At 48.2% G+C, this 1,036,140-nt stretch overlaps 8 protein-coding genes and 2 long non-coding RNA genes across 35 annotated transcripts; 4 read left to right on the top strand and 6 right to left on the bottom strand.

Annotated features, from left to right (window-relative positions):
* The first annotated feature begins 187,751 nt into the window (after positions 1 to 187,751).
* Positions 187,752 to 728,513, top strand: KIRREL3 (kirre like nephrin family adhesion molecule 3). 5 transcript variants are annotated; one of them, XM_046016829.1, is made up of 18 exons: positions 187,752 to 187,963; positions 190,352 to 190,813; positions 605,283 to 605,360; positions 635,721 to 635,870; positions 640,436 to 640,585; positions 686,462 to 686,619; positions 695,813 to 695,963; positions 701,850 to 701,955; positions 707,521 to 707,669; positions 708,943 to 709,070; positions 710,077 to 710,203; positions 714,039 to 714,139; positions 716,031 to 716,229; positions 717,815 to 717,850; positions 721,140 to 721,322; positions 722,954 to 723,063; positions 726,213 to 726,299; positions 726,929 to 728,513. In XM_046016829.1, the coding sequence occupies exons 2-18, from the start codon at positions 190,759 to 190,761 to the stop codon at positions 727,370 to 727,372; spliced, it is 2,412 nt and encodes an 803-aa protein (XP_045872785.1). In that variant the 5' UTR covers positions 187,752 to 187,963; positions 190,352 to 190,758; the 3' UTR covers positions 727,373 to 728,513. The 5 variants fall into 5 exon arrangements, with proteins under 5 accessions (XP_045872785.1, XP_045872789.1, XP_045872786.1 ...); XM_046016833.1 differs by having other exon boundaries at positions 721,140 to 721,247; XM_046016830.1 differs by having other exon boundaries at positions 187,752 to 187,879.
* An 8,299-nt stretch (positions 728,514 to 736,812) lies between these two features.
* ST3GAL4 (ST3 beta-galactoside alpha-2,3-sialyltransferase 4) lies at positions 736,813 to 767,953 on the bottom strand. Of its 15 annotated transcripts, none has more exons than XM_046015213.1 (13): positions 767,794 to 767,953; positions 760,168 to 760,254; positions 758,894 to 758,963; positions 745,207 to 745,282; positions 744,836 to 744,932; positions 744,329 to 744,409; positions 743,167 to 743,264; positions 742,881 to 742,941; positions 742,248 to 742,343; positions 741,962 to 742,151; positions 741,097 to 741,240; positions 737,782 to 737,925; positions 736,813 to 737,486 (listed from the first exon to the last, which is right to left on the bottom strand). In XM_046015213.1, the coding sequence occupies exons 2-13, from the start codon at positions 760,218 to 760,220 to the stop codon at positions 737,400 to 737,402; spliced, it is 1,197 nt and encodes a 398-aa protein (XP_045871169.1). In that variant the 5' UTR covers positions 760,221 to 760,254; positions 767,794 to 767,953; the 3' UTR covers positions 736,813 to 737,399. The 15 variants fall into 15 exon arrangements, with proteins under 15 accessions (XP_045871169.1, XP_045871171.1, XP_045871170.1 ...); XM_046015215.1 differs by having other exon boundaries at positions 744,836 to 744,908; positions 767,794 to 767,951; XM_046015214.1 differs by lacking the exon at positions 767,794 to 767,953 and adding an exon at positions 762,961 to 763,083.
* A 145-nt stretch (positions 767,954 to 768,098) lies between these two features.
* Positions 768,099 to 780,640, top strand: LOC123949366. 3 transcript variants are annotated; one of them, XR_006820043.1, is made up of 3 exons: positions 768,099 to 768,374; positions 768,588 to 768,751; positions 779,031 to 780,640. It is a non-coding gene; the product is annotated as an uncharacterized LOC123949366 (long non-coding RNA). The 3 variants fall into 3 exon arrangements; XR_006820044.1 differs by lacking the exon at positions 779,031 to 780,640 and adding an exon at positions 770,078 to 771,002; XR_006820045.1 differs by lacking the exon at positions 779,031 to 780,640 and adding an exon at positions 768,879 to 769,860.
* DCPS (decapping enzyme, scavenger) lies at positions 775,972 to 813,234 on the bottom strand. Its single transcript, XM_046016783.1, has 6 exons — positions 812,965 to 813,234; positions 811,646 to 811,826; positions 787,975 to 788,120; positions 783,466 to 783,579; positions 778,203 to 778,313; positions 775,972 to 776,358 (listed from the first exon to the last, which is right to left on the bottom strand). Exons 1-6 carry the CDS (start codon positions 813,163 to 813,165, stop codon positions 776,092 to 776,094), a joined length of 1,020 nt encoding a protein of 339 aa, XP_045872739.1. The 5' UTR covers positions 813,166 to 813,234; the 3' UTR covers positions 775,972 to 776,091.
* On the bottom strand, positions 779,704 to 782,704 carry LOC123949367. Its single transcript, XR_006820046.1, has 2 exons — positions 780,867 to 782,704; positions 779,704 to 780,649 (listed from the first exon to the last, which is right to left on the bottom strand). It is a non-coding gene; the product is annotated as an uncharacterized LOC123949367 (long non-coding RNA).
* Positions 813,235 to 817,550: 4,316 nt separating the features above from the next.
* LOC123949601 (TIR domain containing adaptor protein) lies at positions 817,551 to 838,562 on the bottom strand. The gene is made up of 4 exons (XM_046017147.1): positions 835,508 to 838,562; positions 824,103 to 824,264; positions 822,005 to 822,601; positions 817,551 to 821,433 (listed from the first exon to the last, which is right to left on the bottom strand). The coding sequence occupies exons 2-4, from the start codon at positions 824,170 to 824,172 to the stop codon at positions 821,414 to 821,416; spliced, it is 687 nt and encodes a 228-aa protein (XP_045873103.1). The 5' UTR covers positions 824,173 to 824,264; positions 835,508 to 838,562; the 3' UTR covers positions 817,551 to 821,413.
* Positions 838,563 to 838,765: 203 nt separating this feature from the next.
* Positions 838,766 to 848,578, bottom strand: FOXRED1 (FAD dependent oxidoreductase domain containing 1). Its single transcript, XM_046017343.1, has 11 exons — positions 848,319 to 848,578; positions 846,173 to 846,393; positions 844,058 to 844,168; positions 843,673 to 843,791; positions 842,477 to 842,571; positions 842,106 to 842,207; positions 841,694 to 841,770; positions 841,367 to 841,527; positions 841,106 to 841,235; positions 840,342 to 840,446; positions 838,766 to 840,151 (listed from the first exon to the last, which is right to left on the bottom strand). The coding sequence occupies exons 1-11, from the start codon at positions 848,401 to 848,403 to the stop codon at positions 839,897 to 839,899; spliced, it is 1,461 nt and encodes a 486-aa protein (XP_045873299.1). The 5' UTR covers positions 848,404 to 848,578; the 3' UTR covers positions 838,766 to 839,896.
* An 89-nt stretch (positions 848,579 to 848,667) lies between these two features.
* Positions 848,668 to 854,657, top strand: SRPRA (SRP receptor subunit alpha). The gene is made up of 14 exons (XM_046017342.1): positions 848,668 to 848,920; positions 849,537 to 849,620; positions 849,892 to 850,055; positions 850,237 to 850,397; positions 850,662 to 850,821; positions 850,953 to 851,106; positions 851,330 to 851,421; positions 851,522 to 851,640; positions 851,775 to 851,861; positions 852,177 to 852,349; positions 852,446 to 852,659; positions 853,065 to 853,228; positions 853,316 to 853,414; positions 853,574 to 854,657. Exons 1-14 carry the CDS (start codon positions 848,804 to 848,806, stop codon positions 853,700 to 853,702), a joined length of 1,917 nt encoding a protein of 638 aa, XP_045873298.1. The 5' UTR covers positions 848,668 to 848,803; the 3' UTR covers positions 853,703 to 854,657.
* Positions 854,658 to 854,897: 240 nt separating this feature from the next.
* FAM118B (family with sequence similarity 118 member B) lies at positions 854,898 to 905,743 on the bottom strand. Of its 5 annotated transcripts, none has more exons than XM_046017347.1 (9): positions 905,646 to 905,700; positions 887,945 to 888,010; positions 882,248 to 882,340; positions 877,375 to 877,627; positions 866,676 to 866,903; positions 863,875 to 864,003; positions 861,655 to 861,940; positions 855,684 to 855,740; positions 854,898 to 855,432 (listed from the first exon to the last, which is right to left on the bottom strand). In XM_046017347.1, the coding sequence occupies exons 3-9, from the start codon at positions 882,331 to 882,333 to the stop codon at positions 855,419 to 855,421; spliced, it is 1,053 nt and encodes a 350-aa protein (XP_045873303.1). In that variant the 5' UTR covers positions 882,334 to 882,340; positions 887,945 to 888,010; positions 905,646 to 905,700; the 3' UTR covers positions 854,898 to 855,418. The 5 variants fall into 5 exon arrangements, with proteins under 5 accessions (XP_045873303.1, XP_045873304.1, XP_045873302.1 ...); XM_046017348.1 differs by lacking the exons at positions 887,945 to 888,010; positions 905,646 to 905,700 and adding exons at positions 904,693 to 905,027; positions 905,126 to 905,269; XM_046017346.1 differs by lacking the exon at positions 887,945 to 888,010 and having other exon boundaries at positions 905,646 to 905,743.
* Positions 905,743 to 917,282, top strand: RPUSD4 (RNA pseudouridine synthase D4). Of its 2 annotated transcripts, XM_046017349.1 has the most exons (7): positions 905,751 to 906,032; positions 906,396 to 906,561; positions 908,913 to 909,114; positions 913,804 to 913,897; positions 913,974 to 914,118; positions 915,453 to 915,550; positions 916,117 to 917,282. In XM_046017349.1, exons 1-7 carry the CDS (start codon positions 905,844 to 905,846, stop codon positions 916,378 to 916,380), a joined length of 1,158 nt encoding a protein of 385 aa, XP_045873305.1. In that variant the 5' UTR covers positions 905,751 to 905,843; the 3' UTR covers positions 916,381 to 917,282. The 2 variants fall into 2 exon arrangements, with proteins under 2 accessions (XP_045873306.1, XP_045873305.1); XM_046017350.1 differs by lacking the exon at positions 908,913 to 909,114 and having other exon boundaries at positions 905,743 to 906,032; positions 913,804 to 913,877.
* The last annotated feature ends 118,858 nt before the right edge of the window (positions 917,283 to 1,036,140 follow it).

The raw sequence follows: 1,036,140 nt of genomic DNA on the forward strand, positions 1-1,036,140 counted from the left end.
TTTTTTTTTAAAGATTTTATTTATTTATTTGACAGAGAGAGATCACAAGTAGGCAGAGAGGCAAGCAGAGAGAGTGAGAGGGAAGCAGGCTCTCTGCCGAGCAGAGAGCCCGATTCCTTTAGCTTTTATAGTGCTCTGGTCTCCTCAATGATAGCGGGAAGAAATATGGTAGCAAAAACCATGCCTTATATTTCTTTATACATAACCAGAACTGAAATAATAGAACTAAGCAAACGGTAAGAATTCGATAATGTTGTTGGGTTGGAAATGATAATACAACAACTATATTTATGCGATCATAAATTCAGAATATATTGTCTAATGTTCAAATAAAGACACCTAAGTGACTGGAAATTACCCCATGGTTCTGAAGAAGGAATAGCGGTTAGACTAGAGAAATTTACTTGTAGCGCTGCTCATAGTTTAAATACACATTTTTGTTAGACTCTGTTTTTGTTTTTGTTTTTGTTTTTGAACTTCCGCACTGCCCTTTTCCTTTCTCTTCAATGTCAACTGAGGATGTTCCGTGCTCTCGTCCCCGTGGTGGGACAATGAAACATATTGATGTGTCTGCTTCTCTGCTCTCAGGAGGAACTTGTCTTCTAAGTCAAGTAAGCCTAATTCTTTCAAGATCCACAAATCAAATCCAAGAATTCTCCCACTCACATCCCATTGTTCCACAACCAGCTTAAGAACCACATGATGCTCTATCATAGGCCCGTAATATACCATTTCATCTAGGCTCTGACACAATTAATGTCTGCAAAAAAAAGAAGATATATTCGTCTCTATCAAATACTGAATTAAAAAAAAAAAGAGTACATGTCCTCTGACTCATGGTGTGAAGCAGGCAATTGGAAAGTGTGGTATTGGCAGATTGGGAGAAAAACTGATGGTTCAGAACTTTTTATGAGTCAGTCTTTGTTTTCCTTGAACTCAATGTAAACAAGCTTGGGCAGAATGGGGAAGTCATGGTCCATTATAAGACCCTACAGATAGAGTATGTTTGGCAGCTGATCTAAGTCAACTCATACAAAGACTGGATGCTGACTGGGCCCTTGCCCTCACTTTATTTCCTTGTGACTATCACCGTCAATTATTCATGCTAGGTTTCTCATGAGGCTGGACCCATGGCCACTGGCAATTGTCCAACTTGTCTCTTCCCACCTTTACTGACAGGGTGTAAGATAGTCTCTTTCTTTGGATTCATTTCAACAGAAGGTCCCAGAGAGATTCTGATTGGCTTGGTGTGGTCACGTGACCAGCCTTAGGGCCAGTAGGACTCAAACAACAGCATAGTTGCCCACGGATGGAATTTCAAACAAGTTTCACAGCAGAGGAGAGGGAACTGCTTAGGGAAAAAAAAAAAAAAAAAATTTTTTTTTTGACCTCTAACCATATACTTAGAGGAGAAAAAAATTTTTTTAAATCCACAAGAGTTGTTGGTTGGAATGAAAGAAAAAAAGAATAAAAAAGTTCGACAATGGTGAATTCTTTCCTGTAGTGAGCCCCAATACAGAGATGAAGTACTTTGCTATAATCAAAGAAAAGGCTAAAATCAATATCTACCATAATCTCCATCACAGTACATTATAATTTCCTGTACAAGACTGTTTTCCCAGTGACAACTGAGTTCCCTATACTCAAGACCCTATTATATCTTTATTCCTAAGGCCAAACCCAGCATCACAATATGGTAGAGGTTTTTCTGCAAGTATATAAGCATGGAAGAAAAAAAGGAGGAGAAGGAGAGAAGAGATCCTTTACTCAAGTTACTTATTATCTGGTAGAAGATTAGATGTGATGCAGACAACTACACCCAAAGACAGAATAATTAATACTGAATGGAACTATAAAAGCATCCCTGAGTAATTCAGAAGAAATGATTTCATCTACTGAGGAAAATCAGACAAACATTTGTAAGGAAATTAACTTTTGGGTATTCCCAGAAAAACTCAATTTAGGGATCCAGAATGAGGAGATGGTGTCCAGATCAGAAACAACACATGGAGACATTGCATTACAGCCCTATACTATTAAAGGACAGCTGTCTTTCCTGCCTTATACATGAATAGGGGCACTTCAGGGGTTCAAGGAAGACCCTTTATCCCTTATCTCCATAAAAAGTTCACTTTCACCTCTTCATGTTGTCTGAAAATTATTAGTAAGGTACAAAGACTTTCCCTCCGTAATTAGGAATAAGATTTTTAAAATGTAAATATTCCTTGGACCAGAAACAGAGTTTTTTATGTTAAGGAGTAAATGACCGATAGCTCAGGCTTTCTCTTAAAAGCTAACTGTGCCAGAAGGATAAAATGGAGACCTTAGGTTCTGCAGATCAAAAAGACACTGCTGAGTGAAAGGTGATGAAAGAGAAGATAAAACCAGTCCCAAGTAGGCAGGAATTGCATTACATATTGGGCTGAAAATGCACAGTGACATTCTTTCTGATGCTTGACCTTCTGCTAGGAAGTAAAACAGGCAACCCCTGGCTTTGTTTTAGCATGTCTGAATTTTAGTAGATAAAACTTAGGTAGGAGCTTGGCTCACCACTAGACTCTGCACTCTACCATATCAGTGGAAATCAGCCTTTTAATGAGAATCAAATCAGCCCATAAACAGTAAGGAAGAGGGACACCTGGGTGGCTCAGTCAGTTAAGCGTTTGACTCATTTTCAGCTCAGGCCATGATCTCAGGGTTGTGAGATCAAGTGCTGAGTTGGGCTCCCCACTCAGCACAGAGGCTGCTTGAGATTCTCTCTTTCCCTCTGCATCTGCCCACCACACGTCCCCGCCGCCACCCAAGCACGTGCTCTCTTTCCAAATAAATAAGTAAAAATCTTGGGAAAAAGGCAAGGAAGAGTTTTGGTTTAGCATTAGTTATCTTGTCACAATGTCTCATATAACAAATTCAGGGAATTAAAAAATAAACTTTGATCAATGCTCACAGGTACATGATATGATGGTTACTCTTATGGGTCAACTTAGCTAGGCTGTGGTGTCCAGTGGTTGATCAAACCCCAGTCCAGATATTTCTGTGAAGGTAGTTTGTAGATGTGATTCACATTTCAAACTCTGCTTGAGTTTCCCATCTTCTTCCCCTCCCCATAGATTTTTAAACTCAAGCTCACTTTATTGTCTCTTATTTGAATTTCCAGCCTGCAGGCCTGCCCCAAGGACTTCAGACTTGCTAGCTGCCACAATTACATGAGCCATTCCTCAAAATCTCTCTTCTTCTCTCCAGAGATGGATAGATAGATGGTTGATAGATAGATAGACAGACAGATAGATGCTCTATTTCTCAGTAAAACCCTGACTAATACATGTAACTGGAAAGGTGAGCAATTCTTTGGGTCTCGGGTCCTCTGGGCTCTTTCACATGTGCAAGTGTCCCTTCCCTGCCTGCTGTGTGACAAGCCCAGGCTTGTTGTCAGAGTAGTACAGTGAAGGTAAAGAAGCAAACGAGAGAACAGAGGATCTCTTGAGATCTAAACTCAGAATGAGCACAAATTCTGTTGGCCAACGCAAGTCAAAAAGCCGCTGGAATTCAAGGGGTGAGACCACAGACCGCATGCCTTGGTGGGAAGAGGACAAAGTCAATTACAATGGGTGTGGACCCAGGGAGGCTGTTCGTTGGGGCCACTATGCTGTCACCGTAACATTCTTAGAAAAGAGCTCTGCAAAGTTTTCACGATGACGCAGCTATGACCTGTAACCTAGCTTGATGACAACTAACCCTATCTGGGTGACTGCAGGAATGCGGCTATCCTCTGACTTTTTCTTAATATTTGCCCAAGCAGAGGGCTGTTAAAAGGAATAAGGACTGTTGGATCAAAATATCCTGGATACAATAACCCTTGATAGTTCTATACACACAACACTCAACAGCTTACAAAACATTGTTGTATTCAGTATCAAATTGGATTCCTAAGATTCGGGAAATGCTAAGGGTATAAGTGGAATTTAAAAAAAATAAAAGAGAGAGGAAGGAGTGAAGAAAGAAGGGAGTTGGGCCTTCAAGGCATTTCTGCCTCAAGACAAATACTACACAGAGTACTTCTGGGGCGGGGGGCGGGGGTGGTAGGGGGGGATGAAGCTTCTGTGAACCTAAGGGACAATTCTGAATTAGATTTGGAGATGGATTGTGAGTCAACCAAGATGACAGATGATATTAGGTGGGATATATGGCACCAACTCCTGAAGCAAGAGAGCAAAACAATATCTTTGGAAGATAAATTTAGAGAAGAAAGTCTTCCTAGGTGTAAACAAAAGTATATTAAATGTGGCTATGTTTTTATTTGTGTGAAACACTTTCTTCATACCACCTTCCCTCTCTTAGAAAAAGGGAGCAGGGGCAGGGGAAAGAAAGGGGACCCGAGAAAGAGTGCAGGAGAGGTAAGAAAAAGGGAAAGGCACGTCAAGGCTCTTCTGCAGATTAGTCCAGAGTCACATCAGGGAGGCTGGAGATGGAGAGAGGGTACCCACCATCGGAGATCCAGTGTACGTGGGAGTCTGCCACGGCACGACTGGGAAAACAGAAGCGGCTCTGAGACAGTCACAGGCAGGCTGCATTCTGAAATGACAAGAGATTTAGGCAGATGTGCTAAGAGTTTGAACATCACTGTCCCTGTTGGCACGATGACAGAACTCCCCTCACAGCTGTCCCTGGAGTAAGGTCAAGTGTTAAAAACATACCCACGATTGAACGGTCTGATCACAGCACGCAGACCTTTTCAACTGCTCAGGGATATGAGGACAGCAGTTTGATATTTATTAAACAGCAGCGGGGTCTCGAGTAGAGTACCAATCCCTCCGGAAGCTCAGGTCCCAGCTCAGAGAAATTTTAAAGGCGTAGAGCAAAAGGGAGGCCCGGTCTGAGCAGTCACCATCGCCACAGAGTCAGGCTGAACTTTTATAATCTAGCCACTGTGAGCAGGGAACGAGTCCACTTTTAGCATGAGATGTTTTATTAATCTTCTCCCTCTTGGAAACTTTTCTATAGTCAGCCATCAGAGAAAACCCTAGATGATCAGGAAAGGTGGGAGTACTTTCCCCAGTGGATACTATAAAAAGAAAATCAGAATAAATGATAATAGGAGGCAAGAACAGCTACAGTCCACCCATTCCAGCATCTTCGCTAGTCCCATCGATCGGAGGAAGTAGCTGGGATAGACGGAAAGGGTCTGACTGGGGACAGGTAGAAGAAAGAAGATTCTGCTAAGTGAAATCAGACAAGGAAATCCATAAAGGAATGTACAAGGAGTGAAACGCAATCTAAAAAATGATATCCGGGGCACCTGGGTGGCTCAGTGGGTTAAGCCTCTGCCTTCAGCTCAGCTTCAGATCCCAGATCTGAGATCCCTAGGATCTCCTGGGATCGAGCTTCATATCGGGCTCTTTGCTCAGCGGGGAGCCTGCTTCTCCCTCTCTCTCTGCCTGCCTCTCTGTCTGCTTGTGATCTCTCTCTCTCTGTCAAATAAATAAATAAAATATTTAAATAAAATAAAATAAATAATGATATCCAATACCATAGATCAAAATAAATGTGAATTTAAGAAGATTCTGCAAAAAGCCTAAAACTAGAAATTTGAAGAAATCGGTTTAGCTTGTATCTCTGCCACTCACTGGCTGTTACTGTATTTCCTTGAGTCTCAGTTTTTCCCTTGTGAAACGGATAATAATCCTAACTGAAGTGTTTGGGGGAGCATCATGGAGAGAAGGCCTATGAAATGCCTAGTAAGCTATAAATGTAGCTATTCAAATGTTAATGTCCATAATTGGCATTATCATCATGTTTGATAAAACGGTGATTTTAGCATGTAAATTTGCATATTCATTAAAAGCTACAAAAAATGCTGATATTATAACTGTAGTCATAGTTGAGGACCCAGTAGCCATCTAAATCTATCAAAAAGGAAATTATAGATAGAGACATGACTGAAATAGACCAGCCCTCAAAAGCTGATAAGGAAAATGAAAACTGGACCGTATCCTTAGCAAGAATGTCCCTTTAACTGTCTTCAAACTACATATTCATTCGTGCCATCTCTCAAAGCTATTCTGAGACAAAGCAGAGATCACGGTTTCTCTCTTGGGCTTTCAAGAGCCCCCATTTGTGTGGATTGAAAAATGGAGGCGCATGGAAAGGCAAGGCAGCTTGCACCAAATCCAGGTCTGCTGGGAACAGCCAGGCCTTCCCAGGCCGAGAGAACACCCTGCAGAGAGCCCAAGCTTCTGGCTAGGGGTAAACCATAGACGAGAGGTAAAATATGAAACAAATGAAGACCACGTAGGGAAAAGAGAAAGATCATAGTCTGAGACATATTTTTAAAATAAGAAAGATAAATTTTAAGAAGGAAACGTGTCGGGAGAATAAGACAAATGTTGAAATAAATAGGAAAAGGGAACAAATTTGGGCCATATAGAAAGTAACATTCTAAAATGTTAAACAATGAGAGAAGAAAAGGTAAAACTGGGAGAGGGAGATAAATACCAAAAGGCAATAAATCATAGAAATAACACTTCTGAGAATTATTCTGAAGAAAACGCATCCCACAAAGTAAGTCTGCGAGAGTAAGACAAATGCAATGTGACTCGCAGATACAGATATCCTGACAAGGATGAAAACCACAGTTGGGAAGATGAATGCCCCAAGTAACTCTGACCGTCCTGGCCTTCCATAGGAATCAGAATGGTAGGCGTTTCCCTTAACTCTTCCTCTTGGGTTGTTCTCCAGTCGCTGTCTTTTCTGGACTGGAGTGGAGGTCACCTCTCCCTTACCTACTATCAGTAACTCCCACTGACTTTGTAAGGAACAGCTAGACTCTGTCTTAGCTGGACTCTGCGTCTTAGGAGAGACAATGTGCTCCTTAGCCACCGACAGCCTCTCCCTTGGGAAAAAGCCACAACATGGCTCTGATTCCCAGAGGCAGGCCTTGTCCCAAGGAGGTGAATGGCTTCAAAGATGGCACTTGTCATCACACCATTTGCTCACCTTCTTCCGAAAGCTCTCTCACTGCCTTCCCAGAGGGCTGTCAGGATCAGGGTTTTGGGTTTAGGCTCATCACCAGATTCTACTGTGAAAATCCTTGGACAAGATTGTCTGTCATCATGAAATCGAGGCTTGCTTTGGAATCTGACGAAGACTTGCAATTCTGTGGGAGTGGAGATCAGCTGTGGGGTGTTGACTAGTGAGTTAAAGTCTCTGAAGCCTCTGTTGCCTCATCTGGGAAATGGGAATGATGTTTAATATTTAGGGATAGTTAGAGACAAGCATATATTTTACCTAAAACCTCTAGCTGCTCTTAGGATTCAAAACCAGTAGCTGGTGGAATAATTATAATTCATCACAATCATAATCCTTACCTGCCTGTGGGATCTGGGTCCAGACGGACTGGAACCTGGCCACCACAGAAAAGCCCAGAAATGGCAGAGAAGAGAACTGGAAGCTTTAGCATCTCATCTGCAAAAGCAGGAATGAGTCAAATTCAGGAAATCGGAAGCATCCAGAACACAGTGATAACCATTATGCAGAACATCTGTATCACGCATTAGAGATTCATCAAGTGCTTTCACTCAAGAAGGGACTTAAACTTTGGATACTGGGTATAAATGACAGGATGGGAAGCCTACTTACGCTCTTTATAAAACACATTTTGACTTTGTGAAGTAGTTTCACATCCATTATCTAACATGATCACTTCCAACTCTGTAAAAGTAAATGGGACAGAGACTATCCATCTTGTTCTCACAATGAGGAACCTGAGGCCCAGAAAAATGGTGACCCACCCAAGGGCATGCAAGGTCATGCAATCAGTAGGTGGCAGCTAGTTAATGGCTCCAGATTCACAATGATGCTTGCTGCCAGCCATCCCATCCCTCTGAAAAGAGAAACGTTGCTACTTAGGCTGCATCAAGAGGACCCTCTTAGCTAAAAATACCTCATGCAAATGAATTCTCCTCCTGGGAAGAGAATACACAACCAAACAATCAGTGAGGGAGTAAATGCAGTTAACATGAAAATGGAGACCGGGAAATTGGCACTCCTTTCCCCTCGCAAAGTGCCTGTCTTCAAACCCACAACTCAGTGTCACTTGTGTGCTTGGAAGAAATGCAGAATTATATGTCAATTACACCTCAATTTTAAAAAGCAAAGAAAAGAAAGTTTTTTTAAAAATGCAGGATCCGGGATCCACTGCGGACCCATTGAATCAGAATCTGCATTTTAACAAGATTCCCAGGTGATTCATATGCAGATTACCATTTGAGAAGCACTGATCTAGAATAACTCAGACAGGAAATCATTTTGCCATTGATATAGTCCTGAATTCACCTTGTCAGGGAAAAGCTCTGTTTTGCACTGCTGGACCAAGAAGACTTTTAGGATGTACGGACCCAACTGTCTGCCTTCACGCTCTCCCAGACCACATCCATGCAATTGCCTACTTCAGTTTGTCTACCTGAATCCCAATTGGCTCCTACCTTGACAGAATATATCCAAAGAGATCATAGTTGGGGGAAATCTTTGCTTCAGAAACAGACGTCACAGAGCTGAAACGGGAATGAACTTGACCTAACCCAGATCATCTCAAAGGTCTCTTACATTCTTAAAAATCCCATGGTCAGTGTTTCTAGATTGCATTCTTGATTTGAGTTCCTCGTTCTATGTAGGTTTCAGAACTTTTGCTTGCCCTGATGTCTGATATTTCTCAGCCCTTTTAACCTAATTACCTGGAAATAAATTTACTTGCATTGCTGACTGCTCTCCTAACTCCTTTTGACCTATCTTATCTGGAGTGCCACCACTAGTGATCACTCTTATTTGAACTGCTACTTCTGGGGTCCAGAGGAATAGTTTTCTCAGAATATTCTTCGGAAAGGCATGCTCAGTCCGTGACCCAGTTTCATTTGTTCTGCAAAAATAAGGCAGCTCTACCTGGCTCTTTCCCTTGGAGGTGTGGGGACACATTACATCGTGCATGGGGAGGTCTCCAAGGGTCCCACACAAAGATGCACCATTATTGAACAGTATTATTATCCTATTGCCCCTCAATTAAAATAAGTGGCACTTAAAAATGCAATAACAGCTGCTCCCAGCAGTGTCTCCTTGCAAAGCATTTGGGTTCTCGGTTTTTGCTTTTCCCTACAGCCTTTTACATCTTTGTTTAAGCTGTGCTTCACACTCACCATTGTAAAATCCACAGGAATCCCAAATGTGAAATGCCCAGTTCAGCCCAAAACCAAAAAGAGCTCAAGGCCCAAGAGAATGCTATGCCTGGACCCTGAAGGCCCTTTGCCATAAGAGCATTTTGTAGCAGAAGCTTAATGGGGTCTTCCTGTGATATAGTCAAATCCACAGGCTTCACACTTGGGTCCTATAAGAAGTTAGTGGCATGCAGTGAAAGGAAACACAATATGTCAACTACATATGTTTACCATTGGGAAAAAAAATCCAAATGCATCTGACTCAAAAGAGAAGGATTTTCGTGCTTCTTTACTTCATCATATTTCCTCCCATAAAATAATTAGTGTCAAATATAGAAAATGAAAAATAATCAACAGAAATAAGTTAACTCTTCATACCTTCTATTGTCACTCACATCAGAGCCCTTATTCTGACTTCCCTTACGCTAATCATTGGTGAACAGAGTTTACAACTAGCCCAAACCAGCACCTAAACCTGGGTACCAGATGTCATCAACTTTCCCCACTCATGAATATCACTACAGAAATTCTCTTCTCTCTCATTCAACATCCCTTATTTCCTCTTGACTACCAAACCATTCCCATGAACATCCAAGCATACTATATTATTTCACATTAAAAAAAAAGATTCTTTTAAAATTACACCTACATCTTCTTCAACTTACTGCTCCCATCCCATTTTTTTTTTAAATCCCCCATAAACAAAATTCCCTTCAAGTATTGTCTCTACTCACTGTCTTCGATTTCTTTCCTTCTATGCTGTTTTGAACATTTTCCAGTCTGGCTTTCACACCTCTGCCCATCTCCAATAAAACTGCTCTTATCGAGGTCAACAGAGAACAACATAAGTCTACACCAATTTCGAATTTTTAGTCCTTATTTCATTTGATCTATTAGCAGCATTTGCTAGCATTGATCACTTCCTCCTGGATGCACTCTCTTCGCTGACTTCCAGTACTCCAACAACATTTTTGATTACCTTTTTACCTCACTGGTAGATCCTTCTTGGTCCCTTTCTCTGGTTCCTCCTCAGTTCCCTGATTTTTAAACATTTGAGTGTCCCTGGGCTGGAGCCTTTGTCCTCTCCATTCTCTGCCTACATTCATTCCCTCGGTGATCCCAACTGCATGAGGGCTTTAAATGCCACGTTCATGTAGATGACTACCAAATTCATATATCCAACCCTGACAACTCCAAATATTGGCTGTCTAACAGACATCTCAAATTTAACATGTCCCAAAATGGCATCTTTCTCTTCAAAGCCACTCCTCCCTCAACTGTTCCCATTTTAGTTAAAGACAACTCATCTTTTATTCGCTGAGGCCAAAACCATGTTTTCATCCATTATTTCTTTCCTTCTCTCATAGTCCACAGCGAATCCAACAGAACTTTTGTTCTATTTACCATCAAACCTTTGAAAACTTGATGACTTTTTATCAACCTCCTGTTCTCACTGTGGTTCAAGCCACCACTATTTCTCACCTCCTAAACAGCCTCCGGTTACTGTTTCCATTCTCTACAGTCTACATAGCAACAAAATGGATCCTTTTAAAATATATTAAATCATGTCGGGGCACCTGGGTGGCTCAGTGAGTTAATTAAGCCTCTGCCTTCAGCTCAGTTCATGTTATCGGGGTCCTGGGATGGAGCCCTGCATCGGGCTCTCTGCTCAGTGGGGAGCCTGCTTCTTTTTCTCTCTCTCCGCCTGCCTCTCTGCCTGCTTGTGATCCCTCTCTCTCTGTGTTAAATAAATAAATAAAATCTTTAAAAAATAATAATAAAATAAAATATATTAAATCATGTCACTATTCTGCTCACCTAATGGCTTCAAATCTTACTTAATAGCTAAGTCAAGTTATCATTTTTAGGACTGCATTTATGCACTTATGAAATGATGACAGTGTTACCTACCTCATACAATCGTTATGAAAAGTGAATACAATAATGCTTGTAGCTTGCTTAGGACAGTTCCTGGAATATTCTAAAAGCCCCCAAATATACACTACCATCATCATCATCATCCTAAAATGCATACACTGATAATATACTTAATAGGATCAAGAGTATTATATGTCTATAAAATATAATAAGGTTTAAAGATAAAACTAGGAATTCTGTTCTAGTTTCTGTCCATGTATTCTGAAGAGCCAGACTTAACATCAGACACATCATAAGCCCTCTTTGGTATGAGGATAAATAAGATTGCTAAGCTGGCAATGAAAGTTTCTCAGTGGAGACAAAAAGGAGAGGACACTAATAACAAAGTCAGTGAGGTAGGAAAAGTCAGTGACAACCACCAAGAATGCAGACAGGAAATCTATCCTGGGCACATCTGTCCATGGGCATTCTGTCTCCCTGACTTTTCTTCTGCCGACTCTGAACTCTGCAGCCCTGCTTCTTGAGTAGAAGGCGGTCAGACATTCATGACAATCTGCAACTGGACCTTTCAAGTCCCTCATGCTACCCTCCCACCCCCGCTGTACTCTGACATCCCAATTTCTGCTCCCTCCCTCACTCCTCCCATTTGGCCCCTCTCTTGCTTTTTGAGGAGAGCTGTGTCAGCTCTGTACCAGCTGGCAGAGAGACCCGTAGGAAAAGGTGAGTGCATCTTTGTGCTGGCGTCTAGTGATTTTTTTTCCCTGTGTGTGTGGTTTCTTTTTTCCTCCTAAATTGACTATTACCATTTCCCTATTTTTTTTTTCTTTCCTATCTGAATGGTACCACTAATGCAGGGAGAGAGAGAAAGAAAAAGAGCCAAAGCCCATTAAAATATAACAACAAAATAACCCAAGGCTCAGAATGCTGAGGTGGCTTCAAGGAGTCCTCGTTTCCTTTCTCATTATCTCTTTAATTCAGCTACCTTCCCCCCACCCCCAACCCCGAATCAAGCCCCTCCCTTCTCCAGCTTCCTTGATGTTTTTATTTTCCACACTTGGCCTCCTAGTCTCCCACATTTCTTTTTTTCCTTTCCGTTGTCCTGTGCTTCTTCTCTCCGTCCCTCCTTCCCTGAAAGATTTCCTTTTACAGCCTCCGCCTCTTTTTTCAGCCATTTCATGAGCTATTGTTACAGGGCCCCTGTGCTATGAATTCTCACAAGAGCAACATCCTGAGGACACCGTGAGGGGGGTGGTGAAGGCAAACCAAAGGAAGCAGAAGACTCTTCCACCATACAGAAACCCATCAGCAGCAGACGATGAAAGGCACATGAAAAGGGGAGCCTGCTGGAGAGAGAAGAGAGCACGGGGCTCTGAAGCAGCAAGTCACATAGAAAAAATTTACACCTGGGGAGAAGACAGACTCTGCCACTTGAGTTGCCTGGTAACTATCCGCAGGTCATTAAACCTTGGCAGCCTCACCTGTAAAATGGGCATCACGAACCCCACCTATGTTTTCGCCTTCGTGAAGATCAAATGAATGGTATGTAGGAGAAGTTAGTCTAACTACAAACTGCTCTACAAGACAAGGCGGTTCTTATTATTACTGGTGGAATCTCTTTTGAGGACAAGATAGGTATTTATTCATCCTTGTGGCCCCAGAATTAACAGATGACCTTGCACGTGGTAGGCAGTCAGTGAATTACGGAATACAACTGAGTTGAATTCCCATTCTTCTCACATACTCTGGAAATTCCCTTAATGTTTTATTTCAACAATAGCCATTTTTCCCCTACTTCTCAAAATTACCAGGACTAAATAAAACACGTTATTGCACTATAATGAAATAGCTCCTATGCAGCCATTAAAAATTACCTGTTTAATGAGTTTAAATAGTCTGACAAAATGCTCCTGTTACATTGCTAAGTTTTTAAAACAAGATACAAAACTGCCTATATAATATGAATCCAAATATTGTGTCACATACGCATATACTCCAAGTATTACAATTACTATCCCAAATATTAATACACCAAAATAGCATGACTCTAAAATATTGATAGCAGTTACTTCTGGATTGCAAGGTTACAGTGGATTTTGATAATTATTTTGCCTTTTAGCTGTTTTCAACAATGAGTAAGCTGTATTTTCATATTAAAAGCTTAAAATGCTACCTTAAACAAAGATTACAATGGCCAGGAACAACCATATGTACCCTTCCCCACTCCCACCTTATCCATAGCACTGGGCTCTTCCAAGATGATAAGCGAATGTAGGGTCAGAAAATCCATAAGACACCAACGAACATATGAATTACTTAATTTCGGGGATATCACATCTAAAATCACAATGCCTTTATTCTCTCAAATGCCAAAAACTTCATCTCTCTGTGCAGAAAATTTGAACTGGGGTTCATGTTGGTGAGTCCAAAGATGAGTTACCATACAGAAAAAGGCAAAGGAAAAATGAAGAATTTCCTAAGGTCTTCGTTCAATCACCTGAGGTAATTCATTTCTACTTCTCCTTGAAGGAAGTGTGCTCACAGATCACTGAGGGAGGGTTAGCCAGTTGTTTTAATGGGTGTGGAATCAAGAGGACTAACATATCAAGGCCTCTCTGGTACTATGCAATGTCAGGATACCTCGGGTAGAATATGGCACTTGATAATGGACAAGGAGAAGGTAAGGTTTATGCAAAACACCACCTTTCTATGAAAAACCTGGATTTTGATGTGCTCACTGCTCTTCTAAAAGATACAGCATCTATCCAAACACTGACTTATTCAGTACCAAGCTCCCAACCTTCCTGAAGACCATGGGGAGTGTTTCTTCACACTTGTTTTATATTTTTATATACTAAAGTGTTCAGTCTTCTTACTCCAACCATCTTGATCCTATCATTTGTTGGAGAGGACTTGCATCTGCTTGTCTGGAAATGTCCCTGTGTTAGGTGAGGTCCACCAAAGGTTTCTGCTTCAAGTAAACTAAACAAAGATATCATCTGAAAAAGAAAAGTTAAAGACTTTAAACCTTCCAGATATTGTAGTCTGAATCAGAAGGAATTACAGTGTAAAATCACAGTCAAAAACTAGGTCTTCTGTGAAGCTATGTCTTGAAATTTAATTCCACTCCTTAATGGGAAGCCAATAATTGGCAAAGTTAAGCAAGGGCTTGGAAGATCAAGAGAAATTTCTTGGACTCCAGGACTGAAATTTTCGCCAGTGGTAGCCTCTATGCAGACAAAATTCTGTTCCTGGACCATCCTTTTCTGGAACTTTATTCCCGGAAGATAATTTTTAAAGCATCTAGACAAAAATGTGCCTATAAACTATATTAGCCCTGACACATGTCTTCTAACTGGTAAAACACCTCCGAGACTCTCAGGTAACATTCTCCAATATATGCAGACATTTCGCAAATTTTAGTTTCCTAAAAGAACCTTGTAAAGAGAATATGGGTTTATAATGCAGACCTAGATCTTCTTTAGATTCATAGGGCACGTTTTTGTCTGGCACAGTTGCGCATTTGGTACATTTCACTGGGCAGCCCACCTCACCGGATCCTTTTCTAAGACTGAATTGATGTGTGGGAAGCCAAACAAATATCTTATGCCAGAATCCCAGCTCCCGTGATGATAAGAGATAGGGCGGCCATTTTCCCTTAGGTAATCTGATACCATATATATACACACTATCCCCAGTGTGTTATTTTTACTTCAAACTTTTACCTGGGTCAACTCAGCTTTCACTAATACCTGCTTCATTTGTCTTAGTATGGACTCAAAAAAAAAATTTTTTTAAGCTTATAAGCTTTCAAATTTTGTTTGAATACTGCTCCTTGGACACTTCTCAACCTTCATAATAAATCTTACTTTTTGCTATTGGGTCACTGGATGTTTCATACATTCCTATAGGGTCATTTATCTTAAACAACACATATTTTCTCATTGGCTGTATAAATACATATGTTTTTTCTTGTTTTATTCACCTGCAGCAGAGGGGGAAAATGAACTCTGACCATGTAATGTGGTTATTCCTCTTCTGCCAGTCACAGGACAGAGAGAACGTCAAAACCTAGAGAATGCCTGAAGTTCAAAGCCTTTTATAACTAGATTTCACAACATAAACCACTTTGAGAAGCTTCCAGAATGGCAGGCACAATAGTAAATCGACAGTGCCATCTGCCAAATGGCCTGGAGATGCAGAGAACCATTGGACTCATTAATTATTGATGACAATCAGAGTCAATTTGACTTCATTATGGGCCAAGAAGAGGAAATCATTAGAAGCTTGTTCTTAATGGACCTAAGTATAATGGGGGATAATCTGAGGGTGGCGGCGTCCATCTCCCCACCTCTTCTCGTCCATCTTTTTGAGAGTAGCAATGTAACCAGAGCTACACGAAGTATCTAAATAATTTAGGCAGAAGTCAAGTGGCAGGAGGTTCTGAATTTCCAAAACCAAACATCTACCTGGCGTGGCTCACAATTCTTCAGATAATTGTGTTAGGCTCTCTTGCAGGGAGGAAGACTATTTAACCCAAATGGACCTTCTTCCAGAACATTTACCTGTTTTTATTCCATCGCTTTGGGGGATGATGCAAGTCATCTCCCCAGAGATTAAGAGCGGAGGAGCTAAGCCATGCCGTTCAAGTGTGGGGATGCAGGGACCGACTGAGGCTCTTGGTCACAGGGACTCAGCTTCCCGGGCCCTTCACTCACTCCTGCATGCAACCTCTGTTTATCCGAGCACAGACTTCAGCAAAGAAGTGAAGTCGAGTACCATATCTGATTGGAACTGCGGGGGACTTTCCATAGACAGGATGCAATTACTCAACTTGGATTGCAGCCAGAGCCAACACTCCTGTGATCACTCTGATTTCGTTGTATTTCTCTAGCACCTTCTCTAGCACAGCTCTTGCCATTCTCCCATCTGAGTTTAAGAAGAACTCCTGTGCCTCCCCAGCAGATTTTCTTTTAAACAATTCACTTCACCTGAACAACACGGAGCCTGTGATATTCCCAGTGTCGTTCAAACCATTCTGGGCATTACAAGCAAAGGATAGGGCACCGTGTATGTGATCAAAAAAATTTAGACTATTTGTAGGAGCAAAATCTAAACCAAAGAAATAATCAGAGAGCAATAGAAAGGACAAGCAAGCACAAAAACAAGGGGACACAAGCCAGTGTTGTTGTTATTCCTAGGTAGGAAAGGGAAGCATATGCTCTCTTCTTGGCTACAGAGATCACAAAAACTGATCTTGAATCGAGTTAATTTGTTCATGGTCACATCTACACATGGGAAATTAATTGGGGTAGCATAGATGTGCTTTGATCATCTATATGATCCCAATTCATTTCTGGGTTTAGACCTGGACTTTTTCTCCTTTCTAAAACAGAGGGATATTTTTTTAAAGATTTTAATTATTGGGGCACCCGGGTGGCTCAGTGGGTTAAAGCCTCTGCCTTTGGCTCAGGTCATGATCCCAGGGTCCTAGGATCCAGCCCTGCGTCAGGGTCTCTGCTCAGGAGGGAGCCTGCTCTCCCCCACCCGCCACCGCCTGCCTCTCTGCCTCCTTGTGATCTGTCTGTTAAATGGATGAATAAAATCTTTTTTAAAAAAATATTTTATTTATTTATTTGAGAGAGAGAGAGAGCATGAGAAGGGGGAGGGTCAGAGGGAGAAGCAGACACCATGCCGAGCAGGGAGCCCGATGCAGGACTTGATCCCGGGACTCCAGGATCATGACCTGAGCTGAAGGCAGTCGTTTAACCAACTGAGATACCCGGGTACCCTAGGGTATGTTTTAATCATGCTTTCTTAGAATTTTTCTTTAGCAAGTGGCTTGGTCACCATGATACTCTATACAGCTCATCTTCACTCAAAAATTTCCAGCAACACAGATGCCCCTTAATCCTTAGCATGGTGGCATTTTACTCTGATAATCTTATATATACTCATGTACCTTTCTCACTAGACACTCTAACAAATTAACTCAAAAATCTCTCTTGCTCATTTTTGAAGTGCCCTTTGCAGTTCACTTATATTTATTCTTTAAAGTTACTACTTCAGAATTTTAAATGGACATGGAATTTATTGGATATTACCGTTAACTCTAATAGGAAGCAAATCAAATGCAATATCGAGAAGTTTCCATGATTATTAGTGCCCAATATGCAGCTATTCCAGTCATTCCCAAAATGGACACTAGAAAAAGTATGTTTATTTGAAGAGTATTTCAGGAAGCCTCATATTTTTCAATATAATAAAGTACCTTCATGACTATTCAAAGTACTTTCACACACACATTCCCATTTTTGATTCTTACAAAGATATTCTGAGGGAGATAAGAATATTTTCTTATTCTTGTGCTCCTGGCAAAGAAAATTGGGTTTAGTGTTCTTCTGTGACTTGTCCAAGGTCATACTTTTAGGAAGTATCACAACCAGCATATCCTGGTCCAGTGCTCTCTTTGCTGCAATCTCTTGGACATTCTTAGATACCAGATGTCAAGAATAGAGAAATTAAATGAGACAGATTCTACACTATTTGCAAGCTGACAAATGAGATTACCGCAGTCTCATGGATGGTGACAGAAAATATGAAACTCTTGGTTCAGAAACAAACTATTACTATTCACAGCAATCATCATAGTCAGAAAAACAGCATTTTATCCTCAATTGTCATAACCCAGTTCCTGCCGTGAACTGGGCCAGATGACTCCCAAGCATGCAGTAAGCTCCATGACAGGAGAGCTTACTTGGGAACCCAAGCTTTTTATAATATGCATTAAACATGCTTGCCCTTTGCACTTTAAGGAAACATTAGCTTTATGATACTAGATAGTAAGAAACCTCCCCTTCTTTTTTGAGAGATGTTTGTTATACATATATTCTTTTAAAAAGAGTCTAGAACAAAGGTATTCAGTACCTCAGTTTGAAAAATGTGCAAGAATATAAGAGATTGAAGAAAATTGTCTCACAATACTAAGTTTTGCAGGAATTGTGGTTGGCTCCTGTGTAAGCAACCTATTCCAAGTGACAAAAACTGGCAAGTGGTTGAGTGACAAAGGATTTAAACCCATGTCTTTTCACTCTGTGTTTTGTATTCTATTGTTCTCTGCTACCTGTCCCAGAGTGAGGCAATATTTGGGGATAATGAGTATCTCTACATCTTCTAAATCATACCTTCTGGTCAACCAACTCTTCTTCAGTCCTGGTGTAGTCCAAGTACCAAATATCCACTTCCCATACGTATATTCTACACCCAATACATAATAGGAAAATGCATTATAACTCTGAAGAGAATGAAGATAGAAATAGATGGACTCTTGACACTTTGAACTACTTGTCAAGAGTGTAAGTCCAAGATTTGGAGCCAAAGAGGAGATTTCACTGAATTAAAGAGTAAACAGACACCAAAGTGGGAGGAGGGGGTCCAACAAGGGAGGGAGAACACCAACAGAGCCTGAGAGCTAAATGGAGTAAAGGCAGATACTTAAGAAAACAGATTTATCTCATAGGAAGTTCATGCTTATGTTGCACTCTAATGCTATTATAGGAGTAGCATCTTTGGGGAGAAAAGAAACTCAGAAGAGCTGAATTTCATTTCTGGGTTTCCAAGGTTTAGAGACCATGGTTTAGAGACCAAGGGAAGGGAATCAAAAGATCTCACCTCTCCAGAAACTTACCAAAGTCTCAGGAAGGCTCACGATGTTTCCAGAAATGCTTTGTGCTATAAAAAATCGACCTGTATGGCTTGCATCAATTGACCCCCATCCCTTCCAGCTTCTAGTTGGGTTCAGCCAACACGAGGAAGCAACTGAAGACCCAAAGTATACAAGGAGACTGCTACCAAAATACTAAGTTCCCCAGCTCCTTCCACAGTTGACTGTCTCCCTCTACCTAAGCTCACAGCTCTCATCAGACCATCCTCTCCAGACACCTGTTCTCTATAGCTTCATACCGTGGTCTCAAAGAAAGTCCAATTCCCATCATGGTAAAGTGCCATCCTTTGGGTTCTTAATTAAGCTTCAGCACTTGCTACCTGTGTGACTTTGGGTAACTAACTAACTTCTCTGTTCTTGACTTCCTTATGTGTAAAATTGAGCTAAAAATGCCTCAGAGTAGGGGCATCTGGGTGGATCAGTCTGTTAAGTGTCTATCTTTGGCTCAGGTCATGATTTCAGCATCCAGGATCAAGCCCTGCATGGGGCTCCCTGCTCAGCAGGGAATCTATTTCTCCTTCTCCCACTGCTCCTCCCCACTGCTTGTGCTCTCTTTTGTGTACTCTCTCTCTCTCTCAAATAATAATTAAAATAAAATAAAATACCTCAGATGAATATGTGAAGATTAAATAAGAAAATCCTTACCATAGTGCCTGACATATAGTAAATAGTGGATCAGCATTAGGTCATTTTTAATCATTTTATTGTTGTTGTTATTATTATTGTTATTTTTCAATATCAACAGTATAGAAAAGAAGGAAGTTTTGCTCTCAAAGACCCATTAACTTTTAAAACTGAAAGACCTAGCTAGGGACACAGTAAATGTCAGTGAACATATGGCCCTCCTAAATAGAAAAATGTCTAGAACCTATCATATTCATAGCATATTCAGAGCATAGGTTGCAAATATTTCAATTGATATGTCAAATATTAACAGCCAGTGTTTGAATATGTTCATTCAGTTCTAGAAAGATGTCATCTCCATATCAAGGGATTAAAATCATTGTGTGAATGTTTCCTCTAAGCTGAGATTCCTTGCACATTATAGGATTCTCTATTATTAATCATTTTCTTTAATATCTTAATAATGTGATAGGAAAATCAAATTAGGCTGGTAGAAATTTCCCATCAAACCATATTAACTGTCTACTAAAGACTTCAGTTTTCTTCCTAATGAAAATGCTAACAGCCAGCTTAGTCTGCACATTGCATGGATCGGACAATCTCCCAACTTTCTTTTTTGGAGAATGTGTCAGAGCCATCTTGGACTCTCTCCTTTGTTGCCACTTACAACTGATCAGTTTCCAGTGCTTGTCAATTCTATCTTTACACCAACTTCCCATTCTCTTTCTTTTTATGACTGCATAGGTCCCCGTTACATCTTGTGTAGGTGACTATTAGAGCCTCCAACAGTGGCCCATACCAGGTCTTTTAACACACAAATCAGTCTTCTACATTGTTGTCATATTAATTATCAAAGGCATATCACTGAATATATCATCCCCCTGTTCAAAAGTCTTCTGTGACACCCTATTACCTACCAAAGGCAGCAGCAGGAGGACACATTCTTAGCATTTCAAATACTCCACATTCTGGTGCTAAATTACTTTTCCAAACTTATCTACTCTCTTTACTTTCTTTGATAGCCCAATTGGATTTTTAAGCTATGCTGAACAATTTCACTTTTCATATTTGTGCAATATTTCCAAATGCACTCTCTACCTTCTCTGTCCTGCTCTGTGCATGAGGAAGCTGACCAATGGGGGCTTTCTTGCTCTCTGGTTTCTAACTGGATTTGGCATTGGAAGCACAAACAAGAGATCAGAGAGCTGGAGGAAAGTTAGCATCAGGTTCCTCTGCAAGCCAGAAGTGCTGTCAGGAAGCCTTCTCCATATGGCTTTCTCTATTGGTGTTCTAGTTCCTTCAGTCTCCTTGCTCTCCAGGCAAGATTCCAGACACTAGACCAGCCTTTGTTGGTATCTCTAAAGCCTGATCACACTTCTGTAGACAAACCCTTTATTAAACTCTCTTCAGCTACACATTTCAGTATTTGCGACCATCTGTTTCCTGTTGGCACCCTGGCTGATACAGTAAGAGGGACCAGGAATGGCTCCAAGAAACCAACCCTCAAGTAAGATTCAGGGGATGGATATGAGGAACACATGGATAACCTAGAACCAGGAAAGGGGACCCTGGTTATCTGGGTTTCAGTGGCTCTAAAATTTCTCAGATTAATAACCATGGTACCATAGGACAGGAAGGTATGGCATTGTCATGACAGTAGCAATTCTAAAGTTGGGAGGTCAGATGACACCACTCCTGCCAATCACAGAAAGAGCTCCCCGGGAAAAAGACATATTGAAGTCCTTCGATTTCCAGCTTAGTCCTTGGGTAGAAAATTAGAAAGGCCCCAGACAACTTTGAGGGAGGCCCTCACCTCTTCAGTTGTAGGAAAGATATGGCTGAGCAAGGTCACAGGAAAAATTAAACATCAAAATTTGCCAGATACCTCCTATTTAAAAAAAAAGAAAAAAGTAAGGGCACCAGTGGGAAAGGAGTGGAATCCTACGACATGAGATGAGGACATCTGGGCGATGAATCAGAAGAGTCTGAGAACTCTGAACCTGGTAAATTTCTCTGAACCTCCCTCATCAGTAGAGCAGCTACCCCTCATTTCCACATTTTCTGATAGAATCCACATTTCCCTGCAAAAAAAAATATTTTTAGTGACTTACATGAGGTCATTACCTTGCAAAACAATTCTCCCACCACCACCACCACCTGAATTGCCTCCAGGACCATACCAAGAATTAGAGCCCCGAAGGAGAAGCATAAGGCTCAATCCAGGAAGGTGTAGCCTGTGCAGAGAAAGAGTTAAGGACTTCACGTACTTGTAGTGCACACTGTATAGAAAGGTAAGACGGCAGAGTCTAAGGATGTTAGGTCAAGGTTGCCATTGGTGACACCATCCATCTACAGAAAGTTATAACTCCTGTTAGAAGGCCTCTCCCTACAGCTCCCTTCTCTGAGTTTCAGTACAGCCACCCCTTTCCCGTCCCCTTCAGGCTCAGAGGTAGTAATAGCTCCCCATTGTTGCCAGCCCCAAGGGATTGCATTACCACCCTCCTGGACTTCACTTAATTCTGCCCACAACATTGAACTTTCCTTAATTACCTGGTTCGTGTGGGCTGATTCCTGCCAGGACCCTGACTGACACACTTTCTGGTTTCCTGCTTTCTTGCCATGATGCTTTTTATTCATGCCATTCCCTCTGCTCAGAATTTCTGCCTACTCATCCTTCAAAGCCCAACTTAAAAATCAGTTTTGAAATGATGCTTTCCTGAAAGTGGTACTGATTTATTCCTCCCTGAAACCATACTTTTCTTCCTATATACCTCTTTGATGTTTCTTAGCAATTTGTTCTTTGCACTGTTGCTATTTCTAAACATGACGTATTTCCTTTCTCCGTCAATAAGCTTCCTGCAGGCAGTATTCTTGTTAAATTCTTGTTTTTATCCTTAATTGGCCTTGTCAAGCTGCTGATCAATAATAACAACCTTATTTAATTGTTTCTGTTTCTCAGGTACCGTTCTATGCCCCTCGTATATATTAACTGCTTTGATCCTGCAACAGACTTTAGAAGTTACTACTATTATAATGTCCATTTTATAGAGAACAAATTGAGACTCACGTAACTTGCTCAGGGCCATAAGCTAATAAATAGCAGAACAGGAGTCAAGCCTAGGATATACGTTTAACCACAGGAACACAGTCCTCATTCAAATGAGCAGAAACAAGAAGGAAGCAAATTTGGACACACATTACAACATGGATAACACATTATGCTAGTGAGATAAAGTAGTTACAAAATGGTAAATAAGATTCCAGTTATATGGGATAGAAATCACAGAGAAAGAAAGCAGAGTGTTGGTGTCTAGGGGCTGGGAGGAGAGGGGGAAAGGGGAGTTCTTACTTAATGGGTATGGAGTTTCAGTTTGGGAAGGTGGAACGCTCTGGAGATGGATGGTGGTGGTGATGGTGCATTGTAATAGGGAACATACTTAATGCCACAGAAATGTGCTCTTAAAAATGGTAAAAATGGTGAATGTGTTGGTATGGATAGTTTGCCATGATTATTAATTAATTAATTAATTAATTTTTAAAAGTGAGTAGAGGAAATGCATGAGCCAATTAACAGATTGACTCATTCATTAATGATGAGGTAGCTTGTAGAGTAGACTGCGGCAAGCCTGAGAAGGTGAGGCAAGACCATCTCTCTGCCTCTGTTTCATCACGCAATCCCGGTCAGCACTGCTTCCATGGCCGTGGGTTAGGTTTCCATATAAGCACTGTCGTTTCTCATTTGGGAGCCCTACCAATAATCACATAATCACATAGGCTAAAGAAGAACCTCAATCACTGACCCCTAACCAATTAAGTAAATGGTGAATTGTCTTAAACTGTGAAAGAACCAATCCAGTAATATCAGATTTTTCTAAGAAAATTCTTAGTTTTATGACGAGGACCATGGTGAGTAGGCTCCCTCAGAAGAAGGGAAAGATCACCGACTCTACAGATGGAAGGTCTGGGCCCCATCTTGCTTTACTTTCTCTTGTTATTCACCTTTTTCTCCCAGGACGTTAAATACCCTCTACCTGCCCGTGACTCTCAAATCTTTATCTTCAACCTTGACCTCTTCCTAGCTCAGAATCAGATTTCAACTGCCTACCTGACGCCTTCACACAGACATCTAACAGCATCTGAAACCTCAGAGTGACCAGACAGAACTCAGTTCTGCCCCTGCCCTCCCTCCCCCTGTGGAAGTCTGTTCCTCACCCCAGTCCTTCCCAGTAAAACAAATGCCACCATGCTCCAGACAATTGCTCAAGCTTGAAAACTACAAGGTACTCTTAACTCTGGTACGCACTGAGTCCACTCGCTCCCATACGGTCAGCTGCAGTTTCTCTCTACTTCCAGATCTTCTCCGAAACTCCACTGTCATCAACACCTTTACCCGGTCTGTTCCCATCCCTCTCCCCCACACCACTGCGGTAACTCCCAAGTGCTCTTGCCTCCGCTCTTGCCCCTGTTGTTCATGGTCTGCACAAAGAAGCCAGACATGTAATTCTAAACAACCTGAAGGATATCATGGCAGTCTCATGCCTAAAATCTTCTAATCCTCTCCACTTGAATTTAGAGTAGAATCCAAATTCCTAATGCTGCCTGACAAAAACCCCATGTAGTTCAAACCCCCACCTACCTCTCTCACTTCACTTCTTATCGTTTTTCTACTTGCCCATTACACTGCAGCCGAGCTGGCTTTCTCATTATTCTTCAAATAAGAATAGCTCACTCTTGTTTTATAGCCAACTATTCATTCCTGCTACTCATACTTCCCTGTATTATTCCATGCTGATCCTTTAAATGACTCAGACTTTGGCTCAAATATTCCTTACTCAAAGAGGCCTTCCTTGACTACTCAATCTAAAGTAGCCACTGACTTACTCATTAGTTTTAATTAATTTCATAGTGTCCATAACATTTTTTCCTTCCTCCCTTCTTTCCTTCCTTCTATCCTGCCTTCCTTCCTTCCCTTTCTTCTCTTTTTCTCTTTTATTTTCTGTCTCCCCAAGCAGAATGAAGCTCTGTAATGAATAAAGACTATTTCTATCTTAAGTGTATTCCCCACAATATCCAGTAGTACTTAGTACAGGGTAAGCACTCAATATACGTGTGTTGCATGTTGATTGTATAAGGCATTTTCATTTCTAGTAAACCACTTGTTCAAACAGAGTACACATCCACTTACGTGTAAAGGTATATTTGAGTTTCATTGACCATCTAGCCTGGGAACAAAGCAACAGGTTAAATTCCAGTGCAAGTTGTTAATCATAAAAGCCAAACATGGAAGCAACCTATGAACCTACCAACTGGTAAATGGATAAACACGTCCATGAAGTGGAAAATTATTCAGCAATAAAAAGGACTGAAGCAGTAAAACATACTGCAACACGGATGAACCTCAAACATGTGACATGAAGTTGGAAACATGAGACTAAGATGAGCACTGGGTGTTACATGCAACTGACGAGTTATTGAACACCACATCTGAAACTAATGATGTACTATATGTTGGCTAATTGAATTTAGATTAAGAAAAAAACAAAACATGCAACTAGTTATAAAGAGCCACATAGGGACACCTGGGTGGCTCAGTGGGTTAATCATCTGCCTTCAGCTCAGATCATAATCCCATCCTGGGATTGAGTCCTACATTGGGAATCCTTGCTCAGCAGGGAGCCTGCTTCTCCCTCTGACTGATGATCCCCCCCCACTTGCTCTCTCTCTCTCTGACAAATAATAAATAAAATCTTTGAAAAAAAAGTGTCACATACTGTATAATTCCATTTCTACCAAATGTCCAGAACAGTTGAATCTACAGAGACAGAGAGTAGGTTAGTGGTTGCCTGGGGCTGAAATCAAATGGGAATTAACCATCATTGGACATGAGGGTTCTTATCAGGGTAATAAAACTGTCCTAAAACTGGACTACACTGATGCTTGTACAACTCGGTAAACTTACAAAAGAAATCATTTGACCGTGCACTTAAAATGAATGAATTTTGTGATAAATTACTCCTCAATAAAATTTTAAAAAATAAAAAGAACTACTTGCCACCTACCCCTTCCCTCCTCACCAGCTGCCCGCACCCCCCACCCCCCACCCCCCACCCTGTGCTCTGACCCCAGAAACATCCCCAGTGAAAACATTTGAAAACCATTCCCAATATTGCCTGTTTGGGGATATAGATTCCTTCCTATTTTTAGCTAACTAACTAAATGGATTTTTTTTTTCAGTCAGAAATCTACAGTTTTTCCCATTTACATCATGCTTAGTGGCATCATGCTTAGCTCATCAACTTTTTTCAGCTCTTTTCTTTCTCTGACAATTGGCATCTCCATTGCTGTAACATAAACACAGAGTAATGAGTTGTACTTGCAATTTATAAGGCCCACAGGAGGAGCAAGAGATTCCCAGAAACAGAGATTTTAAGCAATAACGTGTAAAAATATCTCACTCATAAATGGCACTTTTCTAATCTTATACTTACCAAATTGGTAAAGAGCTATACTTTATCGCCTTTTTACCTTAAATAACAAAGATAAATTTTAGAGGGAGTGCCTCCATGTCAACCCACAGTTCCCCACCCCTCACCATGATCAAACTCTGAAAAACCAGACGAAAGTTTCCCTAGTGCAGCTTCTTTTTTTTTTTTTTTTTTTTTTCCCCTTTTTATTTATTTATTTCTTTTTCAGCGTAACAGTATTCATTCTTTTTGCACAACACCCAGTGCTCCATGCAAAACGTGCCCTCCCCATCACCCACCACCTGTTCCCCCAACCTCCCACCCCTGACCCTTCAAAACCCTCAGGTTGTTTTTCAGAGTCCATAGTCTCTTATGGTTCGCCTCCCCTCCCCAATGTCCATAGCCCGCACCCCCTCTCCCAATCCCACCTCCTCCCAGCAACCCCCAGTTTGTTTTGTGAGATTAAGAGTCATTTATGGTTTGTCTCCCTCCCAATCCCTAGTGCAGCTTCTTAAACAGGAGGATGGAGAATGCCGGGAGCACATGGAATCGGGTTATCCTGAAAGCGGAGGGATATTCTTATGCCCCGGGGATAAGTTGATGGAAGGGCAGACAGCACCGAAGGTACAAAGAATAAAAGAATCTGGAGGCTACAAATCACTTTAAAATGTCAAGAAGCAAGAGTTCGGCATGAAAGAGAATCCAAGGTTATCCTTGAGTGTTATGGTCCTCTTTTTACATTTTGGGGTTTTAAATCCTAAGATAAATATTTCCTTACCAGAAGATTTCAGCTGTTTCCATTGTTCACTTACATGACAAATATATACTGGGAGCCTACTGTGTGTCAGACGATATACTATGGAAAGCGTCATGGTAGTCCCATCGGGAAAACAACGTGGCCTATTTGTCGAGTCCAAGTTTCAAAGCAAAATTCCTCAAGGTCAAGTCTGGGCTATTCCCTTGATTAAGTATGAGAACTGAGGTAATTTACTTAGCCTCTTTAAGCCTCTTTCCTCATTTGTAAAATGGGGATGATGTATGACCTACCTCATAGGAATATTTACAGAGTAAGACAAGAGAATATATATGGAAGTCTTAGCACAGTGTCTGGGAAATTAGTACTCAGTAAAAGTTACCTTTTATTTCCTGAAAGAGTTTATGAAGAATGATACTATTTTTTCCTTTAATGTTCAGAGAAGTTGCCAGTGAAACAATCTGGGTCTGGAGTTTTCTTTGTGGGATAATAAATTGAATTGCTTTAATAGACACGGGGTTCTTAAAATTTTCTATTCCATGTTGCATCCACTGGTAATTTTATATATATATATAAATATATATATATATTTATATATAAATATTTTAATGTTTGTTTCTTTGGGACACCTAGGTTGCTCAGTCGGTTAAGTGTCTGGATTTTGATACAGGCTCAGGTCATGACCTCGGGATCATGAGACCGAGCCCCGCATCAGACTCTGTGCTGAACATGGATTCTCTCTTTCCCTCTGCCCCCACTGGTCCCCACCACCACCTCCACTCTCACTCTCTCTAAAAATGAAATAAAATATTTATTTCTGGGCACCTGGGTGGCTCAGTCAGTGATGCATCTGCCTTTGGCTCAGGTCATGATCTCAGTGTCCTGGGATCGAGCCCCGCACCAGGCTCCCTGCCCAGCGGGAAGCCTGCTTCTCCCTCTCCCAATGCCCCTGCTTGTGTTCCCTCTCTCGCTGTGTCTCTCTCTGTCAAATAAATAAATAAAATCTTAAAAAATAATAACAATAATATAAAATATTTCTTTCAATTATGTTGTTGAGTTTAATGACATTAGTTGTTTATAATATTCCCTTAGTATATATATATATATATACATGTTTTACGTATGATACATATGTAATACATATTATAATATTATGCATTGTATTATATATCATTTTGTCATATACTCTATGTTTGTGTGTATGTGTGTGTGTGTGTGTTTTGTGTGTGTGTGTATCCATAGATTTCTGTTGTTTTTTCTTTTCTTCTTCAGCTAGAAGTTTATCAGTTTTGTTGTTTTTCTTCATAGAATCAGCTTTGGCTTTGTTCTCTCTATCTGTGATTTTCTATTTCATTGATTTCTGCCCTTATCTGTTATTTCTTTTCTTACTTTCACTTTGGGTTTTTGATCTTCTTTTTCTAGTTTCTTAAGATACAATTTTAGACCATTGATATTATACTCTTTTGTCTTGGTAGAAGCATTTTAATGTTATAAATTGTCTTCTAGGCACCGCTTTAGAAAGAAATTCTAATATATTATATTTTCATGATCATTTAGTTATATTTTCTAATGTTCTAGGTGATTTCTTCTTTGACCCATGAATTATTTAGTAACTGGTTGACAAATATTCACGTTTTCTAGCTATTATTGGTTTAGAATTTAATTCCATTGTAAAGAACATGCTCTGTATGATTTCAATGTTTACATGATTGAGTCTTGATTTATGATCCAATATATAGTCTATCTTGGGGAACACATCGCATGTGTTTGAAAAGAATGTTATCCACAGTTGTTGGGCAGAGTAGTTTATGAATATTAATTAGATAACAATTGTTGACTGTGTTGTTCAGATATTCTATATCTTCAGTAATTTGGGGAGAGGATCAAATAAGTTTCCCAACAATTAAGGGAAGGATGTTAAAAGCACAATCTGATGTTGTGGATTTCTCGGTATCTCCTTTAATAGAGCTTTTTAAAGCTCTACTGTTAGGTGCATAACCCTTTATAATTATTATATGTTGTGTTATGTATGAATTTATCCTTTTGTCGTCATGAAATGTGTTGTTTTATCTTTGGTAATACTTCTTGTTTTGAAATCTACTTTATCTAATATTAAGATAGCCACTCCAGCTGTCTTATTCCTAGTCTTTGTATGTTGTATCTTTATCCATCCATTTTCTTTCAACCCGTCTATGTCTTTACATTTAAAGCTCATATCTAGGGCACCTGGGTGGCTCAGTGAGTTAAGCTTCTGCCTTGGGCTCAGGTCATGATCTCAGTCCTGGGATCGAGCCCCACATTGGATTCTCTGCTCAGCAGGGAGCCTGCTTCCTCCCTCTCTCTCTGCCTGCCTCTCTGTCTACTTGTGATCTCTCTTTCTGTCAAATAAATAAATAAATAATCTTTACAGCTCATATCTAGTAAATAGCATATGATTGTACCCTGCTTTTTTTTCATCCATTCCAATACTCTCTGCCTTTAAACTGAAATCTTTATAGTCCACTTATTGTATAGGTTATGCTGGATTTTGTTCATACCTCTGTTTCCTGTTTCTCAGTTATTTCTTTCCAGACTTTTTTATTTTTGTTTTAGATTCAATTTTATTTTGTTTACTAGTCTTTTAAACTGTCCCTTTTTTAATAGTTGCTAGGAATTACAAAATATATCTTTAATTTTTCCCTACATACTTAAGAGTTAATATTGGACCACGTCATATAAAATGTAATAATCTTGCAACTAAGTGGATGTATTTATAACTTGCTGATCCTTTTTGCTTTTATTGTCAAATATATTTTATCTATGTGTGTTATTAGCCCTACAATGGAATCATTTTTGCTTAGTGATGTGCACTTTCTAAAAACATAAATCAAAAACTCCTACATTTATCCTATATTTAGCATCTGTGCCCTCTTCAATTCTTCCTGAAAGTCCAGATTTCCATAAGGTATCATTTTCTCTTGGCCTGATCAACTTCATTCTGTACTTTTCACCAGGCAGATCTGCTGGTGATAAATTCTCTTAGTTTTCATTCTTCTGAAAACCATCTGTATTTTGTCTCCATTTTAGAAGGATGTTTTCTACTGACTGTGGAATTCTGCCTTGGCAGGTTTTGCCTTCAGCACTTGAAGGATGTCATTTTTCTGCCCTCTGGTCTCCATTGTCCTCTGACCATTGTTCTCTCTGAGTACTGTGACTTCCTTCTCTGGTTGTGTTCAAGATTTTCTTCGAATTTTTGGTTTTTCATAGTTTGTCTTGTTATGTAGCGCTGTGATTTTCTTTGTATTTATCATCAGTTTTCAGAGCTTCTTGAATCTGTAATTTAAGTTTTCACCAAACTTAAAATTTTTTCAGTATTTGTTTATGCAAATAGTTATTCAGCACTCTCTCCTCTCCTTCAGAGACTGCAATTACATGTCTGCTGGAATTTTGCCATGGTCTTGGACATTTCTGAGGCTTCTTTTTGTCTTAAAAAATATTTTGTCCTTCCAATTGGATAACTTCTACTGACATATTTTTAAGTATACTGACTCTTTATTCTCTTTTTCTTTTGTCATTGTCAGTACAGTATGCTTTTATGTTCACTAAGTGAATTCTTTAATTGTAAAATTTTATCTTACTGCATTTTTTTAATTCTAGAATTTTCATTTTTTCATATTTATAGTTCATCTCCTGAAATATCCTATTTATTCATTCATTACTATCATTTTTTTAGCATTCTTGAACTCTATACCTACTAAATAAAATATCTGGATCAGTCTCTCTGATTGCCTTATCTCTTAAGTATAAGTTGCTATATTTTTCTGTTTTGTCCTATGTCTAACAAATTTGTTTTTTATTTTTATTTTGGTCCAGGCTTACTGGGTTATAACCGATATATAATATTATGTAAGTTTAAGATGTATAACACGGTGAACTGATAGACTTACCTTCTGCAAAATAATCACCACCATAGCATTAGCTAACATCTTCATGTCACATAATTGCCATTTGCTTTTTGTGTTGAGCACATTTAAGGTTCATCTTCAAGTATGTAATACAGTATTATTAACTTTTTTTACTGTGTTCAGTTAGCCACTGTAGTGTATATCATTACTTTTTAATGTTGTGTTCGGTGATTCGTTAGTTACATATAACATCCAGTGCTCATCACAACACGTGCCCTCCTTAATATAATCACGATGATGTACATTAGATCCCCAGATGTCATTCATCTTATGACAGGAGGTACATAACCCTTTCACCAACATCTTCGCATTTTCCCTATCCACCCCCTCCTCGTTATAGCTGTGACTCTTCTCTTTCCGAGTTCAGGTATTGCAGATTTCCCATTTAAGTCATATCATACAATATCTGCTCTTTCTCTGACTTGTTTTACTCAGCATAATGCCCCTGAGACTTATCCATGTTGCTGCAATTGCAGAATTTTCTTGTCTCACAGCTGAATAATATTCCATTGTACATTTTTACCACATCTACTGTATTCATGCATCTATTGATGAACACATAGGGTATTTCCGTATCTTAACTGTGAACAATGCTCATGATTGTGAACTGTGAACAATGATCATGGGGTTGCAGATCCTCTTCTAGATTCTTTTCCTTTCCTTTGGATATATATCCAGAAGGGGGATTGCTTCATCCTTTGATAGTTCAATATTTAATTTTTTTGAGGAAACACCATGCTGTTTTCCATATTATATCTTATCAAATGCTTTTTGTCTATTGAGATGATCATATGATTTTTATATTTTATTTTATTAAAATGGTATATTACATTTATTGATTTTCATATGTTGAACTATCATTGCATCCCAAAGATAAGCTCCTCTTAATCATAGTATATGATTTTTTTAAGGTACTGTTAAGTTTGGTTTGTTATTGTTTTGTTAAAAATTTTTACTTCTATATTCATCAAGGATATTGGCATATAGTTTTCTTCTCTTGCATCTTTATCTGGCCATGGTATGTAAGTCATACCGGTCCTATAAAATAAGTTTGAAAATGTTCTCTTCTTTCAATTTTTTGGAAGTTTGAGAAGTATTGGCATTAATTTTTTAAATGTTTGGTAGATTCACTAGTGAAACCATCTGGTCCTAGGCTTTCTTGTGTTGGGAGGTTTTGTTTATAGATTCAGTCAGACTTCCTATTTGTCCATGATTCAGTCTTGGTAGATTGAATTTATACGCTCCTTCTAGATCATCTCATTTGTTGACATATAATTATTCATAGTAGTCTCATACAATCCTTTGTATTTCTGTAGTATCACTTGTAATACCTCTGCTTTCACTTCTGATTTTAATTATTTGAAACTTCTCTCTTTCTTAGTCTAGGAAAAGTCTTGCCAATGTTGTTTATCTTTTCAAAAAATAGTCCTTAAGTTTGTTAATCATTTCTAATGTTTCTCCGGCCTGTATTTCCTTTTCTTTCTTTCTTTTTTTTTTTTTTTTTTCTGGTCTGATCTTTGTTATTTCCTTCCTTCTTCTAACTTTGGCCTTAGTTTGTCCTTATTCTGCTTTCTTGAGGTGTAGTTTGGTTTTTTATTTGCCATCTTTTTTTTTTTTAATGTAATCACTTATCCCTATAAGCTTCCCTCTTAGAACTGATTTTTCAGCATCCCATAGGTTTTGATATGTTCTCTTTCCATTTTCATTTGTTTCAAGATATTTTTATTTCCCTTTTGACTTCTTCTTTGACCCATTGAGTTTTTTCAGGAGTGTGTTGTTTAATAGATGCATGTTTGTGAAATTTCCAGCTTTTCTCCTATTCTGATTTCTGGTTTCATACTATTATGGTCAGAAAAGACATCTGGTATCATTTTAATCTTTTTAAACTTGCTAAGAGGTTGTTCCAGCTCTATGAAAAAAGCTGACAGTATTTTGATAGGAATTGCATTGAATGAATAGATTGCTCTAGGTAGCATAGACTTTTTAACAATATTTGTTCTTCCAATCCTTGAGCATGGAATATTTTTTCATTTCATTGTGACTCCCTTAATTTCTCTCATGAGTATTCTATAGTTTTCTGAGTACAGATCCTTTTCATCTTTGGTTAGGTTTATACCTAGTATCTTACGGTTTTTGGTGCAGTTGTAAATGGGACTGACTCCTTAATTTCTCTTTCTTCTGTCTCATTGTTAGTGTACAGAAATGTAAATGATTTCTGTGCATTGACCTTACATTCTGCCACTTTGCTTACTTCCTGTATGAGTTCCAAAAATTTGGGGGTAGAGTCTTTTGGATTTTCCAAGTAGAATATCATGTCATCTGCAAAGTGAGAGTTTGAATCCAGGAAATACAAATCAAAACCACAAATAGATATCACCTCACACCAGTCGGAATGGCTAAAATTAACAAGTCAGGAAATGGCCAATGTTGGTAAGGATGTGGAGAAAGGGGAACCCTCCTACACTGCTGGTGGGAATGCAATCTTGAGCAGCCATTCTGGAAAACAGTATGGAGGATCCTCAAAAAATTAAAATAGAGCTACCCAACAACCCATAAATTGTGCTACTACTAGGTATTTACCCCAAAGATACAAATGTAGTGATCCGAAGGGGCACATGCATCCCAATGTTTATAGCAGCAATGTCCACAACAGCCAAACTGTGGAAAGATCCCAGATGTCCATCAGCAGGTGAATAGGTAAAGAATATGTGGTATATATGCATAACTGAATATTATTCAGCCACTAAAAAAATGAAATCTTGCCATTTGCAATGACATGGATGGAACTAGAGGGTGTTCTGCTATGTGAAATAAGTCAATCAGAGAAAGACAATTATCATATAATCTCACTCATATGTGGAATTTAAGAAACAAAACAGAGGGGGTGCCTGGGTGGCTCAGTGGGTTAAAGCCTCTGCCTTCAGCTCAGGTCATGACCTCAGGGTCCTGGGATAGAGCCCCACATTGGGCTCTCTGCTCAGCGGGGAACCTGCTTCCCTTCCTCTCTCGTTGCCTCTCTGCCTGCCTCTCTGCCTACTTATGATCTCTGTCAAATAAATAAATAAAATCTTAAAAAAAAAAAGAAAGAAAGAAAACAGAGGATCATAGGGGAAGAGAGGAAAAAATAAAACAAGGTGAAATCAGAGAGGGAGACAAAGCATAAGAGACTCTTAATCATCAGAAACAAACTGAGGGTTGCTGATGGGGAGTGGGGTAGATGGATATTTAGAAGGCATGTGATATAATGAGCACTGGGTGTTATATAAGACTGAGGAATCACTGAACTCTACTTCTGAAATTAATAATACATTATAGGTTAATTACTTGAATTTAAATTTAAAAAAATTTTTTAAAGAAAAAGTAAAAAAAAAAAAAATTGCTAACATTCTTTTTGTGGCCTATCCTATGGTCTCTCCTGGAGAAGACCCATGTGCATTTGAGAAGAATGTGTATTCTGCTGCTGTTGGATGGAATATTCTACATATTCCTGTTAGGTTTATTTGGTCTAAAATATGGTTCAAGTTCAACATTTCCTCATTAATTTTCTGTTTAGATGATCTATCCATTGTTGAAAGTATGGTATTAAAGGTTTTTGGTTTTGGGGGTTTTTTTTTCTTTACCATTTTTGTACTGTTGTGTGTTTGTCCCTTCAGATCTCTTAGTATTTGCTTAATATATGTAAGTGCTCTGATTTGGGTGCATTTAAACTGACAATTGGGTCTTCTTGATGAATTGACCCCTTTATTACTATATAATGATTCTTTGTCTCTTAAGCAGTTTTGTCTTAAAGTCTATTTTGTTTGATATAAATATAAATATAGCTACACTTGCTCTCTTTTGGTTTCCACCCACATGGAGTATAATTTTCTATCTCTTTACTTTGAGTCTCTGTGTGCCCTTGATGCTAAAATGAATCTCTTATAAACAGCGATTTAGTTGTGTCTTGTTTTTGCTTTATCCATCCAGTCACTCTATGTTCTTCAATTGGAGAATTCAATCCACTTACATTTGGAGTAATTATTGATAAGTTAGAACTTATTAACACATCTTATTAATTGTTCTCTGGCTGCTTTGTAGATTCCTTCTTCTTTTCTTTGCCTATTACTGCCTTCCTTTGGGAATTGATGATTTTCCATAGTGCTATGCTTTGATGTTCTCTTTGTCTTTAGAGAATCTAATGTAGGTTTTTGCTTTGTGGTTTCTGTGAGGCTTGAACAAAACACCCTCCCTACCAATGTAACAGTTTATTTTACACCGATAACAACTTAACTGTGATCAAATACAAAAACTCTACTCTCTCTTCTTTTATGTTGTTGTTGTCATGATGTACATCTTTTTATACAATCCACCCATTGCAAATTATTATAGCTATAGCCATTTTTAATACCTTTGTCTTTTAACCTTTATATTAGATACGTGGTTAACAAACCACCATATTCCATTATTACATTGTTACAAATATTACATTATTCAAGAATTCTGAATCTTACTGTATCCTTACCTTTGCCTACATATTGTATATTTTCATATGTTTTTTATGCTACTAATTAGACTCCTTTCATTTCAGCTTGTAGAATTTCTTTCAGCATTTTTTGTAAGGCAAGTCTATTGGTAATTAACTTTCTCAGCTTTTGTTAGGGAAAGTCTTCATGTCTCCTTCATTTATGAAGGACAACTTTACTGGGTAAAATATTCTTGTCTGGCAGATTTTTTTTGTTTTGTTTTATTTTGTTTTGTTTTAGCACTTTAGGTATACCATCCCAATCTTTTCTGATCTACAAGGTGTCTGCCAAGAAATTTACTAATAGTCCTATGGGGGTTCCCTTGCATGACATTTTTTTTCCTGCTTTTAAAAACCACACTTTGTCTTTGATTTTGGACAGTTTTATTATAATGTGGTTTAGAGAAGATTGTTAGGGATTAAACTTTTGGGGGGAACTATTAGCTTGTATCAACTTGGATGTCCAAATCTCTCCCCAGTTTTGGTAAGTTCTCAACCATTATTTCTTTAAATAACCTTTCTACCCTTTTCTCCTTTCTCTCCTTCTGCAATGCCAATGATGTGTACATTTGTTTCTTTTAATGGTGTCTTTAAGTCTCATAAGCTTTCTTCATTCTTTTTCATTCTTTTTTTATCCTCTGGACAATTTCAATTGCTATCTGCTAGCTCATTGATTCTTTCTTCTGCTTGGTCAAGTCTTCTGTTGAAGCTCAGCATTGAATTCTTCAATGCAGACATTGTATTTTTCAGATCCAAAATTTGTTTGGATCCTTTTTCTTTGTGGAATTTCTCATTTTGTTCTTGAACTGTTTTCCTGATATTGCTAAGTTTATCTGTGTTCTCTTATAGCTCTCTGAGCTTCTTTAAAACAATTGCTTTGAACTTTTTGTCAGTCAATTCTTGGACCTCCATCTCTTTGGGGCCAGGTACTTAAGGTCACTATATACCTCTGACAGAGTCAGGTTTCTCTGATTCTTGATGATCCTTATAGCATTGTGTAGGAATATGCATGTTTGAAGAAGCAGTCACCTTTTCCAGACTTTATGGACTGACTTCAGTAAGGTAAGACCTGACAACCTGTGGTTTATAGCATTCTGGAGCATGTTGTGATCCCAGGTTTAGTGGTACAGGGCAGCAACTGCAGGTATGTGTGCAGGCACTGGATTAGAGGGGCAGTGGGTATGTATCTCTTTGGCCCAGGCTGGTGTGGTCCACAGCATCTGTGTGGTAACTAACAAGCATTACAAGGTTCTGCAGTGTCTAGAAGGGGTGTTGGAATCTTCAGTGGCAACTCCAGGTCCTGTTGTAGGTCCATGGGCAGACAATAGAGGTAGCCAGAGTTATTGGTGCACATTCACTCAGATGTAGGGTCTAGCTGCAAGTGGTTGTGTATTTCCAAGGTTTGATCACAGATGCCCATATAGTGTAAGGAGCAAGGTGGGCAGCGAGAGTTGGGGCTATCTACATGCTCACTGGTAGCTGTGGGGGCCTCTGTTGTCAGAGTGCATTATCATGGCTGCTAGGTCTCACCATGAACACATGCTAGTGGAGGCCTGTAACAGAGGTCAAGCCTGGAGTGTGCTGATGTACACAGTTTTGCATAGCATGCTAGCTGCCATGAACAAAGTAGTGCAGGCCAATGACAGAAGACAGGGCCTGATCAGAGCCTACGAGCATCTATAGAGGCCCTGACTTTGGTTTGCTCTCCCAAGACAGCATAATCTGTCCCCCACTGCCACCTCCCATGCATACTCCAGTGGAGGCTGGTAACAAGCATCCAGGCCAGCAGCATGGAAGAACATCTAAGAGGCCAGCCCCAAGCCCACACCTGGCTTGGGTGTGGGAATCAACTGTGGGGATCTAGGTTAGTGTCTTACATTGACACAGCTGTGGAGGTCTGAGGTGGCTGCTAAAGCAATTCCTACACTGAGGTAGAGGGAGCAGGGACTCTGACGGATGGCATTAGCAAAAATACCTATGGGGTAAAATCTGGTGATTTCTGCAGGGAATCCACAGCAGCTCAGATGGCCACAGACTCATTTATGGTGAAATCTGCTGGGTTTGGTTACAAAACAGGTCACTGCAAACTGTGACTGCTCCCACAGTGTGGTTGCTCCTGGGAGCCTTGCCCTTGTTCCTTGCTCTTAGTCCTCTCTATACGCCTCAGCTTTGCTGGTCTGGGTTTGGTGAAACCAAAGCGAGACCTTTGTGCAGTGTCCTGAAAGGCTGAGGAAGATGGTTGCACACCCAGCTCTGGCAAGGGGAACCCTTTCTAGCTAGTAAGTTCCCTCTTGGCACCAAGCAATACGCATCTGAGGGGCAGGATGACATAGATAAATGAAGTTGTCTTCCTTCCCTCCTTGTGTAGTTATTCTCAGGTTTTTTGTTCCCCTGTGGCCCTGAAGTTTTTTGGTTTTTTATTGTTTTTCGGGTTTTTTGGTTTTGTTTTGTTTATTAAGTATACTTCAGAGCTGTCCTAGGGCTGTTTTTTGTTCATGGATAACTCTCTAATTATTGATCTTTGCAGAGGGACAGAAACTGGGGACTCCTATACCACCATGTTGGTGTATATCTAATAAAAATTTGAATTGTCTTCTAAACACTATATGTGATACATACAGTATAGAAATTCTGGACCTAGACACATCCCTCCAAAGAGTCTGATAACTTTTGTTTTAGTGGCCAGTTAGGTAGATGTAGATTCAAAATTCAATCTAGTTTTCAGTGGGAAGTGGCTGAAATCTCCGTCCATTCTTCATTCCTTAGCTGGAATGCTTAAAGTCTGCCTTGCGCATGCATTTTTTTTAAGAGGTTAGTCACAGATTTGAGCAAAGTTGGTTTACACACAGAAGGTGCGGAGTCCCTCTCTCCAGCACTCTCCTTCCAAGGATTCCTTTCCTCCTTACTTTCTACTAGCTAAGAGTGACCTAAACTCCATCCTCTGGTTCTTTAAGACAGTCTGTTTATTGTCTTCTATTTATAAGCTTCTCTCCTTTAACCTAGTATGTTCTTGGGTCTGTGCTCAGAAAAAAGACAAACAAACCAATGTAAAACCAGTCATTTGAGAATGGATTGAATAACATTACAGAAATTAAATCAAAAAACCTATCATCTAATTAGCAACAAGGGAGTATAGTAGAAACCAAAAATGTGCACACAGTTTCTCTGGTCTGGAAAGCCTTTTGTCCTGCACACATCAAAAGCCAATCCAGCCTTCTAGGCACAGCTCAAGCTGCCTTTCCCAGTCCACAATCACTCATTTCCACAAGACATCAAGTGGGCACCGCCTCGGGCTGTGTGGAACTGTGTGCGGTATATACCTCGCACTATCCAAGGTGATTTCAAGCTCTCTGAAATGAAAAACATGCTTTATGCTCAGTGTATAGACATATGGCCCATCACAGAGTAGGTTCTCCATAAATACTTCCTGATTAATTGATTCTCCCACTAATCTCCCCTCACAGTGTCTCTGATAATAGAGAAATAGCTCCTAAGCATCTTTAATCCTCACCATGACTTCTTAATACTTGCTAAACCTCCTCTCAGAAGGAATCGCTACACTTGCTATCAGGTTTGCTCATCACTCTAGCGTATACTGCCCATTTTAAAGGGACAGTGGAAATCCTGTGCTTAGAAGAGAGAACTCTTCTTTTTGAGTAGCTAAAGACCCGAGGAAATATGCTGGGCTGGTAAATATGTCCCTGTAGAATGGCTGTAGCAATGCTATAAGTGTCTTTGATCAGGAAGAAGAGGAACAAAAGGAAAACATTGTCTGCAGCCATAGGGTACTCCCTTTGCCTTTCCCTGTTGATATCGGTGCAAAGAAAATCCAACTCTTCAAAATGTTGATGCACTAGACTGTAAGCATAATAAATGTTAATATGCAGCTGCTCACACCAAAAGGCTTTGTAGTATAACAAATGCAAAATTGGAATAAATAGAGGCTCTGTACTTCTAGAAAGTTCCCAGAAGGCAGGAAATTGAAACACCACAGAATCCCAAAGCAATGGTAACAGAAATGAGAGCCAAGGTACCTTGGATCACAAAGTCCTGAAGAGCCCTCGGCGAGGCCAGTGGAGAGAGCAGATGGACTCTCCTATGGGAGAAGCCCATGACTAGCTGACACGTTGATGGAGCCTGTTTTAAAACGCGCACACACAAGCATTTCATCCTTCCTGCAATGAATGGAAAGCGGCAAGTCTTGAGATACAGAGAAGTCTCCAAACCTTACTCACTTTATCTCTACGATGCCAAGATTGGTCCGATTGAAGACAAAGAACTGTTGAGAAACTCCCCTATTAGAGGGATGAGACTTAGGAGCCAAAGCAGAGACAAAGCAAGACCAGAGAAGAAGCAGAACAGGGTCAGATAACTTACTGCCCACCCTCCCCACCTCACCCCTCCTTTTACCACCGCAGTTCTACTTCATACACCTCTCCTGGATGTACAGCAGACAGTGCAGCACAAGGGTGCCCATCAGTCTCTCCTGGAATTTGACCCGTGAGCTCTGTATTCACTCTTTATTAAAGAGGCCCCGCAGCTAGAGCAGGTGCTTCTGGATCCCTCCGACCTTAACATCCCTGCAGCCTCCACGACCCTGGTCCCTGGAATGGGTCAGTTCAACACAGTGCCATAATTGGTTTCCTAGTCTCAGTCCGCTACTGGACTCTGAGCTCTGTGAAGATAGAGATGCCACCCAAGTCATTCTTGTAACCCTCATGTGTAGCAAAATCCAGCCTGGCACATGGCACACAATACATACCTCTTGCTAGCTTTGTGCCTTGGTTTCCCCGTCTTTAAATAAGGATAATTAAAACACTTAACTCATAGGACCTCATTGTTAAAAGATATTAAATGAGTTTAAACATGTAAAGCATTAAATCAATGCTAGGCCATAGGAAATACCTAATAAGTACTATTCATTTTTATAATAGTTATTACTAACATTAAATTGGGTCGTTGCAAGTGACCTTATATTTTTAAAAATCTGTAGTTTTTTTAAAAGATTTTATTTATGATGTATGCTGGCTAACTGGACATAATAAAAAATAAAAATTAAAGATAAAGTTTTATTTATTTACTTAAGAGAGTGAGTGAGCGATAAAGAGAGAGCACTAGAGAAGAAGAGGCAGAGGGATACACAGAAGCAGGATCCCCACTGAGCAGGACCCCAAACATGGGGCTTGGTCCCAGGACCTGGGATCATGACCTGAGCCGAAGGCAGATTCTTAATCAACTAAACCTCCCAGGTACCCCTCAAATTTGTGATTTTTAAGAATACCTAAAAAGACCCCCTTTTATTTTAACATATTTCCCTCACTGAAATAAAAATTCTACATATAAAGATTCCCATATAAAGATTCCATATATAAAGATTATATATTTTTTATTAAAAAATTTTCTCCTTTACTCACTGATCTTTTTGAACATAAAAACCTCTGGGTGGAGGAATACCTTAATGCTCCAAGTCTGAGTTTTTTATACGGTTTTTCTCCAGGCAGAATGGAAACACTGAGAATCTTGGAGGAGGCTGAGGGGCAGTGCAAAGCTGGAAACCATCCGTGCAAAAGAAGAAAAACAAACTTCTCTGGGGTTTAATTTTTTTCATTTATAAAAGCAATGCCCGGCCTACAAGATTTCTAATGTGTTTTCATTCCTCATAAGCCATAAGCTCATTTATTTAGCTAATTGGTTGAATTTAAAATTTCATCTATGCTCAGACTTGCCAGTTGTTAGGGTAAAATCCAGCTCTCCTGGTTTTACTTTGGAAGCCAGCCTTCTAATTCTCTGGCTGTCCATCTTCTTATCTGTCAAATGGGCCGAGCAGAAAGACAGAGAGACTCTTTTACGGGAGGGCTCACAACGAAGAAGGACAGGGCTGTTCCCAGACTCAGTGAGAGTCCGAAGAGAGTCGCACACTAGGAATTCAAGGCATAACTACTACTTTTCTAGTCAGTCGCCTGCAAAGCTCTGTCCAACTGTTCTTTCTTAGATCCCTGTACCTTTGGCATTCTATGCAGGCAAGTTGGGGCGCCTGGGTGGCTCAGTGGGTTGAGCTGCTGCCTTCGGCTCGGGTCATGATCTCAGGGTCCTGGGATCGAGTCCCGCATTGGGCTCTCTGCTCAGCGGCGAGCCTGCTTCCCTCTCTCTCTCTCTGCCTGCCTCTCTGTCTACTTGTGATCTCTCTCTGTCAAATAAATAAATTAAATCTTTAAAAAAAAAAAAAAGTTCTCCAATACAAAATGACTTTGTCCCCTGCACTGGTTATATATGAATGCACACACATGCATGCATGATCACAGACAGGCATGGCACATGCAGAACAATGCTACCCAAGAATGTACTTCCAAACATCAGCTTTTTGAGAACATAACGCATTATGCCCATTTTACAGGTAGAGAAAATTATCTGCAGAGTCCTACCCAAAGGTTTCCCCGAGGCCTGGCCTGAAGATAATAAGATACATACCTGTGAATGCGTCCTTACAGACTCATGAGTAGGCTTCCCACAAGAAACACTGAGTGACATACTGAAAATGCAATACATATTTTCAAGAAGTGAAGATTATAGGACCAACAGGAAACTCATCAGACCCTACATCCCCATCAATCCCAACTCCAGGGAAAGCCCAAGCTGAACTATAAAATATTGCACATTCCCCCAAAGAGCAGGTCAATAATAAAGGCCAGAAATCCTCCGAATAGGGAAGATTTAAAAAAAAAAAAAAGAAAAAAAGAAAAGCCCTGGTGTTACTAAAGATGCAAATGAGACCTCATGTATAACATTGTGCCTGGCTTCACTGATGGTATCCAGATTCCTTTACCCATTCCAGCTGGTGAGGACCAACGGCCCTCCTGCAGGCTGCTGTGCCCTCCTTCTTTGTTCTAACTGCTGGAAAGATGAAGATGCCCGGTGGGTACTTTCAATCATGCAGTTTTCTTACCACCAAACTTAAGGAAAGGAATTGGGGGTAGGGAGAAGGTCAAAGTGTCAACCTTTTCTCTCTTTTCATTTAGCTTTTCAAATGGAAAAAAGGGGGAAAGGGGAGATGTTTTGGCTGACATCCAAGCCAGGAAAAGAAATGTGAGACCCTCATATTATAAATGCTGGACATTAAAAATAAAGATATGAAAAAAAAATAAATAAAGATATGATACATTAAAAAAAAAAAAAAGAAAAAGAAATGTGAGACCCTGCTCAGAAGAGCAAAGAAAAAGGTATCTTATATCCAGAGGTGAATAATGAGGCATTTCTGCTTGCCAATAGACTCTAAAGAAAATATTTACTTACTGAGAAGATGCTCAGGCTTCTGGGGTTCCTGGGTGGAAAAAAAGTAGCTCATTGACCTCCCATTGGCTGTCTTGGAGAATCTAGAGAATTCAAACAGGGAAGTGCTGTAAGTAGGAAAAAACCCCTCCCTGCCTGTGCCTTCCAGAAACAGCAGTAATAAACGGCTCCTGAGTCCTGAATACTGGGGGGCTTGGAGCTTTGGGCCCCTATTGTGGAGTGTGTGAGCAGCCCCCCAACAAAGAGAAAAACCGGGGACCTTAAGAGAAGAGCAAGCCTTGCTACAGTCCTTGGAGGAGTGGCAAACCATGGCCATGAAAGCAAAGGTGAGTCCACAAGGAAGGGGATTCCAGCCAGGCCATCTGGCTCCTGGGCACCCAGAAACATACACAGGACAGATCTGGAAAGATGCACATTAATATGAAAAGAGCATGGCAGCAGTAGTGAAAACTAAGTCATTGCCCTGGAAAATCAGGAAGGACAGGGACTCCATTCAAGCAATAGCTGGCCATTGGGCTGCTGCGGTAAGGAGGGGAGCCACAGGCTAAGGGTTCTGGATAATGCTCAGGCCAGCCTCTTGGATAATTCTTGGCAACCAAACACCCATGCAGAGTGAGGGCAGTGATGAGCTGTCTAGTTAGACCCTTCCTCCAGATCAAATTGACAAGGGAATGGAAGGTTTTGGGGTTGTAGCATGAATTTCCTAGGGAAGGACACTATAGGGAAGTTTTCTGAAGCCCATAAAATCTGATTCTGATCAGTAGATTATGTTCAGTTCAGTTCAATTAAGCTTCTGTGGTGACAAGACACATCTTTTTAAATTTAGAGGAATTAGGTAGATTTCTAATGATGGAAAATAAGAGACAATAGGGAAACATGAGTATTTGTTTAATAAGTAAATTTGGTCCAAGGCTTGTAAATGAATGCCTGAGAACTAAAAGTAGAACTGTATCTACAACTATTATGTATATAATACACATAGAGCATGCACTTTCCAATCTTCCAATTCAACCTGGCCCCACCAATGCCTTTTATAATCTGTATTTCTTACCTGCTGAGTGTTGTATGTTTGTGAGCCTGTTATCAGTTGTGATCTTACTCCAATTCCTTTTTTCTTTAATTGACAAGGACACTGAAACCCAGTAAGTTAGGAGCAGAGATGTTTTTTCTTTAGGGGGCCTTCTAATGACATGTTCTTTCTTCTGTGGCAAGTAAATACCTGAATTATTTCTTCTGGTCCTCCAAGGTTTTTAGTTCTGTATGAAGAATTGGGTCATTTTCTGCCTAGAAATTCGGACAGCACCGTTCCCTCCATTGTATTGACTTTGGGATGACAGGGTTCCTCTGTAGACAGAGCCCCTGGTGAATGTCCCAGACATGAATGAACTTTTCCATCTGGGTCCTTCTGACCTTTCCTGCATTCATGCATTTCCACGAGGTTGAAGAAAGGTAATAGTGCCTTTTCTCTCTTCTGCTCTCACAATTCATCACCTGATTCTGAATTCAAGTCTATTACCTTTGAAAAGATCATGAAGAATTATTTTCCTTTTGTCAAATCTAAGTTGAAGCAAATACTCTTCTTTAGGCTTTGGCCTGAGACTTAACCGGCTTAGCCACCTGTTAAATACCTATCCTGGCAACTAAGTTACTGGCAATTTGCCAAGAGTTTTGTTTTTGGTTTTTTTTTTTTTTTTTTTTTGGTTAACTAGACTGTTGTTTCCTTGGTATACTTTACCACTCAAAAGTGAAGTGTACTTGGACCAAACATTGTAGAAATGGAGCTTCATTAAAGGTCTTCGTCATCTTAAAGGTCTGTGTCATCAGACCTAAGGGCCACACTCTTAATGATGGCACCTTTCAGAGAATGACAGGACATTTGCCTGAGTATCTGATCTTGCTGACCCCTTCTATGGGTGCCTCCATTACCTGGTTAAAAAACAAATAATATCAAATGACATCTTTGCTACACAAAAGAATGTGTAATAGATTGAGGGAATGAATGAGCACATAAATGAACGCATGAGTGAAAAACAAAAGCGAACAGCAAACAAAGTGAAATAGGCTATAAGCAGTTGCATTGTTCAAATTGTCAATTCAATTCTGAATGCCTGGGTGGCTCATTCAATTAAGCTTCTGTTTCTCGTTTCGGCTCAGGTCATGATCTCAGGATCCTGGTATCAAGCCCTGTGTTGGGCTCTGTGCTCAGCAGGAAGTCAGTTTGAGATTCTGTCTCTCTCTCTCTCTCTCTCTCCCCCTCGGCCCCTCCCTCCCCCTCTTTCACTCTGTCTTTCTAAAATAAACAAATAAATCTTTTAAAAATTGCTAATTCTATACTTTTCAGTTTAGAGAAGGAGAGTGTTGAGCATTGCTTGGGATTGTCCAAAACTTTACTGCAGTAAGAAAACTGGGAATTTAGTTCATTATCTTCTTCGGACCACCATGTCACTTGATGTTTTCTTGTGCTTAAAATTAAAGTCACCCAGACAAGAGGGAAGACAGGGAAAGCACCCAGGTCCCAGACTCCCAGGGCCAATGTGTTGTCCATCACCCCAGGGCTCTCCATACCTGGAAAGGTGTCAAGGATTTTTTTGAACATCGCGGTATAGTGTTTCAGATGCTACCTGGCAGCTTTTTTTTTTTTTTTTTAAGTACTTATTTCTTTTTGTTTCCTGATGTAGATGCCAATCCATGAGGGATAATTCACCTTTTAAGTACAAATTTTGCCTGGTGCTATTTTCTCAGAGAACAGTCAATAAATACACATTTCTCTAAAACACATATAAATGGCCAAAAAAAAAATGATTATCTATCAAACTGGGTTGATGGAAAGAAGAAAGGTTTACATTAAGCCTAATGGTCAATAGCCTGAAGTCATTCAAAAATCTGAAACTTTGACCTAAACACTGTGTTCCTCAGGGGAAAAAACGCTGTTTAAGCCAGAGGACTGCTGGCAAGGTGCAGAGGGCACGGATATGATTTGAGCCACAACTGTTTCTGAGACTTAGGGATAGAGGTAAGCAGGAAAGGTGATTGGCCATTTGACAGATCAGGAAGGAAAGTTAAAATTATTGAGGTCATCTGGTCAACCGATTGCTGGGGGCAAATCCTACTCCCTGCCCACCAACTCCACAAAGGCCACTGTGCACTCAGAGGCCCTCAGTCAGGCCCAGGCAGACTCCACCGTACCTTCCCTGGGACCAACAGCTTGACAGACAGATGGTTCAGATAGGGACGGCACAGACAGCGCTGCTGCCTCACTGGTCAGCCCTCGGCTCTTTAAGAAAGGAGGCGGAATATCTCTTAAAGGAAACAAAGGAAAGGAAAGAGGGAGGAACACATCTCCTAAAAACAAACAAACAAACAAAAAACAGTCATAGAATTTGCTCTGGTTTGAGCCCTGCTTCCAATGCCAGTTAGAGTTCCGGTCTCCTGCTAGCATGACCTTGACCAAGGGCTGTTTCACAGTCTTCAGACCAGCATAGGCTGCTTCCTCATCCAACCAGTCATCCCATGGGTGGCTCAAGTCTTAACTGCTTCCTGCCTTCTCCTAGCTGACCCAGCATGCCCCAAAGCATGATCCTCACGGTGAACTACTGGCCGGGATTACTGAGCCGTGTTCCTTCAGCCTGTAGCTCACAATTACCCTCCCTGAGCCAGGAACCCTCACGATCCCAAGAAGCAGTCTGTATTTGACATGTTCAGTTATATCCAGTGGCTAGAAAACTGCAAACACAGGCCAGATACTCAAATATTTCCTGACTGAATGACAGAATGAATAAAAATTTCTGTGACATTCAACTGTGAACGGGTCCAGAAGTCTTGCATTTACTATCTCACAATGTAACCAGGGCTGGATGGAATATCACCCCTCCGAACCCTCACTTTGTCTATCCTTTATGGGGCAGTTGCCATTCTGATTTATTATAGCAAGTTATTTTTAACCTGGTAATGAGTTCTTCAGAGCAGAATCTTCTTATTTTGTGCACTTGACACATGTTTATTGAATACTAAATGTTCTAAGAGTTCTAGAGAATAAAGAGATGACTTAGGTCTATCCTGTTTCCTCTCCCGTGGATGTTGGTTGGAGGTGGTGAGAGGAGAGGATGTATGCCTGAGTTGAAAGGTGTGGGGATTGGGTAGAAGTGGATGAAAAGTAGACAATTATTATAATAGTTCATGTTTATTGTGTGCTTATGCCTAGTAGGCACTTTACTAAATGCTTTATAAGCATTATCTCAACCCTTTACAAGACCTTCATGACACAGGCATTATTATGCCCATTTTACAGATAAAGAAACTGACCAGACTCACCCAGAATGGTTCAGTAATGGACAAGGCAAAAACCGGGAAGACCTTTCTGATTGTAGAACCAATCTCTTTCTCTCTCCCTCTCACTCTCTCTCTCTGATGCTCACACCTACACACACTCACACACACACACATGCAGGCATACACACACACATTGGAAGCTGAATGTATATTTTAGTGACAATTACTTCTCTATTACTTGAAAACCAGTCTCACATGTGGAACTATTTTATTAAATGAACTGGACTTGATAAAATACAACGAAAAAGTAAATTTATTCTTTCTTCCATAGTCACTACAAAATCGCTCTGGATTAGTCTTCTCTATCCCTGGGATAAAATTTCAGGGAAGTCTTAAATCTGTCCAAGCTCCGTTTAATCACAAAAGTAGTCTCAATCCAGTAATTGTATCCCCAAACATTCAGTACATCGTACTCATCAAAATGCCCAACTTCATTCAACTTTGGGATTCTCCTTAAGCCCCATTCTCAGTTCTTTTAGGCTGGCAGCCTGAAGCAAGGCAATGGGTGTGCATTTCTCTATCCCCCTCACCGCAGCTCTCCTCCACCTCTCCCAGGCCCCGCCTTGCAGGACAAGAGGGAAATAAGCAGGAAACAACTGGAAGTTTCATGGAAGGTGGAGCTGTAATCTGGGGAAGGGCACGGTCTGAGTATCAGAGTTATGATTGCTGTATTTGTTGTCTTTCGTTTTTAAAAACCTCCTACTGGGCACTGCATCTCCTTAATATAAGCAAAGTCTTTCCTCTGGGGATCATATAGGACTTTCCTTCCAGAAACCTGGACCACCAACTCTTATTGTGGATTTTGAAACAAAATCCCATCAAAACATGCCCAGGCCAGCCCCTACCACTATCCCTGTGGAGCCCATCCAGATGCTGGGACACATCTGTCTTTGTATCAGGAGTAGAGAAGTCAGTCTGTGCTGGCACCCAGCCTCAGCCTTAGTCTCCTTTGAGCAGAAACTGAAGACAAGCCTTTAGTTTTCCCAAGCTCCAGAGGGCTTCTAACAGGCTTTCTGAATGGCCCCCTTGAAGTTTTTCTCATCTGCCTTGAGATAAGAAGAAAGAGAATTGCCTCAGTATTCCAAAACTCCCTTCCAGCCTCTCCAACAATTACTGTTCTCGTGTGCTGGATGTGGGGGGCCCCTACCTATGAAAAAGCAGCTTCCAAACCTCCTAGCAGGTCCTGCATAAATGATCTAGCACAGCCTTCTGGAAGCAGGACTGCTTGGCCCTTCTGGTATGGTTCTCAGCCTGTAGGGCATGAGGGCAAATTGAGCCAGAAGGAGTCACTTCACCATCCTGTCACTCTTTGGCATGTAAGACCCCCTAACTCCACGCACACATATTTAACCATTGGTAGCAAAACTATCTCACTTTTGAAAATAGGTACCCTATTGGGCACCTGGGTGGCTCACTTAGCTAAGCGATTGCTTTTGTCTTGGGTCATGGAGTCCCAGGATGGAGTCCCAGGATGGAGTTCCACATCAGGCTCGCTGCTCAGTGGGGAGTCTGCTTCTCCTGCTAACCTCTCTCTTCTCATGCTCTTTCTCTCTCATTCTCTCTCTCAAATAAATAATGAAATCTTTAAAAAAAAAAAAGAAGAAGAGGAAGAAATGTCTATTTATTTAAAAATAAGAAGGAGAAGAAGAAGAAGAAGAGAAAATAGGTGCCCTTTCAATATCATGGTCCAGATCCTGGATCTGGATATTTGCACTCAACCCAGTTTCCCACAGGTCACCAACATCATTCCAGCATGCTGATTCTGGCCTCTGTGCCCTAATAATATCATGCTAAGAACCACCTCTGATGGGCTTTCTCAATGAGGTTGATTGTCTGCTCCTGGGCACTCGCAGAGTCCAAAATTCTTCTAACTACCAACCTGGTGGTGAAGTAGGAGTTATCATTTTACCACTCTGGAATCTAGCAGGTGGAGAGAAGTAAGAAAGAAGGAAAACGCAATGAACACGTATCTTGGCTAAGAAGGTCAGAATGACTGGTGGAAGAAGTTTGTTGGGGGAAGAGAAGTGCAGAATGACCATAATAACTGATGTCAATCAAATATTTGTTTGCTAGACATTGCTCTGGGCATTCTCCATGCATTGATTTTTTTTTAACTCTTATGCACTCTTAGGAGGGCTGTACGACTAGCTCCATTGCATAGATGAGAACATGGAGGTAAAGAACATCTACCTAACTTGCCCCAAATCACACAGGGAGTAAGTGGAGAACAGGTAGTTTGGCTCTAGAACCCGGGCTCAGAAGAGGCTCACTCTTTTGCTTCTCATAGATAAAGTAGTGGGAACTCAGAGTCAGACAAGGTGTGTGGAGTGTCATTGTGTGTAAGATGTTCAGGGGTTATCCTCTTCAAGTGTTGGTGGATGATGGACTCTTTTTGTATAGGACATGAGCTAAGGAAGAATCTTTATATTGTTAAGGGGTTGTGAAAAACAACTCAAATAATAACACCAACAATAATACAGGACAGAATGACAGATAATAGCCTAGAATATTTACTGCAAAGCCTATAATATTTACTATCTGTCCGTTTATGAAAAGCTCACTGAGACTCTGCTGGACAATGGTTCACATATGTATCATCTTGAGTTTTTGGGTTCTGCTAGGATCTCAGTGAGCTTCACCAAGACAGTAACTAGTGGAGGCTACCAAGCAGATTCCCCCTCTCAAAATCCCCTAAGTGGAACAGCTCAACATTTTTAAAAGTTCAATTTCTTCACTAAAACATTGTTTTTCAAGGATTCACCACAAAAAGAAAATGGGAAACCAGTGCCACAGGCTACAGAAAACCATTATGTGCCTGTAACTGGGGAAGTGGGCTACAAAGCAGAAAGAAACAGAGGCTGGAAGGAGCATTCAGGACCAACTAAAGCAAGAGGAACTCAAAACAGGCATTAGAACAAAGATAGGAACCCATTTTAATAATCCTGGCCTGAGACTCTGGGGACAGGACAAGAGTGGCAATGACAGACAGGAAGGGGGAGGGCCTGGGGGACACCACACAGGAGGAATGATGGGCTTGAAAAGTTCCCACGTGGAAGAAGATAGAAGTCTCGAGGCTGACGCCAAGATTTCAAATGCTGGTCATTGGAGGCAAAAGGATTCTGCTGATGGAAGTAGTATGAGGAGTAAGACCTAGTTTAGGTGAAAACATGGTGCAAAGTCCCTTAGAAACTTAGAAACCCTTAGAAACTTCAGTGGTTGTCCCTTCTGTAGCCCAACTTGAGGTGCACAGGATAAGAAAGAAGACCACATGGAAGCAAGCAAAATCTGCATTCCAAATCCAGTCAACACGGGGAGTTCACGAATATTCCCAGCTCCGGGAGGGCTGGCCATGAGCTGTTCCTCTTAGGAACATTTTGTGGAGGAAGACCTTGGTTTGGGGCTTGTGGAGTTCTCTTTCATCTCCTCTTTTTACTCTTTCAAGATATGTTTCAAAAATGGATAGTAATACCACCACAAGGAGATCAGATGTTTTGTCTGCATATCTGAAATGGCATTCAACGGGATTTTATCTTTGCTCCCCTCCTTCCAAACAATGAACCTTAGAGCTTTCTCCTTCTTTCAGGGGCGCTCACAAGCTGCAATGGGTCCCTAGTCTTGGATCTGACTTCCGGTAAAGAATATAAACTTTCAGCCAGAAGACTTTAATTCCCTCCCATTCCCTTAGATCAGTGCCTGTGTCAGCAGGGTACTATTACAAGAGACTTTATTACATCTTATCCAACTGTTGGCAAGTTCTGAAATTTAAAAAGAATGGTTTTGTAGTACAAAGATTAGAGTGCTCCACAGAATACTAAAAAGGAAAAGAGAAAAAACGAAGTCATCAAGAAAAGTTTCTAAAAACCCTCTCTGCATATGCTTATTTGAAGAGCCTGTATTATGCACTTGGAATTTACTTTAATTATTAACGTTCCTTCTAAGCAGAGAAACTTCAAAGTGTAAATAGTCATCAGGGTTCAGGTACCTTCTTCTCTAAGTGTCTCCATAACAGCTGTGGTGGCAAGACAACTATTTGGAGGTTTGCTTATTGTTGTTGCTGGGTTTTATTTTGTTTTGTTCTGTTTCACTCAGTGATTGCAAAATGCTTTATAAGGAAAAAAAAATCAATGAGGCTTCTACCCAGTTAGAATAAACTGAGATACAAACCATGACTTGGCCCCAGGTCATTCTGCCAGTCCTCAAAGAATGCCCTGCTTTCTACATTCATCACCAGCTGAGGATCTGGCTTCCAAGGGGAGGGTAAAAGAAGGGAGGTGTGTGGGGAGACCTGCTAAATGTGAGTATCTGAGACATACCAAGGATACCAGTGCCAGGAGGGGAGGGATTGATTAGTGAGACAAAGTCAGTAAGATGCAGACTGCTGTTGGAAACTCATAGCATTCAGCTGGATATACACACATGACATTTTATGTCCTGGAAGTGGCATGTCGTTCTCCAAAACAATCTCCACCATTGGTCCTCAATTCGAGGACATGCTGGCCCTCCTTCCCCAGGGATAAGAAAATGCCCTGCTAGTCTGTTGCTGGTTTCACATCCTCCCATCTGCAGTACTAGGTAGCAGAAGTTCCACACTGGTGTGAAACCATGGTTCAGAAGTCAGAGAAGAAGCCATCCAGGTAACACTGACCTCTTGAAAAAGATCATGATCATTTCTCTAGTTATGGGGTAACCATTTTCCCATCTAGCTAATATTTGGCCAGCTTTCCTTGTGCTCCTTAAACATCCATTTTCACCTAGACTGCCCTATCCCTTGTTAGGCTGAGCTGAAAAGTTTCTTTTCAGCTATAGTCTCATGACTTTGTCTCAGCCAATTAGATTCTGTGGCTCCAAAAGTAATCTATCTAGGAGAATGTAACCGTTATGCTCATATACCCCTGGAGGTTGCTAAGAGACCTGTCACTAGAAATCCACAAAGTCACCTGCTTGGTTCTGTTGGAAGACACACACACACACACACACACACAGTACACACTCAAGATTGGTGCTTTTCCAAGATTAGAATATTGATGAATTATTTTGAAGGCGGCAGAAGAATAAAGAAGCAGCACAGGCATAAACAACATTGATTTGCTCACTAATTAATTCATTCAACAAAAATTTCTTCAGTTTGTAAACTTAACTTATTCGTTTGTACAGCCTTGTTCCTCAGTGAACTTGCTTCTACACAGAGTGCATCAGAACCAATTATCTAATGAAAAAGAGCCTCACTGATTGACAATGTCAGCTATGCAAACCCTGTCTTCTCTCTTCTTGAACATCCTGTCTTCATTTTTAGATAAATGTAGACTTCTAAGGCCAGCTCTACTTCCAATAAATATCACACATTCAACTTAATTTCAGGGTTCTCATCCTTAATAACGCCCATTTAATTGGTATTATCCTTGCCACTGTCACCGTCATCAATAAATATTTATGGAGCAGCCACTGGGTGTCTTGTACCAAACCAAAACCCTTAAGGATTGTATAACCCAGAGGATATGCAGTCCCTGCTGCCTAGAAGTTTAAAGCAGTAGATGTTAAACAGATTAGCTAATTAATGGCAAACGGTTGTTCAGAAGCTATGGAGTTTACCAAATCTGGGGGGAAAAAAAAGAAAAGAAAAAGAAAAACACATTCTCATGTATAATCAGTTATTTTGGATTTGTGGAAAATATTCTCTCTTTCCTGCTCATAACAAGCAGGGAAATAGCTAGTTTCTGTTTCGCCCATAGGGATCTCTGCATACAAATAATTCAAACAAAACTAAACTTTCAAACTTCATGCTTTCCCAAGGGAATCATCTTTTATTAGAAATAGTCACTTCAAAGGTCTGAGTAAATATGGGTTTTTTTTTTTAAAACACTGCGAGCGATTTACATTTTTGTGTGCACATTCACTAAATGATTCTGATCAGATTCAGGGAATTTATCCTGCCAGGAGTGCGATGAAAGTGTGAAACTTCATAGCACAGCGATATCAACCAATTAGTGACAGAAATTGGCAGGGTGTTCACACCCCCCAAATCAACTTTGGATCTGATGAATTTCTGACCCAGACTCCAGAAATGGTAGTAGGAGTTTATGTGTGTGTGAAGCCTCTTCTCCAGCAACCTCAAGGGCTTTTAAAGACATACTAGTTTCTGACAAATGTCATTTATCACAATAAGAACCTGACACTCTCTTTAGCACCTTACCAAAGTTTACAAAATGCTTTGTCACCCAATATTTTATGTATGCCCTCTTTAAACAATTCCATGAGTGTGATCTTATTATTCGTCTGATTTTATGATCAGAAAACTAAAGATTGAGGTCGACAAAATTGCACAGCTAAAACATAGAGGAACAAGATCTTGAAGCCAGATTTTATTTTAATATATTGGAATCTATCCTAAGCTGTTTGGGCCTGAAATTTCCAGACGGTTTTATATCAAACAGTATAGGGAGAGTAATGGTGATGGTAAAAGGAACCTAAATTATCCAGAATGACAGTATATGCATTACAAATATTCTAGATTAATGGTGACCTTTTTACATCCCTTGATGCTAAGCTGAACCACATCAATAAAAGACTTAAATCAAATTGCTAACTAGTCCTGTCTTCCAAACAACGAAAACCATGCAATGTGGATAAACTAGCAAAGACTTGAGACTCAATTAATATCCAGAGCTGATAATAATGGATACACGTTGTTTGTTTGGTGGACAACATAGGTTGGGGGGCAACCAGCAGCTAAGCTGGTTCTCAATGACTAACGTCCTTTCTAATAACTAGTCCATCCAATTAGATCCTAAATGCTTTCTGTAAGCCTGACTCCAAAGTGATTTTTGAAATTGTGGTTCCTAGAACCCTTACAACACCACTCTGTGATAAGCATCAGCCTAATTTTTTTGCTCTTTTTTGGGGAGGGGGGTACATCTTAAAGAAATTGCAAAACTTGTGATGATGACGATCTGTAACTCACACAGTCTATAGCTGTAGGGACACACACCAGGGAAAGCAGAAACGAGCTATATTTAGATGGAGGGGAGTGCCAGTAAGAATCTCATGCTAGGGGCAATTATAACCTATTGTACAGTCATTGTAGAAGAGACGTGTTTCTCAATCTGCTTATCTTCCATTTAGACTTTACTTCCCTTTGACAAGACCTCTCTCTTAGCATAGTCTTGCATAATATACAGCAGAATGCCAATGAAGCATGGATAGTTCTCAGTCCTAAAAATCCTTAGGAAATCATCAATTCCCCACAGGGACTGGAGTCATTGATTCCCTCCTGGGAACTGCCTTTAGAAAGAATGATCTCAGAGGAATTTAGAAGCAGCATTAGCTCTGTCAGTGAGCCTAGAGGGGAAAAGTAGAGATAAATTCAACTTCTAATTCAATTCAATTCAGCAAGTATTTATTGAGCCCGACACAATCTTCAGCATGTGGAAGTAGAAGGCAGTCCGTGACCTCAAGGAGTTTGCCATCTTAGGGGTGGGGGAAGGGAGTCTGATCCCTAAGTGAGGTACTCAACCTCCTTGAGCCTGTTTCCTACAGAGTGGACCTATGTTGCCCCCCAAACAAGCTTTCTGTTCCCATTGGATCCACTGGACCAGCTCCTTAACACTCGTCCATCTTGTCTCTCGAGACTTTCCCCACGATGGCAAACCCTGTAAGCTTTGGGGGTATAGTTTGGCATGGTCCGCTGACACTTTCCAGCTGTTCTCTCCTGACATCTTCCCTCTACCCTGTTCATGATAGTTCATCAGCTCCCCTGTGTGGGTTATGCACAGTGTCACAAGCACACATAGCCATAACCCAGTGGTCCCTGAACACCGCACCGCTGTTCTCATCGTCCGCTCTCTCTCTCTTCTTGTTGTTCTTGGAAAGGGCAGAAGGACCTAGATTTGTTCTTTCCTTTGCCGTTGTTTTAGCTCTGACTTGTGTTGTATCTGTACATAAATCAAATTTCCTATATAAATAAAGCTAATAAAGAATGAGCTTCAGGAGAACAAAGGGTTTATCAGACTAGAGAAGTGAGTTGGAAAAGAGGTTTACGGACCAATTAAGAGGATGATTTGGAAAGGGGAAAAAATGACAGCTTACTTTCTACCAATGCGTGTAAAATATGTGGGCAGGTCAGAAAACACCAGTCAGGGTGGCCTGGGTGGCTCAGTCGGTGAAGCATCTGCCTTTCGTTCAGGTCATGATCCCCAGATCCCTGCTCAGCGGGGAGTCTGCTTCTCCCTCTCCCTTTGCCCCTCACCCTGCTCCCACTTATGCTTTCTCTCTCTCTAAAATAAATAAATAAAATAATATGTAAAATCTTTAAAATCTTTAAAAAAGAAGAAGAAGAAAAAGAAGACACTAGTCAGATTGACTTTATATTCCCAGATTCAAAAATACTAGTTCGATCTATCAACATCACATGTATGTACACACACCACACACACACACACACAAGACACAAATTCTATCAGCTGACAGTACTCTTGCCTCTCTGCGTGGTGGGGTTTATGCACAAAGAGAACCACATATACATCTCAATATTGAAAAGCTTTAAATGAAATAATAAGCTAAGTAAAATCTGTGCTATTCTCCAGCCATAATTCCTAATGACCTGAACGATCAGATTTGAATTTCAAATTGTGGCCCTCCTCTGCGTGCTCTGATGCAACCTGGCAGCAAGGAGAGGCCCCCGAGCCTCGCCCGTATTCCTTCTCTTCCCACCTCTGGCTCTGATCCACAACAAGAAGATCCTCACAGTCAAGTCTGTGGACCCCAGCCCATCCACCAAAGCCTCATCCCCACCCCTTCCCACCACGTCCTTCGGTCCTCAGTGACCAGAGCAGGAAAAGCAGGAAGAGGCCAGAGCAGGAAGGAGACCCATTCAGATGCCGTCTATGAGCCTAGAGACTTTCAGGTAGACAATTTGGGAATCCTGGGTAGCTAGAGAGTGATCTCCAAAGGGGTAAATGCTCAGAATACATATATCCCTTTACCCCCACAGACTCCTTGTCCCATGGGGACGTAAGGATGGCTCTCTGCAACCATGGGTGGGCATTATTCTCATTACCTGGGAGACTCATATTGATTTTCATGAGATCCTCAGATGAACCGAATGCACACTGATGCTTACGGAGTGCTGCCCCAAAGCGTGGAGCCCAAAAGCAGCCTGTCTTGCCTTGGGCCTCAAGTCAGCATGGACCAGAAGCAGTGTGGATCCCTCTCTCCTTCCACCCCGAAGATATCCACGGAGTACAAAATCAGTGGTCTGGGACTCTACCATCTTCGCCTGACCACGTCCTGACACTAGATAATGGCTCATGGCAAATTTTGATCTCAGCCGTGAGGCATTGCAACCACAAGTGAGGCGACCCAGTTATTTCAAGTCCACATTCTTGACCCTCAAATGCATGTGGGAGAGCCTCAGAGACTGTCACAAGAAACGCAACTTCAATATCAAAGAAAGTGCCTTCCTTTGTGACCCTAATGCAAAAATAAGTCCAGAAACTCAAAGATAATCAAGGCATTTTAAATGGGAAATCAGCTCCCAGATACCTTATAATGGTTTGCAAATGCAGGTTTATCTCTTTTCTGTTTAATTCCTTTTAGGAGGTACAGGTAGAGAGAGGCCTACTTTATTCCAAAACATCCTTGAGCCATAGCCCCAGGACTCCAGTTACTGAAAACATTACAACATTGATCAGAGCTATGATACTAATATAAAAGGTGTCTATTATTGGAGGGCTCTGCTGCTAGGCAACTAGAGGGACTTTAGAAAGACATTAAGAGTCCTAAGACAGAAAACAGTTCCCCTGACTGTCATGACTCCAAGAGACAGATCTCTGAGTGAGGAAAGGCTGAGATGGTATTTGTATCTTATATGGTATTTGTATAAGAATACCATATAAGAAAATGAAAACACGGGGCACCTGGGTGGCTCAGTTGGTTATGCATCTGCCTTTAGCTCTGGTCATGATCCCAGAGTCCTGGTATCAAGCCCTCATGGGCTCACGTGCTCTTTCTCTCTCTCAAATAAATAAATACAGTCTTTTTTTTTTAATTTTTTTTTTTAATTTGACAGAGAGAGATGGCAAGTAGGCAGAGAGGCAGGCAGAGAGAGTGAGAGGGAAGCAGGCTCCCCGCTGAGCAGAGAGCCCGACGCGGGACTCGATCCCAGGACCCTGAGATCATGACCCGAGCCGAAGGCAGCGGCCTAAACCACTGAGCCACCCAGGCGCCCCAATAAATACAGTCTTAAAAGGAAAAAGAAAAATAAAATGAAGACCCTAACTTAAGAGATCCCTTAATTCAGATAGGATTCCTCCAACCTGTTGAATCCTTGATGCTACAGTTTTCAGAACGATCAAAAGGAATTGACCTCAGGTCTTAGAAAATTTTCTTCTTCTGCCAGGGACACCCTTTCTGATTTAGGTGAGGCAGAAAGGCCGTTTTTGATACCTCCACAGTTTTATCTTTATAAGGACTTTATTTATACATGTTCCCCAAAGTTCAGTATACATGTTGTCATCTGCATTTTCCAATTTATAACCAAATAGTGACATTTGAGAGATGGAGTTTTTGTTCTGATATTTAAAGTGGGAAGGCACGTTCCAGAAAGTCCATTTTTATGAAAATGACTAATTGATTAGAGTCACTACTAATAGAACAGGTTGACATAACTCAAAGTGGAAAGCAGGGAAATTATCAAGATAATTTATAATTCAGGCCAGATGGGCACTAGAACGTCTGCCTTGATATCCCAATCCACTACATCAGTGGTTCTCAAAGCATGAACCCTGGACCAGTAGCACTGACATCACTAGAAAATTGTCAGAAACACAAATTCTCAGACCCCCACCTCAAATGGGATAAAAATCTCTCGCCACGGAGCCCAGCAATCTGTGTTTCTACAAAGCGACTCTGACGAACAATAAATTTCACTGCCCTGGATCACTTGGCTGTCGATCCTGGATGCTCATAAGGATTAGTTGGGAAGCACTGAACAAGCACTGAAGTACAGATGTGGGACCCAACTCAGATCAATTAAAACACAATCCACTGGGGTGAAGCCCAAGCTTCTTGGTAGCTTTTAAGCTCCCCAGGTGGTTCTAGCATGTGGCCAATGGCTGAGAACCCCTGTGCTGGATAATTTTTAGTTTGATAGACCTAACTCTATGTACTTCTAAGCAAACTTTCACCCAAGAATTGGCAGGCAATCACTTACAAACAGGGGCGTATTATAAAAGACCTATGTCATCAAGGTCTGATCACAAAGTCCACCTGGGCTTTGGACATATCTAGCTCAAAACTCCTGTATTCCAGCCTACCGAGCATCATTTGCACAGCTACAATTATTTCAACCATGGTTAAAAATGAACGGAATTAAATTAGCTTGCAATCTTTTTACATGTTTCTAGAGAACATGTCACCTGTCACTCGGAATGAGATGTGCTTCTCCCTCTCTCAGGATGTGGTATAATGAGGTCTCTCTCTGAGCTCTGAATGCAGAAATGTATTTATGGCACAAAGGGAGATTTATGTATTTTCTAAAAATCCTGGCAGCCAATAATAGTCTTGACTGACTCTCTAGGGCTCCAGATGCAACTAGATTGTATTTGGATATAAATCTGGATGCATTGTAATCTTAGCCCTGTTTCTCTCCATTAAAGGCCAGATGGGGCAAAAGGGTTTGGAGGGGAAAAGTAATAAAATTATTGATAAAATGCACAAGAACAAAATACTAAGCCAGAGAAGGCCATTTTGGTATAATCTGTGCAAAATTCTCAGAGATACCATGTGTAAGTAGCATCTTAGTGACTATGCTAATGAATTCTGGGATAACAAGGATTCTATACAATCACAGCTTGGTGGGTAACATTTTTCCCCCTTAATGTCATCGAAAGTTGTAAGGAAAATATATTCAGTAAAGGATTTGTCCCAGGGTAGGGAAGAGATTCCAAAACTGTTTAACATCTACCATCTGATATTTCCTCTCTCCTCGATCATTGCGTCATTCAAGAAAGTATTATTAAGAGAGTGAAAAGTAAAGGATGGTACTAACATACTTCGTGCCCAGTCTGCAATCGATGGAATGGCCCTCAGTCTCAAGAAGGCTGGGAGTGAGGCAGGTGGTAAACGGTTCTAGAGTCACTGGCTCTGAGGTGTGGCATGGATTCCAACAGCTAAATATGAGTGCTCAGAAAACAAAATAAAACCTTAGATTTGTCACAAGGCAATCTCTGAAAATGTGCCAAATAAGTAGCATAATCACTGTAAAAATTTGAACAAAGTTGTCTTGAGCTGTGTCCTAAATGGTACCAGAATCTACTAATTCCATGAGAGGCAACCCTTTCACCAGGATGGAGCATTCTTGGAACTAATTTGTCTTTAGAACTTAGCATCTTTCTGCATTGTTGAATCCTGATAAATTGTATTCATGTCCCATCCATTGGAACCAGCTGTAGATTCATGACCACACAGGAGGACACCAGCAGAGGCCCAAATCTATGCAAGCTGGGTGACAAAAGTCCAGGGACCATTGTATGCGCCCCAATCTAGGGTAGCAGGTCAACACTGTCATAAATTGCTATCCTCCTGGATGGTGACCTATATTAGTTTTGGCTACTGCCATTTGGGGACTTGATTTAAAAAAAAAAAAAAAAGTATCTGTCCTATAGAGCAGAACCAAGAGTAGCACAAATGCCCTAAAGACATTTTTCCAACTAAATTACATGCATTTATTTTTCACCATGGGGGTCAGAATCGAAAAGCTAACAGGCTCCAGAGGGACAGTGCATGCTAATTCCACTCATGGTAAAGGTCCTTTAAAATGCCACTCATGCCCAGAGCACTGATGAGTTTGCGAGTTGCCAGGCTCGAGGTATGCTACGCACACTCCCATTGGAACCCATTAGATGCCCTACAGATAGATGAGCTCTGCACAACCGCGTATGTAGACCCGCTATTCAAAAGTTTAAAAAAATTACTAAGCAATTACACAGATTTTCCAGCTCTAACAACAAGGCTAATGGCAGTCCAACTGCAATTGAGTACAGTAGATTAGTATGGTGCTAAGACAGCTAAACTCTTGAGCATTGAGCGCAAAGCTCCCATGGACCGTGTAAATTATATCCAGTTGCAATTCATAGAAAATAACGGGGAGGGGTTGTGTTTGGGTGCCACACTCACCCACGTGGAAGCAGACCATACGCAACCCTAACCTGAACACACCAAAAGCTACAAAGATACTCTCCTCTCCAACTTATGGAATATATGGACTCATAAACACGCTCTTCGGGTACTCATAATACGCCAAGCTGAAAGCAAACCTAGTTTGCCTACCCCTGATTTTACAAATAAGGAAGACAATGAGACTTCCAAATTTATACTTTTGAATACATAGGCGTGCATAAGCCAGCACATGCATATATGTATACTCATATACACGCACACTCACACACACATGAAGGTGACCAGCTGTCTCACTTTGCCCCAGGTTTTGCACTCAAAGTCTCATGTCCTGTGGAACATCTCAGACATGGGCAAATGGGGACACTTGTTCACCACAACACACCTCTTCAATGAACCCTATCTAATTTTAAAAATCTTAAGAAGCTGAGTGTTATTCGACACTCTTCCAAAGATTTATCTTGCCAACTAAATTCTCTTCATGGGAAACTTAATCCAATTACCCAGGTTGGGGTCATCGGGGAACCAAAAACACAAAATACAGACACTGCCCAGGTTTCTACTTATTGTCACGTAACTCAGAGCATTTACCACAATTATAATTAATGACCTACTGCACAACGGCTTGTTTAATATCTGCCACTTGCTGCTGTGAGTTCATGAAGACAAAGTGTGATCATGGGTTTCTCTACTATCTTACGCCAGATGCCTGGAATAGTCCCTGAGCCATGATAGGCATTCTATAAATATTTGTTGCACTAAATGAACAAATGAAGAAAAATCAGTGGATGTCCTGGTATGGTCATTGGTTGGGGGTGCTTAAACTGAGCAACCCCAGCAAAGTATTTCTTTACAAATAAGGAGGCCAGAATATGCAGTTGCTTTTTCACAAAAATGGACTCACTGTATCCCACAGTGTATCTCCATCTTTCATTACTATGGATAACACTATTACATCAAATAGTAATAAAAATAGCTATCACAAGAAAGTTGAGCACTTTCTTCATGTCAGTAAAATATAAAGTACAAGTTTCACCCTATATTAGGGCAGAACCACCATTCTCATAGTGAAGGATATTTAGGGAAGGCTTGGTCACTCTCCACTATGCCATTAGTCATCAGAAGGGACCCATTTCAGGAAGGTTAAATCTATCACTGACTGCCCGTAAAAGGAATGGTGAGCAAGACCAGGCTGAACTCTTCTCACACAGGCCATTAGAAGAGCACCCAGCACTGAGCAGAAGTTCAAGAATGTTGGTTAGAGTGGGAGGGGGTAATAAAGGTTATAACTGAAGGAAGAAAGTGAATGATGACAGGGACGATGTCTCCATCAGGGACAAGAGATTGCTTACTTTGTGTCTCTAGTTCTATCAGAAAGCTGGAAAGTGTGCAATGGTACCAAGGGAGGGTATGAGAGATTTCCATTCTAAACTCAAGCACAGCTTCCTGAAATCTGAGAAGGAGAATCCAAAATGATGAATGCTTTGTTTCTTGAAAGAAAATTACCTGGTCCATCAGCTCAGCAAATCAACTGAAGTGTCCTGATGTAACATGCTTTGCACCTTTGACTCTGCCTGTCCCCTCCATCCTGCTACAAGAAACCTCAGCATCCAGGGGCGGCTTGGCTGCTCTGTGTCTCCCCTCGTCTGTTTCATTTCCTCCTGCAAGACCAGCTGCAGCTCAATTGTGGACCATGTAATTCAATAGATTCGCAGATACGTCTTGAGTCAATTTTAATTCTATTTAAAGGACAGTCGATAGAGTCATCTCTGGGGCTTCCTGAGATGAATTTCATATTCCATACACTGAACAAAACGGAAGAGGAAAATGCACTTCTCTTTAAAGATACAACAACTTAAGTTTCTAAAGCATTCCATGTTGGTTCCACTTCTCCAATTCATCAAGACTCTAGTCCAACTTAGGAGATTATGTAGGAAATCTGGATGGCAAAGGAGGCATGAATTTATACATAGAAAGTTTCAGACTGACCATTGTCCTTAGGGTTTGCCAAAATGGAACTTGTAGCCAGCCAGTTTTTCTCAGGGATTTCTCAGCATTGTAGCTCTCCCTGAATTGATGCTACTCCCTCTGCCCAGGATGTCATTCCTTGCCTTTCCATATGTTCTCATCCCTCCATGCTTCATGATCCAGATCAAATGGTACAATCTCCTCAAAATTTTCCTTTTTTTTTTTTCTATTTTATGTATTGATTTTCCAAAGAGAGAAAGACGGAGAGCAAAGCAGGGGGAGCAGCAGGTAGAGGGAGAGAAGCAATGAGCAGGAAGCCCGATGCAGACTCGATCCCAGGACCCTGGAATCATGACCTGACACTTAACTGAGCAGACACTTAACTGACTGAGCCACCCAGGTGTCCCACATCTTGAATTTTCTCATATCTTCTTCCCTCCCCCTCATCACCTCTCCCATGCTGGGAGAAACCTCCTGTGAGCATTGCCTCTTGGGCACATAATCATTCTGTATCTCACACCTTTGATATTAAATATATCTGTTTTCTTTTCCTGGTTCATCTGCAAGCTCCTTGAGGACAGGGTTTATAGATTTGATTTACTTTGCTGTTCTCCTGGATTAGTCAGGTTTTTAGGCTATGAGTTTGCTGTTCTAACGATGTATAGCAAATGTGCCCAAAGTTTGACTGGCTTAGAACCAACATCGATTTTCCTCACTTGAAAGTCTGACCCTCAGCTGGGGCAACTTTTCTTGAGGCTGAATTCAGGTCTGCACCAAAGTTCTCTCAATCTGGGACCCAGGCAGAAACAGCAGCAGCAGCCTGGGGCAAGCTTTTTCTTTGGTGAATAGCAGGGAAACAAAGGGTCAGGCTAAGCCACAATCATGTCACATCTCCTCCCACACTATTGGTCAAAGCATGTCATGTGGCCGAACCCAATGTCAGCAATGAGGGAATGTACTCAGCACTTCAAAGTCACATAGATGCATAATTCTATCCTGTTTAGCTCACCCCCACAGCCTGCCAGCTTCTCCTGATGCTTGCCTGAGTATCCAGGAAGTCCAGCGGTTATCACACATATTCCTAGGAAGCTTGAGCATGTTACCTGCTGCCTGTACTTGACCCTACACAAGCCTAGAAGTTGTTTGGGAGTTCAGCCCACAAGTAAGTGAGTAACCCCTAGAAAGTGACTCTGTATGAAACACAGTCTAGCCCTTGGTGACCTCCTAGCCCGATGCATAGGCACAAATGGGGAAAGGGGTGGAAGGAGAAAGCGGAACACCCATTGCTAAATGATGGTTGGAAAGTTTTGGGGGAAAGTAATCCACTTTAAGACACCGGTCCCAGCAAGAGTATTGCCAGTTGCTGGAACTCTGGAGATAAAAACAAGATCTTCGCTATTTAAGATTTTCCTCTGTTCCTGCTGGTTTTCCCCACCTGAAGGGCTAATCCTCTGCTGGCCTCGTCATTACCACCTCTGTGGCAAGACTCACTGCAGGGTCCAAATCCTCGATTGTGGGTTCTAGTGGTGAATGACCAGCAGGTGAGTTTGAAACAGACAAACGACTACCATCCCAATTTCTCCGGCCCTATAAAAAAATAAAAAGAGGGAAAGGAAGACAGATTCTCCAGGGAAGAAAGAGCCTCTTGCATATACTTGACTTAGCCACGTTCAAAGTGTTCTCCCTCCATTAATTCATGAGTACTGAAGTGTAAGTAGAATGGAAAGAAGGGTCAGCACACACTGCTCTTCCTTAAAAGGATAAAAAAATAGGAGCCCGGAAAAAGCCAGTCGTTTCTGGAAGCTCAATAGGGAGTTAGTTAGTCATTGGGCAAGGTCTAGCATGTCAAGGTGGTGGTTCCCAAAGGTGTGATGCTTGTTTCCAGACCACACTCTGGAAAGGGTTATTATTAAGGCACTTATTTTGCTATTGGATGTCATTCCAGTCAGTGTCCACGTAGGTTTTTAATTGTATAATAAAGTCCATTTGTTTGATCCGCGATCCCAGCTTTCTAAATTGTGTTTGCTCCTGTGTACGCTAATCCACGCTGCTCACCTCTCAGCAATTAGTCAAGGCGGTCCCAGCCCTTAGTGTAAATTAATGAGGTTCTACCAGAATGGGCTTCTGAGGTTTTGATGAGACATGAGAATGGTTCTCTCTGCCCTCCTCCACTCCCATGATATATGATCAATTTATTTAACTCAAATTGCATTTTCAATAGCTCTCTCTTCCCAGAGTCAGCATGTCTGCTGTAACTTACACTCGAGAAAGGGAGTGACAGCGTGGTGTGGCGGGAGATAAGCCGAGTAGGAACAGGAGTGTTTTCTCTCATGCTACCTTGAATGAGCACAGTGACATTCGGAGAACAGACAACAATGTCAGTGGCAGCCACGGTCCTCTCAGCCAGGAACAATTACCTGGGGAGCATGGTGCTGCTCGGGCTTTCTATGAGATCTCCCCATGTGATGTTATTGGAATAATTAATTTTTTTTTCTTATTCAAATAAATAATTTGACAGAGAGAAATCACACTAGGCAGAGAGGCAGGCAGAGAGAGAGGAAGAAGCGGGCTCCCCGCAGAGAAGAGAGCCTGATGTGGGGCTTGATCCCAGGACCCTGGGATCATGACCTGAGCCGAAGGCAGATGGTTAATCCACTGAGCCACCCAGGCGCCCCTGGAATAATTAATTTATATCAAAGTGGAGCCTCGCCCAAATAGAGACTTACACAGTATACTGTGCTCCCTTGTCAGACGGTTTCTTGCTAACAGCACAGAAAGCCCAGGTGAACATTTACTTCCCTATTATGCCATAGAAATGAACTTAAACGTCACTAATAATAGCATTGCTTTAGAACATAAAGTCGAGAGAACATATTCTCCGGTGTCACCACTGTGGCATTATTTGTCTTGGGCTTAACTTGCCCTCCCTGTGTATTATTAGGAGTTAACACTGTAGTTTTGTTTAATAACTGGCTTCACCACCCATGGCTGACTCCAAACTGATCACTCAGGCCTGCTGATGAAAGTCCTAATTCATCCTTGTTAGAGCAATTAGGGGGAAATTGGATAACCGTGCCTCTTCTTGCAAAGGTCTACGTGCAGCTATAGCCTATCCCCCAAGAGGTTAAGCAAACGCTCATTTTGGCTGCAAGTGAAATAGATACTTCCCTTGTAAGTGAGATAGTACCAAATTAATTTAGACTTCAAGAAGTTTTTAAGTGGGAGCTGGAGCTCGGCTTCTATTCTCCTCCTCGCTCCATTCCTCTCTCTGCACACGGCCAGGTTAAATGTTCTCTGCCATTAGAAATCAATTATGAGGGGCACCTGGGTGGCTCAGTGGGTTAAGCCACTGCCTTCGGCTCAGGTCATGATCTCAGGGTCCTGGGATCTAGCCCCGCATTGGGTTCTCTACTCAGCAGGGAGCCTGCATCCCCCTCTCTCTCTGCCTGCCTCTCTACTTGTGATCTCTCTCCCTCTCTCTCTCTCTCTCTGTCAAATAAATAAATAAAAAAAACCTTTAAAAAAAAATCAATTATGATTCCCTGCTATACGGCATATGCTGTTGTGGTATGAGCTACACCTCAGCATACTGACTTTGGCTGCCTTTTCTTCTTGCCCTTGACATTCGAGTAGTAATTTGAAAGTGGAAAACTTCTCAGACCATTACGACACATCCTGTCTCAGACCAATTACATTGACCTGATGGGAGTGTAGCCATTCACGGCTTCATTTCTGACTGGGAAGGAGTTGTCCCTGCTGCAGATGGATTTAACCAGATTGGAAAGGTTCAGGGACTGGGGACAGGGTTACAAACAGGCTAGAGACTAGGGATGGGGGAAGAAATGCCCAAGTTAGGTGAAGTGTGACGAGAGATGTCTGCTGGGTCATGGCGGAGTTGGTATGGACCCAGAGAACAAAGGAAAACAAGAAGCAAGTGCCCCCAAAGTATCCTGAGATTTCTGATCCCTGCAGCAAGATCTCTCCTAATTTTGCTGTGAGCCTTGGGTTTGTCATTTACCATCTCGGGTCTCTGATCTTTTTTCTTATCTGTGAAATGAAACACTTGTGATCTCAAAAGTTCCTGCTGATTCTATAACCATTAGGAATGCTTTTTGCCACAAGTTACAGAACAAATGCGTTTGTTTGTGCCACAAGAAATTGAGAGATAAGTGGCTCTTGACATTAGTTCAGCGGCTTGTTATTTCCCAAGATCAGCACCTCTGTAATCCTTTGGAGCTTTTTCTCATCTTGCCACTTGATGGTCACCCAGGTAGCTGCTGCTTTTCAGCTGTGACACCCATGTTCCACACCTGAGCAAGGGAACAAGCAAGGAACCTCCTCTTCCAGAGGCTGTGTCTTTTTTAGGAAAGAGATGCTCTCTCAGCAGATTTTTACCTATACCTGGTTTCCCTCGAGCATGAGCTTGGCCACCCGTGGGTACAAGAGAGGCTGGGAAGTGTTCCATTTTTCAGTCTCTGCAGAAAAAGAGGCAAAGTAGAATGATGTTGAGATGCGTGCTAATCAACCAACAGTATCTGCCATGGGCTTGGAGGCTTGGAATAGGCTATGCCACCTCAGCTTGCCTGTTGCTTTACCTGTCTCAGACACACAGACTAGGGGAGTGATTAAGCATTGTTACTGCTCGTAAGCATTCCCGAGTTTTCTCCCTTTCCAGCCATGTTGGAGACAGTTCCAGCCAGGTAATTTGCTCTGGCCAATCACTTGCACGCAGACAGGACATGCATCCATTCCAGATGAAAACATTTACCAGCCAGTGTGCATTCTTAATTTCTCCTCATCTCCTTACTCCTACATCTAAAGATGTTTCGATGGCAGACGCTCCATCAGCCTGGGTCTGAGGTGAGGACAAAATGGAGCAGAGCCACCGACATCACATGAAGGTTGTGCAGGAGGAGTGTGACCCAAGGAGTTGCTAGTTATCATAACATAACCTAGGGTGTCCCGACTGAAACAGATGGGCAGGGAGGATACGTTTATTCTCGATAACTCCACAACTCTCACCAGGCCCCTGCCTAAAGTCCATCATTTCCAGCTTGTTGTCCTGATTTGGATCATTTCTTTGACTCCTTCCTTCACTTCTGCCCTGCAGTCTTAAGCGCTCCCAAATGGCCAAGTGCTACACCAGCCATGGAGACACAGTGGCCAGAAGTCAGGTGAGATGAGAGCCTCTCAGAGCTCCTTAGCTTTGTGCTGTGATGGCGCCACACAGAGGTCTTCCTTTCAGCATCTTTCTGTGAGGTTTCTTGCGGGTTCCTCCAAGCAGGCAAGAATGGGGATGTTTCCCAGGCCACAACACTTGAAATCATTTTTGTGCTACGGCAAATCTGATAATGATAATGGCAATGGTTTTGTAACAAAGTTGCATGCGACCCATTACCACCATCATCATCATTATTACCGTCACCTCTAATAACAGTTAACACGCAGGGAGCACACCCGCTGGACGGAGGCTTGGAAACATGTAATCTCTTCCCACTGAAATGCATCTTTAAGAAGCTGCTGGGATAAGCAAGTCATTGAAACCCCAAGAAAAATGGATATTCCTCTCTTATAAATGCAAAGAGAAGCAGAGTAGGGATGTGGAGGAGGGGCGGATGGGGCATTCGGGAAATTTCTTCCTTACTCACATACAGGCTAACCTCTGTCACCTAAAGAAAGCTCTTATCTGTTCAGGGTTCTCTTTTCTCCAATTTACTATTTAAAAATTAAGAACCTATATATGTGCATTTAAGTCCTTCCTGTGTGTTAATGAGCCCAGAGAGACCAACTTTGGCCTAAGAAAAATCTCCATCACGATCAACTTGCCAAAGCCAAGTGCATGGGTCTGGTGAGTGATGTCACAGGCACCTGTCGTTCTAAGATGACGTCACAGGCTCGGGTCGCTCTATGATGACGTCACGGGCATCAGTTGCTCTATGAGGCAGAGGAGGCTTTTCCTGCCCTGTGGGAGCTATTTGCTTATTTGGAAGGAGAGAAATGAACAAGCAAACAGGAATGGCTAAATTACCCTTAGGCTATTTATTTGCAAATATGAGCAGTCCTGTGGTGTGTGTTATGCAGCAACAGGGCAGATAGAACGACGCAGCGGGGCTGGCCACAGCAGTTTACCAGCCTGGAACTCCTCACTTCCGGCTTCAAACTCACGTGTTATCGCACACATTAACACCTCATGTCCTTCCTGACACAGCTTGCTAACAGACTGAGCTTTGCCCAGCACTTGTCTTACACGTGGGCGAGGCAGTCTCGATTGCCTGGAAGCATTGTGAGGAGCCGTGGGCTTCCCCCCATTCTCTGTTCCAGGGGCTGGCACAGTCCACGGGCAGACAGAACGTAAGAGAGGTCAAGTCCCCTAAGGACTTGCAAATACCATTTAGAGGCCAATTTCCCTTCGAAAGGAAATATGGGCACCGTGACTCCTTCCTGGGATGCTGCTTTTCTTAGTTGTTGTTGTTGTTGTTGTTGTTTTTTAACCAGTTTTTCCATTCATATTTTTTTTCTTTTTTTTTTTTTCTGTTTAAAGATACCAGCCTGAATTTAGCTGTCGAGTCTCCTTAGTCTCCTCCAACCTGTGATCATTTCTTGGTCTTTCTTCTTTCTCACAGCTGTGGCAGTTTTAATGAGTGCTAGCCAAGTTTTCTATAGCACACCCCTCAATTTGGATTTTTCTAATGTTTTTCTCAGGATTAGATTGGAATGATGGGTTTTTGTAACGCATATCACAACAGGTAAAGTTCCCCCTTGTCACATATCAGGGGATACATGATATTATCATGAGCTATCACTGGTCACATGATTGTGGACCACATGGTTTAGGTGGGAACGTCCAGTTTCCCCTCTGTAAATTTATAGTTGTTCTGTTCATATCTCGTTCTGCTCTACTATTTGGAGATTCAGACCACACTCAAGAAGAACAGAATTAAGCTCCGCCTCCACATCCTAATTTACATATACTATTAGAATTCTTTTGCAAGAAAGATTTGTCCCTTTGGGACCACCTATTTATTTATATTAGTATGAACTACGTTTGTTTTAGACTTTGGGTTATAATTCAATACTATGCTATTTATCTTCTTGCTCAAAGTATTTTAGCTTCGGCCATTGGGAGTGCTTTCAGGATGACTCCTGTGTTCTTTTGATATGCCTCCCTTTTTCTTCCTTTCTTCCTACCTCTCTTCTCTCTTTCCAGTGAAAATTTTCAGCACTTCCTAGCTGGCACTACAAGGTGCTCCAAGCTTACCTTGCATGTTCCCTGCCCCAGCCTTATCAGCAAGCATTTGTCCAAGGAACCCTAATTCCTTTTACTGGAGAATGGTATATGGAAACCAAATCTTGTCCTGAGTGTGCTCCTTGCTACTGGGATGTCTTTGCCTCTAGACCATCTTGGCAAACTCAGCTAGGAAATATATGCATGCATATTAATACATGTATACCCACATATGTGTATCTGTCTGTATATATACATGTGTATATCGATAAACCTGAGTTAATACCATTGCCTCTGGAATGAGCCCAGCATGGGATTTGTTCTAGCTTTCCATCCTTTCTTATTGAGAACTTGTTTTTGACATTTTATTCTCATTATCTAAAATCCATTTACCTATTTGCCCAACTCTTAACCTCATTTTAAGTCTCTCTCATCCTTGAGTCTCAGTCGGGTTCCTATGTATAATGTCTCAGCATGCCTTTCATATTGTACTCATAGTATGTGACTCTGTTTGACATCTGCGTCCCCTGCTACATTGAGTCACCTCAATGGCAGGACCAGGCTGACGTGCCCTCTGTTGTGCACTGTGCAAGGATTTGCTACATGAATGAAAGGGAGAAGTAAGAAGCCTAAGGCAACACAGGCCCTTCCAGGCTAGAGTGCCATTGTACACTACGAAGGATGCCTGATCCCTCTTCGACACTCGATCTCGTCACCCTGTTTTCCCACTACCCTGTTTTCCCATCTTCAGAGCAATTATCTGCCACTATCTTGATTATTTTCTGTTTCCCCCTACTAGACTGTAAGCTCCACTTGGACAGAGACCTTGCCTGTCTTCTTTACCTCTGTATCTTAGAATAGTGTATCATCCAAAGTAGATTCTTGATTTTTAAAAATTGCTGGATAACAAAAATGCTGCATTATTAGCTGTAAGCAGCAATGTTACTAAGAGTATTGCTTTTCAACTCAACACCCAAAGAACAAATAATCCTATGAAGAAATGGACAGAGGACATGAACAGACATTTCTGCAAAGAAGACATCCAGATGGCCAACAGACACATGAAAAAGTGCTCCATATCACTCGGCATCAGAGAAATACAAATCAAAACCACAATGAGATGCCACGTCACACCTGTCAGAATGGCTAAAATTAACAAGTCAGGAAATGAGAGATGCTGGCGAGGATGCAGAGAAAGGGGAACCTTCCTACATTTTTGTTGGGAATGCAAGCTGGTGTAATCACTCTGGAAAACAGCATGGTGGTTCCTCAAAAAGTTGAAAATAGAGTTACCGTACGACCCAGCAATTGCACTACTGGGTATTTACCCTAAAGATACAAATGTAGTGATCCGAAGGGGCATGAGCACCCGAATGTTTATAGCAGCAATGTCTACAATAGCCAAACTATGGAAAGAACCTAGATGTCCATCACGGATGAATGGATAAAGAAGATGAGGTGTATATATACAATGGAATACTATGCAGCCATCAAAAGAAATGTAATCTTGCCATTTGCAACGATGTGGATGAAACTAGAGGATATTATGCTTAGCGAAATAAGTCAGTAAGAGAAAGACAATTATCATATGATCTCCCTGATATGAGGAAGTTGAGAGGCAATGTGGAGGGTTTGGGGGCTAGAAAAGGAATGAATGAAACAAGACGGGATCGGAAGGCAGACAAACCATAAGAGACTCTTAATCTCACAAAACAAACTGAGGGTTGCTGGGGGGGGGGGGCGCGGGTAGGGAGAGGGTGCTAGGGTTATGGACATTGGGGAAGGTATGTGCTATGGTGAGTTCTGTGAAATGTGTAAACCTGGTGATTCACAGACCTGTACCCCTGGGACTAATAATATATTATATGTTAATAAAAAAATAAAAATTTATTAAAAAAAATCAGACCCAAACCAAAAGTCAAAAAAAAAAAAAAAAAGAGTATTGCTTTTCTTAAATTCTATCAATGCAGGTATTAACCAGATGTGATTAGTATGTTTATTTTTGAGACCTGTTTTGGTGACCTTATCATACAGGTGTGTATGATACAAACAAAAAAAATACCTAAACAAAGAAAGATCAAAGTAAAACAGGAGAAAAGAAAAAATAAATAAGAGCCCTTAAGAACCTATTTTAGGCTACAATAAGAAAATAACTTTTTACAGATGTAGGGCTTAGAGGTCAAAGTTCAAGTCATTTACATCTGGGTTGGAGTTCTCTGGACATTTTTTTCTCTAATGCTCTTCATAATTTTCTGCACAACATAGTCTGTGCAAACTTCTGGTTTATACTCTTTCTCTTTCCCCCTCCATCATCCATCTTTCCCTCCCACAAAATTTATGAAACTTATGAAAACATATAAATCGTTCAAAACGCAAACTAACTGGAGATTTGTTGGCTGAAGTAAAACAGGAAAAGGTTTGCCTGGGGTGGGGATGGTGGTCCAGCTTGCAGATTTCCCCAAAAAGACTTCAGTCCTTGGTTCAACTCCAGAGTTGTTCTTTCTCATGTCATTGATCTGTAAATGCCCTCACTTCTAGATAAAGCTTATGAATTTGAACATTTTTGAGTCACCTTTAAGAAATTTTGGAGCATGCAAGGAAAACATTTACTTTACCACTATTTTGAAAGAATTATTTTCTACCCTAGGGGGAACCACCTGGCTGTGCATCGGGATCACCTGAGACCCTCACTAAACTATGGATTCCTGGACATCACCCCAGACTGAGTGAGCAGAAGTTCAGCCTTCAGATAGAGGCTATAAACACAGTCCCCCTGGTGATACCTAGGCCAGCAGCCCAGCCTTAGGCTGGACCAACCACATATTGTAATACTGTAAAAGAACTTGTAATGGCACAGTTTAAGCTAAAATAAAACAATGTTTTCACGAATCAGAATTCTGTTTATTCAAACCTCCAATTAATTTTTAATATTAATTTTAATGTTATTTTTAATAATTAATTTTTAAATATTATTGTTAAGTAAAGGAAGCCAAACTAGTTTCTTATCATGCCCTATAGGAAGAAATATATTTCACATTGCATTCCAGTATACACACACATATATGCCTGTGTTGGCATGTATATAAACCAACAGAAAATTCACAAAATTTTGTGAATTGACTGAGCCACCCAGGCTCAGTCAGTTAAGCATCTGCCTTTTGCTCAGGTCATGATCCCGGGGTCCTGGGACCAAGTCCCACCCCAGGCTCCCTGCTCAGTAGGGAGTCTTCTTCTCTCTCCCCCTCTGCCTATCGCTCTCCCTGCTTATGCTCTCTCTCTCTCTCTCACTGTCAAATACGTAAATAAAATCTTTTTTTTTTAAAAGGAAATTCACAAAATAGTATAAAGTAAAGGTACAATGAATATTAATCATGATTTTCATATGATCAAATTTCAACTACCCAAAAAAATATAGAAATCATCCCAAATAAACAATATAAGAATATTCTAGTATTCTAGTATTCCATAAATGTTGATTTCGTGACCCACTAAGGAGATGCAGTCTGTGGTTTGAAAAACACTGAATTCAGGCCACCTGCATGGCCCAGTTAAGCATCCAGACACTTGGTTTTGGCTCAGATCATGATGTCAGGGTTGTGGAATTGAGCCCCCCATGGGACTCCATGCTCAGCGGGAAGTCTGCTTGAGATTCTCTCCCTCTCCCTCTGTCACTCCATGTGAGTGCCCCCACGTGCGCACTTGCTTTCTCTCAAATAAATAAGGGACACCTGGGTGGCTCAGTCAGTTAACCAGGCTTCCATTGGCTCAAATCCTGAACTCAGTGTCCTGGGATCAAGCCCCACCTGGTCTCCCTGCTCAGTGGAGAGTCTGTTTCTCCCCCCTCTCTGCCTTCCCCAACCCCCCCCCCCGCCCCACTCCTCCTCGTTCTCTCTCTCTCACAAATAAATGAATAAAACCTTTTTCAAAAAATCAAATAAATAAATAAAATCTTCTTAAAAAAGAGGAAAAAGAAAAATACACTGAACTAGTCCAGCCGCAGTAGCCGTGTATGTTATTTCAATCATTACGGAGTACTTAAAAAATATCAGAACTGCATTTTTTTTAAAATTCAAAATTTGGAAAACGAGCTCAAATTCTGAGGTGCTCTTGGATTTATGAAACTACTTCAAACACTTTTGACAAAAAGAAACATACTGCTTCAGTGTTTGTTCAAACTACTATTAGTTTTTAATTCTAAAAACTCGCGGATCACTCATTTCCCATCATGGTTTCTCGTGCTGTTTATTCCATTTCCTCCCTCAGCTTGGACTCTCCGTTTTCAGGTATCATTGACTCTGTAGAGACCCAAGAAGAAGCGACTCCAGCCATACGTTGTAGACGTTCGCTCTAATAAACTGTGTTCTCCGCTGATGTCCACCACACCTGTGTTTTCTCGTGCGTGACTCATTTCTGTAAAGCGGGCAGCAATATCCCTTTCAATGTCCCCTGTCTGCTCCAGAACTCTGCTGAATTCCTACCTACTCTGCAAAGTCTTAACCCAACAAACTCCGCCCAAGCCAGCTACCCTGGACACAAATCTTTTCATTTCCTGTTCAAAAGCTCTCTTGTGCTCCTGAATGCTCGCTAACTGTGCTCATCTGCCTGCTGGTCCTCGCTTCTCCTAGCTGTCCTTCATGTTGCAACGTTCACGGGACCAGGGACAATAACCTCGCCTCACCGAATAATAATATCAGGTGATATTATGATATTATGATATAGGAAATGCATTTCAATCCTTCCTCCAGCTCCTTGGGACACCCCAAGCTTACAAAAAGACTATATGCAGAGACTCATTATTCTAGACTAGAGGAAACATGGGGGGAAAGGAGGCATTCTTTATTATATGTGCTGCCGAAGCGAGCACAAGGAGGCATTCTTTAAAGTCTGACTTAAATACATGTGATAGAGAAGTTCAGCTTAATTTTTAAATACAATTAATAATAAAACCTAGGTTTAAAAAAATTACTGTTGAGTACAGATCCTAAGGGACTCACTTTAACATAAGTAAATGCTATATGCTTGGCAGTTTACATTTGATCTTAAACCAATGTTAAATGCCAGTTTTCATAAATAGTAATGGAAATAGCTAACTTTTATCAGATGCTCCTTGTAGATTGCTTTATTTAAGCCTATCTACAGTGCACTATAATTACACCCATTTACAGAATCAAGGCTGAGATGTCAAGACGTGATCAAGCCCGGGGCGTCTGGATGGCACAGTTGGTTGAACAACTGACTGTTAGTTTCAGTTCAGGTCATAATCTCAGGGTCGCGGGATGGAGCCCTGCACTGGGCTCTGAGCTGGGCACAGAGTCTGCCTGGGATTCTCTCTCCTTTCTCCCCCTGCCCCTGCCTCTTGTGATCTTTCTCTCTCTAAAAGTAAATAAATGCATCTTTATATATATAACTTGCCCCGAGGTGCATAACTAAAGCATCTTGGGACACACAAACCCTAATTTCAGAGTGGTGCTCTTAACCTCACTTCCTAAAACTTTGTTTATTGTATTAACTTGCTTTGAAACCCCTGTACAAATGAACTGAAATCCAAAGCTTTATCTAAATCACAAAGGCTTTGGGCGGAAATGAAGGACAGATTTGCTAAAAATGGCTCCATCATTTCGGGCTTTGAAAACAATTCCTCTGCGAACCTTTATTTTTCAACTCTTATAATATTTCCAGATCAATTCTGTGGGGATCCCACTTGCTCCCACCTCCCTTTGACTCCAAGGAGAGTCATTTTGGAGAGCTCCACTAAAGTGGAGGTGCCCTTTGTGAGTTAGAGGCCTGAGAAAAATTAACGTGTTTTGGTTTGCTTGTTTTGTTTTGTTTTTAAAAAGTCAAGACCTTTTTTCCCCAGCTCCCCATAAGTCACAAATAGCTTTTCTTTCAAAGTTCAGCCCTGTCAGGCCGTTAATCCTCCATGAGGAAAAGCGCATGTGATAGGTTTAGAAAGGTTTAGCTTTCAAATAAGGAAGTTATTAACTTTTACATTCCTGTTTGGCACCTTCTCAATGATTCTAGAAGTCTCTGGGGAACTAAGAATCCCAGAAGCTTCCGGACTGAGGCAGCTACAAAAACCTTTTCCTCTGTGACCACCTGCTCTTTGCTCTCTACTTCCTCCTTTAGGAAGGAAGGTGCCCTGGCAGGGGAAGTCACCCCAGGGCACAGGGCAAGGTGGGGAAAGGGGTAAAATTCAGAAAGGACACGCAGGAGAAGGCCAGCCTCCTGGGATGGAGGTAGCCCAGACTGGGGAGCGTGGCAAGAAAGTCTCACGATCCAAGCAGTGCCTCACAGAAGACATCTGCTCATGGAGGCTGAGGAGAGTAAACTAGGCCTCAAATATCTTCAAGCATATTACCCTTCAGCTTCATCATCCATTCGTTCGTCAGGGTATGAATCCACCAGACTTTCCAAGGCTGCTCTTCCTACGGCAGTGGATGGAAAACAAAGGGGAATTTAAATCAGAAGACCCGGTTTTGAACTTCGGGTCCAGCTTAAGTCAACACTCCTGAGCTGGTATTTCCTCACCTATCAGATGGGGATAATAGGATTTTTGTGAAATTAGGGGCGCCTCAGTGGCTCAGTTGGTGAAGCAACTTCCTTCAGCTCAGGTCATGATCCCAGGGTCCTGGGATCAGTTTCTGCGTAGGGTCCCCACTCAGTAGGGAGTCTGTTTCTCCTTCTCCCTCTGCCTGCTGCTCTGCCTACTTGTGCTCTTTGTCAAATAAATAAATATCTTACCAAAAAAGATTTCTATGATGTTAGTAATAGCTGGTGTTTTTTGGGTGCTTACTATGTGCCAAGTACTGTGGGGGTTTTTTGCTGTTTTTATTTAATCCCTTGACAATCCTAAGAGGCACACTCTGTCATTGTCCTCACTTTCCAGGTGAGGAAGCTGAAGTTGAGAGATGAGATAACCGTTTGCTCAAGAGAACAGAGATCATTTCCAGGTTAGGACAGTTGAGAGCCCATTCACTTAGCCATGGAACACAGAGCCTCCTGAGGTAACAAATGTGAGAGCGTCTTGTAAATTCCAAAGAGCTGCACAACAGCCACGCTTTTTCAGTACGTGGCATCCTGAGTAGAATTCCAGACTCTTGAAGTGACCTCGAACGAAACCCAGTAGAGCAGGAGGCACCATGAGGCCTTGGCAAGGGATTTTGTGTAATATGGTGCTTCTTAAACTTGAGCAGACTTCTGAAGAATCACATGGAGGGGTTCCTAAAATATAAATGATTGGGCCCCAAGCCCAAAGTTTCTGCTTCAGTAAGTCTTCAGTGGGGCCCAAGAATTTGCATTGCTCACAAGTTCCCAGATGGAGCTGATGTTGCCAGCCAGGACCTGACTTTGGGCACCACTGGTGTTGTGGTTGAAACCATGGGTCTTGGCACCAGAAGTCTGTCTTGCTCGTTGTTGCCTTAAGTTCTCTGGGTCTCCATCTTCTCACCCACAAAATCTAAAGAATACTAATATCTACACTGCAGACTTTCAACGAAGGTAGAAGCAGTATAACCCCACTAGACAGTGATCTGGAATATAGGAAGCATCATGGCGGCTGTCGGGGGTGTAGGCCCCCTGTCTTCTGCAGACCCAGCTTTGTATTCCTTAAGGAACTTAACCACCAAATCGTGAAAGAGTTAAGTACGTAGACCATTGTAATTTTGTCTTTTAAAATCTGTAATTTCATTTTTCATTGAAAGGGGGATGAAGTCATACTAACATGTTGTATCAGTCAGGGTCTCAACAGGAAACAGATGGTACGCTCAAAATAGGAAAGTTCCAAGAGGGTTTATTTACAAAGGGACTGTTTCTAATGTGTGGGTGTTGGGGAACCACAAGGGACAGTACAGTAACCTGGCGCTTAATAGTAGGTAAGCTGATATCACTCTGAGGCCAGAAGGAATAAGAAAGAAGCAGCAGTTATTGGAGCCGGGGTGTGGAAGAACTCTTTAGAGTCTGCTGCCTTGAAAGCAGTGGTCTGGGATCAAGGAGGACAACCAGTAGACTGCCCAGCAGGAAAGAAAGCCCAAGGAATTAGTACTCGCTCTCCTCCCTCTCTCCGTCACCTTCCAGAGCTCCCAACTAAGTGCAAAGTTGGACTCTGTTCAGTCCAACATTGACCAAACCCAGCTGCAAGTCAGAGGGCCTGGGAACCGAAGGAATCCAGCAAACGTGTGTTGGCATGTGTGATATCATTTAATCCTCCTGCCAGCCCTATTGTGTGCCCACTGTGCAGGTGAAACAGAGTTAAATTAGTGTAAGTAACTTGCCCAAAGTCACACTATGTAGAAGTGGCTGGATGTTCAAAGCCAGACGATCTTATTCTGGAAACTGTCCACTCACCAACTATAGTAGAGGGAGCTTCCGGAGAGAAATAAAAGAAACTGAAATGTCTATTCTTGGTTAATACAAAAACAAATACTGTAAATTGTGGATATTTTCTAGTAGTGGAATCTAGGGCCTCAGTGACCTCAATCTGTCTTTTTAAGTTTTAAAAATAAAAATAAAAGGAAACAACCTTTTCTGCACACCACTATTATAAGCTGGTAAAATATGCATATGGCAATTGATAGAGTTGGCGATGAGAGGACATTAGGATGAGTAATGATTTTCTTTTTATTTTCCCCATTTCCTGAAGTTCTCTAACACGGCCAGATTGAACTTATACCTTTTAGCATAAAAGCAATCAAATAAAATTTTTAAAAATAAAGTAAAATGAAGGGTGAACCAGACAATCTCTAAGTTCCCTTAAATGTTTCATGAACCGACAATCTTGATGTCAATCTTTCTATCTCTCCCCTTTTTATATTAAAGCCATCCTGCAAATATGAGTAAAAATCCAGAGACTCTGTCTCAAGTCTGTAGGCCCCATTCTTTAAGAAAAACAAAATAAAAAAAAAAAAGAAAGAAAAAACAAACAAACAAACAAAAAAAAAACAAGGTGGTGGGGTGAAATGAAAAAGGAAGGGCAAAAATGCAATGAAACTCCCTCTGGCTACCTCTGGTCATCCTTCTGTAGCATCTCTGTGACTTTTAGAAAGGTCACAGTGATTTAGAGTAACATTGGACAAAACTGATATGGGGAGATAGCATGCTATAAAGGTATCCTTGGCAGAAGCTGTCACTGGAAGCTTAGTTCCTGACACGACGTGTCACCGTGATGGGCATCTGGCTTGGTAGATGGGCATCACTAACAGTGGCCACAGGTTCTGGAAAGTCCTCCAGGGGAGATGTGGTTTGAGATGGACCTGAAGGGATGGATCCAATGTTATGTGAGTGAGACACGAGCAAGAGGATTCCAAGTAGCAAGACTAACACAAATGAAGAAAGGAATGAGGCCAAAAGTGTGGGACGAAGGATTAGCTCCACTGGAATAGCTCATGTAATGTTTGCAGGCAATGCAAGGGAAACAAAGTCAGAGAGACTGGGCGGTGCCATATTGTGGAGTAGCACGGAAACCCCAGCAAAAAGTCACGGAAGGTGATTGAACAGAAGATTTGTGCTCCAAGAAGAAAACTGAGACAAAATGTGAAGACCGGATTCACGTGGAGACAGTTAGGAGGTGGGGAGAACCAGACAAGGTGATCTCGTTGACCTTAGTGGGAAGTAGGATGTCCTGAACTGAGGAGGCAACAACTGGATTAAGAGATAAAACCTAAGTGCTTCGACAGCTTCCGTATGTGTCACCATATTGAGTGAAAATTTTTTTAACAGTCAAAAGCCGTCAAGAAGTGGATATGGAGTTTACAAGACTGAGCTTTGCCTCCGTTATTCTCAGCATGGTGCGAGATGAGAGAACATTTGCCAGTTGCTAATGGACAGAGAGGTAAATTTTCACCAAAGAAGATTGCACCAGCAGGAGCCAGTAACACAGTATGCGACCGGCTCATGACGGACTTCGGATTCCCCAAAAGGCAGTTACTAGTTGAAACCGACCGGGAGGCAGAGCAGAAATCCGGCATACATTCCTCTTCCTTGACACTTACGGCTGCCCGTGCCTACGAGGGTCCCTGAACCACCACTCATGTAGAATTCAAGGTTCTGCAAACCTGAAGTCATATTTAAAATTGCTCCCCTCACAGTACACAAACAGGCCCTTAGAGCAATTAAAGTCCTGGGCCTCTGCTCTCTTGCAGACTAATTGGCCAGCGTGCAGCATGTGGTGTTGGGAGTCTAATTGCTCAGGGGGCAGCAGGCTCTTTAGGCCTCCTGACCTAGATCTCTAGCAATCTCATCACACAGAGATTGCCCAGGCAGCACCATCTCTGGGGAGAGTGCTGGCCCAAGAGAGGCCCTGTACCTCATCCGTCAGATGGAGACCTTGCTGCCCCATACCATGGGAGGCAGATGTTTTCCTCTTTAATTGTTGAAGATTAAGGTTTGCAAACAAAAAAATAAAAACACCTCCTCCTGGCAATTATGGCCAATCAAATCACAGGCTTGGGGAAGAAAGATGATGGGTGTCTCCTCCCCTCTCCGCGTGAGTCAGCCGCCCTCCCCTGAGCTCTCCTGGCCTTCCTGTGGGATTGTGTTTTCCTTCAGCACCCTTGTTCTCTCCCGTGATCTCTTCCAAGACAGCTGGGGAAGCTGAGCACTTTGTCCTCGGGGAACTTGTGTTTTTCCCCCTCCCTCATTTAGTCAAAAAACCCTATCATTTCAATGTCCCTGTGGTAAGCACTGTGTTAGACACAATGAGGGATAAAAGTGGAGATTCAAGTGTTAGATCACTGCTAAATGAGAGAAATCAGGGAAGTCAACTTTGAGCTGCACTTCAAGACTAGGAAGGATGTTAACAGGCAAAGATGAAAAAGAGGACGCTGTCTGGGAGAGAAACCATCTACGTCAAAAAATATCAGGCGAATAATTACCAGTCATGTTTGGGGCCCAGTATGGTAAGCCAGATTGGGAGCATCACGTGAGCAGTGATATGATGTTTACGCCTGAATTACGTGAAGAGATGAATAGCTAAATCTTGGATTGTTTGCATGACCGATAGAACAGCAATGACCCTTTTCGTGTCTGATGGAAAATGTGCATGATCTAAAAATGCTTCAAAGAGTTAACTTGGTTGCAGAACAATGTGCAAAATCACATTAGAATTTAAAACACATACACACACATATACACAAATTCTAATTGTCCTATAAAAGGAAAGAATTGATTTATCAGCAATTGTTCCTAATTAGACAAGTCCACTCCACTGTCTGACTAGCCAGCTGGCGGACACAATAATCTTTCCACATCCACACTCGGGCCAAATGAGCTACAGTTCATTTTAAATTTCCAAGTTTGATTTGAAAATGTATACACCCCTTTGGATCTAATGAGATACAATCTGAATGATAAATACCAGTTGATTAATGGACACAGGGCTTCGGTTTAATAACAGTTGAACAAAAAATTATGTGGCTATTGTTAAATCTTAATAAATGTTTTAAATAATAAATTGGCCTATATTAACTGCTGGCTATTAGCTCTGTTATTTGTTATTATCTGGTAACATAGCACTTTAGATTTAATATGGCATTTATCATTGTTTACTTTCACAGTTATTGCTTACACCTAATGCTGCATTTCTATTGCTTCAGATTTTCAGAGTTCTCTTCTAATATCAACAACGACTTCCCTCTTTTTCTAAACCTCTGATGACCTCCTCTCCCAAACACAGCTGTACCACCGGGCTTGTTCAAGCACCAACCTACTCAAGTGAAGAATCTGCTTCCAGAATTCTGCCAGACTCTCATCTTGCTAGGTCATGGTTGTGACTTGGTTTCCATTTCAATAATGCTTCGGGGCTTACTGCAACCTGTGAGTCCTTCTGGTGACAGGCACCCCTCGAAGGGACTTCTGCAGGATCCTCACCATCAATGTGAATTCCTCTTCTGTCCACTTATTGTGATGAGAGGGTTGAAGAGCACTTTTAATGAGAAAGAACTGGCAGCATCACAGCAGAGAAACGGGCCCATAGTACACATGATACTAGATCTGATGGGGCTAGATCCCGGTCGTCTCTTGGAGCACTTTTTCTACTTGAACCCATGGAACAGGTCTCGGCTCCTTTAAGAGCCTCCAGTGAGAATTCAATAATTGTCTCTGTGGAAAGTATGAGTTCCCCCTAGTGCGGCATGATAAATCTTGGATAATAATAGCTCTTTCCAAAATAATCCTTAGACAGAAGCAAAATCCAACTGAGAAGGTTGTTCAGAGTCAAAACGTGGGACCTGGATCTGTCTTTTATTTAGCTCTATAAATACATTGTTTCTTTTGTCACTGCTGTTGACATAATGTATTATTATGACTATTCAGCTATTATTCCCTTAATGCCTTTTTTTTTTTTTAATTTCTTGCCAGGTCTTCATTCAACTGTCCACTTTTAACCCTTAGTCTTCTGCTGACCAGATTGTAGTTCTAAGCTTCTCCACCTCTACTACCACGAGTCAACACCAAATTTGAGATTTCTAGAAATGTTATCATAAGATGAGTGGAGCAGATCCAGGCTTCAAAATGGCCCTGATTTTCACATCATGATAGGGAGAATTATTAGGGATGGGTGTTTTTCTTTCAGACATAATCTCCATATTTGTTATGTCATTTTCACAATATAGAACAAATTGAACTTTTTATGTCTATTCACAGAGGCCCTCAGAATGATACCCAGCTGTGTTCTGACTATAACTCATTGTGATGGTTCATTTTATGTGTCAGGTGACTGGGCTAAAGGATGCCCAGGTTGCTGGTGAACATTATTTCTGAGTATGTCTGTGAGGGTTTCTGGAAGAGATTACCATTTGAATCAGTAGACTGAGTAAAGATTCCCCTCACCAGTGATGGGGTGACCATCATCCAATCCCTTGAGGTTTAAATAGAACAAAAAGGCAGAGGAGGGGCAAATTTTCCTTCCTTTTGTGGGGATGACCATCTTCTCCTGCCCTCAGACATTACAGCTCCAGTTCTCAAGCCTTTGGACTTGAGGACTTGATGCCAGTGGTCCCTCAGCTCTCGGGCTGAATGCCATGACCAGTTCTCTCGGGTCTCCACCTTGCATAAGGCAGATTGTGGCCTCAGTAACCAATGAGCCAATCCCTACAATAAATTTCCTCTTGTATATATCTACATGTATCCTATTGGTTCTGTTTCTCTGAAGCATCATGACTCATATACTCATTATCCTGGATTGGTTAGGATTGGTTATAGTGTGATTTACTTGGCAGAGACATGGAAGCTTTACCAGCAGAGTGTGCAAACAGAGGGTGATTCATCATGCAGTTCACAATCATGATGCTCATGAGTAGGAGGGAAGGACCGAGGGAGAAGAGGACTCCCTGCTGAGCAAGGAGCCTGATGCGGGACTCGATTCCAGGATCCCAGGATCATGACCTAAGTCGAAGGCAGATGCTTAACCGATTGAGCCATCCAGGCACCCCTGTCCTTGACATTTCTACATTCCAAGTTGCCCCTGCTGTCTCAGGTGGCACAGCTACCCATAATTCACCAGGTCAGGTCCCATCATCAAGGACTTTAAGCACGAAACCCAAGTTTCTAAGACCCTGGGTTATTACCTCATCTACAAGTTCATGCTTTGCTTCTTTTTTATTTATGGGACAAACTAGAATCATAATTCTATTTTAAAATATCATAAGGCAGATTGTTTCATTTTCCTTCTTTAGAGTGTAATTATTCCTAATTCCACAGTTACTTTGCAAAGTGACAGTGTAGTGATTAAGAACACTCACTTTTAGAAAAATTTTTCCTATCACCAAACTCTATAAAAATTTAACTTCCTCCAAAAATTATGACGTTGTTGGGTAGTTTTTATTAGACAATTTTGGGGACTTGAAAGTTCTTTGTGACTAGTTCTCCCATACTCCAGCACATATATAATTATAATTAATTGCTTCTCTGCTCATTTCCTCTTTCTCTGGAAGGAAAGAAATAGTTTGGGGAAAATAAGAACAGTAGGACAAGCAGAGAGGGGCCCTTTTCTTTGTGAACTGTATGGGGTTGACTTCCTGGGTAAGTGTACGGTCCATTATTTCAAGTTCTGGCTCCACTGGACTGGGCTATAAGACATAGGCTAGGAAAAAGGCCATGGCATTGGGTGGTTTTAAAACCAGCAATCAGTGCCCCTCCCCTCCACACACACACACACACACACACACACACACACAGATTAGGAATTGACCTAATCCCAGAATCCGTCATGATGCTGGATGATACAGACTCTGTAAGCATGTGAGTTGGCAGACCCATACCCTTGACCTTCTCTGAATCCCAAGTCAGATCTAAATCTGAAGTCCAGGAAAACAAGGGGCTTGATCACTCAGGTATGTGTCCCTTCCTGGCCCCATCATTGACTGTGCCCACTCGTGGTTTGGAAGAACAAGCTGCAGGTCTGGAGCCTCAGGAGCCTCCCCTGATGTGAGCTTGTGGAGGATGAGGGCTAAGATTCAGATGCCCAAGGAGCTCATGGCCTCAGAAAAGTAGATGTGCCTGGTCATTTGCCTACTCCCATCACCACAACACAATCAACCTCTGTTTGGGGGCAGCTGTCGTGGGTGAAGAAGAGTTGGCTATGCCTCATTTATCCAATACAGTAGAAGTTCTATAGAAAAAATACATAGTCTGGCATGTGATGGAGACCGGAGGGATAAATAATTCCTCGGACTTGAGATTCTTAACTATCTGAGGTTCCATGAGATCTGGTTAGCCCTCCCTTCGTTATTTCTGACCCCAGCTTTCCAATGTTGGACAATGGAATCGGAAGCTGAAATCTGGAGGAAAGGAAGGGGGATGCATATCTTCAGACTATTTCTAGGAGGAAGTGCCAGAGAGAGCTTGTGAAGCTTCCATTTTAGCAAACCCAAGAGGTGGGATAATAATAGCTCACTGCTGTGTGTGTGTGTGTGTATGCGCGTGCACGCGTGCCAAATGTGCTAAGTGCTTCCTAGACATTAGCTCATGCAACCTCCTGGTTCCCTGGTGCAGCAGGTGAAAAGCTCTGATGCCATCCCCCATGCACTAAACATCAACAACCAAAGTGGATAAACCTCAGAACAAGTCACCGGTGCCAAGCGAGTTGTTTCCCTCAACAACACCAAGATCTGACTAACAAATATGGATTCGATCTCTACTCTTTGCCTCAAATAGTTCGAAGTGAAATAGACACACTGGGGAAAATGGGATATGCAGCCCTTCTTTTTGATCATCTAGTACTTACAGGTCAGGACAGGAAACAATATATGTATGCCAAGCACCTAGGGAAGACAAGAGGGTGACATGGCCCCACGTTGGAGAGCCGGGGCTACTGCTGAAATCCTCATGCCTTGGGCTTCAAGAGCGGCCTTGGTGGAGACTGTTGTGGTTCTTTTTTTAATGCTACAGATAACCCTTGTGGGGCCCGTGGGCTCCTGTCTAGAGCTGCTACCATGACTTCAACTAGAGTTAAGACTTCGGTGGTTTTGTTTTTGAGACTCTGAAACTGCTCTCAAGACTCGGTCTCCCTTGGAGTCCTCCAGCCCAGCTACCACAAGGACAAATGCACGTCCTGGAAACTGCTGATGGCCCCTCGGAGGCGCAGTTGGAGCCCCTAGACGTTCCGGGTGGGCGGCTGATGGCCTCCGGTTGGAAGGGCGCACGTCTTCCCGTGAACTTGCACGCCGCGGTTCTTCCATTAACGAGCCCGTGGGTCAAACCGGGAGGCAAAGGTGGAGCACGACTGTGCACCGCCCCAGCCTCCCGCCTTAGGGTTGCGGAGGGGAGCCCCGAGGGCCCATCTGGGCGGGGAGAGGTGTTCCCCCCCTGTCTCTCTGTCAAAAATAAAATAATAATAATAATAATAATGTTGATGATAAAAAGCCCATTATGGCTTGAGGGTGAAAATAACATTTTCATTCTGAAGCCTATATGAGGCATCGAGACATCTTCCCGCAGAAAATGATGAACTTGCCCATCGGGAAGTGCAAAGAGTATTTAATCAAAGCCTTTAAGAAGATCAAACCTAATCATGAGATGTTAAAAAAATATACAAAAGCAGATAAGAAGAGGTTTTGGCTGCATGACCGGAATCTGAAAACCAGAAAAGAGCCTTTTAGGTTCTTCCACGACGAGGGAAATATGTCATTTTTTTTTTCTCACTCAGCAATCCAATTTACTCACTACAGTGGGGACGAGATAGGACTTAAATAGCCTGGCCAGTCAGACAGCCTGGAAAACTGGGATGCGCTCACCAGGCTCTTGTTCTCCACATGGTCTGTTTTCAACTGTCCCCCTTTCCCTGTTTTGATTCATTTTATATATGATTTTAAAGGAGGGAAAATAATAGAGACATTCTAGAGGCTATAAATGAGTAGGTGTCGTGGAAAGAATTAATAAGGTCTCAGAGTGGTGTGGGGGCCCATCCTGCTGACCCTAGGAGAAGCTCAATGGTTCAGGTCTTCGTCTTTAGGACCAGGCCAGGGTCACAGGGTCACAGAGCACCCCATATGGACAGTGGTATGCAGAAGCACAAAGAAAGCCTACAGAGTAAACAGCGGTGGAAACAACACCATTAGGGCAAGATCAAGGACTTCGGGTAAACCAAGACTGTAATGCAGTAGTGTGTGGATTTGTTTCCATTCTTAATACGTCAGCATGATTGGGGCGCCTAGGTGGCTCAGTGGGTTAAGCCGCTGCCTTCGGCTCAGGTCATGATCTCAGGGTCCTGGGATCGAGCCCCACGTTGGGTTCTCTACTCAGCAGGGAGCCTGCATCCCCCTCTCTCTCTGTCTGCCTCTCTACTTGTGATCTCTCTCTCTCTCTCTCTCTCTCTGTCAAATAAATAAATAAAACCTTAAAAAAAAAAAAAAAGCCTCTGCCTTCAGCTTCCTGAAGCTGCCCCAGGGTCCTGAGACAGAGCCCCACATCGGACTCTCGGCACAGCAGGGAGCCTGCTTCTCCCTCTCTCTCTGCCTGCCTCTCTGCCTACTTGTGATCTCTCTATTGCTCTCTCTGTCAAATAAATAAAATCTTAAAAAAAAGGTCAGCGTGACTGAAGGCCATCAGTACAAATGGAAGTGTACCAAGGATGGTGTACACGGAGGAACTATACTAACAGCTACCACTGAGCATTCACGATGTGCCAAGCATCACCCAGACGCTCTTGTACGTCACAACTGACTGGGCCCACGACCTCGCCAGGTAGATGCTCTTGACCCTCATTCTGCCTGGAGTCAAAAAGTTTAAGTCACTGGACTGATCTAAGTCACAGCTGGAAAAAGCAAGACCTGGAATCCACTGCAGATCTGAGTCATTACAAAGGCTTTGCTCTTCTACTTCCTGAGTAATGCCCAACTCCTTTAAAACATGAACACTTCTTTCTATAACCACCTCCAAAAACTGTTCTAGAAATTTTGCAGAAAAGTAGTTGGACTCTCAGGGTGCCGTCTGCAGGCAAAACTTGGGATGCATTCACCTTCATGGCCCCTAGCGATCTCTGCAGCCCCAGAGGCTGTCATCCCTCATGGCAAAGGACTGCTATTAAAAAAAAAAAAAAAATCCCAAGGAAAGCAAACATGAGCCCATGCCACCCCCGTATAGAAACGAGAAAGAGGATCAACTCGCAAGTAGCCTGCAAAAGTGTAGCAGGAACCTCCATCCCTCCTCCCATCCGCTCAAGCTTCTCATCCTTTTGTAATATCCTCTTCTTCCAACGTATGTTCCAGATGACTGCTTTCCTGCCATTTACTTGCCAGCCTCCCTTGATTAAGACAGCCACTGTGGGTTTTTTCTGATTTCACGATTGAAAATCATAGGGCAATTTCTCAGGCTCCACAATCTGCTAGGAATGGCTCTGTGTCCAGTTTGATGGACAGGTAAGCACATAAAATACACACATATCAAATCAGTGCATATAAAGAATATATATGTATGTATATATATATATACACACACACATATATACATATGAATAATACATATGAATAAATAGAAACATATAAACCAAATATGATATAAACATAATACACATACATATGAATAGTACTAATTATTATAGCATAAAAATGTACAGCATTACATGGCTAACAGTATGGGGCAAATAGAGGAACGGTAGGCACGTGAAGTTACTTAAAGGAGTTTTACTTATAGAAGGAAATGAGTTATAAGCAGATTTTGGATGGAAGAGAGAGAAGATAAAATGAATACTGCCATGATTAAAAGTAATCGCGGAGCAATTCAGGGAGCATACAGAACGAGGGTTTTGATATGTTTGCATTTTAGCTGAGGACAAATAAATAATCCACATTAATAAAAGAAAAGCTAAAGGGAACAATATAAGGCATCCTATAAGATGCCTCTAAGTTTTGTTCCCTCAATGACATTTCTTTCTGACCACCACCCAGGGGAAGGACTATTCTGGGGGCAGGCGGGGAAGGGAGGACAAAAAGCCCCAGAACGAAGGCTGGGCTTTTTCCCTTCCTCGGCTTCCTGTTGCATCTTCTCCTGAGCCCAGGTCATCCCCGGGAAGGCTAGCAGGGTGCAAATACAGGGCATGGGATTCCTAACCCAACATCGTTTTAGAAGTTTCTCATACGCCACTCCTACTTGGAACAGAGTAAAGGTGAACGTAAGAGAAGGCATCATGTCCCCACGTGCCTCTGTCTCTCTCTTATTCACCCTGTCACCTCGAAGAAGGGAGTGAAAACAGGTAGCAAGCAGTCCTTTGGGGGTGGGGGGGGTGCTGTTTTGGTTCCGCCTTCTGAGAGCAGCAGGGTGTGTCTCTGATGTCTGGGCTACCTAGAAGGACAGGAGCCTCTGCAACTTTGAGATAGCTTTTCTCACTCTCCTGAGAACCACTTGATCTTATGATGAGCACGATTTTATGATCAGCAAATATACCGGAGGGCTCACAGGAAGCCTCCACTATGTTGGGGAAGTTGCCTTTAATCTTTTCATATCGTGTATACATACAGAAACACTTAGAGATTATGGATCCAAATCCTGGGACACTGGTGACCAGAATGGAGAGTTCGGGGTACCAGGATATTTAGAAAGTAGTTATCATTGCCTCGCTGCTTTTTCATCTCGGTAGCTAAACCTGGCTTGGAAGAGAATGCTGCCCAGGTTTACCGAGTACCTCTCTGCATAAACCCTTGCGTATCTACGATCTGCCTTCCAGGGACACAGTATCACTATCATTATTTTATCAAGGAGGAAATGACAGTACCTAAAAATCAAACAGCCCACAGCGGTTTGGTTCAAGGGCAGATCGCTTTGACCCACAGCCCAGACCACAAAATATTTCTAAGACAAGAACACAGACAGCACGAACAGGTGTCTGCCCTTTGGAAAGCCCATTGGAAAAGGGGATGTCCAGCAAGTGCAGGTCTGAGGAGTCAAAGATCAGGCGTAGGCTGATCCACATTATGGGAACAGAACTGGCGGCTGAGCTGCTGGGGTAGGCCAAGCGGTGAGGCTGGGCCCAGCAGCATCCCGGGAACCACGCAGTGCCCTGCTGGGTTCCATGAATGCCCATCTGACCAGAGAACCAGTTCCTTTGAGCTTCTGCAACATAACAGAGTGGGAACTGACCTTGGTATGTCCTTCCACCCACTTCACTTTCCTCTCCATCCCTAGTTCTCCCTCCCCGATATGGATTTAAAAATCTTCCTCTACGTTCTTTCCCTCTACTTTGAATTTCTTAGAGGTACGTGGCCTTTGCTCATGCTCTTCTCCAAACCCTGGGTCTTCGTTTCCTCCTTCTCACTATTGCCCCTTTTCCTCTCTGTAATATTCCCTCCTGTCTTGCTCTCATTTCCGATCCATTTTCCTCTCCTGAGATAGCAAAAGAACAAAAGAACGAGAATAGGAGTGATCCTTTGCATCTCCCTGAATGATTCATTATTTGAGTTTTTTTTCATTACATTCTTTGAATGAGCTTCATAAGATCTATGGTAACTAGACACCCCATTTGTGTCAAATGCTCTTTTGATGTGTTGGCACCGCCTCAATAAGCATTTCAGAGCATCTTCATCCTCTTTCTCTCTGTCACAAGGCCGATGGTTGGGCTTCCAGCTAAAGAAAAGAGAAGAAAGGAAAGAGAGAAAAGGTTTGCAGAGAGTCCAGCCCATTCAGAGGGCAAGCCGTTGTGATCCCTGGGCTCTTCAGGCCTTTGTGTTCCTTTGGGAGAGGGGGTGTGGGCAGGGAAGAAGGTCCCAACACCCCACCCCAAAATAAGTCTCTTTGGATATTGATTACTTTGAACTGAAGACACTGAAGGAACTACAGGTCCAGGAAGGGCTCTCTGCTCTCCCCTTTTCTACCTAAAATCGGGTCATAAAATTTCCCATGAGATAGGTGCCCTCCCTGTTCCAGGAAGAGAACATTCTTATCGCCAGAGACTGGGACTCAGCCACACACTGGATCCGCCCAAACAGACCTATCAGAATAATTCTGATCTTCAGCTAGTTTCCCCCACATATTTCCCAGCCACTGTGCCCCAATTTCCCACCCCTGCAAGCCTAAATCCCTTTTCCTCGGTCTTGCCACTTCTCCACAAATTTATCTTTCTTTGTTAAAAATGTATGTAAGCTCCCAGTGCCGACAGCTCTCACAGGTCTCCATTTTCCCTGTGAAGGCTTCCGGAGGGATATAAAAGCATTTAATATAATGCGTGTGTTTTTCTGCTCATGATCTGTCTTTTGTTAATTCAATCCACAGGCCCCAGCCACTGAATTAAGAGGGTAGAGGAAAGTCCTCCTCCTCCCCTTCAGCCCCGGTGCGCCCCAGAGCACACGTAGGCTTGCGCAAGTGCACGCGCCGCAGACTGAGAACGTCAGAGTCAGAAATGTATGGCGTCATGCAGACCAACCCTTTCGTTCTGGAGACGCAGAAACCGAGACCCAGAGAAGCCAAGTGAGTTGAGGAAGATCACACAACCAGTTCGTGTTCGCACCGGGACTGGAATCCCGGCGCTCCGTCTCCCGTGGTTCGGCGTTCTTTCCCAGGCTGACCCATCTGGAGATGGAGATCACAATCTTGCTGACTTTCCCTTCTGTAATCATTTTTGGCTCTATTATCCCTGAACTTGTCTGAAATCTTCTTGAAGCTATTTCTGTTTTCAGTGTCGTGCTCCCAAGCAAGAGCCTGAAGCCACTGGGACAGAGGAAGGAGGGACGACGAAGGGTTTTATTTTTGTTCCCTCTCAGATCCATGACCTCTTTCCTTCTGAGAGAGGCAGAGGCCTTGCAACTTAGGAGAGAGATCTAGGGGTGAAGCACTTTGTTTTGGAGAGGTCTCATGGCCGGCTGTTGGAATTTCCCAGGAAATGAGTTACTGTTCCTCGTGCAGATACAATTTGGCAGCAGACAAGGATATAAAGGGTAATCAGTTCTGACTCTGCCCGTGACCCCCTGTCTGGTTCTTACATTATAACCATCAGTGAGCTTAGAGCCAGAGTGGCTGGTCACTGGATGCCTCAGCCTGGGGCATCAAAATCTTTATCAGCCCCTGACAGGTGAACGTGGGGCCAAGCTACCCAACTAGCTTCTAAATACTATGAAAACCAGCCAGTGTACCATCTTCTTTGGTACAAGGCCCTGGGAGAGGCAGGAATGAACACAGTTCAAAGATCCTAATTCTCAGGCAACCAGATCAAGTTCAGCTTTGTTTGCGAGACTTTGCCTCCGTTAGCTGGTTAGCTATTCAGAGTGGAGAGATTTTTCCAATGTCTCTTGAAAATCAAAAGTTGGGAAAGGTCTTCTTTTTAATGAGCTCAGCCCCTTCCTGTTACTTTCCCCCACAATGTGGCCTTTCATCTTACCCCAGGGTCGATATAAAAGGACTTTGGATTTGGATCCTGGAGAAAGAGATAAGAAGGAGATAACCACAGGACCTGGGGCTGGATTCTTTCCATTTAAACTATGAAGGTCCTGGCTGCTTGGGGGATTTGCATAATTCAAGGAGCCTATGGATGCCAAAAACCGGGGTGACCAGGAATGAGGAAGGCTACCTAAGGGGTACGGGCCTTAAGGTAGGGACTGCCCGCAGTAAAGAGAGATGACAGGTCTTGCCAGGGGGAAAAGGACCAAATTGTTCCCTTTCTTCTTAAGGAAATTATCATTTCAACTTTGCTCTGTCTTCTCTGTGGCCATTGAGAGGAAGGAAGGCTCCCAATCTGCATTTAAATGGAATGATTTCGGGAGCACAGAATAGAGTGTAGGCTTTTCACCCACCCCATCAGAAAAAGCCTTCCTCCCATTAAAATGGACAGCTGCTCTTTGCAAATGCGGAGGGTAACCCTCACCCATTTCCAGGGGCCCTGACAGACCAAGGCTGCCATGATTGGTTTTGGGGGATGGAGAAGGTCCTTCGCTCAAAGGAAAAAAATCGAATGCTGTCTGGAATCCCACCATTAACTTAATTGAATGTCCTCCCATGTTGCTTTGATTTGGTTTTAAGCAGCAGACGTCCCAGAAGAGGGAAAGCTCTAACTTGTTATCAGTCCTTTACATCTAGGTATGATGGGGGGGGGCGGCGTAGGGGGGAGGGGTGCTTCAAAAAAAAAAAAAAGATTTTCGTCCCCTTAACAAATATGTGAAAAGCAGCTCAGCCGGGCAGGGGTTGGGCCAGTTTCTGAAATCCCACCATTAACGAGGCAGACCCACAGCCAGGCTGTGGGCTTTGCTGCTCAGGGTTAAGGTAAGAAGGCACAGAACGGACAAGGGGGATTTCAGCTCTGTGGTAGGGGAGAGGGGTCGGGCAGGAAAAGGGATCTGGGGAGCAGTGAAGACACGCATTTATGACATTTTTACAATTTTCCATTTCTGTCTCAGGCTCGTCCTGTCTCTGATAAACGGCTCCCTGCTTGACTTCCGGGGATATAAGGCACTCATCCTGATCCGACTCTCCCTGGAAGGAGGGAGGGACAGGAGCTCTTCCTGTACACTAGGATTTTATTTCTAAGTCTCCCCCATCCCCACTTCTCAGGGCCGAGTCACTGCCCAAAGGAGAGTCCCTTCCTCTTATTAAAATCTCCCCTCCCGTTTGCTTGGTCAGCATGTGAAGGACCGAGGAATGGGCCTCTTCGTTAAGATTATTTCTATTTCTGACAGGCCCCCGGGTGGGTTATGGGGATGGACGCCTCCGTCCGGCGCTGACTGATGTCCTCCTGCCACCATCGGTCTCGGTAATTACATTTGAGGCTGGCACTTCCCACACCTGCCTTGCCTTTGGGCCCTTCTGACAAGGAAGTGGTGACAAGGGAGGGACATCCCGCGAGGAGCCGGGGTGAGGGCAGTGTGTGGGGGAGAACCCCGGGAAGCACCCCACCCTTGGCTTTCAGAAGAGAAGAACCAAGGCTCACGGGGGACAGGAGCGCGAACAGTGGCACACCTCTAACAGCCTGGAAAATTCATCCGCAGAAACCCTCTTCCCAACAGGACAGCCTTGTCCTATCACTGCATTTGCCCCCTGGAAAAGCTCTTTATTCCATTCTTCCCTCCTGAGGAATGAATTCTGCGTTCTGGCTTTGCTACACAGGTCTTAGAAACCATTAGAGGGCTATCACAGGGTTATACACGGGGAAAGGCTCACTGCCAGAGGCTGGTGGAGTGTTGGGGACAGGAGTCCATTCAGAATGTCCCAGGAAGGTTGCCATCCTTGCCCCTCTCTGTCTGGTCGGCCACTGCGAGAATTAGGATCTGCCAGGTAGCTCAATAGAATTTCCGGGATGAGGGTTGACGGTCACGTGGATCAACAATTGGCAGAAACACTTCCCACAGCCAGATGATTGGGCCTGCATTCAGGCAGGAAAGAACCTTATTATGATTATCATTATTTTACAGCTGAGTTAAGTAAGATTCCAAGCAACCGCAGGATTTTCCCAAGGCCCCTCAGGGTGGAAGAAGGGGTTAGAATCTGGGTCTCCCTCCCCCTAATGCAGGATTCCACGAACCCCTCATCCTCTCTGTTTGGCTCAGAGAATGAAGAAAAGCCAGGACTGCCGAGAAGCCAGACTCAGTTTCTGGGTAGAAGGAAGCCCCCTGAGGTCTTACTCCCTTGAACCCGCAGCTTCCTCCTCCCCCTCATTGGGCTGCAGTCAGTCGAGGCTCTGTGGGGACACATTCGTTCTCCCTAAAGGGCCATGATGGAGCTTCTGCAGCAGCTTCTCTTGGGAACCAAAGGAGACATCTTTCACAGTTGTTTCTCCTCCTACAGATGATCTGTATCTTAAGACAAGTACCAGAAACTCATGACCACCAAGCCAACTGTGTTTATGATCTGTACATTCATTTCTGAGCATGCTGGTATGGAGCACAGCTGCGCAACTCTGGGGGCCTAGTTGGGGGACACAGAGATAAACTGGACCCACCCAGCCTGCTCAGGAACTTAGCACCCAACAGAGGTGATGGCATCACCTGCCTCTCTCTTCTAGAGCTAACCTTTCCCGAGCAAGCTCCCATCACTGACCTTTGTGCTTCACAGATGTCACGTCCTAATTCAGAGCAAGCCCACAAGGTCATGCGATGTGTCCAGGCTGTGATTCGAAGCTGGTCCTCCACCAGCTGAACCACACTGAGCATAGGCAACCAGATCCTGACGTCGGGCCGGAGTGTCAAGAGAGCTCCATGGTGTGTCAGCGGAAGAAGCCATCTCTTCTGTTGCCGCCGTGCCTGTCCCATGGCCTTGGAGAGCTGCTTCCCGATTTTCCACCAAAACAGCCCGGCAGCTCCAAGACAGGGTTGCCCCGTGTCCAAGAACAGGAAATATTTCTCACTCCTCAGTCTCCTGGGAGAGGAAGTTCTCCCTCCTCTCTTCCCAAGGAGGAGCTCCCCTCCTAGAACTAAGATAAATATTGAACCTAGGAGAAGCCTTAGAGAGAGACTAGTCAGCTAGATCACCCCTCCCCACAAGTTACAAGGAAAGAAACAAAGGCTCAGCTCAGCTTATCACCATCACAGCCAAAGGAAAAGCCAGACCCCCAGCCCTGGTCGTCCATGCTTCCAACTCTGCGATTTCTTCGTTGGACTTAACCAGGGAAATACAAAGTCAGACTTCTTAAGGAGAGTGACTGGCTTTCGCCGGTGCCATCTAGTAGGTCAAACCGGGGATAAATAGAGAAGCACTGATTTGGGGGTCTTAGCTGCTGTCAATCTCACCGCTTTCCCAGGCCTGACACACGCCGAACATCAGATTCTGAAAACTCCCATTTAAAGGAAATCTCTCTCGGCTGATTAGCACTGTGCTTTATCCTAACCAACAGCCTTTATTGAACACACCCTGCTAAGCTAAAGGTCTCTGGAGAATTGATTGTACAATCCTTGCTCTCCTAGTCTACGGACTGAGTCTTTGGAAACACCTGGACCGGAATTTCTGTCCGCGATCTGGTTTCCGCGTTCCCACTTTCTAACCCTGTCGATGAATGGGCAGGGATGAGCGACTTGGGGATATTTGTGGCTGACTGAATCTGAAAATCAGGTGTGTGTGTGTGTGTGTGTGTGTGTGTGTGTGTGTGTGTGTGAAATCAACCCCTGCTGCCACCAGTTTTATGAACGAGGACCCACAGTCACACCAGATTTGGAGTTTGGAACTGCTGAATTACCTAGGGTCGTGTCATCAGTGGGCAAGGTTGTGACAATAGCCAGGAATGGGGAAGGGATGGTGGTGATGAAGATAACTTCTCCACCCTGAAGAGCAAAGGGATGATTTACAGGCCTGCGAGGCTCCTACCTGATTCAGCAGAAGCTCTTTGTTTCACTGCACCGGGTGAAATTCAATCACTCCCAGGCTGGGCCTTTGCCCAGGGAAGGGGGAGAATCGGGCTCTTGTTAAGTTAGGACTAAATTGCTGATTTCAGCAAATGAAAACTAACGACCACCGCTGGCCTCCCGTTTGCAGGGGGCGCCTGTGGAGGTCATTCAGCCTCCCCAGTGAGGGGGGCTTGAGCAGGAAGAGGGTCTGGACAAGCTTCTGGGGCGGGGCGAGGCTTCAAGGCAACTCAGTCTTACCCCTTGGAGTCTGACATTTCAAAGGACAGGTTTCTCGCTGGGGCTTATTTCCTTTCTGAGTAGGCATGGAGGGGAGGCAGAGGGTGAAGATGTGAGCCCTGGTTTCTGGAACTGTCCCCCAAGGGGTGTCTCGCAGGCTCTGGCGCCAGTGGCAAACCTGTTCAACCTTGGCCCAATCCGTTATTGGTGTCACTTCTTCGAGTTTTGGTCTTGGAAAGCATGGAAACGTTTACATGCCCTCTCCTGGCCCCCAGCGGCAGATCCATACCCCCACCCTTGCCAGGGCAAGGGCGTGTTCCGCGTCTGCATTCTCCCTCTCCGGAAAGGCAGAAGAACATCGCCCTCAGAGAGGAGCCGTATCAACCTTCTGTCTTCAAGTATCTCCATCTCAGACCCAAATGTAGCTTAGGCCCATGCATTAGCTTGGCTAATCACGATCAGCTGATACTAAAAGTGAGGCTTAGCATCCACAATAATGATATTATCAGCCGAATAATTACTACGTGCCAGGCGCTAACTAAGCTTCCTACAGCAGTATCTTTCTTCCCCCTTTTTTTTTTTTTTAAATCCTCACCACAGCTTTGCGGCAGGTACAGCATTTTATACTCAGATTCGGCGGGGCACCCAGGGTTCCACAGGGAGTAAGTCAGAGTCAGGAGCCAAACTCGGGGACTCTGACGATCCTGCCCTTTGCTACAGGTACTGAGGGTTGCAGAAAAGGGTGGGGGAAAGTGAGCACAGGAGGTGGGGCAATTCTGCTGCAAGGAGACAAGGGAAGGAACAAAAGAGAGTGCGCTGTGTTGGAGCAATTAATGTGCTCATGTTTGGCCCAGACCCTGATTCGAATCTCAGTGCCAACATACTCTCCCCCCTGCTTCTTGGGATCTCAGATGACTGCTTGTCTCAGATTGTCCGTTTCCCTATCTGGTAGGCAGAGATGATGATGCCGCCTTCCACCCCCCTATGCTCCGGTCTCTGCTGAAGCGTTTCTTTGTCTTGGAATCCTCCCTGACCTTTCACGCCAAACCTGTTTTACCCACCTCTGAATATAGGATCTACGTAGTGTACGCATCACAGTGGGTTTTAGCACTTCCTCTGGCACAGTCTTTAAAGATGGGACGGATCCTGCTCACTGTTTCGTCCTCAGCACCTCCTCAACTTCGAACAAATGAATGAATGAATGAACGAACGAACTAGCTATGGGGAATAAAATGACCTGGAACACAGAAGACTTTCAAGAGATCAGTTGCACTTGACCCTTGGCAATGTGCCTGGGTCCGCTTCCGTGGTAAGGCTCAGGCACGCTGCTGCAAGGTGACAGCCATCAGGACAAAGAGACTTTTATCTTTAACATTTCCCAGGATTGATCATTCTGGTTCTTGGACGGGGTGGAAGGGGCTGGCACAGGGTGAGATTTTCCGAGACACCAGTGCCTTCTTCAGCCTTGCCCTTGACCAGTCATTCCATGAATATTGAGTTGATGGAAGGAGGCATCCCTCTCCTGGAGCGTGTGTTCCCCAGGATGCTAACCTCGTTCTGAGGCCACAGGGCGGGGTCTACGTGGTTCCTAGTTGAAAGGCCACAGCTGAGGTGGGAAGGAATACGCACAGCCCAGGGGGCCACGTGTGGTCTCTGGGAATGTGGGTACGGGCAAGTTTGTGGGAAGGGTCTGAGGCACACAGCCAACTGGCCAAGGCCTTGACACCTTCTGAATCTGAAAAGGAAGCACTACATGGAGCACCCCAGGAAGGCGGGGGACAGGTGGGAAGGGCAGAGGGTCTGGGCAGCCAATCCTTCAAGAGTCCACGCTGCTTCCACACAAGCAGAACAATCTCATAAGGACCGATCCCTCCTGTCTACCTCCCCTTCCCTCCCAAATTCCCCTCCGACCCCCACTAGTTCACCTCCACATCATCTGCTTCCCATCAGGCTCCTGGCCCCACAAAGCACTACGTGGCAGTGATAACGAAAAAAGCTAGCCTGGAGAACAGAACATAATGCGCCGGCTCCTGATCCCAGCTCCCACAACCACCCGCTGAGGCACATACTCTTACTCTCCCCCTTTCACAGATGAGCAGGAAACTGAGGCACACAAAGTAGCTTGCCCAAGGTCACACAGGTTGAGGAACCTGAAATCAAGCCCAAACAATCTGGCTTGAGCATCTGTGCTCCAGGACGATAGAGGCAGAGGGGGTGGGGAAGGAGGGAGGGGGTGACGTGGAAACCAGAGAATCAAAGTGTCCGTGGGTGGGCAGCCCAGGCCCCCTTGAAAGCTACTCTCTTTCCCCTCAGTCTTCCGTGGCTGTACATCTGTGTCTCCCACTCACGACTGGGAGTTATGGTTATTGGGGAACATGACATGGGAAATGTGCTCTCCACCTGGAAGGTGGTGGGTGGTGGGTGGTGTCCTCTGTCCTCCAGGTCAATGTCAACCCAGTTCCCTCCGCTGGCTGGCCCAGGGAACAGAGACACACTTCTGCCAGCTGGTCCTCGGGTTCTTCAAAGAGGACATACGTGAGCTGAGACACTGAGCCTCCCAACACCCGCCTTTCCCCCTTCGAGGCACACGCACACGCACACACACATGCATGCTCCCTCTACCTTAACCCTCCCCACAGGTGTCAATGGCTCACCTTCCGGGGAGTGGAGCGGTTGCCCTGTGTCACAGCGACAGCCTCCTTCCCGTGCGCCTTCCTCATCCGAGCTGGCTTTTGACAACCCAGCAGATATTTTTCAAACCACTTTTGTTTTTCACCGGATAAAGAAAACAAAAATGTTCCTGTCATTGTTCACTGTGCTGTTCCTTTCTCCTATTAGCTCTGCTGAGATGCACCCAAAGAAAAGAAAATACAATTGCATACAATTAGCAATGGAAATTATTAATAGGAGCAAGAGATTCAATCCATTCTACAAGTAATTCTGTAGTGATTTTAGTAATTGATAGTAATTAAACACTAATTAATTCATTTCCCAACTAATGTATTTACTTTATTTATGGGTATTCACTTTAATTACATTTGTTTGCATTCCTTGGGTTAAGTAATACAAATTTGTTCTCTTTTCTGAAAATATTTATTTGGGCTTCTTTAAGTCATTCTTTGAGAACATGCGGGAGCAAAGACTAATTGCTTTGAATTGCAGCTAAGCACATTGATTTCTTCCTTTGGAATGTGGAGCTAATGGAAAGTGAAGTTTGCCGCCTACCTCTCCTGGGTGAAGCCTCACCTCTGCTCCCCTAATTTTTGGTCCAGCTGTCCAGCAACACTTCCTGTGAGCTCTCCTTTGAAAAGATCAAAATGACTGTGTACATGTTCTCCAGGGAACTGAAGTGCCAGGGAATGAAAATCCCATTTCTGGGCCTCTTGTTGGCATGAGTAGGATGACCCTGCAGATGATTCATGGCAGGCATGAGTCTGTTCTTCGGACTGAAAGGCTGTCAGTTGTGTTATCTAGATTCCCAGGACCGTAAGTACAGTGTAAGCACTGCTCCCCGTCCAGCCACTCACCGATGCCCACGTGTTTCTGTCTACTGGCCACATAGCCCATGTTGACACAGTTCTCCCGGTGGGACGCTCTCCCCAGTCTTCTGTCCCTGGATAGTTCCAGCTATTAGAAATTCTTCCTGACATGGAGCCCAAATCTGTTACTTAGAAAGTATCTTCATCCCTGATTATCCCCAGACCTCCAACTATCCCACAGGCCACAGAGAGTAAATTCGATCTCTTTCAAAGAGCAGCCCATGTGATGCTTCGCAGCTAACCTGGCAACACCAGCTATGCCAATCCATTCAACCATGCTCACGTGGAATGCATTTATATCCCGTCAGCATCCTGTTGGCCGAAGAAGGTCTAGCCTCTTTTCATCTCCCCTAAAATATGCAAATGGCTGTGGTCTGACTCTTACAATGGAAAATGGAAGTGGCCTCTCTCAGTCAGGCTTCTGTACTTCTATTCATGAGTGCCTTAGTGTGAGTTGGCCACAGAACAATAATGAGCCATTTGAGATGTTGGCCCCGTGAAGAGCAACAAGTAGTATGCTGAGTGTTTCTGAGGGCTGTTACGAATACTGGCGAGGTCAAAGCGTGAAAGAGGCTCTCAGTCACAAAGAAGGTTTAAGAAAGCCCAGCCCTGGCATCAACTATAGAGAAGGAGACGTCTGCCTCGTTGGGCCTCCCTTGTTATACAAACCATGTTGTACGTAAGACGGGCCAAGAGCAAAATAGGGGAGGGGTCAACAAGGGAGACAAGACAGGTAGGATCAGGATGGCAAGCAGCCCTACACTCAGAGTGCATTACGTTGGCAGCAGACTTGTCCTTGGACTCTTCCTCGTAGTGCCCTTCAAACATCCCCTCCATCCTGGAAGAGAAAGAGGATGAGGAAGGGAAGCAGCAACTGAAGCAGGAAGTCGACCGGAGAGTTGGGGGTGGGTCTGCCTTCTGGGAAGCCCTGCGTTGAACGTCTGTGAGAAGTACATGACCTTGATAAAAGGTGAAATCCCAAATACACTTCATTCCTACATTCAGGGGCCGCCCCGTAAGACCATGATTGGATGTGTCATTTTTTTCACTAATTGGTCTAGACGGAGACAAAATGAGAAGCTGAGACAGCACAACTGGCTTATTGCTCATTCACTGGCCTGTGGAGGAACCCCCCCCCTCCCCTGCACCTCTGGCTGGAGCCTGGCCAGAGGAAGGGGAGTGGAATCCCGGGGCGAGGCTGAGTCAGAGGGTTCAGCCCTGAGCTGTCCAGGAGAGAGAGTGCTGAATCAGCCCTCACTGCTGCGCAAGGAGGGTCTGCGGCAGCTGCTACCAGGGCCTAACTTCTGGTGATTCACCTTTACAAGCAGGGCAAGAGGTGATGGAAATAGCCACATGACCAAATTATTACAGAATTATGACTGGGGTTTGAATTCCTAAGAGAATTAGGGGTGCGAGGAGTTGCGTCTGGGTGGTTCAGTCGGTTGAGTTGAGACTGTTGGTTTCAGCTCAGGTCGTGGTCCTATGGGTTGTGGGATCGAGCCCCATGTCTGGCTCCATGCTCAGTAGGGAGTCTACTGGAGATTCTCTCTCTCCCTCTGCCTCTCCCCTCACTCGGAGATAAATAAATAAATCTTTAAAAATTAGAATTGTGTTGGAGAAGGGGTTGGGAGATACATCAAAAAAAGCCCCATTTCGGTCCTGGAAAGGGAGGCAGGTGCCTGATAAAAAGCCAATATTCCTTTCCAGGCCTGATGCAGTGTCTTCTTCAGTGATAGAGAACCCCTAGACCTCCGATTTTTCCTATTATTGCTTGATCTCTTAGAAACCCCTTTCATCCTATTAAATAACTGCAGCCTATTTTTTGAAACGGCAGAGAGGATTTCCAACCGTGTAGAAGTGAATATATCAGAAGTGTGGATGTATGTGGATTTTAATGAAAATTGTCTGTGTGTGCATGTGCATACCATCCAGAGATACACAGACGGATGTGGTTTAGTTTTATCCACATGCAATGTAGGATTTGCATCTCCTAATCAGTTCAGGATCCAGAAAAGTAGCTTCCGATAGAAGAATTCCATTACTAGTCAGCCGACTGTGACATAGTGTACCTGTTCCATACCTTATATACAAAAAAGGCCTCTTTTCATCTCTTGTGCACGTGCTCGTGTGCGCGTACACACACACACACACACACCACCTTATCCTGACACGCCACAAGGGAAATCAGCCAAGAATTCATGAAAAAGTCCATGAAAGGGGGAAAAAATCAAGGTTCTTTGAATTTAGTTTTTCTATGAACTGGAATGAGATTTCAGGACCAGAATCTTTAACATGCTGTTTTATAATGAGGGAAGGAAGGCAGGGAGGGTTCGAGGGAGGGAAGGAGGGAGGGCGGGAGGGAAGGAGAGAGAGAGAAGGGAAAGAAGGAGGGAGGAAGGGCACTCTCACAGACACAGAGGAGTGTGAGCTCGATAAGAAGCTGCTGAATTGAAACAATAATTATGGGAATAAAGTGCATCTGACCAATAAAGGCCAGACCCTCTCACCCTCTTTCCTTCCCTTGTCATCTTTGCAGAGGTGGCATTTAAGTACTGACTGGAGTTGCATTCCCTGAGCCATTACTCACTGGGATTTGGCTCTGAGAGTATAATGTTAACTAAACTTTAAGAAAATGAGAGTATAAAAGAGAAATCAGTTGGAATAGAAAGGAAGAAAAAAGGATAAGACATCACTGAGAACGAAACCCATTATCCTATTTGTTTGCTCATAGTGATCCTTTGCCTTGGCCGTTTCTTCCAAAAATAGACCCTCCCCACATTTAGTACGAGTTGTGTATTTGACTAAATTTAGGTAAGGGGATCCCTAACCAAAAAAGTAAGTGGAACACAGCCACCCCTCTTTAAAGGGAATAATTCAAATTGCCCATGGAACATCATCCCTACCATTCAGCGTATAGGCCGAACAAGCTAAATATTCTGACCAGCTTTCTATTTAAAATGAATTTCATAATCAAAAGCCTAATTACGGAAAGGCTCTCGTTGACATGAGATGAGAACTGGGGCAAAGCAAGTGACCTGACAATTCCGTACCTAATAAAAGACTGGGAACCGAAAATGAAGCAAAATGAGCTGAGTAAACCAGACAGAATCTAATCAGGGTTTGGAACCAAGTCGAGGGTTGAGGAATCAACATAACAAGCAAATATTCGGTTGGATGTACATTTGTGCTAATACATGATGATTCCACTTAGTGCTTCCTGCCCATTACCAATTTCACCGCATTTCTTTCCCGTTCCTCGCTTATCCGAGTCTTCCTCCTCCCGACACGTGGATGTGTGTCCACAAGCTCGCCCGTGTGGGGACCCCTGTGAGCACGTCACCTCCACCGACGAAATCAGCTGTTTGTCCGTCTTCGTGCATTGCTCCTCTCCTGCATGTCACATAATTGATCATCCCTTTTCCTTTGATTACCGACACACTGGCTCTCCTGTTTTCTTTCAACCCCATGGAATTGATTAACCCCATCATCTGGATGGGCGTGCATTTTGAGCTCTGTATGTGTGCTCATGGGAGTTAGGGATACGCCTCGTTCTCCTTCTCTTCCTTTTTGATTGAATATAAATATTTACGGCCACCGTGCTTTAAGTCTCTCTTTGTATGTTCTGTCCTAACAATCGCATTCATTTCTAAGGCTTCAACCATCACCTCTATAAATCTATGATCAAATTTAACGTCAGTCCTGGAATCAGTCCTAAGAACCCCTTCCACATAGTCAGTGACTTGATGAACTTCTCCATCTGGTTGTTCCCAGCAGGGCTTCACAACTGATGCATCCCAACTGAAATGCACTATTCCTCCTGTCCCGCGTCACAAAGGAAAGGAGCTTCCCGCTGTCTTGCCCATGTCTGTGATGACACCTCCACCATCTTTGGTCCCAAAGCCTCATCATCCTCTTTCCTCTTCTGCTCTGCACCTGATCTAACTTTGCGTCCCCTCGCTGTTGGCTCCATGGTATTTCCTTTATCTCCTGCTCCACCACCTATTCAGACACTCATAATCTGCCTCCAGGTTACCATAGTAGCCTCTTAACTACTTTTGATGCCTCTAGTCTTCCAAATCTTTAATTCATTTTTACAAATCCCTGCTGCAGTGATCTTCCTAAAGCCCTACTCTGATCACCTTCCTCATGTGCCTAAAAAAGTTCACGTCTCCTGATTGGCTCAGTCCAAAACAAGAAACTCCTTAATCTGCACCCTCAGCTCCCCTTCCACCACCCCAAGCTCTCACACAAACTGACCCCAGCTCCCAGCTCCCTTCACCCACCCTGAGCATCGCAGCCTGACTGAAGCACTTACTACACTACACACCACTGTTTCTAGCTCCGTGCCTTCGTTCCAGGGGCACACTTGGCTTAGTCTGCAGCGCTAATTTCCACGGATGTCAATCTCTGACTCAGGTGCCCTCCCCTCCTAGAAGCGGTTCCTGGTCCCCAGCATGTTCTATTCATCTGATCCCGTCCCCCTGTTTTTGCATGACCCCCATATCAACGCAGTGTTAAGGTTGCAGAAGAATGCCTCACCTCTTTTGGAAAACTGGAAGTCCTTGAGAGTAAAGCCAACATGTTTCCCCACTCAGGATTTTTTCTCACTCAACGCGTACCCGTACCTTCTACATAAGTGCTTAACAGGCACTAAATGAATGAGCACAGGTATGAATAAACACAGGTGTGTAAATGCTCATACCTGCTCACTAAACACGCAGCCATTCGTGGCGACAAAAATATGAATCAATCGCTGTGTACATCCATCACTTAACCACAAATTTACAACGTTCCTGCTCTGTGTCTATAACTGCATGCCCCCGTGCACTCCTACTTAAAAAGACAGGAAAATGAACTCTGAACAAATGGGCAATGACTCTTTCTTTGAGTTCTGCAAGTCACCTTAGCATGAGCACCTGTGTAAAAGGAAAAGAAAACACTGGTGTTGCTCTGGAAATGCCAGGCCAGGTGAGAGAGAGAGGCTGGGAAGGGAAGAATTCCACACATCTTGGCTGGATCTGAGAGCCGGGACCAGGGCCATCCTGAGCTGCCGCCGAAGGGGTATAGAACCCCAACGGGAGAATATGCTTAAGGGAAGAAAGCTGAGCTGCAGACAATTCCAAAATGTGTCTATGTCACAAACAGCTTCCCAAAGAGACAGCAGACCACATTGCTATGGCTGACATGCAGCCGTGTGTGTGTGTGTGTGTGTGTGTGTGTGTCAGGGGGAGGGATACGGGACTGAATGAATGAATGAATTCAGGGCACTCTGATCAATTCCCCCTGGGATAAAATCCAAATGTCTGCTTCTAAGAGATAAACAGAAAGCTCTGCTCCTCAGAGGCATGGCCAGTGGCTGAACACCACGCTAATCTCCTCTGCACGGGGTCCCAGGCACCACGGCAAATGTGTGTCAAAAAAAAAAAAAAAAAAAAAAAGAAGAAGAAGAAGAAAGAAAGAAAGGAAAGGAAAAAAAGAAAGAAGGCAATAATGTGAATTCAAATACTCTGCAGTTTGGATGAAAGCAACCAAAATTGATGTTGTTTCAAAGAGGGTATGGGAGCAAGAGGAGAGAAATAGATTAATTTGGCTGGAGAGATGAAGAGGACTCCCCAGCTAAGGGGTGGGGACAGGCCAGTTGCCAATGAGCATGAAAATACCATACATTCCCCAAGTACTTTGTACTGCTCTGAGCACTCTCCCATTTATTGTGTCACTTGATATTCTGAGCGCGGCACTGAACGGCAGCATGGGGGCTCTTCTCACCCCCTCCCCTCACCCACCCTAGGGATGAAGTTAACTGAGGCCCAAGACATCCCCTCCCCCACCCCCTCCCCCAGACTGGTATCCATCGCCTTTGGGCCTAATCTGGGGCTTTCGCTGGTACTTCTAAAGCTTTAATATAAACGTCACCTGGAGAATGAATTGAAATTCAGATTCAAGTTCAAGGTGAGGCCCAAGATTCTGCACCGATCACCCTGGCAGGGGAGACCCATGCTGCCAGGTGCAGGATCCCACTCGGAAGGGCATGGCTTTGGGTATCGTATCAGGGGGACTTGAAAGACTTGTCTCAGCAGAAGTCCGACTGTCGGCTCCTCATTTGGTAGTCCGTTAATCCACACTACGAAAATTCTAGTGCAGATGTCACAGAGAGCTCCTCGTGAGGCCTGAGAAGGCTCCGTGTTTTGATGGAGTTGGCTCTTGCAAAGCCCTCAGAATGTTCCAGAACACTAAGCCTGCAAAGGAAGCTCATTGGCACCATGACACAAAGCCAATTTGACTTCTTCTGTCCTTCAAGAATCTCAACGCATTCATCACCATCTCCATGTTCCTAGCAGGGCAAGAACGGGCAAGTATCATTACTCCAGCCTTTCCAGAAGAAGAAGGAAGGAGAGCACTGGCAGGGAGTCTCCTGGAGCGGGGTCAGGATGGAACTCTGGTGCCCCGGTTTCTGACCCTGTGCTTTTAGATCAGAGGACAGAGAAAAGGCCACTTCCCTCTTCTTTCCTACTCACCAGGCACAATGCCTGTATTCTATCATTTAAAACATATTCCTTTAGGATTTTAAGGGTTGGGGTTTTTTTGGGGGGGAGGCTTATTTTTGTTTTTGTTTTTGTTTTAGCTTCAAAATGTGGTATACATATACAATGGAATAGTGTTTTATTTAAATTCAATTCGGTTAATATATAGTGTATTATTGGTCTCAAGGGAAGAATTCAGTGATTCCTCAGTTGCATATAACACCCAGAGCTCATTACTGCAAGTGCCCTCCTTAATGCCTTTCACCCCACCTCTACTCCAGCAACCCTCAGTTTGTTTCCTACAGTTAAGGGTCTCTGATGCTGTGCTTCCCCCTCTGTTTTCATTTTATTTTGTTTTTCCTTTCCTTCCCCATGCTCATCTGTTTTGTTTCTCAGATTCCACATATGAGTGAGATCATATGGTATTTGTCTTTCTCCAACTGACTTATTGCACTTCTTGTAATAACCTCTAGCTCCATCCATGTTGTCACAAATGACAAGATTTCATTCTTTCTGATGGTTGAGTAATATTCCATTATATATATATATATTCCATTATATATATATATATGTGATATATATATATCACATCTTCTTTATCCATTTTTCTGTCGGGCATCTGGGCTCTTTCCATATTTTAGCTGCTGTGGACATTGCTGCTATAAACATTGGGGTGCAAGTGTCCCTTCGAATCATTATGTCTGTATCCTTTAAGTAAATACCTAGTAATGCAATTGCTGGGTTGTAGGGTAGCTCTAATTTTTTTTAAAGATTTTATTTATTTATTGGAGAGAGAGAGCACGAGAGGGGAGAAGGTCAGAGGGAGAAGCAGACTCCCCGCGGAGCTGGGAACCCGATGCAGAACTCGATTCTGGAACTCTGGGATCATGACCTGAGCTGAAGGCAGTGGCTTAACCAACTGAGCCACCCAGATGCCTGGGTAGCTCTATTTTTAACTTCTTGAGGAACCTCCCTGTTTTCCGGAATGGCTGCACCAGCTTGCATGCCCACCAACAGTGTAAGAGAGTTCCCCTTTCTCCGCATTCTCACCAACATCTGTTGTCTCTTGAGTTGTTAACTGTAACCATTCTGACCCACGTGAGGTGGTACCTCATTGTGATTTTGATTTGTATTTCCCTGATGCCCATCAATAAGGAGCGCTTTTTCATGTGTCTGTGAGCCATTTGTGACATACAATGGAATATTTTTCGGACTTAAAAAGGAATAGTTCCTGTCACATGTTGCCACATGGATGAACTCTGAGGACATTATGCTGAGTAAAACGAGTCAGACCCCAAAAAGACACATACCCTATGACTCCACTTCCATGAAGGTCCGGAGAATCATCAAATTCGTAGAGACAGAAAATGGCACGGTGGTTGTCAGGTACTGAGGGAGGGAGGGACAGGGAGTTAGTGTTTCATGGATACAGAGTTTCAGTTTAACAAAATGAAAAGAGTTCTGTGGGCAGATGGTGGGGATGGTCGCCGGACAGCATCAATGTGCTCAGAGCTCCTGCACGATACATTTCAAAATGGTTAAGATAGTAAATTTTATGTAATGTGTATTTTATCACAATAAAAAACAAAGGGGGGAAAGTGTTCTTCTGAAACCATAAACATCTCGGGGAGGAATATTTAACACCTTCAAACTCTAATCATTTGACAACATTGGGAGAATTCGTATGTTAGATTTCTGTGACAACCAACAGACACAAAGTTCCTACTAGAATGAGGTGAGGGAGAAGCATCCAGGTTGTAAAGGAGGGCCACAAAAAGCAGCGGTGAGAAGCCACCAAAGGCTACCATCACCTGTTTCCCAGCTTTGCAGAAAGACAGGCCCGTTTGCTTGCCTATCCCCAGGACCAGGGGGGACCTACTCTGGGTGCTTGAATTGATCTCAGAAGTCACGTGGCCTGGGAGGTCTCCCAAGCCAGAGTGCTCCTTCCCCCCATCCTCCTTCCCCGCGCTCACAGGCTGTTATGATTGGTTCAGGCTGTGGGGCTCTGGGGTTCCCGTGCTGTTTCCAAGGAGGTGGCTTAGGGTCGAGGAGAATGGGTTCACTGATTCCGTGGCAGCTTGGCACTGCCTGTTCTCAGCGGGCTCGCTGAGAAGATGACAAAGAAGGAGAACTCCAATATCTTGATTCCCCACTCTGGAGCCTTCTGCCTTGGCCTCATCGCCAGCCCCAGATGCCCTTCAGAGACAGCAAACCTCCAGGAAAAATTAAATCCTCACCAAACACCCTTTAATTTTATCCACTTGGCTTAATGAAGGTTCCGGTATTAATGACCTCGGAGGCTTTCTGTCTGACAGTTCTGCTGGTAACTAAACCCTGTGCTATTTTCCCCCCGCAGCCTGAAATCTCAAACATCGCCTCTAATCTTATTTTCTATTTCTGGGCTATATTGCATTAGCACCTTTTTATTTCTCCTGGCATGTTTGACAGTGAGTTCAGGCTAGTGAGAATCATCTCTTTGTGCTGGCAAATGGGGATTGCATCGGTTGTTTTAGAATAATGACTTATAGTTAAAATTACCCCCAGGATATCATAATTACACGGTTGCAGCTTTCTTCTTTGACAAGGTGGAGAGGAGGAGCTCAGGTGGCCTGTGGGTGGTTGCTTGGGATAGGGGAGAGAAACACATGTGTACCCCAAGCCCCCCAGGAGGCCGGAGGACAAGGAGCATAGGCTGAACCTTAGGATAAGATGTGATCCCGGAGAAAGCTGTTCAGCACCCCCCACCACCACCACCACGGGCCTTCTGCCCATCCAGATGGAAATGGGAAAGCCACAGCCCTGGCCTCATTAAGGGCGGCACAATTTACAGGATCCCCCCAAACGTCCCGTAACCATGAATATCACACCCTATGGGACGCACCAGGCTATCTGAAATTCACAAGTTAAACTTCCGTTTGGCCTGACTCACTAAACAAAAGGTCTCTGCTAAAAGGGAAATGCTATTTGGGAGGGGCCCCATTATTAACATAAATAGATCAGCCTGGTTTAGTTCATGGGTACTCTACAGCATTTTTTTTTTTTTGTCTTTACGTTTGCTTTTAGTAGTGAGATAAACATTATCTTACATGAACCCTATAGTAGAAAGCAGTGGCCATACAGTGCTTGGAGAGACTTCTGTTCCTCAGCCCTTCCACCCCGTCTCCATCCCCGAGGCCTCCGATGAGGAAGGGTGATGGGGACCCACCTGGACAGTCACGGCTCTGCCGAAACTTCTAGCAGGGTCCTGAAGGGGTGATATCCAGAGACAGGGAAAGTGAAAGCTGAGAATGCTGATTCTGTCCAGTAAGAGGACAAAGGGGAGGGCCTTGGCCCTGACCAGGATGATGAGGGTACTGGACCCAGGGGAAATAGTGCTGGGCCAGAAAAGGAGCAGAAATGGGACGGGGGATAAAGTAAGTGCATCCTGGGAAGGGACAAGTCATCCCAAGGGACCAGTATAAGCCAGGTGGATATGGACTTTGGAGTCAGACCTGGGATCTAATCCTAGCTCCAACAGGATGACTAGTGCTTCAGGACAGATTAATTAACTTTCCTCAGGCTCGGTTTCCCCATTTCTAAAATGGGAACAATAACGAAACCTAATAAAGTAGAACCAAAGAGGTAAGCACGAGGCAACTAAGGGCGCGTGGCTTGTGGCTTCACCTTGATGACCCAGTGCAACCCCAACCCATACGATGATTGCCATGGAGCTGTTGTTAGAACCGCACCCCTTGGCCCAACCAAAATTGTCAATATCCTGCTCTTCTCATTTAGAAGTCCCTCAAATGCTGCTTTCAGCCCCTGGGAAAGGGGGTCAGGAAAATATCCCAAGGGAGGTGTGGAAGCTGGATTTGTTGAGGCTGGAGGAGATGCTATAGTGAGGTGTGAATGAACTGAGCCCAGACGGGCGCCCGGGCCTGTCCTTCCTTGGTCCAGGAGCCCAATGGGGTACTAGCAAGTGAGGCAGGGACCCGTGAGAAAGATGATTTTTTTAAACACGACTTCTAATCTGTGTAATTACTTCTAATCTGTGTAATTACTGCCGCTGGGCCAAGGCACAAGAGAGGAGGAACCTTGTAGACCATCTTCTCTTTTTGTTTTCCTCTCCATCAGAGAGACCTTGAGACCTCCCCAAGGTTTTGAAACAAAATTACATTTTTTCCTACCGCGGGGCAGACTCAGCCTGCAGGAACGAGGCTGCAGCATCTCCCGGATTGCCAACTGGGGCTGAAGCGAGTGTGCAACGGGCCATTTTTCAAGTGACACTAATTAATATGGGATTATTAGAAAAGCAAATCTACTTCTGCTTCTTGATTAAAACCCTCTGGGCTCCCCAGTGACCCCGTCTGTCCAATGGGCTTCGGCAGACACTCGTGCTGAGGTCGCCATCTGAGGAAGGAGGGACATTGCTTGATCCCCGGTCTCCTTCCCAGGTCTGCCACCGGGTCTAGTCTGTCACCTGAGAGCTTGGCTCAGGCTTCTCCTGGTCTCATGAGAAGGAGGGTGTGATCAGCATGGAGGATGGGGGCAAAGAGGCTGTGTGATCTCATGCAAGGTCCCAGAAGGCCCGGCCCTGTAAAGTCAGCTTGTCTTTCATGGGGCCGGCTACCTAACCTTAGTGTCCTTGCCTGCTCTAATCGGGGGTATTGTACACTCATCTCCCACGTTGTGCTGGAGAAGCACTATGGGAATTGATACTAATGAGCCTTCTACACCCCAAAGCCTTGCATGATGTGATGCTCAGGGTGGATGGTCCTGAGACCCAGGAGGAGAGCAAAAGCCCTCCAGTACCACCATCATGGACAGCGTGAGTCTCAGTACAGCAGAGAGGGGAGAGTCCCTGATTAGCATGGCAGGCGGGGTCACCATCCATTTCTCTGGCAGCAGCCGTACAGATGTGGTATTAGAAAGCACTCATCTGTCCCTTTTGACTATGAGGATGCTGTTCCCATAGAGCTCTTCCTAAGCCCGGCCCCTCTGAGATGCTGCCCTGAGGATCCCCATGCCCGGGGAGATCCGGTGGACACGGACTGACTCTCTACCAACAGGCTGTCCCTTTCCTTTCTTGTCTTGCCTCCTCCTTGCACAGAAAGATCTTTGAGACTCTGCAATGCACTTTGTGTCGGAGCTCCATTGTGGCAGGGTGCCCCTGGTCTGGTCGTATACGGGCTCACGAGCAGATACTGACCAATTAAGCTGAGTTCTCCTGCACTTGTCTCAATGCCTGGCTTGGTGAGGACCCCCGACTTCTTTGTTTCATAAGAGGGGCTCCCCTCTGGCTGCAGGAGCCTTGCCGAGGCCGGGAGCCCATCTGCTGACGGTGCTCCATCACCATAGGGCCAGGCTGGAGAGCCTAGGGGCCCCCCACACATCCTTTTCTCCCGAAGAGAAGAGGCATCTTTCCCCAGCGGCCCACACCCAGCAGGGAGAGAACCAGGACAGAGCTTTGTCTGTTCTGGACCTGAAAAGCCACATCCTTTGGTCAGAGGAACTAGATTAGCATTCTTTTTATCATTAGCTATTATTCTCTTTATCTGTCCTGGCCTTGACTTCTGCATCTGTAAAAGCAAGGGCCTCAGCGGGCAGCCGCCATCCCTCCCATCTCTAAGACTCTAGAGCCCAGCTAGAGGACAAGAAGGCCGCCAGGAATTATATGAAAGAGGCTTAAGCCCAGAGTCCGTTCCCCCACTCGAGGCTTCAGTTCTGGAGAGTTCTCGGTTCTACTACGCCCTTTCCTAACCATGCCAAGAAGAGCGCAGGTAGCAGCTACCTGCATGGCTCTGAGCCTCTGGAGCTAAACTTCCGTGGGGAGGGGGTTTCCGTGTAGGAGGATCATACCAGGGCGCCCGGGCAGCTTAGGCATTAAGCATCTGCGTTCAGCTCAGGTCATGATCCCGGGGTCCTGGGATCAAGCCCCGCATCGGGCTCCCTGCTCAGTGGGGAGCCTGCTTCTCCCTCTCCCACTCCCCCTGCTTGTGTTCCCTCTCTTGCTGTGTCTCTTTCTATCAAATAAATAAATAAAATCTTAAAAAAATAAAAAGATCATACCAAGCCATGCCTTACACATTGACCTACGCACGTGCCCTATATCATGTCAATGATACCGCCATAAAACTGTGAAATTTGGGGGAAAAAAAAAAAAATATATATATATATATATGGCTTCTCAGAAAACATCTACTTCCCTTCCACCACCTTTGCAATATCATTTTGCCGTTGGAAAGAAAAGATAGGGGATTGTGCAGGAGGCTTTGTCTGTGTCCTGTTTTCTTGCTTTGTTGGGGCTCCGGAATACATTTCTTGTTATTCTGCAGGCAGATAAAGAACGTTAAGCCCTTTGATTTTAGAGTTGGCAGCTTCTACTCAAATCCTGACTTCGCCTCTCATGAGCTGTGTGATTTGGGCCGGGTGATAATGGCCCCGACCCTCAGTGTACTCATCTGTAAAATGGATGCCAAGTCTACCTGTCAAACGTGAATATGCTGAAGACAATGTTATGCCCTTGGCTCCCAGCATATCGCTGGCGCTCATGAAGCGGTTCAGCGAGTATAGCGAGGGTCTGGACGGGAAAGTCACACCCAGAGCCATGTGAAGCTTCACTCTGCTTCTGAGTTCCAGCCTGTTTCTGTGAGATTTTTTTTAGGTCATTTTGTTTTAAAGGGAAGATATCTTCAAAATGACTCTTCTGGATCCAACATTATGAGACGTGACATATTGGGGTCCAGTGTTAGCGAGGCTGGTTCCAATCTGATATCCCAGGGCTTCTTTGAGATTTTTTCCCCCCAAACACCAGTTCTTATCCCATTTTTCCTACAGTTGGACCTTAAGCCCTGCCTCTTCCCAGCCTTCTGAGCCATCCTGCCTCAGAGGTACCAGCTCTGGGAATCAACCCCCAATTCCAGGAGAGTACAAACAGTCTGATTTCTTGGCGTCTTTGAGCTGTGTCATGCCCCTTTCCTGAGATGGCAATTTCTTTTCTGTTGTTCTGTTGAATACATTTTTTAAAAAAGATTCCCTTGGCTGCTGCCGCCTTGCTTTTCTTTGTGGTTAGGACGCAATGACTAGAATCGTGCACGTACTTACAAGTCAATTTTCCTTTAATGATGATTTCACCTGCTCTGAAGCTTATCAGAAGGAGGGTTCACGCACCCGGGGTCTCGGCTGGAAGCTTTCCGTGGGCCTCCACACCTCTCCTATAGGCAGTGCACCTGTTTTGAATGTCATCAATGCAATGCTAATATGCAAAACGATTTCTGGTGCAGGAACTGGAACCAACAGTGAAAGAAACTGTGTTTAGGATTATAAATCACTTCCCCATCAGCCGCTGAGCTTTCTTTGGGATTTGGAGGAGGAGGCGCTACGGGCAGTGGGACCCTGTGACATCCCCTTTCCTGACTTCTGTTCTCTGAGAGAAGGATCCAGAGGGACATTGTTATATCTGGCAAGAGGGATTTGAGGAGGTTATAGTGGAGGAGAGGTCTTTGGCAGGAGGGAGCAAGGAAGAGGGCATTTATTAGGCAAAAGGCATCAGACACGTGCTGAGATCTGCTTCTATAGCTGTGGCTGGCAGCCTTGGCCGAGGTTTGCATAGAGCGTTCTGGAAGGACTGCTCTACATCTTACAAAGAAGAAAGGGAACAATAAGGTTCATTAGAAACTACAGTCTATAATCCCCACCTCTAACAACCTTCAACTTCAAAGAGTCACTCTTCTGACTTTGAATTAACCTACTTCCATTAGCCAAACAGGAGAGGGAAGGTGATAGCTGAGAATCCCTGAAATTCAGTCCAGGCATGGTTGCCTCAGTTGGCCATCTGTGAAATGGGTACAAACCATCTACTGAGGTCTCAGGCCTGGAAGTTTTCTCTCCCACGAGAACCATGCAGATTATGAGGGCTGAGCTCACCTCCTCTCTTGTTCTCAGAAAGAATGTGGGTGGCTACCTCAGAAAGCAGTACCTGATCACAGGACATTGCTCTAAAGACAACTGCCACCCTTTTATTGTGACTTAAACTTCATGCTCATCATAACTGAAAACAGGTTTAGGACTAGGCTGGAATTCTTTAGACCAAACCACAGAGTTCACACTGGGTTTGGCAGTGCTGGCAACTGAGAATTTTCTAGAAGGTTGCAGAGGAGGTTTGGGTTTGGAGACCAGGGAATAATCAGCTGGGGATGGCAGTGGGTAAGAGGGGCCATTTTATGTCTAAGATGTTCCTATCTTGAGGATTAAACTGAAAGTTGCTGTAGGATGTCAGCTCTGTGGGATAAACAAGCCTGGGGCATCTGCTCCATGCGGGACTCCAGGCAACCATCCGCCCTCGAAGAGTTTACATAGCCATAAAAAGCTAAATGAAAGCACAAGGTGGCATATCCCAAATGTAAGAGCCTTAAATGCTGTGGGATTTCGAGGGAAGAAGAACTTATCGTATGTGGGCAAAGAGATGAAGAAACTCGATCTGGAGCCTACAGAACTGGCACGGAAGTCACGGAGAACATTCTGGGCTGAAAGAGTGGCAGGAGCAAAAGCATGATGAGAAATGAGCATCCAGGGCAGGGCCACGGGGGCGGCCGCTGGGACCCGAGGAAGCAGCAGAGACCAGGGAGGGGTGAAGACCCAGTGTAGAGGGAAGCCATTGGGGCAGGTCCCCAGAAAGGCAGTGGAGTCAGAACATGACACAAAACGAAGACTCCCTGGACAGCGGGCCTCACCTCTGTGTGCCCCTGAGATACAGGGGGGGCCGGAGGAGGTGGGGAACCCACCCAAAGTCCTACCAGCCCCTCATGCAGGTTCTCTTTTCACAGCTACAAATAGTCTGTTTTCATCAACACTAGAGGGGGTTAGCTGGCAGCTAGAACCCGCAGTGTCCCCGAAGGGCCTCTCTCCAGCACCGCTCTCTCCCAGGCTGGCTCAGGCAGGCACTCGGGCACACCTGGGTCTCCTCCACCTGAGAACAAGGAGGAGAATCACCCGGACAGTCAGCGTGCGCACGGCCCCCAGTTCCCATTCTTGGTATCATCGCTTTCAAAGCTGCACTAGAGCTGTAGTCCCTCTGGATTTTCTGGGAGAAAAGAGTTATTTACTTCCTGGGCTTATTAAAAATGCACCCATTACCTGAATGCCTCCAGGCAATTGTACAAAAATATATTTTTGAAGGATGAGAATTCAATTAAGCAGAGACACAGATTGTACCTCCAGCAAGTAGGCCAATGGGCTGTCCGCCCGATGGACGGATGGCAGCCTGGATGTGAGACAGCCTCCGTACATTCGGGCTCCCCGAGCCCAGAGGGGAAGAGCCATGGAGATGTAAGTGTCCACTGGGTGTTTTATCACCTTCTGCTCTTTCCCAGTCCACCCAGAGCCTTCCACAGTGTTCTCAGCCCAGTGTCTTAGTGTCTGCAATAAGACCGGGGAGGGTTGGGAGGTCTCAGGTACCGAAGGTAGAAACATCCAGGGAAGGGATTTGGACAGTATCGCTTGTCCGCTGCCTATATATTCCATTAGCTTCATGCTCGGCCATAATCTGAAACAGGTTCGTGGGGAGGCTGTGGCCATCCTTGCAGAAATCCTGGGAGGAGAGAGTCATCTTTGCAAAACTCAAATATGATGATGACCCTAAGAATCTCCGTGGGTCCCCAAGGGGTTAGGGTCCCTAACAGAGTATATGCACTACTTCATGATCAGACTGCTGACGGACTCCCATCACACCCCACACTCTCCATTACTCATGGCTATTAATAGACCCTCAAACTATGCTCAGCTCGGCTGCACCTCCAGGTTACTGGAACTCACACATCTCTCCCAAACATCGGGGGTAGCAATGTCATACTACTGCACCCAAACCAATTTCTCTTTGCCCTTCAAGTCAGTGGAGGCGTCACGTGCTCCTGGAAGCCCTCCCTCCCCCTGGTCTTCCCTCTGGGGTAGGTGATCCTTCCCAAGCCCTAAAAAGCGCTCATCTCACCATATTATAACCCTTTGCTTATTTGTCTCTCTGTCTGGCCTGAGTGTGAATTACTCAAAGAGAAGTTTCTTCTCAGGATGTCACTCACCTTATCATTCATCTCGGGACTCCCGGTGCCTCAATGTAGAGCATCCAAGTTCAAATAGAGGCCTGCCTCTGACCCTCAAGTTTTCTAAGCCCGAGGCGCTCTTCTAGGAAATGGAAGCAATAATAGCATCTATTTTGTTTAAAAAAAAAAAATTGGCAAGGACAAAGTAAGACACGACAGAGGACAACCCAGCTCTGCGTCTTGTGACGTCCATGACCACTGTTGACAGACAGAAGGAACAGAGCCCTAGCATATGTCCTTAACTTTTTCAAAATAAGAGACCAAGGTTCAGAAAAGTGAACTTACCTGCCTAAAGTCACGAGGAAGGTAAGGATTGGTGGCAGAACTCAAATCCAAACCTGGGCTTAACCAACTTCCAAGACCCTTCCCAAACTTTCCACATCTCGGTTCTCAGTTCTCTGGTCTCTGTTGACCAGAGACAACATCAGTGTCTCTGCCCAGTCTCTGCCCAGATGGCAAACCCATTTCCCCAACAAGGGAAATGCAGTGGTCTGAGTTCTTTTTTCTGAAGAATTCACAAAACCTTCTTCACCCTAACCATCTAGGGCAGGGACTGAGTAAGTTCATGATAGACATATTTGTTTATATCTGGAAAGCGTGATAGTTTAATGAAATGAGCAATGGACTGAGGTCAGCTGTTACCCAATGAAACAGTGCCATCATATTTGTTCCTTTCTAACCCCTCCTTTCCCCATTGTGAAATAAAATTTTGGAATAATTTACCATCTGGCTCTAATTTTCTGTGCTCCATAAATGAAATAAAAGAGTTAATGCATCCCAAAGTCAAAATCGGCCTTGGGTTGCCCACTCTGGGATAAGGCACTGTTTCGTCCTTGGGTTTGGAAAATCAAAAAACTGTACATTTCTGCTGTCCACCTAGGTGGGGTCAGCGTAGTGAGGTGAGCCACAGGGAGGAAACGATCATGCCAAACGAAGATGGTTCAAGCCTCGCAGAGCTCCATCAGTCTCCTGGGGAGAGGGAAGCAGGTGCAGGACTCAGGGCCTGTGCAGTCTCCCAGCATCCTGCTCAGAGGCCAGTCCATACCTGCCTCTCAGATCCAGGGAGGGGCTTTTCCTGGAAGAGAAGACGCTTAGGAAAACTGACTCTCCCCCATCAGCCATCCTGCAAGAGACTGATCAGCTGCTGGCCCAGCAGTTGCTACGAAGAGACCATTCTCCACTGGGGATCGCAGCTGTGTTTACATTAACTGTCTAGGGTGACCTGCCTTCCCCAGACGCTCCCTTGCCTACTCAGCGCAGCGGCTCAGCTCAGAGCTCAGAGAACGCTTTGCTTTCAAGGAAAGGCTCATGTTTACCGTTGATGTGATCAGGCAACAGGGAGCCTGAGACCTGCCTGGCTTTTGCTGCAGCAGTGCAAATGGCTACTAGAAACTTTACTCTGTCTGGCCCAGATCACCTAGAGCTGTTAGATAACCCTCCCTCCTTAGCAAGGGGTAGTCAGGGAGCAGCATAAAGACGGCATCTGCGCCACAGCCTGCCCTTTACTGAGCGGAAGAGGAAGCCCCAAGTCGTGGGCGTGGTCCCTGGAGCTGAATGTGGAGGGTGCTCCCCTGACTTCATCTACCATCACTTCATAGGCATTTACCCACAACAGGACATACCTCCTAGGTTTGTTGCAGAGGTAAAAGGAATTAATACAGGGGCGCCTGGGTGGCTCAGTCAGTTCAACTTCCTACTCTTGATTTCGGCTCAGGTCATGATCTCGGGTTCGGGAGTTCAATCCCTGCATCTGCGTCCATACTCAACATGGACTCTGCTGGGGATTCTCTCTCTCCCTTGCCTTATGCCACTCCCCCCACCCCCCACTCATTCACTCTCTGTAAATAAAGAAAATCTTTAAAAGAAAAAAAAAGGAATTATTACATTCAAAGCCCTTAAAACAATGTCTGGCACAGATTATGCTCCATGCAAGTAATAATTCTTTTTTTTTTTAAGATTTTATTTATTTATAGGCAGGCAGAGAGAGAGGAGGAGGAAGCAGGCTCCCCGCTGAGCAGAGAGCCGGATGCGGGGCTCGATCCCAGGACCCTGGGATCATGACCTGAGCCGAAGGCAGAGGCTTTAACACACTGAGCCACCCAGGCACCACCATGCAAGTAATAATTCTTAATTTCACTCCTTCAATCCAGTGAATGTTTAGGGAACATTTATGACTGAGCCAGGCACTGGAGATGGAAAGTGGGAAACGAAGACCTACTTCCTTCCTGCCTTTGAGATGCTTAAACTCTGGGTGGCATCCACGGGCATCCTTGGGGACCCTCTCCAAGAGCAAAGGAACTTGCCCTATGGGGAGGGAAAAGCAGTCACTCAAATTCCCATCTCCAAGGTTGGGTGAGAAAAGTCACCCACACTGACCTCTGCTTTTGCAGACGGAGGAAGATTCTTACCTTCTGTGCCTCCCCTGGGACTCTCAAGGCACCAGTCATCAAAGCTGATCCGTTAGAATGAAATCTTATCCCATGTTGTCTTGACCCGTATTTATCTACTGAAAAACTACTTTTCATTAAGGCTTTCAGATTGCATTTCCTAGCAAATCCATTCTAGTTAGAATTAATCCCTGTCTTTGTCTATAAGAAATAAGCAAAATAATAATAATAATAATAATAACAGTGAGAGAATAATTGACATAAAACTTTATCATTAGGTGATGGTCTGCTGTTAAATGGACAGTCTCCCTATGGCAGCTAAGACATCTCAGTCTGGTGTCCTTCTCTGCAGACATGGAAAGTGGCCACTCAGTGTCCTCAGGGAACACAGGGGGCAGGAGTATCCAACTTTCTAAAATGCCAAGGACATATAGAGGAACATCTGGGAATTCCTCTTAAGAATTGATTTTAATTGACCCATTATTCAACAAATAACTGACCACAAAGTATATACTAGATGCTAGAGGTAAAAAGGACAACAAGAAACTCTTCATTCAAAGAGTTCACGATTCTATAGGAGACTCAAATAAGAAAAGTTACAATACAAATAGATGAGCGTGATGATGGAAATATGCGTATAGTGGCTCCTTAGTGCAGAGTAATTTGTTAAAAATGTTATTCTGTTGCTAACAAGCTTTCCATCTTCAACAACTATTCTCATTTATCCTCTGGAAATTCTTTGGATATACCATATTGATTAATTCCTTCCCCTGCCATGCCCTTCCTTCCCACTCCTGGTTCCTACAGCAAACTCCTATTCATCCTTCAAAACATTTTTCAGACTATCACAAGCATCTTAAGCATTCCCTTCCCTATACATTTTTTCCTATTTCCCTCTTTGCACATATTATCTTATATTCTGATTAATCATTTGCATATCCTTATTCTTTACTATACCTATGTTTCTTAAGGTTTTTTAATACAATGCCTACCCTATACTTGATATTCTTAAATGTTGGTTGAACTGAACTGTGTATAACAGTATAATGATGTTACTGCATTGGCTCAATTTTTCCTCACAACAACTGTGAAAGCAGAAAGTATCATAGATGTTTTCTCCAGCAAGCAATACCTAACACAAAGAGTTTATTGTATGATTTGTTACTTTTCCCATCATTCTTCATGTCTCTCTCTGTCTCTCACTCCCTCTCTCTCTCTCTTTCTCTCTCTCTCTCTCTCTCTCTCTCACACACACACACACACACACACAATCTGATAAACCATCTTTGAACCTCTCTCACTATTTTGGAGTTGATATCTGACTTAGCAATCTTATTTCTGTATTCCCACAGCAGCCTTCATATGTCCATATAAACAAATACCAAGCTAGTACAACTCTAGATTTAGTTGTTTGCTTCCTTCCTTGAACTATAAATTCTTTGAAGTCAGACATGTCTCATTCATTTTTTTTTCCTAAATAAACATCATGATGCTTAGTACACAGGAAGTGTTCGATGAGTATTTATGGTAGAAGGAAGGAAGGAAGGAAGGAAGGAAGGGAGGAAGGGCAACTTCTACCACATACCAGGTGAGTTATTTAGGTAGAAAATATTATTTCTCATAAAACTCAACACTCTTCAGCCAGGCAAAGGAGAAATACAAGATCAAAGAGCATACTGGAGTCTGGAATTACTGAGTTAACCAATCACCTGCTATATGTCGCTCATTATAGCATCCCTGTTTCATAAAAAGAAAACCAGGAAATGTCGGTAAAATAAAAGGCCTTCAAATCCTCAATGGACTTTGAGATCTTCAATGTCTAGCCTGTTGCTTTAACTAGGGGACCCCAGTTTTCAAAGACAGTCCCGGTGGCTTCTGGTACGCTCCTCAAGCCGAAGTGAGAAAGAACTGGAAATTGTGTCTCCAAGTATTTAATAACATTTTTTACTACCCATTCTGTGCCAGGTTCTCTACAAGGCACTGGGCACACAGAGCCCTGTCCTCTGAGAGCTCTTGTTTCTAGAACTAGCCTCCCCACCATCTTATGCCTGCTACTACCTAAGTTCATCCAAGGTTAGCACATCAACAAGACAACAGGTGTGCACTCAGCTGGCCTATGCGAAGTCCGAGCTTACCTAAGGGGCAAGGAGAAAGGAATAATAAACATCTGAAACTGAATTGTCTCCTGACTTTAGCTTAAGAATTGGAGTGACTTTGGGGAGAAAAATTATGCATGGAAACTCTACGTGAAATGTGCCCACTTTTTTTTTTTCCTGCATCACATTGAACAATTATTCAGAAGGTAAAAATAAATAAATAAATAAATAAATAAATAAATAAATAAATAAAAATAAACAAAGGACGAAAAAAACAATTATCTGTAATAAGTGTTTCTCCAGAAAAAAATCTCCAGAGTCTTCAGAAGCTACCTGTAGACTGAAGACAGGCAACCTGCCGTCCCTCGCTCCCCCTTATATTCTATAATCTGACTTGCAGGCGACTTCCTGCACAGCCTATGGTCATGTGCCAAAACGCAGCCTCCTCCTGAGACAGGGAGGCTGGGGGTGGGGTGGGGGAGGGGGTTGTTTGTGAGGAGAATTCCCACAGGTGGGGATGCTCAGAGTGGTCCCCCATCCTCCTTCTTCCTCTCTTTTCCCATCTTTCCCACTTTCCCTCAAGGTCAGTCTAGACTGTCCCCCACTGGCTCTCAGGTGGTACTAGTTTACAGAATGAGCCAGATCCCCACTTCAGCGGAGGAGAAGGAAATCCAGCTCCTTTGAGGTAGAAACCAGCACTGTCCCCCATGCAGAGACTGCCACTCAACTTATCCTTCGCCCTGCGACCTCCCAGCCACCTGTGGCTACAGAGTCCCAAGCAAGTGTTAGGTTGTCACACCAAGCCTTGATGCCCAAGGGGCTCCCCACCCACCAGTGCTGCTCAGGCAGCAGGAAGTTGATTCTAACCTGTAATTTCTCATCGCGGTTAGCAGGTGACAGGCTCTGATAACATGGCATCCATATGGTGTCACCCCTTCTGCTGAGCACAATTTTAGGGCAAGATTCATACCGCTTCTCTCTGTGCTCAAAATAGATGCCCAAAATTGGGATAGAATTTACATAAGTTGGCTGAAGAGACTGTGTTCAATTAAAAAGCTTTTGTCGCCAAGAAATTTTTTTAGTTGATACATATGCTCCTTTATTGCAGTCCTATGGGGGGAAAGATTTGGGTTCTCTCTCTCTCTAGCTTGCTCTCTCTCTCTCTCACTCGCTCTTTCTCCTCTTTCTCCCTCCCTTTCTCCTTCCATCAATTAATAAATTAAGGAGGGGTTGGTTGTCTGCCCCCAAGGCTAAGTGAGCAGCAAATGAAGATACAACCCATATGGAGATAACAGGGAACCTGGCCCAGGAGGAAAAGAAGCAAGTGGTGCCCTCCTGCCTAGCCCAGGGCAGGGCAGGCTGCACGGCTCTTCTCTGTGTGTAATCTGGGCTCTGTCCCAGAGAGAATGGTTGCCCCACTTTGCAGTCACCATAAATTCAATGGAATGCGTTTTCAATTGCACGGACGCTGAGGCATGAATTTAGAAATATAAAACATGGTTTTTTCCCCCCATCATGCAATAATAGTGTTCTTGGGCAAAAATTGGGAGACGGAAAAATATAAAGGAGAAGAAAACGCATTTTGGTGCTTTTACTTTTCAAAGAGAAACTCTGTTAGCATTGCAGTGTATTTCCTTCCAGGCTGTGCTGCAACTATATCTATTCGCACAAACTAGAGATGGGAATATACAAGTACTTTCCTATCTCTTCACTTTTGCATTACTTTGTATTGTGATTTCCTGAGCATTTGTCTATGTCAAGTACATTTCCAGAACATCACTTTTAACGGATGTATTATCATGTATTTAATCATCTCTCTAATTCGGAGATTTATATCCTTTCCAATTGCATAGCTATCCGTCTGCAAATATTGCTGCAATTAACAGCCTTGACCTTGTATGCACCTCCAACTACTTCCTTGGTACGAATTTGCATGGGTTGTGATTTGAGGTGTCTACTCCTTAGTGAAGACAAGTTGCACTGAGCTTTGTACATGCTTTGGGACTGGTTCATCTTATGATTAATGCATGCATTTTTTACAATGCCTGTTTAGCATCAGAAATGAAATCAGTGTTTAAGAAGATAATTTGTTTTGAGTGTTTTCCTATAGAAAGCTAAATAACTCTGCACGGGACATCTGTTGTTTTTGCCTGTTCAGCATCCACCTTCTCCCCATAAGAGATGTATGTACAGTTGTCTTCAATTTCCATTCTTGTGATTCTGGTGAGCTAAGGACCAATCAATCACCTTTGGATTCACCAGTGGCCAATCAGACTCACAATGAGGGGCGGGCCTTGGACTTTCATTAGGGCTCTCTCTTTCCTCTGACTTAGCTGAGTCGGTAGACGAGAAGCGCAGAGATGCTAGGACTCCTCTTGGCCGTGACATGGAAATAGTCCACCCAAGTATCAAGGTGGCATGGGAAAAAGCAGAGGTAAGAGAGGGAGATGAATAAATTCCTGCAAACATTTACAAATTCTGTTCTACCTGTGCCTGAGGCTGAGGAAATTCCCCCCACAGATTTTTCAGTTCTGTGAGTCAACATACCTATGTCCTCTGCGAATAAGCTCACTGGTGAACTCTACGATTATCTAACACCTGCCCTGGATGGAGCTGTATGCTTACTATTCCCTGGCCAAAACTCTGGTATGACCGGCTCCGGGCTTACCACACCATAGGGCAGGAATAGGATCATGAGGGAGGAACCACTGGGTATTACCAAGGATGTGTAAGTCATGCCTTACTAAGAGGAAGAGACATAGTTTTGTTTTGATGGGATTTAACTGGAGCCTTGACACATTGGTAGAATTTCCATGGTTGGAGCTTGAGAATGAGGGAATAACACGGCAGATTCAAACAGCACGAGCCAGAGGGCAGAAGCAGGAAAGCCCTCATGGTAGCATGATGGCGGACATGGAGATTTGCCCGTAATTCCTGAAGTTAATACACCATTAGCTGAAGAGGGAGCTAACCATTACCTGTAGTGCTGTAATTATGGAGTGATAATTACACTGAATTATATCTCGCAATGACATATTCCAATTGTTTTTTCACCTACTGAACTAAAGGCTACTTGAGGCTGGGCACAGTCTTTTCTCTGTACACCAAGCTCTTTGCACCTTGCCCTGTTGTACTACACATATTCCCAAAAGACTCATTGACCAAAGAGTAGCTTCAAGCTAATTGCAGTGCTCAGTGGAACATAATCTATCAGACATTGAGAGATAACATCCTCACCTGGTGTCAGTACCCTCCTTGGAAGTAGGTCAGGCAAGTGAGTGCATTCACTGTTTTAAACCCTTAAATGCTCTGCAATTCTGATAGCTGACTCTTTTACTTTCCATGACATTCTCGACCTGACAGGTGGGACCTAACAAGGCACCTTACTCATAAATAAGAACTCAATAACTATTGGGAATATTGAATTAATAAGTCCCGGACTTGGCTTTCTTTGCCCTTCTGTTCCTCCATCTAGCCATACTCGTTACCTTCCCCCTCATGACCTTATCTCATCTTCTAAAAAACAGCTATTCCGATATTGGGCGCGAAGCTGACGAGTGAGTTTTCTTGGCAGAATTTTCTGGCCCAAGGTGTATTTCCCAAACTATTCTGATCATGAGAGTCAGTTGGGGTGCTGGTTAAACATGTTGATTATTGGGTCTCTCCTCCAGGAATTCAGATTCATAGGCTTGGATGGGGGCCCAGGAATCAGGGTTCTGGACAGGCATCTGAAGTGATGCTTTGGGCAGGTTTGGGAAACCTGTAAATCAGCAGAGCTCCCCTGGCTCTCACAAGTTAACGAACCACAATCATAAGCAACTAGTTAGCATGTAGAAAAGCAGTCCTGTGAAGTGAAGAGAACACAGTCAGGAGAATCCACTCTCTTAGACTCAGATGCTACCTGTGACCCTTGCTACTTGGGTGGCTTTAAACAAATTAGGTAATCTCTTTGAAAGTGCTTCTGCCTTCATAAAGTAAGGAAGACACTACTTGCCTCTTTCCCTCCGAGCAAACTAATGAGATGATGTATGTATAAGTGTATCATCTAGGAGAATAATTTTTAGTTTGATGTCTTGACTGGAGGCAAAAGTCAAAGGGTGATCTGTCTGATGGAGGAGCCAAGCCTGGCCCCAGTCACTGATTGTTTGTAAATATTAGCACCATGAAAGCGTTCATTGCATGCTCGTCCTATTCGGTGCCAACACACCAAAGCTGGAAGGTCATCTCAATAAATAACAATTAGCTTTATTGAGCACTTACTCTACATCAGGCATAATTCTAGATGAATTATTCAGACAGATCAATTTAATCCTCACAATAGCCCCATAAAATAGGTGCTATTTTTATCGCTATTTTTTTAGTTGGTGAAGCGGAGATGTATCGAGGTATATTTAAACCATCTATGCAAGGTGTAACTGAGGGATAGTTAAAAGATCGGTGAGAGGTCACACAGCTATTAAGAAGCAGAGCTGGACTTTGAATCTAGACAGTGTGACTCCATAGTCCTCACCTCTGACCCACTAACCCACATAACTTCTCAAGATGTTGGGTGGGGTGGTACCCATATTGATATGCAGAGCATTCAGGGTCTCTATTTACTTTGTTGTCCCTCTTTTAAAACAATGCAGAAGGGATCAATGAAAGACATAAATAGGCTGAGCACAGAAGCTTTTGAGAGCAGCAAAGTACTCCGTGGGACAGGACAGGGATAGACAGACGTCACTGTTCCTGTGTCCGGACACACGGGACACAGAGCGCTGAGAGTGAATTCTAACACCAGCTGTAAACCTGAGGTGCTAATGATGTGTCGATGTTCATTCATAGATTGTAACTAAGTCTCACTCTGGGGGGACATGTTGATTTTGGAAGAAATTATGCATGAGAGGACATAGGGCAACTCTCCATCTCTTCCTCTCAATTTTGTTATGAATCTAAAAATGCTCTAAACAAGTCTATTAAAATAAAAATACGGGACATCTGGGTGACTCAGTCAGTTAATTGTCTGCCTTCAGCTGAGATCACGATCCCAGGGTCTTGGAATTGAGCCCCACATCAGCTCCCTGCTTGGTGGGGAGTCTGCTTCCTCCTCTCTCTCTGCCCCTAGCCCCTGCTTGTGCTTTCTCTCTCAAATAAATAAATAAAATATTTTAAAAAATAGAATAAGAGTACAAGAGGTAGTCGTTTTCCTAAAGACCACCCTATCGGCCAATCAGCCAATCATTATTACAGAATATTAGCACTTGATGGCATGTCCAAAAACACTGAATCTGGGGGCGGTCTCGTACTAGAGGCCCGCGTACCAATTGTATGCCCACAACTTTGAAGTGCTCTTGAGTTTTGGAATGCCTGTCAGGAAGACACACACTGTGCCCCTGGGCCTTGGCAACACCTGGCCCTCCACACCTGCCCTACCTGCCTAACCCCTAAAGGCACTTGAGTTTGTGCCTTTAATCCAGTCTCAGCCCTCCAAGGGGAAACAAAGAGCCCAGACAAATGAAATGGATTGCCCAAGTTCAAAGCAAATTAACAGCAGAGTCTGGAATAGATCCCAGCTCTCCCAATTCCAAACCACAATAAAGGAGAGGCCACAACAACGTTCTGGCCATCAGAAAACAAAACAAAATAAAGCAAGCATGAAAGAGTGTGACGGATGAGAGTGTGAGGACGGCTGGAGGCAGGGGAAGAGACCACTTAATGGTCTCCAGCATGGCCTGCCTCCCATCTGGGTGGACTTGTCCTGGGGATGGGGGGGTGGGGGGCGGAGGGATGGATAGCAGACAGGTGCTTAGAGAGGCCGCTCTGCCCTCGCAGCCCCCAGGGATGGCAGGGCACCCCCCCCATCCCCATTGTTTATCACAGCGCCAGGAAGATGGGAGTCATCAGAAGGGCCCCTCCGCCCACTGAGGCAGGAGAGGCAAGGACGCATTTTAATTGAAGCCGGCAAAGAAGAATTCTGGAGTCTGGCCGCCTTCTCTTTGCCCGGCGCCGCAGGGCCGGGGGAGGAGAGCGGCACAAAGCCATGCTCCCTGCACTGCCTTCAGATTGCCGCCTCAGAGCGGCTTGTAGCTCTGGAGAACTTTTAATAGAAATCTGCGGAATGAAATGGGCTACAGCTGTTTGCCTTGATAAATATATTTTATGCTACATGCCTCAACCGCCATCTGTTTGCTGATACGAGCACTTCTTCGTGGCAACTAAGGAGAAGTCATCAAAGGAGTAGCAGGAGATGGGTTTCTGAGCAGGTAGAGAGTGTGAGGCAGACAGACAGGGGAGCTGCTTCAGGTTGAAAGGGACTGGTCTGGGGATGAAGGAGGCAGCAGAGGGCAGGCGCAGAAGAGGGGTGCACCCTGCAGGTCAGGTAAGACACCCCCCACTCCTCCCTCCCAGGATTTTCCTGTGTGCCCTCCTAGAGTCCTCAGTCTCTCTTCCCTCCGCCTTCCACCTTTGGTCTCTAAAGCCAAAAGCAAGATGCTGATGGGAATTGCAAGGTGCCCCCCAGCCCTGGCCCGTGGCAAGCTTGCCCAGTGACACAGACCTGTGGGGTGGGCAAGAGGCCTGGGTTCTTGGCCCTGAACCGACTGACCGCAGAGCCCAACTCCTGATCTGGGCTGGGTGCAGAGCAGGCCCAGAGAGGCGTCAAGGCTGGTGCCCCGGGAGTTCTCTCTCCCCTTCTGGGACCACCCAAATGCAGGGGCTGGTTTCAAACACTTCTGGCCAGCCCTGTGGACACACCGCTACCCAGCCCTGTGAGGATCAGAGATATAGTCCCTGTTTGCCTAGAATGGATATGGAGGAGGAGGAATTTACCTGTTCTGGGTCTCTTAAAATATTTGGTGAAAGGCAACAGATTTGTTTGCTCTCAAACCATCGAAGCAAGAGAACACAGGAATGTCCTTAAGAGAAACCAGCATCCACAGAGAAGGCTTCAAGAGTTCCAGGTTTCTGATTTCTGAATGCAGAATCTATGTGAGTTTGTCTCTTTCCCTCCCTCCCTCCCTTCCTTCCTCCCTCCCTCCCTTCCTTCCTTCCTTCCTTCCTCCCTTCCCTCCCCAGGGACAAATGTGAGAGATTAATACGACTCACCACTGTCCTCAGTGGTTCCTATTTCTGGCATCTCATGGCATCCCCTGTCTCCCACCCACCAGCTGTCCTGTCGCTCCACTGAGAGAAATGCCACCTGTCCGGGAAACACAGTGAGCACCAGACGAGGGCGGCGAACGGACCCCCAGCATGTATCCCTGGGCCCTTCTGCTTCTTCCACCCCTACCTGAGGCCTGGCAGGGAGGACACCCTCAGACCTCTCCCGTCGGCAATGAAAGGGTCAAAGAGTCACTACCTCAGCATCCTGACACTGCCTCCCTTGACCCTTACGGGGCTGGGAAAATCCCCCCTGGCGGCCAGGTGGGAGTAGGTTCTGAGGCTGCGGGCGCAGAGCGAAGGAGCCACCCGGAGACTGGCAGAAATGAAAGGAGAACTGGATCCGTGAGAGTGGAAAACAGGACACCGGCTTCCAAAACATATTAGTCAAAGACAAGCTGGACCGAGGACCTGCTGCTCAGGGCCACCTCCTCCCAAGGACGTGGGCAGGGTGACTGCTGGTGACATGCTTTGAGATACTCTGACAGAAGGCACGAAATCATTGTGTACTGAGGATTGTGATTTTCGGTCCAAGAAACCAAGTGCTTTGGACGCGCTTGCAAACTGCTGGCTGTTGATCGGAGCCAGAGTGAGCCACGGGCTCCATCAGAGCACCGGCCCCCGGTATTAATAAGTGTTTCCATGGTACTTGATATTTTACAATTATCTTTGCTAACACGTCTGCTTTAGCAAAAGTAGCCAGCCAAATGTAAATCCGTCTGCCCTCCCTGATGCCTGCCAGCTTTGGAGGAAGAGGTCCCAGCTCGCTTGCTCGCTCACCTTAAGAGATTAGTAGGTCCTGCCAAATCCCCGGGTTTGCAGCGCCTTCCATCCACATGCGCTGACTCCACACTCGCGTCTTCCACTCATTTCCACTGAGTCCACGTCCACTGGACTCATTTCCAGTCCAACTCAAGACAAACTCCATGCATTCGTTCATCCGTTTACTCATTCCACAAACATTTATTGAGCACCTACTGTGTGCCAGGTGTTGTTTTAGGCTCGGAAGATACAGCAGCAAATGAAAGAAACAAGCAAAACAATCCTGTCCTTGTGTAACTTACATCCAGTGAGGAGGCAGATAAAAAACAAGCAGATGATGATTTAGGACTATGAATAAAAATAACACCAGGTGAGGGGGAGAGAATAATTGGGGAGGGTATTATTATAGACCCAGGGATCCGATGGCCTGACATCTTGAGCAGAAATCTGAATTGAATGAGGGAGTAAGTTAGGCATCCGGGGGAAAACATTATAAGCAGAGGAACCAGCAGGTGCAAAGGCTCTGAGGTGGGAACACACTGAGTGTTGAGAAATAGCAAGGAGGCCAATTTGATTGGACTGGAACCAGGGGGAGGCATGGGTTGTTATGGTAATATACACAGCCAGAGAGAGAGCCTTGCTCTGATCACAGACCCTCTCTTCTCCAGTCAGCCCAGCCCCACTGGCCTAAACTTTTTTGAGATTCTATATTGGCCCTGCCTGAAGTGGATCATTTGGACTTATCAAGGTTTTGATAAGTTCATAGCATCGCTATTTCATGCATTTCTGTTTTCTAAACCCAGAGCAGATGGAGGTTCTCCAGATTTACTTCTAGACTTCTGTGTCATTCCCAAGCCCATGGCCCTCCTTTCCATTCTTCCTTTCTAATATCCTGAGCGTTTTTCCATTGCCCCCTTGAAACCAGATGTTGTGGAAGAACCACATGTTGTCAGTTGTTCGTTTCCAGGAACCCATCTAAGTACTCCAATAGCTTTTCTTTTTTCTTTTGTTTTTCTTCTTAATCTATATGATAGACATTGTGCTAGTTGCTGGGGATAAAAAGATGAACAGGACAGGTTCACTCAACAAGCACGAAGTCTAGTGGACACACAAGTTATTATAGAAGAAGTAAACGCTAACACAAACATACAAATAAAGAACCCTGGGAGCACAGGGGAGAAAGCAATTAGTTTTTCATTCTTCCTGGAGAAGACAGGGAAGGTTTTACAGTGGAGAGACAGGCTAGGTAGGCGCTGAAGGATGAGGCGGTGTTTCACAGAGAAAGGAATGAAAGATGTTAGAACAAGGGTTCTCAACCAGGGGTGATTTTATCTCCACCGGACACTTGGTCAATTCTGGAGACATTTTTGGTTGTCGTAGCTTGGAGGTTGGCTTCTGTTGGGGAACAGAACAGTCCCCCCAGCAAATACTAGCCTGCTCCCAATGTCGGTAGTAGCAAGGTTGAGAGAGAAATACAGAGCCGTTGAAGGCGACGGCAGAACATGGTGCTGGAAATGTCGGTTGAGCCATCCAGAAGAAGCTTCATATGCTGAACCATGAAGTTCTACTCTGTAGACAAGAAGGAGCCACTGAAAGAGATAAAAATCACAGCTGCTACTTCCTGAACCTGTGTTCTGGGCCTGCACTTTATGGTATTACCTCTGGTTCTCAAGGGAGAAAGAAGCCCAGAAGACAGTCATGATTCTTTCTGCTTTACAGGTGAGGAAATAGGGAAACCAAAGCTCACAAAAGGGAATCTGCTTGCTTAGGGACAGTGACAACAGGAGATCCAGAATCGAATGAGACCCTTCCAGTACCAGAGCCAGTAACATTGGTCCAAACAGTCTCTTCTGGTCTGACCTAGGGCTGTGCTGTGAATCCCGCTGGCTTCCATGGATGGCTGTTCCCACCCGGGGGCTGCAGCCGCCATGCTCTGAATGTAGTAGGTGCTGAATAAGACCCTTCCGGTGGAAGGGAACCCTGGGTAACATGTAAGTCTCTTTGGGAATCACAGGGCATGGTTCCATTCTTTCCACTCATTGGTGTATTTTGTTTCCCAGAAAATGTGTTTTAATTATTTCTGGAGAACACTTGAGCATTGGCTGATCTTTCCCTTTTTATCTTTCCCTCCCATCCTTCTCCCTTCTTCCATGCCTCCCTCCCTTTTCCTTGCTTGCCTGCCTAACGGGTTTCATTTCTTTCCTTTTCTTTCTTTTCTTTTCTTTTTCCTTCCCTTCCCTTCTTCCCTTCCCTTCCCTTTCCATTCCTTTCCTTCCTTCTTTCTTTCTTTCTCTTGAAAGGATGTGCTTAGCAAACTATGAATATTCACCCAAACTCATTTCTGTTTCCGCCAAGCACCCAACCAAATGACATTCCCCAGCTGCCTTTGCAGTGGTGTGACTGAATTCTGGCCAACGAGATCTCTGTGGAAGGGTCATGTACCACTCATAGCCCATAAAAAATCCCCACATGCTATTCCTGCTCACTGTCTGCACCCCTGCCTGCATAAAAAGGACATGGAGTGTATATAATTCAGCTGAGATGGAAGAGCACAGAAAGTCTGCCTGCCAACCCATGACTGCTGTAAGAAGCTTAGTGTGAATGACACTTTTATTGGGTGAAGCCGGTAAGATTTGGAACTTTGCTTGTGACTGCAGTTGGATTTTACCGGCCCCACCTGATACAGGGAGCCCTCAGGAGAGGGAAGTAACCTAGAACTGAGTTTCCACATACACAGAAAATTCAAACAAGTGGCTTCTTTGGCTGAGGTCCTGAAGGCAGGAATAGGCAGGGATAGCAGTCATCCAGAAATCAGTATCCTCCTAAAAGTCTGCTTCGCTATCTCTAGTGATGTTATTCTGTCTTTGTATATACCTCCAGATCCGAAGAGCTGTCACATTTCAGGCAGAAAGAAGGATGAGGAGCACATAGGAATTGCCTCCAGCTGAATCAGCCCCACTTAAGGACTTGCCTAAAAGTCACACTTACTGCCCTCTACTCATGTCTGATGAGCCATGCCTCATTGCAAAGGCACCCGGAAAACCACATCTTTTTTTTTTTTTTTTTTAAGATTTTTTGTTTATTTGACAGAGAGAGCAAGCGAGAGAACACAAGCAGGGAGAGCAGCAGAGGGAGAGGGGGAAGCAGTTTCCCCACTGAGCAGGGAGCCCAACACGGAACTCGATCCCAGGACCCTGAGATCATGATCTGAGCTGAAGGCATATGCTTAACCCACTGAGCCACCCAGGTGCCCCAAGAACACCATCTCTTTACCAGTATCTTGTCACTCAGGGTGAAATCAGAGTTTTATAGGGCAGAAGGAGAACAGATATTGTGTGGGAAACTCAAGAGTCTTCCTTTAAAAAGGGAGAGAGGCACCTGGGTGGCACAATCAGTCAAGCATCTGACTCTTGGTTTCGGCTGAGGTCATGATCTCAGGGTCATGGGATCGAGCCCCGCATCTGGCTCTACGCTCAGTATAGAGTCTGCTTGAGATTCTTCCCCCCGCTCCACTCCCTCCCTCTCGGTCCTTCCTTCCCCACCCCGCACCCCCCAGCTCCTACTCTCTCTCCCTAAAATAAATAAATAAACCTTTAAAAATAAAGAGAAAAAAGAAAAGAAGGGCGAGGATCGTGGTTTAGAATCAGGAATTTCTGCCCGGACTGGTTATGGGACTGCTGCCTTCCCCCCTCTGCACTGGGCAGTCTCTGGTCTTGGGGGCCTATGGGATAAACATGTGGGGGTCTAAACTGGTTCTGGGGTAGATCTAGAAAGGCCCACCTTCCCCTTCCTTTCTTGGTTACCTCTGAGACAGGATGCTCTCCCCACCCGTCCCTTGCACTCAGACAGACCCTGTGCACGCTAGCTCGCCCTCCCACCACAGCACAGCTTCCTCCCAGCCCCCAGCGCTCTTTCCAGCAGATTCTCCCACAACACGGAGCACCAGGGCTCCTGGGAAGGAGCTGCGTTGGCGCTCCTGGGCACTGGCTGCTTTTCACCCCTTCACGGTTAACACCATAAAAACACACAATCTCCTGCCATCAGACCAAGCCAATTTCCAAGTCCTATGTGACATTCACGCGGCTCTCTGCCTCTCCCGCTCGGTGTTGCTAAACGCTGTTCCCTGTGGCACTCGGCACGGGCCTGCAGGGAGAAAATAACACTGAATTAGCCTTGAACATAGGTGTGGGGGAGAAAATACAGCTTTGCCAAAATGAGGATAATAAAGGGCCAGTAATCACCCCTTTAACGTTAGCACTTTGGGGTGCCACATGGAAAAAAAAATCGTGGTGGATTTTCAGATTTTATAATAGGACTTACTGTATGTGGTTGATTAGTCCCTCTTCTTCCCACCTGTGTGCCCCAGCAGCAAGAGCAAAGAGGTAAGCTGAAGAAAGGGAAGCCAGCCTGCCCTGGCTTCCTGCGCCCAGGAAGCAGGCAGAGAGATGGGCCCTCTGACTCAACAGCACATTGGGTCCTGGACCAAGGCAGGCTCCTCTAGCCTAGGCTCTGGGACAAGTATGCTGGGATGTTTGAAATAGACCTCTCATAGTTTGGTATAGTTCAGTGATCTCCCAAAAGATCAGAATGTTTCCCTTTGTTTCCCCCACTTCAATTTCACTGAGTCTAAATTCTTTTTCTCCGTCTTGTATGAGAAATACCCCATTCACCCATCAAGGGGACTTCGGTAATCCGGGACAGTGCTTCCCAAATGTGAGTGAGTGTACATGTTACTTGGGTGGCTCGGTCGGCTGGGCGTCTGCCTTTGGCTCGGGTCATGGTTTCCGTGTCCTAGGATCGACCCCAGCTTTGGGCTTTTTGCTCGGCAGGGAGTCTGTTTCTCTCTCTCTCTCTCTCCTGCCCTCTGCCCCTCCTCCCTCTGCATTCTCTTTGTCTCTAAAATAAATAAAATCTTTAAGATTTTATTTCTTTATTTGACAGAGAGAGCGACATCACAAGTAGGCAGAGCAGCAGGCAGAGAGAGAGGGGGAAGCAGGCTCCCTGCTGAGCAGAGAGCCCAATGTAGGACTCGATCCCAGGACCCTGAGATCATGTCCTGAGCTGAATGAAGGCAGAGCCTTAACCCACTGGACCACCCAGGCACCCCTAAAATAAATAAAATCTTTAAAAAAAAATGGAGAGCACTGGGGTCAGTCTGAGACTCTGAATTCTGTCAGGCTCCTAGATAATGTCAATGCTGCTAGTCCATGAACCATACCTTCATCTTGGCATCATTGACAAATAAACTTTGACTGAGTTAAACAACTGAGACTTAAAGATATGTCTGGGGTGCCTGGATGGCGCAGATGGTTAAGAGTCTGCCTTCAGCTCAGGTCATGATCTCCAGGTCCTGGGATGCAGCCCCAAGTGAGGGTCCCAACTCAGCGGGGAGTCTGCTTCTCCCTCTCCCTTTGTCTCTCCTCGTGGTTGTGCTCTCTCTGTCTCTCTCGCTCTCAAATGAATAAATAAAACCTTAAAAAAAAAAGAAAGAAAGAAAGATATGTTTGTCAGAGCATGGTCTAGAGCACAATCAGGACTTTGGATGAAAGATCCTATGACTTTTTTTTTTTTTTTTTTTAGTTTTTATTTAAATTCCAGTTCATTGACATACAGTGTAATATTAGTGTAAGGTGTATAAAATAGTGATGTGACACTTCCATACATCAGCCCAGTGCCCTTCTAACTCCCCATCTCCTGTGTCACCCATCCCCCCCTCCACCCATTTCCCTTCTGGTAACCGTCAGTTCGTGGAGACCCTATGACTTTTAGAATTGCTGATCCCTACACCTCAAAAGGTCATGAGTCTAAGACTTAGAGGCATATTTGAAGCCAGAGCACTCTAACAACGAACCACTCACAGGACCAAGGTGTATAGGAGACAGACTCATTGTTTCCAGGAGTACCAAGGACTTTACATATCCTGTTAGCACATGACTCTTTGTTGTTTGGTAGACCTGTGGGGAGTTGTGTTTGCAAGCGGCCTCCCAAGGAGAGAGGCCAAAGAACCTTATATCCTTCCCTGCTTTGACAGCAACAAATGATTTTGTCAACAGCATGCCAAAGCCCGATGATCTTGGGGAAACTAAGGCAGGATCCAGGGTGTTCATCAGAGCACAAATCTGAAGGCTCTTTGCCTTCAAACTAGCCTCCTCGGGATCACCTGGTGGCATCAGGAAGAGTAGTGCCCAGCTCAGCACTGCTTTCCAGAGTGCCCATGACCATCTTCCAAGCATATACCAGGCACCATGTAGAAGGGTCTCTCAAGTCTAGAGAATCCACAATAATAAATGGAGCCGCCCTGTCCACCCAGCTCTCTGCCCCTCACCTAACCTTCTTTCTCTTCTCCCGGCCATGTTAGTAGCCCCTTTCTCTCCTAGATTTGTCTAATTGTGCTTTATTTTGTCCTTGCTTCACTCTTTGATAGGACACATTTCTACTGCCTTCCCAATTACAATGGAGTCGCTTTCATTTCTCTTGTCTCCATTTCTGACTTTGCGATGGCAAATATGTCCTTCGGCTCTGTCAGGTAGGAGTCTTCCCCTTCTAGGCTCTCTCCCAGGTGACCCCCCCACCCATGGTTTCAGTTACCATCTGTGTGCTGAGATATCCCAAACCTCCAACTCCAGACCCAGCTGTCTTCAGCATCGCAGACATAAATACCCACAGGCACATCAAGTTCAAGGTGTTCTGAACTGTGCTGATCATTAGATCTAGAAGAATAAAGGAAAGAAGCGGGGAAAGAACTTGCTTTTTAATCTCCCAGCTCATGAAGAGACACCGTCGCCTCCCCACCTGCGCCAGACACCTGGGAGCCACCCCCCACTCCTCTCCCTTCTCAGCCTCCTGCAGCTCAATTGACGGTTACAGTCTGGAACTTCCATCCTCCAAAATGCTGTGGAAGCTGCTGTGTTTTTTACGATTTCAGTGTCTTCACACCACCTTTTCTATCTGGGTACTTTTCCTCCTCTCTTTAAATGGCTTATGGTTAGCCACCGGGAGGATGATGCCCGCTTTGTCTTTGACTCACCTACAGCGTGTTACCGTCTGTTACAGAGCGAAAGGCATGAGAATGTGAGGCATGAGCGACTCAGCTACCAAAGGCTCTCAGTATGTCGGGGGTTCTAGCCAGAGCTGTACTGCCCCTGACATCCGTGTCATTTCGCCAACACTGTCAAGGACACTGATATTTTCCCCAGAAGAATATTTCCTAATGATTCCAAGAGAAAAGAATTACCCCCATGACTCAGCATCGAACAGAAAAGTCTGTCCACTCATGATGGTTTTTTTTTTCTTTTTTTGGTCTCCAGAGGGTATGTCCCAGTGGGTGAAAGTTTACCACACAAATTCCCCTCTGACTTCTTTCTTGTCAGCAGGGAGGCAGGGGAGATGAGAGGCTGTTTGGAAGAGATTAATGAGCCCACGTGCCGGCTGTTCCAGGAGCATCGTCTTCCACCCTTTCTTTTTGCCTCTTCTTCTGCCCAGAACACTTCTCACAAAAGGATCCTTCTAGGCTGTTTTCCATCTGTCCCCAGAGCTGCTGAACGGTGCAGACAAGTTACCTAATTTTAGGTGACCTGGAATCTCAAGACTTGATTTCCAAACACTGGGTCTGCCTGGGGCACACAGGTGGGCAGGTCCCCAAATCTACCAACCTCAGTGTCTTCATTTATAAAACGGATCCCCGCCCACCGCAGTTATTACGCTAATTATCCAAAGTATTATCCGCATTTTACAAACTGCAGCTCAAGCTACAAAAATAAACATCACTACACACTGATAACACTCATAAGTTATAAATAGGCTTTTTTATTTGTGGAGGTGGTTACAAAATGCTCCAAAACATGGAACAGTACGAAGAGGATAACGCAGAGGGAAGATGACAGTGAATCACAAACAGAAGAGAGCTTGGTGATGGGAAGGGGCCAGCAATTAGATTCTGGAAACTGGGGGTGACCGGAAGTAGGTGTGGGATGCCAGCAGCGTTCATCCCTGCAGACCTTCAGAGACCACCTTATGGAGTAAGGAGCGTTTTCTGGAAACCCGGGGAGCGATGAAAGTGTCTAAAGCAGCAGAAGATCACGAGAACATTTTTATTTAATAAAGTCATTTGTCTGCACTGTGGATATTGGACGTGGGTGGGTCAAGACTGAAAGTGGGGAAAACCAACTTAGGACTCTGGCAGTGACCCAAGGGAGAGGCGGCATCGCCGTTGCTTGGAGAGTAGCAGCGGGGCCGGGAGGCAAGAGATGGGCAGCATTGTCTCAGGTCACTGTCTCATCTCTGACATCCCAGCTCAGCAACTACAAAGGACTGCCTCTAGGAAGGAAGGCACCGATCTGCTAACCAAAAGATCTGTGTTTGAGCCCAGACTTGCAGGTCACTAATTAATGATTAGCATTAGCTTCGGGGATTTGGGCCATCCGCAAGCCAGCCTCAGTGTTCTCATCTAGAAAATGGGGATAATAATGCTTGCCCTTCCCCGATGGCTGGGTAGTCGTGACACTCAGGTCCAATGTGACCCACAAGATCTGCTTTGCAAGTTGCCAGGCACTGCGTAATGGTAAAGCAGCCTCAGCACTCCCTAGAGACCCACATGAACCAAACACAAATGGAATAGACAGACATGAAGAGAAAAAGAACATTCCGCTCCTCACTGGGGCCTCCTGCCTGATGCTTCCCTGGCCTACCTTGACTTGTATTAGGCCAAGGCTTATTTCCATCGTTCTTTAAATTTTATAAAGCCTTTCGTAATGAGAAAACTTTGCGAGAATCTTATTAGACACAGCAAAGACCAAAATCAGCACAAAGCTCACATATAAAAGCTTTAGGAAAAAATAAGGATTTCTCTAGAGGCTCTATATGTGCTTAAATGGCACAGAGAGCTAAATTGCAAAATTACAAATGAGATGTGGGATGGCATATTTGATTATACGGAGTCATCTGCAATGCCTCATAACATGTAAGAAATTTGAGAGACTGTTTATCTGGCACTGCGCTCTGGGAGGAAATCTGCAGGAGAACAGAATAAGCTCAAATAGGGCATTCAGAAGACAGACGGTGTCCTTCGAGGGGGACCGCATGGGCTCGTCTTCTCCTCTCGGGCCTCCGATCCACCTACTCCCCCAAAATTCCAAAGGCTCCCTTGAACTTTATTTGAATTGCCACATTCGAGAAGAAATGGAAAGATTATTCCCGTTTCACAGGTAATGAGCCTATGTCCTAAAACAATTATAAGGTATAGTGTCTACGCTCAACCAGTTCACAATCTAATAGGGTCCCTGTGATAGATGTCTGATACACACAACCACCCTCCGTGGCCTGGTGTTAACAAGGTCTTGTACCCGCGGTGAGAGACAGGAGAGCAGAGTCTCGGAAGTCGGGCAAACCAGCAATTACATCTTGACTGCTGCTTCTGGGCCTTGAGGCCCCGGATGACATGCCTCAGCCTCCCCGAGCCTTGATTTCTTCCGCTGTGAAACATGGACAGCAAAGTCTTGTCCTGCGGTGTTGGTGGAATTAAATAAAATGGTCCTGTAGGGCACATACCCAGCGTCCCCTTCCCGGAAGTGCTCAATTAATATTCTGTGCATTTTGTGGCTTGTTAATACTCTACGGATGTCGTGGCAAGCCATGCCGCGAGCCCGAGATGGCGCAAAGGGAGTATAGGACCGAGTGTGATTCCCAGATCAGTGCCACGCTCTTCACCATTTAAGGACATCACTGAGTCTCCAGCCACAGTACCCAAGATGCAGGTGTCATAGTAACAACTGAAGATTCTGGATTTCTCAAGCCCCAGGCAACAGGATCAGACACAAGATGGTGCCCTCCCAACCCGGCTTCCACTGAAGCACCCTGACCCGGTCTCCTCTCCCCAACCAGCAAGGCCTCCCAGGGGCCCAAAGCTGTTCGGGCCGGCTGGCTTCGGAAGACCAGCTTTCAGGCTTGCTGACTCTGCGAGAGTGCCCAGCAGGCAGGTGTGTGGGTGGGAGGCGCTCACAGGAGGGAACAGATTGAGAAGGGCTTTGGGAAGTCTCTGGCACAGATGCCGAGGCAGAAGGGAAACTCTTCCTCGCACTCTATCTTCCTACCCCTCCCAGCCTTTCAGGGACAGGGGCAAGGAGCTTGAGATGGGAACTTAGGTTTGAATCCAGCAAGGTCTAGAGCCTTCTCTTCAAATCTGGGCCATGGAGGCTATGACCCTAGAGGTCAACATCAAGGCATATGTAGTAAATCCCACGTGGGGGTCCACACCACTCCCAGCTGCGAGGATTTATAATCGGACTCAGAAAGCACAGGTGAGTTCTGCACAGGTGACAAACACGTAATGTGTGTGTGTGTGTGTGTGTGTGTGTGTGTGTTGAGTGTGAGCATATACTGGGATAGAGATGAGAAGGTAAGACACTCACGTATCTTAATTTGACTTAATTCTTCCTCGTTATTAAGAGGATGAGGATGGGACTCGGAGAGAATAAGGAAATAGGACAAAGGCATAAAGAGAAGGATTTTTCCGTTGGACCCTCCCATTTTTCCTCATGCCACAGCTACCTCTCAAGGAGGTACATTTCCTCCAACAGGTACATTTTCAAGGAGTGACATTTCCTAAAATTGTCCCATGTTACAATTCACAGAGGCACACGTGTCTTTCAGTAATGTCTCTCAGTTTCGGACACACTGTTTAACCTTCTGTCTTAGAACTTGTCATAGAAAAATACTTCAAGAAACTTCGGCCAAGAGATCCTACCAGATGATCAAACCACACACTTTTCTAGATCCTGCTGTCTCCCCTAAATCAATCAACAGATGGGCGTTAAAACCCGCCAAGTGCAGGGTCTTGTACCAGAACTTCCAGAAGATACAAGAAGGCCCGAGATTATTTCCTCTGCAGCAACAATCAATCACAAATCTCTACTGATTTGTTCTGCTAAATTTATCTCTGATCTGCCAATTCCTCCCTGTCCCCACTGCCCTCATCATCGTATTTCCAGACGCCAACTGGTTGGTTCAAGTTGCCAGGTCCTCCAAGAAGCCTTCCCCAACCCAATCCCTGGCTTTGTTCAGAGTGCCTCATCTGTGTCCTCAGAGACCTTGAGCTTACATTTTTGGAAACACTTACCACACGATGTTAAAATAGAGTGATTTTGGGGGTGGGAGGTTGGGGGAACAGGTGGTGGGTAATAGAGAGGGCACGTTTTGCATGGAGCACTGGGTGTTGTGCAAAAACAATGAATACTGTTACACTGAAAAAATAAATAAAGTGGAAAAAAAAGACAAAAAATAAAAAATAAAAAATAAAATAGAGTGATTTTGGACCTGCCTCTGACACTAATCTGATCACAATCTCTTTAAGAGCTTCGTAACCCTTTCACATACAACAGTGTCTGCCACTCCACTGATGCTCCAAGGACACCTGTTTGCCAACGCCTAGCCTCTGTCACAGCACGTGCTACCATGTCATAATTACCTATGGAGCCGGCCATCTCACCTAGCCAATGGTGGGCTCTGTAAGGACGGAACCGGATTCATCTTGGAGTCCCCGGTGCCTACCACAACGCTCGGTGCCTCCTTACAAACAAATGGAAGAATGAATGAATTACACATGAATGAATACATCTCCAGATTCCCTCTGATTTCTCTGAGGCGTGTTCTAATTCTAAAATAAGAGTTGATGTATACCGCATGAGTGCACAGACAATAAACACTATTATATTTCTCAGGCGGAGCAGATCACTTTCAGCTAGGATGATTGGGGAAGATTTCAAAGAGGAAATGTGATTTCAGCTGCGACTGGAGGGTGCGTAGGATCTGGGCGGGTGGGTGGGGTGCAGAGGGGGGAACTTCTAAGGGGAAGGAAGAGCAGGAGCAAGGGTTCTGAGTTGAGAAAAATAATCCCCTTGTCACCAGGTTTGTTTTCTGTATCTTATCTGTATGGGAAGTGGAGGAACATTTCCACTGTTGCTGTGCCTCCGCATTTCAGAGCTAGAATGTTATCCGATTTGTTCTTCACACCTGATCCTTCGTAACAAAAGTTTCTGAGGTGGTGATGGGAGGGTCATAGAGTGGCCACCTGCCCCAACTTGCCTGGGATTCGTGGTTTTAGAGGACTCAGAACTTGTAGTACTAAAACAGGAAAAATCTCAGGCAAACGGGGATGAGGTGGTCACCCTTGCCCTAGTGAAAACACAGGGATACCCGAAAGTAGCCAGAGGAAGCTTCTGGAAACCACCCCACACCACTCCTCCTCCTGTAGACCCCAGCTCCTGATGCATTTTCTCCTCTGAGGATGAAAGGAAATGATTTTACAACTGAAGAAAAGTGTATTACCCTCTCCAGGAAATGTTTTCTCACGCCTCCCCCTCCTGATTCAGGGGCACGGTCTTGATGCTACCATATGCAAATTGCTATCACTCATTTACCAGTTATCACGTGGCAATGACCTGCTGTCTCCATTCCCCCCAAACACAATAAGGTCCTTGCTGGCACAGACCGTGTCTGTGTACTCTTGCAGCCCCAAAATACAGCACAGTGCAGTCCACCCCGTACGTGTTTGCTCAGTGGATGCATTTATTGGCTGGTTCATTGGTGGGCTAGATGATCGTAACTCACGATTTGAATATTTCACAGAAACATGTGTATCCCTCCTAAGGTGCCTAGAGTAGATCTGCCTGGAAACAACTCGACTTGCAGGCCACCATTTTAAAGGGAATATTGGGGCAGCTTTTGCTGTTGAGCAGAAATACATCATGGTGCACCAGCTGATAGTCTCAGGGACCAGCTCTCTAAGGCTGAAAGTCTCAGTAAGCCTTAGGCCACCGAGGGCCCATAAGTCCCCAGACGCTGTCTTAGGTTCAGCGAGGAGCCAAAACAGCTTTAATAATGGTCCCTGCTGGTGTCGCAGCACAGCCCAGGAGTGGCAGCTGGTGACCAGCCCTCTCTGTAGACTCGTTGGAAGCCTTGTCCCCAGTGGGCCGTGGAGCTCCAAGCAACTCTTGCTACATCATGCTAAGATTTGGGGGAAGGGACGAGCTGCAAGGGAAGGAATTCCAGTTTGGATACAGGAAAAAGAGAGTTTATGGATGAACCAATGTCAGCCAACTGTATCATCCCCAAGCTTTTAATTCTTAAAACTTTCAAAGCTCTAGAAGTTTGGAAGTATAACAGGAATGAAAATGCAAATACTTTCTTTCCACTCCATTCCCTAATTGCTAACACTTTCCTCTATTTGCTTTAGATGGTTCTTCGTGTTTTTGCTAAATCATCTGAAAATTAGGGGCAGGTATTTTGAGGTTCAACCCCTGAAACACGTTTGCAGTTACCTCCTAAACAGTAGGCACTATCTCACGTAAACACAATGGTTTGTTCATTTTTTTTTTTACTCCCAGACATTTACCTCCCCAAACATTGATCCATTAATATCATCTAATAAATTGCCCATATAAAAATGTCCCCAGTTGTTTTAGTAATAGTCTATACCATTTTTTCTGATCCAGAGTCTAATCGAGAATCATCTGTTCCATGTCGTTGTCATTCTCTTAGCCTTGTTAGTCTTTTGATCTAGAACAGTCTCCTACTTTTTAGGTTTTTTGGGGGGAGGGGGGCTTTTGTCATGGGCAGTTTTGGCATCCAGTCTCGTGTAGTCTAGATTTGGGTGTCTCTTTCTTCACTCTCCAATTCAGAGTAGACATTTGTGGTGTGAGTACTACATAGGTCATATTGGAGCATTCTCAACCCCTCTCACCAGGAAGCTCATGATGTCGTTTTGTTTCAGCATTGACAATGACCCCACAAGGCATGGAAGCTCCGGAGCAAGAACAAAAGAGGCAGTCAAGCAAGCTATTCTATTTCTGTCACTTGGTTAAGGTGATGTCTACGAGGTTTTCCCACCACCAATGATCCTCTATTCTGTGTAGATAATAAGTAATCTACGGGGGGGGGGGGGCAGGGAGAGGGTGATTGGGTTGTGGACATTGGGGAAGGTATGTGTTATGGTGAGTGCTGTGATATGTTAATAAAAAATAAAAAAAAAGTAAAAAGTAAAGAAATAAAAAATAAGTTTAAAGAAAAGTAATCTATAGGGGGGTAGGAGAAGAATAAATGAAACGAGATGGGATTGGGAGGGAGACAAACCATAAGTGACTCTTAATCTCACAAAACAAACTGAGGGTTGCTGGGGGGAGAGGGTGGGGGTTATGGACATTGGAGAGGGTATGTGCTATCGTGAGTGCTGTGAAGTGTGTAAACCTGGCGATTCACAGACCTGTATCCCTGGGGATAAAAATACATTATATGTTTATAAAAAATAAATAAATAAATAAATGTTTTAAAAAAGTAATCTACAGGGCGAGACCATGTGAATAATGGATTCTCAAACAGCCTGTCCCCAGTGGATTTATCAGTAATTCATTAATGGTTTTTCCACGAAATACCACACTAGTGATTGCAAGTGGTGATTCTTTGAATTCTATCAGTTCTACATAGACAGGCCAGCATTCGTCCGTAAAGGACACCATGACGCCATCCCCACACATACATGCTTATTGGCTAATTTTTGATCTCGAAATAATTATAGGCCCACAAGAAGGTTACAAAAATATTCCAGAGGCTCTGTGTACCTGACACCTAGCTTCCCCCAAAGATAACATCCTACACAGTACGTTATCAAAATCAGGAATTTGACATTGGTGCGACATCACTAGAATACCGATGGCATGTGGATTGTGCTACTCTATCTTTAATCCTTCAATTTTGTCTCCATTTTGCACTATCACTTTGGACTCATTTTTTCCATGGTATTAGAATCTATTACCATTGTTATTCTTTCTCATGCTCAGATCGTCTCAAGAGTGACCTGCGAGAACCCCTTCGAGCCAGCTCTGGAATTTCATTGTGAGCCACCTCGGTCTTTGAACTATATTCTTTGCTTTCTGGTACAACAAGATGTCTCAAGCTCCAGACCTGTAATTAGCCATTTCTCCACAGAGCCCTCCTTTTTTCTTTCCTTTTTTTTTTTTTTTCTCAGAGACTTGATCCTGATTCCAAACCTGGGTTTCTTTCACTGGGGAATGATATTGATATTTAGGTATAAGATCTGAGTGCCCGGTGAGTTAATTGCTACTGGAGTTTTGCTTCAAAGACATTTTGCAGAGGTAAACCCGAGTTCAGACTGGTTCCTCTCATTCAAAGCCAGCATTACAGCAGTCTTTCTTCTCCTTTCCTATCCATCATATATTTCTATACTCCCTTCTGTGTGGACCCTATCACCACCAATGTGTTTAGCTCATTTGCTCAGTCCTACAATACGGTCAAAATGATTGGAATTATTGTATCAATACCTTACATACAGCAGACCTACTAAGTAAATTCAAGGTGTTCTTACAGTTCTTTTTTTTTATAACCCACTTGGAATATACAGTTGAAACATTATGCTTGAATGTTTTGAATTAATGATTTATTTTCTGTACATTTGTGCTATCAATTTGGTATTTGGTTGGCTTCCTTTGTTTCATTATGTATTCTGTTTTAAGACTTGCTTTGTATTTATCCTTAATGGTCTAATTTTATATTAAAATATAGGAAAACTTTATATGATTTCTAAGTCAAAATTATACAAATAGATGTATCCCAAGAAGTCTCACTATCACCCCTAATAATCCCTACTCCCTCCCTTATTCCTCAGCACCTCTGGTTTTTCTTAGTTTCTGGGTCATGTTTCCTGCATTGTTTTATTTATTTATTTATTTATTTATTTATTTATTTATTTTAGTGAGGGGGTGGAGCAGAGGGAGAGAGAGTCTTTTTTTATAAGCATATGACATATTGTTTGTTTCAGGGGTACAGCTCTGTGAATCATCAGTCTTACACAATCCACAGCACTCACCATAGTCCATATCCTCCTCAATGTCCATGACCCAGACACTCCATCCCTCTCTTCCTGCTCCCCTCCAGCAACCCTCAGTTTTTTCCTGAAGTTAAGAGTGTCTTATGGTTTGTCTTCCTCTGGTTTGCTCTTCATTCATTTTTCTCTCCCTTCCCCTATGACACTCTGTCTTGTTTCTCAAATTCCTCATATCAGTGAGATCATATGATAATTGTCTTTCTCTGATTTATTTTGCTTAGCATAATACCCTCTAGTTTCATCCACGTCATTGCAAATGGCAAGATTTGGGGGTTTTGAGGGCTGTGTAATATTCCATTGTATATATATATATACACCATATTTTCTTTATCCATTCAACTTTTGATGAACATCTAGGTTCTTTCTATAGTTCAGCTATTGTGGACATTGCTGCTATAAACATTTGGGTGTGCATGCCCCTTCAGATCACTGCATCTGTATTTTTGTGCTAAATACCCAGTAATGCGATTGCTGGGTCGTAGGGTAGCTCTATTTTCAACTTTATGAGGAATCTTTATACTGTTTTCCAGAGTGGCTGCAGCAGCTTGCATTCCCACCAACAGTGTAGGAGGATTCCCCTTTCTCCGCATCCTCAGAATGGCTAAAATTAACAAATCAGGAAATGATAGGGGTTGGTAAGGATGCAGAGAAAGGGAGAGAGTCTTAAGCAGACTCCATATGCTGAGCATGCAGCCCAACATGGGGTTCGATCTCATGACCCTGAGATCACAACCCGAGCCAAAATCAAGGGTCCACTGTACCACCCAGACATTCCTCCTGCATTACTTTTTGCAAAAACAAGGAAATAAGTACACGTGTTCTCCTTTCCCTCTTACATAAAAGGTAACCTGCTATATTTACTCTTTCATGTCTTACCTCTTGCTCTTGACATATCCTGGAAATCATTTCCTATCATTTCATTTTCTTTTACATTGTGTATTTTCTCTAGTGTGGATATATCACAGGTGATTCAGCATATCTTCTGAAAAAGAGCATTTAAGCTGACTCCAAGGTCTTCTTACAACAAACATCATCACAATAAATAACCTTATCGCAAGTGTTTCATATTTGTGGGTATGTATCTCAGAGTAAATCCCAACAAGAATAATTCCTAGTTCAAAAAGCAAATGCATAATTTTGTTCAATGTGCCAGATTTTCCTCCACGGAGACTGATCATTTTACTTTCCCATCCACAATTTATGAGAGTGCCTGTTTCCCTACAGCCCCTTCGAGTATGCATTGTCAACCTTTTGAATTCTACCAATCTGACAGATAAAACATAGTGCCAAAGTGTACTTTTACTTTGCATTTCTCTTATTAACAGTAAGTTTGAGCAGTTTTTAAAAATGTCTTAAGACCCTTTGTGTATATTGTTCTGTGAAATGTTTGGTTTTTTGCTCATGTTTCTTTCCAGTTTTCAAATTTTCATGTCTTGATTTTCAAATATTCTTTTACGAAGGGATTCGCCCTTTCGTTATGATATATACTACATACACTTTCTCCAAGTCTGTGGTGTGTTCTTTTGACTTTGTTTTTGGGGCGGGGGGTTGCTATGCAAAATTTTAGGGTTTTTAAAAAATGTTTAAATATTTTTTAAAATATGTAACATTTATCAGTCTTTTTTCTTCTGAAATCTGGATTTCCAATCATTATTGGGAAGACTTTCTCCACACTCCGATTATAAAGAAATTCACTCACTTGTGTGATTTCTTTTCTTTTCTTTTTTTTCCACATTTAAATCTCTGATCCATGTGGAGGATATTTTAGAAGATGGTGTGAGATGTGGATCTATTTTTATGTTTTCCCAAATGGCTACCCAATTGTCCAATCCTTTATTAAGAAGGATTTCCCAGAGCTTCTTGTATCTGGAGGCTTTCTGCCCACAAGAAGTCCCACAGTCAACACTAGGCATGTCAAAACAGAAATTGAGGGGCGCCCCGGGGGGCTCAATTGGTTAAGCCTCTGACTCTTAATTTCAACTCTGGTTGTGATCTCGGAGTCATGATCTCAGGGTCATGATCTCAGGGTTGTGAGATTGACCCCCATGACAGGCTCCACAGTCAGTAAAGAGACTGCCTGGGATTCTCTCTCTCCTTCTCCTTCTGCTCTCCCCCACATGTGCTCTCTGTCCTCTCTCTCTAAAAATAAATAAATCTTTTTAAAAAATCAACAGAAAATTTTCTCTCTGTGCCTGTTCAGTGTGATACTGCCAAACCCTGAAAGGAAGAGAAGATGCTAGGGGAAAAAAAAAAAGAAAAAAGAACTCAGAGTTTCTAAATTATATAATTTGCTTAATATTTTTAAGAAACAGAGGCACCTGGGTGGCTCAGTGGGTTAAAGGCTCTACCTTCAGCTCAGGTCATGATCCCCAGAGTCCTGGGATCGAGCCCCGCATCAGGCTCTCTGCTCAGCGTGGAGCCTGCTTCCTCCTCTTCTCTGCCTGCCTCTCTGCCTACTTGTGATCTCTGTCTGTCAAATAAATAAATTAAATCTTTAAAAAAGAAAAATATTTTTAAGAAACATATGCTAATGACAAAAATTTCAAGTTAAAAAAAATGTACAGTGAAAAGTAAAATCACCCTCTTCTATCAGATCTCTCTAGAAGCCATTAGGGCTGTTACGTTCCTCTTTATCTATCCACAGCGTCCATGCCTGTTCAGACAGAGAAAATGAAAAAGAGACAGAGAGAGAGAGAGAGATGCTTTTAATGAAAGAGGAGGAAAGTGAGCACATATCTATTGAAAGACCCAGAAGTGTCAAGCATGGATAAGTTACCACTTTTTACCAACAATCCGTATCTTCCAAAGGTTTTCATTTCACTTTACAGATGAGAAATTGAGGTTCAGAGTGACCCGTCCGAAGATATTAGGGCAAGGGTTGAACCTCCACTGTCCTCTCTGTACTATGACACGCATACGCAGGGAGGGGGCGGTCACACGGGTAAATGGCTGCTTGGAACTCATGGAGACACACTCGGCAGCATTCACCGCCCTCAACAGTGACGTGGCAGCAGGAGCAACAGGCCACCCAGAACAAGAAATGAACATGTCATGTCACATTCACGCTTGTGCTTCACATTTGTGCTCCTTCAGTGGGATCTCCCCATCACCGTAAGGGCAGCTCATGCATCAGGGCAAAATCTCCCATCCCCAAACACTGACATTTTTCTGTAAGCTCAGCTATCAGGAAAGGGAAAAAAAAAAAAAAAAAACTGAAAGAAAAAAATTCAAAGAAAACTGGATTGTATCAAGAAACATTAGGAGCTATGACTCAAAGATACATGGGGGGCAGATCTGTTGACTCAGAGGGTCCGTTTCTTAGTCACTTAACAGCTTTTACCACACTTTAATCTTTGAGAGAAAGAAAGTGATTTGCAAAGTGGGGGGAGGTAAAAATAAAAGACTGCAACAGAAGGATTTGCTTCTCAACAGCAGTTCCGTGGCAGCATGCAAGGAAAATATAGAGGAGAAAGCATTGTTATTCTATTCCAGAGAGAGGGCTTTTGAATACAGAAGTAGATGGGTGTCAATTTCTGTATATTAAAACATTCAAAACACAGCTCTGTTCCCACAGAAGTTCCCTCTATTGTAGCAGAAATGTATTTTTTCTCATCTTTATGGATTACAACTGGGTAGAAGTACACATGCTAAAAGGGGATGGGGGAGTGGGGGAACAGCTCTCCTGGAAAGTTCACAAGCCATTTTCCATTTCCCTGGGGATTTTACGGCTTCTGGACTAAAAGCCCATGAACTGCTCCTTCCTTTGATTGGGATGAGACTCTCCAATAGGCATTTCATTAGTACATGGAGAATTCTAGTTCGTGATCAATCCTAACTCTTCCCACCCTATCTGCTTTCCACTTCCCCCAATTTTCACCGCCACAAACGATTTTGGAAGCACTAGAATTCTGGATTCTGTACTTGAGCTAGTCATGTGTATATTTTTTCTACTTTTTGATCACCAACTACATACCTGCATTTCTCTTGCATGGATGTTGTAGGCCTTGCATAGATGCCCATTCTTGCACGGATGCCCATTCTTGCATGTATGCTCGTCTTTGCAAGGCCCATATTTGCATGGATGCCAATTTTTGCATGGATGTCCATCTTTGCAGAGATGCCCATTTTTGCATAGCTGCCCGTCCTTGCATAGATGCCCACCTTTACATGGATGCCTATCTTTGTAAGGATACCCATTCTTGCATGGATGCCCGTCTTTGGAAGGATGCCCATCTTTGCACAGATTCCCATCTTTGCATGGCTGCCCATCCTTGCATAGATGCCCATCTCTGCGTGGCTGCCCATCTTTGTAAGGATACCATTCTTGCATGGATGCCCATTCTTGAATGGATGCCCATCTTTGCAAGAAACTCACCTTTGCAAGGAAGCCTATTCTTGCATGGCTGTCCATCTTTGCATGGATGCCCATCTTTGGATAGATTCTCATGCAATGAGCTCTTTGCTGGAAGACAAGCTTCACTTCAGCACCTAACCTCTGACCTCCCAGCCTGGCATTAATTCTTTTCCTTTCTTCCAACCTTTACTTAATTCCCTTCAACTTCTGCTCTACTCTACTTAGGTTCTAGCCAAGGAAATATGCTAGTCCTACTCATCTCTATAGTCAGCAATATCCCTACGCTCTTCCTAGCAGGTATCCACATCCCTTCCCATTTAAAAATTCTATTAAAAATCCGTGATTTATAACAAACTTCCTCTGAGTTTTTTTTTAATATTTCAAATAACTCCATTCTTACCCTTTAGTATCTGTCTACTCATCCATCAACTGGTGCATTTATTAGACACTTGCTGTGTGCTCTACACAGCTAACATGAGGGAAAATGACATTTCTATAATGCTTCTCCATTTGCAAGGCAATTCCGCATCTGTTTTCCTATATGATCTCCACAATAACCCCTGAAGTAGGAAGGGCAGAATTAGTTACTAACCCCATGTTTCAGATTAAAAAACTGAGGCCCAGAGAGGTCAGCTGGGCACTATAAAGTGACAAATCCGAAATTTCAAACACAGACCTCGTTTGCATGCTTAGGCACTTTGTATCAACCATAAAGTTTATGTGCGGGACCATCCATGTGCCCCTCCCCAAAGCCCCCCCACACACAAACACACACAGAGTCTATTTTCGTAGTTGCAATTTGCTGTAAGCATGTTTTTCTGTTTTTCTAATGTGTTTGTTCTGTCTTCCCTTTAATCAATAAGGTCCCCAGAGACTAGAGCCCAGAGTGGCTCTCTGAGCGTGGTGCTGAAAGAGGTAAGGAAAAGTCAAATAAATCCACAATCCTTAAGAACAAAGCTGGATAAAGATTTCAAATTGCACAGATATTGTCCCATCTGAACTGCAGCTCGAGGTACTGAAAAGCCCACGCAGGTGGGCTCCCGGGTGTTTTACCCATTTAATAAGTATTAGCCTTTTGTTTTGTTTTTTAAAGCAATTTCCATTCCGTCAACACAATTTAGCATGAATCAGCACTGACCTCTCAGTCATACTCCCTTCCCTAATACAACAGCCAGTGCATGAGAAAAGCCCCCACAATGGACACATTATTGCCATCAAACTGCACACCCATTTCTCCAGGATCCCTTTGCATTGCTAGAGAACTGGATTAATCAGCACGGGCATGGTGGTTTTTGCTTCTCTTAATTTACTACCAAACACTCCTTCTCTCCTGAGAAGAGATGTTTTGTTACATGTAATTAGACCATGTACGCAATCCTACGTGGGACCTGTTGTGTTGGCACAGGAGGATTGCAGAGCTGTCTCCAGGTGGGGCAGGTGACATGCTGTATGAACAAAGGTATGCTGCGTGCTCATTTGCAAACCTCCGCTGGCTTGGCGCAGGCTGGAGCGGGGAGATGTTAGGGCTGGAGGCACACGTGGGCTCAGCAACTGACTAATTGTCTGGGGCCTAGAGGTTCAGAAGATAATGGCTGAAGCATATGGTTTCCACTGCTTCTAAGGTTTTCTGCCTCCTGAGAGCAAGGCCGACAACAGCCACCGCGAGGCTGAAGGGCCTGGCCGTGACTTCAGAGCCCCTCCCTCCTTCGTTGGACACATGCTGGGGACCAGGAAGTTTCAATGCAGAGCTGGATCTGCTTTTAGGGAACCAAGGGGTAACTGGACTTCAGAGAATGAGGATGCTTCGAGGTCTTGAGCTCTGATCTGGGAGCTTTTCCTGAAAGCCTGAAACCCATAATTCCCAGCATCACCTGAAATGAAACTCTCAAAGCTCCGTCTCACAGCAGCAGCAAAATGAAAAGAGAGCACAGAAGCACCATCTAACCTGTTTTGAAAATTCTTCACTAACTTGCTTCGAAACTCCATTCATAACTCAAATTGTACCAGAAGAAGCTGTTCCGAATCCAAGTCAGTCAGTCAAAAACATACTAGCTTTGCTTTTGTCCTCTGCTGTCTTTCTGTTCCTGTTAATGATGGAGAAGCAAGACTGGTCGGGATGACTTCAGGCCACGTTTTCACAGAAGCCAGAAGCACACTGGCCAGACGGGAGGAGGGAGGTATTTGACACCAACCACTAGACTCATGGTTAAGAAGCTCTAGAGTGTGGACATGCTTTGGGTCAGAGGTTCCCAGTTTGTGCTTCATCACTTACTGTGTGACCTTGGGCAAGTCATTAGCTCTCTGAGCCTCCATCTTCTCAGGTACCCAAGGACGATAATAGCAATAACATCCGGCCACTCTCCCAGGACCTTGGTGAGAATGAAATTAGAAAATGATCATGAAAAGAGCTTGCTAAGCTATATACTGCTGCACAAAGGGAAAGCCTTGTTAGCCATAATACTCACTCTTCCCACCAGGCGATAGCTCTAACCTGTAAGTTGGGGAGGAGGGGGTTGGTTCTCTAGTGTACCTGGCTCGGGTCAGTCCCTTTGCAAAGGGACAGCACTCAGGAGCCACGCACGTGTCCATCACTCACCAAGGACCACTGTCAGAAGGTGCTGGAGGAGAGGCACCGGGGCTTGTGTCCCTCAGGTTTGACACAGCATAATTGTTTTGACATATGACGGAATTTGTCCTCACATGGGTCAGAAAAAAAGCCCAATACTGATGCTTTTCATCTAATTTCAATTACAGTCATTAAAACCCTTACTCCTGAGTCAAACCTTCCAAAAAGCCATCAATGACAGCCCATTACAGATGAGTTATTTATAGCGGGGCATGTTAATTTTACAGAACCACAGACCAATGATTCATGGCTTGGCATTAGTGAGAGACATCATTCACTGGGCTGAGCGATCTCTGACATAACCAGCACAGCTCTGTGTCTCGGCAGGGACGATTCAAGGCCTCAGACTCAGGGCCAGACCTTGCACGGAGCAGAATCACCAGAGCATCTGGGTCTTGGCTGTTCCCACCCATGGAAGACTTCTGCCCTCGGTCGGGAAGAACAGTACAATCCGATTTGGTATTGGAGTGTGACACCTATGGGATTCTGACTGACGTGAGACTGGCCCTGGGACAGAGTTTCAGCTCTTCCTTCTCACCATCACAGCTGTTAGTCCGGGCATTCCGTCGACCTCATATTATTTGCTGCTATTCAGTTACTCTTGGGGGATCTGATATGCACCTGGGCTTGATGGAAAAAGATGGCTCTGGGGCCATCGAAAGCCCAACATCCTTTTATCCAAACTACTTCAACCTCAAGTTCATAAGTGCCACTTTGACCGATCAATATTGGGCTTCTTGATTCTCGGTCTATTTGTAGCTGAAATTCTCCCCCTTGATTAAAAATTCACCAAGAGGCAGCCTGATGTGACATTTATGAGTTCCTGGAAGTCCATAAATGTTGAATGTTAGAAATTAGCACCGAGTTGTTTAGACGATAGAAAGCAACAAGCAAGCAAGAGGGCTAATATTCAACACTCCTATATTTTTATTTTCTGTCTATGGACACTCGTGGCAAAGGGGAATAACTACAACTTCCTACAAAGCCTTTCTGTATTGGATGAAACTTTGTACAGGTCCCTACCTCTAAATTAAAACCGGTGAAGCCAAGCTGGTCTCTATGGAACTGACCGCCTTATTTCTTTCCCACCTCGTAACACTTTGGCGATGGGTAGCTTGCCCAGGTTCCCTGCTCTGTCCTAATGGGGGCCATGATAAACACTGAAATGAATTGGGTTTTTTGCTCTATCTTCAGACAATAGTAGCTCTGAAATCATGGGGAGGTAAGTGGGTAAAAATAAATTTGTGACCTCATTATTTGGGAGTTTTCAACCACAGAACTGTTCCACACTCCATCCATAATTATTTCTTTCAAATTATCTCCTACCCACAACCCAGCACTTTTCTGAGGCACTATTCCCTTTTTTTAAGTGACTTCTTCAGACATCTCTATAATGTTCTGCCTGTAGAACTTCTGGGCCATTGATCATCGTTCTGGGAGCTTTGCACCCTTCCTGGGAGGCCTTGTCTAGTCGAGGCTGAAGTCAATGATGACACAGAGAAGGTTAAATGACTAAGACTCTAATCACCACCCTGAGTACCATTCTACTATTACTGCACAGCCATCCGGAGAGTTTGTATCTAGAATGTCAATTCTGTCAGGTTGCTGGTACATTTTACAAAATACAATGAAACACTCTTCTTGACTGTCTTCGAATGGAGAAACCCAGAAATGTGTTATATTATGCATGGATGCAGGAAAGTGCAATGGGAAGAGGATAGAAGCTAGAGCCAAATTGTTGGACTTATCTCCAAGCTCTACCATTTCTTAGAGTGTGACCTTGTTCTTTATCTCCTCTGTGCGTCCATTTTGTCTCCCATAAAATGAAAGTGATCATGGTACCTGTCTCGGAGGGTGGTTATGAGAGAGACAATGAGCTGACATTTGGAGGCATTACCTACCACACAGTAAATGCTGGGTAAGTGTTTGTTAAATAAGAGACTTTTCAATTTAGGAAATATTTATGGAATACTCACTGTCCACTCTACAGCATGGTATTAAGTAATGTGGGGATGTTAGAAAATGAACAGAGTATTTCAGGCTTTAAAGACAGTGTGGGGAGAGGCATAGAAGTACACCAAATAACCCAGAGAGTAGGGCTGGTACACGCTGTGTGCAGGTCTATCACACAAGGGTGATGCTGGACATGCAATGGATGGAGGGACCACGGTACGTGGGAGGGGACCAAGAAGGTCACACAAGAGGAGATGATATTCAAATTTTTCCTTGAAAGATGAGTAGTATTCCCAAGGTCTCCTAATGTGGAGCTGTTGACAGAGTCTGTCCTGTGCACCCAGCACTGGCCCAGTGCCCAATTGCTACCCTCCGTGTTCACCCATGGCCTCTTCGTCTCTGCTCTGTGCCTCATTTCCCAGGTCCACTTTCCTTTCTTCCTCTTACTCCACCCCTCTCTCCACTGGCAAATTTCTACCACCGGCCTCACTTTTTCCTCCAAACCCTTTCTTCTTCCTTATCTCTCTTTCAATCTCAAAAGTAACACAAGCAATTTTAAATGACTCAAATAATATAGAAGACCCTAAAATGAAAAGCAAAATCTTCCTCCACCCCTGACTCCTTGGAGGTAAGAGTGGTGTGGTGGTTTTGAAACATGGCCAAGAATTCCTGATACTTCTCCCTCTGAAGGGCACCGTTTATATCCCGGGAGTAGACTTGCAACTACTTCTACCCATAGAGAATCACAGAAGTGACAGTGTGCTTCCAAGGCTGAGGCATAAAAGACCATGCAGCGCCTCACTTGTTCATCCAACACTCCCTTGGAGCCACGAGCTGCTGTTTGAGGAACTTGGCTCCCTTGAGACAGCCCTGCTGGAGAGGCTACATTTGGATTCTCTGGGTGATACTCTCAGCGGGGCTGGCCCATCGGCTTCCTCCAGTACTTATGTTGCTACCTCTCTTAGTTGACACTTGTCATTGCACAAGTAAACCACAACTTATTTAACCTTTCTTTTAATGATAACTATTCTAGTAGCTTCTAGTTGTAAAAAAAAAAAAAAATCTGGCAATGAACACTCTTATCCGTATATCTTTGTGCATTGTATGGGTGTTCCTGCAGGATTAAACTCCTAGAAATAGCATTGCTGAGCCAAAGAGGGTGTGCTTTAAAAAAAAAAAAAAAAATGTTGCGTAGATACTATCAAATTGCTTTCCTCCTAGGCTCTGCCAATTTAGAGTTTTCCTGATGGTACATAAAAGTGCCTGTTTCCCTGTAACCTCACCAACACTGAGTATTATCAAACTTCGTCATGTTTACCATTCTGATGCTGTCTCTGCCTTCGTTATGAGGTGCCCCGGCTTTATACCGTGTAAGCAAGTTCTCCCAAGCATGTCTTGTCCAAACCTGCAAATTCGTGGGGCTGAGGTGCTGCAGAGATGGGGAGGGGGCATTCAAAATGGTAAAGGACAAAGAGAACACAAAAGGGCAAGCTATTAATAACTTAGGAGGAAGAGAACTAATTTAACAGAAAGGGGAGCCATGGAACATCACCGACTTGCCAAGCAAATGTGTCAGAACACAGTGAAATTCAGCTCAATGACATTCAGCTAATGGCAGGTATTAATTTGAGGTCCAGAATGGTCCAGTTAAAAAAGGAGGAGTTTGAGGGCTTATAAAATGAGAAGAGAGGAAAAAGGAAGTTCTCTCTGTTAATCGAAGCATTCACTGGACAACTGACTATAAGTGGAATATTTTATAATGATTGATTTCAACTTGGACAATTCCACAGTACAGTCAGGAAGACTGGGTCCCAAACCTAGCTGCCTAGCAGTATTACCTGGAGCATTGCTTAGGAAAATATAGATATTTCGTCTTTCTCACCACCATCCCCGAACACACGCACAGTCATCGTGGGTTCCCATTCAGTTGGCTTGCCCTTTTGACCAACCCATCAGGTCACTCGGAAGCGGAGCAAAGTTAAGGACAATTTTTCTGGAGCAGAGCTTCGGACACTTCAACACACATCAGAATCACTCAGGGAGGAGTTATAAAAACACAGATTGTTAGGTCCCACCACAATAGCTGCAGATTTTTGGAATTTGCCTTTCTGACAAGCTTCCAGGTGATGCTGGTCCAACTTGAAGCCATTGCCACGGCCGCCATATGGGGACCAGCCACACCTAGGAGCTTGCTGGAAATGCAGAATCATAAGCCCCTCCTCAACCTAATGAATCCGAGTCTGCATCTAACGAGATGCCCCAGTGATTTGTGAGCTTATTTAAGTTTGAGACGTGATCGCCTGTAGGTCTTACTTCTATTGCCTTGGAGACTGTCCAAGGGAATGGAGGCCCGAGGGAGTAGAAGGCTGCAGAACAGACCCAGGTTCTAGTCCTGGTGCTGATAACCTTGGTGTTAAAACAAATTACTTCATCTCTAATGGTTTCTAATTCCTTGTAAATAAAAGGGACACACTGGGCTAAGTGATCTTTTGGATTCCTTTCCTTTTTTTCTATGATTCTATGATTCTAATTTAGTAATTGAGCCATTGTAATTTAGTAATTGGTTTAGTAATTTAGTAACTGAACCATTGTTACGAGCTGAATCGTCTTCCCGCAAATACACAGGTTGAAGTCCTAACACCCAGGACCTCAGAGTGTGACCATATTAGGAGACAGGGTCTTTAAGGAGGTAATTAAGCTTAAATGGAGGTCCTCTGGGAAGGCCATAATCCAATATGATGGGCGTCCTTATAGGAAGAGGCAATTAGGACACAGACATGTACAGAGGCAAGACCGCGGGAGGACACAGTCAGAAGCAGGCCATAGGCAAGCCGAGGAAAGAAGTCTCAGCAGAAGCCAGTCCTGGCTGAAACCTTGATCTTATACTTCTAACTTCCAAAATGGTGAGGAAATAAAAGTCTGTGGTTGAAGCCACCTGGTCTATGGTTATAGCAACTCTAACTGAATAATACACACATATTGAGGTTTGTAACTAAATCCAGATTAGATTCTAAATACCAAAGTCCAGCTTCAATTTTCTTAAAGATTTTGTTTATTTATTTGTCAGAGAGAGAGATCACAAGCAGGGGGAGTGGCAGAGGGAGAAACAGGATCTCTACTGAGCAAGGAGCCTGATGCAGGACTCAGGACTCGATCCCAGGATACTGGGATCATGACCTGAGCCGAAGGCAGATGCTTAACCAACTGAGCTACTCAGGTGCCCTTGAGGTCCAACTTGTTATCACAGCCCATTCCCCCATCAGACTGATAAGCTCCGGCAGGCAGCTTATTCTCCAAGAATGCCAGGGCTTTCCACATGCAGTCCTCCAGGTTTTCAAGGCAACACCAACAATGGTGGAAATTCATTTCCCTGGATTCCATATCCAAGAAGGATGGAACCCCTTTTACTGCTGAACCCTCATCCCACTTTCCCTGGTCTACTCCTCACTACCACACCCACTCCCACCAGCCTTTCCCACTCTGGCTGGAGTTAGCTTCACATTTGGATCTCTGACTTCTGATCTCCCCAACCTCCTTTTTTCACAAATCAAACAAAGGACACTACTATGCCCTGATCCTGACACTTTCATCATCCCTTTGCCCAAGAACAGGTTTGTATTTCTTACATTTTCATTCAGATCATTTGTTTCTCTGCTAAACCCAGATACTGTTACAGTGCAAACAGAAGTGAGAAATATGATGGCATGAACCCTCCAGTGTAGGTCCGTTCAGATTCTTTTCCCACTTCGCTCTAGTTCCTAGAATAATACAGTTAGAAAAAGGGATTCTAGAATTCTTCTAGAAAAATGCAAAGACCAGGCATAAAACACTAACAGAAGAATTGCCATTGTTCTGAGAGCCCTAATGGCCAGGCTATTTTTCATAAGGAAAGGATGTAGATGCCTTGGGTGTTTTCCAGTAGAGACACAAAATAGCTAAAGTCCCACAAAGGCAAAAATGTTTCGACTTTTTCTGAGAAATGGGGAAAATGTCAAACTTTTTGCTTTTTCTGTTTTCCCATCAAGGTAGTCTAGAGCTGTGCTTCTCAAATGCAAATGTGCATGCATACCGCCTGAGGGTTTCATTCAGGAGATCTGGGGTGGGGCTGAGGGTCTACCTTTCCAAGAAGTTCCTAATAGAAGCCCAGGGGCTAGTCCACTGATTATACCAGGAATAGCAAGAATCTAATGGCAACAAGATTGGATCCATGGTCTTTGCAGATTCACTGGTAGCTGAAGTCCAAACTCCAATATTTGTTTTCAATGGGTGTAGGCCACTTGACCTTGATAGAGATGGGTGTTTGGGAGACTCAAAACCCCGACTCCATTCACTCAGGCTCTTGACATCACCTGAGCTTTGAAGAGGCCAGTGAGCCGGAAAGAAGGCATCCAATTTGTTGGCTATTATGATACGTGGTCTGTCCCTGCTCCTGTTCCTGCACTGCCATGAATAGAGGCAAACAGGTGATTAAGGCAGCCACACACCTGAGTTTTAGAACCTAATAAACATCCCCTTCCTACCTTCCCTTGTCCTTGGAGACCTACCAGAGGCCTGGTTGTAAAAGTTCAGGAGAATTCTTGCCTGATCCCAGGCAAGTGGGATGGCGGTGGGACTACACTGCCATAACCAAAAGTACCCACGAAAGAAGACAATCATAGATGTCCGTTGTAATGCATCAAGTTGCTGAGTAAACCCATAGAGCAGTTTTCCCAAGTTGTCTGTACCTTGGGGGTCACTTGGGGAACTTCAAATATTGTTATTGCCCGATACAACCCCAAAATATTGTGATGTAATTGGTCTGGGGTGTGCCCTGGGCTTCAGAAATTTTTTAAAGACCCCAGTCCCAACCCCAAGGTGATTCAAATGTGCAAACAAGTTGGAGCATTATTGCTATGAGAGTATATTAATTGATATTGTATGATAATTGTTTTTCCCTGATTGACTTATTTCGCTCATATGTGGAATTTAAGAAACAAAACATGAGGTCATAGGGGAATGGAGGTAAAGCTAAAAGAAGATGAAAACATAGAGGAAGACAAACTATAAGGAACTCTTAACTGGGGAACAAACTGAGGGCTGCTGGAGGGGATGTAGGCGAGGGGGTGGGATAACTGGGTGACGGGCAATAAGAAGGGCACTTAATAGCATGAGCACCGGGTGTTACATGCTACTATGAATCACTGAACTCTACTTCTGAAACTTATAATACATTATGCGTTGATTAATTGAATTTAAATAAAATAAAATTTTAAAACTTTAAAAATTTAAAAAAAGAGTACACTGATTGAGTGCAAGGATGGAAGTGAGAGAGAAACTGTAGTTTTCTGAAAGATTCAAAACAGCTCCACTGAATTGTTCATTCATTCATTCATTCGTTCTTTCTTTCTTTCCCTCACTCATACATGTGTCCAGGCCTTTATGCAACAGATAGTGAGAACAGACTTTGTACCAGTGCTATGCTGTGTCCTTAAGATGACGAGAGGAAACACGTAAGCCTGACCTCAAGGGTTTAGTGTCAAGGTGGGAGAGGTAGATGAGTAAATAGATAACCAGAGTACGATGCAAGAGTTCCATGCCGGGACTGCAGAATATCTGAAGGATGGCCTCTGTGACCCAGAGCCATGTCTCTTGTGCAATGACCTCTCTCAGGTCCAGGCAACCAGGTAGCAGTTCTGATGCGAAGAGCGTGCTGCATTCACTCATTCAATAAATATTTAGTGAACACCTATCATGTACCTATCCTTGAGCAAATTGCCGAGTAGATTATAAATGAAGCCATAGACTCAATGAGCACCGAATCTCTCAGAATTTCTAAATTTCCTAGGAGAAGAGGTATCTCTTGCCTCTACCAGCTTGCCATCCATTCTCCCTTCTTCGACCAACATTCAGGACTTCCTCTGAGGAATAATTTCTCCACCATTCTCAGTCCATGTTATCTGGGAGAGCTCCTTTCCTTTCTGCGGAACATCAGATCTCCGTGGCTCTGATTTTGTCCTTGGACTTAAACCAGGTGTGTATATAGACATGGACTATCGGCCGCCATCTTGATATGCGAAGAGAGCAGCTGAGGATGAAGCCAACCTGGTGAAGAAAGCCAGGAAGTAGACACTGGATCCGACCACGCTGTTTGCCTGGATAGAGCTAGGCCTTTCTCCCCCCTGCATATGCTCATAAATTCCCTCTGGGGCCTAATCCAGTTTGAGTTCGTTTTTCTGTTATTTGCAACCTAAAGAGTCCTCGCTGGTACAGCTAAAATGGATTTTTTCAGAAACATTTCCATTTGCGATTAAAAAAAAAATAAACAAACCCATTACTATCTGTTCGTGAATTGCTCAGTTTCCTGTTTTGTGAAAATGTGTTTTTTAGAGATTCTATTCTAATATGTACTTAGGCGTATAAATGGAACTCTATAAAGTAAGTCAGATCATGAGCTCAAGATGTTCTTCTGAAAAGTATTTAAATGATGCTATACCTAGTTAGTGGCTGCCAGCTCATGGCTCAAAGAGCAGATGGAGAGAAAAATTTCAGGTTGTTCTATTCGTCTTCCAACAAGTACCTGAGAAACCTAGGTTTGAAGAGGCTCAGTTGGGGGTTTTCACTGCCTGGATAGCATGGCTGTGGGGTTAGAATCACAGAGAAAGAGGAGCTGGGGAACACAGAGGTCCCACAGCCAATCCGCTAGGAGTCCCAGCAGAGGGGCGTGCGCAGCTCACAAAGGACCAAGATGTCCCGGGCCCCAATGTGCACAGTGATCCCCACAAAGGTGGCAAAGATCACAAAGTGAGCTCGAGGTTAGATGGTTAACATAAGTTTATCTCTTCACCAAGTACTACTGGTCCTTCTAAATATCTCTAAAATTATAGTCTTGGGGCGCCTGGGTGGCTCAGTGGGTTAAGCCTCTGCCTTCGGCTCAGGTCATGATCTCAGGGTCCTGGGATGGAGTTACGCATCGGGCTCTCTGCTCAGCAGGGAGCCTGCTCCCGCCCCCACCGCCACCCCGCCTGCCTTTCTGCCGACTTGTGATCTCTCTCAAATAAATAAATAAAATCTTTTTAAAAATTAAAAAAAATAAAATTATAGTCTTGATTCCAAATATATAAACATTTTGTCCAAATTTTCATCATCATTTGCCAAAACTAATCCAACAACCTAATTGTTCTTCCTATCTTCTATAGCACACCCCGAGTCCATCCTCCACATGCTGTCAGAGCGATCCAATCACACTACCCACATAGAAACCTCCACAATTGTCCCATTACTTACAGAATAAAGTTCAAGATTTCTGCCAGAGTCTATATTGCCCCTACCTGCCTATCAAGCCTCCACATCTAGTTCCCAGCACATGCTAAGCTGCTTCAAGTATTAGTACCTATGTCCATAGCATTCATCCTGTCTTCAAGCCTACTTGGAAAACTCCTCTTCATCCTTCAAAACCAATTCTTTCTACAGGAAGCCTTTCTTAGAATCCCTCCACCTTTAAAGCCAATTTTCACTGTACTAATTCCTAATTACTTTTATCCTCTAACATTCTATTGTATGTTTGTCCTTCCATCTAAATTTGAGCCCCTTTAACATAGGATCAGTTTCTTATTCATTTCCCTATCTCTACTGCCCAGTACAATGCCTGCTATATAGTAAGTACTCAGTAAATGTTCAATGAATTAAACCAATCGCCTTTATCTTCAAGTCAGTGTTGGGGATGATTTAGAAAGAAGTATCCTGATAATCAGGGATAAGATCCAAATTGGGTTAAGATGTGGCATGTAATAGCTAAGAAATAGTGATAAACTTTACGCACGTGTTGATATCTTTTCTGAAGGAATACCTAATTTAACATGCAAAACTTAACCATATTTGGCTTTTGTAGTCAAAGCAATATATTGTGACTAATATTGAAAGAACATATATTTATAAAGTGTGTAGGTTTGAGTTGAAATCTCCATAGAAATCTCAAACACAAACACATATCCAAACACCTTCTACTTCACTCTAGGAGAAAATGGGATTCTAATTACCTCCCCTAAATTAAGTAAAAATATCTAAGAGAAAAAGGAATTCTTTAAAAAAATAAAATAATAAAAGAAAAAGACATTCCCTAATTCTTAATTATGCAACACTAAAATTAACTAGTTGAGGCAATCTAGGCTGAATCCAGAGGGTCAGAGCAGGTAAAGGGAGAGAGAAAAAAATCCTTATCACCAATCTGCCATCCCCACTCTGGTGACTGGGTCCCTGAGCAGTGATTTCCAAACAACCTGGCCCAAAGCCAGGGGCAAGAACCAGATGGCCCTCAGTTTGCTTTTCTGAGTCTCCATTCACCTTCCTGGAGAAGCCCTGCTTGATGTGGGCTGTTTTTATTCCTAGTAACCATGAGACTTACAACATCACTGCCAACAAGCTGCAGTAAAAGAAGAAGGGGAAAAAGCAAGCGAGGAGAAGGAGTTTGCCTTATCAAATAGGCGAAGACTTTCACTTGGTTTTTGCTGGGGCTCTTAAAGTTGGGACTGGTTTTCCTGTTCCAGGCGCCCTGTTTTGTTAAGGACCTACACTCAGATGAAAAGGTTGGGAACTGCCTGGGGCGGGGGCAGGGGGGGCGTTCCCCACCCCCACTCCCCGATTTTACCTCTTTGTTTGCATCACAGTTTCCTTGTTCATACTAGATTAGCCTCTCCGGGCAGTACCCTTAGCCTCCTCCAGGCCAAGGACACAATCCAGTTCATAAGTACATTAAATCCTTAATAAAATAAAATAAATCAGCACTCGAGAGACAAATGTAACAACGTGGAATTTCTGGGTTCTCCACCAATCTCATTACAATGGCGGTGAAAGGACATGTGCCTAATTAAACTGCCAATCAAGCTGAAATGATGCACATCCTATTTATACAAATGTTTACTCGCCTGGCATAAACCAGTCCTTTTGACAGAGGAGGCGGCAACCAGTGATTAAAAAAGCAAGAGAGATAAGGCGTCTCCACCAACAAAGAAAAGTGACCCAGCCTAACTTGGATTCAGTTAAACTTAACCTAACTTAACTCAAATACATCAGATTCAGGGACTTTTTTCCTTAAAAAAAAAAAAAAATCTTTTTACTGGCAACGAGCATATCATGTGTCCAGTTTGCTCAATGTCCCCCGATCGAATACATCCATTTTCTAGCACCAGTCAGAGAACATGTCTAGCACCCCCCGAAGCCCACCACTTTCCCTATCAGTCACTCCCTCCTTCCCTCCACCGGTAGCCACTGTCCTATCTCACGGAGCTTCGTTTTGCCTGTTTTTGTCCTTTGGGTAAATGGAATCATAGAGTATGTACTCTTTAAGTGCCTGCCCTTGTCCCTCCACACAATGTGGGGAGACCCACCGGCCCCAAGTTGCGCTTACATTGTTCCTTCCTATTGCTGGGTAGTATGACCTTGAGACTACCACAATCCACCCCTCCGGTCTGCCCCCAGTATGTGAGCTGTTGCCGGTCTGGAGCTGTTATGTGTACAAGCCAAACTGACCCTTGAACAACACGGATTTGGAATGCATGGGCCCACTTATATGGAGATCTTTTCCAATAAATCTATTGGAAAATATTTTTGAGATTCGAGACAATTTGAAAAAAGCTCCCACATGAACCACATAGGCTAGAAATATTGAAAAAATAAAGAAAAAGTTAGATATGTCACGAGTGCATAAGCTATCTACAGGCATTATCTCTTTTATCATTTACTACCATAAAACATACACAAATGCATTATGAAAAGTTAACGTTTATCAAAATTTACCCACACAAACACTTAGAGACCACATATTATCTTTTAATTTGTGATGACTAGTGTTTGTAATACAAGTACCATCTTGCAAGACTTTATATCACATTAGACAGTATTAATGTACGAACTGACAGACGATTCATCTCGTAAACAAATGACGTAATCTCACGGTATTGATAAATACAGCACAGCACCGTAAATGTGTTTTCTCTTCCTTACGATTTCCTTAGTAATATTTTCTTCTCTGTAGCTTACTTGATTGTAAGGAGATAATATCGAATACATACAACATATAAAATATGTGTTAATCGACTGTTTCTATTATCCGCAAGGCTTCTGATCAGCATAGGCTATTAGCAGTTAAGTCCTGGGGTTGGGGTGTGGGTTTCAAAAATCCCATGTAGATCTTCAACTGCAAGGAGGGGCTGGCACCTCTAACTCCTGTGTTGTCTAAGGGTCAACTGTATCGCTGCCATCAACATCCTAGAATGTGACTTTTGGTGAAATAGGTTTCCAGACCGATTGGGTGAGTAGGCGGGGTTGTAAGTGCAGGGTCATCAATTGTGCATATGTCCAGCATTCACTGATGTTGTCACGGTTTTCCAGTCACCCTCCCACCAGCACGGGGACATGAGCTACCCCTTGACTCTCCCCCTCCTGGCTTGGACTAGGCAGTAGGTCTCTGCCTGTTTTCAGATAAGGAAGATTTGTGAAGGTTTCACTAAGGGACAGCAGGGGCTCCAGCTCAGCCCCTTGTCACCTGAACACTAGAGCTCTTAGTCTCCCTGCTCATGGTCTCACGAGGGTTCTGATCTGGTGTGGTGGAAGGTACCAACTACACCTTGTTCTTAACAGAACTCCCAGGCTCCTTTCTCCTCTGTCTTGTGTCATGGGGCTTGTGGACTTCACTTACCTCTACTAGTCATTTCGTGCTGCGAAGCCTCAGTCCAAGTGGCAAAAACATCACTCGGCTTTGGAGATCCAAATCCTCCTCGTGTTCCTTCTCCACTTCTGCTGGTTCCTTCTCTCCGCCCCCTCCTCCCAACGTCAGTGTCACAGTGCCCCAAATCTCATCCTTTGCCACTCTGCTCCCTGGCTGTTTGCAGAGACCAGGACTGCCCCATCCTCCAGATCTTCCTGCCTCTCCGGCTTTTGGGCACATGATGGGTCTGTTCTTGCTGTTCTTCCTGACACCTCTTACATTGGGCTGTGAGGCTAGTCTGGCCAGTGACTGTGAGCAGAAGTGACACGTGTCTGCCCCTGAGCCAGAACATTCCATTGCCAATGCAAGCCTCTCCAGAGCTCTACTTGTCCTCTTGCTGCTCTGTCAGCCTGAGTCCTGGAGTCAAGAAATATAAGCAGACCTCACCGTAATGGACATACGGCATAAACAAGAAAGAAACATGTTGAAGTTACAAATCACTAAGATTTGGGAAGGTGGCAGGGGCACTATTTGTCACCTAGCCTAACCAAACCTATTCTAACTGATACAATGAAAACATTTAGTTCTGCAAATTTAATTAAAACATATTTTAACCGTTCCCAAATTTTACCTCTTAGCTGATCCTGAACCCTTAACTCCAAGCCCATCTACCCTACTAGCTTTTCTCAAGTCTCTCTTGGAAAACTAATATATACCTCAAATCAAGACATGTCCAAAGTGGAATTGCTGATCTCCACTCTGCCCCCAACCTGAACCACGCATAATCTTCCCTATCTCAGTGAACAGCTGCTATAATATTCCCATGACTCAGGACAAAAACCTCAGAAATACTCTTGTCCCTTCTTTCTCTTATACCTGACATTGACTCCATCAGCAAATCCTTGCACACGGACTTCACTTTCAAAATAGACAAATCTAACCTTCCCTTGGTTAGCTAATTTAGATACCATGGTTTTTTCAAAAATGCATTCTACTGGATATGAGCATTTTTACCCCCCCTTCCTTTGAAATTTCTCTCAACACCCCTTGTCACCCTGCCCCCCAGCCTATTTGCCACGACATCATACTCCTGGCTCTCCTAAACTTCCTTCTTTCTTTGTAGTTCTCTGGCCATGTTCTGTTCCCCACAAAGGTTTGCTGATCTTCTATGAGAAAATCAGAGCTTCTTATGGCTTTAAATTTCATTTTATCCATGTTTCACACGATGTATAAACCATGTGCAGCAATGATAGGACCGGGAATGATTTCAGAAGGTATATGGATGAAGCCTTCCATTTAACAGTTAGTTTAAAGTGTATTAAACAAAATATAACGAGCACATAAAGCCTGAGATTTCACAGATATGACCGCTCAGATGAAGCCAAATAAATCGGCTAAGTCAAATTAAAGTAAAATATTAAATAAACACTATACCATAGGAGGCATGAGGTAGGGAAAACTATAAGCACACACACAAAGTTTAAAGAACACAGTAAGGATCCTCAACTAATAAGTCAGTTCTCTTCTACGGATGAACGCTTCTGGCAGCCACCTGGAGCCCCATTTGTGACCCCCACCATACCCTCAAAATTAATAAATAAACCCCAGCTGGATTCTTCCCTTAAAACTGTTCCCCTCACTTATTCAATGACACCACTCTTCCAGCAGGCCAAGTTCAATAACTGGACATGAACTCTTATTCATCTCTTTCTTTCATTGTCTTTATTCACTAGATTTTAAAATCCTCTAATGACTGTCATGTGTACCCTTTCTCTTTTATTTTCATTAGCATCACTCTAAGCCGTGACCCAATTACCTCATACCCAGATCATTGCAGTGACCTCCAAACTAGTCTCCTTGTGTCCATGTAAATTCAGATTGTGTTCTGCCTGGACCCTAAAATCATCATTGCCGTGTTCAGTACTTTCGGTATCTTCCCCTAAAGGCAATGTTCAAGATCCCTAACCCCATGCTAACAGTAACTAACATTTACTTAGTTTCCTGTATGAAAAGCCTTACAGGAATGTTATTTAATCCTGACAACCCCATGAGATAGGCAGGACAGATGAGGAAATGACTTACCACGAGCTGGTAAGAATTCTATCCCAAATAGCCTTCAGCCAGTAACTTTAAACAGCCTCACTAGATTGCTCATTGATAAATTTAACATGGTTTCTCATCATGTGCCAACTTTATGTCCTCTTTTCCATTTCCCCTTCCCCCTCATTTAGGTGAGGCTCATTCCTGCATATATTGAAGCTTTATTAAGACCCAAGTTGGCCTTGATATTCTGCCCCTCCCACTCAGTCCTCACCACCTTCTCACACAACATCCAAATGTACCTCGACCCAGCTCAAATTCCACCCCGTATATGTCATAAAGCCAGAACTAGCAGTGAAGGAAAGAGATGGCTATCCTCCCGGGTCTAAAATGCCCTTGCCTAGACTCTGAACTGGCCCCTTCCAGTCCGGATGTTAACCTGTGGGTAAATGGCCAGAAGGAAAAAGCCAACAGTCCCACTCCAGCCTATGAACAGGAGGCCCCTTCATCTCTGAATTGAGACTGTTTCAAGGTAACGCCAGTGGACACAGTTCGAGCCTTTGTTTTTCTACATTTTATGGGCACTGGACCTTTTTCAGCTCCCTATTCTTTATGTTCAATAGACACTCAGTAATTTAGTAACACAGGCTGATTTCCAAATGTGCCAGGGTTTCAGAGAGCAAGGAGTCCAGACACGTGTCCTGTCCTGAGAAATCAACGACTCGTGGAGCTCTTGGTCCACCAACTCATCTTTTGCTTGTCAGGCTTTCTTCAGTTGGTCAACTGCTTCCTTGAGTTATTGTTCTCCACAGAGATCAGAAAAAGAAAGAAAGGTGGTAAAGAGAAGCTGTCTTTTCTGTTCTTTTTGTTTGATGAAAGGCCGGCAAAAATCAAAACAAACAAACACACACTTCTTAGAACTCGACGGGAATTTAGTCATCGTCTAGTTCCGCCAGTTCATTTCAGAGATGACAAAACTGAGGCTCTGGCAGGAACCGTGACCCACTCAGGGTCACACAACTAGTGGCAGATCTGGGATTGGAACCTGGGACTTGGACTTCCAAGGCAACTTTTAAGATTTTATTTTTATTTATTTGACAGACAGAAATCACAAGTAGGCAGAGAGGCAGGCAGAGAGAGAAGGGGAAGCAGGCTCCCCACCGAGCAGAGAACCCCATGTGGGGCTCGATCCCAGGACCCTGAGATCATGACCTGAGCTGAAGGCAGAGGCTTTAACCCACTGAGCCACCCAGGTGCCCACCAAAGCAACTTTTAAATCCCAGGTCTATTCACTGGGATTCTAGGCTTACAAACTCGGTTTAGCCACGTACTGTTCCTGGGATTCTGTGTTTTTAATTCTGCAGTGCAGAAAATAGAAATGATTACGTCTATTTGGAAGGATTGTTGTAAGGATCCAAGTCGAATGAAGTAAGTAGAGGGCAAGAATCTAGCACATGATAGTTGCTCAATAGATGTTCAAGCGATTCAGTCAGCTGACAAGAAGGAAGAACCTAGAAAAGACATATTTTAAGAAGGTAACTGAAAGATTGCCTCTCTAAGCCCACAAAGTTTCTGAGCAGCTGAGAGAGCGTTGAGACGGGGCTGGGAGAAGGGTGCCAGCAGTGAAGGGGGGTGTGTTAAACGCTAAAGGTGTCTCAGCTGTTTGTTTTTTAAAGAAAAGGTGTGTGTCAGCTGGGTGACTCATGAAACACTAATTAAATTTTTGCTTCTTTTTATCCCCGTAAAACAAACAAACCGCTTTTAGCAATGCCGAGGTTTCTGGAGACCCAAGAAAAGAATTGCCTGAGTCTCACATTAATTTTTTTTAGAAATTAGTTCTAAGTCTTCGTTTGGGCTTTGTTTTTCAAGACGTTACATGAGTTACTAGAATAGAGTCATAGTTGAGGTGGCGACGCCTAATCCAGTAAGAAGAGAGACAAAACTGAGGGGACTTCTTCCCAGCCCTGTCACACTGTCTGAATGTACGAGCTTGTATCCTTGCTGGGTCTCCGCATAGCAACCCGTGGGTGCTGTGCCTGGTTCTGAGGCCGCGATGTCTACCTTGGACCTGCTGGAGGTCCCTGGAAGGCACATTCGCTGAGTGTCTCTGTCTGTCCTTGTCTGTTTGCTCAGGAGACCATCAAGCTTAGACCAAGGTTTGTGAGTGCTGATATTAAATGATCAGGATAATTCTGATCTTGCAAAATATTCTGAGCGTTTTAATTATGGAAGTGTACCGATGCAGAAGAATGCAGAGAATCATTGAACAGAGACCCATGTCTCTCAGATCTGACATGTTGAGTGGGGCTTTTTTCTATGTGCTTTAGAAAAAAAAAATTAAAGCAAAAATTTACAGATAACACTGAACTCACCACGTTGAGATGACAGTCAACCCCCCGCCCCCGGCCCATCCCATTTCCCTCCTTCCCCGAAGGTAACCACCATCTTGCAGTTGAAATTCATCTCTATACTGTTGATACTTCTACTGTTTGATACTCGCAAACAAAATATAGTATCAATTTCTCCTTAAACTTTATATAAATGATATCATCTGCACATATATTTTTGTATCTTGCCCTTTTCACTCAGCCCTATGTGCCTGAGATTTATGTATGTTGACACATTTGAATCTAGTTTGTTTTGTTTCAGCTACTAGAAAATATTTCTTTGTGTGAATAGACCACACTTTACCCACCACATTATTGATGGGCATTTAGCTTGTTTCCAAGTTTTTGCAACTACTAATAAGACTGTAATGAATATCCTTGATCTTATCGGCTTGTGTACATGGGCAAGATTTTCCCTAGGACATACATCCAGAAGTCAATTCCTGGATCATAGGGCATTTATATCTTAACTTTACTGGATATTGACAAATTGTTCTCCAAAGGGGCTGTTCTAACTTATACTCCCATCTCTAGCTTATGACGTTCCTCTTTTCTTTTCAGCGCTTGACCTTACAAGAACTTTATTTTTGTTCCTAATCAAATGGGTGTAAAAGGACCTTTCTTTGTTTTATTTTTTGTCTGTTTGTTTAAAGGTTTTATTTATTTATTTGACACACAGAGAGAGATCACAAGTAGGCAGAGAGGCAGGCAGAGAGAGAGGGGGAAGCAGCCTCCCTGCTGAGCAGAAAGCCCGATGCGGGACTTGATTCCAGGACCCTGAGATCATGACCTGAGCTGAAGGCAGAGGCTTAACCCACGAGCCACCCAGGCACCCGCCTTTCTTTGTTTTAATATGTATTTTCTTTTTTACTAATGTGTTTACATATTTTAAAATGTATATCAACTCTTTGAATTTCCTCTTCTGTAGCTTTAGTTCATTTTTTTTTCTAACTTCTCTCTCTTTTTAAAAACATGTTTGTAGAAAGGTATTATCAGTATTCTGGGAAATCATCCCTTGTTGGTCATGCAATAATGATTTCCATGTTCCTAGACTCTCTGTTATTTCTACTGGGCCCAAAGACTCAGTGTGAAAGTAGCCATGGATAAGCCCTCATGTTCAGTTACCCAGGGGCAGTCCGTATGGAATAATCACTGCAGATCTCGAAAGCAATCATATGGCAGAGCTGGGTCTCAAAAGTCCTGGTTTCCCAGACTCAGTTTGACCCGTGATAATCGGAGGGTTTTCAGACCACTTTTTTTTTCATCTATAAAATCATAATATTAATACCAGCCTCAAGGGCTTTTGTGAAAAGCAAATAAAATATGTAAAATCACCTTTGAAAATGTTCTACAAATGTTAGCCATTATTAGTTGCAACAACTCAAATACAAACTTGTTGTATTAGTCTGTGTGGGCTGCCATAACAGAGTAATACAGACTGGGGGACTTAAACAATAGGAATTTATTTCCCTAGAGCCCTGGAGGCAGGAACTCCAAGGTCAGGCTGTCAGTACGATCTAGTTCTAGTGAGAGCTCTCTTCCTGGCTTGCAGAAGGCTGCCTTCTTGATGTGTCCTCACACAGAGATGAGAGCAAACTCTGGTGTCTCATTTTCTTAAAAGGGCAACAACTCTGTTGAATTAGGGCCCCACCGTTATGACCTCACTTAACCTTAATCGCCTCTTCATAGGCCCTATCTCCTCTAAACACAGTTTCCTTGGAGGTTAGGGCTTCTGCATAAGAATGTTAAAGACACAATTCAGTCCATAGCAGTCGTGGTACATTAACGTCCACTCATCTATTTCTGAAAGGACCTAAGTGTCTTAATTTTTCCTCAGAACTAGATGGGAACACCATTAATTTTGCAACGAAGTTATCTCTGGCTTGCTCTATTTGGAAGCATGACTGTTATCAAACCAAAGTTTGACCATTTCTGTGACTATCATCCATATAGAACAAATGCTTTCAGACTTGTTTCCATGCCTGTCAGCTTAAAAGTGATTGGGTAAGCAACAGAGCAGAATTATTCACAATAGCCAAGATACAGAAGCGGCCCAAGTAGATTCTTGTCAATTGAGGAATGGATAAAGAAGAAGTGGTGTGTATGCGTGTACACACACACACACACACACACACACACACACAGGAATATTATTCCGCCATAAAAAAGTAATGAAATCTTGCCATTTGCAACAATGCAGATGGAGCTAGAGAGTATTATGCTAAGCAAAGTAAGTCAGAGAAAGACAAACACCATATGATTTCACTCATAAGTAGAATTTAAGAAACAAAACAAACAAGCAACGGGAAAAAATGAGGAAGAGAAGGAGAGAGAGTAAAAGCAAGAACAGATTCTTAGCTACTGAGAATAAAGGACAACAACAAAAAAATCCCTTAACTGATGGTTAGGAGAGAGGAGGTGGGTGGGGGGATGGGGGAAACAGGTGATGGGGATGAAGGAGGGCACTTGTGATGAGCACTGGGTGTCGTATGGAAGTGTTGAATCACTATATTTCGCACCTGAAACTAATATTACACTGTATGTTAACTAGCTGGAATTTACATAAAAACTTTAAAAAAAAGTGATCAGGTAAAGAGACCAGATCAGTACTGCCCAGTAGACCTTTCTGTGATGTTAGGGTGCCTGAATGGCTCAGTCAGTTGAAGTGTCTGCTTTCAACCCAGTTCAGGATCCCAGGGTCCTGGGGTTGAGTCTCGCATGGGGCTCCCTATAGAGTAGGGAGTCTGCTTCCCTCCAACCGCACCACCCCTCTGCTTGTGCACACGCACTCTCTCTCAAAAATAAATAAATAAAAACTTTAAAAAAAACTTTCTGTGATGTTAGAAATGGTCTATAAAATCTATACCAACACAACAACCACATGTGGCTACTGGGCATTTCACCTGTGACGCGAATCACTGGAGAAGTGTGTTTTTAATTTATTTAATTTTAGTAAATTAAATCAGAACTATAAATATGAATCAGATCTATAAATATGGAGAACAACCCTGATGGTTGCCAGAGGGAAGGGGGGGGTAAAGGGAGTGGGAGGTACCAGCCTCCAGTTAGGGGATGAATAAGTCACAGGGATAAAAGGTACAACACAGGGAATCCAGTCGATTTTACCGTAATAGCATCGTATGGGGACAGAGGGTAACTCCACTTGTGCCGAGACTAACGTCACGTATAGAGGTGCTGAGTCACCATGCTGTGAGTACCTGAGACTCATGGAACACGGTGTGTCAGCTACACTCAAACTGAAAAATTAAAAATGAGTTAATGAATGAATGAATTGCATGTAAAGAACGGCACGTAGGGAGTGGCTACTGCAATAGGCCGTGTGCTCCCCAGGCATGAAGGGACTACTCCAGCTGCTGACTCCTCCTCCCTTATCGTGAGCTCTGAGATCCCCGACTCTGTGCAAGAGGGTGCCTGGTGTCTCCCTGTGATTTAACAGGAATGGCTGATGACCCAAAGGAGCAAGAATGGAAGTCTGGGGCTCACGCAATTCCAAACCGAAGTACAGGTGTGTCCGGGCTGAGGCTTACAAGGTCGGGAGCAGTCGGAAGGAAGGACGACACAAATTCTAAGGGGAACAGTCCCGCAGGAAGTGCAGCCCGGGCAAGGTCAGGCATTTGGAAAACATCAGATTTTTACCTTCCCCAAGTTTCCTTTTATTTTCAGGGAATCTGTAAAATAATCCTTAACGATAGAGGAATTCCAGATTTACGATAGTGAGGTCCTCTTGTAACCACTCCGGACTAAAACTCGACAAGCCTGAAATGAGAATAGGAAAAAAAGGAAGAAAAAAAAAAAAAGCAGCCACTGGTTACTTCAAAAGGTTTCAGCTTTGAAAATGACTTTCCCTGGGTCCCAAACAGAAGGGAATCACAGAGCAGGGACGGTTCAAGTCAGACCTGTCATTCCCAGTCCCTTCCACCACAGACCCTGTATTCTGCTCCCCACTCTTGTTAGGATACTGAATAGAAGGTTAACAGATGCCAGTTCCCAGGGTGTCTGAAACCTTGAGCAATTAGTTGAAAGGAGCAAGGTTCCCGATGCTCCATCATAAGAGAGAACAAGATCTTAGATACTTATGGAAGCCAGGATTCCGAATCATTGGTCATCACGGAACACAAGACATCTCCAAATCTGCTCTAGAAAAACAGGCTTGAGAGTACCAGCTTTTTGACACAGTGTTTAGAATCTTGAAAGCTACCTCTCCAAACACGGGTGAACCTGAGCCCCCCTCACTGTCTCTTCTCTTTGGCTCACCCTGACACACACTGCCAAATTGTATTTACTGGGTTTGTGATTTGGCAAATGCCTTTGTGTGCCTGACAGCCCCGGCACTGGAATTATGAGAACTGTTCTATTGTGTTCAGATCAATAGGCCAAACCCACACTTATTTTTTAGCTCAGAAAAAGCTTTCCATTTGCTCCCCTAATAGCCTTGAACATCTGTGCCAACAACCAGCAAGCCAGGACAAATGTCCCCAACCTTGAGCAGGGAAACAGGACAGAAGCCACAGGAACACCTTCAAGGTTCATAGGTCCTAGGGGTCCCTTCACCCTCCGAAGTGTCCACTCCCTGAAGAAGTCACCCATGCACTCCCTCCCCTCCTGCATTCTGCAGGCTTCTGAGGGCCTCCATGTGCCCTCGGCCGTGTGCCCTCGCTCATCGCTGTGGCTCTCCTAGGAGATGTCAGGATCCAGATGACCACAGGGACACAATCTGGGCCACCTCAGAGAGGAACCAAGCCAGGAGGAATCCCAGGGACTTTTTCAAAGTCTTATTCTAATCTGACTATTCATCCATTGGGCCCCGATGCCTGTTGTTATTCCTCATGAGGTCTCCCCACCGCCTGCCCAAGATGAAGAATAACCAGGCAAGTTTCTAGAACGATGTGCAATTAACAACACGCATTCCTGAGCGTGAGTTCTAATGCCCTCCCCAGGCAGTCCCGCCACTCGGTCTTGGAAGCATTATTCGATCTGACCGAACCACATATCGTGGGGATCGTAATAGTAACAGGTCTCACATGGTTATTGGGATATTTGAGGGGAAACTCTCCTCCAGGAGCCTCCACAGTCACGCGCACGCGCTGCATCTAATTCGCTGTCCATATTCTAACTTGCACGAGGCGAGGTAGCGCTGTTTCTCACCAGCGCTTCTCTCACCTAGACTCAATAACAACAAAGCATGATAGGTTTAACACTACCCGTGGTGGCATTTGGCCATGTCTTGCACCTATAAATTTGAAAAAAGTAAAGAAAAGCAACAGCCTCACTTGGTCCCACGCCACGGAGCGAGCAAAGAAAAGCTCGGGGACGCGCAGCCTCTCAGCCCAGCCCAGGCTGGGCGCCTTCCGCGGTTCTCCGCTCCCCGGTCACCTGACTAACTAGCTTTTTAAACTTACCTGTGCAACAGGGTGGGCCTCCTGAGGTCCCTTGGGAACTCCAAGGCCCCCTCGTGCCTGGCAATGACTCCTTAGCCCGTCCCTAAGATCAAGGTTCCCAGTATGACCTACACACCCACATTCCCACCGGCATCTCCAGGCTTGGTCCCTGTGCCCTTGTTGACCCCATAGCAATAGGCAAAGGCCTCTGGGACTAATGGAACTATTTTTAATTCAGAAGGAACTAATTTTAACTATTTTTAATTCAGAAGGCTTGGCCCATGTCCTCCCAGGCTTTGGGGGTAACCAACCTCCATGGGCTTTGGGGGTAACCAACCAATCAATGACCCACTTGGTCATTCTTCCCAGAGATTCCTAAGACTGTAGAGGGCTTCCTAGTGAATATGCTAGAAATCCTATCTGCGCTGAGCAGGTCCACGTCCACCTACTGGTGAGAAACAGGAAGAGAGCCTCAAAGCAAGGCCAGGGGTACAGACAGTAGCCAAGAAAACAAGCACTGATCATCAGGAGAGAGAGGAAAGCAGACAAAGAAAGATGCTTTTAAAAGGAGAAATGGTATGTTTAGGGGAAGACTTCGTTTCAAATTATCCTCACACTGGGGAGGTTTGGAAGGAATTTCTTTCCAGAAAGGCCTGAATTGAAACGATCAGATTCCAGTGTGAGACATCAGGGGGGCCTGCTGGGCGGGGAATGTGGAGAAATCAAGTAGCACAGAATAATCATGGCTTGTAGAAAAGCTGATGGGGTGGTCCCCTTAGATTTTTCTTTTTTATTGGAGAAAAATCTGGTACAATTTTGTCTTTATGGCAAAGTCTGCCCCCCAGCAATGATTTACAACCCAGTCCAAGGGACCTGTGCCCCACGAGCTCTGTGTATTTACCCCAAGCATCACATCCCTACCGTGTGGAGGCAAGGGCCCTTCCCCAGGCCCGTCTGCAAGCAGGAGAGAGAGTTGTTTTTCCCGACTCATGTGTTGATACGCAGAAAGGAGGGCAGCGCTCCTCACTACTCCGCGTAAGCTGTGCTATTGAAGTCCCGTTTCCTGTCAATCTTCCTTTTTTTTCCCCATGAAGCTTTAATTTTTTGCCACAGCACTTTCTGCATTTTAGTTTCCTGCAAACCTCAGGAAATAGCCTGAAATTAATATCATCAGATGCTTCTAAAAGTGCTGGCTCGGCGGCATTGCGGAATGCTCTTGGATGCCGTTTTTGGATGAAAATATACCCGTTATGCCCCCATTGTTTGCAAGAGAGGTCTTTGAATGGAATTGTGTCTGGGATGGGACCGCACGAAAATGCAGGTTTACGAAAGTGGGAATGGAGACCCGGCGTCTCAGAATGAAGAGCCAGATGAGCAAGAAACGCTTCTGGGGCTTTCTCAGCGCCCTAGCAGTGGGGAAACTGAGGCCGAGACCTCTCACTCCCATTTTCCATGTTGGATTTTTAAGTCTCGGGTATGATCCCGCTGCTCTAGGGCTTCCAGATATGGCTCCGGAGAGGAAGACAAAGTGTCCTGAGAAATAAAACGAAGTAGAGAGATTATTTATTAGCCTCTGTGTTCTGGAACTAGTATGGAGCTGGGGGAGGGAGCAACCCGATCCCCACTTTTGTCACGTCTCACTGGCCCTGAGGAGCCCAGATCAGCACAGAGGCAGGTGGTTGTGGGAGCCAGCTGTGCCCCTGACTTGCCTTAGCATTTCTTTCTTTCTTTCTTTCTTTCTTTTTTTTTAAGATTTCTTTCTTTCTTTCTTTGACAGAGAGAGAGCACAAGAAGGCAGAGCATCACACAGAGGGAGAAGCAGGTTCCCCACTGAGCAGGGAGCCTGACATGGGGCTCAACCCCAGGACCCTGGAGTCATGACTGTAAGGACCTCCCTGCTTACCAAGGAGTAGGGACCCCCACCCTCTGGGAGCCTTTTTGGCACCAATCCTAATCAAGGTGTAATACGCTGGTTCTAATGTCTACTAGGGTAAACTGTAATTCAATTGGTCACCTAGCATCACTGTGGAGTTTCCTGTGTGTGTTAAAATTTCATTGGTCACCTCTCTGTGGCCAGGCCCGACCGCATGGCCTTTGCCCTTAAAAGCTAGTCTGTGAAACAGAGAAGGGTCGCCCTCTCTTGTAAGAGGTGCGGCCCCGAACGTTCAGTTAGATTCTTGATGCTTGGCGCGAGATAAAGCTTTGCTTGACCTTCGCTTTCTATCAGTCTCGCTCCTTTAATCACGGACCCATTATTGGGGCATAACAATGACCCCAGCCAGCCGAAGGCAGCACTTAACGGACTGAGCCACCCAGGCGCCCCTTGCCTTAGCACTTTAAACAGACTCCTGCTTCCCCACCTTGCAGTTTCTCTGCCAGCCCACTGAGGACCGGTGACAGGGTCCTCCCACTTCACCGAGCGAGGACGTCACACTAATAAACTTCTAGCAACCACGCAAGCATGCTTTGGGGTTTTGAGGGGGCACATGGGGCATGAATCGAAATTATGGTTATTATTGTTCACTTCTGTATCTACGACCTCCAAAGAGTGTTAGATGAGGTCACACTCTTTCTTTCAACATCTCCAAAAATCTATTTTGAAATCTTTGAAATACTGAGGAATACGTAGTCTTTTTACATCCTTTGTGCTTTATTTACCTTTCGGATCAGTCAGTGGTAGCTTCTCCTTCTCCGGTGCACCGTCTCTATCCAACCAATCTGGGACACCTGTTGATTGCACAACCAACTCCTTGTTGCGTGTCTCTATGTCCCGAGTTCAAGTCCTCACTATGTCCTTTCTCTCCAAGTGTTAAAACCATGTAATTGTCTTTCCTGCTCTGGGCCGTCCTGCTGCGGGCAGTGGCCACATGACCTCCTGCCGTCTTCCTCATACATTGCTCTAGTAGGGAAACAGTGGGGCTCAATGGTCCTTCAGAGATCTTCGGAGAAAACCTGTATTTTATAAACAAGGACACTGTTCCCAGAAAGGCTAAGTGAATCACCCTGAGTCATCTTGCTAACCGGGGGTCAGAGCTGCAGTGAAAGCAGCCAGACCATTGAATACTGGTTCTATCCTATGGCATGCTCAGGAATTGAGCTGGGCTAAAAACAAAGCTTCGGAATAAAAGGTACAGACCATTTTTTATCAGCCTATTGTAGAGCCATATAGCGAAAGAAAATGAAATCAGGAGGTAAGCATTTCAGCACTGCTCCACAAAGTCAGAAAACTCCAGTTCTTTCTTATTCCTTTCCTTCTCCCAAGCGTGGGTCTTCGCTTCATGGTGGCAAGATGTCTGTTCCCCTCCAGGCCTCAAGATCACGTTCTAGATAGGAAGAAGGATTGGCAAGCAAAGACCAAAGGGCCTGGGCCAGGTAAGTCCCATTTGTTGAGTCATGCGCTGTCTCTCCCAGAAGCCTCATCTAAGTGGGCTTCTGTTGACCTGCTGCAGTGGGGGACTTGGGTCACGTGATGCTCCTCCAGCTGCAAGGGAGCTGAGGGGGTCCCTAGTTTTAAGTGGTTACAATGCCACTCAGAAAAAAATTGGGGTTCTGTTCGTAAGGGTATGAGGATAGTGAATATTCAACAGGTAACTGGCCGTCTCAGCCCCAAATGCCTTCCTGCTGTTGTTCAGATGTTCTCCGGTTCCACCTGACCGACTTTTCTTCCCATTTCTTCCCATTTCTTCCCGCCTGCTCCGCATCCCAGCCCAGCCCAGAGCATCCATGCACCCCCCCCAGATGGCAGTTGCTGTTTTCTCTTCCTGTGTTGCCCACCCCTTTCCTAGATTCACCTCTTCTTTAAAACCCAGCTGAGAGAGCGCCCCGCTCATCCTGATGCTCCCAAAGGCAGTCAAAATTAACCTCCAACTTTTCTATTCTTTCGTAACATATTGTATTTATTTCTGTTAAAGCACTTCTCACATCCCACTTGGAGTTATCATTGGCTGTGCCTGTATCTGCCTCATTCAGCAGGATGGAAGCTTCAGAAGAGCCGAGATCATATCTTGTTTATCTCCAGCACAAAGTTTAAAGTGCTCTGTGTCCCATAGTAAATGCCTCAGTGTTTATAATGGAAATATTTTTTTTTTCCCATTTTGCTTGCATGGCTAATGATAGGTGAAAATGAACATTTCAGAAAAACCGTGTGAGTGAAAAGGTCGTGACCTCTCAATGCCCCGGAATAGTCTATCACCACCCCCTTGGAGACTGGAGGGTGAATTCTAGAATTCTCTTCCAGCCAGTGGACTCTGTGATCCATTTAACACCCAAAGGATCGGGACCCTATGATTCAGTGACTGCTGGGTTATTCCACATCCTCCAAGCTCTAAGTTCATGAGCGTGACATGGACCACAGTTCCTTTGCTCTTTTGATATGATCTGAGCCCCCTGAATTTCCACCAGGTTGTTCTGGGCTGGCCTGTTTTCATTTCCAGGCTGAATCTTTATTAAACTGAAGTGACGGCTCGTGTCTTCATCCCCTGACCACCAGGGCACCGCCAGGATTCCTTCTCGTACCTTCTACACTGTGCTCTGTGCCCTGAGGAGCTGACTCCATGGCATTCATCTCCAGATTCCTTTTCCTTCTGATGTCCTGTTGGATTCAGCCATCAAGAGTCGCCAGAAAGAGATGGGAGAGAGAAAGGGTTGTGTTTCTTCCGCCTCCTTTCTGCTTCAGGGTTAGGTCCTGATATGGGCAGCTCCTGTCCCTCTATGACTAGAACTCTAGCCACTTGCCCCCCCCCACCCCACTCCATGCTTCAGTTCTCAGAGACTCCAGAGACACTGGTCCCACCACTCACTATTTCAGGGTTAGGGCAGTAATGGCTGAATCACTGTTCCTTGTCTCTAACGGCCCCAATACCAGCTTCTATTGGCTCCCTTCCCCCTGCCCACACCTCTATATGTAGTCTAGAAATTTCCTTCAGATTCCCAACTAAGTTATTTTACACCAGGATATAGATTGGCATGCCTGCCTAGGCCCTTTCTCCATGATCTGCAATAAACGTCTTCAGTATAACAACTGATCCAAATTTTGAACTGGCTCCACAAGCGTGCTTTCGATGATCGTCTCCGGAGACGCCTTGGGTAGTGTTTTCCTTGCCTTCTCCAAGGACATAGGGACTCTGCCCCAAAGACTCAGATCTGGTGTCTGTTTCTGCAACTTGCACATTTCAAGAATGAACCCCCTTCTCTAATACAGAAAATGACACCTGTCCTGGGGAGGGGAGCAGTGGACTTGTGCCCGATTGATATTAAAGTCTCTGGTTAATTAGATCTAACACCCAATCAATTGAATGCTTTCCCCAAGACTTCATCCCTCTCGGAGTCAAAAGATTTGAATGCGGAGAGATGATCTGATAAACATCAGGTGGTCACTCTTTGAACCCAGGACAAACCCTTTTCTGCTTTGTTTGTGTGCTCCTGGGTGGGCTGAGAGAACGGAAGGCCCCAACTTGTCCCTGAGTGGGGCATGCGAGAAACACAATCTCAGGCAAGTAGAGGGCAGAGATAATCTTTTTCTCTTGTCTTCTCTCTCTCTCTCTCTTCTTCTTCTCTCTCTATCTTTTAGCAGAGAAGGGGTAGCGGTGGAAAGAATACCCCTAAAGCACTTGTTCATTTTTGTGCATAGAAAGTGATTAACAAATCTGGACTTGATAGTGATTAGTTCAAGGTGAAGGCTGTCTTTCTCCCTCCCTGAGGCTTGCTGATCATGTGCCTGTGTGTTTCAAGAGTTCATTTTTGGTCCTGTTTTCATTTCCTATATTTAGGCCAGATTTAAAAACCTGGAGGCTCAGTGTGTCTCCTATTTCCCCTGGGCCCTCACCTATTCCCTTGTACCCCCTTGCCCTGACCAGGACAACAATTACTACTTCACTGGGAGCCTGGATCAGATAAGAATGAAAGAAACAAGTCTTCCCTTGGAAAGCAGAGAACAAAAGGAAATGAACACTTCCATTTCTGTTTCCTTGAGGCATATTAAAGCAGACTATCTTTGGAATCTAAGAGATACATTGTTAAATGCAAAGAAGACATAATTGCGGAATAATTTATATGTATATAGAATGCTTGTCCTTAGTTGTGTATGCAAACACATAACGAAAGACTAGAAGGCGCCACAGGAAACTGATAATAGTGGTTACCTCTGGGAGTAGATCTGGCTTGAGGATTGGCGAAAGAAAGTATTCACATTTTCCTCTGTGTGTTGAAATATTTGATTTTTTAAGTGAGATTGTCTTTTTTAGCTTTTGCTTACATAAGTAATACATGACTTCAATCACCAGTAGTGCGTTCTTTACAACAAAAAATTTTAGGTCTTTTCTTTCCCTTATGTTCTACAAGGAAAAACCAAATCAATTTTTTTAAGTTAAAAAAATTGAGATTTCTTCACTTGAAATACATTCTCTATCATGTTGGGGTGTCATTGTGCTTCCTGATGATGATTTAAAATAGATAGTAATGAATCATCTTCCCCAGCAAGTTTGACTCAGTCAAGTAAAAATGATTCAAAGGAAATCAAAATTAGGAATTAATCTCATTCTCTATTACAGTTATGCTTCTCCTATCGAGTTTTCTGGCTTGTGATGTAGGAGATGGAACATGAAGTGGAAAACAGAGGGCAGTGGGTATCCGTGTCTCTAACCTAGCCAAAACTCAGGTCAGACTTGAACCCTGAGCCTTCCTGCTCCAGCGGAGGCCTTTGGGAAACTTCCCTGTCTACCCTGCCCACAGCAGACACTCCCTCCTCAGAGCCTCTGTGTCATTGGATCACTGTCAGCTTGTCTCAAAAGCTCATGCTATTGTCCTTTATGTCTTACTAGACTGAACAGACTCCCCGAGGACAGAATGCAAATCTTCTTCAGCTCTATGCCAGCACCTGTTTCTAATGCCTGACACAAAGTAGGTGCTCAATAAACGGGCTCCATGAATATTTGAATGAATGAATGAATAAGTAGTTGGCTGAATCAAGCAATGCTTCTGATTTGTGTCCTCACCTGCATTGGAAAGTATCTGAGGATAGGGACCTGTGTCTTCAGTCTTTTGTGTTCTTTATAGTGTCCTAAGAAAGGCAAACAGTCAACAAATATCTGTTGACCAATCTCTCATTTATTTTATTTTAAGATTTATTTAATTTAAGATTTCAGAGAGAGAGAGAGTGAGAGAGTGGAGGTGGGGGCAGGAGCAGAGGGAACGGTAGAAGGAGGGGGAAGAATCTCAAGCCAACTCCGTGCTGTGTGCAGAGCCTGACATGGGGCTCAAACTCACAACCCTGAGATCACAAACAGCCAAAACCAAGAGTCAGAGGTTTAACTGACCGAGCCACCCAGGTGCCCCCATCTCTTGTATTTTAAAGGATGATGAAAAATATTCACAGAGATTTATATCTTGGTTGTTTGTTTTTTTTTTTTTTTCCCTGCCAACCTATTGACAAGAAAGAGAAAAATAGATGTTTTCTTTCCATCGTTGTAGCAAATTCAAATGGGGTACAGAAAAGTGGGAAATGTTGACAAAAGAGGAGAATGGAAATTCGCCTCCTGACCTTTTCAAGCTACTGTCTCAAGACTTTCTATGCCCCTCTAGAGCCTGGTGTTTTCTTACTGTGTACTTTTTCCTACCCGTCAGGAAGCACGCCAAAGCTCAGTAGAGAGCCGGTTGCTGAGTGATCTCTGAATTTCAGGTAGTTAAAGTAGAAACTTTAAAACTTTAAAGTAGACACTTCATAATTATATAGTAATGGCATAATTATCTGAAGGTGCCTTATAATTACATCCCTCCTCCCCAAGCTCCTTGAGCTGCTTCAACTGGGATACATGGTTCCTGTCCCCTTCCTGTCCTGTGTCAACGCAATGCCACTGGGCCAACAGTGAGCATTTGGCAGGGATGGTTGTATCTTAATAAAGGAGCAACCCTCCAGTGGATTATTTCAAAAACTTAGAACTCATGGGCTATCATGGCTCCTACGTGGAAAATTCCATTTCAAGTCATTCTGCACATAGCGCCAAATAAATGAGATGGGAGGTTGAGAGATCATTGTGAAACCATTAAATCTAGATGCTTCTTCAGTAATATCTCAAAGGGACTCTGTGACCTTGGTACACCATCCTGAAGATCTCCCCCAGACCGCCATATGCAATTTGTCCTTATTTGTAATTTCCAATCCCATGTCAACCAGATTTCCTATTGGTTTAGCTTTGAAAGAAAAGAAAAAAAATCACCACCATTCTCCACCAAAGAAAAACATCTACATGTTTCCTTTGTCTTGAGGTGGAACAGAGCTCCAAAATGGCAACCTCAGAGTGAGCAACACACCCAGATACAAGGGCAAAGAGTGAAAACAATCAGCTCAGGTGGGAATAGCAAGGGAACTTTCAGTCAATAGCATACATCACCTGCTTTGAAAAATGGCTGCCTGCATGAACACCCCGTCTCAAGAAAGGAAGGACCAGGGGGGCCATTAATGAAAGCAAGAAACTCAGTTTTACGTCTCATTCAAAAGATGGACTCACTGTACTCCTCTCAGTCCAGGTGGGTGAGTTGGTTTAGTGTGGAATTTGTCTGCCCTCGCTGAAAACTCCGGTTAGGCAATGAATTATTCCAAGTAAATGAAGTGTATCGATCCCCTCCCCTTTCTGACACTTTGCAGATATTGCTCTCAAATCATGCTCCATGCAAGTGTCAGTTTTTGCCACAGACATCTGAAGAGGGGAGCAAATAATCTCTTGAGTTTCTCAGAGCCTAAGAAGTACTCGTGGGGTATGATAGACCTGGAGGGGACCAGACAATGAGATTCCCACTGTGAAGGGCCCAGCTGGTTAACGCAGAAGGCTAGCACACTCGGCTGATAAGAACAAGGTCATGGGTGTGCTCCCATATTTCTCAGGGAGTATCAGTGTCTGGGCACAGGTTGCTACTGAACTCTGGCCCGTTTTCATGCCAAGGCAAGGGAGCCATAGAGAAGATCAAGCAAAGGAATATGGAGAGAAATCGTGACTCTCATAATTCTGCAAGAACAATCAGACCTCAGAGCCTATGAGTAGGAAGTAGACTGAAACTGCTATAAAGTGTAAGGAGTCAGCCTCTTTCAAGGTGAAGGTGTGCATCATTTTATTAGGGGGCTCAAGTCGGGCTTGCTTCTTTGATTTTTCTTCTGATCATAATGATCAGATTCATCTTTTTCTGAATGACAAATTCGTAATCCAAAAACAACAAAACAAAACAAAAGATATTTCTCTGTCTTAACTAGTTGAGCTGTCTTTTCGGGCCAAGAACAACCATGCAAAGGCTGTGGAATGTATTTCAAGGATGAATTGTCTAGAGATGAATGGTCTGGCTCAGATATCTAACAAATGTATACTATAAAGTATTATTTTCATCCACATTAAAGTCTCTTATCGCATTCTCAAATGCTTATGGTTGAAAGGATGTGATGTCTGAATTTGCTTCAAAATAATCCAGTGAGGGCGCCTGGGTGGCTCAGTGGGTTAAGCCTCTGCCTTCGGCTCAGGTCATGATCTCAGGGTCCTGGGATCGAGTCCCGCATCCGGCTCTCTGCTCTGCAGGGAGCCTGCTTCCTCCTCTCTCTCTCTGCCTGCCTCTCTGCCTACTTGTGATCTCTGTCTGTCAAATAAATAAATAAAATCTTTAAAAAAAAAAAAGTCATTGTGGAAAAAAAAAAAAAAATCCAGTGAGATGGGAGGAAGGGAGGAAAGATGAAACAGAATTGTCCATGGCTTGATCATTGTTGAGGCTGGGTGATGGTCCATGGGAATTCTAATACCAGTGGTTCTCAAATATTAGCAGGCATCCAAATTATCAGCAGGCTTGTTAAAACACAGATAGCTGGACCCCAACCCAGGCATTCTGATTCCAGAGGTCCGGTGTGGGACCGACAGATTCACCTCTCTAACAAGTTCTCAAGGACTACTGATGCTGCTGGCCCGGGAACCCCACACTGAGAACCGCTGTGTTACCCCAGACTCTCCACTTCTATACGATTAAAAAAAAAAAAAATCAAGGGGGACTGAGCTGGGCTGGCACAATGAAGCAAGTTGGAGAAGGAGTCTCTGCCTCTTCCTGCTCACACCCTCAGACAGACACAGACAACAGAAAACGCACTGAACAATCAATTCAATTTGAACTGGACCGAGTTGGGGAAATTAATGTTGGTTTTTCTCATGGGCTTTGCACCTGTGTTCATATAATCGTTACGGAGTGTGCTGGTTCCTCCACTGGTTTGGGACTGTGCAATTAAACAATCCGAATAACCGGGATTTCTAACTGTTCTTCTAATACAGGAGCTGGAGGTGGGCCGTGTTTTATACACAAGGCTAACACCACCTCCCATGTTTGCCTGGGACTTGGGTTTAAACTGTGTACTCGGAAAGCTTTCCCTCTAGATTTTCAGATGGGCCAAGTTCCAGGTAATGGATATGGAATTTCTTGGATCTCATGGGGTCTAAAAGCATCTGATGATGGAGAAAGAAAATCTCAAGCTTGAGACTGGATAGTCCTAGAAACAGGACTTTGTCGGCCTAATTTTATTGTGTTTAGATGCCAATTGGCAAACAATTGCTAGATGCCAGGCATTGAGCGATACATTCTGCAAAAATAAATTCCCCCAAATGATCCTTGACCTTGAAAATTCCCCCAAATGATCCTTGACCTTGAAGATTTCACGTAGAGTGTAGGAGGTAGACATGTAAATAAGTAATTGTAATTGCTAACTGTTGTATAATAAGAACTCATAAATGCTATGGAAACTTAGATGAATAAGATGCTCATTTTGCACTGAGGGTTGGAGGAGGGAAGCAAACTTCTTATGGGATGAGAGTCCAATTGGTTCTCGAGCAAGGCCACCTGTTTTTTTTGCCAAAGGGGCGAGGGAAGGCGGAAAGACATGCCAGGAGAGGAAATGGGATGAGAACGGTATAAAAAAGGAAAAATGTTTGCTGCCCCTAAGCCGTGAAGAGTAGTCTGGCTTAAGGGTGGGTTGTAAAGGAGGGGGCTGGCAGTGAGGCAGAAAAGGTACACTGGTTTAATAAGGCCTTATAACACGATGGAGAGTTTATATTCTACTGTAGGGAGCATGCGCATTTTTAAGCACGGGGAAGATATTACAGAACTGCATTTCAAATGCATGTGGAGGACCCAAGGGTGAGACTAGGCAGTGAGTTGAGGGGGGTATGGATTCAGGCAGAGGTGATGAAAACTGGAACTTGGGCTCCAGAGTTCAGATATTTCAGGTAGGAGGCCCATTGCTAGCATGTTAATAGGAAAGGGGTGTGTGTGTGTGTGTGTGTGTGTGTGTGTGTAAGGGTCTGAACATACATTAACTTATTTAACTTTATAAAGATGGATGTACAACTTTTATATCTATTTCTAGATAGATTTTTTTTTTTAATATGGACAGAAGGAAGGAAGAAAAGAAGGAAGGGAGGAGGCAGAGAGAAACCCAGGAGAGAAGGGAAAGTGCAGTACACAATAAGCCAACAAGAGAAAGGAGTTGGTCACCTGCGCAGGAAGCAGGACGAGGCTTGCGGTGAGGTGCACCTGTTCCCTGGGCTGCCGAAAGGTTTACTAAATTCTAACATCGATCGGCCCCAGGGCGTGTGTGTGCCTGTTTGTGTGGGGAGGGGTCATGAAATGGAATAATGGGGGAAAAGAATAAAAAGCAGCATAATCTCTAAGACTTTGAATACCGCAAATGAGTCATCAAGTGGAATTTCACTTTGTCTTTCCATATTTCCACAATTAGCCTATTCATGCACACAAAAAGAGCACATGGCACATTCCGAAACGACACAAGACTTGTTCTGAGCACTGAAGGGGGATGCTGAGACTCGTCTTCCCTGCCATCCCTGGAGCGTGGACAGAGGTCCTGGCCTCTGCACTCCGTCGGCGATGAGACAAGGCAAGGGAGCCCCGGCACCTCCTTTCATAACGCTTCTCATATCTTTTCTTCCCTGTAAATTATACTCTGCAGGCCTTTGCTGGGAGAGATAATGCTGCTCCCATGTGAATTGAATACCCAGTGCCCTGCATGCATGAGTGTGTCAAGGCTAACCAGGTCTATTGTTCTTAAACAGTGCTGCCGGAGAATTGTCTCCTTGTGCAGAATGATGCTGAAGAGATAAAAATATCTTTCATTTCTATAGTGCTATGCATCTTAAAGTGTGTTCCACATTTTGCAAACTATATATAGGCTCAATTCATTACCCATCCCCATAAAATACAGCCAGAGCCGTGGCAGGCACATGCCAGATGTTTGACAATGGTTTAATAACGCAGCGAAGAAGAAGTTAAATTGGATTCAGAAAACAGGAAATAGGATGTGGGGCACTAGGTAAACTTTCCCATTCATTCAGCATTATGTGTTGAGTGCCTACCACCTACCAGGGCAAGAGCTGTTGCAGGGATGGTGAACTCGGGAGGCCCTGCTTCTACCTGCATGGAGCTGAGGTCTCGAGGAAGAGTCACAAGCAGCCCCATTGTCCAGTTGAGTAGGATTTGTATGAAGACGGAGTTAAAAATATAAGGTGTCCTGGTCCTTGTTGCCTTTCAAGGGAAGTCTTTACCAGCAGCCACCCCGGCCTCAGCACTGCCTTGCTTTAATGAAACGTTTCCATCCAATGCAATTATAGGATGTACGTTGAAGAAAAGCTGTTCTGGAACCCAGAATCCAGGCTGGATGTGGGACATGGTTCTGGGGAAAATAAGAAGAGGAGGGAAAGCACCAGTGGAGCAAGCTGTGGAAAGACTGAGAACAGTCAGTGCAGGAGAAACACAAGGAAGGGTTGGGGGGAAGCTGAAACCAACAAGAGAGCAGGGCAGTCTGTGTAGTTTTCAAGCCGGCCACTGTTTTCTCAGGGGTGGGGATCAGCCATGCCCAGTCACTTGTCCTGACCCTGGGGGCTCCGTGCAAGCACCCCCAAATCTCTCCAGTCTGAGAGGGGTAGCCTCTGGAGAATAGGCAGCAGAGTCTTAGGACTGGAAGGGGCTCTGGAGAGCCACTGTCTCAATCCAGTCATTTTTGTAGATGAAGAAAGCCATGCCCAGATTCATGAAGTGACTGCAAAAATTCAGTGCGTCCAGGCCAGAGCTGGTTCCATAGACTCACCGTGATGCCCTCCCTCAGGCTGGGTCTTTGGTGAATCAGGGGAGACAGAGTCATCCTGCCCTTTGGAGGATGTTTCCAAAAGCTGAAGACCTCATCCTTTGGGCCCTTCTGCACTCTCATGGAAAGACTGATCACAGGAATCAGGGCTTATAACCCACCTCCACAGATGTCATCAAGAAATGTGGCTCAGAAAATGAAAAAGAAATTGGTTAGAAGCCTCTGACTGTCCAGGTCAGACAGGCCACCCAGGGAGGACCCCTGAAGACCATTTGGTCTCTGGAAGGATATGTGGCTTGGAGCTCTTATTAACTTACCCAGGACAGAGAGTCGGATTACCCTAAACTCCCTGGAGAGGCCCGTTCAAGATGTGTTTAAAATCCCTGGACAAGAAGGTATCAGCCAGCTCTGGCAGGATGTATGAAAAACAAAAGGAAATGTGGTTTATAATGTATCTGTGCAACAAATATTGTGAAGAGGCCTTAAACAGGAAATTCTCCACTCATGACGACTGCCTGTCTCCTAAAACAACCTCTCCCTCTTCCTCTCTTTACTCAGAGTAACAGCACCTGGGGAACACTGGGAGACAGAGAGAGAGCACCCAGCCACCAGGAGCAGGGTGGGAGAGAGGGAAGAGGAGGGCAGTACAGATACAAGGCTGAAGGTTGGGGCTCTGGGCTGCATCTCAGCCCCCCATCAACTTTCTGTAGGACCTCAGGCAAGTGAGCCTAGGCTGACCCACCTAGAAAGGATCCAGTCTGACAGATGACCTCCAGGGCAATTTCTGTGTTATTAAAAAGCCAATGAGCTGTTTCATAATTTTTTTCCCATGTCTCCACCTGTGTTTACTTCCTCCCAACTAGAAGACAAACTACTTCCCAACTAGAAGGTCTTCGTGTATTCATTCCACACGTCTTTCTTAAGTATCCCACACAGGTCTTTGCCCAAATGGAGGAAATAATAAATATTACAGACATCGAACTCACAGCCAAGGGAAAGGTCACTGGAAAGTAGTGATGAGCTAGGGTCTGCATGGTCGATAATGAACTCCACGGCTCAGGGCACAGAGCTTCAGCAAAACCCCCCACCCCCCACCCCAACACACACCGAGGCATCTAGACCCCTCCTGCCTCACTCTCTTTGTCCCAGACCTCTGAAAACTCTGGGGGCGCGCTTGCTGCCAGGAGAGCCAGGTTTGGAAGCAGTCCTGCAGAGACTTGGCCCTTCCAAAGCTTCTTGGCCGCCGAGCAGCAGAATCTGCAGGCAGCCCTCATTCTCTGTGGACTCGGGCCTCCCCGTAGCTCTCGCCCGCCAGCGCCCGGCGGTTCAAAGGACACAGGCCTGGGCACTGGAGGCCCGGGAGAGGGGGGCTGGGGACTGAAGAACTCGGCCTCCCGGGCTAAGGTCCAGGAGAGGAAACGCTGGAGAGGTTGCCACCTGCTGGCGAGGGACCCCGGCTTGCGCGGTGGGCGCATCAGAGACCTGAAGCCGGAATGTGCAGAGAACCAGAATTCGGGCAGTTATCCAAGTGCTTGGTTTTCTGCTGTCTCTTTAGGACTGTCACCTCTACGGGGTCGTGCCCAGAGCCCCGGTGCCTCGCGTCCCGCCTTCGGGACGCGCAGGCTCCCACTGGTGGGGGGGGGGTCTTCCTCCTCCCCTCCCTTCCCCTCCCCTCCCCATCTTTCCCCTCCCGTCTCCTTCTTTCCCCTCCCCTCCCTTCGCCTCGCCTCCCCTCGCCTAGCCTCGCTTCGCCTCGCCGCGCGCTCCGAGGTCTAAGACTCTACACTCTTCTCCATCAGGTGGAGCCGTCCGCGCCTCCCGCCCCCCGCCTCGCCCGCGAACTGCGCGCAGGCACCTTGCAGCGCCAGGAGGTTAACCGAGGCCCCGGAGGAGGTGAGGCCCAGGAGAGGCCGGGCGGAGATGGCCGGGCCGCCGTCGGGGCTGGCGCCAGAGCCCGGCCGGCTGTGGGTCCTGCAGGTACCGCTGTCGTTCTCGCCGCCCCACGTGGTGGCTGCCGAAGATTGCCGTGGTTTCTCCGGCACTCAAGCTTGAAACGCCTCCCGGTCCTTTTAGAGGCAGGCAGCTCACCACTTAATCCAAGCTTTCTTTTTCCTTTCTCCCGGAGACCGGAGGCTGCGGGGAGGGGGCGGAAGGGTGTTGGGGGAGGGCGGGGTGGGAGGAGAAGTGAACAGGTCCAGCTGGCGATCTGAGCCGGTCTGAGGGTCGTGAGGCGTCTCAGGGACCAGTGGGAGAGGGAAACAAGGTCCTTCCAGCCTCGGATTCCCACCATCCCTCTCCTGTCCAAGATCGAGTGTGTATGTGCGTGCGGTGCGCACACGCCTGTACGTGAGCCTGGTTTCGTGTACTGCACAGTTCGCTAGCTTCATGACCCTGGTTTTGTAATATTTCCTTGGGGGCTGAATTAATCTGGGCCCCAGGCCACTTAGGAATTAGCAGTCAAAATGAAACAGCAGCTTAAAGGATAAATGTTAGTTAAAATATCCAGTGTTGCTTTGTGGGTATGGTCTACATTTTAATATTATTAGTCTTACTCGCTGCAAGGCTTGCCTTAGGAATGGTGCCCAGACTTTAAATGTCTATCCTCACTGGGTAGGTTTTAATGGAGAGCTCCTACTAAAGTTAAAGCACTCTACCTGCCATGTTCTCAGTCTTGACATGTTGTCTGGCATAGGCTGTTCAGAATCACCATCCATCCTGTGAATGTGTTTCTGATTTGCCCCTTCTGTTTCACTGTCTTCTCTGTCAGCGGGGCGGAGCCTGTGCTGACACTCCGTTTCTGTACCTTGTTGCTAATTTAGCTGATGGGATGCCTCTTTGGGGTTCTCTTGGTTTTTGTGGCTCAGCATTTCTTTTTCTCCCCCCAAGATTGCTTACAAATTTCCCTTTGATCTGTTTAACAGCCTTGAAGGGATGCAGTTAAATAAACTATTAAGTTAAGAATAGAAAAGTCAACAAAGCAGACACCTACTAATTTGTAGATCTTTGATGTCAACTACCAGATGTAAGTAAGCTCCTACCAGCACATACTTTTCTCAGGGGGCCCTACTTCTCTTTTCTTGTTCATCAGTACCGAGGGATACATTTTTAAAGTTAACATCCACATGGAAACTTGGAGTTGGAATGTGCCTGGAAGTCAGTAAAATCCCCCAAGTACGTAATACTAATGGAAGGAAGGCTAAGAGTCCCCCAAACACGTCCCCAAGGTCCAGTGAATGAAGAAAGCAGTAATTGATTTTATACTGAAAGGCACACACCAAGAGAGCATCTTTTAGCTTTGTCCCCTTACTCTTTTGTCCCCCCACCTTCTTCTGTAAAATGCTGCATATTATACACGGTTGTAACTATCCTTATAGTTTGTATCTTATGTGTATACTCTGCTTCATACTAAACTGTGAGTTCCAGAAGGCATGGTCTGTGGCTGGGATTTTAGCTCCCCCAGTGCCTGCTCATCCCAGGTTTATCTAAATGTCTATCAAGGAAACACACAGGTAAATTGTTTGTTATCTTGGAGGAAAACAGAGTTTGATTTGAGTGTGGGCTTCACGACAGGTAAAAGACCTGAAGGTTCTTCAGAGGCAGTTGCCTATGACCTTGGCCTCTCCTTCGCAATAGGATTCACAGCACCTCTTGGAGAAAAAGACACTCTCAGAGTGATGGAGTGCTTATCAGAGGAGAGGCTGCAAATGCAAAGGCAGGCTACTCCCCTCTCCTTGTTAGGAAATGCACAAACCAGGATGGTAATAATAATAAATGGGCATGTGTCACAAACCTGCTTGATTTCCCTCTAGTTCCTTCATTTTGTTTTGGAGGACTAGTGCAAAGCAAACTATGGTCTAAATGTTCGGGTTTTTATTTCCCACCTCACCTCCCCCTTCTAGGAAAGTCTCCCAAAAATGTAAAACGTGCTTATCTCTTCCCCAACTCTGAGACTCCCGCTGCACGCATTGGCCAAGTCCTTCTCGGGGAAAGATGCATCCCCCTCGCTCCTCGCGGCTTCGCTCTTTCCCTTTCAGCCAGTTCCCAATCCCCCGTGCAAAGGCAGGGCACGCATATTTTAATGCGTGTGCATGCATATAGTCCTCCCTAACTTCACTCCCATTGAACAGCCTTATGTGGTGTGGACAAAAAGTCCCAGTCGGCTCCCCGTTCAAGATGCCTTTTGGTCAATAATGGTGACAAAAGCTGCATTTCCCCCCGTTTAGGGGGAAAAAGGAGAAGGGAAGAGAGAACAGAGCCCCCCCCCCCCACGCTCTCCCCCCGCCCCCCGCTTTGCATAGATCTCCTTTTTCCAAGTGTTTCCTCTTTAATTATGACCTGTTTCCCCTCCCTCTCCCCCCGCCCCAGCTTCAGTGAAAGGAGCCCTTCTGTCACTCGTCACTGGCTCCCGCGCCCGCCCGCTCGCGAGCTCGCTGTGGGAGGAGCCCGCCGGAGGAAGCCAAGCCGTGCGCCAGGGCTGCCTAGAGCCACAGAATGGATCTGCTCCGAGCGGGGACGTCGCTGACGAGCCCAGCTTCCCGCGGCGGCTAGGAGCCCGGCCACCCGGCCACCCGGCTACTGGCGTCGGCAGACTGCGGGGACCTGGAGGCCCGGGGAGAGCGGGGCCGCGCCGAGGGACGGACGCACGGACAGACCGATGGTTGGCGCGCGCCGGGGAGGACCGCGGCGGAGGCTGAGCACCGAGAGTCGCCCGGGAGGAGAAACTCACTGCCAACCCAAGTTGCCCCGCCGGCTCTCTCTCGCGGCGCTGAGGAATGAAACCTTTCCAGCTCGATCTGCTCTTCGTGTGCTTCTTCCTCTTCAGTCAAGGTAGGAGCCCCGCGAGGCGGCCGGAGTTGCCAGGAAGAGTCGGCTGGGGTGGCGGCTGGCGGGGCGCGGGGGGCTGGGGGCAGGAATCGGGGGGCCGGCTTCGGAAACTCGCCCCGATCCTTGCGTCCGAGATGCGCCGGCGTGGCTTCTGTGCCTTTGCCAATGCCACAGAATGGTCCTGTTTATTTTCCTTTTGCAAGGAAGGGCTGTGGGAGGGGTGACTTTCTCCTCTCACTTGTCAACCTCCAGCCCAAACTCTCCGATGCAAATGAGTTCTTTATGCCCCGGTATGTTAATGAGGCAGTTATCTGTGTGGCTCTGGCGCTCTGAACTTCTGGGCACCTGCTCTCCTTCCGACTCAGGTTGGGAGAAGGAGCGGGGCGGGAAGGGGAGCTTTGTTTAGGTGGCTCCTTCAGCTCGAGGAAGGTCTGACTTGCAGGAGCGGATTCAGAAGCCGGTGTGTGCGGTTGCACGGTGGCAGAGGGGGCCGCCCGCTAGCCAGCGCATCGCCGGGTGATGTGCGGTGGCTGGGGAAGAAGCTGGGCAAGAGTTTCATTGGATGTAATGTGCTCAGAATAAGGCTGAATTCTGAATCCCACACAGCTCCGGATTCAGGGTCTAACGTGAAATGTCGCCCCTGGTGCTGATTGTTTACTTTGCGCAGCCTAGCGCGGGCTGAGAGGCTGGTGGACATTTCCGGAAAGAACTTTGCTACCTCTGGGCTGGCTCCCTGCCCATGGGAGCCCTGGGGTGGGCGTGGGGGGCTGGCCTGGGGAAGGGAGGGGGCAGGCGATCTGGGCAGGGGCTGCGGGGTTCCTACTTAGCCAAAGGCATCAAAAGTCACCTGTGGAATTGAGTTGGAAGGGGGTAAGTAAGTCAGCTCCTTCCCACTCCTTAGGCATGCCAGGGCTGCCTCTGCCTTCTGAGGCAGCATTTGTACCAGCCCGCTGGGCTCTGAGAGGGACAGGACTCTCAGAAAAATCTAAAACAGAGCATGTCCATCTGTTGATTAAATGAAGGGTCAAAGTTTTCAAGGAAGCAGAGCCCCACCATGGCGGGGTTCGGTGGGGGGGGGGGGGGGGGAGGCTGGCTTTGCAAGCGAACTGCATGTCTCCTTTTCTTTCCCTGTCAGGGAGAAGCCACATGTAAGCAGAAACCCGCGCCTCCTGCCTCTGCTCTTGCAGTGGTACTCAGGGTCGCTGCACATTTCCCCTTTATCAAACTTTGCTCCTGGCCATCCTGATGAAATTCGGGGGGGGGGGGGGGCTTTCCCCCATAACAGTGTGTATATGCCCACACCTGCATGTAATTATAATGTGGACACACACACGCAGACACTCGTGTATTCATAGGGTAGTGTGCATGTTGCCAGGGCTCCCTACAGCAGCAGGAAGATAAATTGCCTTCCCTAGAGTTTTCAGGCTGAATGAATAAGAACTATCTCAGAACACTGGTACAGAAACAGTTTGGGTTATATTACCATTTTGTGAGAGTACCCTCCTTGGATGTCTGTGTGCTGGCTTATGGGCAAACACACACACTCACACACTCACACTCCTGTTGTCCTTTGCCTCTTCCCAATGTACTCAGGAAGTCGCCTGTAGAATCCCTAAAAGGAAGAGCCCACCACGCCCCCCGCCAAATGTTCATGGGACCCGCACACATGTTAATCCGCCCGTGTGTTGTTGGAAAACTGGAGCTGTGATTCTCCTCTGGATTGGCATAAGACGCCTTTGGTGTCTGAGTGCCTCTTCGGTTGTCTGAATCACTGCAGTGTGCATCTTCTGCTTTGCTTATCCCTTTTTCAGTACCGGAGCTCCTTCTTCGCTCTTCTCATAGGAATCTTTAAATATTTACCTATGGAGGTTAAATGCTCCGTTTCATCTACCCTTAGCCCTGAGAGCACTAGGGAGAAAGCACAGTGCCCTGCAATGCCTACTTCCTTGTGATTCCTGAGTGTTCTGAGCGTGGCCGGCACAGCCCGCCCTACCCAATGGTAGATGTCATGGTCCACGGGGCTCCAAAAGAGGTCTAAAGAAAGACCATGAGACAAAGTGGTGGTAACTAGCCAAAATCCCTTGCATCACTGGACACTGTAGGTTCCGTGAATAACAGCATTGGATGACAGGAATTAAGGGCCAAGTGGGATGCTTTTTACAGACTTCGGTGATATGTTACCTTTTGACTTGATCCATAGACCCGTGTTTTCATGTGGATGTTATCCGGAGTGTTGTGAATCCCCTAGACGATTCTATTCGACCCTACACCTATATGATCAGTTCCTAGACTGTGCCCACCCCACCTAGCACTGTAGACTTCTCAAGTTATTAGTTCAAGTGCATCTACTTCCGAGAGGTCGTGGGAGGACCTGCCCGCAGGCTCGAGGTCGCTCCTGCGGACAACCCCTGCCTGAATTTGCACCCTGCCTGGCGCGCCCCACTGAGTTACCCCTTTGACCCCCCACCTCCCTCACACTCTTCCTCCTGGGATGCTTTCCAAGGAAATGTGCAGGGACTCAGGGATGCCCCTCCTGTCAGAGAAAACAAATGTCCAGGCTTCTTTTTAGACCTTTATCTGGCACTCTGGTGACACGTCCATCTGCTGCCCAGCACCTCTCCCGGTGGGAGCCTATGTGTCATCTTAGAGTTTCTGGAAATGCAATTCTCGTGTTTCCAGCTCCCGTTGTCTTAGTCCCCCTGCGGAGGGAGAGTTTCAAACAGCGCTCTGAACACTTCTGTAGCAAAACACCGAAGTCAAAACTCAGAAAGTTCCTTTCAGTTGCCCTTTCTGTCCCAACATGTCTGGTATTTATTCACTTTTACTTGTTCTCGAACCCCTTTATAGAGAGTGAAATCCAAGCCTGTCAGTGTCAGAGATACGCTGCATCCCCTCTCGTTGTAAAGTTCGGGCTTCTCGTGTAAATGGGAGATTAAATATTTATTTATCTTTCCTAAGGTGGCAGTAGAAAGACCAAATGGCGTACCTCCATTTCCTCCCCTGCCAACGTCCCCGGGCCCGGCTCCCCACAAAGAAATGGCGAGCTGCCAGTGTGTGCTGCTTGTGGGTTTCTCTCTTGCTGGGGACGCCTCTCCCATCAGCTGTCAGGACCGCGTGCTTTGTACAGAGAGGGATAATGTCACAGCACAATTTGCCTCCTGCAGAGAAGAGGCATGTTCTGCTCCTGGGTGAAAAGGATCGATTCTCTTGTCATCCATAAACTTAGAACTTGCGACATTTTTTTCCCTTTATCATTTCCGTTTGCCCACGACTGTTTCCATACATGCCCTCCTTCATCTTCAAGATCCGCGAGGCAGCCTGCACCTCCCCGCCTTAAGTAGCTACGGAGGAAACGTGCACCCGCAGGACAGAAGGTCCCTGTTCAGCTGCAGGTCCAAAAGTCTGGGGAAGGCGCAGTGACACTAAGTTGGTGCCTTGAACTCAGACGCTCTTGGAAAGGTTCTCTCTGCCCACTGACATTTTCCCCCAGCACTCCCAGACTGTCCCGTCTGGCCTCATAACCTCCGGGGGTTGGAAAGCTCTAACTCTGGCCCAACCCAGATCTCTCACTGGGTTTTCACGCATGCCAGGCTGCTCTGAATGTGTTGGGGGAGGGTGCGGGGGGAGGGGACAGTGAGAACTGGCATTTACCTGTCAGTGACAATCCCTGAATTGAGGGTTCACCTGGGCTCTCACCTCACCCTTGGGAAGAATTGAAGTGACCTGCGCTCCTGACCTGCTGGCAGAAGTCACCCAAAAGGCTGTCTGATGGCTACCTGAGGGTCAGAGGTTCGTGGTGACGTGAGTCTCCAAGGGGAGAGAAGAGTCTGAAGCCGAGAGGGGGCCAATAGCTTATGAGTGGAGACACCCAGCTAGGATGAGAAAAGCCAAGAGGATAACGGGAAGCTTGGAGAGGAAGGAGAAACTGCTTCGAGATGTCTTAACTTCTGAGAAGCTCCCTTGGGGAGGGAGAGGGGCACCAAAAGATACCAGGAACACCTCAGAGGCAGCCAGAAGAATGGGGGGATCCTAGGGGGTACAGGCTGAGAAGGCACTGGAAAAAGAAACTGGGAGTGAACTGCAACTTAGCAAACATTGAACCTTGCCCAGAACTGTCATATAACAAAAGATGAGGCAAGTAATAAGCTGCTCCCCGCACTGGCACCCCGAGTGGTATGACGTCTTGTCTAGAGGAGGAAGAATGGTTCCTTTTGTCCTGGAAGGTCAATGCACAACTGCCGAGTGTGTGGGACCATTTCTTGAACAAATCATCAGTGTGAGGGGAACTGGGACCACGTCCCTTGGGCATGGGGGTGGTCTCCGTGTCTGCTGCCCAGCAGGGAGCTCTCTGTTTCCAGCCAGACCTATTGGGGAGGGAAGAGAAGCTCCCCGGAGGGAGAGGGGTGCGGATGGGGGTCAACGCCCGCACACGGCACTTACAGGATACTGCGGGGGGCCTCCCTCTTGGGTTACAAAGGAGGATCTCACTTGGAACATGGCAGCAGAGAGCTAGGCATGGCACCAAGGAGCAGCTCTCCCTGGTGTGTCTGTGTTGGTAGGAGCCAGGGCCAGCAGGAGACGGGGTGGAGCAGGGGATTAGGCCTGAAGATGCAATTTTTCTTTTTTGTTCAGCCCAGTGGGGGTGACTTAGGCGGCATTATATTGCAGACCCAAAAAAGCACATGAATAATCCAGAGTGAATTCAAGAGATTTCAATAGCAAAATAATAACAATACTAATGATACCTTTGATTTGCAGAGTACTTTTCTTCCAAGGAGATAAAAAGATAAACTGTTTTGGAAACATGAACAAGGAAAAGAAAATTGGCTGTGACGAGGAGTGGGGAAGGAGGGCCAACAGCATTCATTTTAGGGTCTCCTATAAATCGGGGCAGGGGAGGGGAGCAGTTACATGGGCAAGAGGCATCATTCTGCAGCTCCCGTTCCTTATCCTTCTAAAATGGTGAAATAAATAACTTTGAGGTGAAAAACCAGGCATTTTTAATGGAGGTCAACTAGAAAGAGTGAGGCCACGTATCCTGCCTGTGTCTGGGAGCAGAGACCCTGATTCAGCAGTGGGGAGGGTCGGTAAGATCAGGAGAAGGTTGGAACTTGCACTTGGACTCTCCCTACATGCAGCGATCCTGATTTTAATGATGGTGCTGGCGGCACAGCCATTGGGGCCCGAGTCTTCCCACAAGGTCAGTGGACGCCCTAGTGTTCACATAGCAGGGTCGGGCTGGGATGGCTGCTCTGTGGGAAGTCTGCTCCCTTGGGTTACTTGTCGCCTCCTTGCTGTCCACAGGGAGTGAGGAGAAAAACAAGGCAGCATCCCGTGCCTGGCTGGGCTAGCTTTGCCCTGTGCTCCAAATAGGGGGGTTTTATTTCCAGCGAGGAGACAGAATCCATTGTATCCAGGCACAGATGATATTGTATATGGTTTCCTTTTCCCTAGGGGAACACCGAATCTACAGATAGGCATGCACGTAAGAAGGTAGATAACTTATAGATCGTTGCAATACTTCTCACACGGTCACGCAAAGAATGCCATGTCTTGCTTTCTGCCAGACCTTGAAGATCAAGCCTGGAAGGGCTGCAGACTTCCAGGCTCTCTTGGAATCCACACGGTTGCCATAGAGTGAGGATCTCCACCACCATATTGAACGTGAACTTCCATTAACTTTCTGCTTCTGAACCATGGAAGGAGCTAGGGATCCAACATTGTGCTTTTTCCCCCTTTCCTTTTCTGAGTGTGAAAATGAGTACTCTGGCTGTATATTTCTAGAAGTCAGTAAATGTCAATATTGGATAAGTGTTTCCTTTCTATCACTGCAATTTAGCATAAGCTGCTTGGAAACAAATGTCTTCCGTAAGCATACAATGTTTCCATGAGTACACAGTCAACACGGCTATGAGGATTAAATAAATGTCAGCTTTCCTTGGGTACACTGGTAACAAGTCAAAGCCGTGGAAATAGTGACCAGCCTGGGCGAATCCTGCTCCCTGTTGAATTATTCAGTTGCAGCCCTGGCTGGGGCTTGAAGGGTGAGAGGGGCTCACCCACCCTTCCCCCTCACTCCCAGACGGAAAGGCAAGGAAGTAGCCAGACATAGAGACCTCCCACATGCCCTGGGAAGGATCCCCTGGCCCCTGCAGTCTCGAAGCCTTACCATGCCCTCTTCAGATCTCCTCCTATCTGTGACCCCACTCTACACATACACACACACACACACACACAGAGCTTATTGCTGAAATGCAATCCTAACCAGAGCATAGAACCAATCTGCCATCTTCCTGAAATGAGAGGTGAGAGCTCACTGTGCTCTTCTCCTCGGTGTTGGTATCCTCACTGGCAGAGTGAGGCAGATTAACCTGAGTCAATTTTTTATTTTTAATTTTTTTTTTTGAACACTGAAACCCAAACTGCAATGGTGTAAGTCATCAGTATTAAGAAGATGCCTAAATATCAGGCAGAATGACCAAGATGATCAGCCTCCTTGGCCTGTGTTCCCTGGACAGTTGTTTGTAAGTTCAGACTCTTTTTAATTCTTGCCTAGAAGACAGGAATTTGAAATCTGACACTGAGTTGCATGGCAACCAGGGCTCCCATTCATCATTCCACACTTTTCCCCAGGGGCTCCATACTTTTCCTGGTGTCTCAGAGGGCCACATTCTCTTGGCCCTTGTTGATACACTTGAGAAAACCAAAACTCAGCCCTTGGCCACTCAGCCCACGCTCATGGTAGGCCAACTGTGTGGTGGGCACGATGCCAGGGACTTCCGAGGCAAAGACCCCCTAAGACATTATTTCTGCCCAGGTAGAGGCTCTCCATCTGGTCAGTGAGCAGACACTTTGACTTATGGTTACATGATGGGCTCAGAGTTGTCAGGAGTATTCTGAGAGCCGCTGAAATGACCGAGGGCATCAGGAAAGGCTGCACAGAGACAATGACTTGACTTCAAAGGATGTCTCGGAGCCCTCCTGGGGAAGCACAGAAAAGAGTGTTCCAGGATTGCCTTAGTGTGTGCAAAGGAAAGAAGGCAGGACAGAACACCATCTGTTCCGAAGCAATGGATAGTGTGGGTGGCTGGAATATGAGCGTGTGGAGGGTAGTGAGTTGCTCAGGAAGGGGAGGATCAGCTTGTCATAAATATCATGCTAAGTGTTTTGATGACTTAACTATCAAGAGTTAAGTCTGATCCTTAGAAACATTGTGAGGAGCTTCTGGGTCTGCACTCCTCTCCATGCCATGCGTCCTGTGGATAAAAAAGGGGAAGAATCCATTTGTTATTTATTCTTCTTGCTTTGCCATGTCTTTTATATGGGGCTTTAAAAATGTGGAATTGAATGGACATACACCCATTCTCTCCAGCTCACCTTCCTTCATAGCTGGTACATAAAGGGCGGGGGGTGGGCAGTGAGTGAGAGCATAGGTGTGGAGGAACGGACCTTCCCTGTTGGTCTGCTTTGCAGAAGGAGGCAGAGAAGAATAGCAGGTAGACATGTATTTAAGAACAATGCATTGGATAAAGAATATGGCAGGGCGGGGCGCCTGCGTGGCTCAGTGGGTTAAAGACTCTGCCTTCGGCTCAAGTCATGATCCCAAGGTCCTGGGATGGAGTCCCGCATCGGGCTCTCTGCTCAGCGGGGAGCCTGCTTCCTCCTCTCTCTTACTGTCTGCCTCTCTGCCTACTTGTGATCTCTGTCTGTCAAATAAATAAATAAAATATTAAAAAAAAAAAAGAATGTGGCAGGGATCCACGGAGCACTCGGAAGCAGGGATGGCTACGTGCATGCTGGATTGTGAGTCAAATGGCATGCACTGAGGAATGGGACTTACCCATTTCTGGGGCCCCGGGAGGCTCACCTAACATTGAGGATGAATGGTAGGTAAACCAGGAAGGGAGACAAGATCAAGGACGAGATAAGTAAGAAATGCCTAGAGACATTTTGCTGATGATTTCTTTGCTGTTCTGAAGAGAAAGCTAAGTTTTGCTGGCTTTGAGGAAAACGAGTTTACAAGCTGTGATTCCACTCAGAAGATGTTAGAAATGTTTAGAAGTCTCTAGTATCAAGAGTAAAGAATGTCATGAGATCTACTTATGGGTTCCACACTTGGGGCTGTTCTCATCAGGAATTGGTGGGGATTTGGCAGGACGAGCTCAATAGTGAAGCAAATACATTCATTGTTTGGCCAGAAATAGGCAGTGACGTAGCTTTGTGATTTGGTCATATTTAATCGTATTTTTATGATTTTTAATATTGAATCCTAGTGTCTAATTTATTAGACACTTAATTTAATCCTAGTGTCTAAGGCTAGCCTGCTGACAGTGCTCTAAGAGTAGATTTCGGGCCACCAAAAAGAGAAGAGTCAATTCCCCAGAGCGGATCAAAGAGTAGACAAGATATCACTCAAATCCTCTCCGACCCCACGATTCCCTGAATATTATCTGTTAGCAACAACCTATTGATTCTGGATAATAAATTCCTAGAAAATAGATGATGTGTTACAGATGTCTTTTTTGTCCAGCACATTTTCTCATAAGTGCCAGCAAAGCCTTTGGGCTGTTGGTGATGGCAGTAATAATGTTTTGATGATGCTGGTGGTGGTGGTGATGAGTGTTGGTGTAAAGCCTCCCAAACTGTAGAGTGCCATTCACAAGCCCTCGTTCATTTCATTACTGTGCTAGCATGAGAGGCAGCTGTCATACTGTCATACCCTCCGAAAGGTCATGTCGCTCGACCAAAGTCACTCTCATCTGCTTCACTTTTTCATATGCCTCGATGCTTCTCAAGATGCTGGGAGATGCAGTTGCTTCAAATCATCCATCCTGAAAAATGCATGAGAAGATCCTAGGCAGTGGCATAAGAGGGAACATGTTCTTCAAACTGTGGGAATCCTCAGTGGCTAGGCAGAGAAAAGGATTTTAAGGATTTCCCATGAAAACCAGGGAGCTGACCTTCAAACCTAGCCTTGCAGCTCTGTCTTTTGATTTCAGGCTCTTTCTGAGTTGGTTCCTTCATCTTCTGACATTCAGCTTTACCTTGAGGCCATGAGGTTTCCAGGAGGAATGACAGACCAGCCTCTTGGGCTGAATAGCAAGCAAGGGGATGTTGCTTGGATAGTTCCTTTTGTGACTTTGTTGACAGTTAAAAAAAAAAAAAAAGCAAGAGCAGGAACTTTTATCCTCTTAATTGGTTGATTAAAATATCCATTTCTTTTATCCACCTGCCCTGGTGCCAGGCATGCTGCTCAGCACAGAGGACTCTGAATAAATGTTGGAATGTTGGCATGAATGGCAAAAAACAATGCAAAGGAAGAGAAAGCAGGGTTTCTGACATCACCTGTGTGGGGGCTGACAAGGTCCCTCTGGGAGGACAGAGGAAGATTCTAGCTATTTGGAGTAGGAAGTTGTTCCTCTCTGAGTGAGACCTTGAAAGACCACGGGGTCACCAGGGACAACGCCAAGGGAAACACCCTCCTGTAAGCCACCCACTCCTCAGTTTCAACAAAAAACCCCAGCCCTGTCCTTCTGTTCTTTAATGCATGTCAGTTTCCATTTCTGTCAGTCACCTGGAAGTGTCACAGGTGACTCGGCTCTGGTGCACTGTGACAGCCCACCTGTCACCCTTGGCGACTTTGGGAGCTATGACAGCTTCAGAGTAACAGTGGGACCTGGCTGGCTCATCATGCAGGCAACCAGGGGACAGAAACTTAGAGCTTTCTCCTGGAGACCCTTCCTGGGTACCACAGGAGAAGTGAGGCCACCCTCCCCGCCTTCCTGACCTTCTGACAAAGACAGAGAAATTGCCAGTTAACCTCCCAGTGGCTTGACCCTACATATTCTAGGACCCACAGTTTTCCACGCCTCGCTGAAGAACGCTGGGTCTACCCCATATTTACAGGGAGTCCCATTTCATCAGAAAGCTGGCCTCAGAAGCCTTTTTCTTACAGAGAATGGTGCACCTGAGTGAGGGGCCATGTGTGGGAGAGAGAGAAGACCTCTTCTTTACTTGGGTCCACATCAGGCTGGAGCTGGTGGCAATATTTTGGGATGTGAAACCTGGTGAACACTGCAGTTCCCGCATGAGCCTGATGGTGGCAGCAGCAGCGCTTGCAAAGCCCAGGAGTGAGCTGAGCAGAAGCCCTGGGCAGCCCTTAGTAGCAGGAGGAGCCAGGCTCTCTTGGCCAGCTGCCTGGGCCCTCCTCTGCCCATGACAGTGGGGCTGGGGCAGCTGAGCCAGAGCAGGGAAAGGGCATGAAGGGAAAAGACCAAGGCTTCCGGATTGGCAGCAGCTCCCCCCCACCCCGGAGGCTCTGGTGCTTTCTGCTGTTTCTGATGGATGTGAGGGCAGTTTGCTAAGAGGAACGTCTGAGCAGAGGCAGGTGGGTACAATTAAAAATGCTCAAGGGTGTGGAAGAGTTGCAAAGAGAGACCTCAGCTAGCTGTCCATTTCCCTGTGGCAGGTGTTTTCCCATGCTGGTGTCTTTCCTGTGGGTGATGAATGCATCCGCCCCTCAATGCCCCCTCCCCAACCAGGGGTGGCTGGCAGCCAGGAGCCCCACTTCCTGTCCCCAGCCCCCAACCTGGGCCCGCTGCACTTCTCCCCGGGCTTTGCCTCTTTGATGATCCAGGAGCCAATATTTCTGCTGCTGCTCCCCTTTCATGCTGGAGAAGCAAAACAAACAGATGCTAAAATTAGTCTCATTATTCCTGATCTCCCTGGCAGGCTGAAGAGGTGCTACTCTGTTTTCATCTCTGGACAGAAACAGACACCATTAAGACAAATCATGGTAAGCAGTGGTTGTTCATTTCAGAGCGCAACTTACCAGGCAAGGTAACCAGAGCCTAAGGGAGGGCACTGAGATCCCACGTTCGCCCTGCGGGGAGGTGACAACTTGCTCTTTTCACCTTTTGATGATTGCGTGTACGTGTCTCAGACCCCGGAGTCAATTTGTGTGCAGCATAAACAAAGATAGTGGGACATGGGGCGAGGGAAAGGTGAAGCCATCATTGGAACAGCCCACTCCTTGTCTTCTCTGTGTGGCCTGAGTGGCTGGTGAACTGGCTGTGTACGTTGCCCGACACCATGAGACATTATTTCATATCCATTAGGTTTGGGTTGCCAGTAGGATTTTAGATGAGGTTCACTCAAACCCAAGCGGCTCCCGCACCTGACTCCCCGTCAGAGCCCTTTGCTGTTTTGTCACTAGCAATGTGAGTAGCCACCTGCCCAGTCCGTCTGTCCTCACGCTGTCTGTCTGCCTGGGAAGGGGCCAGGGGAGTGAGGGAGGGGTTCCCAATGGGATAGGAGAGAAGGTAGGATTATTCTGCCCATGTTATTAACGGAGGGCCCTGGCACGTGGAGGTGACTTCCTGAGCATCTCACATCAGAGAAGAAAACGTTTTGCCTGAAGTTGGCAAAGCCGTGTTTCCAGCTGCCGATCAGGGAGTGCATGGGTTAGCGAGGAAACAGAAGTGCCTCATATGAGAAGCTGCTGAGAGTGATGGAGAGTGATCTCCCCATGGAAGAAGGTGTTACACCCATGTGGTGCGTGTCATCGACTCGCTGCTTTCCCGGCCCCTCCGTGGGGCCAGCCTGCTCCCGCCTCTTCGTTCGCAAACGAGCTCCCTCGGGGCTTTGGGAATCCCCGATGGAAAGCTGAACTGGGGAGAGGGGAAATGGTGAGAATAGGAAAGAGTCGAACCCCGTAATGGTCTCCGGATTCCGGCCTCACAGCGTCTCTTGCCACTCCCTCGTGGTCGCTGACGTGGAGCCCGCCACGGGGAGGCGTCCCGGATGGAGACTAGGACCAGGTCAGCTGAGCTCTGCGCCCATTCCCCTCTGTCACCCTCCTGGCAGCCCAGTAAAGCAGGATGGTCAGCCCACCTGCTGGTGAAAATGACCAAGGCTGAGATTCCATAACTTGCCCATAGGTTCCATAATGTCGTCTCTCCCTCCTGTGGAGGGATGGGACCACCATTCGGACACTCGCTTGTACCCCCCTGGCCCCTTGCTGCCCCTTTCTTCAGGAGGAATCGCCCTCACCCTGGTGGCCGCCACAGCTGTGGGCCTGGCAGTGGGCCGCAGAACCCCGTGGTCCATGGGTCCCCTCCTTCATGGCTTGTGGGGCTTGTGACCAAGAGCTGACCAAAACAGAGGAAACATTGCCCCACAGACAAGCTGAGTAAGAATTCACGAAGCTCCGCTCCCCAGTGGCGGGCAGGGGCTCGTTGCTTCCCCAGCCCGGATCGAGTTGAGATGAACATTCTGAAAACTAGACACTGATTCCTTAACAAGGACCCGTCACCACCTAACTTTCTTACAGTGGATTTAAAAAAGAAAAAAAGAATAAACCCCATTCTGCTGAGGGAGAGCTGACCCCGGTGTTAGCTCTGTGGAAGAACGGAGCTATTCTACACGAAAAGGCATTGCAGGACATCCAAACCCTCCTTTTTGTCAAGTCTAGAATAGTAAAAATGTCAGGAGACCACATGGTTCTGAAATGATTAATAATGGTCGTTAGAGGGAGAGAGAAAAGACTCTGGGAACGTGGGAGAGTCTGACTACCGTTCAAGCCCAATTCTCCTCACTTCAGCTCCGGCAGGGCCGTCCTGCCTGGTGTCAGAATTCATTTCTGAAGATGGCCTGTCTCTACCTAGGCCATGCTCAGGATCCTGGTATTAGCGGAAGATAGACACTTCAGATAAACTAGCGAAACGCCAAAGTTCCTTGACGGTTTCAAAGCTCCTTTGGATTGAATCAGCGGAGTAGAGAGGAAGAAGGCAAGGCAGATAGATCTCTGCATGGGAGACCGAAAATTCCTTCTTTTGATGCCACAGTCTGGGCCTTTCAGCAGAACCCACGGCTTCTGCCGGCAAGTGCATTGTCAGCTTTTGCCAGGGCTCCAAACCCACGTGGGTGTCCCTTGCTCTGGACATGAGCTTGGCTTTGGGTTTTCTCTTCATCAAACCAGGGCAGAGGCATTCACAGAGAGAAATCCATGCTTTATAGGTGAAAACAGTTGCATGCTGAGCTGATCAGACTGGGAGAAATACCATCTGGAAAACCTTATCCTTCCCTCCCCTATTCTCCTGCTAATAATAATAGGAAATCTGCATTTCCCTCTCACGGCCAACAGACATTCATTGACAAAGATCCATGCTACTGAATCCTTGCCAAGGAAGGTGCAAATATACGTCCTGCTGTATTTTTTCAGTTAAATTGTCTTCTTACATTATGCTCTCTGCCTTAAATGTTTGCACAGTCAATGCCGGGATGTTTCTGCCCTTTCTAAGGGCTCTTGCAGCCATAGGAACTGAAAGAAATCTTTCCTAGCCAAAATAGGAGTGCCCTTTGCGCTGGACCAGTCTACCCCTTTTTATGGAATAGTGTTTTATGGAATAGTGCTCAGAGTATGTGAATGTATGGGGCATGGAGGTCACAACTTCCCTCGCAGTCGATACTGAGATGCCTTTAAACCACTGCTGAGTGGAGGCTTGTCCAGAAAAAGAAGGTGGGTGCATTTTGGCACAGAAATCACCTGCATCCCCTTTTCGCACTGCCTTGTCCAGCCCCGGCCTCCTCTCCCTGTGAATACCGCTTTTACTCACTTGAGCTGTATAAGCGCTCTGGAGAGCAGTTCGAACCAGAGGCGGTCAGGTGATTCATGGCAGCTGCCTCGAAGAATTTTCATGTCACATTATTATCTCAGGATGACATGCATGGTGAGAACGGACTCAGGAATCACCATGGGTCCTGAGCACAGGGAACCAAACAAGCAAGAAGGCCAGGAACATAACAGTTTGGAACAGGATGGCTTTGCCAGTCTGTCGCTGATGTCCCTGCTTTCCTCACGACTGAGAAGAGCACACGTCCCTTGCTGCCTTGTCTGGCCTCTGGAGCGCCCAGGAAAGCCACGTGATCCTCTGCACTGGCAGGGAATAATGGGACCAGGAGCGGCCATAGATTTTTTTTTCTTCCACCTGCACTTTAAAATGTTTATTTTAAAGTCAACACTGTACTCCAGAGAGGCTCATGTCCATAAAGGATGGATTTTCTGCTTGGCACAGTGAAGAGATTCAGAACGTATGTAATAATGCACCCCGAGAATTCTTGTTCTGTTTTTTTGTTTTTTGGTTTTTGGTTTTTTTTTTTTTTTTTGATCTTCAAGGTCAATACAACCACCGACATTGCTATTCGCTTTGTTGCGAACTGGGATCTCCTAGCTGCGTTCTGTCATTTTATTTTCCAATTCATAAAAAAAGATGGTCTCGTCCCCAGGCCTCTGGGTCTCTTTATTCAGCCCAGATCACCAATGGGAAACCGAAGGCAGGGACTGATGAATACAGGGGTGGAGAGGAGGGTGGGGAGCTGGTGCCAGGTTTGAAGAGGCCCCCAGCCCCCCCACTGCAGGCTACTGTGTAGGCCTCGTGGGTATTCCCAGATGGGTAACGTAGTGATACAAGAGAGGAACGGGGAGAGGGCCGCAGGTGCCTGTGGCTGTTTTAGTCTCCCGGAGACCCTAAGACTGTAGGGTTCAGAGCTCGAGCTCTCCCTGATCCAGAAAGGCACACTCGTGTACGTGGAAGGTTTTCAAGTTTCCATTCCCCAGCTTAGCCATGACGACGGCCAGTGTGCCAGATTTCAGGGACACAGAGGGCTCTGTCTTTGGATGGTTGTCTGTTTCTTTGACGGTGTCCCAGCACCTTCAGGAGAAGGATCTCTCTTCTCCATTCTCAAACCCTTCACTCCAGCCAAGCCCATCTGCCGGCGTCTCTGAATGTGATTTGCTCCCTCACACCTCCCACCTTTCTCACCTGTCCTTCCTCCCTCTAGAAGGATCTCCGCTCTTTGCCATGTTGGCCTGGCCGATGTCTACCCTGAGGATTAGCTCACTTTACCTCCCGGAGGAAGTTTCCTTACTTCTGTCCTCACAGACCAATTGAGTGCCCTACCTCCTTGTTTCCACAGCCCCCTGTGAAAAGCCCTAGTAGTGCTCCTAACAGTATATTAAGAAGACTTTTTCCTGGGGTGCCTGGGTGGCTCAGTGGGTTAAGCCTCTGCCTTCGGCTCAGGTCATGCTGGGATCGAGCCCCACATCGGGCTATCTGCTCAGCAGGGAGCCTGCTTCCCCTCTCTCTCTCTCTGCCTGCCTCTCTGCCTACTTGTGATCTCTCTCTCTCTGTCAAATAAATAAATAAAATCTTTAAAAAAAAAAAAAGACTTTTTTCCTATCTGCCATCCCTTTTAGATCGTGAGCTTCTGGAAGCCAAAGGCTGGGTCCTGTGGGTATCTGTCTGTGCCGTGCTCTGTCCAGCTTGGGCACATAGCCGGCACGTGGCCAGACTGTTGCTAGCCTCTACCTTCTGTGCCTGGCATTTCTTTTGCCAAGCTGTGGAAGGGCTTTATCAGAGAATATATTCTACTTATTATTATTGCCTTCTGCAACCAGAGTACCTGTGAGCACAAAGTAATCCTTGGGGAAAAGGTGATAATAATTTAATCCCTCCTTGCATTTATATGGCACTTTATGCTTTTCCAAACCCTTTCGCATTTATTATGGGCGACAGTCCTCACCTTACTCGGAAAAGTCAGAAAAATGAGAACAAGATATGGTAAGGGGCCTCTCTGAGGTCACACAGCTGGTAAGTGTGAGAGTTAAGACAAAAACCTAGAATTCTCAATCCAGGCCCTGTGGGTCTCCCAGCCACTCTTCCTGTCCCCTTTCCCTGGTTTCCTGTCCCTGAAGATTATAGGCTTAGAGGGTGCCTAGTGGAGTGGGCCCCCGGGGGTATTTCCTGCATCATCCTATGGGGCATGGTGGGGTGAGGATCTCCATGGAGAGGCAGAATAGCAACTTAAGAGGAGGCTGGGGCTGGTGAAGGCAGGGAGGCTGGTGAAGTAGGGTTAGCTGTTCCAACTGACGCCCAAAGCTCTCTCTTGTAAAGGAGGCAAACTAAGGAGAACATCATAGCTCCCAAGGACTCTCCCAGTGCCTGGTACTCGGCTGGAAGCAGCTGCTGCTGCTTCTTCAAGATTTTATTTATTTATTTGACAGAGAGAGATGACAAGTAGGCAGAGAGGCAGGCAGAGAGAGAGAGGAAGGGAAGCAGGCTCCCCGCTGAGCAGAGAGCCCAATTCGGGACTCGATCCCAGGACCCTGAGGTCATGACCTGAGCTGAAGGCAGAGGCTTAACCCACTGAGCCACCTAGGCGCCCCTCCTAGAAGCTTCTTCCCGGGCAGCCTTTCACTGGGCACGTTGGCCATGACCCTCCCCCACACCACCTCTGCCGTGAAGTGTCAATCTATCAGCCTGTCCATCTGTCAATGCTGTTGAGTGTCCCGATCACCCTCCAAGAGTTCCTCATCCTCAGCCCAAGCCTGGGACACAGGTCCTGGACTCAACAGCCCCAGGAAGCTGTTACCTTGTCGCATACATGTGGCAGGCTCTGGGCATGGCCCCCGGAGGCTGAAGGGAATCAGGCTTTTCCTGCTAGCTGCCTCACAAAGCAGTTCCTCACTGAGCAGGGAGCTTTGAAACACTATGAGGGAAGCATTGCTCTGGAGCAGTCCACAGGGGTGAGGCATCTGCCGTCCTCTGGTTCCATCTTTCCGGATGTGTGGTGCTGGTAGTCTCTCTTCAAGGCGAGATACTGTATGTTTTTCTGGGGGAGCGGGGCGGCGGGGGGGGGTGGGGGGGAGCACAGGCCTCCCTTCTCAGCATCGTTCATCAGAAGAAAGAAGCTCTCGTGCCCTCGAGGCATCCACTGTATTAATGAGATAAACTAATTGTTAGGCATCTAGGTTGGTGCCGGTTAGGGGTTTATCCTTGAGCGAAGAAAAGAAGAGTTCTCCGTATTATCTTCTGGGTTCTGTGGTTCAGAAGAGAAACCGCAGCCGAGAAAGGCAGGGTGGGGACTGTTCTCGTTCCCTGCAGCTGTTGTGGCCACAGGACAAACCGTAGTGACGTACAACAACACAAGTGTCTCCTAGCTCCGGGTGTGCGGAGTCTAAAATGGGCCTCACTGGGCTGAAGCTGAGATCGGTTCTTTCCAAAGGCTGCGGGGGGACAATGGGTGTCCTTGGCTCTCCTGGCTTCCAGTGGCCACCTGCACTCCTTGGTTTGTGTTTCCTTCCCCGCATCACTGGAACCTCTGGCTTCGGTCATAGCTCTTATTCGAGCTTCCCCTCCCCCGCCTTCGCACAAGGATCTTGTGATCACACCGGGCCTCCTGTACAATTCAGGATAATCTGTCTCAGGAGCTCTTCACTGGGTCACAGATCCTTTTTGCCTTGTAAGGTGACATCTTTAAGGACTAGGACCTGTCCTCGTCTTTCTGGGCTCATTATTCTGCCCATCACAGGAAGGAACCAAAGACACGTGGAGCTCGGTGGCCACCCCTTCCTTTCAGAACCGCTGTAGTCCTTTTTATCCTCCCTGTCTGTGAGAGAAATCTGTGCCTCAGTCTCCCTTTCTGTAAACTAAAATGATCTTTCTGCCCATTTATATGTATAAAGCACTTTGGGATTATCAAGGAAAAAGTGCTTAGGAGGAGACGGTTCATATGATAGGATACTCTGACTTGGTATGAATTACGTTTACATGAATCAGTCAAGCTACTTAACGACCAGATGCGGCAGGGAGAGACGTGGGTGGGGTGGGGAGCCATCTATTAGATTCTGTAGTTAAACCTCACTAAATGATTCTTAATAGCAATTTACTTTGGCTTCATTAGCACGGAGTATGGGAACTCTCCTTTAATATACCATATAGCTCAGCATCCTCCGGTCTTCGGAGTAATTGAAAGGAAACAGAGATCCACAACAACAACAATAGTGTAAGACAAAGAAAGAGGCGCTCTGTCTACACGTGATTGCCGCAGGGGTGGGAGGCTCACCGCCTGCGCCGAGATTTGTCTCTCTTTGCCTCCATGCCTAGTTGAGTTTCTGACTTTTGACCGAGGATCTGGCTAGGAAGGAGGCAGGGGGCGTGGATATAAACTGTGTGGCAGTGACGGTGGGGCTGCAGGCTCCAGGGTGAGTGGATGTGTCTTACCCCGTAACAAAACGAGGGACAGCATCTACTATGATAGTATTAGGCACCATGTTGGGTCACTTAGGTCATGAGATTCATTCAGTTGATATACTTTAAAAGGCTTTATGAAGTCTCCCTCGGGTTAGAGGCTGAACAAATTTGGAAGTTGAGCCCTTCTCTGCCCACCCCACCACGAGAGGCATCAAAATGCTGTAAGAGGCTTGAGCCTTGAGGCTCCTTCTCTTGGTGTACGGGGAGGCACCAGACTGACTGACCTTGTCCGACTCCACTCTGGGGCCTGCAGAACTAGCAAAATGAGAGGCCCCCGGACAGGCATCTGAGTCACCCCCCCATCCCGTACTCACCCTGCCAGTTTCCCGGGGAGTCTGCCTCGGAAGCCCAGGAAATAGACACAGTCAGCGGACGATGATAGCATCTTTAAATAGATTTATGAAATGTTCCACCCTCGAAGAGCCTGTGTCCAGGAAGGGTTATGTTGCTGTTCAACAGTCCCCGGGAGGGCATCACAACCAGCTCTGGTCCTCGGGGCTCAGGGGAATTAAAGGAGAGAGACAAGCCCCGAGAATGATTATAATCCCATTATGCAGAGCTCCCCCTATTTATTTCTTCATATGGATGAATTTGTATATATTTGCATTTTGTTCTATCTGATAATATGCATAGAATTCAAATTGAAATGACTTGAATAGATTTGAATATTAATGAGGCGTTTAAAGGCTGCCATCCCTGGCAAAGTCCCTGCAAGGGAGCGCGTGGTGCAGCAGCTCAGAAATTTCCTCGGGCACCAGCACCGCCAGGCAGTGCCCCCCAGAGGCCCAGCTGGGCCTGGGGCATTGGAGGAGGGACACGCTATGGGGTGGAGAGAGAGGTCTCCCCTACAGCTTCCAGGCACCGAGCCCAGAGCCTACGCCGATAAGGGGTGTGTTGAAAACAGCCCATCCGCAAGTGTACGTGGCTTGAGGTGTTTTCAGACATATGTTTTTTTTTTAAAGATTTTATTTATTTATTTGACAGACAGAGATCACAAGTAGGCAGAGAGGCAGGCAGAGAGAGAGAGAGAGGAGAAGCAGGCTCCCCGCTGAGCAGAGAGCCCGATGTGTTGCTCGATCCCAGGACCCTGAGACCATGACCTGAGTCGAAGGCAGAGGCTTAACCCACTGAGCCACCCAGGCACCCCCAGACATATGGTTTTAACAGTACCATCAAAGGCAAGATGTTTTCCCATATTAAGAAAAGCCTAATTGCCTTTGCCTCATAGAATTCGGTGGAAAAGGGCAGAGTTTCAGCCAGGCAGGTACAGGTGTGGAAAGTGCTAAGGATTATCTTCTACCTGGAGTCCTATGGCTCCAGGACACATCACACCTCCTGCTTCTTTTTCTACAGGATCATGGCAGTTGGTCAGCACACTCTGTGGGCCTGAAGGCCGTCTGTCCTTCTCGAGGCTCTCCTAAGGAAACGAGTTGATTCTGGTCACTGCAGCCCCTCAGTATTTACATCTGTAGCCTGTCTCGGCCCTGGGCTAACGTCTAAGACTAAATAAGATAGAATGGCCTGTGCACTTGAGAAAGACCCACTGGTGTTCCATTGGCCATTGTTTCCCCTTTTCATCAAGAGACTTGGGTAAAAGGACCTTTTAGGTGGACCTGTGGTGAGGCTTCAAATTGCTGAGCCTCAAAATCTGTAGGCAGTCGTGTAAGAATAGTGATTTGTAGCAATTTCTGTTGGGTTACCAGTTCTCCCAAGTGTAGAGCTCCAGACATACCATCATTCATTGCTGAAGTACTAGGGATCATTGTTTGTAAGTGATTCTCAATTGTTGTATCTGTCCTAACTGAATCTCGGTTAGTTCCAAGTTCATGCTCCTCGTACCGTTTCTAATGGCCAATTATGAGAGCAAGTAATAACGAAAACATACTTGTGAGTCATTTAGCTTCCTGCTGTATGAGGCTCTCATGTCCACCCGTTGTCATTTCTAATCCAACAATCTGAAAACCAAACTCCTCATTTTATCCCCCGTTGTAGTCCTAATCTCTGTCAAGGGTAGCCCCATATTCCCAACCTCCTTCTGAAACCTGAGGCATCACCAGCCCCTCCCTCCTCACCCACATCCGACCACGTCCACCATGACAGATTTCATCTGCATTTTCTCTTCTATATTGCCCTACTCATCCTCATCATTTTCTTCCCAAATATTAGGGCATTCTGTCGAGCCCATCACTTGTTTCCAGAGTCACCCGTCACCACTGTCCTTCACTAGCTTTATCTTCCCAGGTCACCCGTCAAATTCACACTTCTGCATCTCAGCCAGGTCCCCAGGGCTACCCTTGGCCTGTAAACCAGAGCCCGAATGCCTCCACCCGGTATTAGGTACCATTAGGTCTGACCATTTCCCCACCTTTAAAGTACTCTATAGTCTGGCACCGACCGTCCTTCCAGCATGAACTTCTCGCCATTCCTCCTTGCTCTCTAAGCCATAGGGGGGCTGGGGGGGGGGGAGGATATACTGCCCCTTCTATATCTTTGTTTATGCTGTTCCTTGGGCCTGGGATTTGCTCATCATTTCTTGAAATACTTGTCGTATCTCAAGGCTTGGCTCAAACGTCTCCTCTTCCATAACTTATTTCCTATTTCCAGCTCAGCGATGCTCTTTTCTGTGTGCTTCTGTGACCTGACGTATGTATTCAATTGTACCATGTATTCTGTCCTGTCCAGCGTGGTGTTTTCTGGATACCTTATCAACTCAATCGCAGGTACCATAAGGAGAGAAGAAACTCGAATGTTTTCACAGTTTTTGTATTATCTCATCACCTAAGACAGAGTTCAACAACTTTTTAATGAGTAAATGAAATGAGTATGTGGGAAAGTTTTAGGACTGCTGAGGGCATGTCCAGGTCTCCACGACATCCTGTGAATTCAGCCCTTGCCCTTGTAGCACCTGGCCTTCTAGAAAAGACGCTCCCATTTATTACGCACCTGCTACACATGCCCGGTGCTTCCTCGTGATCATTTGATTCTCGGTTAAAAAAAACAACAACACAGCAGAGATCCTTATTTCCAGTTTGCAGGTGAGGACACGGAGTCTCACTGAGGTTAAGAAATTTACCCCAGGTCACACCCCCAGTGGGTAATAGAATCAAGGTGAAGGACAGCTCAAGCCTCCAGGCTCCCCATCTCATGTTGTTAAAGCCGCCTGGCGTCCGCCGGAGAGCAGCCAGACTCTCGGCTTCCCCAGACTCTGTGTCAGGCTTCAGTGCTCCGGGAGAATGAGTTTCCCCTCAAATCAATCCTGGATGTAGTTATTATTTTATAGGGATGTTGTAAGTTGATAAGGTAGCTCTTATATGTTAATAGCTATGGTAATGCTGTTCTTAAGGCCTATTACTTGTGCTAGTTTGTATTTTAATGTGTGCAAAGGTGATTACAACTTTAATATGAATGTTAAACAGATTAGCTGATTTATATGTAAAATAAATAAATAAAGGAAACTCATACTCTCATTTCTATTCATTCCTCTGTCCTTCTCTCTCTTCCCGCGCTGTCCAAAAGCAGATGTGGTCTGTGGAGCATTGACAATGGAACAAAAAGGGAGTGTTTTCTGGGTGATAACTAGTGGTTATAGACAGGTCTTTTGTTCCAGGTGAATTTGGACTTTCTGTCCTTAATAGCTGCTTGTCTGAGACGTTGCGTGCTTGACAGTGTTTGGAAGTTGTTTTGTTTGAGAATTGTGCCTTCGCCATTCTCCCTCTTCAGTTTTGTCTCCCACCTCTGCTAAGCCCCTGTTGTTTTCTCATGTCCAATGGAAAGTGTGCCAAACTTCCAGAAAGGCTAGTGTCTGCCGGTGCACTCCCGTGTATCCAGGAGTGCAGGGCACAGAAGGGAAGACAGATAAGAATACAAACAATGAGAGTGCAAAAAGAAGGGGGCAGGAGGCAGGTCTGCACATGGTTATTTCTGCGGGGTGGGGGGCAGAGAGCAGGGGTGCTAACCAGCCTGGTGGAAAGAAAACATCTTCCATGAAGCAAAACTCCAAGGATGAGTGAAAGATAGCTAAGAAAATGAACAGAGGGAGGGGTCGAGGTGGTGGAGGGGTTTAGGGGAAGGAAAGGGCATTCCAGGCAGAGGGAATGGCCTGTGCTGTCCTGAAAGCATGGACTGCAGCCCATTGAGGGAGCTGCTTGGATCTCCTCCAGGGGCATTGAGGTTACTGGGAGCACTACTGACTTAAGGCACTATGCACAGAACCAGAGATCAAGAAGCTTTCCAGCCAGGGGTTCTTGGAGGAGAATGAATACTAATCTTAGGAATTGTAATAAAAACAGGACACTGGGCATGGTCAAATACCTATCCTAGGCTGTAGATCTATCGCTGAAATCCATAGAAAGGAAAGATATAAAAAAATGAGCGATCAGAACAGAAGGTGACTCCAGAAAGATGGGAGCTTCAAACAACAAAACTAACTTTGATGGCACAATGCAAATTATCCTGACGAAGGGAAGGAGGCAGCATCTAAAGAAACTAACATGGCCTCACAGACAACTGTCCAAGGAGCTCAGGTTATAGAAAGACAAGTGCAGTGGATGGGAGGAGGGGCGTTGGTCACAGGATGGGGTCAGAATGGGAGAAGGGGTCAGTAACAAAGGTAGCCGGTGACATAAAGACATGGAATGAGCCAAGCTTGGAGAAGAAGAAAAAAGAAAATGATGATCTCAAGATATGACAAAATGGACATCTTTAGGCTCCAAGAAAAAGGCTAAAAAGGACGGCTTTTCTTGAGAAATAAGCATATTAACCAGTTGCGGAGGACTTCTCAACTTCTCATCTGGTACTACTCTTCCAGAATGCTTTTCATATTTGAGGGAGAATAAACTTGGTCGAGAAAGGATTAAAACCTGGGACGGGCACAGCACGTAAGAGGCACTCTGTAAGGCGATGGTTGAGAGTCACCTGGATCAAGGGCTAGATGCCACCAGGAACTTCTCCTGGCTCGGTTTACCCTTCTGTAAAACAGGGATAACAAGTATACCTAAGTCAAATATTTGTTGAGTAGAATAAAGATACTATGCAAATAAGACACTTGTCTGACGCGTTTGAGAACTCAGTGAATGTTAGCCATCATGCTGTTGACGATGAGAATGAGATGCTAATCTGATTACCAGGCCCAATGTAATTAACCTCCCTGGATACTGAAAATCTGAAGATAGGATCCAGGAACCATTCTGGGTGGGCAGTCATCAAGAAATACTGGAAAATGGGGCGCCTGGGTGGCTCAGTGGGTTAAAGCCTCTGCCTTCGGCTCAGGTCATGATCCCAGGGTCCTGGGATCGAGTCCCGCATCGGGCTCTCTGCTCCGCGGGGAGCCTGCTTCCTCCTCTCTCCCTGCCTGCCTCTCTGCCTACTTGTGATCTCTGTCTGTCAAATAAATAAAAAAAATTAAAAAATTAAAAAAAGAAATACTGGAAAATAGGAGAGTCCGGAAAAATACCATGGTTTTCCTTAAAGTGAAGGTATAGACGGGAGTAGATTCTGGAAACAGTGGACAGGTAGGCTTCATATAGATTTCCAGGGAAAAAATTTTTTTCAAGAGATTAATTTCATGGTCCATAAACACCCTGAAAGTCGCCCGTGGTCACCGGAAACCACCTTGGGCTTGCTTAAGAGCAGATCATGCTAACATCTCATTTAAGAAAGAAAAAAAAATCATTATAATTTCATAATATGCCTCTCTTTTGTATGTTGTATTATACACAAATTTGATAAACAAATCTTTCTCTGTCAGGTGTATTATAGAGTCTTAATTGAAGGAGGGTTTATTTATTGCACTCTCAGTATGAGTCAGGAGTGTGACACGGTTACAAATAATGGATGCTCTGGCTCCATCAATAGAAGGGCTGTGTTCATAGTGGGGACACCAGCAATCCTGTGGTGCTGTCTGCTGATGTGACCACATCTGGGATGTGAAGAAGGCTTTGAGAGCCAAGATGGTGAAAAGCCTGGGAGTTATGTAATCTGAGGGAGGGTAGAAGAATTTAGCATTGTTTAGGCAGAAAAGGTAAGACTTGGGGGTTCTCTAGCTTTATTGTGCATGAGAATCACCTGGGGTGTTTGTTTAAATTACAGATTCCAGTGACTCCAATCCTTATATTTGTAGAGATTCCGATTCATTAATCCCAGGAGGAGCTCAGGAAATTACAATCGAATAAACATTCCAGGTGATTCTCATTCCAGTGGTCTACGGACCATGTTTTAAAAAACATGACTTAAAGGGAATAAAATAACCGCTCTCAGATATAAAAGTTAGAGTCTCCCATGTGGTTTAGAAGACAGGACCCTAACCAAGAAGTCCTCAACTCTACTGTCGGCCTTTGGGGAGGGTAGGAACACTGGTGTTCTCATTTCTAGTTTCCAGTAGGGTGTCGGGCACACAGTAGGTGGTTAGCAAGTACTTGTTTAATGAAATTACATGAAGGTCAGAGAAAGAATCATGCAAGAATGAAAGCTTATTGAAAATGAAGCAGGTGGCCTTAGGCAAGCAACCTGCCATCACCAACCATCTTCATGGGGAGACTAGATAATAATGGGCAAGAGATGGCATCTATGAGACTGCTGTGTTGGAAGAGGGGTTTAATAAGGTGACCACCAGCACTTGCCACATTCTTAAACATGAGCTGAAGAAATAGAATATATTGGGAAAACTGACGGCAGTACAAAGATAATGGAAATATAGATAAACAAAACACGGTAACATGCGCCATCGAAAAGACTAAGAAGCAAACAACAAGACATTTGAAATACAAAAAGATGATCAAGTCTGAAGAAGAACTGAATGTTTCAGCTGTGGCTATAGAACCTGCAGTATTTTGCATCGTACGTAACTTAATTCAACACCAGGCCTTCACTGAGAACCTACTGTGCACAGATAGGAAACCGAGCGAGCTGGTCTGTGCCTTCAAGGAACTCCCAGGGTAACGTAAGAGGTCGTGAGCCCTAGTTCTGCCCCGAGGATCACAGAACGTGAACCTTGGCTCTCCTAGTGGGGAAAAAATATGGGAGCATCACAAGGGAAGGTCAGTCAATATCTGTCCTATCTATAGCTGTATCCTCCACACTTAGAAGGTCCCTGGCATATTGGGGGCATTGACAAATATTTGTTGGGTGAATCAGTGAAGCAGTGAATGAATCAATGAGTCAATAAAACCAACGTTTATTGAATCCTGCTCTGTCGGTCCATGTGTTGCATACTTTGTACATACCATTGCTCTTGAGTTTTCCAAACCCTGTAAAAAGTATTATTCTCCTTGTTGGACAGATGTCAGGATGGAAGCGGGGTTGAGTTACATGCCCAAGGTCCACAGGCTTCTAAATGGTAGCTGAAGTTCCTGAACTTGAGTTGTCCACCTCCTTAAACTTGGGCCATTCTCCCACACCCTCCGAGTCTAGACAGCCCCATTCCGGACAAGAGAATTGAGGCTCAGAGAGATGAAATGACCTCCTCAGGGTCATCCTGGTCTTTTGTAGTAGAACTGGTCCTGGCCCGAAGCCCAGTGGTTTTAGGAGCAGTCGGACCTCTTCACATGGCAGCAGCTGACCCCACTCCACCCTCCGATGTCTTTCCTCTGACCCTTGAGGATCCTTGGCCTTCCCACAGAGGACTGTGCTCTCACTAGCTCTCTCTTTCAAATGGAGCAGGGACCCCTGAGGCTACCTCCCCATTGCTTGGGTCAGCTTGAACTTGGCAATGGGGAGGGGGGCTCGTAATCACAGTGGTGTAGAATTTCTAAGAAGTCTCCCCCACCCTAAAAATGAGCAGATTTTTTTAATTACCGGGGGGCATTTAGCCTGTTACCCAGAAGTCTGTGACTCACATGCCCACTCATGCAGATTGGCCCCGGGATTCTGTTTCTGCCCGTTTCCTCAAAACTTCGAGTTGCCAGTGGGATAGGTTTTGGGGCTAAATTGTTCTCCAGTCTCTAGAGTTCAGCTCTGCCCTCAGGCGTATGAATACATTTTCATTGACTTTGGCCAGTGTCCGCTTGAGTGAAAGGGAGGGCAGAGGGAAGGATTTCTGCTGGATCCGAGTAGCATCGTGTGCCGTCTTCTGTCACTTTCTATATAGGTGCCGGGGGGAAAAGAAGAAAGGAAATGTTAGCTGTATTATAACTTTGTTCCCACTTAAGAGAAGAAGAATGTGCAGGCGAGGAAGAGAAGGAACATGTGGTGTGGTGTGGAATGTGTACGCATGTGCAGACATGTGTGAACAGGGTGTGTTCACACCGTGTCCATCAGGGGCCTTTGCGGCAAGCAGCGGGAGCTGTCTGGCTAATAGGAACAGGCAAGAATCGGGCAGGTCATGTAATGGCCAGAATCAGGCCCTGCAGTGGTCTGAGCAAGACCCGAGGTCATCCTGCAAATCCACACGGCTGACCCCTGTGTGGGTCTTGCCACAGGGGCCGGCTCTGCGGGGAGGGCTTCTCTGCTTGACTGTTTTGCAACATCATTAAGTGTCCAGGGAGACTGAGTTTGGGGAGTAGGTCAGAGGAGCAGCCACTAGGTCCTGGGCCTGGCCCCCCTCTAGCTGCAAGGGAGGCGGGGAAAATCAGGGCCTGGAATGTTGCACCTTCTATCTAGAACAGGAAGGAGCCTCTGTTTCCCACGGAGATGCATAAAATCACGAATTTCTCCCCAGTACAGGAAGGGCAGACAAAAAGAATAATATCCATCACAGGCACACCTGTTGGGTTTTTTACTCTTACCTTTGGGGTAACACAACATGTGAAGGTGTATGTTTGTACAGTCCTTTCCACTAGGCCTTTTCTGCCCAATCCCCAGGTCTAGGAAAATGCATGCAAAGTAATTACACCCTGTGATATGTTTCAGTGAAAAGGGGGATGGGGCGCCATACCCTGCAGCTCATCAGCAATCCTGAACTTTCCAAGCAAAAGAAACTGGATTAGCTTCTGTGTCGTTCCCACGCAGTGGGTTTATCATCATCAGTTGGAGAAAGGCTTGTATAAATTCTCTACCGTGAATATGTCTATCCTAGACCGACTGAATTTTTGTACATTGTTTTCACTCGCTGGGCTCCGTTTCTGGCCATCCTATCTGTACAGGGTACTGAGCCCCCATCACCCAGAGTAGGTATATTTGGAAGGATCACTGCAAGTCTATGTATCATTAGAACTTTTTGAAATAAATCACAAGGTTTCCTTGCCTCTTTCCTGCAAGCCGTACAGGATGGACGGTAGGGAAAGACACAGAAGGACTTCCTCGGTGCCCTTTGCTCCTTTGGGTTAGAGATGTTCGTTTTTTGGTGGGCGCCTTCCTTCGTAACACCTTCGGTTAAGTTCAGAGCAGAGAACCAGAATGATTTTTTTTTTTCCCTTCCATGGTTCCACTGAGAGCTCTTACTACAGTAACTCCCCCTCAAAGGATTGCTGAGTTGAGGTAACGTGATCCTGTTTTTATGGGTGTGAAAAAGAGAGAGTCTCCGTGATATGCCAAAGGCCAGATGACGTCATGGGAGGACGACACCCAGAGCAGAACAGAAAAAGCCTGTCCCCTCCCAGTGGCTTTCGAATCTCACTTTCCCGTCTAGCTGTTATCTCTCGAGAATTTCCAAGCAATTTGTAACGATTACAATCTTTTAGATAAAGATCGTTATTCTCGAGGTGTAGCTGAGAAAAGCGGGATGCTGGATGGTTACCTCTCACCAGCCCTTTCATTCAAGAATCAGAGACCCTCCTTGATGATTTTTCGCTAATGGTTTAACCTCCCCAAACAGTGTACTTTTCATGATGTTTATTCAGTTTTGTTTCTGGGATTTATGTCACCGTAATGCAGATGATACATCAGCTCATAAATAGTCAAATACCGTGTAAATAAGAATCTGCTTCTTAGAGGGAGATGACAACGAAGAGATACAAAGAGAGATACAAAGAGAGACAGAGGCTGTTGTGTTTGGAGGATAAACAATAAACTAAAGAAAAATTGGAAAGCATTATCTGTTTAATATTTCAAATCCTAAAACCGCCTGAGCCTTTCACAGCCACTGTAAGTGAAGGAGGTGAAGGAGACTTGAAGCCTAGGTAGAGCCACAGCATCACAGACGGTGTCCGTCTGTCCTTTCATCACTGCGTAGACAGCTGCTAGATACCAGATTCTAATGCACAAGCCTTTCTACAGTTCCTAGACATCACTTACTTGGAAATCAGCAAACATTGTTTTCAGGGAAGCATTGTTCTGAATTAAACTGGATTCCTCACCCAGCCACAGACTTTTTTTTTCTTTTTTTATTTGTTTATTTTCAGCGTTACAGTGTTCATTGTTTTTGCACCACACCCAGTGCTCCATGCAGTAGGTGCCCTCCCTATTACCCACCACCTGGTTCCTCAACCTCCCACCCCCCGCCCCTTCAAAACCCTCTGGTTGCTTTTCAGAGTCCATAGTCTCTCATGGTTCATCTCCCCTTCCAGTTTCCCTCAGCTCCCTTCTCCTCTCCATCTCCCCATGTCCTCCGTGTTCTTTGCTATGCTCCACAAATAAGTGAGACCATATGATACTTGACTCTCTCTGCTTGACTTATTTTGCTTAGCATAATCTCTTCCAGTCCCGTCCATGTTGCTACAAAAGTTGGGTATTCATCCTTTCTGATGGAGGCATAATACTCCATCGTGTATATGGACCACATCTTCCTTATCCATTCATCCGTTGAAGGGCATCTTGGTTCTTTCCACAGTTTCCAGCCACAGACTTTTACCTACCTAGGAATGTGGTTGAAAGTTGTATGTTTGTAATTTTAAACAAAATAGAAAACGCTCTTGTCACATTATCAGTAAACTCATTTGCAGTTGAGTAATTGAATAAGCCACGATAAACTCAAGAACTGTGTAATTTGGTATTTAATAAAAGTCATATTTTGTTATATGACAATAGATTGGTGCAATACGTACATGACTTTTCTGGACCCTCTGAGAGGTTGGCTGCACACATTTTTAAGGGTTTTAAAGATTGATGGTACTGCTTTCTTTCTGTCTCGTTTTGCTTCAGGCCTATGGTTTTTTGTTTAATTCATAGATCCCCATCGCTTAGCTTTATACGTATCTATCCATAATCATTAGAATGCTGTTTAATAAAGACAATGTGAGAGAACAGAAGAAAGGGGAAGAAAAGAAGAAAAAAGGAGAGGATTTCCCAAGGAATTAAAAAAAAACTTTATTAAAAGGGAGCTAAAGAGAAACGTGTATAAATGCGGAAAACACAGTGACCCAAGTGAAATTAATTGAGCAGTGAAGAGTGAAAACCAGGAAGAAGAGAGGATTTTTCAAATGCATCGGGCACAAGGGTGATGGCGGAGAAGGTGTTGTCCATGTCCCATCCCCAGGGGGCAGTCTCCAGCTGGGGCAGTTTGGCTTTCTGGGACTTGGGTACAGGCTCTTTTCAGAGCCTTCTTGTCTTGACTCAGGTAGAATCTTCCATTCATCACGTTGACACAAGACTTTCTTTGTTTCCCTTCATTGGTTTTGTTGGAATTAAATGCCAGCCCTCCAGAATTATTTCGTGTATCTCTTTAGTCCCCAGACTCCTGCAGTCCCTGGACAGTCAGTAATAGGGAGAAAGTAGAACAGGAGAAGACTCGGGAATGTTCTCCTGCTGCCTCTTTACTTCCACCCAACAAGAGAATCCTGGAAAGAACTCATATCCAACTTTGAGTAGACCACAAAAATGACCCATAGTCAGGGATGCCATGTCTCCTCCTCGGTGAACTCGAATTAGCCTTGTACCATCAATGGTCTGAAGGAGTATCAAGGCCACGGTCACACTTCATTGAAGGTTCTTTCTCTACATAAAGATCTTTCTTCTCTTTACTCCCTTGGGTGGGATTTGCCTAGGTGGACATTTCTGTATTCTAGTTCGGGATTGCTTGCAGTGCCCCAAATACCACGTTGCATCGTCCTCCTCCGCACAGCCCCACAATTGTGACAAGATGTTCTTACCCCACCTGCCCTGGTTCATACCTGCTCGTTCTCCCGGACTCTGCTAGGGCGTCAGCTCAAGAGATTTCTTTTATTCCTTCTGGGAGTCTCCAGAGCACCCATGCTGCCTCCCTCTTAGTGCTCCCCACACCACACTGAAGAGCTAATACATTTGCCGCAGTGGACAGCCTCCTCTCCCTGGAGGACTAGTGTATCTAAAGATAGAAAGCTGCCTTCTCTCTCCATTCCCGCTGCCCATGGGAGGCTCTCGGCAAGTGCTTACTGAATGAGTGAAGGAAATGAATTTCCCCTGGCCTCAGTGATGTCTTCTGACCCCTTTGCCCCCAACCTGTTGTCCAACATTGAGAGGTGGCTTACTTGGCCTCTGCATGCCCTCCTCTGTCCAGCAGAAGTTGGCCGTGCCGTAAGCCTGGCTCTCTGATGTGTGGGTCCCAGAGCACTGGTCCTCAGACGCAAACCTCCCCCCACACATCGATTCAAGGATAAGGCAGGGTTTTCTGGGTCTGGTAAGATTGTCAGAAAACACCTCTGATCATGAGTTGTTAGAGCTGGAGGGACTGCAGAGATGGCCCAGCCGCACCCCTCTTTTGCAGAGGAGGGACTGGAGTCCCAGAGAGGTGCCTCTCCTTTCCCGGAGTCCCACAGCGAGCTTGCTGGTGGGCCTATGACTGGAACTTTCATTTTCCGCCTTGCCCCATTTGTAGTGCAAGGTCATGTGCACCCGACTCCTGATTCACGGGCTCCCAAGAGCCTTCTCCGGGGATAAAGTGAGTAAAGGGGCGCAGTCTTACACATGGACTGGGTAATGAACATGGCCGCGCACCCACCTTCCAGCAGCTTTCTTCGGGAGGAGCTTAGCACACTTAATAGGCTGCTTGTAAACAGCAGCAATTTGAATAGTTTCTCCGGCACGCTGTTAACATTTATACGTGCCCCATTTCATCTGTAATCTGCTTTTACAAGGCACTGGTGAGCCTTTGATGGCAGCACTCGAATGACCCAGACGGCTTCATCCCAAATGTTCAAACCGAGCTGAAAATTTGGGAGAACCGAAGGTATTCATCTCTGTAAAAAATAAATAAATAAATAAACAAATAAAACCCAAACACATCGGCTGAAACTGCTCTTCTCCATCCAGATACATTAACTTTTTCTTCTTTTTCCCTTTCTCCCTTTCGCGTTTTGCCATTACCACGTTCTGGTTATTGCCCACATCTGGAGCAAGGCAGCTGTCCTGTAATGTGCAAGCTGCGGTATGTAATTTGGAGAACTTGAATACAAATATCTGTTAATTAAAAAAAAATACAGAACCATGTTTGTCAGCTTGTAATTATGTAAAGAAGAACACCAACTCCCAAACTAATTTAAAAAGCAAAATGAAAATAACTTTACCAGCGGCTTTATAAATTCCAGCAACTCTACGTTTAGCTATTAACTTTCCTCAGAGCATCCCAAAGTCCTTTGCCGACGTCTGTGAAGTTTCTTTGGGGAGAGCGGGAGCGCCCGGCAGGGATGTCAGGGGAGTGGGACTGGGCTGACAGTCAGGTCACAGGACTCTGCTCTTTGTTCCCTTATGATGAGTCTACGGTAGGGTTTCTTAGCCTTGGCGTTGCTGATAATTTGGGGCTGGGTAATTCTTGGTTGTGATGGACTGTCTTGTGCAATGCGATGTTTCACAGCTGGGCCTCAACTCACTAGCTACAAGTAGCCCGTAGAGATGCCCTCCTCCCCAACTTGTGACAAACAAAAATGTGTCCAGACATTAACCAATGTCCTGGGGGAAGAATGGGGTGTCGCCCCCTCCTCTGAGAAGCACTGTCATTTTCATTTGATGTCTAACGAAGGAAAGAGCCCAGGCCATGGCCTTGGAAGACTCAGGGTTAAGCGACCACCTCCCCATTCTAAGGATAGGACCTTGACCAAATCCATTGGCTCTTCTCGACACCTGTTTCCTCATCTCCACAGTGGGTGGTCGTGAAGATCCAGTAAGATGTAGATTTCAAATATTTTTTAAAAAGTCACCCTGAAGGTAAGCTTTATCATCATTATTACTGTAAGGTAGCCCCTGATGTGAAAGTTTGGAGGGAGGCCCTAGGCCAGGTTGGCCCCAAGGGATGCCACACTCTGTTAGGACTTGAACCTTATTAGTACAGAGCCCTCTATGTCCCAGGCTTGACGGGCAGGGAGAACTTACCATGTGCTTTGCAGACATCTGGGGACATAGCGAAGGAGCATGAGGGAAATCAAATTGCTGAGGAACAGCTCATAGCAGCGGAATAGTTTTACTTACACAGAAAGGGGGACTGAATGAGGTGCCCCAACCTCCTCTCTCTACCTGTTCTTCTCCCCAACAGGCCAGGATGCGTGTGAGCTCTCCAGGCATCTATGGGGCTGTGTAGACACTGGGCTCTAGGTCAGAGAGAATGTCAGAATCTTTTTAATGGTATTTTAAAAGCAAAGAGATTGTCAGCGGTCTGGGCTGATGCAAGGGCAGGTGGGTGGGTGAAGTAGCCTCTGGAGGGCCCGTCCAACTCAGGAATTCCAGGATGCTGGGTATAGGGCTGGGCGTTCTGGAATCCAGACACGCCCCTATCCAAGCCATGGACTCCTGGGGGATGAGCAGCAGCAGCTGTCACTCATTGAGCCATTGCTCTGTGCCAGGAAGCGTGCCACGCGTTTTCGGTTTATCATCTCATTTAATCTTCCAGACAGTTCTGTAAGGTAGGTATCATTCCCATTCCACAGATGAGAAGGCTGAGGTGTTCGCTGTGAAGCTACTGGTCACAGCGCGGGAAGTGCCGTGCGCAGGATCCAGTTGGTCAGTATCTCATCCGAGCTCATTACGAGAAGGGTCTGTCACGTGCCTCTGGACTCCAGACACATGAGCACTTGGGCAAGGAGCCCGTGAGCGGACCGGACAGGAGGATCGCCGAGCTGCCACTCGCAGACAAAGCCAGCATGCCTGGCGCTCCCAGGTCTCCTCCACGGAACACCCCACAGCCCCATGGCCTCAAGTTTGAAGGCCAAGTGGTATGGGAGGGCTTAGTAGCTTGCTGTGATGTTAAAAATAAAAAAATAAAATAAAGACAGGAGGGAGAAGCTGACAGCTTGACTGCAGCACACACAATCAATACACCCAAGATAATAATTTCTGCAGAACAGTGCCTTGCTTATCCAGACCCCCAGGAGATGCACGCGGCTCTGACAATCGGCAGAAATTCTGACTTGCTACAGATCTTTTCATCTCCTGCCTGCTCTTGCCGACTTTTTCATTTTACATTATTAAATATTAAACCCTGTAAACACTTTCGTTTGTCTGTACCATCCTGTCCGTCAAATTACCCTTTCGTAACAGCATCAAATCATATTGGTATCATTTACTTCCCCGAGTAATTCCAAAATCCTATCTCAGGATAAAACAATGATGTGCCTTAACTGCTGGGAGTCAGGACTCCTGTGTTCTTTTTCCAGACCCCGGCATCAACTAACCATTTATATCTCTTCAAGTCAAATTGTTTCCTTTCCAAGCTAATGGAAGGGGCATGCTAGTAAGACCCCACTCGTTCCCTCTGACAGAGTTAAAGGCAATTGAAATAACTTTGAAAATTCAACATTCTAGAAGTTGAGCCCTATCGGCTCAAGTAGTGGATTGCACAGAGCCCCTCATCAAGGCTACTGTCTTGATACCCAGAACATGTCAAATGCTGTCGCTTCTCTGACTTTCATTTCGTTTCTCTTCCTTGGCTCTGGAATTGCTCATTATTTCCCCGTGTTAAATATCCAGAGAAAAATGGAATGAGGCCAACATGATACGTGAGAAAATAATACATTCCAAAGTCAGAAGGAGATAAGATTGTTGGATTGGCTGTTGTTTTAGATGATCCAAGTCTCTGTCCTCTCCGTTAGCAAAGATAATCAAAAGTTTATAATATTTGGGCGCCTGGGTGGCTCAGTGGGTTAAGCCGCTGCCTTCAGCTCAGGTCATGATCTCAGGATCCTGGATCGAGTCCCGCATCGGGCTCTCTGCTCGGCGGAGAGCCTGCTTCCCTTCCTCTCTCTCTGCCTGCCTCTCTTGTGATTTCTCTCTGTCAAATAAATAAATAAAATCTTAAAAAAAAAATTTAAAAAGTTTATAATATTTAAAATTCACCTTTGAGACAGTAGAAAAGAAAGGATAATTGGATACACGCGTTCAAATGCCAATTATTTGCATGTTAGAATTTTATGATGTTTCTCAGTACCAGCATCTCGGAGCCATCCTGTGAAAGTCAAGGAAGTCTGGAGAATTGGAATCTGATGATAACCATTGTACAAATCGAAAAACAGTCCGTGAATCTGCTCCCTCCCAGTGACCACCAGTGGACTCCTCTTAAGAGTTGAATACCACTGGGGGCGCCTGGGTGGCTCAGTGGGTTAAGGCCTCTGCCTTCGGCTCAGGTCATGGTCCCAGGGTCCAGGGATCAGGCCCCACATCGGGCTCTCTGCTCAGCAGGGAGCCTGCTTTCCCTCCTCTCTCTCTGCCTGCCTCTCTGCCTACCTGTGCTCTCTGTCTGTCAAATAAATAAATAAAATCTTAAAAAAAAAAGGAGTTGAATACCACTGTTCAAAGGCTAGAACTTATGATATGTAAATACTTTAAAATGCAGTGGAATCAGCACAAGTAGATTTCACAACCATGGGAGACAAGTTACTTGAATTGAAGAAATGAAATCAGGTAGACTTACGATTTTACGGGGAACTTTAATGAAGGCACCGTTCTATAGATCTTTGCTAGCCTCCCCCAGAACTCCCAGCCTGCCATTATCCCCAACTGATCTTCCCATTGTTGTGCTGTTTATTCTGTAGCCTAAGTAAAATTATTTAACCTTTTCTTGGCTTTAATGACCCATATGTTGAGTTGGGAGAACAAGATGCTTCTGCACCTGGCAGAGGATGGTGCACTTTAATGAATGTTTGGAAAGTGCTTTGAACACGAGTGCTTAGTATTAATGTTGCTTTCCAGTGCCCTAGACCCTCTAATGAAATGGTGTCTTAATCTGTGTCCCAGCTAATTCATTTTGGAACTGAATCTACTGTCTACAGATCTCAGTTTGGGGGGTCACTGGGAAGATTTAGCTTTCCTGGGGGTAAATATTGACCTCCTGAGCCTCCATTAATACTTACCTCCTGGGTCAATAAATGTCAGTGTTGACCTTGATAAAAGTCACTATCTCCCCAGAACCTCAGGGTCTTCTTCGTCTGTGATGCCTTAGTTCCAGGTCTGTCACTTGATTCTCTTCCAATAAATCCTTATCTGCAAGACTTTATATAAGACAGGCTGTTGGTGTGCCCTCAGGGGTAAAACTGCTAGGTATATCGCCCGGCACTGGGGTAGACCTGCGGAAGGGAAGCTATCAGAGTGCTTCTAAGAGAATCCCTGATTTTAAGCTCATCCTCTTCTTCTCGCGGGGAGGGATCTTCTAGGTGTATCTACTTAACATGAAATAAAGTGCATATGAGGCAAAGTCCCAGTAGAGTCTATCAGGCCGGACAGTTCTGTGCACTGAATATCTGAAGCCTGTCCCTGTATCTGGGACTAGGGGGCCCTGTGCAAATGCAGCCCAGCCTTGGCTGTTAATCTGAACACGCTAACTACAATCGCTAGTGCTCTTCTTGGCCAAGGAGTCCACATAGCTCTCACTGCAAACCATGAGCATCTCTGGAATGCTCTATGGGCTGGGCTAAAGTCTACTGTTTTATAAGTACAGATTTTGTCCTCGAATAGTTGAATTTGTTGACTATTTTTTAAGAAACTACTTTGCACAGAGAGAGTTCTTGCCCCCTCTCGGCTTCCACACATACTCAGTACCTATGAGGGGCTGAGAAGACAAAAATGCATGAGAGAACTTTCCCTGTGACATGGACGGAGTTGAATAGCTTCCTCATTTTTCCTGTGGCTCACCTCACTCAAATACTTGTACCCATGCCTTTCCCACTGTGGACACGTGCAGACTGGGGAGCTGGGGCATGTGTCCGTCTTTAGCGTTGGACTCCTGTGGGACAGGACTGGGGAAGGTCATCCACTCCAGGGACAGCTCTTCTAACCACCTGCAGACATTTTGCCAGCATCATGGCATCTGCAGTCTTCAGGGAATTGTTGGGAAACTTGTCTTGGCTGAAGCATGAGAAGCACGCTTTCTAAGAGTGGGAGGTGTCTGCCTTGTAGGGCCTGTGGAGGGGGCGATCTACGGGAGAGAGAAGGGCAGTCGTGAAATGCCACATCAGTGGCCTGGCTGCGACGTTCGTCGTGTTTTCTCTTTGGGGTTTGCATTTAATTGCTTTCCGTATAGATTCAAGTAGAGAGACTGGTTCATCACAAAGTCTTTTGTTCAGAAAGTTGCTGGGATAAACAGATTTCTAAAATAAAGGTACGTAAAAAATTCAAAACTTTGTCCAGCATGTCTTATGATAAATGAGACTTTTTTATGCATTTCGCATTGATTTATCTGCTTTTAATGGGCCCATTTGTAAGGAGCAGGGCTTCCAAGCTTTCGAGGATGGGGTGTATGCATGCGTGTGTGTGTGTGTGTGTGTGTGTGTGTGTGTGTGTGTCTTTGGTGAGGGATGGTAAGGGAGAATCTAGCAAGTCCTTCCTCTCAGCAAGCTAAGAGGGGAAGCTAGATCTCCACAATTCCGTCAATGCTATCAGGAACCCGAGCTATCAAGGCCGATTCTTTTATTTGCCTAGACATTACCAAATAGTGAGGATAATCAGTTGGTAAGGAGGTGAAAGGGAAGGAGACTCTGGAGTTGTCCACAAGTAGGGTCTGCATAGTCTGGATTTTTACCTTAATTTGCAGCTTTCCATCCTGCCCTTTACAGGTGTCCTGGCTGCCTCATCTTTATCCAGGAGCCAGCTCAGCATTCTGGTCTCCAGACTGTTAGCAGCTGCCTGGAGCCACAATTCAAATCAAATCCATCTTGATGAGTTTGATTAATTGAACTTCAAGAGTTTTGCTCTGTGCGGGTCTTTTGAATCAAGGTCTTAAGATCCCAGGCAGTGTCTGTGGGGAGAACTTTAAATACACTCTAGGGTCTCTTTAGAAAGATTGGGTTTGCTTCGGTGTCCTAGGCTCCGTTTCTGAAAATGGCAAGCAAAAACAAAAACACGAACAAACAAGCAAACAGAGTCTCTTAGAGCAGAGCTCGTCTTCTCCCACAGGGGTACTTAGGATGTTAGCTACCTTGCTCTTAAGATAACTGCATGTTTCTGTTTTCCTCATTTCACATTTAATCAAGGGAATTTGCCTTTTATTTATTTCTGAAAGTTAAAGTAGCTTCTTTTTCTGTTTCTTGTTTCCTGGGTCATGCCAAGTTCTTATCAGATGCTGTGCTTTCCTTCCTCCTTCCCGTGGACTTTCAAGGAAGGTCTTTCATTCATTCATTAAGACAACAGCCATTCATTAAGTATCTGATATTGTCAAGTACTTTGCTGGGAATTGAGGGGTTTAAAAAAAAAAAAAAAAGATCAATCAGGATTTCTGCCCAGAAGGAAGACAGAATCTAGCATAGAAAGACAGGCCTATACAAATATGGGCAGTAGATACATAGAAGAGATGATACAGAATGACCTAAAGCAGGACTAGTGGACATGGAGGGTAGAGTTGAGATATGAGAGGAGTCAAGAGTTTAAGCGTACTGTCCTTGAGCCTTAGCTGGATTTAGGGAGCGTCAGATGGATGGCCCCAAGGTTGGGTAACAGAGTGAAAGGCAGGACACTCTCTGAAACAGGGACCATCATGGGGACAGTGAGTCTGTTAAAAAGTCCTGCCATCTCCTTTGGATGGGCTGGGAGAGTGTGTGTGCAGGAAATATCCTAGGAAGGTTATTAAGTTGACAATTGAATGTATGGTATTGGAGCTGGAGCTTGGTGTAGGGATCTGGACTAAAGAGAAGGGTTTGCAGTTTTTCAGCATATGGGTGGTGGGTGGTTGGAGCCTTGGGAGTGGGTGAGACTCTCTGAGTATAGCATGTGGAATGAGGAGAAAAAAATGATAAGACAAAGCCCCAGTAAAAACCAACATTTAGGGGCATATTAGGGTTCTCCGAAGAAACAGAACTCGCTCTCTCTCTATATATATAGAGAGAGAGGGAGGAAGGAAGAGAGAAAGAGAGACTGGTTTATTACAAGGAATTGGCTCCCTTGATTATGGAGACTGAGAAGTCCCACACTCTGCCATCTGTAAGAACCAGGAGAGCCAGCGGTATAAATTCCTATCCAAAACCCAGAGGGAGGAAACCCAAGAAGAGCCAGTTTCAGCTCAAGTCCAAAGGCAGGAGAAAGCTGATGTTCTATTCAAACTATCAGGCAGGTGGAGTTCCCTCTTACTCTTGGAATGGTCAGCCTTTTTGTTCTAGCCAAGCTTTCAGATGATTGAATGAGACCCACCCACGGTAGGGAGGACAATCCATGTTATTCAGCGTACTGATTTAAATACTGTTCTCATTCAGCAATACCTTCATAGACATACCAGAATACTGGGTGTGACCAAATACTGGGGCACTGGGTGAACTGGTCAAATTGCCATATAAAATTAACCATTGGGGCAGCAGAGACAGTTATGTTAAGAAAGATAGAAAAAGTGCTCTCATTTTCATGAGTAATCCCCAAGCACCTTAACGACATTTTTGTTAGGCAAATTTTGCGTGTTTCCATTCATGGGCACATAGTATCATGACTGAACCAAAAAAAAAAGGGAAAAAGTGTGAAAGGCACTGGTAGACCATCTAGGTATTGTAGGAGGATTCACAGATCTAGAGGATTCCGTGCTGCCCAGTTGAGTGGATGAGGTCAGTGTGTAGCCATAGGTAAAATGGCAGAGTGAATGAACATGCCCACGGGACAGGGAGGGGCTGATAAAGGGCTGGTCAGGTTGGCAGGTCTTAGGGTCCTGGATGTGGGTCCCTCTTCCATCTCATTGCTTAGCAGTGGAGAAGGGGACCCCCGAGCCAGATGATGGGAGGAAAGAGGCTCCTGTGAAGAAGCTTCTTATGAGCTCCTTTTTTTTTCTTTAAAGATTTTATTTACTTATATGACACAGAGAGACACAGAGGGAGAGGGAACACAAGCAGGAGGAGTGGGAGAGGGAGAAGCAAACAGGGAGCCTGACATAGGGCTCGATTCCAGGACCCTGGGATCATGACCCAAGCTGAAGTCAGACGCTTAATGACTGAGCCACCCAGACGCCCCTTTTATGGACTCTTAACCAAGGTTAAAAGAAGGGTATTGCCAGAAGCACCAGTCCATGTGAACTTCATTTAGGATCTGGCCTCCTCTGGGAACATCCCATGTTTCTAACACGCTGTCTCTGTGCCCGATGAATGGTCATGATCACACTTTCACACTCCCATTCCCACAAGACCTTTTATTGTATTTTTTAAAGACTCGAAACCAGAACTACTAGAAACTAGGGTAAGCTAACGTTTGTGAAGTGCTGGGGACTGTGACCCACTTACATTATCTCCTTGGCCTCTTGGAGCAATCCTTCGAAATAGTCCAGCAAACCTAAAACTCAATCCACGTGAGATCGTAAGATGCTCCAAGCCTTCAAGACAACAGAGACCTCTGTTGTTCATTGTGCTTTGTAAACTGCAGAGGAGACTACAATTGCATAATATTATTACGGAATGACACAGTCGTCTTTGACATAGATGTTACCCATTTTACAGAGGAAGAGACAAAAGTTCCTTGAGGCTGATTTGCTAGTGGGTGCCAAAGCCAGCGCCAGACCCAGGTCTGTTGATACAGCCTGGCCCTTCCCGTGACCCTATGGTCCTTCAGCTTGCCCATGGAGGAAGAGGCCAAGCTTTGGCCTCGTATCTCTTTTTTTTCTCTCCAGTCCGAAGTCAGCACTGACTCAGCAGGTAGTCTGAGATCTGCAACAGAGCCAATGCTGCCTCTCACTTCTTAGAAATATTTCCCATCCAAGAACTCGCTAGACTGCCACGGTCCAACCTTCCTCTGCAGTCTGCGGCCTTTCTCAGACTCAGAAACTACGGAGTGGGCAGTGCTAGAGGCTCTATCCTCAGACACACTGAGCATCAGGTAAGACGGGTCTGAGCGCTCACCTTCCCCTGGCAACCTGTGGCAAGCTTTGCCATTAAAAAAAAAAATTACATATTAATTCGTGATGGTCAATCTGTGACTTGAAAGGGGCATCTATACCATACAGGTAACCTCTGGACATTTCGATTTCCAATCTGCGCCATAAGATAACATCCTGAAGATGAAATGTACTCATCAGTTAGCAATGTTCCTTAGGACAGATGGATCTGCAGGAGTGAGCAGATCTCAGCATCTGAGCCATGGCTGATTATAAGCAAGGAGCTGGACAGCCACGGGGGAAAAAAAAAAAGAGAGAGAGAGACCTGAGTATTTGGGCCTTGTGACAAGTCACAGAGGCGGGAAGATAGAAGGTAGGCTGAACCACTGGCTAGCTCTGTCCTCATGGGCCTGAGCTCCGTGAATTCATCAGTTTCAGGAGCCATTGGTTTGGCCACCACGGGGTTGGTGGAGGGACATCAGAGAAGCCGAAAATGTGGGCTCTGCCATGAAGAATTGGAAACGTTTGCACGGTCAGATCATACCGAAGCAAGGTGGCTTAGAACCACCACCCAGGTTAGCACACACAGAAATCTAAGTTGAAACAGGGCCTGGCGGTCATGGGCCTGTTTTCCTGTCTCTATGTCACCAAGGGGGCGCGGGGGACCAAAATCATCTGGCAGCAGCTGTAAAAAGTGCTTGTAGATCCTTGGTGAGACGTCACCAGCCCAGAACGGTGCATTGTGTTTTCTTATTATATTTAATGGAAAATTGAAGCACTCGGATATTTCCAAAGTGTAATTTGTTCTGATGGGTAGGCCGACAGTGAATTGGGCTGCTTCACTAGGGAAGAGGCAAAAAAATAAATTAAACAAATTAATGACTGTGACGCATTCCGGGGGAAGGAAAATGCAGTTGACTGTCTACCCCTGTCGCCTCCCCTAACCAAAATCATCATTTTTTACTGCAGTCGCATCTCCTTGGGCCGCCACTTCTTGTGGGTATTTTTTTTTTAATTTTATTTTATTTATTTATTTGACAGAGAGAGAGAGATCACAAGTAGGCAGAGAAGCAGGCAGAGAGAGAGGGAGAAACAGGCTCCCCACTGAGCAGAGAGCCCGATGCGGGGCTCGATCCCAGGACCCTGAGATCATGACCCGAGCCGAAGGCAGAGGCTTAAACCACTGAGCCATCAGGTGCCCCTCTTGTGGGTATTTTTAAAGAAAACTTCCCCTCCAGTTGTTTCCTTTAGCCCAATAAGCACAGTTGCTAATTTTCTCTCATTTGGAGATTCCCCCTTGGAACCATATGCCATTAAAATGCTTAGACATGTGGAAATGGACTGATGAAGATATGAGGAGACAGGGAGTTGCAGACGAGGAGAGACTTTGTCAGATGGAATGACTCTGACAGCAGATTCGCTAACCAGAAGAGAAAGAGGCCGCCACGGGAGGGCGAGAGGAGAGCGGTGTCCGGCTTCTGGAAGGGTCCAGAAGGCGTCATGTTCCCAGCTCGCAGCTCAGAGCACGGCCTCGAGCAAGTGCTCCTTGGCTGAGTGAGTGAATGAGTGAATGAATGGACGGACGGACGAGGAAGTGAAGGAGTCAGAGGAGCACCTGACGCGGAGAGATAGACACACCGAAGGGGTCTGGGAAGATGGTCACTGTGGGAAGTGGGACTTTCAAGCGGAGGGGTGCAAGAGAGGGCGACACTGAGCCCAGCGTGGAGGTTTGGGCATATAACCCTGGTGCAATATGGACCCACAGCTCCATGTCCCCTTCTCTCTCTTTTTTCTTTTTTTAAGATTTTATTTATTTATTTGACACAGAGAGAGAGATCACAAGTAGGCAGAGAGGCAGGCAGATAGGAGGAAGCAAACTCCCTGCTGAGCAGAGAGCCCATGCGGGGCTGAATCCCAGGACCCCAAGACCATGACCTGAGCCGAAGGCAAAGGCTTTAACCCACGGAGCCACCCAGATGCCCCTCCATGTCCCCTTCTTAACAGAACTTTTTTTTTTAATTTTGCATTTATTTGTGTAATTAAGCAGTTCATGTTTCCAGGGTAATATTCAAACCAGTGAAGAACGGGTTTAGGGATGGCACGAGCCCACCAGAGCAGGCACGGTTGGAGTGGACTCGAAGGGACCAACCCAGACAGACAGCCACCCGGAGCAGAAGCCCTGAGTGTCTCTCACTCCCTGGGCGCAAGCTTTCTGACGTTGCGTGTCTGCTTTCATATTTCACATCAAGCCTCAGCACCTAGCCCCAGCCTCCAACAGAAATACAGTTCCGCGGTTTAGACGCTGTGCCTGCTCTGTGTTTAGGAGCCACTCGATACATATTGGTGGACTACTGAGGGAAGGGAAGGGGAGTGGAATGGAATGGAGCCCGGCCTATAGTCTCCCAGGCCTTCCCAAGGCCCCCGGGACCACCCTGGAGTGCTGGCATGCAGAGAAGGGAGGGCAGAGGCAGATTCCGGCCTAAGGGCGGCCAGGGCTTTTGCAGCAAAGCACTTTCCTGGACTTGTGTAAGTAAATCTGTTAATGCTCTCCTGCTTCTTCCCCTTTGTTAGGGAGCCCGGCGTATTAATTAAAAAACTACAGGCCGCTGTAAGTCTCTCCTGCACAAGGATTAAGCCAGCTTTCCGTCAATTGCTTTCAAAGTGATTGCTATTTGCTAGAGAAAGGCTTTCTTTCGGGGTTCAAGCACCTTGTTTTCCCTTTTCCATCTTCTCCATCACCTCGTTACCCTGCTGGCCCTTTCCCCTGATTCGTGCCGCTGCACACCTGCAACGGGATGATGATGGTGACATGCCACGTGCCGACAGCAGGATGGCCTGGGACGGGCGTGGCTGTCTGGGTGTCAATGTCATCGGAGCGAGGCCAGCAGGTCAACCCTGCTCCTGCCTACCCCTCAGCTTCGGCTGACTTTAGGTACCCATGACCTACCCGTATCAGTCATGTTTGGGGTACCAGTAAGGAGGGAAACCAGAGACAGGGTCATCTCCCCCATAACGTGCCTCCGTTCACCCTTCTTTTTTGCACCCATTCCATCAGAGTTACTCACTCTATGGCAGTGAGCACATCAAGAGAGACATTTCTGCCTCGTATGACGAAGAACTTTCTGATAGAGCTCTTTGATAGAGCCGGGCCATTTACAGAGATGAGACCGTGGTAAGCACTGAGTAATGACTGTTAAAATGAACTGCCTGTGAGATTCAACTGGATGACCTTTAATGGCCCTTCCTGGGTTGAAATACAATGTTGTGAATCAGGCTTTTTCTTAGGAGGTTTTCGTGGAGTTGAGAAGACCGCTCCCCTCCTCCACAGAGAGGGAAGGTTTGGCCCTTTTTGGGTCATCTGCCCTGCCTGGCTTGTATTAAATGCTGGAGGGGGACAGGGCGATGGGGGACCGAAATAGGACAGCACCAGAAAGTCGGGGCAGAATTAAGCATTTCTGAGCTGCCAGACTGTTTGTAATTGCAGAATTCGTGTGATCAGCAATGAATATTAAGTAAGTCAATAAATTCTCCATTGAAATAATCATCAGTCGTAATAGCTCAAAATATGTCTGAACTCAACCATAATGTGACTATAAAATAAAATGTCAAATTTGAGGCACACTTTTTTTTTTTTTTTCCCCTGAGAGAAAGACCTGATCCGAACTTCCCAAATCCCCCTCTCATCTTCACTTGGGCACAAGCATCGTCTGACTCCATCCTCTAGGCCCTGTGATGTGATGACTTTGCTACCTCAGTCCCTCTGTTCTGGAAACCTCCAGAAATGATAGACACTATGGGAGAGGTTCAGAGCCTTTGGTGAGAATTCAGGCTCTGCACATACACGCACACAACACGCACTCACGCACACCCATGTCTGGCAGACCAGCGTCTTCTGTGCACGCCACGTAGCAGACTGTGCTGTGAAACCCAGCCTCAGCAAAGAAGGAAAAGGGAAAAGGAAAGATCTAAATCAGGATAACATAAATAAGCCTGTGGCAGGCAGAGAAAAACCCAAACAACTAATAACACCAGGGAAAAGTCACTGCAGAATTTATATAAAAAAGCGTATCAGAAAAGCTGTTTGAGAGACCTCTGAGACGTAGAAATCATGAAAACTCTTTCCTGCCAGCCTGTGGCTTAAATGTGTAAGAATTACTCTTTCGTGAGAAGTCGATGACCGATTTGATCATTTTCTGTCAACAATCACTCTTTTTGTTTGTCGTCATACTTGGTGGATTGACGGGTCTGTCCTTTTCGCTCTCAAGTGTGCATGCACGCACACACGTGTGTGTGTGTGTGTGTGTGCGTGTTTAACTCATATTTGCATCTTTGATCTTCTTTCCTTTGGCTCTTCTCTTTGGATTGTCAACATGTTTAAGTCCTACACAAACAAAACTCCATTGCTTCTTAAACCCTCACTGATCCTCTCTCCCCTATCTTTTTTCAACCTTTTATAAGCATATGCGTAGGACTAAGATATAGACAGTTGTCCTCGCCAACTTCTTCCTTAAAGCATAATTTCGGTTCTTCTTCCCCTTTTTCTTTGGTCAATTCCTTCTTTCCCCAGGAGGAGTTCATTGCTACAGACTTCAATAAAGCGGAAAGGCTGTCCAGGGAGCATTTGGCCGATCCCTCTGCCTCTCTGCAGGATTGATTGGACCAGTCGATCTGGCGGCTGCTTTTCCTTCCATCACTCTGAGGCTTGGTTTTCCTTCTGGTTGCTTTGTCTCCAGTGTCTCATGTGCCACATAACAATGGGCACACCTGTCTTGATGCTTCCAAGTACAATTAAGTCCTTCCACGAAGGGGAGAAGGTAGGCACACTTTCCTCCTGACGCAATGCAGTCTTCTCGTTCACGACCGTCTGCTACTTTGAGCTGCTCCTAAGTAGGATACACCCATCTACAAGTGGCCAGTATCCCCTGTAACTTCCTCTTATGTCCGGCACTCACACTGGTCAGTAACGCATTGTTGACCATCTGTTGTGTGTTCTGCAGAAAGCCAGATGCTATGGGTGCCAAATCGGCAACTGTGAGACATCGTTTCTGCCCCTTTGAAGTTTATGGTCTAATTAGAGGAAATCCAAACAAACGAAAGCCCGTTATCAAATGCCTGAAGTGTTCCTCCTGATGCATCCACTTCTCTTTTAAACCTCAAGTCTCCAGATGATTAGGCCGTCTCTGTTTCTTTTATTTTGTCTTTTGTAGCAAAAGGTGTGTGTGGCTCCTCTGTTCCTAGGCTCTCCTAAGCAGCCGTGCTTTCCCTCCTGTGGGGGACAGATGATAGCCCCAAACATGTCCACATCCTCATCTCCCGTGCCTGTGAGTACGTTCCCCTTACGAGTCAAAAGTGACTTTGCAGGGGCGCCTGGGTGGCTCAGCGGGTTAAGGCCTCTGCCTTCGGCTCAGGTCATGATCCCAGGGTCCTGGGATCGAGCCCCGCATCGGGCTCTCTGCTTGGCTGGGAGCCTGCTTCCTCCTCTCTCTCTCTCTGCCTGCCTTTCTGCCTACTTGTAATCTCTATCTGTCAAATAAATAAATCTTTAAAAAAAAAAAAAAGTGACTTTGCAGACGAGATTTGATTACAGATCTTAAAATGGGGACATTATCCTAGATGACATGGTGGCCTTCAGGTAATCCCAAGAGCCATTATATGAGAGAGGGGAGGGGAAGTGGCAACAGGAGCAGAAATTGCAGTGGTGTGGGGCCATGATCCAAGGAGTGCAGGCATCCTCTAGAACTTGAAAAAATCAAGGACATAGACAGTCCCCTCAAGCTTCCAGAAGGAACCCAGCCCTGCCAACCCTTTTTTTTAAATGTTTTATTTAAATTCAACTTAGTTAACTTATAGTGTATTGTTAGTTTCAAGAGTGGGCTTTTTAGTGATTCATCAGTTGTATATAACACCCAGCGCTCATTATATCATGTGCCCTCCTTAACGCCCGTCCTCCAGGTACCCCATCCCCCCACCCACCTCTGGGTGACCTCTGACCTCCTGAATTGTAACATAATGAATTGGTGTTGTTTCCACCTACTGAATTTGCAGTCATTTGTTGTAGGCAAAGTCGGAAACTCACACAAAATTGCATTATCCTGGGCTCCCTGACCCACACTTGCATCTTTGGTCTTTTACCTTCTTTTCCACAGGCTATGGGTGGCCAACAAGTGTACATTGTAAATAAACACAACTCCATTTGTTTTTAAACCTTCACCAGTCCTCTGTCTTCTATTCTTTTTTAACCTTTTACAGCTAGGTTACTTTAAAAGCAGTCTAAGACATTGATTCTCAAATCTATCACCCAAATCTCCTGAACAGTTTTTCTGATTTTTTCTTTTTTTTTTTTTTTAAGATTTTATTTATTGGACAGAGAGAGGGACAGCAAGAGAGGGAGCACAAGCAGGGGAAGTGGGAGACGGAGCAGCAGGCTTCCTTCCGGGCAAGGAGCCTGATGCAGGGCTCAATTCCAAGATGGGATCATGACCTGAGCGGAAGGGAGACGTTTAACAACTGAGCCACCCAGGTGCCCCCTGAAGAGTTTTTCAGTGATACACCTGCCCAGGCTCCTTCACATCCCTGCTGAATTGGGACATCCCCCCCACAACCACACACTCACTGAACTGTGGCACCTACCACCTCCATGAAACAATGTGTGAAAAGGTAACAGTGATTCTCCTCCCCGCACCCCATCTTCATAATCACCAAATATCGACACCACATGAGGTCTGCAGGCTCTGAAACTCTGCTTCATTTCACCGCACTGATCACCTTCTTTCTGGATTTTCTTTCTTTGTCTTCTAGGTCCTCCTACTTTATCACTCAATCCTCATTTGTTTTCCTGCATCACTTGAAAGATGAGTCATCAAATCCATGGGTATCTATTTATCTATCATCTTTCTATTTTGAGTATTTCCATTGTTAATATCCTGTCTGTCTTCTGTGGGGCTCAGCTATTCCTAGTGTTACTTCTTCCCCTGTGTGGATAATTTCTCAACTTGGAGCTTCTTCTCTGACCTCTCTTTCAGCCCCAGCATCGCTTTCCCAATGGGTTGCTAGACCCTTCCCTATAATAGCTACGCTTTGTTGGATGACTTTAGTCTTTGCAACAGTCCCACAAGATCTTAGTTCCATATTCACAAATGAGGAACCTTAGGCTTATGGAGGTATGCAACTAGCCAGGGGCCATATGTCGCTGTGAACCAGATTGAGAACGTATCCTCAGCATTCACCAAAATTCTCAATTCTTCTTCTTCTTTTTTTAAGATTTTATTTATTTGTTTGACAGAGAGAGAGAGCATAAGTAGGCAGAGAGACAGGCTGAGGGAAAAGGAGAAGCAGGTTCCGCACTGAGCAGGGAGCCCAACGCAGGGCTCAGTTGCAGGATCCTGGGATCGTGACCTGAGCTGAAGGCAGACTCTTAACTGACTGAGCCACCCAGGCACCCCTCAATTCTTCTTCTGACAAATTTGCAAAAACTATTTATATAGGGAGCTTCTTTGGGGGGTTCTGAGTGCCTGAGTTCAAGTTCATTACCATGCTTAGGTTTCTTACTAACATAAAGAGTGAATATATTTAAGTGTGTCCATCTCAGGACTCTATCATGTCTAAGGAGGATACCATGTCTATCATGTCTAACATGTCTATCATGTCTAAGGAGGATACCAGCTTTTCTCAGGGTGAGGTACCTATTTTTCCATTTGTATAAAACTTCCCTTGGTTATCAATTGAAAAGCCTTTATGCACCTGAGATCTTGACCAAGTTCACACAGAAGAAATTGCCCTTTTTCTGCACTGGGGGTTTCTAGGACAGTGACTATATAGTAAACGTTTTTCTCCAGCATTATCCCAGCCCCAAGTACCTGGCAGCATGATTCTAGGACTTTGCCAAAGATGATTTGAATAATGGCACACTATATTGAACTTGGGAATATTTTCCTGTGCCATCCAGAAACTCGTTTTTTTGAAGGGACCCTTACCTTTGAACTTCCTCCTACTTCTGAGTCATTTCCCTGCTCTCTCAGGGCAGGAACCCTCTCTCTAGACTGGTCTGGTGTTGGGAACTCCCCTTGATTTGGGAGGCTCGATCTTTCTTCCCTAAGACGCCTGTCAGCTCAGGTCTGCTTCCTCACTTTTTCTACCAAGAAGTTGAGATACCCTATGCAAACGGAACCCCTAGTGCCCAGTTCTCACACCCCAGAATTCCAGACATAAATATGCGGATGGTGGCTCCCCCCACCCTTCAGTGTAATGTGAGATGAGAAATGAGAGACTTCATCCCAGATCAGCACCAGTTGGCAAAGGTACTTCCAGCAGGACCTCAGAGAAGGATAGATCTTCCTGCATGGAGGAGGAAAGTGGAAGCTTCCCTTATAATGCATCAAGCAAGAGTAGAGACCTGCAGGTAGAAGTAAGAATGAGTGGTGGGAGAAAGGCGGTCACAGAGAGATTACCCTGGTTGAGCCGGAACATTGAAGAGCTATGAAATTGTTTCAGCGACTGGGCTCAGATTCCAAAGGATCTTAAACGCCAGCCAGTAGAGATTAGCTTTGGTGTTAGGGACATTGGGGATCCTTGTCTATTTTAAAGCTGGAAAGTGATCTAATGCTTTAGGTTTCCATAAATAACCAACCAAAAGGAAGAAGGAAAGAGTGGCCAAATGTCTTAAATTCCTCTTGGGCCTATTGCCTGATTTATCTTGGACCCCAAACACACAGACATGTGCAGATTTTCTTGGATTATTTATTTTGGTTTTAATGTACACAGTGGAGAACTCGATGTGAGCTTGGCTGGATGCTTCAGAGAAAAGGGCTGTGTTGTGTATGCATCTGTTGATGCAACTGGTACAGACCATCTGTGGGTGGTTCCTGCCATTCTTAGCAGCCCTCCTTCTCTCTTGGAGAATGAAGGCTCCTACGCTGAGTCATTTGGTGGCCACTGAATTTTATTTTAGGAACGTGTCCTAAATACTGCAGACTTCCCACGCACTATGCAGAAGAGAATGCCCTTTGAGAAGAGGATTCCTATTTGTCTAACAACAGCTTGCTGCTGAGGCGATCTCTCTCTTTTGTCACTGGCTGAATGGGGAAATGCTCAGCCTTTGATCTCCAAGGGCGAGAGCAACCAGGGAAGAAGTGTAGTAGCCTGCAATGGTTTGAGTCTGAAAGACATCTTTATGTCACGCCACATGAAGAGGCATGGGAATCACTACCTCAGTGTTCCAGAAGGATCAGAATCATAAAGTTTAAAAACTGGAAGGGACCCAAGAATCCAACTGCCTACAAATCCCATCAAGTCTCTTTACAGCAGTTCCTGTTAGGGGTCATTCTGCTGCTTCTTGCTGCCTTCTTATGACCAAAGACTCACTACCATGAAAAGATTTCTAACCCATGGTACCCAGTAAGTTCAAACACTGTTAATGAAGCCCATCTAGAGAGACCGAGTTAGACGTGTTACGAGCTCACCAAAGCCCGCAAAATCCTACCTCTGAATGTATCTAAGGAAATGAATGAATGAATCAATCAACGTGTAATATTCCTCTCCATGTCCGGTAATAATGAGATTAAGTGCATTAAAAGCCATGTTGTAGAATAGTAAATATTAATCTGGAAAAGCAGTAGTAGCTATCATTTTAAGCACTTGTTCTGTGCCTTTTCTGAGAGCTTTCCATATATTATTTTACTTATTATTCATTCAGCCCTGGTGTTTTATGGGGTGTGTGTGTGTGTGTGTTTGGGAGGTTGGGAGGGTCTGGGATTCTGTGAATGTTTTAGAGCTTTTGAGGACAAACTAGGGGTTGTTTGCCCCCACATCCCCTGTCCTGGCTTCTGAATTGCTGTCCATGCCCCAGCCAGATGCCTCCTTGAAACTGAACGAAACATTTCCTCACTTTGCTTCTTATCCTGTGGTTGGTTGGGGCCAGTCACTTTTTTATCCCATCCAGACAAGGCAGGTCCCTGAAGAGGTATGATTTTTTGGGAAGGCTTCGAAGAGGCTCTGAAGAAGGGAAACTGATGGGTCTTCTAAAAGCATGTTAATGCCTAATTGTTTCTGATGTTCTTTGGGGAGCCTGGGACTCTCCTCATTTTCTTGATGTCTCAACCTTGGGGAAGAGTTGCACTATCTGTCATATCAGACCATGAACTTGGCTTCCTGCATGGCAGTTCTAGAAAGACACCACTGTCTTTCTAGCTGTGAGCGTACCATTTGACTTTCCTGGACCTTAGCTAACGTCACAATGGTTAGAAGAGGCTCTAGGTCCCCTTGAGCTCTCACTTGCCCTGAGATCCTTCTAGAAACGGGAGCAGATTCATGCCCAGAGAGTTTTTCTCATGCCGTGCTTGAAACTTGATCAGTTTTTTTAATGATAAAGTTTAATTTCAATCATATAGAGTTGGTTTCTTATTAAATCAAAGGAGAAAGATATCAAGCGTGATAGGTATTGTACTTTAAGTTGATTACAAAAAGCATTTATTGAGGGTTAACCACTGGGCGATGGATAGAAAATCAATTACACGGTAGTTAAACATCCAATAATATGTGTTTTAATGAACAATTCATATTTAACACCTTTAATGAAATAATGAACTGTGTTGGAGTTTTGGGGTAGCCAAGCAGCCTTTGGGATATAAGAGTTAACTCTTAAGGAGCCTGACACCATGTTTCCGGAAATAGCATCTCATGGCATCATGGTATTGAGGGCTGGTTCACTTCCCATTCCAGCATGTTTCCTGACCCATCTAGATGGAGATCCAAGACTATACTGACATCAGATGAGTCTGAAAGAACCAATCATTATTTTGAACTCATTAAGATGATGCTGTACATTATGAAATCAACATTTCCAGATTTCCTTAGGTAATGTAGAGAGCCAGACCATCCTTTTTTTCCATTTCATTCCAGTCTATAGAGACCCATCTCTCCACTGTCTGCCATATTGTCTCCCACACGATGTAGGAGAGCCTGACTCAGAACTCTTTATCTTTAAACGTGGTTTGCATGGATTCTGTTCATGAATAACTCAATTCAGTTGCTATTCATGCTTTTCCTTCTCACTACGCTGCCCAATGAAATGTGATTTCAAGACAGGAAGGGGCCAGCCATCCAGTTTCAAAACCTGCCAAGCCACCCACACTTCTGGCTTCACTGAAAGTTGTTCTGGAATTTCCTGTCTCTGCTTCTGCTCTGGGTTCTGTAATAATGCGCAGCTAGTGTTTTCAACGGAGTTCACAGTTTGTGGCTCTGGAATCAGACCATGGTAGAGTCTTTGGACATAGTGAATTCACAGATATTTTGCAGAGTTACCAGAGAGGTGAAGGAGAGAGCAAGGAGTAGAAGACAAGAAGAAAATAGCAGTGTTGAGGTGGCAATTGAAAACGAGAACCAGTGAAGCAGGGAGAATACAAAGTGGCTATTTCATGGGTAGAAGAACACTGTAGGGGAAGTTCACTCGTGAGCAGGAGAGGCTGAGTGAGGAAGGGACAGTAGGAGTGAGTAAGCTAGGGACTCAGAAAACGCTGGCTTTTGGTTGACATTGGGAGGCTCAGAAAACCAAGGTGGGGTAAGTAAGAGAGTTAACACTTGGAAGTTTGGGCTCTAGAGCCTGGCAGATGAGACTTCTGGTTCTTTCTGACCCTTTCTGACCTAGCTATGTGGCTGGAATGTTCTTTAACCCCTCCAGGCCTGAAGATGCAATATCTGGGTGCTTATATCATGGACCTAGTACAAGGTCCACCACACCCTTGTCACTCAATAAATACTGAACAACGTGTATACAATTGCATCTATTTTCTGTGATCATTTTGTGCAAATAAATTGCAAAAACTCACGAAGAACATTTAATGTATTGCCTGGTACATAATAAGTATAACCTTAATAATGGTGAGAATTATTATTGCACCTATTTTTAAGACACACAAACATCTGATTTTCTGGAGCCGTTTGATCTTATTATGTAAATGATGTCCTTCCTGTTATGAATATTGGGACCTGCTCTGTGAGCTCTTATCGTAGTGACTGACATAAAACATGTTTTCAAGATAGGTTAATTAAAGGGGTCAAGTGTAGAATTTTAGAGAGGGGCGGTCACCTTACTGAATGTCATGCCTAGCCTGTGGATTTCAGAAGCACGCCTCTAAATCCTTTTCTGACCACTTAGAAATCCCCGTAGCAGAATGGTATTTGGTTTATGAGGAAGCTGAGGCCCAGAGAGGCTAGGTGATTTGGGCTAGGTGATCCGGTATGTGAGGATCAGACCAGAATTCTAGCCCTAAGGCATGCAGTTCCCAGTATGGTAGCAACCAAGTCTTCCCTTCCAGGGGACTCCCCTTCATTTCCGAGGAAGAACGATGACTTGAGACCTGGTATCTAAGTTCATGGTTCTTCTTCTCTAGTCTGTTGCCTCAACCACTTGGCCCCGACTACATAGGGTTCTTGTTCTCACCAGCCCTACTTCTAGGGCTCTGGGTTCCAGGGCCGAATTCTTGGTAGTTCTAAGTAGACAGACTTCTGGACTCCATCTGATTTTCTAAAACACCAGCTCAGGGTCTGAGATCTGGAGAGGCTCCAGTCTAGCAGTACTCACCAAAGGCTGTGGGACAGGCCCATGAAATGTGTCAGGAACGAGACGAAAGAGGTGTTGAGGACCAAGGTCCTCGTAGCAGGATTAAGAATCAGATTGACCTGAGACAGACTAACAAGAGAAAATCAAATTTAATAGGTGTCTCTATGGGGAATCTACATAGACGTGGAAATTCCAAAGACCATCAGGCAAAATGAAGTATGTACGTCATCCCGAACTAAGGGGAAGGGGTCTGGGACTTCAGAGAAAAGGAAGGCATTTCACAGGGCCATAAGAAGAGCAGATGTTTGGTAATTAGACAATTGCCCTACACATAAATGGGTCAGTCCGCTAAAATACAGCTGTTAATAATTTTATTCTGGGAGAGACCCCCGATTTAGATGCTTCTATGTGTTTACAGGAGGGACACAAGTTTCTCTTGAACCCTCAGGGTCTAGTTGCCTTCAGCTCAAAATAATCCACATGCCAAAGTGGCACATTCTGGGTGGGGGCTGTCCTGAATCCCGTCACAAGTCAGTGCATTTGGGGAGGGAAATGGTAATTGTGCTTCGTTAGATAGTGATTCCCTACTGTTTTTGGCTGGTGTGGTGGATTGATCAAAGAGAATTTGCCTAGAAGCAGGGATCTGGGAAGAGAAGATTTGGTGACTGTGGGGGACACCAGAACATGAAGGGGAAGGGTGTGTGAGGGCCTGCATCCAAGAAGCATTGGTTCGCATTTCCCCTTCTGTCCTGGTTTCCTATAGTCCTTCCCACACCCCCATCCCCATTCCCTCGGGACTTCCAACCAGGGACCTCTTAGAGAAAGGCCTGACACATGACAAGTCCTCAAAATGTATCTGATGGATGAATGAATCCATGGATCCAGGGATCCAGGAATCCACGAATGAATAGAATTTTAGAGTTCAAAAGGGAATGAATAGAATTTTAGAGCTAAAAAGGGACCTTAATGAACTTTAAGTGATGACTATAACCAGTATCGTTGAAATTATTAATTCCAGTAAGGTGACTCCTCAAATACTAACAGAAGCTTGAAAATGAAGAATTTATAATCAGCAGCATGCGTATTGTTGTCTCAGTCATGCTGGTGGCCTGCATGGGACTTCTCCCCCTCTTTTCCAGCTACCTCAAGGAGATGGGAAGACTTCAGTGTAGGTGCCCAGCTCAGGCGGGGTCATCTTTCGTGCAAAAAAAGAGACTATTAATGGGTACAGAGGTTAGGAACTTCCTCTGAAGGCACCAGGGGAAAACCTGAGGTGTGCTTCACCATGACCTGATGGAACATATCTGAAGACCTGCTAAATCAGGAGGACAGACTCAAAAGATCCTGAACAGCCCCAGGCCACATTCTTTCAGGGACTTTGTGGACACTTGGGGGCAGGGATTGGGGGAGAATGACTTCTTTCAAAAGGGCCAGATGTGGGGCGCCTGGGTGGCTCAGTGGTTTAAAGCCTCTGCCTTCAGCTCAGGTCATGATCCCAGGGTTCTGGGATTGAGGCCCGCATCGGGCACTCTGCTCTGTGGACAGTCTGCTTCCTCCTCTCTCTCTCTGCCTGCCTCTCTGCCTACTTGTGATCTCTGTCTGTCAAATAAATAAATAAAATCTTAAAAAAAAAAAAAAAGGACCAGGTGTACTAATGTACTGGCTGGAAGGAGGGTGAAGGAAGCAGGAGCTGAAATGGGTCTGGGGTCCCTCCACGAAGTGAGCAGAGATATTCTGCCACCTCCAAAGCAGCCCCTTACGTCGCACTCGGGGCTGAATGTCGCAGATAGTGGCTGAGGAACTTCAGACGCCTGGTCACCTGAGAAAGGATCCTGGTGGTCTTGTCATTACTGAAATCACACTGGGCAGCAGCGAGGTAGGGGTGGGGCGGCAGAGATCGGGGCCCTAAGAATCTTGGAACGCGTCAATGCAGTTTTGTCATTGTGAAAGCAAACCCAAAGCGAAGCATAATGGAGAACTCGAGGCAGATAGAGTCTGTCAGGGAGATTTAATTTGTTTCAGAACTGAGAGAGTCGCGAGAGCCCCCGTTCTTGATTGGAGTGGACAGCGGAGAGGCGGGAGGGTGTGGGGCTGGAGCGATTCATTCCAGATAGGACTCGGGTAAACCAATCAGAGAAATGTCTTCATTAGGGTCTTGAGTAAAAGGCAAGTGGAAAGAGGGCAGAGCACAGCCTGGAGATTAAATCTGGTCAGAGCCAATATCTGACAATCCCCCATGCTGTTATCCAAATGAGAGCTAATGCAACCACGAATTAGCAGCCCCAGGAGTGATGCAGGAAGGGATTCAGCTCTCTCCAGCTCTGCCCCAGTCTAGACAGAGAGAGGAGTCACGGGAGGCTGCCATGGCTCTCTCAAGGCATGCAGGTGTGAGCAGAGGCGGTGGGGGGGCTAGGGGGTGGGGAGTGTGGTGGGTGTGGGTTCGAGGTGCCCCACTTGGGCTTCCCCACTCTCCGAGTCTCCAGGTGTGAGCCTCAGTCACGTCGTAGCTTGGCTCAGCCAGCTCCGGGAAGGCCCGAGGTGAGTCCCACTTCTTCTGGAAGCGTTCACTTGCAAGGGAGCCCCATCCCCTCTGAGGAAATGTGGTCTTTCATCTTCTCACTTTCCTCTTGCCAACCTGGAGCAGGACTCTGTTCCCAGTCAGCCCTGGACAAAGCTCCCTGGCTGGTAATTGACCAGCTGCCCCCCCCCCCCCATGGTAGCTATGCATGTGATGAACGCTGTATAATGGATAGGGTCGTCCAATCATTACGTCATACGCCGGAAACTAACGCAACGTTGGACGTCAGCAATACCTTAATTAACAACAACACAATTAAGAAGTCCCCACCCAGCCCGAATCAATGAGTGTATCACCCTCCCCTGATAACCTGGAGAGCAGCAGTCCCCAGACTTTGTTTTCCACAGACCAGAATGTTAATGAAACTAAGAGGACATGGGGGACCATGGGTGGCCTTCCTTCTACTTGCGGAGATGGCTCTTTAATGCCTGGCTTTGAGGAAATGCCTGTCCTTGACCCCTCACATCTGTCATTCTGGCCCCACTAACCCCGCTGTCGTGCCCTTTTCCCAGCCTTCCAACCCACATGGCACTTAGGCCCAGAAATGTATTCAATATTCATGCATTATGGTTCATTTATCTTTTGGTCTGTTGACTTAATCTCGTCCTGGGTTTGTCCTTCACCCGTGCGCCATGGTATGGCATAAACAGGCTCTTACGTTCCTCATAGACAAAGTCAGCCGTGTCTGGGCAACTCTGTTTGTACAATGCAATCTCTAAAGGGGCCTTCTTTTGATGATGTTGGCGATAATGATATCAGATTGTACCGAGAAGGGCAGAGAAAAGCTGTGATTAGCTCCAGGAGTGAGGCGTACAATAGCAGAGATGGGATCTCCCTCCTTCCCTGGGACGGGGCTCTCACTGTCAGCGAGCAGGCAAGAGGAGAGGAAGGATGAAGATGAATGTTTTACCGCGGTGGCTGCTCAAGGCCCAAAACCTTGAGCCAGTCTCAAAAGCCAGAGACCCCCGAGGGAAAGGCCCAGTGGAGCAGTGCCAGGGCCTATGGCACTGATGGGAACATTTATCAGAAATCTGTGTGAATGAGAGCTTTGGAACAGAGGCTTGTCCCAAGAGACTTTGTCTGCTGTGGGTGAGGAGTCGGGGGGAGATCTTAGAATAAAATATTTTAATGTTCCTCTGCACAGCAATATAGCCTCCTTAGTATGACAGATCAGAGCTCCTGGCGTACTTTACAGCCCGCATGTTAATGAGCCAAGCCCATGGAACAGAGCCATTTGGTGTGGGGGGAGTTTACAAACAACTTGGCTTTGAGATACTCACAGAAAGAGAGAGAGAAGGGAGATGAGGTTGCCTTGAGAGCAGCAGGCCTGGAGGAGGAGACCGCTTCCTTGCGATCCCTGGGACTCAAGGAAAGCCCTCTGGGAGAGTCTTGGCTCTTGGAGTGACCCCATAGAGAGAGCCAGGGAGGACCTCTGAGACTGCCTGCCACTGAAGGACCCCATTCATTAAAATAATATGCAAAACACCCTCTAGCACATGCCACAAGGCTCCCTGGATGAATGCAGGTCACTGTCGCCGTCTGGCTGCCACTGTGTGGTGCTTCAGTGACCCTCTGCAGCTGGGAGAGCAGGGAAGGGAAGGGGACCTAGGCTTTCACAGGAAGGGGTCAGCCCCTGTTCGAGTCCGGGGCTAGGGTTATGTCCAGATCCCTTATAACCAGGATCTGGGGGTGACTTTGTTGCAGTGGCACAGAGGCCGGTGTTGACTGGCTCTTCGGAGCGTTGGAGATCTCGTCATTAGAACGAAGATGATGGCGGTGGGGTGGTGGTGATGGAGATACTGTGTACTCAGCGCTTACCATGTTCCGGGGCTTTAGGCGCATGGATCATTTAATCCTTACACTCAATACTTGATAGTACTGTTATTCCATTTTTATGTCCAGTAAACTAAGGCTCCAAGAGATTAATAATAGCTTGATCAGAGTTATAAAGCTCCTTAGTGACGTAGAATGCAAACATATGTGTCATTGCGGAAGCGTGAACCGAGCTCCTTTGGAGTGTTTTATCACAGAATACTTGAACTGGGAGGAATTTCGGACATCATCTGGCCCAACCTTTCTCATTACTCTGGTGAAAAAACAGCAGCCTGGAACACACAAAGGACCTCTGCAAGACGAGGCCACCGGGAAGTGGCCACGCGGTGTTAATGGTCGCTCTTCGGAATTCTGTGCTTTGCCCTGTACAAAAGTTTGGGCACATTCATTCTCCTTCGGTTTGGTGTGTTGCAGGATTTTACTTTTGAAGTAACTTGTTGATGGCTGATGGTGATTTGAGTGTGAGATGAAACAGAAACACGGTGGAACTAACTCAGGGGAAAGCTTGCACCCATTGAGCAGTTCTGGTTGGCCTGAGCTGGAGACCTGGTATACCCGCCATCTTCCCCAGGGACCCATCACCTGAGATGGGAGCTGCCCCGTCTTGGGGCTGTGAGGGACGGATGTGTCTGAGTCTTGTCCTGAGATCCCTGTTCATCCAGGCTTGTATCTGAACACTCAGAGAGGGTGAAGACCAGGGAACAGGGAAATGACCAGAGATGGACCTTCTCTCTTATCCACCAGAATATGCCCGGCAGAATGGATGTAAATGCCAGTTTATGCCCCCAAGTGGGGCTGCCTAAGAACCACCGGGAGAGTAATTTAAAGGCAGATTCCTAAGCCCTACTCCCAGAACTTCTGATTCAGTAAGTCTAGGTTGCTGTTCATCTCTGTTTTTTAAACTGCCTCCCAGGTGATTCTGATTATCAACCAGAATCAGAGCCACCACTGAAGGCTCTGATGTCATCGGGCAAAAACGCAGCAACAGGGGGAAAGATCAGCTAACAGGGATGGCCAGTTAAATGAAAAAAATGGTGGCGGAAGATTTTTTGGGTTTTTGTTCTGTTATGTTTTTCGCTATTATCTCTGAGCTCCCACCAACAACGGTGCTGAGGATGAGTCTGATGTCAAGGAACCAGAGAAAATGGAGTTATGGGTAAGATCTGTTATCTTAATGCAGATGAAATTTTCGATAATTGCAACTTCTTGTCAAACACAGAGGCTCAATTGAAATGAGATCATGAACAGTGTCTGAACTGTCTAGATCCGTTCTCCTCTATGTGTAATCCCTGGTAGTCAGCAGATAAAGCACCCATCATGCGAGGTCATTATCTGGAGAAGTGAGGCAACTAAGAATGGCAACGTAGCAAAAACCAATTCTGCAGTCACCCAGCCATGAGCGAATTCGCTGGGACAACTCAGGCTGATGTAGCTGGGGGAGAGGAGGGAACCAGAGCACAGTCTGAATAGCTTGGTGACAATCATGGCCTCATTTAGTGCTGTCACCAGAAAGGATAAAGTCACTGCCTGTGGAAGCAAGGAGGTAGGGACAAGGGTAAGTTAGAAGAATTCTGAGACCATTCCTCAGTCCTCCAACTGCCGGCTTCCCTAAGTGAAGCATTGTGAGCCATGTGATGAGAAGAGTGTGGCAAACTCAATATCAAGAACATGGTCTTAGCATGTGGAATGACTGTCTGGCTTCTCTGGGTCAAGCAGAGGAGAACAGAGACGCACACGCATGGGGCACCCATGCACGCACGCACATGCACACACACGCACTCCATCAAAATGGGGAAAAAGTTTCTCTCTCCATTGTAAATTTAAATGAAGTCCGGAGTAGTGAAGGCCATTTGTAAGGTCTGCTGAGCTAATGGATTCATAATGACTTTTAAAGCTTCACTCGGGTAAGAAATACTGTTCATTTTTTAATTGCATATAATTATACTTTTTCATAATCTAGGGCAGCATAGCAAAAGTAAATCTACTGGCTTAATTATAAATCTTTTTATTATCTGGAACCCTGCTGAAATAAAAGGAAAGAAACAACTATTTTTTTTTTAATCTAGTAAAAAGGATTTAAAACAAAAATACCCTTAATGTTAAATGAGTTGTGATGCTTTTGATGGGAGAACACTGGTTTGTTCCACGTTTGATACTCTTCTGAGGGGGGGAAGTCTTTGGTGAAAGTGCCAGGGCGTTCTGACCTGCCTGTGGTCCAAACAGCTTCTTGTCCTAGGGGAGTGGTCATTTGCTGGTCTGTTCAATAAGCTAAAAGAGTCCCTTTTTTTTTTTACCTCTAGAGGCGGACTCTGAGAATAGCTTCAAGCTTGAAGGGGCAGGGAGGTGGGGGTGTGTGGTGCTCCAGGAAAAGGTGGGAAGTTTGAAGAGCAGAAGTTCCCATGAGCATAATCAGATTACTGTTTCCCCTGGGTTCCCTTTCCGATCTTCCCAAGACGCTTATAGGACCCTGTGGCCTGCTCAGAGTGACCCTGGGGGAAAAGATGTACCTCCAAAGGATGCAGGATGCTAACTTGGCCAGGAAGATCCATTGTTTTCATGGAGTTAAGATTTGCTGTACTCCTCGTTTCTTGTTAAGTGGAAGTGCGGGATCGATCCCATATAGGGAAATAGCCCCATCTGGGAGGAGAGAGCCAAGTTCGGGCCTCCACAAGCATGTCTGAGGGAGGGAGAGTAGGCTCACAAAAACACAGGGCAGTTCTCCAAGTTCAGCTCTCCACGGGGTCACCCCATAAGACAGAGCCTGTCAGAGGCACCTGTATCCAGAAGACCACTCTCTGGGTGGGCAGCAGAGGCCATTAGCCCTGGAGCCCGCGGAAGGCAGGGAGGGAGCATCTTGGCGGCCCCGTCTCAGAGCATTTCCTGGACTGTCCCAAGGACCTGGCTTCTCCCTGACCCAGAATATTCCACGATCCCTTGAAAAGGCATCAATCCTGGATGCCCCTTGTTTAAATGACTCAATCATTCCATCATTGTTGGGGAGGCAGGGAACCCAGAAAGAAAAACTAATTAAGCTCTTGAAGGCTGAGGAACCCTTCTGGGCCTGATAGAGATGAATGGTCTTGCAGCCATCTCAGAAGGGGGACATTACTTCCGGAAAGGAGCCAGCAGTTAGCAGTTAAATCCTCTGAACTACTTTTTGCCAGCCTGCCCCAATTCCAACCCCATGCCCAGACCCCCACGGCACCTCTGTGGCCAGACTGTAGTTCTCGGGCTTAGAATGCTGGCCAAGGACTGCTTCTCTCTTGGAAGCCTCTGCCCGGACAGCCTTCCCTGGGACTGGTCTTGACCCTGACATGGAGCTTCCCTTCTCCTCGCTCTGACTCCCGCCTCCAGACTGCTGTCCTCAGGCCCGTGCTGCCAGAAAGAGGCGTTTTAATTTGGAGAAGGAAGCAGAATCACACCTGTCCCGTGGAGAGCTCCCTCAGTGCTCTCTGATGCCTGCCACCGGTGTGGGTTTCCTGGAAGAAGTGAACTTCAAGGTACAAAAGTGGTTGTAAACAGTGAAAAGACAATTCTGTCCAGAAAGTTTCTTTAGGTGACAGTTTAAAGTATGAACTTGGCCCCACCCATGCAAGCATAATGACTTGCTCGCCAAAAGCCTAAATCGCGTTAGGAATCATCCAGACCCATATCCGGGCATGTAATGCTTTTTAATCATCTGGTCACTTAATCCTAGGGAGTACGATTTTGTTCCCCTAGACCCCTCCTCATAGCAGACAGGACGCATGACAGTTCAGAATCCTGGCACCAGCACTTAACTTGACCTTTCTTAACCTCAGTGTGCCCATCCATAAAATGAGTATAATACTACCTAGTTTGCATAATTACAAGAACTGGAGAAAAGTCAAGTACCTCGTGAAGTCAGAGGCCTGGGACCTTCTCAGTGCTCAACTAGGTGGCTTTGGTCATGGTCACGGTTGTTGTTATATTACTAGATTCAGAAAACTGGGTGCGAGTTGCTGTTTTTCCAGTGGTTGGCCGTTTGACCTTGGATGAGTCGCAGAGGTTGTCAAAGCCTTAGTTTTGGCATCTGTGAAGCGCAAATCACGATTTCTACCTTACCAGGTAGGGAGAGGTTTGGCAACCACAAACACACCCAAGCACCGTGATGTGAACAAGCAGGCTTCATTCATCTCGCTTAACAAGTCTTCCAGGGAGATGCTGCGAGAGTTGGTCTGGCAGTTGACCGTGTCAGGACGAGCAACCCTGGGGGCTCTCTGGGGCCTCCTGGGCCTTTTGTATGGGCTTCTCCCCTTGTGCTTCCAATATGACTGCTGTCCCTTAAAGGCATCATCACTTGTTCTAGGCACAGAGAAAATGGAAGAGGAAGGGACAGCAGATCTGCTTTCCTCAGACCCCAACCAGCAAACCGATGCCCACATCTCAGTGACTGCAGCTGGATGAGGGTCAGGCCAGTCAGCCAGCGGTGTTTGCCTCACATCTGCTGATGGGGCCGTGAGAACAGATGGGTTGGTGTATGTTAAAGCGTTTTGTAAGAGCTTCACAAAAGTAAGTTATTATCCTTCCTCTGGCTCTTGTACAAAGGAGAGGCCAGTCTACTGGTAAGTGATAACTGTATTGTTCAGGCCTTTTAACCCCCACAGAGATAAATGGAAGGCATTCCGAAGGCAATGGTTGTTTTAGTACTAGCCCATAGGTCATATCCTCTTTCTGACCAAGCTGGGGGTTATCCTGCCTCACTCTGCCGGTGAGATGATGTTTGAATTGGGCTTGGTGACTTCAATTGTCTCTGCTTGATATAAGTAGGAGGCTACGTTCTAGATAAATACAGTGAATTTCTAGTACCAGCAGGAGGTATTCCTGAAAGGCACGTTCGCCAGTAATGGGGTGATGTTAAATTAATCATAGGTAGTCTCCTTAATGTGTGCCCTCCCATTCACGTACCCTCCTGACATCCTTAATAAGCATCTGCTATTTTTAACGGCTTTATGGAGGCATGATTTACATACCATAAAATTCACTAAGTGCACAATTGAATGATTTTTAGTAAATTTACACAGCTGTGCAACCATGACTACAATCCAGGTTTGGAATAATTCAGTCTCCCTCTGAAATAAGACCCCTGCCCATTTGCAGACAAATCCCCACAACCCCACCCACCCTCACCCTGCTCCAGGTAATTACCGAGCTACTTTCCGTCTCTGGATTTGTCTTTTCTGAACATTTCACATTGACAGAGTTACACAATATGTACTCTTCTGTGTCTGGCTTCTTTCACGGAGCGTGTTGTTGAAGGTCATGTTGTAGCACGTGTCATTAGTTAGTCCATTTGTGTTGCCAAATAGTATTTCATTGCAGGGATAAAGAGTTGATGATGAACATGTCAGTTCCTTCCACCCTTGGCTTATTATGAATATGCCGCTGTGACCATTCACATATACGTCTTTCTGTGGACATGCATTTTCATTTCCCTTGGGTAGATCTCTAGGAGATGAGTTGCTGTGCCTCATATGGTAACTTTATTTGTAACATTTTAAGAAACCATCAAGCTGTTTTCCACATTTTAGCACATTGCTACATTTGTTACCATTGATGAACCTGCCTGGACACACCATTACCCAAAGTCTATAACTTACATTATAAGGTTCATTCTTGGTGTTGTCCACTCTATTTATGGGGTTTTGACAAATGTATAATGACATGTGTCCACCGCTAAGGCATTGTACAGAATAGTTTCGCTGCCCTAAAAACCATCTGTGCTCTACCTATTCATCTCTCCTTCCCCTCTGACCCCTGGCACCCACTGATCTTTTTACCATCTCCATAGTTTGCCTTTTCCAGAATATCATGTGGTTATTCATAAAGTATAAAGCCTTTCAGATTGGCTTCTTTCACTTAGCAATATGCATTTAACTTTCCCCTGTATCTTTTCATGGCTTTCATCAGTTCATTTCTTTTCAGCCCTGAATAATATTCCATTTATGGATATACATTGATTTATCCACTTATCCATTTCTACTCAAGAACACCTTGCTTCTAAGTATTGCCAGCTATGAAGAAACCTGCTACTATAAATAAAAATCTGGGTGCCTGGGTGACTCAGTGGGTTAAGCCTCTGCCTTCAGCTCAGGTTATGATCTCAGGGTCCAGGGATGGAGCCCCACATCGGGCTCTCTGCTCAGCAGGGAATCTGCTTCCCTCTCTCTCTGCCTGCCTCTCTGCCTGTTATTTCTGTCTCTCTCAAATAAATAAATAAAATCTTTAAAAAAAAAATCTATGCGAGAGTTTTGGTGTGGACATAGTTTTCAACCCAATGCTTATTGGATCATAGTGTATGTTAATTTTATAAGAAGCTGCCAAACAAACTTCCAAAATGTTGGTGCCATTTTGCATTCCTACAAGCAATGAATGAGAGTTCCTGTGGCTCCACATCCTCACCAACAATTGCTGTTGTCAGTGTTCTGGATTTTGACCATTCGAATAGATGTGTAGTGGCATCTCTTTGTTGCTTTAATTTACAATTCTATAATGACATAGGATAAAAAGCATTTGTTTATATGTGTATTCACCATGGGTGTTCTTCTTAGGTGAGGTGTCTCTTCAGGTCTTTTGCTAATTTGTTAACCATGTTGTTCATATTCTTATTGCTGATTTTCAAAAGTTCTTTTGTATTTTAGATAACAGTCCTCTATCAGATATGTCTTTTGCATATTTTCTCTCAGTCTGTGACTTGTCTTCTTGTTCTCTTTTTGCCTTATAAATTGAGTAGTTTGCTTTCTTGTTATCTTAAAAGAGTTATTTCTATGTTCTGGATACGAGTTATTTATCAAGTATTTGATTCAAAATGTTTTTCCACTGTGTGGCTTATGTTTTCATTTTCGTCTTTTGAAGTGTGGATGTTTTTAATTTTAATGAAATCCAAATTCTTCATGTATTCCTTTATGGATCATGCTTTTGTTGTTTATCAAGACACTCTGCTTCACCCGAGGTCACAGTGGTTTTCTACTGTTTCCTTTTAAAAGTTTTGTCGTTTTGGCTGTAACATTTAGTTCTATATCAATTTTGGGTCAGTTTGTGTGGTGTGAGGCAGGAGTCTAAATTCACACTTTTGCATGTGACTATCCAACTGTTATAGCACCATTTGTTGAAAAAACTATTCTTCTCCCATTGAATTGCTTTGAATCTTTTCAAAATGTCAATTAGCCATAAACGTAAGGGTTTACTTCTGGACCCTCAATTCTGTTCCATCAATTTAAATGTCTGTCCTTATGTCAGAACCAGACTGTGTGGGTTAATGTAACATGTTTCAGAATTGGGAAATGTAAATTCCATAGTATTTCAACTTTGTTCTTTTTCAAAATTGTTTTGACTCTTAGGGGTTTCTTACATTTCTATGTAAATCTTGGGATTGGGATGTCACATTTCTGAAAAAAAAAAAACAACAAAAAATAACAAAACTCTGCTGAGATTTTGATAGGAATATGTTTCTAATGATATCATGATTTGGGAACCATTGACATTTAATATTATTGAATCATCCTATCCACGAACATGAAAAGTCTCCACTTATCAAGAAATTCTTTAATTTCTCTCAGTGATGTTTTTTAATTGGCAGTGTATGAATTTTTCATTCTTTTGTTAGATGTCATTCCTCAGTGCTTTCTTGTTTTTGATGCTATTGAAGATGTTGAATGTCTTAATTTTGTGTTTGGATTATTGCCAGCATATAAAAAGAAAATTAATATCTGTATCTTGATCTTATATCCTGTGAGCTCATTAAAATCATTTATCCTACCAATTTTTTTGTAGATTGCTTAGGATTTCTCACCTCTAGGATCTGCTACAAATGCAAACAGTTTTCCTTCCTTTTTCCTGGTTGCCAAATGTCTGTTATTCTATTTGGAATGTCATAAAACTTTCACAAAGAGTGTAGAAGAAGTCTCCAGGGGAGATCAGATGAGGACTGGGGTGGGAGGTAGGGCCTGCAAATTGGAGCTCGGTGGCAGAAGGGACAGGAAGTTTCTCCTTAGGCTTTAATGACTTTAGGCTCCCTATTCATTTCCCAAGGTGCTAGCATGAAGGAACCGCCATGCGAAAGCCATGCCTGGATTTGATGGTAGGAACTTTGATGGAGAGACAGGAGGCATATTATTGTTGAGGCCCTCCCAGTGAAATGGAACAACTCCAGTATTTTTTTTTTTCTACTTTGTTCCATGAAGAAATGGTTGGTTCCTCTCCCATTAATCTGGATGTCTTTTTCTGCTAAGCAAGGACTGGCCGGCACCCCACCTCGTCCAAATGGAGATGGAGAAATAGTGACACAGAGGTGGCCAAGGAACCGTGGAGAAGGCCTTGAGTCTATCTGCCACCACAACAGTAATTCCAACCTTGAACAGCCATGCTTCCTCCTCTCCAGTGAAGTGCCTTTTAAATAATGCCTCATTATTTAAAATGCAATGGCTATTACTGCTATGTGAGCTGTTATCTATTTATGTTGACTATTAATAAATTATTAGACCATATTGTGTGGGTTTTAATAACTCCATAGGAAGAGAAGCGTGGCCAGGAGGTGAACTCTCAGGCAATTACAAATTCATAGGTTGAGTTAATTTTTTTCTAACACACAGAAGCTGTTCACTTACAAGTAAATTAAATACATAGGCCTGTTGCCCTTACTTAGAATTCTGGTCATGCAGAGAGAAGAGACTCGCAGCAGATGCACAGTTCCTGGTGGGGAGAACCTGTGGGGAGCAGGCCAGAGCTGGGACTGCCCAAGGCAAGACCTGCCGCTTGTCGTGTTGCATGCATTGAGCCTCGCCCTTCAGTGTGGGCCGGAAACCTCCATCAGGATATGAGTGGTGACGGTCACGGTCATATCTGTGTGAGGCTAAGCGGGGCTTTTAAAATGTATTATTCTAAATCAGCCTTGAAATAGGGCCCCCCAAACGGGCCCGCTTGACTGCTTCCCAGATGAGACCCAGGACACGGCTCCCACTCATGTCCTTGCTTACTCTAGACAAACCGGGGCGAGGCTATTTGAACATCAGAATTAGAGTGTCAGCCAGGGAGATTCTTGATGAACTCTGCTCTGAGAGGTCAGACAGAGGCAGAGAAAGCACCACGCTTCAGCCGCAAAATGGAAATGGACTCCAATCATTTTCTTGTCAGCTCGGATTTTAAAATCAATACCCAGCCTCCTTGATACATTCTTATTCCTTTTCTTCTTTTCTTGCTGTCTGCTGAGGGTGATGATGGAGCTCCTTCTCCACAGCTAGCTGTGGATAAAATCCTTCTCTCCTTGGGACGAGCGTGCCAAGTCCACACCCATGCAGGTGAGAGCAAACTTGCTGTCCCGGCTCTCACCGGGGGCGGCACGCCTCGCCCCTGTTGTGCATCTTTCCTCATCGTCTTTCCCCCTTGCTGTGAGGGGCTGACTCCGCCTTTCCTCCTTCATTGCTCCCATCTGGAAACCAGGGACAGTCTTTCCTGAGACGTCAGGAGGAAGAATGAATACAGGTACATGGCTGTTTCCATTCCACACTCGAGTTATTGACACGACTGTTACTACTCATGATCGTTACCCTTAGCCTGCTGCTAGAAGACAGATTTGGACAGAAAACAGGTTCATTCTCCAGGATAGCCATCCTAGGGTCCTAGGGTGTCTTTGCAGGGGAGCTTTCTAAAGAAATGTTTTAGAAGGTTGTCCCCAGCCTGGATCCCAAAGATGCCGTGGGCTCCTGGAGCACTGCGAGTTTCTTTTTTGGAATTCTCTTCTTGTTCACATGAGCACAGGGAATGCTGCAGAGTGATTGACAGGAAGGGAAGGAGCAAGGAAGGAGGGAGTGAGAGAGGGAGGGAGGGAGGGAGGGAGGGAGGGAGGGAAGGTGGCTAAGAGATTCCATTCTGTCCATTCATTCACTCAGGCTTGATTTCAGGACACACCGTGTGCCAGTCACCCCGACAGGTGGGGGCCAGGCATACAGCAGCGCCCAAGACAGAGGCCCTTCTCCCAAGAAGCTTATTGACGAGCTGGGGAGACAGACAATGGATGTAAATAGACAAACAGCAATGATCTGCTTAAGTTCTGTGTCAGGATAGGCACAGAGGGCTGTGGGAGCTCAAAGGGAGGGCTTTCAGCTCCCCCAAAGCTTTCTGAAGGGTGACATTAACCCTCGTCATGTGTGGGAGTGGAAGATGGATGGGGAAACCGTATAAACAGTTTCTGTGTATACAGAAGCCTGGAGAGAAAAATGACAGGCATAGCCTGGCAATTTCAAGCTGCATGAGTGTGGCTGGAAAAGAGCACGGAGTAGAGAGTGACGGGTCGGCAGGTTGGCGAGATACCCAGTCTATAGCCCACGAAGCGTTTGGTAAGAGGCCATGTGAAGGATTTAGGATGCAGTCCTCAGAGGATGGAGGGCCATAGGGTTTTGTGACCAGGGAGTGGTGACATGGGCAGAGAGCAGTGTCATAAGACCCTCTGACTGCAGTGGGTGTCCATGGGTGGGGGGGGTGGGGAGACAGGGGCCTGGTGTGAAGGAGGAGACTGGCCTGGACTGAGTGGTGACCTGGGAATGAAGAGAATCCAGGGACCCATCCCTCATCCTCAGTGGGATCCTTGGCAAGGGGTCCAGACAGTCATGGCAGGGAAGAACAGAAGGCTTCAACCAAACAACCGGCTGTGTAACAGAAACAGCTTTTCTGCTTAGAGAAACTTTGAGGGAGGAAAGGGAAACCCCTGCCGCGGGGCCCTAGAGAGGTCAGGAAGGTAAGAAGAGGCTTGCCCCAAACTCTGGAGGAGAACGAGAAGGTCACGGGCACCCGGCATGGACTTGGAAACAGTCGGGAGTGGCCTGATTCCAATGCACCAGACTCAGGGCTCAACAGGCAAGGGTGGGATCCAGAGTACAAAGACTGGAGGAAAAGAAGGCTTTGGAGAGCACAATGGGGTTCATTCATGAACTTAGCAGGTTGCTCCTGTTACCACAGTAACATGTCAAGGGTTTTGTGGATCTGGGAGAATTAAAAAAAAAAAAAAGTCCCTGAGTTACAGTACTCAAAGCAAATTAGGTCAGTGTTATGAGTTATTAATTTTAATGCATTAAGGAAAGTGTGCAGGGGGGAGTGAAGGGTTTTATTTTTTTTCAAACACAGCAAATGGGAAACAGCAAAAAGTACAACAATAATTATGCTGAAAGCAAAGTGAAGTGTTCCATAAAATGTAAGAAATGAAGAAATTACACCCCCCTCCTCCATCCTTCCTTGAGTGTGGTTTGGAGTCGGTGTGGGAGGTGGGTGGCTCTCCCACGGCCTTCTGATGCGATTACCAGTTCTCATTTCACTTCTTTGTGCTCTGCCGCGAGGTGTGACTTGAAGCCAAGCTGAAGTTCAGCGCCGGAAAGAAAGCACAGGGGGGCATTTTTCTAGGCTGGGTTATGTTGAGTGTGGAATCGCTCATAGGTAAATGTGCAGGCTGACGAGGGAAAATTAGAAGCCGTGAATAGATTCTCCAGGAACTTTCATGCCCACAGGGACGCTGGGTGAGCGAGGGTTTTTGGTTTCTGGGCCTGGCTGACTCGCTCTGGTAGCTTCCTTCCAGACGGAGCTCTGGGTCTCCGGGCTGCAAAACTGGGTCGTCTGCTGTTCCTGCTCCAAGAGGTGGCATTGTGTGTTTTTGTCCCGTGTTATTGGACTTCCTGTTGTTGTTGTTGTTGTTTTATGTGACTGTTTTCTGTCCGATTGGTTTGGCTTTGCTGTTTTGGAGGCAAGTCAGAAGTGCCTCATTCCAGATGGTGTTGTGTGTGGATTTGACCTCCTTCATTTTAGGCACAAAAGGTCTTGCTCTCACTCTGACCCTGCGTGCCTTTTCCCGAACACATCCTTGTCACGTGCACTCTCCCCCCTCACTTCCCATCTGGGTGGCATTCGGGTCCTTAGGTGCATTTTAGGCTTGTGGGGAGAATGTAGGACTCAGCACTAGGCTGTGGCGGCATCGTCTCTTCTGACCTCCTCCTGGGGCCTGAACACTCTGTCCTACTTGAAACGCTCTTCTCCTTTGTCTGTAAGATAACTTTCTCTCATGTGCCTTTTCTCCTCTCCCTCACCCCCCTGTGCTTCCGTTCCCTGCCTGGGTTCTTAAAAGCCCTTAAAAGTACATGTGGACTCAACACCTACCACCCGCCCCCTTCTGTTTGCTCCTGACTTCATTCCTTCCTTCCTTCCTTCATTCTTTCTTTTTGAGACTCGGGAGTCACAAGAGATTTTCTTGTGACTCCTGAGCCTGTAATTTGGCCTTAATTTTTTTTAAAAGATTTTATTTGACAGAGAGAGAGAGAGATTGAAAGCACAAGCAAGGAGAGAGCAGCAGACAGAGGGAGAAGGAGAAGCAGGCTCCCCGCTGAGCAAAGAGCCCGATGCGGGACTCAATCCCAGGACCCTGGGATCATGAGGTGAGCCGAAGACAGACGCTTAACCGACTGAGCTACCCATTGGCCTTGACTTCTAACAGCAGCTCAGAGGAACCAGTGAGGTACCACCAGCCATGTAGGTCATCAGCCCTACGAAACCGTTTTAAAACAAAACTCAGCTTCTGCCTCTCCTCAGTGGCCTTTTCTCCTCACTTTATCCTCCCTAAGCAAACAAATAAACCAAACAAAGCGATATGTATATATATTTAAAAAAAAAACAAAACTCCACTTCTCTTTTATTTCTTACCGTCATTTAAAAACAGCATCTTCCAACCCGCTACTCAGGTGAGGGGCCTGGGCTTAGCTGTGACTCCAACCCCTCTCTGCGCATGGATAATGCGACCGTCCCTGTCCTCCTGCTGCCCCCATCAGGCCTGGGATTCAGCCCCTGCCCTCTCCAGCCCATTTGGAGCCGCTCTCCCAGACACAGGGTCAGTCTGGGGGGGCCTCCCCTCTCGGAGCCACTCTCTGCACTGATTTCAGAGTTCTTCCAAAGCCCGCACCTGGCGGGGAGCACTCCCTGCCTGTGGGCCTGCAACAGCTAAAGATGAAGTAGGAAGCATTTCCAGGCCCCGTGACATCTGGCTTCCAGCCATCAACTTTCCTTCTCTCATTTCCGACCACTCATCCCCCCCCCCCCAAGGTCCAGTCGCACGCCTGCTCTTCTCTAAATGCCCTGTGTGTGTGCATGTGTCTGAGTCTTTGCTCCCCACCTTCCCTCTGATGGAATCCGTCCCGTCTCCTCTCTGCCTAGCAAACTCCTACTCATCCTCAAAAGCCCATGAAGCTCCCGTGAAGACCGAATCCCCCTTCTCTGGTCTCCTGCAAAATACTCAGACTGAAGCACTTCCCACAACACACGGTGTGTGGACACATTTCTGGCCCCCACATTAGGTCACAACCCCCTTCAGAAGTGCCGCCTCTGAAACTTCACCCCCAATGGGAACGCTTTGCCCTTGTTATGCTTGATACACGTCTTACTCTTTTTCTCAACTCAATTCTCCGCTCGTAATGGGAAAGTTGTGAGATTTCATCATAACCTACTTAAGACCGTCGATCCCAAAGGTGGCGAGACCTAAATGAAATGAGAGACAGACCGTCTGGAAATATGGCTTGGGTGGCCCCCTCTGGAGGATAGGCTCTCTCTAAGGTCACAGGTTCTAAGAATGGATACTCGGACACTTTGAGAACGTAGGAGCGCTCCAGAGGAGTGACAAAACCGTTCCCCTCCCTGACCCTTCTGTGACTTGCTGGAGGTTCAAGGGGCTGGCGGGTTTGGGAGCAGTGAGGGAAAAGCCCTTGAAATTCTGGTTTCTTTTCTACTCTGTTATTAATTAGATGTAGAAAAAGGCATGTCAACAGTTTTCTGTAAAGCAGTCCAAAGGGAGAGTGGTCAAAGGAGAACTTTCATTTTTCATTTGTTAAAATACTGCATTATTTTAACGACAAAGGCAGAAAGAGAAACGTAAGCCTGGTGGAATCTCGCAGAAGTCCAATGGATCTCACGCCCAGCATTGCTAAGCAGGAACAGATAGAGAATGGTGTGTGCCATTGGGTAGTAGTACACGTCAATATATCCGTGCGTACACACACAGTTGGAAATTCCGCCAATATTTACTGAGAAACCACATGGTGGTCAGGTATGCAGTGTGTGTGCGTGTGCGTGTGTGTGTGCACGTGCACGCGCCCACGCACACACGTGTGCTGTTCCTGGCAGTAATTTGTACAACGCCATCTCCTCTGTCTGGCACATTCCGGACACAGGGCATGGGAGAACAGATTTTTTTTTCCCCAGAAGCTAATCCACCTTGTGAGTAGAAAGCTCCACTTTAATTGATTCTATCTTTCAAGATCCAAGTAACCTGTAATCTCGACTCCGTGGTCAATATTTTGCCTGCATCCTCCCTTGGCCTTTAACATGCAGATAGGGCCGCCCGAGAGCTGCTGTCACGGCTCAGGGTAATAATCTGCTTTTGATTTCTTTTCCCTTCCTTTTTCCTACACCCTCTCTCCAATCCACTAAAACGGGGGAAAATCCATAGCGATCAGAAAAACTTCTGACCAAGACATCTTTCTCCTTTCCCTTTCATTTCCCGCCCCCCCCCCACCCTCGTTAGTATTCAGAAGCCACCCAAACCTCAGAGGTTTCCACGCTGCTCGGCTGTGCACGGCATCCCAACCAGAGCGGGGAAAGACGTCCTCCCCAGACACGTCGCGGTTCCTCTCGGGCCGGTGCCAGGTGCCTTGAAGCACGCTCGCAGGCGTGAGTCTGGCAGCCGGGCACTGGGGCCGTGATGGAAATGGTCCAGGGCCTTCTGTGGGGGCGCAGAGGGCTTGTAAAGATAGGAATTCAGCAGGGAGCTGTCCCTGACACTACACGCCACTCGGGGGGCCAGGGGAAGGGGGTCTTCCAACAACAGCCCCTCAGAGCCATGGTGCTGTCCGGGGCGGACCTGGAAGGGACTCTGTCGTGGCTCCATGGAGAACCGCACAATCACCTATGACAGGAAAAAAAACCACTCAGATTAACCTAGGGGGCTCGCTGATGATACTGGTCATGTGCTAGGAATGCTTCATGGAAACATTCATTCTCGAAAGCCGTGAGCTCGACATTCTTCTCCCCACCTTCCAGAAGAGGAAACTAAATTGCTTGGCTGAAGGGGCACGACGAGCAGGTGGCGGTCCAGATTTCAAAGCCAGCTGCGCCAAGCACCTGCCCTTTGTCTGTGAACCAGGATCTTCCTGGCTCCTGGAGAGGTGGGCAGGGGTCTGAGGTGATGTGTGGTTGAGGAGTCCAAGGCCTGGGGATGCGAGGGAAGGGGAGGGTCGTGCAGGGCTGGATGCCAGGGGAAGAGAGCCAGAGCCTCTCAGCACTACGACTGCCCGCTGAGGACAGGTTACGCTTCTGGAAATGGATGTCCCATCTCCAGGTGTGCCTGGTTTCTGTCAGCCTCCAGCTGGCAGAGAGCCCTGTCATCTGATGGCTGCAGATACAGTGAGGAGGGGAAGGGCTGGAGAAACAATGGCAGAAGGGGGAAAGAGAAGACAGGTGTGTGCACTCATGGGGCCTTGGCCAGGGAGCAGTGGCCGAGATGGGAGGGAAGGAAGAGGGAGCTGAGATGATTTTAATGCTCTTACCTTAGCCGAGTCCCTGGTGGTGACTCTGGGATGTTGGCTATTCTGAGCTGTGTGGAGAATGAAGCTGGGGGACTGGCGGTCACTGACAGCAGGAAGACTTAATGCCAGGGGGGAGAGGGCAGACTGGGCAAGCTCCCAGGCACTGACATCTGCTCTCCAGCTCAGCCCTCATGCTGAGCTCATTCCAGCCCAATGGCCTCTTCCATCTAATCCATAAATCCCCGTGATGCCTCAGGTGGCCTTTGTGACTCTGTGCCTGTGTCATGGGGCAGCCACTGAATTTTTCTGCTCTCCACTCCATCCGTTTTTTCCTTCGTAGGCTGTCATCACTGACTTACACGCTGGAGAAAAGCAGATGCTTGCTGCTGCCTGGCAGACTCGTCATGAGTGTGTGGCCTTCATTTACCTGTCGGGACGTACGCACATGCGCAGTAGATCCCATAGCACTGACAGCGGGGGGGGGGGGGGGGGAGGGCAGGAGAACCTTCCACTTATCAGTGGATTGCGATGGAGGGGGCGGGGAGAGATGGCAGTGGTACCTTTGCAAGGGCTGCCATGATCCTATAAACCCTCACCCCTTTCCTTGTGGAAGGAAGGAGCTTGGGAAAATGCACAGCTCTTTCTAGAACAACCTCTTTCAAGACTGTGTGCACCCCCTTTCTCTTTTCCCTAAAGCACAACCCCTTGGGATTTCCTTTTATTTCTTTTGCTGTCTCCTGTACCACCGTAAACACACACACACACACACACACACACACACACACAGCCACAGCCACAGCCACAATGAATGTCCTTGCATTTGGGAAGTGAAACATACTAATAACAACTTGCATTCCTAACACCCAGAGAAGCACACTAGGAGGGGCAGAGAAATGAGGTGAGTGTGTCCGTGGGACAGGGACGAGCCCATAGCCGGTGTCCAATTAGTGCCCAGAGTCCAGCCACAGCAGGAGTGAGGGGAAGCATAAGGACAGGCACTTTGCTTGAAGAGATGAGGATTTTAATGAAGCAGAGCTTCTCTTTTTCTTTAACCCTTCTTCCAAATCCCCAGATGACCCTGCCTTTTAATAATGTTGCTCTGGGCCAGTTTCTGGGAGAGAGCAAACAGAAGCTGAAGAGTAGTCAGTGAGTCGGTGTGTGAAGCCAAATTTCTTCCTTATGGCAAATGAGCAAATGCAATAATGACATAACATTAACAGGCACTGGACTTCTTGTGTTTCTCGAAATCCTCTTCTTTTAGCTCCCGATCATTTTTTTCACCGAACAAATATTTTTTTTTTAATTTGACAGAGAGAGATCACAAGTAGGCAGAGAGGCAGGCAAAGAGAGAGGGAGAAGCAGGGTCCCCGCTGAGCAGAGAGCCTGATACGGGGCTCGATCCCAGGACCCTGAGATCATGACCTGAACCGAAGGTAGAGGCTTTAACCCACTGAGCCACCCAGGTGCCCCACCGAACAAATATTTTTGTAGCACGTAATAAGCATCGGGTCCTACGTCGGGTATTGGGAGAAAGCTGCCTGAAGGATGTAAGCAAGAGAGTTAGAAGATTGAATTTGTGATTTGAAAGGTCCTTCTCTACCTTGAGAAGAATGGTTGAGCCAGAAGAGGAAACTAAGGCAGGAAATCAGTTGGATGGATTCATCCAGGTGAGAGAAGATGGTGGTCTGAGCCAGAAAGTGGAGAAGGAGCAGAGGATAGAGTCAGAAGATGAATAACCCGCCAGCCACAAAACTACTTAATGACTACTGACTATCTGTAAGGCACTATGATAGATGCTGGGAATAGACAGCAATATTTATGAGTATGGTAAAAAGAAAGTAGAGATGGGTCATAGGAAAAGGAAGAAAACATCGACCTCTGGGTGGACAGAATAGCCCCTCATGGCGATTGAGATCCTGTGAGGAGGAGAGCGTTTTGGGGGCAAATGTCTGAGTTTCATTTTGGACACGTTGAGGTGGAGTTGCTGATGAGACCTCTAGTTAGAGATGTCCGGGGAAAAGTCTGGGCGTGTGGGGCTGGAGCTCAAGAGAGGAACCTGCTCTGGGATTATGGAAAGAACCTTGGCAGAATTCTTAGTGAATGCCAACATTTAAGAACGGGGATAAAAAAAAAGAAAAATAGGGGTCCACAAAGCAGACTGGGAAGAGACATCCGCAAAAGTAAGAGGAAAGCCAGCAGAAGATGCTGTCCTAGAAACCCGCGCAAGAATGTTTCAGTGAGAGAGAAGGGACCCTAGTGATATTGAGACAACCAGTGGCCGTTGGAATTCAGGGCAACGAGGTCATTAAACCACAGAGAAAGACGTATAGGAGGCAGGGTAGACATGGACACTGGAACACTGTGGGCTGAGGAAGGAGTGGCAGAGAGAAATCGGTCCCGTAAACGTATGCAACTCTTTCAAGACATCCAGCAGTAACTAAAGAGGAGACAACAGGGAAGTGGCTGCAGGAATCCAGGGTGAAGGGAGAGTTGTGCTGCTGCCCTGTTTTGAAGATGGGAGAGATTTTCGTGTGTGTTAATCCTATGGAGAAGGAGGAGAGGGGGCAAAATTGACAGGACAAGTTCCTTGAACTTGAGGGAAAGAGAATCCACAGCAGGGATGGAGGGATTAGCCTTATCTGGACAGTGGTACACATTTGTCATGTAACAGGAGGGAAAGTGGGAAGGATTGGGATGGGTAATGTCAAGATGATGGGTTTGGATACAATACATAGAGGAAACACTTACCTGTTGACATCTGCTTTCCCCGGAAAGTAGGGAGACGCCCAAAGTTTAAGAAGAGTGGAGAAGGTTTGAATGAGCCTTTGTGGGGAACGGCCGATCTGATCACAGAAGCTCAGAGGTGTTGGAGATGGTGTTGGGGGTGGGGGGTGCAGTAGAGGTTTGTAGATCATCCATTAAAGTGGGGCCGATCTGAGCATTGGCGTCATTATGTCCAGCTCTTCTCAACTTCCCAGAATTAGGCACAGAGAAGGGAGATCGTCAAGGGAACTGGGGTTGGGGTTTTCTAGGAAGGTAAGATGTAAGGACGAGCGGTCAGTGCGGTGGTTGAAGTAATGGACCACAGGATCTGAGCTAGATAAGGAAGAAAGGGAATGTGCAGGGCTTTGTACATAGGGAGAAAGTAGAGGCCACAGGAGGTGACCAAGAACTCATCTGTCTTAAAACCTATTCTGGGAGGGGCACCTGGGTGGCTCAGTCAGTTAAGCCAATTAAGTGCCCAAATCTTGACTTCGGCTCAGGTCATTATCTCAGGGTCCTGGGATCAGACCCTGTGTTAGACTCCCCATGCGGTGGGCAATCTGCTTGTCTCAGTCTCTCTCTGCCCCTCCCCCTGCTCTCTCTCTCTCTAAAAATAAATAAATCTTTTTTTTTTTAAATATTTTATTTATTTGACAGAGAGAAATCACAACTAGGCAGAGAGGCAGGCAGAGAGAGAGGAGGAAGCAGGCTCCCTGCTGAGCAGAGAGCCCGATGCGGGGCTCGATCCCAGGACCCTGGAATCATGACCTGAGCTGAAGGCAGAGGCTTTAATCCACTGAGCCACCCAGGCGCCCCAAAATAAATAAATCTTAAAGAAAAAACAACTTATTTTGGGAAATAGCCAAGTGAGATTAGGAAATTTGGAAGCTGTGAACACGAAGTAAGATGTCTCCATTTAACCTTCCAGAAGAAAAGGGCCATGGCCCTGCCAGCAAGAAAGGGAAAAAAAAAAAAAAAGAATGCCAGTAGTATTTCCTCACATGTTGACGTCTTTCATGGGAATCCCAAACCCGGAGAGCAAATGGATGAAATTCCACAGTGAAGTGAGTCTCTGCATTTATGGAGATTTAACTGCACCTTTTGTTTGAAAGTGCAGTGATTCCCTAGCATGATTTTAATGCTGTGCATTTATCTTTGTCCAATCAGTAGGTCTCTCGGGATCCTGAGATCCATGTTATGGTGATAAAAAAAGACATCTTATGGATCGAGTCTGGGGTAGGAGATCATATCAGATTTTGTGAAGGCGATAAAACATGGTTGTTCAGAGCAGGAATTTGGGGGTCCAATTCCTAACCTAGCCATCTATCATCAGTTTGACCTTAGGAAAGGGAATCAGTGTTTCAGAGCTTCCCTCTAGACAACAGGGAGAAAGAGTACTTCATGGGATCCATACAAAGGCTAAATGATATAATCATCATGAAATTAAATAAGAGCTTTATAACCACCCTTAGCATCATGTCAGGCATGTGGTAATTGCTCAAAATGGCAGTCAGGGAGAGTAGTAATGCCATCACTGGTTAAGGCAGAAAGGAGAAGAACTTAGATCCTAGCTACAAACCCATTGCAAGCTAAGCCAGTCCCACACATGTCCTGCGTTACCTCTCCTGCCCGCCCTCTATGGAACTCTTCAACTCCCCGGGATCTAATCCAAAAGGCACATACTCCTGTTTAGCCCATATTGGGCAAAGCGTTTCCCTTCCAGACCGCAGCTGACTGTGCGAGTTCAAAGACCTGCGCAATGGTCTTGGCTGAACTGAGGCCTGTCCTCGGTGCCACAGGTTGAACAACCGAATCGCCTGCTCTCGGCTCTGTTATCTACTCAAGCCAGAGAAGCAGGCCTGCCGCTGTGTTGCAGCCTTGGGGGGGTGGCTCGACATCAAGGACCTGCGTATCAATTATTCTAATTGTTATTCTGCACCACGGCCGGAGCTGCCAAGGTTTAAAGCAACTTCCATCCTCCAGATCCATAAACTTGCCCTTGGCTTATTGAGCCAACCATAGTAGTTTAACAGAAGTGATTTTAATTACTCGGCCAGAACTACAGAAAGGAGGAAGTGAGGGGAATCTGTGGCTGTGATCAGTGTTTAACCAAAGGGCCTGGAATTCTCCTCTCCCGGGAGCAAAAGTACTCAGGACGGCGACAGCACCCCCCACCGCCCCCCGCAGTGTTCTGTCCCACCCACTACGCCGGACCATCCACACCGAGGCATCAGAAACTCGCAGAGCTCCTATGCCTCGATTCTACAAGTTGCACCATGTTTATTTACTGTTTGGAAGGTGTGAAAACCTTAGGGCACGCTATAAAATTCTATTTCCTTTGGTCTGTAGCAATATACCTCTTTCCCCCAGCTAGTGTTGTAGGAATGTCTTATGCTTCTAATTCCCATTCTCTCTAATGAAAATAGACCAGGAAGGCCTGGCACATGCTTGCTGCAATCAATTGGTAGTGGCTGCCTGACATTAATGTAGGAAGGGACGCTGATAAGGAACACTAGCCTCGATTAGTAATGTCTGCCACGGGCACAGGAATGAGGAATAAAGCACCCTTTCTAGGTGCTTACAATCCTTATCTTAGATTATAAACTTCTAGGTGGCGGGGAATGGATGATCTTAGTTCTATGTGTAAATGTACCTTCTGTCATGAGTTACTGATGATGATGGTGAAGGATATGCATGCAGAAATATAGTCATTTAACTAGTTAGCTAAAATCTGGTGCTTGCCCTCCAACCCATGAGCTAGTTCATCATCTTGTCAGAGAATAAGCAACCCAGTTTACAAAGACTTCACTCCTTACACTAAAACGACTTGGACAGTCTAAGCACTGTCATAAATATTAGACACCAAATTGTCAAAATAAATGAAGGGGGAAATTTTGTGGTGTGGCAAATTCTTCTCTTCTACTATTAAATCATGTTTATTTGCTTGCTTGCAATTCACTGAATGTCCCCAGCATCTGGTGATGCTTCTGAGGCTCAGCTGGACACACGCAGGAGAGGGAGCGGTGTTATGAGCAAATGAATGACAAACATTCCTTTTGCTTCTGTGCCATCCATCTCACTCAAGTTGTGTGTCCTTCAACTACTGTACCGTGGGTCTCTGTGTCTTCTCCAAGAGGCATGTATATCCTTGTTATACTAACCTCATATTTCTGAGAATGCACAAAACCAGTTTCCCAGGCAGCAGTAAACATGCCAGAGATCAGCATGGAGTCTTTTGGAAGCCTCACTTGAGGGGATATGTCACAAAATCCAAAGTCTGCCCCATCCCCACGACCCGCGTGATCACTCACCAAATGAGATTGAGGGTTCAGTGATGACCAGAGGCACAGCCTGATTGGATGGAGGAAGAGACATCCCATTGCCTCTATCATCTCATTCTCCAGAAACTTCACCCTGACTCTGAAGTCCATCCCCAAGCTTAGGAAACTAGGAGAGGGCACAAAGGAACTGGAACCAGAAATCATGGCAGCCACCAAAAACCTCATAATGGGAGCTAGATTTTTCCAGTTTATCATTCTTCATCCCCACAAAACTTACATCTGTATGGTGATCCATTGTCCCCAAGGGAACAGCTGCTGGAGAAGCCCCGCCTTTCTTCCATCGTGGCCTTTGGTGGAAGCATCAGGCTTAAGGAGAACCTGGGATGTCGGGTCATCTGTCTAAACCTTCATCTTCCTTCTACAGGTGTAAAACTGAGAAGGTTGGACCAGGTGGCCACTAATGTCCTTTCTGGCTCCAGAACGTCTATTCAAGACCTATGTTCATATTCAGTCAAATTTTAGCTAACATTCATTCTAAGTCGGCATCCCCCATCCCATGATCCAGGGTAGTAAATTTGTTTATCTTACTTTTTCACGAAGTGGGAAAAAGCCTTCCTCAATTAAATTGCATAGCCTGGCTTTCCACACTGATCAGTTGAGCATCATAACTTAGTCATAGTCCCAGAGAAGGTTCAGAACCATCTGTCTCTCTCATGGGCCTTTTTCTGCCCTTGAGAGGGTATGAGCTTAATGAGTCATTCTCTAGCATGCTCCCAGGACCCACGGGATCAACACCGCCTGGGAACTTCCTAGAAATTCAGATCCTGGTGCCTCCCCCAAGACCTGTGAACTGACACACTGGGTGAGGTTCAGCAGTCTGGGTTCTCATAAATGTTCCAGGTGGTTCTAAGGCATGCCAAACCTTCAGAAACACTGACTTCCATGAAGAAAGTCGCACATGTTGAGAATCAGGTGACCTATTTTCCCAGTGACCAGCCATGGGATCTTCAGTTATGTACACAGTAGCCGGCCTTCAACTCCTTGATAAATGGACTAAGGATGACTTTGCCTTTGTTACCCCCTCAGACTACCAGCCAAATACCGCACCTCAGTAGGTGTGGACATGCGGGGAAAGGTTGACTACATCTTGCACACGATTAGACTTCCATTCGTTCGTTCATTTAACAAAATATTCTTCATCATCTCTCTGTGCCACACACTGTTCTGGGCGGGAGGGATGTTACACGAAGAGGACGGATGAGGTCCTTGCTGTCATGGGGCCTGCGTTTCAGGATGGCACCTTTGTGAAACGCTCTGATATTTGCAAACCACTAGAGGACCCATTTCAAGATTAGGTTCGGAGCTCGCGAGGGAATGAGAAAATGTGACATGCTCTCACCTGAGAAGAGCAAAGTCAGGTTATGTCAGGCGTAACAAGGACCGAGTTGACTACAATGTGAATACAGCTGTATTGGCCACCAGGACAGAACACAGGGAGAGAGATATGACACTTGTCAAGCGGGGCCTTGCCTTGATGACCGAGGAGACTTGGATGGATGGTGCTCTCGGTCTCATCCAGTTTACTTATCTCATCCAGATACTGCCTTTCTGCCCTCTCCCTGCAAGTCTGCTATTCTGGCTTGTCTTGCACAAAGCCATTAGAGCCAAGTGTATTGAGAATTCCTAAACTCTTTTTCAGAATCATAACTGGCCAGATCTCTAACATCTGAGATATGGACCCAATGAGAATAGACAACTGTTCCTCAGATGGACAGACCCCGAAACAAACTTTTAAAATTGGGGTTTTAATCCTTGGCCAGGATCGTGGACAAGCAGCTTTCTTTCCCCCTTTTAAATCCAGAGCTAAAATCCAATTTCCTAAATTTTCTGAAAAGAAATGAAAAATATGCTTGGGGGAAAAGAGTGGCTCGGGAGAGTTTTTGGATTTCAAAACCCTCAAAAATCTTTTAATGATTTAACTGTAAAGGAATCAGAAACATACTGATGAAATCCCCCTTGATATCCACATGGTGCTTACAGGTTCTGAAGGGAAGGTTCCAGCAATGAAATCTGCTTTTTTTTTTTTTTTTTTTTTATCAAACCCAAACCATTTGAGATGCCTGGTGAACTCCAATATGATGTAATCTTATCTTTTTCATAGCAATCCCTTCTCCCCAAGGGCAGAAGGGAAGGAAAGGCCTAATTAAGGAATGGTGGATTTTAAGGTTAGAGTCTTAGGGGGGTGTCAGGCTATCCTGTGCGGAGTTGCTTGTGATGGTTACACTGACCCACAGATGTGCTGTGAATCTACAACGTTGAAATGTTAATTGTCTAATTTTGTGCTACTTTTCAACATACATTTGGCAAGACTTGTTGCATGTTAAGTTCGAAAACAGTAAATTTCCAAGCTGTCATAATATTGAGGTCTCATGTGTATTGCCTGCTCTGCATAATTAATTGTAAAGTGATAATTTGTACACTAAGATATTTCCATTCAAACATGAAAGTGAAAGTCTCAGCATTTTTGCCTCCAGCAGGCAGAAGAAAATGGGTGGTGGTCTACGGTCCCGGGCTTCTGCAACGCCCTTCCTCTCACTGAGGTCCGCTGGCTTGGTGACCTGCAGGGGCCCTGCAGCTGGTCAGGCCTTGGCCCCTGTTGTTAACCCCACTACTTTCCGAGTCTCATCCATTCTTGAACATTGTCCCAGCTCGTGTACTTGCGATTTGCCTAGAGGGAATACTGTGAGTCCTAGGGCAATGGTGTTGGGAACAAGATCCGATCTATCCTCATCCTGCTGATTCTCGGTGTGCTTGAGCTGGAGAGGGGTGACCTGTTAGCCATGAGCATGGATTCAGGTGCTTCCTGGTCATGAACTCCCTCTGAAACATGTGCAAAGGTATCAACCACAGAGAGAGACCCCCACCTCCGCTGGGCAATTCTCACAATCCACGTGCACTCTGCCCTGCCAGGCACTTCTAGTGCTCATACGTGACGGTCTCTTCCTAAGCCAACTTGGGAAGAGATATTTTCTTGGGAGGAGGAGAGCAGTCTTTGGGCTTCAAATAATGGAAACTAGCTCCCATTGGCTTCAGCCATTGGAAGTTTTGTTGGCTAACAAACCAGAAATTCAGAGCTAGGCACTGTAGAATGAAGGTACTGGGGCCATTCTTCTGTCTTTGTCTTATCCCTTCTTCCTTCCTGGAGTGTCTTTCCCTCATGCTGGCCTCCTTCCTGGTCACAGGACAGTGACCAGGAACAACCTAGGCAGTACGTGACTAAGTTACATCCATCATTCTGCAAACACCCTTCAGCAGTCCCCTCTTGCATCTCCTTGATCTAAATAGGGTCACTGGCCCCAGTTCTGAACTGATTACTGAGAAGGGGGATTGGAGAGCTCTTAAACCAATCAGGCTCATTCAGGGAGCTGGGCTTCCCTGAGCAGTAGTGCTGCTGTTCGATGGAGGAGAAGTAGAGTGGATTTGGGGGAGTCAGTGGCATCCCCCAACCGCATTTGGAAAATCTGGTATCACCTGCGGTCACTCTTGTTCCCAAGTTGCTCATGGAGAAGGGATATTTTAGGAAGATGGCAGACATGAGCACAGACTTCCTGGCCCCTGAGACAGGTGTTCAAGAACTACAGTATTTTAATCTCATTGGATAGGTAAGACCAGAGGTGCGTTCCAAATTTCACCTGCCTCCCAGCTACTGCGAGGAACCACACTCACTTGGCTGTGAGTCTCATCAAGAGAGCCAGTGGCTCCCAAGGGCAGGGCCTTTGTTGCCTGTGCTGACGGGTGCACCCCAGACGTCACCACTCATCACCCTCTTGTGGGTCATCATGATAAACTGGCATTGGTAATTATAGAAATGGATGAAGTTCATCCCTAGTTTCCATTATCACATCAAATCTGTCTTGGCTATGCCTCACCTGCCAAGCCAGTGGGAATGAAGAGAGAGGCTGGTAATTAGGTTGATACAGCAGGCTGCTTTGTGATGCCTCAGATTCAAAACAAAAACCCTGGAAACATAATGAATGTCAGGGGCAGGAGCCCCGTAGCTACACAGCATGGCCTTCTGGAGGAAGTCACAGTTCTTCTCCCTTCATCTGCTCATCAGGATCTTATTCCAAACTAATGGATAAGATGATTTGTTTTGATCTTGCAGCTCATGGTGGGTTGCACGCACGCGCACGTGCACGTGCACGCGCACGCGTGTGTGTGTGTGTGTGTGTGTGTGAGATCTTCTTGGTCGATGCCTGGTGTGACAGGTACCAGGAATTGACTGGAGCCTCTGAAAATCTTTGAACAAGCTCCCTGAAGAAGGGTGACCTGCAAAGGGGAGTTTGTGTGGAGGGAGGTGACGAGATACTTCAGAAGGTAGCATGCATGATCCAGAAAGCTGAAGAGACAGGAGCGTCTGAGGAGGGAACACTAGCTCAGAGTACACATGGGCATCACCTTTAAGGTCCTTAGATGCACTCTGGCCGAGTGAGTTGCTTAGGGGAACAGATCGTGAGCACATCTCCCAGGGATGCGTCCATGCTTTTGACTACCTGTGCTTTCACTCCCCCTTGTCTCTCTGAAAAGAGAGTTGGTCTCCAGACTGATCTTCCAGAAGCCGGATTCACTTCGCTGAGCCTCCAGATGTAGCCTCATTCTTGCCAATGGTCTGATGTCCCCAGAACAATAGTCGTGGTCGGGGCTCAGAGTTCTTGCCCTGTCTCTACTGAGTTGTCCCATGTGCTATCCTTATGAAAACATTCCACTGTCCACTGGGGGCCAGAAGAGGAAATTCCTTCATAATATTCCCCCCACCTACCCTTACCACTTCCTGGGGCTTTGTCCTGAGGCATTATCAAATCATGCCTCCTTTGGGGAGAGGAGTAAGACAAGCAGAAATCTGGACAAGTTTCCCCTTCTCTGGCTCCCAGTGGCCAGCAAGGCCATGGAGGTAATTTAATGGCTGGGCAGCTTTAACACCAGAGTGCCCTTCTCTGTCTCTGCAACAGGACACACATCGGATTGGGCCATATGGAGACTTTATCAGCAGATGCATTGGCCGCTTCCTCTGTCTGCAAAATCTCCATTAAGTTTTTTAATTAGACAAATGTCAGTTTTTTATTCGGGGTGAGAAACTGTTTTCCGAGTTTGACAACAATGCCATTTTCAAAGAGGAATCTCAGCATGAGGACTGTCTTTTCTTTGGTTGCCTCCTTCCCCCTTCATGACTCCTACTTGGAGAGGAAGGGTGGTTCTGAAAATGGGTTTTTGTCATTGTCATCCGTGCTACACTCTTTCTTCCTGCCATCCCTTGGGATTTCATGCTTCTGGCTGCTTCCCCTCCCTCCCATCTCCTTCTGATCACAGAAGGATCACAGTAACTTTCTCCCCCACAAAGGATAAAATACAGGGAGAATGACTGTGGATCAGAGCAGTTTGCAGAAGGGGTATTGGAAAGCCTACCCTTCCTTCCTCCAGGCAATTGGAACATCTACCTTTCAGTCTGGCTCCCTGCTAAGCCCAAGGGTCCAGTCCAGAGTCTCTGCTGGACCTCTTCTGCTATTGATATCACCTGATAACAAGGATAGCCAGTGGTCTCTCCTCCATCAGACATGTTGGTTTCTACCAACTGAATGGAACCAGAAGGGTTGAGAATTTCCTATATTCCATCAGAGTAAATATACTATTTCTTGGGAACAGAAGCATGATCTGGGTAATGCATTAATGTAGATTAGTTTGTTGGGGTTTGAGCCCCAACTTAGCAGCCCTGTTAGCCATCTGATTTTGAGTCTTAAAGACGCTGAGAAACTAGCCCAAGTCTCTCTTCCAGAAAATGGAGAATCTATATGATTTACCTCCTGGGATTGTATAACAATGGATGGATTAGTTTATGGTAATCTGTCAACATGGCATCTGGGTCTTAGTATGCTCTTAGTAAATAGTAGCAAGATTTATCATCAAAACTACCCACTGACTCAGGAGTCTGATCATAGTTCTTCTCAAATCCTTGTTAGGCCCCTTGTTACCCATGGAGATAACCAGAGTCCCAGTCAAGGGTTTAAAGACCTTTTCTACTTGCTAACCCCCAACTCCAGGAAGGCCTGAAGATTCCCCAGATGATCCCTTCTCCCGAGCCAGACAGAGTACTCCTTGGTTGACCCCCTTACCCTTCTTTTGAAAGAGAACCTTTATACCAAGGGCTGCGTATGAATCCGATAGCTACCTCCTCCCCCTTCTTGAGCACACAAAGTCCACCTCCTCCAGGAAGGCGTGAGATGGGTCTTTTCAAAGCCTGGATGCTCCTGGGAGTGGAAGATTGAACCGTCTGCCAGGTCTAGAGGAGTCAAAAAGCTATAAAGAAAATGATGCCTGGTGATAGACTCGGGACTGAGTTAGGTTTGTTGCTTTGAGTTCAGATAGACAATTTAGGGTGATTTTAATGACTCCGAAATGTTTTATCTTTTACAACCCCTGAAACCACTGCTCTGCAAGCTTAACAAATGGTTGCCTTTCCGTTCCTAGCTCCCTGTCATCTTCAGTTAATACAGGCTCCATTAGGAGTTGAGAAACTTATTATTGCAATAAAAAAATATATCCTATCCATATCACAGACCATATATCTGAATCTTGCATAACACCCTCCCAGGGATTAATCCATATTTTAACCAAGTGTTTTATAATGGCGGTGCTTCGGTCCCATGCACAACTAGTTCTGTGAATGCCGAGAGGATAATAGCAAAAGGTCATCTCCGAGGTCTAGATACTGCTCTCCTAGGTTTATGGAAAACAAAGAGCATTTCCCCTTCTTCTGGCAGGCTTCCCAAGAGACTCCTCGCCTGCTGAAAGAGGGGAAGGCACCATAGGGATGGGTGCTATGGTGACACCCCCTGCCCCCCGCAGCACAGTCCATTTCCGGTTGTCACCTCCCCCTGGGGTGGATGTGAGGGGTGCATCCCTAACTTAGAACACACTCTCATCGGCAGAGCCACACCCTGTGAGTTGGCCCTTAGCAAGTGTTGAAGGGACAGGTACTGCCTTTCCTCGTGGGCACCTCTTGGAGGCACTTGCCAGGCATTTCTATAATACAGAGTGTTTCATGAAAGAAGCCTTGCTCTCTTGCTTTGAGGAAATGCCAGGTTAGTGAAGAAGTCCACATTCAATCCCATGTCCATAGTGCTGTGATGTAAAGAGCCTTAGACTGGGACCAGGGTTTTGGTTCCATGACTTCTGTTAACTCCTTCCTTTCCAACCCCACCCCTGCCCTGCCCTACGCTGGCTATTTTATACTCAACCTTCAAGTCTGAATAGGCATGCCATTTCTCCGAGGATGCCTTCCCATTTCCTCTCAGCCTCTTCAGAATACGGATTAGGTCTCCTATCCTTCAAGGTCATGGTGCTTTGTGTCTTAATAGCTCTCATCTAGATTGTGATCATATATTTACATGACGTTCATTTCAACGTTCTTTTCCTACGTAGATTATAGTTTCCCTAAAAGCAGAAACTATTCTATTTAATTTGTTGCAGAATCCCCAGTGTCTGGTATAGAGGAGGCATTTAAATATTTGTTGAATGAATGAATGAGTGATTTTGAGCAAATTCTCTCTTGGGCCTTTGGTTTTCTTAATAATTGTCATAATAGCCCATGTTTCTATAATGCTTATCCTATACCATGCCTGTTTTAAGTATCCCACATAATAATTATAATTGTTAAGTTATAATTATAATATAAAATTATTATATTAAAATTATCATAATTTAATAACTATAAATAATCTTCACAAGAATTCCATGAAAGGGTCTCCGTTATTTCCTCCATATTACATACGAGAAAGCTGAGCAAAGAGGTTAAGTGACTTACCGAAGGTCACAGAGCTGGTAGGAGACAGAGCCCAGGTTTGAATCGAAGCGGTCTGGCTCCAGAGCCCCTGCTTTGGTTGCACAAAGATCTTTTTAGCTTTTGGTGTTTAGGAATTTAGAAGCCAACAATTGGAATGTCCACCTAGATTCATTTATTTTTTTTTTTTAAGATTTATTTATTTGACAGATAGAGATTACAAGTAGGCAGAGAGGCAGGCAGAGAGAGAGGAGGAAGCAGGCTCCCAGCTAAGCAGAGAGCCCGATGCGGGGCTCGATCCCAGCACCCCGGGATCATGACCTGAGCTGAAGGCAGAGGCTTTAACCCGCTGAGCCACCCAGGCGCCCCTAGATTCATTTATTTAATAAATATATAAATATTTCTCAAATGTCTATTCTGCCTGGGAACTGGAGATCATGCAGTAGAAGCAAACATCCCTGCCTTCATGAAACTTACATTCTGATGGGGGGGGGCAGGGGGAGGAGAGGATAGTAAACAAAGCAAACAACAGATCTGGTAGGTTCCATCCTAAGTGCGTTGGAGGCCGGAAGGAGGCTTGGAAGGTCTTGTGGATGGTGGTGTAATTTCATATGAGGTGGTCAACAAAGGCTCTGTTGAAAAGTGACATGTGAGTAAAGGTCTGAAGACACTGAGCAAGCAGGCCATGGGGACACTTGGGGGAAAAGCATCCCAGGAAGAGAGAGGGCAGGGGGTGCCTGGGTGGTGTGGTCAGTTAAGCATCCAACTCTTGGTTTTGGCTCAGGTCCTGATCTCAGGATGGTGAGATCGAGCCCCAAGCCTGGCTCTGTACTTAGCAAGGAGTCTGCTTAAGACTTGCTCTCCCTCTCCCTTGCCCCTTCCCCTGAGCCATGCTCACTTGCTCGGTCTCTTTCTCTCTGTCTCTCAAGTAAATAAGTAAATCTTAATTTAAGAAAAAAGGTTTTGTTGCTGAAGTTCTCTTATGCTTTTCAACCTGTCCTTTCAGTGAAATACCTGGCCTGGAGTCTGCAAGATGTCTTTTTCTTATATTTCAGGGTGTTAGGTGCCATTGGAAATGACCTTCTGCTTCAATTTCCTCTCTATTGCAGCCAACACAAAGTGCTAGGAAAACTATGATATTCTTTGGTGAAAAGACTCATCACTATATTTGACACAGATAATGATTTGATAAAATGCAAACGGCCCCCCTCCCCAGGAGGTAGCTCTGTGTTGAGGGCATACTGGCAGACGTGGGAGGCACGGGGTGCTTGCCCACTCACCATGTCTGGTTAGTGTGAGGTCTAGGGAAAGAGTTTGAGGGACATTTCCAGCTGGAAGAGAGGTGGTTTTACATTTTCACCAAGTCCAAATTCAACTGCCCTCAAAACAATAGTCATAGTCGCACCATTTCCCGAAGGATTCTTTTGTGGATTGTGTGCCAGGCCCCGTGTGGAGTGAATCACAGGCATGAGAGGGGAGGCATGCTGGAGGGAGATCCAACGTACTGATCAAGGCAGCAAAGAAATCATTATTCAGGTCCTTGCTGTCACGTGGGGTCTACAACTTGCCTCTGTGGGAGTAGGCTTGCTGTTAAAACTTCCCTTGTCTGGGCCTCAGTTTCCCTCTACTGATAAAAGACTAAGGATCCCAGCTCTTTCTCCATGGCTCCCTACCTTTGCAGGCTTCTCTTTAACAAAATTAACACCACCAGCAAAAAGCATTTCTCTCACCATACCTGGCAGGATAACTTTGATTTGGAGACTGGGAGCCATGTCTTTGAGCCTCCTGCCTCTCCAGTGGTCAGCAGGGAGAGAGAAGGCCTGTCAAACAGTCTTCAAAGGAAACAGAGATCACGGGGAGCGAGAGGGGCCAGGGTCTGCAGTGAGAGCATCAGGGAGGAGCCGGGCGGGCCTGGAGACCACTGCAATGTAAATGGAGCCTGGGGCCTGGTGCCCACCTCCCAGCCTTGAAGTCGGTCAGGCATTTGGTTGTACAAAGCAGTTGCTTTAGCAGATGAAATGATTTTTGACCTGGAGACCTAAACTGACAGCTTTGTGTACAAGCCCCAAACAGAATCACTCTGCCCGTCAACCTGTTTTGTCTTCCCTTCTGCTCTGGGGCACCAGGAATTTTGGGCTAGCTGAGTGTGTGTGCAAGGGACCCCCTGCAGCACTCTGGGGAGCCCCCCCACCCCACAGCCGCTCCCCAGTGGACTCCTTAGCCACCAGCACCAGCCTGGGCTGACAACCGGCAGATAGGGCTCTGCGTCAGGCCCAGGAGTTGGGTAGGTGAATACTCCATTTCCCACACGTCTCTGACGTTTTGTTATGGGTTCACGGCCAGACAGGTTAGACAAGGGGGAGCTGCATTTTCAGCACAGGAAATCATATGCCAATGCAGTGTGTGGGATGAGGCTTTCAATATGTTTATTGGGTCACAAATGGGACAGGTCTGATAAGGCCTCCAAGGAAAGACCCTTTCTCCCTACTGTCTGACCTCTGAGTGAGGAATAGTAATTGCCACACATTGTTTCCTAGGCTCTAGAATCCCTGTGAGAAAGAGAATGATGGGCACACCTGCCTAATGTGTGACTCTTGACCAAGCTGATGAATGGAAGGTCTTTAGGACCGCCTACCCCTGGTACCATTTTGAAAAGAAGAAAACAAGGCACTTGAGAGTTAAGACTTTCTCTTAAAAGGTTTTGTGTTTGTCTCACGGGAAGCCTGTATCAGAATCTCCGCTAACAGCCCACATATGAGCATCTCCTTTACTAAAAAAACATTAACACCTTCCCCTTCTCCCCCTCCACCTGTGCATGGCAATTTACTGGAAGCCAAGTCTGATCTTCACAGAGAAAACGCTCTGAATCAAGTTGGATCTCCCTATGGAAGCCAAGCCGTGTGGCATCAGCAGAACCTTTCATGGGTAATACAAGATACTTCATAGACACTGAGCCTCATCCTGCCGTTGGTGCCAAAGCAGGGAATGATCCAGACTCCTCCAGATTGTTTTCTCCCCTGAAGCATTGCCACAAATACGCACCCGAAGATGGGTTTTTATGTTACCTACTATTTCTTCATCTTCTTGACATCATCACCATCATCGACAGACAATTATTTACCATGTATTCTAGCTACACTGGGAGCTGTCCTAGGTACCTTCAAAGAACATTTCACAGTTTCTATTCTCTGGGGTCTCTGTGTCTCAGAGGGATAGTACTGATGCTTACAGACGCAGAGAGAATGTTGCAAGTATTGAGTGAACATGGAATGAAAATAGATAAGGCAAGATTAAATATGTACATGATGCATACCTCCTCCCTTTACCCCTTTTCCCCCAAGCTACAGATGTGCTAAGCAGTGGCAAGGGACAGATTTTCTTGGTCCAAGTAGGAATAGTCTTAAAACAGATGATTTCTTTCCCTGCTGTCAAAGACATATATTTAAAGTCATCAGTAGAAAGCCATCAGCAGCTGAGCTAAGAAGTGTGGCTAGGAAATGCTAAGGAAATGTTATTAGGAGTGACCCCTTATTCATAAAAGATTTCGTGACCGAGTCTGCAACGCCAATGTTGGTCCAGACCTGGTCTCTTTGTTCGACTGTAATATCCCTACAAATAATCAGTCTGATTGGAGTTGGAAATGCAGTAAATATCAAGGCACAATTTAACTAGCAACTGCAAAATACCAAATAATCACAGGCGTGGGGGCCTTTTGGCCATAAAAATGCAGACATTTACCTTGAATGTTGATTGAAACCACCGAGATTTTGTGCCAAATGAAGCTTGAAATGTATCATCCGAACTACTGTGTCCAACAGATAAAAATAGTCCTAAACGCTTCACCTTTGTATTAAAAAGAGATTTCAAAAGGGATGGTCCTCTTAAAGCCAGACAATTTGCTCTGTGCCGTCTTCATAAAATCATAGCAAAAGGCTTTCAGGGTCTTACGATCCAGCATCTTCACAGTACACAAATCCCTGCTTGAGCATCACCGCCAGGCCAGGTTGGAAATATGCTGTCTACCCAGGGCAGGCTTCTCACAGGGTCACCTCGGGGAGAATTGGTTCTGTTCCAATGGGAACCAAGGGACTGTGCTCATGGTTGGGTGCCTACAGCCAGTGCAAGCCTACCAAGCAAGGTGTCCAGATAATTCAGTCTCCCTTAAGGGGGTGGAAGTATGACTTGGGGTATATAGAATTTTTCTTCCTTTAGGACCCTCTTCTTCTATTTCCAGCTGGCATCTTCCATCATGATGTTGACTGGTTAAGGTGACTCTGGGACGTGGTGGTGGTCCAACGTATCTCATTTTCATAATTGCCAGCCTCCTGCAGTTGCAAACTTCTGAACATGCCGTAAATCCAATAGACTGAATGACTCTGGGAGCTCGGCAAAGAGGCTACAGCTTTTCTGTTTCCACTGAGGCCAGGGTTATGAGTAGTAATAAACTCAGCAGTCAAGGTCAGAAACGTGATTATAGGGGGAAATGAGAAGAGGGACAGAGAGAGGAAAGCTAGGCCAGAAAAAATGCTCAGCGATCCTTGCTTTGCTGAGTTTTCAAATTCATTAACAACCTCAATTATTCAATTCCTCCATTTTACTCTGTAATTAAACACTGTTACAGACCCCGTATCTACTGAGGGAGGAGTTCAAACGGCCTCCTCTTAGTAAGTGTGCAACTATGGTCCTTGCGTTGTTAACCCAGAAAAAAAAAGAGAAAGATAGATAGATAGATAGATAGATAGATAGATAGATAGATGATTAAAAAAAGAAAAGAAAAGAAAGGAAAGAAAAACATGAGTGCATCAACCTCAACCAAATGGTAATTGTAGAGGGACATTATTTTCCCTCTAAATATAGCAAAGATGCCTACAAGGCTTCCAGCCTTTTTTATAATAATTTCTTAAATCAAAAGCATATTTGCCAATGAGAGGGTGCTTTACCAGCGCTATTCTTTTTCAATAATTAGACGAGCAAGAAGCCAAAAAAGCAGAAGTGCTATGTGTTTCTGGGTGAACGATGGAACTATTATTATTATTATTCTGTGTGTGCACTTATTTCACAAGGTCAAAGAACCCTGGGCTCTTTTTTTAAAAGATTATTATTGTTCGGATGAGGGAATGAAGTAATATATAGCAAAGACGTTGGATGACAGCATTTTGGTAACCAGATTCCTGTTTATTTAAAGCAAAGAGAGAGGGAAGTCACGTCCACATAGCCTCCGAAAGAAATGTGATTCAAACACGGGTTGGAGGAAAACAGAAAACCAAATTGCAACTTTCCTGTGATTGGAACTAGATTTCCCCATACAGAATATTGGAAGGAAGCTATGCGCTAGCGCTCGCCCAGCTTTCTTTCCACTTCCTAATACATGGCATCATCCTCAGTTTTCCCATACACCTGCCCCACAGACCGTGGCTTCATAAGGAAAAGGAGTATGCCTTTCACTTCCGTGTCCCCAGAATTAGTTCTTTACCAGACAACTCAGCAGGGACCAAACAAATGTTTGTTTAAAGAATTTGCCAGGGGCGCCTGGGTGGCTCAGCGGGTTAAGCCTCTGCCTTCGGCTCAGGTCATGATCCCAGCGTCCTGGGATCGAGCCCCGCATCCGGCTCTCTGCTCAGCGGGGAGCCTGCTTCCCTCTCTCTCTCTCTCTGCCTGTCTCTGCCTACTTGTGCTGTCTCTCTGTCAAATAAATAAATAAAATCTTAAAAAAAAGTAAAGAAAAAAAAAGAATTTGCTGGTGTAGGGTGGTATAGTTATGAGTAGATTCTTTTAAATTCCCTTTTACAAACTCATTTCATAAGAAATATGCCCTTGAAAGTGATGAGCAAAGCTGCATTATGTAAATAATGTGTGTGTGTGTGTGTGTGTATGTGTGTGTGTGTACATATTTCAAATAGAATAATTCAATCCCAAGAATCAAGCGCAGAGTAAGCCAGAGATTTTAAGCAATGGGAAGGAACTCCTTCTCCTCTAGTAAAGACACAAAAGTAGGTTTCATCTGCCCAGGAACTGAGTCTGTCTTTTCAGTTATCTACAGCCCTCTACGCAGTGGGTCCTCTCTTGCCTGTGTCCACCACAGCCCCTTTAGGTGGGACAGTTGGTTGGCCAAGAGGACCCAAAGCCCTCTTCATGTTCCTTTAAGGTCACGCCACCAGAGCAAGGCTCTGTGGGTCTTCTTGACCGAAAACTGACACCCAGGATTCAGGATGTGCTTTGGAAGTCCCAGATTGCTGGGCACTGGCGGGGGAGGGGGGTCTGTTCTTCACTGAGCTGTGGAAGAAAAGCGTGGGGTCACAGAGGCTCTGCTGCCCCACTCATGAGACATTTCACGTTAGAGCGGGGGTGTCCCAGCAGCCAGCGGGCAATTGGCGGGGGTCGCTTTAGCTGTGAACTCTAGGATGGCCTCAGTGCCAGGCAAATTCATTGGTGGTTTCTTTATTTCAAGGAGGACAACAAGGTATGGGAGGAGTTTGTACTGGGCACCCTCCGGAAGCATGCATTTTACTGAACCTGTTAAGTAAGAAAAGGACTTTTTGGATCTCTACCCTCAAGAAACGTACACTTCTGCAGGAGAGATGAATTGAAATCACAACTGCATGTTTGGGGCTAGCCTCCGTCTTGTCAGCATCATAAATGGTGCCTTCAGACAGTCAAGTCGTGACTATAATCGGGAGGGCTCGGGTTCAGATGATTGGGTGAGGGAATCGAGGGCTTTGAACCCCATTAAGAGGTTCTCTGCAAGATCGTGATTGTCCCCAGGCAACCCCCACTCTTTCTCTGGCCACAATCCTATTTCATTGCTAATTGAACTGTCCCTGGGCTCCTTCTCCCTCTTCATATCCCTTCCCGAGAGAATGGGTCCTCCTTTGCTGAGATCGCACATTTTCCAGACTATCAACGAGCCGTCTCCTCCTGAAGAAGTCGCACTGCCCCAAGGGAAAGGGGACAACTTCTTGCCGCAAGGGTGACAATGAGCCCTTTGTCAGCGCTGCCCACAGAAGAGAAAAACTGATAAGAGCAGAACACTAAAAAGAATCTGTAACTGGAAGCAGGTCCCATGCCCTGGTTTGAGCCAACATCCCGGATCCCCCTTCTTGGTTCTGTACGTTGGTCTTTGTCCCTGCATGTTCCTTTCTTGTCCTCTACCTCTCGCAACCTGCCCTCTTTGCCTACAGCTTCCAAGAAAAAGCAGTTGCTTGACTTAACGTGCGACTGTTGTGAGAGCACCTTTAAGTAAGTGCAGCGTGTCCCCTCCAACAGAATATTCTGCAGGAGCTCGGCAGCCCTGAAGATACACAATCAATACTTCGCCTGAACCATTGATACCCTTGCCCATCACTTAAATATCATTACAGGAAAGATTTCAACAAGATCAGGGCACATTAGACTTTAAAGTTTGACTTTAAAGGATGCCTGGGCTTTGCTGAAAGGCATTAGTAATGGAATTCTTTATCTCTGAGCTTAATTTATTCTAAGGAGAATAGGGCCATTATCTTAAATCTATTTTTTTTTCCAACAGAGAAAACAGGCCTCAGAAGTCCAGCACTTATAAAGAAATCATTGTTTAATTACTTTTCTCTTTAACCCTTTGCAAAAGGGAGTGGGAGTGTGGTATTGGAAGATGAATGTGCATTCCGATAGGGAGGCCATTGACAGACTTACAATATGCCTTTTTTGTTTTGGCGGGTTTTTTGGGGTTTTTTTGGTCATTTCTATTCCTGGCTTCTCTACATTTCTTACATGTGAGAACCCTGCAGTCAAGTCGTTTGTATAGTTCTGAACCCCCGCTAAATGCACTGCCTCCCTTGATCACTGGTGATGGAGGGGTCTTTGTTTGGACGAAGGCAGGGATGGCTAACCAAAGGAGTCATGTTCTGGTATTAAGCTACTTGGTATACATCAGGCACAGGTCATGTTCTGGTATTAAGCCGCTTGGTATACATCAGGCGCACAAGCACCATGTATTTGCACACATGGGAACAGATATGCTTGCATTTAGCTCCTTGGCTCTGGCAGTGGGTCTCCATCGTGCAAAACAACTGATTAGAAGAGCTGAGAAAATGTTCTAGCAACTGACTATTCCTTTTCCAAAGCACTAGCCACCTGGCGATTGATAGGACTCTTTGTTGCTTCCCTCCCCCGGCCACTATGCAAAACTGAAGAGTGGTTGTAACATTGTAGAAGGAGGTTTGTACTCTGGGACAGTCTCTGAATAGATGCCATATGTCTACAACTTCTTCCAGGGCGCCCACTTGCTCATTTTTTTCTGCTCGAATATGTAAAACTCAGCCACCAGGTCTCTGTGATATATTTGGTTGGGGCCAGGTTTGGGGATCACTTGAGAACTACATCATGTATCCAAGTGTTATAGACCAGGGACAATGGCTTCCCTAGCCCTAGGCTTCGTTGACGTCCCTGCTCAGCCCATTTCTTGGTAGCATCTTTCCCTACCGCTGCCTCTAGAACCTCAGCCCTAGGATTCTTGTGGTAGGATATGCCATTTGGTGAGAACGGCGTGGCTTTCCAAGGTTTGAAAGTGATCCAGCTCTGGGGAAGTTTTGTCCTTCAGTGCACTCTTGCAAATTGGCTAGATGGAGGGAGAAAAGCAGGCACCATTGTATTTCCAGGAACAGGAAGCCTATCAGTGCTCCTCATCTAACTTCTAGCTCCTTCTTTTCCTTGGTCAGGATAACAACTTTTTCTTTTTTTTCTCCCTGCTGTTATCAGAGATTTTGTGTTTAATGGTTACTGGGTCACATGTTCACAAGTGCAAATAATTGATGACCTCCATCTGCTCGGCTGTCTTCATGTCTGCAAGGAGTCAAAGCCTGTAAAGAGTTCCGACAGGTTCCTGTTCTGATCAGCATTTCCAGGTGATCGTCACGCCCCAGTCAAAAAGTCAGTGTACTTCCCAAATTAGAGCCCTCTGTATAGGAAATCTCCATTTTACAGGAGCGTAGTGCGTCTGTTGTTTGGTTTTTGTTTTGTTTTGTTTTCCCACCCCGGTGGGTCAGTTAGTTTGTAATCGTCTCTAATTGACTTTCTACCTTCTGTTAGCCTTTATTACCTGACTCGCGGGGAGCTCAGGAACGGGAGAGATTTTCCACCTGCTTTCGAATCCCCTCATCTTATAACATCTCTACGGATGTTAAGGATAAGTAGATTCAGAGGATAGTTGTAAAAGGGAGCCTGGACCGTAGCTCTCAGAATCACCGTTCGTTTATGCTCGTCTCTACTCCATGTTTTCAGGTGTGTGCTATTTTTTTTTTAAAGATTTTATTTATTTATTTGACAGACAGAGATCACAAGTAGACAGAGGCAGGCAGAGAGAGGGGGAGGCAGACTCCCTGCTGAACAGAGAGCCCAATGTGGGGCTTGATCCCAGGACCCTGAGATAGTGACCTGAGCTGAAGGCAGAAGCTTAAACCACTGAGCCACCCAGGCGCCCCTGTATGTGCCATTTTTTAAGTTGAATATAAGTTGCAAAGACTCGGGTTAATCATCGTTCTCAACTTATGGCACATTATCACCCATCTAAGAACTCTGTGCTCTAGATGTTTCTACCTTTATCCCTGGTCCTCAGACCTGTGTCCTTCCCCTTCCCATAGGTAACTGCTCTACTTGACATATGTCTTTGAATACATGTAAATACATGAACACATGCAAAATATGTAGCATTTTCTCTGAACGATTTTAACTTACCTAAAGGACATAGTACTGTGTATATGATTGTTTCTTCTTCCGCCCAGCCTGGCTTTTAAGAATTGTTCATATGTTTAGACCTTTACCTAGTTCTCGTCTCTAACGTCTCTAACTGTATTAACAAGGCTTTACTTAGCTAGGCCCTTTTGATCTCTAAGTTGCCTCTAGTTCTATGCCCTACTTGCGTGAACCTATTTGAGAATTCCGCCATTCACACCACCGGGTAATATTTCTGGGTACGTTCGGATACCTAATGTCATTAAGTGTTGCCAAGTGTATTCTAGAGTAATTGATCAGTTTACATCCTTGCCGTTGGTTCTCTGACGTGTCCGTTTCCCGATGTGCTCACCGACCTTCGGCATCCCGCGCTTCTCTAACCTTGCTACCTAATTGATACAGGGCATTCTTTCCTTGTTACTTTCATGTTCCTCATTACTACTCAAATATCATCCGGGAGTGCCCGAAATAAAATGCTGGGTTTCATAAGGCAGCTGTTGGAGCTTCCCAGCCTGTGTGAGCGGCAGGCTTCCCAACGACAGTGCTGACCCTGTAGGACTGCAGCGTCTCTGTGGAGCCCGAGCAGCTTGGACAACCTGAGCGTCCCCTCCCCGTGCCCGTGTGGAGGTGGTGACACCGCCTCCCTGTCCCAGCTGCAGCGCGAGGGGTCCTCCATCGATGGATGTGTGCACACTTGCTTGGTGTAACGTTTCTGCCCAAGCGGCCCACAAGTGCCATCTTAGCAGAGGATCAGTTTTATATCAGAGGGTCATTAAATTCTTTTTCCTGAGAATAAAATGGGCTTCCGCCACTGCATGTTGTACCACCGCGCGCCTGAAACTAGAGAGGAAATCAGAGTGGAAGAGATTTAATCAAATTATCCATCTTCAGAAAATAAGCTCCACTGCAAATGTAGTTTTGATGTGGCGTCGTGCAACACAGAGAGAGGAGAAATAAAAACACGCTAATGGTCCGGTTATATGCGAGCGGGAGGACGTTGTGACTGTAACCCTCTGTGCACGCTGGGCTTCCCTCTCCTTCCCACCGGCCGCCAGGCAGGGATGGGGTGGGGAGGAGTTGACCATGTGCAGGACCCAGGCTGGAAGCTCCAGATGGACCGAGGTCCCATTGATTTGCACAGTCACTGGTTGTCCTTTTCCAGAATCAGAACACTGGGTGAAGGCTTTTAATGTCCTGTGAGGGTTGGGATACCCAAAGGGGTGAACTGCGTGACCTCCCCACACATTCCATGACTGACCTGCTCACGTAGCAGCCTGGGAAGAACACTCCGCGGCCTTCCTCCCCCACCGGCTGAGCCTGCGACCAAATCCCTGCTCTTCCCAATGGGGCCCCGTGCTCAGCAAACCCCATATGGCCGGTGGGTTTGTTTCAGTTGTGGTGGTAGTGGCCACGGTAATGGTGTTTGCAGCCTGTACTCCAGAGATCGTTTTCTTCTGTCAGTCACGTGGGTAGTCCCAAGAGCAGGGGAGAGAGAGGTCGAGGCAGCCTGTGTGGGGGAGTTGGGCACAAGACAGACCTCTGGGTCCCTGCTTCCCTGACCACTTGCTCCCTAGTACAAGGAAAGGAGTCAGCAGCATCCCAGGGAAGTCACAGCAGTACTTACTATGGTGCCCCCTGCTGGCGAGGTGTGGGATTACACTTGATTGGGTTAGGTAGGGGTGCGAACAATTAAAAAAAAAAAAAAAGGAAATGTGTTTGGCTAAGACCGAAGGAGGCAAACAATTACACAGATGAGACCTACAGTGCTGGAGATGGCTGGGGGGAAATACTGTGGTCACGCTGCCCCTCGCCCAGGCTCTGAGAAGTTCCTGGAAGCTCAGCTGGCTCATATAGTCTCCCACATGCTGGATGGCGGGTGCTGAAGCCCAGGTCCACATTCTTCATGCTTTCCCAGGGCATCCGTGCCATTATCCCATCCACTGGGGACACCCTCAGCTCTGCCTCCGGGATTTTGATGTTTTCTCCAGTCCCAGTGAACGGCAGAAGTCTTTATTTATTTTTATAATTTTTTTTTAAGATTTTTATATATTTATTTGCCAGAAAGAGAGAGAGAGACAGCGCAAGCAGGGGAAAGAGTAGGCAGAGGAAGAAGCAGGCTCCCTGCTGAGCAAGGAGCCCAGTGTGCAGAATGCAGGACTCGATCCCAGGATCCTGGGATCATGAACTGACCTGAAGGCAGATGCTTAACCGACTGAGCCACTCAGGCATCCCCAGCAGAAGTCTTTAAAACGCGTGCCTGGCTGTGGTTCTGGGGAGGGCACAGGTGCATGCCACGGAGGTAAAGGAGAGCTGTGAAGACTGCCTCGGGGCCCGCTATCTAACCGAATGTTGAGAGACTGACAAAAGCCTCCTGACCAGCTCAAGTGTGCCGGCAGGTGCTGCTGCTCCCTGGGGATCATTCTTCTCCTCGCAGACGAGCGAAGGGCCAGTTCTGCCTTGGTCAGCACCGTGTTGGTTTCTCAGATACGCAGCTACCTTGCAGTGGATTAGAGGCCTCGCGGTGCCCTGGAGAACGACTTCCCTGTGATTAATGGAGGTCTTGCCTTTAAAATGGCCCAGCTCCGTTTTTCCATTTGCCACAAGCCATGCATGTGCTCTTCAGAGGAAACAAGAATAGAAAAAAACTATTTGCAAGATAAGTAAAGAGAAATGTAATCCCTGAGTGGAATGAAGGGTGCTCTGAAATGAATGGGGGATAATCCCTGTGTTGTCTATTACAAATGCACTTTATTTTTCCATTATCTGGCTATGAGAATGTGCCATTCACTCGCTCTAAGGGACAAAGCTGCTGCAATGTCTTCTCTTTATGTCGTAGGAAGTGTGTACAGCAAGGGGTGTTCCTTGCCTGGGGTCTGAGGCCGCCTGGCCGAGGCGGGCAGCTGGGCCATGTGGCCACTGAGACTCCCGACAGAATGAGTTCTGTTCCATGCTCAGGACAGCTGTAAAAAGGAGGCTTAGGGCAGTGAAAGAACAAATGTCCAGCCACCCCCACCTGCTCCAGAGGCTGAAGGACTCAGCGCTCTATTCACACAGGCTTACAATAACTAAGAGACTCATAACTCAGTCCCTTGCTCCGTCTGAGGCCTGGGACTGATCTCTGTTTCCTGTTCTGGCATTCGGTATCCTTAAAGGGACCGCAGGAAAATTGCAGTGCCTCATGAGACGGCATTGTTTCGTCGGTCCCTTTCCTCTTCCTGCCTCCCCCAGGAACCTCTCTGCCTCACTTGACTATCTCAGTTCCTGGGAATGACTTTTCAGAAGCTCACTCTCCTCCCGGTGCTGATCTGTCAATTCTTGCAGAAAGCTTTGGAGATCAGCACCCTGTGGATTTCCGGAGAAGAACGCATTAGGAATGATCTATCTCACATGCTTGGTGGGTAAGACGGCTCCCACGTTAGTACCTAGCACACTCGAGAGCTCGTGTGATCACCGGTCAGGAAACTCTCATAGGGAGGGTGTTAAGTTACTGTGCCACTGGCCTGTTTCCATGCTTCAGGGCCTTCCACGGCCAAGTGCAGACATGGAGGTCTGTGGCGTGCCCGCAGGATGCTGCCTGCCCCGACCCCAGCCTGACCGGACAGACGCCCCCAGGGCTGCCCTCCTCTTGTTCTTTCAGCTCTTTGGTCTTTTCTGCCCTAGACCATCCCGTGTGCTGCTCTCCCTCCCAAGACCACCCTTCCCTCCGTGTTGATCGTGGAATCCCAACTTATCCCTCAGAGCTCAGCTGAAACCTCGCTCTCTGCAGGCATCCCCCGGCCCCTCCCCCAAGGAGGTCAGGCCATAGCACCCCGTCTTGCAAAGCACCTTTTTATTTTCCTTCATATGATTAAAAGTAAAAAATCAGTTGGGTTGTCAGCTGCTTGCCGTGGTCTCCCTACCCTGGATGGTAACCTCAGGAGGCTGGTCTCACCCCCACGGAGATAGCCCCTTACCGAGTGACTAAAGAAATGAAGACAATCTAGCTTTCTCCAGTTTGTGCATAATCCCTCATGTCATCACCGCCTTCACTCCCATAGAAGGAAGACAGGAGAGCTGAGGCTCACCAGCGTCTCTCAAAACCACTTTGTCCTGAGGTCGCCCCCCGCCCCAACATGATGGTTTGGGCATGGCAACCATGCAAATATGTTTTGTCACACCTCCCAGCTGAACCCGGAGAAATGTCCGCTCAGGAGGCTTCTGCCTCATCCTCATCATTTCCCCCAGCCTATGGTCCCCCGCGGTATCTAAAAGCTCACCCCGAACGCCGAGCCCCGTGCGGGTCAGGGTAGCTGCTTACGGAGACCAGCTCTCGGGCTTGTGTTCTGTTCTGCCTCCCAAAAACTTACAGATTCAGAAGCAGAAACTGATTTCGGCCAATACATCCAGAATATGCTGACCACATAATGGAAACACGAAACTATGGATGTGAACATCCTTATAACATACCTTGTTTAATAATACACTCTTTTTCTCATCAGGAAGAAGCAAGTTTAAGGGCATTTGGAGGTGGGAGATGAAGGTTGTCCAGCTAAGGGACTTGGATAGAAAAGATGGGAACCTTCCAAGTCCAGAGAAAAACAGATGATTTTTCTAGCAATAACCCAGAGAGCCTGGCCTTAGAGAGGGTCGATCCCACTTCCAGGCCTTCAGGTGGCTGGTTCACTGGTTCCGTTTAAGGCATGAGCTCAGCAACAAATTAAGTAAAGTGTCCCCAATAAATGCTAATAAGCCCCAAGAGGAAACAGGGGCATTCCCATGCATACCAAATATTCTCATTAGCATCCCTGCTATTATGAAGAATAGCAAAATGACCTTGCAATCATTAGAAGCTTAAAATGCTATGACTTAAGTTTAGAGGGACACATATTACATTGTAAAACCTAATTAGTGTTACCTTTGCTAATTGCCGCCTAGCACTAAGCTAGGTAAAATAAATGCATGATGGACGTCCGGGGACATCAGATATAACCCCATCACCAGTTTTAAAGGAAGTGAAATTATAGGGGAAGAGCCATCTGAAAAGATGTTTTGTCTGAATTGTTGTGAGTGGTTTGCGGGAAGTGGGGGAAGCATGTGCAGTCAGTATATTTATTTGTGTGAATCCTAAATGCTGAAATTTTCTCCGGAGAACACTGTTCCTCTCCTGTGTTTCTCTAATGTGAACGCCGGGATGCCAAACAATAGGGGGAAATTACTGCAGCACCAAAATCCTTCCCCAGCATGAAAACAGGTGTTCAGGGATACAGCGAAATTCTCTCTCACAGGCAATCAGAAGACTCAGCCCTCTCCCAGCTCAGACCTGCAGCCAGGACGTCAGGCAGCCCTCTGTGTTCAGGAGTGGATCTGTCCACTAGAGAAACTCTGCTTGGGTCTCTCGTTCACCCTGGAGGAAGATCGGGGAGCACTCGTGTGGGACTGTAAGGAAACTCCGAGCACCTTTCCGGCTCAGGGTCGCTGTGGTCATCATGCCCGGGACACAAAGCTCCGGTCAGGTCCTGGTGTCTCTTTACCTTGCAGACAATATAAAAAATAGTCAAAAAGGTTGCGCCTCCAACCACACCCACCCTCTGGAAATGCGTGCCTGCACACGCACACACACACACACACACACACACACACACAGAGCTGCGCCTTGCTTCCAGCTGTGCTCAACATTCATAATAAGGCTGTGAAAGGGAAATTATTTTCTTAGGGTTGTCAGGGTGTTTTTCCTCCTCCGGAATAAATGACAGCTGATTTTTCCAGAAACAAGTGCGTCACTTGTGCCTCTCTCGGGGGCCCTCCTGAGTCTGTCCTAAACAGTACAGATTAAAATCAAGTCATAAAGTTTTACAACCAGCAGTGGTCGTAAAGCTAGTTTAGAGCTTGGTGTTCATGCTCGGTTCTGAGGAGGGTGAGGGGTCCTCCGAGGTCCCGCTGCCTCTGCTGGGGCAGGAGCAAAGGAGGGAGACGAAAACAGAGCAGGGAGGCCTCCTTCCACACAGGCTTTTAGTTACTTTCAGTATCGAGTGTGCGTGTCACATTTCATTTGGAAAAGCAAAACTTCCAAGGCTAAAAATAGCTAGAAAGTCACCAAGAGGCCATTAAGGACCAGGGAGGCTATGTGATTTCCCCCAGGTGCACCTGGACCCCGGCAGGACCAGAACCAGAATTTGGGCCCCTTGGATCCAGCGTTCCATCCCGGAGTTGGCGTTCAAGGACCATGAGGAGCACATGGCTCCCAAAGTCGGTGACGCCTTATAGCCCACACTTGCTGGCTTCCTGAAGGACATCATGCTCCAGCCGTCCTTTTTTTTTTTTTTTTAAAGAATTTATTTATTTGATAGAGAGAGAGATCACAAGTAGGCAGAGAGGCAGGCAGAGAGAGAGGGAGAAGCAGGCTCCCCTCTGAGCAGAGAGCCTGATGCGGGGCTCGATCCCAGGACCCTGAGATCATGACCTGAGCTGAAGGCAGAGGCTTAAACCACTGAGCCACCCAGGCGCCCCTCCAGCCGTCCTTTTACAGACAGTCTTAGGCCTTCTTAAATAAGGTTTTGTTCATGGAGCTCAATTTCCCAAGGATACCAGGGACCTCACTTGGTGCGGGGGCCACTCATATTCTGCCTGCTGCTGCCCCAGCCTCCAGAGCCTCCCACACGGCCCTGGCTCTGGGAATGGCCCCTCCTGGTGGCCTTTCTTCTTTGACTCAGCTGGTGAGGGCTGGATTCTAGAAGCGAAATTGGCTCAGTGTGATTGCTGGAGTCAGTGCGTTTGCCTTGATGATTAGGCCACCTGGCTTCTCTGGGAGAGGGCTCCTGTCACTTGCTGCCTGACACCGTTAGTACCAGCAAGACAGATGGGCCGCTGGAGCCGCCCTCCACCTGCCGCCCACGAGACCTCCACGCAGCAACGGCAAGATGTCCTCACAGGGCAGCCCCGAGGGGACACCTCACCTCCCTCTTCCTCCTCCCCCTCGTCCTTCCTCCCATCCCCGCACCCCCATCCTTTGTAACAGCCAAAGAGTTTTTTTTTTTTTTAAATGGAGCTGCTGATAATTAAAATTATATCTTTGTTCCACCAATGTATGAAACTCTAGGAAGTCATTATCAGAGTCAGACAGTGATATTTTGATATCCCCGCATCTTTTTGATACAAAGAATCAAGTTCTAAGGCACAAGGAGCTAGAGTACCACACTATTTCTTAATCGCCCTTTATAATTTGCAGTGTCTCGGGATGCTTCTCAGATGTTTCCACTGTGGCTTATGTACACTTCAAACCCGTGTGCCGTTAAATGCAGAAGCCAGGTACTGAATTAATGAAGGCAGCTTCAAAAGCCCACCTCTCTGGCAGGCTGAAGATCTAAGAGCAAACTCAGAGAAGGTGATGGGGCTTTGAAAAGTACTAAGCACAAACAATAAACCTCATTAAATAAAGTCAGCTGAGTGGGCTTGGAACTGGAGTCAGGTGAGTGGGGGACAGAAGAGGGGACAGTCCATGCCGCAACTGACTCTGTCCGGGAGCTGGAGTTTGGGGCGGGGAGTGGAAGAAGGGGTTGTGTTAGGGACAGTCACGTGACCCAAACAGAAGCAGCACTAAGGGACGCAGCCAGGAGGATGCTGGGAGAGCACGGGGCACGGGCAGGCCACCGTGCTGACCGACTGGGGTCGACAAACACTCCGAGTTGAAACGTGGGGTCGCTGATTCCTCTTCGGCTTCCCTCGGCCGCTTTAGTAACGTCTCAAGAAGGCAGAGCGTTTGAGCAGGGCCTGCAAGGGAAGAGAGAAGCCGACAGAAACTGCTCGGCTGTCAGAACGGATCCCCAGAAGCCCTATGTTAGTGCGTGCAGTCACTCTGTCGGACAGAAGCGGAGTAGGGACTTCTGGAACCCTCAGTGTACCTCTGCACACAGCCAGGGAGTAGGAGACTTGGGGGCTCAGTCACTACGAAAAGGGGAAGTTCTTCATGGGATTCAGCTGACAGCACGTGGGACGATTATGGTGCCAGACTCCTGCATGGGTTTTCAGAAGTGGATTGGAGAATATGCGGGGAGTTATAGTAGGACACAGCAGGGGCGGAAAAAAGGATGGCTTGGCCTCTGGGGCTCCATGCTTTCCCTCTACACCCCTCCTGCAGAGAACCTGAGGGCCCTCGCCGAGTGAGGGCTGGCCCGCTGGGATGGCCATGGCAGACCCTTTCTTGGCCATCATGGCAGTCTGGGCTCCTCATCCTAGGGACAAGGCACTCTCTGAAGGCTTCTCGGCGAGAGCCCTGTTCTCTGTTGCGCCTGCTAGGCACCCCACCATTCTCCTCTTGTTTCTGCCCCAACTCCCTCTAATAATTGTGTCTCCGTTTTAATTCAAGAATTTAGCTATAGAGATTACACTGGCCCTTCCCTCCAGAGTGAAAGGACGTTGGATCCTCCACCCGATTTACTTGTGATTGTGGCTGGGGGGTTATTTAAACTAATTTTATTATTCATGACAATGACAATTTATGCAGCGCATGCAGTTACAGGCTATGATTGGCTGTCGCAGCTAAGGGCTAAGGTGCCACTTCCTGGGCTATGCAAGAAAGAAAAGCAGAGGAGATTAGAAAAATAGTCAGTCACGGCAGTATTTTTTTTTTTAAAGATTTTGTTTATTTATTTGACAGACAGAGATCACAAGTAGGCAGAGAGGCAGGCAGAGAGAGTGAGAGGGAAGCAGGCTCCCTGCCGAGCAGAGATCCCGATGCGGGACTCGATCCCAGGACCCCGAGATCGTGACCTGAGCCGAAGGCAGCGGCTTAAACCACTGAGCCACCCAGGAGCCCCACGGCAGTATTTTTTTATAAAGTGATCCCCCCCCAAATCTTCATTCAGAAAAAAGCGAATTTAATTTCCCAGATACCCTGTAAAAGATATCTAATTATCCGCTCCTAAATTGCTCTCATAATTTTTCCAAAGTTCCCTTTGTGGGTTCTCCTTATCGACAAGCGACAGGCCGCGTCTCAGTGCATGGGTCCCGACACAACCTACTCCAGACGACTCTTCCCAATACTGAGCGAAGTCCTGACGCCTCTTCTAATGTGTGAGCTCACTGAATCACGAGATATTTGAGACCTGAGACTTGAGCTGCTTTCATGTACAGTTGTAGGGGCAAGAGAAGGAATAAAAAAAAATATTTTTTTTGCTTGTTCTTTGTTCTAAGAGGAAAACTTAAAAAAAAAAAAAAAACCCAGTTGGACACCAAATCAGAACAAGTCGTGATACATCCACACAATGGCATGGTACTGAGCAGCACAAAGGATTGAAGTGCTAACAACACAACTATGTAGACGAATCTCACAATACTTATGCCAAGTGAAAGGAACCAGTCCCTCCCAAAGGAGTGTCTACTATGTGATTCCATTTTTGTAAAGTCCTAGAAAAGGCTAACCTCTTTTTTAAAACAGAGGGCTGAAAGTTGCTTTCCTGCAGGAGGGCAAAAGGGAGAGATCAGAAAAGTGCATCAGAAAGCTTTGGGGATGTTGGATGTGTTCATCATCCTAGTGGCAGTGATGGCTTCATGGTGAACACATGTCACGACTTCTAACATTGCACACTTTAAACCCGTGCAATTTACTGTATGCTAATTATAGGTCAATAAGCCTATCAAAGCAAATACACACCCTTTATTAAGTCCTGGCTCACCTGTTGACTAAGTATGTAATCTTAACTTCTCTGGACAATAGTTTACTGACCTGCAAAATAGAAATGATAAGGCTTGTCCCACAGGGGTACTAGGACCATCAAGATGAGAAAATAACAATCCAGGTGTGTGTGTGTGTGTGTGTGTGTGTGTGTGTGTGTGTGTGTACATACATATATGTATACTAACAAATTTGTAAATGGTCTTCATCAACTTGAACCACTGTATAAGTGAAAGGATTCAAACAATTGCTCTGGGCCTAGCCTCCTACCATGAGGAGAGCCGGTACTCTATCTTTGTTTAACTGAAGGAGGACATCTGACACTTAGTAAAGCTTGTTTGGCACCACAGAGTCTAAATATTATCTAGTCATTGAACTTCTTTGTTTTTTTTTATTTTTAGATTTTATTTATTTATTTGACAGAGAGAGAAGGAACAAAAGCAGGGGGAGTAGGAGAGGAAGAAACAGGCTTCCTGCTGAGCAGAGAGCCCGATGTAGGGCTCGATCCCAGGACCCTGGGATCATGATCTGAGCTGAAGGCAGATGCTTAATGACTGAGCCACCCAGGCGCCCCTATTCATTGAACTTCTGGTAGGGAATCATGGAATCCTGAAATGGTACGTCTTAGAATAGGAGGGAGGCAAGCGAGGCAGATACCCCATCCTAGTGTCAGAGAGAGGAGACAAAATGATGTCTAGCACCTGATTCGGGGCCCCTGACCCGGTCTTTATAAAGGATGCCTAATGTAGGAGATCGTGGTGACTAGGGTGATGGAGACGAAAGTCCTAGAACGTTTTGGTGTGCTCTCCCTATGTTCTTTTCCTACGTAGGAACTGATCTATAGAGAGCCTGGTAAGAATCTGATAAGAGCCCCTTTAAATTCATAGCACAGTGAAGTGGAATTGAGGTAGGGGCTGAGCTGAGCTCCCTTGCTTGAAAGACTCTTCCAGGCCCCGCTAAGCTCTGAATTGTAAATTGTCTGATACCAGCCTTTGTGGCTGCTGTCTGGATTAGCAGTCCCAACTCTCAGAGTTTTCTCCCCAGCTTCCCAGCAATCAGTTCAGCCCACTTGATCGCGCACCTGCCTCCCTCCAGCCGGTGCTGTGTGTTTATGCTGCCCTTTGCAGATTCCAAAATACTTTTCACGAAGTTATCACATTTAGTCCTCACCTTCGTTCTATGGGGTATGTAGAACAGGCCCTACGGGATTCCGGTTTATGGTTAAAGGAATCGATGCCCTTGTCAGGACAAGATTTGCTCAAGGACCCTCACTGAACAGATGTAAGAGAAGAGTCAAGTGTCTACCTTCTAACCTCTTCCTCCCATCCCCAAGGAGACAAATGACATCACCCTTGGCTAACTCATTCTGAAGGCAACATTATGCCTATTCCCGCTTTGCACATGTGACAGAAAGAAGTAATGTGACTTACATGGGGTCACACAGTGGCCGAGTAGAGATTGGTCCTGCCAAATGCAGCCTTCTTCCACTGTATGAATTTCATCTCCAATATTTGGTTCATTTTAAACATTGTTTCCGCTGTGCATGTCATTCTGTGGCCTTTACGTTCTGGGCCAAGATTGGGGAAACCTTGGGGTGTTCGAGGGTGGTGGGGAGGCGAGGGTGAGGAACGGAAACTTGCTCAGTAGACCAGCCCCAATCCCTTCCCCCCTACAAATATGGATGGGCTGTGGAAAAACACCTCCCAAGTTGGTGAAGAATGAGCAGTGACCCTTTCGACTTCATGAATTTGGAAAAAGAACGGCATGGAAGCTAAATCTGGGCAGATAAGAGAATCCTCCTTGGAAAGCATGCTGACCGTGACCGTCATCAGTAATGCTCCTTACTCCTTAGCCTCCAATCCCCAAAGCTTCTCCCCACTGTTCCAGTGACAAGACACGCTTGTCTTTTAGTCTTAGAGTGATGAATGCACGCTTGCTCTAATATTCATAGGGTACATTCAACGCTGAACCTGGGCAATTATCAGGAGTTTTGGATAGTCAGACTCTGATGTTGCAGATGACATGATACCTCAATTATCCCAAAGCAACCATTTCTGAACTGCCATCCTTAATTTTGTGCCCAGTTTGCCTTGCAGGGACCCCTGCATGCTCCCCTCCACCACTGCCCCCTGCCTTTCCCACATTGTCCCGGAAGGGTAGTCAAGGTGAAGCAGTGTCAGACAGGGAGGCTGATCTCTGGTTCCTGGGCTAACCTCAGATTTTGACTTTCCTGAACCCACTCAGAAGCATTATCCTCTTTTCTGAATGTTGAAGATTTCTTTTTCTCTCCCCCGAGGAGACATTTATAAAACTGATCACTACTGGAATGTGAATTTTCCTGTCAAGGGTGGGACAGAATAAAGAATGTGGCCGTTACTCTCTGCTCATAAAAGAGGCCTCCCTCCAGCTGTTATGCAAAAGACAATCTCCGTCCTCCTGGCCCTCGGTCACCCTTCAGACTGGCCTTCCCCAGGCAAGGACCAGCCCATTGCTCTGTGCGTGGGACTAAGGTGTCCACCGAATGCAGAGCATGGTTCTCTAGCACAACTGCTCACTAATGGTCTAATTAACGATTGCAAACTTCAGAGGATCCAGCTAACTATAATTGAGAGATCAACAGAGGCTGCCTGGAGTTAGACATGCATACTAATTACTGAATTATCCAACACCTGTTTTGTAATGTAGCACGGAAACATGGCTGTATTTTCAGGCAGAAGACCTCCAGTTTAAGTGAAAAGTTTGTCTTTAGTGAGCGGAGTGAAGCCCTCTACTGTCCGATGAACACTACACCACTCTTACTGGCACTGGTAGGTGATCAAGCGAGGGCTAAGGGAGTATAAATGAAGGCAGTAAATGAAATATTCATGCACTGAGACCTTGGGAGGGATTCTGAAGGGGAAGACAGGGAATGCTCCAAATGGGTATAAATGACTCTGTTCATATCATGACGGAAGCAATGCTCAGGATTAGTGTATTTCACTATACACTTCCGCATGGACATGGCAGAAGATGTCACCATATTGAGATTCCCACTCAGAATGTTGCAGATTCCTGCACTCTGCTTCCGGCTTCTCCCTCCTTCAGATCCTTGGGTTTGTCCCACCACTGAAAGTGCTTATCATGAAGGACTGTTGATGGGCTAACACCACTTAGCATCTTCATTAAGAGCAGGCAGAGTGGGATGGGGGCAAGGTTGTCCAATGAACGGTGAGCAGGGGAGGGTGTGAAAGAGTCAGAATCTCGAGGTAGAGAAGAGCAGAAGACCAAGGGCTGAGAGAGAGGAGCGAGCACAAACTCAGGCTGAGAAGTGGATTGAGCATGGAAGAGAAGGAATTCTCCCATGGCCCCATTCCTCATGTTTACCGATTTGCTTCCATCACCCATCATCAGTGAGTTCAGACAGTGGTGAAATCACACTTACCCTGTTGAGCCTCACAGTTTCTTAGATGGAACATTTGTTGCCAAATAGAACAACAAGACCTCTTTTCAAAGCCCCCAAATATCCTAGAATTACACAAGACAATGGGGCAGGCCTGGGACCCATAACCTGAGGTAGCTCACAAGCCAGCTGGCTGTCCTCTGCTCCATGCTCCAGCTAATTGAAACTGTCTTATTCAGAAAAGAAGGGAGTCCCAGTTTCCACAAGAGAATTAACAAATAAATCATAAACAAAAAACAGACTGTGGAGTGTTGGCTTTTACTCAGTTGGAAGAAGGAGGCTTTATAATGGTGGTGATGATTATGATGGCAGTGATGGGAATGGTTAATATGATCTTGGGCATTTACCAACAACACAAACAAAACTCAAATAGATCAAAGGTTTCTAGGATTCTAGGGTGATCTGTACTTCAACAGTCTTTCCCAAGAAATTCAATACATTGGATAAAAAAAATAGACCTGAAATTTTCTCAGAACATCCATTTCAGGAAACCAGTCTAAGATTTCCATGTTGCCATCATTTCTCAAGGAAGGTTGTGCCTATAATGAAGGCAACATGAAAAGTGTTCTTGTGGAAAAAAGAAATAATAACTTTAACTGAGGGCACCCATTTAAAATAAAGCACATCATGGGGCGCCTGGGTGGCTCAGCGGGTTAAAGCCTCTGCCTTCAGCTCAGGTCATGATCCCAGGGTCCTGGGATCGAGCCCCGCATCGGGCTCTCTGCTTGGCTGGGAGCCTGCTTCCTCCTCTCTCTCTCTCTGCCTGCCTCTCTGCCTACTTGTAATCTCTATCTGTCAAATGAATAAATCTTAAAAAAAAAAAATAAAATAAAATAAAATAAAATAAAGCACATCAGAGGGGAGGCGGGTTATGGGAAGTAAGGAGTACACTTACCATGAGAAGGGAGTCTTATGCACTTCGCATGAGTCATGTATAGAACTATTGAATCGCTGTGCTGTACACTTGAAAGTAATATAACTCCGTACGTTAACTACACTGGAATTAAAGGTAAAACAAAACAAAACAAAAACTTAACAAAAATAATACCGAAGGCAACATGTACATAGCAGAAGATGTCACCATACTGAGATGCCTTCTGTTTCCCACCATATTCCTACTACAGATCCAAGAGCACTTGAAGGTGAATCTTTCCAGACTTGATATGCTTCTGCCTTTGAGATCTTTCTCACTGCTGAGATGTAAAAAGGGAGACGTGATGGCTGTCCAAGACTGGAGACTATAGTACCTATGGACGTCAGATTCCTCTCTCATATTCAAGGTCTTAGCAGTCTTTGAAATGACCCTATATCCGACTACATCCAATCTCAGTGTAGACCTTCTGTATTAAGTTTGAGTCTGTGGAAGGGTTTATACATTAAAAAAATAATCTGGGGCACCTGGGTGGCTCAGTCGGTTGAGCGTCTGCCTTCGGCTCAGGTCATGATTTCAGGGTCTTGGGATGGAGCCCAGTGTCGGGCTCCCTGCTCAGCGGGGAGCTTGCTTCTCCCTCTGCTCCTCCCTTCCCCCTCCCAGGCTCTCTCATGCACAAACTCTCTTTCTCTCTCTCAAATAAATAAATAAAATCTTTAAAAAATAATAATAATACTCTGACTCAACCTGTTGCCCCTTCACTCAACGTGTATTCCAAAGTAGGGTTGGTTGAATTATCAACTCCAAATGACGTTAACTCTGCAAACGTTGTCATGTATTGGTTGTCCAGTTTGAAGCTCTCGCATTCCGGTTTGAAGCTCTCACATTGCTAAGCAGCCACTTGGCCTCTTGTGTATCTCAGACCCTTACTGACCACTCCACCTCTGTGCTAAAATATGGTTGCTGGGCTTTTCTGGATGACCCTCTCCACTTCATTAGCCTCTCCCGAGAGATGACATCATGGCTTTTGAGCTCTCCACAAGCTCGGCAAATCTCTTTATCTCATTTCTCTGGGAATATGCCTCAGAATCTGCCATCTAGTTGACCAGTTAATTTGTTTTCTGGGTTGTGATCTTGGCTTGCCTGCTCATTTGTCATTTTACCCTGAGGACTTCTCTGTCACTTTTGGGACTGTGTCCTGACCAACCCACCTCTGCTTTCTCTGAGCTCCTCAAGCACCTTTTCTCTGAGAGAGCCCTTCATCCTGGCAGTTTGGCTTTGTAGACCTATGCTTTTCTCTGTACTTGGATCTTGAGCCCAAATTATAAATTTTTTTTATACACACACGTATCAGTGTGGGTAAAAATCCGCAGCTTGAATTGAGTTCATGTCAACATAAAGTCAAATAACAAGGTTTAAGTTCATTGATCAGCACATTCTAGAACAGTATGTCTCCAACCATAGTCCTGGAGCTACTTCCAACAAAATATCTAAAGTAATGGTTTAAAATGTAGATTTCCAGGGACCATCTCAATATTCCTGTGCAGAATTTTTGTTCAGAATGGAGTCCAGGATTACTAACAGGCTTCACCGGTGAATCTTCGGCATGCTGAGACCTATGCCACTATAGAACTATAGTAGACCCAAACAATTTTTTATTCATTTATACAGGCCTAAGGCTTCATGGTGTCTTCAAGTCAAAATTATCATAAAGACTCCTGGGGATCATTGAGGGCATTTGTGCCCTCTCCTGAGGAGCCCAGACACCCTCCATTTAATATCTGTAGAGCTGGGGACCTCGTGACATCAAGAGACTTCCATTGTTCAGTTGCTGTAATGATCTTTGTGCTGATTCAAAAGCTGTATCTCTGCCTCTCCATTCCAGTTTTTAACTCTGAATAAATGCATAACAGTCCTTCTTTTGTACGACATGCTAATTTTGGGTCATACATTCAAATTATCAAGCACTTTTGAGCACCTTTTGTGAAGCCCTAAACCAGCCTGTGGAGGGCCTGGGCATTCCAAACCAAAGTTCTAGACATGACGCTTGTCCCTGAGCTCTTCATAGTGTGATGCGGGGAAGAGGAAACCATATGTCTAGGGAAGAAAATGCCAATGTAGACATGCTCCAGGAGTGATGAGGTGAGAGCAACAAGTGCAATAGAATTCATGGCATTCTAGAACATTCACCACAGATTAAGTCCCCTTCCCGAAACTGGAAAAGAGTGGTGAATTTTTGTCCAAATGCAGAGAATGAGTAAAGGGCATTCCAGGCAGAGGTGCCGCCATGGGAGGAGTCATGGAGATCATGACAGTGACTGTGCACTTGGGACTGGTGCAAAGTTCTGCGTGCACAGAACCGAGAAGACTTGGATGCGGGAGAGGGAGGTGACATGAAGTGAGACAAATGCCTTTGTTGAGAACACACTGTAAAGGGTTTTCAATGCTAGGCCGTTGGAAGATGCCTCTCCTGACACCTCTGGTCCCCTGCTTGGTCTTTTCAGTTGTCCCTTTTCCTCTGACCTGTAGCTGACTCCTTGAGGACTCTCTCCAGCATGTGATGACCTTCCTATCCCCTGCTCAGCTACCAGGAACTTCGGCCTCTGAGTCAGTATTTCATGCTGTCCCTTTTTTGGAAGAGAAGAGCAAGGCACATTACGGTAACAAATCCTACCTGCTTTCACTTAAACCCAAGGAGATTCATCATCTTTCATGGAAATGATACTTGTTGTGGTGGAAGAAGCAGGCATGTGCCCTGAAGTCGGGCTATGAGCAGATGGGCTCAGCACGCAGACCTTTGAAGTCTGTCTAAATTCTTACTTGTCTCCACGGCCTAGTCACTGAGGGTCTAACAGGTCGTGTCAGGGAGGGCAAGGGTCTCTGAATCCATGGTCCCTAGAAACTCCAAAGCTTTCTTTGTTTGGGTGACTTCTGAAGTTTCTGTGAAAAACTGTCAGTCAAAATGTACCTATTAGTCGAAGCGCATGATAGAAATTTTCCCAGCAGTCATTGCGATCAGAGAAGGCGGAGATCGTAACTAGAACCTTCATAACTAGAAGGTTCGATTTATTCACAAACAGACTGCCCTACTGTGCATAAGCAAGATGAAATTCTAAAATGTGTCCCATACTGCAAAGAAGGTCTGGAATTATTAATCTAAATGAAAAGGTAATGTGTGCACCTGCTCATACTTTAACAAGTGGTTGGCAATTTTTAGATACATTGGAAAGGATCCTTTAGTGAAAAGTGTTCTCAGAGAATGTCAAGAGGGCATGAGTCAGGGTGAACACGAGGTTTCCAGAACTAAAGTGCTCATTTCCCAGATGTTCCATAGCACAAGAAAATGATATGGAAAATGACCTTATCAGGGGCCCATTTAGGACTTGACCCCAGGAAAGCTCCTGAGGGGGGCTTCTAATCTCCAGGCACTGCTTAGCTCATCCTGATTTCCTGGCAATTTTGGCACTTGTTTTTCAAAATAGGGCACCTTTTCTTTTCTCTCTCTCTCTCTCTCTCTCTCTCTCTCTCTAAGTTGCATTAAGAGCTTTAGGCAAAAACAGCCAGTTTCTAAGCAGGCCATAGCCTTGGACTTCTTGTCTTGGGGATCACGACCAAGGAAGCTACAGCTTCCTTGTTCTTAATGGATCGAACCAAGCCCCTTGGCTGGGAAGCCAGGCCGGAATGGAGTTTGCATAATGCCGGCCTGGCCCTGGGCTCTGCAGCCTTTCACACAAGGGCACTGATCTGGAGAAGCCTGGAGGAAGAAAATGGGATCGGCTGGCACCTGAGAGAGGCCCCGTTAGCACAAGGTTCAGCCCATTTATGCCACTTCGTTCCATTCCGGCTAATAAAAGATAGACTCCCCTATTAGGTATATTACACTGTCACTGTGATTGGTGGAGGGAGCAAAGTACTTATCAGCTGAGTGAGTATTGGCTGTCACTCCTGTTATCAAGCTGCCTGCTTATTTGCGATTTTATTTTCAGATGTGATTGACAGCTGGATGGCTCTGACATTCTCGGTGCAAACATACAGCCTGTTATTATGCTTGCATTAACATTTTGATAAACACATGGTGCAGCATTGGAAAAGTAATTACATGTCATCACTTCAGTGCTTCATCAAAGAAAAGTTTACTGTGTAATTGCTCTGTGATTTACCTAGGTAGAATGTGTTACATTCCACAAAGCCTCTCTCTATTTAATAGTTTACATTTACTCTTTAAAATACACAATATCCCTTCCCAGGGGCTTCCGTGGTCTAAAATAAACCTGGCAATATAATTTAGCTTTCCATAAATATACTTAGATATTACTGTGAAGTACTTTTGCATAATAGTTATTTAATGCTAAGTGTAAATACTCAGTGCATTATATTGGCTGAGCTATCCAAAAAAAAGAAGAAAAAAGAACTTTTTGACGACAAGGAAAAATGGAATATTGTTACCTTGGTTTCCGCATTAAGAAAGGGGACTTTTGCCCTTGTATTTATATCCATGCTTTTCACAATGACATCTAATTTTGCAATAAAGTGACTTGAGCTGAAGCGCCTAGCAGTAGAATCTAAAATATTGGTTCTTGTTAGTGTTTAAAGAGCTCTTCTGATGTGGCACTGAAAGGTATGCTGGAGGAAAGCACAAATGATTGCAGGCTACTTGGGAAACCGAGCCGAAGGGGTGGTTTGAGTAATGTTCGCTTGGTGGGATCTATCTGAACAGTTGGATGTCTAGGGAGCAAAAGGTGGGGGGTGAGAGGATCGAAGGAAGTAGCTGTTGAAAGCCCCCAACAGAATCTCAAAATTTAAATTGCTTTTATGACTGATATTGGTAGGGCACTTTGAGTTATCATGTGCTTTGTAATTATTGATGAGTAAATCCTTGCAGCTGTAGCCAAAGTCAAATAGGCAAAACCTTTCTAGGATGCGTAATGGTCGTGTGCACATCTGGGTTAGCCTCCACTCAAGAAAGGATAGGCACAGGGAAGTATTGGGGCGGGGAGGGGATGCAGATGACTCTCACACTAGCTCATCCCTTTAGCTTTTCTCCTCCAGAGTTCTTCTCTGTTAAGATGCTCCCCAGTAAGTACCATGGCTCCCTTCTTGAATGACAGATGGAGAGTGGGGGGCAGTGGTCTATTCCGGGAGATGGAAGCCCCAAAGAGGGCTGAGCACTCAGGAAAGGGCATGGTATTGTAGGTCTCCGGAAATAGAATCTTCCGGGTCATGAGATAATTTGAGTCCTTGAGATGGCCTTCACCACTAAACTAAGTGGTCTCCCTGCCAAAGGATTAGTCTCTCCAAGGATCCACTCCAGGATCAAGGTACCAAGATTAAATGGCTGAACCACAAAAACCTGGGCGAAATCCAGAGCCGTTCGATTTTCTGGGACAAAAAGCCCTTTGGCAGAACTCATGGTTGCGTGGAAAGTAGCTCGGCAGTGAGAAAGTCGGGAGAAACAGAAGAGATTGCAGGCTGAGCTTGAAAATGAAGGTGGGAAACTCACATCTGGACAAAGACAAAGAGGAACGGCAAAAGGATCACAAGAGCGTGCGGGCCATGGTCTCGATCAGAAGGGCCTCTAGTTGTCCCAACAGCGTGACATCTGTTCAGCTGGGTCTAAGAGCGATGGCAACTTTCTCAGCTGCCTCTCCGGTGCAGCTGGCAGCCACAAAAAAGAAACAGTTAAAATACTCATTTCCAGATGTGTGTAACGGTTCAATAATTCCACGTTAGTGTATATTAATCCTCTCTGGAAATTGGCATTAACTCGGCTTTAGCACTAGTCTAAATAAACACATCAGCTCTTAGAGCAGGAGCTTCTTTGCATAACAGCTGCATATAGCATCTGCATCCTGGTTATAGGTTCCCTCTACATTACCTCTGAAATGAGCTCCCCTTTCCCTCTTTACATTTAGCCGGACTCGGAATATTTCCTCCTCCTGCTGTCAGGGATGGGAAGAAAGATGCCATTGTAATTGCCAGTTGGCCTGCGGAGTAATGCCCTGTAATTGACAAAGATTGCTTAGCTGCAAGGAGGAAAGATACACTGATTAGGAGAGATCGTTTTTAATATTGCATTTAACCTGCACTCTTTTTTTCCCCTTTACTTTTCACCTGAGCCCTGGAAAGAATGGCTGCCATTCTTTGCTGTGCCACTGCTCTCTGAAGGAGAAAACCGAAGTGCAGTGAGGTCCACAAGGGAACACTTGCTACCTTGGGAGTAATTTCACTGTGATGGGAGGCTGAAAAGCTTTAATATGGATATATGCTGAATTACCCAAAAAGTGAATTTGTTCCCCATCACATTTAATGTAGCCTTTGACCTGCCCATCCCAGAGATGGCCAAGGCTCTCACCATTTTTCATCCGTGCCTCAAATTACTAGGTCAGATCTTTGGATCTTCGTTATTTTTGTTTTTTGTGTGTTTGTTTGTTTTGGTTTGGTTTGGTTTATTTTGGCTCTTGCCTTTGCTTCTAAATTCAGGGTTTTGTTGCATTTTTTTTTCCTTGAGAATCACATTGACTTTTTTTTTTTTTTTTTTAGAGAACTTTATAAAAAATTGCACTGTTAGAAAAAAATATATAGGGGCTCAAATGCATTTTTCATGTCCTTTCATGCTCTATTGATTTTTTTCTCTCGTTTTTCTTACAAAAGAAAGTTTTAATGCAGTTTTGGGAAAAGAAAAGTAGTCAGCAGTTGCTGCCTCCCCCAGGACTGAAAATACTGGACACCTTGCTTAGAAATGCCAATGGCGTGTATCTCTCTATCAGTCTATCTCTCTAAGGGCATGGAAGGGGGTGAAACCCCATTAGTCACCTGTATGTGACACCATTCTTCTTACTACACACTATTTTAATAGCTACAGGGGACTTCTAACTTGCCACAGTTTTAATTCTGCATGGAAGTTTAAATGTCCTGCAGGGAGTTTCTGATGTACCTATGGGACATCCAATCTGAAGACAGAATAATTGTGTCCGAGAACTACACCACCTAGAGAATATGTATTTATCCATCATCCCCCATCCACATACCTACCTCTCTGTCTGTGACTGAAAGATCGTGTCTAAAATAGAAAAGCACTGGATTAAGAGTCCAGGGAACCCAGGTTTGAATCTCAACTCTAAGACCTTGGACAAGTCACCTTCACTTCTTGTAGCCTAGGACCTGTCATCTGTGAAATGAAAAGGCTGGGCTCTATCTATATTCCTAAAGAGGAATCCAACCTTAACACTGTAACAGTTTCGCATCTATGATGTTACTATTTTGCTTTCTCATGCATAAGAAACAAATGTGAATGGTGAATTCAAGATCTCTGTGTTATTACATACTGCTGTCTGTCACATACAGCTGTATATTATATTGTTTCCCTCAGCCCTGCTTTTTCGTACAGCATTCTGTGCCTGGAGATATTTTGGCAATAATTCACCCAAGCTCTCTCACTTGCTGTTCAAAGTCACCCTTGCACATACAGAGGTTATGCTAGCCAAATCAGGTTGATAAGTAGTGATAATTTCCCAAATACCCAAGTCAAAAATGCTTTCGTCTAAATCAACTGATGCTAAAATTATTTTAGCTCCCAGGATAATTTGCTTCATTTCTCTGGGATAGATCTTGTAGTTGTGCCTGGGAAGTTGAAGAGGGAGGTGAGTGAAGGAGAGAGATTGTTTCCGCTGCAGGATTCGAGACCTTAAGCAGGTGGCCTGAGTTTCACAGATCAGATGATCTGCTTTCCCTGACCTTTTACCAACCAAGCCCTGTCCCTTCAGACTTGCATTTGACCTGAACGTACAAAAGCCATAGGAAGATAAGGGAAAAAATACATGCATATATGAAATCCGATGTTCAGATCCAAGCCTGATTCTGGGTGTAATTCGGCTCTCGGCTGGCTGTCCATCCCATGAAGAGAACTCTTCCCTCCAGTGGATCCAGCTAAGAAACATGACAGTGCCTCTTCTCTCTTAACAGAGCTGGACATCTGCTTGGCTTTCCCCTTCCCGTTCGGAACATCTGCCAAGCCTCCTATCTGCCCAGCAAGAGGTCGCCAGCCTGCTTGGCCAAGCGCCACAGCCAACTTTTACATTTGTGCAAAGTCAAAGTCCCTCCCGCCCATTTCTTATCTGTTGTTCCTTTTCCTTTGTTCTCACTAATCCGACCTTTTTTTTTTTAATTTATTTATTTATTTATTTATTTGACAGACAGAGATCACAAGTAGGCACAGAGGCAGGCAGAGAGAGAGAGGAGGAAGCAGGCTCCCTGCTGAGCAGAGAGCCCGACGCGGGGCTCAATCCCAGGACCCTGAGATCATGACCTGAGCCGAAGGCAGAGGCTTTAACCCACTGAGCCACCCAGGCGCCCCACTAATCTGACCTTTTACATTGTTTCTGTGTTAGTCCGTGTTAGACATTTATGTCATTAACTGTACCGACTATCAATTATGAAATATTTTGGCTTAATGACAAAGTCATTACTTTCTCCTTTTTAAAAAAATTTTTAGATTTATTCATTTGAGAGAGAGAGAGAGAGCACACAGAGGGAGAGGGAGAAGCAGACTCCCTGTTGAGCAGGGAGCCCGATGTGGGGCTCGATCCCAAGACCCCAAGATCATGACCTGAGCTGAAGACAGACGCTTAGCTGACTGAGCCACCCAGGCTGGCTTTTTTTTTTCCTTCATTAAAAAATATTTACTGAGTGGATACTGCGAACCAGCACTGTGATATCTCCTATCAAGTAGCAAAGAACAGAGCGACATGGTCTGTGCCCGTTTCTCCCCAAATGTCATGTGCAAACAAACCATCCAGACGACGGCCATGTGGAAGCACCTCTTCCAGATTTTTCTTTTCTCTAGTCGATTCCTTTAGCCTAGGAAATGGATTCAGTGATCCTGCATCTGGCAGATACATTCCCTCCTGGAGGGTGCCTGTGTAGGTTCGCTAAGCAGAGCCCGCTCAATGGAACTCACCAATTCTTATTCTTGGGAAGAAAAAAAAAAAAAAAGACTCAAGCCTTATCTCGGTTGTCTGTTGAGCCCATAATATCTAGACCAGAAAGTTCTGAAGGTTAGATAGAACAGGTACACTTTGAAGTGACTATTTGCAACACGAGGCCCCCTAGCACCACCCTCCTGGGTTCCCCTCCCATCACCAAAGTCAAGGTAGCTGGTGGGGAGGGGCACCTGCCAGGCTGTGCTCACCACCTCTGGGGAATCAGAGATTTAATTTCCATTTCACCTCCAAGCTTTGGCCTGTTTCTAACATCTTATGATATAGGGACAAGTTCTCCCGTGAGATGCCATGTTTTCTCTCAAAGTATTCATTTCATTAATGATCACAGCATGTTATTATGTTTTCCCTGTACTATTCTATAGATCATTTTTATGATGTAGATACAAACTCTTTGATATTGTAATTGTGAAGCACATATTATGAAGACAAATGCATTGGGCATAATGAAAATGGATTGCCAATGAAAGTTGGAAAAAAATGAACCATTTTTAAAAGCGAACCCTCATCCGGAGCACTGTCACTTTGAATGTTCTGTAGAAAGGCCTTTGGATGGAAGTAGCTTATTTTTAGTCTAACGTTGATAAAGGTTTGACTTGGTAGCATCTTAATTATCTGATAAAAGCCAGAACCCTCTGCCTTGCTCACCTCTAACGTCTAATGACTTCTGCTGGCATTAAAATTATTGCCATGACTCCAGAGAGGGAAACAAGAGATAGCAGCAATGGATTTCAGAGATGTGAATTAGAGTTTAAAGAGTCACTTGGTTTTGTTTAAGCAAATTACAAAAATAATGGGTTGCCCTTAAAAGGTCTGTCTCACGTATTGTTATATCCTTCACTCGAGACACCCCTGACAGCCCCATTCCCCAGATTATGTCTCCTGCTAGTCATCAGGGGAAAATGGTGATCTCTGGGGGGGCTCTCGTCCGTGCTTGTTCACTTTGCTTCTAGATTCTGAAGAGCAGAGAGGGAATGAGGGCAAAGTGAGCCAGTGGTCCTGTGCCCCGAATGTAGGGTCACACGTGGAGCTGGGTTGGAGAATAAATCGGTTGATCAGTTGATGTAAATTCACAACGTCTTGTAACTTCACCAAGGGCTGGAGACTGAGCTCCCTAGAGGACAGTGCGTGTTCACAAGCCTCGAAGTAGTAAACAAAACAGACACAGACCTCTGCCAGTTGAAGGGCAGTAAGGTCACAGGAGAGCATGATGTAGACTGAGCTACTAGCTGTGTGACCTTGTCCAGGTCACTTCCCCTCTCTGGGCCTCTGTGTCTGTCTTAGCTACAAAACTTAACATTTCACGAGCCCCCGAGGGCCGGGACTCTGCAGCCACAGCCACGACTCCCCGCACAGCCAACTGGGAAGCTTCATCCTGAAAACCTCCCCTCTCAAAGAGAAACGTGCCAGTTTAAGTATTGGAGGAAAACATTTTGCGGGGTTGACCCAATTCCCACATGAAGAAAATAATGCCCAGGCCCATATGGCTAATTCCTTCCCAAACTGTTTGTTTGCCATTACGCAGACCTACCCTGAAAATGAAGTACCTGCTCAAGTTTCAGAATCCAAATGGAGCAGAATGCAAATGAGGAGGATAATGGTGGAAAGGACATTTACTTTGAAAATTCTTTCGGGTGTAGTCATCAGCCGCAGAGAAGCCGCCGGTGTGGATTTTTTAACCACATTGATGTTTTGTGATTCAAGCATGTAATTTTTACCTTGAAGAAGAGGTGTTGTTTACTGAATGCCTTCCCCCGCTCTCTCTCTTTTAACTTTTTAAGTTTTTATTATTTATCTTCAATTTTTAGTTTTTTGCTTCAGCTTGCATCGACCCTTGGTCGTAAGCAGTGAGAGATCTGAAATAATGGGCTTTTCTTTGCCCGGGGTCTACACTGTATGACCTGAGCCGGGAAGGGTAGGAGAGCTTCTGGAAGCCGCAGGGGCTTCCGGTCAGAGTCCTCCCTGTCCGATGCCTACTGGAGATGGAACTAGGTGTGACATATGCCACCAGGCCAGAGGGCTTCACTGAAGTAATAGTTGGAGTAGGTACCATTGGCACCTGTCAGGAGCCCACAGGACAGAGGGTTGCAATGCCTCGGACAGTGTTGGCTTAATCTCAGTAGCTGGTGGTTTGAGCTAGAGATGGGATTCCTTAGGAGTCCTTTTTGGCCGGGGGGGATGGTGAGAGTTCGTGTGTGTGTCCCTACCTGTGGCCTGGCTGATTGGATTCATCTTATAATTTCATATCTTGGCATCTTTTTATGCTAGGTAAACAGTTAGTACTCCGTGGCCTGGAAACAATTTCTGCCCAGCACCCAGATAGTGGCGTTAGGCTGGACAGGTGCCTGGAAACCCCCCCCCCCCACACACACACACCTGCGGCAGCAGGTCCTCGCACACACAGAGGTGTCTGAATGCCTTTGTTCTGGGTGTGAGTTACTACTCTCCTTAGCTTTTAGTGCATTGGAAAATAATTTTCTATGGGCTAGTAATTATATAAAAATTGCTTTTGCTTTAAACAAGAATTATGCCTGAATCTTTTGAGCAAGAAGAAAAACGTGCAGAGGGAATCATTAATTTTGAATAAAAACACTTACTTTCCTGTAACCAACAAGGGAGGGAAACGGGAAATTGGTGTTTTCTACAAACAGCCCAGTGCCGTTCCCCAATCTGTTTGCTTGATCTATTATGCAGTCACCTGCAAAGTTGAATGTCTTGTTTGGCCTGCATCTGACTTTTATTCTTTTCCCTCTACCTTTTTTTTAAGGGCTGTGTTATATGCATACCTCAGCCTTCATTTGCATCACATTAAAGTAAAACATTTTAAATTTCTTCACAGCAGAAGTAAATCTGACAGACTTTATGAAGCTATTAAACCTGCAGGTATTTTATACTTTTAAAATACATTCTTGTCAAGCTATCTTAATTATATTATTATATGTACTTTTGAACTTGTATCCGCTATTCCGTGATATATTACACTTTTGACAGAACTGTCCTAAAAAGCTACAATTTATATCGAAGTACCCTGGCTGAACAAAGATGTATCTGTTATAGAATTGGGAAGAATTTGTTAATTTCCACGCTGGTATGTGTGACGGGGGTTGGAGCGGGCTGCCATAATTTTCCGTCTAGGTGATTATGGAAGGTGGCAAGTCACCCCTGGCCTTCAGCAGCAGTGGCCAGGGAAGGTAGCTGATCTCCAGCCGCTGAATGACTCAGCATCCGTGGGAGAACACCGGCATGGCCTGGATGCTGGAGCCAGGCTGCCCGGACCACAGCTGTCCGGAGGGGAGTCATTCGGCCCACCAAGAAAATAGAGGGCTGATCGGCATCTAATTTCCTTCCTCATTTCTATTCAGTGCCTTTCTGGCAGCACTGAGCAGGAACGTGGCCGCATTCCCAGAGAAGATGGATACAAGGCTGGGGTGGGGTTAGGCGGGGTGGATACAGGGAAAGGAAAGTCAGATGCTCCAGAAAACTTTTCCAAAGGCACGAGGGGCAGAGGCTCCTCCAAGCGGCGGCTTGGGTCTCTGTGTAGCTGTTCTCTCTGCACACAGGGCAAAGGAGGGGCCGCGGTCATCCCTCCAGGCAACCAGATCAGTTGGGGAGATAGCCTGAATTGCTCCGGTCACAGTCACGCCTCTTCCTTCATTCCTTGATGTTGGGGTGGCCTGAGGGGGCAAATTCTGTGAAGGCAGGCCTGCGGGAAGAGCAGGCCTTGGATGAGATGTGTGGAGTGAAGGCAGAGCTGGTTTCCATCCCAGAAGCTCAGGGCTTCTGGTCTCTTCTCTCTTCTGGGCTCAGGTCCCACCTCCTTTCGATGGTCTGCTTTCCCTCTCCTTACTGACGACAGCACTCCTCTGATCACACACACACACACACACACACACACACACTCTCTCTCTCTCTCTCTCTCTCTCTCTCTCTCTCTCTCGATCTGAGAGAGACAAGCTCATTATCATGGATGTGCTCAAGCAAATGCCACAGAGGGGATTTCTCCTTCTAGGGAGAGGCTGGTGCAAATGACAAAAAGGCCCTTTTCCCCTCAGATCATCTATTCTTCCACAGCAGGTCTGCAAGTTAGATCTGCAAAGTACTCCGCTCTTCTGCTGAGAGGCCAGGGGAATGACTATTTGAAGCTTTATTCAGAACCCTCATCCCTTCCCTCGGGTAAAGTTTGATTCCTTTCCTTTTCATGGTCTCCCAAACTCTGTGGGGTATATCTGTATCTGGGACAATCAAAGGTGCAGAGAGGGTCGGTGACTTACCCAGAGTCACACAGCATAATGTAGCATGATGGGACCCAAACAACCCAACTTGCCTACTATCCATGCCATGGGCCTTCTCCCCTGATTTCCTTTGCGGTCAAAGACGGCCCTGAAAGTTCATCTCTCACTCAGACTCACAGGTTCTTTATAAATGGTGGGAGTGGGGAGATCACCGGTTCTTGCTTATTCTGCCGACGCACAACCTAAACCTGGGCATCAGAGCAGACCGCGGTATGCTCCGTACGCCCTGGCCAAGAGAACACAGCAGTCTGAGGGATGGAGATGGCTTCTAAAGAGCTATTTGGGACTGTTTCAGGCAGCATCTTTACCAAAGAAGCCTCTGTATGTCTGCTCCTGGCTCTAGAGGTCCCCCTCCAAACCCCACTGGACTGGCTTCCAGGGCAGAAGTAGAACTGCGAGCCTAGAGAAAAGTGCTCCATGCCTCTTGAGGGCAAGTACAAGAATTTGGATCCAGTCTCTCTCTGGGACAGGGAAAAAAAAGTCCCATTGCCCCGTGCAGAAAGCACACATCCCAGCTGGCCCCACAAGTACCTTTGGCCCCCACAGGGCCACGCCTCCAGGCCCTCCTGGCATGGGGTAGGCAGAGCCCCAAGGCAGGAACCGAGCAGTGGCTATGGCGAGAGCACCCACTCATCCTGCCCTACGTGACTCTTCTCCTCCGCGAGAGCAGGAGATGGCTACACCCCGGGCCTCCTGGAGGCCATGCTCACATTGTTGCTGCTGCCTTTGCAATGAGTGGAATTGGAAGCATGGAGGTTAAGGGAGCATCTGTCTGTCCAATCTGGGGCCTGCCAAGCCCGGCACGAGGAGGGCGTGGTGGAGCCAGGAAGGCTCACCGTGGGGTGGTGGCGTGGGCTGGGCCAGGAGGCTGTGTCCCGGGTGGGGGATGATCCCCACAACATGGTGTCTGATTTTTTGTGCGGGACTCACTTTCCAGGAGACTTGCATCTCTAGAGGTTAGGGACAGAAGCCTTGGGGAGAGCACTCCAGCTCCGATCGAGCCCTCTGGCTCTGACACCGCGATGGCAAGCCATTTCCGAGTAGCAACCCACTTGACAAGATGGGGCTTCCAGCCGGCCTCGGCCCCGGAAGCCAGCCTGGCTTGCTTGCCACCTTCGATAATTATGTCCTCAGCAATAGCCAGCCGTCTAGCGCATCAGCTGTCGAGTGTGTGGCTCAGGCTGTCCCGGCGTCTCAGGGAGGTCGTGCGGCATGGGCCGTGCGGCGGGGGAAGGAGGATGCACTCTGCACCCTGGCAGGATATGAGGGGAGGGCAGAGAGGACGCAACCTTGGACTGTGGACAGAAGCCCTGCTGAGGACACTGAGCACCAGGACCACGCACTCACCAGTGCTCACTCCCGCTCGTTCATCACGGCACTCTTGGGCTCCAGTTTCAAAGTCTGCACGCGGGCTGGATGAGCTTTATCAAGACGGGCCATTTGAAACGGATCAAGAAAAGGGCGCTGGTGAGACCATTTGAAAGGCCACTCAGGGTTGGTACAACAGGATAAATAAAATAATGAACCCATTACAAGGCACTTTCGAGCCACTGTGGCTTTGGTAACTGAACTTTTATCACTTTGGAAGCCAGAGAGAGGCATAGGGATTAGCTTGCTTTTGGACAGAGGGGTGTTTTTTTCTGTGTAACATGATCCAATTTAACGACTATCCATGGAGCATCCATTCTGGGAGAGGAACTTACAGTAAAGACGTGATGTGGCTTAGCCCCTGCTTTCAAAGACTGGACGACTCTAGTTGGGAGTGAAGGGAGGTAGGGGGCTGATAAGGCAGAGGCTTAGATGAGCATACCATGAGAGGGATACTGTCGGCGTCCTACGAGCATGCAAAATACCCAGAGCTAAGACTCTTGACATGATGAATGAGTGGGTCAACCTGGTTTACTATACTTGGACAATTGGGGGGAATTTATCTATCAGCATATATGTACATCTCTGCAACTCATGATGACTATGGTGTCCTACTTTGGGTTCTCCCAGAAATAGACCCCGCAATCAAGAGCAAGCAGTTCACTGGGGAGGTGACCCCACAGTGGGAGGGTGGGAAGGAGGAGGGAGCGGAAGGGACGGCATCTACAAGAATTCATTATCCAACAAGTCACCATGGGGGCACCCAGAGAACAGACCTCAAAGTCATCCCAGCCGAGGGTCAGGGAAGCAAGGTGTTTATCCCCCTGCCTTCATCTGTCCCTGGCTGAGGACTGCTTCCTCTTTGTCCCGGTAGGAAAAGATCCCGTAGGCCAAGGGTGTCGCCGTCAGTAGCCTTCTGCCCCAAAGAGGACAGAGCAAGGCGTTAGCCAACTGAAGTATACACAGGACTTTCTCTTACCTGCTATACTACTGTACTTTATCATGCTTCACGCTCATCACCAGCTGTAACAAAGCCTGAGCAAGCCCCACAGCTTGGTATCTTCAAGAGCGTCACGGTGTGAACGAATCCCAATGCCGCCATTTTGTTTCACTGAAAAGTAAAGGCTGGTATCGGGGTCAGGGTCTCATGATCACGCTCTTCCCTCTCTCCCCAGAGAAGGCAAAGTTGCCCATCCTCAAAGGCCCACTGGCTCCACTGGCTTCTCTTGAAGCTCTCCCCCACCACACCAATGACCTACACGGATCTGCAGGGTCCTTTCATTATTCCCTTTTCCCATGCTCCTGCCACACAGTCCTCCCCCAAGGCGGCCTGGGCTTGCTCTCTGGTCGCCACCTCCTTCCTCCAGCCTCAGCTTCGCCTCCGCTGCGACAAGAAGGTTTCTCCTTCTGCCCTGTCCTCCGTGTCTGCCATGTCATAGTATGTGCTAAATGGATGTCCGGTGGATGAGTTTGCTGTGGTCCGGGATTGCGCTTCCCTGAGGAGAAGCTCCTTCTGCCCTCCCACCCGCACCCACCAGTCTTCCTTGAGCTCTGCATTATTTAGGCTTTTCCATAATGAGAAGAGAGAAAAGTGCCCACGTCTGGCCGCTGTCTGGCCAATCGATGAAGGATCGAGTTTATATTGAACGTCTCTTGAGTGTCTGGCTCTGAGACAAGGTGCTGGAGGGATTCAGAGCAAGAAGGCACGTGTGGCCTCCTTAGGGAGTTCACGGTTTTATTGTGGATCTAAACGAAAACCTAAAAATCAGTTACCTCAGACGTAATACTGGACTGAGAGGCAGTAAAAGTAGTGGTTAAAGGCTCATAAAACCAAAAAAAAAGAGGAGGAGAGCAGAAAGTCTGGGTTCCGATTCTGGCCGCCTTATGTGCCTCCCAGCTGAATGTAGCCTCAAGTCATGAGCTCACCCAGGCTAAGCCTCCACTCTGTCACCTGGGAATATCAACAGCACATCCTGATGGGGTAGAGCGGGTGGAAGCATTGCATGGAAAACACATGGCACCCAGCAGTCGCTCCATGACGTTTGTTTTTATGTGTTACGTAATGTTAGTGCTGTGTCTTATCTAATTCAAGTCACTGCTGACTCCGAGTCTTCGGAAGTCTGGGGAAGCAAATGAACGGAGCGAGCTGGCTTAGTCACGGGAGGAGCCGAGGATCGAGTGGGTGTGAGGTTGGCCCTTGAAGGAGTTTCAGAAGTGGGAGCGATTACGGGCGGGGCGAACAGCTGCACGAGAAGCTCCACGGCGAAGGCAGGTGGCAGGCGGGCATCTCCAGGCACCTGGAGCCACGGGCTTGCAGGGTGAGTGGGAAGAGAAGCAGGAGCACAGGTCCCGAACAGAGGGACTCAATTCGCCCGGAAAATGGTTTTAGGTCCCTGCGGCAGGCGAATAGCATGATGGTAGTGGGGTTTCAAGAAGGTCATGGTGATGGGAGTGTAGGATGGTTCTAAGTTCCAGAACCGAGGAACAGGGTTCACACACAGGCTGTGGCAAAGGAGAGGACACCCTGCCTGCCCGGGGTAGGTGGAAAAGGAAGCAGAATCTCCCTGTGAGATATAAACCGCTTTCCCCTCGCTGCTGGGAAGTGTGGCTTCTCCCTAGTGCTCAGACCAGGGAGAAACCCCAGCGTGCCCCCATACCCCAATCGCTCTCCTCAGGTCCCAGTCCAGATATACAACAGAAGCAAACACATTTCCCTTTTTTCTCTTTCTGGGCTCCAAAGACGGCCTGACATTGGTAAATCACTGCAGCAGGCTTTAAATGATGTATGAAATGAAAAATCCCTTTCCTGTGTATTGGGAGGCCCCTTCCTAGCCGTGGATTGTCTCTGCTGGCCTGGCTACTGTATTATTCAGCGCAGAGACTGCCAGAAACTCAGTGGAGGTGAGAGGCTTGGGATCACAAAGAAAAACAGAGTTTAAATTAAACACACACAAAAAAGGAAAAGGAAAATATCTACTGAAACATATACAAGTCTTTCTCCCTGGCCCTCACCTTTTTACGACCATTTCTGCTGAAGCTTTTTAGCTGGGGAAACTTTTTCTCTACTTCCTTGGGCGTGTTTCTTCTACCCTAAAGCCCTATTCTCATTCCTTAGTTTCTGAGTTATTAACAGCCTCAGAGGCCTGTATAATTAACAGTATGTCTTTTTTTTCCTTTTAAGACTATTTATGTACTTTAGAAAGAGAGAGAGAGTGCATGCGAGTGGGACGGAATAGAGAGAGAGGGGGAGAGAGAGAGTCCTAAGCAGACTCCCCACTGAGTGCTGAGCCCGAGGTGGGCTGGAGCTCGCGACCCTGAGATCACAACCTGAGCTGAAATCAGGTGTCTGAAGCTTAACCAACTGTACCACCCAGGCACCCTTAGATTGATAGTATTTCTGTTCATTTTTCCATGACCTTTCTCAACTCCTGTGAGCGGTTGTGGGTGGTCAAGTTGGGAGGGACATCCATATTGGATTCACTCTGATCAGGTCCCTTCCCCGGCCCCCGGAGTCCTGCAGTGTGGCCCTGTAGGGTGTGCAGGAGTGGTTGTTGCTACAGCAACCCGCGTCTGCTTTAAGAGGCCAGGGAGGCAACTGTCCACCCAACCTCTACCCCAGCATCTGCTGATCCCAGGCTAAACGCGTCCGTGACCCCCTCTGTGAACTCCATCAGTACAGAAAGCAACAGGCAGCCTCTTGCCTCTCAGCCTGAGCTACAAATAGATTGAGAGCCTCCTCCGTCTGCTGGGAGACCAGGCTTGATCAATTTGCTTTTAGCCGATGAAATAATCATTGATGTTTAGACGGACTTCTAATCTTGGTGCAGAACAGTCAAGAGGCGTTTTAGCTATAGATGGTAAAAGGGTTCATCCTGGGATATATTTAGCCATGTGGCCTGGGGGCAGGAGACAAAGAGGACTTGGGATCCAGGAAACTTGTGGGAGCTAGACCCGCTGTGTGCCTGGAGGCGCGTCCCATATTTGCCTCTGCTTTCTCTGAAAGGCCCCTAGGTGGGCGCGGAGGGTTTGCGCACAAGTACAAGCAAGGAGGGGAGAGGAGGGCCTCCGGGCTAGGTACTGGGTGTGAGACAGGATACAGGGTGCATTCTGTCCTTGCCTACAGGCTGGGAGGGAAACAGCAGGTAAGCAGATCACTGTGGGTAACCAGCGAGAACATTGTGTATGTGCCGCGACAGGCAGGAAGGGTCTGGAAAGCTCAGAGCAGGCCCCCTGGGACCACATTGCCTGGACTTGACTCCTGGATGCACTTGGTACTTGAGCAACGTTGCCCCTCCGTCCTTCAGTTTCCTACCCATTAAACGGAGATATATCTATCTTAAACGCATTGGTTTAATGCAAGGGAGAGATACACGAAAAACACATACTTCACTGAAGCATAGGTCCCTACTTCTTATGGGGAGAAGAGTGAGCAGGAAGTCACCTGACCCTGAGTGCAAGTAGAGTCTGCCCAACGCCAGTGCCCACGGAACTGGAGTCTCGTATGTGTGTCTAAAAGGAGCGGGGCCACGGAGAACCCCACAGCTCTGCCCCTGCTCTCCCCTCTACCGTGTGGCTGCCCGTGTCGCAGTGACAAGGCAAATGTCTTAAGAGGCACATGGCCGTCATCAGGCCACTTCCACCTTTCTCCAGACTTCACAGGGCAAAGGAGGGGGGGATGCGCTACGACCAGCATTATCAGGATCATTCCGGAAGCTACCCTCCTCTCACTCAGGAGACAGAGGCTCTGGAACGGAGCTGAGTTTGAATTAGGTGCGACTCGTTCCTTCCTGGGACTCCGTCTCCTCATCCATGAAATGGGAGTTAACAACCACACTTTCATGACTTCCCAAGGGAAATAAGTAAAGGAAAAGGCTCTTCGCAAACTAGAGTGTGCTCTGTGTTTTATAATATACTTTATCTGGACAGACGCTCTCTTCTGCCAAGTGTTTAGCTTCAAGCAGGATGCCCGGGGGGGTGGGGGGGAGGAGGGAAGAGAAAGCCAGTGCCCACTTGACCACGTGTATCCTCTGAATCGAGCTGATATGCGGAGTGGCCAGGTCACAGCAGTCCTCATAAAACTTGCTCGTGGCCCGCCGACTCTGGAAGAGCTTTGGCTCCAGTCCAGACCGGCTGGCTCCCTTCGCTGTACAATCTTTGGCAAAGGAGGGATGCAGGACGGAGGAATGGCAGCTGCTTGGGATTTTGGAAAAGCCGGCGAAATCTCCCCCTGCAAATCCAGCTTTAAGTGCCTGCAAGGATCTGAGCCTCACGGACGTTGTGTTCCACACTGCGTGGGCACACACATGCAGGCCCCACTCCCTCTCCCTCTCTCCCATTCACACTTCTGGGACCCCGACTTTGGGCTGAGCTGTCTTCCTGGGCAGCTGGCCCCCAGCACAGAGCGGCAGCTGAGCAGTCCTCCCATCCTTTCTCCAGGTAGCCCATTCCTAGCCAGCACCGGGTGCTGCAGAAACACCTCCGTGCTTTCTCCCACACCTCGGTCCTGAGGAGGAAGGCAGCGAGGCCCCAGCAGCTAGGCATCAGCGGGAGTTGCTGACAGCCTTTCAGACAGTGGGGAGCAATGAGGAAAGGGTGAGGCCAGTCCCTAACCATCACACTTCCTACGCCTTGAATTAACGCCTTGTCACTCACAGCTCGGTCTCCCAGTGCTAGCTGTCATGGCCACGGAGCAAGTGCGATGCCCAGGCTCTCTGTAGTCAGGGAGCCACAGCGAGAAACTGCCACAAAACTCCCACTGTCTGTTTCTTGAACGTCTGGCAGTGTAGACTCAGCCTCAAGGGTCTACACTGTCAAATGCGTCACTCTCTGGCAGGTAGATTTCTCTGTGCCTTTTCTCTGTCTCTCGGAATCAGAGAATGTGGAACTGGAAGGGCCCTTTGGTGTCGCTGATGAAATAATGAGGTCCAGGGGGGCTCGAGTAGATGGCAGGGGTGGTTGGGAGAACCTGGAGACCAGAGGATAGGTGTCTGCCTTCCTGGTGCAATGCTCTTTCTGTCGCCTGAGCATAGAGACCATTGAACCTGTTCATTCATTAGGGCTTCTCACTGCGATCACGGGGCAGGGACCAGAGTGCCCTTTCCAAGCCTGCCATCCATGTCCCTGTGCCCGTTGAACTGGCACACCTCCTGTCTGCTCAGATGGGTTCAGGTGTACCCAGTGGAAGAAAGCAGCTCCCAGGAGGAATGGAGTTTTGTCAATACCCACGGCAGAGAACGGGCTTGATTTCCAGTAAGAGTCAGTGAAGCTGGGAAAATTACTCATTACAGTTTTATTGATATTCACTTCACTCTGCAAATGACGTGGGGTAATTCTGACAGGGTATCTCCACGGGATTGGCTGAGAATCCATTTGGGTGGATGTGGGTTAATGGGGCTGAAGAGACTAAAGGTTTCAGCTGCATTGGCCCTATTTGGGGGGATCTCTTCTGTCATGAGGAGCAGACGATGTGTCCGGAAATTCTCCGGTGTTTTCCCTCTCTCCTGCCGTCTCACCTAGATAGCACTGGACCTCTTCGCTGGGCTGTGGCCCTGTTCATGAGGGCTGCTCACTGCCAAGGAGGGCGGGGGGCTTGAGGGACCCCTCTCCGAGCCTGATGCCCACCTGCCACGCAGATGATGGTAGTTCTGACACTGAAAGTATAGAAACGTGACTAGATGAGGCGTCTGGGTGGCTCAGTCAGTTAAGCGTCTGACTCTTGGTGTCAGCTCGGGTCATGATCTCAAGGTCGTGGGACTGAGCCCCACAAAGCTCCATGCTCAGTGCAGAACCTCCTTGGGTTTCTCTCCCGCTCCCTCTTGCTTTCTCTCTCTCTCTCTCATAAATTTAAAAAAAAAAGAAAAAAGAAAGAAACACGTGATTTAGAGTTCACCTTGTGCAGAAAGTTTTGTTATCACGTGGGTATAAGCGGAGTACCCCCAGACCCCAGTGACTGCCTGTTGGATGGACATGTCCCTTGGACGAGCACCAGGGAAACATTGTCCGTCCTTCCTGACTCCAGATCTGGGCGGGGAGAGAATTAATGACCGAACACTCAAGTGTGGGCTCTCTTGGGCTGCTGGACAACCCCCAGTATACAAGCACAGACAAGCTCAGAGCCACACATGGGGAGCTTTCTGTAATTGATGACGGGCTTTGACGTAGATCATACCAGTTGGTTCTCACCAATATCCTGTGACATGAGTAGGGCTAGAGGATTTTTGTGAATTTGTTATACAGGAATCCCCCGCCATTTGAAAGATCATGGTATGCCACTTCGCTTTAATGAAAGACCTACATTAGTACCTGTTGGCTAAGCGTTACAGAGGCGGCACACCCGAACCCCACACAGCACTGGCAGCCCCCATCAGGCTCCTTCCCCAGAAACCGCTGGCGCAGCATCTCGGTATTCACTCCCCAGAGCTTTGAACTGTGTCTGTGATCCATCTCAGTTTACTTCGTGCATCCATTCGAAAGATGTATCCTAAGGTATCAGAAAAGCCTAAGAGAGGATTTGGGTGGAGAGGGTGAGTGTATGAATGCTCAGAATTTTTTCTGTATCAATTAATGGCAATTGCTTATTTGCTTATTTGCTCTACATCGTTTAGGCTACCTCCGGTTTCCTAGGAATGCTGTATTCCTGTTTGAGGGAGCAAAGGACACATGTGCTGGTCATTTGCCTTGTTTGTAAGCTCAGCTCGATTCCCCACACTTCCCCTGCAAACTCTGCTTTCCAGACTCCCTTCCAGCTGACTTCCAGACAGGCTCAGTCAGTGCAGGCTCTCACAGGGGTGAGAGGGTGGTGGAGACAGGCAGTGAAGCAATGTCACCCTGCTGTCTCAGCTTTCAGGCTTCTCGAAGATGACAGGTGTGTCTCTTTGGTGGTCCCATCTCCCACCTGCTGGCCCTGACTCCTGAGTTGAAGAAATACTTCCCTTGTGTCTCTAGTCCTGGCTTGGACTCCACCTTTGGGGGCCCTCAGTCTCTCCTGTTGGACTGCCTGGCATGGATTCTGCTTACCTGGATATAGCCTGACCCATACATTCCCGGAAATGATGAAACCAAGCCCCCAGGACAACATAGGTAGGAGGTGCCGTGTCTTCTAGTGCAAAACCAGTTCTCATGCTTTCAGGACCCGGCCCTTTCCCATGTGAGGGCAAGGAAAAGGAGGACTCAAATTAATACGAATCTGTTCTCAACCCAGAGAGAAAAGCCAACATAGAAGAGGGGAGCAGGAAGGATGGAGGATTTGTTTAAACCTGGGAACGTCTGTAAAGACTGTGGCAGAGGTGGCTTTGGGGCCTGGTAGAACACGAATACGCTGAAATGAGTGTGCAGAAGGTCCTTATTTCCCGAAGTGTAGGCTCACTCCGCTTTCAAAGTGTCCATCACTGCTGACCTTCACTGGTACTCCCAAGATGGGCTCCCAAGATGCTCACCCTTTCTCACTTGGACCAAGGCTGTGGTCTCCTCACTGGACTGCTCATCTGTTCTCTACCCCTATTAGGAGTCCCTCTGAATCATACACCCCACCAAACCGGTGTCCCTTCTAGAAACTTTTGTCAGCTCCCTGTAGCTTTTAGGATTTGGCCCGTGATCCAAGGCCCTTGACGGTCTGGCTCTTCTGTCTCCTTCCAGCCCGCTGTCTGGCCACACTGGGGACAATGGCCAACTCTTGAGCAGGTCATGCATTTCTCTCCCTTGGCTCAAACTCTTCCCTCTGCCTGGAATGCCCTTCTTCATCCATCAGATTTCCTTCCTGTCATTCAGTGCTCTTAAATGATACCATTTCTATAACTCTCCCTGCAACTTCTGCCTGAAACATAAATAAAGGCTCCTTCCTCTGTGCTCCCAGAACCCACTGCTCACACTTTCATTAATTTTTTATCAGATTGTCATATCGTTGTGCATGTACGTGTCAGTGCCTGCACCACAGAGCTCACAGCCTGGTGACGGAGAGCCTGTCTTCTGCATTCCCAGCACTGAGCACCAAGCACTGACACATAATGAATGTTTTTCAAGTGTTTGTCTCATTGAAATTCATTCCAATGTCATCCCTCCTCTTCCTTATCTCCTTACTCCTTTCCTGAATTCCCCCTTACTTCAGCCACAGGTCAAGAGTGCCTCTTCCCTCCCAGGCTGTGATGGGCTCTTGGAATCCGGGGCCTGAGGCATGAGAATGCTGAGCCACCGGCGACCCAGACACAACTTTGGGGGGGATTGTGCTTTTCTGCACAGTAGTACCCTGTCAGAGTTCAACACAGCCATAAAATTGAATAATGGCTAGGGAGAACAAAATTAAGAAGAAAATTCCAAAAGGGAAAGAAATTTGTTTTCAACTGGGATAGGTACAGATTTTAAAAGAGGGGGTAAGGCAGATAAGCCAGCAAGAGGTACTGTGTCGGGTGGACCAGAAGTAGCAAGACTCTGGCTGAAGTTGGTGCCGTAACAAGCAGTCTTGTCCCTTGTGGCCTCTGGGGGCATCCGCCTCTCTGGCCTCCACTCTGGCTCTTTTGAAAGTCGCTTCCTCTTCCAGGAAGCTGGGGGGGGGGGCGCGATGGGGGGACCCTTGGGAAAAAACTTCTTTTTGCAACTGTGTTTCTTCTCAGGACTGGGTATCAGTTTTATCTCTAATGGCAACTAATTTGTAGATGTTTTAATCAACGTTTTAAGCTTTCTCCATGTGTATTAGGTGTGTGGTTTCCTCTGTTAGATTATTAATGAACTCTGGTCCCTAAGAGGCCGCCGGGGGGAGGCAATCCCTTCCTTGCTTCTCTGGGTCTGGCTCCCTCCCTATCCTCTGAGACTGCTGTCCATTGTCCACTGTCCAGTCCAGTTGTCTGTTTCCGGACGGGTTGCATAGCCCTGTGGTTGGAAGCACAGACTTCCGAACCAGATTGCCTGGTTCCAGTCTCAGCTAAATGGAGCTCCAAGGCTTTGGGTAAATTTAAATGTCACAGCTTCCTCGTGAGTAAAAGGGGGGATAAAAACAGAAGCTCCTTCTGGGGTCCCTCCTACCCCGTGAGACTAGAGTAACTCTAGAATAAGACTGGAATATATGTAAAGTGCTGAGAACAGTACCTAACACGGAATCACCATGGGTAAGTATTTTGTCAGGTCCGTTATTCAATGAAACGAGACTGAGACAAAGTGAAATTTATTTAAAGCTTTATTTTGTGATAAGTATTAGAAGTTAGACTGATCGGCCAGGGGAACGAGACTGAGACAAGGTTAAAGTTATGCAAAGCTCTATTCTATGCCAAGCATTAGAAGTCAGACTGACCGGCCAGGGCCGTCTCCGAAGAGAGGGACCACCCCAGCTTATAGGCTCAAGAATTGACTGACTGACTGGTCAGGGCCGCCTCCAAAGAGAGCGACCCCTCCCCATCTTACAGATTACCTTTTGTAGAGCAAAAGCCTGGCCAATGAGATTGTAACACACAGAGAAAGTTGTAGTCATGTTAGGTCACACACAGGTGGCCAATTGAATTACAATTTACCCTATAGTAGCTGTTTGAACTAACCTATTACTCTGGTCAGAACTGGCGCTCAAGTTTGGCGCCCAAAAGGTGGAGTTTACATTCTTTGGTGGTTAGGGAGAAAATATGTGTACTTTTACTGATTGGATGTCTCCACCTGGCCTGACTTGTCCTTGTATTCTGGGCTCTGTTATCAGGAACTAGCCGACCATATTTTACTGGTTTTCCGGACTTGCTTCTAAAAAAGTGTCTTGGGGTGGCGGGGAGGGGCAGGGTCAGTTTACGTTTTACTGCGCAAACAACAAAATGGCTTTTAACCAAGATGGAGTTGCTCTGGCTAAATAGGCCCTTACAATTTGTTTTTAGTATAATTATTTTTCACCTGCAGACAGCCTGTGGTCCTCTCTTCTCCCCTCCTGTGGGCCAGGGACAAAGGCTTTGATACTGTATAAAGTTTCCTTTACAAGACTCTCCCTAGAGGGGTAACTCAGCAAACATCAACTGTTTCCTTGTTTAACTTGTTTAAAAGAAAGTTTTTGGGGCATCTGGGTGGTTCAGTTGGTTAAACATCTGCCTTCGGCTTGGGTCATGATCCTGGGGTCCTGGGATGGAGCGCACTGCATGGAAGGGGGGGTCTCTGCTCAGTGAGGAACCTGCTTCTCCCTCTCCCTCTGCCTGCTGCTCCCCCTGCTTGTTCTCTCTGTCAAATAAATAAATTTTTTTAAATCTTAATAAATGAATGAATGAATGAATGAATTGATTAATTAAAAGGAAGTTTGTGCCCCAGCAGCTCATTAAGTAAATCTGAGAGAAACCAGAATCCGTCACTGGCTGGGACCTCTGTCCTAGGACACCAGCTAGCCCTTCGGCCAACTCCGGGAGCCCCCGCTGGGAACAGCGCAGCTGCCTTGTTTAAAGGAGGCTCGCTTCCCTCCCAGACTCTTTCCCCAGCAAAAACCACAGCCCTTGCTAACAGCCTGAGCATCTGGCTGCAGAAAGGCCGGCCTCTGCAGCCATCAACAGAACTATGGCCGGGATGGTCTTTCCATCAGCATCACTTTGCAGAAGACTCTGCGTATTGGTTGCCTCTATACAAGCCTGTTGGCATGTCCTCCAGCAAGAGCAATCCAGCTCCTCTTCCTCCTCAGGACCCAACAGCAAACCACACACAGACACATATGCACACGCACACACACACACTCATGCTCTGCTACTGACCCGGCCTTGCCAACAATCAAGGCCCAAAAGATGCGTCTGCCTGGTGGACGGCGGGTGAGGAGTCCCACTGGTGCTGTGTGTGCACGTGTGTGTGTCTGTGTGTGAAGGAGGGGCGGAGGGGACACATGCTTACCTCGGAGGAAGTCAGAGCTGAGAGATTAATCTCTAGCTGATGGCAAACGGCACCCAGTGGCCACATCGTGCCAACCTTCCCCTTCCGCCCGCGCACCCCTTCTCAGCATTTTCGACGGCCTCTAGGGCACGGAGAGGGAAAGCGCATTTGGCAGTGCTAATGTCTGCTGTTTAAGTCCTGTTGCCTCATCGAATCTGGCCCGGCAGCCTCTCATGATGGCAGCCTTCGCCGGAATGTGCATTGTCCTCCAAGGTTAATGGGAGAAAAGCTCCGTTGGATGAGTCTGGTCTGTATTTGTGTACATTTGTGTATTTTGCTGCCATGACATGATGGCTGAAATGGACCAAATTGCTTCCCAGTATGAAGCGACAGTAATATTTCTTGGGCTTTGGTTCATGAGCCTCCTGGCCTGCTTGGCCGGGGCCGTCTGTGCTGTAAGTGGGGCCTTGGCTGGGTGCCTGCGTGATCGAGTTGCATGTCTGTTGCTTATTTCATCTTCAACACGAGCTCTGTGCCCTTCCGCTGTCTGGAACGGGGCCGGGGCACCCGCTTAGACTAGATGAGGTTAATTTCCCCAAGGTGGGGCAGGGAAGCAGGAGAGGAGGGCTTCCTTGCATCCCCCTAACAGCTTTCTACTGCCTCCAACCACCGCATCCCGGGCCGAGCAGGATGGCCCAGCCTCATCCCTGCAGCTGGTGACCAGGGCAGCTCAGAGACTGTCCTTCACACCCCTCCACTGCCTCCTTTGGAATCAGACAAGGGATTGTGTTAGAAACTGTGTTGGCTCTGGGGTCTGGAAGATTGCCATTCCAGTCTACATATCCTGCTTACAAGAGGTATAACCTTGGAGGAAGTTCCTGTCTCAGGTCAGAGGCTTAGATGCCATTGCTGGGCAAGGGTTCCTGATGAAGTGTTCCCAGGAGAAGCAGGAAGGAGAAAAGGTAGCAGAATAGAGACAGGAAGAAGCCAAGCAAGAGTGCGATTTTAGGCAGAGTCGCAGAGCTCCTGTCTTGGCTGATCCTGCAGAGAGAGATGTGTGGAATGTAAATGCATGTTAGAGTGTATCTAATTCTGAGCAAATACTCATCCCTCACACCAGTTGTTGGCTGAGGGCCCAAGGGGCATAAATGGTCTCAGGTACTTCTCATTCTCTGCAAATTGGGGCAAATAACAGGGCAAGATATCTCCACTGGCCCAAGGGCGCGCGCGCACACACACACACACACACACACACACACACACTCCATAGTTGCAGGTGGGACCAGGGCAGGCCAAGCACATGAGGGTAGAGATGGGCACATGGGACAAGCAGAAAGACACAAGGGTCTGGGTGGGGCACCAGCTGTGTCCCTTCCACTCCCAAGCCCATGAGCCTTATGGCCCTCGGTTGCTTATGTAAATGATCCCACACCTGGCAATGCACATAAACGCCAGCTCCCTTCTCTTCTACACTCCTGTCAGGTTTCCTGCCTCCCTTCAACAGTTGCACGTAGTAAGAAACTGAATGCTCAGGCCCCTGGGTGATTCTGTTGGTTAAGTGTCTGCCTTTGGCTCAGTTCATGACCTCAAAGTCCTGGGATTGAGTCCAATGTCGGGCTCCCTGCTCAGCCAGGAGTCTGCTTCTTCCTCTTCCTCTGCCCCTTCCCCTCTTTGTGCTCTCCCTCTCAAATAAATAAATAAAAATCTTTTAAAAAAAGAAATTGAATGCTCATGATACAATGTTAAGTGGGAAAAAATTTCGGGATGTAAAACTTTGTCCCTGACATTCTCACCATTTCATAAAACATTAAAAAAAAAAAAAAACATAGATTCCCAGAAAATGTTATTAGAATATACTCGGCATGCTCACAACAATTGTCTTTGGGTACTGGAATTATGAGTTATTTATTTTACCTTTATACTTTTCCTGACTGTTCTATCACAAGCCAGCGTTATTTTTTATTCTTTAAAAAAGGATACATTAAAACACTGAGGCTTAGAAAGATCAAGTAGTGTAATTAAATACTGTGAGAAAAACTTAAAGGCCATCTTGTCTTCACTTGTTCCCAGCTCCTATGTTTAGATGCGGAAGCAAAGTTGTGAGGTAGATAGATTTTTATCTTTGATTTTCAACTCTTACCCTACTTACATATTTGCATTTTAATAGCGATTCTGCTGGATACTGTGGCTTAAATGAAGTTAAGCAGGTTTCTTTGCTGTGAAGTTTCCCTGAGCCTTCACTGTCTGAAAGTGCATTATGACTCTTCTGGGTAGATGGATGGAATAGATAGCCTATGAGCTGTTCCCTGGGGAGCAGTGGAATGAGTTTTATCCCAGGGACAAACTTTGGAAAATACGAGGCTTAAGGCAAAGGGAAGTTGGAGTGTCAGGGGCCCTTTAAGGAAAATTTTTAAAGCAGGACCATCTTTTGCTGCCTCCAGACCTCCTCATGTTGGTATGTTGGTATCTGCTGGGTCCACAGCCTCTGCCTAAGCCCACCGCCCATAGCCTAGACCAGGCCCAGGAGAGCCCCGACCCTGAGAAGCTCTGACAAGTGAGCCTAGAAATGGTGCAGCAGCAAGGGTGGAAGAAGGAAGAAAACATGGGCCATCACTCTGAGGTGGGGCTCCTTGTGTCCCAGACTACATCGCACCCAAAGCCAGCAGGAGAAACAGGCGGGAGTGGTCTGCAGGACCAGGAAGGCCAGAATCAGGACCAAGGACAGAGACAGAATCTTGGCTCTCGCTGAGGCTGGCCACAAACTAGGGACATAATGCTGCTTTTTGACAAAGCAGTTCTGAGTGGTGAAATAGCAAATTTGTGAAATATGGTTGCAGAGAGTCTGGCCTAAGAGCAGTTTCTCTGACAGCCGGCGTAACACGATGATGATGTGCCCAAGCTCCGGAGTCAGACTGCCTGGAGAGGAGTTCTGCCCGCACCAGGCTCCACGTTCCCAGAGAGGGGCTGAACCTCCCTGCCTCAGACTCCTCATCTCGATCATGGGCATCAAAGTCAAAGATGAATCTACATCTATGGAGGATTATTTTAATTAAGGCTGTAGCTAGTTATTACACGTGGAGAGAGGAGAGAGGCTGAAATGATCGCCAGGAACCAAAATGGAACACTGGGACATTGCCGGTGGGGGTGTAAGTAGCGCAGCCCCTGTGGAAATCCGTATGGTGGTTCCTCCAAAACCAAACAGAATTACCGTATGACTTAGCGATGCCACTCCTGGGTGTCTGTCCAAACAAATGAAAGCGGGAACTCAAAAGATGTTTGCACACCCGTGTTCATAGCATTCTTCACAATAGCCCAAAGGAGAAGCAGCCCAAGTGTCCGTCAACGATGAATGGATTAACAAAATGTTCTATGTTCATACAATGGGATATTATCCAGTCTTATAAAGAGGAATTTCTGACACATGCTATCACATGGATAAACCTTGGAGAAATAATGCTAAGGGAAATAAGGCAGACACCAAAGGACAGAGGTTATGTGATTTCACTTATGTGAAGTACTCGGAATAGACATATTCATAGAGATAGAAAGTGGAATAGTAGTTGCCTATTCTAGGGAATGGGGGATGGATAATAGGGGATTATTTTGTAATTGGTACAGAGTTTCAGTTTGAGAAAAGGAAGAAAAAAATGGATCTCGATAGTACTCATGTTTGCACAACGAGAATGTATTAAATGCCCCTGAACTATACACTTCAAAATAGTTAAAATACTAAATATAATATTATGAACTTTTACAACAAAAAAGAAAAAGAAATATCAACATCAAGAGAAAAATAGAATAAAAAAAAAAAAAAAAGCAACTGGTGAGGAGTTGAAGCCAAATGTGGGGAGAAGGTTTTCCTCCTAGGAAAAGCTCTCCCCTCCCCCAACACTGGAGGGCCCTCTCTCCCTCCATGTTTTCAGAACAGGCTGGTGTGATACAATTCCTGTGATGCAGAGGACTGAAATAGTTGACCTTGGAGATCAATCGCCATGCATTTATTTTCTGCCCCACTGTCAATGTCGTTAAGTAAAGACCCAGAAACATATTGCTAATGTCTGACATGCAAAGTCTCTGTCATGTCTATGGAATGCAACAGAGTATCAAGGTTTCTGCAAAATGAGCCCAGAGTTATTGAAAGGAGTTCGGAAAAAAAAGTTTTTTTTTTTAATTTCATAAAAATTATTTTGAGAATCATTGTTACAGTATTGTTACAAATCCCTAGGGAGCATATGCATAGTGACAAAAATTTGGAGGGTGCCGGGTAAGTAGGAGCTGTCTTAGGCTGGCGGAACTGTGGGTGGATGTTTTCCATATTTTAATTTCTTTTGCAGCATCAAATATTGTTTTAATAATAAATCAAATTGACAAAACGGTAACAATAACATTTGGGAAACTACACATGTGAAGAGCGTATTAGGATTGACGTTGTTTCTCTTCCCCACTTAAAAGCCCAGACGTGGGAATGGGGTAGGTTGAAATCAGACACAGCTTATTACAAACAAGGCCAGTCTCCTCATATTAAAGACTCAAATTATGGCCACAGGATAACTTCATGACATGGCAGTTCACAGAATCAATAAAACCCCAGTCTGTTTGGAAAGCCAAGTTGCCCATATGCCAAAATACATATTTTGCAAATTGCTTAATTTACATTTGAAAGGACCAAACCTTAATTCTTCAAGGAGCTGAATGGAGGGATTGAGAGAAAGTGAAGGAAAAAGAAAAAAGAAAACCCACCCCGCACTGCAATCTTAGCATCCTCTCATGGTTTTGCAATAGACATGATTTGATTGAAGTTGATAGTGTTTAGGAAAAGGAAATATTTTTCCATGAGGAAAGGGAAAAAAAAAAAAAAAAAAAACTCAGCAACAACACAAAGGCCTCACCAGAGTTACATGATCTTTGTTGCCAGTGAGATTTTATGGACTCAAGAATGGAGACAACAGCTTTCCAGGAGAAATAACACACACACACACACACACACACACACACACACACACACACACACAGTGGAAATCAACTCCTCTGGCCACAGGTGCATTTAGTAAAAGACATGGAAAGAGCGGCCCCTCTCTGGACATTGTCTGAAGGCGTCTTTGTTCCAGTCCAGCCTGAGGACTAACTCACAGCTTCTGCTCAGGAAGTCTGCCTGCCTTCCAAAACTGGGCACGAAGCTAAGGGCATGGGGACCAGGTTCAGAGCCTGTCACTGCTTTGCTATGGGGCCTTTAGCACGGTGCCTTGACCCCCTGGCTCCAGCTTCTTCTTCAACAATGAACATAACAAAAGCACAACAGATATTTTGACCTCAGATGCAATGTCTTAAATTTGTGGAGGGATTTCGAATCCATAAGGTGTTTTCTCTGCTGGTCCCCATGTCACCGTGTCATGGATGTCCCCAGCTGGTTCTATGAAGGCAGACAGAGCTCAGGCGTGGGAGCCACAAAGCCGGGTGACCTTCTGCAGAAGACTTCCTATCTTAAGAATGAGTTTCCCGGTTGTGATGAGAAGTAAGAAAATATATGTAGGATGCCGGGCACATAATAGGTGCCCGGAAGCAGTCAGGGTGCTCCTTCCCAATCCAAACCCTTGAATAAGGGGGATTAGATGATTGGTCTCAGGCTAGATAGCTAACGAATAGCAGGGCTGAGATCAGAACCACAAGCATCTGAATCCAAGCAAGCTGAGTGGTTGTTCCCCTCGTTCTCTCTCTGTCTTTTCCTCTCAAATTCCTGGAAAGTCATGCTTTGTGAAAGAATGAGAAGGGGAAAGCCAATGCAGGCAGGCAAGGAGATGGTAGCCACCCAGGCCTCTTGAGAGGCCATGGCCTGCTTTATAGCTGCTTCTGTGTCTCCTGTCCTGTTTATTGGATCCCCCTGCCTATGTGGGCCCTAAGGGAGCCCAGAGGAACGATCCAGCTTTATGCTGTCCCATCAAAAAGGAGCAAATACAGAGTTTGTCTCCCTGCCAGGATGTCTCACACTAATGGGTCTACCATTTGTGTCCTGCAGGCCAGAAAAGAGAAGGAAACACTCCAGGCGGTGGAGTAGGAGAGGTTGTTGAGTCTGCTGTCGTGTGGGGTTGGAGGACTGGGAAAGGAGGAGATACCACGCAGAGTGACTCCCAGAGCATGCTCCAAAATCGGTTCAACAATTACTCGCTTTCTCTAATTTAGCCAGAAGTGTCTATATGCAATATTACCAAGGAAGTTTCCATGAAACCATCTAGAGCAGTGCCTCACCTGAGTGTGTAAGTGACATCCTGATGCCTGGTCCAGGACTTTTCCCATAGCAGCATGCCATTGAGGGAGAGCACCACAGCCCTGTGACCCACGTACTCAGGTATCCAAAATACAGCCCTTTCATTCAGTAGGCTACCTAAAATGCAACACACACACAGAGGCAGCCTGGTCCTGTGTGTAATTGGAACATGGGTAAATGGTCTGAGATCAAAGTCTTCTCTGTTTAGGATCCTTCTCCTTCCCAACCCTTGGAACACCTACCAGGACAGACCAAGGCCCTGTCACCTTCAGAGAGGGGCACCCAGGCCCCACAAGGGCCAGCCGTATTACTTATCTGAACTTCCAAGAGCAAATCCCACTCTGCCGTTGACTTAGTTGGTGTTTCTGTGGCTCGGTCCTGTTTTATCCCCTTGCCCTCCATCCTCACTGCCTCTTTGGCCTGGCTGTTCTCTGGGGTCTCCTGAGTGAGCCAGATGGAGGTCTGTGGTCCAGGGCCCCCGTTAATCAGCCTTAGCCTTTCCAAACAGCCGGGGCCCCTCCTCAGCTAGATTCCCAGATCCCACATTTCCGCCAGTTGAGTTCTCCCTTCGGCTGTGTTGATAAACATTGGCCAAAACACTGTCCTCTGGACAAAGTCCTGGCAAAAGTAGTCCCCGTTCACAACAGCGATGCTAACCAGGAGCAGGCCATTCACTCCTGCCCCTCACCCGTATCCGCTTAGATGGGTTTGCCCCCGGCCCTGTGGAAGGTGCAGAGAACTTGACCCCAGAACGAGGAGATACAAGAAGAGGCAGCAGCTTGGGTAGAGGACGGGAGAGGCAGGGGTTCGCTCTGCTCCCCCCTCAACGAAGGAAGCCTCCTTTTGGGGGTCCGGCCAGGTCGGGAGGCCAGGCTGCTGGAGGCCAAGTCCCCTACTCAGGGCGCCCCTCTGGGTAACGGCTGCCACAGATGCAGGACGGCAGCCGTGCCCTCTCTCCGCCTGCACTTCCTCTTCTGAAAAGAGAATGGAGTCCCGAGAATAGAGTCCGCCTGACAGGATGGCAGTGCGGCTCCCCTGAGACAATGTGGGTGAAATTCCGAAATCCCACAGATTCCGTAACCCCGTCATGGGCTCTCCGCCTCTGGCTCCTGCAGCCCAGGCCGGGCCGCACTGCCGGGGCCTCACCTTTTCCTGGTGGCTGAGGGAAGATGGGCTGCCGCTCCCTGACAGAACCAGATTGTTTGTGATTACTGTTCACCTCTTACTTTAGAAAGCGAAATGAATAAAACGTATGCAGGTCATGGACACTAAAAAGCCTTTTCATATCAATTTGGGAGGCGTTGTCAGCTTTGATTTATTAAGTAAAGTTCTGAGACAGGCTGCCGGCATGCTGTCAGTCTCCTGATAATGGATGGGCCTCCCAGCTGACTGCCCGGTGACGATGATGTGTCCCAGCCCCTCGGTCTTCAGGAGTGGCCGCCATGGAAAAGGCAGCACACACATGACGACCGTCTCGCTGGCTTGGTGGGCGCAGCCTCCTCCCCTTCGTCCCTCCGCCTCTGGTCTCTTCCCTCCTCCTCAGTGCCCCCCACACTATACCAATAATCTCTCAGACCTGCCCCCCCTTTAGCCAAAGGTTTGGAAACTGGGGGTTCCAAGCCTGTCTCTTCCTCACCTGTTGGTTTCCTGTCAGGAGGGACGGCGTGATGAGGAAGACAGTACCTAAGCAGGCTTCCCCTGAGACCCCATTTTTTTTGCCAGACTTTAGGACCTCGCTCATAGTAGCCAGTATTCCATTACCAATTTGGCTCATTTGGGGGTTCATAGTACAACTAATTAGGCTGTGAAGAGTCCCTGAGGGGCAGGACTAGGCAGGTCCAAACAAAATCCAGGAATCGAGAGCTGGAATTGTTCCCTGCTCTCATAAATAATAAAGTGAATGAGCTCACCCTCTCCGACACCTACCATGAAATCTCTCCCAGAGTAAGGATTTCACGAGGACCTTTACACTTGGAGATCTTCCAAATTCCCTGTGACTCCGAGGCAAGCTCAAATCCTATCTCTAGACCTCCATGCTTGCCTTTCGTAGGGCGGGGCCACAGTTTTTCTGCACCAGTGGGTTTTCCATTCGTGTTTTTTCTTATTTTTGTCTTGCTCAGAGACTGTGTATTCCTCCTGGGGAGCTGTTCTGTGTCATCTCTTGCTGGCCTGATTGTGCAGGATATTGTCCTAAAGGGCAGGAGAGAACGAGGAAGCTGTTGTACGGAAACAGTGACTGGCCTCTCAGTTTGGCCTCAGCTTGTGTGCAGTTAGGCAGGAAGCCCATGGATCAGATAAACTCAGAACTCTCAAGTTCTTCAGAGAACCAAGTCAAGGCCTTGCTTTTGCAGAAAGAAAAAAAAAAATACATGTATCTGTGATGCTCGGTCCTTCTGAACTTGGCCCCTGTTCTCCCCTGACTGAGAGGGCAGCTCTCAATCAGACTGAGGGAATGTTCTGCTGAGTCAATCTCATGGTCAGCCCAGCGTCTGTGGCAGTTGGCTCTGTGGTGGGCGGTAGTCCTCTTTCTGAGAATGTGTCCATGTCCTCTCACCAGTAACTTGCCCTTCACAGCCTCTCAGTTGTGGTGCCACCAGCTCGTGACACCTCTTGGACCTCACTGTGTAAGCCACCATGGGGGGCCAGAGCCAAGGTTGACCATGAAGCTCTGTAGATTCTTCTCCCTGAGGAGGAGGCACCCCTAGACCCGTTCTAGCACTGTTTCTAGAATTCGATCCCAAGGGAGGGTGACCCTGTGGATGTTCAGTGACCTTGTCTGAAAAAGAAGAGGGTGAACCCTGATACAGTCATGGTCTTCCAGTGGGTAAGTGCTTATCCCAAGGAAGAAGGGGCCCGGATGTTGGTGCTCTCCACTTGGAACAGGGTAGATAGAAAAGAATTTGTATCACAGAATCCTAAGAGAGTTAGACCTGATACAAGGGACTGTTTTCTCATAACTGGGAGAGTTAGGTCCTAAAAAAAGTTTGTTGAAGTTCCTTAGAAGTTCACACACAGACAGTTGAGCAGATGGGTTCCTGTGGCAAGAGTCAGACTGGACTCAGCTTCACGGGTTGGATGCGCTGTATTAGTGCATTGGACACAGAGCCTGGACACAGAGTCTGACGAAGCCGAGCCACCCCATGGCAGCTCCATCAAAACAGGCTTGACGACTCCTGCCCTGATTGGTCCTCCCCACCTCTCCTCTCTCCAGTCCTGCCTCTTTGCTGAGCCAGAGCTCAGTGGAGCTGGATATGCCCAACCATTCCCCCCCTGCCCTATCCTTACCCAGCCCCAAACCCCAGGGAGACACAGAGGTGGGGGTGGAAAGAGGGAGGGAATGTTAGTCCCTTAGGACTGCGGCTTATTCCTCCTCGTTTCAACCCAAAGATCTGCCTCCGACCCTGGCCTTTGTCTTTTCTTGCACAGCCTAAGTAGAAAAAAGACAGTCGTTGAATAGGTACGCATAAGAGTAAGACCTTTCTGGCCCGTTGAGAGAGAATCAGAAAGACTGCTGTCAACAATAATTAAAAGGGGTACCTAGACCCTGAGCACAGGCAGCTCCCTTAGGGACAAAGATGATATTATAGGGTACAAAGGAGCTAGTAAGTTTCAAGTTTATTGCTACAATTAATTGAAATGTAATGAATATAACTTTGTTGCAAGAAATAAATATCTATCAAGTACTTACAGTGCTTGGTCCTAGGAATACAGATCAGTTGAGCAGGACTTGTGGCTTTGAGGGCTCAGCCGTCTGGCGAGCCAGACCAACATGGAAACAAATAATGAAGTATTGTGACCTTACAAGTGCTATTAATAGATTTCTACAGTAAGCTGTAGATACCAGAGGCAGGATTCATACTTTAATGTCTTCTATATGCTTGGCACTCTTCTGGATGTGGGGATACATGGTCAGGAAGTAGATACAGGCCTTGCCTTCATGCGGGCTTACGGTCAGATGAAAACCCCTCCTTCTTCCTGAAGAGCTCAGATGAGGACCCAGGGGAAAGAGCCCGAGTCTTGCAGAAGAGAGCTTTAGTTGTTCCACACATCGACAAGAGGGGTGAAGGCTGTCTAGATAGAGGAACAGAAAGTACAAGAGCATAGAGGTGCGAAAGCATGGCCTTTATTATTCTGCAACCCCAGCACGCCCCCCACCCGGCCCATCCGACTCGACAGTTGGATTCTGTGAGTCCTGGGAAGTGGGACTGTGTTGCTAAGATGTAGCCTGAAAATGGTCACTGACATCCGTAGGCTTGATCTTGGCACTGGAACATTCTTGAAAATTTTAACCAGCATGAACCAGTCCCCGTGGCCATGAGTTTCCTACAGAAATCCTATATAAACTGAGAAGAAACCCATCTGGATTTTAGTAAGTTCTAGACTTGAGATTTGCATGAGTTGCCTCTTTGTGCTGATAGGAAGGATAAGAGAGAAACTCTGTCCTCGGGGCACCTGGGTGGTTCAGTCATTAAGTGCCTGCCTTTGCTTAGGTCATGATCCCAGGGTCCTGGGACTGATCCCCGCATTGGGCTCCCCGCTCAGCGGGAAGCCTGCTTCTCCCTCTCCCTCTCCCCCTGCTTGTGTTCCCTTCTCTCACTGTGTCTCTCCCTGTCAAATAAATAAAATCTTAAAAAAAAAAAAAAAGAAAAGAAACGCTGTCCTCAAATTCAGACTCCACAATGACATGAAAAGGCGAGTTTAGCAATGTCAGTAGACAGCCCGATCACTGAAATCCCCATAGTGGATCTTGTGTTTTCCTGTGTCACTCTCCCGGGCCACATTGCTCTGTGTGCATGTCCCCGGTGAGACGTTGACTTTGTGGCTCTTGCTGTGTGCACTTGACTTCCCAAAATTGAGAATATAGAAAGCATTCTCTAAGACACCCAGCCGAAAGAGGATTCATCCTTGTCCACTTAAACATTCATGACAGCTTGCATTTTGGTTCAAAAAGACACTTGTTTATTTAGATAAGATTTAATTTATTCATAATTTACCTGAATTTGCAGGAAGGTGCATGTACCTCTTAGCGTGGAAGTAGCATAATACATAAAACATTACCGAAGCATGCCAATGGGACAGCGGCAGCAGCAGCCCTCGCCTGGATGTTTTAGGGAGATAACACATTTCCACCAGAGCAGAGACCTTCACACAATGGCCTGGGATTGCCTGCTGGTAATATGCTGACTCATCAACATCTTCTCACACAAGGCAAACTTCTCATTAAGAACTCAAATGTCTATACTGTGGTGTGACGTTGAAGAGCAGCTTTCGGGAACCAGGTCTGTGCTGTCTTCTCCCTGATCAGGAGTCACTTCCGCTATTATTCTCTAGCCAATCCCTTCTCCTCTGCCTATCCCCAAACAAAACAACAATCTACCATGCCCTCTACATTTCCAGCCATGAATGACAATTTTACCTTCACATTCACTTGCCCATTCATTACTAAGGTCCATTGTTCACTTGTTGCATACAAAGACTATTCTAGACTTATTTCAACTGCCTTGTAGAGAACCTCATCTGTCTCCCACACCAGACAAGGAACTCTCCCAAGGCAGGTGCTGTGTCTCATTCATCCAAGTAGGACAGCGGCCAACCCTGACCTTGGCCTACTATAGGTGGTCGGTCCATGTTGTCCATGATCTTGGTCATTATTTTCAGCAGCATATGGAAATTCTTAGAAATAGAGGAAAAAGGGAACTTTGCACAAAAGTTTTCTGCATGAAAAACTTTTCCATGACTTCTCATTGGTTATGAGCCTGACATGCCCTTCATCCTGACCCTACAGAAGAACAGTCTGGTCTTAACATAGAGCCAGCCAAGGGAGTGGCCTCTCTTTCTTGGTATGCGGGGTCTCTCCAGCGGGAGCGCCATGTCTAAGCTTTGAAAGAGGAATTGGAGAGACACAATCCAAAGAGAACGTAAGAGGATTTAAAGGAAAGGGATTTGATTGGAGTCTTTGCTACCTAAAGGCATTAAAACTTTATAATGCCAAACAAGTCCCGTTTTTCTTTATTTATGGATCATATATTTCCCCCCTTTATTACTGCCATACATTTTTCCAGCCTGACAGCTGATAACACTGAAAATTCACTGCTGGCAAAAAATTCCATTTACCACTCTCCCCAAGATAATAATTTTTAAATTAAAGGAGGGAAAAAAAATACATGTACATCTATCTGCAAAAAAATCATGTTGAGTTTCAGCCCCGGAACCCACAGTCCACACTGAATATGGATCTGGGGTTGAGAATCACATGTTGATCAGAGTTCAGGGGGATTCTTTTAAAAACATAACACGCAAACATTTGTTAGCTATTTACTTGGGGAAGAAATATCAGACCAGGCCATCTTGGTTTCCCAGAGTTGGTGCAATTTAATTTCAATTTGTCAAACACGGTACTATGGTGGAGATATGTTTTTTTCTCCGTGATTTATTAGAAATATTCTAAGAGGGCAGTCTGTCACTCCGTGTATTCCAGCCAGTCCCCTTGAAGTTTCTTTTCCTTTGGCTCGAGATCCAGACCCACAAGAAAGGGAGAAACAGCCTAAGAGATAAAAACCACAAGGGGGAAAAAGAGAGAAATCAATGTGCTTTAAACATTATGACAGGATGGGTTGTTTAAATCGCTTCTGCACATTGATTTAAAGCATGCCCAGTAGAAACCTCTATTATATTAACAATCTTTTCCCTTCATTTCAATCATTGTAGTTGCTGTATCTTATTACCTTCCAGACAGATGATGTCCAAATATAATGTTGAGTACGATTTTTTTTTATTATTATTATTTGTTAGAGGAATGATGGGCAATGACTTAGAGGTCTGGGGACAGGATTAGTACCATAAAGAATGCGAATTCCAAATAACCCAAGGTAATGATAAATCACCTGTGTATTTAACTATGGATTATATCCTAGATACGTTTCTCTAAATGACAGCTCTTTCAGCCTTCAGAAGTGTAGAGAGATGGGATGATTCTGGCCATAGACTGTATAGGTTGTTGGGAACAGAGAGCAAGTTGCTGTCCCCAGTGACATAAACAAAGCTTCCGGTGTGAGAGGTGTCTTGACAAAATCCCCTTTCATCTCAATTGCCAGACTCCTGACATCTTTTGTAAAATTACTTTTAGCTGGCCTACCCATACTTCAGTTCTGAGGGCAGGGAGCCTTTATTCCCTGTGTCATTTTGATATTTTCATACCAGAGCGACTCTGTGATGGTCATGGGATGGGAAAGAGTGGAGAGGGGGCTTTCTATTCTGGACCCATGTCGTAGATGAGATCCGGGTCCCTTGTAATTATTATGTAAGTAATCCAACCCTCCCGTTCACTAGGTTTCTATCCCTGCTCTGAATCTCAGAGCGATCAGGATCATGGATTTTCATCCCAGTCTTCGAAAAGTTTTCTGAGCTGTATTTGGAAGTCTTCTTTTTTACACACTGAGTGTTTTCACATACGTTGTCTCTTTCAGTTTCACAAGGCTGGGTAGATTAGACCCATTTCACAGTTGAAGAAACTGAGTTTTACACAACTGCCATTTACCCAAAGTCACATACTTGTTAAACACTGAGATAGGGATTCAACCAAGTGGTTTTTTATACCAAAATTTCTATTCTTTCCTCTGTACTGGACTAGTCTGAAGTTGTTGTTTTGTTCATTCATTAATTTTTTTAAAGTTGTGTTTTGCTTTGTTTTTAGAGAAAGAGCACACACAAATGGGAGTGGAGGTAGCAGAGGGAGAGGGAGAGGGAGAATCTCAAACAGGTTCCACATTAAGCCCAGGGCTCAGTCCCACAACCCTGAGATCATGACCCAAGCTGAAATCAAGAGTCAGACACTTAACCAACTGAGCCACCCAGGTCCCTCTGTTCATTTAACCAGTGATTAACCATTTAACCAAATTTAACCGAAAGATGCTTACTCAGTACCTTCTCTATGTCAGGCACATCGATGCCCAAAGTGTCTAAGATCAAAGCAGGGAACCACTGACCCTGCTATTGGGGATCTTAAGTTTTGTCAGGGACTCGTACGCAGGAAAGTTTGCCCGGTCGGTAGAAGAGCTAGAGCTGGGGCGTGCACAGGTGTCATGAGAGCATAGCTGAAGTCTTCCTGACCTCTAGGTTCAGGGAGAACTTCTGGAAAGTGGGGGCCCTATCTGAAATCTTATCCTGAAACATTTGCATGTTTCATCCCCCAGAACGATGTCTATCTTGTGCACTTGGAGGTTATAATTCATAACTAGGGGATCTGTTGACCCACATTGCAGTGAGGAGTCAAGGAAAAAAATCTCTGCATGTTTTCTTTTATCTGTACAAGTCCTATACACAAAGAGGCAGTTGGCTCTCTTGCTGTTATGTTCTTTCATGAGGTAAAAAAAGGGAAAAGAGTAAGGGAAGATGGGAAGGAGGGGGGCAGAGAGAGAGGAAGGGAGAAAGAAGAAGGGAAGGGAATGAATGGAAGAGAAGGGGAGGGAGGAAGAGAGGGAGGGTGGGAGAGGAGGGAAGGAAAGAACGGAGGGAGGGAGGAGAAAGAGAGGGAGAAAAGAAAAGAAAAACACCTCCATCCTTTGGGAGTCTGAGACAGGCATCTTTAACTGAATTGTCAATACAGTAAAGAATTTTTGAACTGTTTGGTTTAACTTAAGTTCAGGCAGTCTGTTCATCTTCCTTATATCTGCTTGGCTCAGATCCTTATCATTTACCTTTGAATCCTGGTAAGGAGAACAAAGGCTATTTATCAAGTCTTTGTTGGAGTCAGGACTTACACCAGGAGAGAACCTTCAAGAGAACAGGTGTAACTGTTACTTGGAGGCCCTTTTTTCTCCGCCTACCAAGTGTGCATTCCCTGCTCTGGAGTTAGACCAACTGCATCTCGACCTCGACCAACTGCATCATTACAGGAAACAGTCCCCCAAGAGAACACTGCACTTCCTGCGTCAACTACAAGTTCAGGAGTGTTCCCAAAACTACCCTTAGGTTTGATCAATTTCTTTTCTTTTTTTTTTTTTAAAGATTTTATTTATTTATCTGTGTGACAGAGAGATCACAAGTAGGCAGAGAAGCAGGCAGTGAGAGAGGAAGGGAAGCAGGCTCCTGGCTGAGCAGAGAGCCCGATGCGGGGCTTGATCCCAGGACCCTGGGATCATGACCTGAGCCGAAGGCAGAGGCCTTAACCCACTGAGCCACCCAGACGCCCCGGTTTGATCAATTTCTTAAAGCAACTTACAGAACTCACTGGGAGCTATTATACTCATAATTAAGGTTTTCTGCAAGGAGAAGATTGAAGTCAGCCAATGGCAGAGGAACTCAGGGCAGAATCTGGGAAAGTACTAAATGCAGGCTTTAATCGTTTTCTTCCTGTAGCATCACATTGCTTTACCTTCCTATTATTGACGTCTGGCCATCCACGGGGAATACTAGCAACCAGGGGAACTCACCTGAGCATCAGTGTCTAGGATTTTCATTGGGGCTCCATGACAGAGGCATTCATTGATTGGTTGATTGATCATTCTCTTGGTTAATCTCAATCTCCGGGTTCACTGATGCCATATGACCCAACGCCCCTGACCTCAATCACATCATTAGACTCTAGAGTGTGGATCAAATTTCCTCCCTCCCCCGTACAAATGAAGACACTAGAGACACTGGCGGAGACACTGATAAAGGCCAGACTCTTTGGGGGCAAGGTTCAATTCCTTACAACACTGTCCTCGGCACCCAGCTCCCAGCACCCCTTCACGTAAACTTGTCTTTTGTCCTCTGGAGTCCTATAGCACATTGCCCATGCCTCTGTTTGCACTGAGTATCCTCTAAACTCCTCGGGCCCAGAGGCCAGATCTGAACACTCACTCTGTGTCCACACTCAGTGCCTATCGAGTCAAGTGCAGACTAGGTGTTTAATGCATTTTAGTTGGGTCAAATTTTTCTATTTTATGAGCAAACCCATTTTTGCATGGATTTATAAGGGGTTTGCATCTTACTGGTTGCTTCTCTTTAGCTCTCTGGCTGACACTTTATCTTTTTTAATTTTTTTGAAGATTTTATTTATTCATTTCACAGAGATCACAAGTAGGCAGAGAGGCAGGCAGAGAGGGCGGGGGGGGGGAGCAGGCTCCCTGCTGAGCAGAAAGCCCAATGCCGGGCTCGATCCCAGGACCCTGAGATCATGACCTGAGCTGAACACAGAGGCTCAACCCACTGAGCCACCCAGGTGCCCCCATTTTACCTTTTTTAAACGCATTTCTTCCCTTACATCGAACTACAGGACATCATACTTTTTTTTTTTTTTTTTTTTTTTTTACGCTTTTACCAGCAGTAAAACCTGTGGCTGCATCTTAGCTTCTAATGGTCACAGAACCTTCTTAAGTCTGACCAAGCGCCATGTAGCTTTCCGGGCATGTCGATGATGTCTACGGGAGAAAATTCTTTCCAAACCCTGGGAGATACAAAGTCCAAAGCAGCTCTTCCTTGCTTTGTTGTTATTTCTTCATGTGGTGACATTATTAAAGATAAGTCTACAGGAGAATTCAGCCTGCTGAGAATCAATCACAGGACTTTAGGTAGAAAATTCCGCCATGGTAGAAACAAAAAACTGCCAACAACATGGAAAAAGTCGAGAAGTGGCCAGGAAGCCGCTGAGAAATGCACCATTTGCATGCACCTGGGTCGTTGTTGCTTTTTTTCCTCCCTCGTATCTGTTTGTTGTCCTGTGTTTGCTGTCGTGTGGGTGGAGCCCCGATGTTCTGAGCATGATCAGTAGGAGGAGCACTCACCAACAAAGCAATGATTTGCTTGCCCTGAGTTTCTAATTACATGCCAGCTGTGGAGTGTTCCTCACGTGTCTGGAAGGGTGCACAGACTGGGTTCCAGTCTGCCAGCTGTGCCTCCGAGAGGGCTGCTGGCAATGTGGGCAGCCTGTCCCCGTATGCGTCAGCAAGCACGGACAGCAAGTCAACGGTTGCCCAGACTCCTGTCAGGAGAACTCTTTGCCCTACACAGTGGGATTGGGCAAGACTCTGAGATGGCAGAATTTCAAACCAACAGCATCTCAAAATAATACTCAGTAATGGCATTCAGAATGCCCCCTGAGTAATCTAATTTCTAATCTTTCCTCAATAGTGAGCTGCTGAGATGATCTCCAGGGTCATTGGTTTGTTCTCTCTCCTGCCAAGAGCCAGAGTCTGATAGAGGAGATTCTTGGGGCTTTGAAGGGGAAAGTAACTCCCACATTGTGTCTGTGACTTGGGCTTTTCTCTTAGCCCCAAACCGGTCAGGTGTTAACTGCCGTACCAATGCATAATTTCACCCTGGTTTTGACCTGCTCTCATTGTTATAGTTATCTGGAAGGTCAACTATTTTTTTTCTTTTTTTTTTCCTTTAAGATTTTATTTATTTATTTGACAGAGATCACAAGTAGGCAGAGAAGCAGGCAGAGAGAAAGGAGGAAGCAGGCTCCCTGCTGAGTAAGGAGCCCAATGTGGGGCTCGATCCCAGGACCCTGAGATCATGACCTGAGCTGAAGGCAGAGGCTTAACCCACTGAACCACCCCGGCACCCCAAGGAAGGTCAGCTCTTGAAAGAAATCATGCCCCACCCAAATTCCTGGGCATGTGAGCTATGGGAGCCTCCGCACCCAGCCTGCCATTGAAGGGGATAGGATGGGATCCTAAGACCCTACAGAGTGGCTCCAGAAATGATAAGTCATCTAACTTCAAATCACAGTCTGAAATTATATATGGCCATAGATTTAAAGGTGGCATTTCGGCTACCCCTGGTACAAAATTATAACATAGAAAAAAGATCTTACAGAGACAGAAGACAAACTTTCTCCCAAACACTCGTGCATGTGGGTAGATGCATTCAGGGAAGCAGATGCAGAGGGCACGGAACTTGAAAGAAGAGATGGGATGGGCCCCAAAGACCGAAACAAAATGAGGACATCCAATGAAATAAAACCCCAGGAAGCGACAGGGTATTTGTTCTTCCTCGCAAGTCTGGAGTCAGGTGTGAGCCGCACATCATTTTCGAGAGTGTTAAGACTTCACCCGACTTGTAAAAACCAGGAGCAAAAAGAAACGTGGAACTCAGGAAGGTGGGGGGATGTGTGTAATGATTTCTGGTCAGGGTCTGTGGGACCTGGCAGAGAGCTCCGTGTGTCCACAGCCCATTCGTCTACCTAGGGCTGTGGCGTGCTCAGAGGGCTAGAGGTGTGAGGGCGTACATCCTTCAGACACGCGAACGTGTCACCACCTGTCCTCACCGAGGGATTCCAATTTGCATGTTTCACTATAAGGGAACACTTTGCAACTCATTCCGCAGCTCTCCTCACGGAAGGCTGCTGATCCGTGGAAGGTTGCCTCGTAAGTGGGCGCCACAAGTGAGTGGTCGACAAGGCAGCGTGGAGCTAATTCTGCAAATGCCCAGGTAGTGTAGTCGGATGTATTTCTCTGGCAATAAGGAAGGGGCCGTGTGGACAGACCTGCAGCTGACCTCTGGACTGCACCAGTGAATCCCATTCGCCACAAATTCTTTTAACCGTCACTTGTGTGTGTCTTTTTGCAACGTGTAGGTGTGCCTATTTCACGCTTTCAAGGGCTCATTACCTCTGGAGGTAAAATACTTCACAGTAAAAGGGAAGATGGGGGCCCCACATTAAAGCAAGCTTGCCTTATCCTTGTGCTGTTTTCAGGAAGAAGGGTGGAACCGTGTGACGAATCACTTCTGTGGGAAATACTCAAGAGCCGAGCATCTAGGAGACTAGATAAGAGAACCTGAATGACCCTATTATAAGGATAACAGCAGTGAGAAGAGTCCACGGACGGCATACACGGGCACATTCGGTTGATTTAAAGGTGGTTTGGCAGCCTAAGACTTGAATTCTCTGCTTTGGATGACTTCCATGCAGACCTTTAACATTATTTCAACATAGCTTGGTCTGTGTGCCACAGTGAAGTCAACTTGAACAGATCCATGTTAAAAGGAAGGGCCATCTGTGCACCAAACAGTCACACAAAAACAAGTACCGTGAGGTCCTTGAGGAGTAAGGGTGCAGGGAAGGGGTCCAGACTCAAAAGGAAGAGGTCTTCTGTTTTCCCCGTTGCCGAGACCTGGGCCACACACGCCCTTTCAGAGCCGGCATCTTCTCATCAAGACATTCCCAGCATGCAAGCCCAACTCCAGCCTGGAGAGCATGGCCCTTTAAAATGAAAACCCTTTAGGAACATACATTTGCAAGGGTCATATTGCGGGACCACAAGCTTCTCTCTCGATCCGGTTCTCGCCTAATGAGATACACAGCCCCAGCTTGGAGTAATTTTGAATGTGCAGGGGATCTGCTGTCTTGACAAGACTTCCTGCTTCAAGCTTTCCTTAGGAGAATTCCAGCTACTGGGAGGGGAGAGGAGGATTGCCTTTATGTACACGCTCATCCAGGGATCTCCTTATAAGAACAGTTTTATTTCAAAACAGAATTCTCACACATTCATTTATTTATTGTCTCCATCACATTTCTCTCCCCAGCATATAATCACGGTATGAGGTTCACTTTAAAGACATACATTGACTCCTAGGCCTTCCGTTAGTAGATGCCGTTAATTCTCATTTGATGCAGCACCGAGCCAAGGGAGAAACATTTCTTCACACAGGATACATACCGAAGTTCATTCTGAACCTATCTGCAAGCACGTGTATAACTTGACCTTGTTGTTCCATTTGACTCTCGCTTGCTGTGGAATCAGGGACATGTGGCTCATTTCCCTTATCTTAAAAGAAAATGCAGAAATATTTGATGGGGACATAGCATTTCATTTTTCAGAGTTCCCAAGGTTTAAATAGTGTAAAACCAATTAAACATAAAGACTTGGGGCCTCTGGGTGGCTCAGTGGGTTAAAGCCTCTGCCTTCCGCTCAGGTCATGATCCTGGGGTCCTGGGATCAAGTCCTGCATCAAGCTCCCTGCTCCGTGGGTAGTCTGCTTCCTCCTCTCTCTCTCTCCCTTCCTCTCTGCCTACTTGTGATCTCTGTCTGTCACATAAATAAATAAAATCTTTAAAAAAAAAAAGACTTAAGGAGTATATGATTTGTGCAGTTTATCTAGATATAGATAAATTACATAGATATAGATTAATATCTGCATGTCCACCAGTTATATGCCGTGCAGGCAATTTCTAAGTAATTTTACAAATAATAAGACTTCCCAAATGCTTGGCCAGTAGTAAGCCATTAGTCCTTTGACCACCTGCCATGTCTACCAATCACGCTGAAGAGCTTTTTCCGACTTAGAACTTGAGGTTGTTGCTTTAATCACAAGGCTTTAGGATCCCCTCCGGAAATATACCAGCCCCAATGCACTTCAAGAAACCAAACCAAACCAAAACAAATACATATTTTTCTCTCATGTGTAACCCCACCTTGTAAGTCGTGGGTGCAGATTATTCAGGGACACATTCAGGAATTGCTGAGCCAATTAAGGAAGGTTGCATTTGTTGCTTCTAGAAGTACCTGAGACCCTCAAAATTATGCAGACCAGTTTGAAAAAACAGTGGTTCCAGGGAATACTTTCAGGCTGTGTGGAGGTCGCCTGATGGCCTGGATGGTTATTCAGCACAGAAGAAGCTGGATGGGTGGGTGGATGGATGGATGGATGGATGGTTGTTTGGATGGATGGATGGATGGTTGTTTGGATGGACGGATGGACGGATGGATGGATGGATGGAGAAAGAAAGAGACTGATTCAATAAATAATGAGCACAACACTGAGAAAGATGTACCCTGAATTAGTTTATTGAACCCCACATTTCTGTAGCCTTTGCTCCCCTCCTAGAACACTATCTTGGAGAGGGTGATCTTGTACCAGTGAGTAAATGGGGTAGTGGCAATCTCAAAATTAATCTTACCTGATAGCTGTCAGGTAATACCTGACACCAGGTATCTGATACTTACCCAGCAACCCTAAAGTAAATATCACTGCCCATGTTGTATAGATGTAGACAGAGTGTATGACCCATACAGAATAAACAATTCGCTTCAGACCAGAGAGCTGGTACGTGGCCGTGCCAGGATTCAACCCCAATTTTGCATGATCCACAATCCCTGTGTCGAAGCTTAGCATCTGTACGGTCCACGTGACTTTAATACCCATATTTCAATTAAGATGTTAATACCTATGGAAAGACGTATGTGGATGTGCCCTTTGGCCATAAAGCAGCATTCCACTCGTTACAATGTGATCTTTCTTCCGATTGTTTTAACGAAGGGCCGTCTAATAACCAAATGGATGGAGGCTTCAGAATCCAGGCATCAGTGACACAAACAACAACCACTTCTTGGCACAGGGAGGTATACTGTTTGGGAAGAAATCATTTCAAGAGCTCTCACACTTCAGCTGCCATGCCACGTTAGTTTCGCATTCAGGCAGTTAGACAATGAAGGCATCTGGCGCCAACACCTTTCTAAATGCCTGTGTGGCCAATCCCAGCCTCGCTGGCCCTTCACAGCTGCACTAAAATCCAAACGCAAAGCGGTGACTGTCACCAAGCCACCTGTAGAATCCGGGGATGCAAAAGGATAAGTCCCTCATTTAATGGTAAATGTGAACTCCTTGCAGTCCAATTCAGAGGGCCGTCACTTAGAGATGTTAATGCTATTTATTGTAGCATGCATGGGATAATGGCATTTCTCAACATCTGTTTTCATTTAAAATTTCCAAGTTGCCTTTGTGCTCCATCCTGCGGGCGCCACTGGGTAATGATGCTGTTCATACTTAGGAAGCAGGAGGATGGAAAGTGGCAAGTGGGAACCCAAACAAAATATTATTAATGAATATTTGCAGCTGCTGGTGGGACTTGGCGAGTAGCTGCCAGCATCGGTGACAGAATTCATCTTGTAAAATGTACCTGTGATAAATACCCACTAGGAGTGATTAGCAAAGGGTGTTCATTCATGAATGACTTGCAAGCAAACCAGCAATTTGATGGCCACTGGTAACGGGATGTATTTCTTTTTTCTTTTGCGAGGCTACCGGGGGCTTAAGATCATAACATGGCCACCATGGCCACACTCTTGGCTTTCTCTTTGTACCTTGAGAGGTTGAGTCTGGAAGAAGAAAATGAGAGAAGTATCTACGTGGTTAGGAAATGAACTGTGGTGAGACCATGCAGATAGGTCAAGACTCAGGTCAAAATTCATTTCTTCCCAGCAGCCTTTTCGGCAACTTCAGCCTTCTGGAACCTTCCTTGCAGGTTCCCACTGCACTCATCTGACTGTTCCATTCATTTAGCATTTAATCATAATTTGCCTTTTTATGGTGAAGCCTTTCACTTGTGTATTTCTTACCTTTCTGTATATACTGCAGATTCTTAAGGTTCTCTTACCTCTTTGCCACCATCGCCTTGACCCACCATAGCCTCCATGCTTGGTCCCTGGCACCTAGCAGTTCTCATTAACTATTTCTTAGATGAAGAACTATGTGAATAAATACACGAACGAGTAGTCTTCCCAAGCCAAGCCGAATTACAAACCAAGGATTTCTCTCTTTTTTTTTTAAGATTTTATTTTTAAGGAATCTCTGTACCCAACATGGAGTCCAACGAACTCATAAGATTGAGCATTGCTTGCTGTATTGTCTGAGCCAATCAAGTGGCCCTACGAGCTAAGGATTTTAAGTAACTCCAGGATAGGCAAGAAAGGGGTCTGACAGGGGATATATTCAATAATGCTGCGATGCTCTTGGTGACAGGTGGTGACTACACCCATGGTGAGGAGCTTTATGTGTAGGATTGATGAATCTCTATGGTGACCACCTGAAACTAACATAACATTGTGTGTCAACTGCACTTTCATAATAATTTTTTTAAGTAGTTTCAACACTATGGCTCTTGAAATCATACCTGAAAGGCAAATGGCTTACCTCTGACCTTTATTTTAATACCTATAGAATGTAGGGGGTGACTCTTCATCAAAAAGATTGACCAGGATCTTTTTAATCACCCAGGAGTGATAAACAAAGGCTATTAATTCATGAATGACTTACACACACATTGATTTCTTTTCACATCCATTTCTACATCTTGTGACGTTTATTCTTTGTCTTTCCTGGGGTGGAAGAAAATTCTCTCAGCTTGCCATTAGCATCCTGTGACACATCCCATAGTTTTAGCTCAGACTTTTAGCCCCAACAGGTCTGGACAGGTCCATGGTTGCTCAGTCTCCCCTCCTGCTTTATTAGAAGGCTACTCAGGATGGAGGAGGCCTCAGAGCCTTTACCAATACCGCAGGAATCTCTTCAGGCTGCATACAAGTGGGCCTGGAAGTGTCAGGAAGTCATCACTCCTGGGGACACCCTTAACCAATGGGAGACAAGAGCCCATGGGTAAACCCTCCAGCCTCCTTTCCCTTGGGGACAAGTCTGGAAGGCCTTTCCTAGGATGTCCCAGATCAGCACTCTTGGCATTAGCCTCAGTAATGTGCTCTCCTACGGGTTTCTTCTTCCCCATCTCATGTTTCCACTCCTTCATCCCTGCTCTGAGAATGCCCTCCTGGTCAATTACATATGCTCAAGCCCTGGTCACAGACATTACTTCCAGGGGAACCAGACTACTCAACGTGGGTCAGCTCTGACTTAAGAAAGAAAGAAAGAAAGAAAGAAAGAAAGACAAATAAATTAATGGAAAGTCCCAGAACCTAGACATCCACAGGACAGTGCCCTTCAAAGTCACCACCTTTAAAGGCTACACATTCATTCCACAAGCTGGCATTGGCTAGACATTCCTGGGATTATCAGCAGAACCTCTCTACAAGGCCGGGCAAGGGTGAAGCCATAAGGCACCTGGGATGCTAGATGTAAGTAAATGCCCATTGGGGGTGCTCGGGGGTGGGGAGTTTGCCTTAGGTGTTCTCATGCCTCCCCTTGTCCTTGCTGTTTACAAAGCACATTAGACAACTGCTCTTAAGATCTAATTTTGTTTTAAACCATTGCACGCTAAGAAATCCAGAGCCTTTATGCAATGATTTCCAAGATGCCTTCATAGTAGAGAGCAAGCGCACATGTGGGGACGGGAGTCCCAGAGGCCAGGAGAGCTGCCTTCTAGATGTGCACACCACTCACTAACTATGCAGCCTCAGTCATGCCAGCATTTCCAGATGGGAAAACTATGTCTAGTCGATAGGGTGGGTGTATGGATTGACTGGGAGCCTATAAGGTAAAGCACTCAGACTATAAGTAGTAAACCAGGATACATGGTAAAGCATTGGAGGAATTACTCATTTTTTAAAAATGCTCTCATTTCATGAATGTTTGCTGTGTGTCATGCACTGTACTAAATACTTTGCATACTTTATTCCATTCACTTCCCATTATAAGCCTCTAAGGTGAGTCATAGTATCCTCGTTGTACAGATGAGAAATTAAATCAGGGAAGATAAGTAAAATCACCCCCTTGCCAAGGTGACATGTCAGCTGAGATTGGATCCAAATCAGTCTGATTCTAAAGCATGATGCTCAGGGCACCTGGGTGGCTCAGTTGATTAAGCAACTGCCTTCAGCTCAGGTCATGACCTTGGAGTCCTAGGATTGAGTCCCACATTGGGCTCCCTGCTCTGTGGGGAGTCTGCTTCTCCCTCTAACATCTCCCCTCTAATGTTGTCTCTTTCTCTCTCACATGAATAAATAAAATCTTTAAAAAATATGTTAAAGCCTGATGCTCTTAACATTATGTCATTTGTTGGAATTTTATCCAGAGAAGACCATAGGACAAGGTGGCACCAGCTTCTCTTTTGGACTAAGTCAAGTACAGGCAGGAAGAAAATTGCTCCCTTCTCCCACCTGTGACTTGACGCTCTCCCTCCCACACCTGGCACCCCTTTACCTTACACAGGTGCAAGTCAAAGAAAGTGGCATGGACCAGAACTCATGCATCCTCTCTAAAGTGATCGCTTGGAATACATCCTCCTATTCAATGGTGCAGCCTATATCCCTACAGTTCCAAAAACCCATTAGCATTATTTTAAAAACCGGTTCAAATGAATATCCTCTAAAGCACATTGCTATGTACCTCACCCCCAGAAGAGACAACACCATTACCTTTAGAACAGTCCAGACTGGGGGCACCTGGATGGTTCAGTTGGGTTAGCATCTGACTCTTGATTTCTGCTCAGGTTATGATCTCAGGGTCCTGAGAACCACACCCTCCAGCGGGCCCCCCACTCAGCCCCTTGCCCCACTCGTGTACCCTCTCTTTCCTCAAAATATATAAATAAATCTTTTCTAAAAAGGCAGTCCAGATTGTCCAAGGCAAAAAATTTAATGAAACAACTGAATCTGGGCAGACTGTCTTTGGACTGTTTCTTCCAATCAGGTCTTAATATTTGGGAGCACAGAAAGGCGGATGACATTTAGTTCTTCCCTATTATTTATCTAAACACTGTACCAAGCATGAAATGGAAAAATCCAAACTAAGCCAAAGGCAGCTAGGATAGTGAACACTCCCAGAGGGATGAAAGAAAACCCCTCTCCGTACCATTATCCTAACAGACTGGGAGAGGAGGGTGATCTCTGCTTCTACTGCTTCATTTCAACATAGCCACAGAGAAGCTGTGGCAGAAACTATCTCTTCCTGGGTCAGAAATGAAATGTCCTTGTGCAAACATTGTGTTTTGGGGGGAAGCTCCTTAGGCATGGTGATAGATACATGTTTGTTGCCTTCCCATCTTAGAGCTCCATTCCTAGAGGCAAATAGAAATGGTAGCATCAGGTTGAAACCCCACAGGCTCCTGCCTTTCAGCAGAGCAGAACACATACCTCTGGAGGAGTTCCAGCATCTGCGTTGAGCGATGTCTCCCGACACCTCAAACAGATATTTCCCAGAACATCCGAATCCTGGAAGTTCAAAGCAGAAATAACGTTTGAAAAAATTGGAGAAGAGTCAGAGGAGAGAAAGAATGATGATCCAAAGGCCTGAGAGACAAAAGGACCCATTTCATAAATAGCCATCAAAGAATCTTACGATTATTGCATGGTAATGTGGGGGCAAGGGGCAAGTGAGTCAGTAATCAAAGCGAGGAAAGAGGGACGCCTCTAGGATTACTGCTTCATTCATTCCTTCTGCACACAGGTACCGAGCATCTCCATTGTGCCCGGCCACACAGGTTAAAGGTTTGGGATACAAGGGTCATCAAACTCAAGTGGAGTCCCCACCTGACAGCACTCACCATCTAGCAGGAGAAACCCATGTTGATGGAAGGATCACACAAATAGAAGTTCCCTTGTGAGGTTGCTAAGTGCTGGGAAGATGAGACATCCAGAGCTATGGATGAATGTTATGGGTACGTGTCTATGCGGGGAAGACTTCTCTGAAGAGGGGAGATCTGAAGGATGGCTAGGAGTTAACCAGCTCTAGGGAAGGATCACCACTCAAAAGTCTGCAGGAGGGGGGATGACTAGCAAAGAAGATGAACAGAAAAGACCTTGGGAGGGAGGAAAAGCAGGAGGCAGGTCTACCTCCAATGAGGAGGGGGCCATTGGAGCCCATCCCGCCATTCTCCTTGTGGTTTCCAGCGCTGATGAACTGGGCAGAGGAAGACTGGCAATTTATTGACCCTCTCCAAATATAAATGTCCTCATAACAAATCTTAGGTAACATAACATCTGCCTCACAGAGTTGTCATGGGTATGAAATGAGGGTATTTCTGTGAAAGCACTTGGCATAGACAGGCCCTCCAAAACCATTCTTTGAATCGGATTCAAGGCTGTGGGCTTTTCGGGACATTTGCATACGCAGACATCAGCTTGTAAGATGAGAATGCTTTTCTGTCTCCCTCCTGCAGGGACTGGGGGCCCCCTGGGATGCTTGGGGATGGCTCTGACAGCAAGGTGCCAAGAGGAAACCTGTGCTTCCATTTCCAGCCCTGTCCCCATGGGCAAACCATGCTGAGCCAAGGAGTTCACAAAGATCAACGTGAAAAGGGAAAACAATTTGTTCAGGGACCCTAGAGTCAGACACTCAGTATGCCAGGCTTGTGGGGTTTTTCAGCTTTAATCAGCATCAACTTGATCTGATTTTGAGGGATGCTAACGAGTCCAGAATATCTACAGGTAGATCTGGCCAGACACCCTGGCTCCCCACCTGGTCCCTTCCCATTCCTCCCTGCCCTCCAGAAGGCCACTTGGCACCGGGGTGCCCGGACTGATGTTCTAGAGTCAGCCATCAGCCTCCTCCTCCATGGCTTCATCTGGGAACAACGAGGCAACAGCACTTGTCACATTGGTTGGGTTTTTGTTGTTTTTTTGTTGTTTTTTTTTTTTTCTTTTTCTTTTTCCCTCTCCTCTCTCTTCTTTTGTTGAGTTCCATTTTTCTGAAAAATAATTTATCGTGGCTGAAAAGACAGCAGACAGAGAACCCTGGAGACTGATTTCCCCCTATTTATCCAAGGCACTGGCCCGGTGCTAGCAATGACAAAGCACGTTCCCCACGGCAGGGACCCACCAATGAGACCAGCCAGGCTCTGGAGCTAAATAGCTTCTGTTCTCTGAGGAGCTCAAAGCACTTTAGAAACATGAGCTCATTTGGGGTCTATACTGACCTGGATTCAAAGTGCTCCATGATCCTCCCGGACACAGCTGTCTAAGACAGCCTGCCTTCCTGCTGAGGCCATTCGGTCTGCCTAGAGTCAGAAAAATGGAGGTATAAAACCCAAGGCCAATGAGCCTGTAATGAAAAGCAAGGGCCCTGGAGGTTAGATGAGTGACTTTCAATCGGTGCCCCATGGCCTCCAGGCTCTGATGTGTGCCTTAGCGGAAGCAGAATGCTTTCTTTTCTGACGATCAAAATAAATCATGAATAGGAACGCACCTAGCACAGTGAGTTGGCAATAGTAGATACCCAAAACATGTTAGCTGAATCCAGACTGTTCAGAGGGGTGCGAGCCAGTGAGTTCAGGGCTTGTTGTATTACTGAGGACAGATAGCATCATCTTACATCCGTCCGCCATTTTGCTTTCCCTGGGTCATCTCCAGTGAACACTGGAGACGTGTGGCAGGTTGGAGAGGGCCACAGAGCCTTTGACATCTTCCCATTGAGAGGTGAGATCACTGGATCCCATGGAATCTGGGTGGGACCTCTGACTGCTCTGACCTATAAGAAATGGTGGGTGTTGGGGCGCCTGGGTGGCTCAGTGGGTTAAAGCCTCTACCTTCAGCTCAGGTCAAGGTTCCAGGGTCCTGGAATCGAGCCCTGCATCGGGCTCTCTGCCCGGCAGGGAGCCTGCTTCCCCCTCTCTCTCTGCCTGCCTCTCTGCCTACTTGTGATCTCTGTCTGTCAAATAAATAAATAAAATCTTTAAAAAAAAAAAAAAGAAAGAAAGAAATGGTGGGTATCATGCTCTGTATTTCCTGGCCCAACCCTTAAGAGATGATCTCTGCAAACACTGTTTCCGGAAGCCCTGTTCTGAAGAAGTCCAAGTTAGCCACCTGCAAGGCCCCTCCCATTGGACCAGCTGAATACCTCTATGGACCAAAAGAACCCCTCAACCAAGCCCTCCCTGTCTGAATTCCTGACTCATGAATCATGAGCTATAACAAAATGGTGGTGAGTGTAGTTTGTTGTACAACAACAAAAACCTCAGTGTTACGTGAGTCACAGAATCACCCAGGGTCAGACCACCTTCCTCAAGAAGACATATATTAAAATTAGATTAAAACAGGGACAAGGTAAGAAGTTTGTAAGGGCGGGAGCCCCTGGAATGTGTGATCTGTGCCCTGCTTATAACTGGGGCCCCTGCAGTTAGGGGGGAAGAAAAGGTTCCAGAGGAACAGCCATATCTCCTCTCCCTTCTCCTTCCCACGTAACAAAGATATTCATTTTTGTCATGTTTGAGGACGTGCTCTGTGGCCAGGCTATGTGCTTTATATAATAGTAATTAATGCCATTAGCCAGCTCTCAGGTAGCCCTCCCCATGTGTCAGGCAACATTCTGATCCTTCACACACAGTAGCCACTGATTCCTGATAACACTCCCTCAGGGGACTGTTACTGTCTCCCCCATCTTACACTTGAGAAAGCTGAGGAATGGAGAAGTGAAGAGTCTTGTCCAAGGCTCCAGATCTAGAGGTACCTTGTAGTATTTAATTCCTCCATTAACTCTCTATATTACTCTCCTATTGTTGCTGGAACAAATTACCAGAAACTTCGTGGCTTGAATGAAACAACACAAATGTGTTATCTTATAGTTCTGAAGGTCAGAAGCCTTAAATGTATCGCACTGGGCTCAATCCAACGTGTTGGCAGGGCAGTGATCCTTCTGGAGGCCCTAGAAGAGAATTAGGTTCTTGCCTTTTCCAGCTTCTAGGGGTTGTCCACGCCAGTGCTTGGTATATGGCTCCCCAACTTCACCTTCAAAGCCAACAATGACCAGTCAAGGCTTTGTCATGCCGCACCATTCCTGAAATAACTCTCTTGCCATCTCCTTTCCCTTGTAAAGACCCCGGTGATTACATCGGGCCACCTGGATAACACAGGATCATCTCCCCATCCTGCTGATTAGCAACTTCATTCCATCTACAACCTTAATCCCCTCCTTGCCATGTAACATAACATAGTCACATGTTCTGGGAATTAAGATTCAGCCATCTTTTGGGGGGGGGCGGCATTATTCTGCCTACCATCCCCTATAAGAAGGGAATGATTCTATCTCCCCAGTTATAAATGAGGGAGCCGACGATCGTGGTAGTTGAAGAATTTTCTTTGTGTGTGTGTGTCACACACACAAAAATACCACTTCACCTGAAAACTGTAGGGTCACGGGCTAAAAAGCATTCTGGAAAATGGCTAGATAAGCCTTTCTCAGAGGCAGGGATGTTGTTTGGAAGTCAACTAAAAAGATCGCTATGCCTTTCCACCAACTCAGGGAAATAGAATTTTCTGTTAGCTTCATAGTGGTGAGAAGCATGATTGGGGGTTTTCTCCCTACCAGCTTGTCCAGCCCTAACAAAAGAGAGAGAAGCCTTGTCTGGGAAAACCCCTCTGAGATTGCTTGCTTATCTGTCCCTAAGAATTGAAGAAACAACATTTCTCATATACAGTAAAGCCTTCTGATAGTGAACTCTGTGATAAGGAGACTTCATTCATAGTGAAGCCAGAATTTGTTGCCCTGCATCGACCCTCTCAGTCCTGAGAGATAAAGAGGCAATGTTTTGGAGTTCTTTCAAAATATTTTATGTGCCCATGGTACCCCAGCCCTAAAAAGCTCAAAATACGCCCCACACCATACATCACGAGCCCTGCCCCAAACGCAAGGCCTTGCTCTTGCCAAGCTACTCTGCTCGCACTCCTCATAAAATGGCGGCCATTCACTGAGCACTGGCCGCAAGCCAGGCTCTTGAGATGTAGGACCTTAAATCCTCACCCAAACCCCTGGAGGTGGGTGCTAACCTGTCTTCTTACCCTTAGTTTCCACATCTGAAAAATGGGGATAAGGAAGCTATCCCCAGTGGGGAAGTGGCAAAAGTAGAGTTTCAACCCAGGTCTGTTAGGCCTGGGCCATTTTCCATTCTGCCTCTAACCTGCATGCTCTGCCTGCTCATCACTTGTCCTTCCGGAGTGCTCTCCCCACATCTGTCATCTCACAGAACTCCTGGCCCTTCTACCGCCACCCCACCCACCACGAAACCCGCCTGGGATGTTCCATCTTTGCTCCCTGCTGTAACCAAAACCCTTTACCTCTTACACTGTGGTAGCCTGTAACTCTGGGTCTTTATGCATCTGTATCCCTGGGGTTTATTCACTTTCCCAACACAGCTTGGGAACTCCTCTGGGACAGAATTCGTCTCTTACACAGTATCTCTTGACAGCATCCTAGAGCCCGCCATAGGATTCGCTGCCGTTGTTTGATAAGAACACCCTGACCTGCGAATTGACTGACTCTATCTTCAGAACATCTACATTATTAAAGAGGCTTACTATAAAGTTCCATCAAAAAAATTAAGAAGCGTATCTTGCGTCCATGGCCAATTTGTTGTTGGGTTAAACCTGGAACTTACGTATTCCATATCCCAACTCCCTCTGTGGCATTCTCTCTACCCCATGGGCTAGCTGTCATCGTTTTTCTTAAAGATAATTACCACACAGATAAAATGGGACAGGGACCGTGTTCTGTTCATCAGTGTACCCGGAACAGGGCCAGGCCCCTGGGAGGAGCTCGAAAAATATTGCGCGAATTCATGCAAATTGTTGAAAATATTTTGAATATAAATTCCAGATGAGTTCTTCAATTAGCTATTAATTAGACAATTAACTTAATTATCCCTGATCGAATGGAATCCAGGTGTTCTGGACTCTAAGCCAGTGCAGAGTCCAACTCTGAGAGTTCGGAGTGGGGTCTAGATAATGATATTCTTAATACCCTTCCTGGATAACTGTGATATGCTCTGAAGTTCAAGAATCAGTGCTTCATTAAAGGATGGTTTGTTGTGGGTTCTGAACCTGGTAAAGGGCGGTAAGTCACACTGATCACTTGTCTGCAGGTAAAATCCCTCTGACAGGGTTGGCCAAACCGACCCTTTGACCCTTCCACCATTATGCTCAGAGAGGGGTCCAGAGGACTGCATCCTCCGGGCAGTCCCCCAAAGTTGGACCGGAGTCCTGCCAGAAGGCCTGGCGCCGTTGGAGCTGCGAGAGGAGCTCCCGTGAAGTGGTCTTAATTGGGGCGTCTGCACGTGTCTAATTGGGAGGCTGCATGGAGGAACCATCTATCAATTCTGCCAGTGACAAATGGCAGGAAGGAGCAGCCTCCCACACAATGGACCTACCCACTCTTGCTCGTCCACACCTCATTATGCCTGAGAAATTAATATTCATGTTGTTTTGCCTTGATGAGCAGGGTGGAGTAATGTCAGAAGTGGTTTCCTGGTTCTTTGTCGTCTTGCTGCCTGGTGTCTGAGTGGCACCTGAGGCGGACCTGTATGCAGAAAGCTCCTGGGTTTGCTCCCTGTCCATCTGTTGATGGGATCTCCCACAGGCCCTGCCTCCCTTTCCTCATCCTTCCTCCTCTTGCATGGGCTGGTGGGAGTCCTGACGCTCAAAGATGCTCACACCTCTTCCCTAGGAACTGGGCCATCTTCCTGCTCATTTTCCAGGCCCGCCAAGGAGATTCAGTTCAACAAAATGTATTCAGGGTGCGCTGTGGACCAGGCTCTGGGCCAGAGTAGGGATGGGATGTAGGGACGCATTCCTGGGCAGTGGGCAGCGGGGGGAAGGGGGGGGGGCGGTGGGTACTCACCGTCTCGTAAATGTCTCATATCTAAGGAAGCTGAATGGCTGTGAAATCCTGGCAGAATTTGGGAACCAGAGACCGAGGGATGGATGGCAGGTTGAGGCAGACCTGAAATCAACAAATGCAGTGATTTGTGAAATCTACACAGCGTGGGGTGGAGGGTCCTGCCAGTCAACAAGGACTTGTTTCTTTGTAGTAATTCCTAAGCCTCCAGATAAGTCTAAAGAAACACACACACACACACACACACACACACACACACACAGGCACACACACACACTTCAATTTCTACTTTAAACAACACACATAGTAAAGTGGAGGGCTAATATTTTATGGATCCCTGTAGCATCCTAGGTGCTCTGTATATGTGCTTCTATTTAATATATGCAGCAACTCTGCAAGATAGATGTCTCCATAATTAGGTGAGAAAACTGAGACTCAGAGAGGTTAGGGAACTGGCCCGAAGCCACACAGCTAGTAAATGGGAGGCAGGAGTGGAGTGTCCTCTCCCTTACTCTGAAGCCAGCTGAGGTCCTCCCACTCTGCCACACTGCCACTCCCTAAAAACACTTACTTTCTTCCCTGCTCACTCTTCCTAAGTCATGTTTGGCCTTTATCAAGAGTCAGAAGCAACTGCAAAGATCTGGACTGTAGTCTGTGCTTTCCCTTCCTTCTGGAGCCACCCCCTGACCTCCCCAACTAGGAACACGCTTCCTCTTGCACCTAACTGCCTGCACACCCCTCCCCCCGCCCCCTACCTCCCGCTGTGCAGTGTGTCTGGGCTTGACATTGAGATTCGCCTCAAGCTGATCTCTGACAGATGCTCTTGCCCACCTGAGAGGGAGCCGCTGTGCCAGCTGCCTGCAGGGTCTCCACATCCTCCAAAGGGTCCTGATAGCCTCCTCAAGATTGAGCCACGCTGGTGGAGAGCGCAGCGCCTTAATGAGCTTTAGCTTTTTCGAGGCCCTCCTCCAGCTGAAGGCGGTGATTAGAACGCTGCCTGGCTCACCAGAGGCTCTTGTGAAGGGAACCATCCCGGAGCCAAGCAGAAGGGCACCGACATCCAGAGTCTGCACCCTTGGATTGTTGCTGGTGAACAAGTCAGACCTTCTCTCCTCTGGGTGAACAATGGCTCCCCATAGTGATCCCCTCGGCCCTCAGATCGCACTGCCAGTGCCCGAGAGAGTTAAATCCAGGAATGAGTCCATTCCCTGTTGCTCCACGTGCCATAATGATGTCGTTTTCTGTGGGTGCCAGAACTTGAACAATTTGGAGGAGCTCAGAACACAGAGCTCCACGTAGCTTTCCGATCCCTTCAAGACCTGACGTTTAACATTGGGTCTGTTTGCACTTCTCCATGTCATGTCATGAGTATCATTTTGTTGTCTCTTGGGCTAGAAGGCATGAAAATGCAAGGCCACTCCTGCTGGTTTGGGGGGGGCCGGGTTGGGTGGTAACTAATGCAGGGCTTCCATCAGTGGGGCAGGCTTGGTGATGTGGATGCCCAAATGGTCAGAGGAGTGGGCAGAGTTGGCCCATCCCTCGCTCTGGCCCTTCCATTGAGCAATCCAGCAAGCAGCATGGCCACCACATCCCCTTCTGCCTCTGGGGACCAGGAGGCAGAAGCCCTTGGTCGCCTTGCCATCCTTAGCTAGCAAAGTCATCTAAGTTGCCGTCGGCTTCTGCTAACTGGCTCGGCCATCGTCCTCCACGTGTCATACCCTCCTTCCTTGAAAACCCGTTGTGACTCAGGCAGATCCTCATTTCCTACCTTTTCAAGCTGACAGATGCCAAAGTAAACATCTTAAACATGAGGAGACTTGTTGATTTCCTCTACCTCCTCTGGTCTCAGACGGGCTGATTTATACACTTAGCTCTTCGGCTGTGTATCTATGGTCCAGCCATTTGTATTTTTTTTTTCTCTTTCTTGTTAATTTGAACAGAACGAGCTTTTTCCTGTTTGGCCTTTTTTCCCTGCACCCCCACAGATACAGGCTCCTCCTTTAGCTCTGTTTTTAATGCAGCAGGTTCTCCCTTTCATCAAGTAACATGTTCCCTGTAACTACTTTCGATTGTGCCCAGTATATTTGCATTCGTTTAACGAGGCTCTGCTCAGCGGCTCCTCATAGGTGCTCAGCCTGTGATTAGAAAGAATGTCATGCTCGTGCCATTTCCAGGTTCCTTTCAATAAATCAGTTATTTCTCTTTTCTGAGTTTGTTTCCTGGACAATTACTGATTGTGGTGAGCCTCCCACGGCTCCTAGAGTGGGTTCCGTCCATCGCAACATGGAGAGCAAGGCTTGGAGCCAACAAGAGCCTTCGGTTTTGCTTTCAGGTAGCCACTGACCTCCCAGCTTGGGGGGTGAGAGTGAAAAGGAGAAGATTGATGAGCATCCCGGAAACGGTGTGTGAGCACTTGGCAGATTCCCTGGTTTGGAGATTTTTACCTGGGTCTGACCTTAACATTCAGCTTTGGGGATTGTAAATAAAACTGTGCCAGGACTTTCTTTTTCCATAGTGGGTCTCTAACTTTACAATTCTAAGCACTTCTAACAGTTAATTCAGAACTGAGGCAAAGAACCCAGAGCCCAGAGAGATGAAAGCCGCCATCAGTCCTCTCCTAAAGACAGCGGCCATTGTAATACCATTGGCTTGTCTAACAATGGATTCCCCACTCAACCTCAGGAAACCGTAAACTCAAAAAGAAGTCTTACCCCAAGAGGAGAAGAACAATTTGCCTATTGTCTGTGCAATTTTAGGATAATTGAGCTGACGTGCATTTGAATGATAATGAATAAATACTATTCTTATTGTTATTTACCTACGTTCTCATTTTAACACACAGCACTAGTGATAATTACCAAAGTCTATATTTATAGAAAACTGACTCTTTCTTAAGAATCCAATGGGGCAATTATCTCCATACTGTATGTGCTGTTTTTCTGTAAATGTTGAAAATTCAGTAATTATCACTAGAACTCGCTGTGGCATTTTGAATACAGATACATAATAAGGAAGGAGGTCACTTATTCATTAATATTCAAAACACACACTAATTCTTCCTTTTCTTTGGTGGATGAGCTCAGCTTTGGGTTTTGTAAGACGTTTACATAAGCCAGTTGAAAAACTCTGCTTTCCTGTGGCTTTTGTTTATAGAGAGTTGATAAGAGCTTTATCAAAGGGAAAGTAGAACAAGAAATCTATCTTATAATAAAAATAATAGTTCACATTTATTGAATACTTATTATGTGTCAGGTATTGCGTGGTTTCAGAAATTGTCCTCTTCATTTCCTTGATGTCTTGACAAAAAGTAGGTACTATCCTTCCCCCGTGTTACAGAACAGTAGACTGGGGATTCAGAGACGTTAGTAACATGCTGAGGTCACACAATTACAGAAGTGAGAACCAACAAGAGAAGTAGGGTCTGTCTGGTTCCATAGCCTTGTCTGTTGATTGGGAATCTAGACTACACTGAATTCATATCGGAGGCTGAGCTGGAAGCTTGAGGTACCCAGACTTGACTCAGTGGAGAGCTATAGTCATAAGGGCTACTTGCTCCATGCGGTTCTAGAGAACGATGAAGATGTCCAGAGACTTGCGTCATCTATTTTAAGTAAGCCAGCACCGTTCACTTACATTTTAAGTAAGCCAGCACCGTTCAAAGGAGACTTCCCTTTTCATAAGACTTTGGAGCCCAAAGAATGGGTCATCGGGTTTAGGTGCTTCCGTGTCGCTGATTAGTCCTCTGGATTTAGGGTACAGTTGCAGGAAAGTGACCTCAAAGAATCCACTCTTCTTTTTTGTTTGGGCTTTGTTTCTTTTAGTATTTTGCAGATCCTGAGTATGAAGCTCTGAGTTAAAGACTCTGTTCACTTACTCATGATGGAGACCTCTTTGCGGGAAGTTTATCATGTATGTAAACCTCAGTGCCAATCATCTGTCCTTATGGGTCCTAATGGCAAAAGGGTTAATGGTAGTCAAGATGGTTATAAAGATACTAAGCTCTCTATGAGCTAAGGAATTCATTCTTCAGTCATTCTTTGGGCAGAAGTCCCATACACTACAATGGAAGTCAGGTGGGCAGAATCCCCAGGTAATATTTTGGTCCAGAATATTTGTAACTTTTTAACCAAAAATGTCATCTAGGCAGTGTAAATGTAGGATAAGAGGATAAATGAGCAGCAACCCGAGGAGTCGTAAGCAACAGGGATCAGAGGTCCCACCAATTTATTTGCTTCATACGCAGGTGGTGCAAGGTGCTTTGGACTAATGAACATGTTTTTAATGATTTTGAAGTGAATCCCAAAACCTTGTTAATACTCCAGTCACAAAGGGAAATAAGTCTAAAAATGCCTTCATCTCCCCGAGTCCTGGGTATCCGAAGGCATAGTCCTTGAATCAAGTTATTTTCAGCTCGAATGCATTGCTGAATCATTTCATCTAAATTTCCACCACCTCCCTAAAGTCTTGCAGTTATTACAAGGAGAGGCAAGTCCTATGTCGATGATGGAAGTCGGTTTACACGGCTGAACTAGGGGAAACGGGACGCGACCCCACAGGGAGCTGAGGCGAATGAAACGAAGAGCAGGCATTATCGCCTTGATCTGCTCGTTATGTGCTCAGTGTGGTCCTCCTTGGCCATGAACTCCAGGGGGATTCCAGCTTCCTGTCAGAGCTCAGGTGAGTGGGCTCCCATAGCCCTCTTCCTACAGGGCACCCTATGTTCTCAGACAGGAGGATGGCCATCGTTCACATGGGACCAGAGAGACAGCGCCATGCCCAGAGCTCAGATTAGAGCACAGGTTGACTGTAAGGCTTTGGCTGACTGCTTGAGCCTAGTCTCAGGGAAACAGTGACTTTGCTGCTCATCTCAACAAGAAGGACCTGAACATCCAACACAGGGGCCCAAAGTGGGAGCAAACTAAGAGAGCTTGATTACTAACATGACCGCTCAACCTGCTGACAGGTTAGGATCTAGTGATCAGATCGTTGCTAGCGTTTGTGCAATGTCTCCCGTGTGCCGGATACCACTGGGTACTAAAGATGCAGAATGGACTCAGGCAGATGTGCTCCCTTACCTTTCTAGTGGGTAGGACACTTCCCCCTAGAAATGGTGCATTATGTTTGCTGGGCGACGTTCGTTACAGAAGGCTGTTGGAATTCATCAAGAAACAAAGTTGTATAGGCTGAAGACTACACCCAAAAATTGTTGGCCTGGGAGCACGCCCCATCCCCCGACTTGTTGCCACTGTTCACATCAGCTGCATCTTCAAAGAAATATTAATGAGAGCTTACTAGATACAGAGCTTTGTCATCAATGCCCAAAGGGTCCAAAGGCAGGACAGCCAAGGTCTTGGGTCTTCTATTATGATCACAATAGGAAAAAAACAGGTTAAGTGCTAGAAAATGACAAACTGTATGCTTAATAGGTGGAATCTATTATATCTGGTCATCAGGATAAATGGTTCACATGTAAATTGAGGTTGAAAATTCTCCAGTCCTACAAGTTCCTTAACCTCGTATTTACCAGTGACAATAGAAGGTCTGTAGCGTGTCAGTATCGATGCAGGGCTAGTGGGAGGACTGAATTCAGAAATAGTCTCTTGACTTTTAATTAATGTTTTGACAGCTTGGTCTGATTTCTTTCAGGCCTAACAAAGTTCATTGCTAACGCTGAGAAGTTCTAAAAGAAGGCTTTAACTGTAAGTTAGCCCCGTTCCTATCCAATGCACACTGGTTCCTACTCACTCATTCATTTTCCATCCACTCATGCATTCAGTCAAACAACTCTTTATTGAGAATTCTCTATGTACCAGGCACTTTGCAAGGTCCTAGGGGCATGGAAGTAAGCAGTCTGGACTCAGTCCCCTGACCCTTTGGGTCTTACAACCCAGCAACCCACACGGGGAAGTCCAGACAAGGACCATAAGACTCCATAACAATATCACCTGTTTTCTGGATCAAAGTTCTCCCTGGAGAAGAAGGTTTGATGGAAGGGAGGGGAGGACGGGGTCAAGGAGCACCTCCTTGAGAGCAGCAGCACAAAAGAAGTGACAGTGTCAGTGGGCCTTGTGGTACCCCAGGCATGACATTCCTTGCTAGGAACTGGCGATTTAAACATTCAGTTTCGACCCTCAGCAGGGACCGGCGCCATGCCAGGGGGTTCATGAGCAGGCAGAGAGCCGAGGTGGCCAATGGAATGGAGCAGATGGGGTTTGTCCAAAGGGCTGCTTGGCTCATTAGTGGGCACCCTCCTCTCCGCACAGGCTCCGATATGCTCGCCGACACCCGCAGCTGCCGGGGATAGAGCCCAGGGGTTGGCGGGGCATAAGACAACCTCCAGAACAGCCATCCCACTCTCAGGTTGGCAGCCAGGATGGCAACGAAAGGTAGAAACTGCTCCTTCTTGCACAGCCTCCCTGATTAATTTGGTGTTTCAGATCCCGTAGCCCATGAGGTCTTCAACCCTTTCCGTTAACTCCTCCAAACAGATGTCCATTTTATGAGCCATTTCTGAGCCTTTCCTTGGGAGCCTCCTCCGCATTAATGCCTCCCTGGCTTCTACCAGCCTCCAGAATGCTAGCGATGCCCAGGTGTAGGGCTGAGCACAGAGAAGACCCGGGGGCTTATCGTTTCTCCTTGCGGTTCCATTCCCATTTACGGGATGTTTGCAAGCTAGTTAACCTAACCAGAGAGAGCCCGTTACAGCTTGGAAACATGTGAAAACCAGAGATTCCGGAGCCACCCTACAGGACTTGAGGACTGTTTTTTTAAGGGGGGTTTATACAACCTGTTTTTTTAAGGGCTGTCCAGAGAGAAAGCCTCACATGTGTGCAGAAAGCTAATATTATGGTAATCAGGGCAGTGTGGTGCGGCTGTGAGTTTTCGACAACATAACAAGGAACTTATCGCTGTTTTCCGCTGTTACTGCATATTCCTGGAATCCTTGCTTGCTGGAGAGGCGTGAATAGAAGATTTATTTTGTATTGTTAGACTGTCAAGGCACTCTAGAGCAACAACTTTCAAATGATAACTTTCCAAGCCTACAGAAGTTGTGAATTACATGCTTTTAGTCCGGTGTGAGCCCGGGGGCTGACAGCTCTCCCTCTCCCCATCATCCTTCACTTGGCCACTCAGTGCCCTATATGATCAGTGACTCAACACGCTGCCCGTCCCAAACCCATTGGGGCTATTATTAAGAATGACAGAAATCTATTTCTGGCCATGAAGCAAGCTGAGGCGACTGACATGTCATCATAGAAAGAGAACTTTTTGACACCCAGGCCCCCGGAGCCCCCAGGAGAAACTTCTTTGCCAAAATTGAGACCATTTCAAGTTAAGTGGATGTGAGAAAGGATTCCGAGGTTGGGTGGGGAAGGGAGGGGTGGCGAATGTGCAATGAGATGGGAGGTAGTTTCAGGGCTGTTTTGTTTTCCGTCTTCTGCCTTGGCTGGTCACTTAGATCTTGGGGAGAACACAGATATTCCCTGGAAGCAAGTGGGCATGAGGGCAAAGCCTTGTAGGCGGCAGGACCTGAGGCTCTTTGTCCTTGATCTCTAAGCAGCTGAGGGCACTGGGAAGCCTCTAGCATCGCCACTTATCCAAGAGCTATTGAGTTAATTAATTAGCAAACAAATCTCTCCAGTAGGGCTACCAATAGATAGCATTCTGAAGACAAGGAATGGAACAATTGAAATTTCTACTCCTGTCTCTCCACGCCCCCCCCCCTTTTTTTTTTGGAATTGCATAGAACCTTCATTATTCCACCTGGCACAGAGTGGATGGTCCCATGTCTATCTCCCCCATTGGATTATAAACTCCTTTGGGGCCCGGTCAGGGCCTCTCCTGTTGTCTCCAATCACCCAACATAGAGTGCGCTTCGAGAACACCTCCATCAATGGCTACCGGATTGAATTAGGGTCCCACCTGATAACAGGACTGACGGCCTTACGGTGCCCCTGCTTGAACACAGAGAATATTGCCTTTTCCCTTCAGCTTCGTGCTTCATTTCATTTGCTCTTAGGGCATGGGAATCAGGCTCATTTTCAAGACTGGGTGAACCTCTTCTTCTCCACTGCCCCTTAATGAAGTTTCTGCTGAAGCCAAGGGCTCCGTGTTGTGAAACTGTTGTTGCAGTGTTACTCGGGGCTGCTGAGCAGCTAGCCATGCATTTGGGTTTATTATTAGAGGCCTGTACACAAGGGCTGGCTTCTTGCCTGTTTTTGTTTTTTGTTTTTTCCTTTTTTTTTCCTAAGGCAGCTGAAAACAGAATAGTTGCATTTGTTTTGTGGGGGAAAAAAGAACAAGAGACTTTGCAAACAGTTATGAAAAAAGCAGAATTGGTCCATTTTGGAACCTCCCGACCTTGACAGTGTCCCTCTAATGCTATATAAACATTTGTTTTCAGTATTTAATAAGCTGCCAGCTGACAAATTGCGGAACTTTTTTGCAAGAGCCCCTTATCTTGTCTAGAACCACTGAGATGGCAAAATATATTCTCTGTCTCAACAATTCATTCTATATTTGCATGTGGAAATTGGAAAGCAAGTTGTTTTTCTTCGTTTGCATGACAAAACTCAGACCCCAAAATACAATTCAGCATTTAATTTGAGCTAGTTAGAGAGTGCAGAAAAGGCCCCCAGCCAGTTTGGCTCAGGTTTGCTGCTGATGTTTCTGTTGTTACAATTAAAATTGATTTATAATGCTAAGGACACAAAATACCTCCTTGAGTTGCGCTGTGAACCTGGGGAGTCAGCGGCCCCATGAAATCACTAGGAAAAAAGAAACACAAACCCCTGTGAAAAACTGCTGTTATTTTAAGGCTTTAATAACTCGGTTACAGTAGCCTGACAGAGGCTTCCCCACAGCGTGAGACGGTGGCCAGTCCGTCCGGGGCAAGGAGAAGTTGCCCGAGTCACCCCATGGAAGCTGCTCCTGATCACATCTTTGCCGAAAGCAGATCAGGGAGAAGAATTTAGGACATTTCATTTTTAAACGCATCATTTCCTTCGCCAATGCCTCCTCCACTCGCTTCCTTTACCCTCCCAGGCTCAGGAGGGGGCTCCTCCAAACTGCAGGCCCTTGTCCCTGACCCCCAGGGCAGGGGCTGTACCCCTGCTGCAGGCATGGAGTAGGGGCACCCAGCGATCACGGGGAACCCTCCTCGCTCGTCTTCCTCCCGATTCTCAAGTCAGGGCCTCCATTCACTGCATCGGTGTTGGGTGCTGGATGCTGAGTGGGGGCGTGCGCCTTGCGAGGCACTGAGGGACACACACACACACACACACACACACATCCATCCGTCCTCAAGCTTTCAAGCAGGAGGCAGGCCAACAGACAGAGGCAACACGGAGCCTGAGAACGGGAACCCTGGAATCAGAACCTGATTCTGATTGGGACTGACACACAGAAGTGCCATCTTTGGGCAGGTTATGTGTCCACCTTGAGTTTCTTTCCAGCATCTTCCTCAGAGAGCTGTGGTGAGCATTACTGGAGACACCATCCACGAACCAGCTGACGGAGTGTCTGACACGTAGTAAGCCCGAAAGAAATGGTAGCCGTATCTGAACCAGTAAAGAACCATGGGACCCCCGGAATAGGGCCCCTGCCCACATCTCTGAATGGGCAGGCGGGACAATCCCAAACACCCTCTGGAAATGGCTTGGAGGACCATTTTGCAAAATCCAGGTGAGGGGTGGGGGGGAGAGAATTCAGGCAGCAGAAGCAACGAGTTTCAAGACACGTAGCCGGGAAACCGCAGTGTCACCGGGTGCCTGTAAGTGGCTTCATGTGATGATGACAGGCGGAGCCTTTGTTCCAGACTGTGCTGTGGACCGAGCACCGTGGCCAGGGGCGAGACCACCATTTCAACTTTTTCATCAAAATCCATTTTAAAAATTTTTTCATAGTTACCTGTGCATGTGAATGTTTAGACCTGTTGCTAATGAGAAGGTCTCAAGACCTCCAGGGTGAGGGTCAGCGTGAGCGCTGGCTGCCGGTTAGAAAACCGGCAAGCGGCAGAGGGCGGGGATAGCAGGACTGGGTGGCCTCATTTTCCAGAACTGTCCTTTCTCCTCGTGTCTTCCCCGCTGTGTGGAAATGCAACCAGCCCTCCCCTGAGCGCTCTGACGGGTGTCTGGGCCACCGTCCGATAGCTCAGCGTGAGAAGTTCCTTCATTAGCTGAGACTGTAAGGTTTTATCCGTGGGAGTCGTTATGGTCAGAAAAACTACAGCCCCAGCCGGGCGTAGAGTGTGGGCAGTCCCTTGTCCCAGCCTCCTTTCATCCCACTCCCAGGCATGCCACGTACAGGAGAAGGTCAGGACCCTCCCCACTCACGGACACCCCCTCTGCAGAAAACACAGTTAATGTCTGATCCTTTCCTAATAATGCTGTTACTATCCCCAACTCCCAGGTTAGGAGTCTGAGGCATGAGGGAGCTCATGTAAGTTGCCTGCAGATACACACATCATAGAAGGAGGAGTTCAGCTCAGGGAAAGTGTCCATGCCACCAGAAGTCCATTCCTGCCTAAATAGAAGATTTCTCTAATCACTACAACCGTGGGAGATCCCTGGCATGGAATTCTAGAATCTTAGGACTGCAGAGGACTTATTTTCTCACGAACCTACCCCCCCCTCCCCCGCCGGCGTATTCCCCCCGAGATCTGCAGAAGTGACTGTTCGCCCAAGGCTCCAGGGCTATTCGGGGGCAATGCTAGTCGAGGGACTGTATTTGAAGGCAATAGATTCTTTTTTATTACCGTCACCATTAGTACGCCTATTGTTGTTGTGAGCACATGAGGGAGAATATTATTCATGTTTTTATTACCTCCATGAGGCTCATCAAGGCTGAAGAATCAAGACAATAGCTTTCCCTGAAGATCTAAGCTCGGTTTTCCTCTTACTCATTCCCCAGCCTCTCTTTTTGTCTTTTGGAAGTTCGAACTCAAATTGGGAGATTCGAGGTCTGGATGTTTGTGTACCAGCTAGGCTGGTGGCTGTTCAGCCATTTAATTTGGCATGTGACACGTTGGGTGTGGATTTTTTAAGTGTGCTGAAATAGTACCAAGGAGGAGTTCGGGAGTCAAGCACGTGACGGGGACAGAGAAGGAGCAGGTGGTACTGATAGCCCGAGACCACTCAACTCACCACTGCCCAGAGGGTTGGGTTCCGGCCTCTGTCCCCTGGAGGTGGGCAGGGGCTTAGAAGGTGAAGCCAAGTTGAGAAAATCAGAGATAACAATAATGTCTCTTTTCCTTCCTCTCTCCCTTCCTTCCTTCTTAACTTCCTTCCTTCTTTCCTTTCTCCTTCCTTCTTCCTTCTTCCCTCCCTACCTACTTACTTCTTTCCTTCCTTCCTTCCTTCCTTCCTTTCTCCTTCCTCCTCCCTCCCTCTCTCCTCCCTCCCTCCCTTCCATCTTCCTTCCTTCCTGGTTTCTCTTCCTTGTTTTCCTCCCCCCCTTCCTTCAGTCTTTCTTTCATTTACATACTAAATAAATATTTAATGGCTATTGTATACTTTGTAGTATGGAGATTAGCAATCACCCCAAAAATAATGTTCACCAGATGTCAAGATGACATTATTATTATAATAAGAATAAATGAAGTATTATTTCATTTATTCATTAATTAATGAATGGCAACTTAGAGATGACTGTTTGCAAAAGAGATCAAGGTCTGTTTTGATGAGACACCACACAACACCAAACGTTGGGGTTCAAAGTGAAACCAAATGGTGTGGGTGGTGGCTGGTGGAGAAAGTTGTCCAAATAGTGCACTAGGACCTTTGAGGTAGATGGCTAGAACATTTGAGTAATTAAAGCCCCTCCATCCAGTGTGGCTTCTAATGGGTTAATCTCTTCCCCTCTGGACCTGTTTATTAATGAGAAGTAACCCTTCATCAGACCTGCAGTATGAGACCTAAACATATAAACAGGTCTTTAATGGTTTTTAGAACACTTGTCATCACTGTGTCATTTTATATATTCATTCATGAACGAATCTGAAAACAAAGATGTGGATTTTGTACATTGACTCATAAATATATACATGTACACGTAGATAAATCTTTCAAGACCCATCTATAAAACTCATCAGACCTCGTGAACTGTGCTCCTTAAATAAGCCCACTTTTTAAAAATCTTAATCCCCCGTAACCCTTCCCACAACCACACACCCATCCCAAATTCACCCACCCTCTGATCTCAACCCTTAGCCAGGAGATGTCCAGTCAGTCACTAGAAGGTGAACCTTGACCTTTTTCGTATTAGCAATCCCTTGGAAAACCTAGTTAAATCCTGGAACTCACTCCCTGGAAAAACGCACCCGACACTTGCAGATGGTTGCAAGAAGTTCATCCGCTCTTAGGAATCTGAGCATTCCCAGGTGGGGAAGTCCTGCTTGGCAAAGAGATTCCTATGTACCAATGACTTCCTAACTTCTGTTAGGAAATGTAATAAATGTGATCTGTCTGTGGCTTTTAGTTTTGTTCCACCTACACATGCCCATGTATTTTTTTAAACAAAAAGAAGTGACTAACTTCAGCAGGGAGGTATATTACAATGTTTCTTTCTCCTTCACTAAAATTTCTTTTTATCAAAAGATAGTTTCCGGGACGCCTGGGTGGCTCAGTGGGTTAAAGCCTCTGCCTTCGGCTCAGGTCAGGATCCCAGGGTTCTGGGAGAATCGGGCTCTCTGCTCAGCAGGGAGCCTGCTTCCCTCTCTCTCTCTGTCTGGCTCTCTGCCTGCTTGTGATCTCTGTCTGTCAAATAAATAAATAAAATCTTTTTAAAAAATAAAATAATAAAAGATTTTTAAAAAAAGATATTTTCCCATGGATCACCTCCTCCCCCTCCTCCCCAGCCAGAAACCAGTTTCAGACCTATTTCTCAAGGTGAAGTTCATCAGAGGACTCCAATTCGCTGCCTCTGACATCTTCCCCTAAGCCCCTAAATGAATGGCTATCTTCCGCTTTCTGCAAACAAGAGATTTGCCATTGGAGAGTATCTTTCGGTTTATAGACATTTCCCTTCCACCCTTATGTATTTAAGGAGGAAAATTGCCACTTACTTGTACAAAGTAAATTGGCTTATGCTCCATGATAGGCTTCTCCGCTCTTGCCTCTGCCAGGAAAAGGTCATCCTCAGACTTTCACACTCTGCGAAACTCAGAGATTCTTGACAGCAAGTAGAGAAATCACACGCACCTAAACTGTAATTTCTTTCTTGGATTAAGACCTCAGTGGTCAAAGGTTTTGGGTATCAGCAAGTTCATTTCCAAGCATATTGCTGGCTATTGAGCAGGATGTAAATTGTACGTCCTGTGCCCTTAATGAAATACGGCTCAAGTGTCTGAGACAGACACACACATAGACACACGTGTGCATGGGCACGCACACATACACATGCTTGTAGGTATGCTCCCAGGCAAACACACACGCATAATACATACTTACAAATTCAGACACACATTCATGCATGCACATAAACACAGACACACACGCTAGTTCACATGCAAGTTGCCCTCATTCTTCCCAGCGTCGATAAAATTTCAGTGTACCAATCTGTGCTCTCCTAGAGCCGAGGCCCTATTCCAAGTTGTTGTTATTAGCCATCACCTTGGCAGCCCATACAGACATTGTATGAGTGGTGGTGTGGTCCCTGGTCCCCCTGGAGCTCTTGCCCTTGAGTATGTCTGTGGATAACTGAGATGAAATGAACATAAAACAACCAGATGAGAAAAGAAATAAGATCCCCACATGCTGTCGCAGGTCTAGCACTGTGTAGAAAACTAATTCCAATCATAATGGGATGGAAAGCCTCCATGGATGAAGAGGCCATCTATTCCTGGGGACTCAGTAATTTATAGGAGAATTTCATAGTAGCCAGATATTATAATTTTTACATATCCTAAGTTTAACTAACAGTGAGTTTGTAATATAGATTCTTCTAGTCCTTTGGGAGAAGGTAGTTTCCTCACTTTAATCCTCTGTTAACCCTCATGGGACTAGCTGCTGCTCCTAGAGAGAATCAGGGGCTTTCGTACCTCTGTGCCTTTGCATAAGCTGTTCCCTCTGTTAGTAATGCTGTTCCTTCGGTTCCACCCCTGGTGGTCTCTGGTTCTCATTTTCGGGGCCCAGCTCCATCAGGTTCATCTTGTGCAGCCTTATCCACGTCCCTCTATATAGCATGGACGCGTCTCAGTTTGTTAGCAGTCCCACTGCACGAGCAACGTGCCACCGGGGAACTCACGCTACATTTAATCGGTTCATCCCAGACTCTGCGGACCGGGTGTTTCAGAGGGCCAGGTGTGCTCCTCAGGCTCCTCTCTGCTCCCCTCCGCAGTATCGCACCTGGCATCCTGTCTGGGCCGGCCCTTTATTTGCACATACTCAGTGCTTCAGAACTGATGAATGAAGGAATCAATTAGGCAATTCTGTAATACCCATTTAGGAAGCTCCCGGGGAATACAGCTCCCGTATATATAGAAACTGTTTCTCTGTGCCTTGTGAATGATGAGCTCTAGCACTAATGCTCTCTCCCAAGGCTGATCTTCCTCTGTTTCTGCTACCACCTGCCTGCACCGTGCCTACTCTGTGTATAGGATTTTTTTTTAAAGATTTTATTTATTTATTTGACAGAGACACACAGGGAGAGAAGGAGCACAAGCAGGGGGAGTGGGAGAGGCAGAGAAGCAGGCTCCCTGCGGAGCAGGAAGCCCGATGTGGGGTTCAATCCCAGGACCCCGGGATCATGATATGAGTCAAAGGCAGACGCTTAATGACTGAGCCACCCAGGCGCCTCAGTGTGTATAAGATTTTTAACCTCTCCTTGGTTAGCTTCTCCCGTCGAGGCAGGGACAACCAAAAAAGCAAGAGAAACCGCAAGCAGATGCTTAAGGCAGGAGGTAAAGGGCAAGTAGTAACCGTGACATTGAAACAGTTGCTGAATGTCTACTGGCTTTGCTCTTCTTCTCCATCGTGGCCACAGACAGCTGGTTGGTGGTGTCATTTGCCTGTGGGAGAGCAGTTCATCAGGGTGTAATCAACGGATGGGGATTTGGGGTGTTTTGGAGCCGGTGGGGTGGAATCTGGTTTTATTTTTGCTTCTCTTAAATTTTAGAATAATTTAACTTTTTGTTTTAAACCAATGTTAGCTAAGAAAGGACCCCGTGACAGGCACTATGGAGGCACGGGTGTCTCTTCTTCCTGTCCCGTGTTGTAGGATATGTGTTTTGATTCCGTCTTACAGGCGACAAACAGGTGATGGAGATAAAGTGCTGGGCAAGGTCCTATAACTTGGTGAGTGGCAGAGGGAGGATTTGAACTCAGGGCCTCTGACTCAGAGCCTTACGCTCTTTGCACTGCATCCCAGAAGTGAATTTTCCTCTCCTTTGATCACCACATGTTGGAGACTTGAGGATAGATACCCCCTGAATCATGGAGGTCATTTGGGGCTGTGTGCCTCCCCGTCCAGGCTGGTGTCTGTGGGAGGGACAGCCCAGCACCTGGCATGGTATTCGACTTAGAGCAGAAACTTAAGAAACGTTTGATGAGAAATAGTGTTATTATCTGGAGTCCCCAGAGACGCTGAAAGCATTCATGAAAGTTAACTATCTGCCAATACTTAGCGTGGAAAATAAAGCAAGGACTTTGTTAGAAAACATTCCCTATAAAAACTGAAACTGGAAAGGGATGCTGTTCCTAGTTAATCCTCAGTTAGGCAGAATAAAGTTGGTTAGCCGTAAATCCCTATTTCTTTTCGAGCCTTCAAGTTAATCAAAGTTTTACTAAAAATCGGAAAGCCCAATGAGATCGAAGCTTTGCAAAGGTCAGGTCCGTGGGCAGGCATGCCCCAGAGACACTAGGGGCTAAAGCAGTGTGCCCAGTGTCCTCACTCCTAAACGGCCCTTTCCCTCACCAACCCCCAGCAGCCAGCAGACATCCTATTAAGTAGAGCTTCCTAAAGCCACAGCTCGGTGGAACCCAGCCACTGCCCTGCTGTCCCATTATCCCCTCTCATAGCCTCATCCCCTGTGTAATGATACCCAGCTTCCTGTTGGCTCCTTCATTGTCTGGGGGTTAGAGAGCTCTGTTCAGCCGGAAAGCCTGGGGTTCACGCCTGGCCCTCAGAGCGTCCCGTTTGTGTGCTGGGGACAGAGTGTTGTATCTCAGTCACTAATGGAGCTGAAAAGGTGCCTGGGGCTCATTATTCTTGAGGTAATCCTGAAGGTCACCGTCCTACAAATGCTGCCTGCAGGCAGAAAAGGCAGAAGAGAAGCATATTTAAGATATTTGAGAATCCTGGCACTTTTTTTTTTCCCCACATACAAGAGGTATAAGGTTTCTGATATTCCACTGCAGCTGAATCTTAATCAAGGGAGAAATCCCTCCCTGGAGACCTCTACCTGCCATATGTGTCATTTACACTAATACCTAGTGAGGCTTTATTTCTCCAGGCCCCCGAGCCCCTCCTGCCTGGGTTGCCATAGTGCAGCCCCCTGCTTTATTGGGAAAACCTGGCTGGTCACCCACTAGAAGGTGGAGCAGGAGCTCAGGCAATGGGGACACTGGGACAGGTCAAGATCATGGTAGACAGGGGCGCCTGGTGGCTCAGTGGGTTAAAGCCTCTGCCTTCGGCTCGGGTCATGATCCCAGGGTCCTGGGATCGAGCCCCGCATCGGGCTCTCTGCTCAGCGGCGAGCCTGCTTCCCTCTGTTCCTCTCTCTCTGCCTGCCTCTCTGCCTACTTGTGATCTCTCTATGTCAAATAAATACATAAAATCTTAAAAAAAAAAACTTTAAAAAAAAAAAAAAGATCATGGTAGACAGAGATAGAGGCTGTCGGTCCCACTTGGGGCAGATTCCAAATGGCCCAACCTAGTTTCTTGTTGGCCTAGGCCATTTCCCTGACCTCTCCCAGGAGATTCTTAATGATGCCAAGCCTCTGGGCACAACAGATGGGCCCTGCCTGCAGCCCCTTAAGATCTGGTGACAGATGACCTGGGGCCATGTAAAGAATGGAATTTAAGAAACAAAACAGAGGGGCGCCTGGGTGGCTCAATCGTTAAGCATCTGCCTTTGGTTCAGGTCATGATCCCTGCAGTCCTGGGGTCTAGTCCTGCATCAGGCTCCTTGCTCAGTGGGGAGCCTGCTTCTCCCTCTGCCCACTGCTCCCCCTACTTGTGCTCTTTCTCTCTCTTTCTGTCAAATGAATAAATAAAATCTTTAAAAAAAGAAAAGAAAAGAGAACAGAGGAGCATAGGGGAAGGGAGGGAAAAAGAAAGCAAGATGAAATCAGAGAGGGAGACAAACCATAAGAGACTCTTCATCGCAGGAAACAAACTGAGGGTTGCTGGAGGGAGACGGGTGGGGGGATGAGTCACTTGGGGATGGGCATTAAGGAGGGCACATGATGTCACGAGCACTGGGTGTTACATGCAACTGAAGAATCACTGAATTCCACCTCCGAAACTAATAATACTCTCTATGTTAATTCACTGAATTTAAATTTAAAAAATGAAGTGGAAACATTTGAAGAAAAAAAAAGAGAGAGAGAGAGAGAGAGTGGTCCTCAGTGCCGGCTCACATTCAGATCACAGGGGAGTTTCGGAGTCACTCCAGAGACTCTGTGGAATTGGTCTGGAGTGGGCCTGGGGAACTGTTATTTGTTTTAACTCCTCATGTGATTCTGAAGAACAGCAGAGAGCGGAGGACACTCCTCCAAAGTCTTCTCCAAGACCCAGCTCATTCTCGGGCTCGGTCCTGCGCTCCTAGGTGCCCGTTTGCCCTCTCCCCACCCCCTCACCCAGGGCAGGCTCCGCTCCTTTGGGCTCTGCAGGAAATCTCGCACAGCAAGCCTTCCGTCATTCTCCTGGAAGTTCATCCAGTCTGACACCCCATCCTTCCTTCCGGCTTCTCTCTTGAACCCAGCTTTAGACCCTTAGAGCATTTGCCGCCTCAATCAAAAAGCATTTCTTAAGCTACTGCTACTCCACATCGTTTCTTTTTAAGAGATCCTCCGTGCTCATCCTGAAGACATGTCCACACAGCCAGGTAGAACCACAGTGACCAAAAGGACCTAAGGGATGCTGGAGAGCCAGAGTTAGAGACCCTGCCTGCGAAACAAGGCTGTGTGATAGCCCCGCCCCGAGCCCCAGGCCAGTGCAGACATCTGTAGAACACTAACCCTTGAAGTCAGGAAAAGGAAGACCTGCAATGCTCTGCTTTTCCTGCTGGTGATCTCTTCTGCTCTTTTTTTTTTTTTTTTTAAAGATTTTATTCATTTATTTGACAGACAGAGATCACAAGTAGGCAGAGACGCAGGCAGAGAGAGAGAGATGGGGAAGCAGGCTCCCTGCTGAGCAAAGAGCCCGATGTGGGGCTCGATCCCAGGACCCTGGGATCATGACCTGAGCCGAAGGCAGAGGCTTTAACCAACTGAGCCACCCAGGCGCCCCTCTTCTGCTCTTTTAATGAAACATTAAATGGCAAATTCTTACCGCCAAGAGATGTTTTCCTAACTCTTTAGTTACCCCCACTTTTCTGGGACCCGATTCATCTGCTTCTGTGGCTCACTCCATGCCCAGCCCTGGGCAGACCTCACAGGAGGCTCCCAGGACGCCGTCAGCAGGTCGGGAAACCCAGTGGGCAGTAAGCTCAGGTTCTGGCAAAGGAGAAGCCTGGGACAACGTATTTTCAGAGAGAGGGGGCCTGCATGCCTAGGACCGAAGAGTGAGGCCTCTATGCACCTCTCCGGGCCTCCCCTTAGAGGGGTATGAAGTAGGGAAGTGGTGAGGGCTGCACAGATTCCTTCCCCGGGGCCCCCAGCACCAGGAACTATTTCCTCTTCACCCGGCTTTGGTGGATGCAATGAGCCAGTGAGCCTTGGCTACAGAGGTCATCCGTTTCTCACAGCGGGGAGTGGAAATCCACCCCATTTCAAGAAAGCCGCCTTTCTCCTCCTTTCCAGGCACAGCTGGATGGAGGAAAGCACAAAATCCAGCCAGTGCATGACTTTGCAGTGTCCACATGCCCTCAGGATTTGCATGTACATGCAGATGAATTGTTTCAAGTGAGTCACAATGCAATTATTTCATTTTCCTTCCCTTCCCAAATTGTTGATGTTTAGAAATAAATCGCTCCCGGTGCTTCTGATTTACAAGGACAAAATGCGAATGCGGGAAACAGGTTCAGTGGAGTGATTTGAATTTCCATTACAATTACAGTTCTTTTCAACCATATGATTCTGTGCTTTCCTGGTATACATCAGCCGGGAGCTGGCCCAGCTCAGGGGGCGGAGGCTGTGGCTGCCAAGGGCCCATCAGCAGCCCAATCCCACAGCCCCAGCTGCCATAGGCCACTGGAGGGGGAGGAGGGAGTAGGACTGAGCTCCACAGTCAGCCAGTAATAAAAGGAGTGCCTATCAGGGTTTACCATCCCAGGTCCGCTGGGAGGAGGGCGTAGCTGAGTTCATAGGAAACAGATGACCAGGGCCACTCTGCTCCTAGAAGCTGGAGGGTCCTGGACAATGACCAGCAGATTCTGACTTCCAACCAGCTACAGCCATGCCATCAACACTAGTAGATCCAGGGGCTCCCAGGTGGTCAGTCGGTTAAGCGTCTGCCTTCAGCTCAGGTCATGATCCTGGGATCCATCCGGTCCTGGGATCGAGTCCTGCATGCCCGCATCGGGCTCCTTGCTCAGCCGGGAGCCTGTTTCTCCCTCTGCCTGACGCTCTCCCTATGTGTGCTCTCTCTCTCTCTCTGACAAATAAGTAAATAAATACCGAGTAGATTGAGTCTCCTCTGGGCCAGGTATTGTGTAAAACACTTGACATGTTTTACACTCACAAAGGTTCTGTAAAATAAGTCGTTTTATGGATGGGAAACTGAGTCTCAGGTTCAGTAAGGGACAGAGGCAGGGGTTGAGTCGGAATCAGTCAAATATTCAGAGACCAAGCTGGTGATTCCTGCACCAGTCACATCCCCCACATCTGCAGACACAGGGTTCAGAAAACTGCAGTAACACCCCAGGGGTCTGGTTGGCTGATTCCAGGGAGTCCTGAATGTGGACCTCAGGATGTCTGACTCTCTCTCCTTCCCTTTTCCCACGGGCACCAAGTCCTACTCCAGACAGGATGCAGAAAGGCCGCGGGCTATCAGCCTTTCTGACCCTGGCCCTGATAGGAAGCATCGTCCTTGGTATCTGTCTCCCTCCCAGGTCTGTGCTTCTCTGCCCCACTGTCTGGCAGGTGTTTTTCTGAGTCCCAGAGCTTCCGCCAGACTCCCAAGCGTTCTAAGCTACAGATCGACTCGGGATCAGCAGCATTTAAAACGAGCATCGCCTAACACAGGAAGGAACCCAGCGATGTCTCTAGTGCCCCATTACCCAGTGGGTGCCTGCTCATGCTTCCCACAGGAAGGAGAATTTAGGTTCAGTCGCTGAGACAGTGGGGCTTTTCAGATCACACCACTTATGCAACCTGCTTTTTTTAAGGTGCAGGCCCGCTCTGCAGGCGCGGTTGCGAAATCCCTCCTTCAGCCGTTCCGTTCAGCGGGTCTCTGTGCTTCCTCCTTGCCTCCAGATTGAGCAATGCCCACACCCTGTTATTGTGTTATTGTCCACACCCTGTGCATCGGACAGGGCTCGCAGAATTCTCTCTCCGTGCAAGAGAGTCTTGAGCCTGGAACCAGGGAAACCAAGAAGCGCACAGGGAGGAAGCCCCTCCCCGTTTATACTATTAACCGGTCTTTGGGTGGTTGGTTGTTCACCGTTTTAATACGTCATCGGGGAGGTCTTATTTTGTGTCTTGCCTTTTAGTTGTCCTTCCCGCGGCCGCTCCCCTGGCCACCTCTGGGGACTGAAGTGTGTGTTCCCGATTCCAACTCGACTGCATTAGCAAAACTAAAATAAAGCCTAGGGTCCCCCCCATGGAAACAAAAGTGTCCCAGGGAAAGGTTAGTCTGAATAGCAAATTAAGTGAAGATATAATAGCAGAGGGGCTTATTATTGGCTGTATGAATAGCACAATAACCAGACAAGGTAATAGCTCAGCATGAAAAATGTGCTGTCATTTTTGATTCATGCTTTTCCCGATGCCTGTGTGAGCCTTTACCCAGGGTGGGAACGAGCCTGGCGTTCCTGAGGCTGCCCTGGGAAAGCTGACACCCTCCCTCCTAAGAGCTGTTTCTCCTAGGATCCAGGTGGGGAAGAAGAGCCAGGGATTCAAGCAGCACTGTAATTAATTTTTTTAAATTAATCAGCTTTGTTTCTTAGAGCAGTTTTAGATTTACGGGAAAATTGAACAGAAAGTACAGATATTCCCATATTTCCCGTTATTAGCGTCTTGCACTAGTAGGATATATTTCCTACTACTGATAATCCAAGACTAATATGTTATTATTAATTAAAGTCTCTGGTTTATAATCGGGTTTACTCTTTTGTGCCATACAGTTCTGTGGGTTTTGCCAAATGTGTAATGTCATATATTCACCATTACTGTATCACACAGAGTAGTTTCACTGCCCTAAACAGTCTCCTGGGCTCTGCCTATCCATTCCTCCCTCCAAACCCCCAAGTGCTCGCAACTGCTCGTCTTTGTACCATCTCTGTAGTTTTGCTTTTTCCAGAATGTCATGTAGTTGGAATCGTACAATATATAACCTGTTCAGATGAGCTTCTTTCCGTTAGCAATATACATTGAAGTTCCTGCGTGTCCTTTCATGACTCGAGAGCTCATTTCTTTTCAGTGCTGCGTAATATTCCATAGTCTAGCTATATCACCGCATGTTTATCCATTCACCTACAGAAAGACATCTTGGTGGATTTCAGTGTTTGACCATTATGAGGGAGGAAAGGCTGCTATCAATATTCATGTGCAGGTTTTTGTGTGGACGTGACATTTCAACTCGTTGCAGTAAATACCTGAGAGGTACAATTGTATGGCAAGACTACGTTTAGCTTTATAAGAAACTGCTGCGCTGTCTTCCAAAGTGAAGGCGCCATTTTGCATTCCCACTGGCAGTGAGTGAGAGTTCCTGTTGCTCCACATCCTCACTAGAATTTGGTTGTACTTTACTTTTAGAAACATCCACATATGGGTGCCTGGATGGCTCAGTCGTTAAGTGTCTGCCTTTGGCTCAGGTCATGAGCCTAGGGTCCTGGGATTGAGCCCTGCAATGGGCTCCCTGCTCAGCAGGAAGCCTGCTTCTCCCTCTCCCACTCCTCCTGATTGTGTTCTCTCTCTCGCTGTCTCTCTCTCTGTCAAATAAATAAATAAAATCTTCAAAAAAAGAAAGAAAGGAACATCCAGATTGTAATACTTTAGGACTCCTATAGACCAAGATTCTATGACATTTTCACATGTATTCCTCTTTTGATTTTTGTTTCCATCCTGCGAGGAAGATTTTGTTATCCCCATTTTATGGGCGAGAATACTGAAGCTCAGAAAGATTGTACAAAGAGCCCAAGGTCACAGGCTAAGTGACAAGGGGAGGGGCTGGGGTCCTGTCTTCTGAGCCCAAAGTCCACATTCTCTTGTTTCTATCCCACTGAAGCAGCTGGGGAGATGGTACCCAGGAGGGAACTATGGAACCAGGCCAGCAGACTCTACCAGGCTCTGCTAGAGCTAGACTACCCAGGAGACAGCCCAAATATGTCCTGAGCACCGAAAACACCCTTTGGATACAACTCCAGCTGTCATGACAAACATCAGAATGTCGTTGGACGCCTCACCTTTATTTTATGTCTTACAGTTGTCTGTATTTTAAAATAACATAGGCAGGTATCTCTCACCCTCCCACCAGCACTGGAAACTCAGTTATTAGAAATGCATCCGTTTCGGGCTTTATGTAACTTTGCAGACTTTTCAGTAAGCACCTACTGAAATACAGGCGGTGGTTGGCAGTGAAGGGAAGCAACAAGTGCTTTCTGACTGTGACTTCTCCTGAGTCACAGGAGAGCTCAGATGTGCAGAGGAACCAGAGTTACCCCATCTGCCAGTTCCTTATCTGAACTTCTCATGAGCAGGCGTTCAGTCCCCTCCAACACACTCAGCAGGGTGTCATCATTTAAACACTTTACTTAGTTAATTCTCAGTCTCTTTGGCTGAAATGCAACTCCTCCCTTTCACACCTTCTGGGAAAAGACTCACACTGTCCTTGCACGGATTCTTCCATGGGGGGAGCGTCACTGTTGCTGAGAAATGACGTGCACCTGCTGCCACGGGAGCCTTCTTCTGAGCCCCCGGGTGACATCTGGGACAGGTGTACCTCACTGTCCTCTGTCTCCCCTTCTCTCGTTCTCCCTCAACCTCTGGCTCACTCTTCAGACCCTTGATTCTGCATCCATGTCCAAGGGGATTCAGCAAGGCTTGAAAGGCAAAGTCAACTCTCCCTCAGCCCACCCTGGGGTCCGGTGGTGGCACCCAGGAGGACACTGTTCTCAGATCCTGCTCCCTACAAAAGGCTTGGCTCCGGTCCCCTGTCCCCACTCACTCATTTTCGTAAGTGCCCTAAGAATTCATTTCTTTTGAAAGAGGGCTAAGAAAAGGAAATAGATCTGCATGATTTGTACAATTTTCTGCAAATCCCGTCAACATCAGGAGTGGCTGGGCTTTCATTTCCCATGAGCCGAGGCCCAGATGAAACTGCTGTGAGCAGAAGCCTGGTGAGTTGGTGGCTGGCAGCATTCGACCCGGACCAGGGATGAAGAATTGCTATTTTTATGACAACACTTGCTGCTCTCCCTTTAGGATTTAATACCTGAACTATTTCCCATCTCATCAGGTCAACAAATAACAACAAAATTGTCAGTACAGCACCTCCCCCCAACCAAAGTGTGCTCTTTCCTCAAGAGGTTTCCTAGCCACAGACCTTCAAAAGCAGACAGACAGCGCTCAGGAGGCAATTTCTGATCTTTTGTTCACAGAGATGGCTTTCCCCTCACCATTCTAGCAATAGACAGAGGCCATTCCAGGGACCTCTCTTTTTTTCCTCCCAAACCTAACAAGTTAGCTCATTTTCATTTGCATTCTCATTTGTGACTCCTCCACACCACCCGATTTAGTCAGTATGCTATTTTATTCGTAATTTTTAAAAGAACACAGGCCGTTTCTAAGCAGAGCACAATAGGCATTGTTCTTGTTTATGATGTTTCCATCCATCACTTGCCCCTCTGGGAGCAGGAGCAGGAACGGGCAGACAGAGGCAAAGCCCGGCCGGTGGTGGAGACTGACAGGGATGGCAGAAGAGCGCCCCCTACCTGCACCGAGTCCCCAGGGCTCCCACCGCCTCTAGGCTCAGGTTTGAAATCACTTTTTTCCTTTGACTCGCTGGTGATGATGTGTGCTCTGTATTTATTCGTTCGCTCATATGCTGTTTAGGTTTACCTCGGGCTGAGTGTAACACATGCCAAAACAACAGGAAAAAAATAATTAATCCAATGGTTGAGTTGTTTGTATTCCAGGTTTTTCTTTATTGAGCACTAACTATGCTAGAGGTCCTGCTATTAGATCCTTATACTAATCCTAGGAGTTGGGTTACCAGACTCATTTCAGAGAGGAAGGTACTGCGTTTCTGTAAAACTAAGTCCTGTGATCAGTGGCACCAGATGAATCAGGGACGAACCTCTTGCCATGACTGTGAGGCTCCTGATGGGGAATCTAAGACTCTGGGCCTTTTCTTCTGTTACCCACCCACTCTTTCGTCCATTCATCATCCAGCGTACATTCACTGAGCATGCGGACCAAGTCTTCAATGATCCAGCATCTGCCTCAGACAAGGGGCAATGCCTGGCAATTTCTGACTGGGGAGAAAGAGACAAGTAGACAGGGGAGAGGGTCAGTGAGAGGACCCCCCGGAGCGGGCAAGAAGGGGAATCCAATATGGCAATATGGATATGGCAATATGGCGCTCAGATTCCTGGCTTGAGCAGCTAGGTGGACGGAGATTTTAGTTACGAGGAATAAGAGGACTAGAAAAGGATGTGGTCTGGGGGGGGGAGCAATGAAAATAAAGACGTTAGCTTGGAAGGAGTTCAACGTGAGGTGCCTGGGAGACATTCAAGAGAGGGTGTCGAGTAGGCAGTTAAGGTTTGGGCTGGAGATAGAAAAATGGGAATCATATATGATGGAATTAGTGAGATTCTTGAAGAAAGCACAGTGTAGAAAGTGAAAAGTCAAGGCTAGGGACCTATATCTCAGAAGTGGGAAGCGAAGACCCTATCAGGGAGACTGAGAAAAAGTCAAGAGAGAGGTGTGAGTGGGAAGCAGCAGACTGCACTGTCTGTGAAGAGAAAAGCATTTGGAGAAGCTGGGAGGAGGCGACTGTGTGGAACGTTTGCTAGAGCTAAACAAGACGGAGGCAGAGGTAGACAGACCTCAGGATTTGGCAACGTATAGACTGGCCATGGTCTTGACAAGAACATGTTTTTCTAACCATAGGGCGTAAACTAGAAAAGGTAGGTTCGTGTGTGAATGGGAGGAAGCTAAGTGGAGCCACTGTGTACACCCAGCTTTTTCCCGAAGTTTCCTTGAGAAGGATTCAGGGGGATGGGATGATGGCCAGAATAAGGTGTGGGGTTTCAGGGAGACTTCAAGAGTGGGAGATCATTGAGTATGGGTTGGTTTGCTTTTTGCCTGATGGGGATGACACAGGGAAGAGAGAAAGAGTTTCAGGAGGCAAGAGAGGGAGGAGATAATTTAAGGAATCCTGAGAAGGCGGGAGATGAAACCCAGAGCACGTGAGGAGGAGCTGGTGTTGCCACGAGACACCAAATAGAAGTGATCAGAAGAAAAAGATGAACGCGGAGGTAGGTCTGTAGATCTGGTGGCAAAAATATCTCATTTCCCCAGAAAGTATGAGCGTCATCACCATTTAACAAACCTGTGTGAAGGGCCTGCTTAGCCCTGTGGATGCAAAGGGGATGAAGAGAAGTGTTTGCCCCTGAAGAGTTCGTGGTCACGGGGGGAGGTGGACACCTCGATTACACCCTCGTTACATGATCGAGTTATTCCCAGGCCGTGGAGTGCAGGGGAACTACACCACCCGGGCCATCCTAGGGTCAAAGAAAGCTTTTTGCTTTGCTTGACAGGGTGCCCAGCCTCACACACTAATAGGTACGTGATCGATGTCATTCTTTGTTGGTAACGATTATTTAGAATTCCAATTTTCTACCAGCGGAGGTCATGCTTTGGGAACCGAGGTCTGCAAAATAGCTCATTATTTCTCCCTCCTCCTCCTATGCCACTGACAGTCTACTTCAGATGGAACCCTGACCATCTGCAGATCAAAACGGTCAGTTCCTTTGATAGTGGTTGTAAATCCGTTGAGGTCAATAACGTGCAGAACTGGGGATGATGAGTCCAATAGGGCTAAGGCTGGCTTTTAACCCAAATATCATAGAAAATACAGTGTGGCACAGCAGAATGTAGGTCCTCTCTCCATCCCTAAAGCAGGCCCCTCCTAGTGAGCCGGACGCTCCAGCCCAACATCCCCCAAAAGTTCTGTGCTGTCCCCTTGAATGGCTTCAACAGGACTGTTGGCACGGTGCCAGGGAATGTTCAGGGAGGCAAGAAAGGGAGCCCAGCCCTACCTCAGTCTCAAAGCCAAGGGCCCCAAATCCTGAAGAAATAGAGATTTATGGGGCACCTGGGTGGCTCAGTGGGTTAAAGCCTCTGCCTTCGGCTCAGGTCATGATCTCAGGGTCCTGGGATCGAGCCCCACATCGGGCTCTCTGCTGGGCGGGGAGTTTGCTTTCTCCTCTCTCTCTGCCTGCCTCTCTGCCTACTTGTGATCTGTCTGTCAAATAAATAAATGAAATCTTAAAAAGAACAAAAGGAAAAGAAAAAGAAAAGAAATGCAGACTCAATTTGCACACCCACCCTCTCTGCGGCAGCGCAGTGAGCAGAGTCAATCATAGGCCAAACAGTGGGAGTGGAAGCCCAAAAAGACCGAAGTGGAAGTCAAGAACTAGGATCTGCAGAGCAGTCGTGGGAGCTGTGGCCATAAGACTGGAAAAGAGGGGCACCTGGGTGGCTCCGTCGGTTCAGGTCATGCACTCCCCCTGCTTGTGCGCTCTCTCTCTCTCAAGTGAATAAATAAAATCTTTAAAAAAAAAAAATATGGAAAAGAAATTTCTCATGTTTCCCAGCCTCAACTCCATCCTCCACTGCTCTGCACTCAGAGTGCCTGGGTTAGGTGCTGGGAGTGGGGGGCGGGCAGAGGATTGTCAAGGCCAAGAGCATGGGCTCTGGGGCCTGACTGCCAAGTTTGTCACTGACCAAGCTGTGGTTGCTCTTGATCTCGCGCTTCGGTTTCCCATCTGTAAAGTGGGGATGATGATGATGATGATGAGTGGCTATGTCGTCGGGTTATTCAAAGGAGGAAATAGTCATTCCTGGCACCAAGTAGATATTTAATAAATAAAACCTGGGTAAACGCAGAAAGGAGGATTTGTGGGAGCCGACTTGCGGCCATTGTTAGAAGAGGATCCGGCAAGACCAATTCACTGGGAGTTGTCCCTCCTAAGGCAACTGTCTCCGCTGGCTGAGCGTATGGCAGGCTCAGAAACAAAGGCCCAAGGGAGAGCATTTGTGCTTCGCTGGGCGGTGAAAGGAAAAGGAAAGAACAAGAAGCAGTTGATTGTGTTCCTGAGACCGGCTGTCCAAGCTGTACGGGTCCCTTCCGCCAGACTGAGGAGCTAAAAGAACATTTACATTCATTAAAAATTTATCTTCCCAGGAGAGAAAAAAGGACCAGTCTTCTTTTCCTCTCATGAAAACCATGAAAAGAAGATTCCAGAAGTTGGCACAAAAAGTTGGGTCCCCCTTGTCTAGCTCTGGAAGGGAAAACGGTGGGGGAAATTCTATTGTGTTTTGGGGGTGCATTTATGTTTATTGAGGTGGGGTTGGTTCGGGTTTATTATTCTTGGCATTGGGCAAGGATCAAAATTCTGTGAGTAGCGGATACCATAAGGCCACTGGCCCTTGCGATGTGACTAATCGTGCCAACTCCCCATGCATTAAGCAAGCTGTTTGCTTGTGGGTCCACACATTGCAAATCAAAGAGAATCCTGAGAACATGAACAACGGGGGGCGATAAAACGTGGGTTGATTGGCTCCATTATCCCATCATTCTGTCATCAGCCGTCCTCTCCTGTGAGCGGCCCCCTGGCTCAGCTAAAATTGCGTCTGGCCCATCCTCCTCCCATAACTGCCCCCACCCACCCCCGTGCTGGCCCTTTTAATGCAGATAAAAGGCCAAAGCCCACCATGCTCCATCAGCCAAGAGTTCCTCTAACTGCAGATGAGGGGATATACAGAGAGCCCCCCGTCTCTCCCTTCAGACCCCCACTTGCAAAAACACCTGCTACTGATTGCTCATTCAGAACACCAGCTCCATTTCCTGCCCTCCTTTCCCACTAGGCTCCTGTCACTACCGGCCGCCCAACCAGGAACTGTAGCCTAATTAGGGAATCAAGCGAGGGCCTCCTCCACGGTGCCTTGCAAGCTGGACCAGCCCAATTAGGGCTCCATCGCTTCAGCCGAGCAGCCCGGAGGCGGGGAGCACTGGCACGGGGTGAGCAAGGGCATCTGCTCCTTGGCCGCCCGGCCAGGAGCAGCAGACGAGCCTGGGGTTGGTCCGCTTCCCCCATTCAGCCTTGTTTGACAAAACTCCACTCACTTTGATAAGGAAAAGACCCCCAGACCTGATCCTGGGGGAAGTCGGTGTGTCTGTGTCGGGAAAGTGTTATACACCCTTCTTGTGCAGGCTGTGTTTCTGGGGAGGTTATTAATTTTTATTAAGGTTCTTATATTATCGACGGCCATTATTACGTTTTTCTACATATACAATGGAACCCCTTTCTACTCTTCATAAGCATTGGGGAACAACAGGACTTGACGTATTTTTAAAATAATGTCTTCCATTAGGATGCAATATTACCACATCATTGAAAATTTGGAAAGTAGAGAAAAGGAAGAAAGGATCAAATCAAATCCCACCAGTCTAATACAAACACTGTTAGCATTTTGGCAAATTTCCTTTGAGTCTTTTTCTTATGCATATTTTAACATAGTGGTAATTATCTTTACTTATATTTTTTATCTTCCCCCCTTTTTTCACTCAGCCTAGCTATCATATGCAATTTTCATACTATATAATTCTCATAAACAATCATTTTAAGGGTTCCATAATATTCCATCAAGTGCTATGAGCCATAATTTTTTTAACCATTTCTCAGCTATTGAATACTTAGGCTGTTTTTGCTATTATGCTTATAGATTTTTTGGTGTGTAGAGAAATTTCCTGAGAACACATTGGCAAAAGTGGGTTTATGGAGTCAGAGGGTCTGAATGTGTTTTTGATTGCTGATACCCACTGCCCAATGGCTTTCTAATTCATGTTCCAGTCTAACCGTATTCCATAGGCTTCTTTGTCCATATTGTTGCTGTTACGTTTGGGGGGACATATGACCCCTGCATTGCACTGATGCAGTGATGGTCTGGGCTACCTTGTCCCTTACCAAATAGACCCTTCTATCTTCCCTAGAATGCTTCACACCATAGGGCACTTGATGGACAAGGAAGGAACAAATGAGTCCCCTAGCCATGCTGGAGGGAAAGGCAGCCTTGGGAAGAAATATATCCGTGCATTTCTTTGTTAAGGGTGAAAAGCAGAAAATTAATGTTGGACTTGTCATGCATAGCTCAAACTGGTTGTTTTTGCTGTATTAAGAGATTTTCTTAGAGAGACACCTGGCTAGCTGTCACAAGGCCACATGTAAATAATGACAAACAACTCTCTGAGGACACAGCTCTGGATTGATTCTTCTTCCCTCCGGCCTTAACCCTCCCCACACCTCCCAGACTTCTTTGCCCCCATGGGGGTTCAGTGGAGTTTGATATACTTATCTTTGTGGGCAAAATATAAGAATGCCTTTTCCAGAAAAATATCAACTTCTTTGACACACCTGGCTTTTCTACCTCCAGACAGGTAGAAAGCCAGAGCTGTAATTCTCTAGTTTTGGAAAGCAGTGCTTTCTTGAAGATGAATCCATTGACCAATGATGCCTCATGATGTTTCTCCTGGAAATTCATGGGTGATCCCTGTTGTGTACCCATTTATGAAGCAACTGACTATTCTTCTGTTATTAGCAATAATTAGTGCTATGTTTGGATGCAGGATAAGCACAAGACAAAATGATGATAGAGGGTAATTTTGGCTTTAGGATTGCCACACAAGGTTGTGCAGGTTGTTCACTGCACAAGAACACCAGGCTGGTAGGAGAAAGGAAATAGAGTTAAGTTGAGACTGATACTCTGCTTACCAAAAAGATTGATACTCAGCCACTATTCAGTTCATGTACCCTAGCACGAGGCGATGTCCACTTATTACTATTATTCTAGGAGTACCATTTTTTAGAATTAACTTTTTATGTGAGAACAGTTTTAAATTTGCAGAAAAGTTTCAGGATGGTAGGGGGAGTTCCCGTATACCCCACATCCAGTTTCCTCTATTGTTAATATCTTATATTTGTATAGTATACTTGTTACCATTACTGGATCAATATTGATACATTATTATTATTAACTAAGTCCATACTTCATTTAGATTACCTTAGTTTTTACCTATCATCCTTTTTCTGTCCCAGGATCTTATCCAGGATACCACACTGCCTCCTTGGGCTCTCCTTGACTGTCATGGTTTCTCTGATTTTGTTTGTTTTTGATGACCTTGACCTTTTCGAAGAGTACTGATCAGACATCCTGTAGAATATCCCTCGCCTGGGATTGTCTGATATTTTCTCATGACTTAGACTGGGGTGATGAGTTTTGGGGGAAACCACAGAGGTAAATTGCCATTTTGATCACATTATATCACGGGTACCTTCCATCACTGTAATGTTTCACTGTTGAGGTTAAGGATGATCACCTGCCTGAGGCCATGTTTGTTGGGTTTCTCCACCATAAAATACCCCTTTTTCCCCACTTTTCCTTTTGCTTTAGAAGGGCATAACTCTGTGCACCCCATATTTAAGGAGTAGGGAGTTGGGCTCCGCCTTCTCAAGGGCAGAGTATCTACAAAAATAATTTGGAATATTCTGCCCTGGAGATTTCTCTGTCCTCCTTATCTAATTTTGTACTTTGTTGTATATTTACCCAATCATTTATTTACACTATGAGTCTATATGTAGTCACATGTCAGTATGGACTTATGGACATTTATTTTGTACTGTGGGTTATAATCCAACACTACTTTGTTTTGTCGCTCACATTGCTACATCTTTGGATATCGGGAGGTCTTTCAGTTGGCTTCTGTCCCTTTGGTATATGCCCCATTATTGTGGGCTTCTTGGGCTATGCTGAACTGTGTCCCCCAAACAACAAGTGCTCAAGTCCCAACCCCCAATACCACAAAGGATAACCTCAGAAATAGAGTTGCTGTGGATGTAACCAGTTAAGCTGAAGCTATAGCCATGTAATCCCAAGTGACTAGTGTTTTCACATTTTCTTCTTATATGAAGAGGACAGGGGGTGCCTGGGTGGCGCAGTCTGTTAAGCGTCTGACTCTTGATCAGGTCATGATCTCTGGGTCCTGGGATTGAGCCTCTCATTGGGCTCCATGCTGAGCTTGGAGCCTATGTATCCATCTCCCTCTGCTCCTCCCCACAAACTCTCTCTGTCTCTCTGTCTCTCTCTCTCAAGTAAACAAATAAATAATCGTTTAAAAAAAAAAAAGAGGAGGAGAGCAACACGGAAAAGATGCACATGTGGAGACAGAGACAGATATGGGAGTGATGTATCTACAAGCCAAGAAACACCAAAGACTACCCATAAACACCAGCAACTAGGAAGAGGCAGGGAAGGATTCTCCCTTACAGGTTTCAGAGGAAACATGGCCGTGCTAACACCTCGATTTTGAACTTCTGCCCTCTAGAACTATGGGATGATTAGTTCTTATTGTTTTAAGCCACCCAGTTTGTAGTAAATTATTATGATAGCTCTAGGAAACTAACCCAGAGCACTCCCTTATTTTCTAGCACTGCAAGATGATCTAAGCCCCTCTCGTATGTGACTTCCCTCAGTCCTAGAATCAGCCACTTCTTCCAAGGATCTCTGGATCTCTTTTTAACCTTCTACTAGATACTGATATTAGAAACCAAAATCTGGATACCAGGTGTGCTTTCTGGCCCTGGAGTATTGTTGCTCCAAGGTCTTCCCAAAAGACAGAGAGAGGAAGTATGTGTGTGAGCAAACCATCACACACATACATTATCGATAAACATTTCATTTGTAACATCTCTATCTATGTGAAGTTTAGCATATGTCCATGCTGATGTCTCTGGCTCTAATCCCTGACCACTTTCTAGCCACCTTCTTTCGCTCATCTGTAACTTTCACTCCAGCAGCAAGAAACCTCTTTTCCACCATCCATCCACCACTTACCTAATTGCTGAACTCCGGGGTACAAGTATAGCAGATCAGAATTGTTAACCCAGGGATTCCTTTTTAAACTCACACAAAAGATACTATATAGACTGGTATGCATCACCCCCCGAACTGTGTTTGCTCCCTGAAACCTCTGCCCTCCATCTCCCCCATCTTCTCTAACATCCACCCTAGTCCCCCAAATGGATCTGTTTTTATACCTTCGCATGAGTCAGGATGAGCAAGGCCAAGTACAGGAAGAAATGCACGTCCAAATCTCAGCTTTGCTGAACAGACAAAGCTTTTCTTCTTATTCACATCAGATTCTGATTCAGTTGGAGCACCTCCCTCCACCTCTAGCTGTATCGTTTTCAACTTGGGGTCTGCAAAGTAGGGACAGGAGAAGAAGAAAGATCACGCACAGGGCATTTTAAAGACCCAGACCTGGAAGCCACCTACCTTCCCTCAAGCCACATGCCACAAGGGTCTCACAGCCAGAAGCTAGTTTGGGAAGGCCAGGCCATGGGGGTATCCCTGAAAGTTCAAGGAAAGGAACCCATCACTGAGTACATTGCAACATCTCTGCCTTCATCTCTGTGTGAATTTGGGCCAATGTGTTCACTCTCCCCAAACCAGTTTATTTTTAAGATTATTTATTTATTTATTTGACAGACAAAGATCACAAGTAGGCAGAGAGGCAGGCAGAGAGAGAGAGGGAAACAGGCTCCCCGCTGAGCAGAGAACCTGATGAGGGGCTCCATCCCAGGACCCAGAGATCATGACCTGAGCTGAAGGCAGAGGCTTAACCCACTGAGCCACCGAGGCATCCCCCATACCGGTTTTACTTTAAGTCTTATTTTAACTTGGTAACAAGAAAGAGCTTGTTTATAATAAAGGAATTTTAAATAAGGGAGAAGAGGAGGGGTAGTTTTGGAAATCTTTTTAGTGTCCCATCTCCCCCCCCCAAAAATCTATCATATGGGCAGATTTTTTTCCTACCAATACGTTGATGATATTTGATTTTTTTAAAAGCTCCATTGCTTATTGATGTCTCATCCAAAGCAGCTCTACAGTCCGCTTTTATCAAAAGTTCAGAGCGAAGGTGGTAGGTGAAGCGGGTGGGCCGTTTGGCCCTTGGCATCCTTGCGTGATGCGGGAGCCAGGGGGTCCTGGGGGCACCACTCAGGGGCACCTTCCTTCACATGATTTCTGCTGTACTAGAGGAGAGCACACATTTTTTGCAGAAAGGAAGTGAGCCTCATTCTTCATAAAATCCGAGTCCTAGAAGAAACCTTAAAAATGAGGTCTTAGTAAGTTTAAGGACATGGAATGCTTATGATAATTGAATATTAAGGGGGAGAAAAAGTATGAGACAAAACTGTACGCAGAGAATGATTTCACTCTGTAATATCCTATGTACAGAGAAAGCAGAATATACTAAAATATTAATGATGGTTGTTGCTGGGTGGTGGAGTGATGGGTGTTTTTAATGATCTCATTTAGACTTCTCCATATTTTCCAAGTTTTCTATACTGAGTGTACATGACCCTTAGAATATGAAAAGGAAAGCTTAGAAAAAAATTTAAAAGAGGCCCAATCCGACTCCCCTCCCCATCACAGTATGGGGAAACCAAGGCACAGAGAGAGTAAACCATTTGTTCACCATCACGCAGATATGAAATCGAACGATCAGGAGCCAAAGTGCTAGCATAGATCTCGTTCTTCTCCATGGCTCCTGTTAGAGCGTAGAGCAGATGTAGATCCAGCCCCCGGGGAGCTCACACCCATGCCACACACACAGCCACACACACCCCTGTTCACTCCTGCCCCGAATGTCCGGACCTAAAACACATTTCTGGACTCTCCATCTTAGCCCAGAGGCCTGGGAGGTCTTGCAGTCTCTGGTAAGGGGACAGGAACTTTGAGTTAGCATCTAACCTAGGCAGGCACTGTGCCAGGAGTTTATGACTCCTGAGACCCAGTAATAAGAGCGGAAAGAGGAGGGCTGGGAGAGGATGACTAACATTTGAATTCACAAAAAACCAAGCCATAAGGCTGCTTCATCCCCATTTTGTAGATGAAGAAACTGAGGCATTCTCAGGGCCAGCAGTAGCAGAGCTAAGAAGCAGACCTATCCCAGGCTTTCTGGCCCAAGGTCCTCCTGAGAACAGCTTTACCACTAAGTTTCACTGCTCTCCCATGTTTCAGCCTGTTAAAAGCTCCGTATAGGAACGCTGGATGGCTTCGATAAGTGTCTGCCTTTGGCTCAGGTCGTGATCCCAGGATCCTGGGTTGGAGCCCCGCCTCTGGCTCCTGGCTCAGAGTGGAGTCTGCTTCTCCCTCTGCCCCGCACCCCTTGCTCATGCTCACTCTCTCTCCCTCTCCAACAAGTAAACAAATAAAATCTTTAAAATAAGATAAGCGAAAAGCTCCATGTAAAGGTGTGGAATGCATGTAAAGCCTACAGACTGTATCCCATGCCTGGGATTTCAGTAGGCTCTCCAGCCTCACCCTGGAAACACCTGTCAACTTGGCACAGATGGCCAGGCCTGCGTCCCGGGAGGACAGCTATGATGCCAGATGTGGACATCTGGCCCCTTCTAGGTACCCGTTTACCGTTGTACAGGACATCCCCCAAGCTTGATGCTCTGTCAGAAGGCTGCTCGGGGAAGATAGATACTGATGAGAAATCTGAGCCCCCAAATTCATTTTTCAAAGAAGCCAAGCAAATCTGGTGATTTATTCTCTGTCATTCTGATCCCAGCATATGTTCCACATCAGGTAAGTGAGATAGAAGGGATGGTTCAGCAAACATTAAGTTAAAAGAAACCCTGTCAGGCTTCCCCCCGAAAAGCTGGGTTTTATTTAAAGCCACAGAGTAATTAATTACATTGAGTAAAAAGCTCAGGCTCTCTCCTGCACACCACTTCTCCAGTGTTTTCCGCAGAAGATGCTGGGCTGACACAATCGTGCACACGCCCACGCGAACCTCGGTCCGTGTTTCTTCCTCACTCTCTTCCTTCTTGTCTGCAGCCTGTCCCTGTTTTCCTTTAAATCTGAATCTCTCCCTGCCTGTCTCTCTCTGTGCTTCTGGCCCCTCATCCCTCTCCTAATCCCTTCCTCTCTCTGCCCTTCCCTGTGACTGCCGCGTCTGGTCCTGGAAGCACAGTCCTCCCTTCCACCCATAACACGGCTTTTCTACTTGTTGGTGCCTTGAAGCCAGGCTCAAGCCAGCTTACCCCCTCCAGCTCTGCCTCTGGCGATTACCTAAAACTTGTTCTCACCATCCCTGCCAGCCCTGTCTCCTCCTGAAGGAGGACGTGGTGGCTGAGCCCTTGGTTCATTTGATTCCACTAGATCCTAAGAAGGGAATAGTATGGCATGTGACTAGTTCGTGGAACCCGAAACGGCATCTGAGTAAGGGACCATGTCATGCGGACTGCAGCTTGCTACCGTAATGATTGTTGTGGACGGAGCCCTGTAGATGGGCAGATGGAAGGAAGGGAAGAAGAGAGGAAGGAAGGAGATGATCCATCCATTCATACATTCATTCAGGAAGCATTTATTAAGCACCTGTTGCATGCTAAGCTTTGTGCCAGGTGTTGAGAATATGGACATAAAGTAAAACACGGTTCTGTTTCTCAGCAGTCTGGTTGGGGAGATACACGTGCAAGCAAGCGTTATAACAAAATGGGAGACTTGTTGCAAACAGTGATTGCACAAGATTCAGGTCTATAGAAGGAGACCATAACATGGCTTGAGAGGGGTAGATAGAAAAGAGCGTGAAGATGGGTTTTGCAGGAGACACTTCTGCAGACAAACAAGGTGGGAAAGGAAAACAAGAAGAGAAGAGGAAGAATAGCCCAGTTCAAGTCGCAGAGGAATAAAGGGCTGAGTTCTGTTAAGATACCCGCTGGTAGGGAAGGGCTGGGACAGAGGTGAGTGGGCAAGGAAGACGTAAGGTCTCAGAAGCAGGTCACAGGGCCTTAGAAGCCTTACCAAGGAGTCTAGCCTTTAGTGTATGGTCAGTGGGAAGCTACCAAAAACAGAAGCAAGGAAATGACAGGGCCCATCTTGTATTTTTTGATAAATCCCTCTGGCAGGTGTGTAGGTTGGATTACAGGTGGCTGGAGACAAGTGTCCAGATAAGGAACGACAGGGCTACACCGGCAACAGCAATGGGAACAGATGTCAGGGGCATCTGTGGGGTGGTAGGCCCTGGGCTAGGGGCTCTTATACCTGTCACCTTGCGTGTCTTCAGACACACGTAGACAACTGCATAGCTTATCACGGCAACGCTGAGCACACACATCTGGTAGACTATCGGATCCTAAGAATGACAGTTCTTCTCCGCCGAAATATACAGATGGATCCTTTAATGCAATTGAAATAGCTTGTCTTGGTGTTTACACAGACTAACTGATAGCTTTTGTTCAAAAAGAGCTAACATGGCACTCTTCATACCCCGCTCGTGGGATTCTATGTTGGCACAACCTTCCTGAAGAGCGTCGTGGCCGTACTTCTCAAAAGCTGTGAAATATGCAACTTTTGTTCCAGCAATTTCTATTCTAGGAATTCCAACTAACGAAAAATTAGGGGTGTGTGCAAAGACCTAGCTAAAAGGATATTTAGGGCAGCGTTGCCGTCGTAAGTAAAATACAAATTGCAGCCACTGAGGCGTGGCTTAATACATTCCAGCAGACCTGTACGGCGGCTCAGTCTCCAGCCATGAAATGCCGTGGCGCGGAAGTCTATTCAGAGACGTGGAAAGACATTCACATCGATTTGGCTCCTCTTCAAAGAGGCAGTCTACATGAAAGTGGGTGGTCGCTATGCAAACACGGCTTCAAGACAAACTTCTTGCACTAGTTTCCAATATATTTTTAAGTGAAGGAGCGAGATACAGAGCAACATATATAGTATGACACCATTTTAATTAAAAAGGAAAATATGCACATGTGAATCTCATGAATATACAGCCCTAGAAAGGGCGGCGGGATAGCTCCTGAAACGTTCTCGGTGTTTATCATTGCGGAGAATCATGGGGGGCAGGAGTGATTTTAATTTAATCTTTTGGGTTTTTTTTTTTTATCCAAATCTTTTTATACAGTGAGCATGTATTTCTTATGTTTAAAAAAAAAAAAAGAAGAAGAAGAAGAGAATGGGGGAAGGAAGCCCATCACAGTCTGTACAGCTAAGCAGTGGATGAGTCTACCCTCCCCCACTGTTTCTTTCTTTTTTTTTTTTTTTAGATTTTATTTATTCATTTGAGAGAGAGAGTGTGTGTGAAAGAACATGAGAGGGAGAAGTCAAAGGTAGAAGCAAAGCTGGGAGCCTGATGCGGGGCTCGATCCCAGGACTCTGGGATCATGACCTGAGCTGAAGCTGAGCCACCCAGGTGCCCCCCCCAATTGTTTCATTGATTCGCCCATAGTGCTTGATGTTCCAACTACTTCTAGACATCCCGGGATGTACCAGGGACACAAGGATAATTAAGCATGGGTCTTGTCCTCAGCATCTAACAAGGAGATTGATTAATAGGTGAATAGTTACAATGTTATAACCTGTTATATGTGTTATAGTGGCGTGACAGGTAGAGCAGTGATAGAAACATTTACGTGGTTTTATGGGCTCCCAGGTGAGTCTGGTTTATCTTGTAGCTGGTAAAAAGTGACTTGCTTTGGGTTGCTACAGTTCTTTTTTCTTTTTTTTTTTTTTAAGATTTTATTTATTTATTTGACAGAGAGAGATCACAAGTAGACAGAGAGGCAGGCAGAGAGAGAGAGAGGGAAGCAGGCTCGCCGCTGAGCGGAGAGCCCGATGCGGGACTCGATCCCAGGACCCTGAGATCATGACCTGAGCCGAAGGCAGTGGCTTACCCACTGAGCCACCCAGGCGCCCAGGTTGCTACAGTTCTGCTCTCCACGCCTCTATCCCAGTCTGCTCCGAGAATGGCTGGGAAAAGAGGTGGGATGGTGTTGGGGTAGGGGAGTTTATCGGGGAGAGCACTGTGCTGGGAGTCACCTCCATCCTGGCCCAGGAAGTCTTTGTTGTCTATGGAGCAAAACTTCGTGGTTTGTGTACAAGACCTTTCTCGGGCCGCACCTACATTTCCAGCCTTCCTTGTATGGTTGCCTTCTAACTCCACATTCTGCTTCATACCTGAACTGTCTCCTTTAGACCTTCCAGACCCTTGAACAACTTGATGGCTTTAAACGTCTTGGTCTCTTTCCCGCTAACGCAGTTGTTTTTCCACCTCTCAACACCACCGGCGTTTGGGGCCAGATAATGCTTGGGTCTGGGGGTCCGTATGCTGCCTGGGCATTGGAGGATGTTTGCAGCCTCTCAGGCCTCCCCTCAGGAGACGCAGGAGCATCCTTCCAGTCATGACAATCAAAAATGCCTCCAGACTGTGTCCAGTGTCCCCTGGGGAGCCAGATTGCCCCACGTGGAGAAGCACTGCGGTCACTGACCATGTGACCTTGGAAAGGTCAAAGTTGGGCCTTAAAAGTAGACATAAGCTGCATGCCGCCCCGTGGTTCTGGCCACCTGAGGTTCTGTCAGCGTTTGCTGCCTCCTCCTGCATGCTCAGCATCACAATGTGGATGAAGGGGGCGTGGGAAGAAACCTTGTCCCTCTTTCCTCAAGTTGCTGGGGAAACAAAACCCGTATTTATCAAACAGCGAGCAAGCCTCGGACGGCAGTGTGTGCATGGAGCTCGGCTCCAAGGCCCCGATGGCTCCCCCGTGGCAGTCCCCCTGGTGATGCTGTTCCAGGGCCCTGGGGAGAGGAAACGGTTTCTCTGTGACATTTGAGGTGTGGTAACACTCACAGATGGCAGCGCAGACGTCTCTCAAGAAGCAACACGGGGCACCTCTGATTGCAAATCCAAATTTCCGACACCTCCCCACAGGCCTCGCGTGGACGTGGCTGCAGCTGGCCCGCTCCATGCAGGGCCGAGAAGGTGTGGGCTGAGTACGAGCCCCCATCCCCAAGGTCCTGTCCGAAAATGCTTCCCCTGGGGAAAAACAAAGAGCACGGCATTCCACTAAGCAATCTCAGTGTTCTCTTTGGATGACTACAGAATTTTAATAGTTTTCTTCTGCAACTCTCAAATCCTTGGTTTGTCCCAGAGACTGGTTCAGCTCATGCCAGGCTATCCCCCCAAGCTTTGGAAGGAGGCCCTGCATTGGGTCAAGCGAGGGCCTATGATTAAGGAAGGACTCAGCCCCTCTCGAGGGACCTGGACTGACCCTCGTGTTTGCTCTCCTGGTATTGAAACCCAAGGTCGACCCGGTCTCGCAGCCGGAGCCCAGCAACACCAGATCTCTGCTAAGATGTATCGTCACGGCTCTTGTGCATCCTGTCCTCTGATTCTCACAAACACCGTGAGAAGTAGGAGACAGTGTCTTCAAACAGCCTCAGTTGTGTGAGGTTTCATCGCTTGCTGAAGTTGGCACAGAAGCCAGGACCCAAAGCCCAGGTCTTCTGACTTTGCACGTGGGCTGCCTAGCATCTCAGGAAACTCCATCAGGGACACACAGCCCCTTCCCCAGGCTCCTAACCCCTCCCTCTGCAGAGTAAGAACAGAGACATGGAGAGATCACAGCTGCTCTTGCATGGGGGAGGGAAATGCCCTGGACACGAGGCTGGGCCAGCTTCTAGAGGCCAGGGCCCCAGCACAGCTGCAGAGACAAAGAAACGCCCTGGAAGTGAAGGATATTCCACAAGCCCCCAGGCCAGCCTGACTGCTCCCAGGCTCCTAGCATGCTGAGTCGGAAGTCTGCCCCCGGACCTGCAGGAAGGGCTGGTGTTCGCCAAGCCACGGAAGTCAGGGGTCGTGAGGCAGCCTGTTTCTCCAAGTTCAGCAGGTAAAAAAAACAGGGTCATGGCCAGTATGGTGTGTGAGAAAGCCCCAGACTTTCCTTGAGAAGAAAACAATTCAAATCCCAGCCCAGCCCCCCTAGCTGGGCTCCCTCATCTAGAAGAAGCAAATAAAGAGGCTTTGCCTCTCCACGGTCTGTATCGGCTTAAAAATAAAAATTTAAAAATCACATCCTCCAAATATGTTTTCTCATAGCTGGTCCACGAAAGGCAATTTTTTTTTTTTTTTATTAGGATGTATTTCTTGAGCAGTTCCTAGGCAGCAGGGTAAAAAGACAGGCTCGGTCCTGCCTCCGTGGCCTGGAGACCAGGAAGGACCCAATCGGGCTGCTCAGACTAGCGTCGAGGGATGGATGGGGGAAGCTGAGAGGAGGGTCACGGCTGTTAGGGAGGGAAAAGGGAAGTGACACTGTCCCAGGTCTCATATTTATCTCCTAGGGGGGAAGATGAGCACCTCCATCAAAGAGGTACCACGGCCTGCATCCCTTATACAAAGTTTGCTTTATTAGAAGAGTCCATGTTGGGATGCCTGGGTGGCTCAGGGGGTTAAGCAGCTGCCTTCGGCTCAGGTCATGATCCCAGGGTCCTGGGATAGAGCCCTGCATCGGGCTCCCTGCTCAGCAGAGAGCCTGCTTCTCTCTCTCCCTCTGCCTGCCGCTCTGCCTACCTGTGCTCTCTATCTCTGTGTCAAATAAATAAATAAAATCTTAAAAAAAAAAAAAAAAAGAGTCCATGTTGCTGGGAAAGATAAGCAACTTGGTGCTTAACTCAGTGGGACCGGTGAGAGTTCCATTTTGCTGTCGGGCCCCAACGTCACATCCATCTGAATTTTTTTTTTTTTTTTAAGATTTTATTTATTTATTTATTTGACAGAGAGAGAGATCACAGGTAGGCAGGGAGGCAGGCAGAGAGAGGAGGAAGCAGGCTCCCTGACGAGCAGAGAGCCAGATATGGGGCTCGATCTCAGGACCCTGGGATCATGACCTGAGCCGAAGGCAGAGGCTTTAAACCACTGACCCAGCCAGGTGCCCCGACATCCATCCGAATTTTTAAACCGATGGACTCCTTCAGTGAGTGATCTAGCAAGCAGTTTCTTTTGCTTGCTTCCCATGACTTTGCATTTTGGGGGGGAGGGGAGAGCAACTGGAGGTGAATGGAGTGACTTCTAAGAATGAGTGGCTGTTCTGGGACCTGGGAGCTGGGTATGCGTTGTGTGTCCTCCTGGCTTGGAAACACTCATGTGCACCGGACAGCTGGTCCTCAGTAGCAGCTCAAAGAACTTGGTCTTTATTTTTATGGAGATGAATTGCATTGCAGGAGTTCTGGGGCCCAGCCGGGGGTCCATCCCGGGGTGCTGTGGGGGTCAGGAATCTCGCAGACCCTGTCTAGGACTTGATACAGGGAAGCACCTTGAAAAACAGGAGCTCTGCAGAGTGCGAAGCCAGACTGCACTGGGGCTGGCTGTCAGCTGGCTTCCCAGGGACGAGGCAGATCTGTTGGCTCCGAAGATAGGTCAGCGTCTCGGAGAGCGCCCTGCCCTGGAGAGATCCCCCCAGCCCAAGGGCTCAGCTGTCCAAAGCAGAATTGTTCCAGCTGGAGCTGAAGGAACTTGACGGGAGCCCCATTCTGCCTGTAGGGGAGGCCCAGGTCGTACAGATGCAGAATTGGGGTACAGGAGTGTGCAGCTCAAATCTACTCTCGGCCTCCCACCCCTGTTTGCATGTAGCACACACGCACGCTACACTTGGCTTGAGGGAGGCACACGTGGCGTCCTGGGTCTGGGTAGCCCAGAGCTCTGAAGAGCAAAGCAAAATGCCATCACTGAAGTCAATCCTAACCGCTTCCAAGGCCTCCCCCTCCAGTGTGTCTGAGGGCAAAGCGCATCCCAAAGGTCACGGAGGCCCCACTCTGCTGCCCAAGGGACCCAGCATGCAGGCTCTGGGCACCAGCTAGAGGCGACTGAGGTGACCATTAACATGGGTCCAAGTTTCTTCTCCCTCCTCATATATACAAGGTAGTCCTTCCTAGAGCCTGTTTCCTATGGGAGTTAAGTAAGTTTGGATTTTAGGGCCCTTGTCCATAACCCTCATCTCTACTTCCTACTCCTTCTTCATTTTCTTCTAAAAAAACATGAGTATGTACTTCATTATCTTGACACGTCGGAGCCTGTACACGAGTACTCAGGAGAGGTCCAGCCCCGGAGAGCGGACTTCCCATAAGGGGCTTTGGTGTTTGCTCTGTTACCCCCAGGACCCCCATCACACCTGCCTCTGCTCAGAGGCCCTACAACCCCTCTCCCCTGGCCTCTTTCCTGTTTATCAAGATACTTGGGGGCACAGGAGACAGGGAGTATAGGGAGGGGACTAGAATGTGTCCTGCTGCTGAAGCTTTGGAAAGTCCCCAGAAGTATCCAGATCATTTAGAGTCACAAAAGTTTCCGCTTTTCATCTATCATTCACTAAATACTCACTCTCTGCCAGGTTCAGGGTTAAGGACTAGGACTACGGAGACAAATAAAGCAGGCAGGTCCTGGGTTCTAAGGAACACATGAACACATACACACACAGAGCTTGACAGAAGCTATGCCAAAAGCTTTTCCTATGACAGAAGCTAGAGCTTTCCCTGTAAGAACTGTGAGTTGTTTCCATGATCTCTGCATTTCTGCCCTGACCCAGGTTCTAAACACAGCGTTAGCTTGCATATCTCATTGGACTTGCATTCATCAGGGTTCTTCGGAGAAGAAAATTGGCAGGATGTGTGTATATATAGAGAGAGATTTATTTGAAGGAATTGGCTTACATGATTGTGGAAACTGGCAAATCCAAAGTCTGCAGGGCTAGGGGCCCTGGAAGAGTCCCAGACCCTTGGACTCAAGTCCAAAAGTGGCCTGCTGGCAGGACTCCCTCTTGCTCAGGAGAGGTTACGCTTTGTTCAACCCAGGCCTTCCACAGATTGGATGAAGGCCATCACAGGTAGACTGCATTGGAGGCCACTCTCCTCCATTCAACTTAAGTGCTAATCTCATCCTAAACATCTTCACAGAAACATCCAGAATGTTTGACCAAAAATCTGGGCACCGTGACCTAGCCAGGTTGACACAGGTAATTAACCATCCCACCCTATCCTATCAGGAAACAGTGATTTCAAAGATTCCTTCATTTCCAGTAGTTTAGGAGTCTAACAGCTCTAGTAAACGAGATGCAGACAGTCCTTTCCCTGTTGAAACTTTCCAGAGAACCAAGCTATCCTTAGCGGTTTGCCCAAGATCACTGATGCCACCAAATCATTCCCTAGCTTACTCCACATGACAGAACCTCAGGACATAACCTAGCTCGGTGGCCTAGTTCTGTTGGTGAGAATCATCTGGAGAGACTTCAATAAACAGACTCCTGGTCTTGATCCTGATTCATTAGCTGTGGTCTGGGCATTGGGAGCCTGGACCTTAAAACGCAATCAGCAAGGAAGTAGCTGCTTGGGACCTGGGAAGAAACAGCCCCCGGGCAGGAGGTGGCAGGAAGCACCATGACTGTACCCCAGAAATCTGCTCCACTAAGGAACCCCCAGATGACTTCACCATGGGTGGTCTATGGGCATACTTAGAAATGCTGGCCTGGCCTCTCCAAGGTATCCCAGGTAGAAGCATTGTGTGTGTTGCGGGGGGGGGGGGGGGGGGGGGGGGTTTGCATGCAAAGGGGATACACTTAAAATCAGTTAGCAACTTGCCCTTTCCCTTTGCTCTCTCCGACCTGCCTGATTGCTTCCCTGTCCCTTCTGCCCTGTGCCTGAAGCGTCCTCCTCTAAACCTCTTCAAATGACAAGTCATCCCTGCAAGGCACCATTCTTGATATTTCTCTAGCTCAGAAATGGTCTTAGCAGCCTCAAGGTGGGGAGCCTGCTCTTATAAAAAGGAAAAAAAAATTGACATTCTTCCTGAACTCCCCCCAACCCAAATCTTACCTTGTTTTTGTTTTTGTTTTTTATTTGTAGTATATCTTTCCTCCCAACTAACACTTGGAGATTTCCTTAAACCTGCTCTGGCAGGTTTAGTGGTCTAGGAGAGATGAGAGCTGAGCCATAAATGAGAGCCCGCTGTGGTTCTCTCTGCCCAGGGAATTGGCTGGGACCTCCCTGTTCTTCAGGCAGGTGGAGAGATTGCGGTTCCCAGAAAGTGGCCCCTCCCTCCACCTCAGGCAGGAAGCAGGTGGAGAAGAAGGTTTTAGGGAGGCAGGACTGCATCGGCAGATATGATGATATAGCCAAGGCAAGAGGGTGCTGTTTTCTCTCGATGGACGCTCAGCTTCTCAACAGAAGAATTCTAGAGGTGGGTCTTGGATTTTTGTTTCCAGGGTAGATTTCTGCAGAATAAAAGCTACATCTAGCTGGAGTAGTCTGGACCCAATCTACTCTTCCCATGACAATTTCTTTTAATAAAGGTGTTGACTGACCACCAGATGATCTTATGTTGGTCACGTCTAGTGTTTCACGGCCGCAGAGGAAGCCAGTCGTTCATTCCGCACCCAGGTAGACACAGCCAGTACAGTGCTAAATATGAGAGACAGTGATGTGCTACCCCGGAAGAGCTGACAACAGGACTAAGAAAAGAGGGAAACAAGCAATGGCAAGTGGATAATGAATCAGATTTCTAAATACCATGGGGGAGAGAGGCAGGCAGCACTGGATAGTGGAGATCGGGCACTTCAAAATTGGAAACCTCACTTCGGCCAAATGGCCTCCATCAAATCATTTAACCTCTCTAAACCTCTGTTTCCACCTATGTTAAAATAAATAAATAAAATAATGAAGTGAGAGGCTACAACTTTGCTTGCCAGTTTGGTTAGGGATGACCAAGATCATGAGAGGGAAAGCAGCTTGTGCAAGACTCGGCGTATGACCCCTTGTGGTGAATTTCAGTGCCCATCTCTGTCCCTTCGCTCCTCGCAGGATGCTGACTGGCACCTCTCTTTCTCATCTGGGATGACAGGTGGAGCCAAAGGCCAGGCTTCGGGAAGAAGCCAAAGCAGGGAGGGTCTTCCTCAAACATCATCTCTGAGGGGGAGGTCCAAGAATGGCGGGTGACAGTTGGGTAACTCTGTCTTGTTGGGCATGACTAGGTGGAAATATCAGGTCATTCAAAACCCGTGCATACTAGCCGCCTCCGTAATTACTTGCAACAGGAGGCATGATGGACTTCGCCTTCCATTTTATAACCATCAAGGCATTTTTTAAAAGATTCTGTTAATTGCCACTTGCAGACGATTATTATCTATTCAGAATCCCCTGGCGCAAATGAATCACACCATACATGTGTCTGAGCTCTTTCAACCCACTCACTGACCCCACGTGCCGCTTAGGCTGTAGTAACGAGAAGAGCAAGTGACTGGCTGGCAGGGAAGGGCGAGAAGTCTCGGGAGTAACCAGATGGCTGTTCCGGGTGTCTGTAGGTCAGGGAGGAAAATCTGTGTATGAGCTCTCTGGGGCACATTTAAGGCAGGAGAAGAGAAAGGAAGTAAATGGGCGGGCTCTGTTTGTAACTGGAGGGAGCAAATGAGGCAGGCCTTTGGCCAGCATGCAGCAGGGAGGCTCAGAGATCCCTCACCCAACTCAGGATTCCTGGTTGCTTGCTCAGTTGCTGTTCCAAGTTCAGCCGACTGTTCAGACTCTGAAGGCTTTGAATTGGGGAAGGAAGGAAAGAAGGAAGGGAGGAAGGAAGGAAGGGAGGGAGGGAGGAAAGGAGGGAGAGAGGAAAGAAGGAAGGGAGGGAGGAAGGAAGGAAGGAAGGAAGGAGGGAAAAAGCTCGATGCACCTGCAAAGAGCCTACCTAGGAATTTTTAATGGGACCTGCAAGTCCTCCCATATAGGGATCTAGGGAGAAATCAATCAGTCAACACGGTTACTCTAGCTGTGTGCCCAACACTCTGCTTCATCAACCCCACTAGGTACGTATTATTACCCTCGTTTTATAAACGAAGAATCAAGGCTCAGGGAGGTGAGGTCAATTGCTGAAGGTCCTACAACTCATCAGAGTCGATATCGAGACCTACCTCTTCTGATTCCAGAACCCGGGATGGAAATGATTGTATTTTTCTGTCTCTTCCCTGGGAGCCAGGGCATATGAACTCACCAAGGACAAATTTCTACTTCCTCACCCTTCGCAGGGCCTAGCACTGGGCAGGAGATTCGGGAGACCTTTAATTAAAAGTTGCTAAATGAAGGAAGGAACTAGGGGATTGAGAGGTTTGTCCATGCATTTGAGTGTTAAATGGAAATATGCCCAATGCATGAATATGATATGCAAATCAATATCTATCATGCTCATTAATGCCTGTGTTGGTGTTATACTGGAGAGAGGAGAAGTTTGCATGGTTTTCACTGGGCTGGGCTCCCCTTCTTGATGACAGTATCTTCCCAATCATGTCTCATATTGACTTGAGCAGATATTACAAGATTTGTATGACTCTGGCATCTCTTTATCATCTATCAAAATTCTATCCATCCTTCAAGATTTGCTTCCATAGAGTATACCCTGACTACTGGCCCTTATCAAATCTATTAAGCCCCTACCATGTTCCGGGCCCTTCACTAAGAGAGACACATGTAAGCCGGTAATGGCAATGTATTAGACCTTGTGCAATATTAAAAGTGTGTATGAAGGAGGAAGAAAAGGGAGGGATTTGTAGGAGACGGCACCTACAGGAAGGCTGGGGAAGGCTTCACAGAGGAGAAATGTCTGAGTTAGATCTCCAAGTCTGCATGGGAGACTGACAGGTAAACAAGATTGAGAAAAGAGATCCCAGGAGACAGCCTATGCAGAAGCATGGAAATATGTATTTTGGAAACTATAAGTACTGCTTGTTTTAAAAGATTTTGAAACACAAAGCAGATCGCATTACTTCTCTGCTTAAAACATTTCGCTGGTTCCCACCTACAGAGAAAGCAGTGTTGACGCCTTGCCGTGTTGGCATGGCCCGCCACATTCTAGTCCCTTCCTTCTGCTCAGACATCATGCCAAGCACCTTTTTTCCAGACTCATCAGCTCCAGCCATGGCAGCCTCCCTGAAAGACACCTGCTCATTCTTACCTCCAGACCTTCACACTTGCTGTTCTATCCACTTGGAGCTCTCTGTCCTCGGCTCTACTCTCCCCCCATTTTGGGGAGAGAGCACTCTCACATTCCGGGCTCAATTCAAATGTTGTATCTCTATCCCATCCCAAGTAGTCTTCTGACCTACCTCTAGTTACTCATTACCATATTTTACTTTCTCCTTTGCACTTTACATTGTTTTAATCTATCTTACTTACTTCTTGATGTCTTTCTCTTCTCAACACATCAAACCAGAAGTTTATAAGATCTGCAGCCTTCCTGACTGATTCACATGCGTTCTCAGAGACCTGGGATATACAGTGCATGCAAATAACAAGCACTCAGTGTTTGTGGAATAAGTGGGTGGATGGGGGGGTGGGTGGGTGGATGGAGGGTGAATGGAATTACTGTTCTTCTTTTCGATCTCTTGTTGTGTTTATAGATGTTCAGAATGGTTTGACAACTATCTAGCTGAATTCCTGGGACCAGATGAAATTTAGGTCTCCTACTCCCCCCCCCCCGCCATGGTGGTTAGATGGGTGGATGGATGGGTGGTTGATGGATGGTTGAGTGTTTGGATGGTGGATGGATGGGTGGATGGGTAAATTTTTTTAAAAAAATAGTGATAGTTACTGGACAAGGCTGATATAAGGAGCCATAAAGTTTTAAAGTTGGAGAGATGTTCAGGGAACTGTGGATATCATGAAGATAATTTGGACTTCATCCTATAGCTTATAGGGACATTAGGAAATCATCATTATCACTAGATAATTTAATATTTGATTACATCTTGCCTTGCATTGGCTTCTGAGAGTTTCTTATGCCTGAACCTTAACTCACCATTAAATTGTCAGCCACATAGCATTAGTCAATTTCTGCAGAGAATTCTACTTAGTCTTTCAACATTCATGACTTTATGGGTTCTTAGGGGCAAGTTTCCTTTTTCAAACCTCTCTAGTACTGGGTTGAACAATGAAGATGCTCTCAATAAACATCTGTATGGATTGAGTGTCTGAGGTGGTCCTTTAAAACAGTAAAAAGAAAGAAATCGGAAGCCAGTCACTAGTGTTGGCGAGGATGTGGAGAAAAGGGAACCCTTCTTCATGGTGGGTGGGAATGGATATTGGTGCCACCACTATGGAAACAGTATGGGCACCCCTCAAAACCTAAAAACCAAATGATTTGAAATATTATCCAGTGAAACCACTGAATGAGAGTACTCATTCTAAGGAAATAAAAAGTAACTTTAAAATGTATACACTCCTCTGTTCATTACAATGTTTACAATAATCAAGACATGGAAGCTACCTAAGTATCCACAGTTGGGTGAATAGATAAGGTTGTGGCATCTATATGCAATGGAATATTACGTAGCCTTAAGGAAAGGAAATCCTGCCATCGTCCGTGAAGGCGTTATGCTAAATGAAAGAAGTCTGACAAGGAAAGACTAATACTATAAGATCTTGCTTACTTGCAGAGTCTTAAAAACATGAATAAATAAGTTTAAAAAGTGAAACTCATAGATACAGAAAACACATTTGATGGTTGCTTGTTAGAGGTGGGGTGGGAGACACAAAATGGGGGAAGAGATCCAAAGGTACCGAGTTCCAGTTATAAAAGAAATAAGTCCCCAGGCTGTCATGTATAGCATGGTGATTGTAGTGATTATAGCTATTGTATATGTGTATATGCTAAGAGAGTAGATCTTAAAAGTTCTCATTACAAGAAAAAGCCTTATAATTAAATATGGTTTGAAGGGTAAGGCTTAATTGTGCTGATCATTTCACTATGTACACAAATATTCGATCATTATATTGTATACCTGCAACTAATATAAAGTTTTATGTCAATTATACATATATATGTATATATTTAAAATATATATAAACTTATATTTTACATATGTTTTATATATATAAGTTTATATAAATAAAATATATGTAAAATATATAAATATATATTTATACAAATAGTATATTTATATATATTATGTGTGTGTGTGTGTGTGTGTGTGTATATATATATATATATATATATTTTTTTTTTTTTTAAAGAAAACAAACATGTCTCCAGCACTTCAGTACCGCGATGATGTCTGGGTGCTGGGCTAGGTGTTTTCTGTACTGGGTGCCCATGGCTGCCCTGAGCTGCATGTTTTATTCTCCCCATTCATGGGTAAACTGCAGTTTATAGAGAATAAGCCGCCTAGACAAGTAGGGGATCTGGGGTTCAGACCTAAGGTTCAGGACTCCTTCCATCATTCCTTGCTGCCCTGCAGTCGGTTTTGTGCCCACATTCCTGGCTCCAGCCATCCCAAGGACTGTCTGTCCCAGAAGCAGACTCAGGGGCCACGATGAAACCAAGTGCTCAGCGGGGCTCCCTCTGGTCTCTGGAGCCTGATCACTAATGGCATGAGCTGCCTCTTGCCCCAAGCATGCCACCAGCCCCCTCCCTTGGCCTTTCCAAGAGGTCCTTTGACCCTTGGGCTGGGCGCCTAGCAGAAAAAGCACAGAGAGGGAGGCTGATTCCTAGGCTCGCTGTCTCTTCCCGAGTCCTGGTGCATGCCATGGGTCCCCCTGTCTCCCCACTTGAGCCCGACTCCTCTGGGAAACCCACCACTTCCACCGATATGTTTCCAGCATCATCCCTAAACATCCACAAGCAGCAGGAGCTCCAGGGTCTTCGGGGCAGGACACATCTCTTTGTTGAGTGAAACCAGCCCCCCATACCTCCTGCCGAACGTCCACCTTACCCAGGAAGCAGTCACTGTGGCACCTCCTGCTCCAAGCAGAGCCCTTGGTCTCCTGTGGCCGGACAGGACTAGGGCTTTGTCTTCGAGCCCAGCTCTCTGTGCCTCAGTTTGCCCACATGCCGAATGGAACAGTCCCTCTCTCCTACCTCCACAAGGGAATCCTAGGGACTAATTACTGTAAGCAAATCACTTTAATTATCATAATTATCAACAGCGCTTTCTGACCCCCAGTCAGAGAGAAGATCATTAAATTTCGCAGCTCCCCCCTCCCCCTGCCCAAGGCCGAAAGTTAATCCCATAAGTCCCTGTTGATATGACAAAAGCCCCAGCAAAGCACGTCCCTGAGCATACCCGGTCTGGGGGAATGATAATGGAATGGTCCTGCCAGCGTCACCAGGAGGCACAGTCATCTCTTGGACGGTTCCCCAAGACCCTAGTGATGCCATCCCCTTCCCCGTAAACACGTGTGCTGGCCCGGGGGGTACATGGTTGCACGCTTGCTTATCTTCTTCATGGAATAAATGAAAAAGAAAGGGGAATAATGCCACATTCCAGGAGGAAAAAAAGAGAAAGAATGCAAAGTAGCTCAAGATTCCAACCCTGCCCCCCTCTCCCCCCTTTCTTCCTTCTCTCTGTAGGAGTGAGTGTTCTAATTCTGCAATGCGTCATTATCGTAATGGGCTTGGCAGGCCCATATTACAGCACTGAGGCTGTCAGCAAGGGATGACACGCTGTCTGTTAGGGGTTCCTACTGTTCTCAGCCGACCGAGGGCCAGGAAGACAGGGGAGGACGAAGGGAGGGAGGTGGGGGATGGGGGGAGAGGCTCCAGTTAGTTTAGGCATTCTAAGACATGATCCTTTTAACCCACTCACATTAGACATGAAATGATGCTAGATGCCGCCGCCCCTGGAGGGCTGGGATCTGGAAATGGGAAGTAAACAGCAAAACAAAGAGGTGAATTGACTCCGCTGAGAACAGCCTTCCAGCGTGGCCAATCTCAGACTGTTGGCAATGGATTCTGTAACATAGAGGTAAAAGTGAAATTATAGGGGCACCTCGATGGCCCAGTTGGTTAAGCATCCGACCCTGGACTTCGTCTGGAGTCATGATCTCAGGGTTGTGAGATCGAGCCCGGCATCGGGCTCCATGCTCAGTGGGGAGTCTACCTGAGATTCTCTCCCTCTGCCCCTCCCTCCCCTTTCCTCTCTCTCAAATAAATAAATAAGCCTTTAAAAAAAAATCTATAAAATGCAAATTATAGAGCACTGGATTATGGGGCTTGGCCAGAGGTATGTTTCCCTATTCAGGGATCAAATTAAAAAAAAAAAAAATTCACTGGGAAAAGAAACCCATGAACGTAAACCTAGTAGGAGCACCCAGCTCTAAACACTTTCTCGCATTTCAGCTGGGCTACAGGATCCAGAAGTAATTCATCACCCCGAGGAGAGAGTTATGTTTAACCATCCCAGCTGAGGTCAACTTTGTTGCTGTGTCGCTCCTTCTGAAACTGCCTGACTCCCTTCGCCTGAACTTGGACCTCATTAGAGGGAGACGGTGAAGAAAATTATAGGAGTGCCCTCTTCCCGGGAGGAGCCCCAAGGAAAAGGGCTTTCTTAAATGAAAATAACTGCAGAAGTAAACAGTGGTGACCCAGCAATTATCAGAACATTGTTTATTCCATGTCGCTAAATGTAGAGTCACAACCCCATGGAGACACAGTGTTACCGACACCTCTGATCGGGAAGCTCACCGGCCGTGTACTCCGGGAGGGCTGGCGGGGCAGCTGCGGCCGTGGGCTTGCTAATGTTGATGCCACCCCCGTTCCTCAGGAGGACTTGAGCAGTGTTGGCACAGGCCTCGGCTCTGCTCTGCGGTGCCTACCGTTGGGGGCCTCCCTGGAGTGGAGAAATGCCAGGAAGAGAGTGGGGGAAGGGCCCAGGGGCTTCCCTTTCTGGGATTGGAGCAGTAAGGAGATAAATCTGTAGATGGCTTGCCAACCACGGTGTCAAGATTCTCCTTAGGGCAGCCCCACAAGGTCACAATCTCCCATTTTACAGATGGGAAAACTGACGCCTAGTCACTACAAAGAGTTTGCAAAGTCATGGGATATGGTTGGGCCAGGGGTTGGGGACCACCAGGGGCTTCTCAGTTACCAATGTGTGGCCACAGAAGGTTTGAGTATTCGAGATAATTTCATCATTTAAGGAAGGGTTTCCTCCTCTTATCTCTAGAAATGGCATCATTGTCCCTCTTGAGCTATCTCCAAGCTGATAGCTTTTACTTTTCCTTTACCTTGTATACTGTTGTACCCTTGGATTCTTCACACTGTAGCAAGGCCTTCTTGTTCCTGACAGAAAGAGCCGAGGTGTGGAGGTGAATGACATTTGGACGGCTCATGGATGGGGACCCAGGCCAGGATTATGGGGCTTTGGACCCAAGGTCCTGCATGAAGGGGAGCTACCCCTTTGAGACTGACATAGGACCACAGAAGTAGCCGCACGTCAGGACGGGGCCCCAGAGGCGGACAGCACAAGCCCGAAGCAGCTGAGTCATGTGTCCCACTCGTGTGTGACGCAGTAAGACCAGAGCTCAGGGTCTACTTCCCAGAGAGCAGAGAAGTCACAAGAATCCTATATACTGAGACTCCTAGAGTGAGTGGGCAATTGTTTTAAGGACATCCCCAAGGGTTGAGGAACCTCACAAGGCAGCGGGGTGCCACGAAGAAGGGGGAGGGCATCAGAGCTGGATAGGAAAGAAGAAGGTCCTCGGTGCTTCTGGAAAAGATGTCTCTACAGAGAGTGACGCAACCCTGAGGCCTCACTGCCCCCCCTGCCCCCGTTGGAAGGACAGAACTCTGTAGGTTCCCTCTGAGGCCGAGCACAGCACAATACAGTCATTTTCTCCTATCTACATCTAGCTAGGAAAGAGACGGTGAGAGGCATGACGCATGACAGAACCGGTATTTGCCAAGGCTCAGGGCGCTGCTGCTGATGGCCCGTTGACCAGAATGACCCGCTGTCCGATGCCTTTCGTGGAGAAACTGAGTTATGTTTCATCTTGCCCCAGGGTATGTGGGTGAGTGGGTTAGACAGGGGAAAAGTTAGCATTTTATTCATTCTGATCTGAATCCCTTTTAAAACTCAAATGGCATGCATAATCTTCCCCTTAATTAAAGCTTCTGAAATATCACTGGGCATGGGCATCACCCCCCCGCCCCCCTCCCCGGCCTTGGCCTCTCTCAGGCGGGATGACGGGAGAGCTTTACTGGAGCACACGCTGGTGGCGGGGAGGAAGATACGGGAAAGGAGAGAAAAGATTCAAGAGGCAGAAGGCAAGACAGTGGGAAGGTCTGCTGGGAACTACGTGGGAAACGTAATCGGGTAGAAAATTTGGGGAGCCCTAGAAGCCACTCATGTACTACCTGCTGTGCTTGTTACCATGTTCCTTCCCCACTTTTGCGCACGTGAGAAGGTGTTTCTGTTACCCCGATTTTGCACGTGTAGCAACTGAGGCATTCAAGGTCAGACAGCAGGAATGAGGGAGAGCATGGCATGCTCACCTCCTGCCAGACCCCACCTGGGCTTCCGTCCTTCAGCAGGGACACACTTGTGGGGTAATTCACAAGGCTATTCTCACACACCGCATGTGTGCCGTGTGACTCTAAAGAGACTGGACTCCTCAAGAGAAGGACCCCGTCCGTCGTCTGTCACCTCGATGATGCCTCTCGCCCCCTCCCCGCTCCCACCCTCCCCTCCCTCCCCTGCACCAGGCTCTGTTCAATGCTGAGCAAAAGATGAGAAGGGAGAGGAGCTGCCAAGTCCCTGGCGTGGGCGTGGGCGTGGGCGTGGGCGTGGCCATTCCTGAGGTCATCCGCTGCCTGTATTGGAGATGACACTGCAGCCACAAGGCAGGTCGTGGAATTGTCACTTTATGGCAGGCTGAAGTTGGCAGGAGTTCCAGAAATCATCCGGCCTAACTTGCTCCCTTAGCGCAGGAGGAGGGGGAGCTGTGCGAGCCGGCACAGCTAGTGAATGGCCGAGCCAGACTGAGCTCTTGACTCAGCCCGGACCCCTCTCCTCTCTGCCGCCCGTGGAGAGGAATGCGTGTGGAAGTGGGGCCGATCCTCCTGGGCTCTTGCTCCCGTTGCACTTGCAAACCTGAATCCCAAGAGCCCTGAGTAGGAGTGGCCTCTGAGAGCCTACCTCTAGTGCCACGGACCGCAACCAAAGAGAACAAAGAAACAGCAGAAATTCGGGGCAAGCGCAGGTTGGAAGGACCTGTTGCAAGATGACCCCCAACTTCAATGGCATGTTGCCCCTGCTTCTACTTGACTTTTGGCCAACAGGGCCTGCTAAGCAGGCGGATGAAGGAGAACATGACAGGAGTCTCCACCCTGGGGCCCTCCACTGACGATCGCCATAGCAAAGGTCTCTAGTCATGGCCATGGGACAAAGGCCCAGCTTGACCTTTCAAACCAAAGTAAGAGCTCATGACTTGAGCAGTCAGCGTGTGGCCATGGAGCGTGACTCCCAGCTCTGGTCCACAGGGATTGCTCTAGCTCCCGCTGTCGTGCCCGGACTCCAGTCAAAGGAAAGAGGACACTCAGACAGGCAGCATCTGTCTCTTTCTTTCAGGGCCCTAGTCCAGAACTTGTGCACATCCCTTCTGCTCACACCCCATGGGCCAGGACTTGATCACATAGCTGCAAGGGAGGCTGGGAAACGTGTGGCTTATTCTGGGCAGCCATATTGTCTCATTCAGAGTGCTCTTTGCCAGCAGCTAAAGAAGAGTGGGAGAATGGACAATAAAAGACAGCTGGTAACTTCTGTCTCTGTGGATGCTATTTCTAACGAGTGTTGCGCATCTGCTTCGGCAGGCCGGCGCAACTCTGTTCCCCAGCCCAGGGGTCCTGCTGGGGGACGTAGCGCTCACCAGGGGAACCCCAAAACGAAAGGTGAGCAAGCCAAGATGAACCCCTAGGAGACCCAGACGAAATTCAATTATGGGAAATTCAGAACTGCAGATCAGAAAATGATTGAAAGCAAGGAGCTACCTCCTGGGGTGGCCCCCCAAGAGATTTTATAGTAATGAAGATAAAACCAAAAAGAAATAGTGCAAATGATAAATCTGCTCCAGCCCCCAGGGGCTGAGTGTGGAGCCCACTGGTCTACCTCATAAGATCTGGTGATATACAGAAACTACACGGTAATTACATTTCTACAGGATTAGTCCACATTAAGAGCAGCTATGTCCCAAAGTAATAACAATATAACCAAATAATCTGCTCTGTGAGTTAGGCTTGCATTTACTTGCTAACCCTCTTTCTATTTACTAATCTTGACACCTCAGGGCATTTACACTGAGTGTCTGCTGCTAACTTCCCACTGAAGGACAAAGGAGCAGGGGATGGGACCAGGGTTGTCTTGCTCCTGGGGTGGGACCCAGAAATGGGCTCTAAAACACTGCCCTCTGCTGGTGATCTTCCGGCAAGTCACCATATACCTCTGGCCTCCGTGCGTCAGAAAATCCTAAGGATGATCTTCCATTGCCCCTCCAGTGTGATCCTCCTGGAAGGTCTGCCAATAGCCTTCGCCTGGGAAGAGCTCAGGGGTCTGACAGTCTGATTACCATCCCTCTTCCTTTGGGCCCTGCATGGCCCCAAGCTCCTGTCAGCTCCCTCACTGCCCAGGGCTTCCATTCCTTTTCCAACCGGTCAGGACAGGGGTTCCAGAGGTGGGTTGGAGGACGTGGGCGCTCTCCATGCCCAACCCTGTGTCTCCTGTGGTCCAGCATTAAAGAATGGATAGAGGAAGTGACCTTCAGCTTCTCACTTCCAACTGTAATGAACGGTATCAGTCCTAGAGGGGGCAAATGGACAAGAAGAAAGAGCCTTCCTTGCCCTCCCCTCCAACCGGACGGATCCGCCTCCTTTAACAGTCATTCCTGAAGTGTGTTTAGCACTTTCTCCCTTAGAAGGCTTGTCCACACCCACTGTTTCGCTAAAATCTCAAGACAGTCCTGTCGATAGGTGTTATCATTCCTATTTTATTGATAAGGACACGGAGTCACAGAGGTATTTCGCCCAAGGCCATTAGCGCTAGTAAGTGATGGAGCTAAGACCAGAATCATTGAGTCTGGCTTCAAGTCCTAGACTTTTTAAAAAAGATTTTATTTACTTGTTTGTTTGTTTGTTTGTTTGTTTAGAGATAGCGAGAGAGCACGACTGGGGGGAAAGGCAGAAGGAGAGGGAGAAGCAGACTCCCCACTGAGCAGGGATCCGGAATGGGACTCAATCCCTGGACCCTAGGATCATGACCTGAGCTGAAGGCAGCTGCTTCACCGACCAAGCCACCTATGTGTCCCCTCAAGTCCTAGACTTTTTTCTAGTATTTCACAACGGCCTCCCTGTTCCTAGCAGATCCTGACTAGACCTGGGGCATTTGCCCATGCTCCTGTGAACACAAATTCTTCCAGCCAGAGTAGCAGCTCAGTGAGAACAGGCATGGGTGCTTCTTTGGATCACTCCGGCATCTAGCTCAAGCCCAAACGAGAAGGAGGTTCTCGCAAATGAATGAGACAGTTGCTGATGGTCCACAGAAAGGCAAACCGTAAGAACGCACTACAGTACGAGACTCTGAAGGAGCCGACTACCAGGAAGAAGTGAGGACAGTGCAGTAGGCTGGGCAGAGAGAGCTCTCCTCCTCTCTGTGAGGGGGCTCACCTCCTCCTCCTGCTGTTAGAGCTCGGCCTGAACCCGATTTGATGATCCAGACTTCACAGTAGGGGAGCAATGAGCAATAAAGAGGAGACACGCGTTGGCAGCCTCCCAAAATTCCAGCATGGAGACCTACGGGTGACTCTCCGGCAGAGAGAGTAGGGAGGAAAAGAGAATCTGAGGGTCGTCAGGACCGTGTCTGGCACATCTTAAACACCCAGTAAACATTTCTGATTCAATGAATGGGGAGCAAGAGCGAAAGGCTAACGGGGATAGGGGAGCTGTACAAGATAAAAACCAGCGGCATGGGAAATCTCCGAAGTCTTTCTGTCTACACGGGGAGTAGACCCCACGTCTACACATAGACCCATGTTTGGGCTTTCTTACCTGGTATCACTTCCCAGTACTTGTCCATCTTGGCCATTCTTCTCTGAAAACACCTCATCCTATCTTATTCTGGGTGTATTGCCCTACCCCCAAAGAGAATGGAACCTATCAGTCTTCACTTGGAGAGACTCTATGGATAATTAGTTTTTCAGAAAAGCATCTTTCTTTATTGTCTGACTAGAAGGATGTATGAGACGTTAGATATATTTCTGTCCAATGCTTATAGTCTGGCTTCTTTATGATCTTAGAAGTATCATCTTTGGCAGTATTTTTGTAGATACAGCTAATGAGCTCTTCCTTCTAGAAAATTCTCTATAATAGCAGGTCATCCTCCTGGCCAACACAATATGTGTTGTTTGCTAATGATTGCTAAAGATTTTTCTTTTATCACTAACCGTCATCAACAAAAAGTTTCAGCAGTCACCCAGAATATATGCATTTCTGTGTAAATTATATCCATGTATTCCAGCCCTAGTATTATAGGCATTAAAAAAACCATTTCTGCAAAACAGACAATAAGGAATTAAGAGAGAAAATACTTTCTTCCTGTACCCAAAAAAGTCCAATGACTTCCTCGGGTGCCCACAACCCACTTTGGAGACCACTGGTTTACACAAGATGGCACCCACTGCACCCAAAGTAAATATAATCAAAGAAGCACTTTTCTTTTCTTGGGTAGCTCCTGTGTTCCAAACCAGTGCTCAGACATCTCACTCTAAAGGGTTCCACTCCGTTTTGAAAGGGTTAAAAAAATAACAACATGCCACACTTCATATCAGTCAAAGCTTTTTTGCCACAGAAGCAGTTTTAGGGAGAAATTGTCATCTAGCCCCACAGTTATGCAAATGTGATAGTTATTTTTGACACTGGTAAATAATAGTTCTGTATGCAGAGACACTGTTTTCTTACCTTACCATGCAAGGTCTCAAGTCATAATTTAGATGTTTGTAAGTGATTAGCATTTTGGGGCAATGGCAAGCAATTTGTGCAGTTTTTCCCATCTATCTTCTACCTCTAAAAGGTGATTAGCACTTTGGGGGTTGGGGGGAAGGCGTGTGTAACAAATTGCTTCTCTGATCAAAGCAAATCAAGCTGTCTGATGGATGATTGGCTGACATATATATATACATATACATACAAGCCATAGCCTGGGTTGTCCCGTGTTTGCATTAGAATCAACAAAGGCTGTCTTTATCAGACGCGTAGCTGACTTCTCTCAAGGTGGTGTGAAGAGTGAGGGGTTTACTACCCCTCCAAATAGTATTACTACAAATTTTTTGATGCGGAACAAAAATAGAATGAAAATATGCACGTGATGTTGGTAATACAACAAGCATAGTACTGTGATAAAAATCTTGAGAAAACCGCAAGACAGCATTTCCAGCCCACTCTAAAAATAGCTAATTGAGAAAGATTCCTTTATGCTAATGCTCTTAATTGCCCGGGCAGCTTTATAGAGAAGTCAGTTAGTTACTGGCTAGTACTTTGAGAGTCTTAATAGCCAAAACCAGGAGCCCAGTTAAATAATAACACAGCGGGAACCCTGGTGCCTTCCTGCAAGGCTGTACTGAAGTCTTTCTGGCTAATTAGTGAATCACAGCCATCATGCAAATGAGCACCTCCTGATTGGCAACAGCTTATATCTTTCTCTACCCCCCATGCAAATGAGGCCAACCGCATGGCTGTTTGTAGTCCGATGCAGAATGAGAGAGGGATAAAATTTTAGAGCCAATCTCTTTCAGAAATCACATGGTCGAACTTCCCAGTTTATTAGATAAGGAAACCGAGAGAGAGAGAATCTAATCTCTTCAGAGATTAGGATTCTCGCCTTGAGTTCCTTAGCTAGTGATGAAGCCAAGCTTCATTCCAGGCTGCTTCTCTTTTTTTTTTTTTTTTTAAATTTCCCAAAGTCTCTTCTTTCCCCCTCCTTTTTTATTTTCTCTTGTAAATTTGGAGATTTTGCACACACAAATCCATGAAGATTCTATTACACAAACAGGGCGACTGAGGTTGATGTCATGAAGTAACCCCAGATCAAGGCTTGAAGGCACCCAAGGACCGCTGGGCTCACCGTCCATCATGTGAAGCTTGAGCCTTTGCCCACAGGAAGACTCCTGCGTCTTCCAGCGCCAGCGGGAAAGGACATGAACGTGACTTTCATGAGCCCTTGAAACACCTTCCCCACGTTACTTAGGAAATCCCTGAGGTTTTTCTTTCTTCCCCTAGAGGTCTAAGCCGAGGCCCCATGGCTTCGGCCTTAACAAATTTGTGTTACGAATCCTGTACGCTTCGGAATTCTTGGAGCTGTCCTTTTCTTTCCTTTGTTTTCCTTTTCTTTCTCTTTTTCTTTTTTTTTTTTTTCCTTTTCAAATTCCTTTGTAGTCATCTCAAAGCCAAGTGCTCATTTCCACCAGAACTTTAAACATTGTGCCTTTATGTAGCACAGCTTTTAATTTTCCTCCCTAACAGAAGTGATTGTTTATGTTGTAAATGCCACATTAGTCTCCGTGAACTGGAGATGGAATTGATTTTCATTTCAGAGATTTCACAGCTTGCCCCAGAACTTTATGCTTGATTGCCAATGCTCAGAAATGCATGGGCTTCGGAGAGTTTCAGAAATGATGTGTGTAACATGGCATATAAAAATGTGAGAATTGGAGCTGCGTGGTTTTTTTTTTTTTTGGGAGACAGCCCCTTACGTCTCCGTAGCTGCGTCTGGCCAGACACTCACAGTATCCAGTGCCTCGAGTATCGGGGACACCCTCAAGAAACAGACTTTAGTCACAAGTCAGCTCATCCACAGTACAACCAGCTTTCCCTGCCAGAAGGCTCGGGGAGATGTATCCCTTCTTTCAGCGAGCACCTGCCCAGAACTGCTCAGGGACGGTAGAAGTCAAAGGAGGGGTAGCACGGACCTTGAGAAGCTCGGAATCTAATTGGGGAGAGAAAACACAGGATGCCACCAGCGAATCTCACAGACACTTGTGGATATACTCCAAACCGAATTCAGAGTGTGCACAGCTCCAAGGAGCAGGAAAGGTACACAGGCTTATAAGGACTGGAGGTGGTATGGAAGGCAGATGTCAGACTGACCCAGAGGAGAGGTTTTATTTTTATTTCTTCTCCCCTGTTACTTACAGAGCCGCAGCCCCCTCCTCCTTGGGGAGACTGTTGCATTTAACTGCTGAAGCCAACGTGACAGATGGTTCCACTCTCTTCCAGGGAAGTGAGATCATGCCAGTTGCGTTCCGCGGGCCTGGACCCATGCTACGTCTGGCTTGGTCTTGGTCAGCTGTTGACCTGCTCATCCACAGGGGACCGCTTCCTGGGGGTCTACCATAATTTCCTGGGAAGCCCCTTCCTCCTCGTGAGCTCCTCCAAAACTGGAGTTTTTAGAACTCGGTTGACAGTCAATACAAAGTAGTTCAGACATCCGCTGTCGTTCTGGTGACCATGTATGGCATTTGACAGACCATTCCGGAGGGTTTGCATTTAAGGATGGGACGGGCAGAAAAACATCTCAGCAGCACACGATTTACATAGCGGAGCTGGGGGTGGCGTAGGCTGCTAGAACATCAAGGGAATCTTATTTTGAATGATTACCATCATTGTTATTGTGAACATTTCTACTTAATTATGTCTAGCTCCATCAAGCTATAAATATGTATATATTAATGTTAACAATATGAGCTTTATTGGCCAAAGACATAATCGGTGATTAAAACAGAAATCTCCAGATGTCTAAAACTGCTACCCTAAATTTATGATAGAGTATAAAAGAGCCCCAATTCCATTGCTAGTCCATTAACGAAACTTTATATATATATACGTATATATATATATATCAAGATAACAACTGAATGCGATGTAATATCTCCAGAGAGTCTCCCAGATTGGGTGGCGGGGTCATCAAGGCGGGTGGGTAGCGCTATTTCTCTCTCTCTCTGCCTGTCTGTCCATCTGTCTGTCTGTCTGTCTCTCTGCGAATGGCAGATGTCAAGGACACATGCAGGGTAGGAGTGAGGGAGTGGGAAAACCTGCAAATAAGTGGTGTGGAGAAGAGTTACTTGAAGCTGTCAGGGAGAGACATTTCGACAGGGAGAGCTGGGATTAGGGCCTGCCAGGGGGATGCTCAGGACCAAAGGGGGTGGGGTTGTGAGTTGGGGGCAGAGTGGGAGGTGGGGGAGGAGAGGGAGGGGAAGGGGCGTCAGTATGCAGGCCTTTTCCAGTGCAGACTATTTTCTTCTCCTTAGCTGTTTTTTGTCTTGTTTGATTTTTAGCCCCCCCCCCCCCCCTGCCAAACTTTCTGGTGTGTTTCTCTTTTAAGGAGAGCAGGGAGAGGAGGTGGTTTTATCAAGCCGAGTTCTCATTTTGCATCGGAGAACAGTATTGATTTTTCTACCCATGACTGCTGAAAATTAGAATTTCTTCATGAAGCTGGGTTCTTTTCTTGTCGTGTTCCTTATCTTTTTAAATATGATTACCTGCACTTCGGGGCTTCATGGCTAAAATCATAATGAACTTCCCCACCCATCGCAGGCCAGGGACCAAGAGGGACTGCCTGAGGCCCGTGGTTGTGGCTCTAAGAGGGCCCGGCCAGGGCCTGGTGCTGGGAGAAAATCTTTTCCCTCTGGTTACTTAAGGCCCTATCTTTGGGTCACAGGCTTATTGACTTACTACTAATTTTCTTGTCAGGCTAATTCTTCCAGTCAAGATTTAAAACAAACTAGGAGGGTACTAAAGTGCTGGAGATTAAAGCTTAATGCTTTTTTTTTTCTTTTCTTATTTGATTAAGATACTCTTATCTGGGTTCTCCCGGCCCAATTTAAACTTGGCACAAACCTTCCTTAAAGGGCCAGGCTTGTTTGTTTCAAGCAAACACGATTCCTTCGCATCTGCCTCTCCTGCTGTGTATTTGCTCACTAGGAAGAAGATACAGATTATTCCCACTGCATCAACTTCTAGGCAGCTGCTCAGTGCAATTTTCTGCAATGTCTTGCCATGGAAAAAGAGACCAGTCATTTCCTAAGTGGTGATTTGAGGTGACCTGTATTTTAGGAAACTGTTGGATTCGCCATCAGCTCTCTCCTACCAACCTGTAGACCCAAAACCTTTAACAGAGAACTGCATTGAGAGGGGAGGCTACTGAAAAGGGGGAGATAATTCAGGAAGAACGCAGCACAGTCACGTGACACCACGAAATGCCCAGACTCACCAGGACTTTCTAAGGGAATTTTTTTTTAAGATTTTATTTTTTATTTGTCAGAGAGAGAGAGAGAGAGGGAGAGAGGGATCCCAGGCAGACAGAGTGGCAGGCAGAGTCAGAGGGAGAAGCAGGCTCCCCGCTGAGCAAGGAGCCCAATGTGGGACTCGATCCCAGGACGCTGGGATCATGACCTGAGCCGAAGGCAGCTGCTTAACCAACTGAGCCACCCAGGCGTCCCTCTAAGAGGATTTTTTCATTTATTTCTGATCCCCATGCTCTGCTTCTCAAAGGATGTTGATCCCCTTCGTCGGGATCTGGGTAAAGACATTATCTACTAGATAGCTCATAAACAGGGTAGACGTCGCCCCTCCCCTTCTGAAATGTTCTGTGCATGCTTATGGGCACTATCAAAAGAAAGCTCTCCAAGTAAACAGCCAGCCTGACTACGTGGTCTGAGTTGAAGACTAGAGACAGGCGAACAGAGAGCGTAAAATTAGAGAGGTAAGTCCCGGGGATGCTGGTTTCAGCACTGAACATCTTTATTTCCCATCAAGTTTTCTTTTAATCTTTGCTTTCTATTAAAAGTCTTCTCAAAGCTAATGCAATAAATTTAGATCTGTAGCCAGATGCAAAGCAAAACTTTTGGCAGGGAATACTCTATCAAAAGACATTGCAAATGAAATATGCTCTCCCTTGGGGATTATTCTACAGTTTAATTTAATTTGATATTTCAAATTAAATTAATTCAAATGGTTATGCAGTTTCCAGGGAAAACAGACTTCATTTATGATGTTCTGCCACCAAATTGTTTAGCAGCCTTCATATATCTTACATTGTTAACTAAGAAAGATAAATAGTGACAAGGTAGGCTCTCACCCTCATTTCTCAGTCCCAGCCTTAAAAAGAATACAAGCAAATCCTCCAACACCGCGTTACTCCCTTATGGGGTGGCATAAATATTTATTAAGACCATTATAGTTAAGACTAATACTATCTGTGGACCCTGCTATCTAATCATTTCCGAGCATGTAATGAAAACGCAGAGAGCCTCATGAGAGGAACAGATGTGACGATTCCCATTTGATGACCAAGAGACAGGTGGTGGAGGGATTTGCCCAGCCTCATACAGGGAACTGGGAGGAGAGGCAGAAGCTCAGATCCAGGGCCCAGGTTCTCAACCCTCTGCTTCATCAGGCTGTGCTCCTAGTTTGTACCTCCTCAGTAGGTCTTAATATCATCTGTACTAGGTCTGCACTGTCCAAGAAATTAGAATAGCGAGTCGTTACTGAGTAAATGAAATCAGTGTAGACATTCCATCTAGGGAGATGGGGAGAAGACTCATGTCCCACAGCTGTCTTTTAATTACTTTTATTTTTAAAATGATCATACAGTAAAATTGCCCTTTTTTTCAGTTATCTTCCTCCCCACTCTCCCCCCACCATATACACACACACGTACAATGTAAGCGACCAGCATCCTTTTGCCAGTGTGGATAGCCAGGAAGGGGACCCTATGTCCCTGTAGTTCAGGATGGTGGTTTTGGCTCCCTGGGATAACTGAAGGACCTTCCTGTCTGGTTCTGGAAAGTCTAGCTTGCTGAGAGCCAGAGAAGGCACAAACCCTCTGAGGCAGCGAGTGGTGCTTTGTTCTCTGACGCTGGGTCACTTTAATTTGAGAGGCCTTCTCTGGTAGAGGCAGTAGGCAAGCAAACGTTTACCAACATGTTATACCTCCGGGAATTTTTTTGCCTGTTTTCTTCTTTCTTTTATAGCGCAGGTTTACTGGATGTACACTGTTCCTTAGATTCACTGATGTCATGTCCCTAAGCCCTCATGTCCATATTGACTGGAGGAAGGCAGAACCTTTGGTGGAGAGTTTACATCTCGGCTACAGCCTTCATACCCACTGGCCACATGGAAACTTCAAGGCTTTTCTGCTAACACAGAATTTAATATCATCACAAGAGACTCGGGAAGAGCCCAGAAAGCTAGATACACTGCAGTTCATTGCTACTTTCCTCAACAAAGGATGCATGTTTTAGAGAAAGAAGGGGGTTTATCTAGACCAAGATCTCACCGCCTCCAACACTGCCCTTCTAGCCCCATTTCCTCCTAAAACCCACAAGGAAACATGTAGAACCAATTGCTCTTTTTCATAATCTCCCCTTTGAAAGAGTTCTCCTCCAGGGATAGAGCCAGGAGAATCCATGGCTTTCGATTTCTTTGTCAGAAGAAATGGAATTTGCATTCCTTTGACATGTGAACCTTGGGGGGGTGCAGGGGAAATATTAATCATTAGAACAATGATGATGCTTTATACAATGGATGCTTGTAATTTGTACCTAAATTTGAAAGTGTTCGATGTTCTACAGTTCCGTGTCCGTTTCCAGGTACAACACCCGGTGGGTTTATTCCTCTGTAAGGATAATGTTATTATGCAATCATTATTATTAGCACAGTAATGATCATGTTAATTCTACAGCTACATAATTAACTCACCAACCAGTTAGCGCCTAGGATCTCTTAAACTCACAAGTGCCTAACTAATCCTGACAATTTGTAATCATTTCAGTTCTTAGGAGAGGAATCTATGGAATCCTAAAGCCAGGAGGCTCCTAAAGACCGTCACTAGTTCCATGGCTATGACCTTAGCCAGATACTTGGCTTCAGAGAATTAATAAGGGCTACAATGTCTTGAATACCTACCATGAGCGTAGGAAATGTTTAAATACAGTATCTGTTTCCATCTTTCCAACCCAGTGATTTTTTTTTTTTTCTTTTTTGCAAAAGAAGAAACTGAACCACAAAGATATAAAGTAACGTTTGCAAGGTCACATCACCGTCTAAGCAGAGCTGGGATTTGAAACTAGTTCTTTCTTGCTCTCGGACTACAGCACTCACCCACATGGGCTTACAGATAAATGCTAATTGACAAGTATGGACTTTTGTCTCTTCTTTTTCTATTCATCGTCTTTCACTTTACTTTTTCAAGTTATTTCCTCTCTGGCTTTCTTATTATATTCAGACAAACACTGGGATTTAACACTAAGTTCTCGCTCTTTCTTTTCCTTTTTCCACTCAATGAAAATGTTCGTTGAGAATTCACTTGCAGTGGGTATTGTAATAATTACTGTGCACAGCTTTTTAACCCATGGTCCCTCCTGCCCCCCCCCAAGATCTCACATTCTAAAATGATTGTAACTCTCTTATCAAAGGGCTGGTTGTGTAGAAAATGGTCTCTCTCTGTGACAAATACTAAACGAATCAAGTTTATTTAGCCAGCGGAAGAGAGACTTGAAGAGTGTTTTTAAAACAGCTTTCAAGTTCATAACAGAGATATTGAAAACATCCCAGCTGTTCTCCATCGCCAGCAAGAATAGAACAGAAGGAAAAGTGGTTCGCTCAAAGCAATAGACATTCTGATTATGTATAAGAACTTTCTGACCGTGAAATATTGTTAGACAAGGAGGAGGTTTACTGAGGTGGTTGTCCTTGAAGACCTTTCAGAATAAGACGGTGGATTATTCAGGGAGTGGATTGAATGAGCTGAGTAGAAGGGTCATCCGGTCTGAGTCCCAGGGGTCCACGGAACGCATTCAGGCAGCTCATCTACACTGTCCACATGAAGGGAAAGTTCACCAATATTTTGGTAAAGTCTATGGCACAGACAAAAGATAAAATATGTTTTGTCCAAATGATCCAAATTGATTTCCCGGTCCAAATCACACGTATACACCTCCATGTGGAGAAACTAGACAAGATCATTTTAAGATAACAAACTTAATTGGATTTATAAAAATCTATAAATGTTTTTAGCTCCTTAGAGATAGGCACCATGTAAATGAGAGCCGTCTCTAGAGAGATAGCCATTGAGTATTTGATTAGAACACTCAGGAAAATGGAAAGAGATAAGCCTCACTCTCTAAGGACCTGGGTTCTAATTCTTGCACTGCCACTTGCTTACTTATCCAATTCATGTGATATGTCTGAGCCTCCTCTTCCTTATCTAGAAAGTGAAAAACATTATACCTACTTCCTAATAGGGGGAGAGGGAGGTCAAATTAGCCCGTGTTTGTAAATTACCCAGCAGAGGGGCGCCTGGGTGGCTCATCTGGTTGAGCGTTCAATTTGGTTAAGGCTCAGGTCCTGGTCTCGTGGGTCATGAGATCAAGCCCCACGTCAGGTTCTGGGCTCAGCAAGCAGTCAGCTTGGGATTCTCTCTCTTTCCCTCTGACCCTCCCCTCAGTCACGCTTGCTCACATGTGTACGCTCTCTTTCTCTCTTTCAAAATAAATAAATAAATCCTTAAAGAATCAGTCAATCAACTAGCAGAGCGTTTGCCAATATAGATTGGTTTTATCCCTGCAAAATGTTCCCTGGAACTTCTTCCATTCTGGCTTGGGCTGATGACTCTGGTCCAGCCCAGGAGCCTTCTCAAAGGCCTAGCTGTTTATGTTCACTGGCAAGTTCATACCACATTCCTAAAGCTCTTTCAGCCAAATCTCTCTGATCTGGGCCCTGTTTCCAAAGATGGTAGGATAGGAGGGCTTCTGCCCAGCTAACCTCACTTGATGCTGAGTGCAGACTTTGGGTACTTATGCATTTGAACATAAAGCACTGATACAGCCCATGTGTCATAATAGAGAGCATTTTCATGGCCCCTCCAAGGCATAGGACTGTGTTCAATGGGGCAGATGCTGAGAAGGTCACCCCATAGGGGAAGTGCTGAGCTGGATAGTAAAACACCCAAGTTCTGGCCCCAGGGTTACCACGGTGACCTTGAGCAGGCCATTCCACTGTTCTGTGCCTTAGTACCAATGAGCCTTTATTCCAAGCCTACTGTGCGCCGAGGACCGATTGATTACATTCATTACTGTCAATCTCCACAGTAAGCCCCATGGTGGATAGTACAACCTTCATTTTACAAATGAGAAACTGAGGCCCAGCAAAGTTGGGAAGTTTAACCAAGGACCTCGGACAGCTATAAACAGATGAGTAGGTATTAGGACCCAAGACGCATGACACCAAAATGCTCTCACACTCCGCTAAATAGCCCTGACTCAGTTTCCTCATGTAGAAAATGAGAGTGGACTCATATGGCCCAGAGAGTTGATGAATATCATTCTAGACTCCTTCCCAGCCTCAGCAGCCAGCCCAAGCACATTAAGGGTGGAGTTATGGAAATGATCACAATGATTTCCATCTCTCTTTCTCCCCTTCCCCCCAACCAAGCCTCTGCTTAACTTGTCTCCCTTCCCCTATAAAGACCGTTTGGGAGTTCTCTTTTATTTCCTTCTTGGGGAAATAATTGTTGATTTTTTTTTCTTTTTTAAGGAAAGACTTTTTGGTGGGGGGGGAGAATTAAAACAGTACTTTGTTGAAGTCACGTGAAAAATGATCTTATTTCCTTTGGAGATCCTCTTTTAATAGAATTATGAGCCATCTGCTCCCCTCCTCTTCCCTTGTACCATCTTCCTGGTTTTCAGCCCCTGGTGTCCCCCAGAGAAAACTGGCAGGGCTGGGGGGGGGCGGGGGGTGGGGGGCGGGGGCTGAGCCGTTCCCTTCGCGCATCAAAGAATGGGCTACTTGCACAAGGCGAGCCGTAGATGCCGTTTAGCAAAGGTGTAGGAAGTCTCAGCCAAGCATAAATACCAACAAATGTTCTAGGGATTAGCAGATAAGTCGTATCAGGAGAGAGTGAGAGAGCCAAATTTATATAGCTGAGAAAGGATCTGGCTCTGAGGGAACACAATCGTAGTCTATAAATACCTCCATGAAAACAGTATAAATGAAGTAAGGGAATTAATCACCGGCTCCAAAGCCGGGAGGACGAGGTGCAGTGGCCCCCGGCGTGGCGCGGAAGATGGAAAGCACAACAGTAGAAAGTTCAGAGCTTAGGGAAGCAACTGGGCACAGGCCCCGGGCTCTCCAAGGGAGGTGGCCATGCTCCACGAAGCCTGGGGACTGGAGGCAGAGGAGATTAAATGCTAATAGCAGCACAAGTCCAAGGAGGCCCAGGAAGGCTAGATGGAGGTCAAACAAGATGACCTAAGCGACTCTCCCACCTATGATTCAATGAACTGAGGAGTAATTACTTGCTCTTGCAAATTGCTTGGTAAATACACTGAGTAAATCAAAGAAGCCCATTTCAGTAGCAGAGGAGCGGGGGATGAGCGACCTGAGGCTGCAGACTCCACAGAGATCCCAAGCAGAGTTGGGTTCTGTGCCTTAGTTGTCCGTGACGTCGGCTGGCGCACCTGCCCCGGGCTTAACTCACATTTCTTAACATGAACAGTAGCTTCCCTTGTCCGATGGCAGGTGCCCAACCAAGGGCCAAACCGCCCCAGCCTCCCCCACCCCGACCCCCTTCTGGAAGAATCTCCCACTTCCCTCCCAGTGGCACTGCCTGCCCTTCCTGCCCCATCCTCTCTCTCCCTTCAGCAATATTAATGGCCCCTGCCTAAGTACTTGGGGCCTCTCCTCCACGGGGCCCATTTAGAGATGGCCTGAATCGCCTGCTGGGAATAATTCTGCCGGTAGGCAAGCTCAAGAATTATTGATGAAATAACATTTGGGGGCTTGAGTCTGGGGTTTTGCAGATGCAATGCAAGATTATTGTTTAAGTGGGGACTTGATCAGGCTGTGACTTAGAAAGCAGTTAGTTCCTTTATTGCTTTCGCAGCTTCTTGGGGCTAACACTGTCTTCTGCCACGGACACCGGGACAGCTTATCGAAAAAGGAAGTGAGGGAAGTGGGCCTTGAGACCCTGAGTTTGTCCGCCCACCCAAAAGTCCAGAAAGTACCAAGGCAGCATCTGGCCCCAGGAGGAGAGGGTCCTGGGGACCTCCCTGGAGTCACCAGATCTGGAATGGCATAAAAGAGTTCAGCATTGCAATGACTTGCTGTTTTTGCCTTAAAAGCTCAACCTCATCAGACTCAAGGAGCAGATCAGTCAATGACAGGGGAAGTAGTTGTTAATGGAGGAGCCCTTCATGGGGGCCACAGTGCTCCGCACGGTTCTTAGGAGACTGAGAACGAGGAGGGCAGAAAGTCATCTGGGAGAGCGGCATCCATGGCCAGAGGGACAGGGCAGGAGAGCAACACCTCCCTGTAACATAGACTTCCTGCTGACCATGGGGATCGAAGAGGCAAGGGCCACTCAGGATCCTTCTGTAAAGAACAGCTCAGCAGCACATAGAACAGGGTGCAGGGGTCCTTTCTTTACTCTCTGCACATAGCCGTTCTCTCACCCCTAGTCATTCCTTCCCTCAATGTTTAATGGGCACCAATCCCGTGCCAGATACTTTGCCAGGTGTGGAGATTCCAAAATCAATATCACAGCCTCTAGTTTCAAGGAGCTCGAGGGAGATGCACCTCTTGGTCATATGAGGTACTAATACCACAATTGAGGATATCCAAAGCCTTCCTAGTGAGCACTGCAGAAAGCCCTGCTTTGCAGAGAGGTAACATGTGAACAGGCCTTTGAAGGATGAATAGTTTTCCAGTTGGAGAAGGGCAATCCAGACTGCGGACAATGAGACTGCACAACTTAATCCGGGAATGGTAAATGGTCTGGCATTACTGGGGTGTGGAATGGGGTGCAAGATAACAAAGATAACAAACAAATGGGGTATAAGATAACTGGGGTGTAAGATAACAAAGCTTTCAGGATCGAGGTTTAGAAAGATGCTGGATATTGAGCCAAGAGCTCTGCTGCCATTATTTGAGTGAATCCTCACAACGCTCTAAAGTGTCAAATGTTTGTATGACTTGCTAAGAGTCCCTGCTTGCCGGAATGGAGTAGGGAGGTGAGGTCTGCTAGCCTGGGATGAAGTCACACCCCAAGCTCTGCGTCTGGTGGACAGGCTGGGAGATTTGAGATTCTAGAATGCTGCAAGGATTCTGGTCATTTTCTCAAAGGCAGTCAGTGACACGTGAAGGACACAGGACATGAGCATGGCTCTGTTTCAGAATTTACCCTGGTGGCAGCGCAGACACATGAGAGCAGGACAGGGGCTGAAGGCAGAGAGACACCACAGCTCCATGGTGTGTGTGAACCGCCCACCTTGGAGCCACCTGAGGCCCTCGCCCAGACCCAGGGAACCAGCCCCTCAGGCTGGAGGGGCTGGAGAATATGCTTGTAATTAGCTCCCCGGGTGATTCCTAAGCTCAATGGGGATTGCGGACAATGCCTTGGGAAGCGACTGCAAAGCTCAAAATACTACAGGTGAGAAACAACAAGGACCTGATCATGGTGACGTAGAAGGAGGCAGGTCCAAACTTTCAGCACAGTTCTCAGGGTGTGGTTGGGTGAGGGAGAGAGAGAGGTCCAAGATCACTCAGAGGTTCCCCCTTGGGTGACTAGTTGGCCGGTAATGGTGATGCACAGAGGATAGAGTTCAATTGTTATAAAAAATCTTGAGTTTGATGTAGCTGGATGTTACACCAGTGGAGAGATCTGGTAAGTCATTTGAAACTCCAGTGTGGAGCTTACAAGACGGGAGGTAGATCGCGGCCAGAGATATAAATTTGGGAGTCTTGACATATGCCCCCCACTGCTGTATAAAGTCAGTCCCGATGCACGAGGCAAAGTTGATCACTTACTCCTCGGCACTTCTGTAACACCTTGTAGGGCATATCACACCACACTGTATCTGTATTATGAAGCCGATCCTCCACTAAACCACAGGCTGATTAAGGGCAAGGACCCATCATTCATGTTCATATCCCCAAATACACAGTGCCATGCCTGGCACATATGAGGGTCTTTTTTAAAAAAAATTGCCAAATAAATGCAAGAGAACAGAGAATGTAGGCAAAGTTGAGAGAAGTTCTGAGGACCTAATCTCAGGGACCAGCAACATTTACAGGGTGGGTAGAAGAAGACAAAACTGCAACAAAGCCTGACAAAGAGTGGCTGGAGTGGGACAATGAAAAAAGCAAAGGAGAATTAGGACATGGAGAGGAGAGGGAAACCCTACAGGAATGGCAGGGTGGCTGACAGCATCAGTGGCCACAAAGGAGCCCAACAGAGCTCTGGCTGGTCCTGGTGGCCTCTGATGGCGTCCCTTTCAGGAGTGAGGCTGGGGCTGGTAGGTACCAAGATCATCAGCATCCAACACCAGGCCTGGCCTCCAGAACTTTTGGATGGTTCTTTGCTTGCATATACAAGCAAACTCTGCATCATGGGGGTGAGTGCCAAAGCCAGGGAGACCCACACTGTGTCAAGCAATGAGGGGCCGGAAGAATCCAGAGGTACCCTGCAGGCTCAGCTTTCTCTCCAGCCTCCCATCGCAGGGGAGTTCACAGCTTAGACCACCTGTAGGCAACCTGGGTCCTTTTTTCTCATCTGCTTGAGCTCCAGTGAGCTTGTGCTCATACAGGTCTTGGGGATTTGGGGGAGAAACAAAGAACCCCCGGGAATGGCCATGGCAGGTGTACCAAGTATTTGCTGTAACGCAATCAGTTGTCTGGGTGTTCTGTTTTGTCCTGTTTTATTTTTCTTTTCTTTTCCCTTTCCTCACATTGGTCATGTTTCACTGGACTCAGCTCATGTGACCACACTGTAAAATTCCACTTTGTCTTTTTTTTTTTTCTTCAGATGTCAAAAAGTGAGCCAAATGCTGTTTTTAATGAGCTAGAAATTGTTCAGGCTTCTCTCTCTTTCTTTATCTCTCCCTCTCTCTTTTTTTTTTTTTTCCTTTTGAGTTGCTGCAGGGTGCACCTCAAAGCTTCGGTTGGAAGCCCACAATTTCAGAGTGCTTTTCTTTAGGCAAAAGAGGCCATCCTGTATCACAGGGATATCACTGCTGCTCAAATTCAGAGGCTGGAGGAACCAGGATACAGGGCTTGGGAAGTGGGAGGGTGATGTTGGGGGAGGATCCCTCGAGAGCCTCTCAGGGGGATGGCCAGAGTCAGGGTGAATGTCAGGGATGACAGAGGTGCCCACTAGTCACCAGGGGTCTCCCCCTTGAAACTGGACCCTCTAGCCAGAATATTCAGCTGCCCGGTGGACATTTCCACGAGGATGGATTCTACCACCTTGACCAAGTAGGTCTCGAACAGACTCAATTACTTCCCATAAGAAACTTTTTCAACCTTCATTTCATGTCTACTATGTGGCAGACATGATTTTAGGTGTTGGGGTCATAGCAGGCAACAAAACAGACATGATACCCGCCTCCTAAAGCCTACATTCTAGCAGGAAGAGCAGATTGGAAATGTTGTTGACATGGTCATGAGTGTCATAGATAATAGTAGTCAGAATAAGTTTTATGGAGTCCTTACCATCTACAAACACTATGGCCAGTACCATGGGTCATAGGACAGGGAGACCTGGCTTTGTCTGGGGGGGTCAAGAAAGGCTCGGAGTCTTTCTCTCAGCCACGTTTAATGGCCACTTTGGCCCCAGTAGTCTTCCAGATACACACACTGGACACTAAGGTTCCTGCCTCTTCTCATACCTTCCCCTCTAGTATGTCTCCAAGGCGTGATGCGACTTCTGTCACCTTCCCCCTGCCCTTCTAGCCCTGCAGACTGTCACCTACCCCTGGAATATTACAACAGCCCTCCCACCCCAGCCTCCTTGCCTCCAGCCTCCTTTCCATCCTCTCTGATCTGCCTATCTCCAGATGAACTTTCCAGAAAGGCTGCTCCCTACTCAACAGCTCAGTCACTTACTCAACAAATATTTATCAAAACCTTTTCCCTCCTACCCCCCAAAAAATCAGTTTGTGTGTTTCAAAAGAGAAACCCATGTCAAGTGTGTCCCTTCCCTAAGGAAAAACCAGTCTCCTTAGCCTGGCACTCAAGATCCTCCCTGCCAGGCCAGCTTCCTGGGTTCATCTTCACAACTGGCCTCTTCCCCCATTTCCCCCAGCCCAACTTCTGCTTTCCTTAGCCCTCGGCCCCTCTCCATGTCGAAATCCTACCCATCATGAGGATCCCCATCAAACATCACCTCCCCCACAGAGGCCACATGTGCCTGTCTGCGTGTCTCACCCTCTCCTATTCATACCCCCCACACACTCCCCATGGCCCTGCATGCCCTCGTGCGTACCTGCCCCTGGGAAGCCTTGGCTCTGTTCAGGAACCGTGCTGAGCAACTCAGCCTGATTATCTCTTATCACAACCCTCTTAAGAAGATGGCGCCAGGATTACATCCCCACACTACAAATGAGTCAAAGAGGTCAGGGGAATTGCATACATAAGGTCACACTGCTAGCAAGTGGCAAAGCAACGATTCAGACCCAATTTGGACCAAATCCCATGTATGTGATACCGCATTGCCATTCACCAGGCGAGAACTCTTCTTTGAACAATTATGGACCCCAGTTGCCTTGTATAGCACTTTGCATGCGGTGCACACTGACAGTTAAATTCCCAGGACCGAACACAGGGCCCAGAACGTCTCCTGCACGCACAGTAAACTCCTGCAAATGCATGAATGAAACAGTCGCTGGGCACCACAAAAAACTTCCTGAACCACAAGAGGGAAAGTGGGACCTAAGAGGCTCTAGGTTAACAAATAATCTGGGTGATTCTTCTTTTCTTTTCTTTTCTTTTTTTTTAAGATTTTATTTATTTATTTGTCAAAGAGAGAGCAGAAGCACTGAGAGCCGCAGGCAGAACAGGCAGAGCAGGCAGAGGGAGAAGCAGGCTCCCTGCTGACCAAGGAGCCTGATGTGGGACTCAATCCCAGGACCCTGGGATCATGACCTGAGCTGAAGGCAGACGCTTAATCGACTGATTCACCCAGGTGTCCCAGTCCGGGTGATTCTTATGCTACCAGCCAACACCTGTCCACAGAAGGATATGAAAAAATGGATCCAGCCACCCCGATTTATGAAAAGGGAAACTGAGGCCCATAGGAGTGAATTGAGCCCAAGTTTAGCCACCTGCCTCCCCTCCCCAAGCAATCACTCTGGCGCGGCCTTGCACAGTCAGCCCGGCCCTAAGATAAGATACTACCAGTGGGCCGAAAACAAGCCCCTATCTCCATCTATCCTGGCTCTTAAAGGGATCTTAAATTGGTCTTCCTGACTCTTTCCTCCGAAGAGGTCCTTCTCGAGGACCTCATCTTCGATAAGCTGAGCAGGGGACAGACTCTGAGCGGCTGACCTAGAAACTCCAAAACACAGCAAATCAAGTCTTTGACCCGAAAGTACCTTGTTACTGGGTTTTGATTCATGCAGATCCATCATCTTTGGGATCTACTCCTTGCCTCTTCAGAGAGGAGCCATGTTGCCTGGCAACCAGTGTGGCAGGGATGTGGCAAAGCTATTGATCGATAAAGTTCTGCCTGTGTAACCTCTCCCTGCAGCTGTGTTGGGCCTCGCTGGTTCTAGACATCGCTTGTGGGATCATTTTGGATGATGTATTCAAAAGAAAGTAAGTTTGGAATTAGACATACCTGTGCTCTACCCCACATACTGGTTGCGTGATCTTGACGGATCGCTTGCCCTCTCTGGTCCTTGGCTTTGTCATCCCTGTTGTGAGAGAAGACGAATGGGAAACCCCTGATTGCTTCCGGTTCTGACATCTGTATCCTGGGTTCCATGACCTTGGCTGTGAGCTGCTGCTGTGATCCAAGTTTAGCCTGATGAAGACATTCAGTTCTGTTTTGTGTTGGCCATTCCATGTTAACAGTCCAGCCCACCAAGGCATGAAAATAAATTAGAGAGGCTAGGATGTATTATCTTTCCGTGAAAACCCCCCTCCTCCCAACCCCCAGTTTTGCCTTGCTAATAAAACTCCCTTGCATACAGACAGACAGCCCGACTCGCTGGGAAATCCTCGAGAAATGTCATCCATATGTTTTTAAGTCATTTACACTGAACCCATCATAATATTGTTCTTTGAAGATCCATTTACATTTGTTCTAAAGGCTTATTTTAAAGCTTATGCAAATGAAGTAGATTAAGGTTGCATTCTGGAAGTTGAAGCTGGGGAATGGGAAGTTCATTTTAAGGCTTGGTGTAAATAGAGTTTCACATGTGTTCTAAATAATTCTCCCCTCTTAGCCCACGTGTGACCGGAGGTTCTCTGTGAGTGAAACGCTAATTGAGGGCAGTTAGGAGTAATGGAAAGAGCAAGGGAATGGCAGCCTTTTCCTCCCCCTTCACTAGCCTTATGGCTTTGCGTGAGTCACCCAGATGTCCTCGGTTTCCAGTTCTTCTATGGGACCAGAACAGGAACTCCATGGTTCTCTGGTAGCAGCAGCATTAGAATTCGCTGAGGACCAGATGCTGGACATCTGAGTCTCCAAGAGTGAAGACCCAAAGATCTGGGTTTTTCACGTGCTCCCCAAGTAGTTCTGATGTGTACCCGGGCATTTGGTAATCTGATCTCTCCTCTCTACCAACAAGACTCTACAACAGGTTGCCGAAATATCCCCTTATCCCTACCTGGGTCCTAAACTCTCCCAGGTGCTAACCATTCCCATTCACCCCACTCATATGGCCTCTGTTTGGACTCCCAGGCGTTTGCTTTCAAAGAATCATGATGCACTTGTTGAACTCTGGTTAGATGTAAGAAACCATCACTTGTCCCCCTCAACACTCTCTGATGGGGAACCTGAAGCTGGGATCCCGGTATGTGGCTGCATTACAGGCCCCTGGAAGAGTCATCGCACTTGCCTATGGAAGCTAGGGGGCCAACGGGTGAACAAACAATACTGCGTCTGTGAACTTAAACATGTATTAACATCCATACGCACATGTAGGTGTTGGCTGAGTCGCTTCTGCGGGACCCGGATTAGAACTTATATTTGCGATTTATTCCTATGGACAAAGCATTGCTCTCTGCCAGCATCCTCTCTGTGCTCCAAAGGACTGGCAGCAGTGGAGATGAGGAGAAGGCACAGCTCAAGGTCAGAAACTAGGGAAGAAAGAAGAGGCCTGTGCATAACAACAAACGCCTTGTCTTTGACCTGAATTGCCTCTTCCTGCTGTTGAGAAGAGAGGTTGGCTTGCATTACATAATGTTTGGGGGTGGTTTTCCATTGAGTGCCTGCAGAAATGAGCTCCTGGTGGTGAAAACTTCTCCCTGGTCTGCCACTTCCCCTCTTCTCATAGCCCTAAAGTAAGCACTGTCTGGTAATATTTCCAAGAGCCTTGTCACTTGTTATACCATGGGGGACACTCATGGAACAATGTACATCTTCTGCTCAATGAGTCTGCTTTTTCCAAGGACCATGACCTCATTTTCATGTAAATCTAACAAGAGTTACCTTCTCTGCTCCCAACAAGAAAAGGATCTGTCTGAGCCTGGTGAGGAAGAATTAGGAATTGGTCTTTCATTTCTGTGCCCCACCCCTACCCCCTTCCTTACCTCCCCGCTCCATCAAGGCACCAAGTGCCCCTCTACCGGCTCCCCCATCTTGGCGTCTCAGTCAAGCTTCAGAGTAGGGTCTCATTCATCCTTTCTTCCAAGATTAGAGAGGATGCTGGCAGAGAGCAATGCTTTGTCCATAGGAATAAATCGCAAGTATAAGCAAAGGGCTTGCCAGGAAATGAGAGATTTATAAGGGAGAGTGTCTCGTGTCACGCCCACGTCAGAGCATGGGATGACCACTGAGGGCCAGTCAGGGATCTCCAGACGGGCTGTTCTCCAGACAACTTGCAGATGATTGCAGTGCCCGGAGTAGAGTGAACACTATCTCCATTGAATCTAGCGATAGACCACTTGGTTTCTTTCAGTCCAATTTTTAAAACCATATTTTACATCTCTGCTTCAGATCCATGCCATCTGCATTTTCTCCCATTAATCACATAGCGCTCCCCAACGTAGCTTTCATTACCTGCTCAAAATGAATGTGGAGAGAAAACATAATTAGATGCCACTTTTTAAAAATAATACCTTGAAAACAGAGCCACGACTTAAATAAAATAGGAGGGAGGGAGGAAGAAAAAATCACACACACACACACACACACAATTTGAACTAATGGGCAAAATTACCTCAGGTTAAGTTGGATTTTAAATCAGTTTCTTCTTTCTCCCTTCCCTTCACTGCCCCCTCCCCTCCCGTGAGTCCTGACAAACATAGAGTTCAGCTGGATGGATGATTAGATTTCCCCGTCCGTGCTGAAACAATGAAATATTTCTATAATATTAAACCCGTCAAACTGATCAAAGTGCAGTGTCAAAATTCTAAGTGCTCCTTCTTGCCCAATCCCCTTAGCTCTGGCAAAATGGAGCACATTTTATTTGCTGGCCCTCAACTCCCTGAGGTTTTTAAAATCTGACACACGCCACCTGATTTGCAGGGGGTTTTTTGCTACGTTCCTACTGTAGGTGTTTTCCAGCATGGGAACCAGAGGCAGGAACTGTTGGTGCGGGCTGTGTCGCCTTCTAGCCCCCCGGCAACCCCCAAACACCCCTGAATGTTGCTCACTTCTCCTTCTCAGGCCCACCTGAAATGGAGACGTCACCAGGACGCCATCCTACACCTGCGCCAGGTGACAAGACCTCAAGAAGAGAGCATTGGCTGGCATGATAAGACCCAGGTAGGGGTCCAAGCAGTGCTGCCGAGCACCCTGACTGACGGCCCCAGTACTAATCTGGAGCTGCTTGGTGCCTCAAAGTCTCAGCTGCTATCTCCCTAAAACGAGAGTATCTCAGGGATGGCCCTCAGCCCATCCCACAAGGCTGTTTAAGCAGAGGAAGAGAAGAAAGTGATTTATGGAGAAACCCATAACTATGCCAATATAAGGTCCATTTAATATTATTATGAGGATCACCTGATGCCCTGTGGGCAAGTCACACAGGTGGGCAGATCACAGAGCAGGCAATTGACCTTGGTGGGATCCACTATAGAGGGAGCCCAGGACGCTGGGAAGAGCCCCACTTTGGAGCCATCCTAGGCTGGAGTGGAGTTTCTGTTCCACCACTTGCTGGCTGTGTGGCCATGAACGAGTTCCTTGGTCTTTCCGAACCATGCTTCCCTTTGTATGATGGAGATAATACGTACCTGCCATTCGAGATGGCTGAGGTGTCAGGAGAGTCAGACGAAACCTAGCACCAAGCCCCTGAAAGACAGTGGGCACTCAGCAAATGTCGGCTTCATCACGGAGCATATTTTGTTTACGAGACACTGACTGGAAGAAAGAAGAGACAAGAGACGCCGCTCTGACTTTAAGGGGCTTCTTGTCTGACACCAGATCAGGTCTAGAGGATGAGGGGGGGCAGGTGAGGGAGTCCTTTCCTTCTCTTTTTTCAAAAACTTTCTTTCTGAGGTAACCACTTCACCAATGCCGCCGAGAACCACTTTCTGAGGTGGTTGCTGCTTTTGTTGTTGCTTTTATGTGGGGTTTTGTTTGTTTGTTTGGTCTTTTCGGCCCCCTGTTCCTGAGACCTGCTAAGGCTGAAGTAGGAAAGGACATTTCTGGAAAGGAAAAAGGAGGGAAGGAGCCAAAAATGGGATGGTCACAGTGACTTCATTTCTTAACAAATGGGAAACAAGCTCCAGAATTCCAGATTAAGTGCCATTAATTACCATCCAGCAAATACTGAACCACCAACCATGTTGCAGGCTTAGGAAGAAAAAGAAAAAAACCTAAAAAACAAAAGGAAAAACAGGACACTAGGCCTGAATGTTAACTACGGAGTTCCATTAGCAAATCCCATGTCACATTCTTGTGGTGCTGAGCACGCCAAGGTAGGCATGGGCACACCAGGCAGGGTGTGGCCCGAAGCTTCTGGAAAGCCTGCTTCCATCTGCTGCCTCTGTCTGGGATCCTGGGTGAGGAGGCAAGAGAGCGCGCCCTGCCCAAAGGACAGGCAAAGGGCCAGATAAAGTGGGGCGAGTAGGGTGGGCTGATGGGGGCTCCTGGAGGCTCCTTGCCTTGGGATGAAAGACACTCCTGTTTTTGTTCCTGGACCTTGCACACTTTGTAACTAGCACACAGGAAGCCTTAAGTCACTTGTGTCTTTTAAGTCCCCTGCCCTGACCTCTGCATACCAAAACTTCCTGCCGCTCACCCTGTCCACAGATGCCCTCATATGCTGGAAGACTCAGCGGGGAGAAGCACCAATGGGTCCCATGTGTCGTTTCTGTGCTGAGTATGCATGACGGTGTCCCATTCTGCTCACCATCGGTGTGATTGCCATGGTTAGACCAAGGGGGTAACGGAGACTTAGCGATGCAGAGAATTTGCCCACGTCCTTTGCCAGGATCCACATGTGACCGAGAAGCTCCTATTCCTTCCTGTCTGCTTACTGCCCCTCTCCTAGAGCCCCAGGACCGTGGGAGCTGCTTGGGTGGCAACGCATGGGGGACAGGGTCATGAGAAAGATAAAGGGCCAGCCGGATGCCACTAAGCCTTTGCTCTGCCCACTGCGTCCTCAGTGCCCTGCCCCGAAAGCCGGCGGCTGGCGCTCTGCCCTGAGGGTGTCCTGCTTCCCTCTGGCGTTCCAGGGCCCCAGTCCCATGAGCTGACAGCCACCACACCTCGAAAGCATCCCCGGGGTCAGGAGGACGCACTCATTCTCCCCCTTGGAGAGCACTTCCCCACTCCACGCGCTCCCAGATCCCACCGAACCCGCGTGAGAAAATTGCTAAGCGGAGCAAAGTGGGAATCTTACTACTTGAGAAAACTTGATTCTTATTTTGTTTTCCTGAATTCTAAATAAGGGCACTGTTGCGGAGGATAATGTTTTCTGATGTAACAAATTGCTGGCTCCTTAGATAACTAGATAATGCTTTTCCATACCCCGCTGTCTGACAGCCAGTATAGGGCATGCCCTTGGAGCTCTTGTTCCTGGAAAGCGCACAGTAGCAGAAGGGAGAAGTATGGTGGTTCCCAGGGACTCTGTCGCAGTGACATAAGCATGACCTTTGACCCTACCGTCACCGAAACTCCCATCTCAATTTTCCTGTCAGTCAGGTGGTTGGTGTGGATCGGGTTTCTCAGTCTCGACATTACTGACATTTCAGGTAGGCTGCTCCATTGTTGGGGGGGGGGGCTGTCCTCGGCACTGTGAGGTGTTGGGTAGCACCCCTGGCCTCTCCCGGTGAGACCCCCATAACATAGCCCCTCCCCACCTAGTAGTGACAACCAAAAATACCCTCAGACACTGTCAGATGTCCCCTAGGGAACAAAACCATGTCTCACCTGAGAACCAGCACATGATCTCCAAGGGTCCTTCCAGCTCTCGAGTTCCTGCTTTAGAAGGTGATAGAAACACTCAAAAGAGCTTCCATTGGGTTGCTTGACAAGAGATGGAAACCCATCTCCAATCCCAGCTCTAGCATTTACATTTGACCTTCTTAAAACTGGTCAGATTACTTCACTCTCCGAGGCTCAGTGTGCTTATCTGCAAAATGGAGACGATGTAGTTCCTATTTCATAGGACTGATTAGATGATTAAATGAGAAAATGTATGCAGGACTTCTGGCACGTACGGTATTGCCCCATAAACGGTTCTATGATTGCTAGGATTATGATTGAAAGTAGAGCAGACCATCTGCTTTCTCCAGACAATCCCTCCTGTGACCAGATTCACATAAATGCAGGGTAACCAGCCAGCAGTGAGAACTATGCATGGAGAGAAACTAATAATACATATTGAACATCTACTGTGTGGTCAGCACCGTACTAGGCAGTTTCCTCCAAATTCTCCAACTAAATCAGGGATCGACATCACGGAGGGTTAATGAATGGAGGGAAGCTAATGGACGTACCTATACATCTACCAAATGTATGGTACATCCACCGAATGTATGGTTCATCTACCAAATGTAATAGTTCAGGGTCTGGAAGTATTAGGGTCTTTATTTTGTACCTTCACCATCAGGAGTGATTTGTTTCACTTTCGTCATTAAATTAAGATCATCCCCTCATCTGTGACCCATGACAAATGTCGTAGATGAGAAAGGACAAAATGGAGAAGTAATTTTTTGCTGGATTTATTCACTCGTAAGGCGTTCATGTCTGCTCTTCGGTTCGGTTCTGCCCAAAGGGCAATTTACTTCTGTTCGTACAGAAAACGCCAAGGAAATAATATCTGTCCTTAAATCTGAGTTACGGGTTTCAATTTCCTCTTCTCTTGTTTCCGGTCTTCCAGGGCCTGACGGCTGTCTGTTCCCTCCAGAGCCACCTTCTCCAGCGAGCCCCCATCGCTGAGAGCACATCCCTGGTCTGGTCCCGCCCCTCGGGGAGGTCCTTCTCCTCAGCAGAAGTGTTGCTCTGTCGCTGGGTCCCAACAAAGAGTGGGCGGAGGGGCCTGGAAACGGGGTCTGGGGAAGCTCTCCCTTTCTTTCTTCCTGGTGGGTCAGCTCTCGGGTCTCAGTTGCTCCAGGGTCCCCGCGATGCACCCCTGGCCTGCTCTATTCCTTGTCTTTGCTGTTATTCACTTCCTGGCCCTGCGCATGCACTTCATATCCAAGCTCAGACACAGTCGTGTTATGACACGCCCGCTGAGTGTCAGTTCCATATCTCATGCAGCCTTCCCAGCAACCCATTTTACGGAGTCTACAGAGAGGTCGAAGGTACCCATCAAAGTCACCACTAGTAACTGGTCGGAAGGAGCTGGTGCATCCCTTCCAGCTCCAAGTTCCAGCGCGGGTCCCTCTGTCTGGCAGCAGCCAACCACAGTTCCAACGGGAAAATCCATTCTTCCCGAGGATGGAGAAACATCCCCTGGGGAGCCCCGATGCTGCAGACGACCCGATTGCTCCAAGCACTGCCCTTGACAGGTGCCCGCAGCAGGGCTGAGCAGACGAGAACGCCAGGCCAGCCATAAACTCCACCCGCGCATTCAGACCCCTGTGTCTTTGAGCCATTGCCCCTTGGCTTCAGTCAGCATCCTTGCCCCCAGCCCCCCTCCCCTTCCACCTGGTGGACTCCTAGTCTTCCAGGATCAGTTCAGAAATCACGTCTTCGGTGACAACTTCCCCGACATCCCGTCCGTCTCCCCGCCCGTGCGGCCTCAGCGCTCGGCCCACGTTGCTGTACAACAGACGGCCCGCCGTCTTCCTTGTCGCTTTCAGTAACTCCCGGCACCTGAAACTACGAAATAAAGATTTTTTAAATGAATGAATGGTGGACAGAAAGATGGGGGAAACCTTGAAGCAGATTAAGGAAAACAGTCGTGGAAGTATTTGTTTAGAACTGGGTCCCAGGAGCACAGATTTTATTCCAGGAAAGCCTGGGAAGAGGGGTGGAGGGGAGCCTACTTTCTTGCCTCCCACAGACTAATTTCCTGGGCGGTGCTTCTCCAACTTCCGTGTGTGCGCACATCCCCTCGGGATCTTGGTAAAATGCAGATTCTGAGTCCCAGGTGCTGGGCCGGGGCTCCCAAGTGAGCCCGAGCTGCCAGACCACACTTGGACTTGAACTTCCGGGCTTGGTCCCACCTGGTCTGAAGTTGCTGGCCTGTGACTGCGAGCCCCCAGCAGGGCCTGACCACCCCGGCATCCCTGCGCCAGCTTGGTAAAGCCACCGTCTGCTGGTTTATTTATTCCCTCCCATTATCACCAGGGGAAGAGGATCTGAAGACATGCCACGTCTTGTTTACAGTGAGCCTCAGAAAAGTTAAAAAAAAAAAAAATGCATCTACAGCCCCTTAGAATCACACATATCAGGGAAAAAATGGGCTAAAGGAAATTCATAAAATATTAAATGACACTGTGTCAAGACACAGATAGGGGCAGAACAGTAATTAAAGTAAACAGCACATCAAAACTCTGGCTAAAGCCGTTATTTAAATTGAAAGTAAATGTAGGAATGGATCATGTAGTCTTGTATAAATGTGTTTCCAAGAGCCTTTTAAGAATATTAATGATTATGGAAGAATAATAGCTGAATATCAATGATCATTTTTACAGCAAGTGACAGCTCAGAGGGAGAAGAAAAGAATCAGGATCCTTCAGAGGATACACGCTGGTTTGATCTTCCCAGCACATTGTGTCCCTCCAGGGTACAGAGGGAGGAGGATTAAGGTGTCCCAAGCTGATGATGCTGCTTTCCTGCAGGTGTGAGGGACGGGAAGCCACTTGGACAGGGCGCATTGTCCTTGCCCGTGGTCCTCCCTCTCGTCCAAGACCCCTGCTGAGCTCTGTGTGCATGGCCCCCGGGGTCCTCACCCTCTCTAAAAGTACTTCCCCACCTTGCTTTAAAGTTTCTGAAAAGTTCAGCAAACCAAAGCCAGAAGTGAGACTGGAAGTTACCAGAGCTGACTTTCCCACGAAGGTCCTGGAAAGTACAGCTCTGGATGGTAAGGTTGTTCTCCTGTGTCTGAGCTAAAGGGCTCCATGTGTCTCCAGATGCCAGCAGAGCCCAGGGTTCATGTCTTCACCACTTCACACCTCCTCCTTTGACACTGAAGTTATGAGAATATAGGGAACACAAGGGGTAGGCGAAAATGTCTGGGGTTCCTAATCAAACACTTACACACTGCTGTTGACCTTTGGCTCAGCCTCATGTTAACATCTGGGCTTGGATTTCTGGTGAGATGAGGGGCTCCCCACTGCTGCCTTTTCTCCCTAGAGCCCCCTGAGCAAAATCTCCTAGTGGGTAGCATCTAGACATTCAAAAGTTATCTTCCTTGAAGAATCTCCTGTCTCCTCTCCTCTGTTCTCCCAGATGGCAGCCAGACCAGAAGTGGGGTCCTGGTTTTGGTCCCTGCTTCCCAGGCCAACTCCAGCCCAGGAATCAGAGGGAAATGCTCACTCTTCATCATCTTTCTGTCTCTGACGCCAGCCTTGCAGGGACTTGTGGGGCATTGGCTTAGCCATTGTTATGAAGCTGCTTAGGCCTGACTTGCTTAGTAGAAAACATAGTCTCATCCAACGGACCAGAGAACTCCAGAGTTTTGAGGCCAAGCCCAGCTAACCCTAAAACATTGCTTGGCTTTCCTCTGTGTGCTAATGTGTTCTCAGTGTGATCTCATGAGGAGGAGTAGCTACTCCTCATGAGCTACTACTCATGAGGAGGATTTGGGCATCCATGCCTCGCTGGGCTCAACATAATAGCGAATTAAATTATTGAATTATTATCAACCATAAAATCATCTTATTATTAATAAGAGTTTCATATTGATTACTATACGATGCTAGCCATTGTTTGTGGCAGTCCTTCCCAAATTTCCAGCACTGAGCGCCATTCCTGTACGAATGAATCCTCTGTCTCCTAACAGAGCAGCTTGCCGAGGCTTGAGGGCAGGGTGGCAAGGAGGTGAGATTAATGAGATCCCCCCACATTCTTGGTGCTCCCTGGAAACCCGCCGCCAAGCAGCTAGCAAGACCCCTCTCTTCATGATTTCATTTCAGCCTTCTGGCAGGCACTTCTTTCTCTCCTCCCTGCTGGGGGCTCAGTCCTCAGTTGCTCCCTCAAAGACTTGCCTTCATCAAAGTAGCTACTGTTGCCAGCATCTTTCTTTCATAGGCCTTTTTGTTCTTCCCTTTTGATCCGGCATATGCTGGGGGGCCGGGCTTTTGTCTTTCAGCTTGTGTATAAATGCAAGCGCTTAGGGAGGCAGCAACAGCCAAGCAGGATTCACTTCTTGCTCTTCTCTGTCTGAGAGCTGGGGTTGGGGGCTGGGGGCAGTCAAGGAGCTCAGGACCTACCAGTGGCTTCCTTGGAGCCATCAAGTCTGACGAGCAAAACATAGCTTGGGAAGTCCGAAGCCATGAGTGTCAGGCACGGTCTTTCTAGTGACAAGGTATGTGAAGGGCAGCCAAGGCCGCTTCCTGCCCCCATTCACTCACCAGGCACAGTGCAGGGCACTGGGTCTCAGGGATGATTGAGTCACCTCAAGAAAACTGCAGAAGAGTGAGGGGTCGCCATCAGAATTCATCCAAGCTGTGGTGGAGGGGACACCCAGCTGAGTCTTGAGGGACAAGTCAGCAATGGCCAAGTGCCAGCAATGGGCATGGTGGACTGGGTGCTGGGACAGGGTCATGGGAGATGTGAGCAAAGTCCTCGGGGCAAGAGAGAGCTGGCTTTACTCAGAGACCAGCATGTTTTCTGGTTTCACTGGAACAGGGCTGGGAGAGAAATGAGAAGATGGGGCTTAGGAGGGGATAGGCAGGGGCCAGACCCCAAAGAGTTTGCAGACCATGCTGAGAAGTTGGGAAATGGAGCCACGCAGACAGATTTGCTCATCAGTTGAGAATTCTCTTGGCAGGCAATGGTGAGAGTGGCTTGAAGGGGGGATCTGAGGGCGGAGAGCCCAGGTGGGAAAATGGGGCATAGTCCCAGCCAGAGGTTCTTTAGCTCTGCGCCGTCAACATCTTAGACTGTGAGCTCTTGGTCTCGGGGACCATCCCATGCACTGTAAGGAGCTCATCAACTCCCTGGCCTGCACGCTTTCAATACCAGTAGCAACCACTCAGTCACGACAATCAAAAACATCTCTCCTAATTGGCTTTGTACCAAGACCAGAAATCTACACTGAAACAAACACCTCATCTGATGTTTGAAGGTCATCAGGTTTGAAGAGCTGAAAGTGAGTGGATGGCATAACTTTGGCAAAATCCAATGTGAATGTGAAAGTGATTATAACCCATTTGAATCAGATGCCCTCGCAAGACAAAAATACATGCCAGCATATCAATGGTCGGTACTATTGTACATACATAGGTTTCAAGATACATGGACACACCTCGTGAGAGACCAGGTAATTACGTTATAAACCAAATATAGCTGTGTCATGTCTACCCAAAATGATCAATTTTGTCTTAGGAATGGGAACACATAGTTTTTTATGTGGACAATAATAACACAAGTCCATTTGGCTATTCAACCTATTCTTAATATAAATAAAAAATACATTACTTAAAATTAAAAAAATTAATAAAATGCCGGGGCTCCTGGGGGCTCAGTGGGTTAAGCATCTGACTCTTGATTTCAGCTCAGGTCATGATCTCAGGGTTGTGAGATCAAGCCTCACATCAGGCTCCACACTGAGCGTGTTGCCTACTTAAGATTCTCTCTCCCTCTGCCGCTCCCCACCTTCCTCTCTTAAAATTAAAAAAAAAAAAAATGTCTCCAAATGTTGCCAAATATCCCCAAGGATGAGCCAAAAGAATCGCTCGCCTAAGCCAACAGGGCAAGATCCTGAACTGGGGTGGGAGCATAGACATGTGAAGATGGACAGAGACTGAAGGCACAATTAGGAGTCAGGCTGGGAGGGTGGCTGACCAGATGTGTGGGCTGGGGGAACTGAGGCCAGGAGGACCCCAGGTTTGGAGTGACAACTAGGGCCCGTTGGCGGTGCACTGGGATGGTGGGAAGCATAGGTGGACCCGACCTGGGTCGGGAATTAGTTCATGGAGGCTTATCGCTCTTGAGGGACTGTGGGTCCCTCCGGGTGGGAGGATCCGGAAGCAGCTGCCTCCGCGGTGCTGAGGGCCAGAGTCCGGGTGAGAGACAGATCTGAAATTCTCGGTGGCTGATGAGACTACCCTCAGGAGGGGCGTTCTGGGCAAGAAGAGGGTCCAGGACAGTCAGGACAAGCCACTGAGAAGAAATGGTCAGAGAAGCTGATGGAAAATCAGGAGGACAGTGTCCCAGAAAGAAGACAAGAGAAAGGTGTTTTCAGAGGAGAGCCGTCACAGAGCCAAATGTCATAGAAATGTCAAGGAAGGCAAGGGCAGAAAAGTGCCCATCGGATACCTCAAAGGATTGTTTTGGGAGCAGATGAGCTTTTGAATGTGAAAGACCTGGAAAAGGTTAAAAGCACTAGACAAACGCGACATGCTATTAGCAGTTATTAGGTTTCCCTCCCTAACCGGGAGCTCCCGGTGCTTCTGGCTGCAGTGAGCTCCCATCAAATAGCAGGCGTGTCCTCCCAGGGCCACACCGCTGACTCCTGCAGGCCCACACCCACCTGTGGGCTCCCCACCATCTCTGCAGCAAAATGCCAGGGAGCCGGCCCCTGTCTTCCTGTGGACTCCATTGTTTACCAGGAGAATCCCTGGACAGATTCAGGTGAGTCACTCCCTGATGCAGCAAAAAGCAAAAACAAAAACAAAAGCAAAAAAAGCAAAAAGTGTGTGGACCTGCTCCTTCCCTCCAGTGGTTCCCTGAGGGCTCTGAAACCTGGCAATACGGCAGAACTGCCCAGATCTCGACTTTCCGTCTCTCCTGCACTCTGTGCCTGAAACGATGCTCCCCGGACTCCACTTCCTCCTTCTCTCTTTCCATACCTTGTCTGCGAGGTCTCGTCTCCCTCCTCTAAAACAATTAGATGTATTGTTAAGCCAGAGGGAAGGGACTCTTATGTGTCTTAGAAGTGGGTTTCTGTACTCTTTCAGGCTGTTTCTTACTGAGCACCACTCTGACCCACTCATCGTCTTCTGCCCCACATGCAGCTCAGGCCGTCGACAAGCATGTGTGCCTGACCAGGAGCCCTGTTGCTGGGCGTGTCCTCAGCCACTGGGGAATGCAGGGCCCAGCCCACACACCTCTCCTCGGGCTCTGCCCTGAAGACAATTACGCCCGAGGAGCGGAGCGGGATAGTTTCTGTGAGATGCACAGAGCTCAGGCACCAGCCCATGCGCATTATCACAGGACAGGAGAGGGGCCACGGAATCAGCACAGAAGGGGGCGGGGGGACTGCAGGTGCAGAATCTTTTGTCCCAGGGGACCACGTTACTTACTAGACAGGTCTGCCCCCTAAACCTTCACCAGCCTTCACTCCGTTGGAGGTACTCAGGGCTTCCTCTGCCTCTCTTCCCCATCCTGGATAAAGTCAATGTGGTCCCGGGCTTTTTGGGTCCTACACTGGCATCACTCAAATCTGGAAACTACTAACTGCGTCCAACAGGTGGCCAGCAATCTAACAGAGATCATTTCAACCTAGGGAGCAGGCACCACTGGGCTCCGTATGGCCAGGCAGGATGCCCAGCTTGGGAATAAAGGAGTAAGTAAGACATACCCTGCCCCTTTAGCGGCCTGCATTCCAGTGAGAGAACGCCTCCCCGGACACCTCCTTTTAATAGGGGGGTAAGCATGACACGTACAATGGGGGCATGCATGGGGTGCCACAGGACCATGTCCATCCGTCCAACAACTACATACCCATTCCCTGGAGGGGAAACCTGAGGCTCAGGGGCTTCCCATGACTCAACCAAGCTCTTCAGAGGTCCTCCGACCCTGCACCTCTGTGTGTGTTTTACGGGGGCCGGCTTCCCTGTTGCGGTGACCACAGCTCCTATGCATGGCCCTGCTCCGCAGCCTCGTTATCCCACCATGCCCAGCCCCTGTGATTCTGGCCATCTCTGTGAGTCTGGTACGCCTAGTGACAGACTGCCGCCGTCTTACCGCCATGCGGAATGTGCTGGGAGGCTACCAGGCAGATCTCTCCTGCTTCTTCCAGGGCTGCTGCGTGTGGGGTCTCCGGGGGGACTGCTCACAGCCGGGGCAGCCCTGCTCTAAGTTAGTCACTTCCCTCTGGGTCTCCTCATCCCTGGACTTTGGGGACCCAAGGCTTCAGACCAGCTTTGTGCTGCCTGCAGATGTCTTCACCTGGCTCCGTGTCAGATGAGTCCCTCAGACACAGCTGTGACCTACCCCACGACCCACCCCCGCCATTGGAAGTCGCAGGTTTGGCCGTTTGCCCTCACACAGATCGTTAGTGTTTCAGTAGCCATTGTGGAAATGCATCGAGCAAAGTCAAATCTGATTTTCTTTGAGAGGAAAATCAAATTCTACACTTTGTGAGGCAAACTGGGAGATTAGAAGAGGGAGGACCAGAAAAATACAGCTCACCCAGGGTGGAGTGGCCAGACGGAGGGGCAGGGCAGAGGGGAAGGGCCGCCGGGCAGGGTCGGGCACTCCCTGGGGAGTTCTCAGCCTTCTGGCCTCCAAGCCAACACAGAAGCCAGCTCCTCCAAATTTACACTCAGCACCAAGCCAAGGGACTACTGTCCATGGACTTGTTTAATTTTAAGATCTGTCAACTCTGTGGCCTTTCTTCTCAGGCTGAAGCCACCAAAGAGGCAAAACCCCATGTTTCCACTTAGAAGTGCAGAACACTTTCTTAGCAGACAGGGAAGTGAGGAAGAGGGGGGTGCATCTGAGCCAGGCCTTGAAGGATGAGTAGGAGTTTTCCAGGAGGAAAATAGAACAGTGGTGTTCCTAGCACAGGAATACATAAGCAAAGGCATGGAGGCCCAGAACACGTGGCAAGTTCAGACATGGCGGGGAACCCAATGCAAAGTTTCACTGGGAGAAGGGAAATGATAAGGGTAGGGGGAAAGGCTGGAAAGGTGGACTACAGGTGCTCTTAAAAAGACATACTGAGAAGCTGGGATCTGCCATGAGGCCAAAATTTATCCCCAGAGAAGCCTTCAAGGAAACACAAGGAAATTTCTGAGGGAAAATTCTAGAAACCATGTCAGAGATCTTCCCTAGACTTCTGAGGGATTTTAGCCTTAAATGGATCCCCTGGAATCACTGAATGAATTTTAAGAAACTTAACTTAGTTGTCAGACTGGGTTCAGTGGAGCCTGAGGGTTCCAAGAAGGGCCTCAGAGACCACCCCATTAGGCAGACACCACCTCACGGGCCCTCAACTGTTGAATCAACCACTGTCCACGTTTGAGAGATTACCCTCAAACCCTCATCTCTCTGAACCTCGGTGATTTCATGTGTAAAGCAGGAATGAAAATCCCTGTCACGACCACCTAGCCCACTGCCTGACACAAAGCGTAGGCGCTGGAAATATTTATCAAACGTATGATTCATTGACTGGTTGACCTGTGATAAAGAGGAGTACAGGAAAGCCGTTATTACGGTTATTCAGACTCTAGTAAGAACTCTGGGGACGTAAGCAGGGGTTGGTCTTACTTTCCCAGCTCAGCCTTCGAGAGGCATCTCATTGGAATTCAAGAGGGGAAAAGCCTTAAGAAGGGAGGCAGCTAAAACTTACACCTGGATTCAATTTTGGCCTGACGTGTCTACAGAGCAGCTGGAGAGACCTCTCCAGCCCTCAGGGAGAGAAAGGTTGTGCTACAGCTAGAAATTCATGGAGCCCACCTATCTCCTCAGCAGCCCCTCCCAGATCGCGCTTGGCTCTTTGGAGAGGGCTGATAGGGAGTGACACGGCTCAGAACCTCCAGGGTGTCCATCTGCCGGCTCACTCACTCTGCATCTTGTCCAGAAGAGGAATGAGCTCTGACAGGACGTCTGCCTGGACATGCGCACTGTGTGCACACTGGGCTTGGGGGGCCTGTCTTGTGAGGATTTCACTGGATCACGGCCCAAGTGTCCAAGGTGTAGAGAGAAGGAACTCATGTCAAGGAGACAGAAACAGGAAATCTTACACAGGAACCGGTCTTCCCCTGGCGATGGCACAAGACACCGACCTCTGAGGGGTGAGATGGGGGTGACTCTCTTCCCCTCATTATCTCTTAGGTCTCTCCCTGGGGCCAGTCAGGGTATGTGCGGTGTCTCTGTCTAGCCTCAGCGAGGGCCTTGGTTTTGACAAAGAACTGGACGAGCCACAAAGGCTCAAAAGACAGCTTCAGCATTCTGTTTCCATCACGTGGAGCCGGGAAGCTGCCTCCACGTCCTCTGATCACCACGGAGCTTCACGAAAGCCATCAGATCGGCAGGCTAGCTTTTTGCAGCTGTGTTCTAGAATAGATGAAAATACATAGGGACCCTTGACAGGGGAGACAGCAGGGATGGTTTTTACCATCTTGTTTCCCACGTTCCAAGTCCCAGCAAATGTTTGTGCTGGCTCCTTCCTGCCGGCTTCCCCTCCTCCCTGCCTTTCTCAGATTGGGCCAGGCCATTATGTAATCCAGCAAAAATTAATTGAGCATCTACTATGTACTCAGGCACTGGTCTCGGAACTAAGGATATAAACAAATAAGACACACTCACTACTCTCAAAACACTGAGAGTTGATAATATTTTATTTGCTTTGGTTGCTCTCCAAGGGCCTTTATTTTAAAACCATGAAAAAGAAGCATCCAGAAAATGCTTAGCAGTGAGGTAGAGATAAACCAGCCCCAAGTCCCTAATGATCACAGCACGTGAGTCAGGAAGCCAGGGAGAATGGGTTCTTTGGAAATTGTTACTTCTTCATCCCAGAGTGGGATAAAATAGAGTATGTCTCCTCCCTTCTCTGCCTAACCATTTCTGGCTCCCTCTCCGAAGCCCCCACCCCTACCAGAGCAGCATTCTCTGGTTCAGCCTGTTCCCTTTACCTTCCAGTCCATTCTACAGATACAGCTGAGCCCTCTGGGAGCACCTCGGTGGTGGCGTCAGTTAAACATCCCACTCCTGGTTTCAGCTCAGGTCATGATATCAGTGGGATCAAGCCCTGCGTCGGGTTCTGCACTCAGTGTGGAGTCTGCTTGGCATTCTCTCTCTTTCTCCCTCTGCCTGTCCCGTTCAGGCTTGGTCACTCTGTCTCTGAAATAAGTAAGTCTTTATAAATAAATGCATAAATAAATAGGAGGGCCCCCAAGGTCTTCTTGGGGACGTCCAGCCGTGCTCCCCGAGCACCACCATGGACCAGTGCCACAGGCTCTGAGCCGGACGCATGGGACAGAGATGGCAAAGCTACAGTCCCTGCCCGTGAAGGCATCAGTCCACTGAAGGCATCCTCCGTGTGCCAAACACTGCAATACATGTTCCAGGTGCAGGCGTAGAAAGGTATAAGAGCATCTTGTCATCACCCCTCCTTCAGGGCTCAGACCTCCTCACCAGACACCTCAGCTCGTCCCCCCAGCTTCTCCCAACATAAGCCTCAGTCCGCCATCCTGTCATTACCTTGAGAAGCAGTCTCCTTCCCTGTTTCCAGACAGGCACACATTATGCCCCACACACGCCCTGTGCTGGATACCTGGCAGGCATAATTGTCCCCCCAGCATTCCTTGAGGAAGCTGTGATCACCCCTCGATTTGCAGATGAGGGACCGGAGGCAGAGCCAAGTCAGGGACACCCCTGCAGTCCCAGTGCCTGAGTGCCAGGATGGGAGACGCGGTCTGTCTGGACTCGGTGTTCTTTCCAAACCACCGTGCTGCTCCTCATTCAGTCGGCCCAGAAAGCACTGGGGCTTCCTGCCATAGCAGCTCTCACTTCGCGGCCCCACCCTTCCAGCTCAGCTAGTGCTTGATGTGCTTCTTTCTTAGCAATCCCATTTCTCTTTCCTCTGTCGGGCGTGGGAAGTCAACCCTCTCCCAGAGCTGCTTCCAGCCTCTGCCCTTCCTAGGGGTCAGGTCAGACACCCCAGCGCTCCTCTGCCTTCTCCCAGCTGCTCCCCCACTCCTGGTCCCCTCCCTGCCCCCCTTCCCATTTTTCCAAGCGTCTTCCTCAACCCCAGCCCTCCAGCATCATCTCCATACCTAGCAGGGCTGGCCACAAGCCAGCCACTTCCTCCCTGATTCTGGTGATCATACCTGGTTTGCCCAGGATGGTCCTGGTTCGTGCTTATCATCCTGACACACTTATTAAAAACTCCCCATTCGCCAAAGTGTCTCTGCTTACATGACGGGTGTCTTCACCCGGGCTGGACAGGAGAGGAACACGAATATAACCCCCTTGGATCTAAATTGAAAATAATTATCAGGTCTTCCCCACGTTTTATTCATCTAATGTTCTTATTTCCTGATACGCATCCTGAAATCTAGCATATTTCCTTGGGGTCTGATTTTTAACTACTATTGTAACATCCTTTTTGGGGGGATTTGGGGCATTGGTGGCATGGAGAACTTGGTATGGTCAGGGAGCCCCTGCCAACATCAAGATCTTGATGTCAAGATCAAGATCAATGTCAAGAACTTGTCCCATTTTGCCGCGTGCCCCCTTCTGCAGGCAGACAGCACTGCGTCAGGTGCCGGACAAGGCGAGACTCTAGAGTCGTGCTGAGTAAATTAAATTAAATTAAATTCATCCCCTCTCCACTATCTATGTGCCTCCCGTTGGGCACCTCCGACTCTGAGCACTAGGGACACGGTCGTGGCCAAAACAGATAGAGCTCTGGCCTCCTTCTAGCAAGAGGGGAGAGAAAAATCCACAAATAAATCTATGATGTCAGGTAATGAATGGTAAGATCAAGAGAGAAAAACAAGACAAAGGAAAAGAGATCGCAGGCAGGAAAGAAGTCACAAGGACCAAGGTCCTGAGAAGAGAGCCTGCTTGATGTGTTTGAGACAGAGCAAGAAGGTTAGCACAGTTGAGGCCTAGGAAGTCAAGAGGAGACGCACGAGCTGAGATCAGAGAGGGAAGGCACCAGACATTGACCCTGAGCCACTGAAGGGTTTAAACACAGGAGCAACAGGATTCTGTTTACCCTGCACAAGGATGGGTCTGGCCGTTGGGCCCAGGAAACTGGAGGGACAAGAATAGAAGCAGGTCACCTCTTAGGAGCTAATGCTCTCTTCCAGGTGCAAGATGATGCCATCTGGGACCAGGAGGCAGCAGAAGGGATGCAGGAGAAAATAGTCACTCTCTGGGTAAAAGAGTAGATGGGAACCATTAGGGAGAGAGAGCCAGCAAGGATGACCTGGAAGGTTGTAGCTGAGCAACAGGGAAAACAAAGTTGCCATCTACTGAAATGGGGATCGGGCAAGGGGCAGGATGTAAAGGGGGCAGGCTGAGAAGCAGGAGGTGGTTTTGGTTGGCTAACATTTTAGATGCCCATGAGACATCCAGAGGGAAATGTCAAGCAAGGGGAGAGTTTTCAGCAGGCGGAAGGGGTTGAAAGCCATAGAGCTGAATGAGCTCATCGAGGGAGTGCATTTGGACAACCTGGAAAGCTCTGTGGTCCTCCCACATTTGGGAGTAAGAGTGATGGCGGGGAGCCAATGCTCCTACTGTGAGATCGGAATGGACCCCAAAGAGATCGCTCTCCCCAAAAAGATTGCTCTCCCAGAGGCTAAAAAAAGAAAGCATTCAAGTGGGAAGGGCTGATCAACCATGTCAACCCAAGAGTTGACCATAGGATCTGGCAGTAACCTTGAAAAGAACTGTCTCCGTGGAGTGCTGGGAGCCAACTCCGGGCGAGTGGGTTCAAGAGAGAATGGATGAAGGGGGATATGAGGCAGCGAGAGACAGCGCTTTTGAATTCTATAAAAGAGAACACAGAGAAAAGAGCTGTAGCAGGAGGAAAACCAGGGTCAAGGGAGGTGTCTCCATTTTTAAAACTTAGATATTACAGCATTTTTGTAAGAAGATTGAACAGAGAAAGGGAAACGATGGCACTGGAGGGAAAGGGGACACCTGTTTGGATCAATGTCCTTCGGTGGGAGAGAGGGGCTGGTGGAGGGAGGGTTTGGTCTCAGGGGCAGAATGACTGAGTGACTGATGTCCCTCTGGGATCCACCGGTGGGGCAGGGGGGAGCTGGCCAGGGTGGTGTTTCCAGCAGAAGCCCCAGTGAACTTGGCAAGTCACTTATTGTCTAATTATCAGCTTACTTGTCTTAAATTACAGCTCACCATGCTCACCTCCGATGACGTTTGGGAAGAGTGAATCAAATATGTGCAGGGCACAGTGCCTGTCCCATTGTAGGGGTTCGGTAAAGGCCACGTTCCTTCTACCTGCCCTCCTCTGATTTGCCCTCCAGCATGTCTCTGGGGACCTCTGAGTCGTCTTGAGAACTCTAGATGGCCCTTCTGCTTCCAGGGGAGCTGAAAGCAGGAGCAGCCGTGAGCTGTAACTCCCCCAAGACACCCCTCCCCTACATCTCTCTCAGTGGATTCTTACCTGCGAGTTTGAGGAGTTATTCTGCTGTGGATATTTTTCATTTCTGTGCAGCTGGGTTCTGTAACCCTCACCTGCTCGCTGCTAGAATCTTCAAAGAGCTACTGCCTACTGAGTAGAGCCCAGCCAGGAACCCCAACCCTTCCCCACCCCCGCCCCCACCCCAGGGACATGGTGCAGGACAGGTGGATGTCTGGCTGGAAGTCCAGACCAGCCTGGACTCAGGCAGCCTTGATGAAAGAGAGGCCCAGACCCAGGATGGTGCCCTTCTCTTGGCCTAAGCTCTGCAGGGCTCCCCAGCCCAGGTAGGAGCTCCGTGAATCCTTAACCCAGAAAGACTGGGCTCTTGTCACAAGGAAAGGGTCATTCCAGCTCCCATCCATGAACATCCCAAGGAAGAAATGTAAAGTTCTGTCAAAACAGGGTAGCATATTAGCAATCACGGCTCACTACCATCTGTATTTGTTCCATTTGAGGCGTTTGTGACGGTTAGCCACATTAATTATTTCGCTGCTGAAGTCCCTTCTAATTTCTGAACGCTGTTATTTCTAAGAAAGATGGAAATTAAATATGCCGCACATCAGCACAGGGTGGCATTACAGCATGCTATTAAGTTCGGAGGCTGAAGCTTGGCGGAAAATAACTTTGCTCTTTGTAATCACAATAAAGTGTTTTATATTGTGACTCAAAACGAAGAGCAGTGTGGACGGAAATGGATTTCTCAGTTGCACAGGTACCTGAAGTCACCGCGAGGGGCAGGGATCAGAGGCTGGGGTGGGTGGGCAACCCAAAGACCGAGATGAACGGGGATGGAGGGGAAGGTGGGCTGGACAGGGGTCCCCAAGTCTGACCACACCGCCGACCCGTTTGAGGGAGGTTTTTAAAAGGACCAGGTTCCAGAGAGAACTCCCAGAGACTCCGGTTCGATAGGTCGAGGGTGAGGGGTAGCCAACGATGAGAACATTCTGCCACCTATGGTTCTGTCCCAGCTTCTGGAGCCCCTGTAAGAGAATTTACAGAAGGACGTGAAGAGCAGGTGTACGCCAGAGGACAGTGACGCCTTCCAGAGGGCTTTGGTTACAAACCTGTTCACCCATCCATTGTTTCCCTGGAAAGCATGACAGCCTGGGAAGGGAGCTTTCATTATGACCATTAGCAGCACAAAACAAGAGATGTCTTCCCTTCCTCCTACTCCCCCATCCCACCTCCACCACCCCCACAAAAAGACACCGTTTAGTTAAACAACTAAAACACCAAGAGGGCGATCTTTTTTTTTTTTTTTAAAGATTTTATTTATTTTATTTAACAGACAGAGATTACAAGTAGGCAGAAAGGCAGGCAGAGAGGAGGAAGCAGGCTCCCTGCTGAGCAGAGAGCCCCATGCAGGGCTCGATCCCAGGACGCCTGGATCATGACCTGAGCCGAAGGCAGAGGCTTTAACCCTCTGAGCCACCCAGGCACCCCAAGAGGGCGATCTTGAAGATGATGTCCAACATGGAGATCCACAGTAAGCAAAGAAAACTCTTTATCAAAAGCAACATTGAGATTCCCGGCTGACTGGGGTTTGGTGAGATCAAAGGCTTCTTTGAGATCCCTTCCTGCTCGAGACTATACTCATCCTCTCACTTGCTCATTCATTTATTAAAAATGTGCCGCACAGCTAGGATGCCAGCCCTGGGCCAGCAGGGTGGAATGAAACAGACACAGCCTTGCCTTCCAAGGGAGACAGACAGACAGAACCAGAGGAGACAGACTAGTCCCTGAGTACAAGTTGAGCAGAGGAAGCAAAGCAGATACTGATTGAGAATTAACGGGGAAATCCCATTTAGATGGAGTCCAGGATAAAGTAAAAATCAGCTGATATGAATCAGATATGAATCAGCTTTCTCAGCCGGTGCCGCCCCCCACCCCCACTCCCACCCAGCCAAAGGCAAGCTAGCAAGTAACTTCTTGGCCTGACTTGTCTATTTTTTACGTCAACTGGGTTCCAGTTTCTGCTGGGAAGATGGCTCCCCCTGGTGGTTGGAGGCCTAAATCATTACGTGCTACTGTACTGTATAGGAATGAATGTCATCCTGTGCTTTGGTCCAGAGCCCAGAGATCCAGAAAAACAGGAGCTGGGCTGTTCCCCTGGGATGGGGCCAATCTTGAATCATCTTAAACGTCCTTTATTCCTGAGTTTGAATCGCAAACTTCCTACTTCCTCAGTGTTGTGATTTGGGGACAAAGTCACTCAAATTCTCAGAGTCCCCAGTGCCTCACCTGTGACAAGGATGATGAATGGCACCAGGGTGGCGGTATCCGGGTAAGGGTTACATAAGAAAACGGAATGACACCTCGCAGGTCTGTAGATGTCGGCCGCTTTGTTCTTCTTAGCTTGAGGTTTTCTAGATCTTTCTTCCAGCTCCTTCCTGTCCTTTCTTTCCTCTTTCCGTGCTCCCTCCCCTGGGTTCCTCCTTCTTTCCCTCCTGTCTCCCTCCCTTCCCTCCCTTTCTCCATCTCCTTTCCTCTCTCTGCTTCTTTCCTATCACCTCCCATCCTCCCTTCTCCCCCCTCCCCCCCCACTGCTCCCCCACCACATCTTTCCGGCTGCTCATGCCCGACCTCTTGCCGGGACACCTAAGAGCAAACACCGGGCTTGTTGAGGGTCCAGCCGCAGATAAATTGCATTCCGTGCTGAGGCAGAGAGGAGCCATTTTTCTGTTAGTCAATAACACAGCAGATTGCTCTTGTGTTCTTCAAAGGAGCACCAAGAGCTTTTCTGCGCACTTCACACAGCAACACTAGTCCCTCTGCCACCGTGTTCGTCTTGGATGAGGTCCCAGCACACTCCATGTCCCCTTACTCTTTGAAAGGCTCTCTGATGGCCGCTGCTCTGGCTTCCTCCTCCTCTCCTCCCTGGGCCCTCCCTTTTTCTCACCGCATCTCACATCTCTCTTTTGCACCATCTCACGTGCTCCCTGTCCCTTCCCTCTTGTTTTTTATTTACAAAATGGCCCGCCTTCCCCTCTATTCCCAAACTGCATTTGCTCAAGCAGCCTGCAATAGCTCTTCCCTGTCACTGTAAAAGCTTTTTCATCTCCATTTGGAGCCATTTGCCCGGATCATTCCTCTCTTCAAGATCACACTGATGAGCCCATGTGGTCTATAGCTGTCAACAATTCCCAGGAAAGGAGAGCACTTACTTAAAACTTGTATTTTAATTTGGGGACCCGTCAGGGGCTGGCCGGCCCAGCATGGAAGCCCTAGCAACTTGCCCAGGCTGGCCAAAAGCGCACTGAGACCTTCAGAAAGGAAACTGAAAAACACAGAATGGCTGACTTTCTTTCCAAGACAGATGGATGGGAAAAGTAAGCCAAGATTGCTTTTCTCAAGTGATTCTTTCTCTGCACAGTTTTCTTTAAGGAGGAAGGAAACAGAATCATCAGATGACAAAACAGAAACTCGATCCGTTGTCTGGACATTTTTCCTGGTGTGGAAGGGCAGTAGACGTCCACACGGAGCCAACTGCCAGGAGTGGAGGGTCCCCAGTGATGCAGTCACACAGAAAGGTTGTATGTGAGTTTAGAATTAAAAAAAAACAAAAAAAAACAAAAAAAAAGTCCAGTTTTTCATCCTGTGGCTTACTTGAGGCCTAAGAGAGGGAAAAAGAAAAATCAGACAAGTAAAACTCTGCAAAGTATCCAGAAGACCTCCTTTCTCTACAGCGGGACTTGGTTCATAAGCCTTCCTGCACACCTTGGGGCAGCTGAGGGACCTCCCAGCATCTCATTTGGGTCCCCCTCAAAGTAGATGCTGAAACAAGGACTCAAATGTGCATAGTTTGTTTGGGGAGCCATCCCAGGAAACACAGATCGGGGGCGGTGAGCAAGAAAGGGAAGAAAAGGAGCCAGCCAAGGGTTCTTGTCGTCAGATACCACCGTGTAAGGTGACGTAGAAATTGGGCTATTTATCCCCCCACGAACGCCCGATCCATCATTTGTGGAGGCTGCTTCCAAGGCAGTCACTGCCCAGCATCTCCCACTTGCCCCGTACATGGACTGAGCTAGTTCTCGCAGCTGGGAATGACGTCCCCCTCTGCCGGCCCCCCGCGGAGTCACGCGTGTTCGCACAGGTGTCTTCTGCCTGTAGAGCTGAATGTGAGGGAGGTGGGCTGCGCTCCAGTCATATCAGTGCTAGGCCTGTGCTCTAGGCCAGAGGGGCAGCAAGCTTTTTCTTATTATAAAGGGCTAGAGTGCAAATATTTTAGACTTTGCCACCAGAAGCTCTTTGTAGCGATTTCAGTTGACCTTTGAACAAGGCAGGTTTGAAGCACGCAGGTCCACACGTACAGGGATTTTTTTTTTCCTATAAAGGAGTATGGACTGTAAATGTGTGATCCCTTCCTTATGATTTTCTTAATAACATTTTCTTTTCTCCAGCTAACTCTGTTGTAAGAATACAGTTTGCAATATAACATACGAAATATGGGTTAACCCACTGTTTGTGTTAGGAGTTGACTTCTGATCGATGGTAGGTTATGAGTAGTTCAAGTCTGGGGACAATCAAAAGATATACATGGAGTTCTGACGACATGGTGGGGGTCAGCACCGCTACACCTGACGTTTATGTCATACTCAATCCTGCCACTGTAGGAAGGGAGGAACATAAGGCAAGGAAGGCGCCTGGGGTACAAGATCAGGGCTGGGGCTGGGCTAGGGGGAGTCCTCCTTAAATGGTGCACCCCCGGCACCTCCCTTCCCTGACACTAGTCTTAGCTTGACAGTGTGAAAAAGCAGCCGCACCCAGTGTGTACCCAGATGGATAAGTCTGCGTTCCTGTGAAAGTTCGTTGACAAAACTGGCGGAGAGCTGTCTCAGCTGAGAGGCGGTGGTCGGCCCACCCCTGTAGCCAGACTTGGTCTTGCAAGCACCATGCTTCCTCCTGCCCGCCCTGTCCCACCCACCACCTCACCTCAAGGAAGCCTCCTCCCACGCCCTTGGCCAGAGCCCGTCCTCCATTGGGCCCACACACACTTCTACTCTCCTTCAGAACATTTCTCACAGTGGTGATTGCATTATTAGTTGTGTAATTAGTTGTCTAATGTCTGTCTCCCTCCCCACAACGTAAGCCCCGTCAGTTCCCAAGGCCTGTTAAGTCTGCGTTCTCACCCATCTGGAGCCTTTCCGGTCTTTGGGGCCTTTGCCAGCCGCGCCCTGGGCGAGGCCTTCAGCGTTTCTCCTCAGGCCTCTGCAGAGCTTCCTGACTGATCCCTAGATGTGTCACTCCTAGGCTTGAAAGCAGCCAGTGCTCCCCTGTGCCTTGTGAGAGCATCCAAACTTATAGGAACCCATTCAACCTCATGCTTCTGCAACCTCAGCCAACTCCCCTTGCTTCCGCTATGCTGGTCTACCAGTTGTCTGTGACTTCCTACAGGAGAATGCCTCCCTTCCCATGCTTCCCAACATCAGTGCAGGCACTGGGCTTCCCTGAGACCTTTCATCCTCACCCACCCAAGACACACACCCCAGCCTTGCTTAACTCCCAGCACCTCCCCGGCCCCCTGTACTTACCCGATTTTTGTTTCTTACACTGCATTACAATTGACTGTTTATCTGACTGTCACTCTTTTCAGACTCTAAACTCCCTGAGGCCAGGAACCAAGAACCTAGTACCCAGCACCCAGCCCCTAGCACCATTCCAGAGCCTAGGAGACAGTGAGGGAGTGTCTGGTGAATGACCAAAAACCCTCGGAACACCTAAACTGTGGTTTCTCTCCAGATGAATGGCAAGACTATCTGAGTGGTCTCTGACCACCTGTTACTCTGTGGGAGGAACAAGGATGGAAAAAAGGGGGCCTTGGCTGAAAAGCAGCACTCTCTCCATCTGCTTCTTTTCTCTACTATTTTTTTCAGGGGGGTGGGCGGGCAGCTCACCGGTTGTCACCAACTTCAGAAAGTCCCAAGCGTGAAGACAGCCTGCTGCCCTCCGCTCCTTCCCACAAACCCCACACAATGACTGGGCAGAAGCAGTGACTCCTAATGTCCACGGTACAGGCTGTCGCGTCCAGGCCCTCGTTTGTGTCCTGGCTTCGGGATGGAGATGCCAGAGCCAGGAGAATAAGGGTAGCAACCTTGGGCCTCCATTTCACCTTCTCCCACATCCCTAGGAAACAGAGGGGACAGGCTGGCATTGGACTGCACTCCATGGGCTGGAGAAGAGGGACAGGCAGCAGGAAGGGCTCCTTGGCTCCAGGAGGTCCTGGCCATCTGCTGTAATAAAAGCAGGCAGACGGAGGGGACTCTGAGGGACTCATTCCCTCAGCCCTTTCCTTACTCAGCAAGGCCCCCTCAGGAATGGCTTCGGTGAGGACTGCCCTGGCCCCACCATGTGCGGACACACGCACGTGCACACACTCACATACACGCTCCGCCCCACACCCCCTTATATGCAGCGTACATTTCTCCCTCCAGGCTCCCAGCAGCCAGCTGTACTGTCACTTTTATGATTGCAGATAATTCACATTCAAACAAACTCTGACTCACCAGAGACACAGAAAGAAAATGCTCGTGAGAGTAGGAACACTGCAGCCCACTGTTTGCTTCCCCCTTGCCGAGCATCTTTTATATCCAGAGAGGACCGTAGGGATAGGGGCTTGGCTGGGGACAGTGAAAGCCAGGGACCACTGCACTAAGGAGCAGTAGGTCAGTGCCACTAGGGAGTAGGCTTCTTGGACCCCAAGGTCTCATGTCCCTGGAATATCACATTCTCCGACATGTCATTGCTTTCTACGATGAGGTGCTCTGTGGCTGGCCGTGTGGCAGGACTGCCTGGAGAGGTGGGCCCGGTGGGAGGGCGGCTCTATGGCTTAAAGGAAATCTGGCCTTTGCCAGCAAAGCATCATGAGGCAATGCGGACTGTACTAGAAAATCCCCACCTTACTAAATCGGACCTCTTAGCCCATCCCCACTAAATCTGAATCTCTGTGAAACTAGACAGGAATGAAGTCTTCCCTTGCTTTTTATCCTTACAGCAAACACAATACTCATTTTGCTAACCATGTAGGAACCATTGATTTAATAAGTTAGTTCAAGAATTCTCCTTAAGGGGCGTCTGGGTGGCTCAGTCAGTTAAGCGTCTGCCTTCAGCTCAGGTCATGAGCTCAGGGTCCCGGGATCCAGCCCCACATCGATCCCTCTCCCGCTGCCTCTCCCCCTGCTCGTGCGCTCTCTGTCTCTCTCTTTCTCAAATAAATAAATAAAATCTTTCAAAAATAAAAATAAAAAGAATTCTTAAATTCAGGTGGTTCCTGGCTCGTGCATCAGGCGGGATGGACCATTCCGTCATGACTCTCGGCCACCCACTTGGTGAAAAGGTAGAGCAGGGTCTTTTCTCTAAGGTTGTAAAAGCACTTCACAGTAATTCGGGGATCACGTTTGAAACCAGAATGCGAGAAACCTGTGTGTTTGACCATTAAATGGTTAATTTGCTAAATGTAGACTACTCTCTTGAGGGAAGGTGAACTCAACCAGTTTCTCACCATGCAAAAGCACTGTCCCGAGGAGGGGAGCACCTGGAACCCAGGGCTCCCGAGCCCGTTCCCCCACATGGATCTTTCCTACAGAATTCTCTCTACCCCTTGCACCCCACTCATTGTGAAGAGACTCAGCAGGTTGAGACGGTTGTCAGGCATTAATTAAAGCCTCGTTAATTATTAAAATGGTATTTAGTGAGGTTTAGCAACTCCGAAATAAGATTTCATGTTTGTGCCAGTTGTTGAACTTGGGTAATTCTGTTCTTAATAATCGATTGTGATCTGTTTGACTTGGAATCACTTTTCTTATTAAACCCAAACCAAACCTTTATTTGAGACACTTAATTATAAGTGAGACTCATTTGCTTCCCCTCAGGGCACCAGGGGACTCTTGAATCCACACTAGGATGAGGAAATCCCGAGTCTGAGGACAGAGAAGGGTGCTGTCCCTGGGAGATCGGGAAGAGGATGGTTATCCCGTACGTAGAGCGCCATTTGGAGAAAGAGTCCCCCAAGCTCCCATCTGTGTCCACATTAACTGGAGCTTTAAGGACGGCAGCGTTCTCATCTCATTCGGATGTCAGCACGCTGGGGAGGGGCACTTGAATGATACCGAGCTGTCTCAGGAATTTAGGACTGGCTCCCCATTCAGATACTTTTGGGACTGTGCTGACTATAAAGACGAGAGGGAGGGGGTTCCGTGTTTTGGTGGAAAGAACAAGGAGCTGTTCCTCCTTTTCTCAAATCTGTGAAGTCCGGTGTTTCTGCCCATGAACTCGGTGAGCATGCCTTCCTGGACAAGGCACTCCCAAACCCCATCTGGCGGTGAGGGCTCTGTTCCTCTGGACAGGTCTGGGGTCGGCCCATGCCAGCTCTCCTGCTGGGGAACACAGAAGAGCACAGTGGAATGAGCGCAGCCTTCCTGGGAGGAGCGTGGGGTTCAGACCCCAGAGCTGGTGCTCACTCTCTGTGTCTCCTAGGGATATTTGCTATCCCCACTCTGAGCTTTGGATCCCACAGCTCTGAAAAGACTGCGACGGTTCTTACTTTGCGGGTACTTGTGAGGATTAAAGGTGGTGAATGTGAAATGCTTGTAGAGTAGCGCGGTGCTTGGCGTGGAGAAGATGCTCAGTAAAGCTACCTCTTATTTTCAATCCCTCCCCTCGTGCCCCATCGCCCTCCTTCCCCCTTACCTCAGCCAGGACCCTCTTGGTCTCCTGTATTCGTTTGCTGGGACTGCCCTACTAAAGCACCACAGACCAGGTGGCTTCAACAAGAGAAATTTTTTCTCCCACAGTTCTGGAGGCTAGAAGTCTGAGGTTGGTTTCTTCTGGGGTCTCCTCCTTGGCTTGAAGATGGCCCTATTTTCCCTGTGTCTTCACACAGTCTTCCCTCTGTATTCGTCTGTGTCCTCTTCTTATAAGGACACCAGTCGGGTTGGATTTGAACCCTCCCTAATGACCTCATTTTAACGTAATCACCTCTTTAAAGACTCTGTCTCCACATACAGTCACATTCTGAGGCACGAGAGGTTAGGACTTCAGTGCATCAGTTCTGGGGAACACAAGTCAGCCCATAACAGCTCCTCCCATCACCACAACCACTCATTGTCTGGACTTTACCCAGTTACGGGTGAACTCTGCCTTTTCTGCTTGATGCCTTTCTGCCGCTGGGCTTGTCCCTCCATCCCCTAATCCTCCTGGAGAAGAGATAGGCCTGATTGCAACCAAGTTCCACTTGGGATAGAGTACTGATAAGGTCAAATAGTCCAGTCAGAGCCATGTTATGGGGGAGTTCTGGATGCCGGAAAAGGACATGGAATTACTCTAATAACTTCTTGATCCTTTTGCTTAAGGAGAATAAAACACATTTCATAAGGTTACTGACAGTATTAAATAAGCAAAGAGTGTAACACAGTGACCAGTGCAATGTAGGCATTCAAACATCTCTGTCCTTCTCTCTTGACCGGGAGGGATAGGCTGGACACAGTGTTAAAGCCAGATCCATCTGGCCATTATGACACAGGCTGTACCCGGGTGGGGGACATCAACTACTGGATTAACAGGGATCAGGGAAATGGCAGTGGGATAAAGAAGAAACATTCAAGAGATACCTGAAGGAGAAACACTGAATATAGGGGCTGTTTGGATAGAAGGAAGGGAGAATGAAAAAGAAAGGGAGAGATCATAGTTGATCTCATGGTCTTAGACCCGGCTTAGTGGGAATGGTGCCTTTGGCAGAAAGCTGGAGAGTGGAGGGCAGGGGTGTTGAAGAAGTCCATGGAGGTCATGCTGAAGGTGAAGGTGAGATCTTGGAGGCAGTGGAGAAATGGGGGAGGAGGTCTGGAGCCATCCACTGAGCTTGCCACTCTTGGCTCATCTGTCCTGGGTTTCTCTCCCAGACCTTGAACCTCACGCCTTCCCAACTGGAGGAGGCCCCAGCTGGGAACTGCCACTTGTTAATTAAGCTCTTGTTACTGATGGTGATGACTCGGGTCTTGTGTGCCTTGGGCCAGGGTTTGAGACCTGAGATCAAGGACTCCCGTTTCCAGTCATTCCCTCCAGTGATTCTCTTTCGAAAGAAAATAGGGTCTTCACAGCTGAATTACAGATCTGATTTCCCATTTTCCAAGAGGAAAACAAATAGAATTCCTAAGCAGGAGTGCTTTTCTCGCTAAATGCCCTTGGTGAGTAGGACATTGTTATTCCAGTATTGTTTATTTCAGACTTCCCAGGCCTTCTCAGATGCTTGACTTCACATACTCATTTTGCCTGCTTTAGCGGCAATTTAACATTGTAAACTGCCGGGAAGAAAAGGGAAGCGGCACAGGCAGATGAGTTTTCAGGCGGCATGAATATTTTCTGACTCCCTGGCCAGGGATTTCTTGCGCGTGTGAAAAGTCGGCGGAAGAGCGAGACCGTTTATTTCTTGATCATCAATGACACACGGGTACTTTAAGACCTGTGGCAATCATCACCTTATTTGGGAACACCTACAAGAGACCCATCCATCTCCTGGTTTACTTTCCACTTACCCAACCAGGCTACCCCATGTAAGACTGCAGGCGAGGGAACAGGCAAGAGAACGAATGAGTACGGACAGACCCTGAAAAGAGAACTATTTCCCCAGAGGAGGCAAGGAGAGGGTGGTGTTGGCTCAGGCTTGGGAGGGTTCCAGGAAAGCAAGAAGAGCTAATCACGGGGACCAAGAGGAAGAGCTTAAGAGCAAAGACCAAGAGGCATTTCTCTACTCGGGGAGAAAGGATCCAGGGACGGGAAGACTATCTAAAGTGCTGTAAGGAGTCTGTAGAAGAAAATAATGGGTTAGAATAGAATGAAATGGAAGCATTATATGTGGGGCTGGCAGCAAAGGCCAAGGACCCTCGACACCGGCTCCAAGAGCAAACTGCGGTCCCAGAGGACATGCAGGCTGGAAGAGCTGAGAAGCAGGCTCAGGGTGCTGGCCACAAGCAGAGAGATCCAGGGAACCAAACAGAGAGCCCAGAAATAGACTCGAATGTCTGACTGGGGAGATAGCATATGAGAAAGGGGTATAGCAAAGCAGTGGGGAGGAAGTTCAATTAATAAATGCTCTTGGGCTACTAGCTAGATAATTGGAAGAAAAAAAATTAAATGGGATCCCTTCCTCGCTCCTTATACCAAAACAAATTCCACCTGGATGAAAGGTAGATAAATACAACCACAAAACAAGAGGAAGAGAGAATGTATCATGGGTTCCTGTGTGTGTTTGTATATAAAGTCAGAGGCGAAAAACTCATCTATGAAGACAACATCTGTAATAGAAATGATGAAGGACTAATTTATTTCATTTTGTTATCTGAGAGTTCTTAAAATGCAATAAAGGAGAGAGTTCTTGGGAGCCAGTAGAGAAACTGGGTAAAGGACAGTCACCCCCCTCCCCCCCAAAAAAGCTAATAAACAATCAAGAGATATACCACTTCAGTCATCATTGAAGAAAAGCAAACTACAACACGGTTGATTTCTATTTTAATCTGTCAGACAAGAAAAGATTAAAAATTTGATTATATCCCCACACCCTTGTGGACAAGGGTGTATGTAGAGAATCTGGCTCCTTCATACATTTTTGGTGGAAATAAAAAATGTGGTAGGGCCCCTTTGGAGGATGAGTTGGCAATATCTATTCAAATTTTAAATTCACACATCATTTAATAAGAGTTTTATTTTTAGGAATTTAGCCTGGAGAAATCTATTGATACGCATACACAAATACACATGTATCAGAAGGCCATTACTCTGTCCCTGCACGGAAGTAGATACAACATAAAAGCCCTTTCCTACAACATGCGTTTTATAAAATTATGGTACAGCTGTTCAGTGGGTTAATAAGTGGTCATTAAAATTAATAAAATCAGTTGACACGTTTCAGTTTTCTATTTCTGTGTAACAAGCTACCCCGCAACATAGTCGCTTAAAACAAAAGCCACTATTGGCTATTGTTCGTGACTCTGTGGCACATCTGGGTTCTTCCCGGTGGTTCGTTTGCTCTGTCTGGTATCACCTGGGGGGTGGCCCTCATCTGAAGGCTTGACTGGGCTGGAAGACTCAAACGGGTCACACAGGTGGCTGGTAGTTGGCACTCACTGTGACTCGAGCTCACTGTTGGCCGACTGCCTTAGTTCTCCTTGGGTCTCTCCGTGTGATGTGGGCTTCTCAGAGGATGGCGACCAGATTCCAAGAGGAAGTGCCACAAACACTCGAAAACAGAAATAGCAGATCTCTTGAGGTTATGTCTCAGAAGTGACACAACATCACTTTCTCCGCCTTCTGTGGAGGAAGTGGCAAAGTCTTTGGGGCCTACTGTAATCCTCCGTGGTATATTTTCCACTTATCCACACACACACGAATCTATCCATTTACCCACCTACCTATCTGTGTATACCTGCAGATACATACACATAGGTAACATTTCTAGAATGATGCACAAGAAACTGACGATAATTTTGGCATCCATGAAAAAGGACTGACCTGTCCGTACAGTTGTATTCTTCGTATGCACCTGTATCTTTTTGTGTTAAAAAAACAACAACTTATTTTGAAAACCAAACCCATTTATTGACCCAAAGCCTGGGTCAAAGCATGACCCAAGCTAAGTTCAGTGGCTAAGCTATCAGTTTACTATCTGCTTAGGAAGTTTAGCCCCAAAATTCCTCCCACTCTGATGGTGTGGCTTTATCTTCCAAGGACTTTGCTGATTGTTTATAGAGGCAGAAACCTGGCCAGCCACAGAGGTTGGAGACTTTTGTCCAAGCGACATGGTTTGAGGAAGTTAATACTGTTTCCCTCTGGGTGATGGCCAATTGTGAACCCCTGGCACCTTCTTTCTGACAAGGATGACGGGGCCCAGGGAGAAGAATTCTGCCACATTCAGCAAGAGCATCCCTCCCTCCTTCCTACCCTTGGAGAGACAGGGTTCTGAGGTAGGGGCCCTAGACCAGTCAAATGGTCTAGGCCCTGGAGTCCTAGATCCATGCTGCCCCTTAGTCTCTTTGGCATAGTGGATGAAGATCAAGAGCAATGGTCTAGGGAATCAGCTGGTCTTGGGTTCAGATTACAGCATCACTCCCTATCTGACTAACCTGAGACAGGTTGTCTAATCTATCTGGCCTGTTTTCTCATCTATAATTTGGAGGAAGGTAATACCAGTACCTACCTTACAGGGTGTGGGGGAAGGTAAAATTTAAAGAGCTTCATATAGAGCCTCACACAAAACAGGTAAAGGATGCTCATGTTGCCGCAGCTGCTGCTGACAATGATTTTATTTGTTCCTCACAAGAACCCAGTGAGTAAAGATTTGCATAGTACAGCTCTCTGAGGCTCCATTCATCCACAGTCTATGCAACTGGCAATGATTAGCCTTGAGCAGTGCACAGCCTGCCCAACCATCCATGGCGGCCTGGCCTGTGAGGTAGACCAGACAAGGTAAACATGCAGGAAGTGGCACAACTAGAATGAATCCAGGCTTCCTAGCCTAAAGAGGCTCATCAAGAGGGAAAGCAGCAACTGTCCATCAGGTGCAGCCAGAATAAAAGATTGCAGCTGTTACCAGCCTTCAATGAGCAAGGCGGACCTGGGCCTCATTTCCTCCTCCAGGCTGTCACCTCCTAGGGACAGACTGGGCACAGGTGGCACCCAGTTCCATCAGCCCCCTTCAGGGTACACCGTGCTCCCTATGAGATGGCACACACAGGCTACTGAGCGCCTGGGGTCTACATTTATAAGTCACACAGAGACACACGGGGGCACACCAAGGACCCTGTCTATTCCCTGGGGCAGGACAGGGCAGGGGATCTGCCAGGCTTCTAGAACACAAGTGTTTTCCATCTGGAAGCCCACAGGTGTTTTGTTTTGCTCTGCTTTGTTCTGGAAAGTGTCCACTGGGACTGTAGGACCGTACTGGGAGAGGTGCAGGGCTAGGGCCCCTGCTCATTCCTGCTCCCCGGTGCCAGCCTGTCAGCTGTCTGGGCACTGAGTAATGTGGTGACGCCCACCACACTTGGACTTCACCTGAAGGTGCGACATACACAATAATGATAATAGTAATCATAATGTCATACACTTGTGAATTCCTGTGCACCTTTCAAGGAGATCTTGCTTGCCTTAATTTGTTTTCAGTATAAGTACAAGCTTGTATAAATACCTCTGGCTACCATCAGTAGGCTATCGTGTGCACAACAAGCCCCACACTCCGCATCTCCCATGCGTTATCATTTCATTCTCACAACAGATCTGTGAGGCAGGGATTCTTCTCCCCCATTTTACAGATGAGGGTCTCGATGGGAAACAGGAACCTGGGCAGGCATTGCCAAGGTCATCTAGGAGGTCAGCAGCAGAGCCCAGATTCAGAGTCAGGGATCTGTGGCTCCAAGCCTACTGTCGCAGTCTCTGTTTGTAAGTTAAATAGGGAGATGTGTTATGACCTTGTTATAAAGAAAAGAATCAAGGCTTAACAAAGTTACAGAACTTGCTCAAGACAACACAACATGTTGATGACACATCTAGAACCCAGGACCTGGCCAACATTGACCTTGACTAGTCTAAGGGTCTCCACAAAATAAATGAAAAGGAATCTTTTATGGCCCCTTCGTAGGCTGTTTGCCTACCCTCGTTTTTTTTTAATTATGATATGTTAGTCACTATACAGTACATCATTAGTTTTTGATGTAGTGTTCCATGATTCACTGTTTGCGTATAATATTCAGTGCTCCATGCAACCTGTACCCTCCTTAATACCCATCACCGGGCTCACCCATCTCCCCCACACTCCTCCCCTCTAAAACCCTCAGTTTGATTCCCAGAGTCCATAGTCTGTCATGGTTCATCTCGCCCTCCGATTCCCCCCTTCATTCTTCCCTTTCTTCTCCTAATGTCCCCCATGCTATTCCTCACGTTCCACAAGTAAGTGAAACCAAATGATAATTGACTCTCTCTGCTTGACTTATTTCACTTAGCCTAATCTCCTCCAGTTCCATCCATGTTGATGCAAAAGTTGGATATTCATCCTTTCTGATGGCTGAGTAATATTCCGTCGTATATAGAGACCACATCTTCTTTGTCCATTTGTCTGTTGAAGGGCATCTCGGCTCCCTCCACAGTTTGGCTATTGTGGACATGGCTGCTATGAACATTGGGGTACATTTGGCCCTTCTTTTCACTACATCTGTATCTTTGGGGTAAATACCCAGTAGTGCAGTTGCTGGGTCATAGCGTAGCTCTATTTTTAATTTTTTGAGGAATCCTTATAGTGCAGACCAGCAAAGGATTTGTCCACACTCTCCCATGGAGGATAGAATGTGGAGTGTGGCTGCTCCCCAGGCTGGGAGCAGACTCCAGGACTCTTATGGGAGCTGCCTCGAGGCGAGCAGGTGGGGTACCAGTGTATCTCCCCTGCCTTGTGCCTTTCCATCTCTCTCCTCTCGCAAAGGGAGTTTTGTGGTCCTCTGCTCCCCTTTGCTCGTTAGCATGCTGTTAAGAGTTCCTACGCACAACAGGAGAGAAGCTACTTGAAAGGTACCCAACCTAATGACTTCCCAAGGAGTCTCCATTTCACCATGATGGGCTGGCTGCAGGATGACAGGTTGCAAGCTCAAAGCTTGCAAGGAGAAAGGGCCATTGATTCAGAGCGTTTGTGCCCTGCTGCCTCCCTGCAGCTTCTCTTGGACGTCCTTCCACAGCAGTGGGAACACATCCCCCTGTCTCTCCCACCATACCACAGAGCCCAGGGTGCTCCGTGTTTCGGCATGTCTCGTTATGCGGCGATGGGTGCAATAACCCCCCCTCGGTGACCTCGGGTTCCTCACGCATGCAAACACACATACACACCGATACGTTCGTGCAGTTCATTTGTTATCAAAGAGACTGTGTTACTGAGAAATGAACGTCGGTGTTGGGAAGCAATTGAAATACATTGAGATAATTTCTTTTTAGCGACTTTGTTCAGATGGCCCTTTCATGACAATACCGTGTGGTTTTTGCAAAGAGACGCCGACATATGCCCAGTCTTTCAAAAGCTATTTTGGGATGAATGGACTACTGGGCTGGCTTTGTGGGTTCTTGTTAAATGAAATGAATCTGGTGGCCTTAATTCTGGGCTTTGTCTACACGGCCGGACACAAAGCGAGGAGTTGCTGGAAGGGCTGAGACAGGAGCTGCGTTTGAGGGGACGGAGCTCATTAGCCCGACACTGCCGAGGAAGGTGCGCCCGTGAACGTCCTGCTTGTAAAGAAGATCTCGGGGTGATATTAGCCCACCACAAATTTAGGCCTGTTGGACATCATGGGACAGGGAGGAGGGTTGCAGAAGAAAAGATTTAATGCACTGAACAGTGAGGTGAACCCCTCACTGTTCTCACAGACTCTATCTGTGACAGATAGAGTCACAGACAGACTCTATCTAGCCCCCACGGGCACCCGGCTGCTCCTCCGGACCAACTCTGAGAAAGGCACCCACTAGTTTCCCTCTGGAACAAGGTCCAGCTAGGGAGGGATTCATCATGGCAAGAGGGCTAGCACAGCCCAGTCTCATCCAGAGGCAGGAATCGGTAGAAGGAGATTACAGTACACGTAGTACAGTGTGATAACCTCAACTAGATTTCCAGCCCTGCTGCTCAGGGATGTTATGCTGGGTGCTTGGGAGAAAGCGGTCATGTGGAAGGGAGAGCAAGCCAAAGGAAGAGTGTAAGGAACTCAGGAGACAAGGTCACTCTGGTAGGTGGCCTCTCGACACGTCTACACAAGCGGTACGAGAGTGGTGTTTCCCCCTCGGGAGTGTAAGCAATTCCAAGCTTATGTGAGATACTCTGCTGAGCCCTGGAGCCGGAAGAGGAGGATGACCTGTGTTCCTTACTTAGAACTACGAAATGTGGGTTTGGGACCCTGTGTGGGCAACTGACGATGGGATGGGCGAGGATCTAGGAAGTTTAAACAGAAGAAGGAATCTTGGAGCTGGTTTTTGAGGATAAATAGGAGCTAGGAAGGAGGAGGGGAAGCGGAGAGAATCCTGACAAAAGGGAGCATGGGCAAAATATCGGGGGCAAGAAAGAGAGAGGCAGTAGCAAAAAGCCAGAGGCGGCATTCTTTCCCGGCACTGCTGGAAAGGCAGCAGCCTTGGAGGGATGCTCCCCAGCCTTTCACATCCAAGATTTCTTTTGATTCTCCAAACAGCCCTGGGGGTATTAGCCCCATTCTACAGATGAATCATGAGCTTGGGCATACACACAACTCATTAGCTGCAGTACTTATGAGGAGAGTGGAGGGGAGGGAGCTGCATCCAATCCAAACCGTCTTCTCCCACCAGAGTGGGCGCAAAGGGAGTGTGAGAGCTAGGGGAAGCAAGGAGGAGGAGGGAATGAGCCAAGCTACCATTTTCATCAATCCTAAAAAGAAACAATCTCCATCTTATTCGAGATCAATGGCTCTGACTTATCAAACATAATTTATAACCTCTGTTCTCTGAGACCCTAGAAGCTGTGAGGTGGACAGGGAATATGAGATGTCCCTGCACCTGTCCTTCTGCCCCGAACCATCCTGGACAGTCCCAAGGGCCTCGCAGAGAAGTGATTCTTATCAGTGTAGCAATCACCCCTACTTGTGTGCGTGGTAGCGCTGTCCTTTCTGTCATCCAGACTCAAAGGCTTGGAAATCAGATGTGACCGCTGCCTTCCTCCTGCATCCTCAGAGTCACAGCAATGAATGTTTCATACTGTTCACACCATCCATTCCTTCCCAATGTCCATGACTAACATGCTGCTCTAGACCTTTAATTCATCAACTGTGTCCACTTCTCTGGACACAGTTTGTCCCTTTCCCCTAGTGTCATTCCCCTCCCCTCCCCATGTGACACCCGGTGATCATGTAATCACGATCTAAGACAAAACTTTGGCCCTTTCACTTCCCCCTTCAAAATCATTGTAGCTCGCCGTAATCGCTCAGCAAACGTTGCATGAATGAAATGCACTTAGTGCGTTTACATGGCCTGACCAGTAACATGCAAATCCCTTCATCAGCCTGCGGAGCCTCCTACAACCTGGTCTCAAGCTACCTTTTCAGCCTTATCTTCACTTATAGGCTCACTCTGGGCCGCTCCACAGAAAATTGAGTCATTGTTCTGTCCGTAAAGAGCTTGTACATTTCTACTCTATTTTGATTGTGGCTGGTCCTCAAATAAGAAATCCCCTTCCCGCTACCCTCGCCCATCTCTCTGTGGCCAAGTACACCCCATCTATCAAGACTCTGGTGGGATACTCCTCCATAAGCTATAGAAGGTCGGACCTAACAGACGTGGTTAAGAAAAAAGGAGAGAAGCACATTAAATTACCTCCCAGGTCACAAAGTCACTTCAGTTCTCTAAATCTCATTCGTATTCATTTGTTTTTTTTTCTTTTAAAGCTTTTATTTATTTATTTATTTATTTATTTATTTATTTGACAGAGAGAGAGAGATCACAAGTAGACAGAGAGGCAGGCAGAGAGAGAGGGAGAAGGAAGCTCCCAGCTGAGCAGACAGCCTGATGCAGGTCTAGATCCCAGGACTCTGAGTCATGACCTGAGCCAAAGGCAGAGACTTAACCCACTGAGCCACCCAGGCGCCTCTGTATTCATCTGTTTTAAAAAAAAAAAAGTGGTATTGACTGCCCTTAATCTCACAAAATTGTCAGGAGGATCAAATGAGATCATATATGTGAAAGTATTAGACAAATGATTATCTGGAGTTAAACAGAAATAATTACTATGTATATATTACAGTGATTGGTATACACACATTTTTCTTTCCCTGATAAGTTCAAGATCTGCATGAATACAGTAACCACAAGCCACATGTGACCAGGGAGCCCTGGAAATGTGGCTGGTCCAATCCGAGATGTGCTGCAAATAGAAACACACTGACCAGACTTTAGAGACTCACTACCAAAAAAAAAGTCAAATATCCAATTAATAATTGTTATATAATATATATTATATAATATTATATGATAATTGTTATATAATATATAATATTATATAATAATCCAATTAATAATCTAATCAGTAATAATCCAATTAATAATCTAATCAGTAACTTTTATCACACACTGAATTAATATTTTGGATATATTAGCTTGAATGAAGCATCCTATTGAAATAAATGCCACAATCTCTTTTTGCATTTAACATGGCTACCAGGAAATTTCAAATTCTATACATACTCTCATTAGATTTCTTTGGGACATCCCTGCCCTCGAGAATTAGAAGCGTGTTGTGTTTTGTCCTATAGCCCCTTGTGGGATCACCGTCCCTATTCGTTGGATGGATTATGATGTGAGTACACGCTTTTTTTCATCCACGTGGGACCGCGCGGGTGGAGGAATGGAGATCACGTTGGATTGTGTGAGGACTAGCTGGGTGCAGGGCTCTGGTTCTGCCATCACCTCCGAAGTCCACGGGCACCCATGGCCAGCGCCCCACCTCTCAGCACTTAGAAGACACAGGGTACTAGCCTCACTTCCCCTTTTTCCTGGCCACCAGCTCCATGATTAGGGCCTGCTTTCGGTAGGGGTGGGGAGGTGAGTTAGGGTGGGATCTTTCACAGGAAAGCGAAACTCACCTATGAATCACCTGCAGGGACCTGCGGTCCAGAGGAGTAGCTCCTGAGATCACAGCCCCCACGGTTCCCTTCCTATGCAACGGGGAACCGGAAGCCCTTTCCCTCCTGCAGGCAGAGAGGCAGTGACTTGGGCGGGATACCTGGAGCCTTTCCTACTGAGGTCCGTCATGAGGCCACCTGTCTTCTTCGGGACTCACTGCCAAGAGCAGGGACAGAAGCCAAATGCAGTTGGAGTCACTCAGACACGGGGCGGGGACATTGGGCAGCCCTCCCCACACCTGCGTTGCTGAGCCGCCGAGGGCCACGGACACTCCCAGCCCCTCCCAGCCCCTCTCTACTCACCTCTCCCCTTCCCTTTGGATTCCCCTTCTTCCTCAGGCAACAGAACCTTGCCTTTGACACCAGACACACAGGAAAGTGATAGTCCCGAGCAGAGATTTGGCCACCGTCAGGACGCAGGGACCAAGTGTGTCTCCAGGAGGGAGAATCACCACCAGCCCTCTCCTGGCCGCAGCGCATGATGACCGGTCCTCCCTCCGGGGCTGACCCACCAAGACGGGCCAGCAGACGACAACCCCCAAGTGGGGGGAGGGGGGGCCGTGGGGCCCTGCCTCTTTCTGACTCCATAATAGCATTTGTAGAGATTATACGACTTTTTAAAATAGAGTCTTAGCAGGCCTAGGAGAGGGATTTGTCTCTCCTGAGTGTCTTTTCTTCAGGATATGTGTCAGAAGGATTCTTAAATCTTCAAAAAAACCTTCATCTCTCCGTGAGATGAGAACGTGGTAGCAGTAAGGCACTGTAAAAAACCTGCTGATAGACAGATGGAATGGTGTAATTATACGCAGGAGGGAGAGAGGGAGCGTTTGCTGAAATTATTAGTGTGGGCAGACAATTAGAGGCTTTTCCAGAAGATTACACTTTTCCCTCCCATCTGTGCTCCATTTAGGAGTTTTTACATTCACAATGCTATTTCCTCCTCAGCTGTGCCATTTGCCATTTTGCCCAAATTATTATTGTGCTTGACTTTGCGTTTGCTCAGACTTCCCCAGCATCCCGTCTCCGCTTCTTGGCACATGCCGGCGCGCGGAGCCTGCTCCCACTCTCCTCCTCGTCCTTCCCATCTCTTTTCCATTTGCCCTCCCCTCCACCTCCTTCTCCTGCCCCCCAGAGGAGACTTGAAAATGTCTACCAGAACTATGGCTGCTTTTCGGAGGCTGAGCGGGACATGATCTACCGTAAAATAAGAGAAGGTGATCGAAGCGATCTATAGCACCGTGTTCTGTCCCCCTGGGACCCACTCCAAAGCCATAGACGAGCCCCCAGGAAATTGTTCATCTTGGATGAACATTTAGAATCCGCGGTTTGGACCAGGAGGAAGGAACCAGCATTGTCTTTCCACCCAGTTCTGCCTGAGTTCAGGTCACTGGGTTTGGTCCACATCTTCCAATTTCTTGTGGGCGCCCGGATCTAGAGCCCAGCACCTCATTCGTACTCCCTGTTCATTTATTCATTCACTCAACACAAAGGCTTTGAGTATCTATTGTGTCTTAGTCTCAGGACTTAAACTTGGGGGACGGAGGGTAGGAGAGAACCAACGTTTATTCCGTGGCTGCTCCCAGTGAGGGCCAGCAAAAGGTTCTTTGGCAAGCGGGAATCATTGTCTTCACATTCCAGATGGGAAAAGACATTCTAAGAGGTTGAGTTGGTTGCCCAAGTCAGAGGCAGAGTGCCACGGCCTGGATCTCTGACTCCAAGGCTGGTGATCTCAACTGTGTACCTTCAGTCCCAGGAAAATAGACGAAGTCCCTGCCTTCTAGTGGCCCTGTCATCAGCTGGATAAGTAATCAGAGGAACATGGCAATAGTAAATAGGGAGGGCCATGAGCCAGGGGAACAAAGGTCTCCAGAAGCCAGGAGGAATAGGTGACTGAGCATTTACAAGGGGCCCAAGGGGACCATGCCAGAACAGCAACCTGGACATTGAATAGAAGCTGGCCAGCTCGAGAAGCAAGGAAGGGGCCCTGGGGGCCAAGAGGCCAGCTGGTGTGTAAGGCTGGTAATCGAAAGGAAGGAGCCAATACTTCTCTCTAATGTATTTTTTTGTCCAGCCTTTTTCCCATTCATTATACCATTTTATCCCCCGGCAACCCTCAGGTAGCCACGACCGTCTCCACTAATGTAGATGAAGAAACAGAGGCAGAGGTTGGGTGAGTAACTTCCTTAGAGAGGGAGTGGCCTCACGAATCCACGGAATGAGCTCTGGGCAGGCGGTCGGACTCTAGTCTAGATGCTGATCTGTCTCCAGAGGGCTGAGGTGTTTTGGGGTAGTGGAGTATATTCAATGTGGCCAACACGGTGACGGCAGGAGGCTCGCGTGCTTCTGAGGCAGGAAGAGAGCCTGATGTCAGCTCACCGAGGGTGATATGAACAATGCGACAGGTTGGGCTCACCCTGTGGCGATCGCACAGCCTCGCTATGGGGTATGGTGTGTTGGTGGTGTGGTGTGCTGGTTGGCAGCGTCTGGCGGTGGATGGAGGGTGGCCAGGAGGGAGAACGAGCCTGGAGGAGGGGGCGATCTGTTGGAAGTGGGTCCAGAGGTCAAGGGAAGAGGTGATGTGCCTGGGGTAAGGCTGTGGAAGCAGAGACAAGACTGGGTATCTGGTGGGAGGCTGGGCATGACGGAGTAGCAGAGGTTGAGGGCGACTAGGAAGTTACAGCCTAAGGAACCGGATGGACAGTGTTGCCATGAACCAAGCAAGGGGTTCAAGGAGGAAGAGCAGGTTCAGGAAGAAAAGGGAGAAGAATAAGTTAATCAAAAAGGAAACTTGAGGGGCACCTGGGTGGCTCAGTGGGTTAAAGCCTCTGCCTTCGGCTCAGGTCATGATCCCAGGGTCCTGGGATCAAGCCCCGCATCGGGCTCTCTGCTCAGCAGGGGGCCTGCTTCCCTTCCCCTCTCTCTGCCTGCCTCTCTGCCTACCTGTGATCTCTGTCTGTCAAATAAATTAAAAAAAAAAAACCTCAAGAGATACTAAATTGGCTAAAAAAAAATAAAAAAAAAAAAAAGGAAACTTGAAGCCAGCAAGGCTTTCTTCGTCAATGCATCAGAGGAGACAGCAGTGCCAAAGAATTGGGAATGTTCCCATGAAGTGTAGATAATCTCAAGCCATTCCACTAAAAATAAATTAGAAAATAAAGTTTTCCAGGTGACTCCACATCTGGCCACCCGCTTTCATGTCTCCACAGGAGACAAAAGATTCTCCCTCTCCCCACTTGTTTCCCTGCTTACATCTCTGCCCCAAATTCCCCTTTGCAGGGATGCAGAGGCCCCAGAGATGTGGAACTCCACAGACAGGCAGGCCCATGGAGACACACAGACAGACGGACCCCACACTGAGTGGGGGGCGGGGACCTTTGTTTCCCTGGCTCGTCAGAATTCCGGAAGATGAGTGGAGGCCAACACTGCAGGCTAGTAAAGAACTCAGGGACAAGAGGAACTCAGTGGCTTCAGAGGAGCTTGCTGAGCCTGGAGAGATGGGGGTGCATTGATGAGGGATATAGAAGGTGAAGCCTTGGGAAATGTGAGAGCGACGGATGCCAGCTTTACTAGCCAAACGGAATTCAGGCTGCCACGTGACTGAGAGACTTGGGGAGTGGAGGGTGGCAAAGCTAATCCCAGTGGATTCTGGGGTCTCTTCAGCAGTACAGACACAACAACAAGCCCTGGGCCGGGATTCAGAAAAACTGATAGCACTTCTGACTCAGCCACTGGCTTGGTGATCTTGGACAGGTCCCTTTTTCTCTCAGATCCCTCTGGCATTTTATAGATCTGTGGTTCCTCTGATCACACAGATAAGAGCAACCCCAGAAATTATCCATGAATAGAGGAAGGGCTGGCACGCTTTTTCCATAAAGGGCCAGATAGAAAGTATTTCTGGCTCTGGGGGCCATCCGAGCTCCTTCAGCGAGTCGTCTCTGCCTTCGTAGTGAAAAAGCCACCACAGACAGAACACAAACAAGTGGGCTTGGCTGTGTTCCAAAACAGCTTTATTTACCAAAACAGACAGCGGCCAGATTTGGCCATTGTTTGCCGACCCCCAACATAAAGCATTCTGGGCGCAGGGACCCTTGCAATCTTCCAATCAGAGCAAAGAAGTGAGGGAGACGTCATCCCTTGGAGAGATCCCGTGCGTGGTGCACCAGCCCAGGAGATGAGGTTAGGTGGGATGCTAACCTGCCTCTTCCAGCTGTCCTTAGAAGGGGGCTTCACAGTTCGTGAAGACCTACCGATACTAGGTAAGTCCTTCCACATGCACAAAATATCTGCATCCTCATTATTAATGATAAGCTTAGGGGCACCTGGGTGGCTCAGTCGGTTAAGCCTCCCGACTCTTGATTTCGGCTCAGGTCACGGTCTCAGGGGTTGGGAGATGTAGGCATTGGGGTCTGCATTCACCACACAGTCTGCTTGTCCTTCTCCCTCCCCATCCACTCCTCCTCTGACTTGCTTGCTCGCCTCCCCCACCCTCTCTCTCAAATAAATAACCAAATAAAATCTTAAAAAAAAATAGCAGCCCTCTATTTGTAACCCCTTTCAGAGATTTAAAAAATAAAGAGTGGCTCACAGAGATTAGGCAACTGTCCTAAGATCACATTACTTAGGGTAGAACTCAGATAAAACTTCAGAGACTCAGAAAGGCATAGCACCATTCATGATCCAAAGAAGCCTACTCTTCTTTGTTTGAAGGCCTGGTCCTGGCCCCCAAACCTGCCCTCAGATCAGCTTTCCCTGCACCCACTCAGAGCTGACTCGGCCCAGGCAATCCTTCTCCGCACTTTTCCTTGCTTCCTCGGCAGTATTTTCTGTCCCCACTTCTGAGTGTCATGGAGCGTGATGCTGACACCATCAGGCAGAATCCCCAGTCCAGACAGCCCCACAGCCAGGGGAGACACAACTCCAGCACACGCGCGCAGGGATACACTGGAAAAGTGCAATTCGCTTTAAATAGATTCCCATAAATAAGCAATAAAACGGGAACAGCCATTTGCAGTGAGCATTTCCAGGGTTTGATGAGCTAGGAGTTTGGACGGGGTTGGGGGGGGGGGGCGGGAGGACAAAGAGTCTTTTTCATTGTTTCCCCATCCCTGCAATTTTCTTTTACTGCCCGATGACTTTGAAGGGGTGGGGAGATGAACGTGGCCCCGTAGGGATGGAGCCAGAGCTCCCATCTCCTGCTGCAGTCTGCCAAGTTCGACTTCCCGACTGCCCGAGGGTTTCTTTGTGAGCTAGGCCTCTGTCCTTCTACCTCTTTGACCTGCGTTGGCCTGCCTCCCTCCACCGACAGCTTCCAAGTGTCCTGGGAGATGAGGTGAGCAGATAAGGTTGGGGTGCCGGGGAGGGCAAGAACTCGGAGGCTGATTCCAGAGAATCTGAGTTTTATAAAGGTGTATCTAGAAGGCCAGTGCAGTGGGTACAGCCCAGGGCGGGGTATGGCCAGAAATGTCTTCATTTCCTTTCTCTTTTTCTCTGATGTCAGACGTGATTCCTTCGCTAGGAGGTAACCTGCCTCAGTTTACACTAATGTGGCAAGCTACAGAGATTGTCAGTGGTAGACAGTCCTTTTTGGAAGCTCACCTGACTTTGAATGCTGTACTCTAGCTGAGAGAGAGAGAGAGAGAGAGTGTGTGTGTGTGTGTGTGTGTGTGTGTGCACGTGTCCATGCATGACATCACACACTTGTGTGTTCACTCTGTTTGGATCCATGTCCCATACCACAAGCTACATGCTTCTACAGCATTCCAGCATAGTGTCTTTTTTCTTGTTGACTTTTCAAGCATTCTTCCCCTCCCAACAGGAAGTTTCCACCTTATGACTCCCCACAATCCACCCAGCCTGACCCTGTATTTCGAGCATAGCCTGCTGATAACCTCCTTTGACTTCGCTCCTCGTTCTGAGTCCCTTTCATGCTTAAAACCAAAGAATCCGCCCTATCCAAGATCTGATTTCTCCTCGTATCCAGCCGTTCTTTCCATTCCCCCAAAGTCACTGCCCTTCTGAGGACTCTTTCGTGGGCGTGGCATCCCAGCAGAGTGGCTGCTCAGCCACGCTGTCGACCCATGTTACGGATGGGGCACACAACTTAACTTTTGGTTTTCTGTTACCATTTATCGTTCTCATGTTGTTTTTTATGTGTCCGTCTACTAAGCTGTCTGGATAGGATAACTACGCACATTCATACAGACATTTCTCCATCATCCTCTCAATATTGGTTAGCTATGGCCGTGTTATAAATAAGACCAAACTTCAGTGCTGAAAACTAGTAAGTATTTCTTATTGCTCACCTAGCTGTGTGTCAGCTGGGCAGTTTGGCTAAGCTGGGCTGGGATCAGCTAAACAGAGCTGGACTCGGTCACCTGTCTTTTGTTAACCTAGAGGGTCATCTTGGGTGGCCACCCTCACATGTCTGGTGGTTGTGTGGCTGTTGGCAGCGGTGACAAAAATTGGTCCTGCGGTAACTATACCCATTTATGTGTTCTCATCATCATGTGTATGTAGCTCTGATCTCTTCCAAGTTTGACCGTGGTGTGGTCATCTCAGGACCCAGCTCAAGGGGGGTAGGTCTTTGTTACTGCCAAATAGGTAATCCAATTAGATAGATCATCTATTGTTTGATGAGCCACCCCGTGAATTCATAGGATGACAGTAAATAAAATATGAATCCAGTAAGTTTCATTACCTCTTTTAATAAGCAATAAACAAGCATTCACATCTTCTTCATTCAAAGAAGCCTAATCTTGCCCAGAGAACAGAGAAGGGGCATAGATGGGACTGTAGCTTATGGTCTCTGGCCAGTCTCTCTCCTGCATGCTCAGACTCCTTAATTATGTGCTCCCAGGTTTTCCTCACTCCAGATTCAGGATGTCTGGGAGCTTTTCATCTGTGGCCTGACCCCCTTTCATCGTATCAGTGACTCGCGTCGAGACACAAAAGAACTAAATGCGACCACTGACCACATTCTCCACATTCTCTCATCTTTAGTCCGTGAATGACTCTTTTTATTTTATTTCTTTCTTAATTTATGTGTTTTTCCTTATTTATGTGTTTGTGACTTACATATTTCTTTTTTTTTTGTTTTTGCTTTTGCTTTTATTTTGATAGAGGGACAAGATCGATACGTTGGAATTCTCCGTAATAATTTTTTTCCTCAAACGTTGAACTGAACCAGAGATTCTTCTCTTGAACATTTGGCAGTAATTTAACAAGTGCTTATAGAGATATCTCCTGCCTTTTCTTTTCCTTATAGTAAAAAAGTATAACATGAAACTTACCGTCTTGGCCATTTTTAAGTGCCCGGTTCAGTAGTGTTAAGTCCGTTCACGTTGCTGTGAAACAGAGCTCCAGAACGTTGTCCTCTCACAGTCTGAAAGTTTATACCCATTAAGTAACAACTCCTCATTTCTCCCAGCCCCAGCTTCTGCTAACCACCGCTCTACTTCCTGTTTCTATGATCTGCACTACTTTAGATATTTCATAGAAGTGGAATCATGCAGTGTTTGTCTTTGGGTGATGGGCTTATGTCACTTAGCAGAATGTCCTCCAGGTTCATTCGTGGTTCATTCCCGGTGTAGCTTTTGTCAGAATTTCCTTCTTTCTTAAGGCTGAAAAGCATCGCATTGTATGTATCTCTCACATTTGTTTATTCATTCATTTGTAGGTAGATGTTTGGGGTGTCTCCACCCCTTGGCTGTTGTGAATACTGCTGCTAGGAACATGCATGCATCCTTACTTTCCAGTGTCTTGGATACATACCCAGAAGTGGGATTGCTGAATCGTATGGTAGTTCTATTTTTAATTTTTTAAGGAAACTCCGTCCTGTTTTCCATAGCAGCTGCACCGTTTTACATTCCCACTAGCACTGCACAAGACTTCCAATTTCTCCACATCCTTGCCAGCACTTGTTTTTTCTGATTTTTTGGTAGTAGTCCTCCTAATGAGTGTCAGATGATAGCTCATTACGGTTTTATTTGCATTTCTCTGATAATTAGTGACGTTGAGCAGCTTTTCATATGCTGGTTGGCTGTTTGTATCTTGGAAAAGTATTCAAGTTCTTGACCCATATTTTATTTGGACTCTTTGATTTTTTGTTTTTGTTTTTGTTGTTGCGTTTGTGTATTTTTAAGTACTTTGATAAATGTCCCTTCAATCACCAACAAACAAGAAAACAAGAGTATTGACCTCAGTCTGTATTGTATCCCCATCTTCCTCTGCCCAGAGCAATGAAGTGCTGTCTTGAATCTTATGTTTGTTACTGCCTTGCTTTCCTTTACTTTTTTTCAAATGAAGTTTTATTATAGCTACATATTTTCTTTAAAAAAAATAATATTGTGGCTTGGATTGATTTTAACTTTATAAAAAAAGTAGCATGCAATATTTATTATTTGGGGGCTTGCTTTTTTTCACTCAAATTCTATTACTAAGACTAATCCATATTGTTGCACGTGGCTATTGCTCATTCGTGCTGGCTGAGGTTTACGATTGTATAATATACAATACACAGTACATTTATCCATTCTCCTGTCAGACTATATGCATGTGGATTCTAGGGTTTTGCTGTTCATGAATAGTGCCGTTATGCACATTTTTGTCCATATCTACTGGTGGACGTGCGCGTGACTGCCCTTGCGTATTTTTGTAAGAGCGAGATTGCTGGGTTGTAAGGTATTTGACTGTTCAACTTCACAAGACGATACCAAACTGTTCCCCAGGTAGCTGAGTGATTTCACACTCCCACCAGCAATATGCAAAAGGTTCTGTAGATCCACACTCTACCAACACTTGATATTGTCGAACTGCTTAATTTCTGACAGTCAAATAAGTGAGGACGGTATCTCATTTGCCCTCGATACGCATTTCCCTGATCATTAATGAGGCTGAACATCCCTTCATATGTTTATTGGCCATATGTGTTTCTTTAATCAAATTAAGAACTTCTGTTCATCAAGACACTGCGAAGAAAGTGAAAAACAAGTTACAAAGCAAGGAGAGGTATTTGCCACATACATAGCTGACTAAGATTTAGTGTGAAGAATATAGACAAGAGGACAACTCACTCCGAAGAAAATGGGCCAAAGAAATGACAGGCATTTTGCAGAAAATCCTCCTGGTTATTATTATTAACTCTAAAGATGTGTTTGGATCCATAACAGCAGCTAGTCAGAGAGTGGAGTTTTCTCACATCAAATGGAAACTTTCTTTAGTGTAGAAGCAACTTTCCAAGGCCTTGTCCTTAGCTAGTTCAGAGATGAGTCAGAAAAGCCTGCTACTTTCTCCCTTGCCGGCTAGAGAAATCATCTGAGTCCAGAAAAGGTGTTCACAGGGACAAAAGCTCAAAGCCGAGATACTCTCCATATTGTTGCCTGGGGACACTCAGGCCTTAGAAAACCCTAAAACTCAAGGTGTGAAATCACCATCCTTCCCAAAGAGAATTACTCAACACTTACCCATCAGGAACCTTTCAGAGTATTTCCAGGGAAGGTAGGGAATCTTCCCTTCACTATTAATGCACTGAGGAAGGGGGGACCATTTCTCTTTTTCTAAAACCACTCTCAGGGGACGTCTGGGTGGCTCAGTCAGTTAAGCATCTGCCTTCAGCTTAGGTGGTGATCCCAGGTTCCTGGGATCCAGTCCCTCAACAGGCTCCTTGCTCAGCGGGGAGCCTGCTTCTCCCTCTGCCTGCCACTCCCCTTGCTTGTGCTCTCTTTCTCTCTCTCTCTGACAAATAAATGAATAAATTCTTTTAAAAATGTTTTTAAAATAATAAAACCTCTCTCCGACTAATGACTAAAAAAAATTATCTATATAGAACTAATTTCTCTCCAACATTCCTTAGAGCCAAAGAAATGGTTAAATATCTAGGCTTTGAAGGACTTCCCTGCTGGGATGTGAGTTTCTGGTGGAAAATAAAGAGAAGGACTTTAAGAGGTCAGCAAATAGATGAATTAAAGGCAACGGACACTAGCTGTCAATCATCTTCAACGTGGGCTGCACGGCCGATAAAGCCCACAGAGGTCCATTCTGGAGTACAGCTGAGGCTTCCTTCCCAGGCTGCCCCCCGTGCTCTGGGAGGGACATGGAGAAGAAAGGTCCAAGTTCTAGGAAAGCATGAGGCAGAGAAATAAATAGGGACTGAAATGAGAGTCGGCTCTCATGTCCCTGCTTCTGTTTCACTAGCCAGCCTCCAAACGTGTTGCTTGCCATTTGCGGTTAATAGCAAATGTCTTCCCATATTTATTCACTTACCTGTCAGGGGTACATATTCCCTGTGCAGCAGTGTGATATCTGAATAGCAGATTATGCCTTCGGTGCTAACCTGTCAGTCCCAGGATAGCCTCCGTGGAGAGCCAGGCAGCCACGGGAAAGTGACAGGCAGACAGGTAGCTAGTTGCACTGACTTGAAGAAAACTAACTAAAAGCCGGACCCTTGCAGTGGAAACTACCAGAGGAACTGGCTAACAAGACGTCCTTTCCAATTTCCCAGATGGGTTTGGATGGGATCATTAGACGTGTCTACACTGGGGAGTGCCAAGTTAAGACAGAGCTAGGTGATCAGACGGGCAGCTAGAAAGTCTGAAGGCTTTTCCTCAGAACAGAGGAAACATCCTGTTTGGAGCTGGGAGGAGTTGGAGTGGCCGAGCTTGTGATCACCTTGGAGGAGAGGGTGTTAGATGACAGGTCAGCTGCGTGGGATCCCTAAATTCCCAGGTGGCATATGCGAGTCTGGCTGACTCGCCTCCTCTGGGTGACCTGTTCTCCCACACATCTAGATGAAGCAAATTCCTATCCCACCCTCTAATCTCAGAGGCCACCAGCAGAACATACTGACTCATTTGGAAATCATCTTTCATAACTATTCCAGGATTCTTTCCAGTCGCTAAAACAGCAAATTCCAGGGTGTTGACATGTCCAGCAGGACCACAGGTCAGTTTATCACCTGGTGAAGATGGGGTGCTTCACGCCCAATACATCATTACAACTCATTCCCTCCCCTCCCCCCCCACACACACATCACTTCTACATAGCTTCTTCATAGCCAGCCAAACAAAAATAAGACCCAAAATAGGAAAAAAAAATTCTCCTGTCCAACCTTTTTTTTTTCTTTTTATTTATTTTTTCAGTGTAACAGTATTCATTCTTTTTGCACAACACCCAGTGCTCCATGCAAAACGTGCCCTCCCCATTACCCACCACCTGTTCCCCCAACCTCCTACCCCTGACCCTTCAAAACCCTCAGGTTGCCCCAACCTCCCATCCCTGACCCTTCAAAACCCTCAGGTTGTTTTTCAGAGTCCATAGTCTCTTATGGTTCGCCTCCCCTCCCCAATGTCCATAGCCCGCTCCCCCTCTCCCAATCCCACCTCCCCCCAGCAACCCCCAGTTTGTTTTGTGAGATTAAGAGTCATTTATGGTTGTCTCTCTCCCAATCCCATCTTGTTTCATTTACTCTTCTCCTATCCCCCTACCCCCCATGTTGCTTCTCCATGTCCTCATATCAGGGAGATCATATGATAGTTGTCTTTCTCCGATTGACTTATTTCACTAAGCATGATACGCTCTAGTTCCATCCACGTCATCGCAAATGGCATGATTTCATTTCTTTTGATGGCTGCATAGTATTCCATTGTGTATATATACCACATCTTCTTGATCCATTCATCTGTTGATGGACATCTAGGTTCTTTCCATAGTCTGGCTATTGTAGACATTGCTGCTATAAACATTCGGGTACACGTGCCCCTTCGGATCACTATGTTTGTATCTTTAGGGTAAATACCCAGTAGTGCAATTGCTGGGTCATAGGGTAGTTCTATTTTCAACATTTTGAGGAACCTCCATGCTGTTTTCCAGAGTGGTTGCACCAGCTTGCATTCCCACCAACAGTGGAGGAGGGTTCCCCTTTCTCCACATCCTCGCCAGCATCTGTCATTTCCTGACTTGTTAATTTTAGCCATTCTGACTGGTGTGAGGTGATATCTCATCGTGGTTTTGATTTGTATTTCCCTGATGCCGAGTGACGTGGAGCACTTTTTCATGTGTCTGTTGGCCATCTGGATGTCTTCTTTCCAACCTTTTTTTCCTCCCCCTTTATTCCTTCCTCATCATCTTCCTACTCCTCGTTGGGGCCTAGAGAGTTCTGGGTAGGAAAAATTTCTTGTGACAGCCACCATATCACCTTGTAGTCTTTTAGCATTGACAGAGACAAGAACAGAGCTTATAAAATGCACACATTTCCTTCCTTACAGGAAACTGGGACAACAACAGAGTCTTAGAAAACACACACTGTCCTCCTTACGGAAAACTGCCGCTGTGTACTAAAAGCAAGAAACAACAATTCCTTCCTGTATTGTTTAATTATGAGCTGACGCAGCCAAGATAAAGGCCTAACCAATCGAGGGCTCCGAAACGCCAGTCATTCTCTGAGGAAAGCTGAGGTTTACTCTCTCCTTTTATTATATTTGTTATGATTTTAGTTTGTTCAGCAGTAAATGCAATATTTTGCATTTAATTAAAAATTAAATTTACATTTAGAACCTCTAGAAAAAAAAAAAAGAAAGAAAGAAAAAGGCAACCAAAACATTTGCTAGCTTCAAATATTTGAGCAGTTTCCAACCGGAGGCCATGGGTTTTTCTCAGTTTTTAATTTTAGTTCCCTCACTGCCCCCCTTCCCCAACATTTCCACAGAGGCATATCTTCCAGTCAACAGTGTATCTGCAATCGATATCTTTTCTGTAAAGCATGCATGCAATCATGTTCTAAATGGAAAAGGAAGGTTATTGAGTGCATTCATTGAGATCATCTGACTGTGGCCAGAGCTAGGCGAGGAGGTAGTCAGACCGTGGAAACCGGACAGTGGGGAGAAGGATGCTCTCTGAGTTACTAATTGACAGTGCTGGCAATCATGCAGAACCCTCCAGCTCCATCCATCTTAAAGCCCAAATTATTTTAGGTTTCTTAATATTGACATACTGGCAGAGGCAGGGAGTTGTTCTTAAAGAAGGAGTGCATCTCCTTCCCCTTGACATTTTCATAAATAGAATTATTTATCTCTCCAATCTAACTAGTGCCCAGGATACCCTTTATAGGCATTGAACCCTTTCTTTCAGTTTTCTAGATAGTTTTTTCTTTCTGGATGGGTGGGAGACTTCTTCTCTGCCAACAGTGGCATCTGTGACTCCAGGCTGGGTCTCTTGAAAGTCACCCCGTCATTACACTGCTTCTCTCTCTGCCCACCATTATCCATGGACTTCTACCACTCTCTTTCTAGACCGTGAATGTTCTGGAGTAGAGAGACCTTGTGGCATTCATCTAGGTATCTCCAACATCCAAGACAATGTCTGACATGGAAGAACAATGTAAATTTGTTGAATTAAGACATGAAAAAAATGCGTGAATAAGTCAATCAATCAATTAACTGAACATGTCAGAGATGGTAGCAGGAGAATGTTCTGGTAAACTGGAAAATCTGCTTGGAGCTAATAGAGAATTCTCTCTCATACATACCCCTGCCCATCGCCACCACTATGTTGTTTCCAGAACGGGCAACTCCAAAGGGCTGGAGGAATTCCTAGGAGCCTTGGTCTGTGTTCTTGTCATTTTCCCACATAAGAACTTGTTTCTAAGGTTTAATGGTTCAAAAATTAAAATATTTTATAAGTAACTTTGAACTTGGTGAATTGGGTGTTGTTATGTATAAGGGGCAGTGAGATTTCTTTCCTCTCTGGGCCAGACAGAAGGGGATTTTTAAATGAAATATGGCACCTGAATCAGGGCGAGTCTGTGAATTCGCTTTGGCAACAAAGCCAGGAGAGAAAATAATGATGAGCTTATTGCCTGGCACAAAGCAGGGCTCAGCAAATGTTCGAGGTAATGCTGTATAAATTAATCAGCTCCTTTTTGTGGCATGCTTCCTTCATGTACCCATTCATGGACTTGAGCCCTCTTAGGCATGTCCTGAAGTTAGGCACGTTCTAACTACCTGCAGCTTCGTCCCTTGCCTCTCGTGTCCTTGACTCCCATGGCCAGTCACACTCGTGACTTGCAATTCCGGGAATGCTATGCCCTCCTGGGTCTTCACGCTTTTGAATGCAGGACTTCCCTTTGTCAGTGTGACCATTCTCCTATTATCGTCTCCTTGATAGCTCGTACTTACCTTTCAAAATTTAGCTTAGGGTCACAAGCCAGGAAACTGTCCCTCACCCACCCTCCTGCTCCTCACCCACCACCCCGCTGTTGTCATAGCAGCCAGTGCTGTCTCCCACAAACACTCAGTACACAGGACTGATTCCCTTTGTATACCTTCCATTCTGTTGGTTCATAAGGTTCATGAGAGTAAGCTGATGTTTTCTGTCTCTGTAGCCCACCACCAAGCACAATGCCTAGAATGGTCCGTAGGTGGTTACTAATGGACAAATACATGGATGGATTAATGAAAGAAGGCTAACCACTGCAAGAAGGCTGGAGATAACCTTGGAGAATCTTCACAGTGCACAGAAATCTGCCTCTAGACATGAGCCGTGAGTCAGAAAAACATGAGCTGATAGATGGGATGGCAGGCAATAGGCTCAAAGTGAGCGAGAAGGCAGAGACTCCTGCCAACAAGCAGGACCAGAGGAAAAGGAGAAGTTTATGGAGTCGGGGGCGCCTGAGTCGGGCTTTACTCAAACCACTGGGACAGTGGCCATGGAGCCAGCCAGAGGAGAGAACCTACCCCCACCCTCTCCGCTGGGGTCTAGAAGGCATGAGAATGAGAGATCTCATGGAAGGGAGGTAGAGGCAGAGTGACACCAGATGAGTGAGGCTTTCCCATGGGGACTGGATTCAGTACCGATGGGGCCCAAGCTGCTGTGTGGAGAGCTAGCATGAAGGAAGAGGCTCCAGGAGCCCCTCACTCCGGCGAGTTCACCATCCCATCCTGAGGGGTGCAGAGTGGCTCTGGAAACTGAACGTGTGAGCAAGGACTCTGAACAGCCAAGGCGCTGCTGATTGTGAGGAAACATTCATGGTCATCATAAGCAAGAGATCAAAATGAGATGGAAATGACACATCACAGCATTTTAATTTAGCCTTTGATTTTAGAATGTTTTAATTAAGGTTTATCTGTTACCACTATGACTGTAATCTTGAGAATGGCCAAGCCTGCCCAGGCATGGGGAAGAGAGGAGGAAAACACATCATAATTAAAATAATTATTAATTTAATCTCATTAAGTAGAGATTACTAATTATTGTTGCTATTATCATGCACGGGTGGGCAGACCCCTTCGTGAACCTATCTCATCGGTTTGCGTGGAGGTGGAGTGCGGCGATGCCTGGGAGATTCTTCCTCTGACAAGGCGGCTACCCCATCTCCTTCCCATGGAGTTTCTCCCCCCAGATACCCTTTGATAAATACTGCACAAAATCCATACCATGTTGGGTTCGAGAGAGAGGTCCTGTGTTTGGGTGTATGCCCACCACCCTGTCCTTCACTCCCCTGTGCTGAGCTGGATTCTCCTTCCTCTGCTCTCAGGACCCTCTGTGGCCACCTTGCCGTCCTCACTGCACTGGACTTGCTTGCAGGTCCTGTTCTCCCAGCAGGCTGGGAGCTCCTTGAAGAGATTTGCTGTGCCCTTCAGCTTTGCATCTCCTCCAACATCTCTTACCATCCCAGAATCTGCAGGGAAGCTGGGTCTAATATTATTTCAAAATTGGAAGAAAGGAGGAAGGGGGAAAGGAAATGCGGTAGGGGAATTGGTGGTAAGATAAAAGGCAAAGAAACCCGTCCTACTGAGTGAGGATCCTTACTGACCCGGACCAGCAGCTTCTCCATCTTCCCAAGGGCCCATCCGCCCTGGGCCCAGCACCCACACCACACATACCACACTCACACACACATAACCTCCTAGAGCTTTCCATTCCTCATAGGTGTAAATGACTAATGAGTATCAAAGCCAAGTGATTAGGTGGCCTTTACAAGCTTCAGTAACTACCAGGATAACTATACGTCACTCTGGCATCCTAAATGCCTGCTTGGAAGATGTAAACAGAAGAGGAGACCTACCCAAAGGAGTAAAATATGTTCTTTGTATTTGACCTTCGTGCAAGTCAAGTGAGACTTGCGTGGATTCGAGGGTTCTAAACCCAATTCCAATGTGTGGGGTAGAGGGGATTTCCTACACTTCAACTCGATTCTGACACTTTCTACTTGGAGACAGCTTCAGATCCCGCAGGTTAAGGCCTGGGTCCCGTGAGACTGTCCCCACTTCAAGATGCCAATCACAAGTAGCAGGTCCCTAGGGAACCCCCAAGCTCTGTCTGACTTGGCTACAAATCAGAGGTTCCCACGACTCCCTCCTCGGGTTCTGTTAATTTCCTTAAGTGGCTCAAAGAACTCAGGGAAATGCTTACTCATGTTTGCCCATTTTTTTAATGGCCACGATAAAGGATATAGATGAAGGCTGGAGGAATAGGGACAAAGGGCAAGGTCTGGGAGGGTCCCAAACACAGGAGCTTCTGTTCCTGTGGAGTTGGGGTGCATCAGCTTCCTGGGATGGACATGTTCACCAACCTGGATGCTCTCCAAACCCCAAGCCATTGGGATTCTACTGGGGCTCCATCACGTACGCATGGCAAACCATTAACTCCAGTCTTCCTCTCTTCTCCCTTCTTTAGAGAATGGGGGGCAAGGCTGAAAATTCCAATCTTCCAGTGATTAGCCCCCATCCAGGAGCCCACCCAGAGTCACCTCATTAGACCAAAGGACACTCTTATCACTTATGAAGTTAGGAGGGTTTCAGGACCTCTGGGGAGTTCCTGGGCCAGGAACTGTGGGCAGAGACCAATACATTTTTTTTTTCTGTTTTCTTACAAGGATATTCATCAAAATAATGAAGGGACACAACTAGTCAGATGAAGTCATAGAATAATGGATACAATTTACACTGATGGTTTCCCTGATATTCCTCAGAGCCCTGAGGTTTCATGGGAAGTGCCTTAGAACCACTGCGGCAGGGGAGGGTGGGCGGGGTGGGGGGGGAGCTGGTGTAACCAGTACATCTTGCTTTCACTGCTTTATATAACAGTTCTTTGTTTAGATCTAATTTGTGAAAAGAGTTCTGCTGTGTAAAAAGCAGATCTAATCCCTTTCCGCCTTTTAGAGCAGAGGAAACAGGTCCTAAGCTCGGGGGTCCCCCGGGTGGCCGGTGACAGTGGTGGGCACAGAGGGCACATCAGTGACTCCAATCGTGGCTCTTTCCTCCTCACCACACCCCTCTCCTTCCCCTCCGACCTGCACAGTGAGTGTCCTGCTGCCGGGCTCTGAGCAGCCCTGCCTGATGTGGGTGGCCCACGGAGCAGGCGTGAGGTTCAGCTCAGCCTCGGGCTGTCCGTGAGCAAGCCGCTCCCCCACTGATCGCCTTCAGAAAGTCCCAGAGCCAGACCCCCGGCTCTAGTTCCCAGGACCCTGGAAGGACCCTGGAGGCCACAGCCCCCCCACAGCTCCTGCAAGGGGCCAGGCAGGAATTACCTCTCGCCCCCGACAGACTGATGACAGACTCACTTCTCGGAGGTCTGGCCTGCGTTTCAAGAATACATCTTGTTTCTACTCTGTAAGCAAGTTTACCTCCTGAGAGAAAGGAGGCTGCCCGTCGCGCTGAATGGGGCCTAATTGGCTACTTTCTCTGCTCGCAGACAAAATGGAAAAGGGGCTGATATCAGCATACTTATTTTCGGCTCCCGTGCTTTTAGCTCCCCATTCCTGAGGTCTCTGGGGTCCCTGTGCTCCGCAGCTGACACCCTAGCTAATCACTAACGTTTGAACACTGACTGTGTATCAGGCAAGGGGCTAAGAGCATCATCCGTCGTCTTCCCAGCCCCTCTGTACCAGAGGTACCTTTGTGCTTCCCATTCTGCAGAGAAGACACGGAGGCTTGAGAGGTCCAGTGACCTCCAAAGCCAGAGATGCTCTAAGTCAAAGGCACTGGACACTCCAAACCCACAGCTCCTAGTGAGGCCCAGGAGACCCTCCTGGTGTCATGTGTTCTGTTCACATACTCACAAACCTTCATTCCAGTCAAACATTCCCATGCTGCCATTTCTACCTCCCAGATCCAGTTCATGCCCTTGAAAGTAGCTCTGGGAACTCTTGTCACCACCATCTGTCCCCGTTGGGGAAGGCCAGAAAATTTGCCTCACAGTACCCCTACCATACAGCCGGAAGGGCTTGACGTGGATTCTTAGCTCTAAAAATATCTCCTAGAAAGGTATCTGAAATTCTATCGGGAGTTCTCTTTTTCTTTATCATCTTAAACATTAATCCCTCCTGCAGTATTTTCTTAAAATACCAATACCCCTAAAGGGTAACATAGTGACTTCACAGCAATCGTAGGCTGAATTAATAGACCAGATATCCTGTCCCCTCTGAAAAGGCTGACCAAGGAGCTCACCACTCTGAGATCTTTGCTCATCTCTGGAAAAGGGACCTGATGCCCATCTCATTTCATCCTCGGGGCAGCCCCGGGAGGGAATATTATGATCGCATTTTACAGATGAGGACAGTGTCATTCAGAGAGGATACAGTTCCTCTCATTGTCACTTCTCCCAGGCTGGAAAGAAGAGAAAGTGACCATGGGGCTGGGGAGGAGGGAACACATTCCAGAAAGGCTTCAGTAATGGACACACGTGACTTTCGTGAGCCCTGGGCACGGATGTGGACATACACTCCACGCTAGTTTTAGGACATCTACTCCTCTTTTCACGCAGGTCCTATAGATGACTTTTTCAGTGGTTAGGGGTGGGAGGACTATTTGATGGCTTTGCATCAAGTAATAGATAACACAGAGCTTTAAATCCAGAAATGACTATGAAGAATTAGTCCAATCTCGACATCTGATCTCCTGATTCCCAAACTAATATTTTCTTTCTTCCTGCTATGTTGAAATCTCATGTGTAAGGAAAAAAACCTTCTGAAAAATCTTTCTGTTACATGATTTCATTTTTTTTTTAAGGTATATTTGATTTGCTTGCCATGTACTTCTTGTCTCTCAGGACCCGGGATTCTGAAAGGCAGATTCCTCAGGAATACTGATCCAATGTTATTAGCTTTGCAGTGCCCTGAAACAGAAGGGAACATGAGGGGGATTAACACAAAAAGAAACTCAATAAGGAAATGCTGACTGAGCACCTACTGTGTGTGAGGCATCCTGGGAACTCCGGTGACAATAATCTGCAAAGCTCAATCTTCGAGGTCCAGGTCATATGGCCGATCTGGGGGGGGTGTGTGTCTGTATGTGTGTGTGTGTGTGTGTGTGCTCACGCACACATGTGCACATACGTTTCCATGGGTACGCACGGGAGCAAGTTCTTGTCCCCCCTCAGTTCTCCACTTTCCCATGGTGAACCGAAATGAATAAATCCCCATAAACTGCCTCCCTCACAAGCAACCTTGGAAATAAGTTCTATTTACAAATATTTCATCAGCCCACCTACCTCAAAGCCCTCCACTCCCCTGATGACTGTAGAATAATGTGAATAAAACTCAGAATGAGTTCCTTCTACTGGGCATCAATGGTAACTGTCCTGGGCAGGTAGCTAAGCTGTCCTGGCAAGGCTACTCTTGCAGCTGTTAGGGAACGTCTGCAAATTCTGGATGCAAAAATCCACGGCTTTGGGGCCTGGACCCTAGATAACCAGTCTAGAGAAGGAGGGGACAAGGGGTACCTTTGTCAAGCTCCTGACATGATTCCTTGCATTTTTACCACCTAGGAGAGAGCTCCAAGTCCCTTTAGTCATGGCTGTAGGAAAACGTTTTGACATGAACTCTCATACATCATGACGGAGGTTAGTTACCAAAATGCACACATTTGCCTTAGCCAGTTGCATTTACTACCCTTTATTTCTCAGCCTTGCAGATCTTGCTGTGACAGAGTGAGGGGGGGAACCACTAAGTGTTCATTTTTCATATAATATATTCCAATCCTGTTAGGTCGTCCTGCTGAAGGTAATATTTCTGGCATTCATTTAATGAAATTGACATTGATGAATGGTTAATTATACAAATTACATTCTTATTAAATCCCCTAGAATCAGTGCCTTAAAATTTCCTAGCTATGGGCTTCTTATGGTTGATATCCTTTTTTTTTTTTGCTCTGAGTATGTCCTCTGTTGGCTGCTATAAGATTCATTCTGCATATTTTTCCCTCCTCTAAGAAACTTTGAAAAGCATTAAAAATCCCCTAGTTAAGGCAATTACTATAGATAAGTTAATCTGCATGGGATGTTTAAACCCCAGTTCTTGCATATGTTTATTGGGATTGTTTCTATTCTCTAGATAGTTTCTGCCCTACGCGTGGGGGGAGGGAGGGGAAACCTTTACCTCCTGCTCAATAATGGTCTGATGGCTGCGAGGGGGAGACCCTCTGCTGTGTGGCCAACTCCCTCCTTTGGCTGCTGGCTCTCTCTGTGGATCTGATAGAAGAGTCGGTGTTGGTAGGCTATTGGGAGAGGATCACTAAGTCCCTAGCAGGCTAAGTATCACCAGACGACACCTGTTGTTACCCAGGCAGCAGCCCCTGTTTTGCCTTTTCGTTGGGGAATGGAAGGATGAATCCTATTCGTTAAGCGAACGTTTTTTTCTGTCACCCTGAGTGGCCACAGAGGCAGCAGATTTTCACTGAGCATCTGCTAGGCAGCCGGCAAGGAGTAGGCACCTCAGGGAGTTGGGAACCATCTCAGGTAATTCACGTGTTTTTTGGGGAAAATTCTTATCAAAGAACAGCTGCAAACTTGGGATTGTTTCCTCCCAAATAGGAGAGACAACAGGAGAACCAGACCCAGTTCGCAAAGCCATCTCGGTCTTCCTTGGTGTTCCTGTCATGGCAGGAGTGGCTTCCTGCTCTGGACCCACAAGCTTCAAGGGGGGCCTCTGATGGGCTCCACGGGCTCCGTGGGGTCTCGAGTATTCCTCTGGACATTTTCCTCCTTGCACCCCTGTCACTCTCAGACCGTCGTTGGCTGCGGCAGGTTAAGGCTAAGTTGACTGATTTCAACCTATAAACAAATATGGCGCATTTGGACTCTCTGTGGTAGGTTGGGATAGGCCCAATCACCAGTGAGACTGAAGTGCACCTCATTTCAGAGGGTCAGGAGGACAGACCTCGTGATGGATGCTTAGAGTCAGCCAAACTCTAAGCTACACTCATCCCCACACACCAGGGCTCCGGGGAATGATCTGTGAGGTGATACAGTACAGTTGACCGTTGAACAACGATGCAGGGGTGGGGGGCCATTAGGGATGCCAACCCCCCACGTGGTTGGAAATCTGTGTATATCTTTGACGTCCCAAAAATATCTCTACTCATAGCCTACTTCAATCAGGAGCCTTCTTAAGAACATAATTAGCACATATTTTGTACAATATATGGACTCTACACCATGTTACAGTAATCGAGAGAAAGGAAAATGTTGGTAAGAAAAATCGTAAGGGAAAATGCATTTATACTGCTGGACCGTCAACAATCCACGTATAAGTGTACCCACACACTTCACGCCTGCGACGTTCAAGGGTCAACTGTCTAATGGTTAAGAGTACTAATTCTTGGGTTCAAATCCAGACTCTGCTATTTCCTGGCTGTGTGACCTTCATACACTTAAACCCAAGTGTGCTCATTTACAAAATGGAGGCAATAATAGCTCCTGCTTTGAAGGGCTGTTGTAAAGCTTCAAAATGAACATAAAGCACTTACCAAAGGCATCCACTTGGGGCTCAATAAGTGAGAGTCATTTATATTATTTAGGAATGTTTTTCAACTACAAGGAACACAATGCCCTTCTGACTATGGTTTAAACCATAGGGACATACATTGTTTGCTTAACAAAAAGTCCAGAGGTAGATGGTCCCACAGTTGGTCTACCAGCTGGGAAATGTAATCCAGAGCCCAGGCTCCCTCTGTTTCCCTATTATACCATCCATAGCCTGTCACTTTTTTTTTTTTTAAGACATTCTATTTTTTTAAATAAACCTTACTTTTTAGGACAGTTTTAGACTCACAGAAAAATTAAGTGGAATGTACAGAGATTTTTCATATCCTCCCCACCCCACTCCAGACATACGCTGCCTCTCCTGTTAGCAACACCCACACACCACCTTTCCATCCTCATAATTACAAGATGGCTGCCCAAGTTCCAAGCATCACATCCACATTCAGTGCAGGAAGAAGGAGGAAAGAGAAGCTCCAGCAAACTCTCACAAGCCTTTCCATTTTTTAAGAAAGCAAACTATCTTCCTTAGAAGTCCCTGAGCAGACTTCTCCTTCTATCTCATGGGTCAGAACTTCGAGGGAACAGGAAGCTGGAAGTGGCTTCTGAGTAACTCTACCATTAGGATCACCTGATTCTGCCTCACAGCTTGTCTTAGTAAGTGAGGCTAGGCCTGGCCATCTTGCTGCTGATTCAAGGGCGCACGGCCACCTCCCCTAATAGCCCCTCTCCATGCAGGTTTTGCTACTCTCCTGACAGAAGCACAGGAATCGGCAAGACCCGGTGAAGGGCATAAGGGCCTTTTTCTGCTCAAGTTCATTTACTTCCTTAGAAGCAGCTCTCACTGGAGCTGCAGGGGATCTGACTCTATCATGCTGACCCAGGACGATACGTCCTTCTCCACTTGCTCTCGGCCTCCAAATCCATGCCCATCCGTGCTGGAGTCAGTCTGTCCATCCCCATTACTAGTTTTTTAATTGTACATCATGGTGAGGGTGTGGGGAAGACGGGAGATATTAATCAGGTGCAGTAAGCTCAGAGAGTGATTGTAATAAATAGACTATTAAGTTAACCAAGTTTTCGGCTTCACTAGTGAAAGCTGCCATCTATCTTGTGTGGTTTTCTGCATGCTTCATTACCACATATAACCATACTGAAAAAAAATATGCCTTATCCTTTATAATGAGATGATAAGTTCCCCGCAGTGGGTGTAGCAGAGCTCAGATTCCAAAGCTCCACCAAGCTGGAGCCTGCAGACGGGGTGTCTAGCTGTGTCCCAGGGCCTGGCAGCCGAGGCGGAGGCCAGGGCCAGGGCTTGGGGGTGACCACAGCCTGAGCCATCTGGTCTGGAACATTCCCAAGGCACCGGGGTTCCTGTAGGCTCAGACTCCTGACACACTCCCTCCCTATCAGGGAGAAGCAGTTAAAGGAGGGAAGTTCACTCTAGCCTGTGGGGAAACATCCTGTTGTTGCTGAAATCTCCCTCGTGCTGCTCTGGTCCAGCAGCTTCCATGGGACTCGGTGCAGGAGAGCCCACGCACACAGGCTGCTGTGGGTTGCCTATGTTCTCTCTCCCACGCCGTCCCTGCGGCAGCACTTAGCAACGCCGTGAATGTTTGCAGGCAGACAGAGCCTGACGCCCATCTGGCATGACTGCTCCCAGTCTCAGGGCCTTTGGCAAGGCAGTTAATCCCTTTAACCTCAGCTAGCTCCTCGGTAAAATGGGGTTGATAAGGTTGCCTTCCCAGAGAGGTGGAAAGAACTAGATGAGATCACAGAAAAGCACCCAGCACTGTTGCTTAATGCCTGTATCCTCCCCCAACAGTGAAGATTGAAGTTCTCAGATGGGATGATGAAATCCTTAAAAAATGACAGTAAATTACATATTGTGTGGTTCTGTGCCTATGAAATGTTCAGAACAGGGAAGTCTACAGAAACAGAAAGTAGATGAGTGGCTGCCCATGGCTGGGGAGACAGGGGTGGAAGCTAAGTCTAAAAAGAGAGGAAAGGGGCTCCTGGGTGGCTCTGTCAGTTAAGCATCTGACTCTTGATCTCAGCTCAGGTCGTGATCTCGGGGTCCTGGGATCGAGCCCCATGTCGGGCTCTGTGCTCAGCGCAGTGTCTGCTTGAGATCCTCCCTCTCCCTCTGCCCCCCCACTCATGCTCTCTCTCTCTCTCAAATAAATAAAATATTTTAATTAATTAATCAATCAATCAATTAAAAGGATAGGAAGGTAATAGCTAAAGGGAGCAGGATATCTTTTGGGTGGTGATGAAAATGTTCTAAAATTGACTGTGGTGATGGTCCCACAAATCTGCAAACACACTAACCCCACCCCCAATGGAAGGTTTCAAATGGGTGAATCCTACGGTATGAGAACTATATCTCAATGCAACTATTAAAAAACAAAACCATCAGCGCTTATCAAAATAAAATGTTTACAGGAGCAAAAATGGCGCCCCATAGTGGCACGGGTCGCGATGGGCTGCATGTGACCTTGAGCCATCTCCCTGATCTAGACAGGCCGACGCAGGCGCCTCAAGTCCACATGCTCAGAGTCTAAGGCCAGTGCAGGGCATCTTGGAGGTGAGAACGCAAAGGCTCCTCAGAGACTCAGGAGCATATCTTTAGAGGAACACCCAGCACCTTCTCCAGCCCCCAGCAAAAAAAAAACAAAGAACGATCCCCACAAAATACCGTGTCTGCAGCCGCTGGTTTGAGAAATGGTGGTCTAAGGTCATTCTCCAGAGCCAGCCCCGCAGCCCCCGGGGTTGCTAGAAGCCCCCCTCAGGAGGGCGTTTCCATGACTAAGACAAGGATGGATGTGACAGAATTCCCTCCCAGATATTAACAGGACTTCTCGGTCTCCTCCCTTCTAGAGATCTCCTACCTGTGCCCAACCCTTCAAAGATGAGCTCCATACAGTCCTGTGCTTCCTTCCGAGGTGGCTGTCCCCTTGCCATGATGCCTCCAGAGAGACTCTGGAGGTGTCTCTCCAGAGCTCTGGATCCAAATGGCCAAATGGTCCCACACCATTCTACCCGGATGTCCCCGAACCATCCCACACCCAGTATGCCCCAAGCCAAACTCATCATGCTCTCCCTTCCTCAGACTTCCTGATCCTACTGGGTTCCTCCTTCCGGGCGTTCACCTCATGGTGCATTCAAGTTCTCAAACCAGAAGTGCGGAGTGATCGCCAGCGCCTCCCTCGTTGGCGTGTCCTTTCCCGCAGGCTACATCTCTTCCTCTTCTCTGCCTGGATGACTGCTGTGGCCTCCAGGCTGCAAATCTCTCTCACTAATCCATTACCCATACAGCTGCTGAAGTGATCATTTCCCTACTTCAAATGGCTTCCCGTTGCCTACAGAATAAAGTTCAAACTCCTATGCATGGCTTACTAAACCTTTCATGAACTGACCCCGTGCGCTCATCCCTTTTTACTCCCTGCCTCCACCATGACCAGCTCCCAGTCAGCCAGCAAGCAGGCTCTTTGTTCCTGGGAGTGACAAAGACAGACAGTAGGCATGGGGATGCCCCCCACCACATGCTGGTGATTGACCCCTTTGTCCCCACCACCCCCAACTGGAGGAAAACTGTCTAATACTGCTGCCTGCGGGCTTCAATCCTATGAGAGCAAACTTCTCTCTCTATAACCTACTCCTTCACCCCTGTGTGAAAGCGGACGTAAGCCAATGCTAAATGTTTTCCATTGTCGCCTCAGTCCAAAATTGTGGGCTTTTTAAAATATAGAACTGAGCCTTAATTAGTAATATTCTGAGTGTATAATCACAGAGCAAAGCAAAGAAGGCCCAGCCCATTAGGTCAAACATGCTGAGTGCTGTGGAAGGCAGAAATCCATTTCTAAAGACATGAACAGTAGCTGGAAACATAAAAGGTCAGATCATTGGCTCAGTTGGACTTGATTATATGAGATTAGTGTGTAGATAAAGGCCCCAAAACTGGGATGGTATGTTTAAGAGATAAATGAAATCAGCAGGGGAGGGGTGGTGCTGGTGTCATTTCCCTCTGAAGATCTAAGGGGCCAGCGGGAATGAGCAGACCGCAGGCTCAGAGGTGAGGGCCTTCCACAGACACTGAACTTGGAAGTGACCCAGTAGAGCCTCTTGACCTGAGGTAGACCGCCTCATCTGTTTTCTGGTTAACATACCCTGCACCCCTTCAACTTGTCTCCTACTTTTTTGTAGGCAGAAATTAAACTCACTCTGCCATCTCCTCGAGCTACCCAGTGGTATCAACAAGAATAACATGATTTCATGGCTGCCCGGGCTGAGGACTAGAGGAAAGGCTCAGAGAAGGCCAATCATCTTCATAGAATCCATCGACTGTGGCAGTCTCTCAAGCAGAAGTTAAAATTCTTAGCCCCCAAGCAAAGCCCCTGCCCTCCTTCCCCATTAGCCTGTTGGAATCCCCTCACTCCAAAATTTGAAAGAGACATGAAAAGAATATTTTCCTTTTGTGGGACCTCAAGCAGTACAAGGCCTTGCATCATGTCAGTATCAAGGGACCGTTTCTTGGATGGGATGAAGAAAGAGGATGGGTACTGAGCCACAACGTCTGGATTCTAGCAGGAAAGGGACAGACTGCTGGAAGCTCTACCTCTCTAAGTACACTGAGCACCAGCCCTCCTCTTACTGTTGACAACCTGAACTTGTTCAAGCCTGTCCTTGGTGCCACTGCTTTTTCCAGACACCTCAGTATGGAATCAGGACTTTCCAGAACAGGGCCAGGCACATAGCAGGTGCTCAGCAAGGACTTGTAAAGGCTGTGAAGTCCTGGGCAGAGATCTCTTAGCATGCCTGTGAAATCCCATCTCCCGGGGCACCTGGATGGCTCAGTGGGTTAAGCCTCTGCCTTCAGCTCAGGTCATGATCTCAGGGTCCTGGGATCAAGCCCCGCATCGGGCTCTCTGCTCCACAGGAAGCCTGCTTCCCCCGTCTCTCTGCCTGCCTCTCTGCGTACTTGTGATCTCTCTCTCTCTGTGTCAAATAAATAAATTTTAAAAAAAAAAATCCCATCTCCCTTAGATGCAAACGGGGGCTACATCTCACAGGAAGATAGAAGATCTAGTCTTTGAAGTTCTTTCTAAGCTACAGAATTCCCAAACTATTGCTCAGAAAATAACTGCCTCCCTCCTTTTTTTCCTAGAACATTCCACCAGAGCCAGACTGTTTCCAGTGCAGGGCCAAGCATTGAAGCATTGTAGTTTTAAAGTCCTGCCATGCAAGCTTCTCCTTTAACATGTGAGGACATGGAGACCCAAAAAAAGTGAAGGGGCTCACCCAAGGACACACAGTTCATGGTAGTCATGACCAAAATAGCTTCATTCTCAGAGAAGCATTCAGATAGATGACCCCTATTGGTCTATACTAAGCTCTGTTATCCCTCAACCCTTCCACTTGTTGATTGAGGAAAAAACACTAATTATGGAGGGAGGACCATCTGTCCTGGTGTTTAGAGCTTCTTTAAATCCATCTATGAGGGGCACCTGGGTGGCTCAGTTGGTTAAGCATCTGTCTTCATCTCCAGTCATGATCCCCGAGTCCTGGGATCGAGTCCCACCTCCAGCTCCCTGTTCAGCAGGGAGCCTGCTTCTTCCTTCCCCCTCGGATCCTCCACTCCCCTCTGCTTCCGCTCTCATGCGCACACACACTTTCTCTCTCTCAAATAAATAAATAAAATCTTTAGAAAATCAATCAATAAATAAATGCTTCTATGAACAGAGGAAGGTTTGATAAATTTCCCAGCGGAGGAAAAGCCTACAGACTCCAACCCAGAATTGTTCCTGGATTAGGAGAATATTCCAAAAACTCCTCACCGTTCTGCTCCAGGAATCTCACATAAGGCACATGTGTGATGAGTGAGGCCCTGGGCTCCCATTCGTTCCTCCTTCTCCCATCCCTGTGCCAGCCCCGATTGTGGCAACGAGTGAAAACACAGATGAATTTTGGAAACATATTAAGGAACAATTATGAATTCCTTGCCTTTAGATGCTTCCCTTTTCCCTTTGGGTCCCAAGAATTAACATAAATTCCTTGGTCAGGAGAAGCTATCAAAACACTATCCATCTGGATCTAATTTCCAGAGCTGCTGGGCTACAGAGTGACCAGAGTTAAAGGTCTGTTCATAAATTTCCCTCCTGGTGCTGTCTGCCTGAGCCCAAACTCTGCCCGCAATCCGCCTGCCCTGACCAGATAACAGATGGGACTGGCTCTGATTCTGCACACGCAGCAAGCTCCCTCGCTGACCAACTTCTCTCTCTGCCCTTCCAAGCCAAATATGGCCTTGTTACCTTGAACTTCATTTGTCTGGGTCGTCTCCTTCCCTGCATGTCTTTGCAGGTATGGCTGCCCATGTTAGCGGAATACGACCAAATGCCCATTGTCCAGATCTGCTCCTCCATTGGCTATCTGAGCCCTCAACTGCATTCTTCCTTCCTGGCTCTAGCTACACATTGTTGGGGGAATGGGGGTGATGCTATTTCTGTATGTAATGCTGTCCCCAGAGAGTGACAAGGGCAAGAAGAGGAGGAAACTCAATCCTCTTTATTATATATACTACTTTCTATAGTTTAAGGGAAGATTACTAAGAATAGGCTAAAAAACTGAGATTTAAGAAAAGGTTAATACAAAACAATTAGGACACAAGATAGGGAGTCAGTTAGTTGGTTAACTAGTTAGTCAGGTGCTTGATTAATTTGGTTAGGTGACAAGTAAGGGAGGAACTCCTTACTATAGATATAAGAAAAGAAATACTCTACCAGCTATCTAGCTAAATAGCAAATTCCCTAAGTATTCTTAGGGTTATTTTATTATCTTTGTATCCTCTATCTCTGTGCCTAGAACCAAGGATGAACCAAGGATGATATATATATGTACCTGTTATACCACACTACCATTACAGTATCATGCACAATAGTTTCATTGCCTTTAAAAAAAAAAAAATTCCCTGTGGTTCATTTCTTCAACCCCCTACCCTGTCCAAGCCCCTGGTACCATTTGTCTGTTTCCTTTCTCTATAGTTTTGCTTTTTCCAGTGCCAAATGAATGAAATCGTACTGCATATAGATTTTTCTTCCACTTAGTGATACGTATCTAAGATTCTTCCATATTGTGGCCTGATAGCGCATTTCTTTATATTGCCAAAGAGCATTCCATTGTATGGATTTACCCAAGTTTGTTTATCTACTCATCTACAGGGGGACATCTTGGTTGTTTCCAGTTTTAGATGGTTATGAATGAACTTTCTATAAGCATTCACACGTTGTCGTGTGCAGATAAGTTTTCAAATCAGTTGAGTAAATACATACAGGTGTAATTCCTTGATCCTATGAAAAAAGTATATGTAGCTTTGTAAGAAACTCCCAGACTGTCTTCCAAAGTGGCTGTGCCATTTTGTAATTCCACCAGCAATGAATGAGAGTTCTTGTTGCTCCACATCTTTGCATTGTCTTGTCAGCTTTTTCAATTGTAGCCATTCCAATAAGTGTGTAGAGTATCTCATTGTATTTTAAATTTGCATTTCCGTAATGACAGATGATACTGAGTATCTTTGCATATGCTTACTTGCCATCTGTATGTATTCTGTAGTGAAGTCTGTTCAGATCTTTTGCCCATTTTTTTTTTTAATTGGGCTGTTTGTTTTCTTACTGATAAGTTTTAAGGGGTTTTTATATATTTTGGATACAAGTTCTTTATCTGATATGTGATTTGTCAATATGTTCTCCCAGTCAGTGACAAGTCTTTTCAATTTCTTAAGGGCATCTTTAGCAGAGCAAAGGTTTTTAAGTTTAATAAAATCGAAATTACCTTTTTTGTTTGTTTGCATCTAAACACTCATCACCAAACCTAAGGGCATGTAGATTTCCTGCTCTATTTTCTTTCAAAATTGTATAGTTCATACTTTACAGTTAGGTCTGTGTCCCATTTTGATTTAATTTTTATGTAGGATGTAAGACTTATGTGTAGGTTCTTTTTTTGTATAAAATTGTTCTGGAACTATTTATTGAAAGGCCTGTCCTTTCTTCTTTGAATTATCTTTGTGCCTTTGTGAAGAAATCAGTTGAACATTTTTGTGTGGGTCTATTTCTGGTCTATTTTGTCTATTCTTTCCGCCCATCTATTTGTCTATTCTTTTACCAACACCATGCTGTCCTGATTAGTGTAGCTTTATAGTAAGTCTAGAAATTGAGTAGTGTGAGTCTTCCAAGTTTGTTCTTCCTTTTTAGTATTGTGGAGACTATTCTTAGTCCTTTGCCTTTCTATACAAATTTTATGTTCCATTTGCCTCTATCTACAAAACAGCTTACTGGGATATTTATTGGAATTGTGTTGAATTTATAGATTAAGTTGGGAAGAATTGGCATCTTAATAATACTGACTCTTCCAATCTACAAACATGGAATGTCTATTTATTATTTAGATCTTCTTTGATTTCTCTCATCAGTTTTATAGTCTTCCAGTTAAAGATCCTGTACCGGGGCGCCTGGGTGGCTCAATGGGTTAAGACCTCTGCCTTCGGCTCAGGTCATGATCCCAGAGTCTTGGGATCGAGCCCCGCATCGGGCTCTCTGCTCAATGGGGAGCCTGCTTCCCTCTCTCTCTCTCTGCCTGCTTCTCTGATTCCTTGTGATCTCTGTCTGTCAAACAAATAAATAAAATATTTAAAAAAAAAAAGATCCTGTACCTATTTTGTTAGGTTTATACCTAATTTTGTCTGTCTGTTGTTTTTTCTCTCTTCCTTCCTTCCTTCCTTCCCTTCTTCCCTCCTTCCTTTCTATCTTTCTTTCTTCCTTCCTTTCTTTCTTTCCTATTATGAATTGTTGTTGTTTTCCTTTCAAATTCTTATTGTTTGTTCCTGGTATATAGGAAAGAAGTTGACTCTTCTTTTGTTTTTGCTGAAGGTACAAATTTTTATTTCCTTCCATTAAATTGTTGATTACATTCCATAAAAGTTAAACTGTAGTCTTCAAGAGTCGGCCAAAGTAGGCAGAATGCCATGGTTCTGACTTCCTATTGAGAGCAGTTAACTTTCGTGTGCTCACCTTATGTTCTGCAAACTTGCTGTTCTTGTTTATTAATTCCAGGATTTTTTTATACATTCTTCAGGGTTTTAAACAAAGACAATTGCATCCTCTGTAAATAAAGACAATTCATTTCTTCCTTCCCGAGCTGTATACTTTTTCATTTACTTGTCCTATTGCACCAGCAAAGACTTCCAATGCCACGTTGAATGGAAGTGGTGAGTAGGCGGAAGCATTCAGTCTTTCACTATTAAGTATAATATGAGCTCCAAGTTTTTCTTACACTCCCTTTGTTAAAGTTATGATAGTCTCTTCTAACCCTAGTTTTTTTTATAGCTTTTATTATGAGTGGACATTGAATTTGGTCAAATACAGTTTTATTTTTAGAAGATCACTGTAGCTGCTGTACAAGACATGAAATTTTAGGGAGCAAGAAAAGAAGCAGAGAGGTTGGTTGGGAAGACCAATACAAGGTCTTCCCACACAAGAGTTGATGATGGCTTGACCTGCAATGTTGGCAGTGGAGGGAAGTAAACAGATTCTAGATGTATTCTGGATCAAGAGCCAATAGTACTTGCTGGCATTTTGAAATCTGTGGGAGAAGGAAAGGGAAGAATCAAGACACTTGAGCAGTTGAATGGATGGTATTGCAATGTACCAAGATGCCAAAGACTTGAGGGGGAGAGGTTAAAAGTCTTTTTGGACATGTTACAGTTTTCTTTTTTTTTTTTTTAAAGATTTATTTATTTGACAGATAGAGATTACAAGTAGGCAAGTAGGCAGAAAGGCAGGCAGAGAGAGAGAGGAGGAAGCAGGCTCCCAGCCAAGCAGAGAGCCCGATGCGGGGCTCGATCCCAGGACCCTGGGATCATGACCTGAGCCGAAGGCAGAGGCTTTAACCCGCTGAGCCACCCAGGCGCCCCCATGTTACAGTTTTCAATAAATATTAGACCTCCTAAGAAGGATTCAAAATGGCAGTTGAATATATAAATCTGGAGCTCAGAGGATAGGTGTATGCTGGATTTACAATTTTAAAAATCATTTATGTATCAGGGATATGAAACCCTAGGATTTCATGCAATTACCTTGGGAGGTAAAACATTAAGTAGAGAAGAAGGGAAGTTTTCCCTTCAGCTGAGTTTTCCTGGAGTCCTCCAAAGTTTGCTGCTGGTTGTGTAATCTGAGTCACAGGAGGGCTTGAATGACTCAACCACAGACTTAGCAAGTATTCAGTGTGTGCTGCTGAGACCTATAGTCGTATGCTGGAAAATATGGATTAATTCCAAACCAGGAGTTAACAATCTCACCATCCACAATTAACAGAGGAGTCCTTAAATACACATAGCTAATATAAGAATTAACAAAAGTCACGGAAAGGTGGGGGAATATGCTAGTGGGTTAAAAAAAGATGGGGTTCAACAGAGGAGGTTGTCCAAGATCTGAAAGCTTAGGGAGAGGCAAGGCCCTGAGAAGGGGAAAGACCTCATAAGTGTTTGAAAGGACCTAGGGGACGCCTTATCTCAGGGCCAGGACACTAGATGTAGAGGGTTCTTTTACTTTCATCTGTATAATGGGTCTATCACCTTCCCATAGTTGTCAAAAAAGGAAAAGCCTGGGATGCCTGGGAGGCTCAGTTGGTTATGCACCTGTCATCAGCTCAGGTCATGATCTCAAAGTCCTGGGATCGAGCCCCCACATCAGGCTCCTTGCTCTGCAGGGAGTTTGCTTCTCCCTCTCTCTGCTCATGCTCTCTCTCTCTCTCTCTCTCATCTCTCTCAAATAAATTTTTTTAAATCTTAAAAAAAGGGGGAAATCCTGCCAAAACAAGTAAGAGAAAGATCCACATGGCCATATAGGAGAAGATAAAGAACAAAGAGCCTATATATTGGGGTGATGAAACATTTCTAGTTAGCTCCCTACCAGAAAACTTTTTGCAGGAGTAGAGATGGAAAGTCCTAACAGGGGAATAAAATCTCAAGATATCCCTGGAAACCGCTCCCCCAACAACCCTTCTTCAACTAGCACCTTCTTGGTCTCTGTGGACACAAACCTCAAACATGGGCAAGAAGGAAAGGGGGAAATTTTCCTTAACTCTACAATAACCCACGCCCTCAGGAATAGATTTTTAGCGGCACTCTCAGGGCTAGGGGTTTAAAAAGGAGCTGAAAGCTATTAACAACCCCAGTGAGTCACCTGGGGGAATTAAATTTTTAAAAAATGAATGGCCTGCCAATAGCTCTTTATAGATTTGAGTCTGCAAATGGCACATTGCTCTCTGACTCTCCACCATAATGAAAACCAAGAAGGGGTATTTCTGTCATCCTGGGGAGTCTGGAGGAAACTGATGAGGAAGAGCAGGAGGAAAGGCCTCCACACTACCAGTTGACACGACTTTTTTCCCTCTGGAGAGGTTCCCCCAGCTTGGACAACCAGTCAGACTTGGGGGAGGGAAAAGCAGTCTGGGGAGAGGAGAGCTCAACCTCTTTCCATAGCCAAGAGTTCTGCTATCCACCCTTCCTGAGGTGCTGAAGTTGCTCAGAGACAAGATTGCTGACATCTGGGATCACTAAGGAGTGGGACCCGACAGTCCTACAGAATAGAAGCTACAACATTCCTCTCCAGGATGCAAGGGTTCCAAGATTTTAACTCCTTTGTCTCAAGATCAGGAAATACCAACATTCCCCGACCAGCAGGACTTTTGCGAGACATTCTCAGGGTCACTGCACCTGCCCAAAGTGAGGAGGTTTCCCTAAATATCGTCATCCTGGGGGAGCGGGGGTGGCTCAGTCGGTTAAGCAGCTGCTTTCCGTGCAGGTCACGATCCCAGGGTCCTGAGATCGAGCCCCACATTGGGCTCCCTGCTGAGCAGGGAGCCTGCTTCTCCCTTTCTCTCTCTCCCTCTGTGTGCTCACTCACTCTCTCTCTGTGTCAAATAAATAATATCTTAAAAGTATAGATATACTCAGGCTGGGTTGTTCTTTGAAATAAATGCCCCCCCACACACACATGCACACTCACGCTCTTCTCAGAAATGTCAGCTAAACGAGGCCCCTGGGAGGGGTCTCAGGACCCGGGGAGGACGTCCCTCCATACAGCTGCGCCCGCTTGAGCAGAGATTCTGTTTGGGAACAGGAGCATGTTTGCTGGGTCTGTCCCAGCAAAGAAGAAGTCATTATAGCCATGGTCCCTCTGGGGAAAGCAGGTTCTCATGAAGCCGCCCTTCCCTATTCTCCCCTAATCTTCCCGCCACCTCGCTTCAGGCATTGAAAATTCATCCTTTAAAAACCTGCTGCTTTCCGGGCAATTCCCATCTGCAAAACTCCGTTAAACACATAAGCTACAACTATGTGCAAACAATGGAGCTCTCTCTGCAGCCACATTATTGCTCTCCCAGCAGCCAATTCTAGGCAGGCAGTTTGGATCCGAAATGTTTGTCAGGCAACTTAATATCCAGCCCTGTGCATACAGTACTTCGGAAAGATATTTGCAACTCGAAATTGTTTGTCTAGAATTCAAGGGAATAGAAATGGACTTTTGCTGTGATTGAATTCATTAGAGGCACATTCTCTGATTTTTTTTTTTAATTTCCTCTAACTCTCGACTTTCAAAAAGTTATTTCCCTAAGCTGTTCCATCATGGAGTGGCTGGAGCCTTTTTCTTCTTTGTTTTTTGTTGTGGTGGTGGTGGTGGTTGTGGTGGTTGTTGTTTTAATCCAAAGCGGTATCTTTCTGTGAAATAAATTGGACCAAAAGATGCAGAGCTAACAAATGAAAGTGCCTTGTTCAACAGGCTTCTCACTGACAGTAACAGCATTTCCTAGGATTGATGTCAGAGATCAGAGTCTTGTAGGACTGGGGTGGGACCCTGAGCCTGAGGCTGTCGGTCAGGACCTCTCCCTCCCCAGGAATCTTTCAACAGATGTTTTCACATCGCAGACCCAAAATGTACATGCCCACACCAGCACGGCCCATTGAGCAACACATAACCTCAGCGACTGGCTCCTTTATTTTTTTTTTTATCCATCTGATGAGAGACCTCACAGTCAATACAAATAAAAATGGGAAAAGTAAAAACTCACCAGAGAGAAGAGAGCCACATTCAGCCCTAAGTGTTCATATCTCGCAGCAAGAAAATAAGCCAAGTCGGTAAAGAGACTGGATAACCAGGCAGCACAAATCACTGATATTGCTTTCCTTGTGCCATGGAAGTGAGAAAAATGTTTCTTCATTGTTTCTAAGTGAAGGTAATGGGTTATTGTCCAATAAGCCATGCTGTAACTTTCTGCTCGTTAGATTTGTCCCATCTTGGTAAACCCCTGGAAGGCTCAGCAGCCCCCAGAGCGCTAACGACCGCCGGCCCAGCTGGTTATGCGGTGGGTGGGTTGCATGCTCACTTCCCTTCCCCCCTTCCCCTGTCTCTAGAGCACGTCCTTGCTCACTCTCACCCCTGCAGGAAGAGGAGCTGGTGCTGGGACAGGAGGTGAGACCTAAGGCTGCTAGTGAGATGGGGAGGAGGAAGACAGGGAGCTAACCTTGACTGATTTGCCAGGAAGCCTGGGATCCCAGGAACCTGCGTTCTTCCTGGTTCACCTGACTCCTATGGCACTTCCTGTTATCTCACGTCTGTGAAACTGACAAGCCAAAGGACAGTTGGTTCCGAACCGCGGGTGCAAACCAGAATCTCCTAAGTAGTTCTTTGAAAACTCACAGTCAATACAAATAAAAATGGGAAAAGTAAAAAATACAATAAAAAGTAAAAATACAATAAAAAATACAAATAAAAAAATACAAATAAAAAGTAAAAAAGATCATACCTCCAAGGATTCTAAGTAATAACAGCCAAAAAGACAATAGGAGCTTGTACTTACATAGCCTATGTAGAAACTATTCTAAATTCATATAAATTGCCTCATGTAATCTTCATAACAGCCCTGGATGGTAGGTTCTGTTTTACAAATGAAGAAATAGATGCATACAGAATTTTAAGAACTCTTCCCAGGGTCACATGACTGGTTAGTGTTGGAGGCGGGTCCCAAACCATGTATGTTTCCAGACTCTGCCTTCCCTATCACTAGGACTTGATCACTAAACTATCTCCTGAAAGGCATGCCTGGCTGAGAGTTACCATACTAAAATTTATTTATTTTTTATTTTTTTTAAAGATTTTATTTATTTATTTGACAGACAGAGATCACAAGCAGGCAGAGAGGCAGACAGAGAGAGAGGAGGAAGCAGGCTCCCCGCCAAGCAGAGAGCCCGATGCGGGGCTCGATCCCAGGATTCTGGGATCATGACCTGAGCTGAAGGCAGAGGCTTTAACCCACTGAGCCACCCAGGCGCCCCTAAAATTTATTTTTAAATATTCTCAGAGTCTCAAGACACACGTGTGGCACAAACAGGACACGTCCTCCCACAAACGCCATTTGCAGACTGCATTAGCTGTGTTGGCGGCTTTCTTGTTAATGCACATCAGCCTGTTTGTCAGTAACAGCGATGAGACCCGCCTCAGACGGGGGCAAGGAGGTGTATAAGAATTCAACAGAATTTGACAAGCAGCTACCAGGGGTATTTTAAACCGTGCCAGTTAACATGGAGGATACAGACTGAATAGAACACGATCTCTTCTCGTGGGGTGCAGGGAACGGAGACACACCCCCAAAGAGTCATAAGGTCATCAATGACACGTTGAGGGTTACAGAAACCTAGAGTAAGGTCACAGTTGATTCTTCCAAGAGGGCACAGGGTGACAGCTTTCCCGCTGGCCCCCAAAGGACGAGCCCCGGGATTTGTGGGTGAAGCAGGAGGGCATTCCTGTCTAAGAACAGAGAGTGATCATGGACTAAGAAGCAGTTTTCATGTGGCTGCAGCTAAGGGTGCATGCTGTTCCACAAAGTGTCACTGAAATGACCTTTGAGGGATCTGGAATAGGTGCATCTGTTTCCAAGATACCCCACAACTCAGGGAGTGACAGTGGGCACCTCCGAGTGAGGAGCAGCATTAGGGGTGTCAAAAGGGTACAGCAGAACTATCAGACAAGGAGATACTGTGGATAGCTCTGATACAGAAATGACTCCAAGAGAGTGAGGCCTGAGCTCCTTGAACCTTTCGGCATCCCCAGCCCCAGCAGAAGACCTGCTGATTTCCCTCCCTCTGAGATGTCTGCCGCAGAGTCTCATATACAGCAGGCGGGGGGCACATGGTGCAGCTCATCTCAAGGCTGAAAAGTGACGTCCATTCCATGAGCTCTCACTGTGCTTGACTCCATACCTCTGCGAGCCTCCTCTTTCATTCATTTCCTGACTGTCCCACCGAACAAGGTTGGGTTCTGTGGGGTTCTCTCTGGGCTTTGACCGCTGTGTATATTAAGTTCTGGGGACAAAGATAATAACATTGGGGAAACGAGAAGTGGCCTCAGTAGAAGTGTACAACCTAACCTCTCCCTGATCCTCAGAGTGGTAATAGAGGGGGAAAGGTGCATTACGGATATTCCCACTCAACTTGCTCTAAACAGCTCCAGTATTAATGGAAATTTTAATGAAAAACTAAGCCTTGATTAGGTTGCCATGCAGAATTCCCACATAGGCAGAGTCTGGTTAATTTCCCCTGTGCCGGGGGCAGAGGCTCAAATGCACACACAGACACACGCACGTACGTACACACACAAATCTCTCAGCAAATTCCCTCCGATCTCCAGGCCAGTGACACTCGTGTTTTATTCTGCCAGCCTGCTCCAGAGTTTTATACGGGGCCGTGGGGACTCTCCCATGTTTATAATCAGAGAGGCTCAGAGGTCAGAAATTGCCAGAGAGCCCCAAAGGAGGGTTCAAGTCCTCTCTGCCTCCTCTAGCTGCTCAGACTGGATCTGCAACTGGTTACAGGAGCAGTATGTTCAGAAGTGGAAATGCAAGAGGCTAGGGGCTGTGCCTCTCCCATGCTGGGCAGCCTGGTGCTCCCCACTCCCTTGGGAACCCGCTAATTGTACAACTTCCAAAAAAGAACACAGAGGCATCCACTCTCCTGAGAGTTTTTAATTATGACAAGCAACTCCGTCTATCCTTGTGTAGTGGAAACCAGCACCTCCCTAGGGAGAACCAGGAGCTGTAGGAGAGAAGAGAAGTCAGTGTAGTCAATGTAGAAGAGAAGTCAGTGGCTTTGTCTTGTGAGAGCCAGCGGAGATCGGGAAACCTCCCCCACAGCCGTTCTCTCCTCCGGGTCCCCATCCATCGCACAGGTAGACGCACTGGCGCTCTTCCTGCCGCTCCTTCCTGGGCCAAGCCTCTCTGTCCAGGAGAGGTCGGCGAAGGGAGAGCAGATCCCTGGCGCCTGTTCTGGGGAGAAATAAATGAGCAAGAAGAGAGATGAAACAAAGAAAGAAGGAAGGAAGAACCAGAAAAAGTCAGCTGCTCCACTCTGGACGGCTAAAGCCCCTCCCGCCGAGAACCCATGGGAGGCGGAGACAACACCGGGGGTTCTCCATCTTCCTGCCCTTACAGGGTTTCCCGTTCGGTCACATAGTCTGTTTTGCTTTAATTTCTAACATCATCCTTCTCCAGGGGCTTGCCCCATTTCCTGGGTTCCCGGATGGTCAAGAAGTCACTTTCAGTCAGTAGGGTAATGGGCTCTCGGTCAGAGCTGTGCGTTGCTTTGTCGTACGAGTCCCAGATGCTACTGTCCACCAGTTGCCTGAGTCCTCTGTGATGGGCACAGGAACACTTCAGTCGCTACGAGGCGATAACACTTTCCAGGGGGTGAAGTGAGCACAGCTTTCACCTTTCAGACCCTGGCTGCCAAAAACTCTTCAGGGAAAGTCAACCTTCTTTCTCTCCTCTCAATAGGCTTTTGGCTCTCTCTCTGTGTTTCTCTTTCCCTCTTCCCTTCCCATCTGCCCTTCTGCCCCCCCACTGCCGTTTATTTCCCGGCATCCTGTAAAGATGAAGAGTGCGAGTTCAAAGGCTGGGTTTGATGCTCAGCTTTGTGAAGTAAGCCAGGCCCTCCTGGTTCACCAGTATCACAGTAGAGCCTCTAGCTCAGACTTTCTCATCCTGCTGGCACATAGAATCTTCTAGGTATTTTTTAAAATTTATCCTCATTGGGGGTCCCTCTCAGACCAATTAAATCAGAATCTTCGGAGGTAGAGCCTGGGTGTCTGTATTTTTGTGCTCCTCCAGGGGATCCCGTGTACCCAATGGAGAAAACCACAATGTCTGGCCCCATAGTCTAGGCTGTTGACAGACGGCTGCCCTCAGAACCCTCTACGGTAATCTTCCCAGCTCACATCCTCTGGTTCTGATAGGGGCGGGCTAGGGGGTGACCTGAAAAAAAAATAGTCAGCAGAGCCTCGGGCTACCAGGGGACCTACTGAAAAGACCCAGTGGGTCCAGAGTAACCCCAGACATGAGCTTTCTGACCCTCCTGAGTAATGTATCCCCTCCTTCAATTACCTGTCAGCCCAGGTGATTCATTCCCAGTTATTATTTGGGACGGAACACAGAACTGTAAAAGTTGTAGGGGACTTCTCTCATTCTTCTTGCAAAAAGCAGCTCGTGAGCCTGCCTGACAATAGTATCTGTTCTCTTCGTGATAAACAGCATACAACCAGACAATACTTATCAGAAACCCACAGGAGGCATGACCCACTGCTAGTTGCTATTTATTCTAAGAGACAGCGTCTGTGCCATTTGGGAGTTTATGTCATAAGAAAAATGACACCATCCAAAACACAGTTACCCAGAAGGTAGTTACAACTTTGTGCTGTCTTTTGTCTTTTCTTTTTTCTTGGTGTGTTTTGGTTTTGAGATCTAGTTGGGGTATTTCACCAAAGTATTAAATGACAAAAGAGCGTGTCTATGGCCGGTAAACTCTGGTGGTTTCTCTAGAGTCTGGGTTTCTATAGCGCCTTAATCCTTCCACGCCTTTGGTCTAGTCTCCAATGATCTCCCCGCTGGCCTCTATCTCATCCTTGCTACGCAAAAGTCAAAACAAAAGCAAAGCCGTTTGCCAAACTCCCATCCCCTGTAGCTTCCTGGATGGTGTTAATACCCAGTCCAGGGAAAACCATATTGCACCTTCTGTTGGTTCTTGGAATGGCTTCATCCTTTATTAACCAAGCCTCATCTTTGTCAGAGTCAGTGCATGTTCTAGCCGTGGGACAGTTTTATGGTTTCCTGCCTTCGTAATCCGTGTTAACACGCTGAGCAAGATTGCTTTCTCTGGCCGGGTCGTTCGTAAAAGTTCGCTCCTCCTCCCGTGGGCATCCATCTGACGTTTCCAGCCATTTATTTGGCATTCTCGAGGAACTCTTCTCATCCAGGCAATGGGTTCCCGTCTTGGAAATAGTCCAAGACACACAGTCAGTTCTCAATTAGCCATGCTAATGGAGATGAGCAGTGGTGCAGATAATCCAAAATAGCAGATTATCTGGAAATCACTTTTATTGGCTTTGGAATAAAGGTAGTGATGCAGTACGTGTAAGTGTGTGTGTGTATGAGTGTGTGTTCCAGCAGTATCACATTTTCTGTGGATTGTCTGTTTTGTAGGCACCAGAGTTTGCATTCTGTGAGGTAACATCATTGGAAAGTGGGAGTAAATATCCCAACTATTTCAAGAGTGACGGAGGAAAGCCAACATAGAGTTAAAAAATGGGCCCTGCGGTATTTACAGAGGCAATGAAGACAGCCGTGGACCTCTGTCTCAGCAGTTTTGGGGGCACTGCAAGGCTTGTCCCATCCCACCAGGGACCCCACTTGGCCTTGCTTGCTTCCTGGGTGGTGGCTAGTGCCCACAATCTGCCCCAGGGACAGGGCTGTCAGGAGAACCTCCAAGCCACAGTCTCTCTAGAGGCTGCAGATTTGCCCCTGCTTTTTGGCCACACTCAACTTGTATTGCTGCCCCCTTAACACCCGACGAAGGGGTGAGATGTGGAAGCTGTCAGGTGTTCTTGCAGAGCAGACATCTCACAACCTCCGGACTTTCTTGGAAGTTGATTGCAAGCTCTTGAGGGCTGCCTTGAAAGGAAACACTTGATGGAAAGCGGTTCTCAAACTTTATCGAGCATAAGATTCACCAAAAGAGGGGCGCCTGCATGGCTCAGTGGGTTAAAGCCTCTGCCTTCGGCTCAGGTCATGATCCCAGGGTCCTGGGATCGAGCCCCACATCGAGTTCTCTGCTCAGCAGGGAGCCTGCTTCCTCCTCTCTCTCTCTGCCTGCTTCTCTGCCTACTTGTGATCTCTGTCTATCAAATAAATAAAATCTTTTAATTAAAAAAAAAAGATTCACCAAAAGAGCTTGTTTTAGTTGTAAACACCTGGGCCCTAATCACAGACATTCTAGTTCAAATGTCCCGGGGTAGGTCCTCTGGTTTGCATCGTTGGCAGGCGTGCCAGCTTTTGGGAGCTATCCTTTGAGAACCTTTGTTTAGAGGACCATTCTGACTGCTTTGGATCTGATGTTGGACAGTGGCTTAAGTGGAGATGAACACTGGCCTTTTCAGGGCCGTTTCCTCCCCAAACTACTCTGTCTGGGCTCAAGTCTAATTTATGATGAACCAGTAGGGGCTGTAGATGGGCAGGGGCCTGGGGGTTAGAGTCTTCATCAGGTGGGCTTAGCAGAGTGTACAGACACTTGGGCCAGGGTACATTCTTCCCAGGCTGACCATGCCCAGAAATGCATGACCCACCCGTTTCTCAGATGACACAAAATAATATAGCTACTGTTTATTGAGCACTTACTAGGTGGCCAGAATTATTGTAAGTGTTCCACATGAATTTTCTGATAGAATTCTCTTAAATCCTATGAGGTGTTATTCTTATTTTGGGAGGCCCTGTGGAGAAGCTATCTCAGCCTGTGTAGAGCCAATTTTAAAATAAGAGGAAAAAAAAATAAACAAACCCAGCATGTTTGAAATTCTTGAAGAAAAGACAGCATGTAAATCAACTAATTATTATTAACATTCATGACTCTATCCTTGCAGGCAAAAGGAAAAAAAAAGTATGATTTTCTGTAGTTTTCAAAGAGATGGTTCAGACTAGAGCAATTAGTTAACTAATTGACCAGTTGAAATGGTTTTCTGTGATCCTCTCGATTTTGGCCCACTGGCCTACTCTCCCTAGGAAATATAAGGGTAGGTCAATCCAACAGCTGTGACCAATGGCCCAAAATGAGGTTGTCACTCCAGACAATTTCCCATGCCCCAAAATCAGAGTGGACAGAGCAATAATAAGTCCAGTTGTTTATGTGATCATTAATTTTTTAAAATAAGCAGTAGGATTCGTGGCCACCTAAAGGATCCTACTCCTGGTAGATTAACCAAATGTTGTCAGGCTTCAGGCAGAATCAGGCAGGGTCTAGTGAACGAGAAGCAAGTGGAATAGGGCCCAGAGGCAACAAGAGGAGAAAGCTGTTGACAGGGAAGCCCTAAAGACAAAGAAAAGATCTTAACGAGATACAAATCCCATCCAGGAAAACTCTCCAAGTCAGTAATTAAAGCACATCAGAAATGTAGGTCTGGCGAGGTATAAGAGATCAATAGGTTAAATACTTTATGTTGTTTAATCAGATACTTAGCACAGATCAAATATTACCTTATTGAGGTTATTAGGCTAAATGAGGGCACTGTGGTGGTGAGCATTCATTACCGAGATGCCAATGGATCATGAAAATAGCAAGGTACAATCCTGAGTCACCTCCAGCCCCAAGATGAGGAATAAGGAGACCAGAAAGCTTGCAGAGGACAAAGCTGGTATCTGTGTTTTTCTTTGGGAGTAGCTTAGGAAGTTGGGATTATGAGTTTCCCCTAGAGAATTAAAGTGCCAAGTCCTGAAATGTTTAAAAATAATGATTTCCTTGAAGCTGGGTATACCTACTGATATGCTAAGGCGAAGTAGGGAGCCACATTATTCAGAACCATGGAAAGTTCCCTCATTCTTGTAAGATCATACCCTCTTTTTCTGTGTATTTCCGTAACAGACATGGCTGGGTTGAGGGGATTAAAGCTGCAAATCTTAAAAAATACTTCCTTGGGAAGGGATCACATGGCAAAAGGAGCCTACTCTACTCCTCCTGAACTGGGAGAGCTGAGACTGAGTCACAGGGACCGGTGACCCTTGGGCTTCGGCAATGCCCATCCTCTCCACCAAACTGGTGGGTATCCAGAGGGAGATCTTTGTGGATTGATCATTAATTATGTTCTGCCAACTTTGCTGGCCTCGATCTGGTCAGACTGTTGCCTTGTCTTTTCCAGTAGATAGAAGTAAAGCCAGACTGTAATTTTGCTGAAAACTAAGAGGAAGCAAAAGGGATAAATAGAATAAACTTACGAAAGTATCATCAAGACATCATCGACATGATAGAGATGTACAGCTCCACCTGACCTCACCTGCAGAAACCCCAGCCGACTCTCACTCCTCTCCAGAGCCCACTTAGACTCCTCTCTGGGGTGGAGACAGACTGTCTCTGTATTACTGTCACCATCCTCTTATCTCACATCATCCCCAACGCATCTGCAGGCCCTGGGTTTCCATAGTTCTTGGCCCCACTCTGGGTGAGAATAGGAAAAAGGCTCTGCTCCTTCTCTTCCAAAAAAAGCACATCCTTGGGCATCAATTCCACCAACAGTTACCTGGCAAACCTGTGTCCTGCCTCACCTAGAGGCTTCTGATCCATTTCTCTGTGTGTTGATACACTTGGTTCACTTTTAAAACAGGCTCACTAGCTGGGTGTTAGGCTGAGCTCTACTTTTTTGGGAAAGAATCCACCGGCAGGTTTCTGACTAGGTCCTCAGAGTTTTGGGGTTCCCAAAAGGTCCAAACTGCCTCTACCGACAATCACTGGGGAGGCTGAGCAGACAGTGCCCAGGACCTAACTACTACCGGCCACCCACTGGCTTATACCTCACTTACACGAATTTTAGATGTTGAGATTCCGTGTAAAATCTCCTCAGGAAAATAATCTACTACTTGACATAAAAAGGTTTTAAGGCATTATTCAAGCTTTTCTAGAGACTTCAATGATAATATCTTTTACTCTATTTCCTCCCCAAAACATAATAAAATAACAGTAATGATAATTGTTGAAGCCTTATTATTTGCCAAGTACATTGTCTTATTAAAACTTCTTTTGCAAATGAAAACACTTTATTCTACAAATGAAGAAGCACAGAAACTATGGTTAAGGTAATAGCCTAAGATCTCACAGATATCAATGATAGGAACAGCCAGCATTGTTCCGACGTCAGAGTACAAGCTGCGTAGCCTTGCCTGAGCCCACTCACATTCAAACACTCTCCCGTGAGACGCCTGCTGTGTCTCCACTTCCAGAGATATCTCCAGTTTTTGACTCCTTGGCAGAGCATAAAAAACAGACCGTTCCCCAGTCCAGTGAACTTACAGGATTTTCATTTCCACCCACTTCTGGAGAGTTCTATTTAGCTTTTAACATCTCCTCTCTCCCCTTCCCCAGTCCCGCCCATCTTCAAGGGTCATAGTGTTTTATTATGAAGGCATCCTAGTCACCAACAGTATCAGGAACAAAAAGAATAAGAGAAAATTAATTTGTCCTCAAAATCCAAACAAGGGCTAATGTCTGTGGTTGCTGCTGCTGCTACTGTTGGCCAATTTTAACAGAATGGGTGGGATTCCTATCATATTATTGCCACACAGAGACCTGAACCCAGACAAGCCTAAGAAGCCCAGACCACCAGGACTCCCCCGCCATTCTGCCACCCACTGACATGTCTGGGGCATAGGCCTCATGGATCTCTGCAGGGTAGACCAGCACACCCTGCTCCCAAGAGCACAAGAGCACTATGAAAATTACACAGCCGCTCTTCTCAGAGTGGCTTCTGGTCCCCAGAGTGATACAGTTGTTTCTTTTCCTGGGTAGGGAATGAAACAACTTGACAGGAGGAGGGAAAGCATTTGACTTGACAAGTGAAGTGATTTTTTAACCTTCCAAATTCAGTTGTTTGTGGGGGGAGTGCAAGGGTGAAGGAGAGAAGAGGCAGGCGTGAAGGCTTCCGCAAGTCAGGCTTTTCAGGGGAACAAAGAAGGCATTTGTCAGAGCAGAGAGCTGTGTAAACCCACCGAGAATTCAAGCAGTTAGCACCTTGGCGGGGCCCTGCCTTTGCAAGCTGTGACCTAATTTTGAGAGATGCTGCTCATATTGTTTTCCAGATAAAAGCAAGCAACAGCAAAAGCTCTCCGGGATGAGGCTTTGACATCAGGAAAAATCATCCTGACTCAAATGACTAATCCCCCTCTTTGCCCTCTTCCCGTACTCCAGCCCTGCACCCTTCCCTCTCCCTTTCGTTTCCCACATCTTTGGCAGAACTGCCAGATCCCAAGTCATCAACACAACGAGACGGACCCATGTGTGCCATCACCACCCGTCTGCGGGGGGAGACTCACGGTTAGCACGGTCTTGGCCGGTGGGTGAGGTAGAAACGTTTCTCGGGGCCTTCTCCCATCCAGCCATTTAGCTGCCTTTTTCAAAAGGTGAGGAAAGAGCAAAGGGTTATCTCTGGGGTACGTGGATGGCCCTCTGCCAACCTCTGTCCTTTTACGTAATAAGACAGTAATAACATGTAGGGAGAGGAGGCAAAAGCTCTGAAGAAGCAAATCCTTGGGCATTCGGGTGTCTCAGTGGGTTAAGCCACTGCCTTCAGCTCAGGTTATGATCTCAGGGTCCGGGGATCCAGCCCCGCATCAGGCTCTCTGCTCAGCGGGGAGCCTGCTTCCCTTTCTCTCTCTGCCTGCCTCTCTGCCTACTTGTGATCTCTCTCTCTGTCAAATAAATAAATAAAATCTTAAAAAAAAAAAAGGAGCAAATCCTTAGAACACTCAAGGTGTGAAATAAAATCGAAAGCACTGAAGCAGCGTGGAAGGCAAAGGGTGGAGAGAGTCTCCTGAAGTTCACGCATCAAGAGTCTGTGCTTCCGAGGGGCTCAGACTTCCCACGATGTCAGGCTCCATGGCTGTCAGTTGGAGGGACGTAGTCCAAGGTAATAACCCCCCCAGACAGAAGTAGAAGGGGGAGTGGGGCCCTCGTGTGCTTAGGTGGGACAAGAGAAGGACATCCCTCCAAAGCAGTGGGGCCTCCTAGATTCTCCAAGCTCCTCTTCATCTTTAAGTTACCATAGACAGTCTCTTCTCAGTGGATGTTCCTTTCTCAGAGGTCTGCCCGGAAAGACCCATCCTCTAACCATCTTTAACATTTTAGAGGCAAATATGCAGAGATTGGAAAAAAGGGCATGTCCCTCCCTCAAAATTCCTTTCCTTTATATATGCTGGCTTCACCTACCTGCGATTGGTTCCTCCTCTTAGCTCTGAAGTGGTAACAATCTTGGACGCTAAGGAGAAAACATCCTTCGGCAGCTTTGAGTGAAAACCTCAAGGGACCCCAGTAGAAAAGGTGCCCCACTCTCCACCCACCTGCTGGGGGTCCTAACCACGAGCCTCACCCAGCAGCCTAATGAAACTGAATACAGAGATACGAAGATGAAGAGATTCTCCTAGGAAAAATAAAAGGTCTTGGTTCCCCTGGGAACCAGAAGCCCAATGATAGGAAGATTCAAGAACATTAAACTCTAGAATGGGGGGTTATGGTCTCCCTGTGACTGAGGTTGAGATGTGTGCGGGGGCTTTGGGCCTGGTGTGGCAGGTAATAAACACATAGGGGCCCTTACCCTGAAGGAGATTCCTCTATGGGGAGACATGGTGGGATCTCCCCTGGGACCCCCTTATGGGCATGTAAAAGATATCTTTTCAACTACCATTTTCAGTGGATTGATTGTGGCTACAGCAGAACAAAGGAGTCATTTTCCATTGGATAGCATAAGAGATGAGACAAACGGGGCGCCTGGGTTTCTCAGTGGGTTAAGCCTCTGCCTTTGACTCAGGTCATGATCTCAAGGTCCTGGGATCGAGCCCCGCATCAGGCTCTCTGCTCAGCAGGGAGTCTGCTTCCCCTTCTCTCTGCCTACTTGAGATCTCTGTCTCTGTCAAATATGTAAATAAATAAAACCTTGAAAAGAGAGAGAGATGAAACAAACATCAAAGGCCTCCCTGCCCTGACTACTTCCCATCTCCAGGTCTCATCAAGCACCGCCCCCCCAAGTCGGTGAACCTGCAGAATCCGGCCTCGGTCTTATCACACCTCACCCAGCTTCTCCCACTGATCAGATGGGCTCTGCTCATGGCCCTGGATGGTGACGTGTCGCCCTGCCTGCTGCTGGGACAGAGCTGGGCCTCAGCATCCAAGTGATCTAGCAAAGGGCTCTGTTGTGTCAGTTGGAGACCCACATGCCCCTAGGGTTGCTTTCTGCCCAGCGCTCTCCAGCCTTTGCACGGCACTTTGCATCTGTCAGAGCAGTTTTGTATCCATTTCCCTCCTCGAATTTCATGGCACCCCTGTGAGCTGTCATTATCTCCATCTTCCAGGAAGAAATGAGGCATAAGAGAGTGGCACCTAGTCACTGATGGAAGCCAGGAGCTTGGCTTCCTGGCTGGGTGCAGCTGGGACCCCTTCTGTCACCCTGGCCCTGTCCACCCTTCCATGAGCACTCTACATCCCTCTTCCTGTAAGAAGCCTTCGTGGACCAAGGCCCCAGGGCTGTCACCTCTGCTGGACCAGAGAAAGCTCACTGCATCTCTCAGTTGCCTGGTTATTCAATCACTCTCTTATTTACTTAACTTCTCAGGTGTGCACATATATCCTTTCCAAGAAAATTATAAACAAGGTGTCTGGCATGAGCTTTATTATACCTCCTTCCTTTCTCCCCTCCCCCAACAAAACCCAATTAAGAGTGTAGGAGACATTTAACAAATACCGCTGCTAGATGCATGAATGAATGACTTTTTTAATCAAATATAAATTAAACTGATGTCTCATCCAAAGCAGAACTTCTTTTTGCCATTAACCCCTGTAGAGCTTCTTCTGATGGCAGGAGGAGACCCGCGAGGTAGCCGGTCCTGTTGCTGTTCCACAGAACGGGACTGTGGGGAGGGAAATTGAAATGCCTCTTACCCAGTGGATTGTCCGTGGAGTGAAAATTTTGAGATTTCAATTTTTGAGAAATGTGCAACTGGAGAAAATTAAGATTTTAGAAAAAAAAAGAACTATTCTAATTTCCCCCATTTGGAGTCATAATAACAGGGGTCAGCTTCATGGGGTTATAGGAACAGCTTGGCTGTTTGGGAGCCATGGATGAGGCTGTATGGCATAAGGACGCTGTGTCGGGCTTCAGAGTCAGAGATCCCTAGAGTTCCAAGCCCACTGTGTCCTGAGCAAACAGATGACTTTGGTCAAGTAAATTACATGACCTCTTGTCCTCACTCCCCTGACTTGTGAAATAGAGGCCATGAGAGCGTCCGCACATAGGGCGGCAGAGGGATGGAATTATAATAAGGCATGTAAAGTGCTTAACATGGTGCCTGACATTTACATGGTGCCCAAAGTATGGTAGTGATTGTGACTATGGCCATAGATTCCTGAGGAAGCGTGATCCAGGCCCCCTGTCCTGCCTTGGTTTCTCCTCATGCCCTAAGGAAAAAAGTTTCCCGCCCATCAACCCTCAGAGACTCTATCCCCTGGTCATCGGTCAGAGGGTGTCAATTCCACATGAAGAACCAAAATTCCTTAAAAATACTGAGGCCCCAATAAAGCCCCAATCTGAACAAGTCCATCTTCCCATTCTGAGAAACTGAAATCCCAGCTTCCTGGTGACCCCCAGAAGCTTCCGTTCTTCCTACAGGGTTTCTCCAGACAGATCAGATGCCACGCACGCCTGCCCTCCCCCTGGCCCAGAGTTAATAAGGCCTTGCTGTTCGAACAAGGTCGACTTTCTCTTTCTGCTTCATTCTCCCGATGGCACAATGACTTCCTCCACCTTCTTTGAAATATCTGAACTCAAAAACGTTAATTAGGGACTTCCTATGACTTTATGGAGGTGTCATGATTAGACCTATTATTACCACCCCAAATGGGGAAATTGAACATCTACTGCTTTATGAACTCTTTATCACAATTAATGCTACCTCCAAAGCTTCCCATTTATTGGGTTCTCCGGTACAATCATTCCTTATATGTGCTTCAGGACCTTGTACAAGTACAAATAATTTAAACTAATTAGCTTATTATAAAAAAAGGAATGAAAACAAATGGCACATGAATGAATTGTGAGGTTTCATATGAAATTAATATCTCCCTAATACCCACAAATTTGGCAAATTCATTATGCATCTATAATCAAACCTGATGATTCCCCTAGATAATTCAGAAGTAATTATGCATGAACCGCTGCCACTTATTTTAAAGCGCTACCAAAATAAGAGATTTATCCTCAAGATCCCGTTAGGCTCCAAGATAACTAGCACAAACCTGACATGTCCTGTCAGAATCAGGCATTAGAAATTACGCTGCCTTTGCCTCCCCGTGATACCTCCCCTAACATCTGTAAAAACAGCACAAGCCTGAGGAACATTCCCTGCTTGAAACATGGAGTTGAGTCTGCTCTGGGATTTGTCTGTGAGCTTTGGGGAAGGACAGAGAGGGATCCCCCGTTGGAACAGCCAGCAAGACCCAGGGAAACCTCGCCCAACGTACACGATCACCAATTCCCAAGGGCCATCCTTAGTCTAGTGGAGAGGTCCTGTGACAAGGGACCATTCTGTCCTTGCAACATGGGTTCCAGCTCTTTTCCAGTAGCACAGACCTGTAGGAAAACCAGGGCCATGACTTTAGCAGGCTCATTCAACCAGGCAAAGTGAAGTTTCCTCCCCTCTCAGCTACCATAGCTTTTGATTTCTAGCTCTCTGAAAATATAACTCACTCTTTATTTTCAGACACAGCTCCTATTTGATCAGATGTTTCTTCAGGACTTTGACAGTGATATTTATTACCTATACTTACTATACATATGTATGTATGTATGTATGTCTCTATATATAACAAATGTTTATTTAACATTTGTGTGTCAGACATTGATATACCGGTAAATAAAACCGACAAGTATCTAAGTCTTCATGGAACTGACATTCTAGGGGAGGAGACAAAACGATAACAAATAAGTAAGATAAATAATATATCAGATGGGAATGAGCACTATAGGGAAAAATAAAGCAGGTAAAGGGATATGGGAACAGGGATACAGTGCAAGAGTGCGGTGCTAATTTTAAAGAAGGTGGTCAGTTCCTGAGAAACTAATGACTGATGTCCTGAGGAAGTGAGGAACTGAACCATGTGGATAATGAACGGCAGCTCATCTCAGATAGAAAGAACAGCAAGTGCAAAGGCCTTGAGGCAGGAGTAGGACTGCTATGTTTGAGGAACAGCAGAGAGGCCAGAGTAACCACAGCAGAACACCAAAGGCAGAGTAGGGGATGAAGTTAAAGAGGGAACCAGACCACGGAAGGTGCTGGAAATCATGAAAAGGGTTTTCACTTTTACCCTGAGATGAGAAACCTCAGGACACTTTTTAACAGAGAAATGACACCATCAGAATTGGGTTTGTTTGTTTTTTTTTTAATGATGAATTGATTTTTTTATTAACATATAATGTATTAATCTCCCCAGGGGTACAGGTCTGTGAATTGTGGGACTTGGTTTTAAAGCATCGCTCAGACTGCTTTTTAAGGAAGAGAGTATCAGGAGACAAGTGTAGAACCGAGAAGACCAGTTAGGAGGCTCTGACAACAATTTAGGTGCACGATTTTCCTAACTTGACCCAGTATATAGCAGTGAGGGGGTGAAAAGGACCAGGTTCTGAGTTTACTTTGAAGGAAGAGCCAACAGGATTTGCTGACAGATTAGATTTTTTTTCCGTAAATGTTTCAGCTCCCGGAAGAGTCCCTTAAACCAGAAGGGGCCTGGCAAATGTTTGCGGAATGAGTGGAGTAAACATGTGCATAAATGAAGTATTCAAATAAGTTGGGCCTCACTTAGAGGGTTGGGATTGAATGTGATTAGAGGAAAAAGAGCATACCTCATAGAACTGAGTCTCTCTCCGGGGGCTGAGTTTCCTTACCTAGTAGAAACTCATTAAATATCTCTTGAATCAGTGAATAAATGAGTTAATTAAAATAGATGTGCAAGACCCAGGACTTTGTTCTAACTTCCAAATGAAACCCCAGCAGATAGGCCCTGGGTCTGGGGGATTTTCTTTCTCTAGCCCCCATCAGACTTGCAGGGGTAAGTCTGGGTTCCATAATTATTGCAAAATGGTGCCGAGGCTGAGGTCCCCGTTGGACCTGCGCAGAAAAGTGTCTAAAGTTATCATCTGGCCTCCTATTTGTCAGTGGTGGGAAGATGAGAAATGCTTTCTAAGAGCTTAAATGTCATCATCATTACTAAATTGCTGTAGGAATAAAAATTCAGTTTATACTATTGAGGATCATTAAACCCTCTTCTGAATCTGATGCCAAAATTGAAATAATTGGCTCGCCGATGGTACAACATGGAATATAACTCCAGCGGCTGGTAGGAAATGTGTTGTTCCAACATGAAGAATGGAGCAGGAACTTGGGTAGCTAGACTGGTTTGGTTGGCAGGGGGTTGCTGTGTTGCGATCACCATCGACAGTGTAGATCATGATTAAAAATACTTGGAGTGCGAATTTAGAGTTACAGGAAAATAAATGGATGTTGCAATTAAGCAAGCATTTTAGGTCCATTGGATTTTTCAAGGCATGGCTAAGTCCTGTTTGGGGAGGTCCACGGCAGATCAGACGTACTGATACTCGGCACGGGGAAGGTCCTAAATGAGAGCAAAATAAATAACGGAAATAATAGATGGAGCTACAGTCCAAGAACAAAGATGTGTTTTAAATGAAAATCATTACTCACGGATGCTGGTGCTCAAACTTCGAGAGCTCCACTGCTGACTCTGAGGTATGGGGAGACCCACTGGGCGACGATCGTATCGCTCACCTGCAGATGGTAATGCTGACCCCGGGGAGGTGGGGGTGGGGGGGGCGGGTTAATTAGCTGCCGGTTGTAAAGCATTATTGCTTTGCTGAGTATTATTATTTTAATAAAAGAGGCTCATGAAAACGTCTCTGGTGGTAAGTCATGAGGAATCATTTTGAGGACAAGAGTCCTCATACATCATCCTGAGTGCCGCCCATGTATTTGAGTATCAACAAAAAATTTACTGTTTAAACATAAATCTCTGGAAGAAGTTGAAGTTAATTAAAAAGGTTTAACAGCATATGCATTAGTATTAGTCCTGGCCCTCTTTAGCATGGAAGGAAGGAAAGGAAATAAAACAAGGTATGTGAGGAAGCAGTCAGTGTAGGCATTTAATTAAATGCGGTCCAAAGTGTAGGCAAAGACACCACCTTATCTGCCATTCAGTGCCAGGAGAGAGAATGGGAGGCCGGGAATGTTCCCTGAAGAGCTATTCGTGTTTTTAATTAACAAAGGCTCTGAGAGTCCTTCCTATATTCTTTTCTTTAGAAACCCAGAATTTCACCTTGTGCCATGATGCTTTCTGTTCAGGTGTGGGAGGCCCCTGGCCAAGCCCCGTAGCCCAGTTTAAGCACAAAGCTTCTGATTTACGCCCAACAGTTACTCATGGATTGGTTCATCCACGTCACATATATTTGTAGAGCTCTCTGCAGGATGCTCGGAGCCCTGTTGACTGAGGGAGGTGCCCAGGTGGTGGCCTCTGTCTTGCAGTGGCTGACCGTAGAGCGAGAAAGACTGGCTTATCAGCCAGCCCTACCATGTGGCAGATACTAGGAGACAGACATGTATTCAGGATCTGGCAATCATAGATGAGAATGTTTGGGGCCCATGTAAAAACTAAATCCTTCGGGGCATCTGGGTGGCTCAGTCAGTTAAGCATCTGTCTTCAGTTCAGGTCGTGATCTCGGGGTCCTGGGATCGAGTTCTGTGTTAGTCTTCCTGCTCATCAGGGAGCCTGCTTTCCCTCTCGCTCTGCCCCTCTCCTTCACCCATGCTTTCTCTCTGTCTCTCTCTCTCTCTCTCAATCTCTCTATCTCAAATAAATAAATAAATAAATAAATAAAACCTTAAAAAAAAAACTAAACTAAACTAAATGCTTCAATTGGCCCAAGCCTATGATCACAGGAAAACCAACCTGGGGATATTTTGCCACTTTTGTCTTCTCGTAACATCAGAGTGTGGTGCCTCCCTCTTCTGGTCTCACCATCATTCCTATTTTCTCCTCCGTAACTCCCGGGCTGCACCCCTCCCATACAAACTTCAGAGTCTGCCTTGTTTATTCGACTTCTGTTCATTTCTTCTCTCTCCCACTGTTTGGAGTCTCTTCTCCCTTCGGTTCCTACCCCTCCTTCAAGGTTCACCCAAATCCACCTGTTCCATGACGTGTACCTTGACTCTCCTGGGCTAGAACGTGCCTCGTGAGTTTTGGAACATTTGTTGTTTATCAAGTGGGCTGGTCAAAGGCACCAGACTCAAGCCATGGGTGGCCAGTACCACACAGTGTAGCACTTAACATATTTAATGCTTTTACTGTCTACTGATAGATACTTGTTGATAGATATCCTTTGATCCTTCAACTTCAGGCTTTAACTCTTTGAAGCATGCAGAAGGAAATCAATAAATTCATCCTGGATATTGTTTTCCCAGAACCACTTCAATTTAAGCTTTTTGCTTCCATAATTCCATCCATTGTACCATCTCTCCATCCTTCTTACCTCACTACAATGTGTTCTGGAAATGACCAAATCTTCCTCAAGGATGTAAGTGGCAATCTCTTCACCCTCCGCTCTCTGTCGTCTCATCTTTACGTTCAGTGACTTCCAGTCCTCCCAAACTCCTGACTCCTTCAGTTTCAAGCCCTTTTCACTCCAGTGACCTCTGTCTCCACCCTTCTGCATCTTGAAACTCACAACTCAGAGCTTCTAAACATTCAGATTTTCAATTGTCAAATCTCCCTCTATCGTCACCCATTTTCTCACTCCCTCTTGACCTGCTATCTGGTTTTCCCTTGGTCTTCAGTCATTTTACCCACTTCCCTCCCTGGCTTTCCTCAGTCGAAGCCCAATGGCCACACATTTTACCTGTACTGTGGTGAACACTCTAGAACTGCTCATCTTTTCGTCCTACCTACGTGGCTCCCAGTCCTCTATTCTCAGGATCCTCTGGATCCACACAAGTCTAGCATGTCATTCCCATAAACTGAGGCTTCACATTCTTACCTCCATTTGTAAACTGTGGCCTGGACTTCAGGCACGATAGATAGATAGATGATAGATAGATAGATAGACAGACAGACAGATAGATAAGTCAATTTAACCGTATATTGAAATTCTGTACTTGGGTTTTCTACAAGATTCCGACTTCACTCTGGCACCTAGGTGGCTCAGTCAGTTAGTTAAGTGTCTGCCTTTGTCTCAGGATCATGATCTCAGGGTCCTGGGATCAAGCCCTGTGTGGGGTTCCCTGCTCAGTGGGGAGTCTGCTTCTCCCTCTGCCTCTGCTCTTCCCCCCAGCTTGTGCACCCGCTCTCGCTCGCTTGCTCTCTCTCTCTCTTACTCTGCTCTCTCTTTCTCTCTCAAATAAGTAAATAAAATTTTTTTAAAGTTTCCTAATTCACCATCTAGAACATAGTTTATCTTCATCCAAAACTCTTGCTTTTTCTGTGTTCACGAACTGTAGTTGGCATCATGGCCTTCTAACTGCTCTCTCCCTAAATGCTCGGGTCAACTCTGCTTCTCCCTCTCCTTCACTCCCTACATCCCACTGGTCACCAGCGGCTGTTGACTCTGTTTCCTTTTCCTTCCTTTTTACTACCACTAGTTTTGTCAAGATCCTCATTTAAGCTCACTGAGATTATTGTTACCTCCAAACTCATCTCCCCGTCTCCAATTAATCTCTAATATAATCCTACCCTTTAATTGCCGCATTGAACTTCCTAAAACGGGGCCAATCCTTTCACTAATGATTCACGGTCGCCCGAGGATCAAGCACATGCTTTCTGGCAGAGCAAGCAAGACTTGCCCCGGTATAGCTTCCACCCATGTCTTCAGTCTTCTTACTCGCCTCTCCAGGAAGCGCAACCCACTCATTCTCACGTCAGTGCTCATGCTGTTCCCTCTGTCTGAAATAACTTTCATCTACACCTGTCAGGATTTTCTTCCTCCTTCAAGACTATCTCAAATATTGTCCCTCCCAACTGTGGACCTCTCTGCTACGTTTCCCTAACATTTCTTTATTTGTCGTTCATTTGTTCAATGAATAGTTACTAATTATCTATTATATGTGAAGACATTTAATATTTATTACTTTATTTAATCCTCACACTAACCCTATGAGATGGGTATCATGAATGTTCCTGTTATGTAAGTAAGAAAATTGAAGTCAAGGGAGTTTAAATTTCCTGCCCAATAAATATCATAGAGTTTGTAACGGCAGAGCCAGTTTGAAAACCTAATTCCTGTGCTCTTCACCTCAGTGCAGAGCTACCCTCCTTCAGTACTCTCTGCCTTGCCTTGGATGGAAAAGAAAGAGGGAAAGCAGGAAGGAAGGGAGGGAGGGAAGGAGGGAGGGAGGAGAGAGAAAAGGCAGGGAGGGAGGGATGCCCAAATGCCTTTTTACTCCTCTAGATTATAGGGTCTTTGAACTCAGAACCATGCTTAGTTCACCTTTGAATTCTTCACTTAGAGCATGACACAGAGGAGATGTTTATACCTAATAAATGATGGATGTACTGCTTAGAACAAAATCACAGGCCTGGAAGGGACATAAAGACACTATGTCATCCATCCCCTGCCTCAGAAAGACTGTAACCATGCTGCTTTCTGGTCCCATCCTACCACTTTCTGTGTCAACACTCCCTAAAACTCCAATACCTCCATAACTACTTTTCCCGTCTGGTGCTCTTGACTTTTTGAGCCTTCTTGTGTGCTTGTGGCCTATTCCCAAATGTTAACTTGGAGATAGTGGTCACCCAAGAAAGTCAGACCTCTTCTTCTTAGACTGAGAGGTTGCTTGGAAAAGGCAGTGGAGAGGGAGGGAATAGGAAGAGGAGGGCAGAGTTCACATTCTGTGCGTTTAGCTCAAGCTGGGCCACATGGTGGCCCATGGCTCTCTCACAGAGAGCCAATTTCATCTTCCTCTGTTCCCTGTCGGAGTCCTAAAGCAAACTCAGTGTTGTCTCCCAGGAATGCTTTGCTTGGATGGGCAGAGCCCCAGTATCCATAGGGAGGCTTGGCACAAACAGAGCCTCTTGCTGGTGTCAGAAGAGGTAACAGTGAGAACTAATCACCAACCCCAGGGAGAACGGCATAGGGAGGGTTTTGAAGTTGGTACTAGAAAGCAGGGAAGTATCTGTCACAATCTGCTCCTTGACGTGCTAACAAGATTGCTGGCACTCCCTCTGCTCCCATGGGCTATGGAGATCTTCCCTTTCCAAAAGGGCCTTTGACTGTCCATGAATGGCCCAGCAGCTGCCCGCTGAGACCTGGGCTTTATCTAAAGCATCCAAGGACATCTGCACATTTTGCAGGGAGACTTTTCCCCACTGGACAACTTTTGTGTGATAGAGAGAGGGCCCTTTCAGGGCTGTCACTCAGAATTGCAGAACTGACATTTTAGCCCTAAAAAAGAGTGGAAGCTGGGGATATGCAAGTCCAAGCAAGGGGACTTGTGAGGAGAAGTTCAGTGAGCATCACATGCTTCTATATAGAATTGGACTTACTCTGAGTTCTAAAATATCATGTAAATTAGTATTTAAATGGCACCCACGATTTAAATATGGTCGACATGCTGGATATTGGAGTTAGGAGAGAGGGAGGGGAAAGAAGAAGACAAAGAGAGACAGAGAGAAAGAGATCCTTGTTATATAATGGGAAAATAGAGTTAGCTGCAGGGATGGGGTGGGTCATCATGCAGTCCCAATCTTCCCATAAGAAGCCAAGAGGCCCTTGTTGAGTATAATCTTGGTGAGCTATATCCCCCTGGTTAGAACTTTCTTTGCTTGCAGTCTAGATGGAAATAGCTATTTTCTACTTTCCTGCTGTAACTGGTCAAAGGTATACTTTACCTCAGACTTTTGTGACCAAAACTTGTAAAACTCCACATGAGACCCTGAATCCTGTTCTGACGAGAGAATAACTTCGTAGCCACCAAGAGGCTCCTCTGAGGCAAGGTCTGGAGTAGATGTCCTGCTCAACCCAGAACCATGAAGAGACTCTAGCAGTAATCGGACAAGAATAATCATAGCTTGGACCAGGTGGTAGTAGAGGAAGTAGTGAGAGGTGGTTGGTCTATGTATGTATTTTGAGACAATGGTCTGTGTTGACCCATTGGACACGGGTATGAAAGAGAAGAGTTGACGACCACTCCAAGGTTTCTGGTGTGAGTAACTGCAAGGACAAAACCACCATCTAAAAAGACGAAGAAGGCTCTGAGAGGGGCAGGTCTGTGGGAGAACATCAATTCTCTTCGGGACATGTGAAATTTGAGGTGCCCACTAGACATCCACGTGGAGATGAGGAGTAGGCAGTTGGAAATGGGAGTCAGGTTAAGGGGAGTGGTCCAGGCTGTGGATATAAATGTGAGAGACATCAGAGCAAATTTGGTGTTTTTAAAGCTATGAGATTGAATAGAGGCCAAGAGAAGCGATCCAAGGACGGAGCCTGGGGACTGTGCTGTGAAGGTCAAGGGGAGGAGAAGCCAGCAAGGAAGACAAGTCTGTGACCTAGAAAAAATAACCCAAGTAAGGAACTCAGAAATATTTTTTCATGCTTGCCTCTCTCATGGGCTACTCCTCACATAGTTAGGCATAGTCCTAAATAAAAAGTTCCCCATGGTGCTCCCTGAGATTCAGAATGAGCCTATGTGAAATAGCAGCATGAGAGGGTGTACCTTTAAGACTAAATTGTGTGGTTCAGACCAAGTGCTATGGCGTGTATTTATCTGACTGCTGGACTTTTCTTAGCCATACTTTTCAGGTGCAGACGGCCCAGGAGGAAAAGCTGACTTAATTCAGAGGCCAAATTCTTCCCTCAGATCTATGCATGTAATATATGCAGGGAGCAGATTGGAGTGCTTTTGATGTTGCTAATCTGAACTGACAGTCTGTTTGCTAGCTCCAGATGAGGACGACTATGTGTGTGTGTGTGTGTGTGTGGGTGCGTGCACACACGTGTGTGTGGTGTTCAGTTAGTCTTAAGAAGCCTTCTTTCCCACACCAAGATGGGACCCTAGAACCCCACCTCTCCACTGTCCATGGCTATTCCTCAGGGTGGCCCAAGCCAGTCTCCACTCTCTACAAATGATAGGAGCTCACAGGGACTCCTCAGCCGCTGAAGGGAAGTGATGGTCTCAGAAAATCACAGAGTTTCTCTGCCTTATTTTTTCAGTACAGTGCAAGGAAAAATAAAACAGTAATGGCTCGGGAAGGTGGGAGATTAATTGTCTTCTCTGGGCACGTTCATTTCATATTCATTGTCACAGTACTGATCGTAATGAACCTATTTAGTATTCATGCAGATGTCACATCAAGTTCCTCCATAGATGTTTTACTGTAATTTAGCATAAGTTAATGGATATCTATATTAAAGTGTTCCCAATTAAGCAAGCAGCCTTTCTATTCTACAGGCCAGATTGGATTGGATGGCCATGAAGTGTAAGCAAACTAAGCCTTCTCAGATCCCATCCTCAGAGGTCAAACCTGAAATGAGTTTAGCTCCTTCTTGTGTCTATTCCACAGGAATCCTAGTGGCTCAAAAATAACTTTGTAATTGACTGATCCAGACAGATGAGTTGGAAAGTGGGTGATTGATGTGCCCAATATATTTGAACAAAATCAACACTGGGGAGAATACTAATTGCTCAAGGCAGGCGAGCCAGCACAGCGGACATGAGAATAGAGTCAGGATTAGCTGATCACATCTCCAGCTTGCAGAACCCTGAGACTTGCCGGCAACTGTCCTGGGATGCAATTGGTGGTGGTTTAGCATCTGCCTCCTGCACTCTTCTGGATTAGAAGCTGCCACGTTGGAAGTGGTTTATTGAGCTCAGTAGAGGTTACTTTTCAAGGCTTAAGGGATTGGGCTCCATTAAAAAAAAAATACAAACAACTTTTAAATTAGGTTTGGTCCAGCAAAGGAATTATTTTTCCTTCTTGCTTACCCAGAAGTGGAAAAAGAAAAGGACCAAAAAATTCAAACAGAAATACAAATAACTACCAGACTTTCATTGGAGATAGAACTGATTCAGTCAATACATAAGGTTTCTTTTTTTTAAATGTTATCAAAAGGTCAGAGCCAGTGGCCTTTGAAGGCAAATCTCATCTGACAGAGGTGGCCCTCCAGAGCTTTAGTCTCCAGATCCATTAGCACTGAAGTGTTGCCTTTGACGGGGCTTCAGGATGATGGGGGGCTGGCCAAGTCACAAAGAAATCGCAGATTTGAACCACACTGCCCAGGACTGAAAGACACCAGCAGGGCAAATGGAGATTCCTCTCCTATTATTTGAGAATCGTAATCCCTCCAACAAAAAAAAAATCATTGAACTGCATTGTTCCGGGCCCTGGGGATACCGTAGTGAGCAAAACAGAGCTTATATATTCTAGAAAAGGAGATGGGTAATAAATCAATATCCAAACACTGTGCCTTCTGCCACTAGGGCAGTGGGAGACTTGATGATGTTTCAGGAACCACCTGGCTCTTCTCTTGTACAGCAGTCCCTACACACACACACACAAACACACACACACACACACACACACATGCACACATGCACACACACCAGCAGCCTTCTCACCAAGGTTCCTACACTGAGTGAATTTCAAGCCCTCACCCTGGGCTTCCACTCAGCACGGTGAATCCATGACCACAACTAGGCACCAAATGATTGTGGTGATGAGAAGTATAGGATAAGTGAGGGGGAAATGAGGAGGAAGGACTTATCCACAGAATAGATATCTCTCCAGTTCATGTAAAACAACATGACTTCCCCTCACCCGAGTACCTCCACTTTTTGCTAACATTGCCCTATATCCATATGGTAATCATGTGTCTTGTGTAGATGCTGTGAGCCCAGGTCAGACCCTCTATGGAATATAGAACAACTCTCATAGTTTTAAGCTTAGTTGAAAAGGAGGGTGGGTGAAACATGAGAGTCTCTGGCTCTCCTGAGGAGATGGATTTTAGTCACAGGCAGAGGACAGACAAGGTTTTCCAACAGGAGGTGATGGAATGAACGAGGAAAGTGGTGGTACTTCGGATTCTTCAAGAATAAGTAAGGTGTTTCTATTCCAATCTCTCTGGCATGTTTTAGGAAAATCTTGTCAAGAGGAAGTGATATTACCTCACTGTTCTGAGTTCTGTGATTCTGAGAAGTCAGTGCTGAATTCCAAAGCAAAGTCAGTTATCATTCCTGTTCTGATCTCCCCATTCATTACAATTCTCCCCACACACTGGAGCAGGTATAGACTTTATAAAGATTCTGGACCTTATTGATTCTGGTACCATACATGTGCTAGGGAACGGGGACTTTCCCAAGCTAAATTCCCTTCATTCCTCAATTTTATTTCAAGTGTCCCCTTCCTCAGAGAACCCATCCCTCCCTCTCTCCACTGACTCAGATGTCTCTCCTCATGCTCCCAGTGCACTCATAACATGTGTCACACTCTGCAGTGATCATCGATTTACTTGTCAGTCTTCCCAGCTACCATCTGTGTGTCCCCAAAGCCCAGTGCTAAACTTGGCAAATTGTAGACACTCTGTAAATATTTATTGAATATATGGATGGGTGGATGGGTGGTTGGGTGGATGGATGGGTGGTTGGGTGGATGGATGGACAGATGTTGGAACCACTGATTATTAGTGTTTGCTGAGGAAAATCCTTCTCTGCCTTTTTATCCTTTTTTAAGTGATCCCACTCACGGGTAGCCAGCCTTAGAGAAAGAAATAGGTCCCCGTTCTCCAAGTAGGATTTTGTCAGCCCAGACATCACTAAGCCATATTTTTATCAGGATTTAGACATGACTCGTTTTTTTTTTCTTTCTTCTAATACTAAGAACTGAAATAAACTCATAAGTGGCATTTGCAAGAGGACAAGCTAGCTAAGTTTGCCTGCTGGGTTCCAGGCAAACAAGTAGGCAAAGGTTTGGGCAAGAGGTTAGCGAAGAGAAGGGAGGAGGCTAACAGAGACTGACCCATTGTGCTAAGGAGGAAATGGTATCTGCAGTTGGAACATGAGGCCATGGGCCAGAGGAGGCGAAGACAGTCTTAGCAAAGGCATTCTGAACATGCAAAAGAGAGCAGTGAGCAGAGGGTGGTTCACCATGATTCACTAATGCTGCTACTGCTAATTACTGAAATTTCCCAGTTACTCTGAAATCAACCCATATGGAAATCAAGACAGCACATCCATGAGGAAGCTCTGTTTTCTACTCCTAAAAATAGGTCCAGCTAAAAATCCTGCTTTAGGCTGGATCTAGGTTATCCAGAGTATAATGAGGAGATGAGAGAGATGCTGTAAGGGATGAAGAGTAGGGTCTGAGTCCTCTTAGAGGAAAGGCAAGCCCCCCACCTTTACCCCCTCCCTTAAGCAGGCTTCTGGAGGAATGAGAAGGCGGTGATCATATAGTGGTTAGTACTCCACATTGTGGAGGAATGAGAAGAGGAAGGAGGGAGGCAACCTAGTATTGACTAAGTACCTACCCTCCTAGGTTCATTCACATGTCATCTCATTTTTCTCTCAACAATGCAATGGGAAAGGTATACATATAGTGCACATCACTCTCAATGTATTGAGGACATGGACTCAATGACATTAAGCAACTTGCCTAAGGTCACCAGTAAGTGATTAAGCCATGATTTAAATCCAAGCCCAAGTTATTTGGACTCCCACTGTGTGTTATCCCCATACTTCCCCACTTTTGGGAGGCACAAAGAGCTTAGCCCATCAGACCAAGACCATAACCAGCAGCAAAAAAAAAAAAAAAGGATCCTTGGCAGGTACTAAGAGCACTTACAAGAGAGTACTGGTAAGGGGTGTAGAAGCACAGCCGGCAGAAATTCTGGGTCCGGGATGCCAACACAAGAGACCAGAAGCCAATAGAAGAACCAAAGGGCAGTGAGATCTGGGAGGCAGGATGAGGCACATTCAACATTCTGCAATGTGAGCCCAATATTAAGGCAGAGTTTCCACACATCCCATGGCTTCATACACCTTCTTTCTGGGGCCAATCCCAAGGTCTGGGCAGTACTGAGCCTTCAAGAGAACAGAGTAAGGGAGAAAGAGAAAGCTCATTTATAGGACACATGGGGGCTGCTTACATGCTTTCTCGTTTTAATCTTCCTTCTCATTTTAATGGGTATTTTCTCCATATTCAGCAAAGATAATTAGCTCAAGAATAATGGTAACAATAATGGTCCACATTTATTGGGTACTTAGTACAGGCCATGCCCTGTGTATATCTGTATATCTCTATGCCATAACTCTATAGATATCTAAAGATAGTGCTATTCTCATTTTTACAAAAAATTTGAAGTTTTATGTGATTTTCCCAAGGCCATAAAAATAATTAAGTAGCAGAGCTGAAATTCCCATGTCTGCCACACGAGGGGGGCTGGCTTTCGAGAGCAGACTTTGACTCAAGGTATTTGAGCCTAATGGGAGATACATCACTTCCTATAATGACCCTCTCACTACCTTCAGGCCCGCTGGTCCCTCCTGTGACTTAAAAATATACAAGTTATTCCCCAGACTTCTTCACTGTTTTCACATTCTTTATCGTTCTCATTGGAGATGAGAAACAAAGAAAGACGTCTCACAGAAGGGCAGGACCTCTCTTTTGCACCTCATGCCTGGGCCACACTCTGCTCCTTGTAAGGTGCTTTTCATACCCATTGGCTCTGCAGACTCTCCCAACAACCTTCTGTGATGGGTAGAGCAGGTGTTTTTATCTACATGTTATGGTGAGGAAGCAGAATCCCCAAGAGGTTTCACAACCTGACCAAATATCCATTTGGTGTCAAAGCCATGTCTCAAAACCTAGGTCTATCTGACTCCTGACCCAGAATCTCTGCTCTGTGATCTGGCAGGGATGCCAATCCCCCAGGATACACAATGACCAGCTGAGAATACATCCCAGCCTCTAGCTTTCTCTGCCCTCCTCTCCCAACCCCCCAAGTCTCATCTCTTCCAGCTGTCTGTTGCACCAGACCTCCGGTCACTATTTATCCTTCCAGCCCCACTCTCCTATGGCTCTTAAAACCACCCAACACCCCAATCCCTTTTTAAAAATAATTTTATTTATTTACATATTTATTTATTTAAGAGAGAGAAAGAGAGCACGAGTGGTGGGGAGGGACAGAGGAAGAAAGGGAAGCAAACACCCTGCTGGGCAGGGAGCCTAACACAGGGCTCAATCCCAGAACCTTGGATCATGACCTGAGCCAAAGGCAGATGTTTACCCAGCTGAGCCACCCAGTGCCCCCCCATCCCTTTTAATGCGGAAGCTTCTCTAACCTTAAAGTAATTCTCAAGTCCAACCTCTGTGGGTGAAGGGAGAGAAAAAACTGGAGATAGTGATTTGCTCTGGACTTCTGGACAGGGATAGGCCCCTGTCTTTGAGATTTAGAACTTCTTTTAAGGTGAGGAAAAGTGTTCTTTGTGCTTATTCTCAAATCTAGCATTTTTCTGATATGTTTTAGAATAAGTAGCCCAAAACCTGGAAATGTCCCCACTTCTTTTTTTTTTTAATATTTTATTTATTTGACAGAGAGAAATCACAACTAGGCAGAGAGACAGGCAGAGAGAGAGGAGGAAGCAGGCTCCCCGCGGAGCAGAGAGCCCAATGCGGGGCTCGATCCCAGGACCCTGGGATCATGACCCGAGCTGAAGGCAGAGGCTTTAACCCACTGAGCCACTCAGGTGCCCCATGTCCCCACTTCTTAACTAAGTGTAGCAACTATAACTAGGGGCTGCATGAGGGAATATGCTGGCTTTATTTCCTGAGTACATAGATTCCCCTCCCCTTGGCTCCTCATAGCAAAATGAGCCCCGCTTGAGAACTAGAGAGGCAAGACACATAATGGAAAGAACACTATCAAGGGTCACCATAACCAGGAGGGGCCAAACCTGTAGCCCATGGCTGAGGGTGGCTATTTTGGGAAATCTGATTCTTTCCTGAATAGAGAGCACATGGTCCCTGCTGGCTGGAAATGTGGTGTGAGGAGGGCTGAATAAGGAAAAACTTTGTCCCACCAAATTTGATTGGCAGGAACTTTGATTCCTACCAGGTTTACCCAGGACAAGGCTAACCAGAGATACCTGGTTTCTGAGAAGAAAGGCAAACTTTAAAACCATGGGGCCCGAGGGTCAAGCCTCATTTTGTTGAAGTCCCCCAGCCTCTCTCATTCAAGCGGTCCTTCCTCTCAACTCCACAGAGTTGCTCTACTGACCCACTAGACCCACCCTCTGAGATGATCATCTGCTTCATCTTGATTAGAACCACAGTTGTCCCCGGCATAGAAGTGAACCCTGATATTCACCCAGAAAGGCCACCGACTATGATGAGTACAGACTTTGGAGTGAAGACTCCTGGCTCTGTCCCTGGTCAGCTATAAAATAGGGAAAGAAAAAAAGGACCTTCCTTATTCCATTATTGTGAAGACTAAATGGAGTAATTCATGTCAAATGCTTATCACAGAGTCTGATACAAAGTTCATGCTCAACGGGGAGCTCTCACCACTCAGTAAGGGAAGGTAAGTCAGGTCCAATCCTGCCCTGCCAGCTGACAGAGCAGTATAAGCAACACACACAGTCTGCATATATAAATTGAACTTCTGCACTGGATCATTCCAGAAAAAGAGACTGTCTTCCCTTTGAATGTGAGCTTTGGAGCTCCAGGTCACTAAACTAGACCTGCAAAGCAAGAGAAAAGTGTTCTCCTCTGGCCGGTTCTTATTCACATGGAGTAGATTGTACTTCCTGACAAGATGGAAGAAGGCTAGAAATGGTGTCTGAATAATGTTCTTGCTGCAGGAACATGGCTGAACCATGAGAAACAAATTCCTACTGGATACACCCAACCTTTCTGTCCTTTCTATATCTACACTATAGATAAGTTGTCAACACCCCAGTCCTACTTAAATAAATATACTTGCTGGTACAAAAATATGTACTGACAGATGATTAAAAAGAAGACAAGATAGTGTCTAAACCGAAATTTAACAGCTAAAGAGTGATTTAAACACACTCACACACACACACACACACACACACACACCATTTAGATCCCAGTAGCATAGAGAAAGAAGGACCAATGGAGATTCATAAGTGTATTCCTCACGCCTAGCTATGCAATTGAGGAGGCTGGGAGCTGTTCAAGGTCCTGACAACAGAGCCTGCATAGCCTGAGTGCCCAGAGCACCTGGAAGCAGAAATGAGTACTATGTTTTCCAGAACTGGCCAGACAGAAGCTAGCTAGACTCAGAAATATTGAAAGGGGATACAAAATAAGAAAACACAGATAATCCTACCTTTGGCAGGCAACAGTCACCTCTCTGCCTAGTGTGCCCAGGTCAGCTCACATTTGTCGTGAACAGCTAAGCTGTAATGCACTGCCCCTGAGTGGACATACAAGGGACTTGGGAGAAATGGAAAGTGAGGAAGAAGTACACGTAAGTAGGCCTTACAAGATCTTCCACCAGTTTGACCAAGGGGCCAGGACATGGTGCTTGCCCCTGTCTCCTGGGACCTACTCCCTACATTACTTCCTCCACAAACCCACTTTGTAAGCAGAATAGAAAAGCAACAAAACAGGGAAAGGGACTGGGAGCATGGGGAGGATGAGCAAGAAAAGATGCAGATAAGAAAGTAAATGCTCAGTGCTGGGAGTAGGGAGAGGGGAGGGTAAGAGGGTAATCTGTGTTATTGCCAATGTGTCAGTCACAATTACTCACTAGCGAGAGAAGTAATAAAGTTACATTATTCACACATTTCATGGAACAAGATATTCAGTGCTGCCTTCCTCCTAGCCAAATATTGTGATAATCTTAGAGATCATAACTTAATTGAACAATGAATTAATAATCTCACATGTGGACATTTTCCTTTTGTGCATATGAACCAAAAAGCCTGAAGTTTTCTTCCCATTCTCTGGGCCACACAGCAGTCAGTCAGTGAAGCAAGACACACAAAAATTTCTCACCTTGGGGAGAGACCTGCAGGGGCAATTCTTTCTTTGTCTGAGATTTCTTTAGCCCATAATATGAGCACAGGTGAGAGAAATCCAGTTAAATATCCACAAGACATTGCTTGGTATCAGTGGTTCTCAAAGTGTGCGGTCCCTAGACCAGCAGCAGCAGCACCTGGGAACTTGTTAGGAACGCAATTCTTGGGGCATCTGGGTGGCTCAGTTGGTTAAGCATCCAACCCTTGATTTTGGTCAGGTCTTGGTGTCAGGATCATGAGATCAAATCCTGCATCAGGTTTTGTGCTGGGCATGGAACCTGCTTGAGATTCCCTCTCTTCTTCTCCTTCTACTCCTCTCCAACTCTCTTTCCCTCTCTAGAGAAGAAAAAAAAAAAAGAAGGAAAGAAAGAAAAGAAATGCTGATTCTTGGGCCTCCCGGACCTCCTGAATAAAACACTCTGGGATGGAACCCAGAAATCTGTGATAGCCTTCTAGGTAATTCCAGTGCTTAGTAAGATGTGAGAAGCACTTCTTTATATAGTCTCGTTGGCCTAGAACCCAGGAAGGAAGGGTTCCTGGGAGTCTAGGAAGCCAACTCTTCCTCCAGGTGGTTCAAAATCAGAACATGATGAAGAAGAAATCGAGACCCAGACCATAAGACCAGGAGTCAGTAATCCAGGTTTTCACCCGTGATCCCCGACTTGGGAAAAACTATATAACCTCACTGAGCCTGTTCTTCTGCAAATAAGGATAATAATTCTTGCCTCTTTGCAAGACAGTTGTGGGGATAAAATGAGCTAATGGGTTTGAAAGTGCTGTGAAAACTACAAAGTGCTACACAAAAGTAAGGGATTGTTATTATGTCAATACAGGGAAAGCCTGTGACAGCGTGACATGCACTCCCTTCAGCTACGGATGCAAATCATCTCAGGGGGAAGTGGATCCACCTGCCCCTGCCCACCCCCACTTCTCTCTCAAAGCTTCTCTCCTCATCTCTTTCACGCCTCTTTGTGCACACAGTTATACCTGCTCTGAGTTGAGCCAGTGGCAGTGTGGCTTAGGGAATAAGGAAGGATGGAATCAGCCCAGTATCTTTACTTGTACACAGGAGCAATTTCACACTGTCAACGGGTACAGACATCATGCTGAGGTTTGAAAGGACAAGTTCCACTGTCGGACTATATGCTTCAAACCCTGCTTCCAACCCTCACCAGCAAGCCACTCCTGACTCCCTTTCCAACTGTGTAAAATGGCACTAAGAAAAGAACATACATGATACAGAAAGGTGAGGACTCAACGAGATGATATTCACAAATTCAGGCACCTAGAGGTTGTTCCATAGCAGCAAAAAAAAAAAAAAAAGGAATAAGCAGATGAGTGAATATTGCCCACTGAGGCATGGTGGGCAGAAAGAAAGGTTCACTCCATATTTTCATGTAGACACATCAAGGAGAAAGTGTGTCTCTCTCCCTATCATCAGGGAAGCCCACTTGGGTGGTGTGGAGTGGAAAGAGGTATGTTGAGGGATGAACAGACCATAGTACAACTGGTCACGGTATCAGGTCGGGGACAAGCTCCACTTGTTGGGCCACTGTGGATGGTAGTGGTAACTTGAGTCCAGGACCTGCGGGGTTGAGAATACCAACCCACACCCCTGGGCAAAAAGGTCAGTCAGGAGTCAAAAGTGAGCCCCTTGATTGAGGGCAGGGTATGCTCCGAAAATTTCAAGGCTCTGGAATCAGGCAAATAGTCAGATAAACCAAGATCAGAAACCCTCCTCAGGGGCTGGCTCCAGAGCAAGGTAGGGAGGGAAGCCATCACTGGATGAGAAGAATTCTGGAAGCCTGGCTAAGAGGCTTTATCTCAGTGGAGCCTTTCCTACCCCAAGGTCAATGCCCTTACTCACTTCCCCACAAAATCCTTGAAATCAGTCTTCATAGCCAACTGGGAGCAAACAAAAGAAAAATGGAGTGAAAGAAGGAGAGATTCCAACCAATTGCTAGAATGCCTGCTTCAGCTCTTGGCTAAATATTTGTAAGCCAGAGTATGCTCCTCAAATTCTTGTCAAGTCACTCAACTATGGTGGCTTTATCTATAAATAAGAACAACACCATAGCCTGCATAAAGCATTCTGGGGAAGAATGAACCCCATTCCCACCGACCTCACTCCACACACACACACACACACACACACACACACACACACACACACAGGGCTTCTCCTCTACACTACAACGGCCTTTGAATAAGTTTGAGGAATAATCATTGGGTCCTGGGAAGCAAACTCACTAGCATTTTTCCAAACCCAACTCATCTATCTCTCTGGAAACAGGGCCCTTTATCACCAACAAGACTTGACATTCTGTTCCACATCAAAATTGACATCCCAGGAACTAGCCGAAGCCAACATGTACCTCTAACCTTGTGTCCAGTGAAAAGGAGCGACCTGGAAGAGAAGTGATTCTGTCAGGATCCTGGCAGGAAGCAGATGACACACATGAATTGGGTAATCTGGAGAGAGTTTAAGAGAGGAATTGTTTCCAAGCTTGAACTCAGGGAGTACACAAGGAATGACAGAGGACTCTAGGGCTAGAAAGAAAGGCAGCCCCTACCACCCCGTGCCTATAAGGTTGAGGGGAGAGAGTGGTTAGTGGAATCAGGAAGGAGAGCATCTCACAGGGTAACCACCTTAACAAGAAATTGTGGACTTCAGTCAAGAGGCAGCCCAGCCCCTGTTGGTCCCACAGGGACAGATCCAGGGGAAGCAGTAGTCTAGCCTCATTGTCTTGCCTCCCTCCGATGTCCTGCCAAGGCCTCCTCATGGGCCAGACTCAATCCAAAGCCTCTAGCAAGGAATTACACTGATGCAGTCCACACAGTTGGAATTCCCAGGGCACAGGACAGGGTACGTGAATGGGGAGAAGCAAACAGAAGGTATTTTCCACCCCGGGGAAAGCGATGCAAAGCCTCTTTCCCACAGCTGTTTTGTTCCCCACTCCATTTAGCCTTTTGGAAAGAAAAGTATCACAAGAGGCCCAAGAAACACCCCTTTGGCCCAGAAGCCCCTCAGCTGGTCCCTCGACCCTCTCCCCAGAGCTCCATCCCAGGAAGCTCATGAGGCTGGCAGCTGCCACTTATTCATGAGCTGCTTGGATCCCCGCTGTGCTTCCTGGGGTACAGACATCTGCTTGGCTCCAGCCAGCACAGTGTGCTCCTGGTCTGCCTCCACCCACGTGCGCATCGCCTCTGTCAAACCAAGCCCACACTGTGGGCCCACACGAAAGAAGAACTCTAAACCCCCCAGAGAGCCACTCTGTCAAAGGACATAGGAGACACACTCCTTTTGCACAGGCCTGATCCAGGAGCAAAAAATGTGCACCAGGGGGTTTTGGGGACAAAGGGGAAGAAAGGAGAAAACTAAAGGGACAGAGGCATTTTAATTAAAATCTTTAGCTTGCATTTATGGCCAGTCATTCCCAGCTCCCTGTAAATGCTCATTGATATATCAGAGATTGACACATTGTGTAGGTTGGGTGCCTCTGCTAGTTGAGAGTCTCCCTCCATGCTACAACAAGACACTTTTACAACATCCTCTGTTGTTCAGACTTTACCCAGGATAGACCCTGCAAGGGAGCAAGGAGCCAGGGCTGGGGACAGGGGACTGGCACCAGATTACAGTCTGGACTCAGGGAATAGAAAGTCCAGAGGAAGATGGAAACTCAGTATCATCTTTCCTGTATAGGAGGAAAGGATGACAATTGAGGGTCTATTTTCTGGTAGGGACAGACGAGAGGAAACATAGGCACTGCCCTAAGAGAGACATAAGTTAGACCTCAGGAGGAGATCTATAGAAAGGTCAACAGTAGAACAAATTGTTGAAAAAAAAATTGTGAAATCACCCACCATTGTTTATGAGAACTGCAAGAATGAAGTCGACAGCCATTGATCAGCTTCCTACTATGTGCTTTCAGGGTACAGAGTCTAGACACGTGCTCAAAATCCAGGGTAGGGGTGGCTAAGTATATCCACACAGTCACTGGAAAGTGGGCTACATAACCACAAAGCACAGGGTAGCACTCCAGCAGCAGCAGGAGAGCATTTCCTTCTGGGATCTTCTCATGTTCCTTGTCATGGAGAAGGTGAGGGTGGATGGGGACTCCAAGGAGGGAGAGGGTTTGGCAGGATTCAAGAGCGAGAGCAAGGACTTGGTACAATGAGTGATGGAATGATGCAGGCAGGAGGCCCTGGAAATATGGGTGAGGTATGTTCAGAGAAATCCCATAGGACTGATCTTGCCTGAGCAAAGAATGCTCCCAGATATCCCCAAATTAGAACCACGCTTTGGACTTGTTATTTCATAGTATTTAGGGTTTATATCCTTCGAAATGTCTGTTTTCTCATTAGAGACCCTCAGCAAGCCTACAAGGTAGGTTGGGCTGAGATCATCCCCATTTTTCAAATGAGAAGACTGAGCTTTGTCTCATCCATTCATTCAGCCTGGCATAACAACTTACCAGTGGTACGGTCTTCACCCAGTCTGGGGCTGTCACCTGGTGAGGGGGACAAGCCTCTCCTTAATTAGGAAGGTCATGGCAGCCTCCCTGGCTCCATGGTGGCTGACGCTGCCCATCCGGCTGCCATGTGGCCCATGCGTCCTACCACGGTACATCATCTCCTAATTAACACGTTTTGTCAGGTCCAGCAGTTGGCTTCAGTAAACATGCTCCTCGCAGCTGTCACTGGGACCCTGCGTGGGGCCTGCTGCCTCATTAGCTCGAGAGAAGGGAGATAGCGGGGACAGCAGGGCTGAGGGAGAGGGATGTTCTTTGTGGGGGGGTGTTGGCAGGCTTAGAGGGATGTCAGATGCTCAGAGAGAACTCACAGGGCCCAGTGGAGGTTACAGCTCAGAGTACCCTGGGCTTCTCCTTCACCCTGGGTGGCAGTGTTGGCACCTGGCTAGGCTGGGAATCGGGAGGCCCAGATCCTCAGTCTGTCTCTCCTAACACCTAGCAGGGCTAGGCGTCCCCCTATTTCCATATGTTGCAGCCCTATCCCTCGATGTACTGTCATATTAGAGCTGGAGGTTTTGGGGGCAGACCTTTCATTAAGGTCATGAAGTGGAGCTCTCTATGTTGAGATTAAAGCCCTTCTTAGAAGAGGAGGAAACAAGATCTCTCTTTATACACATGAAGGAAAGGTCTCATGAAGACATAACTAGGAAGAGCGAGGGTCCTCATCGAGAATCCAACCATGCTGGTATCCTAATCTTGGACTTCCAACCATACCACTGGCTGTCCCAGCAAGGACACCCTGAAGCCTGCCCAGCAATAAGGCTTGGGTAGAGGGCTCCCTGGGGGAACAGAGGTGAGCTAATAGAGCTGCTATTTGGCTTTCGAGCTCCTCCCCAACCTGGCCTCCATCTACTTCTCCTTCCCCATAGGCCCCAGCAATCCCAGGCATCATGCAATCGCCTTTCCCAAACAGACACGTTCATGTTTCCGGGAACTCATTCAGTTCCCTAGGCCTGAAATTCCTTTCTCTCTATCCCCTTCTATTGAAATAACCTATCAGTTAACAGTTCAGTTTAAATGCTCTCTTCTTATAAAAGCTTTGCCTCACCCCTCCCCACACGTATGCACATATGCACACAGGCATACGCACACACAAATCCCTTCCTTTGAGGGTGGGTTCAATATTTCGCTATTCCTTAGTTGTTCTTGTCAACAGGCTAGCATGCACCTGTATGGCCACTTCTTACAATACCAAATATTTTTATACTGACTGGTAAAGAGTGACTATTCTACACCCTCTCACCCAACATGCTTCTACTATTCCCAGACCTTCCTGGACGACGCCCCCACCCCCACCCCACAGTCCAGCACCTAAAGAGCTATGCTTGCCAAAAGGCCTTCTCTTTGATTGGCCAACACATACACCATGCAATGTCTGGAAATTTGCCCATCAGTCTTGCTCATCAGTCTGGTGTCTATCAAAGCAGGGTGTGCTATTTCCTCCATTAGAACGTCTGCCTCTGTTCCCTGAGGGGTTGAGGGTTGCACGTTAAGCTCGGGCCCCATTGTTTTCATAGAACTTGGTAGTGAGAGGGTACAGCCCCCAAGACCTCCCATATGATATGGAGTTGAGGCACTGCTTTTTTGCTTCTCGGTCTCAATCCCACGAGGGCCCATCTTGGACCTAGGACTACAGAAAGGACAACAAAACTACAGAAAAGGCCAACATGTGCACCCTAAACCTACTGATAGTTCCTGCCCCAAAAGCTTTCTACTCCAATATACGTTCCCCTAGTCATTAAATAAGGACACAGAATACACCTACTATGTGCCAAGAAGTGGAATACTGAAATGAGAAACGTGCAACCCTCTTCACCTCATCACAGAAATTCACACTGTAATAGAAGTAGATAAGAAAACATAAATACAGCCCAGCAAGAAAGCTGTTATAATGAAGACAGAATAAAGGATAAGCTGTGTTTTGTGGGTTCTCAGAGGAGGAGCTGTTCCTAACTACACAGAAAACGCAGGGTGGTTCTTTTTTTTTTTTTTTTTAAAGATTTTATTTATTTATTTGACAGAGAGATCACAAGTAGGCAGAGAGGCAGGCAGAGAGAGAGAGAGGGAAGCAGGCTCCCTGCTGAGCAGAGAGCCAATGCGGGACTCCATCCCAGGACCCTGAGATCATGACCTGAGCCGAAGGCAGTGGCTTAACCCACTGAGCCACCCAGGTGCCCCAGGGTGGTTCTTTTTTTTTTTTTTTTTTAAGATTTTATTTGTTTGAGAGAGAGAGAGCATGAGCAGAGGGGAGGGGCAGAGGGAGAACGAGAAGCAGGCTCCCCAGTGAGCAGGGAACTCCATGCTGAGCTCGATCCCAGGACTCCGGGATCATGACCTGAGTCAAAGGCAGGTGTTTAACCGACTGAGCCACCCAGGCATCTGAGGCAGGGTGGTTGCCAGGGGCAGGATGCAACTGGCTCTTTTTAAGAATGGATGAGAGCTTCCCAGGTTGCAGACGGGGGCAAGCCCCTGAAGACAGAATTTCATGTATAAAATACGCAGCGGTTAAGAGGTGCATAGAATGGTTGGCAATGTCCAGGGTGGCTGGGAACAGGAGGAGGAGGACGTCAAACTGAAGACGGGTGATATTGTGAGGATCATGCCAAGGAGTTTACCCTGTCAGCAGAGAGGGGCTGATGGAGGTCTTGATGGCAGAAGTGACAAGATCAGAATTGTCTTGTAGCAAGATAATGTGAGTGGCAGGATGGAGACTGAATTGGAATGTTAGGAAGGATCAGGCAGCCAGCAGAATTTGACTGAAGTGGGTTTTGTTTATAATTGATTTCTTACGATCACCAACCCTGAGGTTTTTACAGAGCTGTTTTGGAAGGAAATGTCACTTATTTCAGGTCATACTCATGTTCATATTCAAACAGTTTTCAGAGATCCTATTTAAGGTGACTGGAAATAGACCTGGACTCTAGCCCAGTCCATGACTGTCTCACTGTGTGACCTTGAGCAAGAAAATTAACCTCTCTGAATGCGATCACTAGAATCGTGCATGGAAGTAGTCGTATGCTCAGATCAAGCAGGGCACAGGGTAGGAGGTGTTATCAGAGGACCCACTTCTGCAGGAGCAGAGGAGTTCCACTTCATTACGATCAGGGACAAGTAGTGTTTCTGGTTGAAGGAGGGAGGAGAGAATTTACCCAATTCTCTGCAACAGGGTAGAGTCTGCCTTTCCAGGGCCTGGCCAGCTTTCATGGTAAGAGTGTAGGTTGCCCCTGCTTCCTAATCATCAGTGACCTTTGGGCTGAATCACTAGGAAATGCTGTCGACCTTGACCTCTGCTTTGACCACCACCCTGCCCCACCCCAGTGCCCACCATCCTTAACCTGGCAGGCGAGAATTCTACCACTGAACCACCCATGCCCATCCTCAACTTGGGAGGTCTTGAAAGAGGGCAGGCTACCTCCCCAAGCCCAGGGTCAGCATCCGAGGACCCCTTCCAGCAGCCCCGCCCTCACGGTTGGCCCCAAGTCAAGCATCTTGAGGTCGCCCCACATTACATCATGACAGATGTTATTGATGCTTGGGAATTACTCAGCCCTTTGAAAAATCACAGCCACAATATTTGTCTCCATTAACATCCATGGCAGCATTTCAGTGAATCAATAGGACACTTAATGCTGAATTACACGACATGCCCAGGCAGCCTGCCTCTGTGGAGTATAATCTGTCAGGTGAATAACAGGAGAGAGCGTTCCAAGCCCACTGTGAAGGCACCCGGACTGGGAAGGGGGAGACTCGGGTTTTTACACCAGTATAAACATGCATTTGTTCACCTGCTAGAAATGAACCATAAATGCTTGGGCTTTCCAGTTACAATTGCCTTTTAAGCACCTGATGGTGCTTTCCTCGTCTTTCTGGTGTAAGTGATTCATGCTTCATGGTCTAAGACAGACCTGGGGTTTTGTTTTTCTCCTAGTGGAAATCAGAGGAGAAGAAAAGAATAATTTGTTTAGGGAGAATAACAGATGATCCCAGCTGTACAAACTTATCACCATTCTCTGACCCTCCTATCTTTCATGCTGGCTTTTTCCCTTTACGGGTCCTTGTCCTTCATTCCTATTGATTTGACCCAAAATGCCATTTTCCTTGTTAGGAGCCTGACCTGTCCTCCAGGGATCTCAAAGCTTTAAATCAACATCCATCACTAGCGAGGATGGTCCTTCCTCTAACCAGGCCACAGGTGAAAAAGCAGTCACTGTAGATTAAAAAAAATACAAAAAACTAAACAAAAAAGAACCTAGTTCCTCTATTCTTCTCCTGTGAGCTTCTGCCTCTGATTCTGACCAGTACAAGCATTATTTACCAGATTCAGACAGCTTCTCACTACTAATTTCTGAATGGACTGAAATATCTACCTGCCAGCCCTTCTGAACGGGGAGTAGGGGGTTTGGGGGGCGGGTAGGGGTTCAACCCACACCCAAATACATGGAAAAGGACAGTACTGGTTGGTTTGTTCTTTTTCTTGAGGACCTAGAATTGCACCCTATGACTTTGTCTTCCAGCTTGACTTTTAGTCAGTGGGCTTCCCCTTACCTCCTTTAGCTGCTCTGTTATTTTAAGAAAGCAAGAGAGGATGCCTTGCATGCCACTCAGCTCGGGCCCCAGGTACCCTCTCTCTCCTTGTTGGCCCATCTTCCAAGGCCCCTTTTACCTTCCTTGTCACTCTTGGCTAATTTCTTTTCCTTCTTCATCGTTCAAGATTCACACACAGATGATTTTCTGATTATTCCACTGGCTGCAGACTCTCATCAGCACATCAACATCAAAAAATACCAACATAGTCCCTTCCTTCAAAGGCCTTGGGATTTCAGCGAAGGAGCAACAAGCTGAGAAAACACGTTTGGAGGGGATGCCCATGGAGACGCAGGAGAACTAAGAGCCCCCGCCCCTGCCCTTGATCCATTTGTTCACAATCCAGACCATTTCCTGCTCCTGTGCCGCTCCCCAGGGGGCTTGGCTCATACACCATTAAGGAGGGATGTGATTTCTGGTGAGGCAGACCGCGCATGTGCAGAGGCCCTTGGCTTCCCTTTAAATGACATGTTGGTATGTCTTTCTCCCTTGTGGGTACGTCGAGGAGAGGGGGAGAGGGAGAGAGGAAGAAAACTGTGCTGCCAGCTGGTTTTGGTGTGTTGCTGTAAACAGAAGACTGCCTGTTTCTGTTACCTTACCTCTAAAACGGAACCAAAGGTTGTCATTAGTGGGTAATACTTTGTAAACTACATACGTGATAACAATGCAATTCATTAAGAGCCTGGACGCCGGACGTCCAGTTGCCTGTGTCTGAATTCTGGATCCACTACCCCCTTAGTTGTACGAACTTGTATCAAATCCTTGCACTCTCGGTGCCTCTGTTTCCTCCTTGTAAAATGAGACGAGACCCAAATAATCATCTGCCTTACGAGATCCGTGGTAAAGATTAAAAGAATGAATATAGATAAATTATTTAGACCAGGGTCTAGCTTATAGTCAGCACTATAAAAAGTGTGGCTGTTGCGATTGCTTCCCGCTTTCAGAATTTGAGGTCCTGGGGGTCAGGAAGGCAGCCTCCCTTGTAGTGTCATGAAGGCGCCGACTTCATTGCATTGGTTCCTGAAGGGAGTGTGTGACACTTTGCTGTGATCGTGGGGGCCTCTCATTGCTGTCCTGCAGAGGATGATCCGTAGCCGTCCTCTCTCCAGGGAGATCAGTAGCTGCATCACTCTGGGGCCAGAACCAGCTCCTCTGCTCCCACCTGCAGCAAATCTTCGGTCCACAGAATGGGTCCTCAAATTTCAGCATGTGATACAATCTGTTGCCATTGTTGCCATTCTTAACAGCATTGAGAAGGCCCCTTTCAGAAGAAGAGTAATTAAAACAGTATCCACAGGTGGTAAGTTTCCTTAAGAACACCAGGTTCTCCACTGGAGGGTTTAGCCTATGAAAAATTACTGTCTGCCAAGTATCTTGAAGATACGAGTACGAGCTACAAACCCCAAAGAGATTAGCAACTAGAGCAAAATAGTGACATAAATACAATCCCGGATATCGTCTCTAATCTGCAACCAGGTCCAGTCCCCACACCCGCCAGCGCCCAGCCAGTGCCCAGTCAGCATACGGACGGACAGGACCTCAGAGCTGCCCAGTCCAGCAATAACACAACTGACAGCCCCAGGCACTACAAACTACTTCCCTCCCCTCCAGCCCCCCAAGTTTGTCAGCAGCCAACCATAAGCATTTTTCACCCATGCTGGACAAGATAATTATCTTCATAAGGTTTGAGAAACAGGATGATGTATCTCATTTTATATAGCACATTAAGGTTAGAATTGAGTGCGAGGCAGTAAGACAAATCTAAAAATATAAGGTAATATAGTAAAATCAATAGGGATTATTAGGAGCAAAGTGTTCTATCTGAAGCGATAAAGCCTTGGAAATTCAAGAAAACAATGTTCTGGTAAAACTATAACAAATGACTATGATTTAATCACTTGGCAAATAACTTGGTATTTTGATGGGTTTTAGAGTTTCACGGTGTAAAAAAAAAATGCACGTTAGGGATTCATCCAACATGGTTCTTACAAAGTGGGTATCCAAAAGTAGTATCATTTTGGCAATTTATGCTTTTAAATAATAGTGTATTATTTTCTACATAGATCTACTTTTTAAGCCTCTCACATGCTTTTAAGATTTCACTTGCCATTAGGCTATCATTCTGCAGATTCAAGTCTTTGAGCACAGGAAATTCTATTATTCACTACCTTCTTCCACTTCATAGAACAGGTAGGCTTGGAAATTCCTCGAAGAAGATTTTCCTAATCCTTTTTCCTTTAGCTGGGTACTAATTCCAAATGTTGGTTTACAAACTAGGAAGTCATTTTACTTGAAGTTCCCATCCCCTATTTAAATAACCTGAATCAAAAGGGGCTCTTCCCCTCCCCCACTCAGAGCTATCCTGAATAGTCAAATGAAGATTAAACTCTTGATTTAAGTAGCTACATCTCGGCAGTAATTAACATGTACATCAAATACTTTTTTTTCCCTTTGATATGATATGATACTAGAATTTAAACCCTGATGAAGGTGCCAAAATTAACTGCAATGGGAAATGAATAATAATTCTTTCAAGATGACTTTGCCCTTTGCATGAGCTCACATTCAAGCCCTTTACCAGACTCTGTGCTCCATTCTTAAGAAATCTGCAAGCCGGGCACACAGGTCAGTTCCAAAGATCTAGGAGTCCAGGAAAAACAAAAACAAAAACAAAACCTTGGCCCTACATCCATTTCTCTGTATGTTCTCAATCTGTTCCTTGGACACCAACTTCGTCGCTAGTCTCTTTAGGAAAAAAGCAGAGCTTGTCTTCTCTGGGTTTAGATGATTTATAAGAAGCTAGAGAAGGAATTTAAAGTGGGGTGTGAGGCAGAAAGAAGAGACTGAGAGACCTGTAAAGGCATTTGAAACAGGCAGGAGGAGAGTGTGGGACCAGAGGAAAGGCTAATTGTAGTTCCTCCTTTGAGGGGCGCCTGGGTGGCTCAGTGGGTTAAAGCCTCTGCCTTCGGCTCATGATCTCAGGGTCCTTGGATGGAGCCCCACTTCGGGCTCTCTGCTCAGCGGGGAGCTGTAGTTCCTCCTTTGTGAAACAATCCCTTGATTTAACTTTCTAAAGCAGCAGTTCTCTGTGTTTGAGGGTGATCAAAACTTGAGGCGTGAATGAAAACTATGGCCTCTCTTCCCAGAAATGCATCCATCACACACACGAGTGTGCATATACATACACTGTCATGGACGGGGTGTGTGGATCTCTCTACGGGACTCCAGCAGTCCCACGTGAAGAACAGCTGTCCCTTAAAGATCTGGCCTACTACTCTTCATCAGCGGATGTCCATGGAACTAACGATCCCTCTGAATCCTGGCCTGGTCAAATGTGTGTTTGATTCTAGGTGCTACATTTTTTTTTTAAGATTTTATTTATTTATTTGACAGACAGAGATCACAAGTAGGCAGAGAGGCGGGCGGGGGGCGGGGGCAGGGAGAAGGTTCCCTGCTAAGCAGATAGCCTGATGCAGGGCTCCATCCCAGGACCCTGAGATCATGACCTGAGCTGAAGGTAGAGGCTTAACCCACTGAGCCACCCAGGTGTCCCAACACATTTTTTTTAAAGATTTTATTGTTTTATTTGAGAGAGAGAGAGAGAGAGAGAGAGAGCGTACTAGCTGGGGTGGGGCAGAGAGAGAGGGAGAAGCAGACTCCTCACTGAGCAGAGATCCTAACTCAGGGCTCAATCCCAGGACCCTGAGATCATGACCTGAGCCGAAGGCAGATGCTTTAATCCATTGAGCCACCCAGGCGCCCCAAGCTAGAAGAACTTTTAGACGATGTCTTAGTTTCCCAAGAAAATAATATGCCACTGCAAATTCTTTTTGAAAGCACGTAAGTGTAAATTCTGAAAAACAGAAATCAAACCGAGGGTCCGGCCTTGTATTTCTATTCTAAACATCAGCTTACCCATGCCCTAGACAAAGCTCTGGACTTCTCTGCAGTAAATCGGGGGCTCCTTCTCCTTCCTTGCCCCCTCCCTCAGAGTTAAATGAGAGAAGGTGCTGTGGTACTTGAAGGAACTACATCTAATTTTGTGGCATGCCTGCTGATCAAATCTGGGTCTTTTGGTGATGAGAGTACCTTTCCAGCCTGCAGGTGCCCCCAAATTCTCCTATCCTGTAAGTCCAGAGTATGGCCTCGGTCTGGCTGGGCTCAGTGAACCTCCTCCTGGAGCCCCTTGGAAGATCCACTAGGCTTGGCCAGAGAGAGCCTCCACAGAAAACACCCTCCCAAATCCCCCAGCTTCAGTCCAGGCTGCCTTGAGTGGATCTCGTCTGGAAGAGAGTATGATATAGCGAAATGAACACAAGGGTTTAAGTCACATTAAGATCAGACTCTCACTCTAGTTTCTGACTTAATCTTCAAACCGCTCTCGGCCTCAGTTTTGTCATCCATAAAATGGCAATCCTGTCATGTACCCCATCCGTTTGTGATTGGCAATAAATGGGACAGTGCGTTTTAGGCGCCCGATTCTCCCATGTTCACTGCCTTCCATGTCCTTACCTCCTCATCATCACCGCTCCAGGCCCCTCTGGAGAAGGGGCTCTCTGGGACTCCTCTCTGCCCAGCCAATCTAACAGGAGGGTCTCCACTGTATCTAACAAATTCCCTTTCTACATGAGGCTGATGTTGGCCGTGTGAAAGAAGAAGGCCACAACCTCTGAAGCAGCGTACGTCATGTGGAGTCCCCCATTCCAGCAGCTCCTCCTCCCCCTTTCTCTTCCTCATCTCCCCTCGCCTCATGCTAGCCCCTCTCCCACCCATTCTCCCAGGCCTCCATCTCCCGTAGCTTTCCGCTCATTGGCAATGCCATCTGAGGGGTATCGTGTCTGCGCCTTCGGCTACGCCATCACTTTGATGGAACACTCCCTTGGAGCGCTCCCTCCTTCATCAGCCGCCCCCACCCTCTGCCTTGAGCCCTGAGCCACAAGGCGATGCAATCACCGTGGCCTTGTGAAATGAACAGAGACACGAACACGATGTCTCACAGCCAGAGCAGGACTGTGTCTTCCCCCCACGCACCCTGCCTTTGCTCCCCACTCTGTCCCATCGCCAGGGGCATGTGAAGGAGTTTGCTCCCCCAACTTGTGACCACAGGGTTTGTTAAGGCAGGTGGCTAGAGGGGGACAGGATACCCGTTACCCGAAGATGACCACAGCTGCCACGGGAGAGTTTCAACAGGGGACCAGAGGTAATGAGGTTCTGCCTCTGGACCAGACCAACACCTTGCTTGCTGGAGGGGCCAGGGTAGGGGCCGATGGGAGCAGGTACCAGAAGACCTAGGACTTTAAAATCTGCCCAGCTCCTGGAACTGTCATCATCTGGGCCCATTCTATCTCCATCCAGATTCAGCCACGGCAGATCAGGTCACCTGAGTAGTCGGATACCTTCAGTCCGAATCCATCCAGGGCTGGGGAACCCTCCACCTGCACAGACAGCCCCCTCTGCATCCAGGCAGGAAGGGTAGCCCATGGGTTAGAAGCACAGGCTTTAAGTCAGACAGGTTCAAGTTCACAGCCCACCTCTGCTCATGCTTGTTGTGATTTTGCACATTACTTAGTCTCCTTGGTTAGGAACCTCCAGTTTCCTGAACTGCAGAGTGGGGTAGTAAATATACCCACCTCTTAAAGCATTGGAAGGGTCAAAGGAAATAAGCAAGAAAAGTGTTTTGCAGAAGTGGACATTAATGATGATCATGGAAATGACAATAAACACTTGTTGAGGATCATGCCTGGAACTGAATTAGGTACTGGGAACACAGAGATGAAAAAGATATAGTCTCAAGCGGGAGAAGATGGTCATAAAAGCAGGTGATGGGGAATATGGGAGCACAGCTCTATATTACAACAATTCTTCCTTTTAATGCACCAGAATCCGTTTCCCAGCCCTGCACTCCCTGCCCCAAGTTCAGCCCCCTGGAGCATCGAAAATCACTCCGATCCCTCTTACACATGACAGCCTCTCAGCCTCTTGAAGACCGCAAATCATGTCCTCGGAAGTCCCCACTTTTCCTGGCTAAACAGTCCCGTTCCACTCTAAAAGTAATAAGCCTGCCTTATCTTTCTACATGCCTTTCTCCAAGGAACAAAAGGTATTTTAGCAGCCACGGCTCATCCATCTGCTCAGCACCACGGGCCCACAAAGAAAGGAAGATTCACCTGCCCCAACCCAGACCTGATACCGAGAGAAATTCAATTCCATTCGGGATCCCTCTGGGGCTCCCAGCTCAGAATCACGAGCCAGTGACTGTGGTCCACTTGTCTGTGAACTCGCCTCACCAACCGTGATGGGTGAGGCATCAATGCCCAACTCCTAGCATCGGGCAACCAGAAATCCAGGGGAAACGTTGAGAGCCTCTGAACCAGGGGTTCTCAGTGCTGGTTTCCTGATAGAATCCCCTGAGAAGTGTTCCATAGAGACAACAATGTCCAGGCCCATTCACCCGCCCACAAGAAATTCTGATTTAATTGATCTAAGGGCCCGAGTGTCAAAAGAGTCTTCAGAGCTCCCCCAGGGTATCATAATACACAGCCAAGATGAAAAACCCATCCGTCTAGCTCGCCGATTCCTTTTGCACTTGCAAAAATAACCCGAAGAACAGAAGGGAGCTGTCACAAAACTAGTCACAAGGTCACAAAACTAGTTAGAGGGCAAAGTGGGATTAGAAGTTGAGGCTCTTGCTTTACAATCTGGCGTCTTTTTCACTAGGCTATCTGGAGGTTAACATCCTAACTTCAAACTAGAATTCCAGGTGTGTGCCATCAGATGTTATAGACAAATAGATCACTGGATCTAGCTCTTTCAACCCCTAAGCCCCCCGTGTTATCCCCTCTTCTCTTCCTAGGTCTGCCTTACTCTTCCTCACCGCCATACCTCAGTCTTAAAACGCGGGCGTCAGAAATGCCATCCTCAAAGAGAAAGCTCTCTTCAGTTTTCAGCCACAAGACTTACACAGGAAAGAACCGCATTGTAAATCAAGGACCAAAAGCAATTCTTAAAACCAAATTAAGGTCCTGAACATTCAGCAATGCCTCTTTGGAAATCAAGGCTTCAGGTTCACTGCCCTGCTAGATAAACGCTACGGGGGGAGGGGGGAGGGGAAGGAATGGTATTAAAACTCCAGAAATAAAATCTGAAATAAATAAGTGATATTTTCTGGCCAAGGTAATGCAAGGGTTTTAGTTCCCAATGTGATGGAGCTACTTTACATTTTAATAAATGCACATTGAGAAAATAATATTATTGCTCTGATATTGGGAGATTATTTGTGAACATAAAATATTAGAACTTGTCAGGAAGGCATTTATTTTCTTTTTCCTTCTTTCTCTACTGCAATATTCTTTCATGTAATAGAAGATGATTGCAAAAATAATTATATCAAACAGTGGCCAACACACACAAAATAAATCGGAAAAAATGAAGGTTATCTGGCATGAGATTGCAAACAGGAGAAGGGGAAGCAAGTGTCGGAGCAGGGGAGATAATTACACATCAATCAGATGATTAGAGAGTGGGTGGAAAAAATTAAGGGGACTGATTGGTTGCCGAATGTTCCGATCCCAGATGGAAATCAGAACATGGATCGGAACTCATTAGTCAAATTATCCATTTCCTATATTCATGTGGAAAAGCCAAAAATGCGGATGGAGTTCTGTGTTTGAGAAAATAATCTAACCTTGAAATGCTGTCATGTGTGAGCCTATAGTCACAGAACACTGGGATCTGTAACCAATTTCTGATGTTTCTTAGACTTCTGGAATTATGTCTCCATGTACATACATGAAAAGAGATTCCATGGCTTTTAACGTATTTCTAAAAGAGCCGCTTATCAAAAATAAGTAAAAAGTAAAAAATGAAGAACCACTAAACTGGTCCATCCCCTTCATTTAAAAAATTAAAATAAATAAGTAAAACTATTGCCAGAAAACAGTTGGCATTTCCGCCAAAAAGTTAAACATGAAGGTAATCATGGGACCCAGCAATTACACTCCTGAGTGTATATCCAAAAGAAATGAAACCTTTGTTCACGGGAAAACTCTACACAAATATTCACAGCAGCTTGATTCGTGGTAGCCAAAAAGTAGGAACTCAAGTGCCCATCTCATGCTGAGCAGATAAGCAAGATGTGGTCTGTGCATATAATGGAACACTATTCAGCCATGAAAAGGAATGACGTATTGACACTACAATATGGATGAGTCTCGAAACCCTTATGTTCACTGACAGAAGGCTGTCACAAAAGAGCCACATACTGTATGATCCCATTTCTACAAAAATGTCCAACACAGTCAAATCCAGAAAGACAGAACGTAGATTAGTGGTTACCAACCATGGGGTAGGAACTGGGAGCGACTGCTAATGGTTATAGGGTTTTTTTTGTTTTAAGATTTTATTTATTTATTTAACAGACAGAGATCTCAAGCAGGCAGAGAGGCAGGCAAAGAGAGAGGAGGAAGCAGGCTCCCCACTGAGCAGAGAGCCCGAAGCGGGGCTCGATCCCAGAACCCTGGGATCATGACCCAAGCCGAAGGCAGAGGATTTAACCCACTGAGCCACCCAGGCGCCCCTATAGGGTTATTTTTAATGTGAGGAAAATATTCCAGAATTAGCTAATGGCGATGGTTGCAAAATGTTGTAAATATATTTAAAACCCACGGGTCCATACATTTTAAAAGGGCGAATTTTATGTTATGTGAACTATATCTCATTTTTTAAATGAGCATACTAAAAAGAAAAGAACTGTCTGCAATAATATACTCCCACGTTCACCAGACAGTAGCCGAGCCAGCTAATAAGGGAGCATAGTGAGAGCCAGTATAAGACAGAGGAAATTAATCCAAATTTATGTCACATGTATTTATTCATTCACAGATTGATGGAACCCTTATTAGATGCCTGGTGTGCCAGGGTGCTGGTGCCACCATAGTGAATACAAGGCATATTCTTGCTCTCTTGGACTGACATTCCAGTGGGGGGAGACAGTTCACCAAATACTCAACAGCTGTGTGATTATAATAGCAATGAGAGAAGTGAAGGCAAACCACAGGTGAAATGAGAATGTGTGACGGGGCCTGAGTCAGGGGGGCCTTCCTGGAGGAGGTGGCACTGAGTAGGGGTAGGTCAGGCATGTTAAGGAACCGAAGAGCCATGTGGCCATAGGCACCAGAGAAGGACAAAGGGGCATGGTGAGCTCTAAAGAGGCAAGAGGGGCTTATAGGCAAGTTAAGGACTCAGGTCTTCAGCTGAAGCTGATGTCAGGCTGAGGTGTGATCCGTCCCCAGAGCATCCAGCTGGCTGATCTTTGGAGAACAATGGGGGAGAGACCACTCCAATGCGTGTGCTGACAGCATGGGAGGCCACCACGGTCACGTCGTCAGAAAAGCAGTCCAGGGACAGAGTAGCCAACATGCATACAGCCCAGCCTGGAAAGCAGCCAAGTGTGAGATACTTAGGGAAAGGACACAGGAAGGTAAATCTGTGCTAATTCTACGACATCTGAACTTGGGCACGTTGTTCTGCCTGCCTTCAAGAGAACTAGGGGAGCCAGAGCATGGGCAGGTGAGAATAAAGACAGCGAGGGGAGGCACAGGAAGACGGCCTGCTGTCCTCGGAATCGGGTTTGAAGAGACGTGGCTGAAAGGGAGAGCGGCTTCCGTGTGTGCTCAGCAAGGATATGCACAGAGCGAACACAGCCGGTGGAATCACACAGAGAGCCACCCTTGAAGTTTGCAAGAAGCCTAAACCTACAAAAGCCATTATCCTTCAGAGGCATTAGAAGCTGAGCATGTCAACAGGTTATAAAAGGAAAATAATGGAGAAGGTTTCCATGATGCTGATAACAACAGCCAGAGTTCCGCGAACCTTGGGACCCAAGAACTGGGCTAAGTATGGGACGTGTGCTACCTCATTTAATTTTCCCCTGACCCTTTGAGGGAGACTGTACTGTTATTGCCACTTCTCAGACCAGGCTATTTGGACTTCGATTAAGACACTCCCCCAAGTTCACAGGGCCAGGAACACGTGGAACCAGACAGACCTTCCCACCGGCAGTTCCCACCCCCATCCCCACCCCTCCTGCACCTGCTCTCAGCCCTCAGGCAGCCTCCATCACACGTTGTCCGAGGCTCTCAGACGTGTCTGGGTTCCTCCTGAATCTGAGCTCCGTGGCCCAAAGTGCCAGCCTTCAAATCCCTGCCCAATTCAGGCTGTGAAGTCCAAGAACATCTTGGGCTCTGCGAGAGGCTGATATTCTCTGCTCTCTGAGAGTGAAGGTCCTTCCATGCCTAGAAGAGGCAGGGAGCCCGCTCACTGAGGCAGCTTCAAATGGCCATGAAGGAAAGGGCTCCAAGAGAGATGGAGAGCCCTCTGGGTGACCTCAGGGACAGCTGCTTCCTCGTCCCCTTTGTCCCGTCTGCAGTCTGGCCACCTCCACACTCTGGTTGGCTCCGTCGTCTCCCATGTGATGGTAACACAAGAGACTTATATTGGTTGGGGGGACGGCTTTATGGCCCACAGGGCATCACCAATATCCTTTCCTAGTGAGTAGATGGAGGTCGGAGAAGGGAAGGAAAAAATTCCTCCCTACCCTTAAGGTCTTCCAGCTGGACTAGGAATTAAATCTTCATGAGACAGATGAACACGAGGGGGTGGGGAACAACAAAGTTTTATTATGTGCACTTGGAGGCCAATTATGAAATTGAGAGAAAGAAATGTCCAAGATGGGTAATTTTTGTACATTTTAGACAGACAGGCAATGTATTAATAAGGAATTTACAGGATAAGGAAAACAGGTGTTTGGGCTGAGGTAGTAGATTAGTAAAAAGTAACAAGGTTGGGGCACCTGGGTGGCTCGGTTGGTTAAGCCTCTGACTTATGATTTCGGTTCAAGTCATGATCTCTGGGCTGGTCCGGGGATGGAGCCCTGGTGTCAGGTTCCAGGATCAGCCCGGCATCTGCTTCTCTCTCTCTCACTCTCCCTCTGCCCCACCCCCCGCTAAAATAAATAAATAAATAAATAAACAAATTTTAAGTAACAAGGTTATTTCTGCAGGGTTTTTTTCACTTTAAAGTCATTATCTCGTGATAAGGATGTCTTTTTTTACTTCTCAGTATAGCGAGGCTATTTTCACATGGGAGATTTGTTTCCTGCTTTCCGGGGACCGGAGGAGGGTCTGAGCGTCCTTGTATCAGTGTTCTCTTAAGTGAACTTTCATTAAAATAATCACTATGGCAAAGTGGAACATTTTGGGAGCCTGCCCTTGAACCTTACGTCAGTACCTCATCTCACCAAGCTTACTCTGTTTTCCCAGGCATGTCCCTTTTGTCCTCGAGCCCAGAGGTCCATTTGTTGACATGACGTGTCACTCAGGAAACTGCTTAACAAGACCCCCTTACAGATGGGACATGGAAGTACCCCTGACCCTTTTGCCAGTGTTCTGATGCTGTTCTGCAGTGGGAGGCAGGGTTGTATAAATGTTTAAGAGCACAGGTTGTAGAGTGAAGCCTGGCTTTGCAGCTGCATGAATGCATGACCTTGGGCCAGGTCACGTCCCTCCCGGAGCCATCAGTTTCTTCATCTATAAAACAGAAATTGTAATAGCTTCTGCCAACCACGCTAGATTCTGAAGGTTCGCCAAAACTACCTCCATAAAAATCTTATCTTGATGCCTGTCACGTAGTAATATTTAGTTAATATTAGCTGCTATTATTAGTAATGATTAACAGGAAATGGTCACAATAAGAGGGAGTTGGAACAGTGGTTCTCAACCTTGGCTACGCGTTAGAATCACCTGCAGAGCTTCTAAAATTCTCATTGGGCGTTAACCCCTCCCAATTAAATGGGATCTTGGTGAGAGGAGCTGTTGTCAGTACTTGTCAAAGCTCTCGATGATTCCAACAGGCAGCTGAAGTTGAGAACCACCGGAACAGGCTAACCCAGATTCCAGTTCCTCCCAGCTCCACCGGCCGAACTTAACACCGGTGAGTCTACCTCGGGGTCCCCCCAGCGGAGCTAGACGGGAGGCTGCCTCCTGAATGTCAGCACATTCTGACACATCCACTACCCCTCTCTCCACACATCTGCCTTGGAGGGAGCCACTCTTGGCCTCAAGGCCACTTCGGGTAGGATGAGAAGGAAACCATCTCCCAAGGCAGGGTAGGAGCTGGTCAGCTAGCCATGCTGCCACACTCAGGATAGACAAAAGGAAACCCTAAGTAAGCAGTGCTATGTAAAAACACAACGAACCCAGCCCCCACCCCAGGAGAAGACAAGAGCCCTCCTGGCCCTCCTGGCCAGAGGCTAAACTGAGACAAAAAGGAAGCCTCCCCTTTCCTCCCAACCCCCCTCCTGGGGTCCCAGCCTCAGTGGGAGTGATGCGCACCAAGGTGGTTGGAGGGTCCTCAGTTTAGCACAATTAAATGTAGAGTTCACGTTGGCAGTAACTTAGCCCTGTCTCCATGCGAGATTTTTCCTGTTCTCCTATAATACTAATTGCATTTCTCATCCCGTAACGGACCTGCTGGCCTGAGTGATTCCTCTACGTACCCCAGCAGTGATCTGTACCCCAGCAGTGATCTTTCGTTTATCCGGGGCTCGGATCATCCTTAGCCTGGCCTGCACCCCCTCCTGCCCCAGGCTTTGGTCTCTCCACTGGGCCTCCCCACTGCCCTATCCCAGCATAGGAAGCACACTCCATATACCATTGCAGTCAGACCCCAGGAAACTGCAAATCACACGCGCTAGTTACCAGCTTGCAAGTGCGGCCCAGTGTCTCCCCTCCGGCGGAGTTCCGTCTACCACCCAGGACCACCAAGGCCTTAGTCAGGGAGGGGTAAGTAGGAACCAGGAGGCTGTGTGGATGTATTGTTCAAGGTGACGACTGGCTCAGAAAAAAGTAGCGGTGACGAAAAAGGCCGTTCTGGGGAGGGGAGAGGTGTGTTCCTAGAACACCTGGTGGGGGAACGCACTCGAGTGAAGCCAGATGTGCACCGCCCACCGACAGAGGAAGGGTACCGGGGAATAAACGCCTTGGAAAAGCAAGGTTAGTGAATTTAATGAGGTGATCTTAGGCAGCTTAATTCAGCTGGATAGCCCGGGGCTAGAGGAGGAGCCCTGCACAGGAAGTCAGAAGCGAAGGCTATGCTAATTAGATTTCACAAATGCCTTTGTTATTCAGCTTGCAGGGTAGTGGGGGTGGGGGTGTTCCGGAGACACCACTCCCCACACCCTGCAATTGTTTCCCACCTTTCTCTCCCACCTACCGGATTAGCCCCGCCCAGCCCCACCCCACCCCCACCCGTGTTCCTGGAAGTGGCGACCCGCTCAGCCTCCTCGGAGCCTCCACGGTCCCGTGGGGTGGTCTGAATGGTGTGGATGGAGCAGAGGCACCCAGCCTTCTCTCCTGCTTGGTGAGACACTGGCCTGGCAGGCAAAGAGGGTGGCAGGAAAGGCTCAGGAGAGATCTCAGTGGCTCATCCTTGTTGCCTCCCTGGGGCTTGGTCTTTTTCCCCAGCAGCAGCCTTTGTCCTGATGTGAGTGATGACCTTGACCGTCTTCCTGCCCCTGTTGGTTGCAGGCTCTGGAGGGCAACACCCCTCTCCCTTCACCTCCGCACCTAGCAGGGCTAGGACTCAAAGAGGAAGAGGTCCGGAAGGGACAGGAGGGATAACCTCTCCGATGGACTCGGACCCCTAATTATGCAAGTCATAGAAGACTCAGTTTCTCCACCTGGAAAATGGCTAATCGCAGAAGCCCCTCGGGGAGGAACACGAACTCACACTCTTGCAGGAGTGAAGCCTTGCTTTGACCCGGCTGCTGGAGCATCACTCCTCCAAGGACAGGGGGAAGCTACTTAATGCCTGCATGATAATAACAGGGAGCAATTAATCATGACAATGATAGTTTTCTGAACACAGGGGGCTGCTTATCTGCAGGTGTGCGACTGGAGCCCAGTTCCTGCTCCTGAGGGACAGCCCCACCTGTGGAGAGGCTGCTCCCTCCAGTGGAAGGCGACGGTTATGGTCAGCAAACTCCCACATCCCAGCCTCCCCTTCTGATCTGGCCTTGGGCTCCTTCTCTCCCAGCTGACAGCGTTCAGGGTCACATCGGAAAACAGGGGGGGCCATCACAAACTCACCAGGTGTGACACCAAAATGTGATAAAGCAGGTTGACTCCCCCCCACCAGCCCAGCCTTGGTTTCCTTTCCTGTAAAAAGAGGAGATGGGCCAGTCTCAGCCCGAACGGCTGCCTGGCCCCCACCCACCCATCCACCCCAATGATGGTCTTTTCAGGGAGGTGTCGGCTACCCCTAAGCCCAGGACAAGTCCTGTGGCTGACTCAGGGCCACCCAGGAGAGGCCCTTGGAAGCACACTCCGGGCCCTTACAGAGCCCTGTGGCACGCAGTTCTCCAACTGCTTACTTCTGCTAGAAATTACCTGCCCACTGTGTGGGTCTGCGCTCCCTCTTCCCACCACACTCACGGGCTCCCCGCCCCTGAGTCCCGCCCTTCTTTGCAAGGTCTAAGCATTTAGAGGGGGAGAAACAGTGCAGAGGAAAGCAAGCCTGTTGATGCGTGGCAGCTCAGGGAGGCTTTAAGGCCTCTGCAGAGCTGGAGGAGAATGTCCCCAGAATGTTAAACATGCCCCTTGGGTTCCCTCCCCTTGCTGCCAACCTTGAATCAAGTCACTGGGCTTGGGAACTCAGTCTGGAGTTCTCTGGTCCCAGCTCTACAGCGGCCTCATCCTGCTCCCCCACACTTCAATGTCTAGGGTCTCAGCCTTGATCTGCTCTGTCACATGGAGGGACACCTAGGATGTGGCCAGTGACTACACTAGGGGTTGAGGTGGGGAAGGTGGTATTCAGAGAGCCCAGACTCTCCTTCCCGTGGCCCTGGGAAATGAGCAATGATAATAGGAATCATTCCTAAAGTGCTGAGGTGCCTGGGTGGCTCCGTCTGTTAGGTCTGACTCTTGATTTTGGCTCAGGTCATAATCTTAGGGTCGTGGGATCGAGCCCCGCATGGGCTCTGCACCGGGCATGGAGCCTGCTTGAGACTCTCTCTCTCCCCCTGCCCCTCCCCAGATTGCTCACACACTCTATCTCTCTCCCACAAATAAATTAATCTTTCCAAAAAATTTCCAGAGTTTCATTAGAATGTCCCAGGCCTGTTCTAGGGGACTTACACATCTAACTTATTCAATCCCCACAACAACCCGAGGAGATGGGTATTACTTCTTCCCTGCATTTTACAGACTGGGGAAATGGCGACACCGAAGGGGAAAGTAACTTGTCTAATACCACAGAGCTGGTAAGGGATAGAGCCAAAATCTGAACCCCAGGGAGACTGGCTCCAGAGCCCACAGCCCAGAGCTGTTCCTTCTTAAAAATAATATTTTAAAAAAATCCGTGTTGCTCTCTCTGCCTTGAGTGCTTCAGATGCTAGGCACTGTGCTAAGAACTCCACTGGCGCCATACCAGGGAACGCTCCCAACAGTCCAGCGGGGCAAACGCTGTCCTTGCCTCCATTCCACAGCTGAAGCAGTGCGGGCTCAGAGAGGCTGAACATCGAGCCCAAAGTCACACAGATGTGAACAGTCGACTTGGGGTGCCTTCGCAGGTCGGCCTGAGTTCACAGCCTGAGTCCACTTGGCGACTTTGGCCCCCGATGCTCCTCCGTGTTCCCTTCCAAAGGGCACCCAGTCCCGGTGTCTGCTTTCCCTGAGCCAAAGGATGGATGCAAGCTTCTCTGGCGGCTCCCTTCTGCCCGCTTCTCTCTGATTTGACCCTGGAGGAGAGGTGCAGGGAGAAAATGCTCTGCTTAACTCCCAGGGAGGACTCTGTCCTCCTGCTGGCCCACAGCTTAGCTCTCCTCTAATGCATCCCACGTCCCGCTCCACCGCTCCCCTCCTTCCTCCGGCTCCCAGCATGCCTGCTTCCCCAGGCAGGGATGCACAACTCCAGGGCCAGCACGACAGATATGTATGGCCAAGAGTGGTGATGTATCTATTAAGTGAAAGCGACAACTTTCATTAACCCAAGCAGACATTATTAAAACGTGCTGGTTGTCTCCGGGAAAGGAAGCGCCTGGCCCAGGCTGGAGCAGAACCCCTGCTCCTGTGCTGCAAGCTGCCAAGTGTGGGCCGGGCCTCCCTCTGGCACCCTGCGTCTCATCCATCATTTCCCATGAAGCAGGCCCCATCCTAAGCCCCCACATCACTCCCCTGACAGCACTAGACACATGACTTCTCCCTCTGGCCTCCCTCGGAATCAGGAATCCCAGGCGCAGGTGGTCCGAGGCCTGGAGCCCAGGGCTGCTCGGTGACTCACCCTGCCTGCACCCGCGGAGCTGCTCACTGGGGCGCTGATGGGCTCCATTAAGTGCAAACCTGAAGTCTGAACGGAATATGTTGGCTGTGGCCAAGGGGCAGCACTGGAGATGGGGCTTGGTGGGGTCCCACCTTCTGGGGCCACTGGGGTCAGCAACTAGGTAGAGTTATATCCCCGGGGACCCTGGTCGGGGCTGTTGGGAGCCCAAGGGATGTCAAAGAAGCCAGAGGATGGGAGGGACAGAGTGGAAAGGGTAGGACCAGGAAGGGTGGGAGACAGGGCCATTGGGGCACCCCTGCCTGGTGTTGCGACCGCGGGGCTTGGCTGAGGTCGGGGAAGCAGCAGTAGTAATCACATCAACCAGTTTGCAATTTACAAAGCGCTTTTACATAGAACCGTCTGGTTCACTCCTCCTAAGTCCTGCTGTGAGGCAGCTAGCATCAGCCTGCTTTCCCCTTTGTACAGGTGAGGAGAGGAGGCTCCAACGGGTCGAGTCACACAAGGGAGGTTGGTGAGTGGCACCTCCCGGCGGAGTGCCTGCACCTCCGACCCTGCGTCTGGTACTGTCTCCAGACTTCTGCTCATCTCGCAGTTCTTTTTATTAAATTCCAAACCCTGAGGCCTGGTGAAGTTGAGACGTTCTTGTTTGGAGGGCCCCCCATTCTGTGCAATCCCATACCCATGCCCAAGTGCACAGCAGGCCCAAGCGGTGTTCTGTGCGCACCTGCTGGCCGGCCCCTTACGGCGGCGGGTCAGACACCTGTGGCCGCAGAGGAGGGCAGGAGTCTGGGCTGGCCCGTGAGTGATGGCGGCACCCCCCCCCACCTCCTTATCTGTACGGGGAATTCCTTGTGGGCCCGTGGGGGAGACTGGACAAATCCTCTGGTACAGGCCTGGCACACAGTAAGTGTTCAACCGAAAGGGCGTGTGATGTTCTTCCTGAAGAACAGCGAAACCACGCACCCAGACAGATATGTGCCCTGTACTTACAGACCACTCCGCTTTCGTCCCGGGTGCAGATCGGCATGTCCCCTGCTTTCACAGATGGCCTCTGTGCCTGCTCCCCTGCCTGTGCTCACCGTCGCCACCTCTGTGTCTTTGTTCGGGGATCAGAAATACAGTTGTCCTCATCCCGGACACCCAGAGGAGACAGAGCAAGGACAGGGGCTGTAGCTCAGTCACCTCTTACCTCCACGGCCTGGCGTCTTGCCAGGTGTGATGGATTATCAATAAATGTTAATGGATGGACAGAAGAAAGGAGGGAAGGGCTAGGGAGGGAAAAGGTCAAACAAACAAAAAACTGAGTGGGTGATAAAAATCATGACAGTCTTTGGCCAAGTGGCCATCTCAACAGATTCTAGCTCCTCGGCAAGGCAGGGCCGTGAGGCTGGCCTCGGGGCCAGCGGGAGGAGGGGTGTCCATTCACGGGACACGGGTAGGAGCCCTGTGTTGGGAGACCACAGGACCTATCCCTACTCCCTGGCCTGTAGCTCTCTTCTCTTCCCTTCAGCAGCCTGGCCAGTCCGGAGCTGCCAGCCCCCTGGGGCCCGGAGAGGTAACAGCCCCAGCTCACCTGCCAGGCTGTGGCTGCCCCCAGGGGCTCAGATAGCCCAGCCCCTGTGTCCTCCCCTCCCGTCATGTCTGTGGATGGATGGGGCTATCTGAGGAGATCTCTGTATCTTCCTCTCCCCTCCCGTGTCCCTCTCTGCTTTAGCAAGACCCCCTGGGCTCAGCAAGTGTCACCGCTTAGCCCTATCAACACCCCTCCCCGTGACCTCTCCTTCCCTAGGTTCCAGGGCTGTTACTGCTCCCTTATTCATCAGGAATGAGGGCTCTCCCCAGGAAGGTATTTCTCTCCAAACCAGCTGCTACGAGACAATGCCAGGAAGGAGCGGGAGCTGGCAGAGCCCCCCCCCCCCCCCACCCGCCTGCCCCTCGGATCAGAGTGAAATTATTGCTTTAATCAAAACACTAAGCTAAACAGGGAGCCCCAGTCTCTTTACCCTGGCATGGGGGCTCAGCAGCTCTGGAAACCTGTAGAGGATTCTCAAGATGACAGCTTAGCCAATGCAAAATGAAGGCAGCCAGACCCCCTCCCGTGCTGGGTGGCCCGGATGAGGTTCCTTAGAGAAAGTATCTCATACTGGTCCCCACGCCTCACCAGTCAAACCTTCAATAATCATTTACTGGGACCCCTGCAGACATGGCTGAGTGAGAAAGGCCTGCCCAGCCCTGGGCCTTTTTTCCTTGGGTTGACCTTCTCCCTGGTGTTAAACTTTCCCAGAGCAGCTCCTGAGAAGCTCAATGAACAGCCCCAGACAGAACAGAAAGCTCAAGATAAATGAGTCGATTAAGGTTATCATTCCAGGGTACAAGTGAGGGTCACAAGCTGGAACCCAGCCCCAGGAGGGGCCTGAGGCCCAAAGCTAAGATGAGGCTTGCCCCCTGCCCGTCACACAGGCGTCTATGTGCCTTAGTCCCTCCTTTCTGCAAGGCAACTGGGAGAGAATGAAGAGATCAGAGGCACTGGGGAAAGACCTGGATACGGGTCTCCGTTGCATCACTTACAAGCTGTGTGACCTGAGGCGAAGAGCTTGACCTCTCTGAACCCATCCCTTACCCGTCTGTTGAGGATATTTTCACTGGCTGTTGTGAGGATCAATGAGATAACTTATGCGGACTTGCTCTATAATCCACGAGGCACTTGACAAAGCCAAGTTTGCAATTACGGCACCAGCGGCCCAGGCCGAAAAGTACAGAGGGCCAGGGGCCAGGCCTGGCGAGAGGAGTTGGAAGGAGCGCTGCCTCCTGAAAAACCCCACGCACCACAAGCTATGTAACCCTAAAAAGCTCCAAGGGCGAATGTCTCCGCCTGAACGGCCTCTGACAGTGGGCACACAATGAGCTCTTCTTCAGAGGCTCAGCAAAAGGCAAACAGAAACGCTGCCTGCCCGGGCTGACCTCTTGGCCACTGCTCTGGGGGAAGGACTTTGTTTTGTGAAAAGGGAGGGGAGCCATCCCTCATCTCGGTAAACAAACTCAGCCATTCCATTAGCTCCTTCGAGGTGTTGACCTTGCAACAGGAAAAGGCCGCCACCCCACTGTGCGTGTTCTTGTGCAAGTCCCCGGGAGAATCAAAGGGACAGTCCCCGGGGAACTTGTTTCATCTCAGAAGCTCTCAGGATCCCTTGTCTTCTGAAACTCCTGCTGGCTGGCATTCATGGCTCGGCCCACAGTGTCCACTTGAAGGTCCTTGAAGGGGGTGGGGGGCAGATGCTGAGGAAGGAGGGAGGGGCGTGAGAGGGAAGGCACCGGCTTTTATTGGGCACCTACTGTGTGCCAGGTTGGATGGGAATAAAGAGCGCAGACAAGGTTTCCTGGGTGGCTCAGTCAGTTAAGCATCTGTCTTCTGCCCGGGTCATGGTCTCAGGGTCCGGGGATTGAGTCCTGCATCCAACCCCCACTCCCCCACCCTCAGCGGAGAACCTACTGCTCCCCCTGCTTGTGCTCTCGCTCTCTCTGTGTCAAATAAATAGAATATTTTTAGGAGAGAGAGAGCGCGCGCAGACAGAGAAAGGGAGCCGGGCTCAGCTGCGGTTTGGGGAAGGTGCTGGCCACTCCCTGGGGAGGCCTTGCTGATTTGGGGATTAGCAGGAGGTGGGTGAAGCGGTCAACAGTGGGAGTTCGCGTGGCATCGCGGGTGACAGAGAAGACTGGACACGCAAGGGCGACCCAGGCCAGGTGGGGAGGCAGGGAACACGCCAGGTTCCGCCGTTAGGTGCCACAGGGAGAGGGACTGGCTGAGTGGTGAAGGAGAAGGCTTCTGTTTACAGCCATCTATCTCCCATAATTAGCCATTTAGGAAGAAAATAGCCTTCAAATTCAAAGGTAAATTGACTTACATTGGGATAATAATGTTTGATTGAGCACAGGAAGTTCATCTTTAGAGTATGAGAGCAAACAAATTGCTTTTCTTCCCTAATGCTGGGGAAGAAAAAAGAAGAGATTGCAGGTGCTCCCAGAGCTGCGTGCCCATGGCCTCGGGACATTAGCAGGCTCGGGCTCAGCCGCCGGACTCAAGGTGGGCTCCGCTCAGTCCCTGCCGGTTGATTCCTGATCCTTGTTTGAGAGAGTTTTTAAATTATACTGCATCGCATTGATGCAGCAATCAGTTATTATTGTCAACAAGAGCATGAAGAGACATAAATTCCCTCCCTTAGATAGAGATTGGTTCATAAATACATTTCTTTATTGCTTCCTAGATTGGAGAAATTGCTCGGATTTGGCTTCCTCCAATGTGGGGGTGGTGCCGGGGGCTGCCGAGGGGCTTAGGTTTTGCTTCTGATGAAGGTTGTGAAGCCCTGGGTGATTTCCTCTGGAAGGCACTGCCTTCCGAGCTTCCTGGACTAGGGGGCAAGTGGGGGGCGGGGAGGGAAGAGGGAACACACCAATAATTAAAATATAACGTGATCGGTGTTGTGATAGAAATACGACCGGATGTGGGACTCAGATAGGGAACAGCCGTTCTCACGGGAGAAGTCAGGCAATTCTTTCGCAGAGGAGGAAAGTTTGAGTCGAGCTTTGAAAGCTAAAGTATGGAAGTGAATTATCAGAGACGCACAGAGACCCCCACGGCCTCCTTGGTCAAACCTCTTCTGGCACTTTGGATTCTGACAGAAATTCAAATTTTACTTAGGTTACTAATAGAAACCAAGAATCACCTCTGTAGAGCTTTATCTCAGCTATGTCTTTCTTCCATTTATTCTGATAATGTATTTTTGGAATAGGGGTGGAGAGACTCGGGCCGTCATAGATTTGAGCGTGCGTGCATGTGTGTGTGTGCGTGCGTGCGTGCGCATTGTGCACAGACCTGCCAGCTAGGTGGCTCATGGATGTGGAGGGTTTAATTCCTTGAGTCTGAATATAAAGGAGCGAATTGAAGTCAGACATTTTGAAAGTTAAGAAGGAACTGTGTTGGGGCACCTGGGTGGCTCAGTGGGTTAAGCCTCAGCCTTCGGCTCAGGTCATGATCTCATCAGGGTCCTGGGATCGGAGCCCTGCATGGGGCTCTCTGCTCAGCAGGGAGTCTGCTTCTCCCCCCCAACCCCCACCCCCCGCCTGCCTCTCTGCCTACCTGTGATCTCTCTTTCTCTCTGTGTCAAATAAATAAATAATCTTAAAAAAAAAAAAAGGAACTGTGTTAGTTTTCTACGACTGTGTAACAAATGACCCCAAAACTAGCTCCTTAAGACCAAACACATTTATCATCTCAAAATCTGTCTGGGTCTGGAATGTGGGCGTGACTCAGCTGGATCACCGAGGGAAAGGGCCTGCTTGGAGCGCCCACACGTGGTGGTTGTGGTGGTCGGCTGGGTTCTGTTCCTTGCAGGCAGTTGGATTGGGGGCTTCAACTCCTCACCCCACCCCTATTCTTGCCACATGGGTCTCTCCAACGTGGCAACTTTCTTCTTCAAAGTCAGCAGCCCGGAAGACAGGAATAAGAGTGTGGGTGCCAACAAGACCAAATTCAGAAGTCACAGTCTTTTGTAACTTAATTCCAGATGTAACACCTCATCACTCCGGATTTTCTAGTCGCTAGAAGCAAGACAGGAGGTCCAACCCATGCTCCAGGGAGGGGAGTACACACACACACACACACACACACACACACACACACGTACGCACAGACGCGCGCACAGACGCGCACGCGCGCGCACACACACATTTGTTTGAAAACCAGGAGATCAAAGGGAAGCCACCAATCACTAGACCTTGGCCATCAAGCCAAATCCCCAAAGGGAACCCAATGGAAATCCAGCTGAGAACTGAAGCCAGGGTCAGAGCTCTGGCTCTCTCCCCAGAGGCCCCCACCCCAACCACAGAGAAGGTCGCATATCAGAAGGATGGTCAGCGGAGGGCGCTAGAGCCGGGAAGTGTCCTGGAGGAGTGGACCCAGAGCTTAGCTACTCAACAACTTTCAGAAGTCCCCTTGCAGTTGCTCTTGATGACCCCCGGACTCCTCACGGAGCATGACAGGCCCCTAGAAGTTTTCATTTGAAGGAAAAGCCAAGAGGGCCCCAATGTGTCTCTGCAGGCACCCGTGCGCCTGACCCAGCTCCAGCCAGATGCCGGGAGAGGAAGGGCAAAGCAGAGACCCACCCAGGGGGTCAGGGGAGCAAACAGCCCAAGAAGAGCGGTCACCTCTCCACTTCAAGAGTTAAAGGCAACAGAGAAGAAGAAGAAAAGAGTCAGGGGCTGAAATCGCAGGCATAGCCGAGAGCATGCCTGCCTCTGAGAGAGTCTGCTGGGGGCCAAGACAGCGCTGGGAACAATGCAGTGGAGGCAGCCAAAGCAGTCAGAAAGCCCCGGAAACAGGGTGCCCAGACTCCCGCTCTAGGATGTCTTCACAGATTAATAAGGCTTTTGAGGATTTCCAGAAATGTTTCTATGACTCAGAACCTAAGAGGGGCCAACGTGGGGCTCTTTGAAGCCTCCTTTTCAGCAGCTTGAAACAGCGGCCGTCTCTGCACCCAGCAAGGAGGGGCAAGGCCCGGGCGAGCCAGGGAAAGCTATTGTGTCTCTAGAAAATGGGAGCCCACAAGGGGACTTTCTAACAGCCCTGAGCAAGCCATTGAAGTTGGAAGGCAGGCACATGCCTTAGTCCAGGAACAATTATACAGCCCAACAATGGAAGGGAGGCAGCCACAGCTTGGATGCAAAAACCACCTGATCTGCGGACTGAGGTGGAGGGCATTCGCAGAAGCCCTGTGAGGAGGCCCTAGAAGGCAGACATAACGTCTAAGAGGCAAAATAAGAATTATTATTCTCATTACGGAAGAAAAGAAACCAAAGCTCTAAGACATTTAATGACTTACCCAAAGTCAGCAATAAATGGGAGAGTGGGTGGTCATTCTCTAACAGTTCAGAATTCCCTTGTTAGCAACAGAGATCCAGAGTGCCAGCAGCAGAAACAAACAAGGGGTTAACTCTTCTTTCACATAACACGAAGTCTACAGGTAGGCAGGCAGCCCGTCCTGATCACGGGCTTCCATGCTCAGGTTGTCATACCTCATGGTCACAAAATGGCTGCCGAAGCCCCCAAGGCGTCAGCTCCCCATTTCAGGCAGGAAGAAGACGAGGAAAGAGCCAAAGCCGTGCACCCGCCCAGGGGAACCTGCCATTGTTAAAGAAGCCCACCCAATAGTTTCTGGTTTTATCTCAGAAGCCGCCTTTCACTTTTTGAGGGAGGCTAGGAATTCATATTTTGTTAGTTTGCTTACATTCCCACCTCAACAATATAAGGATTTTGAGAGCAAACAAACAGGACAATGTATATTACATAGGCAAACAGTACTTTTTGCCACAAGAGTCAGATTTTCTGAATTTAAACCCAAAGTCTTCCCACTCTCTAGACTGCCTATGATAAGCATGGACAGAATGGCCCAAACTATTGTCCACTACCCATGCCCTGGCCTAATACAGAGCCCCTGGCCACGCTGAAATATCCAGCATCCAGGGGCCCTGCTGCCCACGCATCGGCACCGAGCCAAGGGCCCCAGGAAAACATTATTGCAACTGCCGATCTTGAGTCCCGTTCACTACCAGCCTGCCCAAATCATGTCTCCAGCAGGTGCTGTCTGCTTTGCTAGGATACACACTGAGCCTCTATGTCTCTTAGGACTTCATAGAACCAGCCATGGGTCTTTGCTTTTATTGTAGGAATATGATGGGATGTTGAAGGGGAATTCAGTGTGGGGTGTGCTCCATTCCAGACACAACAGTGTTTCCCAGGGATACAGTGTTGGTCAAGTTATGTTTTTAAAAAACAGTGCGTGCGGGACTCAGAACAGCAGGACAGTCAGTTACTTACTTGTGTTAATTTCCCCGAGATCAGAAACAAGTGCCCACATCCTGCCCCACTCATACCACATCGGGAAACGCAAGGGTCCCATTTTTCACTGGTGCAGAAAAGAACCCCAAAACCAGCCGCAGGGAGAGGTACTCGGGAGAGCAGAGTGGGGCCACTTGCCCTTTGAGACCAAAATAGTTGGGAGCTCCGAAAGGAAACTGAAACCGATGACAGAGCAGCGTGACGGGCCATCCTTTCCACCAGCTTCCTGTTGCCCCATTTCCAGATTTCTTCCTGTGACATTTCAAGTTACAAGGCTCCCATCTCAGAACTTTGACTTTGAATGTCTTTTCATATTGGCCTTAAAGAAGATGGTGTCATCAGTGACCTTTTTAAAAGACCACGGGGGCTTAATTAAAAACTAAACTTGGCCACTTAATTCAGATAATCCTGTCGAGTCTTTGGCACTGAAGGGAACTCGGGCTTGTCAGCTTGCAGAGAGTGGGCTGCTGGCGTTGCCCTTCGGTGTCCCGGCACCCCAGCACTCCTGGCAGGTGCTGGCCCAGGGCCCCGGGACCACCGGTGCTGCTCTTGGCAAGAAAATCCAGGGGCTCTGCAGAGAGTGGAGGAGCCCATCGGGGAGACCGAGGCATCTGTGCAGGAAAGCCTGTCAAAGGAAGAGAATGGGGACCACCTGGGTTTCTGGGGACGGCGAGTCTAGAGCAAGGGAATTTCTCCTATGACCTGCTTCCCTCTGAGTGACTCTGGAGTGACCAGGACCTGCATAATGACCCCATCCTTCTCCCTCCTCCTGTTTTAATGATCCTCGTCATGGACACATGTCTTCTGGGTCCTGGGGGCTACAGCGCGGGCTCTGCCTCCCTCTCCCAGCCCCCATCACCAGAGGTCGTCAAACTCATCCGGGAGACCAGACCGGAGGGTTATTTCCGTTCTCTATTAGTGGTGGCTTTCCGTCCCCCTTCTCAAAAGAGGAGAGCGGGGCTTGAGGTGCAGATGTCAGCCGTGAAGAGTTTCGTGCTCCCCACCTGCGGTCTCCAGAGCCAGTCTGGACAGGTAGCTCACTCCAGCCCCACACTCTGCCCCAAGTGGGTGTTCACCCCTTCCTGACCCCTCCTCTCTGCTCAAGTGGGCTAAGAGCCCCTGAAAGAGAAGAGGAGGAGGTTGACGAAGTACGTCTTGGGGGCTCTCCGGCCAGCTGTCGGCCCAGGGACCCTGTCACCATGGCCCCCAGCTGCGGGGAAACGATGCTGCCAGTAGCCAAGGGGAGCTCTGCGTCCATGGTCAGTGCTGCCTGGGGAAGGAGGCTGCGTGCATAACAACCAGGAAGACCCCGCTGGGCCCAAGGTCGCAGGCAAGTGCAAAGTGGCTTTTTCCAGGAGGTGCCGCTGGCACTGAGGTCCAGGAAATGCATGACAGGAGGCTTGCAGAACTCCTGAACACGAGTTCCTCCTCTGTGCCCTCGGGATTTTGTATATCTGTAGGACAGTGCCTTTTTCTATGTTCTTGAATAGGACCCACGCCCAGATAGAGAAGGGAATTGGCCAGGAGTGTGCATTGGAAATCAGAGAATTTTAGAGTTGGCGGAGGTCTTAGAGAGTTTCCACTGCTGTGCCTTTGTACCCTTGAAGGTCCCACTCATCAGGCCTCTGAGGCCCAGGGTGTTAAATGACTAGCCTGGAGGTTCCAACAGTGGTTAGCCCCCCTGCCTGGGAAGAAAGGAGTTGCTCCCCCACCATCCCCCCCCCCAATATACGCCTACCCCACCCAGAACCAAGCCGTGCCCTTCACCGCCATCCTGGATTTCTACCAGCGCCTCCATCCTTCCAGCCCATGCCTCTGCCTTCCTCCTTCTGTGGGTAAATGAGTCCCGAGGCCTCCTGCAGATCACTGCTAGACAGGTCCTATGGCCAGTGTGGGGGATGAGGTCTTGAGAGTGGAAGGGAGGGAGCTAAGCGATCTTTCCCTTCCTCACTGAAGCAGAAAGGAGAGGAGGCCGGAGGTCTTCCAATGCAAAGTGGTTTGGCAGTCAGTCGGCAAAGATCCACCCATCCAGGGAGCACCGCTGAGCAAAGAACGGGCCTGGCCTGGCCCCCTGTGGGAGGACTGTCAGATTGCCTTGCCCGATGCGCTGAGTACCAGGGGAATAATGGCCACAGTCAGTGGGTTAATGTGCAAAGGTTCCTGGAGAGGTGGTAGGAGAACACGGAGTTCCCAGCTTTGGGGGCAAAGGAAAGGGGAGCCACAAGTCCTCTTGAGAATCTTCTGGAAGCTATGATGGCTCTGAACGCCCTCCTTCCTTAGACGTTGCATGCATATTCACTCTAGGGAATTGCACACCGTCCTCCTATGCACACATCACCCCAGTGGAGGACACTGTTCTAGATTGTTCCACACAGACAGGGCCAGGTAGTCCTGAGAAAGCTACCAGCAGCAGGCCAGTGAGTCGGCTGATCCATCAGCAGGGAGTGGGGCCACCCCGAACCTGGAGGGGATGTGGCACGCTGGCCAGGGCGGGCCTGCCCGCTGCGCCCACTTTGCACGGTGCCCTGTGCCCGCAGTGAGCATGCAGGAGAGAGGCTGGGGGCTGGGGACCAGATGACAAGCCCAATCGCCGCCGTCAGCCAGAGAGAGCTAGTGGCATGGAAATGCGGCGCCCCTGCAGGCTCCAGATAACAGTGCTAAAATAAAGGTAATTTTCGAGTTTCCAGTTAACAATGGCTGAGCACGCGAGCAGGGACTGAAGAGTCAGTCAATTACTGGGTGAACTGTTGGGGCCCCACTCCAGGAGCCACCTGGCCCGTGGCCTGGTCCACACAAGGATGACCAGAAAACAGCGTCTTGGCTCCGTGGGAAGCCAAACCCACAACATTTGTTTCTCCAAAGCTGAGGCATTTTTTTCCTATTGAAGAGCCATTCAGATAAGCCCCATGTCTGCAGAAAGGGTGCGTTCCATGGGCTTCTGGCTGAGAAGCTCTTTGTGCAAGCCTCTAACGGGACCCTGCCCAGGGCCTCCTCTCCTCTAGCCCCTCCCCAGCCCCAGCCTGCCCCAGGCCTCTCTGCCCTCTGCTTCCCTGAAACAGACCTCCTCCCCATGAGCGGAGGTTCTCTTTCCTCTGGCCTCCTTCCCTGGACTTCCCCCCCCGACCTACTCCCCACACACATACATGCCATTTCCTAACTGTGTGACTTTGGACTTTGCTCAATCTTGGTTGTCTCATTCACATAAAGGAAATAGGTTTACAATAACCATTAGAAAAATACCTACAACAGGGCCTGAGACATCACAGGCATCCAGTGTACTTAAGTCCCCATCCAAAGGGCCCAGCAGAAGATTCTGGAATCTTATTTCATGGCCCACTGGGGACTGTGACCAAACCCTTAGCTCTGTCTCAGAGACTTATCTCAGAAGGATCCAATGGCAAGAAGCCCCCAGCCCCAGCACTGCAGGTCTCAGAATGTCAGGGCCCTGAGGGGTGGCCTGGGCTGCTTGGAGTCCTGGAATAGTGGGCTGTGTGACCATGGGCTAGACGCAAAACCTCTCTGAGCTTCCATGTCCTCATCTTAAGGGAAGTCTCCACCCACCCAGTTACCCTGAAGCATTACCATGAGGAGCAGTGGGAGAATCTTCCAGGATAGCAGAAGCACCTGGGGTTTGCACGCCCAAACCGTGTCACTGCCCGAACACGTGAGGCGTCACCCTGGGATTTATGCCTAAGATTAAGGGCTTCTTTTGTTAAGTATTTTTACCCTTGGGTTAGAGCTGGTTCCAAGCCTCAAGCCAATGGTTTGACTTTAACACCTTAATACCACATTGAAAACGCATTGGATCACTTTCTAATGAGGCAAGTTCTCAGGGGATTGGGGGGTGAAATGAGACCCACTGGATAGATAAACTGTGGTGAGGGAAGGAGGAAGAGAAGGAAGGGAGACGTGGGTGGGGTGCCCAGCAAGACAGGGTCCTAGGAAGTCTGAGCTCCTGGATACCAAGGGGGCTGAGGGAACAAGGCAGAAACAAAGCCAGGAAAACGAGAGGGTAACACAGACAGCTTTGGTCCCTTCCCAGCTTTCCTGGGGCTATTTCCCACCTCACTTCATCCCTCTTCTTATATCCCCACTTGCCAGGAATGCTCAGGAACTCATAGTTACCAGGTCGGAGAGCTTCCTACGCTATTCCCTTTCACCCTAGACAGGCTGGCGTGCTCCTCTCCCCACCCAGGAGGACAGAGACTATTGTCTGTGTCCCCAGCCTCCTTGAGCCGGGGACAGGAGCCCCCACGGGCACCACTCAGGACCTAATTACACCCTCCATCACTTTCCCACTGAGGCTGAAATGGGGACAGATCGCTCACCAAGCAGTGGCAGTGACCTTCACAGACCGTTTCACCTCCATTCAGTCCCCTCCTTGCCCGAGACCATGTTCTCTTTCATCTGGAGCCTTCACCGAATGCCAGAGCAGAGCCAAGTGCAGCCATTGGAGACACAGCCTGCGGGGTCGTGGAGGGGGGGTGGTGGGATTCAGCCCTTGGCCGAACAAGAGGGCGACAAAACAGGTTTGCCCACCGCGGCTAATTTCTGGAAGACCTGGACCCTTAAAACTGGCAGAAAAGTCTAACAGTTACCAACCCTGGGACTTAGGGACCCCCCCAAAAAAAGTCAGTGCCGTCTTTGACTGCATTCTTTGCAAAACGACGTTCCAGACAGGGAGGCAATGTCCCCCTGAGCTTAGCTTCATCGGGCTGCAGCTGGTATCTCGCAGTCAGTTTAGACGTCTGTTTGGAAAGGGGGATTAACCAAACAGGGAACACCAGGGCGGTTTAGGGAAAGAACTGTGCCAGAGGAGGAAGAGGCAGGACGTACAATGGTTAAGAACACAGGATCTCCAGAGTCCGCTGCCTGGGTTCACATCCGAGACTCCGCTAAGCTGGTATTTGTATTCGTCTCCGTCTCCGTGTTAATCCAGGTGCCCGGAGGATACGCGCTGGTGCAGCTGGGCCCTGGTTGGTATTCAGAGGGTGAGCTCCCATTCCTAAGGACGAGACATTGCAGAAAGGGGGGAGCTCAGGTGGTAAATGAAACAGGCAGCAGCGGGGGCACCTGGACAGGCCCAGCCCAGACCTGGCAGGGGCAAGGATGCTAGCAGGGTGAGGCCAGGTGGCAGGACACAGCAGAGTGAGATACAAGGTGTACTAGCGGAAACTGAGGCTGGAAGGTAGGGAGCCGCTCTCACCTCCGACAGGGAGTGTCAGCACCACAGAGGCCCCAGGGCCTAAGATGTGCTTCAGGTTCAGAAACACGGGCATTCTAACCCTGCACTGCCACTTAAGGAGCCGTGTGCCCAAGTGCACATGACTCCACTTCCCTGAATTCGTTTCATTTGCAAACAGCGGTAGCTGCTTCCCAGGGCAGGAAGAAGGGGAAAGCACTGAGCAAGACCAGCCCCCAGACCCAGAAGGAATGCCAGCTGCCTCTCCGTGCTGCTTATCAGTTTTCCAAGGACGCTGAGCCCTCAGCCATAGAGCTGGGGCCGGTGGGAAGACGGCTGGCCGCCATAGCCCTGCTCCCTTGGCTGAGAGTGATGATCGTCATGGACAAAGCGGCCAGAGCCCAGGTCCTAGAAGATTCAGAGGGTGGCTGCGCCCCATTTCAGGGAGTTGCTTTTCTTCCCCTCCCTGCAGATGCAGAGATAGCCCAGACTCCTCTGACTCTGGAGGCTTTGGAGAGCCCTTCATCTGGCATCCCATTATTTGTTGTCCCTGTTGTCATGAGGAACAGAAGAGAAATATTGTCTCCAGCCAGAGCCGCAGGAGGCAGACACCTCGAGAGGCAGCGGCTCAGGGCTGCCGTAATTGCTCTGATTGGAGCATTTTGTCAGGTTGCTGGATGGACCTGGGCTGCGCAGCAAGTTGCCGGTGCCCAGGGGTTCTGGGAAGATCCTGGGGGCTTGTGGCTCCCTTAAAGAATAGGTGCCGGGTTCCATGCACCAAATTGCTATTATTTCTCTCTCCCTGCAGCAAGCTCCCTGCTGGGGTGATGGATGCCCTCCATTTTCCCCGGGTCTCCCACCGTCTTCCCAACCTCACCTCAGCTGCTCTCAGGAGGCAGAATTGTAGCCTTGTGCATAAATCCATTCATTGGACATGTATTTCTGGAGCGCCTGCTAACCGCCAGACTGTGTTCTAGGTGCTTCGGGACTATTGGGGGGAAAAAAGGCCCCTGAACTAGGGGGAACAGACCCTAAATAGAATCATAATACAGAAGTTAGTTAGGGCACCTGCATGGCTCATCTGTCTGGGCTTCTGCCTTTGGCTTGGGTCATGATCCCAAGGTCCTGGGATGGAGCCGCGTGTCGGGCTCCCTGCTCAGTGGGGAGTCTGCTTCTCCCTTTCTCTCCGCCTGCCACTCCAGCTGCTTGGGCTCTCTCTCTCTGTCAAATAAATAATTTTTTTTAAAAATCTTTAAAAAAAAAAAAGAAGTTAGTTTTACAGAATGCGACAGTGTGCATCTTAGGGGAGGAGAGTGGGCGGAGCAAGGTAAGCAGGACTGGGAGTGCCTGGGACCAGGGCAGGCTCTTGGACTGCAAGTGAAACGGTCCCTGAAGCCTTCCTCTCCCTGCCGAGGGCCCCCCAACAAGGTTCCACCAAACCACTCCAGGTGGTTGTTTCAGCGAAGGAAACCCCCGCCTGCCCTGGACTCCTGTTCCCACCCCCCAACTCCCAGCCCATGCAGCCCTTCTAGCGTTGTGAAAGTCACTTTGTTTTCTTTTCCTTTCAAAGATCCATCCACTTACTTTAGAGAGGGAGTGCACAGCTGAGCAGGGGGAGGAGCAGAGGGAGAAGGAGACAAGCAGACTCCCGCTGAGCGGGGAGCCCCAGGAGGGGCTCTATCCCAAGACCCTGGGATCACAACCTGAGCCAAAACCAAGAGCCAGATTCTCGATTGACTGAGCCACTCAGGTGTCCCCACAAGTCACTTTGGACGTGGAACATCCCATTTCGTCCTCTCCCCAAGGATACGCATGGCCAAGTACACTTATTCCCATTCTGGATACTGGGGCTCTGGGAGGCTGAGTAATGAAGGCCAAGGTTACACGGTTCTAGTAAGTGTGGGTAAGAGTCTCGTCTAGTAAGTGGTAAAGCTGGAACTTGGCCAGGACTTTGGCTTCCCTATCTGGACTCTGGGCCATGATACGGTGTTGCTCTCATATCCCTGATCACAGTCCACCCAAAACCATCCCATGAGCCAGGAATAGTAAAGCCCATTTTGCTTGTGGGAAAACCAAGATTCACAGAGTGTAAGTAACTTGCCACAAGTCACACAGCTAGCAAATGGCAGAGCCTGGACCCCTCCCAGAGATGCCTCTTGGGCCAGTGCTCTCTCCCCGTGCCCCAAATCGCACATCCTCCCTGGTCAGCTTCTGCCTCCTTCTCGAAGCCCTCCAAAGACGGACCTCAGCCCCTCTGGGCATCCAGACCCTGGCTTTCCTTCACTCGTTCATCCCTTGCAGTCAGAACCCCCCATGAACAGGAACAAGAAGAGAAAAGATAGACGGCAATGAGGATTGTGTTCAACTACTTCACTTAAGTTATAATCATTCCTAATCTAAATTTGCAGGAATGTATTACACAGGCTAATGATTCACACATATTGTACTGCGGTTTCAATTTAGGAGAAAGTAAAAGCCATTCAGAAGGCAGAAGTATGTTAAATGAACAACTCCCAGATTACCGTCCTCCGGTTAGATAAAGCACAGCAGGGGTGGGGGTCTTGGAGTTTGGGGTTGGCTCTTTTCTTCCCCCCTGGGCTCTTTTTTGGTTTTGGTTTTTGGTTTATGATTCAGGGATTGGTGCTCTCTACTCTGGTTTGGGCGCATTTCTGGCTCCTCCTCCACATACAGTTAAAGGCTGAGGAGTCCAAGACCCTCCAGAATATAGGTTGGTGTGAGGGAGTAGCGGTGGTTTGGGGACGTGTTGGCCCCGTGGACTCGTGCCTGATGGAGGAGACACACACTTGGGGCTACGACCCACTCCCGGCTGACCTCTCAGCCTGCTGCCCACTGCTCCCTCTCCAACTCCGCTCCAGCCCAGACTGAGCACACCGGCACCCAAGCACAGCGTGCTCTTCTGACCTTGGCATTTGCATGTGCTGTCTCCTCAGCCTGGAATCCTTTCCGGCCCCATCTTCATCAGCTGGCTTCCTGATTGTCCTCCAGGTTTCAGCTGCGATGTCCTGTCCCCTGTGAATCTTCCCTAAGAAGCACCATGTCCGGTTAGCGACCCTCCCTGCATATCATCAGGACATCTTAGACGCTGACCTGTCTCTCCTGCTAAAATCTCCACTCCTTGAGGGCACGGACTCAGTCTTGTTTACAGGTGTGTCCCTCCACCTAGCCATAGCAGGTGCTCAATAAATATTCCCCGGATGATTCAACAACACAAGTGTTCACCCACCGATTTGCCCTCCTCCCAACACTTTCAGAGCCTTTGCCGCATACCTGCTTCCAGACCACACCGCGAGCTAGCCAGTCAGGTGTTCTTTTTTTTTTTTTTTAAGATTTTATTTATTTATTTGACAGAGAGAGATCACAAGTAGGCAGAGAAGCAGGCAGAGAGAGTGAGAGGGAAGCAGGCTCCCTGCCGAGCAGACAGCCCGATTCGGGACTCGATCCCAGGATGCCGAGATCATGACCTGAGCCAAAGGCAGCGGCTTAACCCACTGAGCCACCCAGGCACCCCTAGGCAGGTGTTCTTGTCTGACCCAGTGGCCCCAAGGAGCTCCAGCAGGTCAAGGTTCCACGTCACTTGTAATGGGGCGCACCACTTTGTAATAGCTATCTCAGGGCGGACGGGAGGTAACGCCGAAATCCCCACGGCCCAGAAGAAATGAGGAGGCTTGCTGTGCTGTCCTAAAAACTGGATGCGAAGCCAAGGACCCGAGTTCAGTCGCAGGTCCCCTGCGTGGATCCCATGACTCTGAACAGGTTGTCTACTCGATTTCCCTGAGCCTTAGTTTGAGATTTATAAACTGAAGCCTACCTGTCTCCGAGCGGTGTTATAAAGACCGAATGACGAGCAAAGCGTGAGGGGAGTTATGCACTTTGAGGTGGCCATGCCCACTTGAGCAGAGAAGCCACAAGACACCACCCTCCCCCCCGCCGCCTCTCACTCATGCTTAACCAGGGGGCTGCTCAGCGAGACAACTTTGTACTTGACTGTGAGGGTCCAGCCCCACTTAGATGACCTCGTTACCTAGTTACTCTGTAATGATTTAGTCCTGGAATGTGGCAGCATTAAGCAATGTGATTCTTATTGATTCTGGCTCCGTGTCCCCCATGAACAAGGACACGTGAAAAGCGGCCTTATAATTCAAGATCCTCAGGTGCCTTTTGGGGGCCAAACGTCCTGCTGTGTTTTCCCAGATGTGTACGGTAATCTGAACTCATCCTTCACATCCCGCCTTGGAAATGCAGCCACGTCAGGGGAGGGATGCTGAGGCTGAGAACTCTCCAATAGTTTGTTTTTAAAGAGAGGAAGTAAAGAATAATGTTCGTGTTCCAAGCTGCTGAGGGAATTAGGAAGGCAGACGGCCATTACTCAGGTTGGAATCCTGCCAGGGTTTATGATATCATTTTTATTTGCCAAGAAAAACACCTCCTTTGTATCTCTCAGGCAGTGAAGGGAAGCCAAAGCCCAACCCCAAACACGGTCTGTGCGGAAGGTTTAAGACACACAGACGGGGCTTAATGATAACGGTGGCCATTTACATTTATGGAGTACCTTTTAGCTCGATGGACCCCCAGGGTTTGACAAACATCACGGACAGATGAACAGACAGGCACGAAGTGCTGCCCAGATCCCTTTGCGCCCACATTTCTTCCACACGGCCTCCCCGGAGCCCTCTTTGCCATTTGGCATGAAGGTGGAAACTCCGGCACTTTCCTATCCAGGCCTCTGCTTCCAAACGCTATTAAGAAAACAGGGGATAAAAGTACCTCCTGTTGACAATATTCCACACACTCTCGTGGTAAAGGTTAATTCCTTTCCAGGGCGTTCCAGAGAGCTACACAGATGAATCCGAAGTTGTCTAATAGCTGATGTTGTTGACTTGAAGGGCCATTATTGGGCTTCTGGCCCGTTGCTTGGGAGGCATGAATGGTGGTGGCTTCCGGCCTTCAACTTGAGCGATGTCAGGGCGGGGAAGCTCTTCCAGGTCTTCCTGAATCCGCCCGCGCAGCCCCCATCCAGGTTCAGCCCAGTGAGACGGAGGGAAAGGGGCCGGTAGGGCTGACAGCCCTTATTCCGGGCACCCTGGCACTAGAGGACAGTTGAACCCATGTGGTGAACTTGGAAAAGGGATCTTTGCTCTACTCAGCCGGCCTGGACAGCAAGGCTGGGCCAGGCTTACAGGAGCCACAGAAATGTGTGCAAAATGGCTTTTCAGACCAAGGGCCATGGAATGGGAAGGAAGAAGGGGGGTCGTCTAAGAATCCAGGAGCACGAGCAATAGCTGTCAGAGAGGGTGAGGCTTGACAGGTGCCGGGGCAGGCAGGGATGGAGGACGCAGATAGGGGTTGGCAGATGATGTAGGGCTATTACAGAGAGTCTATATCTGGATAGCAAGAGAAGGGAACCCCAACACCCCGCTTCTTGGCCACCAGCCAGGACCACCCTCTCTCCAGGAGCTGGGCCGGGCTCCCGGGGCCCGTGGGGTTTATTTACTTCCCTCACATGACCACCCAGCCCGCACCTGCAGTCACGCACTGGGTGCCCTGATTGCCACTGACGGGTATTTCTCCGATTTCGCCTGTGAGGACGGCTTCGTGGCAGACCCATCATCTCGTTTTCCTGGAGGTCCTGAGGGGCAGCCGCCAGACGGCACACGCTGAATGTCAGCTCCATTAAACTAACACATTCGCGTCGCAGCAAAACCCTATTTACACATAATAAACATGGGGATAGACACCACGGAGGAAATAATACGGTATTGATTAAAACAATGGCTGGTAATGCCTTCTCGGAGGCTGCAGTCACCAGCGGCCTCCTTAGAGGCCCCGCTCGCTGGCTGAGCGTCCCCCTACCTGGCCGCCGCAAGCTCTCGTCCTCCAAACCAGGAAGATAGACCTCTCCATGGGGCATGGAGAGATGAGCAGAGGCCCCTTTGAACAGAGACCTCGCGGTGTGCCAGGCCCCGTGCTAAGGGCTTGATCTCGTTTTACCCCCCAGAGCAGCCCTTGTCATGGGGTGGTGTCAATATTTCCATTTTACAAAGACAGGAGCAGAACAGAGTGGAGCTCAGCGCTTTGCCTCGGGTTGCTCCCCACACGACGGGTTTGAAGCTAGGTCAGTTGAACTTCGTAGCACGTGCTACATTCACTATGCTAGACTCCTTTGTGCGTTCGTTCTGCAACTCTATATGTAAAGATATAGCGAGAGAGAGAGAGCCACGGCCGTAGGGGCTGGGACTCCGGACAAGACTTACCCCTGATTGGTAGAGGGTGGCCAGTACGCAGATCCACGTTGGCCACAATCCCAGCTCTCCTGTGCTAGGAAGGAGGCCTGCAGTGTAGTCAGTCTGGAGGTTTCAGAGTCTCCGAGATGAACAACCTCATTTTGGAAAGATAGAGCTGCTGGCAAGACTAGAGCAGGAATTTCTTTTCCCTAGGAGGCAGACAACCCCTCGGTTCTGAAGGAGTCCTCCCCGGCTGAGGACAGCAGGAGGGTCTGTGACCATGGACCGGTGTGTCCAATGGAGGAAGCTCCGGTCACACACAGGAGGGGAAGGGCCAGGGCAGCAAGCCAGGTGGCTCAGGGTAATTTTGCATGAGGACAGAGAGCTGGTAGAGGCCGACCCCCAAGACCAGATAGCAGTATCCCGGTCAGTAAGGAGCAGCATGTCTCTGCTCTGTCATTTACTGGTTGTGTGACTTTGGGCAAGCCACGTAAGCCGTCTGAGCCTTGTACCAAAACTAAGGAGAGTCCTACTTCTGTGTCAGTGTGGTGAGAATTCAATAGGAAAATGAGTGACGGCAGGGAGCACTGGCCTGTTGCACAGCCGGCACTCCGTAGAATCTCTGGCTGAGGGCAGAAGGGAATTCTCAGTGACCCACCTTTTCTGTCCTCGAGGGCCTGCAGGCCTGCAGAAGTCCAGAGACCTCTACTTTCCATTCAGATCTCACCCCTCGAGGAGACCTAGAGCAGAGGGGGCCCACCGAGTCCAGGCTAGGAAGGTAAATGGGCAGATTTTGCATCTGCTGAAATCCTTGCTCTGCCAGTTCGCTTTCTTCCGCTGTAGCTGAGGATTTCTACTAAAGCCTCCAACCGTGTCTGGATTGTTGCTTCCGGCAGCATTAGGGGAGGGCGTTCTGATCCCCACTCTCACGAAACACTGAAGGCAGAAGCACAACCAGGCTGGGAAAAGCGGTCACAGGTGCTGTTGGAGAAACCTAGGCTGCGTAGCAAACAGCCCATCCTCGGAGAAGGCAGTCATGTGGAAGAGGGCCCCGGGTCTGATAGAAACAGAGAGGCCAACTGAGAGTTCAGGGCCAAATAAAGGGGAGGAGCCTGGCTCTGAAATCTGGCAGACGTGGGCTCCAAGCCCTCTGCCACTTAGCGGTGTGACTTTGGGCTGGGCGCCAGACTCCCAAGGCTCTCTGTTTCCCGTCTGGGCAAGGACACTGAATACCTACTCCATGTAACCGGGGAGCCAGGAGACCAGGTCTTGTCTGTTACAGGGACTCAGTAAGAGTCCCCTTTCCAGCATCATCCTCCTTCTCTCTTGGGGTGCATCTTTCCCTTCCTTGTCAGAACACCAGAGGCTATCCATGTGCAAGTGTCTTACTCTGGTTCTGAGACCTGATCCTGACTCCAGTGGAGACTCCTGGATCAGGCCACGGCCAGGGCAGACAGAGAGTCCCTCAAACCTGAAAAGTCTGGGGCTGGTTCTTCCTTCCTGGACCCAGGGAGGAAGACAGAGCAGAGCAGTCCCGGGTGACACACGGCCCTGCTTGGCCAGGGTGCACAGAACCCATGCCAACCACCTTGCCTATGGGATACTTGTGAGGAAGCCAGTGCCTGAATGCCTGGAACCACATGGGGCTTGAGGTGGGCAAGCCAGAGACTCCATCGCAAGTAGACAGGAAATTCCGGCTCTATCCTCCACATCCACAACCCTCCACAGTATGCCTCAGCCTCTCCTTCCAGATTTCCCTGCACGGATCCTGCCTGGCTGCCCCAATCTGTGCTCCCCCTTGCCTGTTCCCACCCTGAACCTTCAACCCTCCTTGAATTCCTCCCACCTCGAATGCTCTCCCTTGTCTCCTGACTGGTCCCCAGCGTCCCACGCAGCTCGTTTCTAGTCGCATCTCCTCCACGAAGCCCTCCCTGGCCAGACCGGCATAGTGACCATTGGTTTCCCTTTGGGTATGCATCCTGTGTCCTCACTGTGGGGGCCCCTGGAGAGCTGAAATGAGCCCCATACATCCGTATACATTATATTCTCAGCTTTTATGCAATGTCCAGCCCCGTCCACGTGTACTGTTTTTAAAGACTTCGAGATCCAGGGAGACAGGCAGACAGATGACAGGTAACCTTAACAGAGGTACAAAGCAGAGAAGGAGTATCTGGGGACCCAGGCTACCAGCAGTGGAAATCCACAAGGATCATCCAGATCCAGATGTTGAGAAAGACACAAAGGCCGACCCGCTCAGGGAGTTGTCCCCATGGGCCAATGTTGCATGGACTTCTGTGCGCGTCGCCTTGTTTCCTCTGTGCCTGTCCTCCATGCTCCCTCTCGCCAGTTCTTCCCTCTCGCGGCTTCCTGCTTCGTCTGGTGCCCTGTATGGTTCATGAGAGAAGTTACTAGTTAAAAGAGAGAGTGGGTCCCGGAGACCCAGAGTGCGCGGCTGAGCAGAGGCCCAGTAGAAATCTAATAAGTAGATCAGAGGGATAAACGCTGAGACAACAAGCAGGAGGATTTAAGGAAATGAGGATCTTCAGTCCCTGGTATTCAAGGAGGTCATAATTGACAGAGCAGCCTGAGCTCCCCGGCCCCCCGCATGGAATTTAAGAAATTGGATTTTATACTCACCTGTGTTTGGGAACTAACTACCCTCCCAACTGATAAATTCCAAGGGCTCTTGGTGGAAGTCACTAGAAGCCACACTGCCATCATCTGTGTAGTCTCTACCTGTTCATCTTTCGGAGCCATGGAGAGCTGGTGGCACCTTGGCGAGTTCTGGTGTTAGACCTTTTGGCTACTGCTTCATAAAGGCAGCGCGTGCTGGGGGCAGAGCCCAGGCTTCAGGTTCGATCCAGACGGAGCAGCCACATGGCCTCAGACAGTCATGCCACTTGGCTACTACCTTGGTCCCCGAAGGCTAGGGTAGAGTCTGGAATACAGGAGGGATGGCCAGTTTCTAAGATACTGGTCTCCAGGTAGGTCTCCCCCTCCAGGGTCTTGCACTCACGTTGGTCCAAAGACACCCGGATCTTCCCCTTGCAGAGACCTGTGTTCCCCGGATCCTGCCCTCTGCCATCGATCCGACTGAGTGTAGAAGTCCACAGACTGAATTTCTCTCCCGTGACATTTTGATGAATTTAGATCCAAACTCACTTGGCTTATTGATCCTAGAGAAAATGTTCATCCTTTAAAGACCACCCAACTGCATACTTAATCCATGTGCCACACACTGGGTCGATAAGAAACGCCACCAAGACAAGCACAGTGCTGAAGCGTTTATTGAAAGAGGACTTGGTGACATTCGAGTCCTCTCTTCCTTCCACTCCAGCAGAGCTTCCCCACCATGGAGGCGTGTCCCCCCACCTCCCACCCTCCCCAAGTCTGAGTGGTGGTCTGCAGGAAAGCCGTGGCTTCTCAGCCCACTCCACCGCCAACGACATGCTATGAGATGGCGAGCCAGCCCGTTGGCCTCTCTGTGCCTCAGTTTTCCCATCTGAGAAATGGGAGACGGACAGCTCCCTCACCACTTCTATGTGGAATGAACAGCATCACCGTGTGGAAGGGCGCCCGGCGCTGTGTAGCCGCTCAGTGAACACGACTCCCCATGCTTTGTTTTACAATCCCAGCACAGAGAGACCCTAATCCGTGGCTCTGAAGTCTTCGCCCCTCAGCTGATCAAAAAGGGCCCTCTGGGTGGGCCTCCAGACAGAAAGCACGAGAGAAGACAGGAGGCAAGTCAGCATGCCCCCACGAGCGTGTGCACCCACACTCAGCGGCGCCGCGCAGAGCCTGACGCACACTGCCAGCTCAGCGGAGGCTCCGGTGACAGCATTCTGCAGACTGAGAGGCTGAAGCCCGGTGACTTGTCCAAGTGATGTGACACTTTCTCCCACTAAGTGATGTGTAAGGGAAAGGAACTAAATAGATGCTGTCTAAAACAGAAGCTTGGGAAAGCGAAAATTGTCTGTCTTGTTCACAGGGTGTCCATAGCAACCGGAACCCACTCGTTGGGAGCTCTCAGCAAATACGCGGTGAGTGACAGAGCTCGTGAATGATGGAGAGAAAAAAATCCAAGATGGAAACCTGAATGACTTGACGCTTAACCACATAAGGCTGACCCACCTCAGAGGCTGACTTATGGCATGTTTCTGGAAGACAGAAAAAGGGCCCATGAGAGCAGAGGCTGTACAGATTCCGGTTCTCAAATCCCCAGATGAACTCGCAGACCTGAGCCCTCGCCTCGGCCCCCAAGGTCTGGAAGGGAACTAAGGTACCAGATCAGTTGGCGACCTGTCAGATAGAAGGCTAGACTGGCCCGGTCTTTCTGGTCACTCATCCAATGTAAGCATGTATTTATTGCCTGTGTATGCCAGGCTCTGTGCTAGGTAGGAGAGTCACAAGGATTTGTTGAGCTGGTCCCTGCCTCACAGTCATGAGCGTGGAGCAAAGGATAATAAGCCATCATCTCATCCGTAGAAAGTCTCATAACAAAGGGCTGTGCAAAGCATGGGGGTCCAGAGGGGTCTTGAACTAGGGATGACATGAGGTGTTTGAGGGCAGTGCAAGAATCCCCAGCAGGTGAATGACCAGCTCGCAGGAACAGAATGGGAATCAACAGGGCACGTCCTCAGAACCATTCAGCATGATCAGCTTGTGGTAGGGGCAGAGGGCCAGTCAGGAAACAAGACTGGAGAGGAAGGCAAGCAATCATCTCTGCCGCTCAGGGCGCTCCCAGGATGGGAAAGGCAAGGACACAGCTCTGCAGCAGGTGGCCCTGGGGAAATGACTTCCCTCCTCTGAGTGTCCATTTCCTCCTCTGCACAAGGGTGAATGGGGTGATTTCTAAGTTCCCTTCCGGTACTAACATTCTATGACATTTCTGACTAATGCACGAGATCAAATATGTACACAAGACCAGAGGCATAAGAAAATACACCAAGAAACGTGGGTTAATCTAGTGCAAACAGTTTAAGAACCAAATAGGCTATAGCTACGCGGGCCGTGCTGGAAATACCTGTGGACTTGTCCTTCCGGGCCACACGTCCTGGCTTCCAGAGCCCTGGGTTGTGCCCAGCACAAATGGAAAGGGAGCGTTCCCAGCGGAGCCCCCAGAAAGTCTGGCCCTGCGTGAACGCAGTACCCCCAGTTGGAATTACAGAAAGGAGCTCTGGAGAGAGACCCCTCGCCTTTGTGTGGTGCCAGGGGCTGAGATTGGTGTTTCACCTCATCCCACAGAGCTCTCAATGCTTGGAGGAAAAAAAAAATGCATTTGTAAAAATTAGCAGGAGCTCTGGTCACCAAGGAAGGGGGCATCTCAGACCCAGCCAATCCTACAGCTTGGGGGATCTTAGCCATCTTTTGGGGAGACCCTATTCGTTTGGGTGAGGGAGCATCAGTTCCTTTGGGAATACCAGAAAGCCATAGTTCTGTCCTACAAGAATGTCTACACCCAGTTTTGTATGCATATTCAGAAGGACGAAAGAAGACCCTATGGAGACCCCTAGAATTCCCCTCCCCACCAGACATCAGGTGAAGTCTCCTGCCCTAGCTCAAGCTCTCTGTTTTGCAAATGAGGAAATTGAGTCCCAAAAAGAGCAAGTGACTCACCCAAGATCACCCAGTGAATGGGAGCGAGGCAGGTTCCCAGGAAATTCAGGCCAGCGTCTACCCCAAGCAGGGAGACACGCAGCAGGACCCAGGATCCCTGGTGTGTGACGCGGACCTTGGTCCCTGCAGATGCCACGGCTGCACTCGGGCAGGGAGTGCGGAAAAGAGGGACAACCAGGCTCTGGTGGCTGGTCCCCAGGGCTTGTGCTGCCTCCCCAGCTGTGGGCCGTGGTAGCCAGCCTTCCCTGTGGAGGAGGGACCTGGGTGTCGGCATGCTGACTCAGCAGCTTCTGAACCGTCATTCCATTCACCACATGGAATGCTCCTCCGGGAACACTGTGGGGGTGGGGGATGGTTCCTCCCAGGACACACCCTCAGAGCTGCCCAACTCATCACCTCCACAGTGAGCAGGAGATCTGTATCTGTGAGAGGTAACATCCTGTACCTGGGGACAGGGCGCAGGGACAGGGATCGAAGAGAACTCAGGCCAGATTCAGCTCCGGGTTCTGCAGCTCTAGAAATGACCTGCTGTGGGCAAAGATTCAACCTTCCTAGCCCTGTTGTTATCCACTATGAAACCGGGGTCTTTATAATAATATATCATGTTGTTATTTTTCTGACTTTTGTTTGTTGGGCACTTCCAATATGTACAGCCTTTGTCGCATATGTGTGGACAGGTCATAGGAGTACACCTGTCCTTACCTTCCCCTCCAGCTTCCTGACCAGTTATCCCCATTCTTCGCCATAGCTCCTTAGTCTCCATTTCACAGACCGAGGAAATGAAGGCAGTCACCTCAGATTAGAAGGTCACAGTACTAGGAGCGCCTGGGTGGCTCATTCGGTTAAATGTCCGACTCTTGGTTTCAGCTCAGGTCATGATCTCAGAGTCGGGCTCTAGGCCAGCAGAGTCTGCTTGAGATTCAATCCCTTTCCCTCTGCTTCTGCCCCTCCCCTTACATGCTTTCTCTCTCTCTCACTCTCTCTCTCTCAAATAAATAAATAATCTTAAAAAAAAAAAATCACACTACTATGTGGGAAATCCCAAGCGCTATGGGCCCAGTGGTCCCAGCTTCCTAGGCTGGCTTTTCTCAGCCTCAGGAGCTGGGGGAGGACCCGGCTGTCCCGTCCAAACCCTGTAAGCCAGGACAGCTGTGGACATTTTACTCCTCTGACCCTGCACTTTAAAGACTGTTCTTGTGTTGGACCAGGTTACCTCATGGTGTCCTCCAACCAGAGAACCTTCTCCAGAGCGACAGAAGATATAAATCCTTCCATAGTTCAGGCCTGGGCCACCAGCCCCCATCACAGGGCTATGACAGCCTCTGTGATCAGGACAGAGCCTGAGTCAAGGTCCCTCACAGTTTCTTGTGGGCGAACAGGCCATAGACACACATGGCCTGCCGCTGCCCACATTCGCTGAAACCTGTGAGTTCCCTGGCTCCGATATGGACCAGGAGCTGCAGTGTGGAGGCAGGTCTGTTGTGGTTGCTCCCGTCCCTGTTCTGAGAGGTACGAAGCGGCCCACAGGTGATCCAGCCAGCAGGCCGGTGGGGGCAGGTAGGCAAGGCAGGAGGTGGTGGGTGGCGGTGAGCACCACTTTCCCCTCAGAGATTTGTCTAAGATGTCAGCTGCAGTCTGGAATTCCTTCTCATTCTCTCACTATAATAAGGGAGTGTGTGCGCTCACTCGCTCGCTCCCTCTCTCTTGCTCTCTCTCTCCCTCTCTCCCTCTCGTGCTTTCCCAGCCATCCTCATCCTCCGCTCTGGTGGGGCTGCCCAGCTGGAGGGCCCCGAACGCCGCCCCCTCCCCGGGACTCTGCCATGGCTGTGCAGGGCTCGTGCCGGCCCCAGCATGCCTGAGAGCAGTCAGCCTCCCACTGGGATGGCCTTGTGCGGAGTAAACTTTCATGTTCTTATTAAGTGGTGGCTGGTGGTTCAGAATCACTCCCCTGCATCTGTTTGGGCTTGATTCCTAATCAAAGCTCAGGCTCACCTTTCCCCGCCTCGTGCTGAAAGATTGGCATTCAAGAGAAGAAAGGTGCTCTGATGTCCACTGCTGGGCTCCCAGCTGGGATGTGGGGCTCCGGGGAAGATGGGGAGGCTGGGTTTTACCCCAAAGTCTTGGTTCAAATCCCAGCTCGGCCATGACCAGACGGGTGACTTCAGGCACGTCTCTAACTTCTCTGATCCTCGATGCCTGCCCCCCTCCAGGCATGTCTTATGTCCTGCGAGGGTTCAAGGAGAACTTGTATCTGGCATGGAAGGACTTGAAAGCCCTGTGGGGGTGTTAGCCGCTGATACCTGGACACGACCGCATCATCCGACCCGTGTTCCCAGTTCCTTGGGGGCAAGGGGCTTCCATGGAGCCTTCTGGAATTCGCAGACCTTCCATAAGGCATCTTGAGCAAGAACAAGGGGGTAGAGCCAGGCTGTGGCACCCCCCCCAACCCTCTCCCAGAGGCATCCCCAGTGCCGGCTCACCCCTCCCTGCCCCCCTCACACCAAACGGGAATGACTGCATTTGCACACTCTGATTTTCCAAGGCAAAAGAGACCCGTGGCGCGAGGGCCTCCGTGTAGCCACATGGATAGCTAGATAAATAATTACTAAATAAATAAATAAATAAAAATAAACAAAGAAAGCCTCGAATGAGCTTGAATTGCTGCCGTGCTGAGAGGTAACTGGCAGATTCAATTTAATTATAAGATACAGAGTTGTAATGGGGTGTGTGAGGCTCAAGGAGGATTTCAATAATGGGAGGACAGCAGGGGCTCCTTTCCTAACTCCGCCGCCTCCTCCCCTTCCTTGCCCTGTGGGTTGGGGCAGCAGTGGGAAGATCAGCACTGCCCCGGGAGGCCGAGGTCCACCCCAGCCTCAGGATTTGTCTCCTCTCTAGCCTCAGCACCCCCAACCACCCCAGGTAGCAGGCCCCGGCCTGGATCAGGACGCCCGGGGAGGAGGGCCAGAGCTGCGAGGGGCTCCGTGCTCCCAGCCCTGCCTTCTCCTGCCCCCGTGAAGACTTGCAGTTTCCAGAAGACACAGCCCCTGCTGTAAGGCAAGGCACAGCCACCGGACTGTGAAACGACAACTGTGATTTATTTGACTGGGAGCAAAAGCATGCCATCCCCTGGTCTCCCTCCTGTTCAGCTTTCTACCCAGAAAGTGGAGGGGACATCCTCCAACCCACTGAGGCTTAGCCAGCCCCATTCCAGCCCCAGGACCCTATAGTCAGAGAGCATGTGCTCTCTCCCTCTCTGTCATACCAACCCAGCTGCCCACCTCTGCACTGGGTTGGGGGGGGCTGCCATGTTGGAGGGCCCTATACTCTGCACACTCCCCCAACTCCTAGGACATTGTTGTCCCCTTCTGCCCCCTTCTCTTTTGCCAGGTGAAAGCAGATATCGGTCTCCAGGCCCCCATCCTCGCTCTTTTCAGCAGGACATGGGCCAGAGGGCAGAGGCTGGCCATTCCTATCTGACTGCACTGATCAATGCCTGCAGGCCAGCTTGTGGCCCTTATGGGATTCTCTTGGTTAATCTTCAGCATTTATGATTTTTATTGGGGCCATAAATGGGTGACAAAGAGGTTTGCAAACTCATAAGTAAACAGCAGTCGCTCTCCATGCTTCTCTGCCCTGCCCCTACCTCCCTGTTTCCTCCGGGAGGCAAGCCATCCTTTCCCAGGCAGGGACTCTCCAGGAGCCTAGCTCCCACAAGGACGTCTCAGCAATGCCCATAACTCATTACCCTCTGAACACACATGGTCCCCTTCTTCCCACCAGGGTCTCTGCCAGTCACCTAGACTGTGTGCTCAGCGTCCAGACAACATCCCAGCAAAACGACACAGCCTGGGCTCTGGGATCAAATGAGCCTACATTTTGGTCCCTGGTTCCTGCATTTCCCCGCTGTGTGACTTCAGCTAAATTACTCAATGTCCCTGAGCCTCACCTGTACAATGTGGCTAATAATCCCTATCACGAGGAATCTGTATGAAGGTTAAGTCCAAATATAAATGTTATATTCAGAGTGGTTTATTGGGCCTCTAACTTCCCAAAAATCTGGTCCTCAAGAGAAGTGCAGGAGTTGGGGTGTGGGTGCGCAGGTAAGGGCTGACTTGGAAGGATTCCTTATGGCCCTTGATCTTAGTCCTTTGGGGACTCCGTTGGTCCCAAAGGAGAAAAGAGATGCCCTCTTTCTGCCTGGCCTCCTAGCTGCGATTGACTGGCTACACCAGGCTGAGCCTCCCTAGGGGATGGACATACAGCTGTCAAGTATCTGGTCCCATTCAAACCTTACTCACCAGTTCCAACTTTCTCTTAGGAAAAGTCTAAAAGCCTTGCAGGCATATGGCCTTCAGCGGTCCCTGTTCCTCATGGGATAAGTAGAGTGATGACAGGCCAGGGGGAGGCATGGCCTTCATGATCCTGTTTCTCTGTCAGATTCCCTCACAGAGCAATTAACCCCCTGGGATCAGACATCTTAAACCAGAGATGGCTGAGGTAATCTTGTCCATGTGATAAAACGGTTTCCATAAAATTCTTCAACCAACATTATTAAACTCTCCCCGATCTCTGCACCTCTCCCAAAGATATTATACCAGTCATCCAAAGAAGCTCACTCATAATCAGGTTGACTGGTTTTGACACTTACCAGCTCTACGACCCTGAGCGAGTTATTGAATCTTTTGGATTATCCATTTCCCGTTTTATCCAATAGGAATAATAATAATACTTAATTTTTATGTTTGAAGATAATGCATGCGGAGTGCCTAACCCAGAGACTAATCAATCATAAGCAATCTGTCAATGGCAATTTTATTTTATTTTATTTTATTTTTTAGAGAGAGATCACAAGTAGACAGAGAGGCAGGCAGAGAGAGAGGGGGAAGCAGGCTCGCTGCTGAGCAGAGAGACCAATGCGGGACTGGATCCCAGGACCCTGAGATCATGACCTGAGCCAAAGGCAGCGGCTTAACCCACTGAGCCACCCAGGCGCCCCTGTCAATGGCAATTTTTTTTTATTCATTTATTTGTTTATTTACAGCATAACAGTATTCATTGTTTTGGCATCACACCCAGTGCTCCATGCAGTACGTGCCCTCCCTATTACCTACCACCTGGTTCCTCAACCTCCCACCCCCCCCCCCCCCGGCCCCTTCAAAACCCTCTGGTTGTTTTTCAGAGTCCATAGTCTCTCATGGTTCATCTCCCCTTCCAGTTTCCCTCAACTCCCTCTCCTCTCCATCTCCCCATGTCCTCCATGTTATTTGTTATGCTCCACAAATAAGTGAGACCATATGATACTTGACTCTCTCTGCTTGACTTATTTCGCTCAGCATAATTTCTTCCAGTCCCGTCCATGTTGCTACAAAAGTTGGGTATTCATCCTTTCTGATGGAGGCCTAATACTCCATTGTGTATATGGACCACATCTTCCTTATCCATTCATCCGTTGAAGGGCATCTTGGTTCTTTCCACAGTTTGGCAACCGTAGCCATTGCTGCAATAAACATTGGGGTACAGATGGCCCTTCTTTTCACTACATCTGTATCTTTGGGGTAAATACCCAGTAGTGCAATTGCAGGGTCATAGGGAAGCTCTATTCTTAATTTCTTCAGGAATCTCCACACTGTTCTCCAAAGTGGCTGCACTAACTTGCATTCCCACCAACAGTGTAAGAGGGTTCCCCTTTCTCCACATCCTCTCCAACACACGTTGTTTCCTGTCTTGCTAATTTTGGCCATTCTAACTGGTGTCAGGTGGTATCTCAATGTTGTTTTAATTTGAATCTCCCTGATGGCTAGTGATGATAAACATTTTTTCAAGTGTCTGATAGCCATTTGTATGTCTTCGTTGGAGAAGTGTCTCTTCATATCTTCTGCCCATTTTTCGATATGATTATCTGTTTTGTGTGTGTGTTGAGTTTGAGAAGTTCTTTATAGATCCTGGATATCAACCTTTTGTCTGTACTGTCATTTGCAAATATCTTCTCCCATTCCGTGGGTTGCCTTTTTGTTTTGTTGACTGTTTCCTTTGCTGTGCAGAAACTTTTGATCTTGATGAAGTCCCAAAAGTTCATTTTTGCTTTTGTTTCCTTGGCCTTTGAAGACATATCTTTTTTTTTTTTTAAAGATTTTATTTATTTATTTGACAGACAGAGATCACAAGTAGGCAGAGAGGCAGGCAGAGAGAGAGAGGAGGAAGCAGGCTGTCCACAGAGCAGAGAGCCCGATGCAGGGCTCGATCCCAGAACCCTGGGATCATGACCTGAGCCAAAGGCAGAGGCTTTAACCCACTGAGCCACCCAGGCGCCCCAAACACATATCTTGAAAGAAGTTGCTGTGGCTGATATCGAAGAGGTTACTGCCTATGTTCTCCTCTAGGTGTCAATGGCAATTTTAATTGTAATGGTGAGTTAAGTGAGTTTGGCCCCAAATGACACTGAAAGGGGGTAAGGCCAGGCTGCATCCAGCCCCCCGGGGGTGGGGTATCCTATGTCCCGATTCCAAGGTGCACGGGAGTGTGGGAGAGCCTGTCAACCCTGGGGCCTGGACCAATGCCCAAGTGGCCCAGCAGAAGGCCATGTTCTGAGTCCGTTGGCAGCCATGTTGGAATTCCAAGTGATGAGAGTTGGGAGAAAGGCCCCAATTAGCATCTGAGGGTAGAAGATGAGCCCAGCATTTCATGAACAGAAAGAAGACAAGAGCCAGGCAAGGTCTCAGAGAGCCAGCCCGGTGGGATGGGACTCCGCCGGTGGGAGCATATCTCCCAGAGAACTAAGAACAGAGCACGGCAAGGTGCACCAGGCATCCATCCGACAGACAGGTGGACTCAAGTTTCACCCCTCAGTAGCTCCAGGACCCTCAGTCAACACCTCAGCCTTCTAAAATGTCCATTTCTTTATAAAGAAAGAGAAGAATAAAAACACCTGTCTTTACAAGGTCCATGTGAGGGGGAAATAAGATGAGAAAAGTAAAATGCCCATGGCTGTTCAGTTAATGGCTGATGTGTCCTGACCGCAATGGATAGAGTCAGGCCAGTGTTGCTGGAATCTTGGGAAGCCAGAGGAGTGGTGACCACATGGGCCCCAGACTGCCAGTGGGCACGTGATATCGGGGGCCAGCAGCAACATGGACAATCACGGGCCCCACAGCTGGTGGTGAAGAGTTGCTGGTAGACTGCCCGCCCTGGCCATCCTGTGGATAGCGCCATGCTAGCCTGTAAATGGAGGGCAAGGGCGGACGAAGGGCTTCCAAAGTGTCAGTTTCTGCTTGTTGGTGGCTGAGGCTGTGCACTCCTTACCCTCAGCTGTCTGCGGGAGCTGTCGTCCCTGCAGGAGCTAGCAAAGATGGGCCAGTCGTCACCAAGACTCTCTGGAATTATCACGATGATCGTTAACCCTTCCTAAAGGAGGGTTAGCCCACTTGAGCTTTTCATGTAATTCATTATTTTAAAAACTTAAGACGGTAGCTGTTTCAGGTTTCTCTTACAAGGATTTAATTGGGATGTAATAGCATAGTTAATTAAATACAAATCAATAATTTAAAAGAACTAATTGATACTTAATATGAATGGGGATAAACTTAGTCCTAATATAATTAACTCCAATAGGTAATGAAATAGTCATTATGTCTTTACAACAATGTAAAGTTTATAGTTCTTTAATAAACTTTGAGTTAGCAAGCAATGAGAGTCAAAAATTATGAAACAGGTATTATTGGGCTATTAAACATTTATTACTTGTCCTGGAGGGCCAGAGCTAGTCACTAGTCAGGATTAATAAACCTTTGCTATTCCTCTCTTCAGGCCTCTTTACCAGAGAGGTTGATCAGAAAACTGGGATCTCTGTATGATTGATGGGCATCATTATTGCCTGGGATGTGAGCTACAATGCTGCAAACAGGATGAAACAGAATTGAAGCAGAAAGCAGGAGTTTAGTGGAGCATAAGGAATAACACGGAGGACATTAGGAGAAGGAAAGGAAAAGCGAATTGGGGGAATTCGGAGAGGGAGACGAACCATGAGAGACTGTGGACTCAGAAACAAACTGAGGTTTTAGAGGGGAGGGGAGTGGGGGGTGGGTGAGCCTGGTGGTGGGTATTAAGGAGGGCACGTATTGCGTGGAGCATCGGGTGTGGTGCATAAACAACGAATCTTGGAACACTGCATCAAAAACTAATGATGGGTTTTATGGTGACTAACATAACACAGTAAAAAAAAAATTTTTTTTAATTTAAAAAGAAAAAAAAAAGCAAGAGTTTAGCAGAATTAAAGTGAGGACTTTACAAACGTGACACTCTGGCATCCTGTGATCCGCCAGGCATCCCAGCAGGACTTTTGATGGCCCATCGCCCGTGAGTCAGGCCATCGGGGCAGACACCCAACAAAGGCAGACCCCCAGAGAAATCTCCAGCCTTTGAGGTCCTGGGGGTGGGGATCACCCCAAGCCCGGCAACTCCTTTCCCCCCTCGGGGTTCCTGCCACGACTAGGGCCGTGCACGTGGAAATAACTCGCATGCTGCTCGTGACCCTCTGTTTTCCCAAAGTCCTGTGTTTGATTTTTGTTCACCTCTCCGTAAGGATGTGCCTTGCATATTTGACCAGACTGCGATCTCGTTGTGAAGGGAAGCTGGCCTTCCGTGCTTTCGCCTTGCACGTGGGAGCATCTTGATGGGCGGCTGTGGGTCGGACATCCTACTGGTCACCCTATGTTAATACATGCTGACTGGGCCGGGCTGGTACAGACACTGTGGGAGAGTCTACCCACCCTATCCCACTGCTTTTTATGTCGTTCGTTACATAACGAATTGGTCTACAGACCAAGACATCTGCGCTCCGAGGCCAGAAAGGCTGATTATGAATATATTTCTTCATATCTAAACTCCTGCTCACATAAGCATCCGGGACCCCCTTCACTTGGGAACCCCATTACCTCAAACACGAGAAATCCAAAAATGCACCATGATCACCTCGCGCCCAAACTGGCTGCCGTGGTCAGTTACTTCTGACACAGACACTACCTTTCCCCATTCTGCCCGACTGAATCCACAGTGGTCGTCTGCCCCCTTCCTCTGCTTGAGCCACTCTGTCACTCAGGCCATCGTCCCTTTCCCAGTGTGTCTCTCAGATCCATCACTGTCTCTCCATCCCTGGCCACTTAGCCTCGCTGCTACACCCACCTGTCTGGCCTTCCTGACTCGCTTCCTCTTCCAGCCCCTCAGCAAGTGTCTAGCCCACGAGCCTCCAGAGAAGGCTGCCTGGAAGTTTGTTCTATCTCTTTGGATGAGTCTTCCCTTTAAATAAGGGGGAGGAGAAACATGATGATCCCTACCCCCCAATCTGATATTTCGTTTCTGTTTCCTGCGCTCGCCCTTATCAGCTACTTGATCCTAGGCACCCTTCCCCAAGTGCCTCTGATTTTCATATTAACCATGAGCAGAGGGTCTTATTATCCGTGCCCACATTTTATAAATGAGAACATTAAGGTGCAGAGAAGCCCTGAGCGTTGCTCACTCTGGCGTGTGGGAGCCGGGCTCCGGCCAGGACTGACAGTTTCAAAACATACGTGGCCTCCCGGTGACTCCAGCCAGGTCCAGCTGACACCGTCTCCATATGGTCTCGCGAACCATCTGGTGAGCTATTTGCGCCCCCCACCCCCCCCCCCCCCAGTGCTCTCCTGTGTCGACGTGGCAGGGAGATAGAGGCTCTGAAGGTCCCCCTGAGAAAGCTCAGGGTCCTTGCACCGGCTCTCTGATCTCAGGCTGTCTTCTGAGAGCGGGGACAGGGAGCAGATGTCAGTCCGTCACCGCGCACCAGGAGGATGGCAGGAGTCAAACAAATGCGCTCCCTCATCTGGGCTCACCCCCGCCCCTCCGCCGTCTGCATCCGTGCTAAAACGATCTTTATAAGATGCGAGTCTGGCCTGTGGGTTCCTTCTGAGGTCTGTGAGGGAAGAATCTGTTCCAGACCTCTCTCTTGGCTTGTCGACAACCATCTTCGTGTTCATATGGCATCCTCCCTCTGTGTGTGTGTGTGTCCGTCTGCCTCCAAATTTCCCCTTGTTATGAGGACACCAGTCACATTGGCTTCCGGCCCCCTAGTGGCCATTTTAACTGGATTATCTGTGTCACATCCTTATCTTCAAACAAAGTCGCCTCCTGTGGTACAAGAGAGCCATAGTCCAGGCCAGAACCCTGGCCCAGCCAGGACCACCGACCTGTGTCCTCTTTTGTTTTGATCCACAGCCTCGGCAGCCCTGGAACCCCAGACCTTACCCTGAGACCTAAGCTAGAAATCAGACCTGGATTCTAGCCTGAGCACTGATATCAGCTTTGACCTTGAACTGTCCTTTTACTTCTCGGAGCCTCTTTCTCTGAAACCAAAATGGAGGAAATAGACCATTCTTCCTCGCCTATTTCGCAGAGCTACTGTTAGCCTCTTATAAGGTAGAGAATACTACAGCATCGTGAAAAACCAAGAGTCCCGTAAATGTGGAGTAATAGCACTGTATCATTGTAATTACTACTAAGAATAAAGAAATCCTAAGGCTGGAAAAAGGCCCATCTTCACCCTGTGAAACTGAGGGAAAACGGTTCCATTTATAAAGCCGTCCCATTTTTACTCCTCCCAGAGGAAATCTCACGTTTCCGAGACTTCTCTTCCAATGAATTACAACTTTCATACACTCGGCAAACACCCTCACCTACCGCCAGGTGCCAGGCACCGTGCTCGGGATCAGGGACTCAGAGCTGGAAACGGCAGAGCCCTGACCCTTCTGTTGCTCAGTCTAGATGCCTGGAGTTCCTGGGGTGCATACCCTTCTCCCCAAGAAACATGCACTTTCCCCATAAATGTTTCCTTTCATGCTAGTATTTTTTAAGCCTTTGCTCTCCTCAGACAGTGCCCTCCTCAGCCCCTCTGCAGGCGACCCTGGACTCCTTTGCTATTAAATTCCCTTGTAAGCCGGGATGACTTGATTCACGTTCATCATTTTCCATGGGTGCCTTTGGTGCGTCTGGTGCTTCTGCTACTGGTAGGTGCTCGGCCAAAGGCTGCAGCCCCAAGGTCTCCAGGGAGAAGACCTTGATATCTTGGTGTTAAAATGGGCATCTATAATCTGACTCCACCTTCAGTCCCAGTGCCATGTGATAAGGACAGAGGCAGTCTGGTGCCTGGTCTAGCTCACAGAGTGAAAGATTCCTGTTTTTTGTATCACATCCTGCCATCTCTCCCCTAAGAGCCTGGTTAGTCTGGTGGGGTAGAGTTGCCCCAAGACATAGTGCTTGCTTCCTGCTTCCCCCGGCCCTCTCTTTGCTCCGTGCCTTTGACAACACACTGTCTCCCCACCTGGGCTCCCACAGTCTCCTCCCCGCCCCCACTTCAGCCCCATTGGCCTGCTTCCTCATGCACACCCAGTGACCTCCAATTGAGCTCCACAAATCTCTACAAAGAACATCCCAAGCTTTCACATGTGGATAGATATCTAATTCTCACTTCACTAATTCTCCAACCTGCTCATTCTTGCAAAGAACCCAGGGCTTCTCCCCACTGCTCAGTAAGGACTCCGTCAGAGAGCACTCTCCCTCAGTACACGTCTGCAGTGTGCTTATTAACGCCTTGTAATACAGCTGCCTAAATAATTAAGACTAACCCACACGTGTCAAATTAAATGAGCCAGATACATTGAGAAATTGCTCATCCTCCATTTCTTTTATTAATCAGGTTTCTAAAAAATTCTTTTCCTGCTCATTTGCAAAAATCAAACATGGTCGGTGAGACTCTTATAATGACTGTACATACAGACTCTCTCCTCGGACAACCCATTATGTGACCAAGGATAGGTTGAGTTGGGGTGGTAGAGACAGCCAACACAGATGATCTGGATTCAACTGGTCGACCATGCTCTCTAAATCTCTAGGAGAATTATGCCCCCTCCATTTCCTTGAAAGCTTAACGGGGCAGTTAGCAAAACCAACAGGAATGTTTGGCCTAAATCCATCTAACATCTTCTGCCCCCCTACCCCCACCCTGTGCTCCCCTGGGCTCAATGCAGGAATCCCAGCTCCTTTTCTCATTAGGAATCCCTGTTCATGGCTTTATATGGGCATAATAAGTCAATGGAAATATAATAAGAGCCGTAAGCAGTTGTATCGTTCTGGCAATGAACAATGCCCGTGCGATTATAATGGGCTGGTTGACTCTGCCCATCGTCAGCTCGTCGAGGCTTCTCTACAGTCTCAGAGTCTTGGGCAAGAGGCTATTGTTCGCGGGAGCTCAGCGCGCCTCCTCACAGCTTGTACTTCCGCCGGCTCCCTCCTGGCAGGCTGCATTCCTGTCTCTTGAAGGTGGTTGTTAGAAAGAATCCACAAATATAGTAAGTAAACATCAAAGGGGCTTTGATCCGCAGGGCCCTCGACAGAGCAGGAGCCCTTGAAGAAAGGGCCAAGGCCTTGGATGAGGGAACTTAACATCGTCAATTTGGGCGCAGGAGATGTAAAGCTGTTTGAAGTGAGGTTGGCTTGGCCCTGCCTTCAGACGAGCTCTCGTGGAGGGGATGGAAGAGAAGTGAGCGCCTTTGGAAAAGGCACGCTCAGATCTGCTTCTCTGCTCTTTACTGATAGTTAATAAACCCCTTTAAAGAATTGGGAGATCAAAGCTAGCAACCTCCCAAGGCCGTGGCATTCTGCCACTGCCCGCCATGCTTTGTTTTTCTCTAGGGCAAGAGCCCCTAAGCTTGACTTATCTGTTTCTTATGGGCTCTTTCATCCTGCAAACCATGGAGGGTAGACCTGGGTGACAAGAGGTGGATGGAGAGGTAGGGAGGGGGAAATGAGCCCACCCTGTCTAAACTCCAACAGCCTAGATGCTACCCGGCCCAGGCTCCGAGAAACACCCAGTGTCACGAGAGAAGTTGCTATGATGCACCATTCAGTAAGACCTTCCTTCCCTGTGGGACCCATGGAGGGAGCCCCTGGGTGCCCAGGAAGTGTGGCAAGCCCTGGGAGGGAGTGCAGTCACATGCCCTTTCCAGAAATCCTACCCCTTTCCCATTCACCTCAGCAGCGGTCGCATTTGTAGGAGTCCTAAGCAAAGAGGAGGGGGCGAGGAGTTTAAAATAATCCCGGGATGTCATTTAGCGTCTTTGAATTTGGGATTTCTCACTTGCATAGTATGAAGAGCAATAACCTGTCTGCCGACCTCAGGGGGCACGATGAGGGTCAGAAGAGGAATTTGGTGTAGTATGGCTTTGCACCCGAAAGGTGCTTAAGACAAACCAGGATTTAGAGGATGAATACCAGCCTTCTTCTGAGGCAGACGTAACTCCAGTTCCAACACCCATGCCCAAGGGGCACCCATTTGTCTAATACCGTGAAAAAAAGAAAAAGTCTCTTGCTTTTGCTACCTAGAATTGTTGTTCCACCTTGCTTTTCCCTGTTGTGTCAAAGTCCTGTGGGACCGGAATCTACACTTTGTGTCTCTTAGCCATCCCAACCCCTGTGCACCATGCTCAACCGAGTCCACACTTCATTAGCCCTTGAAGACAGCACTGCCTTGTTCCTGAATATGAGATCGTCCAGGAATCCCAGACCCAGAAACTCATTCTCTCCCAAAAAGTAGACTCCTCTACCTCCACCCTTGTGCCTCCTTCCAAATTTGCCAACCACTTCTTCATTCCTCCAAAATACGCTCTTCTGTGTCTGCTTGCATTGCTCCATCTTGGTCACCACTAGCTGGATTCTGCCTCTCCTTGGACAGGCCTGACCACAGTCCCAGCATGAGGCAGACATAGTCCCCAAGCCTGGGATCTATAGAGCCTCACTAACCTATAGAGTAGTGGTTACGAGCGTGGACTCTGGAACCATACTGCCTAGATTCCAACTCCTGGTTTGCCACCAGCTAGCTCTTCCAACTAAGGCTGTCTACTTAATATATCTGTAAATGGGGATGATATAAAATAGAGATAATACAGGTATGCAGCTCACAGGGTTATTGCGGAAATCAAATGAGGAATTATTGGCTTACTACGATGCCCAGATCATAGCAAGTGCTATGTATATGTTATATAAGTAACCCTGTTTATGAGGGCAGCAGCTTCATACCCCCAAAAGAGGCCTTCGCTGATACCGGATCCATTCCCTGCTCATTCACCTGTGCTTTTCTTCCAGAGCTGGGCCTCCAGAAGAGAGGATGCTGTCTGGTGCTGGGCTACATGGCCAAGGACAAGTTTCGAAGGATGAATGAAGGTCAGTGAGAACCTGCCCACCCTTTGGGGGGTAGAGAGGAGTTGCCCTGCAACTCTGGTCCCAGGAAGAAGAACCTGGAACAGTGGACAGAGCTGTTTGATGTCCATGAAACTCTTTATATAGAAACGTGGGGAAGAGTACCTAATGCCTGAAACACAGTATGCTGATTCCTAAGCACTTTTTCTCAAGCCGTCTTCCTACCCCCTCTGTGTCCTCTACTTCTCTTTCTCTCTCTTCCCTACCTTTGCTCCCCAACCACGCACCCAGCACAATTAAATCTACTTCTATTCTCTTTTTTAATCCAGACCTCTCTACCTTTCTCTTCTATCATTCACATTTTTTGAATGCCTATTGAATAAACAGCCCCTTACAGGACACTTGGGAAAATACTGAAGAATAAGGCAGGGTTTTTATTTTCAAAGAACTTACAATGGTAAATCTGCCCTCTTTCCCAACTCCACTGGCCCTACCTCTCCTTTCTTACTCATGGGCCATTCTGCCTTCCTCTTGCTCTGGGTGTTTCCTCTGGGGCTTGACTGGGTCACAGAAGGCGACAGAAAGGGATTGACATTGATATGGAGGCTGGGAAGTAAACGGAATGCTGTCGCTTGTGGACCTGTTATAATAAAGAGCCAATCCCCTCATCCCCAACCATCTGTCTCCGTGCAGCTAATAACCCTCTCCATCAGATGCCACAGACTGTTTGTCAGGACTCAGAAGTAGAGAAACAATGGCTGGGGATGCCATTTATTCATTAAAGTAAAACAAATGAAGTCCTGGCTCCCCACCAGCACAGCTTGCCAGGAGCTGGGCCCCTCCTCTCCCAAGGCCTGATCCCCTCTACCCTCATTGCCATTCCAGGCATGGAGGAGGCAGCTCACCTGTATCACCACTATCCCCAAAGTTATACCAAAGTTCTGATGCCCTCTTCCCATTCCTCCTCAGCTGGCTCTTCTCCCGCCCCACAGTCCATGACATCAGCACATCCACGGGCTCCCCAGACCTAACACCTTGCCAGCTGTAGGTTTGTGGCCAGCACCCATCAGGTGACAATTCGACAAGAGCCAGGCCAACACAACTAAGCGTAAGGAGTAACCCCTTCTGCATTTTGCAACCCGTCTGTGTGAGAAGGCACTTCTCATTTGTAGGAGCCCCCTGGCTGAGTACAGCCAGGCTTCGGGGCTGCACTGTCTGCACCCTGCCAGGTGGTCTTCCTCCCTGACTTTTCTCTTGCTCAGCCTACCTCCTCCCTTCTCAGCATCACCTGGGTGAGAAGGCTAAGCAGTAATTTCTAATTTGTGGGAATTGACAGGGTACCTCTGTCCGTGGTGCTGAATAGACACATTCTCTTGCTGGCGTTGCTCATTAGAGAAGCTGAAAATGAGGTTCACGGGGATCGGGGAAGCCAAAACGTCAGGAGCTGGGCTGGATTTGCAACCTCAAGCTCCAAGTGTCTGACCCAGGAGAAGGACACTGACTGCAGATCCTGGGGCCTAAAAAAGAATCCCATCACAAGGCTGATGAACACGATTTAACAACCCCGCCACAACCAACCTTTCACAGGTGGCTAGGGAAGGGGTATGGTAGTCCGCTCAGGCTGCCATAACAGAATACCTCAGACTGGATGGCTTAAACAACAGAACTTTATTTTCTCACAGTTCTAAAGACTGGAAGCCTAAGATCAAGGTAGCAGCATGGTCAGGTTCTAGTGAGAGCTCTCTTCTTGGCTCGAAAATGGCCGCCTTCTCACCATGTCCTCACCTGGCAGAGAGAGAGAGAACAAGATCTCTGGTGTCTCTTCTTATAAGGACACTCATCCTATCAGATCAGGGCTCTACCCTTATGACTTCCTTTAACCTTCATTACTTTTGTAAAGACCCTATCTTGTAATATAGTCATGTTGAGTGTTAAGGGCTTTAACATAGAAATGGGGTCTCAGTGCATTTGCCATAGCAGAAAGTTGTAATGGTAATACTGAATGAGGGATTCAGAAAATGGTAAGAAAAAGAAATTTAAGATTAAGTAGAGATAGATACTGTTTAAGTAAAGAGGGAAGGAAGGGAGTCGGGGGAGGGGGACTATAGTAGGACTTGGAACCAAAACAAGGATCTGATTACATCTGAAGACAGTTAGCTTTGCTTTCTACAACAACTTGACTAAGATGGCATTGTAAAGAGGTTTTCCTGTTAAAATGGGAAGATACTGGGGAGCCAGCATGGCTCAGTGGGTTAAGACTCTGCCTTCGGCTCAAGTCATGATCTCAGGGTCCTGGGATCCAATCCCACATTGGGCTCTCTGCTCGTTGGGGAGTCTGCTTCCCCTCTCACTCTGCCTACTTGTGATCTCTCTGTCAAATAAATAAATAAAAATCTTTTAAAAAATAAAAATAAAATGGGAAGATACCAAAACAATGCCCATTCTCTCTGAACCCCTTCTCCAAACACATGCAATCCAAACAAATGTGTTATTCTTTTCAACTGACTGTGGTCAACTTGGTTAAGAATGAGTGATTCTCATGGTTCATCTCCCCTTCCAGTTTCCCTCAACTCCCTCTCCTCTCCATCTCCCCATGTCCTCCATGTTATTTGTTATGCTCCACAAATAAGTGAGACCATATGATACTTGACTCTCTCTGCTTGACTTATTTCGCTCAGCATAATTTCTTCCAGTCCCGTCCATGTTGCTACAAAAGTTGGGTATTCGTCCTTTCTGATGGAGGCATAATACTCCATTGTGTATATGGACCACATCTTCCTTATCCATTCATCCGTTGAAGGGCATCTTGGTTCTTTCCACAGTTTGGCGACCGTAGCCATTGCTGCAATAAACATTGGGAGGGTTATGAAGGGGCGGCGGGGGAGGGGGGGTGCACTGGGTGTGATGCCAAAACAATGGACACTGTTATGCTGTAAATAAAAAAATTAAAATAAATAAATTAATTAAAAAAAAAAAAAGAATGAGTGATTCTCAGGTGCCTTAGCCCTTGCCAAAATCCTTCCCCGAGGGTAGACCCATTAAGAATAAAGCAAGGTCTTCAGAAAGAGGAAGGGAATGGAGGCATTGGCCAAGGCCAAGGGGTAACAGAGCAGCTAACTCCCCACCCCAGCCTCCCTCTTTGCCTGTGGCTATCACACTTCCCAGCTGCCGCAACACCAAGACTCATGCATAAGAACACAACCAGACATCCAGGAGCTGCCGCTGGGTAAACAAGGAGACAAAGAGATAGCTTGCAAGCTAAACCATGGCAGACAATGTGTTTACAAATCTCAGCTAGCAAACAGGAGACCAGGTAGGAGGTGGGTGAGACAGTGGGATAGAAGGAGAGATGCTTATGGAGAATAGAAAAGACATGCAGGGGTGGGGAAGGCTCCTCTGCCCCCACTCCAGCATCTTGTGACCCCAAGTGCCCCCATCATACATGTGTTGCTCTCTCTAAAACTCATAAACCCAAACTCCGGCCTGTCTGCAGAGAAGAAGAGGTATCAGTGAGCATGGGGAGCTGTTTTATGGCTTATAATTATCTTGTACCATACTCAAAATAATTATAACTTCCACATATTAATAACTGAACTGGAATAGCAGCCATGACATCGATCAAGAAACAGAAATGTCTGTCCATGCTGCACTATACACCTAGGTATAAATTGAACAATTGGTAAAATAGTAAAAAATAATTTTCTCCCAGATGCTGGAATTAGTGAGATATTGGAACAATTAGCTTCTTCTTCCATTAAAGATAAGGTGGTAACCATTATATTTCCAATTTAGAATAATATAAAAGACTGACTTATTCTGTATTAAAGCATATTTGTTCTGTTTAACAGTGTCTAATCGGGTGTCTGTCACATGAGGAGGAGTGGTCCCCTATTTCACCTGTTTCCTTGTTAAGTTGGTGTATTTTTACTTCCCTCCTCCTCCTCCCGCCCCCTACTCCTCTCTACATTCAAAAAAATAATAATAATAATAACAGCTTGAGAAGGAGCAAGAGAAAAAATAATGAATGAACAGGAGTTTTTAGAGATCTGGGGTTTATCATAAGCTAGAGTAATCACAATCAGCGCTGTTAAACTTCACAAAGCAATAAAAAGAAAACACTATTCAAAGGTCATTTAAGGAAGCATGTGTAGTCAATGAGGGGTTTGCTCTATTCAGGAGCTCTTAATAGCTTCTAGCATAGAATCCACATCATTGAAGGAGTAGAGGTGGTGGGTAATGTGTGCGTATTTGCGTTTGTGAATATGTGTGTGTGTGTGTGTGTGTGTGTGTGTGTGTGTCTGTTCTCCTGTTTGGATTCAACACATCTGAGGCATCAAATGGAGACACAAACAAAAATCAATGAAGGGCAGACGAGAGAGGAAGAAGTAAAGACCGATCAGGCATAAGAATATCAGGCGTGTTTGACATAATTGTCTCCATGTAATGAAGTACACGGTGTTTTAAATAGGAGCTGCTGGGAGGAGACCATTTATTTATTCATCAAAATTTCATTGAATACCTACTGTAAAAATTATCCTGATTTTCATAACAGATGCTAGACAGTGTTCTAAGCACTGGAGCTTTCAAAGTAAATAAGGCCTAATCCCTGCCCTCGAAGAGCTCACAGTTAAAGCACACGGGTATGTCTCCGTGCTACCGGCACCTCCTCAGAGAAACCCTGCCTGACCGCCTTACCTGAATTAGATACCTCTCTTCCCGCACCATGATACACCATCGTGGCAGCCGGCTTATTTATTTTATGGCAGTTACTCTAACTGGTGATCATTGATTAGACTGTCTGTCCCATCAGGAAGGCGAAGATGCTGCTCCCTCCTTTCCTTGCCTATCCCTGGGCATGAGCCCGATGTCTCACATGTAAAGAGTAGTTCATCAACTTTAATTTATGTAGTTAATTAGTGCCCTGAGTGCACACCAGAGGAATGCACAAAGCCATCCACAGGTACAAGGTGGGTCTTGGGAAAAAGAACCATCAGGCAGCGTAAACGGACGTGGAGCATTGCACACAATGAGTGTCCTCCTCTCTAGCAGTTCCTTAAGTCCCACCTCTCAGCTTCCCCTCTCTTCTGGTACAATAGTGTCTTTCTTGAGGCCAGGACCCAAGCAGGTCAGCAGAGGGAATGTCCCCACAGGCGGGTGTCTCTCCATTCCACACTACCTCTCCTTCCTCACCCCGTCTACAGCTGGACCACCTTCTTGGGGCATCTCCAGACAGATATGTCTCACCAGACCTACCGGGGGGCTGTTTCCACTGTTTACCCCCCACACACACCCTTATATTCCCATCCCTTTTCCTGGCTCTTCTCAATTTCCCAGTTTTCCTGGAGCTCCCAGAACCACTCACCTTCTCCATGCACACTGCTTGTCCGGGGCTGATCTTATTCACAGGGGAATAGAAAGCTCTCACATAGTATCTGGTGAGGGGGTCTTCCTGCCCCTCGAAAAGCTTGGTGCTCCTCTATGTTAGAACTTAAAGCCTAGCAGTTACAGTACAATCTGCCAACTCAGGAAGGCCCAGGATCGATGAATGACTTGCCTCAGGTCAATAGGAAGCAGCCGGAAAGAGCTGGTGGTGGTCCCGGAATTGTGGTCCCGGAAGAGCCAGGACCACAATTCCAGGTGTCCTGACACCCGGTCCAGTGCTCTTGGAATTCTGAAAGAGGAGGCTCAGACCATGAACAGAAGGGAAGCTGGTAACATTTCACTTTGGTTTGGTTTGCAGAGCAAATGCAGAGAAGCGGAAGGGGCTGGGGGAAGAGGGGGCAGGACACAGAAGTCTCTGGTGGTGTGAGGCCTGGAGTGAGAGAACTAGGTCAGGGAAGATCATGTCTCAGGAACCAGAAAATTCTTTGAGCCCCTAGGACTGTCAAGAAGGGGAAATGAGGAAGAGGAAGTTGAATGGAGCAGAAAGAGGGAGCCCTGGCCTCCCTCTCTGCTAGCTTTCTGAGACCAAGGTGCGCCTGCACGAGAGGCTCTCCTGTCTCCCCACAGGGGTGCCCTCTCCGGCCACACATCTGGAGGGGCGGCAGCTTTCCTAGACTTTTTGCATCGCGGCTCGGAGAACGGAAAGCAGAAATGCCTGCCAGCGCAGTGGTTTTCATCTTCCCAGGAAGAAACAAGTGCTAGTGATTAGTTAAGGCAGCTTCAGTTCACTGGAGACCTCTGGGTCCCCTGGGGAGGAGCTCCAGCGTCCAGGAAGGAGAAAGCGGGATCCACTGCTGGCAGGCCCCCTACAGGCTCTTGCATGCTGTGCCCTGCATCTCCTTGGCAGCTCCATCCTCCCAGTCTGTCCATAGACTCTACACATAGACCTCCATCACAATGCCTGTCCTCCCTTCTCACCCGTGTGAGGGAGCCAGAGTTCTGGGAGGATGGGACCCAGGCACCTGCTCCTGGACCTCTTGCTGATGGCATAGAGTCTATCCTTTCTTCTGCACCCCTGTTCCCCAGTCCACAGAAATGAGTCAAAACGCTCCCAATTTCTTATCTCTCCCCCACAGAGTTGATAAGAGAAAGAGGTGCCCCACCGGTATAGTGGAAGGAACACCTAAAAGTAAGAGGTCAGCTCTGTGACCTTGGGCAAGTCCTTGAACATCCAGATGTCAACCTTCTTGTGGATAAAATTCAAATAATGCTGGATACGATCATCTGTAAGCCTTTAAAATGTGATGACTCCAAAATCTAACTTGGCTCAGGATATCCGAGTGATGCAGTTGGTTGGGTGTCTGGCTCTTGGTTTCTGCTCAGGTTGTGATCTCCGGGTCCTGGGATAGAGCCCTGTGTCGAGCTCCACGCTCAGTGAGGAGCCGCTTGAGGATCTCTCTCCTTCTCCCTCTGCCCTTCCCTACAGTCACGCACTCATGGGCACGCTCTTTCTCTCTAAAATAAATGAATGGGTAAATCTTTTTTTTTTTTTTTTAAATCCTATCTCGGCTTTAAACACCCTGCCCACACCCTATTCTCACCACTCATCCCCTAATTTTAAATGCTTTGGTCACCAAAAGAATCAGTACCGGGAAATTGACTGGCTTTGCTTGGCAGCCTTAGGGGGAAGGCAGATCTGTGTTTCTTTTTCCTGTCTGTCCTCCGAAAGTGAGTTCAGGCTCGTGTCGGCTGTCCCCTGGGTGGCAGTGAGGGGATCAAGCAGACCTAGGGTACATGCTGTGCTTTTTAAGGAGCAGAGGAGGAGCAGGACCCTGGCCCAGAGTCCTCGGCTGCCTCAGCCGAGCAGGGATCCAATGACCCGTGAGCCCCTACCGCTCTGACAGCAGCAGCCATAGCAGCCTGGCTTACACTAAGGGCTTACAATTTCCAGAGACCATTCTTTCACTGCCTGCAAGAGCCCCCAGGATGTTAGCTAATACTGTCATTTTGTTAGTTGGGGCTTTTGGGTGCATTTTTTCTTATTTCATTTTTCTTACTGATGTGTTTCCTTCCACTGGGGCTGCAAAGCTGGTTATTTGTATAACGTCCCTGTTTATTATTTATGGCAAGACGCAGATTTCCAGGGCACTTTATGATTGTTATTTAATTCACTTGGCGTCTTGGAACAGGGGACCCACCATTTCCATTCTCCTTCCGCGATCTGATAGAGAATTCCAGTGTTTCCTGGGCCTCGTTCCTCCAGCCACCATCCCTACTGGGAAACCTGCTTATCTTAGGCAAGCTGGAGGCCCATAGGCCACAGACCCTGCGAAGCTCCTTTTCAAACTTCCTTTTCTCTCCTACCCATATCCAGTCCTCAGTAAGACCTAGAAACGTCACCTCCCAAATATCTCTTGAATCCATCCACCTTGTCCATCTCACGGCCATGGCCCTTGTCCCCACAAACTCTCTTCCTCACTGGATTACAGAAGTGCTCTCCTTACTGGTTCCATGCATCCATCGTGCCCCTGCCTTCCCTCCCAGTTCATTTTCCACCTTCAACCAGAGCAATATTCAAAATGCAAGTCTAATGTCACAGTCTTCTTGAAAATAGTTCAATGGCTTCATGTTGCTTTTAGGAAAAATACCAAAATTCCTGGCATGTTTTATGAGTCTGTACATGATTTGGTTCCTACCTACCTCTTTGGCCTCATCTTGCCCCCTTAACACATACCTAGACACATCCATCTTCTTTCAGCTTCTCAAATAGAAATGCTCCCATCTGCCCTAGGACCTTTGTCTATACTGGTCCCTTGTACTCAGTCTGCACATATAAGTTTGTATTGCTATTTTTAAACTAATACTTGCCTTGCCTACTAATCTGTAAGCTCTGTTGGGTCTCCAGGATATCCCAGGACCCTAGCATAATGTTTGCACAGAGTAGATATTGAAAGAAGAGCGAGCAAAGTGACCTTCTCTGCCTCTGGTCAGTGACTCCCAAGATGCTGGGACTGGGTGATCTGAGAACCATGGACCCCTAGAAGAAACCTTACAGATCACATGGGGACGAGGAAACTGAGACCCAGAAAAGTCATGTGACTTGTCCCAATGACCACAGCCTGTGAGCCACAGAGCCAAGACTTGAACCCGGGTTTCTGATCCAAGGGGCCATCCTCTTTCCTCTTGACCATGCTAAGTTCTTGAAGTCTGGGAGAGGCAGGGTTGAGTGGATCAATCAGGGAAGTCTGCCCACTGAACATGTGTTGAGGCTATGTTCTGAAAGAAATGAGAAGCAAAGAGAAAAGGAAGGGGAGGGGCTTCTTTGATCTAGACGTGCCTTATACAGAGTAAAGCCATTGCCCCCTGTGAGCCCAGCACTGTGCCAGGCATAGGAGCCTCAGGGAGGCAGGACACAGCTCTTTCCTCAAGAACTTCTGCCCTCCACTGGGAGGAGACCAGATATATCTCATACCAAGTTAATTTTGTGGTTGTTTTGATTCTGTTTCTCCTTTTAACATTATGGTGAGTATGCTTAATGGTTAAGCACTGTAGCCTGGAAGTCAGAGAAATGTAGATTCAAATCAGGTATAGTCTGAGCCGGTTTAGAACCATATCATCAAAGGTCCTCGAGGCCAGAAGGGACCAGAGATCATCTGGTCTACACCCTCTTCTAATGGATCAATATCCCCCACCATGTACCAATGCATGTGAACCCTTCTGGTATGGCGGTAATGTGTACTCACTTCCTCACCAACCATGCATCCCGCACTTAGTCTGTGCCTCGCACAGTGCCAGGACGCCCTTGACCTGTAGGGACACAGCCCCTGCCCCCAGGGTTATCACAGCCATTAAAATACAATGTCATAATTGCTGGAACCAGCTATGCCCAGGAACTAGGGGAGCAGATATGGGGAATCCAATCCAACTATGGGCCAAGTGAGTAGGGCCCAGGAGTGCCCCCATAACTGTTTTTATGAAGCCATTGCAACCTATGCTTGTACCCTTGCAAAGATCGAAAACTTGCTATCTACAAAGGCCATGGGCAGCTCCTCAGCCAGGCTCTCAGGGTTTTAAATATAACACCCCTGCAACCCCAAGTGTCTACAGATATGCACTGATATCCAAATGCACTGATATCCATGAGACCCAAGGACTTAGGTGGCAGCCACTGGCAGAATCCTGGGGTCTCCTTCTATGCCTGCTGTGTCCTGAGGAGGCTTCCTTTCTTCTCTCTACCTCCCTCCACTCGCCCCCCCCATCCTCAGCGAGCCTCAAAAGCTTCACCGCTGAACGGGGAGACCCTCCCTGCTCCCCCTCCCCAGGGAGAAGGAGTCTGAATAAATGAGCGTGTTTAATGGCCTGCAGTGCCATAAAGTTTTTAGAGCTGTGTGCTGGAATGAGCAGGTTCAGGCTGAGATGAATTATCCATGGCTTTTATCAAAGGAGAGTCAATAAAAACCTGAAGGAGCTTGCCCCATCTCCATAGAGTGGCCCATGTCACATCACTGGGTCCCGCGTTCTGGAAATAATAATCGGACGGATGTATTTTTCCCCCCTGTTCCATCTGCTTTCTTCTCTACGCCTTCCCTTCTCAAATGTATTAGTTTCTATGGAAACTGTGTTGTTACTGGTATGGGAGGAGTTTAATGACATTCAGAAGTACCAAATCAAGTCCATTTATATAATGGTTTGAAATACACATAATGGCCTATGGAATATAGGACACGGTGACAGTTTCAGTAACTGCGTACAGAGTGTGGGATAAATAGAGCAATGTAATACTCCCCACCTCCAAGTCAAATGTGCCAGGAATAACCACTATTCTTCATACTAAAGAACAGCACTTCTCGACCATTATTCATGAAAGATCTCAAACCCTACACCAAGCTATTCTCCTCTCACTGAGGAAGGACATTGGCTGATCATTGGTCCTCTGCTCCCAGAGCTTTGAGCAGAGTCAGCTGGAGCAGGTAGAGAGGAGATAATTGGACCTCAAAGAAGAGAGGAAGGGAGCAGCCATTCTGCCCCAGGCTCCTAGGGAGTGTGGGGGGAGGGGAGGCTCTCCACCCCCAACCAGCTTGCCGGACCACATTCCTCCTGCATCTGTTCGTATGGCTAGTCTCTGTCCGACTCAGAGATTTACCAGGCACCTACTGTGTGCCTCATGCTGTGAGAGACGCAGACATGAATGACACAACCAGGATGCCCTCATCTTCGCTCAGCTTCTGCCAGCAGACGACCCTAAGCAAGGTCTTGTGTGTCATGGTCTGTCTAGGAGGCAGAGGGACCCTTGGCTCAAGAGAAAGACCTCAGGTTGCAGATAACCGGAGATGAGGAGTTAGCCTTCGGGCCCTGAAGTGGGCAGGCCTCGGGGACACAGAGAGGGAGGGTGGCCACTGACGGAGTCGGCTCAGCTCTCAGAGAATTTTGAGTCCAGTGAGAAGACAGGCACAGAAGACACTAGCAGAAGGCAGAGTGATGGGAGAGCTACAAATGTACCGGGGGTATGTTCGTGGAGCACAGAGGTGGGGCAAGTCATTTTTTCTGCCTGGAGTGACCCTGGGGGACCCCGAGAAACCAGGAGAAGGGTGGGGAGCTAAGCTGCTAGGACACAGGGCTAGGGAGGCATTTCCACACACTGACATCAGTCATCCTCATCGCATCATAAGTTAGGTGTGTTAACTCCATTTTGAGGGTAAAGAGGCTCAGAAAGATGAAGTCATCTACCTAAAGGCACCCAGCTATGACCTGGTAAAACAAAGACTCGGATCCTGGTCTCTTTATCTCTGCCCTGCCTGGGGGAGCTTTGTGTGTTTGGGGGATGAGGGTGGGGTGATTCCCTCTTTCACCAGCAAGGGCAGACCTGGCCGAGTTCCTGTTGTGGATCCACGTAGATGTACCCCGCCCCCCTAGCCATGGCCACCAACCACTCTCTCCCACATCAATCCATCTTGCGCTGCCCACAGACCCCCGGTCAGCCAACAAGGCGCTCCTCTGATCCTGCCCCAGACTGAAATAGAGACCAGACTCACTACACCTAATATGGAGTGAATTATCTAGAATTTACGCCCTGGGGGTACAAGAAGGAGGGAGGAAGTGTGGGGAGGGGGTGTAGCAGTTCTGGTGGCCCCACAGGCAGGTTTTTTCTACCCTGTCTCCAGCCTCTTCTCTCCCAGCCCTGCTCTAAAGCCCATTGGTTCAGAAAGACAACGAGGGACCCGGCACACACCTTACCCTGGAGCAGCATTTCTACAGTGGGATAATGGGTTTTTGGTGAAATACAGTGGGAGAAGCTGGGTTAGCCCTCACTGAACAGGTCTGTCCTATAGAATGTCTCAGAGATTCTAATATGCCAAAGGGCGTGGTGAACCACCAAGAGGGGTGTATGGTTCACAGAGTTTCCCCAACTTATTTGACTACAAAACATGCTTTAGGACTAATGTTACCTGGAATCCATTTTAAGGAATGATGGTTTAAGGCCCAGATCCGCCACCAACTTGTGTGAGTTTTGTCAAATAAGAATAACTCAAACTTACCTGTGAGGTCCAGTAAAATAGCTGGGGGGGGGGGGGGCTTTAGAAACTATAAAACAATAGAAATAAGATGGTGCTGTTATTCACATGAGACAAACACAGTGTTTCCCAAAGAACATTACATTAGAAGTCAAACAAAAATAAATAAGTAAATAAACGTCTTTTTTTTAAAAGATTTTATTTATGTATTTGACACAGACAGAGATCACAAGTAGGCAGAGAGAGAGGAGGAAGCAGTCTCCCTGTAGAGCAGAGAGCCTGAGGCGGGGCTCGATCCCAGGACCCTGAGATCATGACCTGAGCCAAAGGCAGAGGCTTTAGCCCACTGAGCCACCCAGGTGTCCCAGTAAATAAACATCTTTAAAAATAAGTTTGGTTCATGACTAGGTGTATGACCTTGACCTTGACCTCTCTTGACCTATATTTTTTCATCTGCAAATGGGTATACTTGGGGCACCAAGGCTCTTTCCCCTGTGTGGATATTGCAAAGAGAAGCTATGCATGATGATCGTGCTAGTGCTTTGAGAAAGCATAAAGTACCATAAAATGCAAGGCATTATTATTAGTGTTCCAGGCTAAAACCCTCAATTCAGTCCCATTTTGCTAAGATCAAAACAGGAGGTGTACTAGGAGAAGGGACCGGCTAGTGGGAGAAATAACAATGACTAATAATTTTCATCCATATGTATGATGTTAGGAGCCTTGTATGAGCGTGTCGCTGAGGGGAGAAAATGAATATTTCATGAGTAAACACTAACTGTAGTATTAAGATGAAATGGACAGAAAGGCCCCGGCTTACCTCTGCCGCCAGGTTCAGCGAGGAAGGTCAGCGCAGGCTCTGTGGTCAGGCTCCAGGGAGCCGTGTTGCCAGGCAGGAGGGAAGAGCTCAGCCTCCCAGCGGAGATGGACCGCTGTCTGTCCCCGGTGCCTGGTGGAGATAGTCCTGCCCTGGGAGACAGAGGAGCCAATGCCCACACATAAAGCACCTGAGCGGCCTTGGGCAAGTTACCATAGCCATGTCCACACTAGAAAACAGGGGTAATAAGATCAGCCTTGCACAGCCGTGAGGCCTCAGTCCAAGCCCAGCTGTTTGGAAGAGGGCTTTGTAGCACACACGGGTGGGAAGCGTCATTACTCATTTATTCGCTCAACGGACGTTTATTGAACATCTACTAAGTGCCAGTCACTGCTGTGGCCACTCATTTGTTATTTGCTGTGTGCCAAACACCCTGTGCATCATTTCATACACATCACCTCCTGTGATCTTCATTACCGTCCTGAGAGGTATCTGTTAGAACTCCCATCTTCCACAGGAGGAAATGAGACTCGGGAACCATAAAGAACTTGCCCCAAGCCAGATGGCTAGTAAATGGCAGGGTCCAGAGCTGTAAGAAGCCAAAATCCTTTATTCTACACTAAATGCCCCATCCTCGTCCATGGTACTTGGGCAGAGCCAGTGGGGAGCTCCGCTTCCAACTCCCACCAGCTCTGCCCCTGTCCGACCATGCTTTGTGCTTTCTAACACCAGGGCTGGTTTCTCGCCCGAAGGAGAAAACTTCGCAGTCCCCTCTTTTCGCTCTCTAGGATACCTTCCCTTTGTTTTCTGTCCCCACACTCTCCGCCCAACCTCTGTCTGATCGTCTGTCCTCCATAATACAGTCACCCTGGGGGTTTTCACGTCCAGCCCCGTCCAACAGGACATTTTCCTCCAAGACCCTGGGCAGCCTGTATCTCTTCTCCAGGCCACCCCATGGGTGGTGTGAACATCGAACACCTCCCACCCCCGTAACACCCTTAGAAGACAGAGGCATCAGATGGGGCAGTACCGGGGTTAAACCCAGCCAAACCTTCCCCGGCCCTCTCTGCCCACCACGCAGCGCAAGGACACAACTGTCTCTGCAAATCTCTTCCCTACAGGGCAGTTTCATGTTATCTTGGCTCATTCTTTCTCCAGAGATGAAGAGATTGTTTTAAACCCGCCGCCCACCAGCTCTGCTCCTGGCTTCCAATGCCATTAAGTTTCATTATAACAAATAAACACCACAATGACATTTATAAGTTACCACTGAGCACAGAAGCACAAATATGAAGCAGATAAACTGCATTTGATCCAAATAATTACTGCAGGCAATATTGGGCTTAGTCTGAGCTGGCAGCCGGGTACCGAGTAATTTATTAGATTGCGTAAGGCAATGTTGCACGTTGAGTTTTTCATTATTGTGTCTCTTCCCCTCTCTGTGGTCTAAATAGGTTAGAGGAGTTTAGACAGTGCCGTGGCCAAACAAAGACAGACTTTGCTCAAGCAGATTAAGGCTGGGAATTACAGCCAAGTGTCCAGGAATGGCTGCTTCCCAACCAACATGGCACTTGAGAGAGAAGAGAGGGTTTCGGATTATCTTGATCCTGCCAGCCAAGGACGGTTCCCTGTGTGTGCTCCCTACCCACCGGCCCGGAAACAGAAGGAGGCCCCACGAGGGAGTACGTGCAAAGATGGATGGAGCTCCCAGGACTCCGAGCCTGGGTTCCTGCTGGGTGCCTTGTGCTCAGCCAAAGACCCTCTCTACCACAAGGCCTTCCGTAGCTCCGGGCAGCCTCAGACCCCAGTCCCAGACCTCTCCTGCAATAAATAAAGGGAAGGAAGCAGTGTGCCCGCCAACTCTGCAAAACAAAGCAGTGAGAGCTGGCTCCTGGCAGCCACCTCCCTGCCAAACCCAAACTCATAAAGTTTGATTCAAGGGGTTACAATCCCTCCCATTCAGAGTCCCTCCTGCCCCATTCCCCCAGCCTTAGTAAATTACCCAATAAGCAGCAAGGACCTGTAGTTATTGTGCAGTTAAATGGTATTTGCCCAGTAAATCCTGAGCAGGGTACTCACGGTGATATACAGTAACTAATTACGGACATGAATTCTCTCCCCAAGACCCAAGTGTTACCAAATATTGTTGCGTTTAAGGGAGGAGGCTTGAAAGCTGCTCTGTTCCCTCCAGTGAAGCTGGGAGTAACTCTTCTATTAGAGGAGCTGTCGGCTCATGTAGTGGCACTTCTGGCTGGGAGATGAGACGTCCCGGGGGCGGGGCCCGAGTGGGGCCTGGAGAAAGTCCCATTCGCTGCCCACCCCACCCCAGCCCCCCGTTCCCATGCCCCCTGCGGAAGGCTCCCTCCAGCCACTAGCTGATCCTCTTTGGGCAACAGATGAGAGGTTCAGCACTAGGGTGGCTGTTGCAAAGGCGCGAGACCCCAGCCGTGCAGGGAATGGAAGTCATTATTCCCCCAGCCCGGGACCGAGCGAGAAGGCTACTGGGCCTTTGCAAAAAGCTTCTGAATGGGGATGCAGCAGGGGAAGATAAAAAATGCTTGTGCCTCTGCCAAGCTGTGGACAACTCTTGCCCTAAATTTTTGTTCTTGGACCTGATCTCAGCCCCAGGGGTGCCTGGGGGCGTCAGAAGTTTCTCTGGCTGATGGCGGTCTGCAGCTGGGGCAGAGTCTGTGCCCAAGGCAAGAAGCGGGTGTCCTGTCAGGCTCCTCTCTGTTTTTGGAACACAGCTGGGGGCAGCTGGAGGACACAGTAGCCAGTCTCTGTTTTCTGAAGAGGAAACCACGAAGCTCAAACATGCTCTGGGCTTACCGGGTACTATGGAGTAAACCAAGGCGCAGAACTAGAGTCTGCCCACTCCAGTGCACACCATGACCTTGGACAGGTTACTTAACCTCTCCGAGCTTCTGTTTCCTAATCCAAAAAATAGAAGTGATCCTCTCTCTCTCTCAGTACCATTGATGTGATGATGGCTAGCTTTGGAGTTCCCCCTGCTTCAAGGGGCTCCCCTGAGAAACCCAGTTCCATCCTTCCCGCCACTAGCTTGTCTCCCGGTGTAAGCCTCTTAGAAGCCAAGGAAAGCCCTCAGCCCATCCCGGATGCTTCCCAGCAGAATGTAGTCTCTCTCCTTCCTCTCAGGGTGATCGTAGCACAAAATCTCTCCTTTACCAACATGTCCACTTTCAAAGAAACAGACAGACACAGTAATGGCAAGTTTATTTGGTTTGGCTTGGTTGTTTGGTTAGCGGCTGCATTTTCAGGGTTGGAGAAAGTGATCTGAGCCCTGGCCAGGGTCACAGTCAGGTGGCGTCAGGCTGGGTTGGGAGATGTATGTTTGCTGTGGGACATCGAGCCCACTGCTGCAATGAGTCTTGGTATTCAAGTCTCCACATCAGGATGGATATTAGAACCTCCTCCACGGGGTGTTGTGTGGGTAGAAGAAGCAAAATAACATACGCGAAGTTCTTCATGGAGTATAAAGTGCGTGCAAGACTTAGCTGTGGGTAATCCCATTAACCAACCCAAAGAACGAGACCCAGAGTCCCAGGGCAGTGCGAAGAATCACTTTTTTAATTAGGACACATATACAGTCAGCTCTCAATTATCTGTTGGCAAATTGTCCCCATGCCTGGCAAACTCTATCACCAAGATTGCTTAATGTCCTCTGTTAACATTTCACAGCTTCTTATTTTGCTCTTATTTGCATGAATCCAGAAGGGAATGAAAGTCCTCGAAAGGCGAAACCCACTGATATCCCTGTCCCCACCTAGGGGAAGGTGTCGAGCTATGAACATAGGGAGCTGGGGAGGGTGGAGGGTGGCCCGCCTCCAGCTGTCAGCCAGGACCAGAGGTGATGTTCTGCGCCCGGCCGAGTCAGCGGCAGGGGGGAGCTCCATCACTGGCTTTGGTTTTGTTTTGTTGAGTATTAAAAATTCCCAGAACATCAAATGCATCCACATTCAAACGTGAATACCGAAATGCATTCCAGAGTTGAAAAGGCATGTTACTTAGTACTCTTCATTATTTTGCAATGTCCATCACTTTGGATTACTCACACCCTTGCTTCCTCTCCATTAGAGAACATAATTACGAGTTGGCTGTCTTTGGGCTCCAAGAAAGGAGAAATGTGGGACATGGTGATCTACTCCCTGTTGGGAACGACTCCGGAAGCCGTGAGATGGTCTCTCTATAAATACCATGTCTGGGTTGCCGTCCCCAAAGCAGGGCTAGTGAGTGGCACAGAAGCAGCTCATTTCAAGACCAGACTGCCGTATCCACAAGGGGCACCTGGCTCCCAGGCCCGCTTTGGAATCTGTCTGTGGGAAGCAACCACCCTGCTCTTCATGGAACACTTGAAAACCACCAAAACTTCACAGGACCTTCTGATACCTTGAGCATTTCACAGCGGGACCATGGGGTCCCCTGCACAGTAGCCCACTGGCTGGAGGGGCCCCTCAAGCTTCACCTAGCCTTCCCCCACCCACCTCACACCCTGACATTCCATATGGGATTCCACTGGCATAGGATTGCATGCACTGGGAAAAAAATTAGTGACAACCATTGACTTCATCCAACGACCTCATGGAGCGGCGAAGGAAACACGGCGCGCCCAGAAGGAAATGGCAGCTGAGCCAAGTCCACAGAAAGACAAGTTTCCCCAAACCAGAAAGAACCCAGTTCCCCCAGGCATCCCACGGTGCCTCCCAAATGGGCACCGAAACCCACCTGCGGCCAGATTGCCCCCGGGAGCTGTAGAATGCAGACTCCCGGGCCTAGCTCAGACCCACCATCTCAGAATTTCCGGCTGGGAGCCCAGGAAAGTGTATTTTTAGCAAGTTCCTCGGGTGATTCTTTTTTTTTTTTTTTTAAGATTTTACTTATTTATTTGACAGAGACAGAGATCACAAGTAGGCAGAGAGAGAGGGAGAAGCAGGCTCCCCGCTGAGCAGAGAGCCCAACATGGGGCTCGATCCCAGGACCCTGAGATCCCGACCCGGAGCCCAGCGGAAGGCAGGAGCTTAAGCCACTGAGCCACCCAGGCGCCCCACCTCAGGTGATTCTTATGCATATGAGCATTTTAGCACACTTTCCCGCTGGCAAGGTCTATACCAGAATAAAATGATTATTTTAAGATGTTTTAAAAAAAAAAAAAAAACTTGAGGGTTAGGGCATGGATCTTCCTCAAACAGACCAAACGTCCTTGAGGGATTTGCCTTTACCTCCTCGTCGCTCAGTTGTATTCTTCTCCGCTGTGGGTTCTCCCCACCCAAAAATAAGACTTTGGATAAAGCAGAACAAAGAACCTTAGGGCTGAAAGGGAAGGACCTAACAGATTGAGTCTAGACTCTGCACTGTACACACGGGGAGTCCTGGAGAAGGGAAGAGTCAGACCCGACGGCACCCAGCTCAGAGGCAGCAGAAGCAACACCAATTGTGTTACCCCCCCACACACAAGCACGCCTCCCCTCCTGACACAGAAACAGTCCCCCAGGTCACCTATCACCCCTTCCTGCAGGCCAGGGAGAGGGGACCTTGATGCCCCCATCCTTCTCATCTCCTCTCAAACCCTACCAGTTCTATCTTCAAGGGGCTCCCAAATCCACGTTCTTCTTTCCACGGATGTAGCTTTAGCCTGAGCCCCGATGACAGCAAAATCTTCCCGATCAGTCTTCCCGTCTTCAGATTATCCTCCTTCGCCCACCCTCTTCACTGCCCCCCCTGTGATCTTCCCCAAAACTCAGATCTGAGCATGTGGGTCAAACCCTTTGATGATTTCTCATTAAGTGCAACCTTCTTAGCATGCACTCAGAGGCCGACACACTCAGGTCTGCCATGATTCCCTGGCAATGCGCCCTACTGAACACATCTGCACGCCTGCGTGCTGTGCACCTGTTCCTGCCTGGTTCCTAGTGACAGTGGCGGCTCCGTCCTTTTGGGCCTGGGTGCACCTTTTGGGCCTGGGTGCCCAGGGTGAGGACGCAGCTTCCTGTGTCCTTCCAGTAACTCTTAGAAAAGGGAACAGAGGGGCACCTGGGTGGCTCAGGTCATGATCCCAGGATCCTGGGATCCAGTCTTGCATCTAGCTCATTGCTCAGCAGGGAGCCTGCTTCTCCCTTTCCCCCTGCTTGTGCTCTCTTCTCTCTCTCTCTCTGTCAAATATATAAATAAAATCTTAAAAAAAAAAAGAAGAAGAAGAAGGAAGGAGGGAGGGAGGAGGGAAGGGAGGGAGGGAGGGAAGAAAGAGAACAGAGATGCTGGACGCTATGGAGTTAGCCAATCCGCAGCCCTGCCTCCCAATGGTTCCCACCCTGATCCTCTCTAAGAAGGTAACCATATAAGCTATGTCTGCCCGCAGCCAATGCCCACACTTCCTTTCAGACTCTAATGACTTAGCTTTCTCCAGCTCGTCAGCATCCCCTTCTCTCTCTCCTACTGCTCCCTGCCTTTCCCCAACAAGGGTTCAGGGAGTACATATTCCTGAACACACAAGAGCCTGAGGCTCAGAGACAGATAGGGGCTTTGCCTGGGCCCCACGGCCAGCTTGCAGCGAGCCTGAGATGGCATCCTGGCTCCTAGCCTTCGTGGGCTGCCGGAGTGTCTCCCATCTCTCCTCCATACCCTTCCCGACCATCGCCACCAAACCCTGCACTGCTCTGCCCTTCCCATCTCGGTCAGACTCGGGGAGGACCACAGGCAGGGATGGATGGGCTCCTTCCCAGGTTTGATGCACCAGTATTTCCAGAAGCACTTAGCATCCTCTTGGCATCCAGAGCTTGGCTGAATGGATGGAGGATTACATCCGCCTGCCTCTAATGAGGACAGTGCAGACTCTGGCCCAGGCCATGGGCTGATCATCAGTAGACGAAGGATTTATAGTGACTTTGGAGTCACCCTGCCTCGGCCAGCCCCATTGCTCTTCATTAAAGCCCCACATTGTCCAGGACAACCTTGGCGGAGTGTGCATCCTAGGGAGAGGTGTGTGAGACCAGGAGAATCACAGGTTACCTGGGTGCCTCCAGCTCAGACAAGACACAAGGACGGGAAAACGTGCCCTTGGTATTCCTGCCCCACATCCAGCCCCAGGGAGGAGCAGTCTGACTTCCCTGTGTAAGCCCAAACAAAACTCCAGAGCAGTTTCTGGAATGTTGGTCATCTCAGCAAGCTTCTCCTCACCTGCGTATCAGAATCAAGTTGCTAGTGGCTGCAGATGGTGATGTGGAGGGTGAAAGTGTCTTCAGGTCTCTCTCCCGGCAGAGGGTCTAGCAGAAACAATGGACCACCAGCCCTTCTTCCACCCTACCCCCACACCCTATTCTTCTGGCTTCTCTGTTGGTGTTTCCAGTCCCAATCCAAAGGAAGAAGATGGGGTTAGATGACCTCTGGCCATCCCAACAGGGCTCTAAGCTTGTGCAGCCTCGGCGGTGGTTAACTGTGCCACTCAAGACAGCGCTCCCCATCTGTCCAGCCTGGAGCGACCCTGTCCCTCTTAGGCGGGCATGTTGGCATCAGTGACTTCCCCTATTTGGAGATGAATTCCCAAGTCAGCCCCAGACGAGAGGACATATTGCAGAACCACCTCTCCTACTACCTGATATATGAATGCTCATAAGTTATTCACACCAGCTTTCTCCAGACCCATGGAGCCAACTACCCCCAGGATACCTTCTCCTGGGGATTCGGGGCCCGTCTCCATCAATGTATTTATAACCCCTCCTGAGGGCGTGCAAGGCTCCGCGCTCTTTACAAGAAATGCCCCATGTCATTCTCACAAACAACCCAGAAAGCACTGATGACTCTCCTGGTGGGGAAAGTCAGGTGCAAAGGGCCGAGGGAAATGTGCCCAGGGGCCACACGGCCATAATGGCAGAGCCAGAGATCCAGCCGAGATCACATGGCCTCGGCTCTTGCTGCTGGAGCCTGTTGCTACTTACGCTGTTTCCCGTATCAAGGAATGTTCGCTCTTTGCCCTCCTATCCGTTCGCCTCGAGGGCACGTCAGAAGCCAACCCTTCTGGGACTCCTTCCCTCATTCCCTCACAAGGAAGCATCCTTCTTCCTTGGGACTTTCTTTATACTGCACTTTGGGCCCTGGTTGTGTGATGCCAGTAATTCTGGTTCCTTGTGAACCTGTTTGTCTCCTCCAGACTCTAAGCTCCGTGTCCCAGAAAATAGATCTGTCTCTCGTCTGCCTACCCACACCTGGCCAGGGGTCCTGGAAGTGCCTGGGCAGACCTGCTCCTGCCCGTGGCTGGCGGCATTGCTGGCATGCCCTCACTCTCCAGAAACATTGCTTGTCTTGGTCAGTCTGCTTGGGCACAAGCCCACCACCCCCAGGTCCCGCTCCCCTGAGTAGGTCATGACAAGACGTTCTCCCAAAACTCATTCTTCTGCATTGGGAGCTGGTCCTGGGCTGAGCAGCAGGAAAATGGCAGACGTCAAGTCTTGGGTTTCTGGTTTGAGCTGAGTCATCCTGCCCTGGTCCGGTCCCACCCTGCCAGGCGTCTTCTGGTGTCAGCCAGGGGGCCTCTGAGCCAGCTCCTTCCTCCCCGTCCCTTGCTGCTATCTGCTTGCTTCTCAGAAGCAGGGTAGCTTTCCTTAATCTCATAAGACGCAATTTGCATCCTCCAGGCTGGGGAACAGCTGGCAGTAAATATCCCGCGTACAAGCATTCTTAAAGCCTTCCCCAGCTGGTCACTCATAACAGAGCAGACGGCAGCTCTGAGCCTGTCCTGCATGGCTGACCAGGAGCTTCGGGAGACGGAGGTGGGCTGCGGCCGTGGCCATGGCAGAGCTACAGGGGGCGCCATAGGGTCCCGTTCACCCTCGAGACCCATGGGAAGGAGCCGATTCCAATCCATGCAACTTCCCATTTCCAAAGCCTCCTGGGATCCCTCATGCCAGGTGCTATGTGACCCCACTTTTTTTTTTTTCAAGATTTATTTATTTTAGAGAGAGGGGAAATGGAGGGGGACTGATGGGGAAGAGGGAGAGAGAGAAAATCTCAAGCAGACTCCGCACTCAGCCTGGAGCCAGATGCAGGGCTGGATCTCATGACCCTGAGATCACAGCCGGAGCTGAAACCAAGAGGTGGACGCTTAACCAACCGTGCCACTCCGGTGCCCCAGAGTGTGGCCTGATTTTTAGTGGTCCTGGGCTCAGGAAAGACTCGTGGATGGTGATGAAAATAAGAACAACCCTTTGGGAAACACCTCTGTGTACCAGGATCATTGACATATGAGACCTCTCCCCACGGCTGTGTGAGGTAGTTGTGTCACTCCCATTTCAGATAAGGGTGAGGAACATGCCCCAGGTCGTACTGCCAGACGGGACCAGAGCTCCAGCCCAGGCCTGCCTGACCCTATGTGCTTTCCATTCTCCAAGACCCAGGTCCTGTCAGGTCCTCAGAGCAGGTCCCTCAGGTTACTCATCACTCATGCCTTCACTTGCATGTTTTTCCCAACCCAGAATGGCATCTCTCCTCCATCGCATCCCCCATATCACAATTCCTCCTCCAGGAAACCTCCAGGTTTGCTCCCTCCTGCCCTCCTGCTTGCAACAGGCCTTTCTCAAACCCAAAAAGAACTTTATGTGACCTCTTGAGGAGACTGAGCCCTTTCTCCCTTGTAGCTTAGTGACTTGCAGTCAAACGTGGCCATCTGCACACTCTCAATAAGTTTTGCTGAATGTCCTGGGAGTTGAAGCAGGCAGGGTTTCAGCTGGGCTGCCCCGCACTCTGGCACAGGGGTGGTGGTGGGTGTGTCCCCAGGGCACCGGAGAAGTCCTCGCTTTGCCTGCTCCTGGACCGCTGGGCATCCCCAGGGCATCACTCAGCTTTTTGGGGGCCCTGTGCCCTTATCAGCTCTCTACCCCTCTGAAGGAGCAGGACAAGGGTGACTGTGTACATGGGTTTGCAAAGCACTTAGAAGCCAGGCAAGCATTCCAGGTGGCCTAGTTCCTGTCCAGGAATGGCTGGCATTAACCCTCAGGGCAGTGGTCTCTGCCCCTCAACCTGCTGCTAGAGCAAAGCCTTGGCCAAAGTGCCCTGTCCAGGGATTGCGGGGGAGAAGGCACACCCGCGTGCCAGCCCTGGATCACCTCGGATCTGACCTCTGAACATAGAAAGAGAACGATGTCAAGGACAAAGAGACATCAGTACCCTGCCCCCACATCATGCTCCAGGGAGGTTTGCACTGGGCATTCTCTTTTCAGCTACTCTAACCCCAGATCTCATGCCGTTGGCACCAGCCCATGCTGACCCTGTGCGTATTCCCACATAGCCCCGCCATGGAACCACCTGAGCACCTGATTAGTGACTAGGGGAGAGGCACAAACACCTACATCCATAGGGGTGACAACAGACTTGGGACACTCAAGTACTGGAAGGTGTCCCCGAAAGATCGGGGCTGACAATTATGAGGGGCAGGGGTGGGTGACCTGAGCCTGCCATTAAGGACCCTGACCACCATGCACAAGGGTCCACTAGGTCCTCTTCCTGCTTGTTTTTTTTTTCAAGATTTTTATTTATTTATTTGCCAGACAGAGATCACAAGTAGACAGAGAGGCAGGCGGGGGGGGGGGGGGGGGGGAAGCAGGCTCCCTGCTGAGCAGAGAGCCCGATCTGGGGCTGGATCCCAGGACCCTGAGATCATGACCGGAGCTGAAGGCAGAGGCTCAACCCACTGAGCCACCCAGGCGCCCCTCTTCTTGCTTGTTATACACACACACACACACACACACACTCTCTCTATCACATGCACGCACGCACATTCACACACACGCATGCATGCACACACACTCACACATGCACGCATACACCACAGCAGCCAGGTCCCCAGAGCACTGTTCTAAAACCATCACTCTCCGTGATTCGGCCCTTATAACCTCGGTCTTCCATTAAAAAAAAAAAAAAAGCCTCTTCCCTCCCCAGGAAATGATCAGGAATTGAGAGGTGACCTTAGATCAGGGGTCAGAGGTGTGTGAGCTCAGAGGGAACCATGGGGTCTTCAGCATGTTAAATATTTTACTGGAAGACAGTGGGGACCTCCCAGAGCCAGATGGTGATGGTTCATTCCGTGCTAATGTTATCCTGCAAGTCCCCAAAAAGAGTCTAAGGTGAGGGCCACGTGGTCAGGGCTGGGGCGGTTGGCCTCTTCAGGGAGTCTGCTGGGCGGATGGAGATGAAGGAGGGAGGAGGGCGGAGGGATGCAGGGCGGAGGTGGGGCTTTCAAGAAAGCAGCCTGCAGAAGTCATGAGGAGAGAGGCAGCTGGGCTGCACTGCTCCCAAGCAGAGAGCAGAGGGAAACAGCTGGCAAGAAGACCGAGGACCAGGCAGACAGGGTGGCAAGAGTGGGGGACTCCCAGCTGTGCTGCTGCGGGAGAGTGGAGGGTGGGGAGGGGACAGGAAGCTCTGTCCCAGGACTGGAGCCAAGGCTTCCAACGCTTCGTCCCTGCCCCTCTCTAGGCCAGGCTGCACCTGCACCTGTCCTTCTCAGTGCTGCCAAGCCCTCCTGCCACCTGCCACTCCCGCCCCCACACCTCCTCCCGCCTGCCAGTCACCAGCCATCCTGACTCAGAGCCCGCAGTGCTGGCTGCACCGATGGTTCATCAGGCTGGGGCTCCTCAGAGCCGCCCCCCTTCCCAGCCGCATACGGCCCCTGCTTCCCGCAGTTTGAAGAGAAGGTGCCCAAAGGCAGCACCTGCTAAGCACTCCCGTGTCCAGGCTCCTCTCCTCACCTGCTGAGCAGGTGGCGGCGGAGGGGTGGGGGGATGGGGATCTCCGCACTGGGGGCCTTCAGAGCCGACTCTGAGCCCCACTGAGCCACTGCAGAACGTCGAGGCTGGCATTTCTCCTCCCTGAGCTCAGTGGGGAGAACCACCTCCCTCCCGACTTCAGAGCTGTCCAGGCTCAGGTGGAGAGCTGGGAACGTGCCCTCTTGCCCTGCCAAGTCCACAGCTGCGTGGGCATGTAGGGAGCCTGCAGGCTGCGGACAGTCACCTCACGGGCTCTCCAGTGGCCCCCGGAGCCTCCTGTTCCACAGGGCACCTCCCTTCCTGGGATGGTGAGCAGGAAGGCATGCCTGCAGCACCCCGGGACCCCATCCCACTCAGTCTAACCCACCAAGTGTGTTTCCATACAGGCCCTCCCTGAGAGTCTCCCTAGACTTTGCAGTCCTGGCCAAGGGCAACGGAGAGTGTGGTCTCGGGCGGGTTCTGTGCATTCCCAGGAGCCAAGGACTGTGGAGCCAAGGACCCCAGGAGGCAGCTCAGGAACAGGACTGCTGGGCCTGATGTCCCTCCCCCACCACTCAGTGCCCTGGGACCCCCGACAGACTCATACTCTCAGGGGCCTGGTGAGGCACCTGTCACACAGGATTGACTGTGAAAAGCATTTGGTCAAATAACTCACGTAAAGGTCTAAACGCTACACGCAATGAAAGTTACCTATTCTTGATTCTACGACAGTAAAGTATTATTTGTGATATATAGCTAGTTCTATATATTCATATAACAACACAGCTATATAGATAATGACTATACAATACTAAGTGCCAATAATTATTATACCTCCTTTCATTCCTACCCCCCACGGTGGCCAGTACTGGACTGCGTCCTGAACCCTAGCTCAGTGTTGTTGACCAGCAGCTGGCAGGGGCCATGTACACTTTGAGGGAAGAACCAAGAAACTGCTTTTCACTCCAAAGATCCCCTGATTCTCTTTAGATGGTCTGAGGACCATGGTTGGTGGGGTTGAATAGGGGGAGTCCCGGTTTGTGGATAAAAATCCAAGTCTAGACCCTTAATTCAATAACCAACATGGGATAGTGGCAAGAAAACAGGGTTTGCTACCAGAGACATTTGAGTCTATTGTACCTGGGACCACTGTGTGACCTTGAGTTACACTTGGGCTAACTGGGTGCCCTTGAGCCTGTCACTTTATTTCTGGGAGCCTCAGCTCATCTGTGAAATGTGGTAGTAACACCTGATTAACACTGTAGTTATATTCAGACTTGGTTAAAGTGGGTCTTCCATGAATAACCCAGTTATTTTTATCCTATAAATCCTGACTCCTCGAGACTCTGACCCTTCGCCTTCAGTTCTCACCTCATTCCTGTGTGGTGTGCTTGGCACAATACCTCCCTAATCATAGTTGAAAACATAAAAACAGTTTTGCTTCATGACCGCAGATCTCAGGGGACAAAGAGAGTAGGTCACAAGTCAAGTTTATTCAGTCACAAGGTCACAAGGTCACAAGTCAAGTTTATTCAGTCACAAGGTCACAAGGTCTCAAGTCAAGTTTATTCAGTCACAAGGTCACAAGGTCTCAAGTCAAGTTTATTCAGTCACAAGGTCACAAGGTCACAAGTCAAGTTTATTCAGTGCGTATGCACTAGATCAGGTGCCAAAAATATAAGACAAAAAAGACGGCCATGGTTCCTGCCCTCAGTTTACCCTCCATTTCTCACTTACCTTTGTTCCTTTGGCATCTGATATATAGTACATGCTCAATAAAGGTTTGAAGAAATGAAGGGGGGATAGGAAGAAGCAAAAGTGGGGAGGAGGGGAGAAGAGAGAAGTCGGTCACCCCTTGGTGACCAGAAGTGCCTAGAGGCACAGGCAAAGCTCTTGGAGGACAATCTGGCATTCAGTGAGGGCGGGGCTGGTTAGGGAGCCCAGAGAGAGGGGCGATTCCACAATGGTGGGACGTCAGTGACGTGGGACGGGTAACGCGAGGGAATGGCTGCTGAGCACCCGGGGAGAAGGCTGTCCGACTTTGGAGAAGCTCATCACATGCTGTCCTGCAGACAGTGGAGAGCCATGGACTATGCATCCCTTGCAAAGGGAGAAAGTGCAAGAGAAAAGTGGTGGTTTAGGAAGAAGAGTCAGGGTCGGACCCAAAGGCATTCGCAGACTGTCGGAAGAACCAAGGTGGAGGTGGGGAGGCCCCAACTTTGGGTTGCAGAAGTAGGAATGGAGAGGAAAGGGTGGGTCTGAGAGGTGCTGTGGAGGAGAGGCTGGGCCGCACTTGGTGATGGGGACAGACTGAAAATAAAGCAGGAAAGGGAGGTCGCGCTGACTGCCCGGCTTTTCAGCAGGAGAACGTCAGTGGGCACAAAGGGAAACTGAAGCAGAGAACAGGGGATGGACGGCTCAAGGTGTGCGAGTGGGCACAGCACACACTCTGTGTCCCGAGAAGAGTTGTGTGGGTGTGTGGTTGTACAGACGTTCACTCCTGGAGGGAAGGACCACGTCATATCCATCTGTTCCCCACGGCACAGGGCAAGGCCTGCCTCCGGGCAGGTCGCAGTCAACAATGTTCTCAAGGAGCTTCCTGTCTACCTGCCTTAATGCCTAGGAGGTTCTAGAAAAGATCCTGGGCTCCCTCACCGTTCACTTCCTGGGAGCAGGAAAGACGGGGAAAAGAAACCAGCTGTGAGGGAACTGATGAAGAGCGTTTTCTGGCCGGGAAACTACACCCGCGGGTGCACGCTGTGCTCCTAGGGCCTCTGAAGCCCAAAGGAGAAGACTCAAGGTGTCTCCTCCGGGTGAAAAGACAGCGTGCCCAACCCTCCACCGCCCCTCCTCCCACAGCAGCGTGACTTTCATTGATCTAGACAGAGACCCTCAGCTTGTGATTCTATTTGAAAAAGCGTCTCCTTGATTTGAAAGAAAAAGTATTTCTAGTGGCATGTATTTAACACAGAGAAATTAAAATCAGATTGAAAAAGAAAATTGTCAGAGCACACATTATCCCCTCCTCCCCCCCCCAAAAAAAAGGGTGATGTCGTTTGGGTGGTTTTGTGGAGACTGTCCGGTGTTATCGCTCTCTGCTCCCCCCAACCCCAACCCAACCCAAAAGACAGTCTTCCCATAGAAAAGCCTAAAGGGGCCCAAACAGACCCACTGTGGAAGCTCTCTGAAACCTGCTGGGATGGATCAGACCATCGCCCCCCACCCCAAGCCCGGGCCCTCTCCCTCCCCCACACACAACCTGCCCCCTTTCCCTGTTCCTTCAGGCTGCTCTTGTGGACTCAGGGCTTACTGGGGGGGATCTCATGGTTGCCCCAATGCCTGGTTCTGAGACAGAGTCCAGAGTGAGCTAGTGAGCTCTCTGCGTCCTCAGATCTCGGCTCGGCTTTCCTGCACCAACCAGGGCTCCCCTCCGACCAACACGCCCGCAACCCCTCGGGATGCTCCCTGAACCTCGGCTTTCTGTTACCCTCACCCACATCTGAGGAAGCGGTACTGGGGGTGGGCGGAGGAGGGAAGACCTCCCGCAGCAGGGTCCACACCACCGGCTTGCGGCCTTCTCATTACAGTCCCTCCGCCCCCAGCTGACAACCTGCTAATTCTCTCTGATAACACAATCTTTGGCAGCCATTGCGTCTGTCCTGACACTGTCCTTCTTGCAAGAAAGATTTTGAGATAAAAGAAGGAGTTGTGAAATCATCATTGAGCCAGGAGAAAAGAGCCTCAGAAAGGAGTGCCCCCCACAGCTTTCTCCCTCCTCCTGTCTTCCCTTCCCTCCCCTCCTCCCTGTCCTCTTTCCCTTCCCCAGCCCCTTCTTCCAGCCTCTCCGCACCCTCCTCACGTCCCTCCATCCTCCGGCTCCTTCTCCAGAGCCCCCCTCCCCCACTTTTCCTTTCTCTTCTCTCTCCTCCTCCTCCTTCTCCCTCTCTTGTTTTGGTGCCAGAAACAGTCTAATTACAACAGAGAACTTGAAGAGCCTGAGAGGAAAAAAATAAATAAATTAACCCACCACACATAGCTGATTAAAATGTCCTATGAAATCTAATTTGTAAAGCTCAAATCAGAATAAAAAGTGTTACTCCCACAATTCAGGGCCAATTTGATTTTTAACGAGGCCCCTCAGAGACCCAGCCAAAATCTCATCAGGTTGCCACCGCGGCTACCTTCCCGCCTGCCACATGCTCTCTGAGGCAGACCCCCACGTCTGCTCTTGGGGAGCCCCACCACCGGGCCTGCCATTCTGGCCTACTTCCCTCGGCTTCTTTATATGTCCATTACTCCCTTCTTCGGGCCACCTGCTGCTGAGAGCATGGCCTTACCCATGGTCTTACCCAGGTCTGAGCCTGGGCCATTGTGTCCCCAAGATAGGCAACAGCTAGTTTCCAGGAACTCTGTGGCCGTCCCTGACTCTCCCATGTTGCGGGAAGAAGAGGCCGGGACAGCAGCCTGTCCACCGGGTCCCCCCTTCCTGAGCTGCGTGTCTCTAGCTGCTGGGCAGGGTGTGGGAAAGAATGTGGGCTTGGAAGTCACAGAGAAACCCCCTTCCCCCCCACCACCACCTGGTCAGACCCCGGCTCCACCACTCATTAGCTGTGTGATCTTGCATCAGTTGCTTTGTCTCTCTGGTCCTGTTTTCCTTGCTGTAACATCGGGCTATTTCTGCCCTGACATGTCACTAAACAGGTTACAGAAGGGAGGGCAAGTGACGCACTTTCTGCTGTGGGTCCATGTCCATGTCCTCTTGTCCGTGCACCTGCCGCTTCCCAGGGACCACGGATCACCCCAGCCCATTCCTCAGCTTCCCCTCCAGAACCCGCGGAGGGGATCTGGGCACCGCACAACTCAGTAGGGGAATATACAGTCTATAGAGCCAGAAAGTCTTATATTTCCAGCCCTTGTCTTGCCACTAGACACTTTGGGGATAATTTAACGAATATCCAAGCCCCTACAAGCTGGGTAAGGTCCTGCGGTTACGACCGCTGTAAAGCTAAAGGTAGTGCATACCCAGGACTGGCTCGGTCACGACCAAGCACAGCCCCTCTTAGTATTTGCAACTTCCTTGGGCCCCATTTCCTCCTCCAGAAAGTGGGGATTAAAACAGTACCTACCTCATAGGTTGTTATGAGGGTGAAAAGGCTAATGAGCTAATATTTTTAAATCTTAGAACAGCGGCTGGGACGTGATACATACTGGGGGGTGTGTCTGGCCGGCTTGGATGGCTCGGGGCCGTGTCGCTCCCAGGGTTGCATGGGAGAGCTTGGGGTCACACCCGTGACCTTCTCCCAGGTGGTAGGGAAGCCAGAGCTGGGGCTGCCACCAAAAAAAAAAAAAAAAAGGGCAAAGCAGGTACCCCTGCACGTGCTGGGCCACGCTATACCAGCCTGGGAACCACTGAAACAACGATGTTTTCCCTGGATTCTTGGGTTTTTAACCAAAGCGCTCTACTCCCCATCCCCAACTTGCCTTCTTGAGGCACACCCCCACAGGATGCCCGCGGCTGGACGGCCCTCTCCTGCTTCTGCTCTGTAGTGGGAGGAGGGGCAAGCCAGCAGCAGCAGGTACGGGTTAGCCCAGTGGAAAGTGGCAGAGCTCCTCCCAAGGGTGGCAGGCTCATCCTCTTTGGGGACAGAAGGAGGCTGGGTCACGGTGTGTGTGTGTACTAAGGACTGATGAACGGGGCGGCTGAGCTTCGAGCCAGCTGCTAGAAGCAGGGAATTAGGCTGGGGGCAGGTAGCAAGCTGTTGCCAGGCCCCAGGCAGGAAGTAAGAAGTAAGATGCAGGGGCCGGGGGCGGGGGGCATTGGGGGTGCTTCTCCCCTGGGTCAGCATCTGCTCTGCTTTTTAACTGGGGAAGCCTCCAGACACTGCTCCCTGCAGGTAACTGACCGCTGTGCTTGTTTCCTTCCCAGGCCAAGTGTACTCCTTCAGCCAGCAACCCCAGGACCAGGCCGTGGTATCAGGCCAGCCAGTGACGCTGCTGTGCGCCATCCCCGAATACGATGGCTTTGTCCTGTGGATCAAAGACGGCTTGGCTCTGGGTGTGGGCAGGGACCTCTCAAGTGAGTACCCCCAGACCTCCCTAGGAAGGCCTGGACCCCATCCCTGCCTGACCCAGCTACCCTCCTCAGGAACCCCACCTTCATGGGCATTTGGAGATTAAATCTCCAGATTTCATTGTGCATCCCCCCAGGGCAGAGTCAGGGTGGGCAAGCTCTGGGTCCAGGACCCATAGGACTTTGAGAGCCCTTCCGACCACCGGTAATGAATTACCCGTAAACCCTCAAATCTGGGGGCCAAACCCGAACAGGGTGGCCCTGAGGGATCTCTTCCAGAAAGTCAAACACAATTCAGGTAAAGTCAGATGCCTAGAAGCAACGTGTTCCCTTTTCTTGGTCCAGAATGTATCCCCCACGTAAGTCATCACCTGCTTCTTCCCAGGTTTCCATCCATTAAAGGGAGCCAAAGAAATTGAACACTCACAGAGGAACCAAGTTGGTTTTATGGGTTACCATGGGAGGGAGGAAAAGAAAAGGAGCTTTTGAAGTTCAAACCTCGTGAAGCCCACCCAGGCTGGTTTTGAGCAAGGATGTCCCAGTAGGCTCCCGTCACTTGTAGCTGAGCTCCCCTGGTTGGCGCGACATCCTCTCATCCGTTAACCGTGGTGAACGTCAGCCCTTAAGCTCATACAGATGTCTTTCCGATCCAACCTCTCCCCCGGGGGACAAAAGAATAGACTCAACCACCCAGTCACTCACCCATCAGCAAATATTATTCTCCCCTGGGGAGGTAGGCATGTGACCACTCGCGAGGCTTAGCATAACCTGGAAAATTCAGAACAAGGGGGTCCAGGTGTCCCTGCCATTGGGGAATGTCTGAGGATAGAAGAGGAGAAAAAATATATATGTATGTATTCAACTGAGAAGTAGCTTTGCTCCTCTCGTGGTGTACAGCTGCAGGAAAATAAAAATCGAAGTGCACTCAGGAACATGATGGTTGGGAAATTAATATTTTAAAATGTGAGTTATGTCTTGCCAAAAATGTATATTGAAACATTATAGCCATGGTCAATAGCATCACCGGGTTTGAGTGCTCCAGCCCCGCTGAGCATGGATAAAATACACAATAATATCTCCAAAATATACTGTGCTGCCATAAAATTTAAGTATTATGGGAGCCAGCCAATTTCAGGGGCTCTGAACTTCCTTACCCTAGAGAACCTGGGGGAATGATCTCACCCTCCCAAAAAAGCATCACTCATGCTCTGCGTGGCTTTGAGCTTGGACCAGGATTGTTGCTAGCTAAGGAGGTGATTGGGTTCCTGGTCAGTGGTTTGCAGCCTCCAGGCAGGGACTGGGGTCTTTTCTGGGTTGGTGGCCAAGAGGAAGCCCCAGGTCACCACGGATGTTCATCACCACATGGATAACTGACCCTCTGGCATCCAATTCCGTGAATGGCTTTCTGGGATCAGGATTGGGTCCTGCTGAGTACTGAGGGACAATGGGGTTCTGATGAATTGGGGTCTGTTTGCTCTCTGACTTGACCTCATTTATATAAAGAAGGTTGTCTGTCTCCTTGCAAAGCCACCGAACTCAAATTCCTAGGAAAGTGTTTTCTATTTGATCACAGAGCCCCCAAAAGCATCAGGAAGATAATGACAGATACTCACATGCTCCATAAATACTGTTTGCTTGCCTAACAAGAAAGAGGAAAAGGTCCCGATTTCACTCAGCAGGTGTTCGCACAGCACTCAATAATGGCACAGGTTCCCCATGGGGAAACTGAGGCCCAGAATTGTGAGACTTCAACCTGCCACAGTTCTATCCTCTTTTGTTTTACCTTTATCCTTTTCTGTGTGACCCGGCTCAACTGACCAGGAATCACGCCCTCACTGAAGACCTACCTGTCTTTCTGTTCACCGAGGCTGGGAAACACTTTCAAAGGAAATGATTTATAAATGCATGCCCTCAGATTGATAGAACATTCTTCTTCTGAGAAGCCCAAATGATTCTCAGACATTATGTCATAAATTACAATGATCCACAGGGAGAAAAGAGGATTCCCCCCCTTTATTTGACAGGTAAATGAAGTCACAGTTGAGAAAGAAATTGATTCAAACATACACCCAATCCCAATGTGTGGGACCCTGGGGGAGGGAAGAATTCTGTTAGGGATCCTAACACCCAAAAATCCTGGCACTCTGCATGTTCTCGCCTCCAAAGACAGGGACCCTTTTGGCTATCCCATCTCACTGTCATTTTTCTTTAAAACAGCATTTACAGACTCTACTCTCTGCCACTCACTTAACATGGATGATCCCACTTAATCTTCACCGTGACTCTATAAGATACTGATATTGTCCCCATTTTGCTGATGAGGAGACAGACACACGAAGAAGGTCAAGTAACATGCCCAAGACAACAGAGCTAGGAAATGACAGACTGGACATTTGAACCTGGGCACTGAGACTGTAGAACCCAGACTCCCAATAATTTTGCCTCCTCTGAGCACAGATAAGGAGAGTCATGATCCTATGGAAGGAGCTAGAACTTGCTCAGAATCAATGCCTCTGGGCCTGTGTTTTCCAAAGATCCTGCCAGTCCATGGGACAGCATTGCAGCTCGTTGCCTAATTAGGCAAATACAAACAAACCCATCACTGATGTTTTCAGCAGCCCATGAGAGCAAAATTCCTGCTGCTGATAGCTTGCAAGACAACAAAAACACAAGCTCCAGCCAAGATGCCTGCAGGAGACCAGGGACTAATCAAGGACAGCGGGATCCAGAGGCTGGGCTGGAAGGGCTGGGGGCGGACAGTCAGCTACATTGAGGGCAGCAGCGGGGAGAGGGCTGGGCAGGAACCCGTTTCCAGCCCCTCGTCCTGGCCCTGGGGAGAGCCAGCTTAACTTACCTGGGCTTCTTCCCAAAGCCCAGCAGAGGGCAGGAAGGGCGGGCAGGAGGGGAGGTGGTGTTCTCAGGGGTACAGCCGTCTGCCTTGTGAGCGTCGTGGGCCGGGCCAGAACAGCTGTGCCAGGCGGGGCCGTTTGACTGCACGACGGGGACGATGCTAGCCATGAAGACGTGAGCCTGAAGGGCTCAGCTGCACAGGAAGCCCCCACACTGCATACTGGGAAGGATCACAGCTGTCTTCCGGACAAGGGATGGGTGCCAGTGGCCCCTGTGCAGCTCACCTGTGGGGACGCCGGCCCCACCACTGCAAGACCCTTAGCTTACGATGTGAGGGAACTTAGAGCTCCAATATTCCATCTAGGATAGAAAGCTGCTCTGCCGTGTCCCTGACTGTGCTTGCATGCGGCTACTGATGGGGATCTCGCTACCACCTCTGGCACCCTATCCCTGCTGGACCTTTCAAATTATATTAAGAATATTCTAAAGTATTTCCCCACATTAGTTCTGTCCACTGGTGCTAGCTCTGTCCTTGGGAACTCCTTGAACACATCTAACCTGCACTTAGAGACGGGAAGCATTTGGAGAGCTATTCCATGTCCCTCTGTCTCTCTGTTTCTGTCTCTCTCTCTCTCTTTCTCACTGGCTTAAGCCCTAGTCTTCGCTCTAAAAGTTCGGATAGACCAAACCCTTCTTCCTACAGCACAGTTCTGAGAACTCACACCGTCCTGATGAAGGTCTTTTTGAAAGAGGAGGTATTTGTAGCTGCCGGAGGGTGGGTGGGCCTCTGAGGAGAGAAGGGAAGAGAACAGGGAGGAAGGTCTCTGTAAGAGGCTGGTGGAGGGCGGGGTGGAGAGGAGTCGGAGCTCAGGTAAGGGGAGATGGGAAAGAGATCCTTCCGGAAGAGACTAAGGAGGTCTCGGGCCCAAGGGCCAGGACAGGGGATCTGCCCAGCCTGGCCAGCCACGACTTCTGCCAGTATTTATATTCACCCTACATGGCAGCAGGAAAGCTGATTAATGATTTATAATTCTCAAATTTTTATTTATCCATTATTCATCACCAGTCGTATAAAGCCCCCCCCCCATTCCTAAGTGTCCTGAGTGCCTTGTAGTAACTGCTTAATCAGGGCCTGGGGTCTGAGGTGGGGAGGAGGAGGGACCAGAACAGGGCCCCTTAGGGTTCAAGGTGGCCAGAGGATGCGGGCACTGTTTAGGATTGCATCCATTTCTACTTCCTGCCCATCCTGAACTAACTCCCCCCACCCCAAAGTCGTTCTTACTTCTTTTCCAGAGATTTCTGTTTTCTCCTGTCTCTTTCCTACTCTGTCTGCTGAGAATCGCAGCCTGGGTCTCTCGGTCTCTCTGTGTGTCTCCTTATCAAAATGCATGTCTGCTTGGTAAACCACAGCGCTGAGCGCACTGCTTACCAGAGTACCCACCCTGCTGTGTCTTCCCACACTCAGCATTTCCATCTCCGCTCTCTCTGTCCTCTCCCATCATAGCCTCTCCAATATTCCTAAACCTACAGGCACACACACATTGCCCAATACCCAGGGAAAGTCTTTTTTGTGCTCCTCATACCGAGGACATTGCCCTGAGCAGTCACCTGCCACGGGAGCCTCCAAGCGCAGCCCCACCTCCCGATTCCCACGTGGTGCCTGTTTGGCAGGAACGCCCCCTCCCGGCCCCGCCCTCCTGACATGCGCACTGTGTCCGCAGGCTACCCACAGTACCTGGTGGTAGGGAACCACCTGTCCGGGGAGCATCACCTGAAGATCCTGCGGGCTGAGCTCCAGGATGACGCCGTGTACGAGTGCCAGGCTATCCAGGCTGCCATACGGTCTCGCCCCGCGCGCCTCACCGTCCTGGGTAAGAGCTGTTACCGCGCGGGGCGGGGAAGCAGGGGCGAGGACGCTCCAGGAAGCACTGTGCACTCCCTTCCAGAAGGGCCTCCACACTGGGCGAAGCCCAAAGGGGTTACCACACGTGTGGGCTCCGGCGGCTGCTGCCCTACTGCGTCAGGACCCACTTCCCCTCCTAAAAGGGGAAAGTGAAAGTTCCCGCCCTGGGAATCAGAGGGCACTGCTAAGCAACCTGTGACCCCGTCCAACCCCAGCGGGTTTGACTCCAGCTTAAGGTGCTAAAAGGGGCTCTGAATGCGTATTTATTCCATGAGGAAGCGTGTTCTGCACGCGTGGTGGTTGTCAGGCCAGGTGCTAGGCAGTGGAGATATGGAGGAGAGTATGACACATCCTCGAGTCCGTTCTGTCTCCCACTAGGTGCTAACAAAGCATGATTTCAGCACCCCTAGGGACCACCGCTGCACCTGTTCCTTCCCCATGCTCCGCCGCTCCTTGGGAACCCCGGCTCTCCGCTGGAGAGCTAACTGCCTACATCATTCCTAGGAAAATTCATTTGAGGCCCTTATGCCAAACCAGACCTTTGCCTCCTTGGCCTTTCTTCCTCTTGGCTTCCCAGGGGCCCAGTGGCCCTAAGACACCCTCCCTGAGAGGTCTCCACTTCTCCACTCAGGCAGACCCACCTGAGGACGAGGGAATGAGCTCGGCTCCTCTTAAAGGGCCTCCTTCCGACTTTGAGGTCACGCCCTGTCAGCTCCCCTCCAGCCAGCTGCTACTGCGGACCAAGGCCCCTGAGAACCGAGCCATACACAGAAGGCATGAGAGCAGACACATGCGTGCACTGTAGAAACCCTCTCAAAGCCCTTCCACTGATGCTACCCCGGCTATTCAGACGCAAGACAGTGGGACAGGGATTGTTGGCCTGGATGAGAAACTAAGGCTCAGAGATGCCAAGGGCCCGGCCCTAGGGATCTCCCGGCTAGGGCTCTGGTACCAGCACACTGGCTCCTGGGTGAGGCTCCGCCAGTCCCGCGAAGGACAGGACTCAGGCAGCAGAGAGGGGAGCCTGCCTGCCTCTTGGCAGCTGCTGTGAGGCTCCGAACACAGGGTCAGCAGCTGGGGTCCTGCCTCCTTGCCTGGAGGATAAGGCACGTGGCTGCTCCTGATGAAATATTTAAGAGCGTGTCAGATTATCTTCAGATGGACACGGCAACACGCGGGCACGTTATGCCAAGCACGGCAGGAAGCCCAGGCGGACCACTTACCAAGCTCAGGGCTTGGATTCTTGAGACATAACTCTGGACCGACCCCAGAACCTCCCCTCTACCCCAGGGTCTCCTCTAGCCTGTGATGAAAGAAAGAGAAAAGCAACCGGGTCCGGTGGGGTAAATACTCTGGGACAGCTCAGTCCAGAAAGGCCCACAGAAGAGGAATCAAGGATATGAAAGGAAGAGGCAGATTCTTCACCTCCCGAGGTGGTGGCTAGAACGGGAATGGGGGTACAGTGCAGTGCAGAGGTGTGGAGAAGCACAGAAGGATTTAGCGTCTAAAATTTTTCTGATTTTTGAGTATTGTGCACTGCCAAAATAGATTTGGGCATCTCCAAAGATGATCCCGTTCCCCATCCTCAGAATAATCCGCCTTCTGCTGCCTTGCTTCCACTGTAGAGGGTACCAAAGAATGAGATGAGAAGGACCTAAGCACTGCCCTCTCCTAACTTCACGCAGGACCTAGACTAGGTGCACACACAGCTCGTCATCAGGGTCTCGTCCTGCTTGCTGTCCGATCTCTGCTTGTGGCACCCAACCATTCACAGCCTGCCTCCTCTCCCGTCACGGAGATCACCACGCCCAAATGAGTCCAAATGTTGCACAGATGAGGAAATTGAGACCCCGAGAGCAAAGCCACTCACAGCTTAATGACCACTCAGAATAGACCCCAGATTTTCTAACTCCAGCCCAGTGCTGTCTGCAACCCTAAATGCCACCACAGTCTGCTCGGTCTCCTTGCTTAAAGCTGGGCTGCAGAGAGCAGGGCCACAGAGTCTCACCTGGACAGACTCAGTTTCACGTTAGGTCACATCTCAAAGTCTCCGCCATCTCTGTCTCCTGTGGCCAGACCTGGCGTAGAGCCAGTTGGCATGGGGAAAATGCTTTAAGAGTCTGGAAGGCAGTTGAACAGGGGGAAGGAGGAGTTTCCAGGGGACCCTGGCAGCTAGGCTGCTGGAATCCTGAGAGCTGGAAAAGGAGCCTGAGAAGGCATTTGTCCAGCAGCCTTTCCTAAAGTCTCCACCGACCTCACTCTTCCTAACAAACTAACCCCAGACAAGAAAGAGCTGGTCCAGACTCTGCCTCCAGCCCCTCCTGATCACCCTGGTCCCACCCCCTGAGCTGGTCCAGCAGGTGTCCACCCCCACCTTGGCGGGTCCAGCCGGCCTCCGCCAGAGGCACCCAGCCCAACTGAGTTTCTTTATGGTGCACAGCCCCACCTACTGCCCTGGAGAGAGGCTCTGCGTGCAGAAGCTGACCCAGCCTTCTGGAAGGGGAGCTCTGGTCTGCTCACCGTGCTGCATAGACAGAGCAGCAGAGTGAAGAGGGGCGTTGCTACCCTCGCCAGCCAGCTTCCCAAACAAGACCCCATCTGTTTTGCTGTGACATCTCAGCCTGGGAAACTATCCCAGCCAGTTCCCCAAGGGAGGGGCTGCCTTCCCTGTGTTCCAGAAATGAGAGAGCTTCCTAATTTAGTCTGTATTTGCCTGAGATAGATTTTTAATTAAATAAAGTAAGAGCCTGATTAGAACCTGCGGAAGATGTGAGAGCAGAATCAGATGGCATTCCAGCAAAATTGCAAAGCAAACACTTTGGCTGGAACAGAGGGAGACCCCTGGGGGTCTTCCATCAAAGCACCAAGTGAGGAGGGCAAATACGAGACATTATATGGCCAACAGATGTGCATTGTTAAAATATGCATCTGCCGGGAGCCTGCCTGGAGAAACCAGAGGGCCAGCTCACAGAGCCCATGGTGCTCCGGGGAGGTCATGGGGACCCAGCCCCAGCAGCCAAGCCTAGAGTCGCAGATGGATTAATTAGCCTTGTGTTTCCAGCTCCCAGATGCAATCAGGCAAGGAGAAACTTGGAGCTGAGCATTTGCTACCCTGGGGGGCAGAGGGAGGGAGCTAAGGGACCAGGAGAGCAAGAAGGGGAAGGGGCAGAGCCAGGCAAAGACTCCGCGACACCCCCACCCCTACCTGTCCAGATTAACGGCCAGGCTACATTCCCTCTGTGGTCCAGGGGCCCCATGCCTTGACTCGGGCCAGGTCGAGACAGGCATTTTACCACCTGCAGAACATCTCAAGAATCATGGCATCCCAGAGCCGCAGGCTTGCAGGCAACCATCATGGTCCTACCACTAACCAGCTCTGTGATCTTGGCCCTGATACTCCTCCTCTCTGAGTCTCAGTTTCCTCATCTGTAACATGAAGGTGATGATAAGTAAGATGGTCACTAAGCACTGAAAGGCCAAAACGCCGTGAACTCTACAATACGGGGTCCAGCCTGCCGCACCAAGTAGTTGAGGAACATGGCCCCATCCCCCACCAAACCCAGAATTCACGAGGGAGACTGAGGCCCAGAAGGTAACAGAGTGTTTTGTGCAGCATCTTACTTTGAGTCTGGAGAGGGGAACCTCTCAAAGTCCTGCCCAGCCCTGGGATTCTGGACTTGGCTGTGCATCTTAACCCCAGAGTCCTTCTGTCTACAGCTTCCGTGCCTTCCGAGCCATGTCTGTGGGGACTCCGCTTAGTGGGACATCCTGGGACCCCCGTGCACCTGTGCAGAGCTGGGGTGTAGCAATAAGAGTCCGGGGCCAGGAGCAGAACCCCTACACGCAGCTCACTGGCTGCGTGCCCTTGGGCGAGGTCCTTAGCGCTCCCGTGGGGACTCTGGTTCAACTCTCTGACCAGCACTTAATATAGGGCAGGTCGTCAACGTAGGGTAGGTTTTTGTTTTGCTTTGTTTTGTTTTTAATAAATGAGTTAGTGCATGAATGGCATTTCTCATTCCTCATCTATGAAACGAGGATAATAAAAATCAAATCTCCCAAAACTGGTGTGAGCACCAAACTAACACACACACACACACACACACATGCGCTAAAGTATCACACACTCTGAAGTCACAGTCACACGCACACACATGCCGACTGCATCCTCCTCCCACTGGCAGGGACCCCAGTGTTGACAAATACCTCTACAGCCCCAGGACCGGAGCCATAAGGACGATACTGCCTTCGATCTTGCTAACTGCCTGAAAATTTGAGAAGCAAGGAATTGGAGGACCTAGATCAGGGAGGAAACGGAAGCCAAGGCTTTGATCAATGAATATTTCCTGAACACCTACTAGGTGCCAAGCACTGAGCTTGACAAGTAAGGTTCATGGGTCAGCAAAAGGGAACACCAGCTCTGCCTTGGTGAGCCTGCATCCTGGCAGAGAGAGCCGGTCAATCCATAGTAAACAGGTTAAACAAATGAATTGTGAGGGTCCGCAGTGGATGGTAATGACCCCTGGGGACACAGCGAAAGAAGAGCAGAGGGGGGACAGGAAGTAGGCAGGGGGAGATGGCAGGTAGCGGGTTAATTATTAAAAAGGGTGTTTTCCCACTCTTCCCCCCATTCCCCCTCATCTTCCTGGCCCGTTCTAATATTAACTCTGCTGTCTTGTGGCTCCCATTGGAAACAAAGCTTTATAAATCAACATGAATTATTTAGTGATGGAGACTAAGTCAATTCAAATAAAGAGGGTGTCTTTAAAATGATGTCAAGCTCCAGACACTGAGGAGGCAAACACAGAGAGGGTCTGGAAGGGTCGCTGAGTTTCCAGAGCCATGGTACCCACCCCCGCATCTCTCCACCAAAGCAGCTGAGGGGCCCGGGTTCCCTAAATGCCCGGCGCTGGCAGCAGCCCCCAATTCCCAATCCGCTCATCCTCTGTGTAGGTGGGTCCAGAGAGAGACAGTGAACAACTTGGGTCATCCAGCAAGGGAAGGCAGAGCTGAAACACAGTCCGAGAGCACAGGCTTCTCTGGCTCTTCCAGAACCCAGTGGCAAGAAACCTAGCCACAGACTCCCTGTCAGTAAGGGAGCTGTTCTTCAGGGGTGAAGAGGCCCCCCACAGAACAAAGCCCACGGCTCCCCCTTTTTATTCCTCTCCTTTCCCTCCAGCCCCTGCTCCGGCACCCCTTTGCTCCAGCTCGCAGTTCCTTGCAGTGCCCACACTTACGCACTTGTGTGTTGCTACCTGGAAGGTCCTTCCCTCCTTTCTTCCCTTGGCCGACTCTTGTTCCCCTGTCAGGAACCATCTTGGACATCACCTCCTCCAAGAAGCCTTCCCTGAATGCCACATGGCCTGGCTTTCCCATTCTGTGCTCCCTTAGCATTCCATCTGCACCTCAGTCACAACACTCAACTCACGATCCTGAGAGTAACCGTTTCCCTGTCTGTCTCCCCCAGCGGGTCTCTCGCCATCCTGCCCAGGACAGCCTGCGGGCACGTACTGGGTGCTCAGGGATGCTCATCATAGAACTGTAGCAACCAGGCTTGGGGCAAACGAGAGGGAGTCTGCACTGCCCCTCGCCGTGGAGGACGGTGCCTGGCAGATACTGAGCCCCACGGTCGTGTTGTGTTTTGTCATGTCACGTTGTGTCGTGTTTAGAGGGGCAACGCGGCTTCAGGGTAACAGCCCAGACTCTGAAAGGCAGACGGCCTGTCCTGGAAACCTAGCTGTGTCACATTACCCGTGCTGTGACCTTGGACAAGTCCACTGCCCACTGTGCCCCGGTTTCTTCGTATGTAAAATGGGGTAATAGTCCTCCCTGCGCTCTTAGGGTTGTAGAGAGGATTTAACAGGATAATTGATGTAAGACATTGCTCAAGACAGTGCCCGGTAAGAGGCAAGCCACAGAAGAGCCTGCTGTTATTATCATACTCGTGGTGGTGGTTACTATTATTTTTGCCACGCTAAGCAGCACCAACAAGCAGCTCTTCCTTCCTGGGGGGCCAGGCTCTGGGCCCTGAAGAAGCTTTGCCATCCAGCACGCAAGGCAGAAAGACGCGAATCCTGTGGGCCTCTCCCCAGCTCGCGCGCCTGGGAAGACAAGCAGAATTGATTTCCTTATCTTCTTATTAAGCGTGTTTTGCCTGGGCCCCGGCCTGGTCTTAGGTGCTGTATCTCATTTGTGCTGTGTGTCTGCTTCCTGCCACACTCATTACCCTGCAATCACCCCCAAATAGGGGCAGCAAACAAGCCAGAGATGGGAGAGAGGAGCAAAGGCAGCGTCCTTATCTCCTGAAGTTCCAGATGGGAACCCGGGTCTGGGCTATTATCCCCCTCAGCCCAGCCCCCGAGCCCCCGCCCCTGCCACCAGCTCCTTCCCACTCCCTTCCTGCCACTCTGCCCTTACTGGGGGCCCAGGGACAGAAGCAGAGTCTCCTCCTCCATGTCTCTTGGGGCACCACGTGCCCCTCTTGGTGGTCCTGCTGGTTTAACTCTGTGCTTACCTGCTTGGGCAGGTTATAAGGTGAGCGTGGTCTGATGGCATTGAATTACCTTAAGGTGACCAATAGTCCCTGTCTTCTAAATTACATTATAATATAATGTAATAATATTTATTTTAATTAACTTATTTATTTTTATTTTTATATAATGATATTAATATTATTAATGCTATGGTATTAATTATATTAATATTATACTAATAAAATATTATTATACAATTATATTTATATTATTATATTATATTGAGGGTAGTTAGCCATATGACCTCCCTGAGCAGCTGCCCAGAGCAGTAGTCGGTGGCAAGTGGAGGCTGGGCAGGGCGGGGGGCAGTGATGGAGGGTCTCTCTGGAGGTTCCCATAGCCACTGGGTCAAGTACATTGACTTCAGAGCTGGGCCCTCCCTCCTGCTGCCCCCCCCCCCACAGTCTCCCTGATTCTCTAATCTTCCATGGAAAGGAATGCTGCCCCCTCCCCCGCCACCACCAGCCTGACTCCCCATCTACCTGTTCTTCATTTCAACCTCAGTGTCGGAACAAATTGCAAGGCCCCAAAGGGTTTGGGGGCCCATCAGGGATGGAGGCAAACTCAGTGCTTCCCTTTTGGGCTGTGTGTAGGGGGCGGAGAGTAGGCAAGAACTGGGAAGACCTGATGCCCCTGTCTTACCCTGCCCAGACCCAGCCAATGAGAAGAGAGCTAATCAGCCTATTTAAATGGTCTCGCTGGAGAGGCCCAACACTCTGCCTTGGGCTGGAGGCAACGTCCCCAGTGGCCAACCCACGGCCAGGCCCTCCTCTCGCCTTCCAGCGTCTCTTGCTTTCAACAGCAGCACAAGGGAAGGCAGGGAGGTTCTGTAGGAGCCCACTGGGTCTGCTGCACAGGAAAGCCGCTCCGCCTCCAGCTCCCCGCCCCCACCACCCCAAACGGAGTTCCACTGACCCCTCGGGGTCCCCATCACTACATGCCTGAGGCTCCCCAAACAGCCCCATGCCCCCGAAGGATGCCACCATCATACTCAGAGCACGGCCACTCCTCCGGGTCTAAGCAGGACAAGGGCCCCCACCTGGAGGTTGGAAGACACACATCATTGTCCCTGGTCTGCCACCGACATGGCAGGCCCGGATCTTCACCCTTGAGACCTGGGATAGTGATGCGTAACCATCTCTGGACCCTCTGTCTCTCTCTCTGATAAAATCAGGAGCGGGGAAGAGGAAGTGCAAGTCCACGCCTCGGTCCGGCTGTGATTTGCCTTCATTTGATGGTAGTTTGGGGGTCGGGCCTGAAGGGCTCTGTTCCCATTGTTCCCTGGCTCTGAGGAGCAAGGATAACATGTTCTTCCACTGCTTTAACAAGCGTGACCCTGGGAGACGCTGAGCAGTCTTCCCTGTTCAGCAAAGGGGAGCGTGAGCTAGACCATGGAGGGCTGCGAAAGGACCTTGATCTCCTGGCGTCGGCCATTTGCCATGGAAGCAGCAGCTCTGGGGCTGCATAGGAGAGGAGAGCCACCTTCCTGTAACTTCCAGGCTGTAGCTGCCCTGAGGGGGGCCCTCACCTGCTCTGCCATCAGGGGACCGCTTCCTCTGCCTTGGGCATGGCTCCCCCACGTCCCCACATGCCTGAAAAAGCACAGGCAAGAGCCGGCTTATGTCCGGGGACCTTGCAGGAGTCCTGTCAGGAAACCCAGCTGGCCACATACGAGGCTCCCTGCTCGTGCATCAACCGTAGGCACACACAGACACCTCACCTCAAGGACAAATGCACGGGTGTGCACGCACACGCACGCACACACACAGACACACACACATACTCAGTTCTGAGCATGGCTGAATCATGGTGGAAAGACACGGGGACCCTCGGTCAAGAGAATCTGTCCCTGTTGGGAAATGGACAAATCTTAGTAACTCAACAAAAACATTGACCGTCCCCTCCCAGTCAGGCCCAGAAATGAACAGAGCAGGTGGGGCATGAGAGACCCAGCGTGAGACCCCTCTTTTCTACTGATTCCCCATAATGAGAAACCAAGTGCAGGGAGGAAGGGTCACAGCAACTGAGAGGGAGGGCCAGGGCCAGAGGGGTCCCACCCGGGAAGGGATCGCCTCTCTCCTGACTCCAGCCTCCAGGGCACCATCGGTGTTCCCCCCAGGACGGTGACCCAAGCCAGCCCTGGGGGAGCCCAGACCTGCTGAGCTGGGCAGGGAGACCTCCAGGGGTAAAAATAGCTCGCCTCTTCTCCGCTTCAACCTCAGCCCTGGCCTGAGACGAGGGTTTCATGGCAAATTATGGATTTAAAACTAGCAATGAATCTCCATTACAGCATGAAATGAGAAAGGAAAGCACCACCAAATGAAAGCCTTCCCCCCGGCAGCCAGTGGGGCAGGGGAGGGGTGGAGTTTCAGCAGGGAGTTTCCAGATGAAGTCACTTGCCCAAAGCACACCCCCAGGAGCGGTGGCAGAAAGAGGGTCCCGGGAGAGGGGGGCAGAGGCCGGAGCCCCTGGGGAGACCCCTGCTGTCCCAGGTCAGCGGAGGACACCCAGGTGGCAGGGGATGTCACTTCTCTCCAGAGCAAAGACGCACGGCTTTCTCGGGAGGGGGAACAGCCAGAATTCTGTTAGTTTGGGGCTGTGTTGGGGTGCGACCCAGCTGGGAGGTCTGGCCAGAGAGGGGCATTTTGGGAACCCTGGCCCACTGCCTGGTAGTTCTCCCCTTAAGATAATGGACCATCAGGATACAGGACTCCTTCCAGCCCCAGGGAACTGCAGGAGCCCCTTTTGAACCATCACACTGTCCCAGGGCCCCCAGCGTCAGGGAGGGGCCTGCACAAGGAACTAAAGGCTTCCTGACAGCGCCCCCACACCCTGTTTCCCAGATATGTCTGGGGAGCCAGGGTCTCTGGACCCACAGCATCCGTTTTCCATCCCATTAAAGTCTCGTTATCAGAGGACTGCCCACTGCTTGTTTCCTCGTTCCAGGCCTCGGCATGATTCTGTCCATGCAGAGGGGGTTTTCCTAAGTGGGAGTGTGCTAGGCGCCCAGAAGCCCATGCAGGTGCTTCCGTTTTACCAAAGTAAGTACCTGAGCCCTGCAGCCCAAGAAGGCTGGCTTCCAAAAGACTGTCACATTTTCACAAGTTGATCAGGTGTTTGTAAATGTTTAGGAAAAGGAGGAACTTTCCATGTGTAAATATGTCAGGAACTGTGTTAGCAGCTGAGGAATCACCCAGTGCCTGCCAGGAACACCACAGCAGACTCAGGGTGGGGGAAGCAAGAAGCAGAGGGGCAAGCCCATGGCCACACAGCCATCCCGCTGGAAGAGCTGCACCTCCCAGACACACCGCTTCCTCCCCGCTCTGCTCGCTCCCCGTCTCTCTACACACGGAGATGGACACACACTCGTTCCCTAGGATGATGGAAAGAACTCATCTTGCAAATGGCTAGGAGATGAGAGAAGAGGGGAGGGGAGGAAAGGAAATATACTAGAGCATCTTCTCTGACTGGGAAAGTTGGCCTCTAACAAAGGGTCCCCTGGGAAGACCCTGGCTCTCTTCCAGCCCTGGCCCCAAATACCAAGTTGGCCTGGGCAATGGTTCTTCTGAAGACTGAAACCTAACCTTGATTTAGAGAATCAGAACTGGAGGGAATCCACCAAGCAAGTCTTCTTCACTCGTTCCATTTTTTTCGGCATGGGTCTGGGCACCTTCCATGTGTCAGGTACTGTTCTAGGCACCAGAAATATACATCAGTGCGTGGCGTGATAGATTATGAACAGAGTAAAATCTCCTGCCTTCATGGAACATATTTTCCTGCAGAGGGAATTAGATAATAAGCAATAAACATTGCAAGAATGTTCGTCTTTTAGAAGGCGGTAAGTGCTCTCAAAGTAGAGCACAGTATAAGGAGTTGAGTTTCTTAAGGAGAGGACAAGTTGAGCAGTCAGGGGGAACCTCCCAGGGGAGGTGAACTTTTTTTCATCTTTCCATTTATTTTTTAATAAATGAGAGAGAGGGGAGAAGCAGGCTCCCTGCTGAGCAGAGAGCCCAATGCAGGACTCGGTCCCAGGACCCTGAGATCATGACCCAAGCTAAAGGCAGAGGTTTAACCCACTGAGCCACCCAGGTGCCCTTTTAACAGCCTTCTTGAGGTATAAGTTACATACCATTAAGTTCAACCATTTTAAGTGTATAGCTCAATGATTTTTAGTAAATGAATGGAGTTGGGTGACCATCACCACAATATTAATATTAGGCCATTTCCATCACCCTAAAAAGATCGCTTGTCAATCTCCGTTCCACCCTCAGTCCTAGGAACCACTGATCCTCCTTCTGTCTCTATGGACTTGCCTTTTCTGGACTTTTCATGTAAATAGATCCATACAATATGTGGTCTTCCCATCTGGCTCCTTTCACTCAGCATAGTACTTTCGAGATTGGCTTATGTGGTAGCATGTATCCATAGTTCATTTCTTTCTGTTGCTTTTTATTGATAAATACTTTGTTTATCCATTCATAACTCGATGGACATTTGGATGGTTCCAGTTTTCAGGCTGTCGTGAATAATGCTGCTAAGAACATTCATATACAAGTCTATGTGTGCGTATATGTTTTCATTTTTCTGGGAGGGGGAAAGAGAGCAGGGGAAGGGACAGAGAGAGAGAATCTTTAAGCGGATTCCCTGCTGAGCACGGACCCCAATGAGGGGCTCGATTGCATGACCCTGAGATCATAACCTGAGCCAAAATCAAGAGTCGGCCACATAACTGAGCCACCCAGGCGCCCTGTTTTCATTTTTCATGGGTCAGTTCCTAGGAGTAGAACAACTAGCTCATGCAGAAAGCTTGTGCCTAACTTTTTTAAAAAGTGTCAAACTCTTTTCCAAAGTGGCTGCATCATTTTATTCCATTCTGACCAACAATTTATAAGCATTCCAGCTTCTGTATATGCTCATCAACACCCGTTACCATTTAGCTCTTCTATTATGGTAATTCTGGAAAGTTTCAAGTGGTATCCCATCATGGTTTTGATTCCCTTCTTTTTTTTTTAATTTTTTTAAGATTTTATTTATTTATTTGACAGAGAGAGAGAGAGGAGACAAATAGGCAGAGAGGCAGGCAGAGAGAGGGGGGGGAAGCAGGCTCCCCACTGAGCAGAGAGCCCGATGCAGGGCTCGATCCCAGGACCCTGAGATCATGACCTGAGCCGAAGACAGAGGCTTAACCCACTGAGCCACCCAGACGCCCCTTGATTCCCTTCTAATGACTCCCGATGTTGAGCATCATGTGATGTGATCAATTGATGTTATTAATTTCTTTAAGATTTATTTGTTTATTTTAGAGAGGGAGAGAGAGCACATGTATGAGTGGGAGAGGGACCAAGGGAGAGAGAGAATTTTAAGCAGACTCCATACCCAGTGTGGAGCCCTATGTGGGGCTCAATCCCATGACCCTGAGATTATGACCTGAGCCAAAACCAAGATTCGGACACTCAACCAACTGAGCCACCCACGTGCCCAATAATTCTTGATTTTTATTGTTCAGTGAAATGTCTATTCAGACTTTTTGCCCATTTTTACACTGGATCCTTTGTCTTATTATTATCATGTTAGAAGAGTCCTTTATGTGTTCCAGGTACAAGCCTTTTATCAGATATGTAATCTGCACATGGTTTCTTCCAGTTTGTGGTTTCTCTCTTCTTTTCTTAAAGGCGCATTTTGAAGCACAAAAGCTTCTAATTTTAATCAAATCTAATTTCACGGTTTTTTTGTTCTGTTTGAAGTGTGCCTGGGTGGCGTAGTTGGTTAAGTAACCAACTTTTGGTTTTGGCTCAGCTCATGATCTCAGGGCTGTGAGAGTGAGCCTCGAATCTGGCTGTGTGCTCAGAGGGGAGTCTGCTTAAGACCTGTTCTCCCTCTGCCCCTCCTCCTGTGCTCACTTTCTCTTAATCTCTCAAATAAACACATCTTTTATATTATATCTAAGAACTTTGTCTAACCCAAGAGCACAAAGATTTACTCCTGTATTTTCTTCTACAAGTTCCAGAGTTTTGGCTCTAAGATTTAGTCTGTGATTCATTTTGCGTTAATTTCTCCGTTACTTGTGAAATAAGGACTTAAATTCATCATTTTTGCATTCAGCTATCCAGTTGTCCCAGCATCGTTGGATGAAAAGGCCTGTCATTTCCTCCACTGCAGGGCCTTAACGTCTTCATCAAATAGCAACTGACCAAAAATGTAAGGGTTTATTTCCAGGCTCTCAGTTCTTAATACATTGGCCTGTGAGATTCTTCTTTATGTCAGTACTATAGTGGCTTAATTACTATAGTTTTATAGCAAGTTTTGGAATCAGGAAAAGCAACTCCAATTTTATTCTTTTTCAAAATGGTTTTAGCTAATTTAGCTCTCTTGCATTTCCATACAAATCCTAGGATCAGCTGGTCAAAATGGTTGCTGAAATTTTGATAGGAATTGTGTTGAAGCTGTAGACCAATTTGAGGAGAACTGCCATCTTCACAATACTGAGCCCTCTAATCCATGAACATGTGACCTCTCTCCATTTGTTTAGATCATTATTTTTGTAGTTTTTAGCACATGTCTTGTACTTGTATTCAGTTCATTCCCTAGCATTTTATTCTTTGTGATGCTGCTGTAAATAAAATGATTTTCTTAATTTACTTTCCAGATAATCTGTTGCTAATACACAGAAAAACAATTGACATTTGTGTATGGGTCTTGGATCCTATAACCTTGCTGTAACCACGTTTTTAGATTTAATGGTTTTTGTGAATTCCTTAAGATTTTCTGCATATAGGATTATCTTGTCTGAGAGTAAAGATAGTTTTACTTTTTTTCCAACCTGATGCCTTTTTTCCCTTGTTGAATTCACTAGAACTTCCAGCATGAAGTTGAATAGAAGAAGTGGTGAGAAAAAAATCCTGGATTTACTTCCAGTCTCTTTCATCATAAAGTATGTGATCTGTAAATTTTACATGGATGCACTTGAGGAAGTTTCCATCTGTTCCTGCTTTGTTAAGAGCTTTTACCGTGAATGATAGTGGGTTTTATGAAATGCTCTTACCACATCTCTTGTGATGATCATGTGGTTTTGCTCCTTATTCTGTTAATGTGGTATATTACAGTAATTGATTTTCAGATATCAAACCAACCTTGCATTCTCAGGATAAACTTCAGTCATGGTGTATAATCTTTTTCATATGTTACTGGCTTCAGTTTGCTCATTTTTGTTGAGGTCTTTTCATCTATAGTCATGATGGTCATCCAAAGTCATATAGTGGTCTGTGGTTCTCTTTTCTTGTGATCTCTTTGTCTGGCTTTAACATCAGGACAATGCTGGTCTTGTAGAATGATTGGGAAGTGTTCCTTCCTCTTCTATATTCTGAACATTTTGTAAAGGATTGATATTATTTCTTCTTTACATATTTGATAAGATTTATCATCTCTTTACTTGATATAGCTCTAGTCAGGTTTTCCATTTTGGAGGTGGCTTTTTTTTAAAGATTTTATTTATTCACACAAAAAAGAGAGAGTGTGCGTGCATGCAAGAGCAGTTGGGGGGATGCAGATGGAGAGGGAGAAACAGACTCTCCAGTGGGCAGGGAACCCCAACATGATGCTCGATCCCAGGACCCCGAGATCATGACCTGAACCAAAGGCAGATACTTAACTGACTGAGCCACCCAGGTGCCCCTAGAAGGTAGCTTTTTAAACAAAGACTTGAAGAGGTGAATGTGTTGGCTGTGAATCTTGAAATAAAATCCCTACATTACCTGAAAAAGCAATCATTGAAGGGTTCTAAATAGAGGAGTGGATGGTCCAAGTTCCATTTTTTTAAAAAGATTTTTATTTACTTACTTGACAGAGAGAGAGTGAGAGAGAGAACACAAGCAGGGGGAGTGAGAGAGGGAGAAGCAGGCTTCCCGCTGAGCAGAGAGCCCAACGTGGGGCTTGATCCCAGGATTCTGGGATCACGGCCTGAGCTGAAGGCGGACAGTTAACAACTGAGCCACCCAGACACTCCTCCAAGTTCCCTTTTTAAAAGGATCACCGCAGCTGCAGGATTGAGTACAAATTACAAGAGGACACGGGAAGGAGAACTGTTAAGTGACTCTTGTAGTGATCCAGGTGAAAGGTGAGGGGACTCTAACTAGGATAGTGGACAGCAAGTGGGAGAAAAAGAGAGGAGTCCAGCACAATGCCAAGGTTTCGGGGGTGGTGCCTTTCATCCCTGTAAACTTGGATGCAAAGACCTGAATGTAGATATGCATTTCTGGGGTGCTGTTTCACATTCTCATAGGAGTCAATCAGTACTCTCCCCAAAGCTTAATAATTAATACAGACCAACTTATTGATCTTTAGGAGACTATGGCTGAGACTACTTCCCCAAGACCACTCAGCTAGCTAGCAGTGAAGCTTAGACAACCCCAGGTGCTTTTTCCAGGGTCTTGGGAGCTTTCATAGGAGCATGTGTGATCGAAACCCTCCCCCCAAGTCTAATGGGACCCACTCTTCCCTGCCTAGGAGCACCTAGGGGAGACGGCTCCTCCTCGACTTCCAGCTTCTAGGCTGCACCTGCCTCCCAGACCAGGGTGGCTCTCCTTGTGCCCACGTCTGCCTTCACTCCCACCTGTCCCCCTTTCCCATTGCCCTTGGCCCATCTGGGGTCCACAGGCTCTGACACCTCCCCGGGCAGATCTGGAGAGAGCTCCCTTTTCCCACAGAGTGGCAGAAGGGCAGCAGCTTATGTGTGGAAGAGAATGAGAGCCCTTGGCTTTTATCTGTGCTGAATCTTATCTAAGGAGGTTCAGGTACCAAGAATGAGAGAGAAAAATAATTAAGGGAAAGGCAGGTGAAACGTTGACTTTATTATTACTTAAGTGCTGCAAAGCTTTTAGTTCTTGTTTTCATACCAGTGACACCCAGTGAGGGGGGAAATCAGCTTGGCCCGCTATCTGAGCCACACACCCGTTCACGCCACTTCCTGGCCGCCTATAAATCACATTCAACGGCTTCCATTGGAAAGACAGAGGAAATAATTAAGGCAAAGGTGGCTGAAATGTTGATGTTATTACTGTAAAGCAACGGCCTCTTTAGTTTCTACACCAACGAAATGCAACCAAGGGAAATCAGTTTTCACGATTACCTTTCGGAGATGCAAATCCAAGAGCCTGAACCCAGGCTCGAAGGAGGCGGGCACCAAACCAAGAAACATTTCCAAGTCTGTGGCAGTCTCTCCGGGGCTTTTAAGCCCACAATTTACCTTTTGACTGCATCCTATTTTCTCTCAAATCCTTTATTTCCCACTTATTTATTGACTAGAGACACAGTACCAAAAGGAAAAAGAGAGAGAGAGAGAGAGAGATTCTCCAACTGCTGGTCTTAAAAAATCCATCGCAGGAAATGGTTCTCTGGGGGGAGGATTTCATCATTGGCTGTGAACCGGTGCTTAATTGAATCTCTTTACTCCAAGGTGTGTCCGCCTGGAGGGATGGCTTCTTCGGAATGCCACCAGACAGAGGACCTGCCCCATCTTATCCTGCCCCAACAGGGGGTGGCAGTGGCTGGGGGAGCTATGGGCAGCGCTCCCAGGACAGACCCCTGGGCCTTGCACACGTGACCCGTCTGGGACCCTGCCTTCCCTATAGACACATTTTCCAACAAAGTGTGTCAACCGCAAACCCTATGCAAGGGGTAGTGTGGGCTCTGCCAAGGAATGAGGGACTATCGAGTGGACAGAGGCTGCAGGAATCTCTGAGCCCAGGTTTGCGAGAAGCAGCTGGCACGGGTAGGCCACATAGGCACATAGACACGTCTGCTTCGCTCCCAGAGTATCTTTAGAGGTTTCTAAATCCGTTGCCAGCCTGTAAGGTTCTGAAGGGTTTTGTATTAAAAATTCACATTTCTGGCTTCTGTTGCAAAGATCTGGCAGTATCAAGGCCGTTTGCTTGCTGGGCAACAGCGGTGGAGGGGCGGCTCCCCTGAGCGCAGTGCGGCTCCCGGGTCCCCGCTCGCTATTGCTCGCCTCTGCCACTCGCTGCATCCACCTGACACTGAAATCCGCCGTCCCTGGCCTCACCGAGCCCCCGGCATGGACTCCCAGTGTGCACCTGGCCTGAAGCAGGACGAGGAGGTTGGGGGGAGGCAGAAGGCCAGCAGCACCCAGTCGTCCCAGCGAAGTTACTGAAGGCAGGCTTGCAGGAGGGTTTTAGGTGAGGTTTGGAGCACAAGTGGAATTTGAACAAATTAATCAGTTTGTCATAGATGAGTGGACAGTGTGTTCCTTTCCAGCTAACAGCGGCTCTAGGGTGACACGGAGCCCAGAACTGGTGGCCAGCCTCTCTCCTGCCACTCACCGCCTGGTATGAAAACGCTCCTTACGGAGCATGGTGTTTAAACGGGACCCGTGACAGGCAGGAGCGGGAGGATCCGCTCAGCAGGCAGTGAATTAAGTAACATTAGGCTCTCATTTCCCCGATGTGATGGTGGAGGGGTGTGTCCTTTATTAATCTAGTATTTTAGTTAATAGAGAGTTATCAGATCGAAATCCTACCCACATCAGCCCTGAAATAATATAAGAATGCATTAAAGATAGATCCCATTTCCCTACTGGAACCAATGGGAGTCTCTGGCAGAACTTGTGGCCAGCCTCATTTGACACAAAATAGCCTTTGGTTCTAGGCTCTTCGTGCTGCCCCGTGTGCTGAGGACTCCCACTGGAGGCACTAGACCTGCTCTCTGATGCAGCAGCTGCCGGCCACAGGTGGCTACTTGATTTTAATTTCGAGTTAATTAAGATCAAATAAAACTAAAACTATAGCTCTCCAATCACACCAACCTCACTTCCAGCGCTCCGTCGCCACATGTGGCTTCGGGAAAGCTGGTTTAAACAGGACGCGGGCATTCCTGGATCCTCTCACCAAATTCTGTCTCATCCTCCAGCAACCCAACCGCACCCAATGCAGAGGCAGGTTCAAAGGCCCGGACCTAGAAATGTCAAGGTCAGCTTCCCGGAAGCGCTAGCGTTAATATCGTAATGCGGTCTCAGAGTGGAAGCTTCCCAGCTCCTTTATTCTGCAAATCTTTATTAAATTCCTACTCTGTGTAAAAGTGTCAGAGACAAAGGGGAGATGCAGAAATAGGAAACCATCCTCTGTACCCTCAAGGAGTTTATAGCCACAGGAGAGAGAAAACACCTAAGCCACTTACTGTCATATGAGGCAGAATGAATAAAGTGTTTGAATATGTAAGCAAAATACAGAGAAAGTGTTCATTTCAATGGAGGAGATCTGGGAAGGCTTCACAAGAGAAGTGGCTCCTGAAATCTTCCTTGATAGAACCAATAGGATTTTAGGAGGAGGAGGATGAAAAAAAAAAATCATCATAATAACACAAGCAAAAGCACAGAGACGTCAAAAACAGCACATTCTGAATGGAGAGCCGGGGTTCAGGGATGACTGGAGTGGGTGAGGAAGTGATGGAGTGGGTGAGAAGTGTGATGGGAGGCGAGGCTCCATAAAAAAGGGACTTGAGCCATGCCAGAGAGTTTGAACCTTGGTTATGAGCAGTGGAAACCATTGTAGGCGTTTGACGAAGTTCATCTCCTGACCCGATGCCCCCTGAAAAAGAGCCGTGTGGTTGGTATATGGGACATGGGTCTGAAGGCAGGAAAGTGCCTGTGTGTTAGATCCTGGTTAACAGAAGGTAGGACAACCAGGAGTTTGCCGAAGCACTTGCTAGAGACAAGGAAGGGCAAATGCTGGGGCAGGGGTACCATAGTGGGGATGGAGAGTCCCTCCCCCCAATTTTTGTTAGCCTGGCAACTCCTATGTAACACCTTGAATGCCTCTCAACTCGACAGTGATTCTAGCAGCAAATATCCCATGATGACTAAGCATATTATTCTTGAATAATCCAGAAGTTTCCGTGTCTTGGGGTCCTGAGCCATTTTGATAATTGGTATTTGCTGAAGGCCCACGGTGGGCAGCTCAGCTGGGGAAGGGACCACCACCAGAGACTCAGGTGGTCCCCGGAGCCTGGTTACCTGAGTGCCTGCTTCGCCCCACAGATCTACCCGCCCCCTGTGCCTTAGCCATGCCCATACTCACTAGAAGCTCAGAGGATGAAAATCACGGGTGCAAGGTCACCTGCGCCCCACGAGCCCCTTCCCCCTGTGTCTGTGGCACTCAGCATGCCCCAGAGACTATTGGCACCTCTCTGGGAATATTTAACTGAAAACAATTTCTAGTTGGGATCTGTTATAATTACTAATTAGATCTGATTATAATTATCTCTCGCTGCCATCCCTTACCTTGACACACAGGGTAGAACAAGGCCTGGCGACAATTAGCCGTGAGTCTTTCCTGATACACTGGCTGATTACAAACACAATCGCAGGGTCGGGGGGAAGAGCCTGACTTATTAAGGGAGGCTGCTGTTTACCAAGGAATGTTGTGATCAAATTAGATTAAAATTAATGAGGGGGAAACTCGGAGTGCAGAAATGTGCATTTTTTCCCTCAACTATCTCCTTTTTGTCTCAGCTGATACATCATTTGGGGGAAGAAGCTAACGCCCCTGTGTCAGGGTCCCCTTTTTTCCCCACCTGGGCTTTTGGAGCTTCTAGCTACCCTGTCCCCTGCCCCCTCCCACTCATCAGCCCAGTCCAGTTTGGAGGGAGGCACGGGATCTGATGAACAGACTTTGGGGAAATCTATCCCTTGAACTCTCTGAGCCTCAGCGTCCTCATCTGTAAAATGGGGAAAACACTTATCTGTGAGCCAGCCACCTGCCCCAGTTACCTGCAGGCCTCTGGAGATTGGGAAGGTCTGTGGACCCCACAGGGGTTAGTCATCTGGGAATCTCTGGGCTCAGCCCCAGGCTTGGCACCGAGAAAGTGCTGATAACCGAACCTCCTCCATCCCGCACCCGGGCAGGAGCCTCCCTGCCCCCAATAGCTGCAGGCCCCACGTGGGAAGAGAAGACAGATGGGCCGCCTTGTCCCTGGGCACTCACACAGGTGCAGTCAGCCTGGCTTCCTCTCCAGCTGAACAAGAGGGGAACTTCTTCATCAGACGGGTCCACCGCGAAGAAAGTAAGCAGGAAAGCCAGCTGTGCCGCCTGGACCAAGTCAACTTCGGGCTCTGGGCTGGGGCATCTTCATCCATAAAGAGCGTTCTAGGCAACCTGAGCTGATTCTGCAAAGCAGAGGCAAGCTGGAACAGCTCTGCAGGGCCCACGCGGTGCTCCGTCATGTGCTCAGTCTGGTGGCGGTGGGCTCGGGCACCAGGGACACCTGTGTGATTTGTCTGACCCACCCTTGACATGCTACCTCCTGGTGAGAGACAGCAGAGAGGCGGGGCAACAGGAAATGGCCCTTGTCAGTCATCTCGGTGAAGAGGGGCCTCGCACACTCCCACGCACGCACACACAAGCACACACACCACCAAACAGGCTCTTAAGCCCAGGCACATGCAAAGCACATTCCCTATATAAAGTATGTTAATTTATGCAGCCGCTCTGTAAGTATTTGACCTGCAGTCTGAAAGGATTCTCAGAGGGATCCAGGAGTACATTTTCCTCTGCCATTTCCTGCCGCCTTCAAGAGTGGGTCCCCTCTCTTCCCTCCACTGCTTGGTTCCTCGCCAGCAGGTCCCTCCCACCCTCCTTCAAGAAGCAGTTCTGGATGATTATAGTTCCTGGGGGTCCAGAGAGAAGTTTCTGGGACTTAGGATCTGGGTCTGTCCCCATTGGCTGAGCCCTGCTTCCCCAGCCCTGACTCACAGCCCAGCCCAATTGGCACTGAGTCTTCACGTTTGCCCCGACTTTTCTGCAGGCTTCTGTTCAGCGTTCTGAGCTTGTGAGAAAGAAAGCCAGAGTTAGCCCTCAAAGCTTTGCAATCTACCCTGGACTGAACTTCCTTTTCCAGGAATCCCTAGCTCTACCCTTCTTCCTTGAGGTCTTCCTTCCTGTTGCCTCCATCGTAACTACCCCTCCCTCCGAACTTGGCCAAAGACTTGGATTCCCATGTAGTTGAGAAGTGAGTTGGTGAGGAGGCACGGTGTGGTAGAGAAGACAGTGGACTTACAGTCAAATTCCTAGGCCCTGGTCCTGTGCGCCCTTGTCCAAATCACTTAGCCTCTCTGACCCTCAGTGTCTTCTTCTGTAAAAATTAAGAATACCTGCCCCAGCAGTGTTCTTGGCTATCATAAAGAGAAAGATGAGTATGTATAGGAAAGCCTGTTACAAACAGCACAGTGCCTCACAATGTTTGGAGCACAGGTTCCTTTGAGAATCGGCCTGCCATTTCTGCAAAATGTGTTCCGGTTGTCTGTTGCTGTGTAACAAATCAGCCCGCACTCAAGGGCTTTAAAGAGCAGTAATCATTTATTAGCTCTCACCATTTCTGCAGGTCAAGGAGCCAACACCAGCTCAGCAAGATGGCTCTGACTCAGGGTGTCTCATTGCAATCAGAGGTAGGAGGGGCAGAGGGCTAGGGTCATGTCGAAGGCTTCTCTCCTCTCCTCAGGCATCTCTCCCCATCTGCATGTGGTCTCTCCGCGTGGCCTCTCTGAACATTGGCTTCAGGATAGTAAACTCCTGCCCGAATGCTTAGGGCTCCAGAGTGCCTGCCCCATCCCCACTGGCCAATGCCAGTAAGTGTTCTGTTGCCCCCTGGGGTGCCCAGAGCAGAGTGAGGCCTCAGCCCACATGCCCTGTGGTTAGCCATCTGCACGTGGGAACCCCTACCCTTCCCCCTCTCGCTGGCACGCAGCCTGCCCTGTGGGCTCCCTCCAGCCCCGGGGGCCTGTGGCCAGAGTCCACATGTGGCCTTTTCTGACCCTGCCCCCACCTTGTGTGGTTTTGCTCTGTGTCTGGGGGCACAAGGGGGGCACCCAGGCAGCCAACAGCTTTCCTGCCTCCGCTGAGCTCTGGGGAGCCAGGGATTTTAAGACCAGCAACAGGAGGTCCGTTTGCCAGGCTCCTGCATCCAAATGGGGCTTTGACAGACTCTGGCCAGGCTGGCATCTGCCTCATGGCACTCCAGAGTCTCAGATTCCAGCAAACTCAGAGACTGAGCACACTCCGAACACTGGACCAGGGAGTGTCAGAGCGGAAAAGCCCTCAGGGACCTGCCAGTGCAGAACCAGGGCCCTGGGCGGGAAGGGTCTGACTTAGGGTCTGCCTTCCTCCAGCCTCAGCTCCCTCTCCCGCACGCCCCCCGCTCACTCCTCTTCTCCCAACACTTGGCACACATGTGACTGTCTCTCACCTTCTCTTGCTTCCTTCCTAGTCCCCTCTGAACACCCCCACCCCGTATGCTGCATAGGCCCGGCAGGCTCAGCCTTCCCTGGGGTCCCCAGTCGGTCTAGGTCCCTCCTAGGTTCCCAGGTACCCTTCATCTCCCCATGTCAGTCCCGGCACCGTGTGGGTCCCTCCCCACACCTGGACTGTATGTCCCCTGTGGTCAGGGACCAGGGGTCCTTGCCGTCTGCACCCGGCACCTTGCAGAGGCCCCACAGAGAACAGCACTCAGTAAAGTTGGTGGAACAAAAGGTCACCAGCAAGCTCGGGCAGCTTGACATTCAGCAGCAATCATCCACTGCATGCAGGAGCTCAAAGCCCACTCCAGTTGTTGGAGAAACAGCTGGAGGACTAGCCAGGCAGGATTTCCGTCGCGCCCCGGCTGCATTCCCAGCAAGCAGAGTCCTCCCCTCCCACTCCAACAGATCAATTAATCGTTGAGCCCCAGTTTTCTCATCTGATAAACGGACATAATAACTGCCTATCGAAAAAGGCCATTAGGGGGCGCCTGGGCGGTTCAGTCCCTGGGCAGCTGCCTTTGGCTTGGGTCCTGATCCCAAGATTCTGGGATCGAGTCCCACATCGGGCTCCCTGCTCAGTATGGAGCCTGCTTTTCCCTCTGCCTGCCGCTCTGCCAACTTGTGCTCTCTCTTTCTCTCTGTCAAATAAATAAATAAAAGATAAAAATAAAAAGGCTGTTAGGAAAATCCGGTGAGTGCTCCGTGTCAACATGTCTTACAGACTGCGAGCTTCTGAAGGGAAGTTAGAAGCCATTGCCCTGACCCAGTGGTGGGCCGGAAGGGGCTTGTACTGCCCGTGAGAGCCAGCAATGCCTTCTCTTCCCAACTCTGCCATCAGCCGCATGTTGGTAACTTGAAATTGGCTATCACGGGAGTGTTCGCGCCATAGGCGTCGCCGAACACCGCCATCAGGGTTTTGTTTGGTGTTGCATTGTGTTTTGAAGAGCTGCCTTCCTGGCACACCATTGCTCTAGTCCCTCCCCTGATGGCATCTGAGACCTTGGGCAAGTCATTGTACCTTCCGGGCTCTCCATTTCCCTGGCTGCAAAACAGGAACAAGTCTCGCTGGCTGTCCCCACGATTCAGAAAGACCGTTTGAGATGAATGGAAACACCCTGGGCTCTCTAGCAAAAACCAGGCTGGAGAACTCCCAAGTGTGAGCCATCGTTCCCTGTGATTAATGGCCTTTATTATAATCACCCTTCATCATAAAGTAAGCCAGAGCAGTGACTAAGCAGTGACTCACACCTGGAACCGTGCCCAGACTGGAGAGACTAGGGATTCGCTCAGCAACCTCCCAGGGAGCCGGCCGGGCCAGGGGCTTCAGCAGGGCTCTCATGAATCAGGCCACAGGGCCACCCTGCAGAACCAGAACGACAGGACTGGGCCCCAGGGGCCTGAGTGTGACCCATGATCTACCCTTACCTCACAGGTGACCTCAGGCTTCTCACTCGAACCCTGGGAGCCTCCGGGGATTGCTGAGGAGGTGGAATAAGGTCCTGCATGGGAATGTGTAAGGTGCTCACCTCCCACAAAGTAGGATGCAGAGGGGGCCTTCAACCAGAGCGCAGGAGCTGCCCATGGCCTGCCGGGATGGAGTCCATCCACCCACATGCAGATGGGAAAGCTCTGTCATACTATGCAGCTAGTAGCCTACAGTTGCCTACAGCATGCCCTTGCTATTCTAGGCACTACGGATACGATAGTGAACAAAACGGTAAAAGTCACTGCCTCTGCCTGTGGAGGGAGACAGATGGTAAACAAACAGTGCTGTAACGTCCTGAGTGCCATAAAGCAACGCAAAAGCAGGGTAAGGAGGTGGAGAGGGGTGGGGCAGAGATGTTATTTTTCTGGAAAACCAGGGAGGGCTTCTTTGAGTAAGTAACACGTAACCAAAAATCTGAAGAGAGGGAGAAAGTGAGCCAAGCAAACGTTTAGAGAAAGAACATTCCAGATGGGGAGCATAGCGATGCAAAGACCCTGGGGCAGTTCTTGTGATTTCCCAGAAACAGCAGAGAGGTCTGTGTGGCTGGCTGATGCAGAGTGAATAAAGGAGAGACTGATGGATATTGGGTCAGAGGGATCAAGGGGCCAGATTTTATTGGATCTCGCAGACCACAGTAAGGACTTCAGACTTAACTCTGATTGAGAGAGGGAACCACCAGAAGCTTTGAGCAGAGGTGAAAGCTATGAAAAGGACTTCCCAGCAAGGGCTATGGGGGCAAGGATGATTGCAGGAACCTGGTTAAGAAGCCGCTGCCAGATCCGGCCGTTAGGTCTTGGTGACCTGCCGGGGACAACAGCAGCACAAGCTGATGAGAAGGAATGAGATCTGTGCGTATTTACATGGTGGAGTCACGGCCAATGGGGTGTGAGAGGCAGAACAAAGTCAAGGGCACACCGTACTGTCTGACCTGAGCTGGTGAGAGGTCCGAGCAGAAGGCAGCCACACAGGCTCCAAGAGGAACCAGATGTGATCTCTGAGCTCCCCTCCTGCTCCGGGGTCCTCTAATGGGGCCCACTAATGGGTCTAATGGGGTCCACTAATGGGGCCCCTCAGGCAGCTGCCCCTGCCTCCCGCCCTCCACCCAACTTGGGGAACCACAGATCTGAGAGCACACATAGGGTCGCCTCATTCCTTTTTTTTTTTTTTTAAGATTTTATTTATTTATCTGACAGACAGAGATCACAAGTATGCAGAGAGGCAGGCAGAGAGAGAGAGGAGGAAGCAGGCTCCCTGATGAGCAGAGAACCCGATGTGGGGCTCGATCCCAGGACCCTGGGATCATGACCTGAGGGGAAGGCAGAGGCTTTAACCCACTGAGCCACCCAGGCGCCTCTAAGGTCGCCTCATTCCTAAGGCACTGCTGTCCGCAAGGTGCCAGGCCCCGAGGGCAAATGCTTGACATGAGCAGTCACACAGGCCCTCAGAGAACTGAATCTCCTTGGGGAGTCGACTTACAAACATACGAGATGATTCCATACGGAAACCTGGCCAGCAAGATCAGTGGGACTGGAAGAGATGCAGACCAACAGGGAAGGCTTTGGGGAGGAGGCAGAACTTGGATCTGGAGGATGAGCCACTCTGGGGTCGTTCAGGGAAGGTGGACGGGCCTGGGAGTGGGGGGAGGGGTTCCTGTGAAGGACCTGTGGGGGGGTCAGAGGGTAAGAGAAGCTAGGGCCAGGTGACAGAGTCACCTTAAGTCACCTAAGTCAGGCTTAGGGTTCACACTCCATTCTGCAGACAGAGGGAAAGCACTGAGAAGGCAAAGATAAGCCAGTCTGCAGGCCCACCCCTGAGCTGTTGCCCTTTACCGGCTTCCATTTCCCCAACGGCCTTCCTGCAGTCCCTCCCAGCCCAGCCCTCAGCCCCCAGCCCAGGGTCTGAGCTGATATTGTCCTGCCTGGAGGACAGGAGCTAAGGGGGACAAGCCAAGGGTACAGAGCTCTTCCAGAATTGGTCAGTGCACAGCCTGGCCAACCTGGCTAAGCACTACCCCTCCTATGCACTAGCTCAGAGCCTGCGGGAGCCCCTGCTCACCCGGCTTCTCCCTGCCCCACCATCCCTGAGGCCCAGAGGCCCCCCTGGCCTGATTAAGGTGTGTCATTGCACGGAGAACTTGATGGATGGCCTCAGGAATGGCTGCCCATCTCTATCCATAGGGTCTCTGGAGCCCATCTATCTTCCCTTGGCAGCCTGCTCCCACCCCATTGCTCACGTTCCCCTAGGACATTTCTAGGCCTGAACATGCCCCAGGTGGGTCCCAGGAGCCTGACAGGTCAGCCTGCATTTTGTCCTTACCAGGGACAAAAAAGGAGGGCAGCTTCCCTCTATGGGGAAGCAGCTGAAGCAAGACCAATGTTGGGGTGAGGCATGAAATTTAAGAGGCATCAAAAAACTCAGGGATCTAGATAACATTTTAAGGTAAAAATTTTCAAACTCCAAATTAATGCTAAAAAATATCATTAGTTTCTGAATAAAATATCAAAATATTAAATAGAGACTGGATCAGTAACAGCACCAAGCCCAAAACCATCCTGAGCCTAAGGCCAGAGGAGAAATGTGTGCCCCCGTATCCATGATTTTATGTCATTTTTTAATCATTAATTTTATTTCTAGAACATTAAAGTGCTTGAAAAAATACTGAAACGCACATGATTTTCAGCCTAAATACTTCATTTACAACAAAAACAGAGTTTGTCATTCTACTGTCCTGGCTCGGGTGGGAGCAAACGTGTCAGTAATAAAATCATCTACTTCTCTTTGCTTATTTCATTTTCACTTGAGGAAATTGGCGTATTTGATCATTTCTCTCGACGAGGCGGTCACCTTAAATCATTTTAAATGAATCTCGGCTTCATAATCCTGTCTTTATTTAAAATTGTGATATTTTGTTCACCGTGGCTGTTTTTATATTTGTGTTGATATTTTTAAAAAAATTTTATTCAAATATTATTTATCTCCATGATTGAGGTTTGGGAGTAGGGGGACACACCATTACGTTTTGTACCCAGCCCTGAGTCGGAGCAGAGGTGTTGGACTGTCTACCCCCAGCCTGAACCAGGAAAGGGTCCCAGGAGCCAGGGCTGGGTCAGGGAGTGATGGCCTTGTGTTTGGGAGGAGCGAGCTGGGGATGGAGAGTGCAAGATACAGATGGCTGAGTCAGGGTGCTGTGGGGAAACCACTGACCTCAAGTTCAGGTTCCAGCTCAAATTCCTGCTGTGTGATGATGGGCAACTCTCTGACTGGTGATGGGTCCTTTCCTCCTGAGTCCAGGAGGGCACCTGAAGCCCGTGCCACCCTGCCTGCCTCAGTGGGTCATGGTGAGCTTCCAGGGAAATAACCAAGGGGGAGATGCTCTGGAGCATTCCATGCGAATGACCGCCCCCTGCTGCTCAGCCAGAGTCCTCAGGGCTAGCCCAAAGGCTTTCTGGTCACTCAGTGCAGCCTCAGAATGTTCTGCCTCATGTCGAACTTCATGCTTCGGTTGTGCTCCCTGGCCCATCCTCCTGGAAGACCAGCCTCTTTGTCCTTCCCGAGGGCTCTCATTCAGTCCTACTGCCACTGGCTCCCAGCCAAGGCTCTGGGGCTGCAGCCTGACATCTCTCCCCCAAGGATCAGAGAGGCAGGGAGGAGCTGGGGAATCAGAGCAGGTGAGAAGACATATCTTGCCCCATGGAGCCCATCTCGAGCCCCCTTCTGCATCTTGATAATGCACCATTAATGGCTGTTGAGGCATAGGCCATTTGGAAGAAAAGGCCTTTTCTGAGTCAATTGATCAAAGTTTTGATAGGAAGCTGTAGAAGTCGCCTGGTGGTTGTTTCCCCTCCAACAGCAAGAGCCCGGCTGGTCGTAGAGGCGTGTTGCCTGACGGGAAATCAGTAGGCTTGCCCTCCCCCATGTTCTGCTCCTGTACTCTTGTCCCCTCCCCTCCAAGAAGAAACACCTCTCAGAGAACTGGATAGACAGAGGCTAATTGGGAGCAGGGAAGAAACTGCAGGAAAACTAATGAGCAAGTGTGTAAGTGAACATGAGCTGAGATGGGCTTCAAGAAACCACCAGGTCCATCTCCCTGCCTCAGGGTCATGTCCTGCCTCAGGGTCTTGTCTCCATGTCACACTCAACTCCTCCCTGACCTGGGCTCGGGAGCAGGGGACTTTGGATTATGAGGCCAGACCTCTCTCCTCTACCTGTCTCTCTAATGACAGTTCTTCCTGATGTCTAACCTCAGTCCCTTGTGCTGCAACTTGAGCTCATCTTCCCCTTTCATCACAGAAGGAGACTAGACATTGACCATACTCCATGTTATCAGTGGCCTCTTCTCCCAGATATCCATCTGTAAGTCATCCTTGCACTTGATAAGTCCTGAGGAATCAGGTCAGCAAGTATGGGGGCCATTTGGCTCATTGAAGACAAGAAACTAAAAGTCTAGATTCTGAAATCATTCTTTCTGAAAAAACGTGTCTGGGCTGCAGCACCCCGAGGGGGAGTAACTTGCTGTTTTGCCTGGAGCACATCACTCACCTTCTCTGGGCCAGCTCCTTTATCCGTCGAATAAGGGAGGTGTATGGAGTCGGAACAGCTCTGAGGGCCTTCCACGTGACAGCCTCCATCCCGCCCACGCTGAGACACCTGGGTCTCTGCTCTGGGGCTGAATGTGAGCAGGTGCTCCTGATAGGGCCTCCTTACCTGCTGCAGACCTTGACAAGAGAAGCAAAGAACACAGGAGCCAAACAGCTGAGTCCCAAGCAGAAAAGGGAACTGTGCGGCAGCCTTTAGCTAGAGCTGTATGGCCTTGAATTAGTTCTCAGCCAGTCTTGCAGGAAGAGAGGGCTTTCTTCCCCATCCTCCCACCCGCACAGAGAAATGGGAGAAGAGAAGAAGTGCCCCCATTCACCCACACTTAAGCAGCCCCACTCAGAGCCTCAGCTCTCACTATAATTCTCATGTCTGCACAGAGCTGGGTTTACAAGCTCGCTCTTCTTCTCTGGGCCTCCATGACTCTCTGACAGTATTTACTATTGTGCCCACTTTACAGATGTGAACACTGAGGCTTGGAGAGGTGAAACTTGCCCAGGTAAACACAGCTGGAGAGCAGTGGTCCTGAGACTCAAATCCCATCTTTGGGACTCCGGTTTCACGATGATCTGCAGCCCCCCTTTCTCTCCACTTAGACCTCCTTGAGACTCTGGAGTGGACACAAAATCCAGACAGAGCCCCATCCCCATTCTTTGAGGAGAGATCATGCCCTCCTCCTTTCTAAAACCCCTTCCTGGGGGGCTCAGTCAGTTAAGCATCAGCCTTTGGCTCACATCATGATCCTGGGGTCCAGGGATTGAGTCCCGCATTGGACTCCCTGCTTAGAGGAGGGTCTGCTTTTCCCTCTGCCTCTGGCTCTCCCCTTAGCTTGTTCTCTCTCTCTCTCTCTCTCTCTCTCTCTCGATCTCTTAAATAAATAAATAAAATCTTTAAAAACTAAATTTTTTTTAAAAAGACCCTCCCTGGGAAGGTGGGCTGTGAATTACTCAGGCTTCAGCACCCCCTGCTTCCCGAAGAGCAAATGACCACCTCTGACTCCAGAAGTCCTCCTGTCTGATCTGCCTTTGCCTGGCCTCTTGGAGCCCCCAGCTACCACCTGGCAGCAGATGAATGACGCAGAACCATTCTTTGGGAGATGAGGTAGGGGGAGAGAGAAGAGAGGGTTCGTAGAATTCCATCTCCCAGCATCAGCCCACCAACCGTTCAGAGTAAGTGGTATTACCTCTCTGTGTCATGATGAGACGCAGCCTCAGAGAACTAATTAAATGACCCAAGACCACACAGCTAGTAACTGGAGAGGCCACAGAGCAGCCCCAGATCTGACTCCAGACATAGCACGACATCCCCAGCCTGCTGGGCCTGCTGGCATGGTCGCTGAGGTCACGCGTCAGTCCTCAGGAAACCCGTGTACCTGTGAAACCCAGTGGCCTGCCTGGTGAGCAAGCAACGGCTGAGGAACGCCGCGTGCGGAGCCCGTCCTGCTAACCTCTCCCAGCGATCATGTCCAATAAATGCAAATTAGCCTTAATGGGAGTCGGAAATAAACATACTCATAAAGTACAGCTGCCTTTCCTCCCCTCCCCCAGCGCGCGCACACACGCTCGCACGCGATGCTTTCCAAAGTCAAATGCAAATGGTATTTTCAATTACATACCTGATTTGGATTATCCACGCCTCTGGCCACGAATGTTAGTGCCCATCACAGGGAGCTGACTGGCTCTAAGACACATCCAGTACATTTCACCTCAAACGAGCAATGAAGACCTTACCCCATCCACTCCTCAGAGCGGCTAATGGGCTGTTCCTGAGCGACACATTTGCATCTGGACGGATATACGCAGCCCTTACACCCCCCACCACCACCCCCAGACTGCTGCACCGTGACAGTGATGCAGATCTGAGCTGAAACCCACGTCTTCTGACTCTGGCTGATCCCGGGACACTCACGGCAACTCAGTGCTGCCCCATCTTTTTATAAAGCAGCCGCCATGCACCATTGCTAATCAAAGCGGAAGGCGAGCCTGGAAGCAGAGAAGGCACAAAGAAGGGAGGCGTTTAAGGATCCAAGTGTCGCTAGCCTCGAGAAAGGGGTGTGATTGAAGGTGGACAGTGGGGAGCACAGAAGCTAAGAGACTTGTCCGAGGTCTCAGCAGAGCCAAGGGATACTGGCTGCCCTGGGTCCCCAACTCAGTGACTCAAATGCCTATAGCTGGCTCCAAACAAGTCATCTCCTTATGAGCCCCAAATCGCAGGATCTCCCCAAACTAGCCCATGAGTCCAGCGTGGAGTGCCAGTAGGACCAGCGGGACCTTCTGGAACATAGTAGATGCTCAGTACATCATAGTGGTTTTTAGTGTTTTCTAGATCTGCCCCCTCTCAAATGATCCCCATAGCTTTCCCTGTCCGTACCCTCTTCCCTGGGCTTCTCTTCTTACCCTTCTCTCGTGTATTCAGAGCTCATCTGTTGAGGGCCAACTCCGTGCAAGCTCTCAACTGGGACAGGAGGGACGAGGCGGGATATGACAGGGAAGGTCCCCTCAGGAAGTCACCCCAGCTCGGCTCCTCCACTCAGCCACCCAAGAATCCCATGCAGCAAGACCGAAGGGAAGGCTTCCACCTGGCTCAGCCCCACGCCACAAGCTGAGGCACCGAGCAGGACCCTGGGTCACACAGACACAAAAACGGTCCCTGTCCTGCCGATGCTCAGTCATAGTCTAGTGAAGTCCGGAGGTGGCATTTAGTGAAGGTCTCGGAGGTTTCCACGAGTCAGAAAGGAAGGGACAGGCATTCAGGGAAGAGAGAGCAGCCCCTCCTCCCCTCCCCCCACCTCCTAGGGATGTGAGGGCAACTACGAGAAGGGCTAACTCTGGGGAGAGAACCTAGCACAGTGGCAGGCGCCCAGAGATCTGTAATCACTTCTATTGTTGACTGGGATGTTGGTGAAAAGATTAGGAAACTCTGAGGAGCTCCTTCTCCATTCCAGGCAGGTCTGAGCAACCTTCCCATCCCCACCCGGTCTTGTACCCTGTCACAACTTAGGTGCCCTGTATGGCTTTCTGGGGAGAGCTGATAAGGTCATTCAAGGCCACTGTCAGCAGGAGACCCTGGGGCTCTTTCTGTGTTGTTTCTCCTGCATTACATGTAAATATCTGACTTGAGCTTTTTTCCCCTCCAGCTTTATTGAGATGTAATTGACATTCTATAAACACTTTGTAAGTTTAAGATATACAATGTATTGACTTGATACATTTCATATATTAGGAAATGATTATTACCACTGCATTAGCTAACACCTCCAACCCATCACATACATCATGGCCATTTTTTTTTTAATTTTTTTTTAAAGATTTAATTTATTTATTTGACAGAGAGATCACAAGTAGGCAGAGAGGCAGGCAGAGAGAGAGGAGGAAGCAAACTCCCGACTGAGCAGAGAATCCGATTTGGGGCTTGATCTCCGGACCCTGGGATCATGACCTGAGCCGAAGGCAGAGGCTTTAACCCACTGAGCCACCCAGGCGCCCCGGCCATTTCTTTTTTGTGGCAAGAATATGTAAGATCTTCTCTCTTAGCACCATTCAAATACATAATACAGTATTATTAGTTATCATCACCATGTTGTATGTGAGATCCCCAGAAGCTATTAATAACTGGAAGTTTGTCCCCTTTGACCAATATCTCCCCATTTCTCCCACCGGCAGCCCCTGATAACAATCACTCTACTATCTGTTTCTCTGAGTTTGGCTTTTTTAAATTCCACATGTAGTGATATCCTACAGGATTTGTCTTTCTCTGTCTGACTTATTTCACTTTAGCATAATAACCCTCCAGTTTCATCCATATTTCATCCTGTCGGAAATGGCAGGATTTCCTTCTTTCTCGTGGCTGAATAATATTCCACTCTATGTAATTGTCTTTTTCTGAATCCAAAACATATGAAGAACTCATACAACTCAATAGAAAAAAAAAACAATTTTTTTAATGGGCAGAGGATCTGAATAAACAGCTTTCTAAAGAAGACATACGGGGGCGCCTGGGTGGCTTAGTGGGTTGAGCGGCTGCCTTGGGTCATGATCCTAGGATCCTGGGATCAAGCCCCACGTTGGGCTCTCTGCTCAGTGGAGAGCCTGTTTCTCCCTCTCCCCCTGCCTGCCACTCTGCCTACTTGTGCTCTCTATCTCTCTGTCAAATAATAGATAAAAAAATCTTTAAAGAAGACATACAGAGGCGCCTTGGTGGGTCAGTTGGTTAAGGGACCAACTCTTGATCTCAGTTCAGGTATGGATCTCAGGGTCATGAGTTCAAATCCCGCAATGGGTTCCATGATGGGTGTGGCGCCTACTTAAAAAAAAATACAAATGGCTAACGGGCATATGAAAAGGTGCTCAACATCACTACTCATCAGGGAAATGAGAACCAAAACCACTGTGAGGTATCACCTCACACCAATTAGAATGGCTGTTATCCAAAGGACAAGAGACAACAAATGTTGACAAGGGTGTACACTTTTTCAGACTTAGAGGTTTCTGCTTTTTAAAAACAGGCTCCCCACCTCCTATGAGTACCGTCCCTGTGGTGGACGCCATGGTGTACCCCCCAGATTCCTCTTCCCCCTTCTAGACCAGAGGACTCATTCCCTAGCCCCCAGAGTGTCAGAGACGGCCAGCTCTGCTGAGTGCCTGTCTGGGGATCACCTGTGGTTAAAGGGAAGGAACCCCCCCTCCTGTGACCAGCACCCACAGAGTATAAGGGCAGTCTGGAAGAGGACAACCCTAAGGGCCATCCCAGAGCCCCAGCTCCTGCAGGGTCTGCTGAGACCTTCACGGTGCTACCTTCACCGTTCAGATGGCTCCTCTAGCCAATCTTGCCTCCTTCGCTCCCATCAGGGACTGGTCTGGAGAGGACTCCACACTACACGTCCTAGCTCTCTATCTCAGAGTGGGCTTGCAGGACCCCAACCCACAACAACCCCCCCCCGAGCCCCCCACAGGCCGCACACAGCCCAATTAATCCGAGCAATGCCCTGGAGTTGCAAAGAGGCGATAGACTCTTCATGTCTTCGTGGTAGTGTCCCGAAAGATTGCGAACAGTCACCCATAAAATGTACCCTCTCTACAGGAAATGAAATGCAGTGCTCACCAACTTCAGAGGAGAGACGTGCTCTCTCTCTCTGTGAAAAAAGGAGGAAGATAGGAGATTTCAAAAACGTCTATAATGCTAAACTGTAGATGAGCATGAAAACGCCTTTTTTTAATGAATTCTAAAAGTGTTGCCCTTTTTCAGACTTAGAGTCTCCTGCTTTTTCCAAAACAGGCTCCGATCGGGCGGGGGGGGGAGGAGCACACACACTTTGACTTTTTCCTCTTAGGACTCTGGCAGGGGCACTTGGGTGGCTCAGTGGGTTAAAGCCTCTGCCTTGGCTCAGGTCCTGATCCCAGGGTCCTGGGATTGAGCCCCACATCAGGCTCTCTGCTCCATGGGGAGCCTGCTTCCTCCTCTCTCTCTGCCTGCCTCTCTGCCTACTTGTGACCTCTGTCTGTCAAATAAAGAAATAAAATAATTAAAAAAAAAAAAAAGGACTCTGGCAAGTAGCGGATTTGGTAAATTTGCATGAAGTTGAAAGGTACATTTTGTGGTTTTCTGGGATTCCCTGAAATGAATTTCTGTGGCAAGAGGCCTAGAGAAAGCACTAGGCTTTTCTCCTGACTTGGCACGCTGTCCTCTGGTTGCCCCAGCCTCGTTTGCAAGGGACCGCATATTTTCTCTCCTCACATTCATCTCTTTCCTGAGCAGGTGGCTTACACGTCTTGGCTCTGTCTCTTTCTTCCTTAGTCTGTCTCTCCCTATTTGCCCCCCTCCGTGGACTTCTTTGTCCCTGTCCCTTCTCATCTCCTCCCCCAGCCTTCCCCTGGCTGCTGCAACCAACGGGGACAAGGTACACGGTCACGTTTTCATCATGCCAAAAAGGCATTCCAGATCTCTCGTTTTAAAAGCCAATTATTGGAATTTCTTCTGCTGATTTTGTAAATCCCTTAATGAGGTGACCTTTCCCCTGCGCCCCTCTATCTCTGTAATTACTTCTGAGGCTCTAGGTACTGGGAGGGGAGGTTTCCTGCTGGCCTCATTTCCCTGCTTTGTGAAAGCCACACAACTCCTCAAGGGGGTTGATTTGCCGGATGGGAGCCCGTAGCAAAGCCAGCCATATCAGTTCTGCTTTCATTTATGGAACCAACCTGGACACTCCTGAGTCCCATCAGCCTTTTGCTGGCTCGGGATGACTGCCTTGAAGCTGTGGAAGGGACAGGAGGCACAGAGCGACTGCTCATTCATAAACAGCCACACAGCACCAAGGTTAGGACCGGGCCACTGGACTTACAGGCGCCTGAGCGGGATTCCTGGTTCCCTACTTGTGAGTTGCGTAACTGGTCCCAAGTGAATTGGCCTCTTGCCTCAGTTTCCCCACCTGTACAATAAGGATGCTTGAGGGCTCACAGCATGAGGCTACTGTGAGGTTTAAACATGTCATTGGCAGCCCATGTTGCCATGATAGATTTCTCCCAAGACCCAGCCATGGTGAGCAGGTGAATCCCAAAATCAAGTCAAGGACAGAACTAGCTGGAGAGTTTGGCCAGAAATGGCAAGGCAGCCACAGCCCGTGTTTCCTGCAAACACACAGAGGAAGGGGGCTCACCTTGCCCTGGGACCATCCACACAGGAGCTGAACTGGGGAAAGAGCAAGTCCTTTCCTTGGCAGGGTGACCCACCTGCCCCCAGGGTGACCCCCAGATGCCCAAGGAGGATACACACACCCTGGGCTTGCCTTCCCCTCCTGCCCCTGCCTGGGCCCAGGGGTCCTATGATGCTTTCCCCCATGGCACACTGTTCCTTTTGCTGCTGCTCTCATGGGACATCCTTTCCCTAGTGGCTTCTCCCTCCAGCCACCAAAAGGGCTATCTCATGTCTCTCATGCTGTCTGTCTGCTCACTGGTCACACATCAGCCACCATCACGCAGTGCCAGGCACTCCTGTGGACGTGCATGCACACACACACACACACACACATATGCACACATGCATCTGTGTGCATGGTGCCTGCTATCTGCTGCCCTCCCCCTCCCCACCAGCCTTCCCTCCCTCTGCTCTTATTACATCCTAGGACTTATTGTTCTGTTCAGTATTAGTGACAAATCCATCTCCATGCAAATAGCCCCTTCTGATGAGACGGCTCAGACCTTCTTTCAGGGTTTAATTTGAAATAAACAGAAGACTCACCCTTTCCAATTTGAGGGGGGAAACACGTGGTTTAGTTTGACTCAGCCCCCACCAGCATCTGTCTCCCCTGCCCTCACCCCACCATGGTAGCCCCATCCTCCCTAGACGGTCCCCTGCCCATCTCGTCTATCTCTGTGAGGACTTTTGGGCTCTAATCACCTCCTCATCACTGGGATTTCACAGGAGGCAAAGTGCTGGCCATGACATCTAGGGAGGCTGAGGCCAGGAGCACAGAGCAAGTCCAGAACAAGGGATTGAAACAAGCTGGTGCCTGTGCAATAGGCAGCTGTCTGTTTCCGCGTGGACTGACTGACTGAACAATGACAATGGTATCAAGAGCTAGCGGTATGACGTTCTTACCACTGGGCCAGGCTTTGAAACAAGGCACTTGTATTAACTCATTTAATCAGCATGATGGCCCCATGAAATAGATACAATAATATCTATGACATAGACAATATCTCGCAAAGAGAATTAAGTGGTTTGGCCGCAGTCGTGCAGCCGAGAGCCAGGAGACAGGAGCCGAGCCAAGCACTCTGCCTCCCTTCTTATCCCCTGCCCATAAGGAACTCTAAGGGAGAGGTGGGCTTCCCAGTGTCCTGAGCCTTTGCCGGTCGCTGGAATCAGGGGACCTCTGAGATGAGCTAGTGCCTCAGTTTCCACATTTCTAATATAAGCATAATGATTGTAGCTACCTTATGCAGAGTTGTTGTGAGGCTTGGGTGATCCCTTCCAAAGTACTAGAAGAGTTCTAGAAGTATTGTTAAGTTCTGGAAGGATTGTAAGCCCTGTATCAATCAGCATCAGCTATTACCCATTGTTTTTATTGTTTTCTTATTACGGTGTCCAAGGCGATGTGCTGGGTGTTGGGGGAGATGCACAAGGCATCAAGACTCCTACTCTGGAGGGGTAGGGAGCCTGAAACAGGTCCCCAGATAAGTGTAACACGGACAGCAGTGACAGCCAGTGTTAAGAGGGAGGAGCACAGTGCTTGTGAAGGGGACGTTTGCTTCCGACACAGCCAGGTCAGGCAAGACACCAGTCAATAAGTATTTTTTTTAACGTTTTATTTATTTATTTGAGAGAGAGAGCGCAAGAGAGAGCCCAAGCCAGGGGAGAGGCAGAGGGAGAAGCAGACTCCCTGCTGACCAGGAAGCCTGATGTGAATGGAACTCGATCCCAGAACCCTGAGATGATGACCTGAACCAAAGGCAGACACTTAACAGACTAAGTCATCCAGATGTCCCACCAGTCAACGAGTATTGACTAAGATGTCACTGTGGGCTGGATACTGAACACAGGGATGGAAAAAAGAACCTGATAAGGACCGGCCTCAAGGACCTCACAGCTACTGGGACAACCAACAGCTCACGGAGGTGGCCTATGGCTCTAGGACAATGAAAAGCAGGCGCTAAGTCAGAAGGGGACCTCCTAGAGGAGGTGACGATAATCTGAGCCTTCGAGAATGACCAAGAGTTAACAAGGCAAAAGTCGTCTTCGAGCTGATCGGAGAGAGCTTGGGATTCCAGCCAGTTAAAACTCAGAGTAAGGACATTTCTTTCCAGAGGGAATTTCACAAGCAAATATGTGTCATTCTAAAAGGGCAGGCTGTCCTTGCAGAGAGGGGAATGGACCAGTCCAGCTAAAGTGTGAGAGGAGAAGCTGGAGGGTAGGAGCAAGGCAGACAGTAGGTTACTCCTGAGTCTATCAGTTAGCTTCCACTGTGTAACAAACCACCCCAAACTTCAGGATTTAGTGAAGTCAGCAGTGGGCGAGCTCAGCTGAGATGGTCCATCTGTGCACCACATCGGGTCGGCTGGACCCATACATGTCTTTGTAGCCCATCAGCAGTAGTGGCCTCAGCTTCACTGACACAGAATATGGGGGGACAGGAGGCAGGAGAAGCCAAGTCAGGCAGAGCACCTTGGGATTACACTGGGGTGGGGGTTGGGGGCCATCGGGGTCTTCACCCAGTGCATGGCGACCTCTACTTTTCCAAGGGAACAGAGCATCAGACTTCTAAGCCCCAAGCACTCTGCCCATCATCTTTCAAGGGAATGAGCCCCGTCTGCTTGGAGAACCAATCAGGTGTCCCATCCATACAGTGCTGGACGGTTTCCCAGGTGTTCTGCCACACGGCATTTCACTTGATCTTGGCAACCACACAGCCAATCTGGTTTTATTATGGTCCCTATTTTATAGATGAGGAAACTGAAGCCCAGAGAGGCCAAGCAACTTGCCCAGGACCACAAGCTAGTGAATAAAGGACAGAGGATTTGAATCCAATCTGTTTGGCCTTTAAATTAGCCAAACAAGGGGAGATGGACAACTGGGAAAGAGGGACTTATTCCAAGAATTGCAACTCATTCTTATCCACAAGAGGAATTTGAGTCAAAAAGGGGTGAAAAATGAGGCTAGAGACGTTGGCAGGAGTTGAGAAGTTCAGACTTTGTCCAGATGGCTCTAGGGGATCTTTGAATGCCTTATTATTTTTTTTTTTTTAGATTTTTATTTATTTATCTGACAGAGAGCACAAGCAAGGGGAGCAGCAGAGGGAGAGGGAGAAGCAGGCTTCCCATTGAGCATATTGATACGGGGCTCTATCCCAGGACTCTGGGATCATGACCTGAGCTGAAGGCAGACCCTTAGCCAACTAAGCCACCCAGGCACCCTCTTTGAATGATTTCAAATAAAAGAATGTTAGATATTCAGCAAATTGGCAAGCGAATGGATCGGTGAATGGGGTAGATGACCAGATATTTGTAAAGATCACTCTAGGACAGTGTGGAGTATGGGGAGAGAGGTGAGGTATTATAATCCAAGGAAGAAACACTGAGGGGCTGAGCCGGGAAGACCATCAGGAATGGAAAAGGAGAAACAGATGGGAAAGGTATTTCAGAGCCTTCACAGGTTAGCAATGATGGTTAGCAATGCAGGGTGAAGGAGAGTAGAATCCAGAAAGACGTGCAGATTTCTGGCTTCTCTGATTAAACGGTGGCGCCATTCCCCAAAGTGTGGACAATGCTTTCGGGGCGTTCATCTGCACACAGATGTTGGCTGAGTCCGCAGGAAAGTGATTTCCTTCTCCATAGACCATGTGTAGAATGGCACAGGCCGGGCAAGAGCAAACCCTTGGCAAGACCAACAATTAAGGGTGGGAAAAAGACGGAAAGTAACATCCAGGAAGGACAGAAGAGAATTCCAGAAGAGAATCTCATCCCGGAGGCCAGCTTAGGATCTAGCCACTCCCCGCCTGGTCTCATTTATCATCATTGTATTCTATCAACCCAAAGTTATGTGACGTACTCATTTACGTTTATTGTCCGTCTCTCCACTAGGGCAGGAGCTCTGAACCCCCAGTGCTTCACACCGGGGGTGGCGCCTAGTGGCTGCTCAGTACAGATTTTCTGAATGAAAGGTGACCTCCTACTGAAAAGCAGTTCTGCGAAAACCCCCACAACCCCAGTCCTGTGTTGACCTTCTGCGCTTTGGCCATGAGGTGGCGCATCCCCGGGAGTGAGGAGACGGGAGGCTGGGGTTACCGGTAGCCCAGAAACTGACAGCAGGGCACAATGACAGAAGTGAGCCGTGAGCGGGTCTGACCAGCAAAAATCATTCATCTACTCCCTATCCGGCCCCTCTCAAGCACCAACTGCTGACCAAGCCGATGCCTCCGAGAGCCCTCTGAAATTGGCTTGGGGAGGGGAGCCCACAGGCAAAGGCAGAGTCCCTCCTGCACCCGCGTGGACAGAGGACCATGATGAGGGCAGGAGGGCTGGTGGAAAGGGCTCTGGAGGGTCACTGCAGCTTGCCGGGTAGGTCTGTAGGCTGCCCTGACTGTAGCAGATAATGTTATAGGGTCCAACAAACCAGGATCTAAATTCCAACTGTATGCCTTGTCTGCTGTGTTGCCTTAGCCAAGCGATTTGTCCTCTCTGAACCTGTTTCCTGCTCTGCAATATGGAGATCCCAATAGTACCAGTTTCGAAGGATAATGAGGATAACAAGGGAGCCTTTGGCACAGTGTCTTTCACATAGCACCCAAACTAAATATTATCCTTAAAAATTGGACGTAATAACCAATATTTGCATAAGCCTTTGCAAAGCTCTCTCTGCATTCTTCATATCATAAAAGTAACCATCATAACCGCCCGGCTGGTATCTTTATTACCCCACTTTCCAGATAAGAAGTGGGGGGCTGTCAGATTAGGTAACCTGCCCGCAATCATGCAGCTTGTAAAGTAATAGACTCAACCCAGGTTCAGCTCAGCAAACACAGCCGGGGTGTTCCCTTCAAGGCAGATGCTAGGCGAGGTGACAGAGATCCAGGGTGGGTGAGGTGGCCGTCTAGGGGACAGACAAGCATCTGCAGATCACTTCCACAGACCACGTTAGCTACTGAGACAGAAGTGTCCCCAGAATGCTACAGGCTCATAGACAAAGCAGGAGATTCCCCAGGGACTGGACAACCCCTTAGTGCAGTCTTGAAGGCTGAGTCAGAGGGAGCCCGGAGAAGATGAGCAATGAGAACTCCAACATTTCATGTCAAGTTCAAGAAATGCCCTGGGCAAAGGAACCAATCTGCTGTGGAACATGGTTCATGCTGGACCCTGACATCAAGCCAAATTTCCAGCAAGCAGCAGGTGGACTCCCTCTCTCTGACTTAAGTCCCAGGAAGTCCCAAAGGGAGCAGGGCGCCAACAAAGGGACAGAGTCCCCTGGGGGCTCTCACTGTCCAATGAGTTCCTCTTTCCAAGCACTCCTCAGTTTGTAATTTTTCTAGGAGTCCTCCAGAGCCGTGCTCCTCAGACACCGGTGCATACAAATTAGGCAGGGTCTTTTTTCAACGCTGATTCTGATTTGGGAGGTCCTGGGGTGGAGCCCAAGGGTCCACGTTTCCAAGCAAGCTCTCAGGTGAAGCGGGTGCTGTAGGTCCCTCCTGGGCACATGCTTTGAGTCATGAAGCTCTCCCCATTGGCTCCCAGAGGGCAGGCCATGTTCAGGATTCCTTAACCACTCTATGCTCTCAGGGGGTGACAAGGAAGAGGCTGAATGGAAGGAAGGGAAGGATGAAGGCCAGGGGGCAGAAGGGAGGGAAGAAGGGAGTGTTGAATGCTGGTTGGCCTGCAGGCCCGAAGCTAGAGACAGGGATGCGCTGAGGAAGGGCAGCCCAGAGGCCCCTGGGGGCCCCTCCCTCCGTGGGGTCAGCATTGGCCCTCCCAGCATGAACTAAGCCGCTGGGCTGGCTGGACCAGCCAGGTCCCTAAGGCCTGGGGCTGAACACTGATGCCTTAAAAACAAGGAAAACAGCACCAGCAGCCAACCTCCCCCTGCTGTCGGCCAAGTGTCTCTGACCTGTCGCCTCCCCAGCCTGTGAGCCCGAGGGACCGGGCTGGGCTCCCTCTTCCACCAGCAGGAATAGTGCTACCTCGGAAACAGACTGAGAACAACCCCCACTGCCTCCCCCAAGCCCTCCCAGCCCAGGCTGCCCTCTCCAGAAATGGCAGGAAGCGGCCCGTCCCCCAGCATCACACGACAGAGTTTCTGCACTGCCGTCCCAGGGAGGGCTAGGAGGCTCCCCCTCTTTGTCAGCCCCCCAACAGTCACTCGTCCACCACCCCAACTCTACACCCCACCGCGCACACACACACACACACACAGTAAAAAGTGCTGACCCCAGGAACCAATGCCCATGACAGACCTCCCGCCCAGCCATCTTCGGTTTATTTATTCAACAAATGCGTGAGCTACTGCAAGCCAGGCACTGATCCAGACACGGAAATGCAGCAACAACCAAGACAGACAAGGTCTTTCTCTGCTGTGAGGAAGCCTCCTTTGTCATAAGGGGAGACAAACAATAGATGAACCCGGGCATAACAAAAATAAAGCGGTGGGGGAGGGATTCGCAGAGAAGAATGGAGGAGGGTTCTTCCACAGGGTGGCCGGGCCTCGCCAAGGATGTGACATTTCAGAGACATCCTCCTTGACGGGAAGGAGCCGGCAGGACAAGGATATAGAGATTCCAGGCAGAGGAGAGCCAGGGCCAGGCCTGGGCCGGGGGTGAGCTTGGCGCATTGGGCAAACAGAAGGGCAGTGGGCAGGGCACGGTGGGTGAGGGGTGGGAGAAAGTCAGTTGCAGGGGTGGCCCAGGGCTGAAGGTGCAGGTGTTTATAGGCAACAGGGAGGAGTCCGAACTATGTTCTAGATAGAGTGTGAGCCCCTGGCAGGGTCGACACAGAGCCAGACCACAGCTGGACTGGGGTTTCTCCTACACCACTTCCGGAGAATGTTCTGTGTGTGAGATGGAGACCTAGGAGTTCCCTCCAAAGAGTTCGGGGTCAGCAAGGTGCTCTGTCATGCCGTGGGGGCAGGAAGGTGGCCTGGCTGACCTCCCGCTCTTCTCCAGCAAGACCGTCCATGTCCCTGCTGCTGGCCTTTGGGGGCTGATGTGCCCCATCAGCCGTCTGTGGAAACCAACCCTCTGGGCCAACAGAGTCCCTGAGGAAGCCGGCCAGCGGCCCACCTAGGTGACCCACTGGATTTTGGAGGGAGCCCCCTCAGTGCTGCCCTTGGCCTGGCACCAAAGGAATTTTCCCAGCCTGTCCTAGCAAGGTTGGCCAACCAAGCAAACCAAGACCATGAGTCAAATGAGCTTGACACCGCACGGTCACTGGGTAGGTTTCCAGGGAGCAATTCCAGAACAGGGCAAAATCCTCGAACTCCCAGCTCCACTCTGCCCTCTGCCCAGCCGGCGTCCTGTGGGAAGGACAGTCAGATGGTCACCCCAGTGTACGCTCTGGTCCAGAAGCTCGAGGCCTTCTGATCACGGGACCCCTTCTTAGAGACAGCTGTGGGGCTGCGTGGGCCTTCCTCCGCTTCTCCCTGCAGAATCCTTTACTTCCTAAGAGGGCGTAAGGAGCCTTAGTACAGAAAACAGATGGAAGCTTTACCTTCCTAGTGGAAGGAGGACGCGCTTCCCGCGCCCATCCCCATCCTTCTCTGCCCTCCCTCGCGGGTAACTTTGGATGGCGCTGTGCTCTCTGGCCTCAGTTTCCTCCTCCGCCAATGCGTCACCTGACTTGGTCCACAAACCTCACCTTGCCGCTCAAGTCCCCCCGCCCCGGGCAGCAGAGCTCAGAGAAAAGTCTTCAAGGGCCCCGTCCCACACAGGGAGAGATGGGCGCCCAGCATAGCCAGGCCCAAGCACCCCTTTGATCATGCGGCAGTAATTTGGGCGATACGTCCCTTTGGTCAGTGGTGCCCATGGAGCCGGCCTCTGTCTGAGCCCGAGCTGTGGCCTCCCCCGGCTCTCTGTCCAGCTCTGGGGCCCAGCTCCGCCCAGGGTGCCTTCTGGCCTTCCTCAGGCCGCAGTCACCCAACAGTTAATGCATTTCTTCTTGACTGACAATGAGCACAACACCAAAACAGTCAACTATTTTTATCTCCGGATTAATCACAAAAGGCTAACGCTTCCACCTTCCCTGTGATTAAAAATTAGGAGACCAAACTCTATAGTGGTTCAGGATAATAACCAATCCTGTGAGGGCGACGCATGAATAATGCATCTCTGGGTCCCGCAGCTCGGCCTCCCCCCACCTCCCACCTCCCCCCCACTCCACTGCCCCACACCCAGCAGCCCCAGCTCGGGGCCAGTCTGAATGGAGAGGTAATGAGTCGCCCCGTTCCGTCGGCGCTACAGCTGCCAAGAGCGACTGTTGATTTCTTTTCAGCCTCCTGGCCCCCAAACTCCTCCCTCCTCACCCACTCCCACCCCACGCACCCCGGCCCCATCCGCACCCCCTCCTACCCCATCTGGTGTGCAGCGAGGCGAAGGCCAATCAATAATGCATAGCTACATGAATAACCGCGTGATAACCACTTATTTAGGAAGATATAATCAGGACCCATTCTGAGGATGGATGTTCGTGTGTGTGAGCGTGTGTGCGCGCCCGGGTACTCATGAAGCGGGCGTCCCACTCCCCTCTCCCCTCCCCTGCGCTCCCTCTAATCCAATATTCCAAAACACAGGACTAGAACGGCAAGAAGGAAGCTCGGCCCCTTGCTCTATCTGGTTTTTAGAAAGACCTCCTCGGGCTCTATGCTGCAATCAGCGTGGGATAGGCACCTGAGCAAAGGCCCGGGGACAGCTGGTTCTCCAACCTGCTCTCACACTGGAACCCTCCCAAAGCTTGGGGGTCCACCCACCAGAGACTGGAACTTAGTTCGTGGGGTGCGGCCTGCCAATGGGATTTTTTTTTTTTTAAATCTCCCCCGCAGTATTGTAATATGCAGCCAAGGTTGGAAACCACCGTCTCAGACCCCAAGACATGTCAGCGCCAGAAGGAACTGTCCGGATCTCCTGTTGTCCTTTCATATTTTGTCTCAAGTGAAATAAAGCCAGAAGGCGGGACCCCGTGCCCCTGTTAACCCCTTCTGATTTAGGGTACTTTCCACAGGACCACACCCTCTGGCTCTTCCCTGGAGAGTCCCAGAGACATGGGGTGGTCCAGTGTTTCTTCTGTTCCTGGAACTTGAGATGGTTCTTTCCAATGTCTCTTGCTCTCCAGCTCAGCCCGGAGCGCCTCCATCCTGGACACCTACTGGAGAAAAAGCTGCACCCACAGAAGAAAGGGGGGCAGGAGCCCCAGCCCCGGCCCTCCCTGCTGGAAGGGGCCCAGCATTGCACAGAGCTAAAATTCCCCTCATCAACGACTGTCACACCCACCCCCACCCCCCCCCATTGTGGAAACCCCTCATTAGCCTCCCTTTTGCTCTCTGGCCACACCAGCACCAAGGAGGCCTCTGGCACTAATGAGAGAGTTTGGGGTGGGCGGGGTAGGGGGTGTCGTCCTCATCGTCCAGCCCACAACCAGCATCTGCCTGAGCCCAGAGCCCCCTGGGGAGGCTGGGCAGGGTTGGATGAGGCCAACGGCCTCACTGGGCCAGGATCTCCAGTGGGGTTCTGGGGCTTCTAATAGCATCTTGGAAACCCCAAGGGTTTGTTTTTCCTCAGAAAATAGAAACATGGAAGTTGGCACTCACTGGGCTATAGTTCTGAACTGGGCCTACTCCGGGCCAGGAAGGAGGGGGCACAGCCACAAGCTGAAAGGGCCGCTTTGCTGTTTACCTGGCCCCAGAGCCTCCTGGAGTCTCCTGGGTGCCCTAGGAGAGGGGCAGATGCGGGCAGGCCCTGGGAAGGGGAGGGAGGCCAGGCAGGTTGTGGGCGCGGGGCCCTAGGGGCACAGGGGCTGGAAGGCACAGCCAGCTGGGTCAGGACGGGGCTGGCAATGCTGTTTGACGCTGCTGAGTCCATCTTCGCGGATCCCACAGGGCAGAAGCTTGCACGGGGCCTGGATGGAGGCCAGGGCTTTCTCCGGCAACGGGGCAAGGAAGGCCTTTTCTGCTAAGACCCCCATCCGTCAGCACCCGATTTCCCCTCCCTCCATCTGCTCAGCAAACATGCAGCTCAGCCCTCCTCTGGCCTCCAGAACTGACTGGCCCAGCCCTTCCCTGGGGGTGGGGTGAGGGAGGTGGGGGAGAAGCCTAGGGACCTCCCAGGGGGTCTCCAGGGAGCCCTGCCCCTTCTGTGGTTTGTCTGTTGGTCCAGCAAGGAGAGGCAGGAAACCACAGAAACCTGAGACCCTCCATGTGTCCCTAAGCATGAACATGAGAAGAGGCTCTGTGACCTTAGGCCAGTCATTAAACTTCTCTGGGCCCCTCCTCCAATGATGGTCACCTGTCATCATAAGTGCCCATCCCACATCTCAGGGTCATCCAGGGGATCAAAGGGGTGACTCCAGTGAACTTGGCAAGCGTTATGGAGTGTCTGCTGGCAACTGGGCCCCGTGCTGGGCCAGGTGGGAGATGCAGCCGCTGCCGTGGACATCTTCCCCGCGGCAGCACCCCCAACTCTCCAGAGCCACAAGTCTCCGATCACCCCACTGTGAAATGCAGCAGGAGAAATGGGGAGCAGAGATTCACCCTGACTCTGGGATGAGGCAGTTGGAGCCATTCTGGAAGAATCAAGCACTAAGGAGGTGCCAGGGTCGCACAGGCCTCTGAAACGCCGTCTCAGTCTTGCAAGGTTGCCTGCCGCCTGTCCCCTGACCCCTGCAAGGGCAAGGAGTGGAGGGGAGCTGCAGGCGTCAGAGGCCCTGGCTTGGGGCCCCGTTCCCCAGCAACCTTGAGCTAGTCACTTAATCCCGCGGAGCCTCGATTTCCAGATCTATGTCATTGGGATAATAATAATGTTTACCTTGCAAGACTGTTGTAAGGATTAAATCAGACGACAGATGTGACAGCGCTTTGTTTAAAAAAAAGAAAGAGAGAGAGAGAAGTTAAAGAGAAAGAAAGTACAGATATTATCTGGGCAGCGGAGCTTTGCCTCCCAATCTGATCTGTGAAACGGAGCTAATGATGCCGGCCCTGTCCCCTCACGCTCATCGCGAGCGGCAGATGAGATGATGGCATGAACATCGGCTGCAAATAAACACGCCGTGCGTATGTCAGGGATTATTGCTGTTGTTGCTATTATTGTTATACTACAAGGGGATTATACATTTTATTAAAGTATGATCATTATTGTTTGTCATCGGCGCCATAAAATCCACCAGCCCAGCCTGCCAGCCCTGCTGGAGGTGGAGGCGAGCAACGCCCTCAGTCTGACCTCTCTACTCCTCTCTCCCCCCTCCACCCCTGCAGTGCCACCTGATGACCCGGTCATCCTGGGGGGGCCTGTGATCAGCCTGCGGGCGGGGGACCCCCTCAACCTCACCTGCCACGCAGATAATGCCAAGCCTGCGGCCTCCATCATCTGGTTGCGGAAAGGAGAGGTCATCAATGGGGCCACCTACTCCAAGGTGAGGCCTGGGGGCAGGGGGAGGGGCGGGGCCGCGCCCGGAGAGCCCCCTTTCCCCAACTCTGCCCCTCTTGCACTGTGTGTGTGCTTTTTGTCTCCCATTCTTCCCTACCTCTCGTTGTATTTTTCTCTCTCGCTCCATGTCAATTTTTCCCCTCTCATCCTCTGTTTCTATTTATCTGACCTTTTCTGTTTCCTGACTGTGTAATTCTGTCTTCCTCTCTTCTTTCCTGGGGTAATTGCTGGGCTCTGTCAAGACCCTAAGAATAGAGTAAGGTCGGAGGACAGGGACCTCAGGCTCAGGGACAGAAGTGGCCAGGGCCTAGGGTTGCTAGATAAAATACAGGACACCCATTTGAAATTTGAATTTCAGTATAAGTATATCCCAAAATATTGCATGGGGCATAATTATATGCCATACTTGGACTGAAAAGTTATTCACGGTATATCTGAAATTTACATTTAACTGAGTGTGCTGTATTTTTATTTGCTAAATCTGGCCGACTTTCCAGGGCTACGAGGTAAGGCTGTTTGGGTTCTTGCCTGTCCAAGTTGCCCGGCTGAGGAAACCCAGCCCATAATCCCTTACGATGCCTTGCACCTGCTGTACCTACCTGCAGGGGTGTCTTTCTGTAATTCACACAAGGTACCATGAGCCGGAAATGCCCTGAACTGGCCCCTGTATACTTGGGTCTTTATTTTCTTTATTTTATGATGCTTTGTCATCCCAAAGCCTTCCCGATGAGGAGGGACTGCCACTCCCAGGCTTCGCTGATTTTCTAGAGATGGGAAACCGAGCACTGAGCACATGCCTTTGATATGCAAACAGCCCTGCATCCAGACCCTCACCACCTCCTTTAAACCAGCTGGGAGTCCGAGGTGCTGGCCTCCAGCTCTGAATCCCCAGGGCCTGGATAACTGGAGATCAGTCCTACAGCCGAGAGCTTGTGGAAATGATTCAAACCACCCAATTCCAAAACCTTTGTCCATTCCTTCCTACAAGAACCACAACAAAGGCGGGCACCACATTTTCCCCTTGCTCCCCCTGCCCTGAGGCATCCCCGTGACCCTATGTGGGGCAGGGCTCCCCCTCTCCTTGGGGGCTGTAACAAATGACCTTCAATCTGTCACTTGTCCCCTGATCTGCTGGCCTCCTCCTACCTGAATAAAAATAAAATGCCAGGTACAGGTTAAAGCCTCCCCCAACCAAACTCCACTCAGGGAAATTGTAAACAGAATCCCAGACCGCATTTATATATCACAGAGCCTTTAAAGATGAACAGGACGGTGGAGGATGGCTGGTCCAGCTCCCTTGATCTACAGACAGAAAAGCAAGGCCTGAAAGAGAAGTGACTGCCCTTCTCAGTTGGTGAGTGGCCCGAACCACAGTCTCGTGGCATCCAGGGCTGCGTTCCTTCCTGTGTTCTCTCAGTACAGCCTTCGACAGAGGGACAGCTGCTGCGAGGTTGTGTCCATCCCCAGGGCCAACCAGCATGCCCAGGCTCTGAAACTGGAGGTCCAGACCTCCAGAACCCCAGCTCGCCCCTTCCTGGGGCTCTCCTTGGCTTCAGAAAGTGGGGAGATGCATGACCTGTTCCCCACTTCCACCCCACCACCAAGCTCCTCTTCCTGGGTCTTGAAAAAATAAGCAAGGCTTTCATCACCAGTCAGAGAAGCATCATTTTGGGCTATGAGGCCAAAATGATGCTTCTCTGAGGGTGTGTCTTTCCTGTCCGAACCTGACTCCCCGCCAAGGAGTCAGCCCCAGGGCTGCTGACAAGGCCCCACCCCGCTCTGGGCCCCCACCCAGATCCTGGTGCCAGAACCCAGGACAAATGCCTTCCCTCCCGCACAAGTCCACCCAGGGGGAAGCTGCCGGTTGAGAAATAAATCTCTCACTCCTGTCCTGGGCTGGAGCCGCCCCTGTTATGGCTGAGGGAATAGATCATCCAGACAAGGATGAAAAGGAAGGCAAGGGGTATTCCTTCCCATCTGGGCATCTGTCCAGTCCCTCCCTGAAGTTGGGTCAGCCTGCAGCCCCTGCCAAAGTTTCTGTCCTGCAGAGGACACACCCCGTGTGGGGAAGAGAAAGATCGGAGTCACCCTGCTGCGCCTGTCCGGAGGTCACCTTGCCCCAGCACATTGCATCACCCATGTGGTGAAGGGCCCTGGGAGAGCCTGGCAGGGTGCTAGAGCAGGCCAGAGCAAGAGGCCACGCTTGCCCTCTGCCCCCCGATCCCAGCCCAGTTCACACTCCCACAGACCGATGACCAGCAGGACAGCACCAGGCAGCCAGGGGCCGGGGTTCCAGACCCTGCTCTGTGAATTTCAGGAGAGTCATTCCTTGAGCCTCAGTTCCCTCCGGTAAAATAAAGGGGTTGGATCGGACACTCTGTAGGAGTAGGGCTTGGGCTTCCATAACAAAATACTACAGACCCGTGGCTTAAACAACAGACATCTCTCTCTCCCAGTTCCAGAGGCTGGAAGGCCACGATCAAGGTGCCAGAAAGGAGGGTTGCTGGTGAGACCTCTCTTCCTGGCAGAGGCACCTTCTCTCTGTGTCCCCATGTGGCCTTTCTTCTGCATATGCAGAGAGACAGATCTCAGTGTCTCCTCCTCTACTTACAAGGACCCTTAAGCACCCTTATGACCTCCTTTAACCTTAATTACCTCCTTTAAGGTCCTATATCTATATATAGTCACACTGGGCGTCTGGGCTTTACCACGCGAATTCGGGGGGGCAGACAATTCTGTCCAGAGCAGGTCCCTGCCAGCTCTGACAAGCAATAAACCTACGACTCACCCAGCAGTGCTCATGTGGAACCAGCTCAAGGGGCCACCACCCTCTGCCTCCCACTCCTTTTCCCGGGACTGCAAGGACCAGTCACATAGGCACTTCTGATGACCCAAAGGCACAGCAGCCCCCAAGGTATGAGCCGCTGAAACAGAGAGAAACAGAGAGAGGGTGTTAAGAGAGCACTCAAACGAGAGCAAACTGTCAAGCCGTGCCCAGGGACCCCAGAACACATTGCCTGGGGCAGCCCTGCTGGCCCCGAGGTCGGAAGCCCTCAGTATTGGTCAACCGGTGCTGGTTAAGCCCACGGCCCCGGAGCTGGGCAGCCTCACTTCGAAACCAGGCTCCAACCCCTTCCAGCTCTGCCATGGGCAGCAAGCAAGCTACCTAACCTTGCGGTGCCTCAGTGTCCCCATCTGTATAGTGGGAGCAAGAACAGTGCCTGCCGCAAAGGGTGGCTGGAAGGCCGGAACGAGAAGAGTGCCTTGCTGGCGGGCTCTCTGCCTGGTCCTCACTTGATCCTCTCGGGCCCCAGGGCGCACCTTTCCTAGATGGGAATGTCCATATGGCCACAGATGCCCATCAGGGCTGCTATGAGACTTAAGAGGAATAATGTACAGAAAGCACCTGGTGGAGAGTCAGAGCGCCGGCCAGTTGTGTTAGATCCACCTCTCAGACCTCCATCCCAGATCTGCCTCCCCAGGGGTCATCCACCAGCCCTGGTATCAGGGAACCTTCTTTCTGCCATCCAGCATGGGGCCAGCAGGGCAAGGGTGAGCCAGCAGGACGGAGGACAGCATCACTGAGGATGGCCAGGCCCCTTGCCCTGGGAGGAGAATCAGGAAAAGGAAGCACTCTCTGCCCCCCACCCCGGCCCCCAGCCCAGGCTGTGGCGCCTCTCCTTGAACATGCCGCTACCAACGCCTTGGTGGCCGGAGTGCTTGGGGGAGTGCCTGGGACTCCTGGCGGGTGTCTAGCTGCAGAAGCCTGGGAGCTGGTGGCAAGGCCTCTCTCCAACTCCCCCCTTCCTGGACGCCCAGCCTCAGGCCGCCTTCCCTGGGTTGGACACCAGAATGGTGATCACGTGGCGTTCATCTGGAAAGCCAGCAGCTACACAGACCAGGAGAGACAGGACAGGTTAAGGAAGAGGGGGAAAGCAAGGATGGCCTGAGCCCAGAGGGAAATCTTCCTGGCGAGCCAGCTTCCTGCTCTGTCTGCTCCTTCCCCAACAGCTGATGGGCGGCAGATGAGGACCTGACCCTGATTTGGAGGTAGGAGAGTTGCTTAGTCTTAGGACGGCCTGCCCCGCACAACGCCCCGCCCCCGCCCCCGCCCCATGCCAGTCATGTATGTATCTATGTCGAAGCCCCTTGCTCTCCAGGCCTACAGCTTCAGGATGCTGCCTACTCAAGGGGCCCTCCACCCACCCACCACCAGAACATGGAGCCTCATTAGGGCCCTGTGCTAAGAGGAACTCTGGAACAATCCCTCTTAAGGCCCTCACTGGGGCCCAGCTCCTTCCAGGAGCCCCTCTCATTCTGTGTTCCCTTCCCACCAGTCCCCCCAGCAGCACCGCCATCTTCTTCTCTTGGGGGCCCAGAGTCTCCAGCCAGCACGGCAGCCCCCACCTATCTTGACCTTCTTTGTGAAGGGCATCCGTCCTCACCCAGGGCGCAGGACTGGAGTTGCCAGGGATACAGGGTCTGCAGCCAATGGCATTGTGGTTCTCCACCGTCCCTTATGGCCCTCATTGGAGCCACGGGACAAGAGCCCCTAACGGATCCCCCAGGCAGCTATAAAAAGGGGAAGCAAAGAGATTAAAAAAAAAAAAATTAAAAAAAAAAAAAAAGAACCCAGCAGGTGGGGGAGGTGAGTGAAGGAGGGAGAAGAGGGAGGCCTTGTTGCCAGGCAATCAGGCCTCACTCCAGGGCTTTCCAGGCTGTTTGCATATCAATTAGCTTCCCAGAATTAGCACCAGGGTTGGGGCACCCACCCCCACTCACCCACACCCCCTCATTCCCTCTAACCTCCGCACAGCACGCCCGCTCCACCCCGTCACCTGTGTTTCGCACACAGCCATCTCCAAGCTGCCCGCCTCTCCATGGAGCCTCTGGGCTCTCCACTGCCCTCTGAGGCCCGGGGGTCCTTGGGAAGAACCGAGCGGCCTCTGCTGCCCACGCTGGGCCACCGCACGCAGGATGCACGCTGTGCCCCCAGCCCTGCCCCCGCCCCAGGCCTCTTGTTGAATGCCAAGTGCCTGCCCTCAGGGATGGCGCCTGGGGGCTAGGGACACAAGAAGCTGCACGGGGCACACGGTGTTTAGAGATGCCTCACACTGCCAAAGGGTTAGTCTGAAAAGCTCAGAAGCTGCTCGTGGATGGGACACACACATAAGCGGAGGGGTGGAAAGCCCACCCTCGAAGTCTGCTGTTCCCACACTCACTCTGGGGCATGTGCCCCTGATCCGCATCTCCAGACCCAGGTGGGCTGGGCCCTGGTAAAGCCCGAGGAGCTGCCAACTGGGCTGGGGGACTCTGAGGCCAGCATTGGGCCCCACATTCCTCCCCACCAAGCTGGAGGAAGGGCTGCCTTGGGCCTTGGAGGTGGTGGCCTCAGAGACAAAGTGACTTGCCATTAATAATCCACTTACCCGGGGCGCCTGGGTGGCTCAGTGGGTTAAAGCCTCTGCCTTCAGCTCAGGTCATGATCCCAGGGTCCTGGGATCAGGTCCCACATGGGGAATCTCTGCTCAGCGGGGAGCCTGCTTCCTCCTCTCTCTCCCTGCCCGCCTCTCTGACTAGTTGCAATCTCTGTCTATCAAATAAATAAATAAAATCTTAAAAAAAAAAAAAAATAATCCACTTACCCTCCCCGAGCTGATTTGCATGTTAATGAAGGTTTCTGGAGCAGGAGGTGGGAAACTGGGGCTCGAGGTGTGTCCCAGGAGCCCAGGTCAGGGAAGGGAAGATGGACGGGCAGGAGCTGGGAGAGGAGGGAAAGCGGAAACCCGGCTGGGACAGGGTTCTACAAATGATAGAATCTACAAATGATAGAATGTTCCCCCTGGCCTGGCCTGTGGCTTCGAGGCCCCAAAGTGCAAAGGCTTCATTTGTATGTGAGGAAAGGGAGACAGGGGAGATTTGTGAGAGGGGAATGAAGGAAAAGAAAAAAGAGAAAGAAAGGGAGCGAGGATGAGGAGGGATTGCGGAAGGAAAGGAAAGTAGGTTGAGAAGACAGACGGCGGCCAAGCGCTGGCCGCTGCAGAGCAGACAGGCCACCAGATCAGTGGGGGGGAGGGGCAGCTTTACACCTGCGGGTGAGCCTGGGGGCCGATCCCGGGGAGCCAGGGGCCAGGGTGAGATGCTCAGCTTCCCAGGGGGAGCCAGCTGCTGCAGCCCTGCCTTCCCCTTGCTCTCCCCTTGCTTAACGAACACATCTCCCTTTTCTCTAATTAGGTGGAACAAACAACTTGAACCAGAATTTTTATTTCCCAGAAAAGCACATGCCCGGACACAGTAAATATGTCATTAATCATCATTCGGAGGCTCAGGAGCATCCTGGGTGTGAGGAGGAAGGGAAGCAGTCAGAGGGCCTAATTAGGAGCCCGGGCCTCCCCGCTCCCCTCCCGCCAGCACCCGGGCTGCCCGCCTCCCTCCCACCAGGCCGGGAGCAGATCAATGGGAGAAGTGCCCGGCAGAGTCAAACTTAATGTAAATGTTCTTGTTAGCTCAGTGTAAAAGTAAAGAAAGGGGGATGAGGAAGAGCCATACAGGCCTTCCCCACCTCCTCCCACCCTCCACCCTACCCCAGGTCTTATTTCCATCCAGGAAATGGTTCTTATTAGTGCCTGGCTATTTATAGACACGTGAACTAGTGCTGTGATAGGGCCTGGCTTGGGGCTCAACCACATGCCAGCTCCATGCCCCCCCACCCCCACCCACTAGCCCTGTTCTGCTGGCCTCCAGTTTAGCTCCTGGCCCTGAGGCTGAGCTGGAGACCCTCAGCCCACTGATGACCCTGCCCCGCCCCTTGGTTTCCTGGGATTGACCCCATCACTCCCCCAACCCCGCTCCAGGAACCCCCCCCACTGCCGCCCCACTTCCTGGGGAAGGAATGTGCCACGGGAGCCCGCCCAGGCCCAGGTGATTCTAGAACGTGCAACAGAAATAGTCCAGACTCCTGCCTTGCTCCGTAGATCTCTCTGGCGTCTCAGAAGATGGCTTTATCTAAAGCAGGATGCGCGTGTTCTAGACAGAGGCTCAGGGCACGTGCTCCGAGTGCTGGAGGCCACCAGCTTTGCTGACAAGGACCACACAGAGCTGAGGACCTGGAGAGCAGGTTCCAGCAGCTTACATACTGCTGCTGTTAAGTAACAAAAATTTGACTAAGTAAATTTGAAGATCTAATTGGCTTTATTAAATGATTCATGAATCAGGCTGCATCTCATCCAGCAAGTAGAAAGGAGTTCCAAGGAGGTGCACAAAAATGGAAGGTTTTTAAAGGCAGAGATGGAGAGGAGAAAAGGAAATGATTGGCAAAGAATGCCTCCTTTCAGGCACGGTCCCCCTTAGGGAGAAAGGAAGGATGACCTCCGCTGCCGACCAGGAGGAGTTTCCAGGTTGGCTGATTAAATATCACATCCAGGGTGTGCCGGGGTCTGAAACTGCAGGAGGCTAGCTAGGTATCAGGTCTTGGTTTGCTGATGCGGGGCCCTTAACACAAGTGACTCCATTTTGACCGGCTGTCTCCTTCTTAGCAAGGCTAAGTAGCTCAGTGAACTTAAAAGTCTGCTGAATCCCTCTCACTGTTCCCACCTTTAAGTGAGACTCTTACTAACCACCGTCTGGCTCGAAGGGAGCCGTGGGGGGAGGGTCACGGCCTCAGGGGTCACGGTCCTCAAATTCCAGCCCTGCCCGGCAAGTTTCTGACCCACTTTGAACTAAGTTTTCTTTTCTATTAAACAGAGCCAGTGCTTCCTTCCTTTCAGGGTCTGGTGAGAACAGTACTGGTACTATCTTAAGGGAGGTTTTGAGGAAGTAAAATCTATTCATCTATCCTCTGGCTCCGAGCAGGTGGAATGAGACCGCGTCAGCCACCCTTCTCTGGAGGGAGTTAAGAAGCTTCCCAGGATCAAAGGTCTCTGAGTACTGAACTGAGTACTGACTGCTGCCTGACAGAGCTCCCCAGCACCTACCTTGCTGGGTCCCCAAACCGCCAGGGAGGTAGCTGAAAAGGAACACAGCACGGCCTCACGGCCCCCACTGGAAATGGAAGGCGTGGAAGGCAGGAAACCAAAAGCTTTCAGACTTGCCTTTGTTTCCTAGGGCCGCCCTCACCACGTCCCGCAACTGGTGCCTAGAACAACCGAAATGTATTGTCCCGCCTCATGGAGGTCAGAGAGTCTGAAATTAGGGTGTCGGCGGGCTGTGCTCCCTCCAGGAGAGTCCTCCCTTGTCACCTCCCCTCCTCCTGGCTCCTGGAGTCCCTTGGCTTGTGGCCACATCACTCCCGTCTCTGCCTGTCTTCATGTGACCTTCTTCCTTGTTCCTTTCTGTGTCCTCCCCTCTACTTCGAAGGACACCAGTCATTGGATTTGCCCTCCCGCGCCCCATCCAGGATGATCTTGTCTGGAGATCTTTAACTAATTACGAATTACTTAGCTGATCTCTGAAGACCCTATTTCCAAATGACATTGTGACGCTCCAAGACGACATGAATTTGGGGGGGGGGCCACTCTTCAGCCCAGTATGGGACCCTCTTACTTATCTCACCGCCAACTTGCAGTGTCAGTTTGGTGGAGCTCTGCAGTCCCTCCTGGTCTTGTCTATTTTCTCCTCTGTCACCAGGCCAGCAATGGCTTCTGTCCCGCCTCTGATTGGTCAGGGTTCTAATGAGGTCAGGAAGTGAAATGATTTGAAAGGTTGGAAGGGTTTACATAGATAAAGGAATGAAATGGTCAGTGTGCCTAGATTCTGCCTGCATCCCTGGCCCAGCCCTGCTCTTACCCCCATGCCCCAAGCTGCAGCTCTACATCACTGCCTAGGAGGAGGGGGGACAGCACCGCCCCCACTACCGGCTGCACGTGCTGCCTGCAGACCCAGAGACACCCCCCCCCCCCAGACACCAGAGGACACCTGCAGCCAGATTTCCTTTGGAGTCTACAAGTCCAGGCTTTTCCCACATGGTGGAATTGGTCTTTTGTCCCTCTGCAGCCCAGGGCGCGGCCAGGCCAGGGAGCCACCAGGAGCCCCCCAGCTGTCTGCGGACACTTGCACCCTTGGCTGTCTGGGGCCGGGGGCTTCTTCTTCTTCTTCTCCTCTGAGACTGGATCATGTCTTCCCCTACCTGCCCAGGCCAACCCAGCCGATTGACCTGAGGCCTTCTCTCCCTGTTCCCTCAGACCCTGCTGCGAGATGGCAAGCGCGAGAGCATCGTGAGCACCCTCTTCATCTCCCCGGGCGACGTGGAGAATGGGCAGAGCATCGTGTGCCGAGCCACCAACAAAGCCATCCCGGGAGGGAAGGAGACTTCGGTCACCATCGACATCCAGCGTGAGTACTGACCCAGCCCACGCAACGGGGCCAGGCCCGGGGCAGCCCCCCCCACCGCCCACCTCCAGCACTCCCTGCCTGGAACACAGGTTGGGGGGAAGAGCCAGGCCTGGACAAGCAGCTCCCCAGAGCCAGCACCACAGCCTGCGAGGTGTCTGAAGACAGGAAATGGGTCTGACAGCTCCCTGGACTGGCCCAGGTTGCATTTGTGGACACCCCAAGGGCTTGTCCTTCTTATTGTCACACGAAGTCATGACATCAGATGAGAATCTTTGGCCAATGACTTGTTCAGGCCACATTTCCAAACTGTTTCAGGTAGAACTTTCCACATTAATAAATAGAAAACAGGCCCCTAGCTCTGCTTTACCCCGGGGAGCCCACACGCTCCCTTGGCGAGCCAGGGCAGAGGGCCTGGGGACAGCAGGGGGCTCGGCCCCCCCCCCACAGCAGCCCATGCCCTACAGAGGGTACATAGACAGGGGCCCCTCTTATGGAAGGGTTCAAGGAGAGAAGAAGCAGAGTAGTCTTTCAGTCAGCCCATACTTTCCAGGGACCATTTCATCTTTACAACAACCACTGGAGTAGGTTGCCGGTGGTCCCTCTGCGGGAAGCAGGCACCCCAGGGTCAATCAGCCTGCCCAAAGCCACATAACCGTCAGATGCAGAGAGCCTGGCTTTCGCAGCCCGCGCTGTAACCCCTCTTCTACTTGCACACAGTAGGTTCTCAGCAGGTGTTGGTTCTCACAGTCAATGTCAATAGTCATGAGGCATTAAATCCCCACCAGCCTCCTATTCCAAAAGTCACCTAAACAGACTCCCAACGCTTTCCTACAATCTCCCTCAAGTGCCTGTCGGCCCCAGAGAACAACAACAACAACAAAAAGTGCCCAGAAAGGTGGTCCCACAACCTTACTCCCAGCACCGGACTAGCTTGGGTCTGAGTACCAGCACTCAGAAGTGGACTTTTCTTGCCTTAAATGCCCTCCCCCCTCCAGGGAGCATGATGCCACCATGTGCTGGGGGCTGATGTGGCAGCAGGCTGGACCTGAAGGCTGGCATTCATTTCCTCCTTACTACTTTATTCATTCTACATCAAATTCACTTAACCCCTCCCCCCCCCCCCACCAGCCCCGCTCATGTGAGGCTTCTGGGTTCTGTGCTCCACCTGGCTCTGTGGGGCTCTGGGGCTGCGTCCTGGTGTTCCCAGGGCCCCTCTTGGGAGCCAGCGAGCGGACGTCCCCAGTCTCTCTAGAACCCCGGCAGCTGCTGCCTAGATTCCAGAAGGCAACAGAAACAGTTGTAACCCTGAGACGGGCTTGCTCCACACACCCAGACCAAGCCGCTGAGTCCTTGGAGAAGCTTTATCTTTTCTTTACCATCTTCACTGGCTGGTAACCCCCACTCCCTCACACCCACCAGCTCGAGGCTTCTTTTTCTGTTCCTCATTTACCGAGAGCCAAGAACAGTGGGGCCCTTGCCAGACCTGGGACCAGGGTGATGGGAGGGAGATGCTCACTCTGACGGGCCTCCCTGCCTGGCTGTCCACACCCGCCTACTTCTTCTGAGCACCAGCTGTGGGCCCAACTCTGGACAGGAAGCAAGATGCTCTGGGGATCAAGTGGTCCAGCATCCCAAAAGGCTCCCCAACCCGTGGGCGGTGAGGGCTGAAGCTTGTCACACACTTTACTCCGGGAATGCCAGTCCCTTGTCCTTGGACCACACGATGTCCCCAGTTTCCTCTTGGCCTTAGAATGACCGCGATCAGAGCTCTCTCCAGACACAAACCCAATCGGGGAGGAATAAGGGTGGGGGACACGAGACATCCAAGCCTCCCCCTGCCAGGCTGCCGGTTGGACCCCCCACAGATCCCCAATCTGGTCAGGAAGCCCACACCAGCTATGGAATCCCACACAAAAGGAGCCAGCCGGTGGCTCCCCATGCCAACAGTCTGGGCCCCGGCAGGGAAGGGAGACCCAGCAGCAGCCAAGCTCCCCTCCAGGCCATTATCCATCACACTGGGAGAAGCCCTCATGTCACCAAGAACCCCACCATCCTAACCACACCCCACCAGCTATTCAAAGGCACTCCCCTAATTTGCTCGCTCTAGGGGGATGATCCATTCACCAGGCACACGGCTGAGAGTCTCCATCAGAGGAGGACACTGGTCTGGCCCAGTCTCCGCGTGCTGGCTGGCTCTCTTTCCAAGGACGCCTCTGCCACACAAGGCGGGAGGTACCAGGCATGAGATCCCAGAGAAGCTGCAGCCCCGGGGCCCCGATTCCTAGGTCAGCCCTATCAGAGGCTGGACAGGGAAGTCGTCAAGGCCACAGCATTCCTCCTGCTTGAAATCCCGGCTCTGCCACTTACTGAATGATGCTGGCCTGGTTCTTTAACCGCTGTGCCTCAGTTCTCCCATCTGTGCAAATGACAACGGCCGTCATACAATGGCTGTGAGGATTCAATGAAATCGCTTTGGGATGCTTCCGGCATGGTGCCCGGTGCAGGCTCAGCTCGCTACACCTGTCCGCTGTCCCTCCCACGCACAGCTCCCCTCTCAGCCGAACAGGGGAGAGGTGTCCCGCCCCTTCCCCCCCTCCTGAAGGTGTTCCCCTCTGCCTGCCTAGCAAAAGCACACGTTCTCTCTACCACCTTCCCTCTGCCTCCTTCCTCCTCCATTACCCACTTGATCATTCAGTAAGCGTCCCACTGTTTACTGTGGACACCACGGGCCGGATCAGAGCTGCCTTTGCAAACCTGCTCATTTTCTCAGTCAACCAAGAAGCATCCAAACTCAGCAAAAGCACATTTGTTGTTTGTTTCCCTTGGTCTTTATATGTTACCCAACGGAAGACAAAGCCCCCAGATTGAGTAATGGGAGAGAAAGCTGAACACCCCAAAGTCCCACTACATCTGGACGCTGCATCCAGCTGCCAAGTCGCAAATGAATGTGCCATAAAATCACTGAGTCATGGAGTTTCTCCCTTTCCCGCCCCCCCCCTCGCTGTACTGCTTCCCAGAACACACACACGCGCGCACACACACGCACACGCAGGTTGCTGATGGAAACACTAACAGACTCTCAGCTCTAACATCTGTTCAATATGATCTCAGTTCCACCGGCGACATCAAAGCCGCCCTCCTACAAGCGATGCAGCCGACATCACAAGTGGGATTAAAATCATGTCTAATAGTTGGATATGACATAAACTATTTATACCTCTGGAGCCTGGCAGGCTCCTGAAAATTCATATCCGGTGCATCCAGAGCAGAGGGGTGGACAGAGGGACACAGGGACCTCAGGGTTCGGGGGGGGGAGGTGCAGATGAGACTGGCAGGTGCACCAGCCTCCTAGGGACCCGTTCTCTTGGGGCCCTTCAAGAAAGCTGGGCACTAAGGATTTGGCCCAGGTAAAGAAGCTGCCAGAGAGAGGCATGCACGGGATAAAGTCAGAAGGGCGGGTGGCAGGAAGGGACACTAACAGGTGTATATTCCATCGCCCTGCTCCCCAAGACTCCTCGCTCTATAAGGGACACCCAGGTGGGAAGGGTCCTCCTGGAGCTACCCCCCCCCCAAGTTCTGTGCCAGGTAGATTCTACGTTCTGTCCAACTGGTGCCATGACTTCCTCCAACAAGAGTTGGATTGAGGGACTCTGTTCTGCCTCTCAGTACTGAATTTCACAATGCGAGGCCGTGAGCCAGCCATGCGTTTGACTCTAGATGGCCATCACCAAATTCCTCTGTCTTAGGAGAAGTTTCTCCAACACGCAGCGAAATGCACACCCCTCTGTGGGTCTCCACGTCTCTAGGGTTGGGGCCCTCGGAGCCAGAGGGGGCCCTTGGATGCCCAGTTGAGGCAGTTGACCTTGCAGAGAAAGAGAGCAGGGACTGCTGATGGTACCTGCCCTGGAAGCTGAGGGCCCTCAGCTTGGGGTTGGGGGGGTGGGTGGCAGCCAATGGGCAGCAGCTGGGAGAAGCTACCGGGTTCCGGGGATCTTAGCTCTCCACGGGGTGGGAGGAGAGCTCTCACGGCTGGTCCTCCCCACATGCCTCCCTCCTAGAATTACGCTTTAAAAACAAAGATTGAGATCCTTGAAATCCCTGTCACCTCCCTTGTAATTCTCCATGAAATTCTCCACGGCTGCTGTAACAGGAGCTCCCAGGACCGTGGTCCGCATCCGAATCTCATGCAAGGAGATCAGGGTCCCCAGAATAGTCCGCCACCCTGCTCAGAAACCAGAGGTCTCTCCCCCATGTCTTTCAAGCTCTCTGCAGATACAGGTGCAACCTTGTGGGCCACCTCCCTGGCCCCCACCGCTGGACCCGGGCACTGTGCAAGGAGGCAAGACCCAGCTTGAGCACCAGCAGGACAAAGAGGGCCTGAGTGGTCCAGGGATCCCAACGCCGGGGTGGGCTGGCCTCAGTTCATAGCTGGGGGCCTGTGAGTAAGACTCTAGGGTCTCGGAAGTCCACCTGTGATTTCAAACAGACACTCAGGCCGGAGCAGCTGGAGTCCTGCTCCCCTCGTGGGGCCCTTTGCAGGTGCCCAAGAGGGGTCAGCATGTTTCTCCGTGGTCTCTGAGAAAATGGCTTCTGCTGCTGCTGAAAATGGGCTAGACAGAACCCCTAGGAAGTCCACGTACCCTCCCACAGTTTGCCGTGGTCTCGGGTGAGGACTGGCCCGAAGATGTGTTCCGGGACCCTGCCCGAGTGGCAGGGACCATGCTGCCTCCTCGCTCAGCTCAGGCTTATACCCCAGCCGGCCCCATACACCGTAATGAGGACAAAGAACAGGTGCTAGTCTTGTTTCCACCTTCCTATCTCTCTGCATCTCTCTCCTGCCTCTGTTCTCTAGTCCTCGATACTGGGTGGTCTCTCTCCCCAGTGCCCTGTCTCAGGTTCTGTCTCTGTCTGCTTGGTTTCCTCTAGTCTTTTCGCTTTTAGTCTGAAATCTCTCTCTGATTCTATGTTTCTGTGTATATGTCCATCTCTCTGCGTGTCTCTCTCCAGCTCCCTGCTCCCTGCTTCTCTCTTTTTCTTATTCCTCTGCATTTCTCAATCTCTGTCTCTGTCCGTGTCTCTCTCCCTGTCTCTCTTCTATAAAGGTGTCGTCTGCCTGCCTCCCTCCCTTCTGTCTCTATGTCTGTTTCCAGTTCCCCTCTCCTTCTCCTCCACCTCTCCCTCCTCTCTTCCCTCTCCCTCTCCTTTCCCTCCCACTGGCCTCTCTCCCTCCCTCCCTCTCTTCCTGTCTCCTCCACCTCCCACCGTTTTGCACTTCAGAGCCTGCCTTCTCATCATGTTGCAGGAGAAAGACTTGCCCAGCCTTGGGAGCTGAGGGCTGGGTGACACCAGTCGGGGCCCAGCAGAGAAGATCAGGCTGATGAAAGGGTGTAAATGCCACTTTCAAGTTAACAGACGCACCAGAACCTTTACACAGATATGAAACAGACATTTCAAAGACGTAAAAAAATATGTATTTAAATGGGGCTTAGTGTCCACGCTCCCCCTTGTGCCCTCTGCACCCTCTTTTGCCATCTCTCTTGTCTGAAGTGTTTTGTTCTCTCTAAAGGCTGGAAGATGGGCAGCATGTGTCTGGGGACCCAGGAAGCCATGCCTCCTGGTTGGCTGTTCATTTAAACACCAGGCCTTGAATCCACATGGGGATCCCTGACCCCCCACCAGGGCAGCTGAAGCAGGCACCCCCAGGGAGTAAGGAAGCCCCCTGCTGAGACCCCCAACTTTTGGAAGATGACCAGGGTGGTGGCTGCTCTCAGGGCCCCTCCTGGTAGAATCTCTGGCTTTTACCTTCCATGTCACCCAGGGGATCTCCTTGCCCCAAAACCATGGGCACAGCACCCCAGTTTGCAAAGGAATCTCTTCTCTCTGCAGACCCCCCACTCGTCAACCTGTCAGTGGAACCACAGCCGGTGCTGGAGGACAACGTTGTCACGTTCCACTGCTCGGCAAAGGCCAACCCGGCTGTCACCCAGTACAGGTAAGAATCCTGCTGATTCTTACAGGGCACAGCCTGGTCCCTGCACCCCTCCACACCCGTGCCCATCACACAGGCTGTCATTGGTGGCCTTGGGTGCACAGCGCACAGGCTGGGTCACTGGGAGGAGCCCAGGATCCTTCTCCCTTCCCCACACACCCATCTACCCATCCCTAGCCAGGTAGAAGTTCCCTTTCCTTCATGTACATGCAAACACTCCTTCCACCGGAAGGAGTGGGCATAACCCCTTCTGTGTGGAGAGCTCAGTTATCCCTTCTTTCTGAAAAAAGGCAGAGAGGCTCTGGGTGGGGAAAAAAGGTAAAGCAACCAGGAGACACACTAAGATCAGAACCTAGACCCGAGCCATGGGCTCACCAAACTGCTCACCTGTGCAGGGTAAGATTTCGGAGACAGAGGGCCCTGTCCAGCAGGCACCTCGGATCATGTCCATCCACGGCCCCCATGCATCCCTGCTCACAACACCGACAAAAGCACCACCGTGTTTTACACGCTTGTCTTTCCCTGTTGACGGAGCTCCTTGAAGGCAAGAACTGCAATTTAGCAACTTAGGGCCCGCAGAATGGGGCAGAGCATGGGACGGGCCGCGGGGACCTTACAACGCAGGCTGGCTCCCCGGGGTACCTCCCTGCCTGGGCACCCCTGCAGGATGGGATTTCAAGAGACGCAGTGCCCTCGGAGATGCTCAAGGGCAGACAAGGACACTCACCTCCTTTAGATGCCCTGGGGAACTCGCCATGGCCCTAACTTGGAGCCGTCCTTCCCCGCCAGCCCAGACTTGATGGTGGAGCCCAGAGCGTCATCTCCGCCACTGAGATGGGTTATTAAGCTGCAGCGGCCGGTGCCAGGGATGCTAATGGCCCCAGACCAGATCATCAACTGGCCAGTGGGAGTGGAGGACAGGGACGACAAGAGGCAGCGCAGCCCAGAGGGCTCAGTGAGAGGAAATGGGCCAAAGAGACAGCCAGAGAGAGATTCGGGTTGGACGCAAGGAGGAGCTCCCCGCAGTGCAGATAATTGAACGACACCAGGACACTGGAACCAAAACCCAGGAAAGACGTGGAGTCTTTCTCCTTGAGGACATTTTAAAATAGGATGCAAAGCCATCTGTCGTGTCCCGTGTGACCATTCTCTGGGCCCAAAGCAGGGCAAAGTGCTTTGCAGACACATGGCCCTGGGGCCCTGCGGGTCCGGGGGGCGGGTGTGGTTTGGCTGGGATCTGGCATCTGTCTGGAAGTGACTGAGATGCAGAACAGACACCCTGAGAGAGGCCCTTTCTCCGGGCTTTCTCAGGGCACCTGCGGTGACCAGGTCGGCCCCTCTGCTGTCGCTCGTGCAGTCTGCTTACAGTCCCTAAACGCTAGGTCTCACTTGCCCAGAGACCTCACATGCCTGTCTCCCTGGGCAGCCCTGGACTCCCACAGGCGTCCTCGCAGCTGTCCCAGGAATGCCTGTGGGACCCCAGAGACCAGAATGTACAACTTCCATGGCTCTTTATTGCCAGGCTCCGGGTCGTCTGAGGACCCAGTTATGGGAGGGCTGGGCAGCGGGCAGGGCCATGACCAGGGACCCAGCACTGTCCCCCACCCCTCCCCTGCCTTCTGACCAGGACAACGTGAGCCAACACCCCAGCAGCCAGGCTGCCCATCTGCCTCTTAGAGTCACCCCCCTCTAGAAGCAGAGCAGCAGTGATAAATGATGAAGTTCCTATCTCCTTCTGGAGGGATCACCATAAAGAAATGTGACAGTAGGGGCACCTGGGTGGCTCAGGTCATTATCCTGGAGTCCTGGGATTGAGCCCCACATCAGGATCCCTGCTCAACGGGGAGTCTGCTTCTCCCTCTCCCTCTCCCCCTCCCACCGGCTCATGATCACTCCTTAGCTCTCTCTTTCTCTCAAATAAATAAATGAAATCTTAAAAAAAAAAAAAAAGAAAAGAAAAGAAATGTGACAATACATTTAAGAACTAATGAATCTAGGTGAAGGGCCTATTCTTGCCATGTTTCTCTCATTTCAAAGTGGGGTTTTGTATGTTTTTTTTTTTTTAACTAAAAGTTAATAGGGGCACCTGGGTGGCTCAATGGGTTAAGCCTCTGCCTTCAGCTCAGGTCATGATCCCAGGGTCCTGGGATCGAGCCCCGCGTTGGGCTTTCTGCTCAGCGGGAGCCTGCTTCCCTTCCTCTCTCTCTCTGCCTGCCTCTCTGCCTACTTGTGATCTCTGTCTGTCAAATAAATAAATAAAATCTTTGAAAAAAAATAAAAATAAACTAAAAAGTTAATAAATAAACAAGCATAGAGCTTGCAGGTTTCCCTCTGCCTTCACCCTACCCTGTAGGCTCCCAGGATCCCGGGTCAGCCCCTGGTTACAGAGGGGCCGCCGTGGGTGTCCTAAGGGGCAGGCCTTCCCGCACAGGCTCACTCTTGGGACGTGTCACCTGCCCTCACGGCCCTCTGATTAGCAAAAGGGCCTGAACACACGTCAGTGTGGACCACATTCCCTTCAGGACCCCAGAGACTTTTGGGGGAAGCCCTTCGGGCCACCAGGACAATTTGGGAGAGCGGAGAGAGAGGAGGGGCCCCTGTGCCTACCCACACCGGCCCAGCCCCTCGAGGGAGCGCTCAGCCTGCAGGCAGATGGTGGTTCTGGACGCCGTGTTGGCCTCCGAGAAGAAAAGCCTTAAACAAATCTCCTCACATAAGTACATTGATTTTTCCCAACTGACTTTGACAAGATTGCAGGGATCTGTGTTTCTTTACTTGCACGTTCATCCTGATTGCTTCTTCCCGTGCTGCTCCAAGGCTGTGATCTCAGAAACCAGAGCTATGCCTCCTCCATCCCAGCACCTGGGAAGGGGACAGACATGGGTGGGTGTGGGAGCAGGGGCGACAGACTCGGCTGTCAGTACAGCTGCCCCCCAGACCCCGGAGCCGGAGGCGGGCAGACGGGGTCCTGGCACACCAGGAAACGCGTCTCCCCACCTGCTTCTCTGTACTGTCCTCTGAGGCTCTCCGGAAGCCCCCACGTCCCCCTGCGGGTCCCAGGGCAGGGACCACCACCCAGTGTGAAACTCGGGACTATTTAAGGACAGCCTGTCAGCTGTGACAACCAGGCCTCCTGATCCTGTGATGTAAATAATTAATCCTTTTACGTTTGTTTGCTGGGGTCAAATTAGACATTGATTGGGAAAAGCTTAATCTGACTCCTTTTCAGAGGGGCTGGGAGTGGTGAGGCAGGAGCGAGAGTTGAGGCGGGGGCAGGGGAGGGGGTGGGTCCAGCTGGAAGGAGGAGGAGGTGAAAGGTTAGCCAAAGAAGGAGGAGGAGAGGGAAGGACTGAGAGACCTGGTCTTGCTCTCAGGTCACCCTGGACCCTGTGGCCAGCTGCTGAAAGGGGTGGTTTGAGCTTCTGGAAGGGATCCCTAGGGAGGGTTTTATTGGTGTGGGAGAGGAACATAAAGACAGGGAGGAAAAAGACAGACTGAGCAGGACTCGGGGATTCAGTACTTCAGGGACTCGGGATGCCCCCAAAAAACCTTGGTTTGGGTTACTAGAGGGCCCAGCCCCCGCAAGCGGCTCCTCCCTGTGACCCAAGGGAGAGGAGAGGAAAAGAGAGGAGAGGCTAGGAATTCCTCCTGTTCGGTCTCTAAGGAAGGGACAGGCCCCGGGCGGGGTGGGGGGTGGGGGGGGGCTAAGGGCAGCTGCTGCACAGGGGCCCAGGCTGGGACAGCACAGCCCTGCTTGTCCTCCAACTGTCCGGATGGGCTCCAGGCCTGTGGGATCCCCAGCACTTCTGAGCTCCTCGGGGCTGAAAAGGTGGAACTCATACCCCCCCCCCCCCAGTGATTTTCACCTTGAAGGACCCCATCTTCTCCAAGAACTCCTCCAACGACAGATGAGGACAACCCATCAGAACCAGCCCTCCTGGACCCTACCCTCCCTACCCCGAGCCAGGAGCAGTCCTGGGAGAGCAGGAGGGGCTCACCCTGCCTTCTGTAGCCCCCCTCAGCCTCCCACCGCCTGCCCCCACGCTTCATCCAGCGGGGCGGAGGGAGCAGAGGTTGGACGCAGGTCCCCAACCGTGTCTGGGACTGAATTCTCTGCCTCAGGCAGGGGTTGTGCCTGACTGTTAAGTCTGGTCATTAAATTAAAGTTAGAAATTGAAATGATTCATGAATAACTCATAATGGTTTGTTGGGAAGCTCCTTAAGCTCTCAGGGAGCTCTGGTTTGCTCTGTTGTTAAACTATAATTGTTATTATTAATCATGTTCTTAATAATTATGTGATATTAACTCACGATCGTAACCACACTATGCCAGCCTGGGCACTCCACGTGATGCCAAGACACGGCCATCTCTCAGGGCGGGCTGGGAGGGAAGGCAGGAGACGGTCCTCTGAGGCACGAGCGCTGGCTCCAGGACAGAAAGAAATGGGAGGTGAAGGCAGGGGCCGCAGAGAAGCTGTAGTTACAGGGATTTGTGGTCATGGGGTAATAATAAGATAAGCACCCAAAACAGGCTTGAAGAGGAGGAGCCCGGTTGGAAGTTCCGTGATTTCAAAAGCAAGTGTTGTCCACAATGGGGTTAAGCCAGGGGAAGCTACGAACTCTCTCCCCCGGGATCTGTAAGGAAAGGTCCCAGCCTCACACGGGCGTGCTCACACACACACATGTACGCACACATGTGTGCCCCTGGGAGCTCCTAGCACGGCCTTGCTGATAGCAAGGACCCAACAAGCACGGGTCCACGGCAGTGATCACCGTCCCAGGGCCAGGACCAAAGCATCCCCAGGGCTTTTCCATCTCTTGCCTCCAGTGGTACTGATGCACGGCTGAAAGAGGTCAGCACAGCCCTCTTCCCGCCCTCTGACCAGACCAGGACGGATGGCACGGAAGCCTATGAGGAGTGGAAGCCAGGGTGGGAAGCTAGAAGCTGGGCAGGAAAAAGAGCCAGAGCCATCCCTGGGAGGGAAGAGGAGGCACTGGGAAGGGACTCACCCTGGGGACAGGAGTCAGGACAGGAGAGCTCTGAGAGCTGGAGGAGGACCCTTGGGACCCCTGGCTAACACCCGTCGCACAGCTGTCCACCTTGTCTGGAAATCGAGTCCGTCTGTGTGTAGGCACGCACGTACTCATGCTGCTAGTCAGGACCTCCTTCTTTCCAGCAGGGATCCCAACGGACAGGGACTGACGGTGGCTTATTCCTGTCCTAGCCAGTCAGATGGGTCAAGCTACTGATTAGCCCACTCCCCCGTCTCCAGAATAACATGCTTGTCACCCGCAGACCAAAGACCCCCACCCCAAACACGACTCTTCCCCCAGCCCCGGAAGTTGCCCCTCTGCAGAGATTCCTGCCCGCCCTCTTCCCCGCCCCTGCACTGAGGCAGGGGTGGGAGGGCGTGAGGGGGTGCGGCGGGGGGTTAGCCCTGTGCCACCCCCATGCCAAGTCCCGCTTTCCAGCTCCTGGAGAGACACCCCCCCCCCCCCCCCCCCCCGGGTGGGAGGAACACCCTTGCCATTGGAGGTCCGCAGCGGCTCCCGGGGCCTGTGTTGCAGGTGGGCCAAGCGGGGCCAGATCATTAAGGAAGCATCTGGAGAAGTATATCGGACTGCCGTGGACTACACGTACTTCTCGGAGCCTGTCTCCTGCGAGGTGACCAACGCCCTGGGTAGCACCAACATCAGCCGCACAGTGGACGTCTACTGTGAGTGCAGCCGCGGGGCGGGGCGGGGCGGGGCGGGGCATCCCCAGGCGGGCCGCCCCCCAGGGGTGTCTCTGCGCGGGGCGCAAGCTCCCAGCGCCATGCACTTTAAGCAAAGCTTCTTGGTGGGTTGTTTCCGGCTTCCCTCGACCCTCGACCCTCCTAGTAACCCAGGGAGGCAGGGGTTATTATTCCCATTCTTCAGATGTAGGGACGAGGGCCCAAGGTCACTGGGCAAGTAAGTGGCAGAAGGAGAACCAAGCCAGGCTCCAGAGAATCCCTTGCGGACAGCAGGCCCCACCGCCTCCCGATGGGGACCCGGGTACACCTGCCTTCTGGCGCCTGGTGGAGAGCCCTGGGGAGCCAGCCCGGCATTGACCCATGGGCTGGACGATTTCACGGCGATAAGCATGAGCTCCTCTACTGGATTTACAGTTTGTAAAGCACTTTTACAAACGTTCTTATATCTGACCCCTCCCTTTACCCCCAGGAGCCCTTATTCCCTTTTCAAGGGACTAGTCCGGGTCTCCGGACCCTGGTTTTCACAGTCTTCGGCTCCTGGAAAGCAGCCAAGCAGTTCTCTGCGCACCATCCCGTCACCGCGCCTGCAATTCCACCACTGCACCCACTCTGGGGACCAAGGTTTGGTCCCCAGGAGGCTCTGGTGCCATGTGTGCAGGGGGAGGTGGAGAGAGCTTCCGCTAATGCTCACCGACACTTAGCAGGGGCCTGGGATCAGGCCCAGCTACTTCACAGGGGTTGGAGAAAGGCTGAAAAGGGCTAGAATGGAGCATGACCTGCGGGCTCCAAAGGTGTGGAGAACACGGGGAGAGGCATGGCTTCCTCCAGGCCTTGTCTCAGAGCCCCTGGGAGAACCCTAGACGGGCTCCAGGAGCTGGGCTCCGGGCGCACAGGGTAATGGGAATCCAGATCCCCAAACTGAAGCTCAGAGGAGGTAGGCAAGGACTAAAGGCAGACATAGAAAGACGCCACCACCCAGGATTTCTGGAGCAGGAGGGAGTCCCTTCTGCCTGAGGGCTGGGGTGGGAGCTTTCTGGAAGCAGGACAAAGGACAGGAGATGGGGGCAAATCCCAGCAGAAATGGGGCCAGAGCACTCTTTCCTAGGGCTGCTGCTGCCAGCGGGCGGACCTGCGGAAGGCCAGGCTGGGGAACTGGGGGTCTCTCTTCCTTACTTCCCGGACTCTCTCTCTCAGACCCCTCTCTCAGAGCTCCCAGCCCGCCAAGAGCCCTGTCTCCCCCTTCCTCCCTTCACAGTTGGGCCCAGGATGACCACAGAGCCCCAATCCCTGCTCGTGGATCTGGGCTCCGATGCTGTCTTCAGCTGTGCCTGGACGGGCAACCCCTCCCTGACCATCGTCTGGATGAAGCGGGGCTCAGGCGTGGTAAGTCCTCAGCTCAGACCCCGCAGGGGCCTCGGACCACCGGAACTGCCTCGTGGGGCACCCCCCTCACTCTTCGGCTGGAGACACTAACCTCCAGTGTAAGCTGAAGAGAGAAGGAACCCAGAAAGAAGAGAGGGAACCCCAGATGCCCACAGGCACCCCCTCAGGACTAAACACACACAACCATTACAGTTTCGCCCCACCATATACCTTAGAGGAGAAGCAGGTAGTCACAGATGTGGTGGGAGTAAAAAGTCTCTAGAAAGTCTTTTCCATTTTCCCCAGATGGTTATCCTTCAGCTTTTGAGCTAGGTTTCATGGTCTTCCTGTGTTCCTCTTTTTAAATAAATGTGTTTTTTAGGGTGTATAAGTTTATCACACACCCCTCCCTTCAGGAGGACCAGCGAGAGCTTTGGGAGGGAAGTCAGGGGAGAGGCGGACAGAAACTGATCTCCGTGTGGCCTGCTATGGGCCAGACACTGCTCTGCCCTGTAAGCAGGGCTGCCTTGTCTTAGAAATAAAGAAAGAACATTGGAGCAGATAAGTAACTGCCCCAGGCCACGCAGGTCATCATGGCCCAAGCCAGGATTCGAACTCAGAGCCAACTAAGGCCAAAGTCGTTGGATCACCCCCAAACTCTATCCCAAAAGGATACTGAAAATGACTCCAAAAAGACAGGTCCAGGCACCCACAAACAAGATCGGTGGGGGCAGCCTGGTGCAGGTTGGTGGGTAGCCCTGTCTGCGAGACAAATCCTTTGGGCCCCAGCCAGGGGCGTACCCTCCCCTCTTCCCTTATTCCCGGCCCTTAGGGCTGCGAGCTGGTGTGTGGCTGTGACTCTCCCCTGGCCAGTTCACGGGACACACAGCCTCCTACCCCACCCCCGCACCTTCCTGCCACGCTGAAGACTGGGTCACTTGCAGCAGGTACGCCTTGCAGCCCTTCTGGCTCTGGGAGACAGAGCCCGGCTCTGCTCTCTGTGTCTGACCCTCCACAATTCTCCCAGGTGCTGAGCAATGAAAAGACCCTGACCCTCAAAACCGTCCGCCAGGAGGATGCTGGGAAGTACGTGTGCCGAGCCGTGGTGCCCCGGGTGGGGGCCGGGGAGCGAGAGGTGACCCTGACGGTCAATGGTAAGACCCCCCGACTCATGCTAAGTGGGGTGAGAGGGAGCAGGAGGGGCCCAAGGCATCTTGGTCCCAGGCACTGCCTCAGAGGGAATGTCGCTGGTTCTGGATCCATAGCACTTCTGCCCACCTCTTCAAGACCATGTCAAAGCCCAGCCCTGAAGTGAGGAAGGACCTGGCTAGTTGGGTCCCCTTCCTCCTTCTTTGGTGCTTGGAAGTGCTTAAAAGTGGTCGCTGATTAATTTTATCCTGGCCAAGAGGAAGGCATCTGAAAACCACTCTGCAGCCAACTCAGATAACGCATGCACACTCTGACCTTGACCTAGGCCCCGGAGGGAATTTAAGGGAGCAGCTCTGCGAGTCCGAGTTGGTCCCTTCCCATTGTGTGACCGCTGCTCAGTCAGAGAGACCTGTCACAATTTCCACAAGACTAAGCATTCAGGGGGTCCTCCTGAGGGCAGACTCTTATCACACACCATAAAACCATTACAGCAGGAGAGGGTTTCTGATGGCCCCAGAACACAGATGACTGCTAGATGACACGTTTAGGGGACAGAGTGTCAGACTGGCCTGGATGATGACCTGTAGAAGGTCCCAGAGAAGCTGGGTCTGACCCGGGAAGGCTGCGGCACCACAATGGAAATCCGGCGTCGCGTCCGTGGTACGGGCTCGGGCTGGGGTGGGCAACCAAAGCTGCGGGTTGGAAGGAGCGAGAAAAGCTAATGCCAAGCCCCTCCGCAATTTCCAAACTTCCTCCCTCCACTGGGTTTTTGGATTCCCTTTGTGAGCCCCCTGGCCCCAGAGAGTCTGCCCGGAGACTCTGAGCCGCAGCGGGACCGGAGCACCAGACCCACCTTTGCAGGACCCCTGGATCCTGGCCCCAGATTGAGGTGCTAGGGAGGGGCTGAGCCATGTTCTAGAAATCAGCCCTCCTGGCTTCATCTCCGCCCAAGAAGCTGTCCACAGGCAGCCTCGTCCATTCTCCTCCTTTGCTAGAAAACTAAAACCAGCTTGGTTCTTCCTCAGCCATCCCCCTCCGGGTGCCCCATTAAACAGCACCCCCCCCCACTGCTCTCTCTGCTTCCTTTCCCTCTCCTTCTCCCCCAGAGTCCTGGCAACCCCAGAGGAAGGGCGAATCTACTCAGAGCCCGGGGGCACTCACAGGCCACCTGTCCTGGGCAGAACCCTGACTCAGGAGTCTTCCTGCCTCCCCCGTGTCCCCAGGATGCCACCAATAAATTGGCACTGCAGGGCTAAAAATAACAGCATCCGATCGCGCCTCCGTATATCCATGGCAACGCAGGCTGCAGCCTTTTCCTGCTGCTCTGGTGTCTGACACTGGGCTCAGGCACCAGGACCCGTGAAAGCTGTGGCCTCCCCTGACGCCCACTCTGGGTGCTGGCCCATGACTGTGCCCAACTCCCATCTGCTGGCCCCAGGACCAGACCAGCGGGCTGGGGACCCTCCAGGGTCCCCAGGCCTGAAGCTTTTAAAGGAACATCCCCATTTCTGGGGAAAACAAGACGGACGAAGGAGGGACTGACATTTCATTGTCACTTTAGATGTTCCGGCATTTCCCAGCAAGGATTCAAAGTGGTTTCTTGAGGAGGTTATACACGCATGCCTCAGGGAGGACATTTCTTGGAAGGGACACCCCAGCCTGGCCCTAGAGGCTATGCAGGGTTTGATCTGCACCCGCCCCCAGGGATTGTGTTTATATCCCCCTCCCTGCCTCCGATCTTTCCAGCACAGGGTCCCCCCAAGATCGCCAGGAAGAGAAACACGCAAGAGATCGGAGTGAGGCAAGGAAGCTATTCATTTGTTTCTGCTGAATCAGGGTCATCTTGCCCTGATGCAGGGGAATGAATTAAGTGGCCCGGGTCGGGAGAGGAAAGAGCTAGAGAACAGGTGGACGGATGGCGAAGCCCTTTGGAAAAGGGCCTCAGCTGGGCTGAAGGGAGCAGACATTATGAAAGTATCCAAAGTGAGATGGGGTTCTTCTCACAGCACACCCCAGCTGGTGGGCTACTGCTGCATTGCCTTCTGGGGAGTAAACTGGCGTGGGTCTTACCTGGTTTTACTCAAACCAGGGATCTGCAGGGAGGGGGAGATAAACACCCTCCCACCACTCTGACTGTCCATCCCCACCTGTATTCTGATTCCTTTTTTCTTCAAAGAAGCCCTTAAACACTTATGCATTTGCCTGATGGCTTTTAGAATGCCCAAGAAACACCACCACCACCACCCCAGCCCCCAGAGAATTCCTAGTTCCTGGGAAGTGAAGGGGAAAACATTTTATGGTATCATCACTTTCAGCCGGCAGCAAAGCCAAGTGCCATCCAAGTTCCTCAAACAGCAAACCCTCCTTGTGCTTCTTGGAGCACAAATATGTAAGAGAGGCACCCGGCTCAGCCCAGGCTCGGAGCCACCCCGGGGTGGAAGCCCCTCCCGGAAGGGTCCCCCATGTCTGCGGCACCCAACTCCAGGCTGTTAGGCGTCCTAAACTCCACAGCAGTCACCTGAGTGTCTCCCAGAACCTCACCTCCTCCCTTGGCTGAGAGCTACTCATAGAAATGCAAATCTGTTTTAATTAAGGTGGCTAATAAACAGCAATTATATTTGCAGCAATTTTTGTTTTGTTCCCAGCATAATTTTGCCTGTCCTCCAGATCCCTTGCTTGAGCTCTTTCTCCTCCATTTTCTGCCACCTAAGACCCAACCTTTGCCCTGAGGGATTGGGAAGGAGGCAGGAAGTTCTCCATCCCTACACCCCTGGCATCAGCCACCCCAGACCCCGCCAGGAGGTTAGCTGAGCAAACAGCTGCCTTCGCCCCTCGCTCGTCCCTCCCACTTTCTGGGCCCGGTGGGCCCTGTGCGGGGAAGACTTGGGTGGGATAAAAGGCAGAACTGGATGGGAGGCGCGCTCTGAGACTGCAGGGGCACTCTTTAGGCTGTGGGATGACCTAGGTAAGACGGGGACTCCTGGACACAACCATAAACATTTTCTCTGACTTTCTCTCATATACACGTGCGCGGGTGCGCGCGCTCGCACACACACTCACACACACACTCTGGATGGGATCACGTCCTGATCAGCGTTGGACCCATGGTGTCACCTGGGCCATCTCGGTGGCAGGCAAGGCCATGAACTACGGGATCTCCTAAAACAGACGTGAGATGAAGCTTGTGAACATGCCCGGCGCATTCCCCCTAACCAGGGTGATGCCACCTGCCCCCTTTGGTAGAGGAACGTGGGCATTTCTTGCTCTTCCTCCCTGCTTTGCCGCCCCCCCCCCCCCCCCCGCCCCGCCGAGGACACCCGGTTTGTTAGGCACGCGCGCCCTCTCCTGGACACACGAGAATGGCTCGAACGGAACAGCCGGCTAAGGCAGGGTGGCATTAGTTAGAGAGGCTAAGTAACATTACTTAGCATCCCTTCCTCCCCGACGCTTCCCCTACTCCCTTCTTAGGTTTCCCGCCTCCTTCATAAAGCTTTTCCCACCTGCCGGGCAGGATGGTTCTCTCTCCTCTGAAGTCGGTTTGCACGTCATGTGTACCGCTCCGCGGTAGGAACACTCACCGCCTTTTATGATGCTTATTTATGTCTTCTGGGCATTCTGACTTAGAAGTGTTCGTTCCTCAACCCTTGAGAGGTTTATGACTGAACGCTTAATTTCTCTGTGAGTCCCCTGCCTTGCACTTCACCTTACACATCCAGGCCTCCAGTAAATGTGTGCTGAACGAGGGGGTTCATGGGTCAACTTCTGAACCCCGCCCAAGAAGGGTCCAGCCAGGCACCTGCCTTTTCCTGTTTGCCTGACATGACGCTATTTCCCCAACAGGACCCCCCATCATCTCCAGCACCCAGACCCAGCACGCCTTGCACGGGGAGAAGGGCCAGATCAAGTGCTTTATCCGGAGCACACCGCCACCCGACAGAATCGTGAGTGCTCTGGGGCCCGGAGGGGAGGGCTGGGGCCCTGCCCGCTCAGCCAGTATCCCAGCGGCTCATCTCAGCCTGCTGCCTATGACCATCAGGCCTCTGAGCTTCCTGTCCTCCACGGGGAACATTTCACCTGCCTGGGCTGTCTGGGAAAGGCATCATGGAGACAGCGGGCTACCAGGGCCAGTCTGCAAGTGTCTTTAACTCTGCTCTGAGCTCCAGCTGGGCCCCAACAGTAGTAACAGTAATGCTTCCAAGTTCTACGTCCTAGGACAGAGGAGTGAGCGAGGGTAGCAGAAGGGAATGCTAAGTGATTGCTTCCCTTTCCTGGGTTCAAGGCCCATCTTTGGCAAAATCCTAAACAGTGTGTGGTTTCTGGTCGGCAACCTCCTTTCTTTGTTCCCCACATCCCAAGTCCTCTAAGGTCCTAATGCTCACGGAGAGCCCTGCCCCATGAACTTACTGAGTTTCCCCTCCCCCCCAAAAAAGTACCATTCTATTTTCCCTCCCTTCTGCAAAACTCATCCCTATCCCCTCAGGGCCGCTAAGGCAACCTGAAGAATGCACGCTTGGGCCCTGCCAGATGTTTGCTTTTGTAAAAGCCAGGGTCTTCACCCACGTCCATCTGAAACCAGTGGAAGCCCAGGCACTAAAATAGACAAGGGGGAGCATTTTCTAGCATTAGTGGGATTCAGATACTATTTTTAGTGGCCCCCAATGCCTGGCATAGTCCTGATGGAAGTCTGCCCCAGAGCAGCTCCTTCGGGGAAGATGTAGGGGTTGCACACTGAGCAACAGGGGCGTGTGCATAGCAGGGGCTGGGACGCTACTCAAGGAGTCATCCTGTAAACTCCGACACGGTTAGGGCATCACTCGTGTTACACACTTTCTCGGGCATTTGGCTCATTCACTATCTGAAAAATTCACGCGCAATGTGCAGGAAGTCATACGTAGATCTAATACCTATGAGCCCCCCTTCCCTCTGCCCTTTAACTTTTTTTTCAGTTAAACTGTAATCCATACCCATCAGAATAACCTGTTCACTCTTGAGCGTGTTTGCACGATCTTTCTCTTTATAAAGATCTAACTCTTGGCCCATGGCTCTCAGTGGGACAACCTTGCCCTCCCCCTCCCACCGGGGACATTTGGCATCATCTGGAGATGTTTCTGTTGGTCACAATTTGGAGGGGTGCCACCAGCATCGAGCAGGTGTTGACCAGGGATGCTGCTGAAATTCCTGCGATGCATGGGACAGCCCCCCAGCCAGGAAGGTTCCAGTCTTGCATGTGACCAGTGCCAAGTCTGAGGAAACACAGTCTCCTCACCCACCACCTCTGAGCATTTGCCTGCAGAGATGGCCACATTCGCCCCAACACTGCGATCCAGGGCCCGTGTGCCTGGCGCTTGCATGCTGAGCAGCGCACAATGGCTCTGACAAGAATTAAGCTCCCAACCTTGTAAACTAAGACAGGTTAAGATGGTCACAAATACAGCTCTGGGATCATACGTTTGTGCGAAGGAGCGAAGCGGCCAAACCAGGCTCAGTCGCTCTGGGGCTGGTCTTCTACCCGCACCTGCCAGGGCAGCCGAGGGAGGGGCTCCCATTGCTGTCACGGGTTCCCTGTCTGCCTGGAAGGTGTCCCAGGAAAGAGCCACAGAAGGCCCTGTCCGTGGAAGTGGCCTCTGAGGTGGCCCTGCCTTCGCATGTGCGTGCATGGGTATGCGCGTGTGTGTTGTGATGCGTGTGTGTTGTGACAGGTGTGTGACCCCTCTGTGGCCGTGAGCATGGACACGAGCCTGGCAGCGTCTGCCCCAGAGCAGGGAGGGTGGCAGGGTGGCACCGGCGGAGGCGGGATGAGGGTCTCCTCCTCACTGTGAGCACCTCGGACAGGCCTGGTCCTGGAAGGAGAATGTGCTGGAGTCAGGGACATCGGGGCGCTACACGGTGGAGACGGTCAGCACCGAAGAGGGGGTCATCTCCACACTGACCATCAGCAACATCGTGCGGGCCGACTTCCAGACCATCTACAACTGCACCGCCTGGAACAGCTTCGGCTCCGACACCGAGATCATCAGGCTCAAGGAGCAAGGTGGGGGCCGCCAGGCCCGCCAGGGGATGACGGGACTGGCGCGCCCCCTCCCCACCTAGACCTCCCCGCGTAGGGCCCCAGGCAAGGTCCTCCAGGATCCCGAGCCAGCAGAGCCCCACGGAGGCCCCAGGCGGGTTGACCAGGACAAGCCACAGAGCAATTCCTTACTTGCTCCGTAGCCTTGGTCAGGTCACCAGAAGTGGCCCTCTAGGGTCCAGCTCCCCCAAAGCCACGGCCCTAGCCCACACCAGGAAAGGAGAGGTGGGGAAACCTGCTTAGAGTGAGGCTTCTCCAGGACAGTGTTTCAGGAAAAGGTGACCACAGAGCAAGCCAAGCTGATTGCCATGAGGAGCCTTCCAGGAGCTTCTAAAGGCCCTGACTTCTGTGCATTTGGCATTTCCCTAGTGTCCTTGAGGGGGTGTCATCCACTGAGGAGTGTCCCTGCGGGGGTACACCAGGACGAATGTGTCCGGGAGCCTGGCCCAGGCCCGTGAAGACAATAAGTCAGTCCAGTTCCCCAAGAGTCCTCCAGAGGGTGCTCCTGCTAAGCTAAGGGGTAACCCTTAAGCTGCCCCAACTCCTGGGGCATGGGGGTCAGGTTCAGCTCACCTGCAGTTCCTCCAGGAACATAGAAGACATACAGATCACTGTGTTCTGAAGGGGACGCCAGCCAGAGGGCAGCGCTGGGCAGGAGGGCTCAGAGCTGCCGGCCGGCAAGGAGGTGGAGGGAGGAAGGCTCATTCCCCCCGCACCCTCCCCCGGCCCCATGATCCCAGGGTACAGACTGCCCAGCTCTTGGTCAGAGAGATGCTGAGAACTCTGGTCTCCGCTTTCAGATCTCACGCGCACCACAGGGTGGGAGCCTCAGAAGGGCACAGCGGGGTGGTTCTGAGCAGCTCATGGACAGCCAGCAGCACACGGGCAGCACATGGGGCCTGAAATGGGCTGCAGACCTTGGCCCTTTGCCGGTCGGAGTTGGGGGAGAGGGGGAGGGGGCTCAGTCTACGGCAGACAGAGCAGTCCAGGCTCCATGGCCCTGGCAGTGTCCGACCCCTCCGAGACGAAGGCTCACCCACAAACTGTCAGGGCCCGGCAAGAGATTCTGGGCCAAGCAGGTGGTCTCCGCCAGATCCCTCAGACCTCAGCGCTATCCTGTGGGTCAGTGTCTCCCTACACCTCTTCACTAATAATGCTGCTTTGCATAATGCTTCGCACATAATCTGCATATGGTCATCCACACATCATCCTAAACCCTCCCGGTCCCGTTGCTTGCGCTCCATGTCTTCCCCTGAGTGCCCTCACCCCATGCCCTCCCCTTAGTGTTCTCCCCCAAACCTCTCCAGACACCTCCCCCCTCCAGGCCTTGACTTCTCTCTCTGGTCCCTACCCCTTCTGGAGTCTCTTCTAAGTCAGTCTGAAGGAACGCCCGGTTCAGTTCAGCTAGCCTGGGTCGGCTGGGTTGTCCCGGAAACACAAGAGAGGAGGGAGCCCCTCATCCCGATCCCCACCAGGTGGCCGGCCCCAGGCCCACCCCACCCTGGCCAGCCAGGCCCTGGCTGTGGACGCTTGCTTTATTTCCAAACAGGTTCGGAAATGAAGTCGGGAGCCGGGCTGGAAGCAGGTACGGAAGGAGACATGAGAACTCCCCCGGGCTGGGAGGAAGGGACCTCTGGGCTAGTGGGGGAGGGACCCTAAAGGGGTAGGGAGGCCCTGTGCAGGCCACTAACTTTTCTGCCCTCCCCCCCATCTCCAGGCCTTAGTGCAGCCAGAGCAGGGAGAGGGGCTCCCGGCCAGCTCCGGTCTAGAGACCCCGGAGAACTATCTCCTGTCATCACCGCCAGAGCCCACAGGCTACTTTCAGCCCCGGACACTGGCTCCGCTACCCACCTCCCCCCCCCCCACCCCCGTTCCTCCCATCCTGGCTCTTCCGAAACCCTAGGTCCTCCCCTCCGGGGTCAACTCGCCCTTGGCCTGGCCTGGCCTCCCTCTGTTTCCAGGCTCTCCCGACTCTTCCCTCTTCCCAACATCATCACCAGCTTGGCCATGCTTCCCGGGAAACCAGGGCCTCCCAGCCCCTGGGCCTGCATAATCCATGCTAATCCATGCTTTCTGCTCCTGCTGCTTCCTTCCCCCCACCACCCGCCCCCCACGTCTGCCTGCCTTTTCCCCACTGAAGTGTCCTCCGCCACTCATCGGACTGAGGCTACTGGGCAGTGCCTCCCTCCCTCCCCAGGGGCCCAGCAACAAGGTGGTCCTCGGGCTCCCAGGGTTGAGTTGATCTTAGGACCCCACACGAGACAATTGCCTCCACTCTCCAAGCAGAAACCCAGAAAGAGAATCAGGACGTGGCAAGCCAGACTCCCTGGGGCCAACCAGCGCCATGAGGAAGATGTGGGGGTCTTCTGCCGCGGTGACCCTGAAGGAACTAGGGCTCTCCAGTTCCTGCATCAAGCTCCTTGGGGGGCCCACACACCCTCCTTTCTGGGTGGATATGCCCCTTTAAGAGCACCAGCGGGGCACAGGCAAGCTCGCAGAGGCAGTCCAGACAGTGTCGGATTCCTGCGGTTTTCTCCCTCAGAGCCACCCTGGTGCTGGAAGTGGTGTCCCTTTCCTGTCTCCATGTCACCTGTCTGTTCACACTCATCGGCAGCTCCCTGACACCTTCTTTCCTGGCTGAGACTCCTCATGCCTAGTTCCCCTCCTTGGGAGCAGGGGAGGCTGAGCAGGAGGACAGCCCCTTCCTCCAGGCCCTCTCCACTGGAACATCCAGTGGGACAGCCTGCCTAGGCGGCCTCAGCCAGCCCACACAGTGGGCTGCAGAATGCCTGCCACCCCAGTGGTCCCCCTGTCCCCAGCAGACCCGCTCCCTGCCCCCGCTTGCCCACTCGAGACCGTGTCCTTTAACAACAGAAGGAAATGTGGCCTCACAGGATGCCAGAGTCAGAAGTCACCTTAGATCCTGCATCGAGGCTTGGAGAGCTGAAGGATCCTCCCACCCTCATCCTCTGGCTTTGAGCTCGCTAAGACTTGAGTTTTTCCAAGGAGACCTACTGGGAATCAAGGAGGAAGTTAATAAAATTCAAAACCACAGAACCAATGAGTTTCCAAAGCCATTTTCCTTACCTAACAGAATTAAAACCCAAAGACAGAAAGCACCTATGTACCAAAGCAAGTTCACGGGTCTGACTGAGGTCCACTGAGGTCAGGTCCCCTTTGTCACTCCTGACTGTTGACACCAACCCAGGCACCTCCCATTTTTTAATCCCTGAGTGTTCTCCACACTCCCCTTCTCCTGTCCCCTCTCCTGCCACTCTCACGGTGGTCTCCGCCACCAGCAGGCCCGTGAAGAGTGCCCTGTTGTCCACATCCAGCCTAACCACCACCAATACACGCCCCAGGCGCCTGCTCCTGCTGGGAGGGGGGCACCCACCACCCAGCTGCTCCTCCAGGGGCCAGGGTTGGAGGGATTCTTCCTCGATTTAAAGCAAACAACAGCAATGAGAAGGTAACCCACAGCCCCAGACAAAGCCCCAGACATCCTGCACTGACAAAGTGAGGCAGGTTAGGGGGCAGGGAGCTCAGGCTCTAGAAGGAATTTTCTTCCTACTCAAGGTTCTGACCTCGCTACGTTTCTTGTACCCCTCGAGAAATGGGAACAAACACTTGACTAGGGCTGGTGCCAGGCTCAGTTTCAAGGCCTTTCCTTGCCATTCACACATCAAAACCCCTGTAACCAACCCGAGGTGGGCACATAAGGATTCCATTTTAGAGATAGGAGAGGTGAGGTAAGCTGCTCAGAAAAGGGGCTAGCGTCTGGGCTGTCCGGAGCACATGAACTTTGGAGGATGTTATGTGATGCAGCAGACGGAGCTGGAAAGCAAGAGGAGGCCTGGATTTGCCCTGCCCTTCTGTAGCTGTGTGTCCTTGACTGAGCCAGGAAACCTCTCTGACCTCAGTGTTTCCATCTGTACATGGGAGGCGTGCAACCAGGAGGCCCGTAAAGCCTGCCTGCACCCCAGTTTTCTAATTCTATTCCCAATGGGCTATTCAGGGATCCAGATCCCTGTGTTCCAGCCCATAGGCAGCCACAGAAGGGCCAGGGCTGTCTGGAAGAGTGCACCCGCCCCCCCACAGACCCTCCCCATCCACATCCCCACCAGGTTAGGGCACCAAATAGATAAAGTCAGCAGCGGGCTTGGCTAGTTGGGGTTCTGGGCCTCTGGCAGGGAGGGCTACCAGGATGCCTGGCACTGGTGGGGGAGGAAAAGGAACAGGACTGGGGGTGGGGGGCTCAGAAAAAGAAGCATTTCTCCCTAGAGAGGTGGGGGGAGCTGAGACCCTGACCACCCCCCATCCTTGCACCTTGGGCCTCTGGCAGCTGCTACTCTCATGCCCAGCAGGCCCGTGAGGCCTCAGGCCGAAGAAGCTGGTGGTGCCTGTCCGCCCTCTATTCCTGGGAACGGAAAGAGAAGGAGAGCACAAACCAGGCAAACAAGGGAAGTGACCATAGTCATTTAAAAACAAACAAACAAAAGACCCAGGACTTTCTCCTCTCCAGCCACCGCATGATAGACTGTTCTTGGTTTGGGACAGAAGGGAGTTAAATGACACCCCAGCCTTGGTCCCCCATTCCCCGTGTCTGCTTGCCTCCCTCCTGACCCACCACTGCTCCCCTCTTCCCCAGTCCCTCCCACCCCCTCCTCCATCCTGAGTCTCACAGGACCTGACCCCTGTTCAACGATGCCTGGGCCCCCCCAGGCCCCCCTCAAGGCACTTCCCAGGAGGGCCTGAGTGCAGGAGTCTGGCCCCCACCTGGCAGAGGCTTTGCCCCAGGAAACTGGGTAAGGCCCTGGTGGGGAGAATGGGCTGTCCCCGATTTCTCATGGGCTGTGCCTGCTTCTCTCCCACAGAGTCTGTGCCGATGGCCGTCATCATCGGGGTGGCCGTAGGAGCTGGTGTGGCCTTCCTCGTCCTTATGGCAACCATTGTGGCCTTCTGCTGTGCCCGCTCCCAGAGAAGTACGGGAGGGAGACCCGGGATCTCAGGGAGGGGGACAGAGAAAAAGGCCAGGCTTAGACTGCTCCGGAGAGCAAGTAAGCAGGAGTGCCGTGAGCAGGGGACCCTAACCGTGCTGTGAGCTGCTGGGGTAGGGATGGGTCTTGGGCGTCGGCTTACATGCTGTGCTGTGCGTAGTGTCCGGCACGTAGTGGGCACTCAGCCGACGTGGAACTGGACTGATCTGAACTTGGCCAGCGTTGGGGATTGAACACCTACGGCTGTATGGAACCGTAGAGAACTCTGGGAGGGGGTTAGGGGAGAAGTGACTTATCCTTGCCCTCCAGGTTCTGCTAGTCTAACCAGAAAAGCAGGCCATCTACGTGGGGTGGGGGTGGGGGGGAAGCATTCAAGGAATCCCTTTGTGAAGCCTTTAAAGGTCTGCGGTCACTAGCCATAAAATTCTGGCGTTCCTACCCTCTTGAGGATCCACGTGTGCCTGGAGTTTCATCCCAAGTGCAGCTCTGACTTTACATGTCAAACACAGATGGGCGGAAGTATGAAATGAGATGACTGAGTGGAGGAAACCAACGGAGGCACAGGATTCTAGCCCTACCTTTTTCTGCCACGTGTGCCTGGGCAGGCCACAACTACTCCAGGCCTCAGTTTCCCTGTGTGTAATAATAAGGCTTTGCATGATGAGACTTTTAGGAACCCGCTGGCTCTAACCCTCGATGATCCTAAGGCACTTCATGAATAACCAGAGGAAGCCGACTCCCTCCTCCATTTGGATCTATTAGAAGAAAGCGGGGGTGCCTGGGTGGCTCAGTGGGTTAAGCCTCTGCCTTCAGCTCAGGTCATGATCCCAGGGTCCTGGGATCAAGCCTCACATCGGGCTCTCTGCTCAGCAGGGAGCTTGCTTCCCCCTCTCTCTCTGCCTGATTCTCTGCCTGCTTGTGATCTCTCTTTCTCTGTCAAATAAATAAAATCTTAAAAAAAAAAAAAAAAAGAAGAAGAAGAAGAAAGCGGGATGTCCTCTGCCAGTTTCCCTCCACTCGAAGACTAGCAGCCATGGCTCTCTTGCCGGCCCCCAGTGATGTGGTCTTGGAAGCTCCTTCAGCACTCTCTCAGGGGAAATCAGAGGGGAGCACGTTTTAGCAAGAGTCTTCCAACAGAGCTCCCGACTGTAAATCGGCTGCCTCCCCGGAGGCCGTGAAGTCTTCCCCACGGAAGCCGTGACCCGAGAGCTGGATTGCCACGTGCCGGGGATGTGGCTGCTTTGGGTGGGGGATAGACCCTGGGAACCCGAGACCCCTTGGACAGTAAGATTAGTAATTCTCTGAATGGAGACAGAAGAGCCTGGTAGAGTAGGCCACGGAAGACCTCTGGGAGGAGGACAGAAAAGACCTAGCTCTGTAAGGCAGACGAATGGACAAGGGTGGCCGCTCAAGGCAGGGCAGCAGCAGTGAAAGGCAGGCGTGCTCCTAACGCGGCCCCCGGGGAAAGAGAGCTGAAGCCCCAACAGCCCACAGCACATCTGGACAGGTGTCCCACTGGGGCGGGGGTGCGGTGGGGATGACCCGGAAGCTGCTACTGAGTTCAGGGGCTGGAGGGTGAGCCCTGGGGACAACGGTGGTGGTGGTTGGGGCGGGGGGGATTGACACTTCACGCCCTGACGCCTGAGATGAGGACTAAACCTGTCATCTATGCTTTCCTATTTCACGTCCAGATCTCAAAGGGGTTGTGTCAGCCAAGAATGACATCCGAGTGGAGATTGTCCATAAGGAGCCTGCCTCCGGCCGGGAGGCAGAGGAGCATCCCACCATCAAGCAGCTGATGGTGAGAATGCCGTCTTACCCCACCCCATCCCGACCTCCGTGCTGCAAAGGTCCCGGTTCCAGAGGCTTCTTGGTGGCCCCTGAGCTCCCGGGAATTAGAGCATCGCTCAGGATGTGCCCTCCCCCCCCCGTAATAGGTCAGGCACCCACGGAACCTTGGGTGCCTCCAAGAGTTCTTGTCTGTCTGCTGCATTGCTCTTGGTGTCCTGGAGACCCAAAGCTATCTAAGATCCTGTCCCAGCTTTCAAAGAACTGTTCAGTAGAGAGACAAGACACGCATAATGTGCCATGATATGTTGTCACTCAGTCCATGATTGTACTGAACATGCTAGACAGTCTGGACGTGTCCTGCCTCTCCCCCTTCCAAGCCCCGAAAGTCTGCAAGAAACACAAGTTCTTCTTCAGAAACCAGAGTGCTTACCAGAAGCAAACTCGTAACTTTTTCAGCAAACATAAGCCTGCCCCTCCTCTTCCTGATTCCTGTTCCTAGACCATAATCCACTCAGCTTTACAAGCAGGAACCTGGAAAACTGTGCTGAAAATCTCTAGCACATACTGGGTCATGGTTCAAATACGTGGGAGGAGCAGCAGCAAGCTGGGGGGGTGTGGAGCACCGGCCTCTCTGTGCCTCAGTCTCCCCACCTGTGAAGTGGAGATGAAAGTCATAGTGCACAGGGCCATGTGAATGAGGAAACCCATAAAGGGTTTGAAGCCTGTGGAACATAGTAAGTGCTCAGGAAATGTTGGCCGCTATGTTGCTGTGAAATCACCCGTTCCCTTATCTTTCTCCACTATATGGTGAGTGAGCTGCCTTGTTCAGCCCCCTGTCCCCGGAGCTTCGCTGGTGGAGGCTCACCCATGTTATTGAGTTGAACTGACATTTTCCTCCCCGGTCTTTTTCTTTCCAAATCTCATTCTCTGGTCCTTCCAATTGCACTTCAAAAACCTTCTCAAATGTGCACCCTTGCCCCAGTCCCCTTATGAGTGCCCTATTGGAGCCTCATCGTGGCTCCCTGAACTAGGACCACAGCCTAGTGGTCTCACCACCTTTTTTTTTTTTTTTTTTAACCACTTTATTCAATCCACCCTCCAGAGTCCCACAGAAAGAGTCCTTCTAGAGTGCAGATAGGATCCTGTTACTGTCCTACTTAATATTCCTCAGTGCCTCCTCCCCGCCACTAAAGTCCAATCACCAAGCATGCCATCAGACCCATCACTGAGAGGCAGCCACTGGCCTTTCCAAGTCCATCTTCCTGCTAAATGCACCTGGCCCTCTAGACACCCCCCAAAACTTGCTATTCCTGGCTTTTGAGTCTTTTATACCTCGAGGCCTTATACAGGCTGTTACCACTGCCTGTTGATTTTGCCTGTTGAATTTCACATTCTTCTAGGAGAACCAGGTCAAACGTCACTTTCTCCGTAATTGTCCATGTTTGTCCGCCCCCCACATCCTCACCCCCCCACTGCTGGCAGAGCTGTACACTTCCTGCTCTCCTCAACCACGCTGCACGCTCCTCTTTTATTGCATTGCTCGGATTAGACGTCAGCTCCCCAATTAACTCAGAGTTCCAGAAGGACATGTTCCCAAATCTATGTGTGTCTGTTTCCCCAGGCCAAACACCAGTGTCTAACCCAGGGGAGCAATTAATCTTACAGGCATGGAAGCCAGAGCCTAGATCATGCAAGAAACAATGGATGTCTCTGTAGATAAGCTTCATCGAGGCTGGTGTGAAGCATCCTGGCCTGTCCTTCCTCCCAAACAGGACCTTGAATTCCCTCCCACTGGGACATCCTGATTGCCTCAGAATGCCTCCACACCCTGCAATCCAAACCTTTGAGAAAGAGTGGGGGGTCACTCAGTAGTCAGTTAAGAGGGTGTGTATGGTTGGGTGGGGGGAGGGACTTTGGCAGAGGGACCTGCTGAGAGCCTCCCTCCCCAACACACGCCCTCCACCCTCTGGCCCCTGTGAAGCCCCAATGTTGATGAGAGGCAGGCTTAGAAGTTGAATCTGGTGGGAAAGCCCTCCGATCCAGGCTGACCCACAGCATTCACCGGAAAATGAAAGAAGCAGCATCAGCGAGGGCGAAACAGAACAGAAACCCTCTGGCTGATGCCATGAGGCTCCAAAAAGAGACCAAGAAAGTGAGTCACAAGGGAGAAGAAACATCCCAGCTCAGACAGTGGGTGGGAGGCTGTCCTAGATCATGTCATATGCAGAAGTGACATCCGGGAAGCATCTTTGTGCCACAGGATAAGCGTCACCGTGGCTCTCCAGATTTATGTACCCACCGTGTGCCAAGCATGTGTGATTTTCCACCTTCCATCTAACTGTTATTTTCATTTTCAGTGATCGAGAACTATGCCCTTCCATTCATTCCTGCAACACAAACGTAATATTTGTGACAGCCCTGTGGTCTCTCAGGCACTGGGCTAGGCAGGACAAATCAAATCAGTTACCTGTGATTCCATCCCCAAAGCATTTTGGTCATGACCACAATAGACAAAGTGCTGTGCCAGGCCTGCGGGGACCTAGAGAGAAGCTAGAAGTGATCCTTGCCCCGAGGCTCTTTGGCCTCTGTTAGGAAGATAACCTTTAGCACATCAAAGTCACTGCTATAACAACAGGTGTGGCCCCTGTTAGCAGCATCTCACAGGTAGGCCTGCATGGTGGTTCTTTCCTGAGACCTTCCCTGAGCCTAGCACTGGGGGATGAGCTGCCCTGCTGGGACCCCAGCCTATGCCCTCTGAACCCAGAGGTTCCATAACTATTTGTCTACAGACCCAGCTCCCTGTGGCGTACTGCTGTATCTAATGACCCCCGAGGTGCCTATGCCTGGCCTGAAATTCGGTAAATGCCCAATGAATGAAATTGACTCCTCCAAGTGAGAGACCTCTAGAGGGGATACCCTAGCCTCCCCCACCCCTGTCTCTCCTTGTCTCTCAGGACGGGTGTCTAGGAACAATGAGGACATCTGGACTCTCCCCCTCATTCCTCTACCTGCCTTCCACGGGCCAGGCAGTGAGAGGAGGGGGACAAGGGGAGGCAGAGATGGCAGACTTCTTTTGAGTTCATTCCTCTATCTTCTCCTTGGTGGAAGTGGACGCTGAGCCTACGTCCAATCCACTGAGCAGCCATTTTTGGGTTGTAGATGGACCGGGGTGAATTCCAACAAGACTCAGTACTGAAACAGCTGGAGGTTCTCAAAGAAGAGGAGAAGGAGTTTCAGAACCTGAAGGTAAGACTAGCCACACGTTATAAGGTCCAGCTGTGGGATTCTGACTTCAGCTCTGATACCTAAGCCGTTATAAGGTCCAGCTGTGGGATTCTGACTTCAGCTCTGATACCTAAGCCCCAGATCCAGACAAACAGTGACCAGAAACCAGGAGGCTGGAGGTCACCTGGAGCACAGGCGCCTGTTCTCTCCCTGAGATGGGTGGCCCGTCTGCCCCAGGAGAGAGGGAAGGCTGAGGTCCCGCTGTCCTCCTCTCCCACGGCTTCCTCACAAACACAATTTTCTTTAAATTAAGTATCCCTGTTCTGGACAAAAACTAAAAACCCTTCAAGTCGGCTTCTCAGCCGGTTTTGCACCCCCCCGCCCCGGGACCTAGCGACCCGTCGCCCTTGGAGCATCCCCTGTCGCATCCCCTTGGGATCTGTCTCCCCAACGGCCGTCTCCTCCCGTCCTCACCCAGCTGCCGGTTCCAGCTGCACCGCTGTGTCCCCCGCTGTCCCCTTCCTTCCACCCGTGTTTCCCCAGCCCTCACTGGGTCGGGGAGGACCGACTGGGCCTAGAAAGACCCGAATGCGGTGGGCGCCAGGCTGCGCCCGCCCGGTGACACTGCTGTCGCTCCCGCCCCCTCCCAGGACCCCACCAACGGCTACTACAGCGTCAACACCTTCAAAGAGCACCACTCGACCCCCACCATCTCGCTGAGCAGCTGCCAGCCGGACCTGCGCCCCGCTGGCAAGCAGCGCGTGCCCACGGGGATGTCCTTCACCAACATCTACAGCACCCTGAGCGGCCAGGGCCGCCTCTACGACTACGGGCAGAGGTTCGTGCTGGGCATGGGCAGCTCGTCCATCGAGCTGTGCGAGCGGGAGTTCCAGCGGGGCTCGCTCAGCGACAGCAGCTCCTTCCTGGACACGCAGTGTGACAGCAGCGTCAGCAGCAGCGGCAAGCAGGACGGCTACGTGCAGTTCGACAAGGCCAGCAAGGCCTCCGCCTCCTCCTCCCACCACTCGCAGTCCTCTTCCCAGAACTCCGACCCCAGCCGACCCCTGCAGCGGCGGATGCAGACTCACGTCTGAGGATCCCAAACCGGGGCTGGGGAGGGCTGTGGGGGCGGGGGATGGGGGACAGGGTCGTGTCACCTGCTGGCTCTCCACTGACTGTGGGTGCATTGCAGAGGACCCCAGAACCGGCCGCCTCCAGGACAACCCCCCCGCCCCCCGGAGGGCCTCGGCCACCGCCCTCCTCCGAAGCCCTGATCAAGCACAAACCCCGGTCCCCAGCTGCCGCCGTGCCAGGCGGGCGGGGGGGTGGGCGGGGTCGCGGTTCGAGGATGCAGCTGAGTGCTGCGGTGTGCTCTGTGCTGGACACTCTGGTCCCAGCCCTTTCCTGGAGGCCCGCCCCCACCCCCACTACAGGCGCTCGAGGCAGCTAGAACTTGGCTTTCATGAAACTGCCGTCCACTCTCCGGCCTCCCCGTGAGCTCTACCCCTTGCTGCCCACAGCCCTCCCCCTGTGCCTGTTGCTCCTCCACAATCCTGGGGAGAAGTGGGGTGAAGCGCTTTCCAGCACCGAGCTGCCCCCCCCACCAAGCCCCCCAGCGCCCCCTGCTGCTCAGAGCCCAGACCCTGGATGCTGAGAAGCCAGAAAGGGCCCGGAGCATCTCTCCCACCACACTGACCGTGAGCCCACCCCAATTTGTTAGGTGTTTTGTGTCCATATTCTTGCAGTTCTGTCCTCGGACTTGAGGCCTCTGAACTCTGAGGTGAGACTGGCCCCGTCAGGGACAGGTGTCCTGGGAGGGAGAGGGAGAGGCAGGAGGGAACATGGGCGCACCTGGGGAAATTTGCGCACCACTCCCCTCACCAGGCTGTGCAGTTCAGAGGCTCCCCGCCTACCCCTGCTTCTTGTACTGCCTTCCTCCCCTACGGCCAGAGTTAATATAAGAAGTGTGAGAGCTTCTCTGGGCAGCGGTTCTTCCAACGGTTATTGCAGAGGGCGTGTCCTGGAGCACGTAGGGCTTAAGGGGACTAGAGGTCAGGTCCTTAAAATAATGAGACTTGCCTTCTCGGCTGCTGGATCTCCAGGGGCCTAGATCCACACAAGGAACCATGGTCCTGCCTTCAGTAGGGCTCCACGGGCAAGAGAGAAAGTCCATCTACACATCATCCCACCCCTAATCACCACCTGAAAATAAATGTTAGGGCCATTACACCACCATATCCGTTCTGTCCTTTTGTTCCTTCAGAGCCACGGGAAGAGGTCAAGAGCTCCGAGTATGATCTGGGAATACGAGGTTCTTTGCCCTCCTTTGATTCAGTTGTCCTAGATAATGAAAGCAGGTGATGGTTCTGGTATTAACTGCACCCACAGGCAGGCTCCCTCCCCAGATGGTGTGCAAAGGCAGGACCCATGCCAAATACAGCGTAGAGGCAACGTGGTCGAACTGGGCTTTGGAGGGGTCATTCTAGGCCTTTCTCTCGGGAATATTCTTCAAGGGAAGATCCCTCTGTCAGGGGTTCAGGGCAGGAGGCTCTCTTCAAAGAGCCTATGCCACTGAGCTCCCTAACACTCTGAGCTTTAATTAATGTCCGAATGGCCTTGTTTGAACGGAAGACTCCAGGTAGTGATGGCAGACCAGATGGGATGGACAGACGGAGCAAGTTAGAATGTTGACAGAGCAGCAGGATCCAAAGGGAGCTTTGGAAAACGCAGAGTGTCCCTAAGGTTGGAGGTCCCTCCTAGGTTAGACCCCTTCTTGTCCAACCTTCCCCAGTAATCCTTCCCCGTCATAGGAACCTGTACTCACAAGTCTGTCCTTTTTTCCATATGTACTGATTCCTTGGGTGGCCCCAACCACAGATTCTATACATTACCTTCATAACTCCTCCACCCAGAACAATGTCCTCCTTCTACCGTAATTCCTATTGCTTCACAATTCCCCAGTTCCCTAGATAACTTCCTTTGCAGCCCCCACGCCCAAGAGAGTAGACACTGATAAGAAATGTAAATGTATATCCCAGTCCACATCCAGCTCCTAGTGCCGTTCTGGCCCCACGTGGATGCCAGAATATTGGCCCCTGTGCTCTCTAGATCAACCTTGACAAGGCTGCTTCTTTCCTGTACATGTTTTGCTTCCGCCAGCAAGGAACAGGATCTAAGACCAGATGCAAGGTGGTGTGCTGTGCCGGAAGAGGATGACTCAAAGATTAGTCCATTAATTCCTCCCAGCCAGATGGGGGACACCTGCCTCCTAATTTTCACCACACCTCCCTTGTCCCTTACCCTTTGCCCCAGCCACATACATATCCATAGTTCTCATAAAAGGGTCTCCACCCATTCTTTCCTGGAATCTCAGGTCATGTCAGCATAACCAGAAGAACAAGTGAGAACTCTGTTCTCCCTTAGAGCGGAAGGCGCTCTCTCCCTCTCGAGCTTCAGGCAGTCGGGATAAGGATGTGAACTATCATGGCAGCAAGCAGAGAGCACAGGGGCTGCGCTACCAAGACCTGGCCACGCAGGGCCCAACCCCATGAGCTCTCTCCATGAATCCAGCAAAGAACTGCTGAAGGGATGGGAGGTGCCAAGTAAGATCTTGGCGAAAGAGAAGAACAGAGAGGGGGGACATTAGCAACACCTGGAGGCTTCTGGAAGGTCGAGGCCTTGAGAAGGAGCCTAGACTGCACTCCATGCCCATCTAGGTTGTCCCCAGCCCTATTTCCTTCTCGCAGAACAGTGAGGGCACAAAAAGCTGGCAAAGAGAAGGGTTAAAAAAGGTTTTGAGGCAGAGGGAAGCCCTGGGTTCTCCTGTAGGTGATTTCAAATGAACTAAAATGAGCGCCCTATGTTTGTCATCTTATTTAACCTTCATAAAGGATCACCATTTTACAGACAAGGGCATGTGGCTTCAAGAAGCCCAAAGATTTGCCCAAGGTCACAGGGCTAACAAGTGGCAAACTTGTTATACACACGCGAGCTCCCCTGTAAAATGTCTCCATCCAAAGCACAAACTCAAAGCCACTGTCATCCTAGAACATGATGAAAATGGCCGACAGTAAAGGCCACCTGCTGGTTCCCACCCGGGGTGGAGGGGAGGGCAGGCTAAGCAAGGAGAGACCACGGCTCCGTTAGGAAGGGACTGGCGTCCTCCACCTCCAGTCCCCAGATGACCTGGAAAGCCCGCACTCCCGGAAAACAAAGCTATTCTGTGTATCCAGTCACCCCCACCAAGACCAGTATCCAGTTTTCTGATAGCTTTAAAATTCATTATTGGCTCCCAGTCCCTGGATGGGAGCCCGGTTTCTGATTCTCAGGCTCGCTATCAGTCTGGAAAGCCCAGGGTCACTTCCAGTACCTCTTCAGCTTTCATGGAACAGGAAGCACTCTCACATGATGAACTAGAATCCACAGCAAATCCGTTTCTGATGAAGATGATTGAAACAAGGGCTCTAAAGTAATAGGCCTCGAAGCTGCCTTTAAGCTTCCGGAGCGGAGAGGACCCGGGGAAAAGAAAATAAACATGAGGCCGTCCTTGGGAGGCTTCTTAGAACAGGAGAAAAGGAGCCAACGGAATTCCATTTCCCACCGCTTGCATGGGAGGCACACGGGGTGTAAGGCGTGTGCTATTATGGAATTTGAACTGAAATCCCAAGGTACACACCCCAGGTTCCATTAACTCTGCCCAGGTATCGTGTGTGTGGTTTGTGGTTTATGAGGGCACCAGAAAAAAAAGACCAAGGGGGAAGGGAATCCTGCCATTAGTTGATGCTCTAGGAAGCTTCCCCACCAAATAAACTCTTTATTAAAATTAGAAGTATAAGTAATGTAAATAAAAATGATCTTAATTTGCATAGAGACTTTTATTTAACATACCACTTGCTGTGCTTATTTAAAGACGAAGGACATCTCAGCTAAATCTTAAATTTTACTTCCCTTTTACAAAAAGTCTTATCAAAACCTCTAACCTAAGTTGTTTTTAGGAGCTGCAACTGCACACCAGCCATTTCTCTGCAGCTTTAACATCAAAATTACCAGCAGTCTTTGAGAATCACTGATAAAGAGCTCTCACTCTGATGGTTACTTCTTGTTAGCAGTAAGGCTCCAGTCATCTTTTCCCCAACCCCTTTATGGTTCAGTCTTTCTAACTAGGTCATAAAGTGGGGAAAATGAGAAAATTTTAAGCTAGTCATCTGTCTAAAAATAAAGATTTGTTTCCCTGGATGAATACATTCTTGGTATAAGGAAAGGAGGACCATCCGTTCTGTCTCTCTAACTGCTATTCCTCTGGGTCCATCCCCCCTTCCTCTCTAACGGCTAAGTCTTTGACATACGCTAAAAGCTTTCATTATCACAGGCCCTGTGGGTTTCTTCACTCCTACACAGCCCTCATCTTTAAAAGGCCTTTTGTGAACACACGCCATTCACAAGCGGCATGGTTGAATTGTGACCACATCCCTGCTGCCACTCCATGTCCCCAGAGCCCCTCTCTGGGACAGCCCACCCCTATGGCCAGGACATCCTCAACCCCTGAGCTGGCTGATCAGGGACCCTAAGCTATGCAAAGCTATCTCCTTCCTTTGCTTCTTAACCTATGGCCCTTGAAAATATATAGATTTTTAAGATTTTATTTATCGATTTGTCAGAGAGAGAGTGCAAAAGCAGGGGGAGCAGCAGGCAGAGGGAGAAGCAGGCTTCCCGATGACCAGGGAACCTCATGCGGGACTTGATCCTAGGACCCTGGGATCATGACCTGAGCCGAAGTCGGATGCCTAAGCGACTGAGCCACCCAGGCGTCCCAGGCCTTGGACATATTTTGGAGTGCTAGGAAACCATTCGAATAATGCTCCGTTTTAACTGTCCTCTGTGTCGTGAATCTAATTAATTAATGTTCAAAGACAAGGTAAATGGAGTCTCAGGAAACAGACCTTCTTTGGAAGAATCTGGGTCTTAATTAACTGGGGCTTCTTCCGAAATCTGTTACCAATTATGCAAGGGAACAAGTGCTACTGAGAATAGGAGCTGATCATGGGGATTCATCCTCTTGAAGGTAGGTCAGCTTCAGTTAGGCAAAGACATTGTCAGGGGGATTAAATTAGCAGATACCACTTTCACCCCCCCCCCCCCCCGCCTTGTAAATTTGACCAGTAGGCGGTGTATTCATGACACTCTTGGACATCGTACTTGGGAGAAATACTGAATGAAGGAGGAATTTTCTGATAAGAACTTCCTCTCTTTTAATTTAAAAGTTTCTCCAGCTCTCCTGCCTTGTGTGTCTACAGCAGTGGGACAGAAACCTACCAAGAAAAAGAACTGGATACCATCTCCCTACCAGACTCGTAACTTCTACTTTTGTGTGAGTTTTTTTTTTCCCCCTCAGGAGAGAAACACATTTTTAAGCAAGAGAAGATACTCCTTAAGTGTTAAAGTTGGTGATGTGTGTAAATAGTGTTTTAGGAAGCCTCAGAATAATAGATAGTTCTGGAATAGCTTAGTTCAGTAATTCCAACTTCTATCCCCTAGGGTGATTTCAACATCTGAGCCTTCTCTCATTCCCTCCGCCCAGCTCCACCCACCCGGGTCTTGCCATATTCTTGAGAGAAAGCTGTGTCTCTGCTGAGGGGTGGGAGGGCTTTAAATTGTTGGTCTTCTCCAGGAACCTAAAATCACCCCCCACAGTCTTTTCCCCAAAAAACTTTCATCATACCCTCTGTGCTAACCCTCCTGGACAGGGCTGTGGTCTCGCCCACCTGCTCCCACCTTCTCTGTAATCACTTTCCATGAAGTGGAGCCTTCCAATACATTTGGGCTTCCCCCACCAAATCTGACACCTAATGAACTTTAAGGTTCATTTCTCAGGCACAGGATCCCCCAGGGGTCTCACTGCCAAAGAACTGGACCGGAAAACAGGCTATCACTACAGACACTCACCATATATCCCTCCCTAGACTTTTAAGCTGGAAAATTTTCCTGGAACCGCGTCTGGGTGCGGAACCATAGGAATGCTCAAAACGAACACATAGTTGTCTGAAGCTATAATTAAGACACCGAGAAGGTCATAGGGTCTAGAGGAGAGCATCCCAACTCTGAGATTGACCTTGTCAACCTTAGCTTAGGAACCCCTTCTAGAATGCCATCAAAATGGGTCATGTTGCCCAAGAAAGCACTTTCTCCAAAAACCCCTGAAGGCATCTGACTTCAGCTTGAAAATCACTGCCAGAGAGCGGTTCAAACTCACTGTTCACTGTTTGATTATGCAAAGGCTGCATTTGAGTCATTTCGCCAATGTCGTACTTGTGGGTGATTTGAAGACAAAGACTTTTCTGTATGTTACTCGATAACTGTGCAAGTATTTTGGCCCTCCAGATGTATACCTCACCTGTTTCATCATGCAAGGCAGCTTTCCAATCTAATATTTGTATCATACTTTACAGTCTGCACAATGTTGTCACAACCACATTCCCATTAGATCCTTAAAACCTCAGTGTGACACAGGCCCGCGACACAGACGGAGGAGCAGAGGTGTACTTGGCTATTACATGACAGCAGGGAGAACCCACCATCCGACCATCCCTATTTTGTGTGCACTACACCTTGCCGCCTCAAAGAACTGTTTCTGAGCTCAAATTTTTTCATAAGCTAGACAGCCTCTGCGGTAATGCAACTGGATGTACTTATGTCCTCAGAAAGTGTAAATAAAAACCCAAAGTGTCCAAAATTAAGGCAACACCATGTGATGTGAATATAGAATATCATTTATTTAAATGTGCCCCTGAGCTACATGAAAGGCCTGAACTCTGTCTGGTCCAGCTAGGCGGTCGCGCTGGGCGGGGGGGGGGGGGGGGGGGGGGGGGGGGGTCCCTTCACTTCTCCGGGCCTGTTTCCCCCTCTGTCCACACTGGATGCAAATCTCTTCCACTCCCTCGCGGTCGAAGTCCCTTTCGCCCAGGCCTCTGAGGTGAAGTCAACATAGGTCACGTGAAGGAGGCCCAGCCGGAGGCAGAGGAGCCCTGGTCTACACCCGCTGAGCAAACCCGGGCAGAGGGGCGCAGATTCCCCCAACCCGACCAGGCCTCCCTCTGCAGCTGTTGCCAGGCCCTGAGCCGGTTGCCAGGGAGGCGCCGGCCTCAGAGGAGGCGGGGCGCTGGGGTGCGTGCCCCAGAGGACTCCAGGGTGGACTGCGGGAGGTCGCCGCCTGTCCCCACCCAGTTCCCACGCTGGCCCCCGCTGCCGCCCCACAACACACTCCGGCGACGCATGCGCGCCCGGGCCTCCGCCTCAGCCGCTGGGGGCGGGGCAAGCCCAGCGCCGTGGCTGCTCCGCCGCCTGTAGGCCAGCGGGAGAGAAGCGCGTGTGCGCCTAATTAACACCCTTCAAGGACACCAGGGATTAGGTTGGGCTGTGCGCGCAGACTAGACCATGGAGTTGAGAGGCTGTGAGCTCATCCTGGAGTCTAGACTGCTGGAGCAGTGATGCCGGGTGCTTGTTAAATTTCCAGATTCCTGGGCCACCTCCCCCGCGGCCTGGATAAGGCCCAGGTATGCATACTTAAATCACCCCCAGATGGTTCTGGTGTAAGTGGTCCTCAATGGCTGGACCGCCCTCCCGGCTCAATCAGTGTAGGAATCGGAGCATAGACATGGAGAAATGACTGACCCACGGTCATACAGAATGACATGCCAGAGCCCAGTGTTGAACCCGGATGCGCACTTGCACTCACATGCTTTCGCATCGTGTTCCCTACTTCCCCTCCTGACTCATTTTCAGGGCACGTTTGTTTAATCAGTACCAGGCAGACAGGGAGGCAGTTCATTCCCACTGGTTGAGCTAACGGAAGAACGACCAAAAAACCCCATCCAGCCGATCCAAATCAAAGCTCTACTCCCCGTTCTGACTCTGACATTGGACCCGTACTAAGGCACCCTGCAATGTGCTTTGGGGCTGGGGCACACTGGAGAGAGCTGAGCTCAACCAAAGGAACAATGGGCAGTCTAGATGTGTCTGTCCCCTCCCCATAGACACTCTTATCAATATTAATCATGAACGTCACTGCATATGGCATCAGAAACGTAACCCAACAAGAATGTAAAACATTCCCTCATCTATAAGCATGTGTGTGGAGTTTGGGGGGGCGGGGTGGGGGGTCTGACCCATCCCTGTGTGCTCGATTCTGGCTCAAGTTTAGAAGTGTTCAGTAACAGGCAGTGGCCCCAGTCCAGGACAGCTGGATCATATGTGCTGACAGCCACTTTCAATGGCCCTGGATGGGGAAATGGACACTCCCTTGCATACCCTCACGAGAAGCTGCAGGGATAAGCAGAGCTCAGATCCCTGCACACGTTCACACCCCTGCTGGAGTCAACAGGTCGTCCCCCATCGCCCACCACCCCCAACACCCAGGTCAAAGCTTGCCCCTGTATAGGGGAGAAGGCCAGGGTCTGCAGAGGCTGGGGCCCTATTTGCTTTCAGACTCCCCCACTCCCCTAGGGAGAGGGCGGTTAGCAAAGTAATGCCAACAGGCTTCTGAGAGAGCAGGCAATTCTATTCCCAGGGATGGTCCTCAGGACTGTTCTGTGGCCTGAGGATGAGTGTTCACAAGGCTACTCCAACGTTTGGCCCAGAAGTGGGTCATCTTCCCCTGCTTCTCCCAGATCTCTGCCCCTCTTTATCTGTCCTGTCCCAGTCTCGCTGTCTCAAAACCTCAAGCCTGCAACTCTTTCCGAGAAAGCCAGGAACACAGCTGAGTCCCATTCCCTGTAGGGGAGTTCCAGCTCTCCCTCCTGGCTCCAGATGTAAAGGAACAGCTGTGGGGGTGGAAAGATGCCCAGTTGGCAGCTAAGCAGGGCCTGGGAAGATGGAGAACAAAGCAGGGAGATACAGGCAAATGGCAGGGCTCTCCTAATTCTAGAAACCCAGGGAAAACAGCATTTTGTCCCCTGGCCCGGCAACCGGCTGGACAGGCCTTGCCAAATCCCTCAGACGTGGCCCAAACCCTGCCCATCCCAATCCTGGCAGCCTGGGCCACTGGGCAGGACCTTCTGTAAACTCCATTTTATGATTCCCACTTAATCTGAGAAAGGAAACTTGGCTTCCTTTGTCTTACTCCACCCCTGTCCTCAAACACACACCTCCCAGCATGAGGTTTCAGAAAGGAAGGCCTCTTGGAGGGGGAGAGGAGGATGGGTTTCGGCCACTCCCATCTGGCATCCTCCTGCCTCTCCCTACCTTTGGGATGTAAACCAGGATGTAGAATGCGGGGCTGGGTGCCCAGCAGACAGCCCACTCTGGGTGCCACCTGCTTGCCTGCTTCACCGGGGTGACAATGAATGACTTGGCACCAAGCACTGTACCCAGTAATTGTTTCTTGAATGACCGTGGCCTCCTCTGGGTCCCACAGGGTCCCGGAGACACGGCTGGTCTTTAACAAGCCTGTCTAGTGCCAGGAGAGGGTGCCCCCTGCCATGACCCACTTGCCCCCATCCATGTCCTCCCCAACCTGAAGGACACAGGGTGTCACAATTGCTCCCATTTTAGGAAAAATAGTTTAATGTTAGGTTTCAAACCTCTTTTCTAGATGAGGTCCCATTCTCTGTGGGACCCCCATCCCAGTGCTCTTCCCATGCCTGCTGGGAGGTAGCAGCCCCTCTCCGAAGGGCACCCACCCGCTCCAGTCGCCCCTGCCCTCCTGGGAGGCCTGCTCTGGGGCTAGGCTTTAGCAGGCCCTGCACTTTCGCGTTTTTATCAAAAGTGGGCAGAACACTGTATTTTGCCCCCTTTTTTGACGCCATGGGACCAGCCCATGGCACGTTCCTACCCTTTAATTAAATAGCCCGTTAAATAAGCCCCCGGCACTGGTGGAGAGGGGGCGCCACGGCACAAAGCCTGTGCCTCCGATGGCCTGCCGCCACCCTGGGGCCTCCACCCTGACTGGATCTGGCCACCTTGAGAGCAGCCAGGGGCACGGCCCTGTCTCAGGCCCAGCCAGTACCAGGACCCCTCTCCACACAGAGGAGGGGGAGTCCAAGCGGGTCACCAGGCACCCCCACAGCCACGGATGGGGTCGCTCAGGCGGCAGAGCGGGCAGACGGGTAGATACAGCTTCCACCCCACTCAGAAGAACGTGAGGTTCTTGACTGCTCCGATCTCCAGCATCCGCTTGATGGCCAGGGCCTCCTGGGAGACATTGTGGCCTGACCCCTGTGGAGACAGCCAAAGAAGCAAACTAAGGGACTCCCAGGGACCTCCCCGGCCCAAGGAGCACTCTCTGATGCTCCTCACAGCCCCCGCACTTCTGGGAGCTCCCTTCCCCGGGCTGGCTCCCAGAAGGACAACACGACCTGTATGGCCAGATACTGAGGACTCCGGCCAGGAGACCAGGAGTTCCAGTTCTGACCCTCGAGCAGCATCCGAGCCCTTAGCACCACACTCACCGCCCCCCCACCCCAGGGTCCCCAGCTCCGTCCCAGCCAGCTCGGAAGCAGGGCCCGCTTACCGCCATGGACTTGAGTGTGATCTGTTCATAGTAGTGAATGGTCTGCTTCCTGTTGTGGGCGTCTGGGTAGCCAAAGCCGGCGATATGCACCAGGTCGCAGAGGTGGAGTGCCAGCGTGATGGCCAGCAAGCCGGTGGTGGGCTTCTGAGAGGGTTTCGGTGGGGAGGTATTAGAGGGAGCCCTGCACCCGTCCCTGCCGTCCAGGCTAGCACTTCGCAACAGACTTTCACAGAAATGTTCTTCCTCTGTGCCGTCTACACCGCGGTCACCAGCCACATATGGCTCCTGGGCACGGGCGTGGGGCTGGTGCCGATGCACGTGAACCGACTCTTTCACTTTATTTAATTGTATACTTAATTTAATTAACTTCAGTTTAAATGTAAGTAGCCACAGGTAACTCAGGCTGGGAAGGCCGGCCCAACACGCCTCGGGGAGGGCTTGTGCCTCCAGGCACAGTGATTCCGTGTTGAGTGTTTCACCCCGCAGAACACGAGTATGTCGGGTCTTCACAAAAGCACTTGGAGGTGGACACATTTTACAAATGGGGAAACTGAGGCTGACGACTTCGTTCAAGGAGTGGAAAGGTTCTGCTCTCTGCCTTGGAAAACCTCACCTCTTTCAGAAAACCTGGGGGGCCCCCCCACTCACGGGTTGTGTGGCCCTTGATGAGGATGGGCTCTCCCCGTCCGTGAAGTGGGGACAGCAACGCTTTTCCCACCCACCTTATGGGCTGCTCTGGGGGGAGGGGAAGACCTACTTTCTCCATCCCTAATTCGTCCACGGGGATGGACAATGTGATACCCTGACCTCATGAATCTTGCCTTCTTCTTTTTTTTTTTTTTTTTAAGATTTTATTTATTTATTTGCCAGAGAGATAGAGACAGGTAGGCAGAGAGGCAGGCAGAGGCAGACGGAGAAGCAGGCTCCCTGTGGAGCAAGGAGCCCGATGTGGGACTAGATCCCAGGTCCCTGGGATCATGACCTGAGCTGAGGACAGCCGCTTAACCGACTGAGCCACCCAGGCGTCCCAAATCGTGCCTTCCTCCACTCCAACACCCTGCCTTCCTGACCGCTTCTGCCGCCCGCTCCCATTTACGAACCGCTCCCTGGACCTTGTCGGCCCAGGTTTGCCCCAGTGTCCCTTCTGAGCATTGCCGCCATTTCATCTGTCTCTTCCTGCTGGGGTTTTCCCCTCCTGTTGTTCTGACTACCACTACGTTCTTACCCAGTTCACATGTTTGCTGAACCACATTTCCGGGGCCTGCTAGACTGCTCTGCCTGGTCACAGGCTCCTGGAACCCGCCAGACTCCTCTCCCCCTGAATTTCCTGTATTAGTTAAGCATGTTACCACCCAGCCAGCTGTCTAAGCTGGAAACCTAGAATTGTGAGAAATCTCTCAACTTCACCTGCAAAATAAATGGTGTCGCAGGAGGTCACTAAAATAGCCCCCAGTGACCCTTGGGTGCACGTGGAACCTACCAATCTGAGACGTAGGACATGACATTCCATTGCCCTATAGGTGCCATTGGCCCTAAGATAGAGAGAGCATCCTGGCGGGCTTGACCTCATGAGCTGAGCTTTAGCATCTGGGTCTAGAGGTCAGCAGTGGAGGAAGTCAGGGGTGGGACGTGCAAGAAGGATTTATCGTGCCGTTGCCGGCTGGAAGGTGGAGGGCGCTCTCTCAAAAGAAACACACATGATCTCTAAGAGCTGAGGGTATCAAGGCTGAAAGCCAGCAAAGGAAACGGGACCTCAGTCCTGGAACCGTAAGGAACTAAATACCTCTGACAAGAAGGACCCTGGAAGTGTGTTTCCCCCAACCCCACTCCAGCCTCCAGATAAGAACTCAGCCATGCCCCACTGGACGACCAACGGCCAGAACTATGAGTCTATCAGTAGGCAGTACTTAAAGCCACTCAACTCTGGTGGCTTGTTAGGCAGCAATGGGAAGCTGCTACATCCAGGCCAAGCCTTCCATTTCCCTCTCCCATAGCCAGAAGGTGGGTCCTGGTCCTTCTCTTGTCTCCCCGCTCCAGCCTTCCCCCTCTGCCACACACCCCATCAGGGGCATAAAACGCTTCCTCGCTGCTCCCCTCCACTTTAGTTGTGCTAGAACTCAGTGCTGGAGGAGCTGGTTGATCTTGCTAAAGGAAATACCCTTTCTCCAAGTCCCTGCCTGATGGACCCCATGACCCCTTAAAGGCCCAACTCCAAGACCACTTCTTCTGGTTGGGGGGTGGGGGGACTCCGAGCAGAGGTCTGCCCCTCCTCTCAGCTCCTCCAGCATTGGGAACAACTCTCTACTAGGGCATTCTGTCACTCTATGTTGCAACCTGTATGTTTATTCTGCTAGACTGAGGTCCTCAGGGCAAGGTGCATGTCCTACACCCCAAGCGTGCAAACGTGGGGCCAGGGACTGAGCAGCCACAAAAGGCGGCATTCAACCTAAGCTGAATCAGAGTAGATATTCAGTGAAGAAGAAAATTTTTTGCTGCGAAATTTGGCAAATACAGTGAGCATCCCCTGTGTACCAATCTCCGTAATAGGGGTGTTATATAATTGTGTTTTTAAATTCTACAAGGGCCTTAAAAGGTCAGTACGAATACTGAACACCGTCCTCACCACACAGATAAGGCTCCCAGTGGACAACCTGCCCAAGGCCACAGAGTAAGAAGCAGGACAGCCAAGTCCTGGTGATGTTTACTAGTTATCTCTGATGACTACTATCCCACACGGCCTCTCTAGGGGTTCAGACGCCACGTGGGGAAGTCCTTGGGAAGGTAGGGCTAAAACGCAAACCACAGCTTGCAGAACTGTACTGTGACTCCCCAGCCTGACACATGGCACGGAAGCAGGGCACACGAGACAAAACGAGGCTGGAGCTCCTTTAATTCACTCTGACAAATCCATTCCAAGATAAGATCACAGATAAAGTGACCTCACAGCCAACTGCAGACGCTCCAGTCATTCTAAAGTCAAGGCCACAGACTGTTCCAGCAACTCCCTAGTTTATAAATTCTGACCAGCGCCTGCCAAAGCCTCTAACTCCGGTCCTGAGCCTTATGAAAACGCTCTCCTAAATTCCTGCTCGGCAGATATCCCCCCCCAACTCTCCCTGCCCACAGCCAAATACACGGGACTGAATACAGGGGTGTGGGGTGGGAAGCCATCCCAGGGACTGTTCAAATGCAAACTGGGGTCTCTGTTGTTACTTTCCCCCCTCTTGGGGTCCTCTAGGGCTTCCCAAGCCTCTAGAAACATCCTGACCCAGCCTCCGGCTTCCCAGCCCGCCGCCCACCGTCACCCGCACGCACCTGCTTCATCTTGCGCGGCTGCTGCATGGGCAGGCTCAGGAGCTTGTCCGCTGCAATCTCCATGAAGAAAGGGTTGAGAATCCGAATCTGCCTGGGGTTGACGTCCCAGATGAGGGGAGGCTGCTTCCAGAAGCCCTTTCGCACCTGCGGGGCACACGATTGGAAGGGAGAGATGGGGGTGTGCGCGGACCTGTTTCTGAGTCCAGCCGGGCGGTGCTCAGCGGGCAGATGAGGTCCACGTGACGGCGGAGGCCCCCAGGAGTGCAGGGTGAGCCGGGAGGGAGGTGGAGGCCAGGCCCACACCCAAGAGGGAAAGGGCGAGCAGAGAGGAGTTGGGAGAGGTGGGAGGACCCTACTGGTGCGAGGGCGGGGCGCGGTGACAAGCTGTGTACGGTAGCAGGTCCAACTACTGCCCACTTCCACCAAACAGGTGGAAGGGGCTTAAACGTGGGGCTGCGTAACCCCTTGGCGAAAATGCTCGATGGGACCAGTGCCAGCATCTGACTGGATGAGAAAAGACACAGGGGACACCACCCGGAAGGACAGACCTCCTGCTCTAACCTACCCCTGCCTGGAGAGGACTAGTGACCAGCTCCTTTCCTCCCAGGTTTCTCACTGGCAGACACATATTCTGGCAGCTTCCCTGGCCCAGGCAGCCTCAAGCTTGGAGTGCCATCTCATGTCCCCAGGCCGTCAGACCCTGGCTGCTGTGGTGGCTTCTCAGCAGCCCCACAGAACACGGAGTTCACAGCTTCCCCTCCTGGGCTCTTTCACAGGGCAGACATTGTACAGCGTGAGGTCCCCCAGACAGGCAGGGTCCCGTCTCGGAGCCCTGCCCTCTCCCCTCCCCTGAGTCCCCGCTCACCCTCTTCTTGTCACTCAGGATGGTCTCAATCCAGTGGAAGTCCATTGCCTTGAAAGCTACCAGGACGAGGAGTGTGTCTGGGTTGTTCTCCACTTTGGGGTTGAAGTGGGCGGACTCAGGGTAGAAGAGACGCATGGTGGTCTTGGAGCCCACGTCGCCCTCGTAGCCAGCCACTGGGGCGTTGTTCAATCTGAAAGGCGGGGACAAGGAGGCCCATTACCCGGAGGCCCATGGGCCTGTCGACAGTCCCTCCCAAACAGAAGGGACGAGCGCCCGAGCTACAGACCTGATGACCACGTCGTACTTGTTGATGACGTCCCCCAGCGAGCTGTTGCGAAGCCGGTGCCCGTTCCCCACCACCACGCAGCGGCGACACTTGAGACTGCCGTAGAAGACGTTGATCAGCCCCCGGGGACACCCCTGTGCCCACACTGCTTAACTCCTGACCTGGGTCTGCCTGGGGCCCGGCTCGGGATTCCTTCCCAGGCTGCCTCGGCTTCTGATCCCCACGGACCCGGCATCTCCAAGGAGCCCCACTTAGGGTCCTGCTGACTCCCCAGCCCTGGGCTTTCACGGCCGAGGGACTGAGCAGAGCACAGAAGGCAGAGGAGGAGAAGAGGAAAGGCTCCTAGGGGGGACTAATAAGAAATCCCATTTCAAAGCCCCCTCGCCTGCTGCCCAGGTCCGCGTGTCGTCAGGGCGATACCCTGCCTACGCCGGCCCCCAGATGCTCAGGCCCAGTTGCCGTGGACACTGGCGTCCCTGCCTCCCCTGGAGACAGGCAGGCTGGAAAGAAGGGTCAAATTGGCCCCAGGGGAGCAGAGATAGGAAGTCTCGCTGGGAGGTGCTGGCCCATGACTATCTCTGGGAGGCGGGAAGGAGAAGGTGCCCAGACTCGGGGCAGGGACTATCTCCTTACCTCTGGATGCTCTCTGGGATGGAGTAGCTGGTGATGGCTAGAACCCGGAGGAGCAGGTCTTCTACAAAAAGATGCAGATTGGGAGGGGCCGATGACAAGAGCCAACTTCCCCAAGGCTGCCAGCCCTCCCTCCACTGCTCCTCAGAGCCTCTGCTGCCCCCTCCTCCCCTGACCTCAGCATCGGAGCCTGGCTCAGAACGTGGGCACTGGGACCATGAGCAGCAGAGAGCGAGAAGCAGTGTGGTCGAGGTGAGCTCACCATGCCCTTTCACCCAGCCACTCTTACCACTCCCCTTGGTCCCGTAGGGCAGCTCATAGGCAGACGGTGTCTTGACCCAGAAATAATCCTTCAGCTGCAGGAAGATAGGCTGATCTCGGGAGTAGCTGCAGAGGTGAATGCAGGGCCGGGATGAGAAAGGGATTAATCTTTTTTTTTTTAAAGATTTTTTATTTACTTATTTGACAGAGAGAGATCACAAGTAGGCAGAGAGGCAGGCAGAGAGAGAGAGGAAAGCAGGCTTGCTGCTGAGCAGAGAGCCCGATGCGGGACTCGATCCCAGGACCCTGAGATCATGACCTGAGCCGAAGGCAGCGGCTTTAACCACTGAGCCACCCAGGCGCCAGAAAGGGATTAATCTTAAAGAAGCCAGAAGCCAGGGTCAGGTCAGGCCCCTGATTAATATTCTATATGTCATATACAGTATTATGTAATATTGTATATAATTATTATTACATATCATGTATTAATATAATATATATAATTATATGATATTTTAGTGATATAATTATATAATATTTTATGGTATAATAATGTAATATGTTATATCCACTATGTATTTATATACTTAAAATCTATTGACTATTTTAATATACAGTAATATATATTCATGGTATATGTTTATATTATATAATATATACTAAAATAAATAATATAAAAAGTATAATATATTATAACGTTATATATAATAAACATATTGTTTATTATCTATAAAAGTAATGTATAATATATAATATTTTGGGCCCCTGAAACCTCCAACTCAATATATAAATTATATTTATGGGGCGCCTGGGAGGCTTAGTCATTAAGCACCTGCTTTTGGCTCAGGTCATGATCCTGGGGTCCTGGGATGGAGCCCCCCGTGGACCTGCTTCTCCCTCTCCCACTCCCCCCACTTGTGTTCCCTCTCTGGCTGTCTGTCAAATAAATAAAAATCTTGTAAAAAATTATATTTACATATGACATTATTGTATAGAATAACATAATTATTCTGTATTACTATAGTGCTTGTATACCTGTATGTTCAAGGGCCTCTCCTCCCCTCACGGGTCACCTAACCCATGTCCACTAACACGTTCCCCTCCATCTAGGCCAGCACTGAGGCCCGCACCCTCTGAACTCCCCGCCCACCTCCTCCCACGCCCGCCCCACCTCAGCCTTAAGTACTTACTTGCCAAACAGCTTAGAGGCCTTCCTCTCCACTTCCCCCTGGAAGCACGGCTCCTTCTTCTCTGGGATGGGAAAATAAAAACTAGACACAGAAAAGGGAGGAGGCGGGAGCTCCAGTCAGACCTCTCGGGCCCAGGGGCCAGCGTCCCAGGCAGCCTCCACCTTCTCCCATGACACAGGTCCCCAAGTCCCAGCGAGTGACGCGCAGGGTAGAATCATCTCAACCCAGGTTCACTCTGAGACCAACTCATTGCAGATCCAGCTCTCCTTTCTCTGAGCAGCCTGGGTGAGGGGTCTGGGGAGGCGTCACAAACCCTGCACCCCGAACCCACTACCTAACCTTCCTGGAAGGATTTCATGCTAACAGCTGAAGAAAGGGGCCCTACCCTCGCCCTCTGAACCCTCCCAGCCCCACAAGGTCGGCCACCCCCTGACACTCCATCCCTGAGCCCATTGCTGAGAAGAACCAACGGAAGGACCGGGAAGCTGGACCCAGAGCTCCATGTACCTGTCTTCCCGGGAGATAGAATACCACACCATGACGACCAGGACCAGAGCCAGCATGGCCAGGAGCTTCCAGCCTGCAGGGCACATGCACAGAGGAGCTAGAGGCAGGGAAAGGCAGAGATAGCCCCAGGCCACCGACCCTGTTTTGGGCCCTGCCACCGCCAACTCAAACAGACCCGGTCCCCGGCCCTCGCCTGGCCGTGGTTTTCCAGCACCGGGCTTGAGCCTGTGTTTCTACGGTCCTTCAAGATGAACAGAGGGCCCCCTGGCCATCTGCCTGTCCCTCCACAGTCCCCAGGGGGTCGCAGATGCTGAAGACTGCTTCTGGGGGGCCCAGCCTTCAGGGTTGGAGAGCCCTAGGACAACACTCACGGGATTTGCTGACCATGTTTCTCAGCGGGTAGCAGGGTTCCTGGGGAGAGCTGTCATCCCGGCTGCCTCGGGCCACCTAGAAGGTTAGGAGTCACAGGTGTGTGGTCAGCTCTGGAAACCTACCTAGAACCTGGAGGACACACCCACAGCCTGCCTTTCCTTCTCCAGAAGGCACAGAGCTGCTTCCGGGGTGGCCACCCAGCGAGCAGACATCCTCTAATCCCTTGAAGGCAGCATCTGGGGTCCAGGTGGGGCAAGGGAACCCAGGTCCCACTCCTCAAAGATGAGGTCCCACGCCAGACTGGCCTATTTGAGCTTCCCTGGTGTGGTTTCTTGGTCCCCTTCCTCAGTTTGACCTGGGAAGGGCCAGCTCCAGGAGGCAGATGGGAAGCTCTACCCACCTTTGCCATGGAAGTGAACTGTACGGGGATATGATTTGTATTTAGGGCAGCCGACATTTGTCATTCTCCACCATCCAAAGCCGTCCCTTGTCTCTGCTACGACCCATCTCTCTGTCCCCAGTCTCCCACCACTCCAGCCAAATGGATCCACTCTGGCCTGGCAGTGGGGCTGTGCATGGCCCCCCAGTCCTTCTAGATTCTAACTAAATGCAAACAGGGTCCAAGCTCTCATCCTCCCAGCGCTGGGGGGTGGAGGGAGTTCCATGGAGGCAACTGTCTGAATGGGAGTACGGGGGGGTGGGGGCATTGGTCAGAGGAGATGGGAGACCCTTCGGCATGGCAAGGACAGGGCTCTGGAAGGGGATCAGCCGCTAAACACACATAAGCAAAGAGGTCCCCACACCCAAACTCAGCCAGGGCCATGCTGCAGAGTCACAGGGGAAACAATTTAGGCAGCTTGCACAGAACACCAAGAGGTGTGGGACGCCAGGCGCCATTTCTGTCATCCATGCAGCGTTCTCCACCCCTGTCACCCGAATCAGAAGTTACCCTGGGCCGCTTCCTGCAAACACAGGTTCCAGGGCTCCTCCCGGGGTTTGCTAAATCAGAGAGGACGGGACCTGGGACAGGCATTTTCACAAGCAGCTCAGGTGATCCTTGGGATCCATCGGGACAGGGACGGAAGCTCCAGCTCTCAGGGAGACCTGGAAAACCTCCAATTATTTCCTCAGGGCAGGAGACAGCATCAGGATGAGAGCTGGCTTTTGTTACTAATCATAAATCAATTATCCTGAACACTGCCCTATTATGGAGTCGATGCTCTGCCCCCACGCTCTGCTCTGAGTCCACAAACACCAAAGAATGAACGTCTTGGCAGGGAGTCGGGGGAGGGGTGTGGGACCAGAGCCAGACATCCTCAGGAGAGTCAGGAGCGCCCATCCCCAAACCCCAATAGGGATGGAGGATGACCTTATCCAGTAAAGTTCTGGATTTGTAGTTAGAAGACATCAGTGAAAGTCACCGTTCTAGAAGCTTCCCTGACCCCTCCTCTGAAAGTGGCATGCCTTCTTCCTACAGCCACTGCCAAGTCATTCCTCACCCCGGCACGATCCAGAGCACTTCTCCTGACCTATACTGAGCCTAGTTACTTACTTGCTTGCTCTCTGTCCTCCCCACTGGAGTATGAGCTCCGTGAGGTACCAGTGAGGTCTGTCTGGTTCCCAGCATTCAGCACACATCCCAGCACATAGCCAGTGCTCAGGAAGTACTACTGATGAATGGACATTGGGTTACCTTGGTGGGGGGGGGGGGTCACTTGTCCCTCTCTGACCCTCAGGTTCTTTGGCTGTGAAACTGGGAAGTTAGCCTAAAATATATTTTAAACATATAAATATTGTGTAGAAATATTTATATATTTGTATTATGGAGACGATGTTCTGCACCCACACTCCACTCTGAGTCCACAAAAAAAATATATTTTGCAGCTCAAAATATATTTATCACATCAGCACCACGGGCATCACTAGGGACCTTATTAGAAATTTATAATCTCAGGGCACGTGGGTGGCTCAGTCGGTTAAGCATCTGACTCTTGGATTTTTGCTCAGGTCATGATCTCAGGGTCATGAGATCAAGCCCACACTCAGTGGGGAGTCTGCTGGAGTGTCTCCCTCTCCCCTTCCCCCCTGCTCGTGCTCTCTCTCTCTCTCTCTCAAATGGATAAATAAATCTCAAAACAAAAACAAAAACAAAAACAAAAAACAAAACACATGCTCTCCTGCCCCTCCACACTGACAACATGAGGATTTGCACTTGAATAAGATCACCTGATGAGTCACAGGCACATTCAAGCCTGAGAAACACTGGTTCAGGTGGATGTTTTTGACCTTGACTGAACAGGACAATCGCCTAGGGTGCTAAAATCTTTTTAAAATAAGAAATAATTAAGAGCATCTGGGTCCCACACCTTGGAAGTGGGACTTGATGTGTCTGGCCCAGCAGCGGAATCTGCTGGAGCACCTCCGGGGACTCTAACAAGCCGTGAGGGTTCGGAACCGCCAAGGAGGACAAGGGCGGTGAGGATGTCCGCGTGACGGCCAACACAGGCCGCTCGGATTTTGAGGTGTGCCTTCTGACTCAGTGGGCGAGGCCGGACACGAATTCTAACCAGTTCCCAGGTGGTGCCCGGCCGCTCCGCGGGGAACACACTCGTGCTGTAGAGCTCCACACCAGGACCCTCCCAACCCTAACACCTCCTGACTTCACAAACCTCACCCTCTCCTCCCTTCCACTCTCTCTCCGTCTTCGTGACCAGGACTCACTCCACTTCCCGGCAGCTCCCTTTGTATCTAGGTCATAACACTGCTGGCCTGACTGGCCTAAGGCTAGGACCTGAGGAGTTTAAAAATAGAGAGAGGCCTCGGTCCCGGGCTCCAAGATTCTTATTTAATGGGTTAAAGGCAGTGTCCAGGCATTCATAAGTCAAAACCAAAACCAACACCCCCCCCCACCTCTCTTACGGGGAAGCCAGCATGGACACCAGCACACTGAGAGAGCTCGACAGTAACTGAAAGACACAGACTCGACCGCCCTCCAGGCCCCACTGGGGTGGCGGAGACCTTTGGCAGCGGGAGGTGAACACAGCGGACTAGTCCAGATCCCGAGCAACAAAGCAACTAGCCCCCTTTGACCTCCTCCCCAGAAAGCCCGCCCGGCGATGGACGTCTTGGTTCCCAAACGGTGTTGGTGTGTGAGAAGCAGACTGATGAGGCTTAGAGTTTGCCCCAAGAGCACCCCAGTCTGGGGTGTCATCAGCCCAGCCCAGCCCTCCCCTCCGTGGGCCAAGCCCAGACCAGAGCCCGGCAGCCGCGGACATTCCCAGAGCCCGAGCTTGTCCGGTGGCGGCTGCCCCAGGTGGACCCACAGTTCTCCCGGTCTCCCTGCGTTATTGACCAGACCCCTGGGTACGAAAGGACACAGGGAAAGTCACAGGAGAGTACCTGGGCCAGAGAGCAGGACTCCGCTCCACTCATGTCCGACATGCTGCAGCTCCTGCCTGCCACCAGCCGCCAGGGCAACCAGCTCCCCCGACACACTAGGCAAAGCTGACCCTGGGGCAGGAAGCCCGCGTGCTCTCAGGTGCTCTGCCAAATAGCACAGCAGTCCCTCGCTGACCCGAGGCCACGAGCACGGCCCCAGACCTCACTGGAGGGCAGAGCCGGGGCATAGGGTGAAGCATGAGGGCCCGGAAGCGGCCACTGTGCCTCGGGTTGGGCGGACACTCGCCGCCTCACACATGGCAGGCACCCACCTGCTACCTGAAGCAGGAGGAACGGAATGCGCACCCGCCCAAGGGCACAGCGTGATGCCAGGTCCCTCGGAGCCCTGGGCCCAGCGAAGGGGTAAGGTCAACTGTCCCCCAGCAGGGGTCTGGGAAGACCAAGGCGGGCAGAAGCAGAGGCTCCGTTCTTATTGGTTCAGAGACCTTGAGCAAGTCAGGTAATCGATGTCACCGTCCCTTTGGTTCTGCAGGGAAACACTGGAGCTGCCGGCTTGCCCCATCTAGACTCAGCCACCCCTCCGGTCCCCTCCAGCGCTTCCACCGGACATCGATCCCCGCCCCCTCGCCAGGACCTTTCCGATCAGGGATCCCCCTTCGCCCTGCTTCTTCCCACTCTCTCCCCTTCACTCCTACTAAACAGACTTTAATCTCCCTCCTCCCCCACAAAACAAAGCCCTCTCTGCTTCCACCTCCTCTTCCGGCCACCCCGGCATGTCCACCTCCGCAGGTCACACTTCTGTATCTGTGCCCTACCCGCTCCCACCAACCCCCCTCCCCCCAGCTCCCACCGGGATTTTCCTGCAGAAATGGCTCCTCCTCCTCCTGAAGCCATCAGCGGCCTCTTGTCAAACCTGAGGAAGGTCTATTTTCTCTGCCTCCGACTCTGAAGCCTTTGATACTGTCGGCCAATGCCCATGGCTTCTGAGTCAGGACTCTCCCTGATTCCCTCTCTCGGTGACGGTCTGTTCTGGCCCCAGTCCCTTTAAGGGCTGGCATTCTCCAGGGATCTGTCCTTGAACCTTTGCTCTCCTGCTTGTTTTTACAGGACAAGCTCATTCATTTTCAGATGTCTGCCCACTGCTCCTACCCTGATGATTCAGACCCTCCAGCGGCTCCCCAGATCCCACCAGGAGCCCACCCTCGTGTTTCTGGTTGCCCGTGGCCCTTCCTACCTGCATCTTCCTTAACTCTCCACAATTAACACGTCCCCAGCTAGACTGCTTCTCCCACTCCACCCCATCCACTCCCGTAACCACAGGATCATAAACTCAGTCTTCCAACATCTGGCCCCGCCTCACGCCATCCCCACAAAACAGTTACTAAACATGATTGATTCTACCCCATTTCCTCATTCCAACCAGCTCACTGAGCTCCTACTGGAGGCTTGGCATTGTGGGAGGCACTGGGGATGTGAGGCTTTACAAAACCCAGCTGAGAGGTGCCTGGCTGGTTCAGTTGGAGAGGCAGGAAACTCTTGGCCTCAGGGTTGTGAGCTTGAGCCCCATGTTCGGTGTAGCAATTACTAACGAAATAAAATAAAGTAAAATAAAATAAAATAAAACCCAGATGCGACATGAAGGCCACCAGTCTAGAGCCTCAGAAACACTTTATTTTTAAGATTTTATTAATTAATTTGGAAGGGGGAGAGAGAGTGAGAGAGCACAAGCAGGGGAGAGGCAGAGGGAGAGGGAGAAGCAAGCTCCCCACTGAGCCGAGAGCCTGACATGGGACTCGATCCCAGGACCCTGGAATCATGGCCTGAGCTGAAGGTAGACGCTTAACAGACTGAGCCACCCAGATGCCCCTCGGAAATGCTTTAGAATACAGTCCTCCATCTCCTCGTCTTGACACACAACAAGTCTAGATCCCATCCCAATTCATTTGCTTCCTAATTGGTCTCTTTGTCACATGTCTTTCCTCATTCAACCCCTTTCTTTGGAACTGCCAACAAGGTATGCTTGCAAGAAATATTTTGGATCAAACCACCCTCCCGCCTCAATGGCTCCCATCCCTTAAGTGAGAAGCCAAAGCTCTTTAGTGGCCGTCAGAAGCCTTTACCCTCGGGCCCTAGGTGCTGAAGGAGCACCTCCCACCCTCTTCCCAAGCATACTGCGGGAGCTGCCTTTCCCCCTCCCCTCTTCCCACCTCTGCAGCAGGATACCCTAAGCCCCTTCTCCCCAAGGACAACCCCACTCCAGCACCACTCCAAAGGGCTCTACCTCTGCGAAGTCTTTTACGATATTTCTAAGAACCGATGTTTTTTTTCTCACCAAATATTGTTTATAACTTGCTTCTGGCACTTAACAAGTAATATAATTTCATGTTATATAATTACTGCTTTTCATGTCTCGCCCACTATCTACTGACCTGAAACCGGAGGCTCGTTTATACCAAGAGTCTATCAGACCTGGGTCACACAAGACGCTTTATCCCATAATACAATTTTATGTTATATTAATACGTGTTTTGTATCTGGCCCATGAGACTATGACCTCTGTGGTCTGGGAGAGTTCTTAGTATTTTCAGACTCTATTATAGAGTTCAGAAGGTAGCCAATGTTTTGTAAACATCTGACATACAAGCAATCAGATGAGATTAATCACTCATTACGCCCCTTATTAATTACTAAAGTGTACAGCGCACTTACCCTGTGGGACACCAGGAGGGTCCCCATCCCCTCGCCATTGCTTTGGGGACCAGAAAAGCCACTGCTGTGGGGGGTTGTCCGTGCACCATGGAATGTTTAACAGCATCTTTGACCTCGACCCACCAGATGCCAGCAGGAACCCCAGTCCCCGGCTGTGACAACCAAACTGTCTCCAGACATTACCAAATGCTGAGAACTACTCCGCCAGACACTTTTAAGGGCTGTCCAAGTATGATCTCAACCCTGTAAGTTAAGCACGATCACGACCTCCGTTGTAGAAAAAGGGACCCGGGGTTCAAGAAGGGTCAGCAACTTGCCTAGGGAGGTAGAGCTAGCGAGGACAAAGACTGCGACTCCGGCTGCTTGGCTCCAGAGCCCACGTGTCCAACCCCCGACCCCCTACGGCCTCAACAGATCTCAGTCAGGGAATGGCTCCCCTAGACCCCATGGTCCCTCGAATGTCCATCTGCTGTTCTTCTGAGCAGGTAACGGAAGCTGGTCCTCTATCAGATCCAAGTCCTTCGAATGCTTACAACAGCTACAAGCAGCCTCCCGCGCTCCCTCTCGGGCAGCTTCCTCATGGGACGCAGTCTCTATCCGATGCCGTGGCCTGGGGCTGCTCGGGAGCTCTCCAGCATGCTTCCGGTGCACACAACTGTAGCCACGGGATTAGCGCTGCCCTCCATCTGGACACCAGACTTCCAGGAATGCTGGCTAAGGCTGCGCTCACTTACCACATCACATCCCTGGCACGGGACTCGAATCCTTCAGCTGGTAAGCCAGGCCTCCTGGGCCCTAACTCAGGTGGCTACCCTGTCCATCCGAAGAGGACTGTACGCAACACCTGCTTTCGCACATTTCCCCTTAGGAATCCAGGGTCACGTTTCTGCCAGCTCAGAGTCCACGGCAACATTCCAGAGGACACTCGAGCAGGACGGTGAAGTTAATGTAGCTAATACAATCACTAGGTAAGGCAAGATGGTGACATAGGCCATTGGGTAACCTACTTTAATCTCCCATTCTTGGATGGAGATGGCCAGCTAATGGCAATTCTCCAGGACAGGTCAGTCACTTGCATCACTTCTCAGCTCAAAAGTTCTCCATGGCCTCTTGTGTACTCAAGAGAGACCGGGGATCAGTAATCTCTTCACTGACTTCTTTATTCACTTTCGCTACCTGCCATCAAAAATCCCGTACACATCCAACATTTCTGGTCCCCCTCCCCTGCTTGTAAAGATTTTTCAGTTGTTTTGTTCACTGCCGTATCACCCATGTCTAGAAGAGCGACTGGCACACAGTAGGCTCTCAATACAAATTCACTCAATTAATAAATGATCAATTCGTCAGGGATGTCATTGGAGCCAGAGAGGAAGAGGCAGTAACGGGAGTCTGAGATTCGCTCTATCCACTCCGGCCCAAGCCCTGGCAGGACACAGCCTTCAGACTTTGCCTTCTCCTTGTCACAGAACAGCACAGTGTGACCACAGTGTTCCCGGGGTGGGGGGTGGGGGCAAGAGGCCTGCCCTGGCCCCAGCTCACGAGAGATAGCAGAGAGCTGAGGAATTGGCCAACGGCCTCAAGGCCCATGAGTGGGCAGATAGGGCGGTCTGTCCGGCCACCCAAGTTTGGAGGGAGAGGGCCTGGCAGGCTTTCCACGGAAGCACAGAAGCTTCTCTGTTCCCCACCCTTGGGGTCCACACGCTGCACCTCCCCCCTGCCATCAGGCACCGCGACCAGCCCAGCATTGCAGCCTCCTGGATAGAAACACTGTATCGCCCACTTTATCAGCTGCCGGTCACAAGACACCAGAGGGAACCACTTGAAAATCATACTTCTGGTGTCTGCGCGGGTGGGGTAGAGGCTTTGAATTCCATTGTCTGGGTGAGAAACCTGAAGCTGTGTGCCGGGGTAGAGAATCAAACAGGATGGACTCAGAGCTAGGATCAGAAAAGGGAAAATCTGGTGGGGCTGCGGACCTACCCCAGGGCCCCCCCGCACAGGGGCCCTGGGACAGGCTTCCCTCCTCAGCCCTCCCACCCAGGAGCCTAGGAATTCGGCCCCAGGGAGCCAAAGCTGAAGGTACTACCGGAGCTGGGGCTTGAACTCAGGTCACCACCAACACGGCCAGTCCCCTCCCTCCTCTGGCCTCCACAGGCCTCTTCTGAAAGCAGAGGACAGCACCAGCCCTGCCCCGTCCCCCACGGTGGCCCCCAGCCAGCTGTGGCTCTGGAGTCCTTGCCGTGTGGCTGGTCCACACTGAGGTTTGTTGTAAGGGGGAACCATACACTAGATCTCAAACACTTAGTACAAACACAAAAGGGAACCATCGCCTTAAGAATGATATATACTGATCAGGCACTGCGGTAATATTTTGGCTCTACTGGGTTAAAATAGTAAAATTTATTTCACTTCCTCATTTTTACTCTCTAAAAATGTGGCTAACTTAACATATCTTAAAATTTTATTTTCTTATTTATTTCCAAGATTTTATTTATTTATTTGAAAGAGAGAGAGAGAGAGAGAGAACAAGCATTAGAAGCGGCAGAGAGAGAGGGAGAAGCAGGCTTCCCACTGAGCAGCGAGCCCAGGGCAGGGCTGGATCCCAAGACCCCCCCGGATCATGACCCGAGCTGAAGGCAGACACGACACCAACTGAGCCACCCAGGCACCCCATAAAATTTTATTTCAAGTAATCTCTACACCCAACGTTGGGCTCAACTCACGACCCTGAGATCAACAGAGTCATGCTCTTCCGACTGAGCCGGCCAGGCGCTGCTAACTTAGCATTTTGTAAGATTTGAAATTACATATGTGGCTTGCAACTGTGGTTCCCACTGCGTTCCTCTCCGACCTTGCTGGACCAGACCATGTCTGCCATTGCACAGGAAGCACACGTAGAAACTTAAAGCAGCAGACACTTCCTGGCCTCCATCTCAGAGAGGCTAACTCAGGGTGTCTGGGATGCCTGCAGAGGGCCCTGGTCATTCTGAGGGACAGCCACAGTGAGCACTGTCCCAAGGTCTCAAGGGGGGCAGAGCTGGGAAGTCTCCACTCTTCCCTGCATCCTGCCCGCTCCTCCCGGGCGGTCAGGGCTCTGAGCATGGAGGCAGAGTTCAAGGTGACATTGTCACCTGGTGTACCAGCCCAATCTCTGCTCTGCCCACACCCAACCTCTTCCTGACCTTGGCAACTTGCCCCGGGGCCCGTGCAGAACCGGCATCTCGGCTATCCCTCACACACCGCACCTGCGCTGGTGTGCAGACGGCCACGTTCGTGCTGGCAAGCAGGTCACAAGGAACGGCCTCCTCTGGCCCAGAGCTGTGCCTCGGGGACGGGCCACCGGGACTGAACCCTGCCTCTGCCGCTTAGCACCCCTAAGCCTCGGTCTCCCAATCTGGAGGTAAGGAGCCCCTACCACGATTTTCGCTGGGCTGGTTAGCGAGATAATGGAGAAAAGACACACGGGGAATGCTCCGTGAATGGTGACTATTAGCCATACTCCTTTCTCGTGTGCTAAGTGGAATCCAAAAGCTGCAGCTGTCTGGAATGCGGGGTAGTTAAAACATCATTGAAGAAACAGTATGTTTTAGTCAGTCTGTTCCGTGATCAAAGCAAAGAAATAAACACTGAACCTTACGCGACGCACAAATGACTATCCACTGGACTGAGAAAGTCCTGGATGACGGCCAGGCCTCCCCGATGCTTCCTAAACACGCCCTCCCCTCCCCAAAGGAGGGTTTTAGCTTGCATGCCCCCTCCACACCCCGAGCCCCATTTGAGAATGGAGGCGGGACTGACGGTCGGGCGGGGGAGGGGCTGCAGTCGGTGCCAACAGTGTGACACCTGAGTCCCTCCTTGTCTGGGCAGGGGTTGCCTGCAGTGTCAATGGTCGGGATCTGGAATCCCAAGCCTGGACCTCCCTCCCTGGCTTCCCTTGTCCTGGCCACTCTCCCGTGCTGCTCCCAGCACACGGTCCCAGCCTACCCAGCCAGGAGTCTCCTCTCCACCCCCACACTCGCCTCCTTACCCCATCTTTTTCCCTTTGTAGCAACGACACCATGCCATGTCCTGTACTCATGAATCCGTGCACCCCGAGAAAGCGGGACTCCATGCGGTCCACACCATCTCCAGCACCAAATTTAATGCCTGCCGCATGCTAGGTCATTGACAAACACAGAAACGAACAGACGTCTAAAATGCATGAGCAGAACAAGTGTGGACAGAAAGTTTCATCAAGTGAAAGCATCCCACGCCCTTATTTTGCAAAGACCTGAGCACCCGAGGCGCCAGGGGCTTGCTAGAGGCTTGGCTTGGGAGCCGGCAAAACCACCAAGTGCTGTGTTTTTTGCCAAACACACATGGCTATGCGCACAAACAGACCCTTATCAGCAAGGCGGCGTGATTTCTGCAGAAGTCACCATCACCATCTTTGACTCCCCTGAATCACTACCAGCTCTGGGGCTATGGGACCACCCAATGAGCTGACATCACGCATCAAAAGCTGGTGTGGTCCCAGCACAGCTCCAGGGCTCGAAGGTGCCCTATTACCCAGGAAAACTCACATCCTGCTTTGTTGTTCCCCAAGAGGGTCAGCCTGAGCCAAAACCCCAGCCACCCCTCCCCAGACCTCTGAGCACCTATGGCATCCTGGAGGCAGAGGAAAAGGTTCTGGACACAAACCCAAGGTCCAACCCAGCCTCCGCAGTGAGGGTCCAGGCATCCCTGGACAAGGTCCTAGATTTCTCAAGGCCTCAGATTCCTCCTCTGTGAAATGCAGGTCACGAGGGCAAGTTCTGGAAGGTGTGTGAGCCTTGAAAGCCATCCTGGGATTGGAAGCCTGAAGCTTTAGCTCCGGCCAGGCTGACACGGGGCACTTGGCAAAAGGAAGCTGCAGGGGTTCCTGGTCCAGGCCTGCCCCAGAGCACGGCAGCTCCTCTCTTCCCAAGGTTTCCCCATCCCAGCAAAGGGAGGGGTCCACAACGGCAGCTCCCACCTGCTACTATAACCATAAACACGCTCTCCTCTCCTGGCTGCTGGGCCCATTGCACACACGACACGGGACGCAGGCAGCCGCCCAGGGAGAGAGGCAGAGACACTGCCACCCAGACTGGTCCGCACTAAACCCAGGCCCCCTGTACTGGCCAGACCCTAGGTGCACTGCTGGGCTGTGAGAAGCATAGGATGGGAGAGAGGGAGCAGGCTTCACTGGAGAAGCCGTTCGCGCTCTCTCTCTGGGTACATCACGTCCCTGAGAAGGTGCCTGGGCCCCTGATCACTCCCACCTGACGGCCATCCCAAGGGGATCCAGATGGGGCCCCCTCCGCTGGCCAGCAGCCCTCTCCCTAGCAGCTCCAGAAGCAGTAGCCCTCCTCACTTCTTTCCAGAGTGATGTTCCCTCTGCTGGCTGTCCCCTCTCCCACAGGTGCTCCGCTAGGGCCACGTTCAGTCCTGGGACCTCCAGGGAGGTGAACACTATGCCAGCTCTGGCCCAAGAAGGGTGCTCTCAGCACGGCTGTTCCAGATGGAACAGCAGGGAGACCTCTCTCCCCTGGCGATGCACACTGCCCCACAATGGCAGTTCTGCAACAGGGAGGCTTCGGGGTGTCCACAGGGGAGGACCCACTCCTAAATTCCCAGCAGGAGCCTGATAGAGTGAGAGGAGCTGAGAGTGGGGCTCGGGGTGCGTGCATAGGCTCATGGGCGGCACCAGGGGCTCTGGGTAGGGCCCTGGACAAGAACGCAACCCGGAAGAAGAAAAAATCAAGACTGCATTTCTGGCTGCAGCCTGTCCCCTGGGAAGGACGAAGCCAGTAAGACAGGCCCTTTTAAGATTGTTGCACATAGGCGAGACCTTCCTTGAACTGACTTTCCTCCAAGGACAAGGTCAGCGATGACATAAGGGGACGCCTGGTTAGCATTCGAGGTGCTGCTGGGGAAGGTGCTGACCCCTGGGGAGGAGCTGAGGTCCCTCGGGGCAGAGCCCAGAGCTCAGCCGGTGGGAGCACTGGCTGGAGGGCTGGCTGGCATGATCAGAGGAGACCCAAACCTACCTCTGCCCCCAGGGCTCTCCCACAGGGTAAATGTGCAGCCAATCTGAATGCCCACAGCCTCACCCACAACCCAGAGCCGGGAGGCCCCAGAAAGACACACTGAACCCCTCAAGCCCACCCTACTCCGGCCCGCTCGAACCCTCCGGTGTCACAAACCTACAAGCGCATCTCTACAGAAACGCACGGCTCTCGGCTCAGAGGCACACCCAGACCAGACACGGAAACACAGAGGAACGTAGTACCCTACACACTCGTACACACAGGCACACACCCCTCATTCCTTCTCCTCCCCTGCCCATTCCCCCCAACATACAGCTTCTGAGGTCGGCTGGGCCCCCTCGGCCAGGGAGCTGTCCTCCCCCATCCTGCGGCTGAGGGCACTGCCCACCCGGCTTCAACTTCACCTTCAGCTGTGGCCGGTTTGTTTGTCAGGCTACAGGTCCCTGGGGCTCCCAGCCAGGGAGCGGGAGCTTCCAGAGGAGCAGGGAGTGGCTACGCCGGCCTTCTGGGGCCTTCTCTTCACCTCTGAAAGTTGGGTAAAGAGAAACCCTGGACTCTTGGCCCTCAGCCAGGCCAAGCCCAGCTCCCAGCAAGGGAGCCCCACTCCTGTCACGCTCAGGGATACTGGGGGGGGGGGTTGGGCCCTGGGGCAGAGGGGTGCAGGGAAGCAGACGGGAGGAAGATTCACAGCCTCGTAAGGATGTCCCCAGAGGGGCTGGGGAGTGTCCCAGGGCAACCTGGGACCTCTGTCACGCATGGGCCAGAGGCAGCTGGCCTGGGGAAGGGTACCGCCCCCCGGCGCCCTCACTCACCATCCTCCTGGCCTAGCCCCCTCCCCCACAAATCGGGGAAACTCCTAGGCCCTCCCCTAGCTATCCCCCTGCCCCACTCAGGCCTTCATGTCTCCAGCCCTGAGGCATTAGCAATTTCAGGATCATCCCAGACCTGGGGAAGGTGGTGAGAGGGCAAGGCACAAGCTGCTCAGGGCCTGGGGACTGAGGATTCCAGAATCTAGGGCTCGTTCAACAGGTTTGGGCTTCGCCCACACCTCCTCTACACGGAGCTACGGCTCAGGTCCTATGGGATACCTCCTGGGCAGATACCCTAAATCTAACTGAGGGCGGTGCCAGGGGTCAAACCAAGTGCCTGAGCACCCAAAATCTGGGGCCTTGCCAGAGCTCCTCCCCTGGTCCTTTCAGGAGTCCTCCCTGTTTTCAGCTTCCAAGAATACAGTCCTGTTAATCCACCACTACCTTGGGACAAGCACTGCCTCAGGGCTAAATGGGATCCAGAGGCTTTTTTCAAAGAAGCCTGGTGCCAGATAAGGACTCGGGGAAACTGAGGCACAGGGAAGACGCAGACCCTGAGAAAACCCAGGAGACCACGCAGCCACGGGGATCCTGGTCCCACCTGAAGGCCCACAGGTCCTCTTGCCCTCTTCCAAGCGTCTGTTTTCTCCTTCCCTGGGGGCTGGCAGAGCAGGGCCCTGGGACAAGGTGCGGCCCACCCCCAAGCCTGGCCGGCTCACCTGGCCTTCCCGGCCTGTCAGTCCAGCTGTTCCGGAAAGAGAACATTTTCTTCTCACTCTATTTGGACAGCTGCAGGGATAGTGATGGTGAGAAGAGAAGGTCTGATTACTGACAGAGGGGGCAGTGCGCGGACAGGGCCACAGGGCCTCCGATGGGGTGGCAGAGGGTTGGAGCTGTGGGGAGGTCCTGGGCGGGAGGCTAGGGACAGGGAGCTGGGCGGGAGGCTAGGGACAGGGAGCTAGGCGGGGGCCTGGAGCAGCCTGACAGGACACAGGGAATGGCTGCCATTCACAAAGAGGGTCGCCAGGGGGGTTTCTGGAGCCAGGCCAGGAGCCTGGAGTAGTGAATGGCAGCTCAAGAGCAGAGGAAGAAAATGACTCTCTTCTTTATGGAAAGTGCTCAGCTACAGGGCAGGGGCAGGGGTGGGGGTGGGGGGTTTGCCCAGCCCCAAACCCTTCCTCCCAGACAGACCCCTAGCCCTTCCTCAGCGGGTCCAGGGCTGGTGGGTGGGGCTCAAGGAGAAGATGAGGCATCAACTGGGCAAAAGTCAGAAGCCCTAGAGATCCAGCTCGCTCCCGCTTTCGAAGACAGCAAGTAGAATTGTAGGGTCAAGTCACACTGTTTCCTCCTCTCTCCTTCCCAATGGTCTCTTTCTCTCTCTCTCTCACTCCCCTTCGCTCTCCTCCTCGTGTTCCTGTCCCCCTTCCAGCCATCCTGTCCCGGTGTCTCCCTGTCCCCATCTCCACCTCCTCCTGCCTGCCTCCCCCCAACTCCCCACCCTCGGGTTATGTAAGGGGCCTGAGAACACACAGAGGGAGCTTTGTTGTCAAACCAAATCCATACGGAGCCGGAATCAGCCAACGCAGCTGTTCCCCATTCCCTCCGCCTTGGCAGAGTTGAGACGCTGGGCAGGAAGCCCCCACACGCCTCCATTTTGGGAGGCGGGGGGCAAACGCTGGCCCAAGGGCCCCCAGGCAGCTAAATGGGTGGCCAGAGATCAGTCATCCTTGCATGGGACTGCAGCAGGGGACCAGCTGGTCCACAAGACAGTACAGAGCCCCGTGCAAAGCCAGGTCACAAAGACCACAGAGAGGAGAACTCTGGGCTAGAAGCAGGCCTGGAAAGGGGGGTGGGAGGACACAGACTCCCCCAGACCCACCTGTGTTCTTGTCCACACACGGATGCATGGCCCATGCTCTCTCTCTCCTGCACAACCCATGTACACACCCATCCACACACAGCGTGCACACACACACACCCCATGTGGGCTCACCTGAAAGGTGTCTGAGCAGAAACCTCTTCCCTGCTCTGACCAGCCTCCTCCATCCCAGCAGGTCCCTCTGGGGAAAGAGCTGGAGCTCTGGAGAGAGGAGGGGGGGGAGGGCAGAGGTCAGAAGCCAGAGAAGCTCCACCAGCCCACTCTTCTTGGGAGACCCTCAAGCTCTCGGACCAGGTCCCACCTTCCCGCCCAGGAGGACGTCCAGGGAAGTGGGTGAGGGCTCAGGGAGCAGAGTTTAAGTTTACTTTGAGCTTCCTGTGGGCCGGCACTGTCCCTTCACCAAGCCCAACTGCTGGAAGAACCATCTCATTCGAAAATTCTGGAGCTGCCAACAACAGCAGGCGCTCCTGAACCTCCAGAGCCCAGAAGGGAACCTCCCCGACCGCTGGAAATCCAGCTGCCATGTCGGGACCACTCGGATGTTGAGGCAAGGAGCGTGGGGGACTCCAGAGGACAGAAGGGGAAAGAAGAGGTGTCAGATGGGAAGGGAGGAAGAGGGAAGAACAGAAGGCAGAAAAAAAAAAAAAAGAGGGAAAAAAGGACCAAGGAGCAGACCAGCGAGAAGGTGGGCAGGGATGTGGGGAGAAGGGCCCACACAGCCCGGGAGAATGGGCCCCCCCGCCCAAGAGCACACTCCCCCTGCCAGGCCGGGGCTAGCCCCCTCCGAGGACAGAGCAGGTCCTAGAGAAGCAGAATGGCAGCGGACATTTCTAGAACGTGTCCTAGCCCACCCAGTCCCCCGTCGGCCATGCCCCTCGGGGTAGTAGAGCCCATCCTGGTCTTTGGGGCCTGGATGACGTCAGGACCTCAGAGAAAGGGATGAGGTGGGGGCAGGGGGTGGATGGAGGGGCAGAGGGACCCAGGCTCATTCCTGACACCGGCTCCTGCCTGTGGGGAGGGGATGCTCAGGGAGCTTGAACAGCAAGTTACTTTTTTGAGTCTCAGCTCCCTCATTTGCAAAAAGAAACAGTTACAGAGCTGCTACTATGCAGCAGCAGCAGCGAGGCTCCAGATGCTGGGACACCTCAGGGAGGAAGGCTGTTGCGGGTCCTGCCCCGTGGTGACCTCCAAGGCCTCTCCTAACCTGCAAATGTTCACTTCCCTGGGCCTCCTGGGAGGTGGGGCAGATGCCACGAGCCCAACTCACAGACCAGCTGATAAAGCACTAATCACCACCTGACAACCTGCGGGAAGTTACAGACCTGGGTGCAGACAGAGAGGAGACAAAGGGTGCCATCAGCAGTGAGTGGCTCCGCCCGGCCACCTGCCTCTGGCCGCCGGGCCCCGCCTTCGGATACTCTTCAGCATCTGGGACCCCCCCCTTGAACCCCAGGAGACACGGCGGCCTGGCGTTTTCAGAGTATGGGATTCCACTCCCTGGGGCATCACTGGAAACACTGTGGTTCCTAAGTGCGGGCTCCTCAGGGGAGGAACCCGAGGGCCTGAGGCCAGCGAGCCCGGCTCAACCCTAACCCCGTCCCCGTATGGGGCAAGAGTGGGACCCAAGGGCACTGGGGCGCACGGGAGGAGCTGGGTGGTCCAGCAGGCTTCTGAGAGCAGAGCCTCGGGCTGGACGCTGAAGGACGCTCGCCATTTAGGAAGGAGGTTACCCATAGTAGCCAAGCCAGGGGCGGCACAGGGGAGGGGGGCAGATGGAGCAAAGAGGAGATGAGAACACACGCGGCATGCTACTGGGAATGGGGGGGGGGGGGTTCCAAATAAAAGTCTTTAAAGTCCAGAAAATCCTCTGTCTACTTTCACGTGAGATTTTATGTGGAAAGCCTTCGAGAAGGCATCGAAGAGCAGCTGTTAGGGTTGAAGCAAGAATAGGGGTGAAGCCCACCTCCTAAGTGAACACTGGAGAGGGGCTCCAGCCCTAGGCTCACCTCTCTTGGCCCCGAACAGGAGGAGAGGACAGATGTCGGGACAAGAGGGGAGATTAGGACCCGTCTGTGCAAGTACCTCAAGTTTGAGCTGAGGAGGGCAGACAGGAACAGGAACGGCGCCAGCTGCACCCGAGGAGGGAGCAGAATGAGTGGCAGGCCCTCCTCAGGGGGCAGACTCCTGTCCTTCCCTACCTGTGCTTCCTGCCTGCCTCTCCAGCATCTAGAGAGGACCCGGGTTGGGGGTGGGGGACAGGGCAGCGAGCAGGGCCAGGCCAGGCCCTTCTCGGACAGACAGCTCACCTGTCAAAAGGGCAGCTTTCTTCCTTTGCCTCAGGAAAAGCAGGAAGGAAAGCAGGAACACAGTGAAGATGGAGAAAACCCAAGGCACCTCTTCCATACATTTATCAAACAAATATTTACCGAGCACTTACTGTTTGCTATACATCATTCCAACCATGAATATAGCAGTGAGCAAGACAGACAGATTCCTCGAGCTTACACTAAAATCCTAAAATCTCAGGGGAGAAAATACCTTAAAAGTTTTCAACCCCGCTGCACACCACCAACACACCCCTCCTAGGCCTGCATCTCCCTTCGACTGTCCCTGTCAAGGTCACGGGTCTATGCTTCAACATCTTTGATGATGGGCAACGTGCCACCTCCACAGGCAGAAGTGCACTCCCGAAATCTCCAGCTGGCCCCATGCAGGGCCCTGCTGGCCTCCCTCCTCAGCCAGCCTCGGCAGAGCCTGAAGCAAGGGAGTCAACAGAGCATCAGAGGCCCTGGGAGAAGGTGCAGGTTTTATTTTATAATGACACAAAATAGAAGGATGCATCACTAGTTCTGCTCGTTCTGAGCCAATGACCTGGGACCAACAGAAACAAGCAGACCCCATGCTCACCTGTCCAGAGCTCCCGGGTCCCTCAGCCTTTCCGCTGACTGTCCTGCTCGCCTCCCTTCCAGAAGCCTCTGGCAGTGGTCCCCAGGTCCCCAGGGCGTGCCCTCGCTGGCCCCCACTTCTCTCCTGCTGTCCCTTCCAACCAGGCCTCCCTCCCCAAGAACCTAAGCCACCTGCAGGGGCGGGTGCAGGAGGGCCGTGGGAGGGGCGCCTGTGGGCGGGGCCAAAGGGAAGCCCACCCCCATCCCTCCCTGGGACTGAGAGCTGCTCTCTTGAAAAAGCCTCTCCTGCCAGGAGCCAGGCGAGGACCGGTGTCGAGGAGGATCTGGAACAAAGGTGTTCCTGCCTGCCAGGGATCTGGGAATGGCAGACCCTGGACCCTGGGGGCAGCCACATTGGCCCAGGTCCCCGAGCTCAGACCTGTAGGGCCCCTCCTCTTCCCCACGAGTCACCATGGTTGGCAGCGGAGGCCTTGCAGCCCTGTGGGCGGCAGCCGGGGAGCCGCATTTCCAAAGGAATAGGAGCTGGCGGGCGGGACAGATGGAAGCAATTACTGAGGGAAAAGAGAGAGAGGTGGGGGCCCATAGGGGCGGGGAGGGCGGCCGTGGAGATGGCCAGGGCAGGGAGGGAGAGAGAAGAGCCCTGCCCACCTGATCACGGAGGACTGACAAGCGGGGAGCCTGCACTCTGGGCAGGGGTGCCGCGGCGGGCAAGGTGAGGTGTGGGGTTTGGGTCCACACAAAGAGCTCTAGGCTGGGAGTCCGGAGGCAGAGGTTGTGGTCGGCCTTGTCACCAACGCACTGTGGCCTTGAGCAAAGCCCTTCACAGCTCTGAGCCTCTTCAGGCACCAAAGGACGGGGAAATGAGTTTGGGGGAGCAGTGCAGAGCTCAACTGCGAAAAGCAGGTTTCCAAAACAGCCCCTGACACAAGTGTCCCGCTTGGCTGCTTAGGAGCTGTGACCTTGGCCGAAGTTTCAACTGCCTGAGCCTCAATTCTTCACAGATAAATGGGCTGAATGAAAGGTGTGTGTGAGGCGTACAGGAAGGGATAGAAATAAGCCTCCGGCACATCCTTTTCTTTTGTCTGTTTGTTAAGCGTATCGGGCCAGGCTTTTAAGAAGTGCTTGATTAGGTGCCTGGGTGGCTTAGTGGGTTAAGCCTCTGCCTTCAGCTCAGGTCCTGATCTCAGGGTCCTCGGGGGTCTGGAGGACTCCGGCTCTTTGCTCACCAGGGAACCGGCCTACAGAACCCCTGCCTCCATGTGATGACTGTCAAATAAATAAATAAAATATTTTTTAAAAAAGAGAGAGAAGCGCTAGGTTGATACATGGTAAGTACTTGTGTTATTTGCTAAGTCTTTTTCATTGTAAGGACAGGTGCTTACAGAGGCTGCTAGGGAGGAGGACACGGGGCAGGCGGTGGACACAAGGAACACGGCTATAGCCGCTGGAACCCACACCCTCCTGCAGGAGGATTTGGATGGAAGGCAGAAACAACAGCGTGTGGGCCCAGCCCTCTGCAAACGGGACCCCGTCCTCTCCAGCCACCCCCCAGCATCCCCATCCCACCCCAGGAAACCAGATCCCGGAGCCCGTGACCCACTTGGCTGGGCCGCAGAGGGAAAGTCCACGCAGGAAGGAAGAACCATCCCGCCACACAAGGACAGCTGCCTGTGGGCTTCTGCTGCCCAGCCTCATCACACTCGAGGCCCAGGGAGACACTGAGGGCTTCACCAGGCCTGCACCTGCCCTCAGTCCTAGCAGCAGCCCTTCCTCCCTGCTGAGCAGAAGCCGGGGCCTCAGACTCTGGAGTCGTCCCAGCATCTTTCCACAGGGCAGCTCTGCAGGGCTGGGGTGGGCAGAGAGAGTGTCAGGAGTTGTCTGTGTGTCTCCTGGTCCTAGGCAAGGGGCCAAGACCAGAAGAAAAGCTGCAGTTCTGGACACTGAAGGCCCTTCTCACCCTGGAAAGCAACCGACCCCACGCCAGCCGTTGACAGAGCTCAGCCGCTGCCGGGCTTGGGGGCACAGGGCTGGGGCCCAGGCCTCAACCACTTGCAGCTAGATTCAACCACTTCCTCCGTCTGTAGCATGAAGAGTCTCTCACACACACACACACACACACACACACACACAGAGGCACTGGGAATGCGGGAAAGGTCAGAGGTGATTCTGAGGCCGAGGGTGGCCGGCAGCCCACCCAGAGGCCCTCAGAACATGGACGCAGGAGTGCTGAGCCCTTCTGGGAAGGGAGAACCAAAGGGCAGAGGGGAAACAAAGGATCACAGCTTCCAAAATCTACCTACGCTCATCCTTTTCTCAAGGCAACCAGAAGTTTCAGGTCAAGGTCCTACACCCTAAGAAGGAAGGAGGGCCCAGCGGGCGGGGGTAAGGGAAGCACCAGCTAGCTGCTGGTGGGGGTGGGGGTGGGGTGGTAGAGGCAGGGAATATCTCACCACAGGGCAGCCGAGGAGTCAGTGGGTGGGGAGGTGACAGAGAGAAAGTTCTAGAAGTTTTCTGGGCACCCTTTCTGGGCACCCTCACTACCCGACTGCCCTGCTCTCCAGAGGCCAGGGTCCATCTCCAGGGGTTTGGGAGCTCAGATGGGTTCTGGTGCCTGCCTTGATTTCCATCAGCAGGCTTGGCCCTCAGCCTCTAGAATATTCTGTGACACTGATCTGGAGGGTCCCTTTCAGGAGGCTGGAGCTCTCCCTCCCCTGTGGGCTGGAACCATTTTGTATTATTCTAAGGTAGAGCAAGCCCTTCCCTGAGACAGAAGGTGTAAACCATCCTGACAGGAGGAATTCATAGGACCACTGGGCAGCCTCTCTGAAGTGAGACCCAGAGAATGTGTCCAGGTAGGGTCCGAGGGGGCACCCAAGGCAGGGTAGAGGCCAGGCCAGCGTGGGATAACTACAGAACGGCCACAGGTGAAGCTGGAACAGAGGAAGGGGTCCAACTTTTCTGCTCCTGCTGGGGAAGTTCAGCCAGGGAGTGGTGGTGGGGGGGGGGGTCTTTCCCAGAATTTGTTACAATTCCAGAAAGTATCAGATTCTTGGTTCTACCCAGAAAATTGGATCCTAAAACGGCTGAGAGGGTGGAGGGGGCCGCATAACTCTTTCTGAGGAGTGGTGAGCAAGTCACTGCTTTGGGTAGAGAAGCTGGAGAGAAGGGAGGGCATCCCGGAAGGCGCAGTGGGCTTCCACAGCCTGGACCTCTGCTCCCAGGAAAGGGGCTCCCTGCTGTCCTGAGCAGTAACCCACGTGTGAGCTACAGATGCCGTCTTAGCCCACAGTCTCGGCAGGCGATTCCTACGTTCCCTTCCTAAGTTCTTCCAACTATGCGCTCCTCCTCACCCCCTCAGCTTGGGCTGGGGAGGGGGGAGGGACTGGCCCCAGCTCCTGGCTCTCCTGCAACTGCCTGATGAAACCCAGGGCCCTCTGGACGGCCAAGATCTCCCACCCAGCGCAGTGATGCTGAGGGATGGTCCAGAGAGCCCTCCGTGGAGAGGGGAGCAGAGCAAGGTCCGAGCGCCACCTCCGCTCAAGCCCACCCCTCCCGGAAAAGAGAAAAGACCCCACAAGGTCATTTCCAGGCACCCTCTCCGGAATTAGGGGGCAGCTCCAGAGGGCGAGTAAGAGCATGGGAGAAGCACTACTCTCAGCGCACGCCCCTTCCTTCGCACAGGTACCCTGCCAAGCACTTCACACACATCAGCGAATTTAAAAATCACCCTCGCGAAGGCCACGGCCAGGGCCTGGAGGAGGCGGGGGCAGAGCGCAGCTCAGGGGAAAGCAGCCTGGGCTTGTGCCTCGTGCAACCACCCGGCGCGCACCAGGCCCGTTCCCAGGGTTCTGCAAAGAAGTCAGCCTGAACTTGGCTTTCTTGCTGTGCCTCCCTCCAGTGGTGAAAAGCACAGGCTTTCAGAAGCCTGTGGGGGTGCCCGCCCGTGGGTGGCCATGAGGTCAGACAAGCACAGCTGAGCACCTGAACACTGCCTACACCCCTCAACCCCCGCCTTCCAGAAGGAGCCCCCTAGCTAAGCAAGGCCTTCAGGACTGGCTCTGTGGAACAGAGGAAGCAGCAGCCGTCCATCAGGCCTCCCATGGCCCAGAGAGAGCTTCTCCCCAAGACTGGAAATGGAGGGGGCAGTCACTGGCAGACATGTTGGCAACTCTGGGCAGGCCAGGAGGTGCCTGCGCTAAGGGTCCCAGAGAGGCAGACAGCGGAGCCCAGAGGTCCTGTCGCAGCTGGACCCCACCCTCACCTCAACCCCATCCCTTCCCATGGTCCACCACCCAGGCTGCCTGCCTAGGCCCAAAGGCCCCCACCACGGGGACCTGGTATCCTGGGCACCACCTGCCTGCAGCTTGCAACTCCCACCTTTGGGCTCCTGTTGGCGACCTTGCGACTCCTGCACACGGATGGACCCAGCCAAGCCCGTCACCTCTAGCCAAGCCAGCCTACGGATCTCCTGGACTCCGTGGGGGCAGTTGTGCGAGACACCAGGGTTCAGAGGATGCTGAAGGTGGGGACGCCTCTTGAGCAGGGGAGCAGGGGTGGGGGCTAGAAACTTTCCCGAGAAGAGGACCATCCCGGTGGCTCACTCCAAGGGAGAGACGAACACCGGCTTCCCGCGAAAATCTGGTCCAGAGAAAGGGATCCGGGGCTGTGGCCGCCCCACCCCGGCCGGCCCCGCGCTGCGCCCACGTGCCGGGCCGACCACCTCCCCGGGGCCGCGGCGGCGCGGGGCGACGGAGGAGGGGACCAGACAGCCGGGCCCCCGCGGCGCTTCCGCCCTCCCCCCGGACCCCACGGGCGCCGGCCGCCGCGTACTCACCCTCGCGGGTGGAGCGGGGCGGGGCACGACACTTTCGCGCACAGCTCCGATCCGCTAGGCGCACGGGCTGGCGGCGCGGCGCTGGCGCGGCGGCTCCGCTCGGCCGGGTCCCTGTCCCGGGCGCGGGGCGGGCCTGGGAGCGGGCAAGTCCGCCTGCGGGGAGGCGGGGGCCCGGACCCGGGCGGGGGGCGGGGGGCGGGGAAGGGGCCGGACACGCTTGCGCACACGGCCGGGGAGCCGACTCCGGGGAGCGGGCGGGCAGGCGGAGGAAGGGCGGGGAGGCGGAGGAAGAGCTGGGGCGCTGCCGCGCGCGGGCGGGGCTCCGGCCCGCCTGCCTGGGACGGTGTGGGAGCGGCGGAGGCCCGGGGCCGGGGAGCCGGGGCGCGCGGGGCGGGCGCGGAGGGGCGGAAGGGGAGGCCGGATGGGGTGAGGGTAGAACCCGCGCGGGCGCTGCCTGTGAGTGGCGCCAGGATGGATGTGCCCAGCGCAGCCTCCGCGCACTCTCCTGGGAACAATGAGACCCAACAAAGGGTTCTCGGCTCTCCCACGTGGTGAACCGCGTCCTTCGCTCGCTCTGCAAAGTGAGGCACGGAAGGGGGAGGGGGGCCTTGTTTCGGGAGCCCACCCCCCCCCATCCCGGCCCTGGGCCCCGCGGCCAGGTGCCGTAGATCTAGACCTGGGCCTCTACTCTGCCCTCGTCTGCACCTGCAGCTCCGAGACTGCTCCCTCTGCCGCCCCTCTTTTGCACACCAGTTTTGGCCTTGAGAAAGCTTCTTGGTTTCTGTTCCTTACAGAAAGCGCCAGACACACTGTCGCCAGGGGAAACCCCATCAGGCTCCTGACCCTACTTCCTTGGGCTCAGACATCCCCCATCAAGCCTGGAAACGGCGCAGGCCCAGAAACCTAGTCCAGAAGTTACCCGCAGGAAACCCACGGCCCCCGAGGCCCTCTCTCATAGGTGAGTGGTTCTTCCATGGGTGAGCGGTGTTTACTGAGCCCCTAGTGGGTCCCCTAGTGGGAATAGCCTGGTGCTGGAGGCTCCCGCCACTCCCAGGAAAGTTTAAGACATGGTCCCTGTCTCCCAGGAAAGCTTAGGGTCCAGCCCCAGAGAGAATGATCACAATGGACTTCTGTTCAAGAAGGTGGCAAGACAGGAAGTGACTAAGTGTGAGGTGTGAGTAACCGACAGTAAGTGCAAAGGGGGTTCAGAGACCTGCCAGCTGCAGGTTCACTTCAGAAGAAACTGGAGGGCTTGTTAGTTGAGAACAGGTAGTTCAGGAGGCTCTGCGGGAACGAAGTGGAGAAGGCTTAGGTGAACAGGGTGAACCTCCAGGTTCTTCCACAGGTGACCGTTCTGTTCTAAATCACACCTTGCACAGATAGGTTCTTTCTGGATCCCACCCAGGTCGAACTTAATGTTTGAATGGTGCCGTTGGCTTGGTCCGTCAAGCATTCAGTCAAAAAAGACTTAACTGCATTCAGCTCGCGGCCCAGACTAAGTAAGCTTAGCTAGGGAGAAAGAAGCCAGTGGCTAAAGTTGGTGCCCCGAGCCAGTCAAGGGGAAAAAGGGGATATCTCCCCATTTCATGGTCAGGAAAACTGGCCCAAAGAGAGTCATCAGGTGCCCAGAGCGCCAAGGTGAGTAGTCTGGCCAAGCTGAACTGAGACTCGTCCGGCTTCTAAACTTTGCCAACCCTCTGATGAACTAGATCTAAACCCAGTCTGCCGTTCTTGCCATGAGCCACACCAACATCCCTCTGCCAGAGAACAGAACCAAAGGGCCAGCTTTCCCTCCTGGGGTCCTGATTCCCAAATCTACCTCTGTCACTCATTGCTTGAGTATTCTTACTAAAAAAAAAAGAAAAAAAAAGAAATCACTGTATTTCATCAAAGGGTATTGTTGGTATTAAACTAGGCAGTGGACAGGAACTTGCTCTGGAAGTTCAATGCACTATGTAAGCACTATGTGATGCAGGCGGCCTCCCTTCTCTAGCTTATGGAAGTGGTCAGGTCTCCCCCGCCCCTCGGTGATCCCAGGTTACCCGGTGCCCAGAAGCTAACTGTAATTCTGGCTCCTTCCCTCAGGCCGCAGTGTGCTTACTCATGATCTTTCCCCTTCGGGTTTCTTAATGGCACAACCAGATGCTTAGCTAGCTGCCTGGAAGCCATATCATCAGTGGCGCAGGGGGGAAGCAGTTCTGGGGCCTTTTGATCCCAGGGGGTGGAGGGGGAATGGTTCTGGTGCCATCTGAGCACCACCTCCCAGCTCCTTGCACCCTTGCAGGACACAGCGAGAGGTCATATGATGAAGCCAGCAGGGGTTTGCCAACTCGGGACTGTTCTTCCCGGAAGCTAGCTGTGCCAAGGACAGACAGAACAAGACAACTTGACCAGCGGCACGCTGGGTCCTGGTCCCGCTTTGAGCCATGCTGCTTCCGTTCCTTTTTCCTCCACCTCCCTTGACCTCTCTGGCTCTGTCTCCACGGTGGAGGAACTGGGGCAACCAGAGGGACCTTGGGAGCAGAGGGAAGGGGCAGGTGCTTATCAGCCGGGGAAGCCGTGGCCCCCAGAGGCTCCTTCTTGGCAGGCAGTGGGTGTGGGTAGGAGGCCGGGAGTCGCTCGACAAATGGGCCTCGCAGGCTTCTGGCTCCTGTCCCTCTCATGTGCCACGTTAGCTTCCTGCCCACCAGGAGAAGGGAACAGCAAGATGCCGTGTGAGGAAGAAATAAACCCAGTCCAGCATCTCAGACGCTTTTAAAAATAGCAACTCTGGGAGGGTAGTTCAGCTCCTATTTTTATCAGATTTATATGGCCGGACCGTAGAGCTAAGCTGTTCCCAGGGTTCTCAACAGCAGGCAGGGGACATCACTCTTGTCGTTTTAGAAAACTGCTGGTAGGCCAAGGCATTCCAGGAACCTTTAAGCTGGACGAGATCCCAAGAAAGTCCTTGTGTGCAGCCCTTGCCTCTGCTTGGGGCCAGTCAATTACCCACAGATAGTTTATCTTTTTTTGCCCAAAAGTCACTTGGTTGCTGTGCCCTCCACTGCGTAATCTAGGATTTCACAGCCCTTCTCATCAGGAAGTTCTTTTAAATATCTAGCCCCAGTATCTCTGGTTACATCCTTTTTGGTCCTTCTCACAGTAGAAAAATCTAGCTCACGTTTACCCCGTGGTGACTATGTCTACAAAAAGCTCTTCTTTAATCCCCACCAAACCCCTCACAGGGAGCACTCTTGCCATTGCTAAATTGGGAGCAGTTATGGAATTGCCTGCAATCATACCTGGGGAATGGTGCAGATTCTGTGCCGAAGCCATCAGACCATATGGCCTCCTAGACATGTGCCCTTAGCTTGGACTTTCACTTCTTCATCACGGTCCCAAAGTACGAAGCGGCCTGCGTTCTCATTGTACACTTGTATGTCGAGCTAGAAGCTTGGCTCTAGATCCCAGCGTGCTGAGCCACGGTCCGCCTTGACCGCCCAGCCTCTGCTTGTGCAGGCCATTTGGCTAGCAAGTGTAGCCTGGAAATTTGCCTTCTCTCTGCATAAGGTCTCCCAGCCCCCTCTGCTTTTTTGGGAAGGCATTCACTGCTTTGGTCCTTACTTTGTAATGACTACCTGGGTTCCTCACTAAATCATAAGCTCTCTGTGAGCTCTATCTCCAGATTCTAACTTAAAAAAAAAAAAAAAAATTGGGGGGGCACCTGGGTGGCTTAGTGGGTTAGTCCTCTGCTTTTGACTCAGGTCATGATCTCAGGATCCTGGGATCGAGCCCCACATCTGGATCCTTGCTCAGCAGGGAGTCTGCTTCCCCCTCTCTCTTTGCCTGCCTCTCTGCCTACTTGTGACCTCTCTCTCTCTCTCTCTGTGTGTCAACTAAATTTTAAAAATCCTAAAAAAAAATATTCGGGAAGATGTGCAAAACATGTATATTGAATTGAAACACTTTAAATCAATTCAGTCCCTGCTTATTTTTAAGTGGTTAAAACTTCAAGTTTTTGTAGATTTCAGAATCCAGTATCATTCCACTAATAATAGCGCTTGAACAAACACAGGGTTGCCAACATTTATTTATTTTGCTGGGTGAGGATATTTTAAAAACAACCACCACCAATGACAACCATCTTCTTTAAAAAAGGACATTTTAAGATCATATATACATTCTTGGAATGAAGATTTTGGTCCTGTCTGAGAAGGAAGAGTTGGCCAATCTACATCAGTCTATTCAGAAAGGAAAGAGATAACACGGAATGTTTTGGATATGGAAGCCTTACAAGAGAAACAATTTCAAATGTTACTTTGTATGTAAATATTTCTCAATTTGTTTCTCTCTCTGGGGCTCTGTGTTCAACAGAGACATGCAGAGTTGAGCTCACATGTCCGGTTCCGAAATGTTATTTTTCTCCATTTCATGAAGGAATGTTGACAAATCCAGGACACTCAGCAATTTTGCTCTATGAGGAAACTTTTGGGCAAAATGAAAGGAGCCAAGGAACAATAGCAGTCATGCTTCCTTCCTTCTGCAGCCACGCCGAGGAGATAGTAGGCCAAGTACAGAGGGCTGACAGCCAGTTGTGGACACGTCCAGGATTTTTCTGGGAAGGGTGACATCTCCCACTGCTCCAGCAGAACAGGGACACAGGCACGCACAGGGAAGGCACAGAGTCAAAGGCAGAAGGCCTTGTTGGCAGCACACAGGACATGTCATGCATGCCAGAGAGGGGCCAGTGTTTGCTAGCTGGTGAAGGTAGGGTCGAGGGACACTGGATCTCGTTCAGGAAGCTTTCTCAGGCGGCAGGATGTGTGGTTCTGCAAAGTGACATCAAGAGGAAAGCTAGGATGGCGGGGTGGGGGGGCGGTGCGGGTGCTGGGTAGTCCGGTCATCTGAATGTCTGACTCTTGGTTTCCGCTCAGATCATGATCACAGGGCCATGAGATCGAGCCCGGCGCTGGGCTCTGAGCTCAGCGAGGAGTGTACTTGGGCTTCTCACCCCTGTCCCTCTGCCCCTCCCACTCACACTCTCTTTCTCATCTCTCTAAAATAAATTAAAATCTTTAAAAAGAAAAAAAAGGAGGAACGCTAGGACAGAGAGGGGGTGGTTCTCGCTCTGTATCCCCCTGGAACGAGAAGCAGGAGACCTGGGTTGAGTGGAGTTTCTTTACTTGAGGGGAAAGTCTTCGGGGGGTGGGGGGATGACCCAGTTGCTGTGACCTACTCCAGACCCACGGTGCCTCTGGTGGGGGGGGTGCACTTGGACCCCTGTGGTCCCTGGGAACAGACTCCCTAGAACTGACAGGAAGTGGCATGCGGTCAGAAAGCTTGGGTCTTCAAGAAGAGGGCCTCTGGGAGTTCAGATGAAGAGTTCAGACAGTGACTGGCCCCTTGACTCGGCCCGTTTCTGGCTGCAGCCGGAGACCCCAGGATTCAGGTGAGGTGGGGTTGCCGCGAAGACACGGTCTCACGTGGTGACGAGGGCAGATCAGCGTCTGTCAGACAGGGACTCGGCGGGATCAGTTTCATGGCTCACCACACATCTGACCAGCCGTTTCCTGGAGGAGAAGCAAACACTCTAGTGGGCAGTAACACTGGCCACCGCAGGGGTCTTTGGGGGCAAGAGGTCGAATTCCTGAGGTCTTCCCTCCCTGAGCAGTCTGCAGCTTTGTGGGGCTGTTCTCTGGGCCTTAGTGACTCCGGCCGCAGGCTCCAGGGGAGAAGCGATCCTCTTCCCATCAAAACAGAGTTCGTCCTGAAGGAGGAGCACCTCCCAGCATGGCAAAGGAGCAAAGCCCTTAGAACCTCTCTAGAACAGCTCTTACCTACCGTCTCACCCAACGCTCCCCCAGCCCACTGAGCTGCACTCAGGGAGTGTACAGGCTGGTGGGTCTTGATCTTCCTGTTCCCAGCGCCGCCTTGCAGTGCTGGTCCATCCAAGAGGTTTGCTAGAAACTTGACCGATGGGTGAGTAAACCTGAGAGGAAGAAGGTGCCTGGGACAGATTGAGCTGGGGAGTCAAGTCTGGGGAGGCAGCTTAGTCCCAGGGAGGTAGAGACCCTTGGCCCCTGGGAGGTTCCCCAGCGGTCTTGTTTTGGGGTCAGGGTTGGCCACCTGCCAGTCTTTTCCAAGCACGTACCCTGTGTGTGAAGCCAGCTGAGAGCCCCACCGGCAGAACCTGATCTTTCAAGGAGAAAAGGTTGCTCCTGGGATTGGGTCCCTCCACTCTGTCTGCAAGGAGGGGCCTCTTGGGTCAGCATCCCCTCCACTCCTCTGCACCCCTCAATTATCGTTGCAACAGTTTTTGTACATGGACAAAATGAGCCAGGGGACAAACTGGCCAGGCGTTTTGCTGCTTCATCTCCTGGGGAGGAAGGCAGCTGCCTCCCAGTGCCATCCCTCTCCCTGTAACTAGTCCCTTCGGCCTCACTGCCTTATTCCCCGTGGGCTATCCTGCCAAACATGCAAGGGGTCAGCTACCCAGCCAAGCACTGTGATCCCACAAGCATGTTCCGTTGGTCTTCCTAGGGGACCTTGTACACCAGCCTCTCCCACATGCCTGTTTTCAGGGTAGCTTCCTGGGTGCTGCCTCTTTTTACTCCTACTACAGTTTGCTTGGCTGTCTGCCCCAGTAGCCTGGAGGGTAGGAGCTTCGGTTTCCCAACAGCTAAAGCACTACCTAGCTCCAAAGTCGACCAGTAAGTCAAACCATACCAGAAAGCAACACCAAAACATGTTAATTACACGCAGGATGCTTCACGGATCCTCATCCCTGTTCTTTCACAAGAGAACAGGCTCAGGACACCTAGGGTCTGGTCCAAGGGTGTGGGTGAATGTCAGCCCCAGGGGGAGACACTTAGCAGTCTCCAGGGCAGTGCCTGGCCTGCGATGTGCGTTTGATAAGACTTTGACTCTGGGACGCCTGGGTGGCTCAGTTGGTTAAGCGGCTGCCTTCGGCTCGGGATCCCAGCGTCCTGGGATCGAGTCCCACATCGGGCTCCGTGCTCGGCAGGGAGCCTGCTTCTCTCTCTGTCTCTGCCTGCCACTCTGTCTGCCTGTGCTCGCTCTTGCTCTCTCTCTGACAAATAAATAAATAAAAATCTTAAAAAAAAAAAAAAAAAAAGACTTTGACTCTGAATTGTTAACTGGTTCTCAGTCCAGGAATTGCAGAATACGGGCCATCCCTACCTTATGCTTCCTTCTTATCACTTAGCAGAACCCAACACCCTGAGGGCTCCAGAGGAAGCACAATCCAGAGGGACTGAGGGACTAACATGCCAACGCCAGCCCCTCTCCGCAGTGATACACACACGTCCCCCGTGCTGAAGTGAGTGCCTTATGTGTCCAACCGCATGCCCTCACCTGCGTGCCTATGACGTCACCCTTCCCAGATAAGCCCCTGCTGGCTCCCCAAGGCTACCAGCTTCACTCTGGGAACCCTTCCTGGCCTCCAGATCCTTTGACAGAGACCCGTGTCGCTGGTCACACCTCGAAGCCGAGCCCCTTGGAGCTTCCGTCCGCCACCACAACCCTATCATTTTGCCCTTGACAGGCTGTTTGGTGTTTGGTCTTCCGGCTGCTCTCTGTGAGTTTGTTTTGTCTTCCACCCTAAAAAACAAACTCAAGGCCAGGGCTCACTGACCAAATAACAGAGGCAAAGGCAAGCTTTTTTGGGCTTGCATCATCTGATTCCTATTAAAACCCTCCCACTTGCAGGCGGCAGTCCTGCATCTGTGTCAACAAGAAGTTTATCGGCGGGGCTGGATCTCCGTTCTGGGGAGGGCAAGAGGAAGCCCTGGCAAAAACACTCTATAGATGATTTCCAGAGAGTTTTTGTATTTGGTTTTTTGGGGGAACTCCTGGACATGCGCACCTCGAAAACCACGAGGAAGATAACGGCAAACAGAAAGAAGGAAGGGGAACGTGAGAGCAGAGTAGGAAGGACCCAAGACGGGGAGAGGCACCGCCCCATCTGGGACACGGAAATCGCCAAGAATGGTGCTTACTGGGATTTAGAGAAAGCCCTTGGCACACATCGGGGTCAGCAGAAGCCACCACCCCAGACTTGGCTCCTGTCCCAGATATCCCTATCCTGCTCTGCCCATGCCACCTGCCTCCCCAAGCAACAGTCCGCACCAAAGGAGACCAATACTTTATTCACATCCTAGGAATAAGCCAGTACAAAATACATTTTAAAAAACAAATTCACTTGGTGCTAAAAATCCCGAGCCCCTCCCCAGGCCCCTCCCACCCTGGTCCCCGATCCCACACATCTGTGCTCTTCCCCGGGCAGCCCCTGGGTTGGACTCAGCTTGTCTGGGCCTCCTGCAAGAGCCTGAGCAGGGGGTCGTCAGCCCTGAGGGCGAAGGAGAGGGCGCGCCGCTGGTAGTGGTCTGGGTCACACTCCAGGTTCTGGATCACGTCCGCTAACAGATGAGCCCGCTCCACGCCTGTGCCGGGGGCTTCGAAGCCCAGGGCTGTGAAATGCACATGCAGATGGTAGTAGGAAGGCAGGTAATGCAGGTACACGCGGAGCTGGTCCCCCTTCACCTGGTAGCGCTGCAGGATGGCCTCCTGAGGAGAAAGGGGGTGCGGGAAAGGGGTCACTGTGCTCCCCATAGGCCCTCCTCTGGCCCTGCCCCCCGACTGGCCTTTGGACCGCTGACAGAAACCCCCACAGACAGGACAGAAATCCCTCCCCACAGCGGGCTGCAGGCCCCCGTCTTCCACTGTAGGAAATCAACAGAAGCAGGTAACAGCAGCAAAGTGGGGGCTTTTCTCCAGGCGTGGAGGGAGCTGGGGCCTCCATTAAGGTTCCACACTCCAACTTAGATGACACACTGAAGCTCCTCAAACAGCTGCTGCTGGGGCTCTAGGAAGTCCCAGTGCTGAAGAACAGGCCCCAGAGGTCCAAGACTATAGGGACTGTCCTCCCCCGGATGCCTGATGCCGACTTAAATCACTGAGGAGGTGGGAGGGGGGCTTATACCCTCTCTTAGCACAGAACAGAGCGAGGGGGGGAACAAGGGTGACAGGGATGGGGCTGAGCCGAGGCTTGGTGGGAGAGAGAGGAAGGGGGAGGGCACACGGGAAGGGCTGCTGGAAGACCCAGGGAAGGTCTGGCTGGACTCCTGGTGGAAGGAGAGAGCACTGACTTTGACCCTGGCTCCTTCTGTCCACCCCCCACCTTGCTCAGGTGTAGGGCTATTTCTACCAAACCCCCGGTCTGGAGCCTCCAAGGCTTGGCATTAATAGGAGAGTCTGATTTCCACTGTGGGTGAAACCCTGAACAGGTCAGAGGTGAAGAGAAAAAGATGAGGGCCTCAGTGGGCTCAGAATATACCCCACAATAACATCCTGCACTTGGAACTCTGCCTTGGGATCTCTGCAGTGGTGTGAGGCCAAGGCTAGGGTACCTAAAGCCCTTGGGGTAAATATGGCTGGCCTGTCGGGACGAGGCTGCCCGAGCTGCCAGGACAAGTGGAAGTGTAGCATCTCCCTGCAAGATGCCACTCTGCCATCCAGAGGCTGCTTCAGGAGAGAAACGAATTACTCCACAAAGATACAGGCAGCCAGAGAGGCAGTGATGTGGGCAGGAAGGAGGGAGAAGGCGGGACAGGGCGCAGTGGCGGGACAGCTGGGGTCTAGAGGTCAGCAAAGAGTGGCTCCCGGAAAGCCCTTCCCCCACGCCTGCAGCAGAACCACTGAGAGCAGCTCTCTTGGCCGGGCACCCTGGTGACTGTGGGACCCCAGCACAGGGGCAGCGCCCTTGAATGCCTGAGTGAAGGAAAGACTGGGGACCACCCCACAGGATGGGATTTCGCAGCATCCCATACTGAGACCCAGGGAGGTGAGCTGATGAGTCCTGCCCAGGCTTACTCAGGTGGTGAGGGTCAGAATGTCAGGACCAAGACCACCACCCAAGATTCTAGACCCTTTTCCTCGCCTCCAGGGCTCGTCTTTAATTTCATGTGATTCAGCAAATACCGCCATACAAAGCACGCCAGGCGCTAGAGAACCCAGGCTCTGGCCTCAGGGCAGAGGAGGAGGGCTGTGTGCACATATCGGAGTCGGGGGCCCATCTGCCCAAGAAACGTGTCTGCCATGACATGGCTGTCATGATCCTGGGAGAGGAGGGGTCTCAGCAGAGCTGCGCAGGAGAAAAGCTCGGAGGTAACAGTGAGAACCCAGGCAGAGAAAAGGCAGCTAAAAGCGGAGCTGGAGGAAGGGCAGGACCAGGGGACAAGGGCCTTGTGAGTCCATCTAAAGAGCCTTCCTGGGGTCCTGGACGGGCAGCCAGAGAGAAGCCCTGTTCCCAGACGGACTAATGCAAAGCGTGAAGAAAGTGGCCAGGAACACACCGGCACTGGAACAGAATTCGTCTGGCCTTCCGTGTGGATCTGGCCGAGATGACTCACCTGGCCCTCCCGGAGGATGTTCCTGAGCAGCGGCAGGTGCTCTGGAGTGAGGTCCCGAAGCGATCGGATGCCGCGGCGATGGCAAATGGCGATCAGGTACAGGTCATCGAGCTGCACAGAGATAGGCAGGGGTCAACCAGGCTCAGCGGCGGACCGAGCCAGGGGAGGCTGCCTATCCTGGAATCCTTCAGGGAAGCCAGGACGCGCCTGCCCCCAGGGCTGCTGCTGTGCCAGCCACAGGCGATTCCGGGGAGCCCACGGCAGGGCCGGTCCCCCGGGGCAATGGGGGCCTCCAAGTGCCTGGGATGAATGGGATGGTCTAAGGAAGGACAGAACTTCTCTTTATTCTTCCTACTCAAGAATATCATATGGGAGTATTTATATACTCACAGAACTGATGGGGGGAGGGCTAGGAAGAGAAGGTTCAAGAAAGTGCCAAGGACAACTCTTTCCCTCCAAGAGTGTATGGGCTAACAGAGTGTACATAAGTAGCTACTACGAGACAAAGTTTTTCAAAAGTATGGGAAGAAAAAGGAAAGACTAGCTAGGGTGATCCAGACAGGCTTCCTGGAAGAGGAGGCCGAGAAGCCAGGTCTTAAAGAAGAGGTAGTGTTTAGAAAAAGGGCATGCAGGTAGAAGGAACAGTGAAAGTGAAGCCTCAGAGGGAAGAAAGTGCAGAGCATGTGAGGGGTCGAGGGAGCAACCTGATTTGTGGGGAGTCCAGTGCAGGTGTAGAAGGATTTGAAGGATGAAAGGGGACCCCAAAGCCAGCTCAGGAATGAGCACACCAGAGTGCTAACCCTTTTTCTCTCTTCCCCTATCCCACAGGACTCACACAGGACCCTTCCTGCTGTCCTTCCTGAAAGTAGTGCCTGGCCGAAAACCTGGAGGTTGTAACAGTGCAAAGAACCAAAGTCAACAAGGTCTTGTGCCAGAAGGCAAATACACTCTTCCTCCGCCCAGAAAACCTTCCTGCCCCTCCCACTCACTCCAGCCCTGACCTTGGCTGATACTCACATCCACGTGCAAGGCAGGCACCAGATGCTAGGGCTCCCCGGAGTGGGGCATGGGGAAACCCCAGAGCACCCCGCTGGGCAGTCTGAGCTGCTACATTCCGCAAAGGCATGATCCAGGGACCGTGAGTCACCCGACCAAATCCCCGAGGGCCCCAGTTTGAAAACTGAGAAGGACGATTCCCATATGGAGCCTGCTGTCCAACTGTGCCCCTGCAAACCAACATAGTCTCTTCATACCATGGACATTCTTCTCTAACAGTCTGGGCTCTCAGCCTCAGACCTGCTCCAGACGAGCCCCATGGGAACCTCCCAGCAAATGGCTAAGCTGTGCCTACCTAAGCCACAGTTTGCTCCCAAGCCCCTTCGAGACTTTCCCTCCTTAGGGCCTATGCCCAAGACATTTTCCCTCTCTCTTGCTAGGAGCCCAAGAAGCAGCAGGAAACAAGACTGCCTGAACCTGGGATGTCTACATGCCTGTTGGTATCTTCAGCTGTTCTTACGTGCCCCTGTTGCAGACTCAGGTAGCACTTGTTTTAGATGACATCTGCTGACAAATCACAAACACGACATTAAGTCACACCTCTCTGCCCCACGGGCACGGAAGGAGGCATGAAGCTGTCTGCTGGGCGTCTGCTCACAGGGTACATGAGATAGGGAAAAGCAACCCACCCTTTGATAGCAAATGTGACCCCAAGATTTTCCACAGGCAGTTCAGGCCCCCCAACCCCCACCCCGGGGCCTAGAGAAAGGGTCTGAAGAAAGCTAGATAAGGAGCTGACAAGGGTCTCAGACTGGTATCCCCGAAGGTGGCCCGCTGATCACTCCAGGGAGACTAGACACTATCAATCTCTTTTTATGAGGCAGGACTGCAGAATCCAAGTAAGAGCTTCCTGGCAAGGGGCAAGATGAGAGTGGCCAGAGCCCTGGGGAGCCATCTCTCCACCTCTGGAATGACGCAGAGGAAGAGTTTCTTGGTCTGGGCGTTTTTAGATCCAAGAACCTACCTGAGATGAACTGAAAGTACACATTGTGTCCACTGAGACTGATATGTACATACACACCCAATATGCAAAGACTATGGCTCGAAGGAGACACAAAGAAATTGTCTAGGCTAAGGGAACGACTTCCAAGCAAGTATTTGTACTACTTGCATTTTTACTGAGCAGAAGGCAAGCTGAGGACAGAGCACAGGCGGACACCACAGGGGGGATCTGTGTCACCTTCCTCAGGGATCCCCGCTGCCCTAAAGCCAAGGGAAGGAAAGACAAATGGCTAACGTGGAGAGATTACACTCCCGCAGGACAGGAGTCTCTCTCAGTTTACAAATGTCTTAGTGGTTCACAGGAAAAAAGCATTCTTATCAATAAGGTAACTTCCAGAAGGAAACTCCCAACATCTTAATGTTAATGCTTTGCTAGAGGGAAAAACAACCTTTTTTTTTTTTTTTTTTAAAGATTTTATTTTATTTATTTGACAGAGAGAGATCACAAGTAGGCAGAGAGGCAAGCAGAGAGAGAGGAGGAAGCAGGTTCCCTGTGGAGCAGAGAGCCCGACGTGGGGCTCGATCTCAGGACCCCGAGATCATGACCTGAGCCGAAGGCAGCGGCTTAATCCACTGAGCCACCCAGGCGCCCCCGGGAAAAACAACCTTAACTCCACAACTGCAAGGCCTCCAATATCTTGTAGGTCCTCTTTCACTTAGGAAGCTTCTTTTGAAAACCTCTCTTTTTTTTACTCCCAAGTATACAAACAGCCACCCCTCACAGCCCTGGGGCAACAGCTCCTTCTGCCCATGGATCCTGTCCCCATGCTATAATAACACCACCTCTGTACTAAAAACACTTTAGGAATTCTTTTTTGTCGTTGGCTCTGGACCTCACCTACATTCCCAAACTACATCACATTTATTAACCAGACCATTAAAAAAAAAAAAAAAAAGCAAATAAAAGAATATACAAGTGATTTCTTACACAAACTGGGAAAGGGGAGCAAGACTCTCTAGCAGACATTAGGCATTTGACAAATACATGTAAGGTGGAGAGATGAGTAGACAGACAGACGGATGGACAAAGAGTCTCTTTAATTGTGGGCCAGCAGCTGCAAGCGTATCTTTATGATATACTTTCCTCGGGAGAAACAACAGCAGGAGAGATTCTAGGGTAGCTAGGACGGCTTCTTCAAGCAAACACCAGAGTACCTCTTTCCTCAGTCCCCTCCTGGTACAAGGACAAAGAACAGAAGTCCATGCCCGGTCTGTCTTGCCTGCTGGCTACACTGGCAAGTTCTAAAGGAACTGTCCATTTCAGTGTTCTGTCACAAGCCAGGGATTCCAGACAATGAAATACGGGAGCACCCACAGACACACGCTAATTAAACAAAGGTTAAGAACAACTGCACCTGTATGGCCATCAAAGGGAAGTCTGACATTTCATAAGCCTATTCATAAGCCCCAAGGGTGAGCCCTGTGGCTGGGAGCCCAGTGCCCTTCCAGCAGACTTTCCTGTCTTAAAGGGGACAGACAGGCAGTTCCATTGGCAGGGCTCACAGGATACGGGCCAGCACAAGGTCAAAAGGACGATGCATTTTCTTTAGTTATCTTCTTCAAAGATCTCAGGAGGTAGAGGAAGTTGCTCCTACCTCCTGTCCCATCTCCCGTGACCCAGTCTGCAACCCAGGGCCTTCAGGCACAGGGCTGCCCACGGGGAGACAGGACAGACGGGGGCTTACAGAGCTGCACAAAGGCGTCGCCCAGAGCTGTCACTAGCACCCCTATCTTTTGACTTTGTCCCAGCTCCCCAGAACTCCAGAGCCAGGCCTTGCCTCCTCCGAGGCCCGTAGTGGGAATAACCTGCAGGGCTGGGGGTGGGGGAAGCAGACAGCGGTATGCTGGCAGCCTCCCCCCCCACTACCCCATGGGCGGTCACCTCTTTTGTCTTATCCGGCTCGAACAAATCACCACTCAGTGCTACACCTTCTGAAAATTCCCTTCAGATTCCCTACCATCCCTCCAGTCAACTTTAGGAACTCCCAGGAGCCTCTCTTAAGAGGAAGCTGGCAAAATTAAAAAAAAAAGCAACTGGCACTCACTTGCCTGGGTGCTTCTGAGCTGAAATCTTGTCCCTTTACCCTATCCACAGGCCCTCAGCCCCCTTTTCGGGCAGTGAGGGAGTGGCATGGTAGGTCTAGAAATTACCAAATCAAAACAGAGTAAACTGCCAATAAGCGCAGTTTAGGACCCAAAGGCAGGCCAGGACGGAGAAAGCAGGAGGGAAGGTGTGCATGGAAACGTGATGGGCAGGACCCTGGAACAATGCCTGTGTGTGAGGAGTCCAGGGTCCACCCAGGGGCAGCACAGCTCAGACGACCCAAGATCTGAACTGCAAGAGAGTGTCCCTGCACTCCACTTGCTACCCAGCAATCCCATGTCTGGCTTCCTCCGCCAGGCGGTGGGTGGCCCCTGGCCCACCACAGGCTGAGCCTGGCTCGAGGCTGTGCTCCAGGCCATGGTGGGGACAGCACTTCCCGCCACATGGTGCTCTGCCTGTCACAGATACCGGCGTTATTAAAATTCCACCCAAACAGGTGGTGGTGCACTATGGCTTTGGTGGTGGGCTGGGCTGGCAGGGGAAAGAAGAGTGAGACAGAGGGAGTCTGCAGAGCACCTGAGAGAAGGTGAGTCAGGTCAGCTCTGCTGGAAACCTGCTCTTTACCAGGGTGGAGGTGAGGGGCATGGAGGCGAGGAAACAAAGCTGAGAGGGTCAGGTAGAAGCCCTGGCCACTGGAAGACCCCTCTTAGCCACAGGTGGTGGAGGGGACCCCTTCTGGACTGGGCGGTGGAGGGTGGGTTGGTTGCCATGGCTCCTTCCTATCAGTGCCTCACATCATGGGCCTTCCTGGATCTGCTGGAGTCCAGGGGCGTAGAGAGAATGTAAACAGTCCTCCTCAGGGTTCCAGGTGCTCCTGGAAGGGAGAGTGGCAGCCAAGCCACTTGGCTGGCCGAAGAATGGCCCGTGTGGTTATGGATGCAAACATCACCCCCTTCTTCAGCCCCTGGGTGGGAGGAGAGCCAGGAAGAACTTTAAGCAGATACATGAAGGTGTACATGTTTGTGCCCAGCTCAGGCCTCCACCGTTGGTGAGTTCACACCTGCTCGGAGAGACCAACGTGGGAAAGGAGGGCAGGACGGAGGACCAACAACCTGCAGCAAGTCCCGGGAGACCGGAAAGCCCCAGCAAGAAAGCTTTTACCTGCTGTTGGTTCCACTTGAGATCAGGGATGAGGACAAAGCCATCAGAGGGATCTGGGTTCTCAAAAACAATCCGGTCGGCTTCCGCCTTCTTATCCAGAATGTTGTACACCCACTGGAAGGAGTGGGGAGAGAGAGGGTTCACACAGCTGCTCATGACCTCAGGGGAAACACCACAGACTAGCCATCAAGGGCCATTAAGCTCAGGGGTTCTAACACTCCAGCTGCCTTGTCCCCATCGCTCTGCTCTCGGGGGTCCAGAGATTTCCCCTCTCCCACCACTGCCATCCCCTCTCCCACCACTGCCATCCCCTCATGGGCACTGCAGCTTGGACTGGTCCGAGCCCTTTAGGTCCTTCCTGTGGACATGCCACGGACATGCTCACTGGGCCTCACAGGTCTGGTCAGCGTCCATCCCCTCCGTTGCCCCCAGGACTCGGGGATGGCTATCTCCATAGGCCCCTCCCCACTTTATTCTGGACCGCAGACAAAGCCGGTCACAAGGAGCTCCTTCTGCCCAGCAGGGAAGGACAGGCCGAGGGCCCAGACATTAATGCCTGTGGGCTTCGCATCCAGCTGGGTGGGACTCTCGCCAGCGGTGGGCTCGGGGCCTCTGGAGCTGCAGCATACTCAGCTGACATGGGCCCTGTGTCACAGAGCAGAAGTGGCTCAACCCGGAGATGGCAATTACGCAGACCTTTCCTGTCAGCGCAGGGCCTCCGGCACCACCCCCACAGACCTTTTTATCAGCTGCTGGCAGTCTTCAGAGAACCCTTCCCTGAGTTCGAGTGTGGATCCCAGGACATCCCTGGGCCAGGGTCCCGGTGGCCTCTCTGAAGAAGCCAGCCTGCAGGGAGGTTAAGATAGGAAAGACCCTGTTCTCGCAGGGCTCAAACCTACAGACTTCTTTTCTGCTCCACTTCCCCAGAGCTCTGAGTCAACTCTCAGCTTGAAATATGAGAGAGGAGCCTGCTGGAGAGCCAGAGACAGGGCAGCGGCTGGACTGGCCCTTAGGAAGGACCTCCCAGCTCGCTGAGGGGGCTGATCGGGGGGCCAGGGCACCCGCACAACCAGCCAATGGCAGGCTCCTCTGCCCATTCCCAGAAGTTCTGGCACAAGTGGAGTCCGCGAAGGCCCACGGCAGTGGGGGCTGGTCCGAGTCTGCCCACCTCATCCCGAGTCCACATCCTCCGCTCCCAGCTGGCACGGCTAAGGTCAAATGTGACTGTCTGAGACAGAGGAGGGAGCAGAGGATACCTGCCTGGGGAGATCCGGGGCTCCCAGACCTCCTGTTGGGCCCACAGGTCAGTCACAGTGGGGCTCACCCACTACAAAAGAGAGGCCTTCCCAAGAATGCTGGCTGTGCCCCCTTCCTGGGACTAGGCTGGAGGCCAGCCAGTAGCGGCTTTCTCAGGCCTCAAGGGGCCATGGGGATGCCCAGCCCAGCATGTGGAGACAACCACAGAGGCATTTCCTTTCCCACTGGAAGGCTCGCTGGGAATGTGCTATAGGAAAAAAAAAAAAGCCAGAACCTGACCCAAAGTAAAGGGGAAGAGGGAACAGGATGAGAACACTCTGTGGAGAGCCCTGGAGAGGCCTCCCTGGGGCCTCCGCTTATCTCTTGCCCACAGGTAAGCCACCCCCACTCAGACTGGAAAGCTGTGTGGTAGTCGATAGAGAACAGACTGGTTCTGGACCCCATCAAAGCTTGGTTTCCTCTCCCACCTCACTAACTAGCTGACACCTTGGGTAAGTGGCGTACTCTCTCTGAGCCTCAGTTTCCCCCTTTGAGAGGGGCGAATGATACCTCTACATCAGGGTGGAGTGGAGTGTACAGGACTGAGAGGACCCAGCACAGCACAGGCCCTGAAGAGTAGAGGCAGGTGCTGGGAAAGCTCCCACGCAAGGGGCCGTCGGGCTGCAGCCCTGTGATGACAAGAATGGGCGCTCTGCTGGAGGCCAGGCACCGAGAGGAGGCGAGCAAAGATGAGGTGGTAGAGAGCAGCCTACCACGTGCCCGGAGCCCAAGGGCCTCCCTGGGATTCCCACTCACATGCACTGGTGTCCCCATGTGGCAGGTTAAGGAAAACGCAAACACGAGAAGTCCACCCAATTCCAGCCCAGAGCCCGGCCCCAGAGCCCACACTCCAGGCCACATAGGGAGGGCCTCTGGGAGAGCGGGCGGGACGTGGATCCACGTGAAGGCCCAAGCCAGCAGCCTGGATAAGGGGGAGGGGGGGCGCCAGGGAAGAGAATTCACACAAATCACAAGGTGGGGTGCATGCAATGGGCAGTGAGCCCATCAGAAAGCCAGCCCGGAAGATGCAGCCAGCCCTGGCTTCTGGAACACACCTGCCAGACTGCCTTGCAATAGGTGACACTGGCAATTCCCCTCCCTGGGGATACCTCCCTCCCCGTCCACTCTCCTCCTGCTGAGTGCTCACCCACCTGCTGCCCTGCTCCTGGCCACCCTTGCCCCGCCCACACCTCCAGCTGTCTCAGCTCTGCCCCGGCCCAGCCCCAGCCCCACACATGCCCAGCAGCAGCAACCATGCCTAGTGCCCAGTGCCTGCTGGGATCCATGGCGGGTGTGTGGTCGACAGCACCCCTCAGTCCCCATTGGAACTGCAGGTGTGAGAGCGCCTGGTCTTCTGACTAGGTGCACCCGCCTGCTCCTGGCCCCTGGTTGCCTTCTCCTGTTGTCACCTGCCCATCCCCGGGGCCTCTGTGCCTCCGCACTTCTCTTCCCTCTGCTTGGAACGCCCTTCCCCAACCTGTCCACTCAGCAAACTTCTATTTGTCCCTGAAAACCCAACTGGACGACCCCTTCCTCTGGGAAGTCCCCGACTGTCCTAGCTAAGCAACCCCCTTCGTGTCACTACCAAACCTCGCATACAAACCACCTGTGGGATAGCATCCCATTATATTGCACTCAGACTCCATATCTGTCACCCCTACAGGACTCTGGGGACATTACAAGTGTTTACCTTGGTGACCCTCCAAAGCCTAGCACATGGCCTGGGACATGCTCAATAAACCTAACGACTGTTGTCTGATGAGCCGAGTGCTTGTAAACGTAAATAGAAATAGTCAAGAAAAAAACACACAAGTGCTTGTGTCAAACAGAATTTGGCACAGTAGTGGGATTTTGTATTATTTTCCAAGACGACTAGACGGTAGTATATAAGAAAGTACATATACCACTCACACCAACTTTAAGGGCTTCCTCCTTTGGATTCCATATTTGTACAATCAGTGCCACAGAACATATGTTCCAAGAGATCCCTCTAGGACCCTGGAGAGCAGCAGCTGTATCTAGGAAGACAGAGATCTAGCTCCTTTCCACTTAGAAGACAGAGAGAGCAAGTGCAGGGACTTAAAAACAAAAATCGAGCCAGTTTGAGCCAGAGGAACTGGTGCAAATACAGCATGGAGGGCCAGGGCTACCAGCCAGTGGGGTCGTCCCTGGGGGGAAAGAGCGCTGTCGGCACACAGGGCCTCCTGTGCATCTGCCAACCATCTCCACCCTTGTTTTTCCCAAGCACAACTGGCCTCCCTGGCAGGGCCCCCACACCCAAGGTCCCTGCCCTCCTTCTGGCCCAGAGGAAATGGCTCCGAGTGTCCTGCACGTGAGCGGCTGCCATCGCTATGACCTGAATCATGGCGAGAGGAGGTGAGAAGCGTTCAAAGAGAACAAGGGGGAGTGATGGACAGACAGAGACGGTGAGAGCCAGTGAGTGAGCAAGGCAATGCCTCATCCATCATATTCAATGCTGAGCATTCACTCGGGGCCAATTCCAGGGAGAGGCTCTGGTTGGCACTGGGTCTCAGCCCAAGGATAAGCTGGGATCTCTGAGCTAAATGGCCTTGCATCTGGTCTAGTCGCAGAAGACGCTGCCAAACCTCACATTAGCCCGAGAGAAGAGGTCCTGCCCTGAGCTGCCGGGGCCATCAGGACCCTGCCCTGTAGGGAGCAAATGCAAGGGGAACAAGCAAATGAAGTTTATACTCTGGGCCTTGACTTCCAGAGGCAGAACTGGGAATAAAACTCTTGACCGGGGTTAGGGGGCAATCCTGGCATCGGTCCTGACCCATTCACAGACCCAGGTGAGGGCAAAGCCCTTCTGGGATGGTATCAGTGCTGCTGGAGACACAGATCCTTCAAAGGCCTAGAGGCTGCTCCGAGAGGCCCAAAGAGCCTCAGTGGCAGGCCCAAGACAGGGGTCAACTCCCTTCTCAGTGAGGCCTTCCCTGACCCTCCTGGGTAAGAGTGAGCACCTCAGTCCAGAACTCCCTGTGCCACTCGGTCTCTCCCGTCTCGTGCAGTTACTTCTGCATCTGCGTGCGGACCTCTGCAGCAGGAAGGACACAGGCCCCCTGAAGGCAAGTTTTCCACTGTTCCCTCTGCCCGACCCCAACCTGTGGGACAGTGCTGGCCCCTGAAAGAGATGGGAGGGAGAGCCAATCGCCACAGTGAGCCCTCCGTGTCTGCGCCCCATGGGCCAGTCACCTGGATGCTGAGGCTCTGGGACTCCAGGTGGGGTAAGGTGATGTTCCTGTAATCGCTTCCCGTCTCTCGGACCAGGCGGAGGTCCTGGCGCAGGTACTTCTGCAGGTGCTTCTCCGTGGCGGGGTAAACCACGGTTGTCTTCACGTCTGCAACGACAAACACAGCCCGGGGCTGCAAAGTGAGGCACACTCTCTGCACAGGGGCCCGCCACCCTCTGGTCCCCAGCACAGAGCGGGGACCCCAACCCCGTCTCTGATTCCCTAATGAGAGAAGCCAAAGACGAAGAGGTTACGGTCACCTGGAATCCACCCGGCGCCTCATGCTGGTCAGCTCCTGAGGTGAATCACACTCAGCATCCAGGAGCCACAGAGTTTTTGCTGGTGGGTCACTGGGCCCCTTGCCACCCTTCCCCCTCTGTTCTCGGCCCAAGGAATGAAAGCTTTTGGACACTTGTCACATAGCAAATTTCTTGGTATGTGGCTTTCTGGACCTGAAGCTGAAAATCTGACTTAAAGGTAAGTGGCCTCCCTTCCTGCAAAGCAGAGGGGCACAGCGCAGTGGTTAAAGGCATGGACTTCAGAGCTGGACTGTGTGCGTTCGAGTCCTGGCCCCGCCTGTTCCTGCCTCGGGACCCTAACCCCTGCCCAGTTATTTAACCTTCCCAAGCCCCGACTTCCCCATCTGTCAGCTGAGGATAATAATAGCTCCTATGTCGCAGAGTTGGGAGGATTAAACAAATTAATACCTGAGAAGCACCAAGAACAATATCTGACACAAAGTACACGCAATGTCAGTGCTGGCTATTTTTAATCAGCCTGTCTCAACCGTGGCACCACCACCATTCTGGCCCCAATACTTCTGTTAGAGGGGCTGTCCTGGGCATTGCAGGATGTTTAGCAGGACTGCAGCTTCTACCGGGAGGTTAGTAAAACCCTCTTTCCAGCTGAGACAACCAAAAATGCCTCCAGACCGTGCCAAGTCTCCACTGGGGGACAAAACTGCCCTCCAGTTGAGAACCGCTGTTTTTATCAGCAGGAAATCTTGTAAACAGACTCTAGGCTAGGGTCCTAGTCCAACATCACCTGGTTTGGGTTACATCCTTTCCCTATTTCTAATAACAGCTGCTACAACTGTTACCATTTAGATGTAGTACTTGAACATAGATGTTAAGGGCAGGAAAGGAAAACGGTATTCTAAAATCAGCTGGGATGTTTCTCAGAAGGCCCATGTCCTCCCTGACTCCCTTATCTTTGATTCAGGGTGTTCTCCGAGGGAAACCCGAGGAAAGCCCAGTGGGCACGTTTTAACACTCCAGGAAATTTCCACACTCACCTGCATACCTGTTGGCCCAGCTAAGAACTACCAACCTTTACTTTCGTACCTGGTCTAAGGATGTAGGTGACTTGAATCCCCATTTCACAGGAGTCAGGACTCACCGATATCATGTGGCAGAGGCGACACTGGACCTGGGGTCACCTAACCCTAAAGCCGGCGCCCTTCCACCTGCCAACTGGCCCCATATTACTCCAACAGCCAGTGGAGAAGGCCTGACGTGCTACACCAAGTATATGACTTCTGGTGAGGATCAAAGGTCCTGGTCCATCGGCTCTGGGGGGGCAAAGCAGCTCAGCACAAAGACACGGGCTCTGGACCTGAGCTGACATAATGTTCTCCCCTTCCTGACTGTGTGACCTTGGGCATAAAAGCTCTCAGAGTCCCAGTTTCCTCATCTGTTAAAGAGCGGTCATAAAATCCGCCCCACAGAGCTGGCATCAACATTAAACCTGCAGTCTGGGCCGCTGGCAGCACTGCTGTCACCCCGCTTCCTGGGCATCTCTGGATCTAATCCTGAAAGGGAGGCAGAGGCCCCCTCACAACCCTCTGGGCAGCAGCAAACAGATCCTCACTCCTCACTCCCAACACTCCCTAGGAGCCCCGCTAGCGGTCAAGTACACCCAGATCTCAAGACGCAAGAGAATGCTACCAACAGACGGAACGGCATTCCCTTAACTCTTGCAGTGGGCTCTAGAGAAATCCCTTATCTGAGAGCAGCTTGGCAGAGAAGAACAGCCTGGGTTCCAATCCGCACTTCGTAGCTGCGTGACTGGTACATCGTTATGGGAAGTCAGCGAGCAGTGGATGGGAAGCCTTTAGAAAGTGTCCCCACAAAAAAAAAAAAAAAAAAGAAAGTGTCCCCACACAGAGAAGTGCTCTTCAGATACTAGCTCTCCTTGTTGTGTTTGCGGTTACTCTGGTAGCCCGGGCTGGCAAAGCTGTGTGCAACGGCACTCCCTCGGTATGGGGGAGATGGCCGGGGACAAAGGCAGCGTGCACGTTGGAGAATGGCCTGCCCTGCTGGCCAAGAACACACAGCCCTGGGCTCACGGCCTGGGGCTTCCTGGCTGTTCCAGATCAGAAAGCCGCTGGGCCCACGAGCATGCCCCTGTCTGCCAAGGCTTGTTAAAGACTGCCCAGCCACCCAGGGTGCTGGGAAACAAGGGCCTCCCCAGGCCAGCCCTCTCCTGCCTTCCCTCTCAGTGGCAGGGAAAACACAACAACGCAGTTTCCAACTGCTCACTTCCTGCCATCGTTCTTCCTTTTTTGAGGAACTCTGGCCTGGATGCCTAAGCCCCGTTGGTGGACCCTGGGCTCTCTCAAAGCCAGTTTACCCCCTCGGTGTCTGGTCTCTGTCAGACCACCCCCAGAAGCCCAGGGCAGGGGCAGGCCGGCCTCACACACTGGCATCAGGGGTAAGGGCTGGCTTCCATGTCCCCTGCGGGGCTGCCACCCCCTCAAACCTGGACCACTCCCCACAAACCTGGACCACATAGCCGTCGGCCACCCTGCCCCAGCCCTCTCTCTAAGCTCACTGACCACCATCTCCCCCTTGAGTCTCTGCCAGAGCCACACAGACTTCCTCACAGTCCCACTAACACACCCCACCTCTAGACCTCCAACCAGCTGCTCTCACTGCCAGGCAGGCCTCCTGACCTGAGTCAACGGCAAAGCTCTCCAAAAGCCCATCTTAAGAAGCTCCCTGTACCACACCGCTGCCTGTCTTGCTCGCCTGCTTGCATTTCCTCACTCCTCTCTGACAATAGAGTACGGATTTATTGTCTGATTCCCCCATTAGACTGTACCTTCCAGGAGGACAGGGGTTTCTCTCTGCATTTAAAAAGTTTTTTTTAGGGGCACTTGGGTAGCTCAGTCCGTCAAGCACCTGGCTTTGGCTCAGGTCATGATCTCAGGATCCTGGGATGAAATCCTGCATTAGGCTCCGCGCTTGACAGGGTCTGCTTCTCCCTCTGCTCCCCACCCCTGCCCATGCGCTCTCTCTCAAATAAATTAAAAAAAAAAAAAAAAATCTTTTATTTATTTATTTTTTTGACAGAGAAAGACCGTGAGAGAGGGAACACAAGCATGGGGAAAGGGAAAAGGAGAAGAAGGCTTCCCGCTGAGCAGGGAGCCCAACGCGGAGAGGCCCCTGGGATCATGACCTGAGCGGAAGGCAGACGTTTAATGACTGAGCCACCCAGGCACCCAATTAAAAATCTTAAAAAAAAAAAGTTCTAAAATCATTTTCTCCCCAGCACCCAGAATAGCACTTGGCCTACAGGAGATACTCAATAAACACTGAACAAGTGGATTTAAATGAACCTGGCCTTCTAGACATGAACACCAGGAAGGGCAATTTTGAGCCAATGTTGAGTAAAATCTCTTGGATAACAATCAGTATGTTTGCCAATGCATTTCTCACTGGCAGGCAAAAGCAAACACTGGTGTCTACCCAAATGCCAAGTCAAGGTGTTGACCTGCAAGTGAACCTCATGAGAATTCTGGTCAAGTGTCAATGCCCAAAAAATCTCAAACCACCAGGTAAAAATATGTTGGGGAACAGGGGTCCATATGCGGTCTCAAAAATATCTCCCTACACATTACTTATTAACGACAAAGGGACCAGGTGACCCAAGTTAACATCGCTCCGAATGGGGACACACCGACATCGAGTGCCTCCAGAGGGCTGTGCGGTGCTATTCTGGCCAAAATGCGTGGTCTGAATCTGATCAAGAACGCGTGTCAGCCAGCCCCAATCCAGGGATATTCTGCACAACAAGCGGCTTTACAACCCTTCAAAAGGGTCAAAGCCAGAGAAAACCAAGAAAACAGAAGGACTGTACTGGATTAAAGGACGCTGTAGACTGGACTGGATCCTGGAGAAGGGAGGCGAGTTCTGCTGGAAAGATGGTATTGGAACAATTGGTAAAATTTAATAATGGTCTCGACACTACAAACCAACCTTTAGAAACGTGAAATTTCTGAAAACTGACCACTTCACTCTGGTTCCTAGGAAACACACACTGAAGCGCTTAGCAGGGAAGGGTATGATGTCTGCCACTTACTTTTCAGTTATAACAGTGTAACAAAATATTGTATGTAGAGAGAGAAAAGGCAAATGTGGCAAAATGCCAACAATAGGGCTTTTTTTTTAAATTTAAGATTTTATCTATTTATCTGTCAGAGGGAAAGAGCAAGCGAGTACAAGCAGGGGGTGCGGCAGGCTGAGGGAGAAGCAGGCTCCCCGATGAGCAGGGAGCCGGATGTGGGGCTCGATCCCAGGACCCTAAGATCATTGACCTAAACTGAAGGCAGAGGCTTAACTGACTGAGCCACCCAATCGTTCCAACAAAAGGGCTGTAGAGTTGAAAAATTTTTTTCAAAATAAAAAGTTAAAGCAAAAAAAAGGTGCTGATAGCCTTTGGACCCTCAGAGCTAACTGCCAACCAACACACACACCAGGCACTGTTCTAAGTCCTATGTGTGTATTAATCATTCATTCCCCACAACCAATGTGAGGTAGGTATTATGATCCCCGTTTCACAAAGAAAGAATCTGTGGCGCCCTCGTTCCCACTGCTCCGTCTGGCTCAGGACCAGGCTTCGGCAGTGGTACCAGGATGCCAACCCCGTGGGCCAGCAGATGAGGCCTGACGACCTTCCTGGTGCCCTCTGCCAACCTCCACTTAGCAAACTGACTTACGGAGGCCACCTGTCCAGGGCGAGCAGGGCCAGCCACCTTCCCCACCCAGTTTTTCCCTGTGGCTAGAGAAACAACAGAAACACACACACACACAAAAAAAAAAACCAAAAAAACAAGAACAAAAAATCCCCAAAAAACAAAACAGCTTGGAACAATGTCAAACCCCTCAAAAGCCCATCTCTCATAATATTCACAATACAACATAGCCGATCCTCGAGCGACAGGGGTTTGAACTGTATGGGTTCACTTACAAAAGATGTTGTTCGATGAAAACGCAATGGGGTACTAGCCTAATGTAAGTGCATATTCGTTATGCTTCTCTTAATAACACTGTCTGTTTTCTAGCTTATTCACCGTAAGAACACAGGAGGGGACGCATATGACATATAAAGTACATTATCAACCGCTTGGGCCACTAGCAAGGCTTCTAGGCAATAGGAGGCTGTCAAGTTATGTGTGGATTTTCACCCGCAAGAGGGGTTTAGTCTGGGGAGAGCAGGAAGGTTTGGGGGGAGTTTTAGCGGGAGGAGTGTCAACTGCATGGGGGATCAGCACCCCTAACCCCTGCATTGCTCAATACATTAATACATTAAGAGGACTTCCCAGATACTCCTCATAAAGCCTGCCCACCTCTCGTGCTTTCAAGCTTTGTTTTTATTTTTAACTCAAGGCGGCCTGGTGCATATGTTAGAGTCATGTGAAGTTTGGTTTTAAGTTTCCTTTTCCTCCCCACACACCACTTTCAATTCTTCCTGCCATTTCTTTGCTTTTGTACTCCTACAGTTCTAAATCACACATATTTTTCTTTGCTGTTCCCCCGTAACTTTTCACTTTTACTATCACTTATTAACTTCCCATTATGGAAGACAAGGGTTCAGCTTTTTACTGGCACCTGCACACATGCATGCACACCCCCGTCCCCCGCCAACCCTGTCCTCACAATACAACTACGTTACAGTGGTGGATAAATCAGTATTCACTGTCAGCACCACTAGGACGACTGAAATGCGGTGCGCTGCTAAATACGATGACTATTTTTCCTTTTTAGCATAATTTTTGGTATATGGAGTGAGTAATTACTCTTTTGTTTGCTCACTTTTCTGTAAACTTGTCACTAATTCACCCCCACATGCACTTCTTCTGTTTATATAAATTTCCTTTTAATGTTAAAACTCGGGAGGACCACAAGCAATGTACCCTCCCGGAGCCTCTGACTCACTCAGTAGGTGCTGTGCAGAGCTGTGCTCTGGGACCTCCGAGGCGCACCACTGTCCTAGGGGGTGCCACCCCTTCTTTGCTTCCGGAACCACTATCTGTCTCTTTCCTCTTTGCATCTTGATTTTACTACAGCAGTGGTTGTCAAACTTCACGCTGCATCAGAATCACCTGACTAAGGACGTCTGTGGTGGGGCCCACCAGTGTGCCTTTTTTAAGCAGTTCCTGTGTGTAGCTGCTGCCACTAGTCCCGGTCCCAGGACCAGGCATCAAGGGCAACACTAAAACACAAAGCCAAGCTGCTTCCAGAGCTAGGGTACAAGGGAGATCCACTTAGAGATCTGAGAACCACCCAGAACATCTGAGAAGGTCTTTATTCTACTGTCACATGTAATTAAGAGTTTGGCAAAAAGAATTCTATGGTGGAAAGCAACGACCCTCAAAATCTGAAAGCTCCATGGTCTTCTAGATTGTGATGCTGCTGTCGAAAAGTGGGAGGTCATTCTGATCCACAGTCCTTTGTATTGACCTGTTTTCTTATTGTCCTCAACGTCCCAATCATGCTGATGGGTCTTGGAGTAGTTTCTATTCATCCCTTGAACTGGTTAACTGTTGAGGCCTTACAATCTCAAAAATCAGTTTCGTCGGTCCTGGGAAACAATCTTACTTCTTTGGTCATTTTCTTCCCTACTTTCCTCCCTGTCTTTTTGGAACATCAATTGGAATATTCATCTTCCCCTTCCACTTTTCTTTTCTCTCCTGTTTTCTCCTGGCTGCTCTGCTTTTGAGTAAGTTTTCTTCAACTTCTCTTCTACTCAAGTTTTTGTTCTGGTTACATATATAATTTCTAAGAGCTCTTAAAAAGTTCCTCATCTTAAGCATTTGATAGATTATAATTTATCTCGGACATTAACAACAGTTTGTGCAAATTTCTTCTCCCTACATAGTTTTCATTTCTTCTAGGTTCTTCTCTTTTCCTTCTTATCTTTATCAATGGACATTACTCAAGTCTGCTCACCCTTGCCTGTCCACTCACTCGTATCTGAAGGCAGAGCACCAGAAAGCTGATGGGAACCTGTGCAGACACAGGTGTGTTCACCTGGAGCTTCCTCTTAGGATGACTGGGCTGTGGCCTCGCACGACAGAACCCCCAAGAATCTGTCTTCTCGGTTGGGCTGGTCAGATTCTCCAAGCAGGGCTCTCCCAGTTTCACCCATGGAGGCGTAAGCCGGGCTGACAGCTGAGAGATGAGGAGGAGAAGCAGCTGGTGCACAACAGGGAGGGCACAGGGTGACCTAACACTGCATATGGAAACTTCCACTTAACCTCTGAGCCCCTCCACCGCACCTAGAATCTCTAGACCCTGTTTGACTCTCTCCAGAGGCTGGATCTCTGGGAGAAGCAGCTACCAGCCGTGTGAAGCGGGACAGGATATATGGGGCCTGCCTGCTCAGGTTTCCCTCCCACACATCTGCTGGGTCAGTCACTCCTTCCCCAGTCATTTCCTAGCCTTGTCTCCTCTTCCTTCTCTAGCACAATTTTTTGCAATGTAACTCCTTTAATGTCACTGTTAATGAGGGTTTGAGAGGAAGCAGATGGGCAAAACGCCCCCTTTTAACTGGAAGCCCACAGCCCTACCATTCTATCTCCCTTATAAGGATCTTAAAAAACTTATTATCGAGGGGCACCTGGGTGGCTCAGTCAGTTAAGCGTCTGCCTTCAGCTCAAGTCATGATCCCTGGGTCCTGGGACTGAGCCCCACATCAGGCTCCCTGCTCAGTGGGGAGTCTGCTTCTCCCTCTGCCTGCCGCTCCCCCAGCTCATGTTCCCTCTCTCTCTCCCAAGTAGATAAATAAAACCTTTTAAAAAAAGAATAAAGAAAAAATAAAAAATGTATTATTGAAGTATACTTGACATACAATGCTGTGTCAGTTTCAGGTGTACAATATATCAACTTGACAATTCTATACATTACTCAATGCCCGCCCCAAGATAAGTGTAGTCACCATCTCTCACCACACCACGTGATCCAGTAACTCTGTTAATGGATATGTACCCAAAGAAAATGAAAACACTAATTCAAGAAGACATATGCACCCCTGTGTTTACGACAGCATTATTTACAATAGCCAAGAGATGGAAGTAGCCCAAGTGTCCACTGACTGATGAATAGATAAAGAAGATGTGGTCTGTCTGTACAATAGAATAGTACTCAGCCATCAAAAAGAATTGAGATCTTTCCTCTCGTGACACCACCAATGGACCTAGACGTTACTGTGCTAAGTGAAATATGTCAGTCACAGAAAGACAAATACCATATGATTTCATTTTCAGGTGGAATCTAAAAAACAAAACCAATGACCGAAAAAACCAAGTTTATTCCAGTTATAAAGTCAGTCAGTCACATAAAGGAAAGGTATAGCATAGGGAACACAGTTAATAAAACTGCAGGAATGACGTATGATGCTTTCTTTTTCTTCTTATCTGCTTATTGCCACCTGACCTATTTGTTTATTTATGGTTTACCTCCTCCAACTGGACGAAAGCTGCTTGAGAACACAGACTTTGTTTTATACATCAGTGTGTGCGCACTGCTTAAAATGGCACCTGACACATACTAGGCCCGAACAATAAGGTTACAGAATAGAATATATATTATGCCACTCTATTTTTCAAAGAGCATGTGCATATGCACAACTGCATACACATAAGAACGCACAGAAAAAAAGTCTAAAATTCAGGGCATGGGCGCCTGGGTGGCTCAGTGGGTTGAGCCTCTGCCTTTAGCTCGGGTCATGATCTCAGGGTCCTGGGATCGAGTCCCGCATCAGGCTCTCTGCTTGAGGGAGCCTGCTTCCTCCTCTCTCTCTCTGCCTGCCTCTCTGCCTACTTGTGATCTCTCTCTGTCAAATAAATAAATAAAACCTTAAAAAAATAAAATAAAATAAAATTCAGGACATACTCTAAGATGTTGAAAGGTTATCTCTGGGTGGTAGAGTTATATGTAATTGTAACCTTTTAAAAAAAATTTTGGGGACATTTACTACATTTTCCAAAACAAATGTGGATCACTTATGTAACAATTACATTAAAAGCTGAAAAACAAGTTGCACTTTAAACAAGCCCCAGAGAGGTTAAGTAATTTGCCCAAGGCGACACAGCCAGAAAGGGGTGGAGCTAAGATCTGAACTAAGCAGCATTGCTTTCCCAATGCTCCAGGGCCATTGTTTCAGACCTTTCCCTAAGAAACCTGTAGGAGCGGGTTCTCCAAAATGTAGCCTTATCAGATAGGAGAAAGGTGATTAGTTCCAACCCCTCCCAAACACAGGTAAACAGCTGTCAGCAAAACCAAAGGGCATAATAAGGTGCCAGAGAGATTGGGCTGCAGACTGGGAGGTCTGGAAACGTGCAGAGCTCCAACAGCAGCGCTGTACTCCCTGTGCTCCCCGGTGAGGGCTGGGGGTGGGAGCCAGGTGGCACATGTCCCTCGTCTCGGGGGGTACCCTGAGGTACTCATCGCCAGGGTACACTGCAGCCAGATGCTGGGCTAGAAAAGGCTTTGGTGGGGCACACACAGGGAATGAAGGCGATCCCACTTAAAATAGGGGACAACGGCTGTTTTGACTTATGTGTGTTGTACCCCCTCCCCCCACTGCTCCCCAACAAAGATGCCAGTGCTGGCTCTCAGGGAAGGATGCCTGTGGTGGGGTCCGAGGAGAAAGGCCCTGTGGTGGTCTTGCAGCCCTTGTGGGGCTTGGGGGAGCAGGGATGTTTTGGCTGCAGGGATGGCCGTACCAATGCATCCCAGATGAACAGATGAACAGCGGCCCTGTACACACATTCCTTCTCTCTGCAGCTCAGGCAGGCAGGCTAGTGTGCGTGCCCTTGGCTAGGCCAGCTCTGTCCCGCCTCCTAAGACCCTTAGGAGTCTCCTGAAAGACCTTCTCCAAGAAATAAACCCACCCCCTGTTCTCCACCCAGACACGAGAGCCCAAATGCTTTGGACGTGGAGGCAGGGCTAGGTAGACGAAAAGAGCAGCTGCCTTTCTTGCTCTCTGCCAAAGCTAGCCTAGCCAAATCCCCAGGAAAACGCTGTTGCACATGAAACATGAAAATGCAAACCACAGACAGTCTGCTTTCCTTCCCATACACATGTTCAAACAAGACTGCTTTCCAGCCGTTACTGATGACTTCTACACGATGAGGTAATTTCTATGGCTCGGTCTGTGGCTTTTGCTCTCCTTTCATTATGATCAGCCAGTTTCAACTTATTTGACCCAGATGTGCAGGCTAGGGGAGCTGGAGAGAAGCAATAGCAAAGCATGATCTGCGTGTGAAGCCCACTCCACCTCCCACAAGGGCCAAGCAGAGCCACCCAGGTGACGGGGCAGATGACCGAGACTGGCAGGGCGCACCAGCAAAGGACCCGGGCAGAAGGACTGGCAAGAGAGAGGGGCTGCGGGGCCTCCTGGGGGACATGCATTATCTTCCCTCCTCTTGGGGATCTCCCCTGACGAGGTGACCCTTTCCTCAGCCTGGCTTCATGGTGGCCAGAGAGCAGGCTGGAGGCTGGAGAGGAGGTGGTCTGTGTCCTGCATGGCAGGGATGCTGGAAGTACTCAAGGGGAGGCCTGAAGAGACTTTCAGATCAAAAATAAACAGGGATGAAGGGTGTGGTCAGGATCCTCCTAGAGGCTTTGGCCGCTCCACAGCAAACCTTCAAACCACTAATTACCTGTCTCCAGGGCAGCTCAGAGATGCTATTAGAGACAGAGGAGAGGCACATGCTGATTTTAGCCAAGCCCTGGATCTGACAGGCTCCTTCCCTCCTCCTCCTCAGTTCTCCGAAGCCTGGGAGGTAGAGGAGGCGCAAACAACAGGACGCGATGGCCCACAAGCAAATTCGACAACTCTGAATGCTTCTCCAGGGCTGCCTGCAGTGGCCTTTGGTTACATGGTCTCAGAGGTGGTCCATTAGGAATGGGAAATACTGCTATACGGTGGCTGTGGGGCTTACAGCACTCCACAAAGCTTCATTTGAACACGGCTGAGAACTGGTACGAAATGAGATAATGGACGAGTGGATGGACAGCCCTGCCCTTAGAGCTGAAAGACCCCTACATCCTCACACACAGGAAGCAGCTATTCTGGGGTTAAGCAGACCAGTCTACAAAAGCTGTTGGACCAAACACTCAGGAGTTCCAAAACATGGCCCCTCTCACAACTTCCTGCCTACAGGCACTTCCTTCTTCACTCAGAGAGGGGCACAGGGACCTGGTCTCAGCGCAATACCCACGGACACCGCCACGTTGTGTGTGCTGGTAGGGAGGGGGCAGAAGATCAAAGGTACGGGGTATATCCCCCACTGAGAGGGGCCTCGGACTACCAGAATTTTAGGTTATCACTCACTAAGAAGTCTGGATCAGAAAAGGACAAGAGAACCAAGCTGCCACAGGCTGGCAGCCACCGCTGGAGCCAAGCAATGAAGTGGAACCAGCTATCCTGTGGGTAATCTGCCTTCGCCCACTGGTCCTGAGTAAGCCGACTTTTCTGCTGACTTGAGCCTCAAGACTGCCACAGAATCTTGGGACTTTGCCCCATCTCGGGGAGAGAGAGAGAACGAGAACACCAGTCTTGTGGTGTTTCTTCATTGCTTCTGAATGCAATGGCTTCTCCTGGCTTCGTGGAAACCATGAGTCTAAACGGAGAATTGAACACGCGGTCTCTGCTCTCAGCTGAAGGGAGAAGATGGGGACACAGAGCAGGCAGTGTGCAAGGGTTCCCTGAGCTGAGGTGGCAGGGGAAGGAGAGCATGAGTCAGTGAGACCACCAAAAGAAAGGATGAACTCAGATTCTGCGTAAAGAATTTTACCCAGGAGTTAGGGGTCTTTCCATCTTGAAATGTCTGCTTTTTGTTATTCTACTGTCCCTCTAAGCCCCAAAAGGGGTTTGGCTCCCTGGTGTCAGGAGCTCTGAAGCACCCAGGGTGAAAAGTAGACAGAAATATGGCATCTTGGGGCACCTTGCTGGCTCAGCTGGTTAAGTAAGTATCTGCGTTTGGCTTGGGTCACAATCTCAGATTCCTGGGATCCAGCCCCATGTCAGGCTCCCTGCTCAGTGGGGAGCCTGTTTCTCCTTCTTCTCCCCACTCATTGCTCTCTGTCGTTCTCTCTCAAACAAATAAATAAAATCTTTTAAAAGAAAAGAAAAGAAATCTGCCATCTTTAGGTGGCTTTAAGTGATGAAACCAAAGTAGTAGATTCCTGTGGGTTCAAAGCCCAGCTTATGCCAGGAGCCCACCCTAAAGCTCTGTCCACAGTGCTGCCCTCACCCAGAACTCCCCTTCTACTTCCCACTCTCCCATCACCAAGTCCAGCCATCCCAGGGGCCACCGTGTCCCCAGCCATGGGAGGACCTGCCCCCGCACACCCTAACCCACCCGCTCCCAGTGTGCACCCCTCCATAGTTCTGTGCTCTCCATTAGTATCTCACAGGCCATTTCTGTAGACAGGTGTAATTCACCAGAGTTTGGGGTCCACGTATCTTGGGAGAATGCAGTACTTGCTGATGAACTGACAAGCCCCACACAACAAGGTCATTCAGGCTGTGAAGCAAGGAGGCAGAGGCTCTAATCCAAGTTAATCTGATCATCTGCTTCTTTGTTTTGTTTGGTGATTGGAGGTTAACATCCTAAGAAATATCTACCCAAGCATCAAATGAATAAATTCTCAAATAATTCAAAAGTCTAATCCCCAAAGCTTTTCATACACTAACAATAGTTGGATATTTACTATCCCAAACTTTAATGAATTTACATATATATGAACATATCTACATAAAGATCTTTTTCTAAGATTTTATTAATTTGAGAAAGAGAGAGAGAGAGAGCGTGCACGCACAAGGTGGGAGAAGGGGCAGAGGGAGAAGCAGGCTCCCCACCAAGCAGGGAGCTTGACGTGGGGCTTGATCCCAGAACCCTAGGATCATGACCTGAGCCGAAGCTTAGACCTCAAATGTTTAACCAACCGAACCAGCCAGGCACCCCAAGGTCTTTTCTTTTTTAAGTATAAATGGGCTGATCCTTTATGTGACCTCTGGCCTGACAGTCTATACCTCGCTGGCTCCAAGTACCCAGGCACAGAGGAAGGGAAATGAAGGCTCAACCAAAGGGCATAGAGAACAGCTGTACCAACTGGTTCCATCCAGTGCCACACCCTCATCCCGGGGTAGGCACTTAACGCCAGATGAAAACAGGAGGGCTGTCCTCCAACGATAGAAAACCATGGACTAGAGCAGTGGTAGGCAAGCTTTTCTGGAAAATGTGACGTAAATATTTTAGGTGTTGTAAGTCATGCTGTCTCTTTTTCGTATTCTTCTCAGTTTTCTTGTGTTTCAAACGATCCGTTAAAAATGTAAAAACCATCCTTGGCTCACAGCCCATATAAAAAGCAGCAGCCCACAAGCTATAGGGGACAGGAGAGTGCGAGGGGTCCAGCATGGGCACGCTCCAGTGTGCCAAGCGGCGCCCACGGGGCCTGCTCCCCATCCACACAGCACTGGGCCAGCTACTCATCCAGGACTGTTGTGGAAATAGACCTACCAGTGGATGATGAACAAAGCCCACATCAGCTCACCAGACTATCAGCCTGCCTCTTCATTTTTAAACACAAATGAGCTAACATTCACCAGACATTAAGAGAAAACCAGCAGCCTGAAAAAGAAAGACCAAAATAAACAACCAGAACCAGATCCCAGAGGAAATGAGATCATGGAAGGGTCAGGAGATAATTTTTTAAATAATTCTAATTAGTGTGTTAGAGAAAGTCAATTTGGACCTGTAAAGCAAGAGCAAGATGCTAGGAAAATGAAACAGAGAATCAGAGGGAAGAAAATTAAAAATATGATTGCCAAATTAAAACCTTCACTAGAAAGGTCTGGAAGATAAAGTTGAGACAATCTACTGGACTGTAAAAAGAAAAGACATAAATGGGAAAAGTGGGAGAACAGAAGCAATACACAGGATCACTCTAGGAGACTAACATCTAATGGGGTTTTCAGTAAGAGGAAATAAAGGAAACAAAGGGAAGGATATTATCAAAGAAATAACAGAAAAAATGTAGAGCGGAAGAATGACCTAAGACTTTAAATCAAAAGGGTCCAAAAGTACAATGAGTGAAAAAAAAAAATTCAACCTTGACAGCTGTACAATGCTTCAGTACACCTAAGATAAAGAGCGTACTAAGATAAGCTTCCAGAGAAGAAAACTAACAAAGCAAGAAAAAATAAAAGAATGAAAATGAAAAACCAAGTTAACTGTAAGAAAATGAAAATCTATCATCAGATACCTTGTTAACAACAATGGATATCTGAAGTCAATAGATCAGTGTCTTTAATGTTTTGAAGGAAAAGAAATTTAAATTCTGTATTCGGTCAAACCATCAATCAAAAGTGAGGGCAAAATAAAGGATTCTAGGTTTACCTTTCATGTGTTCTTTCTGAGGAAGTACTTAAGACTGTACGTTAGCTAGGTAAGAGACTAAAAAAAGAGACATCAAATCCTAAGAGCAGTCGATCTAACCCAGAAAAAGCTGTGACAGGAAGGCTAAAGTTGAGGGCCATACAGCAAGCCTAAAGAATCAGCTGTCCAGATTGGAGCAGCTGGAAAGTATGTTCTGGAAACAGTATTTCCAGGAAGGAAGGACTTATCATGTAATGAATTATCAAACTAAGTGGCTGGATAATTTCAAAAAACAGAGTAAAGGCTCAGGATACTTTCAGCCACAATTTAAAAAAAACAAAAAAAAGAGGCAACTAGAAATTTTATGAAGAAGGAAAAACATAAAATAATGGTTCAAATATGAAGTAAACTAAAAAGCACCATGATTTGAAGAACTGCTAGGATGTGAGAACAGAACATCCATTTCACCTAGATATTCAGATGCATCCTCCTTCCAGGGGTATGAGGGTCTCAGGCACTGGGCAGGTAGGAGAGGAACCAGAATCCTAGTCCTCTGCTTGAGTGTGTAGCGCACATTAATCTGGCCACATTAATGTAAGTGCTGTTTACAGGTGGGCAGCTCAGAAGCTACTTACAGACAAAGCACACAAGACTTGATTACAATCATGCAACAGAACATACCATAACAATGTGAAATACAAGCATAGCGGACAGAAGTTAGGAGACAGCAAAGCAAGAGGAGGCTAAAAGCATGGATGGATATTCTTAACTGACAGAGTGACAGCCTCAAGGAGAGGGATCAAGGGCTAACAGTTGCAGTATATTTAGGATTCCGAAGGTAATTTTTTAAAACCCTAAAAATAATAATATAAACAAAAAAAATGGAAGGAGGGCAACTGGGAGGCTCAGTGGGTTGAGCCTCTGTCTTTGGCTAGGGTCAAGATCCCAGGGTCCTGGGATCAAGGTCCGCACCGGGCTCTCTGTTCAGCAGGGAGCCTGCTTCCCCCTCTCTCTCTGCCTGCCTCTCTGCCTACTTGTGACCTCTCTCTGTGTCAAATAAATAAATAAAATCTTTTAAAAAAAATTGGAAGGAGAGGGGAGGGAGGGTAAGAAATGTATAAAATGGAACTAAACCTTTCCATCTCCACTGTGGGGGACCAAGAAAGTCAAAATGTGACAAATCACGGAGTTGCATTAGCTTATTTTTCAGTTAAGGGTGTAGAAGAAACTACCAGAAGCACTAATCCCAGAAATTCTCTTCATGGTAGCTGCTTCTAGAAGACAGGGCCAGGGTGGGGCAGAGTGGTACAAAAGCCTGTTCCGGGCCCTGTATATAAGCCTTTCAGTCCTATTTGATGACCTGACCATGTGACTGTATGACTTTGATGAATGGCCTAGTCCTATCACAGAGAGATCTATTCAGTAGGTCCAGATTCTGTATTCGAGAAAGCTCCGTAAGCGTTTGTGATGAACAGTTCTAGTCACATTACTAAATAAATCTCTGAAGTTCCATTCAAACCTGAGATACTGTGGTTCTCTGCTCTCACAGGATACCGAAGCCCATTGAGGTAGGCTAGCTAGCTATCGGATTCCTCATTTTTTACTGAGAGAAACTGAGTCTCAGAGCAATTCCATGACTTGCCCTGGTGTGACCCGCCGGCTGCAAGCCTGGGGTGTTTTCATGTTAGACGATGGGGCTCTTCAGTAGTCGGCCCAGGAGGTAACCTTTCTGGCAAGACTTTCCCTGTTGGTCACTGTTCAGAGACCTGAACCTCAGCTGCAATGAGAGCCCTGCCGAGGACACCCACAGGGGATGGGGTGACGAGCCCGTGCCAGTATGTGCAGGAGTGGAGTCCACAGAGCCTGGTACCGAGCGTTCTCCTCCAGTAGCTGGAGGATCTCCCCACACTGCCCTATTCTGCCAGGGCTGGCCCCAGGCTGCAGTGCACTCCAGCACAGCATAGGCTCCCTTGTCCACCAGGGAGAAAAGAGTCAGGCCCCACAACTTCTCTGCACCAGAAAAAAGATGGTATGCAGAAATACAAGTCTGCTAATGCCCAAAACCCAGAGGAAAGGAGGCCTCAGTCAAACACTTACAGTCACAGTGATTGGAAACCAAATTTGAGAATGAAGGCAGGACTCTACAAATTAGTGGGGGAATATTCTTAGCTTTCAACTCTACAGCCCTATTGTTGGAATGATTGGGTGGCTCAGTCAGTTAAGCCTCTGCCTTCAGCTCAGATCATGGTCTCAGGGTCCTGGGATTGAGCCCCTCATCGGGCTCTCTGCTCAGCGGGGAGCCTGCTTCCCCCCTCTCTCTTTGCCTGCCTCTCTGCCTACTTGTGATCTCTGTCAAATAAATAAATAAAATCTAAAAAAAATAAATATATATATATATACACATAAAACGCGTGTGAATACACATGTATACATATTTTTATATATACATATATATGTAAATATAAAAGAGATACTGTTTAAAGACCTCAAATAAAACAAAAGAACACCCATGCATGGAGTGTGCAGCCCAAGAAACAGAGCGCTCCCAGAACTTTGGACTCCTCTCAGCCCTGTCCCTACCAGGGATAATCACTTTGCTGAATAAGGCATTCATCATTTCTTTTTTGGTCTTATTAATTGTATTATTTATGCATGCATCCCTAAGCAGTATATTGTTTAGTTCTTGTTTCTCAACTTTATCTAACTGGAACCACCCTGTGTGTATTCTGTGTCTTGCTTCTCTTGCTCGACATGGTGAGATTTTTAAAGTGTGTAGCTGTGGTTCGTTTACTTTCACTGCCCGAAAGAAATGGCCCAGTGCAGGGAAACACCTTGATTTACTTATCAAGTCTATTGTTAATTGATATCTGGATTGTTTCTAGTCTTTTCTATCGTGAACAATACTACCAGAGGAAACTTATGGGAATGGTGAGTTTTTAAAATGTTCCTTCCCGGGGCACCTGGGTGGCTCAGTGGATTAAAGCCTCTGCCTTCAGCTCAGGTCAAGATCTCAGGGTCTTGGGATGGAGCTCTGCATCAGGCTCTCTGCTCAGCGGGGAGCCTGCTTCCCTTCCTCTCTCTCTGCCTGCCTCTCTGCCTGCTTGTGATATCTGTCTGTCAAATAAATAAATAAAATCTTTAAAAATAAAATAAAATGTTCCTTCCCATCAAGCCCTCAGTCTGGACTCCGGGGGTCTGGGTTTTGCCTCTGCAAGGAGCATAGGGAGGAAAACTGTGCCTGTAGCTAAAGTATCCAGAGTTCTCAGCAACCAAAAGATGTCATTCCGAGGTTCCCTCTACTCCCTGCCCTGGCCTCACTCTCACACAGATGCCTTCTCCTCCTCTGAACCTGAGATTCCACACCCCTGCTCTACATTGGGGAGAACAATTGGCCTTTTTAGACATGGTCTGGATTTCTGAGTCACACCCCTCTCCCTACTACCCACCCCCTCCTCCCCCAGGTAAGCGAGAACAGAGATCTTAATGAAAGGGCTCCATTGACAGGCCACGGGCGTGAGAGCGTGAGAGCTGAAGAAGCAGAAGATCCAGGCTCTGCCCTGCACAGACGGCCGGGGCGGCACGGACAGGCCAGCCGTCTGGCCGGCTCAGCCCTCACGTTTGCCACATGGCCACAGGGGGAAGAAAGGAAACCTGCCCGTGGTCAGAGTCAGGCATTTTCCCATGTTATTGGTACTGCTCTACTTAAGGCTCATGCAATCTTAAAGGGAGAAACCCCATAATAGAAGATGACTAACACTTACAAATACCCATCATATGCCAGTCACTATGCTAAGTATTTCATGTGCCTTATTTCCATGGGTTATAACCCATGACAGTGATGATGAAATTAATTTAGGAAGTTCAGACCAGCATTTTAAAGGAAACAGACAAGACTGGAATTCAGTTGAAAATACTAAGGGTAAGTATTGTTTTGTGAACCTTTTGTTTCTCTTATATCCACGTGTTTATTCACAACTACTGGGTCACAGTGTAAGATGTATCTCGCACTGTGGGCAGAGGCTAAAACACTTTCTTTTCTTTTCTTTTTTTTTTTTTTTAAGGCGGGCAGGGGAAGAGGGAGAATCTTAGCGGGATGTGGGGGCTTTCAATCTCACGACCCTGAGACCATGACCTCAGCCGAAATCAACAGTCGGATGCTTAACCAACTGAGCCACCCAGGCGCCCCTAAAACATTTCCTTATGTCATTTGTTTTGTAACTATCCCTGGATACGTTCGGTTACTAACCTAATTTAACAAGAACATAACTGAAGCGACTTCCCCAACTACATCTGTGTCCACACCGCAGCCATCAACTGCCCCCTCAAGCTCCGAACAAAACAGCCTCTTTTCTGTTCCTCTTTCCTCCTCCAGGACACATGCTATTCCCTCGGCCCCAAATACTCCCCCACCCCTCCACCAGCTCTTTGCACAGCTGGTTCCTTTCCATCCTGTGGGTCTCAGCTTGAGTGTCACCTCTGCAGCGAGCCCTCTAGGGCCCCCAGCCGAGCAGCCCCTCTCTAGCTCATGGCCACTGAAACACTTGTTTCGTTGTCTGCTGGCTGCCTCTGTCCCTGGACTACAACTTCAAGGACACTGCGAGTATCTAATGCACTCACCTAGCACAGCACCAAACACGGAGTTGGCCCTTCATCTCTGTTAAATGAATACAAAAAACTTACCAAGTCTTCACAGCTGGTGTAATGGCAAAGCCAGAATTCCAGCACAGATATCTGACCCAGCGCTTGCTCTTCACCTCTGCACTACACTAAAACTCAGAAACAGCATGACACTGCCTCGAGCCACACTTACTTAGTAAGTATTAGCACTAGGACAGGACCTGAGCCTGACTCCAATGCCTGGGCTCTCTCTATGGTGTCAACAAGGTGGGGCAAGGGGGGCACAAGTGGCTCGAAGTGGCAGCCTCTTGGGGTCGCCTGAGAATTTGGGAGGGACAAAGAAGGAGAATGCAAAACCTTCAGGCTGGAAGAGAAGAAGAAATCTGCCAGTGAGTGGAGAAACAGCAGAAGAAATCAGGAGAGCAGTCAGCTCAGAAATGTGGGGTGGTGGGGTGGTGGGGCTTCCCTGAGTAAGTAGTATTATGGGAAAGACATCTGGAAGAATAGCCAGAGATGACAGAAAATCTCAAAATGGCAACTGTGCAGGGGGCTCTGGGCGCGGAGGCTGTAGGAACCATGCCTTAAGGCCTCTGCAGGCAGTGTTAAGAGTTGGTGACTCCAAGACTCTGAGATTGGAGAGGTGGGGCTGGGGCCCAGAAGACTGGCACAGAGGCCAAAGAGGCCAGCCACAGGAATACTGTGGCAATGCTGCCACCTCGTGGCTGTGGAACACTTGGCCACAGGCAAAAACTGGGCCGAGTTGGTTTGTGGGTTCATTTTTCAGCAGCATTTAGTGAGCACCTACTATGGGGTCGGGCTGCCGGGAACTGAAAGTGGAGGGGTGGAGGTCTGACATGGCTCTAAACTTCCAGGACCTCTGTTTCCTACACCCAGGCAATAACCAAACCCTGTTGAGTTTACTTCCCTCTTTCATAGTAACTGGCAGCGTCCCATCCCAAACGAGACTGCAGGCAGAGTGGGTGTCTAATTCATCTCAAGCTCTAGGACCCAGCACAGGGCCTTGCACAGGAGAATAATCACAGCAGCTACTATTCAACATGTACTAAGTGTTTTTAAAGACCTTAATGTATCTAAGTCTCATATTCTACCTAGAAGGTACCCGGAACCTCCAAAGAGAGATACCAAGTAGGTCTTTATTTCAATGAGCCGGGAGTCCTTAGAGGGAGGGGTGGAGGACGGACATGGCGAAAGAAACATGGGCATCACCACACACAGATCGTATTTAAAGGCCAGTACTTCACAAAGTCTGACGTGCATGTGACTTGCCTGGAGGTTTCACTAAAACAGATACTAATTCTGATTTCAGAGGGGGCCTGAGATTCAGATTGTCTAAGCAGCTCCGGGACGATAGCCATACGGCTGGTCCACAGACCACACTTGGCGTGGGAAAAAATCTGGAATGAGGTTAATGAACTACAGCCAGATGAGCTCCACGGCTTCCTTCTCTACATCGAGCAAGCGAAGAGTGGCATTTTTATTTCTAAAGCGGTTGTTTGAAAAAAAAAAGGAAGGAAGAATATGTGAAAGAGACCACTGATGCGGCTCATAAAGCTTAAAGTATTTCCTCTCTGGACAGTAAGTCTGCCAATCCCTGATCTAGACCATTACCCAGGGTATATGGCCATACGAGAGAAAAGAGACAGGAGGGCTGAGCCCTGAAACAAATTTTTATGACTTCCACCCACTGTGCCTAGTTTGGAGAGGGAAAATAAAAGTAAAGTGAGGTGCATGTATACTAATGCTTATGAGAAGACAGTGAGCCCCAGACACGATCGATGAGTTCCCATCTGAGGCTCCCAGGGGGTAGGGGGAAGGAGTGGGCAATACTGGGGAAAAGGCAGGAAACGTTTGGGGTTCTGAGTGGGGAGGAAGACCTGTAGTGAGCAGGATAACCGACTGCCTCTTTTAGTGCTTAGCTTTAAAAAAAAAAAAAAAAAAAGACAAAAATAGAAAGCCAGGGCAGAGGCCACGACCACCTGTGCGCTACCGGTATCATAGAAGTACTAGAAAAATAAAAGGCAAAGGCAAGGCTGTGAATTCCACAGGGTTTCTCTGCGCAGCAGAACCTTCTGTATTTCGGCTGGGGGTGGGGAGCGTGGATAGAGGAGCTGGGGAAGGTGAGAGAAAACGGTGGTGGCAGAGTCATGACCTTAGAGCTTACAGTTTGGGGGCTGCCCCAAGTGGTGTTTGGCGACAGAGCCTTCTGTCCTGCTTCCGCCACCCCCTGTTGAGGGCTACATTTCCTCAAATGTCAGCGCCTGAGAAAGTAAACAAAGCTGTCCGTTTCCATCAACGTCAACCAATCAACCTGGCTCGCCTGCAGCGGAAGACCAGGCTGCTCTGCCTTTGGTCATGAAAGGCTTGCTTGTTCCACGTCAAGTGTTCACATATATCTCCAAAAAAACAAAAAACAGCACCCTTTCTTGGGGGTACAGAAAAGATTAAACCTAACAAAAGGGCTGTGGCAGAGTATCTGTAAAGCCATATTCTTAAAAGCCAGAGGACAAACAAAAAGATAGAAGGATATTACAAAACTGCCATGTGCGACAAAGTTAATCCCAGAATTTCCTAGTTGGAAAGAACTTTCACGGGCAACCAGTCTCCTTCACGCTTCCAACAAAGCTGCCTATTAAACTGAACTATCTAAAGGGAAAAAGCCCACATCATGCCTAGTTTTTGACATGGAAGCCGAAACAAAATAAAGGACATAAGTAACTTCTTCTTTTTTTCTTTATTTATTTGACAGAGAGAGAACACAAGCAGGATGAGTGGCAGGCAGAGGGAGAGGGAGAAACAGCAGGCTCCCTGCAGAGCAGGGGAGCCTGATGCGGGACTAAATCCCAGGACCCTGAGATCATCACCAGAACCAAAGGCAGTCACTTAACCAACTGAGCCACCCAGGCACCCTCTCTTCTTTTTTTTCCCTAAGTTTTATTTATTTACTTGAGCGAGAGCTAGAGTGAGAGAGAGAGAGAGAGGGCGAGCGCACGCACGGAGGGAAAAGGAGAATCAGACTTTCCGTGGAGCAGAGAGCCCAACATGGGGCTTGATCCCAAGACCCCGAGACCCTGACCTGAGCTGAAGGCAGACACTTAACTGACTGAGCCATCCAGGTGCCCCAAATTCTTACTCTTCTTAATAAATAAAAAAATCCTGGCAATCCAAACAAATCTCTTTTTAGCCCATGAATTCCTGCCCTTCCCAAGTCCATCCCCCTTGACTGCACTCAGTGTCTCCCACACTAAAAGTGAGTTCCTGATCTTTGCAGCACCTTACATACTGCTCATCCCACAGCAGCGTGGTGAGCGAGTGCTCATCTACTGAAACATCTTAGTTTTTCTCCCACCTACTGGCTGTGTGATCTTGGGCAAGTCACTTAACCTTTCAAAACCTCCGTTCGCTGACCTGTAAAGTCCAGTCATAATCAGGCGACCTCTGAGTACTATATATGATAATACGTGTAAGATACTTAGAATGGTAGCTAGCACAATAATAAGAATTTAGCAAGTGTTGACAATCATTATTATTCGGTTAGGAGATGAAATGTTTTATACCATGAGACACACTCCGTTCCCCAAGTAAACTAAACTACACCAATCTCAGCACTACTGACATTTCTTTATTATGAGGTCCCATCCTCTGTTTTTTTTTTTTTTAAATTTATTTATCTGACAGATAGATCACAAGTAGGCAGAGAGGCAGGAAGAGAGAGAGAAGGAAGCAAGCTCCCCACCGAGCAGAGAGCCCCATGTGGGGCTCGATCCCAGGACCCTGGGATCATGACCTGAGCCGAAGGCAGAGGCTTTAACCCACTGAGCCACCCAGGCACCCCTCATCCTCTGTTTTAAAGAATATTCAGCAGCATCCCTGGCCTCTACCCTCTAGGTACCAGCAGCAACCGCTTCTCCCCAGCTCTGACAAACAAAACTGTCTTTAGAACTTGCCAAATGTCTCCTGGGGAGGTGGGGTGCAAAATCTCCTGCTTCCATTGGGAACTACTGCGCACCTACACGGGGGTGGTGAACAGCCAGCTCAGCCAGCTCCCCCAGCACTCCATCGACCAGGGTGCCGAGGATGTGGTGATGGCGTTTTCCAGGTCGGAGACGGAGGACTGGAGGCAATAGCGGTGAACCCCTTGGAACACCCCGGAAGCTGCCAGGAGATCTGTGAGGACCTCGGCCAGCTGAGTGGTGGCAGATGACCTTCCCGGTTCCCCCTGCCCTTACACCCCCACCCCGCAGTTTTGAAGAAAAACCACCACACCTCCTAATTTCCCACCAATGTACCGCCCCACACGAAGCCACCTTGGCCACCACTTGCTCACCGCTCAGCTGCCGTGGAGCAAACAGGTGATAAGTGCTGTAGATATCATTGGAGAACTGCAACTGGAGCTCAGGGTTGCCCTTCAGGAGCTGGGCCACCTGCTCTACTTGAAACGGTGTCTTCTCTAGGATCACAACAGCATCCTCTCCCTCTCCACCTCCATCCCCAGAGGTCTCATTCACCTGTAGCCAGAGACACCATCAGTGAGCCCAGGAGCAGAGGCAGAAGCTCTGGGGCCTCCCATTTCTTCTCCCAGAGCAGCCATCTCATTAACCCAAATCCTTGGCGCAGCACTCACATCTTTCTTCTGAAAGATGCAAAGCCTCTCCACTTTCTTCTATTTTAGGCTTGCAGGGCCTCTGTCAAATTCTCCCCACTGTACAGATGAAGAAACGTGTCAGAGAGATTAAGTGACTTGCCCAAGGTCACACGAACAAACTAGAATCTCGGTATCCCAGTTAACTCCTAGCTCAAAAGTTCTCATAGCTAAAATCTTCAGCAGGTGCTACAGACAGAAGACAGGACTAAGAGAACTACAGGGAATCATGCAAACAAAACAAGAGACACAGAGGCATGGTAGCCTAGGCCGAGGTCTTCCTGATCCTCCCAAAATGAGAGCTCCTGCTAGGAATTCTAAAGAACCCTAATACCTATCTGCCACTGGGCCTCCTCACTAGTTCCCAAGATGGTCTCAGTCCCTCCTTAATCCCTTCTATAGAGCTGAGCACATGGTATTAGAGCCAGCTGTACCTATCTGTACCAGAAGATACACTGCATCCCTGAAAATCGGGGATGGTAACTTTCAACTCTAGGTTTCCAGCACCTAGTTCAGCGCATGAAATGTGAAACTGAATTAGCAATTTAATAAACTGTCTCCTCGGTTGGGGCTGAGATCCTGCACAGCGGGGATCCTATCTCCCACAGTCTCTATGTCGTTCCATAGACGGACGATCCAGCAACATTTGCTGGTTCCCAGCATTTCTATGTTAAATGAATACATAATGAACGGTTTGGAGAATTCAACACGTGATTTTAAATCTGCAATACTCTCTACAAGTTACTTTTAGTAAAGGAGGTCTTAGGAAAATTAACCCTAAGTCTGCGGATTTCCTTGACTCCACGGGTAAACTTGTCTCCTGTACGCCCCCGCCCCCACGCAGTTTAGTGGTACACTCCCCCCCCCCAACAAGTTGTGAGATTGGTATTTTCCGGCCGAGCGCGGATTTTTTTTTTTTTAAATAAATAAATAAATAAATCCGCCTCCAAGGCGGTGATTGGCTCACCGCGACCCGCATCCCCGCCCCGGGCTCCTGATGGTACCTTCCCATGGAGAAAAATGATTTTGTCCCTCGCAGACTCCCTCAACACTTTTTTCACTCTAAAGCCGGAGAACGGTAAGCGCACAGGGGCAGAGGTACCGTTCCCAACTCCCTCTCCCTTTTCTTCTATGCCGGCGTCCTCCGCCTCCTCCGCGTCTGCCTCGCGCTTTCTTTTGCTGGGTTGAGGCGCTAGGTCCGCCATGCTGCTCGTCTGTGCGCCTGCGCCAAGCCCAGCCCGGCCTCGCCCCTCTCGGCGCTGCGGCGGCCGCCGCGTCCCGCCTCCGCGAGGGCGCAGCGACTACAACTCCCGAAGAGCTCCGCGGCCGGAGTTGGTGCTGAGGGAAGAGAGACCAAGGCCGCGGGTCCCTAACCTTACCCGCTAAAGATGCTGCAGAGTGGGGCGGGGGGCTCCGGAGGGCCGGACCTGGAAAACACCTTTAGACTCCATGGATGCTTTGATATCTGACACCCTGGGTTAAATACTGACGTTTTAATAAGAATTACACCAATATTGCTTAATTGGCGTGGAAAGAATGTTTCTGAAATCTGTTGAGCCAGTCTTATTTCTTGATTTTTTGTGAGAGTCAAACCATTTACATTTTTCATCCATTTTCACTTCACAGAAATTTTCTTCGTGTTGAGTGCCGAAAAGAAAAGGAAGTGAGGGGCACCTGGGTGGCTCAGTTAGTTAGGCATCTGCCTTCAGTTCAGGTCATGATCCCATTGTCCTGGGATCCAGCCCCATATGGGGCTCCCTGCTTGGTGGCGGGAAGCCTGCGTCTCCCTCTCCCTCTCCCCCTGCTTGTGTTAACTCTCTTGCTGTGTCTCTGTCAAGTAAATAAATAAAATCTGAAAGGAAGGAAGGAAAGAAAAAAAGAGGTGAACAAGGCAGAAATACATTTCTGTCATCCTCTTTTCTTCCAGGCTGGGGACTTCTGCCTCCTCTGTTAACCTAATTTGCTCATGCCTCTGCTATGCATACAAAGATATGATTTGCAGCTTGAATATGAATCATCTGTCAGAGTTTCTGTGCTTTGCTTTACTTTTTTTCCCATATAAAATTTTTACGTACAAAGAGAGAAAGTTTTTTTGGAGGCCATTATTTCTGGCTATCCCCTTTTCCTCGTTGTTATTTGATAGGTACAAATTATTTCAAATTTAGTAAAAATTGTGCTGTTTTCTCCAAAGTCAGTTTTGAGGTTTGTTTGTTTTTTTTTTTCCAGACAGAACTAATGAGCAAGACAATTTTTGCAATTTTCAGTCAGTCAGTGCACTGTATGTCCATAACTGCTTTTGGATTATTTCTACCGGAAATATTATTATGAATTGGATAAAAGGCCAATTGTTTTGTGAAGTAGAGAGCTTTAGGAAGGAGACTTAGGATCTGGAATAATTATCTTGAGTCCAAAACTTGTCCACAAGTTTCCTGGATAACATCCCCCACCTGTGGGAGTAGACAGCAGGAGGTGTTGAACTATGTGAAAGGCTAGAACAAATGTCTTTGGGAGTTAATGGCCATAGCAAGACCTGTTCAAAAATTCAAGGCCTAGATCTTATGGAAATTTCCAACTATGTATTCTCTTGCTTTCCCTTTTTTCCTCTCCCCCATCCCCACACCAGTCTCCCCCTATCTTTCTCTCTCTCCCTCTCTCTTCTCTCTCTGGAAGAGAATTTGAGCAGAGTTTGTTTTAACAACAACAACAACAACAAAAGCCCTGAATTAGGAGCCATGAAGTCTTGGCCCAACACTAACTAGCTGTGCAGCTTTGGGGAATTCACTTACCCTCTCTAGGCTTCCATTTTCTTTGTGTCAAACACTGTCCTCCTGAACAAGGCAGGGAGATCTCTACTTTCATAGAATTCCTAATCAAATGGAGATGAGGAAAACAAGTAGGATAATTTTAGATAATGATTAAGTGCTATTTCTAGAGTAAAACAGGACAAAGTGATAGAGTCTGGGGATAGGAAGGAGAAAAGGTGGTCATGGGTGGCTTCTCAGGGAGATGACATTTGAGCTGAGACTTGAAGGATGAGAAGGAACCAGCATGTGAAGAGACCAGGGAATGTGTATTTCAGGCAGAAATGTCAGAATGGTGAAGACCACTTTTTGGAAACAGAAATGGCCCTTGTGGCTGAAAGGTAGTGAGCAAAGAGGAGATACAAAATGAAATTACAGAGAGATTTAATTCATTAGTGGCAAATTCACCAACACAGGTATAACTTTGATTCGGACATCCATCAAGTCGGAATTGCACTCCTAAAAAGGCCTGGCTCAAGGAAAGGATGAACTCATAGGAAGCCTCAGCCAGTAAAGGACCTCTTAGGATACCAGACAGCAGAGTGCAGCCAACCTTGACGGCAGCACCACACGGCTTCACTTGAATCGGAGGCATTTGTCTATTGATGATTTTTTAGTTTGTCATTTCGAAACATTAGAAGGCTCTGCACTAGGGCACCTGGGTGGCTCAGTCATTAAGCGTCTGCCTTTGGCTCAGGTCATGATCCCAGGGGCCTGGGATTGAGCCCCAAATCGAGCTCCCTGCTTGGTGGGGAGCCTGCTTCTCCCTCTCCCATTCCCCCTGATTGTGTTCCCTCTCTTGCTGTGTGTCTCTCTGTCAAATAAATAAATCTTTTTTTAAAAAAGAAGGTGGCCCTGCACTGTCACATCTAATAACCACTAGCCATATGTAGATATTTACATTTGAATTAATTCAAATTAGATACATTAAAAATTCGGTCAAACAGCCATGTTTCAAGTGCTTGATAGCCTCCCATGGCTACTGGCTATCACACTGGACAGCACAGATGTGGCTCTGTACCCTCACAGAGAGTTTAATTGCTGTATTAGAAGGTTATTACTGGCAAGTCTTCTTGAAGAATCTCAAAACTTCTCCCAAATCTTTTATTTTTTTATTTTTTATTTGACAGAGATCACAAGTAGGCAGAGAGGCAGGCAGAGAGAGAGAGAGGGAAGCAGGCTCCCCGCTGAGCAGAGCCAGATGCGGGGCTTGATCCCAGGACCCTGGGATCATGACCTGAGCCAAAGGCAGAGGCTTTAATTCACTGAGTCATCTAAGCGCCCCTTTATTTTATTTTATTTTAAAGAAGGACCAGGCATCTCCATTTCAGGCTTTACGATAGATGAGATATCCTAAAAACAGGTCAGCTAAAAACACCAGAATGGGGGTGCCTGGGTGGCTCCGTGGGTTAAAGCCTCTGCCTTTGGCTCAGGTCATGATCCCAGGGTCCTGGGGTTGAGCCCCACATCGGGATCTCTGCTCGGCGGGGAGCCTGCTTCCTCCTCTGCCTGCCTCTCGGCCTGCTTGTGATTTCTGTCGGGTAAATAAATAAAATCTTAAAAAAAAAAAAAAATACCAGAATGTTCTGGCTGCAAAATTAAAAACATCCATTTGCTTACATTGCTGCTCTCTTAATAAAATTTTCAGAAATGAAAAATGTGGGAGCATGAGTCTATAGAATGCTAAGTGGACACTGAAGCTTAAGTTCTAAGAGTGGTTGCTGGTTTCTGGAAGTCTAGAGCCTTGAGCTTTCGGTGTGGTGTTTAAGGCACAGGAGACAAGCCCTGGGGCTAGTGGAAGGTAAGGAACTGGAAGAGAGCATTTCCCTTAGAGCCAAGATCTCTAAGGTCCATCACCTCAGTGAAAGGGGCAACTCTTAAAAACAAAACAAAAGCTCCCCCACTAAAGGAGACAAGATATTTAGGAAGGTTATCTGCCTCAACATCTGGCTGTGGAGGGAAGGAAAAAGTGCCCTGAAAATTCATAACCACAGTCCATTCTTCATGCAGGTAGAATTCAGATTTGTACTGTCTATGTGATCCAGAAAATTCAAATTGAAAATTTAATTTATTTAAGCTGGTCTTGTATTTTTCATTGACTAACTTATTCTGTGCTAAAGTGACTCCAGAAGAAACAGAAAGTCTAAATAGATCTATAACCACTTTAAGACATTGAAATTGTGATTTTAAATCTTCCCACAAAGAAAATGCTAGGCCCAAATGCATGAACAGATGAGTCTACCAAATATACAAGGAACAATGAGTTCCAAGCTTAAACTCTTCAGTGAATAGAAAAAAGGAACCATTCCCCATCTATTTTTCAAATGAAGAATGACTGACATATAATACTGTATTAGTTTCAGGTGTACAACAGTGATTTAGTATTTATGTACATTACAAAATGGGACACCTGGGTGGCTCAGTCAGTTAAGTGTCTGTCTTTAGCTCAGGTCATGATCCTAGATTCTTATCCCTCTGCCTGCTGCTCACTCTGCTTATGCTCTCTTTCCCTCTGGTAAATAAATGAAATCTTTCAAAAATAATAAAAAATAGTGGGGCACCTCGGTGGCTCAGTGGGTTAAAGCCTCTGCCTTCAGCTTAGGTCATGATCTCAGGGTCCTGGGATCGAGCCCCACATCGGGCTCCCTGCTCAGCAGGGAGTCTGCTTCCTCCTCCCTCTCTGCCTACTTGTGATCTCTGTCTGTTAAATAAATAAAATCTTTAAAAAAAATAATAAAAAATATACATTACAAAAATGGTCACTACTATATGTCTTATTACCGCCTGTCACCATACAAAGTTGTTACAGGATTACTGACTGTATTTCCTATGCCATACATTACATCCCTATGCCTTAATTATTTTATAACTGGCAAATTGTACCTCTTAATTTCCCTCACCAGTTTCATCCACTGCCCAACTATTTTAGAAGGTTGGTATAACCGGAGAGGGACAACACAAGAAAAGACAATTATGGGCCACTTCTACATGTGAACAAAGATGTAAAACCCTAAAGAAAATGTTAGCACTCTGAATCCTGTCATTTATGACAGAGGTAGTTTATTCATCACGGACAAATTCAGTTAACCCCCAGAATGTTAAGGCTGGCTTAACACTGGAAAGCCTAATGTTATTCATTGTATTAACTGATTTAAAAGAGGAAAAAAACACATTGTCTTAGTAGATGGGGACATTTTCGATTAAATTTAAAACAATTTAAGATATGTAAAACTCTTAACTAGAAACAGAAGACTTACAACTTGTTAAAAAATTTCGGTGGGGGGGGGGTACCTGGGTGGCTCAGTGAGTTAAAGCCTCTGCCTTCAGCTTAGGTCATGATCCCAGGGTCCTGGGATGGAGCCCCACGTTGGGATCTCTGCTCAGCAGCGAGCCTGCTTCCTCCACTCTCTCTCTCTCTCTCTCTGCCTCTCTACCTGTGATCTCTCTCTGTCAAATAATAAAGTCTTAACAAAAAATTTGCACCAAACCAAAAATCTATCACAAATATCCCATTTAACGGAGAAATGTTGGAAGCATTCCCTTTAAAAGCATAAATGAGACAAAGATAGTTGCTGTTGTCACTTTCAGCATACTCGTGGTCCTATGCAGCACACGAAGACAAGGAACTAAAGTTTTTTGTTTTGTTTTGCAAATTATATGATTCTCTATAGAAACCAAACAAAGTCTGTGGTCTTTTAAGTAATTCACCAGATTGCTTAATATTAGATCAATATGGAAAAGAACTGTGATCGTTTCTACCAGTAATAGATAAGAAATATAAAAATAACTTTACAGGGGCAACAGAAAACATAAAGCACTAAGGAATAAATCTAATAAAAATAACTGATTATAAAACTTTATTGAAATACATTTCAAGATATCAATAATGGAGACATACCATTTTGCTGGAGAGAAAGATTCAATATAAAAATGATCAATTCTTCCCAAATTAATCTCTCATCTCAATATAAGCCCAATAAAAATACTAATCGGCATTAAGCCCTCTTAAAAATCATAGTAAATGAGCCAGTGTGTCACTTAGGCAGGGATATGCAGACACACCCACACATGACAGTAGAATGGCAGCAGTGACCTCACAATTGGTGGGAGGAAAGGGTGGACTGACTACTGGTCAGTAAAGAATGGCTATACAAATGGGGGGAAAAAATTGGGCCTTTGACTTACCAACCAAGAACAACAACAACAAAATCAAACCCAAGCAAAACATCCCAGTGGATTAAAGACCTAAATGGGAAAGAGCTCCAGAAGAAATTATAGGAATAGGAAAGGATTTCCTAAAGAAGATGCAAAAACACAGATTGCAGTAATAGGTAAACATTTTTATATTAAAAAAATAAAGCTTTCTGCTCTTTAAAAGATACATTAAAACTCTTAAAAACATACACAGTTTTAATACAGAGGAATAAAATAATGCCTGGGATTTGCCTCAAAGAGATCCGGTGGAAAGGGAATTGGGACTTATTGATATGAGCTTAGCTCTGAGTTGGTAACTGGTGAAGCTAGGTGATGGGTATATGGGGATTCATCAGATTTTTCTCTTCCCCTCTGGTATATGATATACATAGAATTTCTCATAAAAAAGAGAGAATATTATGGTAATAGAATACCAGTTTCACCCACCAGATCAGCAAACATTTTACACTCTGATGTTTCTATGTGTTTAGTAAGAACATGAAAAAGTGGGAAATCTCATACACAAATGCTAGGAACAAAAACTGACATAACCAGTTTGGGAGAAAGTGTGGTATTTTCTACCCAAACTGAAGGTGTGTATTTACTCCCCAGCTGTTCCCCATCTGGACGAAATCCTGGAAAATCTCACCATGGAAGCCTGTACCAAAATGTTCATAAGCTCATTGCTTTTTTTAAAAAAAGATTTTATTTATTTATTTGACAGAGAGAGAGAGCACAAGCAGGCAGAGCAGCAGAGGGAGAGAGAGAAGCAGGCTCCCCGCTGAGCAGGGAGCCCAACTCAGGGCTCTCTCCCAGGACCCTGGGATCATGATCTGAGCCGAAGGCAGTCGCCCAATCAACTGAGCCACCCAGGCACCCCGAGCTCATTGCTTTTGATAGCAACAAATGGGAAACTTCCAAATGTCCATTTGTGGCATATTTACATATCGAAATGAAAGTGAATTTTCTGGCATTACAAGCATCCACACAGATAAATCTTACATGTGAGCAACAAAAAGAATTTGTAGAGTACAAACATTATAATACCATTTACATACAGTACAAAAGCATGTAAAGGTAAACATGTCAGGGACGTGTTATGTGAAAAGCCAAAGAAATTCAAAATTCAGAATCGTTATTGCTTCTAATGGGAGAAGGAACGAGAAGGTGATTAAGGGCACAAAGGGGGTACCATAGGGATTGTAAGGTTTTGCTGCTTAAGCTGGGTGGAAGGTACAGGAGTGAATGTTATATTTAGTCTTTTCGGATGTAATAAAATAATTCATAATTAAAATATAAATTTTTTCATAATATATATGAATGTCAAATCATGTTTTACACCTAAAACTAACATAAACACACACACATATATATACACACATATATATGTATATATATATAAATTTTTTCCAGTGGAAGGAGGGGACATGGGAGGGGGAAGTGAGAGAAGAGGCACAAAAGTACCCATCGGGGGAGTAAGTTCATTTCAGTTCAACAACAGACTAAGAACAGATGAACGAAACTTTATCTGTCCTATGAGGTACACAATCATCTCCCAGAAGAAAAGTGCTGACCTCTCTCAGTACAGAGGTAAAGGACCGTGTAAAAGCACGAGTTCTAGTCAGACCTTTGAGGCTTTGACGAGGCCCCCCCCACCGTGAGTGAAAGCATTGGTGGGTGGGCTTCCGAGCCCTCGGTAGGTGCTGAGCTTTTCCTTCTCTTCACCCTGCCTGCTCCCTGCCTCCTCCTGTCTATTTAGAATGGTTTCTGGGTTTGTGTCTCTAGGACACACACGAAATAAAAATAAATATGGTGCAGTGCAGAATGCGTCTTTCCTGTAGTCTCTGGCGTGGACAATGTCCCTGGGAAGGAGAAGGGCAGTAGTGTGTGAAGAACTAGGTACCTGGTGCGTTCTCCTGACGCCTGGCCTCTGAGGACACCAGCCCCACTGAAGCGTGCAGTGCACGCTTCTAGCTTGTGACCTAGGTGAGTCGCCTCTTGGGGGGCGGGACTCATCTCTCTACAGTCCCAAGGGAAGAAGACATAGGTATGTGCCAGGTTCGTGTGTCCAGTGAGGCGGGAGGCAAAACAGGGGGGATCATCTTGGTGTTCGTACCTCCTGCCACCTACAATTTCTGGCTTCCCCACAGCCATGCTGGGGAGTCCCCAGTTTCTGCACGCCTTCCTGGGGGGAGTCCCCAGCTTCCCCGTGATCTTCCTGGGGGAGTCCCCAGCTTGCCCCTGGCCTTCCTGGGGAGGCCACAGTAATGGGCACCCGGTGGGCCGTCTGACCCCAGGATTACATAGAAAGTGCTAAAACCGGTTCCTTACACCTCGTCACAGCAGCTGGAATCCGAGGCCCTGTGAGGCCCCGTGAGGTCCCGTGAGGCCCTGGGCTCTCTAACTCAGTTTTCAGCTTTGCTCCAACTTGCTGGGTCCCGAGGTGATGTAAGAAGTATCAGCTGATAGTCTGCAGATCTGCAAGAGAGCAAAGAGAATCACAAGGCTTGTCCCCTTCCCCAAATCCTGACGTCTCCGTTTCCCACATCTTTTTTATTTCACTTCCAAACACACGGTAATCCAATACCCCACCCCCAACCCCAGATACCCAATTCCTTCCTAGTATTTGGCACTATTTTGCCTTACTAAGCTAATGTCCATCCTGGCATTTTCCTGGCACTGGGTGGACATTGCCAGCCTGAGTTCAGTGAGAGAAACCTAATACTACTAGTACTTACAATAATACCAGCTGATGCTTTATTGAGAACTTGGCACGTGGCAGGCTCTGCCAGCTAGGAATACTTTCCTGGGCGGGGCCATGGTCTGAACCCTCGTTCAGCGTATATACTTACTTAGGGCCATACATCATTCTCACTTTACCATTGGGGAAACCCAAGTACGGAGGGGTCAGGCAACTTCCACCGTCTTTTCCGAGGCCTGCCTTCTGCGCTACTGGGCTACAGTGGATGTCTCCCCAAAACCAAAGCTGGTCAGACGCTGTGGCCCTGTGGCCCAGCTGCCTTTCTCCCTTGCCCCCCCAGTAGCTTACAACGCATGACAGCCTCCTTGACCTGGCGAAAGCCGCCGTCGGGGCCCCGGCCGTCCACGAAGTACATGAACCGGAGCTCGGCAGGGTAGGCGGCTCTGGTGAGGCCCGACATCAGCGGGATGGTGCGGCCCTCAGACCCGGGGGCCTCGGTCAGGGCCTGCAGCATCTGGTATTTGCACCATGGGTCCCGCAGGAAGCCTGGGGTGATGAGCAGCACCCGGCAGTGACTGCTGCTGAGGGCCTGGCACAGCTCGGTCACGATGGCGCCGCCCGGGGTGGCGTCCCGAAGCTGCAGGAAGCAGCGCAGGCTGGCCGCGCTGCCCTCCAGGTAGGAGACCAGCTCCTGGGCGGCCGCCAGGTCCTCCTCACTGTGGCACACGCAGACATCGTAGTCCTTGCTCCAGCGGCCGCTGCTGCTGCTGCTGCTGCTGGTGCTGCTGGCACCCCCGTGTGTGGCTGGGGAGGTGGGAGACAGGGCTGAGCTGAGGTCCTGGGCGGGGGGGTCATCCTGGGAGCTTGGCTGGGAAACATCCCTGGGGGTGCTCTCTGCAGGATCTGGCGACTTCTTGGGCTTCGACAGGGCCTGCCGGAACCAGTCTGTGGGGGACAGAAACGCTGCTCAGGCTGGGTCTGCTCACCAGACTGCGTCCTCATGGCCCTACACAGGGGACCCGACACCCGGCAGGTCTGCCCGAGGCCCTGCACAGGAAAACCATGCCACCTGACTCTCAGAGACCTACCGCTCTGCTCTTTCGTTCATCCTTCCGGACTTGCCTTCAGGGTCCCATTATCTTTAAAGGTTTGGGGAGGTCATAAAAACTCTGGCTCTTTTATGAGTCACAAGAATGTAATATACAGCATATGGGCTCTAGTTAGTAATACTCTATTCCCTGTTTGAGAGTTGCCAAGAGCAGAAACCTTCCAAGTCCTCATCACAAGAAAAAAAGTTCTGTGATTATGCATGGTAATGGATGGTAACTAGACCTTGTGGTGATCATTTCACAATATATACAAATATTGAATTATTTTACTGTACTGCTAAACTAATAAAATGTATGTCAATTGTACTTTAATAATTAAATAAACAAAATGTCTTTGGTGTAACAACAATATGGGGCAAAAAAAAAAAAAAAAGAAAAGAAAAAAAAAAAGGAAAGGACTCTGACTTCTACCAGCCTGATTAGGAGAGATGTCTTTGCCCTATTCCAGGCCCTTTGATTTCTAGTACTGTTTGCTCACTCTACCCCAAACTCCCCACTAGTGGTGACTAGCCGACCATCTGCTCGTCTGTAAGCAGAGCCGTGGTAAGCTGGTCAGGATTAATCAATTCCCAAACCCACTTTCTGCTGTAAGGGAAGGTGGACTTAGATTAAGGTAGGCTACCCTTTATGGGAGGGAAAGGAGGGAGGGATTGGCATCCTTTTGGCCCTGAGAAATCCCAGATTTCTAAATCTGTTGCTAAATGTCAAAACAAAAGCCTGGAAGAGGGTTACTGCTCAGAGTTCCTGAAAAGTAAAGTCTAGTGATTACAACCTACACTCTGGAGCCAGGCATCAATCTGATTGTGGACCTATACCTTGCTTGCCGTGTGACCTTAAGCAAGTCAGTCTATGTCTACCATTTCCTCATCTGTAACATAGGTTCATTTTAATTGTTGTTGAAGATTAACTGAGATAATACAGTGCCTGGTATATTCAAGTATTCCATAATGAGATCAGCTCAGCTTCCCCAGCTTTTGATAAGAACAGACAGTTTAGTGTTCTGGAGATTAATTTGTTTTCTCACTCTGCTTGGCTCCTTCCTCTGAATGGTTCAGAAAGACTTTGACGAGAAGTGCTCAGCACCATGGTTTCCAGGTTAGGAATATTAGTTTAGCATGCATGGAAAAGCTGTGAGCCCAGAGGACTAAGGTCCTATGATACATGCCTCTCTCCTCACTCACCACAAAGCATGGGGGTTCTGAGGTCAAGGCCAGAGCCCAGAAGCCCACCATCATCAGCCTCCCCCCATGTCCTGCTGCATGTGGGCCAGGCAGCCCTTCCACTTCACACACTCATAGCTGTGAACACAGCGGAATTAGGAGTTGGCTTCCACTCACCAGCCATCTTGCCCAGAGGCTTCTTGGACCGGGAGCGAGGAGCTGGGAAGGAGGATGATGACGATGCCATAGTATGGGGCTCAAAACTAACCCCATGAGACCAGGCATTGGTAAAGCGAGAGAAGGGAGGGGACTCGGTCTTGACCTTATAGAACAGCCATCCTATAAGAGACAGAGAGACAAGATCACAAAAATAGTACTTACGTTACTCTCAGTCCCAGTGTGAGCTCTAGATGTTCTCTCCTAATGCCTGACTGAGGCTCAGTCCCTGTACTTGTCCTTGATCCCTATCCCACATCAACCACTGTGATTGGGTCTGGCTTCCAGAAAAACCCAGATCTGTAGAGAGTGGCAAGACAGAGTGAGAGCCCAGGGTGAGCTGTTGAGTGACTGTCCCCTGCTGCACCTGGCCAGGTGCACCTTGGGGTTCTGGGGCAGGACAGATAGCAGGAAGCTCTGGATCTGGACTTCCTGTGTGGGAGGAGGGGGTAAAGATGGCGGCGGAGTGGGAGGACCCAGGGCTTGCTAGTGCCCTGAACACAGCTAGAGAACTCTCAAATCATCCTAAATACCCACAGAAATCCACCCAAAGACTGGCAGGACAAACTCCACAACTAAAGGGAGAGAAGAAGCCACACTGAAGAAGGTAGGAAGTGCAGAGACCTGGTGTAGGGGAGAAACAGATCCTGGCTGCTATGTGAGGGGGGCCGGGGTGGGGGAGAGCCGTGGCCGTAGAGAAGGGCTAAGACAGAGGAGAACACAGGAGATCCACACAAGGCGAACGTTTAACCCAACGCCAGTGGCTTGGGAGGCGAAAGGGGCTGAAATTTGTGAGATTTTGCAACCAGCGGGGCTTAGAGCCTGGAGTTCTAAAGATCGGAGGACTCCGCTGGGCTAGAGCTCCGAGGGTGCTGCCCTGCTCCTGGAGAGAAGGCCGGCAAGCAACTGGGGGCAGGTGGCTTGGAAACAGCCATCTCAAGAGCACTTGGGGCATGCAGGGGGCAGGTTATTCACTCCCCGCACCCCCCCCCCCCCCCGAGGCAGCAGTCTCAGAGACAGACGCCTTTCTAGGAACAAAGGAGTTGGCCAGCACCATTTCCCTGTCCCCTCAGCATAAACAGAGCCACTAGTGGCAGGCAGCTCTGTGGGACACTGGCTGCCTAACCAGCTTACACCAAGCCTCCCCCCGACTCTGGTGGGACTGCCCCTCTCCATCAAGCTTGTCGCCGTCCCAGCAGTGGTGGCCCCCTCCGCCAAAAGAACCAACACAAAGCCCTGCCCACACCACATCTCCTGACCAGAGTGTTCTGCAGGGCTCTAGTGAAAGCAGCGTCAGGTCTCATTTAACAAGTAGACCAGAGCACACCTAGTTAAAACTTAGCACATGATGGCCAGGGACCAAACACTGCTCACTGCTGGCAAGGAGAGCCTCTGCCAACGACTGGCCTGAAGGACAGAGCAGCCGAAACACAGCAGCAGAGTGCAGGCAGCATGGACCAGACACACTAACTGAAGCGCCAGGCCCGGGGGAAACTAGGTGACCTCCTCTTCATAAGGCCATTTTCTGGGTTTTGTAACACAGAGAAGAAGGCAGATACTTAGATAAAATGTAAACATGGAAGAATTTATACCGAATGAAAGAACAAAATAAGGCCATGACCAGAAATCTAAGAAAAGCAGGTACAATTGGCCTGTCTGATAGAGAATTTAGAGTAACGCTCTTAAGAATGATCATTAGACCTGGGACAATTAAAAACTTCAGGGAGACCCTTACCACAGAGTTAAGAAATTGCATTTCAGAGTTAAAGAGGACAATAAATGAGACAGTAAACAGGTGTGATGCAATGAACCACAGGGTGGAAGAAGCAAAGGAACAAATTGGTGACCTAGAAGGTAATCAAGCTGAAGGAAAGAGAGACAAAGGATTACGCAAAACAAGAATAGACTTAGGGAACTCAGTGACTCCACAAACAGAAAACGTTTGTATTATAGGGATCCCAGGGGGAGAAGAGTGAGAAAAGGGGACAAAAAATTTATTTAAAGAAATAATAGCTGAAAACCTTCCTAATCTGGGGAAGGAAGCAGATGTCCAGATCCAAGAGGCAAGGAGAACCCCCAACAAAATCAACAAAAGCAGATCCACACCAAGATATATTATAATTAAACTGCCAAAATACAGTAGTAAGGAAAAAATGTTAAAAGCCGCAAGATAAAAGAAGATGGTTACTTATAAGGGAAAATCCATAAGGCTAGCAGGAAATTTTTCAGCACTCTCCAAGCCAGAAGGCATGATATAGTCCAAGAGTTGAGTGGGAAAAATCTGCAGCAAAGAATACTCCATCCAGCAAGGCTCACATTCAGACTAGAAGGAGAAACAGAGAGTTCCACAGACAAACAAGGACTTCCTGTGTTAATGCTAAAATCCAAGGGCAATTGCTATTTGGACAAATAATTACATATCCAAATAGATGTTGAACAGCAGAGAGAGAAAGCACATGCAAGAAACCTTGGGAGACTTCCTCCAGTCTTCCTTCCACTGGATAACTCCCTCCATCCACCTACCCATCTGCTCATCGAAACACTCCTCCTTCCCTCCCTCCGTCCCTTCCTCTTTCTTCCTGTCCCTCAGCTATCAGTTCAGGGAGATAGTGTCACATAGTGGTAAAGTCTACAGACTACAGACAGAGAGCCTGGATTCTCACCTCTTATTAACTGTGGCCCCTGGCAAGCTACTTATTAATCTGGCTAAGCTTCGGCTTCTCCATCTTTGAAATGGAAATAAAACTAGAATCTTCTCAGCTTTATTATGAAGATCACATGACATAATTTATGTAAAGTGCGAATGATTCAGTATATAATGTTCAGCAAATAATGTGGGTTAGCATGTATTTAAAATAATCTAGATATTGGAGGGATACATTATGTTCATGGTTTAGAAGACTCACTATTGTAATTTTCCCCAAACTAATCCTAAGGTCCATGTTACCCAAATTTGTTGTTGTTGTTTGTAGGGTGGGCAGGGATTATCAAACTTCTTCTAAATTTATATGGAAATGCAGAGGACCAAGAATCTCTTCAATGGGCGGTTTGTTGTATTTCCTTCTCACCACGACGACCAGGCTATCCGAGAGTGGAGGTTCTGTTAGCCCAGGTTTCTGGGCCGACAGGATGTAGAGCAGAGCCCTCCCCCATCTGAGGTGGAGTTTCAGTGTTGGCATGTGAAGGGCTGGTAGAGAACTTGGCTCTAGAGTGGACAGAGCCGCTTGCTTTCTCACTCTGACCTATCTGCAGAGGTCAAAACAGACCCCTGGGAACTCATAAAAAAACTACTTGTTTTGTGAAACACGCAGTAATAAATTTCCAAGTTGGAAAAATGTTATTCAAGGTTGAGGATGATGCTTTTTTGTTCGCTGCTAAATGCTACACACCTCTATGCCAAGCCAGGGACTATCAGATGAGTTACTGATGACTCATGAAACTATATAAACGTTCAAAAAAAAAAAAGAAAAAAGACAGAACCTAAACCACTGCAGCAAGTGGTGGGGCGGGGAGAAGAAGTGAAGTGGGCACAGGAACCAGAGACAGCTCGAAAGAAAAGAGCAGTTAGCTGCCAAGCCAGGAAACGAGACATGAAAAGGTGAACGTTGCCATGTATGTGTGGTTCTTTTCGTACCTCATATTCTTTGAATTTCAGACAGCCTGAGTGGTGTGCCGAAGTTAATGAAGGCAGTGCCTGATAACCACTGATTTTGAAATCCTTTTCCAGGTCTGGGGTTGCTGTCCCTCGACATCTTCATTTCAACCATTCCAGATGCCCTTTCTTTCTCCCAGTAGTAGACATGATGTTCCTGGGTTTTTATGTAATTTAAATATTTTTAAATTATAGTTTTGTCTTACTTTTTAAATTATTTGACAGTTTTGTCTTAATTTAATTTTTTTAAAAGATTTTATTTATTTATTTGGCAGACAGAGATCAAAAGTAGGCAGAGAGGCAGGCAGAGAGAATGAGAGGGAAGCAGGCTCCCTGCTGAGCAGAGAGCCTGATGTGGGACTCAATCCCAAGACCCTGGGATCATGACCTGAGCCAAAGGCAGAGGCTTCAACCTACTGAGCCACCCAGACGCCCCTTTGTCTTATTTTTAAAGTTATTCGACCTTGATAGACTTATAAACCGGAGAATCACTTGATAGTCTTAATGGTAGTTTAAAGCTTAGAAAATAACATAATACTTTAATCTTCTTAACAGATATAGATTTAAGAGTTTCAGTTTCTCATTTTATGGCATGACTTGCCCTTTTGGCCGTACATGCTGATTTTTGGCAGTTGCCTTTTCTCATCTCTTGGTTAAGAAGAAATCCAGTTGCCCAACAGCATATTCCGCTGTAAGCAGGTTGGTATAAGCCCTTGGGACTACTGTTACGGAAATGTTTAGAGGAAAAGACAACATCTTTGACATAGGATAATTGAGCAAGATGGCACACTAAGTTCCATTAACCCTACACACTGTCTACTTCCCGGAATCTAAAACTCCACTACACCTTCCTTGTTATCTTTCAGTTCCTGTGCAGCTGAAGCTATGGGGCAATCACACTTAAATACGCTTTACTCTTTACAAGACTTAGAACTACTCATCTATGAGAGAGAGGAGACCCAGCTGTCAAACTATGAGAAGTTAATGAACTTAAATCTCCAAAAGGGAGGTCTAATTACTAGCTCTGTCTAGTCTTCGATTCGTTGTGTGGCTTAGGAACAGTCACTTTTCCTTGTGCTTTTTCAGAATTCATAAAGTAAAATGATATACACCTAAATGCCTGCTTTATAGATCTTTACAAAGGCTTGATAGAAAATTACTAAAAGTTTCTTTTAAAAAAGCAACAGCATGATCCCTTCAATGTTTTTTAGAATGTTTTTGCAGTAGGATATGTAGGAATATATTATGTGAGGGAAATATTATCAGGTTTCACTGTACAAAATATAAAGCATATTAAGTATTATCCAATATCTAGCAGGTGTCCAATCTCTATTACACAGGGAATGTACTGAAACCTATGGAGACATATGATTAGAATATGTATTTTAGGGCACCTGGGTGGCTCAGTTGGTTAAGTGACTGTCTTTGGCTCAGGTCATGACCTGGAGTCCCATGATTGAGACCTGAATGGGCTCCCTGCTCAGTGTGGAGTCTGCTTCTCCCTCTGACCCTCCCCCCTCTCATGCCCTCTCTCTCAAATAAATCAAATCTTTTTAAAAGAGAATATGTATTTTATATCATTTATATTACATTTCTGCTAAGCTGGAATCACTGTCAATGGTGGACAGGGTAACGGTCCCATAAAGATATCCACATCCTAATCTCGGAACCAGTGAAAATGCTACCCTCCATGGCAAAAATGGACTTTGCAGACGGGATTAAGGATCTTGAGATGTGCAGAGTATCCTGGATTATCTGAGAGGGCTCAATGTAATCACAAGGGCCCTTCTGAGAGGCAGGCAGGAGGGTCAGAGTGAGGAGTGACAGCAGAAGCAGAGGCTGGTGTCATGTGGACCCCAGAGCAGGGAATACAGGAAAAGGCAAGGCAAGCAAAAGGATTCTTCTCTAGAGCATCCAAAAGGAACACAGCCCTGCCAATCCATTTAAGACCTCTGACTGCCACAACTGTCAGCTAATCAATGTCTGTCCTATTAAGCCACTAAGTTTTTGGTGATTTGTTACAGAAGCAGTAGGAAACGATTACACGATCTTTGATTGTCTGTCCTGCTAGTGAACGGAGGAAGCCCTGAATCTGAGTGTGAAAGACCGGTCTGTTCAAAGGTTTACATTGTCTGAAAGAGTTTTTCACTTCTTCGATGAACAAATTATCCTGACACTTGATTTTGACTTTAACAACACTGGTTTCAGTGATTAAGTTTGCTTCTCAAACATATGCTAAAACCCTTGGTGGGTAGGATCATTAGGATGTGCAGGAGAGTATCGCTTAAAGTGCTCAATTTAACTGTTAATAGCCAGATGGATACAATACTGTTGTTTCCAAGAGCGGTGTGCGGATGAGCAGACTGGCCCCAGGGTGGACTCCATGTTCACACCCTTAAGTGTGGGCCAGACCCATGACTTCTAACCCACTGAATACGGCAAAGATTATGGAATGTCACCTACCTGGTTACATTACCATATACATGATGTATATGTGAGTGTATATGCATTTATATGTATACACACACACTATGTATATATTTACCATATAAGATATGTACACGTGTTGGGGCGCCTGGATGGCTCAGTGGGTTAAGCCTCTGCCTTTGGCTCAGGTCATGATCTCGGGGTCCTGGGATTGAACCCTGCATCGGGCTCTCTGCTCGGCGGGGAGCCTGCTTCCCCCATCTCTCTGCCTGCCTCTCTGCCCACTTGTGATCTCTCTCTCTGTCAAAAAAATAAATAAAATCTTTAAAAAAAAAAAGGTATGTACACGTGGAGTGCCTGGCTGGCTCAGTTGGTAGAGTGTATGACTCTTGAACTTGGGGTCATGAATTCAAGCCCTGCGTGGGGTGTAGAGATTACTTAAAAAAAATATATATATATGTAAAAGATGTGTACATATGAATATGGCATATATATGAATATCGTGTCATACTTGTGTGTGTGTGTTTATGTGTTTGTGTTTAAATCCATCTTAGCCGACCAGAGAGTGATTCCTTTACTGACTTTGAGGAATCTGCCAGCCTCGTCGTGAGAGGGCCAGTGTCAAGAAATTGCAGGCAGCCTCTAGAAGCTGTGTGATCTCTAGAAGTAACCTCTAGAGAAGTAATCTCCAGCTGACAGCCAGCAAGAAAACAGTCTTACAACTGCAAGGAGATTCTGCCAACAAAGAACAATTTGAGGGAGCGTGGTAGTGGCTCTTGCCCCATTTGAAACCCCAGTGGCTTTGCGGCCCCAGCTAGTACCTGGACGTAAGCCAGGTAAGGTCCCAGCAGAAGACGCAGCCAAGCCTTGCCTGGGCCCTTAACCCACAGAAACCATGAGACAATAAACAGGTGTTGGGGTATACTGCTGAGTTTGTGGTCACTTGTTATGCAGCCCAGAAAACAAATACAGGGACTAGCAGAAATGATGGTTTAAAATGACAGTTCCTGGGCACCTGGGTGGCTCAGTCAGTTAAGCCGCTGCCTATGGCTCAGGTCATGATCCCAGGGTCCTGGGATCGAGTCCCACATCGGGCTCCTTGTCCAGCAGGGAGCCTGCTTCTCTCTCTTTGCCTCTGTCTGCCACTCTGCCTGCTCACTCTCTCTCTCTGACAAATAAAATCTTAAAACAAAACAAAACAAAACAAAAACCCTTAAAATGCCAGTTCTCGTGCCCCCTCCCAAATCTACGGAAGTAGATCTCTGGGTAAAGCTTGGGAAAAGGAATTTTAAACAAATACCCCAGGATTCTGATGTACCTAAGAAGACTGGTCTAGTGGCTTATGTCAGTGGCTCCCAAACTAAGTTGCATTATTGTTATCACCTAGAGAGCTTTTAAAAAATATAGATACTCCCGGAAAACCTTACTCAGTATTTCAGAAATGGGGCCCAAGAATCCATTTTGGAAGTGCTGTCTAGGAAATTCTGACCCAAGGAACCACTAGTCTCAATTTATATTGTTACTTATTTTTATAAGCAGTGAGAGAGCAAAAGCAGCCCAGTAAATCTTGAGACTGAATTTATGAAATAAATTCCAAATGACTGATTCTGCTATCAAGTCAAATTTAAGATGGAACTCTTGGAGGCAGAGAACAATCAGAGAATTCCGGTTGATTAACTGAAGTCTTATGATCTGTATTAAAATAAATCATGTTCACGGGCACATATGTTTTCAACACTGTATTTTATAAATTTTGAAGACTTTAAAAATGTCAAAAGGTATATATATATGTGCATACGTGTGTATAACAGCACCCATTTTTAAAAATTAAAATATAAGTGAAAAGTATTGTAACTTTGGTTATTCAAATCTGTAACTTCAGCTGAAGTTCAGTCACATGGAACTATCTTAGGGATCCAACACAAATGGGAAGCATTATAATTAATGTTGATGTATTTTGCAAAAAAGTCGCAAATTGGTCTTTGGGAAACTTCAGTTTCTCAGTTCTAAAAAATTCTCTCTGCTTTTGAAACTCTATCATACAGAGGCTCAAGCTTATTTTAACTAAAATGGTACAAATTTTTAAAAAGATTTTATTTATTTGATAGACAGAGATTACAAGTAGTCAGAGAGGCAGGCAGGGAGAGAGAAGGAAGCAGGCTCTTCGCTGAGCAGAGAGCCTGATGTGGGGCTTGATCCAAGGACCCTGAGACCATGACCTGAGCTAAAGACAGAGGCTTTAACCCACTGAGCCACCCAGGCTCCCCTAAAATGGTGTAAATTGATTTTGTATTTACTTTGCAATAGATTTGATGTAAATTTGCAGCATTGAATGTAATATAGATTGTGCCACTAGTAAACTTGTGGATGGATACGGTTCACAAATTGTGCCAATTATATACCCTTTTACACTAGTCCCCTGTTGAGTGTACAAAATGACTACTTTATACACATGTGTGTGTGTGTGTATTTTTTTTTTAAAAGGCTTTGGGAGGCATCGTTAGATTAAAAAAAATACCTAAGATCTTAAAGAAGAACATTGCAGAGGAGCTTCCACCACCAGAATAATAGACTTATTATAAAGCACTACTACTTAAGGCAACCTGCTATTGGTGCACCAGTAGACAGATGGGTGGGAAAACCGGGTGTCTAGAAACAGACCCACATCCATACAGTTTCCTGATGAATGACAAGGCTGACACTGCCAAACAGTGGAGAAATGGTGCTGCGTCAATTTTGATAGCCTGTGGGAAAAAAATACATCTTGACCCATATCTTACATGATACAAAAAACTCAATCTCAAATGGGCAGTAGATAGAAGTGAGAATAACCAGAAAATTGCTTTTAGAGGAAATTATAGGAGATTATCTTCCTGATTTCATCTTCTGATTATTTAAAATTGAGATGTAATGTAGTATGGTGAGTGCTGTGAAGTGTGTAAGTCTGACGATTCACAGACCTGTACCCTTGGGGCAAATAATACATTATATGTCAATAAAATAATCAATAAGAAATAAAATTGAGATGTAATTGACATATAACATATTAGTTTCAGGTGTACAACACAGTGATCTGATATATGTACATGTTGGGAAATGGTCACGACAATAAGTCTAGCTAACATCCATCGCTACACAGTTACACATATTTTTATCTTGTGATGAGAATAAATCCACTCTGTTAGCAACCTTCAAATATGCAATGCGGTTTCATAGTCTAATCATCATGCTGTAAATTTACACCCCCAGGATTTCTTTTATTTCATAACAGGAGTTTGTACCTTCTGACCACCTTCACTCATTTTGCCCACCCACTACCCCCTGGGGTAAGCAAAGAATTTTTTCAACTGGTCATAAATAATACAACCATATGGGAGGGGGGAGAGCAATCTGGCAATATTAAAGGGAAGAATTTCTGTTCATCAGAAGACATCTTTGAGTGAAAAGGTCATCTCCTGAGAAGATAATTTAAAAATATATATCCAGTGTTTCATTACCAGAATATTTAAGAAGTCTTACAAACTAGTAAGAAAGTAAAAATCTGTTGGGAAAAAAAAAACAGGCAGAAGAACCAAACACTTTGCAAAAAGGGTATCCAAATGCCCAACAGACATGAAAAGATGCAGATTCATTATCCCTAAGTGAAATGCAAAGTACCACCTCAGTCCAACACCAGGGCCCAAGCACTGAGCAGAATGGCTACAGTGAGAAAAAGAGACAGTATCAAGTATTGGTAAGATGTTGAGGAACAGGAACTCACTGCTGGTGGGAGTGTAAACTTGCACAACCACTTTGGAAAACCAGGCGGCACTGAAGTATACTAAAGCTGATCATGAACACACCTAGCATTTCCCTCTTAGAAATACACCCAACAGAACTGCTCTATACGTGCACCAAAAGACAGCCACCAGAATCCTCCCGGCACTATTCAAAAAAACCAACCAACCAACCAAACAAACAAAACACCCCAACCTGGAAACAACCCCTGTCCATCCACCCAAGTGACCGGTAGAAAGTAGCAGTAAATTGTGCTCTATCTGCACAGTGCAGAATCACACATCAGCTGAGATCAATGAATCACGGCTAAATGCAACTTGGCTGCGTCTCACATACTGAGGATAAAGTACTACACGCAAAAGTTAGGTACCCGTGAGCCCATATATCAGAAGTTCAAAACCAAGTAAACTTTTTATGATGTGAGAAGCCAGGATAATAGTTCCCCCTTAGACGAAAGTAGTCATCCGAAGTGGACATAGAGGGCTTCCGGAGTGCGAGTGAGATTTTTATTCTGGATGCAGGTTGCCTAGGAAATGTTCACTGTGTGGAAACTGGGTTAGCTGTACACTTGTGACTGTTCAATTCTCTGTATGCAGGCCGTATATATTTCTTTATTTTAAAAGATTTTATTTATTTATTTGACAAAGAGAGAGCACAAGTAGGCAGAGAGGCAGGCAGTGATGGGGGGGCGGGGCAGACTCCCCGCTGAGCGGAGAGCCCAATGCGGGGTTGATCCCAGGATCCTGGGATCATGACCTGAGCCACCCAGGCACCCCTGTATGCAGGTCGTATTTCAATAGTGTCTTAAAAGTTAAAATAAAAAATAACTAGATGTGACTCTCCGACCGTCACTCCTGGCCCTGGGTGCCCTCCGCTTTGGTGTCTCAGCTATGCGAGTACTCGGGACTGTCCCTCTCGTAGTGGCACTGACAGGGTTGTGTTGGGATTTCTAATCCGTCGGTCTTCAGGGGAAGGACAGGGCGGACCCCTCCCTGTCCCATGCTGTCACTCCGCGCTGCACAGGTTGCCGGGCCCAAGACAGACGTTCGTGAAAGAAATGCCTCCGTGGATCATGAACCCTAACTAAAGCCGTGTTCTTGCTGGAACAGTCGCAAAGGCCATCGGAAGAGCAAAGAAGGGCGTGAGGAGACCGTGGCAGAAACACTACAGTGAAATATGGAAACGACCCGACCGGGCCGGGCTCTTCAACCCACACGGAAGGGGGCTCCTGCACTAGCTCCTTCGCGACGGAGAAAGGGACAGCTTTCTTGGAGAGCCTGTTCACCCGTTTCCGCGTTCAGGGTGCCCAGGTAAAGGGGGCAGGAGAGGGGAAGGCGGGCCCCCGGGCAGACGTGCCGCGGCGACGCGGCCAGTCCAGAAGGCACAGCAGGGGCGCAGGGGCCCGCACTTCCCGGGGACACCAACCCCCGACCCCGCGGGGACCCCGCCCCCGGCCCGCAAGCCCTGCTCCAGCGCCGGGACCCCGCCCCCGCCCCCGCAGAGGGCTCACCTGCGAGTGGGTGGCGGCGACCCCAGCGCGGTGGGGGCCGCTGGGCTGGCTCGGGCTCCCGCGCTGTGCCGGCCGCCCCCTGCAAGGGGGAAGTGTGGCGCGCAGGCCGAGGCAGACCGCCTCCCGGCTCCCTGGCTCCTCCGGAAGCGGCGGGGCGGCCCGGCCCGCGGCCCCTCCCTGGCCCGCGCCCTGGGCCTGCAGGGCCCTCCCGCCGCCGGCCGCCCCGTCGCTCCGCCCGGGAGCCGCGTCTCCCAGCTGCTCAGCCCACGGGGCCCGGGAAACCCCGGAGCCCGCAACCCCGCAGAAACTTGCAGAAGAGTCGCGCTCCCGCGTCCCCCAAAACACACCCGGGCAGCCTGAAGCCTCGGCTTTGTTCTGTGTCGGGGAGAAGGAAAGAAACCCTGTTCCATTCATTTCATTTCTTAACGCCCTGCAAGGCCAGCCGTTGTACCTTTTTTCTTTTTCTGCAGTTACGAAAAGTGGAGGGGCGCCTGGGTAAGGTTCGGTCAGTTAAGTCGCCCACTCTTGACTTCCGCTCAGGTCCTGATGTGGGGTTCCTGAGAAAGATGCGACTCTGCTCCGCGTGGAGCCTGCTCAAGATTCTTTCCCTCTCCCTCTACTCCTACCCCACGCGCGCACTCTCTCCCTCTCCAAAAAAAAAAAAAAAAAGAAAGAAAGAAAAGTGGAGATTGAAGGTCTTGTCCTAAGGCCACAGGGTAGGTGGTGGCTTGACTCTCACCGCAGAAGCGGGGGTGTGGAGGTCACACAGCTGAAGCCGATGCTCCCAGGCTGCAAAAATGTGCTGAGCCAGCCTTTGGCCAGGCGCTGAGTTCTCCACCTGCCAGCTTGCGGATGAGCTTCCTGAAGGACTAGGACGGGCTGGGGGATGGAGGGAATACAACACGTAGCCTTTCCCAAACTTGTTTCACCGTAGTAGAAATACCGGTATCTTCCTGAGCAGTGTTCCGTGGCCTACCAGTTTGGGAAACGTTCCTACAACCTTATGCCCAAAAATGCTGGACGATGCAGCTGGTTTGATAGGACTCATGGAAGACTCATGGTCCCCCTTTCAATCTGATTTCCCATGTTTCTCACCAGCCAACAGGGCGAATTAGTGGCTAATCCTGGGAGGCCATGTGGGCTTGGTCTGTACAGGAGGGCTCTGGAGCAGGATTGCTGGGGTTCACATCCAGAGCTCTTCACTTACTAGCTGTCTGACCTTGGGGACGGTCGTATGTGGCCTGTCTAGGTTCACTTTACTCATCGTGAGGTTATAGTATCTGGTTCCCAGTGCTGCGGGGAGGAGTAGGTGAGATGAAGTAGGAAGTACAGGAAGGGCTTCTTTCACCCCGTATCAAACACACCTCTGCTTGGCAGGCCGGGTGCTGGACCCCTGCTGTTCCCTACACCCTCCGGGTCCTCCCTGTCCCAGCTTTGCTCTTTAAGCACGCCCCTTCCAGAAGTCTCCTTTCTCCTGCTTTCTTAACTCTGCCCTTCCCGCCTTGTTCATTACCAGCCCAGTACCACGTTGTGCTGTTTGGAGTTGGGCGTCCCAGGGTTTGGCCCTCCCATGAGAGTGCCAGGCCTCTGAAGCCAGGGCTCCCCTCCTGCTCCAGCGCAGGGCACAGGCCCTCCAGTAAGCCCTGGCTGAGAGCAGGTCGGGGACACCCATGGTGACCGCTCAGTGTTGGGAAGGCGAAGGAGGCTTGGACTGAGAGGGAAGACAGATGGCAGGATCAAGTGCTCTCCTAAGAGTTTGAAGAAAGCCCTTTGGCAGCACAGAGACCTTATGAATGTATACTTGATTGAGTAAGTACTGCGCTTGTCATCTTGAAGGCCATTTTCCTCCTGACCCACACAGGGGGTAGCTACTGAGGGCAGGCTGAGTGTCTTCAGCACAATGGTTCTTCCTCTCTTGCTCACCTCATCAGTCCTGGCTCTTCCCCACCCCCACCCCAGGGGCTTCTCCTGTTACCTCACCTGCAGACCCGCTCCCCTGTCTGCCCGCCCTCAGTGATCATTAGTCAGGCCCATATTTCGTTTCCTTCTTCTCCCCAAAGGCTGCTGTTGAGGGGGAAATGAACATTTTACTAGCTGTCCCTGCTCCCATTCACTTCTCTCTTCGGAACAACTGTCCCCGCAGACCCCACTGAGGCACGCTTCTTCCCAGGACCACTCTCCCCGGGGGCCCCACTGACCTACCTGGTACCGATCCAGCCTGCAGCGTGCATGGATATCGTAGACCGCTTCCCGGTTCCTGTAACACCTCATGCTCCTGGCTCTTCTCCTGTTTCTCTGGCCATCTGATTTCAGCTTCCTCTCCTTTGGCTCATCTCTAGAAATGAGTGGGGTCCCCCTGCTTCCCCCCTTGGTCCCCTACTCTTCCCCCCTTGTGGGGAGGGATGCCCTTCTCTTCTGTGGTGTCCATCTCTCTACAGCCTAGGTCATCCTGGGTGTCCAACAGGACATTCAACTCCCAGCTAGACTGCTCTACCTGATGTCCTGGGTGTACTCTGGACCCGACATGTCCCAGACTGTACCACTCATCTTGTCCCTCACCCTGCTCCTCCCCAATGTTCCTCACCTCCGTGAAAGGTAAGACATACATCTAGCTGCCCAAGTCAAAAACCTGAGTCTTACTTGACCCCGTTTCCCATGACTGCTGTTCCTTCTGGGATACACATGCTTCTTGCCAGGACAGTGTAGGTCCCATCGTCTCTGCCCTGGGGACTGCAGCAACAGCCTCCCATCTGCCCCCTGGCTTTGACATCATAGCTTATTCTACACAAGGCAGTCCGGGTGACTTTTCTTTCTTTCTTTTTTTTTTTTTCTTTAAAGAGAGATAGCACAAGTAGGCAGAGCTGCAGGCAGAGGGAGAAGGAGAAGCAGGCTCTCCACCGAGCAGGAAGCCCAATGCGGGGCTAGAGTCCACGACCCTGGGATCATGACCTGAGCCAAAGGCAGAGGCTTAACCGAATGAGCCACCCAGGTGCCCCCCGGGTGACTTTTCTAAAAGGAACATTGGAGCACATTGCTTCTCTGTTGAAAGCCCACAGAACCCACCCCAAGCTCCACAGCATGGCTCTTTGGCTCCCAGCCCTGCCCCACTTCTTACTCTACCATCCTTCCCTCCCTCCATGATCTCGCCTGGACAAAATCACTTCTTGCCCCTTGAATCTTTTTTTTTTTTAATTTTATTTATTTGACAGAGAGAGATCACAAGTAGATAGAGAGGCAGGCAGAGAGAGAGAGAGGGAAGCAGGCCCCCGCCGAGCAGAGAGCCCGATGTGGGACTTGATCCCAGGACCCCGAGATCATGACCTGAGCCGAAGGCAGCGGCTTAACCCACTGAGCCACCCAGGCGCCCTTGCCCCTTGAATCTTACTAACCCTTGGTCCTGGGCATTTATCTATGGTTTTCTTGAAGCCTGGAATCAGCCCCGTCCTCGCTCTCACTCCCCGGGCTTCCCCTTTGTGCATTCACTTTGTTAAACTGCTCGTCTTATAGGTTCAGCTCAGAGGTCAACTTCCCTGGGAAGCTTCGTGGAGAAACACCAGGTGAGATGGGGTTCCGCGACCTGGGCTTATTCCCGGCACTACGGGGACGACATTACATCGGATATGGGCTGAGGGGCAGGGCAGAGGGACGAACACTCCAGCAAGGACCTACAGGTATGTGCCTGCTGGTATGTCCGTAACATGTAGCCCTGGGCCAGGCCCAGAGCTGGAGCTGAATACACAGTGGACACACGAAGCCTTCCCTTCCCTCTACAACCGAACTCCTGCAGGGACTCAGCCAGGGGAGGCATTCCTTTGCAAACAAGGCGCCTACACACAGGACTTAAGAATGTTCCTGGGAGAAGGCAGGGCTTCTCCCAGTCTGGTATCAAAGGCAAGCAAGTGCTGGGAGGTGAAAAAAGGGACAGAAGCCCAGGTGGAAAAAGTAATCGCATTTACTAATTGATGAACAGGGTAAACAATCACTAAGCCCGGGCCAGGCTGCCCTGTGCTGCTCCCTGCCTGGGTTCGTGCCTGTCCAGAGGGGCAGAGGCCATTTTTCTGGGTCAGTGCCAGGAAGAAGCCAGTGCAGGGGCCCACGCGCAGGTGCTCTGTGCAGCCCAACTCGTTGGGCGGACTTGGCCCGGGCCAGAGATCAGTCCTGGGTCTCATCCCATCATTTTCTGTTGGCCTGGGCCTCAGGCACACGCCTCCCAGAGCCTCCAGTGTGCCTGCCTGCCCGCCCAGCCCCACGGGACAGGATGAGCAGGGTGCAGGGAGAGGAGGGTGAGGAGAGCCGGGATGGGGGCTGAGGAGGAAGTCACAGCGAGGCGGATGTGAACATGAGCCAAGGGTGACGCAGGGCAGTTGGGCCGGCGAAGAGCTTACGGGCTCAGATGATGTTGTGCTCGTGGACCTTCTCTCCCAGGTGAAAGCGGTTGAAGAGGAAGGGGCTCAGGTTGATCGTCTGGAAGTTGCCGTGCAGCACCATCTCTGCCACAGCTCGCCCCACAGCAGGGGCCTGCTGGAGCCCATGGCCACTGAAGCCCGTGGCAAAGTACATGTTGACGACGAGAGGGTGGGGACCCACCACGCCGTTCTGGTCGAAGGTGTTGTAGTCGTAATAGCCAGCCCAGGCACTCCGAACCTGCGGGCGGACAGGATGCGGGGGTTCCCAGGAAGGTACCAACACACACCGCCCTCACTCCTGCTCAGGGCTCGGTGGGATGGGTCCCCAGACCACCAGTCCTTAGCAGTTGTGAGGTGGAGGGTGTGTGGCAGCGGACAGGCTTTCCAAGGGAACGGTGGTGCTCTAGGCTCATCTGCCTCCTAGTTACCTTCAGAGCCTCAAAGGCTGGGACCCTCTGGGCCAAAGGGGGCCACACCTTGTCCTGGAAGAACTCGTGGTCCACTTCCAGGTTCTCTGGGTCTGGTTCCTCCTCCTGCAGCAAGAGGTGGGGACATGGCTTATACAGCCTGGGACACAAGGGTGTACCCAGACCTCACCGACCTCCCTTTACTCAATCCCCTCAGTAGGTAGGGGACAGGGAGGAGAGATCCCAGTTCAAACCCAGAGGGGCTGGAGCATCAGTAACAGCGCTAGGCCCTCCAAAGAGCCTGACTCACTCACTCACACTCCTCTCTCTTTCTTTTCTTTTCTCTCTCTCTCTCTTTAAAAGATTTTACTTATTTATCTGACAGAGAGACAGCGAGAGAGGGAACACAAGCAGGGGGAGTAGGAGAGGGAGAAGCAGGCTTCTTGCTGAGCAGGGAGTCTGATGTGGGGCTCGATCCCAGGAACCTGGGATCGTGACCTGAGCCGAAGGCAGACACTCAATGACTGAGTCACCCAGGCACCCCTTCTTTTTTTTTAAAAGATTTTATTTATTATTTATTTGAAAGACAGAGAGAACAAGCATGGGGAGAGGGAGAAGCAGGCTCCCCAGCCCAGCGTGGGGCTCGATCTCACGACCCTGGGATCATGACAGGAGCTGAAGGCAGAGGCTTAACTGACTGAGCCACCCAGGTGCCCCAAAGCCTGACTCTTTAACGGCAGTCGGCCTACATCTCCCACCCAGCACCCCAACCCTGCTTCGCTTACCTCAGTGGGGCTACAGCCGCCCAGATAGTTGTTGCCTAGTCCTTCCCGGCGGAAATAGGCTCCACTGGCATCTATGACGAACGGAGTCTCCAGGCCCGGCCCCTGGGGACAGTTCCACAAGTACACATACCTGCCGTGACCAGCGGGTTAGGAGATGGTGGGAAGAGCAGCACCCCTCCTTCCTACTGCATTTAACAAACTCTTAAACACTGTTTCTGTCCCTCTCTCACCAACCTCCTCAGCTGCCCCAAGGGGCGTCACCTTTTCCGCGGCTCCACAGGTAGCTTGGTGCCCTGCAGGGTGCCAGGTGGCCCCTTCCCGACACCAGCCAGCTCCGCGATCTGACCGGACCAGGCCCCTGCTGCGTTGATCACGATGGCACACTCCACGGGCTGGTACTCCACGCTGCGGTCTACCTTCACCTGCAGGCAGCAGAGCGGGAGGGGAGGGAGGGCCTGGCCCACATACTGGGCACCATGGGCCTTAGTTTACCCAGACTAGAAGTGGGCAGAAGATGATCCAGACCACAGTTGTTACCTTTCTCATCCCCCCACTTTGGTAAGGGAGATGCACAGGCTGGGAACTTACGTGAACTTCATGGACCCTTTTCAAAGTCACCTCTTCTCCACTTGGGGTCTCTGCATGGCTAGACGAAGAGACAAAACCTGCAGGAAAAAGAAAAACAAGAACTCCTGAAGCCTGAAGAAGACGAGATTGGGATTCCATGGGCTTCAGGAGAAAGACCGGGGCTTTTCCCACAGAGACGGGGTAATCAGGATGAACTTGGCCGCACACGGGACAGGAGTGTGCTGAGACCTTCAAGCACACCGTAAGTTAAGCAGAAAAACTGAGTTAGGACCTGGAGTCAGGATAGCCAAGACCAGCCCTCAGGGAGAACCCCCCCAAATCAACTCTTTCTTAGCCCGTGAGTGAAGGTAAGACCCCGTCCACGCCTGCGCCCTGGCTGACCGAGGGAAGACGCATGGGATCTCAGACTCACGTGTCACCTCTCCCTGGCAGAAGAGGACCCCCATGGACTGGACCTTTCGCCGAAGCCCCTGGAGTAGAGACCAGGGGTCAAACCAACCTTCATGCTCCATCCCTGTGATAAGCAAGAGGACTCAGGAGACAGGATTCGGACCCTTCTCTCCTACTGGATTGCCCACACCCCTGACTCCTCTTTAGGGCTCCCAAGCCAGGGAAAGTCATGTTGCCCAAAGGCACCAGAGGCAAATCCTGTGGAAGGACAGAGAGCTAGCAATGGCCTGGCGGGGAGACTGCTGGCCAGGGGGAAGCACTGCTTCTCGATGCAGCTGAGACTCCCGACCTGAGGCGCCCCTTGACCCGAGCCCCTCTGCAAGCAGGCCTCACCATAGGATGCCAACGCCACGCCCTCTGGGTTTATCCAGGGAAATTTGTTCCGCAGCTGCTCAGGAGACATCAGGCAGACCTTGGCTCCTTCCTGCCTGAGAGAAATGTGCGGCTGTGTGCACGTGTGTGAGAAGGGCGGTGTGCAGAGCGGGAGAAGCAGGGACCCCAACCCCGAAAGTGGGGATCCTGCCTCATTTGGGTCACTTCTTTGCCCCAAGTCCCCCAAGTTTTCCTCCTTGCTGAGTGTATCAAGACCAAGCCTCCTAGTCATGGCTCTTCAGCACCTGACCCTGCTTTCCCTTCCTACACCCTGGTATCTCTTGGCCACACTAAACCCCCTGCCATCCCCTAACTATTCTGTGGCCTTTCACAACAGAGCAGGTCCCTTGGTTCCCTCCCCTTCTGCCCAGAATGGCCTTCCTGTCCACTTTCTAGTACAGTCCGGTCCACCTGCACAACGATCTTCTATGGGACACTGTCCCCCAAAGAGAGCATCACAGATCCTAAAAGAACATACTCGCAAGCCAGGCTGCCTAGTTCGAATCCCAGTGCCACCACTGAGTGGCACTGTTTGCCTCAGTTTACCCACATGTAAAATGGGGATGTTTGGGGTGGCTACATGAGTAAATGCTGCATCTGGGACATTACCTCATGTCCCCTGGGAGACCTGCAAGTCTACTTGTTAAACATACACACACTCTTGACCGACCAGGAGACACTCAGGCGAGGGGCCGCCCAAACCGGCCGGCTGCCTGCATTTTTGTATGTGAGCCACACTTGTTTGTTCCAATTTTTGTCCATGTTTTGCCTACGGCTGCTTTTGTTTCAACTGCAGAGTTGAGTGATAGCCACAGAGACCAGAGGACCCCAAAGCCTAACACGCTGATGGTCTGGCCCTTCTGGGGAAAGTGTGCGGGTTCCTGGGCCCTTCCCTAGAGGTTCTGGCTTATCAGATGTGGGATGTTCCAGGTGTTTCTTAGGATGTGGCAAATTTAGGAACCATCGCAGCAGCGTGCCATCCGCATTTGTGTGACAGACCAGGGTACTGGAGGTGTCGTGTGCGTTACCCGACAGACTGAGCTTCCACATGATCGGGACCTGTTTTGACAAGTCGCCCGCCCCGTATCCTGACTTGGTGTCAGAGCTATGCTGGGCACGCGGCTGAGGAGCAGCCGGTGGTCGGGCCAGGCACCCACCTCTGCACCCGCACGTTGCTCTCCAGGACTGCAGCCCCCTTTTCCGAAGCCAGCAAGAGATAACCTGAGGGGTTGAACTGGATGTCCAGGGGAGGGTCGTCGACCACAGCCAGGTACTCCTATATGCAAAGAAGAAAAAAACTCTTTAGAAGGAGCTGATTTAAAGAAAGGAGGGAGGGCTCTCCTGGCTTCCTCACCAACAGCTCCCGAGACTTAGAGAAGCCCTTGCCTTCTGGGTACCGCCACTGGGGACAGAACTAGAGATTCCAACTCCTACTTGATCAAACTGCTTCTGCTCCCTGATTCCCCTGGCCAGCTGGGCGGCTCCTCTCTCTGGGCTAAAGGACTGGTCACCACCCCAACCCCTAGATGTCTTTGCACGTACATTGATGTTCCGTAGAAATTCAATAGAAAAGAGGGAGAGCTGGATGTTCTCAGGCACCGAGAACTGCTGCCGAATCCCACCCACAGACAGCACAGTGGAGGCCTGGGAATACTGTGGAAAGAGCAAAGTAGCTGAGGGAGGCCAGTATCCTGTCACACGTGGGCAGAATCCTGCAACAGAAGCACCTACAAGTTGAGGGGAGTCTTACTGGCAAGTTTATAATGGATTTTTTAAAAAAGATTTTATTTATTTATCAGAGAGAGGGAGAGCAAGAGGGAGCAGCAGACTCCCTGCTGAGCAGGGAGCCCAACTCGGGGCTTGATCCCAGGACCCCGAGATCATGACCTGAGCTGAAGGCAGATGCTCAACGGACTTAGCCACCCAGGTGCCCAATAAAGATTCTATTGTAAGCTTATAATCTAAGAGAAGCCGAGGTAGATACACCCTTATGCAAGGCAACCAGCACCCAAAGAGGACAATAGTTATTAAAGTTCATCTTAGCAGGAAAAAATGAAAAAAGATGGGATTGGGAGGGAGACAAACCATGAGACTCTTAATCTCACAAAACAAACTGAGGCTTGCCTGGGGGAGGGGGGTTGGGAGAGGAGGGTGGGGTTATGGACGTTGGGGAGGGTCTGTGCTATGGTGAGTGCTGTGAAGTGTGTAAAGCTGGCGATTCACAGACCTGTACCCCTGGGGCTAATAATACATCATATGTTAATAAAAAACTAAAAGTAAAAGTAAATAAATAAACAAATAAAGTCCTTCTTAGCAGAAATGCAGAGCAGATAGAGTTGGTCACATAAAAGGGATGGGCACCGTGGCCCAAAATGGGAATGGCCTGGAAGTCCAAGGGCAGCAGATTAGCATTTCATCTGCTTATTGGAAAATAGAAGGATATGACTGAACCAGCAAGATTTGTGGTTAACTGGCTGTGGCTAAAATAGGAACAACGAGGGGCGCCTGGGTGGCTCAGTTGGTTAGGCAACTGCCTTCAGCTCAGGTCATTGACCCAGGGTCCTGGGATCCATGCCACATTGGGCTCCCTGCTCTGTGGGGAGTCTGTTTCTCCTTTCTCCCTCTCCTACTGCCCCCCCCTTGTGCTGTCTCTCTATCAAATAAATGAATAAAATCTTAGAAAATAAAATAGAACAACTGTGCAAAACCTCAGAAGTAATAGAACCTTGGGGCGTCTGGGTGGCTCAGTGGGTTAAGCCTCTGCCTTCGGCTCAGGTTATGATCTCAGGGTCCTGGGATTGAGCCCCCCATCAGGCTCTCTGCTCAGCGGGGAGGCTGCTTCCCCCTCTTTCTGCCTGCCTCTCTGCCTACTTGTGAGCTCTCTCACTGTCAAATAAATAAATAAATAAAATCTTAAAAAAAAAAAAAAAAGAAGTAATAGAACCTAGAAGGCGGGGATGAGATGGCTGTTTGTATTCATTAGGCTGGAATACAGTCTCCCTTAGTCAGACCTATGGGCACTTAGAAGATCCCCTGTTGTAAAATTTGCTTCTTCTTCTTTTTTTTTTTTAATGAATTGGAACCTGAATTTTATTTTTATAATTTTATTAACATATAATGTATTATTTGCCCCAGGGTTACAGGTCTGTGAATCATCAGGCTTACATAATTCACAGCACTCACCATAGCACATACCCTCCCCAATGTCCATAACCCAAACCAACCCCCCAACAAACCTTCAGTTTGTTTTGAGAGATTAGGATTCTATTACGGTGTCTCCCTCTTGATTCCAACTTGTTTCATTTTTTCCTTCCCTATCCCCCCCCAACATCCCTCCACCCCCAACAAGCCTCTCGAATTCCTCATATCAGAGAGATCATATGATAATTGTCTTTCTCTGATTGACTTATTTCATTCAGCATAATACCCTCTAGTTCCATCCACGTAAAATTTGCTTTTAAAAGCAAAAACCTTACTGCCAAAGTCTCTAATTTGAGGGAGGAATCACTGGGACGATTTCTCAACAAGAACCAAAGTACAGTCCCTTGGGACTTTGGACCTCCAAAGACTGAAGTCTTTCCTCCCCTCAGCCCCCCACCCCTTAATAAAACATGAGTCTGTGCCCCACTCATGCTGCCACCCTCCCTCAGACCTCACCGTGTGGTCCCGTTCCACCACCAGCACCCGAATGGCACCTCGTGGCTTCTCCAACCTCTTCAGCCAGTAGGCCACGGACAGGCCCATCACCCCACCCCCCACAATCACCACGTCCGAGTGTTCGGGGGGCAGGTAGCTGGTGTCGTGGAGTTGAGTCCAGGCTCCTCCGGGAAGGACTGACTGGATCTTCTTCTTAATCTCGGACATCTTTCCATTCCAGTCTGTGGGACGCAGTTATGGTGAGAAGGCCATTCATACTCTTTCCCGGTGGTAAGGGGTTGGAGGCTTGGCGCAGGAAAAGGTGGCTAAGAGGTCACTGAGCTGGCTGTCCCCACGGCCATGCCTTCTCATAAGGTCAGCTCACACCCAGCAGTATCTGTAGGTTCACTATATGGTCTGTATGCATTCGGCTCTCTGCCTTCTCATGCATCATGCCCAGCAATGCAAGCAAGATTCAACTTCTTAAAATGCACACTCTGTCCTCTCTCCCTGGGCCAGGTGACTTATGCATGTTCAGTGCCTGTGCACACTGCTCTTTCCCCGGAGCCCCAGGCTCCTGTGTTCAACTGCACTGTCCTCTCCTCTGGGATGTTCCAGGCTCCTGGACCCATAGGTCCTGACACACCCCAAGCTGCAGTGCCTTCTGAAGCATGATACTCTGAGTGGCATCTTATCCTGGACGACCATCACCACTAGCAAAGCTACATTCATGTCCTATCTATTGTCAAGTCCTGATGGCTTTGCCTCCTGAATATCTCCCCAATCTGTCCCCTCTCTTTTCCCATCTCTGCTACCCCACCCTAAACCAAACCACCATAAGCTCTCACCTAGACTAATGAAAAGCCTCCTAATTGTTCCCACTAATTCCCCTCTTGCCTACTCAACTCTTCTGCATCATAGCTAGAATGTTTCCCAAGTACTAATTTAATCACATACTGTCTTGCTTAAAACCTTCCAGTGGCTTTTCATTACTCCAAGAATAAAAGTCCAAAATCTTTAACACGGCCTATGAGACACTGAACAGTCTGACTCCCGTTTCCCTTGTTCTCTCCCTCCTCTCCCACTCCAGCCCCTTCCACACCTTGGTGGTGCTTTATTTCTTCCCATCACAGGGAACCTACACAGGGGTTCTTCTGTTTTGAAACTCTGTCCACTTCTTTGCCATTAACACCTTGCTTCCTTTCCTTTTCGGTTTAGTTATTTTCTCAGGAAAGGCTTTCCTGACCCCACACGCTATCAAAATCTCCCGTCATGCTGTCACATTACCTCATGCAAACGTTCGCAATTTTGAGTTTATTTGTGATTGCTTCATACTGTACCATGCCTGCCTTCTTCAGCAATAAATCTCCAGCCTAGCACTGAACCTGGCACATCATATAAGTGCCCTGAATAAATGAATCCTTTTGTCCTTCACAAGATGTGTAACTCACAAATCTCCACGTCTTTTCACAGACTCCAATACAAAGTCTGAACTCTGCTCAGTAATGTTCAAGTATCTCCTTGATCTGGGCTTACCTTCCTTGTCCACACTACATTTCCTATTGCTACACAAATGCTCCATCTACATGGCTTTTGCTAGTTCCTTGCACCAAACCAACACTTCTCCTAACTTTTGCTCAGTTCTCCAGAACTTGGAACACACACCGTCCTTGAATCAGCAAACAGTATCCTTCAAAGCTGATCCCTGTTCCCACTACCAGTGCAGAGCATTTGTCCAAGTTGGGTTCTATCCAGTCTCGATCCGGTCTGTGGAAGTCTTCCCTTTCCAGCTACACTCCAGCCACCTCCACAGGACATAAGCTCTATCCTCTTTCCCTTCTTTCCTCCTTAACAGCCACATACTAAGCACAGCATCTGCAGGCTAGCTGCACATCTATCTGTGCAACCAATCAGTCAGCCTCGCTCTCTGCTATTCTGGTGGTAATTTGAGGCTTAGAACGATCAGGCATTTGTCACCTGAGAAGGGCATCCTTGGGATCCATATATCTGCTCAGGCTTTAAAAGATCCGGCTAGCAAGCTTACCCCCTTCTCCCAGCCGACCGACTGTTTTTACATCGTGGCCCTGGTCCCGAGTTTTGAAGGTCACAAAGCTGGAGACTGGGGCCACCCAAGAACCACGATACCCTCCGCTGCCCTCAACTTTACCTAGAGTGGAGCCTCCTCTGTGTGTGCCTAGCCCCCGGCCCAAGACGTCCCGGCCCAAGGCTAACTGCAACGACCTTCGCAGCATGGCCACTCTACGCGCGGCACCTTTGAGGCTCCGACAGCACCTCCCTCCCTACGCGGCGCCTACCCCGCGGTCACTGCCCCGCGCCGAAGGCCTTTCAGACGAGCGCGCCCATTGGCCAGCGGCTCTTTCGGGCCCCGCCCCTAAGCACTATAGGCTGCCGTCTCCGAGAACCCCGCCCAGGCCCGCCCCCACCCGCCATTGGCGAGTACGGCGTCTACGACAGTGCTGCGCGCCCTCGGGCGGAGGCGGAGAGAGAACGCGACGCCTCTGAGCGGAAGTGCGGCCGAGCCGGTTTCCGGGGCCGCTGGTGTGACGTGTCCCGCGCTTGGCGCAGCAGGAAGCGGCAGCGATCGCGGCCTGAGTTCCCGGTGCCGGCCCCGGCTCCTCTCCCGCTGCCGCCATGCTCGACTTCTTCACCATTTTCTCCAAGGGCGGGCTTGTGCTCTGGTGCTTCCAGGGAGTGAGCGACTCATGCACCGGGCCCGTTAATGCGTTGATTCGTTCTGTGCTGCTGCAGGTATCGCTCCCCGCGGGATCAGAACTCTGGGCTCGGCCCACTGACCCGGTCCATAGCCCCTTCAACTGATCTCACACCTACCTCCTACCTCTCTCCGGCTATCCCGACTGGCCACTCACTCATTGCCAGTACTCAGCTTCTTTCTTCCGCCCCCATCGGACCATCCCGCAACTTTGCGACGCCCCCCTCCCCCTCCGTTTCTGGGACTCTAGCCGAATTCCGGCGCTTCTTGAGATTTCCCATAGTTCCTTCCATTTACCGCTCCCCCACCCCCCCAGTAGCTTGATTTTCTGTTTCGAAGGCTGGGTGTGATAATGAAAAAACGCCTTTTAAAAACTGTAAATAGTGTACAGCTGCTAGTAAATCTGATTGTATCGTTAAGTCCCTTCTTGCCTTCCCACTAACCTCTTTTCCTCTTCCCCCAAACTTGGTACCTCCTTCTCTGCCTGATGGGATGCTAGAGAGCAAGGTCCCAACAGCCTCTTGTCCTGGGAACAGGTCTGACTTTGGGGGGAAGTGTCTATTTTTTTCCCAAAGGTAATCCTTCTAGGGGCCAAGTCTGGGTTTTCCGGGTAGTCGGAACTTGAGACATACACCCTCCCCTTTTTCTCCCCAGGAAAGGGGAGGTAACAACTCCTTCACCCATGAGGCACTCACACTGAAGTATAAACTGGACAACCAGTTTGAGCTGGTGTTTGTGGTAAGTCGGGTATTTAAGAGGGACAGTACTTACACTTTCAGCATAATCCTCATTATTGAGAACCCTAATTAATTGCACCCAGCGTATATGATGAAGTAACTGAGAAGACAGAGGGCGGAGAGGGAAAGGGAAGACGTTCCTGAGCCCAGTCAGAGAGCTTGGCTGCCCCTCAGGTCAGGGAAACCTGCCAGGCCACTGAGCCAGTCTCAGGAGGCCTGCGTTGAGTTGGCTTGTAAGCAGATCTGTTGGCTCTGTTTCTCTCCCTGAACAGGTTGGTTTTCAGAAGATCCTAACACTGACGTATGTAGACAAATTGATAGATGATGTGCACCGGCTGTTTCGGGACAAATACCGTACAGAGATCCAGCAGCGAAGTGCTCTAAGTCTATTGAATGGCACTTTTGATTTCCATAATGACTTCCTGCGGCTCCTTCGGTGAGAGGCCACCCCTCTGCAGAACTGATTTCCATGACCTAATGAGCTCCCTTCTTTCCTGCGGGTGGTTCACGGGTAGTAAATAGTATTGAAACACACTCTTGAATTTGCTGCCCAGCTCTAATTGACCTCTTGGTGTGAGGGTCCTTCTTCTGGTTTTTGATCATTCTCTTCTCTCTAGTGAAGCAGAGGAGAGCAGTAAGATCCGTGCTCCCACTACCATGAAGAAATTTGAAGATTCTGAAAAGGCCAAGAAACCTGTGAGGTCCATGATTGAGACACGGGGTGAAAAGCCCAAGGAAAAAGCAAAGAACAGCAAAAAAAAGGGGGCCAAGAAGGAGAGTGAGTTTGAGCTCCTTGGACATACAGGGGCATGAAAAGTTAACATGGCAGTAAGGACTGAAGTTGTTCCCTGTCTTTCCCCTTGTCATTGCTTGTCTCCCTTGCTCAGTCCCCATCACACTGTTATGCCCAGTTCTTGTCATCCTCAAGATGTTTGCTCCTAGTTTCCTCTTAATAATTTGGATAATAGTAATTTGGGTTTGGAAGACTATTTCCTATTGTTGGAATTGGGTCGTTTTTCTCCAGTGAGTTTTCTCCTAACAGGTTCTGATGGCCCTTTGGCCACCAGCAAAGCAGTTCCTGCTGAAAAGTCAGGTCTTGCAGTGGGGCCTGAGAACGGAGTAGAACTTTCCAAAGAGGAGCTAATACGCAGGAAGCGAGAGGAGTTCATTCAGAAGCATGGGAGAGGTCTGGAGAAGTCCAGGTCAGCATTCTAAATTTCATCATAAATACTGTTACCTAGCTATGTTGGGGGCAAGGGAGCTCGTCTCTGGCTCTTGGGTGGATGATTCCTCTCCTACTTCACTGTAACCCTTTGTGCGTAACCCTTTACAGCAAGTCCATGAAATCTGATGCTCCAAAGGAGAAGGGCAAAAAAGCACCCCGGGTGTGGGCACTGGGTGGCTGTGCTAACAAGGAAATCCTGGATTATAGCACTCCCACCACCAATGGAGCCCCTGAGGATGCCCCACCTGAGGACATCAGCTTGGTAAGAGGCACGGGCCAGTGTGGGTTACCATTAGTAAGAAGTTAGGGAGAAGGTAGAGACTAGGAGGGCAGTACCTTTGGTTTCTGTGAATGAAGGGATGGGTCACAGCTGGACTTTTCCAAATCAGAGACGGAGGAATGGGGACAGGGTAAATCCCGGGCTGCTTTTCCCTCAGCCCTCAGTGTTCCTGATCCCATCTTGTTCCTTTCCCTCTACCCTCCAGATTCGAGGGACTGGGCCTGGGGGGCAGCTTCAGGATCTGGACTGCAGCAGCTCAGATGATGAAGTGGCCACTCAAAACACCACTAAACCCAGGTAGGGGAATTTCAGGGTGGGTGGTACGGGTGGCTCCAGGACGGATGAGGCGTGACTCCTGCCCGCTGGCGTCATATGTATCTATAATCTGTGCCTACAGTGCTACCAAGGGAACTCTGGGTGGCATGTTTGGGATGCTGAAGGGCCTTGTGGGGTCCAAGAGCTTGAGTCGTGAAGACATGGAGTCCGTGCTGGATAAGATGCGTGATCATCTCATTGGTAAGTTCTGAGAATGGGGGGACTCACGGTTATGGGACGGGTGGTGGAGAGGAGAACCACCCCGAGTTCTCATATGTACCATAGGGTTGTTTACTGTTGACTTGGCATTCACACACCTGTCCCTGTCTCTCTAGCTAAGAATGTGGCAGCAGACATTGCAGTCCAGCTCTGTGAATCTGTAGCCAACAAGTTGGAAGGGAAGGTGATGGGGACATTCAGCAGTAAGTATCTCTCTAAACCAGAAAGCACTTAAGGCACTGTGTGCACCAGCCAGTTCAGTGCATTGATCTCCATTCATACTAGGTGTGTGGCTTGTGGCAAACTCCTTCCCCACTAAATGTCTGTTGCATAACTTAGACCTGAAGAGTTCTGAGAACTAAAGGAGTTAACACTCTTACAGTGCTTGGAACACTGTCACATGTGGTGCGGATTCCTGGGACAAGAGCCTTGGGTTCTCCAGATCTCAGTTTCCTGGGGTGCAGGGGGTTCCCGGGAGTGCAGTCTTTGGGTTTCACAGACCCACCACCCCCTTCTAGCGGTGACGTCCACGGTAAAGCAAGCCCTCCAAGAGTCCTTGGTGCAGATTCTGCAGCCACAGCGTCGCGTAGACATGCTCCGGGATATTATGGATGCCCAGCGTCATCAGCGCCCTTATGTTGTCACCTTCTGTGGTGTTAATGGAGTGGGGAAGTCTACTAATCTTGCCAAGGTCAGTACCTTGCTCCCCACCCGTCTCAGATATCCTTTCTTCACGCTCCAGGTCTTAGTGACTCTGGGCACTGATTTCTTCGCTGCTTTTGCCCAGATTTCCTTCTGGCTGTTAGAGAATGGCTTCAGTGTCCTCATTGCTGCCTGTGACACATTTCGTGCCGGGGCTGTGGAGCAGCTGCGCACACACACCCGGCGCCTGAGTGCCCTGCACCCCCCGGAGAAGCACGGTGGCCGCATTATGGTGCAGTTGTTTGAAAAGGGCTACGGCAAGGACGCTGCAGGCATTGCCATGGAAGCGATTGCCTTTGGTATGGTACACAGGAGGGTGGGGTGTTGCTGTGGGCCCCTTTCCTCCTGGGCTTCCCTTGTGATCCGCAGAGGGTCTGGGATCCCCTCCTACCAACTTACTGCTCAGCAGTAAGTCCGGGCGGTGAACTTGCCATATGGAGTACCTAACTATGGGCAAAACTAATCTCTTCCACCCAAGGAAGCCCGTTTGCTTTCCTTTATCCTGTTGCCATATATTTCCTTTAATGTTTCTGATGGCCAAGCACAGAATAGGTTTTTGCTCACACTACCTTATGACCAGATCTGGAGCCCAAGAAAGCAAACACCTAGGCTTCTAATATAGCCAGGTTACCACTTCTTGAGAGAAAGGTAGGATGAGCAGGACAGCCTAGAAGTTTTGAGTTGACCACTTTTTTTCTCTCTAGCACGTAACCAAGGCTTTGATGTGGTGCTGGTGGACACAGCTGGCCGCATGCAGGACAACGCCCCTCTGATGACTGCCCTGGCTAAGCTCATTACTGTCAACACGCCCGACTTGGTGCTGTTTGTGGGGGAGGCCTTAGTAGGCAATGAGGCTGTGGACCAGCTGGTGAGGGCTAGGGCCTAGTCCTTCTCCAGCCTCGGCTTTGGCCTGCTGGGTGCTTCTTGTACTTACATCTTGTTTCTCCCTTACAAGGTCAAGTTCAACAGAGCCTTGGCTGACCATTCTATGGCTCAAACACCTCGGCTCATTGATGGCATTGTCCTTACCAAATTTGATACCATTGATGACAAGGTAAATACGGATGGTACGGGACAGTGAGATGGGGAGGGGTGTCCTTCACGGGGAGCTGATGGCTCTAAGGATATGTTGTTGCCTCCAAAGCTTCCTGTTACAGAAGGGATAGGAAGAAGTGGCCTTGAGGTGATTGTGTGTCCCCTTTCTCCACTTCAGGTGGGAGCTGCTATTTCTATGACCTACATCACAAGCAAACCCATCGTCTTTGTGGGCACTGGCCAGACCTACTGTGACCTACGCAGTCTCAACGCCAAGGCTGTGGTGGCTGCCCTCATGAAGGCTTAATATGTCTCTTGCCCAAAACCAAATCACTGCTTCCCCCCAAAGCCCCTCTTCCTGTAACAAGAATGTGCTTTAGAGTCTGTGAGCGACTTCTCTTCAGTGTAGTACAGAGGCAGAGTGATGGGAGCCCTAGGGGCTAGCAGCTCCCCTGCCCCACTCCCTGGCAGCCCAGCCTCCATCTACAGGGAGGGCCTAATCATGTTATAGTCCACTGCCCATCGCTCCCTGCCCTGACAGCCCTCCCCACCTACTCAGGCATTCCCTTCACTCTGCCTACACACTCAGTCTCATTACAGCTTTGAGCAACGGTTGGAAGACCCAACACCGGAGCTTTGCTAATTGACCACAGTCACAGGGATGTCCGAGCACAAGGAGCAGTCGAGAGACTTCCGGGGCCAGCTCTGGGTTCTCCCTTGGATACACAGCTTTCGGGTCCCTGGGGCCAGGATGATACCCACCACACCGTGGCAGTGTATGGCCTGTTCTTAATTGCTGCTAACTCTGATGATGACCCCATTCCCACTGTTTCCTCAAGGCATCAGCTAGGCCAGAGTGATTTGTTACAAAATGAATGAAAGGAGTTCTTCCCTCAAAAATAAAGGGAGCTGAGCTGCAGTGTTGCATTGGGCTTCTCAGCCTTCCAACTCTTCCCTGCTCCCAGAATCCAGATGTAAGCTTTGCATGTTCCCCTTCCTGGGAGAGAACCAACTGTCAGAAGGGTATACAAGTTGCCCCTCTCCCCCACCCCACTCTAAACCTGAGCGGATCCTGGCTTTTCCTCCTCATCCTCTCTACAGTGCCTGGTAGACAAGTGCTACGTTGAAGAATACAAACCTTTTGTTAAGACTTGTCCTGTAGCTTGGTATTACAGATGTGCTATTAGTGCAATAAGGTGAAGGCTGTCTGCCCAGAGAAATACATAATTTATATAAGAAAATAAATTTCATAAGTAAATTGCCTTTTATGTCTTGGAGTTATTTTACACAGGATTCAAAACTAAGATCCCACATCACACTGTGCTTAAGGTAGGTAAGAAGGGAAACAGAGCGGGAACTGATAATGAATGGTTGTCCAGAGAATGAGATCACCCACTTCAATGTGAAAGAACACAACTCTTAAGTTACAAAAAGTAGGCTCATGTAGTGCCTTCGCAGGTTTTCTAAAGGGACTCTAAAAGTAGAGCCAGGGCCCTGGGAAGTAAATGAACAAGCTTTTAATACAGCTCAGTTATGTAAAATACTGTACACTGTAAAAGGTCTAGAAAACTAGAGCTTCAAGTCATGTTTTAAAAAAGCCATTAAGCTTAATTGAAAAACCAGGTATAGAGTACAAAACTGCAACAAGGGCCACAGTGACCCCACGGTGTCTAGCTCCCAAGTCCTTCATGCAGGGCTGGAGCCACAGTCAGTGGAGGTGTCGCACTGATCTGCTGTATGGACACAGGCATGTCCAGTGCAGGGGTGGGGGAGGCTGCACTGGGCCCCGCTGTCACTTGGGGATTCGTGAACTGGAAGAGGCCGCAGAAAATCAAGAACCAGTGGGCATGAAGGACTGAGCTGGAACAACCCCCCCACCCCCAACTCTACCCTCAACCTTCAACCTCTGGGTTTTGGTACTTCCACGGAGCTGTGCTGGGTTCTTATAAGTTTACTTGTTAAATACTCTCCACAGTCGGGCCTGACACCTTGGTCTAATGCTGATGATGTCGCCAGCCCCCTCTCATGTTCTACAGTCTGTGGAGAGAAAGAGAAGAGAATAAAATGAAGTCTCACGAAACACAGTGTATGTCCAAAGCTGCAGATACTAAGTCCAACTTAACCCTTCAGGAGACAAAACTTCAGATACTAGGAATCTTGTGACAGACTCAACAGGAAAATACAGAATCCTTAACAGGTATGAGTCCTTGTTCTCCAAAATACTAAACAAATCCTAGAAAAACATTTTCTGCCAACAAAACTGACAAACAGAATAGGAAATAGGATACCTCTTATTTCACCGTGTGCCGCTGAGGAGCCATTCAGCTGACCTTCTCTTACCATCCCTGCCGAACAAAATGCACATCAGTATCAGATATTAGACCGGGAAGTCAAAACTCTTAATACAAAGAAAACCAACCAACCAAAGGGTAATGAAGTAACATGGCCGAAGAAGGATGGCATTATTTAGTAATGAGGACATCACAGACCAGAGGATAAGGAGGTGGGGAGAATGAACTGGGTTAGTCTTCAGGTAAGAGGGAAGCAGTAAGGTCTGCGAGTGCACTAATAGTGCAAATAAAGCATTAAATGGGCAAAAGTGTGTTTGCTGTCCCTAACTCATTTAGAAGGCCAAATTTAGGTAAAAATCTAGGGATGGAGACGGGGAGCAGCACGCAAGTGAGCAAATTCAACCAAGGAGAAGAGTGAAAAGTAGCAGATGCTCTCACAACACAAAATCAGTTCAATCTGTGTTGCCCAATATGGTGTCGTTAGCCACATGTGGCTAAATAGTTTTACATTAAAAACTTTGTTCCTCAGCCACATGAACCACATTTCAATGCCCAACAGCCACATGGGCATTTGGTTATGGTACTGGACAGGGAAGATAATATTTCTATCACTGCAGAAAATTCTATTGGACAGCCCTGCGATAGAGAATAGTATAGGAAAAAGTTTAAAACTGAACACATGGAAAAAGAGAGTCATCAGAAATATGAGCAATTTGAGTATAAATGAATAAGACAGCACAGTACTCATACAAATTGGTATTGGTATTCCCCCTCTCAGAAAGAACTTTAGCAATAGCTATCAACCACTAAAATATTCATGCCCTCTGACCTAGTAATTATACTGAGAACCCATCGCAACGAAATTACTGGCAAAAGGAAAAACTGTAGGGATGAAGATGTAATTCATTGCCAACAGTACTTACAATAGAATAAACTAGAAAAAAATTAGAAATTGCCTAACAGGGGAAAAACTGGGTAAGCTAACATCCAGGTTGGATTTTTTTTTTAAGTGATAATGCTATAATACTCTTTTTTTTTTTTAAGATTTTATTTATTTATTTGACAGAGATCACAAGTAGGCAGAGAGGCAGGCGGAGAGAGAGGAGGAAGCAGGCTCCCTGCTGAGCAGAGCCCCCCTGATGCAGAGCTCGATCCCAGGACCTTGGGATTATGACCTGAGCCAAAGGCAGAAGCTTTTAACCCACTGAGCCACCAAGGCGCCCCGTCATCCACATTGGATTATAATATAATCATTAACACTAGTGGTTACCAAACCAGCTGTGCAGAAAAATATTGGAGACGGATCACTGAATAAAAACAGTAACATGACTATGTGTACTTTCGTTCACAATTATGAAAAAAATGCACAGGAAGAATTGTTAGTTGGAAATGTACCAAAATAACTGCTTGTATAATAATAATGAATTATAAAATTTTTTCCTTTTCCCATTACTTGGTTTTTCTGAAATAAATATACTAGAACCTACAGAATCTTTTGAATCCAAGCAACTTTCACTATGCAAAAGCAAGTACACAGCAAGTATGTCAGGAGCCTAGCCAATGTTCAGTGTTAAACAACAGCAAAAGACCTCTTACCACTTACTAGTATGTACCCATAGAGACTCAAATCATAATCAAGGATGGAGGATAATCTTGACTTGTTGCTAAATGTTTTTAACCTAAAACTGCTCTGCTAGATTTCAAATCACAAACTCAGCTGACCACTCTACTAAAGCCCCCTGGCCATACTGAAAATCCTTCATTTTTAAAAGTTCAGAATATTCAACTGAAAGATAAGAGGACTCTGGGAAAAACCACTCTGGGAGGAAGACCAGGCAGCTAATAAAAGAATCTGTGACATTCTGTAATACTTTTTTTTTTTTTTTTAAAGATTCTATTTATTTGAGAGAGAGAGAGAAAGAGAGCAGGAGCAGAGGGAGTGGCAGGCAGAGGGAGATGAGGGAGCAGCATGCTCCCCACTAAGCAGGAAGCCCGAGGCAGGGCTCAACCCCAGGACCCTAGGGTCATGACCTGAGCCAAAGGCAGACACACTTAGGTGCCCCTCTATAATACTTCTGATAATTTTTGTCGAGAAAAGATTTCGTTTAACAAGAACAGCTGTCCAGGGGGGTTTTATTATTGTTTTTAATTTTAGAATCTTTTCTGGGCAGAAGATCTCAGAATGCAGATCAAAAGAAATATGTAGAGCTTGGTAGGTACCTCTTGTTTAATGACAATAGAATATGCACAATGGAAAAGCCTACTCAAAGTCCTAAGTGTGGGCCAGCAGCAGAAGAATCTGAAACACTGCAGGCCAGCAGAAAATCCCTAAGAAGAGCAAATTATTTTCACAAAAGAGACAAACCCAAAGGTTTGTCTTCTGAAAGTGTTTTCTAAAAACCATAAAAAATACTAGAGAAGAACATAGGCAGTAACCTTTTTGACATCAGCTATAACAACTTTTTTCTTGATAGCTCCCCTGAGGCAAGGAAAACAAAAGCAAAAATAAGATACTGGGACTACATCAAAATAAAAGGCTTCTGCATGGGACGCCTGGGTGGCTCAGTTGGTTAAGCAGCTGCCTTTGGCTCAGGTCATGATCCAAGGGTCCTGGGATCAAACCCCTTATTGCACTCCCCGCTCAGTGGGGTGTCTGCTTCTCCCTCTGCCAGCATCGCCCTCTGCTTCTCCCTCCACCTGTCACTCCTCCTGTTTGTGCTGTCAAATAAATAAAATCTTAAAAAAAAAACCACACACACACAAAAACAGCTTCTGCACAGTAAAAGAAACAATCAGCAAAACTGAAAGGCAACCTACTGAATGGGAGAAGATATTTGCAAATGACATACCCAATAAAGGGTTAGTATCCAAAAAACATAAAGAACTTACCAAACTCAGTACCCAAAAAACATAGAGTCCAATTAAAAAATGGGCAGAAGACACCAACAGATATTTCTCCAAAGACATAAGGATGGCCAACAGATACACAAAAAGATGTTCTTAATCACTTGCCATCAGGGAAATGCAAAAATCACAACTATCACAACTACAATATCACCTCACACCTGTCAGAATGGTTAAAATCAACAACATAAGAAACAACAGTTGTGGCTGCCTGGGTGGTTCAGTGGGTTAAGCCTCTGCCTTCCGCTCAGGTCATGCAGGGTCCTGGGATCAAGCCCCGCATCAGGCTCTCTGCTTAGCAGGGAGCCTGCTTCCCCCACTCTCTCTGCCTACCTCTCTGCCTACTTATGATCTCTGTCAAACAAATATATAAAAATCTTTAAAAAAAGAAACAACAGTTGTTAGTGAGGATGTGGAGAAAAAGATACCCTCATGCACAGTTGCTGGGAATGCAAACTGGTGCAGCCACTCTGGATAACAGTATGGAGGTTCCTCAAAAAGTTAAAAACAGAACTACCTTGTGATCCAGCAATCAGACTACTGGGTATTGACCCAAAGAATACAAGAACACTAATTAAAGGGATACATGCACTCCTATACTTAGAACAGCATTATTTACAACAGCCAAGATATGGAGCAGCCCATTAAAAAGAATGAAATCTTGCCATTTGCAATGACGTGGATGGAGCTAGAGAGTAAAATGCTAAGCAAGATAAGTCAGAGAAGGACAAATACCATACGATCTCACTCGTGTAATTTAAAGAGACAAATCAAGAAACAGATCTTAACTACAGAGAACCAACTGGTGGTTATAGAGGGGAGGTGGGTGAGGGGATGTGTGAAACAGGCGATGGGGATTAAGGAGGGCATATGTGATGAGCACTGGGTGATGGATGGAAGTGCTGAATTGCTATACTGTGCATCTGAAACTAATTTAACACTGTATGTCAACTGGAATTAAAAACAGTAAAAAAGGGGTTTTCTGAAGTCTTCTGGAGGAAGGGTTGACACAGTTTTTAGTGTTCATTTGTGGTGATGCCTTTTACAAATCTGGTTCCATTCTGATGGACAGCCACTGATAATAAGGGCTTTGGAATTTCTCATTACATTAGAAGTCCACTTAAAAAAATCTGATTCAAGGGGCACCTGGGTGGCTCAGTGGGTTAAAGCCTCTGCCTTCAGCTCAGGTCATGATCCCAGGGTCCTGGAATCGAGCCTCGCATCTGGCTCTCTGCTCAGCGGGGAGCCTGCTTCTCCCTCTCTCTCTGCCTGCCTCTCTGCCTACTTGTGATCTCTGTCTGTCAAATAAATAAATAAAATCTTTAAAAAAAAATCTGATTCAGAAAAGAAATCAAGGAGGAATACTAGGTTTAGGAAACGTTCTCTCTATATTAAATTACTGTACTTTATTAGGCCCCCTAAGATGCATTCGGATCGACAATGCAAATACATATCAACATAGAACTTTTCAAGAATATATACTACAGGGCGCCGGGGTGGCTCAGTGGGTTAAGCCGCTGCCTTCGGCTCAGGTCGTGATCTCGGGGTCCTGGGATCGAGTCCCGCATCGGGCTCTCTGCTCGGCGGCGAGCCTGCTTCCCTCTCTCTCTCTGCCTGCCTCTCTGTCTACTTGTGATCTCTCTCTGTCAAATAAATAAATAAAATCTTTAAAAAAAAAAAAAAAAAAAAAAAAAAAGAATATATACTACAGGGGCGCCTGGGTGGCTCAGTGGGTTAAAGCCTCTGCCTTCGGCTCGGGTCATGATCCCAGGGTCCTGGGATCGAGCCCCACATCGGGCTCTCTGCTCCGCAGGGAGCCTTCTTCCTCCTCTCTCTCTGCCTGCCTCTCTGCCTAGTTGTGATTTCTCTCTGTCGAATAAATAAAATATTTAAAAAAAAATAAATAAAAGAATATATACTACATACAACAGCAAAGTTCTAAAAAGCATTCTTCAATTTAGCAGATACCAAAAAGTTTTGCCTTTTTTTAGGGTTATTGGGAACTTGCCTGGGGCCATTAATAAACTGAACTTCTATATCCATTTGGCTTTGTTAGAACCTGGAGATAAAATGACAAAGGAGTGGTACCCCAGACTCTATCTTAAATACCATAATAGTGTTCAAATAGTATTTTTTAAAAAATTTGTTCTGTTTGTGAAGATAATGCATAGTTACTGCCAGAAACGCTAGCACAGAAACAAAATACTAAGAAAAACAAAACTTACATCCTATCACAGAAAGATAACCACAGTTAGTTCAGTAAACATCATTCCAGATATTTCCGCGTGCATACAGAAACAAAAACAGAATACATCTACAATTCTGTAGGAATGGGATGGACCGTGCTGGTGTTTTACAACCTGGTGTCCTTTACTCATATATTATGTCTCTAATGTTCTTTCAGGCAACAAAATTTTCCCTCTTATGGCTTCACTGTGTTCCATCAATTACACAAATGCTGATATATTTAATAAAGTCTATTAACTGGAGTATTTTAGGTTGCTTCCAACTTTTTTTTGCTATTATAAAAAAAATGATTATATTTCCATACCTTTATCTCTATGCAATTGTGTAGTATAATTGTGCAATTGTCCAACTATCTCCTTAGGAGAAATTTCTAAGATAAATTTGTATCAAGCGGGATTTCTGGGTCAAAGGTTTTAAAATTTTGAACATATTCCAAACTTCCCCTTCAGAAGAGCTGTACAAACTTTACCTTCCCGCCAACACGATGTGAATATATTTCTTTCCTCACAGCTTTAGCCCAAACTGAGTAATCTGACATTCTTTTCAGTTTTGAAATCTATATTTTAATTGCATTTCACTGAGAACTAGTGAGGTTGAGTATGTTTTCATTCTTCCTACTTCTATAATAAACAGTTGGAATATGCCTTTATCCACTTTCTTACTATCCAATGGCATTTTAGTCTAACTTGAAGACTCACCATGATCTCCTTTCCTAATACAGGTGGGACTGTATTTCTTAGGTTGGTAATGATTTTACTCATCACAGATACATAAAAGGTCAAAGAGCTATTGCTCTCAGTCTCAAAATTCATCTTACCTGATCTACCCCTTGTGGATATCTCACATGTCAGTCGCTTGAAATATTCTGGGAGATCAGCATATTCATTTCCATAGGAGATGACCTTAATGCCTTTGTCCAGCATGTTTTCTCGAAGCTTCTTGAACTCATCCACATCTCCTCTCCGAACGAGCATGAAATGTTCTAAGTCAGATTTATGCTTCACAGCTTCCAGAAAAAGGGCTTGGAAAGTGGTGTCATCCACAGTCCAGCCACAGCCCAGGAAAAGGAATGACTTGTTTTCATAGAGTTTCTGAATCTCTCTCTTGCAGGAAAAGAAACAACACATTAATGACACTGTGAAGACACATGTAAGACATGTCCGAAACAAAAAGGTCAACAGGCTCGTCACTACAACGTTTAATAGACTGTGATGGCCAATTAACCAAATTGCAAGATCAGACTCCTTTGTGGGATGAATATAAAGAGGGTATATTCATCCCACAAAGGAGTCTGATCTTATTGTTTATTCCTATAACTTGATGACTGTTCTAAAATTTTATCTTTACTGGACATTCTACTGCTCTCTATTCAGGCTTTCACTGAGTAGGCAGTGGGCTACTTGCTATACAGCTTATCTGTCAGATCTGTATGTCCAGCAGCCATAAGGCACTGAGAAGTTTTCAATATATCTTACTCTTCCCATTTTTTCAGATTTTATTTATTTATTTATTTGACAGACAGAGCTCACAAGTAGGCAGAGAAACAGGCCGGGGTGGGAGGGAAGCAGGCTCCCTGCTGAGCAGAGAGCCTGATGCGGGGCTCGATCCCCAGACCCTGAGGTCATGACCTGAGCCACCCAGGTGCCCCCCTCTTTCCATTTTCTAGATCATTATTTTCCTTTTTTTTTTTTTTTAAATGTTTTATTTATTTAACAGACAGAAATCACAACTAGGCAGAGAGACAGGCAGAGAGAGAGGAGGAAGCAGGCTCCCTGCAGGGCAGAGAGCCCGATGTGGGGCTTGATCCCAGGACTCTGGGATCATGACCTGAGCCGAAGGCAGAGGCTTTAACCCACTGAGCCACCCAGGCGCCCCCATTATTTTCCTTTTTTTGCTTTATAAACCGAACCATGGGATCACCAGAGAAGATAATTCCCTTACCAGAGTTGCTTAAAAAAAAAAAAAAAAAAAAAGACACTTACCAAGAACATGAATATGTATGCGTGTATATATATGCATATGTATAATATACAAGCATCGAGATGATTCTGCTCTAGGGATCACTCAATGTCAAAGATGGATGCAATAAAAACACACGTCAGGGAAAGTATAGGTGAAAAAAAGTCCTTTATGCTTTAGAAAGTATTAGGTTTCCCTGATTTTTCTTTTGCTATGTCATATAAAAAGACATTATCATTCTAAGTGACCTACTCCTAAAAACAGCCAGTATACACCGTTCTCAGAGTTGGGGGCCAGTGAATTTTCCCCACATAACCCTGGCCAGAGAGTGCTTTACACGTTATGTGTGAACAAGTCTAAGACTTCTATCTCAAAAAACCCACAAGCTTTTTCACAAAGTTTTTTCATCCTACTTAGAATTTCTTTGCACTGAGCAGTAAGTGTGATAATTCAATATAAGCCTATCACCATTCTCACACAATCTCTTCAGAATGTATGTTCTAGAGTGACTGGTTGGTGAAAAAGTGCATATATTATTACTGGCACAGAGGTGGTTTCATACTGTAATAAACCAAACAGTGAGGAAGGATAATAATGTCATTTTTGTAGGCAGGGAGGATGCTGGTGACAGAATGCCATCTGTTGGCTGTCAATCAAGAACAAAGTAAAGGGGGTGCCGGGGTGGCTCAGTGGGTTAAAGCCTCTGCCTTTGGCTCAGGTCATGATCTCAGGGTCCAAGGATTGAGTCCTGCATCTGCCTCTCTGCTCAGCAGGGAGCCTGCTTCCTCCTCTCTCTCTCTCTCTGCCTGCCTCTCTGCCTACTTGTGATCGCTCTCTGTCAAATAAATAAATAAAATCTTAAAAAAAAAAAAAAAAGAACAAGGTAAAAACCTCCAGCTGGACACCTGAAGAGACGTTCTGCATTTCCTAAATTAGCACATGCACAACCACAAGCTAAGAAGCACAGAAAGAAAGCTTCACCTTCCAGTTTTAACTTATGGGGAAAATGTTATCCCGTGAAGACCGAGCGTGTATTCAGAGGTTTCCCAGGAAGGCTTTCCTGCGACCAGCCACTCACCATAACTTCAGTGTTCCTGAGCACATTCTGGTACCCAGCTGGATGGAGGACAATGCCACTAGGATTGGTGTAGACCCCGTGGATGTGCAAGACGCTCAGCTTCCGCTTCTCCTGAGCCCATTCTAGAACCTGTGTAACACAAATAGAGCTCAACCAAGTTGGCAGGGCTGAGCATTTGCTTAAAGGTCCCCATGGGCACGAGGCTGCTTTGACGGACTAGGCTGCTGGCATGACAATTCATGATACCGTAGGGCAAGCATGTAAGACTTAGTGTGGCTTCAGTTTCCATTCCAGGCATGGCTGTTAGGGCTGATGGAAGCATGCCTGGTGATTTCGCTTTGAAAGTAACCATCAAAAACTAAAGTTAAGTGTCATCATTTGCAGAAATGCTAGGGCTCGTACCACTGGTGATACACATGACAGTTTGGGAAGACTGTTTCAGTAAAGATCCCCAAGGTATCACGCGTCCTATATCCAGGCCCTGTGCAGTCTCTTTTCACACTTACTCCAGGCTTGGCCAATGGCTTGCTTCAGCCAACAGGGCCTTAGCAAACAGGATGCAAGCAGCAGCTTGAAAAATGTTGGCACAAATTTCATTTCTTTTGCGGCTTCTGGAAGCCGGCACCATCATATAAGAAGCCTCAGCTAGCCTCCTAGTGATACGTGGCCCAGCCAAATGCCCGCACCGGCAGACATGGGAGCAGGGCCATCTGACGGCACCCCGCCTGGGCCAAGCCACCTCATGGCTGCAGCCACGTGGGTAACCAGCAAAACCAGCACGACTGCCCCGCTTCTGAGCCCAGCTCAAATGCTCACTCATGATATCAGGTGCAAATAAAATGTTTGAAGCCCCAAAGTTTCCGGGTGGTTTTTCTGTGCAGTGGATAAGCAACTTTGGTCCCTGAGTTACCTAAAAGGCTACCAGTGAAAAACAATCACTTAGATGACAATGGTAACGAGAGGCCCCTGGATGTCACCGTTCCATTTCCTCAAGGACTTGAGAAAGCATAATTTCATTCTCATATCATTCTAGAGAAATCAGGTTTGGGTTAGTGAAGAGGCACAGAGATGCTGAACGTTGAGTAACACCAGGTTGCATTCTGACCACCACCAGTCAAGGGCGTTAATGCACTCGATTTCAATACCGCCCTCTTGTGGACTAAAATCTTCCTTCCAGGAAAATGGAAACCTTCCAGGACGAAAATGGAAGAGAAAAGAGCCAAGTCTGAGAGAAACCCCTTACTTCGAAAAGGCCCTTATGCTTCTGTTGCTGGTCATAATCCCAGGAGATTATATCAGGAACATCACAGAAGCTCTTTCTTGCCATTAATTTTTGAATTTCGTTCAATCATCTATGAATTCAAAAAGTATTTACTGAGCACCTGCTACATGCCAAGTACTATCTTAGACGTCAGGGTAAGGGCTGACACGGTATCTGCACAAATGGAGGTGCTGTTTCCATGGGACAAACAGCGAGAAAACCAGCCAAGATAAAAACTGAAAGTTACAATAAAGTGCCATGAAAGAAATGGGTAAAAAAAAAATGACAGGCCCCTTCAAAAAACTAAGGGCAGGTCAGAGAGAGACTTAGAGGCGAAGAAGGAGTGGACCATACCAAGCACGCAGGTAGCATGTGGGAAACATGCCAGCCAGAGCCAACTGGCCTTCACGGCACCATTTCTTTACATTTGATTTCTTTTTAAAACCTGACCGCAAGCTCAGCCAAATCACAAGAATGGCATTGTAGCTGCCTGCCGCTCTGGCAGAGACAGTACTGTGACAATAAATGTCAGCGGGTGAATCAGTTTTCTATCCAAACTCTATTTATCTGGGCTCTAAGTCAGACACAAAGGCAGGTTCCTTGGAAAACAAAGTGGAGAGGGAAAATTGCAAAATACAAAGCAGGACAAATGAGACTTGGTAGCATTTTATAACCTGTTTTTTCTTTCTTCCTTCTTCAACCATCATCTCTGATTATGGTAATGGCAGTATTTTCCTTTTCATGGCTTCACTGTACACTGTATTTCATCAATTAAGTAAATGTTAGTCCATCTACAGAATCTCCTACTGGTGCGGAAGTTCAAATTACAAACTCAGTGACCATTCTAATAAAAAAGCCTTATCTTGTTAGTTGACATAAATCAACATCTGTAATTCAGTATTATGGTAAGTGGCTTAACTATAGCTGCATTAACTATACATAGTTAATATGTATATTATAATATGTATGTATATCATATACATACATATTACATATACATGCAATAATATGTACGTATATTATATATATTAACTATACCTGTATTAACTGTATAGGCTGTATTAAAAAAAACAAAACAAAACACAACTCTCCTGAGGTTTCCACTGAACATTAACTTCAGCCCAGCTATCACTTGGCTTGAAAGCTGCTCTTCAGACATCAAAAAGTAGTTTTCATACATTTCTTATAGAAGCCATGAAGAATATATCCTAAGAAAGAACTCTAAATCAGTACTGTGCTCATCTGATATTAGCAAATGTTAGAAATATCTTACAGTTTAAATGACTTCCTATAACCTTGCTTTGAAATTGCGTGAAATTGTCAAAACTCACAGACCTGAATACTTTTCAGAGCTGTGCGTTTTATTCAATTTTGATTTTACTCAAAAATGAAAAAATGAAAATCCAACTAGGGACAAGAATCTTCTTTTCTACCTTAACATAAATAGCAGCAGTGTATAATATACCAACTAGAAAAACAGTTTTTCTGATGAAGATACAACCCACTAGCCTGAAGAAGAGACCAATCCTTTACTTGTTACCTTTTTCTCATCAGTAAGGTCAAGGGATTCGAGTTGTTTTCCCTGATCTGCTGCATACAGTTCCAGGAGATTATCAAAATTTGTAGTTAATACCAGGGCTCCATTTTCCATCAGGTGAAGAACAGACTGAAGAAGCTGTTTTCCAGAATCTTCCATCTTTGACTCCAAATCATCAAATACTTCATATAAACAGTCCTTGAAAAATGTGGATCGAACATTACTAGTTCGCTGGGGAGGGATTAGAAAGAGAAAAATTAATTCCACGTGTTTTGTCGGTCAGTTGTTTTAATTATAATAATATAACAAATTTTTGAAGACTACTGTGTACTTAAAAATAAGGATAAAATATTGTCTACCCCAGAAAGTTATACTAAGAAAAACAGGAAACATGCCATGTGCTTAGCACAATGCCTAGCACATAGTAAGTGATCAGTACTATTACATCATACACAAATAAGCATAAATTCTCCAAACAAGCATTTTCATAGATTGAAGAAAATGGGCATAGTCAAGATGTTTATGGATTTAGGAAAAATGGCTTATCTTATCCCTGCCTGCTTTTTTTCCCTTAGCATAATTCAGGAATTTGTTTACAGGTATGCTGGGAAAAATAGTATGTAACAAAGGTTACCAAAAATCTGCATTTTGCAACTGTTTCTAAAAATACCAAACATTAATCAGTTCTAAGACGACTTCCTCCTTTTTTAAAAAATTTATTTATATCTTTTAAGTTTTTGAAAAATTTACTCATTAGAGAGAGAGAGAGAACGTGTGCACACGAGCAGAAGGGAGGGTTAGAGAGAGAGGGAGAAGCAGACTCCCTGCTGAGCAGGGAGCCCAATGCAGGGGCTTGATCCCAGGACCCTGAGATCATCGTGCTTACCGCAGATGATTAACCAACTGAGCCACCCAGCTGCCCTTCCTCCTTCTTTACATATGGTTTACCTGAATAAGGGCTTTCCCAGTTTCATTGAGTGTATGTAAGTATCTCGATGACTAATGAGGAAATAGAATACAAACCCCAGGTAGGAAAGTGGCTTTATAACTTAAAAGACGAAGTGAGCCCAGGGACACAGGAATTTCAAATGGAACGTAACTACGTAATGTGCTGTAACAAATGTCTAATCCCTATCTTGTTCCTGCAAATATCAGGCCGTTAAATAGTATCAGAGCAAGAATCAGTTCATAAAGGCCCCAGTAATTCCCAAACCCCAAGTTAACTGTACTCAGCTGCTGGAACATAGGTGTTTGAGCTCCTTTTCTTTTTCCTCAAATTAGTCCCCCTACCTTCCTGGTTTCCTTTGTGTCTCCTTCTAATAGCTCAATGCTCAGATAAAGACCTGTTTCCATGGAACCACATAAGCAGATTCATAAAATGCACTTTCATTTGCAAATTCTTTTCCTAATTTTCCAAAGTACTTTATAAAATTATCCAGTCTTTAAATTATATCTACCAACAAAAGAAACGGTAAATATTTAAACACTGGAAAACTAGAGCACAGAGGTGAAACGGTACCTTGTGTTTGGTGGTGACACACAGTGAAGTTTATCTGTCTGTCAATCACTAGTCCATGCAACATCTACTACTAGACAGGATTCTCAAGATATGCTGTTGTCAGTGGACTCAGAGTCTCTTCTAGCACTAGACAGATGGTATAGCCCATATTTATGTGGCTAAGAATGTGGGGCATGCTTTTCAACTGCGACTTGAACGATCCAATCAGAAACAGTAAAGAATTTACAACCATACTTAATGAATTTCCCACATACTTGAACTATATAAAAAATGTGATTCCCCTTTAGTATCTACCAAAATCACAATCCATTTACCCTACAGTCTTGCCATCCCATCTCTGGGAATATATCCCACAGATACACTACAAACAAATGAAATGACATACACAAGGTTATCACTGCTCTGTTACCTGTAATAATAAAGGACTGGAAACAAGCCATGCAATCAATCTGTGTGTAGGAAACTGAGATGGCCAAGAACCCATAAAGGAGGCCAGTATGGAAAGATCTCCAGGATATACTATTAAGTAAAATAAACAAGATACCAAACAGTACATTTAGAGTGCTACCTTTTGACATGGGGGATGGAAGAGGTAGTGAGATAGAATAAATCTAGTCCTATTTGCTTGTTTTGCGAAAAAGGGACACTGGAAGGATACTCAAAAAGTAAGTAAGAGTGGTGACCTATCGGGGAGGGGTGAGTTTGGGAAGAGGAGGTAGACAAAGACATGGTGGGAATGAGATGTTGCGATGTATGTAAACCTTTTTACGTCATTTTGATTTCTGCAAGGTGTATACATAATATCTATTCAAAAAAGCAAAACTAAGCTTAAAATTAAATAAAAACTGTGGTGATTTTTAAGAACGTCCCTGTTGTGTTTTGTATCTTCATTTTGTACTCTGATTCATACACAGTTAATACAACCCCATATTCCAGCGCCAGTTTAATCATTACACACACAGATAAAAATACCTGCGTATACAGACGGGTAATTATGGGCGTGGACTATTTTCCTGCTTGTTAGGAAAGAAATACAAAAGGTTAAAAGCCTGGGAATAAATGTTCTAAGTCACTTACTTGAGCTATCTTTTACTTCTATTTCTTTAAGTTCCTACATCTTGTGTATCGACGCAGAGAGGAAGGAAAGAGGCTTTCTGTAGCTGTGCTGATTTCCTCAGACTTATTTTTTTTTTATTCTTTATTTCTTTATTTCCTCAGACTTAAAACGAACATTTCTTTCTCTTGAAGTATGTGACCCTAGAACTAAATTTCCCACCAGTAGCCTAAGCAAAGACAAAGGAATGAAAACAAACAAGGAGGTTCCATAGTCAAAAGGAAATGCCAAACTCCCACACAATTTTATGGACGTTTTCTTATTCACTTAGAACAGTGAAATGAAACCAATGGTACTTGAGTTCCTTCTACCCTTAACTCTCATTGTTCTGATCCCAGATACAGTATAAACAAAATCCCGACTCTCACCAAGATTACTGACATTCACAGTGTACTTACTATGTGCCAAACACTTCACATATATTGTCTAACTTATTCTTCATGAGCTAAGTAGTATTAGCCCAGTTTTACAGATGCAAAAATAGATTCCGAGAAATGAATTTTCCCAAAGTCCCAGTGCATTTAAATGGCAGAGTCTGATTCTGAAACCCAAGTTCTCTGTACTGAATGCACAATATCACCTCCCTAGTGTAAAGAACTGGCTAAGTAGATGGGCCTATTGAATTAACCTGCCATATTACTGCTGTCAGATTCTTAAAAAAAAAAAAAAAAGATAATTTCATGGGCAGCTGGGTGGCTCAGTCAGCTGAGTGGCTGCCTCTGGCTCAGGTCATGATCCCAGGGTCCTGGGATCAAGCCCCACATAGGGCTCCCTGCTCAGCAGGGAGTCTGCTTCTCCCTCTCCCTCTGTCTGCTGCTCTGCCTACTTGTGCTATCTATCAAATAAATAAATAAAATCTTTTTTTTTTTTAAGATTTTATTTATTTACTTGACAGAGATTACAAGTAGACAGAGAGGCAGGGAAGCAGGCTCCCTGCTGAGCAGAGAGCCTGATGCAGGGCTCGATCCCAGGACCCTGGGATCATGACCTGAGCCAAAGGCAGAGGCTTTAACCCACTGAGCCACCCAGGCGCCCCTAAATAAATAAGATCTTAAAAAAAAAAAAAAAGACCACTTCAAACATATATAAAGTAAAAAGAATATAAGCCCCACTGTACAACCATCATCCAGTTTCGACCATTATCACACATGACCAATCTTATTTAACCTAAATTCCCCTCCACTATACCCCTGCCATGCTCTCCCCTTGAACAGAATTTTTCTGAAGCAGTTCCCAAGCGTTGTATTTCATGCAGGTACTTCAACAATTTCCCAAAGCCTCCGTTTACATATAAAACAAAACATAACTGCAATAATACCTATCACACCTAAAAGAAAAAAGAAATAATATTAATTCCTTATTATCAGATACTCAGTGTTCACATCTCCCTAAACGCGTGCCCCCCCCTTTTTAAGCCTTTGCTTTGCCTGTATTTTTTTTCTTACGTATCCTCTATTAAAGTGGGTTTTGGGGTACCTGGTTGGCTCAGTGGGTTAAGCCTATGCCTTTGGCTCAGGTCATGATCTCAGGTCCTGGGATGGAGCCCCGCTACGGACTCTCTGCTCAGCAGGGAATCTGCTTCCCCCGCCCCACGCCTGCCTCTCTGCCTACCTGTGATCTCTCTGTCAAATAAATAAATAAAATCTTCAAAAAAATAAATAAAGTAGGTTTCAAAACACGGCCCATGGTCCCTGTGGATCTCTAAGATTCTTTAAGGAGTTTTCAAAGTAAAATTATTTTCATAATAATATTAAGGTAATTTCTGTCTTTTAAACTGTGCCAATATGTGCACCACTGGTACAAAAGCAATCGTGGGTAAAACTGCTGGTGACTTAGTGTGAATCAAGACAGTAGAACTCAGCTGTGCCTGTAATCATTGCATTCTTAATGACCAAAGACTTAGAAAAAAAAATCCCAGTTTCACTTAAAAATGTTCTTAATGAAGCAGTAAAAATTATTAATTGTATTAAATCTTGACCCTTCCTTTTAAAAGTCTGTATGAAGGGACACCTGGGTGGCTCAGTGGGTTAAGCCTCTGCCTTCGGCTCAGGTCATGATCCCAAGGTTTTGGGATCCAGCCCCGCATCGGGCTCTCTGCTCAGCGGGGAGCCTGCTTCCTCCTCTCTCTCTCTCTCTGCCTACTTGTGATCTCTGTCTGTCCAATAAATAAATAAAATCTTAAAAAAAAATAAAAAAAAAATAAAAGTCTGTATGAAGAAAGAGGAAATATGCACAGAGCACTTCTGCTGCCGCCTGAAGTATGGTGGCTGTCTCCGGGCAAAACATTTGTGTGACTGAACTGTAAGCTCAACAATCCTTTTTTTCATCAAACATTATTTTTACCTGAACAAATGATAAACTAATCATTCAGAGTTGGGCATTCTCAGGCATTTTTGAAAAAACGAATGAAGTGAGCCTGCCATTTTGAGGGAAACAACTGAGGACTGCTGTTATGGTTGCCTATGACAAAAGTGGAGCTTTCAAGCAAAAACCAGAAATTAAAAGAAAATTATTTAAAATCAATTTAGTTAACATATAGGGTAGTATTAGTTTTAGGGGTTGAATTTAGTGATTTATCAGTTGCATGTAATACCCAGTGCTCCTTCCATCAAGTGCCCTCCTTAATGTCCATCACCCCATTACTCCCTCCTCTCCAGCAACGCTCAGTTTTCTTCCCTAGAGTTAAGAGTCTCTTATAGTTTGTCTCCCTTTCTGTTTTTTAATCTTATTTTTCCTTCCCTTCTCCTATGTTCATCTGTTTTATTTCTTAAATTCCATATATAAGTAAAATCATATGGCATTTGTCTTTCTGACTTAATTCACTTAGCATTATACTCTCCTGCCCCATCCACATCATTGCAAATGGCAAGATTTCATTCTTTCTGATGGCTAGCATTATATATATTATGTATCTTCTTTATCCATCCATCTGTCCAGGGACATCTGGGTTCTTTCCATGTTTTGGCTATTGTGGACATTGCTGCTATAAACACCCGTGTGCATGTGCCCCTTTGAATGAGTGTTTTTGTTTCATTTGTATAAATACCCAGTAGTGCGACTGCTGGGTTGTAGGGTAGCTCTATTTTTAACTTTCTGAGGAAACTCCATACTGTTTCCCAGAGTGACTGTACCAGTTTGCATTCCCACCAACAGTGTAGGAGGGTTCCCCTTTCTCTACATCTTCACTGACACCTGTTGTTTCCTGACTTGTTAATTTTATAGCCATCCTGACTGGTGTGAGGTGGTATCTCATTGAGGTTTTGATTTGTAGCTCCCTGATGCCAAGTGATGTTGAGCATTTTTTTTTTTTTTTTTAGATTTTTATTTATTTATTTGACAGAGAGAGAGATCACAAGTAGGCAGAGAGGCAGGCAGAGAGAGAGGGGGAAGCAGGCTCCCTGCTGAGCAGAGAGCCCGACGCGGGGCTCGATCCCAGAACCCTGAGATCATGACCTGAGCCGAAGGCAGCGGCTCAATCCACTGAGCCACCCAGGCGCCCCACCCCCCCGTTGAGCATTTTTTCATGTGTCTCCTGTTAGTCATCTGAATGTCTTCTTTGGAGAAATGTCTGTTCACGTCTTCTTGCCCATTTCGTTGACTACATTTTTTTCTTTTTTGGGTGCTGAGTTTAGAGATTTTGGGTACTAGCCCTGTATCTGATATGTCATTTGTGAATATCTTCTCCCATTCTGTAGGTTGCAGTCTAGCTTTGTTGACTGTTTCCTTTGCTGTGCAAAAAAAAAATTTTTATCCTGATGAAGTCCCAATGGATCATTTTTTGTTTTGTTACCTGTGCCTTTGGAGAAGTGTCTAGCAAGAAGTTGCTGTGGCCAAGGTCACAGAAGTTGCTGCCTGTGTTGTCTTCTAGGATTTTGATGGATTCCTGTCTCACATTTAAGTCTTTCATCCATTCTGAGTTTATTTTTGTGTGTGCCATAAGGAAATGGTTCAGTTTCATTTTTCTAGCATGTGGCTGTCCAATTTTCCCAACATCATTTGTTGAAGAAACTGTCTTTTTTCCATTGGACAGTCTTTCCTGCTTTGTCAAAGATTAGTTGGCCAAAGAGTTGAGGGTCCATTTCTGGGCTCTCTATTCTGTTCCGTTGGTCTATGTGTCTGTTTTTGTGCCAATACCATGCTGTCTTGATGATTACAGCTTTATAATAGAGCCTGAAGTCCGGAATTGTGATGCTTCTAGCTTTGGTTTTCTTTTTTAACATTACTTTGGCTATTTGGGGTCTATTCTGGTTCCAAACACATTTTAGAACTGAAAAACCAGAATTTTAGAAAACTCTCATCTGCCCCCATGAGCTTGACAACCTCCAAATACTTATGTGATCAGACTGATGGTGTTATTAATGAATGTAATTTTTGAGCTCTGCAGTGAAATGCATCAATATATATTGGATATATATAACTCAGAGGATATATATAACTCAGTGAACTAAGATTTTCTAAATGACAGAATCATGATGTTACAAAATCATGCATGGGTGAAAGATTTATTCTAAGTGCAAGATGGATCATGTATTTTAATGCAACAGAACAGGAAAAGTTCAGATTCCATATTACCATTAATAGGGATGTGATTTCAGATTCCATACTGCTATTAATCTTTAGGAAGGAAGCTACCACTTAACTGAGTTTTTAGTGTAGTATCAACGGTAAATATCTCTAAGTATCTAAAGAGACTTAAAATACTTCTTTCTTTGCCAGCTACACACCTGTGAGACCTGACTTTTTCTATATACTTAAACCAAAACAACACACAGCATATACAGCAGACAGGAGAATGCAGTTGTCTTCTATTAAGCCAGATATTAAAGAGATTTTTTAAAGTGTGAAACAATACTGTTCTCTTAATTTTTCATTTTTGGAAACTGTAATTATTTTCCACAAACATGTTAATTATGTTTACATGTGATAGGCTTATTGGTACTGTTAAGTGAATATTTTAAACATTTCTCAATTTCTAATAGTGAATATTGACAGATATACTCTACAGAAACAAAAGGTGCTTGAGTTTCTCAATAATTTTTAAGAGTATACAAAGGAGTCTTGAGACCAAAAAGTCTGATAATTTCTCCTCTACTGCAACTGACACTAACCCACAACTACATTTTAAGGTTAATAGTAAGTTTTCATCTAAAGATAATTAGTGACCCCAGTTTGATGTTTGTTGGGTATACACTTACTGACACTGACTTCAAAACTTCTCATTACTTTCAATCACAATTCACCCAACTAGTAAAATCACGCTTTCTGTTCTCAGGAGACCACTGTGATGGATGAGTAAAGGTTACAGCCAAGACAAGAGATGCCAACTCTGTACATCCTAGTCTGAAAGAGAATGTCTTCATCCACAGACCAGTCTTCCTAGTCTAACACAGTACTCCTCAGCTTTTTTCTCCCCCCCAAAAGATATCATTCTTATTAATTAACTGCCTGACACACTTCCGTAATACTTTTCCTTTAAATTTTTTGGCTACGTACTCTTTAATTACCTTTTTATACAACAATTTGTATTTTTTAAGACATTGAAAAATGTCTTTCCTCTTTGCTCTCAAGTGTGCTTTATCAGATATTAATACAGCCACTCTCACTTTCTACTGATTAGTATTTGAATTACACGTTTTCTATCCTTTTACCTTTAACAACTCTACTGACATACAATTCTCATAACATACAATTCACCTATTTGAAGTGTAAATTCGATGATTATTTATAGATTCACAGATACCGCAACTGTCACCACAGTCAATTTTAGAACGTCATCATATCAAAAGAAACCACGTAGCCTTTAAATATCACCCGGCTGCCCTCCATCTGTGCTCTTGCCCTTGCCAACTACTAATCGACTTTCCGTCTCTAACAGATTTCCTTATTCTGAACATTCTGCATGAATGCAGCCATCTAATATGTGGTCTTCTGTGACTGGCTTCCATTACGCTAAGGGTCATTCAACTGCAGCATGTTATCAGTACTGAATTCCCTTTAATTGGCAAGTAGTATTCCATTGTATGAAATGTGCCGCATTTTGTTTATCTACCTGACAATAGATGGACATCTGGGTTATTTCTACCTTGTGCCTATTATGAATACTGCTACCAACATTTATGTGTAAGTTTCTGTATGGACATATGTTTTCATTTCTCTAGGGTCTATCTAGAAGCAGAACTGTTGGGTCAGATGGTAACTCTATATTTAATTGTTTGAGGAACTGCTAGACTGTGTTTCGCATTGTCTGCACCATTTCACAATCCCAGCAGTGGATGAGGGATTCAGTTTCTCTACAGCCTCACCAACACTTAACTAACCTTCTGAGTGTAGCCATCTTGGTGCATGTGAAGTACACCTCAAGGGGTTTTGATGTGGATTTTTCTAATGACTACTACATGAAAAGATGCTCCACGCTTTTACATGCGTTTACTGGAACATGGAACCATGTCAACTCAAATCCTTTGAATTTGCCTTTTAATTGTTAAGCTATAATAGTTCTTTATTCTGGACACTACACCCTTAGGAGATACATGAATTGCTATTATTTTCTCCTGTTCTCTGGGCGGGGTGGGGGCTGACTTTTTACTTTTTTGAAAGTGCTCTTTAAGCCCAAGAGCTTTTATGTTTGGTAAGGTGCAGTGTATCTACTGTTTCTTTTGTTACCTGTGCTTTTGGTGTCATGTTTAAAAAAAAAACTGCTGCCAGGTCCAAAGTCATGAAGCTGTAAATCTGTTTTCTTCTAGGAGTTTTATAGTTTTAAGTTCTTATATTTAGGTCTTTAATCCATTTTGAATTAATTTTGTGTATGGTGTGAGACAGAGGTCCTATGAACTCTTTAAAGCTTACTAATTATTTACACTATTCTAGATTAGTAACAATTTATCACAATTAAGGACAAAGAAATGAGAAGAGGAAGTAAAAGGTACTAAGTTTCTGAAATGAGTCACGAACCAAGAGGAAATTACTTTTAAATGGCTCTCTTTTAGGGTAACTTTTAATGACGCTTCCTTCCTATACGCCCAAAGGCCTGGGAAGAGGGTGTGGGAATCAACACTAATAATTTACTTTATAAGGGGCACCTGGGTGGCTCAGTGGGTTAAACCTCTGCCTTCAGCTCAGGTCATGATCTCAGGGTCCTGGAATCGAGTCCTGCATCAGGTTCTCTGCTCAGCAGGGAGCCTGCTTCCCCCTCTCTCTCTGCCTGCCTTTCAGCCAACTTGTGATCTCTGTCAAATAAATAAATAAAATCTTTAAAAGAAAAATTTGCTTTGTAACAAGAGTTTTTTTTTTTTTTTTTTTCAAAAATATGTGATTTATTAAGATTTAGAACATGATTTGGCTACTCTATTATTTCTAAATATATCTTAAATGAATTGATTTTTGAAGGCATTTTGAAGGCAGTGCAAACAAGGAGGTCCTTATTATTCATGAACTGGTATCCAACTCAATTTGATAAAATGAGACAAGATTCCTTATAAATATTCTGAGTGATTGCCTTTAAAAGGAACATTAAAAGAAATGGTGTTGCTTAACCCAAAAAGGGTAAGAATGATCTCTAATCTTTCTGGGGTTCCCTAAAAGGCATGGATGGCAGGGAATGCCACTATCACAGTAATGAGCAGAGAAAAAATAAATTCAAAACACAGCAATAATGGGGAAGTGGTCTCATTCATGTAAATATAAAGACCTCAACATCATTACTGCTACCATCTCACAGACACACACACGTACGCATGCACCAAGATAACTACCCTGAATAGGGTCCATAAGCAAACCTTTTGTGGAAAAGCCAAGAGTTATGCAAATCTATAAGCTAAAGGGGCACCTGGGCGGCTTAACTGGTTAAGCCTCTAGACTCTGGATTTCAGCTTGGGTCATGATCTCAGGGTTGTGAGATCGAGCCCTCCTTCCTACTCTACTCTGGGTGTGGAGACTGCTTAAGATTCTCTCTCTCCACCTGCCCACCCCCCCGCCAAAATCTATAAGCTCACAATGAACACCCTTGTTACATTCAGCACATGTGTCCCAGTTTCAGGAAATAATACCAAGATGCACAGGAGGATACTCACAGGAGAGAGTTTCTGGATAAGGTCATGGGCAACATGGACAAGGTTTTTGTCTTCATGGAGACATTTCTGAAATTTTCTGCTCTCCTCATCTTCTAGAAGATCAAAATCAATGGCGGCATCCAGTAAGGCCTGAATCAACCCCTTCCAGGACTTCAGAGCTGGAACCTGAGGTGCCACCGCAGCACTAATGCCTGTTCCAATCACCAGCACAAGCTCCCGAGGCTTCTTCGTTTTTAAGCTTGGAAGCAGCTTCCTGAAAAAGTCAACCAAACGAAAAGGATTGGGAATGTCCAACAGATACGAGGCACCTGGAAAGGCTGTTGAAAATCATGGTTTTCAGCTATCACTTTCATAGTTGCAAAGAGGATAATAACAGCTTCTGATACCTCTCCTGAGCAAAAAGACCAGAATATTGTGCCAGGGCTTGCTGAAAACCTATTTCAGGAATCCTAAGAGGCAATCTTAAAAACAATTTTCTCCCTCATAGTTCTTTCAATCTAAGAAAACCCACTAACAGTAGGAAAAGATCCAATTAAATTACAGCCCAGCTGAGTTCTGCTGACTAAATTATATTTCAAACCAACATTAAATTTCAAAAAACATGGATTCCAGAGAGAAAAGAAATCCATACAAAATAAATTCCTATTGTTGAGAGATATAAAACAAGAGATGAAAGAAAGCCAAAGTTAAGCTCAATTTTGTAAACACTAGTACGATAAAACTGAGCATGACTAAAACTGAGAATGAGACCATCAAGTATGGGAACACATTTCACTTCCATTTTGTTCTAGTTTTCTATCTGCAAGGCAAAAAGGAATAAAAAGAGGAAGAAAAAAAAAGTAGCTAACAGAATTCTGAAAACACAGGAGCTTCACGTTACCTAAATAAACAAAGCTATAACTACTCAACAGATAAAACAAGAAGTGGAAAACATTCCTTTCTTACCATGACAAGCACGGAATTCTGTCTTGAGAGACAAGTTTTGTGTTTTGGTTCTCCATACCCCACTCCACCCCATACCCCACACTTCAGTCTGGAAACTACATTAAAATATGTTTGAAATATATTTACTCACTTTAATTTTGCTGGTGGCAGGTGTTTTCTAAGAAACTGCCTTTCTCAATTTTTTTGTCAAAATAATAGAAAAAGGATTTGCATTTTGGCATAACCTAAGAAATGGTACTTTAAGCCTTGGGAAACCTGTTTTGGGGAAACAAACCTTACAACTGCCTTCCCTATTTCCAACTCCAGCACTTGGTCATTCAACAAATATGAAAAACTTACCAAGTACCAGATACTATGGTAGGTACTAGTGATGTTTCTTTTTTTTTTTTTAAGATCTTATTTATTTATTTATTTATTTATTTGTCAGAGAGAGAGAGAGAGACTGAGAGAGAGAGTGAGGGAGCACATGCGCCCACAAGCAGGCAGAGTGATAAGCAGGGCCCCTGCTGAGCAAGGAGCCTGATGCGGGACTTGTTCCCAGGACCCTGGGATCATGACCTGAGCCGAAGGCAGCTGCTTAACCAACTGAGCCACCCAGGCATCCCATTAGTGATGTTTCTATGAATAAAATGAAGTCCCTAATCTCAAAAGCTTAGTCTACTGGAAAAGACTGATAATAGATATCAGAAACAAATGACGAAAATGAGTTTCAGTACAAGGCAATCAAGATATGGAAATATACACAAATATATAGTCACGGAAAATTTCTAGAGGGATTCACAAGAACTGTAAATAGTGGTTAACCGTGGGGATTGGGGAGAATAAGGATTTTTACTTTTCACTTGATTGTACTGTATTATTTGAAATTTTTTTTTACCTCTTCCATTACAGGTTTAGGGGGTAATTTGCCTAATTTAAAATTTCTAATTAAAAAGGAAAAAATCAAAAGTTGTGTTTCATTTCTGATTCTTCCTAAAACCACTAAGTAATTAATTTTTTTTAGAAGGCATAAATTCATAAAACTCAAACCAGGGAAAGATGACAGCAGACAACACAGGCCAACACAATTTTAGGAGCTGTACAGTAAGAGATGATTCCCTCTATAGAACTTTGGGAGTGTTCAAATAAATCTGAAGGTAGAGGGGCAGGTGGGGCCAAAACAGAGAATTTGTTCGTTGCAAGGCCATATTGGAAGCAGTTAGAACTCTATGACCCAGAGGCCTGCTTTCCAGAGAGGCTATACCAGAAGGTTCTGTATCTGAGAACACTATGCACAGCTTGGGAAAGGGAATTAAGTAAAAGTCAATATATGAAATATAAGACTCCCCTGCATCCTTCTCCCAGAGGAAGACTCTCAGGTATAAGGCAGTCAACCTTATACCTGTACCCTATGCCCTATCCAGGCATCCTTTTTTTGGGGAAAAAGGCCAGCATGAGAGAAAAGACCCACACATTCTGATAGGTTGGGATTCCTCAGTTACAGAACCTGGCCCATGGTTGACACCCACAGTGAAGACCATCAGTGACCAAGTCCCTTATGCACACATAGATTCTCCAACTGGCTTTTTAGTGTCTTCTCTTAAATGTGAGCAGACAAAGAAAGGTCACCTTACATTTGAACAAAGCCCCCAAATGTGAGAGTTACACCTAAACAAATTAGCAGATAGAAATCTGCTGGGGGCATCTGCGTGGCTCAGCCTTAGTTAAGCGGCTGCCTTTGGCTCAGGTCATGATCCAGAGTCCTGGGATCCAGCCCCGCATCAGGCTCCTCACTCAGCAGGAAGTCTGCTTCTCCCTCTCCCACTCCCCCTGCTTGTGTTCCTTCTCTTGCTGTGCCTCTCTTCATCAAATAAAGGAATAAAATCTTAACCAAAAAAAAAAGAAAAAAAGAAAAAGAAAGGAATCTGCAGGAAAGAAGTGACAATACAGGAAAGAGAAGAAAATTGGAAAGAAAACAGTATTTCATATCGATTTAAAAACAAAGGCATATTTGAAAAATGAACAAAATACTATAAAAAAGGGGTGGGCAAACAAATAGATTTCTTGGAAATTAAGAATATCATGAATAAAAAATTTGTAACATTGGAAGAAAACAGGAAATCTCTGAGAAAGTATAATGATAAAAAAAGCAATAGAAAACTAGAGTCTTGGGGGCACCTGGGTGGCTCAGTTGGTTGTGTCCGACTTGATTTCGGCTCAGGTCATGATCTCAAGGGCCGCGTTGTTGGGCTCTGTGTTGGGCATGGACTCTGCTTAAGATTCTTGCTCTCTCAGGACGCCTGGGTGGCTCGGTTGGTTAAGGTCTGTCTTCGGCTCAGGTCATGATCCCAGGGTCCTGGGATCGAGCCCCACATCGGGCTCTCTGCTCCTTGGGGAGCCCGTTTCTTTCTCTCTCTGCCTGCCACTCCCCCTCTCTCTCTCAAAAAAATAAAACCGTTAAAAAAAAAAAAGAAGATTCTCTCTCTCTCTCGTCCCCACCCCAAGCTCACATACACTCTTTTTTCCCTCTCTTAAAAAAAGAAAAAGAAAAAAGAAAATTACAGAGTCTTACTGCAAAAGGTCCAACATCCAAATACCAAGAGTTCTACTACAAAGGCACAATACAGAAAAAACTGTGAAGGGAATTATCAAATTAGAAAAAAATTTTCGGAAGTGAATTATCAGTAGCCAACTTGAAAAAGGCCACCTGATATCTAGACTCATATGAAGGTACATCACTGTCAAATTTCAGGTTGTTGAGAATAAAATAACTATTCTGCCTCCAATGAGAAAAGAAGAGGTCCTGTAACACAAAGGACTGGGAATCAGCAAAGACTCATTATTTTGGCAGGAAACATAGCTGCTGGCAGAGGATGAGTAATAATTTCATAATTCTAAGGAAAATGATTTCCTACCAAAAATTCTACACTCAGCCAAATCATCAAATAAATGGACAAATATAATAAGGACATCCTCAAATGTCTCCAAAAACTCTTCCCCTGTGAATCCTTACTAAGGGTGCATGATGAGAGTATTTTTCAGCAAAATGAAGGACCACACACCAAAAAAGGGCAAGACAATATCCAGGAAAGAGAGGATCCAAAACAGGAGAGATGTAAAAGGAATTCTGGGGTCATGGGAAAGGAAAACGGCAAACCATCAGCAATGCAGCAGGTCTGGAGAGTGACAGTCCAGAGTGGAGGCCAGTCCGGAAGGAAAACGGGAGGGGAAAAAAATCCATGAAACAATGTAAACTAGTAAATTACTGGTAAGTGTCAGCATATCTAAAAGATTTTTTTTTTCTGTCACAGAGTTTGAAGATAAGCTGATAGGTACATAAAAAACAAAGCAAACAAGAGAGAGAGAGAGAGAGAGAGAGAGAATAACTTGGTGGCAAAAATGAACAAGAAAGTATAATCAAACCACTGTTAGGCTCAGCTATGAATACTATTAATACAGTCATATATGTAACTATTAGAAAACTGACAACCGAACATTGTGATATAAAACACCAGGGAAAAGTGGAAGGAGGGTTTGATGTGTGTGTACGGTGGGGGCAACATGTGTGGAGAGGCTCCAGGAGAGCAAGCCTAATCCTCATCTTCATTAGTTGGAAAATAGATAAAACCAAAAAACTAAAAAATAGCAGTAAATAGACAGCATTTAAAAATATGGATCCAAGTATTAAAAGAAACAGTAAAAAAAGCTGAAAGTGATTATCTCTGGAGAGGGACAAGGCATTATAAGCTTTGAAGTACTGATTTAGAAATTATGTACATTTATGACCTTTTTAAAAATAAAAGTTAAAGCCAAAATAAAAAGAATTTTTATATGAATGTCAATATTAATTTGTGAAAACAACTGGGTTTTGGGTAAGTCTGTTATTTTTTTGTCATCTATCATTAATGGCAATTTACTAAATGTTCCTCGATTCCCTTCCCTTGTTTACCTGGGCTTTTTGGTGGGGGGTGCGCCATCACTGAAGAATCCAAGAATCTTGTTTATATCAGAGGCCTGGCTCCCTGTAGAAGCCATCCAGTTTCTAAAATAGATTAAACACCACAGACCACAATTAGATCTGTAATATATACCATTTAAAATAGCACACACGTTAAACAGTTTTAATGAGATGTATACCCTAAAGGTGTTCTAGAGGTAGTTCCTGCTCTACAGAGATTCATTAATTAATGAGCATCTCTAACTTAAAGAATTAAATTCATCTGAAAGAAATTAACCTTGAAATTATGACTTTGGTACTCCATACTGTCATCCTGTTTCTGTTCCTAAAGGCTCCCCCCACCCCCTTCTGCTCAAAACAAAACAAAAATTGATGTCAATTCATACCAATTATTGGGCACGACTTTGTGGGGCCCAAGAAATACCTGCCATTCTCCCCTGAGACTGGCTTGGGAAGACATAGGGAATAAAAACAATCCATGGATAAGTGTGTTAATAGACCCCAATTATCCATTTACTATCAACTAAAGAAATCACCGAGTCAAGAATAGAACAATCAATACTAACTTGCTGACTGTTAGACACTCCTTATTGCTGAATAACTATGTCCTCACAGGCAGTGAGCCATGTCTCCCTAGCTGAACTCACTGGATTCTGATACTTTGTGATAAACGGGAAAGGTATTATCAAAGATGCATGAAGAAGGACCAATTATGTTCAGATGATGGGATAACTAGCAAAACTAAGAGAATTACCATGGATTAGAGTGTAAATTATGAGAAGTTTTAACCACACAAAATTTTAGTAAATTTGCTAAATCTAAGGACCATTAATTCTAAAACAGCAATATTTTAAATAGTGTGTACATACACATCCAAAAAAAGATAATACAAGAGTACCAGAGTTGTGGATGTTTTATTACTGTTTCATTGTCAATGTTCAGAAATAACCCAGGGGCAGTCTGGATGGCTCAGTGAGTTAAGCACCTAAGTTTCAGCTCAGGTTGTGAGCTCAGGGTCTTGATCTCACGGGTCATGCGATCAAGTCCTGTGTCGGGCTCTACGCTGAGCAAGGGGTCTGCTTGAGGATTCTCTCCCCTTGCCCCTCACCCCACGCACCTCCTCCCTCTAAATAAGTAAATAAATCTTTAGAAATAACTGAATTACTACTAATTATTTCAAGTTTGCTATTTTACAGAAAGCTTTTTATTTATGTAAACATTTCCTAAAGTTTGCTGAATTAATTTTTCTGGTAAATAGACGGCTCAGTTCCTTACCCCATATTGCTTCACACATAATGGAATTCTTTGGTATCATAATCATTAGGAATACAGGAATCTCAAAATCCTAAAGTGAGTTAGGAAGTAGGCCATCATTCTAGTCACATCTTTGATTCTGTTGGTGAGAAAGCTGGGTCTCAGAGAAGACGTGTGACCAGTAAGTTGTGCCTTAATAATCACTGGAAATGCCTGTTAAATGTACGTGCTCTTAAAAATAAGGTCTATTAATTAGCTTAAAAGACAGTATGTATTTTCAGGCTCTAAACTCAAATTGCTGAACCAGAATCTCCAGAATCTTCAGGAAATTCTTATGATGAGGCAAAAAGGAAACATCCCAATGAGATGCAGCGATTTTTCTACACCCCAGCTAACTCTGTTAAATGTGGGACATTTAACACAGCAGGCATTCCATCTGCTATATATTACAGTCAATACCATCCCAGTTTGCTAAGAGTTAATCACCAATAAAATATTTCCATTAAGTTTTAGTTTATGGAAGTCATTTTCTACTCTCAAGTCCAGTCTGTGCTCCAGATTGGAGAAGCAGTGTAGGAGAGTGGTTACTTCTACATTACGTGAGATGACCCATTAGCTTGGGGATAGTTTTTAAAAATACACAGTGAAGGGGCGCCTGGGTGGCTCAGTGGGTTAAAGCCTCTGTTTTCGGCTCAGGTCATGATCCCAGGGTCCTGGGATCCAGCCCCGCATCGGGCTCTCTGATCAGCAAGGAGTCTGCTTCCCCTTCTCTCTCTCTGCCTGCCTCTCTGCCTACTTGTGATTTCTGTCAAATAAATAAATAAAATCTTAAAAAATAATAAAAAATAAAAAAATAAAAATACACAATGAAAAGTGTGTATGCTCATGCTCTTTCCTTAAACACGGTTCTAAAGGGCCATGATCTGAACAAATTAAACCCATGCAAAAAATACTCTGTATTAAGAAAGATTAAAGAAAAGTAAAAAGGGAAGTAACTAATGTTTATTAAGTTGTGAAGACAGACATCTTTAGAATTCAGTGCTCAGTTCAGCTACTAAACCAATTTCAGCCAACTGTTAGTGTTTACCACATGCCAAACACTATTTACAAATATTAACTAATATAATCCCTATAAGCTTATGAAATACCATGATTACCCTATTTTAGGGATAAGAAAACTGAAGGACAGGAAGACTGGATAGCATAATTCAAACCAAGGTGGTCTGCCCCCCCAAGACCATGGTCTGAACCATTCTATTTATTACAACCTAAAAACACTCTCCAAGTAGTAGCATCTCACCTTTATGTTCATTTGTTTTTTTTTTTTTTTTTTTTTTTTTTTTTAGAGAGAGAGAGATCACAAGTAGAGAGGCAGGCAGAGAGAGAGGGGGATGCAGGCTCCCTGACGAGCAGAGAACCCAATGTGGGGCTCGATCCCAGGACCCTGAGACCATGACCTGAGCCGAAGGCAGCGGCTTAACCCACTGAGCCACCCAGGTGCCCCAATGTTCATTTGTTTTTAATTTGCAGGCCAAAACTATCAAAAAAGAAAGATCCCACATTCCAGAAAGATTTACTCAAAATAATTCTGTGTAATGCTTGACAGCTGCTACGTGACCAGGTGCTCTGTTGATGGAATCATGGCACCGAGTTAAAATGAGAAGCTAAACGAAACAGCTTTGTCTGGTGACAAGTGCTGTGTTTGTTACATATCCCCTACACTACCACTAATCTATCATTCTCTCCTGGAAAATATGCCAGGCCACTTTTGCTGGATTCTAACAGATGATAAATTCTTGATGTTTACACCTGAATACTAAGCTTTTTTTTTTCCTTTACAGAGTCAACTATTCTGCAGGTCCGCTCATTCTAATATGGCCAACAGCTCCTAACAAGTTGTTACTGCAATGTTTTGAGTCATCTTATTTAGGAACTGAATGAGAAGAAATTCACTATTGTCACATTATATTTCATCATATACACATCCTGCTTTGTAACACGATAACATCTTTCCTTAAGGCTAAAGGATGCCTCATACACTACAATCTCACATATACACCCAGTGGCACCAAAGCATAAACCATATCTTATTTCTTCCAGAGTACTGTTTCAGAAAAGAAAGAAATCCATTTTAGAGTTTACCCTAAAAAACATGCAGTCACTTATAAAAAGCTTCCACACGGATTATGAAAATCTTATAAAGAATTCCTAACATGTATCAACTAGTTCACACATTAACTTCTTTATGTGATCACTATTTGAGCTTTTCATTTCAGTGGGACTTGCTATGTACAGCAAAGGTGGGAAAAGCTTTTCTGCCACAAGAAGACAAAGGCAATTACCTGTGGCAGTGTCTTTGTTATTACAATTACTGCTAAAGCCACCAAAAAATCCTTCAAGACCAAGCCAGAGAGCTCAGCAAAATAAAAGTCAGATATTTGGTAAATTCTAAGAAAAGTAACAGCAACCTCATTAAATTTTGTAAGGCCCAAGTCTGCATATAAGAAAGGACACTTAGACTTTGAAACCTGTCAGCTTGGCAGGGAATAGAATGCTTCCATCTGGTGAATGAAAGGGAAAAATCAAGGCAAGTGTTTTGGGAAAAATTCACTAAGAAACACGGAAAAGGGATAAGAAGAAAGGAGGTGGTTAGGAGACTGAAACTAAATTCATATAAACCAGCAGACTTGTGGATCTGAAAACATTAGCAGATCACAGTAGCTCTTGCTTTCCTAGCATCTTGGTGGTGCCATGATAGCAAAATTTGGCTCCTTTTCTAGTTCAAGAATCAGAGTAAGGTCTCTTCCTGTGCTTCCAGTGTGTGGTATTCAGCACAAACAACTGGCAGGCCAGAAGGAACTCAGAATACATCTTGGTTTATGGGTGGATGGAATAAATCAAAAGGAGAGAAAAGTTCTAATGATGACATTTTTGCCTAGAAATAAAAGATTTACAAATGACTAGCTTGAAGTGGTACCTTTCTTGCCTTAAAAGATCAGTTGTATTTACAGCATGCTTTTCCCCATTCTATTTTAAAAATAAATAATTAAATAAAAGGGTGGTACCTGGGTGGCTTAATCAGTTAAGGTCTGCCTTTGGCTCAGGTCCCGATCCTAGGGTCCTGCCTGGGAACAAGCCCAGCATCAGGGCTCCCTGCTCAGCAGGGAGTCTCCTTCTCTCTCCCTCTGCCCCTCCCCCTGCTTGTGCTCTGTCTCTGCTCTCTCTCTCAAATAAACAAATAAAATCTTTAAAAAGAAAAAATAAAATCCAAAATGGTATCATAATGTACTTAACATGTTTTTTAAAAAAAAGTAAGACCGTGACTAGAATGAAGACTGGCTTATTTCTCTAGCACAAACACATTAAAGGGTTAACTTCATTTTTTAAGGGAAAAAGATAGTCATCCTCCAACTTGGAAGAAACCAAATCCCTCTAGTTGTGGCTTTTGGACTAATTCCAACACATCTGGTTTTCAACAACTATGGGGGAGGGAGAGAGGAAGAGCTATCCAGTGTAAAGTCCTACAAAAGCGTACTCAACCGGCTTGTTGACAATTAACAAATCAAATTTTACTCAGGTCATTGGTGAATTCAGTTCTATAATGTAGACTGCACCCTTTCTTATCAGTGTGTAAAACAAATTTTCCATTTTCTTCCTTCTAACACACACAGACAAAACTGATACAGAGGAATTACATCTACAGGCGGGAGGGTGGGATTCCTGTGTACCCGCTCTTGAAGCATTTCCCTACCTCTGCTTAACTCAGTGTTGCTCTTACTTCCGTATCTAAATTGTACGTGCCTGACATCCTCTGCGTTGTCAGATAAGATCTGCATCACACTTACTTCCTGAAAATCTGCTGTACGTAGTCACTGATAAAATGTCAGACTGATACTACTTACTCTTGGTATTTTACCAGCAAAACACTGACCCATATAGGAGCAGTATATGAACGACCTCATTAGAGGTAGGTTTCTGAAAGACTTTAAAGAATGAGAGGTTTGCCCCCAATTCTAAAAAGTCTTTTTTAAAAGATTTTATTTGTCAGAGAGAGAGACAGAGAGAAAGATAAACAGAGGGCGAGGCAGACACCCCGCTGAGCAAGGACCCTGCCGCAGGACTTAATCCCAGGACTCCCGGATCAGGACCTGAGCCCAAGGCGGACAGACGCTCAACCAACTGAGCCAGCCACCCTAGAAAATCTTTTAATTCAAGTCCTAAGATCAACCATGTTGATATTCCAGGAAAAAAAGCTCTGATGTTTCCATGTAATATTTCACGTATATATTTCATGTTTTCATGGTATTTTCAATTATAAAACCAAAGTAACATATCACGTACTGGGAACAAAACTGTTTCAAGAAGTAAAAGTAACACATCCAAATTAAAATTTCATTTGAATTAGAAGCTCCTAACTGAAGTTGATGATTTTACCGTGCAAAGAATGATAACTTCCTTGTCACTGCTCTCCCTCCTGTGAAGCTTCTGAGAAGGTATACCCTGAAAACAATGACACATGTTGCTAAGGAAGGAAACTTTTTAATAAAATATTTTCCATTTATCAAGTAGTACAATCACACAATTTCATCACAAATGGCAAAGGGTACTCACTGAAAATGAGATTAAATAAATCTTCAAGGGCAAGATTTTATGTTCTAGGGAATCTCTGAAAACTAAATCCCTCCTCTGAAGACAGTGTGGGTTAGGTATGGCAAATACTGTCAAGGGCTTCCTTTTCAGACCAGAAGAGCACACACAATACTGCTGCATACAAATGCAGATTCGTCCAAGTTTGGGCATCCCAGAAGATCTCATCATTATAGAGGATCTCTCTCTGAGTTAAAATCTGAACAGCCTTAAAGAAGGGAAGACTTTTCTGTAGCAACAAAAATTAAAATGTTTATTAAGAATTAAAAAAAAAAAAAAAGAATATCCCACCTAACATCCCCTCTTTTCACTTTCTTGAGGATTTCTGACTTCAAACATTAGTAAATTTGACAATTTAGAAAAAAGTTATATTTTGACAACATAAAGAGCTTGGCAAATGTTATGATTAAAAACCCTAAGTTTAGAGGCGCCTGGGTGGCTCAGTGTGGTTAAAGCCTCTGCCTTTAGCTCAGGTCATGATCCCGGGATCCTGGGATCGAGCCCCGCATGGGGCTCTCTGCTTAGCAGGGAGCCTGCTTCCTTCTCTCTCTGCCTGCCTCTCTGCCTATTTGTGATCTCTGTCTCTGTCAAAAAATAAATAAGTAATCTTTAAAAAACAAACAAAAACAAACAAAAAAACCCTAAGTTTACCTGAATGTTAATAGCGATTAACTGAATTCATGGTCAACCTGAGGTGAAATACCTCAGAGGTCCCTACAACACTGGCCATGGAATCCAACCCCATTAAACAGCAAAACCAAGGACAGAATATAAGATACAAAGTAGATTTGTTCTACAATTATTCTTAGAGTTAACTAAAAGGAAAATAACATGTTCTTCATTAAGATAAGCAAAGAGAAATCACTCAAGTCCAATTTATTCATTACTTTCAAGTTCATGTTCAAGTGCATAAACAGATAAAAAAATAATTGAATAGATACCCATCTTAGGTTCTTAATTATGTTTAAAACTCAGTTATCAGAATATCATAAACTTGCTTTGAGTGTATTCAATTTCTTTTTTTAATAAAGATTTTATTTATTTATTTGAGAGAGAGAGAGAGTGTGCGCACAAGCCGGGGGGTGGGGGCAGAGGGAGAGGGAAAAGCAGACTTTCCACTAAGTAGGGAGCCTGATGCAGGGCTCAATCCCAGGACCCTGAGATCATGACCTGAGCTAAAGGCAGACGCTTAACCAACTGGGCCACCCAGGAGCAACCATATTAAGTATCTTCTGATCTTGTCATATAACAGCTGTAATGTCTACTAAATGTTAGGTTCTTAAACTTCCCACTTAGAAGGGCATTGGAGGGGTGCCTAGGTGGCTCAGTTGGTTAAGCGTCTGACTTTGGCTCAAGGAGTGATCTTGTGGTCCTGGGATCGAGCTCCACCTCCGGCTCTGCGAACCACAGAGTCCGCTTGGGATTCTCTCTCCCTCCCTCTCCCTCTGCACTTCCCAACAGCACACACACTCTAACAGATAAATAAATCTTTAAAAAAAAAAAAAAAAAGAGTGGCAATTCCATTGAACATTAAAAAATGTGGCTTTTTTAGAGGCTTAAAAACTGTGGCAGTCTTTTCCCTTAAAAAAAAAAGAAGAGGGTAGACTACTAAATTTTGGGGTGATTCATATGCAATCCTATCTGGAGGAAGAAGAGAAAAAGCCCTGCAAATTTTTTAAAAACCGCTTCTAATTGGCAGTTCCCTTTTTTTCAGCGAGAAGAAAGTACAGCTGATCCTTGAACAATGTGGGAGTTAGGGGCACAACCCCCTTCATGAAGTTGAAAATTCACATATAACTTTTGACTCCCCAAACCACTGTTGACATAAGCCTTACTAGTAACATAAACAGTTACTTAACACATATTTTCTATGTTTTATGTATTATATACTATATTCTTTTTTTTTTTTTTTAAGACTTTACTTATTTATTTGACAGACAGAGATCACAAGTAGACAGAGAGGCAGGCAGAGAGAGAGGAAGGGAAGCAGGCTCCCTGTTGAGCAGAGAGCCAGACGCGGGGCTCGATCCCACCACCCTGAGATCATGACCTGAGCTGAAGGCAGAGGCTTTAACCCACTGAGCCACCCAGGTGCCCCTATACTATATTCTTATACCAAAGTAAGCTAGAGAAAATAAAATGTTAAGAAAATCACAAGGAAGAGAAAATACCACATTTATAGTGGTATACTGTATTTATCAAAAACAAATCTGCAGGGGCGCCTGGGTGGCTCAGTGGGTTAAAGCCTCTGCCTTTGGCTCTGGTCATGATTCCAGGCTCCTGGGATCCAGTTCTTTGCTCAGTGGGGAGCCTGCTTCCCCCTCTCTCTGTCTCTGCTGCTTCTCTGCCTACTTGTGATTTCTGTCAAATAAATAAAACAAAAACAAAAAACAAATCTGTATATAAGAAAACAATCCCATTTACAAACTGCATTAAATTAAATTAAAATACCTAGGAATAAACTTAACCAAAGAGGTGAAAGACCTGTACTCTGAAAACTATTTAATGCTGATGAAAGGATTTCAATATGATGCAAAAAAATGGAAAGACATTCCATGCTCAAGTTGGATGAATAATTACTGTTAAAATGTCTACACTACCCACAGCAATCTAAAGATTTACTGCAATCCCTACCAAGATACCAACGGCAACTTTCACAGAACTAGAATAACCAATACTGAAATTTGTATGGAACCACAAAAGACTCAAATAGCCAAAGCAATCTTGAAAAAGAAAAAAACAAAATAGGAGATACCACAACCCCAGATTTCACATTATGTTACAAAGCAGTAATAATTAAAGCAGTATCGTACTGGTACAAATGCAGACACATAGGTCAATGGAATAGAACAGAAAACCCCAAAATAAACCCATAATTATAAGGTCAATTAATTTTTGACAAAGGAGGAATGAATATACAATGGGAAAATGTTCAATAAACAGTGTTGGAAAAACTGGACATCCACATATGAAAGAGTGAAAGTGGACCACTTTCTTTCACCACACACAAAAATAAACTCAAAATCGATTAAAGACATAAATGTGAGATCTGAAACTATAAAAATCCTAGAAAAGAACACAGGCAGTAATCTCTCGGACACTGGCTGTAACATTTTTCTAGATATGTCTCTTGAGGCAAGGGAAACAAAAGCAAAAATAAATATTGGGACTACACGAGCATAAAGAGTTTCTTCACAACAAAGCAAACAACCAACAAACCTAAAGTGCAACCTACTGAATGGGAGAAGATATTTGCAAATGACAAGTCCGAAAAGGATTAGAATCCACAATATATAAAGAACTGTTACACCTCAACACCCAAAAAACAATCCAATTAAAAATGGGCAGAAGACATGAACAGACATTTCTCCGAAGACATACAGATAGCCAACAGACACACTGAAGATGTTCAGCATCACTCATGATCAGGAAAATGTAAATCAAAACTACAATGAGATAATCACTTCACACCTGTCAGAATGGCTAAACTCAAAAACACAAATCACAAGTGTTGGCGAGGATGTGGAGAAGAAGGAACCCTCTTGCACTGTTGGTTGGCATGCAAACTGCTGCAGCCACTGTGGAAAACAGTATGGAGGTTCCTCAAAAAATTAAAAATCGAACTACCCTATAATCCAGTAATCGCAGTACTGGATATTTATCCAAAGAATACAAAAACACTAATTCAAAGGGATACATGCACCACTGTGTTTATGCAGCATTATTTACAGCAGCCAAGCTATGAAAGCAGCTCACATGTCTATCAATAATTGAATTGAAGAAGAAGAAATGGTATTACATAAAATGGAATATTACTCAGTCATAAAGAATCAAATCTTGCCATTTGCAACAACATGGATAGAACTAGAGAATATAATGCTAAGCAAGATAAGGCAGTAAAAGAAGGCAAATACCGTAAGATCTCACTCATGTGAAATTTAAAAAACAAAACAGAGGCACCTGGGTGGCTCAGTGGTTTAAAGCCTCTGCCTTTGGCTCAGGTCATGATCCCAGGGCTCTGGGATCGAGCCCCACATTGGGCTCTCCGCTTAGCGGAGAGCCTGCTTCCTCTTCTCTCTCTCTCTCTGCCTGCCTCTTTGCCTACTTGTGATCTCTGTCAAATAAATAAATAAAATCTTTAAAAAAAAAAATAGAGAAGCAAAGGGGAAAAAAAAGAGACAAACCAAGAAGCGAACTTTTTTTTTTTTTTTTTTTAAAGGAAGCTCCACATCCAGCATGGAGTCCAACTCTGGGCTTGAACTCACAACCCTGAGATCAAGACCTTAGCTGAGATCAAGAGTCAGATGCTTAACCAACTGAATCAACCAGGTACCCCAACAGACTCTTAACTATAGAGAAACAACTGATGGTATCCAGATGAGAGAAGGGGAGGAGGGAAGAGTAAAATTGGGAATAAGGATTAAAGAGTACACTTATCACAATGAAAAAAAAATCTACATATAAGTGGACCCATGCAGTTCAAGCCTGTGTTATTCAAGGTCAACTGGAGAATGTTTTGCTTCAGCAGGTCAAAGACCCATGTGTCTGAGCATTTTCTTTAGTGGTCTTACTTCAACAGGGAAACTAGGGTAGAAACAATGTACAGCAATGCATAGATAGGACTCAAAAAAAAAAAAACCCACACAACACACAAAACCCACCCCAAAAATTTAAAAAAGATATTCTATGAAAAGAAAAATTCAGAGGCATGGGAAAAGATTACGGCAGTTATGGCTGGAACAACTCCAGTGATCGTACTGAATCAATTGGATCTTTACAAAGCACACTGTGCATCTGAAACACAGGGCACTGAATCCATGCACCGATGTAAACCACCCGGCATGCAGGGGACTTAGGCAATACTCCACTAGATTGTCATTGATTAGGACCTTATGAACGTAGCTTGATGATTTACACTGGAAACTTAAACACTAGGAAAACTTCACAGAATCAAAAAATAGAATATTAGAAAATGAGACCACCTAATTAAAAATGTTAAAAGGATTTAGAGCTACTGAGTTTGGAAGAAATAAGGGAAGTAAACCAAACCTGCTCTTAAAGGGCAGTTTCCCTAAGGATTTCCTAAGCCCAATCCTCAAGACTATCCCTGCTCCTCTCAGAGACAAGAACCTTTGGCACCCCTGCCATCCTCTGCTACAGAGCAAAGGCTTTTGGCTTCAACCTGGAGACCGATAAACTGGAACGGTAAAGTTTCAGCTTTTACTAAATGCTAAGTCTTAAGAGCATGTGATCCAACATCATTTCTTATTCAGAGAATAAGATTTTTGTATGTTCAGCTGCTAGATGAAATGAACAAAATTTGTGTTACTTTGGAATTATCTAATTCAAGACATGAGTGTCTTGAGGTGTTCATCGATTACCATCTACAGAACATTCACAGGATGGAAATTCTTAGTCCTATCATGCATGGTATCATGTATTTCTGGCTTATGAACTTCTTTAAAATTGACTGAGGACAAACTCCTTCCTAGAAAGCCAAGGAACTCCATCCCTCTCTCTGGACACACTAGCCTTCTTCCTGGTACTCATATAGGCCCGATACACTCTGGTCTAGGGGCTTTTCTTTGTATTGGTCGTTCCTTCTGCCTGGTATTGCTTTTACCAAGTTTCAAGTTTTTCCTCAAATCATACCTTCTCAATGATGCTAGCCCGGCCCCCTATTTAAATCTGCCACCTCTCCACTTAATGCATTAGCTGCTCTACTTTTTAAAGATTTTATTTATTTAGAGAGAGCATGTGCATGAGCAGGGGGAAGGGCAGAGGGGGAGGGAGAGAATCCCAAGCAGACTGGGCACTGAGCCCAGCGCCCAACACAGGGCTCAATCCCATGACCCTGCGATCATGACCCGAGCCACAAACAAGAGTCGGATGCTCAACCAACTGAGCTCCCCAGGCTCCCCTAACCATTTTACTTTTTATTTTAAAGCCCATACCACTAACATGCTAATTACATTTATGAAAAGCATAATAAATACACTAATTATGCTCATTATTTGTCATCTGCCTCCTCCCACTGGGAAGTAAGCTTTTCAAAGGTAGGAATCTTTGTTTAGTTCACAATATATCCCAAGATCCAAGAACAGAGGGCTGCCTGGGTGGCTCAGTCTGTTGAGTGTCTGCTTTTAATTCAGGTCATGATCCCAGGGTCCTGGGATCGAACCCTGCTTCTCTCTCTCCCTCTTCCTGCCACTTTTCCTGCTTGTGTGCACTCTCTGTCACATAAATAAATAAAATCTTAAAGAAGATAGACTCCATATATTTGGGCACCTGGGTGGCTCAGTGGGTTAAGCCTCTGCCTTTGGCTTGGGTCATGATCTCAGGGTCCTGGGATCAAGTCCCGCATCAAGCTCTCTGCTCGGTGGGGAGTCTGCTTCTCCCTCTCTCTCTGCCTGCCTCTCTGTCTACTTGTGATATCTCTCTGTCAAATAAATAAATAAAATCTTTAAAAAAAAATCCTAGAACAGTACCTGGCACATGGCAGACTTTCAGATATTTACTGACTAAACTAACTCAAATGCAAAATGTTGCTCATGATTTGAATTACAAGAAAGAATTTCCTGTATTACAGACAACACATTTCCTACTAAAAGAAATACCCCATTAATGTTTTTAATGTAGCCAAAACCATGAGAGACCGTTTCTTTTTTAAATAGAACATATGGGAAAAGCCACATTCCTGTGAACATTGTGTGCACAGCAAATCCACATCCAGACTATCATTTTCCAGATATGGTAATGATCATAATAGTCAGTGACAGTAATTTAATTCTAGCCAGCAAAAGAAGGATTTCAGACTTAAGGTTTCAAGACTATCCTCTGACACTAACTGAACATTTTTATATATAAATCATTTTATTTTTATAACTCAAGTTTCTGACATCTAAGATGTAAACTGATTCTTAAGGCAAGAACTCCTTCTGGCAAAAGACTCCAGGACATCCATATTTCAAGACCAAGAAATCAGTTTCTGTATTTTATGTATTAAATCTATCTAAAGTGCTTTCTTTACACATGACTAGAGAAGAAGAAAAGCTTATATAGAGGCAAAAGGAATTTCAAAACACAAATAGGATTAAGTCACAGTTTAAAAACATTCAATGGCTTCTCACTGTGGTTAATAAAATGAAACTCCTCACATCATGGCTACAAGACCCAGCTTGATCTGACACCAGCAGTCCTCTTTCTAACACCCCACCCACCCCTCTCCCTCATTCACCAGGCTCTAGAGCACATAGGACACACACACTTTCCCGGCTCACACACAGAACATGGCTTAGGGTGGTATATATTCCCAATATTTCTGCCTTCCTCCCATCCTTGAAGCCTCAGCTTACCTGTTACCTCATGGAGTCTGCTTATCCACCCCCTTCAACCCCATTTACACTTCAGCTCCTTATCTGCATCTCTTAACACTTGCAATGGGACAAGATCTTATGGGACAGGCCTCTCCCATAAGAATAACTGTCCTCTTTTAGGACAAGTACAGTCTGTCTTATTTATCACCCTATCCCCAGCCCCTAACACGTTCTCTGTTAATACAGTTAAGTGTCTATAGACAGCGCAGTTAAATGCTCAAATACTTGCCTGACTGAAAGAGTGTATGCCCACTATGAGTTAATTTGAGGTCTAAGAGATCAACAGATACTTTTAATTTTATAAGCTGTAAAAACAAAGTGAATGGATCAAGTTGAAGTGTTGCATCTTTCATGCCAAACAAAACCTTCTGTGACTGATCTCCACCACCCACCTGTTTAAGACTAATGTTCAGTGCTACACATAGAAATTCTCACCTGCTTTGGGAATCCTCATCTTTTGGTTTTCTCCTTCCCCACTACATGAAAAGAAACTAAGATTACATAATACTTTTGTGAAAAGCCTATATATTTGCTTTATAAAACAAAGCTATGTGCACTTAATTCTGTCCACTTTTGGGGTACCTGGGTGGTCAGTCTGTTAAGAATCTGCTTTCCAGGGTACCTGGGTGGCTCAGTGGGTTGGGCTTCTGCCTTTGGCTCAGGTCACGATCTCAGGGTTGTGGCATCCGGCTCTCTGCTCAGCGGGGAGCCTGCTTCTCTCCCCCCATCTCTGCCTGCCTATCTGCCTACTTGTGATCTCTCTCTCTGTTAAATAAATAAATAAAATCTTTAAAAAAATTTGTCCACTTCTTTTTAAAAATTAATTATTTTTATTAACATATAATGTATTATTTGCCCCAGCGGTACAGGTCTGTGAATTGTCAGGCTTACACACTTCACAGCACTCACCACAGCATATACCCTGTCCACTTCTATTGTATAGTTTTCCTATGGCCTGATCATGACTACATTCTGTATATGCTTACAGTTTAGAATGAGAGGGATTGTATTAGTCCCAAACTGTTGAATTTTCACATTCAACTATCCATTAAATGCCAGGCACTATGCTAACAATATTATTATTACCACACCCACCTCACTGCCACTAAACACTATATGGTATTTACAATGAGCCAGGCACTGTTGTCTATGCTTTACAAATGTTCATTCTTCTATGAAGTGGACACTATTATTATCACATACCACAGATATCATAGATAATGGAACTGAGGCACGCAGATGTTAAATAATTTGCTATGCGTCACACAGCTATTAACGCACTAGCTATTAACAAACTGGGAGGCTGAAGTCCACACTGTGAAGACACAATGGAATATGGTCTCACCAAAAATGACTAAGACCATACCCTGAAGGGCCATGCCTTTAAAAAGCCCTGCCTTTTAAAAAAAATTTTTTTTCTAGATTTTATTTATTTGTTTGACAGACAGAGATCACAAGTAGGCAGAGAGGCAGGCAGAGAGAGAGGAGGGAAAGCAGGCTCCCTGCTGAGCAGAGAGCCCGATGTGGGGCTTGATCCCAGGACCCTGGGATCATGACCTGAGCCTAAGGCAGAGGCTTTAACCCGCTGAGCCAGGTGCGCCTAAAAAGCCCTGCCTTTTAGGGGAAATAGAACTGTAAACAAATATTTATAACACATTTGTGCTAGGTGTAATATACTTGTATGAGGTACAGGAAAGATCAACAATTGTGCTCAAGGGAGATCAAGAAAAGCTTTATGGGAGATAGATACCACCATGGGAAAATTCAGTGAAATAATTAGTATTCATCTTCCTTTAGGTCTTGGAAGCATCTGACACATAACTCCGTTCTCTTCTGGATATCGGATTTTCCTGATTCTCCTCCAGTCCCTCTCGGGTAAGCTCTTCTTCCTCTGTCCCATCCCTAAATATTTAGTATCCTCAGCAAACTGCTTTAGGCTCGCCATCCGGTCACTTCACATACCCTCTCCACCCCCACCAGCTACTCCAATGGCTTAAAATACCAACTAAATGCTAAGGACTTCCTTATCTCAATCTCCCAGCTCAGACCTCTCCTGCGTTTAAGACCCAGGAGACACCTGGATTACGCAGTCCTTCACAATCAAACGTACTTTCAGATATACTTCAGACTTAAAGGTCAAAAAACAGTTCAACAATCTGTACCTTATCATGTGTCGTTAGGTCTCTGACCGGCAGAAATAATCCCTGGGTCACAGGGCTATGTGATTATTTCCCTCATTCTGTTTCAAGCACCAATGCAAGTATTTACTGATTTTGAAAGAAACGGTCATATACTTTACGAATGCGCTTGGAAGTCAATTTCGATCATCCTTAAGAGCAAGAGAATGATGGATAAAAGACAACTCAGGAAAGTGGTTTAAGCTTGTAACCTTAGTCTAGCTTGATGTTCTTTCCAGGATATTTGCTTTTTCCTAATAAAAATGAACTAAAAAAACTCTCTTTGACCCAGAAATTAATTGAGAGATAAGCATTATTTAGTCCTGAACCAAGAATCTGAAAGCTTAAAAAAAGGAGCTATGATCTGCTACAGAGGCCACCACAACTAGAAAGCTCAGGCGAAGTTCGAACGAACGGCTTTAAAAGCACTGCTTTGGGGAGCAGGCCGCATCAGTCTTAAAAGGTAGCCAGTAAAAGTACCTGAGGAAAGAAACAGGTAAGAGGAAAACAGGTTAGGAAGACCTAAAAACATACTTTGTTAAAGAGCGAAGGAGGTCAGGGCAAGAAGGAGGGAGGAGCTCGCTGGTGGGAGCAGTGGACAGAGGGCTGAGCAGCTCGAGCCCAAGGGACATGGACACTTTATCAGGGAAAAGAAAGCACCTCTCCTCCTTGACTGGCAAAGGAAAAGGTCCCCAGTAGGCCCCGTCGGAAATATGTCAAGTAAAGTACAAAGAGCAAATGAAAACCACCCTGTAATCCCACCTGGTGTTAATGACCACTGATATTTTGGTTTCTGTGGAGAAAGGCGGTTTTCAAGAGAAACTTTTTTTCTTGGAAGAAGTGCAAGCCTGCTGGTTTCACACTCATCAGTTCAGAAAACTATTTTTTAGAGTTTGCCCCTGCTTTTACATGGAATTTTCTACATTACACATAAATCTCTCTTTCCACTTTTTTCCTTTCAACTTTTCTTCCTTCATCTTAGTAACATTAATTTTTTTAACAGTACTCAGATAGCCTATAGATTCATCAAAAGAACAGTAGCAGGTGCTTCTACAGTAGAATAAAGAAAGCAGCAGTACATTTCTAGTGCCTGAGGGCAGTGAGAGCAGTGAGGGAATGAGGGTGAATGAGACCGAGGAGGGAGAGAGCAGATGGCTGGACCATCCCCAGTCCTGCTGGACATGGCTTAATGGGCTCTGTAAAACTGTGGGGTGAAGCACTAAGTTCTCATTACATGCAGGGGCTTGCCATTTGGAGGGGGGCTGATACTCATTCTGGCAATAGACTATGGAAAGCTGCTCCAATGCAGAGACCAAAAACTGAAACACTTTAATGGGTCCTCTTTGAAGCTATCAGTGCCATATAACAAGAATGGATATTACAAAAAAGGATCAAAGAGAAAGAAAAGAAGGGAGGAGGGGGAAATCAGAAAAAGAGAAGATAATGTCCCAGAAGGATGTAACTTTCCAGGATGAAAGGGTCCGCTGAGAACCAGAACGATAGATGCTCTGGTACCTCATTAAGAAAGCCCGGAACACCAGGGATAGAATATTCTCAAAGCTTCCAGTAAGAGAGAAAAGAGAAAAACCAAAGAAACAAGGTCTCATAAAAAAGGATTTGATTGCTATGTCTCTTGAGTAATTACAGACACCAGACAGCACAATCATGCCTTCAAAATTTCGAGGGGAAATTACTTCCAACCTAGAATTCTATAACATTTCCAAACTACCAGACAAGTATTATGGGCATTCAAATACTTCTTAGGAAATAAAGAGGCAAGCCAAGAAATAGGTCATGGGTGACAGCCCATGAGGAGAGGGAAGGACAAAGGTAGTTCCTGAATGATACCTGAACAGTTCTCCATTGGAAACATCAAGTGACACACCCGAGCTCATGGAAAATATTACTGATAAGAATGTGGCAATCATGTTGGAGCATCTGGGAAAAAATTAACAGTATGCACGTATGTGAAAAAAACAGTCAAAGGTCAACCTAAACACAAGAGAGGAACTGAGATCATCAAGCTCAACAGGCTAATCACTGGGGGAGAAAAAAGCAAGACATAACATATCAAATGATTTAAAAATATGAAGATAATGCCTGAGAAAAGAGCAAAATAAGGGAGCGGCTGCCTCTAAAGAATGAGATTATGAGGTGGCTCCCTCATAATCATATGGAGGGACTGCCCCCCACCTCATTCTTCTAGCACTCTTTCTTTGAACCATGTATGTTGATTACTTTAACAAAAAACAAAATAAGAAGGGAAAAAATAGCAACATGTAAAATCTGCCATTTTTCTCTCTACATGCTTTAGTAACCTTAGCTTTCTTCTAGTTTATCCATAAACAAATGAACTTTTTAGCTGGAGGCCTTGTTGAGCGGGAAGGAGGGAGGGCAACAGATTCCTGAGCTTTTAACTCAACATTTTCCTGAATCAAAATTTCTAGAGGAGGGATGTGTAGATTTAAAGGTACCATGGCAGTTCTCACCATCAAGCAAATTGGGGAAATGCTGCCTAGTACATGGGGATCAGTAAACCTCAGCATGGGTTTGGTTTTCTAACTCAGTTATAACAGTGCAGCTCTTCTATTAACAGATAGTGAAGATGATTTTCGTTAACGCAACAATATCATTAGAATAAAACGTTTACAGTATATTCCAATCATTAACAACTGAAACACACACAAACAACAATCTAATCTTTAACTTACACTGTTGTTCAAATTCTCAAATGCAGAAAATAGATTTATTCAACTTGAGCAACTACCTGTTGCAAATACCTTCTTGAATTTCTCTAGAGATCCTGACATCGTCTGGCTTAACAGCCCCTCAGTTTTCTATCGTTCATGTTCTAGAACCATGGTTTTCCATCTTCACCCTTCCAATGTATAGAAAATGCTCTAATGTAATGATCTTATTTTAATTTATAATTACGAAATGCTAATAACTTGAGTACCCTCTACATGCTAGGCATCCCATATATTGATCTTGTTGATAACTGCAACAATACTATTAGGTATTATTAATTATGTGACACACATGGAAAAACAGAGGCTGAGAATAAATGCTTATAAGTGACAAAGCCTTCGGCAAACCCCAGTGTTTTCAAAGCTCATGCTCTAAAAATACCACGCTGCCTTACTTTTGGCAAGCACTGGAATTTCAGAAATCATCTAATTGTTCACCACACCTGCTTTCTGGGGTGACAAATTAAGGTCCAAAACACTAAAGTGAGTCACCTAAGTGGCAGAATTAGACTAAATTCCGTATCTCTTGATTCTTACCCTATTGAAGGCTTACTTAACAATCTGTGAACCTGGTGCTATACTGGTATGCAGGACATACCTAGTGTTTTTTTGGGCCTTAACCAGTGCTAAGTTCTACACAAGTGCCTTAACCTGCATGAACTCACTTAATCCTTACAGGAGTGCTAAGGCAGACACTATCCACGTTTCACAAGACAAAGAAGCTAAAGTGAGAGAGGTTAAGTAACTTGCACAAGGTTAAAGAACTAGCAGGTTGCAGAGCCAGGATTCTGAAACCATCTTTCTGAATCCAAAGTGCAAGCTCTGAGCCAATGCGCTCTGAACATCCTTAAGGTACAGGCTGCACATCCCTTCTGAATGCCCAGTTTGATTTTTCTAATTAAAAGAGCATGCATGATATGAGGGCTTTTCTCAAATCCTGATGCAAACAAATTAACTACTTAAAAAGAGAGACCAACTGCAAAATTTGTCCACTGACTCCTTGCTTAATGATACCAAGAAAGGTGTGATAATGGTACTGTGGTTTTGTTAAAAACCAGTTCTTATCTTTTACAGACATACACTGAAGTGTTTGGTCAGGGTGGCTGCTGTGCTGGTTGGCTGTAGAGGCTGGCTGATGGAAACATGGGGTTCATTATCTTCCCTACTTCTATAAATGTTTGAAATTTACAATTAAGAAAAAAATGCATGATTAAAAAAACTAGAAGAAACATGATATTAACAGTATTTGGGAAACAGAGCTATGAAAGATTTTTTCCTCACTCTACACATTTTCTGTATTACTTTTATAATGGAAAACATAAACTATTTAAAGAAATTCTCTGTATTTTCTCTAAATAGGCAGAGCAAAACTGCCCGTAATCTAAGAAGGTCAAAAACATTATGACAAAAACATTTCCCATCTCTTCACCAGTTAACTACTTTTTAAAAACTTTTAGAAAGGTCACTTTGTAAGGGTAAGTAAGGTCTTCAAATATAAACTAGCCAAAAGCATAAAAGCACGTAAGAGAGAAATAAATTAGAGGACGATTTAACAAATACAACTAAATATACAATTCCTTTCAATAGTTAGCATTTGGTCAAAGACCTTGATTGTGTAGTAATGCTGACTTTCCTAAATGGTCAAAAAGGCCACAGGCTAGGGATCTCCTCATCCTATGGTGTGGTCAGATGGGGACCGGACTCAGCCTCAGCTCCCAGGTGAGCCAGCTGTCTTCCGTGGACACCCTCCAATTTTCCTCCATGAAACGACATTTCCACATGTACCATGATATGAAAAAGTTTGGGAAGGACTGGTCTAAGCCAGACCTGTCTTGAGCATCACGCAAAAGCCAAATAAAATGCTGATATGGAAAAAATAACTAACACCCATATTATGGGTTATAACACAATGTTTTAGAAGACCACTGCTTTCTAATACTTTTTTCTCTATCTGCACTCCCTCTCATGCCCCATATTGGGGAATCTTAAGGTCTATTCCAGCACCATTCAATGAAGTGACCTCCAAATATAAATGTTAGCTCAGTGGCATAAGGTTAAACTCTGGGGACAAGAACAGAATCCTGATTCTCTGTGCTTATGCTAAATGTATGCAAGGTAAGTCTGAAATAAGTTCCACTTATTAAGAAAGTACATAAGTGTCAATGGAAAAATCCTCAAAGAATAGAAGGTTGGAGTTCTAAGGATCTTCTTTTAAAGACAAAAAACTGGGTACCTGGGTGGCTCAGTCGTTAAGCCTTTGCCTTCTGGTAAGGTCATGATCCCAGGGTTCTGGGATGGAGCCTGTATCAGGCTCCCGGCTCAGCAGGAAGCCTCCTTCTAACCTCTCCCGCTCCCCCTGCTCGTGTTCTCTCTCTTGCTGCATTTATGTCTCTCTCTCAAATAAATAAATAAAATCTCTTAAAAAAAAAAAAAAAAAGGACAAAAAAACTGAGCCCAAGTTACTTGTTCAGGTTCACAAGCAGCTAAGCTGGGACTAGTCCCCAGATCTCCCAGCTGCCAGTAACTGCACTTTCCAAGACACCTCCCAAGGAGTTCCTGCTAATTCCCTCTTTGAATCTGAAACTAAAACCATCCAAGCACTTCTTGCTCTTCAGGGAACTGAACTCTTTGTTAGTCTGCAACTTCCAAATAGTTATTTGAGAAGCCAGAATCTAACTTCATGCCACTAATTAATCTTAAATTTGTGATATTTAAACACAAGTTCCTTTATTAGTCACTCTTTGTTTATATTTGTGAAATTACAAGGTCATCTTGTTCTTGGATGCTTCAGGAAATAGCCTCAAAAACGAATTATCAAGTACTTCTTTAAATAGTTATGTGGGGGGAACAACGGTATATCAAAATCTATGTAAATAAGTCATATTTGTAGAATGAAGGCAACACTAGACACCACTAATAGAATTTTCTTCCTTGTACTGCGAAAACAGTACAGACAAGAGGAGTCCCCAAACAAAAGGAGAATGTGACACGTGTTGAAGTCGGAAAGTATGTAAGTACAGGAAAATGAACTGCCTAAAATAAAATCAATTGAATGACGAAGGGAAAAGAGGCAATATAGCATTAAAAAAACAAAAGACAGACAACATATTTGCATAAATTCCTGTATATGCAGAGAGCAACTCTAATTACATGCTTTAAATATTAAGATATAACTTCTGTACCCATATTGGATAAAGCTGTATTATGACAAAAAAAAACCAAAAAACTTTGAATTCTTCAAATATCTTTACAGTTTCAAAAAGAAAAACCTGAAAGTTCCTTCTCTAGAAGAAAAAACTGACCAGTGTTTTTATTCTTAGGCACTGCAGTGTGTACCTTGGGTTACCCTGAAACCCAAGAACACAAGCTCTGCGTCACCAAGCATTGACATCTGAGTTGGTTCTTCATTTGTTTCCTACCACAGAATGCCAATTCTGCAAGAACACGTGTCATTTCTGGAATGCCATTAAGCACAGGTTAAGGAAGGAATAGCCCTTACACAAAATCATAAAAGTCCTATACCTAAAACAAATGTGTAATTAATAATATAAATTTAAATCTTGACATTCACATTTCAGAGTCCTTGGAAAAGGAGGCTTCGCCTTACCTGTGAATTTGCCAGGAAAAAAAAAAGAGAGAGAGAGAGAGAGAAGTTGTGTCCCAACCTCCCTCGGGTTGAATTTATATCCTGATCATCTGTCTCATTACAGAAACATAAATACACAAACTTTCTTCCCCACTCTTTACAAATACACTTACTCCCACCTCCATTCTTCAGGTCAAAAACTGACAGAGAGAAGACAATTCAAATGTTCGACACATCTAATACACGTCTGTGGATGCACTGCATTCATCTAAAGAATGAATATTTGTGAGTTTACTCTGTGCCTAAAGTGGGGATTACAAAGAATCCATGAGTGAGTCTTCAAGGTACTGAAGACTTCAACAGCGGCTGCCAACCACACATCCTGGACTTGTACTCAAAATCAGTTCAAACGCAAAGAACAGTACAGTGTAGGGAGAAAGATCATGGGATAAAGCATAACCTCTTTACTGTTCCCCTAGACTGCAGCATCCCGGCTGAATCTGTCCTGCATTCAACTGCCAGATTCATTTCTAGGATTCGAGGAGTCTCTCTCCTGCTCAAGAAGCTTCAAACACTCCTCATTACTTATAACATCTAGCTCAAACTCTTCTTCGACTGAAGAAGTCTTCCATAGGTTTGCTCCACTCACCTGTTCAACTTTACTCGTGCTCAATATGGCTCCCTTCTGCCAATCCCTTTCGGAGAGGTAAGTCGCAAACCTAATTCCACTACCTACTGGAACTCCTCAAGGAGCCTTCATTCTCAGCAGTCTTAAAAAATTGTTTCCTCTAGTGTCGGTACAGATCCATTAGTTTTCTGAACATCCCTTCGGAACTCGCCATTAGGTTTCTTAACAAATGGCAGGTATGTCCCAAGGTATTTTTCACATTAGCACCCCAACCAGAGGTTCATCTTTCCAGACACCCCTCGGTGAAATCAGAGGGAGTCGCTTGCAGTTTGGGCATGGGAGTTCCAACACTGCACCTTGGAAGAGAGGGAGAAAGGGTTTGGGGTGGTTGTAAAGTAGGGAGGGGGAAACATGAAGGAAGCATAAAAGGGAGGGGAAGGTCCGTGCTCTTTACCGTATTTTCAGTCTTGTCTTTGGAAGGAGCGGGGAGAGCGTAAGGAGAGAGGAGACTCCAAAAAACTCAAGGTGTTCCCTAGGTAGGAATTCGGGCTGGGGCCCCCGGATAACGGAAGGGTTCCCATCACCCCTGGGAGGGAAGGACAGGTTACAACCTGAAACAAAGAGGAGGTGAGGAGTGGAGAGCCTACAGAGATCGGGCATCTCCGAAGGTCGAGCGGCAAGGAAATGAGAGGTGACACGACGGGTCCCTCAGGGGGCTGGCCGGACACCAGGGATGTGGTTGCCAAGAGGGACGAGGTAGGCGCCTAAGAAGGCTCTGGGGCGAGCGTTTATGGGGCATCGCTTCCACGGGGCGCGGGGGCGGGGAAGTGTTTTTGAGTGGGGTCTTCTCTCACAGGGAGAAAAGGATCCCGGTGCAGTGCTCTCCGATAACAGAAGCCCCGGAGACGCGAAAACGTTAAAGCGTTGAAGAACCGGCATTTCCTAGCCCCAGCCCGGCTTCCCTACACACTCACCGAGTCTCCTCCAAACGCCACCGCTCCAGCTGCAGCTACCGGCCGGCGCAGCCGCACTCAGCGCGCACCACCCCCACGTGACTCGGCCCAGAGCCCGCCCCCTCACCCCCCACGTGATCCTCAGGATCCGCCCATACCCTCCTGCCTCCTGCCCCTCTTCCGCGCGTGGTCTGGATACGCCCCTTCCCTTTTGACAAGATGGCGGCGCCCAGCTCTAACGCGCCTCGCCTCTGGGTCTGGGGTTCCAGGCAGCGTTTGGGGAGTGTCTTTAGTCTCGTCTCAAAGCCATTTTGTTCGGCCGCTGCTGCGTCTGGGACCATGAGTGCCCAGCGATTAGCGGAGAAGCTCCGAGCCCAGAAACAGGAACAAAAGACGAAGCAGCAGCCGGTGAGTCCGAAAGGACCACAACTCCCAAGAGGGAATACGTTCCCCGGTTCTCCGGCTGGGAGTGAGGTGGGAGGGTCCGGACAGATGTTGAGGAAATGTGGAGGATCTGTGAAGAACGGGGAGAAAGGAAAGGGAAGAGATCAGTACGGTACCGTATCTTCCTGCGGGCTGGGTCTTTGGCTCCTGCCGGCCTCAGCCCTGAGCCCTGCGTGGAGATAGGTAAAACAGACATGCACCGCTGCTCTCAAATTATTCGGGGAAGGCGCGAGTCTAAAGCAGAAATAGTCATTCCAACCCAGATTGTCACCCAGACTTACGAAAGTCTTCACCAGTCTTTTCCTGGCGCTCCTTCTCTCCCCGTAGGTGCCCACAAGCCCTGTTCAGCGGAGAGTTCAAGAACTAGTGCGGTTCACACAGCAGCTGCAGCGAGTCCACCCCAACGTGCTTGCTAAGGCACTGAGCCGAGGGCTTGTGTACCAGGACAAGGATCTCGTGGTCATCAATAAACCTTACGGTCTCCCTGTGCATGGTGAGGACCACGTGGGGGGGGGTGCTTCTGTTTTCACTACAATTAGAGACAACTCTGACACATTACTTGTGGGGCTCGAAGACTTGCATTCAAAATAATTAAGCTTTTAGAGTACTATATAAGGCACTACTGAAGACAGATATAAAACACAGTCTCTGCATTCCAAACATCTGGCAGTCAGCAGTGATTTCTGGAATGCACTGTGTCCAGACGTCCATGGGAATTTTTATAGAGAAACACTAAGGCCGTGTGGTTCTTGTCTTCATGTTATGTTGCATCAAAACTGGGAAAGAAGAGGGGCGCCTGGGTGGCTCAGTCGTTTATGCCTCTGATAGCCCAGTGTCAGGCTCCCTGCTCAGTAGGGAGTCTGCTGCTTCTCTTCCACTGCCCCTCCCCTGTGCCCACGATACCTCGCCCTTCCTCATTCACTCTCTCTCCCAAGTAAATAAATAAAAGCTTAAAAAAAAAAAAACAAAAAAAACAGGAAAGAAGAAATGACATATAAGAAAAAAATAGATAGCACTTAATATATCAAGGTTCAGATCCTTTCCCCTTCGGACAATGGCACCACTTTATTTTTGCCTTTATTCACAATTTTCCCACATTGACTAATTTTTATAAGCACTCTGTTTCTATTTTTGGCCTGTAAATCTCTTGTGGATAACATGTTCTGGTAGCTTATTACCTTCTATAAGTAATGGTATTTCCATATAATGACTCTGAATTTCCTGCAAGGGTCTTTTTTTATCCATGGTGGTTTATTGCACATTTTTGTTCACATGATCCAGAATATAATTTCATTAGTTAAGTCCAGACCAAGGAAAATTGTCCATCTTCCTTGAACAAAGATCAGAAAATCTCAATCCACAAGCCCAAAACTGCAACATAAATCAGTCAGCCACCTCAAGCCATAAGTGGAGACAGAATAACCTGAGAAAAATCAGATTTTATACATGCATGGGCAAGGATCAAAGAAGGACCATCTTAAACATGCAGAACCTCCAATCACAGAAACCAATATGAAAACTAATAAAAAAAAAAGAGGGAGACAGAGTTTCAGCCAAAGCAAAGATTAAACTGCCATATAGAGAGATCTCTATTATTGAAAACATACACAGGATCCATACACACAAAAACACATACAAACCTGGGGGTGCCTGAGTGGCTCAGTTGGTTGAGTGTCTATCTTTAGCTCAGGTCAGGATCCCACGTGATCTCAGGGTCCTGAGATTGAGCCCTGAGTCAGGCTTCCTGCTCAGTGGGGAGCCGCCTCCTCCCTCTGCCTCTCCCTCTGCTCTTGCTCTCTCTTTCTCAAATCTTTCAACAAACCCTGCATATAAACCTATATAGAAGATAACTTTTGAAGAGTTTATAGAAATTATAAAATATAGAAGACATTCATGTTATAAAAAGTGCCAAAAGATACATAATAAGTTATGTATTCATGATAAGAACTTAAAAAATAAAAGAAAATGTGTGTGTGTTTGTGTGCACAGAGTACCTAATAAAACTCCAGGATGCCTGGAACTTAATGGACATTGAAATATTTCTGAATAAGTGTTGAATGTAGTTGTCTAATACAGCTGGAGTGAGATAAGAAAGACTGATGGAAAGAAAATGCAAGGAAAGGGATTTATTAGGGGAAAGGCATAGTTGTGCTAAAAGAATGCTTTTCGGGGAGGTATGGAGAAAAGCATAAAGACAAGGAATTAAGTCAGACATTGCCAAGTGTTCTGTGTATTTTCTTTTTCTGTCTTGATCTTTTTCTTCCCATTCCTCATGAGATAATTATTATCCAGGTATTTACATTTTATAGATGAGAAAGCTGAAAGTTGGAAAAATTAAATCATCTATTCAGGGTCAGTGGCTAGTTAGGCCTCAAATAGAACTGAGTAGCATCTCACCTAAAGGTTATCTTCTTAGCTCTTCTGTAATGGCTCAGGAGAGCCCTTGAGTTTACTTGGCAAATTCTCAAACCTTTGTTTATATAGAGAAACATCAGACCTCCTCATTTTGACTGCTGACTTTATTATGAATGTGCAATTAGATTAATAAGTATATATATATATGTCTGAGGAGCAGGCCACATGCTGTAGGCCAGTGCTTCTCAGACATTATGAAAAGGCATGTGAATCCCTTGGGCATCTTGTGAAAATGCAGATTTTGATTGAATAGTCTGGGTTGGGAGCCTGGGATTCCTTTCCGGCAAGCTCCCTGGGCATCCTGACATTGCTAGTTCCTGGACCACATTTCAGAATAAAGCCCGTGAAAACATTGACTTTTTTCCCAGGTAGAGTTCTTTGGTGAGATCTTTTACTGGCCACTAAAACCTGTGGCTCTTCCCTTTGTAGGTGGCCCTGGGGTCCGGCTGTGCATCAGTGACGTATTGCCCATCCTGGCAAAGATGCTTCATGGCCACAAGGCAGAGCCCTTGCATCTGTGCCACCGGCTGGACAAGGAAACTACAGGTGTAATGGTGTTGGCCTGGGAGAAGGAAGTGGCACGTCAAGTGCAAGAGTTGTTCAGAACCCGTCGGGTGGCAAAGAAGTACTGGTAATGAAGCCCATCGCCAGTGGTAGAGTTGGTATAAATGAAGGCATCCTTTTATCTCATTGTCCATTCATACCGAAGGACCTCCTGTTAAGAGAAGGCACTGTGCTAGGACTTAGGAGCATATGAAAAGAATAGGAAAGAGACTTAAGTGCTTAGGATCTTGGAGTCTGTTGGAGTAGAAATTCCTCATTGTGGTTGTACATAAAAATTATTGAAAATTAATGACACAAGTAATACATGATTTCATTCCTTTGGTAAAATCGTCAAAAAACAAAGATAAAGCAAAAAATTCTTGGAGAATCTACCCACTCTGTCGTTCTAGTCCCTTCCCTTGGGATAGTTTGGTTTTTATTCCTCTGGTCCTTGCTCAATGTATTTATGAACATGTCGGATATATACAGTGTGTGTGTGTATTACATTGTACACTGTACAATGTACTTTTTTTTTTAAGATTTTATTTGAGAGAGAGAGTGAGCACAAGCCCGGAGAGCAGCAGGCAGAGGGAGCGGGAGAAGCAGGCTCCCGGCTGAGCAGAGAGCCCAACAAGGGACTCAGTCCCAGGACCCTGGGATCATGACTTGAGCCGAAGGCAGACACTTAACCCACTGAGCCATCCAGGGACCCCAACACTGTACTTTTCTTTTACCACTCAACTGTGTCTTGGAGATCTTTCCATGTTAGTGCATATAGGTTTACCTCCATTTTTTTCAGTAGAAGAAAGACAGGTGAACAAAACTGAAACCTACTCCGGTCCTCCATCAACTCAATTTTCTTCCCCATAGGAGATCACTGTTCTAGTCTTGTGTAAACTTCCTATATAAGGGCATGTATAAGTGAATTATTATATGGCAGTGAATTATTACATGGCATTTTGCACTGCTTTGCATCCTGCTTGATTTTTCTTGGAGGGTATATCTTGGAGAGCATTTTGCATGTACATTTAGAGCTCCATAGTATTCTGTTGTATTGCTGTATCATCATTTCCTTATTGGTGGACATTGAGTTAACTTCCTATTTTTCAGAGTCTGTTGCAAAGAATACATGATTATATCTTTAAGACAGATTCCTAAAGATGGAATTGCTAGGTTGAGGGATATACACATTTAATATTTGTTTTTTGTTGGTGGTGATGGTTTTTTTGTTTTTTGTTCTTTTAAGGATTTATTTATTTGAGAGAGAGAAAGTGAGTGAGTGTGAGCACACGAGCCAGGGGAGGGGCAGTGGGAGATGGAAAGGGAGAGAGAATCTCCCGCAGACTCCCAGCTGAGCGTGGGGTCTAACACGGGGCTCCATCCCAGGACCCCAAGATCATGAGCTGAGCTGAAACCAAGAGTCAGACGCTTAACCGACTGAGCCACCCAGGTTCCTCTCACACATTTAATATTTGAATAGTTGCTGTTATTAGGTAGGCCAGGTTTTCCTCCCACTAGGGTAGTGAGGACCTACCTCCCCCTACAGCTGACCAGCGCATTTTTGGGGTTTGTCACTAGGATGAGAAAAAAAAAGTGTTTTCTATTTCCCTGTGTATCAGTGATGTTATCTGTCTGCATGTTTATTGGGTTCTCATGTTTTTTTGAGTTTCCCTTTCTGTGAACAAACTGTCTCTTTCCTTTGCCTGGTTTCTGTTGGACTATTTATTATTTTCTGTTTGATATGTAGCTACTCTTTTTATCTTTTCAAAGTTATTGCTTTTTGTGCTCCAGATTTTGCAGCTACTTTGTGATCCTGGGAGCCTTTAAAAAATCTCTATGCCAAGGGCACCTGGGTGGCTCAGTTGGTTAAGCGACTGCCTTCAGCTCAGGTCATAATCCCAGTAGTCCTGGGATCGAGTCCCACATCGGGCTCCCTGCTCCTTGGAGAGTCTGCTTCTCCCTCTGACTTTCTCCCCTCTCATGCTCTCACTGTCTCTCTCTCAAACAAATAAATCTTTAAAAAAAAAAAAACAAAAAAACTCTCTGCCAAGACCCACCCACAGAGGCCCTGATTAATAAGTCTGATGGAGGGTATGGACATCTGAATTTCTTAAAAGCTCCACAGCTGACTCTGCTGTGGAATCAAATGTAAGAATCACTGTAATAAGAGATTACAGATAATGACAGAGGTTTAGCATAGTAACTAAGCTCAACAAGATCTGTGTTCAACTGTCAGCTGTGCGGTTTACCAGCACGGGTCCTTAGGCATGTTCTTAAACAGCTCTAAGCTTTGTCTTCATAGGAAAAATGAGAATAATGGAGTTGAGGAGAGAGTTAAATGAGACAGTACATGTGAAGTGTTTGACATAGAACCTCGCTCACAGTAAAAGCTGAAAGACAGAAAATTGAAACTATCATTATGTATACTAGTAATTCAGATGTAAGTCTATAAAAAGTGTCAGGGCACCTGGGTGGCTCAGGCGGTTGATCAGCCGACTCTCGATTTTGCCTCAGGTCATGTTCTCAGGGTGGTGGGATCAAGCCCCACTTTGAGTTCCACGCTCAGCAGGGAGTGTGCTTCAGGATTCTCTCTCTTTCTCTCCCTCCGTCCCTCCTCCTCCTTGCTCATGCACGCATTCTCTCTCTCTCCAGAATAAATAAATCTTAAAAAAAGATATTATTTGTGAAAATTGTTTATGAAAGTTTAGACTTGGTAACCATTCTATGGAGGAATTGAAATCCGTTCATTGTGTGTCGATGAATGAACAGGATTTGATAAGTTGGAGAACTGTGTTTTAGATGGCGGGAATGCATACACACAAAGGACGAAAGCACGCAGTGTAGTTTGGAGTGGGGAATGTGATAGATAATGCTGGAAAGGTAGACTGGAACCTAGTTAATGATGGCCTTAAATACCAGGTGCACAAAGTAGAAGTTAGCAGTAGAGCATAGCAGGCGACTGATTAACATCTACTGACTTTCTATGATAGCAACTTGTTCTGGTTATTTGTTTGAATCTTCTTCTTCTTCTTCTTTTTTAATTTGACTGACAGAGATCACAAGTAAGCAGAGAGGCGGGGGTGGGGGGTGGGGAAGCAGGCTCCCTGCTGAGCAGAGAGCCAGATGCAGAGCCCCATCCCAGGGCATTGGGATCATGACCTGAGCCGGAGGCAGAGGCTTTAACCCACTGAGCCACTCAGGCACCCTTGTTTGAATCTTCTTACTAGACTTTGAATTCCTTGAGAGTGGGGATCTTGGTCTCGTTCATCTGTACAGAACTAGTACCTCCCTAAATCAATGCCTGATTATACTCCTGGAGTATGTGGTGAATGAACATTTTTGAGCAGTAGTTTTGTGTCATTAGGAAGAGTGAGTTAGCAGTTAAAGCTCAATCTAAGTGTGATAAAATATATCAGATAGCAGCCCAAACTGCCACCAGCCCATAATGAGGTGTCCAAGGTGTGAATTGTTGTGGGAGTGGGCCTTGATTCTGTGATAGGCCACCCAGCAGGACTCCTTCATCATTGACCTAGAGGAGGCATAAGCGTAAGGACAGAAGAAAGGGTCGTCTCCCCATCTCTGACATGATGAAAGGAGACCTCCAACAAAATGTTTATTGAGTTATGGGGCTTGTTTCTGTGACTTTGAGCTGAGTTCCCCTGTTTGTCTACCTGGCAGATCAAGCAGGTGCGGTCCTGTGACTTTTTCATTCCATTCATTCATTTACTTGTTCATTCATTTCATATGCAGTCAGGACTTAACCATCTTTTAAAAAACAGGGTACAAAACCATATTATCCTCATTTCTTTTTTTTTTTCTTAAAGATTTTATTTATTAATTGGACGGACAGAGATCACAAGTAGGCAGAGAGGCAGGCAGAGAGAGAGGAGGAAGCAGGCTCCCCGAAGAGCAGAGAGCCCGATGGGGGGCTCCATCCTAGGACCCTGGGATTATGACCTGAGCTAAAGGCAGAGGCTTTAACCCACTGAGCCACCCAGGTGCCCCTACCCTCATTTCATTTTAAACTATACATACTCATTTTGAGGGGCACTTGGGTGGCACAGTTGATTAAACGTCCCACTCTGGGTTTCAGCTCGGGTCGTGATCTCAGGGTGGTGAGATGGAGCCCAGGCTCAGGGCAGAGCCTGCCTGGGTTTCTCTTTCCCTTGCCTACTGCCCCTCCTCCCCCACACACACGCTCGCTCGCTCGCTCTCTCAAATACATAAATCTTTTTTAAAAAAGAAAAAAAAACTATACATATTTATTTTTAAAGGCTGGAAGGAAAGACCATGTTATTAATATAATTTTTTGGTTTTTTTTTTTCCCCAAATAGTCTATAATTAGCATACATTACTTTAGTAGTAAAAAAAAAGATGTGTTCATAAGGGTAGTATCAAGCTCTCAGGCTAAGGGCTATGACAGCCTTATGACTTGGGATGCTCCGTTCTTTTTTTTTTTTTTTTTTAAAGATTTTATTTATTTATTTGACAGAGATCACAAGTAGATGGAGAGGCAGGCAGAGAGAGAGAGGGAAGCAGGCTCCCTGCTGAGCAGAGAGCCCGATGCGGGACTCAATTCCAGGACCCTGAGATCATGACCTGAGCCGAAGGCAGCGGCTTAACCCACTGAGCCACCCAGGCACCCCGGGATGCTCCGTTCTTAAGAACTGACCACAGTAGAGCAGAAGGTCCAGTGTTACAGCCTCTAAGTAGCCAAATCTGAGGAGCTCCCCCCTCACCTCATGGCTTAAGCCAGGGTCTGTGTGTTAACGCCCAGGGCCATCACGGTGCGCGTCCCCGTGCCCCCAGCAGGAGTCGTGGACATCCCTGTCATCGAGAAGGAGGTGCAAGGTCAGCAGCAGCACTACAAGGTGGGTGAGCTGTTACCCAGGGGCTTGGCTTTTCTGCTCTTCCTTTGCAACCTTGTCTTGATTTCTTTGGCGTCAGATGACACTGTCCCCAGGCTTCCGCATGGAGGATGGGAAGATGGTGAGAGCACGGAGCAACCGGAAGGCACACACAGCTGTGACTCAGTACCAGGTGCTCAGCAGCACTCTGTCCTCCGCTCTCGTGGAGCTCCAGCCCATCACTGGTGAGGCACCACTTTTCTGCTGGGGGATGGCAAGAGCTCAGGGCTGCTGAGCCATGTCCAGGGCCTCGCTCTGGGTCCTGCCCTTCTTCCGAGCCTCTGGTGTTGTGAGAGGCTGGGATCGCAGCTGACGTGTTTGAGAGTGTGCCTCTGGTGCTAATCTGAGGCTGGGAGCTCCAGCGGCAATGGCTGTTTAAAAATAGTAGGTAGCAGAAAGATATAAATAGTGTGCTTACATTTATTTAAAAATCTGCAAAGCGGTTTCTCAAAAAAATTAAACACAGAATTACCATATAATCCAGCAATCCTCATGGGTATCTACGCAAGAGAATTGAAAGCAGGGGTTTGGAAAGATCTATGTACAGCAGTGTTCATGGCAGCATTATCCCCAATAGCCAAGAGGTGAAGCCAGTCTGGATAGCCACCGCCAAGTGAATGTGTAGACCAAGTGTGTGGGCAGATGACGGAATGAGTATGTCTTGAAAAGGAAGGAAATTCTGACATGGGCCACAGTGTGGTTGGACTTGATACAAAGTGAAAGAAACCAACACAGAAGGACAAATGTTGCATGATTCCATTTATGACACACCTCGAGCACTTAGATTCAGAGACCAAGTAGAATAGTGGTTACCGGGGGCCGGAGGAAGTGGGAAGGAATGGGGAGTTGTCTTTTAATTGGGCCAGAGTTTCAGGTAGGGAGGATGCTTGTGTGCGCGCTCTCTCTATCTCTCTCTCTTGCTCTCACTCTGTCTCAAAATAAAATCTTTCAAAAAATGGTTAAGGTAACATTTTATGTTATGAATATTTTGCTACAGTGAAAAATGTGCAAAGCACTATTTAGCATTCTATAATAATGTTACCTAAAAAAAAAACAGGGGTCATTGGGTGGGTCCCCCCCCCACCCCTTAAGCCTCCGACTCTTGATTTTGACTCAGGTCAGTAGCTCGGGTGGTGAGATTGAGATTTTCTCTTTCCCTCTCCCTCTGGCCCCCTCCCTTGCACACGTGTGCTCCTGCTTTCTCTTTCTCTTTGTCTCAAAAACAAAACAAAAGTTAAGCAGGGAGAGATACCGAGTGGATGATAATGGTTATCTAAAGTGGAAAGGGGAACTGAGGGGGAGGGGAACTTAGAGTCTTAACAGCATGTGTAATTTTATTTCCGACCAGCTTCTGTTCTGATCTGTTCTTTATACCTTGCTGTAGGTGCGGCCTTGCCGGTCTTACTATGCTTGAGTTAAATAGGGTTAGAAGCGGAGTAACCCACAGTATGGTTTCTGGAGCTGCTCAAGTTTTCTCTCTCTCTTTTTTGTCGTTGTTGCTGTTGTTGTTGTTGTGAAGGAGTAAAACATCAACTTCGAGTTCATCTGTCTTTTGGACTGGATTGCCCAATCCTTGGTGATCACAAGTACTCAGACTGGAATAAGCTGGCCCCCCAGGTGACCCCGGTTTGTCTTTGCAACAGCTAAGGTGGGGGGAGCTTGCGCTTTCCCCTTGTTAAAGCCCGACGTGAGTCACTGCAAGGATATATTGACTGTACTGTACTAGTTACCCAAACTAGTCACCTCGCTTAGAGGGAAACAGCTGCTGTTCTCATGGAGCTGCAGGATCTGTTCACAAAACCCTTGCACTTCATTTGTCTGTCTGGGATTGTTAGGAGGCTGGGGACAGGCGGGGTTGTGGGGGGAGCTTTCTGGAAGCTTCAAGCAGCCTTTCATGCTATTGGTGAAGATGGGTGGGGGACACTTGTTTATCTCTTGTTGTCGAAGCCCATTCTCTAGGAAGGCCAGAGAACTGACGGATAAGAGCTTCCCTGGCCTGGTGGTTTTTCTCTCACCGGGGTTCCAAACCCTTCCGGGGAATGTCCCTGAAGCAGGCTGTCCACCGCTGTGCCTTCCAGGGGAGTTAGTGGTGGTTCCTTTAAGTGGAAAATGTCTGTCCCTGTGTGCTGCTCAAGGACGAGCTCTTGGCCTGGCTCTCAAGAGGCTGTCTTGTCTTTGTACAGAAGCTGTCTGTTGGTACCCTGAAGAAGCTGGGGCTGCACCAGGCGAAGGCCCGCCACATCCCCCTTCACCTGCACGCGCGCCAGCTGATCCTGCCGGCCCTGGGGTCCAGGAAGGAGGAACTCAGCTTGGTCTGCAAGCCTCCTCGCTTCTTCGTCTGCTCCCTGCGACGCCTGGACCTACAGATGCCAAGTCAGGATCAGAATGGGGACGACGAAGCCGGACGTGAGGGTGCAGTAAAGACCGCTGGGCTGTTTGGCCCCTGAATCCTTTGCTTTGTTTCATAGACTCTGCTAACTTCTCATTTGGGACAGACTCCAGAAGAGCCAGGTGTGGGAAGTGGAAGAAACCCAGCTGCTTCCAGGGCTTTACTGGACACTAAATCCTATTTACTGAGACACTGGCTGCACTCTGGAAAAGCCTGCGGGAAGTCTCCCTGCCTCCCGGAAGTCTCCCTGCCTCCCAGTCTCCTTGCCCAGAGGGAAGAGAGCCCAGGACCAGGCAGACTGGGTCCATAATTGAAAAAGGAGTAACCCGAGCACAGAATCTGTGCTCCAAAATGGTTTCCGTCCAACAATAAACCCCTTGATCTATCCGGAAGGCTCCAGTGGTTGGAAAGAGCGCGTGGCGGTCATCTGACAACTGGAGAAATTCAAAAGCAGTTAGCCACTGTCCTCATGGATGTTCAGGATCTATTAGCAAAACCTCTCTGCTCCACTTGTTTTGTCCCAGATTCTGCAGACCCGTCAGAAGGCAGGATTCTCTCCAGCTGCAGCACGGGAGCCTTAGTGCAGTAGTGACTAGAACCCGCAAAGGGGTGTTGGAGAAGCGAGAAGAGCAGATGTGAAGGGCGGCCGCCGGCAGGCCCTGGTGGGGAGCACATACAGTCCAGAGAGGGCCGTGATTAGCTCCAGCTCTCTGCTGCTCTGCGGGAACAGGTTCCCCCCCCCGCCCCGCCCAGCATCACGAAACCAAGATGCTGTAGAGTCTTAAACAGTGTGGGGGGTGGGGGGCCCCCCCCTTGTATAGTCAAAAATCCAAGTGTAACTTTTGACTCCCGAAACTTAACTGCTAGTAGCCTCCTGTGGACCGGAAGCGTTACCAATGACACGAACAGTTGATTAACACGTATTTTGTATGTTCTGTGTATTATACGCTGTATTCTTACTCAACCAGAGAAAAGAAGATGTTATTAAGAAAATCATAAGGAAGAGAATACATTTACGGTTCTGTGCTCTATTTATCAAAGAGAAATCCGCGTATAAGTGGCCTGCGCCGTTCAGACCCGTTTTTGGTGGATCAGCTGTATTTACGGGAAAGCTCCCAAGTGTATTAACTCACTAAAATGAATGTGTAAAAGACAGCTGTCCCCAAACCCAGGTGGTCACCAGGTCTGCCCTGTTTCCCTCTAGAACCCCTCCTCTGAGGACATGCATTCCTCTCTAGTCCCATCCCCACTTCCTGAGCACCAGCTTCACTCCCCACCGCCTCAAGTAGCATAGGGCAGTTCCCACCAGAAACCAAATGTCGAGGGGAGTCTTGAGACCATCCCCCCGTCCCTAGGGTCAGAGCAGGGCAGGGTGGTTCTGACTAGGACAAGGACACGCAAAACACATCCTTGTTTTCTCAATCTGCTGCCCTTGGCTCTCTGGGCTTCCGGACTGCTGTTAGCCAGAGGGCCTGGCAGGATACACAAAGACTCAGCCTTGTATCCGTGCTTGTAAAGTGTGTCATGGGGTGGGGTACAGACCCCATTTCCCCTGTGGGGTGGGAAGTGCTGCTTGGTGCCCTGTAATCCCAACACTGTCGTCTCGGGGTCAGGCCAAATCACAAGTTAAGGGCACGGTGTTCCACAAGACTCCTCTCCAGACACCGCTGCAAGCTCAGAGCTTCCCAGACAACCCCCCACCCTTCTGCTCAGCCTAGGGGAGGAATGTTTCCCTCAACCTGTAATGGGTTCAAGGGGTAAAAGAGCATCTGTCTCCAAAGGCCCCAAACAGGCCTGGTTCAGCCCCAAGGCAGAGAGGAGCAGTGGGAAGACAGATTTCTGTTCGTGAGGCCAACACCCGGGAAGACAGCGGAGTCCCATCACAGACTGTCTCTGAAGTGCCGAAAATATTGCAGGTTTACAGGAGGAAAATGTGGGACAAAGGTCGGTGGGTCCTTAAGGGTGGGCAGTGAAGGTCAGGTTGATAGTTGTCTTGGCGGCAGTCACAATCACGTGGGGTCTCGGTGGTATCAGGACAGTTGTTACTGCTTGAGGGGGTAGTCTCCATTCCTATCAAGGGATGCTTTGCCCCCAGGGTCCTATGCCTGAGTTAAGAGATAAGCTGGAAAGAATCCAGAAGTACAGATGGAGGTCTACGGGGGTAGCTGAAGTCCTCTTTCAAACCCTCTACCCCGACTGGCTCTAAATATTAAACTGATAAAATAACAGGAGGTAAACATACAAATTTATGTGATACAAGTTTTACATGGCATATGGGTCTTCAAAAGACGCCCCCAAAAAACAGACTTGTGTGCTTTTTGGGTTTTTTATTTGCTTTTAGTAGTCCCACGCCCAGTGTGAAGTCCAAAGCAGGGCTTGAACTCACGACCCTGAGATCAAGACCTGAGCTGAGATCAAGAGTCAGATGCTCGACCCACCGAGCCCCCCAGACTTGTGTATTTTTACAAGTAAAAATTAAGGAGTGTGGGGTAACTACACCGAGGGAAACTTAGCAAAGCCTGTTAGGATTCTTCCTGACATCCCATTGTCTGTGCACAAAGGAGATTCTCCTTTCCTCTGGTATAAAGACGGCACTTCTCAGGGGAGGGTGTGATCTGTTTCAGAGAAGAAGGGTTGAGGGGGTGAAGAGGTCCAAGTGACCTTCTGCCATTTTCTCAAAACTTCTTCAGCTTAAAACACTCAGTGTGCCAAGGTACCTTATTTGGGGGTAGCACTTCTGAACCCCATTCCAAGTAGCTACATATTCCGGGATTCCCACTCTCCCCTCAGGATTAGTAATTCACTGGAATGACTCCCAGAACTCAGGAAAGTGCTACACTTGCCGTTGTATTAACAGCAATCACAGGGTAGAAATCAGGAGCAGCCAGAAGGAAGAAAGGGTGAGGTCTGGGAAGATCCCAGACTTAAAGCTACCCTGTCGCCTTCCTGAGGAGTCAGGACACAGCACATTCTTCACGCTCGGGTGTGTGTCACCAACCAGGGAGATGGCTCAAGCTTCCACGCTGAGTTGGTTTTTTTTGTTTTTTGTTTTTAAAGATTTTATTTATTTGACAGCGAACACAAGTAGGCAGAGAGAGAGAGGAGGAAGCAGGCTCCCTGCTGAGCAGAGAGCCTGATGCGGGACTAGATCCCAGGACCCTGGGATCCTGACCTGAGCCGAAGGCAGAGGCTTTAACTCAATGAGCCACCCAGGCGCGCCTGTTTTTTGTTTTTTTTTTTTTTAAGATTTTATTTATTTATTTGACAGAAATCACAAGTAGGCAGACAGGCAGGCAGAGAGAGAGAGAGGAGGAAGCAGGCTCCCCGCCAAGCAGAGAGCCCGACACAGGGCTCAATCCCAGGACCCTGAGATCATGACCTGAGCCGAAGGCAGAGGCTTAACCCACTGAGCCGCCCAGGCGCCCCCCCCCCTTCTGCGTTTTTCTTGAGACTCATCCTCCAGCATGGTTGATCAGCTCACTGGCCACATGACTGAACTCAATCTAGTTGCTCTCTGCATCTCCAAGCCCTTGACCTCCAGTCACCTGGGTGATCCTTTGGCAAGACCAGCCCCCATCCCGAAACAACCTGGGAGGCCATGGAGTCCCTGTTCATGCCAACCATCGGGACCCATCAGAAGTAACAAAGCCACATCTATGGCTTGGGAAACTGGATTCAGAGGCTTCCTCCCACAGACCAGGGACAAAGGCCTGGCAAATTCCTTGCAAAGTTCAGTTTCCTTTCCACGCTCCCCCCTTCAGATCCCTTTGCCTTTCTGTGCCCCAGGGAGTGACAGCCTTGGTGGCTCCCTGTATAGATGCCCCCATGCCCTGGGGCCTTAGGGGCCTTAAGGCAAGCGATCTTGAGATATTTCTGTTCACTTCCTCCCTTGCCTCCCACTTAGCACACTCCCATCTTCTACGGTCCATGGCGGTGAGGACGGATTGTCATCAGGGGTGGTCATCACACAGTACAGGGAAGCTCTCCTTTCCTGGATCTTTTCACTCACTGTGTGGACGCTGTAGGCTCTTTCTCTTGCTGTGTAGTCACAGGGAGCTCTACCAACAGCCTACACACACCGGTAACCCATGCCATCTAGTCCCCACCGGCATGCCCATATCCACCACACCCCATCCTAGATGTGTCGACAGTCAGAAGCCCCATTGCTGTTCATATCACCTCTTTAACACACACCACCCCCCACCCGCCCTGGCAACTAATTCCCATTCTCACAACGGGGCTGCTCTTTGCCTGTTCCCAGCTCACTCTCTGGGACTCCTCAATGGCTGTGTGCAGAATGTCTTGTGGGGAGATAAACATTCAAGTAGGGAGACTCGTGAGGGGCCCATGTAATAGTCCAGATGAGCTGGGACAGGTCTGGAGATGAGTGGACTAGATGAGGCTTAAAATGAAGCTCAGGAAAAAAAAAAAAAAAAAGGAAGGAAGGAAGGAAGAAAAGAAACGCTGCTCAGAAGAAGTCCAATGGGTACAAGTGATCGAATATGGCGTGGAGGTTGAATCTGACGACTCCCAGAAAGTCTGTTCGAACAACCAATTAGATGAGGTGAGCAGGCGATAAATAGGGAAGGAACAGTTTTGGGGGTAACCATCCCAGTCCCAGGTGAGTGCTGTTACACTTCACGCATCCACCGAGGGAGGACCAAAGGACGGTCATTACCCAGTGCTCCCGAAGCGCGGTGAGCATGTGCCTGTATCATTGTTGAGCACTGACCGCAGAGCATCTTCATCATTTCCTCTAATTATATCTGCCTTCCCCCAAGCTGCGACTTTCTTGTGGGCAGGCACCAAATGTGTGTCTCCAGCCCCCAAGCCCTATACTTGTAAACCCTCTGAAAGTGACTACCGACCAGAGGCAGCCGTAGCACTGGGGGTGGGGGGAGGGCATTCTCAGGCTCTGGAGCCAGATGGGCTTTGGGTACACATTCTGACTCTGCTGTTTATTTGCTATGACAGTGGGCAACTTATTTAACTTATCTGAGCTTCAGTTCACTCACCTGCAAAATGTGTTTAATGAGAGTACCAGTATTACATATTTTAAGGATTAAGTGAATTTGTATTTAATTCCCAGAATAGTTCCTGACATATTATAAGAGCCCAATTCATGTAATATACTAAGTTGAAACAGGTTCAGTTTGCCATTTGAAAAACATTTTTTGACACAGAGTTCACATACTATAAAATCCATCTAAAGTGTAAAATTCAATGGTTTTATATTCACAGAATCAGACAACCATCTAACCTAATTTTAGAAAATCTTCATGCTTACAAAAAGAAACCTTATGCCCATTTAGCAGTCACTCCGCATTCCCACTCATACCCAGCCATGCCAACCCCTAATCTATTTTCTGTCTCTATAGATTTGCCTATTTTGGATACTTCCTATAAATAAAATCATGTGATCTAGGATCTTTTTTTTTTTAATTTTTTTTTTTATTTGACAGAGAGAAATCACAACTAGGCAGAGAAGCAGGCAGAGAGAGAGGAGGAGGCAGGCTCCCCGCTGAGCAGAGAGCCCGACGCGGGGCTCGATCCCAGGACCCTGGGATCATGACCCGAGGCGAAGGCAGAGGCTTTAACCCACTGAGCCACCCAGGCGCCCCTGATCTAGGATCTTTTGTGCCTGGCTTTTTCTACTCAACATAATGTTCTCAGGGCTTATCCATGTCGTAGCAGAAATCAGTACTTCGTTTCTTTTTATTGCTGAATAATATTCCATGGTATAAATACACCAATTTTTATCTATCCATTTATCAGTTAATGTTTTTTTCACTTTCTGGCTACAACGAAACAAACCTTCATGTATGTTTTCATTTTTCTTGGGTACCTACCTAGGAGGTATGCACACACCTAGTGGACTTGTTTCGTCGTGGGTAACTCTGCTTAATACTTGTGCAGTGGCCAAGGCTGTATTGCAAAGTGGTTGCACCATTTTGAATTCCCAGCAACAATGTATGAGGGTTCCAGGGTCTCACCAACACTTGTTATTCTTGGCTTTCTGATCATAACCATCCTTGTGGATATGAAGCAATTTCCCATTTTTTTTTTAAAAAATTGAAGTAGAGGGGCACATGGGTGGCTCAGTTGGCTAAATGTCTGCCTTCAGCTCAGGTCATGATCTCAGGATCCTTGTATCCAGCCCCACATCGGGCTCCCTGCTCAGTGGGGGGTCTGCTTCTCCCTCTTATCCTCCCCTGGCTTGTGCTTGTCTTGTTTCTCTCAAATAAATAAAATCTTAAAAATAAGATAAAATTGAAGTATCATTGACATTTCACGTTATACTATTTTCAGATGTACAACATACTGATCTGATTTTTGTATATACTGCAAAATGATCACCATAGCCATCACCATATATAGTCACAAATTTTTTTGTGATGAGAGCTTTTAAGATCTACTCTCTTAGCAACTTTCAGATAAGCCAGTTTTACTCAGGATTATGTACGTGACATCCCTAGGCCTTATTTATTTTATCACTGGAAGTTTGGTACCTTTTGGCCCCTTCACATATCTCACCTACCCCCAACCCTGGCCAGTTTATTCTCTGTATCTATGAGCTCTTGTTTTGTTTTGTTTCAGGGTCCACATGTAAGTGAGATCATACAGTTGCCTTTTTCTGTCTGGTTCATTTCCTTAGCATAACATCCTGAATTCCATCCATGTTGTTGCAGATGGCAAACTTTTCTCTCTCTCTCTCTCTTTTTTTTAATGGCTGGGTAATATTCCACTGTCTGTGCACACTACATTTTCTGTATCCATTCATCTTCTGATAGACACTTAGGTTGTTTCCCTATGTTGGCTTTATCATTGCGGATTTGATTAGCATTTTGCTGATGGCTAATGACACCGAGCATCTTTTCATGTGTTTATCAGCCATTTATATATTTTCTTTGAAGAAATATCTATTCAAACACATTGCCCATTTTACAATTGGGTATTTGTCCTTTTTTAAAATTAAGTCGTAAGAGTTCTTTATATATTCTGGATACCAATCCCTGATCAGACACATTACTGTAAGTATCTTACTGCTTTCTGTTGTCTTTTCACTTTCTTGATTACGTTGTCTGCAACACAGAAGTTTTTTTTAATGTAGTCCAGTTCGTTTTTCTTTTTGTTGAGTGTGTTTCTGTTTTTTTTTTTTAAATATTTTATTTATTTATTTGACAGAGAGAGATCACAAGTAGGCAGAGAGGCAGGCAGAGAGAGGGGGAAGCAGGCTCCCCGCCGAGCAGAGAGCCTGATGCCGGGCTTGATCCCAGGCCCCGAGATCATGTCTTGACCATGAGACGAAGGTAGAGGCTTAACCCACTGAGCCACCCAGGAGCCCCTGCTTCTGGTTTTTAATTTTTTTTTTTTATTATTTTATTTGACAGAGAGAAATCACAAGTAGGCAGAGAGGCAGGCAGAGAGAGAGGAGGAAGCAGGCTCCCCACGGAGTAGAGAGCCAGACGCGGGGCTCAATCCCAAGACCCTGGGATCATGACCTGAGCCTAAGGCAGAGGCTTTAACCCACTGAGCCACCCAGGCGCCCCTGGTTTTTCATTTTTTATCTATTATTTATTTTTTAAAGATTTTATTTATTTATTTGACAGGTAGAGACCACAGGCAGAGAGGCAGGCAGAGAGAGAGGAGCAAGCAGGCTCCCCGCTGAGCAGAGAGCCTGATGCGGGGCTTGATCCCAGGACCCTGGGATCATAACCCAAGCTGAAGGCAGAGGCTTTAACCCACTGAGCCACCCAGGTGGCCCTCTGGTTTTTTATATAAGAAAACATCGTCTAGTCCAAAGTCATGGAAATTTCCTCCTATATTTTCTTCTAATAGTTTTCTCGTTTAGTCCTTCCTTTAGGTCTACGATCCGTTTTAAGTTAATTTTTGTATATGATATAAGGCAGGTGTCCAGCTTGGCATGGGAGCAGCCAGTTGCCCAGCACCATTTATTGAAAAGGTTATTCTTTCCCCCCATGGAACTGTTGTAGTAAATTTCCATTTTTGGAAGTATGCTGGGTCAAATATAGATAATTTCCCAGAATACAATTTAGTTTTGTTACAGTATTAATGTTAAGTGGAGAAATAACTGCAGTTTCTGATTTGGACACCAGATGGCAGCAGTCTCCCACATTTTATTCCTCTTCCTCTGAGTTACCAGTAGGAACAGGAGTTTTTGTTTGTTTGTTTGTTTGTTTTAAATATTTTATTTATTTGACAGAAAGAAATCACAACTAGGCAGAGAGGCAGGCAGAGAGAGAGGAGGAAGCAGGCTCCCTGCAGAGCAGAGAGCCCGATGCGGGGCTTGATCCCAAGACTCTGGGACCGTGAACTGAGCCGAAGGCAGAGGCTTTAACCCACTGAGCCACCCAGGTGCCCCAGGAACAGGTTTTAATCAAGGATCAAGTATCTTCCACAAGTCTTGCTGTCTTTTTCTACCGCTCTGATAAGCCTGGCTTTGGTTACCCTAACCTTGTAAATCTCGGTGCCCTACTTTTTTGAAGTAGAAAATTTGGAGGTTTCCATCTTCTGGTGGAGAGAGGTAAGCAGAGGGAGACCATGATTTGGTCTCCCCTGGTGAATTTGACATCGAATTTGATTCATAAGCACTCAGTTATAAAAGCACGGCAGGTTCATTACAGAAGTGCAGAACGTATAGCCAAGCTGTTCTCAGCTACCAAAACACCTGCTGGAAAGACACATGTTCCCACCCCATGGTTGCAGGGCTTTGCTAGCTAAGTTCTTAGCTTAGTTCTTGGGTCTTGGCTGATTTTATTCTGGCTCAACGTGGTAAACAGTTGCAATCTCTTTGTTGATCAGAAGCATTGATTGACAGTTATGTATGACTCTGATTAATAAAAACAGGCTGATGAACTATTATTTGATAAATAGGAGGGGAAAAGGAAAGTAACAAGTTTGGCAGCTTCTGTTACAATAATGTGCCTTAAGTGCACCAGCCATAAGAGTGACCACTGCTGCTGCTCTTCCCTCCTCCATTCCTCCTGGGGGATAAGCTCCTCCAGAGCAGGCCTTACCCCTTCTCCCCCCACAGCCTTCCTGACCCTGACTTAGGAGTGGCCAGGCCCCTGGCCCCACCTGTGCCTTCCGCCTGCATTCATGGGCCTGTGGACCCCAGCATCAGAGCCGACTGTGTACCCCCTTTTGCCCGCACAGTCTGTCCAGGGACAGCTGCAAGAGTGGGGGGGTGGGCTGCGGGACTCCGGGGACGGCAGCCTCCCTGTACAGAGAGACGGCAAAGGCCAGCTCTGCCCGCAGAGGCCATGTGCACCAAGGCTGCCTTCAGCACTCTGGGAGCGATTACCGCCTGTCCATCAGCAGCTCCCAGGACCCGGGCAGGATGGCCTGGACCCATTCAGGGAGGAGAGCCAGGGGAAGAGATCCCCACTTTGATGTGAGCCATGAGGTCAGGCAGGGAGCAAGAGGTGAGGGTCGAGGGGGAGGCCTGCTGGGGACAATCTCCTCTCGCATCTCAGGCTTCCCCAGGAAGACGGGAAGACGCCAGCTTCTCTTGGCGCCCCTTTCGTCTCTCTCTTGTGTGGGGCCAGGTCTCTGCCCAAGCCTCGGGGCTGCTCCGCGCTTCCTGTCCCAAACCTGTGTCCTGCATGTGGGCCTCAGCCTGCCTTTCCCAGTGTGTCCTGGGCCTGTCCACATGCCCTCTCTGGGGGGCAAAGAGGGACTGCGGGGCACCTAGGATGGAGCCTAAACCCACCTACTTGGTTTGTAGTTGATTCTACAGAGCATGTGGTAATGACCTCCGGAAGGAAAGTCAGAGAAGAGCACTTCCCCTGAGTACCCGGAGTCCCAGGACCCAGAGGGGCTCCACCTTTAACTATATTGGGAATATCGGTTCCAATATAGTTAAAGGTGAGTTATAGGTGAGCTGCAGGTGGCTCGCCAGCTCCTGACGGTGCCCACCTCCCTGGTGGGGAAGAGAGAGGAGAGGAACAGGGAGGGAGGCAGGAGGAGGAAGACAGAAGGACAGGCAGGAGGAGACAGCCACTGGCCCCCTTGAGCTCCTTGCTCTCCTCTGAGTTGTGAGCACACACACACATATACACAGACACACAGACACACACAGACACACACACACACACACACACACACACACACACACCAGGGCCTTCTCCAGGCAGTCCTGAAAAGCTGCCAGCTCATCCTGGCCCAGCCCTGGAGTCTGGCCTTTTTCCTGTCTAAAGTTACAGAATTTTCCAGAACTTTCCCTGTGTGTGTGTGTGTGTGTGTGTGTGTGTGTTTTTCCCCCCTCTGGAGTTATAAACCAGATTTCCCCTATTCCCCTACTTCTCTGGCCTGGGGAAGAAAAGCCAAAGAGGGAAAGAAAGCAAGACAGAGGGTCTGCGATCAAACCCAAGACTTATCACTCTTTCCTTTCTCCTACTGAGAGTTTCAGAAACCCACTTGTAATAGTAGCTGCAACATTCAATGCTTGTTGCCTACCCAGGACCTCTTACTTATATTAGGTCATTTAAAGTCCAGTAGGGACACCTTGGTGGCTCAATCAGGTTAAGCCTCTGTCTTCGTCTCAGGTCATGATCTCCAGATCCTGGGATCAAGCCCTGCATTGGGTTGCCTGCTCAGTGGGGAGGCTGCTTCTCCCTCTATCCTACCCCCATGCTCGAGCTCTCTTAGTCTCTCAAATAAATAAAATCTTAAAAATAAAGCCCCCAGTAATAGTAAATTAGCCCCCCAAAATATAAAAGCTCCCCCCAGGAATAAAGTCTCCTTGTGAGGAATAGATCCCTGGGATATCCCTGGGGACCAGGAGTCCTAGACATCAACAGAGAAGCTCCTTCCCAGACACCCCAGGGATGGAGGCCGCCTCAAGAAGAGAGCAAGCTGTGTGTGTACTTAGAACATGAGCTTAGCTGTATCACATTCTCTCTGCGCCTCAGTGTCCTCACCTGTAAAATGGGCAGGGTGAGACAAAGCCTACAATCTCAGTGTCTGATGAAGACGATCTCTGAGACCCCTCCTAGTTGCAGGACCCCGAGTCTGATTTGGGAGAAGAAATATCACCCTGTCCCCTTGCCCCACACAGTTCCTGCCTGAGAAGTTTCTGTGTCTCAGAGAGGGCAGAGGAAAAACTCAATATTTGTATCCAATTTAGGAGTCTTTTTTTTTAAGGTTTTATTTGTGTATTTGACAGAGAGAGAGCACAAGCAGGGGGAGTGGTAGGCAGAGGGAGAGGGAGAAGCAGGTTCTCCGCAGAGCAGGGAGGCTGACGTGGGGCTTGATCCCAGGACCCCGGCCGGCATCATGACCAGAGCTGAAGGCAGTCACTTAATCAAATGAGCCACCCAGGCACCCCTCAATTAAGAGTCTTGCATAGCATTGGAGGCAGAGCCTTCCAGAAGGATGGTGGCCACCGCCACTGTCTTGGTGGTGAGCGATCAGCCATTCCAATCAGAGCCGCAGCCACTAGGTATCCTGAGCTCTCACAGGGCCCCAGCCAACCGTGCCGTGTGTTCTCTCTGGGTGATCTTAAATCCTCCGAATACTTCCGGAACCTCAGCAGGTATCTTAGAGACCAGGAAATCAAGGGAAGTAACTTGCCCGGGGCCCAGAAGTGAGGGGCTGAGATTTGAGGCCACCTTCTTACCACCATTCCTGCCTGACTTCAGATGCTGTCTTAGATTTCCAACGATGTTTCTAGTGAGGAGGCAGGTCTCGTGTTAGGCTCTTGGGGACATTAGTAGGTTTTCCTAGAGTCCCCAGGGGGTGAAAACTGCCCCAATGATGCTGTGCTTACTACAGTTGGCAGCGAAGTAGCAAGGGAGCAGGAGACGGGTCCTCTCCTGCCGCGGACAGAGATTGGAGGTCCAAGCTGGACGTGCGGAGACCTTGGGGGCTACGGGGCCTCCAGAGCCACCCAGGAGATCACCTTGAGGACAGGGCAGAACGCAGGTGGTCCCCGGAAGGGTTGTGCACTGGAGATGGAGCTAGAGACCAGAATATGGTCTCTAGCTCAGAGACCTCAGCCGCCGGGCGGGAAGTGCGCAGGTGTGTGGGAGGACGCAGCCTCTGCAGCTTCGAGGGGCCTGGGTTCCCCGAGGAGCGTGGGGTGGTTCGAAGGTGCTCACATGAAGCCAAGGCCCTTTGGTTCCTGACCTGAGGGTCAGAAACCCAGCACACCAGGGCCAGCACACCCTGGCCCCAAATCCGAGTGGGGGAGGGTTGAAGTTGCTCTGTCGGAGTTTTCTCCCCCAACCCCAGCCCTCCCGAGCCCAGTGCCCACCATCACTCATCCCTGGGCAATTTACCTGCCACCAGAGTCTGCTATTTGCAGCAGCGAGAGGGTAAGGGGAGGCAGAGGGGGAGGGAGATCAGAGGCGGGAAGCCTGGGGCATGAGGGACACCAGAGGCTTTGTCCCTGTGCCCACCATTTTGGGAGGGAGGGGCAGGGGTCAGCGGCAGCTTCACAACTATGGGCAAGCCGCCCTGTGTCTGGGTCAGGGAATTAAGCTGTCCTCACCTGTGCAGCATGAATAAGGTCTGGGAGGGCTGTGACAAGAGCTGTCAGTGCTGGTTTCCTGTCCCAGCAATCGCTGACCAGACCAGGCAGCTCAGGACACCTGGGAAAGATAGGCCTGGAGGAGTAAGGTCCAGGGCCTGCTAGGGGGAGGACAAAGCAAGCTTTGTATGCACCTGCCCCTCACTGGGCGCAGGCTGCTTCCTGCCAGGGGGCTCCATCCCTGTTCTACCTCCCCAGACCTGGACTCGGCAACTTGCTTTTCTCCCCGACCCCTGCCTGCCACCTGCTCGTGACAAGGCACTAAGCTTCTCTGGAAAGCTTGTCCTAGTGGGAATGAGGACAGGGACGAGCTTCAAGGTGAAGCTGGTGACAGCGACTGTTGGGGCATTGGTCCAGTGTCTGCCCTCCCTGTCTTCCCCTCTTGGTTTTCTTGCTGAGCAGATGCCAACCAGCCTGCCAAGTGCTGGAGGCCACTTGGGAGGTGTGTGAGCTGATGGGAGGTGTCCTCGTGGATGGGGGTAGCCAGGTGATCCCTAGAATCCCGCTTGGTCTGTCTTGGGAGGAGACTGAGCCTCTGTGGAAGCTGAGCCCCAACCAGAGAGGGGCAGAAAAACCTCAGGCCACATCTCCCCAGTCCCCAAGTCCTCCCGGGCTCTATGGCCTGACACCTTAATCCAGCAGAGCCCTTGCCAAGCTTGAGTTTCTGTGGGGGAAGGTCTGGGGACCGAGGTTCTAGGCCCTGGGCCTCAGCCCAGCTCATTCCAAAGGCATCAGGCCGGGTAACTGTCGCCAGGGCGGGGCATGGCGGGCCACCTCCCTGGGCAGCAGCGTCAGACAGTGTCTCTCCCAGCATGCTGGCAAACAGGGGGAATGTGGGCACTATCTCAAAAGGAAATCTGCATCTGCCTGCTGTCTGCCTCCACGGACTGCCCCGGTGTTTCCACGGACACACGCCTACACTGCCAGCTCTGCAACTCCGACCTCTCCTCTGGCCTGCTCTGAGATCAGCCTGGAGGGGCTCCAGACCAGGGTGTAGGGTACTGGGAAGGGGAGGGAGCCTCTCTGACCTTGCAGTTCCTGGAAAGGAGTGATGCCCCGGGTGGACCTGGAACCTCCCCGCGGCCCATGAGCTCTGGGTGAGTGACCCGAATGCTGGCAGGTCCCCAGGGCCACTCCTCTTCCCCACAAGAGTCTGAAGCTGGACAGAGGCAAAAGGAGAGTGAGTTACACCCCACACCCTCTGGCTGGAAAGCCAGGGACGAAGTGGGAACCAGTTCCCGGGGAAATGGTGAGCTGTGACTTATCATCCGTCGTCCCCCACATCTCCTCACCGACACCTCCTGGGCCCGGGCTCTCCTGGTGCAGGCACACACCGTGCTCCCAGCCCTGAGCCCACAGTTTGGACGGTGTGGGCGAGGCAGACGGGGTATTATGAGACCCCTGGGAAGAGCAGGTGCAGCCTGTGCGGAATTGCCAGTGCAGGGTGGGAAAAGGCATCCTGAGGGATGAGGGCAGGTTCAGAGCTAGGTCCGCAAGCAGTTTGGTGTAGCCGGAGGGCAGGGACTGGGGCAGGAAGGGGCAGGGCTGGGGAGGAAGTGCGGGCCTGGGTCCCTGAGCTTGGACTCCAAGCTTGGACCCCATGGGGGAGCCAAGGGGACAGAGGCCGGGGAATCCCCCATGTGGTGGGTAGGGCAGGGGCTGCCGTGGGTCGGCATGTGGGAGATGGGGCTGAGGTCCCTTGGTGATGCTCTCAGCGGGTGACTGAAGAAGACCATGGCTCTTCTTGGATCCGAGGTCCCCAATCAGCCCCTCCTGTGTTCCCGGTGGTCCTGCAAGGAGCCTAGAAGGGTCTGTTGGACTGGCAGCTCTTAGGGTCCTTCTTATACTTCCCAGGAGCTCTGGTTCCTGATACCCCACAAAGACTCTTGCCTGCTGCCCGAGGCAGGTTTCGGGTGGACTGCTCGCAGACCCATCGTCCCAGCCAGCCTTTCCCTGGGGCCTCTCCGTCTGCCCCTCAAAGCTCACAGGGAGGATGGGGCGGCTTGAAGCTGCCTCTAGGATTCCAAAGGGAAGAACAGGAGAGGAAGGCGTTGATGGAAGGTCACACCCCTCTGTCCTGACCCCCAGGATCCAGGTCAAGAATTCTCATAGCAGAGTCAGGCTGTCCATCCCCTGTTGCTCTGCCCCTGGTGTACTTCTGCTGGGGTCCCTCTGGATCCCCCTCTCGTCCTCTGTCTGTCCCTCTCTTAGCCTTTGTATGTGTTCATCCCTCTGGTGTTTCCTCTGCAGTCCTTCCTTCTCTTCAGACTTGGGTCTTTCCCCCTGGGGCTCGCTCTCTGCCTCTTTAGCTCATTTTCCGTTTCCTGGGTCTCTTTCCTCTGTGCGAATGCCCTTCCCACCTCTGGGTGGCGGCCTGGTCCACGTCTTCTCACCAGCCTCCCCTTTCCCCAGGAGCCCCAGGCAGGCACACTGGCCTCACCTCTGTCAGTCTGTCCGAGCCCCGGGACGCCCTTCCCAGAGAAAGCAGTGTGGATGGCGCCCTTCTCCCTGGCACTCCCGAAGCTGGGGGCTGGGGGACAGGGCGGCTTTAGCCCCTGATAACCTCCACCTGTTCCAAACCCACATAAACAACCCAAGTACAAATGCACTGCTCCACAAACATTTCCAGACTGGTCCCTCACCCTCGGCCTCCCCTGGACCCCTCCTGCACAGAAATGCTGACACCGCCCCACCACCTAAGGGCTGTCACCAACACCGGCCTGAGTCCTGAGGTCACACAGCCTGAGCATCCTGCTGGCGGTGGAGGGGTCCGAGGGATGGGGAGGAGGGGGTTCCGTGGGCTGGGATCTCGGGCGCCATCCCGAGTGCTCACTTCAAAGCTGGGTTCCCTCCACAGCTAACACTCTGGCCTGAAGACTGGAAAGAAGGATGGGGTACATCTAGCCTCGTCATCACCCCACTTCCTCAGAAGCCTCCAGTCTTCCTCAGATGGTCTGGAATTCTCCCCACATCCTGCCCGGACAAGACCTGCCCGGATCCTGCTCACCTGTTGGGACCCTCACCTTGTTCCCGTCCCTCGCGGGCACCCCACTGTCTTTCCCTCTGGTCCTCAGATGGGCCAGGCCCTCCCCTGACTCAGGCCTCACACGTGCCTCCCCCCACTTTGGCTTCTGTCCACACCCCAAGGCCCCTGGGCCTGTCTAAAGCCCCTCCTTCAGGCCTCGGCTTCACCACCTGGGGTCTCAGGGAACACTGGCCAGAAAGTCACCTGCTGGCCTCTGGACAAACAGCTTGTTCTCCAACCAAACGTCTGTGTTGACGCCTGGCCAGGGCCGAAGGGAGGAGGGGCAGCTGTGGGCATGTGTGGGCTGGGCTGTGGGGCAAGGAGGGAGGGAGGGAGGGGGACCGGGTTTAATGAGGTGACTGCCACTTGTAAATGAAACAGAAGGCAGAGCAGCTTTGTGAACTTTGACCTCTCCTGTCTGTCTTGCCTTTCAACGGGAGCTTTACGAGCCGCCTCCCATGGAAGGGACCCACCACACGCAGCCCCCAGAAGGCAAGGTTGGACGGGGGATGCTCAGTCCCAGGGTAGAGAGAAGGAGGGCTGGCATCAGGGGTGCGGGCTGGGTTCACCACAGCCCCGCGCGTCCACTCTCCCAGCAGGAGCTTTGGAAAACAGAAGCAGGAGGCTAGATCTGAGGGATGTCCTTGGCCAACCTGGAGACGTCTAAAAATGCAAATTCCCAGGCCCCAGGCCTGCAGTGTTGGTTTGGGTTGGGAGTATCTTTTAAAAAGCTCCCACAGTCACTCTTAGACTCGGCCAAGTTGAGCAAACACTGTCTTGGAATACACGGTCATGTCAACGGGCAGCCGAACCCTCAGCTCACTGTTGTAGGAACCACCCGTTCCCAGAGACTGTCACTGGCTCCATTTAATGTGGGTCTCCCTGCAACACGCCCCGGACACTGTGCTAAGTGTCTTACAGCCACTAACCCCCTGGGCCCTCCACACGTCCCAAAAGGCAGAGGCATTACTTACATTTCACACGACAAAGTGTGAACAAAGGGACGAAGATGAAAGAGCTTGCCTGAGGGGATACAGAACTGAGATTTGAAAATGCATCTGATTCTAGAAGTTCTGTTTTTAAGCAGAATACTGCTCCCACTGTCCTTCTGGGCCAATGGAAAGGTCGTTGTTAACACCGAGGTGCCCAGACCAGGAAAGCATCATCTCAGTGCATTCTAAATCTAGTCCTGGGCCAGCTTTGGACTTCAGGGTTAACGACTACCCCGCCGGGCAGAGACGCCTGTCGTCTGTCTGTCTGTCTCATTCTTGACCTGCACCCCGAGCGCCTAGCATAGGTGTGGCTTGTAGAAAATGCTTAATAAATTCCTGTCAAATGGGTGCTAAATACTATTTAAAAAAGAAAAAGATTCTGAAAACAAAATACAAAGCACGCCCTTCTTCGCTGGAGGCCCCTTCAGAGAGCCTAGAGTTTTTTCCTTTCTCTTTGGAGCAGGAAAGTGAGTTTAGTTAAAAAGGACAGCATCTGGGGAAGGGTCCTGGGTGTGCAATTTGAGAGAGGGTCAGATGCGGGAGTAGAGGGACGTGCCCCCTTCCCTCTGCCCTGCCGCGCCCACCCCTGCATCTAGGAGGAGGGGTTCCAGTGGATTTCCCTCCCCCCCCACCCCGACCTCCGGCCCCCGCCTCAGTGCTCTTCTGGAAAGGGTCTTCCCAAGAGATGCCCCCTCCCAAGGCCCAGGATCTGCAGGGTCCTTGCGCAATGAGCATATCAGTCGGTGGCTTTAGCCTTGCCAGCATTTCCTTCTCTCAAAGATGACTCCCTGAGGGCACCTGAGTGGCTCAGTCCATTAGGCGTCTGTCTTCGGCTGGGGTCGTGATCCCAGGGTCCTGGGATGGAGTCCCACATGGGGCTCCCTGCTCAGCGGGGAGCCTGCTTCTCCCCCTCATCCTGGGCTCGTGCTCTCTTGTCTCCCTCTCTCAAATAAATAAATAAAATCTTTGAAAAATCCCGACTCCTTGACATTTTCTTTCTCCCTCCCTTCATCAGCTCCCAGTCTTCTCCTTCCGGAGATCACAAGCCACATCCTTTCTACTTTATATTGCAAATACGGGCGCTTGGTAAGTGATTGTTTCTGGTAAGGCCTTTTTTTTTTTTTTCCTTTCAGTCTGGGAATGGGTGAGAAGGTGTCAAGGCACGTGGGAGGTGGAGGAATGTCACCACCACCTGGAAAAAGATTGGTGCGGAGATGCCCCCTGCACTGGGACGGTGAACGTGGGCGGTGAGGTTATTGGTGGGGCTGCCCCAGCGTTGAGGGATGGATGCGTCCTCTCCTGCTGAGATCTTAACAGAACAGAAAGGAACCCTTCCTGCAAGCAGGAGATGGTCGGGGGAGGCTCCTGAAGTGTTCTTCACCCCACCCCCCCAGAAGCTACGGCCATTTCCCTTTCAGGTAAAGGGACAATGAAATGGCTCTTACAAACCAGGATACTGTGGAGAGTACAAGATGGCGATCAATAATTGCACAAGGACGACAGGCTTAAGCCAGGACGGTGGTCACCCTACTTTTGGGTCACCCCGCCTTCAGAGTTTGGGGCGCTGGAAGCCAGGAGTTCTGACTCCCAGCTGATGGCTGGAGCAAGTGGCAGCTGCAAGACATGGAACAGCGGCCCTGGAGGGAGAGGTGACGTCGGAGCAGGGGTCCTAGAGGGGAAGGGGCTGGGAGGGCTCAGAGCCAGGCTCAGGCTGCGGTGGGTGGCCCGGCTGCTCTGGGAAACTGGGGAGAGGGCTCAAGTAGATGGTCCTATAAAGGGATGGGCCCCCCTGGGGAGGTGCGTGCTGGACAGCCTGGGAAGTGGGTGCCTTCCCCACTCTGCGATTCCCGCTCTAGGTCAACCTGAGAGCAGGACTGCATTATGCAGACCCTTTGCAGAATCTGATGAAAGCCACTGGCCCTCTCAGAAAAGGCACAAATGCTCCCACATACTCATCTGCAATTCCAGGGCATTCACGGAAGCCCCTGATCTTAGGAAATGAGGTTCTCCTTTCTCTCTCTCACCCTCCCTCCTTTTCCTTTTCCTTTTCTCTCTCCCTCTCTGAAAGACGCACTCACCAAGCTTTATTGAGGATTCATAACACCATAAAATTCACTGAATTAAAGTCTGAAATTCAATGGTTTTTTGTATATCCACAATTTTGGGCAACCATCATAATTAATTTTAGAACACTTTCAACACTCCAAAAAGAACGCCCTCAACTCTAAGTCATCACCCTCAAAACCCCTTTTCAACCCAGCCTAACCACTAATTTCACCTAGGCTCTGTCTCTAAGGATTGGTCCATTTTGGACCAATGAATCCCATTCATATAAATGGAAATACATAGCATGTGGTCCCTTTTAACTAGCTTCTGTCACTTAGTGTGATGTTCCCAAGGCTTGTCCTACTGTAGCATGTAATAATACTCAATTTCCTTTTGTTGCCGAATAATATTCCATTATAGATACACCAAATTTTGTTTATTTGTTCATCAATGGATGGACATTTGGGTTGTTTCCATTTTTTGGACTTTTTAAAAAAAATATTTTATTTATTTATTTGACAGAGAGAGAGAGAGAGATCACAAGTAGGCAGAGAGGCAGGCAGAGAGAGAGAGAGGGGAGGCTCCCCGCTGAGCAGAGAACCCGATGCGGGGCTCGATCCCAGGACCCTGACATCATGACCTGAGCCGAAGGCAGAGGCTTAACCCATTGAGCCACACAGGTGCCCCTCACTTTTTGGACTTTCATGCATCATGCTTCTTTGAACATTCGTGTATACATTTTTGGGTGGATGTACATCTCCATGTCTCTTCAGTTTGTATCTAGGAGTGGAATTGCTGGGCATATGATAACTCTATGTGGAACTCTCTGAGTTCCATAACTCTATGACAACACTTTGAGGAAGTGCCAGGCTCTCCCAAACAGGTTGCCCCATTGTGTAACACTGCCAGAAGTGTAGGAGGGTTTTGGTTTCTCCACATCCTTGGCAGTACTGGTAAGTATCAGTCTTTTTTGATTCTAGATAGTCTAGTGAATGTGAAGCCGTATCTCGTTGTGGTTTTGATTTGAGTGCTGCTGCTGCTGAGAATCTTATCATGTGCTTATTAGCCACTGTATGTCCTCTTTGGAAAAATCTCGATCCAAATCTTCTGCTCATTTTTAAAGTGGATTGTCATTTTATTACTGAGTTGTAAGAGTTTTTTATGTAAAAGTCCCTTTTCAGATAAGCGATTTGCAAAAATGTTATCCCATACTGTGGATTGTCTTCACCTTCTTGACAGTGTCCCTTGAAGCTGAAAAGTTTTTGATTGTGATGATACACAATTTGCCTATTTTCTTTATTTTTGCTTGTGGTTTTGGTGTCATATCTAAGAAACCATTGTCTAACCCAAGATCACAAAGATTCATACCCATGTTTTCTTCTAAGAGTTTTCTATTTTTAACTCTTACATTTAGATCTTTGATCCATTTTGGGGTGCCCAAGTGGCTCAGTTGGTTAAGCATCTGCCTTTGGCTCAGGTCATGATCTCAGGGTCCTGGGTTTGAGCCCTGCATTGGGCTCCCTGCTCAGCAGGGACTTTGCTTCTTCCTCTGTCCCTCACTCCATTCATGTTCTCTTTCTCTCTCTCACTCACTCACTCTCTCTCAAATAAATAAATGAAATCTTAAAAAAAAAAAAGAGGCAAGTCTTTGATCCACTTTGAGTTAATTTTTGTATATGGTGTGAGGTAGAGATCCAACTTCATTCTTTTACATGCAGACGTCCAGCTGTCCCAGCACTATTTGTTGAAAAGCTCCCTTCCTCTCTCTGTTTCCCTTCGCCTCTCCTCTGCCCATGTCTCCACTCCTGAGAAAGGAATGTGGGGTCATTGATTAGCCATGTGGCCTTGGCCAGGTCACCCATGTCTCAAAGTCTTCGTTTTCTCCTTTCTAAAAATTTGTAAGGTGAGCATCTTTACAACTCCTGTCTCAAAGAATATTCTGTGAGGAGTCAGCCAGATGATAGAGTAAGTTGTGGGACAAATTTTATGAGCACTTACTATCAGGTGCAGAGCCCTGTGTTTGATGTAATGAAAAGATATCTGCTTTCTCTGTCACATCCACTCCTTGGGATTTTATGTTCACATCCTTGGATACTTGGTCCCTTCCCCTTTTAACTGTTTAGTACCTCCCTCTCCCTGCCCTCAACAATAGGATGTCCTTTTATGCTGTCTTGATTCAGTATTGAGGTCAGGCAATCTTTTGCCTTTTCTTTTTTCTTTTCTCTTTCTTTCTTTCTTTTTTTTTAGGCATCTCCAATGTGTTGGGATTGTTCTAGGCTCAGAGTGACTGTCAGCATGCTGAAACATCTCTTTTATTAATAAGGCGGTTGTACTATATTCAGAGAGGCAAAGACAGGTAAAGAGTTCAGGCAGAGACATCTGCTTTATGAAGTCTGGAGGTGAGTCCTGGGGATTCCTTGGGCCATGATTCCTCTATCTACCTTCTCCCCTTCACCCATCCATCAGTCAACTAATTAATCAGATTATTTTCATCACTTGCTCTGAATTGTTCAAATACAACCTACCATGTAGCAGAGGAGCTGAAACCCTCTGGACCTATTTGTGGTGGATTGAGAAGGGGAGATTCAAGGATGACTGCCAGTTTCCTTGCCTGTCTCTAAGAAGGGGCTTTGGAACTTCCCTGTCTTTGTCTGAGGAGGTCTGTATAGAGATGCAAGGTTGAAAATGGACATTGGGTCAAGTACTGGTCTCACTATCTTTCTATTAGCTATGGGCCTTGGCCAAGCCATTCAATCTCCCTAAGCCTCAGTTTCCTGGTCTATAAAATGAAGATAATGTGATAAATTCCTTCACAGGTAGTTGTGAGGATTAACAGAACAGAGTCTATAAAGCAATTGGATGATACCTTGAATAAAATAAAGGTTTCAATCAATGTTGGGTAGTAGTATTATGTTCTCTTTTTCTGTCCTTTATCTGTCTGGATTACTCTTCTGGGAGCTTTCCTGTGATGACCTACCTGTCTCTGATGCAATGATATTACTTGTCTGGCTGACAAGTAGGTGATTCCACACTCAGGCTAGGAATATGGAGGAGGACAGGGTGAGGGCTGGACTGAGAACTCAGAGGAGATGGGAAGGAAGGGAAGAGCTCATTCTTGGGAAAGGGTCTTCTTTAGAAGTAAAGAGTTGACTCTTTTCTCCTAGCTGGCATCGCCCCTTAGCACTTCTTCCAAAGCAGGTATGATATCCCTTCAAGCCCTTTCTAAAGATGAAGGGCAAGTGATTGGTTGTAGTCTTAGCTGAACTTGGCCTCCATGGTGACCTCTAGGTCATGATAGGACTTGAGAAAGGCTGCAAGTAGCCCATATGGTGTCTCCCTGTGACTTTCAAGAGGGTAAATTTCAACCCTCTCTGGTCCAATGAGGCCTAAGCCAAATTCACCCCTTAACTGGTGCGTTTTCACAGTGTATAACCTGCACATTAGTAATTGCCCTACTTAGAGGACAGAGGGAAGCCAGCTTTAACACTTCCTAAGGTATTCGTGAACTCCTGATCCTGTGAGTTTCAACCACAGCTTCATGCTGTAGGAGCCTCTCATGAAAGGGGAGAGAGAGAGTTACAGCTTCATGATCACTGAAGCTGCTTGGGGAGAGGAACTTGAAGGCAAGGAATGGGGGTGTTTCTGAAGGACACCCTGAATTCTAGGGAAAAGGTCAGTGGTACTAGAATCCCCCACCTGTACCCAACAGGGTAGTTTCTGATCCTAATGCTGTAGTGCTGTAAGTGGGGCTGATTCTTTGTTTTGGGGGATGGCAGAGGGCTCTTGCTGGAAAAAGGCAATGAATGACTGGTGGTGGTGGTGGGAGGTTGCTGCAACATTCCTTCTGAGTTCTTATGTAATAGCTTTCTCTATTTGCTTGGAATGGTGCCTAAATTTTGCCCTTTCTCTCAGGAAAGAAAGAAAGCACCCAGCTACCCACTGTACATCTGCTTCTGGTCATGCCTCTCCCGACACTAGCTCTGTCCACCATCAGTGTGTGTGGCGTGGTGCCATTTCATCCTGAGATGCCACCACTCTAGCCCTCACCCCCGGCATTTGCACCTTTTGGAGTCAGCTGGTCCCACTCTGACACTTGTTCTCACATCACTTGCCAGGACTGATTCTGCAGAAGACTCCATGGGTGATGTTCTCTTTCTGCCTCTTCTCTTGTGATGGGCAGACCATCACAAGCTGATGATCTGACTCCCAGGCATGTCACTTCCAAGACGAAGGTGACTCCCAGTGATCTCTGTGTTGTCGTCTCCACCACCTTGTGTAGTCCCCTCCCCTGGAGTGTGGGCAGAAGCTGCAACCCAACTCCTAGCGAAAAGAATACAGTAAAGGTGGTAGAATGTCACTTCCTGCTTTCATTACATAAGAGGTAACTTCCCTCTTCTAGCTTTTGTCTATGGCCTTCTTGGGTGGCACGGATGTAAGTGGCCATGTTGTGGAGACCCACGTGACAAAGAACTGAGGGCTACTTCAGACCAACAGCCTGAAAGGAACTGAACCCCACCAACAATTGCTTTTAGAAGTGAATCCTTCTCCAGTTGAGCTTCAGATGAGACCCTAACCCAGACCAACAAGTTGAAGGCAGCTTTGTGAGAAGCCCTGAACCAGAGGACCCAGCTAAGCTCTGCCTAAATTCCTGGCCCACAGAAACCATGAGATAATAAATGTTTGTCACTTTAAACCCCTGAGGTTGTAGTGATTTGTTAGATAGCAATAGACAACTAATACATCTTCTATGTAAGTCCTTCCTGATGCTACGTCATTCTGTCAAAAGGATGTTCTTCCCAGAAAATGGAGTACACTCTTAGATTCTAATGGCTCTAATGGCTGCCTGTTATCATCTGCAGAAGTATACATCTTATCCTGGGAGTTGTCTGAGGGAGGCTTGTCCCAGCTGAGCTTCTCAACCATCCTGGAAAATGTGGCCATCTGGACACCCCTTTCATGGAGGGGATAACACCTAGGAATTGAGAGACAGTAAAGGACAAGAGAACGCACATCCCCCAATTGTCTAGGCCCCTACTCACAGTAACGACTATTCATATTCTTTGCTGGTCCCCCTATCTCTAGCATGTAGACGAACATTTCATAGTTACTCAGTAAGTGTTTGCTGACTTACTTGATCCAATTCCTGACAAAGAAGCTCCAGACACCATCAAGGACATCTATGACCTAAATTTTCGGACATCCAGCACAAAGGGCGGGAGCAATGTTGGATCTTTGAAGACCATGGTGCTGAAAATGTAGAGGGAGGTATCTGGGCCGAAGGATCCAGATGGGAGGCTACCCGAGTAGGCATCCCACACTGCAAGGAAAAAAATCTGCCTCATCTGTCTAAAGCTTTCACGAGTCTTCACCTTGACTCAGAGGCCCGAGGGAAACATCAGAATGGTTTTGAAGAGACATTTCACTGATTTCCCAGGGTCCTCCGTTCTCCCTGGAAGAAGATAAGAATAAATCAGACTGGAGGATTGGAAATCTCGGCTGTTGCGCTGTGAGATTTGTTCATATTGGTAAACTTTTCCATTTCCTTCCTCAAAAATTAGAATTGGATGAAGAGATCTCAGACATCCAGAAGCCCGACAATCTGATTAGGTAGGGGAGGTGAACAGACTCATCCAAGGTTGTACTGTCAATTGGTTGCAAGTCTGGTCTAGAACCCAGTGCCCTCTCCATGTCACACCCGTGCTGCTCTGCCTGGTGAATGGGGCAATTTATAGCCATGGGAGCCAGGACATTCGAGCAACCACAGCCAGGAGCTTCCCGCACTCAGGGTGAAGCTCAGCTGAGAACAAATATGGGAGTGCCTGGGACAGTGGCCCATCTCCCTGGCTTCCCTGGAGCTGTAAGTGTTGGGAGTTCATTGGCGGCATGAAGCATCTTGTTCATATTTTCTCGGCTGGGCGGTCCTGGCAACAGCTCTTCATTTCCTGTAAGGGAACGAGTTTTTAATCTCTGAGCTCAGCCTCACTTAGGATGGGGTGGGGGTGGGGGACAGGAAAACGAAATCCTCAAAAAATAAGCCTTCTCCCTGTCCCGGGGCACTTGGAGGAGCTGGTGGTGTTGGCAGTCGCGAACAAGGCACCCTGTCCTCACTGGCATTGGGCAGAGACCTGGGAGGCCTGGAGGAGCCCAGGCAGAGGGAGGCCACTCCCCTGAGAACTTCTGCCCAGGCTTGGGCTCACAGTAAAGAGCCTGGGTCTTTCCTCTTCCATTTAGGACTGGCTGGAAGTTCAAAATCGTTTTCCCCACCGTGGCCATGCTTCATGTTAGATCTCAGTTCAGAGCATGTCTCCTGGGAAGCCTCCTTGACCCCCCAAGTATGGATTAGGTGCATCTCTTAGGCATGTCCATCATACCCTGCGCCCTATTCCCAGCTCCATCCAGTATGAGAGTTGCCTGCTCGCTTGTCTGCCTTCACTCATGGGCCAGACTCCAATGGCAAGACATCCCTGTAAGAAAATGGTTAACAGTGGGATTAAACAGAGAGAGACTGATCCTGTCATCACCTCATCTGGTCCCACAAGGCTCTCTGGAGCTGGGACGGCCCTTCAGAGTTGCTCCTTATGTGGCAAGATGGCCAGGCTCTTCTTTCCCCACATGAGCCCCACCCCCCACGAGTGGGGTGGGGCAATTGCCGGTGAGGGACAGCATGGAGCCACCCGTGTCCCACATTGCCAGTAGCTGGGGGTGGGCCTGGCAGCCACCAAGGGGGAACTTGGGCCGAGCACCAGAGGATCACTGTGAAGATGGAGACTTTTTGATTGCCATGGTAACGTAGATATTACCTTGACACTTAAGCGGCATTCCATAAATATTTGAATGTAAATGAAAGATGGCACTTTGGGGGTCTTTTCTTCTCTGGGCTAAAAATTCCAGAGCCTTCAAACATTCATCCTGTAACATGATTTTCACTGTTTGCATCATCCTTGTGTCTACTTGGAGTATATGCCTTTTCATGTAACACCCAGAACTTATAGCCAGACCCACGGAACAGGGCTGCGTTAGCACATTCCTTAGTCTACATGCTGCTTTTCTACATACAGTGCAACCTGAGATTTTTAGCAGCAGCCTCCTCTTGTTCCTACAGCCTACTAAAATCCAGAAGTTCTTCTTTCCAAGTATGTTCTGCTGGCTTCCATGTCTCACCCTTAGAAGGTTCTGTGGTGTGTGTGTGTGGTGTGTGTGTGTGGTATGTGTGGTGTGAGTATGTGTGGTGTACGTGTAGTATGTATATGCTGTGTGTGTGCGCTGCGGTGGATGTGGTGCATGTGTGTGGTTTGTGTGTATGTGTGTGTGTGTGGCGTGTATATGTAGTATGTGTGGTGTGTGTGTGGTGTGTGTATGTGGTATGCACGTGATGTACGGTGTGTGTGTATGTGTGTATGGTGTGTATGGTGTGTGGTATGGTGTATGTGTGGTACATGGTATGTGTGGTGTGTGTGTGTGTGGCATGTGTGTGGTATGTGGCATGTGTGTATGTGTATGTGGTGTGTGTGTGATGTGTATGTGTGGTATATGGTGTGTATGTATATGTGTGTGTGGTGGATGTGGTGTGTGGTAGGGTGTGTGTGGGGTGTGTGTGGTATACGGTATGTGTATGTGTGCATGGCATGTGTGTGTGGTGTGTGCATGGGGGTGTGCATATGTGTGGTGTGTGTGGGGGGTGTGTGGTGGGGGTGCTTGGGGGATGTGGAGTGTGTGTGTGTGGTGTGTGCATATGTGTGGGGTGTGTGTGGTGGTGTGTGGGGTTTGGGGGTGTGGTGTGTGTGTTTGTGTGCATATGTGTGGTGTATGGGGTGTGGGAATGGTGTGTGGGGGGGGTTTGGAGGTGTGGTGTGTGTGTGTGGTATGTGATGTTTATGTGGGGTGTAGTGTGTATGTGTGGTGTGTATGTGTGGTGTATGGCATATGAATGGTGTGTTTGGTGTGGTGTGTGATGTGGTGTGTGTGTGTGTAAGAGAGAGAACGAGACCTAATTCTGGATCTTGTATTTATTCCTATTAAATTTCATCTTGCCTGATTGGCCCTCTCTGTCTGCCTGACCGAGATCTGGGTTTTCTTGACGGAGTTTTCAGTTTCTCAGGCTCATCCGAGAGTCCGACTCTCTCCAAAACAGCTACACGCACTGTGGTCTCAGCCCTTGCCAGCACTAATCGGATCACCTTACATGGAAATTTCCCCTTAATCCTCACAACGACCTATGAGATAGGCCCTCTTATTTGCCCCATTTTGCAGAGAGAGCAACTGAGGATTGTAGAGACGAATTCCTTTTCCCAAGGTTACAAGAGTTACTACATTGTGCAAAAGGGATTCGAACTCATCTATCCAATTCCAACACACGCTTTTAACTACTACAGTATACCATCCCCATGTCTTCATCCAAATCATTTAATTGCGGAAGGAATGACACAGGGATGATGCATTGTGGAGATAGCATGAAGAAGCATATGGAAAAAGGGATCTCCCAGGGTCAGAGTGAAAATTCTAGAATGTGAGGTGAGGCGACATCATCTATCCCGGCTGTATCTTGCCACATATACCAGTTTGCAAAGGACCCAGGAACCCCGTGGAGAATAACTCAGATATTTACATATGTATCTGTATCCATCTGCAAACCTGAAAACGCAGGGAGGTAAAAGAGAGCCAAAAAAAATTTTTTTTTAAATCTCTCAAAGTCAGTGCATTGACCAGGGACTTCGTATGTACATTTCCCTTTGCCTAGACAGTTCTTAACACTCCCAGCCTCCCCCTCCCACCTTCATCTTTCCATAGCCCTTTGCCTCGCAAATTCCAATTGATCCTTCATTCTTACCTTCAATATCACGGCCTCTATCAAGCCTTCCCAGATTACCCAGACCCATTAATGTCAGTTGGCGTGTGTTCCTGGAGCACTGTGCCCTTCTCCCTAATCTTACCACCACTGTAGTGACGCAGTTTCTCATCAGACTTCTCTTAGACCAGAAGTTCCATGAAAGCAGGGGCCTCATCCATCATGTTCTCCACTCCAACCCTGCCCCTGGCCTGGGCCCGAGCAGGCTGTTCGATGATTGGTGGACAGATTTTGAAAACAGGAGGCGGAAGGAAGAGGCAGCTATCGAGTCTTTCCTGAACCACCCTGCCGTGAGCTTCTCCTCGTTTTATGTAGTCGGTCAATCGCTAGAGCTCACCCCACCTCACCCCCACAACCTGGCTTGGCTTTGCTCGGTGTTCATTTGGACTGGTTTCCACCACCACCAATCACTGGCGGGAAGGGAGGGTCTGCAGGGCTCAGATCAGCCTCCCCACTGGGGCACGGCCCTGCCCATGGATGTGCAGTGGGATATGCAGAGCCCGGGGCCTCCAGCTACGCCAGCTCTGTCCCGCTGTACTCTGGGATATGTTTTTGTCTGCCACAGAGAGTCAGTGTTGGAAGGATTTTAAAGATGACAGTCGGGGCACCTGGGTGGCTCAGGGGGTTAAAACCTCTGCCTTCGGCTCAGGTCATGATCCCAGGGTCCTGGGATGGAGCCCCGCATCTGGGTCTCTGCTCAGTGGGGAGCCTCCTTCCTCCACACTCTCTGCCTACTTGTGATCTCTGTCTGTCAAATAAATAAATAAAATCTTAAAAAAAAAAAGATGACAGTCAAGACACTGCCTTGCACCGTGACTCTGACAGCGAGGTCGGACCTGGCGAGGGGAGGAAGTCACTGCACTGGGCAGTCATCACCAGGGCTCTGCATCCCCCATGATGGTCGTGCTGGGATCACAGCACCAGGACAAGGCCGAGGCTTCTGGGCTCTCCTGCCATCCACGGCTGCAATCTCGACTCCCCCGACCAGACGGGAACAAAAGGTGCCAGCCACTGACTTCCGTACCCATGGAACATTGAGACTTCTGGAGTCCTGACCTTCCGATTGCTTTCAGAGCCAGTCAGTGCTGACTCTTGGCTGTGTGACCTTACGCTGCGTGCCATCTCATTTATCCTTACAATGCTATTATCCTTACAATGCTATTGCAGGTAGAGCAGGATCCTGTCTCCATCTTGCAAGTGAGAAAAACCACAGCTCGGGGACCTCATATGGCTTCGCCAGTGGAAAATCTGGCAGAACATTTAGGTCTCCTGATCTCTCTCTCTCTCTCTCTTTTTTTTTTTTTTAAATTCAGGTGTTTTATTCTTAATGGTCTCTGAGATCAACCTCCTTTTTTCCCTTCTTTTTAAGAGAGCCAGGGAGGGGCAGAGGGAGGGACAGAGAGAATCTTTTTTCTTTTTTTTTTTTAAGACTTTATTTATGTATTTGACAGAGAGAGAGCACAAGCAAGGGGAGCAGCAGGCAGAGGGAGAGGGAGCTGGGAGCCCATCGAGGGGCTTGATCTCAGAACCCCAGGATCATGACCTGCGCTGAAGGCAGATGCTTAACTGACTGAGCCACCCAGGTGCCCCTAGGTCTCCAGGTCGTTTTGAGGTCCTGTGTTCTTCCCACAACAGCCACTACCAGCTCAGGGAAGGCATTCCCTCCCGCCATGGGCCTCAGGGGCCACTGAGTATGGAGTGTCTTTCTGCCTGGGATGACACGTGAAGCAGGCAAGATCACCACCAGGTGCACAAGTGAGTCTGGGAGCTGGCAGTTTCCTTCCTCGGGCCATGTGAAACTTTTCCAAATATGGGGAGCCATCTGTTGGTGATGTGAGGACTGGGCAGCTTCCCCTCTCATCATTAGCTTGGCAGCGATGGAAAGTGAGTCCAGAAAACGCCCTCGTGTATCATAAAGGAAATTTAAGCCGTATGTTTCCCATTCATTTACTCTTAAGTCATCAAAATGTTGGTTTTAAAGGGGCTTTTGATGTCCAACTTGCTTTCTGTTTTTTCATGGGAGAGAGAGAGAGGAAGTCACGATTCTCTAGCTGTAAACTGTCCAGTTTGGGGAAAGCTGGAGATGAGCCAGTACCCCCAAACACTGGAAGGATAGAGGAAGCTCCAGGTAGGGTTCTGCTTTAGGAACCCTGACAGAGACATTCATTTTCACCTAAAACAAACCAAAAAAGCATAGGTTGGACGCCATGATGAAGAAACTGTGGCTTTGACGGCATATGACAAGCTGGAGACAGCGGATACAGTCCTGGAGCTGGGGTTTGACTCTCAGTGCCCTTCTCTAGAGCTCTTAACATCTACTGCCTCTTGGAGAAGAAGGGAGGGCATTCTTCAGGCAAGGACAAAGGGAAAGAACTCTCCAAGTAGAGGTTACAACCTCGGAGAAGGCCCCAAGAAGGGACGGGCTTGGCACATGTAAGGAACAGAAAGGACAGTGTGGAGAGCATCCAGAGGGCCCAAGGTAAGGCTGGCCTGGCTAGCAAGGGTCTTGGGGTCAAGGAAAGGATGTGTTTCCTAAGCTAAGAGCAGAGGGAGACTGCTGGAAGGTGGAAAAACTCTTCAGGTGGCACATGAGGTCAGGACTGAGAACCACGGGCAGTTGAAGACAGGAAAAGTGGACACAAGAGAATCCTTGAGGCCAATCTTTGGAAGTTCGTCTAGTTCACTGTCATGTCCTTAGGGGGTACTAGATCTAAACTGCCATGGACATATGAGCAGATGTCCTGTGTTTGCAGCATCTCAAAGAAGGAGCTCCTACAACCTCACAGGGTCCTCCATTGACTGGTCCAGGATCCCTCATCCTAATTCTTTCCCCTACAGTTTCAACTTATTTTTGTTGAGTCTCAAAGGACTAAAAACAGTCAGCATTTGCTCTAACGTAACTTGCCCACACTCTTAGGCAATCGCCAATGAAAAACATTGATGGGACTCGCACTATGTGAAAGGTTCCGTGAAGATGGGAATATAAAGAATCAGAAGACATTCTTTGGCTGCAAGTTGCTCTTATCTGGAGAGTAAGGAAAAAAAAAAAGAAAACTAGGAACACAAGGCACGGTGTGCTAAGTGCCAAATAAAATCTTCCTCTGATTCCGCCTTAGGCAGCCCTGGATCGTTCTTTGCCTGTTCGCCCATTACTCCTGGGACTTATATCACCTCCACAGAGCAATTGTCCCATGAGATGTGGTCACTCGCTTCCATTCTGTCTCCCCAGCAGACTGTGCTTCTTCAGGCCCAACTGTGTCCCTTTCCTCTCTGTGTGAAGCCCTCACCCCTACCTCAGTATGTAACTTATAACACGTGCTCACTAAGTGTTAGATGAATTATTCAATCAATGGTAGACAGTAAGTTTCTCTTCGGGATTCAGAAGATATAAGGAAGAAAAAAAAGCTGGACAAAGGCAGTAAAGCACTTACCCTAGGCCTAACATTTCATGGTGGCCAAGGAGAAGCAAAACGATGAAGCAGAAAGTGGTTGGAAGAAGGTCCCTCATAACCAAACTCCAGCTAATTTTTTCCAGGTTGTAGCCATGGCTTGAAACACAATGGATTCTGGGAAAATTGACGAGCAAACTATTCTAATCTGTGGATAAGTGCTGAGTCATGGAGATCCCAAGTCCATCCTGAGCATTGTCTTGGGTGCGGGAGCACCAGATGTTGTTTTGGTCTTTTGGAGTTTCTCGGGACCCCACTCTTTCCACTAGAGACTGTGCCCCCTTCTGAGTTAGTCCCTTTCCCTCTTGCTCAAATTAAAACAGCTAATTTTAGATGTTTCCTGATTACTCCTAGCTGGGTCTCATTAGCAGAATTAAAACAGTTGGAACCTCAGCTGGAGAAGGAGCAGCTTTCATAGGTCCTGGTCTGTTTTTCATCTCCACATTGCTGTTGATGTTGGCTGCCTTGGAGAAAAGCAAAATGAACTCTCTCCTAAGAGAGTGGACCACAGGCTGTTGGCCGGGTGCCTGAGCCAGTGGGTGAGGGGTGAAGGAACACATGTCCAAGGGAATGTGACCACCTCTGGTGGCAGGCACATGTTTTGCTCCTAACACATCTTGAAAGCGCATAGACATTCACTTTTTCATCTATATATTCATTCAACATTTAAATGAACACCTCGCCTACACCAGGCTCTCAACTAGTCCCCATCCCTGGTTCTTAGGATACGGAAACGTTTAATGAATGGTTCCTGCTGGCCATGAGCTCACTGTCAGGTGGGTGTAATAGACAAGCGTATGACTACCAGCCCACGGATCCGTGTAGAGGTATGCAGAGAGCATTGTGGTCATATAATAATAATAACCAGTCATCTTGGAGTGTTGTGTTCCAGGTTCTGTCCAAGGATTTTACATCAGTCCATTCACTGAATCCTCATAATAACCCTGTGAGCAGCGAGGAGGACCACCGAACTCAGTGGAGGGTGGGAAGCCAAGAAGAGGCATGTAAAGGAGGGGAGGGCATTGCCAGCAGGTGGAAAGCCATATATAAAGGTGTGGAGGCCCCATGTGCAGGTGGAGTCTGGGGATGTCTGTACTTCTTCCTGCAATTCTTTTCCTCTGTCACAAAGAAAACAAAAATCCCTACAAATATCTTAAGGTCGGTCATACTCGTTGGATCGTGAGCTGGATTTCGAACATCTCCAGGGCGTTTTTTTTGTTCCACTGAAGACCATCTCTTGCCATAGCTCTGGTTTCCTGCTAGATTTGCACCTTCTCTAATAGGACAGGACTGTGACTGGGAGCCTCTTAAGGGCCCACCTTAAGGGCCCATCATTGCTTCCCTCTTTCTTGTCCCTCTCCCTGTTCCGGTAAGACCCCAGAAACGTTCTTCTTTCTCACTTTTAATCTAGAACCTCTTAGGAGGGCTCCTTTCCCTCCACGAACACAGTTCATCTCCTAATGTCACCGGTCCCTGGGGCCTCTCTCATCTCTTCTCCTAGTGTACCAGTCACTCTGGGACTGTCCCTAAGCAGAATGAATAGCAAGGAGACTTCAACACGGCTCGCGCGGGCCACCTGAGAGCTCAGCGTCTTCCTGTCTGACAATCTGATGTCCAAATGGGGATTTCTGTGGAATCTGAACCAAAGGATTGACAGGAAGCCCAAATCCAAGTGTGGACAGTGCAAAAGGATGTTGTAGAGAGAGAGGAAAGGACAGAACCATTTGGGTCACACAAGAGATACTTCTGGAACAACTGAGAAAAGTGAACCTGGAGAGACAGGAAGGCTGCAAATAGTGACTTTTCCCATCCTGAGTCGGTGGCCTGAGAATCTTGGCCTATCTGACCCTCACTGCCACTTTTCAAGAACTTGAAGCTTCTTCTCGGGTTCAAGGTCCTTTCCCTCTCTTCTGCATGTCCTTTGTCCCAAGTCATAGAAAGAGAGGTTCCAAGCCCCAACCTGGGACAAGGGGTCAGGGAGCCCTGAATCTGGCCTCAGAGGGGACAGGACAGTGACTCTCCAGAAAGTCAGCTTTCTTTCTGCCTTGTGTCTTGGCTCTGGGTGATGATCCTCTCCAGAGCACTTCAGGCCTAGAGTCTCTTTTAATGGAAACAAGAGACTCGTAAATCCCCAGGCCAGACTCCCTTGGAAGCTCCTGGCTCAGCCCTGGCCTCCCGGGCTCCCTGCCATGGGGAGCGTCTCCCAATCTCCTCTCCCTCTCCCCAAACAGACTTCACACATTGACTTCTGGCTCTGGGGCAGCATCCTCTGCTCATCTGGCTGGAGGCCTTGGGCCTGCTCTGGTCACGATGGTTGAACATCTTTGGGATGGGCTGAAATTGGGGTTGCTGGATCTGGAGATGCTGACCCAGCATCCTGGGGACAGGCTTATAGATGAGTCTTTGGAGAAGTTCCAGAGAGCTAGCAAACCAAGAAAAGTTGAAGTGAAATCTACCCACTACCCAGTGCCCAGGTTCCTCCATTCCTCTCGTGGCCCCCTCCCGGGATGCTGCTCCCCATAGCCCCAGCCTGCTGTCCGGGAGTCTGTCTCTCACTCTGATGAGGGGGCTCTTGGCCCCTCCCCTCCCCTCTTCCTTTTCCAGTCAACCTTGTCCTTCGTCTAGAGGTCATGAGCAGAGACCTCCAGGTGCAGCCAGGGCTGGGATAGGAGGAGTCAATCCCACACTGTCAAGCAGATCTGTCAAGAGGGTTTTAGGGTTTGTAATTAGGAGGGCCAGCTGGGCTCCTCTTTAGTCTCTCCCCTCCCCCCACCCCCAGTCTGGCTGGTAAACGGACTTCTTAAGATGGAACCAAAAACGAAAGGAAGGAAGGAAAAAAGAAAGAAAGAAGGAAGGAAGGAAAGAAAGGGAAAGAAAGAGAGCGAAAAAGAAAGAAAGAAAGAGAAAGAAAAAGGAAGGAAGGAAGGAAAGAAAGAGAAAGAAAGAAGGAAGGAAAGAAAGGGAAAGAAAGAGAAAAAGAAAGGGAAAGAAAGAGAAAGAAAAAGGAAGGAAGGAAGGAAGGAAAGAAAGAAAGAGAGAGAGAAAGAAGGAAGGAAGAAAGAAAGAAAGAAGGAAGGAGAGGGAGGGAGGAAGGAGAGAGGGAGGAAGGAAGGAAAGAAACGAAAACCACTAACCCTCACTTCTTCCCTATGTTCTCAAAATCACCTTGTCCTGGGTTTCTCTTCTTGAGTCCTGGGGTCTTGGGTCTTTTCTGACAGAGGAAACTGATTCCTAGAAGTTGTCAGAGGAGGGAAATTTCTTTCGTTGGTGTTACAGCAGGTCAGCCGTGGGGCCGGGGCTGGAAACCCAGCCTCTCCACGCTCTATCCTTGACTGGAGCCAACAGGGTGGGGTAGAAACCATCTGCAAGGCCCCAGGAGCCCTGGAGGCTGGTGAGGCTTAGGCCCTAACTTGCAGGGTGACCTTGGACCCTCTTTGGGGTCTCGGTTTTGTCACAGGGATAGGAGAATTTCCTCTGCTTTTGAGGTAATCCAGAAAAGCAACTGCAAGAAAAGAAGAGATTATTACCAGCAATGTGTGTCAGGCCAATTCAGAGGAAACTGGGTTCTAGAAAAGTGTTTCTTGCCGGTTAGGGCAAATCTGAAGCCCCCTGGGTAGAGGGGGATGGGAGGTCTTTCTGCACCTGCTCTCCCTTGCTGCTACAATTCTCTGCCTCTCCTGCGACTCACTTTCTTCAGGTCTCATTCTGTGGGAACCTCCCGCTTTGGGACCCAATGACTGGAACCTTCAGGAAAGTTTAATTGAATATTTGTATTGAAAACAGGAGCCAGGGCCCATGGCCCTGATTTGAAGAAGCCTGGGGACAAGAGGAGAGCTGTGTTGGCTTTTCCTTCCAGATTAGAGACCTTCCATTGTTCTGAGAGCAAGAGTGGGGCTGGGGGGTCTTTCACTGGCTCTGCAGAGCCGAGGTTAGGGCCGTGCCCTGGGTGCTCTGGACTCTGGGGCCCAGCCTGGGTCTCGGGAGCTGGGGATGACTGGCTGCTCGGCCCAGCAGTGGGGCGGAGGGCTTGGGCTCGCATGTGTGCGCAAGGCAGTGATGAGCACCTCTGTGCTTGCCCTCGGCCAAGTGTGTGTGCCTCTGGGCATGTGACACAGAAACATCATTAGTGACCCCAGGGCCCACCGGCCAGATTGCTAAGCTGGCCACGTGACTGTGCGTTTTTTATTGAGGCCCAAGAAAAGTCATCCACCTCTGTCTCCCTGGAAGGCACGAGATGCCTCTCTGGTGAGCCGTTCTTCATCTCCAGCCTCCTCACAGCTGGGACCTGCCGTTTCTCAGCCTGGCTTGCCCTGGGAGGAGTTGGAACAGGGGATTGATAGGGCTCCCTCTTTCTCTCAGGGTGAGAGCTACGATGACTCCAAATCCTGGCGTCCTCTGGTCCTGCTCCTCACCTTGACTATAATAAACATGACTGTTTATTATCTGAGCGGATTCAAGAGGCGGGGCGACTTGCCCTGGGTACAGTGTGGACGGAGGTGTCTGCTGTCCCTCAGGAGCCCTCGTGTGTAGGGTCTTGCCAGGTAAGAGTTACCACAGGCCGTGATTTCATAGCTAAGGACAGTTTGGTCATATTATTCGCTTTCTCAAGGCCACGCAGCCGGCTCCAGCTGGGACTTGAACACGTGTTCCAAAACCCACGTTCCCCGTTATGCCATACTGAGAGGCAGAACCAGGGGGTGGGGGGCGGAGGCTTTGGGGCTAGGCTAGACACCTGAAAGTTTGGTCCTTCTACTTCTTTTTCTGAAGAAAGATTGTGAAGTGAGGTATGAAATTCCTGTCAAACCTCCCCTTCCCCTCCATCCTCGGAGGCCAGGCGGGAGTTGAGATAACCACAGCTGTCATCACTGAGGGCCTACTATGCGCCAGGCCCACTGTCCATGCTCCATATGGGTAACACGTGTGGTCCTCGTCACAGCCGTTGGAAGGGCGTCCTTCGCCCGATTTTAAGAGGGAAGCTGAGGCACGGAGGTGTGGAGTGGTACTCACTCCAGGAGCAAGGGGCTCGCCTCCAGGGACCCGGAGGTCACTGCTGAGCAGCCCAAGCCAGCTCCCTCGCCTCCTCACTGTCTCTCCAAGGCGGCCTCTGCTGTGGTCAGAGGGAGAGAGAAGGGGAGGGCTGCCATTCTCTGGTCCCCGGGCTGTGCCACTTCCCTTAGCTCCTGGCAGCCCAGAGATGAGAAGAGGCAAGTTTAGACTTGCTTCGGACGCAGAGGCACCTCCCTCTTCTTGTGCCTGGCTGGCCAGGGTTCCAGGGCAGCGAGCTTCCTTAGCGAAGTCCTGGGGGGTGGGGGGGCATTGGCAGTGGCCTTGGTGGGAGGAGCACACGCAGGGGGCAGGACGTGTGTTACTGGACCTGGAAGGGGGGTGACAACACGGAGGCACCAGCATATCCTCTGCTTCCTTGTCAGAGAGGACCTGGGGTTCAAGGGGGATGGGAACACGCGAGGAGCCCGAGTAACGGACCCGGGAGTTCGGGTCCCCACCTGCGATGCTCCCCACGCATGGGCTATGTAGCGGCAGGAGCTTAAATCCACTCCAGAGGCCAAGCAGACCTGGGAGGGCTGAGGCGGGCTCCCTTTGCAGTAAGAAATGCCGCGGTTTCTGTAGCAGCTGAGGCTTGTGACTGTCCTGGAAGCTTCTGGCTCAGGACCCACAGGCTTGGAGCAGAGAACACGGTGGAAAGAAAAACCACGTGTGAACCGTGGCTGCGGTGGGGGGTGGGTGTGCTCAACCATTCTGCTGCCCCCTTGCCCTCCGCCACCCTCTGGACCTGCCCTGCTGCCCTCCCCTCACCCCTGCCAGAGCCCAATCACAGCCCAGCGGCAGGACCGTCAGCCTGTCTAGTGTCCTCCGGCTCCTGCACAGACAGACCCTCGTCATCCACGGGGACCCAGAGGGCGGGGTGAGGCGGGAGGAAACAGAAGCTGGGATTTAGATACAGAGTCAAGCCCACTCTGCAGCAGGGGTGGGGTGGGGGGATGGGAGGGAGGAGAAGCTGGGGGCAGCTCCGGGGAGAAGAGGCTGGGGATGAGGGCCTTTGGGCCATTTGGGCAAGAGGGGGTTATGTAAATAACATGCAAATAGACCCTTTATTGTGTTTCAATCAATAGCCAGGCATTTTTTATCTTTGACTGGAAGCTTTGGTCTCCGTGGGTCCCAGCAGGTCACCAGGTGGGAGGGGGCTGTGGGGCTCCACAAAAGAAGGATGGGAAGGGAGGAATCATCACTTTTGTCTGCCCGGGAGCTGTCACACCGAAGGGGCTAACCCAGGGGGGACTGGCGGCAGATAGACCCCGGGGAGCCCCTCCCGGTGGGCCGTCTGCCGGCAGCACTGACATTTACAGGCTGGGTGTGCTGGGGGCTGGTGGGGAGGGCGAGTTGTGCTGGCCTGATGGATGGGGCTGGCGGCAGCTCTAGCCACCCTGCTGGGGGTTGGGGGCCCAGGCTCTGCGGAGCAAGGTCAGGCTGAGGGCGGAGGGAGCGCCTGTAACCAAAATGTCCGTGGCGGGGTGGGGAGGGGCAGTGGGGTGGGGGGGCGCGTTAGGAGGGCCTGGCAATGGGAAGTGGGTGTCTGGGTATTTCCCAGTGCAGAAGCTGGCAGGTGGAGGGAAAAGCAGGTCCCTTGCGGAGGCAATTAAGCTACACTCTGGAAGGACTTGGCCAGAGAGGACCAGGTTGGGCTGTGGTTTTAGTACCTGAAGGACTATTGTGCCCGTATTTGGTGTAGCTATCAGGGTGCCTGTGCTGGGGTGTAAATGCAAAATATAGGCAAAGCAGATATTGTTATTCTTGTCAGGATCTTCTGCCCTATCCACAAACACATGCGAGCGCGCGCGCGCGCGCGCGCGCGCACACACACACACACACACACACACACACACACACACACCCTTCCTTTCATTAGAAAAGGAATCTGGTTTCCCTGGAAACCTGGCCACATAACTAAAGTGTCTGAATTTACATCCTTGAACATAAAATAAAGTCTCTCCTCCCACCTGTATACTTTCCAGTGTTCCAGAATGCGATGCCCGAATTCGCCCCTGCTCAGTCCCAGAAAGTTCACTCTATCCTTTCTTGCATGCTCAGGGCCCACATTATATCTGAGAATTGCGGCGTGGGACTGGGGGCGGTCTGCCCGTTCCTGCCCCGTGCTTGCAAAACTGGGACCCACTTGCATGTCCTCAGCAGTAGGAGACCACCACAAGCCCTACCAGAGGCGGTCCCATCACTCAGGCTGTCTGTCCTGAGCTGGGGCAGATCTGTGAGTCTGAGCTGAAAAGAGCTTGGGGGGGGGGTGCGGTGGGTGGTTTCGGACTTCTGTAGGAACACAGGAAGTAGCGGTCATTGTGGTCTCCCTTTCCAGCCCATTTTACAACCTGTGTCATTGCATCAGCATCATCTCCCAGAAGGTGGACGGGAATCCTGGGGATTTGCCCTCCTTGCTGGCAAGAATCTTGCTTCATTAAGGTTGAGGGCTCTCTGGGATGGTTTAGGGGTTGAGGCAATAGGGCTGGGGCGGGGGCCAGCAGCCAGCTGTCCAACCAGCCACCTCCTCACTTCATAAATTCCCTTGCCACTTCCCCGGGATACCTTGAGTTTGACCTGGGCGTGGGGAGCCAAGCCTTTTCTTTGTCCCCTAATAAACAGCCTCAGCCACTGCTGGCCTCCAGCTGTTCTGCAGCCTTTTGGGCCCCTCCCCCACTCACCCTAGAGGTTCTTTCTCCCTGTGAAGTCTCATTAACTGGAGGCTTGGGGCCAAGGCAGCGTTCCTGCAGACCACCTTTCTCCTTATTAGTGCAATCATTTCTGTTCCGTGTGATGGCCCGAGCTTCTCCTGGAAGCCCATCTGCACAGAGGCTCCTCTGAGGTTTCTAGAAAGCACTGCCTGTGTTCTCAGAGTGACCAAAGCATTTCTCCCTTGCTGGGGGCATGGGGGGAATTTGCTAGGTCTTCTCAGGGCCCACAGAAGGCAGCTACTTTTGGATCAGCTCCGAGATGGGTTGGTCTTTCAACACCTCCAAAAGATGCCTCTGCCCTTCTTTGCGAAGAGATCTCTTTCCTCACGGCATTTGCCCATGGGAGACCTGGAAGTTCAGTTTGCCCAGAAGGTATGTCTCTGTGTGCCCAGGTTCCATTCCTTGTCACAGCTCTTTTCCTCCCTAAAATTCAGTGCAAAACCCGAGCTGGGTGAGAAAAATCTCAAGAGGAGACTTGGAATGATCTTTGCAGGTGGTGTTAAAAAGAAAACCGCAGGCCCAAGATGGCGTTGCCTAGGCCAAGTCACCAAACTGAGGCTTAATTAAAATAATTGCCATTTCAACCTTCCCTAGAATCCTAAGTCTTAACCGGTCAGTTAGGAATTTTCTGATCAACACCAATGAGGTAATCTGCACATGGACCCTCTCCATGCCTCAAAGATGAGGTAATAATTTACTACTAAGACCTCCCTACCGCACCCCCCCACCCCCCACCCCCAACCAAGGGAAGGTGATCTGGCTCCCGCCAGGTCAAGAAAAATCCTTTCTTTTCTTTTGCTAATAACTTTCTTGCCCAGACTCCTTTCTATAAAAAGCTTCTATTTTTGTACAGGTCCTCAGAGCTCCCCTTCACCAGCTAGATGGGGTGCTGCCCGATTCATGCATCACTTAATAAAGCCAGTCCGTGGGGGGCCTGGGTGGCTGGCTGAGTGGGTTAAGCGTCTGCCTTCAACTCAGGTCATGATCCCAGGGTCCTGGGATGGAGTCCTGCATTGGGCTTCCTGCTCAGCGGGGAGCCTGCTTCTCCCTCTGCCTGCTGCTCTCCCTGCTTATGCTCTCTCTCTTTCTCTCTAACAAATAAATAAAATCTAAAAAAAAAAAACAAAACAAAACACAAAAAACTGTTCAGATCTTCAGATGTACTCAGTTAAAGTTGTGTTCTTTAACAGTGAATTTCTCCCAGGACATCTGAGCGGAGACTGGACTTTAGGCTCTCCTGTGCATGGCTTCCTCAACTCCCCCCGCCCCCCTCAAGACTTCAGTCTCCAAAATCCAAAGTGCTGTTCTACCTCCTTTTCCTAGAGATAGACGTGTGGCGGTAAAGAGTTAAAGATGTACTGTCAGACAGGCCTGGGTTCAAATCCCGACGCTGTCACTTACTGGCTGGGTGACTGGGGGATGTTTCTGAACCTCTCTGAGCCTCAGTTTCTACATCCGGAAATGGAGGCACTGAAAGTAACATGGCCCATAAGATTGCCGTGAGCATCACAGGAGAGAATGGATGTCAGGCACACAAAGTAGCTGTTATTATCCCAAGGACAGGCCTTGTGCATGTGTCTGTGGAGCCCCAGGGAGGATTTTGCTGCTATTCTACATGCGCCGGGAATGAATGTATTCCCCCCTCTTGCCCCCATGCAGGGAAGTCCCAGAACAGCCCCGGAAGTTGGTTTCAGCAGAAAAGTTATTTGTCTTCTAAAGAAGACATGCTGGGAGGCAGTCTCTGAGAGGATCCACAGGCCCTGGGAATATTGGTTATCCCAGGAGCAGGAGGGGGAGCTCAGGGTGAGACGTGGGATGGGAGGGATGTTTTCCATCATATGTCCTTTTGCTTCTTTTGTTCTATGCCTACCTCATATAAAACCCATTTTAAAGAATTAATAATGTTCAAAATTGAAATGTTAGAAAAATTTAAAAGGAGACATAGTGAGGGGCACCTGGGTGACTCAGTCGTTAAGCGTCTGCCTTTGGCTTGGGTCACGATCCCAGGGTCCTGGGATGGAGCCCTACATCGGGCTCCCTGCTCTGTGGGGGAGCCTGCTTCTCCCTCTCTCACTCCCCCGGCTTGTGTTCCCTCTCTCGCTGTTTCTACCAAATAAATAAATACAATCTTTTTAAAAATTTAAAAAAAAAAAGGAGACATTGTGGGAGAGAAATTCCCCAGGCTTTCTTAATTCCCGATGCTCAAGGTGCTTGGCTGTTGGAGTTAGGCAAAGGGCTCATCGTGAGAGGTTCTTACAGAGGAGAAAAGAGGTGGGCACCGGGGATACAGGATCTAGCATGCTGGGGAGGTCCTGGGGACCTGTGTGGAGTAATTTCCTCAGTGGGTCTTTTTTTTTTTTTTTTTTTTTGGTCTAAGTGCCTTGTCCTGGCGGCTCCTCCAGGCACTGGACACAGGCCCTCAGTGTCAGTGGGTACCCCATGCTGTACTATGCCAGGGCTCAGAGGAACAGCAACCGCATACTCTGGAGGCTGCCTCAGTGAACCCTCTCCCTGCCGGCTGTCCTCGTTGGCTTTGTGTTTCCTCAAGGCTTAGCCCAGATCCTGCCTCCACCTCCAGGAAGCCCTCCTGTTCCCACCTAGTCAGAATCCACCCATGCCCTCACACGTAGCTTTTACTTGATCCTCTTTTCTAATTCTTTCTCCAATCTTGTTTTATGTTATCCTTAGCCATTTGGGTGCCAGTCTTGGCTATTAGCTTCGAAGCCACTTGAGGACAGAGGGTAAGGCTCACACAAGTTCTAGAATTCCCAACCCAGTGCCTGGAATCTGAGAAGCTCTCCCCCAGGCTTCTGAAGGTGAGGGAGGGAGGGAGGTGGCGAGTAGCTCTTAGGCCTCAGGACCTCCCAGACAGGCCCCGATATGTCCTGATTCTTTGAGCCCCAGTTTTCCATCTATAAAATGGGGGTTGCAATCATGGAACCCACCTGTGAAAGATCAGCTAGGTGGTACTAGGAGTTCTTGGGGGCTCCTGTTGGGTGCTCAGTACATTTGGGCAGTGCTAGCTCTCATTTTGAGACCACAGGCGACCTTGGACTTCCTGTCAGTTCAATTGCAAACAGATTTTCCCTTTCTACCATTCCCTATGTGGCTTCTTTTTTCTTTTCTTTTTTTTTTTTTTAAGATTTTATTTATTTATTTGACAGAGATCACAAGTAGGCAGAGAAGCAAGCAGAGAATGAGGAGGAATCATACTCCCTGCTGAGCAGAGAGCCCGATGCAGGGCTCCATCCCAGGACCCTGGGATCATGACCTGAGCCAAAGGCAGAGGCTTTAACCCACTGAGCCACCCAGGCGCCCCCCATGTGGCTTCTTGATGTCATAGGTCATAAACACAGCCAGCATTAGGCTGGGCCTCACTTCAATGCTCCTTACCCTAAGGGATCAGACCTTGGTCCCTCTCCACCACCGCTCTCCAGCAAGGCCTCCAGCCAAAGCTGCCTGAATCCGCCCCGCCTGCGGAGGGGACACTGGGGGCCAGTGCTGAGACATGACCAGCGGAGGCCTGTCTGGGGCACCACCCATGAGCAGGGCAACGCCCTGCTGAAATCCTGACCTCATGTCTTCCCTTCCGACCTGCATTTCACACCCCTCTTGCTGCTTTCCCTCCTTTCTCCTTCATCTTGCTTTCCTCTTCTCCAAATCCTCCACGGGCTTGAATCTATAGATGAATGAGGGGCAGGCAGCAGGAATGTGTGTCTGATGGGAGGTGGGTGGATATGGGAGGAATATCCATTGCCCTCACTGACCACCTGTCTCTGGCCCGTCTTCTGGTCTTGTTCCTGGTAGGAGACCATGGGTTACGCTGAGTGAGAAGAGCTTCCTTTTCATCCCATCGATCATTCCGTCCTGGTCCTCCTCACTCTGTCACCAAGGGGCCCACTGGAGAAAGGGTCTAGCTGAGGTTCTTCTGTGAGTAGAACATTTCCGTGTTATGGGTAACGGGGCCTTAAATTTCGTGTCTACAGAACCCATGAATAGTCCACGAAGTGAGATCTTCAATCCTTTTCTCAGAAAGAGGGCATCCTCTCCCACAGTCCATAGTCTTGGCGTAGGGGACACTCAGGACAGCATCACCAAAGGTGACACTCGACCCATCCTGGGGCTCCTCAATTCCTTTCTTCGATGACAGAACAAACCCTCCGGTCTCCCCAGGGCAGCAGAGACCCAGTGCAGAAACAGGAGCTGCGGATGAGGATGCCACACCTGTGCCAAGCACCTTCCCCAGTGGCACCCTCCTCCTCCTCCTCCTCCCTTCGGCCTCTCCTCTATCCGGTCTGTAATCCTCGGTCAGAGTGGAAGTGCCTTCAGATTTATATGGTGCTATTTACTGGCCCTCTGCCAATTAGTGACACTTTGAAATTCCCTTATATGACGCACTGCTGCTCTGACAATAAACAAGTCATTAGCTGGGTCGGAGGGCAGCTTCCAGATGGATTTGATTCATTGTTTCTGAACCAGCTCAAGAGGCTCATTAAGATGCAGGGTCCCTAGTCCAAGGCTCAGGAAACCCCTAAAGCAGGGGAGGCAGATGGGGCTTCTGCGCACTCAGGTGCTGGGTCGCTGAGTCACCTGCTTTCCCCTCTGATCCCCCCCAAGGCTTGTCATCACCCCACCGCTGGGGGAGGGGATACTAATCGCCCCCACAGACTCTACCCTCCTTCCCTAAGACACAGACACAGGCCTCCGCAAGGAGTGCCTCTGGGCCTGGCAGGCCAGCCCCTGCCTCCAGCTTACAGATGGAGAATCTGATGCTCCAGAAAGGGGAAGTGACTTTCCCAAGTTCACCTGACTCATGAGTACTTGAGATGAGACTAGAACCAGCTCTTACTCCTGGTTTAAATCTCAACTTATGACCCACGTTACATCCTAGGAAAAACAAACAAACAAACAGTAATTTGAAGGAGAGCAGGGTGGTGTCCTAGGCTGGAGCTGTGTTTAATTTCTGCCTTCTTCCTCCTCTGACCTCCTCCCGTACACCACCTCCTCTCAACCTGGCTCATGGGATTCTGCGTAGATAAAAGGGTCACGTGTTGGCATCCAAGGGTCTTGTATGTTTGAGCAGATACATGAGCAGCCTTGTGACACAGCACTGGGCTAGGTGCTGTGGGAGAAGCAAAGATGAATTCAACAGGCTTGGTCTGTTTGCAAAAACTCATGAGCTAGAATACAGAACACAATGAAAATGTTACCGGGAGGTAAACACAGAACTTAAAGCCTGAGTGGCAAGTTCTCCAAGCTGAAGCCGTGATGATCAGGCCATGGGGGATAGGAGGTTGGATAGAGCCCTAGGTGCTGGGGGACTAGGGTTTTGATACTGATATGGGGGTAGGTGACCTGACCTCTAGTTCACAGATCATAAAAGACAGGGAGCTAAAATGAAGACCTCTGCCAAAGCTGGGACCTTGGAAGGGAAGCCATCCTCAGAGAAATCACAATTAGAAAAATATCATTCACAGGTTTAGGGTAGGACAATTAAAGGCTCTGAATAGAAAAAAAGCTCTCCAGTGAGAAACAGGAGCTCCAAGCCCAAACCAAATGTAACTACAGTGTCATAATTTTCACTTTTGGAATTCCCGGGCTGAGAAATTAAAGTAAAAATAGGTTCCAGACCAGTAAAACTCATGGGGTATCAAGGGAAGGAATCATGAGACCGTTCTAGAAGAATGTGTTTTCAGGGCAACAGCATTCTCTCAGCAAAATATACTCCCCTTTGAAGTTGTACTAACAATAAAACAAATTGCAAACCACATGAGGAAGTGATATGCCGTTAGGGAAAGTCAGAAAACATGTCAAGTTAGTTTAGCATTCTAATAACATAAAATAGAGAAAACTTTTAACTTTTTAATGTAAATAGAGAAACTTTAAACTATCTATGTTTCAGATGGTTAAAAAGATGAAAAAGAAATACAAACCATAAGGGATAGGATATTTTGAAAGAGAACAGGCAAACTGATAAACAAATAAATAATACTTTCTAAAGATGAAAAAGATAATCATGGAAATAAAAGCTCACTGGATGTGCTAAACAGCAGATTAGACAAAGCTGAACAAAGAATCAGTGAACTGAAAGACAGAGCAGAAGAAATTACTCCAAATGCCCCACAGAAAGATGAAGAGAGAGAAAATATGAAAGAAGGTAAGAGGCACAGAGGGCAGAACAAGACGGTCCAAACGACCCCTACAAGGGGTTGTAGAAAGAGAATGGAGAGAATGGGGGAATGGCAATGTTCAGTTCAGAATTGATGGAAGACAATCATTCTTAGATTGAAGACATATTGGGAGTTCTGAGGGAGACACATAAGAATAAGTTCACATTCAGCTCTGTCCCCTGAGTGAAACTGGGCTCAAAGATGCACAACCAGTGGGTGAGGGACCAAGAGAAAGGACGGCTTCATTTTGTGCAAGAGTGTCGGGGAAAGTTTATGGATCACTGAGGCTCCAAGGGCGGAGTAGAGCTTTAAGAGGCAGAGAGGATATGGTGAGGCCAGCAAGGAGACCCAGAGAGTAGGAAAATATGAAGTTTCAGCCTGTCTGACTAGTTTCTGAGCAGGTTTCCCCCCATTTTGTTTTGGATAAATCTACCTGGACTCTGGATGCCTGTTCACTCAAGGTTTTGGGCATCCCTCCATACTCTGTGCCTTCACTCAAACCCCATCTGTGTTCATCCTGCTCGGGTCCCCTGCTCTGTCCCTGAGGTCATCACGACTCCACAGTCCCGGGAAGGTGTGGGCTTCCCCTGCTCATCTTCCGGAGACCACTCCTAACCCCATTGCCCTCTGAGGCCTCCCCCTCCTTTTGGGGGCTAAATTGAAATTGGACTCTGCAACCTTCCTTCTGCCTCCTTGGGGTCCTTCAGGGCATGAAGGGCCCCTGCTCTGAAGTGGACAGCGGGGGCTTGCCGTGCTACATCTGGGTCTTGTTAGTGGTGCCAGTGGCTTCCAAGGAACAGAAAAACCTGGCCATGGTAATTGGCTCATGAAAGCTGCATGTTGCTGGAGGGGGAGGGAGGGTCTGCAGAGGAAGGGGAGAGGGCTTAATGGGAAGCAAATGCCATGGAAGAGCCTAGTGCGGACCCTCCCCCCCATTCATGGCCATTAGCATTCCTCAAACACCTGTAGGCACTTGGTCCTGGCTGGGGATGGGATGTGCTGAGTTCTCCCTGCTGGGGCACAGAACAGAAAGATGAAGTTTGGTTCCAATTAAGGGGGCAGGGAGCAGGGCTGGATGGGAGGCGGGAGACCCCTTTCTTGTCTCTTTTGAGAGCGTGCGGTTTTATGTGGCCGTTGTCAAGTTCTTTTCCACCTATGGTTGTTTACGGTGACAGCCAAAGAGCAGTGGGCTTGGGGGACCCGATGAACCTGGGTCTGAACACAGATGACCCCTTTCCTGGCTTTGCAACCATAGAAAAAGCACCGAATCGCAGGCGACCTCGGCCCCTTCCCTGTAATAATGAGGGAATAATGTCTACCAAACACGGTTCCTGTGAAGAATAAATAAAATAGACCATTTGAAGACACCTGTGATAAAATGGATACTCAGAAAGTATTCATTCCTTTATCCTTGGCTTGGTAAGTACCTTAGGGGAAGAACGGTGTCTTAGCCGTCTTTGTAATCCCGGAGGTGCCAAATGCCAGTCACACAAAATCGATGATTGAGTAAAGGAGGGAGTGCCTACCCTCCCCACGGAGCTCCCCTACCCCTCACACTAGTACAGGTCAAAGGTCCGCTCAGAAGCCTGAGAGGTAGGGAAGGAAAAGTCTGAGTCCCCCGAAGAGTCATGGAAATGACCATGAAGACAAGCTGTTGACCAACTGGTGAAAAGGTGTATCTCCTGAAGAACTCACTCCATCTAAACCTTGGGAGATTCCAGATGCTTCTCACAGGGAGCAGGGAATGGTGGCTGGGAGGAAAGGGGGGGTGGTGCCCTGGCAGAGGAAGCGAGCCTGGCCCAGGGAAGGACGCCCTCTCCCTGACTTCTCCCTCCCCGGGCATGCAGGTGCTGTGGCGGGAAAAGGCGGGGACTGGGGGCTCGCCTGAGGCTGGAGGAGGGGTGAACCAGTCTCTGCGGTTGGCTTCCCTCCAGCTGAAAGGGCCTCTCTGGCCAGGGCTCCTGTCCACCTGCTAGCCAGCTGCTGGTGCAGCTCTAGTCTCCTGCCGCATCTCCCGTGCATCCGGAGTCTGTCGTCCTTTGGAGCCAAACATCAGCAGAATACATCTCCTGGCCGTTTATTTTCTGTTTGTCTTGGGTGTGACACAATCTCCATTCTTCACTTTAATGACTCCTTTCTTTATTATTATTGTCTCAACCACTCTGTTTATTTGCTTTCCCCTCGCTCCAACCACTTTCCCTCTCTTCTCCCAGATTGGCTGGGGCCCATGCCAGCCCGCCCTGCGCCCCCCCCCCCCCCCCCCCCCCCCCCCCCCCCGCTCCCAGCCCCGGCCATCTCCCCTGGCATCCCAGGGCCCCACTCTCCCTGCTGGGAACCTCACTCAAACCAGATGTGACTTCCTTCTCCTCTTCCTCCTCCTTCCCCTGACTTTCCAAGGGCTGCAGGGGGGATAGGGGGAGGAGAGGGCTTCCACCCACATCCTGCTCTCCCCCCGCTTCCCTGCCCTGCTCTATGGCCCATGCCAAGGAAGGGCAGGAGAGCAGCGCATGATAGGACATCTGTTTAGTGCCAAAAGTGAGGGGTGGTGGGCATGGCTGGGCAGGATTGTTACCCCTGGGAGCTTAGCCAACAGGTGGCCTTGGTCCCCTCTGCAACACAGCTGCCCTGGAAGGTTTGGGGCACAATCCGTGAGATTAGATGTCCCACAGTCTTTGACTATGCTTTGCATCAAGTCTCCTCTGCCCAAATATTGCCTGATTTGCAATATCTTACAACTGGCTAGTACTTATGGGCTAGGAAAGGCCTTTCTTATTTATTTATTTATTTATTTGACAGGCAGAGATCACAAGTAGGCAGAGAGGCAGGCTGTGGGGGGGGGCAGGCTCCCCACTGAGCAGAGACCCTGATGCGGGATTCGATCCCAGGACCCTGGGATCATGACCTGAGCCGAAGACAGCAGCTTAACCCACTGAGCCACCCACACGCCCCAGGAAAGGCCTTTCTATCCACTGTCCCAGCCACCCCCTTCCACAGCCCTGGAACAGTGGAGTGTCCAGCATCATTTAGCAGATAAAGGCCAAGTAAAGATTGGAATCCAAGTCCAGTCTGATGTGAGGAATAGCTGATTGGCTTAAAAACCAGGCCTGCTTTCTCCACCTGGCCCCATCCGACGGAGGCTTCAACCCACCTGGGACACACCTCTCTGTTTCTGGAATCATTTCTACCTCCGGTCACAAAGCGTCATTGGAATTTGACCTCTGGGATTATCATCAGGATTGTCAGAGGTGATGTTACAGCTCTCACTGGGTGAGGAATATTGGGGAAGGCAAGAGAGGCTGGGGAGGGGTCTGTCATCAGAGGGGGTGGGGTGGTCAAGTCTTCACCCTGTAAAAATCACTCACCAACTAGCTCAACCAGAGGCCAGGCCACATTTCTTCCGGGCCTGAGCTTTTATTATGTGGTGGTAGATGGGAGGCTCACTTGAAGCAAAAGAATTCACAAGTATGATCCAAAGTTACCAGGACCTTTCACAAGGCCTTGCAAGGAGCCTGTGCAAAGATCGTTCCCTTCTGGGAAAATCCACCTGCAAACACAGCCTGAGCAAGTTCAGACTGAGCACCGAGGAGGAGCCTCAGTGAAAGCTGTCGTTTGGAACAGACCGGAACAGTGGTTCTCAACCCTTGGTGAGCCTAACGCACACCTGGGCATGTGTTAAAATGCAGGCCGTGCCTGGTGCCCAGAAATTCTGCTCTGCTGGATCTGGGGTGGGGACTTGGGGCCTGCATTCTAGCAAACCCTTTAAAGGATTTTGATCCTGGACCCCTGGGTGTCACGCCGTGGGAAACACTGGTAGTGCCGGCACGGTCACAAGAAGGTGGGGAACGGGAGAGCCCTTGCCACAGCCGTAGAGCAGATCAGTGGCTGAGGCCGAGCTGGGATCCTGGTCCTGGGTTCCTGGTCACTGCTCGTTTATCCTGCCAGGCTATTTCTGGCCACACTCACTTCCAGCAGAAGGTTGGTAACATGAGAGTAGGGGTAGCTGGGGTGAAGTGGGGGGGGAGGCAAGAAGGTAAGTGAGGTAGCTTTGTGAGGGACAATGTGTGCAGCCATCTTGGGACTCTTGAAAGGTGACAGAACCCTGGGCCCAAAGGCAGTGTCCAGGTCACTGGGGAGGGGACCTTTAATTGCTGGCAGGTGCGTTAGGAGTGGAGCAGAGCCTCTCCCAGAATGGAATGTCAATGGAATGGTGGCTCAAAGCCTTCCGGAGCCCCCCAGGTCAAAGGTCCCCATCAAAGGATCCAAGCGTCAACTGTGAGTCCACATGACCCCTCTCATTAAGCCAAAAATGCCGACTCGTCGTGATAGGAACTTTGTTTCTTCGCTCTGGCTGGAGGTTTGGTCTAAATATGCAAATGGCTCTCATCTGCCCGTTCAGGAATCATGAATCCGGAGTTTCTTCATGAGGGCCTGGTACCCTGGGGAGGAGACACTGGAAGTGGCTCCTCACCGCCCTGAGGGACCGAGGGGACAACGGGAATAGGGACAACCGAGAGTCCCTTCGACTCATGGGAAACACAGCCCCCTCTTGGGTCTGGGCAGGAGCCTCCGCGGCAGAGGGACCCCGCTGCTCACTTGCCCCCTTCTCCGGCTTTTCCCTGAGGAGCCCTGGGCGTGGCATGCCTCATCCTTCTCCATGGACCCTGCCAGGCCTGGGCCTGTGGGGCAGGCCAACAGCCCCAGAAGGCGGAGGGAGCCCACAAGCCCTCTCCTCAGCTAAAGGGAGGAAGACGCTGCTCAAAGTTTCTAGAGGAGCCCAGTTGGCCTGAGAGAGCCGGGGCCAGATGCTCTTGACCGTGCCCTTGTCACTGCACAACCCCGGCGGTGCCTGTCCCAAAGCATTCTAGAGTCGTGCGACCAGGCGGCCTGCTCTGGAGGGCCTGGTTGCGTCCTCCCTTGCTGCCTCCTCACGGCAGGGAGAAGGCAGGCCTGCAGGGGCACATGCCTGCTCAGGACCAGCCCTGGGTCAGGCTCTGGGCCGGGCTGTTCAGGTGGGCAGGCAGAGGCCAGAGAGAAGGACTGAGAGCAGGGCGGGGGGCGGGACAGGGAAGCCGCCAGAGGAGGGCCAACCCCCTTGAAAGCTGCTATTGTTTGAGGTCTCTGCTCAGAGAAGGCCCGGAGTAAAAAGAGCTTGTTAGAGAAGGCCAGGCTGGAGACAAGCCGCTCTCAGAGAGCCAGTGAACCGTGCGAAATGACTTAAACTAACAGCCCTGACTGCACTGGGCTGGGACCCAGGAGTCAGTGTGCTCATCAGAAATTCATAGAAGGTGCCCCGCGGCTCGGCTTTCTCTGGCTGCCTTGTTCATTGAGCGTTTTTTTCTTTCCAGTCCCGCGGCTCTGAAAGGGAGACAGGGGCTGCCTGATGGGAAAGATCAAGTGGCCTTTGAAAACCTCTCTCTGAGTTTATTAAACCCTGGGGCCAGGGCAGGCCGACCTGGAGGCCCAGCCAGGCCTGGCTCCGCCCCCAACCCCCCCCCCCCCAGCTCCCTGCGGAGAACCTGGTCTGTTCTCCTGTCCCAAACTTGGCAGGCCTGTGCTGGGGACAAGGGAACAGGAGGCGGGGTGCGAGGGAGAGAGGGTCCTGGAGGAACGGTAGTGAAGACACTCAGCTTTTCCCAGAACACGTGGGGGCGGGGGGGAAACTGAGCAGAGGTAGAGGCCCTTCGCCCCCACAAATGACACAGGCCTTCTCTCCCTCAGCCCCCCAGGACACCCTCTGCCTCCCGCTGGGACTCTACACTCCAGAGTGTTTGTACTGAAGGGCCACACGGAGGAAAGTGGGAGGAGGCAGGGGCTGGAGGGTCTCTAGGCCGGATCCCAGCTCAGTGACCAAGTAAGGGCAGGAATGAGGCTTCTCAGAGGCAGGCTCAAGTTTCCCGGATCTGGAGCCCCTCAGCGATGGACAGAGAGGTAAGAGATCACACCTGCTGAGGCTCGGCTGCCCCCCGCCCCCCTCCCCCAACTCCACAAGGACTGGCCTGGGCCGAGTTGGCTCACAGACGCCTCCAGCTGAAGGTAGACACTCAGCACCAAAACCCCCCACGAAAGTGCTTGGTAAACTGTGAGGCCCCGACTCAGCGTAAAGGACGGTTACGGTAAATTCACTCCTTTCACAAATCCTTTCTGAGGGCCTTGCCCAGGCACAACACTATTTCAGACGCCGCACGTAAGTAGGGAGCAAGGCAGTGGTCCACGTTGTTGGGGAAGGGGCCGAGAAGTCTGGGAGCATCTTTCTTTCTTTCTTTCTTTTTAAGGTTTTATTTATTTATTTAACAGAGAGAGAAATCACAAGTAGGCGGAGAGGCAGGCAGGGGGAAGCAGACTCCCTGCTGAGCAGGGAGCCCAATGCAGGGCTTGATCCCAGGACCCTGAGATCATGACCTGAGCCGAAGGCAGAGGCTTAACCCACTGAGCCACCCAGGTGCCCCAGACACATGTGATTTCTAAACCCGGCCGAGCGGCTTACCCGCCTGGTGAGCCAAGGCCACCGCCTGGGCTCATCTCAGTCGGGGGAAGGAAGGAGGGAATCATGGGAGAGGTCTGTTCACATTCAGGCAGACCAACTCCCTCGACCAATTTCTTTCCTGGGGATCCGAGTTCAGTTTCTTTTGAAAAGACGTTCCTACTTATTTCAAAAGTTGAAAACCATTCACTGAAACCCCTTTCGCTCATTTTAATCTTTTCAGTCCTGTCCCATGTATTGTGCCCCCTTCCCAGGTCCTGCCAAGGCAAGCCGCTCCCCCCTCCCCCACCCTCGCCCTCGCTGGATGCCTCCCGTGGAAGGAGGCTGATCTTTCGCAAGCCAGCTTTGGATTCAGACTCCTGTCCTGCCTCTGTCCCCTTTTACACACTTCCCCTTTAAACAAGGTCAAAGTTCTTTCAGGTTTTTCCCAAGTGTCTTCTTCCCAGGAACAGGAGAGAATAAACACGAGAGTGGTCTGTAGATAAAAAGCTGTCCCTGGACCCCGGGGAGGCTGCAGGGTACGCGAGTGGCCCTAGTCCCCACGTTTGCGGGCCTCCTTCTCCTGGGCCCAGGCAGCTAACGGGTGCATTTGGAGGACTTAGCTCCCAAGCCAAGGCCAGCCCTAGCTTCCTGCTGGAACTATGGGCCCGCGTGTTGTCCTATAGATCAGGGAAGCGAGGAAGGAGATTGGGATGGGTTATAACGCTGAGTCAAACCACCAACCCAATCTGGACTGGCACGGAGATCTCAGCTCTCCTATCACCACTTCCCAGTCTGGGGGTAGCTGCCTGGAGCACTCTGTTTATGCAGATCCTGAAACTCTGTTGCTGTTTATTAAGATTATTGTTATTGTTATTATTCCGAGAGTGTTACTTTTGGCTCCTGATGCCTGCCGCGGGCACAGCTGGGGGAAGGGTGGCATCTATGCTTTCTCTCCGTGTTGGAAAGAGCGGCGGCTTCCCAATACTCATGCAGATCCTATTTTTTCTGACCCCAAAAAATGAGAACACGCGCCCTGACGCCAGGCCAGGACCCTTGGATTTGGGAACTGTGCCCCAGAGTCGGCACATGTATTCATTGTCTGCCCCTTCCTAGAATCATAGTTCTTAAAACCGCTGTTCTTAAAGTTCTTAAAGTTATATATAGTTCTTATATCTTACATCTTATAGTTCTTAAAGCTGCTCGGGGCTTCTCCGAGAGGTTCTCCCTTAGCAGTTTCCAAACTTTTACAGGTGTATAGCGGTCAGCGATGCCTTCAAGGGCTTCCCACGACAGAAGCAGCAGCAAATACAGCAGGTAACACCGAGCTGCTCTGGTTGGAACGGGGCGTGGGACGAAGGGTCCTGTCTGCTGTGAGCTTCCTCCTGCCCACTGCCTCCCTGTCCTCTCCCTGCTCTCTCTGTTGCCTTCCAAAGAGTAACTTGTTGTGCTCCTTGGAGCCCGTGGGAAGCTACCAATGTTCTCCTTCTGTTTTGGGGAGGCTATTTAAAAAATACTTCTGGAGAGGTAAAGGAATCAAGACCCAGGCGTCCGAGTTAATTGCTAAGTTATACATTTACATTCCTTCACCCTCAAACTCTCTAGTCCCCTTGCCCCCAGCAGGGATGGACCTCCTGCTTTTTTTCCTCCCCCCAGCCTGCCTTCCCCGCCTCTTCTTGGCTGTTCCAGCACCCTGCTGTGCACGCCGATAACCAGGCTACGCTCACCCTGCCTCTCCATGCCCGCGGCTCCCTCGGGATCCCAAGTCTTGGTCCTCAGCCTGGCCTGCTTCATGGTGTCCTTGGCCCCTTCCTCTTTTCTATCACACATCCACCTCCCCTCACTCTGTGGGCCCAGAGTGGCCCCCGAATTCTCTACCTGTGGGATGGGTCAGGGGACAATAGCAGCCCAGGACTCGAGCCCTCCGCTATGTTCTGGGACTGACTCTGCTGTCCTCCTGCTCCCCGCCTGCAGGCACGCTCTTTTGCAGAATGCTCCCCCTGTCTGGTTCTCTGACCCCCTCCTCTGTCTTCCATGCTCCCTCAAATGCCCTTCTGCCCACACTTTTCCCCTCCATTTCATTTTAAGAGCCTTTCGGAAACCATTCTCTTCCCCAGGAGCCTCCCTGAATTGAAGGGAGGTCACCCCATTCATCCTCCCTGAGCCCAGAGCCCACCGGCGAATCGTGCTGGGCACCACGCCAGGGTGAGTTTATTTTGTTCTTGGGTGCTGAGCTCTGGTGTCTTCCTGATTTATTTTGCAGTCTGCATGTCCTCTGCGTCTGTCCACATTTGCACGGCTGTGTGGGGAGCACAGCCCCGCGGGCAGGCATTTAATAGAGGACAATGAGAAAAGTAAACAGGGCAGCCGTGTTCGCATGGGTCAGGCTGGAACCCATGTGGGAGGACGTGCGATAGAGGAGTTTCTCCTTGATGGGGAACTTCGGGTCTATGTCCGCTGGACTTGCCCATCCCCATCCAAGTTTCTGCGTCCTGGGTCCAGGTCCAGGGCTCGGCTGTGCTGACAGCCCTCTCCTCACCTCCCCATCCTTCACCTCCCTAAAGAACTCGGCTGAGTTTCAGTGTCTGTCAGCTAGTTCAGGGGGAGGGAAACATTAAACACTGCGAACAGTGCTTCTTGGAGCTGGGTAAACTCAGCACACCACAGTTTACTTTGCTGTCAGAAATCCCTTAGCTTACCACAGAGCAGAACCCCCCGAGAACCAGGACCCCCACCACCGCCCTCCTCATTCCCCGCTCGCCCCAGGAGACCCGCCTCCCTCTCCTTCCAGCCCTCGACCCTTCTAAAGTGCCTGCCCTGCTCTGTGCCCCCAACCCTCCCTCTATCTATCACTCCTTCTTATGTCTTCCTCCCCCCTCCACCCCGCCCCAACTCCTTCTCCTGACACTTTCCACCCAACTCTGGTCCTTCCCGAATCCTCCTCTGCCTCTGGTGTCTTCCAGCAGCTTGAGGCCAGAGGAACTCCCCTCTCAGGGCAGAGATGGGGGCAAGGGGAGATGAGGTCCAGGCACCTTGCAGGAGGCAGAGAGAGACCAGAAGACACCCTCTTTTCTTTCCCTCCTCACTCTGGATAACAAACCACGGATTGGGGTGGGGGGGGGCAGCAGATCAGGCAAAGGCTTAGAACTGGCATCAGGAGATTGGAGAAGCATGAAGGGCAGCAGCCCCTCTCCTCAGTTTCCCCGGGGGAGGGTTGCCTTGAGGGGTTTTGAGTTGGGAATGAGGGCGTCCCAGGTTTGGGACCTAGCTTTGCATTAACCTGAATGTTCTTCAACATGACAGCTCCAAACCTCCCTGGCGGCCTCTCCTGGCCCCCACCTCTCCTCCGAAATTTGCAGCCTGAGCCAGGTTTTCTCTTTGGCTCCACTTGGAAGCTCAAACCTTCTGGGCTTGAGATGAAACACATGGTGCTCTGGAATGTGGCTACCAGCCAAGGGAATGCTCAGAGGCCCCAGCAGAATTTGCAGCCATCTGCCTGGGGTTGAGCTGGGGGTGCGTAACAGACCATTTGGGGCCAGGAAGGAGCAATGGAAGCCGAGGGCTCTTTCCTTCACTCTATCCCACTTCGAACCAGTGCCTCTTTCAACACTCCAGTACATCCCGATGTACTGTATTTCCGCCCCTGGGGAGACCCAAAGCCGGGCTTGACCTCAGATGCCAAGGGCTCAAGCCACTGGCTCCAAAGTGAACAGGTGCTGATTAGCAAGGCATTTTGCATATTCTTTGAATGTTATTCATTTCCTGCCAAAAGACACAAGCGATTTCCCCTGCCTTCTTCCCTCTGGAACCCGCATTTTCGGCTCTTCCTCCTCAGCTCCAAAGAACTTACTGTCCTTGTCCTTCTGAAGGCTGTTGCTGACCCCACTCCTATAGCTTCGCCTGTCCTCAGTGACCCTGGTGACCTAGCTGGAAAGTCCCCAGCTGGATGAGTCCTGGATGCCCAGCCTGCCCTCTCTGGTGTGGTCAGAGGGAGCACCATTCTCAGTCTCTAGGAAGCTCAGGAAGAAATTGGCTTCTTGAAATCAGGATTCCTGACCCCTGTCTGCTAGGAAGGCTCCGTCTTGACTCTCTTGGATGGCGACAGGGCCAGGTTGGAAGGTCTCTGGCAGGAACTAATCCCCCAGGATGGTTGGATTGTCATGGGAGAGAGGTGGCTTGTGGATACCCAACGAAAATCATGGGTGAAACAGCTCCATTCATGCATTTCTGGAAATCTGGGGGTGAGGAGCAAGGAGATAGGCTTAGGGAATTCTTAGGGGTTGGAAAGGATCTTTAAATTATTTAATTCAACACTCTATTATTATTATTTATTATTATCTTTTAGCTATGGATAATCTAAGACCCAGAGGGCCAAAGCGATTTCCTGAGTCCTTTCTCTGGGTTAGCAGCAGAGCTGGAATCAGAAGCCAGGACTCTTGACTACAGAACATTACCTCCTTATGCACTCTTTCAAGAAATTTCACCATGTCCCTGAAATGCCATGGAGGGGACCACTGCTTCAGTGGACCTTCTGTCTCCCCAGCCTCTGCTGAGAAGGATGGCTTCACGGAGGGTGAGTGTTACCTGTCTCTCAGATGAACCCCAGCACCACAGGGACTATCAGACATGGCTTGGGAGGGATATGTTTGCAGCCCAGAGGACTGTTTCCCCTCTTTCAGGCTCTGCTACCTGAAGCACGTGTTCTAGTACCTGGCTACAATGAATGTGACCAAGAATAAATGCCCAAGGCCAGTCAATGCACTGGCTGGAGGAGAGCCATTCGGTGTTTCTCTCTTTAGAGTTTGAAATAGAAAAGCACATACCTGTAGACATTTAGTCATAGAGAACTCAACTAAACCACTGAGGACTTGGAATGGGGCCATAAAATAAAACCACAGGCAAACCAAAGTCATGCGCAGAGACGAGTTGAGGTAGGAGCCCAAGAGGAGAGAGAACGATGGGGTTTGATCCTTCATTTATTGGGAATCCCTTGGTGCCTACCTAGCTGTTTTTCTCTGTATCTACATTTCATATGTGCATGGGTTTCTGCCCCTTGTGAGCAAAAGCACTTTGACCAGAAGGGATGACATCAGCAGCATTTTAGCTTAAGAGTCCCCCAATAACCCAACTCGAATGAGGTTGGAAAGCTGCTGTTAAGGGGCAAGGCACATTCCCTCTCTGTCATGGGAGAGATGGGACTTCTGGGGGGTGGGGCTGAGTTAGGGACAGCTTCTCCCCGGTGTGGCATAATGAGGGGAGGAGAATCCAGTCACCATATGTCCCTCAGATGCTTTGGGGTCCTTTAGGGAAAATGCTCAGATGCTTTGGGGTCCCCTGGCTTGACCAGCCCTCTGTCTCCTGTTTCACCTCCTAGAGAATGTTGTAACTTTCACCTGCTGGAGAAACATCTTCTGCTAGCCTCCCATCTTTCTTCCTCTGCCCTGGGAGTACATGTGTGTGTGTGTGTGTGTGTGTGTTTGTGTGTGTGTGTGTTACGGGATGATGGGGTTGACGAAGACAATGGAAAGATGCTCCATCGATTGCCAGAATGTGGGCTTGAGGGAACAAAGATTCGGTCAGCTGCATCTAACTTGGCTCAAGGACTTCAGGATTGGGAAGGAGGTGACAGACCCATGAGTGGGGCCCACACTGGCTCCGAGCAGAGAGAGAAAGCAGTCCCATCTCGGGATTCGCCAGCACCCTCCCATCTGGAAGACAGAGCTGCGTCTTGCTACAAAGCTACATCTGTCAGCCAGATGAGCGGTACCTGTAAAAACTTCCCACATCAAGCCTTGTGGGGCTAATGCCTCTTCCAGAGCCTGCTGACAACAGGAAAACGATCCCAGGACTACGATTCCCAAGAGACTCGGTGGAGATTCTGGCCCTTGAGAAAGCAGTGGGGAGTTTGATGTTGCCCACTGGTCCACAGACACCCTTGTGCCCCCACTGGCCGTGGGAGAGGGCCAGGACCCATGAGGGGAGAGATTAGGAAACAAAAGCAGATTCCCAGAAAAGAGGGCCTTACCTCTTTGGGAACATCGGTCCAGGCCACTTACAGAGTTCCTCCAGCGTGCCGGCCTCTGATGGACAGGACGTCTCTGGGCTCTCAGACCCTGCAGAACACGCTTACCGACCTCCTTGTAGAGCGGAAGGAGCTGCGGCTCTGAGGGGGGCTCCCGGGACAGCCACGGTGCCTGCTGCTTCCTGTCTAAGGGCAACAGAGCCATCTTCCCGATACCCGGAGACCCATGCGGGGAACCTTGATCAAATCAGAGCACAAAGCGGGAAAGTCAGCCTCAAACCTTCATCTTGGCTTTCTTGGAACTAATAGTCTAAAGAGACAGGAAAGGCTAAGAACCCGGTTCCTGAAAGTTACATGGGTCGGTTTTTTGGTTTGGTTTTGTTTTGTTTTATTTTTTAACAAACATGCCAAAGCTTGACTCTCCAAACACACCGTGCCTTCGCCAGCAGGCCTCTGGGAAAGCTGTGTTCTTGGAACTGCTCTTGCTCCAAACAGTTCTCAAATCCCCTTTAGCAAGATGGCCTTCGGGGCTTCCAGCACATTCCTTTGAAAATCCCCAGTGCGGCAAAATCTCTCTCTTCAATTTGCTGGGGCAGGTTTGATTTTTGGGGCAAGAGCCAGAAGTCATTTCACATTTGGGTGAGAGTCATCAAATTGGGGAGTATTACTATTTGTATCATTTGGGGTCCAAACAAGGTGCAACTCCCATACTGAAAAGGCCTGAAAAGAGTGGAGCCTTTGGGGTCCTTTTGAGAGATGAGCCGAGGAGTCCCACAGTGACTGAAATGCCAAGAGCCTTGTAGGGGGCTTGGGGTGGGGCTTGAATAAGATTTGAAGTTTGTTCAGAGGGAGAGGCACGATCAAACCCAATCAGGGCCTAAGTAAAAACACACACGGTTCCATAAAGTGGCCTGGGAAAGATGCCACGTTAATAAAAGGGAAAAATGCGGAGGAATGTGTGAGGAGGGAGCCGTTAAGAAAATGCAAGGGCCGTGTAAATGCCCCCCGCCCCCCTCCATCACGGATCCAACTTGGTTCTCATTAGAATTCACGAAAAGCCTTAAAGAAACCAGCCTCTTCTTGGAGCTGCGGAGGGCAGAGCTGGACACCTGGCTCATGTCTCACCTTTGCTAATCGGCTGTGTGTCCCTGGCCCAGCCACTTCCCTCCCACCTGTCTTTGGGTCTGACTGCGCTTGAGGACTAAAGTTCCTCCTCAGGGTGTCTCATTAGTCCTGCAGCCTTGACAGGCCAGGGTGCTTGGTGTAAGGAAGAGGGATGGAGGGAATGAGGAGAAGCAGGGACTGCTGTTTCCATGCTAGCGCGTTCTGAAACACTATTTATGTAATAGTCATTTTCCCCTTCATCTCCCCAAATTGGCCTCGGGGACCAGCCAGTCCGTTGGCAGCTGGCCAAAGCCTTATCATGTTTCCAGGCCCCAAGCAAACAGGAAATGCGCTCCAACTGTAGTCAGAGGGTTAGCTCTCAGTGGAACTTCCCCATAGTTAGGAGTCAGCTGTGAACAGTTCAGAAGATGGGAAGGAGACCCTGTCTAAACGCTGCAGGAGCCCCTGGTGTGGGCAGCAGGTGGGAGAGACAGTGAGTGATCAGGAAAACAAAACTGAGAGAGAAAACCTGCACAGGTAACTAAGTATGACGGCACAAAAGATCAAGTCTGCACTCAGTATTTAGGAAGCTGGAAGGAAAGAAACGGGAATGACTAGACTAGCTGGGGTCCCAGGATATCACTTACTGCAGTTTTGAGGGGATGATAAATCTCGCAGCCGAGATCTTCCTGGAGCCAAGAGAAGGCTTCCGGTGGCTGTGACCATGGCAGGAGGGGGGGCGGTGGGGGGTGGTTTGAGTTTAAGTGGCGGCATTCACCATGTGCGGTAACAGAGGGGGGCACTTGAGCTTGGGGGACAGGCAATAGGGACGTCTTACAGCAGTGCAGAGTTCAGACCAGCACGAGTTGTATAAAGAGTTTGTGCAAATGGTTTGGGTGCAGGAAGGACGGTTGTTAGGGGATCACTGCTGGAGTGGTTAACACTGAAAGAGGGGACCTAGGAGGCCACCAAATCACCCAGAGTTTTGTGAAAACTGAGTGTACTCTTGCCTCTGTGTCTGGGAGCAGGTGCCCTTGGTCCATGGGGTTCCTTCCAGGCTGGGAAGCTTGGCTGCTTGCTCTGAGAGAGACGTTGGCCGAACACTTCATGCCCAGCCCCCCAGTTCTGGGGTTTGTGGTCGGATGTGGAGCGGGATTGATTGTCTGTACTTAGGAATCTGCGCTGGGAGCCAAGGAGCCGGAAGCAGCCGAGAGGCCACCAATTACTACGGCAACTTGAACACCCTCTCGAAGAAGACTCGGCCGGGAGATCTGACAGAATCTCTGCGGTCCAGCTGGACAGCTGGCAGCAGCTGCAGGGCCCCTGGGTCTCCCTGAGCACAGGGATTGTGAGGAACCTTCAGCCCCGGCTCACAGACATCCTGTGAGATCAGTCGAATCGCCATTCCGTCTGGTACAGTCGCCGGGGTGGGGCCGTCATCACTGGTCAATGAGAATCAAGGGCAGAGGCCTTCTTCAGGAGCTCATATTCTCACCTAAAATGGGTCGCCGTGACGTGTTGTGGAAGGCTGGAAAAAGCAGCCAGGAAGGAAGGGACCTGTTGGGTGGAGCTGGGGGACAGGGTCCTCCTGTCACCTTTGGAGTGGCCTGCTAGCCAAGGCCTCCCCACCCCCAGCCCAAGCTCCACGGGGCATTCACGGCGCAACAGGCCAATTTTCCAAATCACCTGGGAACTTATCCCTCCTCAACAGGAAGCCCAAGCTGGAACTGAGTCAAAGAACCACAGAGTTTTAGGGATGGAAGTGACGTCCGAGATCATCCCGTACATCTGTTCCATGCTGCAGTGCCTAGAAAACCCACTCAGTCTCACACCCTCATTAATGTCAGAGTCAGGACTTCAAACTCAGGTCTCCTGACTTGAAGGCCAGCAGTCAGTCCATCACTAATCTGGATAACCCAGCTTCAACCCCTTCCACCTAGTTCTCCAGAGGCCAGCATGGGTGAAGACTAAGGTAAAAGGGGCAGGAATTGGGCAATAATAGTGTATGCATTTCAATAGAAAGTGATTGACCTACAAATGAGATGCAGAGTTTGGGGTGAATGAGTGTTCCAGACTTTGCAGAGTGAGCAGCGTGGACAGAGTATGGGGTTATGAGTCAACAGACCTTGTTTAGGTTCTTATTCTACCACTTAGTCACCACGTAACCCAGAAAACATTACTTAGGGGCGCCTAAGTGGCTCAGTGGGTTGGGCCTCTGCCTTGGGCTCAGGTTATGGTCTCAGGGTCCTGGGATCGAGTCCCGTGTTGGGCTCCCTGCTCTTCCAGGAGCCTCCTTCCCCTCTCCCTGCTCCCCCTGCACCACCCCACTCATGCTCTCTCTTGCTATCTTTCTCTGTCAAATAAATAAATAAAGTCTTTAAAATAAATAAACATACTCTTGGGGCTCCTGGGTGGCTCAGTGGGTTAAAGCATCTGCTTTCAGCTCAGGTCATGATCCCAGAGTCCTGGGATTGAGTCCCGCATCGGACTCTCTGCTCAGCAGGGACCCTGCTTCTCCGTCTCTCTCTGCCTGCCTTTCTGCCCGCCTTTCTGCCTACCTGTGATCCCTGTCTGTCAAATAAATAAATAAAATCTTAAAAAAAAAATAAAATAAATAAACATACTCTTTAACTTCATTCCTCCTGAAACACCATTAAAATGAAAACTAAAGAAAACTGAAAAGAGAAAAAAAGCATAAACTCACAAAAACATGGCAAAGGAGGCAGCAGCAACAAAGTCCTGGAAGCTAGCAGTGCCTGGGTGGCTCAGTGGGTTAAAGCCTCTGCATTCGGCTCAGGTCGTGATCCCAGAGTCCTGGGATCGAGCCCCGCATTAGGCTGTCTGCTCTGCGGGGAGCCTGCTTCCCCTTCTCTCTCTGCCTGCCTCTCTGCCTACTTGTGATCCCTGTCTGTCAAATAAATAAATAAAATCTTAAAAAGAGAGAGAGAGAAAAAAGTATTACTTAATCTGTCGGAGCCACAGTTCATTCATGTGTTAAGTGGGGGCTAAAAATACTATGGGATTCTTGTGAAAAATAGCGTACGTAATAAAGTACTTTGCACACAGGGACGGCCAGGCAAAGATTCACAGTTATTCTGAACGTTGGGGATTATCAGGACTTGAGCTGTTGAGTTTGGAGGCTGGAATAGCTACGGTTGAGATTCTCCGAGTTCTCTGAGCTTCTCAGGAGAAGAGGGAAATCCAATCTTAGAAGTGTTCCTGCTCAGCAGTAGTAGCTGAACTAGGGAGGGCAAAATCCAGGCCACGGCCAGGCCAAATCCTCCTAGGCCGGGGTGGACCGTCCATTACACTGTGAGAAGCCTTCGAGGGAAGGGTGGCAGGCTCTCGTTCCTGCCCCAAGCATCCAAGCCTCCCGGAGATGACATGTTTTGCAAGAAGAAGGAAGCCTGAGGGGGCGCCTGGGTGGCTCAGTGGGTTAAAGCCTCTGGCTTCGGCTCAGGTCATGATCCCGGGGTTCCGGGATTGAGCCCCGCATCGGGCTCTCTGCTCAGCGGGGAGCCTGCTTCCTCCTCTCTCTTTGCCTGCCACTCTGCCTACTTGTCATCTCTCTGTCAAATAAATAAATAAAATCTTAAAAAAAAAAAAAAAAAGAAGCCTGAAGCCTCTCTGCCTGAACAGGAGCCCTCTCAGCTCTCTTGGGGGAGGGGTGAAGTTGGGAGAAGGGGAGAGTTTGGAAAGGGGGCTGCCTGCCACGAGGCCCACATGCTTTAGCCAAAGCTACTTGGAGTCGCTTGCACAAAGGCACCCGCGGCATCCCCTGTAACAGGCCTGATGGCGTTGCCCTCCTGACTTTTGGTACCAGCCTCCGGTGGGAGGCATGAAATGGGGGGTGCAGCATAGGGTCCCAGAAGGGGCAGGGTTGGGAGAAGAGAGGGTCCTGTCGTGATCCAGCCCAGAGCAGCAGGTTTTCATAGGTAAAAACCCTGCTGTGCTGGGTGAGGTCATTCCTGGCACCGAGTCCCCGCTCTCTGCAGACGCCTTGCAGGTCTGTTCTAATATCCACAGCAGCCACATTCCTAACCAGGGTGGGTAACGGGCTTTCTGGACAAGACTGCTTTCCATCAAAAATTATGCCAATTCACCAGGGTCAGATATTTCGGAGAGAACTGGGTTTTTGTTTTGTTTTGTTTCGTTTCGTTTTGCTTTTTAAGGAAGAAAATAAAAATTTGTGGGGAATGACTAAAAGCAGGACCCAGAGTGGAGCAAGGTCCTGTGGGCTGGAGCAGGGAGGAGGACGGAGTGACTCAGGGAGGAGGGATCCGGGGTCACAAGTGAGCCAGAGAAAGGGACAAACGGTTTAGGCGTTGGGGGCTGGGAAAGAGCCCTGTTTTGGGTCCAGCCAGGTCTGTCTCAGATCCTGATGAGTTTACCTGCTACCGTGACTCATTCATCCAACCACTCAACCCACACTTGATTTCTGCTCTATGCCAAGTGCTGTGCTAGCAATACAAAGAAGTTACATCTGTTATCTGTGTCTGTGTAACAAATTCCCATAAAATGAGCGGCTTAACATAACACACGTTTATTATCTCACACTTTCTGTGGGCCAGGAATCTGGGCATGGCCTCGCTGGGCCCTCTGCCTCCACATCTCTCGCAGAGCTGTGATCAAGGTTTTGACCAAGGATGGGGGCTGGTCTGAAGGCCCAGCTGGGGAAGGATCTACCTTCACGCTCACGCAGTAGGTGGCAAAATTCAGTCCCTCGAAGGCTGTCGCACTGACGGCCTTGGTCCCTACCTTGCTGTCAGCCAGAAAGATTCCTCTGAATTCCTTGCCTGGGCCTCTCCTGCCTGGTGGCTTGCCTCTTCAAAATGGACAGGCTGAGAGGCAACAGAGTCCGCTAGCAAGTTAGAAGTCACGATTTTAAGTAACCTGATAATAGAAGCACATCTTATCTTCTTGGCCTGATTCTATTGGTTAGAAACAAGTCACAGGTCCCACCCATGTTCAAGGGTGGGGGGATATCACGAGGCTGTGAAAACCAGGACTCAGGGATTGTCAGGGACCACCTAGGAGTCTGCCCGACAGGAAAGTCAGGTCGTTTCCTGTCTGCAGGTGACTCGGAGTTAAACAATGAAGGTAGGTCTAACAGTCCTGGGGAATGTGGCCTATTGAATGCCCACAGTGTGCCAGGAACTGAGCTGGGGAGGTCCCTTACCCACACTTGCTCAATCTCCATGAGGTAGACACACTTAGTACCTTCTTTCGAGGTGAGGGAACAGAGTCTCAGTGAGATCACTTTAGCAAGACATGTAGATGTTTTTGAACTTAAATTTGCCAGACTTCAAAGGCTTTGTTCGTACCCCCTTCATCACAGGCTTCCCAGATGAGTGGCAATATGACATGGACAGTGTTGTAACAGTCCCTGTGTTTGGGGGCACGGAGCAGGCTTTCAGAGGTGATGACACGGAAGAAGCAATGGAAAGAACAGCAACAGGACCCTAGAGGGGGTCCAGGAAAAGGAGTCGGCGTCTGACAGACCACCTTCCTGTCTTTAGACGTCTTCTGAGCCTTATCTCCCTCTTTCCTTATCAATCAGGGCATAAATACTAACTTTGTGCCCAGATTCAGAGTATGGTAGGAGACATTCATATATTGGTTCCCTGATCTAAAGGTGCCTACAGAGAGCCAAAACCTAAACCCAAACCTGACAAAGGACAGTCTTACTCAGGGGGTCAGGGAACCTGGCCTCAGTACTGCACAACAGAATTGGCATGGGTTCACGCAAGGGGGGAAGCAGACCCAAGGAGAGAAGTCTCTAGGCGCTTGCCAGGAAGGAACAGCAGCAAGTGCAAACCCCACAGCTGTTTGAAAGCACTCCGAACAGATCTGGAAGCCAGTGGCTGTTTGGATTAGCTTTCTAATTGGCTGAGTGTTAGCAAAGCCTCGTGTGTATACAAGGGGAATAGTTAATCTTGTCTATTTGTATATCCACTCATGTTCTGTCACTCCCTGATCTTCTCAGCAGTCTGCCTCTTACTGTCGGTTTTCGGCCAAGAGAGGGTTTATAGCTAAGGGACCCTTCCTATGCATCCCCCGGCACAGGTGGGCAGCAGGAGGAAAGCCAAAAAGAGGACGATGATGCCAACCAACCAGGGCTTCCCTAATGACCCCCTCATCACAGCCTGCCTGCCTGCCTTGCCACATGCATCCCAGGCCAGTCCCCCTTCCTGCGGCGCCTGCCTCCCCGCCACCCCCATTCCAGTCATCGAACCCACGTACGTCATGACGCTTCATGACAAACTTCAAAGTTAGGCTGTATCATTCCAAATGAGAGACCCAAGAGAGGTTAGGTGACTTGCCTGGTGTCACCCACACAGCTAGGAAGTGGCTGAGCCAAGACTAAACTTAGGTCCAGCACTCGGGGTCCCCTGTTTTGTTGCTGCTGGCCTACCCTCCCCCACATCATGTTCATCATAGGACATCCTTGCTCAAGAAGCCAGAAGGGCTCCCTTTTGCCCACCGTGTTAATTGTCCACACGCCTTTGCCGGCATCTCGGGGTCTTTCATCCTTCAGTACTAGTCCTCCCTTCCCCCCATGAACCCATGTCAACTCTGCTGTGGGCTTCTGCAGTGTGAGGCCAGGGTCCCTGACTCCTGCCATCAGATTGTAGGCACCTTTAGATCAGCAACCAAGATCGGAACTTCTCCCACCAGACCCAGACTGCGCAAGGCAAATATTTATGCCATGACTGACAATGAAGGCGCGAAGATGGAGCTAGGACTGGGAGGACATCGAGGGTAGGAAGGTCTTCTCTCGGGTGCAGAGATGACCCCTGTAGCTGAGGGGCCTCCTGTCTCTGTCATTATTCACTCACCTCCTCTTCCTTTCCTATCTTTGACTTTTTGGCATCTGTTAATGATTTTCTTTTCTTTGTGACCTAAGCCTGGTCCAAAAGTCCTCCTCATAATTGCTCTAGGCTCAGCTAGTCAACCATGCTTAATCACATGCATTTGGGGGGCAGGGAGGGGGAAGAAGAATTCTTTACATACGGTGATGCTCATGTCAAAGATTCAGCAAGGTTATGGCTAGGACACCATCTAGTCTTCAGCGACGCCCCACAAATGGGACTGACACAACCACATCATATTCTGGGACGTTCATTCAGAGAATTCTAAGGGGATGACCATGCAAGTGAGGACGAGAGGAAATCAGAGCAGTATTAATTTCCTCTAATCTCTACCAATGTCATATGTAACTACGGCTACCGCTGGCTGAGCATCTCCTACGTGCCAGACACTTTACTGAATGCTCTACAGAAATCATTGCATGTCGTCCTCAGAACAGTTCTATAGAGTAGCGTTGGGACTATCCCTGGGGAAACCGAGGCTCACAGAGACTAAGTCGCTTGTTCAAGGTTACGTAGGAAGTGTATGAGCCAGGATTTGAACCCAGGCTGCATGACCCCAGAAACCTGACCCTTAATTTCTGATGCCAGTGGGTGATCTCATGGGTGTGTATGTGATTAGTGTGTGTGTGTGTGTGTGTGTGTGTGTGTGTGTAGAGGGATTCAGGCTGGGACTTGCGCCGAGAGAAAGACAGAAGCTTGAGGTTCCTCCTCCTTTTCTGGGAAGGGGCCTGGGGTGTGGGCTCCTTCCCCACCTAGCACAGCCCTCGGCTGTGCAACTTTGCAGAAGTGGGCAGCTGGCAGGAGCCCTGCATTTTTTAGGCCCCAGGCTGCCTCCTTATCTCAGGGAGCCTTGATTTACGTTCCTCTATCTTATCTTTGCACCAGGCCCTGGTGATGGATTTCACCTTCGGCATTTGGAGGCTTGCTCCTTGCCAAGAGCTCTGCCCCTGCTCCCCCGCTTCCCAAGACGGATTGACAAGTCAGCCCTGGGCTCACTCTTACAGCCGCCCTCCACCTCCGGCCTCCCCCAGCTCAGGCAGAGAGAGGAGGACGATGCTCTTTCTGATTGGAGAAGGCGAGGGGGGACCCAGCCCCTGAGTGAGGGTGAAACTTCGACTCCTGAGATCTGGCCCAGGCCTGTCCTCACCCGAGATGTGGTCGGGGAGGGGGTGGGGAACGGATAGTAATAGGAGGCTGGTCCTACTTTCCTCTTTGTTATGATTGTTCACCTGCCTTTTCAAATTTAATCTCCACTGACCACGCAAAGAAACTGCTTTTGCAGTCCCTTTTTACAGGTAAGGAAACGGAGGCTCCACAAGGCTAAGGTCACAGAGACAATACGTGCCTACCGCGTATCTTCGGGCGAAATCCTTTGCATCTTTCCTGAAACATCGAGGAGGACAGAGTTCTATCTCTTTGGAGCTTCGCCTCCCCCACACCTTCCCTTCATGTTTTACTCCTTCAAAACCGACCCATGGGCGAGGTCCCGGCAGTCCATACTTTTGCAGGGTTGGGTTCCAAGGGAGGGAGCGTGGCGGGCTGGAAGGGGAGCAGGAAGGCGGGTGGTGTTGAGTCAAGGTCTGAGTTCGAGTAAGGTATGTTGAGGCAAGAAACCGCACTAAGACAGAGATGGTGCGAGGTTAACCCCCTTCGCGTGCCTGGAAGGGAATCACCCATGAACCAGTTTCTTAACGAACAAGCACTAAGAGCCTTCAGTAGGCATTGGTCGGGTGACACACAGTCATATAAGGCCAAGAGTCAAGAGAACGGAAGGCAAGTAAACATTTACCGAGGTTCCCCGTGTGCCAGGCTTGGGCTAGGGCATTTGCTTATCTGATCTGATTTGCCTAACAGTCTTACACAGTGGGGTCCACGATCCTCAGTTCGGAAAACGTGGAGGCTCAGAAAGACGGGATCATTTGCTTCCAGTCTTAAAGCTGATCATTGTAGAACGATGATTCGAACCCCAGGTTCTCTGACCCTAAATCTGTTAATAAACTAGAAACCTCTCTCTTGCCTGTAACTTGGGAAGTGTCTCCGCGGACCCCGACTGCACCTCGTAGCGGGCAGCCTAACTTGGTGACCTGTACTACCTAACCCAGCCTGCGTACATCCACAAGACTTCAGAGGGAAGAGACAGCTAGTTAGCAGGAGGCATTCGGGTTACTAGCGGAAAGAACTCCAGACGCGCCCTTGCTGACTGCGGGCAGATCTTTAAGGACCTGGACTGTGCCTTGTTCATCTTTGTGTTGCTGGGGCTTAATGCTGCTCCTGGCTGGTTAGCAGAGGCTCAACAAATGTAGGCCACTGCTTGGACTGAGGGAACTTTAGTTTTGGGGGTTCAAAACCCTAGAAGCAGGGCACCTGGGTGGCTGTCGGTTGAGTGCCCAACTCTTGGTTTCGGCTTAGGTCATGAACTCAAGGTCATGAGATGGAGCCCCGCACTGGGCTCTGTGCTGGCCGTGGAGCCTGTTTGGGGTTCTCTTTCTCCGTCTCCCTCTGCCCATCCCCCCACCCCTCAACCCCTTCTCGCACGTGAGTACTTTGTCTCTTAAAAACAAAACAAAACATAGAAACTTAATCTGTGGATAGGCCCAAAGTGTACAGATTCATTGAGTAGAACTCAAGGAAAACTAATGAAGGGACAGGCACTCTGAGCAAGGAGGAAATAGGTAGATGGGGCATTTGGAGATGCTGTTATGGAAGGTACATCTTTGCTGGCGTCAAGGAGACCTGGTTTCTAGTCCCAGCTCTGTCACTTACCAGCTGAGGGACCTTGGGCAGGTTGTTTCCTGTCCCTGAGGCTCACTTTATTCTTTTGTAAAGTGAACCATTGGACTGGTATTCTAATAGCCCTTTTAACTCTTAACATACTATGAATTTTGAATCATTAGCAAGAGAGTTTCACCTCCGACAGGGATGCGTTAGGGGCTGTCCGGCCCAAAGACAAGCATGGGCTAGGTGGCATTAATTAGCAAGGTCTTTTCAAGCCTAAGGGCTGGCTGATTTTAAAGCGGATACAGCCTCCCATTTCTAAATCTCCTCTCCACAGACATTTGACTCAGTCTTCAGAGCCATCCAAGAAGCTGCAGTGTGCAAAGTGGCTCATCCCGGAGGGGTGGGGGGCGGGGATCAAGAGCAGGAAAACCACCATTCTTGTGGGTAATTCTCAGCTCCCCAGTGTGCTGGCCATCTCCCACCCAGGACTAATTTGCACTGCTAATCTGTTATGTCTTTCTTGGTAATTTAGCACTTTCAGACAGTTATGGTTAGATTCTGTTTATTTTTCTAAACCTCACAAAAGCCCCATAATACAGCAAGGGAGTTGAGCTGGAGAAAAAGAGGGGGAGGGGAAGTTTTTCTAGAAATATAAACTCAAGGTTCAAATGCTCTTCTCCATCTGCAGGACAGCTGTTGTGGCACCCCGTCCATCCCGAAAGCTCCAGCATTCCATTTCAAGGCTCTCTTGCTGACCCCCTCCCACCGTCATTCCTTTGACAGAATGTGGCCTTGAGATCAAGGAATGGCAAGCTGCCAGCTACAGACACCTGACACAAAGTCTCATCGCCCTCGCCTATCTCTTTCTCCTCTCCATCCTCACTGTGGGGTCAGGATGTGGGTCACTCCTTCCTTTTATCCAAGGTAGGAGAAAGGGAATGAGGGCTGGAAAGATACTGCACCCTTATGTGGCTGAGTAGGAGGAAGTTTGGGGTCCAAGTGGGCCAGCGCTTAACCTAACCTAACCTAACCCTAACCCTAACCCTAACCTAACCTAACCTAATCCTAACTTAACCCTAACCTACCCTACCCTAGCCTAGCCTAGCCTAATCTAATCTAATCTAATCTAGCCTAAACTAGCCCTAACCTAACTCACCCCAAACTAACCCCAAACTACCCTACTCTACCCTACCCTACCCTAACCTAACACCCCGGGGAGACTTCTTGTTTTCCTCCCCAGAAGGTGGCCATGTGTCTAATTTCCCAGCTCTGGCTGGGAATGGTGGGAGAAATTGGTATCAGAGCATTTTTGCTGACTGGCTGCCTGGTTGGCTGGCTGGATGACAGCTTAGAGAACAGACTGAAGTTTAAGCAAGAAACAGGAAGACCAAGGCCAAGACTTTAGTTCACCAGACACCCTGATGCCCCTTGGGAAGAAGAAAGGTGGCATGGAAGAGGCAGCCAAGGAGAGTTTCAACTGAGGCATAAAGGACACAGACCTAGATAAATAGGATCTGAAAGGCCCTTGGTCATCACCTAATCCAAAGCTCTGTTTTTTGGGATATGGCATCAAAACTCCAGGGCACAGTGACTTTAGTGACCTCCTTAAGATCACAGAATGAGAGTGAGGACTTGGGTCTCTTGACTACTTGGTCCCTGGAAAAATGTTGGTCTCCTCTTCCCCATATCACCTTCAACTCCTTCATTCCAGAAAAGTCCCCTACTAAACCTCTTTTGGGGGCTTCTTAACATTAACATGATCTGAATTTATCTTGAATTAAGGTCCTTGAGGGACATTGGCATTTGCCTTGTGGTCTCGGGACTGCACCCACTTAAAACAGAAAGGGTGAGTGAGGATAACAGAGGCCAGCCCTACAAGGTGCCAAGTCTTGCTTTCTAGAAGTCTGCTCCAGTGGTCTGCCGTCATGGGACTTTATGGAGCCTTGAGCAGAGGTGCTCAGACCATGTTCAGTGATCAGGAACTTGGATGGGAACACACATTGTCCCCTTGGTAATGACTTGGGGGTCCCAAACAGGACCCATCATTCCCAAACCCCAGTCTAGGATTTTCTAACCAAATATCTAGTTAGAGGAAGATGTAATCCACGTGGGTCAGACTCACTGGTCTCTAGATTATACTAGAGTTTGACTCTTGGGATGGTTTGATATGTATTCTGCTTTTTTTTTTTTTTTCCTAACGTTTGGATGGCCAAGTTGGCTAATACAGAATAAACAGCTACCCTGAGAGAAGGAAGGAAGCTTCAAATGCAGACATGGGGGCTTCTCCCTTAGGTTCACCTTGGGACAGGAGGCAGGCAGCAGACCCTAACCTCAGAAACAGCCTTTAATTCCTCTAACTCCTGGCTCCCCTTCAGTTTGTACTTCTGATATGCTGAGCCCTACCGAGGACAATCACCGGGCCCAGAAGATGGCCTCAGCCCAGATTTATGGCACCCCCGGGAATACGTAGAGGTCCCAGCAGGTAAGTGCCCCAGGCCATTCCAGATCTTCACTACTCTTCTCAAGACCTCAAACCTCTTTCTCAATGGTTTTCTGTTTCCCAGAGAGAAGGGAGTCCATCAAGAAGAATTTTCCACCACCATCGGTCACCCTTTACAAACCTCTGGGCCTCAGTGGAGCTCCTCCTCAGTGAGGGCCGCTTCTGAAGGGCCATCCCAGCTTCAGAGCTCTCTGCTCTTCCAATCGCATCGTCCTTCAGCTTTTCTCTCTGCCAGTTTTGCTTCTTTTGCCCCCTCACTCAGCAGGTGTAGTTCCCCAGTAATTCTGCATGAAAGTCTCAGAGTCTGTTTCTGGTGGAACCCGACCTGAGACAAGAGTGTTTCAGGTTGAGGGACCTCTGGGTCCTTATCCCCCCTTTTATTCCTGAGTCTTCAACCTCCATCTCTCCTTAGCATATGCCCTTATTTAAGTCTTTCCCATATTAAGAAAACTGAAATGAAACCTTCCTTCCACCTGACATCCCTATTTAGCTATCTCCCCATACGCCTTCCCGTTTGGTCATGCCTCTCAAAAGAACAACCCATCACAACTGCCCCCATCTTGCATTCTCTCCTCCACCCTCTGTGGTCCTGCTTCCAGTCCACCCCAACGGCTGCTCTTCAAGTCTCCACTGTAGGCACCTTTCAGTGACTTGACTCATCAGTGGCATTGGACACCATTGACCTTTCTCTCAATCTTGATGGGCTTTGCTCCTTCAGTTGTGTGATGCCGCTCTTTCCTGTATCTCTTTCTACTCCTTTGGAGGATTCTGTGGAGTCTGTTTGTGGCCCACGCCCCCACCAGATCTGTAAATGATAGTTGGGCTCGCTCGACTTCTCTTCTCACTCTGAGTACCTTCTCTTCTCACTCTGCGTACCCCTACCTGCGGCTAAGCTGTCCCTCATGCCCTTGACTCCACATCTGCACTTCCAGTCAAGGTCTCCCTTCTGAGCTCCACCTTAAATTCTAAGGGATAAAGCAGGACTCAGTAGCAGGACTGTCTGCTACGCTTGAATCTGCTCACCATCCCGGAGATGGGTGTCAACATTTCCCCAGAGCCTCCGCCTTATCCCCAACATCCAACAAGTCACCAAGATCTGCCGATTTGACCCTGAAATACCCATGCCCTCGGCTGTGGCTCTGCGTCTACTGCCTCAGTTCTTGATGGCGGTGGCTGTAGCCAGTTTCCCTTTAGCTGGTCTTTTTGTTTTGTTTTTTTTTTTTTAAGATTTTATTTTATTTATTTATATTTATATACTAATTTAATTTTATTATTAATTTAAATTTAATTTTATATTATACATATTTATATTTTATTTATTATTTATTTTATTTGACAGAGAGAGAGACACACACACACAGCGAGAGAGGAAACTCAAGCAGGAGGAGAGGGAGAGGGAGACACAGGCGTCCTGCAGACCAGGGAGGCCAACGAGGGGCTCGATCCTAGGACCCTGGGATCGTGACCTGGTCCAAAGGCAGATGATTAACGACTGAGCCACCCAGGCACCCCAGACGTATATGATGGACAGCAAGAGACAGCAGATGCCGGGGACAGCAGACAGCAGAACCTGGGGCCTCATACATGCAAAGCATGCGCACTACCACTGAGCTACGTCCCCACAGCCCCTTCAGCCAGTCTTAATGACGCTCAGTCATACGCCCACACAGCAGTGAGAGTGATATTTTTCTGAAACAAAATCTTGTCCATCACTCCTTTCCTCAAAGTTCTTCTGTGCCTTCTTATCACTCTCAGGATAAAATCTAAGTTCTAAAGCATGGCATAAAAAAAAAGTCTTGTGTGATCTGATTTGTATCTGTCAGTCCGGCCAGAACTCATTTCTCCTTCCCACTCCTCCTCTTCAGGCCACAGCAACACTGAAATTCATTGTTCTCTCCCAGAGCACAGCGGGGTTTTCTCACAGCTCTGCATCTTTGCGCTCTCTCCCTCCGCAGCCCCCATTCCCACTTCTTGGCTTGTCCACCAGGAAGATGCCCCTTCATACTTCCGGGTGCAGCGCATGCGTCGTCTCCTCCTGGGAGCTCTCTCTGATTTCTCAAGGCAAACTCAGAGTGCCCTTTCCCTCACTTCCCCCTCCTGCATGTCACACCTGCCCCCAACCCCGTAGGACAACCATCTTACTATAGTATTGCTAATTTGAAGTAGGAGCCCCCACTCACCTCTTTACGTCTACATTTCTCAAGAGCAGTGTCGATATCTTCCCATCTCTCTGCCTGCTGGACAGAGTGCAGGGCCTGGCATGTAATGGGCACTCAATAAATGTTTAATGAGCAATAATGCCTATAGCTTTTATCGGATGCTTTCAGTAAGGCCAGGCAAAACATCCGTGATGCCGTGTAGCTCACACGATTCCAATCACCTTACAAGGTGGGAGTCGTTGTTCTCATTTTAAAGATGAGAAAACTGAGACTCAGAGGGTCAGGCAGCTGTCCCAAGCTGGGAAGTGGTGCAGAACTTAACGCTCGCTGCTGTTTGGGGTCGTTCGTGCCACTAAACTTCCCATGGAGGTGCTCTGCCTCTCGCACCTCCACCAGCCCCCAACCAGCCGGTGCTCACACGGGGCCTCTGCCCATCAACTCAGAAAAGGAGGCCTGCACTTGGCCAAGAAGTTTCTGGCATTCACAGTTCGGCGGTCTTTTCTCCTGTGTCAAAATCCTCTCTCACTGCTGGAGTCCCACAGCCCTGCTCAGACTTCCAGACCTGATGCCCAGTTTCCTGGTTTCCCAGCTGAGTTCTGCTTCCTGAAGCCTACAGACTTGGAGCCAGCAACGTTCAACAATGCTTGGTTTCTCAGACTTGGCTGGCTTGATAGGTCTGTCCTGGGCCTTCAGCCCTGGTGTACACCCTAGTCTATACCCCTGGCTCAGATCTGAACGCTTCCCGAGTACACCCAGCCCTCTTGTAGACCAGGCCTTGATCTGGCACCCTTCTTGCCTTGCCCTGAGTCGAGACCTTGTTATATGCTCACTCTGACAGCAGCTCAGGAACCAATCAGAGAAGGCAGAGAAGGGGGTGGGAGTGGGGAAATGCTTAGAAAGGCCCAGGAATGCTGATGAGGGATGTACTGAAGCTAACGGGCATGGGGAGTTACCCTGGAAGTCCTCATTCTCCCCTGCCCCCACCCCCGGCACCTAGGGTTGGAGAGCTCATGCCTGAACTCTGGAGCCACAGGCCCACTTTCCATGCTTTTGCTCAGTCCCTGCTTGTTTCTCATTATGGCAAAGCTACAATGCAAGTACAGGTAATAGCCCCTGACTAACAGGACTGATATTTTGTGCTCCTTTTTATTGCTATGGTAATGGTCATGGGTCCCTGACTGTAATTCATTATAATTACAATTAACTGTATGCAGTTACTGAGGAATAACACTTGGACTTTATTATTTTTTTTTAAGATTTTATTTATTTATTCGACAGAGAGGCAAGTAGACAAAGAGGCAGGCAGAGAGAGAGGGAGAAGCAGGTTCCCCGCTGAGCAAAAAGCCTGATGTGGCGCTCGATCCTAGGACCCTGAGATCATGACCTGAGCTTAAAGGCAGAGACTTAACCCAACTGAGCCACCCAGGCACCCCCAACACTTGGACTTCAGAAATATACCAGGGCCAGATTGATCTGAAACTATTTTAATGATAATGCCTCAATTTTGTAGGTAATTTTTAAAAAAAGATTTTATTTACTTATTTGAGAGAGAGAGAGTGAGAAAGAGAGATCACGAGCAGGGGAGAAGGGGAGGGGGAGAGGGAGAAGCAGGACTGGATCCCAGGACTGTGGGATCATGACCTGAACGGAAGGCGGATGCTGAGCTCCTCAGGCGCCCTGGAGGTCATGTTTAATACCTCTTTCACTTCCACACGTATTATCTGTTTCCAACTTGGTTAATGCGGTTTGTTGTGGGGTTTTTTTGGACACTGAAGGAGAGCAGAGCAGGGACTGAACACCACGCCCTATGCACCCACCACTGTTGAAGGCAGCCATGCTGGGCTAGAGACGTGGTATATGGTATCTGATTAATCTTTACAAAAGATGGAAATTGTAGAGGCAGAAGAAACTAGGTAGATTGCCTACTGTCCCCCAGCTCATAACAGAAAAGCTGGGACGTGAAACCAGATAGGCCTAATGCTGATGCTTACACGGGGCTGCTGTGCTTTGGTGCCCAACGCGAGGCCTGGCCTCTGTCTGTGGCTGTCACCACTTGTCTCCCACTGTGATCTGGGCTTCAACGCAGCATTAAACACCATCCCGTCCTCACCCCTCGAGTGTTCTCATCTTCATATGTGTCGAACATGACTCCCTGCCGTTAACCTCCAGTTCCTTTGGCCTGAGATGATTTTGCCTTTCTTGCTCCCTAGCTGGAACACGGACTCTGACATTCCCATCTGACTTACTGACGAGGGGGTACCTGGCACTCGGCTGTGAGCTGGGTGCCGTAGGAAGTCGCCCTTCTCAAGGAGAAGACAGGCAGCTCTGAGGTCATGGCAAAGGCTATGGTGACTGTGAGGGGGTCCTCCTCTGTGTCGGCCCGGCCTTGTTGAGAACATCATTCCGGGGGGCACATGTGGCTCAGTTGGTTAAGCGTCTGCCTTTGGCTCAGGTCTTGATTGTGGGGTCCTGGGATCAAGGCCTGAATTGAGCTCCCTGCTCAGTGGGGAACCTGCTTCTCCCTCTGCCCCTGGCTTGTGCTCTCTCTGTATCTCAAATCAATAAGTAAAATCTTAACAGAAAGAGGGGGAAGAGGAGGAGGAGGAGGAGAAGGGGGAGGAGGAGAAGAACCTCATTCCAGAACTAGGCAAGGACTTGACTGTCTAAGTGTCATCTCTTGACACTGCCACATGGATGGTGCTTATCCCCTTTAGACTGACCACAAAGGATGGGCAGGGGAAGGGGCCTTTCGTGGGAAAGTGGAAAGAATTCTGGTCCAGAGCTCTACCCCTGCCCCTGTAAGGCCCGATGATCAGGTCTTGGCAAGTGTCCTTGTCTGCCTGGACATCCATCGGTAGAACTCATCACTGTATCACCCTGAAGGTCTTCTGGTCTCCCTGCCATCCTGGGGTCCCTCGGGGCTACCCTCAGCGGTTCCTGGAGGCCATCCTCCTGCACAGGCAGAGGCACAGCAGAGCGAGCCTCCTGTCTGGCTGTCCGCGCCCCTGAGGTCCCCGGTCGCCCCAGCACCCTGGCAGCAGGTGGCAGTCTCAGTCACGGCGTTAAAGGGAGCCTGTGTGTGTGAGAGGCTGGAGCCCGGTGGGGGCTCCACGGACTGCGGGGAGCACCGGCGAGTGCCTGTGACTGAGTGTGTGCAAGCGTGCAGCGCGCGAGTGTTTATTTATTCTAGGAGCGGTTGCTAAGTCGGGGTGTTTGCCAGGAGAGAGCTGCCTGAGAGCTGTGTTTGTTTACTCAGCAGAGAGCAGGGAAGGACAAGGAGAGAGACAAGTGCAGGCTCCATTGACTTAGAGCTGGTCCGGGGACCACTTGGAATGGTCCCCCTCTGTGGGCACCGCTGCTTCTAGAGAGCCCCTCCCCGCAGGGACACAGGCTCTGGTTTGCCTTCCTCGGCAGCTGTTTCTCCTCCTGACCTTGCTCCCACACGGGGTTGAAGTGCCTATGCCCCACCAGGACAGCTGGCCCACCTTCCCTTCATGCTGGGGGTCTCCCAGGCACAGGGCCCTGAGAAAAGGCGGAGGATCCAGAGCGGGGGCGTGGCCTAATGACAGTGCGTCATTCTGTCAATCACCTGGCCAATCACCGCATGGCCTTTGGCAGGTCACGTGACCTCCCGGGGCCTCCGGTTCCTCGTCTACAGACCCACTCCGGAGTCCTCTTGCGGACACACAGTAGTATCTTTCGAGAAGACTGGCAGACACGGACTGCTTTCTTCTCATCCCACTGAGCCCGTGGGTGCAAAGTCCTGCTCCTGTCAGTCCCACTCCCATCCCTGCCCCAAGCGCTGCCGCTCCTTAACTTGGACTTGGTTTTCCAACAGGCGGTACATCTGGGGCAGGACTCCTGGCCCCCTGTGCTTGGTCTTCCAGGGTATGCATTGGGTCTATGTTCCCTGTCTTCGAGAGAGAGAGCGAGAGAGAGAAGAGACCCTCTTGACTCCCTGTCCACCCTCCGCCAAGGGCCAGAAAGGCATATTTCCTCAGTAGCTGGAGCTGGCTGAGCTGCCCGCTCACTATCCCAGCTGGGTGGCCCCAGGGACTCCCCAGAAGCCTCTACCCCCGCCCCCTCCGGCCCCAGCAGTGTGTCTGCTAGTCTCCCAGCAAGCACTGGCTCCCCAGACCCAGGCTGGCTGGCAGCCAGGGGTGGTGTTCTGGCTCTCGTACCAGCCAAAGGGGGTGGCAGGAAGGCCCTGCTAATCCACTGGAGAAGACTTCTTGGCTCTCGGAGAGGAGTGGCTGCCTGCGCACTGCCCCTACCCCAGGGCCATGGAGCACTGTACCCCAAAGTCCTTTAGGCAGGCTTTGTGCCTTGGTGTTCTGCGTACACCCCCAGGGGGCTTGGGCGGGAATCGCAGTGGGCTCTGTGGGGAGGGAAAGAAGAGTGGCTTCTTCCTACTTTACAGGTTAAGGCTCTTTTTTAATCTATAGTTTATCCCTGTTCCTCTCGGAAAACCCTGAAAAATTATGAAGCAAGAGGGTAGGTGGGCGTTCTGCTCCCCTCCAGGGTCTAGCATCCTCTGGCTCCCATTAGCCCTTGGACTTCCCCAGCGACATTGGGAGTTGTGACCAGGACTGCCAAGGGCTACTAATTCCTTCTGCTCCTCCTCCTGCTGTCACCCCGCCACCCGCCTCTGCCCCCTACACACACAAGCACACACACAGACTCAGCCTTCTGTCCCTGAGGCGGCCTGTTCCCCTGGTGCCACATAGAAACCGATGAAGAACTGGAAAAATTGCCCCAGGGCCAAAGAGAATCAATATGGAAAAAGCAGGGAGAGAGTGAAACCAGATACAGAAGAGGCGGCCAGCCCGGGAGGTGGTACTCCGCCTGGCAGACCTCCTGCTGTCCTCCCAGGGAACCAGGGGCTGGGCGAGGGCCTCGGTCTGCCTTTCTCCCTGCTTGCTCAGCTGGCATGCCTCCTTCGCGATGCTGCCAGGCTCCTGCTCCTTTGGGGTCCTGCCTTAGTCCTGGATCCAGGAAAGAGTAATCCTCCTCCATAAGCCAATCCCTCCCCGAGCTTGGCTGTTACTGGGTAGGCTAGACACCAAGGGTCTAACTATTCTTGCTTTCCCTTTTCCTTCTTCTCCCATCCCTCCCAGCATGGTACTCCCAACATGGTACCAAAGTAAGGCTTCGAGTTTGGGAAGGGAGCAGGCTGCATTTCATTGTTCCCAGCAGCAAAGAGGCAGCAATTCTGGTCTCAGTTTGAGAGATCTCTATATTCCCCAGGGAGCTGGTACCATCCACCTTGTTTGACCCTAGAAGGTCATTTAAGGGCTGCTTCCAGGCCTGGCTCAGCGCCCTCGATGCAGCAGGGACCAATGCTGTGGCACTGAAGAGGGTCAGGAGCATGGGTTAGCAAATGGAACTGCCCCCCAGGTGTTCCCCCCAGGCCACACTTTGGTGCTGGCACTCCCAAGGGGCGTGCTCCAAACCAAGCAAGGTGCACTGTGTCCGGGTGGACCCTTCCCAAACCATTTCTATCACGCATCGTTTCCCAGAAAGTTTCCAAGATGGGAACTCGCAGCTGAAGCTGGGTGTTTAGATCGGAAAATCTGGGTGTGATGTCTTTAGAGAAACCAGGAAGTCTCCTCACACGAACCTTGCCTGCAGCCTCTCCCCGCTCCCTTGACCTGTCCACTCGTCTCGCCTGAGTCATGGCAGCAACCAGTCACCGGATCGGGGAGCTTTACGAGGTGCCGGGTGCTCCCCCGCACTCCAGGACATTTGCCCCTACTAAGGCCCTTCCTGATACATTACTGCCAGCTCTACCCAGAAGAAGCGAGAACTCTACCCAGGGACATCATGCGGCCTGCCCGAGGACGTGCAGGCAGTGGGCAGCAGGACCTGACTGGAAGTCTCGGCTTCTTACCACAGGATCCTTTCTGTCAGCAACCCAGAGACATGTGCAGGGCAGTTGGTGGGAAGGGACAGACTTGGTTGGCTTCTAGCCGGGTCTTTGGTGGTGGCCTCAGGAGCAGGGGGAGCTGGTGAGGGGCACTCTGAGAGGTACTTCACCTTCTTCTGCCCCAGATCTGCCTGCTGTGTGTCTGCCAAGAGCCCCCCGTTCCTCCCCTGCATCTCCACGTCTTCCTTGCCTTTGCTTTGGAGGCGAGGGCAGGGGTCGCCCCGCGGAGGCGGCAGTGTTCTCAGGGCACGTTGGTCCTGTGCTGCCTCGTGTGCCCCAACTAGGCTTTGGCGTCACCACTCAGCCTGAACTCTGGTGGGAGGCTCCTTGGACTTGCAAAGAAAGGACCCTCTCCTCGGCCCTCAGACTTACCACGTGACCTCCAACCCGAAGTCAGACCCTTCTGGGCCTTTGCGTTCTGGAGTGGAAGGCTGTGGGAACCCAGATCAGGACTCAGGCAGACAGAGGTGAGGTGAGAGGCATGAAATGTACCCTGTTTTCCTGAGCAGAAACCTCTCCCAGGCCCATCCGTTCTCCAGGGCAGTTGTTCCCTTCACCCAATGACCTTAGAACCCCCTCCGCCAGGCCTCTCCTGGAAGGTGATTACAAAAGCCAAGTTTATCCGGAGTATTGCAATGAGTACATTGCAGGGTGGGGGAGGGAGTGGGGAGGTGGCGGGGGTGGAGGGAGGAGGTTTTATACAAAACACATGTTATTGCCACTATTCTAGTTATCTTGGATATTTCCTGCATGTTTGTCACCATGGTAACTGACTCAGCACGAAACCTTGTTTGCTGGACCCTGGGGTCCAGCATAACGGCCATGTGGTGTCAATTTGGACCTCTTGGTGCTTTTCTGTCTCTCTGTCTGTCTCCCCCAGCTCCCCCGTCTGTCTTTTCGCCTTTGTCTGTCCTCAGCCTGTCTCTGGGCCTCTCCGTTTTCTCCTTCCCAGAAATAGATGTTCCTGTATCCCTGCTCTGCCCACCCCAGGCCCTCCCTCAGCCCCTCCCGGCAGTCCTTGACTGAGGATGTTCCAGAATGGACGAGGAAGCTGCACCCCACAGGAAAAGCAGGAGGCTGGCTCCGGTGGAGAAAGGGCTCAGCCAGCCTTGGGCTCTTGGTTTGGAATAAATCTGTGCTACCTACCTGCCGGGAAGGGTAGGCGTGGACCTGGGGAACATCAGTGAAAGGGATGTGGGCTTCTGATGCTGACTTTCCCTGTGTGAGGGCGTGTGGCATCCCCGCCTCTCCAAGCCATTGTTCCCCAGACTTTTGGGGAAGAGATAGGTATAGAATGGCAGGAAAGGGGAAGGGAAGCTCAAAGTCATGTGAGAGAAGCAAGCAAAAAGTGAGGGTCCCCCTAGAAGGGAGAGGGTTGGCAGCTAAAGGGCTGTGAGGCCTCTAGGCTCTCTGGTCTCCCTGGGGGCTCTCCCCATTTCTGGGCTGGGGCAGAGCCATGGCAGACAGCAGTGACCCTCCATGGGAGCAGCCGGCAACAGAGAGGGTGTTGACAGGGACAGTGCGTGAGGAAGTTGGGCCAGCCGTCTGGAAAAGGCTATGTGAGCAGACAGAATGTAAACAGGCTGCCCCATGGGAGGTGAAGGTGTCTCCTGGCCACCCCTCCACCGAGGTCCCATTCCCATTGTGCCCAGGAAGCCAGGCCTGGGCACCTCTTGCCAGCCTCTCTCTACCGTGTTTCCTGAATCCACATCCCTTTGGCCTCTGGGCTAAGATTAAGGGTGGAATGGCTTTTCCAGATCCCCTTTCCAACCTCCACATTTGTCCTTGGCTATTTCTTATTAGGGAAATAAGGGATTTTAGGGAAATTAGGGAAATTAGGGATCCCCACTCCCTGAGCAAAGTGGGCCTGGGGGTTGTAACAGACCCAGATCTCCAGGCAGGGCTGGTCACCCCCCCACCCCCGGGGACTGCTCAGAGGAGAGGGGCATAGAGAAGAGAGAGGTTGGGCTAGGCAGCCATGGGGCTCTGAGAACAGACTCCTGTTGCCCCCAGGCGGTATCCACAAGGGTGTGCCATGTCAGCCTTCTCTGGCCTGGTGTCTGCCAAGGAGGGGCAATCCTCTGGATGGGTCCGAGCAGCAGGAAAAAGTGGGAAAGGGCAGTTTGAGGGTCAGCCAATTGGAGGCAGGGGCCCTGTGGACTTTGGGGTAACACAGGGGCTAGGGGCCCATCCCAAGGTAAGGGACTGCTTAGAATTTGGGGTGTGTGTTAGAGCTCCAGTCATATGGAAAGGGATTCAGGATGACCTCCAGTGTAGGGTGGAATTGGACAAGCAAATTGGAAACTGAGGCAGGACCAAGTGAGCAGAGATTCAGGGGAGACAGTGGACTGGCCAGCCTCAGAGAACTTGGTGTTGGCGAAGAGCGTGAATTCTGGAACCAGACAGACGTGGCTAATGTCCAGCTCCACTTCTCAGTCTTGGGCACATCAGAGAACTCTCTGAACCTCAATTTCTCACCTGTAAATGGAGAAAACCCTGATTTTGTATTCTCTTAAGGAGTAACTAAGATGTTCTCCAGAAAGTTCCCTGAATTGTGTCTCAAACGACATGGAGGGTGCTTGGTAGTGTTCTCCCTTCCCTGGAAAGAGAGGATACTTCCATACCCTCCCTGTAAGACCAACATGCTTCTTGTTTTTGTCAGGATTGGTCCTAACCCTGTCTGGCTCTACAGGGGGCAGGACCAGGGCCCTTGGCTAAGAGGAGACTTTGGGATTTCAAGCCTCGAGGGTAGCAGCAAGGGGTGGGATTGGCTATCTCCTCCTGGGAGCACAAGAGGGCAGGTGTGAGAGTCACTGGTGGCGGGGGAGGGGGTGGGGATGGCGTGCCCATGACCTGGAAACCAAGTCACAGGGTCCAAATCCACCCGCTTCCTTAGGGGCGCTGTGCAAGCCTGGCTGCGGAGGTCTCCGTGGGTGACAAGTGAAAGGGTGTTCCCTCTCCCGAAGCTGTAGAAGATGCTAGCAGCCAGCTGACAGACAACCCGGGGCCCCTGAGTTAGAGTCGAGAGTCCCAGGGAACCAGGGCACCTGGTTGTGGGGGGCGGGGGAGGTAGACCCCTGATGCAGGCAGAAGGAGCCAGCGTATGAAGCCGGGAGTGGGGACCGAGGGACACGTGCGTGGGATCGATAGAGGAGCCTGGCAAGGAGTTCTGGGCAGGCGCGGGCAGGCCTCGCTGTGGGAACTGGCAGAGTCCCCCTTGTGCCTCTGGCTCTGGTGGGACACCCAAGTGTGCCACGCTGGGTGGACCCACGCAGGGCCTGCCTCAGGGACACCCCATCTTTCCGGGGCTAAGGGTCCCATTGGCCTCTCCAACTCTACCCAAAGCCCAAGGCCACAGACGTCACTCCTCACGCTGCCCTCTACCTGGTGCGAGTCAGCAGTCCTCTGCAGGCCTGTTTTCCTGTTGGACCAATGACTCCACATGAGAAAGAAATGAGTCGTGAAGAGGGTTCCGGTGCTTCCAGAGGAGAGGGTGGGCCTGGGAGACAGCGCGCAGAAGACAGAAGAAGGGTGGTGAGGTGTGAGGCCCAGCAGGGTTCCCGCTTACCCCACAGCGCTGCTGAAGGGGTGCAGGTTGAGGGAGGGGCTTTCCAGCCCTCTCTGTCCTCAGCCTTCTCCACAGACACCACATCTCAAGACTCAAGTGTCCCCTCCCAATGACTCAGGCTTTGGCTGCCCTCCTGCCCACACCCAAGGCTGGGTCCGGTGCCCTGAAACAGGAAGGGCTGTGGTGAGGGTGCAGGGGTGGGGGACTGCTCCAGCCTCCCGGCTGTCAAGGCCCTTGGGCAGAGACAGGCCTAGGCAGAGAGGGCCTGTGCACCTTCCTGGCTGTGTCCCCCTGAGCCACCTCAGGACTGTGAGTTTGCACTGGGGCCGGGATCTGTGCTCCTCCCCCAGCACCGGCTGGTTGTTTCTCATTAGCAAAGTGTAGGATGTCACCACCACAGAGGGGATGTGTATTTTTGTTCTATTTGCTGGAGCCACAGGTAGATAGCGCTTGGGACATGAGGGCTGAGCTGGGGACAGGGCCTGAGGGACCCGGGCAGGGGCTGCAGCTCTATGGGGCCATGCCATTTGGAGGCCACAGGAAACCAAGGTCCCTGCTAGATCCCAAAGGTGACTAAGCAGAAATAGGGGGGGTAGGGGGGAAGGAAAGGAGGAACCAATGACACAGGATTGTAGTTATTGTAACACATTGTATTATAATCACACCGAGGGACTGTGATTATAGTATTGGTCGTAATTGTTGTTAGTAACAAAGACTAGCATTCATTTCCTGATGACCAGCCTGTGCTGCATGGTTCTTACTTCTATACTGCCTCTTTCGTTCTCTCAGAAACTCGATTCTAAAGAGGAGGACACCAAGCCTGAGGAAGGTTAAATAATTGATCTCGTTCTCACAGGAATGAGGCCTTACAGATGGCATCTGAACCCAGGTTCACTGGTATCCTGACATCTTGTCCCCAAGGACACAGTCTGGTAAAGCCTATGGGTGCCTTCTCGGAATAATGTTGTTGTTGTTGTTTAAACACATGAGGGACGTCTGGGTGGCTCAGTCGATAACATCCAGCTCTTGGTTTTAGCTCAGGTCATGATCTTGGGGTCATGGGATCGAGCCCTGCATCTGGACTCCATGCTCAGTGTGGAGTCTGCTTGGGATTCTCCCCGTCTCCCTCCGCCCCTCTTTTCCCTGCTTGCATGCTCTCTCTTTCCCTTTCTCTCACAAATAAATAAATAAATAAATAAATAAAATCTTTTTAAAAAATACATTGAATTTACAAAGGAAACCAATTATATCAAAACACAGTGTCCAAACATTAGAAATACATAATATGGCAGCGTCTGTTCTTCTTTATTAACACATTAAGTAACAATATTTCAAAATAGTAATGAACGCAAATAATATTTTGTGATACCAGCAAAAACTGCTCTGTGATTTCTATTGGTAACAAAGTCACAGGTACTGATAATATTTATATTCTTAATTGAAGGAAGTGCTAAGTACCAGAGGACAGTGAAAATAAGGGTGTGACTTTTTTCCTTCCCATCAAAGTTCCCAGACACTTAGAATTTTATCTGTTGATGCCCAGGGGTCTAAACTCCAGGTTAAGAACCCTTGCTTTGGAGGGAAATTGTTACAACCTGCATGCAGGGTGTTGGGCAGGTCCCCTAGAAACCTTCTGTTTGCTTTGGCGGTAGAGGGTGTGCAGACCGTTTCCGGCCGACGGACCTCTGCCCCGGAAGGGGACGTCTCACTTCGCTCCATGGCCCAGCTCTGAACTGCTCTGTCCCAGTGACCGAGTTGGGATTTACAGTTACTGGATTCAGCAAATAAAAACACAAAAGCCCTACCTAAATTTGATTTACAGAAAAACAATGAAGTGTTTATTTTATTTTCTTTCTAAGTAGGCTCCACAACCAGCATGGAGTCTAGGGCAGGGAGTGAACTCATGACCGGAGATCAAGACCCAAGCTGAGATCAGGAGTCGGATGCTTAACCAACTAAACCACCCAGGCACCTCTGAAGTTGTTTTGTTTTGTTTTATTATAAGTATATCCCAGGCAGTATTTGGGATATATTTATATTATTTTTCTATTGTTCTATAACAGATTTCCACAAAGGTAGCAACTTAGCAAAAACACATTAGCTCGTAGTTCGGGAGGTCTCACAGGCTGAAATCTAGGAGCCCTTTTCTGGAGGCTCTGGGGTGAATCTGCCTCCAAGTTCAGTTGGGTTGTTGCTGAATTCAGTTCCTCGTGGTTACAGGACTAAATTCCCTGCTGCCTCACTGGCTGTCAGTCAGGGTGCCCTCAGCTCCCAGAGAACATCCACATTGCTTGTCATGTGCCCTGCCCTTGGCAGGCCAGCAAGGATAGGAAATTCTTCTCCTGATTCAAAACTCTGACTTCCCTCCTGTCGCCACCTGGAGGATACACTTCACTTCGGAGGGGCTCACGGTGATGACATTATGCTCATCTCGATCACTTCTCTTCTGCTGCACAACCTAACAGTCTGGGGAGGAACACCGAGAGACGGAAGTCATGCCGCATCTTAAGATCTGCCCGCCACACTGACACGGACACCGTATGTGTTGTTCACGGCTGCCCGGGGGACCTGGGAGCTACTGGCAGCCTAGTGGGGTCGTACCCGCCGTGGACGTGTCCTCAGGACCAGGGGCAACGCTTCTCTCTTCTCAAACTCCGTTTCCTCTTCGAGAACGTAACTCTTTCAAATCCACGTGTGTGAATTGGGCGCCGGCCGCCGTGCACCCAGCGGGGACAGGAGCCTTTCTCTGCCTTGCCCTGTCGCAACTGTGAAGGTGGGGTCTGACATAGGCATCTGTCCGAGCTGGTAAGTAAGAGGCTGGTTGAGAAAAGTGCCACACGGCCCTGGTGGGGGAGACAGATAACCAGCATACCTTGGCGAATGGCAGAGGGAGAGGGATTTTGCTCTTAGAATGGGGAGGGACTGGGGGAGATTGGCTTAGCTCAGGATGAGGTTCAACTTCGAAGGGACTTTGAGGGCTTGCACAGGCAAACATCAGGAGGGCGTTTGGGGCAGAAGGGGCAGCAGAAGCAAAGCCAGGTGGGGAAGGGAGCCGGGGTACAATGAGGTGGCCTGTGCCACTGGGGGACAGGGCACGGGGGGATAGGGGGCAGGGAGGAGGGGAGAAGGAGGAACATAGTCCAAGAGGGAGGTAGGAGTCAGACTGGATGCTTGGAAAACTCCACCAGCAGGCAAGGGTGTGCAAGCCCCAGAGTGCCCCCACTGGGAACACAGCTGCCATAGAACGCTGCTGCCCCCTTGGCTGTGGCGGCAAGTAGGGCTGTGATGGGGCAGTTGGGAAGCAGCCTCGAACAGCGGACAGAACGCTGCCTAGGGGCTGGCTTTGCCAGTTACTCATGGACAGACTCTGGGCCACGCTAGGAACATTGAGGAATAGTCAGGAGCCAGTGTGATTTGAACAGAGCAGGTAAGGGGTGAAGTGTGTGTGTGTGTGTGTGTGTGTGTGTGTGTTTGTAGGATGACACGGGGCCTTGAAGGCCCTCAGAGATGTTGGTTTGTATCCTGAGTAAGAAGAGAAGCCAACAGAATGTTCCACGCAGAGCTCCGACGTGATCTAAGTGTTAGATGGTAACCAGAGCTACTCAGAGGGGCAGTTTGGGCCTGTGCTACCAGGCAGGGTGTGGATTACAGGAGCACTAAGTTACAAGGTCTCTGGCCACAAAGAACATGCACTGTCCTGCGGAGACAGAACAACGAACAGTGGTAGGACCCAGGGCCTTAAGACAGAAGAACCTGGGTCTGAGTCTGCTCACTACCACTTCCCAGCCTAGAAAGTTCCTCAGGTCTCAGTTACCGCAACAGGAACCCGATAATGACTATCTCTGTCTGATGGGGTTATTGCAAAGACTGGCTCACTCTCAAGTGCCTCACACAGAAAAAGATCGCAGCTGATGGGATTATGTAAATAATGGTACCAGGCACGTTCAGTTCCTCATCGAACAGTGCAGATAATGGCGGCCAATGGTATTGGAGGCTGTGAACTTCTCAAGGTAGGGGAGATAGGCTAGCCTCCAAAGGTGCTAGGAATCAGAAGGAGAAAGCATGACGGGACCCAGCAAAAGCCCAGAGGCAGGAATGAGCACAGCGTGGTCTCCACCAAGATATACAAGGTAGAGCCTGGAATGACTGGGGGGGGTGGTGAGGTGGGTATGGGCAGGTGCCAAATGAGGCTGATGGGAAGGCTGGAATCAGAAAAGCTTGAACCAGAAGAGCTTGAACATGAATTGCCTAATTGGAGGAGACTTGGAGTGGGAGAGAGACTAGTCTTCGGAGGGTGGGAGGGAGGAGCGGGACAGACCCACGACCTGGCTCATACTTTCCCCATGGTGGGGTCGGGGGGGGGGGGGTTGGGATGGGATTGGGCCCTTGGCAGGTGTCCCAATGCCCAGGATTGCCACATAGGAGGAGGTGGGCCAGTTTTTCCTGAAACTAGATCTTTCAAGCAGCTGTCCTCAGCCTGAGGGACCATGGCGAGGGGACAGGGGATGGAATCAGGCTGTTCCTTCCCAAGGCATCATTTCTACCAGCTTCCCTCCAGGGCTGACTCCCTGCGAGTATGGAAGCTGGCTTAGGGATGGAGGGGGCGATGACAGGGGCCCCCCTCAACACCCAGGAAAGCCCTCAAGGGCAAGTGAGAGGGCACCACCTCCATTGGGTGCAGCCCCCAACCTTCTCTCTTCCAGCCTTAAGGTGTGGCTTAGAGCAGAAAGCCTCAGATCTTGCATTTGGGTCTGTCTGTGAGCCTCTGAAGAGCTCAGCGCTGGTGATTCCCAACTTGAACACACCAAAGACCAAGTGTCTCTGGAGTTGGTAAAGGAGGTTGGACAGCTATTCTAGTGTTTATTAAAAATACTCATAGATGGGGCGCCTGGGTGGCTCAGTGGGTTAAAGCCTCTGCCTTCGGCTCAGGTCATGATCCCAGGGTCCTGGGATCGAGCCCCACATCTGGCTCTCTGCTCCTTGGAGAGCCTGATTCCTCCTCTCTCTGTCTGCCTCCCTGCCTACCTGTGATCTGTCTCTCTCTGTGACAAATAAATAAATAAAATGTTTTAAAAATGTTTAAAAATACTCATAGAAATATATTTTCTGCAATTAGGCAAACTCCTCCCCATCTTTCAGATGTCGGCCTAAATATCACGCTCTGAGAAGCTTTCTTTGAATTTTTCTTTTTTCAGATTTTAATTTTAAGTAATCTCCACACCCAGTGTGGGGCTCAAATTCGAACTCACGACCCCAAGAGTTGCACTCTCCACCAATGGAGCCAGCCAGGTGCCCCTTAGACTTTTTGTAGAAGTCAGGCTCCCAGTGGGAAAAATGGCTCATTCAAATCCAGGAGGTGAGGAAAGTTTAAGAAGGATCTTTGACAAAGCCATTGGCAGGACTGAGTGACAGTAACTAGGGGGGACATGACAGGTAGAGCACCCTAAGTGTCATTCTCCATAGGCCTAATGGGACAAAGGAAGGGGGCGGTTACTGGAACCCTGTAAGCCCTGTAGGCATAAGGAGGGGCTGCCAGACCAGCTCTGTGGCCTTCAGCACAGGGTCACAGCCGCAGCCCACCCATGCTGGCTGACCCTGGAGGAAGCAGACTTGCCTTCCTGGGGCCAGGGCCTCCCATTGGTGAAAACCCAACTGAAAGCTCAAGGCAGGGTAATATGGGCATAGAATAATCTGGAGGGATAACAGGAGAATACCTAGCAGACCTCTTGCATTATTCTAGCTTCCATAACAAAATACCACAGACTGGGTGGTCCAATCAATAGAAATTTCTAGACGCTAAAGTCCAAGATCACAGTGTTGGCCAATTGAGTTCCTGGTGGGGAGTCTCCTCCTGGCTTGGAGACTGCCACTGTGACCTCACAGTGCACGTGTGGTGGAGACAGAGAGAGGGGGTCTAGTGTCTCTTCTTATAAGGGCACTAATCCCATCGTGAGGGCCCCACCCTTGTGACCTCATCTGACCCCATTACCTCCCAAAGGCCCATCTCCAGTAACATCAACTGGGGGTTAGGGCTTCAACGTACACACTTGGGGGACACAACTTTCAGTCCATAGCACCCCCGCAGGCTGCATTCCGTGCCTCCTGAATCTCCCATCCCACCTTGGACTTATCTGGAGCATGATGTTACCATACTGTGTAGTAGTGGTGTTTTCTTGTCTGCACCTCCTGCAAGACTCAGTCTTCTCCAGGGCTAAGGCCAGAGTGTATTCATATGTACTCAGTAAGATTCACTGGGAAGATGAGTTAGAAGGTGGCTCAGAATAATGAAAACATCTCATTTCCTCACTTTGGCTGGGATGACATCATCTCAATGTGGCAACGGCAATTATCTCCTGTAATCAGAAGCTGGGATTACCAGTGAGGTAGGCTCTTGATTAGTAAAACATGAGGCAAGAGTTAGTTAGTAATTTAATGAATTCAATTTGTTTTGTGGACAAGAATCCTTCAAAACAATTCATGGAGGTGAGAGGGAGAAGAGGAGTCCTTCACGCTAAAAATTTCCAAAAATACCCCAGCAGTCATGATGGGTGGGCCACTCTAAGAGCACTCCCATTTGTTGTATGACTCAGACCAGGCCAGCAGGTGGTCCTCCAGACCAACCAGGTCCCCATTACAAACGGCATTGGTGAAGCCTGTCTGCCTCCCTCTGTCTCCACTGTCCCTCTGGAACCCAAACCACTGCCCGCTTCCAGTAGGAATGACGTCTTACCACCCCCTTCCTTTCCCAGGCCTCCTTACCAGAACCCTGGCTTAAATATCTCACCTGCCTGGTTTGAATCCTGGGTCTGCCACTCACCTGCTGTGTGACTTTGGATGACTTACTTAACTTCTCTGGGCCTCAGTTTCCCCCATTTGTAAAACTAGGATAACTGTGCAGATGGAAGAAAAGGTATTGTACGTCTAGCCCGGACATCTGTTCCAGCAGCCTGACAGACCCCACTGCTTCCACTCCCAGCCACTCCTCCTCCTTTCTTTTCTCTGCCCACTCACACCAGGGTATACCGTCCCCCCCCCCCCCCCCCCCCCCGCTCAAAACCTCACACTGGCTCCATGTTTCCCTTGGAATATGATCTAGGTGCCTTAGGCCCACCCCCATCGCAGCTGTTCTCTGCTCTGGGCCGGGACAATATTCCTCCCACTTGTTACCTGTCATATTTCAGAGCTTAGCGTCCTTTACTCAGCCCTCCCCGGGCTCCCGAGTCCCCTGTTAGGTTCTCATGAGGGCCTAGACTTTTCCATCATGGCTCTCATTGCAAGTAGGCAAGACTCACTGTGACTCCATGCAGGACGGATCAGAGCCTGTCTCTCCATCCCACGGGGGTGCTTCGTGAGAGCAGGAACCTTGATGGCTTTCTCTGCTGTTGGATCCCCAGTGGCCTGTGCAGCTCACTCCAATACATATTTGTTGAATGAATAACAAAGGGAAAAGGCTTTCCTGGAATACCAACAAGTGTGCTGGCTAGACAAAGACTGACATAGAGAACTATTCAGAACAACACAGGATAATTTGTGTGGACCTGTCTCCAGAGACAGGCTCCTGTCAAGCTTGGGGCTTGAGGATTTCAGAGTAAGGAGGAAAGGGTGCTAACTATCTCATGAAAATCAGGCTTAGGGGCGCCTGGGTGGCTCAGTTGGTAAGGTGTCTGCCTTTGGCTTGGGTCACGATCCCAGAATCCTGTGTCAAGCTCCCTACTTGGAAGGGGGTCTGCTTCTCCGTCTCTCTCTGCCACTCCCCCTACTTGTGTGATTTCTCTCGCTGTCAAGTAAATAAATAAAATCTAAAAAAAGAAAGAAAGAAAAAGAAAACTGGACTTAAGGCCTCACATTCCAGAGGGAGGTGAATGGAGCAGGAAAAGTCGACTGGGAGACCGTCCTTCCCCAGCCAAGGGCCCCTACAGCGTGTCCCAGGGGCACAGGTAAGGAGCGAGGCAGTGCGCAGTGCATGGAGGGGGGTAGTATCAGAGCAGGGGTCATTCCTGCCGGGCTGACCTCAGCTGGGTAATGTGATCAGCCTGTCATGGTTCTGAGCCCTGATTTGGGAAGAACAAAGGGGCCAGGCCTCTCGGCCTCCTCTAGCCCAGGAATGCAGCTGGGGCCAGGCCGTGACCAATCAGGAATGCAGGTTGGGAGCGGGGCGAATGCCGTGTGCACAGCCAGGCTTTCACGCGCTGATGGGAGCCCGGCTCACAGAGCCAGGCTGACAGGCCTCGGCGCTTCCAGCTTTGATATCCCAGCCCTGCCTTGGGGGAGCCAAGCATCCCCAAGCTGTCCACCCCGCTGTGGCCCTCGAGGTGGTGGTGGGGAGGGGGAGAGGAGGGTCCAAATCCACTCCCACCCCCCACCCCAACCCCAGCAGCATCCGAGTTTCCAGCATCTCCTTGTCCCTCTCTCTCTGTCTCAGGAGTCTAAGAGAGAGGCAAGGGAGAGAAGGGAGATCCCATCGAGGGTCCTGTCTGCTCCTTAGGGCTGGGACGACCTGAAGGCCTGGACAGACAGATGTCCCACGGGAGAGGCTGCCAGCCTCAGCCAGACACAGCTCGGAATGGGCATGGAAACCTCTAGAGGCCACCCCCTCTAGGGAGATGAATAATGTTGGGGGTAAATAAGGTTGGGGACATCTGCCTCCTGGGTTGGAGGCTGAATGCCTTCTGCATTCCAAAGTTCTTCACCTCCCCTCCCTTCATCGATTCCCACTGGCCTGTGGGATCCGTCCGGGGTCCTCTGGGCTAGCCCTTCTCTGCATCCCCATTACCCACAATCCCCTCCACTCCTGCCTCCTCTCCCTGCACTTTCTCCCGTCCCCGCGTGTGAATAGTAGCCGTGCTTTACTGTTTACAGAACACAGTTTTTCCACACTAAATTGTTGGATCCCTAGAAGAACCCTGTGAAGTAGGTAGCCTTGTCCTCTGTTTACACAGGAAGGGAAGAAGGGGGGGGGAGGGGGAGGTTTTGGAGGGAAGAAGTTTAAGGCTATTGGAGGGCATGCTCACGTGGATATTATAGTGGCCGAGGATTATGGCAGCGTAGAGAGGGAAAGGATATCGGAGACAAGGAACGTGGGAAACTTTCTATCCCCATGCCTGGAGCACGGCAGGCATTCAATAAATGTTTGTTAACTAACCGACTATGTCCAGTGTTCTCCTGCTTTTATCTTCCCTGCCTTATGTTTGCTTTCATGGAAAACCCTGGAAAGCCACACGGAGATAGAAATCACTGACAGTAGAGGCACCTGGGTGGCTCAGTGGGTTAAAGCCTCTGCCTTTAGCTCAGGTCATGATCCCAGAGTCCTGGGATCAAGCCCCGCATTGGGCTCTCTGCTCAGCAGGGAGCCTGCTTCCCCCCTCTCTCTCTGCCTGCCTCTCTGCCTACTTGTGATCTCTGTCTGTCAAATAAATAAGTAAAATCTTTATTAAAAAGAAAAAAAGCAATCACCGACGATAGCTTCCGAAGGGTGCTTCTCAGAGAAGTCAGCGCTTACGCTATAGATGTAGTCTCAGTGGGGAGATACTGGAGAATCCCTACAGTAAGAGGACAGAGGAGAGGACCTTCCCAGAGAGATCTCTCATCTTCCAAGGCTTCCGAAGCCCCCAACACACAGGAAGGAGATTTTGGTGAAACGGAAATCAAGCTTGAGGAGGCCTGGCATCCCCTCCATAATCACTTTCCCAGAGTTATAGAATGTAGAACAGAGGGAGCTTAGAAACGATGCAGACATTTGGTTAGGAAGAAAGAAAGTCTCCCTTATTGCTGCTCTTCTGGCTCTCAGGCAGCTCCTGGGTTTTGCAATCCCGGTTCTCTAAGCAGAAAGAAAATAGGGCTCCTCTGTCCTCCTAATCCCATATGAGAGGTTCTGGGCAGAAATTCTGCATGGTTCGGTTTGAAAGGGGCTCACCACCCTTGGACGATCATGGAGGCTCTAGAAAAAAGATGACGCAGCATATTCAGACTCTAGGTTAAAGGCTGCAGAGGAGGGAACAGTTCCCCAAGACTGAGGAATAGCACAGACGTCGCCACCCTGTGAATCATGAGCTGGGCGATCACCCAAGCCGAGTCTAATGCAAAGCAATTCATTATAGCGTTGTTTGTAATAATGAAATTTCAGAAACAACTCATGTGCTAATATGTTAGTAGGAGGGAAAGAGGGGAGTGAATTCTAATACCTCTTCTGAAATCCCATGCCACCATTAAAAGACTGAAGTACAACTATACATCTCTAGATAGAAAAAACTCATATTAGGTTAAAAAGTACATGTTCCAGAAAGTCTGTATAATATTATCTCATTTATGTAAAACAAAGCTCTATGTACTTATACATTTATACATATATTTATTTATTTATAAGATTTATTCATTTATTTGAGAGAGAGAATGAGAGAGAGGGAGAGAGAGCATGAGAAGAGGGAGGGTCAGAGGGAGAAGCAGACTCCCTGCCAAGCAGAGAGCTCCATGCAGAATTCGACGCCGGGACTCCAGGATCATGACCTGAGCGGAAGGCAGTTGCTTAACCCACTGAGCCACCCAGGTGCCCTATGCATTTATACATTTAAAATTTGCTTCTAAACATTTTCAAAGACTATACGTCAAACTGTTAATAGGTTTACCTCTACATACTGACATATTGGGGAAAAAAATTTACCAAAGGCATATATTGCTTTCGTGTTAAAATATATAAATATAAATGGGACACTTGGGTGGCTCAGTCAGCTATGCGTCTGCCTTCAGCTCAGGTCATGGATCAAGCCCCACACTGGGTTCCCTGTCCAGTGGGAAGTCTGCGTCTCCCTCTCCCCTCCCCTCCCTCTCCTCTCTCCCTCTACCCCTCCCTCCCCAGCTAGTGCTCTCTCTCTCTGTCTCAAATAAATAAATAAATAAAATCTTTAAAAATAAAATAAAAAATTTAAAAAAATGGATATAATGGATATAAATGGGAAGGAAACGGTCCAGGAATACATAGTACAAAGAAACTTAATGACCTTACAAGATCATACACAGGAAAACAAGTGGTATTTAGAATCCTGACCTTTAAATCCTCCAGGAGATGGATTTTCTTTATGTATCGGTCAGCCTAGCTTCAGGGACAAGAGAGTAGTGAGGATCCAAGGGGAATCAGGCCAGACAGCGGCTACAGGAAGCAGTAAAAGCCCAGGCAGAGGAATGGAGCGGTGTTCATTCTTGCTGCATCTCGCTGATGCTGCAAACCGCTCCCCATCTCCCCACATCGCCCCCTGCTCCGCAAGCATGCCCTGGCAAGTGACACATACGTCTGAGGGTCAGGAATGGGTTAAGCCAGAGCCTTGCTGGAGAGAGAGAACTGGCTCTCCTGGGACATGAAAGGAACTCTGTGACTCCTGGTGGTGATGAGAAATGAAGAGGCCCAGGTCGGACTCAATTAGAGTCTCCATCCGAAATGTAAACCAGGTTCCCGACCGAATGCCCCCGTTCCCTCGTCCTGGTCCTGGAGTCCCAGAGGACGGCAAAGAGAACAATTCAGCCTTTGGAGCAGCTGCCTTGTGGAGGCCAGAGCTGTTTGCTCCAGGAGGATCCTGCCCCATGTGGGGAGCACTGGCCGTTCAACCCCCCTGTCTCCTTGCTCCCGGGTTCTGCTGAATCCCCTCAGAAGCCAGATTGTGTCCTGGCTAACTACCACCAGCTCCAGAGCCTCCGCCCAGGATCTTAGGGTCAGGAAGAGACTTGGGGGCTCTGATAGATATCAGATGTTTGGGGAGTTATGGGAGCAGGAGTCCCTAGCACTAAACCCAAATACCTGAGATTCCTGCCCCCCAACCCGCTGCCACGTTTTTTACAATTCAGGGTACTCAGGTTACAACGTCCGTCCAACCTAGTGCAGTTTTGTTTCCATTAGCTCTGCAGTGGTCCATGTTTTCTGTGTACATCTGAGTCTCCTCATCATAAGCTTCCCTCCTAATCACCCCCAGGATCCTATCTCTTCATCCAGTCTCGTTTGCTCTGAAATCAGATGTAAGGCTAATTGCAGTTCCAGCATTTTCCTGCTGGATGGCCTTACAGCATTATAAGTTTCTTTCTTTCTTTCTTTTTTTTTTTAATATATTAATTTGTAGGGGTGCCTGGATGGCTCAGTGGGTTAAAGCCTCTGCCTTCAGCTCAGGTCATGATCTCAGGGTCCTGGGATCGAGCCCCGCATCAGACTCTCTGCTCAGGAGGGAGCCTGCTTCCCCCTCTCTCTCTGCCTACTTGTGATCTCTGTCTGTCAAATAAATAAATAAATTCTTTAAAAAAATATATTAATTTGTATATTTGACCTGAATTCCCCCAGACAAAACAAAACAAACAAAAACTCCCAAAGACCACACAAACTACCCCCCAAAGCAACAAGAACACCCACAAGCTAACAAACACATGATACTTTGCAATGTTCTTTTCCTCGGGCCTATCTCACAGATTCAGAAAAATACTCCTTAATAAATTTGAAATATATCATAGATTCCTTGACTGAAATTAAAACTTTTTGAAATGTATACTAGTCATCCCAGGCCACCATGACAAAATACCACAGACTGAGTGGCTTAAACAACAGAACCCATTCCTCACAGTTCTATAGGTTGGAAGTCTAAGATTGGGTGCTAGCCTGGCCATGTTTTGATACAGCTCCCTGCCCAGCAGAGAATCCGCTTTGGGTTCTCTCTCTCCCTCTCACCCCACTCTTGTGTTGTCTCTCTCTCTTTCTCTTTCAAATAAATAAATAAATCTAAAAAAAAAAAAAGACAAGCGAGACACTTGAAGATGGGGTCAAGGTAGGTGAAGGGCATGGACCCTGCTCTGTGTCTTGGTTGCAACCTCATGATTTGGGGCATGGCTGTTCTTTGTGGCTCAGTTTCCTAGTTTGCAAAGGGAAATAATGCTTTCTTTATAGGGCATCCCTGCTGGTTCTATCAGCAAATATATCTAGACACAGAAAGCTATTAACACAGGGATCAGGACACAGAGGGAAGTATAATTAAGAAGACAGGAGAGACAGAGAAACCGATACACAGAGGAATGTTAGGTCACAGGGGCAGGGGGACACATGCACAGATTTGGGCATCTCAGGGTCATCCCTGGGGTCTCAGAACGTCACCTTACTCCCCCACCCCAGGTCTGTCTCTAGGACACTGTTGCCACAGTCACACTCATCCCTGAACCCTTTCTCACACACTCACATACCCATGTGATTTCTTGGGAGGGAGGGTCCTTCTGTACTTTCCATTCTACGGCATTTTTTTCTGAATGTTTGCTATCTGTTGGACACTGTGCCGAGAACTTTATATGTGTTGTGTCATCTGCACGATGACCCTGCAAGGCAGGTAAGCACTACTGAGTAGCCACATCGTACAGATGTGGACACCGACGCAGAGAGACGTTAGTCATACAGCTACTGGAGGTGAAGCCAGAAGCAGGCGACCGCCAAGCTTTCACAGTGACCCCAGCTAGTCTACCGTTAATGTCCGCGCGCTTAAAATAGTATCTGACACATCATAAAAGCTTAATAACTGTTATTGTTGATTATTTGGGGGAGCTGTTTCTTGGCAGGTGAACAGTGGAGTTCACATTCAAGCACTGGCTTGAACTTCCAGTTAAAAATAACAGAATTAACATACTCTTTGGGGGCACCTGCGTGGCTCAGTCATTAGGCGTCTGCTTTTGGCCCAGGTCATGGTCCCGGGGTCCTGGGATCGAGTCCTCTCCCTGCTCCCCTCGCACCGCCCCACCCGCGCTTTCTCTTGCTATCTCTCTCTTTCTGTCAAATAAATAAATAAAATCTTTAAAATAAATAAACATACTCTTTGACTTCATTCCTCCCGAGACACCATTAAAATGAAAACTGAAGAAAACTGAAAAGAGAAAAAAAGCATAAACTCACAAAAACATGGCAAAGGAGGCAGCAGCAACGAAGTCCTGGAAGCTAGGGGCGCCTGGGTGGCTCAGTCTCTGCCTTCGGCTCAGGTCATGATCCCAGAGTCCTGGGATCAAGTCCCGCATCGGGCTCTCTGCTCAGCAGGGAGCCTGCTTCCCTTCCTTTCTCTCTGCCTGCCTCTCTGCCTACTTGTGATCTCTCTCTCTGTCAAATAAATAAATAAAATCTTTTTTAAAAAATCTTAAAAATTGGTTGAAAGTTTGCTTGAAAGCAGGTAAGCCCCAGATCCTTCCCCCTGCTCCTTGCTCCTATCCTTAGCAAAGACTAAACCTCTCCGGAGCAAAGCTCTCCTCTAGAGAAGATAAAACAGTTTCTAAGCTGAGAGATATCATGCATGGAGGTACATGAAAACAGGGGAACTAAGTGCAAGTTCACCAGCCTTCTTCCCCCAAATGGTGAAAGCCAGGTTTATACTCTCCAGGCAGGAGACCAGATAAAGTTTTCTCAAATGACATCAAGAGTTTCCCAAGGGAGGGATCCTGGCTGGCTCAGTCAGTTAAGCATCCACCTTCAGCTCAGGTCATGACCCCAGGGTCCTGGGATCACTCCCCACATCAGGCTCCCTGCTTCTCCCTCTCCTGCTCCCCCTGCTTGTTCTCTCTCTCCCTTTCTCTGAACCCATGTCAAATGAATGAAGAAAAGAGACTGAGAGTTTCCCAAGGGAATGGCCCAGCCAGCTCACCTGCAGCAAAATCTGCAATGATAAGCCTTCCCACACACCGCTAAGCACCATTATACAGCTTTTCGGTGCTCTGTCCTAAGCAGCCAGCCAAGAAGCTCTACATATTTGAAGAGAGCTTCTAACATGAAAAGCGAAGGCTCAAACAAACCAATAAAAGACCAAAAAGTCTTACAGAAAACAGAGAAAAGGCAAGGCAAAGGAGAACCTCGTACACTTAGAAAGAGGTGATATTGTGTCTAGAAGATAAGAATGGATGCTATTTTTTTTTTTAAAGGGAATTGTCAGGGAACAATTCTATCTCTAGGAATTCAGATCAGATCATGATCTGAGCAGGAAACAAGAGTCAGAATCTTAACCAGCGGAGCCACCCGGGTGCCCCCAGAGAGAGAATCCCAAGGAGACTCCCCACTGAGCACAAAGCCTGGCACAGGCCTGATCCCATAACCCCAAGATCATGACCTGAGCTGAAATCAAGAATTGGACATTCAATTGACTGGGCCACCCAGAGGCCCCAAACTCTCTGTACCTTTAAACTATGTGCCAGAAAAATTTTGATTAGACAAAAAACATGATCAAAGACAGAAGGAGAAGCAGGAGGTGGAGGGAAAGAAGAGAAAGAAGCTTAGACGAGTTTGGTAAAGACCGGGCTCTGCTGTAGTTTGGGCAAGTTATTTCCATTATTTACTTTCTCTGATTTCCTCCTCAAAAAGGGAGGATAATAGTGCTTAACACACCGTGTTCTTTCTTGTCTCCGATAGATAGTAACTGTCATTATTGGAACCACCAAAAGATTAACCCTAGTTTTCTCATGTGGATCAGGGAGGTAAACACCTGCCTCATTCAATGGTTGAGAGCTTAAATGAAGTAACAGAGTTAAACCTCAAATTCATCTAGAACTAGGCAAAATATGACTTCAGTATCACATCCATTCGTGCCCGGGGATGTATCTAGAGTTTCCTCGATGCAGTTCTCTGTATGAAATGTTTTGCATGGGAATGTCTCCCATCCTAACCGGCAGAATGTTCTTAATTACCAGAACAGCTGTATGTTCCTGGGGAAACAAACAAGCAAACGACAGCCATCATAATACCTGAGAGCAATCACATCTGGGCAGCGAGGAAGGACCAGAAAGACCAAAGGAAACATTCTCCCTGGTTCTGTGCTCAGCATTTATTCATACCTTGTCCACTTCCAAAAAGATCAGCAATGACGCCGCTGTGAGAGTCACTCAGAATTCAAGGGCAGAGAGTCTGGCTCCAGATCCCTACTTCCCTTACTGGCAAGTCATTTCTTGAGGTTCTGTATCCTCACTAGCAAATTGAAACTAATAAGAGCATTGACCTTATTATATGGTTATCATGAAACTTAAGTGAGATTACATATGTGTGTCAATGTGTATAATGTACGCATGTATGTATTACAATATGTGTGCGTGTGTGCCATATATACGGCAAATGGCTGTTTTCAAATGAAAAACAAATCCAGACCAGTAAGGAGAGACTTTCATGCAGAAAAGACTATCGCAGATTTGGGGGAGGGGACAGAACTTTGCAATAGACAGAACACTATTGACTATATGGTCTGCAAACATCTCAAGAGTTTGGCAGCAAGGGATTTTCTTCTATAGAGAGGAGTAAACAAAGCCAGAAAAAAGGAGGTGTGAGAAAGTGGGCATAAGGGACAGTAGTAGATCAGAGAATATCCCCCCTCCCCCACCCCAGGCCGGTCTATTCTCAGGATAGGACAGTTGCAGGCTAGTGGGAGATGGGCCAAAAGGTTTAGGGGGCCTGGAGGAAAGGAAGAAGCGTAACTGAAGTTCGAGGAACAAGCATGTTGTTCTGAGTGATCAGTGGGGACATGCAGTTCAGATCATTACTTCTAAGGCAAAGAAAGACAATTTTGAGGGTCTATGTCCGGCCTTGTTGTAGGTCAACAGGGAGGACATCATTAAGTATATGGGAAGGGTGATTCTTTGCAGACAGTCGTTTTCTGGAACACGAAAGTTGGGGGGATTTCCCAACGTTCGCCGTTTTCCAGGATCACAGGGCCCAGGCCGACTTTGATGTTGTCACTATACAAATGCGACGTACTACTACTACCAGTAGTAGTAATAAAAGTATTAGTAGTAGAAAATAAGCCTAAAATCAAAGTTAAAAAAAAAACCAAAACCTATACAGGGGGAAGAGGAAAATCACAGGCTTCTGTTAAGTTTTGTTCTAGGCTTCCTGACTAAACAAAAATGGAAACACTGATTCTCATTGATAAAAGGCAAAGAAAAATAGAAAAACTCTTTGTGGTGCTAAATTCAAAGCAATTTGTCCCATCCACGCAAAGTGTCAGAAGGATTCTGAATGGACCACGTAATGAACACCACCTTCAACTAGAGTTTTGCAAAAGAGGCAGAATTCTTATGATAAGGTTTTATGATAACCTTCGACAAAAATTCATATCAAAACATTAAAACACTATTTAATGAAGGCATTTCTCTGGAACTAGAGAGTCTTGAAATGCAAGTCTAGAAATATCATCGGCTGGTAAGGAAAAACTTGGTTTCTTGGAGTATGCGTCTATCAGAAATAGGACCAGCATTCTCATGCATGATCTCTAGTCCTCCGGATGGCCTGCAAGGTAAGTGTTACTATTCTCCTTTTTTTTTTTTTTTTTAAGATTTTATTTATTTATTTGACAGAGAGAGATCACAAGTAGGCAGAGAGGCAGGCAGAGAGAGTGAGAGGGAAGCAGGCTCCCCGCCGAGCAGAGAGCCCGATGCGGGACTCGATCCCAGGACCCTGAGATCATGACCTGAGCCGAAGGCAGCGGCCTAAACAGAAAGGGTAAATGGCTTTGCCAAGGTCACACAATCAGAAGGCTGTGGAATCCACCTAAGGCTCATTCCCTTTCCCTGAAACCAGACCATATTAAAGGATACTGGATTAGGTCGAGAGTATGAGTGACAAGCCCATCCTCTTCAAATCTCAATGGTCTCAAGCAGACTGGGCGGAGGAAGTGGATGGTATTTCAAGGCTCAATTCCCACCTGAGTGTCCAGGTGTCAGGTTCTCTCTTCTGATTGGAAGGAGACCCTCCAGGTTCTTCTTTGCTTTTGTCTTACTCAACTTTTGGGGGTGGAGGGTGAGCAGCATTTGATGAATTGTGATATCCTTTCTTTTATTTTATGGACATAAAATAAATTGTATTTACTAAGATTGTGCACACTGCCTTCTTAGCAGATGGTAGTTTTGAGTTTCCCAGGCCTATATTTTATGTGGGGTGCAATTGGGGTTCTCAAGCCGCTCCCTGTTGATCACTGATTTTTCTCTCTATGGTTGTGAAGGAATCTGGAAAAGCCATTATCAGAATGAGGTTTTTACTAGCCGTTCATTGCCTAGACTCAGTGGACAGGAAATGGACCACAAAAGAACAATATAGATCCCTAGTTGCTGGTGTTCATATAAAACCTGCATTTGGATACCATCATGAGGATCCGAGTCCACAGGAAGCATTTCCTGGCAGAGCAAATAACAATCTAGAACATCCTGAACTGGAACACCATTCTGATGCCTTTTCTTTTTCGTTTATTCTCCTTTGTCCCTGCTCCATGTTTTAAATTTAAAAAGTGTATACCCTCATGCATTTGGATTAGGATTATCTATAGATGGATATTCCTGCTTCAGAAAGAGGAGGATAAAGAGACCTCTGCATGGAGATACCATACAGCTTCTGTTGGGCGTGACCTGGGAGTATGCTCAGGGGGTCATCCTGGCATCTCACCATGCTCAGAAAGAGGGATTTAACGATGTTCTAAAACACAATTATTGGCAGATAATATCCTCCAAAGTTGGATTGGCTCACACAGCATACTCCCACAGATCAGGTTAATCCGTTCAGCAGTTTAAGAATGCATTTACGATTAATTTTCCTCCTAGAGCGATCAAACCACTTCTCTAAGCTAGACACCTTAACGGGGCATTTTGGGGATTTTTGTGTGGCTGGGTAGAGTCCTTGACTGGCAACATTCCCTCTGGGCATATCGTCAAGGCTCAAACAATTTCGCGAGGGCCATGCTTTTCAGATGGAGTTCATTTATCCTCAGGGAAATACGCAACAGACCACAGGGGTTAATAAAGCCGCAGGATGAATATGGTTCATTTTTCCAAGAATATCCTTTTTATCGAAGACTTTTCGTGAAAAGTGTAATTTAACAGCGAAGTGATTTATCGAAAGTATGTTATAGAGTATAAACATATTTGCGTGACATTCTAAGAGAAAATGGGAAACTTTAAAGGAATCTCATGTAAATGAGAGGCTGCTTTAGCTACCTGTCTCAGACTCCTCAGGCTGCCCCAAAAGTTCTCAATATTGGAGGGGGAGGATCCCGGAAAACAGTCATTTAAAGTGACTCCATTCAGGGGCCCCTGGGTGGCTCAGTCGGCAAAGCCTCTGACTCTTGCTCTCAGCTCAGGTCTTGATCTCAGGGTCATGAGTTCAAACCCTGCACTGGCCTCCACTTAAAAATAAATAAATAAAATGAATCCACTTAAAAGAGGGACCAAGCATATTCCCTACCAAGTATAGAGTAGGGAGGAAAAGTATAGATTCGAATTTTATATTGAAGTTAAACCAAAATTTAAAAAATAAGTTCTTGTTACCTCATGTTTACCAAAACTGAAGTTATAATCGCGAGCATGCGGTATTTCTTTAAAGAACAAAGGCTGGTTCACAGTTCGGGAACGTTTTCAGCATGCCACGTACACGAGCTTGCAGCAGGATCCGTCACCTTTCTTTCTGTTTTGACTTTCACAGCATGACCATAAAGTAGGTTATGTTCACAAATATGTTCCAAAGGTCCATCCATGTCCTCAAGGAAGTTAGATCCCTGTTATTCAAAAAGTCTCTTTCAGAGCACCTAGCCAGTCAAGAATGCTGTCGATTTTCTCTGCAATCATTAGCAATCTGTCATTTTAGAAGGGCTTCTCGCATGTTTCAGTTTTCCTGACACTCCTTCATTGCCTTTGTGAAATCCTGCATGGCGCACACGTTTTGCGCCATTGTCTTTGGATTGTTTTGTTGGGCGTTCATGTCTAACACTCAGACCACCAGGCAGGACCTGAGAGGCGAAGATGCTATGCAAGGTTTGGGGTGGGAGGCCAGGGGTGCAGTATAGAAATGAATGGTGGGGTGAAGGAGGAGGCCAATTTTATAAGTGGTCCATTCACTGGCAAATATTTTCACACTTCGATGACATTCTTCTTCCTTACATAGCCTTAGAAATTACAGGGACTCAGACACACTTCAAGAATGGAGACTAGTACACATGCTTTTGCAATGAAAGATACTTTAAAAAAAATTTTTTTAAAGATTTTATTTATTTATTTGACAGACAGAGATCACAAATAGGCAGAGAGGCAGGCAGAGAGAGGAAGGGAAGCAGGCTCCTTGCTGAGCAGAGAGCCCAGTGCGGGGCTCGATCCCATGACCTTGGGATCATGACCCGAGCTGAAGGCAGAGGCATTAACCCACTGAACCACCCAAGCACCCCTGCAATGAAAGATGCTTTGGGAATGGTGGGAAAGCACGCTATAGTGTAGAACATTGGGAAATTAGCTGACCCCTTGTTCAAGGACTATGACAAAATGAGATCGGTTTCTTAGAAAAACTCTGCCTTTACTTGCAGGTGTCCCTCCAACTTTACTCTGCACAGAGCTGGAATGACCCTCCACCCAGGTAGGCGTCCCGGTTAGACACTTTCGAAACAAGATCAGAATGATTCCCTGCTCTGCTGGTTTCAATGTATGTGGGTCTATTCTCATTCATCAACAAAGAATGTCAACCTTCCAGGGTCTCTTTATGGAATATAATACTGAAAGATCTGCCATTTGGCTGTGACCAAAGGTGACATTCATGACAGTTTCCCTGAAGAACATGATAGAATTTACCATCTCTCCGAAATTCAAAATTTCTATCTTTTTGAAGCAAGGGTCCTAGTTCTGGCCTCAGCTGTATCTACCATTGCGATTTGAGACATGTCTAAGCAAATTTGGCAAACTGGTGGGCTAAGTCCTTGAGAAGTCTATTTGCCTGAAGGACCAAGGAGCCTTCTGGGAAACAACCCCAAGGGAAAAGAGAGGGCGACAGGTTTGATACAGTAACAAATGTTGGTGTTGAGAGGTGCCTGGGTGGCTCAGTTGGTTTGGCATCTGACTTCAGTTCAGGTCATGATCTTGGGGTCCTGGGATTGAGCTCCAGCTGGGCTCTGTGTTCAGTGGGCAGTCTGCTTCTTCCTCTACCCCTCCTCCCTTCCTGCTCTCTCTCTCTCTCTTAACTAAATAAAATCTTAAAACAAAACAAAACAAATCTTGGTGTTGAAGGGAAAGAGAATATTTCTGAATATAACTTGTTAGAAGGGAGGGATAATCTTGTGCACAATATTTTGGGGGTTTCTTCCTTGCCTTTTCTGGGCTAAAGATGGAGAAGGGACAGCTTCTTATAACAATCAGGAGTTGTTTTAATTGAAATCTTAGCTGATATCAGGACATAAGACTGTATTGCTTTAGTGTTGATAATGTTAAGTGGAAAGTTGATAATGTTAAGTGGAAAGAAAGGCATTTACTGTTTTCCAGTTGGGAACACCGTGATGTGCTGAGGGCTTCTGAGAGCTGCATCTCACTCGGAAGGGCAAGGGTGTCAATGTCCACAGTAGGTCATAATACTGACCAGGCCTGGTATGACCCGTGGTGCTGCCAGGGCCCTGCAGAAAAGGCAGCTGACCTGGGACTTTACTGCAAGTGGTTCCCAGGAGAGGGAGCCGTGCCCAGGTGATGCCCAGTGGATGGGGCTGGGTTATGAGCACCTGAGAGACACTCCCTGAATTCTCCTAGGAAAAATTATGGGAAGACTTTGTAGAGAATGGGAAGTCCTGCCCCAGCAGATCGGAGCAAGAGGCAGGAAAACTGGGACTGGTGTTAGGGTGTCACCATGGGTCTCCTAGTCTGATGTGACCATACCAGGATAGTATGCACACTGGCCTGCAGGCACACTGGCCTGTGGTCTCAGGCCAGCACCTGCCTGAGAGCTTCCTTGGCCTGCTGGGCCTGCTCTGTAGATGACCACGGCCAGCAGGAGGTGCCAGGGAGTTAATGCCAGTGACTGATGGGAGTATAAATGCCTCAGCTCCCACACCTCAGGTAGATGTTTAATACTCCTAATACCCTCCAGTGGGGGTAAGCTCTAATTTCTCATTGTAGTAACTAGCCTGATTACACACCTTTGGCAGGGCTTCTTTTCCTTCTCTGTCTCCCTAGTCCACTCCTCTACCAGAGTTTACTGGGATCATATCCCAGACAAATGACTTGCATTTGAATCCTTTTTTTTTTTTTTTTAAGATTTTATTTATTTATTTGAGATAGAGTGAGAGAGAGAGTGAGAGAGTGAGAGAGCACAAGCAGGGGGGTGGGGTAGAGAGGGAAGCAGGCCCTCCACTGAGCAGGGAGCCCAATGCAGGGCTCGATCCCAGGACCCTGAGATCAAGACCTGAGCCAAAGGCAGAAGCTCAACCAACTCAGCCACCCAGGCACTCCTGAATCCATATCTAAAGGTCAGCTTCTGGAGGAACCCAAACTAAAGCAGATGGGCTAGCAGCAAACTGAAGCAGTAGCAGAGCACTCTTTTGGGCTGCTTTATCCTGTATCTTCACCAACCTCTTTCTATATTCACATTTTAAAGTTAATGCCTTTGGTTTTTATCGACCATCCCCAGAATCAATCACAGGAGTCTATTTCCATAGGAAGCCAGTAAAGACCCAGTTCTATGACTTAGCCCTTCCTCTATGAAGTTCATTGTGAGAAATTTCTCCTAAAAAGTTTTCTAGGGGCACTTGGGTGGCTCTGTCTGTTAAATGTCTGCCTCAGTCTCCCTGCTCAGTGGGGAGTCTGCTTCTCCCTCTGTCCCTCCCCCTGCTCATTCTCTTTCTCTTTCTCAGATAAATAAATAAAACCTTAAAAAAATGCCTGGAAGATATTTTAAAAAATAAAAATAAAATAAAAATTTTTCTAAGAGAATTTGCTTAGGCTGAAAAGCTGTTGTATTTCCTTTATTCTGGTAAAGAGAGTTAGATACCAGATTCTCTCTCCTCTCTCTCCCCATCTCTGTCTCACCTTCTCTCCGTTTGCCCTCTTCCCTGCCTTACAGGAAGCTCAGAAGCCAATTTGGCATCCAAGAACAGTAAATACATAGATCTTTATCACCTGTATACGTGCGTCTCTCTTCCCTAGTCTTGACTTCACTTCATGTATGTTTCTAGTCCTGGTAATCTATTCCATTTATGTTTACCTCTATTTTATTATACACATCTCTTTCTCTTATTCTTTTTTAAAGATTTATTTACTAATTTGAGAGAGTGCATGCACACAAGCAGGGGGAGGGACAAAGGGAGAGGGAGAGGCAGAGAGAGAATCTCAAGCAGACTCCCTACTGAGCAAGGGGCCTGGCGCGGGCCTCGATCTCACGACCCTGAGATCATGACCAGAGCTGAAATTAAGAGTCAGACGCTTCCCCAACTAAGCCACCCCAAGGCGTGCCTATACTCACCACTTTGTAAGCAGCCTCAAATCTTCTGTGGAGCTAGGGATCTAAATAAGGTGTCATGTGAGCATTCATTTAATGAATGACTTTTGGATGGCAGCTCTGCAGAAATGCTCTTACGAAGACAGGGATGCACGAATGTCCCGTCCCCAACATCTTCTTACCACTTATGGCTGGCCTTTTCAAACTCTCTAGGCTCTGTGACTGCTTTTTTTTTTTTTTTAAAGATTTTATTTATTTATTTGACAGAGAGAGAGAGATCACAAGTAGGCAGAGAGGCAGGCAGAGAAAGAGGAGGGAAGCAGGCTCCTCGCTGAGCAGAGAGCCCGATGCGGGGCTCGATCCCAGGACCCTGAGATCATGACCTGAGCCAAAGGCAGAGGCTTAACCCACTGAGCCTACCAGGCGCCCCTGTGACTGCTTCTTCAAATGAAATCTTACGTGAAAGATAAATCAAGTAAGTTTAAAAAATTTTACAAAGCTGCTCTGGTTGAGAGTAGGAGGTGAGAGGAAGAGGGACACCCCTCGCTGCACTTGGGCCGTCCCCTGCCCCATCTCCCGTTGGTCCTCGGGCACCACCTCCTGAGCCGAAGGTCTCTGCAGAGCCCAGGCTGAGAAACAGCTTCAGGGATCAGCCAGCAGGGTGTAGGGCCCCAGAACCCAGGACCAGGAGCGGGCCCCAGCAGCTGCGCAAGGAGCCATTCTGTCAGCACCGGGGAGAGAGGGGACCCCACCCTCCTGTAGCCCCGTCTGCCCATGGGCTGAGGGGCTGAGGGGCTGAGGATCTCCCTCTCCAAGTTTACCTTAAACCAGGCGCTGACCCACAGGTCAAGAACAAGCCTCAGGGCTCTGCCCCAGCCACCCACTTGTTACTTCCTCTCTGTCTGGGCCCTCTTGTGGCCCACTTGACACCTCTTCAGGACACCCTTCAAGGTGTGGGATGATTGCAGCTGTGGGGCTGGGCAGAGATGAGGGGCCCGGGGGCCCCGGGGTAGGGGCTGGGTGTGGAAGGAGCCGGTCCCACCGGCCTCTGGCTCTTCTCCGGATGACAGTGGTTTCAAGCTGAGACTCTGATGCCCCCCTCCCCCTCATTTGTCTAATAAGGAAACCTTTTTGACCTAGCCTGTTAAAAGTCCCGGCTCTTCGTCTCATTACTGCCAAGACTCGCACTAAAGAGGTGAAAGCTGGCAGCCTTGGGCTCCCTTCAACTTGGCAACTGCCCCTCGGGGTCTGTGTTTCCGAGTCCCAGCCTCTCAATAGGGCTGTGTTTTCAATCCTGGTGAAACAAAGCGGGGTCTCCCCCCCTGGGCCTGAGCTCTTCATTCCCATCCTTCTGTGGGGGATTAAGAGGGGCTCTCTTGTTTTGGTGTCACTCTCCCTTTGAACCGCTGTGGCTTCATCGAGTTTCAGGCTCAGCTTCCTGGCAGGAAGTGGATTTACCTCGGATTTGTTGTTACTCTCTCCACAGGAGGACACCGAGGGAGAGGGCGAGCCAGTCCCCTTCTCCCCAGGCAACCCGTCAGGCTCCCGTCTTGCCCCCAAAGAGTTCCAAGCCACCTCTTCCTCCCACAAAGGCAAAATTGGGGACTCTGCAGGGAGGAGAGCCCCAGGCTGCTCACTCATGGCTGGGGAGGCCCACACTGTTGAGAGGATGACTTTGGCCTCCCTCTGGGGCTGTAGCTCTCCATCTGTTCTTACTCTGGCCTCGAGAGTCCCAGAAAATTGGGTGAAAGAGATGTTTCCGCTGTGGAGCTAAACTCACACAAGAGGACAGATCTCTTGAGTGCCAATCTAGGACCATTTCTACCTCACTACTTTTGAAATGTGTCTTTTGACCTTTATTTGCCATCAACAGAGTATTATAGGCAGAGGCCTTGGAGTGGGGGTTGGGAGAATGTGTATAATGGAGGAAGGAGGATAAAGGTCATTTGATTTTTGGTACCCTGACACCCAGGCAAAAGAGATTTTTTTTTTCCTGGAGGAGATGCTATTGTCTTTATCCCGGAAAAAGATTTCCTGGAAAAGATCAAGAGAAATATCAAAGTATGGTTAGGCTCATGTTACTTGTAGTATGTAAAAAGTGGTTGTCCGCTGCCATAAAAATAATTTGTCTTAGTAACAATCAGGGAAGGGTGAGCTGTGGCAATAAGAACCCACATTGGGGGGCGCCTGGATGGCTCAGTGGGTTAAAGCCTCTGCCTTCAGCTCAGGTCATGGTCCCAGGGTCCTGGGATCAAGCCCCGCATCGGGCTCTCTGCTCTGCAGGGAGCCTGCTTCCTCCTCTCTCTCTGCCTGCCTCTCTGCCTAGTTGTGATTTCTCTCTGTCAAAGAAATAAAAAAATTAAAAAAAAAAAAAACCCCACATGGGTCCGTATTTCTGGAAATCCTACTCAGGGCCACAGAATAGTCCCCTGGAGAGCTTTCTAGATCTCAGGAAAGGGAAGCTAAAGAAAGGTAGTGATCTTGCCCAGGGAAAGAGACCATCTCTGGATCAGAACAGGTGTGTTTTGTTTTTTGGGTTTTTTTTAAAAAGATATTGTTTATTTATTTGCGGGGAGGGGGCTAGCGCACAAGCAGGGGGAGGGGCAGAGGGAGGAGAAGCAGATTCCCAGCTGAGCAGGGAGCCTGACACAGGTCTCCATCCCAGAACCCTGAGATCATGACCTGAGCTGAAGGCAGACGCTTAATTGACTTGAGCCACCCAGGCGCCCTCAGGACAGGTGTTTTTTCTTGCTTGTCTTTTTTTCCCCCCATGTGCTCTCCGTGTACCCTACCAGTTAAGAGAGAAAATTGCCCTCCAAAACTGGGAGTGGAGAATCTGAGATGCGCTGAGATTAAAACAGGTGTGGAGTGTAAATGTGAGTCTGGGTGTGAGAGGGAGATAGAGACAGACAGAGATGGGTCAAGGCGGAAGAAAGAAGCTTGGAAGGTTCACAGGAGGAGAAGGATGGGCTGAGCAGCTGAATGTGAAGGGCAGACGACTAAAAAGAGAAGCGTAGCCCAAGCGGATGAACGGAGGTAAAGCTGCCAGCCAGGGCCTGGCCCTCCCCTGTGCTCTGGGTCACGGGCCTGAAGGGTGCTGGCTGGGGCCCTGTCTGCCCTTCTCCTCATAAAGCCTGGGTTGTGCTCTTGGCAGGGCCCAGCCGCCCTGGTCTCCGAGGTCCTGGCTGGGGCCGCCTGCCCTGGGAGCCTCCTTGTGCCGCCAGAAGCCCCAGATTTGTCCAAGTGCCAATACCTAATGAGGAGCTCGTTTGAATCCATGCAAGTAGGAAGGAGCAAGGAGACATGCTAATTAAAGTGATTGCTGTTCTTTAATTAAGCAATAATTCCCCCAAAGAGGGCATTATCATGCAAATAGGGCCCTCTTGGGTGAGGTAAGGGCTTTGGACAACAGCTGAGGTCTGTTAATAAGGCCCCTGAGTATTGGAGGGCAGGGATCCAGAATGCCCCATTGAGCTGGGTGGTAGAACAAGGGAAATAATCACGGCCCGCAGCCCCGCAGCCCCGCAGCCCCACGCCGCCTTTTGTCTCTCCAGGCTGTGGCTGCTGAGCTGTGGGAGGCAGGGACCCTCCTCTCCCCCCCCCCCCCCCCCCCCCCCCGTGCCTTCTGCCCAAGAGAGGCTTTCAGAGCTGTGTGGGGTGGAGAGGTTTGTAGGACAGTGTCTAGTTTGGCCCTTTGTACGATCAATGCCCCATTATCAGAGCATCAGCGCAGAAGGGGCAGAAAGAGGTGGGAGCGGGGCTCCTCCATGCTCATAAACATAGAAGAAGCTACAAACCGTCGAGCCTCATTCAGCTGCTGGAATGCGTTGGAAAACACACCGAAATCACTCCAGCATCTGGTGGGGCGGGGGGGGACCACGGCTGAGCTGCCTCTCTCTCCAAGACCCAGTTTCCTGGGTCGCTGGTCGCTGATTTACCCAGTTATCCTGTGGGTACGTGGATGTGAGTGAAAGCACGAGGCCCAGGGCCTGCCATCTAACCCAGGGGTCTCGACCTGGGCTGATCTGCCCCAGAGCAAGGCTGCCGGATAAAAACAAGCATTATATTTTTATTTGCTAAATCTGATAACCTCATCCCTGGGGACCTTGGCAATATCTAGAGATATTTTGCCTTGTCACGACCGGAGGAGTAAGTGTTACTGGCATCTGGTGGAGAGAGGTCAGGGTTAATGCTAAATGTCCTACCAGACACAGGCCAGTCCTCCTGCCACCCCTAAGAATTATCTAGTCTGAAATATCCCACTGGGCTCAGGTTGAGAAACTTGGGTGTAAACAGAACTCAATAAATCTGAGTTCAGTGAAAAACTAAGTAAGGAGATGGTACATTAGCAGTGTGGTTATAAAATCTCCCCCAAGATGAACTCTTGGAGACATTTCTTTTTTCTCGAAAGGCAGCGTTTGGACAAAGATTGTGTTTGTAAAATACTGAACGGACAGACCAAGTGCTACGGGCTGGTGCTGGGAGCCTCGTGCAAGGACCAGAACCAAAGAAACGGGTTCTAGAAGCCAGGAGCCTCAGAGACCACAAAAAGCCAGCTCCGAGGTAAGAGCAAGGTGCCCCTTCATGAGACCAGGGCCCGGGAAGAGGCCCCAGGGCCCAGCCCAAGGGCAGAACGAAGCAGCCATGAGCAGGTGTCGCTGACCTAGATCGGGGAGCAAGAGCTTGACCTTGACGGTAACAGTAATAGCAGGGCTCACGCTTATACTGAGCTTACCGTTCTAATTGTCACCACAGTCCGGGGCGGGGTACGATTATGGCCCCTGTTTTGCAGACACAGAAATGAAAGCACATGCCCAGGGCCACAAGACTGCTAACTAAGCGCTAGGATTTCAGTGAGGCTAGCACAGCCAGGGAGCGAAGTCTGCAGGGAGACTGTCTTGGTGGTTGCAGGTTTTGAGGAATCCTCGGTGCACTGTATGGAACTGAGGCCCCTCAGCAAAGTGCCTGGTGGGCCCTGCACGGGGTTGGGGGCGGGAGGGAGGGGCTCTGGGTCCCCGGACAGACTGCTGGAGGGCAAAGGCGAGGTGGGGGAGACAGTCACCAAACCTGGTTTTGCCCCCATCCTGGCTGATGTCTTTCACGGCAGGCACCTTATCTCATCCTCCCAGCTGTCTGAACAGCTTTCCTAACTTCTGGGGTTGGCTGGTGCTTCTAGAACTGCCTTCCTAATGGCCTATGTCTCAGGTGGAGCTTGTGCCCTGCCGTGGGGGAGAAAGTCAACAAACCAGGCAGAGCAGCTAAGGGAAGATCAGGCCTCTTGCTCCCAGAAATCTTGGAGCCCTTTCAATTTTGTGTTCACTCCCTGCAAAATAAATGTTTTGTGTTACAAGGAGACAGAGATGGTATCTCATCGGCCCTAGAGTTTAGCGCGGCCTCTGCCCACGGCTCCCTTGACGCGTGGTGGGGGGCGTGGGGGGAGGAGCATGGAGAAAAACAGGCCCAGGTTCTGTTTGCAAGCCATTTTCATCAGTCAAAAAGCTGCCAGCGTTGCAAATATGAAATAAACCCTGACTCACGGAGACATATACCTTGCTTGGCTTTGCCGATCGGCTGGGTAACAGACAGAAATTACGTTACCGTGAAAGTGACAGCTCTAACATTCTGCAGACTTCTCAAGGCGGCTCTGGCTTTTTCCGAACAAAGAACAATCCACAAAACGCCCATGGTTTGCAATGCATAGGAGACTGCTTACGGGATCACAGACTCGGGCCCTCTCCTTGGTCAAAGGGGATGGGGTGAGGTCACTCATTTAATGGCCTTCCACCTCCAGGTGGGGCTGGCTGGCCCGGAAGGTCTTCTGCCAGTGGATTTAGTGAGAGTGTGGCCCACGCCTCGGGCCCTTACCGTGAGTTCCCTAAGGGCCAGCCCCGTTTTTTCCATTGCAGAATTTATAAGTGGGTTGGAAATGAGAGCATAGTGTTGCTTTGCCAGGAACAAAGGTTTTCAGTGTATTCCAGTCACTAACCTAAGACACCATAATGTAAGCCAGGCTCCCCTCTCCCCAACTCTAGCCAGTCCTGAAGTAAAAGTTCATCCAAGAGCAATAATAGTAATAGTACAGTCGACACTTGGGCTGGGCTTGCTACGTGCGAGGCATTGTTCTAACGCTCACAAAACCAGGAGGGAGTGACTGTTACTACTACCATCATTTTGCAGAGAGAACTTTGCTGTTTTCCTTACTCTAAAGTCAGGCAAGGCTCCCACCCCATCTCTTACTTTCTCTTTGGATCCCCAGGTTGTCCCCGTCATTCTGCACGAGAACAACGTCTTCTACCAGCTTTGAAACAGTTCAACCCGGCTCTCTCTGTGGTTCTTCCCCCAGAACCATTTCTCTCTTGCTTTTTAAACCCGTAACCTCAGTGGACACCGTAACAAACCAGCGTCTACGCCATGACAAACCAGTGTCACGCGGCTCACTTTACATGGCTTCCTCTCCGTCGCGGAGAAGCCTTTGCGTGCGAGTCATGCGTGTGGCTTGTGAGGCGTACCTGGTGGGATTCGAACCCAGCTCTGTTCTCTCCAGTTGTGCTACCTTGGGGCAGTCACTTAGTCTCTCTGAACTTTGGTTTCCGCGCCTATAAGGTAGGAATGAGAACGCCTCTCTCACGAGAGTGTTAAATGAGTGCTCAGAGACAATGCTCCGAACTCTACGCCGGGCTCTGGATAGAGACTACGTAAGTACCTGTTTTATTTCATCAAAAAGACTAAGTATCTCAAGAGCTGAGACACTGTCATGTCCTTCCGCAGGCAAGCCAGAGAGGGGCAAAGAGAAAAAGCTTGAGAAGCGTTTGTTGACTTGCTTGGGTCTTTGGTGGCTCAAAAAAAAAAAAAAAAAAGCCAGGCAGGTATATGCTGACCTCTCCCACGGAAGCAGCAAAACAGGAGGCAGACACAACGAAGGGTAGAAACATTATGTTTCTCTTGATAATATTTTGTATGTGCTTAGTAAACATCATTGAATACATTTATTATACTTAACAATGGGCAACATTAACCTTGAGAACCGAGGGGGCGTCAGCATTTTAAAGGCAGAGAGAGAAGCAGAGGAAAAGCGAGAGACGAGGGGGACGGCGACCTAGTTCACCACCTTCGTGCCTTTGGCTCATTTTCCCAAGAGCTTGTTCTGTTCCGAACCTTCTGAGCCATCTCCAGGGCAGCCTTAGGGTGCAAGCACGCCCAGACCCAGGCACTAGAGGAAAACAAAGGGTTGACTCTCCAAACCGGGGCTGCAAACATTGAGCGAGAAGCCAGGGAATGACCATCTCTCTTTCCTCCGCAGACAGATCGGATGGCTCACAGGCGGGAGTCTAGACGGGCTGACCGTCTCGAAGAGGTCCTGAAATAGTTCCCCGTGTTAGAGGACTATCCAGCCAGCTTTCCCGCTCCAGAAGGGGCCCTCCAGGTTACGACGTGCCGTGCCTCCCGGTCAGGAGTCTAAGAGGCTGACTCATGAGAGAGAGGGAGGTAAATCCGGTCTTTTGCAGAGAGAAGCAAGCCGTCTCTGAGCCATCCTCCATGCGTGGAGGCAAGCCGTCTCTGAGCCATCCTCCATGCGTGGAGGCAAGGCACAGGGCCTGACGAGCTTAAGAGGGCACCGTGTATCCCCAAGGTCATGGCCCTGGATGGTCAGTAAAAAAGAAAAGGATCTCACCGTGGAAAAAAGTCTGAGTCTCAACATTTTGTACTGGGTTTGGTTTATTTTGAGTTTCAGTCTCGGAGCCCCCATCTCGGTTCCTTCCAGCTACAGAAAGGCCTCTGCCCTCCCCCTCGGGCATTTGTGAAGAATGTTAAGCACGGGCAGCTCCTCGGGTCCACCCTTTCATCAAGGTGGAAGCCCTTTGTGAAGCCCCCCCCCCCCCCCCCCCCCCGCCCCCAGAGATGCTGGGCAGCAGGGGGGGCTAATTGGCTCAGTGTTGAGCTTTTGACAAATCCTGAAATGAATACAACAGAGGAGCTGGGGAAAGAGGTGTTCCTGAATGCAGGTGGGGGTCTGAGGAGAATGGAAGGGGACTGTGAATGGACTCTTCGACAGGTTTTCCCATGCTCCCTCCCAGCCCGGGACCAGGTCAGGGAAGGTGGCTAACGTCAGCCCCCTTCCTCCCTCGCCTGTCACCAGGGAGCCCTGCGATCGGAAAGGTGGAGGAGACAGAAGGTCCCCCGAATCCAAAATATCTCCCTAGGGATCTATCTGCTGCAGTATCCAAAAGTCTACACCTGGAGGGCTGTTCCCTAACGATACAGCTGCTGTTAGTTACTGACACCGGTCAATGAGTTCCCTCAAGCCTGGCAGGCCGGAAATGTGCCGGTAAGCCCCCCAGCCAGTGTGCATCTCCAACCTGGAGAAATCTGGAGAAGACCCTTCTCCTTCTTCCGTTGCCTTCCCTCCATTAACAGTCCCTTTGCAAGGAGGCCCGAGGCAGTGAGCAACAACTTTCTGACCATAATGGCTCATCAGAGAGAGAGAGAGGGGTGGATTGGAAGGGGAGTGGAAATGGCTACTAATTTCAGTTGTTCTCAATCTCTGCTGCTCTATCCTAAGGCTCCACATTCAGGTGTCTAGCTCCCAGGTGCTCTTTCCCTCCTTGCACCCCTCCTTTTCTGGCATAACCGTGGAGGTAAAGGCTGTATCCCAAGCTGCGGCGAGGAGAGCCGCCCGAGGCAGAAGCCACTAGCTTTAGTCTGTTTGCTCTGCTCCAACAGGCCAGAGTCCCAGGTCTGCTTTCATGGTATCCTTGCCCTGTGCAGCCCTGGTCCAGGATCTCTCAACTCCTAGACACCTGATAAGGTGATACAGAGGACTGTGTTCAGAACCATTGTCTTAAGGAGTAGCAGCATGAATGCCCCTTATAAGCACATTTAAACATTTTTTTTGTTAGTTTTCAAACAGTACAATACTGGTTTCTGGAGTAGAATTCAGTGATTCATCACTTCCATACAATACCGAGTGCTCATCCCAACCAGCGCCCTCTTTAATCCCCATCCCCCATCTAGCCCACCCCCCACCCACCTCCCGCCATCATCCTTCAGTTTGTTCTCTGTAATTGAGTCACTTATAGCTTGTTTCCCTCTCTCCTTTTTTTCTTTCCTCTTCCCATATGTTCGTCTGTTTTCTTTCTTAAATTCCACATATGAGTGAGATCATGCTGTATTTGTCTTCTCCTGTCTGATTTACTTCACTTAACATAATACACTGTAGTTCCATCCCTGTCATTGCAAATGGCAAGACTTCATTCTTCTTGATGGCTGAGTAATATTCCTGTGTGTGTGCGCGCGCGTGCCACATTTTCTTTATTTATTCATCAGTTGATGAACATGTGGGCTCTTTCCATAGTTTAGCTATTGTTGATAATGCTGCTATAAACATAGGGGTGCATGTATCCCTTTGAATCTGTATTTTTGTATCCTTAAGGTAAATACCTAGTAGTGCAATTCCTGGATGGCAGCGTAGTTCTATTTTTAACTTTTTGAGGAAGCTCCCGTACCGTTTTCCAGAATGGCTGCACCAGCTGCTTCCCCACCAACAGTGCAAGAGGGTTCCCGATAAGTGCTTTTAATTAACGAGAAGAAAACACTAGGTTACATAATGTAAAAGCGAGACTAAGAATAATGATTCATGAGATTTCCTTTTGAAATATATGTACATGTTTATTTTGTTAACAAGCACAATGAAATGCTTACCGGGTGACAAGCTTGTCTGATTTTTACCAGTCTTCTAAATTTATGCCACTTATGAATAAATATCTATATGCTATTTACAGCAAGCATCATCCTTATTACGAATCCGTGAAAGACTTTAACACAAACCAACAATTCATGTGTGCTCCGTCTTTCATTGCCCGTGTAACATGAGAGGTGCTCACAGCTAAAGCAATTAGAGACAACTTTGGTCTGCAGGAGAGGAATTCGCGATGATTCCTACCACGATGATGATGATAAAAGTAATACTAGTTCATCTTTATTCTTGATTATGTCCTTGTTTCTGGGCCAAGTTCTTTATAGGCGTTACTTCCCTTTACCCTCACAAAGTCTTCGCAAATGGTACTATTTCTGTTTCTCATTTTGGTGAGAAAACAGATGCACCAAGCATGTTAGGTGCAAGTTAGTTTTCATACCGTTCTCTGCCGCTGCTCTCAGGAATATTCGCAATGGATACGGAACGGTGGTTGTCTCAAACCAGAGAATGGAAAGTCAGAGCAGTCACTACATGGCATGCCTCTTCCGTGACACTAGCCTGGGTGCTGTTGGACACCTTCGATCCTCAAAACCAGCTGGTAACATGTTACGTGGATACTTGTGCTGATGAGAAGACTCACCCCGGTTCATACTGCTTACGGACAACAGGACCCGAGAGAAGGGTTCCAGCACCTCCGGAGACTAGCCCAGTTAGAACTGCCCTAGGTGTTAGGTATCAGGAAGGGGACTTAAAGCAAAACCTTCAAGCAGCTGCTAAGACATTATGTCCAAATCTTTGTGTTCCAATCCATGCTAGAGCTACAGATTGGCCAGAACTTGCTCTAACAACACCAGCCTCTTAGAGACCTTGGCGTAGTGTACCTCCTTTTTCCTCTTTGAGAAGAAGGAGGGAAATTGTCCCCTAGAGACAAAGTGATTGGCCTAAGTCCACACAGCAGAAGGGAGGATAAGGAGAGATCTGGGAACAAATTATACTGAACAGGTTTCCCAGTCTTTCCCAGTCTTTTGTTCAGTGCTTTTTCTACAAGACCATCCAGTCTCTAGTAACATTTGTTAGCTGCCCCCTCTGCAAATGTCCCCCGCCGATCTTTGTCTTTTTACGTCTCAGACAGGGATGGACTCCTCCGCTGCACGCATGCAACAGAATGATATGGAAGATGGCATCCGTATCTGCTCAGCACCTGCCGGTCTTTCTTTTTCCTGTAAAACGATCTCCGCATTCTTTGCTAGTGCAAAGAAGATGTGTAAAGTCCTTTTTTTCTCTCCTGGTGTGTCGGTAAATTAATCTAGCATCACAAACGCAGTCACAGAGTTAGGTGATGTGTGTGTAATGGGTTTAGGCGGTGAGTCTCCCGGGCTTAGGCTGTTCAGCATAAAAAAGGCCATAGAAATCTCCCTCTCCGTGAAATCCTCTTGCACATAATTCAGGAAATGTACAAGACAATGAGAATACAGTCAAACTATTGGAATTTCTTTTTGAAGAAAAAAAATATCTTGCAGGGCAAACTGTTGATTACCAACCCTGGTCATGGTAGGAGGGCTAGCTACCTTGCAGTTATCAGATGTAAAACTCCGAAGGCTTGGGGGAGGGTTGGGCCATTTAATAACATGTCAATATTAAATTACATCATAAATAATCAGAACTTCCTGCATATTTAACGGGAACTTTGTTGTATAAATTTGGAAATTATCCAAATAGAACAAGTGACTTCTGTTATTACTGACCCCCCCCCCCACCACCACCACCCCGGGGTTCAACATATTGTGGGGGTTTAGTTGTCATTTTGAACTTTGGAACCCTTAGCAGAGAGTAAAAAGAAAGGCCCTAAACCAATTGACTTTCGATGGTCATTCTTGCTTCTCTTTGTCAGTTTTAAATGGATTAATGGTTTTCTTATGCAAATAAGATAAAATAAAATCCAAAGCCAGGACCCAAAGCAAAACATGTGAAGTCACTGTTTAGTCGGAGAACCTTCAGCAGACTGAGCCAGCTTGATGATGATATCCTTTGACCAATCTTGCTGTTGCCAAAAGGGACACTTCTTGACATTTACCACATCTATTAGATCATTTCTAGCCCAAGAATATTTTAGAGGCTTAAAACATTAACGTGAGTTGGTATCAATCCAGACAGAAAGATTTGAGTTTCTAACCTAAGATAAAGTATAAAGATTAGTTATTACGATGACCCAAAGAATAAAGTCTCAAGGTCTTATTTACAATTCAAATCCTCCCTATATGGCTCCAACTGGCTCACTAACTTCATCTCCCACTGCTCCTCTGCTCTAAGCTCTGCGCCAAGCCCTATCTAGAGTCTTCTACCTGCGATCCTGCTTTCACAGGAAGGAGGAGAATGGACCCATTTCTTACTTCTTTCTGAGTCTTTACCAGTCTCTGAGCTGAGATTAAGATCTCTTTCCTTCCTTTTCTTTTTTAAGATTTTATTTATTAATTTAATTTAATATATTTATTTGAGAGAGAGCAAGAGCATGCAAGAGTAGGGGGAAGGACCAAGGGAGAGGGAGAAGCAGGCTCCCTCCTGAGCATGGAGCCTGACTCCGGGCTCCATCCCAGGACCCTAGGATCGTGACCTGAGACAAAGGCAGATGCTTAACTGACTGAGCCACCCAGGCACCCTACAAATACATATTCTTAGCTTCTCCCTCCTAACTCTATATAAAAGGACACAGCACTGTATATGCCATTCTGCTTTGACATCTTGCTCCCTATTTTCCATTTCAAGACAGCTCCTAGAGTACTCGCTTTCATCCTCCCAGTTTTACTGTGATGTAGTTGACATACAACATTGTATAAGCTGAAGGTGCACAACATCATGATTTGATAGACAGATATATTGTGAAAAGATCCCCACAATAAGTTAACATCTATCACCTCACATAGTTACAATTTTTCTTCCCATGGTGAGAACATTTAAGATCTACTCTTTTAGCAACTTTCAAATACACAACATGGTATTTTTCACTATAGCCCTCGTGTTGTATGTTACATCCGTAGGATTTACTTAAATTCCCCCCTTTCCCCACCCGTCTCTGATAACCACCAATCTGTTCTCTGTTTCTATTAGTTCTATTACCTAGATTCCAAACACAAGTGAGGTCATCTGGCATTTGTCTTTCTGTGTCTGGTTTATTTCACTAAGCATGAAAGTCCATCCATGTTGCTGCAAATGGTAGAATCTGGAGTACTTTCCATAGCAATGCTCCAGAATGTCTTTTCCCCCCTTTTTTGGCTGCATACTATTCCATTGTGTGGCTGTAGTTCCTCATGATGGACACTCTAGTTGTTTTTAATCTGTCCTAAACAATGTTGCAGTGAATGGACCTTTGCATGTAGCATTTTATATGAAAGCAAGAGTATCTGGAGGATAAATTTTAAGACTGGAACTACTAGATCAGAGGGTCAAAGCATGTGAAATTTTCCTAAATGTCATCAAATTTTCTTCCCGGGAGGCTGTACCATTTTTTATTCTCACCACCAGTGTATGAAAGTATGGCACAGGCATTAGCATCCCCATTCTATGTATGAGGAAACTGAGGCACAGAAAAATATAAGGGGACGCGTGGGCGGCTCAGTCGGTTAAGCTGCTGCCTTCAGCTCAGGTCATGATCCCAGGGTCCTGAAATCAAGTCCCGCATCGGGCTCCTTGTCCAGCAGGGAACCTGCTTCTCTCTCTGCCTCTGCCTGCCACTCTGCCTGCTTGTGCTCTCTCTCTGACAAATAAATAAATAAAATCTAAAAAAAAAAAAAAAAGAAAAATACAAGATTATGTAGTTACTGTTCAGGCAGGGACTCACACTTGTGCTCTGCTGCCTCCTTCTCCTTCAGTGTTTATCATACTGTTATCAGTGTTGTTACTTATTTTATATAGAGATAGGCCCACTCCTTCTAAACCTTTATGAACACAAGTCCTGATGTTCAGAGTCCCTCTAGAAAACAGAAATTGGGGCAATTAAGGCAGTGCCTGGTGAGAGTGTGGGAAAAGGGAAATGCAGTAGGAAAACTTGGGAAACAAATACAAGGTCACAGCTGGTCACTGAACAGGTGCTCCTATTCAGCCACGAGGGATGTCTCCGGATGAGGAGGACTGGAAAATCACACCACTGGGTGGAGGAAGGGAGAAGGAATGCGTTGAGCTCCTCCATGTCCTTCTCACATTCAGGGGGCAAACACATCCACACTTCTGGTTGGGTCAGCAGACCTCTCAGATGCTGGGGGAGTGAAATCCCAAGCTTTGCAGGCTCCAGGAACAGCGGGAAGAGCCCCAGATGGGTCACTATGATAGATAAGGGTCCTAGAGACAGGTGAGTACAAGGGATCCTGAGGAAGTCCATAGATGTATTTAAATCTAGGCATTTTCTTTAACTTGTTACTTTATGCCAAAAAGGTGCTCCAAGAAAGTCTTTTAATGGACACATTAATTTGTAGTGATATTAATAGAGAGAAATATTCTTTATTGTTATCCTTGTACATTAATGGTCCAAGTCTCTGGACTCCAAGAGTCCAGTCTCTAGAGCCAGGATACGTGGGTCGGAACACAAGTTCTGACATGGACTAGGTGTGTGTTCCTGGTCAGGACACCTCATGTTGCTCGGCCTCAAGCTCTCTCATTTGTAATACGGGACTCATGCTTAAAATAACACTTGGCATAACAAGTGTTATATAAGCATTAACTATTATTATTATTATAAGATCTAACTTTATTCAGTGTTTGCTATTGCCA

Source organism: Meles meles, chromosome 8 (genome assembly GCF_922984935.1).
Source record: "Meles meles chromosome 8, mMelMel3.1 paternal haplotype, whole genome shotgun sequence".
In the NCBI taxonomy this organism is placed as follows: domain Eukaryota; kingdom Metazoa; phylum Chordata; class Mammalia; order Carnivora; family Mustelidae; genus Meles; species Meles meles.

Bases quoted from the DNA above. Each gene is read 5' to 3' on its own strand.
- FOXRED1 (XM_046017343.1), bottom strand. From the start codon at position 848,403: ATGCTGCGAAGGTCGTTGCAGTTAGCCTTGGGCCGGGACGTCTTGGGC. The intron at 841,528-841,693 runs GTAAGTTCCCAG...TGCTGCCTGCAG, and splicing joins AAAGGGTCCATGAAGTTCAC to GTGAAGGTAGACCGCAGCGT. The intron at 840,447-841,105 runs GTAAGCGAAGCA...CTCTTGCTGCAG, and splicing joins GCGGCTGTAGCCCCACTGAG to GAGGAGGAACCAGACCCAGA.
- DCPS (XM_046016783.1), bottom strand. From the start codon at position 813,165: ATGGCGGACCTAGCGCCTCAACCCAGCAAAAGAAAGCGCGAGGCAGAC. The intron at 788,121-811,645 runs GTGAGCAAGTGG...TTGTCGTTGCAG, and splicing joins TGCTCCACGGCAGCTGAGCG to ACGTGAAGACAACCGTGGTT. The intron at 778,314-783,465 runs GTAAAAGCTTTC...ATCTCTGTGCAG, and splicing joins TCAAGTGGAACCAACAGCAG to CTCGATGACCTGTACCTGAT.
- SRPRA (XM_046017342.1), top strand. From the start codon at position 848,804: ATGCTCGACTTCTTCACCATTTTCTCCAAGGGCGGGCTTGTGCTCTGG. The intron at 850,056-850,236 runs GTGAGAGGCCAC...TCTTCTCTCTAG, and splicing joins GACTTCCTGCGGCTCCTTCG to TGAAGCAGAGGAGAGCAGTA. The intron at 850,398-850,661 runs GTGAGTTTGAGC...TTCTCCTAACAG, and splicing joins AAAGGGGGCCAAGAAGGAGA to GTTCTGATGGCCCTTTGGCC.
- KIRREL3 (XM_046016829.1), top strand. From the start codon at position 190,759: ATGAAACCTTTCCAGCTCGATCTGCTCTTCGTGTGCTTCTTCCTCTTC. The intron at 709,071-710,076 runs GTAAGTCCTCAG...CAATTCTCCCAG, and splicing joins TGAAGCGGGGCTCAGGCGTG to GTGCTGAGCAATGAAAAGAC. The intron at 723,064-726,212 runs GTGAGAATGCCG...TTTGGGTTGTAG, and splicing joins CCACCATCAAGCAGCTGATG to ATGGACCGGGGTGAATTCCA.
- RPUSD4 (XM_046017349.1), top strand. From the start codon at position 905,844: ATGGCGGCGCCCAGCTCTAACGCGCCTCGCCTCTGGGTCTGGGGTTCC. The intron at 906,562-908,912 runs GTGAGGACCACG...TTCCCTTTGTAG, and splicing joins TTACGGTCTCCCTGTGCATG to GTGGCCCTGGGGTCCGGCTG. The intron at 914,119-915,452 runs GTGAGGCACCAC...GTTGTTGTGAAG, and splicing joins GGAGCTCCAGCCCATCACTG to GAGTAAAACATCAACTTCGA.
- LOC123949601 (XM_046017147.1), bottom strand. From the start codon at position 824,172: ATGGCATCGTCATCATCCTCCTTCCCAGCTCCTCGCTCCCGGTCCAAG. The intron at 822,602-824,102 runs GTGAGTGGAAGC...TGTCCCCCACAG, and splicing joins GCCTCTGGGCAAGATGGCTG to ACTGGTTCCGGCAGGCCCTG. The intron at 821,434-822,004 runs GTAAGCTACTGG...GCTCTCTTGCAG, and splicing joins CAAGGAGGCTGTCATGCGTT to ATCTGCAGACTATCAGCTGA.
- FAM118B (XM_046017344.1), bottom strand. From the start codon at position 905,331: ATGCCCGATCTCTGTAGGCTCTCCACTCCTCACCTCCTCTTTGTTTCA. The intron at 877,628-882,247 runs GTAAACAAGGGA...TGACTTTTTCAG, and splicing joins CCCCCCACCAAAAAGCCCAG to GAAGCTGCTTCCAAGCTTAA. The intron at 864,004-866,675 runs GTAACAAGTAAA...TGTGTTACACAG, and splicing joins ACCTTACTGATGAGAAAAAG to GTTCTAGAATGGGCTCAGGA.
- ST3GAL4 (XM_046015213.1), bottom strand. From the start codon at position 760,220: ATGGAGGAGGCTGGTCAGAGCAGGGAAGAGGTTTCTGCTCAGACACCT. The intron at 744,410-744,835 runs GTACATGGAGCT...TTCTGTGTCTAG, and splicing joins TCTATCTCCCGGGAAGACAG to TTTTTATTTTCCCATCCCAG. The intron at 742,152-742,247 runs GTCTGTAGCTCG...CCCGCCTTTCAG, and splicing joins AAGTACGACGTGGTCATCAG to ATTGAACAACGCCCCAGTGG.